Source organism: Mesocricetus auratus, unplaced genomic scaffold, assembly GCF_017639785.1.
Source record: "Mesocricetus auratus isolate SY011 unplaced genomic scaffold, BCM_Maur_2.0 Super-Scaffold_100024, whole genome shotgun sequence".
NCBI classification, from domain to species: Eukaryota; Metazoa; Chordata; class Mammalia; order Rodentia; family Cricetidae; genus Mesocricetus; species Mesocricetus auratus.
Window position 1 is genome coordinate 17,239,962 of NW_024429205.1, and position 1,139,289 is coordinate 18,379,250.

Below are 1,139,289 nucleotides of genomic sequence, written 5' to 3' on the forward strand. Positions count from 1 at the left end.
AGGCAAGCTGAGATTTCCAGAGTGAAAATAAGAGGTTTGCAATTAGCAAACTATCTTCCAGGGCATGACTTCACCTTGTCAGGCTTTTCATCTGGGTAACCCTCAGGGTTTGCAAACACTGGTAGAACACCCCCGGTATGTCCAACATGATGTTGTTTTTCCCCTCCCCCCAAATTGCAACATTTTGAGGCACCCATGAATAAGCAGATATATGTGTGTGCATGCACAGATGCATGCATATGTACGTGTGTTAGTACATGCATGCATGTGTGTATGCATGTGGAAATGCATGCATATGTGTGTGTGCAAATTTGTGCATGTGTGCAGATACCTGTGGATGGCACCCAAAGCACGACCTCAGGTGCACTTCCCCAGGCACTATCTATTTATCTTGACAGGATATCTCTTTGGTCTGAAACTTGACAATTAGGCTAGGTTAACTAGCTAGAGAATTCCAAGGATCCACCACCTGTCTTCGCCTTTCCAATTCTGGGATTATTGGCACATGCTGTTGTACCCGGCTTGTTTTACATAGTTTCTAGGGATTGAACTCAGGTCCTGATACACAAAAGGCAAATACTTTACGAACCATGCCAACTCCTCAACAACAGACCTAAAATTTAATCCTGTGGGTTCACCTCTCAGTCCATCACATACCAAGAAAAACTCATGGGAAACATGGAAGGATGTAGCATGATTAATAAAAATCCAGAGCTTGAAGCTTGAACGCTAGTATCTGTCTCTGGGTTTTTATTAATCATGCTTCAGGACTACATCCAGAAGGTAGAAGTATCAGAGGACAGGAGTGACGAGGCCAGGGAATCCAACCCAGGTGATCACAATCTAAAGTATGATAGGCTGAGTGAGTTAATGCCTCAACACACAACCGCAGACTTTGTAGAAAGATAGAAGGATCTCAAAGGAAGGGTTCCACCTGAATGAACAGTGTAGCCAGCAATCCCATGGCAAAAAACAGAGCAAGCTGGTATTTACATTGGGAAGAAAAGAACAAGGAGATAGGGTGATATATGAAGCAGCTGAGCTGCCCTTGAATACCATCTGCTCTGCAGAGGTAGAGGTCTTTGCAGTAGCTACAAGGTAACAAAGAAAGAGAAAGCTGTGGGCAACAGTGGTGTTGGTATCCCACAGCAACTGAGGGTGACTGGCTCTGAGAAGGGATGCCATTCAAATGACACACCACGTGGTCTGAGGATCCCACCTCCTCAGAATTGCATGGCAAAGTGGAAAGACGCATGAGATCTCAAAATTCACTTCCTAGTTTTTACACACTGATCCTGAGACTTGGGTGACCTCGGGCTGCTACGTTAGTAACAAGCCCATGCTAAGACAATAGGCAAGCGGAACATCCAGGGAACATCCAGGGCTGTATCCAAGAGTCTAGCCTCCCAGCCCAGCAATCCCCCTTAGCCTGGGTTGCCATTCCCTCCCCACTCCTTCCCAGGAGGTTCTCAGCATCTGTCCTTGCCCTGCTTTGGGGTCAGCAGACTCCCCCATTACTCTGAGTTCACCTGAGAGCTGGCCTCAACCATTTAGCCTCTGCCAAAGCAGGCAGTGGGGCGCCTGTCCGGCTGGGGAGTTGGGAAGCTCTGTTAATCATGCTTTCAGAGCACTTTGCGATGCAGAGATGAAAGACGGCTGAAGAGAGCAAAGTACAGCCATTACAATCTCCATCTTCCTAATTGAGGAAAATGAGGTTATTTCCAAATCCTCCGTGATGCAATGGGAAATGTGCTTGATAGGGCCCACACGGATGGCCTCTCCCCTCCCATGCCTCTCCGCACTGAGACAGCTAGATCACTGTGCGTAGACACAGCACCCAGGTTAGAGCCCTGTCACTTGGACCTGCCCAGCTACCTGGAGTCCCTCCTGATAGATTGGTCCCAAGAAGGGCACCCTCCACACAAGACATCAAAGTTGGGTGGCTTCATGTGGCATGGAAGTCCTCCTCCTCTGCACTGAGTAATTGGAACAAAACGACCCAGGTAGTCCTGCTGTAACATCAAAGCTGTGTATAATAACCTCACAGACGAATTCAACAGTGAATACATTTGCAGCCACTGCTCAAGTTTGAAGTATGCCGTAATTTTTTTTTAGCCTCAGAACCAAGCAAGACGAAAAAGAAAAATCACCATCCATAGCTTTCTTTATTAACCATCCGCTTCCCCTTTCAGGCTACAGTGAAACCGTGGATTTATAGCCTTTGAGGAATGAGCAACCAACCTGGGAATCATGCTGTAGACAGAAATAACCAAGAATGGAACGGGAGATCCAGGGAGAATGACAAAGGTACACATATGTGATCCCCGATACAAATTCTGAGCCACATTGTATGACCAGACTCATCAGGAGAATGACAAAGGTACACATATGTGATCCCCGATACAAATTCTGAGCCACATTGTATGACCAGACTCATCAGGGCACAAAGGGATACACAGCAAAACATCAGTAAAAGGTCATGCATGGCATCATGTACCTACCTGTAGTCCCAGATGTGGACAACAGAGACACAAAGACCCAGAGGCCACTGTCCGGACAAACTTGCCAAATGGAGAGTTCAGGTTCAGTGAGACACCCTGCCTCAAAAAATAAGAGAGAAGACATCCATGTGAACCCTGATGCAAATACACACACACACACACACACACACACACACACACACAGCTTTTGCCACACAATTTTGATCTAGATGTTCAGTTTCAAGGATTTTTCTTTGCTTTATTGTGCTTACCATAGCTTTACTGATGTGATTTTGTTTGGCTGTATTTTTCTTATCAAGGGGTGAACTCTTAAAAGCTTGTCAGTTAAATCTGATTATATCCTATATAAACCACATTTACTTTCTCCCCCCTAATACAGAGCTAACTTGATAATGTGCTTAGCCGAAAGTCCTGCACAGCTCACTTCTCTTCCCTGAAGTGAGGGCCGTACGTCCATTTACACTCAGCAGGTACCTGCCCCATGCATCAGGTGCCACTGTTGACACACACAGGCATCAAGTGAATTAAATGTGGAGGGTGACTGAAAAAGCTCCTCCAACAAGGGAAGCATTAGGAGCTCTCAGCATCTCTGGGGCCCTCTGAGCGTCCCCAGGGCTACCTCCAGAATGTACAGGATTTGGGAGAGATTAAGAGAAACTTCAAAATCTCTAAGAATGTGAGACAACAATGACTAATGACTAAGAAAATAAAACTTGTTAAAGTAGGTTAGGAGTGTGGTCACGTGACAAGAACAGGTTTTTCCTTTTTGGTTTTTCTTACTGTCAGGAACACGTGAAGGGGCTTTTGAGTCTGGGATGAAGTCACCCCTGTGTAGTCTGCATCTTTGCTCCTTTATTGTTAAAAACAAAATAGCTCGTTCCTCCCCCTCTGCCTCTGCACTCTTGATTTTCTCTCAGTGGTCCAAGAGATCCTCACCATGCTCACCTCAGATCTGTCTTTGTTCAGTGGTTCTCAACCTTCCTGATGCCGTGATCCTTCAGTATAGTTCCTCATGTTGTGGTGGCCCCAAACCGTAAAATTATTTTCGTTGCAATTTAATAACTGTAATTTTACTATTATGAATCATAATGTAAATATTTTTGGAGCTAGGGGTTTGTCAAAGGGATCGAGCCCCACAGGTTGAGAACCACTGTTTGTTGCTTCCCAATGGCTCCCTACTCTAATTGTCATAACACTGTAGAGACAGTAGGATGAGGGGTGCAAGAGGGCATGGCCACCTTCCACCTGCCACTCACCCGTCAGCCTGATGCCTCCAAAGCACCTTGCTCTTCCTCTTCCCCATAGCAACCTCAAATTGTGTTTCATTAAGTGTTTCCCACATCTATAAGTAGCATGTTATCTATCCTTCATATGATTGCATGTACTGAGACCCCTCACCTTTCCAGAATCACAGTGACACTCATCCTGTAACGCTTTGCCTACTATCTCTTAAAAGGATACAGTGTTTTTTTCTGACCCTCCAAAACTAATCCTTGCTCTAAGTACTTGAACTTATGTCAAAACGCAAGGAAACAGGCTCAGAGTTAGGATTTATGATTTATGTGTGGGCCTGTGTTCATTCTATCTGTCTATCGGTCTGTCTGTCTGTCTGTCTCAGTGCTCTTTCTCATTCTGTGAGTGTGTGCACATGAGCTCGAGAACACACACATGTGCAAGTATGTGCGTGTGTTTTTCTGTGCATTTAGGGGCATGTGAGGGATAGCAGTTACATATGTGTGCAGTGTGTGTGGCCAGAGGGAAACCTCAGGGCCTTTTCTCAGGATCCATTCCCTTTGTTTTTTGAGATAAGTACCTCTTCGGAATCTAGGGCTCTCTGATTTGGCAAGGCTGTCTGGCCAGCAAGTCCCAGAGATGTGACTGCCCCTGCCTCCCTAGTTCTGGGTTTACAAATGCACGAACCATACCAGCTTTGTTCCATCTGTCTCATCTGCTTCAGGCTTATCTCAGAGTTAAGTCACAGGCCTTTCTACCCAGAGGCCAGAGACTATAATCTGTCCCTATATCACAGGCTGTCCAGGACCAGATACATGGACTCCCATGCCCCCAACAGAGCAGGGACAGGTTAGGACCCACAATTAACATTTTTGGAAAGACTCCGCTTATTTCAAAAGTGCAGCTCCAGTGAAGAGCCACTGTACTGAATGCCTTGGAGCACAGAGGAAGAAGAACCTGTCCCTTTGGGATCCTTGTCATTATTCTACCAGGGTTGATTGCTCAGAAAGATCCAAGCAGGTTTATGGGAAACACTGATGAGCTAATGATGCAAAAGTGGGAATTTAAGGCAGATACAAGATGACTGTATAAAACTCGTTGAGAACACCCAAAGGTTTCACCGGAGATATTCCCATAGCACATGCCAGCCCTATCACTGTTGCTTCTAGAAGAGTTTCTCTCTCTACCTCCCTCCTTTAATGTCTGATCTTTTGGCTAGGAATTTGCTTCTTAGGATGCCCACTGACCCTGCCTATCCACCATAGGAGCCCCTGAGATACTGCATGACCACGGTCTGACTTATCCAGCCTGGAGGAAGCTCATTGTTTCTTCCCATGGATAAGTTTAATGTAAGGTTGTCCATGTTCATTTCATTTCTTCACGCAAAGAAAAGCTGTGGCCCAATCACCTATGGAAAACACCCATATGTCACTACCCAAAACAGCCACAAATGGATCCCGCTCCCAAACTGTGCCTGATCGTCTCTTCGTGTTTCAGAAGTCAGGTGTCAAAATAAACAGCTCACCATCGAGGGCCACCTTGATGTATCTAAAGACCTTAAGAACAGTGATTTATAAATCCTAGCTGCATTTTAGGATCATTTTGGGTACCTTAAAAAAGTATGCATGCATGGGCCTTAACTCATATTAATTACATGAGGAGTTGCAGAGATGAAGAGCCCGAATGGGGGAAGAATGACATTTGCAGAATCTTTGAAAGTCAAATTTTTCTTTACCTTTCAACAGAATTTTTGATGCAGGGCAACTGACCTTGAGTTCTCTATAAACAAAATGAGAACAGTCATAGCTAATGTTTGTTGTGCTTTCTTCTTGCCCTCTTTTCATCAAATTGAGGCAGAAGGATAAGGAGATATATGTACATGCACCTTGAAGCATGGAGGAGTAGAGTGCAGCCCTGTTAGGAGCTGGACTGTGTGCTACTAAGATGTAAGTGTTGAAGCCCTAACCCATGAGAGCTCAGAATGTGACTGTAGTTGGAGAGAGGGTCTTTAATAGGGGAATGAACGTAAGTGAGGTCATTCAGGTGGGCCCTATTATGTGGCTGGCATGACCTTCTAAGTAAAGGAAGCTGAGACTGGGTCATGAGTGAATAGAAGGTCACGATGAGGCCCACACAGGCCAAGGAGACAGGACTGGGAAGAAAACACCCTAATAAACCTGGAGCTTGGTCTTTGACCTACAGCACTGTAAAGAAAACTGTTTCTCTTGTTTAAGCCATTGCTCTAATCCAATGGGCTTTGTTCTGGAAGCCCAGAAAACCACCACACACAGCACCTGTCTTCACGAAACTACTGTCAGCCACGGGAGACCCCTCCCCAAAAGACTTACAAGGAATTAATGACAAGACCTTGACTCGGGAGATAGTGAAGACCTTTGTCCAGAGTTGAGAGCACAAGGGATATCTTTTTTTGTTGAGAATTCTTTTGATGAAGTCTCACTAAACATGATTTTTCTTTCCACAAAGAAAAACCTATTTCCTAAGAACCCCCAGGTCACACACTTACCCCAGGCGCCTAAGAACACTAACTCTGTCCCCAAAGGGACTCCTGGTTCCCTTGGAGGCCCCAGCTGTCCCTGAACCTTGATGTGAGGGAGAATGCTGCTCCCAATCTGCCAGAGCCGCCCCCTTGCTCTCCAGAGTTGGGCTCCCATTTGGCTGGCATTCAGCAGCTCCCCGTGTGGGGTGGGACATGAGTGAATGCTCTCAAAGGAGTGTCTTTATCCAGAGCTTGAAACCCTAACAAAGAGGACATCTTCACCTGTGAATTAGCTTGATTTTCCCAGCTGCCTACTGCTGACTTCCCCACCGGAAGGCCCTGCTTTCTCTTTCCTCTCAAAGCCAAAGCGGCATTCTCCAACTAATAGTGAGATTTTTTAAAAGGGAGAGAGAGAGAATTTTTTTTCTGGTATGAAATGTCCTCTTTCAGCAGGCAACTTGAAAAATGCCCTTCCAAAGAACTGAGTTGTCAGTATAGACATCTAAATGGACCTTTATTAGAACCATAAAAAGGGGCTACTTAACACGTAATTGGACCATTCTTCATGCTTAAATACACAGTTAAAACGGCGTCAATAGCTGAGTTAGAAACCCAGGGTAAAAAGCAAATGTTTTATCTGCAGGCTCCATTTTATGGCCTGGTAAGATGAGAACACATCAATTTCCACATCTTCCAGGAGATGACAGAGAAAAGTGTGCCCAGGTACTTCCACGCCATTCAATGCTCCCTCACAATTTAGCTAATGGAAAAGTCTCTCAAACAAGATTAACTAAAGGCTTGCTCCAAGCAGGATGGAGAGGCGAACTCAGGGCCCCTTCACCCAATGTGATCCTACTTCCATTTCCTGTCATAATCCTAATGTTCATACTACTGTTTATTATCAACCAGTTTATAGATCTCTAGTTAATATTTGCTCAGGGCTTATGTTGATTTCTCAATACATGCAATTTTCTGGTTTCATCTTTATCTTCAAGGATTAGATTGGATCGAGCTGCCTTGCAGTAATTTAGTTTTTATCTTATGCCTTACAGTTTTATGTTCTTGTAATAGCACTTGCTTTCCTTTTTTATTTAATTAAATATATCTTATTTCACAACTACAGCATTTCTGTTTGGAGTTTATTTATTTAACAGCTGGCAGGGTGCTGGTGTTTTGTAGAGGGAACCACGCTGGGTATTTTTAGACATTCAGAAGTTGGGGAATGCACCAGCTGAGAAGAGAGAAGAAAAAAATCTGAACTTGGGAGATGAATGCTTGGAGATTAAACTTGGATTGCTTTGACTGCATCATGGAGTTCCATATATTATGTCCTTAAGGCAAAAAACAGAAACAAAAATAAACAACCCCAAAGAGTGTATTCAAAAGTGTGTCTAAGAAAGAAGCTTCAAAACTCAATCTTTGACTTTCTGCAGTCCAAGCAGCTCTGTCCACTGGCTCAGCCATTACAGAAATACCAGGTATCACTTCTGCCTTGAGAAAGTGTGTCACATAATCCACTTGTGGCTGTGTAGATCTGTAGGCTTCTCTGTTATCTCTATGCTCAGCTCCATTCAGCTCTGTGGGTACAAAATTTGGGTAGACAAATTGTACTCAACAGAATTGCAGCCTAGCTGGACATGATGGTACATCCTTTTAATTATAGTATAGGCAGATGGGGAGTTCAAGGCAAGCCTAGTTTCTGAGAGGTCCATGTATCTCATGAGGTCCAGAGCTACACAGTGAGAATCTATCTTTTAAAAATTCAAAGCGGGGGACACAGAATGTGGTAGCCTTCAGGAAAAGTGTAGCTGCCTATAAGTTAGTTCCAATAAGGACTGGAATTTTAACTAAGACCAGAAATTTCATCTCCACCAGATTTGTTCAGACTTAAGGCAACAGCATCACAACAGCCCATGGCTTCAGTGAGTGAAGGGTGGCATCCAACAGTGTAACATTTAATGAAGAACTCATCTTCAGATTTGGACCAAATTTGCATACATCTTATATGCTAGAACCTTTTGAACTCACCCTGGTTGCAGTATCTGGTGGTCTTCTCCTGTAGCATTGCTTCTGCAGTCTTGACAACTCTTAAGAAACCAGTGAGAAGGCACACATGGGTTCCCATAGCCCTCAAGCTTTGGAACATTGAAACCAACAATCTTCTGTCCTGACCAGGAAGTCTCTTTTCTATGCTATTCTTCATGATAACCATTGTCATCTTTTGGGATTACAGGGAGAAAAATCATGGAGGATATGCCAGTGTTTCTCATTAATCTGACTGGCTTTAACCTGTTGAGGCTCCTCTGTAATATCTCCCTTTGCTTAAGAGCAGTGGTTCGAAACCTATAGGTCGTAATCCCCACAGGGGTCACATATCAGATATCCTGCATATGAGATATTTTCATTATGATTCATACCTGTAGCAAAAATAAAGTTATCAAGTAGCAATGGAATGATTATATGGTTGGGGGTCATCACAACGTGGGGGGCTATATTAAAGGGTCACAGCATTAGGAAAGTTGAGAACCACTACTTTAGAGCAATTCCTCCTAGTTGAAAATAGCCTGGGAAGATTGTGTCTTACTGCTTGACATAGACAGCTTCACCTTTCCAGGCCAGTCCACTGCCAGGACATCCCCAAAAGATGTGGCTTCACATCTCAGTCTCTGAAAACAGCAGCATCACTATCAGCTCAGTACTTAGAACTCAATTCCACAGCCTCATGCAGAAGCAATTATACTAAAATTCACCTTCCAGGAGGTGCTGATGCTCAATAAAGTTTAAGCACCACCGTTTCAACATAAACAGATAAAGCTAAAATCCATGCAACTCTCTAGCTTAAAAAGAAAAAAATTGTTACTGTCTACAGTGACAGTCAAACTTGCCAGTCTAGCTAGCACTTCAGATACTTTGCAATATCCTTGCATTTCTGTGTCTGGCCACTAGCATACCTCAAGTTCTAGTCAAGCCACTGTCCATGATGACTCTCAGACCAGGCTCCTGAAGATCCCTTTTCTTACATTTGCTTGTTTGGCACATCTGAGTACATGTATGTTCATGTGTGTGCAGGTGCATAGAAACACACACATACATATGTGAGAGTGAAAGCCAGAGAATTACTTCAGGTGTCATTTCTCAGGTTGCTCTCGTTGTGTTTTGAGACAGGATCACTCACTAGCTTTTGAGTTACGAATTCACCTAGGTTGATCAGCCGCCTAGCCCCAAAGGGTTGCCTAGCTCCTTATCCTCAGCACTGGAATTATAATAAGCACAAATCTGGGGATCAAACTGAGATATCTCTGCAGACCCTACTCCATTGTGTTCTCCAAGAATAGCATGCAAGCATCCAATGCCTGTATTATTTTGGTTGGACACATACACATAGGAGAGTTTGGTGTCCTGGTGCTAGATTGTTCATGCAGGCACAATAGACAAGGTTATATACTGGGAAAGCAGTTGCCATTTGTTGAAAACCAATCACTGTCATTGATTAATTTCCTTACCACGTGTCACTGAACACCTAACCCACCCCTAGCAAAAGAAAGAAAAATCCCTATCAATTACTGATGGAAGCAAGAAGGCCAGAAGGTTCAAGTTCAAAGGCCATTGTGAAGAGAAGAAATTCCCTGGCCTTGAAAATATAATGAGAAACAAAATCATCAGATTCAAGAACCCGTACTTGGCCATGCTACACCCAGCCCAGAGCTCAGTGCTTCCATTTTCCTCTAGAATCCTGGAGCCCCAACCAGCCCAAGTCCATCTTCGGGATGTCCCAGTCTGTTTTCTCTTTCCTGACTTTTTGAAGCAATAAAGTCCAAGGACCATTCTTCTTCTTCTTCTTCTTCTTCTTCTTCTTCTTCTTCTTCTTCTTCTTCTTCTTCTTCTTCTTCTTCTTCTTCTTCTTTTTGGTTTTCCTAGACAGGGTTTCTCTGTGGCTTTGGAGGCTGTCCTGGAACTAGCTCTTGTAGACCAGGCTGGTCTCAGACTCACAGAGATCCGCTTGCATTTGTTGGCCCTTCTTTCAAGTACAAAGAGCCAACAGTGCTGGGTTTTGCTGATTCAAATTGTGCAGAATCACCCACAAGAAGGACATAGAATCCATAGAGCCACAAAGCCACAGGAGCCTCAGAGCCCAGGGTGACACAGAGTTTCCTCCAAAGACCCATCCTGTGCAAATGTCTGAAGATAGCCTGTGGGTCAGGCACATCCCCACAACCCTGAATGTAATGAAGTGGTCACTTGACATTTTAGTGGCTGTAGAAAAGCTGCCATTATCCTATCTTTGTATTGCAAGCTCTGCCAAGCACCGTGGTCCTTCTCTGCTGGAGCCCAACATCGTCTCTTCATGGAGAAGTCGTGGGAGGAGGGGAAGGGGTTGCTTTTGAGCTTTTTGTTCTTTTGGACTCTGAGGTTTTCAAGGGTGCTCTGCCTTTCAGATGTATTTCTGCAAGTTGCTGTTAATTGTGTTTTCAATTAGTTATGTTTAAAACATCTTGAGATTTGGGCAACTGAAATTGCAGTGCATTAATAATTATTAAACAGAGGTTCTAATCCATTATTTATCAGATAAATTTTTAATACTAATGCAGAATCCATTGTCACTGCCACCATGAGTTTGGCCATTAAAGAAACAGCTGACAAAAGGAAACTGAAGCTTTAGGACTCATAACGAAGGCCTGTGGAGCTGAGCTTCCTAGAGGACGGATTGGCAGCTGCTTCTCCTTTATGTCTGTTTGATCAAGGCTTTGCTGCCGAGAGAAAGGGGAAAGGAGTTCCCCACATAGTAGGTACTTAGTCAATATTTGTACAGGAATGAGGGCACATATGCATCAATAAATGACTTTCAGAGAAATTAAGCAAGGAAAGGCTCTGGAAGATCGAGGCGCCTTCCTACTTAACATTAGCAAACACTTAACAGTACACTCAGCTAGCTGTCCAAGTGGCCTTGTGATGGATGAGAAAGTAATCCCTTCCCTCCGTACCTGACAGATCATCATAATACACACTTAAATATAATTATAATAAGACAGGGTAATGTGAGGCAGCACTGGTGCTCGTGTGAGGGTGTGACCCTAGCTGGAGCAGTTTGAAAGGCTGGAATAAAGAGAAGACTGGGGGCCACAGAGCCTGATGTTTCCAGATGTAGACAGTCAACAAGGGTGAAGCAGCAAGCACAGTTACCAGATGTGCAAAAACAGCGTCTCTGGTGCAAGGGTGGGTAGGTTCGAGATCACGCAGCACTTGGTAGGGGAATGAGGACATGAAGTTGGAAAGGAATGGAACAAGGTGAGGACTTCATTAGCCATGGTAAGTAGCTTCTTAGAATCAAGTACAAATACACAGGTGGGTTTAAGGGACTGTGATTGGTAAGATTTCTGTTTAAGGGCAAGCATACCAGCTCATGCTTCATGGGAGAACTAAGCAGTGTGCTGGGGAACATTAGCTAAAGATTGGGAAAGGGGAGGCAGGATCGAATAGGCCCTTTCTCTAACAGAGGAACACGGAAGAAAGGGAGAAAGAAATGCCTTGGGTTTTAGGGAAGGAGGATTTGTTCCCTAAACATACTGTTGGCCTTACATGCCTCCAGACCTCATTATTTGCCACACATGCATGGCTCAGGTGACCCAATGGATTAGTGTCATAAGACTGCTTTGCCAAGTTCAGCAGGACTCCGTCACCTGGCTCCTGTGGCCTTGCCAAACAGAAAGAAATAAGAAGGGGAGAGGGAGAAGTGAAACGCAATGCACATGGTAACCTCAGCCTTCCTCCCAGAGACATTCTAGGAAACACTCTGGAATCCCTCAGACATCCAAAAACAACAACCAAAGTCCGTGTAGCAGAGAATGGGCAGAAAGACAGATGGCGTTAAAATACAAGCAGCAGCTGACTCCCCTCCGTGTCACAGGAACCAGCGAACTCTAAAGTGAGGGCATCAGGAATAGGCAGAGGTGGGGTAGCAAAGAAGGAAAGATGAGTATGTAGCAGGGGATGGGAACTGAGGGAGGAAGCCACAGCCATCCCTCCAGCAAAACCCAGGACTCTGACTTCTCAGTCTTCATTCCTCTGTTTGTCTCCCTGTGCTTTCCTAGACATAAGCTCCTTGTGAATAGGAATCCCAGTTTTCAACGATGTATTCTCCACAGTGCCTAGTGAAAGGCTAGGCAAATGGCTGAAGAAACACTTAGATGAACTCCTTTAGAAAATGCATTGTGCTTGAAACATGACTACAATACTTCCCCCCTTCCCTTAGCTCCCTCCAACAAACTCCATATCTCCACCTCACTTCCTCTCAAATTGATGGTCCGCTTTTGATTATTGTTTTATATATATATATGCAAACTACTACGTCTATTTTTGTTGTTTGTGTATATAGGCTTTAATGGCGACTACTTTGTACTCTATAGTCAATTAAGGGGCTCATCTCTAGGAGAGGCTAATGGCTCTCTCAGCCGCCATTAATTGCTGTCTAGGGGTGGTACCTCATGAGACTTTCCTCCTCTGTGTTAGCACATACACTGATACTGTCATTGTTCAGGTTTTGTTTAATTTAGGCAGTAATTCTAGGAAACATGGTCTCACAGAAGAATTTCTGGTCCTCTGTTCTTTATAATCTTTCTGCTCCTTCTTCCATGAAGTTCTCTGAGCCTTAGATACAGGAAATTGGTAGAATATCCACCACTACAAGGTTACTAGACGAGAATAATTCCTTACCAAATTCTACAACTTATTCATCCTCATATCCTGCCAGGGTCCAGCCTATATCAGTCCTATGCTGCAAGATCCATCTATTCTGGACTGATATCTTTAGGGCTGTGTTCAGAACCAGATGAACAGCCCCAGTCCGACCCTGAGTTGGAGGATGTGGATCAGAGAAGTCCTAGCTACCCAAAGGCATTAAGAATGAGACAGAAATATCTTGTCATTTCATGAGAGCTCTCAGTCCATCCTGGAGACACCAGTTTATTCAAGCATCTTCTTAAATAGCTTTCTAAAAGTAAGGGTACTGGCAGAAGGCATCTATTATCAAGTATATAGGGCTGATTAGGAAACACTTCGTTTAACCCTAGATATGGTCCTAGAATGCACATACACAAACCCTCAGACCTTCCAGTAACACAGATCTCGAGAGTCTTCAGATATGTTCCACTAGCCCCCATGATGGGTGCTGGGCCTAGTTATATTGTTACACAAACTAGAAGTCATTCTCCATTGTGGCCAGGCCATGTGGAGGTAACCAGCCAACACCTAAAAGACAACAGGAGATTCAAAGCTCCTGGAATTGAGCTGAGGCCTATATAGAAATACCATATTCGGGCCCCGACAATACCCCCAGGTAAGTGTAGCTCTCACCTCCCATGAAAGAAATTTCTCTTAATAGAAAATGGATATTGTTATATTATACCACAACTGGATATAATGCCATAATAATAAATGGATCATTATGGGGGGTGTCCTAGCCTCAATGGATAGATGAAGTCTTTTTAAAAGGGACTATTTCCAACAAAATGGCCGAGGGTTTTATAAACGAGTTTCATTTGCTTCTAATCCATCACCAGGTTGGCAAGAGAATATAAAACACTATAGTGTCAAATATTACTAAATACTAATATGCAACTTTCTAAATATAATTCCAAGGACAGAACAAGGAAGAGGGCCAACCAGTTACACACTTAAAAGTCCTAGTATGACTGCATGGTTTTAAAGTGTGTTTATTCTCTGGGTCATTCAAGTCCAGGAGAACATTAAAATCCATTATTAGCACTCAGGAAGAATTAAGTTGGGACCTAGAAATCAAAATGAGAAGGAATTCAGAATTGATTAATCATCAAGAAGATACACATCTTAGGGGAAGAAGGAAACAAGGCATAGTCTTCATTCAAATTATACCAGCCAATGAAACCAGTTTTCTCCCATTACCTATTGAGTATAGTAACATTATGCCACCAAGAGAAATAGATCAAGGCAATATTTGTCATATACATCTGTGGTGGTTTGAACAGGAATGGCCCCCATATGACCATGTGTTTGAATGCTTGGCCCACAGGGAGTGGCACTATTAAGAGGTGTGACCTTGGTGGAGTAGCTGTGTCCTTGTTGGAGGAAGTGTGTCACTATGGGAACTGTCTTTAATTTCTCATATACTCAAGCTACTCCTAGCATGTGGTACAGAGTTCATTCCCTGTTGACTATGAATCCAAATGTAGAACTTCTCCAGCACCATGTCTACCCACAGGCTGCCACGCTTTTCAACATGTTGATAATGGACTAAACCTCCGAAACTGTAGACCAGCCCCAATTAAATGTTTTCCTTTATAAGAGTTTCCATGATCATGGTGTCTCTTCATAGCAATAAAACCATAACTAAGATAACACCTGATGGATTTTTCCCTATCTTTTTATTTAAATTAGAAACAAACTTCTTTTACATGTCAATCTAGATCCCTCTCCCTCCTCCCCTGTCCCCCACTGGCCCTATATCCCACCCCCTTTTGGCTCCCCAGGGAGGGTGGGGCCTTCCATGGGGGATCTTTAAAGTCTGTCACATCATTTGGATGTGTCTAGGCTTAGAGAGTATCCCTCTATATGGAGTGGGCTCCCAAAGTCCAATTTTACACTAGGATTAAGTACTGATCCACTACTAGAGGCCCCATAGACTGCCCAGGCCTCCTAACTGACACCCACATTCCGAGGTTCTGGGTAGGTCCTATGCTGGTTTCCCAGTTTTCAGTCTGGGGTCCATGAGCTCCCCCTTGTTCAGGTCAGCTGTTTCTGTGGGTTTCTCCAGCCTGGTATTTTTTTTAAATAATAACGATAATATGAGCAAAGAAGAATTGGAATGATAACAGAGGTGTCACCTAATTTGACATTCATGGGAACCATATAAGTGACATTACGTAGGGTCTAAAATTTTACAGGTCTTAGGTCTAGGCCTCTTAGACATGCCTTCCTTCTGCTGAAACAATACATCATTATGCTTTTTCTTTTATGTGTGGTTTGGAAAATTTCTGATGAACTATTCTATGCATGTCTGGAAAATAGTCATTCATATTACTAGAAAGCTGAGTTAACTGAAGCTCTGCCTCACACAGACTCCAATGATAGATGATTTTCTCTGTATGCTGTGACTACGTGTTTCTTTTATTGGTTGATGAACAAAGCTGTTTGGGACAATGGGCAGGCAGAATTAAGCTTGGTGGGAATTCCAAACAAAGAGGCAGAGAGAAGGCAGATAGAGAGAGGTGGGCACCATGTAGCTGCCAGGGAGGCAGGATGTCAGGGCATCACTGGTATACCAAGGCCACATGGTGATATACAGATTAATAGAAATGGGTTAATAATTAAGAGAGAGCTAGCTAGTAAGAAGCTTAAGCCAATGGCCAAACAATTATAAGTATATATTAAGTCTCTGAGTGGTTATTTCAAAGAAGCTGTGGGGACCTGGTGGGCAGCAAGAAACCAGTGAAGTAGAACCAAGACTAGATGGAGAAAGGTCATCCATTACACACCAGAAGATATTAGGGTCTCATTCACCAATTGGGACTTACATCCCATGATCAACAAACAGCCTGGGACACTCACACTTTCCAACTAGCAAATCAGAAAGGAGCTTTGCCTTGCTGAATAGCTACAGAGGGTTTAACATGGAAAAAAAGCTGACTGAAAAAGTCATCCCACCATATTAGTCCATCATTGGAACTCAAGATTCGCAGAGGGAGCCCCATAAATGATTGGTTGCATTTCCAAATGCGATCCCTGCTCTCCTTGTCGGAACCAGTGTGTTTACTCTATGCTGTGGATGCCAACAGCATCTCAGGCTTGCTGGGCTCATATGCTGGAGAAGGGATCATGAACCAGTATTTTGATATTCTACCTTAGCCTGTCCTGGGAACACAAGCCTGAAGATACTCACATCACCCTCTCTTACCATGAGTAGCTGATCTTAGATCTCAGAGCGAGAGTAAGAGGGAAGGCCAAAATCCATCCAGGATCCAGAATGCTCCCCATCTGCAGAGAATTTTCAGCTGGCTCCATCTAACCTGTATGAAGCCTCCACAGCAGGGAAACACACCATCCTGTTTGTGCTGGTTGTATTTGTGTTGTTCTACTTCTAATTAGGTCCATCTTGCCCTTTTGTAAACAACAAAAGCTTGTCTCAAATGAAAGCCCATCTCTTCTCCCTTGACTACACTGAAGCTCTTAATTCCTCTTCCTCTCCTCTGCAGTTAGTGACTTAAATCTGCTTGGTGTCCAATGGCCCAGTTAATACAGACTGGATGACTGACCATCCTGCACTCATTCAAGACTGGTCTTCCCAATACAGGAGCCATTATACTTTGCACTACCTTTCTAAGTTTGAGAACCAAAAGGTGGGATTCTAAGGGAAATCAAGATTGCCTTAAGTATAACCTTACATGTTAAATAGTCCATCTCCCCACAGGCTCGGAGGGATGAGCAAAATGTTTATCTGATTTATTAAAGGAGAGATGCTTTCCCTGCTAGAGAATCACACTGAAATATTTACGGATGAAATCATGTGGCTTACGGGGTTTGTTTCAAAATAGTATGTGAGGATGGGTGGTACTAGGGTTGTGTGAAGGGTGAGCTCAAGTTGGTAAGTTGCAATCAAGTATGGAAGATGAGTACAGGGCTGATCAATAAGAGATTTTTGTCTATCTTTATGTATGCTCAAAATTCTCCATAATGAAGTGCTACTTTTAAATTGCATGGCTCAGACTTGAAAGACTGAAGTAAACAGTCTTCATAAAAAGCAAATTTTTAAATAAATCCCAAGATGCACTTGGAGCTTTAATTCAAGGCTGTTTTCCATTCCTTACTTAACCTGGCTTTTGCTTAGAGTCTTCATCAGAGAGCTCCTTTGAATTCATCCTAAATCTTTATTTCAAAAAACAATCCCTCCAGGTCAGCCCCAAATTGCAAGGCGGTGTGCAATTACAGCCTTTGTGAGCCTTCCCCTTGAGCATACTGTTTTCCGAGGCAGCCAGTGAGATCATGGCTGTCCCTATCATTCTCTCTGGTTCCCTTTTCCCATGTCATCTTGTACTTCTGCGCTCATAAAGAAACAGCAAACAGAAAGGCAGTGATCACAGCCACGTTTGTTACTTTAATATTCTTTAGAAAATATTTTAATTGACTGGGAAAAATTACAAAAATTACACTCTCCATTGACCTACATCCATACAGGACCGGTTGCTGCTAACTTGGGACTATATCATTTTATCTCTGATTAACAACAACTCAGAGCAAGGAGGCTCCTCACAAGTCCTGTATGGCAAAGTCAATTCTATTAAACCACAGACAAGGTGGGTCAACAGAGCCAACTCAGTGTCTCTCTCTTCCCATCAGATTCATGTTCAAATCTCAATATGGATGCCTTCCTATCTTTGTTTTAAACATTTCAGCCATGAGACTGCCATTTCTTTATTTTAATCTCTCTCTCTTTCTCTTTCTCTTTCTCTCTCTCTCGTACATGCATGTACATGTATGTGGAGGTTGGTGGCAGTAGATTCTACTTCACAACACCTGCACCCAAGCCTCAGGGAATATAACGCAAGAAGAGGAAGAAAGATTGAAAGATTGTAAGAACCAGCAGACCAGGAAGTCTTCTGGGAGATTATATGTCCTAGAAATGGATGCCTAAACTAGCCATAATCTGCATGATGACAATATCAGTAGATACTGGTCATTGCTTGAGGAAGGGCTTCTTACTTTCCACTAAGTCTCCCAGGCTAAGTGTCCCTTGAGCTTCTTGAGATTCCCGTTTCTGCCTCTCATCTTGTCATAGGAATGCCAGGATTTTAGGTGTACACTTTCAAATCCAGCTTTACCTGGATTCTAGGGGTTCAAACTCAAGTCCTCATGCTTGCTAGGCAAGTACTTTACCCACTAAGCTACTTCTACGACTAAATTTCACAAATAAAATGAAACTCTTTCCAATGTAAACAACTTTTGCTAATTAATTAGGATTTTATCTGAAGAAATCTATACATAAAGATGTGTACAAGCTGCCATGTTTCTACCCTCTTACAGTCAATATGGGCACCGACAGTTCACAATTGAGCTATTTGCCACTTCATTCTCTGGTGTCACCCTTAGTACCAAGCTGGCACCATCAGAAGCAGCTAAAGTATAAATCTATTTTATTTCTTCACTCTCCTTTTCCTTGCCTCACTGAGGATGAAAAATTACTTTTAGGAGGAGTGTTAAGTGGTGGGAAAGCACCAACTCAGAGGCTTTAAACCTAAGAGAGAGTAAGGGTAGAAAAAGTACTTTTGTAACAGAAAAAGACATGGGGACTAACTTTATTCATAAGACCTCTTCTCCCCATTGCATACGGCTTGTCAACAGAAATACTCCAAGAAGAACATGTTCAGTAACATCCTATGGAAGGACTGTTACATACCCTAAACTGTCACATACTCTAAAAAGGAATCAATTCCTGATATTCTCTCTCTCCCTGTTTCTCTCCCTCCCTCTCTCTCTCCCCCTCTCTCACTCTCCTGCTCTCTCTTTCTATCTCTCTATATGTGTGTTTTGTAAGTATATGCACACAAATGATTTCACAAGTGAATAAGTACATGTATATACATATGTGGAGGTCAGAGAACAGCCTTGGTGTCATTCCTCAGACACCATCTGTCTTTATTTTGTTGAGACAGGGTTTCTTATGAGGACCGCCAGTTCTGCTAGGCTGACTAGCCAGTGATCTTCAGGAATCCTCCTGTCTCAATTTACCAACTGATGGATTACAAACATGCATCCCCACACCTGACTTAAAACAATCAAACCCTGGCCCTTATGCTTATGCAACTATCACTTTACCAACTAAGACCAATCCCCAACCCCTGGGGAAATATATTCTCTATATCCACCTGGCACAAAGACAGATAAACAGAAGAACCGTAGCTGACCATTGCTCCATTACACCAAGATAGAGCCATACAAGCCTTCATCTTAGATTGTCATGACATACCAATAAAGTCATTAGGTAAACAGCCCTGAAGGAGAAGTCAATATGTGGTGTTTGGAAAGATGTGACATGCGTCAGCATCCCCTTAGGTAGGGGACACTCTTCTTCCTGACTTAATGAATTAAGCCATTTTCTGTGAGTTAAAGTATTAGAGCCAAGATCAGCCCCTTTTGCAGCTCTCACTTTCACACTAAATCAACCTCATTTGTACTACTTATTCCCTTTCAAATCATTGCAGCCACTTCCTCTTCTGTCTTTGAGTACAGGGACTTGTGAGTAACATATGGGTCAAGTCTTCATAGAGAAGCAACATTATTCTAAGAAAGAGCCAATTAGTATATCTGAGATTCAAGCTAAGAGACCAAACCCCTATTCTTAGGAGAGGTTGACTGACAAAAAGTTTGCATATTTCCTTCTACTTTTTAAAAGATGTGCCAACTGGGATTCAAAACAGTAGATTCAAAGTTTTAAAAATAGGACTATGGAGACAGCTCAGTGGTTAAAGTATTTGCTGCACAAGTGTGAAACCTTATATATACTGGTCTACAGTAGAACCATGTAACCTCTCTAAACACAGGCGACAAGAAAGGTGGAGACAAGAATAATAAGAAACTCATATTCTAGCTCTATATTGGCATATACATTGGAGAACAGTTAATAGATTCTGTGTCAGATGAGGACTAACAACTAAGGCTTTTCTTCTGACTACACATATGTGCCATGTGGGCATCCACACTAACATACACAAAGCACACATGTACACACACACACACACACACACATACCAAAATGGGGTGTTGAAAGAAAATATCTCTTAGAAGAAAGCTTGACACATAGTAGGCATTCAATAATTATTTTAGTTAATTAAGAAGTAAAAATAAGACAAGCAGAAAACCATGCTGGGTCTCCCCCAGGTCTGGGACTCTCATCTTCTCTGAGGTCTGAAATCCCTGTGTGAAGATCCATCGGTAATCAAGTTCTTTTATCATCTGGTAATTCTATCTGATCCCAAGGAAGATTCTAGTGAAACACATTCGGATGAAATTCCAGCCAAGCTTCCTTGCTCTCAGCAGGCTGTCCCACTCCCATGTAGAGTCTCATGTGAACAGCCCACAGTCCTGATGGGGATGAGTACTGGAGAGGTTATTTTCCTTTAGTGAGCACCCAGCCATCCGCAAAGAAAATTTGCCACATGTCCCTCACCTAATAGAACTGGGCTTAAGAGCAGCTTCCAACCATCATTCATCCCTTCCATGCTCAGAAACAAGACTACAGGAGATGCCTCAGAAGGGCATTCCAAACCATGGATTAATATAGGTGCCCACATTACTGAAATTATCAAAAAATTGGCCATGGAGGGTGCTGTTTATTGGCTTGCTCACCATGGTTTGCTCAGTCTGCTTTCTTATAGAACCCAGGACCACCAGTCCAGGGGTGGCCCCACCCACAATGAACTGGACCCACCCCCATCAATCATTAAATAAGAAAATGCCCTACAGCTCTATCTTCTGGAGGAATTTTCTCAGCTGAGGTTCCTTCCTTTCAGAATACTAATTTGTATCAAGTTGACACAAATCTAGACAGAAAGTATCTGTCTCAGACAAAGAGCTGGAATGTGTTTTCATAGGGCTCTATAAGAAATCAGGCTGATGGAACCATTATGAGCAAGTCAGTAAACAGCATCTCTCCATGGTTTTTGCATCTTGTTTGTTTTCAGACAAGGTCTCATATAGCCCAGAATGGCTTCAAACTTGCTATGTAGCCAAGGACGAAGCTGAACTTTTGATCCTTCTGACTCCACCCACTGAGTGCTGGGATTAGGAGCATGTACCACCATACCTGATTGATAAGTTGCTTGGGATGAACCCAGAGCTTTGTGCAAACTCAGAAAGCATTCTACTAACTGGGCTTATGTACAGGTGGGGTCACTTCATATTTGGGTAACAGCAGTGTCTCAAAGCCTACCCATTGTTTCTTGGTTCTTACAGTGTTTCTAAGAAAATTGTACTCGTTTTTTTGTAACTTACCTTTTAATTAATGCATGTGTGCCATACATGATTGTATCAGGGGATGTGAATGTCAAAATGTGTGTATGCATTACTCCATCAATATTGTAACCGATAACATTGATAGTGATGTCTCTGTCTTCCTTTCAGTCTTAAAAGAGAACATCAAAAGGAGATGTTGAGGTGAACTGTAGGTTTGTAGAGTAAGACTTCTACTCAGATAATTATGCTACATGAAAAAAACCGGCAGAGAAAGGTAAGTACGGCACCATCTCTCACATAGGTGGAATGTGATCCTAGAGATATGAAGAGGACATGGGGAGGGGGTATCATCAGCTTTGTAGGGGTGGGAAGAAAAGAATGGGGAATGGTAAGTACATAGAGACTGAGTCACACATAGGTGTAAGAAGAGGTGTTGGGCTATTGTGCTGTAGGGTGACTGCAGAAAAAAACATAATGCACACTTCAAACAACTTATAGAATTGAGCTTGAGTGCTTTCGTTATAAAGAAGTGGGCTCATGTTCAACCTCATTTAAGACTTGCATAAACTATATTGAAATATCACATAATATAACATTCATATATAGAATCTCTAGGTTTTACATATGAGTTGAAATAACTTTTAAATGATTTTTATCAGACTGATGAAATTTTTCTCTATGCCTAATTTTCCAAGAGAGTTGTTACTATGAAGTTGGGTTAAATTTATCAAATGATCTTATCCTGCATTTATTAATGCAATAATATGATTTTTCATTCATTTAATAATGTGGTGAATCACATTAATAGATTCTCTGTCATGTCTGTATTTAAATGTATACAGTAAGTAAGAAGGTCTTAGGAATCTGCTTGAGTTCAGAGGCTAGGAGCATTGCTTTGTGAGTAGAGTCATGCTTCTAGATGGCTAGAAAACTTTTTCTGAAAATATACAAAGAAAAGAAAATAAGTAAATTTAGGATTTGAGGGGCCAAAATCCTTGAGCAATGGAAAGTAGAGCTAAATCGGCCATGTTTCCCAGAAGAGAAATGCACAATTCTGACGCACAAACCTGCCAGAGAACCACTAATAAACAGCAAAGGATACAGCAGAGGTGTGGGCAATCTTGCAGGGCTGGGAGGATAAAATTTGAAGAAAAAAGAAGGCTGAAAATAAATGGATTGACTGAGATAAACCAGGTGAATACCAGCCAAGAGAAGTATGATAGCCATGTACCAGATAGCAACACCTATCATAAGATACAGTACTTAAGAGAGTTTAGTATTGGGACAAACGTCAACAAACACACTAATGGAATAAAATGGGAAACTTGGAAGCAGCCCAACATGTACACAGTTACTTGGCTTGAGGCAAAAGTACTGCCTCAAGAACAAGAACGCATGTACTCTCCATCATACATACATAACATGTATGTATGAATATAAGTATGTATGTATGTATATCTCCATTTATATATGTTATATTGTATGTATATGCAAAAAAGAATTTAAGATGGATTGTAGATAAAAGCATGCACCATAAAACAATAATGTTTCTAAAATAAAGGAGAATGTATTCATGACCTTAGAATAAATCAAACTATTAAAATAGAATATTAACATTAATGAGAAAAGATTGATAAGTTTGACTATGTAAAAATTAACAGCAGCGGGATGTCCATCTGAATTCATAGCATTCAAGACACCTAGCATAAAACCTGCACAAACTCAGCCCAGACAAAAATTCCAGAATGGAAAGGGAAGGTGGGCATGAAATTCCACCTCTAGACAAAAAAAAAATATAGGTGGTGAGTAGCCACCGAGAGAGAGAGACTTAGTTTTCTTTAAGGGTAAGGTCCTGGTGGGTAGACTATGGTGCAGTGGAAGGCTACACATGCAGGAGCATATGAGTAGCACAAACTCCTCTGTGATCTACCCAACTCCACAAACTTCTCATCTATCTATCTATCTATCTATCTATCTATCTATCACACCCACACACTCACGCACAGACACACTCATGCACACATAAACATAAAAGCTAAAATGGAAAAGGGGGAGAATGTCAAATCTTGAAGTAGGTGTAGAGTAACTCTAAGTCTCATGCACAGTAGAGGAGTATGCAGAAAGCATGACTTCTCTCACAAAATGTCAAGCAGGACTGAATAATTACTTAGAGTATGATGCATAACTTCCATTCCTAGATACACATCCAAAGTAAATGCATGCCTGTATTGATGTAAGCATACACAAGAGAATGTTCAGAACACCTGAAAATAATCCCATTTCCAAAAAAAAATTATCACATGGGCAAACAAATCATAGCATTACAGAATGTGATTGAAGTAACTATTTATGTGCAAGTACAGGATGATTCTTATGCACATAATGTGAAAAGGATCCTCATTCTTTCCCTGGTTCCTGCAGGTGAAGAGACTCTCACTGGACTCATCATTCCTGGTAGATTTCCTCTCCAGCTTTATTTAACTCGTAGAAATTGCCAGCAGCTAGCTCACACTCAAGCATTGGTGTTCCTGGCTGGGAACTGCTTAACATGAGATCTTGTCTTTTTTTTATATTTTTTTTAAATTTTATTTTCCAGTTTAAATTTAGATAAGAAACAAGGTTGCTTGAGATCTTGTCTTTTAACAGGTAAAACCCTACTTATTGCAAGTGCAAGGCGCTTTAACTAAGGACTTCATTGTAGATTGGCCCAAAGACATTATGGCTGGAAAGAGGAAGATGTTCTAGAACATTAACTGAGGATGCCACACATGCTCCTGAGGCCTTCAGACTCTATAGCCAGACATTCTGGAAAGAAGAAAAAAAAACTCTGACATGTCCACAAATCTGACTAAGCCATTTTCTCAGTAAGCACAGCTGCTCTCCATTTGGTTAATGATAGCCCATCTCAAATTTGGTGTGTGCAAACAAAAGAGCCAGAAGGCCCAGCTCAGCATAGCTTGCCTAGGGACGCATCTGAGCAGCAGGCTGCCATGAAATCTCTGATGGAAGCAGAATTGTGTGTATTGCATCTGGTGCAACAAGGCTGGACTTTCAGGTAAGTGACAGGCACAGGTACCAGGTCATACTTAGATCTTCCAGCTTTTGGTAGTGGGCAGGCCAGCAAAGGGATTATAAAGAGATACTAAGGGGTCATGCCAGCAGCAAATGACAGAGCTAGAGAAGAAAGAGAGAAAGAAGCATCAAATAAAAGGCTACAGAACCTGAGTGCCAGGACAAACTTGTTATTCTAGGTAGTATCCTTAGCATCCTTGTGTTACTTCCTAACTTAAAGTCAATTCAGTATCAATCTATCCTCTAATACCTACCTGGAAAAATACCCACTCTCTCTGAAGTCTATTTAATCTCTGCCTCCATGAAGCTTTCACTGAATCATTTGGTCCTCTGGCAATGTCTATCTTGTCTGACATTCTATCTCATTGGCAAGCTAAAAAGGCATAAAACAACTAGAGGAACCAGTTTCCCCAAAGACCTTTCCTACAGTAGAGGTGTCCACCATTGCACTCTGTTTTATTCTAAACAGCAAACTGTGATCTGAAATTTTTAATCCCTCACAAGGATGAAGGCTGACCAGCCTCCCATCTCTGAGACAAAGTATTTCATTCACAACCATTGAGAATAGTCAGCATGGGTTCACTCTGGAGGCTACACCTTTGAAGTGACTGAATTAAAAATGTCATTCTTCAAAAAAGAGATTATTTATGAAGTGTCACATTTGATGCAAAATATGACTCATAAGCATTCTTTTGAAATAGCAGCATGAAAGTATTTAGAAAAACTATTTTTCTAGAAGTATTGTTCTGTTACACATGCCACGGCAACTAAACCCAATAGCTTGCCACATGGAGCCACAGATTAAGCTCCTAACCGCTCAGATTCCTCTCTCAATACCTGAACATTGACTTCCATCTCTCACTCAATATTCTACTCAATATTCTGTTGTGCTCATTGCTGGTTGGTTCACACCGCATCTTTTTCCTGGTGAAACACTGCTTTCCACTTGTCTATGATCAAGCTATACATTCATCTCAAAACCCATGTTGAGGATAGTTCCCGTCACCCTCCAACTTCAATGTCTAAATAGTCACTCTCTAAATTCTACAACATAAATAATATCAGAAAACGTAATAAAACCAGATTATTCTCAATATAAATTATCTGCCTGATACAGTAGAAAGTACTTAATATTCTTTGATTCATTTGATTAACAGTTTTAATATATTTTATCTTTTTCTAATCATTGATAACATCCTGTGCACTAAATCATCTTTTTTTCAAGAGACCTTAGCATTTTGATCAATAAATGATCACTGAGTGTGAATGAGTGATGTAGTGATGTATGAATCTATGAATGAAGAAATGAATGAAACAAATAGCCTGATTGTAGGCAGAATCATCATTGCAAACCAACAGGCTGGTTTCCTGGAGTTTTATGCACATTATTTGAGACTCTTTCCAGTCTATGCCACATTCCAGAGTGTCACACAAGAAATCACAAAATAGATTCTATGCAGCAAGCAACCTAAGTTGGCTGTCTATCATTCAGTTCTCTAAATCATACTTGCGTATTAACCAAATCAAAAAGTAGTGTGAGAAATTTCTACTCTTCATTTCCCTCTATGCTTCTCTGTTGGAACACCCAGAATCTTTGTGCTTCTACATCCCATGGTAAGTGACAAACCAATTCAAACAGGCACAGGTATAAATGTGTCCTCCCTCAATGGTCCTTATAAGACTTACAAGTCAATGTTTGATGAACACAAACTAAAGGATGGTCTCCAGACATCAGAAAAGTGAGAATATTCTAACTACACTCTACTGTGTGCCTCCTCTCTGTCCAATCTTCATACATTGTATCACTTACTGTTCAAAAATTATTATGGTAATAATATTAATACCGATTATTCCATAAATATTAACAGTAATTACTACTAAATTAAGAATACTTATATTAAAATATTACTTATTTTCCAACCATGTTATGTGTATTATCTCACTTAATGTTCCATCAAAACTATGAAAAATTATATTTTAAAATCCTAGATTAAGAAATGTGAAAATAGCTTTAGAGACTTCTCATTTGCTCAAGATGTACAGATAATAAGGAGTAGCAATAGAAATCAAACCTAAATCTTATGAGGGGGCAGATTTTCAAAGTTACATGAAAACAAACTGGTCACTTAGCAAATACGAAAGTTAGAATTTTAGACTTGGTGGCAGTATTACAAAGAACATGCCTTTTACTAAATGTTACAATTGTCATGGCTTGGAAAAGCAAATGTGTTTTTCTATCAGATTAGCAGATCACAATATATGTGCTGTTAAACAAGGGCATACCTGAGGGTGGAACTGTTCCTCCTGTGTCCTAATGAGAGTGCCCGAACTTGGGTTTTGCCACAACCTCCTAAGACACTCTTTGCTGTCCATGGTGCTGAAATCGCCATGCTACTGCATGCGTGGCATAAAGAAAAGTCTGATAAGTAAACATGGATCTACACGAAGTGTCTTAAGTACTACTCTCGGCCAGTCCATTGAGTTTGAGTCAAATCTTTTCCCAAACATCTCATTTTAATCCCAAAATCTCTCCATTCTCACAAAACCTTCACATTCAAGGAGGTAAAAGGAAGATTTATAATAAATTTTCAGCTTCATAATGCCAAAAGTTCTGTTGGGTGGGAATATATCTAACAAAAGGGAGAAGGAAAAATTTTATGTGATAAACAGCAACACAGGACCAAACAAAGCTCAAATAAAAAGGCAGCTAAGACTAAAACTTGCAAGTGAGTTTCAAGACATATACTGGCCAATGGAGAGTGCTGATACCAGTGCAGAAAATGCAGGTTGGAGACAGAGTATGTCTTTATATCTGACACTGAATTGATTTTCAAGACATAAAAATGTTAGTTAAGGAAACACTGACATGAACTCGGGCAGGGTTTTGGGCGGGGGGGGGGAGCTTGGAAAATAGCAAGTGCAATTTCAGGTTTATGAGAAATGGAATTAAAGTTAAGAGAAGGAAAGCAATCTATTGTTGTCCAGAAGCTGGCAAACTGAACGGCCACTGCATCATTATAGTGGCAACGACCTGCTGTGTTCATTTGTCTCTGAGCTGTCTGACCTAGGAGTTGGGTGATTTATCTACTTTCCATGGCTTCAGCTGGCCCAGGCCAAGAGGATAACTTGTAGAAAAGGGTGAGGGTGGGAGTAGTGACACCCAAACTCCAAGCCAATGAACTCCATATGTCTTCCATTAGAGGGTATGCTCATAAATCAGCAAATCTTGCCCATTCATTCCACATGTACTATAAACAAATCTCTGAGACAGAAAGCTTCTGGTCACACAAAGATTGAAAAGGGCAGAGCCATCAGCCTTGAGGAGCTTACAATTCAGTGGCAAAGATTTAGAACAGGGAGGGAAAAAATGGCAATGTATGCTAGACCATGGCTAGATGTGAGAGCTATCAGAACATGGAAAATTGTGGAATTTCCTTGTCAGGAAGGCTTCTGAGAGCACGTATCACTGTAATTGAGTTTAAACAACAAGTAAGACTTATACAATCAGAAAAAAATGGATGTGAACATTCCAAGATAATAAAGAAGTGACCTAAGTCTGAGAGACAGAAGTGAGCCAATTAGGTTTTCATGGCAGAGGCATTTCCTGTCCAAAACTGAACCCCTGCCTCAGTACATGAGAACAAGGTTAACATCTGTAACTTGTCCATGTATACCAGAGGTTGAGGCAACAAGGTGGACATGGCTCTGTAGATCAGGAGTGGGGTGAATGGATGGTTTTCAGGGTCAAAACTAAATTTTTGAATTTATGTCTATAACCGGATAGTTCTGCTAAGGTGGAAAGAAACATCCAGATCAAATATTTCTTCACCCTCTGATTCAACTACCATCTGTGAAGTCTGTCAGCATAGCACCGTTTCCTCACATGACCCAGGTTTCATCCTAGCAACAAGCAAATCTGTGAAGTCGCCCAGCATAGCACTGTTTCCTCAAGTCACCCTGGTCTTCTCCCAGAACAGGCAAATCTGATGGTAAAGATTGGAAATTAGACAAAGGACACATTGCCTACCTATCTTGGAGTCAATGGTCCCACTGAAAATTTGCCATCAAATATATACCATCCTACCCCCATTAAAAATCAAACTGCTTCATAGAGAAGACACAGTGGCATGTCAATTTACCACACTGGGAAGCAGATTAGAACGAAGGAAGGAAACGTTCAAAAAAGGAAACCTCCTTTTCTATTGCTCTGATTAAACATCATGAACAAGGCAACATATAAAAAAAAGCATTCAAGCTAGGCAGTGGTGGCGCATGCCTTTAATCCCAGCACTCAGGAGGCAGAGGCAGGTGGATCTCTCTGAGTTCCAGACTAGGCTGGTCTACAAGAGCTAGTTCCAGGACAGGTTCCAAAGCCACAGAGAAACCCTGTCTCTAACCCCACACTACTAAAGAACAAAGAAAGCATTCAATTTGACTTATGGTTTCAGAGGTTCAGTCTCCATGGTGTTAGAGAGAAGGAACAGCTGCGAGCTCATATTCTGATCCATACTTACAGGCACAGAAAGAGATTGGGAATCACCCAAGTCTTTTGAAATCTCAGAGCCTTGCCCCAGAGACATACCTCCTCCAACTAAACCACACCTCCTAATCCTTCCCAAATAGTAACACTGATTGGGAACCAACTATTCAAATACATGAGCCTATGGGTCCATTCTCATTCAGTCATCTACACTTCCAACTTCTAATATACATGTATTTCTAAAATATATTTAATTGTCTATTATGGAAGGACAACAGGAAAAAGACTCAAGATAAAAATTAAGATGATGCAATTCAGAACTTAGAGTTTTAAAATAAATATTTTATTTGGCTTACAAGAATAGCACCCTGAAAAGATAGAGGGTGAGGCAGAAGCACTCCTGCCCTTTGGTGATGAAAACCTGCCTGGTACATAGGCACTAATCCACTTTGGAGAAAGGTCAAAGAAGACTATGTCCCTTGGCAGACAGAACTAAAACAAACAAAACCAAATAAAAAATGATAGCTGCCAATTTTTGTGCCTTTTCCACTTAAGGAAATTCTGAAGAAAAAAAGTACATGAACTTTATTCAAGAGAGCATGACCTTAACACACCATTGAAGTATGTTGTGAAGCATGGTGATGGGACTCATTCTTGGTGATTGCTGAAGCATCCATGTAATGAATCACCCATGTATGTTACCGTGCATAGTCCTCCAACTACAGGATTCCCTCTCAACTTTGATTCTGTCTCCTTACCTTTTTTGTTCTCACTCAACACTCCAACTAGATTCTGTGCGTCTTTGAAGCTCATACCTCTTCCTCTGTGGTGTTGATGACCACCAGAAGTGTATCTCTTTCTTTATTGCCCTCTACTAATAAAGGCAATGTCAGGGACACACATGCAGAAGAATTATAACTGAACTTTACGGCCCCATCTCAAATGACTAGCCTGGCAATGGGTAAAGTCTTCAAGTGCTCAAGAATTCCGATACTGTTATCAACAACAACAACAACAACAAAACCCAGGTAACTCTCGCACCATCTCTAAAGAGCCCATAACCCTTTAAGGACCTTGAAGAATTCTCCCACCTGCATTGAGACCCCTTAGATTCCTTATTCTGCATCTCTTCCCTTTCCTTTAACTCAAAACACAGTATCTATATTGTCTCTCTCCTCATCCCTCCCTTGACCTTCACCTTGAAAAAAACTAAATAACTCTTAAACAAACACAACAGTTATGATTTATGTGGAACAGGACTCAATGGAGGCTTTGGCAGAACTCAACAAGCTGGAATAATCTTAAAACACACTGTTTTGCTCTGGGAACTCCTGACCCGAGGACTACAGCCAGGTCGACACACCTGACTCACCCTAGGAGGACCAAGCAACCAGAGCCTGCTGAGAGTCCCAAGCCAGTCTGTGCCCACTCAGAGCAGAGATGAGCTCCAGTCCCCCTCTGTCCCAACTGCCTTATACTTGCCCTCTCTAGTATCTCCTAGCCTGGAGACTAGTTGACTCATGCCTGGCTCACCAGGCAACCTCAAGTCTGCTGATAGCACTGTGATAATCCAGCTCCCAATCACTGGGAGAGGGAGAGTCTAAGACCTGCCTGCACCCACCGTGAGACCCATCAGAGTACTGGAGCTGCTTGTACCCACTAGAAAGCAACCTTGAACTCCTACCCACCAGGAAAGGAAGAGACCCCACCTGTACCCACTGGAAGAAGGAATGGTAAGATGACATTATAAGAACACATTCAACAACAGAAAAAACAATATGATGTCATCAGATCTAGAGACTGTACACCAGCAAGACCCGAACATCCCAACACAGATGAATCAGAAGAGAACGACCTTAAAAACAACTTCATGAAGATGATAGAGAACCTAAAAGAGGAAATGAGAAAATACTTAAAAGAAATGGAAGCAAAGACAAACCAAAAATTGCAAAGAAACAATTCAAACAGTGCAAGGTTTGAAAGCTGAAATAGAGAAAAGAATAAAAGAAAAACCACAGTCTGAAGGAATGCAGGAATTAGAAAACATAAGGAAATTATCAGAAACTGCAGATGCAAGCATAACCATCAGAAACAAGAGTTGGAAGAGAGAATCTCAGGTGTTGGAGATTCACTAGAACAAATGGATTCATTGACCAAAGAATATCTAGGGTCCACCAAATCCCTAACACAAAATATCCAGGAAATATGGGGCACCATGAAATGGCCAAATCTAAGAATAATAGAGATAGAAAAAGGGGAAGAAACACAACTCAAAGGTGCAGAAAACATATTCAACAAATCATAGAAGAAAACTTTCCCAACCTAAAGGAACACACAAAAGAAGCCTATAGAACACCAAATATAATGGGCCACAAAAAAGTCCCCTCACCACAAAATAATCAAAACCACAAACATACAGAATAAAGAAAGACTATTATGAGCAGCAAAGGAAAAAGGACAAATAACATACAAAGGCAAACCTATCAGAATCACACCTGACTTCTCCATGGAAAATCTGAAAGCCAGAAGGTCTTGGATAGATATTTTACCAACACTAAGAGACAACAGATGCCAGCCCAGACTACTATACCCAGCAAACCTTTCAATCACTATCGATGGCAAAAACAAGATATTCTAAGACAAAACCAGATTGAAACAATACATATCCACTAACCCAGCCCTACAGAAAGTACTAGAAGGAAAACTTCAACCTAAGGAAAGTAACAATGCTCACAAAAACATAGGCAATAGATAATGCAACTTTACCAAAAGCCAAAAGAAAAATCAGGGTAAATTCACAAACAATAACACCACAAACAACAAATCAAAAAACAATCAAGAATTAACACTTAATGATCCTTAATCTCCCTCAATGTTAATGGTCTTACTTTGCCTATAAGAAGACACAGGCTAATAGAATGAATATGAGGACAGAATCCATCCTTCTGTTGCATGCAAAAAACACACCTCAACTTCAAAGACAGACATTACCTGAGAGTAAAGGGTTGGGATAAGATTTTTGCAATCAAATGGCCTCAAGAAACAAGCTGGTGTAGCTATCCAAGTATCAAACAAATTAGACTTCAAACTAATCCATCAGGAAGAAGTCTCAATTCTGAACATCTATGCCCCAAATACAAAGGCACCCACATTTGAAAAAGAAACATTACTAAACTAAAATCACACATAAAACCTCACACACTTATAGTGGTAGACTTCAACACCCTGCTCTCAACACTAGACAGGACCACCAGACAGAAACTTAACAAAGAAACAGAGGAACTAATAGAAGTTGTGACCCAATTAGGTTTAACAGATATCTATAGAACATAACATCCAAACACAAAACAATATACCTTCTCAGTGCTACATGAGACCTTCTCTAAAATCAACCACATACTTGGTAACATAGCAAAAGCAAACCTCAACAGGTACAAAAAAATTGGAATAAGCCCCTGTATCTTATCAGACCACCATGCTTTAAATTTAGAACTCAACAACAACACAAATTGCAGAAATATTACAAACTCATGGAAATTGAACAACATGCAATTGTACCATTCCTGGGTCAAGGAAGAAATAAAGAAATAAATTAAAGACTTCCTAAAATTCAATGAAATTGAAGACACAACATACCCAAACTTATGGGACACTTTGAAAGCAATACTAAGAGGAAAGTACATAGCACTAAGTGCCTATATGAAGAAACTGGAGAATAGTCACACTAGAGTATTAACAGCACAACTCAAAGCTCTAGGATACAATGAAGCAAACTCACCCCTGAGGAGTAGATGCCAGGAAATAATCAAATTGAGGGCTGAAATAAATAAATTCAAAACAAAGAAAACAATATAAAGAATCAATGCAACTAAGAGTTGGTTCTTCGAGAAAATGAGCAATTTAGACAAACCTTTACCCAAACTAACCAAAAGACAGAGAGAACATGCAAACTAACAAAATCAGGAATGAAAAGGGGGACATAACAACAGATACTGAGGAAATCCAGAGAAACTTCAAAACTTTAAAACTTTACTCCACAAAATTCAAAAATTGAAAAAAAATTAACAATTTTCTGAATAAATATCACTTACCAAAATTAAATCAAGAACAGATAAGCAATTTAAACAGACCTATAACCACTAATGAAATATAAGCAGTCACCAGAAGTCTCCCAATGCAGAAAAGCCCAGGCCTAGATGACTTCAGTGCAGAACTCTATGAGAAATTCAAAGAAATAATTCCAATAGTCCTCAAAATGTTCTACATAGTAGAAGCAGAAGGTTCATTGCCAAACACTTTTTATGAGGCTACAATTACCTTGGTACTCAAGCCACACAACGACACAACTAAGAAAGAGAACTACAGATCAATATCACTCATGAACATTGATGCAAAGATACTCAATAAAATACTAGCAAACCAAATCCAAGGACACATCAGAAAAATCATCCACCATGATCATGTAGGCTTCATCCCAGGGATGCAGGCATGGTTCAACATACGAAAATCAATGAATACAATTCACCATATAAACAAGTTGAGAAACAAAAATCACATGAACATCTCACTAGATGCTGAAAAAGCCTTTGACAAAATCCAACACCCCTTCATGATAAAGGTCCTGGAGAGATCAGGGATAACAGGAACTTACCTGAACATAATGAAAGCAATATTCAATAAAACAACAGCCAAGATCAAACTAAATGGAGAGACACTCAATGCAATTCCTCGAAAATCAGGAACAAGACAAGGCTATCCACTCTCTCCATACCTCTTCAATATTGTACTTGAAGTTCTAGATAGAGCAATAAGACAACTAAAGATCAACGGGATACAAATTGGAAAGGAAGAAGTCAAAATTTCATTATTTGTAAATTATATGATAGTTTACATATGTGACCAGAAAAATTCTACATGAGAACTCCTACATCTGATAAACACCTTCAGCAAAGTGACAAGGTTAACCCAAAAAAATCAGTGGCCCTATTATATACAGACGATAAATGGGTTGAGAAAGAAATCAGAGAAACATAACCCTTTACAATATCCACAAACAACATAAAATATCTTGGGATAACGCTAACAAGTGAAAAACCTGCATAGCAAGAACTTTGAGACTTTAAAGAAAGAAATAAAAGAAGATACCAGAAAATAGAAAGATCTCCCATGCTCTTGGATAGGTAGAATCAACATAGTAAAAATGGCAATCTTGGCAAAAGCAATCTACAGATTCAATGCAATCCCCATCAAAATACCAGCAAAATTCTTCACAGACCTTGAAAGTACAATAATCAACTTATATGGAAAAACAAAAGACCCAGGATAGGCAAAACAGCCCTGTACAATAAAGGAACTTACAGAGGCATCACCATTCCTGACTTCAAGCTCTATTACAGAGCTATAGTTCTGAAAACAGCTTGGTCTTGGCACAAAAATAGACAGGTAGACCAATGGAATAGAGTTGAAACCCCTGATATTAACCCACACACCTACAAAAACTTGATTTTGACAAAGAAGCTAAAATTATACAATAGAAAAAAGATAGATCTACAAATGGTGCTGGCATAACTGGATGCTGGCATGTAGAAAACTGCAGATAGATCCATGTCTATCACCATGCACAAAACTTAAGTCCAACTGTATCAAAGACCTCGAAATAAATGTAGCCACACTGAAATACTTAAAAGAGAAAGTGGGAGGTACCCTTGAATAAATTGGTACAGGAGACTGCTTCCTGAACATAACACCAATAGCGCAGTTACTGAGATAGAAAATTAATAAATGGGGCCTCCAGAAACTGAGAAACTTCTTCAAGGCAAAGGACACAGTCAACAACACAAAACAGCATGCCACAGAATAGGAAAAGATATTCACTACCCCCACATCTGACATTTTCCCAAATTTACGAAGAACTCAAGAAGCAAGTCTCTAAAACATCAAGGATCCAATTAAAATTGGGGTACACAACCAAATAGAGAGTTCCCAATAGAGAAGTCTAAAATGGCTTAGAGACACTTAAAGTGTTCAACATCCTTAGCCATTAGCAAATCAAAACAACTCTGATATACCATCTTACTCCTGTCAGAATGGCTAAAATTAAAAAAAAAACACCAATGACAGTTTATGCTGGAGAAGATGTGGAGAGAGGGGAACACTCCTCCACTGCTGGTGGGAGTGCCAACTCATACAGTCATTTTGGAAATCAGCATGGAGATTCCTTAGGAAAATGGGAATCAATTTACCACAAGATTCAGCAATTCATAGCAGCACTTTTTGTAATAGCCCAAACCTGGAAGCAACCTAGATGCCCTTCAGCTGAAAAGTAGATAGAGAAAATGTGGTATATTTACACAATGGAGTACTACTAAGCAGAAAAAAACAATGGAACCTTAAAATTTGCAGGCAAATGGGTGGCAATAGCAGAAACCATCCTGAGTGAGGTAACTGTCACAAAAAGACAAACATGGTATGTCCTCACTCATATATGGATTTTAGGCATGAAATAGGGGAGTGCCAGCCCAAATCCTACCACCAGAGAATCTGGGAAACAGGGAGGACATTAAGAGAGATGAGCATGGTTCTCCCTAAAAGGGAAATGGAACAGCATCTCCTAAGTGGACTGGGAGCTTGTGGGGAGGGCAGAGGAAGTTAGGGAAAAGTGAGCAGAATAAGAGAAGGGACCAGGAGGACATGGGGGAGCAGGAAGGTTGAGTCAGGGGAAGAATAGAGGAGAGCAGGGTGAAAGATACCATAATAGAGGAAGTCATTACAGGTTTCAGGAGAGATCTGGCACTAGTGAGTTTTCCAGAGATCTACAAGGATGACACCAACTGGCAATCTGAGCAATAGTGGAGGGGCTACCTTAAATGTCCTTCCCCAATAATGAGATTGACATACTACCTTTTATGGCATCCTAGAGCCTTCATCCAGTGGTTGATGTAAGCAGAGGCAGACACCCACAGCTGAACACTGAACTGAACTCCTGGAAACCAGTTGGAGAGAGGGAGGAGTGTTAAGCAAAGGGGTCAAGACTGGGCTGGTGAAACCCACAGAAACAGCTGACCTGAACATGGGGGAGCTCATGGACTCCAGACTGATGGCTGAGACGCCAGCATGGGACTGATCCAGACTCTCTGAATGTGGGTGTCAGTGAGGAGACCTCAGCAATCTTTGAGGCCTCAGGTACTAGATCACTATTTATCACTGGTTTCCAAATGGAGTTTGGGAGCCCAGTCCACACGTAGGGATGCTATCTCAGCCTGGACACATGAAAGAGGGCATAGGCTCTGCCCTGGATGATATGACAGACTTTGGAATTCCCCCCATGATGAGCCTCACCCTCCCTAGAGAGTGGAGTGAGGATTGGGTGGGGATTGGGTTGGTTGGTGGAGGGCAGGGGGGGAGGTGAGTGAGAGGGAGCTGGGACTGACATGTGAAGCAAGCTTGTTTCAAACTTAAATACAAAATAAATAAGTAAAGCAATAGCAAAACAAAAACAACAACCATTCTACCACAACCCCACAATATTCGTTAGTACTGAAACACATGAAAGTTTTGAATCCATATTTTATGGATTCAAATCCTACCCTTACTAGTATCACTGTTGTTTTGGTATTAGGTAGATTGCTTGTTCTTTCTCATCTTTCTATGCTTCTATGTTCTCAACTATAAGGCAATGATTTTAGCAAGAATGCTTACCTGATATAGTTTTTGTAGGTTTTACATTTAAAAGCCTATAACAATTACACAAGAAAAATATTAATGCATTGTTTGGTTCATTTCATATACCACAATAGTAACAAGAACTCAGTAACACAGCAAACATTCAATAATTAATTAGGAATCTATGTGCCTTAGTAATTGGGGCTACAGGAAGAACATAGAAGGTATATATTCACATTTATGAGGCTCTCGTGAAGAATATAGGCAAATAAATGAGAAATTATAGTGGCGGCAATGGCCTGCTCAGGGAAAATGAAGGAGGATGCTATGGAAACACACATATGGGGCAATTTGAAAATGTGTGAAATCATAAGAGCAACCAGGTTATACTGGTCTCAGTTTTATCGCCTTCCAAATTTCTGTGTTGAAGTTCTGACTCCTAAAACATTGGAACTTGACTATTGGACATGAACTCTTAAGAAATAATTACTTTAAAATGAGATTGTATGGATGGATCTAGTTCCAATACAACCAGTGGTCTTGTAAGAAGAGTTAATTAAGACACAGAATAGAGAGAAATGATGGGAAGACACCAAAACAAGGCAAACCAACAAAAAGGGTGGAGTAGCTCATTTCAGCAATCACAGCACATGGGAGATTAAACGGGAGGATTGCTGCTAGTGTGAGGCCATTCTCCATATAAAGTAAAATCTCATCCCAAACACTGCAAAAGCAAGGCCAGAAAGACGCTTATGTGTGTGAAGACACTCGTTGCCAAAACTGAAGACCTGAGTTCAATTCCCCAAACTTACATGTAAGAAGAAAATAAAAACTAACTCTGGTAAGAAGCCCTCTGACCTCCACATGTGTGCCATGGATAATGTTGGCATATGCACTTGAGTGGATGCACAGACACGTGCACACATGTACACTCACACACACACCACACAAATGTAAAAAATAAAAAGCAAAAAAAGAACAATGGCCATCCATAAATCAAAGAGTGAGTCTGGAGAATAACTGAAGTCTGCTGATAACCGAGCATCAGACTTTGGTCTTCTGTTCTGCTTGTAGTATATGAGACAGCAGGCCTTGTAAAAGAGTGTAAGCAGTGGGAGCACGGGGAAGCTTCAGAGAGCTCCGATAATGCATGTGAGATGGGAGTGTGCAAGTGGGTTGTTTGGGCAGGCACAGAAGGGGGAAGGGTGAAAGACAAAGGTCAATGCCGCTCCTCATAAAAACCTTCCAATTCATTTGACCCCAAATTCTCTGGGAACACATTCATGTGTGTTTTAAATTCTCTTGTCTTCACAACAGCCTTGAGCTGATGGGGCCAATTTGCTTCATAAATGATCCCTGGTTTATTGAGATCTAAAGTGAAATCCAGAGAGATAACTTGTCTTAATCAAATTACATTAGTGGGCAAGATCTTAGTGCGGAAACGCCCTAACTATATCTCTATACTGGTACAAAACAGGATTTGATTACTGATATCACCAAACCAAATATGTGTGTGTGTGTGTGTGTGTGTGTGTGTGTGTGTGTGTGTGTGTTCCAAGCATAAATATTTAGCATGAAACAAAACAAAACACAGGTTAGCCACACAGGAAAACTAGTTGGAACCAAATAATAAGTGTCTGATATAAAAATCACAGAAAGAATGATTGATATAACCCCCATTGGATTAATCCAACAGATAAGAGGGGAATTGGTAATGAGAAGTGTTTGGGGAAGATTGTGGGTGGAAGGCAAATTTAGTAAAACCTGTGAAGGGAGAAACAGAGGTAAACTACAACTCAAATCATCTCACATTAACCTCAAAGCCCTTTAACATCCTTAATAATGATCTGCTCGGTCCACTCCCCACACCAAACACTTCCTCCTCAAGGGTAGGGCATATATGAGCCTGAGGGTGACTTCTCTGAAATGAGCCTAGAGCTTTCAAAATTACCAAAGTAGTGGTCAAAACTCTCACTTGGAGGCTGGCAATAGGTATTCTTCAGTTCTCCAACATCAAACTCTCTCCCCCACTGAACTTTCACTATACAAGTTCATCAATACTTTCTCCCTGGGAAAGACCAAGACGGCCTTGCTCAACATCACCCTACCTCTTTCTCTGAGATGAGCAAACTCAAGTCAGCAAAGCGTACTAATGTCAAATAAATATATTTGAAATTGTCATTGGAAAGTTCCTAATAAGGTTTCTAGGTGATTCATTTGGTGATTGGAGGCATTTGACTTCCTGAGTCTAACCTTGCACACATCCACACACTTGATGGACAACTGGCCTCTGATAGTGCTATTTCAGAACAGTCGAAGGCATTCTTTATAGGGTGGTGAAAATAACAATTACTCCTCTGAGAAAGAATGAGAACGCTGAACAATTACATTAGCTTCACCCAAACAAGCAGCAGGAAAGAGATAAAAACTAGCATTGTCCAGGAAGAGAGGCACCCTTTTTTCTAAAGCCTGTCAGGATAAATGCCAGGATTACCAGTGTCCCCATGGAGTTCCCATCAGTGTGCTTTACATAGCTGTGTAAACATGGGATGCTGTGGAGTAGGAAATGTCACTAAGCCAAAGGTCATCTGATTATGAGCAAATTCCAAGCAAAACTAGTGGCCACACCTGGTTAGACAACAAAAGTAGAGTATTTAGGAGCATAGCACTGTTACATAGAATCTCTGGGACAGGCTGCTAGTTACAGACTAAAAGCTCTCCTGGGGACCACTGTGCAGGGAGAAGACTTCCAATCACATCACAGTGTTTCTTTGGGCTCCTAGAGATTTCTGCACCATTCCAGATACTCATTGACACATTACTATTTTTTATGCATTAGTTGATTTTTGCTGTGATGTTATTTTTTAGATTGTCAGAGATACAGTATCCTTCCTAAATTTTAAGTCTCCAGATCGACAGAAAGGTATCTATCTTCACATTTCTTATATCTTATCTGTCAAATTCCTGACTCAAGGCTAATATTCTCCAATCCTCAGCTCTGAGCAACACCCAGCCAAAAGGTCCCATGCTGATAGATGTGTGACTAAGAGAACAATTCTCCTTTGCTTCAACAACAGAATACATGACACTCTCAGGAGAAAATCTCTATATCATCAGTTAAGGCTAATGTCCAAGGTTTAGTGTTGCTACGGGCCTCTTTTTAACATGCACACTCCCTGCTTAGTTGACTGTACTGAATTTGATAAGTTCATAAATGTGGTCTGCAATTTGCCTTCTAAAGACTGAAAAATGTCTGTGATAATTCAAAAATTCAAATCAGAAAGAACAGGAAGGCTGAAATGTCTTCAGTTAGGGCCAGGTATTATTTGTACGACTACTGAATGTGAGAGTATGTCTGAGCATTCTGTACATTCCCCTACTTCCTTTGCCCTGGTGTAGCTGAATGAAGGAAACTAAGAGACTTGTGGAAAAGCAGAGATCTCTTTCATGATATGACATATCCTCAGTCATCAACAGAGGCTGGGTAATTGCACAGACTTATGCCCCAAACCAAAGTACTAGGTTCCAAAGCCACAGTGCAAATCAAGACTCTGACTAAGGAGGAACTAAGAAGCCTTATGAACACTGACATTCACAGAGAAGACCTAGAAACACCCATAGGCATGCCCTGGAGTCAGATGAAGTGGGGAACCTTCATAGCTTTTCTCCTCAGAGATATTTTCTAGACATTTTCTCCTTGTCAGACTCTATACATACATTTATGTTCAATACAGACTCAAAAGAAGCTGGTCAAGTCTCATCAATCTCAATCTGACCCTTGGCTTGTTCACTCAAAATGAATTAAAGGCAATACATTTGGTACATTATTTAGGATGCTACCATATATAGGTTGAATATTTTTTGGCGAATTTTGAAATTAGCCATGTTCATTATAAAAAGGCAATAATAATAATAATAACACTAGTGATTAGATATGACTTCTGAAGAGTTCACAGATGGGTCAGTCAATATGTCCTCAGCAATCTCAGGCACAAACTCTGATTAGAACACTGTTAAAGGAAAAAGAAAGCGCGCACACACACACAATTTACATAACATCTTGAAATGAAGTAAAATTTATTTTCATGGCCTTTACTATTGTTTGAAATCTCCCCTTAAGCATGTATTGCCTTTCCAAAACCAAGATAAGCAATTAAAACTAGGAATTAACTAATTATGGAGTTGCTTCTGTTTAAAAGGCACCAGGGCCCTGTCCTTCCAGTTAAAGGTTTATTCTGGCCTGGGGATCTAAAGACTAAGGTTTTAGCTTCATTCCCCTCCTCAGTTTCCCCCAACTTGTATTTACAGTCCATAAACACAGATTCTCTTTCTTTTATTGATTTCCCCATCTCTGTTTGTTAATGCTACACTGAGCAAGTGAACATTCACTACCTTTCTAATCTCCAAGGCTTACTCTAAATGAATCCTTTCTGGTTATGACGTTTCTTTCCATACAATGTTGGATTCAACTTGTTAATCGTTTTTAATATACTTTTTTTATTATATATTTAAATTAGAAACAAGCTCGCTTCCCATGTCAGTCCCATCTCCCTCTCCTTCTTCTCCACGCTCACTTGCCTCCACCAGCCCTACCAGCCCTCACCCAATCCCCACTCCATTCCCCAGGGAGGGTAAGGCCCTCCATAGGGGATCTCTAGAATCTGTCATTTCATTCCGGGGAGGGCCCAGGACCTCCCCAAAGTGTTCAGATTGAGAAAGCATCCCTCATTGTGGGATGGGTCCCTAAAGTCCATTTGTGTACCATGGATAAATTTTGATCTACTACCCAAAAACCCCATAGATTGTCTGAGTCTCCTCACTGACACCTGTCGCACCTGCTGAGCAGCCTGCATCCGAGAATGTCGGGATAGATGACACAGAGACCAAGCAGTCGGTTGCTTTAAGAAAACTTTATGCTCCCCAAGTCGGCTTAGGAGAACTCCCCAAGAAAAAACACTTCCCTTTTTAAAAGACTTCTGTCATCCATACACATACAATTCTCCAACCGAGCTCTCACACACCTCTCACAGCTCTCACAGACTTCTCACCCTCCTGGCTGGTCGTTAAATCTCCAGCACCAGAATCAGGGAGAAACAGCAGGGAGCAGGAAGAAGCATCTAGCCGTGGGGGGGATCAAAGTCATGGTGTTTCAGTGAGCAAGCCCTTACCGGAGCCCTACCAAGAGCTTTATGGCACTGAATTGTTTTCAGTAAACATGTTTTCAGTAAACATTGTCTTACAGCTGCCTACTCCCAGGCCGAAGGGGAAGTGGGTCTCTGTTCAAGGTCTGGTGTCCCCACAGACACCCACATTCAGAGGGTCTGGATCAGTCCCATGCAAGCCTCTCAGCCATCAGTCTGGGATCCAAGAGCTCCCCCTTGTTCAGGTCAGCTATATCTCTGGGTTTCACCATCCCAGTCTTGACCCCTTTGCTCATCACTCCTCCCTCTGTTGACATTGGTTTCCAGGAGTTCAGTTCAGTGTTTAACTGAATAGTATTCCACTATGTAGATGTACCACATTTTCTCTATCCACTCTTCTGTTGAGGGGCATCTAGGTTGTTTCCAGGTTCTGGCTATTACAAATAGTGCTGCTATAAACATAGTGGAACAGATGTCCTTGTTGTATGAATGTGCATCTTTTGGGTATATGCCTAAGAGTGGAATTGCTGGGTCTTGTGGTAGACTGATTCCCATTTTAGGAATCTCTATACTGATTTCCATAGTGGCTGTATCAGTTGGCACTCCCACCAGCAGTGGAGGAATGTTCCCCTTTCTTGCTCTGGCTAGAACTTCAAGTACAATATTAAAGAGGTATGGAGAGAGTGAGCAGCCTTGTCTTGTTCCTGACTTTAATGCTATTGTCTTGAGTTTTTTTCCATTTAGTTTGATGTTGGCTGTTGGTTTGCTGTACATAGCTTTTATTGTGGTTAGGTATGTTCCTGTTATCCCTGATCTCTCCAAGACCTTTATCATGAAGGGGTATTGGATTTTGTCAAAGGCTTCTTCAGCATCTAGTGAGATGATCATGTGATTTTGGTTTCTGAACTTGTTTATATGGTGGATTGCACTGAAGGATTTTCCTATGTTGAACAATCCCTGAATCCCTGGGATGAAACCTACTTGGTCATGGTGGATGAGTTTTCTGATGTGTTCTTGGATGAGATTTGCCAGTATTTTATTGAGTATTTTTGCATCAATGTCCATGAGGGATATTCGTCTTAGTTGTATCTTTGTGTGGCTTGGGTATCAAGGTTATTGAAGCCTTGCAAAAAGAGTTTGGCAAAGACCCTTCTGCTTCTATTGCATGGAATACTTTGAGGAGAATTGGTGTAAGTTGATCTTTGAGTTTCTGGTAGAATTCTGCACTGAGGCCATCTGAAATTGGGTTTTTTGTTGTTGTTGTTGTTGTTAGAAGACTTTTGATGACTGTTTCTATCTCCTTGGGTGCTATAGGTCTATTTAAATTGCTTATCTGTTCTTGATTTAATTTTGGCAGGTGATATCTATCGAGAAAGTTGTCCATTTCCTTTAAATTTTCAAATTTTGTGGAGTACAGGTTTTCAAAGTATGACCTGAAGATTCTCTGGATTTCCTCAGTGTCCGTTGTTATGTCCCACTTTTCATTTCTGATTTTGTTAATTTGCATGTTCACATTCTGTTGTTTCATGAGTTTGGATAAAGGTTTGTCTTATTGATTCTCAAAGAATCAACACTTTGTTACATTGGTTCTTTTTTTTAAATATTTTTAATTTAAATTAGAAACATGAATGCTCCACATGTGAATTCCAGCTCCCTCCCCTACCCCTCCTCCCTTACCCCTCCACCAGCCCCCCACCCAATCCCCACATCATTCCCCAGAGAGGGTGAGGCCCTCCTTGTGGGATCTCCAAAGTCGTTACATTGATTCTTTCTAACATTTTCCTAGTTTCTACTTTATTGAATTCAGCTCTCTATTTGATTATTTCCTTGCATCTATTCCTCAGGGGTGAGTTTGCTTCTTTTGTTCTAGAGCTTTCAGCTGTGCTGTTAATTCTCTAGTGTGACTATTCTCCAGTTTCTTCATGTGAACACTTAGCACTGCTTTCAAAGTGTCCCATAAGTTTGGGTATGTTGTGTCTTCATTCTCATTGAATTCTAGGAAGTCTTTAATTTCTTTTTTTCATTTCTTCTGTGACCCAGGAGTGGTGCAATTGCACATTATTCAATTTCCATGAGTATGTAGCATTTCTGCAATTTGTGTTGTTGAATTCTCACTTTAAAGCATGGTAGTCTGATAAGATGCATGGAGTTCTTCCAATTTTTGGTACCTGTTGAGGTTTGATAAGTTGCCAAGTATGTGGTCGATTTTTGAGAAGGTTCCATGTCGCTCTGAGAAGAAGGTATATTCTTTTGTGATTGGATGGAATGTTCTATATATATATATCAGTCAAAACCAAGTGGGTCATAACTTCTATTAGTTCCTTTGTTTCTTTGTTAAATTTATGTTTGGTAGTCCTGTCTAGTGGTGAGATTGGGGTGTTGAAGTCTCCCACTATAAGTGTGTGAGGTTTTATGTGTGGTTTGAGTTTTAGTAATGTTTCTTTTACGAACATGGATGGCGTTGTATTTGGGACATAGATGTTCAGAATTAAGACTTCATCTTGGTTGATTTCTCCTGTGATGAGTATGAAGTGACCTCCTTCATCTTTTTTGATTGATTTTAGTTTAAAGTCTAATTTGTTAGATATTAGGATTGCTATCCCTGCTTGTTTCTTGGGTCCACTTGATTGGAAAATCTTTTCCCAACCCTTAACTCTGAGGTAACATCTGTCTTTGAACTGAGGTGTGTTTCTTCTATGCAGCAGAAGGATAGATTCTGTCTTCTAAGTCATTCTGTTAGCCTGTGCCTTTTTATGGGCGAGTAAAGACAATTTATATTGAGGGATATTAATGACATTTTATTGCTCATTCTTGTTTGTTTTGGAATGGTTGATGGTGGTGGAATTGTATGTGGATTTCCACCCCTTTTTTCTTTTGGCTGTTGGTAAAGTGGGATTATCTATTACCTATTTGTATCTGGTTGTAATTTACTTCCTTGGATTGGAGTTTTCCTTCTAGAACTTTCTATAGGGATGGGTTAGTGGATATGTTTTGTTTAAATATGGTTTTGTCATGGAATATCTTGTTTTCTCCATCTATATTGATTGAAAGCTTTGCTGGTTATAGTAGTCTGGGCTGGCATCCATAGTCTCTTAATGCTGATAGAATATCTATCCAGGACCTTCTGGCTTTCAGAGTTTCCATGGAGAAATCAGGTGTGATACTGATAGGTTTGCCTTTATATGTTATTTGACCATTTTCTTTAGCCTTTCCTGTGTGGGCCGGTCCTCTGAATGCCAGGAGCGGGTTCCCGGAAGATTAAGGGGATGGGTGATGGGTGGGGAATGGGGAGTGGCCCCAGGGAGACCCAAGCTCACCTGAAGCTGGGGTCGCTGGAGGTTGGAGCCTGGAAAGGCTGATGCCTTTCCTGTCCTGGTTAATCTTTTATTGAAGCTTTTGCTCCTACATTGATCATGTGTTTACCCGTAGTTTCCTCTCTTAAGATACCATACAGTTTTTGTATGAGGGTAATGCAGACATCATAGAATCAGCTAGGAAGTGTTTCTTCTGTTTCTGTTTTTCTAGATGCATTGTAGAATCCACCAGTGAAACCATTTGAGCCAGCTGCTTTCTTTTATCTGTTTTGAAAGAATAGCTACGTATTATTTAACTTATACATAGAATAATTTGTCTTTATGAAACCTTGATATTTTCCAACTGTCAAAGAAGTTAACAAATTAAAAAGCTCAGCGTCAGGCATGGTTTCCTTCTTTTGGAACTGTTGGCAGTGAAATCTTATAGATCTCTAAACATTATAGTATATTTGCATTGCTCTTAGTTACCCTCAAAAACTTTACAGTAAGATTCTATTGAAGAAGACACCATATACCTGAGAATTAGAATATGTAGAAATCAAGCTGCAACTTGCCTGGAAGCTTCATCCTTATTGGCTAGCTTCCATTGTATTACAAGGTTTCATGTACACTACCAGAGAGGACAAGTGAGCATCAACTACACGCAACTGTGAACCCTGTGAGATACAATAATGACTCACATGGCAGGACATCGTCACTGGTACAATAGTGGCACAAATACTATTGGAGCAGCCAATGATGTTTTGATTGGATTTCCGTCTTTCTCCATAAAATGAAACCCATATCTGTCTCCACAATCAAACCAAGAACTTATAGCTGAGTACACCATAGGCCTTAGAAGAGAACATACTATTACTATTCTTCTAAATGGACACAGTATCAAACTGAATCCTAATGACCTACCATTATACCCATAGACCATGACATCTATCAACACTCATCTAAGAAGCTTCTGTCTTCAATAGATGCTGATTAACATAGAAAACACAACTGGCCAAGGTACTGAGAATACAAGACAACAGAGTGCTCATTCACACTGAACATATATTCTGCACCCTGTCTTCCCAAGGCTCATAGATCACTGAGGAAGAGATAATAGAAATAATTTAACAGTCAGAGGCAGTAGACTCTTGAGTATAAGGAAGCAATGTCTTCTGAACACAAATGAGCAGCTGCACACATAAATGTACAGGGGTTGAAACAACATGTAAAAAAAAATCCTGTGCAAGCTCAAGCTACATCAAATCCCAGCACAGAGATGGGAATTGAATACAAAATCCCACACCTAACCATAAAGCTAATATCAACTGTTATCTTCTGGTAAAGGGAGAAACTGTTTACTCTATGAGTGTAGACCCTGGTAAGTCAACTACTCTAAGGCCACATCCTTAAGTTTATTTGGGAAACATTAATTTTCCTTTGTTTCTCTTTTTTTTTATTTCAGGACACAGATTTTGGAAGGGAGGGGGACGGATCTGGGAAGAGTTATAGGTGAATATAATCAAAACACATATGGAACTCACAAAGAACTAATTAAATTAATCCATTTTAATATACAATGTTATATTTGTGGGAATAGTGTTATACCAAGTGTTCTTTTATCCTTTAAATGCTTATAGAATCAGGACTGGAGGTTTTACTCAAGATGGTTGAGAGTAAGTACTGCTCTTGCAGAGGACCTGATTTGGTTCTATCCATATTGTACAGGTAGTGGCTCATAACCCCCTGTATTTCTAGCTCCAGGGGATTTCAAAACCTTGAGATTCCAAGATAATACCTACACTCACATCCACAGATTTACAGAAATATCTACACTCACATAATTTTAAGAATAAACAAATGCTTATATAATCAGTAGTTATGATCCTATTTTTATTTTAATTTTGATAAAATTCCCCCCTCCACCTCCCACCATCTATCCCATTTTTTGGGATAGGCTCAATTGAAATTTCAGTTTCACTGATATTTTCAAGAACCACGAATTAGGTTTCTCAGTTTTCTTTGCTGGGTTCCTGTCTTCAATTCCATTGGCTTCTGTTTTAGTTTTTAAGAATTCTTTTACTATGCTTGAATTAGTTTTTGACTGCTCTTCTTTCTCTGGTTTCGTGAGGTAGGAGCCTATATTCTCGATCATGGTTTCAATACTATATATTTCCCTCCAGGCACGCTTTTACTGCAGCCTACACATTTGGTGAGGTATATTTTTCATTTTCATTTACCTCAAAACAATATTTAAGTGCTCTTGAGACTTCTTCCACTCATCAGTTATTTAGTGATGCTTTGCTCAATTTTCAAGTGTTTGGGTATTTTCCAATTGCTTTCTCCTTACAGATCTCTAGTTTAATAGTATGATTACCCAAGAACGTATTTGACACAAGTTCTATCATTTAAAATTTGTGAAGATGGGTTTTTGTAGCCCAATGTAGTCTATTTTATAATTCTTCCTGTGAGTTTGAGGAAAACGTGAGTTCTATTGTTATTGGATGGACTCTTCTATAAATGTCAATTTGAACCAGATGATTGACGGTGCTTTTCCAATTATACCCTTACTAATTTTCAGCCTGCTTGATCTTCCAATTACTGTGAGGTATTAAAGTCTTCAGCTACAGTAATGGACTTAACCACTTCTTCTTAAAGTTCTATTAGTTTTGTCTCGTGTATATTGGCACTCTTCTGTTAGTTGCACACACATTAAATATTCTTATGTCTCCTTGCACCTTTATAGCATCCTGCTTTACTTCTAATAATATTCTCTGGTTTATAGTCTGCTTTGGAAGTTTCATGGCTATCCCAGTTGTCTTTGATAGGTGTTGTCATGGTGTGTATCTCCAACATTTCAACTTTAATATATCTGAATGTCTTCTAGGCAAAACATAGGTGAATCCTGTTTATATCTGCTCTGAAAAGTTTTGTCCTTCAATTTCTGTATTTAGACCATTGACCTTTAAGCAATTAGTAATACAGTTGGATCAATCGTTTGTGTGTAAGTGCTTCTATTCATGTCATATGCACATTTTTCTGTGGTTTTTGTTTATTTTAAGTGAGTTTGTTTTTTCTCAATTTTCTCTACTTTTGACATATCATTTTCATCAAGTTATTAACACATCATTTCATTTTTTTAAAAGTTGGTGTTTAAATTTTTAAGATGGGTTGGGGGGTCAATGGGGGGCTTGGGAGGATGGGAAGGTGAGGGAATGAGGGATTGATACGTAAAATAAGATTGCTTCTAAAATAAAAAATAAATAAAATAAAAATTTAAGATATATGTTGCTATCTGTTGAAATCTATATAGTAACAGTACACAACTTCATATTTAGTGAAAGTAAGATTCAATGCACACTAACCAAAGAAAGAAGTAAACATCAATCATATCCAGTTCTGAAGCCTGCAAGCTATAATAATGACTACTCTGGTACGACATGCCCCCAAAGGTACAACTATGGAACAAACATGGGAGTAGTCAAGTTTCCATATGTCTGTCCGCATTGCCAGTCTGTGATTCCCTTCTATCTGGTGTTACATTTTATGGTTCCAATGCCAGTGTTGTTTCTTCTGGCTTTTACTATCTGGCTCTTCAGGTCACCTTAAAATGTTGAGTGGAAATTCAGGCAAGATGTATGGAATAATATGAGATGAAATAAGATGGTCCTCAGTTTGTGATGGCTATGAGCTGCCTATATTTAATGAGTTTCTTTTTTAAAAGAGAATTCAAATGCTTCTGGTGTTTCTGGCTTGCCTCTCATGTTCTTCAAGCTTCCTTTTACACTAGGTCTTAAGTAGAGTTATTATTCTTAAGTGGACGTCTTATTCTTTCATAACCAAATCTTGACCTTTTCTTGGAGTTCTACTTCTGTAGTAATAAAATGTGCTAGGACAGAAGTGTCCCATCCTCACTTCAGTCTTCCAAAGTCTTTGTCCTGCATTATGATGTTCACAACTTCAAATTTCCTGTCTTAGATGGGACAGGAAGTCTAGAGGTACCTGAAGGAAGACAGATAGTTATCATCCAAGTGGAGCAGGTCAGTGCTAAAACCGCTGTCTCTAGGAGCTGGGCTCTCTTTAAACAAAGGATGCTTTTCCTCCCTCAGCTGCCAGAGCTATGAGTTCTTGCTTGATTCCTCACTGGCAGAATCTGGTGGAGTTCACTCATGTAAATCCCACAAAAATAGAGACTATCCATCTAAGGCCATGGACTCTGTCAGTTTTTCATTTTGTCAAGTCTATTGTGAGCCTCCAGAAATTTATCAAAATTACCAGGTAAGTGATTTCTTGATACAAAGCAAAGATCTCTTCATACCCAGTGGATTTACTATGACAGCATCTAGCTTTATTTAGCCAAATCTCACTTTATATCTTCCTAGTTTTGTTGGGAAGTACTTCTTATACCCAAGACTGTGTCAGAGTCCTCTGATTGAGAGTAACCCAAAAGTTCCATTCAACCGGACATTGTGTTCCCCACTCAACTATGATCTGGCTAAATTCCTACCTGCCTCTGCCTTTGCTTGATTTTCTCTCAAGCCATGTGGCAAGGCTCCATACAGCCAAGCAACCCCAACTTTGAAATAAAAGATATGAACCCCAGTGCCAAATGTGTAAGTTCAAAGATTTATGTTGTTATTTAAGTCAGCCAATTCCTGTGCACAAGAAAAATCAATTTTTGGACCAGCTTTGTTCTTGGGGGGGAAAATCAATCATGGTTCTAGCCAATGATTCCATTACCCTCTGGATGCTTGGGTCCCTCCTTCATGTCCCCCATTGCATGTTGACATTAGCTGTATTGAACTGCATTTCTATAATGCTTCTGTCTAGGTTCAATATTAAACTACCTTTTACAATCACTTCTCTTCTTAACATCCTTAGATTCTCATTAGTCGTCATCCCCCCATCCCCCAATAACTATGAGTGCATGAAGTGATTAGCTCAGAGAGTACAAGCTCCCTTAATGCCTTCGGAATCCTGCCATCCAATACTGATTTCTCTAGGTGCTGAGCTGCAACAGAGCCTCTCACTGGACTTTTGGTTTCATTATTCTTCAAGGTCATCCTTGTGCTACCACTTCCTTGTCTCTTTCCCTCCTTGCTTCTGTTTTTGAGGGGATTTTCTATGTTTTTGAGGAGACTTTTAAACAGGCTCCACATCTCTGCCAGTTTTGGTCACTACTCCCTTCAACCCCCTTTCACACTTGGCCTATTTTTCTCTGCAAGCCTTGTCTCATTCTCCGATACTTTGGCAAGATTGTTACTGATTCTCTCATATTTACTGGCTGGGTTGGGTAAAGTGTTCTGTGTTGTGGTAGCCTGTGTCTTTCCTCTTCCATTTGAATGATCCTGTGTGACCTTTATTTGAGGATTGGACTTTCCCTTCTCTGGTTTACAGCACAGGTATGTCTTTTTCTTCAGCCGTTGACTGCAGCTCCACAAACTACAACATTCTCTTAATACCCAAGATACTCACTAGGTCAGCAGGAGCCCTAAGAAGACAGCATCTTAACCTGTGGTCCTTCAACAGCAACCAGCTTTCAGCATTTCCAATCTATCTACTGACTTATTTTTGTGTTCAACATTGGCAGAAACCAGAATCCCAAGGTGAAGATGATAAAACAAATGCAACAATTATCATAATAATGCCACCTCCCACTGGAGAACATCAAAGGCTTTTCAAGTACTTTCCTATAAATTATCCAATTCATAAGGCATTACATAACAGACTTTTTTTGCTTTCTTTTACCTATTATTCTAATTATTTTCTATTTTCTTCCAAACTCCTATTGTAATTTCTGTCTTCCCCACTCATCTTGTATTGTCAAGTCTCATCTTAAAGAACTATAGAAGCCACTTTACAGATGGATCAAGATGCAGGGGGTGCTGAATATTGTCAAGTGACAGAACACAAAAGTGAGCATTCTGTCTAACTCCTAGGTGTGAAGCCAGGATTTACAATTGGTAAAGCACATGAAGGAATAATCAGAAAAGCTTATCAGAGGAGCACACCCAACAGAAATCAGAGAAATGTTACAATTCATAGGCACACAGAAGACCCAAATACCCCTCAGTAATGCTAGGCTCAGAACAACCTCTCATTCCATTCCAGGTCAAGAAAAATAACCATAAAATAAGCTACAGACAATGTTAGTTGTCAGATTTCCTGGGTCCAAATCTCACCCAGCTCTGTGACCTTAGAAAAGTTTTGTGACCAAACTGTCTCGGCTCCTTTGTATGTACAATGGTAACCTTCATGCTACTAGCCTCACAGAGTTCCACAAGGACAACAATGCATTCATCTTATTCGCATACTTGAAAGAGTATCCGATACCTGATGATGATGTACTAGTCAGTAAACTCCTGTTACTATTATTTATTAATTACTATTATTACTGTTATAGTATAAAGTCACAGGAGTTTCTTCAGGAGTGTCTGGAGACATAAAAGAAAATCCATATGATAAGGATTTATATAACTGGAAGTGAAATTTTGAGACATAGATTTGGCTACCAGAAAGTTCTATGGGGTAAATACCTAATGATATCTAATTCTAGGAAATAAGGACAGTCTAGGATGCAGGTTTTGTTTTCTTATACATATTGTCTGAAGTGTGGTCTTAACTTATACATATTGTCTGAAGTGTGGGCCCCTTGGAGTTCAAATACATTTTAGAGAAAAACATTAAGTGCCAATGTCTCAGTTTATTTCTCCATTGCTGTCAAAAGCAATTGAAGGGGGAAAGGTTTTATTTTGGCTGTGAGTTCAGGTATACTTTATCATGGCAGAGGAGTAAAGCATCAGGATCTTAAAGTAGCTGGCTACATCACATCTACAACCAGAAAGCATAGATGGATAGATGAATGGATGCTTGCTGTTTGACTCCCTTTCTCCACTTATATAGCCCAGGATTCCGTGTAGGGAACAGTGCCACCCACAGCAGGCAAGTTTTCCCCACAGGGATGCTCAGAGACCTTTATCCCAGGTGATTCTAGATTCTGTCACCTTGATAATTAAAAACAATCATCACAACCAGTACCTTCTATATTCTGAAGAAAAAAGAACAATAAACACATGCTTCACAGGGTACTATGTGGGACAAACTTTCTGCTAATATAACTCCAAATAGGATGTCATCACATCAATTTTTGATACTGAATTTCTATATATTCTTCTCTCATTACATTATTAGAAAACAGGTGTCCTCTTGTCTCTTAGAGAAAAAGCCCCCCTGAAGCCAAGATAAAGTAGGTGAGAGCTAGAGTTCCAGTTGAGGAAGGGATGTAAGCAATAAAGTATATTCATCTAGAGACAAAAACTGTTTGTCTAAGGGAAGGGAACACTACTTCTATGATGAGATTACAGTTTGAAGAACCAATTACTTGGCCTTCAAATTCTCCAGTCTTCATTTCAGCCTGGATAGAAAGAGAGGCTGAAGCCACATTCCCAGAAATATCATACTTACCCGCAGAGATAAATTTGGCAGTCTGAAGGGCTCGTCTACACTTACTTTAGCAGCAAAGACTCAGAAAATGGGCAATTGCTTCTCCAACATGATAAAAGCATCTCGGAGTTGAGCAACTGATTGAAAAAAAAATGAGACTAGCCTACCAAAGATGAGAACTCTGGGAGCTCATTCATGTTCAGAGAAAGAATCCAAGCGTGGTTAAGAAAGGCGAGCTGACTGGCACTGTGAAAGGAACTGAGTAGACACTGCACACTGCAGAAGCAGGGAGTACGCTCATGGTGAAGTCCTGATTCCTTTCTTCCTTCACTCAGATGACTAGGATCAAACTGCTTTGCTCAGAATTCTACTGGTCTACAGACCCACATCTGAAACCATGGTCCTAATTCCATTTTTTCTAAGGTTCAAGAGAACCAACCTGCTGTTGGTTTTGGAGGAGGAGAAAGTCTTTCAAGCTATTTTATTCCAACCCACTGAGACATTAGATCTGAGAAAATGTTTCATAGATCTGTAGCACTGTGACCTTTCAACCTAAACGACAAAGCCTAAAAGGTATGATTATATGTATCTTCTCAACAAAAGAAGATCTTCATAAGGGAAAAAAGACTTATTGTTTACCAGTAAGTAAGGCAGGCAGGGAGGTGTAAAGAGAAGCCTTCCCGCCAGCCTGATTTCAGAGCCACATCAGTCCCAAATAAACACACAGGAGGCTATATTAATTATGAAGCTGTTGGCCTTGCTTGTTTCTTACTGGCTAGCTCTGACTTAAGTATTTATCCCGTAATTGTTAATCTAAGTATTTCTCTTAACAGAGAACTTTCCAGGCTTCTTATCCCTATGGCAGTTACAACTTGATTCCCTGTGTTTCTCCTACCCAGAGTCCTCCTTGACTCCTAGTCCCACCTATCTTACTTCCCTATTGGCCAACAGTGCTTTATTGACATATACACAGGACTTCCCCCATCAGGGAGGGAATGGTTTCAAAGTCATTGAGGGTCTTCCTCTTATGCAGATGTAAACCACACTGTGAGTAGCTCCAGTACAGATCCCATTTGGTAGACCAGTTGATTATCCACTACTTCACCTCCATACAAACATGGCTCAACCACACTGCTAACCAAGTTCTGCAAACTGGAAAGGCCTATTGACAATCCTATTTTTCCCTTTGTTTATTAGTATGTGTTGACATCCAGACACATTCTCAGGGAGGACCTGAAGACTTCAGATTTTTACAGTATTACAATTTCAGCAAGCTGGATGCTAAAAAATGGAAATTGGACAGACTGTTATCAACTTTAATCGACCATTAGAGCATCAGAGACTGAAGGCACAGTATTTAACGGTTGGAATGGGGTGGTCAAGTAAAATGCTGTCTCTTTCATTTGGAATCTGGGAATAAAGCCAACCCAGATAAAAAAAAAAAAAAGAGGGGGGCAGCCATTACTCTGACAGCTGTGGCAAAGCACAAGGATCCTTGTTACAAAGGAGGCCAAGATACAAATATTTTAGCATACTTGGGCAAGGTTTGTCTACTGAATTCTGCTTTGCAGATTTTTGTGAATAATGGAAATAAATAAGCCCAAGCATATAGTACTGACCAGCTACAATGAAAGCAATCAGATGACATCCTACTGCATGACCAGATTTGACTTCGTATGCCATCACCTTTCTGTGGAACCGTGCTGCCCTGGTTGAACTCCTTTGCTTCAGTCACTGGGCACTGTCTTCTGTGTACACTTTAAAGATTAATTCTAGAATTACAGTTTTTAATTACATCTGATGTCAATGAGCATGCACCTATTGGTAGTCATCTTGGAAACTGCCATGGAATTAAAGCTATTTTACTGGAAAATCAAGAGTTCTGTTTTCTGTCTGTGTTAGCCACACCCTTGACAATCATCTGCTCTGTTAATGTGATTTTGTGCACTATAAACTTTCAGAATGTTAAAACGGGCACAGTATTTTCTTTCTTAAAAGAAAATATATTGTTTATATAAGGAGTCTAATGGCCCGTAGCAATCCAATTTACATGTGAAGTACAAGATTTCATATTGAATTAGTTTTATTACTTCACATATGAAAGATATTGAACAGTGGTAGGTATATTGTATTTGTATCAGAAAAATACAAGGGCAGATTTATTGGACCACTACTTAATAACATTAGAATCGATTATCTCAATGAGAAACCAGAAATCTCTTCGCTACAGGAAGAAAGATTATTTCCACCACAACACTGATGTCCAGTGAACCCTTTCCTGTCTCAACTCAACAGAATTCCTGTAGTTAATGAGTTAACAGGGCTTCCAAAGTGATAACACTAACTTTGTATCAGCAGCAAGGGAATATTGTTGACTCCACTTGAAATTTACTAACACGTTTGGTATGCTGGGCATTAAAACAAACCTATAAAACATAAGATATTTTATTACTCGTTGCTATGTATGCTAATAATGTTGACACTTTGACCTCTCAAAAGTTGAGTTTAATCTCTTCCTTGTTTTTCTACATTATGGAAACCTCAGAAATGTTTTTTATTTATATTTTAGTTTTTCTTCCCCTGATCTCTGCAAAACAATCTTATAAGCTATGAACCATCTGAAATACTTTGGGAGTGAGATGATTTTTTGTAATTAAAACGGTTGTTCTATAAGTACTGCTATTAACCAAGAATGTTTATTTGGATCATTCTTCATTGTCACATTTTCTTCATGCCACCTCTTCCTCTTATCCCAGGAGATTTCATTTAATATCATTGAAACGTCCCATATCACTTAAACCAAATGGAGATAAAGTATAATGTTGATTTAAAAAAAACTCAAAATAAGAGGCAATACTGTAAGGGTCACACAACTTCACATTCCTACCTGTGGTTAAGTAAATAAATACATATTAAATCTAGATTCTTCATTTAAGAGTAAACACAAGGTAGTTCTGAGCCTGGTTTATTTAGCTTAACATCAAGACCTCCAGTTGCAGTTTTTCCTGCAAGTAGCATGACTTCATTGTTCATCATGGCTGCATAAAATTCCGTTTTGTTTATCCATTAATATGTTAATTAGCAGCTAGTCTCCTTTCAGCTCCTGGCTATTGTGAATAGCTAAGCAATGAACCTGGATGTGCTAGTAGATACCTGTGATGTGTTGACTTAAAGTCCTTTGGGTAAATACCTAGGAGCAATACAGGCTGGTCATTTGGTAGTTTTTATTTTCGGGCTGTTTGTTTTTGTTTGTTTGGAATAGTGAGCTATTTCCATAGTAGCTGCACAACTTTACATTCCCATCTGCAGTAAATAAAGTCCCCCCTTCCCCCACATCCCCAATTGTCATTTTTTTTCTTCATGATAGCCACTCTGACTGGTATGTGATGAGATATCAAAGTGATTTTCATTTACACTTCCCTGATAGATAGCTAAAGGTGTTAAATGCTTGCTTGTATGTTCATTGGTCACTTATATTTCTCCTTTTGAGGAATATCTATTCAGTTTGTTGTCATAATTATTAGTTGGGTGATTTGACTTTTTCTGGTGTTTACTTCTCGTATTTCTTCATCCCTAGATATCAATGCCCCAGTCTGATGTGCACCTGACAGGTGGTGTTTTCTCATTCCATTGGTTGTCTCTTCACTCTGGTGTCTGTGTCAGAAGCATTCTAATATCACATAATCACATTTGTCAATTACTGGGATTATTTCCTGTGCTATTGGAGTATATTTTCCTCCAGAAAACCCCTTTCTTTTGCCCAGGTCTCAGTATTTCAAATGTGTTTTCCCCTAGCAGAAGTTTCACGTCTTCCATTAAGGATTTTGGTCCATTTTGAATTGGTTTTTAGGCAGGGCGAGCAATAGAGATCTGACTGCATTCCTCCTTATGTGAAAACTATGGCTACAAGAGTTTTGCTTCATGAGTTCAGATACTGAAACTTATTCTCAATCTCTCAAGGGTGGAAAGAGGACTTTCTTCTCCCAGATTTGTCTCTTGGGGTAAAAGATGCTTCTTATCTTTCTGAGGCTCAGATACGATTTTTAGTTAGAGTGCGTATGCTTCCCATGACCTTGGCCTTGTAGACATCCAGCCACAGTTCAAACACAACATCCATATAAACATAACTAAATGTAATAGTTAAAATATCTTTACAAGGAAAGGAAAACATATTAAAGGCCAGTGCACTTGAGTTTCTTGCCCCAAATATAAGTGAATAAAATGATACCCATGCAAGGTCAGTGATTCTCAACCTGTGGGTCATGACCCCCTCTGAGGTCACATATCAAATATCTTGCATATCAGATATCCTGCATATGAGTTATCTACACTATAATTCACAATAGTAGCAGAATTACAGTTAGGAAGTAGCAATGAGATAAGTTTACAGTTAGGGGTTCTTCACAACTTTAGGAACTGTATTAAAATGCTATTGCATTAGGAAGCTTGAGAACCACAGCTGTGAAGAGACAGCATGCATGGCTATATGAGTGTTCACATTCTATGGTGTTTGTATACACACGTGTGCACAGAGTACACAGTAAGGCCAATGGTGTGCACTTCGTATACAAACAGGCATATCATCATTAGTTATGCCATCTTTGTCTCCTTTTAGGAGTAATATATTTAACATTAATTAAGTTTAGGTTTTAAATTTTTTCTATAAAATCAATGTTCCCCTTACTTCTTTGCTGCAGAGTCCCAAGCTTAGAGTCAGCTACTCAATCCAACCTTTGTCAGCATAAACACTCACCAGGTAACAAAGGAGTTGCATGAGTTGAGTTTCTGCCAAAAGTAAATTAGGCCCCTCGGTGAGTCATAGCTACAGGATGATTGGTCTCCAAAATCACCACTATGTATCCATCAAACAAAGGAACCACTGACTGCCCCTTTCTCTTCAGAGACTAGCATTGCAAAGGATAGAGAGCCAATATCTTATCATTTAATTTTCACTTTAATTGAAGAGGTTCACCTCATGTCTTGACAAAAGAGCTTCTATTTTTAACATACAACAGTTTTTATTCATATGTTTTGTCTCCAACCTCTTCTACCACTGATCACCATCCCTCATCGGGAAAACGTCCACATCCTTGGACCTCTCCTACTACACAGTTTTTAACACCCCTGAATGTGTATTCTTTGGTCATTCCAGCCTGGTTCTGTATGGATCACTACTAATGTTTCAACCAGTAGGTTGTTATATAGAAAGAATATACTTCTTCTAATAGAATTCATAGACTCCTAGGGGAGGTAAACTCAATATGTGATACAAGTAGTAATGTGTAGTAATGTGTGTATGAGTGAACCACTAAAATATGAAGTCCTTTTCATCAGCTTCACTATACTATATTATTAAGTCAGAAAAGTAGATTTTCATTATTTAAATATTGTTTGTGATGATTGAAATAAGTGTTCTCCTTTGCTTGTCTATATATAGAAAAGTTAACTCATATGTTGATATCTTCTGTTGAAAGAAAAAAATCTATATAGCCTCCTTTTTTATTTAAACCTGAAAGTCTTTGGTTTCCATGGATTGTTTATTAATATGAGATACATTTCCACAAAGAAAGAATGTAGCACTTGGTGTCTAGTCTTCTTCGGTCTTTACATTTTTACCTGATAAGACTATATATAATAGCTGTCAAGAGAAACTATTAAAAAGCAATCTGTAGCCAGGCAGTGGTGGCACATACCTGTAATTCCAGTACTCAGGAGGCAGAGGATGGAAGATCTCTCAGTTTGAGGCCAACATGGGCCATAGAGCTAGTTCCAGGACAACCAGGGATACACTGAAAAATCCTGTCTTAAAAAACAAAACAGTCTTTTTTTTCTTGGCTACTTGCGGTGACAAAATATTTTACAATGGCAACTTTAGGAAGGAGAGGTTTATTTGGGTTTGCTGTTTGAAAATACATTCCATCTTGTTGGGTATGGCATGACTGCAGGAGTTGAAACAGATAGTTATATTATGTCTCCAGTCAAGAAGCAGAAGAATATCAATGCTGGTGCATAGCTCCCTCTCTTGCCTTTATTCAGTCTAGGATCAGAGCCCATAGGACGGAGCCACCATTTAGAATGGATCTTCTCCACCTCAGGTAGTCTAATCAACCACCTCCCTCACAGACATACCCAGAGCCCACCCCACCCCCGGCCCCAGGATGATTCCAGATACTGTTGATCTAAGAACTGACATTCACCATGACACAACCTGACCGTTCTACTATATCTACAGTTTCCCCTCCCAATGGGTCACTTCCATCACTCCTTGCTTTCTCTTCTTAAGTGACAATCTTGCATGCTGTATGTTGTCAAATTCCTCAATACCTCTCAGAATACTGCTTCTTGAGTCTGCCTATGAGATACACACAGAGCAAGACCCTCCCCCATCTTGCTCTGTCTTAGCCATGTTAGAACGCAAACTCATAATGTGTAGGAGAAGAGGATCATTGGGGACAGTGAAGGTGTGACTGTAGAAGACAATGTACTGGAAAGAAACAAGACCCTCTGGAGGGCTTTGGAATGCTATAGCACAGTTGCACAGCATTCGTACATTCGTTTATCTATTGGGATTTCCTTATCTTCATGTGAGCAAAACACATAGAAAATAGCATGCAAATGATTGCTTAATTAATTAATTAATCCATGGTACAAGATTAATTAAGTCTCCCAAACAAACTTCCCATTTATTCAGTGGTCTAAACTAGAATTGAGAAGGAAAGCAGTTTAATTGAATTAGTCCACTCTGAGGCATAAATTATTAAAAATACATCCGTCTGAAGTAAGACTTGGCAATGGTGTTTTTTAAAAATCTGCTCAGGAAGTTTCCTTGAGAAGTCTGGCAACCGAAACTTCTTCATGCTGGCTGCCCTGGCTTCTGTTACTGCTCCTGCATTGTCTGCTCACTGCACGCGTGCCTCTGGCTGTACTACTTTTGTACACCTTCCTTCCCCACGCTCCTCACATCAAAAACTGAAGGGGCAGTGTTATCCACTGTCTGTCTACCCAACGTCTTCTCATTGCTATTCCCTCTGTCTCACATGTGGATGCCAGAAAATGAAGTTTCATTGTGAACATGAATTAAACTACCAGAGTGAAATATCGCCTCTCCATAAAAAATAAAAATATCTCTTGGGAAACTCCCTGTTTCCCAGACTCACTGGCACTGGGATTGTAGGCTGGCACTCCTCTGATCCATGTCTAAAATCCATATATGAGTGAGTACATGCCATGTTTGTCTTTTGTGACTGGGTTACCTCACTCAGGATGATTTCCATCCATTTGCCTGCAAATTTCAAGATTCCATTGTTTTTTTTTTTCTGCTGAGTAGTACTCCATTGTGTAAATGTACCACATTTTCTCTATCCACTCTTCAGTTGTGGGGCATCTAGGTTGCTTCCAGGATCTAGCTATTACAAATAATGTTGCTATGAACATAGTGGAACAGACATCCTTTTTGTATGAATGGACGTCTTTTGGATATATGTATGGGAGTGGAATTGTTGAGTTTTATGGTAGACTGATTCCCACTTTCCTGAAGAATGTCCATACTGATTTCCAAAGTGACTGTACAAGTTTGTATTCCAACCAGCAATGGCGAGTGTTCCCCCATTTCTCCACATCTTCTCCAGCATAAGCTGTCATTGGAGATTTTGATTTTAGCCATTCTGACACGAGTAAGATGATATCTCAGGGTTGTTTTGATTTGAAGAGACTACATTAATAGCCCCTGCCTGATGATAAGGTTGATGACCACTTTATATGCCATCCTAGAACCTTCATCCAGTGACCGATGGAAGCAGAAACAGATACTCACAGCTAAACACTACTGAACTAAACCCCTGGAACCCAGTGACGAAGATGGAGGAGTGATGAACAAAGGGGTCAAGACTGTGCTGGTGAAACACATAAAGACAGCTGACTGGACAAGGAGGAGCTCTTGAACCCCAGACTGGTGGCTGAGAGGCCAACAGGGGACTGATCCAGACTCCACAAATGCAGTGTCAGTGAGGAGGCCTCAGAAATCTCTGGGGCCTTGGGTAGTAGATCAGTGTTTACCATGGCGTACAAATGAACTTTGGGAGCCCATTCCACACGGAGGGATGCTCTTTCAGCTTGGACACATTGGGAAGGGCCTAGGTCCTGCCCTGAATGAAATGACAGACTCTGGAGATCCCTCCAAGGAGGGCCTTACCCTCCCTGGGGAATGATGTGGGGATTGGGCCTGGGGCTGTAGAGGTGGCTGGTGGAGGGACAAGGGAGGAGGAGTGGGATAGGGAGCTGGGATTACATGTGAAACATGCATGTTTCTAATTTAAATAAAAACATATGTTGAGAAAAAATAAATAAAAATTAAAAATGATAGGGAATTTTTAAGAACTTTGATGACTGAAATGAGGGGGAAAATACATAAAGTTCTTAAAGGGTTCTTTGCAGCGGGTCATCACAGTGGCAGATGGACAAGATTAGCATTAGTGTCAGCATTTGTCACTTTCAGGATAAAATGCGTTGGTACATACAGAAAAAGATGCATCTTAGGTACCACAGCCACGAAAGCAGGCCATAATTCTAGATGTTCATTCCAAGGTCTCTTTATCCTTAGGTATCAAATAGCCATGCAATTTGAAAATGAGCTGCTCAGTGATGCTGCGTTTCGTACTTTCTTCTGATGGACTCAGAACTGTCTCATCCTGCTCAGTTCCTATAAAAAATGGGCTTCAGGGACCCCACAGAGCGAGCATGGGGCATTGTTCTAGGACCGAAGGGTGGCTGTGTATCACAAAAGCATCACAACTGTATTCTCTGGTGATGGATCTGCTGTACTCATGAAATATTCAAAGCTTGTTCGTTTAAGACAATCTGAAATACACCAAATGCTGTTCTTCTATGTGTATGCCTTTTCTGGGCAATTTTTATCTGACAGGGGCGGGGCATCTATCAGGATTAATTAATACACAAGAGGAAAAGAGCTATCTATGATTAAACCAACTTCCCAGGTTCATCATAAATATTTTATCTGTTTCTGCGACTTTGATTCTGTCTTTGTCACATAGGAAATAGTCCTAGATAGGAGACTTGAAACTTCATAGGAATGAAAAAAGTGTGGAAGGTTTCTCATGATTCTTACAACCAGGACCCTATCGGGAAGAATCAAAGAGATCAGTGGCTCACTGGACGAGACACAGCAATCTCCAGAATATAGGTAGGGCAATCCAGACCTGCATATCCATGGCCGAGTCTCTGTAGACAACATCCTGTAGGAGGCTCAGGAGAAAGATTTGGCAGATGTTAGACAGATGTTAGACAACCCACAGAGAAGAAGAGGGTCATGTCAGGATCCCTAGAATTTTCCATTTCATGCTAACCTTTTGGCCCTATTGTTTTCCACATACACCATGTATGCCCCGCCCACTTCATCCTTCTATTTGACATCTACCACCCAACCTTGAAAAAATCAGGTTTCAGTTCCTCACTATGATGTCTTTCTCAGTGTTGCTTACATCTTCAGTAACTGGAACCTTCTGAGTGGGACTGATTTCAAACAGCCAAGTTGCAACCACTCAAGGTTACCAAAAAGGAGCTACATTCTCTACTTATACCTCTCAAAGGACATCAAGAGATTTCTGGCTGAAGCTTATAGGCATATTTATTTCAACTCTTTTTTTTTGTCAGATTTCCTGTTCATCCTGAAGATGTTCTCTTCAGTCTCTCCACACAGAACCCCTTGTCTTCCTCCAGCTCACAAGCCTTGCTTTCTTCCTTTATTGCAGGGGAGACATTGGTTAATAGTCAAAATCTGTCTTTGGAGTCAAGGGGAAGAATGATGCCTGTGAAGGTGCAGACCCCACAGATCTGTGCCTCATCAGAATCTCATAACACCCTTGTATCTGAGATATTTCCCTACACAGGTATTGATCCTGTCTCTTCCAATAAGTTATAGATTCTCTTAGGAATGAATTATGTTTTATTAGCTTTTGTGTGTTAGTGTGATGCAAGCAAGCTCTAAATCATAGTTTGTAAAAAACAATGGAAAATATTTAAAATACATACATTTATGGGCCATTGGTTAACACTTACATTTCATCAATTCCTTCTGCAAACGCCGCACATTATGCCAGCAAGAGCTTTTGGCTACTGGTTATAAAACACAGAGTCCAACTAATCTAAGTGAAAGCTTTGGAAGTATGTGGCCAGGATCTGGAATCCTGATCACAGGGAGACCTCCATGGTTTGCTGCACTGCCCTCTCTGCTCTTTTGTGCCTTCTCTCAGTCTAAGCCAGTGTGTTGATGCAAGGTCATGGAACTTATGCCCAGGTTATCTTCTTCCTGGAGCATTTTCAACTGAGACTATGTTCTGAAATAACGCCTCTCAGCTGGTGAATTCCAAACACTAGGAATAGCATCATCTTTGAAATGTACTAACACCAAGAGTCTTAGCGGCTGTTTATTCCACTTTCAGACACGGTCAAGGATTCCCTTCAAAGGTGTCTAAGGACTGATGAACGCTCAGAGTCATCTTGAATTCCTGCTGCACAGCTCCACATCTTAGAAGGGTGGCGCAGGGTTGCTTTTGTTTCTACAGCTATATGCAAGTTTTGAGTCTGTGTCATGTGATCTACTCAAAAAATTTTTAAAACAGTTCTCAACATCTAAGTGACTTTTCTCTCCATACCTAAACTTCCTTTCTTCCCATTCTTCATTGTGTAGCATGCTGGCCTTTCTCCTTGCTGAGGACTGGGCAAGGCAAAGATGTAAGTCTGCTCCCAAACTGACCAGGTAACCTGCCACCATTTCATAGACGTTGACTAAAGACACATGCCCTCTGGGGCAGAGATAGAGGATTTCATGGAAGGGCAAAGTGTAAGTGAGTTCATGCATTTGTCAGTCAGTCTCCCTAGCTTACACACACACGTGTACACACACATGCCAAAATTAATTAATCCTATCAGATATAACCTGTCCTTTTAATTTTTATGACCTGTCTTGTGTCTGTGATATACTATGATCCTTACACCCCAGCAAAAACCAACACAATCTAACTCACTTTTTACGAGGAGAAAAACTACCTCATCAGGAACTAAGGGTTGTCATGTGAGTAGCATATACATAAATACAAATACATGCATTTATATATGAACACAGATCCACATACATATATGGGAAGGAGTTCATGCCCATGTAAAGGAGAGATTGAGTATGCATTCTGTTCCCGACACACAACTGTATGCACAATTCAGATGACATGAAGAGAGTGATTCTCGACATGTGGGTCACACTAGAGGTCCCATATCAGATATTTACAATTCATAACAGTCACGAAGTAGCAATGAAATAATTTCATGTTGGAAGATCACCACAACATGAGGAGCTGGTTTGAAGGGTCACAGTATCAAGAAGGTTGAGAACCACTGTACTAATATGAACCTAGATCACGCATGTGGTAGGTGGCTGACTGTGCTAAATACAGACTGATTAGAACGGGGAACATTAGCTGGTGCAGGCAAGAGAAACGAGGGTTGCACAATGGAGCATGAGAGAGAAAATATGCTGAAGGCATGGCTTCACAATTCAGAGCCAGATAATGTTCTCATGGAGCCCTTCAGGCACAGGCTTTCAGAAGAGCCCAACGCCAATTAATGGGGCTTTTATTACAGACCAGCATTGCACATAAATTTTCTATTTATTGCCACCAAAACACCACACAAAGGTCATCTCATTCTCGTTTTGTGCTTAGGAAAATCAAGGTCAAATGAAGTAATGTGACCATGTCACAACATTCTGAAGTGCTCAGGTCCAAGCCTGATGCTGGGACTGTCTGATCTGGGCTCTGGATGCTGTTCTGTTCTCAGAGAACTTCTTAGGAAATCCCAAGTTGCATCAACAGACAGTGCCAGAAATTCCCCTGCCTCTGATGCTGCATCCATCCACATCTAACATTATAGGTTGAAAGTAACACTTCCATGGTCACCTGTAGTGCAGAAAAAAGCTCTGCCTTCACCCCACATGGACCATGCCATGTTCCCACATGATGTTCCCTGAGCATCCTGCATTACCATGGCCAACCACACACCAAAAGACAAGCATGGCTTCTGATTTTTGTGATTCACTTTTCACTAGCTGCTTTTCAAGAGGCAGAAGGATATCAAGAGTCCTTCAGGGATGTCACCAGGGATGTGGCTCAGTTGGTAAAGGGCTTCTCTTGCAAATTTAAGGATCTGCACCCCATGACCCTTGCATTTTCCACTGGTATGATGTCTAACAATTCATATTATTTCAGTCTCAACTTCCCCATCTTTCAAATAGACACAATAGCACTGTTCAACTACTGGAAATGCTGGGAAGGTTGAATTAAATTAGTAAGTGAAAGGCATTCAGTGATGCATGCTTGGTGTCTCACCTGAGCTGTCCAGGGGAATCCACAGTGCCAGAAAGCATGGCCCCTGCCCTAACACTCACACGGGAGTCTAGGTATAACACAATTAGACAATTAGTGAATTGAAGATGAGAGGAGTGCTCTGTAGGTGAAGTACAAAGTGTAACAATGGCATGTTCCATGGGTTAGGATGGGTCAGAACCATCTGGATCGGGGTCAGTAACTGTGATCTGGCTAGTTTTAAAATAAAACGTTATTGGAACACATCTTCATCCTTTCATTTACAGATTGGCTATGGCTAATTTACACTATAGCAGTAGAATTGATTACTGGACACAGAAACCCCAGATCCCGCAAGCCAGAAATAGTTACCATCTGATCCCTTAAGGCAAGTCAGCTAATCCTTGATGTAGATGAAGCAGGAGGAGGAGACAAGTCATAGAGAGGAGCTAGAAAGAAGGGTCTAGGACTTGGATAGTTCAAGCCCCTAAGGTGCAAAGTGGCCAAATTCAACTCCCCAAATAGCTGGTTTTATTTCTTGTCTTCTCATCTCAGGGAAAGACAAGTCCTCCCCATTGACGAATGCACCCTCCTCCAATCTTCACTGCTTCCTCCTCTGCAAAAACACTCCCTCCCAGTTATCCTGTCTCCTGTATGGCCAGATGCTCCCTCTCTTTTCTGCTCCCCTGTACACACTTGTATTTAGAGACAGGGTCTTGTATGGAACCCAGCTGACCTCAAACTTGCATACTTCTGCCTCAGCTGGCACCATAGGCATGTACCATGACACCCGGGTTCCTGAAGCCCTCTGCTCATTATCTTTCTCAGTGAGAGCCACCATCAATCCCTTTATTCGCACAGAGTCATTCTTCATAGTATCTCCTTTACTTTCATGTCTAGCCTGTATATTCTCCATAATGTCCTTTGTATCCTTCCCTCCATGTCTATGTCCACTGCTTGTCCCAGGTCCTCCTCAGCTCTTACCATGTCCCTGAGTCCCTTACTCTAACAGCTAATAATCATGCTGACTCCAGGGTCCAGTCCTTTTCACCTTGCTGCCACTCTGCCTTCAGGGTCTTCATGATAAAACTCAAATCTGGCCATGTCACTACACTCCCTAAAACTCATCAAGGGCTTTCAGCTGTTTAGGGGTAAGAGTCCAGACTTTTGTACTTTTAGTGATTTGTTCTGACCCAACTCCAATGTCATCCCTTGCAAAGTAGAACCTTGTATCCTATAGACGTCATCCTTTATTTTTCTTCTTGACTATATCATACCTTTGGGCACACTTCCATCTTTCATAAATGCCTCAACTCTGAATTCTCTGAATGAAATACAAACCAGGAGTTCATTTTTCCCAGCCTCCCTTGCAGCTAGAGTGCAAGTTACCTAAGGCAACCAAAGACTCTCAAGTCAGAAGAACTTGAGTCAGATTCTCAATCTGAGACTGGGAGCATGAAAAAACATACAACACAGGGCTTGTTTTGTGTGAGCAAAGCAGAGATGACAGGCTCTGTTACAGCACCACTGCCCAGCACTATTCTGTTAATAGTGAACACAATCACCTCTGTGTCCATCAAAGGGGCAATGGTGCCTCCTCCATACTGTACAACTCTGCCATTATTAGCATAACTAACGAGTCTATAACATTAAGTCTAGAAGTCCTGAACTCCTACAAATTCTAAGTTCCATGACCTTTAACAAATTCATTTCTCTGCCTAATCAAAGAGTTTTCTAAAAATAAAAGTATAATATACAGTATAATATACCTGTGAATTCTCTTCTCATATCCCGTTCCCACCCAGTGGGGAAAATCAGTTGCTCCATCTTTTTCCATCTTCCATGCACACTGTACTTTAACACCCAGCCACCCCATTAAGACACGTGTGTATGTGCACACTTCCCCACTTCCCTCTCTACCCCCTTCTACCATTTCAACAACAAATTCATTTTTTCATTCATTATTCAATCAAAATGATGTTTGTATACACACCACACTTCTCTGTGTCCCGAAATACAGCAGCTACCAAAACAGAAACGGTTTCTGTCTCTACCATGTTGATCTATTAGAAAGGGAAGAGTGGCCTTCTAGTATCCATCACTTAGTACTTACTACAGTGCTGACCACAGAGAATGTGCTCAGGGCATGCTCACTGGATATCTGAATGGGAGATATGTCCTCGACTCCCATCAATTTAGCCTAACAGCCTAACGGCCTAATGGCCAAGACCTCACCTCATCACGTCCATCACCTCATCCTGAGCTTAGCTTCATCACCGGCACCATGGCTGTGGAAATGGGGGAGAATCCATGGTGTGCTGTGGTCATGTTTCCCTCTTGGTAAATCCCTGGCATGACTGCAGCATTTCTTCTAAATCATATAAAAGAAGAAAACTGGCTAATTGGGCAGGCTGATTACTGATTGTCAGTAACATAAACTTTTCATGTGTTTCTTCATATTTTTTATGTAACTTTTGCTAGGGTGGGAACATAGTAGGTATTCAATAAATTGAGCCTAACCTAACTTGGTTGCTGAATATCTAGACACACAGCCACTTAAACAGAGCATCGAAGAGAGCTACTAGGTCTAATTTTTGCAGAAAAATTCAGAACAGCCTCTGATTAGTGAGTTTGCTCCATTTCCCAAGAAATCGTTTTAACCTTTAAACACAGAAGGTCAGCGGCTCCTCTCTCTGTTCATGCATAATTCCCCTGCCCTCTGCTCTTCCGTGCTGCAGTTCCCTGCCTGAGAGAGAGAGACAGAGACAGCAGGAGGAACAGAGCTGGTGCTCAGAGGCCCAGGCTGCCTCCCTGGGATTCTCTAAGCCCTCAGAATATGTTGTCTCATTTGCTACATTATTAATAAAATTTCAGGAAGTTTGGGAGAAAACTTTTTCCCCCACCTAGAAAAATTAGCATTTATCCCACACACTGTGCAAAACTTAGGAGAAAGAACATTAATAAAACAGAAAAAATATTCCCTTTGAGTCTTTTCTGGCAGCCGATGCCAAATGAGGACTTTGAAACAAAGAGAGAAGTGGGATAGGTCAAGTTGGACACTTGAAGGTGATGAGGTGATCACTGTGGGTGGGCCCCATGTTGGCCAGAAGAGATGCAGCCAGTCTCAGCATCTCCCATGCTAGCACAGATGGTGTGTGGCCATGTTGGAAGTGGTCTGCGATAGGGGCTCTGTCCATGGTCAATGACTCACAGGAGCAGAGATGGAAAACTACCGAAAGGAGGCCAAGGTCAGCAAAGCTGCAAAGGCATAGCGCAGAATAACCTTCATGGGTGACCCTGCAGCTGGATGAGGTCAGGGTAGGGACATAGGTAGAAACCTCTGAATAAGGCACCCTGATTGGTGGAACGCGTTTTTCCGTAGACTTGAGGATTCCGCTGCTTTTAAGCAGCCATGTCGCACAATTGCTTTAAATAAATCAACAGTGACCCGTCATCTCATTGCTCATTACCTTACTTTGCCTCTCACCTTTATGGCATGCTTCTGGCTGGGTCGCATCACAGAACCTACTCTTTTGTGCATCCTGCTATAGGCTGCAGGTTTTACTACCTTACAGCGTTAGGGTATAAACCACCCAGCAATGATGTCACATTATTCACGGCTGCAGCCTTCACCTCTGCATTAGTACCAGGGCTTCCATAGATATTTGTTGAACTTATAAATGAATGCAACGTATCCTGAGGTAAGACTCCTAAGTCTTAGCTTAAAGCTTATGGGCCGGGATTACCTGGTCTGTAGTTATACAATTATGAGTGTTTCACTAAAAAGTATGGCGTTTTATCTATTGAATTTAAGTCCATTTTCAAGCTTTTCAACTCTCAATTCTGACACAAGCACAGTTTCTCTCAACCCGTGTCAATTCTCTCCAAATCACAGGAGGATGCCATCCCCCTCCATCCAAATTACTGATAAATATCGAATAGACCAAGCCTCCTGATATACCAGCAACTATGTCCCCTCAGGCTTATATGAATTATCCTAAGTCAATTGCACCAAGATTTTTTGAGATAAAGACCCATAGCCCTGAACAAAAATTTGGAGAATGAGTAAGATGATGATGCCTTCCTTTTACACACGGCGGTTATAGGGTAGAGAATGGTAGGCTAGCCTCTCTTTGGCATCCTACCAAGAGCAGCTATGAGCTCAGAAGCCTTGCCTGATAGAACAAGTTGTATTACTTCACATTGAATTTGTGGTCCTGTTGTGATGGACATCCATACGTGATCATTGTTGTTTATTGTCACCCTGACTGAAATTAGACTCACCTAGAAAATATATGTATGAAAGCAACTGTGACTGTTTTTCCAGTTAAGGCTCAAGAGAAGTAAAGGGGGTAGGGTGAGAAAGGCTGGGGAATGCTGGAGTGCATGTCCCTTCACGTCTTGCATGTGGACACCAAGTGGTCTGCTATCTTGTGTTTACACCCCTGTGCCGTCCTCACCTTGACGGACTGGCTCCTCAAGTGGCAAGGCAACACAAATCTTTAAGTTGCCTTTGCCAGGAGTTGAGTCAAAGGGATGAGCAAAGTACCTAACATAATGGGCCAGCCCACAAGCTCGCTCAGCTCAGCATCGTTCCTGCCAGAGAGGTGACACCATCCACAAGGCTCCTGTATCCCTCATGGATCCCTTCCTGTCTCGAATATGGCCTGTGCTCGGCTGCTGTAAGGCTTGGGACGCCCCCGCAGAGCCCTGGTCTCCCACTCTCACCCCTGCCTTCCTTTGTGTCTTCCTGAGGCAGCCGATGCTTTCTGCTTCCTTCCTTTTCCATCCCACTGAGACTTGTAAACTTATTTAAACAGGGTGCCAGTGCCAAGAATACACTAGTAAGCTAGAGCCAGCAAATACTCAAAAACAAAAGAGAGGTCTCTTGGCAGCGCTGAAAGTGTAAAATCCTTTGGCTCTTGGTGACTAGTTTGGAATTTACAGAAAAAAAAATATGTGTTCTGAATGAGCCAGATTTGGGGGATGTGTGTGTGTGTGAAAGAAGAGTCAGTCTTAATATGTGTTGCTGAATGGATGAATGAATGAATGAGATTAGTATACATAAGGGAAACCACTGGTAGTTCTCTCAGTCAACATCGTTTTCAGTGGGACCTGAGGAAGAATTATGGTGCCTCTCCTCAGACATGGAAGAAGCAGATGAAGGTGGGAGGCTTAAACCATCCTTTCTCTGTCCTTGTCTTCTTTTCTCAGCCCCTGAAGGTGTTCCCTAACGTCTCATATTTCCAAACATCCGTCTCCCAGGCTCTTGGGGACACTGGCCTCAGCACACGCTTACACAGAATTCAGCGTAGCGTCTTGAGTTGAGTCTGACCCTCACCACGCTTTTAAACTTTCCCCCCTCTTAGCAGCTGAGACTTCCCCAGATGCAGACTGCTCAGGTTTCACAGTTGAGACATGCATGGTGGTCATGATGACTGACCGTCCTGACACTAAGTCTCTCAGAGGAGATTCTCTGGGGGCCCAGTTTAGACACAAGGTGAGCAACTCTGTTAGTGAAAACAAACCAAACCAAAACAAAACAAAACAAAAAAACCCACTAATGATGCAAAGCTGCCAAAAGGTGTCTTCCATTACAGGAACAGAACATACTGTTGCTGTCATTAATTATTTATGGGCAGATTTAGGGAAGAGGAGGAGACAGGTGGCAAGGCAACAGTGAGAGAGGACAGGAAGGTTTGCAGATGCTCGCCTTACTGGCTCACTAGGTGGTAACCCACCTTTCACTTTAGGAAAAGTGGTAGTGCAGGCTGCTCTCCCTCACAGCACTCACCTCTGCCCTGGAGGCCTAGGAAGTCTCTGGAGATGGCACCTCCAGTCTTCTTGGCCAGCCCAGTTCTAGGTTTGGAAGAATTTCTAGAAACAGGCCATTATGGTTTATGAGTGTGACATAGAATCAACCCATGTGTAGGACTCCTAGCCACCCGCTCCCTCTCAGCAGTGAATGTCTGGAGGCTACTCAAGCTCAGTTTCCTCCCCACTTCTTCTTCTTCTTCTTCTTCTTCTTTTTTTTTTTTAGTTTTTATGAGACAGGGTTTCTCTGTATTGTTTTGGAGTCTGTCGGTCCAGCCCGGCCTCGAACTCATCCTCCCTACTTCTTAACCAGTGTCTCTATCATCTCACCCTCTAATGTGGAACGGCCTTCATCATCCTAACGTGGGCTCATATCAACCCCAGGGCCTGAAGTATTCACTGGAGCTGGTTCTCCTGAAACCGTTTTGCTGAATGTCTGTCTACTCTTGCAGTCCTCTTCCAGGAAATGCAAACTCAAGGAGGGGAAACTTAATGGAATTTGGCAAGTACAGAGGCACAGAATTTATTAATTCCCACATTTGCTTGTCCAGTAAATTACGCCTTCAGAACATGGAATGGTTCTTTATATGAATCTCTGGATCCAACCATTTAGTCTTCTTGTTAATTTCATTTAAAACTTTAGCTCTGTTTACTCTTATTTTCTTTAGATTCATGATTTTTATTTTTTTGAACTCTCATCTTTAAGAATATCTAAGTTCAACTGTCTGGTGTTGTGGTATCTCCATTAACTGAGCCTCAAACTACAAAATCCCACAGACTGGCAGTTCAATTTGTCATGTTTTTGAAGCCAAGAAATGCACGATTAAGGTGCCCATGGATGCAGTGTCAGATGAGGTGCACCTTCCAGACTTGCAGGACACCATCATTTATATCCCTGCATAGCAGAGAACAAGGAAAACATGAAATGCCCCCTTACTCCTCCTGCATTGATGCTAATCTCATCTTCACCCTCCTTACCTCAGTATCCCCAGAGGCCCTGCCTCCTAACTCTGTGCCATTTCAGGTCAGAGCTTCAGCACTGAGAAGGTAGATGCAAATATACCTCCCATCAGAGAAGATGCCCACAGTCTTGTATAAGATGGGCACTTAGGGATGCCCAGGAGTGTCTATAGTACAAGTTAAGTGATGGATGGATAATTAAATTAGCACATGGCAGTTTCTGGACAGAGTCAGTTCTACCAACAACCATTTGACAACAAACTTTACTGTCATTCATCTACAAGCATTTACCAAGACCACTCCAGTCGTACAAGGGGAATGGCCAAGCACATTTTCTACACACACATTCCTCTGGGGGAGGAGCATATTGAGCCACCTTAGTCCTGAATATTCCTTCCATCTGGTCCCCTCCTTGTATTCCCCTGAATTCTTGTTGTCATTCAGTTGGAGCATCATTTCAGCGTGGCCTTCTGAAACTGCTTCTTCTAAAGTGGCCATGGGGCCCACACTCCATTATAATGCTGTGTTCTAATCTTCTCTACAACACTTACCACTATTGAATTTTTCATGTTTACTTTTCTGTATTCCCTCACGCATTAATTTTCTGTTGCTGCAAAACAAATTGCTACAAACTCAGCAGCTGAGAACAACACCCACTTATTAGCTCACAGTTCTGCAGAGCAGAAGTCTGGGCACAGAATTGCTTGGTGCTCTGCTAAGGATTCAGAAAGTGAAAACCGGGGATCCAGAATGACTGCATTCTCATCTAGAGCTTTGAGCCCTCTTTCACACTTCTGAGGTGTGAGAGAGCCATCGTGTTCTTTCTGTTGCTAACAGCATAATATCAGAGGCTAGTCAGTGAAGAAGACAAGAGAATTATCATACCTCAATAGTTCTGGTCCAAAAACAAAGGACCACATCTGGTGATGGTCTGGATTACAGAATCCCATGATGGAACAAACTATAAGAAGCTTGGGTATATGTCCTTCCTGGTCTCTTTTCTTCTTCCTAAAGAGCCACAACCATTCAAACATGATGGTTTCATACTGATAGCCTTGTCTAGTCCTAATCCAAATGCCCCGCTTCTGAACATGATTCTGGGGTTGTTTCTGCTATTTGAATACTTCATACTAAAAACTAAGTTTCAACATGAGGCTTTTGAGTCTGCAAGACATATTTAAATACCACATCAAGAAGATTTCAAATCGTAAGGGCCATAGGACTAAGGTTTCTATGAGCTCCAAAAAGTTATCCTCATTCCTTGTCATATGAATCCTCCATCTTCAAGACTAAAAGCAAGGAATCTCCCTCACAATGAATCACTCCCATAGATTATCTTTCAATGATAGAAAGAATAATGCTTTGACTTGCCTGTCAGTCATCTTTGAAGTCAATGTCACCATAAAAATAAGCTAATTACTGGAGTGATTGCCACATCATAATTACACTTTGTGGCCACACTCAAGGGAGGAGGGTTATATATGGCATTCACATCTGGGAATAGGAATCTATTAGACATATTAGAATATGTCTGATATCTATTAGATATATTAGAATTTTGTGTACTAGTCCGAAGTATAGTTTTGTTTACCTTGTTATCTCTGAAGACCCAAGTTTAGAATACTGCTTCTAACAACACAAATGGTATATAGAAAATAAAACTACTACACAGAACAGTGGATCAAGCCAAGGAGACTGTTCAACAGTTAGAGATAGTTGGACCCAGATGCATGGCCAGCCCACATACTTCCTACCACTCTAACCAAGAGACCTAAAGAATGAAAATCCCATTTACCTTAAACCAATCACAGCCTTCCAGTATCTGCAGAACATTACAGCGAGCCCCTGGGTTAGAAGAGTTCTAGCACAAAGGCACTCCTTAGATACTGTGTTGTTGTTTGTCAATGAGTAAAAGGGAGATTTCTCCTGGAAAGGATAGGTGCAAAGAACTGGAAGGTGGAGAAATGGCTCAGTGGTTAAGAGCACTGGCTACTCTTGCAAAGGACCTGGGTTCAATCCCCAACATCCATGTGACAGATCATAACTGTCTAACTCCAAAATCTGACACCCTCACACACATGTACATGCAGCAAAATACCAATGCATATAAACTAAAAATAATTTTTAAAAGAACTGGGTTTGTATGTGGGCAGAACACAACTGGAAGTATAAAGCGATCAGGTACCTCTTAGCTCCTTTCTGTAGGAGACCCACCTTTACTACCTTCGCCAATGCTTGCTGGTGCCCAAATCCCATCCATCCAAACCTGCCCCAGGACGTCTGTCTAAAGCCCTAGCCATGTTTTCTACACTTAATCACCACCTAACACGTTTAGCCCTCTTGGGAACTGACTTTTGATACCTCTAATAGAACACAGGGTCAAATGCCTTTATCCTCCCACACCCCCCTCCCCATGCTTCTTAGGGAATCTGTCTGTCCCACCCATGTTGTCCCTACCTAATGAATGAGCACATTTTGGCTGTGAATATCCCTGAAAAGCTGTTTGATGGTTTTTAAAATTGAGATCTATGGCAAGCAGGACATGGGGGTCAGCCAGTGATGGGGGTAGTCACGAGGCAGAGAGGTACAGGGACAGAGGACCTCACCAGCGCTGTGCAAGCCAAGAAGCAGTGGCTGAGCACACTGGTACCCACAGAAAGGAGGGCATAGAAGTCTGAAGGTCAGAAAGCATAGAAGAGGAAGGTAATCAGCAGGGTATCTGTGGTAACTCTGCCTCTGCCTCAAGAGGAGCAGGATTCCAGGGACCTGATTATCCATATCCAGGAAAAATGTCAAGGCCCCATGCTTTGCTAAACACTGTCCAGAGAGCCACAGGAACTCCAGATCATCCCAACTCTCCCTAGTCCTTACTTCTAGAAGTGGCAGCTGCTAGTACTGGTCCAGAGGAAATGAAGTACATTCATTCTGCTGGTGGGAATGACATACTTTGCCTTTACAGAAAGGAAGTGAAGCATATTTGGCAGCTTGTAGGATAAAATTTTCCACAGGCTGAGTTACCATTAGCAGCACAAGTACCACTCATGGACAGCAAAGTAACATTCTAGTTAGGAATTCCAGAACAACTGTTCACCTCAGGTGGACTAGGAACTTCCTAGACTCCTTACCCCATATTGGCCTCCTTCCCACCAGGGAGATTAGCCTCAGTGGTACTCAGAAGGCAGCCCTAAGGTGGTAAACAGGCGGGCATCAGGGCCTGGGAAGAAAGGAAGCCGGGATTATTCATCGGGGAAAGACAGGCAGGCAGGATTTCACACAATCTTCAGGTATCAGAAGAGTTCTTAGGCAGTGCAGGCTAAGTCTTGGCAGTGGTTGCTGAGGAAAGAATAAGAAAAAGAGCTTAATCCCCAGCATAGGGGATTTAGGATAGCTATGGGGGAGAATTTCCTGATGGTGAAAGTTGTTAAAAGTTGCAATGAATGGTCTCCAGAGAGAGTCAGGACTGCTCTGGAAGCTTTTACAAGTAGAAGAGATTATCCTCTGGCAGGGCCAGCTTATCACTAATCCTGCCTGAAGGCAGGGGAATGGACACAATGACCTCAGGGTCTCCTTCAGACTGGTAAAGCAGGCCTTTCCTCAGCAGGCCAGCTAGCACTGCTGAGCGGGTGATAGGCTTTAAGGAAGGCCCAGAGTGTTCCCAGAAATAAGAAGGAAGTGAACCATGGGAGACCTCCCTTACTCTTTTCCCCCTATATTTTACTCACAGCTGCCTTGCAGCAATGGCCAAGGTCCTCCATAATCTCACTTCTGTTCAAGGGCACTTTAGACACGTAAGCTAGCTAAGGAGCATCCTAAACTAGAGCAGAGGTGAGAGTCTCCCCAGACTGCAAAGCACCCGGATGGCAGGGCCATGGCTGTGGCCTTCTCTACATTTAATGATCATACAGTCTATGCAACAGTAGCATTGGGGAACCTGGAGGCATGCCCCGCACCCACAGCCGCTGGCTGCTGGCCAGGATGCCCAAAGAGGCTATGCTGCTTCTAGTAGTTCCCATGTGTGCTTTCAGTGCGTGACAATCAAGGGACAAGCCACCCAGGACACGGATCTGGATCCAACCAAAGAAGAAAATGATACAACTTCCTGTATTACACAGGGAGCAACAGTGGGGTGCAGTGTAGGCTGAAAGGGTGAATATGCATGCGGAGTCCTGCTGAGAGGTCTATGGAGGATTCGGAGCTCTGTGCAGCTTGAATGATGGAGATCTGAGCAGTGAAAAGAATGGAGATCACTGAAGCATTTTAAGAAATGCTGTCAGTCATAGGGAAGACTGGAAGAGCTCCTGTCTATTCAGTGTCTTCGGTGATTCAGAAAGTGGGGGAAGGAAGGATATTTGGGTTTCCGGAAATTGGAGCCATCTCCATGCAATCTCCAAAGATAAAGTTGGAAACGTTCACCCTATTTGCTGGCAATCCCCTCCTTGATCCAGAACACCACTCGTGTATGTATGGGGTCTAGAAAGGTGCTTCCAACTGCTTTTTTCTTTTTCTTTTTTTTTTCCAGGACAGGGTTTTTCTGTGTAGCCCTGGCTGTCCGGGAACTTGCTCTGTAGCCCACGCTGGCCTCAAACTCAGAGTCCCATCTGCCTCTGCCTCCTCGGTGCAGGGATTAAAGGAGTGCGCCACCGTGCTTTGTTCCACTGCTCTATTGGTAAAGTATAGTAGGTGTCCTGGTTCTTTTCCTTATCCTCTATATTGCTGGTCCCCCAAACGCCATCCTTATGCCCTAGTATTAAGTACTTTACAAGTCTAGGACACAGCTTCCAAGTCCCATTCTCCACCCACGGGACAGGTGAGGTAAGCTTGGGACTGCCTCCAGCCTGCCTTCCGGGTGCCCTAAGCAGAACCACCGGAGACCTGGGGTCTGAGCAAGGCTGATGCCATCCCGACAGGATTCAGCCCACCCAGAGACTGCCAGCACCATAGTCCCTTTCTCCATCCACAGGGCTAGATAGGCCCGGGCCTGTTTATAGTCTGCCTTCTGGCTGCGACCTGCGCACAACTAGCCAAGGTCAGGGTACTGCACACTGCAGCTCCCATCCCAGCAGGAGACAGCCCAACGAAAGAATGCCATCACCATAGTCCATTTCTCCACCCATGGGACAGGTGAGGGTCCAGCCTTCCCAGAGATTGCCAAGGCCCTGATACTTTCCACACAAGAGGAAAGCCACCAGTGCTCCCACCCACTCGAAAGGAACCGTGGTCACATACCCACCAGGAGAGGAAGAGACTCCTTCTGCACCCACAAGAAGAAATAATGGGAAGGAGACAATAAAAACACACCCAGCAACAGAAAAAAACAATATGACACCTCCATACATACAGAATAAAGAAAAAATATTAAGAGCAACAAAGGAAAAAGGCCAAGTAACATACAAAGGCAAACCTATCAGAATCACACCTGACTTCTCCATGGAAACTCCAAAAGCCAGAAGGTCCTGGATAGATATTCTACCAACACTAAGAGACCACAGATGCCAGCCCAGACTGCTATACACAGCAAAGCTTTCAATCATTATAGATGAAGATAACAAGATAGTCCATGACCAAACCATATTTAGACAATACATATCCACTAACCCAGCCCTACAGAAAGTTCTGGAAGGAAAACTCCAACCCAAGGAAGGTAACTACAACCAGAAAAACATAAGCAATAGATAATCCCACCTTACCAACAGTCAAAAGAAAAAAGAGGTGGAAATCCACATATAATTCCACCACCATCAACCATCCCAAAACAAACAAGAATGAGCGATCAATAGTCATTAATATTCCTCAATATCAATGGTCTTAACCCATAAAAAGACACAGGCTAACAGAATGGATATGAAGACAGAATCCATCCTTTTGCTGCATACAAGAAACACACCTCAGTCTCAAAGACAGACATTACCTCAGAGTTAGGGATTGGGAAAAGTTTTTCCAATCAAATGGCCCCAAGAAATAAGCAGTGGTAGCAATCCTAATATCTAATAAACTAGACTTTAAACTGAAATAAATCAAAAGAGATGAAGAAGGTAATTTCATATTCATCACAGGAGAAATCCACCAAGATGAAGTCTTGATTCTGAACATCTATGCCCCAAGCATAAAGGCATCCACATTCATAAAAGAGACATTACTAAAACTCAAACACACATAAAACCTCACATGATTATAGTGGGAGACGTCAACATCCCACTCTCACCACTAGACAGGACTACCAGACAGAAACTTAACAAAGAAACCAAGGAAATAATAGAAATTATGACCCAATTGGGATTAACAAACATCTATAGAACATCCATCTAAATAAAAAAGAATATATCTTCTTCTCAGAGCCACATGGAACCTTCTCAAAAATCAACCACATACTTGGCAACATATCAAACCTAAACAGGTACAAAAAAAAATTGGAACAACTCCATGGTTAAAATTAGACCACCATTGGTTAAAATTAGAATTCAACAACAACACAAATGCATAATTGCACCATTCCTAGGTCAAAGAAGAAATAAAAAAAGAAATTAAATACTTCCTAGAATTCAGTGAGAATGAAGACACAACATAGCACTAAGTGCCAACATGAAGAAACTGGAGAATAGTTACTCTAGAGATTTAATAGTGCAACTGAAAGTTCTAGAACACAAAGAAGCAAACTCACCCAGGAGAAGTAGTTGCAAGGAAATAATCAAATTGAGGTCTGAAATCAATGAAGTAGAAACTAGGAAACAATACCAAGAATCAATGTAATAAAGATCTGGTTCTCTGAGAAAATCAACAAGATAGACAAACCTTGATCCAAACTTACCAAATGGCAGAGTGTGAACATGCAAATTAACAAAATCAGAACTGAAAAGGGGGACATAACAAGGGACACTGAGGAAATTCAGAAAATCATCATGTCATACTTTGAAAATCTATACTCCACAAAATTTGAAAATCTAAAGGAAATGGATGATTTTGTGGATAGATATCACTTGCCAAAATGAAATAAAGAAGAGATAAGCAATTTAATTAGACCTATAACCACAAAGAAAATAGAAGGAGTCATAAAAAGTCTCCCCGCAAAAAAGCACAATGCCAGATGGCCTCAGTGCAGAATTCTACCAGAAATTAAAAGTACAGCTTATACCAATTCTTCTCAAAGTATTCCATGCAATAGAAGCAGAAGGGACTTTGCCAAACCCTTTCTATGAGGCATCAATAACCTTGATACCCAGCCACACAAAGATACAACTAAGAAAGAGAACTTCAGACCAGTATCCCTCATGAACAGTGATGCAAAAATACTCAATAAAATACTGGTAAATCGGATCCAAGAACACATCAAAACAATCACTCACCATGATCAAGTAGGTTTCATCCCAGGGATTCAGGGATGGTTCAACATATGAAAATCCATCAATGTAATCCACGATACAAACAAGCTGAGAAACAAAAATCACATGATCATCTCACTAGATGCTGAAACAGCCTTTGAAAAAAAACAAGCTGAGAAACAAAAATCACATGATCATCTCACTAGCTGCTGAAAAAGCCTTTGAAAAAAAAACAAGCTGAGAAACAAAAATCACATGATCATCTCACTAGATGCTGAAAAAGCCTTTGACAAAATCCAACACCCATTCATGATAAAGGTCTTGGAGAGATCTGGGATAACAGGAACATACCTAAACATAAAAGCTATATACAGCAAACCAACAGCCAACATCAAACTAAATGGACAGAAACTCAGCGCGATTCCACTAAAATCAGGAACAAGACAAGGCTGTCCACTCTCTCCATACCTTTTCAATATTGTACTTGAATTTCTATCTACAGCAATACGACAACAAAAGGAGATCAAGGGGATACAAATTGGAAAAGAAGAGGTCAAACTTTCACTATTTGCAGATGATATGCTAGTTTACATAAGTGATCCAAAAAACTCTGCAAAGGAAATCCTATAGCTGATAAATACTTTCAGCAAAGTGGCAGGATACAAGATCAACTCAAGAAAATCAGTAGCCCTACTATATACAGATGATAAGAGGGCTGAGAAAGAAATCAGAAAATCGATCAGACCTTCCAGGCCCCAGAAGACCCACCCACACAGGAAAGACATCAGCCCTTCCAAGCCCCAACTTCCAGAGATCCCAGCTTCAGGTGAGCTTGGGCCTCCAGGGGGACTCTCCCCAACCCATGCCCAAAACCCATCCCCTTGATCTTCTGGGTTCCACACTCCTGGCATCCAGAAGACCCGCCCACACAGGAAAGACTTCAGCCCTCCTAGGCCCCAACCTCTGGCAATCCCAGCTTCAGGAAAGTCATCAGCCCTTCCAGGCCCTAACCTCTGGCGACCCCAGCTTCAGCTTCAGCTTCAGTTTCAGTGTCAGCGCCACCAGCTTCAGCTTCAGGAAGGAAGGAGACCAGTGGAGATGGAAAGACCCCACCTACACCCACTGGAGGAAGAGATGGGAAGAAGACAGAATAAGCGCACACTCAGCAATAGAAACACCAACATGACTTCACCAGAATCTAGAGAACCAAGGCCAGCAAGATCTGAAAAGCACTACATAGATGAAGCAGAGGAGACAGCCCTTTAAAAATATCTTATGATGATGCTAGAGACCCTCAAAGAGGAAACGAGGAAATCCCTTAAAGAAATAGAAGAAAGAACAAACAAAAAAATCTATGAGATGGGGGAAAAATTAAAGAAATAAGCAAATCTCTCAAAGAATCTAAAGAGTACCAAGAAAAAACAACCAAACAAATGAAGGAAACAACTCGAACAGTTGAAGGATTGAAAACTGAAATAGAAACACAGAATGAGGGGATGCTGGAAATAGAAAAGCTGGGTAAACGATCAGGAACTACAGATGCAAGTATCACCAATAGAATACAAGAGAAAGAAGGGAGAATCTCAGGTGTTGAAGACTCATTTGAAGATATACAGTAGTGAACCAAAGAAAATCTCAAACCCAACAAATCCCAACACAAAATATCCAGGAAATAAGGGATACTGTGAAGAAGCCAAACCTGAGAATAATAGGTATAGAAGAAGGCAAAGAAATACAGCTCAAAGAAACAGAAATCATACTCAAAAAATCATAGAAGAAAACTTCACTAACATAAAGAAGGATATGCCTATGAAAATACAAGAATCTTACAGAACACCAAATAGGCTGGACCAGAAAAAGAAGTCACCTCGCCATGTAATAATCAAAACATCAAACCTACAGAATAAAGAGAAAATATTAAGAGCAGCTAAAGAAAAAGGCCAACTAACATATAAAGGCAGACCTATCCGAATTACACCTGACTTCTCAATGGAAACTATGAAAGCCAGAAGATCCTGGACAGATGTCCTACAAATGCTAAGGCAACAAGGATGCCAGCCCAGACTACTATACCCAGCAAAGCTTTCAATTACCATAGATGGAGAAAACAAAATATTCCATGACAAAGCCAGATTTAAACAATACATATCCATGAATCCAGCTCTACAGAAAGTGCTAGAAGGAAAACCTAGACCCAATGAAGATTACTACACTCACAAAGAAACAGGCAACAGATAATCCCACTTTACCAAACACCAAAAGAAAAAGGGAGGAGAACCTACACAAAATAACTCCACTACCAATAAATCAAGCACAAACAAGAATTATCAGTCAATGGTCATTAATATCCCTCAATGTCAATGGTCTCAACTTGCCTATAAAAAGACACAGACTAGCAGAATGGATACAAAGACAGAGCCCATCCTTCTGCTGCATACAAGAAACACATCTTAACATCAAAGACAGACGTTACCTCAGAGTAAAGGGTTGGGAAAAATTTTCCAATCAAACAGACCCAAGAAACAAGCGTGTGTAGTAATCCTTATATCTAACAAACTAGAATTCTAATTAAAATCAATCAAAAGAGATGAAGGAGGACATTTCATATTCATCAAAGGAAAAGTCCATCAAGATGAAGTCTCAATTTTGAACAACTATGCCCAAAATACAAAGGCAACTACATTCGTGAAAGAAGCATTACTAAAGCTCAAATCATACATAAAATCTCACACACTAATAGTAGGAGACTTCAACACTCTGCTCTCACCGCTAGACAGGACCTCTAGACCGAAACTTAACAAAGAAACAAAAGAACTAATAGAAGTTATAACCCAACTGTGTTTAACAGACATCTATGGAACATTCCACTCAAACACAAAGGGATATACCTTTTCTCAGCGCCATATGGAACCTTCTCTAAAATTGACCACATAATAGGAAACATAGCAAATCTCCACAGATACAAAAAATTGGAATAACCCCCTGTATTATCAGACCACCATGCATTATGTTATTCAACAATAACATAAATCGCAGAAACCCTACAAACTCATGGATATTGAACAATGCACAATTGCACCATCCCTGGGTAAAGGAAGAAATAAAAAAAGAACTTAAAGATTTCCTGGAATTCAATGAGAATGAAGACACAACATACCCAAACTTATGGGACACTCTGAAAGCAGTGCTGAGAGGAAAGTTCATAGCACTAAGTGCCCACATGAAGAAACTGGAGAACAGTCACACTAGAGAATTAATAGCACAGCTGAATGTTCTAGGAAAAAAAAACAAGCAAACTCACCCAGTAGGAGCAAACACAAAGAAATAATCAAACTCACCCAGGAGGAGCAGACACCAAAAAATAATCAAATTGAGGGCTGAAATCAATCAAGTAGAAACAAGGAAAACATTGAGAAGAATCAATGAAACAAAGAGTTGGCTCTTTGAGAAAATCAACAAAATAGACAAACCTCTGTCCAAACTAACCAAAAGATAGAGAGCATGCTAATTAACAAAATCAGAAATAAAAAGGGGGGCATAACAACAGACACTGAGGAAATCCAGAGAATCATCAGGGCACACTTTGAAAATCTCTACTCCACAAAATTTGAAAATTTAAAGGAAATGGACAATTTCCTGGATAGATAGCACTTGCCAAAACTAAATCAAGAACAGATAAACAATCTAAACAGACCTATAACCCTTAATGAAATAGAAGCAGTCATCAAAAGTCTCCTAACCAAAATAAGCCCAGGCCCAGATGGCTTCAGTGCAGAATACTACCAGAAATTAAAAGAAGACCTAATTCCAATACTCCTCAAAGTATTCCACACAATAGAAGCAGGAGGCTCAGTGCCAAGCTCTTTATACGAGGCTACAATTACCTTGATACCCAAGCCACACAAAAACAAAACTAAGAAAGAGAACTATAGACCAATTCCCCTCATGAACATAATTGCAAAAATACTCAATAAAATACTAGCAAACCGGATTCAAGAACACATCAGAAAAATCATCCACCATGATCAAGTAGGCTTCATCCCAGGAATGCAGGGATGGTACAATATTAGAAAAATCTATCAATGTAATCCACCATATAAACAAACTGCGAAAGAAAAAACACATGATCATCTCACTAAATGCTGAAAAAGCCATTGACAACATCCAGCACCCCTTCATGATAAAGGTCCTAGAGAGATCAAGGATAACAGGAACATACCTGAACATAATAAAAGCAATATACAGTAAACCAACAGCTAACATCAAACTAAATGGACAGAAACTCAACGCAATTCCTCTAAAATCAGGAACAAGACAAGGCTGTCCACTCTCTCCATACCTTTTCAATATTGTATTTGAAGTTCTAGCTATAGCAATAATACAACAAAAGGAGATCAAGGGGATACAAATAGGAAAAGAAGAAGCCAAACTTTCACTATTTGCAGATGATATGGTAGTTTACATAAGTGACCCGAAAAACTCTGCAAGGGAACTCCTAGAGCTGATAAGTACCTTTAGCAAAGTGGCAGGATACAAGGTTAACTCAAAAAAAGCAGTGGCCCTATTATATACAGATGATGATGTGACTGAGAAAGAAATCAGAGAAACATCACCCTTTACAATAGCCATAAACAGCATCAAATATCTGGGGATAATGTTAACCAAGGAAGTGAAAAACATATATATCAAGAACTTTGTGTCATTAAAGAAAGAAATCAAAGAGGATACCAGAAAATGGAAAGATCTCCCATGCTCTTGGATTGGTAGGATCAACAAAATAAAAATGGCAATCTTGCCAAAAGCAGTCTACAGATTCAATGCAATCCCTATCAAAATTCTGGCACAATTCTTCACAGACTTTGAAACAGCAATAATCAAATTTATATGGAAAAACAAAAAGTCCAGGATAGCCAAAAACAACCCTATACAATAAAGGAATGTCTGGAGGCATCGCCATCCCTGACTTCAAGCTCTATTATAGAGCTATAGTCCTGTAAACATCTTGGTATTGGCACAAAAATAGACAGGTAGACCAATGGAACCGAATTGAAAACCCTGATTTTAACCCACACAGCTATGAACACTTGATTTTTGACAAAGAAGCTAAAACTATACAATGGAAAAAAGAAAGCATCTTCAACAAATGGTGCTGGCATAACTGGGTATTGGTATGCAGAAGACTGCAGATAGATCCATGCTTATTGCCTTGTACAAAACTTAAGTCCAAATGGATCAAAGATCTCAACATAAATCCAACCACACTGAAACTCTTAGAAGAGAAAGTGGGAGATACTCTTCAACAAGTTGGTACAGGAGACCACTTCTGAACATAACACCAGTGGCACAGACACTGAGATCGACAATTAACAAATGGGACCTCCTGAAACTAAAAAGCTTCTGTAAGGCAAAGGACACAATCAACAAGACAAAAAGGCAGCCCACAGAATAGGAAAAAATATTTACTAACCCCACATCTGGCAGAGGGCTAGTCTCCAAAATTTACAAAGAACTCAAGAAGCAAGTCTCCAAAATACCAAAGGATCCAATTAAAAGGTGGTGTACAGAACTAAATAGAGAATTCTCAATAGAGCAGTTTAAAATGGCTGAGAGACACTTAAGGAAGTGCTCAACATCCTTAGCCATCAGGGAAATGCAAATCAAAACAATTTTGAGATACCATCTTACTCCTGTCAGAATGGCTAAAATCAAAAACACCAATGACAGTTTATGCTGGAGAGGTTGTGGAGAAAGGGAAACACTTCTCCATTGCTGGTGGGAGGGAGAACTTGTATAGCCACTTTGGAAGTCAGTATGGACATTCCTCAGAAAAATGGGAATAAACCTACCACAAGACCCAGCAATTTCACTCTTAGGCATATATCCAAAAGATGCACATTCTTACAACAAGGACATCTGTTCCACTGTGTTCATAGCAGCATTATTTGTAATAGGCAGAACTTGGAAGCAACCTAGATGCACCTCAACGGAAGAGTGGATAGAGAAAATGTGGTACATTTACACAATGGAGTACTATTCAGCAGAAAAAAAAGCAATGGACTCTTGAAATTTGCAGGCAAATGGATGGCACTAGAAGAAACAATCCTGAGTGAGGTAACCCAGTCACAAAAAGATAAACATGGTATGTATTCTCTCATATATGGATTTTAGATATAGATCTGGGGAGTGTCAGCCTAAAATCCCATGGTCAGAGAGTCTTGGGAACAGAACCTTCATCCAATGGCTGATGGAAGCAGAGTCAGACTCCCACAGCTAAACACTGAGCTGAACTCTAGGAACCCAGTGACAGAGAGGGAGGACTGATGAGTAAAGGGGTTAAGACTGGGCTGTTTTAATGCCCAGAAACAGCTGACCTGGCAAGGGTTAGCTATTGATTCCCAGACCTATGGCTGGGAATCCAGTATGAGACTGATCAAGACCCCCTGTTTGTGGGTGTCAGTGAGGAAGAATAGGCAATATATGGGTCCTTGGGTAGTAGATCAGTACTTTCCCCTGGAATGTAAATGGACTTTGGGGGCCCATCTAACAATGAGAGGTCCACTCTTACCCTGGACTCTTGGGGGAGGGTCTAGGCCCTGCTTTGGATGAAATGACAGATTATGGATACCCCCAAGGAGGGCCTCACCCTCCCTGGGGAAATGAGGGGGTATTGGGGTGGTTGGTGGGAGGATGTGAGAGGAGGGGAGGGAAAGGGACAGGGACCTGGGATTGACATGGGAAGAAACTTTGTTTCTAATTTAAATTTTAAAATAAAAATTAAAAAAATACAAAAATACTGGCAAATCAGATCCAAGAACACATCAGAAAACTCATCCACCATGATCAAGGAGGCTTCATTTCAGGGACGCAGGCATGTTTCAACATAGGAAAATCCATCAATGTAATCCACCACATAAATAAGCTGAGAAACAAAAATCACATGATCATCTCACTAGATGCTGAAAAGCCTTTGACAAAATCAAATACCCATTCATGATAAACGCAATAGCCACAAACAACATAAAGTACCTTGGGGTATTTTATTATGATAAGGTAAGTTCCTGTTATCATGTAATAGCCAGAACTTGGAAACAACCTAAATGCCCCTCAACTGAAGAGTGGATAGAGAAAATGTGGTACATTTACACAATGGAGTACTATTCAGCGGAAAAAAAACAATGGAATTTTGAAATTTGCAGGGAATTGGATGGCACTAGAAGAAACAATCCTGAGTGAGGTAACCCAGTCACGAAAAGACAAACATGGTATGTACTCACTCATATATGGATTTTAGACATGAATCAGGGGAGTGCCAACATATAATCTCACTACCAGAGAGTCTGGGCAACAGAACCTTCATCCAGCGACTGATGGAAAGCAGAGAAAGATACCCACAGACAAACACTGAACTGAACTCCTGGAATCCAGTGACAGAAAGGGAAAACTGATGAGCAAAGGAGTCAAGATTGGCCTTGTTTAACCCACAGAAACAGTTGACCTAAACAAGGGGGAGCTCTTGGACCCCGTATTGATGGCTGTGCAGAAAGCATGGGACTGACCCAGCCCTCCTGAATGTGGGTGTCAGTGAGGAGGTCTAAGTAATCTATGGAGCCTTGGGTAGTATTTATCCCTGGGGTACAAATAGACTTTGAGTCCCATCCCACAATGAGGGATGCTCTCTCAGCCTGGACTCTTGTGGGAGGGCCTAGGCCCTGCCCTGAATGAAATGACAGACTCTGGAGATCCACCATGGAGGGCCTTACCCTCCATGGGGATTGGAGTTGAGGTTGGGTGGAGGATTGGGGGGCCTGGTGGGGAGGGTGGGGGAGAAGAGGAGGGAGACTGAGCTGGGATTGACATGTGAAACAAGCTTGTTTCCAACTTAAATTTTAAAAAGGGGGGGAAAAAGCAAGTCTAGGACATTGCATCCTCTCCTCCATCAGGACCTAAGTTCATTGAACTCACTTCAAAATTAGTTTTCCTTTTGTAGGCCTAACATTCCAGTCTTCTGGACATTTCTATCCAGCCTGTACTGCTCCGGAGCTGAAGTAATAATCATAAATATGTAGGAGAAAGGAACACAGAAATGTATTATCCTATCCACCGCATGTTCTAGAAACAAACCGCACCTTGTTGCAAAGGCATATTAAACATGCAATCAGCAGCATTCTCACGCCCAAATAAAGCTATTTTCATTTCATAAAGCAAGAGAGCAAGTCAAGTCATTAGGGAAACAGAAATGGGGAACTTAAATGCCTAATTGGAAGCTCTATTGCACTTGCAAAGTACCTTTGGTTTTTCTAAAAATTCAAGGGAAACACATTGAGCTTATAATTGCAGCAAGATCAATGCCATGTTCCTTCCTGCATTAGCACAGAAGAAAGTCCCTTCCTGTGGGCTCATCCCCAGCCCAGCTAGATTATGTAAACAGTCAAGACCCAGAAAGAAACAAGGGGCTCAAGGAAAAGAGCACTTTGAGAGGGGAACAGAAGTCCTTTCTTTTTGCCCTGAATATAAAAATCAACATCTACAGCATCATTCTAGCTCTTCTCCATTTCAGTTAGGAAGATGAATGCTTTTGATGCATCTATTGGCCAATTCTTATGCATACTTGCAAACGCAAGGCTTTACCACACCTCCCAACCTAGGCACCTTCACTTGCAAAACACAAAAGGTAAATGAGATCGGAAGTTTTCACAGTAGGGTTCCAAGAGTGGACCTGGGAAGATGCTGAGGGGAGGGAATCATGCAGCAAATAGACAGACAAGGACACCCACTGGCATGATTCTCATTCGCTACACCCTACCATGCAGTGAGATGACCCCACTGCCGTTGTTTTGAATTCCATAGAAGGTATTATTAGTGTAGGAAAGGGTTTTGTTGCTTAAGTGCTCTCTCTCTCTCTCTCTCTCTCTCTCTCTCTCTCTCTCTCTCTCTCTCTCTCTCTGTCTCTCTCTCTCTCTCTCTCTGTCTCTCTCTCTCTCTCTCTCTCTCCTGTCTGTATGCTATGTGTGATGTGGTGCGGGGGAGAGGATCTATCAATCTGGCTAATGGCTGAGATCTGCTTCCTCAGTCTTTCTGTGGAGTGGATAGAAACCTTCATTCAACAACACACATGCTTGGTCAGAGAGCTCTAATGATTGTGGATTCTCCTAGGTACATATCCCAGGAGTTCAGAACATAAAACACTGTCAAACGTGTTTCACGGGAGTGTTGGGCTTGACCTTGGTTGCTTCTATACCTGCTACTGTTTTTGCAGCAGAGCAAGAATGATTTGTGCATCCTGTGCTTTTATGTGATGAACTCATGGAGATCATCTTTCCAAGCTCTTCTAAGCCATGGCTTTTACAAAGTAGAGACAGGAAAACATTCAGACTTTCCTGGAACATCATTGGAATCATAGGCATCCCTTATAACTAAGATATTTTTATTCAAAGAGTCTCCTGCCGGGCTCTGGTGGCGCAAGCCTTTAATCCCAGCACTCGGGAGGCAGAGGCAGGCAGATCTTTGTGAGTTCGAGGCCAGGCTGGACCGACAGCCTCCAAAACAATGCAGAGAAACCCTGTCTCAAAAAACCAAAAAAAAAAAGAGTCTCCTATCCAAGGGGGCTGTGGGGGCATGTATCAATACAGGCACCTCAGTTGAAAAATAAGAATCAGCAAAAAGCACTGAAAAGAATATCCACAGAGCTGACTTAATATCACTCAGTTTGAGCTATGTCCTTGCAGGTGAGAGAGCCATCGTATGCCCCTGAGAACATTCAGGAGAGCTGCAGCAGTTAGATTTCTTGTGCCTAACAAAATACCAGATAGGAGCACCTGAAAAAAGGAAAGGTTCATTTTGGCAATTTATTTATTTATTCTTCTATTTATTTTCACTCTTGGTTTCAAGGGGGTTTCAGCTTATTACAGTGGAAAAGACAGGGCTCTAGTGTTGTGAGAGCTTGTGGCAGATACCTTGTATATCTTGCTGGACCAGAAAGCAGAGACTTCAGCCTCAATGAGGAGTAGGTATGACCGTCAAATACCCACCCATAGTGTCATACTTCTGCCAGCCAGGAACCACTTTCTAAGTTACCATAGCTCTTCCTCAAACCAGGGGTTCCAAATGGGATGCTGTTAGCAGTTTCGTTTCCCCTGGGATTAAAACTTTCCATCTGGGAGGAAAGCTTCTTAATATTTAGGATGTTTATAGGGAAGTCAAACAATAGGATGATGTCTGGGGGGTGGGTGGCATTCCTTCCTGCAGGAAAGCTTACTCAGATCAGGCAAAAGAGCTTCCGGAAGTCCCTGAAACTGACCATATATAGTAGGTCCCTCCCTCCTCAAGCAAATATAAGCAGTAAGTATTTCTGAGAGACAGTCAAAAAATCTGCACTTAGGAGAGGCTTAAACCAATTGAACTAACTGGTACAGACAGTACCTACATATTGGGCTGCCTGAAGGTTGTACATGGTGCTCCACATTTCCTCCTGTTGCTAGTTGTCACCCATACGGGGGTGGATGTTTTTGGTGATGCTGCTGTCTTTGAGTCATTTCTTGTTCCTGTAAGCCCTCACCCACAATCCTGTCCTAACAAAACTCAAGTTGGACTTTGGTGGTATCTATATTTTGGTCCTCAGTTCCCTTTCTGGAGTGAGTAGACATTTGTTCATGTCTCTCCAGGATAGTGTCACACCACATGGGGATATTTCAGACCCAAAGTGCACTGAAGCTTATCATTCACTCTATTTCCCTATCCCTAGAATGAGAGAAAAAGATTCACACTGCATTCTGGTGAGCATCTTCCCTGGGCTATGGAATATCTGTGGCCCTTTACCCCCCCCTTGAAGAGGTGTTAAAAACATAAAATGAGAAGCCACATCTTGTGCTGTTCACTAGCAGTGACACACGGGCTTTGTGCTGATGGTTCATGAGATGAGGAGTGATGACGGTAATGCACAAGTCAGTGTGGCCAGCAGAAGATGTCTCCCAAAGCATGTGGTTAGGTTTTAATTGCACTGAACAGCATCAGAGTACAGGAGTGCAATGTTTCCATCAGCCAGCTTGCTCACTTACAGCATGCACCACCACCAAGCTGACTTCCATCTCTCTGTTCCTCAGCACTGCCTATTTGCTGGTGACACAATGGGTCACACAACACCACCACTGCCAGCTTAAGAGATAGAAATGTTTGCAGGAACAGAAAGGACTGATCTGTAGTGAACAGGATCTAGGTGCCCCAACCCCCACTAAGACTGTACACCCGGATGGAGATATGTGTCACTGGAGAAATGGAATTGTTGGAGAGAAGAGAAGAGATACAGAAGTAGAGTTAATGGCAACCAGAGTCTTGTTTGCTGAAGCACGTATTACCGAGAAGTTTGCCATTTGACCCCATGTATTTTTAAAACACGCAGTTAGGGAGCATTTATTAAAGTGTTTCCAAGTTGTCCTTTGAAAGGAGAGATCCTGACAGGCCACTCACTATGCTGAAAAGGTGGGTTAAATGCCATTATCCCTGCCTCAGTGATGGGGAGACAATATATAATGGATTACTTTAATTTCCTGGAGACATGCTGTGAATTCACTGATGTAGGAAGTGAAGATCTGGAAGGAGAAAGACACAATCACACATCAGAAGCCCAAGATCCCTTGCAAAGACGGGCAACTCGTAAGAGGGGAGGAAGGACATGCCCCACACCTTGAGAGCCTTGCTCCCACATTGTAGGCCTCACCCATGTTCCAGGGCAACAGATGAAAATGCACAGGGAAATGAATGAACCTCACATAAAACTGATGGTTCCCCATCTGCTGCAGCCTGCTCATGGAGAGGGAGGGCAGAACAATCCAGATCCCAATTTAGTTCAGGAGCTTGTTTTCTTACACTGACAAATCTTTCTAAAAATGATTTTCTGATTAGAGTCAAACGGCCGAGGCCAAAACTCTGTGAGGTTGGTGTGCCACCGGCATACTAATGGCGTTCCTTAGCAACTCTCCTTCTACTTTTAGGAAGGAAACACAGCTTTGCCAGGATAGCAGAGGCTAAAGAGGACTGATAACCCATGGCCTGAGACTAAGACAACTGAGTCTGAATAACTGATGGATGTGGGGGCAGAGTCACACTAGCAGTAGGACATACGTCTCCAGTGCCATGGCACCATTGACCTGTGTGGGAAAGTGTAATGGGACTGGGGTAGAGACTCAGGGTGAGCTACCACCATGACTTGGTGTCTCTTCCCTCCTGGCAACGACAGTGTGCCATAGTAAGAGGTAAAAGGTAAAAAGGCAGGCTACAGTTTCCCAGGATCAACGTGGCATGACCTTCTATCTGCATGTCTCTTTTCTGAAAGAGCCATCTAGACAGTGTCATGGAATCTACTTTTTTTTCCTCACCAGGCTTAAAGGTGCAGGAGTAGTCAAGAGAGGTTAAGTTGATGAAGAAAGAATTGAGTTTTCTGAGCTGGCTTTTATTTTCTTATTTGTAAACTTGGAGCTCTGTTTCAGGATTTTCAGAATTGGGCGGAAAGAAATGAAAACCAAGACTTTGTTTATCCATCTATGTTTTGATTTATTACACACTGACAGCTTGCCAGCTCGGGTCTTTTGTGAGCTTGCATCACTCCTTTTAGCAATGAACTCTAAGGCTGGAAGAGACCATCGTCTCCACCAATCTAATTTTCCAGATGAGAATTCTGAGCCCTTGTGAACTTGAGGTCATCGGTGGTTTCCTGACAGATCTAAAGCATGCTTCCAAGTATTTCCACTGCTACCGCTAATTGCCAAACCAGATGCTTCAGAACTGGACTTGGATGTTCTTCGCTTGAGAAAGGGAGATGTGAGATTCAATTTGCCAATATTCTATTTCTTGGAGGAAATGATATCTGTCCTAAGCCAAAACATACTGGTAAATTCTCTAATTTAGTCAGATGATGTCTCACTTTGCATGATAAATGTTTCTAAAAAGTTGCACACAAATCAAATTTTTGTAAATTGAATTACTTTTTTTAAAAGCACAAGACAGATTGCTTAGTAAAGGAACCCTGGGCTGAAAATGAGAAATATTTCTCCAATTTAAATAATAACTACCTCCATAATTTATCTCTTCTGTAAATTCATAATTTAATATTCCTTGGTTTTGTTTAGCATCACTTGTTTAAAACAAGAACAATCTATATTTATGTAGCTACTGTCACCAAGAAGTTTGCAGTACATTAATAAGAGCTAATTCATTCCTTGCACACATTCCTTGAGAACTAATAAGAAACCACTATCCCATTTGGCAGATGAGCAAAGTCAAGGAAAAATAATAATGATGATAGTAGTAGTAGTAGCATCATCAATAGAGTAGTAGTAGTAGTAGCAGTAGTAGCAGATTGAAGATCCTGGAGGAAAATCAGCAGTATATATTGATATCATTGTGTACTTGCATCTTAATCTAATGTGCTACATTTCCTCCATAGGTTATCATAGGAAGCCATTGTATCCAAGGCATTCCCCACCTATCAGAAACAGGAACTCTAAGGAAACTTCTAAACAACCTCAAAGAAGCCTATATCTCTTTTCCTTTTCTTTTGTTATGAGTACACACATATGTGTACATACATGGTGTATATGTAAATGATGTTTCTGGGGGTGGGTACATGTGTAGACGCCAGAGGTTGTTGTCAGTTATCTTTATTTACTGAGGCAGGGGCTCTTGCTGAGCTCAGAGCTCTCTGATTTCCCCTGAAATCTCCTCTCTCAATCTCCCAAGCAGTCACATTTCAGGTGGGCTACCACCACACCAGCCTAGCTTTTATCAAAATTACATTCCTCGTGCTTGCCTGGGAAGTGCATTATCCACTGAACCAACTCCTCAGTCCCAATTCCCTCCTTTCTTGACTCAGGAAACAATACAAGCAGAAATAATACTTGATGACTGTGTCCAGATGACAATGTGTCTCCACTGAGTCCTCACTACACAACCACTCATATGCACTGTAGGAGAAAGGGGAAATGGGAAGGCCCTGCCCTCATGGGTTAAACCTCTAGTCAAAGAAGCAAGGCTCACATACAAGAGCACACAGCTCTCCATCACTTGATTACAGACCCTTTAGAGGATAGTCCTCACCTCAAGTCAGCATCTTGGCATGGAAAACGTCAGTCCTTGGTTATTCTGGGATCATACTAAATTATGAAGATCTGGAGAGGTAAGAAATCTATTTACTATCAATATCCGAAAAGCTAATATAAATAGATATAAGAAAAGCATATAAGGTGTGTTTCCAGAATAAATTGACCTCATCTACAAAGTGGGGCTAGTAATTACACCAGCCAAGGGGACTCGAGATGGTCCCTGGGTGGCACTCTCACTCTAAAGTGTTTCACACTCATGAGCACATGGATAGGTAGCCCCAGTAAGAAGCACCTGTAACTATACCAAGGCTTAAGCTTCTTCACTTACAACCCCTTTTCACCCAAGGTATTTTTAAGCAACTGCAGCCTAAATGTGTACAGATCAAATCTTTATGATAATAATCATAGAAACAATTCTTTGGTATATATTTGATTTTACTATTAATCAAAGATTAAAGTGATTATGAATACTAATGATATAAAAGTGCTTTTTTTAACCCATAGAGTTCAATCTTGGCTAAATGTTTGACATTTTAGGACACAGAAGATCTTCAATGATTTTTCAGACTTGATCAATATTTTTATTTTATAACTGTCTATGCTGAGATTGCCACATTACATAAATATGTAGCACTAAATAGCAGCAGTGTGTTTAGGGCTACTTCAGAAACTGCTGGAAGTTCTGTCCTAATCCTAAGCCAGAAGTCATTTAATGATTTTTTATGAATCTCAAGTGAGTAACTCTAATGCTATCTTTTAAAATCAAGCATTCAAACACAATGCAATCCCAAGGCACACTAATTTGATACTTACATGCCAAGGAAGAGTGACAGAAAAGTATTAGAAGTCCTTTTCTCTAATCATGCCACTATATTTCTTGAAGAGCATAAAACTGTGTCAAGTGAAAGCACAGTACAGTTTGTAACATCCAAGGGAGGCTTCAATCTGGGCCCAAGTGACCCTGGGAGTATTTACTGCCATTGGGTGTCTTGACAGCATACAATGATGCAAAGCACACACATGTTTGCTCAGAAGCAAGGCTGTGATTAAGCTACATGGTGCAACATGGCTGAGCACTGGCATAACCAACTCTGAGTCATTGCATGTCTTGTTGCAAGTCAATTTTCAGTCATGCACACTCAGAGAATATTCACTGGTGCAGATCTCCCACATAATCCCAGATTCTGTTTGGAGCTCACAGCTTAAGAAGCTGCAACATTCATGATGGGCAACATGCTTATAGCTATGCTGTACTTTGCATGATTTGTGTGTCCTTGAAGGGTACATATGTTGATAGTTAACATACATCCCACACACATACACAGACACATGCCTGTGCACAAATCTGAACCATATCACAAGTGATATTATGTCATGTGCCTCCCTAAGGCTTTGCCAACAAGAATGCTATGAATATAATCAAAGCCTCAAACTTGGACCAGAATATCAACCAAAATAAAACTCTTTTCTTTAGGAGGCCACATAGCTCAGGTATTTTGTTGTGGTGATATAAAAATAAACCAACATAAGCCACCTCAATTTGGAAATTAAGCAGGACATAAGGAGATAAGATTGTGTCAAGCTGTCAAGGGAGTGGTGTTGTGGTGACTATTCTTGGTTGTCAACTTGACCACATCTGGAATTAACTAAAATCCAAGCAGCTGTGCATACCTGTGAGAGATTTTATTTTCTTAGTTAAATCATTTGAAGAGGGAAGGCCCATTTATAATCTGGATCTTCTGAGGTGGGAAGAATCACCTTTAACCCATATCTCTTGATGTAGGAAGATCTATCTACAATCTGGGCCACACCTTCTGCTGACAGGCTATACAAAGGGCATGTAAGAAGGCAGATTGCCCTCTTTGACTGGTTGTTCTTGCTCTCACTGGAAAATACATTCCTCATCAGTATTGTAGCATACTTCTTTGGGATTATGGTTTTATCCTGAAGACCAGCTGAGACATCCAGGTTTGTGGACTGAACAACTACTAGATTCTTGAACCTTCTATTGATAGATGACCATTGTTAGCCTAGCTGGGACAAAGCCTGTAGGCCATCCCCTTTGTATATAGATCTAGAACTATGTATAGATATAGATATAGATATAGATAGGTAGATGTATATAGATAAATAGAAATATATATAAATATGGATAGATGATAGAAATAAATATAGATAAGTTGATAGAAAGATCATAGGTAGAAGATAGATATAGATAGTTAATAGATAAGAGAGACAAAGAGATAGATTCATTCTATATGCTCTGTTCCTCTAGAAAACCCTGACTAATACAAATTTTGGTATCAGGAGTGGGGTTTGGATCCACACAGGTATATGTCCATTGGATGTTGGAGTTCCTTCACCTATTCGGGATAATATCATGGAAAAATGCAAATTTATAAATTTGAAAAGATTGAGATCAAATGTTTATCCTACATTTTCTACTGACATTATTTAAAATACAGATTAGCCTCCCAGATCCTCACCCACCTTTTCTATAAAATAAAGGGAAAATTAATATCCTATACAAAGGTTCACATTTCATTCTTACATATAATAAATCTTCAGTAAGTATTTATGGACTTAGTAGAAAAGTACTTCCCCTGTTGTGAGCTTGATGAATAAGGACTTAACTATAAGTACCCTTTCTCCTCACCAACTTCAGCTCATGTATTACAAAATGAAAGTGGCTTTATCTAAACCAGCAAGACAGATGAGAAGGTAAGAAATGTTAGATACCAGGAGATGTCAAAAGTCAGAAAAAAGACCTTAGGGGATTTCCCAAATCAGATATCCAAATGTAAAATATAACAAAAACTTTTGATTCCTTAGGTTTCCATGTAAGAGTGAAGAAGTATGAAAATATCATACATCTTTGTACGTTTTATTGGGTACTCTTAGTCATTAAATTTGCATTTAGAAGTATTTATATTTGCTGAAACCAAGAGCCTTGGCACATAGGGAGAAAGAAAAGAGCAGGGAACAGGGGCCTAATCCATCATTGGGGAGCTGTCACACTGACACCTAGGAGAATTGGAAAGTTACAAAGTACCAGCACCAAGAAGCATCAATCACCCAGCGATGGTAAATAAATTAATCAAAAATCATTGGGTACCAAAAGGTCTGGGGAAAAAAATAAAAGGCAGAAGAGAAAAATGATCAGGAGCAGCAGGCAAACAAAATAGCAGTGCCTGATCCTATTAGAGCTGAATCCATGTGCCCTGTCAGATTGCCAAACACCTTGCCTTTGGGACCTCTAAGCGGTTTACAAAGCACAGCTAGGCTTTAAATGACTTATATGTGCAAGGTTCATACCGGTGACCACTTCTACACTGTATGGAAGATCCATGAAACATCAACTCCTGACCTCTTGCTAAAGGAGAAGGCATTATTCCTGGCATACAACCCAACTTGAATACTGCTTTGCTCAAACTTCCATGTTTGTGTGTTTGAGTTAAATTCCTCAGCTACCAAGGCCTTTGTGGAATATAAGATTCCTTCTTTTGTGATACCAAGGATCCTTGCTGACCCAGAATTATGATGCTCATATACTGCCTCTAATTCCTCAATTAGCCATCTGTCCTCTTTGGTGGAAAAGATAAAGTTATCATACAGATAATTTGCCAATTATCAACTTTTCCACTCTTCCCATTCAGAATACATACTTGTCTCTCTAGGTTACCATAGTACACAATTAAAAGGACAATATATACCTGAATACTGGCTGGGCTCACACAGGTAATGAAATACTCCAGTAGGATTTAGCATATAATCAAGCTTAAGTGCCACCTTTAAAAGATAAATATGGTTTGTGCATTGTATATCACAAATATTCTTCAGAATTCACAACTAAATGTGGTTTGGCATTGGATTCCACTTATTCAGTAAACATCCATGTTTTGAGAATTCAAATACTACTAAGAGAATCAAAAATCATAACAACCTGCCTGCTAGATATACAGTACAATAGCGGCACAAATGGTAGAGGAGTAACCAACAACTTTTAATTGGAGTTAAGACCCACTCCCATATTTGATACTGATAATGAGATCAAGAATCTGAGACTAGATAGGCGATAACCCCAGGGAAAAACACCCTACTATTATTCTGCTAAATGAATATCACAACAAAATAACTTCTAATGACATATAGCTATACCCATAGATTAGTGCATCATTCAACCCTCATTAGAGAATCTTTTTTCTTGCAGTAAATAGTAATTAACACAGAGACCTACAGAGTGAGAGATTTTAGCATGCTCAGCCCTAAATGGGATGTCTCTATCAAAAGCCCTCCCCTAGGGGTTCATGAATCTGTGTAGAAGAGGAGGCAGAGAAATTGTAAGAGCGAGAGGTAGTGAATGACTTCAAGGAAGCAGCACTTTCTAGACACCACATGTACACATACAAACTACCAGAGATTGTGAAATCATGCATAAGACTTGAATAAACTCAAGGCAGACAAAAATCATAGCATGGAAGAGGGTAAGTGGACACAAAATTTCAACCCTAGCCAAGAAGCTGTCCACAACTGATAACTAATAAGAAAGATTAAAAATAAAGTTTTGTTTTTCTTGATGGAGCGACACTGGCTATATCCGTGACACTACAGGGATGGCCCTATGCTCAAAAGTAGTTAAACACAAATCAGATTCTATGGCTGTGTGTGAGTGTATGTGTGTTCATTTGTTTATTTTGTTTGGTTTTGAATATTTTTTAACAGAGAAAAAGAACATGAATTTGGGTGGGTAGAGAACAGAGGAGAATACCTTGAAGATGGGAAAGTATATGATAAAAACTAGACTGTATGAAAATCTCAAAGAATAAATAAAAGGAAAATAAACCCTTCCTTTTTCAAGTTACTTTTTTGAGTATTTTGCCCAATGAGTGAAAACATAACTAACACACCAATTGTGCAGCTCTAGTCTGTGACTCAGGATGAATGTAAGGAGGAGAAGGATGAAGGAAGAGTCTGACGAGGAGCATGGACAGTGATGAGGGTGGGGTAATCTGGTGCTGATGCTCCTGGAATATGGCAAATGTATAAAGCTAAATATTTTCCTCGTGGGGTGTTTATGGGAACCTTAATCGTGCACACTTTCAGAAGAGTAATCTTTCCTATGATTAGCTGCATTCCTTCAGTCTATGGAATTTTGTGGCCCACCCTTGTCTCTGTGTCTCTTCCATCCCTCACTTCTCTAGCAGATTTTTTTTGGGCAGCTGGACTCATGCATATCTTTCTCCTCAGAATTCCTGCACTCTATAATACACATATTATAGACCATTTCTACAGCAGTTCTGGGTGGGGGAAGCAGAGGACTAGGGTGGAAAGAGGAAGGGAGGGAGAGAGCAAGGGCAGGGAGAAGAGAGGGCAGGGAGAGGAGAGGGGAGAGGAGAGGGAAGAGGAGGGGAGGCGAAAGGAGAAGGGGAGAGGAGAAGAGAGAAGAGGAGAGGAGAGGAGAGGAGAGAGAGGAGAGGAGAGGAGAGGAGAGGAGAGGAGAGGAGAGGAGAGGAGAGGAGAGGGGAGGGGAGGGGAGGAGAGGGGAGGAGAGGAGAAACAGAGGAGCAAGATCCTTCTTTGTAGTATCCATTCATCTAACCCCTGAGTCCACCAATGTCCAAAAACACACATGCAGCTTCTGACTGTCCTCTTCATCACTGGAGGAAGAAACCTCTGCATCCCCTCTTATCCCTGATGTAAAGGAATAGCTGACCAAATGCTAATGTATTTTTTCAAAAGTAATCATTGATCATCACTTCACCTTTTGTAGTGTTCTCTTTTTAAACACTGGAGATGGGTGGTCTGTTAGTACTGGCAGAATTCTTTGAGGTTTGAGATCACCCCTTCAAGTTCTTTGTAGATGGGCTGGTATGTCACTTTAACACATGAGGGCTGTTGGCATGAATTTTCCTCATACTCTACTAAAATTTCAAGCAACCAAATGACATGTTATTTTAGATCCTAGAATATTACTACAAATCACCAATGGACATAGGTTCAAGAGTAGTAAGATAAAACACAATGTTACTCCCATCATTTTAAACACCAGAAGACTGAGACTCACTTCCCCAACCTGAACTTCTTGATTGCTCTATTGAAGTTCAGTAAAAGACTGAACAATATTTGAAAGAAAACAGTTCTTCCTAGCTGCTGAGGAAACATCTCTCTTTGAAAGATCCAAATAGGCTTTCTTCACCCGGATGAAAAGCCTTTAAGAGAAACAGCCATTAGGCAATATGGATATCCAAGTCTAGGAAGGAATTAATCCAGGGAGATTCATCTTTGCTGTGGTAACAAATAAATTGAAATATCAGTGGAGTAAAGGAACACAAAGTTATTTCTTAACCATTCTTAGCTTGGAATGCTGTAACTAAATTCTGCAAATGAGATCTACTTTTCACAGTTGAAAGGATAGAAATACCAGACATAGGCACACTGGATGTTTGTTCTGGTGAGACCTCTCTTTCTGGACTGAAAAGGAGAGATGACATCTCAATATTTTCAACATGTCAATCCTCAAATCATGGGGAGGTGAACAATTGTACTCTGCTGCCTCATAGTGTGTCAGTGTGTGCATACAATGAAGATCAATGTGAGGAGTCTTCAACCTTATTTTTTGAGACAGGGTCTCTTACTCACTGAACCCAGAATTACACTGGTTGTCCAGTGAACCCCAGGGAGACAGGAGCCCCTGTCTCCATCCCTCCATGACTAATATTATAGGTACATGGTGGGCACTTGGGTTCTATAGATTAAACTCAGATTCTCCAGTTTGAGCAACAGTCACTCCACTATCAGAAACATCATCCCAGTGATATCCCTCCACTAAGAACACTTAATGGTATCACAATAAGGCCCTACATTGACGACCATATTTAATCTCAATTACTTCTCTACAGACCTTGTCTCAAATATAGTCATATTAGGGGACTGGATCAGTTAAGGAGTTTGGAGGAACAATGCAGTTCATAACACTCTCCAACAGCTATGTGGCCTCATAGGTAACCCTCCTCCAAGCAGTGATGCAAGGATCCAGATTGCTCTACTTATGATTCCACCTCATTACCTTGATGATGTCCTTCAAGGTTGTCAGCTACCTAACAGATTAAGAGAAAGAAACCTGAGTAATCAAATGATTACTTATTCAACTTGGCCAATATTGTGTCTGCCCACATCTTGTTGACCAGAATTAATCATATGGTAATCCTAAATCAAGGAGGGGTCTGAAAAAGTGGAGAAGCCTATTGAAATCCCAGTAGAGACAGGTCTTAGCATTTCTTCTCTTTAATCCAGTATTGAAAACAACCCCTTGCTTGCCTAGAGACCCAGTTGCTCCTTTGTTGTGATTTGATAAAGAAGAATCTTAAATTCTTAGTCATAGGAATGACAAGGTCTGCATCTCACTTCCACTACTTATAATTCGAGTAGTCTTGGTCAAATAATTTATCCTACATAGAAAGTAGGCAGTATTTACCTCAAAGATATAAACTAACTGTGATACAGGCCGAGCATCCTTTATCATATATACTTGGGACTAGTCGTGTTCCTGACTACAGAAATGTTTTTTAGAGTGTTTCATAATTAGATATATAGAATGGGCTATATTATGCATGAAATCCAAGTCTAAACATTAAATTTATTTGTTTCTTGCACACCTAACATTTTACAATGTTTTACTGTGCCTGTATTTTTCCTGTGACCCATCATAGGAGATCAGATATAAATTTCCATTTGAGTAGCATGACAGTACCCAAAACATTTAACATTTTGGATTACTTGTGGCTTTTGGCATTCTGGATTAATAATATCCTGTTAATGTATAAGACTTAGGAATATTCTGTTAATGCATAATACTTAGGACTATCCCATGGCAATGTTCATGTAAGTACTTGTTAACCATTGCTAATGATCCTATATCAACCCCCTTTCCCCCATTAGTTGCAGTTGTTCTTGGTGTAAGAACCTTCTATAACAGGACTTCACTGGGAGAGGCCAGAACAATATAGCTCTCTGTTTTGTTAAAGAGGACAACTCCCATCCCTCTCCTAAGCATCAGCATCATTTTCCTAAGACCAAGCATGATGGTAATAAAGCCTTCATAATCACACTGTACACTAGTTGTATGTTCCATGCTTCAGTAGTCTCAAACCAGCCTTCAGTGGCCTGTGGCTCTCTACAGGAGAAACTGTACTGAAGGCAAAAGTTATTTAGTTTTCCCTGCCTGACATTCTAGCTCCTGGACTTCTACAAACAGAGAGGCTATTGTGACTGTGCCATGACATGACAAATGATGTGGGTGGTGGTAGTGTTATGATATAGCCACCCATTCATCAGAGGTCAAGACCACAAGGGGACCAAAAAAGAATGGGGGAATTGTTAATTGTGTAGCTTTAAAGCCCACCAAGAGAAACTTGAGAGGGAAATGTTTTGTCTTCGGTCAGGGAGGCAGGATATATTAAACACCTTTCAACAGCATGCTGCTAGCTAGTTAGGGGACAGGCAGAACTTTGGGTAGATAACTATACAAGAAGACAGTAGAGTAAGCAAAAGGAAAACTTCTATAGGAAATCATTGTTGAAAGTAGTTGTCAGATACACTTGGAAAGAGAACTGGGACATTGCATGGCCCTTTGAACGTCTCTTAACACTTAAAACTGCCAGGATATGTAAATTAAGGTGAAATTGCCCTGTTTACCTAAAGTCAGGAAGCTATTCTAGAGGGCACTCCAGAACCCAAGATTACATGATTCTCTAAGCATTTAATGGCATCTCTTGTCTTCAATTATCTTCACCTTTGATGTGATTTGTTAGGTATGAAGTGGGGGATTTCCTAGTCCTGGATTCTATGCCATTCACAAACACATATGAATGGCATGGAGGGTATGTATATATTTAACAAAATCCTCATATGCAAATCGCTTCCTTCGGGAGCATAAGCTCCATCATCCTGCACACATGATGGTCTACTGACCACACCATGAGGGTCTGTTATAAAAGCTGAGTCTTTCTAAGAGTAAAATTCCAACCCATGTCACACAACCTTGGTGTCTGAATTCCACCCAGACAGCAACTGAGACTGCCTTTCAAGGAAGTCTCTTTAACCCTGGCATAAACTCTGCAAAGTTCCTTTCAAAGTGGCAAAGCAAGATTTGCCTTTGTAAAATGAGAAAGGAGAAAATTGATCCCCTCTATTAGTCATTTTTCTTTTTGCTTTGACCAAATACTTGACCAAAAGCAACTTACGGAAAGAATTATGTGCTAAGCTTACAGTGTGAGAGTGCAGTCCAGGGTGGAGAGGAAGGCATAGCAAGAGGAGCTGTTCCCTGTAGAATGTCTTACAAGGCTCCTTGCTCATATTGGGTAGATCAGGAAACAGAAATATTGGAATCCTGGTACCCAGCTGTTTCTTTTTCCCTTTTATCCAGTCCAGGAGCATAGCCCATGGGATGGTGGTACCAACATTCAGGGCAGGTCTTAGCCTGTCATCTAGTCAACTCTAGAACCACCCTTACAGACACACCTGAAGATATACTTCACTAATGCCTTAGGCATTTCTTAATCCAATTTGGTTGGCAATCACATTAATCATCACAGCCTCCTATCTGAAAAGATAAAACTAAAGCAAGCAGTATATGTGAAACATGGTTGCATGACTTGGTCCTCAATAATGTTTGACAGAGGAGGAACAAATGAGAAGAGATGTGTTGATGTCCCAGATTACAATGAGTCTCTAGGTCAAGACCCACACACAAAGCAGACAGAGCCTAGCCACTCCCCTAAGTTAATCAGGCAGACTTGAAGGTCTACGAATACTTGAAGTTTACTATTATAATGTTTTATGAATTGATTTAATATTATTTGAAAGTAGACTATAATAATTTAAATATGAGCCAGGTGTTGGTGGCACAAGCCTTTAATCCCAGCACTTGGGAGGCAGAGGCAGGCGGATCTCTGTGAGTTCGAGGCCAGCTTGGTCTACAGAGCGAGTTCCAGGACAGCCTCCAAAACGATACAGAGAAACCCTGTTTCGAAAAACCAAAAAAAAAAAAAAAATTTAAATATGTGTTCTTTGAACTAAAACTGAATTACTATAATAATTGAACAAAGAACTTATTGGTATAAGTAAAAAAAGAGAGAGATAACATTATTTTACATAACTCAATCAAAAGTTAAATTACAACAAAGATAAGAAGATATAAAAATAGATGGAACAAATCAAAAATTAAATTAACATAGTAAATTTAAACTTAACCACACTAATAAGTGCATTAAATATAAGTGATTCAAACACTTCAATAAAAAAGTGGACATTAATAAAACCAGAAAAAGACAGTACCAAAAATACCAAAAGAAAAGAAAGACACCAATATCTCCCATGAACTCACAAAACAAAACCCTTAATAAAATACTAGCAAGACAAATCCAATGATGCATGAAGATAGCTAAGTACCATTGCCAAGTGGATTTATTCCAGAAATACAGGGCTGGCTCAACATTAAAAATTAAAGTAGTTAAAGCCATGGAACTAACATGTTGAAGAACAAATATTATATGAGTATATGAAATAATGTAGAAAAATTATTTTATAAAATTTAATATACATTCCTTATTTAATAGAAAAGAATGCTAAACTTAGAAAATGAGGAAAAACACATCAAGTTAATACAGAACATTTATACAAAACTCATAGATAAGATCACGCTTAATGCAAACACTGAATATCATTGAAGGATAGCAGGTTAATGTTTACTAGGAATTCAAGACAGATGGGATGTAGGGTTGAAAACCCAAGGGCCTTGACTTTGATAGAATCCTCTATATCTTACAGCAGTAGACATATGACCCTAAATTCCTGAGAACTTTACATTTGGACAAATCTACTAAAACAAAAATAAATTCAAGTAAAACTTGGGAGATCAGAACAAATTTGGTGGATTGTCAATTATCTTAACAGTTATAATGATTAGTAATTTTACAGTACCTCATCAAGGGAAACTGGACAGACGATACTATGTTTTTGTTAAATATAGATGATGCTTGCCTCCAAATAAAAGTATTCTTAATATCAGAGATACTAATGCTTGATTTAAAAGCATGAGACCAAATGCATGCTTCCTATGAGAAACATATTTTTCAGATAAACACATAATAGCAAAGGAAATGTTCTTTCCTTGCTTTTTTTAAATTAAGTCTCATGTAGTCTAATCCAGGTTGGTCTCAAACTTCCTATGTAGATGTATGACCTTGTACTTTATGAGCCTTCTGCTCCAACTTCTCCAGTACTTGGACTATGGATATATACTGCATCCAGTTGTAATTGATGCTGGTGATCGAACCCAGAGATTAGTATTCAGTAGGCAAGCACTCTACCAACTGAGCTACATCTCCAGTGAGTATATGACTTTTGTGAGGTAAGTGCTTTTCATTCTGAGATGACTCAGTATTTGGTTTGAATAAGGAAACAGGATATCTTGTGCCCATCTGGCCTGGGCCTATAATACAGACCTCTGTATGGCAACAGGAAAGCTTCAAGAAAGGTCTTGTGTGTTTGTTTATGTAAGAAATCCTTGCAGCTGGCTACAACACAGAGTTTACTGCAGAAATCCAAAGCTTCTGCCATTGGTTCTGTGCTTCACATAAGTCAGAGGCTCTGCAGCCTTTGTGGGAAACTGCTCAGCCCTCTTGTCACCATAGCCTCAAAACACAATAACTCCTCACTCAGGCGAGTGAACCAAAGCCAGGGATGCCATGTGACTAGTGTTGTGTAGACCACTAAACCTTACTTTCTGTATTATTTTTATTGTGCGTAATCTACCAGACTTCTGCCTCCTGCCCTTTCAACAAAGAAAAGGATCATCACAGACTTCCCAAGCTTTTCTGCACAAGTAGCATGATCAAGTATTCCATTCTTTGGTTAAAGGTAATTTCTTCTGCATCTCACACTCCAATCAACCGGTTTCAAAAAGAAAAGTCAATAGACTGACAGCCTTAGACGTGGATAAAGATATTAGCAGGAAGCCTGCTGTGTCCAACAAACATCAGACAAATAATGATCAATAGTTTATATCTCCTAATGACTACCTAGTGATTGGGTAGCCTCCAGCTAAGAACTTTGCTGGTGAGCATCATGTTGCTTTCACAAGGGAGGAGAAGCCAGTATTTAAGAGATCTCAAGTATTTCTGCCAGTTGACAGGAACCTCTGTCTCACAAGGCTGTTTGCATTTTATCATGCTTCCTCTTGGAGATGCTCAGGATGGTCCCTCAAATCAGTCATGACTATTCAAACTCTGTGGTGAGGATTGAGAATTGTGCAATTGCCACCCTCCAGATGTATCCCTCCACAGCAGCCCACTTTCCCCTTCTCCTTAGTGCATCAGTCAAGACAGGGAAAACATTTGCATTCTCTCTACCCTAATTCAATAACTCCTTCCTCTCATAAAAAATAATTTTATTGTCTTGAGAACTTCACACATAAGCACTGCATCTGCATCACTCCCCCATATCCCTCTTCTGACCCTCTCTCCTATGCTCCTTTTTCCCAAAAACATTATCTCTTTCATTAGTAATAACATATATATACATACATACATACATACATGCATACATACATACATATATATATGGCTATAGCATCAAACAAACTCTTTTCCTAACTGGGCATACTAGTCATTTTCATAAACATTTACTTTAAAATCTCTACCATAGTGGCTATCTTCACCTCAGGTGTGCGTGTGTGTGCATGCATGTGTGTGTGTGTGTGTGTGTGTGTGTGTATGCCTGTGTGTGTGTGTGTGTGTGTGTGTATGTGAAGATGATCGTACCTATTCAGTTACCTGTGGAAGTCAAAGTTTAATGTCAGAATGTATCCTCAATCACTTCTCCAATTCTCTTTTATTTTATTTAGTTATTTAGTTATTTAGTTATTTATTTGGTTTTTTCGAGACAGGGTTCCTCTGTATTGTTTTGGAGGCTGTCGGTCCAGCCCAGCCTCGAACTCACAGAGATCCGCCTGCCTCTGCCTCCCGAGTGCTGGGATTAAAGGCATGCGCCACCACCTCCCGGCTTCTCTTTTATTTTTTTAAGGCAAGGTCTCTCACTAAATCTGAATAATTTTGGCTAGAATGACTGGCTGGTACTCCCCCATGATCCACCAGTACTGCCTCCTTTTCTTACTTGTGTTACACACTCATGCCACCATGCCCAGCTATCCCACCTTGTTTTGATGACATCTATCCCCTATTCTCTCCCCTAATTACTGACACAGCCTGATGCTGTATATCACAAGAACCACGCAGCTATAAGTTTGTGGGTGTATCTTATAGGATGACGATTTAGATTAATTCCCCAATCAGAAACAAACAAGTGTGCCTCAGTCTCTTGGACCACAGAACATGTGCCAGGCATGCAGCATATTTCTGAATGAACATACACCGCACAGCATCCACAGGTCTGCTGCCCAGCTTAGGAAAGCATCTCCCATAGTGTGCCACCCCAAGTGGAAGGTTAATTTTGCAGAATGTGGATGGATCCTTCAGGCTTCTAGTCAAGGAGTTCTGCCCTAAGTAAGCATGGTAAACATTCCATAAGAAAGTCATTACTTTTTGAAGTCTTGGTGCTTTCCATATGACCAAATGAAAAGTTCTTCCTAACAAGGATATAGGACATGTGATTTCTAAACAATACAGGGGTGGAGATAATCATTCATGGGTATCTCATAAGGTTATGGAAGCCCATGAATCATTCTTGGGGAAATACATCCCTGAGACCATTCAGCACAAACCAATTCACAGAAGCTCATTGGAGTCCTCCACCAGAGAACACATTCTTTGGGTATATCCAATTTAAGAAACCACATCACAATTTCTCTTTTCCTAATCCTCACGTAGCCTCAGAGTACCAGTCTTTGAAAAGAAAAAGAAAAAATAAATAAAAGCAACTGGCAGGCATTAAAATCAAAATTATCATTCTGTAATGAATTTATGACATAAAACACCTTTTGGCAACCAGTCAAAGGGCAAAAAAGTGGAATTGTATATAAAAATCAAACTGCACCCTTACCACCTGTTCAGCAATCAATACATCATTACCCGATCTATGGACCGGCCTTGGGAGTAGCTCTTCCCTGACTGAAATGATAGCAGGGGAAGGACTACAGAATTGCACTGAACCATTTACCAGGTCAAACTGAAAACTCAGCATCCTGAACATGTACTTGAAGAAGAATGGGTTGCAAGACCCATAGTAGAAGCAACAGTAATGACTTCAAAGCCTGTGATGGAACCAATCAAATCTTTATGCACATAAAGAGAGCTAGAAGCCAAACACACCAGTCTGGGTCATCCTTGCTTACATTATCTCAACTATAAAACTATATGTTCATTTGCTTAAATACTATATACCCCCAAAAAAGAAGTTTAAAATGGTTAATAAACCAAATATTGCATATTGAAAGGCTATGGTAAGGATAATGAAGTGTCTGGGGCACAGGATTCAGCTCCAAAGGAAATAAAAGGGATTAACCAAAGAAGAGAACCCTAGAATTTAAAAAGGAGTATCTTCCCATGTCTGAACAGCTGTATGTTGGGGAAGCATTTGGATTATCATGATAATAGGTTACAAGGAGAAACACATAGGCTTCAAATAAAGAAGAGGCTTGACTATACCGATGTCAGCAAGCATCTCGCCAACTAAAATCCAAAAATATCTCCTTGGACTCCATTCTGTGGATTGCTAAAGATCTGGTCACCTTCTCAGGAATTACTAAGATGCTTGCTCTTTGTGGGGTGGGATGCTGGCACCTCTTGAGTTCCCTTTACAAAACGAGATGGTTGCTTATTACTCCCTTCATTCCTACCAAGATAAGGAAATACACCAGAGAAGGTTTTTTTCATGTGAGCCACACTGAAAGGTCTCCACAGGCATAAACTTGCTATGAAATACTTCCTGGACTGAGAGATAAACAAGGTCCAGAGTAGTGGTGTGTTTGGAGAATCTGGGATTCCGTGAGGGATGGAGACTAATTCTCCCAAAGCTCTAACCTGAAACTGTGCTGGCAGATTCTATGAGTTAAAAACCACATTCTTCTCTACCAGAATGTTACCTCTGCTTCGATAAAAACGGGAAACTTTCAATAAAAACAGCTCTGAGAGTCACATGTTGACATTGTCACCCTGGCTCGAAACATGTAGCAATGATATATTTAAAACACAACAAAGCAAAAACACAACCAGGCTCAGAAATAACATAACAAAATAAAAAATGTTGTTTGCTTTTCTTATTTTTTATTTTGAAGAAATCTTTTCGCATTTTGCACACCAATTCCAGTTCCTATTCCCTCCCCTCCTCCTTCTCTCCCGACCCTAACCTCCCATTCACTCCTCAGAGAGGGTAAGACTTCTCACAGGGAGTCAACGAAATCTGACACATCTCTTTGAGGCCTGACCAACCCTCCCCCATGTATAGGCTGAGCAAGGTATCATTCCAAAGAGAATGGGCTCCAAAAAGTCAGTTCAAGCACTAGAGATAAATCCTGGTCCTACTGCTACTGTCCCTACAGAGTGCCCAAGCCACACAAAAACCACCCACATTCAGAGGGCCTGGTTTGGTCCCATACAGGTTCTCCCACTGTTAGTCCAGATTCAGTGAGCTCCCACTAGGTCAAGTTAGCTGTTTCTGTGGGTAACCCCAAAATGGTCTTGACCCCTTTGCTCATCTTATCACTCCTCCCTGTCTTCGACTAGTCTCTGGGATCTGGGCCCAGTGCTTAGCTGTGGATCTCTGCATCTGCTTCCATCAGGTGCTGGATGAAAGTTCTATAATGATAATTCAGGTAGTCATCAATCTGATTGTAAGGGAAGTCCAGTTCAGGCACCCTCTCCCCTAATGCTTAGGGTCTAAGCTGGAGCTATCCTTGTGGATTCCTGGGAATCGCCTTAGTAAAGTGTTTTAAAGAATCACAATAGGAACAGAAACTCCAAAGTGTAACCATCTCTGACCATGGTAGACTGATGAGCACCAGGATCAAAGCAAGGCATTAAGTTCCTGCCATTCAGTTTCCCTGGGATCCTGACTAAGAAACAGGCTCACTACTTAAAGCGATGGGACAGAGTTTCTCAAAACCTCCTCTAATGGCAGGTTTGGATGCAAAAAAAGAGGATGCCCAGCCTGGCCTACCCCTGTAATCAGATTGATAATTAACCCCAACTATCATCATCGAACCCTCATCCAATAGTTGATGAAACTAGGCACAGAGATTCACAACCAAGAACCAGGCTGAGCTCTGCGAATCCAGTAGAAGAGAGGGAGGAGGAAACATATGAGGAAGGGAGGTCATATCATGATGGAGAAATGTACAGAGACAGCAGAACCAAGCTCGTGAATACTCATGAACTCTAGACTGACAGCTGTGCAGACTCCAGGGTACCAAACAAGGCCCTCTGCATGTGGAAGATAGGTGAAAAGCTTGGGCTATTTGAGGGGCCCCTGACAGTAGGACCATAATACAAACTTGGTACATGAGCTAGCTTGTTGAAGCCCATTCCACATGGCAGGATGCCATGCTCAGTTTTAGCGCATGGGAGAGGGGTCAGCCCCTGCCCAAACCTATTTTGCATCAGACTATGTTGACTCCTCAAGGGAGCCCTTACCTGTGAAGAGGAGTAAACTAGGGGTGAGTTAGGGAGGAGGTGAGGAGGGTGGCAAGGGGCAACGGGGTGGGAGGGAGAACTGTGGTTGGAATATAAAATGAAATAAATTTTTTAAAAAAGGGATTAAAAAAGTTCACCAATGTTCATGTGTTTAAACAGTTAGTCTACAGGTGGGGCACTGTTTGGGGAGACAGTGGAATCTTGGGGAAGTGGGACTGAAATCTAAGGAAATAGAGAGCTGGAGGAATAGGCTTTGAGAGAGACAGCCGAGACCTATGCCCATGCTATGTCCATGCTATGTCCATTTACTGTTACAGACAGGAGCCCTTCCTTCCCCATTAAGAAACTGAAGTAAACTAAATTCTTCCTCCCATAAATCTGTGTCTTTCAGGTATTTTGTCCTAGCAAGGAGAAAAATAACTGATACACCCAAAGATACACAATATTTGAGAAAATAGGCATAATTGGGCCTGTCCCTAAGTGCTCTGGAAGCTACAACTATGACAGGTCTTGGAGCTAAGAGGCACAAAAATACAACTCCAACAAAGGTATCTCTTGGCTTCCCAACAGACCCAATAACTGCTATGGTTATACAACTGAGCAGGTAACTAACACAGCCACTATAGTATCTCTTCAACATAACTACCAAGGTAGGAGTAAGCACACCCAAGAAAGAGATGGAATACTAATAACAGAATATTACCCCTGAAAATGACCCATTAAGTCAACATTCCAAACCATTTAAAAAGTACACAACATCTGGGGAGTGCCAGCCTACAATCCCATGGCCAGAGAGTCAGGGAAACAGAACCTTCATTCAATGGCTGATGGAAGAAGAGGCACACTCCCATGGCTAAGCACTGAGCTGAACCCAAGAAAGCCAGTAACAGAGAGGGAGGACTGATGACCAAAGGGATTAAGACTGGGATGGTTTAACCCCAGAAACAGCTGACTTGACAAGGGTTAACTCTTGAATCCTAGGCTGATGCCTGGGAATCCAGCATGGGACTGATCAAGACCCCCCTGAATGTGGGTGTCAGTGAGGAGGCCTAGGTAATCTATTGAGCCTTGGGCAGTAGATCAGTATTTATCCTGGGTATACAAATGGACTTTGGACTCCCATCCAACAATGTGAGATGCACTCTCACCCTGAACTCCTGGGGGAGGGTCTAGGCCCTGCCCTGCATGAAATGACAGACTATAGACATCCCCATGGAAGGCCTCACCCTCCCTGGGGAAATGAGGGGGTATTGGGGGGGGTGTTGGGGGGGCATGGGAGGAGGGGAGAGAAACGTAGAAAGACCTGGAACTGATTTGTGAAGCAACCTTGTTTCTAATTTAAATTTAAATTTAAAAATAAATAAATAAATAAAAGAGATATAAAAAATAAAAAAATAAATTTACAGTTGTAGAAATGGAAAAAAGTACACAACAGTAAGAATGAAAACAGAAAAAAAATGAGTAAGCAAAACTCAAAACCAGCCTATATCCCTTTAGAGAAGCATCAAAGAAATGCCTGGCTTGAATGAGCAAAAACCTACACTGAAAAGACAAAAATGAAGCATGAGAATGAGTCAATGATGAATCTCACAAATGGAAACTATAGTAATGAATGTATATGATTTCTTCAAATCAACAATGGAATCAGCTCTGGCCTGACAATAGAGGTGAAAGCAAAGTAATGAAGGAGAGAACATGCTGAGAAAAAGGGAAAGAAAATACAGAAATATAAATGTGGTGATATATTATTCGTAATACACCTACAGGCCAAGGGATATACTGAGAGATACAGTATAGGATGAGTGAGCATTACAGACAAGAATGGAGGAAATATTACAGAAGGAACACTTGGAGGCCAGTTTTCTGGAATCAGAAAGATTAAATGCTGATTGCAAAATGTCCTCACTTATTAGATGAGAAAGATTCACTGCTACTCATAACCAGAATATCAAAGAACCCTGAAAGAAAAATCTTAAAACTCTGTCTTTAAACACCCACAGCTAGACACTGTCAAACTCCTGGAATCCAGTTGCAGAGTGGTAGGAGTGATGAGCAAAGGGATCAAGGCCAGGCTGGAGAAACCCACAGAAACAGCTGACCTGAACAAGGGGAAGCTCATGGACCCCAGAATGATAGATCGGAAACCAGCATAGGACTGTTACAGACCCCATGAATGTGGATGTCAGATAGGAGGCCTGGGCAATCTATGGGAACTCTAGTAGTGGATCAATATTTATCCCTAGTATACAAATGGACATTGTGAGCCCATTTCAGATACAGGGATACTCTGTCAGCCTAGACACACAGGGGAGGGCCTAGGCCCTGCTTCAAATGATATGACAGATTTAGAAGATCCCCCATGGAAGGCCTCACCCTCCCTGGGGAGCAGAAAGGGGATGGGATAGGGGATCAGTGGGGAGAAAGGGAGGAGGGAGAGGAGACTGCTATTGACATGTAAAACAAGCTTGTTTCTAATTTAAATAAAAAAGAAAAACAAAACAAAAAATCTCCGTCTTTAAGAAGACTATCCAACACAGAGTGAAAGCAAACTTGCCAGGAGGAACCCTAGTGGTGGCGGATGTCCTTCTGTACATATGTTTCTCTTAGTGGTTGATTAATAAAACACTGATTGGCCAGCAGCCAGGCTGTATAGGCAAGTATAGGCAAGGAAGTATAGGCAAGGCTATGAGATGAGAAGAATTCTGGGGAGAAGAGGCAGAGAGAGGCCACCAAGAAGAGATGCCATGTAGAGACCAGGAAGATAGGATGCACCAGGCATTTTCTGGCAAGATAAGGTCATGTAGAAATACATAGATTAGTAGTTATGGGTTAATAATTAAAAGAGAGCTAGCCAGTAAGAAGCCCTAGCCATCGGCCAACAGTTTATAAATTAATATGTCTTTCTGTGATTATTTGGAGCTAATCGACTGTGGGACCAGGCTGGAAAGAAACTCCAGCAACACCCCAGATACCATAGAAGGAAGGAATGACACACCATGCCCACTACTTCATAGTGTACATGATTGTAGAGGAAACAAAGAACGGAGCCACCTTTCAGACATAAAAACAAATTGAACCAAGATGTAAGTATAAGATATGATATATAGGAAATGATTGCATGGTAGACATGAAAAGTTGTCAATATACACTATAAAAGTACTTTTGCTGTTACCCTGAAATGAATTTTATAAGCAACAGCATATTTCCTTCATCCTCTCAGGGTAAGCCTAGAAGAGAGGTGACTCCCTTGGCATCAGTGAGACACTGTGAATTAACAGTCCCTGTGGCCAGATGGTTAGGTCATTAGTTACCTACAAGGTGACTGGGAAAATAAGTAAAGTAATTCCACACAAGTCAAGTTTCTTGCTGCCAAGAATGTAAAGGGAGAGACTAGAATAAGTACATGATGGTAGATAGCTTTTGGAGATATTGATGGTTACTGGGGGTTTCTATCAGCTAGATGAATAGGCTTTATACAGTTGTAGCTACAGATAGGGAAAGATCCAGAGATGCAGTTCTGTCTGCTGAGAATTGTTAGAACTGAAATAAACCAGGAACAATGAGCAGGTCCAGCACCAGGCTTCTGTTTCTAAAAGTAATCAAGAATTCCTGGGGGAAAATGGTTGATTCCAGGGGGGAGGTAAGGCATATGAGACGATCCTTTTGTGGAAAGAAGGAGAAAATGCCCAGGAGACAGGGGACCTAATTACAAATGAACCCCAGGATCCAAACTGGGAAAATCTTAAGCACTGAAATAAATGATTTCAGTAGACAGTAATTTCCTATTGAATAGACTGAACCCAGGAGTCCATAGTGAGACATGTACATGCAGAGAAGTGAAAGTAGGTGCCAACCACCTTGGGAAATGATGCACTGAGCAAAAACACCATTGTTGTTTTATAGAGTCCCTATCAACAATGCAGAACCTGAGCCCATTGGTGAAGAAATGTCCAAAACCCCAAACTGTGGGATAGTCTTCTGCATAACAGACCTATGCTCAAAATCATCAAAGCCATGACAGACAGTGAGAACCACCACACAGCAATGAGAACTAAAATTGCCAGATAACTAAGCACAGTGTATGACACTGGGTTGGCTCCTGCAGCTATAAAGAGAATCACAGAACAATCAGGTCTGCAAATGTTTATGTGTGTGATATTTAACACAATGGGGATACAACAGCAAACTTTTGCAAATTAGAAAAAAATGTGATATGTAAGCCTGCACGGATGTATTTGTGTGTGCTTACATATATACGGCTGTCCATTGCTATGCAGAGTTCCACTTTTGTGGATTCTTCTGCCAACTATGAATCAAAAATATTTGAAAACAAAAGATATCTGTTCTAAAGATGTAGTTGTTCTCTTATCTCTATCCTCCAACCATAAAGAAAACAGTATGATATTATTTTCACCATATTTACATTGCATTAGGTAATGTGTGGGTATAAATAATACTAGGTAATATAATTTAGGGTGATTTAACACAGGAGAATGTGAATATCATGCCTCATATTTATCATATTTGAGGACACACAGATTTGGGTATTTAGTGAGAGTTCTGGAAGGAATATCAAGGGATAACTATGTAAAATGAGAGAGGAGAAGAAATACTAAGGCAAACATGATAGTGTATTTTGAAGGAAAAGACATAAAATGATACTGAACCTCTGGGTGGGAAAGAAAACACTCAGGAGGAATTGGAATCAGCTCAGTTGACAAATCGCTGATCGGTAATTAGCAAGTTGGTCTTGAGCCAAATCATGAGGCTATCTAAGGAAAGGATCTAAAACAGGAAGCTGAATGTTAACTGCCCATGGAGGCTTGAAGGAAGAGGACTAACACTTTCTATGTAGCAGGTATTAGCTACAGGATTTGTCACCCAGTCACTCATCTGAACCCTATCCAAGTCAGATCTCCCTTCATAGCAACTATTCCTAAGGTCCCTTGCTGACCCACTGTGAAAGTCATGAACAAAATAGCCTGCTCACATAACTTTTTAAAATGAAAATACTATGTCTTACTTATGAGCTAAAGGCGAGATCAGATAAAATAATTTGTAATAAAATACACCTCTTAGTTTGTAAATGGGTATGATTATGTAGAAAACAATAAAATCATTGGATACTATTACCCGTGTAGGGATAAACGTCATAAAACAAACACTTAAACAGTTGATTCTGAACACACATGCCTACACTCCTGACTCAGGTTGTTTGGAGCACTGTTGTCTTCCACCAGGGAACTGACTTTTCAAACTAGAAAACAATGCTTGCTAAAGTTTTGAGCGCAATAATTACTTCATCCCATTCAATATTGCAATGATATTCTTACATAAAAGCATCATTGATGACAACTGTGCAAAAATAGAACACCAAGTATAATGTCCTAAATACTGTGTTGTACAGAAACACGTGGAGAAGGGGACACAATAGAATACATGCTTCAATTTAGTCACTCCTTTGGAGGATGACCAACCTAGAAGTCAGGATGAAGTGGGTAATGAGAAGTGTACATTGTTATCAGTAGGTTGTGAGACAGCGACAGTGCCGAGAGCAACACCACCATTGGGGATCATGATTTTCCATGATGGAAAATTCTTTGTAAATTCCTGAACAAAATTTTGTCCAGGCTTCTTTCAGATTATGCAGTGAATGCCTTGCCTGGGAAAGTCAGTACTAAACCACAATTGTATTCCAGATACCCTGTGGTACATGTGGGATAATTAAGATCTAGGCTCAGTTAGTTATCAAGGCTTTCTACCTACTGTAATGTTCATTGAGACTTCTGAGATTTATATAGAATAAAAAGAAATCCTTCATGTGCAAGACCCATCCAGCCCTTCCTTCTCATATCACTGTGTTAAATGAACACCTTCACTAGCTACCAAGTACCAAACACACGGACTTTCTCCATGCATCAAGAAACTCCATAAAAATGACACAATAGGTGTAAAACAATGGACTCTGATCCAAAGTATTTCATCCCTGCTCTAGAAGATAATATTATTAAAGAAAGTTGAATGTCTCAGCTCAGAATACTTGTTTTGAGCCCATCTATAATGATACTTCCCACTGTAGGCAACTGTTAAAACTATGAATGAATGAGCAGGTCTTTTTTAAATTTGTTCTAATACATACAGATTATTGTCTGGAAAGAGGTCAGCAGGTTCTAGTAACAGGAAGTATCAAAAAAATAGGAAAGCACTCCCTCCAATGCACAGTTTGAAGCTGCAGTCGAATGTCTCTTCTGGGGCACAGAGCCAAGTTTCAAAGGCTTTCTTCTTGTCGCTGCTATGGTCATTTCTCTGCTATGTGCTTGGCAGCTCCAGCTTACTGAGGTTTGAGGGTCTGTGACAGTTCTGCTCACACACTGGACATAAGCCTCTCTGGTTTAGCGTCTTGGTCAGCTGTGGTCCTGAATGCTAAGTAGAGCATCCTTACACAGCATGAGGACCAAGGAGAAATATTTCCAGAATTCCCTGTAACTTGTCCACATGGACATCACTAATCTCTGGAAGCAGTCATATACCTCTATGTGATCAGAGTCCTTAAGAACAGAATCACCAGGTCTTCCATCTTTGTTCAGTTTGATAGAAAATTGGAGTGTTTAACGCAGTGTAGGTGTTCAAAACTGCACACATATGATTGTTATTGTTTCTATAATTTTCTTTCTATAGACAAATGAATAAAAAAATCAATAGCCTCCCAGCTATTTCCTAGGCCTTCAAATTCAGCATTTACAAGACAGACGTGGGTGTGTGAGATCTGTGGAGAATATTTTCACCTGATAAACATTTTATTGTCAATCTTTTACTGAATTATTTAAAGTGCAGCAAACCTGTAGCAATTAAATGGAATTAATTTCCCAAAGACAGAGCCTGGAAGATTACATATATTGATAAAAGATCACAAAGTGGATACCCTTAGAGAAACACTTTCCAGGGGAGAGCAAGGACGCCCGGCTCCTTCTTTTCCGGAATACTTGGTGTCATCATGTCACAGGATCATGCTGATCTTGCATTTCCTTTCATTTCCTAGATCTATGCTGCCAGTGCTAGCACTTTTCCAGAATACACTGTTCCACAAAAGACAGCCTAGTTGGAAATGTAAGTGATTGCTAAAGCATGGTGGTCTGACATGCAGAACACCTGGGTTGGGTCCTCCAAGTATTACAACATACAAGGAATATGCAAATAAAAATTTCACCTGACCATGTGGCTCAGGAGTATAATGTAGCTGGGCATTACATGGAAGGCCTGGGTTGCATCCCAAGAACTGGAAAAAAAGGAAAATAAAATCACTCCTCTTGCTGAGTATAGTAAAGCAAATTTATAATCTCCAGAGACAAGACAAAAAAAGTATAAACTCAACATTGGGCTAGGCTGTACAGTGAGGCCCTGTGTCAAAAGGAGTTTAAGGAAATAATGTCCCCATTACCACTTTCCCTGTAATGTGACAGTCTTAAGCTATTGCTTATATTTCACAAACAATGTGAGTTTCCATCAAAAACCTCTTTGCTGGAGTCAGGGCCCCAAACACTGTAGGCTACATTCAAAAGGAATTTACCAAGGATACAACCGAGTCCCACAATACTGATTCAAAACAGATCTTAATTTTTTCATGCTCAGGTTCTGTTACTCAACATAGATGTGAATACTCCTTTTTTCCCTTCCATGTGCAGAATTTTGTTCATAGCTACACCAGTCAAGTTTAGCCTGGGAATGAATATAGGGCTGAAGACTCAATCATGGCAGGATCCAGGGGACCAGTTCTCCAGACTGACAGCTTCTATCACCCAGTCTAATGAGCATCTGGTGTGTGTGTGTGTGTGTGTGCGCGTGTGTGCGTGTGTGCGTGTGTGTGTGTGTGTGTGTGTGTGTGTTCTCAGATTTGAGGGGAGATATGCCTTATGAAGCTCTGCCTTCCCTACCCCCATAAGTCTCCACACAAGGAAAAGCATACACTCGTAGCCTAAATCATATTGAACAAAGGAATGAATGAAATAAAGTACTTTTGGCTGTGTTCCCGACTCTGGGAAAATAACTACCAGCATATGTCTTCCCGGCACACTTGCTGAAATGTCTCTGTGAGATTCAGATGCTCGATGCTGAGCCCACAGACCCTCATGCCTCCCCCTCTGCACAGAGCAGGAAGAAACCAGGTGTCTTTGATGATACCAGTGCCAGGAAACGAGGGGTATAGTCACGGCAGATGTGCCAACTGACCCTGAGAGAGGGAGGAGAAATTATTGAAATAAATGAATTTTGAAAAGCGTCTCACAAATGCACAAATGCTCTCATGCCACCCCCTCATGCTTCCGGGATGCGGCAGGTGGCATAGACGGTAATTACTGCAGACCACACACAGACGCACACATGCATAATGTCAGGGCAAATGAAGAGTATCGATGCTACTGTCACGCCAGAGCCAAATCTTCAAGTCACAAAGACTGAAGAGTCCATAGCCAGGCTATCTCCCGAAAACACCAAGAAATGTGCATCTGGATGGCTCACTCCACCCATCTACCAGGTACAAACGCAGTTTGGATTCCTTACCAATCAACGTGGCATCCTCACTCTTGGATCTTGATTTCAAGTCCTTAAAAAAAGCATGTATTCAGCAAACCCAGGGCAGTCCAGGCTGGAGACAAGGGGAGGCATTTGTAGCAGGCCACAACTGACATTTGAAGCTGCCTTGGTCACTGTTAACAGTGAGCCTGTCAAATCAAGTCTTCTATTGAGTTCTTGCCAACTGACTGATTAGGAGAGAGATTTAAAGAGTGATGGAGAACTGTGGGAACACCAGACCTTGAGCAGAGACCCACTTCCCCTTCTTCCTGGGAGTAGGCAGCTGTAAGACAATGTTTACTAAAAACATGTTTACTAAAAACAATACAATGCCCGGGGGCAATAAGTTCCTGGAAAAGGCCTGCCCACAGAAACCACCCTCGACCTTGTCCAAAGACTAACCGCCTCTTCTGCCACGGCCAGATCAGTTTTTGGTGTCAGAGCAGAACCAGCCAGGGGAGAGGAGAGAGCAGAAGCTTCTCTGGTGGGAGCCTTTCTTAGGAAGTTTTCTTGAACCTTTTTGGGGCCTGCTTAAAGTTTTCTTTACATCATTGAACAAGTCTCTGTGTTGTCAATCCCCGACACCCTCCGCACGTTCTCGGACACAGGCCGCGCAGCAGACGTGACAGAGAACGCTGGATATGAAGTACAGTGGACAACCTGGGGTTTTGTATCTGCAAGAAGGCAAATTTTCAGCAGCCATAACAAGTATATAATCAAGGTGGCATTTTATTTTGTTTTTATGTTGTTTTCTCGGTCAACTAGAGAAAGACTTCTTAGGAAAAGGGCTCCTGAAAAGGTGATGACCTGAAGCAAAATTACTAAGCAAAGCCTGGAGAGATCATGTGTGCTCTGGGAAAAACTTAAATGCTACAAATACTCAACGAGACAATGGGTGGCACAGTACCTAATGCGTAAATTCACACAGAAGAATAACAGAGGGGCTGGAGTGTGCCCCAGTGATAAAATGCTAGTCTGAAGTGTGTGAAGGTCTGGGTTCAGTTCCCACCATGAAAGATGTGCATTGAGTTATGAGCCTAGTTTATATAGATAAACCACTGGACCAACAACCCTGATCACCTGAGTTTGGTTCCTGAAATCCCATGGTGGATGAAGAGAACTGATTCCTAAAGTTTTCCTCTGCCTTATACCGTAGCACATATGAGTTCTTTGCATATGCACACATAAAATGAATAAAACATACCTTTAAAACGTGTTAACAATAACAGAAATGAACAGGAGCATTCCGTGAATATTGCAACCCACCCGCTGCTTCTGAGTGGTTGAAGCTGAGTGGCCACAATAAGAACAGCCTCCATGCACAAAGATCAGAGGGAGTGGGTGTAGAAACCACTTCTGTGCAGCGTGTGAGCAGTATCTAAGAGTCATTGTAAACCTGTCTGCTAACAATAATTCCATTCTTGAGGTCCAAGAGCTCCAGGCTCCCTCCCATAATTGAAACCATCCAGTCCACAGACGGATTTGAGAAAACCCCACATAAGCTTCCTGTGGCAAATGGGAACAGTGGGCTTGGCCCATCAGGGAGGGTCAGAGAACACTGTTTAATAAACTGATATGTCATCACTAAGAGATGCTTGTCTTGGGCATGCTGGCCCTAAACACATGTAGCCAACAGAAAATATGGTTTTGATTTGGTTGTCCATGAAAATGCCCCACACTGTCTCCTTGTATTCATGCTAGATGATTTTACTTCTTCTTTTTTAACTCCCACCACCACAAAATGGACCTTGCCCCAAGAAAGAGACCTATCATAGGCTGCCCAGAAAAACAGGCTTCCTGCTGGCATCCCCTACTGGGTTACCAAGCAAACATAAGGGATTTAAACTCCCATTGGTAAGCACAAATGAGGCTCATCCTTGGCCCACCCCACAGAGATAACTAATGCTGTATTCAGACTCAGAGGACAGAAGAGACAGGGCTAATGAACAAATGAAAGCATGCTCACACAGGCTTGCTAAGTCCCATGTATGGAACCCTGCTGTGTCCTGAAGAGACAGAAAGTAACATTGGACAAAAGATATGAAGTACGGCTTCTGGTCTAAGGAAAACTGAGAGTAATGGGGAGGATTTTTTTTTTAACTCAGAAACCAAAACAGCTCAGGGGTGATGGAAGGCCTAAGTTAGGCATTCTTCAACCTGGATGCACTTTAGAGTCATTGGGATGTTTAAAGGAACACAGCCACTCTGCCTTCATTCCAAAGTAATTCAATTAAAAGTAGGAGGGGTCCTTATAGACTGCGCTGATGTCTTTAAATGTACAGTCACACTGAACTACTCATTTTAGCTACAGAGCCAGCATTATGCCAGACAGAAGGTGGAGGGGGTCCCTGAGAGGAACAACACTGGAGGAAGGCTTCACAAAAGGCCAGGTGGCTTAGGGAAAGACAACCAAGGTTGTAGAGAATTGAAGGACAAATACCTGTAGAGCATGCTTGCTCATGGAAGCCTCGAACACCCAGTACAGCAGCTTACTTGGCTGGGTAGGCAGTAGGGTACAGAAGGGCCCCATCTCCAAGATGGGCTGGTTTACTTCTGTATGCACATCGTGTTTCTCCTCGTAAAGCACTTTCCACCATGGTCTTTTTTTGATGTTTTCCACAAAGGTAGGAGGTAGGCAGGCAAGCAGGGAAAACATAAACATATCCATTTTGCAATGAGGAAATGGAGACTTGGGGAGTTTGAGTGACTCAGTAAGAGTGGTGTTTTCAGAACATTAGCCCAGTGATGGCGTGCAGTGTGAATTACAGTGTGGGAGAGAGGATTCCAGGATGCCCCTTAAAAGGCAGGTCCCTTGCTGCAAATGGGAGGTAATATCAGTCCATAGCATAGCAGAGGCCTTGGGAAACAGCAGAGAGGGGAGCTAAGAGCCACCTTCCTGCTATGCATCCCTCTATTTGTTTTTGGTACCTGGGCACCAATGTTTAACACAGTAGGGTAAAGACAGAATCACTGTCTACATGACAAATTTGGAGGCTGCAGATCAGAAAAGGTGGACACATGGCGCAGATAGGACTGAGAAAATTTAAATTTTCAGCAAGAGGGACCTGCCTGTACATCTAATTTGAGGGGCAGAGATGGGTGTCTTCAAATAGACTGTATATGGTGGAGAAGTATTGTCCCTCTACCTCTTATATGACCGCTTCCTTGGTGGATTTTCAAAAAGTTATCTGAGAATGCTCTCGCTACATCCCTTTCAGGAGCCAGCCAGGCCCCAGAGAGCAGGGCTTCTGCCCAAACACTGACACTGGCTGTGACACTGGCAGTCTGCCTCTGTGTCTGGGCTGGTTGGATACCTCATCCTGGAGTAACATCCATGGCTTCTAACTTAGCTGTTGGCTATGAAGCATTTGGTGTCCATCCTTACTCCTAAATGTATAAAGTACTCAGCACTCTAGCAGACAAAAGGAAACCTATTCACGGGGCTCTTCCTCAGAGACTCCAAAAAAGCGATGGCACTATTGAAGGAGGGAAACAAAGAGAGTCTTGGAATAAGTCTCATGACATTGGCTGCCTCCAGGTGGGCGTTCACCCTTCTGTAGCCACATGAGGAAAAGAGCTAGTGACAATCCTCCAAGGAATTCAGCAGATTAATTAGTCTACCCAAATGCCTAGTGGGTGAGTCTACCTCTAGGTCAGCTCTAGGATCTCTCCTGGAAAATGCCATGAGGCACAAAAGATTCCAGATTCTGCAGGCATTTTGTTTAGTTACACTCTGTTGACTCCATCCAATCAAGTGCATTCATCCAACCAGCCCAATAAAAGACTGGCAGACGCCATCCTGTGATGCTTACAACTCTGAGACAGTACAGAAACCAAGACAAATTATTTTAATATCTTTCACCTTGTTAAAAAACGTAACAGACCCAGTGACTACACAATGTACCTTTAAAAGGCAAAGATTGTGAAAGGATATTTATTACACAATAACTTGTAACTCAAGTTCCTTCATTAAGGTTAAAGCCATTTGAAGAGCAAGGGCTGACGTTCATTCTCTACTCTCTATGGGGCTGTACTTGAACTGTTAAGTGTATATATTTCATTTTCCTCGAGAGCCAAGCTTTTCATAAGATCTTGAACTAACCTGGCCAATCTTGGTAATCCAGAGGCTGCAGCTACCATTTTGTGATCAGAGAAATCAATAAATAAAATAAAAATCCCTTGCCATACTGGTTCACAGGCTTCTCTGTCACTATCACTGCCATTTCCCTGGAACTCTTAGACTGTTTCATGTCCTAAGAAGGTACAAAACAAAGTCACAGGTTAGTGATATAAGTGATACGATGGGCTGAGAAAACAGAGTGCATATTTTTGGTTACTATGATTTTCTAGGGACAGTTTCTACTATTAATATTTGCTTCAGTAATTTGGTACCAATTAACCTGTTATTCCAAAGACCCATTAAGTGCAGATCTAAACAAACTTGTCTAGTATTCAACCAGGTAAACGAAGCTTCAACAAGCTAAGTATTCCAAATGTTTTATAACTTTAATGTTAAATATCCCCCAAAAGCTCATGTGCTGAAGGGTTGATGCCCAGACATTGGAGCCATTGAAGGAAGTAGAGACCTAAGGATGTACAACATTTGTTGGAGAAAGTAGGTTATTGGACACAAATGCCCTTGAACAGGATTGGGGAATCCAGGCTGTTTCTCTCCTAATTTTCCATACTGCTGTGAGCAAATTCTTTTGTACACATTTCTATTACCATGATATTCCAGCTTGTTGCAATTGAAAAAAGTCAACTGAGTCAAATACAAAGTGGAACCCCTTTAACTGTGAGACAAAATACATCATTCATTCTTCAAGCTGATTTATCCTTGGCATTTTGCCACAGAAATGGAAAATACACACACAAACACACATACACACCTACCTTACAATGAGACAAAGAAGTCATTTGTTCACTCCTCTGTTTAGAGACTATGCAACACACCAGGCATTGCTTCTGAGATCAGCAGGGATATAAACAAGCAACTTGTCTATGCTCAATGAACCTATGCCCCAACGACAGACAGCCTAAGCAGAAATAATCATATATGCAAGATGAGGCAGTGGTATTTGCTTTGGGAAAAGATAAAGTCATATTAAAGTATAGATGGCAATAGAGAGTCTGATGAGGTTACAGTTGGGCAGAGACAAGAAACAAGCAGTATTAATATCTGAAAGGACATATTTCCATGAGGGAATAACCCCTAGTTCCAGGGCTGGGATAGGAGATTACAGCTACATCAAGTGAACAAAGTCAAGATTTGAACAGCTGAAAAACAGTGGCAGCACAGAGGAAGCAAAGTTGGAGACAAGACAGGTATTAGGAAAGGAAGGCCTGCAGACAAGGGTGATCTGCATTGCAGATGTGCTAGGAACATGATGAGGAACCCATTGCTGGATTCAAGCTTTGTGGTATTCACCAGGGCTGCTCTGGAAAACAGAGCAGACTGCCTGGCCAAGAGTGGGGACTGGAAGCACAGACAATAGTTCCCCTTGCTGGTTCCTGCTACTTCCTCTGTGCCATCTTCCCAACTCAGCTGTAGTCTGTTCCAGGGCAGGCTGTTCCTATCTATCTAGAAACCCTGCTGTTTGGCTCCAAAGAACCTCCTAGAGCCAAAAAAAATCTCCCTACAATCCACTGCTTCTGTGTTCTCCTTTTCTTTGCAACCCTACAAAATAGACCCATACCACCAATTCCCTGGCTTCATTCCTGTCCCCAAACATTCAATCTGTCTACTTCCATGGTCAAATTCTGTTCAGATGGTGCCATACTAGCTAACTAATCTTCCAAGCTGATTCTTGCTAAGGTATAAATGGCATGTGTAATCTTAAAACGTGTTTAGAGGACATTTCTTCAGTACTTATTTCAAAAGCATGGATCCCTAGCAACATCCATCAATTTGGAGTTCTCAACAATATCACACAAGGTATTTAGATGATGCTGGGCCCTTAATAAAATAAAAGAAAAACTGAGAACGTATGTTATATGACTTTTCCTGGGAAGGTATGAACAAATACCTCTCCGTTTGAGATAGGGAACCAGGACAGGCCAAAGAAAAGATTCCACCTAAGTCTAGATCAGTTGAACAAGTAAGCCTATTCAGGTCATTCATAGAGGTTGCTTACAGAAGCATGAATAACTTAAAAGTAGCTACATCACCAAAATGTCCACCACCAGCCCAGCACAGGTTATGCTTCATGAGATCTCCACCCCTGGAGCTCCCACTACAGCACTGCTCTGTCATTCAGAATCTCCTCTTCTCTGCAACCATCACTGCTTCTACAATCTTATAGAGAAGCTTTGTGAATATTCTCAATTTCAGGAGCTTCCTGAGGCTTCTAAGTTGATTTACTTCCTGAATCATAAGGAACCCCTCACCCCAGCTAGGAATATTACAGATCAGAGGAAACAGCTACACAATAGTACTGAGTTTAACTCTAACATAATTTCAGATACATCCAGTGCACGGGATGGCAAAGTGCTAAAGGGATGCCTCACTGAAACAACTTACTTTAAAGAGAGAATGGAGGCCTCCAAAACAGGCTTGGACAGAGAACTCCACAAAATGGGTTTGTCCTAAACTGTGAAGCTATGAAAAGTTATCAGGAATGGTTAGAATGATGTTGATAAACTCTACCATCACTATTACTGCTTCTGAGACTTCTAGAAGCATCCTCTCCATTTCTTTTCTTCTCTTCCCCTTTGTGAAATCATGTCTCCCATGATTCAAAGCTAACACGGCTTCCAGGGCCAGGTCTTCAATGCATATGTAGGTATTATCACACAGATCCACAATTTCATTTCCCTAACCAGTGAACCCAACAGTAGAAAGGGAAATGACTTTGTTTGGAAACATACTAGTCACTCAGTGCAATGATCCCTAACACCAGTGATGGATCATGGTACGATGCCTTTAAAAATCCATGTGTTTGTGCACAATCTGCAGGGGAACAACGAGAACTTTTTGATTTGTTTTTTACCTCTCACACACAGTTTGGTGCTGTGTCTTTGAAGCAAGTACCATGTTCATCTCCAAGAATCCTGTTTCTCCCAAGCATCCAGGAAGGCTGGGTCCCATAGTCTGCAGCTTGAAGAATAGTGGCACCAATGAAGCAGCCCATCAAATACTTTTGACGTTTCATAAGCAGAAAGCAAACTGTTAAATGAATGACAGGTGCTACACAGATGGCATCTATTAAATAATTAAAATAAAGTAGAAATTAAAAATAAACAGTGGGAAATGATTTGAAACATACACAACCAAAGGGAGCAGGAAGAATAACCTGGGAATAAAGAAGTGAGTAAAATTAGATTTGGGGCACTTCTGAATTCAATTTTGTCTAGATTAACTGGCTGCCTTTCTCCCATTGTCAGCATGAAATAAACACTATCTGAAGCTGAGAAATCCTGTAAGTAAATGTAATACTAACACAGCAGCCATCCTGACACTTCTGATGGACAGGTAAGTGTCCAGCACTCACTGATGAAAACGAGATGGGCAGATATAAAGTGAGATACAATGGAACAGAAATAAAATAGCTTTGTAATGATCAGCAAGCTCTTTGTAAGGAACAATCACAGGCACAGTTACAGAGAAAAACAAGTATTTCTTTCTTAAATGTGTAGGTGTGCTGTGAATTTGTTAACCAGTAGGCTGTATGGCTGTGTTTGAAGTATCTCAAATAAAGTTTGTGTTCTGCTATATTTTATTTGTGCTTAATGTAGGACCCAGGCTAAAATGACAATAGCAACACAGAGGAAAATCACATCGTACTGACAGAGTTTTCAAGAAGGTAAGTAGAGGGGCTAGAGGGAGGGCCCAGTGGGTAAGAGCATGCGCCGTGCAAGCATGGGAACCTGCATTCAAATTTCCGGCACTTGAGCTAAAATTCAGATACAGTTTCATGAGCCTGTAACATAACACAGGTAGCACTATGGGGAAGAGACAAGCAGATCCTAAGAGCTCAATGTCCCACTAACCTAGCCAAAATGGTGGCATTTATTTCTTTGTGATATCAACAGCCATCAATTTGGGCCTAAGGCCTACTCAATGGGAGATAATTTATGCATAGTACTGGAAACCCAGGAAACTACCCATGACTGGCGGGGTCATGGTCCCTCGAGAATAACGCACTACTGTGATTTTCGTAAGCCAGTATAATTCCCAACTGCACTCTAAATAACTATCCTTATGTCCACAAAACAAGTGTAAATTGTATTCCTCGTCAAAAGAGTTCGTTTTTACATCATCTGGGGACCCTTACAGAAATCCACAACTGATCAAAATGCAGAGAACAATCAACCATGAGGTGCCCATCCACAATGAATGAATCTACAATGCAACAGCCACAGCCACAGTTAAGGTTCAGGGAACATCACAGCAAAGGGGACAAAAAGACTGTAAAGTCAAAGGACCAGAATGTCTCCTGAAAGATACTCTTCTGTCTATGACAAAGAAACTACACCCATAAAAACTCAACAGTGTGGTACCTGTACAAGACCTACATCATCACAGCACCAGTTTTCATACTGCCATGAATGGGGGAAATCTTGCAAGGCTCCACCCCTAGAGGAAGAGTTAGAGGCAATCAATGGATGCTGAGAGGTAAGGTATCCTCCAAAGATGAGCCCTTGATAGGTTATCCCATCTCAAATATATATATATATATATATATATATATGTGTGTGTGTGTGTGTGTGTGTGTGTGTGTGTGTGTGTGTGTGTGTGTGCATGTATGTGTAGAGGGGGGGACAGAGAGACAGAGACAGATATATATGTATGTATGTATGCATGTATGTATGCATGTATGTATGTATGTATGTATGTACGTATGTATGTGTGCATATACATACAAGAAACACTAATTGGACTCTTCAGATTGTATTGTATGTATGGTGTGTGTGTGAGAGAGAGAGACAGAGACAGATAGATAGATAGAGAGAGAGAGAGAGAGAGAGAGAGAGAGAGAGAGAGAGAGAGAGAGAGAGCCTATGTCTCTGCGTGTAAATAATAATTAAAGAAGAGGTCATGAATTTGTGAGCAAGGGGGCACAAGAGAACTAGGAGGAGAACTTATGGATTAATTTCTCAAAAAATAATTGTGAAATGAGAAAATTTGGGAAGACCTGTATCCATATTTAAAACTATGTCTCTTTAGCTATACACATATAGGACAGACAACAACCCAGTTGAGGTGAGATGATTTTGCTCAGCCCAGCAAGTTAAATTTTTCCTTTAAAAGCAAGCATGTGCTGTTCTTGCAGAAGACCTAAGTTTGATTGCCTGCACACATATCAGGCAGCTCACAACCATCTAAGTCCAGCTCCAATGGATTCTGTGCCACAGACACACAGACAAGCACATACACACATGTACAGAGAGAGAAAGAATAAAATGCATCTTTTTGAAAACACACATATGTACATTCATTAGAAAATTTGCTTGAGACACAAAAAAGAATAAGGTACCTACAAAATATCCTAGATAAAATCTTAAATTACTAGACATATTTAAATGCAACAAAATGGAGACCAACCCTGAGATTACAGAGTAGATGTTGACATTCAAGGAAAAATTACCTTAAATCCGTTGTTGTAACTATGCCCAAAGAAATAAAGAACAATCTTCAGCAAGTAATTAAAAACAGAAAGCCTCCGCATAGAAAAAGACTATCAAAAAAAAAAAGAGGCACATGAAATTACAAAACTGAAATTTTAAGTTGTCTGAAACACAGTTCATATGCTTCTTAACTTAGGGCAACTCTGTACCCATTAAGCATCACTGTAAAGCAACCATATAAGAGTACAAAAATGCCCCTGATATAGCTAGCATATATGAACACCATAGCTTAGTAATATCATACAGCAAAGAGCATTGGCCATTAACCCAAACACTGATATATCTGTGAATTGCCATAAATTTGAAAGTTCATATATCACACTCCTCAGAATCCCAGGATAGTCAGTCCATAGTCCCTCTATGGAGTTAACAGAATCATGTATAAAAACCTACAGAAACAATGGGAAAGGTAACTAAAACAAATACATTAGAGAATATATGCTCAGTATAAAAATCAATCATATTGAATTTGCTAGCACTAAGTAACCATTTTTTTAAAATTCTAAAGCAATATAATTTTCAGTGGTAACTGAAAATAGGGAATTCTTACAGCTAAATCTGAGTCAACATTTTCAATGTTTGTACAGCAAAATTTTGACTAGAAGAAATTGAAGAAGAGCTAAACAAATGAAGACTGTCTCTTCGGTTGGTAGACACAGTGTTGTTCAGATGTTAATTCTCTTTAAAATAATCTATAGATTTAACACAATCACACACAAATTATCGTAGAAGGCTTGAAGTGAAATTTTAATTGTGGAATTTCAACAAAAAATAGCTAAGTTGAGAGGCGATCTAAGATTCATATAAGAACTTAAGGTTATAAAATTCCAAAAATAATTTGTAAAAGAACAAAATTGAAGAGCTCATACTACTAGATCCCAAATTTTATGCTAAGGTATAGAATTCAGATTTCTGTTGCTAGAATGAAATAGCTAAAATACCCAAGTTAAAATAGTAAAGGGTTTGTTGTGTCTCTCAATTTTGAAATCTAAAGTCCACAGTCAATGAATGTCTCCCATTACTTTGGAGTCTTCAGTAAGGTATCCCATTATGATATGAGATATCTGGTAAAGCAAAGCCACGGGGGAAGAGATGGACATTCCACATTTCTTTCAAGAGTGGGACCCTGTACAATGACTTTAAACCCCTAAAAGGATTCCACCCCTTAGAGGTTTCCACCCACTCCTATTCCCAAGCTGTGGGCAAAGCCTTTAACACGTGATTATTTGAGGGGCATTCCAGCCAAAAACTATAACATAAAACAATAATAGGGGACAATGCACCACAAGCAACATAAGAAGTAGACTCATGAAATGCACTGAGTCATCCAGGAAGAAATCTGCACATTGATTATCTTCATATTGTAGAAAAACTTTAAAGGCAACCCAGTAGAGATGACAGTCTTCCCGACAAATGTTAGTACATAATTAGACCTCAACATACTTCAGTTAAGTAGGTAATTAACATCAGTCTATAAGCCCTATAAACTTTAACCATTATTGAATCATATACAAATTGAGCATAAGTATAAAATCTGAAGTTATAATTCTCTTAGAAAAGAAAGCATCGAGAGTTTTTATTTACCTTAGTAAGGACATAAAAAATAAGAATCCATAAAAGAAAGAGAATTGATAAATTGGTGTTTATCAAAATTTTAAAACAACTACCTTTCAATGAATGACACTGCTGTTACAAGAATATAAAGACAAACTACAGACTACAAGAAAATACTTGCAACACAGATTTTGATAAAAGACTTGTATCAGAATGCACAATGAACTCTCAAAACTCAATAATAAGAAACAAAATAATGAAAAATAGTGAAAGATGGAAGCCAACAATTCAGCAAAATGATATATGAAACTAACAGAGCACATTCTGGAAGCTCAGCCTCATTAGCTGTTAAAGAAATGCAAATTTAAGCCACAATGAGATACTGTTACATGTCAACTAGAATGGCTAAAATTAAAAATAATGGCCATTACAATAACAAATGACAGTGGGTATATAGAGCAACTGAAACTCTCATAGAGTGCTGACTGGTGTAAAACACTGCAATCACTTTAGCAAACCCTTTTGCTATTTCTAAACAATGTAAACACACACCATATATATATATATATATATATATATATATACATGTGTGTGTGTACATACGTACATACATACATACATATGTAGCACACTTACTCAGTTCTACACGGTAACCAAGAAAAATGAAAACATACACATGAAACATGCACTCTACCACTGAGCTACATCCCCAGCTGCCAGTTTGTATGTGAGGGTGTGGGTGGTGTTGAAAGACATTTATTTATTTTTTGAGAGAAAGTGTGTTTCTCTCTTTTTTTTTGAAAATGCAGCAAAACATTTCTCACTTTTTTATTTTTATTTTTATTAAAATTTTTATATTACATACCAACCCCAGACTCCCCTCCCTCCCCTGCTTCCACCCCACCCCCGGCTACCGCACTCCTCCCCCATCCACTCCTTACAGGGGAAAAGTCTTCCCTTGGGGAGTCAACAAAGTATGGCATACCAAGGTATGGCAGGACCAGGCCCCTCCCCTCTGGATCAAGCCTGAGCAAGGTATCCTACCATAGAGAATGGACTCCAAAAAGCTAGGTCATGCACCTGGAGTAAGTTGTGGTCCCACTGCCAGTGCACCACCCCCAGCAAATCAAGTCACACAACTGTCACTCACATTCAGAGGGCCTAGTTCAGTCTCATGTAGGTTCCCCAACTGTCAGTCCAGAGTCTGTGAGTCGGGTCAGCTGTCTCTGTAGTTTTCCCTATCATGATCTTGATCCCCCTATTCATATGATCCCTCCTCCCTCTCTTCAACTGAATTCCAGGAGCTTGGCCCAGTACTTGGCCTCGGGTCACTGAATCTGCTTCTATCAGTTACTGGATATAGGTTCATTAATCTGATAAAAGAGGAAGGCCCATTCAGATACTCTGTACTTACTGCTAGAAGTGTTAGCTGGAGTCATCCTTGTGAGTTCCAGGGAATTTCCCTAGCACGAGATTTCTCCTTAACTTCATAATGGCTCCCTCTATCAAGATATCTCTTTCATTGCTCTCCCTCTCTGTCCCTCCCTCAATTCGAACATCTCTATCCCTCATGTTCCCATCCCCATCCCCTCCCTTGTACCACCCTTGCCAGTTTATCCAGGTGATCTTAACTATTTCCCCTTCCTGGGGCCCTCAATGTGTGTCCTCTTAGGGTCCTCCTGTTTTCCTAGCTTCTCTGGGTTTGTTGATTGTAGCTTGGTTATTCTGATTTAAAGCTCTAATATAGAACTATAGTTATAAAAACAGCTTGGTATTGGCATAAAAACAGAAATGTGGATCAATGGTACCCAATTAAAGAACCTGACATTAATTCACACACCTATGGACACATGACTTTTGACAAAGACGCCAAAATTGTATAATGGAAAAAAGGAAGCATCTTCAACAAATGGTGCTGGCATAACTGGATGTTCACATGTAGAAGGATGCAAATAGATGAATATCTATCACCATGCAGAAAACTGAAGTCCAAATGGACCAGAGACCTCAACATAAATCCAGTTACACTGAACCTGATAAAAGAAAAAGTGGGAAGTAGCCTTGAACACATTGGCATGGGAGACCACTTCCTAAGTACAACACCAGTATCACAGACAACGAGAGCAACAATTAATAATTGTGAGACCTCCTGAAACTGAGAAGCTTCTGTATGTCAAAGGACACAGTCAATAAAACAAAACAGCAGCCTACAGAATGGGAAAAGATCTTTACCAACCCTACATCTGACTGAGAGCTGATCTCCAAGATAAATAAAGAACTCAAGAAACTAAACATCAAACTAGAAAATAATTCAATTAAAAACTGTAGTACAAAGAATTCTCAACAGCAGAATCTCAAATGACTGAAAGACACTTAAGGAAATGTTCAATATTCTTAGCCATCAGGGAAATGCAATCAAAACAACACTGAGAAACCATCTTACACCTGTCAGAATGGCTAAGATCAAAAAAACTGATGTCAGCTTATGTTAGAGAGGATGTAGAGTAAGAGGAACACTCTTCCACTACTGAAGGGAGTGAAAACTTGTACAGCCACTTTGGAAATAAGTATGGTAGCTTATCAGAAAATTGGGAATCAATCTGCTTCAAGACCCAGCAATATCACTCAGGCACACACCCACAGGGTGCTCAATCATAACACAAGGACACTTGCCCAATTAGGTTTGTAGCAGCATTATTTGTAATAGCCAGAACCTGGAAACAAACAAAGAATGGATAAAGAAAATATGGTACACTTATATAATGAAATTTTACTCATCAGCAAAATACAATGACATCATGAAATTTGTAGGCAAATGAATGGAACTAAAAAAAGCCATCCTGAATAAGATAACATAAGACCAGAAAGACAAACACTGTATGTATTCACTCATAAGTGGATATTAGAGTGTGTTTGTTTTTCTGGGGTGACCTTGAACTTGTGATTTAGATTTCTTAGTTTGTCTAGTGCTAGAGTTACAGGTGTATATTGCCAGGCCTGAGGAGCTTGTATATTATGGATACTAAATCATTATTAGCTACATAATTTGCAGGCATTTTCTATCATTATGTTGGTCTTATTCCCTTGATAGCATCTATGTTACAACAATATATATTTACCATTCTATTCAGTGCTTTTCATGCACAGTGTGTATGTGAATGTGTACAGACACATGCACACATACATTAAGAATGGAATTTTATCTGGGCATAATGGTTCACACTTTCAATCCCAGCATTTGAGAGGCATAGGTAGGTGGATTTCTATGAGTTCAAAGTCAGCTCGGGATACACAGTGAAGACTCATGCCAAAAACAAAACAAACAAAACCAAACAAACCCCAAACCTTTAAAAGTGTATTTAATCATTTTGGTGTTATTTGGTGATTATTTAATTGGAGTTGATATTCTGTGTGAAATACTGTATTATTCAACAGAGAAAGTGTCAAAAAAAAAGAAAAAGAAAAATGAAAGCATGTTCTCATTAAAGGATTTGAGCATGTTCCTAGTAATTTCATGGGGAGTAGCCAAAAAAGCTTGAAGTAATGAGCATTGAAGAGATGAACACATGAACGAGCTGTGTTGTACTCTTGCAACACAGTGCTACTGCACAGGGCAAGTGCTGTACTCTTACAACACAGTGCTACTGCACAGGGCAAGTGTTGTACTCTTGCAACACAGTGCTACTGCATATGGCAAGTGAACGAAGTAGCCACACACAAATATATGAAAGGATTATATAGAACTGTGTGAAAGAAAGACGGACAAGAGAAGAAAACTTTATCACAGCATTCTTATGAAATAAAGAAAATGGAAACTCATCAACAGTGACTGAAAAACAATCAGTGTTTCCCAAACGGGCTGATAGGAAGACAAAAGAGAACTGTGACTGAAGAAGACAAGAAAGCTTTGGGGACTGACCGTTGTGTTCATTATTCCAGCCAGACAGTGCTTTTATGGGTAGTGGTGTGTTTGTGTGACAGAACTTATCAAAGTATACACTTTAAGTGTGTGCAATTTGTTGCGTTTCATCTGATTCCTCGATATAGCTGTTAACCAACATTACAGCCACCAAAATCACTTAGCCATATATAATGTAGGGGGAGAAAAGAATCCACAGATAAATCAATAGAAATTATCCAAACTAAAAAAATAGATGAAGAAAAGCATCTCTGATCTATGTGACACTATCCAAATGTCATCCTCGCCAAAAATAAAATAAAATCACGAGAGAATTAAAGGGAGCTGAGTGCAGTTCAAAGAAGTAATTGTTGCAAAATCTCCCTCACTTTGTCAAATATGCTTTCTCTGCTCAAGAAGCTAATGCAAACAAGAAAATATTCATACTGGGATGGGGGCAACACAGAGAAAAATCACCAATCTTAGAAGAAGGTTTTACAAATATCATCCATCAGATAAGAGATTAATTTTGAAAATATGTAAGGGACCTGGTACCCAATGTTACAAATGTTTCTGAAAATTTTTAAAAGGGCAAAAGGTATGAATGGCATTGCATTAAAGAAAGTCATAGAATTTAATGGACAGACACAGAGAAATGCACCCACTAAGCACACCAACAAAAAGGAAACGCAATCCCAGACCACAGTGAGATATCACTGAATGCTTCTTAGGATAGCTATTTAATTATAAATACAAGTACCACCACATTTGTGCAGAAATTAGAACACTGGTCCACTGTTGAGAGTGATGTGAAGTGCCCACTCCTGTATTCTATGCAGTAGTCGCAATCATCCCTATACAGAAATAACCCAGATGATTACAGATGAAGTACGTGAAGTGTGGCATAAACACAATGGAGTATTATCTAGCCTTTTACAAAGAAAGAAAAGCAGTATTATTTTCAATACCATGGATAGACCAAGAAGACATCCTAAGTTGATTACAGAAGAAAACTACTGAATGATTCCACTCATATGAACTATTGAAAACAGTCTTATAGATAGCTCTTATAGAAAATAGAATAATGATGATCAGGTGCTAGGAAGAGAATAAATGAGGTGTTCAGTAGTTGTGGAGTTCCACCTATGCAGGATGGATGTGCTCCAGAGGTCTGTTACACAGTGTGGAATAACTAGAGGCCACATCTTCCCACACATAAGAAAGGGAAGGACCCAGGAAAGCTTGGCAGGAGGTGTTGACATTTAGTTACTGTGTGCTCTTTTTTATTTTAATATTTTTTATTATTTTAATTTTAAATAGCTTGTTTTACATGTCAATCCCAGTTCCCTCTCCCTCCCCTCCTACCGCACCCCCCCCACCATCCCCCTTGAAATTCGCAGGTAAATGGATAGCACTGGAAGAAACCATCCTGAGTGAGGTAACCCAGTCACAAAAAGACAAACATGGTATGTACTCACTCATATATGGATTTTAGATATGGATCAGGAGAGTGCCAGTCTGCACTTCCACTGACAGAGAGTATGGGAAACTGGAAAGAACCTAAAAGATATGCATGGTACCCAAGAGAAGAGAAATGAGGCAAGATCCTCTGAAGAGATGGGGAACACGGCGAGGGGTGGGAGGAGGGAGAGCTGGGAAATAGAGGGGGGAGAAGAGGAAGAGAGAGTAGGTCATGGGGGAACAGGAAGGTTGACTGGTGGGGTAGGATAGGGGGAAGAGGGACTCATATGTTAGAAGACAGATCAGGCACCAGTGTCACCTCTAGTGATCTAAAGGGATGACACCAATTGGCAAGCTAAGCAATAGTGTAGAGACCACCTCCAATGCCCATTCCTGATAATGAACTTGATGTCTATAACCATCCTGGAGCCTTCATCCAGTGACTGATGGAAGCAGAGGCAAACACCCACAGTTAAACACTGAACTGAACCCAAGGAACCCAGCAGCAGAGAGAGAGAGGAGCAATGAGCAAATTGGCAAAGAATGGGCTGGCAAAACCGGCAGAGACAGCTGATCTGAACAGGGGAGAGCTCTTGGACCCCAGACCGACAGCTGGGAGGCCAGCATGGGACTGATCCAGACCCCTTGAATGTTACTGTGGGATCTTGGGTGGATATACATACTCAGTCTCACCAAATTATAAACATTAAATGTGCAGAGGTGTTGTTTAATATCAGTGAAGCTGAGGTCAAGGGATAAAATTTGACAAACCACAAACAGAATAAATATCATGAAAATCAAGCAAGTACATAAAAGTTATGTTTGTGAGAAACAAAGAATAAGAGCAAAGACCCAAAGTAGCTAAAAGACAAGATACATCACACACTAAGGAATATTTGATGGCTTCCAGCATTTCATGTAGGCCATAGTGGCACCTTCAAAATGCTGAAAGAAAAATCCTTCAATACAGAATTCTATAGCAAGCCAAAATATCATTCAAGAGTAGAAGCCTGATAAATATTTGAAAATATATTTGTGTTAGTACTTTGAGAATCCCATACTGTATATTTTGACCAAAGCAAACATTTTTAGATAAACAAAAACAAGACAATGTATGGCCAAAAAAGAAGACATTCACCAAAGAAATTGTTATAATGTCCTTCAAATCCAGAAGAAGGGATACCAGATGAAAACTTGCATCTTTAATTAATAGAGAACACTGGGAATTGCCAAAACAGTGATAGATGTAATGACACTTCTTTTTATTTCTTCAAAATACATATAATCATGTAAAGTAAACATTATTAAGTGTGCATAGTGTAAAGAATTGCAGGAGCATGTGTACCTCTACAATGTCAAGGTTATTTTCATGAAATAAATAGTAACTTTAAATAATTTATGAAAATTAAAGATATGTATTAAAATTTGTGGAATAATATTTCTCAACTTCACCGCTACTGATCATTCCACAGTAGGTGGATATTGTACAACATCTGGCATTTTCCCACTAGATTCCAGTAGCACTGTCCCCTGTGACAACCAAAACATTTCCAAATCTCCCTAAAAGTCAAAATTACCTGTATTGAAAAACCTCCACCAGAAAAAGAGTATATAAAGACGGGAGCTAAAGATCCAATGAAATCAACTCAAAAATGATTTCTATAAGATAATAAGTCAAAATAATTAAGGCAAGAAGAAAAAAGCAGATGAGCCAAGAAACCCAAGAACTAATCAGACAGACAAATAGAGAAAATAGTAGAATGTTGCATGTAGATACCGCCACATTGATAATTTCACATTCAACTAAATAGCAAACCAGTAAGAATGGTGAAAAAGCCAAACTCAACCATCTACTATATATAAGAAATCAGCTTTAAAGGTAAAGGCACAGATGAATTGAAAATAAATGGCTGACAAAGTATTTCTCACTGAGCATACGAAGACTGGAGTATATAGATTAAGAGCAGGTGTTGATTTTTAAACACAGATTTTAAATTCACAAAGAGAATTGGATTCGTGAAAGAGTCAGTTCTTTCAGAAAGATGTAATAACCGTGAATGCCTCTCCTTCCAATAATGGTCTCAAATACATAAGACAAAAAGAAATGTCATAATTAAAGGAAGAAATGGACAAATCCGCAATTACACATGGGGCCTTCAGTGCAGTCTCAACAGATGATAGGCAGTCCATTGATCTCCCTGATTAGATGGTTTCCACCAGGAAACAGCCTGCACAGTTATCTAGAAGGAACTCAGATGGGCAGTCATTCTTACGTCTGTACAGTGATACATTAATGACTAGAGAATTGACAGTCTTAATCATTTGTAAGCAAGCAGTACTGGGTTGATCACTTGAAATGTATAACAATGGTTTTACACAGTGACCACATCTTAAAATCCTGTAGCAAGATTTTTTTAAAACAAGAATCATGTGGATGATGATTTCTAAGGGTAAATCCTACTTTTAGGTGACATCATCATTTTGGGTATAGTAGTAGATTTTTTTCAGTATACCTCAGCTTGGCACCGTCTCCTCCACCCTAGTCACAGGCAGCTGAGGTTTGGGATACAAATGCAGTCTTATATGTGTCTGTGTCGAATTCCATTTTGTTACAGTCAATACCTCTCATTGTCAAAATCCTCTAAGACTCACCTCCTCATTCTAGTCCTTTCATATTACTTGATGTGAAGAACCCAAGTATACAATGATGGTTCCCAGCCAGAGTCCCCTGAATTGATAACCTCAGTCCATCTTCTCATGATACAAACTTAATCCATGATTAAATTATTTCCTCAATCTGAACCAAATATCCTCTGTCTATTCTATAAGACCCAAAACATTTTATGAATTCCTTTGATGCAGATTCCAGGGTTCTTCCAGGACTGGAGATGTAGTTAACAACAACTTTTCACAGCTCTGTGACTTGTATCATTTACTGAAAAATGAATATGATGTCACCTCTTTCAACATCCTGATTACATACTGTTATCCCAATATTAAAGATGAAAAGTTTGATAATTGAAACTTTTGTTGGCCTGTGGTTACAGAGAAATATAAATCCATATATTTCTTCTGTAGCCATTCTGATTTCCAAGGTATAGGAATGGATTCTACAAAGCCACAGGCTCCCAACCCCTATACCAAACAAGCTAAATCAGAGAGGTGTGGGAATTGAAATGTATATAGTGTTCCCAAGAGCTTCTACTGTTCCTGGCCTGGCTGGGAACTGCTGAATTGACGTATTTTGCTTTCCAACCCACGTCTCTGTCATCCTTCTTACCTGTTGCTCCCTGCTCCACTTGCTGTAGCTACCAAAGGATCCTGGAATTTCTCCTAAAGAGATCTTCTCAAGGTTTGAAGAGTAAAAGCTATCATCCTCCCCTAAGACGTTTCTTTCTCAGACTAAAAAGAACATCAGGGTGAGAAAATGTGAGCGATTTGCCTGCTAGGAATCACCAGAAATTAGTCTCAAAATAGTATTTGCTTCGGGGACTTTTTTATTATTATTTAAAAATAAAGTGTTGAAAATGTAGAGAATACTGAGACTGATTTGTTTTACCTGCGTATCAATGTGTTCAAAATGCTGGGGAATTTTTTTCACAGAGTATGTTTTGCTTTGGCAAGTGATCCTGTAAAAAAAAATCGAAGATAAACATAATTCAGGCAGGTTCATGGCTTGCCCTGCAGTGAGACCACCATTTGATGGGTACAGCCTCCTGGTTCTTCTAGGCAAAGATCTCTTTCGTTCAAAAGAACCCCCAGCAGAGCCAAGTGCCATAAATGAGATGTCTGGCTTCATTAGGGTTGGGTTCTGAATAAGGGGAAGGGATCATCTCCAGATTTATGGCTTGGTAAACTAATTGAAGAGGAAAGGTTGGAAGGAAAGCCATAGGCTACAAAGCTCGAGTTTTATCTCTCAATCAGAGGCTTGGCCTGTGAAAATGAACTGGGAATACATGGTACAGAGAGGGAAGCACTTATTTCCTGGGGTAGAAGGGGAGATCAGTGGTACCATATGTAAAAAGTAGAGACACCTTATTTGGGGGCTCATCTTTACATTGGTCAAAGAGAAATGGAGGGATCAGTGTCTACAGTAGGCATCCCCTGTGTGTGTGTGTGTGTGTGTGTGTGTGTGTGTGTGTGTGTTTGTGTGGTGACATTTCTTTATGACAAGCTCTGTCTTCATGGAAGGTTGCTACAAAATGTTAGAGAAATAAAGGTGCAAATGATCAAATATAAATATTCTTGCCTATTCTTGGTGAAGACAGGAATTAAGGGGACAGGTTAGGAATTCCTGACACAATTATCATATTTTTTACCCAATAAAATCTCCAAAAATCCCCTTGTAATTTCTGTCTACTTGTTCTAAAAACAACAACAACAAAACTCAGTTCTTTAGACAAGGTAAATACTATATTCCCAGTTTTTCAGATGATAAAAACTGTAAGATTCAAAATGTAAGATTATGATGCCAATGGTAGATGGAGGAGGAAATAATGAAGTCAATACTCAGATTTAAACTCAACGACTCCTAATTGAAGAGCTTTTTCCAAAAGAAAACGTTAAAAGAACCAGAGCACAGTAGAACCAAGAGTTGCACATACGCTCACTGGGGCACTGATTTTAACAGCAGTCCTTGCCTGTGGGTGTCATAACTTCATTTCTGAGAAACTCCTGGCTCAGAGTCTAAGTGAATAAGCTAAGTCCTATGAAGACAGCCTAAGACCACATCTTGCTATCAGCAACTCTCATTCGAGACTTGTAGATTCATAAGCCTTGCATTAAAATTTATATACACAATAGTCTATCTCTATCTATCTATCTACCTATACATACATACATACATACATACATACATACATACATACATATATATCTCCAAGAATAAAGGGCAAGTAATGCAGCAATACATCCTGTAAGGGAGTGGGATCAAGTTTCCTCTGGCTTGGACTATTTGAAAAGATAGTTTGATAGCAGGAAGTGTAGTTAGTTTTAGAACTCTAAAGTGGGACATGAGGCTTGAGACCCTCAAGGAAGTGACTGGGTTCCATTTCCTCCTGCCCACCAAGGAGGCAGTGAGGCTGAAAGTACACTGACGCTTCCCTAACTGTGTCCATGATGATTAAATTTCCCTAACATATCTCTGCAGTTTCTAAATGGAAATCTTAGAGATAAACTAACAAAGGGCACAGAGGAAAAATGGTGTCATGAACAGGGCCATGTAAGATTAGGGCAGGGAAGAACTAAAAAGCAAAAAAAAAAAATCAGGGCTTGCTTTCTCAAGACCCTTTATGGCCATCTGCTGGAAATTCTTATAATAATGATAAATTTAGGATGGATGTGGATATGAGCATTGCTCCCCAGGGTTGTACAGACACACTGCATGACCAAGGATGGAGCCTGTCCTCTTCAAGTCCATCAGGCCAAGGCACAGCTCCATAGTTGATCAAGTGAACAGCATCTGGGACCTAGGGAAGTTCAGGCTTTCCCACTGGGAGAAGAATCTTCCAGTATATGAGCACACTAACCCACAAGGGGTGGGGGGAGAGTAGCCTGCATAAAGGACAGAAGCATGGATTTCTTTGTCTCTGAGTGTATTGGTTCTCACCAGACTCTCCTCCCAGCTAGATCTACTAAAAGAGATGATTGGCCCTTCTCTCCATCTGGCATTCACAATTTCCCTTGATAAAACATAGCAAAAGCGGTGCTTGGAAAACAGGGTAAATGAGCTTTGTGGCTTGCAGCTACTATCCCTGAACTCAGGAGATGGAGGCAGGAGGGTTCACCACAAGTTTTAGACCAGTATGGGCCACAGAATAAGTCTGCCTCAGGAAATGAAAATGAGGAGGAAAGAATGAAGGAGAGGAGGAGGAGGGTGGAGGGAATCACAAAGAAGCAATAAATAATACATCAAAGCTACAAGATGATGATGATGAAGGCAATGATGGAAACAGAACATCCTAGATCTTGATAGAAAACAGATAGTAGAGGCTGGGGTTCATATGGGCCCATCCTCTGGTTTATAGGGTGTGAAAATAAGACATACTAAGGGAAAGACAGTATCTTATTCCATACTGATGAGGAAGCCAGAATTGACTCAGATCTCTTAGTCCTAACCAAGACTTGCCCTTGATAAGTAGATAATGGAATTTTAAGTTCTGCCAGGAACCTGGTTCTGAGAAAGATGCAAGCTTGATCAAAGACACACAGGATCCATGAGCACGAAGGACCTGGCTAATTAAGACTCATGGTTCCAACACACACACACACACACACACTCACACACACACACACACACACCTTATACATATACACAAAACACAGACAAGCAGAACTGATCAGCCAGATCCAAATAGGACACAGGCATGCACAATATTTGACTGCACAGGTTTGCAGAAATAGTAACAGCTGGCCGGGTGGTGGTGTCACATGCCTTCAATCCCAGCACTTGGGAGGCTGAAGCAAGCAGATCTCTGTGAGTCAAGACTAGCCTGGTAAACAAGAGCTAGTTCCAGGACAGCCTCCAATGAGCCACAGAGAAACCTTGTCTTGAACGCCCCCCCAAAAGAAAAGAATTAGTAACAGCTTCCATTTGTTGAGCTTCTCTAGTGACCGCACCCTGTGCCTGATAAGGTACATTCATCATCCCATCCCTCCACCCACAACAATCACAGTTGGGAGACCAAAGTTTGAATGGTAAATAGTACAAAGTCTGTGGTACAGGTATGTCAGAAAGAAGTCTCAGACAGCCTTGACCCCAAAGTCAGGTTCAAATGAATCATCATGTGATGGGGGAAGTCCTTCTGTGTATATGTTTGTCTTACTGGTTGATGAATAAAGCACTGCTGGCCAATAGTGAAGCAAGATAGGTGGGACTAGGAGTCATGGAGGATTCTGGGAAAGGTAGTCAAGAGTAGAGTCGCCACGTGATCCCTGGAGGAGAGGATGCAAGTCTGGCATTCTTGGTAAGATAAAACCTTATAAAAATATGTATTATTAATTATGGGTTAATAATTAAATCAGAGCTAGCCATTAAGAAACCATAACAAACAGCCAACAGCTTTATAATTAATATAGTGTCTTGTGTGTTATTTGGGGGCTGAGACAGCTGCAGGACCCAGGCAGCTGGTGGAAAAGAGTACATGTTACAATCATGTCTGATGGTTGTGTTATAGCATGATGATAGTGTGCAGTTAATGTGGCCAATAATAATAATACAAATTTTTGGAATAATCACGATAACGATGGAACTAGCTATCTTCTTATGGTATCATTTCTAAGCCACTCATTTTCCTAAGATGTGTGTGTCTGTGCGTGTGAGCGTGCGTGCCTGTGTGCGTGCGTGTGTGTGTGTGTGTGTGTGTGTGTGTGTGTGTGAATTAACTCATACCACCCTCCCAGTAGCACTATGAATTAAGTAGCATTTTATAGTTGAAAAAGCAGCCTCAAGAAAATCATGGTAGATTTCTGGATACTCCACCATTGGTGAATGACAAAGCCTGAGTGTGTGGCTAAGCCACCAAGTCTCATGTGGATTCAAACCAGGAAGACACAAAATCAATCCCGGCCTGGACTTAAGATTCAACCCCAAGAATGGACTCTCTGTTCTGGGTTAGCTGTTTTCGGAGGAGTGGCTCTCAGAGGCCTCGTCCTTGGCTCATCTACACTGTATTCGCAGCTTCCATCCGCCAGCTCAGAAGCAGTCTCCCGGGACAGGAGCAGAAAAGACAGACAGCAAGACTGGTCCGGCAGCTATGGATCCCTGGGGAAGTAAGGCGAGCCTGTGCCTCTTGTTCAACACCTGAGAGCTGTAGGTCTCTAGAGCACAAAAGGCAGGGCCATTTTCCAGGTGGCTGAGCTTAAAGGCCTTGGGAACAGGATGCTGCTAACGGGGCTGTCCCCATCACCTCGGACAGCATCTGGATCCACCGCCCCACCCCATCCTTGCACCTGGCCTCCCATTCTTTTCGTTTCCCAAACCTCCCCTTTTCCTCGGAGACAGCCCCTGTCCTAGCCCCTCTCTTTCAGAAGATCAATCCATTTTTTGTATGAGCAGAAGAGTGAGGAAGAGATCAAGCTGCAGAGACTGAATGCGCGGCCCTGATAAGAGAAGCAAGAGGAACCATCTGTGGCACAAGGGGATGAGCAGGGGATAATAGCCCAGACCCTCTGCTCTGTGCGGCCACACAATGGTCCACACTCAGCAGGCGCCCTCCTGGTCTCTAATCTAGCAGGAAGGGCACATGTGCAGTCTATTAGCATTTATTTTGCCTTTCTGCATTGTACTGATAACCCAGTTTCTGACCCAACCTCTCGCTTTTCTTTTCACTCCACATTATAATTCTGCTTTCTTAAAATCCTATTCAGCTACATTAAAAAAAAACCTCAAACTCTCTACCTTTTCAAAGAACATCAGTAATTTTTTTCTCCCAACTGAACCAAGGTGACTTCTACAAAGAATTCACCATTCTGTATTGTATTTATGGTTCAAGAGCTGGGGGACAGGTAGCATTCCTCAGGCTGTATTTATACATTCACTAATAGAAATCAACATAAAAGATGAGCCTTGCCGGTGACACACACAGCTGTGGCAGAATCCTGGGATCTGAGGTGGGCAAACGTTCCTAATCAGTACTGCTTTCCAAAGAGCTAAACATTGAGCACATCCCAGACTGACTCAAGCTATGGCATCCCTGAAGTCAACGCTGTCACTTACCATGTGATTTGAGTTTTTAACAAAGTTACAAAAGGAAAATGGGGGGTTTAATTGATGGCTAAGGATACTGGGGCTAGGGGGGAGGGGAAGACATTTCATGGAAGCCTCTTAAAAGTTTCTTCTGAGAAAACCAGCAACTGACTCATTGACATAGGAAGTGGTGTCTCCATAGCCAAAGCCTTGTATCCATTACTGCAGCCTCCCAGACAGGCACTATACATATTGATCATTGGAATATTCTAAAACAGCAACTCAATAGGTGAGATATGACCATGGCATGGAATATGGAGGTTGACGTCAGAGTCCCAGTTTTATGCTGTGCATGTGCTGGTTTTGTGTTGACTATTGGTATTCCTTCTGTGGCTTAAAAACCCCCTCCCGATATAACAAAATGAATAGGCATTTCTAACCCAAGGGAAATCTCCACAGCTATGTACTATGGTTATATAAACATTGAGAGAAATTCTGATTCGCAACTTCATCTTCCAGAGTAATTTCTCACAGAAGGCTGACCTCCTGCCACCCTTGAGAAATGCAAAACTCTCTGGGAAATCAGCTACATTGAAGAGAACAAGAACATGACATGATTGACACCTGGTTCTGATCCAGATGGGCTACACACTTTTCCAGAAAGATCCTAACTTCTGAAGAACATACAGCAAGGAGTACAATTGATTTCAAAGGCTCACATGCCTTGCATGTGTCTTGGTCCAGAGACACGAAAGAGAAACTTTTCTGGTTAAAGGTGATGCTTGGACCATGAGTTCTTCTAGTCAATGTGTCCTAGCGATAACCATTAGACAGAATTTTCAATTACTTCTATAAGAGTAGAGGCTGTGGTTAGTTAACATCTGCCATTTCACTTCAACACGATTCTCTGAAAATGTCTGGGACATAGACAGAAGAGGCAAAAAATACTAGGCTGTACTATATACACCCAGGCCAAAATGGCAACCAAGCACTAGCCCTCAAATCTCCATGGGCCCATGTGGAACTGGAGATTAACCTCAGGCTGGTGGGGATTGGAGAACTTGACTGTTCAGGATAGTCAAGAAAGCCAGATTAGCCAAGGTCTTGGGCTCAGAGGCCCTCAACAGCCAGGCTGTTATCTTGGCAAAGAAGTGAAATGGGCTGAGAAAGGTCCTTCCTCAGCCAACTGGAAAGCAGGGAATCAGCCCCAGGGCAGCAATATCAATGTGCTGTAAAACACAAATGTGAGTTCTGTGTTGCCTGATGGCCCAGGCTCTCAGGAGATCCAGAGAACTTGTCTGTTTAATGTTGTCAAGTAATTAAAACAATAAAGTACTGTGCATGCAGGGACCTCAATGGGCCAACTTGATCCAATGTGTGTTATATTCATGACCTTGACCATTGCCAAGCAGATTCCATTTGAACCAAGAACTTTTGTGCCCAGTGAAATTAGACAAACACTCCTGACTCTCAGCACATGGTGCCCCCTGTCTGGAAAATATTTCATTCCCAACTGCAAATGTTACAAAGAAATTTCAAGGTAAGGTTTGTTCAGCTGTTCTGGATCCTAAGCACTTTGGGATGCAGAATTGATTGCTAAGGCCCTTGACCTCCAGCTAGGGAAACTGCTCAGTGAGGAGAGTGCTTGCTACACAAGCAGCAGGACCTAAGGAGACCACATCCCTAGAATGAACACGAAAAGCAGAGCGTGGGAGCACTCGCCTAAGTCTCAGAACCCAGAAGCAGACAGAAGAGGGTTCCAGAAGCCTGTTAACCAACCAGTACAGCCATTTGTGAGTCCTAGTTTCAGCAAGAGATTCTATCTCCAAAATGAAGGTGGGGGTTGGGGATCGCCAATGGCTTAGCCGTTAAAGGCACATTGCAACAAACATGATGATACCACTTTGATACCTGAAACCAAAGTGCCAAAGTGATGGGAGGGGAGAACTGACTTCTGGGAGTTTCCCTCTGACCTCTACACATATGCTATTGCACTTGTAGGCATACCCACACATAAAAATAAATAATAAATAAATAAGCGTATTAAAAGAAAACAAGATAGAGGTCCTACAGAGACGGTTCAGTAGTTAAGAGCATTGGCCTCTCTTCCAGAGAACATGGGCTTGATTTCCCGCACCCATACGATAGCTCACCACTTCTGCAATGCCAGTTCCAGAGTACCCGATACCCTCTCTGTCATTGTGCACACATGGTACATACACATACATGCAGAAAAAACACTCATACATACAAAAAATTAAATTAAATATAAATGTAAAAAAGGGTAAAGAGCCATTGAGGAAGAAGTCTGATCCTGCATTCTGAGCTCCACACTCAAACACAAAGGTGGGCATGTGAGTGTGTGCACATATGCGTGCATACACACACACACACAAACACACACACTTGCTTTCATAGTATTCATACTCTAGTAAGGCTGGTAGAGAAATGCTAACACAAAATATATATCTGTATTGACTTACAGCACTGCAACAGTTTGGACCTGGTATATTGCCTGCCGCCAAGGCCAATGTCATACAGGTGCTCCCACCCCAGAATGGTGCCATTGGAAAGTTTATCAAACCTTCTAGAGGAGAAGCCAAGAGGAAGGTCTTAGGTCTCCAGAAATACCAAAAGGGGACAGTGAAGCTCTAATCCCATCTTCTTTCTGTCTTGCATCCAAACCTGAAGCAAGAGGTTTTGCTCCAACATGTGTTTCTCTTATGATGTGTGGCCTCACCATAAGCCCAAAGCATCAGAGTCAATGGAACTGAGACCAGACCCTCCTAAAATGTCAGCTAAAGGATACCTTTTCTGTTTGCAAGCTGACAGCCTTATGTATCTCTTACACTGGTAGAAAGCAGGTTGAGAAAAACATGCGTGTGCACACATTTATAAAACACACATGAATTCACATCATCAATGGATACTGGTAAAGCCAGCAAGATTTACATATTATATATGGAGAATAGAAGAAAACTCCAAAGACTTTTTAGATTTGGGGCTTCGGGATGCAAGAATGAGAAAAACAGGGGGAAAATAAGGGGATGCAAATTCTATATTAAGTCTATAAAGCTAGTTGTATAGCAGAGTGGGGGCATCAGGTAGAATTCTGAAGATATAGTTATAATAATAGAAGCATAGGTGCCACTTTTATTAAGACTTTATAAAAGTTCAGGAAAATTAGGAGGCTGGAGTGATGGCTCGATGGTTAAAAGCATTGGTTGCTCTTCCAGAGAACCAATATTCAGTTCCCAGCACCTACATGCCAACTCACAACTGTCTGTAGCTCTGATTCTAGAGTATCTCATGGCCTCTTCAGGCCTTCTCAGGCATCAAACACCCATGTAGTACACAGATATTCATGTGGTAAAACATGCATATACATAAAGTTTTAAAAAATAAAAGTCTTAGAATAGAAAATCTCTAATTACTTGTAATAATGTCAACAATTACCAGATCTGGTGGCAAAATTAATGCAGAAGTCAGGATCCATTCTCTATTATCAACAATATCACAATAATTTTCATTTAATTAGCCCAAGACAATCATACCTTTGTGATGAGTGTAGGGGCTGTGACTGTTTAGGCTTTTATAGGTCTGTTTGTGTACCTTACTAAAGAAACTGTTGCTATCTTTTACTAGGAATGAGCCCTGGAGTTAGTGTTCCCTGCTTCATCATAGACTAAACACAAATAAATCAAAGAAGAAAACTTTGATGCATAGCCAATCAAAGTGCAAAGGGTCAGTCTGCCTATGCCCAGACACAAGACCTCCTGAGCACATCTTAGGTGAATGGTCACATGCCAAAGTGTGAAGGGCTCTGCATTCATCACGATTTATTAAATTTATTAGTACCACATTATGAAAAGCATCTCACTACCTCTGGTATTATAACCATGTCTACCTTCAGTGGTTTTTTTTTTATTCCTAATGGAGCTCAAGGTTCTATGGCATTCTTTGAAGTAAGTATGAATTTTGACAGTGTGAACATACTCTTCCCTCCTAATTTTCTGAGCCTAGTTGTCTTTCAAACTGCCCTGTGTGATGGTTCTGCAGCACTCCTAGCAAAAGACAACATGGGGCGTCAAAGAACAAGGGAGAAGTGAAGCCCTACATCCAAGCAAAGGCAGAGTAAACCTCCAGAAGAAGTTAAAATACAGACAGAAGAAAGCTGGCTCTTAAAATGAATGGGTGATGGAGAGTCTGTGGGTCTTTAAGACCAGTTATCACTGCCTACAGGAATAATACAAGACTACCTAGAGCACTCTTGTGCTTTATGGAAATGTTCTTCTTTCCCCCAGAAAGTGGTTGTGGCCCTACCAGAAAGGAGCAAGGGAATTCTTTGGTCTCCACTGTGCTTGTTCTGAACTAGTTCAAGTCACGGCTCAAAGCCAAAGAGAAAAAAATGCTGTATTAAATGTCACACAGTCAAACATCAGATGGCTGAAATGAACATATCTCCCAATATTGCTTTCCAAATGTTACAAGCAATGACCTAGAAAAGTAAAAAATTTTATTTTAAGAATAAATGTGTCTTTATCAGTATGCATGGACTTTTGGATGTCAGAAGAGTAAAGGGGCAATTGGTTAGAATCAAATAATCTCTTGTTGTTCATATATGAAACTACCTATTGTCCTCAATGAAGGCTTATAGCCAACAGAGCAATAAAATGGGCATAATTGTCCAGGAGTCAGAGTTGTGAGGCGTGCCATTCCATCATGACATTAGAAGAAATATGTTATAAAATTACAATTTTAAGCTCATTAGAGAGAGCTGAGGGTATCAATAAGCCAAAATGAATTACATTTGAGAAAGAGCAAATTCTTATGGGTAGAGGTCAGGAGCTGCTCTCATCCTTATTGAAACTGTAGAAGGAGCAACTCAAAAGTAAAGAAGTGCCCCTCTCCATAGCCATGTAGGAAATGGATAGCCATGACATCACTTCCAGGGATGACTCAGGTCTCCTGCTTGACCTACATCAAGTTAATGGGAGTGATGACCCAAAGGTCAGGGTGGGACAAAGAAGGTTCCTTATCACAAGACATATGGGGATGTCCCTCAGTATAAGACAGTGTGACCTGGTGAAGGTGTTGAGAGGCAAAAAAAAATCTAGCAGATAAGCTCTGGGACACCACAGATTGTATCCAATACCCAAAGCACAGGACTGAAGGTTGAAACAAGGCAGGCAGGACACCTGGGGAAATACTCCAGATCTTCTGAGAGTTTTGCACAACATGCGCAGCACCCCTCCAAATCTGGGAATGAGACAACATGATGGAAAGAGACCTCTCAAAGTAAAGAGAGCCAGGCGTACTAGAAAGGTAGAGAATTCTTCAAAATGACCCCTCATCTAGCAAGCAGGCTATAAAAAAGACTATCTTGTTTAGAAAGCCATAAAATTTAGAGAGCTCTAAAGTTTCATATCCTCACATATCTAAACACTGCTTCAGGGAAAGCTTCAATCATACTCGCAAAACATTTAGCAGTACACAAGAACTCAATCCATCCAAAGTTACTGCAAAGTTCAGGCCCTGCTCAGCCACATAGCAAAGCAGCATATCTTTCCATACTACTAGCTTGATGAACAAAGGCATTTGTGAAAGCTGATTTATTTCCTTTGTCCTGGACAAGTATGTTCTTGCACACAATGGAAAGTTACAAAACACACACACACACACACACACACACACACACACACACACACAAATATGGAAGATATTACTGTGGTCAAAGAAAAAGCAATGGAACAAGATCTAGAGAAGATACAGAACTAGCATCTGTTATATAGGGAATTGAAAACTATGATAAACAACATGTTTTTCAAAGCTATAGGAAACTGCAAACAAAGTATGAAAAGATGAAGAATTTCATTAGGGAATGGAAGGTATGAATCAGAACAAAGTGGAAATGCTGTAAATAAGAAATACAATCTCAGCAATGAATGATCCATTTGGTGGGCTTAAAAATTAGATTTACCGGGCTAGAGAGATGGCTCAGAGGTTAAGAGCACTGGCTGCTCTTCCAGAGGTCCTCCTGAGTTCAATTCCCAGCAACCACATGGTGGATCACAACCATCAATAATGAGATCTGGTGCCCTCTTCTGGCCTGCAGATATATATGCATGCATGATAGATAGATAGATCTTTTAAAATTTTTGATTCATTATAAAGGGGAATGTGTAAACTTGAAAACAAGACAGGAAAAAAGTATTCAAACTAAAATGTAGAGAAAGAAACCTGAAGGCTGAGAGAAACTGAGTGAGATCTCTAGAAATATTGAATGATACAACATAGATGAAATTTAGAGGTCCAGAAGAAGAAAAGAAATAGAAGAAAGCAAAAATAATATCTAAAAAGATAACAGTCAAGAATTTTATAAAACTAACTGGAGATATCAAGTGGGAAGTTTCAAAGAGCTTACTAAAATATTTCATGGTGAAAAACAGAATGTTGTCATCCTGACACCTGAAAACATTGCCAAAATTCAAAGTCAACAAGAGCAGCCCAACATGAACAAAGATGACACCCATTGCATCCAGAAAAGCCAGTGCACACATACGTCACCAATACAGTCACAGTGGCTGTTTACACAGAAACCAGAGAGCTCATAAAACAAGGCAATCACATATCTTAAATTATTTTTAAAATTGAATGCTCTTGACCTTGACTTCCATATCTGGAAAAAAAGACATTTAAGAGTAAAGGCAAAATGCAGACTTTTCTAGATAGATAAAAATTGGAGAGAATATTTTGTTAGCACATTTGTACTATGAAACAACATTTAAAAGAATATTTACAGCCGGACATTGGTGGCGCACACCTTTAATCCCAGCACTTGGGAGGCAGAGGCAGGCGGATCTCTGTGAGTTCGAGGCCAGCCTGGCCTACAAGAGCTAGTTCCAGGACAGCCTCCAAAGCCACAGAGAAACCTTGTCTCGAAAAACCAAAAAAAAAAAAAAAAAACAAAGAATATTTACAACTGCAGGAAGTGATATCAGAGAAAAGCCTGGGTCTTTTCAGGGACATAGGAAAGACCACCAAAGCTTAAGAATATGTGTAATTATTCTAAGATTTTTTTCCAAAGTTTTTCTCCTCTTCCTTATAAACTCCTCTCCTTCCTTGTTCATGCATCCATTTATGCATACATACATATGTGTATAAAGTTTTAACATCCACAAACTCTTCTTTCAAAGGTACTATGGGACTTATAGCCTATATAGATGCATATATATATATATACATATATACATATATATATGAAGGAAAAAGAAATGCAATCTTATGAGTTGCTTGCATCATTTGCATCATTCAGGAATTAATAATTAGTTGACAGTAAACTGATAACAAGATAGTGATGTGTCTGGGACAACTATTCCTCAAGTAACAGTAATAATAATTAAAAGGGCAACAGAAAAAATAAGATGGAATACTAAAAATGTTTCAGTTACACAAAGCAAAGAAAAAAGGTTAGAGAGAAAAAAGATACAAAAGGTAATGGAAATACAAAATAATGACATAATGGTAGACTTAAAATAAGTCATACCAGTATGTATATTAATGAAATATTAATAGTAAAATCCAAAATCTGTAAGAATGAATAAAAAGCATAACAAGTTGTATTTTGCCCACAATGAACATGGCTTAAATATAAAGACACACATAGGTTTCAATTAAAAACTTGGAAAACTATTATGCCATAGAAACATTCTGCACAAATCAAAGTGATGTAGCTAAATGAATAGAAAACAGAGTGGACTTCAAGATACAAATGTTTAATGAAGACACAAAGCACGTTTACCATCATGAAAAGTTCAATACACTGAGAAAATAAAGACATCTTAATGTGTGTGCAACCTAAAATTTGCTTAGATTATCAGGAAACATGGAGGTACAAAGAAGATAAACAGACAAATCCACAGTGATAAATAGAGTTCTCTCTGTTACATACCAGAACTAGAGAAGACACTATTGCTAAAGACTCTATGTGCCCTTTGGATACAGGATATGGAGAAACCAAGCTAGGACAGAGCTGGAAGTCTCCTCTCTGCAATTCAGCCTTCAGAATTCCAGAAGGTTCTATGCTGGGGGAGGAAAATTGTCAATGACTTACCCAGCTATGTGCCCAGCATGCTACAACATCAACCTGACAGGCAAGATGTGCCTACCGATGCAATACAGGCACGACTGGGAAGACTTGGGTGACCAACAGCTTTCTTAGCATATCTGAAAACCATTGCCTGGGAGAAAATGCATGCTTGACATCAACATGATCAAAGATTATAGATAAGGAGGTCACAAGCCCTAGGATGATATGTACTGTTGATGTTTTGCTCAATGGATATGAAATCAAACTGCCTTCTAGATATCTGTGTTTGTACCCATGGGCTGGTGTCCCTTAGTAAGGGAAGCTTCTTTTTTTTCAGAGACAACAATTAATAATACAGAGACTTGAAACTTGTAAAATGCTGATGATAAGAGATTTGTGAGTCCTTAGCCTTAAATCGTATATCTTATATGACCCCAGACGGAAGTAACATCTCAAAAGAGGGGTCAGAAAGATGGTAAAAGCCAGGGGATGGGAGGAGTGTTGTGTGTTACGAGAAGCTTAATGTCACTGGAATAACACATAGCCATTTGGATTATGAACACACCACAGCTGTGGAAACCTGCCCAAGACCTGAACGTGAACAAAAACATATATAAAAGTCAGAAGGTGACTAGTTAGAGGAAGAATGAGGCCAGTAAGTATTGGTGGGGAGAAATATGACCACAGTGCACTGAATTCATGAACGAAAGTGACAAAATTGCTACATCACGGCAGCTTTTCCTATCATCTACTGAGAAAAGAGAATTAGTTTGATCTTTGTCCTGTAAAGTTTCAGAGGCTTAGTCCATTATCATCGAGGCAGGGAACATGGCAGCACACATGGCAGTAGAGCAGTAGCTGAGAGCTACATCAGGATCTTCAGGCTGAGAGGATCTGGACCTGGAGTGGTCTTTTGAAACCTCAAAGCTCACTCCCTGTGACACACTTCCTCCAATAAGGCCACATCTCTTAAACTTTTCAAACAGTTCCACTCCATGGTGACTTCTCATTCAAAAATATGAGCTTATGCTGGACATTCTTTTTTGTTGTTGTTGTTTGTTTGTTTTTTGTTTTGTTTTTAGAGACAGGGTTTGTCTGTATTGCTTTGGAGGTTGTCCCGGAACTTGCTCTGTAGACCAGTCTGGCAATGCAGGACATTCTTATTCAAACCCCCACAACATGTTTTAAGTAAATAGAAGAGAATACTCCAAAAGATCATCTAAAGACTGAATTTAAGAATATCAATAGCATTAAAAGTTGCTCTGTGAGCCGGGCAGTGGTGGCGCATACCTTTAATCCCAGCACTCAGGAGGCAGAGGCAGGCGGATCTCTGAGTTCAAGGCGTGGCTGGACTGACAGCCTCCAAAACAATACAGAGAAACCCTGTCTCATAAAAAAACAATACAAAACAAACAAACAAAAAAAAGAGTTGCTCTGTGATAAGCACAGCATTAAGTTTAATATAACAATCACTAATCAAGAAAAATTCTGAATATTTGGAAAAATACTTAATAGCCGTGGTACTTAGTTACAGTTTCTATTGCTGTGATTAAACACTCTGACCAGTATCGACTTGGGAAGAAAGGTTTTATTTCACCTCACATGTTCCAGTCACAGTCCAATATAAAAGGGAAACCAAAGAAGGAACACAGAAATCAAAGGCAGAAACTAAAATAGAAGACATGAAGAAGGGCTACCTACTGGCTTGCTTCTCCAGTCTGCTTCCTCATACCACCTAGGACCACCTGCCCAGGGTGACACCACCCACAATGGGCTGGACCTTCCAACATCAACCATTAATCAAGACAATACCCCCACAGATTTGCTTCCAGGCCAATCTTAGGGAGGCATTTTTTTCAAATGATTTTCTCCTTCCAGATATGGCTAAATAAATGTCAAGCTGACAAAGCCAACCAGCACAGGGGTCAAAGAAGAATTCAAGGAGGAAAATATAAAAAAGTATTCCAAATGAAGTGGTAGTAGAATCAATATATAGGATGTACAAATACATACATACACACATATAATCAGTACTTAGGTAAAATACCCAGCTTTAGAGACCTATAATGAAAAGGGTGAGAGGCATTAAGGATCTAAGCCATCATCATAAGCTAGGAAAATGATGTATTAGACAAAATAGACAATATAAATACAACGATAGATGAGAACAAAAATCAATGCAATGGAAACCAGGTATGCAAAAAAAATTAAAAAAAAACCAGCCACTTTGTGGCTGTCAAGAGTGTGAGAGTTCACCACAGAGTCAGAGCTGGAGAGGCCTTTCCATCAGCATGGTCTGTGAGGTGACCTTACTGAGGTGGCTGAAACTCTTGAGCATCCCAGTGATGCCACACTGATGGATGAGCTATTGCTTGACCATAGGCCAAGGTCATTTAATTACAGATCTGCACAAGGCACCTCTGCCAGTTGTGCCAGCTGAACCCTTCAAAGATCTGCTGTGCCAGTTTCTAAGAGGCTTGGATTCCCTCCACGCAAAATTGCACTTTCCACAAAAGACACGGGGACAAAGAACATTCTAGCAACAAGTGATGGGAGAGTCAAGCGGGCTTACTTTGGCCTATGAATCTACAGCAACCAATGTCTCTTACATCTCTGATTATTACATTCTGGTACCAAACCCCTGAAGTCCCACAGTCTATGTGTAGGTAACACCTGTGGACATGTGGAGTGTTAGGTGACAATGGACACAGAGGAGTCTGGCACACAGCAGTTCTGGAGTTGCTGACATTTAACTCTCATAAACAAACCCCTGCCTTCCAAGCCCTTTGGCACTCTTCATCTGCCTAGGGAAGAAGGCTATATGGAGTGAGTATTAAAGTGTGTGCCCTTCAGACTTCTGTACACTTGACTGGAAAAAGCCCTGCTGAAAAGGTGACCTCTCCCTGCCTCTGAAGCTGTGGAGACTCCTTCAACTTTCACACAGAATATTTTAAACTTTAAACGACATTCCCTACCCTCCTTTTGAGACTTAGCCTATTATCCTACTATTTCTCCACAGTGAAGATATGTCCTCTCTCCTTTTCTCTCCCTGCTTTTATATCGGTATTTTTACACAGAAAAACAATATGATATAAATTCTAAAAAGATATAGAAATGTCCAATCAACATATGAAATTGTTCTTCATATCATTAGCCATTAAAACTACATTTTTAAGTCTATAATAAGATGCCATTTTGTATCTACTAAGATGGCTGAAAGCAAAACCAATAAACTTTTTTGAGCATGCAGAACAGCTGGACCAGACATTGTAGGAGGGTTGTAGCATGGCACTGCCATTTTGAGGAAATGTTTGTCAGTTTTTTATAAAAAGGAAGCATGTCTCCACCCTAAGACACAGCAATTCTATTCCTAAACACACACTCAAAAGAAATGAAGACATGTGTGTACAATAAGATTTATGTAAGAATTTTCATAGCAGCTGTATTCATAATAGCCCCAAATTGAAAACTAGCCAAATGTCCATCAACAGAAGAATGGATGAACACAGTCCAAAATAGTCATATAATGGAATATTATTCATGAGAAAAACGGCAAACTACCCATACTTACAATAACACAGATTAATCTCAAAAGAATCATGATAAGTAAAATGGTTCAGAAACAAAGGAACAGTTACTGTATCGTTTTACTTATATGAACTACAAGAATGGATAAAAATCAATCAAAGGTAATTATAATGATGGCATTAGGAGGAAAGTGCTTTGGTCAGAGAATATTGGAGTGGGAGAATGATAGAAGCTTCCAGAATGATAACACTTTTACATATGGTTTGCAATGGTGGTTCTGCAAGAGTATAACACTGTTGTCATGCATTGGCTCGAACCTTAAAGACATAAGCATTTCATTGTCTGTCAATCAAATTCAACAAAACACTATGAGTGGGTGGAAATACAGGAGAATATTACTTTTCAACACATTTATTGGACATGTTGGTGTGATAGATACCATACTAAATAAAGATTAAAAACAGGTTTTTATATGTGTGTTTCTGTGTCTCTCTGTATGCTTCTGTAGGTGCCTCTCCCTCTCTCTCTCTCTCTCTCTCTCTCTCTCTCTCTCTCTCTCTCCCTCTCTCTCTCTCCCCCTCTCTCTCTCCCTCTCTCTCTCTCCCTCTCTCTCTCTCTCTCCCTCTCTCTCCCTCTCTCTCTCTCCCTCTCTCTCTCTCTCTCTCTCTCTCTCTGTATGTCTGTGAGTGTGTGTGTGTGTGTGCGTGTGTGTGTGTGTAGGGGAGTATATTTTCTTTCTGAGATGTCCTCATTTTGGGAAAATGTGTTAGCTCCTTCTCTTTAATCTAAGGACTAAGGGTAAATGTTTTTATCACATATGATTTTTTTAAGAGGAGAGAAAAGGAAGGGGTGGAGGCAAATTCACAAAAATATCTGAGTCACTTTAAGTGGCATGAGGAGACATACCACTGGATCTGGCTAACATGTCTCCTAACAGCTATCAGAAGCTAGATGCTATATTCCAAAAGTTCAAGACATCTGAAACCCTATGAAATGAGGGTTAGCTATCAAAGGAGAAGAGACAAAAGAGCCTTAAAACCCACTTGTAACCCTAGAGCTCTACTCAGACGCACTCTCATTCCAGAGAAATCCTGATGACAGAAACAATGGCTGTATCTCACTCTGCTCTCCAGGGATGAACCCTGTCTGCCCCAGCCACGCTCTGCTTGATGGGAAGTTTGGCCTTGGGCTCTGACTTCTAGGCTCACACTAACACTGAACACTTGGTATTGGAAACAATGATATGAGTTATTTTTCATTACCGTTGAATTTTGACATACGTATTTTTCCAAATGCTTTACATAAGTTAACTCTGTGATCCTCATGGAGCTCTAAATGGTAAATAAGTATTATCACCCTTATTATATAGATGACAAAACATAGGCCCAAAAGGCCATTAACGTGTCCCAGGCTGCAACAGTTAGTAAGGGAGAAAATGGCAAAACAAATCCAAACAGCTTGGTTCTTACTGACTTCCTAATGTCCACGCTATATTTTCTCCTTAATATTAAATGAGATCAAATCAGTAAGAGTGGTAGCATAAACGCTCTGACCACATATGGTTATGAAAGTCCCAACCGCCAGGCAGAAGCTAAAAACACCGATCCGAAGCACAGATCAAGTTTACATGTGACAACCACAGGCAGGAAGCGCCCCACTTTTGTTCTTTCATATGGCTCGGTCTCACACACGGCAGAGGTGATTGTATGTGCACCTGTGTACACTCAAGTGTGCAAGAGTCTCAGTGCTGCAGCTGATGGCTAGAAAGGGCATGTCTTTTGCTGCCACGTGCTGGGACTGGGAAGGGAAGTCAAATGACCCCCATCCCTATGTGTCTCTCTCAGTCCCTCTTCTATCCCCGCGGCCCTTTGCCAGTGCACTAAGAGACTTGTCATGGGGTAATGAAAAACTGGAATGTGACAGATTCAATTACAATTTGTATTTTCGCTTAACAATCAATTACCTTCTCCTTATTGGTGGAACATCATTAAGTTATAATACCAGCTCGAGAGAGAAATTCTCCCTGGGAGGAGAACGGCTGGCCCCAGAGAATGGCACTAGGCTGGGGCTTTCAGTCTCCCAGGAGTTGAAGAAAGAGAGGAGAGGCAGGAGGTAGATGCCAGAAGTGTGACTTTCTGGGCTGTCCTAGGACCAAGCGAGGAGTAGGGAGTCCGATCTGCTTATCAGTGCCAAGAATAGAGTAAAGAGATCCCACCTTCCTCTTGCCCACATGCATCTGTGGGTACAGCCCAAGGTCTGAAATGAACAAAACTAAAGTCGCCATTGCCTGTCACCCACAGCCATCTCTCTTTGTGTTAAACATTTCAAAATGGCAACAAAGGACTCTAGACACAACACTTAGTAAGAAGGGCCAGCTGAGGACCGGAAGGCTATCCTAAACAGTGGCAGCTTCTGATGTGCAGCTGCTGAGATCCCACAAAGGGTTACAGGAGATGAGTGTGCACGGTCTTCTGCAGGCAGGCTCTGAGAAGCCCAAGAGCCTCTCCAGGCCTGAGTCTGGAAAGCAGTAGTGAAAAGTCCTACACAGACAGCGTGGCCACGGAAACCTCACAGGAAATTGAAATTACAGGTCCCCTCCCTCCCTCCCTCCCTCCCTCCCTCTCTCTCTCTCTCTCTCTCTCTCTCTCTCTCTCTCTCTCTCTCTCTCTCTCTCTCTCTCTCTCTCTCTCCCCATCTCCCTCCCCACCCCCACTCACAGGGTGAAGCCAAGACTGGGAGTGTCCTCCCCACCTCCAACATCTCAGGGACTATCACCTGCTGGCTACAGCCAGAATGCATTTTCATACATACAAATCTAACCATGCCTCTTGAAGCTTAAAATCTCTCACTGTGTATAAAAGCCTGATTACTTAGCATGGTATTTGAAGTGAATCAGAGTACACCACCCCAAAATGGGCGGGCCACTTTCCCATAAGGAACATTCACTGAAGGCAGAAGGGAATTCACACAGGCAGAAAGAATTCCCTGCCTCTCTTGCATCTGCTTGCAAACAGGGCACCAATTTTCCCACCTTGTTCCAGAAGGGTCAAGGGACTCATCTCCGGAGAAGGAACTCAACAGGAAGATAAATTTTTATAAGCAGATATAGCCCCTAAGCACTACTTTCCCCCCCCACATACTTGCTAGGCATTTCCCCTACAATTTATCTTCCTTTTGAAACCCAAATTCTATTTCCTTTGTTAAAATAATATTTGAGCCCTAGAGTCTTCAGGCTTCTTTGGGTTTCATTTCTTTTCTGAGAACTCCTGCTCATGCCAATATCAATAAAAGTTGTGTGCCTGTAAACCCATCTCTTATTGGTTTATTATGCAGGACTGGAGCCTTGACAAGGTCAAAACCCTTCCCAAACTTGCTTCTGTCTCATGCACTCTCTGCTTTCTCCACACATGGCCTAGATAACGTCACCTGTTAACTCTTATCTGAAATGTATATGCATCCATTCATTTTCCCAGCTTCCATGCTTAGAGCAACTCATATGGAACATTTGAAGTCCCATCAAAGATTTCCCTTTCCTGGCTCCCTCCTTCAATACCCTAGGAAACAAATGACTATTTTTATTTGCTCCTAAAGTACTTCTTCATTCGTGCAATCTCATAATGACACATGACCTAAAGTTCACAATAGGAGGAAAAGTCCCAAAGCCCTAAGAACAATGGCTGGACTCAAGTGCAGTTCTGTGTGCTGGAACGGCTAAACCAATCAGTAGCTCAAGTTCATTGGCTGTAACAGGATCTGGACTGTCTAGGGTGAGTTGGAAGAAATAAGTGAGTTGCTATATGGCAACACCTGGGCTGTTTGCCTGACACATAGCGAGAGTCCAATAAATGCTGGTTAGTGGTTATTTGATTTTGAGTGTGCTTAACGTTTTATGAAAGTATTGGTTAAATCTTGATCTTTGTGCCCAATGTCAAAAAAAAAAGAGTATATCACGAAGCCTGATGTTTCCTATGCTTTCAAAAGGGAAAGTTAACTGAATAAGCAGGCAGGCATTGTGTGTGGATGCTATGAAAGCTGGAGTTGCTGGCATCGGAAACTGAATACACAGCTCCGTGGAACATTTCAAATGCTGATCTTGTCAAAGGTGCTTACAGGTAAGTATTGTGAAAACATTTTAAGGGCTGATACTGTCAGACGTATTGAAGAACCACTGTGAATGTTGACATTGTCAAATGAGGTGTCAAGTACAGTTAGGTGAAAACAATGTAAGAGAAATACATGTGATGTATGGATCTGCATTAGAGACACTCACCAAAGGACAAGGTTGAAGCAAGCCCTGATCCAGAGGCAGCTCCAGCTGCTACTTCTTTACTCACCGTATTAAAACTTCTTGGAATCCAGAAAAGAAGGGTACAGAGTAATACTTTCTTTTCCAAACGCCCTTTGTGTGGTCCACAGTTGGAAAAAGAAACATCAGATTGCAGCCTCAAGAGGAGGGGCAAAGGTGTCCCCTGACACATGGTGCAGAAGGGCCACCTGCATGAGACTGACAGCTTCTGGCAAAAGGTTCAGGAGCTGGAAACGGTGTGAGCAATGGCAGGGGTATGATCTGGAGGCTCACGTAGCAATCCAGGTCTTTAATTCTAAGATGCTACGGGCCAGAGCTCAGAGCAGTCCCATGGAGGTCAGAGGTGGCATGCCCTCTGTTTCTTGGCATAGATACCTGAGTTGGTATTAACTGTGGGGCTTTGTGTGGTAGCTTGGGTGGTGTAACCCAAGTCACATCACACACAGCTCCACAGTGATGCTCTCTCAAACTCTAGAACACTGTAATCACCTCTCATATAGCATGCATCACTCTGCTTCTGAAAGCTTTCAAGGAAACACAAAAGACAAGATGTCTTTGTGTCACATTAATCTGTACTTAATCAATTATCTGACATTCATTTTACACAGTGGTGAGTTTTGTAAGATCACTTCGTTCCTGTATATCATGCACTTTGACTTTCTCCCCTCTTCCATCCCTTTACTCTCTTTTATCAGAAAGAATAATTTGCTTTCACACACACACACACACACACATATACATATATAACTTATACACATATAAAATATAAGACCTACATAGGAGAAAAATGAGATATTTTCTTTCTGAATTTGACCTGTTTATCTTAACACGATGGCCTGTTTATCTTAACATGAACTCCAGTTCTACAATTTTCCTACAAAAGACATTAATTTCTTTTTTTTTGAGGCAATCTAGGTACAAGGATTGCTTCTTAAATATGGTTTAAGGTGAATGAGAGACTTCTACCCTCTTTTCTAGAGGACATTGGCTTCTTCAGTGACAAAGAGACAGTGAGTTCTACAGAGTTTAACTATAACTGATCACAGGTGGGAGGAAGGAATGGATAAATGTCCCAGACAGGACATAAAAGCCAACCTACTTAGATACAGAAACCTTTGGAGTTCCTTCAAAGTACATCATGGTGGCCAACTTGTCTACAAAGATCCGAGCATTTCTTTCTTTAATATGATGTACTTATGGCCATGAAATGTCACTACAGGACACCCCTCCTACACCTTCAGTAGAGTCTGACTCCTGGAACATGTTACGGATCATAACCACTACAAAGAGCCACTGTGGGTAACCGCAATGACCCACCCAGACTCTGTAATCCCATAGCCAAGAAGAATCTCCATGTGATAGTACAAAAGGAAGAAGAAATGCCGTGGGTCGGAAGAGACTTCATGCAGTGTGGCATGTATCATCTTCAAAATCCTAATAGTCACGTGAGAATTGCTCACTGTGCTTTCAATTTACAGCAGGTTATTCTTCAGCTCTGGGGAGGAATGATTGTAAGTCTACACACAGGGCTAACGGGACTGAGATTACACCTGCAGCTATGATCATGTCTATGTAAAAACATGCACTGTGGCCAGAAAATACCACTTGCCAAGAATACAGTTATTCTGTCAAAAAGAGGGGGATTTCAAAGTATGTTTTCCATCTTTAAAAATCTGCCACTATTTCCTTAGGAAGAGCCATGTCTTGAGATCTCTTTCATAGACAGACCCCAGCTGTTTAGATATGTTCCCTGATACCAGAGGTTCAGAACTCAGACAGCCCCCACGAGCTGTCACATTCCCCAAAACTCAGTCCTAACAGGTTCCCCAGGAAACTTTCCTGTGTGGAGACGGCTCTTCTTGTCAGGTGGCAGCTGCTTGCTCCCTCTTTTGGAGCCTTCCCAACTTCAAGATGCTTTTGCAAGCCTGGCTTTGGTTCCTCCCCCATGGGATGTACTTTACTCATGTAATAATCAATCAGGATTCAGTGAACACATGTGCAGATCATGACCCCCTGTTTCTGTGTCCTGGATGATGTGATGCTGAAGTCTACATTCTGGCAGGATGCACTCTGGGGGTTTTGGGTAGCTGATGCAGTTGAGGGGACCCAGACTGTTCACTGGTAACTGAGGTCAGTCTGGGGTAGATTAGAATGATGAATACTTTATCTGTGTTACATTGCAGGGTTATAAAGTGCCTCTGTGAGCATGCTGGATGCAAACAGGCGCCTTTCTATTCTCCACCTTTAATCAAACACCTCTCCTGTTCCCATCCTTTAACAGCGCCTTCATCAAATCTCATAAACTTCTGATCACTTGTGGTTATTAAAAGTCACATACACGGCTTAAAATTTTAACCTCACAATTTAAAATTCATCTTCTCTCCTCTGCCACTTCCAAACAAGGCTGATAGAGAGCCTGGCAAATGGACCGGGGACTCTGGTCCTTTGGTCCTGCTACCTTTTCAAGATTTGGATGCTCTCCTATGAGGATAGAGAGAGTCAGGAACAGAAATGCAAGTTTTGCTAATCCATTCTGTTGACCTCAGCTGTCAACAAGGAACTTCTGAAGGGCCATTGCCCTCCCTGCATCTGTCCCTAGATGTTAGACAGGCTTCTGCCCTTGTCTCCATATACAACCACCCACTCTAGTCTCTTATGGCAGAGTGTACAACTCCAAGGTAGCAGATGATATAATAGGTTGGACATGTCCACTCCACCCACCTTCCACAACACCCACAGAAACACAAACCTAGGGCCCCTTCTCTAGACACTCTGTGTTCCCACTGCCTACCCCTGCCTCATTTCCTCCCCTCTTGCCACTGAAGACACAGGACCTGGTCAGAAAGCTGGCCACCAGCAACATTTAAGGCGGGAATTAGAACACTAATGGCTCTGTTGTCTTAGTCCTCTTGACTTGACTTGGTGATGGGAACTAAAAGGTGAAAGATTCTCCTGTCATGTTGTGATGGCACTGATCCCATACTTTCTCATTCCTCCCCTCTCTCACATAGAGACTGAGGAGAGGTATAGGATGAGGCTGGTGGCAGCAACATGAGAGCTGCCCCTCGGTTTTAGCAGGCTCACTGACTCACAGGACTTGTCTATCCTGTGTTTTGGCCCTGGGTACCAATTTTGGACCAGTGGGAAAATCCAGTGAGCTTTCCATTGTCTGTATGCATTTAGACTACTGTGTCCAATTGGAACCTCTATTTTTTTTTACTTAGGTCTTTTGGTTCACAACAAGAATTAGTTCCAGTATCATGTGGTTCAGGTCTTTGCTAAAATGTGAAGTTCCAGGAAAAGAAAAGAAAAGAAAAAGTAGTGCCAAATAAAGCCCACTGAAAGCCCAACTACAGAAGATGGGCATAACATGGGGGCGTGGGGGAGAATAAAATATTCCCCATCTGTGGCCCCAACACAGCACAGTAGAGGTCCCCATCAAGGTCCCCATCAAGGCTCCATCCTGTAGCAGATAAGTAGGGTGAAGAGATGCATCAAGATTTGAATATGAAAGAAACCTGATGGCAGGAAAACTGGAAACCCCTCCCTACCTGGGCTGTAAAACATGCTTAGGGAACACCCACAGCATCCAAATGCAGGTGATGGTAAATACATGGCTCTCATGGCCCAGCAACATTATTTCCTGACCTGCCTTCATCAATGGCCCATTTTATTTTTAGAAGTGTTTTTTTCTCCCTTAATAAAAAGTCCCTATTTCTACTGCTGCCCATATTATCCCCGGTCCAGTTCTTGGTTACAGGACATGAGAACCTGGGGTGATGGTGGGTACCCTCAGAACTTTGATCCATGCCTATAATGACCCCAACCTTGCCAGGGTGGGTGGCTTTGGATTTCACTCAGCATCGAACCCTTGTCTTTCACTGGGACTGGAAACAATGGGACCCACTTCAACTTGAGTGAGGGCAAAAGTGCCCCAAACTGCTGCTCTTCATGAGCTGTGTGACCCATTTAGTAACTGGGGTTGGGGCTCCAAACCCTGTGCAGTAGGACAGGAAGGAATAGAACTCTGATGACTAAATGGGTTGATACTATATGCGGGGTCCAGGAAAGTGTTCAGAGTGCAGAGATGCAGAACAGATCCCTGCCTACCTCACTGAGCAGGAAGCCTTCTGTCTTCACATCCACCAGCGACTCAGCTTCTCCACCATAGAGGCACTGCACTGTGCACATCCAGGTCGTCCTCATCTCCATCCTGGCCTGCTGCAGTAGCCTCCACTGACTCCGAGTTTCCACCTATGTGACGGCTAGTGCTGACTGTTAACCTGCTAGAGTCTACAGACACTTGGGAGATGGACCTGTGGCCATTTCTGAGAATCAGTTTATAGCACGGGTTGATCCGTGTGGGAAGACCGACCTTAACTCTGAGTAGCACCACTCCATGCACTGAAGCTCCAGACTGAACCAAACATATGCAATGAACTAAGCATCACTTCTCTCTCTGTTTCCTGAGACTGCAGACACAATGTGACGAGATGTCTCATGCTCTTGCTGCTGTGCCTTTCCTATTACCATGGACTGTATTCCTTACAACTATAAAACAAAACAAAACCCCCATCGTGACACTACCTTTGCTGGGTGTCTTGTTACATCAGTGAGAGAAGTAATATGCCACAAAACTTAGTAATTTCTTTTACTGTACCCCACCCTCTCCTTCCTATACATACATGAGAAGGCTTTGCCTTGTTTTGTTTTGTTCCATTCACTGCTGTACTCCAGCATCTGAGACTGCGTCTGGCATATAGCAGGTGCTCACTGTTTAATGAGTGACTGGATGAATGGGAAGGCACAAGAACTCCTGAGCAGGAGGCATATGACCCAGCTGCCTAAAGTGCCGGCTTCCATCATTCATCATAGGATGAAGCCGAGAATGAATCAGGAGAAGGATGAAATCAACTCAGATGAGACTTGGGCTGAGCAATTAGTCCCCACCTCCTCCTCCCAAAATAGACCCAAATTCATTTCAGAAGCATCCTGTTTAGTCATTCCAATCACTAATCACTTATAAACTCCAACTTGTCTGGGGACCAAAGTCCAAAGCTCTTGAAATGAAAGCCACATCAAGCATAAAGAGAAGTTCAGTGTCTCCCAGCCTCTCCCCAAGACTCTCTCAGGTAGCTGCTGCCAACTCAATCTACCCAGAACCTTGACTCACACCTTGAACAGAAAGGATGCATCTTGTGCATAGACCTGGGTGTCTTCTCCTCACACAAGCTACCAGCAAAGGAGTGCCTGGGTCAGGTGGCTATTATTCACTGGCAAATGCGACTTCCTACAAATGGCATTTTGACTTAAATAAAGAAATATAAATGGCACCGTTCCACTCAAACAAAACCCGCTCCACCTGAAAACTGCCAGTTTGCAGCTTGAGTCTTGATTGCAAAATGAGCCTTCCAGCAATGTGGGAAAACAGCAGGCGCTTAATGAATGCCTCTTAATAGATGAAGACTAGCATACAGTCCTCACTCAGGTCCCAGAAAGAAGCCTTAACCAATGATTAAAGTGTTCAATTTCAGAGAGGAGTGTTCCTATTTCCATGTTCCGTGTGTAGACTTTCTGCTTTCTCTCCATGGCCCTTAGTCCAGGGGGGCAAGAGCTGTCCATAAAGCCACTTGTCAGTCAGACTGAGCCCAGAGCTGGCTCTGACTATGGAAGAATGCCAAAGAAAGGGGCACAGCGGTGCAGAGTGGGGAGATGGATGGTTCTCATACCCCAGCGCAGCCTCTGTGCTGGAATGGCTTTTGTAACTGGTGTAAGGGGGATCCACACTTCCCGATAGCATAACCCTCCACCCCCACCCCAACACACACACACTCAGTCTTCCCACAACTTCTCCAAACCGCCTTCCTGTTTCCCATCCACTTCTGCCTAACCCGCTCAGTAGCCTTCAGAAATCCTCAGGACATTTGCCGTGTTAAAACAAGTGTATTTCCATTTTATTGCGCCTGTATTTCTTGTAAAGAGCAATTTCATTTTGTGTGTCCATTGTATTCAATCTGACTTTTGCACTCTGAAACTTCTTCAAACAAAGCTCTCCTTGTGAAGCAGGAAACACAGCCGACGGCCTCCTGATCCCCCAGTGGTTTTGCCAGGATGAGAAAAATGCACAGGGCTCAGCCTGAAGCAGGCTGGCCAATCCAAAGAGAGGCTGAGCTACCCTGAAAGCAATGGATGGAGTTACCCCCTCCATTTCACTTGGCCCCTCCCACACCAGGGACCCAGAGTGGAAACTCAGGAACTGAAGAGTGAGTAGGTCAATATTTGTATTACTACAACAATCTCTCCAATCATCACCTGACTGTGATCCCATCTCCACCCCAATTACTCCCTGCCTCAAATCCAGAGGGATCCACCACATCCCTCTCAGACATAAAAACCTCCCACTTTCAGGGTAAATGTAGTCTTCAGGGACTGGCTTTCCTGAAGGGGCTTCCCTCCCTCTCAACACACCCAGATCTACCCAATTTCATTTTTGGCATCTGCCATGTTTTCTACCACATTTGACACTTTGACCCTTGCACCTTGGTCCAGAATATTCTCTCCTCCTACACTTCACCGCATTCTGGGCCCAACTTGTCCTTGGCAGGTTGAAGAATGGGTGAATAAGTGGTCAAGTCAGGTGACATACACATTATGAGTGTTTTGGAGAAAGAAACAGTTGCTCTCAGAGCTTGAGAGTTACCATCAGGCTCCAAAGTCTTTCAGCCTATGATGAGAAGAGAAATCTTCTGGACAGGAAAGTCACCATGGCCTCATGTTTGTGTTCTCAGAAGCACCGAGGAGCTAAGAAAACCGTTTCCATTCCTTTCCATTTATCTGCAGCCCCCTCAGTCCCAGTAGGAAAGCAGCATTCCCAATTGGCTAAGGTTTCTCCCTTGGTGACCAAACCCTACAAGGTCTATGAAGATCTAGTCCACTGGTGGGAACATGCCACACAGGCATGGCTCCTAACAGCCACCCGAGTTTTGCTACTTTGCACATTAGTAACCAAAGATCTCAACTGTGCAGAGTGATCTGCCAGCAAGACAGAATATATTCAAAGTGAAAGAGTAAAAAAAAAACCCATCTAGTGTGGAGAAGGAGTGTATACAGACATCTAGAGAGGGACAAGCTTTGCCTATATATGGCTCACTCTTCCCTGAGAAATGAGGTCTGGGGCTCTTAAAGGACTTGGAAGATAACTGAGGATTTGTTCTATGTGACTTTAAGAAGACAGGAATCATTCCAGAAAAGAGAACCTCATTTTGATCAGAAGGTGCAATGCAGAAACATGTTTGTAATATGAAACAGGAAAACCAAGATTTCCTTTAAATCATTTCTCTCCATTTGAGAGATCATATGGACAAACATGTTATGGGTTGGAATATGTCTCCTTAAAATTTATAATTTGAAGACTTAACACCCAGTGGCTTATAACATGATCTTTTTTTGGAGAGTCAATTAAGATATAATAAATTAAGATGACATCTTTAGGGTGGGTCCTAATCTTCTATAAATATTGTTGATATAAAAGGGTGGAGAATCCAGATGTAGATACAGAGATACACAGAGAATGCCACAGGGATTACAGCAATGTTTTATAAGCAATGGAAGACCACAGGCTGTCACCAAGCTACCAGCAGCTACTACCAGCAGAGAGACATGGAGCAGACATAACTCCCAAGAAGCCAATTCTATTAACACCCCAATGTGGGACTTCTAAAGAGACATAAGCAGACAATTTTCTGTGCACGAAACTACCTAGTTTATGAAACTTTGTTACAACTTCCACATAACTATTACATCCTGCAAGGGAAAGATCCAGAGACTGTCCCTCTCAGTGCCCTTCCTAACCCCAGAGAAGTCACCTTTAAATTCCCCTTTAAATCTTTCATGAACTAGTCACCCATAGCCTTCTAGCTGCAGGTGCATCCCAAGTCAGCTCTCGGCCTCACTCCTGATCATCATGCCATCCCACGGACAGAGCCGAGAGTGAAGGGACAGGTATGAAAAGTATGAGCTATGAAACCACACAGACCTGTGTTGGAATACCCATCTCACCACTGATGGGCGAAGCACAGCTGCCATCTGATCCCTCTCAGCAGGGTAGAGCTATGAGAAACATCTACTTTGTGAGTCTTCGTGAAAAGCATGAAATACAATGCCCATGGGAGCCCATGTCCATTATTAGCCACAGTGAGTTGTCCCCAAATACGAGATCCTATTCTGTAGGCCCTGACTGAGGACCAAAGAGGATAAAGTTAGAGAACTTCCTATAGATCATCTTAGAGTTGGTCAGTGACACATCCCCCTGGGGCCTTGGCAGTGTATGCTGGCCCAGCAGAGGGGCCACCCTGAGATCAAGGGAGGGGAGTGAGCAGATGGTGGCCATCAGCTATGGGGCTGAGATGGAGGCAGCAGGCTCATGGTGAGAAGAAAAGGCAAAGTTGGAGGTCAGAGCAAGCGGCTTTGCACTTGCCTGACAGGCAGTGCCAAGAGAAATAGCAACCGTCACCTGAAGGTTGATGGGCCTCTCCCCTAACTGAGAGGACACAGAATTCCCAGCCTGCAAGGCAGACACGGCAACCTGCGGTGCACCTGCCAGAGCAGAGCAAAGGAGAGAATGAGCATAGGTCACCCGGACTCAGGAGTGAGGTTTCCTGGAAGTCACTGATAGGACATATGTAAATGTAAGCCTCCACAACATCTGGAGATCCCTGGCTTTTGAGCTCAGAAGGATACTCCCAGGCAAGTCTTAGTGCTGTGTAGCAGTTTAGCAGCTGACCCCTGGAGGCAGTATCAGTCCCCTGGTGCACACATTCCCACTGTGGCCAGTTAGAACCTATGATGAGTGTATCTGGGCAGGGATTAGCTCCATTGGGATGCTTGCCCTGGGTTCAGTCCCTAGAACTATCCAGATCAGAAAACAATGTGTGATAGGATGGGGAAATAAAAAACTTGCCGGGCCTGGTACTTCCAGGCTCATCCTAGGCAATTTAGTGAAACCCGACCTGAAAACTAAAAGGTAGAAAGGGACTGGGGATGTAGCTCAGTGCTTAATTGTCAGGAGAGAAGACACTTGGCCCTAGTTAAAGGGTTGTATCTTATTCTTTTTTATTGCCACAACCAATAGGGAAAACTTAAGAAAGGAATGGTTCATTTGGCTTGCTGTTTTGAGTATGGTCCACCATGAAGGAGAAACCAGGACAGCAGGGGTGTGAGGTAGCTGGTCACATTGTACCTCTACTCAGCAATTAGAGTCTGAAAGGAAGTGGGGCCTATCACGAGTTCAAGGTGGGTACCAGCTTCTTCTATGGAAATTCCCCAACTTTCCAAAAAGACACCATCTGCTGGGTACCAAATGTTCAAGCAGATACGCCTCTGGGGAACATTTTGCCTCCAAACCACTACAGGTGATACTCATTGTCTGCCATCCAAATCTGCCCTCCCTGGCCATAGCAGGTTAGAAGATATATCTGTCCTCTGATCAATACTTGATCTACCCTGGCACTTAGCCATGATTTTAACACACAGGTAAATTCATAGCTTTAAATGACAAAGTGATTTAAGCCTAGCTCTACAGGTAGGGGGCCACTGCAAGACACAGGAAACTAGGAGTTGAGAAGCAGAACCCAGAAGGAACTTCAGTCACTGTCCTGAAAGCTTCAAGCTAAGCCCAAGGATGTCAATGTACTTACTCCTCAGCTCTCTTCCCCTGAGTGTCCCAAGAATTAGTCTAACCCTTCCTCCATCATCATCAAATCCAGATCGGTACTGACCTCTGCCACACCGAGCACAGTTCAGAGAATGCTTGATGGGGGATGTCCTTCTGTATATATGTTTCTCTTATTGGTTGATGAATAAAACACTGTTTGGCTACAGCCAGTAGAGGCAAGAAGATAGGTGGGGCGAGGAGATGAGGAGAATTCTGGGAAAGGTAGGCAGAGAGGCTCTGCAAAGGAGTCTCCATGTGGAGACCAGGAGGATAGGATGCACCAGGCATTCTCTGGTAAGATAAGGCCATGTAGAAATACATAGATTAGTAGTTATGGATTAATACTTAGGGCAGAGCTAGCCAATAAGAAGCCCTAGCCACCAGTCAACACTTTTATAATTAATATAGCATCCGTGTGTTTATTTGGGGCTGAGAAGGACGATTGGACCTGGCAGGACAAGAAACCTTCATAACAGTTGCTTCTCTTAGGTAGGGGAGAAACATGCAAAGATGTTCTGGACCCACACAGGTAGCATTAGGTCCTCCATTGCAGATCATCCATGCTTGATCTTTTTCTTCCTGGGCAAATCTCACACTCAGCTTACCTGTGCCTGCAGGCTGCTTGGAGAGCAGCTCAATGGATTCACTGTTATACCGTCTTTTCTTCTCAAGTAATTAGGTCCAGAGGAAAATGTGATCACCAACCAGACCGCAGGGGAGAGAAGCCCCTCCCCAGCCCTGACAGCATCACTGGACATGTGGCTGCCTGCAGCCCACCCAGCAGTAAACACTGCTATTCAGATGTGAGGGTGGGGGGCATTGACCCAGGTCAGGGAGGTTGCTGAGCGCATTGCTAAATAAGATGCTGAACACTATGCCAGGCAGGTACAGGACCTGAGAGCCTGGAATCCTCATCTGCCCCCTACAAACACACACTGACCTTAAATGAATCAACTTCATCCTCTGGGCTTCCGTGCCTTCACTGGTACAAATGTCTCTTCTTGGCCACCATGAAAAATTATTAGGAGGAATACATGGCATGAGGGGCATAAAGGTGCATCCGAGATGATTTACAATCAGCACTCCTTAAGAAGTTGTTTACAAAGGCAAAGTAACGCTGGGAATTTGCTGGAGGCAAAAATGGGGTTTTATCTGAAATGCCTTATTGATCATCCAGCCATTGCTGACCTCAGTAAATCTCCAGCTTGTTTAGAAGTAGCCAAAATGTTGAGGTAGCATACACTTCCCCAGTGCCTCTCCCAGCTCAATACTACAAGTAACCAGCAGAGTGCTAGATACACCCAGCTGAGTGGAAATGGGTCTAACTGAGGGCACCCAGTCCCACACACAGCTGGAATGGGAAAACAAAAATGGCCATTCCACAGTTCTGCAAGTAGGGGCTCAGAGTAAGCTAAGCAACAGTGGTTGTGGAAAAGGGGAAGGCAAAGGGTGATTTCAGCCTCTGCATGCCCAAGGGCTCCTATATGACTCTGTGGACATCAGTAGACCTGCAGAAGCCAGATGTCCCCTCAGTGGGCATTAGTAGACCTGCGGAAGCCAGATGTCCCCTCAGTGGGCATTAGTAGACCTGTGGAAGCCAGATGTCCCCTCAGTGCTCTAGGTTGGGTTTCAGGAGACATCTGTCTAAAGAGGACATCTCCTATGGACACAGCAAGAAACACCCCTCAAGTTTGTGACAGCTAGGACACCAAAGGAAAATTACACAGCCCCAGGCCCACTACTTTCGCTAAAGCAAACTACACAACAGCTTTGCCTTGTAGTTCAAGCATTGCTGGAACCTGACATATCAGGACAGGAAACTTTCTTTGAAACAAGTCTTTCCCAGGTGACAGAGTCTGGCAAACAGCATTTTAGTGAAGCTAATAAGAAGTTGGTAACCTAACTGAGTATGTACTATGTATGACCCAGACACTTTTTATTGTGATTGACTGTACTTATCTATTATAATAATCCCAAGAGGCGATGGCCTCTTTTATCTCCATTTTTTAGAGGAGACAAGAAAGACTAGTAACTTTCTCAAAGTTATACAGTCAAGAGTAAGTATTGGATGATGGTAGCTGCTGTAACAAATAAAGACTAAAAATGTATAGATTTGAAAGGGTAGATGCTTGTGTCTCACTCATGAAAAGTCTGATGTTGGCTGGGAGGAGGCAAACTCAGCACTTCCTTGAAAGAAGCTCCACCTCCCATTCTCACTAGGCAGCCTTTGGTGCTGTTCAAGGCATCTCCCTCTAGGGGCCATGTTTTCAGGCTACACTCAGGAAAAATGCAAATCACTTCCATCCCTATTCTGAGACATAAGCGAAAGTTGACAATGTCAGTCCTAGCTGGACAGGCACCATTCTAAATTATGAAAGGGAAACACAAAGCAAGGTTCCTCTGCCATCTTTGGAGCTGGGATCAGAAACGCTCTGGAGAAATGCCCTATAAAACTGGGAGAGGTCAATTTCCAAACTTTCTAAATGTACAACTATCCACGTTTATCAGATAATGCTTCTAAAGAGACCATAGGTGAGCCACAGCCACAGTCCAGGGACTCTGCATGACATTTCTGTAGGAAGCAGAGTTGGGGGGTTTGCAAATCATGTAGCCAGCACTGGCCAGCAAACCAGTTTGTAGAAAGAGATACCTTTGTGCTTTTTAGGAGAAGAGTTCATAAAGATGTGTAGCTATAAGGACAGATTCTTGGATGCTTTCAAGATGCCGTTCTCTTGAATGTGGCCTGGGCTGTGTGGCTTGCTTTTAATGAATAAAAGAAAGCAAACTGATTGCACGTGACTTCAGAGGCTCAGTTTTGGAAGGCGATGAAGTTTCTTTCTTGTCCTCATTTTCTCTCGGATCACGTATGTATCGGTTGCTTCTCTCGATACTATACTAACACACCCCTGACAAAAAGCAACTACAGAGGAGGGGAAAGGTTTATTATTTTAGTTCAAGACTGTAGTCCACCGTGGTGGTAGGGGGTGGTGACAGGAGGATGAAGCAGCTGGTCACACTGCCACCTGAAGTCAGGATGCAGAGCAGTGAGTGCTCAATTGGCCTCCCCCTTTTTATGCAAGCTGAACCTGCAGCCCATGGAATAGTGCCGCCCGGTAACATCGGGCCATTCTACCTCCGCTAACACAATCTAAAAAATCCTCCACAGATCTTCCCAGAGGCTTGTCTCTGAAGTGATTCCAGAGTCTGCCAAGTTGACATTCAACATTAACCATCATGATGCATCCTCAGGAAGTTTGCTGCCGTGTTGTGGGGATATGCAATCAGCCTACGAAGAATGCTGGAAGGGTGACAAAAAGAAGACATCCAGCAATCCATCGAGGGAGGTATGTTAGAAATAAACCCTCCCAGCTATGCTCAGGTTTTCAGATACAGTCACCTCAACATTCCAACTGTGATCCCCAAAAGACTGCAAGACAGAGCCACCAGCAAAGCCATCGAATTCACCCATCCGTGGAAACTACATGTCAAATTAGTTAAAGCCACTGAGTTTGAGGGCAATTAGCTTTGCATCTATCGATGATACATGGAGGAGGAAACAGTAAAGCAGCATGACAAACTCAAAGCTCAAAGAGTCAGATTTGCTCTTCGTGTATTATGAGGGGCATCTCAACTCATGACAGGAAGTAAGAACAGAAAACCTTTTCTGACAACAGAAATGAAAAAAGGAACATCTTGAAGTCTGAGTCTCCATCTTCATGGTCCTTGATGATCAGTGACTTTGTATCCCACCCAGGGGCTTCTGTCAGTGTCTCAAGACATTTCTGATACTCTAAACTAGAGATAGAGTGCTCATGTGACATGCAATGACAATCAGGACAATGCCGGGCCTTCTGCAATCCTGTTCAACCTCCACATAAGAGGACGGCATAGCCCGAACTATCAAGAATCCTAGGTGAAGAAGATTCATCCTAGATCTGTCTCACAGCTAACCCCCTATGAAGCACTTGTGGTTAAGACCCTGGGATGCAATTTTGACCATCTGCCTCACATTCTGAGATGCTTCTACCTTGAAGACTCCAAAAAGAGGCAGACAGCTTTTAGTGATAAAGAATTGAGCAAGATTCCGGGAGCCGGAGATTCAGCAATGAACATGGGACTAACCACAAGTCCATTCTTTTTTCTTGGTTTTTCGAGACAGGGGTTCTCTGTGTGGCTTTGCAGACCAGGCTGGCCTCCAACTCACAGAGATCCGCCTGCCTCTGCCTCCTGATTGCTGGGATTAAAGGTCTGCACCACCACCACCCAGCTCAAATGCATTCTTGATGCAAAGACATCCAAATGGGCCAGAGTGTGATGTGTCAGTGAATTAAACTCAGAGATCCCAGACCCTTTCCTCACTCACATCACAGTCCTGGGGTCTCAAGAGAGTCTCCTCTAGCAGTAACTATGTTCTCAAACACTCCCCTCTTCTCTCACTGTGTATATATGTATGTGTGTGATGTGTGCCTATGTGTTGTCTTTCTATTATGATATATTGGCATCCCAGCTTGTAAGGTGAAAGAAAATACAAGTTGCACAGTGCTAGGATGGTGACCTGGCCAGTCCTGAAAATGCCTATCATTTCATTGGCCAGATAAGGAAGTTACATGGTCCCACATCTACCTGCAGGAGAGGCTGGGGCCAGCTATGATGGCACATACCTGGTCTAACTTGTCTTAATTATAGTTACTACTCTTACTACTGCTGTGATGAAACACCATGATGGAAACTGATGTTCAACAGCCCATGACTTATACCCACTGTCTTGAACATGTATTACACTAACAATTTGCTAAGGTCTAATATTGTTTCCAAGTTTAAAAATAGAAAGCAAGTACAGTGTGTGTGTGTGTGTGTGTGTGTGTGTGTGTCTGTCTGTCTATGCTTGTGTGTCTGTGTGTCTTTTTAATAAAAACTGTAGGTAGGCAACCATATCTGGCATGTATGCCCCAAACAGAATCAATTCACATTAGCCCAGTTCTGCTACTCCATTCACAAGGTCTGAATCCCATTTCTTTTTTTCCCCCTTCCTTTCCTCAAGTCAGGAAAGCTGCCCTGCTGCTGCCTGTCAGCCCTGTAGGTGCTCTATAATCCCATAGTGCATGCTGGAATGCAGTTAGAATGCAAGATGCTGCAGGTAATAAAGTTTATCAGAACGGCTTGTCATTATTTTGCATCATTATACAATTACTGCAGCTTTGGAAGGTAATAAATCACCACCCAGGTGACAGCTTGAGAAGCTAAGAAGGACAGTTATTCTCACAGATAAAATAACTGCTGCCACTAACGAGACATGGTGACTCAGTGGTCAACCTTTTAAAAAATGTCCTGTGGACCCATGAGAGCAAGAGGGAAAGCCAGCCACAACTGAACGCATGCCAAGTCACTATCAAGACCACAGAGGAGCTTGAAACCCCAACAGCTCCAAAAATGAGTGTCCCAGTTTCACTCCTTGACAGCCCAGAGGGAGAATTATAATGCTGACAACCAAATTCCAGTGAGTTCAAATTTCATTGGCTGCATTGTAAATACTCAGACAGCCCATTATTCATTCATCCCCACTTATAAATGTCTCTAAAGAAGTTGGTGTTGTATGTGATTTTATTTGTGTGTGTCTATGTGTGTGTGTGTGTGTGTGTGTGTGTGTGATGGATATGCTTTATGATACATACATGCACGCCTGCTGCATATATTCATAGGTATTGGGTGTATATTAGTGTGTGTGAATGTTGCATGGGTGTATGTTTGTGTGGAGGGTATGTCTAACGTGTCTATATGGGCATGTATTTGTGATGTGTATATTACATGTTATATATGTGCATCACAGGTTGTCATGTATATGCTCAGCTGTGTGCATATGACATGAGTACATGCACAGGAATAGGAGGCAAGAATGTGCTTATAGGGAGGTTATGTGTTTACTGTGCTTACATTTGTATGAGTGCTATGAAACTCTGTCCGCCAGGCTCTGCTTTCAAGAAGTCAGAAAAGCTATGCTTAACTGCTGGAGACTCTCAAGAGGCTGAGTCTGTTGACATTTCTTCATGGAAAGGAGATGGGGACCATTGGACTTTCACCTAAGATTATAGCTATTCACTCTTTCCCTCCTACATCCCTTCAATAGCACATAATTCTGTCCCCATTGCATGTAGTATTGGGAGGTGCTAGAGTATATAGGAGATTAACTGAAAAAGAGATGGCATATCTCTGCAACTCTAGGGAAGCTGTCATCCATTCGGAGATGGCTTAGCAGTGGTACAGATGGATGGGGTCACCCACACTCCTGTAAATAATCCTGCACCATACCTCTGTAAGCCTGATAAACTATTGTCCACCAGACTGGACATGAATGGTATTGTTTCTTTACTCTGTCATCACTGCCCTATCTGGAGTATGTATTACTATGTGTGTGTTTCCTATGTGTGTGTGTGTGTAGGGGTATACTGATTGCTTATTTTCAGTTGTCTGTGTACTATCAGAGTCTATAGAATTTCTAACACAGTGAGTTTTGTGATTTTTTTACACTCACAAAAACTAGCAGAGCATATTTTCTGCACACTGTCTAAAAAAGAAAAGACACAATTGTCTAGACTAAAATCAAGCCGGTGATGCTTCAGTCCAAAATGCAATGTTCAGAGAAAGAATGCATAATGTGTCTACAGGATATATAGAAGGAGACCAGATTCCATGCCACTCTGCTGGTTGAGGTGTCACACCCTCTCCAAATCCATTACCAGGCTTCCAGAATATAAAGAACTGTTCTTTAGAAAAACAGTAAGGACCTCTTTTCAGTGCATTCTAGCAATGCCACAGGTCTGGGGACCAACCTGTAGCACTATGTAAAACATTTTTGGGTTTTGATAGGCAAACTAAGTAACCAGTGCCTGGAAGCAGGACATCCCAGTTTGAGAACTTAGCATCCAACAAAGAAGTTCTCAAAACTCGTGCCTAGGCTAAGAGCATCAGTGTCACTTTGAACTTACGAATCCACATGTTAGATTCTATCTTGTTTCCACCAAATCTAAACTCTATGACTTAGAGTTAGTCTGTTTCAGGCGCACACACACACACAGAGAGAGAGAGAGAGAGAGAGAGAGAGAGAGAGAGAGAGAGAGAGAGAGAGAGAGAGAGAGAGAGAGAGAGAGATATGATTCTGATGCATCCTTCACTTTAAGAATTACTACTATAGAAGAGAAATGGGAAACTTGTGTCAGGATTCAAAGGACCCAAGAATCAGACACTTATGCCTGTCTGACTCAGAGTATTATTGTGGGTTTTTCCCCTCCATGGAGGCCTGTCATCATCTGAATGCCCAAGCTGAGCCCTCTGTAAATTATCCATGATCAAGAGATGATTACAAAGGTAATATACAGGCCTTGCCTGCTCATAGGCAGTGAACTCCATATGTCCTAGAGGAGTGCTGTTTGCCTAATGTGGGCCACGGAATCAGATGAGCTGAGAGCTGGGTTGATTTTCACTCTTTATTCAAATGAATCTTGACATTTGTGATGAAAAGAGGTGAACCGCAGGTGGAAATCAGAATTCTACCTCTTGAGATGGGTGGATAAGCAGCTTATCCAGGAAGAGTGACTTCATCCCCTACAGTGACTTTAGCTCCCTCAAGCAAGTTCCCACAGCCAATCTAAAACCAATCACAAAACAAGATCTAGCCCGAGAGGCATCCTCCAGTCTGTGCCCAATCCTGAGCCAAGATTCCCCAACAAGGGAAGTCAACTATGGTCCTGCAAAGTCCTGCTAAGGTCCAGAGACTGGAAACTAGCCCAGATGACAACGGACTGAGTGAGTTCGACACAGGGTCTACTTAAGGGGGTTCTTTGCTATCTAGGGAAAGAGAAAAGCAATTATTTTACAGGTCTTGATGACCTCCTACATAAAGAGTCAATCCCTCACTTCCCTAAATCCCAGCCTCTCCCTAGAAAGATAGGGTGCCCTCTCCAAATTGCTGGAAAATATCCTGCTTTTCCTCTAACATAGACTCTTCCAGAAAGAGGCTTCTAAGAGAGTTTCTGCCTGTACACTCTGTGACTCCATTCCATCATTAGGAAACCCATGGGGTTAAGCTGTTTGGCGTAGAGAGGTACTTCCAGCCCTCAACTTCATTCCCATTGTTCACCACATGCAGAAAAAAATAATCACTTTGTGTGGTACACTCTGGGTAATCAATTTCAGTCCCCTGGAGACTTCCTGGGTCTGCTAAGCACATTCATTCTCCAGTTTCTAATCTATGCCTTTGATTTGCACAACTTGAACATGCTGTCATCATTTTAAAGGAGAGGAGAGAAGAGGAAATGAGAAAACAAGAGCAGAAGGAGCAGAAGAGAGAGGGAAAGGGATTGATACTGCCATTGTCTCGCCTTAGAAATTCCCATTTTTCTATAACACAGAAATGCCAGTGCCTCCTACACTTCACTCTGTTCAGGGTAAGAGTCTGGACTCAGAACCTGCCTGTTTGGGTCTGCATGGGTTCTAAGGTCAAGTATAATGATAATATAACAATATCATCATTATCCTCAGAGCTAGGCTGGCCCATACTACATGCCAACGTGCTCCCAATGCTCAGTTTGAAGCTTTCGGTAAGTCTTACAGAGACAGTTACTATTGCTGTTACTACTTCAGTGAGGAGGAAATGATGGCCAGAGTGGTTAAATAACTCACCCAAGTTCAATCAGCTATTAAGTGTCAACTCTGAAACTGAGGCCTGTTTCTAGTTAGTTTTTCTGTTGCTATGGTAAGACAAAGACCAAAAGAAACAAAGAGAAGAATGGGTTTCCTTGGCTTTACAGGTTACAGTTCATCAAAGGAAGCCTGGGCAAGAACTGAAGGCAGGAGCCAGAAAACAAGAACTGAAGCAGAGACCATGGAGGAACATTTCTAACTGGCTTGCTTCCCATGGCTTGCACACTGTGCATATATACATTTATATACATACATACATGCCTGTGTGTGTGTGTGCATCCACGTGTGTGTGTGTGTGTGTGTGTGTGTGTGTGTGTGTGTGTGTGTGCTTCCCACGACCACCTGCACAAGGGTGGCACCACACACAGTGGTAGGCCGGTCCCTACCACATCTATTGTTAACCAAGAAAATGTCCCACAGATGTGCCCCCAGGCTAATCTAATGTCATTAATCCCTCAGTTGTGACTCCTTTTGTGTCCAGTTGGCACACTCCCCAGTGTCATGGCTCCTGAGTCCTAACCTGACATGCTCGCTCTGAATCAGTGGGTTACTCTTTTCCTGGCACGAAATCTGGGAGCCCTTCTAAGCCACAAGTTTCTTATATGCCTTATAGTTTGAGGCCAGAATAAGTTGCCACTTAAAAATGAAACTCCCTCTCCGCACCCTGAACCTGAGACGCAAGATGGAAGAAGCTTTGTGTGTACAGCAGCTGTATGAAAAACAATCAAGACATAAAGACAGGCTCTGGCCTGAGAACTAACCCACGATTCCACAAGCTACTTCCTCCGTAAATACAAGCTAGATGAGTGAATCAGTGGGCACTTACATGGCAACCAACATGCTAGGCGATTTAGTGAATGGGAAATGACTGAAGTCTCCCAGAAATGCAAGGAGGTATTTCTGTCATGTTTTAACATGATGTCATCAGAGTCAGGAAGGGAAGTGGCTTGGGTTCCACCTGTGGGTTCCTAAGTGAAGAGAGAAAAGAATCTGTGAAAGTAGAAGTTCTTCGGGGAGCTTGACCCACAGGCACAGCTTGTCGGTTCACCTGTGATCACTGGCAGTCACAATTATCCATCCTCAGGGATGCCCTTCCTCCACTCCTTACTTTATGGTTGGATTTCAAGTCCCTAAACAGAAATACTTGCAGGAAAGTTCAAAATCATCCCAGGAACATCACTGCATAACAACTCCCCTCAGAACCTAGTGACTTAAAATAATGCTCTCACTCCCCCATCTTGTGGATGAGGAACTGGGGAAGAATATGTCTCTGGACATACTTTTGATGTCTCAGCTGACGTCTCTCAAGTACTGGTAGGGAGATGTCAGCTGGACCCGTATGTCACATGAAGTTTCAGGTGAACTAGACATCCAAGCTAGCACACTCATATGAGAGTAGACAGTGCCAGGGGCTATCTTGGAGCTCAGCCTTGTCCCTCCAGTAAGGCACCTCTTGGTGGTGTGACTCTCACCTGGTACCTGGCTTCTACATTCCAAGAGAACAACATAGAAGCTATGTGGTCCATGGGATCTAGCCTTAGCCTTTGAAACCACCTAGAGTAATTTCCACTATGTCCAATTAAGCAGCCACATACCTGCCTAGATTCAAGGAGATATAATCACACCTCTATGGATAGGCCATCAAAGAATTCATAGACATTTTTAGTAATTCCTATTGATCATCTGCCACAGTGTAAATTGAAGTCAGCCCGACTCATTTGTGGTTTTTAAAAATGTAAGAAATTTTTTTAAAAAAGTCTTCAAAGATGGCCCCTGTTGATTCCTTCCTTCATTGTGACATGTATGCCCCCTTCTCCAGAAAGTGACAGCTCTTTTCCTTCCCTTGGAATGAATTGGTGATAGCACTTGCTTCAGCCAATATGGGTAGGGTAGAGTGATTCCACATTTATTAGTCTACCATACAGCCTCCACTTCAATGGAGGAAGCAAATACCAGGTAGTGAGCCTCACAACTCTGAGGCCATGTGCCATGAGGAAGTCTAAGTTAGCCTTAAGGAGGGGCCACAGGAAAGAGAATCAGAGAACTCAGCCAACTTCCAGAACCAGAACCAAAGGAAACCCAACAAACAGAAATCTAGAATCAAGGAAGCCCACGATACCATTTCAATTCAAACTCAGACACCATGAAACACATAAACAGGCAACTGTGTTCACAGAGCCCTATCATGGGTTGGTCATTCTAAACCACTACGTTTTAACACAGTCTACTGAGCACCAGCTCAGTCTACTGAGCACCACAGGAATACTTTCTAACTACTTCCCAAGAGAAGTCATGCAGTGATCCTGGAGGCTGAACATCCAGAGTGCAGATGTGGGGCCAGAGAGCCTGGGAGACGATAGAGTTGTCACAGACTCAGAAGTTAGGTGGAAACTGGGTGGGTCTTGCAGGAGGGAGCATGGGTGCAAGCCAAGAACACATCTGCCTATTTCCAGAGTTGTTTGGTTTTTGTCCAGAAAAAAAATGTAGGAAGGGATCCCATTTTTCCCCCTCTTCAACTTCTCCCTCATTGCCCTTCATAGCTCTCCCACGGCCCAGGGAGATCAGTTTCTATGTTAAAATGAACTTAGAATTTACTTTATTTTTACATGTGATACATTTCAAACATGCTGAAAATAACAGAAAACAATTTAACAAACGCTCTCGTACTTAGCACCCAGCATTTAAATAGACTGTTGAAGAGAAGCTGAGAATCTTAATCAGTTTTCATAGTGTCTCAGCTATTTATGGGTATGTTCTACCTTCTGAAAAACCAACATGGCTAACAAATTTCCAGGAGACCCCCTGACACTCAGCAGTGGGCTGAAAGATCCTCCTCCAGCAGCTTCCAAAACAGGTCAAAGAGTCTGTCTTCCAGTTCCATAGCCTTCCCCCCTCCCACCATCCAGGCAGCCATGGCAGTTCCATGAGGTCCTCGGAGGTGCACTACTTCCCACTGAAACATGCCTTGTCTGAGCCATTGGTACCACTTTCGTCCCACCGGGTTCTATCCTCAAGACAAATGATAGGCAGACAATCCGGTGAAACAGCCTGAACCACTTACTAAGGGATATGACACTTTCCCAAAGTTGATATCTGCAAGTTGACAAGAACCTCCTAGAGACAATGCAACACGACCCACAGCAAAGCACTTCTAGGGCTTCTGGACACAAGAGGCACTGACAGGGTGTACTGAGACCATTTGTTGGTCCTGTCTCCTCTCTTCAATCTCCAGGAGGAGGCTTCTGGGGATTAGGGAAGGAGCTCCCGTGCTTCTAGTTTTCTGTTAAGTGCAGTCAGTGGGGAAGGGGGATATCTGCAAGAGATGGGAAAGGAGGAGCAGAGTCTGTTGAGATGGCTGCCTTCTCGGCTCTCTCCATGAGATGCCACCATGGACAGTCCCCTCAGCAAAGACTGAACTCCTCTAAAGGGCTAACCCATACAGTTCCACTTCTCAAATTCTGGAAACTGCTCTCTGAATTTGCTTTTACAGACCTAGGAGTGGTTGACCTTGTGCCTCCTATTCTGGAACTATCCCGTGAGAGTTCCCTCAGCCTTCCTACACCTTTGGCAGGAGTCTAATAAAGTCCCCTTAGGTTATTTGATGTGTTTGCCGTCATTGTCCAGTTGGGTCGATAACAAGAACCAATACTGTTGGTACCCCTTAAATCTTGCCACCATGCTTTCTATTAAAAGATGACATAGCCAAGAGCCATCAACACATAGGCAGCGTGTCCATGCCCTATACTCAATAGAGAAGTTGCACTCTCCAGGATTCTTCAGCTGCATGGGCCTGAGGACTCCTGACTGAGTTCTCCCAGGTACATGGTAGGATGAGACTGCAGATGAAGATCCCTCTGTTCCCACAAAATGAAGTTACCCCAATTCTAAGCAGCTCTCACGCTTTATGCTTCTTTACAAAAGGACAGGATGTATTATAAGCAAAATAGGCTTGCTAAATATAGTCTATTCAGCCTAGGAAAGGCTAAATTATTCATAACCAGACCAGGATATACAAGGCATGCTAAACACAAATCCATTTTTGATTCTGGCATTTTTTTCTGGGGGTTCTGTCTATTGGATGCCCCTGCATTGATCGGGAGCTGCCCTCCTGATGCCTGTATTTGCTGAGGATGAAGAGCTCAGGATCAGTGCCAATTACCAAGCTGTGAATAACCCTGGTCTCACCCTCTGCAGGACAGCAGCCACCACAAGGTCATCAATTGTCCATCCCTTGTTACTGGTGTTAGAGGCATCTGCATCTCCTGGAAGAATCATCAGCTCCCTGCAGAGCCCAAGGATAAGGAAGCCCTACAAAAAAAGACATCATCTGAGACCAGACAGCTCAGCATCCACTGCACCATGAAAGGCAAGATGGGACAATGTGACAGTGACAATTAAAGCCACCTCCGAGTCCTAGATATGATCAATGCCAAGGAAACAATGTGTGAATCCCCTTCATAGTGGAGGGCTCAGACTGGGTAGTTCATTGCAAATGATTTTCAACCCAGGCTATCTTCACCTAGAAGCCACTGATTAGATTTTTTCCTGCAGTATGAGAATCGCTGTTGAAAATACAGACATCCTTGAGACACTCCTGGTGTTTTCGAAACATAACAAAATAGAGTCATGACATACAACACAAATCTCGGATCTCAGCTATTCCCTTTTTGCTGAATGTCATCCTGGGATCTAAACACCAGGCATCTGCCATGATCTGGAAGGCAGTGGGTACCTCAGAATGTGAAAACATTGGGATTAGGATACAATGGTATGAACTATAAGTGATGTCTAGTGAACCCCAGCCAACTGGGGTGTATCTAACCTTACAGGACAGATAAATCTATCTTAAGAGACCATCTCACAATAGAAGTAAACTCAAATTTAATTGAACATAGTTGGAAAGAAAGGGGAAAGTTATGGCGACAGAATGGAACTTTAGAATTATAATGAAAAGGATGTTGGTGATGCATCTGTTGAGTTCACTGCCATTATTTGAGGACCATAGAGATTGGAGTGACTGTGCTTCCTGGACCCGAGTGCTGGTTATGTACATAAAGATGACAAATGCACTATTGCTAACTTGTAGGAATAATTTGAGTCCTAGATCTCCCCTGTCTGACATGAGCCCAGCTGACCTCACTGCATAGCGACTCTAAATTGGGAATGGTGGACAATAGCACAACCCATTGTGTTGCCTGTCTCCTGATGTGATGGGATGCTTCTCATTGGCCCAGAGATAGGCCCCCACTTAATGATGCTTCATCTTGCACTCTTGTTATCTGGCTTCCTTTCTAATGAGAATATGTTCTGTGAATCACAGAAGAGAGACTGTGATGAGAGATTCTGTAACATGCATGGAACACTCAACTCTTCTGAAAAGTACTGGGCACATTGCTCCACTGACAGCACCACTGAGTGAAGGGTCCCTGTGAAACAAAGCCAACAGAATAAGCCCTAGCCATACACACACAAAAACATGTAATGGGCCAGCTCTTGGAGGCCCTACATACTGAAGAAAGGGTCTATGCTCCAGCTCCGGTTCTTCTGCTCATTGCATGGAGCCTTGAGAAAATCTTCTATAGATAGGCAAACGTGTGGAGACATGGCTCCACAGATTAAAAAAAAACACCTGCAGTGTTTGCAGAGGACCCAGGTTCAGTTCCCAGCACCCATTAGACAACCCATAACCACCTGTAACTAAAGTTCCAGTGGATCCAGAGCCCTCTCCTGGTCTCTGAAGCCACCATGCATGCATGTGGTGTACAGATACATGCAGGCAATCACAGAAACACATAAGGGTAGTTTTGTTTTGTTATTTTGATGCTTCGTGCTAAACAACTGCAGGGCATGGCTTTTTTTTCTGTTGGAAGTCATCATAATCTTGAAACCATACTTAAGATTTTTTTCCTTAAACTTCTGTTCCTCAAAGAATGATCTTCTCAGCAGCTTGGCTATCAAGCTCTGTGCCCCTGGATCAGAATGCTTAATGGGGGAAGGGTGCAAAGATGGAGAAATCAGTGCATATTCAACCTTTCCGATGACCCTACTCCATTGTGACTTGTCAACGTGCTGCATGTGCTTCCTCCGTGGTGTGACCTCTACTGCCTTATTTAGTCCACTGTGAATCTTTAACTAGGGGACAACTGAAGACTGGTGAAGATGCAGACAAGAGAGGCCACCATCTTCCTCCATTAAATAGAAGCATGAAGGACATCCATGGAGGATGAGCAAATGACCAGAGATCACAAGATTGTGCGTCTGTCTGTCTTACAGAGACTAGCGCTGGGTAAGGAACAAACAATGGATCTCTGGGAACTTTAATTGCACATAGAAAGGCAAAGGAACATCATGTGTGTGGGGGGACAGAGAAGTAAACAGGAGGGTGTAAGTAGACAGTAGGGTGGGTGGGGCAAAAGACAGAGAAAAACAAGCTCGTAGGTACCCAGCTATTTCTTTCAGGGCACCTCTGAGCCTGAAGCTAGTTTACTTCGTTCAGTTAAGAGGTAGACTCTTAAATTAGTAAGCCACACAGGCTCTTCCAAGTTACACACTGTGCTTAATCCTCGAGCATCCCCCAAATCTATCTTTGCCCTCTCTGCCAACCACATCAGAGCTATAAATAGAGAAGCTTCATGGGAAGGAGTGGCTGAATTGCATGGTTTATTAGGATGATTATATATTATTTATGTAATAATTACGTACATGATTACATAGCATTGTAATCATGCCTATATTCTAGCTTTATTAGCCATAAAATATCATTTTTGTTTTTAAGGTTTTTATGAGTTTTTTTAAAGATTTTAATTATTTGTAATTTTATTTGAATGCACCCTGAGGTTTAAGGATGAAGGATGCTGTTCTAAGAATCCACTAGATAAATAAATATTTGGCATCTATTCTCATTTTGGGAAATTTAGTCTATCATTAAAAGGTTTGAGTATGCTAGTATGTGACTGAAAATGATACTGTATTTCTGAAACCATTATGGGTGAGAGCACTCATTTATTCATTCACTCACTCATTCATGCCAAGCACTGTGCAAGGAATTCCTGAGATAAACTTTCTCTTTATTAATGAGTGGCTAAGGAGGACCGCTGGGTCTTAGACCCTCTGTTTCCAGCTCTCTGTCAAGTGAATGTTTTCACAACCTCTAAAAGAAGGACACTGGTCATGGTACAATGATGCACCATTTTTTTTTAATGCCAGATCCATAATAAGTACTTTGATATGGATCACTAAAAACAATATAGAGAGAGACCAAACCACAAGGTTTTCCTCTTCTACCTGTGACAGCAGTAAAATTCAGTTCAAGAATTCTGAAGTGCAAGGGCCAGGGATGACCAGGGAGGTTCCCAATGGCTGTACTGGATACCTGTCTCTCTCAGTCACTGTGTTAACCAGACTATCACTAAGATACCACTTGTCATACAGAAACAGCTGAAGAGAGGAGGAAGCATCTCAGTCTGTAGTCCTTATCCCCACTGATTCCAAGTCCATGGTAAGGTAGAACTCCATGGTGCCATGAGTGTGTGGAAGAGGGAGCTATTGACTTCTTGGAGGACATGCAGCAGAGAATGAGAGAGACTGGAGAGCTTCAAACATATGCCCCCTGGTACCCACTTCCCACAGCAAGACTCTACTTCCTAAAGATTATAGAATCCCCCAAAAGAGCATGTCCAGCTGGAGGCCAACGAGTCAACATGCAACAGTCACCCACAGGCTGCCTCTCAGTTCTGATGGGGCTCCCAGTAACCAACTCAAGTGACAATCAGGGTACTGACAAAACTGGAGCACCAAATATATGCTATAAAAAATATCGGCATTTGAAATGCTTAATAAACTATCTGGGTCATTATTTTTAAAGTAAATGTTTAAAATGTAATACTCGTTTTTATTTTGAATTACACAGCAAGGGGTCCTTTGTCTGCTTAGCATTTGGTCCCCTAAAGGTTGCCTGAACAGGAGAAAAGAATATCTAATCATGCTTGCTGTATCTGACACTCTCCCACTTAGACATCTGTCAAGGACAAGGCTACTGAAAAGGAAAACATGCCTGTATTGCTGGACTTTGGAATATATTCATCTATTTGGAATAGATCCCTAAGAAAGATCTTTTTAATAGGTAGTTTAACAGACTATTTCCCAATCAGGGAGATGGTTGAGCAGGCAAATTGCTTTCTGAGCAGGCAAGAAAATCTGAGCTTTGACAGGAACCCATGTAAAAACCAGGTCCAGTAGCACGCATCTACAAGACCATCTGGGTTGGGTGAGCAGGGAATGGAGACAGGAAGCTTCCCAGAGTTCACTGTCTTAGGAAAAATTATGAGCTATTGGTTCATTGAGAGAGACCCAGTCTCAAAAATAAGGACAAAAGCAATTTGATGAAACCATTCAACACTAACCTCTGGCCTCTGCATGCCAATTGCACATGTCCAAGCATATGCATATGTTCATAAAACATGCATGCACACACACAGAGGGGAGCAAAATCCCCCAGATCACAGATAGATGACAAAAGCTCTTTCATCCACCTAAGAAACCAGGAAGAATGGATATGCTGATGATTTCCTTTCAGTGGGAGAGAACGTTCAGATCTACTCAACTGTCCATCACTCCCCTTCGATTCAAATCCAGGACTGACTATAGAAGCCAGGGGTCAGCCTCAGAAAAGTTCCTACAAGCAACGGAGACTAAGTCATTTCTAAATTCCACAGCAGAAAGAGAAGGATAACATGTTGCTGATGTCTCAGTGAGAAACTGAAGCTCTAAGTCCTGTGTGAATAAGGAGTCCATGCCAGGAGAGTCGGCCAAGCACACTGGATAAAGACATAACGTAAACAATGACCCTGAGAAATCATGTTGGGTGACACCAAAGAGCCTCCAAATGACTCTCCTGGCACATTCTTCCATAGAACCCAGAACAGCATCAGATAATGCAGAAGAAATATTCACTGACTGGAAATAAAGCCAAGGCATTAGAATGCAAACCAAGGGGGTGCTGAGAGAAAGGTGTCTACATCAAGTGTTTCTAAGAGATTCCTCCATTTCACTGCAAACAAACTGGATGTTATCAGACACCAAAATTCATAGAGGATTTGCATGCCTGCATGGTAAGACTCATGAACTAGTCAACAGTGTTCACTTCTTAGTAGTATAAACATTCTCTATCACTTTTTTCTGATTAGCTCTGGGGATTGAACTAGTTCCTCAGCACATGCTAGGCAATCACTCTACCACTGAACTATAGCCCTAGCCTCTATCCACCACTGGTTTGCCATTATATACAATGGGACTTTTTTGTTTTGTTTTGGTTTGGTTTGGTTTGCTTGTTGGTTATCATTATACACAGCATTGGGGAGCCAGGTGGTGAATTTTTGCAGATAGATGTCTCAATAAGGGAAACCAACTTGCAACAGTGGTCAGGACCATGAAGTCTCAAGTAGAGAAATCAACTCACATAATTCTCCTCCCTAATAATGTCTGAACTAAGTCCAGTCCCATCTAGAAATCCATGTTTCACCTCACACTAGTATAGATCTAGAACGAGGGACAAATATTCCAAGGGGAACTTCACCTCTGTCAGTCTCACAACAAGCCACAAAGGGATGTCTATCCTATGAAGATACACACTGTGCTGGTTGTTTGTGTCAACTTGATATAAGTATAAACATATCTGGGAAGAAAGAATCTTAACTGAAGAATAAAAATGCCTCCATCAGGTTTGCCTGTAGGCAAATCTGCGGGGCATTGTCTTGATGGATGACAAATGTAGAAAAGCCAAGTGCGCTGTGGGTGGAGCCACACCTAGGAAGGTGCTCCTGACTTGTGTAAGCACACAGGCTAAGCAAGCTGTGAGGAGCAAGCCTGTAAACAGCATCCTCCATGGCATCTACTTCAGCTCCTGTCTGCAGGTTCCTGCCTTGAGTTCCTGCTCTGACTTCCCTTCATGATGGACTATACCTATAAACTAAAACAAATCCTTTCTTCTCCAGAATTTTTGGTCATAGTCTTTGCTACAGCAGTAGAAAACAAAGGCAATGTTCTTCCAGGTCTCTGGTCCCATCAGCTTTCTAAGATTTGATGTCAGGTCAAAAGCAGGCACTATCATGGAACCAACCTACCTCCACCCTCCTTCTATGTCAAAGGACTCAGATCTGTGTATAAGAACTGCAAGCCATACCAAGTTTCAAATTTTCCAATAGCCCTCCTTTAAGACAATAAAATGAAGCAAAATTCACTGAAGAATGTATTTTGTTTAACCATCATATTCAAAATACTACTATCTAGCATATAATCAATATAAAAGTATTAAGTTTTTCTTTCATGCAATTATTTTCTGCTAGATCTTGAACTCCGGAGTATATTTTCTATAGGTAGAGCACATTTTAACTAAGACTAACCTCATTCTGTGTACTCGGTGGCTACATGTTCCCACCCTGGCTGCTATCATTTGCCAAGTACCTCACCCACTCTTGTGGTTTGTATCTGAACTGTCTCCCAGGGGATTGTGTGTCCAGTGCCAAGTTCCTGGCTGGTGGTAGTATTTTGAAGGCTGCAGAAGGAGGTCACTAGGGATGGACCTTGGAAAACTACTTCCACAGAGATTCAGGCCATAGTCACTGCTTTTCTGCTCTGTCTAGACAAGGGGGGGACTGTGAGACAAAGTGATGCTATGCCTTTCAAATTAGGGATCCTCCAAACCCATGAGCAAAAATAGGCCTTTCTGTTGTTTCTGTTGAGTATTTTGGTCACAGCTATGCAAAAGTAACTGACACACCTGTACATTCAAACTGGTACACAGGAAACTGAGCCAGAAAAATCTGGCCAGTGACCAGAGCTCAGTCTCCCCTCATCTCAGCAAGTTAGTTCTCCTCATCTCAACTCTCTTGCTGGAACCATCAGCCTGTGTGCTATTGAAACAGTTACCTCTGCTTTAAAAATAACTGAGATGATGACTTACTTCTTTACATGAATTTGAAAAGACTGTATTTTAAATTGAAAAATGGTTGGTGGGGAAAAGCAAGCCCTTGGGGATCACGTGACCTGTTAGTGTGCTTCTCAGTGACCTCTGGAAGGATCCCTCAGCACACATCTAGGAAAATGTGAGTGCCAAGCCCCCATCTGACCAGGCCAAGCAGCTGTAGGTCAGTAGACAGGACTCCAGAGAAAGCAAAGAGGTCCAGGTGGGCTCTTCACTGGCTAAGTGCCTGAGACAGTCCTTCACATCAAATCCATGGTGTGTATTAGGCTCAGACCCTGCTGTACCTACAAGTGGGCTGTACCTACACGTGGCTGCTAGGCATCAGAAATGACTCAGTGGTCACTATCATCACCACCCAGGGCTTACTCGGTACCTCAGTTAGCTCTTCTACCTGAGCCTAAAGACAGAGAACCCCTGGAGGTGTCAGGTGTTGCCACCCAGAGAGAAGGAACGATCTCGGCACAAGCTCCAAGAAGCACATGTGCAGAAAATAGAGGCAGACAGTGTGTAACAGGTAGGCATACTCCTTAGGGCTAGGCATGCGGGAAAGCAGCAAAAGGCTAAGGTAGTCCTATAGGCAACAACCTACTCTTTAGGACTCGTCAGGCTCTGAGGAGAGCCGAAGAGCAATCCCCGACAGTCAACACTAACTGACAAACTCCTGGCTACTATCTGAATGAGCCTCACATTTACTTATCTAGTTATTCACATGTTCCTCAATTGTTTGTAGAACCCTAGGGTCCTGCGGTATGACCATAAGAAGCTCTTTCCCTACCCCCAAGTGACTGTGCTTTAGCTGCTACTGGGAATTCTGAGCTCGGGAGCCCTTCTTTCTCCCTCCCCAGCTTCAGGGTGGCTTCAGGACTTGTGGTACAAACAGAATTCTGTGAAACCACAGAGCACTGAGCAGCCTCCTCTTCCAGAGCCGTTGACCAAGTCTTCACAGCAAGACCATAAAGCTTGGGTCCTAAAGACTGACCGGGACTTTGACCACTCTGAGGAGAGGCATATGACAGGCATGATAAGTTGCAACTCAATAAAGCAGAGAGATGGGTTAGCAAGATTGGACTCAATTCTAGAGGCTGCACATGCTGCTCCAGGGCAGTGCAGAGCATGGCCCCACATTGAGGGACCTATGACTAGAGCCGCTCTCTCTTGGCACAAGAGAGAGTTGGGATGTATCTGGACTCTTCTGTCATTTCACTTGCAAACATCTGATTCCGCATTGTTTACGATATAAACAAGCCTATACACACACACACACACACACACACACACACACACACACACACACAATGAAAAATCCCCAAACTTGACACACCCAGAACTTTCCAGCCAACTTCCAAATCTGGGAGCCGTTCTTACAAACACAAGTGACTTCAACATTTTTCCACTGCCACAGCTGTAGCACTTTTAATGTTTACAATCCTGTGTCACCCAGGGTCTGAGATGTTCTTCCAATTAAACCCTGGTTACACTTCTCTTTCCATGTGCGAAAGAATCCAATTAAAGTTAATGAAAGCAATCAGTCTGCAAGTCTCGGGGTGTTCTGCCCCATTTGTGAATACAGGTAATAACACTGCTGACCTCATGGAGAGAGAGGAGGCACCATAGTTCTCTGCAAATGAGCCAGACCTGAGCCAGCTATGGGAACCTGGAATTTAAGAGGTTGCCCTGGATGGGGCACTCCCCCACCCCAAGCTCAAGATCCCATTAAGTGTTAACTGTGGGAGTCTGCCTTCTATGGAACTTCAGATTCATTTGGCTGTCTTATGGCTATGCCTCTCTTCCCACAAGCCTGAAGTCTCAAGGCATCCTATGATGCTTTTCCAAGGGTACATCATTGCAATATCCTTGATTTCCTAACCGGCATCAATGTGGCAGCTCGTATTCCCAAAGCACAGCCCCATTAGAGCCCTGACACCCCCTGAGGCTTAACTAGCTGTCCTGTGTCTATGTTCACACAACATTCCACAGCCCTGTGTGATCTCAACATAGCTCTGCTGGAGTTCTGTTCAGAGGGCTAGCCTGAAGTCCTCTAGGAGGCTCACATCTCCACTGAGTGATAGCTTCCTGGTACATGTCCCTCACATTGTGTAAAGATGTCGCAAGTGTCCCTGTCACCATTCTTCACCAAAGGGACCCTCTTCCCCATTTCACTCCAGGCCACATTGGTCCCTTGCTGCTCTCTGTTTATCCCAGCGTCTGACTCACTCATAGTCACTTCTTGGCAGAACCATGCTGCTTTGACCTCAAAGTGATTGTCCCCATGGTCTCCATTTCCTCATATAACAGCACTTCCATGTGAGAACCTGACCCCTGGCCCCACTGGGCTCCAACGAATGACCCTGTCCCTGTTCTCAGGGAGCTCTGTCTTTGGTTGGGGAAACAAAACTGGCACTTGGAGTGGTTGGAAAACCGAACAAGGCAGTAAATAATTAAGTGCTACTCAATTACATAATTGATTAATTATAACTAATTGCTACTTAAATGAACTGCTCTAGCCCACATTGATCTTCCTCAGGTCTGACCTCCTCAAGCAGCAGCCATGGTCTGAGCCACTGACTTGGCCACTCACACCATGTCCAGAACCTGCCCTGAGCCTGTCTTGTGAAATTCTCCCCTCTCAAGACTGAAAGCCTGAAAAGGCAGATGGGTCTTCACAGCCTGAGCACAGAGCTTGAGTTCTTACTCTTCTATTTGCTCAGCAGGATCAGCCCACCCAAAGCATAAGACCCTTTGTACCAGGAACTACTGATTAACATCAGAAACATGAGACAGTAATCACATAGCCAATGTATCACGTGCACATGCCTAAAACTATAAGCTAGAGTCCCACATTTGTAGTCAATTTTGCTCCTTTACTTTAGTCACTTAGCTCATCCCCAGACTGTCTATAGGATTCCCTGGGAAAGGCCCTATATGAGTTCTCCTATGTCTCTGAATTATCAAGTCACCAGTTACATGTTACTGGTCACGTTGGCCAAGTGGGGTCAGTGATGAGGCGTTCCCTTTTTTTCATGCCTTGTAGGCTAGATAGTAGGAAGGAAACAGAGCCAGGGCTGGCCTACTCACCTAAGTCTACAGCACTCGGGGTTCATACCAGGTTCTGAGAAACTTGGGAAGCCCTACTTATCAATGCAGTAACTTCACAATAAGTCTCCTACTACTACTATTACTTCTCCTCCTCCTCCTCCTTCTTCCTCCTCCTTCTCTCTCTCTCTCTCTCTCTCTCTCTCTCTCTCTCTCTCTCTCTCTCTCTCTCTCTCCCTCCCTCCCTCTGAGATAGGATCTTGCTATGTAGTTCTGAATATCCTTGAACTCACTAGGAGAACTAGAAGGCTCTCAAACTCACAGATATATGCTCATCTCTGTCTCTTGAGTGCTGAGATTAAAGGTGTGGGCTACTGTGCCTAGTATCATATCCATCTTCTTGTTGTGTCTTCATACAGTATTTATTCTCCACTAGCCTCTGCTGAGAAGGACACTAGTCATACTGAATTAGGACCTGCCCATGTGACCCCACTCCGCATTCATTATCTTTTCAAAGGCTTTATCTCCAAACATAGTCATATTCTCAGATTATGGGGATTGAAACCTCAGCATACAAATTTGGGGGAGAAGCACAATTCAATCTCTTAACAGATAATAGAAATGATTAATGAGTGTGTAGGATGTAAGGATGGGAAGACTGAAGGATGGATGGATAGATGGATGGATGGATGGATGGATGGATGGATGGATGGATGGATAGATAGATAGATAGCAAATGAGAAAGCATGCTAGATAATGGGTTCCTGGGTTCAGAGAAGGAAGTAGGATGAACAGACGGAATGAAGTTCAGTCAGTCCTAGGCCCTTCATATTTGCCATACTCTTTCCTTCTTCCTTAGGAAGTACCTATTTTTAAGAAGACAATTCATTTTTATTCCTTTATAAGTCAAGGGCAAGATACCATGGTGGTTCACACAAGGAAAGGCAATGTCAATGGATGTGGCATCTGAGACAAGCATGCACATAGGATGTTAATGTCCCCACCGCTCCTTGGAAATATCCCTGTTCTCTTGGGAGGAGAGAGCTGAAGAGGCAGGTAAGCATTGAGTGCCATAGAGGTGTCACATAAGTGAGAGACCTGCAGGTGAGTGTCCCCACAGACCTTTGTTTCCCGTATGACACCAGGAAATTCTCTCTGACTCAATACATAAGAGCTGACTTTGTAAATAACCAGCATCAGCAATGGAGACAAAGGCCCTGGAATCTGGCCTCTTTCCTCTTCATGTTCAGCTAAATCATTCCTGTGGCTGAACGTGCCACACTCCCAGTGGCAGGAGAGGCCGTAATTACGGTGGGGCTGAGAAAGCGCTCAGGGTCAGCAAAACAAAGAGGAGGAAATTGCTGCACAGATTGGCTCAAATATCAGACTCAACGAAGAAGAAAACACAATTTGTTCATTTGGAAAATGACTCCAGTGACGTGCGTGCCCCATGTGTAGTTGGAATTCAGAGCATGACAGCGTGAAGGCCCCACAGGGCAGGGGTTCCTCTGGAGAGAAAAGGCTGCATGCTGCTATTAGGCCAGAGGCCATTTTGGTGGGCTGAGCAATGGGCAGCAGATTGGACCCTCTGTAGCACATGCAAGTTGCTGCATTTATGAGCCACAAGTCAGCCAGGCTCTGACAGACTCACAGCCCTCTCTGGGGCCAGTGTCTCTACAGTGTCCAGCTTGAGTTTGAGGAATAGGTAACCCTGTATACACAGCACAATGCAGATGGCATGGCACAAGGCCATTGAAAGGAGAGCTATAAAGGCACAGGAATAAGTACACAGTACCCCTACAGCTGTCAATCTTCTTGGGGAAGCTTCCTATACCCTTTCTCTCCATTTCCTCCTTCCAACCATGGAACATAAAAGCATGTGATGACTTAAAATGGAGGGACAGAGTCAGAAAGCTACGATAAGAGAGGGTTGGAAGCTATGAGATGTTGTCGCAAAAGACTACTTGGGACATCGACCTAAGATGCCCCAGGTTTGTACATATGGACCTAACTAATACTAAACATCCAAAGCATGCTCACTGAATAACAACTCAAACATACATTCTAATTGTTTAGAATATCAAAGGGCATATGTCCCTCTTCTGTGCCTTTTTGTCATGACACTTATGACGGGGTCCAAGCTCTGTCTAGAAAGGAAGCTGTAGATCAAGGACTATCACACAATGCTGCAGAGTCCTCTCTTTTGGAATTATGAATACATAGATAATGTGTGGATTGGTGTGGATATAAAGATAACACTGAACCTCAGTTGTTTATTCCAACCCGTGAATCACACTAAGCACAATTTGATGTGTCTGTGAGTCCACGTGCCAATGAAGCTTGGTCGAGTTCCTACTTGTACTCCTCTCCCAACTTCTCAAAGCTTCCAAGGACCTATAATTTAAGTACAATCACCAAATATCATGATGGCCTCTGTCTTCATATCCTACCTGGATTCTGGCTTCATGAAGCTACCCTGAGATGAGTTGCTACTTCCAAAACTTGCCTGGAGTTCTTGTTATCACCAATGGCTGTCAACAGACAGCAAATAAGGGGTGGTTTTATGAATGAAGTGATCTAAGTTGAGACTTGAAGAATTAAGGATGGTTTAGGTCTGTGAGGGGGTTGCAGCAAGCAAAGCAAACAGAGTGTAGTTGCACTGATGTGTAAAACCCAGACAACCATGACTATGCAGAGAGAGCAGAGAGGCCCATGGGAGCCAAGCCCCCAACACTTCTTGAAGGTCCAGGATGCTTGGCACTCATTCTCCTTCTCTCTTGGATCCTGCCATCTGCATTAGTCCATGTAATGACATTGCCTGCAATTTAATTGACTCTTAAGCATAACGCTGCTATTGTGGACAGTTTAGTCTTAGCTAATTAAGTCTTTGAAAATTGAAATAAAGAGCAATGATGGAAATGCTTGCAATGGCTCAGTGAGATGGAATGACTTCATAATCCACACAAACTCAGGTCCTGCTTGGTCACCTCCCAGGAGGTTCTGGCTAGATGGGTCAGGAGTAGGTGAGATGCACTTAATCCTGCCTGGGGAAGCTTGCACAGACCTGCACTGAGCATTACACATTCTTTTCTCCTTCACAGTATCCACTGTTTCATACTTATTCAAGAACTGTCTTTGTGGTTTATCAACCTTTCAAATGTCACACTGTATTCAAGTTCTCCCAGTCTTAGTCATGCAAGTTCTCTCACAACATCAAAGAGGAAGTTAGATAAAGACAACCAGTATTTCTTTAGGCAACCTGGAGAAGGCACTAGACCATAGGTATTATCTACCATGTTCAAGATAGAAAACAAGTAGGAAGGATTTTTTAATCCAAGCAGCTATTTAAATGATAAATGGTAAATACACATGAAATTATACCAACTAACCGTATTACCAGCAGTCAATTGCTGTAGAATAAACATTCTTATTTCCAGGGTGTTCTAATATATTCAAAGACATGGAGAATGGCACCAGCAGAATTTATCACTGACATTTGCTAAATTAGATATTCTCGAGGTTTGCCTGTATAGATGACAACATTTTTAGCACTTCAAGGTCCTTGGAAGAAAAAGTCTGTATAAAAATTCAGGGAGGTATTGTTATCATCAACACTTGAAAATTGACTGTGATTGTTACAGCAGTTTTAAAATCAAAGAGACCTAAAAGGAAGGGGAAAATTATACATGTACTCTAGGTTTGAATTTTTATACATGAGATTTAAAACATAATATTGTGATGTTTATTTCAGATAAATTTGTTTTTACCAGTCATCTCTTCTGAGCCAAATTCAATGCATAGATTAGCAGACCCACAGGCAAAATAATCTCTATCAACAACCCGCCAATTAGCCAGGGCATCATGTTTGACAGTTCGGCTCTCAACCTGTTCAACCATGCATTCCACTTTGGCCGCTGTCCTAATTAATGACTAATCTATAAAAGGGGGATAATAATACATACCTCACACATGCCACATGCATAATTACAAGGATTGAACCAGATCACACACACAGTATCTGGCATGGTGGTTGCTTGGTAAATGTTTGAAGCTTTTGTTTCTCTCATTCCTAGACAGACTATACATTCTCATTTATCCTTACCCTTGCATTGCCAAGGCTACTGGGAAATAAATAATAACAAATGCAAAGGATTCTTTCAGATGATAATAGCATATGACATTATTTAAAGGAAACTGAAGTGAGATTCCAGATACTAATTTAATAACCTAGATGGCAGCCCCCTTTTTCACAATGGATTAAACTTCCAGTGTTACCATGGCCCACCTCTATCCCAGAGGAAAATATAAAATGAGAATCTAGGAAGGACTTGGATTAAGATAACTTCAAAAGCTTTTACTGGAGACATGGGTACTCCTGAATCTCCACTGCTTCCACTATGTTTAGATCACCAATATCCACTTTAAGGGAAATAGAACAACTGTATGACCCACTACATCATTCTTGAGTGTAAATCCAAAGGAATAAAAGAGTCACGTTCACACCCATGTGTATTCTGGCACTATTAAGAATAGCCAGTTTAGCCAGGCGGTGGTGGTGCACACCTTTAATCCAAGCACTCAGGAGTCAGAGGCAAGTGAGTCTCTGCGAGTTTGAGGCCAACCTGGTCTACAGACTAAGTTCCAAGACAGCATCCAAAACTACAGAGAAAAAATAGCAAGTTTATAGAATCAATCTAGGTGCCTGCAATGATTGATCTTCATTACTAGCTAGACAGAACAAGACTATATGTCTGGGTGTGCCCATGAGAGAGTTACCAGAAAGGTTTATTTGACAGACCCACCCAATGTGGACAGCACCATCCCATGTGCTGGGGTACCAGACTGAGTGAACAGAAGAAAGTGAGTTAGCAGAGTTCTTCTGCCTTCTGACTATAATATACAATGTGTCTCACCACATTAAAATCATACTCTCTACCTTCCCTGCCATGATAAACTGTGTGTACACTTTCTTAAACTGCAAATCAAAACAAACCCTCTCTTCCTTACATTGCTTCTTGTCAGGTATGAGGTAACAGCAAACAGCATAAAATCAGTGTCCATGAGATAAAGGAAATACAGGGGTGTGTGTAAAACTCAGGTATAACCATTACTGAGGTTGTGTCATTTGCATAAAAATGGGTAGAGTTGGCAAAACCCCATGGTAAGTGAAATAAGCCAGACTCAGTGAGACAACTAGCATGTTTTGTTTCATGGGCAGAGTCTGGAATTTTTTTAAAAAGGAAGTTGAATGGAGTATTTGGAAAGAGAAATAAGACAGCAAGTGAAAAAGATAGAAGAGGACATGGAGGTGCGACCAGAGAAAACTGCCGATGTCTACCATAGAGACACTCCTTATTTTATACAAAGAAAATTTGTTAACTAATTTAGTGAATGATTTCCCACCTTCCCCTACACACAGCATCATGCCTGGGACTCCTGGTTATCTGTTCCCAGGTCTTTCTCTCCTCTCCTTTCTCCAACGACCTCTCAGCTACATTTTTCCTTTAATAAATTCTGTTTACTGAAATCATGCAACATGTAATTAAATCAGCAGCAAGCTCCAGAATCCACAATCGATTAATTTATTTGAGCAAAGGCCATGGTTACATTTGTTTAAAACCTTCCCTAGGCATGGTCATGGATGGTTCTCAGTGCTCTTTAGGTGAAACAATGCAATACTACCCAACTACAATAAGAATTGGGCAGTGTTGCAGTCCAAGAAGCCCTGATTTGGACTCTGGGCATTATGTTGATGGCTCAAGTTAAGTCAGCTTTTAGGAAGAGAAGGTTTAGCCATACCTCCTCCAGTCAGACACAAGTGGCCCTTCCTCAATGTCACATATAGGTGTGAGAGTAAGCTAGAGATGTGCAGTCCTAACCAATGACTCAGCCCTGCAATGCTCAGCATCAGCTGTTTAGAAGAACAAACTATAATTTGCAAACCTGCCATTAACCATCAGTTAAAACCTTCACCCTTGGTCCTACTTTATGGAATTTTCCCCTAACTTCTGCTATATGCATATGCAGGTGCAGACATGTATGCTATGCATACCAAGTTATATTAACTAGTGCTTTATGGGCCCATAGAACGAGATTATATATAATATATATAATTTTCAGCATATTTAACATTCCATATAAAGCACAGATATGGCCTTAAGATGGCTTGGAATGAGAGGTATCAGAATGTGGCCATATCCATCAAAGACCCATTTCCAATATCATAGAAGGACACAAGAGAATTTGAATCACGGGTTAATGTTCTGATCGGTGGGTAATTCCTAACCACAATTTAAGTTTAACCAACCCCATAACTTCTTTGGCTTCCTTCAGCAGATGACCCACAATGCATAAAAGTAAAGTGTCTCATCCTGATTTTTCTCCTCTAGGGTATCCTTTTATGTGAGGAGACATTACATGCTCAGACCCATGAAAAGAAATTAGATTTCTCTGATCGTTTTTATGGGTTGAGGCCATAGATGCATCCTGGGAGGTCAAACTCTCGCCTATCAGAAACTTGGGCCCTGACTGTGTTTACTGCTGCAGCTGGTTATCTCTGACTCCATAATCTTTCATGCAGTATCATCCTACAAGTTGACCAGGCATGGAATATAAACTTTTCTATGTGTTATGCATATGCAAGCTTTTAAGAACTTCTACTTGTGAAGCAGACCCTCCATTAGAAAACTAACCACAAACACCAGACGCCACTCACCACCTAACTCTCCTCTGGATCCTCCGCCTCTTGCACTAAAGCAGCAATATGCTGTGACTCACTCTCCATGGGCAGTTGTTAACCAAAATTCCCATGAGCTATCAACAGGAAAATCAATGCCTCAGGTAAGGTTTGTGAGTTACAAGTCTTATGCCCAAGAGTACCTTTGCTAGCTACTCTAGCAAACATTCCTTGTGTTACACCAGGAAGGATCCCAGGAGTCTGCTGTGGCTCCGTTCTCTAAACGATGCCATTATGTCCTCTACTCCCATGCTAATGCCAATCTCTCTTTTCTTCAATGCATGCTCAGAACTCTACTGGACCAAAGCTATTTTCTTTTTTTTAAGATTTATTTATTTATTATATATTCAGTGCTCTATCTGCATGTATGCCTGCAGACTAGAAGGGGGCACCAGATCTCATTACAGAGGGTTGTAAGCCACCATGTGGTTGCTGGGAATCAAACTCAGGCCCTCTAGAAGAGCAGCCAGTGCTCTTAACCTCTGAGTCATCTCAACACTGACTCTTTTTCTGCTCTCTCTGACTCCCCACTTCCCCTGATAAGCAGCCAACATCAGAATTATGTGAGTTAACTGCTTTGTAAACATATGTCTTTGCTGTGGCCTTTCAAATAGAAGCTGGTGCAATAAACATAAGTAACTCTCTGCCTTGCAAAACCCTCTTCATTTTACACCATACTCGCTGACATCATCTCATCTGATCAAATGTGTAAAGATGAGGTTTATTTGCTTAGAGAGTAAGGCATGGTAAGGAGAGAGAAGGCAGATGAGAAAAAGAAACTTTTAGGTATTAAGAAAAATATTAAAATATACAGATGGAGCTTCACAAAAATATACTTTTTATTTGGGGGATTTTGAGGTCGAAAAGACTCAGGTTATCTCCACATCATGCTATCTCATTAAGAGCTCAAGGCTTAAAAGATGGCCTGTCTGTGGGTATAAGGATAAGAACTTAGAGGACCATTTGTTTCTATATGCATTTAGGAGAACAACAGGATTAAGTTCTCCTTATGATTTAGTCAATCACGGGTTTGGAGCCCAGTTAGCAGAACCAGGAATGAGTTATCTTATGTGGAACAGGATTTAAATCCCATCAGAAAGCAGGTAGTTATTCCCATAATGTTCATGGCAATGCTAGATAGTAGGCATATCTAGATGGGTCAGTTATTATTGTAGCTCCCAAGGTTAACTACTGAGTAAACATGTTCATTACCTGCCTCTTCTGGTAGCATACTCAGAACTTTCCAGCACTATGAAGGCTAACCAGTAGGAAAAAGACTTTCAGGTTGGTGTGAGTTTGATTTCTCCATATCCCATGAATCAGTCTTTTGTGCCTTCAGTAGTAGAGTATTAGAATCGAGCTATAAAGATTAAGCAGAAGTAATAGCAATAGCCCATGATGTTTGGTGGGAGTCATGATAAGGGGTAATGTACTCCTGGCACAGGTATATTTTATTTGATGAACTACAGTATCTAGGAGAGGCATTATCCCATTACAACATTAATTCTTGAACTCCTTTTGTACATGTATTATATATATATTAATATATATATTAGGAAGCTTCTGCTGCAATATTTCCATACGATTTTTTTGAGTGTTTTTAGTTTTAGTAATCCTTCCTCGAACTCCCTCTTCTACCCAGCCCACCTACCTCCATCCCATTTAACCCTTCCTGTCCCATTACTTGCCCTTCATAGCACCCTTTAGTATCTTTCAACTGTCATCTGTGAAGATTGTTTTTGCAATAGATCGAGATTAATACAGAGACACAAGACTGGGGAGTGTTCAGAGAATAAGAGACTGTGGAGTACTCATTCCTTCTCCCCTGTAAGGCTCAATAAACATTGCAGAAGAGGAAGTAGGACTGTATGAAGCAGAGGGAGTGGCATCTGCCATGGAGCTTTTGCCATGGTTGACAGGGCCATTGCACACAGGAACTCAGAGAGATTGTGACTGCATGTTAAAGATCTGCACAAGATCAGATCAGTCAGGATCTCTGCATGAAAGGGAGATGGGCTCGTGAAGATCCACTCCTAGTTGTGGGGGTATGGACAATTCAAGGCCATTGGCAAAAAGAAAGTCAGTTTTCTCTAGGGACGTGATCTTGGAGAGGCTATACATTCTCCAATAGACAGCTGTACATTTATGTGCACACAGGCAACACTAAATGGACTCTGGGTTTAAAAACACAGCACATGAGATTGAGTAGGAATAATGGTGGGGCATAGAGAAGGATTTGGAGATGATTGGAAGACGGGTATAATCAAAACATGTTATGTACATGTGTAATTTCTCAAACAAAAGATTTGTAGGGAACTCAAGGCTGAGCATCTACTGAAGCAGAATAACATCAAACCTTTTCTAGGGTCTGTCCTTGAACTTTTCAGACTTGCCAGCATTGAAGTTTTCAAATGTAAAACTCCCAGAGATCCCAAAGATCTCAAAGATCCCCAAATTCCTGCAGTTCTTCTGGGGAGGCAGGATAACACAAGGGTCTTCTGTTGAGTTAGACACTGGAGACTTATCACAGAAAAGGAATCCAAGGCAAAGGCTTCTTCTGTCTGTGGCCATACCTACCTCTTCTGAACTAGATATACTGCTTGCCCATCAGGCTGGTGAGAGCTCATGGGTATGGAGGACAAGGCATCTTCTTATATTTATAATATCAGCATAGGTTATGATTCCCAAACTCTCACTTCCTAATGCTGTGCACTAGGTATTGGGGTTGTGCATAATCACAACATCTCTCTCTCAACCACATGTACATGTTGCTTGAAAAGCTGCAATGTGGTTCTACATTTATGTGTCCTTTTTCATATCAGAGTTTTATATCACTCTTCCACATTTATACAGCTCCAATGTCACAATGATTTCACTCTTACTTTCATAGTCTTGTGCTATGATTAGTGGTCATAGGATCCTTAATTTATAACCAAAAGAAACTTCCAACTACAAATGAATCTTTTCACTAGGGAAGAACTAGCTCAGCCAGAAACAGAAACCATGACCTGATTTGTTAGGTAGAGGCTAAGATTTTGGGGAGTCTATACATCAGAGATCCAGAGATAATCATGACAACTCAAAGATCCAAAGGTGACTTCATGCCTGAAAGAGAGAGACATGATATCTGAGTCATGGACATCCAGCTATTAACTATCAGCTGGATGGTTCATCAGATTACCATAGGACCTAGACAAACACCTCAGCTCTAAACACCTGATTTCAAAGCTATTGTGGATAATAGCCTATTCTAGAAACATTGTTCAGAGAAGGGCCTGGTTTGACCTGGGTGATAAAACAAAGTACCCTAGAAACCATATAGGATCTTATCACTCTACATTTGTAATCTGATCCTTGTATATACAGCAGGCTTACATGGGTACAATTAATATTGCTTTTGTTATTCATGATAAAAATGAGCTTTATTATGACACTTTCATACTTGTATATCATTGTTCATATTTAGCCTTATTTGTCTTCTCTCACCACCACCACACTCCCCCACCCTGAACCCCTTTTACTTGTTCTCTTCCTCCTCCCCTTTTATTTACACACACACACACAGAGAGAGAGAGAGAGAGAGAGAGAGAGAGAGAGAGAGAGAGACATAAGTAAATAAAAATAAAATTCAAAAGAGAAAGTTAGCAACAGGAATGAGAAAGCCAACAAGGAAGTTGAATTTTTGAAAATTAAAAACAACAATAACAACAAAATATTTCTGGAAATGGAAAGGCTAAATAAATCAAATTAAACACAATGGAAAATACCACCAATTGACCATATCAAGCAAGGTTGGCCACAGCTTCCCAGTCTGGGAAATGATCAGGACACCAAGGTTGAGAATCCATGGGGTAAATAGCATTTAGATTAAAAACAAAAGGCTTACAACATCAACTTAATGAGATAAGAGCAGAATTTTCTCAAAGTCTGAGAAACAAAAGGACCAGAAAAATCTATAAGAAAGTTATTAGGAAGAGATGATGCACCAAACTTAAAGCAAGGGGACAATAGACATCCTAAGCAGAGGTATAATGAACAAAATTAAAAAATAACGTACACATACATATAATGAGGAATAAGTAATAAAAATTCTCCTAATAAATCAAAGTCCAGGGTGATATGGACTTGCTACTTAAATTCCACCAGACCCTTAACAAAGAACTAAAACTAATGTGGCTCAAACTATTTCATAAAATAGGGAAAAACACTAATTCATTCCATTACTTCTATGTTACCGAAACTTGACAACAATACAACAACAAAGAAAACGATGACAAGCATAGATGGATAATTCTCAATAAATTCTTGCCAAATGAACTCAATAACACATTAAAAATATCATACTCCACAATCAAGTTGACTTCATTGCAGGAATGTAACAATTGTTCAACATACGCAAGTCAATATAGGATAATACAGCACATAGGAAGATTCAGGAACAAAAGTCACACCATCGTCTCGATAGACGCTGAAAATGCCTTTGCCAAAGTTCTGTATTTTTTCATGATATAAAAGTCCTGAAGACACTAGAAATTATAGAAATATATATAAGCATAATAAAGACTACATACAATAAACCTCAAGTTCACATATGTTAAATTGAGAGAAACAAAAAGCATTTAAAATCAGGAACAAGTCAAAGGTATCCATTCTCTCTATCTTCATCCAAAATACTATTTGAAGTCTTAGCCAGAGTAATAAGGTAAGGGGGTGGTAGGAGACACAGATACAAATAGGAAAAGAAGTCAAATCAACCCTACTTACAAATTCTATATTTGAAAATGCCCTAAAGACTCTTAAGATCTGATAAATGTACTCAACAAAGTAGCTGGATACAAAACCAACAGGAAAAAAATAGCAGCTTTTCTATATACTAAAAATGAACATGCTGAGAAAGAAATCAGAAAAACAATCCTCCTCACAATAGCTTCAAAATATTCCTAGGAATAAACCTAAACAGGGAGACTAAAGATCTCTACAGTAGAAATTTGAAAACACTGAAGAAAGAAATTGAAATAAACACTAGTAGGTAGAAAAACATCTCACATTTATATATCAACAGAAGTAATATTGTCAAACTAGCTACATGGTCACAGTGACCTACAGATTCAATGCAATGCACATCAAAATCCCAAAGGCATTCTTGCAGAACTGGAAAAACAATCCACACACTCACATGAAAGCAAAAGCACCAACTAGCTTAAGCAGTCCCTAAGAGCAATGCTGGTGATACCACCATGCCTGATTTCAGATAACACTACAAGACAGCATGACACAAGCATGAAAACAGATTTTGACCATTGTGGTTGACCAGAAGACCTTATAATAAACGCACACACATTGCTGCTGCTGTTGCTGCTGCTGTTGGTTACAAGGGTACCAAAAGATTCACTGAATGAAAAAAAGACATCTATTTCAATAAACGTCACTGGGAAAACTGAATAACCCCATATAGAGAATGACATTAGACCCCTTTCTCTTGCCCAGGGCAAACGTCAATGTACAAACCTTATTGTAAGACCTGAAACCCTGCTGGAGGAAACCATAAGGGTGAAGTGGCAAGGACTTTCTGGAAAGAACTCCAGTAGACTGGGAAAACTTGAAACATTGACTAATGATGTTGTGTGAGATCAAAAGGGTCTGTGCAGCAAATTAAATGATGACACAATAAAGAGGCAGGCTACAGAAAGAGGCAAGTATGACCAGCTGTACACCTAGCAGGGGATTAATGTCAACAGTATATAAAGAACTCTAACACCTAAACACCAATATAAATCATCCAATAGACAAATCAATTAAAAAGACAGTTCTGAAATAAAAAACACAAATCGCCAAATAAACAGAAACATGAAAGCAAACGCTCACTATCTTTAACAATCAGAGAAATGCAAGCAAAAACAACATTGAAATTACATCCCACTTCAGTCAGAATGGCCATCATCAATAAGTCAAAGAAATAATTCTCATGAGAATGTTGAGAAAAAGGATCCCTATCCACTACTAGTAGTAATGTAAGTAGCTACAATGGAAATCAATCTGGGTATTCCTCAAAACGAAAACAAAAACGAAAATAATGTGTGATTTAGCTATGCTATTCCTGGACATGAATTATTGGGAGGAACATAAGTAAACATACCACAGAAAAACAGGCACATCCATTTTTATTGGGATACTATTTACAATGGTCAAAATATAGACCCAACTTACATACCCATTGACAGATGGCAGAAGAATGGATAAAATGTTATGCATATATGCAATCATGTTTTACTTATTCATAAACAAGTGTGAAATTACTCCATTTCAAGGAAATTTATAGAACTAAAACTTTTCCTGTCAGGTGAAACAAATGAAACTCAGAAAGATAATTATCTTTATTCTTTCATATACGGGATCTAGACTGTGTGTGTGTGTGTGTGTGTGTGTGTGTGTGTGTGTGTGTATGTGTGTGTGTGAACTAAGAGGTCAGACTCAGTTAATTCTCACCTTTTTCCTTTCATAGATTTATAAATATATATGTGTATGTGTCTAAAGATATGTATATATGTGTGATATATATGTATATGCATATGGAACTCTGTGTGTGTATGTTTGTGTATGTGTGAGAGAGAGAGGAAGAGAGAGACCAAACAATCACATTTTTCTTTCTTTCATATATGGGATATATATGGAAACTCTGTGTGTGTGTGTGTGTGTGTGTGTGTGTGTGTGTGTGTGTGTGTGTGTATGAAGAAGATTGTTAATTACCCAAGTTCTAAGTTTTGGAGTAACTCCTTCCAGTCCCTCTAATATCAAAGTCTGAAAGGCAAAGGTGGGAGTCAGTTTAACTTAGAGTCTTTCAGGCTCAGCCCCAGCTGACAGGGCTGTCTTCACTCTAGCAGGTCCCTGCTTAGTGCACCAGGAGCCTCTGCTAACCCCCCTTAGCTTTACAGACTACGGGCCGGTCAGGATTTACCTTGCTTCACAGGCTCCCCAGTTTTTATGCCATGGGCTGGCTAATATCAAAAGCAAAGGATGTGTCCCGCCCAAGTACATCAGGAAATGGAAGAATAAAGTGCACCACTGGGAATTATGCAGACCAGCCTCGGTGCTTTCAAATTCCACAGATTATTATTAAATGCCCTGTGGGAAGGGAAGATGGTAACAGGAAGTGAATATTCCCTGAGAACTGAGCTTTGGTGTTTTGACACATGGTAGACTGAGGCCTCAAAAATTTGGGCTCCACACCTAACCTTGGGCACAGGGTTTTTGGTTTTCATACTTGTCCTTAAATGACGGTATCTGATTCCCACCACCTAGGGTAGGGCTACTGACCACTATGCCCTTTAATGTCACAGTATGATCATGTCCAACTTTCAGCCTCTCTGCAACCACCACCCACTGCTACTTCCCATCCAGGAGCTGTGTCAAGTCTCCCACAGGCCTCCCTGCTTGTTTTCAGGGCCCAGGGTAGCTCAGCCTAAAGCAGGTTCCCCATTAGAATGATCCCTACAACCATAGCCCTCTGGGACATGAGAGGTGACAAAAGTGACCCATGCTCTCCAATGCTGACCCGTGTCACATGGACACCAAGTCCCCCAGATGGACATGTTGATTGTGTGAACTGTGGGCTTGCCCTGTGGAATTGCCAGTCTCTTTTCACTAGTGCTGTCTGAATTATCTTAATGGAACTGCTTCAGTCCATCCTTCAAGCTGCATTCTTTTTGTTTCCTTATACTTTTCAACCATCCATTATCTTCTTTGTGGTTTCTCATGCTCTTTTAGTCTCTTATCTCTTTGGGGTAGAAATTGCTGTACTTTATTTTAGCCTGCATCACATAGACATCACATTTAATCTGCCACCTTACGCCAGACATCAGTTTTTCTAAATTGGCATCTTCACCACTGAACAAACCTTTGTAAATAAAGACATCATCAAGTTGGGAAGACACAGTTGAATACCAGTGGCCACATCCAACTGCATAGAATCAGAAAGTTCTGCTCAAAGAGAAAATGACATGACTTCTCTTTTTTTCCCAACACCTGACAACCCATACACAGGAAGTAACTTAATTAAACTGTGGCTATTATTCCCCAGAGGTGGCTATCTCATGTGTTCATTACGTATTTGTTATCTATATAAAACTGGTAAATTTCTCTTTGCCAATGAATATTATAGTTCAGATCTTTAATCACAACGATTTAAAGTTAGAGGCAAGAGACCAAAAGTTCAAGGCCAGCCTACAATATTTAACAAGTTCAGAGTCAGTCTAGGTTACATGAAAGCCAACCTTAAAAACAAGTAAATGAATAATTCCCATGCTTACGTAAGCAACCCAAATAAAATTCAGTGAGTCACTTGTTAAAAAGCATGAAATTAAAAGGAGGGCTTGATAGGAAGAAAGGCTTCAGTAAGAAAGGGAAGGGAAATGAGAGATGGTAAAAACAACCAAAATTCATTATGAATATATATGAAACTGCCAAGGAATAAAAATGAATATGGTTTTTAAAGGCGATCTAGAATTCTATAATCCAAGTATCTTTTGGAAATGAAAACAAAATACTTGGTGAGATAAACAAACGCTGAGCAAATTCGTCACCAGCAAACCTTTACTATGAGAAATATTAAAGAAAGTCAAGCAGAAGGAAAATGATGTTTCTGAGAATCTCTAATTGGACAAAGGAAAGCAGCACATGAGAAATTAATACGTTGTTAAAGCAATTTACTTTGGAAATGTTGTCTTTCCGTTTCCTTTGAAGAAAACTCTTAGCTCTAATACTCTGCTGTCAAATCTGTTGCCTATTTAGAGATAAATTATAAAATAAAACAGCGTACATACTACATAATGGAAGTAGACATATACTATTAGCTAAGTTCTTATAATAAATAATAATGTTTTTCTTCTAAGGCTCTAAGAGATAAAGCCGTGAACTATAAACAAGGGTCAGCAAACTGCATCTTACAGGTAAAATGCTACCTGACACTTCTTTCTATAAATAACATTTTATCAAAACCTGAGTATATCCATTTATTTACAACTATGTACTTATTTATTTATTGTCTGTGGCTGCTTTTTCAGGCTACAATATCAGAGATTGGTAGCTTTGGTAAAAATCAAAGTCCACTAACTCTAAAATATTTAGTGTCTTGCTTTTTACAAAAACTGTTGTCGAGTGCCCATGCCACAATATGGGAGACTTTCTCAGCCTGGACTCTTGGGGGAGGGCCTAGGCCCTGCCCTGGACAAAATGAAAGACTCTGGAGATCTACCACAGAGGGCCTCACTCTCCCTGGGGATCAGAGTGGAGATTGGGTGGGGGGACTATGGATCCTGGTAGGGAGGGCTGGGGAGAAGGACAGGGAAAGGGAGCTGGGATTGACATTGACATGTGAAACAAGATTGTTTTTAACCTAAATAAAAAAAGTAATTTAAAAAATTGTTATCCCTGCTAAAGTTTAACCAACTTTTAAATACCAAGTGATTATGAACAACAAATGAAATGAAGTTATATATAAATATCAAATTATTCAAAAGAAATTCTAAGAAGACACTCAGTTGGTAAAGTGCTCCCTGCCTGTGATGGTTAGTTTTAAATGTCAGCTTGACACAATTCAGAATTATCTAAGAAATAAGTCTCGATGGGGAATTGTCTAGAATAGGTTGGTAGTGAGCATGCCTGATGGATTTTCTTAATTGAGGTAGGAAGACTTGCCCCTAATGTGAGCTGCATTACTTCAGGGGATGAGTCCTGGACTGAATGGAATGGAAAGAACTAGAGGAGTATATGAATACATTAATTCATTGTCCTTCTGATGGGACTATTTGCTTAAATTCCTGCCACCCTAACTTCTATGCAATGATGGGCTAGACCTGGAATTGTTAGTCACATAAACTTTCTCTCCCTTACATTGATTTTGTCAGGGTTTTTTATCTCACTTACAGGAAAGGAAAGTTCAGCTCCCCAGCACCCATGTAAAAATCTGTGTGTAGCAGCACACATCTGTAACGCTCGTGTTGATGCTAGCCATTGCTGGAATTCACTGACCAGCCAGCCTAGATGAACCAGTGAGTTCCAAGTTCAGTGAGAGACTCTGCCTTCTCTGTCTTGAAAAACAATGAAGTGAAGAGTGACTGAGAAAGACACCAAAAGTTACCCTCTGACTTTCACATGCACATGCATGAACATACACATGTGCACGTGCTTGCACACACACACACACACACACACACAAATACACACGTATGTATGTCATACATATAAGCACATACAAAAAATGGAAACAGGAAAGTATGAAGGGGAAAACATATTTAAAAAAGAAGGAAATTACAGAACATAAGCAGAATGAGTACACTAAATGTAAATGGTCTAAACATTCCAAGTAAATGCAGAAATTATATGGTGGATAAAAAAGTAAGATTCATTTGTATGGAACTCTATAGAAATTCACTGTAAATGCAAGTAATGTAGATTAAAACTAAAAGTTTTAAATGACCCATGTTAAGGCAAATGAAAATAAAGTAGTATCAAAATGCCAATATAAAACTAAGATTTTTATAATCAAGAATATTACAAAGTATAAATAGGGATTATTACTACATGAAATGAGTCAACTCAGAAAGGAGGCTAGTAGTTCCACATCCATGCACCTTGAAGTAGAGCTTTAGAATTCATGAAGAAAAATCTGTATGTGTTAATTGCAAAATTTTATATGTATATATGTATATATGTATACATATATATACATACATATATATGTGTGTCAAAAAGGATTTAGGAGACTCAAACAATACTACCATTCAATATATACTAACTGACATTTACAGAGCAGAGTATTGCAGTGTAGAGGGAACTTATTTAGGGAGTACTTCAGTGTGTCATGAAATCTCAATAAATTTTAAAATTTTGTGAAAGACAAAATATCTTCACTAATGAAGTTTTAAAAGTAGTTAAAAGATATCAAGAATAGACAAAAACATAAAAGTTAAGAATAATTCTTAAAAGATCATTAGAAAATAAAATATATGATTTGTGCTACACAGATAAAAGTACTTCATAGTCCTATTGTTTTTCATTAGAACTGAAGAAACATCTCAAATCAACAGCCACAATAAGAAAAATAAGAGCCAATTAAACTTTGCATTAAGCAGAAAAAAACAAACACAAAAAGGAGAAATCGATGAAATGGAAAACAGAAAATCAATAGAGAAGATTGATGGATCCCAAATCTAGTTATGTGAGAAGATCAATAAAATTCATAAACCTCTAGCAAGACTAATCAGGAAAAGAATAAAAGATAAATTGCCAATATCAAATGACAGGTGACATCACTACAACTTCAACATGTTCTAAAAGGGGAAGAAAAGGATATTATGAATATCCTTATACTAAAATTTTAATGGTATACATGAAAATAATGAATTACATAAAAGACACAATCCCCCAAAGCACACTCAAGATGAAACCAATATCCTTAGAAACTATACATCTATCAAAGAAATTGAATTTATAATTAATAGGTTTTCAACCCATTCCCTCTCTACACCAAAGAGATATCTACTCCAAGGAGGACTCTACAGTATATCAAACATTTATAGTTGTATAGTTGACAGCCAGGAATGGTGACTTACACCTGTAATGCCAGCACTTGAAAGGTTTAGACTGCCACGTCCTCAAGGCCCTTGAGCTACACAGTGAGTTACAGCCTAAGCTGCAGAATGAGAACCTTCTCAGAAAGAGAGATAAAGAGAGAGAGACAGAGACAGACAGAGAGAAATATTCAAAATCATAATGCTATTGATCCCTACCTCTTACTCTATACAAAAATCAATACAAAAGGTATCAAAGACGAATTTTGACATGACTGAAGGGAAATGGGTAGTAACTTACTGAGTAAGACTCTCATAGCCTAAAAAATAATATTAGATAGAGAAAAATCAGGATTTCATCAAATTAAAAAGTTTCCACATAATCAAAGGAAACAGGTACCAGAGTGTGGAGACAAGCTACAGGCCACAGAAAAATGTTGCCAATAATTCACCTGACAAGGATTTAATGTTAAGGACATCTGAATAACTCAAGAAAATATATATGGATAATAGATAAATTAACACTGAAAGTATGTTATCTAATCAATATGTAAGCCAAAGAGCTGAACAGACAACTCCTGAAAGAAGTGGAAATGGCCAATGAATACATGAAAATTGCTCAACATCTTTAGCAACCAGTGAAATGAAAATTAAAACTGCACTGTGATGCCATCTCACCTCAGCCAGAATGGCCAGTATCATGAAAAGAAACAATGACAACAAACACAGAAGAGCAGGAAAGAGGCCTTCACACACAGAGGATGGAGATGCAAATTAGTCCAACTACTTTGGAAATCAGAATAGGAGCTCCTAAAAGTCTCTGAAATCAGAATTACTGTTGTGACCCTGCTATGCCTCTTCTGCACATTCAGCCAAAGGAAGCTAAATCAGCATCCAACACTGATATCGTCTCACTCCTGTTTATCACAGCACTGACCACAGAAATCAAGTTATGTAACCAGCCTAGATGTTTATCAACAACACGTGAATGGGTAAAACAATGCAACATATGGAATCTGAGTTATTAAGAAGAAAGTCATCAACAATTAATAAATGGAACCTCCTGAAACTGAGAAGCTTTTATAAGGCAAAGGACACAGGCAACAAGACAAAACGGCAGCCCACAGAATGGGAAAAGATATACACCAACCCCCATCTGACAGAAGACTGATTTCCAAAATATACAAAGAACTCAAGAAACTAGTCACCAAACACCAAAGGATCCAATTAAAAAGTGGGTACATAAATAAATAGAGAATTCTCAATAGAGGAATCTCAAATGACTGAAAGACACATAAGAAAGTGTTCAACATCTCTAGCCATCCAGGAAATGCAAATCAAAACAACTCTGAGATACCATCTCACTCCTGTCAGAATGGCTAAAATCAAAAACACCAATGACAGTTTATGCTGGAGAGGATGTGGAGAACAGGGAACATTCCTCCACTGCTGGTGGGAGTGCAAACTTGTACAACCACTTTGGAAATCAGTATGGTGGCTCCTAAGGAAAATGGGAATCAGTCTACCAAAAGATTCAGCAATACCACTCTTAGGCATATACACAAAAGATGCACATTCATACAACAAGGACATCTGTTCAACTATATTCATAGCAGCATTATTTGTAATAGACAAAACCTGGAAGCAACCTAGATGCCCCTCAGCTGAAGAGTAGATAGAGAAAATGTGGTACAGTTACACTATGGAGTATTGATGGGGGAAGTCCTTCTGTGTATATGTTGTCCTACTGGTTGATTAATAAACCACTGTTGGCCAATAGGGAAGCAAGACAGGTGGGACTAGGAGTTGAGGAGGATTCTGGGAAATGTAGTCAAAGGTGGAGGGTCTCCATATGATCCCTGGGAAAAGAGGATGTTTCAGGATGCCATCCTCAGAAATATAAATCCTTACAGAAATATATATTAGTAGTCATGGGTTAATACTTAAGATAGAACTAGCCAATGAGAAGCTCTGGACATTGACTGACAACATTGTAACTAATAGAATCTCTGTGTGTTATTTGTGGTTGACACTATGGCACTGGGACCAGGCTGGCGGGAAGAATGCTTGTTACAGAGTACTACTCAGCAGAAAAAAATAATAGAATCTTTACATTCACAGGAAAATGGATGGAACTAGAAGAAACCATCCTGAGTGAGGTGACCCAGTCACAAAAAGACAAACATCCTATTCATTTATGGATTTTAGACATAGAGCAAAGGATTACCAGTCTACAATTCACACTGCCTGTGAAGCTAGGGAACAAGGAGGACCCTAAGAGAGACGTAGATGGTCCCCCAAAGAAGGGGAAAGGAACAAGATCTCCTGAGCTAATTTGGGAGCATGGGGGGAAGGGATAGGGAGTCAGGAAATAGAGAAGGGGAGAAGAGGAGGGGAGGAGAGGAGGGGAGAGGAGGACATGAGGGAACAGGAAGATTGAGTCAGGGGAAGAATAGAGGAAAACAAGAAAAGATATACCTTAACAGAGGTATCTTTAAAACTTTATAGGTTTAAAGACAATCTGGCACTAGGGAAATGTTTAGAGATCTACAAGGTTGACCCCAACTAACAGTCTAAGCAATAGTAGAGACGCTACCTTAAATGCCCTTCCCTGATAATGAGATTGATGACTACCTTATATGCCATCCTAGAGCCTTCATCCAGTAGCTGATAGAAGCAGAAACAGACATCCACACCTAAACACTGAGCTGAACTATGGAATCCAGTTGCAGAGAGAGAGGAGTGATGAGCAAAGGGGTCTAGACCAGGCTGGAGAAAACAACATAGGACGGTACCAGACCCCCTGAACGTGGATGTCAGTTGGAGATCTGGTTAATCTATGGGGCCTCTGGTAGTGGATCAGTATTTATCCCTAGTACAGGAATGGACTTTGGGAGCCCAATCCACTAGAGAGAATTTTCAGCCTAGACACATGGGGGAGGGTCTAGGCCCTGCTCCAAATGATGTGACAGACTTTGTAGATCCCCATGGAAAGCATCACCCTCCCTAGGGAATAGAAAGGGAATGGGATAGGGAGTAAGTGGGGGGGGGGTAGGGGAGAGGGGAGAGGGAACTGGGATTGACATGTAAAAGAAGCTTGTTTCTAATTTAAATAAAGAAGGGGGAAAAAAGAAGAAGAAAATCATCCAGTTTCAGGAAAACAAATGAAACTATAGAACATCATGTTAAGTGAGATAAGCCAAAGTCAGAGAGAGAAATGTTGCAAACTTTTTCTCATACATGGAATCTAGGATACCCAAATCATGAAAGTCTCCAATGCCTCCAATTCCAGTAGCTTGGACTACATAGTAATTTTTAAAAGAGAAAATATTTCTAATTTCTGTACTTCAATGTCATCTCAGAGATCTTAGACCATAAATCCATGAGAAAACAAGATCCATATTGAAGAATGTAGGAGAGAGCTCACATACCTTAGATACTGGCCATGCCAGTAAGAGACACACAGGAGAAAAAGAAAGTAAAGCTTCTCTTGGATGCTGTCCGTGTAAGTGATTTCTATATTTAATAAAGTATCCTAGATCCCCTTTTATTCATTGCACTGTTTCCATTTCAGATGGAGTAATGAAACTTTTTGTGTTAACAGATGGTGTCTCTACACTGAAAACCCTGTATCTTATACAGAAGAGCTACTACAACTAATAACTGAGATTGGCAAGGCTTCACAATACAAGATTCACAAATAAAATCAATTTTGCATATAATAGCAGCAATCAGAAAAAGAAATGTGAAAACTTTAATGTAGCACCAAAAAATATATGAACTTCTTAGAGATAAAGTTAGCAAAGGGTTTTCAAAACTTACACACTAGAAACAGTAAAGCATAACTGATAGATCTCGCAAGACACAAGTTAATGGAGCTATAAATGACACTCATGGTTCAAATAAGCAAAAGATCATTAACAAATGTATTCTCTCCCAGATGGCTACCAGGTACATACCACATAAGCATGAGGGCCTGAGTTTGGATCATCAGTATCTACATAAAAGCTGGCTGATGTGGTCGGCATCTGAAACCCCAGCCCAGGAAGAGGCAAAGACAAATGGAGTCCCCAAACTGATAAGCTCTGTGTTTGATGAGAGACCTTGTGTCAAAAAGAAAAATAAATAAATAAATAAGGTGTAAAGCAATTGAGGAAGGTACCTAACATGAACCTCATCTCCCACGTGCATGTGTACACATGTACCCACTCATCTGCATGCACGTGTTAATACAAACAAGTGCTCACCATCGTGAGAGGAAGGGGCAAGGAGAGAGACGGAGAAATCTACTTTCCCCAGGTTAACGTGCAAGTTCAAATCTTCGGAAAAACTTTGCAGGCTTCATTTTCTCTTCTTCTGGCTCTAAAAAAAATCCCCATAATATGCAAAATATCTGGAATGCTGAAAACAACTGAGAAGAGGGGTTATGTCTAAGGTCGATGTTGATTATGAAACTGCAGTGATCAAGACCATACAGTAAAAGTAAAAACACGAACTAGGGGCTGGAGAGATGGCTCAGTCATCAAGAGTGTGTACTTGATCTTGCAGAAGCCCACAGTTTGACTCCCAGCATACATGTCAAGCAGAACATAACCACCTGTAACTCACACTTCAGGAGGATCAGATGCCTCTGGCCCGGAGAGCACAGGCACTCGAGGGCACATAACCACACAGAGACATACACAAGCACACATATTAAAAATAATAGTGTTTTAAAATAGAAACTTGAATACATGGACAGATTAGAAAAGTAGAGGGTACAGGGACAGATGAACAACATATGGACAATTAGCTTTCAAGCCAGTTCAGTGAGGGAAAATATCTGTCAACAAATGATGTAGGACAGCTAAGAATATGCAGCCAAAGAAGCTGAACACATATCTCTCTCCAAACATTTAAACATTTAAATGTGAGAACCAAGACTGTGGAATCTGTGGCCAGTGCTGGAGCACACATATAACACCAGCACTCTGAAGGCTAAGTTGGGAGGATAATGAGTTTGAGGCCATCTCAAAAATAAATAATTAAACAACATAACTTTTATGAGAAAATATTAGTGCCCAAAAGTCTGGAAAATATTTTCTTAAATGCCCAAACTCAGCAAATTAGATTTCATCACAAGTCAAAAACTCTCATTCTTCAAATGACATAGCTACAGAAATGAAAAGCAGAGCCACAAACCATGAGAACACATTTGTAAATATGTCTTACAGATCTACGAAAATTATATAAAGTCCTATCGTTTAATAGGAGTGAAACAAATGACCCAATTTAAAACTGGCCAAAGATTTAAATAGATATTTCACTGAAGAAAACATACAAATAGCAACTGAACATAAAATGGGACAATCAATCTCATTAGTTTTTGGAGGAATACAAATTAAAACTATGAGTATCATTGCACAGATACTAGATTGGCTAATGTTTAAGGACTGCCCATCCAGTTGGTGGTAAGAGGGCAGGAAAACGGATGCAAGCAAAAATGGAAAACAGAGCAATCACTTTGGCAATCACTTAGCAATTCCTCCCTCGGTTAAATAAAGACCTACCACATATGTTATCCATTCTCCTCCTAATAATTTACCAAAGAGAAGTGCATATTTCCACAAAAATACTTGTACACAAATGTTCATGGCGGCTTTATTTGTAATGATCAAATGTTGGAAATGATCCAAATACCCAGAAGTAGCTGAATAGATCATGGTGATGTCAGCGTGATGGAATACCATCCAGTTACACAAAGAAATGAGCTATAGGAGCATGCAACAACATGGAGGCAGCAAAGAATTGTACTTCAGAAACCTACAACAAAACGAATGCCACTCAAACTATACTGAGTGTAAAGAGGATATGTATGATATGGTTACATTTATCTAACGTTCTAGAAAATGTCATGGGATTCATAATAACAGAAAAATTCCAAGGATAAAGAGTGGAACACAGAAGAGAAAGGAAGGGTTACCAAGGAAAGGAGTCTTGGGAAAGTGGTGCATACATCAGGACCCTAAATGTTGCCATGGCATTGTAAGTGCATACATATGACCAATTTAATCCAGTTGTCTACTCAAATGGTATGCACTTTGTACATACTGTGCAGAGTTCATTGTTTAAAAGTATTAGTTATACATCAATAAAGTCCTGAAAGTACATACTTTAAAAAATACGTAACAGCACACACCACTTCCGAGTATGTACAGGTATCCCTTACTGCTTGATTTTAAGCACCTTTGGACAACTGATAAGCAAAAGTTAAGATATCTCACTGTCATTTTAAATTACATTTCTGTGATTACAAATGAAATTTGAAATGTTTGCTTTTCCATCCTTGTGGCTCTTTTGAGGAATTATGTACTTGTTTGCTTTACCCATTTCTGTTGGCTTGCATTTTTCTCCTTGTTTATTTCTTATGTGATTATGCAAGTATATCTTTCCAGACTTTTCTATGCAAATACACATACTTCTCTGAAACAAAAAAAAACATACTTTATCTCATTGTGAAACCTACTTTATACTAACATAATGTGACTCTCTCTCCATGGGGATAAATGTGCAGCCCTATCGCAGTCTTAAGGTTACAAGAGCAATTCTTAATGCTGCTTCTTAGCTTAAATCATATTGCAGTTTCAGGACAGGGAATAAAGCCTCCCCTCAGTTCTAAGGGAGTTGATAGTAACATCGTAAATCACTTTTTTATTTGCTATACAGCATCATAGAAATTAGATCGGATTCTTCTCCGGGTGACAGTCAATATCCCCCAGCCTGAAAGGGAACTTTGTGACTTTGGCTAACTTCCATATAATTCACCAAGAACAGTGCTGTCTGAGAGTGACATTTTCAGCCAGCCACACTTCACTTGACAAATTCTGAAGGGATCAATTTTTCCCCATTAGTCTCCTCCTCATTAAGATCCAGAATGAGACCCACTCTAGTAAACAGTGAACAGTCTCTGGCTCTGCGAGAGATGTCCCTTTGTCAAGATCTTCTGAGAACTAAAGCAGTATATTTTTCTTAAGGTTCAAAAGAAACTTTGATTGGAATTAAAAGTTGTTCCTCTCAAAGGTCAGACTAAAAAAAATAGTAATCTGGTATTGTCCTATGAGAAATAAAATTACTACTCACTTAATGCAATGCGCTGAGGAGGCACGGGGGCTTTGAATTTCAAAGTGGCACAGCTTTGGAATGGAAAGTTACGGTTTACCTAGCAATGGTCATCTATCTTCTTTGCAAGTTACCTTTGAGTGACACTTAATATCCAAGCTCTGTCAAGCATTGGTCTGAAAGGCCCCCTCCAATTGAGAATCAGTAGAACTGTGCGTAAATTCATCAGTCTGCTCCCTGCTGGATTGTGCTTCAAACAAGCCAACCATACAAAAGAGGAAATATTCAGTCTGAAGGTCAGGCTGCCTGCCTGATCACACAGGTTGAGATTTTTATGTTTTGAAACCACTGATCAGAAACAAAGCTTTGTTTTTGAAGGGTGGGGATCATGAATTGGGTTGAAATAACCAGTTCACAGCAGCCTAAACACTCCCACAGCACATCCACCTTTTTTGTCTTTACCCAGCCACACACACACACACACACACACACACACACACACACACACACATACACACACACATACCCACACACACACACATACCCACACACACACACACATACACATACACACACACACATACCCACACACACACATACACACACAAACACACACACACAAACACCCATGCTGAGCATTCAGCAAACATCAGGGGCTCCTCTGTGTCCCACCCAATTCTGACATTGGTAAGAATGTGAAATTCGACACGTGTTTGCACATCACCCACACAGTGGTTGCAGAGATGTACAGGTGGACAGCTCACTCTCTGCTGAAGTTGGTAGGTGTAAGTTAAGAAGAGAAAGTCCACTGTGAGCATAGTGATGCAGTAGCCCACTCACAGGAGATGGGAGAAGCTCTGTGGGAGGCTGCCTTTCTGCATGAGAGTGGAGGAGCCAGGACTAAGCAAGTCTACCCAGCTCTCTACTTCCGTGTGTGTAACACCAATGTCAGCAATAATTGTGGTAAGGGGTGTTTTCTTTTCTTTTTTTTTTTTTTTTTTTTTTTGGTTTTTCGAGACAGGGTTTCTCTGTGTTGTTTTGGAGGCTGTCCTGGAACTCACAATGTAGACCACGCTGGCTTTGAACTCACAGAGATCCCCTTGTCTCTGCCTCCCAAGTGCTGGGATTAAAATAAGGGGTGTTTTCAAATCCTGATGATACCTAAAATAAATCAAAGAGGGTAGAGTGCTTTTTTGATAATCCCTGTTTTTCATAAAGGTGATTTAAAAAAAACACTTATACCTCGGAGAGAAAGCTCTCGGCTTGTCTATGGGTGTCTCCCTACTTGATTTAGCACTTTATCAGGCATCATAGGAAAGTTAGAGGTTCCCAGTGCACTAGAAACTTACAACTCATTTGGGAGACAGAGGAGTCCTCTGTGCAGTGTGACATGGCTGAAAGGAAAACCCATATATGATGGGGATGGTCTTCTGTTTATGTTTGTCTTATACATATAAATAAAGTACTGTTGGTCAACAGGGAAGCAAGATAGGTAGGACTAGGAGTCGAGGAGGATTCTGGGAAATGTAGTCAAGGGTGGAGAGTCGCCACGTGATCCCAGGAGGAAAGGGCACAAGTCTGATGTCCTCAGAAAAGTAAGTCCTTATAAAAATACATATTAGTAATTACGGGTTAATAATTAAGTCACAGCTAGCCATTAAGAAACCATAGCAAATGGCCAACAGCTTCATAATTTAGTGCCTCGTGTGTTATTTGGAGGCAAAGCACCTACGAGACCTGGGCAGAAATCCCGTAACACATATACACGAGGAACAGGAGCCACTCTGATCCAGAATCCAGGAGTGTAGATGGGTGGGAAGAAAATCCACAGCCCAGAAGCTCCGCTCTGGAGTCAGCAGGTGCTCTGTAAGAAACAAAGACTAAGAGATGGACTGAGGCTAGTGTGGGCTTGTGAGTGCGATCAAGGGTGAAGTCATAGGCTTGAGGTCTGAATCCCAGGAATGGTTTGGGATTAGGAAATTAGAGCCTGGAGACTGGAAGCCTGGTGGCCTTTCCTGAGATCTGAATTTGGGATGAAATGAAGAACTAAGGGATAGAGCAGTATCTGTTCAAGCACCTCGTGATGATGCTGAAAACCTGGTCTGAGAGCTCCAACTGGCTCCCTGCAGGCAAGAGGACAGGGCAGGGGCTGGTCCTTCTGAAGACAGCGTGACGATGATGCCCTGGACTGATACTACTCTGCACTATTTGCCAGGTCTCCTTCAGAGTCTACGGAGCTTACAGAAAGAGGCACAAAAAAAACCTGAGTAACAGTATCTAGGACACATATATTAAAATATGTATTGTCAAAATAATACTAATAGACCAAGAGCTAATTTGCATCATTCAAGTAGAGACATGAGTAACAATAAATAAATAAATAAATAAATAAATATGCATTACAGGCTGGCCTTATTGCTCAATGCTAGAGAACTTGCCTAACACAAAAAAAGGCCCTGGGTTTTGGCTTAATTTCCAGCATCACAAAACACACAGATACACAGACACACACAGACACACATACACACTACATTATGGGAAGCTTTTCCTTAAATGAAGGAAAAATCCAATTTTCACATCAGAAGAACATTCTAAATAGACCACGTTATAGGAAATTCAACACAGAATAAATATGAGCAAGACGGGTCCTAGAAAATGACTGAGCAGAAGAAAGAAGGAGGAGAAAGAGGGGATGTGATTCCTTGGGCACTATTTGAAAAGCAGAAAGTAAGACGAGCCTTGTGCTTCTTTAGAGCAACACCAAAAACTAGAACTAAAATGGGATGATGTCTGTGAGTTTCTGAGGAGAAAATAAAAGTGTGAAACAAAAATCATAGGCCCAACAAGGGGTTATTCAAGTATAAAGGTGTCAGACATGTATTCACAGACCTGTGAGAGCTCAGAAAACACAACACTCTTTAGTCCCTTATGAAAGAAAGGGGAAAAACTGATGACAAAATCCAGCCATTCAAGAGTGAACAGAGATGGGATAAAAGAACCCTCTAGCGACACTGAACTTGGGTGTTTCGGTGCAGCTAAAAGTCAGTTTGGCCTTGGGGGTACCCAGATTAAACACTGCTTCAGGGTGTGTCTGTGAATGTGTTGCAGGCGTCGGTCAGCATTTAAGTTGTGGGCTCTATAAAGCAGACAGCCCTCCCCACTGTGGGAAAAGAGCTCCAATCCGCTGAGGGCCTGAAGCAAATGAAAACACCATGGAAAGACGAGCAATTTGCTGCTTTGGCTTCCTGCCTGTCTCCTGAGCTAGGACACCTCATCTCACCCTCTCCTGCCCTGAGACTGGGATTTACACCAGCAGCTCCCTTGGTTGTCGGGCCTTCATATTCAGACCCGATTTACAGCCCCAGATCTTCTATTGGGTCTCCAGCTTATAGAAAGCAAATCATGACACTTTTCAGAATTCATAATCTCATGTGCTAATTCCTATTCTCGCCTACCTCTTCTGGTTCCTTTCACCCTGTTCAGTGTGTGTGTGTGTGTGTGTGTGTGTGTGTGTGTGTGTGTGTGTGTGGGGTATGCCCTATACATACAAGTATTGACTGTATAAACATAGCCACACACCACACACATATCTAATTGCCTCTTTTTCTCTGAAGAACTCCAAAGAAGGTATATATATATATATATATATATATATATATATATATATATATATATACATATATATACACACACACACATAGATACATAGGTTTGTAGAAGTGTTGTAAAGGAAATCAAAAAGATAAGCCATATGTCTAATGGTAGTTGTCTTTAAGGGTAGAGGCAAACACAACAAAAAGGCAAGTTTGCATAAGTTCCTTATCTCCCATATTATTTTTAATTGGGATATAATAAACACGTAATAAACACATATATTTTAAGTTTATAGTTTAACTTGTTGCTATCAGTATTAATAAATGTATAAACATGTAATTACTGCATCAAGGAAAAGACAGACATTTTCCGTCTATCCAGGAAATGCCTTCATTCTCCTTCTTGTCAACTGTGCCCACCTCAGAGGCAAGCACTGTTCCGATTTGACTACATTCTCCAGAAGTTTACACAAATGTGAGAGCCATCCACATCATTATACATCAGTAGCTTGATTTTACTGTTGAGTAACACTTCATGGATGCATGGTGTTTTTGTACATTCTCCTGTCTTGGCTTGTCTTCAGAGCGCAAGAGAATTGATTAATTGACTGACTGATTGGCTAATTTATTGATTTTTAATACACTAAAGCAATCTTGTATCCTTAAGATATGTCCTAGTTGGTCCTTTTATTTGTAACCTTAAATTAAGCCACATAAAAGATTTAATAGTGACCATATGGTTGTGCTAGAATTCTAGAAGCTCAACACTCAACATTGCTAGATTCCTTAACTTCAACCATTCTACCAATTACAATTTTATGGTGTCTTATTCTAACTAATAGTGCTGAGTTTTCTAGTCCTGTTGTGTTTATTGGCCATCCATATGTCTTCCTTTGGGAAAAGCAACCAGGTAATTCCATTTCACAAATCTTTCACCAAGTTTATGCCATACTGTTGAACTTTCTAAAGAATATTTTTGGGTGAGTGGATATTTTTCAACTTTAATAAACTCCTGTATATTCTGATACAGAATTGGGGGGGTTGTACCTTGAAGAATTTGTCCTCATTGTGAGAACAAGGTAGAACATGATAACTTTACCTTGTGTGTTTTAGATACATGGGCATCAAGAATAGTTTGCTGTGGATGTAACGAGTTAGGGTTTAAAGTATACAGAGTATTTTTAATATATGACTATTCAGTTGTCCTGATATTGCTTATTAAAAGAAATTCCCACTCCATTAAGTCACATCATCATTGTTTGACATCAACGTTGATATAAAATTGAGATTTTTTAAGTTGACACTAATGATCCTTTTGTCTACAGGAAAAACACAGCATAACTTCAATTCTAATAGCTTCATAAAGTCCTGAAATCAAATAGAGTAACTCTTCCAAGTTTGTTCTACGTTTTTGAACATTTTTACTCCTTTTCTCCATGTAAGTTCTAAATGAGTTTGTCAATTTGCTTTTTAAGGCTCGTATGCTTGGGATTGTGTAAATTTAAAAATAAACATTTGAGTAACACTGGGTCTTTGAGTGTATCACCATGACCTATAGTACTATTGGGTCTTTCTTTAATTTGTTGGTCCCATACTATATAAAAGTTGGCATAAAAATCTAGCACTCTTGTGGAAAGGCTATTTTGATGTATTTTGCCTTAAATTTTGTGCAAAATGGTATTTTATTCCATTTCATTTTCATTATTTATTGCCAAACCATAGAAGTATAATTAAGTTTTGTTTGTTGAACTTTCACACTGTAGGACTACTAAACTCATTTGTTGCCCTATGGGTTTTATAAAATTTATAAAATTCCTTATAATACTTTATTTCATCATGTAAGCCTGAGTTTGATTTCTTCCTTCCCAGGCTTTCTGGGTTTTTGTTTTGTTTTTGTTTTTGTTTTAAGTGACTGTCTAGGACCAGTTCATTAAGGAATCAAGGAGATGAGGGTGGATAACTTGCTGCTGTTCTTGGGGGAAAGCAATATTAGTGATTTAGTGTATGATATTCGATGTTTAATGTATGGCACTAGCTGTTGATTTTTCACAGATTCTTTTCATCGCGCTACACAGTTCCCTTCAATTTCTAATTTGTCAGCAGTTCTTATCATGAACAGCTTCTCATTTTCTCCATCTCTGGGGAGGATCATGTGAGATTTTTTTTCTCTGATGACACAGTCAGTTGCATCGATTGGCTTGCTACCGCTAAACAAGCCTAGAATTCTTGGGATAAGTCACAATTGGTGCTTTTATACATTCCTGTATTTGATTTGTGAGTAACTAGCGATGCCTTTTATCTTCTTGTACGTAGGGATACTGGTCTATAATTTTCTTGTTTTGTCCCTATTAGGTTCAGCTCTTCAGCTCACTGTTACTGCATGTTTTCTGTTGTGTTGACTCCTGCTTTATCTCTTCTATCCTTTCGTTTTCGTTTGATGTAAATTTGCTGATTTTCTAACTTTATAGGGCCAAAGCTGAAATCGTTGATTTTAAACACTTTTATTTCCAACACAAGCATTTAAAGGTAGAAATTTCCCCCACTGGAACTACTTCAGTTACATCGCTTATACAGTAACTTATATTGTCATGTATGTTTTATTTGAAATGCTTTCTTATTTCTCCTGTTATTTTTTCCCTCAGGTTTTTAAAAGTATAGTCTTTAGTTTTAAACTATGAGACCATCTACATATTTAATTCCAAACTTTTGGAATTAGTCTTGTTGCACGGTCCAAGATATGATTTGACCTAAGGAAAATTCCATATACATTTGAAGAATGTGGACAAATTTTTCTCTTATTGTGAAACAAGGTAAATTTGGATAAAATTGTTGGCCTAGCTACTACTTTTGTTTGTTTATTATATCAATAAATAAGCTGTGATGTTAGAAGCCTCAATTTCTAACTATTGATTTGTTTATTTCTCTTTCTGTTTTCTCAACTTTGGTTCAGATTAACCAATAGTAGCTTGTTCCTTTTTTGCAGCCTTATTGTGATATACTTAATGAAGCCCAAATAGGGTGTATTTAATGAATAAATCTTGAGCATTGTTGAGATGTCTATGTGTGGGAACATCTTACCAAAATCAGAGTAACTAGTGCATGCATTATCACCAAAGGTTTCTCAGATCCCGAATTCACTCTCTTTCCCCATCTCCAAATATGCACTGACCTCTTTAATTTCTGGAATATTGTACTCCTGAAAAGTCTTTTAAGACTCATTCATATTGGTGTACTACTAATGGCTTGTTCATTTTGATAATGGGCTATATCATTCGGTTACCTAAATACATTACAATTTACTTAACTATTCACCTGCTGATAGACGTTTGAGCTGTTTCTAAATTTGAACTACAGAAAGTAAAATAACTATAGACAATCTTGGGAAAAATCTTTAAGGCATTTGGAGGGTATACAGAAAGGAATTTGGATGTGCTGTGGGATAACCCTTTTGTATGCTGTGAATATGTTTTATTCCCATTGGTTACGAGAATAGCTGATTTGACCTATAGCAATGCAGGATGCAGCCAAGCAGGAAATCCAAGCAGAAATACAGGAGAAGGGTGGAGTCAGGGGCAGATGCCAGGGAACCACTAGAGCAACAAGATGTACTAGAGAACAAGTAATGCCATGAAGGCACGTGGCAAAATATAGATTAATAGAAATGGGTTCATTTAAGTTGTAACAGTTAATTAGTAATAAGCCTGGGCAATAGGTCAAACAGTTTATAATTATTATTGAGCCTCTAAGTGATTATTTTAAAAGTGGCTGTAGGACCAGGTGGGACACATAAACCTCTGTTTACATTTGGCACCCAACGTGGGGCACCAGGTAAAGATGGAGGGAATTCTAGGATCAAGTCAGATTTCTTAAAAGTTGCCAATCAATAAAGTACACTCACAGTACAAAATGAAGCTTCTGGCACTATGGATTCAGCCGATATACCTTTGCCGTTTCTGCCACTTGTTACAAAAGGGGATCAGAACCAAGCCCCCAGCCACACATGCTCCCATGACTTGCTGCCAATATGCCTACACCCAAGAGAGCATATGTGTCTTCTCTGGGGATTTTATTTGGTCATGTACCTCCAGAGAAGACCATACCCATTAGGCCAAGTCACCCCAATACCATTGGCTTATTGGACCAAATTCCCACAACAGGAAAGGCCATTTAACTTATTACAAGACCTCCCAATTCATGAGGCCTGAGGTTTAAACTTCCATTTTTCCAAAACATTTATATAATTTCACATTCTTATCAACAGATATCAGAATCCTAGTTGTTTCTTTTCCTCCCCAATAATTAGCAGTTGGTCTTTATTTTTAGCTTTTATAGTGGGTGTGTTATAAAATACCTAGTTCTAACTGACTTTTCCTAATAAACGATGTTAACAAGGATCTTTTTAAGGATTCATCTGGTATCTGTGTATGCTCTTCAGGAAATACTGGGTAAACTGTTTGTCTACTTTTTAATTGATACACATATCTTTTATTGTAGGTGGAGTTTTCCTGTCCCACAGGTGCTCCCAAATAAACACACTGAGGCTTATATTCGTTATAAATGCTCTGCTGATAGTTTAGGCTTGTTACTAGCTAACTCTTACATTTTTTAAATTAACCCATATTCCTTATTTACACTCTGCCATGTGGTAGTACCATTATCAGCATGGCATGTCCCTCTCCTGCTACCTCTGTGACATCTGCTTATGACTCCAGTCTCTGCTCTTCTACCTCCCAGCATTCTCTCTGTGTCAGGTTGTCTTGTCAAATCACATCCTACCTGGCTATCAGCCAATTAACTTTCTATTAACAATGAAAGCAATGTGCATTTACATTGTATAAAGATTGTTTCACAGCATTATATAATTGAGAGTGGGGTGTTTTCACACACCCATCAAAAATCCTTTATGAGATATATGCTTCACAAATACTTTCTAAGAGTATAATTGTAAATGTAATCCTAATTGATCTAAATAATAATAATTAAAAAACTGAGGTCAGATATAGAGGAAAATGCTGCGAGATCAGAGAGAAGGAACAAGCCAAAACCATCTTTACCTCATTAGCTTCCCGGTGGGAAAAAAGAATGAATTCCTGTTTCCTCCTGCGTGTTCCTGTTTCCTCTCATCTATATCCTCTCTTCACCCAGCCATCTCACTTCCTGTCGTCTGTACAGACCTCCAGACCTTATGGTTAGCTAGTGGCAAGCTCCATCCTCTGATCTTCAGACAAACTTTATTTGTACAAGCAAAACATTACCACATATAATTCTCTCTCTGACTTGCTTTCTTTTTGAAAAATATAAGATTTTAATTTTGGTAATTTAATGTTGATGATTTTTTTTATGTTTATAGTTCGTTCTCTTTGGGACACATTCAAGAAATCTTTGTGAAATCCAAAGTCAACGAGACTTTTTTTTATCATTTTCTCCCAAAGTTTGCAGTTTAGTGCGTGAATTTAGGTCTAGGGTCCACTTCAAGTTTTTGTATGTAGGGTGAAGAAAGGACCAACATTCATTTCTCCGCATGTTGCAATTGTTCTGGAGAGATGGCTGGAGGGTTAAACACTGGCTTCTCCACCAGAGGACCTGGGTCCCGTTCCTAGAATCCACACAGCAGTTTAATGCAGTCTAACTCCAGTTGCAGGGGATCTGACAGCCTCTTCTCGCCTCTGTAGGCACTGCACACAAGTGATACACAGATGTGCATGCAGGCAAAACACTCATACACATAAAATTACAACATAATGGAAGATGAGTTAATTGACTGTCAATTTACGTACATAGTGCTATTAACATATCTATGCATGATCTATCTGAGGGGAAGTGTGAGACAAAGTTTCACTGTGTAGACCAGACTGGCCTTAATCTGGAAGCAATCCTCCTATGGGTGTGCCCCAACACAGAGCTCTGTACTGTATTTTGATGTGTTTCTTTCCCCCACCCATGCTTCTTTCACTTTTTTCTACTCTATGTGGCTTGGAGAGTGTTAATTTTATTTTAAAATTGTGCTTTATTTTCATTATCTTCATTAATTTTATTTTTCTATTCCATTTGTTTTTTGCTCCTGTATTTATATTTCCTTCTACTTACTTACTTGAGCTTTCATTCGCTTTCTTCTTTCTAGATTGTCAAATAAGGGGCCAGCATATGTTTTCGTGAAAGGTTAGAGAATAATCATTTTAGGTTTTGATGCTCATACCCCTAATCAACGTTATTGCAAACCCATGAAAGCAACCACGGCTAGCACATCATTGGATAAACATGAACTTTAATTGCCAAAAACCAGACAGTGAACTTGGCTTACCTACAAAAGTTTGAAGCCCCAGTTTGAGAATTGCATTGAGGACTTTCTTCTTTTCTACGATAGGCACCTGGGACTACAAATTTCTCTCTAAATTTTGTTTTAGATGCATTCCAAAAATCTCCATATGTCAATTTTAATTGTAATCCCATCCAAAATACTTTCTAGTTAATCTTGATTATTCATTGACTGAAGGAATATTTTTAAATGTACCCTTTTGTTTCTAAATATCTGGGGAGTTTTAAAGATATCTCACTGTGATTGAGTGCTAATTTAAGGCCAGTCTGTTTACAGAATGTATTTGGCATAATTTTAATTTTCTTAAATATACTACAATTTATTTTATGATCAAGAATTTAAATTTTGGATTTGTTTTATGACCCATATTCTAGTTTACTTTGGTAAAAGTGCCAAGGGCACTTGAGATGAATCTCTACTCTGCTGTCATTGAGTGGTATGCTCTATAAATGTCAATTAGGTAGTTGATTGATGGTGTCATTCAATTCCTCTATGTCATTCTTGATTTTATGTCGATGTTTCCTGTCAATTACTAAAAGGGTTATAAAATGTCAAACTATAATAGCTGATCTATTTGAAATTTTTTTCTGATTCTAAGAATATTTTATTCACCTATGTTGAAAGATTTTCTTTTAGATGCATGGACACCATCATTGTTATTTCCTATTGCTTTAATTCTCTCTTTTTATCAAAAAATAAACTCACTTATCTCTGAAACTATTGTTTGTTTCTTCCACTTGGCCCTCTTTCTTTTGAATAATGTTAGTTACTATGAAATATGTTTCTCTAAACTTTGCTTTAAATTACATTTTATGACTCTACTTTCTCATGGTCACAGTTTTACCTCTGGTTCTCTTAGTTTTAGCTGTTTATCTTTAATTTGTTACAGCCATCACTTCCAGTAACATTTACTTTACAGGTAAATGTAAGAATATTTCCCTAACCCTCCTGGGCTTGGTACTATTTTACATCTGTAAGTTATAATCTCTCTCAATATCATTTCATTATTTTTACTTTGAACAATCAATTACCCTTTAAAGATGTGTTTTAAATAAGAAAAGGTCTTTTTTAACTTGGCCCACACAGTTTTCATTTCCTGCATGCTTCACTGCTTCTTGGAGACTCAGATTTTGTAGATTGTCTGGAGGGCACTTCTACACAGCAGCAATTCAGCTAGAGATGATGCTGTCTTTCTGCTTTTGTTAGTCATGATGACGTCTTTCCACTTTTGCTAGTGGTGATGACATCTTTCCACTTTCGTGTGCCTACATAAGTGTTTGGACTTCATTTGGGAAACAGATTATTACAGGGCATATAATTCTAAGCTGACTGTTGCTTTCATTTCAATATTTGAAAATTATCGAGTGTCTGTGTCTTAAATTGAATAGTTTTTACTAAGAAGTCTGTTCCAGTTTAATTTGAATTCTTTGTAGGTAATCAGCTTTTTGTCTCCTACTATTTTAAAGATGTTCTTCACTGATTCCAGGACCACACAAAAAGTACATTCTTTGCTACTGGTTCTGAATACTTGATTTTGTGCACTGTGACATAGTTTTCTTCATGTGGTTCATTAAAAGTCTGGAAACAGCATCCTTACTATTTTTCTTAATCGAAGTTAGCAAGTTTTTTCTATTGTTTTTGAAAGATTTTTCTGGGGCCCCCTTCTTTCAGAGGGTCCAGTTTTGTGTTTGGTAGGGCCCTTCCAGTCATCCCCACATTTTGATGGTGTTCAGAGTCTTTTCTCTGAACCCATTGTGTTACTACGCTACAATGTGAACAGTAGGTGTGGTTATGTCTTCAAATCCCATTTTCCTTTCTTCTGCAGCATATCTACTGCTCACCGCATCTCAAAGCTCAATTTACAAATAAATGTTTCCTATCACATTTTTCTCTTACGACTTTTTTTAAATGTAGAAGAAGGAAGAAACAGTAGAGTAGAGGAAAGGAGGAATAAATGGAAGAGAATAAAGAAGAGGAGGAGAGAAGAGGAAATAATTGTTCTTGGTACTCCTATCATACAAAAGCAAGTTCCAGCTGGTTGTGCAATACCAAATGGTCAACCTGAGCATGTGCATTTGAGTGGCATTGTTAAGACTGAGCAGATTATGTTGGGAATATAAGTGTCTATACATACATTTAATATGTGTATATACATATATGCGTACATATATTACGCATATTGGCATGTAGCCACAATGAAGAGAGAGGCAATGAAACTGAAAGAGATCAAATATGAGAGGGTTTGGAGGAAGGAGAGCAAGGGGAGAAATTATGTAATTATATTATAATCTCAAAAACAAAAGGAAAATGAGAAAAGGGGGAGAGGTAAAATAAAGACAGTAAAAAATTTAAAAAGCAAACTCCAGGCTGATTTTGGCTCACAGGCCTTTTTTGAAATCTTTACTTCTTAAACATACAACATGATTTTTTTATATCATTACTCCTTAGTAGTAAGGTTGAGACTCAAATCCAAAGCTTTTCTTGCATGCTGGATGAACTGGTTACACCCAGAGGTGGACAGATTTCTTTTTTTTTTTTTTAAGATTTATTTATTTATTACACATACAGTGTTTTTCCAGAAGGGGGCACCAGATTGAATTGTAGATGGTTGTGAGACACCATGTGGTTGCTGGGAATTGAACTCAGGACCTCTGGAAAGGCAGTCAGTGCTCTTAACCTCTAAGCCATCTCTCCAGCCCCGGTGGACAGATTTCTAATGACTGTATTTGATGGCTCATTCTGGCATTCTGGCATATGCTATATATATACTGATTCATTGATTTCCTCATTATGATCTGATTGATTGATTGATTGATTGGTCCACTAATTTCTTAATTGTGTTCACGCTTTCCTTATTTATTGAATACACGATAATTTGGGGGGTTGAATTTTACCTTGCTTTATACTTGATATCTCCGTAATATACCTGAGCATTTTGAAGAGACCCAGATAAATTATTTGGGGAAAGCGTGACCCTTTGGAGGCTTTCTCTCTTTCAGGATTAACCAGGTAGCTTAAGCAAGAGGCAGTTTGGGTGTACCAAGGAGGAAATAACTAGATATTTCACAAGCTGGGTGTTTCAGCTGGTGTCTGTGTATTGTAATGTTTTAATGCTCTGTCTGGTAAGAATATAACATTTTTCTGTCTCCTTGTGATCAAGACTCATTCCTCCCATGCTCTTCAGTGTTCCTTCTGAAGGCATATAGAGACCATTACTATGCTAGGCCCCTGAGGTGAACCCTCTAGAATGTTCTCAAACTCTTCTTCCATGCAGCTAGTCTCCTAGGATCCTTTTAAGTATATCTGTCTGGGCATCTCCAAAATCTGAATTCTACCTCCTCAACTCCAGAAAGAAAATGCAGTCTATGTGAACCTCCTCTCCCTATAACTAGAAATGCCCCTGTGGCATGAGCTGGGTAGTCCTAACACTGCCCTTCAGCACTTCTCACTCAAGGTCAATGTCCAGCACTACCTTCTGTCCAGTGTCTAAAAACTACACTTTGTACTTCTACCTTTTCCTTTAAGAAGGATCCTATAGCTGATCTATTTTACTTCATCCTGGTCAGTGGCAAAGTCCTGCTTCAGGTGTTCTGAGGTAGAGATGGAAACAGCCTGCACTGATGCACACACTTTCATAGTTCTCCACTATGTTTTATTCATTCATCGCTTTGACTTTTCTCTTTAAAAATTTAGTAAAGATTGCCTGGCTGTTGATATTATGGGTAATAGTTCCAGTACTTTAAAAGTTGAATGAATGATACCATTCCATAAACTGAAATGTGACCTTCCTCATAGATAGTTCTACTATATTATTCACAAATATTTTGTCATTCAACAAGTGAATAAAATATACAAACAGGTTGTGGAATCTATAAAATCACAATATGTGTATCAGTGCAGGCTGTTTTCCGTTCTATCCTTAGACTTTCTGGAAGCAACTCTTTAACTATTGTCAGTAGAGGGGCAATTGAGAAGCTTAAGAAAAGCCTCTTGCTCTTTCGTGTTTTACCAGAAAATGCATCTATCTCTATTTACACTTTTTGATTGCCACAGAGTCCACTGATGAGACAGACCTGCCATAGTCCTTTTCAGCCTTCTTTGTCCACACAGTGACTAATGTTCAGGATCTAACATGGACAGAGTGAGTCCTGTTGTGTTTGGAACCTTCATTAATACTCTTAGAGTCCTGCTGTCATACTCTGTATTTGACTGCCAACTCCTGACACAGTCCTTGTCCTTGCTTGGAGGGCTTACCAGTTCTTATATGCATGTACATGTTTAAAGACCCCTCAAGAACATTGAGATCTAAATCATGTATGTTGTCTTCTTTTCTAGCTCATTTTTAAAGTGTGTTTGCCCTCGTCATTGTTGTACACTTGGAACTTCCAGGATGCTTGGAAAATGATGAATGTCTGTTTATCATCTACACTTCTTGTGCCTACCATTCTCAATCGTTATCACATCTGTGCTTCTGAGTTCTTCCTTACTGCTTTTCACAAAATGATAAAGGGCACATTAGACCCACTTTTGTCACTGGTATTTAAGTCTCTGTATTGTACCTTCTTCGGAGGCTGAATGTGAGCCTATGTTGGGTCCTGTGTTTACATAGATGTCAAAATCTCAAACTCCTTTCCAGTTTCCCTTCCCTTCCCTGATTCCTCTAGCATGTACTTAATATCATCAGCCACTAATACAAAACATGAAAATCATTTACATATACCTGAAGATGATGGGATAAATGGAGAAAAGTGCATTTGTTTGGATTTGTGTCGGGTAGGCATCAAACCAGAGTGAAACATGCAAGAGATCAGGAGGAGAAAGCAGAATATGGGACAATCTTCAGCTTGGATCTGATGTATCCGAAAGAAGCGAGAGAGAATAAATAATGTCGTTTACAAGCGACTCAGTTTCTGGTGTTTTCTGTTGCTGTGGCAGCTCAAATGGACTGAAACAGCAAGTAAAGATGATTTAACCCAGTGGACTTTCCAGTCTGTACTAAGAGTTAGGGGAGCCAAAGTGGCAGAGACCAAACCAGCCAGAGCACAGGCATCCATCCTTCCCCTTCTTAAGAAAGATTTCTCATGTGGTCCAGAGAACCTCCTACAGTCTGTAGCTTATTGGGGAAACTGAGGCAGGGTAGTGAAACTGAAAGCAAACGGCACTCTTTCTGCGCACACTGCCCTCCTGGAGTGAGTCGTAGGACCGCACTGCTGGTTCTTTCAGCCTTGTTGTTACTTATAAGCCATTCAACAAACATTGCTAAAGACCTAACTTATCTCCACTTCCAGCACTGAACTCTGCCTCCTGGTCATTCAAATGCTTTAGTAATAGCTTCTGCCCTTCAAGTCTCTCTGCTTCTCCAGCTGTGCATTCTCAGCCTGCAACAGGACCCTCCTAAGGTGAAGGGTAGAGACAGTAAGAACATACCTGCCCATACAGATTAGCCCAGGGCTCTGACCAACTCCTGGCAAAGGCCACAGGGCAGAATTGATTAAATAATCCCCAAGGTTACTTCTCAGTAGAATACGTCACAGGCATTTTAACAATCTGCAGAAGTATCAACGGAATGTTTTCAGGACTAGCTTTCCTACTTATTGAATTGGTTCATCATATACCTGCTCGGTGCCAAATGCTTCACTGGGTACCCAGATTGCAAGAATAGAGACAAACGAGGCATTATTAAATAGTCTTGGAGCTGGATTCTGGGTGGGAGCCATAGAAGTGGAAAGGGAGGAGAAGGGAAGCATTATGGATATGATGGATTAAAGAAATGGCTGAGAGTACTGAAACTTCACCATCTCTGACCATATATGTCAGGCGGGGTCAACTATATAACTTGTATAACCTGTAGGCTCTCTTGCCACATAAGAATGTGGGGTCCCTTCTCCAGAATCAGAAAAAGCTCTCCTTTTCCTTACCCTGTTTTTCTCGTCTCTGGGCTTCAGCAAGTTCTCAAGCCTACTTCAGGTACTATAGGGTACCTTCATCTTCCCAGAATGGAACTGCCTTAGGAAGGCTCAGAGTTGAGAACAGCGTCTTCTGATGTGTTGGTCCTTACCACGAGGCCCTATGTCACACTTTGACTGAGGTTCTTACTATGCAAAGAGAGTGGTAGAGTTTCTGGGTCAAAGAAGCAGAGTAAACATTCATGAATCCACCCCTGGTGATTTGGTAAGAGGAAGAACCCCCACCACATGTACCATCATCTCCATGACTTTATGGCAAAGACAGGTGCAAAGGTAGAATTACTAAGACTAGGAAAGTCAACAACTACACAGCATCAAATCCCAATTGCAGGGCCTCTCTGAGCACAGCCCTTTGCTGCTACACTTTTCCCATGACCATGAGGCTGACTCTGATGCTGGCCACAGGGGTGGGCATTGTGAGGAGAGAATGAGTGAAGTTCAGATCCCACGGGGCCCTGTGACAGGCAAGGCATTATTAGAACATTCTTAAGACTTAAAGAGAGGTTGGACAGAAGACATAGATGTGATCATGTAAACTTTTATTTGCTGTTGAAGGAAAAAGAATGTGGAGGAGAGGAAATCTTCCAAGCAAAGGAAATGCATGTGGGAAGGTCTTGCAAGGCAAAGAAGAGTGTGTCTGGGGAAGTTTCAACTGCTATAACTCAAAGACACTTTAGAACAAAAGGGGCAACTAAAAATGAGATACAAAAGGAAAATGAGATAGACCATAAAGGACAAAGAAAACAAAACATATTATGGATTGTTTAAATATATTCTAAAAGCAAGAAAAGGAAACACTATGATGCTCTGAGACTAAGATTATGAGCAAAATTCACTGTGGAAAGATCGCTATCCCACACATGCAGGTGGATCATAACTGAGCAGGGTGGGTGGCAAGGAAACTGATGTAAAACTCCAGGCAAATGTTCTGGTAAAAGGAAACTGTCATTGGGATTGGTGAGATAATCAGAAATCAAGGTTTGCAAGGTTACATGGCCTCTTGGGCCATTGTAGGCAACAAGTAGGAGAGAGGAGAAATGTTAGACCATGGAGATGATGGTAATGTTTCCTGGGCCAGTAGCCACAGGACAAGGAGTAGACTGGTAAGAAGGCAGAGAAAAGCTGAGTTTTTCCATGTTTAGAAGGAATTTCTCAGAAGACATATAGTGGGGGATATTTAGGAATTATCAGGATGAAGGGCACTAGGCATAGAGGAAGGGATAGGTTTCAGGCTCATGGGGCTCATTATTTCCAACACACCTTTAGTAATGGCAGTGAGTGAGATTGTGTCCCTCTCCCCAAAAGATACTGATGTCCAATTCCTCGGGACCTATGAAGGTGATTTTCTTAACAAGTAGAGTGTTTTCAGATAGCTAGTTAAGGTGGGGTCACTAGAGTAGCCATAAGTCCATGTAATCATGTCTTAGTAAACCCAGAAAACTCAGGCACAAAGACAGACAGCACAAAGGTAGAAGATGTGTGAAGAGGAAAGTGAAGAGTGGGGTAACAGCCACAAGTCAAGAAATGCTAGGCTGCCAGCCAACCAGCAGATGCTGGACATCCCCAGACATTAGCATCCTAAAGGAAGCAGTGATGGAAAGGGGTCTTCCCAAAAATTCAACAGCGCTCAGAGAGATGTCCACTTATCACCCAGAGAGACCCAGAGAGCTACAGCCTCTCCATATGAGAAACACCATCACACTGGTCCTTTTAAGGTCGCAAAACTTAAAGAGACCCCACTACAAAACTGCTAAGACTTCAGTAAAGGCTGAAAGTCATCTGCCTTCTCCACCACTAATGTATGCTTCCCTTTCATGCTGTGAGAAAGTTCAACATAATTTTAGTGTCAGATAATGAATTATGAAGGCATCAAGAATATATTTCCAAGAAGACCTCATATCTCAAGTTATGTGCTGGGGCTTCTCTTGGGAACTTGGATCCCCCTACTATCATTTTTCCCCATTTTCTTTATACCCCCAAATTCTGATCTCCCAGCTTCCACCTCCCTCCTTCCAGCCCAGCTGTCCTCCTTCCTGCCTGCCTTGGTAATTCCCATCATATATCTCTGTGACTGATGAATAGGGAGTTAATCAGAGTGCAGTCGGCTGTTCCTTCAACTCATAGACTCATTTTGAGGTGTCTTAATTGAACCGTCTCCCAGGGAAAGATGAACTGTAGATAACCATCGGGAAGGCTTGTGAAAAGGGTGAAGAGATGAGCCTTCTAAGAGGAATATATGTCAAAGCCAGGTGTCAGGAGCCTTAGGTTCACCAAAAATCATTCAATTGGACAGTTATTCACTCAGCAAATGTTTACCATGAGCCTACTGTGTTAGATCTGCAGGAAGTGAGACATGTAGTTGTCACTACTCTCTCAAGCCCTCATCTCTGCCTTTCCTGGGAGAAAGCTGAAGACTATTCAAGAGGGATTATCTTGGGATGGGTGGTTCCTCTAGCATCACAGAAAGAAATGACAGGTTGAGATAGTGGCCAGGGTTTTAAAGAGCAGAAGAGACTGCAGCCCACCCTAGCCAAATTACTTTCTAAATTGATTCTCCCTTTGTCAGACAGACTGTCAGGCTACATTTCCCACCTTTTTGTACAGTTGCTTCTATGTAAGCTCTGGCTAGTGAGAATACAGATAGAAACAAACCCAATTCAGAAAGCATCCCACACAACTTTCCCATTTCTTCCCCTATACTTCTGTAGATGTGGAACGTTAAGCCTTTGACAGGGATGGGCTGTTCCCTGAACACGGGCATCGAGAAACCCAACTGAAGAGGTGCCAGATAGATTCAGGTCAACCTTACCCCAGTGAGGGAGAAGCCAGGAAAGGTACAGCCTGGGCAGAGAGGATGTCAACACTCAATGCCTTCCATTCATCAGCAGAACTGTGCCTGGGTAAAGCCAATCTGTGAGCCTTAAGATACATTCCCAAGCATTTCAAAGAGCAAATGAGCCCATTCCACTTACAAGCAGGGTTTGCAGGCCTCAAAGATAGCAGAGTTCTTGGACTCTCCATCTCCTGCTCAGAAGTCGGGTCATCCAAAATCAGATGGAGACAGAGGCCAAACTAATTAAAAGTAAACTCTGATCAGTATCTGCTCAAGAAGAATAATTAGTGGAGGCAATCAGATTCTGTTTATTCTTTATCACCAGGAAAAATCACTGGTTACTACCAGAGAATACGTGCATACCCCCATTCTAGATTTCAGTCCCAGAGAGCAATCATTTAGCCTGGGCCCCTGCTATGAAAAGCAAGCCCGCTGATATTCAAACATGCATAAACATCATCATTTGCTAATAGTAGCTAATGGCTTTAATCACAGAATAAAACAAATCAATAATTAACCTTAGCTGTAGAAGTGCAAGTTGAATTCAAAAATAATGAATTCACTAATGGTTCTCTCTGCCATTAGTACATATACGTCAAGGTAAATATGCAGAAATGTGCCCATTTGCTAGTGGCTAATCTATTCATAAATGATCAGATTATGATTCAAATTGGGATGTGCCTTAAGAGAGGGCAGTAAGTAATGCATCCACTAAGTTAACTGTGATTTATTATGAAAACTATAAGATTATATGCAAAACCATTTGCTACCCACCCCTACCCCCACTATGTTCTTGGTTTAGGCAAGAAACACACAGCAGACAGTCACAGAGCCATCTGGCTGGTTTACGGACCCTACACTTGAGGATGTTGGGTAATTACAGCAAGACACAATAAGGTTCTAATAGAGGGGCACTTTGATGCTGGTGCTACACCCAGGTGAAAAAAGAAGCATAAGACTTGCCTGAGGAAGCCTAGAAAATATTACACTTCATTTTAAAGGATACTTTTTATGTTTTCTTTTGAAATTCGTTCTTGGAGCATATCCATCCACTCCCTTGTTGACACAGGCCTTGAAGGATGAGTAAAGGTTGCAGATTGACAGAGACCAGAGGCACAAAAAAAAAGAAAGAAAGAAAGAAAGAAAGAAAGAAAGAAAGAAAGAAAGAAAGAAAGAAAGAAAGAAAGAAGGAAAGAAAAGAAAAAGGAGCATGTCTGATAGCTGGCAAGTGTATCTGTGTCGGGGACTTGTGGAGGCAGGCAGCACTGTGCTGGGGTGAGGCCAGAGAAAGCTTCCATGTTCTGCTGATATGCTGAGGTTGGCTCTGTCTGTTCCTAATAGACAATGAAAAGCACGGAAGGGTTGGATCATGGGTAATCAGAAGAAAGACACACTGGTGCTGAGAGCTTTAACGCTATGCCTTTACAATGGATAAAAAGTAAGCTTTATTCGAGCAAATGTGTTTGTTTATCTCCAATCATAAGCAATTACCCTGAAGGCTCAAATGACTGGATAATTTTCAAGAGTTAGGAAGTGCTGAGCTGGAAAGCCTCTGTGATAAATGCAGAGATTTTTCACCCAAAGGCTAACCCACTCTTGGATCATAGTCAGTTCTATTTACATGTAAATACGTTATTTTTATTTGTTTTTAACATAAAATTTGAATAGGTATGATGTCTTTACAGATAATGTGGAACCATCTCTCTCCCTTTTATGAGTGCTGCAAAGGCAGATATCCTTGACTACCTACCCAGTGGCCATCTTCTTCTTTCATGCTAGGAAACCCTTGATGTTATTCCAGTGCTTATTTTTCCTCCTCTAGATGCAAATAAGTCCTTATTGGTTAGACCCAACATGAAGATTGCCTTATCCTTGCTAGTGGCTCCTATATACAGTCTTGTAACCAGTTTCTGGCCTATAATAGATAAGATAAAATCCGCTGGGGCTTCTGGGTGAAGTGTTTTCTTTCTTATGTGAATAAACACAACCTCTCTTTCTCTGTCTCAAGAAATGTTGCGAGGCTCCCTTGAGTGGGGAAAAAAAACAGAAGACAACGCCAGATCCTGTAAAGGGAACTGGGAAGATAAGAAGAGTCTAAATCTGAGTCCTCCATTATGAAGCAGAGTTCCTGGGGTTACTAACTAGGAAGTATCCTATCTTCAACCTTCTTGTCTGGGACAATACATCCCTTTTGTGTGTTTGTTTAAGACAGCTGGAGCAGAGTCCCCAGTTGTGACCTAAGACATATTCACTCTCACAGGCTGCTTTGAGAAGTAGTGGGTCAGTACATATTTATGCCAGGGCCTCCATGTTGGATACCCCCATATGATGGATCAGAAATTTTCCTTAATCCTTGTCTATGGGACTTACAGGAGTCTCTTGACTACACATGAGCATCTGAGTTGAATGTTTCCAGCTGACCACAAATTTCAGTTCATTACAGTTTCAGAGAGAAAATGTAACTAATCATGATTCTTTTATTAAAAAGCTCTTGAGCACTTGCTTCATATTAATCATCATTCTGAGTGCTAAAGAAGACATCTAAATGTTTTCCCTCTGATAATGGACAGTTTATTAGAGCAAAGAGGATAACAATTAAAAGAAAGCAAAAATGTGACAGATCTTTAAGGACAATCCTATGAAAAGATTCAGTGTTGAATTCAATCTTGAATACTGAAGAACTAATTGATGAAAGACTTGCAGGAGTTTTCCTGCATTTAATCTAGATACAAAGAGAAAGATGAAAAAGATGAATGAAAGTACTAACAACTAACATGTACTAGGTACTTTGTAGAGGTCAGGCAGTGTCTTAGGTAGGGTTTCTATTGCTATGAAGAAATGCCATGACCATGGCAACTCTTATAAAAAGAAAATAATTCATCGGGGTGGTTCACTTACAGTTCAAAGGTTTAGTCCATTATCATTGTGATGGGAAGCAAGGCAGCATGCAGGTAGATAAGATGCTAAAAAAGAAGCTAAGAGTTCTTTCATTTTGACCCACAGGCAACAGGAAGTGGTCTGTCTCACTTGTGTAGCTTGAGTAAGGAGACCTCAAAGCCTAACCCCTGAGTCAGAATCTTTCTTCGTTTGTTGTTTATATCAGGTATCCTGATATAAAGAAAAGAAAACTGGTGGACACACTTGGTGACTCACCGGATAAAGGAGATGGGAATAATGGAGTGACTCAGACAATCTTCAAGCCCAAAGTTGGGGAGTAGGTTCAGAATGATACCAATAATTTAGGCCACTTAAGGAGTCAAGAACGTGTGACTCAGCAAGTGAGAAAGAGAGTGAACATTTTGAGGACTTCTCTAACCTGGAGCACTAGGTTGACTAGAAAAGGTGACCAATAGGATGTTGATTGGTCAAAGCTATAGTACATACGCTACACAGAATTAACCTCGAGCTCATCTGTGGAGTCAGTGGAAAACTAATTGCACACAAGCATAAACAAGTTGCATTTCTGTTTAAATAATCCTCACAGTAAATCCTGAGAACTCTACTCAGGTTCATGATGCCATGATGCTTGTGTTATCGTTATCTGGTCCCATAGTTCCATAAAGTTAGCGTCCATAAGGGATTTTACAACCAATGATTCTTGTTGTTGTTGTGGTGGTGGTGGTTTTAAATCATTTTTTCAATATTTTTAATGTGGCATGTGAAGTGTGCAAAGCATCTTTCTAGGCATTTTCAGATTCTTAGCCATAAATTCTTTTATACCTATCTATCACACTATGAGGCAGAAACATTATTCCCATTTTATGAGTGAAGAAACTGAAGCACAAGAAATGATATAATTGGTAGATGATGATGGAGTTCAAACCCAAGTGGTCTGTCTGCCCTCTAGATCCATGCTCTTAACTATTAAACAAAGGCTCCATTTTCATCTGCTAAAGCATTTCCAATCATGAATGAAAGAACCCATCTCAAACTGGTTTGAACATTCAAAGGGCACTGGAAGCCTCTATAACTTAGTAGATTACAGCCACAGACTGAGTCAAAGGTAAGAAAGATGTGAGGTGAACCTGCACTCTCACCCTTGATATCTAACTGACCTCCCTGGCTTTGGCTCTGTCCTCTGAGAGTATTCCCTGGTTCTTATCATATTGCATCCCACAATCTCGGAGATGTTTCTGGATTCCAGTCCAGGGACATTAAGAGGTCTTCAAGTCTGATCTCAAATTGGTCTTTTTGTTGACACTATTGGTTCAACAACTTGGCTTGTCACAAAATCCATTGTACTACTAAATGCTTGGCAATATAATTTTTAAGAACTTCCTGTGATTCTAAGAACCTTTCTTTCTACAGTATTGCTGTTTCCTAATATGGGGGAGGGACTAAAGATCAACATCTACCAGATCTTAATTTCCACTGGGCCAATGGCAGACAAGTAATGTCTGGTAGGATGCCTGGGACCAAAGTTGAAAGTTGAGTCCAACTATGTGAACTGCAATTAGCTAGCTTCAAAACCACCCATGGGAGTCAGGGTACAACACCTCACAGGGCTGGGGCCTAGACGAAAAGCATCAATCAAGGACCCAGAATAAAAAAAAAATGTACACCATCCTTCAAGCACTTGGTCACACAAATTTGAAAGAGGGAAACAACATATCCAGGTCCACTGAGTTAAAACTAAGAACTGGAAGTGAAGCTTGCCATCCCCAGACCAGGATTTTTCCACATATATCCCTGCATGTTCTTGGAAAATGGCCATATGGCCACCTTCTCTCATGTTGTCTACCTCACAAGGATTGTCTGTATATTCTCTCTCTCCCTTTTCTTTTCTCTCTCCTTCTCTCTCTCTCTTCTTCCCTCCTCTCTTTGGGTGTGTATGTGGGTGATTTATTGGAAAAATGGTGTGTGTGGGTGTGTGTGTGTATACATCCAGCAGAAAGGACCGAAACAGTGAGAAGACATGAAAACCTTCAGAGGACATCTTCAGAGGACGATTCTAGGACAGTGCCAGAATTTCTCCCACATGGCAGTTCCCCCTACTCCCAGATCAGAGAGAACAGAAATTATGACAGCCTACCACTGGGCACAAGGACACAAAGCTGTTCCTACAGAAAACCCAAAGGAATCCGACACTCAGAGTAGATTGCAGCTCCTGAAAGTCCCTTCCCATACCCTGCAGATGTGCCTCCTTTCCCCTCTCCCCCCACCAGCAACACTCAAGTGGTCACACAAGCAAGGACTAGTGACTAATGGCTAGGGAGAAAAGGTGAAAATCTGTCACGGCCTTTTTCCCAGTGTCCCTGCCCTTATTTAAAAGCTATTTCATTACATTAAAAGACCCAAGACACACTTGTAACTGTATTGAAAATCAAAGTCACTTAGGAACAAAGAAAGTGGAGGTGGCTAGAATCTGGCTTAGAGAAAGTTACAAGAACAAAAAGTAGACCCTACCCCCAGAAGTCAAGGAGTTTTGTCACTATTGTGTGGTTGTTGCTGCTGTGAATTATTTATTGGTGTTGTTTTTGGTATTGTTTTGTTGTATTGTGTTTGGATGTTTGTTTGTTTTGGTTTTCCCTGCCAGGAGTGGCTAGAAATTGAGGCTTTCAGGAATGCTAGTAACTTCCAGAATCACCTTCTCCACACACAGGAGAAGAAACAGAGAGCTGTGGTAATCTGGACAGTGACAAGCAGCCACAAATCACAACTTCAGGGGCATGCCTCTCCCTGGACTAATGCTTTCTGTTCTGCACAAACCTTTTCTCTCCTTTTTGACTGTAAAGCCCCTTGAGGCTGTAGTAAGAGAGGTTCTTCTCTCTGCCCCTTCACACCCTGAACAAGGCTTTACCCAGGCTGGGTGCTCAGAAGATCTTGTACAGTCACGCACTGTCTGGGGTCTGGGGTGGGGGATGGGGCCTTCCAGTTCTTTTCTTCCCCAGGGAGAGAATTCACTTGAGAGGCACAGGCTGTCAAGTCGAATTTTATTTAGCAACACAAATCATACACACCAAGGAAAGACTGGAGCGGGCTGTCCTAAGAAAGGAAGCAGCCAGGTGGGTTCTTCAGTGTGGGCTTTAAATAAAATTGGATGAATATTTATGAGGTTGGTAGTGCATTCGTTTGGTAAGGTAACCCACCTCCCACAACAATGGACCGTGCCTCGCTTTAAAGGATTTCTTCCCATCATCATCCAGAAAAGCCCACAAAGTGTGGGAGGAGGTCAGCATCACAAAGTGGCTATGAAATCGGGGTCTTTTGAGGATGCAGACCCTTCGTTAGTGTGCATGTACGGCAATTGGCACCTTCATCTCCAGGAGAGTGACAACAGCTTAACCTCAGCCTCAAGGATGTTCAACCACAGGGGCATTCTGACCATTAGGAGATAGAGCAACATATCTACACACACACACACACACACACACACACACACACGCACGCGCGCGCGCGCGCACGCGCGTGTGTGTGTGTGTGTGTGTGTATATATATATACATATATATGATGATGTCTCCAGTTTCCCCAAATCTTACTCTGTGCTTATCCTGTATCCACATGACATAGAACATCCAAGCAAATGAATGAACACCTGAAGCTTTTGTCTACATGAAAGACCACCTTTCACATGCCCTGCACATAGCAGATATCATTATAGCATATAGTAATTGCATTTTTATGCAAAAGTCCTACCTTTCAGAAAGCCACCAGATAGGTGGTTGTTTCTGCTTGCTCAGAGGCACATAGTGTGACACTGGAACTCTGCAATAAGAGGTAGGAGAATCCAGTCAAAACCCTCTCTCTGTAGAAGGGACACTGGGTCTCTCCAAGTACAAGGAGGATTTTTAAAAGTAATTTCTGGTCAACTCTAAAGTACCATCAGGCAATTAAACTCAAAGGGCCTGCTCTGAGGTCAGAAGTGAGCAAAGCCAAACTTCCAAACAAAGTTGGAACCCATTTAAAAGAACAATGTGTAATGACTCCAAAGACAAAAAATAAATTACTGGAAAAAAATGATGCTTCAGGAACCCAGATTTAACTCAGCAAGGGGCAGTTCTGCAGGATGAGCATGAGCCAGGCAATGAGACAAGGGGATGAGCTCATCCTCTGGCCACCCACAGCTGCTGACCCAGCTGCTAAGGGCAAAGGAGGTGGACACTTAGACTGGCTTTTAAAAGGTGAGAGAAATGATGTGACGCAGTTGACCCTCGGGGGCCAGAGGAGAGACTCCCTTAGATATAGCTAATGCCACTGGTTCTGAATAAGACAAGGTTTCGAAGTGCAGGTTGTGAAGGAGGTTAAAAAAGGAGGAGAGAAATACAGTTTGCAGAATCTTTACATTGTGATAAAAATCCAATACAGTTTGGCTGGGTGAGAGCTTGAAATCTCATCAGTTCTATGAACCATCTCCAGAATGGAGGGGAAGGGGCTGGGTTTTATCATGTCCAAAATAAATAAATAAAGCAATAACAAAAACCTGTCCCGTACTTGGGGCACAGCCAAACTGACATTTCAGCCGAAGATGCATTCCTTTTAAGGGCCAGGATTTTAAAGAATGCGCTTTTCAGCCTCTTGCACAAGCTTGCACAGGCAAAGCTGAGCAGAAGGAGCCTTGAGTGCAGCGAGATGTGTTTTTCTCATTACTCTCGGATGCCTTCCAAGCTTTGCTCGTGGACTCCTCCTTCTTGGAACGTTTCCCAGACAAGGGGGCTTGGCTAGAGGTCTGCAAAGGGGAGCACTTCGGAAGGAAGGTGAGAGGAAATGTTTTGGGGTCTAGCTATCCTGGAGATTTAGCACGGTGACATCTGAGCAGGTTTATAATGAGTTTAGACATCAAGGGCTGCATGCTGCCTAGCCTCAGAAGACCATTGATCTTCCCTTAACTGTGTAAAAGGCTCAAGTCTGGATATTGCTCGAGGTGAACTGGAGGATATCCATCCACTCACTCACTCGTTCATTTAAGAAACACCTCTCAAGATCTTCTCTTTACCAAATACACACAAAAGAAATCGTCTTTACACCAGCCCTGGAACTACATCTCTGATTCAGAGCAATCGCTTGAGACTTTCTGTGGTTTCCTCCTGGGCTGAAAAGAAGGAAATGGACATCTAGGAAAGAAGGAATGGTAGTGGCCAATATCAAAGGTGTAATTTCTAGAGGTCTAGAAATTACAATACATCTCTAGAAAGCTGTTGTCGATACTTCAGATTTCACGTTGTGGACATGTTGGACAGGCTTGCCCCAGTGCACGTGGCTGGTGATCAAACAACCAAAGCCAGGCAGAATAGTGATTGCTAGCAGTTGGGGGGGGCAGAAATGGAAAAAAAGAGCAGATTTGATCATTACACTCCATATGTGCATTGAAATATTGCACTGAACCCCATTTACATGCAATCATTAATACATATTAATCAAAAATGTTTTCAGAGTCATCCAAGTCCTTTCAATCACAGCAGACATTCTGAGCCGGTTCATCAGTAAGCTTTTGCTGTTATAGCTCACTGAAAGTTGAACTTTTTCATTGTAACAATAGAGTCCTTTTTTTTTTCTTGGAGCATTGAAAATACTCAGCTGCTAAAATGAAAACATCTCCAGGTAATTTAATTTGATAAGTGGTTTCTGCATTGGCACCAAAATTACACATAAAACTTAAAGTCTAAGAGAGTCACAAGCCAGATGTCCCAGAACTCATTGTCCCACTGCTGAGATACTACATCTAGTGTATGTACATTATGGTCTCTGAATTATTCTGCAAACATTATTCTCATTTGCCAAGTGTAACAGCCCCACACAAAGTTATAAGCCTTTGAAACAGAAATTATTATATGGGTATATTTTTCTTTTTTGGTGCCTGTCAAGAGAATTTTGGATACTGAAAGCCATAAACCATGTGCCGTATCTAACAAAATCAATCCTTGTGAAAACGCTAAAGAATACAGAAATCCTCAGAACCCAGAAGAACATTTGGGTCCCTTGTCTTTAGATAAGCACCACTCATTTCAGGCTATCTATCATGATTCTTAAAGATTGTAATGGGTTCAAGATATTAATAGATGTTGTATTATTGAAGTATTAATGTGCTTTCTGTCTTACAAAGGATCAATGACCAACCACATTTGGGAAACGGTACATTAAACCAAAGCAAATAAGCTGGACTTGTCTATTTCTTTTTACTACTAGTGTCCAGAACAGCTTCAGTGTGCAAGCATTCACTGTGCAAGCATTAACTGTGAATTCTAGGAACAATGTATTACTTCTGCACTACCCTCTTTTAGCAGAAAAGAACACTCTTCTATGGGAACAACTTGTATAGATTTTCTTGGTCAAAAATATTTTAAAAATCATCCTGGCTATATGGGATTTTCTTTGACCTACCCATGTAAAATTGATCACTCTTTTTTTGGTATACTCATAGCACTCTCCATGAAATATTCTGAAAACTGAATATTCTGCTTTATATACACTGTCAATATTTTACAAATATATTTGATATATATACATATATTATATAAAAGTTGTATCTCCTTTACCATAATGTGATCTCCTGAGAGAAACAAAGGTGTATTGTGTTCTTCTTAGGTATCCTCAGTGCCTGGAATATGCTCTCCATTCATTGTTCTTACTGAAAACTATATGTAAACAGATGGACAGATCCACAAGGAGGAGAACAACCAACCTTACTGAAGCTTCTGGTGCATCAGATTCTCTGTATTACATCACCTGGTACATGGTTAAATGGTGACCAATTCATTTTCCCGTGTTCTCATCTATGACTCAATGTCCATTCTGGGTCCTACACAGACCTTTATCAGGTGCATAATATCCTTTATGATTGTTCTAGAAGTTCCCTATTACCTGGCACCAGCTCCCCTACTGTTGTAGCCTTCCACCACTTGCTTTGCAGATTCCATCACTCCTAGAGCTGGTTGCCATGTCTCTATTCCTGAGTCTTCCCTGTCCTGCTCTCTCCATCTACAACCTTTTGACAAATGTCCACTAAGATCTAGGCATTTTGCAATGCCCTGGAGTTACAAAGTCTAGCAATTGTTATTTTCAAGAAAGTCATATTAGCCACTAGAACAAGAGACATTCCAGGTGGTATGGAATATGCCATTGCTGAGGAGGTACAAGGAGCCAGCACAGCAAAGATAAGCAAAGGCAATTTAGATAGGATCATTCATTGAACCACATTTTGCTACTTGTTGGATGCAATTTTTGCTCTTACGCTTCTCATTTCCATACAGAATTTAATCACTAAAGTGACAGGCATCATTATCCAAACATCTAATTGGTCTTAGTTAGGGTTTCTATTGCTGAGTAGAGACATCATGACCACAGCAACTCTTATAAAGGAAAACATTCAATGGGGTCTGTCTTACAGTTTCAGTCACTTAGTCCATTATTGTCATGGTGAGAAGCATGGCCGCAAGAAGGCAGACATGGTGCTGGAGGAGGAGCTGAGAGTTCTACATCTTGATCTGCAGGCAACTGAGATCAAGCAGGCTGGTGAGACACACTAGGCAGACTTGATATTCTGAGACCTCAAAGCCCTCTCCCAGTAACCCACTTCCTCTAACAAAGCCACACCTATTCCAGCAAGACCACACCTCCTAGTAATGCCACTCCCTATGGGCCAAGCATTCAAACACATGATTTTATGGGGTCCATTCCTATTCAAACCACCACAACTGAATTATACCTTAGACTCAGCTATACATGGTGACTGTCTGAGACTAGAAGGGAAGGCAGTATTTTACCAGGTAGCCTGTGTGAGTAATGGCATCTTGCATCATCACTGAACAATGTTTAAGTCATGACTTGGTCATTACCCATACTTCAATATACCTGATTGCTGGTCTAATGGCAAGAAGAAATGATTGCATACTTTGATCTTCCAGTCAACAAGTCATTTAAAATGAAGCAGATATGAATATTGAGTTCTTACCTTGTGGTTAGATCAAGAAAGAGTCATTCCTCTCTGGAGAGTATCAGTGAGGGGTCAAGGTTTGAAAAGAAGACCCCAGATCAGGGAGATATGTTCCTGTTGATGTCATGGCAAGCAGTACTACAAGAATGACCAACTCCAAGTTGAGACTCATATGAAGAGTTGTCATGGGAAAAAGAAACATCATAGCCAGCTTATTTTACTTATATGTTCATTTTAATGTATTACAATGAACTAGATAAGGACTAAAGAGTTCTTTCAATCAGCATAAAATCTCTGTGGCTGTAGTTTAACTGGCAGGTTTTTCCCCCTTAAAGTGCATGAGCTTAAGGGATCAAAAATCTGCAGTATCCTAGATGCTCTGAGACATGGCATCTTCTCGGATCACCCAGTTAACCCACTGAATTCTAGGTGTAATTAAGTTTTCTCTTTACGTATCGCTCCAGTTGACTTGAAAGCATCTCCAGTCCATTAACTACCCACCTGAGCTCCCGAAAATATGTCAGCGTTCTTTGTGTTCTCTGAAAGAGAACAGCAGAATGTGAAGGGAAAAATCAGGACCTTAATATTTAATGCTGGGCTGTTATCCTCATTCCTGTGTTAGGACTTGAATGGAGATGGCCTCATTGCTCTGCAGACAACGGTGTGGATGGAATAGGCTTCATTCTGTGCAACACATGTGCTGGCAGAAGATGTGTTTACTTTAAATTTTCAAATTCAATTGTGCTTCTGCAGAAAAACAGTTTGCTTAAGATATCACACACACAATACACACACAATATTCTCTCTCTCTCTCTCTCTCACACACACACACACACACACACAGCACATACAGCACACAGTTTCTCTTTAAAAGGCTTATAGACAAGGATAACAGTAGTTAGAAAGGCCCAGGCCTCAAAGCCAGGCTTCCTGCCTTGGTTCCCACTCCTGCTGGTTTGAAGGCAATTACCTCTTTAGATTTACAAACTCAGAAAAATTGCCAACTCTTTCCATGTTACCTCTTGAACGTGAAGCCATACAGTGTTACTAACAGGTATGTAATTCATGTATCTACAAGCCTTTTCTATAGGCTTTTGTGTCAAGAAATAGGAAAGGGGAAAAAAGCAGATATTCGGCCTCAAGGAGGGATTGCAATTGATGGGATTTGAAAAAAAAATGAGAAAACAGTCTAAGGTTCAAGAAAATGGTGTTCGGTCACAGTACCCTAAGAGTGTTCACTGGGAGGATATTTCTCCTCCTGTCATTCTGAAAACCTTAATGGTTTTGAATTGATTCACTGAGCCCTGCCATTGAAGAAGAGGAGAAATGTCATGACCCAGTAATCCCAGCTACGCCCTTGGGGTCCAAACCAAAATGCACTTCAGTACTTTGAATTTTGAATGTGTTTCTGCTGAATAATAATAATAAATCATTTAACCAGTCTTTCCAAGCACAGGTCATGTTCCATGTGTCACGGAAGGTCCTTCTTTATGGAATGCAAAAGATGAGACTGACCTGGTTCTTGTTCTCAAGGAGCCAGACATGAGTAGATGGGGCTCAGCCTCAGACTCAGGCTAAGGGAGAGCCAGCTTGCGGTTTTGTTATTCTGGAGGCGTAGGCTGCAGCAGCTATAAGACTAATACATCAGACGCTCTCATGCCCACTGTGTACAAGCACTTACTCCACAGAGGACAACCAGAATCAAGTTGGTCAAGGAGCATACCCAAAGGAGAGGAGCAGTACATGTTCACCCAGTCCTGACATCTAGGAGACCCCTTTAGAGCAACCCACTGTGCTGCCTGGGCATTGCAGGACCTCTGCTATGGGCGTTCTGCTGCTCTGAGAGGCACTAGCTACCCAGGTGCTCTCTCTCCACTGTTAAACTTGCGCCATTGTTCTGGAGACTTCTGATTACTATTGACCTCACCGTCTACACCATGTGAGCCACTGGTGCAATTCCAGGAATTGGAGAGGTGAACAGATGAGCACAGGGCATTTTGTGAAGACAAACTTGAACAGTCATTAAAATGAATAGTTGTTTTAAATAAGACTCTAACTCCCCAGAAGTGCCAAGGAATTTTAGATGCCTCGTTTACGAGCTTTGTTTTCAGTTCAGCTCTGCATTTACTAAGACAATATCAGTGGTCCAGCACTAAATTATAGCTTATATTGGGAATCCAGTGGTTGATTAGGTAGGGGAGGTAAGATACTGAAAACACTTGTATGACATTTAGGTCCAAATAACTTCACATATAAGTAATTCTACTACTTACTTGGGTTTTTGTTTGGGTTTGATTTGCTTTGTTTTTGTTTGTTTGGTTGGTTGGTTGGTTGGTTTGGTTTTGGTGGGGTTTTGGTGTTTTGATTGTTTGTTTGTTGTTTTGTTTTGTAACTGATGTGTTTATTCTTTATCGTCTATTTCCAAATGTTTGTTGTACAGAAATTTACTTATATCACAGTTGCAAGTCAGACTTTAGACTTATTAAAGTTAATAATGAGCGGCCAAATTGCCTCCTCTTTCATTGTTTCTTTTCCTTTTTATTGAAAATAGATTCTTTTCTCACAAAATATATCCTGATTACTGTTTCTCATCCCTCTACTTACTTATAATAAGTTGTGGGAGGAGGGGAAAATGCCTTACTGAAAACTTAGAGCAACTCTACAGGAAACAAAAATGTCACTACCAAGTGTGGGATAAGGTCAATGCCCGTGAGCTAATCACTGACCTCAGTGCCAAGCTAGGATGGGTTGTTGAACCTTTCTACATATATCTACAGGGGCCACTCTGCCTCCCCCTCTCAAAGGCTTTTTCTATGTAACTGTGAAGATGTCACTGCAGAGAAGAAAGCAGGGCCGTAAGATCAGGGGAAATGCTCACAATTTAGAGCAGAAGAGACCACTAGTGTGTGGTAGGAGATGTGGAAATGGGAGCAGCTTTTGTCTAAGGAGAAGGAACCAAGCTTTCAGGTTCCAACAAATACAAAATACCGTAACTTTCCCACCTGCTCCAGAGAGGAAGCTGAGTGTACACTCTCTGAGGTGTTTGAGCCTCACCTTCCCCCCAACTGTAGACAGGGAAAGCCCAGAATACCAACAACAAAACTATCTGACCCAAATCTTCTCCTCCAACACACCGCTCTAGGTTCAACTCTGTGACCTCCCAGACACTGAGGAAAAGGTCCAGCTCTACATCCTTGCCCTGATGAATCCCAGTGAAGTGCATTGTTCTAGCTCAAGTTCCAAAAGTCCTGTCCCAGCTGAAAGAGCTCATCTCTAGACTCTCCCTAAAATGCAAAGAGTACTAAGATAGAGATATCCCATGTGACTTCCAGAGGGTGAGAACACAGGGATCATCCTTCCCGTTTCTAACTTATGCTTTGCCTTTGCCCAGGGAGTGTCCCAATCTGAAGCCAAAGTTCCGTCATCAGCTCCTTGGTTTGGGGCCAAACAATATTTCCTACTGACATATTGGATTTCCCCCAACATAGAATTACTTACTTGTGAAGTTATTTGGACCTAAACACCACACAAGCTTTTTGCAATTTACCTCCCCTACTAATCTACCATTGGAATTATACATTTGACTCCCAATTACAAGCTAAGATTTAGCTCCGGGGCCCTGATATTGTCTTGGTAAATGTAGAGTTGAACTCAAAACAAAGCCCATAAAGGAGGCATCTAAAATTCCTTGGCACTTCTATGGAGTTAGAGTCTTATTTAAAACAACTATTCATTTTAATGACTGTTCAAGTTTATTTTCATAAAATGTGTTTTACATAAGCCCCAAAGTTTCATATACAATTAATTCCTTTCACAAAGAAATAGTGTTTCAAATCCAGAATGGTCATGCTGGTCCCTAGGACTGTGGAGCTTGTTCCTTTCAAGTTGGAGTTGCCTTTTTAACACTGTAATTAAGCTTGGGGGAAAAATCATAATGCAAACCAAATAAATCCTGCCCTTCATACAATTATGTATGGTATGTGGTGAGGGAAAAAAGTGATCTATGCTTTGTTCATCTTAAAATACACTTGGCAGCCACTTCACTTAATAGGCTCCTTTTTCTTTCTGAGAACAAGAAAGTCACGAAGTCCAAGCAGTAATGGAAGGATGCTGGCAACTCCAGAGAGAAGTGACAGGATCCCGCAGCAGGGCCCATATGCAGGGCTCAGAACACTGCCGCCAGTCTAGCTAATGCACAGCCAAGTTTGTCTTGTCTTGAAGCATCTCTCTCTGATCTTCCTTTTCTCATTTCCACCCTTAGTAGAACTTCATTTCCACCCGAGGGAGCAAGGCCCACCAGAGCACTCACAAGTCCCCTTCTTCCATCAGGTATTCTGAACTTCTCTGGGCTATAGCAGGTCTGCTCACCCCCCCCCCATCCTTTATACTTCATCAAGTTGGATCTGCCACCATGATTACCTGTCCTGAGGGAACCCCCACTGTAATCTTCGCATTCCATTAGCTTCTTTCACACATGTCTTGAATGGTCTCAATTGTAAGTGGAATGCCTCTGTCTTTCTTCCCTCCTGTGTAGAAAGACCTTAAAGTATTGTTGTACAATGCCCTGAAATGAGGCCACGCCCTGGAATCTGTGCACCTGTTCCTACCTGGTTGCTGCTGCTCAAGGTCAGAATGACTAACATGGAATGCTCCAAAGCTGCCTAATGAGTTTACCATCACCAAGTTCTGCTCCCTCTACTCAATAGCACTGCTCAGAATGGTTGTTCTAGGATGTGAATTTAAACAAACCATGTCTTAGCAACTTTCACATTTACCCGTGTGGACAATTATGATGACATTCAAGAGCGTGGATTTTACCTTTTTGCCTCTTCCCTCTTATACAGTACTTAAGACAAAATGGACTACTAAGTAATCTCTGGAAATATCCTTAGAATTCCTATCTCCAGAGAGTCCTCTATGATGTTGTTCCTTCTACTTGCAAGGCCAAGACAATGTCTGTTTATTTGTATGCTACTTGTCATTCAAGGCTTATCTCAAACATCACTTCCTCCCCTAATCAAATTTCCCTTCCTCTTATGGACCCTATAAAGCCCTAACACAACTTGCTTAGAGCTCTTACATGCTTCAACAACAGCCACAGGCATACTAGTCATAGTCTGGCATCTCTGCTATTTATGAGTCTACTTCACCTGGCATACTAATCCTTGGGGCAGAAGCCACTTCCTATTAATCTTTATATTTCTCCTGCATAGTAAAGTAGCTTGCGTCTAATAGGCATTAAATATATATCTGTTGACTGAATAACTGAAGGAAAGACTCCCCTCGAGTTTTGGTTTGCGCAGGAGAAGGTTAGAGAGAGAAGGAGGGGGAATAAGGCTACTGATTTTATCTAGTATTTTTTGGCACTTATCACACTGAGGTAGGTAGCAGTTCTTGAAGTGTGTCAAGTTAAGTGTCATTTCTGGCATGTAAGAAGAGGCCAGTTTTTGCCCTTAGACTAGACTGAGTTCTTCTCTTGTGTAATGAAACACACACACACACACACACACACACACACACACACACACACACACCTATTGTGAGTAGTGATACCAAATAGAGAAACTGGAAGATGTATTTCTTCCCACACTGGTCTTCCTCCAAATGAAGTGCAAATGAGAAATAGTCACCTACTTCCAATCTATCTCCCAAACCACTCACTTTCATCGCATTTATATTCATTGATGATTTTGGCCTGAGTCCGGGAATTGTGGGGTCTCCTCCTCAATTCCTTTGTCATTGAAAATGTTTCCCCCACAAAAGCCCCTCCAGCACATAGCTGCTCTTTTAGGCCATGGGTTTTATCTAGATGCAAATCCTGATGTAAGGAGCAGCCCTGCCCAAGCTGCCTGGGGATCAGTAGCTGAGTGGGCTAGACTTTTAGAGTCAGTATAAGGCAGTCCACATGCCTAACAAATAAGCTATATCCTCCCATAGAGATTCCTCAGTACTTTGAGCACAGTTTCAATTCCCATTTACCTAGTGATTTTATCTGCTTCTCGGTTGCCTTGTGTAGGACAAGACATAGAGGAATGTTATTCACTGGGCCTTCAGCCTACCAGTCCATCTTTTCTTCTAACCTCTGTGATGTCACCATCCATGTTCTTCTCCTGATTTTTGGCTCTGTGAGGACTGGCCCATCTCTTCTTTTCTATGTTCCCAGAGCCTAGCAATGACCAATGTGTTGAATGCTCATCCTCAAAAACAATTAGTTTAAATTGAGATTAAATTAACCATGCTAGTGAAAAACAATAAAAGAATGAAAGGGGAGAAGAGAGAAGGAAAGAGTAGATATGCTACAAGAAAGACTAGAGAGGAAGAGAAGGAAGAATAAGCAGAGAGGTAGTAAGAGAGGAAGAAAGGAATGACAGGGAAGTCAGGTGAAGAGGCAAATGGACAGAGAGGGTAAACCCATGCAGGCAAAAGCTGGATGTCTGGGGTTCCCCCTGTACTGACTGCTAGAAAGTCAGTGACTATGGAAGCAGAATCTAGGTGTGCCCTTCCTGGCCCTGGCCCTATCCCTTCTATTGAGACTTCTATCATCCATCAGTGAACAGACATTTAACTGCCTCTCAGTTGGTGGGGCTTCTGGGAGAAACAGAGGGCGGATGTAGATGAGAGCACTTTGGAGGGAGAAAGTCTCATGTCCAGAAAACACCAGTCTCTTGGGCAATGGTTATCTCTACATCACAACCCTGAAAAGTCAGACTACCCAGCAAGCTTGGAGAGCAGCAAAACAACAGCTACCAGCTCCTCCTGCCTCACGTTCCCCAAGGCCATCCCGCCGTCTCCCCCACAGACTCCCAGTCTCTTGCTGTTCAGTTCTCATTATCTTTCTATTAATCCAGTAGAGCTGGGTACTTGATCAAAGCTATTGGCTCTGTAAGTCACTCAGATGCATCAGGAGCTGAGACATTTATGATGGTCCCAGGATATATATCTGTGTGATCTATCTCCTTGGTGAGGTGGCAGGCTCCCCTGTACTCCTAAAACATCTCCTTCCCAAATGTATCTGAAAGAAGGAACCAGAGGCCCCTTGTAGCTCTGCCTCCTAGCATCCCATCTCCCTGAGTCCAGCAGCAAAGGACAAGGGGCAACTGTAGTCCTTGAAAAATACACAGGTAAAATACGGTGAGCTACTTTCTGTTAGCCTGATGTACAGGTGAACCAGCAAGGTCAGGCAGCATTCAGTAATGAATAGTCCTGAAGCCAGGCACGGATTTTAAAAAGAAATGCAGGTCCCCAACTAAGAAAGGAGCCATCTTGTGGTTCCTACCCCCACAAAGTGTTTCACCCAAAAATGGCCTGTGAATATTGATAGCTATGCAGTACATTGACAATGAAGATTAACATTGCTATTATTGCAATTTTAATGTTCTTCTCTGTGCTTTAAGTGATGTGAGTGGCTTGCTATACTAGTTTTCTGGGGGTATCACAGAAGTAGACATGGTTGACCAGCTTAAAGAACAAATTTTCTTCTTCACAGAAGAAGGCTGAGGTTTCAACAGATTCAGTTAGCTTCTCCTGTGGCCTTTCTCATCAGCTGATCGATGACTGCCATTGTCTTATGTTCCCAAGGTCTTCTCTCTCTATGTGTCTCTGTCATGATCACTTCTTTTTTTATTTTTTCGGTTTTTCGAAACAGGGTTTCTCTGTGGCTTTGAAAGCTCTCCTGGAACTAGCTCTTATAAACCAGGCTGGTCTGGGACTCACCGAGATCCACCTGCCTCTGCCTCCCAAATGCTGGGATTAAAGGCGTGTGCCACCACCACCCAGCCCTAATCAGTTTTTATGAATGATACCATAGTCAGAGCATCTTTAAGGACCCTACCACCTTCTCAGGTTATAGGATTTAGGGCTTTGACACTCAAATTTAGAGAGGGGAACATAATGCATTCCCTTATAAACCTTACCTCCAATTTCTCCCTCAACACAAAGGTCTAGCTTCCAATCTCTTTCATAAAACATGAAAATAGTACACACAGGTCAGGAGCCACAGGCAGGTGCTCCCATTATCAAAGCCTTTAGGACAATTAAGTTGAACCAACTGTCCATTCAACTATGAGTCTTTCCAGCTAAGGCACTAAAGAGGGAGGACTAGCTACCACCAGAGGTACCAGCCTAACATCTCAGGGCACTACAAGCTATGTGTTAGACCTCCAGTGCTCCAAAATAAAAGAGCACAATGGATAAAATGGCTCAAGGGCCCTAGTGTCATAGATGTAGTCAATGGCTTTGACCTTCATATGAAAAGATGGACATCACTGGATTAACTGTACTGTAGAACACATAGATGACATAAGAGCACCCTCATATACACGACACAGTGTCTGACACTGAGCTCAAGCTTATTAGCTGCAGAAATAATGGTGGCAGTCTGGGCCTTTGCTAATCTCCAAACCAACTCTAGCTTTTCACTTCTCCATGGTCATCTTTGGCTCTTCCTGTCCACACCATATAGATACCTCCATCTAGGACCAGCTCTAACATCCTTTTTCCCCATTTTCTACAGTTTTCTAATACAAGCATCTCTCTGTCTCTAAGCTTGAATGACTCAAGCCAAGAATGGGTGTATGTGGCCATGAGCACATGCCACACATGCAGGTCGTAGGCACTAACTTAAAGTATGCTCTTCTAAGCGTCCAGCAGTTGAAACCTTGCATGTCCACCTTGTCTCCTTGTACTTTATCTTTTCACACACTCTGTGACAGTGTCATGGGTACAGTGCAACCCACTGCAAAGCCAAATACCCTCGACCTAAAGGTAGCTTCCTCCAGCCCCGGTGGACCCGGGCAATATCCCAAGATGCTTGCACCCCTCTGCAATCATAGTTTCATTCACAGAATGCTTATTACATTACACCAAGAACTGTGAGATAAATGTGATCGTCCCATTCTGCAAGAGAGAAACCAAGGCTCCCAAGTTAAGGAACATGAAAAGAAGTGTTGACTTTCTATCCATAACTCCAATGATGGGGACTTTCTGCCACAGCAGTAGTCTCAAAGGAGTAAACGAATACATAAGTCACCATGAAGCTTCCCACGTGCTGCAATGCTACACACACGATGAAGAATTCAGCACACAGACTGCCCACAAGTTCCGATGCTCCAACCAACACATTGGCTTTATGGTGGGGCAAAAGGGAAACATACTCAGAGGAATTTTTATATTTTCCAGCCCTGTTGCTGTACAGCATAATTGTCTCTATCTGCCATGGGCAGGCAGTGAGGCAGTGAGTTGCAGCTTTCAGTAAGTCACATGACCTCAAAGGGAAACAATTGGATGCAGCCGTGTTACCCTAGCTAAGCTATGGCAATGGGTGAGAGTACAAAGGTCATTTTCCTTAGGATGTTTTCAACACAATGGGGATTCTGAGAGTGAACCCCACTGTGAGACAATCTAGACTGCTCTATGCTGTAACCCATAGTAGAGCAAAAGAAGCCAGACACACAAAAAAAGTCAAATGTTTGCGAATATAAAGCTCAAGGGCAGACAAAGCAAGCTGCTCAAGGAGTTGTTAGAGTCAGTTATATCCCATGTGGATGGGGTGGGTGTGGCACTGGCTTGGAAGGACAGTGACAGGGCCCCTTAAGGTGCTGAAAACATTGCTTATCTATCTGGGTGGTATGCAATCCAATGCATGTGTGCGAGGAAATCCATGTACTATACCGTATGCGAATTTTATACCTCAAAAAGATTTTTAAACATCTCAGGGAGGACATCTGTAGTTTTTTTAAAAACATATTCAATATTATAATTTCATATTTGGAAACCAAAAAAATTTTAAAAACACTCTACTCCTTTTGAAACACAAACTTTAAAAGAACTTTCAAGATGTATGTTTCTCCAAAAGAGACATATGTTAAAAAAAAAACACTGAGATGCTGTAGCACACATTCTGCCTCCATTCTCTGTGGTCTTCTCTCTGTGTGCAACGGCACATTTGGGTATCTTCGAGGCAAGGTAAGGTTCCTGTAGCCATGGTCTGCATGATACAGTAGGAGATCCCAGAAAGTGACAGCCAAATTAACCTCAGATACTGACTGGATGGCTATCTCTGCCCTTCAGAACTCAGAGCAGAGCCAAGGAATCCAGGTCCTGGAATGTTTTCCCAGTACATCAGTCAGCCAGTCCTGTCTGCCATTCAGCCACACTTTGCATTTCTGTAAGAAACGGAAAATGACTGCTGTGTAAAGCCTTGGCCAGACACAGGAGTGGCTGCTCAGTGGGCCTGGCAGGGCATTGGGCCACTGAGGGTCTGATCCCACCCCAGTAATCACAGAAAATTTCCCCAGCCGATGCCCACGCCCCCCTGCGGGCAGTTCACACTGCATGCTGACTCCAGGCCCAGGAATCTGCTGGGAGTTGCTCTTGAAGGCAAGGGCCTTTGCTGTCCATAGAACAAAGCCTTTAATTTGTCTGGCAGGAGGCTTAGCATTCTCACAGTGTCATTCCCATCCGGAACTCTCAGGGGAGGAGGATGAACCGGAACCTTCAGTGTCTGCTCACACAGCACATAAAGATCCCACCACATGAAGCTCTTAGGGCACGGTGGACGCGTACAGGGACATACTGCTGCCCCACTGTACTGAGAGTCCATAATAAAAAAGATGACAAGTCTGGGATTTGGGATGTGGAGGGGCCAAGGCATAGATTTCCCTGGAGAATGAATTGTATGCTATGTGGGCTGTCAAGAGGATGAAGCATCTCTGGTGGGAGATAGACAAGGCTGGTGAGGAGCTGTGCCATGCTGAGCACTGGTGAATGTACAAGCTGCTTGACTATCCCTTAATGGGGCACAGTGTAGGTCTACAAACCCATGATATAGGCCTGCTTTTAGTTCAGATCTCATCAAATCTCTGGGAAACATCCTGCCCAGCTATCAGCTTTAAATCTCAGGTAGACAACAAGACATGCCCAGGTTAGTGGAACTCTAGAGAGTGCAGGATCTTGCCTTCCAATTTGATCTGTCAAATCCTAGAATATTCTCAGGTTTCTCCCTATTACTTTGTATCACTCCTTTAAAGAAGATTGAGAAAATTCACAAAGTGATTAGAGGCACGTTAAATTCCCTGCTCTGCAGACATTTAATTTTTCCTTTGGAACAGGTGGGACACTTGGAATATCTCAGGAAGAGCCAGGTGCAGTCAAGTGATAGGAAGAAAGGTAGACCAGAAGGCCCTATGTGGAGAGACTCAAAGACCATCAGAGTGCACAGTATTTGGAGAGCCTCTAGTCCATTCTCTTCTCCTTTGGAGAGCAGAGCAGTAATGAATGTAATGAATACTTCCTCAGAGATCTCCAGATAGAAGTGGATTTAAGTCTGGGTCTAGTCTTACCCATGGCCAAATCTAAAAGCCAATCTCAGGGCACCTTCTCTCTGCAATAAACCTGTAGGTAGTTCCCTAGTTCAGTCTATTGCACTCTGTTGTGCAGTGTTCAGAGTGAGTTCTTCCGCTCTCACATAGATAAAAGTAAACTGGGAGGCTCACTCCCACCTCAGCTTCGCAGACGTGTTAGAGAAGCTTAAGGCCACCTGGCTAGCAGGGACAATTCTCATAATTCCCTGAAGGAATTTTCACATCAGTGCAAATATAAAACATTTTCATGTTCCTTTATGGTTATGTGAAGAAATCTCTTGTGAATGAGCTACCCTAAAAGCCACAGAGGTGAAGGAGGTGTGTTCTCTGCCCAAAGGTTTTATATTTATAACCAAAGTATGCTGTTGGCCAAGGTCTTCCTGAGACACCACAAAAAGAGGTTCCTCCAACTGGAAGAACTGAGGAAAAAAGATCACAGAAGAGAGACTGTGTTGAGTCTTGCAAGGGGGATTTGTGAATCTGTGAGACTATAAAGAAGAACTTGGAACCAATACAAAGAAATTAGAAAAATGTAGGCCTCGATCAGAAAATGCCAAGTAAACTAGCCTTACTGCTCAGAGCAAGTGAAAGGAGAAGTGGAAAGTAAGACCATGTAAGGAATGGTGATGAAAAAATTAAGTTTTAAATTATTAAGTATTAACAATATTTGAATTCCTTCCCTTTTCTTGTCCTAAGCCCTCCCATATACCCCACATTTCTCAAATTTCAAAGGCCTTTTAACCGCTATTGGATGTGTGTGTGTGTGTGTGTGTGTGTGTGTGTGTGTGTGTGTGTGTAAATATAACCTGCTCAGTCTGTATGATATGTCCATGTTTTCAAGGATAACCAATTGATTTGCTATTCCTTGACTTTGGAGTGTCTATTGGTGTTGTCCTTGTTAATCTCATGTTTAGGCAGTCACACTGGTGAGACTTTATGATTGTAACTTACAACACTACCAGGCAATACACATCAAACTCCAGGATCCTCCAGCTCTTACAGTCTTTCTTCTCTATCTCCCTCCATGTCCCCTGAGCCTTAGGTTCAGCAGGGCTTATAGATACATCCACTGATACTAGGCTCTACAGTTCTGCATGCTGATGAGTTCTGGTTTCTGTAGTGGTCTCTCGGTTGCAAAGAGACCACTTTCCTTGATAAGGGGTGAAAACTACACTTTTCTGTGGTTATAAGGGTAACTATTTACAGACTGTTGTTAGGGATTTACTGGTTTGGCAAAATAGTGATTCTAGGTTCTTCCCCCGCCCCAATACCTATAACTTTGCTAGCACTTAATAGTTAGCTAGGTTTCCAGTACCAAGCATGTTCTCTCTCTTGTTGAGCAGGTCTCAATTCCAATTAGAGAGTTGTTGGTTACCATCATGTCTTGGCAGTAATCAAAGCACTTGTGTTATCACATGGGAGTTTAGAGTTAGGCAATAAGAAATTATCAGGGAGTATGATTGAGGTCTAGAGGATAGGGGTTTTAGGAGTGGCTTGAATTAATTTCACTTTCAGAAGAAAAATCTAGAAGCTTAAGAATCAGTGGTAGAAATCCCTATCTCAGAGCAAGACCTCTGCTACCTTCCCAAGTTTTCACAATCTATATCATTTAATGCTCTCTTCCCTGTATGAAATTAAGCTCATCCCACCCCTTTTTGGTTCTTTCCCTGTTGGATCACAAATACTCAAGTCTATCACTTAGATTAAGAAAATCAAATTACATAGACTTCCCACCCTTCCACCCCTTTCTTCATGGGAGAGCTTCTGAAAATGATATCAAACCTCCAAAAATGGATGATTTTGTAGACATTCCACTTCTAAACCTCCCCGGGTAGTCACAAGATGATCTGTTGGAGGTGGGAATAAAAATATTCAAATCTTAACTTTTATTTATCTAAAAATATATGAGTGAAACTATGTTTTACTAATTCAGTAAAGCTCTGCCATAATTCATAAGCTAATGCCAAAAAAGTCATTCATGTAAATTTCAGAGTGGTGCTCTCCTAAATTTAATGAAGAATATAATTAGAGGGTCAATTTGTACTGCTTACTACGAAGCATAGTTGAAAGACGTGCTTTCCAAAGAGATTTCAGTAAACTTGTTACTAGAGCCTGTAGGAGTAAGAGGACAGTAGGATGTCATTTTCAAAGAGCTTTCATAGAAACGTAATTGTTCACATAGAATTCTATACCTTGCTAACTTATCACTTGATAAAGAAGTACCAAATTTAATTAAGTCTTAGTAGCCTCTGTTAGAGGAATCATTTTCTTCCTCTAAACATAAACAATAAAAGTTAAGACAAAAGAAGTTGAAGCCATAGCAGTGAGGTGCAAGAAGAAATGGCAGGAAATAAATGAGCAGAGAGATAGATACACAGTAACCTAGGGACATGGGAGTTAAACTGTCAGTAAGTCCCTGGAGTTTTCAAGTCAAAGGCATGTGCGTTTGCTCATTGGGAGGTTGTCAAATAACAGTGCTGGAAGTAGGAAGGGGGAGTAGGAGATGAAGTGTGACAGAGTGTAGTCATCAAGCTTCCTCTACATTCATTAAATCAAGTTTTAAATCATGTCATCCAAATCTATAGCTTCTAATTTGTTCACAACTGAGAGAGGGGCCCCTGATCTCTATTGAGGATAATTTTCTGATAGTCATTATGTGTAACTCTAAACAATGGCAATGTAATAATAAAAATGTGATTAATTTCAGTCATACAAATCAAGATGGAACTATAAGTACTGAGCAAAATAAATGTGATGAAGAACTGTTAATGCTTTCTAAATTCCTTATTTTGTTCATGATAATTATAGGACTGTTGATTAATATTGTTGGTCAAAGTTTACATAAAATGGTTTCTAACGTAGCCATTTGTAAATGGGAATTGAATACCTAACTTTGGATCAGCAAAAGGCATAAGGATTAATAAATATACATCTACATAGGAAATAGAGGAGAAATATGAAGCAAGGGAAAATTGAAAGCAAAAATCCAAATATAACAGTAATTACACAAAATTTAATGGGTTAAATTCAGCCATCAAAATCCAGATTGTCAGACTGGATAGAAAAGCTAAATTTAGTTATGTACTGTTTACAAGAGGCAATCTTAGAAACAGTTACTGTATATTAAAGGGTGAAAAAAGATATGCTAGATAAACGCCAACCAATCAAAAGAAGCTTAACAAAATGGTATTTTGGGGGAAAGAGTTCTTAAAGGCAAAGATGTTCACTACCGAACCAAAACGAAACAATTTCCCAAGAGGGTACTGTAACCCTAAGATTGTTCTCGCACGATGATAAAATGCAAAGGCAAAGATGAAATTACCATGTGGAACTGTGAGATCAGCTATCATAATGGGAATCTCCAGGAGCTCAGAGCTCCATAATTAACAAATTCCTGAGCACAGAAATTAGTGATGATGAAAAAGATACACACAACATGACAGAAAAGTTGATCTAATTAACACATAGAAATCTCCCCAACCATATTCTGTCTACTGCTTCATGCCCCATTCATTCATCAAGCAACTGGTCCCCTCCCAACACTCCTAAGAAGGGACCTCACAATGAACAATGACCAAATTTGTATTTTTCTATGCTATAACTACTGAAGCCGCTCTGATAATTTGACTTTTGTAGTCCTGGGTTTCTATATTCCTATGTCTCATAACTCCCTCTCTGCTCTCTGTCCCTCTCCCTCCCCCTCCTGTGTGTGTGTGTGTGTGTGTGTGTGTGTGTGTGTGTGTGTGTGTGTGTCCCTCCCCAAATCCAGCATTCCCTTCAGGTATTTAGCTGTGTCTAGTCATCAAGTACCTTTTCTTCCTCTCACTCCATCCACCACGCCCCACACATATTCCTGGCAAGTGTATTTCACACTATGCATTCACATCTGCTCTGCAAGTTTGGGGGAGCAAGGGTTTTCTTAAGAGTTGATCAATTACAACTGCAGCTCCAAGTGTAATGGCAGAGGCTGCTGTTTGGGTATATTCTTTGAGTCCTGCAATAGTGACACTCACTCTAATGCAAGGCAGGAACCATGTATGCCTAATTTACCTCCACAGCCTGCTCAGTATTGCATGTACTCTGAATTCTATGTGTCCTCTTGATAGCTCCAGAATTAGTCTGTTGAGTGTCAAAATATTGACTTCACACAGAGTTTCTGAATAAGGCCAGGTGCTTTAGTCCAAACAAGAACCAAGGTTGTGGTCAAGGGTCAATGCAAAGCAATGCTATTCCCCTAAAACCCCACAACAAAACTGTTCTTGGGCGTCACATGAACTTCTCTGTGAACTCAGAGCGCTGTTTTCATTCTAACACTGAATCTGCATGCCTCCTTTCCTGTGCTCCTGTTTTCCTCCTTTCCCACACATCTAAGAAGATGCCATCAGTCTCCAGGAGTGTAGGACATGGGCACTCGAGGCACCAGTCACTGCAGTCAGAGAACTCTGTCTTCTGGCAAAGCGCAGAGACCGATTTTCACAGACATCTCATAAGAGCATGAGCCAAACTCCAGACTCCTGAAAAAAAAAATCCGTCTCCTGTCCTTTCGCATTCCTGCGGCAATAGGAGTTCATTTTCTCATCATATACTGTAAATTACAGGCTGAAAAGGTGGGTCGAGTCTGACTTCAGCCTATAAATAGCTGATTTTCCTTCTCTTCCTCCGAGGGGCCGTACTCAACAGTGGCTTTAGCTCAATGCATCCCAGCAGAGGGACAACATGGAAAGAATAGAAATCAAATCTCCCTCCAGTACGCCTGGGGGCAGAACCCACAGTTCTCCATGCTTCCGAATTGGAGAAGCCCCTGCCCAGTGCACACATATTTTTCTGAGGTAACATCTGGGTAAATCCACTTGTAGTCTCTCTTCATCTCTCTCACGCACCCCTTCTGCAAATAGCTCCCAGCACTGCCCTGGCATCTTGTAAAATAAAAATCAAAGCTGAGCAAATAATTTAAGACTCATGTTTAAACCTTTCCCAGGTCCCTGAATTCATTGCCTCTTAAAGCAAAACTCCCTGTGCTAGAGGCTCCTTCAGCTGCTGGGGAATACAGAGTTATCCCTCCCACCAAGGAAGGATTCGGGGTTGGCATTTATGGAGTGCCTCGCAGGGCCCGTGCAAGTCACTTTCTAATCAATCAACAATATTATGTATCACTAGCCTCGTGCCCAACACTAAATAGATGTAAAGAGAAAGAAAACCAGGCCTTCTGTCCACAAGAGGTGCACAGTCAAGTGGAAGAGACACAATACAGTGGGTGAAACAGCAGGGAACACGAGAGAACTGGGATTAAGTGTTCAACCAAGTGGAACAGACGGGAAGCATGCTAGGCGTTGGACAAGCATGGGCTACAAAGACAGAAGGCTCCGTGCGGGTGGGGAGAGAGCTGGCAGGCGGTGTGAGAGGCAGGGAAGATTAAAGGAAGTGTGTACGGCTAGGGAAGAGAAGCACAAACAAGTGCAAGAAATTCAGACAAAAATCATGGTTGAGATACGTCACCTGCAGAGAAAATATATGGTCCCTGGAAGGGGCTTAAATTGTCCCTCCACTAAAACATCTGTACGGTGAAGTCCTAACCCTCACCACTTAAGAATGTGGCCTTATTGAATATGAGGGCTCTCGAGAAACGAGACCACAGGGTGGGCTCTAATCCATTGTGACTACTGCCTTCATAAGAAGGGGAGATGAGGACAGAAATAGCAGAGGGGCGACCATGTGAGGGAACAGAAAGGTGACCATCTGCAAACCAAGAAGAAAGATCTCAGAAGCAGTCAGCCCTGCCAATATTTTTATTCTAGACTTCTAGCCTCCAAGAGAGTGAGGAAATTAATTTCTGTTATTTAAACCACCCTGTATTTATAGTGCTAGGGGGGCCTAGCAAACTAACATAACCAGGGTCTCCTGGAGGGAACTCTCCATTCAGTAGGGATGTCTCAAGGGTGCAGGTACGAGACCATGCTGGCCTGTGTGTAGGCGGAAGTGTTGAGAATACAGATGCTATTATGGATGTGGTGAAGTCAGAGGCAATTCGGACCAGCCTAGGCACAGGTCACATGCATCATTGAATGAAGGGGTGGAGGTATGCTGCCTTTGAAATCTGCAGAAGAAGGGGCCGTAGGAAACAGGCTACTGCTTCAACTCCCATGAATGACCTTCTTGAAAAGTAGGTACCCTTTCCCATCCTCCAGCCTTTTGCAACGTGAAATGCGTCAGGTGACATAATACCAATAGACTGCCTCCACTACCTCATGTTCCATGCAGACCCACGCTTGGTTCTCCATGTTAGGGGACAGCCCTAAGTCCTAATTATGCACCAACTGTGTCACTTCCCTGTACAGCTCTGGGCTGGATACAAAGGCATGGAATAAATGCTTGTTGGGAACTAGTAGTGGCAACACTCTCTACTCTTCATTCAGCCTTGGGGACCCTGAACTCCTCAGCCACTCAGTTCTGAGTAATCTAGTTATAGTCATGAAACACTTTAATTCCCAGGTGCCACAGTTCCTGCTGGATACAGGGAATTAGCAAATGGGTTTGACACTCTTTGGAGGGAAGTAGCATCCAGGGGCATCACTGGTGTTTTAAGATCCATAATAAGCTGATGGCATTACGCTCTGTTTAGGTTCTAAGTGCTTATGTTCATTTATGTAATTCTCCAAACAGCTCCAGGATGTCAGTGAAAGTGGTATCCCCAATACAACTCTGTACCCAAAAGAAGGACTGCCACAAAAGAAAAATGTCCGCTGTGTTAGTGTAGACATGAAGAAGTAAAATCTGCCTCATCATTAGTTGTAAAACTACTGTAAATAAGTCAGCAATATTTACTGACAAGGAAAATGCAAATGCCTGTGACCCAGTATTCAATTCCTAGATGTATATACCCAATATAATGTGTGCATAAGTGCATCACAACACATACACAATAGTATTACTGCTATAACAGAATGTTATTGAGTTCAGTGTCAATAAGTAAGTACAAGTATGTATCACAACAATCTGAGGGAATCTCGTGACCACAATGCTGAAAAATGAAACACAGAAGACTGCACGCTGTATGATCATACCCATGAAGTTCACAGTCTAAGGTAATGTCTCAGTGGATTTAAAGCCAAGCAGGAGGTTACTCTGTGGGTGGGGAGACCTGAGAAAGGTCTTGAGATGCACCTTGTCATGTTTCTCTTGAAACAGGGAGTGTGGTGACTGTCCTATACTACCTCCTTGAAGAAGAAAGTATCATGGCACATGTCTGTACCAGTTCCAATACAAACCCCATAAAGCCCTTCATGCTTGATAGGTATAGAGCATATGTCTTGTGTGGACTGAATCCCACTAGATGCCACCTATGAGGGGTAGCATAATGGCTACTGTGTAAGAGTCGTATCATGAAGATAGACAGGAACATTTTTATCATGAATTCAGAACAGACCAGCCCAGGTCTGCGTTGCCTCCAGGTCGAATTCAACACTTTTCTCTGCAGCTGATGACGGCCTCTCCTTCCAGGGACCTGGCAAATCTATTTCATCCTGGTATTTAAAAAGATATATCCAGGCCTCAGGGACCAACTCACAGGTCAGGAGGCTGCTTGAAGGATTTTGAACACAGCATATGGGATGTAGAAGCCAGTAGAAATCAAATTGGATGATTTTTTTTCTCTAGAGAAAGCAAGTGCCTGACTTCAGTCCATTCGCTTAAACTCTCAGTCATTTACAAGCCAGTGGCTTCACGCACTGGCACACAGAGGTGGATAAGACACAGTCTGTGCCTGCCTCCGGTGGCTGCAGAGGACTCAGACGGAAAGCCGAGTGCTTGACCTCTGTGAGCCGCAGGAAGCTCTCCCCTTGCCCTATCACCACAAGCAATCAGTAGTGCGTGGAGGAGAAGACTGGTAGAGAGTGAGTCCTTCATCATTGGTGGCCGCTTTCCACTGTTCACAATTACGTGTCGCAGAGGCATGTGTGGGTTTTAATGAGAATTCAAATAAGAAGGCGGTCAGTTGAGTTGGAGCAGGTTGACCAGAAAATATCTCACATACCCTGGAGCATTTCAAGGGTGTGGACAGGTGTGAGGAGAGTTCTGTGTGAAGACCCACTCCCCACACTTGGCCCAGGCCTCACACTTGCTCAGTCCATAGAAACTAAGGGAAACCAGAGCCCAAAGCTACCAGTAGTATTTAGACATTCATCAGAGGAGGCTCCATTCCCAATGGTTGTGCTCTTCAGAGGGCACCAGTGTCCTTGGCAGACATCCGTTGTCCCCACCCCAATTGACACCATCAAAGAGAGCCTGTGCCTGTAACTTCACAGAATCAAATACTGGTTTCTGCTGAGAGGCTGGTATTGATTTTGACCACCCCAAGCTCCAAAGAAGCCTTGTGGCCTCAACCCCTGTTTGATAAGGAGAAGAAACCCAGTAGGGAAGGGGAGAATAAAATAGTGGAAAGAAAGATAAGACAGGGTGGGGTGAAATTAAACAGAATGTGGGAACCCCCAGAGCACAACTCTGGCTCCTCTGCCGTTGTTCCATGACCCAGAGAGGCTTTGTGCTGGGACACAGCCTTGGCAGAACATCTAGGAAGCTGTCACCACCCACTCTGATTTTTCCCAGTGGAGAAAAAAAGCACCTGTCAGAAATGTGATAGACTTGTCAAAAGGACACCAGAACGGCTACATACATAGTGTAAAAATATGAAATTTCCATCAAGATGAAAGAGAAAAATGAGGAAAGGCCCTCTGTTCTGTGGTATTTGAGGAAAAAATATCTAAGTAAAACCCTCAGTTGTTTCCTCCAGAGCAATCTCTTAAATAGGGAGGTCACTATTTACGGCACAATGCTCTCCTCTCCTCCCCTCTCTTCTCTTCCCCCTGGGCCACCATCATCTCCTGCTTCCTGTCTCAACTCCTTTCCTTGTTTCTCTTCTGCCTGGAACCTTTTCATTGTTTTCTTGTTTCTTTTTATTAATTTTTTTCTTTCACAACTTCATACATATATAGCACATTCTGTTTCCTTCGCCCCTCCACGCTCTCGTATCTTCCCTGCCCCTATTGTATCCACCGTCCCTACAGGTCATCATGCCTTCCCCACATTAATGTCCTTTTTCATAGAAATGTCTTGTTTAACATAAGGATCTCCCTGAGAAGAGGAAGTAGATGGGATAGCCTGGGTAAACTGGGAGCAGGGGTGGTGGAGTACAGGGGAAGGGATGGGAGATGGGAACATGAGTTGTGTGTGGGATGCAGTGGGAAAGTGATGGGGGAGATATCTTCATAGAGGGGCCATAGTGGGATTAGGGAGAAACCTGGTGCCAGGGAGTGTTCTTGGGAACACACAAGGATGACTCCAGCTAAGAGGGTCCCTAAACTGCCCTTCCCCTGTAATCAGATTGGTGACTGGCCTAGTTGCCATCAGAGAGCCGTCATCCAGTACCTGATAGAAGAAGATGCAGAGATCCACAGCCAGTCACTGGGCCAACCTCTGGTAATCCAGCTGAAGAGAGGGCAGAGGAATTACATGAGCAAGAGGGGGGGGTTCAATATCACGATGGGGAGATCTACAGAGACAGCTGACCTGTGAGAGTTCACGGACTCTGGACAGACAAGCAAGGGAGCCAGCCTGGGACTGACCTAGGCCCTCTGCATCTGTGTGACAGTTGTGTAGCTTGGTCTTTTGGGGGCTCCTAGCAGTGGGGCCAGGACCTGTTTTTGGTGTGTGAACTGCTCTTTGGAACCTATTCCCCTATGGTGGGATTCCTTGTTCAGCCTTAATGAAGGGGGGTGGCAGGATTGGTCCTGCCTCAACTTGATGTGTCATGCTTTATTGATTCCCATTGGATGCCTTATCCCCATTTAAGTGGAGATGGATGAAGAATGAATGGGGGTGGGGAGAATGTTGGAGCAAGGGGAGAGGATGCTCACAAGCTATCAAATCCTTGTTTTTCCTCTTCCTATCCTTCCATTAAGTTTACGTGTTATTCAATTTTATTTTGACAGTATTTACATTATTCGTAAGTAGCCTCTGCTGATAAGACAATGTGTCATGACTGTGAAGAGTGAATGATGGTACTCAAACTTCATACATGACTGTCAGCCAGATTCTATTTTCAGACCCCTGTGGTCTTTTGGTCTTTCATTTCCAGCTCTTGGGCATTTTTGTTCCAGAAGAATAAACAAGCCCACGTCTTACAAATATCACCTTCTGTAAACACTTAAAAATTATAACTCTTCTGCCTAGGTAAATTAGATGCCAGGCCACTCCATCCTTGTTTTCCAAGTGTCTATTGTAATCACTCATCCACCATTGTCTCCATTTCTATTCTTCTTCTCACAACATTCGTATTGTCTTACTCGCCCGCTCCTGCTTTAGTAGGGTTTCAAGGAAGATAAAGGAAAAGGTAGGTGACTACAGCTACATTTAAGTTAAAGCTGAATAGCCTGCTGTAGAGTGCATAGCTGCATTGTCAATAAAGAACAGCTCAACTCTTCTCCAACAGAGACATTTCTTTTTGTTCCCCCGTGACTGTGGGTGAGATCTGATGAGATCTCAGCATTGCTGGACATAAAGTGGCAGACTATTAAGACATTTTTATGTGTACAGTGGCAAGAAAACAAGGGTAGAAAAGATGGAATTTCTCAGTAAGAAAACTATGATCCTTTTATCAACATCTAGACTTGATTGATTCTGTTCTCATACCCCCAGTCCTTTTGATAAATGAAAATCTGTGTTGTGAGGACTAAAGACTATACAACTTCATGTTCATATAGTAATGACTCATTAAAGAGAAAGAGTGGCAGGGAAAACACATCCCAGAGAAAGGGAATACTCCAATACTCCAAGACTATGACACAACCCAAGTAGACACAAATGCACAGGAGCTGAGGCAGATTCCTGATTCCCTGTTACAGCAGAAAAACAACACATGGGTCCCAATGGGAAAGTCATAGCATAGACCCTTGGCATTCTAGATAAAGTGCATACCCTTTCATCAAAGTACCACTCTCCATTTAAAAAACGAGTGCTTGCTCTAAGACAGACTGTGATCCTGGGGTACAAGAAGGCCCTGGGTGACAAGACCACATATCATAAACCTGGCTCTGTCAAACCCTTCATGTCATAAGGTCAAGTAGACCCAGCAGTAGTTCATAATAAGATCTAATATTGCCATCAAGTTTTATGAAGAGAAGACTCAAAAACTCTGTTAGCCTCTACATACAGAGGTCATGATGGTCTGAATTCTATTTATATAAAACTCACCATGTTTTGTGAGTGTCAGGCACAAATGGACAGTCATGACAGTTTGTCTTCCCTCAAGGAAGTCCACAACCTTAGTCAGACTGGTCTGTAAATGGTCACTCAGTAAAGTACTTCAGTCTTCAAGTTCCAATACAACAGGTTATACTGAGTAGGAAGACCTGACAACTTTGCTGACACTCCTGAAAACAGAAACTGGACTTGAAATAGTATCCAGGGATACTAATTCACCCAAAGGCAGCATGGAGAATTTTACTCTCCATATGCTACACACAAAGCCAAGTTTATTCAACAGGGCAGCAGAGCCTCTGCTCTCCATGGCATTCAGGCTGCCTCTTTATAAGCTTAAAACGATATGGTTGTTTACAAGGTCAAGTTCTCGTGATAGGAGAAAGGGGAACACTCCTCCACTGCTGGTTGGAGTGCAAACTCGTACAGCCACTTTGGAAATCAGTATGGTGGTTCCTCAGGAAAATGGAAATCAGTCTACCTCAAGATCCAGCAATTCCACTATTAGGCATATACCCAAAGGATGCACATATATACAACAAGAACATTTGTTCAACTATGTTCATACTAGCATTATTTGTAATAGTCAAAACCTGGAAGCAAACTAGATGCCCCTCAACTGAAGAATGGATGGAGAAAAGGTGATACATTTACACAATGGAATAAAAAACAACGGAATCTTAAAATTCACATGCAAATATATAGAACCAGAAGAAACCATCCTGAGTGAGGTAACCCAGTCACAAAAAGACAAACATGGTATCTACTCACTCATATATGGATATTAGATATAGAGCAAAGGATTGCCAGCCTACAATCCACACCTCCAGAGAAACTAGGAAACAAGGAGGCCCCTAAGAGAGACATATAGAGTCCCCTGGAAAGGGGGAAAGGAACAAGATCTTCTGAGCAAATTGGGAGCACAGGGGAGGGGAGAGGGAGTTAGAAGATAGAGGAAGGGAGAAGAGGAGGGGAGAGGAGTACATAGAAGATTAAGTCAGGGGAAGAATAGAGGAGCGCAAGATAAGAGATACCTTAATAGAGGTATCTTTAAACCTTTACAGGTTTAAAGAGAAATCTGGTACTAGGGAAATGTCCAGAGATCTACAAGGATGACACAAACTAACAATCTAAGCAATAGTGGAAAGGCTACCTTCAGTGCCTTTCCCCTATAATGAGATAGATGATTACCTTATATGCTATCCTAGAGCCTTCATCCAATAACTGATTGAAGCAGAAGCAGAGACCCAGAGCTAAGTACTGAGCCGAACTCCAGGATTCCAGTTGTGGAAAGGGAGGAGCGATGAGCAAAGGGGTCAAGACCAGGGTGAGGAAATCCACAGAAACAGCTGACCTGAACAAGGGGTTGCTCATGATCCCCAGACTGGTAGTTGGGAAACCAGCATAGGTCTGAAACAGGCTCCCTGAATGTGGGTGTCAGTTAGGAGGCCTGGGCAATCTATTGGGCCTCTGGTAGTGGAAAAGTATTTATCCCTAGTGCACCAATGGACTTTGGGAGCCCATTCCCAAAGACAGGGTTACTCTCTCAGCCTAGACACATGGGGGAGGGCCTAGGCCCTGACCCAAATGATGTGACAGACTTTGATGATCCCCATGGAAGGCCTCACCCTCCCTGGGGAGCAGAAGGGAGATAGGATAGGGCGTTGATGGGAGGCATGGGAGGATGGGAAGGAGAGGGACCTGAGATTGATACGTAAAATAAGATTGTTTCTAATTTAAAATTTAAAGTCTATGAAAAAAATCAATCAGTCCTCATGGAACATTTTCCATGCCCTGCCTGAGTTATCACACACAGCTTTTGTCTACACTTATATTGAAAACGCAATACCTTAGGTGTAATAGTAATTAATGGCACACTTTGTAAGCAGCTAAGATCAGTTGAAAAATTACCCATCATCTCACCATTTGAGAGATCACAGCAAAGCCCAGAAATTTGTGTTCCAACGTAGGAGTCACAGGAAGAGGAGATGGGTTAGGTCTGCCAAAGTCAGAGACACTGACACAGAGAAGAAAGGTGTTTGCAGAAACTGGTGTGAATAGCAAAATAATTGTCATACCACAGTAGAAAAAGTAAGATGAATGTGTTTCATCCCCAGTTGTGGGATGGCTGAATAAAGCAATAGACACCAGAGACTGAGGTGACGGAGGCTACCCACCACTGTGCCACAGGAAAATATTTAGCACTGTTATCTGCCATCATAGGAAGAGGCAGGTCACATGCCTACAGAGTGAATGGCTGAGGATGCTGGTTGGGAAAAGTCAGTATTTCACAAAGAAATAAAAATGTAATGGCTGGGTTGTAAGGTAAGGAAAAGCATACAGAGAACTAGAACTAGCACCCAACTATGAGACCCTGAAGAGCAAGAGATTCGAATGAAAAAAGTTCGCATAATCAAGGTCCATGAGGACTTCACTGTTAACACGGGGACTCCACCCTCAAGTGGAGAGGAAACTAAGGGTGTTATCCTCCCACCTAGGCTGTTTGAGATGGCCTCAAGATCACAGCTTCCATTAAGCTTAGAGTCAAGGCATGGAGGAAAGTAAGCAAACAAACTAGGCTGGCTTCATCACTCTGGGCGAATATATGAACATCTTCACTTGCACAGTACAAGTTGATGAGAAGTTTGCTGAGATTTTGACAAAATTGTATTACCGAAGAAACTATAATCCTAGCCTCTAAAAAATGTATGACTCTTAAACTACTCTCAACACTTGTCACCCACACCATAAAGAAGCAAGCAAGAAAGGAACACTGCCCCTTAGAAATGCCAGTAAAAGAAGGAAAGGAAATGGGGGAGGACATTCCAGATTACAGAGCCGATAAACAAGGGCATGGTGGATAAGAGGATTTCTCTCACAGAACAGACTTGGAGTTGTAAAAGCAACACAGCCTCTGCTAGCTGACACTCACTGGGATGACGGAGGAGAGGGTGGGTGCATGGCTTCTGGTTCTCAGGCCGCTGAGACACAGTGAGCCATACCCAGACCTTGTGGCTCAGACTCCAGGACTTAGAGCTGGATGTGTGAAATGGAGCTTGTTGAGAGTGGTCTGAAGTGTAGGATGCAGGATGCGTATAGACTTTGATTCTCCAGGGGACATGATGTGCTAGTGACAACTAGCTGTCCACCAATTTGTGCTACTGCGTGTAGCTGCCACTAGGAGGCAGCCATCGGGCAAGGGCTGCCTTTCCTAGCTCCCTCCCTTGCATTTTGGCATGGTCACTCTTGCAAGTAGGCAGGTTCCCACTCTTCCCTAAGCAATGTTCATGGAAGTGCAATGTATCACTTCCAAGCCAGGTTTAAGTGTGTGTTTTCACCTCTAGTGTCCTGGGTACAGAAGACAGATGTCTTCACTAATGGTGGAGCCTAAAGATGAAAAATGTCTGATCCCCTTAATCACCCTTTGGAGGAACTTCATCTGCCATCCAGAAATACCCCAAGTAGACTGCCACATAGGTGAGACATTAAACCTATTATATTAGACAATTGACATTTAGGTAATAGCTGTCAAGAGCTATAGTCACCCTAACCAATATGCTGACGGGCTATCTGAAGCAGTATCTGTCCCAAGATTTGAGCATTTGTGGCACACTTTCAAATGGTAGAGTTTTCCCAGAACAATTGAAGTGACCACATTCCATACAAATGATCACACCATTCCCTTTAGCTCTGTGTCACTGCCTGAGTGAGCTGATTTACTTACTCCGTTACAAGCAAAGAAGAAAAAGTTCTCTTTGGCAGTGAGCAGCCTGGCTCCCTTTGGCCCAGATGTGTAGTGATGCTGTCACTCCTGCAACACATTCTTCCTCCTCTAACATATCCCATGACCCGTGCAGTTCATCAGAAAGAGTTGACATGAAAGTTAATTTTACATACTGTTCAATATTCTGAGTACACACCTGTAAGTATCCACAGTTCTCTCTCTATTGTCCCTTGGCACACAAGCTAAGAATGGCAATTTCCAAGGCTGTAAATAATTAATCTAAGCATTCCCCCCAAGAGATTCTTCAAGTCCAGGGGATAGGGGTGGGGGCTCAAGTAACTTCATCTAGGGTAATTCTAACTTCCACTTACATGTGAAATATTTCTGTGAAATTCAAGTTTGAGTTCATGCCTCACGATGAAGAGGGGTTGCAATCTCTGTTGCTATTTCTGAGGGGTAGGTGCCCTGGGGTGGAGGAGGGAAAAGCCACTGCTATACCCACAGCGAAGATGAAACAGACAGCAGCCTGTGGAGATGGAAGTACAAAAATCAACACACATCAAAAGATGAATAAAAATAACTAAAGGCATAAATAACTAAACACACACATGCTAAGAATCAAACTAGACATAGGACTCACACTAAAACGACTTCACCTTCCAGAATATTCTTGCCCAGGGAAGTAAAAGTTGTTCAAATCAGGAACTTGTTGTAAGATCCATTGATTCTTGAATAGAAAACAGCAAGTGGCAGTTTGTCTCCTAAGACTCTTTGAACTCTTCCCCTTGGTCTTCTCAATGCCTTTTCATTGTCTCCAGACAGACTATAACAGATCATGACTCTGTTATTACTAACCGTCCTTCTACCTTGAGAGGTCCACTATGGTGCTGACTTCAGTCTTGGTAAATATGCCAGCTTGGCTCTGCCTTTGTTCTGTTACCACAATGCCACATACCATATGTCTGGATCCCACTGGAATTCATGTGGGCATCTAACCCCTACTGTCATGGGATTTGAGGAGTGAGCTTGGGAGGTGTAGATAATGAATGACCTCTTGAATAGGGTGAGCATGCTGATATGAAGAGACCATGGAGAGCTAGCTTATCATTTCTCTGCTCTCTTCCACTTGAAAACACAAAGACAAGACAGCCATCTGCAATCCCAGAAGCACACCTTTAGCACCTTGACCTTGAATATACAGTCTTCAGAATTGCAAAACCAAATGCTTGCTATTTAAACAGTCAGTCTATAGTATTATTAATGGTATTCATTGAAGCAACATTTCCTGGTTTGTTATTTTGTTGTTTAATCAACTTGACACAAACTAGAGTCATCTTGGAAGTGGGAACCCAAATGAGAAAATGTTTCCATCACGTTGGTAAGCCTATGAGGCATTTTCTTGACTAATGATTAATGTGGGAGGGTCCAGTCAACTGTGGATGGTGCCATCCCCAGGCAGGTGGTTCTAGGTGAGTTAAAAGCAGGCTGGGCAAGCCAGTTAGAGGCTTCAGTTTCTGCCTCCAGGTTCCTGCCTTGAGTTCCTGCCCTCACTTCCCTCAATGATGAAATGTGACCTGAGAGCTGTAAGATGAAATAAACCCTCCCCAACCAAGTTTCTTTTGGTAATGGTGTCATTTTTGTTTGTTTGTTTGTTCGAGACAGGGATTCTCTGTATTGTTTTGGAGCCTGTTCTGGAACTCACTCAGTATACCAGGCTGGTCTCGAAATCACAGAGATCGGCCTGCCACTACCTCCCGAGTGCTGGGATTAAAACATGTGCCACCAACGCCTGCCTGGTCATGGTGTCTTATCGCAGCCATAGAAGCCTAACTGAGACACAACCCAAACTGACCCGGGCAAATAGTAAACTCGGCTTTATCAATTGGTTATTACCATGACACTTGGGGGAGCCAGTGGGAACACATATACACTTAAATACACTCTGGTCCTGATTCTACAACTGGCTTACTGGGTATTTCAAGGAGAGTGTCTTAACCTCTGGGTTGACTTGAAAGACATCTGGAGATGCTACTTAAACGCATCCTCCTCTAGCTATCTCAGACAGGGCTAAGCATGACATACGGTGGCCTGAAGCAAAATTATAATAACCCGTCAGCAGTACAGGAATTTGTATCATTGATGCCAGTCACTGAACAGTTAGATGATTCTTAGATGCCTCATTGCAAAGCAGACATATGCATTCACTCTGGTCAATTAGGAAACAAAAACCATTTAAACTGAAAAGGAGTTTTGAAATATGGGGAATAAAGCATTAGGGATTATGTTAAGATGAGAAATCTAGAATATGGAAGCTAGAGAGAAAGAATTTATTTGAACAGTTTTATAAACCGAGCTATCATATTTCTTCCCCACAGCCAGCATACTGAAGCTAACAGTAAAAGCATTAATTTACCATGAGATTTTTAAAGATCTCTTGTCAGCAATGAAATAAACATGTGACAGGGTAGCCAGACAGTTATTGTTTATAGGGAGGTCATTATAATAATTAAGATTAATAGCAATTACTTGTTATGTTTGTACATTTTTTTTTCTTTGAGAAATAACCGTGGCTATACTAAATAACTAATTAACACATCTCCATGACTGGCTAGGATTGTACAGATTCACAAAATCCTCTGTATTCTCTGCCTCTACAGAAACAATAAGCTAATAAACACTGTAAAGCCACAGCTCACATTTTGAAAGGAAACTTGGAAATTAAACCAGTCTCTAGATAGGTAATGGCACCCAAATGAAAACTTGGGCTTTCTCCCACCTACTCTCTTCAGTGTTTTGTCAGCCCTACTGATGGATAACCAACTGGAGACTTCAGGTCTCATTGTGTAGGCCTGTATCTCTTTGTGTGTTCACACACATAGGAAAATCTATCTCTAGTACAGATCATACAGTAAATTGGACTCTTCGTCATGCCCATCCCTTACTCCTTCACTCCAGCTCCTCTTACTTTTCCCCAACATATCTCCCATTTCCACCCATCTTCCTATCTCTTTTTAAAAATAACCCATCAAATTCAATTAGTGCTGTGCATATGAGCATATGTGGAGGGTTAACCACTGAGGCATAGAAAAGTGACTGTCCCTCCTTCAGCAGTCATAAGAGAAACCATGGTGTTAAAACCATTGCTCTTCCTCAGTCATCCCCCTTTGCAGTATACTCAATAAACCTTTTTCTTCCAGGGGAGGAGGGACATGTTTTGATGTTTCAAGTATTAAAACCTTAAAGTCATTTTTATTGAATGTTTTCCAGAACAACATGAAAATAGATGAGAACTCCACATCAGAGCTCTTTGTTGTCTATTTGTTTGCTTGTTTGTTTTCTTTGGCAGGGGAGGCCTTGCCATTTACACAGCTCATAGCTGCAGGAGAGAGGGGAGGTCAGTGGAATCACTTATGCCTATCCCAAGAGGGAAGCCCCACCCCTTCCAAGAAAGCCTTGTGTTCATGGGCAGTATCTTAGGGAGAGACACAAAGAAAGCCAGGCTATGCACAGTAGCATAGCCTGAAGCCTGCCATTGAACAAAAGCAGAATATGTTAATTAAAAAGAATTGGCAGTGATCTCTCCTACATTAATCCCCATCACAACCAGAGGCCTATGACTGAAAGAATGGTAGACAGGATCTGAAGGTCAAAGACAAACCGGACAGTGAGAGTCTGTATTGTCCATCAAGATTTGTCCCTTGACATGGGCATCTCTTTTCTACTCTCTCTCTCTCTCTCTCTCTCTCTCTCTCTCTCTCTCTCTCTCTCTCTCTCTCTCTCTCTCTCTCTCTCTCTCACACACACACACACACACACACACACACAGAATCGCTGCCTGAAAAAGAACATACCTTCGATTTCTCCCAGAACTCTCATTTCCAAACAGGTAAATTATATTCATTCCACAGCAAGTGTGTATTTATGCAGATGGGAGTGGGGAAGAGAAAGGGAAGATGGGAGAAGATGAAGGGTATTTATGGAGCCTGCTGAGAAAGGCTCCACTCCCCACTTTGGGCTTAGATAGGGATAGCAAAGACATAATTCCTGTTCTCTAAGAAACACTGAGAGTACAGAGAGGATAGACACCTTAAGAGTGGTAGATTGTCAGGGAATGCCACCGAGCTCTATTCTTGTCCTGAAAGGGGTCTAGAGTGAGGGCAATCTGTTCCTCTCTCTGGCCTCATTGTGCATGTACCAGGAGCTATTGGGGCCCCAAGGTGAACAAGCATTCCCCTGTACTTCTTTTTTTTTTTTTTTTTTTTTGGTTTTTACAAGACAGGGTTTCTCTGTATTGTTTCAGAGGCTATCAGTCCAGCCCGGCCTCGAACTCACAGAGATCCGCCTGCCTCTGCCTCCCGAGTGCTGGGATTAAAGGCGTGCGCCACCACCGCCCAGCCCCCTGTACTTCTTGAATCTGAAAAAAAAACTCATTATCCTCTGACAGGTTCAGGAAGTAGATATAGTGAGAGCGATGGGAAGCCTTCCACAGGCTTGGGATCAAGTCCTCTCCTTACCTAGTTTGTTCACACCCAAAACACAGGAGCCCTGGACCACTACAGCTCTCTAGCTTTGGCCTGGAACACCTATTTCACAGGCCTGTCTGAGTTTCTGACTTTCTACGTGCTTTGTATTATTGGTTCTTTAAAAAAAAAACTCAAAACTAGAACAAACTCATTCTGTGAACCACTTGGAGACAGGCAATTTCTTTGAGGGTTTTGCCTCACAGAATCTTGATGAGTAGGGGACATGGCTTATTGTAAAACCCACCCTTTTCATTCGTGGAATGAGCAGGTGCTCAGAGTGTCACACTGTCCTAAAGCCTTAGCCATCATGTCTCTTATAGCAATGAGACATGCAGGGTGATGGGGATCATTTCCAAGAGCATGGCCTCACCTGTAACAGGTCATAGCAAAGTGACTGATAGCCATGGAGATCAAAGGAGGAGACAGCTTCTGGGAACACTGACATCCTCTTTGAACCTAAGGATTTCTATAAGCAGAATGTTTTAAGTTAACAGAAAAGGGATAGAGACAGAACTACAAGAGGTATCAACAAGAATTCACAAAGAAGACAGAAACTCAGCAAGCTGGAGAGATCAGAAGGGAGGCAAAGTAGGAGATGTCTCAGACTGCAGTGGATTTGTCACAAAATAATGCACTAAGCCCTGCAAGTGGGCTCATGGGTGTAGACTCTACATTCTGGAGATTTCTCAGGGATACGAGATAGGTATAGGCACAGATTCATGTTCAGGGGATGGTGTAGGTAGGCAGGGAGGCACTAATGTTAGCTGCATAGGAGAGGAGATGGGAGTGTGAACGTGGGTGATGTCACCACAGAGAAGGAGTCATCATAGAGCAAGGTGAGTATTTATCAGAAGATGAATCCTAGGGATCTAATATATTGGAGCAGGCAGGTAAGAATGGCCAAGGAATTTGAGTGACAGAAGTAGCAGGACAACCAAGTTGCTTAATGACTAAACAGAAGCAAGCAAGAAGTCATGCTTGGGTATAACTGGTTTCTCTTCCTCTCCTCAATAAATCCCCAATCAGATGTCACATTAACCCTCTGGACCTGCGATCATGACATCTGCTTGCAAAGAATGCCTCCAAAGGCCCTCCACCCGAACTCTCCATTATGGACTCACAGTCTAGTCGTCTGTGAATTGCTTTTCTGCTGTTTGTTTTGCAGAACTCCCTACTTCCATCCTGTAACTCTTATCATCAGAGCTCCCTTCTCCAGCTGAATCGCTCCCTGCTGTGTCTCCAGTACCCGCACAATGTTCTGTTCTATTGGTGGAGTTCCACTTGATGGGTTATCTTTCTGGCTTCATGCTCTATCTACTAACGGTATTAATAAGCATGCTCCCTTCTGTCTCTCTTATGAGTCCGTCCATAGTCCCCTAGAAGCTAATGTGTGTATGCTATATACCATAATGAGGACAAGCATGGTCAAACGGATGGCTCCTTCCTCTGAGTTAGACAGATACTGGCTAGGAGAAGGCCACAGGCATGACATGAAATAGCACAGACACCCATTAACGGTGGGCATGAGGTTACGCCTGACAACCATGGTCATTTAGGTGTCTTGCTTCAGTCCTAGAACAATGGCTCCCTGCAATTTTAAACATCCCATTGGCTTCTCTCTGGGTCTTCATTGTCTGCCTGGGCAGAAGAAGCCTATTTGGCATTTGCAATAGCTGGCTTGTGGTTCCTCCAGCTATTGCCTGGAGAAATCAGAGCTCCCCTACGGAACACTTGGAGATCTCCCAAGGTGAGGCCCAGTACTAGAATTAATAAAAAAGCGTGTGTGACTGCGTTGCTTTCAGTCCTGACGATGCCTGGGAATCCTCATCAAACAAACACCAGCCCAGAAGGAGAGGTCACTGTGGATATTCCAGTGCTAACATTCAAACGCTAATAACTTTACCACATAGATTAATTTTAATTGTCAGACCATGTGGCTGTGTAAAACTAAGGAGCTTGGGAAATAAGGTATATTTTGAGACTTCCTGGCGACCCCAGCTCGTGCAGTGTTTGATCACTGATGGGGTGGGCAGGGTGGAGGAGGGTGTTTCTTTAACAGTTGCTACCCCTGCCGCACAAACACGAGGCCTAAACAGCATTTGAAAGTATCTGCTGTCTAGTTTCTCCACCAGGAAAATGGCCGGAGTGACAGTAATGAGATTTTGCACAGAGCCACCGAGGCTGTGCAGTCTGAGACCTTGCCCAGGAGGCTAGGTTCCAAGCCCAAACAAATGTGTGTGACTTGGTTAGAAGCCCCTGGAAAATAGCATTTGTAATGGAAACCCTGGTAATGCACAGCTGCTGACCCTACCCTGGGGCAGAAAGCAGAGCCGGGTCCTGCTGCTGTGGGAAGCTCAGTGCCGGGAGTGAGGAAGAGGGGGGGCAATCCTAGCCCAGGAAAAGGCTAGCGAGGGAAAGAGAGGCAAGGCGGAGGCTGCAGGGGGACAAGGAGGAAGGGACAGATGCTCACACAAAACCCACCCTGGGCTGCCAAGATTGCAATTAAAAATTCACATATTTTGGACTGAAACTCTCATATTTTAAGAGAACTTAGGCAAAACCCTCCTCCCACCAATATTAGCATTGCAAAACCGGCAGTCAAGACAGACCCAAATTATCATCCATTTTGCAAAAAGGATGAAAATTGTATAGCGTGGAGTCCAAAATTCTTCAGTGAAAACAATCATTAGAATGCACCTGGCAGCCCTTGGTGTCACCCGTCCCCCCCAGCCTCTAGGGACCCCAGGATAAAGTGCCTACATGGTACCCTGAGAGCCCTGAGCTCCAGATCTGCCACTGTCAGAGTGGCCACCAATCATCAGAGGGGCTCCTGACTCTTCTGGTTTGAGAAGTCACCCTTCTGTGGATGCAGGTGCCTCTTGAGTGCAAGAGTAAGTGAACTGAGGGTACAATAAAGCAAAAAGCAAATACGGTGCCCTAGAACCTTGCAAGCCCAAGCTAGACCCAAACTTAATGCATTTGGATTGGGTTTCTAATGTTTAAGTCATCAAATGGAGTGGGACACTTGGGGGCGGGGGGGCAACCAGAAGTCAAAACAGCAGGATTCCAAAGCCAAACAGAGTGAATCTTTCAACCACTGTCCTCATGGGACCGAGGACATAACAGACAAAAGTCTGTCTGTACTAAGGATGCCTTGGTCCTTGGTCCACAATGAAACTGTATCCTGCCTCCTCTCTTTCATCACTCGCCCTGCTCCTGCCTTCTTCCTCGTGGCCTCTGGAGTGATCTTCCACAAACACCCATGTCATTATGTCACCACTGTGCTTCAAAGGCGCATGTGGGACACTAGAGAGATGGCTCAGAAGTTAAGGCATGGGCTGCTCTGGCAAAGGACCAGGGATGCTTCCCTGTGCCCACACGGCAGTTCACAATCATCTGTAACTCCAGTTCCAGGGAAACCCGAAGCCCTCTTCTGGCCTGTTCAGGCACCAGGCATACACATGGTGCATAGACATACATGCAAGCAAAACACCTACACACATAAAATAAAGATTAAAAAATCCCTTTATCAGGCATCTGATGCCCCCCCCACATACACACACTACAAACAGAATCCACTCTCATCTCTAGCCAGGCCCTCTGGGGGAAGGTCCAGGTAATTCTTCCTGCAGGGACAGTTGTAATAAGAGAAAGTCAAAAAGTGAGCTGTGTGATGAGGGGAACCCAGCCTTATAAAACACCTAAGATAAATATATACATAAGTATTTATATATGTAAATATTATGTCTATAGAGGAATATAAATAAATATAAGTGCATGGGTCTGAATTCAAAGGAACTATGCTCTAACGTTGTTTACTCTAGAGACCCACGACTGAAGGCTGCAGTAATGCTTACATATCCTGGTGCAAAGCGTAGGAGCTGCTGGGATGGCATCAGGACAGCAAGCACCTATCTCCTTTACCTGATCAGCTGTACTCCTAGATTAGCTGTACTCCTAGATTAGCTGTACTCCTAGATTAGCTGTACTCCTAGATTAGCTGTGCTTCTAGATTAGCTGTACTCCTAGATTAGCTGTACTCCTAGATTAGCTGTACTCCTAGATTAGCTGTACTCCTAGATCAGCTGTACTCCTAGATCAGCTGTACTCCTAGAACAGTAGTTCTCAACCTATGGGTCACAACAGCCTTTGGGGTCAAACAACCCTTTCACAGGGGTGGCCTAAGACCATCAGAAAACACAGTTACTGCATTATGATTCATAACGGTAGTAAAATTACAGTTAAGAAGGAGCAAAAGAAGAAGAAAAATTTTTTTTGGTTTTTACAAGACAGGGTTTCTCTGTATTGTTTTGGAGGCTGTCAGTCCAGCCTGGCCTCGAACTCACAGAGATCCACTTGCCTCTGCCTCCCGAGTGATTAAAGGCGTGCGCCACCACTGCCCGGTGAAGAAGAATAATTTTATTATTGGGGATCACCACAGCTTGAGGAACTGTCTTAAAGGGTTGCAGCTTTAGGAAGGTTGAAAACCACTGTCCTGTAAGGTAGCTGAAGAGGCAGGGTAATGGAAAGTTTCCAACTGCTGACTCTAAATCCATGTATCTGAAGTTCAATCCTCCAACTACAAAACTTCAGGCCTGGCACTTACTCCCTCTGAGCCTATAAGATGCCTTGAGAATGGCACTAGGTGGGGTGGGGTGGTGAGGAATTGTTCAGCCATCATATGCACTTGTTTGTCTGTCACGGGGTCGTGTTCTGCTGCCAGCCCTACATGGTGACCCACAATCTGTCAATTCAGTTACAGAGGATCCGATGCCCTCTTCTGACCTCTGCAGGTGCCAAGCACACATATGCTACATATACACACATGCAGGCAAAACACTCACACACATAAAATGAAATAAATACATCTAGAAACAATAGCTACTTTGTAGGTTTGCTGGGAGATTTCAACAAGGATAACCCACTAAAACATTTAGTGTGCTGCCTCAGACCCAGTCAATGCTTTTTATATTTTTATAATTGAAATATCGCTACTTCAAGGCATTTTATATTTTTATAATTAAAAGATTGCCATCAATAGAGAATATTATCCAAGGTCACTTGGAGCGCTAGTAACTCAGCAAGACTCACAACCTTGACTCCATTTTTCCCATCCTGGCTCGTCCCCTTTGCTGCAGAGGCTGCGACAGAAACATTACATCAGGAGACAGAAGATAATAAAGCTAATTGGGCCATTAGGACCAGTCACTTCCCTCTACATTGAGCCTTGGGGGAATGTTATGGGTGATCAATATAATAAATAACATTGCCTAGTCTGAGGCAGCTCTCGAGGGAGCATCTCAGAAACCAAGAGGAAAAGAAGATCAAGATAACATGAGATCTGGATGAAAAGCATGACCTCAAAGCATCAACTGAGTTTCTCCCTTGCCTGCCCAGTATCATTCTATGCCAGATACAGGGACATGGGAGAGCCAAAGATGGAGAGTCGGAAAACCTGGTGCTCGGGGTTCTTTAATGGAAGACAGACAACCTGGCCACAATGGGTCCTGCAGCTCAGAGCTGTTCGAGATGCTGCTCACAGCCCAGGCATGCCACTGATGCTCAGGCACAGCTCGATGGCTTAGGTGACCTCATCCTTAAAGAAAGGCTTTCTTCTATCTGGGACGGTGTGGCTTGAATGTGAAATTCACCCCGATAGTCTCATGTGTCCGAAGACTAGCTGTCCTTCGCTGGAAGCACAGTTTTGGGAAAGTTGTGGATGTTTATGGAGGGGGAGCCTTAGTGGAGAAAGTGAGCCGCTGTGGCAGGCTTTATGGTTTGGCCCCGCTCCCTACCTTCTCTCTTTTCCCTGACTCTGGACCGAAGACATCTCACCAGCCAGCAGAGATGACCAAGGCCAAAGTGGACAGATCATAGGCAAATGCAAAGCTCCAGACAGTATAAGGGCAAATGTTGAAGGCATGGAACCTTCCGCAAATATAGAAGCAGTAACAGAAAATGGCTTCTGGGTCAAAATGGTAAAACCTAGAGCTGGTCATGTGGGGTTAAGATTTACTTTTATTTTATGTGTTTGTGTGTATGTGTGTATATGTGCATTATGTATGTGCATGCCTTGTGTCTATGAAGACCAAATGAGGGCACTGGTCCCCTCAAATTAGAGTCAGAGATGGCTGTGAGCTGACATGTGGATGCTGGGAACCAAACCCCCATCCTTTGCAGGAGCAGCAAATGTTTGTTGAGCTGTCTCTGTGGCCCCTGAAGTGGGAAATTTTAACTAGATTGGAGCCGAAATTGATATCTGAGGAAATCAGCAACGAACCAGGGACATCATCATTTTGTTGCTCTGACTTCCTGTTAGGTAGCCATTGCTGGTTCTTACTCATCAAAGTTAGCTCCACTAATCCTACCGGCACCTTTGTGGAAAACACGTCTTCACCCACTTGCCACTGGCAAACGCGCAGCTGGCATGGCTCCAGACGTTACTCGGGACTTGGTCTCAGGCTGAGGACAGCCAGAGAAGTAGCCCGCCTGAATGAGCTACTTGATCACGGAGGCTTTCTGCCTGAGAGCCCTTCATTACCCACTCACCAAGAGTGGTACACCGTGACAGAGCACAGATGCCACCTGAGAGAAACGCCATACCAGATGTCACCTCAGGCCTCCTGACTCTCCAGAGCAGTGTTTCTCAGCCTTCTTAATGCTGCCACCCTCTCCTATAGCTCCTCATGTTATGGTGACCACCACACACACACCAGAAAATTATGTTCATTGCTCCTTCATGACTATCATTTTGCTACTGCTGTGAATCGTAATGTAAATATCTGTGTTTTTCTGATAGTCTTTGGCAACCCCTGTGAGAAGGCCCTCTGACCCTCACAGGGGTCACAACCCACAGGTTGAGAACCACTGCTCTAGCACAGGAGTCTCTGCCATCAAGTTCAGACTTGATGGGGCATATTGGGTCACAGACCATCCCGGGGCAAGCCCAGAAGACTTTAAAATACTGGTTTCCATTAGTGTGCCCCAGCACCAAGCTTCATCCCTCAGAAGTATCCACCTCAGAGAGCAGCAAGCAGGAAACCCTAGGGAGGTGACATCCCTGTGTCTGGGATTGGCTGCTGCATGTGTCAATCTGAGGCTTCGTCTGTGGTTTTCCTCATGGCAGTGAGACGAGTCCCAGAACATACCTGCTCCCCCCACCCCGCCCTGTGCTTTGCCTCCAGAACTTGTGACAATGCCTGTGCTCTAGGCTTACAGCTGTCTAAACCTGACTATTTCTGTGATTCCCACCCTTGACTTCAGGTCCAGAGCTTGTCTTTGCATAATTGCTGCCTGTTCCTGAAATTATGATTGTTTGATTATACTTGCGGTCACTTCCATTTTCCCCGTCTTGGTGACTGTTTCCTGCCATTGTGATTATACCTGTCTACTGAGGTGACTCTACGAATATTTAACAACTGACCTGTTAATCAGCCTTTCTTCTGAGTCATATAATCAAAAATATGTTTGATGTTTTCTCCAAGTACTGCCTTCACTCCTGTTCTGAACCCCCTCACTGTTCCTTAACAATATCTTGGGTGGATCTCCTTGCTTTCCGATCAGTCTCAGTTATAGGTAGTCTGGTCCATCCCACAGGCCCTCATCCGATTATACCCAACCATAGATAAAATGATGTCCCCAGTAAAGAAAAAACACAGGCCTTTCCCTCTTCCAGCCCATATCTCTGGGAACAGAAACTGAGGAGGTAGCATGGCAGAGGTGGCAAGTACCCCCTCAGAGAACTGTCATCTGTGTTGGGGGGGGGGTCTCACTGGTTTTGTCCACCCGCAGATAGTCTCATTGGTTGATGGTTGTAGCTGTGACAAGTGTGACAAAAGTTCTCTAGTCACTGAGAATGCTTCCCTATTAGCTGTCATCCCATCTCCCACGCCACTGAATTGTAACAGCGGCCATCTTGGCATCCCCACGGCCCTTGAATCCCACCCAGGTAACTATAGGAACCACTGAAGCCCCTTCTCTGTCCCACTAGAAGTTAACAGACCTCAAATGCCCATCCTCTTCCTCCAGCCATACTCCAGGTCCCTTCCTATCAGGACAGAGAAGGCCTGGACTGCCTACATGAATGCTGTCGTTCAACCCTGGTAAATATCAAGAATAATTACAGACATAATCAGAGAAGCTGCACCTCTACACAGACACTTTAAGAGATGCTTGGCTATTGAGAGATTCAAGAGTCTATACAAGAGCACTGTTGAGCCAACATGGAGTAGCGGTGTGTTGGTTTGGACAAGAATGGCCCCCGTGGGGTTTTATATTGGAAATTTTGGTCCCCAGTTGATGAAACCAGTTGGGAAGATCTAGGAGGTATGGGCTTGTCGTTGGAGGTGAGCTTTGAGGCTTCAAAGGTCCACTCCATTTTCAGTTAGTTTTCTCTCCCCAGGCCTCTGTCTCTGCCTCTCATGCTCATGGATCAGATAGATGTAAGTTCTCAGCTATGGGCCACGCACCATGCCCACTTGCCTGCTCTCTGCTCCCTGCCATGGTGACCATTGACCCATTCTCTGGGACCATGATCCCCAAATAAATGCTTTTTTTATATAAGTTGCCTTAGGCATGGTGTTTTGTCACAGCCATAGAAAAGGTACTAAGACATGCGGCAAGGGAGCCTGAAGAAACATTGGAACCCAAGGTTGCAACCTAGAGCCACACTCACTACTATAGACTCATTTCTCCACCCTTAGGGGCCAGTCTCATTTTCACCCATCACTGTGTTGTAACGCTACAGGTACCTCACCTCCAACATCCTCCTTCCTTCTCCTCGCATTTTTCATATAGAAGGGGGTGATTTCCCTGTTTCCAGTGTGTGAGTGTGTGTGTGTGTGTTGTACTTATATACACATTGTTTCTGCATACCTGTGTGCATGTGGATATCTAAAGTTGGTGTCAGGAACTATCTTTAATTGCTCTTCTACCTTATTCAACAAGGAAATGTCTCGTAATAAAATCCAGAGGTGGCTAGTCTTGCTACCCATCTTGCTCTGAGGATATCCTGTCTCTGCCTTCTGAGGCTGGGGTTGGTGGGCCACCACACCCACCTGCATCTCCACAAGTTTCTGTGGATCCAAACTCTGACCCTCATGCTTAATCACTGAGCCATCCCCTCACGCCCCAGAGTCGGGGTTTAATAATGATATTCTAATGCAGGCTTAAGCACACAGAAAGAAAAAGAAGCAGTAGGCAGGAAAAGACACACATCTGCAGAGTATGGGTAAGGGCATTGCTAAGAGAAACCCACAGAAAATAAGATATACCAAAGAGTGCAGGTACGGACTCAAGAGAGTGGCACCCTGACATTTTAAAACCCTATTCTCCAAGGATGACTTCAGGAACACCTACTTCCAACTCCTGTATTTGCCCTGGATGCCCCTTCTCTGAACCCAGACTCTAAAGCTATAAAATAGACCTCAAAGATGGCATAGTTATATTTCCCAGCCTAAGAGGACTGACTGTTCTGTTTGATTGTATGCTATTCTTATTTACACATGAAGAGACACGCCTCCTGGAAAGCTCAGCTGTAGGTTCCAGGTAGACAGGAGACCTTGGAATCCAGGTGTAGAGAGACACCCTGCCACTGCTTGCTAACATGCAGGATGCAGGCTGACTTTACCAGTGGTCTGATCATTTCAGAACTCTTGGCCGGAATAGCTCATGCGGACCCAGCAAGGGATAGTGATAAACTATGTCACACAGTACATGACTGGCCTCCTGGGACAGGGTGAAGGCAATCCTCTGGCCACCATCACCCACCAACTTTCATTTCTAAGTGCACAAACCAAAGGGAAAATGCATCAAAAACAGCTTCATAAGTCCATTTTCTGTCCCTTTCATTGATCTACGTATTTTTTTATGGCTTAAGAAAAAGGTAATATGGCCCTTCCCTTTCTTCAGTTTACAAAGATTTTATTCCTAAATGAATTATGAATAATTAAAACTCCACTCCATTTGTTCTATATTGTTGTTAATTGAAAAAATTAAAGATGCATGTGCTGCAACCTCCAAGGTGGCCCTGTGAGAATCCAGATGACTGGGGGTGGGGGTGGCAGGGACATGCCCTGATACCTCCCAGGCCTGCTGCCAGCAGTGCCTTTACCGGGGTCCCAGCTGACTGCTGGAATCACTTCCCTTGCCAGTCCCTTGCCTGTCCCAACACCTCCCATCAAGCACACTGAGGATATAAAGTCATTTCTTTCCTTAATGCACATTTCTCTTGTGCCTGTGTAAAAGCCACAAGGTGAAAAGAGTATATTCATCATTTGAGAAATGGAGAGAGCTGCCCTCGTTTCTCTCCAGTGGTCTCTCAGAGCAATCTGAGGCTCCGGATGCCAAAGTGACCTGCTGGGTGTGAGACGGGATCAAGTCTGAAGTTGGAGGGCCAGACTGTCACACTGTCTAGCCCCTGCTGCCCTCAAAAGTCAGATACAGACCTAGAGCTGCACAAAGCAGAGACAATGCAGTATCCCTCCAGTAGGAACCAGTGTAGACCCGCACTCAGTAGTGTCCACCTCTTCCCTTGTGATCTTCCTTTTCACAGCAGAGTTCTCTCTGCCAGTGTCTTGTTGGACTCATCTAACTGCCCCATATTTTCTTTAGCATACAATTGAGCATGCATGAGCGATTTGTACCCATACATCCCATTAGGCAAGATGAACTATCAGTGTAACAAAAAAAAAACAGAATCCCAGTGGCCTGGCACAATAAACATTCCTCAGTCACCCCCAGTGCAACTGTCCACTGCTCTCTGGGTGGCTTTCAAATAGCAATTCAGATGTGCAGGCTCTCTCCCTCTTGCAACCTCTTTACTCCCAGCTACTTCCTGGGAGCATTTTCTGTCCAACCGGTGAACTGAAACAATAACAGAGTGGCCTGACATGTTTGCTCAGGCAGTCTTTCGACACTCTCCTCTTTCTAGACATAGCTAGGGAATCACGTGGTCCTCCAAAATCCTGAGAACTGGCCTCCTGCTCTCACTTGCTCAGTACTGATGGTTCCTGGTCTCTGCGGAGTGCTGAAGAATGATCTCATGCCATTCAATGTTTCTCAGTGTTTTTCCCCCACGCTCTACCTTAACACGCTCCCCATGGTATGAGATGAGCTATTCCACTGGTAGGATCCCTAGCTCTGCAGAGAGCACTGGACTGTGTGGTTCAGGGTGAGCCTTTGGCAGAGACTCCACCGTCTTGGCTGGAGTCCTTCACTTCGTGCACAGAGAGACCTTCCCTAACTGTTAACTTCCCAGTATCAGGATCAAGCTTACGTGTTACTACAAATGTGAACAGCCCCTTCCCAGGCAAGTGTACAACGGGCCCAGAAAACACGACTGCTTCCCCAGGACAATTGCCCAGTGGGAGTTTTGGTTCCCTTTGCAGTCCTGCGAGGGAGGGACTTGGGATTCACGTCCAGGAGCCCAGGGAGAACCACAGTCTAATTAGTTGCTTTTCTGCTTGGTTGGTGAGCGGCGCTTGCTCAAGGTTGTGACTTGCTGTGAGTTCTGCCTTATGCATTTCACTCCTCCACCTTTAATGTCCCCATGATCCAATTTCCTTTGCAATAAATAAATAAATAAAATTAAACATTTTAGCTAAACACAAACCCACTCGCTGCGAGAGGCCAGGGTGGTGCGTTAAACTATGAAAGATTCGTTTTCTTCATTAAAGCAGCCAGACCTTAATCTCTACATTTTCTGTCTCCCCATAGCCTGGCCTGACCATATGAAAATAAAATCCCAGCCTCCTCTGAACCTCCCTTGAACCTCACAGCCAGCCCAGGGCATAGAGATAAGCAAGCAGAAAGAGAGGAATGGGGCTTCTAGAAACTTCTCCCTGGAATCTCTTTTTTATGTAGTCCCTGCACCAGGATACATAGGAAGAAGGGAGTAGATCAGGTTATGAGCCTGGGCTCACCGCACCTGTTTGGAATGTCAACCTGCATGGCCTTGCGATGCCGATGTGAGCCACGCCTCATGACAACTCCACCTCCAGAATTTCCTCAACACAGCTCCAGGACATTCCTTACAGGTCCCGGGGATGTCGTGGCTGCACTCCAACAGCCTCTCCTTGCCCCCCACACTAGTGGTACTGTCACATGCTGTCTTGGACAGAATGCTTTTCCGGAAAGCTCAGAAGTGTGTCCTGCCTCTTTCTGGGAATTGAGTGTTTGGAAGAGAAGAGAGGATTTGGTTAACAATTATCACTGTCCTGCTCAGTGCAAACCCACCAGGCTTGGCTAATCAAGGCTGAATTTGAACTGTTTGCAAGCTTGCCTTAATTAAACTGTGTAAGTCGTATTGACTCGAATCAATTGACCACCTGTTGGTGAATGCGCATGACGGGCCTAGTCCACCTAAGAAAAGGGCAAGAATCAAAAAGAGGCTGCCACACCCAGGTTAGCTGGGTAGACCAGACACACCACTGAAGAACAAGCCGAAATAAGAGCAATTTAAAGTCAAATGAGAAATTTAAAGAAGGCAGAAAACAATTATAGCACTAGTTTTCCCGAATGTACCCCACTCTGTCTCGGCGACCTTTCATCTTCACAAACACCTTCTGTCCTCGGAGCATCGCTAGCCCTGTTTCACAGCAACCCCCGGCCTAGAGACGCTGTATAATTTTACTGAGGTCGCACAGCTAATAAATGAGAAATCAGGCATTTCAATTCCACTCAGTGGATTCCAAAGCCCAGACCCCTAATTAGTCCAGAGGACTATAGTGTCTCAGGGGTAGCTTCAGCTGACCCAAGGACCCTTTTAATTTTTTTTACTTGTGTGTATGTGTGCATTTGATTACAGGATTGTGAGAGTGAGTGCCGTGCCTGTGGAGACCAAAGAAGTGTATCATCGGATTCCCTGGAACTGGAGTTATAGGTGGTTGTGGACCACCTGACACGGGTGCTATGATAAAAAGGGGGGTGAGGGTCCTCTACACATCCTTAACCACTGAGCTATCTCTCCAGCCCCCAAAATCCATTGTAAAGGATATTTTTACACTGCTAATTAAGTAAACACCGTAGCATCCATATGGAGGTCAGAGGACAATGTGAAGGAGTCTGTTCTCTCCTTCCACTATGGGGATTCTGGGACCTAAATCCAGGACACCAAGCATAGGAGTGTCTCCACCCAAGGTGCCATCTAGCTAAACAAGGGACACTTTGTTTTTAAATTAAATTTTAAATGTTGTTACTTAAGTTAGCATACAAGCAATCATAGTTATTTTATTACATTTTCATATGTACATCACTACTTTGTTCTGGTCCTGTCCCCGCCCCATGGCGCTGTCTCACTCTCCGTCACCTTCTGTTAGTCTCTTGCCTGCCCCCAATTGTTCCTATTCTGTTTTTATGTCACTTTGTTCCACTGTCTTCTCTTGTCCCTCGTCCTCTTTAGATCTTGTCCTCCTCTTGCATACCCCCTTTTCCTTTCATGGCTGACAAATGCACAGCATATACAGGAAGAGATTATATATTTTTCAGTCTAGATTCCACATATGAAAGAAAAAAAGTTTTGTCGTTCTGAGTCTGGCTTACTTTACCTCACATAATCAACTCCAGTTCTATCATTTTCCTATAAATGTCATTTGCTCTTCTTTATAGACAGATAAACTTCATTGAGTATATCTACCATATTTCTTAAGCCATTCTAAGCTGATTCCTAATTTGGGTCTTGTGAGTAGGAGAGTGATAAGCACTGATATACAGGTACCTCTGTGGTATGCTGACTTAGCATCCTCTGGGTGTATATCCACCAGTGACACTTCTACTTTTCTTTTCTTTCTTTCTTTTGAGAAGCCTCCATGCTCATTCCCACAGAATACACTAGTTTATACTCTCACTGGCAGTGTGCAAGGGTTCCTCTCTGTGTCTTTACCAGCATCTATTATCATTTGTTTTCCTGAAAATGGCCATTCGGGCTGGGGTTTCCATTCCCCTGATGGAGAAGGATGTCAGGAATTGTTTTCCAAGTATTCTTTGGCCATTTTCATTTCTTCCTTTGAATACTGTCTATGTGGTTCATTGGCCCATTTGCTGATTGAATAAGGATACAACAAAAAAAAGAAAGAAAGAAAACTGTATACCAATTTCCCTCATGAATATAGATGCAAAAAGATGCTCAATAAAAATTCTTGAAAGTCAAACTCAAGAACATATTGAGGTCACACCTCAGGAAAACACTGCTAAGGCCCAGGTTTCCCAACAATGGAATAGGCTGTGTGCAGAATAAATAAGGAACTCGGAGCTAGGAAGCCGCCTGACAAGTGGGGGAAGAGCCCTGCCTAAAGGGACATTGGGTAAACTCGTTCAAATGAGAGATGCATCATTAGAGACACTGAATGTAACAGGCCCAAAATAAGGAAATGTAGCCTGGTTGGTAAAGATGTAGACTGGGAATTATAGATGTGTTTGTTTGGTAAAGCTGATGGGCTACACTAACCAAATCCCCCTCACAACGGGTAAGACCTAGCAAGGTGCTGGGGTTAGGCTAAGGGATATGGTGATTAGAACTGCCCAGAAAACTGAGAAAGGGTAGGGAATGTGGAGAGAAATAAGTGTCACATCCTTGAGAGAGCCACCGTATGAAGACCGAGAAGTTAATCTCAGCATTTAAGGCCATCTGCTCTCGGAAATAAACGATCAGGTCAGCACGGGGTCAGAAGCTGGTTGACAGCAGCCAGGCTGAGGCCCCTGCAAATGCTGCAAATACTCCAGTGCAGCCCTTCCTGCGGGCTGTTGGCAGGTACAGGGCCCTGTGAGCTCCCTCTCTGCAATGGGAGTGGCCTCGAAACCCAGGAGACAGACGACTCCCCGGATGGCCCTCAGTCATGGGCACAGCTGAACCCTGGAATGATGACTAGACAATCATTCTCAGAGACCAGAATGCCCAGCACAGCAGAGAGCGTGGTGACATGGCTCCTGTCCCAGAACATCCATCTGGGCAGAGACAAGGAGATTGCAGGCCTGAATCTGCTCTTGGCCATTTTCTAGAAAATGGCTTCGCTGGTTCACTTAGAAAAGGAAGGGAAGTAAGGAATACCAGCCAATTCTGAAGGCTAATTGCCTTTGCTCTCAACGACTGCCCATGCTTTTTCCGGCAAACATTCTCCCCTGTCACTGTGCCGCCAGGCCCACTCTCTGTTTCCAATCAGCCCTGAAAATAGTCCTTGATAGAGATAATAGGAAGAACAAAGAGAAATTTGGAGGAGCAGAGAGAGGCGAGCAAAGCCATGCCTAACTGGCACACAGGGGTTGTTTTCAGTAAGACTCCTCCAGTTAGGCTATGGTCATCTTCAACCACAAGGTGCTAAGTAAACCCCAAAAAGCCGACTTGGACTGAGACCAGGGTGCTTTGCCTTTTGTTTTAAGTCAAAGGCTCTTTTGAGAATCCAGAAAAGCCGTAGACCCTTTCTCATTCATCAGAACAAAATGCATATAAACATATGTCCAGCATGTTAATTCACAGTTCATGGACTTCCCTGGAATAATAGACTGGTTTAAAAGCCATGATATACACAATCTTTTTTAAAGGCTCTCTCATTCCCTCTTGAGGGGTGTGTGTGTGTGTGTGTTGTAAGTCTCTGTATCTCTGTGTGTCTATGCATGAATGTGTCTCCATCTATAGGTTGTGAGTGTTTATCTCTCTGTGTATATATGCATATTTGTGTGTCTGTATGTGTGTATGTACATATATCTGTGTATGAGTATGTGTGTAATGTGCTTATATGTGTGTGTATCTGTCTTTGTAAGTGTGTCTGAGTATGTAGGAATATGTGTGTTTATGCGTGTGTGTGTGTGTGTGTGTGTGTAGTTGTGTCTGTCTGTGTCTGTGTATGTATGTGTGCTTATGTGTGTATGTTTATCTGGGTATGTTTGTATGTATATGTGTGTTCATGTGTGTGTGTGTATGTGTGTGTGTGCGCACGCGCACACATGCACACAGGCACGCATTATAAAAGAAAGGCTGAGTTGCACTTCTCCAAGCAATCTATTGGCCATAGAAGCACTAAAAGTCTTCTTTCAAATAAATGAATGTGAAAGTCTAAGAAGGACATTTGTTCCATGTGAGGCAGACACAACAAAGGCAGACATGAAGAGTCAACACCCAGTCCTGGTACTCTAACGGGAGCTTGCAGATGTGACTGTCTCACTTACAGGCCTAAGCAAGAACAGGTGAACCATCTGAACAAGTAACAAGGACCATGTGCTATGGAGAGGCTATGGCAGCCTCAACCCTCCAGCCTGGTGAGAGGCTACGCCAGGGCTTGGAAATACCCAGCATGCAGGCACCCACAGTTAATGCACAGGCTCTGATTCAGCCTGGAGCTGCAGTCCTGCATTTCCAACCAGGTCCTGAGTGGTGCTGGTGCTGCTTTTAACAGCAAGAACCTCTGCTTTTATCAGCTCCAGCCAGACACCCAATGGAGACCTGGAACGTTTGTCCTAGCAGACCTCTGTCAGGATGCCACGAGTGTTTCTTCAATTAAGTGTAGTGCTACCAAAGCCTCTGCACCAAATGTGTCCCCACGCAAGGGCTGAGAATGGGACTTCTCTCTTAGCAAGGCAAGGGTGGTGTCTCAGTTAGCATTACTATTGCTGTAAGGAAGCACCATGACCAAAGACAATTTCAGAAGAAAAGGGTATGCTTTTTTTACACATCCTGACTCACAGTTCATTGAGGAAAGCCAAGGCAGAAACTCAAACAGTTCATGAACCTGGAGGCAGAAGCTGATGCAGAGCCCATGGAGGAGTGCTGTTCACTGGCTTGCTTGTTCAATCTGCTTTCTTAGAGAACCCAGGACCAGCCCAGGAATGGTACCACCTACAACGGGCTGAGCCCTCCCCCACTGACCACTAGTCAAGAGAATGCCCTACAAGCTTGCCTACAACCTGATTTTATGGAGGTGCTTTCTCAATTGAGGTTCTCTCCTCTCAGACGACTCTAGCTTTCGTCAAGTTGACATAAGACTAGCCAGGGCAGGTGGTACGGCCAGTTCTCTGGGTGTTCCCTACAGTGCTGGACTTCTGCAAGGAGGCATCTAAGGGCCTGTTTGTACTCAGAGGTCTGGCCTGGTCTGAAAATCGTGTAGCCCCACCTAAGTCATTTTACAGATGGAAGATGCTGAAGCCCAGAGGACATTTAAGACTTCATAGTTAGCTGACAACCGAGCTAAGGCCAAACACAGGTCTCCTGACCCCTTCTAGTCTCTACTCTCTCCTGGGGTCAACTAAAGTGTACATGGTGGTTCTTGGTGAAGGCAAAATGGCAGCTTAAACAAACTAAACCCTAGGAGCCTGGTGTCCATAGTGGCATCCTCCCAGGGTAGCCTGTATCAGACAGGGCCTGAGCTAAGATAACTCAGTTGGCCCTGATATGGCTGGGAAGTAGGGCATCCATTCACAAGAGGTCATCAACTTGGAATTAGAGTCTTCTGTTGCCAAGCAGGTCTCCTCTCCAAAGCCCAGGGTCACTGAAGATGGTCCCTGTCTCTGTCTGGCTGCCAATGGCCCCTACTCAGTCTGGCACAGGTCCCAGTGTATCACGGGTGTCAGGGAGCATCCTGGATGCAGCAGATGAGGGACAGAAGAGATGCTGACCCAGGAGCAGCATTGACACAGGCCTCTCTAGACACATTACTGACTGTCAGCCTATTAGGCCAAGCGCCAAGCGCCTGGGGGAAGATCAGTTCCAATCAGGCCTCGATCTGTGGCCGTCAGACAAAACCACAGTGAAGGCGGGAGATCTAGCTTTGCAATGAGAGTCAGCCTGGCCCTCCTGCTCCCTCAAACAAACTCAGTTCCAGAAAGGAGGAAGAAAAATGAAAATTGGATTTTCCCCACAAAAGGGCCTCTCTTCCACCTCCCCACCCTTTAAAAAAAAGCATTAGGAAGATACTGAAGGCTTGGCTCCCTAGAGATACTGAGATGCTCAGATTTCAGTGCACACTTAGCCAGTTCGGTCCAGGCTCAAACTCCTGACCTGTGCCCAGGGACCTCAGAGTCACAGGCACAATCACAGCTCCTGCATGAAGAGGCAGGTTTCTTATGAAAATAGAAGACACACGGCCAGCCCTGAGATCTCAGATCATAGACTTCTAATTAAGAGGAGCATGTGAAGGAGCCGGGCATGTTGGTGCGTGCCTATAATCCCAGTACTGGGGCGGATGAGGCAGGAGGATTGTGATTTCAATGCCACCCTGAGATACATACTGATAAAATCGAAGTAAACAAAAAAAATATTAATAATAGCAGAAGGAATCTTGAGGAGGGTGAAGGAAGCCAGAGAGAGACAAAAGCCACTGACTTCCTCCAGAGCAGACTTGGAGGCAGGTGTACAGCCCCAAGAAGTGGCTCCAATTAGTACTCTCGGTGGTGTACCACTCTGTGTCCTGTGCAGTCCTAGGGCTGACGCAGCTTGCCTGAGCTGGTTTGCTCACACACAGACTGCAGGGATCTGAAGTTACTCTGCCTTGCTTTCCACATCCGGAACACACCGCGGGGGACTTGGTTGATGTGACTACGTTTCAAATGAAGGGCCCCCATTAGCCTTTCAAAGATAGTGCATGAATCCTTCAGAAATCTTCAGGTAGCCACCCGGGATCCGCCTCTCCCCGAGAAAGTCATCCTTACCATCGCCTCTCGCTTCCAACTTTGAACATTCCACCCACAGCTCACAGACTAGGACCTCAAAGTCCCTATCTCTTTGTGAACGCAAAAGCAATTAATTGTCCTCAGACTCCTCAAAAAGCCTCAGTTTCTTCGGGTGTTACTGGCTCCTACGCATTGGGGCTGGTGTGAAAGTCACTTAGCACAGGGCCAGTACTGAGAAAGTCCTCATTAAATGTCAGCTACATTGTCAAAGAGATGAGAGGTGACAAGCACTGGTAAAGATGTGGAGAAAAGGGAACTCCACACACTGTAGTGGAACTCTAAATGAAGGTGAGGTGACGGGTTGGGTTTAAAAGTCCGATTTGATCATTCTACAATGCATAACCTCACAACGTACTCCATAAATGTGAGTAATCATTTTTCAATTATAAATAAATAAGTAGTAGCTATGGCTATGGTCCTAATGGACAGATTGAATATGGCAGAGGTTAGTGCAGACCCTGGCCCTTGGTTTCCCTCTCTCTTTCCCATTCTTTCCAGGGGTAAGAAATGGAGACAATCCACCTGATGCAAGGGAAATTCCCAGGAATCTACAAGCATGACACCAGCTAAGACTCCTAGCAATAGTAGATACGTAGCCTGAACTGGCCATCTCCTGTGATCAGATTGGTGACTACCCTAATTGTCCTCAGAGAGCCTTCATCCAGTAACTGATGGAAACAGACACAGTGACCCACAGCCAAACATTATGCTGAGCTCAGAGAACCCTGCAGAAGAGAGGGAGGAAGGATCGTAGGCACAGGGGTGATGGGAGATGTCCTTTTGTTTGCTGTGAATATATGCTTCTCTTATTGGTTAATGAATATAGCTGTTTCAGCCAATGGACAGGATGGATGTAGCCAGGCAGGAATGATAGGAGGGGTTATCAGACTAGGAGAATGTTGGGAAAAGGAATACAGAGGGTGAGTTGCAAAGGAGATGCCATGTAGCCACCAGGGTGGTAGAATGCCCAGGCATTCTCCAGTAAGATAAGACCACATGGAGATACACACATGGAGAAATGGGTTAATAATTAAGACAGACCTAGCCAATAAGAAGCCTGAGCAATAGTCCAAACAGTTTATAATTGATATAAGTTTCTGTGTTTATTTGGGGACTAAGTGGCTGTGGGACTTTCTACACAAGGGGGATCAAGAACATCCCAAGAAAACCCATAGAAAAAACTAGCCTGCCTCATAGGAACTCACAGAGTCTGGACCAACAACCAGGGAGCCTGCAAGGAACTAGCCTAAGCCCTCTACATACATGTGACAGTTGGGTAGTTTAGTCTACTTGTGGGACTCATAGCAATGGAAGCAGGGGCTGTCCTTAATGCTTTTGACTGACTCCTGGGAATCTATTCCTTATACTGGCTCACCTTGCCCAGAGAGGTGCTTAGTCTTACCAAAATTTGATATACTATGCTTTTTTGAACCCAATGGGAGGCTTGCTCTTTCTGAACAGAAACAGGAGGGGGTAGTGGACTGGAGGTGGGACATGGGGAAAGGGAATGGGAGAAGAGGAGGGAGGGAAAACTGCAGTATGGATGTAAAATTAATTACTAAAAAAAAAAAGAATGGAGACAATCCAACCACAAGTAGAAGCCACTGGTTTTCAATTGTGGTATACTAAATCAAGATCCACCCTCATTTCTGGACTATACCACTCCAAGAATGGTATAGAGAAGTCAGCTCAGAAGACCACCCTGGTAGGAGGAGACCTTGGGACAGGGCCTGGCCCAGTGATTGAGTTGCCACAGCCTGCTGGAGTGTGTGATGTGCTCAGCGTTATTAAAACACAACAGAAAATGACTTTATCAATCACCTTGCAGGGAAGGGGTCCTGGCAGAACTCTAGGACTTCAGTAGTACTGCTTTCCAGAGCCTTGTCTTTTACGCAGACTATTTTTAGCATAACTAATGTACTCTTGGTGTATTGTCAAACTGACGGATGAGCATGTTCCTGGCACCCACAAACCACTCACTCACTCATGAAAATGCTAGAAAATGTTCAATAGGCTGCTGTCGACTATGCTGCAGGAAGCCTTTGCATCCTGAGTGCCAGGGCCTCTGAGCATCTAACAGGTGCCTCTGTCCTCAGAACCCCACCATGAGCTCTGAACTCCGCAGTAGGAATTAAGACCCCCCAAACCCAGCCAGAAGAAGCCTGCTCCGGGAAATCTAGGTAGACAATGCATCGTCAGAACTGCATAATACAGGATGAAGGCGATATCATGAAATCCCCTCTGCCCTCATAACTCTGGGAGACTCCATCACCCAGTGTTAGGTACCCTCCTTGTTCTCAGCCTCTGGTCGAAGCCAGTTAGTGAGCCCACGGTTCAGCTGAGGACCCAATCAGTCCATTACTCAGATCCTTTTGGAATAAATGCTTTCTTTTTCTCTTTGATTAGTTGATAATATCATTTCTGTTTTCTCTTCCCCTCTATTCACTATATTCTGCCAAACTACATACTTGGATTGCAGCACCAAGCAGGCTATATTATGCCCAGAATGACTTTCCCTCCTTTCCTCACCCAGGCTACTTCCCCTCACTCTTTAGAGCTCTGTAGGAATGGCACTTCTGCAGCTAAGCTATTCCTGGTTACCTAAGCTAAGTATTCAGTATTCAGTACACAGTTTTCACTCCCAAAGCACCCTACAAAGCCCGACAGTAGTTTGCATTTATTTCTCAATGATCTCCCATTAGCCTGCAAGTTGCCCAAGAGTAGGGACACAGTTGTTCCATTCAACACTGCCTACCATCTCCAAACACAGGCTGTCAGAGGCTCCAGGACAGAGCATGGATCCATTAAGTGACATTCACTGAGATGAATGAATAAGGAGATGAACAAAAAGAGGGAACCAAGACAGTCTAAACTGAAAGTGTCTAGCTTTCCAAGATTCTTCACACCATTTAACTCATTCCATTGTTCACTTTTGTCATCTAAAACATGAAATACACACTAAAACGTAATTATCTATCCATTGGGATGACTGAGAAAGAGCTCTAAGATGAGAAGGATCCAAAAATGTATTTCGAGACATTGAGGGGTACAAGCAGATCCACGGGAGGCCACTTTGAGCTTACCATGCAGTCTACTATCAACCAGAGCTCCATAGACTATCCTCCCCCCAGTACTGAGATCCCCTCCTAACTACCACAGCTGTGCTGACCTCATCTCTCCTGGGCTCCTTTTTTTCACTTAACTGTGTTATAATGAGGACTGGTTTCACCGCACTTCTACCCCATTTCACTAAAAGATGAATTCCAAGGACTAACTAACCATTGTTACCATAACTAGGCAAGGGACATGAGAAGCTCAGCAAGGCTAATAGGTTTATCAGTTGATCACCTGTATAGGGGCAGGAAGGGAAAAGTTAAAGCTCTCACTAACATAGAAAAATTTTTTTAAATGTGAGCTAGAAACTAGACACCGGCCTTACTGTGTCAGCACAGATTCGCATCTGGTCTTGTTTCCTTTGTGCATTTGAATCACAGTGTGTCCCCACTGTGTGCTAGGCACAGATCTGGAAAGTGGGGGAAGCAAAAGGAAGGTGGTGAAGCACATAGTGAGGAGGGCAAGAATCTTCCTGGAAGGAGCCCTCTCTGACTAATGCTAACGACAGACATTGATGCTACTGTCATCGGAGGCGAGTCACAGAGAGAGAGAAGCAGGGAAGACAGTGAATGTGTCTCACACTTAATAGAAGTCTCCAATGAGGGTGCCCTCCACCACAGCACCCCTGGAACATCCTTTTCTTCCTGGGGGTGACAATCAATCCAAATATTACCGACCATGAGATATAGCCAGGCATGAGGGCGGTGGACCATCACAGGTGACACAGGAAAAGACAGAGAGAGAAAGATGCATGGGGCCACACCGGATAGAGAGAAGAGAGGGAGAAGTCAGACCCGGAGGGCTTAATACAGACTATTTCTTGAACATCAGATACTTCTAGAGTAGTTGGAACTCAAAGACCCCATCTCAAGATTGGGCGTGGGTGGGTATCAAACTTCCAGACATCTCAAAAGACCCAGAATGCAGACAATATTAACAGGAAGATGTAGAGGACAGGACAGAAGAGAGAAAGAGAGAGATGGAGACACAGAAACGGCATGAAGGCTCGCTAAAAGCTGTTGCATGTGTTGTTCGTTACTAGACATGACATCGGCTTCCTACAAGCGAGCCTTTTATAAACTTCACTATGAAGGACTGTAAAGGAAGGAAAGGCTCCAATCCCTTATCCTATCCACAAGCCATCAAGGTGATGTGGGTTTGTGATGCAGACAAAAACATGAAACTCATGGGTCAGAAACAGCGCACATTAGCATTCACAGTCCAACGAGCACCGTGGCGTGTGCCATTTATGAGTTCCTCATGCCTGTCCAAGTCCCAGGTGGCCAGTGGAGAGGACCAAAGAATAGAATGTTGCATATACTATGGGTTTGCTTCACATCTGAGTGGTCTCAGGTTTAGGAAACCCGACCCTGTCTGAATGGACATAAACTTACTTGACCTTATAGCTTCGAGGAAGACAAAGAAAAATCAAATGCCCATTTAACCTAGAGGGAGACACTGTCTTTATCCTACTCTAAAAAAAATCCCAAAAAGAATCTTTTGAGTAAAGGTCCTCAGTGCCTCTGCTTACACGTGTGTAGGCATGAAAAAGTCTATGGAGAATTGTCTCTCACATACACTTGCCACAAAAAGAGTCATACCTAACTCTGTCCCTTCTCTAGGTCAGTACAGTGGTGGAGAAGGCAAGGATGTTGTGAAGTATTTTTTAAGATGTGTTACATTTGTTTCCACTGTGGAATATTTGTTTAATGGTGCTAAGATATGTTGCATTCCTTTACGTTGTATTTGGTTAACTCTATGAAGCTGTGTTACTTTGCCTGCCTAAAACACCTGATTGGTCTAATAAAGAACTCAATGACCAAAAGCTAGGCAGGAGAGGAATAGGCAGGGCTGCCAGACAGAGAGAATAAATAGAAGAGAGAAGAGAAGCAAGAAAAGAGAAGGTGAGGGAGGAGGACACCAGGTGCCAGCCACCCAGCCATCCAGCCAGTCACTGATTAAGAAGGAAAGAAAGACAAAGAATAAAGAAAGGTAAAAGTCTCAGAAGCAAAACATAGCTAAATAGAAGTGGATAATTTAAGTTATAAAAACTGGCTAGAAACAAGCCAAGCTAAGGCTGGACATTCATAAGTAAGAACAAGTCTCTGTGTATTTATTTGGGAGCTGGGTGGTGGGGCCCCCCACAGAGCAAAGAATAAAGAAAAAAAACTACATAAGGGTGCTGGGTGAAAAAGAAATCCCAGGAGCTTTACCCTGAAGGGTAACTCATTCCAAGAGATTCCTCCTCTGCATTCCACTCTAAAGCATGGGTCAGCAGGATGCCAGAGCAAGGACCAGCAGGAGTAAGCAGAATTCCTAGCTTCCCCAGAGAGCAGGATATCCGGGATTTATTTTAGGGTTGTCTAGAATCTGAAGCATATTTTAAGTCATTCCTCGACCACTGAATGAACAACTCCTTGGGGACCCTGACTTCTTTGCAATCCATCTTTGGAAAACCTCACTCCCATGGCTACCCGAAGCCACAACGCAGGCACTCCAGCTAGCCTAAGGAAGCTATAAGCATGCTGCTTTCCAGGCTCTCGGGCAGCCAGAGGGGGAAGTGTAGCAAATGCACCTGCCTCTCAACAAAGAGTAAGTGGTAGTCTCAAGTCTAGAATTACTTGCTTTCCCATCTAGGGACACTGAAGTCACTGCAGTGAGGCCTCTCACCTGGCTGTCTGTCTTTTCCTCTGTGGCCTACCCAGAATTCAAATCCTGAGGCCATTCCTCTGATCTCCAAATTTTCAAACAGGAGACCGGGCCCAGCCCCAGCCTTCCCTTTTTCACTGAGTTCACAGCAGGCAGTCTACAAGGCCCTAATCTTCTCGCTCACTCTCCCCAGCATCTCTTAAATAAACGTTATATGATCAGTTACAGCATTGCCCTATTTAATTGATTTATATGCACTTTAAAAAGCTTTACACTGCACGGGAAACACATCTATCATAATGCTTGATTGAACTGAAGAAAGGAGAAGGGAAAGGGGGAATTAAAATTTATTGAGTGCTTACTATGTGCCAGGTAATGCACAAAGCACTTTATGTGCACTACCAACTTTAATCTGCACCATAGTCCATAAAACAGGGTATTTCTCCCTATGTAGTAGGTGGACACTGAGACCAACAGAGATGAAGAGATGTGGCCATGACAGAGCTTCTAGCTCTGAGCAGGATCCACTTTGCAGGCCATCTCTGATTCCAAGCCAATATAAGCATCGGTACCAAACATCAAGTGTCTCTGAAAAATGACAATATGATATACTAGGTAATATAAGTAAGGTCTGCGCAGATGGCTCAGGGGTTACAGTGCTTGCTATGTGAGCATATGGACCTGAGTTTGGATCTCCAGCACCCACATAAAAGCTAGATATGGTGGAGGACATTTCTAACCCCAGCACTGGGGATGCCAGAGACAAGCAAATCTCTAGGTTTTGCTGACCAGACTGTCTAGCAGAATGGCAAGGTACAGGTTTAATGAGAGACCCTATCTCAAAACATACTGTGGAGATCAATAGAAGACAACACCCAACATTGACCTCTACACGCATGGCAGCACACATACATGCACATACATGAGCATGTACATACATCTACACTATATGATTGTGCTTATGCATATGCCTCATAAACAAAAAGGCATGCATAAATAAAGAATACAGCCCTTGTCAGAAAGTTTTACTGAGAAAGATGTGACTCTCACTGTCTCTTCAAACCACGTCTGTACCTGAAAGCCAATGCTCCTGAGTACCCGTGTGACCATGAAGGGACCTGGGTGGACTGGTGGGGGTGATGCATCATGAACATTCCCAAAGCATGAGAGTTTTCTCTCTAAATGGTAGCACTTGCATAAAATGTTAGCTATCAAAACCAAACCCTGGGGCTGAGGAAGAGGCTCAGTGTTTGCTGTGAACGCAAGGAACCTGAGTTCAAATCCCCAGCATCCACGATTTTAAAAGCTGGGCAGGGCAGCACCTTGGAGCAGGGGAGGAGGGGCTGGGCAGAGACAAAAGAATCCCGGGATAACTACTCAAGCCTCAAACTCCAACCCTGGGGAGCAAAGACAAGAAGATTCTGGGAAATTGCTGAACAGTCAGCCTGGCCAAAATGGTGAGTTCTAGGTTCAGTAAAGAAATCTTGTCTCCAAAAAATAAAGAGGACAGAAATGTGTGAGTGGCCTCTCTCTCTGTCTCTCTCTCTGTCTCTCTGTCTCTGTCTCTGTCTCTGTCTCTGTCTCTGTCTCTGTCTCTCTCTCTCTCTCTCTCTCTCACACACACACACACACACACACACACAAACCTCAACAATTTATACTCAGTACTGCTGTAGGAAGGTAGAGAAAGCATTCATTGGTTTCTGTGTTTTGTTTTGTTTTTATTTTAAGATTTATTGTGTATACCGTGTTTTGTCTGCATGTATGCCCACAGGCCAGAAGAGGGCACCAGATCTCATCACAGACGTTTGTGAGGTGCCATGTGGTTGCTGGGAATTGAACTCAGCACCTCTGGAAGAGCTATTGCTCTGAACCTCTGAGTCATCCCTCTAGCCCTCAATCTATGTTTATAAAAGACAGCTAGCACAGTATGGAGGCAATAGTCAGTTACCCAAGGCCCCCTAAAGCTGACATTCTAGAGGCTGGAGAGACCAAAACTGCAGCTAGGCAGGGAAGCGGGGCACCAGGGGGTAAATGAGGAGGGACTCAGCACTGGGCAAGGCCAGTGGGAAGCCATCACTGACAAAGCCGAGAGGCCTTCACTCATGACACGGGGTAAGTACCTCAAACTCTACCTCATGGAACCTATACTTCGCACATACTTGGTCCTTGTACTGAAGAGAGGGAAACTGCAAATTGCAAATACGAAAACACCACTGAGGAAATCAGATGGCACCACATTGCTTCTGTAGTCACCACATTTTCCTCTCTGCTACCAAATTTCTGATTGAAGGGGGGAGGGGCAACTTCAGTGACGAAGAATTGAATCTGACTCATAGTTTGATGGCACGGCCCATCCTGGTGGAGAAGGCACGACAGGGAGAGTGGGTCACAGCTGCGGTGTTGGGAGTGTGGGGCTACCTCCCCAGAACTCAGGAAGTGGGGTTACGCAATACGCCTCAAGATCCACTACCCACTGGCCTACTGCCTCCAGCTAGGCCTCTCTTCTGACAGGTTTTACAGCTCAACAAAATAGCATCTCATGGGAGGATGTCCTTCTGTATATATACATATATATATGTATATATATATATATATATTTCTCTTATTGGTTGATGAATAAAACACTGATTGGCCAGGCAGTAAGATAGGCAGGGCTAGGAGACAAGGAGAATTCTGGGAAGTGTAGGCAGAGAGGAGTCGACCTGTAGCCGCCAAATACGTTAGCAGTCTGGACCCTTCTCGGGCAAGATAAGACCATATGGAAATACTTAGATTAATGAAAATGGGTTAATAATTAAGATAGAGCTAGTCAATAAGAAGCCCTAGTAATCAGACAATAGTTTCATAATTAATATATGTCTCTGTGTGTTTATTTTGGGGCTCAAGGGTGGCGGGACTCCCGCTGGGTCAGAAAACTTACATCAACAAGCCTCATCTGCTAACGATCAAGCATTCAGAGGCATGAGCCAGAGGAGGCCATTTTCCATCCAAACCATAACAGCTCTCTCCTCAAACATCTGTCAGCTTCACTCTGTCCTGCTGTGACTCTGCTTCAGAGCCAGGTAAGTCCAGAGGTCCCTGTCCCTGCACACAGAGGGCCCTCTTTTCTATTCAAATTCACTCTGGGTTTTCACAAAAATGTATTGCTCTCGGAATCATAGAATCTTGCCCATGGGCCTGAGTAAGATGGTCAAAGCAAGCCTATGTGGATGAACACCTTTCTGTCTTCTCAGGGGTTACCTTGTCTTCATCCTGATTCTTAGGCCTATGATGTAGGTAGAGCCATTCTAGTTTGCTTTCTGTTGCTGTGATAAACACCATGACTGAAGCATCTTGGGGAGGAAAGGGTTTATTTCATCTTCCACTTCCATGTCACAGCCTGTCATTGAGGGAAGGCAGGACAGAACCTGGAGGCAGGACCCGTGAAGAAAAGCCACTTGGTTGTTTGCTCCCTCTGGTCCACGTTCAACTGACTTTCTTATTCAGCCCAGGAACACCTGCCCAGGGCTGGCCGCTCCCACAATGATCAACAATCAAGAAAATGACCCACATGCCCACAAGCCAATCTGACATAGGAAATTCCCAAATTGAGACTCCCTGGGATAACTCGGGGTTGCGTCGAGTCGGTGGTCCAAGCTAACTAGGAGAGGAGGTTTCTGAGTATAAGGCTTTCTATATCAGGATGAATCAAAGCAAAATTATTGTAACAACACAAGGATAACTCTTTGGTGCAGATGTGTCTACACCTTCAGTGGGGATTTGGTACATAGGAACCCAACCGAAAATCCAGCAAACATGAAATCAGCCGCACAGAACTGATGCCCCCATGCTCTGGATCTTTCCTTCATTTAATTTACCCCAGAACAAATTAATCGTCCTCAAGTCAACAGAAGAAAAGTCATCAGTGATTTCCCCTTTAAACTGCCAGACAGGCTTCACTAGAGAGTTTCCCCCAAAACAATGGGTTTTTACTTTCATAAAATGATCAGAACATTCGGTGCTTAACATGCAAAAAGTATCCGCCTCTCTGCTTTGCACCATTTTATCAAGTGACTGTGTCAAATTCTTTACAGCTTCAAATTAGCAACAAGGAGCTGCAATTCCACTGTTTGTTTGTTTAAAAAGAAAAAAAACACAGCCGAGATTTTTCTTTGTGTTTGTTTAAGCTTCATTTAATTCGGGCTCCAATCTGCCCGTCTTTGATTGCATTTCCAAATCCTAAAGAAAAATGATAGCTCTTTTCTGCCAATTGTAACAAAACCAGTGGGTGTCAGTTATTGCTTTGGGGGAGGGGGGAGAAAGAGAGAGAGAGATAGAGAGAGAGAAAATCTTTTAATACTTGGCTGACAGCTTTATCCAAAAGCGGGGAGAAAACCCTGGCTTTTCAAAACTCACCCGATATATTTGTAACAAACCCTTTACTGAGTTCATGTATCTTCTTTATTGTCCTTCATAAACAGCCTATTGGATCTCTCCAGCTTGCAATGTGGAAAAATGAAAGAATTTCCTCCCATCCATACCACTCTTATCTCCTAACTGTTTTGTTCTGAGAGGTAGGGGAGACCTGTACAGATGTCTCTGCTGTTTTATTTTGTCCTCTCCAAGCCCATTCATGCTTTTCTCCAGGGCTTTGACTCCTTTGGCTCTGTTTCTGCCTCATTCCAAACCTCTGTTTGCTGTTCTCCACATCAAACCCCACTCAGCTGTTAGAGGCTTCAGAGAGCGAGGCAAGCAAGGTAAGAAGCTAAGGCTCTGGAAAAGACACCACCTGCCTGTGGTAGGCGGCATGAAGGGAGGAGTCTTTTACGTGGTGTCCCCCTCACGTCACAAAGGACACTCTAGTTAGGGCATGTACACCACACCCAGCATCACGGTGGGCATGCATCTGCTCCCCTACTCTGCTCTCCCAGGAGGCCCAGACAACTGAGCTTTCTGTGCTTTGTTGCACCTTTCAAAGGCCCCTCATCTCTGGACTCCACCTGCTTAGTGTTCCCATAAGCCTGATGTCATCCTGGAACAGGCAAAGAAAGCCCCAGGCAGAAGTGACTAAAAGTGGCTCACAGGGAGGAGGTGGAGTCTTAACAAAGGTTGTGAATTACCCTATGGGTGTGAACAATGCATTCTTCAGGAAAAGGTCACGGAAAGAGTTCTTCATGGGAGAAAAAAACCAGAAACCATTTCCTAAATCTTGATGCCAGGACACAAAGCTATTAATCTCTTCCATGATGCTCTCAACACAAAGGCCTAGGCAATGAAGTCTTTCCATGCAAAGGACATGTTTGGATTAGATTTTCTTGGGTTAGGTTTTCTATGATAATGCCGCATAACAGGCAAGCCCCAAGTCTCAGAGGCTTGCAGTAACAGCCTTTCTTTTCAGCCATGGGTTTGCAGGTTCTCTGCAGTTGGCTGCACTGGGCTGAGCTTGGGTCGGCTCCATTGCTTGGGTCTCCTTCAGGAACTGTGGCTTATCCAGGTATCTCATGATGAGAGGAGAAAGCCGAAGAATGCAGACGGCAGCAGCCCAAGCCTGGGGACACTCTCACCTCCATGTACTGTGTGCAAGCTCAATACATCATCCTAGAGAGGAAGAAGGGGGAATATGAGTGTCTTCCTCAATAGTATTTATTATTACATATTATTATTGTTATTTACTCAATAATAGCCCAGTCTGTGGCTAAGATCACTCTGCTGTGTAAGCAAAGGGTCCTGAGCTGGATTCCTATCACCCTCACAAAAGGCCAGGCAAAATGGCATACATGCATCAGCAGCCCCAGCCATGGGGTCAAAGAGCTCACCAGCTGACCTGTGTAGCTTAATCAGTGAGGCCCAGTTCCCAGTGGAAGGCCCTGCATCAGAACACCATGTACACAATTTCTAAGGAACAATATCTGAGCTTGACCTCTGGCCCCCACATATGCATGCACACAGATGTATGTACACACACATACATATGAATACATGTATACACAAAAAAAATTAATGGATCAGTCTACTATAGTTGCCAGGTGGAGGAGGTGTTTTTCTGAAAGACTAGAAGTAATAAACCTATGAGGTGGGATTGTTCATTCATCCTACTTTCTTTCCCCTGCTGGTGGAAACCACCCTCCAGAGACATTTCAGAATCATTTTTAGATGGGCAGACATTTCAATCTGATAATCAAAGGTCATCTAGCCCCATAACCTCACCAAAGGAAATTCCTAGTAACGCCTCCACATAGGAGGCAATCACTTCCTTTGAGGCCTGCTACACATACACACACACACACACACACACACACACACACACACACACACACACTACAACATCTCTTTCTACAATATGGCAATGTTCCAGCATCTATGGGCAGCTGTCAGGGATCCCAAGCCTTCTGCCTAGTTACCCTTGCCAACTGGATGCAGGCTAAAGTCATCTAAGAGGAAAACATAAATCAGATTGGCTTGAGGGCATATCTATGGGGAGTTGTCTTAACTGCTAAATGATGTAGGGATCCAGCCCACAGTGGGTGACATCATCCCTGGACAGGTGGTTCTGGGCTATCTAATAAAGTTAGCTAAGCATGAGCCTGTGAGCAAGCTGAGCCCCTCTATGGCTTCTGCTCCAAAGTCCTGTCCTAATTCCCCTCCATGGTAGACGGTGGCCTAGAAGTGTAAGACAAATGAATCCTTTCTCCGCCTAAGTTGCTCTTTGTTAGTATTTTATCACAGCAACAAAAAGAACACTAGAACACCTTCCCTGCTCCAAGTAAAAAAGATAATGCCAAATGGCTTTTCCTGAAAGCCCTAATTTCCAGCTACCATGTGTCCTACACATGTGTAATTCTGTTATTATGTTACTATGCTAAAAGCCTATGTCTGTTCCCAGTGCTCCAAAACACCAGTCAAAAGTGACAGGTTATGGCTTTCTTAGGTTAAGTCATAGAGTGAGAACATGCTCCACATGTTGCTCAACTATTCATCTAGTGACTATGAACTATTGCATCCTTTGCTTCCCTCTGGGTCTGGGGGATATAGGCCCAGCTCACATGAAGGTTGCTTGAAGACACGGATAATGCTTGGTTTTTGTTTGTTTGTATGGAGGGGTGGATACCATGGCCAGGGAAGACTTCTCCAAAGAGGTAACATCTTGTCTGAGACTGGAAGCATAGAAGAGAAGCTGCAGAAGGGGGTGATGGGGTGTGAGACGCTCAAGGATGCCTGGCTGAGCAGCACTGGGTCTTTAGTTTGGGAAAGAGCCTGGAATATTCAGAAGCTGAGGCAGGATGAGCAGAGAGGAAGCACCACAACAGCAAGATGGGGGTCCACAGATATGGCCAGCTGCGAAAGGAACCCAGAGCCTACTCTGGATGCAACAGGAAGCCATTGGTACCCTGGAAGTAGGTAAGGTTATGCCATCACCAGATCCAAAGTAATATCACCCATGTTCTCTGTACATGCACCCATGCAGGATGTGTGGAGAAGAACCCTAGCCAAAGAATCTGGTAAATTGAACCTCATTAATCCAACCCATTAGCCAGCAAGCCCTACCTTTCCCCCAGAACATACATGACAGCCACATTTACTCCATGACTTTATACAAACTAAGAGAAGACAGGACCATAGAGAGGTGAACAACAGCACCCTCGGGAAAGGGAGACTATAGCAGTCTGAGAGGAGAACTGAAAGGCAGAGCCTTCAGGGTCCATGATTCTCAGTGACAAGCAGTTCATCTTCTCTAATGGATAGCACACCCAGGGACTGAGAATAAATCTTAGGCGATGAGAACCGGGTATGCAAAGGTGCACACTCAGGAATCCCATAATGAGAGCACCTTTCTCGGTGGGCCATGCACAGCTGCTGTCACTGGATTATGGTCTTGCCCAGTCCAGGAGGTCCAGCTTTATGCTGTGCTTCTCATCCTGGCCTTACCTGCACATTGGTGACATAGAAATACACAAAGATGGCAATACTTCTAACTTCTCCCCCTGTGACTACTACTACCACCAATGTCATTGGCCATTTTGTGTGCCTTGATGGAATAAAAAGGATGTGTGAAATCAACAGACTTTAAAGTTCAGACTGTTGGCCAAGGAGACTCAGGATTCAGACAAAAGAACTATTAGTACAAATAAGACAGGCCAACAAAAGACATGGATGGGGTAGGGAACAGATGGACATACATAGATAAATAGATATAGACATATAGGGATGTTAAAGATATACACTACACTGGGTGGTGGTGGTACACGCCTTTAATCCCAGCACTTGGGAGGCAGAGGCAGGCGGATCTCTGTGAGTTCAAAGCCGGGCTGGACTGATAGCCTCCAAAACAATACAGAGAAACCCTGTCTAGTAAAAACAAAAACAAAACTAAACTAAAAAAAGATATACACTACATGTAGACGCAGAGATGACAGATAGATAATAGAATGATATTAGATAGATAGAAAAATAGTAGATAGATAGAGATAGATAATATAAAAATAGATGATAGATAGTGTATAAACAGATGGATGGATTATAGATTACAAATGGATAGATTGAGATAATGATTGATAGATAGATAGATAGATGATAGATAGATAGATAGATAGACAGATAGATAATTGTATTTTGTTTTTTGTTAAAATATGGTCTGCCACAGTCAACAAGACAAAACAGCAGCCCACAGAATGGGAAAAGATATTCACCAACCCCACATCTAACAGAGGGCTGATTTCCAAAATATACGAAGAACACAAGAAACTAGTCACCAAAACCCCAAATAATCCAATTAAAAAGTGGGATACAGGACTAAATAGAGAATTCTCAATAGAGGACTCTAAAATGGCTGAAAGACACATAAGAAAGTGCTCAACATCCTTAGCCATGAGGGAAATGCAAATCAAAACTCTGAGATACCATCTTACTCCTGTTAGAATGTCTAAAATTAAAAAAAAACACCAATGGCAGTTTATGCTGGAGAGGATGTGGAGAAGGGGGAACATTCTTCCACGGCTGGTGGGAATGAAAATTATTACAACCACTTTGGAAATCAAGTATGAAGATTCCTCAGGAAAATGGGAATCAGTCTACCACAAAATCCAGCAATTCCACTCTTAGGCATGTACCCAAAAGATGCACATTCATACAACAAGGACATCTCTGTTCAACCATGTTCATAGCAGCATTATTTGTAACAGCTAGAACTTGGAAGCAACCTAGATGCCCATTAACTGAAGAATGGATGGAGAAAACGTGGTACATTTACCCAATGGAGTATTACTCAGCAGAAAAAAAAGCAATGGAATCTTGAAATGTGCGTGCCAATGAATGGAACTAGAAGAAACCATCCTGAGTGAGATAACCCAGTCACAAAAAGGCAAACATAGTATGTACTCACTCATATATGGATTTTGGACATAGAGCAAAGATTACCAGCCTACAATCCAGAGAAGCTAGGAAACAAGGAGGGCCCTAAGAGAGACATACATGGTCCCCCAGAGAAAAGGGAAAAGATCTCCTGAGCTAATTGGGAGCATGGAGGGGAGAGGAGAAGGAGTTAGGATAAAAAGAAGAGAAGAGGGGGGAGAGGAGGACATGAGAGAGAAGGAAAATTGAGTCAGGGGAAGAATAGAGGAGAGCAAGAAAAGAGATACCATAATTGAGGGAGCCATTATAGGTTTAGAGAGAAATTTGTCACTAGGGAAATGTCCAGAGATCTACAAGGATAACCCCAACTAGCGATCTAAGCAATCGTGGAGAAGCTACCTTAACGTTATATGCCATCCTAGAGCCTTCATCCAGTAGCTGATGGAAGCAGAAGCAAAAAGCCACAGCTAAACACTGAGCTGAACTCCTGCAATCCAGTTGCAGAGAGGAAGGAATGATGAGCAAAGGGGTCAAGACCAGGCTGGTGAAACTCACAGAAACAGCTGACCTAAACAAGGGGGATCACATGGACCCCAGACTGACAGCTGGGAAAACAGCAGAGGACTGTTCCAGATCCCTTGAAGGAGTATGTCAGTTTGGAGGTCTGGTTAATCTATGGGGCCTCTGGCAGTGGATCAGTATTTATCCCTAGTGTACAAATGGACTTTGGGAGCCCATTTCCCATAGAGGGATACTCTCTCAGCTTAGACACACAAGGGAAGGTCTGTGCCCTGCCTCAAATGATGTGGCAAGCTTTGATGATCCCCCACAGAAGGCCTCACCCTCCCTGGGGAGCAGAAAGGGGATGGGATAGGGGATTGCTGGGGGGCAGGGGAGGAGGGGAAGGAGAGAGAATTGGGATTGACATGTAAAACAAGCTTGTTTCTAATTTAAATTTTTTAAAAGGTGGGGGAATATGGTCTGCCTCAAGAACCAAGGCACTCTGGAAAATGTCTGTCATAATCAGGACCCACACCAAGGGACAGACACCATTTTTGCAGAGGTAGACATTACCCTATGTAGCAGAACACTGGTGTCACTCTGGGCCTTTCTTTGGCGCCTCTCCTGCCCATTTTAGAATGGACTCAGGTCATATCATTCACTTCCTGTCATTTTGGTTATTACCAGCTCTACTATATTCTTCAAAAGGGGAAACAGATTTCCTGTGTGTGCGTGTGTAATGGTGTAGTGTATATTAGATATATAATATAGCAAAAATTACAAAGTGTTATGACCAGAAAGCATGTTACACAGAGTGGGTGAAAGGGATCAAGTATTCCCAAGTTTCCATGTTGGCGGTATCACACTCAGAGGAACCTTCTATTCTAGGCATAGCACAGAATCTGTGTGTTCAAATCTAGTCTGGTTCATGCAACTGATTTGATGTCTTTTTTTTAATTCTATTTTTCTGTGTTTCCTTTTCTCATTCTATGAGTGAACATATGACAGTGGGGGAACAAAAGGACAGCTTCAAAGCTGATCTTCTCGGCTGGCAGTGAACTCTGCACCCAGCTCCACCACACACACACACACACACACACACACACACACACACACGCACGCGCGCACGCGCACACACACACACACCTTTTCCCCAAGCTTCTGCCACTCAGCAAGGGCCTTTTGTGAAACTCAACCTTCTGCTGTCCTACCAGAGCCTCAGTTTCCAGCTCTGTTATTCGCCACTGATTTCAGTATCTATTCAGTGCTCACACAATGCCCCCTCCCCTCTTAGGCTCTAGGAACTCCCAGAGCTGCGGTGGTTGGACAGCTGAGCAGAGCCCCATGTTCTCACAGAGGTCGCCTAGTAATAGAGAGGCAGCAAAGGCGCTAAATGGAGTTTCTGCTAGATGAGTTTATGTTGATGATAAATAAGGCCTTTTCTCCAGAGACTCAAACTGCCTGCTCATTTCAGTACACAAAACGATTCATTTAAGAAATTCTCCTCCTCAACATGAAGTGGATGGGCGTGTTCTTAATCATTCACCCCATTTTGCAGACTGGAAAACCAAGACCTAGAAGGGAACTGGAGCTTGCAAACACTTGTAGTGCAGGTATCTTGCATCCCTGGCCATCATCCTGTTATAGAGGGGATAATCACAGCCCCAGGCTGGCATGGTGAATGAAGGACCAGAGCCCTCCCCTGGGTCCCCAGGGATCTTAATGAATCTCTAAGCTCTGTGACCATCCACCTTCTTTCATTCTGAGCTCACGCAGGACCAGTCCCAGAACCTCTCCTCCCCTCTTCCCTTTCCTAAGTTTAGAACCTAAGACCTAGCAGAATAAGCAAAGGACCTCTGACTCGTGGATCATCTAAACCCTTGCAAAATATCTTCTCTGGTCCAGGATCTCCTATTCACCAAGGGAGGTTTACAGGCCATCTCTCCTGCTCTGCCTCCAACTGTCAGAGCTCCCAGCCTCCAGGTAACCATGGTGATCACCAACATTCACAATGGCAGTGACAGGAGCCTCAGCAGGCCCATTCTGACCTGCTCTGCTGCAGATGGGGTACCATCGTCCTGAAGCTTCTGTTGAGAGCTGTGGGCGGGCACATATCCAGCATCTATCCCTTATACACCTGCTGCCTATGTTCAATAGCTGCTAAGGGATCTGTCTCCCAGATTCAAGAAGCAAGGTGAGAAGCCAAAGATGGGCTTTGAGCCTCCTATTAGAGTGGGGCTTAGGTCATATGAGAGCTAGGATATAGTCCAAGAACACAGTGACCATCTAGGTGGTAACCAAGAACCAAGGCTTTTGCTCTGAACACCCACCACCATTTCAGTCTTAGCCATGCTTCCAGAAAGATCAGGCACCATAGGAGGCTAGCACAACTGAACGAGTAGAGAGCCCATTGTGCCTAGATAGACAGACAGACACAGACAGACAGACAGACAGACAGACAGACAGACAGACAGCAGGGGCATGTTCTAGCTATCCCATGCTCCCCCTTACCCAGTGACTTGTTAAAAGGACAAATCAGAGCATCCTGACAAGCCATGGGTGTCAGGACCACACCCACCCACCATGCCTTCTGCCCCACTTTTCATTTTTCTTCAGCCAGTTCTCCAAGCTCTTTCCAGCCCTCTAACACCGGCAGGCCATCTACCAGCCTAGCCTCACTTTACTCCTCTGTCTTCTCTCTAACTAGTTAAGCAGGGTTAGGCAGGCCTCAGTGGGTACCCTACACTCTAGGACCACAGGATGAGAGGGAGTTCTGCAACCCTCCCCTCCCCCGCAAATAAGGATTTTCAGGTCCGGTTTCTTCTGAGAAATCTTTACATGGGAAGAGCAAAGGTGGAGAGAGTTTCTCGAGAACATCCCTTCCCCCGCCAAAGCCTGGCTTCTGGCCAGTCAGCTTTGCTGCCCAGGAGAGCCCCGCGCCTGTGATGTAGAATGTCACGATGCTCCCTCTAGCGGCGAATGTCTCTCACAGAGTCTTCAGTAGCTCTCCAACCAGGACCAAGCAGCCTGCTAAAAGCTACTGCAGCCCACTAGTTCTACACAGACAGGCATTTGCAAAATCCGGCTTCTTCAGCTAGCTCCCCTGGCCTGAGAGAGGACTTCACCCTATCCTACCCTGTTCAGGCAAGTCACGAATGAGGAAAACTGCCCAGCCTGCCTCAAACTGTGCTGTCCATCAAATGCAAACACCTTAGCTGCTTTACCACGCCTACTGTCTAGTCTGCTTGCTTGTCTGTTTCATTTACCCAACATTAACTTCTCAGGAAACTCTCCTGGAAAGGACCGGATTCACGGACTTCTGGCACCTGTAGGTGATTAGGGGACACCCCCACCCTCAGCCCTGGAGAGGTTCTTTTGTTCATCTCCGTGCCTCCATCAACAGAGCCAGTGTCTGTTGAAGTCACATAAGGATTCTTTTAGTGTATTTTCTATGATTAAAGATGTTCCTTCTCCTCTAGCTGGACCTCCAGGATGCCCAGTCTGTGCCCACTGAGCAACAGACCATCCCTTTGTCATTCTGCTGGCCACACATCAGCTCAGCTCTTGAAAGATAACCACCCCACCTGGCTCACCTCAGGGGCAAGGTTCCAAAAGATTTAAATGTGAGACAGAAGGGGGAGGGGATGATCGATTATCCAAGTCTAATCAAAGCTGGCGTTTAACACAAAGCCCCCCTCACAGCCTGTTCAGCCATGCTGTCATCTGAGAAGTAGGCTTCTCTCACTTTAATTCAATAAATTAATTAATTCAAACAGCTTTATTGAAATATAATTCACATACCATTAGAATTCACCCACTGAAAATATAATTCTGTAGTTTTTAGAATATGCAGAAAGTTGAACATCCATCACCACCATCCATTTTAGAACATTTTCATTACCCCAAATAGAAATGCCACATCCATTAGCAGTCACTCCAAATTCCTTCCAAACTCCACAGCCCAAGGCTACGAGTAATCTACTTTCTGTCTACTTCTGACTCTGGATCATAGACTGACACCCTATATGACTGGCTTCTTTCCCAGGATGTTTCAGGGTTCATCGGTGTTGTGATATGTATCAGTACTTAATTTTTTTTACTGCTAAATGATACTCTTATTGTGTGGATTAGATATTATATACATATTATTCATGGATTCATCGGCTGATATATAATTGGGTTATTTCTACTTTAGGCTATTATGAGCCAAATGAATATACATAATGATGAATAATCAAATGAGGGTTTTTATGGTATTAGGAACACACTGATGGTTTCCTTTTTCCCACTAAGAATAAGATGCAGTCTACCATAAAAAAATAACCAGAATATGGTAACATATAAGACTATGTTACAGGACATTTATATTTAATTTTGAATTTCTCTGTACTAGACAGAGTGTCAAGTATTTTCGGATAACATCTATTTCTAACAGAAAAATTTGTGCTAATTTTTGCGTGACAACTGAGTACATGTTTATCTTTAAACAGCTATAGCAAGAAAAGAAGAAGAAGAAGAAGAAGAAGAGGAGGAGGAGGAGGAGGAGGAGGAAGGGGAAGGAGGAGGAGGAGGAAGGGGAAGGAGAAATATAAGAAGTGACAAGCTTGCCCACCGTCACCACTGTGGGGCTGGAGCCACCTCTAGGATTAGGACAGCAAAACGGTCTTGTGTTTTTCCTCAATCTTGGCACCTCTTCCCAAGTGTCACTGTCACCTGCTCATCTCTTCCCATGAGCTCAATTCATGACACTGTTTTTGGCACAGAGAAGGAAATGCCCACAGTGTTGCCCTCATGGATCTCATGGCCCAGGCAGGGAGCCAGGCTATACAGAAATGGACAAGCAGGTCATTCTAGAATGTGGAGGACTGTGAGTAATTCACAAGAAAGTTGAGCCTGGTCTATCATAGTGGGCAGAGTAAGAAACTCCCAGAGAGTGGCCAAGACATACCTAAGAAGGAGATGCTGCCAGGGAAAGGATGGTACTCAGAATTCTCCCATTGAGAATATAGTTTAGGTCTAAGGACGTTTACCCAGCAGGCATGAGGCCCTTGACTCCATCTCCAGCAAGGAAGAAGGGGTAGCAGGGGGTGGGGGTAGTGTAGCCAAGAACAGGGGGTATCCACTGAGGAGGGAAAGTATGGGGAAGGAAGGAAGCCCAGGACAGGGTCCCAGACATGCTTGAGAGCCTTAGAGATCTGGACAGAGAACCCAGATGATACTCTAAGTGTAACAGGAAGTCAGTGGTGAGTTTTGGAGAGGTGAGTGATCCGGCCCCAACATCCGTTTTAAGAAGACTTCCATGTAGAAAATGAACCAGAAGGTAGATTCTGGAAGCAGAATCAACAGGGCTGCCAGGTATGTTAGCATACACCTGTAATCCCAGAACTTGGGAGGTGGAGGCTGGAGAAGGCCATCTGCAGCTCCAGTAGGAAGTTTGAGGCCAGACTGGGATACATAAGACTCTGTCTCAATAGAATAAAATAGAACGGACAAATTTAGCAAAAGGACTGGCTGGTGAATGCACTGTTAGGCCAGAGCAAATGGGGTAGAAGCAGGACGGAGGGGTCCCAGGAGGTTTCTAGATTCTGGCCTGTGGAGCACCAGCCCTTGGGGTGGGGAGATGGGAGGAGGGACGATCTGAGGAGACATCCAGAGCTCTGTAACAGAGACGGTTGTTTTAAGATCTGGTGCAGCAATCATGTAGAGACTCCAAGCGGGTGACTGCATGCAGGAGACCGGAGTTTTAAGAGGAAGCCCTCCTGGAGATTGAACTTGAGTGTGGGTAGAGGTGGGGGGGTCACAGGAAGGAGGGGCCAAGTTGGGATGAAGCAAACATATTTTAGGCATGAGTACAGCTGAGATTTCCCCCAGGAGAGATGGCCGAAGTTTTTTCTACATTTTCAATGTTGTGTCTCTCAGGTACGAAAGCAATAAGCCACTTCCATCCATTTAGTACAGGGGTGGGGGAAGGGTCTCTCCAGCTATTTGATGCCGTGAAAATCTCACAGTGTTTTTCTTCCTCCAGTCTTGAGTATCTTTCAATACAGGACACATAAAACATCCACATTTTCTGGCCAAATGATAGTGAAATGGGGACTTGGCAGCTGGCCTGACTCCAGACAGCATGTAGGCTAGCCCTCAACGTGGGGAGAAAATGTCCTATCATAGTTAGATGGCATTTCAACAGGTTGCCACAGCAACAGAGAAGTTATCGAAACACAACCGTGGCTAACCAGCAGTGCAGATCAGGATGACACATTTGAGACAATGAGAAAACAAGAGGCTAAAATCCCATGTGTCCATACTCCATCCTGAAAAAGAAAACAGGTCCAAACAATTCTCACACAGTAACCACTACCACCATCACCGTCATCGTCATCATCATTGATCCTGTAACAGAAGAGATGTGCTGTATTTTCTAAATGCTATGGAAAAATCCCAAATCCTTCTTTTCGAAAAGAGTAATCATTTGCTTGATTGTACTGAGGAAAGATGGTATATTGTTATATTTCTGAGACACAGCCACAATCTTTTCATTATATTATCAAAAAATTTGGGTGAAAAGAGAAGATCTCTCAATAATCTCCATCCAGAGATAAAGCAACTATACCTTTGCTGTCTACAAGCAGGATGACTTGGCCTCCTCTCAACCACAGGGACCCTGCCTGGGAGGGAACAGAGCAGTAAGTGCAGGCGGATCGGAGAGAGAAAGAATTTGCCGGCTCACGTTCCAATTTGGCTTTGTCCAATCAGTCTTTGAATGATGAGGGTGATTTAGATATAAACGGACTAGTGTCAGTTGAGTTTTAGTTTATGGAGGGAAAGGAAGATGCCATCCATCACCCGCTTGTCAGCTATTGATCGCCAGGATGGACCGAGACCCAAGGTGGATGACACAAGAAAGGGAAGATAGAAATGTGATGGCCTCGCCATCAGGAAATCAAAGAACACTGGAGGTGAAGGGAAGGCCCAGGTCCTGTGAAGACCGGGCAGTGGAGGCCACTGCATGGCCTGGAAATTCAGCCTGTGTGCATCCGGGATGGTAGGACATTGCACTGGGGGCAGAGAGTACAACTTCCAGGGCAGTGGAGGCAGCTCTGAGCAGAGAACACTTGGACTTGGAAGACATCTTTAGGATGCACTCAGAAAGCGGGAGGTGGCTCCCCACCATCAGGGAAGAGGTTAGAACAGTTCCACAGCCTTTAACTCCATAGCTGGAAGTGAGGCTGGGTTTGGGGAAGCATCAGAAAGATCAGCATGGTAGACACCTAAAGGAAGGGAGCCCAGAAGGCAAGTGACCAGGGAGTTCTTAGAGGAGGGACAAAAAAAATCTGCATTCAGATGGGGGTCTAATGGCTGATTTCATTTTGTGGTTCACGTCGCCCCTCAGGAGCTTCACTGTGGCCACAATGAGTCCTGTTCTAACTCCACATCCTCCCTTCAAATCCACTGATCTGAACAGTGATGCAATTTGTCAGACGGCATATCTGGCCCTCTGATGCTAAGCTCTGCATATACAAGTGCCAGGGATGGGGGAAGGAAGTTGGCAGATTTGTGTTTCGATCCCAAAGTAAAACATGATCCTCTCTGCCGGCCCCCAAAGCCAAACTCCCCTGGGATTCACATAAAGATTCTCATAGAGTCATTGCTTTTATACCACTCACTATTCATATTTATTTTTAAAGACCATAAAGAGTTGACAGGTTACAGGGCATAGACCACTTCTGGGGCTGTTTGCTTACCGAAGGCTTGACCCCAAATGAGCAAAAAGTTGTTATTTTGTTCAAAATGTATCTGAAGAGGACACTTTCAGAATTTTCTCATTTGAATGTATGCAAAGAGACACGCAGAAATTAAGACGGTAAATGTGAAATCTTCTACATAATGTCAAAATTCTATTCAGCATACTCACAAGCACAATTCTGGGGCAGATATTTCTGTATTAAGTGAGCTAAGCCCATAAGGAAACTGTGACTGGAAGGGTGGTCTGTGGCCTTGGGTTATTCATGTTTGACTGTAGCATGTGAACTTGTGGGAAGGGAGATGTGTCAGCCAGCAAGGTCTAAGGCTACAGGAAACACACTCAGAGGTGACCAAATGACCATGTCCAAGGGGCTCTTCCATCCACGCTGTCACTGACATTACAAAATACCATGGCATTTGGGAAATGACATTGGGAACAAAAGGGAAATTACATTTTGGAAATTAAATTTCACTAAACTGGTTTTTTGTTGTTGTTGTTGTTATTGTTGTTGTGCTTTTCTTTTTTCTCTGCCCTGCATCTTCTGCTACTCTAGATTAAAAAGCTTGTTGCCTACTGAAAGCAGAGGGAGGCATGGAAGAAGGTCACAGAACATGTAAGCAGAGTGTGGCAGAGATGTGCCCCAGATGAATCGAAAAATGAAAGCGAATGTCCTTGCCATGGTAGCAGAGGCAGAGGGAGAATGCAGGTCCTTCTAGCACTTAGGGTCATGAGAGCTTGACAGTTGGCCTGACTGCTTCACTAGGAAATCCCAGCACACAGCTGAGACTGCCTGGATTCCCAGGCGGAGCCCAGGGAAATTCGAAAAATAGCATGCTCGGCCAGGTGTCCAATGTGGTAAATGAGAAGTGGCAGGGGGAGTTTTCTAAGTGCTCAAGGGACCACTACCTCCTCACCTTCTCCTGTCTTGAGTACCGGGTAGGAATTGAGAAGTTACCTGACACCAAGAGACTTGAGGTCATTCACCAGGCTCAGCTTCCGGCAAGAAAATAGGCCATGGGTTTTCCATCGGCTATGGACAATCAATCCAAAGGAAGAGCCACACATGGATGCCCTAGGGACAAGCAATGACAGCACAGTGAGTGGAGCAGATGAGCCCTTAAAGACAGGAGGTATGGACACGCCTTAAGAGGAGGTGAGGGGGAGCAAGAGTTCGCTTGAGGAGGGAGTCACCGAACAAGGGGGGTGGTGTGAATTGTCACTGACGTATCCTTTCTCTGGAGCCTTTTAGACTAGAGGAAATCCGGTTAATTGGTCTGAGTGGCAAGTGTGGTAGAAATGGTATGCATCTTTGGTATCACTGCCATTTTCCCCACTGTCCCAAGAAAGCAAGATCAAGCCAGTTCTGGAAATTTCCTATAGCTTCATTTTCTTTGAATTTCAGACCCACACATTACCTACAGTAGTCCAAGAGCCTATTACAAAGGGATACACACCACCACAGGAAATTCAGGATTTACCAACTGGCAAAGTACCTTTGGTGACATCAGCTTTGTCCCAGTGCAGTCCAGCCTTGTAGAAGGAGAGTTCTAGCATCAGCCACAGGCAGAGGACGGGACCCAGCCTTGAGCAGAACAAGATGCAAAGTCCAGCCAAGCAGTCAGCACAAGGAGAAATGAAGACCCAGGCAGGAAATCAGCATAGGCAACCCGACTAACGTGGAGCTGCATGCTGAGGGTCTCAAGGAAGACAGCTGGCTGATGGGGAGGCATTTTCCTCTACTACACAGCCTCACTAAGAGTAAATTTAGTGCCCACTTCTGATAACACCACCCCCCTCGGAGGGCTCACTCCTAGAGAAACAAAGACAGTTAGCTTAGTCCCCAAAGAAGCCAGCTTCCTTGTTCCCCCACACCTTCCATCTCCCACAGCACACGACGAGAAGAGATAATGGATTCAAAAGTACACACAGCGTAAACTGTAAAGTGCCATACAAAAGCTAGCATAATTATTAATATGAGCAGTGGGTTTTCCTTCCAAGAGACAGAGATGCCAGCATGCACGCATTGATGAAACCATTAAAAAAAAAAAAGGTTTTCTGCCTGGGCCTCTCTTTCTTTCATTCTCTTTTCCTTTGACCTGTGACCTCGGTGAGTCATCTCAGTGTGGATTTTATGTTTCTTATAATAGATAAAGAGTTGCCCATCTCAGAGACCAGAACACAGGAGGCCTTTGTTCCAGACAGGTGGAACTGAATAGAACACTCCTGACTCGTATAGGAAAGCTTAGGCAAGTAACAAAGTAGCCTGAGCAAACATGCCTGAAGCTACCCCACCATTTTGGAGATGAACCTTATGGCTGCAGTGTTCCTGAAGACAATACCTCACAACACACCAGTGTCCATATGTACAGAGCTACACGTACTTACATACACCATAGATATCACAGGGGAGATGCAGGGCTAAGGGACATGGGTCACACCTCTGGTTCTAAGCAGCCACAATTTAATACATGACTTCAGGAAAGCCCCCTCAGTTCTCTGGGCTTCAGCATCTTCATTCATAAATTCAACAAAGTGAGTAAAATGTTGTTGCTGTGTGAGCCCACATCCTAGGATCCCATCTATGCCCCCAATCTCCAGGGTAATGCAAACAAAACAAAAGCCGGCAAAATAATCTCAACAATTTAGCAAAAGAAAAAAAAAGAGAGAGAGCAGCCGTCCTCTTAATGAGATTCCAATGAGGTTAAGGCTGGCTTTTATTAGATTCTGCAATTGTTTAATGCTATTAGAATATTGTTTGCAGAATGATTAAAATTATGAATAAAATGTAAATAAATGATTCATTGAAATCCGAATCCAAAGAGGCGAGAGAGCCACTGAGGACCTGGAGCGTGGTCTATCAGGAAGGCGAGAGGATGGTAGGTTCACAGCATGCAGGGCTGGCTCACCATGGCACTCACCGACACTTCAAGAATGAACACAAAGAGGAAGAGAGAGACCTGGGCCCTTTCCCAGATTCATTTCTTGTCAGAACTGAAAACACAATGCTAACACAATCACACTTGGCATATCTTGAGCCTTTGGTGATTAGAAACCTTCAAAGTTGAAAATACTGTCACACCCACACACACATGCACACACACACACACACACACACACACACACACACACACACCTCTAAGAATCTTTGGGTCTTAAGTTATGGAAGAATTACATAAGCCCTTGACTTCAGCTGCTACCCAGACTCCTTCATAAGAAGTCCCTATCTAAGGTCCACAGTGTGATGGGTGCTCAACAGATATTAATGAGGAGGAAAAAGAAGAGGAAGGAGAAGAAGGAGAGAATAGGAGGAGGAGGCAGGGGAAGGCCAGTGACAGAAGAAGTACAAGAAGCATGCAACAAGAAGATCTAGCCCAGTCTAGAAGCCAGTGCTCCTTCCTGGAGGAAGTGACAGTTTGACCAATCAAAGGAGAAAGAAACCTTCTGCTTCCACTCATACCCAGGTCAGAGTGGCTCTTAACTGGCTTCCAGGAAAGCTCTCCAGTGATGTAACTTTAATTCAGCCACTGTGAGACCCTGCTGGCAACCTTTTGTATCTAAGCTTTGAATGTAGGCCTTCTTGCTTCATTTCCAGGCTCACTTACTGTTCACCTGTCTCTTGGTAGTTGCTGTCTCTATGCACTCTGGAAACTCCTCTTAAAAATAAACCTTCAGCATGTGTTTGTTTCCCAGCATTTGTCTCTTTATCTACTAGCAACTCATTTCATCATACATGATCCCGTGAAGCGGGTAATATCCTCTTAGCTGAATCTGAGTGTGCTAGGAGTAACATGAGCTGGAGGATTCCTCTATGGAAGAGGAAACTGGAGTCATCTTTGTGTAATATTCATTGCACAGACTGACTTAGGCAGTGCTGTCTGTCCCCTAACTCAGTCTGTTTCGACACACCTTAGTTTAGGAATTCAAGGCTGTCTTGCACACAAAGATGTGAGTCCCACAAGGTCACAGACAGGGCATTTCTTGTTTGCAGCTGTATCTCTTAACACAATATTTGTTGGATGAAGAAATGATATTGTTTATCTTGGGAGATGAGACGGGAATGGAGACAAATGTGTTTCAGGGATGCTTCTATTACACATGGATGAAAGCAAACGATGTTATAAATACAGTGTTTAGCTATTACGATAATAAGAATCTAAACAAGAAAGCAGTGGCCCTTCCAAGTACTCAGACGGAGCATCCTCAACAGCTCTGATGGCCATAACACATGATGAAGAAGTTGGGGAAAGAACAGAGGACCCAGACGCTTGAAGATGAACACAGTCCAAATCTACTGCCACCCTCAGGCTGAAGGATCAACAACAGCAACAAAAAAAACAGAGGATTGCTTGAGCTGGGGTCAGGATCACCTAGTAATGTTCAGACTATTGGCAGTACAACTTAGTACAACTTAGAAGAGACGTGGGTGTAGAAGTTTCGGGGACCTGAGGCTGGACCAGATGCATGCTGACATTCACACTGGAGTCCCTGTGAGACCCACTTGCTGTGGAATAATCTTTTTGTACATTGTGAAGATTTGGCACTCAGATTGGTTTAATAAAAAGCTGAACAGCCAATAACTAGGCAAGATTTTCAGGCAGAAAGGATGCCGGGAAGAAGAAAGGAGGAGTTGCCAGCCAGGCATAGAGGAGGCAGGAAAGCAGCATGGGCCATCAGAATGAAAGTAATAAAGCCACAAGGCAGGAATCAAATTAATAGAAATAGGTTAACTTAAGTTATAAAAGCTAGCTAAAAACAAGCCTAAGCTATTGGCTGAGCTTTCATAATAAATAAGAAGTCTCCATGTGGCTATTTGGGAGCTGGCAAGTGGGACAGAAAAATCTGCCTACACCCACTGGAATGTTACATGTTCCCCCTCCCCCACGGATAACAGACCCATGGTGTCACAAGGCCAACCACCTTAAGAGAATGAGTTCTGTGGCCCTAAGACCCATTAAAGTGTCCTGTTGTTTCACAAGGTTTCTTTCACCCAAATAATAAAACACAGATTTGCCAGCAGAGCCAGAATGAGCTGGTGAAGATGCTGACAGCCAGGGATTGGAAGAGACTTCACGGTGATCAAGAGGAATCAGAACACTGAAGTCAACATTCCCAGAGGAAGAAGGAGGCTAAGTGAGTGTGTATGTGTGTGTGTGTATACACGTGTGGGTGGGGGGTATTTCAAACTAGCTTCACAGTAGTACAAAGAAAAAGACTGTGGACTCCACAGAGAGTTGTAGAAAAGGTGTTACAGAAAAGTGAGTGATCTAGTGAAGAATAATCATACTTGGCACATCAATCTCAATTTTAAAACACTACTTGCAAATCCCACTCAGCGGTGCTTACTAAGATGTTTCCATGATGCTGAAGACACCAAAGGACCTTGCCAGCCCCCTGCTGGGGATGCCTCCAATAGATACAAGAGATACAGCTGAATGTGCATTGGCCTCAGGACATGTCCTGAAAACCACTTTTAAAAATAAATCTCTGGAGACTTTGCCTTCTGTCTATGACAGAGTAGCTTGTGTCAGGTTAACTGTCCTGCAGAGAACAACTATAAAAGCTAAATATATTGCAGAAAACAGCTGTTAGGAGTCATCAGAGAGTCATAAAAGCAAGCAGGACTTTAGGGACCAAGATACTGGAGAGAGGGGAAGCACAGGGAGAGAGCCTTCCATTTCCCTCACAACTTCCCCTGCCCACAGTTCCCACTGGGTATCATGAGACTGTGAGGAAACATTGGGCTAGAACCATGGTAGTCACGCAGGTCTGGATAGACAAAACATGGAGTTCATAGCCACGAAGAGGACCCTGACTCTAGAGAAAGAGGTCATGCAACTGCCTTCAATTTCCTCTCAAAGAATCTCCTGACTCCTGAAGATTGCTTATACAAGAAGGAAGACAGGACAGCAAACAGCAAGAAGCTTCCAGAAGGCTGGAAAGGCAGAATTGGGAAGAAAGTTGAGGACACACCAGAAGGAAGGGTGCTGGAAAGTAGCCCAAACTTAGAGTGGAGACAACAAAAGGGTTATGAGCCAAGGGAAAAGATAAGCCAGGTGCAGGCCACCCCTGACAGAACCTGAAACCCAGTCTCAAAATCTCTCAGTTCTTGATTGGATAACGATGATCTATCATCTGTTCACTTCCTGCTAGGAAAAAAAGGAAGGAAAATTCCTCTATGATCAAAAGCAGCATCTAGAGGCTCAACAATATTTCATTCACAATATCTAATTTTCAATAAGGCATTACCCATCATGCCCAGAGATATAAAATGAAAGCATGTTTTAAAATATATGCTAGAAAGAGACATAGAGTTGTACTGTCAATACTTGATATGACTATCATTAACAGACAGTTTAATGGGTTACTATTAATAAATATTTTCATCCAAACAAGATGAGAAGATGGAGAAGAGAATTATGAATTCTGGAACTGAGGAAAAAAATAACTAGCTAACAATTCAGTAGATGCACTTAGCAGCAGAAGACAGGGCTTCTAAACTGGAAATTAAGTCAATAGAAAAACAGCTAGATGGAAGGAGAGGATAAAGGAGTAAACATGCATATCTGTATATTCAGATACGGGAAGAGGGAAAGGGAATAAGAGGGTAGAGACGGGAGCGGGAGAGGAGGAGAGAGGGAGAGAGAGAGAGAGAGAACGAAAAGAGGTAACAAATACTGAATCCAGTCGGACAGAAGGAAGGAAATGGTGCAGACATAAGCACTTGAAGAAAGGCCAAGGACAATGTCAGTCCACAAATTCAAGGAGCTCCTAGGAAAACTCATACAGAGGGGACTATCCACAGACACAATGTAGCAGAAAGAACCACCCCCAAAAACAAAGACAAAGGAAAACTTCTAAATGGGCAGAGGAATGGACAAGATCAGTAGCGTTCCTGCCCACACAGAATGGGACAGGGAGAGGACTGGTGAACAGCAGTGTTCCTACCTAACACAAAGGGGACAGGGGACAGGGAGAGGACAGAATTTTATACCCAATGAAAATATCCTTAATAAAAGCACAGCCGGGCATGGTGGTACACACCTTTAATCCCAGCGCTCAGCATAGAAAAAAAAATGTCTTCAAGCAAATAGGAAAGCAAAGAAATATATTATCAATATTTTACACACTGGGGAGGGGGCGGAAAACAGGAAAATAGAAAGCCAACTTTGAAGTAGGAAGAAGACATTTAGCAGAACTGGGAGGGATGAAGGAGAGGATAACGAGGGTGGGGATGCGATCAAAATACATTATATGCATCTGTGAGCTAAAGAATAAACTTTAAACTGCATTTTTAAAGGAATACTAAAGAAATCGTTCAGGGAAGAAAGAGAAATGATCCCGATTTGAATAGTGAAGGAGAAAGCCGCAGTGAGAGTCAAAATAGTAAACTAGAGAACAGCGGTAATGGAGTACAGACTATTTAAAACAGCGACGTCTTGGAGGCTCTTAAATATGGAAAGAAGTAACGTGCGGGACCAAAATAGCATAACGGGAGGAGAGTCGGTCGGGAAATGGGATTAAGGTTTGCAAGGCCCATGTATTGTTTAAGAAGCATGAAATTATTAATTGAAGGGTGAATTCTGTTGAGACATGTGATGACTCTCCAGCAGAGGCTGACAAACTATCAGCAAGACCCAAATCAGGCCCACAGTCTATTGGTCTGTCCTGGAAGCTAAGAAACAGTTCTACATATTAAAAAATAAAAATAAAAACAGTGAAGAAAGGTGAAAAAGAAACAGGCAGAGGTGGAAATAGGGAAGGAGGAGGAAAAAGAGCTATGGATTGCCTGTGGTCAGCAAAGCTTAAAAATATAAATTAAAGAGATAGAATGAATGCAAGGATTATGCTGGCCTGCCCGTCACCTGGCAGAATGCACTCAGGCAGTACCTTAGTCAGCCCAAGGTCAGAGGACCCCTTTAAAAGAAAGACCCCGCCCACTTATGCTCTCTTTCCTTCAGTTCTCATGGGACAGACGGGGCTTTTCCTGTCTTCCTCTTCTCTTCTGTCCTCTCTCTGCCTCTATGTCTCTGTGTCTCTTTACCCCCCCACTTCCCTATCTATAAAATTTCTCACTAAGCTGTGTTTGTCCTCCGCCTCGTTCATCCTCGCCTGCCATGGAATCTGCCAAGGTTCCCACCCACTTTATTCCTAACAGTAAACTGGTAAAACATCTGGAATTCATTCAATTTAAGTGGAATCAACATCCAATTTAAATAGGTTGTCAGGGCACAAAAAAAAAAGGAAAAAGGAAGAAGAAAAGGGAAAAAACAGCTACATGTTATTTTCAAACACAGAGTCTAAAAATTCGGAAGTGGAAAGATATAAAACAATATGCCATGAAGAAACTAACCCAGAGAAGGTTTAGCTCTGCCCGATATCAGACAAAACAAGACTGTGAAGTAAAAAGGCAAAAGAGGCAAAAAGTATTCCCGCAGATAAAGAGGAGCGCTCGCAATGACAAAAAGTCAATTCAGCAGGGAGATTGGATCATCTGAAGCCTGCACGTATCTAAGACATGCAAAGCAAAAGGAAAGGCAAATCAATTATCATAGGTGAAGATTTCCAACACATCCTTCAGTGACTGATAGAAAAACTTACAGACAATAAGTCCAGAAAGATAAAGACTTGAACGGCATGATAAACAAACTTGACCTCAATGACATATGTAACGGTGAGCTCAACAACAATAGGGCTGCATTCTTTTCAAGTGTGCGGGGAACATCCCACAAAGGAAATTTCAAAGCAAATTTCAAAGGACTGAACTCCAAAGTATGTCCTCTGACAAGAAAGAAAATACACTAGAAATCAATAGGAAATACTTTTAAAGCCCCGGAATACTTGAAAATTACTAAGTACTTCCAAGTAATCTATGTTTCAAATTTAATTAATTTTTTAATTAGAAATGTCAATTGACATTGGAAAAGGATTCTGGGTTGAATGATAATGAGAGAGCAACATTTTGGAACTGAGGAGATGGCTCAGTGTTGTGCAGTACCTATGCAAAGTCTACGTACGTCTCTCTGATCTCAGCCCAGAGATGTTGAGACGGATGAGGGGGGAGGCGGGTGGCAGGGGAGACAGGTGGAGCCCAGGGAATTGTTGACCAACAAGTCTAGCCAGTGATTAAATTCCAAGTTCAGTGAGAGAAACTGTGTCCAAAAAAAGCAAGGTAGAAAGCAATCTAAAAAGACATCTAGCATCAACGTCTGACCTCTGTACATGGCGTGTTTGGCAAGTACCAAAAAGAACCCACAAGATAAAACTGATATCCTCAAGCCAGGTGCGGTGGCTAACATGTATGATCCCGAGCTTAAAAAGCTGAAGAAGGAAGATTGTCATGCTTGTCACCAACGCGGGCTGCATAATGAGCTCCAGACCATCCTGGGCCACCAAGTGAGACTCTATCTCAAAACAAACAAAACAAAAAGAACTCTGCTCCTAAACCTATATTTGAGGGAGGAGGAAGGAATAACAGAAAAGCAAGGAGCTAGAAAAGAACACCCCATATAAGGCAAATAAATTGGATGGAAGTAAATAATAAATATCTGAGCGGATATCTGAGAGGAACTAGAAAGTAGGAAAACAATCCACATAGTCAAACTTTGGTTCTTTAAAAATCTAACAAAATCTACAAGTCCCTAGAAATGCCAAGAACAGAGAAAAAGAAAACTACTAATAAAAATAATGAAAGGGCTCTCATCCCTAGAAACATAAATAGTAAGCAGTTAATGGGATAACATTACGAACAGCTTGTGCCAATAATAAAATATGCAATTTAGGTGGAAAGGGCATTTCTAATACTGTTGTGGTTTGATGTACAAATGACCCCTTAAGCTCACCTGTTTGAACACCAGTCCCCAGCTTGGGGCACTGCTCTACAGTCCGGCCCCACTACCCATCTGTTCTAGGCTTCCTGGGACGCAATGCGGCTAGCCACTTCATGTATCTGCCTCTGTGTCTTCCCTGCCATGATGGACTTACATTTAAACTTCAAGTCAAAATGAACCCTGCCTCCTCCCTTCAGTAGCTTCTTGTCAGCTATTTCCTCACAACAATGAGGAAAATAGCTCATACAATTGCTCAGGTGGGTTCACTGACTGGGTAATGTTGAGTTGAAGCGGCCATAAAACAGATAAAAGGCTGCAAGCTGCCCACGTGGCTAGCAAGAGAAGGAAGGTATGTTTCTACAATGGAGTACTATACGGTAATGTCAAAACTGAGCTATTACTAGCATGGTGGCACACTCTTACAATTCTAGCACTCAGGAGGCAGAGGCAGAAGGATTATGGAACGTTCCAGGCCAGCCAGGACTAAATAAACTGTCTCAGAAAAACTAAAACAAAGAACCACTGTTATAGGGACTAGCATGATGAGTTTCACAGACACTGAGATTAAATGAAAACAGGCAGTCTTAAAAAAATGCATATTATGTGATTCTATTTATATGGCAAAAAATAGTCAGTTTTGATAGAAAACAGATGTTGGTGACTGCGGAGGTAATGACTGGGCGGAATGTCAGAGAAGTCCTGGGGTGTGTCTGCTCCCTACCTTGGGTGAGTTTGTTCACAGTGTATTAAGCTATCCCTCTAATCTGGTTAACCTTTTCGACTGTGTGATAAATACAGTTTTTAATTTAAAAAGAAGTCGTCTGTGATGCAAGCTCAGTTTGGGGTACCTGTCTCTTCCCATTAAAGTGGACAGGAGCACAATGTCCACCCCTCCATATCCTCACAGACAGAACTCCAGGGCATCGGAAGCCTTTCTAACATAAGATCATGCATTTTGTATTTCCCTCAGTTTTGATAGGAAAACTGATTCCATTTCACCTGGAGACAGATTTCATATTTCATGAGCCTACAGCCTAACAATAATAGAGAAGTTTTGGACAGGGATGTGTGGCGCACTCAGCAGGGAAATCCTTCTGAACTCTCTCTCTCTCTCTCTCTCTCTCTCTCTCTCTCTCTCTCTCTCTCTCTCTCTCTCTCTCTCTCTCTCTCTCTCTCTCTTGAAATGGGGTTTGAATCCAAGGCTTCAAGCATACTATACAAGTGCTCTATCACTAGGATACACTGCCAGCCCTGGCTTTTCTTCTCAGTTTGAAGTAGGGTCTCCCTAAATTGTTCAGGTTGACCTTGAACCTGCTCTGTAGTCCAGCCAGGCCTTCCTCTTATGATCCTCATGCCTCAACCTTCTGAATACCTGAGATTACAGGACTGCACCGCTGGGCCCAATTGACTGTTGGGTTTCCTAAAATGAGTGTGTACAGTAGAAACGACAGCAGCACCCATAATTCAGTGTTCCCTTCACTCCAGAGTACCAGGGTGGCAACATGGCACCTTCCAGGCTGTGAGTGGCCACTTTGACAAAGGCTTGGGATTGGGGTCCTTCTCAACAAAAACTTCCTGAACCCAAATAGTGACTTCTGACTTCTGGAAAGGAAGAAAATCTGGCTGGAAATAAATTAAGAAGAAGAAGAAGAAAAAAAAGGTAAAGCTGTTTTTACCATGGTAACAAAGGTTTGCACAGACTTAGATTTCCTTCGTTGACTGGAGTGGTTTTGTGGGTGTAAGTGATTTTTAAAGAGCAAATTAAAAAGACTTCTTATATGTCCCAATAGGCAACAACATCATACTGGCTAATGGCACTTCCCATCTCTAAAATAATTACTTTTGTAATAATCTGTTTATTAATGAAGTGATCCACAAAATAGATAATGATTTCTTAAGATTTCAAGCACACAGATTCTTCTCCCTTCAGCTTCAATTTACTTTTTTTGCCGCCAAAAGCATACCACAAAGTAACTACTTAAAATACACTAGCAGATTTTCCTAAGTGCAATACTCTCAGGAATGTGTGTTCAAGTAGGCCCAGCCAGGCTACACCTGCTGTATTGTGCCCTTAAATTATTCTCTCTGATAATTGAAATGTTCTAAAACTGGATATGGGAACAGTTGCACATTTCCACAAGTTTACTAAAATTCATTTCATTTCATACTTAAAATGGATGGATTTTATAGTATATGAATTGTAACTTAATAAAGTATTTTGTAAAGAAAGTCAGTTGAGCCAGGCAGTGATGGCATACACCTTTAATCCCAACACTTGGGAGGCTGAGGCAGGTGGATCTCGGTAAGTTGGAGGTCAGCCTGGTCTTCAAAGCTACACAGAGAAACCCTATTTCAAAAAACCAAAAAAATGAAAAAAGAAAAGAAAATGGGCTGAATATTTTTAGAAGTTATTTTATGATCCTCTAGCTTATCAGAGATATGCTGGCTGTTAGACACACATACAGGGAGATCAAAGAGTCCCAGAGGGGAGAACACATTACTACTACCATTTTGCTAAACAGACATGGTATCAAACTGCCTTCTAAATGCATATGCATAGAGTAGCGCTAACTCTCCTCCCTCATCAGAGAAGCTTCTTGCAGTAGATGATGGGTAACACAGAAACTCACAACTAGCCAAAGCACAGAGAACAAATGCCTGGGGGTTCTCAGCCTTAAGTGGGATATATCACATACACTCTGTCCTTGCTCAAGGCTTAGGGAACATTGTAGAAGAAAGGACATAAAGATCGTAAGAGCCAGAGATCCAACAGTACCAGCCCTAACACGGTCTACCAGACCTGACAGGACAGTTACATTAATAAACTCACAGTAGCTGTAGTTACCTGAATGAGCCTACACAAGATTAAGTCAGTCAACGCTCCAGTATTGGGAGAGTGGAGTCGCTAGTCTTGGAAAGTGACAGTCAATTTTTTTTGAGGGTTAGACCCATGCTCCAGTAACTAGCCCTATACCTGAGCACACATGGCAGGCGCTGATTGGATTTGGTGGGTTTCAGAGAGATGAAGAGGAGGGAAGGGGAGGGGAAGGAAGAAAAGATACAGGGATGGTCTAGGGAGGAGTTAGAAGGGTTAAATGAGGGATGGATATGATCTAAATACATTTTATACATGCCTGTGTTGTGGGGCAACAGTCCAATGGGATATAAAGCCATCCGTGAACATAGAAGGAGGGTGTGAACTTTAAGAAATGGAGTCCTCTCGGTAGACTAGTTCCAAAAGCGGCACCTCCAGGTCAGCCTGTAGCTCAAGTTCAGTGGCAGAACATTTCCCTAGCATTTATGAGGCCCTGGGTTCAAGCTGTGGCAGGAGGGTGTGTGAGTGTGTGTGTGTGTGTGTGAGTGTGTGTGAGTGTGTGTGTGTTCCCTATCATAGCCTTAACACCCCATTGAGTGTGTGTGTGAGTGTGAATGTGTGTGTGTTCCCTGTCCTAGCCTTAACACCCCAGTGAGTGTGTGTGTGAGTGTGTGTATGTGTGAGTGTGTGTGTGTTCCCTGTCATAGCCTGAACACCCCCATTGAGTGTGTGTGTGAGTGTGTGTGTGTGTTCCCTATCATAGCCTTAACACCCCAGTGAGTGTGTGTGTTAGTGTGTGTGTATGTGTGTGTGTGTGTCCCCTGTCCTAGCCTTAACACCCCAGTGAGTGTGTGTGTGTGAGTGTGTGTGTTCCCTGTCATAGCCTTAACACCCCAGTGAGTGTGTGTGTTAGTGTGTGTGTATGTGTGTGTGTCCCCTGTCCTAGCCTTAACACCCCAGTGAGTGTGTGTGTGTGAGTGTGTGTGTTCCCTGTCATAGCCTGAACACCCCCATTGAGTGTGTGTGTGTTAGTGTGTGTGTATGTGTGTGTGTTCCCTATCATAGCCTTAACACCCCAGTGAGTGTGTGTGTGTTAGTGTGTGTGTATGTGTGTGTGTGTGTCCCCTGTCCTAGCCTTAACACCCCAGTGCTGGCATAAAAACCGAGGCCCGGTGCTCCCACACAGCTCTCCTCCACTTGCTCCTTGTTACTCCTGCTACTTTTCTTTTTTTTCTTTAAATTAGAAACAAGTTTACCTCACATATCAATTCCAGCTCCCTCTCCCTCCCCTCCTCCCCTGCCCCCCACCAACACTCCCAAACCCCCACCCAATCCCCACTCAACTCTCCAGAGAGGGTGAGGCCCTTCATGGAGGGATCACCAAAGTCTGTCATATCATCCAGGGCAGGGCCTAGGCCCTCCCCCATGTGTCCAGGCTGAGAGAGCATCCCCTCTATGTGGAATGGGCTCCCGAACTCCATTCATATGCCAGGGATAGATATTGATCTAGTACCCGAGGCCCCAAAGATTGCCAAGGCCTCCTCACTGACACCCTTGTTCAGAATCCAGATCAGTTCCATGCTGGCCTCACAGTCTGGGGTCCATGAGCTCTCCCTTGTTCAGGTCAGTTGTTTCTGTGGGTTTCACCCACCCAGTCATGACCCCTTTGCACATTACTCCTCCCTCTCTGCAACTGGATTTCAGAGTTCAGCTCAGTTCAGTGTTTAGCTGTGGGTGTCTGCCTCTGCTTCCATCAGCCAATGGATGAAGGCTCTAGGATGGCAAACAAGGTAGTCGTCAGTCTAATTATCAGAGAAGGGCATTAAAGGTAGCCTCTCCACTATTGCTTATATTGCCAGTTGCTTATATTGCCAGTTGGTGTCATCCTTGTAGACCTCTGGAAATTTCATTAGTGCCAGATCTCTCCTCAAACCTATAATGACTCCCTCTATTATTTTATCTCTCATCCTGCTCTTCTCTATTCTTCCCTGACTCAACCTTCCTGCTCCCCCATGTCCTCCTCTCCCCTTCTCTTCTCCCCCTCACTTTCCCCCAGCTCCCTGTCCCCTCCGCCCATGTCCCCAGTCCACTCAGGAGATCCTGGCTCATTCCCCTTCTCTGGGGTACCATGCATATCTCTCTTAGGGTCCTCCCTGTTTCTCACACTTTCTGGCACTGGGATTGTAGGCTGGCACTCTCATGCTTCATATCTAAAGTCCATGTATGAGTGAGTACATACCATGTTTGTCTTTTTGTGACTTGTGTACCTCACTCAGCATAGTTACTTCTAGTGCCATCATTTAACTGCAAATTTCAAGATTATTCCATTGTTTTTGTCTGCTGAGTGGTACTCCATTGTGTGAATGTACAACATTTTCTCTATCCACTCTTCAGCTGAGGGGCATCTGGGTTGCTTCCAGGTTCTATTACAAATAATGCTGCTATGAACATAGTGGAACAGATGTCCTTGTTGTATGAATGCGCATCTTTTGGGTATATGCCTAAGAGTGGGGTTGCTGGGTCTTGTGGTAGACTGATTACCATTTTCCTGATGAATTACAATACTGATCTCAAGAGTGGTTGTATGAGTTTACACTCCCACCAGCAGTGGAGGAGTGTTCCCCTTTCTCCACCTCCTCTGCAGCATAAACTGTCCTTGGTGTTTTTTATTTTAGCCATTCTGACAGGAGTGAGATGGTATCTCAGAGTTGTTTTGATTTGCATTTTCCTAATGACTAAGGATGTTGAGCACTTTCTTAAGTGTCTCTCAGCCATTTTAGAGTCCTCTATTGAGAATTCTTTATTTAGTTCTGTACCCCACTTTTTAATTGGATCCTTTGGTGTTTTGGAGAACTTGCTTCATGAGTTCTTTGTAAATTTTGGAGATCAGCCCTCTGTCAGATGTGGGGTTAGTGAATGTCTTTTCCCATTCTGTGGGCTGCCTTTTAGTCTTATTGACTGTTCTTTGCCTTACAGAAGCTACTCAGTTTCAGGAGGTCCCATTTATTAATTGTCGATCTCAGTGTCTGTGCTACTGGAAGCAGCACAGCTATGTTGAGGAAGCAGTCTCCTGTAACAATTCGTTCAAGGGTGCCTCCCACTTCCTCTTCTAAGGGTTCAGTGTGGCTGGATTTATGTTGAGGTCTTTGCTCCATTTCGACTTAAGGTTTGTACATTGTGAGAGACATGCATCTATCTGCAGTCTTCTGCATTCTACATGCCAGCATCCAGCTATGCCAGCACCATTTGTTGAAGATGCTTTCTTTTTTTCCATTGTATAATTTTAGCTTCCTTGTCAAAAATCAAGTGTTCATAGGTGTGTGAGTTAATATCAGGGTTTTCAATTGGATTCCATTGGTCTACCTGTCTACGAAGCTGTTTTCAGGACTATGACTCTATAATAGAGCTTGAAGTCAGGAATGGTGATGCCACTGGAAGTTCCTTTATTATATAGGGTTGTTTTGTCTATCTCGGGTCTTTTGTTTTACCATATAAAGTTGATTGTTGTTTTTTCAAGGTATGTGAAGAATTATGCAGGTATTTTGATGGGGATTACATTGAATCTTATATTGCTTTTGGCAAGATTGCCATTTTTACTATGTTGATCCTTCCTATCTTTCCATTTTCTGGTATCTTCTTTAATTTCTTTCTTTAAAGACTCAAAATTCTCACTATCCAGGTCTTTCACTTGTTTGGTTAGCATTACCCCAAGGTATTTTATGTTGTTTGTGGCTATTGTAAAGGGTGATGTTTCTCTGATTTCTTTCTCAGCCCATTTATCGTCTGTACATGATAGGGCTACTGATTTTTTTTAGTTAATCTTGTATCCTGCCACTTTGCTGAAGGTGTTTATCAGCTATAGGAGTTCCTGTGTAAAGTTTTTCGGGTCACTTATGTAAACTATCGTATCATCTACAAATAGTGAATTCTTCTTTTCCAATTTATATCCCCTTGATCTCCTTTTGTTGTCTTATTGCTCTAGTTAGAACTTCAAATACAATATTGAAGAGACATGGAGAGAGTGGAGAGCCTTGTCTTGTTCCTGATTTTAGAGGAATTGCGTTGAGTTTCTCTCCATTTAGTTTGATGTTGGCTGTTGGTTTACTGCATATTGATTTTATTATGTTCAGGTATGTTCCTATTATCTCTGATCTCTCTAGGACTTTTATCATGAAGGGGTGTTGGATTTTGTCAAAAGCTTTTTCAGCATATAGTGAGAAGATCCTGTGGTTTTTCATATGTTGAACCATCCCTGCATTCCTGTGAAGAAGCATGCTTTATCATGGTGGATGATTTTTCTGATGTGTTCTTGGATTTGATTTGCTAGTATTTTCTTGAGTATTTTTGCATCAATGTTCATGAGTGATACTGGTCTGTAGCTCTCTTTCTTAGTTGTGTCTTTGTGTGGTTTGGGTACCAAAGTAATTGTACCCTTGTAAAAAAGAGTTTGGCAACAAACCTTCTGCTTCTATTGTTGAACACTTTGAAGAGTATTGGAATTAGTTCTTCTTTGACTTTCTGGTAGAATTCTGCCCTGAAGCCATCTGGGCCTGGGCTTTTTTCTTTTTTTCTTTTAGTTTGCTTCTATTTCATTAGGGGTTATAGATCTGTATAAATTGCTTATCTGTTCTTCATTTAATTTTGGTAGGTGATATCTATCCAGAAAATTGTTCATTTCCTTTAAATTTTTGAATTTTGTGGAGTACAGGTTTTCAAAATATGACCTGAAGATTCTGTTGCTATGTTCCCCTTTTCATTCCTGATTTTGTTAATTTGCATGTTCTCACTCTACCTTTTGGTTAGTTTGGATAAAAGTTTGTCTATTTTGTTGATTTTCTCCAAGAACCAACTCTTTGTTACATTGGTTCTTTGTATTGTTTTCTTTGTTTCGACTTCATTGATTTCAGACTTTAAATTGATTATTTCCTGGCCTCTACTCCTCCAGGGTGAGTTTGCTTCTTTTTATTCTAGAGCCTTCAGTTGTGCTGTTAATTCTCTACTGTGACTATTCTCCAGTTTCTTCATATGAGTACTTAGTGCAATGAACTTTCCTCTTAGTACTGCTTTCAAAGTGTCCCATAAGTTTGGGTATGTTGTATCTTCATTTTCATTGAATTCTAGGAAGTCTTTAATTTCTTTCTTTATTTCTTCCTTGACCCAGGAATGGTGCAATTGCATATTGTTCAATTTCCATGAGTTTGTAGGGTTTCTGTGATTTGTATTGTTATTGAATTCTAACTGGTCTGATAAGATACAGGAGGTTAGTCCAATTTTTTTGTACCTGTTGAGGTTTGCTATGTTGCCAAGTATGTGGTCGATTTTAGAGAAGGTCCCATGTGGTGCTGAGAAGAAGGTATATTATTTTGTGTTTGGATGGAATGTTCTATAGATGTCTGTTAAACACAATTGGGTCATAACTTCTGTTAGTTCCTTTGTTTCTTTGTTAAGTTTCTGTCTGGTGATCCTGTCTAGTGATGAGAGTGGGGTGTTGAAGTCTCCTACTATAACTGTATGAGGTCTTATGTGTGATTTCAGTTTTAGTAATGTTTCTTTTATGAATGTGGGGGCCTTTGTATTTGGGGGCATAGACATTCAGAATTGAGACTTGTTCCAGATGGATTTTCCTGTGATGAAATTGAAATTACCTTCTTCATCTCTTTTGATTGATTTTAGTTTGTAGTTTGTTCAATATTAGGATAGCTACACCAGCTTGTTTCTTGGGTCCATTTGACTGGAAAATCTTATCCCAACCCTTTACTCTGAGGTAATGACTATCTTTGAAGTTGAGGTGTGTTTCTTGTATGCAGCAGAAGGATGGATTCTGTCTTCGTATCCATTCTGTCAGCCTGTGTCTTTTTTTTTTTTTTTAGACAGGGTTTCTCTGTATTGTTTTGGAGGCTGTCAGTCCAGCCCAGCCTCGAACTCACAAAGATCCGTCTGCCTCTGCCTCCCGAGTGCTGGGATTAAAGGCGTGCGCCACCACCGCCCGGCCAGCCTGTGTCTTTTTATAGGCCTATTAATACCATTAAGATTGAGGGAGATTAAGGACCATTGAGTGTTAATTCTTGTTTGTTTTCAATTTGTTAGTGGTAGTATTGTTGTTTGTGGATATACCCTGCTTTTTCTTTTGACTTTTGATATAGTTGGATTATCTGTTGCCTATGTTTTTGTGAGCATAGTTACCTTCCTTAGGTTGAAATTTTCCTTCTAGTACTTTCTGTAGGGCTAGATTAGTGGATAGGTATTGTTTAAATCTGGTTTTGTCATGGAATATCTTGTTTTCTCCATCTATGGTGATTGAACGCTTTGCTGAGTATAGTAGTCTTGGCTGGCATCTGTAGTCTCTTAGTGTTTGTAGAACACTAAGGACCTTCTGGCTTTCAGAGTTTCCATGGAGAAGTCAGGTGTGATTCTGATAGGTTTGCCTTTAAATGTTACTTGGCCTTTTTCCTTTGCTACTCTTAATATTCTTTCTTTATTCTGTATTTGGGGTTTTGATTATTATGTGTAGAGGAGACTTTTTAGTGGTCCACTCTATTTGGTGTTTTGCAGGCTTCTTGTACTTTCATTGGCATGTCTTTCTTTAGGTTGGGAAATTTTTCTTCTATGATTTTGTTGAATATGCTTTCTATGCCTTTGAGTTGAGTTTCTTCCCCTTCTTCTATCCCTATTATTCTTAGATTTGGCCTTTTCATGGTGTCCCATATTTCCTGTATATTTTATGTTAGGAATTTGTTGGACTTAAGATATTCTTTGGTTGATGAATCTATTTCTCCTAGTGAATATTCAACGCTTGAGATTATCTCTTCCAACTCTTGTATTCTGTTGATTATACTTGCATCTGTAGTTCCTGATCATTTCCTCACATTTTCTAGTTCCAGCATTCCTTCAGACTGTGTTTTTTTTAATTATCTCTATTTCAGCTTTTAAACATTGCACTGTTTGAATTGTTTCTTGCAATTTTTGGTTTGTCTTTTCTTCAATTTTTAAAAGGATTTTCTCATTTCCTCTTTTAGGGTCTCTATCATCTTCATGAAGTTGTTTTTAAGGTCCTTCTCTTCCGCTTCACCTGTGTTGGGATGTTCAGGTCTTGCTGGGGTACAGTCCCTAGACTATGGTGGTGTCATAGTGGTTTTTTATTGTTGAATGTGTTCTTATATTGTTGTCTTCCCATCCCTTCTTCCAGTGGGTACAGGTGGGGTCTCTTCCTTTCCTAATGGGTACGGGTCCAAGGTTCTCTCCCGGAGGGTACAAGCAGGTCCAATACTCTGATGGATCTCATGGTGGATGCAGTCCGGTCTGAGGCACTCCCTCTCCTCTGCCCTGAGAGGGGGTAGAAATAGGCCAGCACTCTCAGCAGGCTCCTGGTTGCTTGGTCCTCTGGGGGCTAGTCAACCTGACTGCAGTTCCCAGGCCAGGAGATGCCAGAGCTCCTGCTACTTTCTTTATCTTCACTGAAAATCACCCTGTCTGGTTCCTACATTGTCTGAGGTTGTAATCTTTGACTTGTGATGTTTGGTCTCTCTGAGGGAGGTGTGTTAAAGGAAGCTTTTTCTTTGAGAGAAGCCTTCCCGCCAGCCTGGTTCTAGAGCAGCATCAGTCCCAAATAAACACACAGGAGGCTATATTAATTATGAAGCTGTTGGCCTTGCTTGTTTCTTACTGGCTAGCTCTGACTTAAGTAATTACCCCATAATTGTTAATCTAAGTATGTCTCTTACCGGAGAATAGTTCCGGGCTTCCTACCCCATGGCGTCACATGTCGACTTTCTTGTGTTTCTCCTTCCCAGAATCCTCCTGGACTCCTAGTCCTACCTATCTAGATTCCTATTGGCTCAACAGTGCTTTATTGACAAAAGACTACCCCAACAGAGGTGTGTTGCATTCTTCCTTGTATCCAGTGTGTGTCACAAAATAGATCCCCAGGAAGGGCAGGTTCTGTCCTTCTATCCCAGTATCTAGCATTAATTGTTAAAGTATTTTAAAATGTTTTTTCCCTTCCTTCCTAGACCCTGAAGCCTTCCATCAATGGTGTGAACTTGACAAATTCTGCATGGCACTGCTGTCTGAAAATCATCTAGAAGTCACTGGCTCAGGCAGCCAGCCCACAGTTAGACAAGATCTGAACCCAGTGGGTGGGAATCCTCTCAACCACCCTTCCTACCACAGTCTGGACACAGCTCCCAACTCCAAGCCATCCCTTCCTGAGTTCTGTGAAGTCTTTCACTCATTTGCTTGATGCTGGCAGAATCTTCCTGATGTCCCTGCCTCCTACCCCCACCCCATGTATGTGCCCAAGGCCTCTGCATCCAACTAGCCACAGTCCACATGCAATTCTGCTTTGTTCCAGTATAGCACAACATAGGCAGATCTAGGCTGTGTGTAGATGATGAAGGCACCAGTGATTAAAAAAAAAAAAAGAACATGCTAGAAAGAAGACCAGAGAAAATATATGACACACACTCTGTCCCAGGGACAGACTAGAACATAGGTCCCTAAACTTGTCTCATTCTCTAACCTGAATTGGTTATGCAAACAACCAGTGTTTGAGCCTCAGGGTCTCATCTGTAGAATGGGGCCATCACTTGGTTTATCTTTCCTTTGTTTGCACGGGGGTAAACCTGGCCACTGATGTTCTGATGTGGTGAGTAAATGTCCCAGTACAGGGAGCCTGAGCAGGACACTTGCTCACTGCCCACTCTGCAGGACCTGAGTGCCTGTGTGGGAAAAGCAGGGACTTCTCCTGAATACAGTGCTTGGACATCTCCCACCCCATATGTGGTGACAACATTGCAGCTGCCTGCTGCCCTGAAGAACTGCAGGGCTTTTAACAAGCACTTCTAGAATCCTTACATGCGCTCCCTAATAACTCTGTTACTTTGGGTTGAAAACAAATGTTTGCAGCTGTGTAACATTTAGTCTGCAAAGATCATCAGATCCTAACTCAGAAAATAACACCGTTCCAAACCCCTATGTCTGAGAAGGCTCAAGGTGACAAAAATCCAGGAAAGGAAGAAGCTGGTAGCTAAAGATGCTAAGGACATAGCAAGTGAATACTGATTAAATTTAATATTAGCCAGACATGCCTGACTTAACATTACAGCCTAGAAAAATAAACCACAATAGTGTCACGAGTAAATTAACACTATTAAAGAAAAGTGATTGCCAATGCTTGAAGTTTCTGACTGAGCACAAGCCAACACAGAGGTACAACTCACAGTGATTGACACTGGGCTAGAATCAGGTTCAAGACCCAGCCACACCTAAGCATGTCACTGCTGTGCATCCGTTTACCTTCCCCGGGCTGTTTCTCTCTGTTTGAGTGGAAATGACACCCAACCCTCAAAGGCAGTGAGAACTTAAGTTAAAAAAAAATCAATATACAAAAGGGCTGGGGTAGACAGTCTAATGCCTCTCTAAATCGTCATGTTAATTCCTAATACCCCCAAAGCTGTGACCATCTTACTTTACATGAGAAAGGAACTATACAGATACGGTTCAAGGCCTTGAAATTTAATGGTAAATTGTGACTATCCAGATGGACCTATACAATACCAAGAGGCCATCACCAGAGATGGCAAAACCACGATGTGTGTTGCTGTGAGCCTGGAAGACAGAGGAAGGGCCAGGAAACACTGAATGCGGAGAGACCCTTGAAGCTTGAAAAGCAAGAGAAAGGACCACCCCCTTCCATCCCCCCACCGGAGTATGCTGAAGGAGCTGTCCAGTAGATTTCTTAAGAGTTCCCATCCAAGATAATACATGTTCAGTGTTTCAAGCCAAGGGTCCTGTGGTCATTTGCTATACCACACAATACAAGCAGACCAAGCGTTTGAGTCTGTTTCAGCTAATGGCAGGCATACTTTCCGTTCTTAGAAATGGTGGCCGGTAATAACAGCTGCTGATGTCTAGAAGGATGCTAGCCATTCTTTTCTTCTAAGTCATCACACAAAGGAACTATCTACACTCCACTGTATGGGTAGCCCTCCATTCTCAGAAGCACCACAATTGCCCACCAGGCCATTTTCCTAAGCCCCATTGCTTCTGACGCCCCTTCAGGTAAGTATGCACAGGTCTCGGGTGACCCCAGAGACTTCACATAACCACTGCATTCCTGGGCATCAGACCTTCTTGTCTCAGTTCTTTAGATGCTTTTCAAATGAAAATGTTCTGACACCCAAAAACACACCTCTACCAGGTAAAACTCTGGTAGGCATTCTCTGGACATCTTAAACATCTGCAAATGGGAAATCATAACTAAATTCCACATAAGGCATGACTCCCAGTGAACCTAGAGAGCTCCTCCATCAGGCATCCCTCAATCAAACCTACAACGGCTTTATGATTCGAGCAGCTAAAAAACATGGCCGACTGACACCATGCTGTTGTGTGCTGTAATCTCTTGTATTGCAGCTGATTGTTCTCACCCTGACTTCATAGGTGATTCTTTAAAGCTTAGATGTCTAATGCTATCATTTCTGTGCTGCATCTCGTACCATTAGATTTAGCTTAGTACTCTATATGTTCTTTGGGCCTTGTTGTGTCAATAAAAGTATTTTCTGCATTTCATCTCAAATTCTGTTAAATATGAAATAAGTTATCACTGTCTATAGTGCTAGTAAGAATATCAAATGTATTTTTTACAGTGGCATTGGTCAGCATATTTGAGTATGGCCATAAAACAACTAAATCTGCCTACTGGGTATTCTGGTATGCAGTTAAAATTATAGTTGTTGTTTGCTGCTGTCCTGGGAAGTATTCTAGGACCTTGGAAAATACAAAACCCAAGGATTCTCAAACCCCTTATGTAAAGTGGCATGGCTGCATACTTCTATGAACATGCCCCTATGAGTGGTATATCATCTCTGCATCACCCATAATACCTAATGCAATGTAAATGAGATGCCACTGTGTGACAGTGTTTAGGGAAATATGACCAAAACCATTTTTATACTCACGTCCAACATAGATGCAATTTCCTCCCAATAGTTATGATCCTCGATTTGTTCTGCTCACAAGTGTGGAAGGCCCACTGTACTTCATCTTGGGCACAGATTCAGCACGAGATACCCTAATAAATATCCAGCCTCAGTACACTTTGTGTCTACTCAGCTAAAACAGCTCCCTGACATAACAATCTCGAAAACTTTGTTTTCTAATGCTGTGCTAAAAACACTATGATCAAAAGCAGCTTGTGGAGGAAAGGGTTTATTTAGCTTACACACCCTTCCCAATCACAGTACACCATTGAGGGAAGCCAAGGCAAGAACTCAAGCAGGACAGAAACCTGGAGATAGGAACTGAAGGAGGAGTACTGCTTGCTGGCTTGCTCCCCACGGCTTTCTCAGGCTGATTTTTCTTTTTTTTATACAGCCTAGGACCACTTTCCCAGAGGTGTCACCACCTACAGTTTCCCAGGATTTCCCACATCAACCATTAATCAAAACTTGCCCACGATGAGGCACGTTTCTCAGTTGAGGTCACCTCTTCCCAGATATGCCATGTTAGTAAAAAGACTAACCAGTACATGAGCCTACCACAAAACTGGGAATACCGCTACTTTGTTGGGGTTTTGCTTTTGGCGTCTAGGGAGTTCTGCTCCATTTTTTTTCATATGCTCATGAATCATCGTCAATAACCTGATCAGGGAATCTAATGAGGACGGATGGGAGAAAAGCTTCCGTGCTCTCTCCCCATCTTTAAAAAGCAGAGCTGTTTTGCCACCTCTAACACTGCCATTTCTTTTGGTCTCTACTTCGCTTAGACATCACCAGTGGAAGATCTATACTGTGTCTTCAGGAGTGAGTTCTCTCTACTCCCCAGAGTGTAATTTGTCCTGCCCAAGAGGTTTCAGCTCAATTACAGCAGCCTGGTGCTTTTAGAATATCTTTACTCATCTCAAACTTCAATTTTGCCTCTCGCCAAAGTTCTCTTTTCTTTTTCAGTCAGATTGTTCTCTTTAGCAAAGATAAGGAGGCCAATAGCATTCTGTTAATTGGTCTACTATAAATCTGCAAGGGCTTGGGTCTCAAACTCTCCTGGGGTACATACATATATACATACATACATACATACATACATACATACATACATACATATGTGTGTATGTGTATACATATATTTTTTTTCTCCAAATCTATTCTCGGAGGCCAAGTCAATTGCCGTATTAAGGCAAGAGTAAACACTGCAACTCATCCCAGTATGCATGGTAGCTCAGTAACATTTAATTTTCATGCTCATAGAGTACCCAAATGAATGTCCTAGATCTGTGGGCAGCCTTCTCCAAAGGTTTCTTCAAGTTTGATGATCTGTCAGTCTTCAGCCCCGAACTTCTAAGGCACCTATGTTTGTCTACAATAACACAGAAAAGAGGAGAAAGAGAATGGAGAAGGTAAAGGTCAAATTTTAACAGGTCAGATCAGGGAATGGCACAGGTTTCTCCTACTTGTCTGCCGTTGGCTGGACCTCAGTCACAGGAGTACACCTAACTGTAAAGGAGACTATAGGAACTAGCCTAACAGAGATGCAAAGGACGATGGGAAATGTAGTCTGGCTGCAAAGGAGGCTGGGGAGTGTAGTGTAGTACAGGAAGAGACTTATGGTGAAGAATAGGTCAAAGTGGATGAGTGGTTAGACATAGGAGTATGTATTTTCAGGATTCCCACTTGATTCTTCTGTAGGCCATGCTTTGCACAACTCTGCTTTGCCCGTTCTGAATTCTGTTCAGGTCCCCAGGGCTCTTTGCAAAGTGGCCTCCATGTTCCTCTCAGATTACCGTGACTGACTTGATGTAACCATATACAGCACCGGCAGCTTACCCTTGCTCACGTGTGCTGCCCCACGGGCATGTTGGGTGGCTCTTGTTTTCTCTGCCTTCCCTCCTGTCAGCTTGGTAAATTCCTACTCTCCAAGACTGCTGGGCGAAGTCGGTCTTTCATGGCTCACCCGCCTCTAGGGGGCGCTGACGAAGCCGTCCTTCCCCTTTCTCCCCGTTCTTCCTGGACTGCCTCTCATGCTGCATGGCATTCATTTAGGTTTGTATCCCATTAGACAGGGAGATCCTCAAGGGCAGTGTCCCTTTCTTGATTATCTCTGTATCCTCGGAACCTGGCCCCTTGCCTGGTACATGGTGGCGCTCAGGAAGAGTTTGGACTGCAGAAATCCTTCCCATTAGACAACTTTCTGCAATCACTTATCTGTTCCTTTTTTTTTTTTTAATTTGCTGCTCGTGCCAAATAAGAAGAGCTTTTCATTGTACTTACAATTTTGCTGCCTTGATTAACCTAATTAGCAAAGGTTTATGTGACTCTGTTGTATTTATGCCCCTCCTTCCCCCCCTTTCCACTTTACCCAAAGGTGACCTTCCCCAGGAGCCATTATGACTGCAACAGCAGGCATGCCAACTCGGTAATTACATACTAAGAAGTCTACTAAGGTAACCCCTGCCTTCTTGAGCCATCTTCATTTTCAAGTCTAACATTCCCTCATTCTTTTGAAGATTTTCAAAAATCTCTCTCTCTCTCTCTCTCTCTCTCTCTCTCTCTCTCTCTCTCTCTCTCTCTCTCTCTCTCTCTCTCCTCTCACACACAGAGAGACATATGCACAATTCCAAATCTTGAAGTAGCTATGTGAAGGCCTACTCATCAACAAGGACCTAATAAAGCCTACAGCTAACAGTCTCATGTATGAACTTGGAAATTAATCCTTTGTCCAACCTTAAGAGTTCAGAATTCCTGGGCCAATGGGATGACTCAGTGTCTTACGCTTATGACCTAATTTTAATCCTTGGAACCCACATGGTAGGAGAAGAGAACTGACTCTGTTCTAACTTCCAGAAACATGCCGTGGCATGTGGACACTCACACATACACATAATGCATGCACACATATTCATAATAAAATAAATAAATGAAGAAAAGAGTTGGGAACCTCTGCATATCATCCTGGGGGCTGGATACCTCAACATTCTTAGAGGCCCGTGAGTAGAACCGTGTGCATGGTACAGTGTACTTCCTGGATTTCAGGCATGCTGATTCTGTAACTCTAGCTGATACCTTACTGAAACTTTACAAGTATCCCTAAGGCCCAAACCACCAGCTATGTTCAGGACTCCTGGCATTGTGGAAGACAGTAAATGTTTGGTATTTTAAGAATTTTGGGTGATGCCTAATACAACTGAATCTCTTACAAACATTTCATAATAATTCCCGAACTTTAGGGCAGACTCCATCAGCACCAGACATGCAACCATCAGGTAAGAACATTCAGAGTTAACCTGGGGCAAGGTACAGTCCAACTTCCATTTGGGGGTTTGAGACTTGTGTCTACAAGGAGCCAACACACCCTCCGCCCTCAGAGTACCTGATAATAGCAAGCTAGCTCCCTTCTCTCGGTGTGTCAGCACTGAAAATTTTACACTCAAGGTTCATTGATTTCTACATCTTTTGACGAAAGGATTAAGAAAAACAATTTAACATTTAAAAAGGAAAAACGGAAAAAGAGTTTTGAACAGTGTCTGACATATAGTAAGTGCTAAGTGAGTGTCTGCTGTTATTGGCATTTTCATCATTGGTACATCTTTATTTGATAGTCTTTCCTCTGAACTCACAGTTCTGCTGCCTTTGAACAATACATACACATGTACCACCACATGTTATTCTTTATTCCCAATAAAAACACTCAGTCATAATTATGAGATTCTATCTGCCACCATTTGAAATCTTTTTTTGTTTGTTTGTTTGTTTTTGTTTTTACGAGACAGGGTTTCCTTGTATTGTTTTGGAGGCTGTCGGTCCAGCCCGGCCTCGAACTCACAGAGATCCACCTGCCTCTGCCTCCCGAGTGCTGGGATTAAAAGCGAGTGCCACCACCGCCTGGCTCATTTTGAAATCTTAAGTTCTGTTGAATTGAATTGATCCTGTAGGTCGGCCTACAAAGATTCCCCAATCCCAAACGATATTCAATTTTTGAGGCTTATGTCCAAGTTGTTCTAATTCCAATCTCTTTTCATATTTAAATTCTAATTGTTTCTACCAAACTTTTATACCACCCAGAACTTATCTTGAAATTGTCTGAAACTCTACTGACACGCTTGAGGGCTTAGAGTTCAGTAAAAAGATACTTGCTGCTGTCCAGGAAGGTGCACTGCCATCCACAGGAAATGCATCTCATTTGCCCATTCCCTTGACTCTGCAACAAAACAACCTATAAAGGATCTGGGTCTTTTAATGAAAACCCTCTGGTAAATATTGTTCAAAGCTTCGAATGTCATGAAGAGCACAGATGTAGGACTGTGGCAGCATGACTTTTTTTTTTCCAGAATGCTAGGGCTGAAACCTTTTTATCTCAAGAACACCCCATTCTTCCAGTGACAATAGTATCATGTTTAAGCAGTTTCCACTCCGAGCATTTTATGACATGATAAAAAAAATACACCTTCCTTTGTATAATCAGAAGATGTGGTACCGCTGCCCTGCATTCCCCCACAGCCTAATTGCGGTGCTTTTTTATACTTTGGCCTGAGGCTTCCTCCCCATCTCTCCCTTTCAGGTACTATCTCCTCTGCTTCACTCTGGAAGACCTTCTTTCACTGTGTGCTTTAACCTGTGAGTTGCTTCGGACCTCTCCCAAGTTGGTAAATGATAAGTCTTAAATAAATAAAAATAATGTGTTTCTGAGCAGTCGTACGTGAGCAGAATTTTCAGTAAAACAGCCACCGCTTAAGCATCCAAGAGAAGAGCTCCCTTAGTAAGGAAAGCTCATGCATCCTCTGGGGATGCAAGCTGGCGGAGTCTTCTGCTTCATCATTGAGAATTCGCATCTCATGTTTTCTTACAGAAAGGTTCTTTTAGACCAGATGGTGGCTTGGATCACAAACTTGGGGCTATTTTAACATGCTTGGTAAGATGCAGTGGACACTCAATGGCCTTTATTGGAGCTACATAAGTCATCTCTTACCTTTGACACCCTTGCTTCAAGAGTGGAGCCTCTGCGCAACATTGCTGATGCTCATCTTTCCACTGGCCATGGACTCAGGAATTCCTCCTCCTGGGTTCTGTTGTACAGAAAGTGCATGGTGCAGCTTCAGGAATGCCGACGGAGATCAATATGAAGACAAAGTGAAAATTTACACATTCCAACGGATCCCCAAGCGCCGGAAACCATTAGGTGCTTGACACTGCAAACAAAGATGTATCTCAAAACTCCGTTGACTGTTAGGCATCTCATTCTTAGGCTTCCCATTTGTGGGGAATATAAAGGATGCATTCCTTGGAGGAAGGACAGCCTGTTACTTGTATATATGCCACAGGGTACCTCTGCTTTGGAAGTGTAGACAAACAGAAAGTCTTTAGACAAAGTCTTGGTACGGGCTCTGTTTGTTAAATGGATGACAGAAATGAGATTTGCTGCCTAACGCTTCACACTAAGATTCCCCCTGCCTGTCGGGTGTTGGTGGCGCATGCCTTTAATCCCAGAGGCAGAGGCAGGCAGATCTCTGTGAGTTCGAGGCTAACAGAGGGAATCTTAGTGTGCAGCCTCCAAAACAATACAGAGAAACCCTGAAAAACCAAAATAGATAGATAGATAGATAGATAGATAGATAGATAGATAGATAGATATCTCCCTGCCTCTCTGCCTGCTATTCCTCCAAAGCACATAGAGATTTTGGCATACAGCTAGACAGCATGGATCCCAGCGAAGACCAGGGAACATGGCACTAGAGCAGCAGTTCGCAATCTGTGGGTCACGACCCTTTCATGGAGTTGCATAGTAGATATTAACATCACGATTCATAACAGTAGCAAAAATTGCAGTTATGAAGTAGCAATGAAAATGATCTTATGGTTGGTGGGTCACCACCACATGAGGAACTGTATTAAAGGGTGGCAGCACCAGGAAGGTTGAGAACCACTCACTGCTTTGCTTACTAAATAAAGGAAGCAAAGAGACTACAAGAGCCGGAAGATGGGAAAGACTGGTGTGAACTGTCTTCTGACATGACACAACCATTGCAACCGGTAACTCCCAATAGCTGTGGTTACCTGCACCAGACCCACACAAGTTGGGGCCTGTCGACACTCCAGAGAGATGGGGGGATGCCCAAGAGGCCCTGCACCTCTCAGAATTGGCAATGATGGTTACTGTGTGTGTATGGGGGCATGAGTCATTTTCTTAGTGCTATAGCTACTGTTTAGTTAGTCATGCTCCAGTAAATGACCTCCCACCCAGACATACTCTTGCAAACAACCCTAATTAAATCCAGTGGGTTGCAAAAATCAAAACAAAAGACATGAAAAAAGGAGGGAGACTTGGAAAGAAGGAGTGAGAAGGGAAGGGAGTGAGAGATGGGAATGAAAGGTAAAAATGACCAAATTATGTTATAGATATGTATTAAATTGTCAAAAAGTAATAAATAAATGGATACATAAAACAAGAACAATCTGGGTCCCTGGTCTAGCTAACAGTCCACTATTCTGCCTCTGGTCTAATTCTGAGTTTCAGAATGACCAGTCCTGACATGATCCCAGCCTTCAGCCCTGCCAAAAACCCAGAGAGAGTTGACAAACAGTGGCATCAATGGACTCCGGAACATAGCAGGGGTCAGACAAGCTCATTGCCTCTTTATTCTTAAAAACAGTTCAGAAATGTCAGGAGCCATTGGGGGCTCAATCCTCTCTCAAAAGACTCCTGAATTTTATCCTTACTGAACAGGCTCCAGTGAGTAAAAGAATCCTCTAAAATGCAATTAAATTTCCCTTCCCAGATCCTACCTATCATTTGGGTTTTATTTTTACACTTTCTCTCATAAACACTGGCCTCTTCTTAAACATTGAAAAGTAAAGTTGAAGTTTGATCGTTATAAATAATTCATTAACCAATAACTATGTCCGCCCCCTTCCCCCGTAGATGCATCACGGCATCGATGGGGAGGGAAGCTGGTCTCAGAACCACAGACTATCTCTCCTGCCAGTTTGGGAGTCAGAGCCACCCAGGAAAATTGTTAGTGGCTCTGTTTAATTAGCACTCCTGCCACCTGCAAACAAGTGGTACTAAAAAAGGAGCTGAATCCTTGCCATTAAAACCCCCCCCCAAAAGACAGCATCAGCTCCATTCTGCGCCTTAGAATCTAATATTTCACTCATTTAGGCAACAGAGGAATTATACTTTCATTTTCGCCCCCTCCCAATGGCTTTGAGCAACGAGTTACACTTCAAAAACTGTCTTCGGAATCAGTCCCTCAACCCAATGCTCCCACTACCTCAGATCTGCTAAACCTGCCCCTTCCAAGAAGCCATGCTGACCAGCCTTGATCTTAGGGATATCTGTGACCCCTTCACATCTGGAGACCCTCCCCCACATCTGAACACTAAGTTATATTTCTTGCTAACACTTGCTAATTCAACCCTTGTCAAGAAGAAGTCAAAAATGTTACTTAGTTGTCTTAATGCCTTTGGGAGAATAAGCAGGGTGAAATGATGACAAGCAAGCAAACAGTTAAACAGGCCCCAGCAGCTTCCTGGGGCCACCCCATCACAGAGTAAGGTAGTCCCAGGAACACTTCAGCAATTGGCATTTCCTGTCTTAATCAATGGTGTGGGGTTGGATTGCAGGACACACAGTAGGTGCTAAACCAATTTTTATAGAGTGATTTAGCCACTGGAAGAACAGTTGGTTAGGTTGGACTTATTAATACCTTTGGTGCTGAGTAGGGGTCGTTTTAGCAGAGCACTACATTAGAAAAACAGGTTTGTGATAGAAGCATAAGTTCCAGCCAGCAGAGCCTGGCAGCTGCTCTGTTTATATCCACTGTACCGCTGAAGACAGATGTCCTGTCAAACCTGAGGGTTCTGACGAGGCTTCCACTCTTCGAAGGAACCCAAGCATTCACTAATCATAGAGACACTTGCCCCTTGTCTACATGAGTGCTCTGTATTCTAGAACTGTTTCTGGTTCTGGGTTCAGAACTGACTATGAATAAAGGCAAAACTCAGCATCCAGTGTCCACTGCAAGGGAAGATGCTGGGCTAACAGCAAAAGAAATTGCATTGGTGTTTTCAGTGGAGTGGGGAAAAAAAACCACAATGGCTTTGAAAGTAAGCACACTGAAATTCCAGTTCTGTTACCAGCTTGCTGTGTGACTGCAGGAGCTCCTCTTACCCTCCCTGGACTTAGGCAGTTGATAATATCAATTCCACAGGCGGCTGTGATGACTGACAAGGTATCATTAATAGCAGACACTGGTACGGTGCTCAGCATGCAGTAGCCACCAAGTAAGTGATTACACCGCCGAGGTTGTTGCTATAGACACAAATAAAGGAGAAGTCCATCCTGGCACAGAAAGTGTATGTGACTCCCTGGTCACCCTGATGGTGGCATCCTATAGATAAGAGCAGGGATTTTCCAGCACAAAGCCCTTGTCTGCTTGGCTGCACAAAGAATGCCATTGGCTCTGAGTGTTCCAATGTAGTTCCCATCTATTATGAGTCCATTCTTTCGTAAGCCACCCACTTGATGAATGCATATTAATCCTGACCCTAGAACCCAACTTGTGACTCAGCATAGGGTGGGCTGGCTATGGGAATACACCTCACAGAGCCAATGGAGAAATCTTCAGCTATGGCCAGAGAGGTCCCCGTGCACATGCAGACCAACAGTTCCCAAGTAGCATGCAGAGAAGTCCATGCCAAATGTGGAGCTTGGCCCTGGGGAACATAAAACAACCAGAGTGAACAACCAGAAGACATCTAGACATAAGTGAGATCTATGAAAGCAGGTAAGAGATTGCTCACACAATATGGACCCAAGGCCATAGGTGCAGCAGGAATGAAGGAATGAGCTACAATGATCCAGATGAAATGGAGTTCATCCAGTAGCTCAGGGTGTTCCAGTCTGCTGTCTATTGATGTGATAAACACCACGGCCACAAGTAACTGAGAGGAAAGGGAACAATTCTCACCAGGTTTCAAAGTCACTTAGACCATGAAATCAGGGCAAGAACTCAACGCAGGAGCCTAAAGGGAGAAACTGAAAAGCCCATGTAGGAGTGCTGCTCACTGGCTTGTTCTCCATGGCTTCCTCAGACTGCTTTCGTACAGAATCCAGGAGCACTAGCATCACCCACAGTGTGCCGAGCCCTCCCACGTTAATTGTCAACCATGAAAGTACACCACGGACTTGCCTACAAGTCCATCTCATGGAGGCATTTTCTTAGTTAAGGGTCCAAGTCTTCCCAGATGACTCTGGCTTGTGTCAAGCTGGAAAGAACAAAACCAAAAGACAGCACAATGGATCTCCTGCCAATCTGTAACACTCACATCACTATTAAATCAATAACCTTTCCTTCTTCATGCCAAGATCTCCTGTTATTATCATGATATAAAACCCAGTATAACATTTTTTTATTTTTTAATATTTTAAAACTTCAAGTTCTCTTTTAAAGTCCACAGCCTCTCAATTGTGGATGCCTATAAAACAAACAAACAGCTTTAAATACTTTTTTACTCCAAGAAGGAAGGACAGGGCACAAACATTGTCAAAGCAAAGCAAAACCAAACTCCAACACTGTCAATAACACAGTGTCCAAAACATAACATCTTGAACTCACAACCTTCTGGGCTCCAAACAACTGGAGTAGACATGCCTCTCCAGCTCTGCCACCCACAGCTTCTCTCCTAGACTCAAGCCAGTCTACTCCACACATGTCACTGTCTGCATGGGTCTCCACTGTAACCGAGGCTGCACATTAACCAATAGTCTCTCCTGGACTCTCTAGGGACACTTGCCACATGTGACAAGCCACAGACTTTCCTACTGGCCATGTAGGTGGAAGTATTTTCTCAATCAAGGTTCCCTCTTACCGAATGTCTAGATTGTATCAAATCAAGAACAACAAGACCCTAACCAGCACAAGGGCAGAACTTTGTAAAAGGCAGTGAGCGTCACAGAAAATAGTTCACAGCTGGACATAATTCCATAAAAGAAAACATGGTTTCTTGAAATCCTATTTGCATACCAGCTCAGGTGGAGAGTATGGTGAGGAAAGGGTGGACACAAGCTCTGTGATTCTAATCTGTGTAGCTCATCTCTTTCCCGGACATTTCAACCCCTTTGTTATGCAGTTACCAAGCATCAAACCTGGAGATTTTGCAGCACCCTAGACCCTGCACCCTCGGCATTGCTCCAGTCAGCCTCTCTTGTATGATAATACTCATCAAAGCGGCTGGGAGCATTTTTCCAGGCTCACCTAGAGAGCCCAGGAAGAATTCCCGGAGTGCACTGTGTCTTCATGCACTTGAGGATCCTTCAAAACAATTGGTCAGAAACTACACAAGTCCAAATTGCCAGATTTTAACCTATCCCAGACCCTACAAACCTTGGCCGCATTCTGCAATGCATACAGCTACTGTACAGGAAAGTGCCGGGCATGCAGCCGGTGGAGTCCTGTAGTGCTCACTGTTGGCATGCACACACAGATCATCTCGGAGGATGGCGGCCCACGGAACTGGAGGCCGGTGGCTTTGTTCTCCTTCCCTTTGCATTGGGTTGCCTGGGATATTGTCTACGCTACTATTGTAGATCCCAAGGCATCCGGCTCTCTTCTCTGCTACCTATGCTCTTCTAGTACCTCATTTACCATCTCAAGAACTCAGCATTCAAACCACACCTGCCATTCACCTTCAGGTGTAGTTTGAGGACCTCTAGGAGCTGTTTTCCCCACCCTGTCTCCTTCTATCACTGCTTTACTGTCACACTAGTGTCCTGGATGTCCTGTCATGGGGGTAGATTCCTCTGGGATGCAAGCATTCTACACTCCTAACCCAAGCCTTTCAAGTCTTACACCGAAACTTCTTCTGATATTTATTCCAGGAGATGCAGTTACTCTACCACCAATGGGCCATCTCCCCGGTGTCTTCCTTCTTTGCTGACAGTTCTCCTGCTGCCCTCAGTAGTTTATTATTATTTATTATTTATCAGAGATGACACTATGCTGTGCTTCCTACAAGATATTAAAGGATAGACAGCCCCTGCACTGAGTTTACAGCCAAGACAGCAGAACTGTGGATCCGACATCATAGGAGACCACTGAGAGGAAGAACCACTGACCAGCCCCTGGTCTTCCCTGGTAGTCACCGGTGGAGCCACAAGCCTAAGAACCAGCTATGTCCCTCTGCTAGTCACCCACTTCCGATTCCTAACCAGATCTTAGTCCTCAGGGTATTTTCCTGGAGGTGAGGTTATAGGTGGAGACAAATGAAGGGAGGGAAATGAACCCACTGACCGACCGTAACCTTCAGACTGGCCTGGGGGATGGAGGGAAACTGAGTCACAGGTTCTTTCTCTGAATCTCAAAACAGGTGATGGGGGTTGCTTGGGGGGTGGCGGGCTCGGGGGAGGCTGGGAATAAAAAAAAAACAGACCTTCAGGGTTAGCAAGCCAAGGAAGACAAACACAGAAAACGAAGTGTTCTGGCGAGATGAAAAAGCCCACACTGGGTAGCCACAGGTCTCCAGCCAAAGTTTCCTCTTAGTATTCCAGGTAGGGTCTGTGTAGACAGCACGCAGAGGGACAGGGGAAGATTCAGCAGTGCGGGCCTTGGGAGGGATGGCTGGCTGCTGCATCTGGAGTGTCAGAGTAGGCAGACAGGCCTGTGAGGTCTGAACAACCCAGGGAGGGCTGTGAAAACAGGAAAGTTCTCATGTGCTCAGGGAGTCAGGGCAGAAGCAAGGAGACAGGATTGGCTTGGCGTGGCTCGCGGTGGTCCTTCGGAGATGTGGACATTTCCTGCTCCTTCTCGTGGTTCGACTGTCATAGGGAGGGCGGAAGCGGAAAGACGATTGGACTTCTCTTTCTCAAACTTTCCACCAGTTTCCTCAGGTGTTGAGAGCAGAAGGGAAGATCCCTTCAGTCCGGATCCTCCAACCCTGGGCTCTCGGAACGCGGAGGCCATAGCCCAGCAGCCCGGCCACGCGCCGCGAGTCTACCGGGCGCGGCCACAGAGCCGGGCGAGCCGGGAGTCATCGCAGGGGGCGGGGGCGGCGGACCGACGATGGACACACCCGCTGGCACTGAGCCCGGGGCCCGGCGCGCTGCTGCTAGGGATCCCTGGGGCCCCGGGAGCCGAGCGCTGAGCCGGGCCGGGGGCGCCCCGCCTCCCCCACCCTCCGCCCCCGCCTACTCGGGCGCCCGTGATTGGCTCCGCCCGCCCCTGGCTGCGCGCCGAAGCCCGCCTCCCTCGCAGCTAAAGCAGACGGTACCCGGAGAGGAGCGAGCCAGAAGGGAGCATGGTCCCCGCGCCGCGGCCGCGCCAACCCCCGCGCCGCCGCCGCCGTCGCCACCGCTGTCCCTGTCACCGCCGATTTAGCCGCAGCTCCAGCCCCGGCCTCGGCTCCGCAGCGCACGTCCGCAGCCCCGGCTATCGCCGAGCCTGAGCTCAGCCTCCGCCCGGAGCCCGAAGCCCCGAGCCCGGAGCCAGCCCCAGCCCCGCGGCCGCCGCGGCTGCGGGGAGAGGGCGGGGGCGATGCTGCCGGAGCCGCCGCCGCCGCCGCCGCCTCGATGAGAGCCGCGCCGCACCGCGCATAGCCGCGCAGGCTGACAGGCAGAAGGACTGACTTCCCTCTCCCGGGCATCCTCCCTGGGCTGCCGGGAGGCGGCGGCGGCGGGGGAGGAGGAGGGAAAGGGGGAGAAGGCGGAGAGCAGGAACGCGAGGAGGTGGACCTGGATCCGTTTTTCCCGGCCAGGACGCGAGCGGCCCCAGCTACCGCTACCCGCCGGCGCCGTCCCCTATCCATCAACCCTCCTGCACCCATCCGCGACCCTGGGCTCTCTGCGCGTCGGGCCGGGGCCGGAGCGGCGCGGCCGCAGGTAAGAGCCGGGTCAGGTTGGAGCTCTTAGGATGCAGAGTGTGTGTGGTGGAGGGGGTTGGGGGCGTCCCAGGGTCCTGGTAGCTACTGGGCCAGGCAGGACTTGGGAACGGGGCCCGGAACCCGGAACGCTGGGCTAGGCTCTGGCAGCGGTGGCGGCTGGAGCTGAAGCCTCCCGCGTCTGGACTCGCAAGCCTGCAGAAGCCCTTGCGCCTGCGCTGCTCTAGGGATGAAAAAAAGGGGGGAAAAAAACTTCCTGCCCCCGGGTGTGTTATGCAGGGAATGCCTCGGGGGTGGGGACTGTCGGGGTGGTCGGAGGTGCTAGAAGCGAATGTGACACCGGAGCCGGGTAGCGCTGGGCTGGGCCGGGCCGTGTGCGTCCCTCTCCTGGCCACCTCCCCCTGCGCGGCCCAGGGCCCCAGCAGTGCCGGGGGCCCTGGAAGCACCGGAGAGCCGGTCCCCAGGGTGGCCGTGTGCCCTGCGGGTTGGGGAGGTGCGCGCCTGTGTGCCGAGGAAAGCTGGATGATGGTTTCTGCCCCTCGCGCTCTCAGATCCAGCATTTGGGGACCGGGCTTCTTCACTAGATCCCAAGTAACTTTCGAGGTAGAAGAGCTTGAAAATCATCTGAATGGAACCCACACAAACCGTGTTGTGACCTCCCGTTCATTCCCTTGACACCTTGTGGTTTCCAGTGGGGGTTGGAGGTGGGAGGACAGCTTCGGGGATGCGAAGGGCGGGGAGGTGGTGGCGAGTGGGGAGGGGTTGTTTATGTGTGGGATAGTGGACCTGGAGACACGTAGGTGGGAGTGTGGCCGCGCGCCCGGACTGCCACGGGCGGTGCGGGCTGGCCGCGGGTTCACGTCCGGGTCTCCATGGCCTGGAGCTGGCCGAAAGCAGGAGGGTTATCTGCGGTCGCGCGCGGGTGCCCGCGCTGGGCAGTGTCGGCCCCAGGCCCCAGGGGAGAGAGGCGTGCTCGCTCCAGCCCAGATCGCGGAGCCCAGAGCCCAGTTTCGGTCCGAGGCTGTTCCCGGGGCAGGTTCGGTGTGCATTGCCCGGGGAAGGCGGAGACGCACTGCCTGCCTGCGGCTGTTCTCTCAGAGGAGCGGGCGACTGCAAAGCGTGAGTCTTGGATGCCTGGGTCCGCCTGCTGAGAACCACGCTCTCTCTCATCGCTGGCCTCTGGAACCGAAAGGCAGCGGCGGTCAGTTGACAGATCTCCTGTGGGTCCCCAGGGATGATGATGGGTGAGGAGCAGCCGCTGCTGCCACACGCGCGGTTCTGCGAAGCGTATCCTCTCTCCCTGTGGCGTTTGCGACGCCGCGCGCCCGGGGCTAATCGTGAACGCAGATATTTATGTAGCATTAGGCGAGACCTCTTCGCCGGAGGGACTAGACGTGGAAGACGCCGGGCTGCGGCTGCCGAGAAACTTCCACTCCTCAGCTCTGGGACAACCAGGCTCCTCCGCTGCTGCAGGCTCCAGCCCCTCCTCAGCTGAGCAACGCTAGGATTCGGACTCCTCTTGCAGTGACAGATCTGTCCTGGTTACAGCTGTATTTATCCTCATTTCATTCTCTTTAAAGCCATTTGTCTAGTCACTACAGAGTTTCTCCCCTGCGGTGTGGTCTTACTGCTAACTCAGCGTGGGGAGGGCAGATTTGAGAAATTCTTTCCGTTCTGTTCGGGCTGAATGACAGCACGTTTAATTAGCCCACCTCATTCCCGACTTTTTAAATTTAAATTAAGGGGGGAGGGAGATGGAGAGCTAACTTTTTAATTATTTTTCACGAGGGGGGGGTTGGACAACTATACAGATTGTTCGTCCTGACACTTAGAGAAAACGTATCTGGTAAGCGAATAGTAATTTAAGAGTTGGTTGTCATGCATGCATTTGATACTCAGTCTGCATGTTCCTACATGTATGGAGCAGTGGGTAACAGTGTCTGTGGTCCCATATGTTGTTCTGTAGTGAATTAGATTCATCTCCTTGCTACAAATCAGGAAATCAGTAGCATGTGTGCCCTTAAACCCTATAGGAATTTAATAATGTTTAACTTGGTTTATGGGCTGATGCATTTAGCCAATTTTAATAACTTTTCTGCACAAGGATCTTGTTAGTCCATGATTAAGAAAAACATTGTCTTTGGTCCAACCTTCCCATTTCTGTTATAGTTGTGAAAATGAATAGGTCTCCAACTTTCATTTGCAAGCAACAATACAAACGAAATACCTAAGAGTTTTACTGAAATAAAACATCCTATGGTAGCCATGGAAACAAATAGATTAAGGGTTATTGGTTTCTTCTGTATGTGGTGGGGGTGGGGACCTAATGTTGGGTCTCTCAAGTTATGTTTCTAATGAATGGTGGTCACACTTCAAATACTTGGTGTGGGAGATAAGCCACACCAGAATTCAGTTTTGTGGGGGTTTATTAGAACAAAGACCACTGAGAAGCCCAACAGAATGACTTATGCTAACTGCAGCTCCTCACATCCAGAAAGCAAATGCATAAAGCCTTTTTTGTTTTGTTTTTTCAAGTAGATGAGAATTGAGTCCGTAATGTTTTTTTTAGAAGACGCATATTGCTTGTAGACTATTGCGAAAGAAATCATTAAATCCAGCCCCTATTTCCTAGGAATAAACACGTTAGAAGTGTAGAGGTTAGTGTAGATGGAGTGTTAAACTTGTTACCAACACTGTCAAAGTGAGGCATATCATTAATCTAGTCAAATCTTGCCCATTTCAATACTCATCCATTTCCATGGTTAGCCACTCTGGTTTTGTTTACTTAACCTTATAACTCTTTGGCATCAATTTTAGTTGTGCCTTCTTTCCCCCTCCCATTTATCATTTGATTTGGTTACATCTCATTCCTAATTGAAAGTATTTCCCTGTCTCCCTTACCTAGTTCCCAAAAGTTTACATGATTCACAGTACTACAGTGAGATAAAGGAGTTAATTCAAATAACACCATCAGTGCTGATGCTTTTAGTATCTCATTTGTGTGTGTGTGTGTGTGTGTGTGTGTGTGTGTGAGAGAGAGAGAGAGAGAGAGAGAGAGAGAGAGAGAGAGAGAGATTGCAATTGCTTTTCTTTTTCTTACAGGCTTACTATATACTCATATATAACTAGACGTCAGTTTTATTCTAACAGAATTGACTAAAGTTTTTCCTTCATACCCTTGTCTCCCTTTTCCTGTTCTTCCTATCCTCTCTTCCCATTTCCCCTCTTCCTTTTGCAGTATAAGGATTCTTTTGTGTCTTTAGCTCTATCAGGCTCGAAGAACTATCAAAGCTGTATATTAGAGTGGGCTTGTCTTTCTATAAGATATTTTCTCTTCCAGTAATAGTTCCATAACATCAGGGAATTTTTTTCAAAATACAATATATATTTAGACATAGCACCAAGTGTCTCTAGGATCACAGTGACATTGTAAGTCCTCAGAACGGGCAGTTTTCCTTCACTGCAAGCGATGGTTTTGCTCATCCGCTTTCAACTTTGCTTTCTAATGATGCAATCCCATGCTAATCACAGCTCTGTGTATTTCAGCAATATCAAGGCAAGCATTTGCACGATACCGACTTATTAGCATCGGCAAAGTAATTGGAACACTTAAGTTCAAAGTCAGAAGGAGAAATGGAATTATAGCCAACCTTATAATTCTATAATCAGTCAACTAAGCGCCTACTTGGGGGAGAAAGAAACACCACGAATAAGAAATCCAGCTTTGACGGCTGTGAATGAAACGAAACTGGTGTAGTTACAGTGAAAGTCGACTAGAGAATGAGACAGATAGATATGTCTCCACCATCCCCTTTCTTAGTGCTAAGGCAAATGTTTAGAAACTGCGAATGTATTTCTACTTGGTGCAGAAGAGGAATTTTTATTGCTCTTACCATAGAAGATTGTTATAATAATTTTGGTTAATAAGTAGAGGTATATATCGAAATTCTTCACCAGAATCTATGAGCAAAAAAATGCTAGGATCACAGCCATCCTAAAATCAAACTCCAAAGCTTTTCTTCCAACAGCTATCCACTTGCTTTGCTAAGGTCTGGGGTCAGAAAGGCAGACTCTGCTGTCTTCAAGGAAACCAGGAAAATTGTAGCTTCCATTTAGAAACAAGCTAGTTGACCACGAGAGCTGCAACAGAGTTGCTACTGAAATGAAGTTCATTGTTCTGGGGCATTTCCACCTTCAGGATGGCAAAGGAGAGCCCCCTCGGATGAGGCAGAGTAGCATTGCGGCATGGAAGTGGTTCCGAGACGTGGTTCCGAGAGACTCCATGCTGCAGCTGCACAGATGACTCAGACACCTAAGCACGAACCCTGTAGCATGGGCACAACAGGGCATCCGGTTTAGGTAAAAAGGACAGCTCCCGGGACATTAAAGTCTACTGCTGGCACCACAGGTGTCTCTTTTTGTCATTCATGTTATGACGTTTTGAAACCTTTAAATCATTAACCAATTTGAGATAAATATATACAAATACATATAGACATATATTTGTCTTTATACACACAAATATATACTTTGCCACTTAATAAAATTATGTTTTATAACAATAGCATGGAATTGACCATCTTCACCATTTTTATTTGAACAGTATAGTGGTATTCCTACTCATATTACTGAGAGAGGGATTGTGGAAACTTATTCATCTTGTGGTATGGAAATCCTACACCCCATTAAATGCCAATGTTTGTCCTCTTCTCCCTCTACTGGGCAGCCACCATTCTATTTTGTGTTTCTATAGACTTGACTGTCTAAGATACTGCATGTAAATGAAATAAAACATTTATCATGTTATAATTTATTTCACTTAGCATCACATGATCAAGTTTTCATCCATGCAGTCTCATATGTCAGAATTTTCTTCCCTTTAAAGACTGATTAGTATTCCATTAAGCATATGTATATTTTGTTTGTTAGTGAGTGTATTTATGGGTCATTTCCAGCTCTTGGCTATGTGAGTAATGCTGCAGCGTAGGTATCCTCCGAAAAGAGGCTTTTCATTCTTTGACAGCATATACCCAGAAATAAGACCACTGCATTCTGCCGCTTTAGCACTAACAAAAGCTGGTCTCTGGTTTTAAGGACTTGGTAGGAATGCAGTCAGTCAAAATAATGTCAGATATCAAATGCAGTAGGTATTACTGACATTTGTTTTTCCTATTTGGTGTGTGCATTCCCTTGAAAGCCTCTCCAGTCTCTAGTGCCTTGCTTTGGGGGTGGGGGGCTGACTGAATTCTGGTGACAGTACAGAGTGGGTGGCCATAGGGACTTCCCATGGGAGTTGAAGTCCAGTCTCTGTGCAACCTTGGGAAGACCCTTCCTCTCACAAGGAAGCACAGTAGCAGCCTAGGCCTAGAGGAAAGGAACCCCTTGGGCCGCTGAGGCACCTTAATGGGCAAAGGGACTAGCTTCGAAGTCCACATGCTAGAAGGAGAGCAGCGACTCCTGCTGCCCATTGCTAATCCCTCCCAAAAGCATGCACGGGACACGTGCGCGCGCACACACACACACACACACACAAAATTGAAAAAATGTTGAAGATTCACACACACACACACACACACTAACTAACTTAAAAATTTCTGTTTTTTCAAAATGAAGATGGAATCCTGTTAAAACCTGTACCACAGAGAGACTCTCCACATAGCAGAGCTCTGGAGCACAGCCATTCAGAGAGGTGACCACAAGTCCTGGAGCCAACTGAAGTGGGGGGTAGGGACGCTGAACCCTCCAGGCATTAATCCTGTGTATTTTAATGATACATCAGCGTGTATGTGTGTGTGCTGAAGTCTGTGAACGTCATATGATAATATGAATTCTGAGAACATAAGATGATTTGCATCACAATTCCAGCAGTTCAAAATACCCTTTTTGGATTTGATGTTATGAACTTTTAATTCCATTTTTAGTATCATAATTTTAGCATTGCCATGGATTTCAGAGGTCAGCTAATCTACCTATTATTCAATCAGTAAAACCTTTCTCAAGCCCCAATAATCAAATAATAATAGCTTCTGGTTATGGCTGCCCACCATATTTTAGTACTTTACATATATTATCACTAATCCTCGTATCAAACTCATGAAGTAGGGATTATCCACACTCTACAAATGATGGTGGAGCTCAGAGGTAAGCAACTGGCCTATATGAACAGGCCCAGCCATTTCCAGCCACATCATACTGCTGAGTTCGAACTCAGAACCTTCAGCTACTAATTTTCATGCAAGTGTGTGTGCCTGTGTATGTGCCGTGCTCGCTCTCTCTCTCTGTCTCTCTGTCTGTGTGTCTGTCTGCCCCCCCCCCTCTCTCTCTCTCTCTCTCTCTCTCTCTCTCTCTCTGTGTAGTGCTAAAAATGAAATCCAGAACTTCATGCAAACTAGGTAAGCATTCCACCAACTAAAGCACATCCCCAGGCCTTGTGTGCAATTCTGATAGTACACACAGAATTTTAGTGTGTTTGTACCAGTTCACACGTATGCCTTTCGTGTACTTTGTCAGCCATGACAAGTAACTTTTTTGTTATTTTGGACACAGGATCTCCCTATGTAGCCTTGGCTAGCATAAAACTGGCTGGCCTTGAACTCACAGAGATCCTCCTGCCTCTGTCTCATGAGTACTGGGATTAAAGTGTGGCCCACCATGCCTTACTCTTACTAATTAACATTTTATGTAAGTAATGACATTAGAAGGAACCTGAGTTTAAGGCTATTAACCCAGTCTAGGCATCATTCACTGTTGGGCTTATTTGTTTTGGACCAGTCTACCTGCTTCCACTTACTACTAGAAGACAAATGAGGACAACTTTTGTAGGCCTAAATGGGACCTATTTCCATAGTGAGTCTGTGTCAAATGAAATGGCTACAAAGAAAAAAGCAATATGGAGAGAATCAAGTATATACTTGGACCTAGTAAAGGGTAGTTGGACTTTCCCCAGTTTTAATGTCCGTGTCTGACATGAAATTCCCCAGTGAAAATATTTTGTCTGTGTGCATTTTGCCCCGGAGTAGGTATAAAGTGATAAATATCAAAGCCTACGTTGACTGTGTAGTTATGCATTCAGAATTTGTCATTGTGTGGAATTTTAGATGCTATATTTGGGCCTAAATCTATTAAATATGCTTGTTGATGAATTCTAAGTAATCTAAATGGAATCTTGGAGGATTTATGACTTGAGACTTTGAAGACTAATTTTTTTTGGAACTACATCATCCCAGTGATAACTGGATCTATCTGGGACTCCGGAGAGCTGACACAGTCTTGTCTTTCATAACGGGCTCACTTGCCAAGTGTCTTCCCTGTGCAGATTTTAAAAGCTGTACTGTTTCATAAACAGCATTGTTTCTAAAGAAAAGTAAAAGCACTACAAATCACAGAGACAGAGACCATGGGAGAAGGGTAGCATTGTGTTTGCAATTCGATTCTCTCCTGGCTTTACTTTTTGTCTTAGTCCTCTGTGAGCTGGGAAAGGGTGTGAACAGGGCCTCCAGTGAGCACCACAGACTTGTCTCTATTGTGTCTTTTAAGGCTTCCCACCCAGGTGCATCCAGGCTCCCTGGAAGAGGGGCATTCGTTCCAGACCTGAGGTCAAGCGTGCAAGGAAGTCGTAACACAGGCAATGCTGGGGAAGAGTGTCCATGGCAAGAGCTAGCCATCTCTGGGCTCTCGGGCCTCTCGTATAGCTGTCCAGTTAGCACACCATCTCTGCTTTCCTCCCTTCTCTGTGTATAGAAGGTAGATCAAGGGACTTCTTAATCCTTAAGGCACCCAAATTTGAGAAGAAGGGTGAAGGATGACCTCACATGAAGATGCTGTGGCTGTTTTTTTGGAAAAACCAAATGTTTGAAGAACAAAATCCAGCCAGTCACAGACTTTCACTGAATTAGAGAGGTAGCAGCTTAGTTGTTGGTCGTGTAGTAACATTGACAAGCATCCATGAAGAGTGAGGCTTAGATTTGAGAAAAATTAAACAATTTTACCTTTCTCTTTCACTTTCTGTGTTCAGCTAACTCTCTCAGCTGGAGACACTGGCTTCTGAACCACGGTTACCATTAGACCTAGTCACCGAGGGAGGCTGACTGGTGAGTTTGATACTTTGAGCATAGATGCAATTCCTGCTTGCAGAGAGGCACTGAGGAACGAATCCTCCTTGTCTTTTGGTACCTCATCCTGTTTCTTACCCTGTGATGGAGGTAGAGTCATTCCCATTTTGTGGATGAGTTAGAGAGGCAGATGTTTGTACAAGGTCAGATCAAGTATGGGAGATGGGTGTGAGATACCCAAGTATGTCATCTACACAACTGTCTGCCTATAGAGAAGAGGAAAGGTCAATGTGCCTTCTATAAGGACTATAAATGGTCTATTGTATAATAAAAATACTCCCATGTTTAACTATATTGCTTGCTAATTACCACAGGTGACACTTAAGAAATTGAGGTCCAGTTAATTTTCTCTTCAAGGATGAAATAAACTCAAAGGAACAGAGACCTACTGTTGCAAATTCAAATACCTTCACACACAAACTTATTACCATTATCTTTTGAATTGAGCAAAAGTTTGTGTGTGAGTCTACATCTGAGACTTAGGTCTCCCTGGGTACTTCTGGTGCTTTTTCTTTGAGGTCCAAGCTCCCTGGGATGCTCACTTGAACATCCGAGGACTGAATCTTTTAGGATTCATGAATGATTATTTGCAGAGCACTTATAACAGCACCAGCATATACCAAATATTAGAAACAAGCAGTTATTTTGAGGTATATAGAGTCTGTGATCCTAAAGGAGTGCCTTTGTCATTATATTCAGGCCTGGCCACATCTTGATGTTTACTGGTCAGCTACACTGTAGAATTTTTGTTCTACTTAGAAATTGAGAGATGTTCCAGTGAGGAGATTTGGCTGGTGAGTGCCGTATTGCCCTGACCCCTGGGGTCCATTCAGCTGCTGTCATTGCTCGTCTCTCCAAGCCCGTTGAAAGGTGTCAGCAATGGTGGCTTTCCAGACAGTTGGTGCCAAGGCAAATTGAGAGTGAGCTATTCGAAACTAGGATTGCATTTAACATTGCTTTGGTGGCCAAGAACACAGTCAATGGCTCCTCTTGCTGAAGCAGGCAGAGAGCAATTGGAGCAATGTGGAACTCACATCAACCGAGTTGTGGATGGTTCTAGCTGTGCATAGTAGGACTACATTCAAGTTTGTTTGATTTTCCAGTGTCAGGGTATCAAACCCAGGACCTTGTACATAGTAGGCAAAACGTGACACAGACCACTGAGCCATATCTCTGATGTCATATATCAGTTCCTAACAGATTGGAAATAAAAAAAATAAATAAAAATCTGGGGGAGATAGCTCAGTGGGTAAGAATGTTTGCTGCTCAAGTAGGAGGACCTGAGCTCAGATACCCAGTGCTCTTGTCAAAAGCGGGTAAGTTACTATATGTGCCCCAGAGCTGGAGAAAGGGTGGGGAAGAGACAGCTGCTAATCTAGCTGAAGTTAGCATGCTCCAGGATCAGTGAGAGACTGTCCCCAGGGATAAGACAGAAATCGGGTAGAAGAGGATGTGGGTACTCCTCCATACACACAGTGAACACATCAAACACAGTGCATTAAGAAACAGAGTACAAATGCACACACAGTAAAAAAAATTAAAGAGAAGATGGGTGGTGGCAGCACATACCTCTAATCCCAGCACTCAGGAGGCATAGACAAGTGAATTTCTGAGTTCAAGGCCAGCCTGGACTACAGAGTTAGTTCCAGGACAACCAGGGCTACACAGAGAAACCCTGCTTCAAAAAAAAAAAAAAAAGAAACTATAAAGATGGCTTCTTGATGAAGAGAACTAGCTGTTCTTCCAGAGAACACAGGCTCGATTCTCAGCATCCACACAGTGACTCACAACTGTGTATAACTCCAGTCCCAGGGCATTCAACACCTTCTTCCAGACTCTGAGGGCACCAAACATACATGAGGTATCCTGGTACGCATGCAGACAAAAATGACCATACACATAAAATGAATACATTTTATAAATAAATTTTAAAACTAAAATAAAAAGCTCCACACACCAGATTATCACAGATAGAGGTAGACAGCAACGTAGGAACCTACATACAGTTGTTTTGTCAAACATGGGCTGGGTTTTAGAACACTTGGGGCATGGAATCCCTTATTGTCAAAGCTAGGTTTTCCAGCACTGGGGTGACAGGTGGGCTGACTTCCGCCTAGTCCACTAGTGCTCAATTTAGCAGGGGCAGCTGCTTGCTGTCTCCTACCCGGCACATGATTAGCATTTCTGCTAACTACAAGGAGGTTGTGTGCTCTGCCTTCACACTCACGCCCAGTGGCTTCCCCAGTGTGACCTCAAGGATCCTAGCCCAGGTGCCTTGTAACGTACCCATCCACTTCCGTGTTGAAGCCAATTTGTTAAAATGCCTAGCCCTGAACTCTTGGGATGAGGAGGGTTATTTTGTCATTGGATTTATTTATTGGAATGGTAGAAAGAAATGCATGATGACCTCACTCAGAGAGTGCGAATCAGGTTTTCTGAGCAAAAGTCAAGGGCCATGGAGTTTGGCAAGTGCAAGGGCCACATTTAGAAGCCCTTTAGAGGCCTCATGCAGCATCATAGCCAGCCTGTCCTCTAAGAGAAGAACCTTCTGTGAGTGGAATGCTATAATCTATTTGGTTCATGCTGTTCCAACCAGCTTTAATCATCAAAACTGGAAAAATATTCCAACTGTGAAAGGAGCACAGCTCTTGCTGAAGCCTCGCTGTGCCACAGGGACACACCAGAGCCTCTCAATCCACCAGTCCACGCAGCATGCTGTCGAAAAGGGGTGTGTGGATCTCTTCATGCGGTGTGAGGCAGCTGGCTTTTTCCACAGTGAAATGGCACAAAGACTTCACAGTGCCTTTTCCCCCAGAGGAGAAAAATGATTTTCCTGGAAACCATGTTTGAAGAAGTCACTTATTTTTCCCCTCTGTGTAGTTTCTGCCTCTCTCGTGACAGAAGAGGCATTTCCTCAGGAGCCCATGTATCTGACTAGGTCTTCTCGGGCAGCCCTGGTTTGGAGGTCAGATGGGTCGGTAGACAGAGCTCCCTAGAGAGAAGAGATTTGGCTAGTGAAGTTGGCAGGCACCATGGACTGGGACACAGAAAAGAAAGAAACAGGCAGACCAATGTCCCCTGAGCAGCTCTCACTGAGGTCTGGCTGAGATAAAGATACGTCAGCTCTATACTGGCTGTGAGCTCTGTCCTCAGGTAAGGGTTGCAGCCCTGGGTTCTAGCTAAGGAAGGTGATGAGCTTCTTCTGTCTTGGCTGTTATTCCTGGTGGACTCTCCTTCCAGGATATGAGACACTATGGTAAGCTCTCCTTCTAGTCCATGGGAGACCATGATGGGCTCTCCCTCCAGGACATGGGAGACCATGGTGGGCTCTCCTTCTAGTCCATGAGACACCATGGTGGACTCTCCTTCCAGGACATCAGACACCATGATGGGCTCTCCCTCCAGGACATGGGAGACCATGATGGGCTCTCCCTCCAGGACATGGGAGACCATGATGGGCTGTCCTTCTAGTCCATGAGACACCATGGTGGACTCTCCTTCCAGGACATCAGACACCATGATGGGCTCTCCCTCCAGGACATGGGAGACCATGATGGGCTGTCCTTCTAGTCCATGAGTCGCCTGGTGGGCTCTCCTTTGAAGCCAGGAGACACCAGGGCACTCCAGAGCCTTAACCCTGCTCTAGCTCCCACAAGAGAATTAAAATCGCAGTTCTGCAGAAACCACACGAAAAAGCCGACCTGGCTTCCAGGTTAGGTGGGCACTCGCTGGACTGCAAAGTCACAAGCCAAGAGCTTGTTGTTGTTGTCGATATTCTTGGTCTCCCTCCCAGAGTGTCTGGTCTCCCGACCCTTTCTTTTTTCTTTTCCTATCTAGAATAGACAGCTGGCCACTTGAGTCTCCTCGATGCTGGGAAACTGGGAAAGCAGTTCACCATCTTGTCTTGTCTCTGTGACCCATGTGCCCCCTGGAGTCAAGAACAGGGGAAGGAAGTAGTAGGAATAGACAATTGCTGTCTAGAGATTGACCCTATGTCAGGAGAGTCCTGCTCTCAGGACTTCCTGGTTACAATGAACAATTTTTTGACCCCAACAATGATAGGATTAGAGGATGACCTAAGAATTCAAGTGGCCACTAACCATACAAAAATATATTCGACATTTCAATGACGAGGGAACTGAAAGCCAGAAACACAGTGAGATGTCACTTGGGGCACATTAGGATGACTGTTATCAAACAGACAGAACCAGAGCTTAAGTGTCAGGAAGGATGTGGAGAAACTGCGAGCCTCATGTACTGCTGGTACAAATGCATAGCAGAGCCAGCACTGTGGAAAATACCATGCATGTTTCCTAAAAAAAAAAAAAAAAACCCAAAACCCTAACCTAGAATTACCATAGGATCTAGCAGTTCCACACTGAGCATGGACCACATAGAAGCGCACAGTTCAGTACATCAGTGTGGCTCATACCCGTGCAAATGATTCCCAAAGGCAGAAGTAATCCATGTCCACCAGTGGATAAGTGGACAAACAAGATGCTGGACCTGTGCAGAGAGGGGTAGCATCCGGCCCTGGGAAGGAAGGGGAAGCTGTCACATGTGTGAAATGCAGGGGCATTCTAAGTGAAACGCCAGTCACAAAAGGGCAGGCGCTGTGGGGGTCCAATCATTTGAGGTACACAAATGTGCACAGGAAGACAGAATGGTGGCAGTCAGGAAGCCACTGTTTAATGGGCTTACGGTTTCCGTCTGGAAAAAAAGAATGTGTGTGGAGATGGCTAGTAGTGACCCTTAGCAGAATGAGTACACGCAGAACTGTACACTTAAAAATGGCTGAAGAGGCTCGATTTTTTTAAAAGCTATTGTGCTTTATTGTGATAAACAGATTTCCAGATATTCCCAACGGATTCTTTCTAAATTAAAATTTAGTTTCTATTTTGTTTTATGTGTGTGAGTGTTCTGTCTGCATGCGTAGCTGTGCGAGCACTCACACGGAGTGCCTGAGGAGGCCCAAAGAGGGTGTCTGTTCCTCTGGGACTGGACTTAACAGACAGTTGTGAGCTGGAAATTAAAGTCAGGTCCTCTGGAGGAGCATTGAGTGCTTTTAACCACTGAGCCGTCTCTCCAACCAACCCCCCAGGTTAACCCTTTAACTTCATTATTTTCAAGATAAGTTTGAGAGTTGAACAACATTTCTATGGTACTCATCCCAGCAGTGTGCTGGATGTATTTATTTGATTTGTTCTCTGACAGTTGAGGCAATATAGTGAAATCTATAGATCTGAGTGGTCGTTACACAGAGTTTCGGTAATTGCAGATGCCTATGTGATCATCATTCAAAACAATAAAAGATTCTTACCACTCCACAAGTTCGCTTGTGCCCTCTCCAATCAATCCTCCTTCCTGGCCCAAACACTTTCTTATTTGACTTGTTGGACTGACTGCCCACCCAGAGGTAAAGGCGTTCTCTCAAAAGGGTGGCAACCAGAGAGAGGACTAGGCGCTTGTATGGCTCCTGGGACATCACCCCTGCAGGAAGTTAAAGCTCACTTGGGAGGCCAGCGGGCTTTGCGACTGCTCTAGAGATGACTTGGTGACTGGCTCATAGGGTGACATCCCTAAACTATAATAGCCTGCTGCAGCCATTTATCCCTGGCTCTGACAGTTACCCACAGAACGGACCAGACAGACACCCATCTCCTCCAGGCAGAGGGGCTGGGTGGCCAGTCCCCAGCTCAGACTCTTTTTTTATTTCTGACTTGGACCCTTAAGGCTGGGTGATAGCCTTCTTTAGCCATGTTCATGCCTATAGTCTGGAGCTCAAGAGCAGAGCCCAGCTCTGCAAGCCAGGGCTTGGACACTAAGGATCTGGGACAGAGAAATACCTGCTTCTTAAAAGACTTTCTTTCCTGTAGAGGCTGGAGTCATTGCTGAGCAAGGGGGCCTCTAACTGGGTGAAATAACTCGTTTCCACCTCCCCCGCTCCGCCCCTTTTCTGCTATCTTGTCTGCCTGTTAGGGTCCTGGTCACCCTTGTAAAGGCTGGTAGGGACTCCCTGGTAAAGGTGGTTACTTCCCAGCTGTGTGGAAATCCCCTGCTGCCCTGCCTTGTCTTGTGTTCCTGGGGGAAACGGTGGCCTCATCTTTTTTTTAATATATTCCATCTTTTGTTGGTTTTCCTCTAAAGATCTGGGCCAATGTTTGCTGTGTAGTACAGTTTGTATAACACGAGGCAGAGGAAAGGCTGCCGTGTCTAAGATGGACTAGGCAGAGCCAGAACCATTCCCAACAAGCCAACATGCAGAAGAGCCAGGGAACAGCCAGGGATCACATCCTGAGCTCCCAGCATGGCTTGTAGCCCTCCTGGGTCGGAAAGTGCAAACCCATAGAATTTCCTCTCTGACCGCATTAGGTGTTGTCACGTGCAAATAAGGATGATTTCTTAAAACGTATGACTCGATAAGTGATCCATCCCATCAGCAGGGTGTAAAATGACTCTGCCTCTGATTCCGACGCAGCAAAGATAATTTGGCCCATTTTCCCACAGGCCGGTTAAGAGTCCTTCAGTATGTTAACCTAAGGTTGCAAAGACCTTGGGGGCCCTGGTGAAAGTCCAGCCTGTCTTTGGTTTTCCGTGTTCGTCTCCTTTGAGTTCATGTCTCCCTTGTGCCCATCAGTGTACTGTTCTATCTGGTCATGGAGCATAAAGCCTGGCTTTTCGTGGGAAGAACGTCTTCTTTTTCAGGCATTTGGGTACAGAGGTGAGGTGTTAAAATTAGCATATTTTTTTTTCTCTAGGGACCCTGGGAAAAAATACAAAGCACTTCTTTGAAAACTGAAAATGAAGCTTTTAATGTGACTTTATCATATGTTTGGTTGAAAGAATAGTCGTTAACTATGATGGAAACATGGTTAATTAAAAGAAATCAGAAACATAATTATGGTGACACTGAAGCACACACTCCACACAGAAAGCTGAAAACACAATATAACATGCTAATAGAAACCATCTCCATACCTACAAAATTTCCAATTATTAAAATAATCCTCATATTTCCATACTTAAAAAAATACTTACCTAGCCCGAGTGAAATATTGCTGTAAGAGTAAGGTTAATTTTGCCACTTCTTGCTCTCAGAGTGAGCAATAGGTGTTTGTGTATAGGTTCTTATTAATACTAACAGAAACAGGGAAATGCCAGCTCATAATATAGGAGAAAAAATTAAGCAGCCAGTTTTTTTTCAAAGGGAAGGACTAATTGACTTCATATAAGCCCCTATAAAATATGTTTGTCACAGCGATCGTAGATTCCCCTTAAAAATTCATTTCTCGGGGTTCTTTTCCACCTGGGGGCTCTTAAAAGAGTCACGTTTGTAGACCTAAAGGTAGCTAAGCGGGCTTACGAGCTTGTCTCTCACCATGCCAGTGTTCTCAAATAACTGTGCCCCCAAGTGGTCGCACAGACCTGTAAATAATATCCAGAAAGAAAAAAAAAAGGTTGCAGTTAACCAGGTCTTGGATTGCAGAGTTTGCAATTTAATAACCGTAATGAAATAGTTCAGTAAAAGGGAAAAAAGGGAGTCAAAAGAGGGAGGGGAAAAATCCCAAATGTGGTGGGTTTGGTTGACAATTTTGTGTGTTTGTGTGTGTGTGTGTGTGTGTGAAGATAGTTAAAGAGGGGATTATCTCAATGCTTTCCTTCCTGTGGCTCCTCATAAAAGATGGCTATGGTGTGTGTGTGTGTGTGTGTGTGTGTGTGTGTGTGTGTGTGTTTCCATGTGCAGGAGGAGCTGGCGAGCAGAGCTGGGGTAGGCATGGGCAAAGCCCTCCCTAGAATCAGGAGGCTGCCTGATTTCTTGGGAGCATCCTCGGTGCCTTTGACAAACTGCTTCTCTGCAGCAATAGCTCCATGATAGTCTCCTTGGCAGTCTGCCAGAGGCTGCGAGTATACCGAGAATTGTGTTTTAATAGAAGGCTTTACCTCTGATACAGATTTAAAATGAGGAAGAAACTTTCTGTTCCCCAGCCGGAGCAAAATGCATTTTGCTTCTTGTGAAATGCAGGTGATTACAAGCTCATCTTACATAATTTTATTATTTTCAATTGCTGCCTGTCAATCTCAGGTGATGGGTTCCTGGGAGCAGAAAGGAGGCAGATTCTGGGCGATGATTAGAGGGAGAGAAAAAAAAGTCACCCAGTCATTATCAAATCGCACAGAAGTTTAGAAAAGAGAATAATTATCTTTGTGACGACGTGGATCAGCAGAACTTGCTAAGTTCGACACGGCAGACATGCACTGAGGATCATTTAATGGCTTCCCACAAAATGTATTTGCTATTTAACAAAGGGTTGATACTTGAGAATTAAAAATACATATAGACATCTTCAGATCCAGTGAAGGAATTCTCTTGAACAACTACGTTTTCAGAAATCTGTGATGATGACGAGGTGGTCCACTGTCACGCCCACAAGAGGGCATTTTCTCATCAACTACTGTAAGAGAGATTTGTTTTTAAAGAGAGGGGGAGAGGGGTGGGGTACGGGAAGTGTTAATCGGAGAGAGGGAAGGGAGCCGGAGAGCTGTGTACAACCGAGGCATGTGTCTGTGTGCAAGCCAGTGCTACCAGCCAGGAACGCTATTCTGTGTTTATTCACTCTTTCAAATGTCTAGTCCCACAGTGACTGGAGCCTAAAGGAACCCTTTACAAGAGTTAGCTCCAGGCCCAAGATCCATGGGTTCCCTACGTAGATGAACCTATCAATGATTTGAGAATCTGGTCAATGATCATCAGTACAAGGAGCCCTCACCATCTCCAGCTTCCGGTTTCTTCCTTATTTATTTAATAAACATTTATTGAGTATCTACCCCATGTCAATATTGAGCTCAGCTAAGCCTGTTGGTATGGAATATACAGTCCCCATAGGAAGACTCGGCATAAAAAAAAAGATATCAACCAGAGTGAAATTTAGATAATTGTAAATTTTATAAGGAAATATAATTGGCAAAAGAAAAATAATAATGTGTGTTGCATTGAGCAGTTAGGGATGTTTCTCTGATGAGTAACAATTATTCCCATTCTGTTTAGTGGGCACTAATACTTGGCTTGCAAAGGTAACAAATTATCTAAACACTTCCTTCCCATTCAAAAAAGTTGGCCTTAATATTTGTTCTTTTATGGAGCTGGAGACATGAAAAAAACGAGAAAAGTAGCTTGTGATTGCCAGGCATCCGTTTGATAAATAACGCTAAAACTTTCCCCTCTGTATTCATTATTCCAAAACACAGAAGAGCAGGAAGGGCGTAAGCCCAGAATTCAGAATACTTAGATAAATTTGGTGTTTTGGAAAATTTGCTACATCGTCTGGAATTCTCTCATTTCTCATTTATTTCTTACTTCATCCTGGACAGATGGGCTGTGGTCTGCAGCCAGTACTCAGACAACACAGCTTCCACTCTTGAGATTATCTCTGCCATCCTCCAACAGGAGGACCAGGCCACACTCAGCAATGGCATTTCTGTGGACACCAGCTCTGCCACCCTGCAACACAGGAGCTCTCGGCTGAAACATAGGAGGCTCCCTGGGGGGCTCTAGGTTGATAGGAAGGCCAGTCTAAGAGCCACGATGTCGTAAGAGGCGCAGGAGAGAGTTTCTGGAGGCACGAGCCAAAGCTTTGTTGTTTGTTTTTAATTAATTTATGTTGTGTTTGGGTTGACACAGGCACACCATGGTGCCTGTGTGAGACTCAGAGGACAACTTACGGGAGTCAGTTCTCTCCTTCCACTGTCTGGATACCAAACTCAGGTTGTCAGATTGGCTGGCCACTGCCCTTATTTGTGGAACCATCTGTCCAACCCTGAAGCTTTACTTGGAACTTCCTGGTCTGAACAAATCAAGGAGTGCTTCGTGGGAGAAGTTAGCCGTGAAGTTGGCCTTAAGGGATTGGTAGGGATCAGAAAGAGAGGGGTGGTGCTAAATAAATACCATTTAAATCAATGTGGAACATGTTTGATACTTGAAGTGAATTTTCTGGTGCAAAGTGATAATCTCTAGTAAACCTATTGTCTGGAGATAGCCATTATTAGTATACTTTATTATATTTTCTGGTTTGCATTTTTACAATTGGTACCTTGTTCGCATATGAATTTTTGCAACTTGCTTTTTTAATTCAGTGTATGATAAGTATCATCCCATTATTAAAAGTAATTCCTAAGTACCACTTTTGAATAGTTGAGTGCTATCCCAGCCATGTTACTTAGCCATGCCCATAAAATATATATGTTTGTCCCCATCGGTGACACTGTGGTAGCTATTCTATATATTGTTCCCATTCACAGTTTTGGTAATGGGCAGCTGTGCTAAGACCCAGTTTTGAGGGCAATATTTGGCATGCCACATTATGAACTAGTACCTCTGATTATATGTGTTAGTATGAAAATAATCATACCAGGCTATGGGATGGTTGAGAGTTAAATGACATCATGTTTGGATGGAATTCTAGAAATAGAATCACCAATGTTTGATCTTTTAAAAATTATGTAACTTTCCAATTATAAAAGTAATGCTCTTTATGGAAAAATTTGAGAGAAAAACCAAGCGTAATCTTGCCACTCAGAGATAAAAACAATTAACATTTTACAGTCTACTATTTTTCGCCCTCAGCAGAATTGGGGTGAAACTATGTATCATTTTATGTCCTGCTCTCCCCCCCTATATCTTGCATTGATTTTGCCTTGTCATTGCTCATTTAGAAACCTTATCTTTAGAAGACTGTACTTCCTTATGCTAATGTGCCAGGTTTTATTTAATTTCCTATTGTTGAATATTCAGATAATGTGGTTATTTAATGCTATAAAATTTTACTATAAAATATACTGCAAGAAGACTGTGTTAAACAAAATATCTGTGGACACTTTGAAGTATTTATTTAGGATTAATTCTTGGAAATATCAGTCATCACAGCAGGGGCAGGCATATACTGAAGATCTATATTGTCACATTGTCCCAGAAAGACGAGGCTCCTTCACCCTCCCATGACCATGTGAACACCCATTTTGCCCCACTCCTGCCTTTTGTAATTTTTAAATTGCAGTCTGTTAGGTGGGTGAGTAATGGTATCTGTGGTCTCACTTTGTACTTCCTTAATTACCAGTGGGGTGGAACATTTATTTCAGCATTTATTGACATTCCTGTCCTTTGCTTTTCTTCTATTTATATTTATCTTTTTTCCCTATTGATTTATAAGAACTCTTTATGCATAAGAGGATATTAACCTTTTGGTGTAACGCTGGGATATTTCTCTGGTTTGTCATTCGTCTTTTAAATTCATTTATGGCTTCTTGGGTATGCCGAAGACCTGATTTGCTCTGTCCTGTTAAGCAGTTCTGTGTGTCTGCTTCTCTTGTTTTATGCTACAAGATTCCTCCCATTCCTGGCTTTAGATACCTGTTCATTTGCATTTTTTTCTACTTGTTTGAGGATTCATTTTGCACATTGAACGTTTTGTCCTGGTTTCTCATTTTGTTCTGAGGCTTAAAAAAAAGTAACTTTTTCTTAATATCTAATGCTCGCTGTTCTGATTAAGAAAGGGTTTTTCTGTTGTTGTCTTGCCCCCCCCCACCAATTTAAATCACTGCCTCACTTATACTAAGTTCTTGTGGGCGAGCAAGCATGTATTTTTAGCCCATTTATTTGCTTCCATTCTGACCTAATACTAAACCACATTGTTTTAATTACAGGATTTTTATTTGTGTATTAAATTCTGGAAGTGCAGACTATCTCTGTCAGTATTAGTTCCCAGAAATTATTTTTGGCTACTGTATATGATACAACTAGCAGACCAATTGAACTTTAGAACCATTTTTTCCCAAACTAAAAAAGAAAATAGATTGTTGAGTTAGCATTACATGATGTCTGCCTGAATTAGACGGCAGCTATAAATTGACTTACAAAGAATTGACATCCTACCGACAATATGAGCCTTCCCCTTTAGGAATGTGCGCTTCCATTTCCTGGTTCTGTTTATTTGAGTCTGCTCTCACATGCTCTGTAAACATCTGTGCGCTTCCTCAGATGAGCTCCGCACTATTCCGTAAGAATCTTATCCTTGGATGTTGCATAGAGTAAACGAGCCCTGCCATGTTTTCTAATGATTCTAATGATGAATAGGGAAGCAATTAGTGCATTTCTTTTGTTACTGACGTTTCTTTTGGATGGACTTTTTGTTGTTTGTTGTTTGTTTTGTTTTCAAGACAGAGTTTGTCTGTGTAGCCCTGACTGTCCCACAGCTCACTCGGTAGACCAGGCTAGCCTCGAGCTCACAGAGATCCATCTGCCTCTGCCTCCCTTGTGCTGGGATTAAAGGCGTGTGCCACCACTGCCTTGACTTTTTAAAAACTCTAGAAAGAAAGATGCTGATAATTTTACTGTGCATTGGTTCCATAGTATCTAAGAAAGCCGTTACTATAGTTTTCAAGGATCTATTTATTTAGAGGACCTCTTGTTATGTCTTATACACATTTCAGTTCAGTTTCTTTCTGACTCTAGGTCCAAGCCCTGGAAATGGGTTTCCTTGGGACACACCATCTTATCATGAATACTTGTTTTTAGGCCTCCCTTGGGGGGGAAGCTGAGAGGGGGAACTGTTCAGATAGGTGTTTGGAATTCTCAGCCCTGCCTTGTGGACGGGTGGGGAGAACTGACCATGAAGAATTGTCTGGGGGACAGGCTCTAGGATGACCCAGGATAAGCAGAGAACCGACCGATAGTAGCACCCTTTTTACTCAGATGCATACTCTCAGCCAGGCCAACTTTAGTATGAAGAAGCCGTCAGACACCCTAGAGTTGATCCTTGGTGGATACTCAGAATTGCCATTCACAGCACAGAGGGAACCAACCCCTCCAAGGGGGCAACAGAGCAACAGAGAGGAGGGATGGCTGGAAATGTGACTGTAGTCCTCATTCCTAGCCCTTTTCTGGGCTCGCTTAAAATTGTCTCCTCCTCCACAGGAAGGCCCCCTTTCGGGAGTGGAGAAAGAAAGGGTTCCTCCTACCCCAGTTCTGCCTGGCATATGGCTTGAGGTGGGGGTGGAATCTCCCTGCGTTCCACACAGACGGCTCAAGAATGTTCCGGTCGTGTGCATTTCCTCTGTTGGACGAACAGCTCATCTTTTACTCTTTGCTTTCTATGCCGGTTTGAGGAGGTTGCTTTTTCTCCCACTTGAAAATCTTCCTCGGAAGGAATATGTTGCCATCAGCAATGCCTCTGTGTTGAAACTATCTCCTGTGAAGCCAGACTGCGAGGCAACATGTCGTCCCTCAATAAAAACCCAAACCCATTATCTTATTCTTCAACAAATACCCGAGTGCCTTCTGGGTGCCCAGCATTGTGTGCGGTTGATGCTAGAACTGGACAAAGAGCGAAAAGGGAGCTGGGTGTTTCCCTCAAGGACGGGGATCTCAGCCTGTGGTCTCAGCCCCTGCAGGGGGATCACAGGGGCCACCTAAGATCATTGGAAAACGCAGATTTTCACATTACTATTCACAACAGTAGGAAAGTTACAGGTATGAAGCAGAGATGAAAATAACTTTGTGACTGGGGTCAGCACAACACAAGGAAGTATATGAGAGGGCCTCGTCATTGAGAAGGTTGAGAACGACTGGTCTAGGCGCTTACAGTAGGCTGAAGGAAACACATGTTTATTGGACAGCTCACGCAGCATTGACACCAGGAAGGAAGGTAAAACTGGGCTGTCTGTCACAAGGAGCCTTGCCCTGTCTGGGATTCAGAGAGTGGGTGGTGACTGGTCTGAGACCTTGATTAACTGTTACAGCTGAGATTTAAATGGTGGATTGCTAGAGCAGGATATCTGTTATGTGACCCCTGTCCAAGGGTTGTTCGACCCCCAGAAGGGTTGCAACCCACAGTTTGAGAACCACTGTGCTAGAGGTAGGGTAGGGTAGGGATGGTGGTCTAAGCAGAAGGGACTGGCTCACGTGCCGGAGAGACCACGGGGCATTTCAGCAAAGGAGAGAAGGCCACTGAGGCTGAGTTGAGAAAGTAAAGAATCAATTTGACAGGGAGACTGGGCCAGGGAGATGCCATGCAGAATCTTACCGGCCACCTTAAAAATAGCTGCTTTCATTGTAAGAGTGTGGACTGATTTTGCTGGCTTTTGAGAATGTGTCACTTTGGGCAGGTGAGATGACTTGGTGGTAAAGTCACCTGTCTCTAATAGACTTGGTGACCTGAGTTCAATCTCTGAATCCCACATGGTGCAAGGAGAAAAACAAGTTTTACTCAGGATGGGGCTGAGAGTTCTTAAGATGCGTGGTGGTAGCAGGTGAGCACTCGATATTTGAGTCTGACTGTCACTCAGGCAGGAGTGCGCAGGGGCAGAGACATCCACTCAGGTAGATAGATCATCTGCAGTAGTTTGGAGGAAGAACCTAAGTGCCCAAAAGGAATGTTGTTGACCCCCCAGCTGACCTCCAAGGACTGTCCCCTCCCCCAATTTCCAGAGGTGATGCTTTCCTGGGTGTGGAAGAGGGCATTTCCTGTGTACTCTCCACCATATGCTGCTGTGACAAGTCTAAATGTAATAAAACAGGCATAAACACAGAAACCACGTAACTAAGGAATCCTGGCTACTAACTCTTGCTCGCTCTCCAGACTCTCAAGTCCTCCCTCTTTCTTCTCTTCTGCCCAGTTCAGACCCACAAACTTCAAAATGCATAAATATATATATAAACATGTTTAAAATATACCTTGTCACCTAGGCCAAGAAGAAAATTCAGCTTTTGTAAATTTGAGATCATGTACACATTGGACATTCAATAAATACTCATTAAGCTCCAGCTGTGTTCCAGGCGAAGCAGCATGAATAAAAATGGTGAAGAACACACACACACACACACACACACACACACACACACACACACACAGAGAGAGAGAGAGAAAGAGAGAGAGAGAGAGAGAGAGAGAGAGAGAGTCTAGTACAGGGTAGGAGACACTGATGGGATCAGAGTATTAATGTGACATATTGAAATGGAAGGCTATCCAGAATCCCTTGTGAGGAAGTAACCATCGAGCTGGGCAGGAGGTAGCTAAGGATAACACGTGGCCCGGGGTGAGAAGTGGGGACAGGGAGGTACTTAGGGAAGAAGCAGGAGGCATTTAAGGAATGGGGAGTGGTATCTGTGGCTGGAGTCTACAAAGGGGTGTGTGAGGAGAAGCAAGGGGCCAGGTGACCAGCCATGGTAAAGATACAGGGGCATGGGGTATGACATCTAAGCGGCCAAGGTGAGCAGTATCCAGTTAAAACGAGACTCCAAGAAGAGAGCCGTGAGGTCGGCCGATTTCCTTCCACTGCATATGCCGGAACGGTTTTCTTGGTCTCGTCCCTTCCTGCTGTCAGGAGATGAAACGAGACAAAAATATCCTCATTCCCCTTGCACTGGGGCACGAAGACTTGGGCTGGGATTTTAATAGGTGCTGATAGCATCTGATGTCACTGTCCCCAGATGTGGAAATGGCAGCTCCCGAGTGTCAGCAATGTTGAGTGATTGATTCTGAGGGTCTCCTCAGGCTCTTTTGGCAAAGTGAGGATAGATTCTAATCTGAGTCACTTAAGCTAGTGCTCAGGCCCAGGCTCCTCACTTACAGCCTCCATAGGAGCCAAGATTTTAGTCATGGATGTTTTCCTACTCATGTTGACATTGGCATGACCTTTAGTTCCCTTTAGGCTCCTTAGGAAATATCAGAGGTTCTGTCCTAGGACATTTGGAGCTGGCCTTCCTCCAGCACTCTGAATGACGTCAGCATGCTGAAGGCCCATGACTCTGAGGGACCAAGTCATTAGTTGAGGAATTTCAGAGTTACTGCAGACAAGTTCACGTCGTTGATCTGCATCCGGGTCCCAACAGAGTGATGCGTCTGGGACCACAGAGAAGGGCAAGCATAGGAGTCTACCAATAATGATAGGTGGTCACTGGCGCTTCATAGGTCACCCTCCAAAGCTGGGGAGAGACAAGAAGATTATAATCTTGAAAGATTAGAGTTATGAGAATCAGGGATACTGAGCATCCTTGTGGACCAGATGCATCTTGGAAAGTTTCCCAAACACCTGGGTCTGAACAAAAAGCATTTCACGGTTTCTTTTAAGTCGAATTATCCTGCATTCATCAGATGGCAAAGGAGGAAGTAAGTGCCGGTCTCAAGCTAATGCAGGGGGTCAAAGGGCAGTGCTGCAGAAACTCTCTTCCGGGCTGGCAAGGCTGGCCTGAGGAATCCATATGAGGTTCTGAGAATCACTCGTCTCCTCTTCAGGTAGCTTGAAACTCAGGTATCCATTCACAAATGGGAAAATGGCCAGTGTTGGGCTTGTCATGGGAGATGGCAGGTTTGGGCTGGCTCGGGCACCCTTCTCTCTCCACTTCTGACTGGTTGTCTGTTTCTAAATCACCTTTAATGTTGTAAACCACTGCTTGTCACCTTGCCAAATTCCCATGCTCTTACTTAAAAGTGATTCACACATGAGATGTTTTTGACATTTGAAGATTACTTGGTTCTTTGGACAATTTTCTTGTTTGCCTTCAGAAAAACGCCTGTAGTTCTCTATTCATATGGGGGAAAGGTGAGGCCCAGGATGCATTTAAGAAACTGGTAGACCTATGAAGGTGTCAGGACCAGTGACTTGTGGGACTATAGATATATGCTTTTTTTCTAATAAAAGAATTATAGTGACTTCTTGATGTCATGTTAGGGATCATCTTTAAGTAGATAATTTGTCTACAGAGTCACCCTGGCATTGATCTGGCCATATAAGACCCATCTCTCCGAGGAAGCTAACAATGGGGACTAGTCCATGGATGGAGAAGCACTGAAGGATTGAGGACCTGGCCTACTATCCCTGCTTTAACGATGCTCCAATGCTGTGTGACAGTGTTTCTCTGTGGCAAAGAGTCTATCGCTCCAACTCAGGGACATGGTTGCCATGATGTTACCATTTCCACTACACTGAACTGGGGAGATGTTAGTTGAGTATCATAGCTGATAGCTGAAGAATTGATTACTAGGTACATCGCTTACCACACAAGCATGAGTTTGAGTCTCTAGAAGTCACTACATAATCTGGGCTCAGTAGTATACATCTATAATCACAATACTTCTACAACCACTTGGGAGAAGGCCACAGGAGAATCCGTGGAAGTCCATAGGCCAGCTAGGCTGGTGTATGCAGCTGTAAATAGCAAAGAGGCCCTGTCTCAAACAGGGTACCAGGCAAGGACCAACACTTAAGGTTATCTTTTGACCTCTGCCCACTTGTGTTGGCAAGAGACTTACGAATATATGTAATTATCTACTTCCTTATTAAGATTCCCTCTTCCTACCCCTTCTCTAAATCCAGGCACAAGAGGAGACAGAAGAAGAATGACATGGCTCCTCACTTTTTTTTGAGACAGGGTTTCTCTGTGTAACAGTGAACAGTGCTAGCTGTCCTGGAACAAGTTCTGTGGACCAGGCTGGCCTTGAACTCACAGAGATCCACTTGCCTCTGCCTCCCAAGTGCTGGGATTAAAGGCATGTGCCACCACCACCCAGCCAGCTCCCCACTTTCAAGAAACAAATGATGTAATGATGAAAACCCTAGCTTCATGACTAGGTAGTCTTATCCCAAAATATCTGTTCTTTTTCCCCATCAATCCCCTGTCTAGATCATGCATCTCTTCCCACAAAATGCAGTGTTGAACTTGGCACTGGAAACCTTTGTTTTGTTCCTGGCAATCCTTCCTCACCCGGACCTGACCTTCTCCTTCATGGGTTCAACAGGACCTGGTGCTCTGCCGTTGGGTGGGGTAGCATCAGGCTAGGAGATGGTGAATTGAGACTGTTTTTTCTCAAAAGCAAGGCTATTGCACTTGTCAAATGGTCTCAGAAGAGCTTCCTGTTCTTGAAGATGCCTGTAAACCCCATGCCAGCACTCCTCAGCCCTCCTAGCTGTGTTGTTCCCCGGATGGAGTCCACTCCATAAAAGGACCAGAAAATAGAACTCTTGAAGACAGGATAAAGGATTAGGGATAATTTCATTTCACAAGAAAGAGGCTGAGGAGGGACTTAATTGTCTTTGAAGGATCCTCCTGCAGAGGACAGAGATGGGTTGTCCTCTATCTCACCAAGACAGAAGACAAAGCGAGTCTCAAAAGGATGGGCAAAGCCTCTAGTCTCTTTCATGGGGAGCTCAGGGAGACTGGCCAGACGAGGCGACTGGTTCTGAGGGGGAATTTTTTCGGAATGAAAACAATTTAAAGCAAGGAATTTGTACAGAGAGCAAGGCTGGAATAACTCAGGAGCTTGAGAGAGCAGCAGGAGCAGAGGAAGTGGGTGTGGGTACTGTTAGCACTGGTGGAAAAGTGGATTTGTGCTGGCGTCCTACAAACAGTGGAAACCCCCTCTCAGATACAGAACACAGCGGGAGGTGGGAGAGGAGGCCGGGTAATAGGGCTAGAGAGGCCAGCTGAAGCCTTTACCATATGCATGACAAGCATGGGTGATGCTTTACCCATTATTGGCCCTTGGTTCTGACTCCTTTGGAAGAGGCAGACTAGAGCTGCCCCAAACTCTATTCTGTAGAACCTGGCCTGTCTCAGATGGGTCTGCAGCCAAAGGAGAAAAAAAATGCAGACACCGCAATTTCTGTGAAACTAAATGCACTCCATTTGAAGTGTTGGCCAATGTTCTGACTGTGTTCCATCACTCAGGAACTCTGTTGCGAGCAACAGAAATGGATTCTAGCTAACTGAAGCAGAAAGGGGAATTAAAACTAGGGTGTTAGGCAGTCTAGGGTCTTGAGGAAGGTAAAGCACTAGGCTCATCAACCATGTGGCCAGGAATGACAGACACCCAGGCACTCCCAGATCTCGCCCAGTAAAAGTCCCCTTGCTGCCCCATCCCCATCCCATGACCACCAGCATGTGCCACCAGCTCACCAGTCCTGTGATTGTGGGTGCTACTACCACAGTCATGCCACACAGTTCACGCTCCTTTGCATCATTGGCATCTGGTCAAAAAACTGTGTCCGTGAGTCAAACTGGTGGGACAGGGAAGCAGCAGGCTTGGCGTTTGCATGTGTAAATTTGAGTGTTGGTGTATGAGTGCTGAAAGTGTGCTTTCTTCTATTAAGATGAGTAGCTGTCTGATATTTAACACAGGATTGTTACTTTGCAGAACTTGATGTTGAAAACCTACTTTTCATCCCCAGATATTTTAAGAGTCGAGTAGTTCTTGAGAGTAAGAAGACTGAGGATTTGGGTGCCAGACTACCTGGGTCTAAACTCCAAGACAACCACTTATGAGAACGAACTTCTGTGAATGCCGAGGTGTTCTCCAATCCTATTTCCGATGTGCAAATCATACTCCCTGTTCAGGGTCATAGTGAGCAGAAAGCACGAAGATAAGTATAACCAGCAGCCAGGAAGACATTGCTGGGAACTGAGAATTGAAACTGACCAAGCCAACTCTCTGGAGGCAGACCTCAAATCATTCACAACACCTGAGAACCAGCTCTTGTGCCTGATAGAGGTGTACCACTATAGTTATTGGTCCCTGGGGATGTCCAGAGTCCCCAAGTGAGCATGATTCGTCCTTCTCTGTTTCCACCTGTAGGTTAAAAAGAAGTTGTCTTCCCAAATACTATAGGTCCTCCCAGGTTCAGAAACTTTGACCTGTGGAGACAAAGGGTCTTCCTGTGGGTGATTTGGCGGCAGAATCCAGCCTGTGTTCATGCAAACATAAGAGACACTGTATAACTTTAGTCCTGACTGGAGGGCTGCAGGATCCTTTGACCTGTGAGGTTCATGTTGTGGCATTTAAGATGCTCCCAACCTTCTGTCGGTAGATCTACTGCCTCGGTTTGTATGGAAATCCCTCTTCTAGGAGCTATGTGACACTCTGCTGCCCATCTAGTGTGGTAAATATCTAGACAGGTTGCTGGCTTCATGCTCCACACCCTCCTGGCCAGGCTTGCTTGTCTTGCCTATCTGGGACTCCATCTTTGTCCTTTTACTCTGTTTATTATCCTTGAGCTTTGTCCATGCTCCCACGAATTGTTACCAAGTCTTTCTCGTCAACACAATCCTCACTCTTGACGCTAAGATTTGCCATACTCACGTGGAAGGTTCATCTCCCCAGGAGATCCTGTGAGCATCTCCATTTCAACTCTGTGACGCAGCTCAGCCTCTCCTCCTAGCCTCACATCCAGTCTTCCTTTCTCTCTACGTTCCTATCTTAGCCCATCAGAAAACTCTGGAACCTTCCCCTGCCTGATTCCCACATCCTGCCCCACTCAGACCATGCATTCTTCCTTTCCCTGCATCTCTCCTCCTCTCTGATTCCTACCTGGGCTCAGACTCTATCTTCTTTCCTTGGATTTGGAACAACCCCACCTCTGAACTTGTTCCTTCTCATTCACCTGTGGTCCAAATGATCCATCTGGAACATAGAACCTATCTGGCTATCTGCGTGCCAGCTGTAGCTTTGAGATGCCATTTGGAAAACAAACCATTGGCATGACCATCCTGTGAGAACAAAGCAGACCATCTTCCCATCTTTTGGACCGTGAGTTCATCGAGGGCAACATCTGCTCTGTTCCTTTCTGGGATACCCAGCCCCAGCACAATCCTTGCACATTATGAACATTGAACAATGATCCATGCACTCCGTGGTGTGGTCCTGCCCGCTCACTGTAGCAGTGGGGTTTCAGAACTGAGGAAACCGTGCCCTTCCAGCCCACCCTCACACTCGAGTTCCCTTCTCACCTCACCTGTGTCTTTGAGTAGACGGGGGCCTGACCCCTGTATAAGATTGACTGGACAAAGGCTCTGCTGTGTCCAACCACTTCAGAAGGGAATATCTCATAGTTGGAAATCTTCAACTGTGAGTTAATCCATTCCAACCTCTGCCTTCCCATTTTCTGCCTCTCCTACCCCCAGCGGTAACCTGTGGCCTATGGAAGGGCCTCGTGGGAAGCTGCCAGGAGCCAGCAGACCAAGTTCTTTGCTTTGGAAATGTTAAGCCTCAGCATGATTTAGTAGCCTGGCATTTCTGGGCTAGTTTACAGTAATCAGGCATTTGTTAACGCTCACTTTCTCCTCCACGGACTGCTGCTGACACAGGAACTTTTCTTTGTTGATTAGATTTTAGCCTGTGCTAAACAGTAACCAGTGCAAGGGGTAGGATAGACTCCAGCAGCTGCAGCAATATGCAGAACAGAATGGGGATGTCACCACTGCCCCCGCTAACTTTGTTAGCGGCTTAACTCTGAGTCACAGCTATTTCATCTTCGAGACAGGGACGGTCACACCCTCTCTCTACCTTACGGGTATTAGGAAGATTAAAAGAGAAAGAAAAACTCAAAGCTTGCATCATAGACATTCTTAAAACTCTGGATCTCCTTTCCTTGCCCTTTAATGGTCATGTTAGGCCTGACTTATTGGAACACTAGTTCCACAAAGGGACTGTGTAAGCCAGCTCTCTGTCCCTGAACACATGCCTGAGATAATCAAGTTAGAAAGGGAAACAGTGCATGGGCTCAGGGTCCCAGAGATTTCAGTTGATCCTATTGCATTTAAGTCTCAGTAGGTATTACATCATGACAGGGAGCACACAGTATAACAAAACTTCTCTAATAACTGGGAAGAAGAGTGGAGAGGAATCTGAGAGTCTGGGGTCCCTCAGTCCCCTCCAACAGCATGTCTCCAGAGACCAGGAGACTGCCTGCCATGTATGCTCCACTCCTGAAAACTCCCACCACCTGCCAGGAGTAACTTAGCTGGAGACAAAGCCTTCACAGGGATTCCAGGGGCACATTTCAGATCCAAAGTGCAGCAGAGCCTGATGGGTAAGAGAATCTACCAGTTACAAAGGGTTTTTCCCTTTCTCCTAGCGTCGGGAGCTCTCTCCTGTCTCATCCACCATCACTTTTTGTGGTTTTTGTTTTGGTTTGGTTTTTGCTGTCTTACTAATTAAATTAAAGTGAATTCAGTCAGAGAGCCAGGCTTCTAGATTCTCAGGCTGATGTGACTAACCCCCAATGGAGAGATTCCAGGAGTCCAGTTTGTGGCTTGAAATTCCTCTCTCTATGGATACCGGCTCCACCCTCCACCCAGCTCAGAGCCATCACACAGATTTCCCCCCGATTTTTGTTTTTGTTTTTTTTTGGGGGGGGGCGGTGTTTTTTACTATTCTCTGCATCATTCTTGCCACATCTAGAGCCCGTGAAAGCAGAGTTAAGGTGAGGGTACCATGTCCCTAGTGACACCCCGCCCCCACCCCACCCCACCCCTTTTGGAGGGTCCCAGTTAGGGTACAGACAACCACAATATTAACTGCTGTCCACCCGTCCCCTGGTGCCTCACCTGGGACACTGTGACTGCATGAGGCCGCAAGGCTTCCGCTGTCCTGTCCGTGTCACATCATGCTTGATTTATCTTCCTTTAATCACTCTGGGGTTTGGGCGTTTTATGTTATTTTCAGGATGTCTGCTCAATTCCTTTCTAAAAGTATGTCTTTACTGCATTCAGAATAGATTTTTAATTGCCCTTTCCCTGAAAAATGTTGAGCAAAGTGACTATTCAGGATAACAGTAACCTTAATGAGGAGCCCAGGGCTCAGTTTAGCACCTTCCAGCCCTGCTGAAAAGCTTCTGGCAGGTTGCACTTTGAGGAGTGGCCGACTTTTTTTTTCCCCCTGTCAGCCACCATTGCCTCTGTTCCTAAGATTCTGTGACTAGCTGTGGTTGCTTCATTGAGAGAAGAAGATATGGGACCAATTACTTTGTTTAGAGTTGGAATACTTGTGCAAGCTTGGTCTTCCTGTGGCTGGGTGGCTGTCTCATCTTCTCTCAGCCTCAGAGGCCTCATGGACGATGCCCATGGAGGCTAGGATGTGCATTTGTTGGTTTTGTTTTTCCCGTTGTTGTTTTCTATTCATAACTGCAGAATGTTTTCCTATACCCTGGGATCCTGGCTCCTTGTGTGGCCAACTTGGATTATCTGGCTGCCCAGGCACTGAGAAGATGATGTCAGCATCTGGTAACCCATGGTTCCAACCACTGAAGGACTCTCTGGATCACATGCTCTTGAAGAACCCCACCTGCTTGGTCTGTGTCCTTCCCACTGACCCACACTGACTCCCCCGTGATCATATTCACATAAAGTGAGTGCATAGCTGTCCACTGCAGGAATTCACCCAGAACTCTGCTTGAGGACACCCCACCCCCCACCCCACCCAAAGTACTGTGGTCCCTTGCCTTCCTCCAAACTCACCACATCCTTGCCACCTCTCACCTGTAGTTCTCACCATAATGGGGCCCCAGTTGACAAATGAGTCAAGATTCATATGGGTTACATGGAGTAAAGAGCTTGTTCCGTGGAGTGCCAGGTTTGGGCAGGGACTAGAGTCTCATCCCTCCGAGGACCAGCACCCGTTGTCGGTCCCCATTGCTGACTTTAGGCATGCATATGTCTTTATCCTGGTACTCTGTTTATAGGCATCAATGCTCTCTACCCAGCCTTTCGTATCATACCTAGCTTGTATTGTTTCTGTTGCCACCTGATGTGTTTAGTTAACTACCACAGCTCCTCGGGGTGGAGTCCATTATGCAGTGACCTCTCCTCGGTGCCTGTGAGACAGTGGACTGATTGCCAAGACCCAACCATGGTCCCTCCATGTCTACCCCTTGTTCCAGCAATGCACTGCTGAATCTTCTTCCTCAATGGGGCCTCTAGTTATGGCAGGCACCGTAAGTCCTGTATATAGCATGCATTCTCCAATCATCCCTTTACTTAAGCCCCACCTGATTAATGAGTCACAGCATGAAAGAATTCTGGGTCCACAATGATCTGTCCAATTTGGCTGTTTCCTTTGACAGAGGCCATAGAAAGTGGGCCAGATCCAGGCTACATGTATTCCTTGAGATTCTGTGCCATGCTCTTTCCATCCTGTGCCGGGTCCTTTGAACCATTCAGTCCTAGTTATCTGCTCAGTGAAATCAAGGATACTATAGCCCATCTTGTGGTACCTCCTGGACACCCGGGTCTTAGGAGTCGGTAATTTACCCACTGCTAGGTTAATGGAGGTTGTGTTCTAGGTAACATTGACTCTCTCATCCTCTCCCTGATTGTTAACTCATCAAAGGAAGAAGAGGAGATTTCTGCTCCAAAGTGTCTTCTGCTTGTCCTGAGTGTTGGAAATAAAGTTTCATTAGACAACAGTACCGATAGCATGTGTGCTTCATTAGATGATAGTGTGTGTGTGTGTGTGTGTGTGTGTGTGTGAGAGAGAGAGAGAGAGAGAGAGAGAGAGAGAGAGAGAGAGAGAGAGAGAGAGAGAGCATGTCTTAGAGTTTCTATTTCTGTGACAAAACACCATGACCAAAAAGCAAGTTGGGGAGGAAAGGGTTTATTTGGCTTATACTTCCACATTGTAGTCCATCACTTAAGGAAGCCAGGACAGGAACTCAAACAGGGCAAAAACCTGGAGATAAAAGCTGATGCAGAGACCATGGAGGAGTACTACTTACTGGCTTGCTCAACATGCTTTCTTATAGAACCCAGGACCACCAAGCCCAGGGATGGCATCACCCACAATGGCCTGGACCCTCCCCCAACAATCACTAATTAAGAAAATGCTGTACAGCAGGTTTTTATGGAGGCTTTTTCTCAATTGAGGTTCCCTCATTTCAGATAACTCTAGGATGTATCAAGTTGACATAAGATTAGCCAGAACAGGACATAAGCCAAGTTGTATGGATTTTTATGTATGAATGTGTCTCTGAATATGTCTGTGTGACAGTTATTGTGTCTCTCTGTGTATTTATAAATATGTCATATGTGCCTCTGTGTGTGAATGAGTGTATCTGTGTACATGAATATTCATGCATATGAGTGTCTGTGTTTATGTATGACTATGCATATGTATCAGTGTCTGTATCTCTGTGTCAATGAGTATATGTGTTCATGTATATGAGTGTGTCTGTCTATGTGTGTCTGTGTGTTTCATGAGTGTCTGTGTGTCTATATGAGTGTCCCTGTGTAAATGTATGAGCAGACAGGCAGGCAGGCAGGCAGGGCCTGGTTCGTAAACCTGACTGATGACGGACGTCTTGCCCCTTTGGGAGCCTCAAATTTTCTGTTTGTACTGTGCCAAGCCTGTGAGGGATACAGTCACTCGCCCACACCTCTGTCTGTAAAATGCCAACCAGCCACTTATGTTCCAGTTTCTTAGAAAATGAAAAACTCCAGGCATTCAACAAAGGCAGCCTGTAAATGGGCCCTATTGACTGCTTTTCAGAACCCTGGGGGCCACCATCTGAGAAAGGAGACCCAGCTAGGCCCCAGGCCACACGGTGGGGGTAAGCAGAGCGTGCCGGGAGCTGAGGTCTGGAGATGGATCTGGTGGTGTTAGCTTATGCCTGGCTGTGACGAAGGGAGGGAGGACCTTGGAAGAAGTGGGTCAGGCTGAGCCTTTGGGGTGTGTGTGGCTAAGGTCTGTGGGTAGAGGGGGACGCACACTGGGTCTCAAGGGCCTATGATATGTTTGGGGGCGACTGAGAGGGAGGAGCTTATCTGAAGACTCAGATCCTGTTGCAGCACTGCCCAAGTGGGGACCTCCTAGGTGGCCTAGACGAGGGAGAAGGCATGGGCAAGCAGAACTGAGCTCAGCGCATCATGGAGCCACAAGCCTCAGCTGGAGTGTGCATTTGACTGTGGCCCCCAGAGGAGTTGTTAGGAGATTCTCACCCACCTGCATACTCTACTCTCCCTCCTCCCTCTGGAATGCCAGAGACTGCTCTGCTGGGTAAGCAGACCTCCATTAGAGATATAAGAGGTGACATAAGACAGCTCAGCCTAGAAAGCCTAGACACATGACCTCAGGGCCAGGCCAGCTTCTGCCCTGACCTATAGCTGCCCAGGTGCTTGCACTCACATCCTCTTAGAGAATTTCCCAAGCTGCTGCACAGTAATTTTTTCTTTCCACACTCTCAGAGGATCTAGAGAACTCTGGTCCGGTGTCTCCTTCAGGGTGAAACAGCCTCTGACTTTTTCCATGTGTGATTCCCCTGACAGTTGGGGCTGTGTTGATGGCGACTAGGTTATCCACAGAAGCTTAGCCTCAAAGTTAGGGCTGGGCACATCAAGGACATGCGTTCACTAGCGTGGGCATGTGGGGGTTGGCTGGTTGAAGCAGTGCTCAAGACCTGCCCCTTTTCCTGGAGCATCCTAGCCATGTAACCCCAGCACAGTTCTGCCTCCCGCACCCAGGCTGTAGCGTGGATGCATGTGACATAACAGCAGTACCTGTTTCTCTCTGAGGAATAATACAGAACCTTCCTCTAAGGGGTTGCAGCAATTCTCCGTATCACATTCCCAACCTGCATCCAGAGTCCCATTGGAGCCTCCCCCTTGGACATTGCCTATACCAGGTCACAGCTCAACCTCTCCTAGCCCCTGCTTGCCATCTATAGTGATGCAGCTAATGGCTCTACCCCATCTCTCACTCCCTTCCTTTGCCCGGATCTCCATACCTCTCACCCACCACGGGCATGACTTACTGTCTGCTCTCTGAAGGACAACATCAGTCTCCTTGCTCTTCATGTTTTAAATGACAGCACCACCTATTCCTTCTCCAGATAAGGATGGGTAGGCTCAGCACTTCAAGAACAGATGTTTGGAGTTTGTTGTTTAGAAAGGTGGGAAACGCATTAAATTCAAAGTATGTTATCAAAATTCACTAAATGGATAGATGTAATTGCACTGAAAAATCTAACTTGGGTGGCCTCTGTGCACAGCTGTGTGTACCTGTGTGTATGTGTGCGCATGAGAGGGAGAGGGAGGGAGGGAGGGAGGGAGAGAGAGAGGGGAGGGAGGGAGGGAGGGGAGAGAGAGAGAGAGAGAGAGAGAGAGAGAGAGAGAGAGAGAGAGAGAGAGAGAGAGAGAGAGAGAGAGTCAAAGTACACAATTAATGGAAATCAGACCCAGCCACCAATTAGTTTATCACTTTGGTTCATTTTGGCTGCCATAGGCTGTTAAATTGTCTTTATTATTTGTTAGCTATGGTTCTGTTTGCAACCAAAGTAGACTGGTTCAGCAATAAAAAGTGACAAAGACAGGAAACATAAAGAGTTTATGTTGAGCCACCCCCAAGATAATGAGGAGCTGAGGAATGATAATTTTGCAGATTCACCTCAAGGTTATTTTTACCAGCGCCATAAGTTAAGATCACCTGATCCGAGTCCTTATGTAGGTCACTGAGATGTCTTTAGTACATCAAATGAAGAAAGAGACAGAGGGTGGGGGAAGAAACAGCCGAGTAATACAGACATCATTTGATTTGCCTCTTAATTGATTAAATAAAAGCTATGATTGATGCGTGTCATTTAGAAGGGTATGTGACCGCCCCCGAATCTTGTGTTAGCGTTTCATTTAGATGGCAGGAGTGCTGCAGAGACATCATGGTTGAGCTGTCTGAAGCACAAGACACACATATTCTAAAGATCAGGTCACTAAAGTAGTTTGTGAGTTTACTCCTGAAGCCCATGCATCTAATTAACTTTTAATTATGGCTTAGGTATAGCTCGGTCCCAGAATGAAAAGTGTCATTTTTTTAAAAAAAAATGTGTCAACAAATTCATCCTTTCTTGCACAACTAACTTAAAGGAAATGGAATGTTGTCTGTAACTTATTAAAAGGAAGATGTTGAAATATGCCCCTATGTAATGAACTGTATTAAAGATAGCTTTTTAATGCTCATTTAATATAATATTTAAATAAAATACTCATATAAAATATTTAACTTAAAATCTTTTTAACATAAGCCGAACCAAAAAATGAGAAAATGATTTTTTTAATTGAAAGGGTTTATAAAATTATAGATGACTCTGAAAGGAGCTCATTAGTCAAAAACAGGAGTAGAAATACTGATCTGGAAACACAAAACCCTGGGACACTCAGTAGGAAGTGAGGACAAGGAAAAATGGGGGAGGACAGAGAAGGTTCCATACCTGCGTGGCATGGAGAAAACAACCTCTCGCTGGACTTGGGCAAAGGCCTGTCACCCACCACCCATCCTACCTAGACCCAGGAGTCAATGCCAAAAGCTAAGCGGAGATGAGGGCATTTATAATATTGTCTTTGCCTCATTTTCTCAAAGCTGATCACAATGAAAAGCGCATCCTTAGAAAAATGCACACCCCAGGGCTATCACAGGACCCGGTCACACAGAATGAGCTAACGTCACCGATGGATGAAGGTGCCCACACGCAGCAGTCTGGACGGAGCCTTCTCCTGCTGATCCCAGATAAGCTGCTTTGCCAGCCTGCCTCAGATTTGTTCGGGAATACCCAGGGCAGGCGAAGTCATTTCTGAGAACTGGCTGTCACATGACTTGGCAGGACAATAGCATCTGGGCAAGATATCATCCCCTGCACCATTTGTGCAAGAGGGAAAGAAAGGACTGCAGGACACTGGTCACCAAAGCAAGTTTTGTTTGCTTTAGAAGAAACACATCAAAGCATAGAAGTGGGAAGAGGTTGCCAGGGGCCTTAAACAAAAATCCAAAAGCGTCCCAAATGTGCCCTCTTGCAGGGAACCTTGGAGGGTGGTTTAGGAGGGCTAATCACAAAATTCGATGGCACCCTTGCCGTGACCTGGAAATGCTTTGAGTGTGGGAGGTGACCTCGGGGTCATGGGAAAGGCTCTTGAGAGGCACGGCCCAGACCCTGGTAGACAGCCTGGAAGTGGGAAGCTGCCTGTGCTCGCTACAGAGGGTTTTCTCAGCGGCAGCCGCAGACACTACTGTGGTCAGGGCTCTGTAGGTATTTTGTAGCCCATCCTACGGGAACATTTATTTGTATCTATTCCAGTTGGTTGACCTGCCACAGCCCATCCTCAAATGTATCAATCCAAGGTACCATTATTTATAGAATCATTGACTCAGGAGCTCCCTACTGGCTCTCCTGCTAAGTGACTTCCTCACCACTGCTGGTCACCTCCAGGGATCAGATCAAGCTGTCTTGGCCATCCATTCCTACAGACCTAGTCTGAAGGAGAGGAAGTCTCTCTACCCACTCTTTACTTCTGGTTCTTTCTGCCCCATGGATCACCTGCCATCCGTAGGGTCAGCTTTCAGACCATATGGATAGTGACAGTGTCCTTTGCTGCTGGAAATAAATGCCAAGGCTGTAATAATGCCCCCCCCGCTCTTCACACTGAGTTTTCGTGTCCTCTTAGCATCCTGGTCACGAGTCTCTAAATGGCCCGCAGGTTGTAGACATCCCATGAAGCACATGGCCTGAGAAGCAAATGAGGCTGGAGCAGCCACCAGGACAGCAAAGGGCAATCTTGCCAGGTCCCTGTGCCAAGATCTCTGAGCACAGCTGGTCCCAGCTACAGCTGACAGCTCTTCTGGGGGCTTCTGTGTTCTAGCAGATGTAATGCAATTTGCTATGAGGGGTTGGGGAATCTGACTTCTACAAGGGCTTCATCCGATGTTTCTTTTCTACCTAAAAAGTTTGTTTTGCTTGTTTTTACCGTGTGGTATGGACTTGTGTTGTTTCGCTATTTAAAAAATCATACCCAAGTCTTCTGATCTGGGGTTTCATATGTCGGGTGACAGCAGAGTATCCCTACTCTCTTTCCCAAACTGACGACTTAACTTAGGGCCCTGGCCCCCTGAAACATCACAAAAGTCATCAACTACTTACAATATGGAAAGCTTCGGAGGATGCTTCTAAAAGACCCTTCTAAAGGATTTTCTAGGCTGGATATTTTTACGACATACTGTCTTTACACTAAAATGGAGGTGAATGAAACAATATGACTGTCACTATAGGAAATGAATGAATTAAAAAAAATGAAAAAAGTCCTCGCTCCTGAATGGCTTGAACCTAGACTGCTGGAAAATTCTGCCACAGTGGGAAAACCTGCTTTAAATGATGCATACTGAAGAAAAATTGATAATGGTGGAAATCACATTTTTAAAGATGCATAGGTGTTAACAGTAACTCTGTTTTGTTTACTGGGTTTGCAGGGTGTGTGGAGGGGGCACTCTGTATGTCCACATCCGTGTTCCTTAGTTTATGACCCCCTGCTGTGGCTCCTCATCATCACAGCGTAACTGCGACCTTTCAAGGCCTGTAGACAGTCAGGTTAAAACGGCTTTGAGGGAGAGATGGCTCATGTGGTCAGGCAGCTTGGTGTCACACTCAATTGGCTAAACATAGTCATTTTGGCTTCTATTATTGACTAATTTGGGTAATTCACCTACTGGGAAATATTTAAAGATAAAAATGTAAAAATCCTGTCAGTGTAGGAGCGGGGTCCTTGATGTCAATTTTGTGACATACTTTTAAACACTAGAAACTGTTCTGAGGAATATTCTGCCGTGTCGTAGTTAAGTGAAACGGGGATGGAAAGCCCATCAGCTGTCTGTCTGCCCCTCTCCCCGCCCTCACGCAGTTTCCTACCACGGTGGCTATTTTACACCTGGGCGGCTCTAGTTTAATGGAGAATGCCATTAACAAGTGTGCCAGAGTGTGTCCCCGTCTGCAGCCTTGATTAGCCATCGGCATGCTCGCAAGCTCATTTCTTGATTGGTGTTGAAATATGTCACATCCTGACAGAGCATTGCAGGCTGTCGCTGCTGATGGATTAATGACAGAGCACCTGCTGCACGTCCTCACGACGGCCACAGCCCCGGAGAAGTGCCTCAGCCTCAGGGATTCCTGGTGCCACACTTGCCACACTGTCCCCTTTTTGGCTTTCAGAGTAATACGACTGCAAAAGTTTAAGAACTGGAGACTCAGGAGAGAGAAATCAGCAACCATGCCGTGAGAACCTGCAGCTACTGCTATATGCATCAGTTTCTTTCTAGTGACTCTCCAGCTTAGAAATATTTCCTTGGCACTTGGCAGAGGGCCTTGATATAGATCAGCTACTAGAGCCAGCCACCCCAACAATCCTTCTGGAATTAATGACGCCCATTTTATAGGCGAGCAAAGCGATTCCGTGTGGAGTTCCCAGGTATGTTCAGCTGCTAGATCTGGGATTTGAGCCACCTGGGCCATATGACTGCACAGCCCCCTTTCCTTCCACTAATGCCCTAACGCCGTGTCACATTATGTCATATTATGGTCCCCTGGAAGGCTCGTTAGTCATATATTGCTGGGTGTCTTTCTTTTGTTTTCTTTTGTTTGTGTTTGTTTTTTTGTTTTTTGAGACAGGATTTCTTGGGCTGGAACTCGCTCTGTAGACCAGGCTGGCCTCAAACTCAGAGAGATCTGCCTGCCTTGGTCTCCCAAGTGCTGGGATTAAAGGCGTGCGCCACCACTGCCCGGCTGTTGCTGGGTTTCCAATGCAGTAGAACTGTCTGAGTTTGAGACTCTGGGCTTACAGTGAACTCACAGGCAGTGCCATGCAGTTGACCTGGAACCTCACCCACACTGCTGCCTTCTGTAGTCTTGTTTCTCTATCCAGGCCCCCCTCCCTCCCCACTCTGGTTGTCCTGAAAAAATCCCGATGATGGCTATCTAGAGTCATAGACACTGCTTTTGGTAGCTACCTGATACGGTGCAGATTCTGTAAAAGACACCTATTGATAATTAGGTGTTTGGAATTCACAAACCCGCCCCAAACTTGGATCCCCAGTAAATCATCAATGGTTACAACCTATCTTGAAAAAGGGGGTTCTCTAAGCACTTCGCCTGGCAAAAAGGGGCAGCCACACATCAGTGCTCAATACCATTCCCAGCCATCTGAACACTGTTTACTGTCCCCTCCACCAGGAAGCTCACAAAACTTGGACCAAGCCACAGGGATCTGGTTTTTTTGTTTTTGTTTTTGTTTTTGTTGAGCTCCTGATGCCTCTGCCAAGGAAGATGATAGTCTAACTTAGCACTTGGAAGGTAGTTTATTGTCTTCAAGGGAGTAATCATCAGGTTCCCCCAGCCACAGTCTTCGAACCCCCACAAACCTTTGTCTCTAATGACCTCACTTGATCGATGATGAACTGAAGTGCAGAGACAAGGCATTGTACCAGATCCCACACAGCCTGGTCCATTTTGAATTAATTCATGATGACCATAGATTCGGTCTTTGTCCTTGTGGTTGGTTTTCAGTTCGTGCTGAAATGGCTTTCCAGATACCTCAGCATTCAATGACTGTGACTTGTTATAGTCCGGATAGAGCAGCTCTCCTGCCCTCCCTGGCACATGGCCTGGAAACTGTCCCTGGGCCACTAGTCAGGTCTTAGGAAGGTTCCCATTCTGGACGTTTATGAGGTGTGCAATGTATCTAAAGCCCCATCAGCTCTTCCCAGGATTAGAGCTGAGAGTCCAGGTGCCCGGTGTTGGCAGATGGATCCCTTCTCAAAGCGTGGAGCCCCGTGTTCACGCTCAGGGTGGAGAATAACAGCAGAGAATATCGTGGAAGGAAGCCACAGCAGGTTTCTCTCCATGGCAAGAAATATGCCCGGGAGCCTCTGCTTTTATTATCTAACAAGTATGTTTTCTCTGAGGTCGGCTCAAAACACGAAGAGACTCATTATTCCCCACCGTTCCGTCTAGGGATTGACTGTCTTAGGGATTTTTTTGCGGGCCACCTCTCCACCTGCCGCTCTTCCTCGGTAGATGATGTGAGTCTGCATAGCAGATTCCTCTTCTGCCGTCTTCCTGCTTTCTCTTATTATGGAAGCTATATGCATTCATTATTTAAAAATCAGAAAATATGAGCAAAAGAAATCAATTGAATTACATCATACTACCTGCCTCAGAAGTAGACACAGTTTAAAGCCATGGGGCTGGAGCCCTGAGCATCCTTTCTCGAATTTTCTTTGCTCTCATTTAAGTTTTTTTTGTGTGCATATGTGTGTGTGATATTAATATTAGAAGTTTTTTTTAAGCCATCAATGGATCATGCCTGTGCATACTGTAACCTGCTTTTGTTATAATATCTTGGGCATCTTTCCACACCAGTGCTTGAATAACTAGCTCATCCATGCTAAATAGCATTCAATAATTAATCATGCCAAAGCCCTGATTGACACGATCCTCTTTCGTTGGCTATTTAAATTATTATCTCCCCCCCCCCTATGAACAATACTGGCATGCGTGCCCTTGCCCGGTTACCTCCAGTTATTTCCCAGGTTCTTTTTCAAATGGTAGGACTTATTTATTCATTTATGAAGGCAAATATTTACCGAGCATCTGCTACGTGGCAGCCATGGCGACACATGCAGGGGAGATGGGGTAGCGCACACAAAAGCCATGTCCTCCCGCTTCTGGAAAGGGAGCCACATGAGTCCCAAATAAGAAGCATGTACGTGTGAAAGCTCGTTTTGGAGTGTGATGAATTGCACTGAAACTCCACAGGGTGGCATGATGGGGTCTCTAGGGGAGGCGGCAGGCAGGGGTCTGCTGTGGACAGGCTATGTGGGGAACCTTGCTGAAGATCATGGTTGAGCTGGGAGCCTCAGGAAAAGAAGCTGGTCTGTCTAGGAATGAAGGCATTACGGGGTAGAAGGTGGTGGAGTGTCTGGGGCCTTCTTCCTAAGAGGATGCAATCGACAAAAGTCCTTATTAATTACCAAGTGTGCTGGCTAGCTTTTTGGCACCCTGACACAAGTTAGAGTCAGCCAGGAAGAGGGAATCTCAGCTGAGAAAATGCCTCCGTCAGACTGCCTGTAGGTAAGTCTGTGAGACATCTTTTTATTAAGTATTAATGTGGGGGACACTGCCCACATGGGCAATGCCACCTCTGAACAGGCGGTCCTGAATTGTATACAAAAGCAAGCTTAGCGAGCCAGGAGGAGCTAGCCAGTAAGCCGCTCATCTTCATTTCCTGCCCCCAGGTTCCCGCCTCGAGTTTCTTCCCTGGCTTCCCTCGGCGGTGGTCTGTGATCCAGAATTGTATGACAGATTAGCCCTTTCCTCCAAGAGCAATCGGTGGTGGGGTGACACAGAAACAGAGAGGGATTTGGTGGGCTGTTTGGGGTGTCATAACGGTGGCTGAAGGGAGTTGTTGTGGCCTGAGTTGTCACAGTGGTTGTAGGAGTAGTCTGCTGACTGTCTGTGGGTCTGAGGGTGTCTCTTAGCACACAGTCTATGCTGTGGGGCTTCCCCAGATAGACAAGGCTTGTATTCCCCCACCCCCAGCAAAGCAGTTAACTCAACAGAGAGAAAGTCCCAGAAATCATTCTTTTACACGGTTACCAGAGCTCCTGCTTTGTGGTGGCTGCAGACCCTGTAGGATATGGCCTGCGTCAGAGCGAAGGGAGGCTCTGTCTCTCTGACTCATCTATGCTGCTGTTTGGGAGTGGGGCAAGCAGTGGCCACAAGGGACCCAAGCAGATACCCAACCTGGCAGCGTTGTTCACGTGACCCATCACCCTCTGAACAGGGAGCTGGGGAAAAATTGCAGCCCTAATGGTGTTTGGTAAGAGAGGGATGCCGAGGGGAGGCACTTCACGCAGGGATGAGTCACTGAATGCAGTGCTCACTCAAAGTAGCCCTCCCCTCTTTGAATGCCGTGGGGGTTTGGGAGTGTGCAGGGTCGTTGAAAGAACCCCTGTCTGAGCCAGGATACTCGTGTAAGCCTGCAATCATCTCACTACAGAGGTTAGATCACAAGTTCAAGGCCAGCCTGAGCTACATAGCAAGAATCTGTCTCAAAACAAACAGGACCCTGGGTTGTGACAAAGCGTGTCTTCTCTGCATGGGAGAGGCTGTTCCTGCTCAGACTTCCCCTGGAGTTGGGATAAACCTGTAAGGAATGCAGCCCCAATTAAACCCCTGGGTGGTCGGCAAAGGACAGTCCAGAATAGACACCAATGACTGATGCTGTCCCCAATTTCGTGCTTTTAGACAGGAAGGAAGAAATGGGAAGATTAAGATCCCTTCCCCAAAGCCATTTCTGGCCAGCCAGTTACTGGCATTTTATATACACATTTTGTACTGAAGGACAAATATTTGGGTCAGATGAAGTACCTTTGCAGGGGGCTGGGTTTTGACATGCTGTAAATGGTCATCCGTAATGGGGTAAGACGAGCTTTGCTGATCCTTGGATTAAGTTCTCCTCCCCAGGCCTGTTGGCTGTCAGTCTAGCTGTGAATGGAGCACCACATCCCGGCGTCATGCAGCTGAGCCAGACTATGCCTGCCAACGCCTGGGAAGGGGCAGTCAGGATCAGTGGCCGTCTTACCACCTGCTAAGACCTGCAGTGGACCTGTATAAAGAGACTGGCGGCATTGGCATTAACATGTCCCCCAACACACACAACAACACACAGAGACAGAACTGACGGAAGTACCATCTCACAGCTCTGCATGCTCAGGAGTGTTGGGATGTAGGCTGGGTGATGGAGGGGTGAAGAGCAGGTGAGAATTTCCTGGAGGGGAAAAAACACCTAAAAAGTAACAGCATCGGGAGCTGGAGAGATGCCTCAGCCAGTGAGGCATTGGCTGTGCAAATGTGAGATCCTGTCCTGGGATCCCCCCGGTTCACTTAAAACCAGACATGGTGGCACATGTTTGGAATCCCAGTGCCCCACAGGGTGATGGGAGGTAAAGTCAGGAGACTCCCCGGAAACTTGTAAGCCAACTTGGCATGCACAGCTACCAACAATAAAGAGACTGTCCCCAGTGAGAAAGAAGATGAGGCCCAAAACACAAGGTTGTCTTCAGACCTCCAGACTGGTGTTATGATATATGCATCATCTCCTCCACCACACACACACACACACACACACACACACACACACACACACACACACACACACACAAACACACACTCTCTCTCATACACACACATTCATATACACACACTAATGTAAACACTTTCATACACACAACACTCTCATACACACACACTCACACACACTCACACACATACTCACACTCACACACATACTCACACACACACACTCTCATACACACACACTCACACATGCACTCATACATACTCTCACACACACTCTCTCATACACACACTAATACACACACTCATACACACACTTTCATATACACACTCACAACACACTTTCATACACACACACACTCACACACACTCATACACACATATTTTCATATACACAGTCACACACACATACTTTCACACACATGCTCACATATGCACTCATACACACTCTCATACACACACTAATATACACACTCTCATTCGTACACACTCACACACATACTCATACACACGCACTTTAATGCACATACACAGTCATACACACACTTTCATATATACACTCACACACATACTTTCATGCATACACTCACACACACTCTCTCATACTCTTACACATACACTTTCATGCACACACACACACACACAATGAAAAAAAGTAAAAATGACTTTTAGAATCAGAACAAGAAACTCTATGGTGGGGAGGAAGTATTAGATGGACCAGCAAAACCACATTTTAAATGACCCAGAGACTGTTATGAAATGTGTCTTCTTCAGAATTCAGGAGCCCCCTGGGAACTATGTGTGTGCCAGTACTGGGCCACAGGTGCACCCTCATAAACAATCCTGTTACACAAAGACCAAGCTAGATTGGACTAGGCTACCAGAGGCCACCATGTCCAGGAGACACGGTTGTCCTAGTGAGCATAACAAAGAATTCCCAGGCCTCGAGGATTCATTCAGGTGACATGGTGAAGGAGAAGTCAAGTTCAAACCCCAAGTTTGGGGAATGAGCTGCTGCTGCACGTAAATCAATTTTCTACTCCACTAAGTTTATGCATTTAAGTGCCCAGACTTCAATAAACTCTTTTTGGATGGCAAGTTTTCTAAATAGTGACCACTGGACACCATCCCCAGCCTGTTAGACAATGGATATAGGACATGTGGAGACCACAGCAGATGGAACGTTGCTGTGAATAGTTGCAACTGTCCTCATTGCCCTCCTTGAGTTGCCTCGAGGCCTGTGGAGGAGTTTGGGTCCCTTTGCCCCATATTTGATGGCCCCAGGCTATTGCACTTGGCTGGGTCAGTGGCTTCTGTTTAAGAAAACACAGCTCTTGCTTACCTCCCTGCTCTCACTTCTTTTGCTGCCAGCTGTCATGTCTCAAGCATGAGACGCCTCTAGATCCACCCTCCTGCTATTTCTAATTTCTGCCTCCAGCTTTTCAAATCAGTAACTTTTCTTAAACTCCACCCACAGCCACGACAGTGGTTTACTGCCTTCATTAGCTGGTGACCTTCTTACTAGCATTGCCACTTCCATGGCTCTATAAAAGAAGACTGGACTCCGAGAGTATGGGGCCATTTCTGCATTTCTTTGGCATCACCCACAATGCCTAGAACTGAGCGCACTGTCCATACTCAGTAACATCTGTAGACTGTTCTTCTCTTCTTCTAAAGAGTCTACTATTACTCCCTTAGAAGTTGGCATTTCAAAGCCACATATATGCAAATTTTTCCTTCCTTTAAATGTAGTGTTAATCACAGGACATCGACCTGAGACACTGCATTCTGGGCGTCAGAGTCTGAGTAACTCTGACTTCCCTACTCTCTGTGGTTTCAGGCACCCTGGAGATGAGTCCCAGTTGCAGATCCTCCAGGTGGCTCTTACGGTTAGCAGTACAAAGCCACAGGTGTTCACTCATCGCTGCAAAGCAAGAGGAGATGGCTGGGTGACTGTGTGGGTCTAGGTCAAGGTAGTTATGTGAAGACTTGCAAGTGCTTTAGAGATACTGCCAGGCTTTGGGAGCCATAGGGAAAAAATGAGGATGATTTTACTGTTTGCCGTCAGGGCACCACTTAATCCCATGTCTTGCCAGGTCAATGTTTTCATGACCAGAGCTATAAATTAAAAAAATGATTTAGACTTGGGTACTGATTCCCTGACAAAAAGCTTCATCCTTTCCCTCCACCCCTTGCAACGGCTAGAAGCATTGTAGACCCAGAAGGGAGGGAATGGAGGATGAATGATTTTACACATATTTTCCAAGCACAATAAAATCACAAATTCTCACAGTGCAGAAAGGAACTGGTTTCCTCCAAGCGCTATAGCTTGGCAAGATCAAGATGCTGAAAATCAGTCCCTTGGGCTATGGGTTAGCTGAGCCAGTAGCTTGATGGAAGCTCCAGTTCAGCAAAATATGTGGGCAAAGTGTAGCAAGCAGGCCAACTCCACCAAGCTAATATCTAAATCAAACACTCAAAACAATAGCCTTGGGTGGAATCAACAACCGTGCTCATCTTATTGACCCGGGAGAAGTCATCTATCTCACAGAACTGCATTTAGTGACAGGGGATGGACGCAGGCTTCCTGATAGATGAGCTTGTGACTTCCTGTAGTACTCTAGTCCTTCATTATAATGTGGTCATTGTTGGTTTCATCCCCCTTTTAGAAGACTTGGAGGCTTCCCTCTTGCTAAAGCTATTGGAAGAGATACCCTGTCTTCTAATGGGTAGTCTATCTTTGTTTTTGCAAACCCTGAACGGGTTCAATAGGTAACAGGCTCTCCTATCGATGATAAATAATGCAAACCCAAAGTCAACATGCTTTGTACATCCTCCAACTAGTTTAAAGCAAGCAGTTGTCTCAATTTGGGTGCTATCATTGTTAAAGATCTACCTCAAAATGTAGTAGCTTACGAGAAGGACAGTCATTCCTTTGCTTATGCCTTGGGCAGGGCTCAGCAACACACTTCACCTCTGCCCTTCCTGGGTCATCTGCACTGCCTGGACCAGGAGCAGAAGATGCATTTCCAAGATGGCTTTCTTGCTCCCTCACATCCTGGCCAATACTCAACAAGGGCTATTATCCAGAGTTTCATTGATCTTTGTGTGGCCTACCTTCTGCCTGAATCGGGTTCTTCACTGCATGATGCTGGCGTCTAAGAGAAAGGATCCTAAAGAGGTGGGTAACACTGAATAGGTAAATTCCAATGTGCACACACTTACCAAGACTCTGCTTGTATCTCATTGACCATCATGGTCATCTGTCCCAATGAGCATCCCAGTGGTTCCCAAAGATATCCACATCCTAATCCTGACTGTGTTATCTCTCAGAGAGGTGGAGATTTTGCAGTTTTCATCAAATTGAGAATCTTGACATGGAAAAGTTAGCTCCAATAGGCTGATGTCATTACACGGGTCCATGTGTGTCAGAGACAGGAGAATTGGGGCCAGGGGAAAAATTGTAGTGGCACTAGCATTTGGTTTTGAAGATGGAAGAAGGGGCTATAAGCAAGAGAAAGCAGGCAAGATAAAGAAAGGCCTGACCATGTTCTTTACCCCAGAGACTCTGTGTGGTAGCATGCATGTAGTTGGCCCCCATGATCTCATATGGAGTGGCTCTATTAGGAGGTGTGGCTTTGTTGGAGGGGATATGGCCTTGTTGAAGGAAGTGCGTCACTGTAGGGGCAGACTTTGAGGTTTCCTATGCTCAGGATACTGCCCAATGTTTCAGTTGACTTCCTGTTACCCTCTGGTCAAGATTTAGCCAGCACCACAGCTGCCTGTATGCCACCATGCTCCCACACATGATGTTAATGGACTAAACCTCTGAAACTGTAAGCGAGACACTCTAATTAAATGTTTGCCTTATAAGAGTTGCCGTGGTCAAGGTGTCTCTTCACAGCAACAAAAACCCTAACTGAGACTCACTGGGAGGAACCTCAGACTCCCACTTCTGACCACCTAAGGCAATAACTGTAACATAGAAAGTCACTGTGACAATTCACTATGACAGAAATAGGAAACTCATGGACTTGGCCATCCCCATGTACAGTATGTAGGGGGTGCTGTCACTCAGAGGCCCTAGTACAGGGACCTTGTTTCATTCGAAGGCCACTAAAGTCATAGTCTCCACCACAATTGGGATATCATCAGAAAGTAATTTTGTATGTGTTAAGTATTTTATGGGTGTCTTACAGGAATTTTTCTAGTAGATAAGTAATTGTCTATTCTCTGTATTAATTACAAGCTGAAATTTGTCTCAACCTGTGGAATGTGATACCACTTTAGCCCTTGGACTGGAACCATTCTAAGACCTACCCTCCCTTTTTTTAAACCTTGAGACAGAGGCTTACTATGTAATATAAGCTAGCCTAAAAAAAAATCTGCCTCAACCTCCCGAGTGCTAGAATTATGAGCATACACTAACACTTCTGATTCTTTTAGTTCCATTACTCTGGAGGCAGAGGCAGGAGGATCAAAAGTTTGAGGCCAGCCTGGGTTACATAGTAAGACCCTATCTCAAAGAAGGAAAAAAAACCCTAAATATTAAGAAAACTTAAGCCAGAGCTCAGGATGGAATGTTTGCCTGGTGGGTGGTCCCAGAACTGCAAATTTAAAGAAGAAAAGGAGAAAAAAAGAATAATAGAATAAAGTCCTAGACTCCTACCGCCTAGATTCATTTGCTGTTAATATTTGCCATATTGGATTCGTTTTATGTGCATGCACACACATGAAGGGAGTGTGGCTTGCTCTGCGTGTGGATTGCTGAACTGTTCAAAGTCACACAACTAGAGAGATGCACACTGCTATATCACAGCTAAGAAAGTTAATCATTCATTTCACGTAAGGTATACATTCAGATTTCCCCACATCCGAAAAGTCCTGTGGGTAATTTTTTTATCAGTTCCTCTGTAGCACCGGCCTGGTATCGTCTCTCTGATTTCTTACTTTTATTCTTGCCCTGCTTTGTTTGCTCTCTGCATGGCATTGGCGTCCCTGGGTATCGATCTAGCTGCCCCGTGTCCTGCATTTGCCCAGGTATTCCTTCATCTAACTTGTCCTCCACCGCCACACCCCCTGTAGGTTTTAAGTGTGTGCTTTAAGACTACATGGAACGGGGGTGTGTGCTCTGAGCATGGGATTTGCGTGTGCGGTGTAGAGGCTCCTTGTCAGATGTCACTCACTGGTGAAGTGGTTCATCCTGTTAAAGTGGGGACCTGAAGCCGCACCGTGGAGAAGGGCAGCTAACAGGGAACCGAAACTAACAGGGAACCGTAAGACTATGGTTTAGTGGGGAATAAATAGACTACATCGCAGCCTCTTTCCTCTAGACGGCTGTTGTACCCTTTGCTAATCTGCAAGGGAGGAATGATTTTTTTAACTGTTATTCACTCTCTGTTTATTTGCTGGAATTTGTTATCCTGGAACCCTTCTTCAGTTTTACACACAGATTTTGTAATTCCACTGTTTCAAACCTACAATCCATCCCTTTTTCCTGAAAAACTTTCTTTTTAGCAAGAACCCTCCTTAGAGATCTCAAACCCCTTACCAGATAGATCTAAGAAACATATTTATGTGTTCAACCACATCTAAGTTCAAATTTATTACATCAAGTTTCCTGTTAGTTTTCAGTGTCTAAGTATTTTTGTCTTGTGCCTTCTCCAACTGAAATTCCGATTCTCCTATATGAATTCATTTATGTAAAGATACATATATATATTTATGTTAAGATAGAATAGCTTCAAACTGATAACTCAAAATATTATTACCAGGGATAAAATGACCAAGTGAAATTCTTTCATTGTAATTTGTGTTTGTGTGTCTGCCTTTATGACATAACCCATTACAGACCCAGAGCACGGGGCTTGAAAACCATGCGTCTCCATCATTTCTTTCTGTGTTGATATTATCAGCCTGAGAAATGGGCTCTTTTGAAGATATATTTCATTTTTTAATTGTGCGTGCACATGTGTGTCTGTATGTGGGAATATGCATATGAGTGCAACCAAAGGGGTGTCAGATCTCCTGGAGCAGGAGTTATAGGTAGTTAGGGTCCACTTAACATGGGTCCTGGGAACCAAACCCAGGTCCTTTTAGAGGGCAATAGATGATCTTAACTACTGAGCAATCCTTCCAGCTCCAGGTTGTTTGTTCGTGTGTTTGTGTGTTTTGTTGTTGTTGTTATTGTTTGTATCCCTCTTGGGATTGTTAAGTCTCTTTCTCCAAATTAATTCAGTTACTTTGGACAATGTAAACTATTTATCTGACTTAACGACACAATACCATAACTTCATGGGACTCGGCATCCACGCGTCTTTTTCATCCCCTCCCCTGTGTGAGGAAGTGTGTTGCTCCTCTTTCATTAGTCTTTGCATACTCTTGTACAATAAACACGTTCCATATCCATTTTCATGTCCCTTCTCTCTTAGACAGGACAAGAGCACCTTGTGTGCCTTCTTCACCTTGCGCTGTCTGCTTCTCAGTTCAGCCTGGAAATCGCTCCTTAGCAGCCGTGAAGGCTGTCTCCCTTCTCTTTGCTGTGCAATGGGTTCACTGGGTGGGTGAACGTGAGTGGATTCAGCCAGCCTCCTATCTGTGGACTCGTGGGTTATTTCTTGTCTTTTCTTTGACAGACAGTGCTGCAGTAAATCATCTCTAGAGCTATATTGTTTCTGTGCCTGAGAAGGTGTATCTTCAGGTGCAAATGATGCTTGAAAAGACGAAAATCGGTGTGGTTTTTTTGTTCAGTGTGACTCAGTTCTCCACCCAGTGGTTACAGTGCTTCGTGCTTTCCCTCCCTTGAGAATCTGTGGGAACGTTTATCTCCACAGACAAAATACTTTTCAGAACTTTGATTCTTTCTTAATGTGATAAGTGAGAAATAATATTTCAGCTTAGGTTTATGTTTATTCTGTTATCAGAAAAGTTGTTTAGTTTGTCTTAAATGGGGGGGGCAGGTTTCTTTCCTCTTCCAGTAAGTGATACGCATCTTTTATTGATTTTTTTGTGTTATGCTTTTGCCTTTTTTATTCTCTATTATAAGAGCTTTTTCTAATATCAGTGAGATTAAACTATTGTTTCTGACATAAGGTTTCCCATCTTTGACCATTTGTCTTTTGACTTTTCTTAAATGTCTTCTTTTGCTATGTATTCATTTTATTTTACTTTTACATTGACAAATTTATTGGTCTTGTGAACAAATTTATCAGTCTTGCATAGCAAATTGTAGTTTCAAGGTTTTTTTCACTTCTGTGTTGTTGAAGAATGCACCTGTTTAATGCATGTTTAATTTCATTGTCTTCTTAAGTACCCAGTACATTTGAAGGTTTTTCTAATGAATGGCATGATAGTAGGATTGGATTTGATGCTATTCTAAAAGATTGGCAATACATCCTCCCAACCCCCCATCCCCTGAAAAAAATTAGATACCAAATTTCTATATGTTTGTCAACTTCCTCTTTTGTCCACTGATGCATCAGACCTGAGAATTTTTAAGATTGCCCTGGTATACCTGTAAGCAAAGGGAGAGAATACCCAGCCATGCTTTTTCACAGTCTGGAGACAGCCCAGTTCCAGATGGTGAAAGCCAGTAAAGGGACACTTAGCCTGCATTGTGGAGTAGCTGTGGTCCATACTATTAAACCATAATTGACATCATATCAGACTCTGCAATCCACATCTACCAACAGATTTATCAAAGGCAGCCGTATCTTCAGAAGGGGTTTGGGGACAGCTGGTACATCCCTTCCTCAGAGGCAGACTTTCTCAGAGCTCTTCCTGAATCATGCTGGGCTCTCTGGGTACCATGAGCTAGTCTGCACTCTTTGGCTCCCTGTGGAATTGCTTTTGATGAGCAACACTGTAGTGACAGGTCAGGGTTCTATATTGAGAGATGTGCTAAGAAAAAACCCTGTGAAACTCAAGAGTGTTGAGAATTCATTAGATCATCCTCCTGCTCCTGGGTTTATCTTATTTCTTCTATATTTATCCTGATTTCCTTACGTTGCGTTCCCTTTCTTATTTATATACATCTTTGCAAGCTGTTTTGGAGTACGGGAATGTATTCTTGTGGGAGGAGGAGAGGAAGCTAAGGAATCACACAAGACTGATGGCTTCGTGCCGCTGAAATATTTGAACAATGTGCAGACCTTGGTTTCAGGCTAGATTTACTGCACTCTTCAAAGAAACTACTGTTGGACGAGTTTAGTTCATGCAGAAAAATACCTTTGCTTTCAGGTCAAGTGGGTTTCATCCCTTAAATCTTATCATTTTACACAGGGTAGAAATAAGTGCAGAAGGCAGTTTAAAATCTACACAGGTGCAGACGGGTACTTTAGTGACCACAGTCAGCTTGAGGCATTGGCTTTGATTTTGTCAAACACATGTGCATCGTGGCTGGTCTCTGGTAGCATGTTGGTGTGCGTGACAGAATGCTGTGTCTTCCCTGGGATCAGATGATCTTCCTGCTGGGCCTTCACTGCCCACCGTCTAGCCTCCTGGTTTTGGGAAGGATGTGAATCCCCCTCTCCTCATGGTATTTTGATGACCAGCAGGCTTCCTAATGTACATGGGCTTTAGGAGGAAGCTTTCCTTGCCTTTGCCCTTTTATGTTTCCCTTTGTTCTAGTCTTACAGCCCTAGACTCTGCTTGTGCCTAAGGTGACTAAATTTCTGTCTATGTACCCTTCTTGTTATTTGGGAGTTCCTGCACTGTTGTATTTGAGCAAGCAGCCTGAACATGTCCCTAACACTGCAATGACTTTGTTTGGAGTCCAGGTGACCCAAACTCTGAAGGGTCACCTGTCTCTTCATCTCAGCAATTCCACTACCGTATTCTTAGTTCTTATCTAGAGGGCCTGTGTCTTGCAGAGCCCACAATCTGAAATAAACTCTGGAAGCAGGAAACACGGCCCAAACTGTCACAGGCAAGTGTTTACTGCAGGAGAGGCAAATGCCTTGACCTTTCTCAGAGATATTACTGTGGTGCCAGGCCACCAAATGGCATAATGGATTGTGATTCTGAGGAAAGCCTGAGGCTCAAGATACTGGTCAGCTAACTTAATGAGACCATTAAGATGGTTCCTTGATAGAATTGGGCCCCTCTACAGGAAGCATGCAATTCCTAAGACTGAAAATACCCAGGCTTCATTAGCATAGGAGGACATCACATTCCTAGAAGATTCAGGACGGGCATGAAGCCTAGGGAAAGGCTTTGAAACTCAGAATGAATATTCTTTGGTCCCCAGGGTTCTTTTTAATCTCAGAGTGCCCTGACACCAGCTGTTGTCTAGATTTGCAAATTTAAACAGCAAGATCTTGAACATTTTCTGTACATCAGGCGTTGCTGCAAATATTTAATGTGAATAGCATAACCGAATCAGATCATTAGGCAATGGTTCCTGGAAACAGTTGATATATGTGTCCCTTTACAGATAAGGACACAGAAGTGTGTGGTGGTGAAGAGGGTCCATAACAGTTCATCAGGAAACAGAAAATACAGGCTGTTGTAGAGTATTATTTTAACTGGGCAAAGGTGTGTTACATTTGTTTATGCTGTGGAATATCACTTTAACTGTATAAAGGTGTGTTATGTTTGTTTGTGCTGCATTTGTTTAACGATGTTAAGGGTGTGTATTTAATTAGGTAAAGATGTGTTGCATCTCTTTCACCTTGCCTGCCTAAGGCACCTGATTGGTCTAATAAAGAACTGAATGGCCAATAGCTAGGCAGAGATAGGATAGGTTGGGCTGCCAGGCATAGAGAATAAATGGGAGGTGAAACCTGGACTTGAGGAGAAAAGGGAGGAATGAGAGAAGGAGGAGGAGAGAATGAGGGGAGCACCTGGAGCAAGAAGACAGACAGACGCCATACAGACGCCATGCAGATACCAGCCAGACAGGCCTGGAGAAGCAGTGAAAGTAAGATATACATAAGTAAGAAAGGTAATAAGCCCTGAGGCAAAAGATAGATAAGGAGAAACAGATTAATTTAAGAGAGCTAGCCAGAAACAAGCCTAAGCTAGGCCAAGCACTCAAAACTAATAAGTCTCTGTGTCATGATTTGGGAGCTGGTTGGTGGCCTAAAAGAAAAAACTGGTACAACAGGGTAATGACGTAAGCAGAGATTAATGGAAGGACTATTAATTCCCCAAATGATTGGATGACACTGCAGAACTAGACCAAAGGTATACTCTGCTTCCACACTGGGAATTGTAGGGGTTAAAATTGCACTATGGGAACTATCAGCTGCAGGTACATTGACCTCGGGCTCCATCTAGGATGCTGGAGGGGTTGCAATGACTGTCTATCAAGTATGCAGGGACCTTAGTGCTTTCAACACATCCATAAAACTCGTGGCTAGTCTCCTTGCCTCTGCTTGCCAGAGAACTGAAAAATCCCCAGCCATGTGGTTCCCCTCTTGCTCCAGATCCCCGGGTCTATAGAAGGGCTCCTGCCAGCTGGATCCAAGGTCACGGCTAGAATCCAGAGTGCATGGGGAAGGCATGCTAAGAAGATGGTGTAAGAGATGGTGAGTGGGTCAGTCTGCAGAGCCACATGTTAAGTACACCCTCCTCCCGACAGTTATACAGTGTTGTACCAGGTTTGAAGGCAGGGTCTGAGCTCGGGAACCTGCCCTGCCTCTCCCATCTCATATGTTTGGGACTACTGGCTGACTGTAATGTGTATTATTTCCCATTTCCTCCTTCAGCAGGCTTGCAGTTGGTCCTTATAGATTATGTGTCTGTGAGTCTGGAGCTAGCCTCTGAATCCTGTATAGGATTGGGATTGATGCCCCCTACCCAACAACTGGCAAAGTGTATCAGTTGCTTACTGATGTAATGGGGCTGCATGCTAAGCTGTCCCTAAACTCACTAATTTAAACAGATGTTTTGTTTTCTCTGTCGATCAGCGAGGTCTTTTGTCCTTGCCTGGTTTCATTCACGCGTATGTAGCCAGCTGTGGGTCAGTTAAGTAGTTTTATTTTTCTTTTCTGGAGTCTTTCAAATGTTTGGAGAGAGTTGACAGACTCCATGCTAGGTAAGCCAGTCTCTCCAGCAATCACAGAAGAGGGGGTAGAAGTTCACATGCATTTCCCCCAAGACAAGTTAGGGGTCATGCTCAAGGTTAAGGGGGAAAGAGCCTATAAACTCGCAATGTAGGCAATCGTCTCTTACGGTCACCAGGGTGAGCATTTTGCTTTATGAGGGGACTTTAGGCACACTATTCAACTTCTCATGTGACTCTATGTACCAGAGCAGCTTTAGAAAACATAGCTTGAATAGAAGGCATGAAAGACCACATGCTTTGTTTGAAAGCACACAGGTAAAACCTAATGCAAACTCGGCACCCAGGGACTACCCAGCAAGGCTATGCATAGGCCTATTCCTTCTGGCTCTGAACTGTGTTCAGGCCAGGGCTTCCCCAACCCCACCCCCTCAACTCGGGGACACAGCCATTAACTGGCAGGGCCTCTACTTAACAGAGCTGCTCCTCAGCAGTCACTTGACATCTCAAGCGGCACGTTCCATTGCCAATTAAAAGGCCCATGTCCTCAATGTGACAAACACCAGGGAAAACAATTCTACAATTCAGAACACAATCAGGAGAACATGAGGCAAGTTCATCACGACTCAAGTGCTGGCCTTGTCCCGCAGCTTTCGTCTGTCTCTCCTCCAGACAGAACATGACACTCCCGGGACTTCCAGGGTTGTCTTGTTACAGCTCAGCTGGGTAAGACAGGCTACTGCCAATCTCAGATTGCTCGCCCTAGCCTCTCAGGGTCCTATGAGGGTCAGGGTTTTTTGTTTTGTTTTGTTTGTTTTTTTCTGCAGCTTAGATTTTGGCCTGTCTGTCTCTGATGTTTTCTTGGTTCATACTAATAACTCTCAGACAGCCACCTTCTTCTAAAACAGCAGAGGACTGTGACCTGCATGAAGTCTGGTCCCTTTCAGGACATCTATAGAGAACGGGGGACTGCCTGGAGGCCTCAGGACTCATGGCGGGTGGTGGCACAGAGGTAGTGTAGCAATTAACATCTCTGTACTGAAGAATATAAAGAAAGTAGAGATTTCTCCTGTTTTTCTTTTGCAGCCATTTCCCTTGAAACAAAATTGCCCCCCACATGGTTCAGTCCTCCCAGATTTGTTTTTAGTAAAATGATGATGATGATGATGATGATGGTAACCGCTCCATTGAGATGCAGTTTGCACGCTGTACAATTCTCCCATTCGAAGTTTACAATCCAGTGCCTTTTAATGTAATCACAGAAATGTGCAACATCGTGGACGTAGCCAGCTTCAGAATATTTTTCTCTCCTCAAAAAGCAACCTCGTCCCCATTACAAGTCATCCCCCATTTCCCTGGCAACCACTAATCTACTTCCACCTCTGTGATTTTGCTATTGTGGGTCACTGGTGTGAAAGGAATTGTGTCGCATAGGATCTTTTGTTGACCGTGTTCTTTCATTTACCATAAACTAAGTAACATTTTAGAATTTTATCAGCATGTGTATATGGAGTGTGTGCATGTTTGAAAGTATATGGGTACACATGTACACAGAGCTGGTGTGTGTGTGTGTGTGTGTGTGTGTGTGTGTGTGATGTAACTTCCTTTATCCCTTACCACCCTTTATAATGAGGCGTAGTCTCTCACTTAAACCAAGAACTCAGAGATTCTGCCTGACTGGCTAGCCAGCTCCATCCAGCCACCTTCAGACTTTTCCTCCCAGCTGCTTGGATTACAGACTGGCTGCCGTGCCTGCCCGGCATTTATGTGGGTGCTGGGAATCCAAACTCCGGTCCTCCTGCTTGTATGGCAAGTGTGTTGCCTGCTAACCTGTCTCCCTGGCCCTCAAAGTAACATTTTTTAAAAAGTAGATACTTTGCTATGAATCCTGGCTTTGCAACCAATTGGGGATGTGGTTTTAAGCAAATGACTTTATCTTTGCTGTGCCTATTTTTTTTCATTGTAATACAGGAAGAATTCAGTGTTTATTCTAAGGGGCTTCAGGCTGTGCCTGGGACATGGGAAGGGCCTAGGAGGTAAAGTTCCCTGTTTTTCTAGTAGTAGCTTTATCTGGAGCTTGCTTGCGCACACACACATTCTCTCTCTCTCTCTCCCTCTCTCTCTCTCTCTCTCTCTCTCTCTCTCTCTCTCTTTCTGTGTGTGTGTGTGAGAGAGAGAGAGAGAAACCCTCTCTCTGTGCTTTCATCTTTCCAAGCAAACATTTACAGCAGTTTACACAGATTTTCTCATATGAACCACACTATGTCCTGAACACAAAGGAGCCTTGTGCATATCTTGCAAGCCCTTTCTTGTCTACAGCCTTCTGCACATACACCTCCTTTCCCAGGGCAATCTCATGGACCCTCTTTGGCTCTGGGATTCTGCTGTCTGTTTTTCCCCTGTTCCCAATGCCTGGTGGTAACTAATGTCCTGTACGTGGCCTCGAGGAGGGGAGAGTTTTGGATTTGGCACTGTTCTATTCTCTCAGGATTTTTGTGTTGTGTCTGTAGGAAGAGTAGAAGGAATGTCTTCAGTTTGGAAAACCTGTCGTTTTCTGGCTGCTGCTAGGCAGGAATATGGGTAAAACAACAGTGGATTCTGAAATATTGGGGGACTCTCAGCTGCAAATGGACTTGAGCACATCTGGGCTGTTGACCACTGACGTGTTCTCAAGGCTGAGGTTGTGAGCCGGCTTAGTATTACTGCAGCCCTGCCAAAAGGAGCCATTAACATACTGTTCTTCCTCTTGACAGTGTCTCACTAAGTGGCTGGTGACCTACAGTGATGCACGGACTATTAACATCAGCTATAAAACTGACACCACTGCATTTAGGGAGGTCAGAGGACAGAACAAAGGGAAATACACCCTTCGACCCCAACATGCTTGCCAGCGTCCCATTTGAGCAACCTTCCTATGTGTTGCTGGGTAGGGCTTTGCGACACTCAGTGGACTCCACTGGGGGTACTCAGAGGGGAGATCTGGAGAGCTAGCTCCGAGGCACTGAATAAAACCACTCAGTTTACACTGGAGCTGTGGTTTCTTTGTGCATTTTTCTGTCTTTTCTTATGTCTAAGTTTGTCTCCCTTGAGAAATGGGTTGTAAACTTATACAGACCAAGAACTGTGTTGTGTCTTTTTATAGGAGTGTGCATTTTGTCAGAAATAAGTAAATTTTTAAAAATATGTGTGTCCACATGGTCTTTTATTGATTTGTGGGTACAGACACTGTCTCTGGAAATGGTCTGGCAAATGTCTATGTACAACAGCTTATCAGCTAGTTAACATAATCCTAAGGAAATTCAGCTGCGACCAATGCAGTGTTTTTGTGGCAATCTGTGCCCTGGGACTCCCCACACCCATGTGATGTGATGGAAAACCTGTCCATAGATTTTAGTACCAGGGAGCAAGGTCTCTCTGGAGTTTCTGGGCTTTGCTGATGGTGTGGTTCTCATGGTGGAATTTTATAAATACTGTTTGAACATCAGGCAGAACATTTCCCTTCTGAATGGGGATTCTGGAGAAAGAACCTATTGAGCAGAGCCATCTTTGCCTGGAGTGGGGAGCCTTCCTTCATGATGCCCGTGATCCCTGCCTCTCTGAACACCCTGAAAAATGGAAGTCAGCAAACCTGATGGGCCAGGGCTCTGTTTCAATCAAACTAGAGAAACAGGATTTATGACCAGTGTGTTTTCTGTCACAGGTGGTGGCTTAAAAGAAAATAAAAGCCTGCTTTTGTTTTTATAAATAATTAGAAAGGGCTAGACCATAAAATAAGAACTTGGTGTTTTGCTTGTTGGGGTGTTTTGTTTGAGCTTTTTATTTGTTTGTTTTTTCCTAAGAAGGGGGAAATTCAGGCTCCCTGGCAACTCCAAGATTTGTTATTTCAATGATGGCTAGTCTTTTAAAAGGAAGCTGTTGGGGACTGCATTTGAAGAGAGCATCTATGTAGAAGGATTTGACAGTGTTGGGGCCCAGGGCAGTAATCTCTATACTTAAGACCCCTTAGCAGCTGATGTCCATGGAAGGATGAGTTCGGAGGCCAGGCATGCTTCTAAGAAGTTCACTCCCTGCTTAATTATTCTGATTTTGTTTCGGGATGGCTCCTGTTTTATTAGGACCCTTTAACCTGTGAGTCATCTTGGGAAATACACATGTGATTAAATCAGCCCTCCTCTTGAGACTTCTGATGGCTCCTCTTTGCCCAAGGATGAAGTCCATGACCCTTGACGTTGCATCAGATCCTGTAAACACTGTCTGGTTCCTGCTTTCTTATTAGACTCCCAGCTCTGCTTCCCTCATCCCCTCCAACCCTGTCCCCAAAGTAGGGAGACTCAGTGGATTATGTTGTAGGATGATCTTAGGAAAAGATTAAGCTGGTATGTTTATTCTTTATTTCATATAGTAATTGTTTTCTTTTAAAGAATCCTATTTTTATGCTTAGTAGAATGGATTTTACTTAAACCTCCAGGCAGACTCCATTTAAATTTGTCTTGAAAAATGTATAGTCTTGATATTTTGTGGAACCTTGATATACTTTCCTTACAAAATCCTGGCTTTATTTTTAAAAAAGATGCAGATTATACATTTTAAAGCAGTTATTTAGTCAGCTCTTTCTGATTCTTCCTATAATCATATCCGAACACAAAATAATGATTCCTTTATTTCATTTGCAGTCTCTTGTGCCTGCTAGAAGGCCTGCTCATAGGTTCTCTGTCATTTTTGCAGTTTCTCTGCTCTTGCTATTTTTTTCCAACCTCTCCCTAGCCCAGATCTCTTTTATGATCATTTAAAAAAAAACAGCAGATATTTCTTGATGTCTCCTGCTTACCTGACCTGTGTCGTGTCATGTGCAGATCAAACAGCCACACCACCCACTCTTGTCACCCAAAGAGAATGGAGAGCTTTGTATCAAATTTGACACGTTGTAGCAACAGGAGCTGTGGTAGGGGAACACATTGGTTTCATGTTTTGTCTGAAACTCTTGTGCAATGAGTTTGTAGCCTTTAAAGATAGGTTGATAGTGAATTAAAGACTACCCATCACTCCTTGAATGGTCATTTTCCCAAGCCTGGCTCCTCCCCCACCTGCTGACTCGAGTCACTTTTGCAAACGTGGCAAAGCTGTAGTTTACTCGTGAAATTGGACCACCTGGTCCATGACCTCTTGAGAACGATTTTTAAAAATCATCTGAAAAAATATGTTTAAGTGTGTGTGTGTGTGTGTGTGTGTTCATTATTACAAGTGCTTCTACAGGCCAGAAGAGTGCAATATACCACCCTTCCCAGAAACTGGAGTTATAGGCTATTGTGAGCTGCCCACTTTGGGTCCTGGGAAATTAACTCCAATAGGTCTACAGGAGCAGCAAAAATTATTAACTACTGAGTGATCTCTCCAGCCCCTGATTTTTTTAAACAAATGTTACGCACTGTAATTCAGAGTTTCAATTTGAATCTAGTGTTTTTCAAACTTTAAGCAACTTGAAAACTGTGGTTTTGCTCAATTGGATTGGTTTCTGGTTGCTATTAGCGTTAACACAATTAGCACTGTCTTCAACTTTGATTTGTCTGGTTTCCATGAAGGCCTGTGTTGGAAAAAAAAATAAGAATGCAATGCACAAATTTATTTAAAACTTGGAATTTAGTTCCACTCTCTTCTGAGGAGCTTCCTGAAGGCAGGCAGAAGTTTGCCATTTTATACTGAAGAAGACAGGCAGAAGCTGAATTTGCAAGCCCATTAATGCTGCCATGGCATGGGCAAGCATGCCCAGACTCTTTTGACTCAACCATGGTTACAAGATGTATCATCTTCTCCCAGACTCATACTCAGAAGCCCTGACCCGCTGCACCTCACATTGTGGCTATATTTGGACAGAAGGCCTTTGAAGAGGTGAGAAACGTTAAATAGGTCCTATGGGAGGACCCCAGTCCATCTAACTGGTGACTATGTGGAAGGAAAACCCCGAGGGACAGCAGACAGAAGATCAGATGAAGATACGGGAGAAGGTAACTACAAGCTGTGCAGAAGGCATCCAGGAGAAACACTAACCTGCTGACACTGATCTTGGACTCAGCAACTACGAGAAAACCAGTTTCTGTTGTTTAAACTACCAAGCCTGCGGTATTTTGTTATGGCAGTCCTAGGAAACACTTGAAGCCAACCTGCCCATCTTAAAGGAGCCCCCCTTTTAGCAGTCTCCTGTGTAATAACAGGGGTCAGCATCCTCCCTTTTGTCATAGCTGAAGGAGCTAAGGCAGAGAAATCCCCAGGGCCAGGGCCCAGGCCCTTGGCACAATGGGGCAGTGCCAGGCACAGCTGATCAGAAGCCTTTTCCGCAGAAGCCCAGCCCGGTCCCACAGGCAGAGTCTTGTGAAGCTGTGCCAGTGGCCTGGAAAGAAGCAAGTTGGGAGCGTGTGTTCAGGGGTCCTGGGAGTGGGGAACCAGCCTTTGTTCTGAAGGGCCCGCTCTCTCCTCTGCGGATCCTAACATCTGAGAACTGACTCTGAGACTCTCTCTAGTAGAGCTGCGCGATGTGCGTCTAGCACCCGCGAGTGAGGAGCGGAAACATTCCTCTGCCAGTTGGGCAGATTTCTGGGGATTTGTGTTCAAGTTGCGTTTTTTCTGTTCCTGCCACACTGAACGCTTCCTCCTCCTGCATCTTTGCCACCGCTATGAGGCTCTCCGACAACTTAAGAGTGTTAAGATGTTGGAGTCTGCCCCTGCTGTAAAACACAGAAGAGGTGGCTACTTCTCAGTTTGGAAAGTTTCCCAGGATGGCATCTCAAAAGTAGCCCCATTAGATGCCAATCCTCCACGGGGCAGGCAATGATGAGGCTGTCCTTGTGAACCCCATCCAAATGTGCTGAAGGGCTCTGGGACAAACTAGAATGGGTGAAGGCACCAGATTCCTCCACCTACAAAAGCCACTGCAAACACAGGCAGGAATATAGGGAGCAGAGCATCCATGGTCATCACACATGTCCTGTGCAGAACAGCAGTGACAAGTGCAGTCAGGGCCCTTCCCCAGGCATTTTCTGAGCCCCTGTTATGTGCCTGGCGCTATGCTATCCTGATTTGGGGCTGGAACCAGAAGGAACTGGTGACAGTCTCTGAGGAGGACAGAGGAGGACCCCAGGGAGAGAGCACAGGATACAGAGTGACCCTGTGCAGGATGTGTTCATAGCAGGTGGGGTTGCCAAGGCTGAACTCACAAGGGCTCTGAACAAGGAATGGGCAGATACTTTGGGGCAGGAGTACTTCTGGTGGGAAGAGGCTGGGGACCCCTACTGACCTGGAGTAGTGGCCTGGGGTCACTGTTTCCTTCCTATATCCTTTTTCTTTGGTTCTTCTTCTCGAAGGGTTCTATAAAGGTCATGGGTTTCTTTCTCACTTAGAACCTTCTCTGCAGAGTTGAGGCTTCCCCCAGAATCATGAACTCACTCATTTTCCCTAAGCATGATGTAACTTTAGGTCTATCACAAGGATTGTGACAAGATCCCACACCAGCTTCTTCAACAAGGATTTCCCAAACTCGGAAACAGTGGGAATAAAGTCTCCATAGTCAAATGGATGCTCTGAAAGGTTTTCCTAGTGACCTGGGAAATCAAAGAAAATTCTAGGATTCCTATTCCTGGGGAAGAATGAGGGCAGTGCCATGATTTGATATAAATTGTTCACCATGGGTCCTTTAGCTGAAACCAGGTCTCTAACTGGTGGTGGCGGCACCATTCTGGGTGGGAGTGTCTCCGGTAACTTCAGGATGTGGATCTATATATAGCTGGAGGAACTGATCACGGGGGAGTCCTCCCCGAAGTCCCTATGGCTTCCTGTGCCCTTCCCTCTGCCTTTGGTCTGCATACGGTACAGCTTTGCCACCACCAGGTGCTCCCCATACACCCTCTGCCTCACCACACTCAGGCGCAGTGCAGCCGAAAGACTGCGAAATGTTTGTGTTGGGAATTTTGCTGCAGCAACAAGTAGCCCAACAGTGCTACCGGTGGCTGCACCCACAGACTTCAGTGCTGTGCAGGTGGCCAGCATTACCCGAGAGACAGGACACTGACGTCTCCTACACTGCGGACTCTAAGGATATACATGAATCTGTCTCCAGCTTGCCCCTTTAAGAGCCCGTTTAACAAGCTCACCCTGAATGCCTGTTTCCCCGCTAGACACTCTTGCTCAGGAGTTGGGAGACGACTTTTGAAAGTCAATATTTTGGTCTTTAAGAACCGCCTCATGTCCATCACAGCTACTCAATTCTCATAGGTTAAAAGCAGCCATAGGTAACACATACATATTTGAATGTAGCTTAGATTTATTTTTCTTAAAAGAGGCATTAAAAATGGGTGTTAGGATAATTTTGGCCTACAGGATGGTTTACTGACCTCTGAGCTAGACACTGGTATAAACAAAAGAGGACATTGCCTGCATGGAGCTTGAGCTGAAGGAAGGAATAAACTCATCAGAAGCAATCATAAGTTATGATCAGGAACAAATTCTAATGGCTTTCCAGAGAGGTTTAATGGAGCTGGGATCTGAATCATCATTAACCTGGTAAAAAGAAAGGGAGACACTGTGTGTGACAGTTTTGTGCCGTGACTACAGGACATCTGGAACCTAGAAGGCCAAAGGGAATAGTGCAAAAGAATTGATAGGCGTGAGATGCTCAGAGGAGGACCAGTGGTAGCCATGCACAGCCTAGGGTCTCGCCTCACCTCCCGTCTTCATCTGAGTCTTGTGGAAAAAGCTAAAAGCAGAGAATAAATGGGACTGGATTGTAGTTTGGAAAAAAAGAAAGAAAATCTCTGATGACCAGCATGACAGCAGGTTGGGGAAAGAGTAAGGCAGGGTCAGGGGGATGAGGAAAAGAGACGGTTGTAAAGAAGGAAGTGTCATAGCAGGTGAAAAAGGAGGACATAAAGGCTGGGTGTGGACGACAGAAGTCTGCAGGTGGCTCTTAGCCGCTGGGTTAGCAATTAGATGGTTAGTGGGACTGTGGGACTGACCCTGAGGACAAGAAGTGCTGGGGAGGCCCATGCTTCTTTCGTTTTTCTTCGTTTGCTTTGCATGTGTGTGTGTGTGGTATGTACGCACATGTATGCATGTTCGTGGGGGTGGCTCACATGTGTACCCAGGTGCATGTGCACATGTGTACACATATGTGGAAGCCCAACGTTGATGTCAGGTATGTTTCTAGAGCATTCTCCACTTTATTACTTGATATAGGGTATTTCACTGAGCCTAGGGCTCACCAGTCCTGCCTAGGGATCCTTTGTTTCTGCATCCCGAGTGCTGGGATTACAGGCGGCCTCCATAGCTGCTCGATTAATAACGGGGGGTGAGTGCTTTATCCGCTTCTCCATCTCTCCAACCTGCGCTGTGTATGCGTGTGTGTGCGCGTGCATGTGTGCACGTGTGCGTGTGTGCCTGCATGCATGTGTGTGTGTGTCTGTGTGTGTAGGAGTACATACATGTGTGCTTCAAGTGTGTGTCTTTTTTTTTTTTTTTTGGTTTTTCGAGACAGGGTTTCTCTGTGGCTTTGGAGGCTGTCCTGGAACTCACTTTGTAAACCAGGCTGGCCTCGAACTCACAGAGATCCACTTGCCTCTGCCTCCCGAGTGCTGGGATTAAAGATGTGTGCCACCAACGCCCGGCAAGTGTGTGTCCTTTCATCACTCTCCACTTCCTTTTTTTTGAGACAATCTCTCACTGAACCTGTGAGTTCACTGATAAAGGTAGACCAGCCAGCCAGCAAGTCAGGGATCCTCCTGTCTCTGTCTCCCTAGCACCAGGATTATAGGTGCAGACCATCACACTCAACTTCTTCTCTCTCTTTTCTTTCTCAGGGTGCTGGGGATTAGAACTCGGGTTCTCTTGCTTGTGTAGCAGACACCTTTACTGAGCCCAGCTCTGCTTCTTTGTTTTGAGTTGTCTGGACTAGAGAAGGCCATGACGGGCTTCAGTCACCTTTGAGACACACGATTAGAGGTGTCACATAAGCAGGTCAGATGCACGACTGTGGCACTTGAAGGTGGAGCTGGAGACAACTCATTTGGGAGGTCATCAGTCTGTGGAGGGTGGTTATTGAACTCTGTGCAGAAGTTGGATCCCGAGGGAGGGAACAGGGTTTTAAAGAGGAAGAGGAAGTAAGAAAGTATCCTGAAGAGCCCTGTTACTTAACAACAGGAAGGAAGATGCATCCATATAGACCAGGAAGTTACTACAGTGATGGAGTCAGCGGGCACAGTGGCAGGAGTTAGAAATTCCCATGAACTGTTCTCCCTGGCTAGGGCTTCCTCGTGTTCATGTCCTGACCATCGCATTAGATATCTCAGTTATCATCCCTGCTTTCAAGAATGGCCACCAGCAGCCGGGCATTGGTGGTGCACGCCTTTAATCCCAGCATTCGGGAGGCAGAGGCAGGTGGATCTCTGTGAGTTTGAGGCCAGCCTGGTCTACAGAGTGAGTTCCAGGACAGCCTCCAAAACAATACAGAGAAGCCCTGTCTCAAAAAGCAAAAAAAAAAAGAGAGAGAGAGAGAGAGAGAGAGAGGGAGAGAGGGAGAGAGAGAGAGAGAGAGAGAGAGAGAGAGAGAGAGGGAGAGAGAGAGAGAGAGAGAGAGAGAGAGAGAGAGAGAGAGAGAGAGAGAGAGAGAGAGAGAGAGAGAGAGAGAGAGAGAGAGAGAGAGAGAGAGAGAGAGAGAGAGGGAGAGAGGGAGAGAGAGAGAGAGAGAGAGAGAGAGAGAGAGAGAGAGAGAGAGAGAGAGAGAGAGAGAGAGAGAGAGAGAGAGAGAGAGAGAGAGGGAGAGAGAGAGAGAGAGAGAGAGAGAGAGAGAGAGAGAGAGAGAGAGAGAGAGAGAGAGAGAGAGAGAGAGAGAGAGAGAGAGAGAGAGAGAGAGAGAGAGAGGGAGAGAGGGAGAGAGAGAGAGAGAGGGAGAGAGGGAGAGAGAGAGAGAGAGAATGGCCACCAGTGCCAGAGGCATCTTGAGATAGCAGACAAGCCGAAGAGTGGAGACTATCTGCTGACTTAACATGGAGATCACTGCGGACCTCAGCAAGGGAAAGACGGGAGAGGCAAGGAAGCAGACAGGGGGCTCAGACAGTACTGCCAGGGGTTTCATTCATCATGATACGGAAGAGCTACAAAGGACAGGTAGAGGGAGAATTGGAGGGGACCGTGGGACTAGAATCTCATTCTAAGATGATAGAATGAATGCTGGAAGATTTGTATTCCCTAGGAACAGGCATTTCTTGAGCATGTACTTTACACCAACCATGAGACAAGGACCCAGAGATAGAGACATGAACTGGGTATGGCCTGTAGGTTTGTGAGGTTGGCAGTTGTTTAATTCACTTCACTGGATCTTTGCCAAAAATAGCTTTCTTCTCTTCCTTCTTCTTCTTCTTCTTCTTCTTCTTCTTCTTCTTCTTCTTCTTCTTCTTCTTCTTCTTCTTCTTCTTCTTCTTCTTCTTCTTCTTCTTCTCCTTCTTCTCCTTCTTCTCCTTCTCCTTCTCCTTTTTCTCCTTCCTCCTCCTCTTCCTCCTCCTCCTCCTCCTCCTCCTCCTCTTCCTCCTCCTCTACCACCACCACCTCCTCCTCCTCCTCACCCTTAGGGGCATTGAGCAAAGTCAGAAGATGTCTTTGATTTCTCTGACTCAGAGGGGAAGAGGTACTACTGGAACCCAGTGGGCATAGACCAGAAAAGCTGATATCCATCTCCCAGGGCCTTGGCTGGGGAACCCCATGACCAAGAATTCAAAATGTGTGTATAGTATTTACAGGGGCTCAGAGAGTAGGCCCTTGAACATGGCTAGATAAACTGAAGATGAGGGGCTCAGGGGAAAGAGGAAGACACAGGTATGGTTAGATGTGATGTGATATAGAGTGTGAGGCCCAAGCCCAGGAGCCTCTAGGAATTCGGAATGGAGGCACAATCCGTAGCGAGGGCAGAAGTCAGTGTGTAGCTCTAGAAAAAGCATGCTAGTTTTGGATTTTGTCTATCAAGTGGGGAACCACTACAGAATTCCACATGAGAGGAACCAGATGTATGTCTTAAGAATAGCTTTTTTTTTAAATAATTGTTTATTTTATATTATGCATGTGCATATTTTGCTTGCTAGTAACTGAAGGAGCCAAGTCTTGACTTAAGATGTTTATAAAGAAACCTGACCTAGCCTGTGGTTCTTTCTGCTTCCCCTTTGGCTCCAGGACCAGCTGCGAGCATCCACAAGACCTCAGTTTATAATTCTTAGGTACCAGAACTTCCTGTGGCTGCGCCAGAGATGCTATGCCTCCCGATTTTAGAGGAACAGCCTTCAGGCAGCGACTTTAGTTCCTCCTGATTGGGAGTTCTCATGTAGCCATTAATTTTGAGGCACTCTGGCTGCACAGAGAAGCACTTCAGGGAAGTGTGCTCACGGGAAATCGCTTTTGGTGCCGGCTGCCTTGATCTGTGTGTGAACCTGGTGGCCTCCTGTGACCCCTGTCCTGTAAGCTTCACAGGAGGACACCCCATCCCACTGTCCGGTGTATCCCTTCTCCATCTCAGGGAGAAAGATGGTTTTGCATAGTAAACGGAATTAAAAGGAGGCTTCCACTCCCAGATCTATAATCAGAACAGGTCACACTTTTAAGCTGCTCTGCCTGTTAATAGAGCTTGATCTTATTGACCATCTCTCCCTGTCCAGGTGTTCGTGGGAGAAGCTGGGAGAAACCAAGGCTAGCAGGTGGAAGGGACTGGTGGGGACAAAGGGGATTACCTAAGTCTCCATTGGTCAGGGAAGCCAAGGACGAGGACAGTCCCCACCTGGAAATTTTATTGGTAAACCTCCCATTTGAAAAGAAGTACAGAGACAGATTTTCTTATTTAATAAATGCATCTTAATTCTTTGCAGAAGCAAGAATGGGGTTTGGATAGGACCTAGTAAATCCTATGTGCTCTGTGATGGGGAAGGAATGGCTTTGAAAAGTGAATAATGGTACCCAAGGGTTAGCAAAGTTCTCTGCAGATGGAATCTTTGGAATTGGCTGATCACCTGTGAAGTCACAGCCCAGAATTATTCCAGTCTGGGAATAAAGAAAAGCCATAAACTAGGAGCTTGATCACAGGGGTGTCCGTGGGAGAAGCTGGTTCTGTTTGCCAATGCTTTCTTCTGTCTTTTTTCCATAATAATCTCATAACAGGATACAGAATTCTCTGGACTTCAGTTTTCCATATGCAAAATGAAGGAACTGTCAAACTAAAGAACCTTGGTTTTTCTGGTGGCTTTGACTCCATATTAAATTTCAACTTGACTAGGGTGTTTAGTCACCCACCTGTAGTGCTAAGAAAATTAATTTTATGCCCAGCTTCCCTGCTTACCCAAAGAAAAAGTCTCAAATAATGTTTAGTAACCCAAATATATGGATTTGAGGGGGGGTGATGGAATTTTAAAATTATTTTTACAATTTAATTCCTTGTGTTAGATATGTTTGAAGTTGCAAACTATGTAAACTGTTAACTTATAAATACTGCCTTTTCCACTTAAATTTCATGAGTCATGAGTCACAGCTGGCCTTCCCAGCGTCACCTCTGTCTGTATGCACAGCGCTGTGTGCATTGAGCAGCTTCTGGACTCCACTGGCAATTTCCTACAGCTTCACTGCTGTTGAGAATTAGACCTTCCTTGAAATTTTTACTGCAAATCACAAGCCCCAGTTCCCAGAAGTGTATGTTTGTTTGTTTTGTTTTGTCTTGTTTTGTTTTGTTTGGGAGCGGGTGCCTTATAGATGAACATTTGCCATCTCTTGCAGCAATTAACCCCTGGTTGGCTTGCTTTTCAAATGATCTTTAAAGGTTTGTTTATGGGCATGGAGAGATGACTCAGCATGCCTGCTGCTCTTACAGAGGATTGGAGTTCAGGTTCCAACACCCAGGTTGGATCCAACATTCATCTTGTGGTCTCTGTTGGCACACATGTGTGCACACACCCATACAGACATACACACATAGATAAAAATAAAATAAATCCCCAAAAGGTTTTATAATATAAACTGAATTATATGCTTGCATGAGAATGACCTTGTGTAACCCTGTACAATATAATAAATAAGTAAGATAAGTATTTATAGCCATACTAAAATGGTGAAGTCATAATCCCAAGACTAATTAATATGGCTATGTCAAATAAATTAATTAATGGGTCCTTTTTTACTTTTATACATTCCGTTAATTGATATAATTGGCCATATTAAATAAAAGGCACCGTACTTTTTTGACGGATATTAAGGGAGAGGAGAAAGATAACTACATATGTGGACATAGCCCAAAATGTTAATAGGCAGAATTCCCACTTAAGCACATTAGCTTGTTATATGGCACACTGATGCATTTCTTATTGGCCCCTTGGTCACTGATGCCTGGGAAATAGGTCTCCAAGGAAGCCAAAGCACAGAGACCAGGCTGCTTCGGCTGGGCCCCCTACGAACTCGGGTCCATCTTTCCTCCATTCCAAGTACCAGGAACTGTAAACCCCTTGTGACCCCCTTTCTGTGGACCCACCACTGGGCCTTTGTGCCAGTTAATGAGCCTCGGAGTCATTTGGAAATATGCACTGTGCTCCACAAAAGGAAATAGTAATATAATCAGAAATGATTATATTTCAGCACTTCAGCACTATTGCTACTATTAATGTCCATTATCACTATATTACCTGAAACGTGTTTAACAATCACAGTCACTAATCAGGGTGCCCGTCCTGGAAAATGTGCATTCTCTCCATCTGGATCACACTATGTATTGTGCCATTTGCTGTTTTAAATGTTTTTCAGATAATTGGAACCTGCTACCTCAGACTTTGAAAAGCAGGTGAAGCCCTGGGAGTTTTAAAGCCAGTGCCTCCATCAGGGAAATAATGCAATTTTCATACAAAATGATTATAATATTATTCCATGATTACATGGGGGTGGGGGTAGTCTGTTTTCGTTAGACTTTTCAAAGTAGCAAATTGAATCCCATCCAAGTAACGAGAGGTTAAGAATCCCCAACACAGAGAGTTTGCAATCGTCGGAGGCTTTGTCCCCAGAGTCACTGAACCCTTTGCGGACCGTTTGGGGCAGACTAGGAGTGCCAGGGAATTTATTCCCTGCTAGTAATCCTCAGCCAAGGACAAATGGAAGATGGACAAAATGTTCCAACTTCCTGGCCTCTGTGATGAGACAACAGGAAGATGTACTCTTCCTTTGCTCTCTAAGGCTCCCTGTGGGAATAGCTGGCTTGCCCACGCTATATAACACGCTTGGCTAGGGCAATTCCCATTGGCTCCCTTCCCTTTTTATCCTACATCCCTAATGCCCTTCTGGAGCATCTAAGATAGCTCCTGACATAAGGCATTTATCTCACATCCCTTTTCCCAGTTCTGCCTGACAAGAGTCCACCTGACCTCCCCACTCTCTTTCTGGAGGCACCTAGAGTATTAGTAGAGGGACCCCCATTTTAGAGGACCTCGGCAGTACCCAGAAATCTCGGTGTTTAAAGTCATCATCTTGAGAAATGAAAGTTCACAATGTTTCTTTGAGTCTGGAAGGTGGCAGGCATAATTTATTTTTCCCCGCCTCTTTTCTTCAACATCGCTACTCCATTCAAGTGAGGCGAGATGAATTAATCTAGGCCATATGTAAAATGCCCAAGATCAATGCCCTCGTTCTGAACATGTAGCCATGTACTCTTAGGTAATTTATGTATAATTTTAATAGATTTGTCAACAGCAGCCCTTCCTCATCCAAACAGGGCTGCTTGCAGACAGACCACTTAATTTGCTCCTCAATGTTATTTTTCATACATGGTTGCTGCTCGGCCGACAGCTACCAGATGATCCCATTATAAACGCATTTGACGTGGCCTCTGCTGAGGGGATGGGCATACTCAAGGTCTGTTGCTGTGGGAAGCAGTGCCCCCTCCCACACACATAATAGTCTGAGAATAGACACTGAGGCCCTAGTCACTACCAGTGCACCCATGCTGAAGAGAGCTGAAGTCTGCCATTAGAACTGAGGGAGAAAGGCTGCCTGCTAGCAATTCCCACTTCCTGCCTGTCCCTGCATAAGGGTGTTTAGCTCATCCTTGAGGCTTGGAGTGTGGGGTGGAGCACTCTGCACCAGGAATAGATGGAGCATGATAAGTATCCTGCTTTCCTCATGTCTTGGTGGACAGGTCTGAGGTGCTCTCCACAGCCTTCTAGCGGGTCCCCTGCCGGACTAAGTCCAGCTTGCCCACAGAGGTACCCGCTTACTAATATGTTCACTGTTACTCCTGATGTCCTTTCTCGGGTCCCCATTCTCTTATGATGCTCCCTGAATTCAGTCCCAAAGAGATAATTTCAATCTAAGTGCTTGTTTCGGGGCATGTGTCCCTCTGAGTAACTTCCTATTGGTCTTCCGGGCTCCCCATCCTCCAATGCCCAGATTGGGTCAGCTTAATGCCTTCCTGGTCGTTCTAGCCAGAGCTCTCCCAGCACCAACCAAAGTCAGTCTGACCAATGAATTGGACAGAGGTGGGTCATAAAATGGGGGCAGAGACCAACTGGGCCTGTTTCCAGCTGACTTGAGTGTTTGACTCAGGTGAGGGTTCTCTGTGCAGGTCATCAGTTCAGGATGAGGACCAGGAATGGAAGGTGGTAGCTAGGTAACGCCAAGACAACACTATTTAGGGGGAGAGATGTTTCCCTCCTTCCAACGGCTAATGGGAGTGCTGACTGATTACTTGAGCCATTTCTGTCCCTTGCGGTGACTGCCAGGAGAGCCCAGTGTTCCAAAGGGAAGATGTTCTCTGAATGTGGTAACCTTCAACAGGCCTCCTTGTGACAGAAGGAGCCACATCAACTTCTAAATTTTCTCAATGGAGTACGATGTGTGTAATGCGTAATAAAATATAAATAGGCCTTTCAGAAGCATCTATGTGTTTCATTTTATCAACCTTTAGATGCGTTAAAGCCAAGTATGGTTTTATATGAATTCTAGATGATATGTAGTATTTTTATTTGCTACTTCATTGCTAAGTGTTTCATATAAAACTGAAGAGGAAAAATACACAGTCCCACATATAAAAGAAGAAGCAGATGGCTAAATGTGACCGTGGAAGAGGCAGAGAACAGAGACCCCCTCCTTGCTGGGGAGGGGCCGAGGTGGAGTGGAGGGAAACTCGCTTATTTGCCGTTTCCTTCCACTGCGTTGGGAGTAGACTATTAGTATTCATAAGAATCTACAGGTGTCTTTGTTATTTTTTTATCCTTTAAATGTACATATAAATGAGTATGTATTATTTATAGATGTCTTTGAATTTAGAAACACCAAGCTTGAAAAGTAATGCGGCAAGGAATATTTGATTTAATGCTCACCGGAGAGTGGAGAAGGGGCTCTCTACAGGACGGCTGTGGTCTTATCTAATCTTTTCTGGGGACTTTCCTGCTAGCTCTTTGGTGACACGCAAGCGTGGAAAGATCCTCAGGCGGAAGAGAACGTGGGAGCCAAGCAGCTGAGTTCTCATCCCACATCCCTCCTGATCAGGAGTCTCTCTTGCACACTTTCGTGCCGTTGTTTTTCCTGCCTGCGTCAGGACACCACCCATGGCAGTCTATGGTCTTAAGGCGGGATGCATTCCTGCAGACTGCCCTGGGTTTGGCCTGACTCCATAGTCACCGCTGTAGTTTGCACAAGACCAATGAGGGGGTGTGTGTGGGCAGGATCACACACCACACACACACACACACACACACACACACACACACACGGTACTGGAGAGAAAACCCAGGGCATTGTGTATGCTAAGCAAGCAGTCAGCCACTGAACTACACCCCCAGCCCCTCAGTTTCCCAAGGAACCATGAAACCCTGCTGCATCCAAGCCACTTACCTGCACATGTTGGTGGCAATCAGGAAAATCGAGTCAGCTTTGCATTCTATTTTCATTTCCTCGGCAGTTTCTACATTGGCCAAGAAAAACAGCATACTTACAGAAATTCCTGGTAATAACTGCTTTCTGATTGGGTATGGAGAAACATGCCTGTCTGTGGTTTATTTTTTGAATGGATAATTCATCATATCTGGATAAAAAATCTCATAATCTCCATAGACTCTCTTTCACAATTTTGTTTCCTTTGAGAGTGTAGGAACAGCCTCAGATCCATTCAAGTAAAATAGTTCTTTAATGGCCAAGAAAGCAATGCCTCCCAGACCCATTCGAGGCTTAAAAGGGGCTTCTCAGCTGCTGGCCTTAAAGGCTTAGACTCTGGGCCTGGATTTTGGTGTGCCAGTTTCTGGGGAGGGGGTGGGGCTAGAGGCCCAGACTGAATATTAATTAAGTCTCAGAACATCCTTGATATTTAGTGCCATCATCCCCATGTGATGGATGAGACAGACGTGAATGGGAAAGGAGGTTGGGTGTATGGAGTCACCCTGCTATTCAATAGCAGAGCTGAGACTTGGAGCCAGGTATCTCGGGTCCCTGGTTCTCAACTTTCCTACTGCTGCAACCTATAATGTAGCCCCTTGTGTTGTGACTCCCCCAGCCATAAGATTGCTTCTGTTGCTACTCTATAACTACAATATTGTTACTATTATGAACTGTAACGTAAATACTGTGTTTTCTGATGGTCTTCCAATAGTCTCGACCCACAGGTTGAGAATCATTGTTTAGGGTGGTGTGTCTTCCACACTCTCGCCCACAGCACAGACTGAGCTAACCCCCTGCACCAGTGCATCTGAGACATGAAATTCCTGTTATGCCATGCAGCCTGTGAGCCAGCTCCAGATCCCAAACTTTGAGAAGGACTCAGGCCGCCTTCATGTGTCTTTGAGAATGAGAAATGTACGGAGCCTGAAGCCCACGCAGCGTCACCCTGCAAGGCTACTTTCCATTAACACTCCTCTTTAAAGCTGTTAAAAAGTCAAGGCCCAGAGAGGCAGGGGACACTGAGGGACCCTAAGCAGTACCAGGTGCAGCTAAACCAGGATGACCCACCTGGAGGATACTGTCTCCAGTCCCCTGATGTAAGCAGATGTTCTTCTGCTCCTTTCTGGTGCACTGGCTACCTGCGTGCTTGGGGTACAGGCTGCAGGCACTCCTAAATAACCAGGCAAGTGTCCCCAAGAAGAGCCAGGCCTTAGGTGAGAGGGGGCCGCTGCTCTCATTGGGCCCAGACCTAAAGCATACACTTGGCTAGGTGTGAGTTCCTTTGGGGCTGATGCTAAAGTCCATCGAATGCCGGGGCATGGCTGTCCTTCCAAGCTGAGCCTAGCCAGAGCCCAGAGCCCCTGGAGAATAGGCTAGGGGCCAGCTTGCCTGTCTGTGGGTTGCTTTTCTTCCACGGTTTTCCCCTGCCTCCTGATCTATTGTTTGGTTTCATTCCCCAAGACTCTGAGCAAGTCTTGATTAAATGTTACAGCCTGGCCTCAGGAGCTGTCAGGAGGAATCCAGGGGAGAAACTTGTCCACACTGGAGTCCAAGCTTTAAAGAAACAACATCCCCAAGAGCTGTGTGGAACAGGAGTGGGCAGGATCACCCCACATATCTACCTAGATGGGGCTGGACAAAGGGGCACCATGTGTCTCTCTACACAAGAAAAGAATGGAGTCCACACCCACCCTGGCCTGCTTGGTAGAGCAGCAGCTGGCCTGCCTATCCGTAAATTAGGGATGTTGGCGCTGTCCCGCCTCCCAGGGCACTTGAGGCAGTCTAATGAGGCAGAGGAGATGCAGAAACGCTCCGAACGGCCCACAGTGCCAGGCAAATGTGAGGCGTCATCATGAAAAGCTTAAATTTATGGGTCTGAAGGAGAAGCAACATCTGGGAAGGAATTATTGCGATTTAAAGGGAGGATGTGGGCCTGTTTATAAGTGCGGAATCTGGAAGCGATGTCTGGTTTTTTTTTTTTCACAAACTAATTCGTATTCCAGTCAGAAAACTATGGTGTGACTATCTTCCAGATGTTCAAAAGAAAATTGTAGAAGATGAGTTACATCTTGGAGGCATTTTCTGTCTTTCAATGGGTTTCACTGAGCATCTACTATATGCCAGGTGTGCCCCCTCCACTGACATCTTTGAGCCACCATGGGCAAGTCAGGATGTAGTAAGCTTCAGTGTCCCTTTGCTGTGGAGCCTTTGGAAAGTGAAAGGCCCTCCCAGGTCACCCCAGTGGCAGAAACATCTGTTTAAACGTGTGGTAGGGACTGAGGATGTGTGCTGTCACTGAGTGATATGGCTGGGTTGGATGTGTCATTAGTTTCTGAAGGGTTTGCTGTTTAACCAGAAAAAAAAATGGTTTGGGTGAGTATGATCTGCAAATTTTTATTTCCTGAAACACTTCAGTCTAGATTTCTGGCAGTCTCTGGGTAAAATTATAGGTCCATTCAAGCCAAGAGCACCCTGTTTTTCCTTACCTCTACATTCTCTTTTACCCCCAAGACGATGAAACTAAGGGGACGCCTCATGGGTGACACACAGGATGATACTGTGACACTCTCCCATGTGTTCTCTGGCAAGGCATCTGTACTCCAGAGAATCCTGGGTAACTTCTAGCAACAGGGGCAGATGGGAGATGGTGCAGGGAAGAGGCTAGTGAATGGCGGGTCCCAGAGGAGAGCTGGGGAGTCTGAGATCAGGACACTACAAAGAACCTCCTGTACCTGGCTTCTTCAGGGTCCCAGGACCAGAGTGATGCTTCTTGGCTAGGGAGTTCTGTGATAAGCTCCAGGGTTTAAGCACAACTCCTGTAGCAGCAGCAAGGCCACCCGGGGAGCCTGTCACTGTGGGCCAGGCGTGATTTAGCTCAAGCTGACATCACAGAATGCCAGAGTCTGGGTGGCTTCACCACTGAAAATGACTCCATCGTTCTATAAGCTGGAGAGTCCCAGAAAAATCCTCATAGTCCATATAGTGTGGTGTCTCCTGGCCTCAAGCTGACACCCTCCCCCTGTGTCCTCATGGGGAGGAGGGGAAGACCTGTTAATGACTCTTCATCTCTTCTGAGGGGTACCAGTTAAAATGTTCTGTCCACTTGGGGCTCTGCCCGTTGCATCCACAGTTATAATTGCTGCAGTAAAGTCTCCACCTTCAAATACAGTCACGTAGCGCATTAACGTTTCAACACAGACAATTTCAGAAGCACACAAACCAGTCTGAACTGTATGATGAGGCAGGAAGTGGCCTAGCACCAGACGTATAAGCCAACGATGGTTAATGTGCCTGCTTAGCATTCTGAGCGAGTGCTCCATGCGTCACAGAGGAGAGGGGGAGAGAGGAATCAGGGTTTTCATGACAGGTAGGTGGCGAGAGTCATGCCCTGAAATAAGGATCCAAGAATAATGTCTTTTTACAAAATAGTTCATGTGCGTCGTCATCCTCATCTTGCTGGGGGGAGAGAAGGGCCGAGATTTGACCCAAGGAGGGGTAAAACTTAGTCCCTGGAGGTGGGGGAGGGTGACAAGAAAATCTTACACATCAATGGCTTGTGGCTCCAGAGCTCTCTGACAAAAATCTTACTCTTCAGAACTTAATTCCTCTTATTAGGAAGAATTTAAATGTCATTTAACTCAACTTTTATCTCGTGGGGTGGAGGATGATAATGAAGCGAGTGAGCGGGGAACGCTGGGTTAATCATCTTCCTGATTGCGAAGAACTATAGAGAGTTGCTCGCTGTTGACAAGCCTGTGGCAGGTGGAGGAGGGGAGCTCAGAAGCAAGGCGAGGTCACCTGACCCTACCAGGCTGTTGGGGGCTGTGGAGTGGGGTGTGGGTTCACAGAGACTGACTGACAGGAGTGGGGTTCACTAACACTTTCACTCTCGTTTATCCAGTTCAGGGTGGTAGCTGTGCAGCACGCACAGGACGACTCTCAAATCCTCACTGACAGGTCCCTGGGCATCTGGAACAAAGGTGTACAAACATCCAGAGCTCCGTCCTTGGCGTCCTTCCTGACTGACTTTCTGTGTGGGACTTTGCCATTTCCTCATCTGTAAAATGGGAGATAACAAAAGTAATTGGTTCACCAACTTGTTAGAAAAGGTAAAGGAAAAAATGTGCATAGGCTAGATTTTTGCCAACCTCAAGCATAGTGGAGACTGTGTTATTTCTCTAAGCCAGCAGCGTGGCCTCAGCAGACACAAGCTTGCCTTGACGAATGTGTGTCCATGCTAAAGCTTGCCAGGCAGGGCCCCACTAACAGCTGAAAACAAGTAATGGATCTCATCAGTGGCCAACTCTGGACCTTAATGGAAATGGGAAATCTCAGTGTGGTGCTCGGTGAACTTTCAGGACGTGCTCCGTCTTTGCATCTCTACTCTCCGTTTTAAAAGCAAAGCCTTTCGGACCCCTTGGCCCAGTGAACTGTTGTGAACCTAATGGATAAACCAGATGCTTATTTTTGTATTGGCGAGATGCCTATAGGCTTTAGTGAGCCCATGGTTGATATTATTAATGGATGGCCTGTTTTTCTGTCTTCTTGAAAGAAAGCAAGTATGAATGAGTGTTCCCTCTACAGGATGTGTTTGGAGGGGACGGCTGAGCCTGATGCCAAGGCTGTTTGGGAGCCCTGCATGCAAGCTGATAGGAGGTGGGATTGTGGCTAGTTTTCTCCTTTCAGCCTCCAGCCTCCAGCTCCTTTCCTTTGCTTTCCAAGAAAGACAGAATCTCTGTTGCCTAGCCAGCCAAGGGGTGCTGGACTGCTGAGTGCTAGAACCGTAATTGGGGTGTATGGTCAAGAGTCAGGCATAGCTGCTTTCTGATCCTGTACCAAACGCGAGAGTCCCTAATTGGTTTCTCTTCTCTGCAGGCAGTTTCTCTTGGAAAAACTGGTGTCTTTTATAGAGACGTAAGGACTCCTAGGGCCCTTGTTTATAATTCTCTTGGCTATCAGTTTGGTTCATGTCAGGAATCATCTGTACCTTCAGATTTTGAGTTGAAATGGTTCTCTCTGAGTTAGGTTTTTAAATCTCTCAGCATTTAACCCAAACAGCCCATCCTGGGTTCTTGTTTTCATAGTGGTCTTTGTCTTGTCAAAGTCAATCTCATCTGGTAAGTACCCTGGGAAGGTAAAGGTTATAGATCCCATTTACAAGTGGTGACATTACCTGGCATGATTTTAAAAATAAAGATCATATGTCCCTTTGCTTTTTAATGTTTTTTTTTTATCTTTAAGTTTGGTAGTTGCCCTTTGGTAAGTCAATTAATGGAAGAGAAGGGATCAGTTTGTCTTGAAGTAACCAAGATCATGTGTTATTTCTTTGGTGAGGAGTGAGAGCTGTGCTTATCTGCAAGTCTAAGGGTAAATATTTAGAATGCAGTTAGGACTTCTGCTTGTTTTAGTAAGGTAGTGGGAGCAGGTTCTCCTCTAAGCTCCATGGCCTTACCAGCCCAGGTTAGTTGGCTAGATTTCTAATATCAGGAATGATTTTCCTCTTGTCAAACACTGTTGTTTAGCGCCAAGATATAAACACCACTTAGGGCTATTGTGCCATGCTGGCTGTAATTGTGGTTCATAGGCCTTGTGGTTCATTGTGATCATTGAAACTAGGTTTCTAATAATTTAAAATCACTTTCTATGCCAAGTAGCTCATTAAGGCGGAATGTGGATGGGTGAATGAGTGTAATTTGTAGCCATCTAAGAGGAAAAGATGATGAGTCATGATCTAGGGTGCACTGCTGTTGCATGGGTACCATGGACCCAAGATTCAAGTCTTAAGATAATAGTATCTTAATATCTATCTGTTGTCAGCCACAGATCTGACTGCAAGAAATAGAGGTTGGGTGGGATGAAAAACAGCAAGGAAGAAAATATTCAACTAGACAAATAAAACCACTAAGACATAAACTAAGGATAGATGTGAGCTAAGAACAGTTAAAAAACCCCTTAAAGGAGGGGGCATCTGGCTGGAATGGGTCAAAGCATTATGACTTGGGAGCTCCTTGCTTGGGACATGGAATGACTGGTGGTACTATTGAAATATGGGATACTCAAGAGGGGACAGTGCTGAAGAGATTCAGAAGGGCTCACAACCCATGTTCTCGAGTTGGAGAAATGAGAAGTGGGCACTTACCCAGTATCGCAAAACCATGTGGTTATATGAAAATTCCTGTTGTGGAGTCACGTGTTTAATCCTCTCCAAAAGTAACAAATAGGTTCAAATGTATCATTTGAAGAGAGTCAACTAAAAGAACAAATCACAAAAGCATAAGTGCAGCATAAAGATACCACAGTAGTACAATCTCCCAGTGCTAATAGTGAGCATAGAGGTAATTACTGCCTATAAGTTATAGGGGGCGAGGGGAGGCAGCTATTAACTGGAACCTAATGGGGGAGGGATGCCCTCTCCCTCAGCTAGTGCTGTGACCTTCAGCTGAGGAACACAGACAGCTCTTGAAGACACAACAGGGCCCAACTCATACCCAGGCTCCTACTGGTATCCACGAAGGTTGAACCTAACCAGAAGTCAGAGGATGTCACTTCATATCGTGAAAAGAGCCTGGCTTTGCATGTGGCTTATTCTATTCAGAACTCTTAGGGTTATCTCTTCTAGAAGGGGTGTCTAACACAAAACAGTAGGAACGCAAGGCCATTATTGAAAGTGTGCCTCATGAACTGGTCTGTCCTCCCTCCCCACTGCTGTCCCTTTAGCCTCCTGTATGGTCTATGCCATTTTCATTTGGGTACAACCCCGGACATGGGTGTCACCTGGCTGGAGAGACTTGAACTGCCTGGGTGGAGGAGAAGATTTCTGAGAGACTTTTCTCAGATGTCTGGTAGCAGGGATCCTCATGCTTTTGATTGACAGCCTTAACAGTGACCCACAAGTCCCTCTGCACTCTGAATGCCCACCACTCGAGCTCCATTGTCTGCTGGAATGTCCCATGTCCAGCCACAAGAGACTTTCTCATTGATCTTAAAATGATGTCCCAATCCCCAAAGCCCTTCACACTGGCTCTTCCCTCTGCCCTAGACTCCTGTGTGAGCCATTCCCCATTCCTTTCCATAAATGTCACCCCCTATGATGCTGACCTCTCACGCTCTATTGAAACTGTACAGAAGTTCTCAGATAGCATCCTCCCAACCTGTTCTACTCCACCCCTACAAATGCTATTCGCCATCTTCTAATTCATTATTGCCTATTAAGTTCATTGTTTCTTGTTTGCTTCTACCCAGTAGACCATGGACTCCATAAGGGTAGTGATATTTTTGTTTTGTTTTGTTCATTCATGCATTTCCATTGCCTAGAAAATGGCCTTAATAGGCTTCAGGCACTCAACAGTTACTGAATGAATGAGAAATGAGATGAATGGATGGATGGATGGATGGATGGATGGATGGATGGATGGATGGATGAGGTCCTTGAGAACCCAAAATCAGTGTGACCGATGTCTTCTAGACCTCTCTCTTCACCAACACCTATCTGCTCAGGATCTTTCCCAGAAATTCATTGATCTTCTGATCACCATTGCTGCCAATACCTTGTGGCTAGAGTGATCGATGTCTCCGCATGCGTCACACTGGCTTGGTGGAGGAAATGTATTCACGACTTTGGCTCAGTGTCAAAATTAAATGGTGACCTTGGCTCACTTTGCCTCCCCACAGAGGTTATTTCTTAATCGTAAAGGGAACAGTCTGTCCTTGGGAAAAGTAATATTTCTGCCACCTTCGGCTTTCAAATGGCTATTTGATATGGTTCACGGGTGTCCCTGTCAGAGGCAGCTGAAAAACCTGAGGTGGAGAGGATCAGCAAACGGCCTGTCATATCTTCAGAAGCTGGCCATGAGGTGGGATTCGTTTACAATAACTTATTTACCTGTCCAAATCCTTCATACCACATTAAAGCTCTCTCCTGCTAGCCAGGACCCTGGAGTGCTAAGAGGAAAAAGGAAAATCAATTGATAATGATATATTCCATTTAAAAAATATATTGATTCCCAGGTAATGACAGTCCTGTGTGTGCTTTTGCAGGGAGGATGCCATTGCCCATCATGGCGATGGCTTTCTCATATATTACATTTGAAAGAGTACGCAAGGAGTCACCCTGCCTTCCCGGAATAGATAGCGTCTTCCTAGTAGGTATTAAATCTATACTTCAAGCATTTCTCTCCAGTGATTCCATTCTTCACCTCCTCAAGGTCTTCTTCCCCATTGTCTAGAATAAGTAATGATTTGTTATTGTAATTCTGGCGTTTATGGACTTTTTAGCATTAAAGACCAAATTTCTTGGGGCGTTTTCCACCTAGAACTGCTCTGGGTAGATTAGGTGGGAAACAGTGCCATCGTTCTTACTCTTATTCTGTGTTAATGGAATGGGAATTAGGGCAAGCCTGTGTGAAAGATGGGAAGGGTACTGCTCACTATACCCCATCATCTGGGTGTGCTATGGCCGAGTTTGGTACCCTTGTTTGAAAGAGTCCATAAGAGGAGGGTCAGCATCAAGGAAAAACATGAAGCAGAGGCAAACATACATTAAGGGTGGGGGTTATCTAAGATACTGGAATTCAAAATAGATAATTCACAAAAAATGATGGTTGTTTCCCATCCCAACACCATTCTTTTCCCTTCTCTCTCTCCAGACTGTCTGGCTCCCTCATTATGCCCATGCTTTGCTAAGTGCTGGTGGCCATCGAAGCTTTTGCATCCTGGGGACGAATCCTGAGCTCACCAGAGACGGACGGCGCAAGGTAGGTCACTATTTAACAAACCTGGAATGAGAGAGACATCCTGCCTAGACAAAGCCAGCTGTCTTCTCATTGTGAGGGGCTGGGCAAGAGGGGAATGGAACTGGTCCCTTACTCAATGGTCGGTGAGAGCTTTACCACAGGTGTGTGAGCCATCTTGACTTCGAGTGTCTGGGGACGACCAGCAGCTACATGACCTTGAAGTACCTAAAAACTGTCATTATTCTTTTGGGAGTTTAAAAAAGTTCAAATCTTACAGTTTGGCTTTTTTATTACTAAAAGGTGTTATCAGAAAACTATTATGTATTTTAAAAGATCATTTCTCTGAGCTGCTTCTCAGTGTTAGAAGGAGTCCATAGCATACACAAGACCCTGAATTCAACCTCTAACACCAAAAAAAATGTCCATTGTGTACATATGTGCATATACATATAGAAAGAAGCCTAAAATTGTATAAATAATATATTCTATAGAGATAAAAATTGTGGTATCTCTTTTTTCTCGCGTGCATACATAAAATGGGCACATAGGTCTACATAGACACATACATGGGACCACACTGTACCCACCACTACTTGGTAAATGCTGTTTTGACTCCACAGTATGTTAGGCAACATTTTATTTCAGTTATTAGAAATCATTTGTCAAAGCTTCCTATTTTAGGTAATATATACATACATATATATATACACATTTATATATATACATAATACATATACATAACCTACTTAATGCCCTAGAGGTAGACTTTTAAGATATTTTGAGTCATCTCCTGTAGCAGTACCACAAAATACATTTCTGAGAATGTACTTTGCATAGGCATTTATTTCCTGATGTTAAATTTAGAGAGGTCTGGCCTAACGTTCAAGACTGTCAATCCAGGAGCTAGCAGGGTGGGGAGTGGCAGGTGGGGAGATTGTGGCCTACCTGGTGAGAGCATAAATCTTAGGAGAAGCAGCTGCAGCATTGTCCTATCACCTACCGGCAAGCCAGGCGCCACCCGCCTGCCACGGCGACAAGTCCACAACTGGCCTTGCCACCACTCACACATTTGCTGTCACTAAAGGGGGAGAGGCAGGCTGAGGCTGAGGTGCAGGGTTTCAGCATAGCTAAGGCTCAGCTGACCTAGCCCCCCACTCCTGAGCACCCCCGGCCTTTTCCTCTTCTCCTGTACTGGCTCCTTGTCAGTCTCTGTTAGATCTTGTGGTCCCTACCCCAAGGATGGGCGTGAACATGTCCCAGTGCTGCTCTGTCCACCATATATGCTAAACCATTCCCTCGTGGTCTTGCTGCCTTTCCTGGACCACCCCAGGGACCCCCATAGCCACCTCCATAGTCCACTAGTTATCTGAGCCCTTGAGGAAGCAGTGTGCCCATGGTCACCGTCTGGACACGATTCCTCACGGCCTTAGCTGTGCCTTGAATCTGGCTGGTATGTTCTTACGTACGCTCCTTCTAGGGCCTTCTACGCCTTTCCGTCAGAAGTTTCCTTGGCTTCCTCAGTGGCTTCCCTACTGTCTTTATGGAGTTATACAGCCTTGCCCTTCCTGGCTATGGGAGCTGCAGACTTCTTCTTCCCGTTTCCTAAGGCAGCGTTTCTCAACCATCCTAATGCTGTGACCCTTTAGTACAGTACCCCTGCTGAATTATTTCATTTCATTGAATTGTAATGTAAATATCTGATGTGCGGGATATCTGATATGTAACCCCTGAGGGGGGTCATGACCCACAGGCTGAGAACCACCACCCTAAGGTTCCCCCCACCCCGGTTTTCTATCTTTATAGTCACTTCTGTTCTTTCTGCCTCACCGGTACCCTGGACTTGACACCCAGCTGGGCTCTCTGTCTCTGCTCATTTCTCAGAGTCCCTCTTGAATTAAGCCTGTCTGAAATAACGTCCCTTCGTTGCCGTCTCCTGTGGGTCTTACCAGGGAGTCCTCGACACCCAGCATCCCCTGGCTGCCTCTGTATCCTCTACAGAATCTTACCTTCCTTCTTTCGCTATTCTAGAGTATGGGATCTATCCTTTTCTCCACAGGCCCAGCACAGGGCCTGGTCAGTACATGAACGTAGAAGGTCATGTTCTGCCAGACACTGCAGAACCGCAGACCGCACGCAGACCATCTCCTCACAAGCAGAGTGATGGAGAGGACCCTGGAACTGGAGAGAGCACACGAGCTATACGCCCAGTCTACCAGTAACTGTGAGGGCATCTACAGAATGAGACTAACCTGGAATTCTCTTATTAGGAGACTGAGAGAAGATGAGGGGAGGACTGTGGAGAAAACGAGGGAGAAACCATGAGGGACAATGAGAAGGAACTGGGGACGGACTAGGACAGGACACTGAGGGAAGAGGGCCACCTGGTCAGCAGCACCCAGCCTCAGGGCACAGTGCCATGGCCCAGACAGCTGTACAAATCTAGAGGCCTGGGTCTGTCCACAAGGAGTTACAATTGAATTGGTCTCACTAGATAGATATCTGGCTTGAGTTGCTCTTCCCAATTTAAGCTGACGTCTAATACCTGGGCCTTCAGAAGGCAGGAGAGATCCTGAGGGGAACCAGGGAGCTCGGAGCCTAAATGTGCATAGGAATTCCACTTGGCTGGTGACAGGTTGGGTGAATGGGTACATCCCAGTTCCTTCTGTCTTCAAAACTTCGTTTGTCACCTAGGCTAGAAATAGCTTCTCTGAGAACCTCAGGATTTGCTTTTGTGTCAAAGTTTGTCTTTCTAAGTTCCCTTCCTTAGCTTGTAGGCACACTTGCCAGGGGCCAAGACTGCTGGGAACAGTTGGGAATTTGTCCACTGTGTGCCAACAGCCGAGGGCAAAGCGTGGAGGGTAACTCCAACCTGGATTCCATGAGATGCCTAGGATGGAACACTTTTTGTTTCAACTTGGGCAAAGAAAAAAACCTAGGTTCATAGTGATCTTGCCAGCATTGTTCTAGTAAAGGACCGTGAGTGTATTTTTGAGTGGCTATGCTCTTAAACTTGTGGATCTTCATCCGTTATAGGTGATCTCACCCTTAATTAAAAACACTCAGAAGTGGGTTTTAATCCATTTTGGTGGTGTATGTCTATAAGCCCAGTACCAAGGAGACAGAGGATCTTGAGTTAAAAGGCAGCCTGGGCTGCATATTGAGATACTGTCTCATTAAAACAAATAAAATATTCTTTTAAACTTGTATCTTATCTTCTTGAATGTCTCTCCACCATGACCCCTTCCTGGAACAGCCGGTGCCAGAGGCAGAGGAGGCTGTAGGATGCACACTAAGTATACTGGGAAGCAAAAGGTTGCCATAGTACTCATCCCTTCTTTCCTTGAAGCACTTATTGGCAGCCACGCTGTGTATTATTCCACATCTGCTATCCAGATAGCTTCAACCAATGCTCTGTCCTTAATGAGCTATCCTGCAGGGAGACCAGCAACTAAGCATACTGTTACAACATGTGAAGGATGCAACAAGAATTACCCAAAATACTATGGGAGGAAGTGCTTAAATGTTTCTAAGACAGTTTCTGTAATGCTGGGTACCTTGCTAAGCACTGGGAATACCGCAAAAACCATGTGAGAAGACTCCCCAAGCCAAAGCTTACATTGGAAACAGACGCACCATCACAGCCTGGAGACCATGATGCTTACTTCTGTATCCTCTGATCTAGGCCACTCAGAAGCTCATCCGTTACAGCTGCCAATTGGTATTTTTACTCTCGCTTCTAAGCAGGCTAGATGCAGAAAGGATGGAGATGCTTAAGCCTCGCTCGCAGAGCATAAGCTTGTTTCCCCACCCAAGTAAGATAGAAGCAGCCTAGCAACTCTCATGGGCCCTTCCTTTGATTTGTAGCAGCTCATTTAGATAAAAGTCTCTGGTTTGTGTTTGTAAGGTAGCAACAGAGAGAGAGAGAGAGAGAGAGAGAGAGAGAGAGAGAGAGAGAGAGAGAGAATCATTAAAAGCCTATTTCTGCTTTTACAAGGTAAACTAATAACAGCACAGAGGTAACAATTAACCCAGCCCCGCCCCTTCCCCAGGTACCCAGGCAAATGCTGACCGTGGGAAACAAAATCAGAACACAGAGAAATTCTTCGGAAGGGCTCTCCTGAAGCTTAGCACTCGGGGATGTGCGTGCATGAGGCAGCCCGGCCAGCCGGAGCCCCACCCTCCCATTAGCACATAGAGTGGTACCCGGCCTCTCCATCCCAGAATAACTAGTGTGATTATTTATTTAACACCAATTCGGAGGCTTTCTAACATGCATTTGGAGTGCTCTGCCATCTTACATAGGCACGCGCTTAGGTGCAGCTCCTGACACATTTGGATCCGATGGGAGAAGTCTGCCTCATGCCAGCCAGCCACTGATGGACTTTGCCCCAGTCCTGACTCCCGGGCTAATGTACTCCTTGGAGCACTTGGTCCTCTTGTTTCCTAGCACAGTGCCTCTGTGAGAACTCTTTCCCTCTTTCGCGCGAAGCCCCGGTAGGGGGATTCACTCCCTGCATCCATTCAGCCCCCCGGCTCCTCTCGGTACTGCTGCGGGCCCTTCCACCGCTGTGTGTCCGGCTCCTCATCTCGTTGCTGGCCTGCTCGAAGCATGTGAGGGCCACCCTGCAGAGCTGAGCCAAACCCATGCACCAGGAACTTCTGGCTGACTGTAGGCATGCTTGCCTGGACTGGACCCTGGGCACGTCTCATCGCAGAACCCTCTTGAGGGCTGTGACTGGAACTCCATCTCTGAGACACTCCCAGGGGTGTGGCACAAAGAAGACTTGGGAATGTGGTTCATGGTTGAGGAGTCAGGGCAATCTCCCCAAATCTGCTGTAGCCCAGGCCCTCCATATACTGTCTCACATTCAAGCCACATATAGAAATGTGTATTCTGCGGTCACGCGTTTGACCATTCTTTCTTTCATTAAAGATACATTCTGGCAAGCTGCAGGAGTTAGGAGCATCGTTGGCAATCCCAGACTGCCTGGATGCAAATATACCAGCATTGCCCCCTTTCCCAACACAGTGTATGACCTCCGAGCCTCAGCAACTTCCGCTGCAAATAAGGGTTCTAAACGAAATAACATCATAGAGTGGTATCTGGGCTAATACCTAAAGTGTGGCACTATATTAGGGACTTGCTCTCTTCAGGACTGATGTGCCTTCAAAGAAGGTGTCCTCCTCTGGTCAGTCATCCTACTGCTTGAACACCTGCCATCTGCTGGTCTCTGTGTCTAGAAGGTAGAGGTGGCCCTCCTCCACACACAGGGATCCCAAACAGCCACCAAGGAGCACCAGTCCCACCCCCAGGAAGCACATCCATTTTCTTTACCTGTATCATGAGGGGTTGGATTCACCGGCTCCCCAAGGACTTGTCAGGCTCTGTCCCTTGGAGTGACACTGGATATATACCCCCATGAGAGCTTCTGGGACTCCACCACAATTAGCACTGTGGCTTTAGAAGATATGTCAGCATGTCCTTGGGGCATCTCTCATTAACAATTATGAAGTCATTATCTGGTAAATAATTCATAACCCTAGAGATGGAGTAGCTGCCAATAAACAATAATCTATTTAAATGAGGCTTGGCAGGGTGAGGGTGTGGCCATGAGGAGGTTCTCTCCTGAAGGGCAGTTCCTCTCTCACCTCCAGTGTCATTTGCCTGTCCCTAAGAGTCCTGCTCAGGGATGGCCACCTCTTCAAAATCACCCTTTGCTACCAACTCAAAGGTGTCACCTGCTCCGAGCCTCAGGCAGGAGACAGTCTCTGTGGTGACAGGGTGCTACAGGAAAAGTGCTTTATTTGCCCCTGGGTCCCCCACACACACTGTCACCTCACCCCCCTCACCCCTGTACATGTTAGCACTGCCGTGGTCTTTACAGAGCGATGGATTTAGATGATGCGGGTGAGGTGCTGAGTAACTTATCACAGTCATTCCATCAGAGCTGTCACGATTGGCCAGAGTGTCTCACACCCTCCTATAAGTTTCACTCTCTCATCTAACCCTTGTCTCTGTGCGACCTGTGACTTCCCAGTGGAAAAGTGAGCATGGGAGCCCCATCTCTCCCTCCAGCCCCCTCACTGGGTTGGAGTCCAAGAGGTGCCTGTATAGACTCACCTGCCTGGTTGGGTAATTATGTAGTTAGACATCTTAGTGGTAATAGGAAGCAAACCAGGGGTACCATGGAGGAGGCAGGAGGGAATTTCTTCAGGACACTAGACCTGAATGATGTCCACCTTCTAACAGACATGTTGGTTTCTGCACATTGGACAGAGACTGCAGCCTCTGGCTGTGCTCGGGACCAAGAGTCTCTGTTTGTATGTGGGCGTGGATGTACCGTGTGTGTGTGTGTGTGTGTGTGTGTGTGTGTGTGTGTGTGTGTGTGTGTGTGTGTGGCATATAGTGTACCATATACCTTAGATCTGGCTGTGATGGGTGATTAAGACCAGGTTAGCTCCTGCCTGATCCATCATCCTACTCACAGAGCTGGCTTCTCTCTGTATCTTCAAGGCCACATCAGAGACCTGCTAGGGGCCCTCAGGGTTCCACCCCGTTTTTTCCCTGAATGATGATGCAATGGACAGGATCCTTCCCAAGGTCTGGATTTAGGAAACAGTCTCCCCAGGCTTCTCAAGCAACTGGAGTCTTGAGCCATTTGCTCCATCCAAGCAACAGGGTGGGGTGGTGGATGTGTAATTGTCACACGTTGGGAATGCTGCACAGATCTCTGTGGTCAGACTGTGTGACAAAGGTAGCCACAGTGGTTTTTAGGCTTGGTGATTTCCCAATATCTGCAGTAACCAGCACCAGGTGAGGTCCCTCCTGGCCTTTTAACCTCTCCTCCTGCAGCCAGCACTGACCAGCATGTGAACAGGCAAGTGGGTCACCAGCTTCTTTCTAGAAGAGCCTAAAGCATCTGGGCCCCCCACTCCTCCCATCCCCTCACCCCACCTTTGGACTGCATTTCTTCTTGGGAGGTGCTGGCCCTGACTTAACGGTCAGGCTGTCACAGTGGTATATCCCTGCCTGTTGCTGAACCCCTTGATTTCAGGCCCAGGGTTAAGTTCTACCCCAGACATCTTCTGACTCTCCATGACCAATTCTAACTGCCTGCAATTTTCCATCATGAGTGTCCTGGAAAGGAAACTTCCACCTTCACTCCTGTGGCCTGGACAGGCTGGACCCAGTCCACAGCCAGGAAAGAGCATGAGAACACCACCACCTTCCCCACCCCCATCCTTCCTTGGTTCTAGAAAAGAATTCAGGGGACACAGGGGAAGCCATTGAGACATCATAAATCAAAATAGGAGTGAGAACAAGTGTAGGAGAGGAAGTGGAGCAGAGTGTGTCCCCTCGGTGAAATCACATCTAACCATCCCACACATGGGCTACAGGCTGCCACAAACCTGTCTCCAGTCCTCCTTTGGAATAGCCTGGGATTCTGGTGGGGGGAATGTGAAACCATCTACCTGCTTCTTGCCACACAGAGGAGAGTGTATCTCCAAAAATGTGTGCTCAGAGGCTTGCTCCAGAATAGCACTTCCTCTTCTCAATCCCAGCCCGTCCTGTGGAGGACGGGGGAATTGTCACTCCAGCCCACTGGGACAGAACTTGAGGTGCCTTGGCTGTGGATAGATGGACAAGGAAGGGAACTATATTGCAGACAGAGCCAAGGATGCTGTTCATCGCTGTAGTAGGAATGAAAGAAACTGGCTTTTGTCATGAGGCAGAGAACACGGCATTCCTGTGGATACAGCAGAGAGGATAACCTAAGGGTCCCGTGGATAGATGCTCAGTGACAGATGTGTTCCCATACATGTCTTCAGTTCTTAGTGAGGGATCCTCTGGGCTGCTAAGTGGTGTTCCTGGAGGAGAAGCCTGCTCAGAGGCAGACTTGTTAGCCGACCATCTTCCTCCTCCATCTCCAGCAAGCCCTGGGGATGGATTGCCTCTGACACTGAAGCCTCTGCCCAGAGATCTCCAGGGAAGGAAATTCCATCAGCTCCCAAAGTCCCATTCCGGTGGTTCCTGCGGGCTTTGCTTCTATCTGACCTAAATCTCCCTTGCTGCAATTTAAGCCCATTTTCCCTTGTTTTGTTTTGAGTGGAAATAGAGAACGGCTAGTCCCCAGATGCCTCTGAAGGCGGGGTGAGCCAGAAGTCCTATATCTCCTGCCACACTGAAGTGTGTTCAGAATCCTATCCTGTTGAATCCATCTCCAAGGCAGTCTCCAGAGAGAACAGCATTTGCATTAATGACAAGGTCTCATCCTGGTGGGGTACAGGGAGAATAGGGCTGAGTGTAGCAACCGATGAAGGACCCACAAGTATGGGTGTGGCTCTCATGGAGCCAGGAAGACAGGCATGTGACCAGAACAGCTTAAAAATGAGTCTTGCTAAGCAGCCATGTATTCATTCCTCAGGAGAGATGTCTTGTGGAGGGGATACGAAGTTCTAGAGGAGACAAGGAGTTGCAGAGAGGAGTAGACTGCCTTTTAAGTAATGCCACGAGAATTTTGTCAACTCCGGGTCACAGGCTTAGGTTTAAGAAGACAGCCCTCTCGGTTGTAGTCCCTGTCACTGGTGCTTAGATGGGCTCTCCCAGCTCTCCACTGGGGATGCATATCAGATCACTCATGCATTCACTTGAAATCTGTGGGAAAGGGGTACCTCTGGCAAGGAGTGTCACACAGGTGCATGTTTTCTCTAGAGATTTCCATTGACCGCCTGGACCACTCAGTTTCTGACTTTGTTTTTGTGTCTGTCTGTCTCATCTTTTACTTCTGGAGGTAAATAACCTCCACTCATTTGGGTTAGAGATTAGCTATTTTGTAGGCCACTGAAGCCAGTTCCTAGAAGAGCCAGGCTCATAGATGTTTGTTTGTTGACTCTGATTGGGAGGCAATAGATCACACACAGCAACTCTGTCTAAAAAGCAACAATGATGAGTAGCCCTGATAGCACTCGGACAACTCATAGCGAATGCACAAGAAGAATTTTTATTTTTCCTAGGCCAATGGAATTAAAACCTCCCTCCTCTACGGGAGAAATGGAAAGGAACAGAATCCTTTTTCCTACTCGGGTATCTTTCTGCAGGACTGACATGTGATCAAGGTCATAGAACCTTTTTTTTTCCCATTGCTTGATCAAAAGTGCCCCACCCACCCACCCACACTACTTGGCTTCAGTACAATAGAGAAGGGGGGTGCAGTCTGTATTGATTGGATTTAAATAATGGAATTGCCATTAATATCTCCCATAAAAGATGATTGATTCTGACTTGGATTTATGGGAAGTTGGGGCTTATGAAAGTAAACAGAGTGGCAGTCGTTCAATATGAAGGCTGGTTTATGCACCAGCTCCCCCTCTGGGCTGGTTAAAAGGATGGCTCCCAGCCTAACCTCTCCTATGCCAGCAGCTGGGTCATGAGGGTCCCTGCAGGCTTTGGAAGACTGCCTAGGCTGATCCAGCAGGTAGGCTGAGCTCTACCCCCCCCTTCCTTACACCAGATCTGAGAGTGACACTCTCTGTTTCCAGGGAAAGCAGCATCCTGCTGTATGGAAGTCTATTGTCCCCAGTAGGGCAAAGGGCTCCTAGTGGCACAAAACTTTTTTCCCTACTCCTTTTACAAGGCCCCCTCATTGCACAAATGCCTCACACCCTCTGACAGGCAGGTGGGTGCATGGGTAATAGCATCTCCCGAGCTGACCTTTCTAGAACCTGGGAGCTTAAGTGCTACCCGGGGACCCAGAGCAAGTTTCTCTAGCCATTCTTCCTCCTGTTCAGGAAAAGCCCTCCAAGAAAGGACTAAGAGGCCAGCCATGAGGAGCCTTGCTGAGTGATGGGGCTGGGGTTTCAGTGCCTTGAGTTTTGAGCCCAGTCTAAGACTCGGGCTGGTAGCATGCAGAGGTGTAAAGCTCTCCAGTGCCAGCCCTCAGTTCCTAATCCTCTTACTCTCGGTGGCCTCTTTCATCCCTGCAGAGTGGTCTGAATCCCTTATCACTTGCTTCCAGCCTTCCAAATGCTATTGATCTCCTGTCCCTCACCTATGAACTGGCAACTCCTAAATCTGTCCCACATGTCCATCCACCCTCCCCCAACCAAAGTGCCCCTCAGGTACCATAGACCTGCCTGCACTCACCTCTGTCCAGAAGCCCTGTCCTTAATTGTGCCCCCAGCTCCTAAGGATGGCAGCATCACCTACTCAGACCTAAGTCACCCAGGCATACTCCGACTTTCCCTTCCTGCCTCTTCATGCCACACTCCAGATTCTTGGTTCTGTCCTACCTGTCCCCTGTGTATCCTTCCTCTCCTCACCCCACAGCTGTTGACTTTCTCCACGGGCCCTCACCAGTTCTAACCCAAACGACTACTGAGCTCTCTCGTCTCTACCAGCTCACTGACCCCCCCCATCACACAGTTCAAGTCCATTATTCCCTGTAGGCCAAGACAAATACAGACACTTGCCTCCCTCGTGCTGATAACACCAGAGGATTATACTCTGGTACTTCCCACCACTGTGCCTCTCATATGCTGTTTTCTCTACCCAGAACTTCGCTCCCGCCATCCTATCCACACAGGCCCAAGACAGAACCAACCGTGCCCTCCTCTGTTCCTTTCCTCTGCTGGCCACACGTCTAGGTACAGAGCAGAAAAGAAACTTTTGATAGCTTCCTCCATTACATATGACCAGGGCCACCAGCCTTGCCCACCCCACCCCATAAGACATCTGTTGCCCACCCAGCACCAGCCATTTGACAGCAGATCATACTGTCTCAGTAGGTTGAGCCTGATATCTGAGTTAAAGGATGCCATTGGCCCCTAGCAACACAGGAGGGATGGTCCTGGTTTTCAGAAGTGAGCCGTAGTGGTCAGATTCTCTCACCTCTGGAATGGGGACTGGGGAGTTAAGAGGACCAGAGAAGTCCACTGGGGGTCTCCGTGGAAATGCATCTACAAGACTCTAAGGGATATTCTGGAGTTCTATGAATTTGCAACTCACAGGTTGATCGGCAGGGAAACTGATGTCCCAAGGGAAGAGCTGTGTTGAGCAAGAAGAATATACTTCTCTGCTGAGTTCTCTGTGGCCTTTACAGTACTCTCCTTTGACAGGAGCCAGTGTGAATGTGTTCTCTGCCATGAAATCCACAGAACTCCAGTATAACCTTTACTTGTGTTGTGTTGTGTTGTGTTTGTGTCATGGTCTCACTGTGTAGCTCTGACTGGCCTGCAACTGGCTATTGTCATAGACAGCCACCTGCCTCTGCTTCTTGAGTATTGGGAATAACCTTTTGGGTCCTCACACGACCTTTTGAGTGCCTTGCGGTAAGCTCGCCAAGTAAGAATTGTTCCCATTTTCGCAGATGAGTCAGTAGAGGTTCAAAAAGGTCACAGAGTGAGTGCTACAGACAAGTACATGCCAGTCTTTGATTTGAAGCACACGCTGTGCTCCCTGTTTCTCAAAGGCGTTGACCTTTGGTCAGTGTGCCTGTCCCTTTTGGCCACCAAGGTCATCAGCAAAATGCAGGCACTCACATACCTGGTAAAACTTGCAGTGCATAGAAATAGCATTGGATTCTGAGCCCAGAGACCAAAATTCAAACCCATCCTCTCTTGGATGTGTTGTGTAACCTTGAAAAAGGGAGTTACTTCCACCTCTCTTTCCTCTGCCATGACGGAAACTGTCCAAGACGTAATGGGCCATTGGGCAAGATGATCTCCCAGGATCTTTTCTGCTCCAGCACCTCATAGCTCAACCATCTTGCCCCGCCTCCCTTCCATAATGACAGGAAGTGCTGCACAAGCATGGAGCTAAGTTTGCCCCAACCTGGTCCTCAGCAGCCAGCAGCAGGGCCTATCCCTTTACAGCCAGCAAAGCTCCCAGGAGGCCCCAGGCCAGGGGCTTTGCCGCCTCTGCCACTTGCTCTACCACAGCTAGGCAGACCACAATTTTCATATACCCCGATGGCGGCTTTATCTAATGAGAATGAGATGCTTACACATATTTTCATTTTTAAAAAATCGGCTATTAATTTGTCAGAATTATTCATATTTTACTGATGATATTTTCCATGTATCTAATCAAGGAGCTCATGAATAGAAATGAAACTATTTAAATACAGAGATGGTGTACATTGTAAGATCTTGTTTTCTCAAGCTGTTTCATAATGCAGTGAATACATTTATTTCTTCTAAAAACAGGTTTTGCAACCATCAAAAAACATTTTTGAAACCCTTGTTTAAATATGACTCTATTCAAATATGCTAAATTAGTGTGAGCAGTGGATGTGTGCGAGTGTGTGTGCGTACATGGATGTGTCTGTGCGAGCACTAGAAACAAGTACTTTGTCTTCTGGCCTTCTTGCTGGGGGTGGGAGACAGTTTTCTGTTGAGAAAACTTACACATACCATACACACACACATTTTGGATCTAATCTTAAGGACAGATAGATGGCACCGTGGAGGTACAAATTGAAATTGGACTGAATATTATTCCAGATAATTATTTGTACAATGTAGACTTTTCAACTGCTCAGAATTCCAGCAGCACTTACCTACATTGAAAGAGGGTTAGAATCATTAAACAAAGGCAGATATTAAATATACTACTGCTATCTCTCGAAACATTAGCAAGTAATGTAAAACACATGGCGTCTACTCAATGGAAAATCTGAGAATACAAATTATAATAGTTGTCTTAAAAGACCTCTGGGAAGCTTGAGCTAAATTGCTTAATTCCATTAATAACAAACTATTACTCTAGCTATTAAAGTAACATAAGGTAATAGAGATCATGTCGAGAGATTGTGCCGGGACTCTTTCTTCACCTAGCACAAATTTATTCAGGGGCATTGATAGATTTTAATTGACTATGGCAACTGAATAGCAACAAAGGAAATTGAATGTCTTTTGAAAAGCTGCACGTTTTGTAGAAGCAAATAGCAACACCAAAATGAGGGTTTGGGGGAGCTGGGATAGGCGGGAATGGATGCTAGGAACATCTGTCCCAGCTGTTGCTCCAAGGAAGCATCATTTGTGACCCTAAGGAATGCTGGGTGGGAACAGGTCCATCACAGCCAAGCATCTTTTTTAAGATCTATGCAGACCAAATTGAACTGAGACCAACCCAGGCTGCTGTGAAGCATGCAACTTCTCAAGAATACCCCTCAGTCATTTATCTAAGAGACTGGACTGGAGGGACTTCCTGGGGACTGCTGAGCTCTCTCTAGAGAGAGCTCATCATTCATCCTTAAAGCTTGACAGTAGTGTGAATGACCCCTCATCATGGCCTAGTGATAGAGTAAGTGACCCTTAGTGGTACCCTGGTTGAGCAGTGGGGTAACCATGGAGCTGGAGGAGGGGACTGTCCTTCTAGATCCCCTCAACACCATCTAGACATTAGTGTCTGAAGACCTGTCACCACTTTCATTCTCCATCTCTTGGTCTTCTCACCACACCCAACTACAGTCATGGAGTCTTTTATGTATGTCTCCTGGCTATCTCCATCCTGGCTCTGGGGACGTAGGAGTGCCTGTTTCATCCCCCAGGGCTCCCGCCTCCTTCACCATAGAACTCTAACCTAGGTTCCTGTGACTCAAGTGCTGCCTCTGGTCCACTGTTGGAAGGAAACTCAGTTTTTAAGGAAACTGGAAGTTGTCCCTTAAGGGTGGTCACAGGAATTCCCGGTCACACCTTGCTTTACTGTAGCTGGTCCCACGGCAGGCGGCAGTGCTTGTGCTGAGATTTGGGCTTGTCTTCTGCTGTCTGCTGGACTTTCCCATTTGTTGTTGTGAGCGTCCTGAGTGTCATCTCATGTAATGCTGTACAGCGCTTGTCCTGGCTAGTCTTATGTCAACTTGATACACAAACTAGAGTTATCTGAAAGGAGGGACCCTTAATGGAGAAACTGCCCCCACAAGATCCCGCTGTAGGAAGAAAAGATAAAAGATCCCGCTCTAGGACATTTTCTTAATTAGTGATTGATGGGTGAGGGCCCAACCCATTGTGGATGGTGCCGCCTGTGGGCTGGTGGTCCTGAGTGCTACACCAAAACAGGCTGAGCAAGGCATGTGAAGCAAGCCAGTATGTGGTTCCCTCCCATGGCCTCTGCAACAGCTCCTGCCTCCAGGTTCCTGTCCTGTTTCAGTTCCTTCCATTACTTCCTTGGATGAAGAATAGTGGTAGGGCAGTGTAAGTCAAGTAAACCCTTTCCTCCCCAACTTGTGTTTTGGTCACAGTTTCATCACAGCCATAGAAACCCTGACTAAGGCAGGGTCGTCACACTGTGCCCTGGGTAGCCATCTGCAGCTGGTGTAATAACATTCTGCTCTGTCTCCCAAGACCAGGGACCTTCTCGTCCCCATTCTTAGAGGGTTTCGGCTTCTCACAGGGCGTCAGAGAGAGAGACAGAGACAGAGACAGAGAGACAGAGAGAGGGGGGCACTGGAACTCTAGCCCACACCGCACAGCACACCCTCCCTACTGTCCCCACACCTCCTGCTTGGGGGGGGTAGCTCTTTTTTCCACTGTGTCAGAACCGGAGCTCTGGGGTGTGACGCTCAGAAGCAGGCTCTGACTCGCGGACACCTACTTCATTGGCGCTGAGAGAATCTAATCCCACCATGCCTGCCACACTTGCATGTGTTTGAAAACCTCCTTGGCAGGCAGGACCTCCTAATTTTTTCCACTTCTTGTGATTAGCGTTGCAGACTAATCCTAGCACCAGACTCAACACCAGCTGTGCTTCCCCCACTGCTTGTTTTTACTTATAAACCAAATCCTGGAGCCGCTGCCTGTTCCCTGTGCCCAACTACAGCCGTCACCTATGGCACGGACTCGGGTGAGTGATCTTTCCACCTCGATGCCTTGGCTGTGCCTGCCAGGTCTTGGGGTAGGAGAGGGGCTCTCGGATTGCAAAGAGGAGGATTGCAAAGAGGATTTCAGCTTTCCCTATATGCTGAGCTGCCTAGCAAAGCGGGAACAACCTTAAATTTGTGATTTTTTTCTGCTTCCCTGCATACCACAGACAATTTTTACAAGACAAGATATATTTGAAATAATATGTGTAACATTTAGATACAGTTTCTAAAGAAACAATGAGATGCACAGGCATGATCCCGTCCTATCCTCTGATTTTACAACCCAGAGCATCACCAGATTGTTTAAAATTACCTGTTTCCCTCCTCTTCTGTTCTCTGCAAGCCATCGTGAGTTTGGAAAGAAGCACACAGAAACTGCCCGGCCCTCTATCCAAGAGGCCGTGCACCAGCTCCCTTCCTAGGGTATGGCAAAGACCTTCTGCATACTTTTAAAATGCTGGGCCTCAGAGAGTCTCCAAAGAGGAAGGGGAGCTACCCTGCTCTAAGAGTCAGGGAGAGTCAGGACTGCTCAAGGGCAGGAGGCTGTCTGTGCTGTGCTTTCTCTTGTAGCTGGCCCTCATGCCTGGCCTCCTGGCAGTATGTACTGAACACAGAAGTGGGCTGTTGCTCCTGCGTCCACTCCATGCTCTGCTCCGTTTCTGTAAGGGTGTCTCTGATACCTACCAATGCCTACAGACAAGCAGGGAGTGTAGCCTATGAGACTTTGACCCTCCCAACACTCCAGCATCGAGGAGAGCTGTTGATTGTCAGAAATGCCACATTCCTGTCGGAAGCACGTGAGATCAGCCCTGTGATTTGGGAAAAGGAGGTCACATTTATATTTATTCTGTAACCATATAAGAATCACAGGTTTCCCATATGGTAGAGGGGGAAAAAAATTAAGCACAAGTCCTTTCAAATGACTTAATATCCAATCATAGTCACTCTGTCGTCGTTACTGTTTCTCTCGGTAGGAAATCCTGGCTCCCTCCAGGCCTTGGGTATCTGGCAGAGTTGATTTCTTTCTTGGCAGCTGTGGTCACTTGAACACAGGATAAAAGAGACTCACTTTTTTTTCTCCCTGGCAGTCTGTCCATGTTTTGCCTCTCCGGCACACTGTCCATTTGGTCCACCCTCCCTGCATTCCTCCTCTCCTTACTGGGTACAGAATCTCCACTTCAGGCCTAGGACAGGGATCCAGGGTTTCCGAGGACTGGGCCATTGCCTAGCGCCTGGGCAGTACGCATGGGCTTGAGTGGACCTGAAAACACACGGGTGTATAGGCTGATAGGAGGCTCCCCCCAGACAAGATTAGCCTTCTGTAGGCACGGTTCACAAAATAAATAGGGAACTTACCCCCTCCTTCTCTGCCAGGTGCTGCAGACACTTAGAAGAGGGACTGGCACAGAAGACTGGGGTGTCTGGGAAGATCCCTGCACCCAGCAGTGTCTTCTACTGGGTCCTGAAGGTATCCAGTCTTGAGCCCCCAGGGAAAGAGGGAAATTTCCAGCTATCCCAAAGGAGTGGCTGGCCCAAAGCTGTCATGTGTGCAGAATATAAGGTACAGCTGAGCTCAGAGTGCTAAGTGGTTGATGGTAGGAACCTACACCACCGTAAGGATGCCCAATTATAGAACATCAGCTGAGTAGTATTAGGGTCAGCTTGGTCTAGGCCAACTTAAGGTTTCAGATTTTTTTCCATTTTAAAGTATACCATATGTTTTGATATACTTGTGCATAGTGAGATGGTTATTGAAGTCAGGTAAGTTAATGTATAACAGATATGAGTACCTAGGTACCCTTCTGTGTATCTGATATGATCTGGAAATCTGCATCCAATGCAGACTTACAGTACACAGTATTGTAGTTAGATGTTAGCATGGAGTAAGGCCCTATCACTTCTCAATCTCAACTATTGAGGGGAAGGGTTTATGTGACATTCTGTATGTGAAAGTCATCACTAAGAAATCTAGAGTGGTAGTTTCAATAAGAATAGGTAGGTCCCATGGGCTCGTATATTTGACTGCTTAATCACCAGGGACTGGCACTATTGAAAGGTTTAGGCCTAAGAAGTGTGACCTTGTTCGGGTGGATGTGGCTTTGTTGGAGAAAGTGTGTCACTGTGCTTTGAGGTTACAAAAGCCCATGCCAGGCCCAGGGTTTCATTCACTCTCCTCTCTCCCTGTCTCCCTCTCTCCCTTCCCTCCCTCCCTCCATCTCCCCTCCCTCCATCCCTCTCTCTATCTCTTTCTTTCTCTCTCTCTCTCTCTCTCTCTCTCTCTCTCTCTCTCTCTCTCTCTCTATCTCGATTTCCTTTTCCACCTTCCAAATTGATTTGAGGAGATAAGACATTGGAGAAATTAGTTTTTTTAAATATACTTCCAAACTTAAAATTGCCCCGGTTTTAAAGCAAAAAAAAAAAGTAAAAAATAAAAATAAACCTAGACAATAACTCCCAAAATACAAATCAGAAAAGTCTGCTAAAGTGATTTCCTTACTGCAGCTGCCCGAGGGAAGCGGCGTACATGGCTTTGTTATCTGTACACATTGTAGCATATGTGCTCAAGCCGTGCCTGTGTACCAGCTTACCATCTGGTTTCTGGCTGCTCAGGATTTGCTCAGGCACAGGGTGGTAGGGTCTCGCACAGCCCAGCTAGCTAGCCAGTGGCATATTTAATGTTGCCCCCTCCTACTGCTCCCTTTCTTGGGGTGACTAGGAGAGACTTCTAGGGTCCATGACCACCACTCAAGAAGAATTTGCAAAGTGGAGTAATCTGACAAGCATTCCACTCACGGTCCTCTCTCTTCTGGTGTGAATTGAGAATTCCAGGCTGGGTGTGGATTTTCTTACTCCAGGGTTGTCTGGAGACGACAGTTTGATGATGTACCCTGGGCTCTGGGGTAAGTAGTCGGCATTATCCAATGTGAGCCAGCCAGCCCCTTGGAAGAGCTAAGAAACAGTTTGCTAGGTGAAGATCTTGCTGTACAAGCATGAGGATCTGAGTTATGGATCCCAGAATCCACGTAAAGCTGGGCACAGTAGTAGACGTCTATAATCCCAGAGCTCAGATAAGGGATGAGAAGCAGAGATGTGGGAATCCTCAGATGCTCCCAGGCCAGCTAGCTGGCTTCTATGCAGCAACTAAACAAGAGACCTTGTGTCGAGCAAGGTAGAAGCCAAGGATGGGCACCTGAGGTTTTCTTCTGAACATCCGTGTTCTGTATGATGTGTGTGTGTGCACTATCTCACAACAGCTGTGACTCAGAAATGGAGATCTCAAATCATGCACATGGAATTAAAAAAAAAAGCCTTTTCAAGTTCATTGTGCGAGGTTGCACTCTGACACGCTTTTTGAGATCTGAAATTTTTGATAAATCATGATTATGCCACTCCCCCCCCCCGGGGGGGGGGGGAAACAGAAGTGGAAATAGCATCTGTGTGCTACACAGCATCCCCGGGTCTGGGCATGCTGTCTGAAACAGAGGTGGCCCAGCCTGGAGCTGATGAGCATCTTGATGAGCTCAAATTGCTTCCTGTACTAGTTGGGGGGCGGCAGCGTTAGGATGAACTGGGTCATCTTGGGGATCTGGAACGCAGCAGGAGTCACCCTGAGACTCCACTCCGAGAGGCTGTAGGTTTAGACTCATGCCACAGCTATCTGGAGCCTTCCCACACGGTCACATGAACTAGCTTTCCTATGTGGGCAAGCTCAAGATCTTGGGTTTTGTTCCTTGATGAGCTGTCTCTGGGACTCATCCAAGTTGAAGGGCCCCTAACTGAGAGGCACTGTGGGGACTGCTGGTTCTGGGGGTGAGGCTGTGCCAGCACAGGCAGATTCTGTAAGGTGAGGACTGACAGCTTGGAAGTAGACCTCCGGTGTGAGCATCCAGGGTACCACTCTGGACCAGTCACATCTCGTTCATTAATTGCTCAGTGCTCTCGCTAATGTTCAGCTTGAAAGCATGGATCAGCAAAAGAGTTTATATAATTAGATCTTTTTTTAATTTACTAAACGTTTACATTACCTTTTCCAACTCATAAAACTATTAAAAAGTTGCTCTTGTTATCCAGAAATTTCTCTGACCCGCATCTCTTGTCTTACCATGGCAGATGGCCTGAAACTCCTCTAAACAGTATTCTTTTTATAACTTTTATACATTGGAAAACAATGTCCAAATCTGAAGCATATGATTCAGTCAGTCTTGCACAGACCTATGCCAACCTCTATTGTATACATCCCTATCAGGAAAAAGAATGTTTCCATCAACCGCCTTCGAGGCCAGCATCCCAAATCTGAAGCAGTGCCTGGGTTGTTTTGAACGCGCCTTTCAGAGTGGCAAGAGCTTTTAAAACATCATCTGCATTTTTGAAACCGATTGTCTTCCTTTGCTGCTGGCTCCTGGGCATCCAGGTTCCATTGTTGTAGGCAGGTCAGAGGTTCATTCTTCTTCCCATGTTGTGAGGTCCCCTGGCTGGGATTCGGAGGTCCTACAGTCTAGTCAGTGGCATACTTCTATACCTGGAATTGCAGGCGCTCGCAATGCCTCTAGAACAATGCATGGCAAGAAAGCTTATTCTGTTTCCAGGATCACTTGCCTGCGATTGTGCCTGCTGAGTAGGACTCCAGATTAGAGCAAAAGCGAGAGAGGCCCACTCATCGGCCTGCATAATCAGCACCGAACAGATTTCTGCTCCAAAGAGAACAGTGTGTTCCTGAGGCTCTGCTGTGCACGCCGAGGCTTGCTGGTGGGCGGTTCTCCTGGGAGGGAGTAGGGCTTTTCAGCATCCCTCGTATCTACCACTTTCCTTTCTGTTGGCTCCAGACTTTATGGCTCCTGAGAGAGGTGGTCATTCACATGAGGCCTGGAAGAGGGCAGAGGTGGCACTGGCTTTTTTGCCCCTTCATCTCCTGACTGTCCCCACCCCCACCTAAGAGCACAAAGTCCCGGAAACCCACCTCTCTGACCACTGTCTGTTAGCCTTCCCTGCTCAGATCACAACCCTTTTGCTTGCCTTTTATTCTCAGCATGATATGCTGATGGCCATTCCATATGCTTACAAGGACTATATCCCTGACTGTACCCATAATCCTTTGTGGTCTCTATCTCTGAGGAAGTCCTCAGCTACACGGTTCTGGGTGCTGTGAGCACTTCCGGATGGAAGCAGCCAGGCTGTTTGACTTACAAGACAATGAGAAAGAATAGCAAGTCTGCTGAGTGATCTTAGACCCTCTTGTGACCCTCTGCAGGTGATTCTTTTGGTCTGGTTCAAATGGTTAAAATCCCATTGGAATGGCTGTCTGGAATGGCCAAGATGAATTGTATGTGTGGTGTGTGTGCCTCTCTTGCAATTGTTATTTTCCTCTCTAATCAAAGGGATTTAAATGACCTGAGAATGTATGTGCTTTGTTTGAATGTCAGAGTTGTGCCCTTTGTAAAATTACCCCAGGGTATGAGAAGGGAAAGTGTAAGCAATTAAAATGCACTGGACAGCAGCAAGAGAAAGCAACTTAGAAGCTACTGCCTGCCTGGAGGACCCAGGGGGCCTGGACCCCTGGCTTGGGGTTACAGGAGGCCCAGGCCCTCACCTTGCTCTCTTGCTGAGGCTCTGGTGTGGCTCTGACCTTTGACAAATCATTGCATTGGCTGGACCTTAGTCACCCTGTCTGAATGCGGACATTGAACTGAAAGTGGCTAAGGATGCTTGTCCCGTTAGCTGCTCGCTGAGATCACTGCCCATTAGACTGGAAATGCCTAGGTTTGAGATACTTGGACTGGCCCTAGCTGTTCCCTTCTGTCAGTAGTGTGTGTGTGATTCATGCCCATTCATCACAACGTCACTGTCACTGCCAATGGGAGTCCTTCCAAAAGAGCCAAATCCCTGCCATGCAAAATGTAGCACTGTAGACTTAGGGCCCCTTGACTTTGGTAGAGACCATCTCGCTTGTGCCCTGGATCCCATCAAGGTCCTAAGAGAGAAAGGCCACAGCTGCTACTAGTTAGGAGGAAAAATAAAAGATCTTTGTGCCTAGCTTCCAGACCTGAGTCCCCCATAGCTCCAGATGCTGCCCATATTGCGATCTCTGTTTATGTTGGAAGGGCCTGGGCCATATGAATTACAGACTGCTGGGTTCTGCCCGCCAACTCCCACGCTTCTCCGGGACCTTCTTGTCCTATCCCACTCCCTGCAAAAGGAGCCGTTCAGCCTCCATGGTGATTCCTTGGAGCCCAGTCTGGGCCTGGCCAAGTCCAGAGTTTCTAAGGCAGAAAAATATTCTTTAGAACAATCTGAAGTTGTACAGGGCAATCCCAGGTCTGTCCAGGAATCAGGCAGAGTCTTTCATTCAAAAATTACTGAAATGTTTTAAAAAATTAATGTTCAGTTTGGGTTTTTTTTTTTGTCGGTGGTGGTTGTGGTGGTGTTTTGTGTTTTTGTTGTTTTTTGAGACAGGGTTTCTCTGGGTAGCCCTGGTTAGCCTAGAACTTACTCTGTAAACCAGACTGCTCTCAAAAATCACAGAAATCTGCCTTTGCCTCCACCCCCTAAGTGCTCGGACTAATGGCATGTGCCACCACCACCCAGCTGATATTCAGTTCTTTTTTTTTTTTTTTTTTTTTTTGGTTTTTCCAGACAGGGTTTCTCTGTATTGTTTTGGAGGCTATCGGTCCAGCCCGGCCTCGAACTCACAGAGATCGGCCTGCCTCTGCCTCCCGAGTGCTGGGATTAAAGGCGTGTGCCACCACCGCCCGGCCTGATATTCAGTTCTTAAAGAGACAGATGTCAAGGATCTATAAATCCGCTCATCTGGACAAAGCTGGGGCAGAAGTAGATGTTCTCCACAGTCCTCCAGAGCAGATCCCAAAACACAAGACTGCTTCTGGGGAAGTGGATATGTAGGTGTCTTCACCTGTCCTCTATCTGCTCTGTGGCCACCTCTAGCCTCAATGGTCAGAGAGTTCATATCCAGGGAGGCTGGGGGTCAAGAGATGATAGGTTGGGTCTAGAGGCCCAGCCTTCTCTCAAAATGGATCCTGCCCCTGTTTGCAGTTTGAGATGGATACTCTTGGGGCTGGTGAAGGGTTCTACCAATCTAACATCAGATTAAACCCAAAAGTTCTGACATTCTAGAGGAGGGTCATCTCTGAGCCAGCCAGTTAAGGGGGGGGGTCGCGGGTGGACTCTACTGATGGTCATCTTTCCTCCCAAGCAGTCAAAGCTCCTCTTCAGTATGCTGTCCCCAACATCCCAAGACTTCAGTCTGTCTTTATCTTGCTTGGGAACAGATACCCCTTATTCTCCTCCCCTCCCTGCCCCCTCACAGAAGCCCTTCTCTCCTCTTATCATGGTCTTCCAGACCCTGAGGTTGGACGTTTTTTACCTTTCGAGATTTAAGTGTTTACCATTGTTCCTTCTATTCTGTAACTGACATGAGCCTTCCCAAGTGTGGAGTCTAAGGCCCTTCAGGGTACCGAGGAGTCAGTTGAGACCCTAATATTCATGGGGTTCACAAACACTGTCCCCAGAGTGTGTTCCCCAGTCCCGGGGACTGCTTCTCCTACCTCCAGGAGGTTTCCCTAGAATTGTGCTTAGAAATTCCCTCTGCTTGGTTAGGACACTGGTACCCGGCAGCATCCTGACCCCAAGACCCACTTGCAAAGCTTCGGCGTTCTCGGCATCCCCTTTCATCAAGCAGGGAGTGTGTCACCCCACCACCATCCCACTCTCCCTCTGCCCGTGCCTTCTGCTCCATCCATCTGCCCTTGAGGGAGACATTTTAGTTGCATTGCCTGGGTGACATTCAGTACAGGAATCACACTGGCAACCCCATTACTGCATCCTCAACGGGCTCTCAAAACCCTGTTGTCCAGATCACCCTGAACACTTGCAGGGGGTAGTCCAGAGAGAAACGGCAGTTCCCACTGCACAGCCTGGGGGAAGCATTGGTCCCTTGGACCGGAGCAGTACCCACGCATCCCTACAGCAGGCGGATACTCTAAGTGGCTCACAAGACAGGCCATAGAGGGGTGGGGACTTTGGATCTATCTATGCCCTGGGTTCACATCCTGAGTGCCTGGGCTTCACAACATGCTTGGTCTGGTTTAGAAGCCATGCCCCCAGGCCTGGAAGTCTCTAAAAGGATATTCCTTCTGTTACCACAGTCACCAGGCAGCTCTAGGCATAGCTAATTAGGTCAGCTTCTCTCTCCTCATGCAGCCCCTGTTTGACCACAGGACTGGTCTCCAGAGTAAAGAAATGGCTTCTGCTTCACTGTCAGCTCCACACCAGTCCTCCCAGCGACAGGGTGCTTTGAGCTGAGAATCCCAGGAATCCTTTCGTCTTTCAAGAACTCAATGAGAAAAACAGGCCAACTTTGCCATGAGTGGTGGGCAGGTCCAGGCATATTCCTGACAGTCAGAATTTGGTTAGGGGTCTTCCATTACTGGACATGATTAATCAGCATTTCTTTATTTATATTAGCTTTTTAAAAGAGATATATATATATATACATATATATACATATATATATATACATATATATATATATTGTGTATACAGTGTTCTGTCTGCGTGTCTGCCTGCAGGCTAGAAGAGGGCACCAGATCTCATTACAGATGGTTGGGAGCCACCGTGTGGTTGCTGGGAATTGAACTCAGGACCTCTGGAAGAGCAGCCAGTGCTCTGTCAGCATTTCTTAGTGATGCTGAAGTGACAGGAAGCTTCGCATCCTGACCCTTCAACCATACAGGCTTATTACATGACACCTTTGCCTCACACCTGCTGTGATCCTCGGTGAAAAAAGGTCCTCCACCTTCAGAGAATCCCTGCCTGGAAGACGGCCGCAGGAGTGTCCACCCTGACCCTTATCCCTAGGAGCCACTACTCCCATAGCCATCACTTAGAGATTTGTGCCACTCCATTCATTTGCCAAGGGCTGTAGGTGATCCTTTTAAATACCCTGGCCTAAATGGGGGCACTGGGTGCTAGAGCCTTCTTGGTAGCTGTTGATATGAAGATGTTTGAAGGGGTAACCTCAAAGGCCAAAGAAGGCAACAGGAAACTAAACACAGAACTGAATTCCTGGCTCTTCTCATACTCATGCTTCCTCTAAGAGCAACCAGCTCCTGCTTTCTGGGGTGGATCAGACACCAGCATCATGCCCTAAGCTCAAAATACCCACAGGAACAGAAGAGGGCTAGAAAAACCTAAAAGCCAGACCAGGCTCTTCCACAGGCCCTACAAGATGGGCGCTCTCACTCCTAATACTACAGATCTGAGCAGAGTCTGGGTTGACAGAATTCCAGGCTTAGGCTAGAAGATCTATGCACTCAAGTCCTTCAATATTATTTTTACAGAATATGGACAAGTTGTAACTAAAGCCAGATTGGGGGAGAGGGCATAACTTGGGGTTCTGAGCAAAATCATGAGAGGCACCTGGGTTCTTGCTGTCATACATATAGTCACATGTTTTTTTTTGTTTTCTTTTGTTGTTGTTTTTGGTGTAGGAAAGGTTCCTGAGAGCTCCCAAGGGCATTGGGGTCCTATTCTATAAGGACCAAGAAAGTGGAAAGAAGCCCCCAAACAACCACCCTCCAAATGGTCTAGGTGAGGGACAAACAAACCCCAGGAGAGTAGGATCCAGCTTTTGGTTGTCCATCTCCAACCCCACCTCAAACGGGCAGTATGCCAGCCCCAGGCTCAGAACAGTGGGACAGATGTCTTCCTGGGACTCTTCATCCTATGCTACTCTTAAGAGAGACTCACTTTGCATGGTTCTGTAGCACTGGAGACTCAGCTTCCCTCACTGCCCTCCTCTAAGTCTACTTTGAGTGGAACCTCACCCATAAGTTAGCCCAGACTGAGGTCTCGGGATGTGCCTGTGTGGACAGCACTGAGGGGCCAGCCTCAGTGGAGCCTGGCCTTTGGAAACCACCCAGAACAGGGTACTTCCATCTTTGTCAGGCTCCCGTCCTCACTTCGTCTCCCAGTAAAAGTCTGGTGCAAGTATCCACCAGTCTCTATCCAGACTGGAAAGACGCGCTAAAGCCAGGTATGGAGACTATGTGTAACTCTAGTTCCTGTTGACATACAACAAGCTGCCCCAAACGTAGGGGTGAGAAGCCATTCTGTTAGTCACAGACTTGGTGGGCCAGGACTTGAGCAGTACAGAGCTGGGAGAGTTTATCTTCAACCACATGGGACCTCAGCTGGGAATGCTTGTGAATGGTTCATCCTCCATTCAGAAGGAATCAGGGACCAACCAGAAGGCTCCAGCTTGAATATGAAGCATCTCCCCAAAATGATCCCACGTTGGGGGCTCGATGTCCAGCTGGAAGTGCTATTTGGGGGAGACAGTATATACTTTAACAGGGTCTAGCTGGAGGAAATAGATCGTTGAGGGTGGTTTCTTGGAGGCATCATCCTTGGTCCATTTCCTATCCCCATTGCTCTGCATTCTATCCGGCATGAGAGGGACAACTCTCCCCAACTGTTGTCCCTAAGCAGATGGGACAAGCAACCATGGACCAGAACCATAAGCCAAAATAAATACCTCTGCTGTTTCTGCCAGGTGTTTTTGTAACCGTGACACTACAGTAGTTGACCCATAGAGGCACCCTCGTGACTGTGGCTGAACCGAGTCTCCATCTCTAACCATTGTCCACTTAAGGGAGCTCAGAGCCCAGGTGGGACATCCAAGGTGACAGATCAGAGCTGTGCCACTTTTCACAGGATGGCTTCAGAGTCAAGCCCTGTCACCTACACTTTATTGTTCAGCTCATACACAAGTCAGCAGCCAGCCTATATTCAAGGCAATGAAACAGACCCTGCTTCTTGCTGGCCGTGGGCTAGGGCAAGATTATAGATTAACCTGAGGTTAGAGCTTGCCACCTCTGCTGCAGGTCCACCTTGCAGATGAAGCCCAAGGCCTTGGCAAGGAGCCTTGTGAGTCTTCGTGTGCAGATCCCTTGTGTGTGACCACTTCTGGGATTCCCACCTGGGTTCCTACAGCCCACGGATTCCATTCAAGCCATTCAGCAAACATTTCTCAGTCACTATATTTTGTTTTCCTACATCTCAGACTGAATTATTGGTTCTAGTCTTGGCTCTGCTCCCTACTGCCTCACCTTGAACAAGTTACTAAACCTCCCTTTGCCTTTGATCCCTTGTCAAAAGAATATAAATAATGAGAATAATACCTCAACGGAGAGAATCAAATGAGCTTTGGGATGTGTCTAAAATAGTATGTCACATGTGATCCCTATTACAAAAATAAGGGGTCTGTCTGTCACTTCTTCATGCCTAGAGTGTGTGCTAGTAAATGCTTGGGGTATTTGTTCAGGATCCAGGGATGAAAGCAGCTGCTACAGTGTCCATGGGCTGGTGGAGTACTGGGGATACAGGTCATTTCTGGCTCTGTGTTGCAAGGATTCTCTAACGAGAACAACAAATCACTCCCACGTGTCTGCATATGGTCCAAGGGATGTATGTGAGGAAACTGGCTGCCAAGTTCAAGGTCTTGCATCGGATGGCAAGATGGAGACCTTTTTCTTCCCCCTACTGTGTGTGTGTGTGTGTGTGTGTGTGTGTGTGTAAGTTTACAACTTATCCTCATCCATGGATTTGAAGTAGTGTAGGAGAGAAGTCAATGATGTCTTTAATTAAATATTGCCACTCCCTCCTCCTTAAGGTCATTGCAGTCGATAAGGGGGAGGAGAAATATCTCTTTAGAAGGCCTTTCAAATGAAAAGGAAAATGAACTACTGAATGCAAAAACATCCTTATCTCTCCAGCATCCTCCCTTCAGCTGTGATTTAATATGTGCATAGTGCTATACAGAAATACAAAGCAGCTTGGGAAAGAGTCTCAGCCCTAAGAATCTTATAGTATTAAAACTCAAGTAATCCCACACAAGAGAAAAATACAGTCAAGTCTGAACTTGGCTACTGCAGACCTGAGTGCCCCAACCCCTGTGACCCAGGGACTGTGGGACATCTCAGAGTCACTGCAAGCTGCTTTTTGACAGTTGAATTTTATTAACTGTTTTTTTTCATTACTCCTGACGGACTTGGAAATGAACTCTTATCAGTGTATTGTGGCGAGTACAAGTCAATTAATTTCTTTTAAATAACTTCAACTAGAACTCTTACTTGATTTATATTCCAGAAATGATTTCCATTCCATTCCTTCCTGAGATTATAGTCCCAGTGAAGTTAATCATACTGGCTACACAACCACCCATACCCCAGGGAAAAAACAGGATCAAGGGGAGGAGGAAATGAGAAAGACGAAGAGCCCAGAGAGCATCTTTAAGACCCTTTGTGTCGCATGAGGTCACATGACAGTGACGGGAGAGCTCAGTTAACTCTTGCCTTCCGAAAAGCTTGAGTCTAGGCCTTGGGCCTGAGGATGAATTCATGAGTGCCAGAATTATCCAGACGATGGCAAAGTCTTGACTAAGAAACCAGTAGCCAGTGATCGATGGCTTCTTTGATTGCCATAGTTTGATGTTGAGTCACCTTCTTGCTTGGTACATGGAGTTTGAGGATTGGTTCCAGGGACCTCTTGCTTCACTGAGCCTGGCTCTGAGCACCTATGCTGTAGAAAGCCTGCTGTGTAAAACCACCTGGGGACAATGTGTAGGTCACTGTGGATTGAGCTGTCACTCTGAGCAGCTTTGCTATGGGTATGGCCACCTCCCTGGCACAAGCAGAGACAAGCAAAGGTGTCACCTTCCTGAAAGTCTCCTCTTGGGGCTCTGTAGTTTGCCACCAGCCTAGCCTTAGAGGCGATAATGCTGGGCTTATCTAGCAAGTAGGAAGGGAGCCACACCCTGTCTGAGGAGATGGTAAGAGTTGGCATGAGCCAAAGGTGTAGCAAGTGTCTGGTGAGTGTCAAAAGGATGGAGCTCTAGCGGGAGAATAGCTTCCACCCTCAGGGAGAAGTCAGTGGCTGAATCCCCGGGTAGGCAGGTGTAGAGCTGATGAGAGATGCCCATTAAGCCATCTTCTGTGCCAACGGCAGGCTGCCATACAGGGAGGCTCCTGAGCACAGCAAGGCAGTAGGAAAACTCCAGTAAAGGATGCAGGGCAGGTAGATAGCTTGGCAAGGCTAAGTTGGGAATAAAAAAAAAAAGAAAAATGTATGTATCTGCTGTGGGTGGGTAATTCATCTACTGGAGTTTTCCCAACAAAGAAATATGGGCTAGATGGGTTGCTCAACAGAAAGGTGCCGTCTCATGATCCTGGAGGTAAATATCCAAGATCAAGACGGAAGCATGGCTAGTTCCTTCCAAAGTTTATCACAGTGCTAATACCAGAAGTTTCTAGAGCATGCACTATATGTAGATGTGAGTTTTAGAGACATATACCCCAAATTAAAAGTCTCAGGCTAGAGAGATAGTTGGCCATTAAAGCTCACAACCAAAAATGTATTTTGAAAAATCTCTAAGAGTGATTGCAGAGATATCTCAAGGTTAAGAGCACTTGCTGCACAAACATGTCAACCTGAGTATAAATCCCTGGTACTCATATAGGAAGTTAGGCATCACCATGCTCATACTTGTAACCCTGTAGGAGACAGACAGGAGAATCACCAGGGATTACTGGCTGCAGTCCTGGCTTTAGATTCATGGAGAGACTCTGTCTCAAACTGAAGGAGAATGATAGCAGGACATCCAACATCTTCCTCTGACTTTCACACAAGTGTGAATGGACATACATACAAGCATACTCAAACACCACAATACATACACACATGAATGGGGAAGAAAAAGGAGGAGGAGAAAGAAGAAAAACAGGACTTACCATTTAAGTAAACCTAAACTCCCTGGGAAACAGTGCCTACAGAGGTTCTGCTGCCTGGAGGAGGAAGCAAACCCTCAAGAGACAAGTAAAGGACGCATAAGACTTCCCTTGCTGGAGTGGCCAACCTATAGATACATGACAGAGATGTGGAGTCTTGAAGATAGAGACAAGGGTCACCAGTGGAGCCGGGAGGGTAAGGGAGGCCATTCTCCTTGAGTGTCCACATTGAAGGGATTCAAGCCTGGACACATTTCTGGGCAGAGATGCTGACATGTTAGGGTCTCCATCAAAACTTCATAAAGCTAGAAATGTCTTTGAGACATGATGCACTGTTGCCTTTGTCAAAAAAGAAAACTTTGTGTTTTCTGAAATTGCTTTTTGCTGTCTGGGGACATGCTTTCAGAACCTGACACATCAACTCCTGACAGGGCCTGCCACCTTGTAGGTTTTAGATGTTCTGTGTGACTCCAAAGCTGGCCAGACCTCATCTAAAGAGGAGAGCGATACCAGGAGGGACCAGTGAGCAGTATCCAGGCAGGGTTTGAATGTTGACAATGACTTGTGACTCTAGTGGATGAGTGTCAGTGCTCTTGTTTTAAGTGGCATTCATCCTGTCTTTGTAAAAACGCATTGATCCAGCCACCACAGACGTGAGAGGAGATCTCAGAGAGAGAAGACTGGCAGGGCTCACAATGGAAATGCAAGTGTGTGGTCAGGTGGAAATTAGATTGAGCTCCACAGACTTCAGCACACGGACTGACTTCTCTGTGGCTCAGTTTCCCCTTCTTAAATATAAGTATTCACCTAATGTAAGAGCAGCCATCACTCAGCATGGGGGGGTTAAACAATTAATTATGAAAGGAGCTTTAATATAGTACCTTGACTACACTTCCTCAGTGAATGTTAACAATCAATGAGTTTTCTTTTTCCACCTAGACAAGTAGTGTTCAGAGAATTTACTCCAAGCAAGATATCATGGCCGTCCTCGGAGGACTGGGAAGTCACTAACAAATCCATTTTTCTTATCGGGATCTGTATAGCTCAGTGATCTTTCTGCTCTCTGCTCCAAGCTAAGATCAGAAAGCTTCGCCTCCCAGCCTGAAATGACATGTCAGCTGGTACAGAGCCATGTACCTTCCTCTCAATCCCCAGGGCCCAGGGCACTGGCACTGGTTAAAGAGGGTCTCTTTATAGTCCCCAGAGATCCCAGGAGGAGCTGCTTCAATGCCCACATACTGCGCTTTTCCAGCCAATACACGATGCATAGGGGCCAGCCTCCAGATGCACTCTTTACCCCTTTCCCTTTCAAATCAAGTCACAAGAATCCAGGGTAGCTGGGGGCAGGCTAACCACTGTCACCCCTGTTGGGCCTCAAATACAATGATTTCTAAGAGGGTGGGGACAACAGCATTGGAGAATGTCTGTTCTTTGGGGTGTCGCTGGAGTACTGTCCTGGAATGTACTGGTCCTTATCCCTGCGCTGTTAAAAACAAGGGGAGATGTTAAATTCAGTGGAGGAGTGGGGCGGGGGGGGGGCAGGGTCATAAGCAGAATTTACAGATCACATATACTGAAAAATATCAATCTTCCAGTATATCTGATCTAATATTTCTCAGAAAATCCTACAGAAACCTACTAGCGGCAATAAATAAAAACAGTTCCCTACTTGAAGCAGGTGTGGCCCTTTTAGGGGTCCCTGAAATGCCTATATATGATTCTTAGATCTCTCTGAATTCAGTTTGAAAATATCTATTTTGATCTGGGAATTATCCTTGCTTCAAAATCCCATGCCCTGCTTCTGGGCCTCTGTCCCTTGAACAGTGCAGGAGTCGAGCGACACCTATGCCAAAGAAAGCAAGCTTTGTTTTGAGTGGTCACTGCAGGCCTCACAGCTCAAATGTGCTGTGTCAACTTGACTTTTTGACTCTGCCAGTATCTGGTTCCAAGAGCCGACTAAGGCCAGAATGGGTACATTTGTATAGCTTGATGTAATAGGCCAGACTGTCGCTCAGCCCACTCCAATCGCCAGTCTCCTTCTCCATCCCCGTCACTAAGGAGGACAGTGATAAGAATCAGAAGTGCTGGCCATTAAGAAGTGGGGACTCACTTAGGATGCATAAGGCATGGTTGGGGGAGCTGACAACCCTCCCTATAGGCCCTATTTTTGGAGTTTCACGTCAGCCTACAGCTACCCCAAATTTTCTATTATTATTGTCTTAACACCACATTGGCCCTATTTTTAAAATCTGCTGCGTTTGAGCAATTTTGTCTGACGTCAGCTGGCTGCCAGCAGCTCTGGCTTGAAAATAAGAATAACCAAATCTTTCAAGGAGTAATGCTGAACCTGCTTCAAATGCAATAAATCACAAAAAAAAAATCCACCATTGTTTACGATAAGTGTATCTGATTGCTGTTAGAACCTGTGTTTATTGCTTTTGTGTATTATGGTCTGTTGTAATTTGGACAGCCAGGAATTGTATTCCTTTATGCAGCGAGTAGGAAGGGTTTGTAAGCAGGGAGACATCTGTAATTATGCTACCAGGGCGTGGGGCTGGGGAGCCTCCAAGGAGCCTGAAATGCAGTTGCCTGCTTCCCATCTGAGGAACTTCACATTAGGTTCTCTCCACTTTCCCCAGGCACCCCCAAGAGTCCTAGACAAGGGACAACAAGAAAAGTGAATCTTAGAGCTAGGAAGTCCTGATAGGAGAAAGCCTTGGGTAGACTCGGCAAGCAAGAGGCTGGGGTGACAGTTTTCCTTGGACGTTGCCTCCAACACCCTGCAAGTGTCTTCCTTGCTTCTGGCCTATTCAGATAAGTACCCACTGGGCTTCTAAGTGAGGAATAACAGCAAGGATCCAAGGATCAATGGCAGAAATTTGGTTCTTCTCTCTGTAAACTTTAAGAAGCCACCTGACCACACAAGATGCATGGCCATCGTTGGTTAGTGAATAGATGTCACTGAATTTATTTCAGGTTCTTACAATGAAACAGGCAGGGGGCGGGGCTTGTAGTAATGGTCTGTGCTTGTCATAACTCAAAGTCCCTAGACCTTAGAAATAGGATGTAGTCTTTCTCTTTGGCATAGACCATGAGCCTCTGTCCTTGTTGCTTTTCCTTACTCGGTTCTCCAACACGAAATGCCCATTCTTGCCTTCTTCCCCTGTATGTAACCTGCATACCCTTCAACCTGGCACACATCCATTAAAGGTTTCCCTGAAGTTCCTCCTCTAACATCCTCAATCTCTCCAGCATTTCAACACCAGCTCTCTGGTCTTTCAAACCTTCAAGCTAGGGTTCACCTTGGGTGGGTTACTCCCTCCTGTCCATGTACAAGCCTGCCAGGCATACCCACCTCCTCCCCAGAGTTATTTGATGAACCAGTTAATGAACTTGAGAGCCAATCAACTGCCAGGGCTCACCAGAATCATTTCTGGATATTTCTCCAAAACATTGCTCTGAACATCCTGGCCCTAGGGAGGGTTCTTATTGACTCCCAGTATCCTGAGATGCTCACCAGTGCCCTCCCATCTCCCCTAGCTCTCTAGGGTGTGTGTAGTTTGGGGCATGGACTCTGCCTGCCCTCCACCTCCTCCACTTGCCGGCACCCTGGTTTTTGTTGTTGTTATTGTTTATTTACTTAAACCCTTCCCAGATCCTAGGCATACCACTCTTCCCTCTGTTTTCATCACTAAGGATATCTTTTCTGCACTGGATGCCCTTCCCCCTCCTCACCTGTGCTGAACTCAGGTTCCACCTGCTCCTGCTCCTGCCTTCGGGAGGCCTTGTCCCTGCTCTACAACACCCATGCTTCTCTGTAATTATTCTTATCACAATTGCAACAACCCCCTAATAGCCCCTGCGGAGGTCTGAATACCTTGTTGTCTGTCCCATCTCTTTGACAGCCCAGGACCCAGCACAATGCCTGGACAGAAGAAGGTCTCCCATGAATGAAGTCGTAAATAGAACTGACAACAACTGTGCTCAAACAGCAGTCAAAGGGCAGGGTTCATCTCAACATGGCAGTGTTTGCAATTGTGTGCTGGCTGAGAGCAAGCTCACAGGCAGCTTCCGAACAGAGCAGGCCCCCCACATAAAGGGAACAGTGTCCCCTGTGGCCCAGTCAGTGGCCCCAATGTGGCCTATCTTCCCCAAGGACCTCTCGTCCCTCCTTTAGAACAAGGAGGAAGTGTGGCCTGAGAGATTACAGCCCTGAGTAGTGTCTAACCCAGAGCTCATTTTCTTTAGTAGCTCCATGAGTAAGTGGGTCTGACACACTGACTAACAGGTCTCCCCAGCAAAGCCTGGACCCAGACAGGCATGCTTTATTGAGTAAGCGAGTTGTGACTCAGAAGCTGTGGGTTCTAATCCAATCAACTCGACTCTGAGCTGCAGAGCAGGGACCCTAATCCCACCTTAGTGCTGAGAAGGGTTTTCTGAGGCTCCTGAGCTTGAGCTTCAGGATGACATATGGAATGGGCCACTGCCACCATTACTACCACCATTGCTGCCACCACCCTGTGCCACCGCCCAACTTAGTCTGTGTAGCTAAGCAGTAAGGGGGGAAATCAAGGCAGGATTCCACTTCCAGGATATATAAAGTAGGAACATAACCACTCCAAGGTAGGGTTGAGGGAAAGGTTTTTGTTGTAGATACGACGGAGAGTACAGCTTGAGGAGTCTGGACGAATCCAAAGCAGAGAGAGAGAGAGTAGTAGTAGTAGATTAAACAGAGCCAGAAGATTGGACCAGCCCGTGAGAGGAGGGGGTATGAAGCAGGAGAGGGTGAATGAGAGGGAGGGGCCAAGAAAGGAAGGCGGAAGAGAGGACCAGGAAGCTCATGGCTGAAATAGCAGGGTTATATAGGGATGAGAAGCTGGGGGAAGGGAAGCCCATGATTTGCAGTTAGGGTAAGGGATGGGAGGTTGGGGGGCGGGACAAGCTGAGGAGAGCCAGCCTGCCAGCATGGATTCTGAAGCAGGTTATTTCCAACACTGAGAGAGCCTGGAGGCTAGCATGTGCTTTGGTATACTATTAGACACCACAGACAGCCATTGTTGCAAGTTTCTTTTGGACCTGACACAGGAGACCCTCATTTCTGGGGCCACTGAGGCTTGCTGGGCAGGGCCAATCAGCCAGAACCCTACATACCAATTAACAGACCCATGTCATTATTTATCTGATTATTCTTATATTCTCTCCTTATTCGTCTCCCTCCCTCCCTCTGCTGTTACCAACAAGTAGACATAATCCTTTCTCTTCCGTCATCATATTTATTATTATATGTGTAGATGATGGGGGAGGGAAACGTACCACGCCATGCGTGTGGAAGTTACACAACTTTGTGGGGATCAAATGCACTGAGATATTGGCCCCTTTCGCTCCCCCTTCCTACTATACTGCAGACACTTTTTTTTTTTTTGTATCATGGCTCAGCAAGCTGGACTGTGGCTCTTTCCACCTCCTCAGTCCATTCCGGCCCCTCAGGACCACAGCCGGCTCTGTTTCCACAGGAAAGTATAGTCTGGGTTACAGACAACTGGCTGCCTGGCAGACGTTTTAAAATGCGTGCTGCTTATGAGCGAGGGCTTGGGAAGTAGACCCTTAGGCCAGTTGGGCAACCAGTAAATCCTCTGCCATTCTAGTCCTGGCCTGGCCTGGGCACTAGGGAGACTACGGAGGAATTAGTGGGCAGACCCCAGCTTGTCGTATGCTATTAGTCTGACTGGGGTAGCATAGGGATGGAAAGACCTCTTAGGCTGTGGATGCAGAGCCAAGCATCGTTCTTAGCATGCACACCAAGGCTCCAAGGCTGGCTCTAGGGAAGCAGAGGCAGAGGAGGCTCGGTTAGGCTGGTAAAAGACAGCCTGGGAGCAGGAACCTCTCCATCAAGCCGTCCTAGTACACAGACCTTTGGTCAGCTGCTTCATAGCACAAAGGCTTCATGGTCCGCAGAGAAGCCTCATACAGAAAACCGTGTTCTTCCTAGGCTGCTACGGCAGTGTTGAGCAGGATAGTGTCCTATCTCGGTTGCACTCCTCTAGCCTGGGGCCTGCCAATCTGCTGGCATTCCTTTTCCTTGGAACTTAGAAACATAAGCAATGTGACAGATTTTAAAAGAACCTAATTAATATGAACTTAGAAGGCGTTGCCCTTTCCAGACTCTTGGCCCATCTTTCCAACAGAGCAGACACTGGGTTGTATAGTTTTGGTTTTTCCCCTAATGGGACTTCATGTCATTGCTTCTTTGTGTCATCAGACCCTACACCAGGGGTTGGAGGGCCATTAAGAACCCCACATTTCTAGCTTATGTAACAGCTCTTTGTGTAAAAGATGTCTGGCCTCACCCCCACCACTTTTGAAAAGCACGTCATTGCAGTATCTTTCCCAAAAGTGCTGAGGTGTTCTAGCCTTTGAGCCTTATGTAGCTAATTGTCAGGTCCAAAGGAAACTCCATTTCTGCAAATTTCCAAAAGGCAGAGGGGACAAATGGCTACCTGTGGTGTCTGTTAGCATACCAATGCGCATGCTGGCCTCCAGGCTCCCTCAGTACCACAAGTACCTGTGGCACACTTCAGAGTCCATGCTAGACTAGCATCCTGTCCTCCTCACCTCCTCCCCTACCCTAAACTCCTCCAGCCATGGGTTTCCCTCCTCCCGGCTACTTATTCTCCTTTTAACCCTGCTATTTCTGCTATGCTATTCTCTTTGTCTTCTCTCTGTCCGACTGTCTATCTGTCTGTCCATTTATCTATCTCAGTCTCCCTCCTTCCTTCGCTCTCTCTCTCTTTCTCTATCTCCCTCCTTCCCTCCCTCCTTCCCTCCCTCTCCCTCCCTCTTTCCTACATACAATAAAAACCTTCCCCTTAACCATACCATGGAACAGCCATGCCATCAGTTTATACAATAACTAGATAGAAGAGCAGGATTGGCACACATTTCTTTCCCTCATGTTGTACAGGTTCAAAACTTGACTCTCTTGGCTACTTCATGAAAAAGTCATTTGTACTTCTGACTCAGTTCTTATCTACAAAATAGGGGTACTAGGAATACCAGTGCCAGAATATTTAATCCCAGGATTAACTGAGATCGCATATGTCATATGGTAAATGTTCAAAATGGGGTTAGTTTAGAAATACTGTCAGTTTTAGTAGCTGGAGTAGTATTGAAAAGCACTTTTGCCACCTGAGGGCCTGTCTCCCCTTACACCTACAACCTTCTGTGTGGACCTTGGCCTTAGGCTAGAAACTCTGCCTCTGCCACTGCGTGCTGATCCTGTGTGGTGGAGAAGGCATTAGAGGGGACCTGTGACTCCTCTTTTTCACACTGACCCTTGAGAAGTTTTATAGCATTCTTTGTGGAAACACTTTCCATTTTTATTTTTCTTACTTAGAAATAAGGACAAGCTGTGCCCGCCACACCTCATAGCTGGCTGGTATTAGAACACAGTGGTTTTCTGGGAGGGTCAATGTCTGGGCCACAGGACTTAGGGAGCATGAATGAGGCTATAAGGAATGGGACCTGTCTTCTGTAAAGGCTTGGGGGTTCACTCCGGCGTGGCTACCTCTGTCTGCCACTCCTCACTGTCTTCCTCAGACCTGTGCTTCAGGCCTTTCTTTGGCCTGGAAAGACAGCCTGGGCCCTGCCATCTTTTTCAAGGATGCTAGACACTCCCTCCATCCAAGTAGGCTCCCAGCAGCCCAGTCTCCAGTGACACTCCTCCTGGTATGCCATGTCTAGCACCTCAACACTGTCTGGTCTGCATTGATGCCTAAAGCATCTGTGATCCCTCCACGATGCCCTCTGTGCTCAGCTGTAATCCTCACTAGGCACACCCCACAGCTGTGCATCTACACATGCCCCTGGTCCTCAGCTACAAGTAGCCCCTGACCACCGTAGTCACCCCAAGCTCTGTTCCTACTGATGAATCAGGTGCCCATCGCAGAGTATGGTTGAGGTGCCTAGCCCCAGACATCAGAAGCAAGTGGTGTCTCTGTGGAGACACTTGGTGACAGTGACTTCCAGCAGGCAGTCCTCACTCCGGGCAAACAAAGGTGGGCCTTTTGTGGGCTTCCACTGCCGTGGTGGTTTGAGAGACAGTGCCCCCCAAAAAGGAGTGGCACTGTTAGGAGGTGTGGCCTTGTTGAAGGAAGTGTGTTACTATGGGAGTGGACTTTGAGATCTTTTTCTCAAGCTTCACGTGGTGTGAGTCAGTCGACTTCCTGCTGCCTGCAAGATGTAGGACACTCGGTTATTTCTCCAGCACCAAGCCTGCCTGTGTGCTGTCATGCTCCCTGCCATAATGGACTGAACCTCTGTGCTGTAAGTGAGCCCCCCAATTAAATGTTTTCTTCATAAGAGTTGCCGTGGTCATGGTGTCTCTTCACAGCAATAGTAGCCCTAAGACAACGCTGTCAGTCAATTCCAGAGAACCAGCTCCGGGATCCTGCCACCAACTGTGGTTTAAAGTGCACTATAAATCTCAGACTTCCTCTCAGGCCAGGATCCACACTCTCCCCGACCTCCTACCCAGGACCCTTTCAAAACTAAGTCCAACTCCTTCCTGTCAGCTCAGAGACCCTCCAGGGTCCCTGCCACAGCTCCTCATTTACCCTTCATTTCAGGGTTGGTCCCACACAACCAAACTCTGTGGTATTTGATAACTCCTCCTGGCCAGGGCAGCAGAGCCTCCAGGCAGCTGATATGGCACCACAAGTCTAGGCCCACCCAAAAGTGCCAGGCATGAAGCCAGCCCTGGCATGTTACCCCCATCTGGGATCTGTCATCAGAGAGGATGTCAGCATTAACCCTTCTAGGATGACACCCGCCCAGTCCATGAGAAAAGCCAAGCAAAGAAGTTAGCAGAGCAGCATGGGGCGGAAGACCTCCCGGTCCCACTGAAGGAGAGCAACCTAAGGAAGGAAGAGGTCAGGGGTTCTCAACCTTCCTAAAGCTGTGACCCTTTAATACAGTTCCTCATGTTGTGTGACCACACTTTCTCTCTCTCTCTCTCTCTCTCTCTCTCTCTCTCTCTCTCTCTCTCTCTCTCTCTCTCTCTCTCTCTCTCTCACACACACACACACACACACACAACCATAAAGTTGTTTCGTTGCTACTTCATAACTATAATTTTGCTGCTGTTATGAATTGTAACGTAGCTGATATGCGACTCCAAGAGGTCTCGACACACAGGTTGAGAATCACCAAACTCCACTTAGATTCTAATGGAGTACCCTGTGGAATGTGCTCCCTCTGCCCATTCTGGCCTCCTTGGTTTCCAGGGACCCGAAATAAGCAGCTGCGGTTGCCTGGTCTCGGCAGTAGCATCGCTGCAGGAGAGGAGCTGAGGGAGCCCTTTCAGTCTGGCCTTCTGGGCTCACTCTGCTGGGTGGAGGAGGGCACTGAGAACAGAGCATATTGTGCCTGGCTCTAATGGTGAATTCTTGGAATTCCCCACTCTGGAGAGAGGCCAAGGTCAGGTCACTGCCCTGGCCTCTGTTTTCTGGGCCCTGAGACTGGGGTACAGCTCTTCCGGAAGAGCAAGTCCTAGTGGTTAATGTGAGGCATCTTTTCCTTCAGGAGACATGTTACATACCCCACACTTCAGCTGTGTCATCAGGGGGTCAAAGTTTTCCCTTGTTGAAGGCCACTTTTTCATACACATCTTAATACGACAAATTCCCATCATAGATACCTCCGTGTTTTAGCAAAAGGAACTTTAGCCAGAGTATTAAGATTCCCCACACACCCCCAAATAAAGCTCAGCTCATTTTCATCTTTTCCCTCTCTTAATATTACGGCTGCTAAAAAAAACAAAAACAAAAAAACAAGTCACATTATCATCCACCAAAGCTGAGAAGCCATAGAGGACTTCAACAATGGTCCTTTGTCTCCACAAAGGAGACAAATTCTGCCAGATCCCTGTTTCCCTCACTCAGATGTTCCCATATTCACAGACATTTTCCTCACTGCCCCTGACTTAGAGTCAACAGGGATGTCTGGAAGAAGAAATGTATATGGTGGTGTCCTGTGTGTTTCTTCTGTTCCCTTCTGCCTGGAATGTAGGGCAAGAGCCTACGATGGATCATGTGCAGATTGAATGGCAGTAGGTGGAGGTATAGGGTTCCCTTAGGTGGCCCTCCTATGGTAATCCAGAAGGGAGGAGCTCAGAGAAGGGCCCAGTCCCTCCTGGCTAGCCTCCACATAGGAAAAGGAGATGGGGGTTGCCCTGTGCAGGGCTCTTGGATATAGGGCTCATGCACTGGAAGTGTCCATGTTCTTCCCCTTCAACCATGTCAAAATTCTCTGAGGCCAGTGCTCCAGCTTCCCCTAGGGGCTGCAGATGTGGCTTGCCCTTTAGGCTGGCTTTCTGGCATTAAAGCCTGCAGAGTAGCCATCCACTCTTGAGCCTGCTCAGGCCAGGCTGCTCTTCTGGCTGCTGGTCTGGCATTAGAGTAGATGATTCCATGTCTGTATCCTGGCTGTGAGCTATGTAGCTTTGGGAGAGCACCTTTACTCCTGGACGATGCCCACCGTCACTCTGTAGTTTGTACAGCCGCAACTGAAAAGGGAGGGGGAACAAACTTATTGAATGTGTCAAGGCCCTCCTTGAGCACTGGGAAGCCAAGGTGTGTCTTCTGGAAATAGAGGCATGCCTACCATGGTTCCCCACCCACACACTTTCCTCTTCTGAATTCCCCTTTGTCATTTTTACTCCCATTAAATAAAGACCTAAACTTTCATTTTGGCCATATTGGGGAAATTTTGAAGAAAGAGGGCCCTCTTCTTCAGTGTATGGTGTATAGGGTTTGTTTTCCATAGGACCTGGACGGTAAGCATCTTACAGTACCCTACTTACCAAACTAGGAGAAGACTACTTGTTTCCCCATTTCTTGAGAGGAAACAAGCTCAAATAGTTTTAGCAAATTGCTCAGGGACATGTAAATGATAAATATCAGCAGTTGGACATAAGGGCTCTTCAGAAGGCCAAAGCCCATACTCTTAACTGGCCCACTGCCTTGCTAGAAGCATTTGTTATACAGTGGCATGTTGATTCTCTGGAGCCTGGAGAGAGAGTTAGCCCATTGTCCCCTGAGGGCCAAAGACGCCTATGCCTGCTGAACTGTGTGCCTTCTCTTCACAGACTACCTGCATCTTTTCTCCTCCGCCTTTAAACTTGCTGTTCTCATCTGAGTCAACAGCTTCTCAAAGTTTCTCCAGACCTGTTTGCTAGAGTTTTGCATGAAGAAATCTCCCAGGCCATAAGTAAGCAGTCTGAGGTTTTCCTATGAACATTGAGCTTTTTCACTGTGATGTCATGATGTCCTTTGGTAGTTTCTTCTAGGGCAATGGTTTCTTGACTTTTGAGTATGTTTAGAACAGACGAAGAAGATTGGGTTTTTTTTTTCTTTCTAGTTTCGGGTATCCAACTCAGGGCCTCAGATGTGCTAGGCAAGCATTCTGCCATTAAGCTATATACCTCCATTTCATTTTGAATCTATTGGATACTTCTTGCTTTTTAAAAGCTTAATCAGAAAATAATACGAGCCTGGTCACAGGTTGGAGAGTCATTCAAGTTAGACAGGATGACAGGGTAGCTTGATTCTCCTCCCTCCTAACGCTCCATGGTCAGCCTGTGGGGAGGGAGCTTTGCCTCTTTCAACTCAAGCCTGATGTTATTACGTAGTTCTTACCCATTATCATAGAGTCAGTTCTCTGCAGATAGAGTATAGCTCTCTGCCCTCTCAGAGTCAAAGCTCACACATGGTCCCATCCACTGTCAAAGGGTCACACTTCCCAGAGCAGCCCCCAAGGTTTGCACGGAACCCTGCGGAGGGACAAGCTGCGTGTGGATGTGTGGACCTGACTTGCCATTGTGTGGGTTGACACCCCTGTGTCACCAACTACATGTGGAAGTGTTGGAGCTGTCCCTAGGGAGCAGTGTGAGGCCTTCATGCCTGCCCTCTGGTGTTTCTAGGCACTAGAAGGAGAGGGAGAAGCCAGAACCAGGGAGTTGGGAATAGCACAGGGACTCTGAACTGCCTGGCATCTGACTCCCACTGACTCTTTCAATTTCAGTTTTATTCAGAAAACCCTTGACTGGGAACTCTTGCTGGTTGCCAGCCCATGGCAGCACAGCACGTCTGTGGGCAGGAGACCCACGTCCCTCGGGAAGAACAGAAAGGGTACACGGTATCTGAAGAGTAAATTTCCAAATGGTTGATGATCCTTCCTCCATTCCAAAGCAAGGGACATAAGTGCTAAACCAGGCCCTTGGCAGCGCTAATGAGAAAAAACAGAGAACACAGGAGTCTCATTTTTAAAATCCCACAATTTTAGTCTTATCACCAATGCAACATAATACAGTAAGTGCGTTCATTCTACCCTCCCTGGGCTCTCCCCAGAATCCTTTTCAGCTAAGGCTGACAAGAATTGAGCCGCCCACTTGCTGCAGACAGGAACCGACTCTGATTTGGATTCTGTCCCTTGCCCGGGCTTCGAATAGTGACTAGCTTGAGTGGACAGGGCTTGGCCCCCTTCGGCCACCTTTAGAGTTATTCAGTCCGGTAAGCAGTGAATAGAAGCCTACTGTGTGCAAGGCATCGTCTTAGAAACTAGGAAATGTCAGAGTCCAGCCGAGTTCATCTCTCAGTGTGAGCCAGGAAGTCTAGGAGGGCACAGTGATTTATAGGCCAAGCCTGCCAGCCGACCTTGTCCCAGCAAAGACTCATTTTCAACAAGCCTCTCTTCCAAGCGATTATTTGCTGTTTGTGCTGCTTGGGGCTTGGCATGCTTCTGCAGTTCCTTTGACCAAAGAGAAAAAAAAACCGGGAACCTTGAAGTAAGTACTTATCTCGCAAAGAGAGGGCTGGTGCAGGCAGAGTGTTAGGGAGCCCTGCCCGGCCACCTTCGGTGCTGTGCTGTAGTGGTAATGGATTTCTTCAGCCAAAGCTTTACTCTGAAGAAACCCTTCCTCACTCTGGGCTTCACTTGTTTTTTTTTATTTATTTATTTATTTATTTATTTATTTATTTATTTATATCCCCCCCCCCTTCTCCTCCTCACCTCTCTGAGGCAAGTAAAAGGAAACCCTCTGCCAGGCCAGGGAGGTGGCTGGCTATGTCGCACGAGGGTGTAGCAGAGCCCGCCCAAACTGGAGTGCCCAGCTTTTTATCTGCATCTCTTTCCACTACACCAAACCCAGCGCTGGCAGGAGGGTGGAAGAGAAACACAGGCTGCGAGGCTGCTTCGCCACCTGTGAGTGCCACCGCCGCGGGGGAAGATGGGAGGTGTCAGCCCCTGAAGCGATGTGCCGGCCCGCCCTGGATCAAGAGGTGCCGAGGGGAAAAGCAGCTGTGAATCGTTGTGATGGATGTTCACAGCTCATGGGTGGGTGACCGTGCACACACTGGTGCCAGGGTGGCCCAGGACTGGCAGGAGAGGGCCGGTGTCCCGTTTCAGCAATATGATCTCAGTATAGCCCAAGAGAGGAGGAACACGTGAGGTCGGGTGTTTGGGGCCTTCAACTGGGAGAGGGGCTAGAGCAGGTGGAGGGACCTCAACGCAGGGGGGGATCTCGCTGCTGCCAGCTGGTAGCACAACAGCTCTTAAGGGCAAGCATTGCTGTGTATCGGTCCCAGTGTCCCAGTGAGACTGGGGGACTATTTAAAAGTCTCTGAGGAGCACGTGTGGTTTGGAAATATTACAAGAAGTCAGAGCCTCTTCCTTCCCTGGCTTCTAAGCAGAACCAGGAGGCATGCTCCATGGGTGGGGGGTGTTGGGGAAAAGGGATGCCTTGGATGCAGTTTCAAAGTCAGTTCTCCCCCTGCGATTTCCATCCTGACTCAGATTATTCTCAGTTTGATGACCAAGTGATGCTGTAAGAACCCACACTGGGACTTCAAGGGCATGCTTTGTTTTCAGAATGCTTCCCTGAGCTGGCCAAGTGGTCCAGGTACAGCCACAGTGCTGGCCCTCAGGCCAACCACATGACCGACTCCTAGCTGCCGAGGGCTAAGTATCCCTGTCTAGACACGTAGGAGGCAGGAAAGGGCCAGAGGAAACCTGGGCTCTCAGGCTTCAGGCTAGAGCCAGACCTGGGCCTGGGAGAGAACCCCCCCCCCTTATCCATTGCCCACTGTTTTCCTGAGCCTGCAGCAGGAGGGCAGTGGAGATGGTAGAGTTTGGCCCTGAGGACTCTGTTCTCTGCTGCACCATGTGACCAGAGAGCATGGCATTTCTATTTGATGCTGTCAGTGCCTTGGTCTGAGGAGAATGTCTGTGTTCCCAGATCCCTTGGCCAAGAAGCGCTGCCCAGAGTTTACTGGCATCTGTTCATGCCCTGTCTCCTTCTCTCTCCCACATGACCCAGCAGCCAAGGGACAGTTCCTTCGGGCCAAGCAGTGTGACAGAGCTGAAGGGGGAAGAGATTCGGGGCCAGACCCCAGACCCTAGTCTAGCCCTGTTATGCTGGCTGAGGGGCAGTGTCTGATTTGCCTGGGAAGGGGACAGAACTGGAACAAAGACTTGCTCCCTCCTCTAAAATTTAGTGAGAAATTTAGCCGCCATGGGGGAGCCTGCAGAGCCGGGCCCTGGCTATTTTAGGAAACGGTCAGGTACATAGCACCCAGTTGTCTTTTCCACCTGTTGGGCTCATTATAGTTCTCCGTGTCTGTTTCCTGGTCCCTGCCAGTTTTGCAACAGAGTCCAGCTGCAGCCTAGGCCAGCATGGGGTCCCCTCCAGTGTAACGTGCCATCTTTCCTGCCCGGTCTGGCCATGTAAGTGATATCACCAAGGTCCTTGGGAAAATAGGCATTCTGTCCTTAAGCACAGATATTGACACCAGTGCTAGCTTCCTCTGCTTTGACAGGCAGGGAAAGGCCAGGAGGTAAAGACATTTCCGGAAGATTCTTGAATTAGAAGTCTACCATAAGGAGTGTTGAGTCACAAAGCACAAGGTTCCAGAGTTTCTGTCTTATATCGAGAAACTGCATGGAGTATGCGGGGAAGCTGGGGCATGCCCACTAGCGCCGCGGAGTTCATGACCTGCAAACACAGGGTGCTGTGGGTATTCAGGAATTTAAAGAGAAGGAGTAGAGTGTGTGCCCTTGAAGGAGACTGGGCTGTGGCAGGGACTGCAGGAGGGCCAGCACTGCAGCAGAGGGGTGCCACAAGCTGTGCTCATGGCTAGGAAAAGTGTGACCAGGAACTTGGAGGAGATGCAGCGAGCTCTTCAGAGACGTACGTGGTAACAAGTGGGAAAATCCAGGAATTCTAGGGAAGGTTGTTTGGCTGCAGGAAATGCCCATAGGTCAATGCAGAGACACCAGGGACATAGTGGCCTGGTGGTTGCTCTACTCCCTACCTTCCAGAATGTCCTGAGGGTTCTCTGGTTGCAGCAGCAGCAGCGGCAGCGGCAGCAGCAGGCTTAGACAGCATCTTCAACCCTGCACTCACTTCGAGGGTGAATGAGCTAGAGTGGGGGGGCGTGGAGCTGGCCTGACTGGCTCCTGGGAGTCCACTGTTAATGTCTCTGCCCGGCTTCATGTTCAGGACCATCACGCTGGTACTGTGGCATGGCCACCGTGGGAGTATTTATGCAGCCGAGGCTAGTGAACACTACCAATCAGGGGCTGAGTGGATTTTGTCTGTCTTTGTTCCTGTTGCCACCCACCATAGCTAGGCATTAAGTGTTTACCAGTACAGCTCTGGGAATGGGGAGCCCAGGGGGGTTTTATGCCATGGGCTCACCTGGTTGGATCAGCAGCAACCATAGGCACTGGTACAGTGTGTCTGTGGAGATGTGTGTGAGTTGGCTTCCCGTTGAGTCTGGAGGGAGGGAGCAGAGTTGGGGCATTGGTCATTTGTTGGTCCACTATTCCGAAGCCAAACTTCTTAACATGGTGTAGCCAAACTTCTTAACATGGACTCCAAGACACAGACTACAGGCACATAGACACACACACACACACACACACACACACACACACACACACACACACACACACACACACACACACACCACAGAGGGAGAGACACAGACTGACTGACTGACTGACTGAGTGACTGACTGCATTTCTGCCTTTCCATTCTTTTATCTGAGCAGACTCTTCCCCCACCACATGCGGATTCCTGTGCATGCAGGACCAAGAACTGGGGTGCTCTCCAGACCCACAAATGCCCTCCAGTAGCTCCCCAGTTGCATGCCTGCAGGGCAGAGGAATCTTCTGGCTTACAGAGGGCCATCAGGTCTTGGAGGCCACTGAACTTACACATTTAGAGCTGGTATTTCAGTCATGAGTCTAGTTAGTGCTGACTGCCAGGTATAGACAGCAGGATTTGCTCAGGGCTTTTAAACTACAAGACCACCCTCAATAACCTTGTAAGATGAGTAGAAGCTGAAGGCCCAGGTAGGTAAGCTGGCTGCGTGAGAGAATTAGGTAGACCCTATGCCTTGGCTTGACTCCTGAGATCCAAGATCCTAAATTGGTGCCCTACACCAGGGGCTTTATATGATTGGTCCAGATAAACCCAGACACCAGAAGCCAGTCTGCAGACTGTGCCAGCACTGTCCCGATGGGACTTGCTTCTCAAAACTGGACATTAACCAGAAGCAATGGATCCACTGTTGCTTTTTGTTGCTCTTTTGGAGAAAAAAAAACCTGGCTTTCTTCGAGCTGTTGTATTTTATTTTTCTATAAAGAAGGAATTAATTTTAGTCTTTCTTTTTGGTTTAAAATGTTGTCCTTTGCTTTTTCCGCCCTACAATTTAAAAGGAAACATTTGTCTGTTGAGAAAAGAAATGATAATTATAGACTAAAAATTGTTTCTATTCTGATTTGAAAAAGTGACAAAAAAATTCTGTTGCACAGATGGGGCCCGGCTGACAGGGTGTTCAGCAATGAGGCCCTGGGCCAGTTTGGGGCTCAGGAGGCATTCAAGGGGACTTCGCGCTTGGTGTTGGGGCAAAGGGCTGCTTTCCAGGCTATAGTCATTCCGGTGGGGTCTTGGAGATGCCTCATGTTTCTGTGGTCCACCAGGAAAAGAATCGTGTCTGTGAGGAGGTGGCGTCTGGGTGGCATGGGCCATGTCAGGTGATCTGTGTGCAAGGAAAGCCAGGAGCTTCCTCTGTATGTGTCTGAGCCCAGGGAACCACTGGCTTTACTCTTTTGGCCTGGCGTTTTACCTTTCAGCCTCACACAATTACAATTGCTCCGTCTTTCAATCGATAAAGCAGGAAACTGATTAGACTGTGAAATTAAACTAATAATGCCTCGCTATTAACCTTCAATCAATGGGGAATGAGCTCAAAGGGAAGGCTATTTCCTGGATCCATATCACCCTCTAGATACATGTATGTGCTCTTTTGGAAGAAACTCCAAGGTGCGTGCACACACACACACACACACACACACACACACACACACCACCTTTCTAGTCCTCCAAAGCTACGTGGTTCACAGTGCTATCTCTGGCCACCCTGGTGAGGCTGTATTCATGTGTTGTGTGGGACTCAAGACAGGGAGACACAAGTCTGAAGGTTGGCTGTATCCACGCAGCTTGGTCCTTGGAATGGCTAGGGACTCTTTTCAAAGCATCTGCTGTGGGAGTGTGATGCTGTAACGATAAATGGCTCACTTACTGAAAGTAAAACTAAGTATTTATTGTAGAAATTACTCACAAGATACCAAACAAGTAACCCAGATGAGCCGACTAGTTTTCCGCCGCCGAACTAGAAGCCGAAAGCCGGAAAAAGAGACCAAGACTTCCGTTGTTCAGTCTTTTATACCTTCCCCCGTAATGCCCCTAGCCATGCCCAAAAGTGGGCCTGGCTGGTGACGTAGTTCACCGCCTATGTCCGTATACGTGTTTATGTCTGTCCGTATACATCTTTAGTCATGCCTAAAATAGGTGTGGTTAGCGGTGTGGTAAACCGCTCTTTTATTACCTCATCTGTATTCGCCTCTAGTAAGTCACATGGCTAATGGCGGCACACGGCTTCCTCCTACAGGAGTGACCCCCACGGGCCAACCTTGGCTGCCCCTTGACACTAGAGACTTGTCTTTGAGGTTAGCACCAAGTATTTGTCATTTGTTTTGTATCATTATTGCAGAGAGAGAGGGATGGATGGATGGATGGATGGATGGATGGATGGATGGATGGATACATGGATGGATACGTGGATGGATGGGTGGATGGATACATGGATGGATGGGTACATGGATGGATGGGTGGATGGATAGATAGATAGATAGATAGATAGATAGATAGATAGACAGACAGACAGACACACAGACAGACAGACAGACAGACAGACAGACAGACAGACAGACAGAGAGACAGATTTCTTACTGTTCTGGAGCCTGAGAAATCCAGTATCAAAGTACCAGGGGTCAGGTGAGGACTTCATGCTGTGTCATCCTATGGCAAAAGATAGAAGGGTGACAGCCTGCACAAGGGAGAAGGGGTAAGCACAAACTCATCATTTTATCTCATAAGGATTAACCCACTGCAGCAATGATGTCATTAATCCCAGCTTAAGAGGGAAGACCTCATAACCCAAAGGCTTCCCAGTAGGTCCCACCTCCCAACACTTTCACACTGGGACATAAATTTCCAGCATCCAAACTTTGGGAAGCACCTTCAAACAATAGCATTTGGTCACCTGCTAACCAGAGAGAGCATAGATCTAAGTGCACAGGGTTCTGCATGGATTTGGGATTGGGCCATTGCAGTGTTTTCTAAGAATGCTTTGCGTTCAGCTTGAGCATGTGGGAGTGTTCAGTCCTCAAGTTCTCCCCCTTCTCCCTCACCTGTCTGTCCTGGGTTTAGCTGAGCTGATGGGGAGAACAAGCCCTTGAGAGCAACGGAGGATGCCGTAACTGTTGCCTGATATTCATGGCTCATCGCTGAGATTTAATTTGGGAAAGGGAAACGGCATATATCTGGTTTGAAATCCCAGTACCCAGTTTGGACTGACATCCCACTCTGAGCCTGTGTCTGGGGCTCATTGAGTTGGGTTGGGCGCCACCCCTGAGCTATGCCCTTTCAGTCAGGACATAGACGACCTGAGTGGCCGTCACTTGCACACTACTGGTGACACCTGTCACAGTGTCAAGGCCTGTGTCTCAGGTATCTCTGTGTCCTGAGAACCACTGCTTGGCACTCCCCAAAGTAGTGAGGAAGGGTCTCTGAGCCTTGAACAAGCATCAAGGCCAGCTCAACCACAGCACATTAGTCCCTCCAGTTCCTTTCATTTGCTCTCTCCTTCACGGCCTCAGCCCTGCAGAGCACTGAGGGCGATTGCTCACCCCAGTTCATAGGGCAGACTGAGGCTGGGTGATCAGAGAGCTAGTTATTTGGTTGCCCTGGTTCTCTCAAGGGCTAGTCTTGAAATTGCTTGGCCTTTGCCCTCTTCTGGCCCAGCCTTTCAGAAGGAGGGGCCAGTATGTCCTTAGCTCCAGCCCCCAACCCCCACCCCTGCCCGCTAGGTCTCCCAGCCAGCCTGTCAGCTCCATGACTGTGGAGCATAGCCAAGGATCAGACCCCCTCTCTAAAAGTGGTGATGGTATTTAATAACTAATTACTCTAATGATCCTGCAGAAATGCTGGAGACCTGTTTTAGGAGAGATGTCAATTAGAGCCATCTGCACGGTGAATAAAGGAGCCCTACCCCAGCTGTACTGTTGAAACATGTTAGCGTTTTCCTACCAGCGGCCATATGGTACTTAACGAAAGTGAATTGTTCACACTGCACAGCCCGCGCCTCCTGATGAATACTAGCATTTTGTTTTGGAAAATAGTTCTTCCATCGTGTGGAATATTTTTCAATGCAGTAAACAGCAAGTTGGAAGCTGGCAAGCCCTAGAAATGCAAAAAAAAAAAAAAAGATTTCCCATTACCTTAAGATGCCCTTCCTTCAAACCCAGTCCTGCCTGCCTGCCTGCCTCACCCAGCTCTACACCCCACCTGGACTCAATTCTAAGCACCTGTTTCTGAATATGTTCTGGGAGCACGGGCCACAGAAGGTTCTCACCCTACCGGTCTCTGCTTTCCTACTCTTAGGAAATCAGGAGCAGGAGGTCTGCAGCTGTGTGGAGATGGAGTCTCCCCCCCCCCCCAACACACACACACATACCCATTTTCCATCTGGATGGGAGCAGACCTTGGTCAAGGGTCCCTCCACCAGAGCCAAAAAAAGTAGGGAAAGATGTTTGGCTGGCTGTGTAGCTTGAGTGAAGGTACGTTTCTAGATGGGGTCTGCTCACTTCAGAAGCACCAGGCAGGCTATATAAAGCATTTTCATGGAAGCGTTAGGACAGGAGTTCAAATCCTAGAACCGACATAAAGGCTAGGCAAGCATGGTAACTGCCTATAATCCTGGAACTGGGGAGGAAGAAATGGGAGACTCTTGGGGCAAGCTGGATCTCTAGACTGAACAAAATCAGTAAACCCTGTTCAAAAACTAAAGTGGAGGGTGATTGAAGAAAACACTCATGGTCAACTTTGGGCCTCTACACAGACAAGTACATGTGTCCTCACACACACTCACACTTACACTCACATCAGTGAAAAGCACAGGTTGGCATCAGGGTGCTAAGTGAGACTTAGAGGGAGATGAAACTGTTACTAGCCCTGCAGAAGATTGGCTGGAAGCTGCCTTTTCCTTGTGACCAGGGTAGACAAACTTCAAAACCATAGTGAACAAAAGCCATGGCAATATAGAAGCCAGACAGCTGGGGTCAGGATATGGCTGCCCTGTGGCCTGAAAACACATGTTAGGTTTTCGTCATGTTGGATGTTTTAAAAGTCGACCAGTACCAAACTCAGGTCTGTCTCCTGCTGCTGGTCTATGTCTTGCTTCATATGTGATATAGGGGCTGTCGAAGGCTCTGACTGTTAGACGCATTCCCCAACTGTCAGACATTGCTGGGCAAGGGTACTCGTCATCCCTCCTGGAATTTCATGGCCTCTATGGATTGAAGGCCCTGCTATCAGAGCTTCCTGGAAGGAGCCATTTTAGTGCATCCTGCTCTAGGAGCAGCAAGACCTCAGCAGCAATAACTGTTCTGCAACTTTCTCCAAAACCAAAGTCATTCATTAAACCTTACAAAAAGGCAAGTTTGGCTGTGATTGGCTGTAGAGACGGTCTGCTGCTGCAGGTTAGATGCGTGAAAGGTTCTTCACACAGGTCCATATATCAGTAGCAGCAGCAGCTGATCCCATGTTACAGTAATAGTTCTAGGTTCTTCTGCACACATCTTCAAAGGAAATCCTTCTGGGTTAAAACAAATCTCAGAAACATGTCTTTCTTTGTCTCTCATCCATAGGCTACACCATCTAGTTTCATGTCTATGTCTAGGGTATTTCCCCATGCCTTATAGAAGACATGACCTAAAATAACCATGTCACCATGACTCCCACGAAACTTCTAACCAGGGCACGTCAGCAAAGCCAACAAGCCCCCACTGCCCCTGTCCATGGAAGGTACATCTCAGCTATGTCGTCTGCCTTTCCTTTGGACCCATCCCAGTAGAATCCCACAGATGAGAACCAGTCATATGTATGACCAAGCCTAGATATTTCCCAGAAAAGTTAACCTTTCTTAAATAAAGAGAGGTGGGGGGTTGACAAGGCCAATATAACACATGCTGCCTGGCCTGAACATGAGAACTGTGTTTAGACTCTGAATTTGATTAATTGCACCATAAAATTCCAAACTCAATTAACTTCCTATAATGGTCCCCCAGAGCACAAAGGCAGTGCTGCTCAATGGTGGGAATAAGAAACATTCCAGTTTGTGGGGTACTTGGCTTTGCAGAGTAAGGGTTGAGGGAGAACAGACAGCAGCAAGTGACAACCACACCCATTCTGTACCTTCCCCTGTCACCCATACCTGGGGCAGGGCTGACAGGCCTGGATGGGACGTTTGTCACTAACAGACTTGGGCTCATTCTGGTATACAAATCTAAATTTGTTTCCTTTTGAGGTTGAAAAGCCTCCTTCAAAAATGACCCACAGCCAGCTACTTGGGAGGTTGAGTCAGGAGGGTTTCAAATTCAAGGCTTGCCTGAGCTACAGAATAAGTTCAAGGTCTGCCTGGGCATGTTAGTAAAACCCTATCTCAAAAATGAAAAGTAAAACCAGACTACGGATATTGTCTGGTAGTGGTGCTTGCCTAGCATTTGGGAATCAGTAGATTCAACCCCCAGTGTTGAGAGAGAAGAAACCACAAGAGTGACAAGATTATAGGATTTTCTAATTTGAAGAGGTTGGGGAGGCTGGAGACACTAGTGGCCTGTGGTTTGTGGGTTGGCATATGAATGTCAGGCTGAACAAGGCTGGGTCACCCAATCCACCCACACTTAGGAAGAAGGGCCAGGGAAGAGCCTCTGTAAACTGAAGGACATTTAGGGGATGAAAAGTACTCATTCAAGACTCAGCTCTGGGCCACCAACTGCAGAGGGATGGACTTTTGTTGGGAGAGGAGACAGCCCTCTCCAGGCCGGCATCTGGAAGGCTCAGGGAATGAGGAGACAGTCACCTCTATGTTCCTACAGCTCAGCAACCTCTGAGCTGTAGAATAAGGAAGTCTGCATGGCTGACCCTTGGGAAACCCAGAAGATTCCCTATCTACCAGTGGGGGCTGCCCAGTCCTTCTCATGCATGTGGCATGGTGTGGAGATATTTGGGGAACAAATACATGTATATAAGGTTGGATACCCAAAGGCTGTGGAGAAGCCATGTGTACATAAGTATGTATGTTGAAGGGAGAGGGCATGCAGATCTGTGCATGTATTAGCAAACTGTGGCCCTTCTCTAGCTATTCCTAGAGCTGTCAGCATGGGCTCTTGGATCTAGGAACTGTCTGACTTTGTGAAACTCTCTTTCCAATCCATAGAGAAATGACTCATTTAATGGGATCCTTTGGGGCTGGTGTTCTTCCTACTTTAGGGCTGCGATGTACTGGGTCAGAGTACCAAGGAGACCCAAGGCTCCCATCCCAAAAGGACTGTAGCTTGTGGCATCAGAGAATATATACATATAAGCATCATTTCCCAGGAGTCAAGCAGCTGATGCAACCCAGAAAGCTCTGAGTCAAGGGCACCACCTCTCATAGACTCTCTGGAACCTTGGCAACAGGTAGCAGCCAGGTAGATGTAGGGCCTCTGGTTGGATAGGACATTCAAGGTGGGCGAAGAAATAATGTAATAGTTTGAGGAGTTCTCCCACACACACAGGAGATGAGCAGTGTTAGTAGTAATTAGAAGGTTCTCCAGGAGTAAAGGGAATGAGATCTCTTTGTGGCTACCCACTGTCCATACTCTTGGACATTCAAAATGCTAATTACAAGCTAGCTGTGCCTGCAACCTCTGTGAACCTTTTTGGGACTGTTTTGCATAAATAAGACTGCTCTTAGCACAAAAACAATTTTACTAATTAACTTTATCTTAAATACATGAGTTTTCCCCGCAGAGTTTAAAAAAGGAGTATATGGGCATACAATGTAAGGTTTGCACAACTCTTTTTGTGGCTATAACATTACTTCTGCCATCTTTAGTTGCAGTTTGAGCCAAGTGAGAAAAAAAATCAGAGTTGGAAGTCTTTATCTTTTTATGGCTATAACATTACTTCTGCCATTTTTAACTGCAGTTTGAGCCAAGTGAGGAATCAGAGTTGGAAGTCTTTATTTGATTTGGTTGGTTGGTTGGTTGGTTTGGCATTTGTGGGTTTTGTTTTATTTTTGACAGAATCTCGTGTATCCAAGGCTGGCACTGAACTTACTAGGTAGTCAAGGATGACCTTGAACCTCCTGCCTCTACCTCTGGAGTACTGGGATTACGGGTGTGCCCCAGTATTCTTGGTATATGCAGTTCTGGGGCCCAAACCTAGGGCTTCATACATGCTAAGCAATTGAGCCTCTGTCCTGTAACTCCCCAGTTTTCAGGACCCCATTCAAGGAAGACAAGAGTCCCTTTGCTGCTTTCCTACATTCCACTACAAGCACCTCATGCTTCAGGTTTAGTGTCCATGCCCACAATGCAGAAAACAGAACTGCATGGGACTTCAGAAGCTGCCCTGGCCTCTTCTGAATCCAAGTGTGATGTTTTGTGGACCCGGGAAGTCACTAGGTGAAATGCACTAACAAAATTCCCCTGGTTGGATACACCAGCCTATCATGGTTTTACTTTTGTTTAAAACAAAAACAAAAACAAAAAATAAACAAAAAAACCCACATGCGTTCAACCCTTAGCCTATGCCTACTCCTTCACAGGTGAGCATTCAAGGATTGTTCTCACAATGTGCCCCTCCCCACCTGGGTTGAAATCTCAGGCATTCTTTTTTTTTGCAAGGGTTGCTTAGCATATCCCCGTCTCTGAAAAGCCTTCCATGTTTGCCTTAGTCTTGAAAGCATCGTGCGACTCCAGCTTGTGTTCCAGCCCAGATGGTCTTCTCCTGTGGCTCTGTGTCTCCCCAACTGCACTCAGCTTCCTGCCTCATGTACCCCTTTCCCACCACAGCCATGCCCGACTCTATGCCCTGACAGTGTGTGCAGAAGGCAGACCTGGAAAGCAGACGTATTCTGAATTGTTGAGTAAAGTGGGGAACTCTGTCTATTTGGGGCTTAAGGGCTTCAAAACGTCCCTTGCCAGGCAACCGCAGGTGGCTAATCAGTTGCAGAATTAAAACTAAAAAGTGCCATTTGTGGTAACTTGGTGCTGAAGGCATCATCCGTGTTACAGCTAGATCCCCCGCCAGGCTTCGACGGCCCCTCTGCCCATTGCAGCTGCAGCGGATCTCTGGCTCTGAGAGACTGTGGAAAGGAAGTACAGCCTGGCAAAAGACACCTTCTAGGCTAACGGAAATGGCCTCTATCCCAACTGGGGTGGCAGTTGGACAAATGCATACATTTGTCAGAACTCATCGGGTTATACACGTCAGATGTGAATAGTTACTTTCTGGAAATCATACCTCCATAAAAATCAGCTAATTAAAAAAATGTGGCTAGACTAGATAGGGTGGGCACACAGGGACCTCTCTCTGGTCTTCATTCTGTGATCTTGCCTCTGCGGGGGGGAGAGGTGGCATTGAGAAGTGTGGCTAAAGCTAGCATGCCACAGGATTGCTCTGCAGGAAAAGGACAGAACAGCTCCTGTGTTAGTGGAACTGTAATCCTTTAAGTTATGTGCCAGCGCTCCGTGCATAGACACCTCCCTGTTCTCTCCGGAAACTTTGTCCTAGCCTGCCCCTAAAGTCTGCAGAGTCAAGCCTCAGACAGCTTTGAGCAGGGTGTACCTGCCCCAGAGTGGGGCAGCTTTGAATTCAAGTAAAACTTGAGGGACCTCTGACCGAGGTGAAATACCATGCTTCTAGAAGCAGTACTCAGGACAGTCAACAGGTTAAAAAGGTTTAAACACACACACACACACACACACACACACACACACACACAAAACAGCAGGGTATCCATCTGCAGGTGAGTGCATAAATAATATGTGACTGCCACATACCCTGGGGTAATATGCAGTGGTAATAAGGAAAGATGCTTTGAGAAAATGGCTCAGCACCTAAAATGTGAGCTATGCAAGCATGGAAACTGGAGTTCAGACCTTCAGCACCCACATAAAAACATGGCAGCTCACCTGTAGCCCCAGTCCTGGGGAGATGGAAACAAGGGATCCCTGGGGCAAGCTGGCTAGCTAGACTATCCAAATCTATGACCTCTGGGTTCAGGCAGAGACCCTGCTTCAGTAAGTAATGTGAAGAAAAATCAAGGAAGATACCCGATATCAATACTACACACACACACACACACACACACACACACACACACACACACACACACACACACACACACAGAGTATGCCCACATGCATCAGATTTTATGATATTGTTCAGTGAGCAAGATTTCTATAGCAATGGATAGTGGTGTATACACAACACTGAGAACATATTTAATGTCCCTGAACATTTAAAAGGGCCTGGAATGTAACTTTTATTATTGTATATATCCACAATAAAAAATTGAAGGTCTGAGACCCTTCCGGTGCTGAAACCATGGACTGGAAAACAGAGATACCTGTGACTGCCAATGTCTTTCTTCAAATTAGAATGATGCCTTTTATGACTGACAAGAGTCCTTCCTGAACACCCAGGGCCCTCTTGTCAAGACAAAAGCATACCATTATACCCCTGGCTAACTTGATTTCCTCATGTTGACTAGCTCTGGCGGTGTGAGGCCTCAACCTGACAACCGAGGGTTGGATTACACTTTATCACTCTGGCAACTCACAGCATCATAATTGGGGTGACCCCATGCTTGAGACCCAAGGGGTTCTAAGCGGCTGTAGAAATCAGAGCATATCCTATAGAAGGTAGCCTGGCTGTCAGGGTGGGTTGGCTGGTGCCCTGTAATGCAGAGTGACACATAAGCATTTGTCACAGCAGGGAGTCTGGTACTGTCTGTGTCCTGCTGGGCACTCTTTGGGCACAGGGCAGAGGGTTTAAAGAAGGCCACTCTCCTACCTTTGCATGGGCTCGTACTTGACATGTTCTTGGCATGCATAGCTTGCGCCCCTCCTCAACCTGCTCTGCAGCTGCACTTGGAACACTCAGAGGAGAGAAAGCCTCAGGGGCGGTGAGTTGGAGGGGGCTACTGACCTTTGTGTTTGCAAAACAAACCAGGAATGCTCCATAAAGGGTTTGTTGCATTTGGGCCTTTATAGGACAAAGAAGATCTGTGGGAAATTCCCAGGCCCGTTCTCCAGGAGACGGCACACTCCTTACCCTAGGACTGATGTATGTAAGTGCATTGCACATGCTATAAAGGACAGTATATTCTGAGATGACACCTCTGGATGCCACTCTCCTGCAGTGTGTCTGCTTTGGCTCTCAGTTTCTTCTGGAGTCCACTGGTAGCACTCAGGTGTAGATGGTGATTCCTACTGCAGTCCCAAAATCAGAGCAAACCTACAACAAGTCTGCCTCTGGCTTTCTGGATGCCCTGTGACCTCAAAGGAAGGGTCTGTCCACCCCTCTCCCTTTTCATTATACCACTGTGAAAGAAAGGATGTTTAAAAGCCTGCAGGGCCATGGCCAGGGATGAATATGAGAAAAGTACATGAAAAGTGTCATAATGAAACCCATTATTTTAGATGATAGTTTTGCAGATGAAAAAATAAATAAAAAGCCTTTAGCTAGGGCAGCCAACTCTCACCTGGGTTGGAGCTGTATGGTGGACAGAGAACATGAGGTCCATGACCCTGTCTGTGGAAGAGAGGTAAGGGAGGGGAAGGTGTCCCCCACCCACCCGAAGGAGCTCCTGTGTAACCACCTGTTCCCCGCGCTGTGTTTTTGCATTAGTTTGGTGTTCAGAAGGTAGAGCAGGACCCATATGATGTGCCAGGAGCCAGCCATTGGCCAAAGCTGGAGCACAGAAGAGTGAGGAAAGTAGAAACTAGGAGACCTCAGCTGGGTACTTGGCACAGGACAGTCTGTGGACTCCTTGCTGGACATTCCAAGGTTGGCTGGTTCAGAGAAACTCATGTTAAAGGGCGGTTAAAGAGGCGTGGGGACAGGGACAGAAAGAAGTTGGCCCTGTAGACCTGGTAAGAGCAGGGTTAGTCTCTCGTGACTTGCAGTGTACATCTTGGTTTGACATCACTGGGTGCTGGAGGTTTTGGGATGTGTGTATCACTGTTAGAATCCTTGCACATTTCTGGCGTACCACAATTTCCCAATAGCGAAGGAAAGAAGCTGTGGCCTGCCAAGGATGGTTGCTCTGGAGACACTGGTGCCTGGGGACATTGCGGGCAAGGGCGAGGACATGGGTGGATCGTTGAGCTGATTGTGCTGGGCCCCAGTTAACGCTGGGGCAGACAGGAGCCAGAAGTGGGAAACATCATTTCCAAGTGCTTATCGCCAGTGCACAGGTGAGGCCGAACCCCTGGTTGGTGGTGCAAAGGACTGTAGTTAGAGAAAACAAAGATGCATGACATCCAGGGTCACACAGGGAGGCCAGCGCTCTTAGTGCAAGGCTGGAATCTCCCAGTTCCCCATGTTGTCCCACTCTGCTATGCTGGCATATCCAAAAGCACTTAGCCCAGACCCTCAACAAGGAGATCGTATGTCCCTTCGTCACCTCCTTGCTGCCCGGACCCCACCCCCTCTCTGATGTGCAGGAAGAAAGATTCATGACTGCCTGTGTGGTCCAGGCCCTGGAGGAATTTGCTTGTGGTTTTATGGAGGTGAACATGAGGAATGATCTTGTTTGTGGCAGAGGACGTGTTGTAAAGTATGTCACTGTGTCAGTTGTCTGGACTTGAATCTGCCCTTCCCATTTGTGACAGTTTGTGCCAGTGATCTCCTTCAGAATAAGAGCTCCTCTGTGGTAATAATGCCAGGGGCTTTTGCCTTTTCTACCAGCATGAGAAAGAGCAGATGATGTCTCCAAGAGGCTGTCCACAGAATAGGAAACCACGGCATGCGTGCCCCCAAAGTCCTGTTCTTCCCTCATCATCCCTCCCTCAGCCTTCAATTCAGAATTGTTCTAAAAAGTAAAAGACCATTGACTGAAAGATTAACTATCGGGATTATAGATCCAAAACAAATTTTGCAAATTCCTAACCTGGCAAAGGCAAAGAGGAGGGGATTGGAAAAGATAATAGAAACATAAACTTGCCAAAGCTTGCCCTGCACCATTTCTTGTTGCTGTAACCAAATGCCTCAGGCTGGGTGATTTAAAAAGAAAAAAGTTTACTTTAGCTCATGATCTCGTGATTCTGGAGTCTGGGAAGCCCAGGAGCATGGTTCCGACTTCTTGGCTTCTGATGAGAGAGGAACATGTCATAACATGCCATAACATGCCATAACATATCATAACATGGCAGAGGAACAGAAAGGCTGGTGGGCCCACACGGAAGAGGGACAAATAAGGGTCAGACTTGGCTTTGCGCAGCCCCCATGATACTGAAGCCTGTCACACAGGAAAGGTGATCTTATGGATGTAATCACCCTTTCAAAGTCCCCTTCCCAGAACACAGCAGTTCAACTCCAGCATGACACAGGCAGACCACATTCCCACCGTGGCCAAGCTAACTCGAGGGAAGCTGCCCCAAGCTGAAAGGCCCCCTTTGCACACCAGAGAGAACACCAGCCACCCGAGGCTGGTTAGAGTAGGGTACAGCGACTGGATCAGCCCGGGGTTCTCTGTAACACTCGCTTCTCTCCCACCTATCAGGAAGCACACGGAAGAAGCTGTCTTTTAAAATGACTCAAATTCTCTGTCCTTAAGATCAGACACGGAAAGAAATAAATTTCAGCGATCTCAAAAGCATGTCAGCACATGAGAAAGCTGTCACCATCCCTAATGAGGTTGTCCCTCACTTGTTCTGTCTCCCGAGGCCTTCACACGAGTCCTACCCCCGCCATCCCCTTCATGTTAGTATTCTCCATGGGTCTAACCTTTGCTATACTTTTCCTTACTTTAGTGTGACCAAAACGAAATTCCCAATGGCTCTTTAAAAAAAAAAATATGTCTCTGGGCTTCTGCTACCTGTCTTGATGTCCTCCCACTCAGCCCATGTCCAAAAGCAGAGCACGCCCCTCCACACACACACACACACACGCACGCACGCACGCACGCACACACGCACACACGCACACACGCACGCACACACACACACCCTTTCTCAAACCTGCAACCTTGCTCACCCCTGGTTTCTATGGATGGGTCGCCATCCGTGGACCTAAGAGTTAACTCAGCTGGCCTCCTTCTTTGTAACTTCTCTTCCAGCTCCTCCTGTCTCCACCACAACACGGACCCGCCTTGATTTTCCCCTGGATCATTTCCCTCAGTGTTCAAAAGTCCTCCAGTTTCTGGCTCTCCATCCTCCCTGAGGCTCTGGCAAACCTGCTCCAGCTCCTGGGAGGTGCTGTCTCCTCCCATATCTTCTCCATACGTGGGCTGCCCCATACAGTAGCTACTAGCCAGGCATTCTGTTTAACTTACTTAAAAGCAAATCAGCTTCAAGATTCCCTTCCTCAGTCGCCCAAGTCAGTTCTGTTTTGTTTTGTTCTGTGGGTGCTGGGGTAGAGTGCAGGGCTCCACCACTGAGCTATTCCCTCAGCCCTTGAGTCCGTTTTTAAGTGCTCAGTAGCCACATGTGGCTCACAGCTGCCAGTTGGGTACCACTCATTACAGCGTACCTTATCATCATAGGCAGCTGTACCAGGCAGTGGTGGTTCACTTTTCTTTCATCTTTAGCATCTCTCTGTCTCTGTGCTTCTCTCTGTGGTCTCCGTCTTTTCCGGAATCACAAAGACACAGCCTTCCATCCCGGACCTCATCTCTAGCAGCACAGGACTTGATGTGTCTCCAAGGGTACATGAGAACATTGAATGCTTTGGACACAGCATATAGATGGAAAGCCAGCTCGCAGTAACTGAAGCAAAAAAGGGAGATGTGTTGGCTCCTGTCACTGCAAATTTCAGTAGAAGCTTTTGCACAGCTAGATCCAGCAGTTCATATGGCCGCAAAACTGCTAGTCTCTCATCTGCTTCTCTTCCAGGCTGGCTTCACTCTCTGCCCTGCAGGTCGCTTCCTACACCTATAGACAAGGAAGGGTAGCTGGGAGAGGACCAGTCTTCAGCATCCTTGATTATGAAGCATTTTCTTAAGTGCACACATCAGATTCAGAGATTAGAATCCATTTGAGAAATGGACCTCAAATCACTGATATTATAGCTAGAAGATAAAACACATTGATGAGCCTGGTCCGGTCACAGATTTTCCCTTTTGGTGACTTAGAACAGCCAAACCATATCCCATGGGTTCTACATGGAGTGTCAGACGAAGGGAGAAGGGGTGTCAGATAGATGACACCAATTCCGCCACTGCCTTCTTCATCTGAAATATGAAAGCTACGTGCCTGGCAGCATCTAACCAGATGACCCGTGTCTGGTGTGCGAATGGGGGAGACGTGAACTGGCAGAGAGGTGCTGAGTGAGTGGGCGAGTAGATAGATGGAGGAATGGATGCAGTAGATGCGTGATGGATGGGTAGGTAGGATGGATAGGAGGGCGGGGCGGGTGGATGGTGGGTGGATAGCTGGCGATGAGTGGATGGATAGAATAGTGAGTTGCTGCATAGAAGACTAGGTAGTTATCTGCCTGCTTTCCCGTAAGGAAGGCAAGAGAGTCATGCCAGTGTCTAGCAGAAGACACTGGTCTCGTGGCCCAGAGTTTTTCATAGAGCAGTGGTTCTCAACCTTCCTAATGCTGAGACCCTTTGATACAGTTCTCCATGTTGTGATGATCCTCAATGTTGCTACTTCATAACTGTGATATTGCTGCTGTTATGAATTATAATGCAAATATCTGATATGCAGGACATCTGAGATGTGAAACTCACAGGGATCTTGACCCATAGGTTGAGAACTGCTGCCCTAAAGAATGGTCCAGCTTACCTCTGCTGCCCCTCACTGCCCCCAGCACAAAGCCAAGGACCCAGCCAGGCCTGGCTAGAAGACTGGAAAGTAGTCTCTTTGTTTTCGCTGGCCAGCAAGAGCTGGCCAGCAGAGGAAGGTGATTCCGGGTATCTGAGGCAGCCACGGTCCCAGGACTTTTGTTCTCAAATGCATATTTATCATGCTTACTCAAGCCTCTAGCAATTAAAAATATGTTCTGGAAGGAAGGAAGCAATGAAGGAAGGAGAAAGGAAAAGGAAGAAAGGAAGGAAGGAAGGAAGGAAGGAAGGAAGGAAGGAAGGAAGGAAGGAAGGAGAGTTGTAGTCTAAGAAACCACATAACTGGTGCTCCCAGTGGAAGCAGCAAGGCTAGAGCCTTTGTGTGCAAGAGGATTTGTGGATTCTGGCCCCAGGTCCAGATCCTGGGAAACAGTAGGTGTGTCTTCCTTCCAGGAGCCCTTGTTTCTGGCAGTGGCTATGCTGCTGGAGCTGTCTAGCAAGCTGCAAAATTAATCCCGGGAGGTAATTAGCACTCCTGGGAGGGGTGGGCCATGGGCTGCCTGTTGTTATGTCATTGTCATCCTACTAGGGGCCTTGGGAGACAGCATCCAGGCGCCTGAAGGGCTCAGGCAGGCACCTGGGGTGGTGGTGTTTCCTTTTGCTTTGTTTTCATTTCCATCCCTGTAATCTCTTGTCTAAAATAGCCTCTCAGAATTTTGGCAATCGTGTTTCTTTTCCAGTTGGTCCCTCTTTCCATCCTTGCCTTAATTGCATCTTTCTCTGTGCCTGTGTTTATTAAGGGACAAAAATGAGCCAGGCATTTAGAGGACTTATTTCAGTCTCATTAGACCTGCCCGACTGGAAGATTGGATGCCCTGGGCAGCTTCTGCCAATGAGAGGGCACGGTTTGTTCGGGGATTAGCCCAGAGGCTGTCGCCCCTTAGACGCGCTGCTTCTCCAGGCTAAGCTCTTGGTTGGTTCCTGTGGGGTATGGGCATGCTATTCCGGTGGCCTTCTCAGGGTCAGGCTATTTGGGGAACTGCTTTCTGGTCTTGACCTTTGCTGCAGAGCACGTGCTGTCTCTGGGGCTTGTCAGCATTTGGAAGGAGCCTGTCCCCAGGGAGCCAGCATCCAGCCTCTGTCCTTCCTGCTTTTCTCCCCAGAGTGAAGTCAGAGAAAGGACAGCTCTTCTGGGGACATTCCTAACTGCACCTTCAGGCTTCTCACCTAACCCAACTACAAGTAGTTGCTCGGCCCTAAGGAAATGAGCGTGGAAAATTGACTACAAACAGCTTTACAGGACCTTGTATCTGGGACACTTCAGGTGGAACCAGATGTAGTTAACATGGCATTTACTTAGTGAATTCAGGGTTTCTGTGACCTTGGCCAAGTGACTTCCAACTCTGGATCTTTGGTTTTTTTACGTGATAAGTTAAGCTTGTCTGAGTTGGCCCAGGTGGGCCGACAGAGCATCAGCCCCAGAGCTGTAATGGTTTCCTCCCAATGGGAACTTCTTTCTTTCCCAGGCCACAGTTTGGGGTGGACTGATAGGAGGTGCTGCTCTGTGAGCACAACAGAGACCAAGGTTCCTGCTGTGATGTGTCCCTGCCATTCCTATGCCATTCTCCTCTGCAATGAGCAGGGAAAGAAAGAAAGACAGTGTCCTTGCCTCTAACCAACCAAGCCTGGAGGGACCAATTCACCTGCACACACGAACACAGCCCTAGACAGAGCCAAAACGGGGCTAGAAATGTAATCCAGCTGCAGTTCCCGAGATAAAAGAGAGCAGGAACACAGAGCTCCAGTGGCCTCTGTCTCAGAGTTGGCGACACAGCAATACAGAAATACAGGGAGAGAGAGAGAGAGAGAGAGAGAGAGAGAGAGAGAGAGAGAGAGAGAGAGAGAGAGAGAGAGAGTACATGCGTGCATGCGCACGCATACCTGCTGCTTGCAAGGGTGAAATGTAAAACACAGTCATTCTTCAAGCGGGATGCCTGGCCCCCAGCAGACAGGCAGATTTTGCTATTTTTTTTTCTCTTCTCTCCCCTACTGGTTATTCCCTCAAGGTATATGCAAATAGCAGACCAAAGCAAGAAATTAAATCCACGTCCCTCACCTCTGAAGTTCCTTATTTCCGTGTTCCTCACAGTGTAACATTTCATTAGACCTTCCAGATGGGGAGAGAACATGCTGATTAAAAATCAGATAGCACCTACAAGCTGCTTCATTGGTTTTGGAAATGGCTGGAGCTGTTGAGCGACTCAGTAGGTGTAGTTGTGCTTTAATAAATGGCTGTCTGAGTCATTTTCTTAGGAAGAATTGCACCATGAATATGCGTGCTCCCCGGGGAGAGCAGGGTGCTCACTCCAAGTGTCCTTGGTACATCAGGGATGGGATGCTTGGGGGTGCTCATGGTCTTAGCACCCAGGTCCTGAGGCCCATACTTTCCAGGGCTCAGTGGGACACAGCACAGGAAGAATGGAATGAGAGCATGATTTCACCTGTGTGAGGCTTGACCCACAGCTCAAAAGGACACATTCTATCCAACTTGGGTTGACTGCCTCATGGCCAAGACTCTCTGAGTCTCAGGGAGAATTCATTCTTGTCACACTTCTTGACCGTGACTGCTGCCATCAGAGGTGGGCAGCCTGGTAACTGAGATGCCAGGGAAGAGACAGCAGAAAGCCCAGGCAACCCCTGTGTCAGGGGAGGAGATGGGCGAGGGACCTTGCAGGTGTGGAACCCCAGTATTCATTCGCCCATTTTTACTGAGCCCTGACACACAGTGAGAGCACTCAAGAGTGTCATTGCCTGGGTGCAGGTCCTGTCTCCGCCGCTTTCTAGCTGGGTGACACTGGGCAAGTTGTTTGACCTTCCTGTGCCTCAGTTTCCACGCATCATAAGAGCTGCCTCATAGAACTCTGATGTAGATGGAATGTGTCAGTATTTATAAAACAGTGCCTACAAGGCCTGACATCCCAGGGCAGGGGAGACAGACCTCAAAGTAAATTCTGTAGTCTGGAATTAAGTCAAAGAACCATCCAAAAATAAGGCAGGGGTTGAAGTTGCCCTTCTAAAAATAGGGTGGCCAAGTTAGATACGGTGGCGCATGCCTGTCATCTCAGAGGCAGAAGGACCAGGAGTTCAAGGTTGACCTCAGCTCTACAGTTCAAGGCCACCCTGAGGTGCATAATATTGAGAACAGATCATCTTGCAAGTGAAACAAAGTGAATAGGATGGCCAGAAAAGACCTCACTGATCTGAGGAGACCTGAAGGAAATGAGGTGCTAACCACTAATGCTGACAGGTCATTAGTATGTTTTATGAGACCTTAAGGTAAGAAGGATCCTATGCTGGGAGACCTGGAGGAGTCCAGTGTTGTGGAATATTATCTTAACTAGACAAAATTGTGTTATCACATTTGCTTATGCTTTGGAATATTACTCTGTGTGAAGGTGTGTTACTTTTGTTTATGCTGCATCTGTTTAACAATCTGAGGGTGTGTGTTTAGTTGTGTAGAGATGTGTTGCATGTGCTTCACCTTACCTACCTAAGGCACCTGATTGGTCTAATAAAGAGCTGAACAGCCAATAGCCAGGCAGGAGATAGGATAGGCGGGACTGGCAGGCAGAGAGGATAAATAGAAGGAAAGAGGAAAAAAGAATGAGAGAAGAGGAGGAGGAGGAGGAGGGAAAGAGGGAGATGTCCTGATCCAACCAGGCAGTGACCAGCCAGCCAGCAAACAGAAGCAGCAGCAAAAGTAAGTTATACAGAAGGAAAAGTAAGAAGCCTAGAGGCAAAGGGTAGATGAAGAGAAACAGGTTAAGTTAAGTTAAAAGAGCTAGCCAGAAATGAGACTAAGCTAGGCTGAGCATTCAAAACTAATAATAAGCATCTGTGTCATGATTTGGAGGAGAGAGGGAGATAGAGAGAGAGAGAGAGAGAGAGAGAGAGAGAGAGAGAGAGAGAGAGAGAGAGAGAGAGAGAGAGAGAGAGAGAGAGCACACTGCTACAGGCCAGTCTGGGGCAGAGTTGACAAGGGAGCAGGTCAAGATGAGAGAGTGGGCACCACATACTTTTGAAGCCTTAAGGGTTTGACTTTGTCTCTGGTGATTTGGAAACCAATAGCAGGACTTGGGCAGCTTGAGATGACCGAACTTGTGTTTCCTTACGCTTGCTTGGTTGTGTTGTGGAGAATGCCCGGATAAGATGAAGGGAGGTCAGTTAAGAGACTAGCAGAAACCCAGGTGAGAAGTTTAGAGGCTCAGAAGAGTGCGGTCAAGATGGAGGTCAGTGAGAAACGTGATTGGAGTCACGACGTCGCCCACAGCTGTTAGCCATGGGCTTGATCCATAAAGAACATGTTTTTCAAAGGCCTGCAGATCTGCAAGCCAGACCAACAGGGAGCTGCAGCCCAGTGATGGGGCCCCATGAGGGTGTAGAAAGAGCCCCAGTGTGGAGCTGAGCTTTCTTCCTGGGACCACCTTCATGGCTGCTTCATGGCCGGGAATCAGTCATCTCATCTCTGAGCCTGAGCTTACCCCTCCATAAAATGGAACCAGTGCTGTCATGCACATAGTAACCTAAGTGACTTCCAGACTGGTGGCGTGCAGCACTGTCCTGTAAATGCTCCTTGCCTGTCCCCCTTTTTGTATAAAGCATGCAGCAGAAAGCAACACCAGGTGGGAAGAAGGACAGCAAGGAAAAAAGAAAAACAATTTCAGGATGCCGTCCTCAACTTTCCCCTTTCTAGGTCAGGGCCATGGGACGTATGAGTGACTAGGTCACAGCACGCTGCTCCAGTGAATGGACAGTCACTTCCTGGGTGCCTGGGGAAAGGACACGGAACTCCTGGGCCACCCTGGAGGTGCCTGGCTAGTCAGGGACTACAGCTTTATGTGGACACCCTGCCACGAAAAGCCCAACACCTGAGCACCTTCGCTGCACTCATTAGACACCTGGACTAGCCCTGCTTTGTGTGGCTACTGGCTGTAAATGGACTGCTGTGTGTGCAGATGGAGCCAGGCTAAGCCAAGAACAGATGGCCACTCATTCCAGGGGCTACTGCAGTTGAATGCTGACTTGTTCGTAACTCCCCAGAACCCACACCAGGCCCTGACCGTACATTCCAAGTTCTCCACGGGGTCTGTGTCTCTTGCTACCCAGAAAACTCTGGGTCTGCATGTAGGTAGCTCTGGGCATAAATATGAGTGAGGTTGCACCTGGGACTTCTACTTAGGAGAGTGACAGAGTTGGCAAGGTTATGTGACTTCAGGGTGTGGTATATGATAAGGCACATAGGACTCTGTAGAGTGAGGGCTGGAAAGGTTTAGGGGACAAAGGATGGGGGTGCAGAGTGGCCTGGAATTGCCAGGCCCCTTAGAGGAGATTAAAAATGGAAGTGGGTGGGGAGACTTGGTTGTAGCAGGGTGCTAACTGAGTCCTCTGTGACGAAGTCTCAGCCGAGGTACTGGGTTGAACATGACGTCTGTAAGAGCCCCAGAGTTTAGACATGGACCAGGGGAGTGCCAGCCTACAATCCCATCCCAGAGAGTCTGGGAAACAGAACCTTCATCCAGTGACTGATGGAAGCAGAGGCAGACTCCTATGGCTAAGCACTGAACTGAACTCCTGGAATCCAGTGACAGAGAGGGAGGAGTAATGAGCAAAGGGGTCAAGACTGGGATGGTGAAACCCAGAGAAACAGCTGACCTGAACGAGGGGGAGCTCTTGGACCCCAGACTGATGGCTGGGAGGCCAGCATGGGACTGATCCAGACCCCCTGAATGTGGGTGTCAGTGAGGAGGCCTAGGCAATCTATGGGGCCTTGGGTAGTAGATCAGTATTTATTCCTGGCATACAAATGGACTTTGGGTGCCCATCTCACAATGAGGGATGCTCTTTCAGTCTGGACTCTTTGGGGAGGACCTAGGCCCTGCCCTGAACGAAACGACAGGCTCTGGAGATCTCCCATGGAGGGCCTCATCCTCTCTGGGAAATGGAGTGGGGATTGGGTGGGGGGCTGGGGAGCCTGGTGGGGAAGGGTAGGGGAAGAGGGGAGGAGGGGAGGGAGAGGGAACTGGGATTGACATGTGAAACAAGCTGGTTTCTAATTTAAATAAAAAGAGCCCCCATCAAAAAGAGGGATTGGCAACTTTAGGGGCCCTCAGAGTAACCCCCGAAGGTGATCATTTGTGGTGAGGTATGCCTCTAATCCCAGCACTCCAGAAGCCAAGACAAAAAGGTCATAAGCGCCAGGTCAACCTGAGCTAAGTGATAACTTTGAAGGGTGGGAGAAGTAGAATGAGGAATAAAAGGAGAAAGAGAAGACAAAAATTCTTAAACTACAAAGAAGAAGGGAGCTGAGAACAGCTGGGAGGGAATAGGAAGACCACGCCCTTCCCTAGAGGAGGTGCTTCTCTGCCTGGCACCCCCTTACCATAGCACTTGGTCCCTTAAGCCTTTAAGTGCATAATCCTCCCCATGCCTCAATTTAATAAAAGTGCCCTTGGGAGGTGGAGGTTTTTTGGGAGGATGAAGGAGCAGATGCCTGCTGGACCCATGGTTCAGTGCCTGCTGCAGCTTCCCTTAGTGGATGTGGGCTTTCTGGGGCAGATATAGTTACAGCAGCATCAATCATAACTGAGGTACCCAAAGTCACCCCAAGGGTAGTTTCGGACAGACAGGGTAAGTTGAGATGGAAATAATAGGAGGAAGAAAAACAAAAACAAAATATCCTGACAGCTTGTATTTTCTACATGGCCATGTGATCTGCTTTGGCCAATGACAGGAAAGCAATGGAAATTTTAAGAGCCAGTAAGCTAATGGCCAACCCATCTTTCCCGTGTGGCCCTCTGCTGACCTGCTCAAATGTTCATTGTAGTCTTATCATGGTTCATAGAACCACAGTGGCTTGGGTGGAGCACATGCAGGAAGCTAGAGCAAGATGATGCGGGAGCTAAGGCCAGCCTCGGCTGAATAATATTTTTAAGGTGATAAAATTTTAAATTAAACCTTTAAAAGTAGCCAAAGTAGGTCCTGTTTGAATCTTCTCTCTGAGCTTTGGCTCTTGTTTTATCTTAATCCCCTTGTCTCAGGCATGGTTGTTCCTGGTCTATCCGTGGGTCGCCACCAGCGTGGAAAGAGTAGATCGCTGGTCTCTCTGGTTGGTTTGCCTCCCAGAGCTGCTATGAAAGTCTAGCAAGGTGAGGAGAAACAGTCTTCAGAAACGTGAAACGTGGGGAACAGCCCTCATTCCTCAGTTTCCCCGTCTGGAGCCCTTAGTCAAGAGGATGACCACAGTGAAGGCCATTTCTCCCCAGAGTTAGACTCGGGATAACCCAGAAGGGAGACCCTGAGGAAATGATGCTGGCGTATACAAGACCAGCAATCCTGGGCTGCCCGGTAGGGACCAAATGGCAGCCCAGAAGCCAAGTATCCCTGCTTGGTTAATCTAAAAATAAACAGAAAGGCAACAAAAAAAATCTATGTTTCAATTACTGCACACAAGCTGTTCAAACAGCCAGTTCTGCACTGGAGATGTGAACTTGTCAACGGAGGCCGCCTCGTTTGCATGCTTGGGTGGCGATAAAACTCAACCTCACTACAGGCTACCCTCTGCTCTCAGCCGCTGCCTTTTTTTTTTAATTTAATTTAATTAAAAACATGGACGTAGAATCAAGACAAGGAAGAATCGTGGGCAAGCGTACACCATGGTGGCGGCTTCTAGGCAAAGACAAAGAAGACCCTGTGGTCGGAGACAAGCTGGGCACTGGCAAGGAGATAACTGTAGGGTGGAGAAAACATGTGGCCAATGGTCAGAACAAAAGATGTAAGTCTCTCCCGTGTGGCCCTAAGCTATTTTCCCCTGAGACTCATTGTAGATCCTGAAGAAGCTTGGGCCTTAGGTTCCTAAAGCCACAGTGATGGCCTTTAAGTGGAGGGGCCATTCTCTGTCCAGGGGAGAGGTGACTGACAGGCAAAGCCAGGGCTTGTGTCCCCAGCCACACTATCTGTCCTCACTCACATGTAGCCTTGGTGTCCTAAGTAAGACAGTCTTCTCCCTGGGGCGAACAGAGCCCAGCTACACTGTCCTGGTCTAGCTGAGGCTGGCTGCTCCCTCCCCTGAAGCCCATAAATGGCTTCAACCTTCCATCTGCACTTTCCGGGCAGGAACCAGGGGGACTCTGCTCTTACCTGCCCCCTCGGTCTCTCAGTGATGTAATGGGAAAGGAAGTGGGCAGCGTCTTCCTGGGATTTGGTGAGCAAAGGGCAGGGCATAGACTCACCCAGGGCACGCGTAGGGATTTGAGTGGGAGGGAAAGGGTGTAAGATCCTAACTCATGGGAGAGAAAACCACATTCGCCACGAAGGATTTGCATAAGCAAGACCTCCATCCCGGGTCCCACATAAGGAGCCTTGGAAACCAGGCGCTTGCACTTAACTCTGGTGAAGGAGCCACAATGCACGCCGAAGTAGCTGTCGGTTCTGCATTCGCTCTGGGTTTTAACGTCCCTAGCCCTTGGAGCAATTCTACAGCCATCAGCCCAGACGCTACTTACTTGGTGAAATAAAAGAGCAGTCGAGTCTCTCCCAAGGAAGATAATATCCTGTCATAGACAGTATGATCTGCCGGCCATGTGACGGCCGTTCTCTAATGTTTCCAAATAGACTTTTGAATAGACTCTTGTCTAGAAGAAAGCAAATTGCAAGAGCATTTTTGGCAGCCAAATAGAGCACATGCATCAGTCTTTCTTCTATGCAACTGGCTGCTGGGTCTGGTTCCAGGCACCAAGTAGGATCCATTCATCAGCCTGGGTCACTGACGGACACCATTTCCTGTGGAGCGCGAGTGTGTTGAATTAGTCAATTCTCCAAGATTCCGAATAATCAGGCCTGCCTGTGAGGCAGCCAGGAGCAAGTGGGAGGCCCGCTCCGAGGAGGAAAGTAACTGCAGAATTTCTGCTCCAGAGACCTCTGTCGGGGCTTTGCAAGGCTGTGGGGGAAGCAGCTCCGATTTCAGGGTTTCTGTCCTCTGCAGAGCCACGGGAACAGAGCAAGGAGCCAACATGGTTATTCATAATGAGAACACTAGTTAATCCTCCCAGACCCACCATAGCTCCCTCATCGATCCTGGTGTTTACAAGCTTCTAATTTATACGCGCCTCCCCTCTTTCCTCAGTCTAGGCTGATATTATGTTGCTAACTGTCATTTCCAATATCTTTTTTATTTTTCATTATCACCATTATAATGATTTACACCAGAAGCGATAGCACAAATGCCTAGTCAATTAGTCCCATGGGAACAGTCTCTGAATCATGTATGCTTTTTTTTTTTTTTTAAATCTCGACTACATCCAAACCCACAGCCAGAGTCTCTCAAACCAAAGGTGCTCACAGGAACGGAGGGAATGAGGAGGCTGCTCTTTCAATATTATTCATCTGAAGCAGGCAGTAGGTATAGCCTCTTCCAGACAGGGAGATTGCTTTTTTTTTTTTTATGAGAAATTGGGCCCAGAAAGGAATCTGTGGCATTTTACCTCAAGCCTATCATCAGAAAAGCATTTTGAAAATTTGTCGTTTCAGGTCATATATTAAGCCCCATAATTATGGAATTGGGTTTTCCCAACAGTACCTATGCTCCTCTCCCCACACCACAAGGCCATCCGGAGTGTTGAGGGTCCATCCCTGGGGCTGAATCCTGCCTGGCTAACCCAGATGGCTCGTGGACTGGTGTATTCTACCTACAACCTGTTTAAAAAAAAAAACACCGCAGTTCTGCTCAGCACTGCTGGGGTGAGGTCTGAGAGTCTGTGTTTCTCACAAACACCCCAATGATGAGAGGTTCCTGGTGCACTTGAAGGAGGAAGATGGGTCGCTGTCTCCAGCCCTGGGCCTCCTCCTCTTTCTCACTTAAAAAATTCCAACATAAGTGCTACCCACTACCTCTACCTTCAGGAGGCTGTGAGGAGAGCGTGGCTGTGAAAGAAGCTCATTTGGGGCTTGGGGGGCAGTTCTTACAAGTCCCCTCCATGCACCCGCAGAAGACATACCCTGTGGTTTGTCACAAGTTGTAGGGCTCAATGGATCACTACGTCTTACCCTTTGCATACCTTCTAGATATCAACCTACAGGGAAAGGCTGAGCCGTTCCACCCTGTTGCCCAGCTAGTCAGTCTCCACATAGGTTTTTAGTGGGTGAGACCTGGCCAGCAGGGAGAGCAGGTATCACACTGGTCCCTCTTAGCTGGACAAGGCATTGTGAAAGAAAAGATCTCGCAGAACAGAGGTGACACAGGACAGCAATACCCTATTTGTTTTACCTAGGACTTTGCTTTTTTCAGTAGAGGCCACTGCCCTTCGGGTCCCTCACCCCTCAGAGGGCTGAGGGAGGCTGGTACCAGCGTGTCGTCATCTAGATGGCCTTGGACTCTGCTCACACAGAGGATTTGAAAACCAAGCCTGTCCCAAGCAGGCGTCTACACACGACCCCCATGGCTTATGTCCGTGTAGAGACCCTGACCACTGCTCTCCCTGTGGAGTGCATCAGCCTTGGTGTGGAGTGCAGGGCACAGACTGGGGCCTTGCACATGAGACGGAATCTGGGCTGGCCTATGTCAGGCTCTGGAAGGGAAGGTGAGCTCCCAAAGCAAGGCATATTCAAATCTTGGCACTAGGTGCCTGCCTCGCCGCTAAACCTTGTCCCCGCCCTCCCTAGTGTTCCATGCTAAAGAACACTTGTCACTTTAGTCTGGAATCTCTGATCTGCGTCCTTGGATGCCCAGCCATGTAAGCTATCAGCTACAGTGAAGGAAGCAAAGTAAATGAGACAGCCCGGACCTCAGGGGTGGGACCAGAACTCTCATGGGAAGTAGGGCATGCCAACCGATCCCTGAGGCATATGCCTGGCAGTCTGGACTCTGGCTCTCTGAACAGAGGGCTGACCTGAGGAGCAGGAGGGGGCAACGTGAGGCTACTGGGGTGCTTTGTGGTGAAGGTCCCTGCCCTGGTTATATCACCTGTACTTCTAGAAGAAAGTGCGAGGGCATTTTCCAGGGGCATCCTCAGCTCCCGAGACATCCATACCAAGTCATAGCCAATCTGGCTCCTCGCAAGGCACTCAGAGAATTCCTTTGTGTTACATTCGCCAAGATGGTGTTCTGGCTGCTTTATAATGTTTTGTTCCAGAAGAAAAGCTAAAAGATGCAGAGAGGAAAACGAAAATAATAAAGATGGGCACAGGCTGTTCCAATTCACTTGGCAGCACGTCTTCCCCAAATGAGGCAATCATCCATTTTCCGATCGGGCCGGATGTCCATGGCTCATTCCTCAGCCAGCCACCTCGACTCCCCGAGTCTGGAGGCAGCAAGGGCTCCCCTGCCTTCTGTGGATTAATCACGCCTTCAGGGCTCTCACAGCCAGCAGCCCACTCCTTCGGCGTGTCTTAATGATAAGAATGAGGAAAGGGTCATTAGCCACCTGTGATCCTGTGTGCAGCGTGTACACACCACGAATGTTAATATGGAGGGCCAGCGCCAGCATCTAGAAAACACAGTGAGCCAATGGACACAGACCATCGCTATCCTGCTTGTGTATTCAGGTAGACACAGCATGCTGGTCCTGAGCATGATTTTCAGGGGCCAATGCCCAGAACTCAAGAGATACTACTCTCTCTGGGCTCTAGTACTATATGGGCAACACACACACATACACACACACACACACACACACTGTGACACATGGCAATCCTTAATTATTTACTGATGAATTATTCATGAGGAAGTCTTTCCAGGCAAATCTGTGTAGCAGACTGCTGATCTGGTATCTAGCAAGTGTCTAACAAGTGTCCAGGAGGTGGAGCCCAGCCAGCGGCTGCTAAGAAATCAGAGGCAAGACTGGGTACCAGGGCTAAGTGTGGATGTCAGCCGATTGCCCTCTGATGTCCATCCTAGGGTTCCAGGGCCTTCTCAGAACTGTTGCGGTTCTCCCTGAGCTACAGGGAGAGGTTTATCTATCAAGGCAGGGCCTGCGACTAGTGACACTTTCCCCAACATCATGGACATTAGTTAAAGATAACCTTCCTCCCCCAGCAATCTGTTGCCTTCCTGTGGCCCTGGGTGAAGCTACCCTAAGGATTCCCAGCTGCCTAACACAGTAGCTGTGTGCATTTGCAGACAGCAGACATACACTCAGCCTCTAGATTGACAGTTCCTGGGAACTCTTGCAGAAGGCTGTCGGTTCCTGCTGCCCTTTGACCATCCCTCAATGATGGGCTCTCCTGCACATGCAAAGGCTCATAGGATGCATGTCTTGATCCTCACAATAGTCCGGGGAAAGGACCTGTTTTTCTGATGGAGAGCAGCAGGGATGTGAGGGTCCCAAGGACAGGTGATGGGTGAATATGTGGGAAGGGCAGAAGTCAGGAACTTAGCTTACTTAGTTTCCTCAATTTGATCCTTAACTATACCAGATGTTTCCTGCAGGGGAGGGGCACAGGGCCCCTGGAGATGGGCCACTCCTCCTCCGTTACTGTCTGTTTCGGATGCTTCTGGTAGTGTTGATCACAGAGAAAAGTTAGTTCCATCTGTCGACAGGAATCAAACCACTTGTTTCCCAATGCATGGGGAACCTGGAAGGAAGCAGATTCATGGAGCCACCAAGGCGCGTAGCACACTTGTCCAAAGAAGCAGAACAGCCCTTTGTCCTCTCCAAGGAAGAACCAATGGAAGGGAAAACGCCCTTTCCACTGGAAACTTTATGCCAACGATACCCAAAAGGTGGGCTTTGTGGTTCTCAAGGGATCGCCTGACGCATGCAAGGCATGGAAGTGTCTGCACTTTTTCATTCTGGTTTTCCTGAGAACTGGTCAGTGTGACATGGCTGACTTTGGGGTAAGCTCAGAGACCTAGGCCTTGCATTTGGTGTGTGTTGGTGTGTGTGAGACACAGCTACATAGACTAGAGGTTGGGCCGCTAGCAGGAACTACATTTTCAGAGCAACACTTCATCCTATTTACTGTGATGCTAACAGAGTCCCCTTCCCCAGGGAAGGAGAGAGTGGGAAATTGAAGCTTTGCCCAGCCTCCCTAGCTGTGTGCAGAGCCTGGGTTCTGAGCCCTGAACCAGGACTGATGACAGAGGCAGCCAGTGGGTATCCACGTGTGAGCTACCATGAGGATACAGATGCAGGTGAAATCATGGGGGTACAGGCTTGCTCTGGAGCCGTGGACTCTATAAAAGTAAAGCTGAGGTAGCGTGGAAGAAGGGGTTCCCTCTGTGCCTCACCCCCAAGAAGGCTCTGCCCTCCCTCCCTCCTCTCCTGGCTCAGCATCCCTGGGGTAATTAAAGACAGCATTTCTGTGAGGAAAGAGTTTTGTCACTGAGCTTTCAGAATTAACCTGGGGCGTGACCTGGACCTCAGTGTGGCCTTCCTCTGCTGACTAACAAAAGATTACCTGGACTCTCCGGGTCTTTCCTTCCCTTCTTTTCTTTCCTTCCATGACAAGCTCTCAGTCTGCAGCCCTGACTGACCAGTAATTTCCAATGTAGGTCAGGCTGGATTCAAACCCCTAGAAACCCTGCCTCAACCTCTCCACTGCCAGGATTATAGGTGTGAACTACTACTCTTGACCTCAGAGCATTTCCATCACTGGGGTGTGTCACACAAACAGGTTCTGGGGAGGCACTCCCTCGCCAAGGTATAAGGCCTGTCCCCTCCATCGAAAGGCAAGGCAGTGGCCACTTAGAGGCTCCCTGCTTGGTGCAGGGCCCTGTGCCAGGCTCCACCAGTGCACAGGCAGCCTGCCATGAAAGGGCACTCCCTCAACAAGGAAGCATTTTTCTGTGTTTTGTCTGGAATTGCTTAACCAGTCTGGTCTTAGGCACCGTGTCCATTCGGGGCCTCCTTCCTCCACGCAGGCACTTCCTGTCCCTCCCGCAGTACCATTCAGGTACACGTGTATGTACACACGAGACCTCTGTGACACGCTGGCTCTGCGCCCAGCAGGAAATACTTATGTTGCCACCTCTGGAGCTGGCACTCCGCCGACGTGCTCGGAGTAAGCTGCAACGTGTTCCTTTCAATCGCTTGAAAGGGGAAATTAAACTGAGGAGTGAAGTCTGACCCAAGTGCTTGCATGCAAATAGTTGACCTTTGTTTTGAATACACTTAATGAGACTGAAACCAGATTGTGTGGCCTCCAGCTGCCTGCGTCGCCACCTCTTCCCTGGCATTTGAAAGAGACTGGAAGAGGCAGCAAAAGGCTGAGGGTGGTGGGAGATGCCCATTGTCGGGCTTGCTCTCTCACATGCTGGAACTGTGGGGGCCTGGCACATGGTCCCTGGGGTAAGCAGCTCCATCCAAAGAGGTCCCTTTGACCCGATCCCAGATTCTCAGCTGCTTCGGGACACACCTTGGTACAGGGGTCCTGGCTTCACCAAGCCTCTATGCTGTCTGAGAGGAAATGACATTTCTGTGATATATGAGGCTGTGTTGTTATACGGAAATGTAAGAGCTGATTGAGTGTAATAGTCAGACTAGATGATGTTCTGCTTAAGTAACAAGTAGACCCCCCCACTCTCAGTATCGGAACATGATACAGATTTGTGTCCCAATCATGTGAAGCCTAGTGAAGGTAGGGGCAGCCTCTGCCAGGGAACAGCTGCACTATCTTGAAAGTGTGGCTTCTAAGGTTTCCAGGTGGCAATGGGAACTATGGAGTCATAGACGATATTTGGAGTGGGAGCTAAGGAGATATCTCAGTTGGCAAAGCCGTCACCTGCACCAGAAGACCCACGCTCAATCCTGCAGAGCGTGTTCCTTTGTAATACCATTGTGGGAGAGGCAGATGTTTGCTTATTGCCCAGCCATTCTATCCTAGTGGTGGGCGTCAGCCTGGTGAGAGACCCTGTCTCAAAGGATGTGGATGGCGTTCCTGAAGATGAAATATGAGCTTATCCTTTATCTGCCGTATGCATGCACACCGGCTTGCATGAGCTCACATGCATGCATCCACTCACCCACGTGAGCATGTACATACTCACATTTTAAAGGAAGATACCTTAAAAGTTTTATTACATTTATTTGTGTATATGTGCACAAGCTCACATGCATACTCACACATGCTATTTATAGCACATGTGTGGGGGTCAGAGGATAACTTTCAGGAGTCATTTCTCTCCTTCTACCAAGTGGATCCAGGATTTGAGTCCAGGTCATAGGGCTTGGCAGCAAGTTCCCTTACCCAAGGAGCCATCTTACTAGTCCAAAAGAAGATACGGTTTTACATGACAGGGTCTGGAAAGCATCCTCAATGCCCACCCATTCTTTTTGTCTGCCGGATCCAGATGAATGGTTCTAACACAACTGTCAAGGTATCTGGGAGAGATCTTCCTGGGTGCTTAGACTGAACACAGAGAACACGGTGTAGTAGATGCATAGCATGACCTCTGCCCACTTAGGACCCAGCCTAAGAAGGCAATGCACTGAGACTGGTCAATGACAGAGCTCTGCCTTGGTGGGCAGAAATGGAGAGACAAGAGCCCAAGTTACGGGGCCTAGTATACCCTCAAAATACAGCTTCATCCTCCAGAACTGCTCTTGGAGACTCAAATCCTACTTGCTAGAAAGGTAGGCAATTGTTTTAACTTAGTGCCTCCAAATTTCCAGTGAGAAGACTCGAGGATTAATGGTCAAGGTCTCCCCTTCCACACAGATGTGTCTGCCCTATGTGGAAATGTTCAGTTATAAAATAGTGAGTCCTACGTATACTATCATACCCAACACTGCCTGTCGGATGAATGGGCATTGCCTCTGCATTGAGAATGAGGAAAGATGCTAGAACAGTGGGCTGGTCCAAACTCTCCAGTGTCTTCTGGAACCTCAGGCAGAGTTGAGACCTTATTCTGAAGGATGGGCTCTATGCATGAAAAAGTAAAGAATAGTGACTGGATTTGTGCTTTTAAAAACAGTTGGGTGGAAAAGAGCAGGCAATGGGATCACAAGTTTGAGGTCAGTCTAGACTACATAGAATTCTAGGCTAGCCTGAGCTACAGAGAGTTTTAGGCTTGCCTGAGCAGCATAGGGAGACCCTTTCTCAAAATAATTCATTGGGTAAGAAGGCAGGATTGGGTGCAGGAAGCCAGACTGATGCAGTTGACATGGAAAGATTACATGGAGGGAGTGGCCAGCATATGGGGGCAGATTTGACAGCCTGTGGGGTAATAGGATCTCAGCCCCTGCTATAATACGGTGACTGTTTCTGGGGCAGGGCATCCCTGAGAATGGACATTTAGGCTAAAGAATAATGAGCTCTTTCGGGGACCTGTGGCATTTAGGAACCTGGAGTGAGGCAGTTGGCATAGAGCAGGCTCCAGGAAAATGGGGAAGCACTCAGGAGAGACATCGCTGGAAAAGAAGCTTTGAGTGGCACTGATAAGGGGGACTGGTTGAGTGAGATCATCCAGGGAGAGCCAGATTCAACAGCTGGGGAGCAGGGGGTGAACCCGGAAAGAGAAAGGAGGGTGCATCATGTGAAAGAATAATAATGAGGAGGAAATATTGTCTCCTCCTGTTCCAAAGGAACAATAGCATGACTGTGCATCAGATTCAAACAGGTCACCTGTGACCTTAGCAAGAGCAAGTTCCTCTGGCAGGGGCTATGTGGAGCAGGTTCCAGGGCAAACAGGAGTCAAAAAAGTAGAACTAAGTTTAAACCATTCTTCCATGAGCCTCCATTGGAAAATGTGAGAGATGGCCATGGGGCCGGGGGTTGGGGGGGTGGGGGGTGGACAATTGGTTGGGTTTTTTTGTTTTTCACTGTGGAATACTGTAAATATTTTAAAAGAATTTTCGTGGCATTTTTCGAATCTGGATGCACAATGATGAACTCAACAGGGAACCAGTATCCACCTTCACTGGTACCAATCAGATCTGCCACAGGTGGGGACAGGTTCAGCCCAGGCTGCCTGTGTACCTTGCAGAATGACACCCAGAGCTGGGCCACCACATAAGCAAGCTTGGTAGCAGGTTTCCTAGACTGGGAACAGGCTCTGGTATCCATGCACAAGTCCTGGGCAATGAAGGCAGATATATGCAAAGACATTTTAAAATTAAGTGGCTTGTCTAGTAGCCAGCAACTTCAGAGCGGGCTAGCAGGACGGAAGGCAGGAGCCCATAGCCTAGACTGGAAGCGAATGGAAAACGGAATAGGACCAAAGCGCACTAAGTCCTCAGGCACACCAGGACTGTGGGTGTGAAGTTCAGGGCAAACCCTCACCCTCAGCCACGTGTGTGTGCCCTGGCATTGTTTCTCTCCAACCCTCTACAGCCATCTCTTTCATGACTGGAGTAACTGGTCCCTGCCTGGGTAGGAGCCAGCACTATCATGGTGATGCTGAACAAAATACAGTCCTTGGTGACTCACAGGTCCCTTCCCATACCACGGCGCGTCTAGTCTCCATGACAACCCTGAAAGGCCTTCTGTTCATATATTCAGGAAACCGCGTGGGAGATGCAGGGAGTGGAGGCCAGAGTACCCAGGTCCCAGAAGTGTAGCACCGAATCATAGGACTGGGATTTTGAGGGAGGACTTGACCCCTGGAAGCTAACATCTTTCGGAGATGCGGAGATGCGGTGACCCTTCTCACCTCTTAGTTCCCTGCCCTCAGGGGAATCACTTGTTCTCTGTGAGTCTCCTTGTTTGTAAATTGGGGGCTGACTGTACCTTGCTTGCTGCCTCACGGGTACTATAGGGACCAAATGAGATTTTAGTCGAGGCTGTGACCCCTCTCAAGTGAATGCACATGCGGGCCGTGTGACCTGAGCTTGGAGAGAGTGTGTTCAGAGGTCTTCTATCACAGTGGGGACAGGAGGCAGTGCTGTCCCTGCCACAATTAAGATGTGCACTTCATGTTACTCAGGGAAGGGTGACATGGCAGAACTAAAAATTCTGACTTGACGGTAACCAGGTTCAAATCCTGCTCGTTACATTCCACTGTATGCCCCTGAACAATCGATCGATTCTTCGTCACCTGATGAGTGGGGCTGGTAAGTGACGGAGGGTTTGCCAACTTGCTGAAACTCTGAGACTGGCTAATGTTTGAAAACCCAGTGAACCCAGAGCAGGGGCTGCACATAGACCATCACTGGTGGCCGCCTCCCCTGTGGCCAGGCAGAGCTACTCTGAGCTTAAACAGCCTCCCTGTGTTCTGTGCTGGTAGGTCCGGGCTCTGGTTCCCTGTGAGAAGCTGCCACGGCCCACCGAGATGTCCAGGCACCATAGCCGCTTCGAAAGAGATTACCGCGTAGGCTGGGACCGCCGTGAGTGGAGTGTCAATGGGACCCACGGGGCCACCAGCGTCTGCAGCGTCACCTCCGGGGCTGGCGGCGGCACAGTTAGCAGTCTCAGCGCACGACCAGGCCTCCTGCCGCTGCCCGTGGTGCCCTCCCGGCTGCCCACTCCCGCCACAGCTCCGGCTCCCTGCACAACGGGCAGCAACGAAGCCATCACCAGTCTCGTGGCCAGCTCGGCCTCCGCAGTCACCACCAAGGTAAGACCTGGTGTCCTCTCTGGGTAGGAGCCAGACAGCAACTCAAGCCCCGGCCAGCACAGAGGCCTTACTCTCTGGTCTGTGTCACCAGAGTCGCAGCCTCCACGGAGTGCATCGAGGCTGTTTCTGAAGGTTAAAAGGGTCTCATTTACTACCGCACAGTCCCTCTATGTAACTAGCTTGTAGGAAGACCCGCAGATGCCGACACCACACAAGTGCCGCCTGAATGCTGCTGAGTGAGTGACAAGAGTACTGCCAACTTGGCAATACTCATTTCCCTAAATAGGGGAACTGAAAACATATAAGTCTCCCTGGGGGTCATCAGTGGCAGGGAGTTTGCAGCTGTATTAGCCACCAAGGGTCAAGAGCCCATTACTGGTTCATCCCCACGGTGGGGATTCTCATGTCTGCAGTTCCTATGAGCCTCACAATAACACTGTTGAGGTTAGTTGTGTACACATGCCTGCCTGACTGCTGAGGGTCCCCAGCTACTGTGAGGACCCAGGACTCATACCAACAGTTGACTGCCTGGTATTAGCTCCTGATCATTCTGCCTTTTTTTTTTTTTTCCTTGCAAGAGACGGTTCCAAAAACCTCAGGAATGGTGGCAAAAGCCAATGTGTATGAAACGGAATGTGGAAATAAATGTCACCGAAGCTGTTGACTGGCTTTGGGCTGAACAGAGGGGCTCTGAATCCCCCTCTTGCGTGCTGTGCAGAGCCCTTCAGGCAGACTGAGCCATAGAGGGGCGGCTGGTGGCCAAGGCAAGAAACACATTCATCCCGTCAGCCCCCTCAGCCAAGCAGAGGCTCTGCAGGCCATCTTTGCCTCTGCCAGCCATTCAGAACCACTTCCCAGGAGCCCTCTCGGGACCTGCATGTGTGCTTGTGTGTGGGTGTATACGTGTGTGCTGCACATGTGTGTGCCGGGCGCTTTTCCTTTCCTGCTTTCATAAAGGTTGCAGGAGAATGAAAGGCTGGAAGCCCCAGGCTGGCCATTGTTGAGGTAGCTGTGGTGGTGGACGGTACTCTCCGGGTGCTCTGTGCCTTTGTCTCGACGATTTTCAAAACTCCCTTTCAGCCCTGCTTCCCATTAATAACAGCACTGCTGGCCGCAGAGCCCGGCAGAGACCCGAGACAATGGAGCTACTGGAGGCCAGCTTGCAGCACACTGACATCTTGCTGCATTGTCTTATTGATTTTATTCTCTTGTTATGAAAACACCACCCCACCAAGGCAGGGAGGGAAGTAATACCAGACAGGAGCGGAGATGGGCGATTACTTGGGCACACTTCCCCGGGGCCAGCCAAACACATTCCTGTCCTGGGCACCAGGCCCTGGCCACTCTAAATTGGTGACCTCTGTCCAGGATAACCTGCTGCCAGCCCTGCTGGCCACATCTGGCAGGCAGTCTTCAAAGCCAGCTGTTCACCATCTGGAGAACGGTGGCCTCTGGAGCCAACAGCCAGGGCTCCAGGTGAGAGAGAAGCTGGACCGGCAGACATACTTCATGGCTTCCATCCCTTCAAGAACCGCTACTAAGTTGCACCTGGGTATGTAACTTAGGGTTCTGCCGGGTGAAGGACAGTGCCACTCGCTCCTTCCCTGGACACAGGGAACTTGATTTGCTCCAAAATATCTCACTATGCACGAGCCCTCCTCCCTAGCCAGACCTCCAGACCACAACCACATGGGAGGAAAAGAATAAGCCGCAGACAGAAAACAGCAGATGTGACAAGGACTGAGCCAGCGGTCAGCACATAGTGGGGGAAAGGGCAAAAGGCCAGGCACAGAGACTACTCACTACTGTGCAAGCATCTCAGCCCAGTTTCACATCTGCAGGGTTTGGTTTGGACCTGGTTAGGGTCTGAGTTCTTTGCGTTGCTAGAGAAGCGTTTGCAGGGACAGTAGCAAGACAGCTACCCGTGGCGGTTTCAATTGAGGGCAGCACTGGTCTTAGATGTGGACCAGGTGTTCTCAACCTGTGTGCCGTGACCCCTGACCCTTTCACAGGGGCCACCTATCAGATATCCAGCATATCAGATATTTACACTGTGATTCATAACAGTGGCAAAATGACAGTTATGAAGTAGAAATGGAAATAATTTCATGGTCGGGGGTCACCATGCTAAAGGGTCACAGCGTTAGGAGGGCTGAGAAGCACTGATGATGTAGGCAGTGGTGCCTCCTGTCACACTGGACTTATTGCTGCTGGCCCACATGCCTGACCTCTACCCTGCGTGTCTGCCCCCGTGCCAAGATCACATCAGTGGACACCCAGGTCAAAGCCAGGTGTCCGGCAGCAGATTCCCTGGTCAACCAGCCAGGTCTTCACCAAGCAGCCACTGAAGAGCTGTCTCTTGCTATTGGGGAAATGATGGGTCAGTATGTAAATGAATGTGTGGTCGTCACGTGACCTGGTACCACCCTGGGTGAAGTTATTGGTGGAGGTGACTCAATGGTAGGTAAAGCTAGGCTGTCTGAATTTTAATTCCAGTCCACCTCTTGCTGTGTGTTGTTGAACAAACTGACCCCTCAGGGTCTCAGCTCTAGGACTGGGTGGTAGTCCCTCATTACCAATCTTACCATGAGGCTGGCATGCACGGGATTCCATGTAAAGTACTCAAAACAGAAAGGCACTGGCTGGTGGTCCATTGCTAGGCAAGAGGGTCACCCCTTCACACCACTGACATCAGGCATTGGTCTCGGAAGTACAAGACTGTCTGTCCTGCTGTGAGGACAGGTATTTCCTTCTCCCATCACCCTGAAAAAAAACGGGAGGGAGTTCTTCAGAGGAAGCACAAAAGTGGGAGCCCTGAGCAGGTGGGGAAGGGGATTGTTTAAGCGGTTGGGATTCAGAAGACCTGGAAGGAAGAGTGGAGCTAGGAGGGGAGGAGAGAGGGAAGAGGTGATGGAAAGGGCGACCTCTCAGGTCCAACGCTGAATCAGCAGCACACCTGGCAAGCAGGTGACCAAGGTCAGAGATCCAAACACTTTTTATCAGCCCAGAAGGTTCTTCCCCCACAGGAAAGTGTAGACCCCACCATCCCAGAAGACGAGGAAAGGAAGAAGCCATGATAGAAGCAAGACTGAGTCCCTGCTGCCCTGCGTGCGTTAAGGCTGCTTGAAGTCACTGACCTTGCTCTTAGTGGAGAGGACCGCTGCCACTACCTGTGGGCCAGGACCGCCCCTAGGAGCCCAAGCATGCTGACTCAGAGATAAGGGGCAGCTCTCTGACCTTTGGAGACATCCCTTTGTTGTCAGACAGGATGAACATCCCATGCGCAGGTACTCAGGGCATTCCTGCCACACTCCATGTCAGAGGTCCAGTGCTAGGGTCGACCTTGCTTTACCAGGACTGAGAGTCTGGGCTCTTGTCTAGAAAGGCATTCATGCTACCAGAGACTGGGTTAGCAAGAGGATGACAATTCTTTTTGTCATGGCTGCCTCCAGGCCTGATTTGATTTTTCTGTGTCTTCAGTTGTCCATGGCCTAAAGAATTCCTGCATATTTTGTGAAAGACCAGTTGGGTAAGCATAGACTCCTGGGATACTGAGATGCCAGGAGGCTCTAGAATGTTATACCCTCCCACTGCCCAACACATGGCCATTGTTCCCCAATCTCCATATGAGTCTCCAGGGTCCAAGGCAAGCTTTCTTGGAGACCACCAGCCCAGTCCTATTATTGCAGCTCAGAATACTGAAGCCCAGAGGAAACATAACTACTTCCCAAGACAGAACCAGCCTGGGCCGGCTTTCTCCACCCCAGGCTGCATAGCAGCATCCATTCACCATGGAAACCATGATTGCAAGAGGATGACAGCAGCTTCTGCCATCACCAGCCCACCTAGTGGCCATAAATTCTGAACCTCAGGCCAGAAAATGGGCATGTTTGCTTTTCATGTCATGGAAGGGAAAGTGTAAGCCAAAGAGTATGTCAGCTCTCCCTGCACAGCTGGCACGCGCTTCTGGATTAGGCAGACTGGAATTGAATCCTGCCATTTGCAAGTGAGGCTTCAGTTTCTATGTCTATAAAATGGAAATGATAATAGCATGTTTGACATAAGGATTATGTAAATTAATGTGTGTAGAAAAACCTTAAAATGACATATGCCATTGAGTGAGCATTCAATCAAAGTTCATTTTAGGACTGGGAAGATGATTCAGTTGATAAAATGCCTACTGTGGTCCTGTGTGGGTCCCCAGCACCCACATAAAAAGCCAGGTACGGCAGAACGTCCTTATAATCCCAATTCGAGGTGAGCAAGGACAGGTGGATCCCTGGGGCTTACTGAGCAGCCAATCTAGTCAAATCGGTGAGCTCCAAGTTCAGTTAGAAAATCTGTCTCAAAACATAAGGTGAAGCATGATTGAGGAAGACACCTGATGCTAACCTCTGACCTCTGATGCTAACCTCTGACCTCTGATGCTAACCTCTGACCTCTGTATGTGTCTGTACTCACATGCTTGTATACTCACACACTTAGATACACACACACACACACACACACGCACACACACACACACACACACACACACACACACACACCTAGCAACTGGGTCTATCTGCAAAGCTCTTTCTCTGAGGGAAATCAGACTAGTGATTGCTGCTTGGGTTTTCAAGGAACTGCCCTTGAGGTGAAACTGGGCCGGCACCACATTCCCACTCCCACTGACTGTCTGGGCACTGGGGGAGGGCACCGCCGAGGAGACAGCATGGCCCCACGCCAGGCCTGTTTGTGAGAATGGAAGGGAGTCACCAATGCCCTGCAGTTGCTGCTGCATGAAATTTAAATTATCCTCAGCAAACCTGCTTGACAGAGGAAACAGAAAAGGGACAGCTTCATAAAATGCAATTCTGTTACTGAAAGAATGGGCTGGAGAACCCTCACAGAGCCCTGCAAAATGAATGTGTGAGGCCTCTCTTTCCTTGTGATCAGGGGTGTTCAGGCTGAGACATTCCCATCACCCCTTGGAGCTCAGCCTTTGAACATAAATCTTACTAAGAAGCAGCAGTGTAGCCTGTGTTGGGAGCCTGAGGAAAGCTTTGAGGGGCTGGGAAATTGGTGCTCAGAGTACCAAACACCTTGGGGGAGTGACATTTATGAGCACTGGATGCTGTCGGCCTTGGAAACTACTTATCATAGAGAATGCATCTGCCCGGAGCTGCACCTCAGCTTCCCAGGGAATGTGTCTCTTAGGAGGATGACCTGGTGTCCCCATGGGCATCTTGGGAACAGCCATCCAGCCTAATGCACAACCCCTGCTATCCTGTGTTTCTGGGATCCTGTGAATGATGATGATGAAACTTGCTCAGCTCTCCTGTCTCTTATACTCATGTTAGAAATCAAGGCTGCGGAGTAATGTGCTTAGAAGAGTGACTCCAACTCTTTTCATTGCACGTTTCCCGACTGTGGGCGATTTTCAGCCTGAAGGCCGTGGCTTGATCTACCAACAAGTATTCTTGATTTCCCTTGTGATAAATTATCAGGTCAGATAAAGCATTGGGAGACAGCTTGCGTGTGTTAGTACTGAGCTAATGGCGTTCGCCCGCACCTTAAGTCACGATTACAGTGTGGATTGTATCTTCATCGACTTAAAACCCATCTGTCAGTCACAGAGTGTGTACAGGGATGAGAAATGTCACCTCTGCAAAACGCCCGTTCCAAGGCTGCCTTTTGGGGAAGGCAAACCTGAGTGGTTTGAACTTCAGTTTTTGACTAAAGAGGGAGAAGAATGTGTGTTTTACTGTATTTCTAAGAGATAAACCATAAGCCAGGACAAAGGCAGTGAGGAATTACAAAGTAAAGATAGAAGAAGACTCCATGGACAGGAGTCAGCAGGGTATACAAGTTAGTTTTGCTGCATAACAATGACCCTTGGACTTGGTGGCTTGATCTCACAAGGGCTGAATCAGCTGGGCTCCAAGGATAAGACTCTCATTTCCCACATCTATGGCTAGTGAACAGTCAGGATAGGACGCTCAGCTCTCTGCGTGACTTCCATCTGGCTGGCTCAACCTCATTCACATGGTGGTTTGGGGTTTCAAAAGCAGCGATAAGACAAGGCCAGTGTGCAGGTGCTTTTCCAGCCTTAGCATGAAGCTAAAGCCCCATTGGTCAAAGCAAGTGGCATCTCCAAGCCAGATTCCAGGAGAGAGGAAGATACTGCAGCACCACATTGCTGGAGGCAGGTGCCATGCATGAATGGGTAGACTTGTGATCACTTCCAGGGAATAACCACAGGTCTCCAGAATGTCTATTTTAGCATGGTTGTCTGTCCTCCAGCTCCTGGAGGCTTTTATACCCCAGGCAGAAAACATAGGATCTGCCTACTACTCTACCACCAAGCCTTGAGATAAGGTATCAGGATGAGATAACTCACAACTTAAGACATTTCAGTGTTGCATCCTGTGTATACAGAACAATGCTGGGGAGGTTTCAGACACACTGAATTATGTTGCTAAGCAGTCTAGCCCTTGGCTTCTAGAGGACCAGACCTTGAAGGTGCATTTACTTCAAGAGCCCACAGCTGGTCCAAGACTTTTGTCCTTTATCCTGAAGGATGATGACCCCTGGAGTTGGAGAGACAGGGACACTGCTGTCACCAGGACATGCATGAAGATATATGCTAAGCAACCAGTTTGGAACTGTTGTTGTTATTGCTTTGTTTGGTTGGTTTGGTTATTTGTTTGTTTTGTTTTAAGATAGGATCTCAGTCTGAAACCCAGGCTACCCTGAATCTCACTGTGTGGTTCAGACTGGCCTCAAACTCATGACAGTTCTCCTACCTCAGTGGCCCAAGTGCTAAGAATTACAGGCATGCACCACCATTCCTGGCCTGCTGGTTTTAAATTAAAATAAAAACCACTCCAAGGAGATGCCCTTCAAGGGCTTGTCCCCATGAAAACCCACATAGGGAAACATTCTTTCAGGGAGATTTTGGGAGGAGAGTGAATTTGAGAAAGAGAGCTAACAGCATACTACAAATGTTCAGCAGCCCCATACTCAGACAGTGTGATATCTCTTTCCCCTAACAGAATAAATTTGACACAGTCCCCACCCAAACCCTCAGACGGGCCCCTTCTTCCAGAAGGATTTTGGGAATAGCATCACCCTAAGATCAATACAAATCTACTTCTTATTCAGTTATAGCGGTTTTCTGTTTCATTTAATTACTCACATCGCAATTAAACTTTTTTCTCACTGCACAAGGACAGTGTTTTAGCTGTGTTATGGGTTAAATAGGCTTTGGAGAACTAGCCTTGGAAGCCTCATCACCATTTGTCACATTGGGTTTTTTTCATAGGGAAACTATGTTGCAAAATCTAAACAGCCAAATCACAAGTGAACTTTCAGAGCCCAGCCCATTTGTTACAGTGAGATGTCTGTCTGTAGGGCCAAAAATAACCCAGGGAAACAAATACCAGGGTAGCATCTGACACCTCGGTGTCATTTCTACTCCACTGCCCCCCCCCTAGAGTCCCCTCCATCTTGGTGAAGGAAGCATGGTGGGTTGACTTGTGTTGTGAATTCACCTCTCTGGAATCCAGGGCGAGAACTTCATTTTCCTCTGGTAAATAAGGAGCGCTGAGAACCAGTCCAAGCAAGGGCATCAGGGTGTGCACACACCCCTCCTCTGCTTCCTGGAGAAAGTACGTGAATACTATATACCCCGTTGCACCATGAGGAGGAAGCAAGGAGCTGGGGCTGGAGCTAGATGCCTGTGTGAGAGGCAGAAGCCAGTCTGCCCCTGCGCCCTGACTTAAACTATTAGCTGCTAGATGCCACCCACCTCTAGGAAACTGCTCCTATTGGCCACCCACACCCACTCCTGAGGCTCCAAGTGTCTTGGGTTACTCAATCACCTTGTCCTCCTACTCTTGTCCTCTTTTGTTCTTGGGGGAACCACAGGCTTGTTTCCCATTGGCTGTGGTAAGCCACAATGCCTCCCACACTGAAATTGAGCGTCTTGAACAAGAAGGTGTAACTGGTGCTTCCAGTATATCTAGCCCTGGACCACATGTGGTGCTGATAGCTTCTATATATTCTGGAAAAGCATCTCAATGAGGTCCACCTGACCAAGGAACAGACTGACGTAGAGCATGGTCTAAGTTCTTGACCAAAGAATCCTGGTGTCAGATCAGAAGTGGCTCTCTGGCAGGTGGGAGGGATGGGACTTAGGAATCGTAACAAGCTCAGGGATGATCAGTGCTAGAAAATATTCCTGGCCTGAAAAGGCTCATCCTTGTCTATGGCAGATGTTACTGGTCACCTGTCCAGTGTCTATTCTCTCTCCAACTACCTGTCTAATGGAACTCCTTCCGGTTCAGTATCTAATGCCTAGGTAGGTCTAAGATCAAGATCCCAGTCCCAGCTGGGTTTACAACGATTCTAAAATAGGCTATGTGATCCTATTGTTCCTGCCCATTTACTGAATTTTGCAAGGGTCATGCAACCTAGTGCTGGCCAATATATCCTGAGGGCTTCTGGGAGAGCTTTTCTTGCCTCTGAGGAAGAGTCCCAAGAAAAATCGATCTTCCCTCTGGATCGTGTCATTTCTGGATGTGATACCCTGACATGAGGTTGCCATCATGCTGTTAGCCTGAGGATGGAGCCAACACACAGGAATGGGAAACAGCAGGAACATTCCAGAAACCTGACACTGGAGTCACGGTGCAGCATGCCTCCGGGACTCCGGTGTGCATAGGCTAAGAAATAAATGAGTGGAAACCACCCCTGCTGAAACAGGACAGTCAATAGTAAATCCCTCCATTGCCTAGACCTCACCTAGAACAGGAGCCACCGAAACAGCTGCAGTGGCCACTGCAAGCACTCACTCCCTGTTATCCATCCGTGAGTACTTACTGCTAGATACAGGAAGTTCGCTTCCAAATACTTCCCAAATGCCAGTGCTAACACACACACACACACACACACACACACACACACACACTACAGTTCCTCAGCCCTACCAAGATCTCTCATGCCCCAGGGATGTTATACTTGCCACTTCTTCCTAGAATCTTCATTCCTGTACTTCATTCCTTTACATTCTGCTCAGATTTCCTATTCCAAGTGTGACAGCGTAAGTATGGCTATGTCAGCAGCGGAGAAAATTGCTATTGTTTCTCTCATTCCTATAGCAGCATTGCTGTGGTCCTACCAGAATACCTATATAGTATGTATTCATTTCTCTCCTTACATGGAAAGGTTCTCAGTACCTGTTTGAGAACAGAATGAATGAACTTACATGTGCATTGGTTCGTTCATATGCCTCTATCGTTGGGCGAGGGAGGACGAATGCTTTTTTACGTCATCTTTACCCATCTGTTCATCAAAGCAGTGTGGTGAGGCAGCCATTTACCCAACAGAGAGTAGTTTTTCTGGAGCTGCCCATGATGGGGATGAAGACGGCAGAACCGCATGGTAAGCTTCTTGGCCCAGCGTCGGTACCCACATTCAGATGACGAGTGGTGGTGGTGGTAGGGATTTTATACCTTTGAAGCATCTGTTTTCTTCAGGTCCTCCATCTCTCCCAAAGCACGTACAGTCCTGCCATTACAACCCTTTCCTTAAGCAGTTACATTTTCTCTAGATGGTTTTCCTACTTGCTCACGGTTCACTGCAGCTGTTTAACTCGTGTGTGTGTGTGTGTGTGTGTGTGTGTGTGTGTGTGTGTGTAAATGCGCATGCATATTCCTGTATGTATATGGGTGCATACATGCCATACAGATGTCAGAGGACAATAATTTTGGGGTGCCAGTCCTTACTTTCCACCTAAAGCCAGGATCCCCTGCTGTTCTCAATATGCCAGGCTAGCTGGCCGGGGAGTGTCCGGGGTCTGTGCCATCTCACGACAGGAGAGATTGCAGGCATGCTGCTGTCATGTCCAGACATGTTCTGGGTATCCCAAACTCAGGCCTTCACTTTGGTACAGCGAGGTCTCTGCCATCTTCCTGCCCTCTGTGCAGCCTTTCACATGACCTAGTCTCGTTATAGCACTGCTGCAATAATTGCTTCATTCCAAGCGCTTCTAGTACTCCTTCAACATCCTGTCCTTTGGTCCCCACCCTAACCCTCAACAGCCTTGTCACTGCCTCCACTTGAGAGAGGAGACAAACTGTTTCTTGCAGACACACCCAAGAGCAGACACACCTCTGGGCAGCCTTGCCCTGGACCTGAGACTGAACGCGCAGGAAAATGCTGAGTGAGCAACTAAATGATAAACATTCGATGACAGTCTTCCTCTAAGGCTGGGGACATCATCTAAAGGCCTGGCTCCAAGCTCATCCTAGCAGTTTCGTTCTTCGGTGGTCTAACACAAGGCTGCATAGAAGGACCAAAATATGGATGAGATTCTATGCCCCACACCCCCTGGGTACCAGCTGTAGTTCTCCTTGACTCGTCTGATCAGGCTACACCTTTTTCTTAGATGCCGCTCACACACAGCAGCATAGACACTGATCAGGTTCAGGATGCCTGGGATCGTGTGTGTGTGTCTGTGTGTGTGTGTGTGTGTGTGTGTGTGTGTGTGTGTGTGTGTGTGTGTTTCTCTATATATATTTTGTTCCAAATATCATTCAAGGCTGGATGGTTAGATGTTTTGCTTCTGGGTTTTGATAGTTTGGTTCCATCATGAGTTAGCTTGGAGTTCTGACGCGTGGCTAGAAGATGGCCCAGCCCTGGGAGAGCTTCCTGGGCAATTGTGAGACTGATATCTTCCCTAAGGCCAGAGGAGAAAAACTCTCAGCTCCCCCGTTTTCTCCACAGCTGCTCAAGAGGCCCTTGGCACCATGCACAGTAGGAAAGTCAGACCCTGAGGCAGGAGGGTTCAGGAGAGTGCTAACATCATCATAGACTGTGTTCCGGGTCAATACCCCTAGCACCACCAGGAGCCTCAGCTGCATTGTGTGTGTGGGTGGCTACAACCTCGCCATCTTCGAGAGGCTCCCTAGCTGTGAGCATATTGACCCCAAGCTCTTAGAAACTCCATCTCAGGAGCTAATGGACAGTGCCAGCCAACCGGCCAAGACCCAAAATATGCCTGTGGGTTTGTCCCCTGTTATCTCCTCTGTCACTGGTGTTTGCCGAGTGCTTGCTATGAGCTAACCACAGTTCTCCGTGATTTTGCCTGTTGAACACTGTGTCCACACAAACATGTGAGGTCGGTGCCCTACTCTCGTTCTTACATGATCTCTGAGCAGTCACTTGATGTCCAGGGTTGTCTGGCCAGCAAGGGTCCACCTAGTTCTGGACCCGGGCCTGAGACCTCTGCATCTGAGTCCTGTGTCTGAGATCATCTAGATGCAAGACTGCTCTGCTTAGAGTAGAATCTTCCCTCCCAAGTTCTGATGATGAGTCTGCCTCTGAGAAGGAAGCGGTGGAGGAGGAAAGAGTCACTATCCAGGATGCTAGAATCCTGCCTTCTACCTAGCACACCTATCTAGCACCCACCCCGGCAAAGGGACCAACTTTCTTCTCCACCATCGCTGCCTCCATCAGAAATATGCTGAGGGTGTGATTTCCATTCCCTCAAAATATTAGGCTGAGGAAATTATACTGGGCAAAATATATTGTGCCCGTAATTCATATTAATGGGAATTCAATAGTGGCAACTTGTCATTCGCTAAGATTCGGGGAGAATGTTGAGAATATTGTATTATAGAAGTGCTAAAACGCATCGTGAATTAGACTCCATTACAGCGCATCGTGTTTCCTTGTAAATAATTGAGGAAGAAAGTGGTGCTTGAAATTTGGGATGATCCATTTTTGAGGCCCCAGCAGTTTCCCCGCACTAGGCTGATGGAGCCTGTTGATCTGACAGGACCGCAGGGAAGATGCACACCTGGAAGGTCTGCAGGCTCTGCAAAATGAGCGTTGCTTCCTCCCAGCAGAAATTAGTAACTGCCACATCCAACACTAGACTGTGTTTCTCTTGCCAAATCTTGGCAAGTCCAGCTATTCCGTGTCCCTTGTCTCCCATCCCTGAAACAACATTAGTTTCACAGTTGGTAACCAGGTGGGCTCTGAAACCATCACAGAGTCAGCAGCTGCCTTCCCACTGCATGCCCACCTCCGGCCCCCTGAGTGACAAAGACTAGAGCTCCAGCAAAGCCAGGCTATCAGTCCTGCACCAGCAGCTCCGCCCCTGGGGGGATGGGCTCTGACTGGCCAACGCCCATCTTCAGGTGCGCTCCTCAGCCTGAGGGCTATATTGCCTGCTGTCTGTGAGCCTGGTCCCATAGGCTCTGTCTGAAAGACAGCCTGGTGTGTCTCACGACACTGCGCTGGGATTCTCAGGGTTAGCTCGGGACATGATGTTACCACATGGCTCCACAAAAGTAAGCATAAGGGGCCCAGGCTCCATCTTTTATTAGCAAATCCAAGAACTTGGCTTGGAGCAGAGAGTGTCCCATGGCCAAGCTGAAGGAACAGGGGAGGGCGTTCCAGGTATATGCCTACCACAGGCTTTGGCTTTGGCTGTTGAGGACACTCTGTGTCTGCTGTCCTCATCCAGGGACTCCAAGAGCTGAGGAGATACTCCTGGTCTGCTCCGAAACAGTGCAGCCTCAGTAAATGGCGTGTTTCCACCTTGTTATGTTACTTGGTCCACAATTCCCCTTTGACTTCTGTCTGACGACTACAAAAGGAGGAAGCCAGCGCCTGGGAGCAGTCAGGTCCAACAGGTTTCTCTACACACAGCGTGGAGGGATCAGTTAGTTGGTTACCCCATCACATCAGCTAGTCCCAGTGGGGACACTGATCTCATGCACACCAGTTGTGTAAGCAATTGACACACCTCTGTCTACACAGGGAATAGGGCGGTGGCCCAGACCAATCAGATGACCCAAGTCTGAGTCCTCGTTCCTCTGCATCCTCGATGTGTGGCTTTAGCCTGTCGGTTTGCTCTGCAGCGGGCTTGGCTCCCTCTTCTATGAAATGAAATGGCGGTCCTGTCGATTTCATCGAGTTGCAGGGGCGCTTAAATAATAAAGGTCTGACAATGGTGTCTAGGATGTACTCCGTAGTCTGTTATTTTGACCACGGCCTTCATCGTGTGACCTTCCCCTCTCTACTCATCTGTCTCCCTCCGGAATGTATGTCCTTGAGACAAAAGACCTTGTCTTCCTAGGTTTTTGAATTGCTCATACCTCATACTTGGCTGTTATGTGCTCAGTAAATATGTGCTGAATGATCTGAATGATCACATTGAATTGTGGGTAGAAGGTGTAGTCATGGAAATCCACTCACCTTGCGAGACAGAGAGAGAGAGAGAGAGAGAGAGAGAGAGAGAGAGAGAGAGAGAGAGAGAGAGAGATTGCTGTGCACTTCTGAAATCGCATTAGCCTTTCTTGGGCGGTGGTCTCATTTCTGTGCAGCTCCATGGCTGCCCCTTGTTCTCTCTGTGACCACATGGCGGGAGCAGCCAGTTGACTACACATAGGTCAAATCTGCATTGAGATGCACATAGCACCTCCCTGACTAAAGGAATCCCAAATTAAGGCATTTTGCAAAACAATTTCCGTGCTTCCATGAAATGAGAGGTCGTCCACACTCTCTCTCTCCCCATCTCAAATCCAGAACCCATGCCCTCAGTAGTCCCGGCTTCCGACCCATGTTCTGTGTTAGTGGTTGTCATTATAGTTGTGTGTTGTTGTTTTCTTCTATCTTGTTATTAAAAGCATTTTCAGAGATAGGTATTATGTTAAGAGCTTTAGACATTTTATCTGAACTCTTACGATAATTCCATGAGGAAAGTGTCCCCATTAACACTGGGAACTGGAGCCGGGCAATGGTGGCACACGCCTTTAATCCCAGCACTTGGGAGGCAGAGGCAGGCAGATCTCTGTGAGTTCAAGGCCAACCTGGTCTACAGAGCAAGTACTAGGATAGGCTCCACACTATACAGAGAAACCCTGTCTCAAAGAACCACTGGAGAAACAGAGTCTCAAAAGCCTGGGAACTTGTTCAGTGCCGTAGTATAAAATGTGGGAAATGAGATTTGAACTCAAAGTGATCCCCTCAAAGCCCATTCTTCTAGTTTCCAATTCTTTTCCCTGGTGTTTATGTGAAGCCTCCAACGTCAAATGCCCAGAGCCAAGCTCTATGCCACACCCTACATCTAAGTTTCTCACTATATGCCTGGCTCAGTGGCCAGGCCCACCGCCCACCTGGCTGTGAAACCCAGGAGGCATCTCACTTGGCTCTCCCCTCTTTCTCACCATCCTCACCCCTGCCCATCCACTCTCAAAAGGCCACCTTCACTATTTCTTCAATCCATCATCCATTCCGTTTCTCCTCCTGCCGCATAGTCCAGGCCCCCTCTGCATCTCAGCCAAGGGACAGAGTCTCCTAGCTTCCTCTCTCCCACCAGCCTTCTTTATTACCCAATTAATAGATTTGTACTGACATCCCCAAGCCTCCTTGTCTCTCAACTATGCTTGTGCACGCACGCACACACACACATACACACACACACACACACACTCCCAGCTGGACATCAGCCGCACACATCGGCTCTTGCACAAGTGATCTGGAACAGGTGTGTGTCCACAGGAAGGCGTGAGGCAGAGCATGCACCAAGCGGAACACAGACTGTCAGGTCAGAAGCTGGGGTTCCTGCCATCGGTTAGTTGCTTCATCGTCCTGTGGCTTCATCTTGCTCATCTCTAAACTGAGGACAACAAAAACACTACCTCCTAGGAGGTTCAGGTGTATTCAAGAAAAGCCAGGCAGAAAGTCTAGCCTATTACTGGGCCAACAGTAAAAAACCAACATACGCTGGTGATGGTAGTGACTGTAAATGGAACACAAATCTTACCCTGTGAATGAATTCCTCTAAAAAAAAAAAAAAAAAGACTTACACCCGAGAGAATGGAGAACATCAGCATTCAGACCTCCGTGACCTGGGGACTTTCCTCGGGTTCTTAGGAGGCATCAGCTGTCCCTTGTACTGAGGTACAGCCTGACCCAGCTTGGACCCTTCTTAGTTTATGGCTGACCTTCATCCTGGCCTTCGCCTCCCAGCTCAGCCTGTCTTCCCTCCCACCACCGAGGATCCTTCTTCCTTCATGTCTGCAGCCGCCCTTCCCAGTTACTTCACTTAGCAGGTTCTCACAGCTCGCCTGGTTGGCTGGGACTTGTATGACGTCAACTTTAATGTTGGAGAATGACCTCACGTGTAACATAGAGGAGACGCTTCATACAATGAACACACATGCACGTGCGCGCGCGCGCACACACACACACACATGCATACACACACGCACACGCGCACACACACACGCGCGCACACACACACACACACACGCGCGCATGCACACACACACACACACACACACACACCTACAGTGCCAGCCAAGCATGGAGCTGCCCCTTGGTGCCAGCATTCACCGGAGGCCTCGCACGGGAGCGGTCCTCCTTGTTCTTCCTCCAGACTTCCCACTCCAGTAGTTTGCTCACCCGAGCAGACCACAAAATGAGGAAGAAAAATCTTTCTAGACTGGAAAAATAGGGCTGCTGCTGTTTTATGGTGGGGAGGTTTATGGTTTTCAAACATTTTAATTAGTTTCATTTTTTAATATAAATGCACCCTGATGTTTTGTGCAGGAAGGGCACCGTTCTTAAAGTCTCCGAAATAAAGTAGGAAAATGATAGATCGGCCATTAAAGTGTCACACTCAGATGTGTTATTATTATTATTGTTATTTAACATTTCTAAGCCCCAACACTCAGCTAGGAGTAGGTGAGAGGGCCCAAGGTTCTTATAGCTCAAGGGAGCAGAGTGGGAGCTTTGGTGGATTCGAAACAGCTTTGTCAGCTGCCCTGGGCTGTTACTACCATTGGAGACCTAGGAATGCTGGTAGAGAGAGGTCTACACTCCATGTTACAGCTGCCTTTCACCTCACCTGTGAGTGCGCTGAGGTTTCCCAGTGCCCTGTCCCACTCAGAGGACAGAGCTGTCTTTTAGGATGGGCCCATTTCAAAGAAAGTTGACTCTTCTTTGTAATATTCAAATGAATGACAAAGCAGAGTGTGGGTGTTAAAATACTCTCCTTTCGGCAACCTGCCACATTGTAGTAGGTTGAATAGCACCCCTCAATACTCATCCACCTGGGTTCTTTAACTGTCACCTAAGGGCACCTCCCCAGCTCTCCTGGCTCATCAGTCAGGCCCATCTTCCTCTTAGCTGTGAAAACTAGAAGGGCTATCCCCCCTCCTGTCCTCAGCACTGCTTGAGAGCCCACAAAGGGTCACCTTCAGTTATTTCTGCTAGAGGTGAGGCTTTGACAGGTCTAATTGATGTGAGGGTGCCACCTTTACCTGGGTGGGTCCTGATGCCAAGATGGGCTTGATATGAAAAACCAGTGGATTGGGGTAGCAGCTGATAAAGGATGCCCGTGAAGCCAGAGGCAGAGTAGAGTGGAGGAACCAACAGAGGTACCAGAGAAGGGAAGGTTCTTTTCTGGAGCTCCAGGAAGGCATCTAGCCTACACAACTCCTTGACTTTGGACTTCTGGCCCCCCAGAACCATAAGAGAACAAAGCTCTGTTTTTGAGGGCACCCAATCCATGGTCCTTCTTTAAAGCAGCCTTAGGAAATTATCGGGCCCAAGTGTGGCTCCTGAGTGGGACTGTGAGTTCATGCCCAGAGCAGATGACCTTCAGGCCTGCCCACTGCCGTGTGGAAATGAAACACCTTCAACGTGGAATGTTTTCACTGGCTTCCTACAGACTGTGTGCCTGTTTTCCTGGAACATATGGACTCCAATTTGGCAGCCTTCCAAAGGGCAATTAAAACAGAAAACTGCACCACTGGCAGATACCCCGTTACTACCCACAACAGTGTCCCTCGGGAAATGCCCAGGGCTCGTGTGTCGCCTCTGCGTACAGCATCTGCTAAAGGGTACAATGCAGGGAATGGGGGGTGAGACTCCCACATGTCTCCATTTACAGCAAGCCCTCGGTGGGGTCTCTTGCTGTGTGAGAGACAGAAGATGGATATGGATAGACTCTAGTGCCCAGTCAAATTGGGAGAGTCACCAAGGAAGTTCTTGAAATCAAGACACCACACAGGCCAAACAAGAGCTCCAAACACCGACCACACTCCTCTTTTTACTGTGGTTGCTCACAGTAAAATTCTCTTTGCCACCATCTGTGCCTCTCTCTAACACTGGAATGAAAGGGGGTGGGAATGTGGTGGGTCTGTGGACGTGACACTCCTCCCATTACCATTTGTCCCTGAGTGGGATCTTCCCACCTGCTCTCTGCTCAGCTACCAGGGGAAGCATGTCCATGATCCAAGGTGGATCCTCTGTGGTACAGAAGGCCTTGGCATGCCGACACACCTGCCTAGAGGGAACTGGACCCAAATGTCAGCCAGGCCTTAGGGGCCTATTGCAGGAGATGTAGGATGCCATGCAGACTTCTGTTGGCTTTTAGCATCTGTGATGTGTCTTTGCCCAGTGCTCCTGGAGTCTGGGCATGGAACTAGACTGCAGCTCACTCGTTTACCCAGCTGTTTCTGAACCCAGCGCCATAGGAGGGCAAGCATCATTGCTCTCACAGGCTGTTTGCTCTGCAGTCACTCAAGGCTGGTCAGCACAGCAGCACAGCTGTGTATTACGCCCTGAAGGAAGGCCTCTCTCTCTCTCTCTCTCTCTCTCTCTCTCTCTCTGGCACACAGGCATGCACATACACGCATGCACATGCACACACACACCCCTGGATTTGCCCACTGGGAGTTAGAACACAGACATCCTGGCTGTGGTGTGGCTCACATTTAGATAGTATTGAAGTTACCCAGTGTTCACACTAATAATTCAAGTCTTGAAAGTAATATAATGACTTCAGTATCTTTGGAGGAAGATATGGACAGTGAATTCTGTTCAAGTTTCGATGACACTGGTAACTCCAAACTGACTGGACTGAAGCACAGCTTTTGATGAACCATGAGCAGAGGCCACAAGTGTCACTGGGGTTAGGGGACAGATAAAGAAAGCGAGATGGAAACAGCAGTGTTTTGACCAGAAAGCACACTGTGGGCGTGGTTCAGTCAATGAACTGTTTGCCTTGAAAGGATATGAACCTGAATTAGGTAACCAGAACCCACATTAAAAACAAAAACAAAAAAGACATGGTAGCACACACCTGTAAAAAAATAAAAAATAAAAAAAAGACCTGGTGGCACACACCTGTGATCCTGGCACAGAACTTGAGAAACAGGAAGAATAAATCCATGGGGCTCAGTGACCAGCTACCCTCACCTACCTGATAAGTTCCAGGCCAATGATCCCTCCTGTGTCAAAAAAAAAAAGGTACACAATGCTTGAGAAAGAATATCTGAGATTGTCCTTTGATTGCACACACATACTCACACATGTATGTGCCCCTGCGTTCTCTCTCTCTCTCTTACACACACACACACACACACACACACACACACACACCAATACCACTATCACCAAAAAACGTTACTCCCAGCCTTTGAAAGAATGCAATTAAGCGTGGTGCCAGACTCCACAAAAGATAGGGCCACAAGAGGAGGCCACACGTGCCAAAGATGCCTAGCAGGGCCTCCGCAAAGCTCAGGAATGAGGGAATAACTGGGCTTAGTTGGCCTAATGGACAAGCAGCTGCTCTGGGAGATGAGCCCGGAAAGGTCAGGGCGGCTCTCCCAAGTGCCCGGCAACATGGCAGCTGAGACGACCATGAGAAAGGAGATAGATGGCAGGGGACAGAGTCCCTTCCTGAAAGATTCTTGGAGTCCAGTGGTGATAGCTGCAGCTCACTGCTAACCAGAAGATTTATGTGACAAGATTATCGATGGTATTAAGCACATTTAGAAGAGAGGATTAGACCTACTTCTGGGTCACTTCGATGCCACCAGGCCCCAGTCCGGCCAGCGTGTTAACAGATGGACTGCCGGCTGCTGGCTGCTGACTGCGTGGAGGTGAAGCTAAGCATTTGCACAGTCACAGGGAGGGGGCAGTGCTGAGGAGTTCAAGGCCAGGGGGTGGCCACATTTGAGCGCCGGGGAAGAGACTGGCCTCCATCTCTGCCAGAGCTATCTATAGCCCCCCCTCACTTCTCCTCCCCTGCTTCCCACTCCTTGCCCCACCCCTGCCAGCCTGACCAGATTTTTGGGTTAGTGAACTAGATTGCCAAGGGGAGGGGTCCATATGTAACTGGGAGCAGCGGGATAGGGGGGCTGCTTTGAGAAGCTTCAAGGGGTGACGGGAAGAAGACCGTGCCAAGCCACCAGTCACCCTCCCAGAAATGAACTTCTGCGCAGTCCCAGCCCTTTCTCAAAAGCAGAAGTGGTTTTGCCATGGGAAAGAGTTTAAAATTAGACCAAGCAGAGCTCGGGAGGTTATGCTGCGGAAAACCCTGCCTGGTAGCCTTTGGAGGCAATGGCTGCCATGGGACCCCATAGGCCTCTTCAACCTTTTGGCCAGCCAAGGGACAGAACTGTGTGGGACAGGACAGGAACAACTGACCTTTCTAGGAACAACCCCCCCCTACACACACACACACAACAACCCGGGCTTGGGAATTGCTGGGGGAACTCACGCACGCACAGTGACCTCAGAAGACCTTGGGTTTGTTTTCAGTTGCACTAAACTACTCATAAAATGAAAGTATATGATTCAGCATGTTTAGAACTTCCAGAGGACTAGGTCACCATTACTGCTGCCAACTTCCCAAGGACCTTTATCCCCCTCCCCCACAAGGAAATGCTGTTCCCCAGCCCCTGCCACATTCAAGAGGTCATGGTCAAAAAGCATAATGCGGTCTTAAGCAACAGCTCAATGGAAAAAGTGGTTACCCCACAGGTATTAGGACCTGAGTTTGAACCCCAGAATTCATGGTGATGCATCTGCCCAAACTACCAAAGATAGAGACAGGCTACCTTGGGGCTACCTGGCTAGCTAGCCTAGTCTAATTATCCAGCCTCAGACCAGTCAGAGAACCTGTTTCCGAGAAACCCCACAAAGGTTGGCTTCCAGCCTCTGCACACATGCATCCCCCACACACATGCACAAAAACCACACACACACACACACAAAGGATCGTGGGATGACCTCAGGAAATAGTCAACTAGCCAATGTTATGGGGAGAATAGTATGCAACACTTGGGAGATCTGCTCTTCTCAGAGGCCACAAGGAACATCTCTCTCAGCGTTTAGCCTAGACGCCATTCTTCACGGGCATAGGTACCTGCTGTGTCTCATTCCTCCCTGTGACCCCACCCTCTAAGGCCACCATGCAGCAGTGAGCCTCAGCCACGCACACAGAGCTGAAGGACACCAGCCCACTAATTCAGTGGCTGTTGTACCACTTCTCATTGTTTGGGGGACACGGCTCTTTGTCCTCGTGTTGTCACACTTCTGATTCCCTGCACAGAAAGATGTAAAACTCGGCCTAGAAAGAAAAGGCCTTTCATGCCGCTCCTTTTAATTAGCCGCCCTGTTAAATTGCAGCAATTTTGCACGGTGCTTCCCTCTCAGCGTGCGAGACACTCCAGTGATGCTCCTAACCCAGGCAGTCGGATCTTGTCTCGTGGTTTTCTCCCGATTCTCTCTCAAAGGCCAATTTGCTTTCTTTTTCTTTTTTCCCTAAGACGTTTCCCTTTTTCTCCATGCCATTGCAAGAGGTTTGTGTACATGACAATGCTGTGTTGACAGAGGTTAGTGTGTGGTGTGGGAAGCCCCCACTAATCACTGATGGAGAGAGGGTGGAAAGATCAATGGCTCTACCCCATAGTCTGAAGAAATCCCCCCATTCTCTTACTCTCTTGCAAGGAGACGGAGGCTACCAGAACCATGAAGACCTCTCCCTCCCCGCCAGCCTCCCTGCCCCCACCCCTTCTACCCTCTGCTCCCTGGTGGGACCTGGAAAGATCAAAGGGACAGATGACAGTGCTGGGTGCCCATTTGTCACTCCATTGGAGGGAACCAGTTACAGTGTTAACAGTCAGGCCTGGTCCCATGTTTCATGAATATTTTAGAATGTTTGCTGGCAGAATTCTAACTGCGCTGTGTCCTCGGCAGCGTACGTGTCACCCATATTCCAGAGTTTAATCGGAGCTCTGGGGGAAGGAAGCATTCTCCATTAGATTCCTTTATTATCCTAAAACATGCCGGCTAAGCTGTTCCGTGTCTGGGGTCTAAAGTCTGTGTGGTCCTCCTCATCACTGCTCCCCACTGAATCCTGACACGTGGGCAGGGAAAGGGGTTTTGTTTTTATTGACCAGTATTTTAGGGGCTTGGGATTGAACAGCCTGTATCACACACACACACACACACACACACACACACACACACACACGCACGCACGCACGCACGCACACACACACACACGCGCACACACGCACGCACGCACTCCTCCCTAACTGCTCCCCTGGGATTTTTCCCCCCTCATCTGACTTCTAGCAGATTTTTCCTGGCTACTGTTCCTAGGATGGCTCCTGACCTGCCCTCTGTACTCTACCATGTCTATCTACATATCCTGTGGTGACCTACCCAGCCTGTCAGTATCACAGTGACCTCTAACAAGGTGGCCACCATTCCTAGGCGTGCTCTGACCCCGTGCACTGAGGTCTTTAGTGCAGAATGTCCTCATCCTCCTGCCGTAATCCCCACACTAGCCAGGAACAGAGCCGGGTGGGTAAAGTTCAAGTGAGATCATCCTGTCTCCCCTCTCTGTCGAGGGGACCCTGGCACGATTGGATATAGGCTTCAGTCCCATCACAGCCTCTGCTGGTCCCCCTCGGCTCCACTGAGGGCCTCATAGGCGTCCTCTGGGTTGACTGTGCCTTAGAGGCATGTGCCGCGCCCACAGGTCAGTCTGATGTCCTGTGTGTGGCTTTCTCTGCACACATAGTGTCCTCTCAGCCCTCCCTAGACTTCTGCCCCAGAAGTCGCAGTCCAACCTGATACCTCTCAGCCTCTCATCTAAGGACTCCCAGGCCCCTGAGGGGTTCCTCTCATAGGCAGACCCTCAGACATACCAGTGTTTATTGATTCTGCATCTCCTGGGCTGCGGCCAAGATTTGTATCTTTAACCAGCTCCCCCAGGACCTTTTATTCACTGAGGTTTGTATTCAGGGCTTGTCCAGACCCCACTGGCAGATGCTCTGGGGGCCAGAGCAGAGGCAGAGAACAATTGTGATTCCCCTCCCCCACACCCACAACACACACAAACACACACACACCCAGGGAAACTGACTCACTAGGAATGCTCTGGTTAGGCATGGAGAAAAGGAGGACTGTGCCTAGAGACCGGGTACTTCAAGCTCTGGGTCTCCATATCCTAACTGTCCGCTCCCATGGTACACTGTAGCTGTTGGGTTTTATGTCTTGTCTCCTGGTGCCCATCTCCTGATTTCCTGTGTACTCCCAGACCCAGGGTACATCTTACTCATCCTTGTCTCCTCCTGGCCTTGCTGACTTTGACACGAAGATGAGTGGTCATCGTGTGCTAAATTTAATGTAATCAAATTGCTGAACTGAGGCAGGAAGTGCCCCGGTGGCCTTGGTTTCCCCTTCCCAGGCTCAGGCCCCAGCCAGGAGGAGTGAAAACAGGCCTGGCCTATGGTCCGCAGACCCTGCCCCTCCCCGGTGAAGGAAACATTGATTCTGCTGTTTGTTTGTGCAAGGAAGCTGTCCCCACCGGGACAGCCAGATCTGGTGCAAGTGAAATGGAAACTCTGAAGAAGTCAGGCCTTGCAGCTGAGCTATTAATAGGGTTGTGAGACCACTGCAGGGCCAAGAGCCTGAGTCCATGTGATGCCCCTAGAGTGGTGACTTGGGGGCCAGAGTTGCTCTGGGGCTCTGCCCTCCCTGACTGCCCCAGCTTAGTTCTGCTCTGCTCCACAGAACGTGGTAACGGCTTTGACACGATGGGGGCTGGGGTAAGCAGCCTTAGTCCCCAGGACCCAGACAAGAGTCCCTGCCACCTGTTGGCCATAACAGAAGGGTCAGGGGATGGAAGGCACATTTGGGATCTGGAGTGGGTGTGGGTTGGATGGCAGGCTTCTTCGCAAAGATGGGCCCAAGCAGCTATCTGAACATTGCAAGTGCAGACGCTAACTCTACTACCCCAGCTACCCAGAACAAGTCTCTGAAGGGATTCCCCCAATTTAAGACTCTGCCATCTTAAAAGGGGGTGCTGACCATATCTAAGAGCAGGACAAGAGAGGCTGCCGGGTACAGCTGGATACGCTGTACAGTTAACAGCCATCGACATCCGTTCTGGTCTCTACCATGTGCTGACAACATGCACGGGCATGCAGCTGGCATTCTAGGAGAGCCCAGCTGGCTCTGCTGAATGAAAGGAGGCCTCCTACTTAAGCCTCTCCCCCTTTAAAAGAACACAAGCCCCTAGACCAGTGGTTCTCAGCCTTCCTGATGATTCCTCACGTTGTGGCGACCCCCCACACACACACCATAAAATTATTTCATTGCTACTTCGTGACTGCAATTTTGATACTTTTATGAATCATAATGGAAATATCTGATATGCAGAATATCTGATGTGTGACCCCTGTTGGGGTCGCGACCCACAGGTTGAGAACTGCTATAGAGAGAGCAGGGGACTTGCATGGCGTCTACGGGAGGCCTGTCCAGGTGGTTGAGCCTTACCACCTTTTTCTATTCAGTATTTCTCTTACGCTTTGCCTGACTTTGCACCGATAAGGAAGCTCACATTCTGAAGTTAAAATCCAGTGTTCTAAACTCTGGTTTCTCTAGAAGGCCCTGGCCTGGCCCTTCTCCCTCTGTTTGCTCAGGCTCCAGCCCACGTGTTTTGTGCATTTCGCTCTGCCTCCAGCTTGCCCCAGGTCGTTTCCTGTGGGGTTTGATTGGGGTGTTTTTATATATCTACCCCCACAAAAGTATGTGTGTTGCTATTCAAGACCTTAAAAACTCAGGAAGCCTTTGGCGTAATAAATTCCATCCACGCTCCAGGCATGTCGCCCAGGCTCCACATTCCTCTCCAGACCTATTAGAGTGTCTGAAGGTGGCCAAGAATGAGCTGAGATCCCCACCCATGGAGAGGCTAAACTTTCTCTCTAGGCCTGGACTTCAGGGGCAGCATCTGCTATTAGCCTTCCAGCAGCCCACGGCCCCTCTAGGTCCTCATGTCCTCAATGGCCTATGCCCAGAGCCAGGCTAGCAGGGCACATCACCATGAGTGAGCAGCAAACAGGGCGTTCTTTATGCAGCGGAGGTGGGGTGGCTCATTTGTTTATCCATTCAGACCCTACATAAGTGTTTCTTTAGTGCACTGAGAGCTGAAATGGAACTAAACCTCCCTCTTCACATAGCGCTTTCTTGATAGTAAGCGGAGACAGTAACGATTTTAAAAAGTAAAAAAACAATGTCAGGTCTGGTTTAAAGTACATACAGCCAAGGACCCAAGTTCAGACCCTGGCATTGACACTGTATGGCTCATAGCTACCCACTGTAACTTCACTTCTAGAGGACCCAGTGCCCTCTTCTGGACTCTGAGGGTATTTGCACTCACATGTCACATACATACACATATATATAATTTTTTAAGTAAAAATAAATCTGAAAAATCTAAGAACTGTTGGGAAGATGAAAATCTAACCTGGGAAAAGAAGTTAGAGATGCCAAGGTGGGAAGCCAGATTGGGACTTAACAAATAGCAGAACTGTCTAGATATCTCTGTGTGTCAGCCCCTTCCTGGTGCTATGGCATAATACCTTAGGCTGGGTCATTTATAAATCGCATACATTTATTGCTCATGGTTCCAGAAACTGGAGAGTTCAAGACATCAGCACAGTTGGTGTCTGAGAAAAGCCCTCTCCTTCTAATATGGTGTCTCATGGGTATATCTAAAGCTGGCAAAGGGGCCCTGATGCTCTTCAGGAGGGCTCCAAGCTACTGACACAGTCACCACCTGAAGCCCCACCTTCAAATACTATCTCCTTAATTTTTCTAAAGTTTATTTTAGCCCTCCACATGAATGCCTGGTACCTGAGCAGATAGATGGGTAAGCCTCCATGCAGGTGCTATGAATGGAACCTGTGTCCTTCACAAGAACAGCAAGTGCTCTTAAGCGCAAGTCTTTGGGGTATCTCTTCAAAGCGTAAATCTCGAGGGGAAGCATTCAGACCACAGCACCAGTAAGGACATTGTAGTCCATGCCAGGCTGTCTGAGACCACAGCACCAGTAAGGACATTGTAGTCCATGCCAGGCTGTCTGAGACCACAGCACCAGTAAGGACATTGTAGTCCATGCCAGGCTGTCTGAGACCACAGCACCAGTAAGGACATTGTAGTCCATACCAGGCTGTCTGAGACCACAGCACCAGTAAGGACATTGTAGTCCATACCAGGCTGTCTGAGACCACAGCACCAGTAAGGACATTGTAGTCCATGCCAGGCTGTCTGAGACCACAGCACCAGTAAGGACATTGTAGTCCATGCCAGGCTGTCTGAGACCACAGCACCAGTAAGGACATTGTAGTCCATACCAGGCTGTCTGAGACCACAGCACCAGTAAGGACATTGTAGTCCATGCCAGGCTGTCTGCTGCCAGACGCAAGGACAAAGTTGCACCTCGGTCCCTGGATCTCTCTGCCGTCCACCTCCACCCCAGCCTTCCCTGGGGTCCATGCTCTGTTCTCTGGGCTCAGCATGGGGTTCAAGAGCACTTACCTTGCTTCTTCTCCCACATGACGCCACCCTTCACACCTCAGCCTCCTCCTCCTGGAGGTCCTGGTACTGCTCCCCATTCCTCACCCAGGCATCGCCTCTGGCTCCCACTTCCTACCCCCCCTTGAAGGGTATAGACATCTTCCCTGCTCACAGCCTGGTGTGGGAATTTGGCTCTTGACTCAAAAGATGTCTGCCAGTCTGTCTGTCTGTCTGTCTCTGTCCATTGGTCTCTTCTTCCCCATGTCTCTCTGTCTGTGTGTGTGTATGGACACACACATGCACACTCATGTATATGTGTGTATATTTTCATACTTGTGTAGACCACCCTCCTATGTGTCATTCCTTGAGCAGCATGCTTTTTGAAGGACACAGTCTCTCGCTGGCCTGAAACTTACCAAGTAGGAGATGCTGGCTGGCAGTGAATCCGGGGATGGGCCTCTCTCTACCTCCCAGGTTTAAAAAGCATGGGTCGCCACACCCGGCTTAGTTTTTACATTGATTCTGTGGCTCAAACTCAGAAATACTTTGTGGGCTAAGCCATCTTCCCACCCACACCCAACAGCCTTTTTCGTGAGTTTTGGTTTTTTTTAACCATTTGGTATTGTAGATTTAAGGTCCTCCTGACTCCTCGGTGGCATTGTTGTTCTCAAAGCAAGAACTATGGCTGTCTTGGCCCTGTGTTCTTCATGGAGTCACACAAAAATGACAGAGTAGAAATGGTTGAGGACATTTAACACCCCCCAAGAATTGGAGATGATTTCAGAATTCCGGTAGAAGGGGATTCCGGAGTCCTTGGTTGGACAAAAAACATTCTGGTCCCCAGGGGTCTTCAGATGGACGATTCGGGACTCATCAGTGGTTTCCCATCCCAGATTCAAATATGCAGAGAATCAGTCATGCCCCGAGGTTTTTCTCAACAAACCCAGCATGACTGGGAGTTGTTCAGACACTGGAGAACTCACATTAGGTTTCTTCCATTCTTTTCTTCCTGGAAGACTGAAACGTCATGGTCTTTATTGAGTGGTTTTTCCAGACTCTTCCCTCTCCCTGAGGCCTTATCTCCCCAGGTGATCCTGGGTCCCCTGGAAGAGCAGAGTTTGGGATTTCTATGTCCTGTGGAGTGGTTATGTCCCTCCACTCCTTTGTAGCAAATGGTGAGTTGGGATAAGTGGGCACTAGACCCCTCAAGGGACGTGAAGCCAGCGCCAGGACAGTCCAGGGAGTCTGCAGTCTGCATCAACACACAAGACTCAGACTCAGACACACAGTTGCAAAGGGCTCCACGGGCTATTATTTTCTACTTAGCTTAGAAACAATTCTAGGAAAGGACCCTCGGTTTAAATATAAGGGACAGAAGAACCAGGCCACACCTGAGACATACTCGTCACTTAGGTGCTAAAAAAAGGGGGGGCAACAAAGCTCCTTTTCAGCCCCCACCCCCACCCCCACCACCCCACCCCGCCAGTCCCTGACTGTGCAGAACTCCAGCCTGGCACAAGATTACAATGCCTTCTCTGCCACTTTCTCGACTGTGGGCTCAGTGCCTCTGTTTCCCTGACTGTCAGAAAAGAATAACCATCTCCACCTTACCTCACAAGGTAGTTATGAGACCAAAATGAAAGGCTGTGTGCAACAGCCCTTGGAGGGTCGTTCAAAGGAGAAGCTTGTGGGCAAGTGCATCAGCCAGTGATTGACAGGGCCTGAGCTCTCCACCAGGCACACTACCCCGTAACTTACTAGAGGGGCCTGACCTGGAGCGGGTGGACTTTAGGAGCTGGCTTCTTGGCACACGCAGCAGTTTCACTGGACTGCGCTTGGCGGAGAGTGGTGGGGGCATCTCCATCTGGGACTGATTGCCATTTTCCCGAAATCACCACTTCCTGCCCTGGACCCAAGACCTGGACCCATTCTGCTTGGATAGTTGGTAGCCCAAGCCCTCCAAGCTCACAGCAGCCTGCACCCTGCCAGACTGTGCCAATGTCTTTCCCTCTGGTCTCTGTAAACATGTCAAAATTGCCTTCCAACCCTCCATTCTCTGCCTGCCTCTTCTGCCGTGTTCTGGCCTCCCCTGATTTCAGCCTCCAGGAGTGAAGTTTTTCCTGCTGCTCTCCATGAGGAATTGGTGGAACAGAAAATGCAGGAAATTAATGTCCCAGCCTCGAGGCTCCACACAGCATTAGACGGAATTAAAGTAGAATAATGAGTCGACACACACACAATGCTGTTGTTCTTTGATTTTCCTTTCAAAATTCATGTAGCAAACGCTCCCGCCATTCCGCACCATCTTGGGCTGGGAGCCTCGCTAGCGTCCTGAATGAATTTACATACCAAATGGGTTTTAATTTTATATTTTCGCTTAAGGTCAGGACATTTATTTATTATCATTATTTATTACTGAAGCACGAGTGGTTTTAATTATTTTAGTGTCCCTCCTACAAAGCAGGATTGCTGCTGGCTAGAGAACATTTTCCGTTTCCGCTCACATAAATAATATAGTTTTTAATTTCATGAAGATTTAGTATTCATCTGCTTTGTAAATTAAAGTCATCGTTTACCACAACAGAGACGGAGTGTTTGGTGTGTCCTGGTGGACTTTCTCTGCCAGCTGCCTCTGGCCATCACTTTTCCTAACTTTGGTTTGCTGGCGAATGCCTAAGGGTAAAAAGCAGACCCACTGCCTGTGATTCATTCAGATACGCTAAAGTCATTCGAGTTCATGAGTGCCTCCATCATGGGCTTCCCTCTGCTGTGGTTTTTCCACGCCTTCCCACTTCCCCTTCCCATCTCATCTCTGCTGGGAAAGCTGTCATATCAGTAAGTCGTTAGCTCTTGGATCGTGCTGAGATCATGCCCCACTCACAGGGTGATTCCCTGACCATCAGTAGTCTTCCTTGCCTACACATGACTTTCCTGGGACAGCTTCATCCTCAGAAGCTACGGTGAGATGTTTGCATACTTGACGATGTTTGTCATGAGGACATTGTTTCATGCCACTGAGTTTTATGTCTGCGGCCAGCATAGCCTCTGGAAAATTCAGGCTGTTTGTGGTTGCCATGGAGAAGCAGAGCTGATTGGTGGTTTGAACGGTGCTATGTGTACAATAGAATGCCCTCACCCACCATACGGGCAGGAGGCCTGGTGCAGGGCACCAGGCACTCCCTGGGCTTTGGGATCCTCTGCTTGGACACACTCAAGAAGCTGTCCCTTAGGGCTAATATCAGGTTAAAAGCGTATTAGATTTAAATGATGCCAGCTTCATTCTACAGAGGTTTTCTTGAGTCGTCCTCCAGCCTCCCGTTACCAATCAGCCCCTGGGAGACTCAGTCTCCAAGCAGAGGTCCTGTTTCCTAGTAGCTGTGTCCCCAAGGAGAGCAGGCGCCTGAAACATCAGCATGCCTGTGTCAGAGAGAAGCCGGCAGAGTTACTGGCAGCCTCCTGGGGACCTATCAAGGGCCATGCCACACTGTCCTTGAACACACGGGTACTTACATATAAACAGAAAACAGGCCTCCTCCCACTGAGTTATCCCTCTGCATCACGGAGGAGATGTATTAGTAGACACTTCCAAGGAAGCACACTGTCATCGGGCATCTCTCTCTGAACCAAGGAGGCGAGAAGAGTCCGCAGGGGGCAAAGTGTCTCCCACGCACAACAGCGAGACTTGTCTCAGAATCCGGCTCCCCAGAAGGACATAAAGAAAAAGGAAATTGCGCATGCACACTTTACTCCTCCTTCTGATTTCCTGCCTTCTTACCTTGGCGCTGATATAAGAGGCACTCATGGACTGGATCAGCCATGTAGGAGCCGAGGGACCCAGGAAGTCTCTTGACTGTGTTTAGCAATGAGCAGAGCTAAGGGCAAAGTCTCCTCCGGCTGCAACGGGAAGTGAAATACCTTTGAGAGTTAGACAGCTTACTGCATTGGACAGGGATTCTGCTTTGGGGAGATGGGGTCCTTGTGAAGCCCAGATGCAGATTTAAAACAGTCAGGAGATACTTCTTGTGAAAAAAAAGAAAGAAAGAAAGAAAGATGCAGCCAGGCATCTGTTGGATGTCTTCCCTGTAGATCAGATGAGGGGGTTGACATCACTTAGCTAGGACGAGGCGGCACCCCCTCCTCCTCTCTCAAATAGGTACCATTTTTTGCCACACTGCCTAGCACCTCAAGGGCCCTGCAATCCAGCCATGGAGATAGACAAGACACAGCAACGGTCAGGGAGCGATAAGGCTGCCTATAGCTATGCCTACTGCTCCAGCAAGCATCACAGCTGTCCTGAAGGAGGTTGGGAAGGCAAAGATTCAGAGGCAGTCCGAGTGAGCAGGAGCAGAGGGTACCCCATGAGAGCGATGAGACTACATGAAGGAGTGAGGAGGAAAGGACTGAGGTTCAAAACTCCTGGATTGAAGATCAGGGATGGAGAAGCCACAGCTCTGGAACTCCTCCATGTCGGGTCTCAAACTCGCCATGGTCCATTACCAACAAGGTCCCATCCAGCCCTGATCTGTGCGTACATATTATACATATGTATAGTGTGTGTGTGTGGTGTGTGTGTGTACACATCCTGATATATATCAGGAAATGGAGCGCCATCACCACCCAGTAGGTTCTCTTCTGCAGACTGAAGTCCTCTTCTGCTTCCTTCCATCAATCTTCCAAACAGCTCAGGGCTTTGTCCCCTCTCTGGGATAGTTCTTCCCTGGGGCCCTGAGACCAAAATGGAGGCTTTAGTCAGCAAGACATAAGGCTGGGCTGCTCCGAAGGACATGGATCTGGAAAGAGCATCAGCGGCGATGATTAGCACCCGCTTGTCCCGGCGAGGCTGTAAATACGAGCAGCAGTGACGGTGGTGAGCATTTGTTGGGTCTTTACTACCTGCCAGGTGTGAGTAAGTGCCTTGCACATATCTGCATCAAATCCTGCGGGCCAGGTTGTTACCATTGCTATTTTAAGATGAAAAACTGAAGGTTAGAGAAACTTGGTTTTTTTTTAAGGCTTTTTTATTTTAACGCAGATCATTTGCAAAGTAAGTGGCCTTACAAGATTTTGAACTCAGGCCTGGCCTGTTCCAAGACAGAGTCAAATGCTTGCCAATAGCAAAAATAAAAAGTGCAGTTACCATTCACTGTACTGTAAGAGCACACACACATACGCACACATGATGCCATACACAAGCACCTAGCTCTTGCGTGCTTATACCTTCATCCCATGATGATGCACAGGACCTCTGCAGCCAGGGATGGCTCTGTGAGAGTAACCACACAGTTACAGAAAACAAAGCCCCTTGTCTCTCACTGGGATCAGATCATAACAGGATCTGCAACAGGGGTAGCTCTAGGGCCTCCCAAGCAGAATCCTGCCTTCAGCTTTGTTGTTTAGGTATTTTAGACAGGTCCTATCATGTAATCCAGGCTGGCTTTGATCCTCCTGTCCCAGCCTCTTATGTGCTAAGCTAATGCCATGGCTGGATTCACTGGGGCTTCTCATCATTCTAAACACCTGGCTGCCCTCCTCCCAGTAGGGGGTACGGGGAGCCTGGTTGATCAAAATGGCTAATCTTGACCTTGGGCTCAAGAACTATGAAGTGCCATTTTGTGTCCAGTGGACCACGGGACAGGAAGGAGAACAGGGTGTGTGGGCATAGAGAAGGCAACTGTGGCATGACACCCCTTGGAGCTGTCACCATCTGACCAGCCTGCTTGGAGAAGGGTCCTGAGAACCTTGGCGCTTGTCCCAAGTGCTCGTTCCTGTTCTGGGAATGCTCGTTCCTGCGGCTGAGGCCCTGGAGCAGGCGGAGGCGAGAGAAGTGGGCGACACTGGTCTCCATCTCAGAGAAGAGGGAAGCCGGCAGCAAGGGCTCTGGCCTGGATGGCTAGCTGCAGGTTCGAGGCCGCGGGCGCCCCTGACTTTGCCTGTCTTTTAGTGTATTCTTGTCCACTTTTCATTTCCTACTAAGTGAAGAAGAATAAAATGGACTTCACAAGGAGCTGCGCAAAAAAAATGTCAAGGAGCTCTTCAAATGAGGGAGCCGGGGCCCTTCTCATCAACACTAACAATAGGACGAGTCATGGAGGGAAGTGCCTGATTCTTTACCCACCTTTCCAATTATGCTCGACTCCTAAAGCAATAAAATACCTCTTAAGTATATGTGTGTGTGTATGTGTGTGTGTATTCTGCATTTCACATGTTTAAAACATCAAGTGTAACATTTACACGTCATATTGTAAATGATATATTCAATAGTCACGATCTATTTTACATTATGACAATCATGAGAGCTTATATACTTCATGCGTATGCACATGGACACAGACAATGTGTTTTGGAAAAGCAAATGACTTCTAGATATGAGTACTGGTACCTGCCCTCAATGGCCAATATGCTTTTTTCCTGTGGTATTGTCTGTCCTGTGCTAGGGAGTGTATCTTAAAATGAAGGAAACATGGGCCCGGTGTCCCTCCTCAGTCGTCCCTTCTGTGTGGCAGCTGCCTAGCACCGCTCTGCCTTCAGCCTTGGCTGCCCAGGTGCCTTATTCCATGGCCTTCCTTCTGGGTCACCCAAAGGGGGCTCACACTCTGCACACATGTACCACTTCAGGCAAGGCATCACACTCGCCAGAGGTTTTCTCCTATTTTAAGTGCAGGGTTAGGGGAGAGCTGAAGAAGGAATTGTGTTCTTACATCTTAGCTGGAACACAGCCTGAGCTGGAGGTCGATGACACTGGAATAATTGGAGGTAAGAGCTGTGAGGCCATTAAGATAAATTTTTGACATAAAAATGTAGGCTGGTTCATAAAAGGTTGCAATGACAATAGGTTATAGTGACAACTTTTCAACAGTTGTATAAGCCTCCAGATGGAGGGGAATTCAGCGTGATGAATTATGGCCATCAGGATAACATAGCATCCTTTTATAGGCATGGATGTAAGGAGGAAACAAGGTTATTCAGACTGGCCCGTATTAACTAACATCATTGGAAAAGCATGGGGTGGAGAGAGAATGAGAGCGTTAGAGGCTCAGGGACTGCTCCTGGAACTGAAATGCCTTGATCTTCCAACCTGAGGCCCTGGCTCAGTTCCCTGGTCTAATGAGCATCTTTGTCAGCCAAATTTCAAGGCTGAACCTCAACACCCTGCTGGCACACTCCAGGCCTTCTAACCAAGGAGGGCCTGGCCCACCCCACTGCCTGGCTATTGTGCAGTTTTGTCCCTTGAGTTAAATATCCTCTTTGGACCCCCCAGTTAAGACACAGGGGACCCTTCTTAAGTGTTCTCTGGGTAGGAGACTGGTGCCAAGAAAGAAGGAAGCTTACAGAAGGCGGGTAGAGAAAGACCCAGCATCCAGGAAGTCCATTCACTTAACATCAGCTTGCCCTAAGTCAACAAGTAGAAGCCACCAATGCCTCCGCCCACCTCTACTAAGAATATTAATGACTATATGGTGACTGTCATGTTCTACCCAGTGCTGTAAGCACGTCTCAGTGCCTTGTGGAAACTCACAACAATCCTAATGCAGATATTATTTCACAGCTGAGAACATTGTTTAAGAGTTCAGGAGGGAGGCTGTGCATGCAAGCCCCTGACCATACATTGAGCTATAATGACCTGTCACACACACACACACACACACACACACACACACACACACACACACACACTAGAAAGGTAACATCATCATCAGGCCAATAGCATATGCCTAGGACCGTTGAGGGGTTCACCAGATGAGGATGCAAGATTTGTTCAACTGATCAAGTTCATTTGAAATAGGCTTTGAATAGGAGGAAAGCATCCTTGATAGCCAAATATCTGCATTCAGTGACTGTGCTTGGGGTGTGTGAATTTATATGAATTACTTACTAATGATAGTTATAAGGGATGAGGTCGTTTATGTGGCTATAAGAGAGGACAGTCTTGCCCAAGGATGGTGTGTGTGTGTGTGTGTGTGTGTGTGTGTATACATACTGTGTGTATGTATATATGTGTATGTTATGTATGTAGAGTATGTATATATGATATATATTCTAGTTCCCCAATCTCTGTTTGCCACAGAAAAGCATGAACTTACCAGGTTTTAATAAGTCATGTTTGTGATGTTGGGGGACCCTCAGATCCCTGCCTAAGATGACAGCAGACTCTTTAGGGACCACTGTGGGCCCCAGGGTGGGAATTGAGGGCCCAGCCAGAGTCCGTGAAAGCTGCCCCTCTTTTCCCACTTTCCCCGATTTCTCTGGTTCTGGAACAGGGACAGATGAGACCATGCCGGGACACTTTGGACTCTAAGACAAGCTGTACAAAGCACAAGAGTACCCTCCCACTAAAGCATCTCGGTAGTTAGTTTCTCACGGGGATCCACCACACTAGCTGATTTGGTCTAACCTGGTGAAACTTTCTATGGGATCATGCCTCTTGCACTGCAAGACCTCCAGAGTCTAGGATGTATATGAGGCTCAGCTAATAGCCACTTCTTCCATCTAAGGCATTGCGTGGAGCTCCCAAGACACTGCAGCCAGAATGGAAGGAGAAGAATTCGGTGATCATGCTGACATTCCAGCCCACAATTAAATTAAGGGGCTAAAGCAAGGGACCCCAAGTGTGTTCCTGGTCCTCTGTACAAGGAAAAGCAAAGTGACCCCTTTTCTTGGGGTCCCCAGAGGCTTGCCAGTCTATGCCCTATGCCCCCACAGTTGAAAGCCACTAGAGCCAAGGGCCTCTCTATCCTGACAAACTAGGGAACAGCTGTGCACCCAGTCAGTGAGACATGACATCGTCCCCACGCCTCAAGGATCTCCTGTGTCATCCCCTCCCCCCAGCCTCAGGGCCCGTGTGAGGCAGGCATGCGCTGTCTTTATCCTTGGGCTTTTCTTAGTAACAGTGGCCGTGGCTGCTCATGGCCTCCTGAAGACCGTCTGTCCTGGACAGCTGAAGGCTGTGCCTGAGTCAGCGAGTCCACCCAACCTACCAGGCCCCTCCTCCTGCTGTCCCGGATCCCATGTGAGGTCAGTGGAATAGCTTTAATAAGACACCAGAAAAGTTAGGAAAGCCAGTGATATTGCTTAAAAACAAGGGACAGCTTGAGACAGTTATCCTAAGTGACAATGTTTACTTAGATGCTCTGTTCTTTCCTCCCAGTGGTCTAGGTTCTGGAAGGAAGAGTATGGGGCTGGGTCTTGTGGGGTTCCCGGGACTCGGCTTGGGGTGGAGGATGGGGCATTCCGTTGACTCAGAAAGCTTGGTAATTGAGAGCTGTCTTCCAAGCCTGGATCAGCTTGTGCTTGAGGGGCTCTGCAGTGGCTGGAGCCCTCTGATTTCCAAGGAAAGGCATTGCAGCTTCTGCCAAGCTGGAAGAAAAAGTCGCTGAGCATGGACACAGCTGCCCCTATACCTGACCTGATGGTAGGGAAGCGGGACTCGGATAAGGTCACAGATCAAGGCAGAGCCTTTCCACGAGGTGGTGACTGAGTTCCTCCTCCGAAGCTTAAAAAAGGATTGATAAAGCAGGTCCAAGGGCACAGAAAGCTGGCCATTCCTCAGGACACTAGAACCCTGGGTTATTCCCAGTCTATGGCCATTTCTATGGCTAATGGGGCTAGGAAGTCTGCCAGAGGTGAGGCTGCTGCCAGGAAATCCTACTCATCCCCTCAGGATTGGCCAGACCCCCTCCTCATCAGCCACCAAGGAGCTTCCTGAGCTGTATATTGAGGGCTGGGACAGAGAGTTTGTTCAACGGCACTCAAGGTTACGGAACATGAAGGACAGCCTGACTCAGGACTGTTGAGCTCTCAGCGACCTCTGGTTGACTTTGAGCTCTGCATCTAGGCACAAGAACATCGGGCCCTGGAACTGCAGGAACCCCGTGGTCTTCTACCCAACTTTGCTTTGCATGTGGGCTCCGAGCCTGGGCCTCTCGCAAGGCACTGGGCATTTAGAACAATAACTCCGAAAAAAAGCTGATTTTTTTTTAAGGTGGGTAGAGGAGCCAGGCTAGGGGAGACTCTCCCCTTTGGTGCTGGCACCCACGGAAGCCATAAACTAAGTCAAAAATCCACTTACCCCCTTTCAGGCTAGGCATCATTGTGTCCATCCCTGTCTCGCTAGGATGCATCTGAAAGAACAAACACAGACTGTCAGGAAAGGGGGTGCGCATTTGGCTTACCACAGAGCTTCCGGGGGTCTCCCTAACCACCAAAAATTGTCCCTGTCCTCCCTTCAAGAGGACTGTGCCCAGAGGTGTCTAGGGGACTTACGATGAGGTAGCTGCTGGACCATGAAGCCAGTTCCATCGGCTCAGACCTGGGCCTTAGTACCCAAGGGCCAGCGTAGCCCCAGCGGGGACTCTGTGGCTATCCAGCGTGAAGTACCAAGGATGCCTGGACAGCTAGAAGATAATTCCTGCTCTCAAGACTGAGGCAGGTGCTGCTGGTAACAGGGCTTGCTGATAAGTGGTCCCACTGGGACATGAGTGTCACCGGAGAAAAGAATTGATGGGATAAAAGTGGCAGATTTCACAGGAGACAGCATTCCTTCCAGGCACCAGCAGGAGCCCTGGAGGTGGACACGGGGACCTGTTCCTTCTGGTTCTGACACTGAATGTACCCTGAGGTCTCAGGCCTTGGGAGCACTGATGTCCAGCTACCAAATAGAAAGTCCGAGTCACTTTGGGGCATTCTGACTCATGTTCATATATATATATGAGCAAGAAGCAGAAATGGGAGCATACAGAGGGGCCTGGACTAGGTATAAATGCTCCTCCAGCCCTCTGATGGCCCAGTAGGGCACCACTCCTCTCTCCCAGGCAGCCTTCTCTGTATTCTATGGCTGGCTGCCATGGCTCACGCATGCCCTCTGTCCTCACCCAGGGTACAGTCAGGGCCTACTGAGCAAATACCCTCTCTCCAATGACATGACAAAGGCCAGGTCCCTTTGATAGAGCTACAAGAAGACTCTGTGGGTTGGTCAGCCAAGCACCCTCATTTCTGGAGTGAGGCCTGACTTGGCCTCTCAGATTGCCCATCTATGAGACCCAAGCACATAGACAACAGCACAACTCGGTTCCCCATTGGGTGGCTTCTACTTTAGGCTTGTTAACATTATTATAGGCGGTCCCCAGAGGACCAGGCCAGACTTCCACAAACAGGGAGAGGCCCTGGATCCCTATCGGGGACTGTGTCGTGAGGGATAGGACAAAAGAATCCTGTTCCTTCTGGCTTCAGTTTTTCTGTTGCGGTAAGGAATAGATTTGGCCCTATTTGCAGAACATGTAAATCCTTACTGATTAAACTGCCCATGAAAATTGACACATATCCTAGCCTTTGGGCCTGAAGAAAGAGGATTATAAAGGGGTAGAAGTTACACACAAACCTTCTGTCTGCTTGGTACATTGCAGAACCTTCCCCATCTTCTGCAAACTGCAAATCTTTCATAAAAGACAATTTTGAGTATATGGGAGTGACAGCCAACCTGTGAAGAGGAGAAGGAGAGAATGACTGATTCTAAAACCTGCTTTGTGTAAGGTGTGTATAGTTGTACGTATTTGCGGCACTGTAAGTGCATATGTGTGTGTGTGTGTGTGTGCAGAGGTCAGAGTGCCACCTCAAGTGCCATTGCTTAGGTCCAGTCGCTTGGTTGGGAAACAGGGTCTCTCACTGATCTGAAGCATGCCAGGGTGAGCTCAGCTGCCCAGGCATCAAGTCCCAGGGACCCACATGCCTCCAGCTCCCCAGCTGGGATGACAAGCCCATACCCAATGCTGAGACTTTTATCTAGGTCCTGGGGATCAAACTGGAGTCCCTGTGCTTGTAAAGCAATTGCTCTATAGATTGAGCTGTCTCCCCAGCCGTTCCCTCATTGTTTTTGTGTTTTGTTTTTTGAGTTGCTGGAGAGTGAACCCAAGACTTCACATCTAAGCAGGCGTCCTACCACTGAACTATATTCCCAGGCCCCAAATAGTCCTCAGTCTCATAGGTGCTACCAAGAGAGCCTGTCCTCCCTGTACAGAACTGGGCCTTTCACAGAGCAAGTGTCCAGGGAGGCTGGGAGTCCTTTCTCTGCCCAGCTGTGATGCAGGTGAAAAGGCCTCTTGATGTCACTTTAAAAGGTCTCTTATGCGACTGCAAGTACCTTTCCTGTGGCTCCCTCTGTCACTGCCTTTTCTGCCAGATGATTCTCAATTCTCCATAGTCAGTAGATCTGAGGCCCGGTGTTAGGCACTGCCTGCAAGCATCTTGAGGGAAATGCCCAAAATTCCGTATTCATCCTGACCAATTTAACAATTAAGTATTCGCTTTATGAAATTCCTTTTCTTATAAAACGCAATTAGCAGTTTTAACCTCCAGAGGGAACAAATCATTCACAGCTTGGTGTGAGTTGGTTTTATCAGAGTTCTTCTTCTACAGCTAAACTGAAAGGAGAGCAGAGACACGGAGAGAGTCGCTTCTAGGGGTGCGGGTGGGTGAAAACAGGCAACTGTGGACACGTCAGCAAAGGAAGGAACCTGTCACCTTCTGAGCTGACCCCAAAGGCCAGCACAGTCCTCATATCTTAGAAGCCCCCAAAGCCCTTAGAGTTAGTCTCAATCCCTTGTAGTTGCTATAACAAAATGCTTTAAACCAGGTGGTTCCCAAACAACATAAATATCTAAGGTCAAGATGCCAAAAGGCTTAGTGACTGTGAGGGTCATTTCCTGCCTCTTGGGCATTAGTAGCTTCCTGTGTCCTCAGCAGAAGTGATGGTTTTGGACTTTTGTGCTCCTTATAAGGACACTAATGCCATTATGAAGTCTCCACTCTCATGACCTATTATTCACCTGCCAGACACCCCCACCTCCTAATTGCTAGACACTGGGGATTTGTTTTTCAGCACAGGGACTTTGAAAGTGTCACCACATTCACATCATAGCCGAGCATAGCCCCTCTCCGAGGACATGATGACTCAGAGGGCCAGAAAACTGCCCAAGGAGCACAGGAAGTCAGAGATGGACCAAAGGTCTGGAAGAAAGTCTCTCTGACCCTACACAAGAATCTCTCCTCTCTCTACTCTTTATGGGGTGCCAAGAGGAATGGGGTGGGCATGAGCAACCCTGAGAAGTACAAGAGGACATACAATCTGTTCCAGTATTTCAGTCTTGGGCCAAATGGAAAGGTCGTTTTTATTTGAATATCTGAAATCAAATCTCATCCCATCTACATACTCAGTTTCTCATTCCTGCATGTGCATGCACACACATGCATACATCTCTGCGTATGTGGTATACACATGTATGTATTCATGTGTATGCATGCATGTGGGTACTTACGTATATGTGTGTAGAGGCTTAAGGTTGACAATGCACGTCTTCCTCTGTTGCTGTCTAATTTTTGAAAGATTCTCTCACTGAACCCGGAGCTCAGCAATTCAGCAAGATTAGCTGGCTAGGAATCTTCCTGACTCTGCCCTGTGCCCCTGCCAGTGCTCACCCCCACATCCAGCTTATTTGTGGGTGCTGGGGATCCAAACTCGAGCCCCCAGCAAGCATTTTGCCTGCTGAGCTTTATTCTCAGCCACAACACCTCACTCATTAGAGGATTCCGGGCTCATTTCTTAAGTGAGCAAGTCTCTGTCCTCGTGTGAACTGCCATGCCCCCAATTTATCTCCTCAGTCAATTTAGGTTCTCAAACACTCATCTTTTCCCAGGTAATTTGAATTGACAGAGGCAGGAAAGGGAGACGGGGCAACCAAGAGTTTTTCAGTAACTGGCCCAAAATGTCACCTTTTGGTACCCACACAAAAAGCAGCAAAATCCGTATCTGTGTCGAGGATGATGGAGACGAAAAGGGCAAGACATTAAAACCATCTGGCCGGTGTTCCTCGTAAGAAGGACTAAAGCTGTGTCTGTGGGCTTCAATGCCATTGCAGCACCTCCCTTTTGTGTACCTCATCCAGAAAGTCACTGGTCTCCTTGGAGGTGGGGCTCCGTCTCCTTCCTCTTTGTCTTATCTTCAATGCCTGCCATATCATAGGCGCTCAGAAAATGTTTGTTGTTTTGTTTTCATTCAAAGTTAGAGCCATAATTCACAAAATACACACCTCACATTTACTCTGGCAAATTCAGCCTTTAATTGAAATGCATTCATTTGGAGAACACCACGCTGATGGGGAACCAGATAGCTGTGAGACTTGATGGTTTTCTGAGTGCGGTGGGCCCCTTAGGGTGTAAATTACAATATGGAGCATTTAGATACCAAACCCATTGGGGTGACGCTGAGGATAATCCATCCTCAAACAGAACGCTTGTTACAAACCCCCAACTCATAGTAATTAAAAATTCTAAATCACACAATTGGGTTTTTTTCTGCAAATACTTTTATGCTGTTTTATTTATGGCCATCAATAATAACATTCACAACAATAATAATAAACCCACTGTGTGATTAGGGTGCAGATAAACAACTAGTAAACACAATATTTACAGGGTTTTGGAGAGCCCTGTGCCGGGAATGGAAATAGGACAATTACAAAGGAAGTCAGTATGAACACTGGTTACAGATCATCCCACCAACTAGGAGTTGAAGTCAGGCATGGGGTTCTACTTTGTCTGTGATTCCTGTCTCTGCTCATGGATCATTTAGTCGCTTGTTCATTCGACAGGCGTGTGCTAGGTGTCACAAATGTGCTGGTGGATGTGCTAGACGCTGCGTGTGTGGCAGTTAAGCGGAACTGCCCTCGCTTGTGTGCATGGTCTGAAGATAGCCACGGGCTGCCGTTGTAGCTACGGTTGCAAGGTGGGCCATGAGCAGCTGTGATCATGGAAGGCGCTGCGTGCTATTGGGTGACTAAGCCAACCTGCAGTTGCAAGTAGCTGGGTGAAAATGGGCCAGTGAAGCAGGGAAGCCCAATGACAAAAGCAAGCTAGTGCCTTTGAGGACTGAGAAGTTGCTCATTCATTTCCTGGGAGAAGGGGGCAAGCATAGAGGAGCAGCCAGGGTGATGTGTACCCCGAGGGCCATGGAATGTCACACAAGGACTTCGATGGCACAGTAATCTCAGAATCTCCTCTCCAGGCGGGCGGGTGGGAACGGAGACAGGAAATAGAAAGCCGTGGCAGTGGTAGCCTAGATAGCTGTAATAGCAGTGGGATGGCAGATGCTCCCCAAACTCATGGCGTGTGCCAAGACCTAGAGCAGGCTCTTGGCCTGTGCACTTGAAAGCCTTTAAATGAAACCTGGAAGTAGCGTCTCTTATCCACATTTTATGGCGGAGAGAACTGGGACAGGAAGAAATTAAAGGAGGGCAACAGGGCACCACTAACATCCGTGGCAAGTGCAAATCACACTCCTGTTTGCATGTGAACTCAGACCCTCGCCTGGCCCCAGAGCCCACAGGCAGAACCTACTGGATTAGCTGCCTAGCTTTTTGCTATAACCAAACAGCCGACTTAGAAGGAACTAAAGAAAGACTGGCAGCACCCTGGGTCCAGCCTTCTGCTGAAGACAACTAGAAAGCTAGCGAAGTGTGATAACCATGGCATTGGAGGCTCTGCAGAGTTAATGAGATGATGAAATGATGCTACAAGCAATAGGCCCACGGGGCGGGGAGGGGGCAGGAGGCATGTTATAGCCAAGTTCTATAGAAGGAATCGTCAGTTCTGATCAGGCACCCAAGAGCTTAGTAGGACTCTTGAAAACAGTCTGGCAGAGGACGGAATTGGGGCCCAGAGCCAGTGGGTGTGATGAACCCCTCTACTACTCTCAGTGAGACTCTGAAGGCCATACCTGGACTCCCTCAAGGGCTGCCTCTCTGCGTCAAACCATCTTGAATTGAGGTGATCCCATGTTGCATGAGGTGAGCCCAGGTTCCCAGCAGAAGCAAACAGCGTTGGGTGGAAGGAATATGGCATCATCCTCAGCCTCAGAGTATTTTGGAAACCGGTTTGCAAAGACAGTCTGGAACACAGTTGCCGGATACGGGGAGACAATGATACCAAGTGTCCCGAGACTAGAAACATCAGAAAATAAAAGAGACACAGTGAGCTTCACATTCATTGAAGTTGCCAGACTATTGTTAGACTATGCCATGCCACATTCAAAGGATTAAAAGACAAACTTGCAGTTGTTGGGTTTGTTTTCTGTTTGGTTTGTTGGTTTTTTTTGTTTGTTTGTTTATTTTTTGTAAAGAACGGACAACAGAGTATCAGAGGGTTTTTTGTTTGTTTGTTTTTGTTTTGTTTTGTTTTTGAGGAAGGGTAGGTTGGTTGGTCTTTTTGGTTTTTTGGTTTTTTGGTTTTTTGTTTTGTTTTGTTTTGTTTCTCTGTGGAACAGACCAGGCCAGCCTGGAACTACAGCGTGAGATCTACCTGCCTCTGCCTCCCAAATGCTGAGATTAAAGGTGTACACCATCACACCCTGGAAGTATGTTTTCTTCAAAGAAACAAATAGCAACTTACAATACCTTGGACTAAGATTCCAAAGGTGACCTTAACAGATGCAATCCAAGGCAGGAGACAACCAAGAGATTGATCTTTTCAAAAATAATCAAAAGCTCACTAGTGGTGGTGCACACCTTTAATCCCAGCACTTGGGAGGTAGAGGCAGGCAGGTTTCTGTGAATTCAAGGCTGGCCTGGTCTATGTAGTCAGGTCCAGGCCAGCCAGGGCTGCTTAGCATGACCCTGTCTCAATAAATGAATGAATGAACAATCATACTTTTAAAGTACAGCATTAAGAAGAGGGACATAAGAGGAAAAATACAGAAAAAGAAGACGAGAGACACTAGAGTTACAGTAAGAATGTCTAACATATATAGAACGGAGAGAGACAGTGAGTGAGGAGGAGAGACCAGGAGTACGAGGTGGTACTTCACGAAAGAATGGCTGACACCGCTCCTAAACTGTCGAAGACTTCAAGTCACAGATGCCAGAAGCACTGAATTCCAAGGGGGATGAATGAAGAGAAGCCACAGCTAGGTACTCATAGTAGAGCTGTCACCAGTGAAAAAACAGGGATGAAAATCAAAAAGGCAGGGACAAAAAGACAGTTTACACATGAAGACACATAAGTAGGCACATGACTGACTTCTCAGCGGAGGTGCTAGACAGCCAAAGACAAAGCACCAAAAGAAATGGCCAGCTCAGAACTGTATGCCCCGTGAAAACCTCCTTAGAACAAAGACTATGGGTAAAGTTTTAAAGTAATGGATAAACAAAATATCCAGCAGTCTACACTAAAAGATAGCCTCATGTGCTAAGAAAACAAAAGAAAACTAACTCAAAAGGGAAAGTTGGAGTCTGAGGACAGAATCAAGAGCGGTAAAATTTAAACAACAGGAAAGTGAGAGCATTAACAGTGACCACACTTCGCAATTTAAAACACTCTTCTTGGGAAGTATTTCAAGACAGAGGATGGACACAATGAAGCTCAGAGATGGGCTATGTGAAAGATTATTTTGAGGCTTTTGAATTGGCAAGGATGCAAGTCAGGTATTTTGAGTCTTTGGTAGATCCATGGTAATTCGAATAAAATAACACAAAACACATAACCTACAAGCAGGAAAAGACAAAGGGAAAAGACCAGGGGATGTAAGAGAGTGGGAGGAACAGGAGACACTGAGAAAAGTGATGACTTTCAACCTGAGGATATGGGTTTAAATGTACTGACCCATTCAAGGAAACGATATGCAAATACGCAGAGTAGCATAGTAAGTATATGTCTTTGATATTTTGTCTGTGTATGTATTTCTCTGATTTTAAATCAAAATTGGGAATTTTTCTTTGTTACTTAGGACAATTTTACATTTAATTTTTAATCATGTGTGTGTGTGTGTATGTAAGCACATTATGCACACATGCATGCATGCCACAGCGTGTGTACAGAAGTCAGAACCTTTTGGGAGTCAGTTTTCTGTCCCCACTGTGGGTACCAGGGTCAAACTCAGTAATGGGGCTTACATGGCAAGCTGTGCTAGATAACTGACCCTCACACTAGGGTTAGAAAGAATACTTCATTGTCGTGTTTTAACAGGTCTAGCTCCCAAGTCAAAAAAGGAAGTTAGAAAGATGTCTACAGTCACCTCAGTTCACTTAGAAATTATAATTGCTTACACCTAAGACCATAGAACATAGCCTTGAAATACATTAAGCGAAAACTAATTGAATTCAGGGGAAATTTTTACTTAATTCATAATCATTAGATGTTTTAATACCCTCTCTAAATAACATAACAGTCAAACAAAAAATAAGTAAGGGAACCAAATATTTGAAAACACAATAAATGTGACTTTTGGATACATAGAGAGTATTATATCTAAAGTCTCAAGAGAATGCCCATTCCTTGGAATCATACATTTATAAGAGCAACTGGATAAAATAAGTGTGTAATGTTGGTTGTGAGCGTGTGCCCTGTTCTGTTTGTATGTTTGAGACAGGGGCTTGCAAAGGCCAAGTCAGCCTAGAACTTATTTGTGTAGCCTAGGAAGCCATTGAACTTATTTTCTTTCCCCCATATTCTGGAATTATAGGCATACACCATTACACCCCACTTGGGTGTAAGATTTTAAATAATAGCATTAAGAACAGACTGCCACCCTGGAGTGCTGTCGGAGCAGAGACCTAAGGACTTCCCACAAATAGTAGAGGGAAGGACACCGCAGGCTTAGGGCTGAGGCAGGGGCAGGCTCATGGGTAGAGGAAAGAACCTCAGAATGCCCAGAACCTACCAGGGTGAGACATTACAGCTCTACACTGTACTAGTGAGGGCTGCCTGGACCCAGACACGACAGTGGGGGTCAGAACCCGCTGGTCCCTGCAGAGCAAAGCCATCTGGGTCTCCATCCAGACCAAATTCTGCTCAAGCCATCAGATGTCCCTGAACCATGTCTTCCCTCTCACAGCTCAACCTTCCCTCTGGTCCCACCCCGCCACTTGTTCATGGAAGTGGCAGCATCTGGTGTTCATGAAGGACTTATGCCACTAGCCTGAAGTGTGACCAGCCCTCAGCTGTGCTTCAAGTGGTCCTCATGGGCCTGGGGATAGACACTACCACCTGCCCCCATTTCCCAGACCTCTGCACCTGATGCTGGGCTCTGCCCATTCTTCTTGGCCTGGCGAACATCCCACATCCTCCTGCATCAGCTCTGCGGGTGACCAGGAGAACAGTGTGTGTCTTCTGCTTATGAGGATGCTCAGCTCTGGGAGCTCCATCCTTCCTCTTCCAGTGGGTGGTGGGTGTGTGGAAGCCTAATGGAGCAGACGCATCTTTTTGCACGGACGGGGTTGCTGAGGCAGCAGCTTGTATGACTTGACTGCCACCAGCTCTGGCCCTTTTATTCCGGTCTAGGTGGCTTCACATCCACAGATCCCTCCCCACACACACGCACACATTCCTCGTTTGCAGCTGGGTGACCATGCACTTGTCAGGGTCACTGAGCAGACAGCACTTGTGCTGAGGACGTTGGATTAAAATGACCGCATCAGCACGGTTCAGCAGGACCCAGCCTTGTTTGCAGCATTGCATCTTCACTGCCCTCTCTGTTCAGAAAGGGCCATGGCTGGTTCCTGGTCCCTGTCAACAGATGCTTTATCACTTGCCCTAAGGTCTGATGGGACCCACTCTGTTTCTGTCCTGGAACTGGGTTTTATATGGCCTCCAGGTCTTGCAGGCCCTGTGTTCACAATTCCACCTATTAAGGAATCCCAAATGTCAGCAGTCCCCTTAAGCGTGAATAGCCTTACTAGGCTTGTGGTACCCAGTTGGTGGTACGGACCTTTTAGCCCTATGCACAATGTCATACTCCCAGTACCCTTGCCTTCTCCCCAGTCACGGCCCTACGGGGGCTCCAGTCACATCCTGCCTGGGAAGCAAGGCCAGTGTTTCCTCTGTTCTGCTAGGGGGTCCTGCAGAAGGTCACACCCAGCCTTGGGCTCATTTGACTCTTCAGCGCTGTGGCAGGAAGGCTGCGGAGGTTGTCAGGGCACTGGCATTCATTCTCCTGTCTTCCAAGTAGCCTTTCTTGCAAGGGAAGCAAGAGCAAGATAAAGGCGAAAACACAAACACGGCAATGTACGTTCGAGGGAGAGATTTAGCGAGCCTCTAAATATTATCTTCCACACACTCCCGAGGTAGCGTGCCCTTGGGCCCTTTTTAAATCAAGATTTTATTAAAAAGAAACATGGTTGCAATCATCAAGCAAACAATTCACAAAGACATTTTCTAGAGTGATAAGAATAATAGAAGCTATTATTTGAGGGATGGGGAACAGAACTTATGCCAGACCCAGGATGTGACTTTGGCGTTTGTTATTCTGTGTATGTGATGGCTGTGTGTGGGGTGTGTGTGTGTGCGTGTGTACACGCACATGTATGCTTGTGTGCATGTGCACATGCATGTCAATTTTATTAGTATATGTTAATTACAAAAATAATGGGTCACATTATAAGATGTTCATACGTGTATATAATATCATTTGGCCACATTCATCCCCCACTATCCTCTCAGGGTTCCTCCCCACTGCTCCCCCCACCTCTCCTTTGCTGTCCTGTTTGCTGTGGCTAACATCTAGACTCCGTGCGCGATAGGAAATATAGTATTTGCCTTTCTGGGTCTGAGTTATTTGTCCAGTTTCATCCGCTTTTCGGCAGGCGACACAAAGCTCTTTGTGACTGGATAATACTCAACTGTGTCCATGTGCCACATTTTTCAGCCACTTACCCATTGGTGGATACCTGGTCTGGTTCCATCGCTTAGCTCTTGTGACCAGAGCTGCGATAAGCACGCATGTGCAGGTATCTTGACTGTAGGATGAGTTAGATTCTTTCAGTATACACCCAGGCGTGATATAGCCGGATTATGCACAAACTTAATTATCTGAGGAACCTCCATACTGATTTCCAGAGTGGCTGCATCGTCACCAGCACCGTGGGAGGGTCCTCTCCCCCCACCCATCCTCACCACCATTTCTTGTTCGTTTTCTCGATGCCTGCAGTGAGACAGAATCTCAAGCAGTTTTGCTTCGCGTTTCCCCCAGCTCATCTATCATTCTTATCCTTCCCATACAAGATAAGGAAATAGGCTCAGAGAAGCCCAGCAGCCCACCCAGGAACACAGAGCACCTGAATCGTGGCTTTCAGGCTTCCACCGTGTCAGTGTCCCTGGTCATTCACAGCGGGGGCCCGTTCAGAGCTGGACAGGCAGCAAGTAAATCACTTAGAAACATCTGGCTCCCAAAGCTCAAGGGGAGCCTGCATTGCATCCCTGCACCTAGGCTTGCTCTCTGCATCAGAGCAGTGACCATATCTCAGCCTATTTGCTCGGCCAGGCTTAAGCTGTAAGAAACAGGAACGCGCTGCCAACAGAGGAACACTGTCCACTTATCAGAGGTGAAGGAAACATCTCCGTACTGCCTTCGGGCCTTTATCTCTCCTCTGCCTGTGTTGATTAGCCCTAACACTATTCTTCAGACAGAAATGAGGGTAAGTAATACGGCACATCCAAGTGTCTCATTTCCTGCCCTTTTGTAGTCCTCTGGCAAGGTGTGGCCTCAGTCCCCAAGGGAGTCACCTGCAGGGGGAGAGAGGTCTCTGTGAGCTCTTACAGCCCAGTGCAGTGCATGCTGGTGTCTGGTCGTCACCACACTCATATTAATCCACTGAGCTCCCGTTATGTCTGGCTGGCGTTTTCAGAGGCTCTGTCCCAGGTCCTTGCTCACAGCTCCATGTTGAGGCGGGAAAGCAGGAAAATACATTCCATACAGGGTGTGTTACTGCCTGAGACAGGTGGCATTATTTTCAGGGATATCATGTTAAAAGGAGAAGGCTGTTTTTCTTGGAAACCATTGCCTCCGAGTCCTGTGACTCTTTTTAGAATCTGTAAAAACACACATTAGGCAAATACTCAGACAGGCAGCCACTTCCACCAGTGGTGGGTGGAAGGGTCCTGGGCCTGGGGCAGCCGCCACAGCCACTGGGAATAAGAGCTGACTGTGGTTACTTTCCCAGCCAGCCCACAGCCTGGATAATATCAGCAATACTAAAGGTTACAGCTTTGCGTGTGATATATCGCTTCTTCAGAGAGTATTAAAGATGTTTTGAATCTATTTTTTAGGAATCTTGAAACCGCCAGTGGAACATTTTTGATGTTGTAGTAATGCCTCAACCTTCAGTGTGGGAAGGCTGGGCCCCCTGAGCTACCCCAGGGATCTGGAATGGAAGATGCTGCCTGCCCGTTGTAGTTTTAGCAGCTAGGAAGCTAGCTAGGTAGAGCATATGCCGAGGTGTGGGAGCAGATGTGCCAAAGAACTGTAGTATTTCTTTCCTTCGAGGGGCCGGGGGGAGTCACACGCTGTGTCTCCAGGGATTGGGGGCGTGGGCAGGATTTATTGGGGAGACTCAAAGGGAAAGTTCCATCCTTGTGGAATGAGTCCCCCAGCCCTGTTTAATATTCTTATTGTTTGCCTCTCCCTGCCCCCCCACCCCCCACCTGGACCCTTCTTACCTAGAGCACAGATTCAAATAAAAATTCAACCAAAGGCAATATCATTGTGGGGGTTGTGGGAGATGGTGTGATGGTTAATTTTATGTGTCAACTTTGACGGGCCTCCCAGATATTTGGCCCAACGTTATTCTGGAGAAGTCTGCGGCAATGTCTGTGGAGGGGATTAGCGTGGAATCTGTAATCAGTAGTCAGGAGAGCAGGTGGCTGGTCCCAATGTCTCCCCAGCCACCACAAGGCCTCAGTGGAATACCAAGCTTGCTCCACTTTGACCAAGAGAAGCTCCTACCTAACTCTTGAACTGGGACACTGTTTTATTTTGAATTTATTTATTTTGCCTTCAACTGAACTGAAATGACAGCTCCTCTTGGGTTCCCAGCCTGCTAACTTTCAGACTAGAGTTTACACCTTAGGCTCTCCTGGGTCTGCATTATGCCAACTGCAGACTCAGGACCTAACCAGTCTCCAATTCCTTATAATACACCAGAAATATAGAGGTGGCAATGATTATGGCAGGAACTGAAATATTGAGGGCTTGGGAAGAGGAGTGAGTCACCAAATCCCCAGGGATTCAGCATGAGACTGGTATCTTCAGAAAGCGATTCAGTTTTCCACTCTGCTCGGAGAAAGGGAAGCCTTGAAAGGTGTGTATAGGATGAGGATGCGTGTTAGCTGCTCCTTCCCCTCCAGGGGGCAGCACTGTGCACACTGGGGGTCCCTCCTCTGAGGCTGCCAGATAGAAGCCCAGCAGCGGCAGGCTCCTCAGCCAGGGAGGGCAGTGTGTCTGTTGGTGGAAAGATGTTCTAACTCTAGCCACTGTTGCCCAAGCTTGATGAGCACCCCTCTGGTCCCTCCATACTGGAAAGCAAGGGAAAACGTGAATGAAGCTTAGTTAGTTACTTATTGGTACATAGGTGAATATGTGTCATGTATGTGTGTAAATGTGGATGCACACACGCCACAGTACATGTGTGAGGGTCAGAAGGCACCCTCAAGTGTCAGTGCTCACTTCTATCTTGAGACAGGATCTCTTGGTGGTTTTTCCACAGCATGCAGCAGGCTGGCTGACCTGCAAGCTTGCTTCTAAGACCCTCCCATCTCGTCCTCCTCTCTCCCTGGAACAATGCTGGAATTACAGACCCTCAAGCTACCACATCCTGTTTTTGCATGGGGACTGGGGATCCAAACTCAGGCCCTCATGTTCGAATAGCGGGTGCTTTTACCACGGAGCCATCTCCCCAGCCCCTGAACAATGGTTTTAAATAGCAAGTAAGTGGCGGTTTACAGGAGAAGGCTCTGGACCTATCTTGTCCACCCCACCTGGAATGAGCTGAGAGCTCACTTCCTTTGCAGTGTTAGGGGCCTGCTTCAGACCTGGGCTGGTGGGGCTTCTATGAAGGTTCTGGGTGTTCCCAGAGGCTGCTGGGACCTCACAATGACTAAACGGGACGGGGAGGGGGCAGATGAAAAGTCAACTCCCATAGGTCTTGGCTGTGACCCAGAGTGAAACACTGATGTTGACTGTAGACCCGGTCCCAGTGGGACTGAAGGCAACTGGGGTCTGTGGTGGCGGAAGAGATTGAGGTCTAGAAGTAGAAAGTGACTGTCATGGAGAAGAACACAAGGGAAGCTTCCCCTCAGAAAAATCAGTGTTCTCTGTCAGGACCCCACACTGACTGCCTGATTAGAAAGAACTCAGAGTTTCTCTTGCCCTGGAATGGCACCAGGCAGGGGCATGGAGGCGTGGCCAAGGCACTGATGGACCGTCCAGCTACAAGAATCTAGACTGTCTGCCCTGCCCTCCTTCAGAGCACCATGGAGAATTCCCAGTTAGGGCCCAGTTTGGTCCTCTGTTTTACTCAACACTTGAATAGCCTGGCCCCCAAGGAGACACAGGACAGTCTCTCCTTTGAAGAATTTGAGAAAAAAGATGGTGAGCCTATAGGAATTCAGATTCAGTAGCCTGCCTGAGCTTAAGAGAGCCCCACTGGCCAGGTGCTGGTGGTACACGCCTTTAATCCCAGCTCTCAGGAGACAGAGGCAGGAGGATCTCTGTGAGTTCAAGGCCAGCCTGGTCTACAGAGGGAGTGCCTGGATAGTCCAAAGCTACACAAAGAAACCCTGTCTTGAAAAACCAAAGAGAGAGAGACAGAGGGAGAGGGAAAGGGAGGGAGGGAGAGGGGGGAGAGAGGGAGAGGGAGGGAGGGAGAGAGAGAGACAGAGGGAGAGGGAGAGAGAGAGATGGAGAGAGAGACAGAGAGAGAGAGACAGAGAGAGAGGGATGGAGGGAGAGAGAGATAGAGGGAGAGAGGGAGAGAGAGCACCCCACTGTGGAAGAGACACTGGAAGCTGGATCTAGGAAGTGGGTTGAGGCCTGCTGGAGGGGTTCCAGTGGATGCACACACAGAAGACAGGGTCATGCAAGACCTACAGAGAGCATTGCAGGCTGGTGGAAATGAAGTCCCAGGCTGGAGCCAGGGGTGGTACCAGGGGCCAGCAGATCACAGGTGGAGGAGAGTCCAGGCTTGCCCCACAGGCTGCAGAATTAGAAGGGCTGGGGAGGACAATGATATGGTCTGCTTATGTTGGAGAAAAGTAACTACTTTGCAGGACAGAGAACAGGGATGCTTCACCCCAGGTGACCATCATGGAAGGGGCAGAGGTGGGGATGGCAGAGACTCCTGGAGTAAACCACAGGAGGCATCCACAGGAGACTGGTGCAAGATGGAGCCAAGGAAAGCTGAAAGCTGGGCTCTAGGCTCCTGCAGTGGGAACAGGGCGCAGGGGTAGGTCTGGGGCATATCACACAGCAGAAAGAGCAGGAACAGGGCGCAGGGGTAGGTCTGGGGCATATCACACAGCAGAAAGAGCAGGAACAGGGCGCAGGGGTAGGTCTGGGGCATATCACACAGCAGAAAGAGCAGGAACAGGGCACAGGGGTAGGTCTGGGGCATATCACACAGCAGAAAGAGCAGGCCTGGGCTCGCGGGGAGATGGAGAACCCACCTGGGAACAAGCTGGGCCCGTGGCACAGGCAAAATACCAATGGGGAGATGGGGAACAGGACTTTGGATATAGGAGGTCTAGAACATAAAGGTGACAGGGCTAATAGGGCAGTACGTCCAGCTGCATAAGCAGGGTCCCACCACAGTGTCAGAGAAGGTGGCAGAGCTCACAGAACCTTTGAGGGGTGGAGGCCACACCACTGAGACAGAAAGCCAGGGCGCCACTGCCTTCTGATAAATGCCCTCTCCCAGAACCAGCAAAGCCTGATTCCCAGCTCAAGGAAGCCATGTCCAGGGATCCGGGGAGATGACCAGTGCAGTACTCCGGTTGGCGGCTAAATGGCCAAGCCCAGAGCAGGGGCAACCTTGGCAAATGTGAGTGCTCCAAACCCTGGATTCCTGGTTCACAGCATGTGCGCATGAAGGGGTTGGTCTTGCAAAGCCTCACGTCTGTGCTCTAACTTCTCACCCCGAAGCTGAGGAGTCCACCCGCTCAGTCTTCAGCCCCGCTGAACCTCCCTGAAGGAGGTGCTTTTGGGGAGCCATTGGCATGGAGATCCCATCCACACCAAGGCCCACTGCTGTTTCGGATGAGGTCCCACATGGATAAGCCGTGCTCTGGGCCAGCCTGGGTCTCTGCACTCCTTCTATGCTGCCTTCTGGGGAGCTTGGCAGTGGCTTTGGTACAGACTGAGTGACTGCCAACCGTGGCCAGCTGGAACACCTGGGAGAAGAGGAAGAGATAGGCTGAGGAAGAGAGGAGGAGATGAGAGGGGAAGAAAGGAGCGGGGTGGGGGGAGGAGAGAGAAGGGATGAGGAGGGAAGGGGAAGAAACAAAAAAAGCAGGAGGGAGGGAAGAAGGAAGGAAGAGGTGGAGTTGGTGGGGAGAGGAGGAGAGTGGTGGAGAGGAGCATTCAGCCCTGACGCCTCCAGGCAGGAAATGCACACCCTGGAAAACAACAGAACTGGAGGTGCCCGTCTCTAATTTAGGAGCACCTCCAAAGGGGCTGACGTGCATGCTACTGTGGGGCAGCCCGAGATGGGGTGAGTAAAGGAGAGAGTCTTTCATCCTGGAGATGCCCCAACTTGCTTCTGTCTGACACTCGCAATCAGCCCGGGGTAATATCCCTCTGGGGCAGGTCTGGGAGCGTGGCTGAGGGCCCACCTGGGGTGAAAGCCGGAAGCAGATGTCGCATGCCAGGGTACATGGGGAGACATGTGTGGCAACCCCTGTGTGTGAACATATGCAGGACCCCTGCGAGGGAGCGTCTGTGGTCAATGGTATGTTGGGGGCTGTCTCTGCTGCATGAGGATTGTGTGAGAGCATGAACATGACGATGTGTGGAAGCATCTGGTCCAAAAGGCAGGTGTACAGCAGCAGCCCGCAGTGCGCCCTGGGTAGTCCTAGCTGATGGGTATAACCTTCAGAGTCTCGCCAGGCCTGGGATTCAGAGCCTGTAATTCTCAGTGTGCCGATGAGGAGACAGAGAGTCGTGTACTGGAGGAATAGGACAGCCCCTCATTACTGTATCCTGTTTCTGTGACCACCCCCCTCCCGCCCAAACGCACTGTGCATCCTTGCCTGAAGGGCATGTCATCTCCATCTCTTGTGACCACACCCTCATTCCTGACAAATAAAACCCCACCTCTACCCCTGCCAGACAGGGACCAATCAGAGCACTGGACCTGCTCGGATTGCATTTGTTCTCTTGGCTGATTCTCTGACCGCTTGATATCTGGGAGAGCAAAGCCCTCATCCTGCCTTCACCACAGCGGATGGACACTTGGCAAATCGCGTAGGATGGAGCATGGTAAATCTCACCCAGGTCTCTGGGCACTGGCCATCTGCTCTCAGACCCAACCCTCCAGCCCCCAACTCCACCAACAGGGCTTATCCTCTCAGCTTTGATTCGGGGTGTGTCGCCCCTGCCTTCATGACCAGCTGGAGGCTGCCTCCTCAGCCTTCCACTTGGCAAGCTTTTGGGGCTGTTTACTGAACACCAGACACGAAGCTGGCCATCTGCATGGGAATAAACCGCCATCGGAGCTTCAGCACACGGCGCCCACTGCGCGCTGGGTGTTTTGTCGGGTCTTCTGCACACACTAATTCACAGTCACATGAGGAGGGCACTTAGAATAGCTGCCTCTTAGGGGTGAGGCAGGGACGGCACCAGCAGTTTCCTTGGTTCACCCCAGTTCTCCCCACTCATAAAAGGGTAGCAGCACGTGGGCTTGAACCGACAGCCTGAACCAGAGTGAGCCCAGTTCTTAACTGCCACCCCAACTGAGAGAATAACCCCTGCCCGGGTGTGTGACGTCGTGATACGTGAGGAAATGGAAAGGGCCAGCCATGGATAGTTGCAGGGGATGAAGCCAGCACCCCCCTGCTCTCAGGCCTCTGATGATGGGGTGCCAGGTCCGTTTAAGGTGTCTTGCAATGTTGGAGAATGGTTTTTCTTCCAGGTCTCAGCTCCCAATGGACTTACTTCAAGGTGCCCTATAGTCCTGTGATCCCTCCAGTGCTGGCCTGTCCCGTGATGTGGGGATGGCTGCAGAGAGAGCCCCATGCCCCCATTTACCCGGGGGTGGCTGGAAGACAACCGCTGTCTGGGGAACAATATGTTCACATGCCCCTGGTAGAGGGAGCGAGCTCTGTTTTCTCCCTCCTGTAATTGTTACCATCTGTCTCCCTGCATAGTGTTTGTTGATGTTTTCTTGTTTTAAAACTGAAATGAGTCAGATTGGAAGCTGATTTAGGAAAGAGTGTCTGGGAGGGAAGCTCAAAGTGGCCATGGGAGACTCTGTGTTTTGGAGCCATTGAAGAAGGAAAGTTTCTGGGGGCAGACGGAGTGTCTGCCAACTGCTCCTGTGCTGTGGGGCTACAGGACCTGGCAGCCCAAGTAGGTTAGAGGTGGAGGTGTGTGTGTGTGTGTGTGTGTGAGAGAGAGAGAGAGAGAGAGAGAGAGAGAGAGAGAGAGAGAGAGAGAGAGAGAGAGAGAGAGAACTTGCACACCCCTAGGTGTGTGTTATTCTAGGGATGGCTGTGACTTGTTGACTCGGTGGCTGCAGGCTAACTGGGTCCATAGTCCCAGTCTCCATTTCTGTTTTTAACGTATGAATAGCAAATATATAGATCTATAGGCTGTCTCTCTAGAGTAATAGAAAGTGGAAAGTTTTGGCATCGATACTAAAACCCGATGAAGGTGAGTAAGGAGGCTTGCTTATTCCAAACACCCAAACCCCACTTTCCAGGGGTGGTAACGCTGAGGAGATCCCTAGCTTCTAGTAAGAAGCCATTTGTATTCCATGTGGCCCCAGGTTCTAGGCTCTGATGATGACTGCCTACGCTGTACATCTTTGGGGCACTGAGGGCCAAAGTCCTCAGGCCAATACATCCTGGCCCTTCCCATCCTAGGAGAACCAAACATGGAGCACCCAGGCCTGGAGCTTTGGTGGGGCCAGTCGTCCCCAGTTCATGCCAGCATTCCCAGTCACCCGGACTCCTTGGTTATTTAAGCAAAAGAAAGGTGACCTGCAGTGTTGCTCCTGGCCACTGGGTCTCTGTGTCCAATGAATGACTAATATTTTCCCTGTAATTTAGCTCAGCCACAGAGACTACATGCCCTGGCTGTTACCTGGTACCCCCAAAAGCTTGCCGCTCCAGAGATCTTGAATGTAGATCCAATCTGTTGTCCGCTCCTTGGACCTTTCCTGATGAGCCACAGCCTGAAGGGAATTCTCGGGCCTCAGCAACCAGAGAAGACTGACTCGGAAGAAAGACCAGTGTTTGCAATGCCTTCCTTCTTGTAAAAGGCCCTTAACATTTGCATGGTCTTGGGTCCCCTGACAGCAATGACTGTACCACTTGCTGACATCCCCCCCCCTTCTACCATTTCTGCCTTGTCCCTGGTGGTAGGGGTGGTCACTCTTCACTGAAATCTATTAGGGGAAGAAATTCTCATGACTATTTTGTAGATCAGTGTTACCAGCTTACCCTGGCAGCAATAAACCTATGAAGACATTATCTTGGCTCACATTTTTCCAAGTTTCCATTCACGGTAAGTCCCCCCCCCCGTGCTTTGGATGTACACCGCGCATCATAGTGGGAGCCAGGGATGAAGCAAACCCACTCACCTTATGGCAGCCAGGGAACAACACTGCGGAAAGAAACTGCATCTCCATCACCACCTAAAACCCCTCACTAGGTCCCCACGCCAAGATGGGGAAACAGGCTTTTAACACATGGGTTTGGGGGGAGACATTTCAGAGTCGCTCTGTTGCAAAGAGCGAGGAGGGAATGGGGAACTCAGAGGGTGAAATGACTTGTAGGGACTTCAGTGACAGCAGTGGAGTGGAGGTTCATTCAGAAAGCCCATGGCGCCACGAGCCAGGCTGGGAACACTCTCAGCAGACATCGGATCCTATCTGCGCCCTTGAACCTTTCCTTCCATTTCTTTCCAGGGAGCCACAGGACCCATGCTCAGCCCTACAGCACAAGACAGGATGTAGAGCAGTGTTTAGGCAAAGGAAACTTCTCCTGTCTGCATATTTAAGCACTTTTATTAAGTGGAACAAGCTATTTCTGAACACGAGAGTGGCCAACAGCCTTAGAGGAAATTAAAATGAACCATGACAATGGAAAATTGCACAGGGGCACGGCGGATTCTACAGAGATAAATACAACAACCCTTTCAACAGCATTCGGGAAAGACTCGAGATCATGGAGATTATGTTGTTGGAGGGGAGGGGGGACTGAGGGGGAAGCGATCTAAAAATTAGAGCTCCGGCTGGTAGGGGTGCTGATTGACATGCTAGTCAAGACTGAGAGTAACTCTCTCCATTAAACACACCCCCAGGGGCTGGTGAGCAAAGTGGAACCAGAGAAACAACAGACAGATAGACTGATACATGCGCGTTTCTGAACACCCACTGCGTGCATGCAGTGTGGGTGCTGGGGGTTGAACTCTATCCCCCAGCATCCATAGGTTGAAGCCCTTGCCCTCACTGTGACGGTTTTTAGAGTTCAGGACTTTGGGCGATATTATGGTTCACATGAAGCCGTGAGGGCAAGGCCCTCCTAGAGTAACGCCCTTCATCTCTTATGATGAGAATAAGATGCCAAAATTCCATGTCTGCCTTCCTGTCAGTACACAGTCATAAAGGCAGCTGAGTATCTGTACGCCAGGAGGAGGAATTTTACCTAAACAGACCATGGTGGCACTTTAGAACTGTGACAGGGAAAAAAAATGTCTGCTGCTAAAACTATACAGTCACATACTAGGTGGGTAACATATGCCATGTTATAGCACCCTGAGCTAAGGCAATGTGGAACAGAGCAGGACAACCAGATAGTGGCCTCAAAGAATGTTCAGGCCTTGAGAGCTTGAAAACAGGTGCTGTTGATACAAATGTTAGGATTGTGCTCTCTGGGGCCAGAGACTGCTCAGGGCTGTGCCTCCAGCATAGGTTAGTTTCTTAATAAGGATGAAATGAGTGGGTGGGGATGGGTGTTTGGATGGACGGATGGGGGATGGACGGATGGGCATATGGGTTGATGAGTGAATGGATGGGTGTGTAAGTGAGTAGACTGGTGGATGTAAACAGGTAGGTGAGCTGGTGCACGGCTGGGGAGGTGTTGAATGGAAGAAGGCTTACACGCAGTTGTTAGACTGGTGGATGTAAGCAGGTAGGTGAGTTGGTGGACGGCTTACACGCAGTTGGTGGACGGCTGGGGAGGTGTTGAATGGAAGAGGGCTTACACGCAGTTGTTTATTCACCGCACTTCTCCTTAGTGTCAACCCTGGGGAAAGGAAGTCCCCTCCCATCTACACCAGCACAGAATTGCTGTTTCCCTGTACTCCATGCCCCTTCCATCAAATCAACTTCACCAGTGCCACACTCTTAGTCCTGTGCCCCTTGAGCCTGGATAGAGTCAGCAAGACAGCCACAGCCTAAAGAGATGCCGAGTCGATGCTGAAAGAGAAAGTTCCTAACTAAACAAATAAGAGTCACTAACGGTGTCCATTATGAACCAATAGGAAATCGAGCTACACTGAGGCAGAGGGAGTGTCTTGCCTTCATAATGTGCCTGGTCACGTGTTACCATCATTGTAGAGATTATCCAGGCAAAAAAACCAATGAGTGAACGCCAGGCACCTAGGAAATGTAAACTGAGTCCTGCATTGCATGCTTCTAGAATGTCCACATTGGGGAACCCCACTGCATTTGGAGTCCCATGCTGTAGCTGATTGTAAGCTTGGATTCTGAGAGTCTCGAAGTCCCTCTATTAAGAGTGTTTCTACTCCTTCCTCTGTGCCTGAGGAGCCACCTGACAAGGATATCTGTGCTGTGTTGTTGGCTTCTTTGTCCTGAATGCCCCTCGGTGTGATTCTGACACAGTCCTCTCTCTTGTTAGACCTCTAATGAGGTCGCTGAAGATGTCTATGTCAGGATTGTGTCGCCTGGTGTTGAGTTCTGCTCTCGGTCAATGACGCACTCGATCTCTCATGCAGAGGGTTTGAGAACTAGGAATGGTTCTGTCTGCCAAGCAAGCCTTTGTAAATGAAAAAAAAAGATGATAATTATCTGTTGCAGCGACAACTAGAAAAATTGGAATGGTTCAGCAGGCCAGGTAGATGTGTTAGGAGGTTCTACAAGAAGGGGATGGGACTCCATTTGGGGGCCCTTTGTGACTAGAATGGACTGTGCCAATGTGGAGGGTTTGGTTGATTCTAGAATGTCCTCTAAGAAGGGACTGAGAGGCCTTAGCGGGCAACAGGCCAGCTCATGGCCAAACCATTCTAAAGAATTGTCTTCCCTGGGTGGATGGCTTGGAGGCCTGGAAGCCCGGTACAGAATTCATATTGAGCTCACAGTGTCTAGACCTAGGAGGGTCAGGTGCACTTAGCATGTGGTCCTGTCACATGTGTGCCCCTCCAGAGTCAGGGTTAGCACAGTTGCCCAAGATGGAAGACTTTCCTTCACCAAATTCACCACGATGTTATCTGAAGTCGACAAAGGCTTCCTTTCGGAAGTGGGTGTTGTCAGGTGTGTGTGTGAAAGCATGAGAAGCTGACCCTAGGGAGGGCAAGAAGTGGTCCCACGCTCACTGCCTGCAGGGTTGGCATTTGGGAAACGTCCCATCAAAGGCCAGAGTAGGGGCTTTTCTGGCCACCTCCCTACCCGCCCACTTTGGTGACAAGAATGAAGACAGTCTCCAGTGTGTGCTGGAAAAGCAACTGGCTGCAATGCCCAGGTGAATGGGAACCTGCAGGGTGACAGGAAGCCTCTGAGTGTGACAGGCGGGTCACAAGGATCAGCTGTTGGGGGCGCTGTATGGGCTGATTGAATGGGGAAGGATGAAAGGACCAGCCCAGCTCCACAGCAGCTGCCCCTTGCTCCCCTCTTGTCTGTGTGTCTGTCTGGGCCACTGGCTCCTCACATCACAGGCATCCGCTGAGGGCCAGGCCTGCCCTGCACCTCCTGTAAAATGAAAGGGAACGGTATCAGAGGGGAGCTGAAGCCCAGGAAAGGGCCTCTTTCTTTTCAAAGACTTTCATTTGTGATAGGCTTTTTTTTTTCCTAGGTGATCTTGTTTCAAAGCCCCTTTGAAAAATTTGTGGGTTTTGTAATGGATGAAAAGTTACTTGGAAATAGGGCTAAGAAGTTTTCGGTTGAAAGTTGTTAGAGGAAAGTTGAAAGCGTGGAGTTGTAAGGTTCTGCCAGATTTATCATTTCCTTTGTCCGTGAGACCCATCGTGGGAAGGGAGTTTAGAGCAAGGGGCCCAGGGAAATCTGGACAGGGCATGTGCAAGAGCACGGTGCAAAAGCCAACCCTGTCCACGCTGGCTTTACGTCTGCAAAGGAAGCTGTCTTTGCTGAACTTTGAGCATATACATCTCTAAGGGCTAGACTTTGATGTTGGAAGAGGAAAATGTACTCCCAGAATACTATAGAAAAGCTGGGTTCCTGCAAAGAGGAGGGCTACCCTATACCTGTTTCCTATTAGGGAAAAAATGTCAGAGAAGAGGGGCCCAAACAGGACCTGGACAAGAAGGAGTAGGACTGGGGGCTAGTGTAGACACTAGGCGTGACTCCAAGTCAGGAGCTGAGGGCAGAAGAAACAAGCGACTGCACAGAGAAGAGGTGTGGGTGAAATTTAAGTGAAGCAAAGTGTGGAAGACAGAAAGAGGAGGAAATTTCAAGGAAAAGGAACCTGGTATTAGGGGTCAGAGGGAGGGGACAGGCATTGCTGTAGGGATGGACAGTGAGGGGTGACTGTCATGGAGACAGGGTTGAAGTTGAAGGGACGGGTGTGGAAGCTGAACACAAGCATAGATAAATGCCAGTGTTCCTAGCCCCGGGGCAGGGTAACTGTAGTCTAAGAAGAGACAAGAGGCCCATGGAAGACAAAACGGAAGGTGAATGGGGCAGATTATTTTTGTGCAGCCTCATGTTAAAAGGTCAAAGGGAAGAGGCTAAGGGATGGGGTGGGGGTGAGGGAGGATGAAGAGAAAGGATGTGCTTTGTGGAACCAGCCTAGGAGGAGGCAGTAGTGTCCAGGTGTCCAGCCCCAGTCTGAGATGGAGGAACTGGCCCCAATCCAGGAAGACCCATATCACACTGGCAGATGCCAAGGGGAATGTCAGCGGTGGCTTAGGGCCTGAGGCTTGAGGGAGGGAGGGAGATGATGGAAGCCAATCTGCCCAGCCCCCTGGCACCAGTATACTACCAGGGTCAGAGCAGGAGACATAGTTGATGGACACAGCAGAGAAAAGATAGACTATGACCAGCATCCTGCAGGTATTTGGGGAGTGGTGTCAAAATGTGTGGGTACAGACTTGACATTGTGTCAACCTCAAAGAGGTGACCTGGGATCATTCTGACTGTCCCAGAACATTGTGTTGGTCTTAGGACAACATTGTGCTTCTAAGACTCTGGGACCCAGTAGAAAATAACTAGGTCATAGGGACTCTACCCTTAAGAGGGAGCAGATTGGTGGTGTGAACACATTATAGTGTGTGAATACGTTATAGTCCCCTCCCCAGAGTGGTCTGCTATCAAAAAAGTGAGTGTGGCCTCTCCCCAAGCTCTAGCTTCTTGTGTAGACATGTGACATTTTCTGTGTATACCCAGCCTTTGTAATCCCTTCCCACCAGAACTTACCAGATCACAGGTACCCATGCTCTTGAGTCCCCAAAACAGTAATGTCACTTCCTTTCTTTAGAATGTGTACCCAGTCCCGGGTAGTTTCTTTAAAAAAAAAAAAGAAATTATTACATTCATTTGTCTATTTATTCATCGGATTCATCGGATGGGGGTGTATTCTATAGCCCTCACATGGAAGTCAGAGGACAGTTTTCAGAAGTCAGAACTCTCCTTCCATCATCTGGATTCACCACATAGAACTCAGGTTATCGGGCTTGGCAGCACACACCCTCACCCACTGAGCCATATCGCTGGCCCTCAGGTGTTTTTATTATTATTATTATTATTATTATTATTATTATTATTATTATTATCATTATAGCAACCCAAAATGGATTAAAACAATTAGAGCAGGCCTGGATGAAATCCTGAAGTTTCACACCCTTGAGTGTTATTGAACTTGGCTGGGCCATTAGACTCTCATCCATACGATGGTGAAAAGAATACAGGATTCTTCCTGGAGGGAAATGAAGCTATGCTGCCCACCACTGGCACGTGGAGGTGGTGAAATATGAGGTGTTAGGGTGTTTGACTGACCCAGCAGCCCCATCTCATCTGGTGTTTAGTTATGTCTCAGTTTACACAGTGATCCAAGCGAGGTTTCAATTTAAAGCGTGTGCAGGTGGTCCTCGGGACTACACCCAAAGTCAGGGGGCACAGAGCAGGGTTCCAAGCAGGAGAGGCTCTGAAGCTCTGTCGGCCACTTCAGCTGAGCCGAGGTCTCCCTCGTTGCCGAGCCTCGCCCCACAGCCCACTCGTCCCCGTCCTCCATACTCTCCCAGGCGTCTAGCAGGGTCATTTACCCGCCAGAGACATCATCATATTCTGTAATATGATTGGAATCTGAATATATATTTAAAATGACAAGATGGAAATTAAAATTTAAATAAAGAATTACTTTTCTATAAGTTTCTCTGAAAGCAGTAATTTAGCAGCAAATTGATAGAGAAAGGTAAGCGCTGGTCCTTAAACCATCGTGTGGTTTCCGGCGGCCGAGCCAGAAGTGTCTCAATTTAACACATCATTGGTTAGTATTATTGGAAATTTCATCAGGCTCTGCAGTGCATTCTGGGGGCCTCAGAAGGGGAGGCCGGGGGCTCAGGCCTGGGGCTCAGAAAGGGCACCCTGTTCGAGAGGGAGGGAGAATCACGGAAGACCCCATCCACACCAAGTGGGGCTTTAGCTGTGCTTTTCTTGATTGTAGCTCCATAGCAGTTAGAAATTAAAACTGAAATACCCTTAGGTGCCGTTAGCACCTCCCAGCTGCGTGTGACAACAAATCCTCAGATCCCTGGAAACCTATGCCCTAGGCAGGAGTCCTTGGCAGTACCCGCCCCCTCCAGAAGCTGGTTCCTTAGAACCACATGAGCAAGTTCCCTAATATGTCCCAGTCAGGACCCAACAAGCTGCAATGGCCCTTACAACCCAGACTCGGGGCCCAGGCCTGGAGACATAGGCAAAAAAGCCTGCCCTTGCTCCCCAGGGAGGGGCCAAGAACTCCCTGAATCGGTGGCATTGTAAGCTTATTAAAGTGGCACATTCCAGGGTCCACTGCTGCTCCAGAGCTACAGAATCAGAACTTGTAGGACTACAGTCCATTTCTAGCAGAACTCCCAGGTGCATCTCACATGCCTCATGTGGGAGATTCCGTCAGTGGTAGAGGCTGGACGGTTGTACCACTATGTTCTGGAATGAGAAAACCTGCCCATCTGCGAACATACTCGTGGGCTTAATCTAAAAGCGCCCAGACACCAAAAGCTCTCCCACCCACACAGAAATTCCACCACCAGCAAGCACACCGTTCCTATAAATAGGACTCCCCTTCTCCAGGGTACACCACTCTGTCTGAGCACCCCTGGGAAGTAGGTCCACTCAGTCCCCAGCAGGAATGCATTTACCAAACACTGGCCTCCACCACTCCCCACAGGCAGACCAGGGCACCAGGAAAGCTCTAAGAGTCTTGCAAGGAGGGGGGATGCTGGGAGGGAAGAAAAGTGCACCATTTGCAGAGAAAGGCTGTTGTCCATCTAGGCTCAGCCGTGGGGTTGACAGCTGCAGTCCTGTGATTGATTCCCCAGAGCTGCCCAAGGGCTAGTGGTCAGAGGTGCCTGGGCCCCACCCACTTCTGCCATGGGCAACACTAGCCCCTGCTATTCTCAGAAAAGCAATGGGAGTGATAACCCCTGGGTAAAAAGAAAAATGAGGTGACAGCATCCGCTACTTCCAAATGTATGCGCTCCCAAACCCGCGGGGCGCTGCCTCCTTCCTTCCTTTGCTTGCAGTATGGGCCTTGGAGCTGGGCTCACCTCCCAAACCACACTGTGTTTGCAAGGCAGGTCAGAGTTCTGTGCCCTAACTGTTAGGGAAGCTTCCAAGCAAGGTTTTCAGACAGAGAGTGTTTCACGTGTCCAGGGAGGCCAGAGAACATGATTCTGTCCACTGTGGAGCCTAAGCCAGCTGAGTATCTATCACCACCTTCAGGAATCCAGAGCCAGGAGCTGCAGGAGTGCACCAAACTTGCCTTCTCCAAATTGGGTGGGTACTGCAGGGAGTCCTAGGGGGAAGAAAGAGCTGCAGATCAAGGTTAGAGGGTTGCAAGGGCCACACTCACCACTGGCGTCTCCCTCCCCGTGGCTTCTCAGCTTTTCATCCAAGGCCACTTCACTCCCACCACCCATCTGGGGCAGCTGCAAGGGAGGCTGCATGTTCTCCTTTTAGTGTTTACACAGTAACCAGCCCGCTTCCGTGTTTGTGCTGCCCCCAGATCCTCTGTGAAATGCTAGGGGCTGCAGATGACACAGGATGTGTTTGCCAAGAGCAACACACAAGTGACTTTTGATCTCCTGTATTTTACGTTATACATAGTGAAATGTGTTATCTCATTTTCCCTTTTGTTTTGTTCGTAGTGGCTTAACAATATTTTTTTAATATCTAGCAAATTTGTGTGAGGGGATGCAAGGAAGCTGGTTGGGACAATTCTGCAGTGCCTTTGTTGATGCCAGTCACACAGGTAGTGTCCACTGAGCCAGGGCCTGGACTACAGGACAGACAAGCCTTGCTATGTAGCTCTAGCTCACATGCGATTTACCATGCAATTCAGACTGTATTTGCACTCACACCTGTCCTCTTACTTCAGACTCCTGACTCCTTAGGATTACACACATAAACCTGGCTCTTGTATCTTCTCTTATCCATGACGTAGTATGAGTGCTGCCATTAACAATGGTAAGAGTGTGGCATCGTGTGACTCTGCTCCCTGCAGTGTCTCTCCGAGTCTGAGTCCCTGAACCAGGTGTCCCATGACAACGTTTGTAAATCTCTCCAGTAAAGGGCCTTGACCATTGCTGAACCCGGGTCCCCAGCTGCATAAGAACAGAAACAAACTGAGGCATGGGTCAGGGGACTCCAGGCACTCTGGAAGGAAGGGTTCTCATAGCTCAGAGAGACAGCCCTAGCATGGGGCGTACCATGTTCAGTGACACTCAGTGGGTACAGCCACACCAGCTGTATGCCCCGCACAGAGGCAAGGCATCTAGGGCTGCAGGTTCCAGTCTAGGAGCAGGTCTGTGAGCCATACGTGCCATCATCGGTCACATGACTAAGAAATGCATCATATGACAGATGAACTAGGCTCTGTCCTATGTCAAGGCTGGAAATGTATCATCTGATCCATGGCTCCTTGGTGGTGATCTTAGCCCCAATCCATTCATGCTACTCAATCCTGCTGAACTTTAATGGCCCACTGCCTGCCCAGAAGCTCTTGAGGATTTCCTGGTTCTTTCGATGTCCTTGGGAAAAGAGCAGACGATGCAGTAGTTGGGATTTCCCAGGAGGCATCCGTGCCCTTAGCAAGAGTCAGCCTCAGCATCCTGCACCTCTACCCACAGCCAGGCACTGGGGGAGGATCTCTAATCTCTGGCCGTTGGTAGTGGCTTCTGTTAGCCGAGCCTCTGAGCGACCTTCAGTAGCCTCCATTGGCTAGGGAGTCCTTTGGTGGTCACTAGAGAGGACAGCCATGGGCTCTGCTCCACGGCCTGCATGTTCTGCTCTCCCGGAAGCTTGCTCTGCAGATTCATTGATTCCTTCAGCCGGCAGTGACGTCACTGCTCCTGCCGGCCCATGCTGTGGCTCCTAAACTTTGCTTTCATCCTGAGGACAGCAATGCCAGGCACAGCACCTGCTGGGCCAGGCATGACACTGAGCATCTGTCTTCAGGGAGTTTGCGTGCCAGGACAGGGTCAACAGGACCTTCAGGGTAGTGCACTCGGCGTTGTGATCACGCAGAGAGCTGAGATGAGAACAAGCAAGGACCGAGACAGCCCAGGGGAGGCGGGAGGAGGAGTCTAAGTCCCCATCATCATTCAAACCTCCCTGACTACTCGGTTGCTGCAAATGTCTGTGGTAATTTTGTGTGAAGTAGAGACATGCCCTCTCTCCGGTTGGACTGACCAGCGGAACGCAGGCGCCCTGACTGCTGTAGACTTGTGCATTCTCCGTCTAAGCAGAAGGTCCTCCCTGAGAGTTCAAGTCCACTGCCTCCCCAGCTGGGTGGCATCTCCCTTGACCCCTCTGCCAGGGATCTTTGTATTGTGAGAGCAACACTGTGGACCATGTGAAACTGTGTACCTGGTCTCTCCGGGCTGAAAGAGGGTAACCCTCATGCCCTGTAAAGCTGCCAGGGCGGGGTGGGGGGGCAGCCCACTGCCAGCAGGTGCCTTCAGCCTGTGCAGTGGCCTCACAGAGCTTCAGCCATAAAGGCCCTGGGTCTTTAGTGTTCTTCAGACTCTGAAAGGAGCAGGATGCTGTCAGGCACCGTAAAAATGTGACCTTTGAAAATTTACAAGAGCCGGGGTTTAAAAAGCTGCTGTGTTAATGATGCATCCTATTAGCATCTCATTAAAGGGAAGCTGAGAGAAGCCGGCTCAAGCCCAGTGATGGGCATATAGGCCCACTCTGCAGAGCTTATAGGGAAGGCTGTTCTGGCGGGCCTCTCCTGATGAGTACCGCCACGGTCCTGGAGCAGAAGCCAGGGCCAGGGAAAGGCAGAAGGTCTCTGTCGGGGTGGCTTCCCAGGTGCCCCAGAGAATGGCAATAGGAGGAAGTGAGACCTTGCTCACCCACTTCTGCCCTATGGCTGGGAAGCTGGTCTTTCTTATGCTCGCAGCCCACCCTGTACCCTGACCCCTGCTCTCCTTCCCTAAGGCTGGTCCTCGCTCAAGCTGGGAGCAGCCTGGATTGCTCCTAGGGATTCCAGATGTGTGGGAATTCAAAACCATGAGAGGGGAATTCAGAGTTACAGTCACAGACCCATACAGGGTCGGTCCCAAGGATCTCTAGAATTCGCGGTCTGCACGCAGTTATTTGGGGCCTAGAACTGTTGGCAGGAGGACGGGGCCCCTCGTCCGGCTTCCTGCCTCACAGACTATACTGCGGTCAGTCCATATGTGACTCCCCTGAAAGCCCTAGACATCTCCATGGATGGCAAGCTCCTGCATCTAAGTGGTCTGTGGTCAGTCCACTTAGGAATCACATGGAAGCCCTGGGCCTCTCAGCAAAGGGCATGCTCCTGCATCTAAGTTGTTTGTTGACAGATTCAAGAAAGGAATATTTATTCACTTGATTGCTTTAATAAAATAAAATTCCTGAGCTGCAAATTGCTCGAAGCTAAAGATGGTGCTGAATGGGAGTGGTTTTGTTTAATCATTCCTGAAGGGGGCGGGCAGGATGGACTTGGGTGTGGCTTTTTTCAATCTCAGAAACTGCATGTACTGATCATGAACCACACAGTCAAACAGGAGGCCAGGCAGCTGGGTGATCTCCCCGTGGCCGTGAGTCAGCCTATGCACACCAGAGCTTCTGTTTTGGGGTACATCAGCATTTGCACCATGCACTGGAATTCTCTGCGCCAGCTGAGGGCAGGGCGTGAAAAGGGAATCACCTGGGTCCAAATCACCACTGCCCTGGCCAAGACGTAACACAGAACCCCAGCCCAATAGTTATTTACCAAAGAACAAACCCAGGCATAAAGGAGTGACACATTGCATAAGCCTAAGGAATGTGTCAGGAAAATATGCAATTTTTCAAGTGCAGAAACTCCCCTAATTTCAGGGCAAACATTAGAATCCCCAAAGTTTTATAGCATAGAACCTGATGACCCAAACTCAAGGGGGGGGAGTTCCTGGCAGAAGTGGCAGTCTCAAGGTTTGTTTCCAGAAGGCTTCCCTCCCTGGTTAAGTTGCCGTGAGGACCCAGCAGTGCAGAAATGGTGACAGGGAGAGCATTCTGAAATCTTAAGCAAAGCTGTTGTTTCCTATCTAGGAAGCCTCTGGGACACCGGCAGCAGAGAGGGGCTGCAGCGCCCCCTCCTGGCAGAAGAGGTTTCCATCTTGTCAGCGAAGAGGCAGGCTTGCTGGCAAGGAGGCTAGGGGGCCCCAGCAGAGCTCAAAGGTGTCTTCTAACAAGACTGTTGAATAGGGTATAGCACAGACTCAGCCCCCTCAGATGCCTCTGGTTTCAGAAGCCATTTCTGTGCCTCTAACCCCACCATGAGCCTGGAGCCTGGAAGTAAAGGGAGGCAGATGGCCAGATGACTTTTGCCTCCAGTCAAGGCACATGTTGGAAGTCGCCCCTTCAGAGAACTCGAGAAAAGCCTCCTCCATGCTTTCTATGCCTCCTTACCATCGTGGCTATGTCCCAGACCCCCATTTCATATCTCACCACCCCCCTCAATCTCATCTGTGCCACAAGCAGGAATTGTTCTTTTTTTTTTCCCCCTTGGGAGACTCGCCCTCCTTTCCATGCCCTGTTCACAAAAGCGGAGCTTCTGAAGCAAGGCCAGAGGTAAAGTGCACCCTAACGTGATTACCTCTGCACTGTCCCAGGTCTCAGCGCTGCCTGGCTCCTGTTCTCCCAACAGGCCCTGCTGCAGACTCTGTGAGCCTTTGTGTGACACAGCAAAGGCTCCAGACGCCCTGCCCATCCTACTGCCCACACCTCCTGCTGTGTGCCCCATCTCAGACCCAGGAGAATCACCCCGCCCAGGGGCTCCAGGGGGAGCTCAGTCTCCAGCTCCATCCTTGGGCCAGGCTCTATGAGAAAATGCTACAAGCATTGTGGCTTTTACCTGAACACATTTCTGCGAGTGTCCCTGGAGAAGAACAACTTCCGTCCCTCATCCCAGCCCACGTGCTTCCCTGGGCAGAACTGGGTCCCCAGGAGCTGTGGCGACTCTTCTGAAAGTCACCTCCACTGAGATCCCTCCCCCCATCTGCTCCCAGCTTCTACCATAGGTTTAGGATTTGTTTTTTATTACTTATAAATAATGGCCACTGTAAAAGATTTGACATTTACAGTCCTAGCACTTTGAAGTGAGGGCTATGAAGGTCATGAGTTCGAAGGTATCCTGGAATACAAACCCTTAAAAAAAAAGAGGAAAGAATATCTGGGCATGTGGGTCAGTGGTAGTACACTTGGAAAACCCACGCAACACCCTGAGTTTGGTGCCCTGAACCATTTCTTTTGATCAGTGCAAGGTAATGTGGACAAGCAGTTACCCATAATCCTCTGACCCAGGGATAGCATCTTGCTGACATTTGGGTCAGTCCCCTCTCACACATGCTGTCCCACCACAGGATGGTTTGCATAGGGAGGTCACATGGGTGTCATCTTGTGGCCCTGCTTTTCTCATCAACATCACAGTGGGAGGGAGCGTTTCTGCCTTCTCAGTATGAACTTCTAGAAAGTATGCTTCCCAGTAGCCAGTGTTCCATCAGGACTTAGCCCAGGGGACCACTCTCGCTTGATATCTGCTTCCATTCTGAGCATCCTGTCTTTGTACATCTGTGCAGCTAAATCAGAAGGTGAACTCACACAGCAAGCAAGTCCCCTTACTGCTCTGAGGGGCCATGGGGTCCCTCCTACCTGGGGGCATGATTTGGCCTGACCTGTCCTACCAGCTTCCATCACCCCTCCCTTCCTCCATGGGATGCCAGGGTCTCAACAGCATGAGTTGGAGCAGGATGGAGATTGTGTGGTGGCCCTCGTTTGCCATCTCGTTAGGAATTCTCAGTCAGCAGCTGCAAGTGAAAGCCCTGGGCATCTGGCGGACCAAGACTGAGTGGGTACAGTCAATGCTCAGCCCATACCCTGGATAAGTGGGTAGCATTTGGGATACGGTGGGTTACTGACAGTCTGAGGACTGAGGTGTCCGCACACCGGACCACAACTTGCTCTCTTCAGTTGCAGCGGTTCTCCTAGGATAGGCAGCAGCGGGAGAGGTCCCTGGCAAGGCACTGGCTTGGAGTCCTAGAGGCCAGGAGCTCACCAGAGGCCAACATCCCGTGATCCTTGCTGGGAAGGAAGCAGTGGTCCCAGCATTAGTGGGACTGGGTGCAGGCTATCTCTCTCTCTCTCTCTCTCTCTCTCTCTCTCTGCCCATGAACCAAGTAGACAAAGCTCAGGCTCCAAAGGTGTTGCTGAGGGGACGGGTTCCAGGCAGAGTCCTGGGAAAGTTTATGCTCACCATTGTCATCTATTTCCCACAGGCTCCAGGCATCTCCAAAGCTGACAATCAGTCCCAGGGACTCACGACCAGCATTCGATGGGGCCAGACGCCCATCAATCAGTCCACACCCTGGGACACTGATGAGCCGCCCTCCAAACAGATGAGGGAGAGCGACAATCCAGGTGCGTGTCCATCAACTGACAGAGACACCCACTTGCTGGATGCTCTGCTCTTCTCCAGAGGTCCTGATCCATGAGTCTGTAGAAGTCCAGATATCAGGCTTGGGATGTGTGGGACCCCAAGCTTCTCAAGTCGCATGTCCAGGGAGATTTTGCCTTGCCCGTGGTTACATGAGCACCAGGGTGCTCTGACACCCCCCCCAGGACTGGGATTTCCTCCTTCCACAGCATTTTGGTCCTCCTGCTGACAGCTCTGACCAGAACAAAGGACCTCCCACTGCTCCTGGTGCTCCCCACCCCTGCCACCCCACTTTGGTACAGATACCCAGAGATATGCCCCCCACCTTAGCTCCATGTCTTCTTCCAGGCAGATAAATACCCCAAACCCTAAAGCTTGTAACTCCAGTCCCTTTCTGTGTCCACTCACTCTGTGTCCCTCTAAAGTGCAAAGCCACACCCAGTGCGAGCATCCCACTTGGTGCCTCACCAGCACTCACAGCACCTCCAATTGGTCGATACGGCCCCAGAGCATAGCCACTCAGCCCACAGACATCATAGCCTGTCCCAGCAGTAAAACTCAAGTTTGTCACAAGGCTACCTCTTCAGGATTGGGTTTAGGCAGCTGGGTTTGGGGACCCAAGAGCAGGTCCCTCCACTCTCTCCCAAATGGGGCCACTGTGATCTCAAACTCTGGTTTTGGGGGGTGTTTTCTTTTGTGTGTGTGTGTGTGTGTGTGCTCTGTTCCCAGTTCCCCCAGAATTGTGTCCTACATAGAGCATCCCAGTAGCTTCCAAGTCATTGATTAGAAACAGTGATCAGGGCTTTCTGTGAGTGGCCAAAGACCTCTCTGTAGGTCCCCAGCCCCTGTCAGGCATTCATCTCATAAAAAAAAAAGAATCATCTCCTTGGCATAGCATCTTATGGCTGTCTGTGGCCTTGTCAGCCAGGCTCTGCATTTAATGCATCTTCCCAGACTCCCTGGCCAGTCCTGGGGAGCACTGAGTTTGGGGTGACAGGCCTTGGTCTTAAGACATCCAGCTGTACTGGCTTATGTTGCTATCACCTCCCCTGTTTAGCTTGGACATGGTCCATCCCCCCACCCCACCCCTTAACCCCAGCAGCCTATTCTAGAATCTAGCCAGCAATGCGTTGCCAATGTTTCTTGGCTTGCAGTTTCCCTCTCTCATTGCGCGAATCATAAATATTTCTTGCACCTTATTGTGTGCCTTGTTCTGTGTGTGCTCTCAAGGCCTGTGGCTGTCCCAGACACTGGTATTATTGTACCTACTGCAGATGAGGAAACGGGACGTGGGAAAAGCATGTGTGTCACACTCATCTGGAACCAGAGTCAGGACTCAGAGCTGGTTCATTCTGACTCCTCGCCCTTTCTCAACGCCCCCTGCTGGTTTGAGTGTCCCTTTGCCATTTGGGCTCCTGCCCTCCCTCATCATCTGATGTCTGATGTCTGAGAGGGGGCTCCTAGTCTCCTGTCTCAATACCCCGGTTCTCAGTCTACACCCAAACCCCAGCAGAATCATGGAAACCAAGGTTGGACCAGGACAATGGAGGCCCAAGCCAAGATCTGTTAAATAACAGGTGACCAGACTAGACTTCTTGTCATTGTATCTTCCAGCTTTGTCACAAGTCATTCTGGATTACTTCAGTGTCAGTTAAGCTTCAGGTAGACCCAGACCTTGCTCTGCCTGACCTGGGTATCACCGGCCTTTCATCTTGTATCACATCCTCAGAGGTTGTCTGGCCTTCCTTGTTCCCCTAAAATTACCTTAACCGCCGAGCTGGGCTCCTCCTGTTTCTAACATAGCTAGCTGTGTGGAGGGTGTGTGAGACAGGGCCTGGAGTCCCCTCACATCTTCCAGGATTTCCCAGACTCCATCACGTCTTTCCAGGTGCCTGGTAAACAGCTTGTCATCTTCCGAGGACCACTGTCCTCGCCTGAAACACTGTCCACTGCCAGCCTTCTCTTACCTCCGTCCTGTCCACTACAATACATAGGCAACATCTACCACAAGTTTGACACACTGTTGGCTTTGATTCCTCGAAAATATGCTTTCTGCCTTCAGCCCCCAGTCCAGATTAAAGCATGTGGCCCGGAGAACTGAAGCAACTTGCCAGGGCTCTTAGCTCGTAGGTAGAAGGGCTGAAATGAGCATAGGTCTCTTTGAAGGCCTCCGATTTTTCTCTCTCTGCTTTGTTGTGTCTCATTTCTCCCAAATAGATCTTTCTTCCTTCTCTGTATTCCCACAGTCATTTGTCATTTGTTCATATCCTCTATAAAACCTAGTCCTAGAACTATCACTACACATTTTTTTTGAGACAAAGTCTGATATGTAGCCTTGGTTGACCTGAAACTCACTGTGTGAAACAGAGGAACCTCAAAGTCATAGAGATCCGCTTGCCTATTCCTCCCCTCCGGAGTGCTGGGGTTAAAGGCATGTGCCCCTAAACCCTGCTTTATCACATTCCTAAACTGCTGAGTGCTTGGACACAAATGTCTTAGCCACTGTTGTTGCTGCAGGTCCCAGCCCGAAGCCTGGGATAGCTGGTATTTGCTGAATGAATAAGTAACTGGCAAAGTAACATTTCTTCCATCTCCCTTACAGGCACAGGGCCATGGGTGACTACGGTGGCCGCCGGGAACCAGCCTTCCCTGATTGCACACTCCTATGGAGTGGCCCAGCCTCCCACCTTCAGCCCAGCTGTGAACGTCCAGGCCCCGGTCATCGGGGTGACTCCCTCACTGCCTCCCCATGTGGGGCCCCAACTCCCGCTGATGCCAGGCCACTACTCGCTCCCACAGCCGCCCTCTCAACCACTGAGCAGTGTGGTGGTGAACATGCCTGCCCAGGCCCTGTACGCCAGCCCTCAGCCCCTGGCCGTATCCACTTTGCCTGGAGTGGGACAGGTAGCCCGCCCGGGACCCACTGCTGTGGGCAACGGCCACATGGCAGGGCCCCTGCTGCCTCCACCTCCGCCTGCCCAGCCATCCGCTGCTCTTCCCAGCAGTGCTCCTGCCACCAATGGGCCCCCCACAACAGACTCAGCCCCTGGGCTACAAATGCTACGGACCATTGGAGTGGGGAAGTATGAATTCACCGACCCAGGGCACCCTAAAGGTAAGTCCTGTCACACGCCACACTGTGTGTCTGGTCTGTACCTCCCTGCCTGGTCACTCCAGCAGTGAGGACAAGCGTGTTTATGGTAGCTTTTTCATTGACCGCATCGAGCCAGGAGCAGAAACTCCCTCTTTAGGTGGGGTGATACAGGCAGAGCCCCAGTGTGGAGATTAAGATAAGCAACAGCAGGACTCATAGAGCAAGAAAAAAAGGCGGGGAGGGGAGCCTGAAAGTCAGAGCCCAGGCCATGCTCACCCCAAGCCAGACCAAGGCTACATGGAGCAAGAGCTACCTACTCCTCTTAATGGTCACTTGGACAGTGCACGGAGACCTTTACCGCTTTCTCTCCATAAAGACATCCAAAACACTATTCGCCTGTATCTGTCAAGACAAGTCGTCTCCACCACGCTATTGATAAGGGCTGGACCAGGACCCGGGCTCGCTCCTACCAAAAACAGGTTTCTGTTTTTGAAGGACTGAAGGGGTCTCTGTGAGTCCCTGGGAAGAACAGCTCTGGGCTGGCCTTCAGGGGACCCTTGACCCCAGACCCTAGCCCTAGGGGAGTTTCCCTGCAAAGAGCTCGGAGGTAGTTCCTTGGGAACATAAGCTGGGGAAGGAAACACACCACCGCACACCAACATGGTTCTTAGCACAAGCCTCAGCCTCAGCATCAGGGCACAGAACATCAGAGGTAGGTTCTAGTCCCAGTGTTTGAGCGTGACAGCAGGGCCAGGGCGGAGAAGCGAGGCTTTGAGAGTGCCTGTCTTAGAATTGCCTTTCCTTGATGTAGGGACATTGCCAGACAGCTCAGGTCCTGATCCTGCAATGTGCAGAGGGAAGGTTATGAGGCCCCCACCGGGCTAGGCAGCTCCTGGGACAGGAGGAGGCAAGAGGGTCTGTGCCGAGCACTTTAGCCTGCTAGGGTACCCGTGTCTCCTTCAACCGGGCCAGTAGGTGGTGCTAGATAGTATACATAACTAGCCAGGGCTTTTCCTCTGAGCCCCTGAAAGTCCATCTGGGGCCCCTGCGTCTTTGCAGAGCAATGCTGCCGTTAGTCACTCTCTGCCCGCTGTTCTCCAGACATTTGCCACTGTCCCTCAGAGCCATTCTCCAGTCTTTCTGAGAAACCCTCACCACAAAGCCGGTGCCTAGCTCCCTGTGGGGTTTCATTCCCAACTGTGTGAGCTCCAACGGCCTTTGTTTGGGAAATCAGCACTAGTTTTAAGTGACAAAGTTATAGACAATTACATCTGGAATCTGACAAACTCTTGCTCTGTTTAAAATTTATTTTTTATATATAGAGAGACTAAATTGATTTCTTCTTTGAACTGTTTTGGTTTAGCAACCCCTCTCTTTAAGAAAAAAGAAATCACCCCCAGAAGAACAAAAGCATACACACACACCTGTGGGATCCCAGCTGTCCAAGGCTATCCCAAAGCTAGAAGCATTAGGCAGCTTTAGTGTTCCCACAGGGAGATGCCTGCTAAGTTCTCACTGGCTTTTCAAGTTCCAGACATATATCCAGAGAAAAGACACTGTACAGAAGGGAACCAGCTTAGCTAGCCCTAGTTTCCTGGTCTAGGGCTGGACATTGAGCTAGAACCCATCTCTCTGAACATTGCTAGAAGCAGGATGCCCCTGAACACCCTCACCCTTGAGATGGGTGACACAGGTTGGTAAGGTCCAACTCCTGAGCCTACTAGGTCGTTGAGCTATGCAGAGCTGCACCTGGGACAGCTGCAGAAGGCCAAGGAGCATGGCCTGACTTCTGTGGCCCCAAGCCTTACAGGGCTGTGTGGCCCCACGCCATTCACTATACCAAGCCCCATAGGGTAGACTGGGTCTGGGTGAGAGGCAGAAAGCAAAACTAAAAAGTATCTCCTGCATCTTCTGGGGAGCCTTTGGGGTCTTGCAGCCCTGGCCAGTGACTGTAGATGACCTGTCCACACTCTGCTTTCCACTGGTGTCTGCCAGACCAACTGTGTGCCCAGAGATTACGTTCATTCACTTATCTGTGTATGGCCCTTGCCGGCTGGCAGATCCCCCTTGTATTTGTGAAGGAAGACAAGGAACCTGAGTGTGGGTGTTTTTTTTTTTTAAGGTAAATTCTCCTTTCACTTCTAATCTTAAAAGCCTTTATTGCTGAAGCTATAATTTATCTGTCAGGTCTACTGTCAAACAACTACATTTAAGGGGGAAAAAAATAAGAAACCCAAATTTTGAAACCAAATCTTTGCAACTTGCCGTGGGAGAGTCATCATGATGACGGCTCCACGTGGGTTTGGATTTGGGTCACTTTTAATTTTGCCCCTCTGGATTTTACATCCCTGAAACTCAATTGATTTCACACTCCTAAATGACAGACAGCTGGCTCCAGGCGGGAACAGGGCACCACATGACGTTATCAACACAAATCAGAACTCCACTTTAAAAAACAAAAAAGGGAATGAAGAAAAAGAGAAGAATTTCCTTTTTCTGCTAGTGTCTGTCTGAAACCTTGCCCAGCTTTATAATAAGATCCACCATGCACGATCTAGCTCATTACAATCCTGTGATTTTTTTTTTTTTTGCCTTACTATTGTTTGATGAGACAACCTGGCCTCTTGTGGGGTTGAGTAATTATGCAGAGAGATCCCCCTCCACGAAGAACAGGTCTTGCCAACCAGAGGGATGGGCCACTGGTATTTTTAGACTTCATTAGTGCCCTGATTTAAAATTTCACATTTTGTTTCTTGTAATTATCTTCCGATCGACTGAACGAAATTTTCAGTCAAGGTTCTATTAGTCCGCCTTCCCAAAAAAGGGCTTTGGGACTTTAATTTAAAACTTAACCAATTGAAAAAGAGAGGTGGTGTGCAAAATGCCTTTTGATTTGCTGTAGGTCAAGCGATTGTCTCTCATCTGTGACTAGAGAAGCCAGCATGCCTGCAGTTTGCTTTAATGAGTGTTATTTAAATGCATTGAGCACATATAGATTTTCTTAAGAAACTTACAAGATAAATCTTTCTTTCTCTAGGAACAATTTGAGGGTGGGAACAAGCTGTGGATTTTTTTAGATTATATATTGAAAGGTAATTAAAAATAGATTTCATGTGTGCAAAGTGATAAGGGAAGAAAACGGAATTAGTTCCATGTGAATCTCTATAAAAGACCTGGTGTGTTAGTCTTGTCATTAGATGGGCACAGACCCTGGGATGATCCTCTGGGAGAAATACAGCCAAACTCAGGCCTATGTGGAAACCCAGGTCTATTGACCCTGTTCCTAGAGCTCCCTGGGAGGTCACAGCCAAGGTTCCGGCCTGGGGCACGGTGATTTCTGCTTTCATCAGGGATTTTTGGTGGCTTAGACCAAGGCTGGGAGCCTCTAAAATCCACAGGCCCTGGTCCCAGAGGCTGTCTTGTTTTCTACATGAGTGTCTGGGGAGAAACAAGCTAACAGCACCTGCTCCCTCTCTTGCGGAAGAGGGACATGTCTGTTCTGGTATAGACACTGGGTATGATGTAGGGGCCATGATGAACCATCTGCAGAGTTTGGCTTCTCTGTCCCAGGCCCAAGGAGCTACATGATGCAAGAATTGTCCCGCCCCTTTCTGTGGTTACAATTTCTCTCCTCCCTTGCATCTGCATGAACCACAGCTACTTCAGCTCTAGCAGCAGCAAAGACAATCTCCTAGGATATGCTGAGGTGTGTGGAATAGCTCTGTCACCAGAGTAAGCCTCTTGACCTCTCTGAGCCTCCCCTACCTTCTCTAAGGAATGGTATCAGAGTGTCGTGGTTCTTGCCTGTCATCCCAGCACTCAGAGTGACTGAGGCAGGAGGACTGCCGTGACTACAGTGTGAGGTCCATCCAGCTCAGCCTGGGCCACAGAGTGAGTCCCTGCCTCATAAGATCAAACATACATATATACATATATACTATATATAATACACAAAATGAGAATAGTTACACTACCCCTCTGGAGTCCAAAGGAGGACCTAATGGGAATTGTGACCATCCCTCACCCCTTGCCTGCTCACTACACTGAAGTCCACCCCAGCACCCTGTCCAGGGAGTTTAGCAGCTGGGCAGGCCCATCCAGTGATCACAAGGTCCACAGTCCTGTGGCCAAGCCTCTTACTGTGAGATGGCATGAGTTACTTTCTGGCAGAGGATGGGAGACTCTTCCCTCAGATATGGGGCTAAGGCATATTTCGTCCCTCCTTGTCCCATACACTGAGACAAGTCCAGAACACACCCATTTTTCTGCAACCTCGTAAATACTCTGGAATGTCTGAGATGCAGGTACAAAGCCGTTTGCCCACACACTGCCAATGCTACAGTAACCCTGTCCCGCACTGTCTATCCCTTGAGACTTCTTCCTCTACCCAGGTGCCTCCATACACTACCTGCCCCAGAGCATAATGGGGTCTGAAGTTTTACCACAGTTTCCTCATCTCTAATAACGGTAGAGCTGCTTCTTATAGTTGGGGTGAGAATCAACTCATTTTACATGCAGCCCTTGGCACAGTCCTAGTACAATCACTATAAACGAGTGGTGTGATCTCTCTTTCCACCATCACCAGTACCAGGGCCACCTTTCAGCATCCGTGGTCTTCTAGGAGTTCAGGTTAATGTGACAAACCAAAGAGCAGTTTGCCTTCCAGAGTCTTAGGAGAACATGTTAACATCATGACGTCTGAAGGCCTGGTTCCCAGGGGTCCCCTTTGAATGGCAGAAAATTGCTTTCTCCTATTGTAACGTTTTACAATCCTCCACCATCACCATAACAACCAGAAGGAACCAGCCTGTTCCTGGTACCTTCCCCCTAAGTCCAAGAACTGTTCGTCTTTGAGGTGGTCCTCCTGTGTACCCTCAGCGGGGGAGGTCAGCATCCTGTGACCTTCATCTTGATATCAGGAGGCCGAGGGCAGGGACAGCGATAGGACAACTAGAGTTTCTGATCCCTACACGTCAGCTGGCCAAGACAGGGTGACTGACCAGGCGTATGTGGCTGGCAGCGGAAAAGGTGGTCAAGAGCCCAGGTCGGCTGCTTGGGGAGACTTCCCGACCCCTCCACACATTAACCCAGCAGACGGTGCTGTTAACTTGGACTCCACCTCAGTTTTCAATTCTGTACCCCAGAACACCTTTGAGGATTAGGTAACATGAAGTCAAAGCACCATGCATGGAGCCTAGTGAGCACATAACCATGTTACCTGCTCTGGCTTCTATAAATCTTCAAGAATCCTGAGGGAGGGAGAAAGGAAGGAAGGAAGGAAGGAAGGAAGGAAGGAAGGAAGGAAGGAGGGAGGGAGGGAGGGAGGGAGGGAGGGAGGGAGGGAGGGAGGGAGGGAAGGAAGGAAGGAAGGAGGGAGGGAGGGAGGGAAGGAAGGAAGGAGGGAAGGAAGGAAGGAAGAAAGGAAGGAAGAAGGGAAGGAAGGAAGGAGGGAAGGAAGGAGGAAAGGAAGGAAGGAAGGAGGGAAGGAAGGAAGGAAGGAGGGAAGGAAGGAAGTTGGCTGCCACTGCTTTTGACTCAGGAGCCGATCTCATTACCCTCACTTCATCTAGTGGCCCACCCCACCCCCCATCCTGCCTGCACACCCTCTCCCAGGAAGCAGATGTGGCTCTCAGCCTGTGCGATTTGCATTCTTGTCCACATCCACAAGATATTTCCTAGCCACTAGAACAGAACCTGCCCAGCCCAATGTGAAGCCCTCCTTCCCTTCCCAGGGCTCTGTCCTCGGGGCTTTATTCTTCCTTAATTGGAGAGTTGTCCGGGACTTAAGGGTTTGGTTAAGAGATCATGTGGCTGTGAGTGAACCAGGCAAGCAACGTATTACAGTCAAGGCAGCCAGTCCACCCAGAGACAGTGTCATCCTCGTAGCAGGAGGTCACACACACACACACACACACACACACACACACACACACACACACACACACTCAACAATGCACAGGCAGGTTGAAGATTCTAGGCTTTCTTGTAGAGCTGGGAAAACATACTGACTTACAGCCACTAATATATGCCTAGTATCCTTAAAGTCAGAGACCCTGCCCCGCCCACCGGCAGGACATGGCTAGGGGAGTCCAAATAATGGTAAGAATGAGGGGGGAATGAAAAGAGGAGACATTTCCAGGCCTTTACAGAATACTGACCCACAGTGCAGAAACCAGCTGCCCTGACCCAGAAGCAGCAAGCTAAAGCGAACAATAGCAGAATGTCTAGCTACACACTAGGTCAGTGTCTCAAGAGGCCACAGGAAAGCTGGAGTTATATCACATCCTCTCCCGATGCACCACTGGGGTATTTATTGAGCAACTCATATGTGTTTTTAGACACCAACTCTGTGCAGAGCCTATATGGTGGATCGTTCCATGAATCAAACAAAAGGCATAGCCAGCATGCTAGATGCATGTCCCACACAGTCTTTGTCTCTACCAAGCAAGAAGCTCTCTTAGATATGGGGACAGGCCTTAGGAGAGAGGGGTTGGCCGTAGGAAAGGCTGTACTCAATATAAAAATGGTAGTGGCGATGAGAACTGTGGATTCTGGGAAGCAAAAGGGCGCCAGGGCTGTAGACCTCAAGGGCAGCTAAGATGAGGGCTAGAGGCAAGGACAGGGAGGTGATGGATGGAAGCTTGGTGGGAGTACCAGCTAGAGAATGATGCTCAAAGATTTGTCTACCACAGAGTCTCTCTCTCTCTCTCTCTCCTCCCCCCCCTCCCCCCGCAAAGAAAGCCATCCTGATTTGAGACTGGGTTGCCTAGTGATTTTCAGGATGTCTGTTTCTCGGGCATCAGGCACTCAAAGCCTGAATCTACACACAGGCTACTTAGTGGCTGATGACCCTACCTCAGTCAGATGATGTTGAGTAGGTAAAAACCTGTGTTCTCTGGTCTTGGCTAAATGTCCATCCAGCTCCAGGCCCTCATGGTCTTAGGAGTCTCTTTGAATATCGTAGACTTTGACCTAGATGTGAGTCGCTTGGTCACCATTAATCCCCCAAATCCAAAAGTTCACTGTGTACCTACCTTTCTCCTTCCCGGTTTAATAACACAGTTCCTGGTGCCTCACCGTTATCTAAACAGGCTTCATCTGCGGATGTGCTAGTTAAGGCATGAAGGGTTGTTTCCAGTATTTTCCTCTCCAGGGGCTGGGGTCAGCTCTGAGTGTGATGCTTAGACAGAGCGATAGAGCATGTAGGATGCCTACCGCTTGCCCCTGTGCGATGGGGAGGGGCCGGATGAATGGTACGCCACGTCATGAAGCAGAACTAGAGAAAACACGGCACAAAACCAGGCCAATGAGAAGTGATTTGGTTGAAATTACATTCCATTCAGGAGCACACTCGCTATTCTAGAAATGTAAAAGGTAAAAAATAATACAAGTGCAGTATTTCAGGAACACAAAAACATCGTGTAAATTGCTTGAAGAAAAAAAATGGCCAAAAGGTTGCCATCTATTGAAATAGTTGTCATTGCCTGTTTTCTTGGTGAACTTCTTTAAAAGGAAAAAGAAAGTGCTTGTGTGTGTGTGTGTGTGTGTGTGTGTGTGTGTGTGTGTGTGTGTGTGTGTTACCTCAGAGAGAAGCCCAAGAGTTTCAGTGCATCACTGAGCAACTTTTCTTTGCTCTCCTAGTCTCCCAGCAGCCTGGTGGACCACAGGCGCAGCCCTGTGAACTGCCTACTGGCTCCTCTTTTCCAAATGACTTCCCATCTGCCATAGCCCAGTGCCTCAGATACAGTCTACAGACAAGGCCAGTATACCCTGTTTCTCACCAGCTTCTACAGGGTCAGTGTCAGGACAATCAACCCTAGCGGGATAGCTGTCATCCCGAGACACTGTAAACAGGATGGCTTCAACAACAGAACGTTTCCTCACAGCTGCAGAAACTAGGAATCTAAGTCAAAGTGTAGGCGAGGTCGCTTTCTCCCGGTGTCTCTCTCCTGGATGCTGTGCCCTGATGTGGTCTTTGTTCAATGGAGCTGTATCTGTGTTGTGTCTTCTTCTTAAAGGGGTACTGAGCCTATTAGATTACCCTTACAACCTGCTAAAAGGCCCATCTCCAAATGCCATCACTTTGGGTGGGATTTGATTCAGTCTGTAATAGCCTTTGTTTTGGAGGAGTTTTGTTGTTTTGTTTTGTTTTTAAATAAGATGTAGCCTTGACTGTCCTACAACTTACTATGTAGACCAGGCTGGCCTAGAATTCATAAAGATTCTCCTCCCTCTGCCTCCCAAGTGCTGGGACTAAAGGGATGTGTCACCCAGCCTGGCAGCAATAGTCTTTAACTCCTTCCAGATAGCAAGTGGAAAAGGTAACATCTCATTACAACACACTTGCCATGTCCTTACCACTTTTTTACCTCTGTAATCGGGGTCAAGTTAATCTTTCCACTGAGATCCTAAAATTGTTTATCTTTAATCATTGGGAGTAGGCATGTTTCATTGAAACCTGCCCCCCTCATTCTAACCCAGTCCCATATGTGCTCTCTGAGCTGCTGCCTACCTCCCTCTCTTCAAGTAAGACTCTTTTGGGTGACAAACAATTCATCCATCGCAACTCTCTCCCCCATGACCACCATAGTGGATGGTAGGGGAAGGTATCACCTGAGCCATCATTTAACAGAAGTGCTTCGTTGTCCCCCAGGGGGATGGATAAAGTTAGAAACTGAATCGAGAACCCACAGAAGCCTATTAACCAATTTATTAAGGGGTATAATGCACAGACAAGCTCACAATTACAGAACAAAGCAGACGCTGCCGCTGATCCAGCCACCTTTGTCCAGCCGTTCAGCCTAGGGGTGAAGAGCACTGGCTCTGACCACACACACACAGAGAGAGAGAGAGAGAGAGAGAGAGAGAGAGAGAGAGAGAGAGAGAGAGAGAGAGAGAGAGAGAGAGAGAGCATGCGTGCACATTCCTACCCACCCAGTTCACCAGGTTGCACACTCAGAGAAAACCTCAGCCATGGCAAGTCACTCCTAAATGTCGTTGGCTACATGGATCAAGTTCCCACAAGAGGTATCACCAAAGTATCACATTATTACCAGGAATGCACTAGAAATTTCCCAGGGAAAGCACCCCATTGCATGAGTGTCCTGGGCAGTCACTTCCCCTGCTGCTGGGAATCTTCAGTCTTCCAGCCTAGAACGCTTCTCTCCTCCTACAGACAGAAGCTCAGGACGAACCCAGAGTCTTTATGATTGTGACCTGCTGCTGGGACAGGGCCACGCACCCTATAAGAGCTGTCTTTTCTCAAAGGCAGGGCCATACTCTCACCCAAGGCCACATCCTATGTGCTGCCACATGGGCCAGAGGAGTGATGGCCCTTGAACATATCATTAGGGAGAAACTCATCCCAAAGAGAGGAAGAATGACTCAGGAAAACCCTAACTCAAGGACACAGGGACCCTCACTCTGTAGAGTCTCACGGTCGAGCCTTCTTTGGAAATGTCTACTTAGTAAACTTGATTTTCCAGGAATATTGAGTGAATGGTCAACCATGATCATTCATTATTGCCCAGAGAACCTTCAGGAGTCAGTCTCAGGGGCCTGAGATGCCTTGCTATCTCTTCAAATGTGTGTCCCAGAACCTTAGAAACCACTGAATTGGGGGGGGGGGGGGTTCGTCTCATGGTAATCCCTATCTCCCTAGCCTTGTGAACAGGAAAGTTGGAAGGTCTAGGAAATTATTATTGATCCATAAACAATTCCTGTATTTTTGTCTTTATGTTCCTGTATGTATGTGTGTGTGTGAGAGAGAGGGGTGGGGGAGGGAGAGAGAGAGAATTAAGACTATGATTATGTGTGTAATGTTTGGCACATGGTGGTACATACACTTTACATGGATGTGGAGGCCAGAGAATTCTCCTCTATCATCTTATGTCCTTGAGGCAGGGTCTCTCATTGAACCTGGAGCTTGAGTTTGTTTGGCTAAGTTGACGGCCAACAAGCACAGAAATCATCCTGTCTAACTTCTCTCACACTATAAGCTAGGCCAGCGCAGAGCTATAGGAGCTGGCTTCCTGCCGACAGTTAGCACAGCCTTCAGCTTCTGGGAAGCTCCCCTAGGCTTATAGTGTGCTCAGGACCACACCCCTCCTGTTATATGAATACTGGGATCTGAATTCCAGTCCCCATGCTTGGACAGGAATGCAAGAGCTCTTAACTTCTGATCTGTGTGTTCAGGCCCAGGTCTTTGTTCTACATGTGGATGTTCATTACTCCAGGTTTCCCTGTGTAGCATCACTGGTCCCACAACGCAGTTTAGTAAACATGTGACGTCCAACCAAGGTCTTTCTAGTAATGATACCTATCAAGGAAATGAAGCTGACCTTGTGGAGCTGTCTCAAACTATGGTCAGAGATGACCATTCCAGACAAGATGTGGGTTGGGCTGTAGATGTGGTCTTGTCTTCTAGAAGGACGTGTAACAGGGACAATAGTTGTTATGCATTTACCTATCACTGTATGTTCAATACTTATCCACTCTGTATTTGTGTATTCCTTGTAGCTGTCCCATTTGGGCAGATTCCTAGATGGAAAATGAAGACTCACACAAGGCAAATACACAGGAATTGGTGGCATAATGAGAGTAGATCTCCAGTGACTGTGTCCTTCCTACCATGCCTGTAGATCCCTGTTGTGTTGTCACTAGGGCTAAAGATAAGTCCCATGATGGCTGTTTTATATATCCTGGCACCATGTGACTGACATTTCTATATACAAATTGATGACTATTGGGGTTTTTGTTCATGGATGGAAGGATAGATAGATAGATAGATAGATAGATAGATAGACAGACAGACAGACAGACAGATAGATAGATAAGACAGTCCATAGGGAGCACTGGCCACTGGAGCCTAGGAGGCAGGCAGCCCTGGGAACTCTGTCCCGTTGCTACATCTCCCACGCCTTACTCAAAGTATTGCCAATGCAATAAAGTTAATGGAGCCAGTCATCCTATGAAGGAGCCAATTCTGAGCAAAGATGATACATCTTTGAAGTTAATGAGGTCTATTAATTGAGCTTATGCCCTTTTAAATGAATTAAAGTCTTGAAATCTACTAAACAGCAGCACATCCATTTAGAAGTCGTTATTGATGCCTGCCTCATGTCTCTGTCACCAATGGATGAGGAGCCACCGCCACCAGCGCAGAGCTATAGGAGCTGGCTTCCTGCCGACAGTTAGCACAGCCTTCAGCTTCTGGGAAGCTCCGCAGATGCCATGTCTGGCCAGCTAACCACGTCTTCAGCAAAGTCTTCCGTTCAGCCCTTTACAGCCATAGGTGTTGGACACCTCCATGATGAATAGCAGAGGGGAGAGAGTGGCATAGTTAATCCATGGATTGCTTGAGGAGTATCCATAGGGGCCTCAGCCTCCAGATAGGATCTCAGGATTAGCTGGATGGTGCTGAAGAGGGCTATCTCACAGCCAATACTACAGGAATGACTGCTGCCCAGTGGAACTCCCACGGGCGGTCCCCAGGGACCACAAGACATACAAAGAACTGGCTGACCAGAAACTTGAGCTTGGCTGCAGCCTGCATGACAGCCAGCACACCGTGGCCCCTAGGCACCCCTGAACACGCACCAAAGTCCCGTTTCCGGCTCCTCCCCGGCTACACCGTTCACAGTTGCTTAAGAGCGCAAAGTGGCACTTGTTGTGCCCACAGAACATCTGCTGAAGACAAACTTGTGTTTGTAGCTTCTTCACTTCAAAAGACTGGCCGTGTTATAAAAAGACGGGGACCATCTGTCCCTCTTCTGGACCCCAGCGCCTCCTGGAAGAGATCGCTGTGCAAGAAGGCAAGTGACAAGTCAGCGTTAACTTCAAGAAACTATTTTGGGGCCAGAAGAGAATAGTGCTTTCCCGCCGAGGGAATGGGGCCCATACAGGAAGGCCAGCTTGCGGGGGGGGGGGGGGGTGGCAGATGCTGATCAGAAGGAGGCCACCTGGGGTCCAGTGGAGATTCCCACATGTTCCAATATCGAAGAGACTGGGGAGCAAATGACATATGGGGAGAACTGTGAGATGTGAGGGAAGGTGAAAGGGAGGGGCCATGAGGTGTGGCAGGCCCAGGGAATGCAGTGTCCTGGGCAGTTTGCTGTTGTAGGCAGTCAGAAGTCCCTCCATCTGCATCCCTCCACCCATTTTGGAATTCTAGGCCTTGGGAGCTTCTCAAGCTGAGTGATCTCCCAGTAGCTAAATGCTGAAGACCTGCAGAGTACAGAAATGGCCCAAAGGGACACAAGGCCTGCTTGGGGTTTGTCTGTCCTATGCCCCTCTAGCAGGAGAGACAAATGGGCCACATAAAGCCACACACAGTACTACAAACCAGTAATCCTAGCCCTTCAGAGGCCGAGGCAGGAGAATCATGAGTTCAAGACCATTCTGCATGACATAAAGAGGCCTGTAGCATGAATAATAAAAACCCAGAGGCAGATATTGAGGTTCAAGCTGAAGATCAGAAAAACAAAGCGGCCAGCCACTAGAGAGTTCTCACCTCTACCAATGCTCAGACCAAAGGGGTGATCCACCAAACCTCAAACTGCCCCCAACTGCACCGCTGCTCAAACTCAGAGACCACCAAGCGTTCCTGACTCCTCCTGCCTTATATTCCTCTCTCTACCCAGCCATATTACTCCTGTCTCCACTTCCCTAGTGCTGGGATTAAAGGTGTGAGCTCTGTTTCTCTTTTAGACTGATTCACTCTCATATAGCTCAGGGTGGCTTTGAACTCACAGGGATCCATCTGCCTCTGTCTCCTGGGTGCTAGAATAAAAGGCATGTACCACCACTGCCCAGCCTCAGTGGCTAACTAGTGTGGCTAGCATTGTACTCTGAGCTTCAGGCAACCTTTATTAGATCATAAACAATATATCACCACAGAGACCTGTCTAACAAAAGACAGGAAAAAAAGAAAAAAAAAAGCCTTTTTAATTCCAGCCAAGGCTAGGTAAGCACTGAGTTACAGGAGGAGGGGGATGGACATGAATTTCTGAGAGATGAAATCTCACAGGAGATCCCTGGCCAGAACCTTTATGAAGAGGAACCTTCCAGGCCCCATCCCTACCCTTGGTGTTCCAGCTCATGAATTCTAGACATCCATACAATGCCCTGAACCTCCAGACCTCCACATCAAGAAAAACTGTGTTTTCTGCCATAACCTGCAGATTCCAAGAAGCTTTGGTCTGTGGACCTAGATCCGGGGTTTCCTTTATTCCCGATGAAAACCTACTTCTGACATGGACAGGGATGAGGATGGAGGCCAGAAGTGGGACCCTCTGAAGACACCCCTTATTTTCTTGTCCTGTTGGTCTCTGACAGGACACCCCTGCTGCCTCTGCCTGGTCTTGGTGAAGTAACACCTTTGTCTCATCCTCTGGAAGGTGCATACGTTTTTGTCCACATCCTTAAATGTTCCAAATTCTCCCCACTTGGGTGCTCACTGGCAGTTAGATTCTGAGGACAAAGGCAGTTCCTGGCCGTGTATTCAAGGCTCTCAGAATCCTAAAAGGTCACATTCCTTTTATTCTCGCCTCTTTTCAGTTTTTTTCTGTGCTTATTGATTTCTTCCGGCACATAAGAAAACACAGTAGGCAAAGCCTACTACTTCCATAGAAATAAAATATTCTGCAGTCAAACCACACACCATAAAGGAATAATTGCAGTCTGTATATATTGCTAATGGACATCTCTCAGCAATTCCCTGTCTCATAAGCTTTAAACACAGACATTAGTATAAATATGCAGAAATCCCCATTCGAGCAAATTACTCTACATTTCTGAGCAAAAGGAAGATTAACCATGTGCTGATATCTTTGCCAGAGCTCAGCAGAGTAAGAAAAGAAATCCCTTGGCCCTCCTTGGGAGGGAGGCTTGAGACTCCTTCCGTGGGAACATGGTGCAGAGCTGGAGGCCTGGGCAGTGTCTCCTCCCCTAGGCGGGTCCTCCTCTGGAGGACTAATAGCTCAGCTTCAGAAGGGAGATAGTACCTCCTCCTCCCGATTGGATCACTGTTACCCGAGGAGGACAGTTGGTCACCCTGCATCTGTTTCTAGAGCTTTCCAGGCTCCAGAAAGGGATTTGTGGGCAGGTGAGGATTTGATTTTGTTTTGTTCTGTTTTGTTTTTGAGGTAAGGTTTCTCTGTGTATCCCTGACTGTCCCAGAGTCCACTCTGTAGAACAGGCTGGCCTTGAACTCAGAGATCTGCCCACCTCCGCCTCCCTAATGCTGGGATTAAAGGTGTGCACTGACACCACCCAGCAAGGATGTATTTTTCCCCTGACCTCTCCGCTGCCTGAAAGATGCCTCTGGGATGGTCCAGGTCTCTGAAGTAAATGGTTCCTGAGGAGTCTGGAGCCGGCTAACAATGAGCCCCAAGCCAAGAGTCTCTACACCATCAGTCTCTGAACCCAGCACACCCTCTTTCCCTGCCCCCCATTCTCCTGCCTGTCTGACCTTCACCCCTCTTCCCCATTAGCCTCCTCTGCCAGGCTTACTCTCACAGAGAACCCTGTGTTCCCAACCAAGCCCAGCCATCTTGTCTTCCAGTGCGCCCTTTGCCAATTGTGAGGAACGCCCCTCCCTTTTCAGAAACACCTTTAACCCCAGAACACAAGAGAGGGGAAGTTGTCTCATTACAGGCAGTCGAGTCTGGAGTGGCAGCAGAGGTGGAGGGGGGCAATCCAACTCTGGGGTCTCCTGTGATGGTCAGAGAGGTCTCCATCCCCCTGCATGTGCTCAGCACTGGCTGGTATGTCCCCTGTAGGTACTCTGGCCTCTGCATCCCCGCCCCCCCCCCAGGGGAGGGACTGGCTTGAGGACTGCCTCAGGAGCTGGGGGCTTCCTGATAGCCAGTATGCAGCACGTGAGGTGAATTAGGAGCTGGTCGGGAGTCACAGCTCAGGCGGGAGTGTGGCGTAAGGAAGTCTGGGTATTTATTTTGTATTCAGTGCCTGCCTTTTCCATGGGGGACTGAACACACAGAGAAGGACTCCACGCTGATAACCTGAGCAAAGAGACTTGGGCCTCTCAGGGCTGTGCCGCCTCTGTCTCTGACTGGACACTATTGGAAGGGTCTAAGAGCAAGGTTTCCCTCATGAGAGATATGAGATAGGGGTTTCTTTAACATTGCTTTCTGGTGGAAATTCAGAGGTAGTAGGCTCAGCATGGGAGAGTGAGCCCTCTCCTCAGCTAACCCTCAGGGACACGTGCAGACTCCACCCTTCCTCTTAGCCAGAGCATCTTGACAGTCTATTTTCATGTCTGTCTCCCCCACCCAACTGTGAATGACTTTAGAACACCCCCGCCTCTGGCCAATTTAGCAACTTTATGTGATATGGAAAAAGGTACCCTTCTCTCAAGACCCTGGCCTGCCACCTACCAGAAAACTGAGAATAACTCAAGAAACCCCTGAGGACTCTGAGGGAAATTATGCCCCTGCAGTTATATAGTGTGTGACCTGATGATCCTTGAGCTGCAGCCCCAGGCGGCTACGGAGCCTATTTCCCTCCAAAAATGTTCTTCCAAGCTCACTATGCATATTGGCCATTTAATCTTTATACCTATGAAACAGGGGCTATTGTGACCCCCCCCCCATCTACAGATGAAACTGTGACTCAGAAATGTGACATTAATTTCCTATGTTTATCCAACTGCTCAGGGACAGAGTAGGAATGGGCGCCAGACATCCTTTACCTCAGAGCCTAGACTTCAGCCTGTATTCACCTCCTGCCTCAGCGCTTGGTTCCAGGAAGGGCTGTGGGGGTGTCCCATGTGTCTTCGTTCCATCTGACACCACAAAGGGCCACGGCTTCGTTCCTGAGAAGTAGGCTTCAAACAGTGATATCCTCACAGAAGCACAGAGTGGCCCACCCAACCCTGAAGGGTGTGTCAGTCCCCCGTGAGGATGCCTGGCCCATTATCTCTTCCACATCAGGGCCTTCAGCTCAGCTCACTGACCAGCCTCCTGCACACACACACACACACACACACACACACCCTCCTCCCACCCTCGGACAGCTCCTCCACGGTCTCAGCTTCCCTGGGTAGCTGCCTCACCTGCTGCTGCTTCCGGGCCACGCTTCATTCTCACACAGGCGTGTTTCCTTAGAGATTTTGAGCAGGCCCTCTCCCCACCCAAATCCTCCAGAAGTCCTCCTGGCAAGCCACTCAAGGCAGTTACTGCCCTCCCCGCCTTTGAGCTCCTTGGGACCTCTGTGGGACAGTCATCGTTCTTGCTCAAGATGACGTCCCACTATACCTCCATCCTGCCACTAGCCAGAAGTCTCCCTGAGCCCCACACAGAATGCCCAGGCCAAATGCCAGCCTAAGGGGCCTGACTCCTCTGCCACCCATCCTCTCCCAGCATGGCCTCCTGAAGAGAGAGCCCAGGGAGTGGCGTTTCACCAGTGAGCACCACAGTTGGGAGCAGCGTGTGAGGAGATCACACCCAAGCTACCAGAGAGATCACTCTATCCAGCCCCACCTGTCCCTCATGCCTGCTGATTGACACAGAGTCCAGCGGCGGTTGCCCACCCTCCATGAGGAATTAGAAGGGCATCCTGGGTTCTCTAGCCACTAGTGCAGAACCGCTGCAGCTTCACCCAGAAACCTCTACAGGAAGCTGTAGAAGGCATGCACCCATGTTTTTCAGAGAGGCCTGGGAAGTCTGGAGTGTTTCTGAGTGGACCCAGCAAGAGCTGGTTCTCATAGCCAGGAGAGGGGAGAGGGCCAGAGAATCACACTGTGGCACTCAACTCATGACCCACCAGAGCCCTGTGAACCCAACTAGTGACCTGAGGCAGGGGGCAGCTGAAACCCCTGTTGACGGGGACCAATCAGAGCCAGGCAGGCACTGCTACCCACTCCAAGGACGCTCTGATAGAAATTTCTAGACATCCAAGAGAGCCCCCTCAAGAGGCTGCGGTGGTGCATGCCTTTAATCCCAGCACTCAGGAGGCAGAGGCAGGCGGATCTCTGTGAGTTCGAGGCCAGCCTGGTCTACAAGAGCTATTCCAGGACAGTCTCCAAAGCCACAGAGAAACCCTGTCTCAAAAAACCAAAAAAAAAAAAAAAAAAAAAGAGGCTGCACATAGTGCATAGTGCATAGTCTCAACAGCCTTCCCTACTGACCAAGCCGGGCTCTACCATGCTATAGCTGAGGCGCTGGAGGAAGGGACAAGAAAAGGTCATTTCAACAGATGTGCCTGGCCGTGCCCAGTAGGAAATATGGGTGTCCCCAATAACTCTAGTTCTATGAGGAACTTTGGCTGCTGGGAGAAGAGAGGAACCCTGTAAGTCACCGAGCCCCAAGGTACTCATAAGCCATCTGCCCAGAGCTGGGGGTCTAGATGTAGCCAATGCCTGTGTAAAGACACCACCCACTCCATCCCTGCATCACTCCCCAGCCCCAGTGGACTAGCTGCCCTGCCCTGCCCTGCCCTGCCCTGCCCTGCCCTGCCCTGCCCTGCCCTGCCCTCCGAGACGGGCTCATTTGTGGGTCACCAGACACCCTGGAGTGAGACGTCTGCTCCAAAGCATATGCTTTGTTCCATGCGGTATTCCCACTGCCGGCACACAGCCGTGCTCAGTAAACACTCGCTGGATGCATGCTTGCATGAACAAATGAATGCGTGGCTGGGGGAATGCGACCAGGGCAACCCGCAGGAGCGGACGGCACCAAAGGCAGCTGAGCAGAAACTCCCCCTCAAGAAATCTGCTCTGCAATCATGAGTTTCTGTAGGTTTTCGTAACTTCAGGCAAATGTTCTGCCCTTGCTTTCTCCTTCGGCCAGGTTTTGTTTTGTTTTGAAGTTCTCCTTTTCATGAATCCCTGCCCTGTGCAGAGGGTTAGGATAGAGCTCGGTGGGACCTTGCATGGGAGACCTTGGCAGATTCCATGGCAGGTGAGGGTGATGGGGGGGGGGGCGAACGGGACTGGACACAGACATGCCAGACAGACAAGACAGAGTTTAAATGAGAAGTTTTATTAGAAAGGGGAGGGAGGGGGAAGGAAAGAGCAAAGAGGTAAAGAGACAGACAGAAGAGAAGAGGGAGACAGGAAAAGCCCTGTCTGCCCCAGGGGAACAGCGGGAAGAGAGCTGGAAAAGAAGTGTTAGTGGGCCGGAGGGGGTACCGTCTTTTAGAGGGGTCCTTTGCACCTGCTTGCAGACTACGCAATCATGGAACCCAGGGCTGACCAGGGTACTGCCTGAGTGCACCGTCTTTTAGAGGGGTCCTTTGCACCTGCTTGCAGACTACACAATCATGGAACCCAGGGCTGACCAGGGTACTGCCTGAGTGCATTCTGCCAGGTGACAGTGGCGGGCCAGCACAGAGCCACACCACACACACAGCAAAATTCAAATGTTCTTCCTTGTCCCGAGGGGGTTTGGTGCAGGAGTAGAGGCTGTAGACAGGATAAAGCCTGAGCCACTAAGGCCTTGAATGCTTCTGGTCACTGGTGATGGGTTCATCAATTGTCGCCGGGGTTCCACAAGCCCCTCTCGGTGACGCAATAGTGCCTTTCCTTCCTTGTTACTCCAGTGTCCCCTCCACAGAATCTAGCTCACCCTGAGTGGCTCCAGAGCACCCTTAGGACCTATCATGACACTTCTCAGGGATCGACATCCCCCGCCCCCAACTCGAGCAGGCCCCGCCAACCAGTCCCTCCCCATGCCTGCAGGTGTCTAGACCCAGCCTGACCCTGATCCGCGAGATCCCTCCCCTTCTGTGCTCCTCAAACCTCAGGCTTCATACTCCCAAGTGAACCCTAAACCTTCCTGGGCTGCTGCACCTGGCCCTAGGGAGAGTGTTCAAGGTGAGCAGGGAACAGCAAACGACCGTAGTTAAAAGGCTCAGTTTTTAACACAGTTTGATCCTGGTTCTGAGGATCACCAACTGCGAGGTCTTGGACAAGTTCTTTTCTCTGGAAGCTTCATTTTCCAGCAAACTTTACGCTGGGATAAAGGAGGGATAAAGGAGGTAAGGTGCAGATGCAGGAAGAAAATATGCCACCCTCCTAGGACAAGCTCTTATAGGTCCAGGACACAGGTGAACGCCCCGGTTGCATGACGCGGGTGTCATTCTAGGTGGCCTCTTTCCTTCATTGGGGCTTTTCACGCGGGAACCCTGCCCTCGGCCAACCCCCAGCCCCAGCAGGTCGCGCAGGCGCAATTGGCAGGACAGCCCCTCCTGGTGCCGGTGAGGCACCGCCCACCCCGCCCCTGGCGCCGCCGTCACGTGCTGGCAAGTGCCCACCGGGAGGTTCCCGCGCGCGCGTCTGCGACTTCCTATTTGCATATGCGCACGCCGGATATTTATATCTTCTCCTCAGCCAGTCCAAGTTATTGATGTCTTAAAGTGACTTTAATCTGAGCCTTCTCTTCTTCAAATGGGCTTTTGATTTCCGGAGTGATATTATACATGGCTGTAAGCTATTGACTGAGCAATTGCGTTGTGTTCTCAATGTGCTGATGCTGGGAATCTGCGATATAAATAAACTTCCTCTGGTAGAATCATTATAAAGCACAAGCAGCAGAAATTTATGGAAAGAACAGATTAAATGCTTAGACTTAAATTCTTCAGCGTGCGGCTTGCCCTAAACTGCTGTGTCTGGAATTTGGGCTGCTGATTCAGGTGGAAAAAATCAAACGGACACATCGCTTGTCGGTGCATTTTTACTATGATCTATTGTGTTGCCAAAAGAGAAAGCTCAAAACCTGCCATTGATAATCCTGGTTAAAACTCGGGGCATAAATTATTAAGACGTGTAGTTTCTTTTCGGAGTGGTTGGGGATTGGGGCGGTAGCGCAGTAAAGAAATACAACGTCAATATGTGCTTATGCATTGTAATGCGGGACATTTTTATGCCCACAATAAAACATTCCGCCTACAACTATGTTTATGAAAGCAACAGATAGAAAGATCCATAATGCCACTTAATAGAGTTAATCACCTCCCATCGGAACGTTTTAAAAGGCTTTTTATTGCATGTTGAAAAGCCCTGACCATAATTAATACCCTGCACACTGTCAGGTGCCAGTCAGAGAGCTGGAGGCAGAGAAGGGAAGTTCATAGCACCGTGGAGCTGAGCGGATTCCCCAGACTGCTGCCTGATGTCTGAGCCTCAGGTTTTAAATCAGGAGTCCAGCCTCCTAGGCTAGGCTGTGTCAAGCCCCTGGGCTCTGCATGGGACAGGAGCTTTGAATTTTAAGTTCTGACCCTAAGATGTAAATTCTACCCTCGTTCTGGTCTTAAGGTTTCTAGGTTTGGACAGGTCTGAACTTTCAACAATAGACCCCCCAACTCCAATGACTCACCTAGGGGTTCTGAGGTCCTAAGTATAGATAGCGTCACTGCTCAGAGACCATCTCTTAGTTTGCTGCTTATTTGGTGACTGCTGTTAGCCATGAACGTTGACAGCATGCCCAGAGCTGGCCTGCCTTTGGTTAGCATGTGGGTGAGGTCAAGTCATACCCCAGGCCCATTGGGATGAGGAGAGCAGACCATCAAGCAGTCTATAATCTCTGGGATGAACATTCCCCTTCTGGGGGCAAGGTATCCCTTTGTCCCTTAGCACTTAGCAGCTGTGTACCTGGAGGCAGCCAATCTCAACAGCCCAGAAAAGCTGACGAGGTGGACAAGGGTCAGCCTGAAATAATTAATGAACAGAATTGGCCTTTAAGACTTGATTTAAGCCAGCCAGAGAAAGTGACGAGGATGGAGATTGTACTCCCACCCACAGTGCCTGGGCATTGGCTGCTGGGGTTAGAGCTGGCCCCAGCTGGCCCTCTGAAAGGAACTTGCTGAGTGTAAAAGCAGCTTCTTCATGGGAAATGTTGAGCCAACAGGAACTGAGGATGAATGAATGACCCGTGATGTCAGCAAGGCTGAGCTGTCTCCCAAGCCAACGTAGTAGAACTTCCTTCAGCTCTAAAATCGTGGGGTGTGCTTGGGTGAGTAGGTACCGCTGGGGTTTGGAAGAGTGACTAGAACGGGTCTTTACTGACTCAGAGTCATACTTGAATTCTGAGCTGGGTTTTCTGGATCTATTGAGACGTTAGTTACAGAGCTCCTATCCAGGCCTGAATGGGTTGAGGAGTACTCTGCCTCTCCCACCACAAGCACCAAGGCCTGTCTATTCTCTCCTTCCTGAAGATGAATGCCAGAATGGAGTCAGGCCACGTCTTGCCCTGCCCAGGTTATATGTATAGTCACAGGAGAGCTAAATTAGTCAGGCATAGCGAGATGAAGTGAACTCTTCCTCCTGTCATTCAACAGGAATGCATTAAGCACCTACTGTATAACAAGCCAGACTTCTGCCTTAGGGAACCTTACCTCGCCATGTCCCGAAGCCTTGTGGCATCTACCTCCTAGGTGTGGCCTCAGATTCACCACTAAACTCTTCCCCAGTTTCCCCATATAAGTGCAGGGACGTGCCGTGTCAGTAAGCTTGGTGGATGAGCAGATGTGCAGCAGGGCACCGGTCTGTGACCTTGACGATTTTCCTCTGAAATGTGTCCCCTGATGAGACAAATGAACTACAGGGTGTGATCAGGCAGAAGCTATGAGTGGGTCACTCTGTCTAAGCAGGGCAAGTTCACCTAAATCAGCGCTGAGCTTAGCCGACCAGTCCTCACAACAGCTTTCAGACACCATCAGCTGCCGTGTTGTTTTCTTTGACCACAGGCCTGGTAGCCTGTTGAATAGCTGTTCATTCATGAGCCTTCCCTCACCAGCGGCCTTGAGTGAGCTGTGGGGCATGGGTACCTTGGGAAGAGTCTGAGGCGGACAGAGCTTGGTTCAGTAAGGTTCTCTAGGACTTATGAGATGAGTTTGCTAATAGATATGTCATCCTGGGAGGTCGTGCTACCACTTGTCATTAACCCAGGCACCCTGCCTGGGGTTCTCACCAAGAAATTGTAGGTGGCTGCTTACAGGCAAGTGAGTGATTTGCAGGACCACAAGAATATTTGCATAAACATATGTATGAAAGTGTGTATTTATTTGCATTCATTTGCATGAATCCCTGGCTCTTGGAGCTGTCGAGCTGTCGTTCCTTAATTTTATTATTTTTTTCCAGTAAATGTCTTAGCACTCAGAGCAGATCTGGACACTTGAGGAGTGAAAATAAAAAGGCAAAACCAACAGCAGTTCGCAGCCATAAAACCTGAGGTTCTCACATTTTGTTGGACATTAGATTCTCCTGAGTAGCTCTTGGAAAGCCTGTGCTGGGCTGGGGAGATGGCTCTGCAGTAAAACGCTTGCTGTGCGAGCCTGAAGACCAGGACTCATAAAAATCCAGACGACCATGGCAAGGGAGATAGATGGAGACGGGGAATCTGCTCAGGAGGTAGCTAGTCAAGCTGGGCAAATGCTGAAAGCTGGATTCAGAGGGAGGCAGTCTCTCTCTCTCTCTCTCTCTCTCTCTCTCTCTCTCTCTCTCTCTTTCTCTCTCTCTCTCTCCCCCTCTCTCTCCCCATGTATATATGGAGGTTCTATATCTAGATATACGATAGACAGCAATCCAGAGAGACACTGGACATCAGCTTTGGACCTTTACCACGCAGTCACTGTTGACTCAAAAACTCTGGGGGTAGAGCCTGGGAATTTTTTGGGGGGGGAGAGGGGATATAGGGTCTCTCTATATATTCTTGACTGTCCTGGAACTTACTATGTAGATCAAACTGGTCTCAAACTCACAGAGATCCTCCTGCCTCTGCCTCCCACGTTCTGAGTTTAAAGTCGTGTGCTACCATGCCTAAGCACATGGGCCATTTTTTTTAAGTTTCCAGCTTGTGCTGTGCCTCTGAGAATACAGCCTCCCTCCCCCTCACTGTCCATGTCGTGGGTCACTTCTGTGTCTCCCCCACGCTGCCACAGGCCCCAGCTCACGGCCGTGCTCTGTAAACGCTGTGTCACCTGTGACTGGATACAGCCTCGCTCACCTTTCAGCATTGGGATCTGAGCAGGGGTGGTGCCCTCTACTGCCCACCTCTGGAGCTGGTGGTGCCCACCCTTGCACATCTCCAGCTAGCAGAAGCACAATGGCCAGGGCCCAGCGTGGCTACTTTGCATCTTGCCCACCCTAAGCAGATACCCCCAGAGTCGTGCTCACACACATGTACATAAGCCTAGGCCCACTGACACCCGAAGCTGGGAGAGTGAGGGAGTGTCAAGACAGCCCCCTTGTTGATCTTTCTAACCTTGGGTACCTCTCATCCCAGGGTAACAACACTGTGGACTATAGCCAGCATGATGGGTGGTGGGGGTGAGCTGTTTGCAGTCATGTGAGGCCCTGGCTCCTCCCCTGCCTCTGTGCTGTCCCGTGGGCTAGCATGCCTGCCCCTCCCCCTCCCCCAGCTCTCTACAGGGCTTGAGCCGCTCACTGCAGGCACATCTTTGAGCTCATTAGGATCCCCTAATTTTCCTGGAATGGCAGCAGACGTGGCTCGTATGATATAAAAGACCATTAGCTTTGTGCAGAACTGGAAAACAGGCCAGGTTGTCATCTCCCGAAAGGGCAGGAGGTATGTATGGTTCCCAGACCTGCCCTGCTCACAGACAGCCAGGGAAGTGGACACGGATGGAGAACCAGGGATGGGCAGACTATGGCGGACACAGGTGCTCCAGGAAAGGGTCCTTGTGCCTCGGCCCAAGGCACACGCACTCTCCCCTCTACCCCCTCATGCCACAGTTGGCTGGGCTGCCGTGAATTCCACAGCATCTGGAGTTGCCGTTAGCCCCTGGGATTCAAGGTTTCTGTTTCATTTCCCTGTTGACTTGGGTCCTTGAACCCATCGTACTCCCAAGCTCTGCTTCACTAATTCTTGCAAATCCTCTAAAACTATTGATTTATTGCTGGGATGGTGACTGTCAGAATAACGACTCGTGTTTAAGCAGATGGAAGAGGCCCATGGAGGGATTTCCCTTTCCTTTCTGACTCTCCTCGCCTGCCCCCACGCCGCCCCTGAGCCATCTTGACAGCTGCCCTGTTACTGGAGTGGGTGACTGCCTTTCTGAAACCCAGCTGACCAGATGTTTGAAGAACTAGATCCCCAACAAGCATCTAATGAAATGAAGTTTTGTGGGACATAGCTTGCGAATTTAAACTCTGAGGTTGGGTCCCTGACTGTTATCAGCACCACGCTCTAGCCAGCTGAGCTAAGCAGCTGGTGGTTGAGCTAACCTGTCAGGGCTGGGTCCCTGACTGCTAAGACTACTTGTTCTCTAGGTGAGGACACCATTTCCTCATCCAAGTCATTGTCATTCTGTTTCCAACCTACTCTTGAGGTATGCATTGGGAGCAGACCCCTGGAGAGCTTCACACACCCCTCTCAATACCCCACAGACAGCTTGTGTGGAAATCTGGGAGACAGGCGGGTGGGGGAAGGGGTTTTAGGTTAGAAAGAGGAATAGGGCAAGTTTAACAATGACTGAGGAACCCAGCCCCTCTGGGAAAGCAGGGTCATGAAAGAGAAGGCCTCCCTCCCCCAAGGTTGCTGGCCAGCCACTATGTCCCAGACAGAGGAAGCAGGTCGCATAATGGCCTGCTTTTAGCTCCTATTCTGAAGCCCATCTTGTCCACACCGGGGCTGTGCTGTGCTGGTGGATGTGGTAGCTGTACCAATTCCCCACTGTGTTTTGGGAAAAGACATTTCGAGTTTATACTGGCCAGAAAAGGAGGCAATAGCCAGGGTCTTCTTACCACCCTGAGGCCAAGCTCTAAATGGAATCTGGAAAGTTCTCTGACTGCATCCCCAAAAGTCCCCTTCTGTGGCCTCCAAAGTCCAGATCAGACTGCTCCCTCACAGCTCATTCATGTTGCTGGCTACTGGAAGATGCTCCATCTTCCCAGAAAGACAGCCTCCAGTCCCCAGACTATCTGTGCCCAAGGTCATCTATGCAATTTTTCTTAATTCCATCTCTAGGCTTAAGATCTATGGGTTTCTGGGGTTGTAAAGGTGGCTCCAAGGTTAAGAGTGCTTGCTGATCTTGCAGAGGACTCGAGCTCAATTCACAGCACCCTAACATTGGTTGGTTCACGGCCGCCTGGATCTCCAGTTCCGGAAGATCTGACAGAGTCTTCTGGACTCATTGGGAAACTGTACTCATGTGTGTATACACTACGCACATGTGCACATTTAAAAGCTTAACCATTCATAGGTTCCCTACCACAGCTTATTTAGCCTTTCCTGGTGGCACGAACCTGTACCACTAGGGTCATTTCCTGCCATCCCCTTTCCCAGTGGTCCCTGCTTGGAATACAGTAATGCATGGCCCTGAGCCTTTGCACGTGTCCCTGTCTTCTACCTGCAATAAGTCTCACTCTGGAAACCAGTCTAAACCCACCATTCCCTGTGAGCCTGCACACCCACTTACATACCTGTGTTCTTTCAGCGGCCATAGATCCTGCCGAGGTAGCATTAATGATTGGCATGTCTGCCATCAGGAGCCTGGGACTCCAGCCACAGAATCCATCTCAGACAAAATCCCAGGGAAGGCGTTTGCTGGAGCCCAGGAGCTGGGCTGGGGATTAGGGCAAGAATGGAGGCCACCGAACCAGACCACATCTCCAGTCCTTTGGGGACTCTGGGCATTTTGATGATGGTGACTAGATTCCTTTTCCTCCAGGAGCTGACCCAGAGCAGGCCCTGTGAATAATGAGCTCAGAGCAAACCGTCACCCCGTGTGCCAGGCTGTATGCATTCTAGGCAAAGGCTGTAGCACGGGGTTGCATCTTCACCTGCCTCCAGTACTTGTACCTCTCTGCTGGTGACATAGGTGTGTTTCATGAATACACCAGTGGGTATGTGTGCCACTCCAAGTTCCTGGAACTCGGGGTGAGTCAGCCTCTGAAGGAGATGGCAGCCTCCCGGTCACGTCCACATTCCCTGGGAATACTAGCTTGTTCCAGGCTGCTCCCTAACCAAATTAGCTATCCCTCTCTACCTGGACTATGGGGTATGTGTAACTCTCCAAGGTTCTGAACTTGGCTCTTTCTCTTGGCCCCAAATAACTGTCATGACTGCTTAACTACCGTCCCTCCAGTAAAGGATTTTCTCCCACCTCCCAAAAGCCAAGCCTCTCCATGGGAAAGACACGGGACCTCTGATAAATACACTGCAGGCTAAAAAGGTTCATAAAGACAAGAGCATTTGTGAGAACACAAGTGAGATCCCCACTCAACTTAATCCCTGGGACCAAATCTGAGTCTCATCCTCCGCTTGTCATTACAACCTATGTCCTTTGAGACACCACCCTCCCTTGCTGTATTCTTAGATTATATAAGGATTATAGGAACTCCTCTCTCCCTAAATGCCCACTGACTGCAACTAGCCCCTCCCACACCCTACATTCTGGCTTCCAATCGCCCCAAACCCCCAATGTCTTGATTTGGTTCATCTGTCAGTCCATTGCCCTGCAGCTCCTCGAACACTCCAGGAGGTCACCCCAGAGTCCCACCTGACCTCTGAAGACTCCTTCCCACCCCTACCCTTGACCTCACTTCTCACCCAGTTTCTCCCAAGCTTTAGCCTTCTCCAGATGACTCCCAACACAGAATCTTCATGATGTTCTCCGCCACTCATCTCAGAATGTCCTTTTCTCGGATTCCACCTTCCAAGCAGAAAAAAATGAGTCAAATAAAAGGTTGTGGCGCATGCTTTTAATCCTAGCACTCAGGAGGCAGAAGCAGGCAGATCTTTGAGTTCAGGGTTAGCCTGGTCTACAGAGTGAATTTTAGGACAGTCAAGGCTACTCAGAGAAACCCTGTCTCAAAAAAAGCCAGAGGCAGGGAGAGGAGAGAGAGAATGAGAGAAAAATTATCTTTAATGAGGACTAGAAGATCTAACGGCTGCTAATGTTGACCTAGCCAGAAACTTCCTCTGATTACAGCCTCAGGGGCTGCCCAGTAGCTACCTGCCTTGCTTAGCCAAGGGTCACCTCACCACCCTGTGGTGGAAACCACCATTTCACCAGGCTCCTTGAGCTGGGGCTGGGTCATGAAATTTGTGGTGGCTTGAATGAGAAATGTCTCCTGTAGGCTCATGAGTTTGAACATGTGCTCCCCAGTTGAGAATATTATGGAAGCTTCAGGAGGTAGAACTTTGCTGGTGGAAATACACCACTGGAGGGACTCTTTAAGTTTTTGTAGTCTGGTCACACTTCCTGTTCTCCTCTCTCCTCTCTCCTCTCTCCTCTCTCCTCTCTCCTCTCTCCTCTCTCCTCTCTCCTCTCTCCTCTCTCCTCTCTCCTCTCTCCTCTCTCCTCTCTCCTCTCTCCTCTCTCCTCTCTCCTCTCTCCTCTCTCCTCTCTCCTCTCTCCTCTCTCCTCTCTCCTCTCTCTCTCTCTCTCTCTCTCTCTCTCTCTCTCTCTCTCTCTCTCTCTCTCTCTCTCTCTCTCTCTCTCTCTCTCTCTCTCTCTGATCAATCTGCTTCCTGATGGCCAACTTGACCCCACACCCCTGCTGCCTTCAACCATAATGGAGTAAATCTCCTCTGGAAAGTTTTGGTTTGAATATATAGCATTCTACCCTTGCCCTCCCCTAATTCCTTCCCAAATGATCCCCCCCCAAGCATGATCTGTTGATTCATGCAATTGGTTATTGGATTGCATTTAGGAAAACCTTACCATCTAGGTGGCTAGAACCTGGAGTGGTAAAAGGACCACTCCTCTCTAACCACTGTGTGTCAAGGACACAGGCAGGCTACGGCTGTTGCTGGGTGTCAGCTGAGTTAGTTGGTCCTTCCTACAAAGGTCATTTAAGGTTCTTCTAAACAACTGGAGCTGAGCAGAATATTTTGGTCTCTTTCCAAAGATTTAAATCATGAATGGAGCTGTGCTTTTAGCAACGATACATCGCCCTTCAAATTGTGGGTTTACCACTGTTGTTATTAGCATTGATATCTCATAGGCTTAGAGGGTCTTGACTTCTACAATGGGTCTGTGTCAACAGTTAGATCTTCTTACTAATTAAGTTGAATTGTGTTTCTGATCATTTGGCCACTTCCCACACCTTCCCATGTGTTTGGTAGCCCATGTGAATTCCAATCACAAAAGGGATACACACACACACACACACACACACACACACACACACACACACACACACACACACGATGTCATGTTCTCCGGGGCCACAGAGACAAGCCACTCAAATTGCAGCCTGGAGAGGAGACAGGTAGACCACAGAGTCCTCTAGAATGAGGCAACCAAAGACCTCTGCCTGATACTGAGGCACCAACGAAGTCTCTTGAGACCACAGGAGACAGCAAAGCATGATGTGACTGAGGGACTTCTGCATCCTTAAAGGACACTGCATAAAGCCAAGGCTCAAGGAACTTATAGACCCTAAGTATAAGAGATGACTTGGTTCAAAGAGCAGGAAGTGCTGGGCATAAACTCAGAGGGTAGGGACACAGATGATGAAACTATAAATAAGAGTTAGAGCAGACCCTCACAGACTCTGTGAGTCCAGAGAGAGGAGTTAACAGTAAGTACTGCCCCCAAAAGAGGAAAGGGCCCTTATGGTAGCAGACTCTAATGACTCGGGATGACATCAAGTTTTTCCTATCATGTTCTCCCCAGGCACAAACTGGATGATCCCTAGGCCTTGGGATAGAGTACCAGTCCAGGGGAAGATGGGGGATGCTTCTACTCATTTTGTGAAGATTTCAAAGCAGCTGTAAGGAGAGCTGGCTTCATGGATGGCCTGGCTATACAAAGCATCCATTGAGGAGGCTGTTTGTGCAAAGCCCCCATTGTCCCCACGGTGTCAGCTCAGATGCAGCTCCTGTGCTCCCGGATGAATTACCCTCTGGACATCATGCCACAGTCTTCACTGGGCTTTCTCAGTGTATCTCCCAACTGCTCTGAGTGTATAATGTTTTCAGTCCTTTATCATGTATGTGTCATAAATACCAATGGGACCAGGAGCATTTATCACCTAGCTGGGTTCCTGCTTGAGCTCTGAAAAAAAAACATTTGGCTGCACAACCTTTCTCAGGGCTCTGATTTAATGGGCTTCTCTCAGCAAAGCCACTAGAATTCTTTGCCTTTTAATATTTGACACCCCTTTCTCTTTATTACCACCTCAGACAGCCCTTCTAGGCCAGCTGGAACAAGCCCATTAGTCTCTGACAAATAACTTGTGTCATTTGGTGAAAACTGTGCAGAGGTTTTGGCTATAGCATCACCTCCAATCTTGGCTCTGTCTGTGGTCGTATTCCCCTTTAAGCAAGCACGCAGCTCCAGGCAGACCCCTCTTGGCATCCCCCGGTTCCTCTCATGTCCTCCAAAGCTGAGGTTGTTTCATCCCAACCAATTATAATCGAGCTGAAGACTGGGGTGGCTGGAGACACTCATAACTGTGTGGAAGCATAAGCTCAGTGCAGCATCAGTCACAACAGGTGAAAAGCATCTACTCACCCAGGATGTAAGACGGGAGGAAATTCTGACGCACAGCACAATGTAGACAAACCTTGAAGGCACTCAAGTGAAATAAGCCAATTCTGGGGGCAAACATGTATGGTTTCAGTCACAGAGACAGATAGAATGGCAGGCAGGGACTGGAAGAAAGCAGCTAGGACAATTGAATTGTGGTTTCATGGATATGCAGTTCTGATTTGGAAAGGGTTTCTAGTAATTAGTTGTGAAACAGTGTATGTGTGCTCAACACCACTAACCCGTACACTTAAGAGGTGAGCATGATGGAATGTCTACACATTTTTTTAAATTAACCTCGTACCAAACTAGCAAAGGGAAAACTGACACAGGTGAGTTCTGAGTTCATGAGTCCATCATCTCTTCCTGCCTTCTGAATCAAACGGCTCCTGCCAGCTAACCAGCAATTCTCAAACATACTGGATGGCTCTTCTCTGTTCCATGCCATTTCTCATCCTCCCACAGAGGATCCCCAGTTTGTGTATGTGAGGCAATGGTAGGGATCTCCAGAGGTAGCAAAAGCCAGCAGGTCCCCTTGAGGCTGTGATTAATACCCATATAAGGTCCTTTTTATTTCAGTCTATGATACAAAGCAAATCACAAGGCCAGCCATGATTCAAAGGGTGAGAAATGACCTCTGCCTCTTGATAGTAGAGAATTTTTGCAACTTACTTTGTGGGTTGCACACATGTCAGGCCCTGAGCTGAGTGTTGGTGTTGCAGGTAGTGTGTGTGTGTGTGTGTGTGTGTGTGTGTGTGTGTGTGTGTGTAAAATTCAGTCTCGTGCAGGAAGCAGGTGTGTAAATAAATAACATACAAGACATAGTGTGCTGTAAAGAAGGCAGTTGAGGATGCTGGGAAAGCGTGCATGGAGAGGGCGAGCGCAAGAGCTGTAGGAAGAGGAGGCAAGGAAGCCTGGGACCAGATGATGTCATGTCTGGCATGGGAAACGCATGGTCATCAGCCAGATGAAGAATGAGGGAGAGGGCAGAGGGGAACATGTTTGGAAGCCAGGTGCTGCCTGGGGCACAGGGGCAGGTCTTCACTAGAAAGTAAAGGAAAATGGAGAATTTGGGCTGGGTGAGACTTTACTCCCTCTGCTCACCTTTGCTGGGGCGATGTAACCAGAGCCTGTGTCTATATACTGTGCGGAGCTGCTTGGAGGAAGGGTGGCTGCAAACTGGGAAGTGCGCTCTGCTCATGTGCTTTCTGCCAGGTGGTCACAGTGGGAGAAGGAGCCCTGATTGTGGGGAGCAAGGCACAGGGCATAGGGGTGCGGCATCCCACTCAACCCCAAGAAGACCAGAAAATGCCCCCCATGCCAGCCAGCAGGAATGGACGCTAAAGCGATGGCCCCCTGAGTGGGCTCAGACTATCAGCCCCCTCACTAATGGGTACCACTGAGTCTTTGCCTGGGGAGGCCCCAAGGGTCTTTGGGTCCAACCTGAATCCTGCAGGTGCAAGGTGCTGCGAGGGGCCCCGAAACCCCAGCCTTTGGTGCAGGTTCCACCCCAATCATGTAGCTCTTCCCATACCAGGCCCAGCTTTTTTGGGGGTGTTTCCAAGAGACACCTCAAAATTTAGGAGGGTTATTCAGCTCCGAGACAAGGGTGAAGAAGTCACGCAGCTTCCACCCAGGTCCTGGCTTCCTCCTGCCGATTCAGGGTGTGCTCCTGACAAGTATAGACTGTGGAGCCCGCCCTCCCCGCCGGCACGCTGCAGGCAATGGCAAGCACATACCAACTGATCAATACTTGGAATGCGCTGGGCCTGCTGTGAAGAGGAATCCCCTGGTGAGCACTTTCATAAATTGAAAAATTCTTCTGGAAGTGAATAATCGTCCCCAACTATTAAATCAGATTTCTGAAGAGGTAGAGCCATAGAGCACAGAAAGCGTGTATGCAGAGTGGTGACGCCTGAATCCCAGACCACCTGCCAGATCCAGACCTGGATTTGGGATTCCTGGTGCAGCCAGTGTTGCTGCCGGGATCAGGGATGTGGCTAGTCTCTTTGCCAGAACCTTGACCTATAGGGAAACCCTTTGAGACATCAGAACACAGCAGGTCCGGGAGTGGGATGTTGGCCTGGCGCCAGCACTAGCTAACTCCACCAGCACATGGGGCTGAATTTGCTTTCCCACACAGTATGATGAAGGGAGCCACAGAAATACTTTGTCCTATAGGAATTGGAGGCCCCACACACAGGTAGGGTTACCCAGGGCCACCTAGCTATCTCCTGACAAATCTAGAATAAGAACTGGGACCCAGGAGCTAGAGAGATGACTGGGAGGTTGAGAATGCATATTGCTCTTCCAGAGGACCAGAGTTCAGTTGGCAGCACCACATCAGGTGACTCGCAACTGCCTGTAATTCCAGCTACTGGGGATCTGATGCCCTCTTCTGGTCTCTGCAGGTACCTGCACTCATGTGGACACACACACACACACACACACACACACACACACATATACTTTTTAAAAATATATTTTAAAGGTCTAAGAGTTTGGAATCCTTCGTCTGAAGTTTTCCCCCACCTTTTTACCTCCACCCCTCTCTTCACGCAAATGACATAATCCACCAGGCTCGCTCAGCTGCAGACTCTGTAAGAATCCAGACATCACAATTTACATGAACCCTGCCTGGCTCCACAGGTCCATCCCCGAGTACCATAGGCTCATCTCCAGCCCAGGCCTCTCACCACTACCTGAGCCTCACCATCTCCTTCTCTACAGGCTTACTCCAAACCAAACTCTTCCTCCTCCCCTTCTCAGATGTCCCTTTGTCCCCCCTGCTGCCCCATAGCAGCTGAGGCCTAAATGCTTTCTCTGCCCCTCAGTGCCCATTGGGCCTCTTCACCTTCCAGTGAGATCATGCAAGGACTCCACCATCCACAGTAGTTTAAATCTACTTCGGTGACACTGGGCCCAGTGGGTGCTGACCACACGCCACATCGTTAACTTTCAGCAAGCAAGGTTGTTGGGAATCCTTTGTTTTTAACCTTTCCAAGGCTGTATATCTCACAGAAGGCAGAGTTCAGGTTCACCCTCTGGTCTGTCTCCAAAATCAAGGTCTCTGGAGACAAGGCTGTCTTCCTGCCTCCCATTGGGTTTCCTAAATCACTCTCATCCTGGCTGGCTGGCTGATCACTGGAGAAAAAGGCTAACGCTCTCCACGTCCCTGCACACAACCCCCTGCAGCACCCTCAGGCCACAGAGTTAAGCTCAAGCTGCCAAGTGTGGCCTTCCTGTTGCCCCCCCCACTCTCCACTCACCTACACCCAAACATGATGGGGGTGTCCTTCTGTATACGTTCTTCTCTTATTGGTTGATGAATAAAACACTGTTGGCCAATAGGGGCAGGGAGATAGGCGGGACTAGGAAGCAAGACTTCTGGGAAAGGTAGGCAGAGAGAGAGACTGCAACAAGACAGACGTCATGTAGTGGAGGAAGGAGTAACAGGTCCAGACCCTTCTCCAGTAAGATAAGACCATGTGGAAATACTTAGATTAATAGAAATGGGTCAATAATTAAGAGAGGTAGCCAGTAAGGAGCCCTAGCCATCGACCAACAGTTTATAAATTAATATATGTCTCTGTGTGCTTATTTGGGGCTGAAAAGAGGATGGCGGGACCTGGCAGGACCAAGACACTGCAGTTACACACCCACACAGCCCACACCCTCCAGCCTTGTCTCTGGCCCTGCAGAAGGTGGAGGGCCCAGCCAGACTTAATCACATGCACACCTGTAGACATTCTCCCATAATTCCAATCAGCCTACCGTATGGTTAGGGGTCCATGGCTTAGCATGGCCCATGGCTTGGGATAGTTTCACCGCCTCAGTCCCCAGACAGAGCCCAAGCCCAGTATATCCTTGTGAAGAAAGGCCTGCTGGACTGTCAAGGCCCACTAATCCTATTCTAACCCCTGAGCGGAACTAGATCATGTGACCCCCCCTGGTGTCTGCAGATAAAAGTAGGAGCTTCAGTTCCCCACTGAAAGATATAGAGACTTGGGAGAGAAACAAAGGACCTGCCGTAGGCTGGGGTAATTCACCTAGGGACACCTAACTAACTACCCTGTGACAAACCCAGAAGAACTGGGGGTTGTAGGAATCTCAGCATTCAACCAATACTGACCCCGTGTTCAGGCTTTAAGTCGGGAACACCAGAGGGTAATTCTTAGAAAGCCAGCTCCACTCGGCATAGACGTGAAGGGCTTGGAGTGATAATAAGGGGACTTTACTGGCATTACCTGTCTGATGACGGTCTAAGCCACCCTGACACAAGGGTCTAGGCCTCTGATGTCCAGCCACTACAGGCAAAGGATGAGGAGTCCTGACTGCAGCCAAGTGTGGTGAGAAATGATGGTTAGCCAAAGGCCCTAACATCAGCAAAGGGAAAAGTATACCTTAATGAAATGGGCTGGCTGGCAGGCTCTTCTCCTCCCTTCTAGCCCTTGGGGTGGGTCTGGGAGAAGATGTTGACCATCCCTAGGTCTGGAGCCCACAGGCCTGGATTCTGTCTGTGCCAGCCCAGGTGGCCAAGACTCCAGGCAAAGGTAGGTATACACTGGGGCAGAAAATACTCTCCTCCCATCCCCAAGCCACTTCTAAGACCTCCGGAGGCTGCACAACAGCTTCCCATTGTCAAACGCACAGGCAACTCTGGGCATCCTGGAAGGCTAGCCTAGAAAATGGGGCTGATGCACCCCACCTCCCACCCCTCGATTGCTTGCTTACCCCAGCAGTCCCCGAAAGTGTGAGATGGAAGGAGGCACTTGCCAAGCCCTTGATGGGCCCTTCTGTTCTCTGGCTTCCCTTCCCAGGAAGCCTGTTCCATGCCATGGCTTGGGTGTCTAACAGAAGAGATGCTGTTTTTGCAGAGTTGGTGGGGTTTTGTTCCTCTGAACCATGTCCAGCCCATCTTACATCACAATGCCATGCTTTACTTGATACATCGGCACCATTGGCATTTGGAGACCTTATTCCATGATTCTAGTATAGTTTTTTTTTTTTTTTAGCTGTTTGTGGTAATGTATTTTCTGTTTCCAATTGTCAGTATGGGAACCTATCCCCACTCTACTCCCTGATCTTTCAATATCTGGGTTTGATTTTTTTTAATCACACTTGGGTTTGGTTTGGTTTGGTTTTTTGCTTTTTTAAGTTGTTCCTCCCTTGGTTATGTAGCCCCTCCCAGTGGCTGCTTGTTTACGCATTGTTTGTGACCTCTTTTTGACTGTCAGTGTTCAGCCAGCCTTGTCAAGAAACAATATCAAGTATTCTCTATTTCTCTACTTCTTGAAAAAAAATTTAAAAAGAATAAAAAATAAAAACCTCTTAATGGGAACCTGGCCCTGTCTGTCTTCTCTATTCTGCAGAAATGTTGAAGGAATTGAACCAGCAGCGCAGAGCGAAAGCGTTTACAGACCTGAAAATTGTTGTTGAAGGCAGAGAGTTTGAAGTCCACCAAAATGTTCTAGCTTCCTGCAGCTTGTATTTCAAGGACCTGATTCAAAGGTTTGCCTTCCTTCCAGCTGTGGTCGGGTCTGTTCCTTCGTAGGACGCTTTTGTGTTGCTTCTCTCCCCTCTCTTGCAGGTTCCTGAGGTGTGACTCCCTGTCACAGAGCCAGTAGCCATCTCTCCTCTCCCTCCCCAGTGCCCACACACACACACACACACACACACACACACACACACACACACACACACACAGTCTCAGAGCAGTCACTGCCCTTGCTCGCACACACTGCCTCACCGGCCACCAGGAGCTAGCCCACATCAGGCCACAGGCACACCCCAGATCCCATGTTCTTAGCAGATCCCAAAGCCCCTCCTGAGACTAAGAGAACTATAGGCTCCATTTGAAGGGACCATTATACGCTGCTCCATCCTTCAGGGGCCCCAGATCATCGTCACCACTGTTGACGGTGACCCTAAGGCCAGGAGAACATATTGAGCAGGTCATCCCCGGCTGAGGGACACCAGGCACCCAGGGACTGCTCTTCCCCACCTCTGGGTGAGGGAGAAGAGTGTGTAGGCCAAACCTCACACTTGAACCCTGGGCACTAAGTGCAGACCAGGTATGTCCTAAACACGGCCTCTCGGCCTTCACTTGCCCAGCCCACCCTGGCCCATCGGCCGTTTCTCATTTCTACCTTGATCAATGGGAACATGGTGCCTGAGTATCTTTGTTTTTCCATTTTGTTGATTTTTTTTAAAAAATGATGGGTTTTTTTGTTTTTGTTTTTGTTTTTTTTTGCTGTCTCATACCCTTGCAAAGATGTCAGGACCACCTCCTAGCTCCTTAGTGAGGGAGAGCAGCCGAGGGGCCAGGCCAGGGTAACGCTCACGTTTCTCTCACCCATCAGCAGATTAATGCCGCTGCTCATTTTGCCTTGCAGCCTCTCCGGGGCGGACGCTGAGCCTGGACAGAGCTCAGAGTGGGAGGACAGGACCTCTGCTTGCTTCCCAATGCTGTGTTTGGACTTGCCAACTAACCCCAGAGCGACTGTGTTTTGTTTCAGGATGGCATCTCCTCTCCTATCCCTTGTGTCCTCTGGCGTAGAGCCAGGCTGCCGGGTGTGTGAGGTCCCACTCGGCCTCGCTGGCCAGGTGCCACACAGGCGGGGCAGGCTCTTTGTGACATCCCATTTCCTGGACAACTCCGTCTCCTACCCCGGTGCTTAGGTTCCCTCTGTCTGAGGGCCAGAGGGTTAGAGGCGCAAGTCTGGGGAAAGACAAACGTCCAGTGGCTTCTTCAGCCTAGGGGCTCTTTTTTAGGAAGTTCTGGGAAGCAGTGGCTAGTACCTGGCTGCAGAAACGTAGCTAAATAATCCTGGAGCTTGAGCCCTGATCCAAATGGGCTACAGTGTATGTGGTTAAGGTAGACCAGGAGTCCAGCCCTGCACTTGAACCGTGTGAGGAAAGGAAGCCCTTTAAGTGCCTTTGAAAACAGCAAAGCCAAACTCCACCACATGACAGGGACAAGGACCCGATAGGTGGGACCTTCTTGGACAGACAGGAGGAGGAGGAAGACCCTTCCGGACAAGGAGGGTAGGGACAAAAACAGATATGAGCCAGGGACAGGAACAGGTTGCCTCCCCAGAAGCAGATGTGAGCAGGCCCTGCCTTCCCACTGGCCTCCTGGGCTTGCTGAGAGGTGAGGGATGGAGTGCTACCTCAGTAGACCCGATATGAAAGGACGGGCATTCCATCCAGGCAGTTGCTGGGAGACACAGGGCATCCTTGGGAGTCAGGAGACCTGGGTCCTACACTTGACTCTGGCACTTGTCCTGTGACTCTGGTCTGGCCACACCCTCGCTCTCAGGCCTCAGGCTTTCTCAACTGTAAACCAGAAGTTGGTCAAATGATGTTGAAGGTGACAGTCAGTGGTACATGGACAAGAGCAGCCTGGTGAGGCTTTACAAGGTTGAATGCCAAGACATGAGAGAAGGTGGTGTTGGGGTCATAAAAGGAAAGGGAACCACAGAGTCCAGTGTCAGGCGTGAGCTGGGGAAGATGGCTGGGAGAACACAGAACATGTTGTGCTGTTAGGGCCTAGAGGGCACCCAAGACCCTTCATGGTAGGTAGACAGGCAGGAGAATCTGGCTGAGGCCTGGGGCCTTCAGCATGCATGAAGTAACTTCAGGAATCAAGAGAGAAACAGAAGCTGTTTGTAGTCATTTTGAATTTCCTGTCTGTCCCGGCCGCAGTGCACATTCTGGCATTTGCTGATGGCTGCCAGCAAACGCTTCTAAAGGGGGAAGCAGGGTCTTCACAGGAAGATAGTATCTTTGTGAGCCACGTGGCCCCCAAATCTTCACAGTCAGAGAGCAGCTAATGTTGTCACCTGTTTCAGTCCCCTTCACATCAGGGACCCTCAAGCCTTAACAACATACAGTTGCACCAGCTGGAACAATGTGGGCCAGGGGTTCCTTTTCAGGGGCTGTTGTCTTAGGAGGTGAGGAATCAGGGACGATCTGTGTCTCGGAGCTTTTTGTGGCTCATTACTAATCTGCCCTGGCTGAGCGTTGTCAGAGCAGGAGATACCCCTGTTCCTTGCTGTAGCAGCACCACAGACTGGGAAATTCATTCAGGATTCCTTTCCACCAACAACCTACGTTCTGTGTCCACTGCGGCATCCCCGTTCTCAGCTGTGATTGCCTTTCCTGAAGCCATGGGAGGGGCATAAAGGAAATTTCATTCCCCTCTGCAAATAGGCAGGGTCTCTCCTGGGCCAGAGCCCGACCCCAAACCTCAGCATTGGCCAAAACCTACCCAAAGTCCTCAGAATCAGGAAAGGGATGCATGAAACAGACTACGAGGATCCACGTCATAGGCCGTACATTAAGCCTGGCCTCACATAAACACCACGCACGGCGTGTCTATGTAAGACTGAGCAGAAAAACTGGGTCGCCCAGTGTGGCCTCCCACACAGCAGTCAAACCCCTTCCACTCCCTTACCTCGGCTCCTTCCTTACGTGCTTCCCTTGATGAGCTAGCCCTCTAAGTCATCCTTCACCACTCCTTTTCTGACAAGATTGCCAACCTGGCGACAAGAAGTTTCCTAGATGTTAGCTTGAGGAGTCAGCACGACTAGAATCCCCATTTCACAGATGAAGGTCTTGAAGCCTCAGGCATTAAGCTGGCAAAAAGATATTGTCTGACACAGAAGCCTTCTTACCACCCATTCTCTAACCTAGAAAACCAAACTGTGCTTTCTGTCAGTAGGTAAAGCCTGAGGGAGAAAAGGGAAGCTTCGGGGCTGACACCAAGTACAAGTAGGGGGTGTACTTGTGACGTTAGAGACACTGGCCACGAAGCCTGACAAGGAGGACAGAATTCCGCTTTAAGACAGGCACTTGTGCTAACACCTGCAAGGGGACTGGGCCCTCTAGACGAGGCTGGAGGCCGAGGAGCCCTTGGATAAGACTGCAGGAGGCCAGCAGCAAGCCAAGAGCAACAGAACCCACAGATCTGCTCCACATGACCTTTGACGGGCCAGCCTGAGGTCCACTGGGCGGTCAGAGGGGAAACTGAAAGATGACAGATGGGGACATCGCCTTTGGACAAGGAGGAGGGAGAAAGGGGTGAGACACTGCCTTTGGGAGAAAATCCAAGACAAAAAGCGAGGTGCTGCCTTCAGGGATGACAGAGCTACTCATCCCAGGGAATCCAGCAGTGGCTCTGAGGTTGGATCCCAGGCCTGGAGCATTTAACCCCTCGCCCGCATGATCTGCCCTGGCATTTCTTCTCTGGCCCATGGCAAAGCCCCTTCATTTACCCTCTGGACACAAAGAATCTCTCAGAATCCACAGGTGCCATAGAGACATTAATCAAGCCAGTCATGTCCACTTAATGGTTTTCTGGCTAGGCTACAGGCATCAGAGAGAATGTGACCATCCTTCTTAAGAGATGGCAGTGGTGTCTCCTGCCATCACTGGCATTTCCCAGCACGTCTCTAAGTCACGGCGTGGGAGAAAATACCTAGCACCTGAGAAAACCTGCCCCTTATCTCACAGAAGAGGACAGAGACCTGAGCACGATAGGCAACCCTGTAGCTGAAGGCCCCACCTCACAAAGCTATTGGACCATGTGTGATATGTGAATTCTCTTCTCTTTTACATTGGATTAAAAAACAATGAATGAATTCACTGATTTTTTCTAACCTGATTTTCACAAAGCCTGATGCTAAGCTCTGGGCTTCTCCTTCCTTCTTCATCCATGATGTGGGAAGATAGAATGAGTGGATACTGAGTACATGACCCACCTCACCAACTCACATGGAGCTTTTCATATGCCAGGGAAAATACACAGCCTGTACCTCTTTCCCCAGGTGCCTGTCCCCTTTCATCTAGAATACGCAGGTGTGCCTTGAAAACAAGGCAGCAAGAAGAGGGATTAACACTTCCTGGGTGTCGGCAGAATGATGGAGACCAGATCCATTGCCTTGCCTCCTCTCAAAGAGTGACTCAAGGCCTGTAGAAGCCCACAGGGCCCAGTGGGACTTGGGTTTACACACACACACACACACACACACACACACACAGTGCTCTGAATCTAATAACAGAATGCCAGCTGTGTCCGTCGCCTGCCTATGCCTGCCACTCACCATTGCCCTACACTTCCAAACAGTGCCCAATGCTGGTGTGCATTGTGCAAACGCCTGGCCACACAGGCAGATAGGGAGGGGCCACTTATCCCAGAGGAGTTATCTGCCAGAAGTGTGTTCTCCAAGATCCAACCAGTCAAAGATAGGCAACTCAGACAAGTCCATAGAGCCAGACATGCTGAGCAGCCACTGCACCTAGGAACGCAGACTCTCCCAGGTAGCCCCACTTAGAAAAAAGTAACTCCATGCACTCCTAGTTTCCTGCTGGAGCCCTCAGACACTGTGTGCTGGGGTGCCACACACCTGCCATCCCCCCAAGATTGAGAGTCACACAGTGTTACTATTGTCTGTTTCTGTGGCTCAGTATGTCCTTATACCATTGTGTCATGACCCTCAGTGGCCAGCCACTCACTCTAAAGCCAGTCTATGACAACATTCTTCATGCCGGTGACAGATGTAGCCTTATAGCCATGATCAGAGTTACCCATCAGGTGAGGTGTCCCCTAGGGGACCTCTTCTCAGAGGAAAGAGACCTAAGGAGTTTTAGGTAGGACCCTACAATCATCTAATGATTGGAAACAATCATTGCCAACCTTTGGTGGCTGTTGCAGATCTCTGAGCTACGTATGAGCCACTCACAGTGAATACTATCTGCATGCCAAGGGGGTATCCAAACTCCCGTGCCTCTTCTAGAACTTTAAACTAGGCTACTAGTAAAGACCTGTGTGGCCAAGTAGAAGGGGCTAGCTCTTCTACTCCTAGGAACCGCTTGCACCACTATGCAGATCAAAGACAGCCACAGCCATGCTTTCTGTGGCCCAGGTCCTCTCAGTTTAACTTCGTCACCAATGCTCTTCAGCCCCTGTACTTACCCTCTCCTCCCTGGTGCACTCTACAGTGCAGGCAGCTCAGTCTCCAAAACACTCTCCGAGGCTCAGCCTTGAGAAGCAGCAGGTAGTCCGTAGCAGTGTGGCAGTGTGGCAGTGACCTGTATAGTCCTTCCAGCGCTAGGTCAGCCAGGGTCATGTGTGTCTGCATCTATACCCTAAAGACCTATCCTCGGCTCTTCACCGGGTTGAGCCCCTTTGTCTCAGGACTCTGGGACACACGGAGGTGGCAATTGCTGGTGGCAGCAGTGAAAGGGATCTTGAGAAAAGGAGAGCAGTCCATGTTGACCCCCCATCAGCCCTGCCACACTGTGGCCCAGCATGACTTGTACAGAGCCTGAGGAAGTACGGAGGAAAGGCCAGGCCATTAGGATGAACACAGAGGCAGCAAGGACGTGGAGCATGAGGTTGACCAGATAGCCTCTGAGGCCTGGGATAATTAGGATTTATGGCGTCTCTAGGGGACACACTTGAAAGCTATTTCTACACCTAACAAAGACAGCAAGATGCACGTGTGGGGGAAGTTACCTAAGCATTGAGTGAGCATGTGTGGGTTTAAAGGACCTCAGCCCAGACCCTCTGTGTGGCCAGTACGTTGCCTTCTCTCCTCCTAGGCTTGCTCAGACCATAGAAGTGCAAGGCCTTAGGACCTCAGATCACATGACCCATCTGTGGTAAAGGAACCCTGAACTCTGGTTCAGCTTTAGGGCCCCAGTGTAACCTGCACACTGTGGATTGTTTCTTGGCTTTCAAGGCCTTAAGCGTTCGAAATGCAAGCACAGCTGTGTAGAAGGGTCTCCTGGGGAGGTGTTTCTCTAGCCCTAGCCATGCTAAGCCTCAGCGGAATTTTAGGCCTCATCTACCTCCATCTTGTTTTGCAGACTAGGAGGCCAAGGGCTTGAGAGGCTCAGGATATTTGCCTGTCAGTGGCGAGCAGGGTACCCAGGTCCCTTTGCTCCCTGCTAGTGTTCTGCCCACTCCCCCAGCCGCTGTCCCGGACCTCTTTGGGCAACCTACTATCTTACCAGACATTGGTACACCTCTACCGCCTGCACCCGGTGCGCCCAAGGGACCAGTCTCAAGGGGCTTGGCAGCTGGCTTTTGCAGAAGTCAGTGGGGAGGCAACAGAGCTCACTGCCCTGCCACAGCCCCAGCCAGGCCAGGCTCGGTGAGGGAAGCTGGCTTAAGGAGAGCAGCCACACTGGGGTGGCCAAGTCAGTGGCCTCTGAGAACCCCGCCTCCTGACCTAACACTCTGGGTGTTTTTTTCCTCCCGGCCTCAGTTCTGTATCGGTTTGTTCTCGCTTCATCTTATCTGTTTCCTTCCAGGTCCAGCTATAGGGAGCGGCTGCAATGGTTTTGTATTTCTGTAGACACCAGATATAAACATACTGATATATTTGTGTCCCTCCCCTGCTCCCCACCCCAGTTCACAAGCCCGATGCACACTCTACACGCAGGCCACTCTGACCTCTGACCCCGTGTTCCATGTGGCAGGAGGGCACCCCCGCCCCGGGTCAGGCCCCAGGTCATGGCTGCTGGCTGTCTGTGGCGGAAGTCCTTGGTTGTTTCCCTCTCCCCTTCCCAGCTCTAACCATTCTGTCCGTCTATCTCGTCTCGTCTTCAGTTTCAAAGCAATGTCATGAAGGGCTTTCCCCCTTCCATGCCTAAAAGGAAACAATATGCTTTTTGAAGAGGTTGGGGTTGTGGGGAACATGGGCGGCCTTCCAAGGCCCTGGGTCTTCAAGACATGCTCAGAAGGATGCCTAGTGATTGACTAGGACGGCAGCCAATCAGGAGCCTTTGAGCTTCAACCCGAAAGAGATTCTCCCCATGTGAGGCAGTAGGTGCTGCTTGTCAGGGCATGCTGGCACCCTTTGGTGTAGACACCAGGTCCAGCAGGTAACTGAACCGTATTGTTTCCCTTTATGGCTAGTCCTGGTCCTTGTCCCCATCCACGGCTCATGCTTTTTGATTTGCATCTTTTTTGCATGGACATGCCGAGTAGTGATAAGCAGGGTTTTCTGTTCTCTGGGGCGCCTCTGGTCAGACCCTTCTCTTTCAGATCCTGTGTCAGGTCATTAGGTTCAGGTGTGTCATTGCTGTGTCCTTTGAGTCCTAAGAGGAAGGGCGTGACTGAGGTGTACAGGGAGCTCTGTTCCTGTGAGGAAGCGGCAGTGGCCGCAGGGGTGGCAGGTGAGGACACCCTGGTCTCTGTGCCTTAGGTCAGTGCAGGATGGCAGCCAGGGCGGCCGGGAGAAGTTGGAGCTGGTGCTCTCGAACCTGCAGGCTGACGTACTGGAGTTACTGCTGGAATTCGTCTACACCGGTTCTCTGGTCATCGACTCAGCCAACGCCAAGACTCTGCTTGAGGCGGCCAGCAAGTTCCAATTTCACACCTTCTGCAAAGTCTGCGTGTCCTTTCTCGGTGAGCTGACCAATGGGCCTTTACCTCCCATGGAGAAAATGGCACAGATCCATGAAAAATTCCCAGCCAGCAAGAATTGAGCGAGGAGGGCTGTGTGTCCCCAGATCATGCCAGGGTATCTAGATTTCACCTGAGCATGTAGGTGGCTTGGTGGAATGGCAGGCACTGAAGGGGTCACTGTGGCTTTGCCCAGAACCAGTGGCCACTACAATGTGTACACAGCCTGTGCAGGCAGGGAACCTGACAACCTTCCCTGAGCTCTAAACCCCGAATGAATGAACCTTGCAATCTATTCCCCTTTGATGTGTCGGTTCCCAGCTACAGAGATGCATGGACAAGCCAGTGCATCCGATCCAACCCTTGTTATATTAGCGATGGGCTCACCTCCCACACTTCCTGCCCAGAGCATGCTCACTTTACAGCTTGGTGCTGCTGCTCAGCTGGGCTGGGAGTTGTGGAGTAAGGCGACAAGGACAGCATCACACAAAACCCCAGAGCCTGGGATGCAGAAAGAACAGCTGGAGGTGGTGAGCAGATCAGATGAGAACTGCTGAAGGAGCCAGTCAACCTGGGGGGGTCAGGAGCCATGGAGGCGGAAATGAGACACACGCCCAGTTCTAGCCCGAAAGAGCCATTAGCCAGATTTCAGAAGAGCCAGCCACCAGACCCCAGGTAGACTAGGGGAATCTAAGGACCGTGGGAGACAGTGGATTGATATATGAGGGCTGCTGTTCATGAGACTTAAAGGTGTCTGTGACATCGACATGCCTGCCATGATGGAAGACACTGTAGGTTTCAAAGTGGCCGCTCCCCACAGCCCAGGACCAAACCCTGATGCTCCAGGTCAGGGAAGAAGCTCAATCATTCCCTCACAGCTGTGGGTTTTTGTTGTTGTTGTTTACTACGGTCTGCGGGTGATAGAATGGGCCCTGGGGTGTCCACATGAATCAGGGCAGAGGAAAACCTGGGAAATGGATCTGAGACTCAGGGTCACAGGAGGTAGGCTGACAATGACGGCAGGTACTGGAGGCAGGGTCACAAGGAAATGGATCGGGTCCTGAGGAAGATCTAGGGATGATGGTGGGAGCGAGAGGCGATCCTTCCAGGACCCCCGGATCAGTGACCATTCATTCTTACCCCCAGAGAAGCAGCTGACGGCCAGCAACTGCCTGGGCGTGCTGGCCATGGCTGAGGCCATGCAGTGCAGCGAGCTCTACCACATGGCCAAGGCCTTCGCGCTGCAGATCTTCCCCGAGGTGGCAGCCCAAGAGGAGATCCTTAGCATCTCTAAGGATGACTTTATCGCCTACGTCTCCAATGACAGTCTCAACACCAAGGCCGAGGAGCTGGTCTATGAAACTGTCATCAAGTGGATCAAGAAGGACCCAGCGGCACGTGCGCAGGTAGGACCTGCTCCACCCAGTCCCTGCAGGGGTGGGTTCCGCTGCAAAGACGGAGGAAGGTGAAGCCAGCAGGGCCGCATGTCCCAACAGCAGGGAGCGTACAGGAGTCAGAAATTAACAAGAGTGAGTCTAGTACACATGCACATTCGCCTCCACACAGAGTGGGGGCTCTTAAGGACTTCCACTCTTAGCCCGAGTCTCCAGTTTGCCACGGCAACACAGGGTCTGGGTGGGGAAGTACCTGGGCTCTTCACAGAAAAGTAAGTGCCTGAACAGGGTGTATGAAACCCTAGATCAGAGCACATACTCTAGCTATCAAATGGGTGGAGGGCACACAGAAACCATTCTGGAAGTGGGACACTGCTGTGTGTGTGTGTGTGTGTGTGTGTGTGTGTGTGTGTGTGTGTGTCAGGAGAGGACATGAGGTTATCAGAGGGGACAGAAAAACCAGAGTGTTTACTCACAGGAGAAAAAAAAGACGGTATTCCAGATAGTGACCAGAGTCTCAGGGAGTCTGTAAGAAGGTCTGTTCATACCCAGGAAGCCCCAACTGGAGGCCCTGTGCAGAAGGGAATTGCCATTGGCTATTGTAGCGAGGGGCCTGAAAGTTTTGGCGACTGCAGGAAGCCCTTGGGAGGACCAGAACAGAAAACAGCAAATGGGAAGTTGGTAGATGTAAAAGTCTAACCAGTTAGTGTGACAGAGTCAGGGAAGCCAGACCCCAGAACACGCTGAAGTCACCAAGTGATGGTCCGAAAGGCTGTCACATTTCATTGGGCATAAAAGGGCACGGTCAACACATGCCTGTCATTACAGCACTTGGAGGTAGAGGCAGGAGGGTTAGGGATTCAAGGCCAGACTTGACTTCAGTTTGAGCTTCAAGAAACTCTGACTCAAGGGAGGGCAGGGGAAGGGAGGGAGAGGGAGGGGGGAAGGACGGGGAGGGGTGCGGGGAAAGGAAAGATTGGAGATAAGAATGAAGAAGATATAGAATACAGAGATGGCTCCCTGCCCACCTCAACCCTACCACTGAGTTCTCGGGGTCTGTGAGAAGTATGTTCCTCATTTGATCAGGTTGGCAGGAAGCAAGGGTTTTTTTTTTGTTTGTTTGTTTGTTTGCTTGTTTGTTTTGTTTGTTTGTTTTGGGGGGATTGTTTTTGGTTTTGGTTTTTAGAGACAAGGTTTCGCAAATATTTTTTAACAGAGAAAGGAACTGGAGTTGTGTGGATAATGACAGTAACTGCCCACAGTTCTCTGTAACCCTCGAGTCTACATCCACAGCCTAGAGTGTGGTATGAGCTCACCTAGGCACACCCAGAGACCCTGGTCTCACTGCTTCCCGTCTGCTGCTGAGTGCTACACACCCCTCTAAAAAGACCCTTTGCACCCAAGAACAAGCCCTGTGTACTTCAAATGTCACATCCCTTCTCACTCTCCCGCGCCTCTGGGTGTCCCCTACCCCCCACCACTCTTCCACCTCAAACACCGTCTCCCCTGTGACACCTCTCACTTCGGCAGCCCTGGCTAGGCTCCTATCAGAAGCAGGGTCTCATCAGCCTCCACGGCAGCAGTAACAAGCTTAGCATACGGTATATACCGGCTCCTAGCTACTCCTGCCAGTCATTCTCCGGACGAAACAAAAGTGGGTGGAGTGGTGAGCGGTTTTCCTGTCGCGGGGGAGTTCACATCAACTCAGGAGAAGCCTTGCGTGAAGGCTAAGGGGGTCCAGAAGCCGAGGTAACACAGGGTGACACTGCTAAGGAGCTGTAGTGCTAAGGACACACATGTGCCACAGCCACCCGACAGTCATCAACTCGTTCAACATCTTCTGGGTCCTCCCACCTGGCCCCTGTAGCACTCACACCTCTTCAAGACACAAGACTCCTGCACTCGTGGTCCCAGCCAGGCATGACGTGCAGTCGGGATCTACAGCCTAGATGGAGAGGAGACAAGAGGCTGGAGGGGTAGAGAGATAGGCTACTCTGGGGCCAGCTGCAGCCACCACATCTCCAGTTAGCCCCCCGTACCCCGCCCCCAGCATGCCAGGCTGGGTAGTGTGCACTTCTAAGACACGCGCCCAGATGGGGAGTCTCCTTCTCCATTCGACTCACAAGAGGTGGCTTCCTCTAAGCAGAATCGGCCTCTTCTATCCCACAGTACGCAGCAGAGCTCCTAGCTGCCGTCCGCCTCCCCTTCATCCACCCCAGCTATCTGCTCAATGTGGTGGACAATGAAGAGCTGATCAAGTCATCGGAAGCATGCCGGGACCTGGTCAATGAGGCTAAACGCTACCACATGCTACCCCATGCCCGGCAGGAGATGCAGACACCCCGCACCCGGCCCCGCCTCTCTGCAGGTATCAAGGGACATGCCCAAATCCCCAAATTGCAGATGCCATGGAATCAGCTGGCTCCAGGTGGTCCCCCAGACAGGATGCTGACGAAGTAAGGGTGTGTCCCAAGGATGCCCATCCGTGTCCCTGCAGGTGTGGCCGAGGTCATCGTTTTGGTTGGGGGCCGTCAGATGGTGGGAATGACCCAGCGCTCGCTGGTTGCTGTCACCTGCTGGAACCCACAGAACAACAAGTGGTACCCCTTGGCCTCCCTGCCTTTCTATGACCGAGAGTTCTTCAGTGTTGTGAGTGCCGGAGACAACATCTACCTCTCAGGTGAGGCTCCCAAGGGCTGGGCAGGAACCGGGATGGGTTCCCCAAAGGGACCTCTGACTTGGGACTGAAGGCCAAGGCTCCAGAGCATCTTACCTGGTTTGCGGCTGAGGTCTGCTTCTGTCTCTGGAGCAGGGTACCCTGTCCTCAAGCCCTTCCTCAGCCCCCGCTTGCTCTTTGCACCCCCATGCTGTCCACAGGTGGTATGGAATCAGGGGTGACGCTGGCTGATGTCTGGTGCTACATGTCCCTGTTGGATAACTGGAACCTGGTCTCCAGAATGACTGTCCCTCGCTGTCGTCACAATAGTCTCGTCTATGATGGGAAGATTTACACACTTGGGGGACTTGGAGTGGCAGGCAACGTGGACCACGTGGAGAGGTAAGGCAGCCACAGTCCCTGAGCTGGCATCTCTCAGAGCCACTGAACACTAACCACAGCCCTCCTCCCCTCCCAACACCTACCTGATACCAGTGGATTATGGACTGGCCCATTCCAGGCCCTAGAGCCAATCCTGGATGGGCATGAGTGAGCTTGGCTAGGGGTGCACCATAGGTTGGGAGTACCAGCCCAGAGGCATACCAGATTTCATGAGAAAAGCTGGAATCAACATCCCAAGTATGAGCCATGCCGGCTGTGGTGCCGCTTTGCCCTTCCAAGTAAGGGTTGCACACATCCTTCCTGCATCCCACACGTGCCAGGTAAACTGGGACCAACATAGGGAAGAGGCACCGCCCACCAACTAAGCAATGTAGGTGCACAGTCTGGCTGGCCCTCGGGAATTCTCCAGAGGAAAACTATGAGCCATTGAGTTCCAGACTGGAGGTTAGTCTGCCCTTTGTTACAAGTCCCAGGCTATTGAGGATGTGGTGTAAGTCAGACATAGGCCTGAGGGCCGGAGGCTGGAGTGGGGGTACTGCCCCAGGGGAAAATGTCAAGACCCTTTCCTCCAAGGCAGGGAGACTACTCTTGTAAGACAATGGACAGGTCACCCTGAGAAAGATGCTTGGGACCTGTGGGAGGGGACCATTAGTTAGCAGCACAGGAAGACCTCAGTGTCCCAGAGAATGACACAAGGCTGACCTGGCCTCAGGTAACAGCCCTAGTTATGATCAGTAAATCACCAACTCTTCCCTCTTTCCCCTACCCTGGCCCACACCATTAGCTGCCACCAACAAGCACACTTTGCAGCATGACATCCTTTCTGCCTGTGAAGCCACACAAACCCCTCAATTTGAATTTTTTTTCCCACTGGGTGGCTAATTGGACACTTGATGAATGTTCCAGCAAGGACAGTTTCAGAGTGAGACAGGCTCTGAGTGTTCACTGTGGGCTTTTAAGTCCCCCAAGTGGAGCCAGAGATGGCTTGGTAACAACATTTAATTGTCATATTGATTTGATGATAATGGGAAATCCCCGGGTGATTATGAGCATATTAATACTGCGCTTGGACCCAGACCAGCCCTAACACTGGGGGTCTTCAGCATAACCTGCCGCATGTCCAGGTATCCCCTGGGCTCCCCCAGAAGCATCAGCTTCCAGTCGTTTGTCACCCAGTAATAAACACATGAGCAAGAAGACATCTTCTATGTAGGAGTCCGCTGAGCTGGATGCCATCCTGCTTTGCTTCTGTCAGCTATTTTTAATCTCCTAAGATGCTGATTACTCATTTTGCAAAGTTCTACTTGTTGATAAATACAGGGATTTGTTGAAAGATCAAACGCATTGACGGGGAGAGCGAGCTATGAATTCCCCGCTCCTGTCCTCTTGCTTTCCTAGGACCCTGAAGCAGTTCTGAGGCCCCAGGGGGCTGCCTGTACTGGTCTTCCCTAAGGAGCTCAACCTCTCAGATGGCTGGAACATAAATATCAGCTCCAGGCACCTGAGAGTTAACTCCAACCCCAGGAGGCCCACTGAATTGAAAGAGCAGCCGGGGATCACAGAAAAGCCTGAGGGACCCCAAAGAACCCTCAGCCCGTGAAGATATTTCATCTGTGCTCGTAGGGTCGGACAAAGACTGGGAGAATCCTCAAGCTGTACCCATGCAAGGGAGTAGAGCATGTAGAGGTGTAGGCACCCACTAGCTACCTAAGGAGCAGGCCCCTTTGGGTAAGTCTCTGTGCCACATGGCAGCAGTGATGAGAATTCAGGGTGACAGGAAGGCCCGTGTAATGGGGACAGACATGAGGGTTCCTTGTCCCACAGTAAGCACTAATGGTACAAATTGCTATTATATTGATAATGAATGAGATATACGGTGTATTATAATTATATTACATTACTGTGTTACAGGAATAGAGTAGGATTACATAATTATAGATTAAAACAACAGCGCCATAGACAAACCTGTATTATATCATTATATAAATAACTGGGTCTAATATTTTACAGCAATATATTGCAGGAGCTGTGGTTACTGCATAAATGATAGTGGAACGCCTCAACTCAGCTAGGTCATTTGCATGTCATTAGCATATCCTTCTCAAGCAGGAAGCTGACAGATTGAGCTGACGGGAGGGCTCATGGCTTGGCAATCAGCCACCTGGAATAACAAACTCTCAGGAAATTTGTGTTTGGCGGAATGTGTCATTATGCCGAAAGACTGAGGACTAACAACCACATAATCTTTCTCATCCCCCAGCTCTTTCTGTGGGAGCGTTTTGGCTTGCTGCCATATTGGTTTCAAAAACAGATATCTGAACTCTGACACTGCCCCATTGCGTATTAGCTATGTATCAGCCGCCTATGACTGAATGGCATCAGCCCTTGCTCCCCCATAAGAGACTTTGGCTTCTTCTTCTAGCCAAGTTCAGAAGTGGATGTCACTTGGCTGTCCCCTCCCCACACATTCAAGAACCAGATACATGGTCCACATAAGACCCTCTTCCCAGAGGACCCACCTCTGAGCTAATGATGGCTCTTGTCCAAAGGAGGCTCACGGGGGAACGTGGGAGCTGTGTACTGGTCATAACCATATGCTAACCAAAATCCCTGGTGTCACAGTGAGCAAACTCAGGCCCATGCAGAGCAGAGCAAAGTGTGGGAAGGCACGAATGTGCCCGGCTGGTGGTCTTCAGGAAGTGTTGGGGCAGCTACAGGTCAAGCAGGAGCGCTGAGGGCAGCTAGGTCCTTGGATCTCTGAACAGAAATGCCAGCCAGTGGGTTGATGGAGCTTGTCCTCCAAAACGCAAACCTCGGGGACCACAAACAGCCCCTTGCCACTTAGCTCCAATTCTCCAGCGGTTCCCTGCCTCCTCTCCCTGCATCGTCTCGCTTTGCTCCTTCTGTATGTGGAGCAGATCTGTTCAGCCCGACTCTTTGCCTTCTCCCCTCTCTCCCTGGGGCTGGAAAATCCTGGCATCCTATAGTGGTCCTACTATACACTGGAGACTAACCCTCCAGCCAGCCCTACACACTGCAAAGTACCCTTGAGTCTGCCTTAGCAACCATTTCCCGTCAAAAGCAAGTGCTCTCCTCTCTCCTCAAAGCCCAGATCCCGCATACAGGCTCCCTGACTACTTTGGGCCACACCACCTCCTCCTTACCAGAGTAAGTGGGACCATGGACTGAGAACTCAAATGTCCCGAAGGTACAGTGTTTGCTTAGAATATAGGTGAGTTTGATTCCCGGCGCTCCATAAAGTGGGGATCGCTGTCCACATTTATGAGGGCACCACTGGGGAGATCTCAGTGGTTATACTCATCCTTGGCTACTTAGAAAGTACCAGGATCAGCCTGGGATTCACGTGTCCCTTCCTCAACTAAAAGAAAGAAAAGCCCCTTTGTCTCTCTGGTAACTCCAGCCACGCCTGCAGCTGTGACTTCCACCTTGCTTCCTCCCGTCCTCCTGCACACAGCTCCTTCTGCTTTAATTGGTGTCTACTGTATCTGCCAGAAACCTTACAGGACCCAGGGGCCTTCGGTTCTTTGTCCCATCCTACAAGGGCAAATAACAGATCCCCATGGGATGAGGGAGGGCTCAGGGCTCTTCAGAGTTCCCTGTGGTCCCCAACTGTGTGTCCTCTCTCTTCTGTCTCTCCCTCCCTCCCTCCCTCCCTCTCTCTTACTGTCTCTCCCCTCTCCTGTGGCATCAGCACCACAAACAAGTCCGAGATATCAGGAAATGAAAGACAAGGCGTCCAATCGTTTGTGCTAAGAGGATGTGCCTGCCACCTTTATTGCAAGAGAGAGCATGCGTGCGTGTGTGCACATGTGTGCCGTAAGGAGGGAGCAGCCTTATATACAGACTTACAGTACAGTGGAAAAGCCCCAGGTGTAAGAGCTTGTGTTTTCCTCATGCTAGGTATTGATATCAGGTGGGCCAGGCCGGGCCGTAAGCCAGGACTAGAGAGCAGGATGCACCTGTGGTTATCAGCTGACAAGCAATGCTCAGAGATCCGTGGGGGCTGGGGCCCAACACTCTCCCCCTCTTCCTCTCTCTCAGTAGGATCCATGTTACCCAGGCTGGCCTTGAACTCCTGGCTCAGCATCTGAGTGCTGGAACTCAGTTGTGCATCATCCTCTCTTGCTTATACTGCAAAGTCCCCTTGGTACCCACAGGGGACCAGTTCCGGGATGCCTGCAGACCCACATCTGCAAGTGCTCAAGTCCTCATATAAAATGGCATAGTATCTACATACAAATACCTGTGCACAGCCTGCTGTAGTCTCCAGGCACTTCAGATCATTTCACACACCACTTACAATACCTAATAGAGAGCAAGTGCTATGTAAGGAGCTGTTACGCTGTATCACTTTTGGAAATAATGGAAAATCTGTACATGTTCGATACAGATACAGTTTTTCAGCTACTTCCTATGTGCAAGTGACTGCATCTACCAATGCAGAATGCACAGATTTGGAGTCTTGCTGTTTAGTTAACTTGTGCAAGTGACTGCATCTGCAGATGCAGAATGCACAGATTTGGAGTCTGGCTGTTTAGTTAACTTGTGCAAGTGACTGCATCTGCAGATGCAGAATGCACAGATTTGGAGTCTGGCTATTTAGTTAACTTTTGCTTATTCCCATGGGCTTCACCCTATCCACACAAAAATGTACTTAACACCCCTCTTCCCCGTGCGCCAGAGTCCATTTCAGTGGGCTCAGAAGAAGCAATTAATAACATTTGGAGAACTGTGCAACCCAGTTATTATTAAAAATTAGAATTCCATCTTAACAGTCCTCACGATTCATCAATTCCTGGCTAGCCAGCGTATTTCCCTGTTCTCTGCTTGAGGTTTTACATGACTGTTGGAGCTGCATGTGGGAAGAGTCTAGATAGCAGTGACCACAGAGAGGGGCTTCTCCTGGCCCCCCACATCCTGCTGGCTGATAGGGTCAGGCAGGTAGAAGGGTTTACATCACAGAAACCAGCAGGTGTTACCAGGATGTTTTCCTTACAGAGGTGGCTGATGATAAACACTAGTGAGCATTCTACTACCAACCCCACCTCACCCCGAGGATTCTGTGTTCCTTTCTAAGTACCCCCATCTCTGCCTTCTCCGCGGCTCAGTTTCTTCAGAGAGAAGTCTGCGTCTGCTGCCTCTGTCCCCAGTGCACTCCCCGCTTCCACTCTGACACACAACGCCTTGTGAACATCTCACTTCCCCTGTAGTGCCAACAACCTCAAGGGACACCATGGCCTGCTCAGGACTTCATGCCTTCACTCCCACCACCCACTCTTGAGGCCCTTCGTCTTCTATAGCCTAGGTGCCGACTGATGACCCTGCACTGACTGCCCCCAAAGAGGGCTCTCCTCCCCTCCCAGCCAACCCTCCCCAGAGTGTGCGCTCAACATCAGAACTACCTGCACTCCCCGGTGCACCCCTTAGCTCTCGTTTCCATCTCGGTGCTGGCGGCCCCAAGGCTAACTACTCAACCCAGATCTACATGTCCAGCTGCCCCCTCACGCATCACCATACCACAGCATCCTTCATGATCACTGGATTTTTTTCTCACTTGATGTGGATGTCCTCCTCACTGGGCCAGCAGCTCCTTGAAGCAACAATGGTCTCCCCCAGTGGATTCTGTGTGCACCATCACCACAGGGATGCTCACTCTGTAAGCCAGGGCAGGATCTACACAGAAGTTGGACAGGCAGCAAAAGGCCCCACTGCAGTTCGAAAGGAAGCCTGTAGAGCCAGTTTGGAGTGATGCCTGGAAGTAGCTCAAGCCTGGGTCCCCATCTGTGGGCTTAGGCTATGCCAGTGATGCAGGATCCCCCCAAGTGCTGCTGCCCCGGGCTATGGCCTACATTGCACAAGGACTATCTCTTTCTCCTTTCACAGGTATGACACTATCACTAACCAGTGGGAGGCAGTAGCCCCTCTGCCCAAGGCAGTGCATTCAGCAGCGGCCACTGTGTGTGGTGGCAAGGTCTACGTGTTTGGTGGGGTCAACGAGGCAGGCCGAGCTGCAGGTGTCCTTCAGTCCTATGTGCCACAGACCAACACATGGAGCTTCATTGAGTCCCCAATGATAGGTAAGAATCCCCAGTCCAGGCCAGTGGGACCCTCACAGTCCCACATCCCAGATAGAGACAGGCTAAATCCAAAGAGTCTGCAGAGCCAGGTCTAGTGGTAAGTAGTAGGTAGCCCCAAAGCCAGGTGCAGTGGGGATGCCAGCGCCGAGAAAAGAGCAAGTCAATCAAGACTGGGGACGCTCCTGGTCCCCAGCCTGTCCTCAGGGGAATCAGTGACATTGGAAACACTGCTGGGAAAGAGAGAGGAGGGAGGCCAAGACCACAAACATTGAGCACCTGTACTTCCGTCCTCACAGACAACAAGTACGCACCTGCTGTCACCCTCAATGGCTTTGTGTTCATCCTGGGAGGCGCGTATGCCAGAGCCACCACCATCTACGACCCAGAAAAGGGCAACATCAAGGCAGGCCCGAACATGAATCACTCTCGCCAGTTCTGCAGGTAAGGAGGGGGTTGTGGAGGAGTGGGGACAAGGGAGGGGTGCATGGGTGAGCCCACGGGCAGCAGTGTGATTGCAAGGCTCAACCCTCCCCAAGCCAGAATGATTGCAACCATCCCCCACCCACAGAAATGGATGTCAGGGCTCGAGTGCAGGGTGGAGCCCATAAGAGTGGCTGTGACAGGGTCCTGTGGTAGCAGCTGGCCCAGGATCCCCAAACTGTGGTTCCACAAGACCTCATTGAGCCCACACTGGAAGAGACATCAAAGCCACCCTCTCTTCAGTGAGAAGCAAGGCCAGCTGTCCCCCAGGGTGCCTTCCAGAGGCATGTAGGGACAACTGACCTCTGAGGGGGATGTTCTAGTCTCATGTGTGCAAGAGCACAAGCTACATCCGCCCCAGAGTCTCAAAGGCTCACTGACTAGCTGAAAGCCAGTGGAGAAAGAAGAGGAGGGACACAGATCGGCTCCCAGCACCCTGCCGCCCGGTCTGTGAGGCACCAGCCCCGGCACTTCTGGTCTCCTCCTTTACCAGTCTAAAAGGAACGTGAGTAAGGGAGACCTCAGATACACCATGTGCAGGGCCACAGAGGCTCTTCCCGAGACACCTTGTTGTCTATGCAGAGGCAATGACTACGTTTTCAGTTATCAATAACAAGAAGCATTTATTGAATACCTGTTGTTCGTATAGTTACCACAGAAGGTATCTCTCACTACTAACATGTTGCTACAACTTGGGTAAGTAGTTTCCCCAGCTCTAGAAAATCCTACCTCCTCCGGTGTTTAGACCAGAGAACGGCGAGGCTCCTGGTGGAATTCAGATTCCTCAGGTTTTGAACTATTCTTCAGCTACACAATCGAAATCTCTGTCTGGCTTTTCTGTCACTGACAGTGATATTTGGACTACTGAGTTGATGAGGAAGAGGCTTCACCTGAGACTACAAATAACAAGGGACACTGAGTGTCAGGAGTGGATGGAAGCTGACTTTTGTGAGAGAAACAGGGAGCTAGTCGGCCATTGGGGGGGGGCACATACAAAAGCCCAGAGTAGCAAGGAAGTGGAGAGGAGCACCACGGGAGCCTGATAAGAAATCTGGATTTGGGATATGTTCTGATCAAGACCTTGCAAAAAATGTGCAGAGCCTTGGAAGACTTCTGGATCTATTTTCAAGAAATAGTCGAAAAGAATTGACCATTTGATAGAGTAAAGGAGAAGTCAGGGCTAGCAACAGGGCTAGGAGCAACAGCTGAAATGCATTAAGAATTAAGTGCAGCAACTAACCGATGGGCCAGGCTCCTGGAGTACAATCGAAGGGAGGGAGGAGTGAAAATATGAACAAAGGAGTCACGGCCATGATGGGGAGACCCACAGAATCAGCTGACCCGAGCTAGTGAGAGATCACTGACTCAGGTCTGACAAATGGGGAACCTGCATGAGACCGAACTAGACTCCCTTAACATAGGTGACAGTGGTGCAACTGGGACAATATGTGAGGCCACTGGCAGTGGGTCCAAGATCTAACACTAATGCACAGACTGACTTAGTGGAGCCCATTCTAAATGGAGAGATGTCTTGCCCAGCCTAGACACAGGGGCGTGGGGGTGGAGAGATGCCTTGGTCCTGCCTCAAGGAGATGATGGGACAGACTTAGACTTCCTAGAGGAGGCCTTACCCTCTCTATGGAGCAGATGGGAGGAGGGGGGAATGGCAGGAGCAGGAGGAGAGGAGGGAGGGGGAACTGGGATTGGAATGTAAAAAGTAAATTAATAAAAAGAATTAAGTGCAGGGCTGGAGAGATGACTTGGTGGATAAGAGCACTTCATGCTCTTGCAGAGGACCTGTGTTCAATTCCCAGCACCCAGATAGAGGTTCACAAGTATCTGTAATTCCAGTTCCAGGAGGGATTCAGTGCCCTCTTCTGACCTCTGCAGACACTGGGCATGCATGCTGTGCAATACACACCTCCAGGAAAGACATAAAATAAATGAAGTTAATTCAAGGAAACTTTAAAGAAGTCCAGAAAGAGCAGGACACTGGGCTTTTGGAAGCGCTGACTGGCATAGCAGGTCCCAGTCTGCGAGTGTCACTCAGGCAACAGGTCCAGGCAGAGCTGTCGGTGACCCTGCAGAACGTGCAGCCCTTGAGTCACAGGTAGAGGCAGCCTAGGTCACATGTGCTGAGGAGACAGGAAGAAGGTGAGATTCTTAGGTCCCTGGACAGAGGGGAAGAGTTCCCCATCCCAGGGCCCCTACTTGGTTAGACCTGACCCATTGTTCTGTCTCTTGGCATTTTGAGTCATGTGCCCAACTCAGAAGATTCTGTACACACAGCAGGCAAAAAAGGCTCAGTAAAGGCCCAGAGTTGGGCAGGCCCTGTGTAAGAAGCAACCCCCTTTGCAGCTGTCCGTAGTCTCTCGGCAGAGCTGGGAGAAGCAGCTAAGGAAAATGAACATATCTCCCCTCAGAACAGTACCACGTGACACCCCTAGTATTCCTGTAGAAAAATGTCATTGTTTTGTTGTTTATTGGCCCAGGTTAGGTGGCTAAGAAGATCCCACCCAACCTGTGCAAGAGTGTCTAGGGGCCCTCTAACCAGGACAGTGTTGGGACTCTGTCTCCAGAACGAATATGGGAACTCAAGGCCTGACTCTCTGCCCCTCTTTCCCTCTTACAGTGCTGTGGTGCTGGATGGGAAAATTTATGCAACCGGAGGCATCGTGAGCAGCGAGGGACCAGCCCTGGGCAACATGGAAGCCTACGAGCCCACAACCAACACATGGACCCTCCTACCCCACATGCCCTGTCCTGTGTTCAGACACGGCTGTGTCGTGATAAAGAAATATATTCAAAGCGGCTGACATCAGCAGAGAGCCCAGGACAAGCCTATGGGACGAGTTTGGTGAGGCAAATGCCACACACACCATGGTTATCTTTCAACACCAACGAGAGGCCCACAAAACACAAGAAACTCACTGCGCTAACATTTCGAATATTCTCTACATTGAATGTAGAAATTCATCCTCGCCTTTTGGGTGAAGTGGGGCACAGCGCTCGGGCAACAGGAACCTGGAACACACAGCCAAGACGCTTGCTCTCAACAGGGGGCGCTCGCTCTGCCCGGTGCAATAGTCTCACATATTTTTCAACTGGGAGAGAAGCTGTTTTTTTTTTTTTTTTTTCCTTCTTGCAGAGCAAGCTCCATCCCTAAACCACCATAGATCAGTTATCCTGTGACAATACTGGGCATCAGGCTCTTTTTGGAATAAGGTCAAAGTGTCCTTATCACTTTGATTCCTACTTGTTTTTGTTTTTTTTAAACCAATCTACACTTTCAAGTGGCCGAGAGAAAAACGAGGGATGGGACTGTGCAGCACCAGGGCCTAGGAAGGGGCTGTTAGCACCAGGCAGGGGAGAGGACCGGCTGTGTGTGTAGACTGGCAGCCGCAGGGATCGCTGGGGAGAGCCGCGTGGACTTCGCGGGCTTTTCTACCATGTTTTCGCTGCAAAAGGACATGGCGGATGTGTTAGCTTTCTCTTAGCCAGTATGAATTATTTAGATTTCCAAGGCATTTTCTTGATACACAAAAGGCTATTTTTAAGTACTGAGAGGAGGAGGCCACATGAGGGACAGCGCTGTGGGACTTCCCAAAGCTCTTTGTAGGTAGCGCCAGAGGCGGGGCACTTGCTCCCATTTTTTTCTATGTGCAGAGTAGAGGATCTCTCCTGAGGTGGGCCATGCCCCCACTTTATTTTTGGAAAAAGTTAACTCCCAGACAGCCCCGAAAGGCCGTGCCTCGTGGAGGCATTGTCAGCGGCGGAAGGATCTATGCTAGAAGAATGTAGCTCCCTCCGCGAGGTAAAGCTGAACCCAGGCCCAGGAAAGGGACTGAGGGAGGCAGAGGGAAGAAAGAAATGTCCACAAAGCACAGGAGACTATTTTTGATATTTATAGCTATATATTCAAGGCACCTGCCGCGAGAGCTCTCAGGATGGGGACAGCTTTCTTAGACGAGCCATGACAGCCACGGCCTGAGGGGCACGAGGAGACCCCTCTTCTTGTTGCCTTGTACAGTAACCTGAGGAAAGGGAAGCCAAGAGCGAGCTCCCAACGAGGCTCAAAAGAGAAAGGCCTTCCCATTAGTCCTTAGACCCTCAAACCTCACCTGGTCATCAGTTTCCATTCCAGGGCAGGAAGAAGGCCGCCGCCGCCGCCGCCGCCGCCGCCACCACCACCACCGTGCTGTTTAGTTGAAGTTAGTACCAAATACACACCATTTTTCTACCTGGGAAGTCAGCTCGCCATCACTTCATAAGAACCATTGGCAGAGAGAAAAAGAGACAGGACACACTCTCCATCATTCAGTATTGGATGACACAAAATTCCAGTCCTAATGACGGGCATCAACTTCTAGCATTACAAGTGTGGCTCCCACTTGACAAGATACCGAGCTTCGTTATGCAGTTTTTAATATTATTTATTATTTAAAAAAAGTAATAAGCACAAAACTACATACATTGTATGTCATTTAAAAGTATTTATGTCAAACAGGGTGCAAGTGTGAACCCAAGGACTGGAGCACAAACTTCTAACTGCCTGGGGCAGGGCGAATGTGAGCATTGGTGTGCGTCTGCCTCCAAGGGAGGTGTTAGTGGTCAACAGGACTCCACGGATGACACTGAAACTCCGTTTCTCTCCTCATCTAGCACACTGGAGCAAAACTGGCTATTTCTGTGAATGATAGAAAACAGGGTTCTCTGTAACGGTATTGTATATAGTATATGTTTATTGTTTAGTTGTTATATTATAATAAATATATTTATAGATCTAGACCCGGAAGCCAATGCAATGTCTTTGTGTGCCATCGTCTCTGCCTCAGTGTCAATACACCGCTGTGCAAGCCGGTCATTCCCTTTAGTTCCCAAGAGTCTGTGTCCTCTTATAGACGTCCATGCAGGTTTTGAGGATTGGAGAGGACCATTTTGCAAGAGGACAGAGACAGATGAACAGTAAGTAACCAGTAAAGGACAGCTGAAGGCCAAAGTTGAAAGGCTTTATAGACCCAATGAAATTGACCCAGACTGTTCCCTTAGCACTTACATTATCAATTCATCAGCTCAGTGGGAGATACAAGACGCTTCCTCCAGGAAGAAAATCAGGTGTGAGTTTCATGCTAAGACCCAGGTAGAGTGGCCTCCCTGCTTCCGCAGTTGTGCCTGAAGGGTCCTCTAGTCTGCCACACAGACCCTCTTTGCTATGCCCAAGACACGTAGGCAAGGTTTATTTAACATGGGGTGTGGAATGCATCTGTCAGGAAGGAAGTTTAGCAGGAGAGAGTAGATTTTCCAACATCACCCACATGAAGCCGCCATGCCCTTCATCCCCAATAGTCAGAAGAGGAGGCAAGAGGAGGGATTATCCTGAAAACTTGGTTGAAGCCTTGGGATGAGTGGACCATATGTCTACCAAATAAATGTTTCCCTAGGAACATCAATCCTGCAAGAAAGGATGAAGGCTGACTAAAAGATGCCAATTGTGGAGAGTTAAAATAACTTGTGATAAAAGCAGTATGCTAGCTCCATTCTTGTCTGTTTCATTTTTTTTAAATCAAGGCAAATGTTCTCGTGGTTCATGAAGAGTCTTTGTGTTTTAGACCTAACTCTGGTGGTAAATAGATTCCATTCTACCATCAAAAGATAAGCCCACTGAATTAGGAGACCCTGAGAACCGTCAAGGTACAACCACCTGATCTAACAAAGATGATGAGAAGGCAGTCCACGTTGTGTGTGGATTTTTTTTATGAACCTCAATACAAGAGAGCAATCAGGAGAAGTATCTATTGCCTGTGTGATAAAGAGTATCTTCATTAAAGGGACCAGTTAATGCAATTGGAAAATGTTAGTAGAAAAAGGTGTTAAATAAAAGAAATTAATAATAATAATAGTAATAAGGAATAAGGTGCTGGCAAATAGAATTCAAAAGTTTAAAAAAGCCCAACACTGAAACTCAGCAAGGCATGAGCCTATTGTAGCTATTAACTTGTAGCTATTAAGTTGGGGAGCTGTGCTGAGGAGGAGCATGAAACTCTACAGTAGGGCATCAGGCGCCCTGTATTAGAAGCCAAAGAGCACTGAGTAAATCACTTCCAGACAGTCATAAAGAAATGACATGAACTCTAGGAAAATAATGCCAACTATTCTAACAGGGTGTGTGAGAACGATCAGCACTTGTCTGTTGACACTAATGATATGCCAGTCATCACGCTAAGCCCACAAAGCACCGGAATCTCCAAGCTGAGGTACAGAGGACACAAAGACAAAGAAAATTCATATTCGCACAAGACTGTAGCTTAAGATGTGCAGCTATGTGTGACAGATACATATGCATGTGTATAGGTGTGCACAGAAGATTCCACTTTGCAAGACCACCTAGAGCTTCTGAGTTCTAGCAACTCTGAGACCAGGGTCCTTCTTCCCCACTGAGCTACCTCAGAAACCCCTACACTCATACAAATGACTAAGTGTACAGCCCTACTGTTGTACTCATGGAATTGCGAGCATATATTCTTTTCTCTTCAAGAATTTATATAACTACAAGTAATTATATAACCACTTATATAATAAAATTGTAGATATGCTATGCATATGGGTTTTTCTTTTTTCTACAGTGCTAAAGGACCAGAACCCAGGGTTGTGTGTGATGCAACTGCTCTGCCACTATGCCATGTCCCAATGCCTGTGAGGTGCTGCTGTCTTAATGAGAGACAGAAAGCAACGTTTCCCTGAGTATCAGCCTAAGGAAGTGTGTGTGTGTGTGTGTGTGTGTGTGTGTGTGTGTGTGTGTGTACATGTGCATAGACCACCATAAGCAGTCAAAAAATCAAAGTATTCAAAATAAAGTGTCAGACAAAATTAAAAATAAGAAAACATATCACCAAAAGTTCGAATTCTGGAGTATTACCAAGATCCAAGACCCTGCGAAGGCCTCTGATTCCTCCTCATTCTCCTCCTCCCTGTTTCTCTCTCTCTTATCTTTTTACTTTTTATTTTGCGACAGGTCTTATTAAGTTGCCGAGGCTGGCCTTGAACTTACAACCCTCCTGCCTCACCTCATCCTCCCGAGTAGCTATAGCTGTAGGTCCTCGACCTAGGCCGTGATGTGCAGGTCTTTAGGCCACAGGAGCATGCTTGCACGGAGCAGCTGCACACAGCACCTCACTTGTGCTGCCTCGGGAGCACCGGCACCATCACCACACTTTGTAAAGTGAAGGAGGCAACCGGCACAGAGACTGTCAGAGGACATGAACGGGAACGTGAGCTTAGTTCTGCAGAGGACACCCAGGGAAGCCCACTGGGCTGAGTCAGTCCATGGCTGTCAGTGTCCAGGGCCAGCTCGGTGAGCACGGGTAACTCCCTAAGGCATCCCTTGCTCAGCTCTTGACTCCAAAACCAAGTCTCCTTCCTTCCTTCCCATCACCTGTATTTAAATTCAGAAATGTCCACGGCGAGTCTAGCATTTCATTAAAATACCACATGAAAGCAAAAAGGCCTTCTATTTCATACTAGTCTTGTCTAGCATTTCATTAAAATACCACATGAAAGCAAAAAGGCCTTCTATTTCATACTAGTCTTGACATTAACATTTGTGTTAGTCATAAAATCTTGGGACTATGGGGAGAAAGCTTTCTAATAATCTACTTTTGTTGTTGTTGTTGTTTCTGAGGATGACTAAGTTCAATAAACGTGGAAATCAGTACAGCAGACCAGTGATTTGGAATGGAGATTTAACTGTGTGACAAACAAATGCTTCCTTTGAAATGTAGTCCATGAAACAACTTTAGTAACAAATGGTAAAATGCCACTATACACGTGGATGCTCTCTTTTACATGCATAGAGGAATCTGAGACTCCCTACCCCAAACCACCTTTATTTCAGCAGTCACTAAGTGTAATGCTATGTACACATTGTCTTGTTTGTTTTCCTTTCGTCCTCTCTCTCTCTTTTTTAATATAGCCCAAGCTGCCCTCAAAATTCCTATGTAGCCAAAGCTGGTCTTGAATTTCTGACCTCCCTGCTGCTGCCACCCAAGTGCTGGGATTACTGGCATCTGCTACCAAGTCAAGCACTTGCATTTATTAAAATGCCAATACAAAAAAATTAATTAATTTTTAAGTCTTTCTCGGGGAATCTTAAGCTACAAACTAAGTAACCATACAGTGTTCAGAAACACCAGAATCTCATACTAACTGATTTTACTTTTTGGTCACAACGAGAATACTGGAAAAGGCTCTGTGCTATAATGGCCACCGAAACATGATGAGGGGCACTCATGTGCTTTGATGGAGCCCAGAGTCTCTTGGAGCTGTTTTCCTCTGTGGCTTTTGTACAATTTCAGAGCAATGGTTACTGATTTATCATTGCTTAGGAAGTTAGAAGTTCAAGGGCATAGTTAGGGTTTCTGCTGCTGTGTAGACACCATGACCTTATAAAGAAAAACATTTAATTGAGGCTGGCTTACAGTTCAGAGGTCTAGTCCACTATCATCATGGAGGGAAGCACAACGTCATGCAGGCAGATGTGGTGCTGGGGATGAACTGAGAGTTCTACATCCAAAGGCAGCAGGAAGAGACTGTTGTGTAAGTGGGGGTTTCTCTGCCACACCATGTCCCACAGCTGCTTTTAAATAATCACTCAGAGGCTTAATATTAATTGCAAAATGCTTGACTGAATAGCTCAGGCTTATTTCTAGCTAGCTCTTCCATTTAAATTAACCCATTTCTGCAATCTACGTGTTGCCGCCTGTCTTGTGGCTTTACCTGTGCTCTAGTTCATCTTGTTCATCTGGCGGGTGGCTCACCTCTCCCTTGACTCAGACCTTCTTTGTCCTTGTACCTTCATTTGGCTTTCCTGCCTAACCTTAGTCTGCCTGGCTGTAGACCAACTTAGCTTTATTATTAACCAATAAGAGGAATACATATTCACAGCTTAGAAGGACTATCACACAGCACTGCCACACTGGCCTGAGCATCTGAGATTTCCACCCCCTAGTGACACAGTTCCTCCAACAAAACCCAACCTACAGGGCCACACTTTCTAATAGTGCCGCTCCCTATAGATGTATGGAGGCTGTTTTTATTCAATCCACCACAGGCATTTTATAATTTAGATCAACTAAATTAGGCAGTACTTCAGTGGGTATTTCTTTCATTATTATCTGAGTCCATTATACCTATGAAGTCATAAACACCACGTTTTGACAAGTCTCTTCCTGGTGCATGGCCCCCTCAATGTACTGGCTTTTGATGTTGAGACAAGGTCTTGTGTATCCCATTATGGCCTCTAACTTGCTATACAGTCAAGGGTAAGGGTGATCTTGAACTTCAAATTCCTCTGCCTTTGCCTCCTTGTCCTGGGATCACAGGCATATGCCAACCCAGGGTTTCTTGCATGCTAGGTGTGTACAGCTATATCCGAAACCCTGCATTTCCTCTTTGAGTCATAACCTTTAGTTTTTGTTGCTTTCCATTGTCTCCTAATTTAGCAGCTATACCTTGAGTTCACGCCTCTTTTTCCAGCTATCCTGGAACTCGCTTTGCAGAGGATAACTCAGTTTCTGCCATCACTGCCTAACTTGCATCCCTTCTCTTGATGGTTACCTCATCCTTGTAGCACCCAAGTCCTTCTGCCAGGTCCTGAAGACAAACTCCAGCCCTAGCGAGTTAACTATTAGCCTCCTCTGCAGCTTCTTTCGGGTAGAGAACAGCAGGGCCAGGAGAAGCCTATCCTCATTGATTAACACCTCAAACCCCGTTCCTGCTTTCATCTGTGACTCTCCTGAACCTACCCTTCTACCCTGTTTGTTTCCCACTCATCATGCTCTTGGCAGCCAAGTTTATCTCATCACCAACTGAGGGATGGGGACGGGGGGAGGGGCAGAGGGGGACGGGGGTATTAATGCTGGGAAGATTGGAGTTTGAATCCACATAGAACAAAACAAAACCACCCTGGCATGGCTACAGATGCTTGTGTGCCCAGTACCGAGGAACAGAGACAAGACAAGCATTCTGTATCTCCTAGCTCAGTCTCTGTGGCAGCCAGAACCCCAGAAGGAAAACTCCCATTGGACTGTCCAGACCCAATGCCAGGTGAGATCCAGAATGAATCAGCCCCCTACAGCTGCAGTGGCCATAAGAGAAACTGACACTCTACAGGACCGTTGGCTGGGATCCAAAGAGCATGACCCGTATCTAAACTGTGATGCTGACTGCCACCAGGTCCCTCTGGGTGTGCACACAGCTGTGGCTGCTCATCAAAGTCCCTATAACTCCTACAGCTCCTGAGAACACATTTACTGTCACATGGTTCTGGATATTGTTAGTCTGAGTTGGGGTCTAGGAGGTAAGACAAAGCATCTGTGTACCTGTGTTCCTCCTGGAGGCTGCAGGGAGAATCTAACTTTCCTGCATTGTATTGTGTAGTAAGACCCCTTGTGATTACAGTATAGCCCCACAACAGTCCCCAATAACCTCTCCATCTCATGGTTAATCGTGTCTTCCATGTCCCTTCACCATGTGAGGTGAACTTACGGAGAGCCATTTCAGTTTACCGAAGCGATAGGACATAAAAGCACTACCAAGCTATTGAAACATGACTTTAACTATAGAAGCACAGTTACAGAAACCAGCCAGAACTTCTGATCTGAGCATAGCCATGTTGATTGTTTAAAAAAAAAAAAGGTCAGCCCTCCCCACAAGACTGTAACCAAGCTCACATCTCCTGGATGATTTTCAAACTGGCCAGGACACAATCCAAGACTACCTGACAGTTAAGAGCAGGGAATACACTAAGTAACTCACAAAAGAAAAGGAAATGAACAAACACACACCGTGAGGTTGTACAGATGCTGAAATGATTTTAAGAAAATAAAAATTTTTTTAATCTTCAAAACTGAATAGAAAGAAGAAAAACTTTATTAAAAATGAGCAGAGGGGCCAAAGTGGTTGTTCAGAGGTTAAAATTAGAGCACCCACTGGGCATCATGAGGACTGAAGTTCATATCCTAGCAACCCTGTAAGAAGCTGACATCCTGCAGACATCTGGAATCCCAGCTCCAGGGGGTCAGAGATGGAGGACCACTGGGGATTTCTGGCTACCAGTCTAATGGAGAAAAATGAGTCCTAGATTCAGGGAGAGACCCTAGACCAAGGGAATCAATATGAAATGATTTAGGAGGATACCTGACTCCTTCTTCTGGTCTCTGTATGTGCATGTAGGCATGCACACCCATATACATACATGTGGACACACTCAAACAGCCATACTGGAAAAATCTCTTGAACAATGAACTGTAACATGAGTTCTAATTGGCCTCAATAATAAAAGCCCAGAGTCAGATATAGGGGGAAATGCTAAGAGATTAGAGAGGAGAAGGAGCAAGCCAAAGCCATCTTTACCTCACCAGCTTCCCAGTAGAAAATAGACCGAGTTCCTGTTTCCTCCTACTTATATTCCTTTCTCTACCCAGCCATCCTCACTTCCTGTCTGTCCACACAGACCTCTATGGTTAGCTAATGGTAAGCTCCACCCTCTGATCTTCAGGCATGCCTTAATTTTACAAACAAGATATCATCATAAAGAACACAGCCTCAGGAACCTGCAGGATAATATAGAAAGGCCCAACATCCATGTCATTGAAACCCCAACAGGACAGGAGAAAGATGTTGGTACAGACAGAATTGGGAGAAATGATGACTAAAAATGTCCCAAACAGGCAGAGTACCTAAACTTACAGACCCAAAGATCAGTAAAGCCCAGCCTAGATGACCTTGGAGAAATGCATGCCCAGACCCGATGCTTGAAAGTTAATGTAAAGAAAACATGATGCTACATAAGCAGCCAGAGAAAATAGCATACCACATAAACCGCAATTCAAATGACAGCTTGAAATATTAAAAAGAAAATCACGAATGAAATCAAAAGATTGAAAGAGCATTTCAAAGCCAGGCACAGTGTCACACACCTGTAACTCCAGTACTTTGGGAGATGGAGGTGAGATCGGGAGTTTAAGATCTACCTGGTGAGCTCAAGGCCAGTCTAGACTACCTGAGACCTTGTCTCCAAAAAGCCAATCAAACTAATAAGGAACATTTCAAAATGACCTCAACAGTTACAGGAGTCACACACGTCAAGCTGCCGCCATGACTAGGGATGTAAACTTTGGAGCTGGGCCTGGACTGCAAAAAACCATCAGCATCCTACAGTGTGAATGTTTCAGCTGTCACAGATGATTCTTCTCCATAGTAAAGGCTTAGAGACCAATAATGTATGACCTACTGTGATTAAGAAATACCTATGGTATTAATGAGAAACATCATTGGGTATATTTGTTGATGGTATTCACAGAGGGGTTTACCTGGGGCCCATCCTTAATATGTATGGCATCCCATAGGCTCAGGTTCCATACAAAATAAACAAAACAGGGGGCGGGGCAGAGGCCAGCAGAGTACCGATGTTGTCCTTTCTCCACTTCATGGTCAGCACCAAGGACGCTCCCAACACTCACCTTTGTCTCTCTGGTGGACTGTACTCCTCTGAACTGTGAGCTAAGATAACCTCTGCCTCTCTTGCTTTCTGACAAGCATTTGGTTACAGCAGGGAGAAAAGTAACTAATAAATCCAGGGACAGAAAGTCTGCAGGTATGCCTGACCCACAGCCCACAGACTGAATGCAACACATGATAGCTAGGAACATGGTCCAGGACAAAATCATAAATTTAAAACATGAGATTTGTTTTGGTAATGCTCCTGCACAGTGCTCAAGTACTGCTTCGTAGATGTATCTGGTAGCAACGTCCAAAGGCTGGACACCCCTGCTGTGCTAACTTTCCTGTGTCAATCACTTTTCTTTTTCAATCACCCTGCAAAAACTGCCTTTGTCTTCTCGTTCGCTTTGCAAGCCCTGCACAATCTGAGCTTCCCTGGGATACCCACCCATTCAGGCCTATCTGAATCTGTATTTCTCAAAATGACATTCCCAAGAGTCCAAAAAAGTTCTTTTATGGTTTCTGGGCTTCATCAACATTGTGTATCACTTACCAGAAGCTGTGGATTCTGTAGGGCCCTCAAGTGACATTTGAAAATGCTGGAAGAACAGAACTGTCAACCCCAAATTTCCTATCTAGTGAGCACTTCCTTCAGAAATAAGAAACTCTCTGATGAAGGAAAACTAAAGATTTGTCCTTACTAAACTTGCTTCAAAGAAATTCTTTAAATAATTCAATCATTCATTCGTCTGTGTGTGCGTGCTTACTCACACACACACACACACACACACACACACACAATTTACACAAACACACCATGGCGCAGATGGAGAGGTCAGAAGATAACTTACAGGACCCATGCTCTCTTTCCACTATGTGGGATCCAGGGATCAAACTCGGGTCACATGTCTTGGTGACAAGTGCCCTTTATTCACTATGCTATCTCACTGGCCCTAAAGGAAATAATGAAATGTGGGGCTATAGTATGGGAAGAAAAACAATAAATGTCTGTGTAAATATAACAACTTTTTAAACTATTATATTGAATTATTTTAATTTTTTAACCCCTAAGTTCCCAAAAGTGTTTGTGACAGTTGAAAGGAAAACATTGTCTGGTGGAGTTTTCAGTATGTGCAAATACAATTCATATGACAACTATTACATCTGGATGGAAGATTTTGTATAAGGTAGGAAAATGTTAATTTTAGGTAAATTGTGAAAAGTATGTAAAGTATCAAAGATACAAGCTGTTCAGAGACAGTCAGAACCCCAAGAAATGAAAATGGAATATTAAAGCTAAATAACTCAAAAGAATAAAGCAGAATTAAAAAAAAAGAGAGACAAGTGGAAAACATAATAAAATGGTAGAGTAAAATCCAAATATATGCGTAATTACTTTGACTGTAAATCCTAGATCATAACATTAGCACAGCTACTATGTCCCCTTCCTCCCCTCTATCCTACCTCCACAGAAAATAATAACAAGTATCAGAGAGGGTGTGGAGAAGCTAGAACTCTGTACACCTTCTGTGGGAATAAAAATGGTTCAGCCGCTAAGGAAAACAGTATGGTAATTCCTCGCAAAATTAAAAATGGAACTACCATATGATCCAGCAATTCTGCTTTTGGACATATCCATAAAAGAAATGAAAGTAGGGACTTCAAGGGATATTCATAGCATTATCTGCAATAGCCAAAGACAGAAGCAGCCACATGTCCGTTGAAGGATGGGTGGATAAACAGAATGTAGCATATTACATATAATAGGATATTCTCAGACTTTAAAAGGAAGGGAATCCTGAGGGGAGTTAGCAGGGATAAACCTTGAGGACATAATGCTGGGAGAAACGAGGAGGACGGAATCCTCCTTATACGAGAGACCAAGAAGAACCAAATTTAGGTTGGACACGGAGGCACATGGCTGTAATCCCAGTACTCAGGAGGTCTGGAAAGAAGACTTGAGTTCAAGGTCAACATGGACTATGTAGCAAGTTCCAGACTTGGCTGGGCTATATAGCAAAAATGAATAAAATAAAAATATGTTAAATAAAATAAAAAGTCGGATTCCTAGAGACAGAAAGCAGATAGGTATTGTGTCTATTTTAGTTGTTTGCACCCCTCCTTGGGACTTAAAAATTCAATGTATAGCCCTAGAATAATGGTGGCCATATCATTTCTTCATTGGAGAAAGAAATTACATATGCTGAGTGAAATTTATGTGGGAGGCCATGGTTTTGAGTCAAAGTTCTGCAAACCACTTACACAAAGTACTGGGTAACTAAACAGAATAACAAAACAGGTTAAGTTCAGAATTAAAACCCAATGAATGAGCAAGCTTGAAAAAAAAAAACAAAACTCCTGGAGATTGCCAGCAACCAATCAGAAGAGCCTGTATGTATCTAAGCAAGCACAATAAGGTCTCTGCTACAACCCTAACTAGCCTGACACTAAGCAACCTGCCTTGTTCCATTCCAGCTTTATCTTTGCTACCTAGAGAAACAGCTCCTCCACTCAGCTCCCAGAAACACCCATTCTATTTAACAGAATGAGATGTTACACAGTTCTAGAATCACTAACTTAAAAAAACAGAAACAAATAAACAAAAAACCATAGCCAATTAGATCTTTAAAATGAAATGTGTTACAATTTTTACTTTTGACGTGTACATGGAAAGATGAAAGGCTAGGTGCAGAAAGTAAAATGGTGGGACAAGCAATACCATTCAAATACTTCCTTAAAAACAGACTGAGGCTCCAGGTGGTAGTGATGCACGCCTTTAATCCCAGCACTCGGGGGACAGAGGCAGGCGGATCTCTGTGAGTTCGAGGCCAGCCTGGTCTACAGAGCAAGTTCCAAGACAGCCAGGGATACACAGAGAAACGCTGTCTTAAAAAGCCAAACACACACGCACACACACACACAGGAGAGAGAGACAGAGAGAGAGAGAGACTGAGGTAAGGATATGAATGACATGCAAATGAACAGTGTAATAAAGACAATGGCAAAAGGCTCTATTTGCTAAGAACACACAATAGTTCTAAAAGTGATGCAACCAAAAACGGAGCATCAAAATGCAGGAAGCAAAATGCAGCAGAACCAAAGCAACAGGTAGACAAAGTCACAATTACATTCGACAAGTGCTCCTCTTCCAGTAACTGATAGGATAGACAGAAAACTCAGCAAGGGTATGTACAGAAGACCCAAACAGCACAGTAATCAACGCAATACTCAGAAGTCACTCCTGCTAATGACAACCACATTAGCAGGGGCACATAAAACATTTGCCAGGAAACACCATACTCCTGGCCACTGAAATCAGAATAAGTTTAAAATAAGTATAATCATATGGCGTGTATTCTTTGGCCATCTCAGAATTAAATGGGAAGTCAGTAACATGGGAAATGTCAGCTACTTCAAAGTTAAACACCACACATGAACCTAAATAATTTAGGAGTCAATGGCATTTCAAGGGAAGTAGAAACATTTTGAACTGAAAGAATGCAAAAGAAAAATGTCAAGATGTGTAAGACACAACTAAAGCAAGCTTAATATTTAACACTAAATGTTTACATTAGTAAAAAGGGTAGGTTTCCAAAGAATGAGCTAATCTTTCAGCTCAAGAAAAAAAGTAGAAGCCAATTAATATTTAAAAACAGAAATCAGAAAATAGAAAAATTTTTTGAAAAAAACTATTTTATGAAAAAGATTAGTAAAAAGACATTGACCGAGAGCTGAGGCGATAGCTCAGTCATAACAGTATTTGCTATACAAGCCTGAGACCCTAAATTTGGTACCCAGTCCCCACATGTAGGATGTAGTGGTGAGTTTATAATTCCAGCACTGGGGAAAGTGATAGGCAGTGCGACCCCCGGGGAAGGGATCCCCGACCCGCGGGGGTGAGGTGATGAGGGTCGCTACTAATTTAGTGGGCCTTCACGAGCAGATCCGATCTGGAAAGTGAACTTCAAGAGGTTAATGGAATCAGGCTCAAGACAACGTTCGCTGATCAAGAGCCTTTATTTTTTTGGGGCGCGCTGGAACTTATAGAGGAAGGACCTCAGGGGGTGGTACAAGCATGTCAATCAAGTCTCAATTCAAATATACACCAAATACGGTAAAGACAAAGCTGTAATTTTCCATCAGTCATTAGTTGCATTCCACAAATGCTTGTCAGTGTAAGTCAGGTGCAGGAATTAGGGAAGGATAGGAAGTGTACAGCAGAACACTATAATTTTGTTAACAAAGACAATTGCTCTGTAAGGGTATTTCCCCCCTGGCTAGGCGGGTGGGCTGCCCTGTGTAAATTTAACTTTAATGGTTAGCCTTTTCCTTTGTCTCAAGGGCATGTGTGCTCGCAGTCACGTAGGCGGAAGGCCAAGAAACGGTTGACAGACTCCATTTTGTTCAAGGTTCTAGCAGTCCCCAACATCTCCCCCTTTTCTATATAGTAAAAGAAGAGAGCAGTTGGGTGAAGTGCCTGGCTTAGGTTACCTGGTGGGCTTCCAGTTCTGGACATGGCGAGAGAGGATACGAATTAAGTTTTTGCCGGCAATGTTTAGAGAGCCATGTTTGCTCCCAGATTCTGGCACCAAGCTATCCCCGTCTTAAGCATCTCCACAGATAGTCTGTAAGTGAGGGTCTAATGAAAGACCCTATCTCAAGATAGATAGACAGACAGACAGACAGACAGACAGAATAAGGTGGACTGCTCTGAGGAACAATGCCCAACATAGACCTCTGGCTTCCGTGTGGACATACACATTTGCACACCCATCCACACGTTTGAATGTACATGCATCCATAGGATGCACACTCACACATTGATCAGGAAACAAAATATGAAGACAACAATAGCCAATATGCGAGGCTGGAGACATAGCTCAGTGATTAAAAGCACTAATTGCTCTTGCAGAGGATACAGGCTCAGTACCCAGCACCCTCAACTGCCTTAACTCCAGTTCCAGAGGATCTGGTGTTGTCTGGCCTCTAGAGACATGCCATGCACACGACACACATAAACTTATGCAGATAAACACAAGTACACACATTAGAAACCTTTTAAATTGCCAGTATCTGAACAAAGAGAAGATATCACCACCACAGAGACACAACAGAGATTAAAACTAACAGAGAAAACCAGGATTGGACTTGGGACCTAGCTTGAAATGATTACCATTGCCAGATGGGACCATTTTGGCACCCACAAATAGCAACAGTAATGGCCGGAACCATCCCGGGGGGTTGGAGAGATGGTTCAACTGTTGAGAGTGCTTACTGCTCTTGCAAGGTATGATATAAGACCAGTTCTTAGCACCCACTGAGGGAATAGGGCTCATAACCACCCGTGACTCTAACTCTAGGGGATCCATCACCTTCTTCTGGCCTTCACAGGCACTTAAACTCATGGGCATGTACCCACAGAGAAACACAGACACATCATTAGAAATAAAAATAAAAAAGTAAATACACCTTGTATATTTAAATCATTCATATTGACTAAGAAAACTAACTCATAACCTTTGGTTGACAGGGGAATAATACAGATTTTTTTTTTTTTTGGATTTTCGAGACAGGGTTTCTCTGTATTGTTTTGGAGCCTGTCCTGGAACTCACTCAGTAGACCAGGCTTGGTCTCGAACTCACAGAGATCCTCCTGCTTCTGCCTCCTGAGTTCTGGGATTAAAGGTGTGTGCCACCACCGCCCGGCCGATAATACAGATTTTGAAAACTGGCTAGGACAATGGTGATCCAGACTGATGAGAGCATGACAACCTGTTTAAACTGGCGCTCTTCTGGGACTTGGGTATTGACAAATGCCACCTGTTGTCATGAGTCACCTGCAACAAGTTGAACCTAGACAGCAAGAGTATCACTGGTGTGGAGATGGCCACATGAGACTCTTGGGTGGATGGCAAGACCATCATCAAGGCTCAGATTGGAGACACTGTCCCCCAGGAGCACTATCTTGCCCATCACCTTCATATACTACCTTGGGAAGGTAGGTTCACTACTGGTTACGACACAGCCAAGCACATGACACACAAGGTGTGGAGCAGTGGATGAAGGAACAGTGGGACCATGCACACAACAACACTGTCATTATGCTTAAGAGCACCAAGAGTGGTGCGTGCCTTTGCAGAAATGAACAATGTGGCCTTCGCTGATATGTCAGCCTTGGATTCCACCAAGACAGAGGAAGTATTCAAGAACGTCATCACAGAAATCAACCATGCTGTGTCATAGAGGCAAATCACTGACCACATGGTCCAATATGAGTTCCCTGGCAACAATATGAATGAACGTCACCATGCTACCTAACAGGCACTCAGCAACCAGAACCTATGATCGCCATGCACCACTGCCCTGAATGCATGCACATGCTCTACCTTTGGAATTAGCAGCCCCTCACCACTGTCCTCCTGGCCCCTCTATCATCCCTCTAGAATGGTCTGCTCCCATCTTCCCAAGAAATGCTGCCTCCCAGTTAGCTGGCCCAGGAAGAGCAGACGTGGCATCTCTTATGCTGCCTGCTCAATAGAAGCTAGAAGCCCTCTGCTTATGTATTTGTTCTTGAGTCTTATGGACATCTTGTTTGGGTGGTGAGGTTGGCAAGGTGGACAGAAGCAGCCAGAGGAAGGGAAGATGAGCACAAGATGCTCACCTCCCTGGTCTGTTGGCCCAGCTGTCCTGAATCTCTATTCTGAACCCTCTCTGTGCTGATACCCAAAGAGCCAGGCATTAGGGCTGGACTCCGTCTCCCATCACCACGCTAGCATAGGCAGCACCAACCAGCATGGCCCCGGACCTTCCTCGCCTGCCACTCCAAGTCATGCCTGTAGATTTATGCTAGAAGAAGACACCTCCCTGCCTCTCTCCTTCCTCCTCTCACACCTCAGTGCTCTCTCCCTCTGCCCACCCCATCCCTCTTATCTGTCTCACAACTCTGTCTGGTTAGGAACCTGTTTGCAAGTGAAGCAGTATCTCCGTTTTTTGTATATATGCCTGCTCTTGTAGCCTTTGGTTTTTGTTACTGTAGAGCAGTGCTTCTCAATCTTTCTAATGCTTCGACACTTTCATATAGTTCTCCTCTTGCTGTGGTGACCCTCCCCCAACCATAAAATTATTTTCACTGCTCCTTGATAACTGTAATTTATCTACTGTTTTGAATCAAAATTCAACTATCTGTTTCCCAAATGGTCTTAGGCAGTCCCCTGTGAAAGGGCCATTCCAACCCCCAAAGGGGTCATGACCCACAGATTGAGAACCACTGCATTAATCCCACCATTCCTGTATCTTGCCAACTGGTAATGAAGAGATGTTTCTCTTCACATTTTTGCCACCAATAAGTGGGTAAGCAGTGATCGCATTAGAACTCATTTTGTACACCATCAATTATGGTATCTAGGACCAGCATCAGTCACTGCTCATATTACAAAAAGAACCAGACAACACATGCCCCTAAGAGGAGAACACACTGTCACTTGTGGAGCAAGCCTGAAAAAAAAAATAAAATCAAGTAATACTGAAATCTTTTTATACCTCTAAATTGGTGCTACCAAACAGAAATATAATGCAAGCTATATTTTAAAAATATAATAGCCACTTTATAAAGAATTGGGGAAAAAACAAGAAGTTATCTTAACAAATGTGTGTTTTGTTTTGTTTGGTTGGTTTTGGTTTTAAGAGACAGGGTTTCTCTGTATTGTTTTGGAGGCTGTCGGTCCAGCCCGGCCTCGAACTCACAGAGATCCGCCTGCCTCTGCCTTCTGAGTGCTGGGATTAAAGGTGTGTGCCACCACCGCCCGGCAACAAATGTGTGTTTTGGTGGGGTGTGCACATGGAGGCCAGAGGTTGGCATCAGCTGTCTTCCCTAATCTCTTCCCGTCTTATTTTTTGAGACAGGGTCACTGTACCTAGAGCTCATTGATTTTGTTAAACTAGCTGGCCAGCAAGCCCCAGAAATGCTTTTGTTTGTTTCTCTGGTCCTAGGATTACAAGAGTATGCCCTTGCCCTCAGCATTTTACATGTATGCTCATAATCTGAACTCTGACCTTCAATGCTTACATAGAAAACACCTTACAGCCTATTTTAAATAAAATAAATTTAACCAAAGATACCCAAAATACAATTTTAACACAGGAAATAAAAGAACTATTTAGATATTGAATATCCTTTTAATAATATACTTCAAAATTAGTGTGAATTCTATATTCACAGTTCATTTCAGTTGGACTCATTTCAAGCATTTGTGAGCTACATGTAGTGACTGACATTGGACAGCACAGTTCTAGACCCAAGTTCCAACTGATGCACACACAGAAGTATGTCTAATCTTACTAGAAGGACTCAAACAGTAAGACCCAGACTTGAGTAATTCAACTGATGCACACACAGAAGTATGTCTAATCTTACTAGAAGGACTCAAACAGTAAGACCCAGACTTGAGTAATTCAACTGATGCACACACAGAAGTATGTCTAATCTTACTAGAAGGACTCAAACAGTAAGACCCAGACTTGAGTAATTCAACTGGTCAAATCTTGGGTTCTTCAACAAACTAAGGAAGAGGAAAGGAGAAAGAAGAAATTTAAAAGACAGAGGATCAGCAGGATGGCTCAGTGGGTTAAATTACTTTCCTCCCAAGCCTGATGACCTGAGTTCGAACCCTGAAACCCACATAAAGGTGGGTGGAGCACTGACTCCACAAAACTGTCCTCTGACCTCCACACATGAGCCGAGACATGTGTGTGCTCACACATACAGAACATACACACACACACAACAATAAAATTATAAAACTTCAAGATGAAAGAGAAAACCCCAGAGAAATTGTAAATGAAGCAATCAAACATTTACAAAAGCATTAAAACTGTAAGGAAAGCCAAGGTCATTACCACAAGTACTAAGTAAGATTATATTTGAGGAGAAAAAGGAGCAGCACACACAGGCATTGTGGGTGATCTAAATATCTATCACTTTCTTTCCCTGGGTTGTATCTTACATAATTCATGATTTATCTATACATTTGTTTTTAAGAATTTCCCATGGTTGTTACATTTTACAAAGAATAGACAAACTCAGTAAGGAAGTATGTGGGAATACTTGAAATTAACAGGTATTGATCTCTTAAACTTTATAACTCTACCCTATCTCCAAATGTATCACCTCGGTCTCTACCACTTCTAGTCTCTTGGAATTCTGACCAGCTGACCATTGCCCCTCTTTGCCATCTTCAGCCTCCATTCTCCTTCTGTGGCACTACAATATTGTGGGGAATAACTGGGCACACTGTCAGAAACCCAGAGTCCACATCTAGGTTGTGCTATAAAGTCCGCCTGTGACTATCCTCATTAGCTCCTTGACAGCTTCACCATCATCTCCATGCCTGGTGTACAAGCACGTTGTCTTTCCGTGTTTAACAAAACCCTTTCTCAACTGTGTCCCTCAATAGTTATACTCTTTTGTAGCAAGCTTTCTTTTTGGACCACCAACATGGAGACTTATTAGTTATGAGTACTCAGTCTTTCTTAGCTCTTATTTTAATGTTTCTTGGGGTGCTCACTCTCTCTCCTCTCTTCCTCCCTCCCTTTCTGATTCTCTCTCTCCCCCCCCCCCCAGCCCTCTCTCTTCCTTTCTCCCTTCCTCTGGCTCAGGCTCTGTCCCTCTCTTTTCCTGTTCTCTTCTTCAATCTTCTTTTTTGTTGTTGGTTTTTTTTTTTCAAGACAGGGTTTTTCTGTGACTTTGGAGGCTGTCTTGGAACTCACTCTGTAGACCAGGCTGGCCTCAAACTCACAGAGATCTTCCTGCCTCTGCCTCCTGAGTGCTGGGATTAAAGGCCTGGCTTCTTCGATATTCCTTTCTCCACCTCTATTCTCTCTGCCAACCAGCTCCACCTAACCCTCTTCTGCCTACCTATTGGCTGTCCAGCATTTTATTAAGCCAATCAGGTGCCTTAGGCAGGCAAGGGTAAACAAATGCAACACATCTTTACATAATTAAACTAATGCAGCAAAAACAAATGTAACACATCTTTTTATCATTAACAAAGGTGGCATAAACAAATATAACACCTTTACACAGTTAAAGTAATAAACAAAGGCATTAACAAATGTAACACATCTTTGTATAGTTATGATAATATTCCACAACACTTTCTTTTTTCTCAGTATTCAGGATCTCTAAGTTGCCACATACCCTTGTAATAGAGACATATCTTACCTCCTCCACAGAAGCATCCAACAGTGCTGTGTTTGGAACACAGGCTCTCCCACCTTGAGCTCACAATACCTTTGCTGTGGCTCTTTTGATTAGGCATGACCAGGATCAGTCTCAGGCATCATCTGCCCACTGCTTAACCATGGCTCTTCCTCTACTTTCATTCTGCCCTGAAAGTACTGTTTAAGTGATGATTCATACTTGAGGTTTGAACAACCACTTGCAGGCAGCTACCTCCAAAGTCTTCAGCTCTGAACTGTTCAGAGCTTTAGATATTGTATTTATCTAGAAGTCTGCTGGACCTGGATGTCACAATGTCCAGTGTCCAATACTACACCCGCCCAGGTGATGACTCATCTACCTGATGACCCAGGCAGAAACCAGGAGCAACTGCAGCCCGTCAATGCTAACATCTAGTCACTGGCTCCTAGTAATTTTGCTCTTTCTTGGAAACTCGCATTCTTGTCATTTCTACTATACTTTTCTCTATTCGGGATCTGTAGCATCTCTCACCTGGAATAAAAACTGGCATGCGAAGTCTGTCTAAAACTAACACCACATTTCCCTGTTTTGTTCTAAAGCAAACTAGAACTGAGTGTGGTGATCCAAACTTAACATTTGCCTGTTTCTGTGCTTTTGTTTTGTTTTGACACAGGGTCTCATGTAGTTCCAATTAGATTCAGATACACTCTATAGCCAAGAATGGCCCTGAACTCCTGACCTTTTTGCCTCCACCTCCCCAGTTCTGGATTACAAGTGTACACCACCATCACTCCCAGCTTCTGTACTTTTGCTATGCTGTTTGCTCTGCATGGAATGCTCCCTCTCCTCTCCTTTTTCTATACATCTTAACTTTTCAAGATGCTCTCAAGACACCATACCCACCAGGAAGAAATTTTCAAAACTGCCAAGAATGAATTATTTTTCTCTCCTCCAGCAATGTCTCAACTAAGCTTTCATCATTGCATTTAACCAATTTTAAGTTTTCTTACTCTATTCAACAGCTCTTTAACTTTTTTTTAGTTTTAAAACAATCTTTTCTCATTTTATATACCAACCCCAGTTCCCACTCCCTTCCTCCTCCTGTTCCCCCCACCTTCTCCTCACACAACCCCTTATCAACTCCTCAGGAGGGTAAGGCCTATTAAGGGGAGTCAATAAAGTCTGGCACATCACTCTGAGGCAGAACCAAGGCCCTCCACTCTGTATCGAGGCTGAGCAAGGTATCCCTCCAAAGAGAATGGGCTCCAAAAAGCCCATTCAAGCACTAGGGATAAATCCTGGTTCAACAGCTCTTTCTAAGAACAGAGGCTATGACTGGCTTCTTTGTAAATGTAATGCCTAAGCCCACACATGGCCTAGAGCAGGCTTTCTTGCTGAAAGGAAAGGTAAGCTATGTTTCTCTTCATAAATTGGTACTACATTAATGTCTGAGATTATATTTTCATCATAACACAGTACAGTTCCAAAACAGTTAAGAATCACCACAGGATGAAATACAGGCATTTTTAGACTTGCCTTCCGTAAGACCCAAGTTCCCTGAATAGTTTTGTCTCACACTATACTTTCTCATCCTGGACTCTATTCAGTTTTCCAAACTGGCCTCCTGGCCTCTCCCCACTATTCACCACCCCCCTCCCAGAAATTACAATCCCTCACAATGTTGGTCCTTTTTACTAAACTGATCACTATTACTTGATGGTGCGGTATTATTCTAAGAGCACTGTTATTGTGCACACCTGACTGATGTCAACCAAAAGTCTTCAAGTCACCAACAGATGGCTAGTAGGACAAAGACTAAGGCTCTGATCATTTCTTCAGGTCATAAAACATACCAGCAACTGGTGGGAGTGCCGACATGTACAGCCACTTTGGAAATCAGTATGGAGATTCCTCAGGAAAATGGGATTTAGTCTACCACAAGACCCAGCAATTCCACTCTTAGGCATATACCCAAAAGATGCTCATTCATAGAACAATGTGTTCATTTCAGCATTATTTGTAATAGCTAGATCCTGGAAGGAACCTAGATGCCCCACAACTGAAGAGTGGATAGAGAAAATTTGGTACATTTACACAATGGAGTACTACTCAGAGGAAAAAAAAAAACAATGGAATCTTGAAATTTGCTGCAAATGGATGGCACTAGAGGAAACCATCCTGAGTGAGGTAACCCAGACACAAAAAGATAAACATGGTATGTACTCACTCATGTATGGATTTTAGACATGAATCAGGGGAGTGTCAGCCTATAATCCCAGTGCCAGTGAGTCTGGGAAACAGGGAGGGTCCCAAGAGAGATGCATGATACTCCAGAGAAGTGGAATGAGGCAAGATCTCCTGAGCAGATTGGGGACATGGGGGGAGGGGAGAGGGAACCAGAAAAAAAAGAGATGGGGAGAAGAGGAGGGGAGAAGAAGGCATGGGAGGGCAGGAAGGTTGAGTTGAGGTAAGAATAGAGGAGAGCAGGATGAGAGATACCATAATAGATCAAGTCATTATGGGTTTGAGGAGAGAGCTGACACTAGTGAAATGTCTAAAGATCTACAAGAATAACACCAACTGTCAAACTAAGCAATAGCGGAGAGACTACATTAATAGCCCCTCCCTGATGATAAAGTTGATGACTACTTTATATGCCATCCTAGAGCCTTCATCCAGTGACTGATGGAAGCAGAGACTGATACCCACAGCTAAACACTGAACTGAACTTCTGGAACCTAGTGACAGAGATGGAGGAGTAATGAGCAAAGGGGTCAAGACCATGATGGTGAAACCCACAAAGACAGCTGACTGGACACGGGGGAGCTTTTGAACCCCAGAATGACAGCTGAGAGGTCAACAGGGGACTGATCCAGGCTCCATGAACATATAGTGTCAGTGAGGAGGCCTCAGAAATCTCTGGGGCCTATGGCATACGAGTGAATTTTGGAAGCCCATTCCACATGGAGGGATGCTCTCTCAGCCTGGACACATGGGGAAGGGCCTAGGCCCTGCTCTGGATGAAATGACAGACTCTGGAGATCCTCCGAAGGAGGGCCTCACCCTCCCTGGGGAATGATATGGGGATTGGGTGGGAGGCTGGGGGTGGGGGGACTAGTGGAGGGACAAGGGAGGAGGGGTGGGAAAGGGAGCTGGGATTGACATGTGAAACATGCATGTCTCTAATTTAAAAAACACATATATTGAGATAAATAAGTAAATAGAAAGCATGCCAACAACACAAAGAAACCCCTGCTCTTCTGCTTTTTCTCTTGTCCAGGGGTTCTCACCTTCCTAATGCTATGACCCTTTCATACAGTTCCTCATGCTGTGCTGACCAGCAACCATACAGTTATTCCATTGCTATTTCACAATGGTAATTTTGCTACTGCTATGAGTTGCAATTTAAATATCTGTGTTTTCCAATGGTCTTAGGCAACCCTTATGAAGGGGTTGCTTGGCCCCAAAGGGGTCACAACCCAAAGGTTGAGAATCACTGCTCTAGTCCCACCTTCCTTCATCTTGTAGCTCTCTGAGAATGAGGAATGAAGGATTGGCTACTACAGGGTTTCTTTCCTGGAAGTTTTACTGCTTCTGTCAGTCAATTGCCCCATCTGAAAGAGTTTTAGACAGTGATAAAATTCTAATTAGAGCAATATCTTGGGCCAGTGAGATGGTTCAGCAGGTTAAGTGCTTGTCATACAAAGCTGATGACTTGAATTCAATTCCTCAATCCCAGAGTGGAAGGAGAAAACCAACTCCCAGAAGTTACCTTCTGAATTCCCTAAGAGCACCATGGCACATATATATCCCACTCCAATGCATAACAAAAGAGAGACAGAGGGTGGGGAGAGAGGTAGAATCAGGGTATCTTACAATGCTTGATGTGCAGTTTTGGGGTCCTGCCATATTAACACCTCTAAGTGGCCGTACACAGACAAGACATATGCTTTTGGAATAAAAAGCACTGTCAGGAAAATAGTGGGCACAATTTGGCATCAACAGTTGCCATGAGGTCAAAAGCAGGAGGAAGCCTGACTGCATCACTCCCAAGCAGTCTAAAGCTAACCATGCTCCCAAAAAGAGAGAGATGGCTGTGAAAGTCTCACAAGAACATTAGTTCCCTCTGAGTTCTAACATACAATGCACTGAGGTACTGGGAGGAACTTCCAGTCTGAAGCGTAAAGGTAGAAGGGAACAAAAACAGAGTGCTTATAGTCAAACCCCTCCAAACCATTTCAAAAAATAAATGCATTCCAAGTGAGATTTCTATCATGATAATCAACCAAACTACAAATTGCCAAGATCAGTTCTTAAAAAGAACAATGTAACATTAACCAGTGTTTGTTCTGCTTTCTGTTTCACTTAGCAGAGTAGAAGTCACTTAAAGACAGAATATATCATCTTTGCATCCCACCCCACCCCACACCACAGTTAATGAAGTCTACCTAATACAGTACCTGAGATGTAACAAGCACATACACACTTGTAGGGTAAGAGAGAGAATTCAGATTAAAAAAAAAAATCCAAAGGTCACTTCAGTATAGAGATACCATGAAATAGTTAGATCAAGGTTAATCTCTGCCTTTACTATAATTTCCTATGGAAACTAAAACTGGACAAATAAAATTCAACTTTATTTCCAAAGTCCTAAAAGTTTGACTGAGACTCACAAACAATTTTGAGGTCTTCTTAAAATGAACATTCAGATATAAAAACAAATATTTGGAATAATCTATTTGTTTCTGCCCAACATACTTTACACAATAACCAATTAAATTAAAACTACACTTTACAATGGGGAACAAGAAAGCCTTTCAGCTAATAATCCACAGGCATACTTAAAGTCTAAAAGAATACCAAACAAGATTTCAGGGATCTTCTCAGCATAACATGCACTCGCTGTAAAACTACTCGTGTCAGAAAGAAGAGAAGCCTGCACATGCAGCCAGCAGCACTCACAATCATGCTAAAGAAAGACATGTTTTTCTTATCATCTTTATTCAAGTATTTCACAGCAGTTATATTACAACTTACAGTAAATGTTCAAATTCCAGAATTCAAAAATTAAATAATTTACTTCAAACTAATGTATAATGAAGTCAAATGCAAAACATCAATTTAACACAATTCTAAATTAAACTACAAACCCAAAATAGACCGTAGTTGATGAAGTCTACTTAACCTACAAAGTAGACATACATGACCAAAAGCAATTGGACTCCCAAAATCTAAACAACCAAATGTACAAAATATAAAAGATGCAGGTACAAGCCCAAATTCAAGCTTCCAATATGGTTACAAATAATAATTATAACAGCAATGGCATTCAGCTACGGGACCTGACACTGAAGAAACCTACTGATTAGCACCATAGCTGAACCAACTTAATCAAAATAAGGGAAGAAATTACCACCCCACTCCCTAAAAATGAAATCTAGTAAACCTACAAATACATTGGCATATGAGAAAAATCAAGTCATGAAAGGACATTAAAAAATTAATCACAGGTAAAATTCAAGCTCGAAAACACAATTTATTCCACAGCCATCAGTTTCAAACCTAATGCAGTTCCATCATCTTCAAGAAGTTCCCAGGGTCCTCACAGCTGAGCATGAACTTTTGCTTGGCTGGGCTGGGAAACATAATTTTTTATCTGAGAGCAAGATTTTACACAGGAGCTTATCACTTATAATGCTCACATAGGAAGTAAAAACAGAGGTCAATTTGTACATTATTTTTGCCAATGTTACACAGCAAAAATTAAGAACTTTACAGAAAGGTAAACAAAACTAAGTCGACTTGGATAATTTCACAAGCTGCTTTAATCTATAGAACCACCAGATATCTGTAAAACTGGTATAGTATGTTTCTCTTGGGGGGGGGAAGGGGCCTGAAGAGTTGGTGCAATTTCAGCTCTTTTCTCCCCCCTTGGCATGAGACTGGCTTTGTCTTTGAGACCTAAACTGTTCAAAGTGGCAGTTCCTATACTGAGTTTGCCTCTGATTTCTCCACCTACATCAAGGGTAAACACAAACTAAGATGTCATCTTTTGAAAGCATTTTTAATGCTATACATAAATAAATGTCCCTTGTCAAACTCACTGATGGCTAAAATCTGAATTCACGTGCAGGATTCGGGAACCTCCTTAGAACATGTGCGGTTTTCCTCCTTTCACAAGTGCTGCTGTTACTTCAACAGAATGCTTCTGAAGTAGAGAAACTGGAATAAATACTAAAGAAGAAAATAGCGCAGCAAGAACCTGAGACTTGCAAAAACCCTTTTACCAGAAACTCACTACAAAAAATCTGCTACATCTTATTTCATCAAATCTTTAAATTCTGTAACAATTTCCATCAAAATACAAAATGCTAATGTATTAGACAGTAAAATAGTTTGCACTGGTATGATGGTAATAAATACTAAAGAAAGCATGAAAATCCTCCCAATAATCAAATTAGAGGTTTCAAATCACCTCCCCTTTAAAATGGTTCATCGTTAATCACACTTGCCCACCTTAAAAATACAGTGTGTCTACATGGTAGCATCTTGAATTACATGACTAACTAAATATCATGAAAACCTCAGACCAGGTATAAAGAAAACAAGGACCCACATTTAAAAAAAATTAAGCTAGAAGACGGTGACCGTGAAGGTAAATGCAAAGACCGTGAAGGTAAATGCAAAGAAGCACTTGGGATTACTGCAGTAGCTGAGGCCAGCGCGAGCTCTCTGCACACCACAACAGCCAGAAACAAGGAGACAAGTACCTTAGCTTCAGCATGTAAATGGTGGCAAAGTGATTACAGGACCCTGTAAACACTGTTGGTAACTAAAAACAAAAAGCTGAGGTAGCTCAGGATCTCTGCAGTAGTCCTCAACCATGTGCCCTAATCAAAACCCAAATATGTGTTGCATATATATTGGAAAGACACACCTGCAGCTAACGGCTATAATAAAGGAATATAGCAAGCCAATTTGTCTGCAAAATTTTCTGTACTTTGTTTAAAAATTATCTCATAAAAAATGTCACTGTATTCCCTTTGCCTCTTTGCAACTGCCTAAACTGTATTTCCAAATTTTTAGAAAGTTTTGTAAAATTAGTAACCCATAATTATTTTCAGGTAAGTACAACCCACAGAAATCACTCAACAAGATCCAAACTGATTCCAATCAAACTGAAGCATTGTGAAGATGTGAGCATGGGACAGGGTTTAAATGTTAACACTGTTATTCAAGGACATACCAGAGCTCACTTGCAATTATACAGAAAATGAGTTTTACAGAGTTTCTGACAAATTTCTCTTTTCTGTCCATTTGGCAAGTCCTGGCTCTAAAACAAAACAGTAACAACTGACTATACATGAAAACCACTTTTCTCTGGCAACTGAAACATGAATAACTATTAAATTGCATCTGACAGAAGAATGGCCACCAACTATTTATTTTCTGGTCATCATTGTCAGCAATACGGAGAAGTGTGTGGGGTTTTGTGGACTGTGTATCATTTGTTGCTGTTTTATGTGTGTTTCTTAACTAGAAACACACCACAGGAAAGCTTGACAACCTAGCATATCACGTGGCTCACCGAGTATCTTGATTGTTTTGAGAACAAGACAGGCATTAAATACAGAGTACTGTTGTCTCTTAACAACACTGAGTATCAAAACTTATTTTCGAGGTTGTGACCAAAGAAAACATTCTAATTAATTTGCTACAAATGAGCCCGTCCATTAAGCCTCATCTTTTTCAAATGAATAAAAAGGCACATTAAAGGCAGTTCTAAAGAGCCTAATTTCACCCAGTTTCTTCAGTTGTCCACCAGAATACACCATAGCCAATTCTAAAACAGGTCTTAGTCCAATACCTAGGGATGGGGGGTGGGATATGGTCGGAGATAGAAAAGAGGAAAAAAGAAAAAGAAAAAGCAGGTCGCCCACGGTTTCCAACAATTCAGCACAGTTAGAACTGCCCCATCCAGTTCCCTCGGTTTGCTGGTCTGCTCCCTAAGAGACTCTCCAAGAGTGCAGAAGAGAGGGGCAGAGCGAAAGCAGTTTCTGTAGCACCAGAATCTCCAAGCTGTGGGGTTGTATTTTTTATTTGTGGAAAATACAACATGTTTCTGAAGTTTTGTTTGGTTCTTGTAGGCTGGTTGGTTTCAGGTACCTGAGACAATAGCACCAAATTCAACAGAGAAAGAATGAGTGAGCGAGCACTTTACACCAAGGCTCTGCGCATAATTGGTGCAATTTGAAAGTGAATGGCTCAGAAGACTGCTCACCAGGAGCAGATTGGAGAGGATAAACCACTCATCTTGACAAGTTCATAGGAATGTCTCAAACATATGAACTGTTCTTTCCATCTCCTGTAAGAGAAAGAAGTGCACGTTATCCACTATGGAAGACAAAGGAATTCCCCATCATGAAGGAGTCACATTAAATTAAACTTTTAGACAAGGAATTTGAGATACAAGTTCAAATTTGAATATTTTTACAGCACTGCTGTAAAACCATCTGCCCATGACAATTCTAAGTACTTCTTATTTTATTCTTTGGCAATGGCAAAGATAGCATCATTCAATGATAACTTACAATAGCAGATACTGCACTAAGAAATATATTCCAAATATATTAGGTACACAGATATATTTATACCTGTATGAAGTGTACATACATACATACATACATACATACATACATACATACATACATACATAACTTAATTCCTACAATAATGCTGGAGTGTAGAAAGGTATTATTATAAGGTCCACTTTGAAAAACAAGCAAACAAACCTGAGAGAGGCACAGAAAAAAATAAATTATCTGATGGCCACTAAGTGGCAAGATGAGAATTTCATTTTGTTGTTTTGTTTGAGAGAGAGGCTCAGTAGGTGACCTCAGCTGACTAAGAACTATGTAGTCCAAGTGGGTGTCCAATTGTCAATCTTCCAGTCTCAGTCTCTAGAGACCTGTGACTCAGGAGTGCACCACCACATCCAAAGTCAGAAATGAACACTAGCAAAACCATTCACTGTATATTCTACCAATAATCCTCTGGCTCCCTAAAGTAGGCCTCCGGATTATAAAGATTCCAAATCCCATTCATAGGAATACACAATTCATTCAAATTTTTTGGAAAAAATTGTAGAGTTAAAAAAATAATCCAGGTGATGGTGGTGCACTCCTTTAACCCCAGCACTTGGAGGTGGAGGAACTCACTCTGTGAGTTCGAGGCCAGGATGGTCTACTAAGTCAGTTCCAAGACAACCAGGGCCACACAGAGAAATTGTCTGGAATCCTGCCCTCCCCCCAAAAAATTATACACACACACAACTGTAAACTACCTACATTAGGATAGGCAAGCACCAAGTACATCTTTTTTGCCTTTATACAGCTCCAACAAAATCTGATTCTGTATCAATATTAAAGAGATTATTATCTCATTGCTGGGAGGGAAAATCAAACAAACTGGAAGTCAATAAAGACTCCATTTGGCATATTCAGGCATCTTGGGAGATTTTCTCTTCAGGTACCCCTTCTCCACCCAACCTCTGAGCACCCAAGCCGGTCCCCAGTTCTCTAGAACTTGTACACAACCTTGTTTGTTTCCACATATGAAAGAGAACATGTGATACTTGTATCTTTATGTAGTTGGCTCATTTCATTTAGCATGATCCCCTCCAGTGCTATATAGCAAAACTATATTATTCTTTATAGTTGACCAATACTCTGTGTGTGTGTGTGTGTGTGTGTGTGTGTGAGTGTGTGTCATTTTATCCACTCATCTGTGGATAATAACAATTACAAGCGTCTCTTTTCTATATTCTGATTTTACTTATACCCATGACAGAACAATCATATGGCTGTTCCATTTTTTTAGTTTAGTTTTTTTTCCAGAAATATCTGTATTATTTCCAGAGTGCCTATACCAACTTATATTCCTACCAACAGTGTCTAATGGTCCGTTTCTCCACACCATTGCTAGCATTTGTAATTTTTTCTATTTTAAAAATTACTATGCTAACTGAATTGAGATGATAATTTATCTGTTTTAATTTACACTTGTTTGATGACTAATGATACTAAGCATTCTTTTATGTATTTATTGCCATCTATCTTCTTTTTTGGTTAGTGTCTATTCAGATCATTTTCCTATATTTCAACAGGGTTACTTTTTGATTGATGTTTTTTTCTCTGCCAGGTAGAAGGTTTTTCCATTTGATGTAACCTTAACTGCCAATTTCTGGTTTTGTTTTCTGTGTTTTTAGAGTCCTATCCAAAAACAAAACAAAACATTGCCTGTACCAGTATCTTAATATCCTTCCTCTATACTTCAGCACTCAGAGATTTTACATTATGGTGTATGATTTGAGTTTTTAGGTAGGTTGACTATTAAGGCTTCAGGCTTCACTCAGTTATACTTGGGTATCCAGTTTTCCCTGTACCATTTGTTAGAGAGACTGCCTTTCTCCAAAGGATATTTTTAACACTTCTTTGAAAAAGGCTGTTGATGCATAGATTTACTTCTGAGCTTTCTACTCTGTTCCATTAACCCCCAATGCCTGTTTTTATGCCAATAACATGTAGTTTTGGTCACTAAGACAATGTAGTGTATTTTTAAAACACTACTGAGTTGTCTACAGCTTTATTCTTTTTTGCTCAAGACTGGGTAATCTAAGTGCCTTTGTGCATCTATATGAATTTTATTACTGTTTTTTTCCCTAGTTCTGTGAGTAATGTCACTGGTATTTTGGTAGGGATTTCATTGAATCAGCGTATTATTTTGAGTAGAAACATCTTGATATTAATAATTCAAATCCACGAACATAGAGGGTCTTGCAATATGGTTTATCAGTATTTTGTAATTTTCATGATGGAATTCTTTCACTTCTTTAAGTTTATTCCTAGGATCCCCACCCAACTTGGTTACTCTTCAAAAATTCATTATTGATATATAAAAAACTACTAGTTGGGTTTCTGTATTCTGCTGCTTTACTGAATCATGCATCCAAGGTCTTCTGGTATAGTCTTTAGATCTTTCTACACAGTTCTAGGGGTCTTCTCATGTCCTTGTTAGGTTTTTCTATGTAAGAATCTGGGTGCTTTGAGTAAAAATGGCCCCCATTGTCTTAGTCACCAGATTGTGGAATTCTTTGAAAGGATTAGAAGAATTAGGAAGAATTGTTGAAGAAAGCGTGTCACCGGGAGTGGGCTTTGACAGTTCAAAAGTCCATGTCAGGTCCAAGCACTTGCTCTTGTACTCTTGCACCCCACCCCACAAACCTACAGATCAAGATTAGGAGGCATGGACTTTTTGGAGTAGGTGTGGTCTTGTGGGAGGAAGAGTGTCACTAGGGGTGGGCTTTACAGTTTCAAAAGTCCATGCGAGGCTCAATTCTCTCTTTCTGCCTGTGGATCAGGATGCAGCTCTCTCAACTACCTCTCCAACACCATGCCTGCAATGTCTGCACCGTGCTTGCTGCCATGAGGATAATGCACCAAGCTTCTGAATTGTAAGCAAGCCCTCAATTCTAAATGCTTTCCTTTATAACAGTTGCTGTGGTCATAATGTCTCTTCACAGCAATAAAATCGTGACTAAGATAGAATCATATCATTAGTATATAGAAATATTTTCACTTTATTTGTCTTTTAGTTCTTCTTGTCTAACTGTACTGGCTAAAATTTCTAGTAATCTTTTGCATAAGTGCAGTAAAACAGACATCCTTGTCTTGTTTCTGATCTTAGAGGAAGTGCTTTCAGTTTTCCCCCATTGTTCTGGCTAGTTTTTGCCAGGTTGACACAAACCTAGGCATGCCTGGGAAGGGGATAACTGAGTTGAGGAATGGCTATCTCAGGCATGTCTGTGGGGCATTTTCTTGACTGACAACTGATGTGGGACCCAGGAGTAGATGCTACCCATAGGCAGATGGTCCTCAGTTGTATAAGAAAACAAGCTGAGGTAATGGAGGGGTGGCTCAGCACTTAAAAGTACTTACTGCTCTTTCAGAGGTCCTGGGTTCTGGACCTCAATGATGGCTCACAATCATCTTTAACTCCAGTTCTAGGGGATTCAGTGTCACCTTGTGTCCTCTGTGGACACTGCATGCACATGATACACTTAACATACTGCAGGGAAAACATCCATACATGTAAAATAAAAATAACCTTTAAAAAAGGTTGAGTAAGCCATTGAAGCAAGCCAGTAAGCAGTGCTCCTCTGTGCTTTCTGCTTCAGTTCCTGTCTTGGATTCCCTCAGTGGTAAACTACAACCTGTAAGCCAAATAAACCCCTTTCTCCTCCAAGTTCTTACCTTGGATTCCCTCAGTGGTAAACTACAACATGTAAGCCAAATAAACCCCTTTCTCTTCCAAGTTGCTTTTGGTAAGTGTTTTATCACAGCAACAGAGAGACAAACTAAAACTGAAGTTGGTTCAGAGTGGGGCATTGCTATAAGAGACCCGACCGTGATTTCAGAAGAATTGTGGTAGAGTTTTGGGCTAGAAAGCCTTTAAGCTCTCAGATCTTAGTAAGCTGTTGAGCTGAAAGCTCAGAAGACAAGAATGCTGAGAGAAGCCGGGCGGTGGTGGCGCATGCCTTTAATCCCAGCACTCAGGAGGCAGAGGCAGGCAGATCTCTGTGAGTTCGAGGCCAGGCTGGACGGACAGCCTCCAAAACAATACAGAGAAACCCTGTCTCGTAAAACCAAAAAAAAAAAAAATATATAGATAGTGAAGGCCTGGCTTATGAAATTTCAGAGGTAAGTTTGAGAGTACCTCAAGGCCATCTTTGTGATATATTTGAATTAAGCATGCGTGGCCTCTGGTCAGCTGGGGCTAAAGAATCAGCTGTGATTAGCAGGAAATCAGAATCACTGAGGTGAATCCTGTACTGGGACAATTGATGGTAGTTAGCTGGGACTGAAGAATCAGCTGTGATTAATAAGAGACCAACATCACTGAGGTAAAATCTTCTGGGAAATTTCTTCAGGGTCATCACACAGAAGCTGTGGTCCAGAGTCCCAAGTAGCACCTCAAACTGGCAGATGAACTTGTTAACATTTATCAGGCTCCCACATGTTCCTGGTTTTTGGTGACATTAGAGTTGTAGAACTGAGGGGGGTCATGAGAAAGTCCAGGAGGGGCCACTGGTGAAGGTGCAGCCTCGGTTGTATGGTGGCCCTAGCATGCGAGATGCAGGACTGTGGGACTATCACCAAGCACAGTACCAAAGCAGTGCACGTTTCAGAAGGCAGAGCTGGAGAGGAAGGATGACCCAAGCCCTTTGGATCCCAGATCATGTGCCTCAGGTGCTGGACACTGAGTTATTTGGTTTTGCTTTGATCTGATTATAACTGCACCCTAGTTCTTCACTTTAGAAATAAAGAATGTAATTTCTTTTGGAATTTACAGAAGCCAACAGCTAAGAGACTGAATTTTTAAAGAGAACTTGGACTTGAAAATTGTTGGAATTTAAGATTTGAGAGATACCATAATAGATTGAGTCGTTATAGGCTTGAGGAGAGAGCTGACACTAGTGAGATCTCCAGAGATCTACAAGGATAACACCAACTGGAAAACTAAGCAATAGTGGAGAGACTGTATTAATAGCCCCTCCTTGATGATAAGGTTGATGATATGGTTTTTCTGTTAAGCTGGAAAGGGTCAATTGTGCTGATTAGTTAGGTTAACTTGGCACAAACTACAGTCACATGGAGAACCTAGAGTGAAGAACTGCCTCCATCAGACTGGCCTGTGACTAGTCTACAGAGCATTTTCTTGATTACTGTTTGATGTTGGCAGGTGGTCATAGGTGTATAAGGGTAAGCTCAACAAGCCATAGATGCAGCAGCAGCCAGTAAGACAGTGCCCTCCTGTAGCCTCTGCTCCAACTTCCCTACATCTGTGAGCCAGATGGTCACCCACCTCAAGTAAGACAGTACCCTCCTGTAGCCTCTGCTCCAACTTCCCTACGTCTGTGAGCCAGATGGTCACCCACCTCAAGTAAGACAGTACCCTCCTGTAGCCTCTGCTCCAACTTCCCTACGTCTGTGAGCCAGATGGTCACCCACCTCAAGTAAGACAGTACCCTCCTGTAGCCTCTGCTCCAACTTCCCTACGTCTGTGAGCCAGATGGTCACCCACCTCAAGTTGCCTTTGGTCAATATTTTATCATAGGAAGAGAAGCGAACTAGGACACCCATTCAGTGTGACATTACCTATAGGTTTGTCATACACAATTGTTAATGAGTATAATGAAGTAATATTGAATTTTATCAAGATTTTCTTACATTTACTGAGAAAATAAGCTTTTTTAGCCTACATTATATTAATAGGGATATATTATACTTATTGAGTTACAATATGTTGAACCATTTTTAACCTCACTAAAATCAAACCAACACGACATGATTTATGATTTATTTGTTTGCTTTGTTTTCTGAAACAATGTTTCTCTGTGTGACAGTCCTGGCTGTCCTGGAACTCACTTTGTAAATCAGGTTGGTCTCAAACTCATCAGGCCTGCCACTGTCCACCCAGCATTAAAGGTGTGCACCACCGTCTACCTGGCTTGGTTTATGATCTTTTTGATGGGCTGTCAAATTTGGCTTATTAGTATTCTATTGAGGATCTTTGCACTGATGATCATTATAATATTAGTCTAACATTACAATATTAGTCTAATTGTTTACTGTCATTGTCGGGTTTTAATACTAAGAAATGTTAGTCTTAGAGAATAAATTTGGAAATTTTCCCTTTCAGGTCTATGAAAAGTTTTAAGAATGCTGATGGTAGTTAATTCCAGTAGTGAAACCATCTAGTTCATGGAGATATTTACTACTGACACAATCTCAAAAAAAAAAAAAAATCCTTGGACTGACAAGATGGCTCAGCAGGTAAAGGCATCTCCAAGCATAGGACTGAGATCAATCCCTGAGACCCACATAGTAGAAGAAGAGAATCTACTCCACAGGTTGTCCTTTGAACTCTACATGTGAACTGTTTCCTCGGTGTTTGGATCCTGTCACTTGCATGCTGGCTGCTGTGGTACTAAGAGAAATTTGAAACATCTGTCTTCCAGTTACAAGTGTAGATTCAAAGGCTTCATGGAGAAACCATAGCACCTGCGACACTTTGTGACACTCGTATCTAGTCTTGTCAGCAATGCACAATAAGACAAAGTACAGGGACAACTATTTATATAGGGTAGTGAAAGATTTGTGTATGTGGTTTTTTTTAATGTTGCTATTGCAGGTGTGCCCAAGAGTAGAATCTCAGACCCATACCAACATCCCAAGCTGTGTGGGTAGTGGTAGAGGCAGTTACTTGTATTGCACACCAGGGAACAAGATGAGTTGTGGGGGGTAAGGACACAGCTCAGTCTAGGAAAATTAATTTCAACGGGAATTAAAGGCATGAGTGCTGGGAATAAAGGCATGTACTACCACACCCTGCTAAAGCTTCTGACTTTTTGCTACTAAATCCCAGCAGTCTTCCACGGTCACTCACCTCAATATGCAGCTATATACCTGTTGCTCTGGTTCCTTGGTGTGGGGAGCAAGTGAGTGCCCTAATCAGTCATCTTGCCCTCCAAAATAATTTTAAATGCCACCTCACTTTGACTTGAATCTAATGTCCTAAGGCTGGTAGGTGGTAGAATACCTGCCTAGTTTATGCAAGGCCTAACTGATGTTCAGCACCCAGTACGGCAATACAACAAATCTAATGTCCTTATTACACATGAAAAATAACCATATCCTCTCCACATAAATCTTTAATATCCTTAACATTGGAAATGTTCCTTTAGAACAGGAATTTCTCATGCTTTGCCTCCCAAACACCTAGCACAGTATCTGGTACAGGAGATTCTTGATAAATATTTCAAGCTAGACCATCCTAACAAAGAAAACCTAAATTGTTCAGCCCACTCAGTGGATAGGTGTGAGCAATTCAGTGAGTAGATGCCGATCACATTTGCTAAGGCGACATTAAAAAGCAGGAACACAGATTAGATATGTCAAATATAAGAAAAGAGACAGACACTCTTTGGAAGAAGAAATATACAGGAAAGGATAGGTCAATGTTTCAAGCATGTAAGTTGAAGGACAAGTGCTGTCCCTCTGGCTATTTACAGGACAACGTCTGATCAAACCAAATGTTTTAAAGTTCTTTTCCAACTACTACTGTAGCAGTGGGTAACAAACAGGCCTCATTGTCTTTCCTACCTTCATTCACACACATACATACACACACACAACACTTCCCAGACTAGCCTCAAACTTGCTATGTAGCTAAGGATGACCTTTCTGTCTCCACCTTTTGAACCCTCCTCCCTCTCCAATGATATGGATTGTACTGCTAGGCCACACCAACAGGCCCATGCAATATGAGCCAGTAACAAACTAGAGAAGAGAATGAAGATAGTCATTCTGCGTCCTCACCTAACCAAAATCTTTTGACAAACAAGGAACTTGCTATCTTATTTACTGAGACAAAGTGGTAAGAAAAGGTTTTATTCTTCAGACTGTATCATAATAATTTTTTGCCTTTTTCTTTTCTTTAAGTGTAAGAGAACAAATCCAGGGTCTGACACATGCTAGGTAACTGATGTACTACACTCAACTACAGACTCAGTACCCAGTTTTCCTAACCATAAATCTTTACAGCACTGTTCGGTTATTTAGTAAAAACGAATGGACTTGGCACACATGTGGTACACATACATACATGCAGGCAAAACATTCACACACATTAAAATAAATCTTTTTAAAATGGACTTAGATAACTTCTCCTTTAAGATAAGCAGAAGCACATACCCTAGGGATGAACTAAAACACACTTACCTCCACAAGCTGTGACTTGTCGTAGTCTTTACGGTGGCGGTAGATGCACTGACTAAGAAGGGAATACAGCCTCTCAAGCTGGTCAACTGTCAAGTTGTTGCTTTTATCTACCAACAAATCAAGCAATTTCTGAAGGGGGACACAGAGAAATCCAAAGGAAGAAGATAAGCTGTAGTTGATATCATTGATCAAACCATTATAGTCAAATGTCTAGATAAAATGATACCTATGGTTAGAAAATTCTAGACTTTGGCTTACTAAATAATTTCAAACCCTCAAATTATACTTACTCCCAACTCCCAGTTAGGAGAAGTCCTGGGACACTAATCCCTAGCTTAAGGTAACAATTACCAAAAATAGTTTTATTAGACTGACTTACAAATATCCAAATATTATTCCAGTCATTGAAAATGGACTGTGAAAAGCTGAGCATACCTTCAGTCTCTCATGATCAACTACCAGAGGTGGCACAGGTTCGGATGGCTCTTCTGGAACCAGTTCCAGGTTTGTTGTTTTTGCCTGCTCTAAAATTAATTTACGATGTTTCTTTATTTTAGAAGCACCTACAATTGAAAATGAAAAAAATGTACTATAGTCAATAAAAGTAAAAGAAAATCATTATGACAACTTTGAAGTACAAAACAATATTTTTTAAAAAGTGATAATGTTTATTTTGGGATGCTTTCCTTTTTTAGTAAGAGTAAATAATTCAAATTAAAAAGAACTAAACATTAACTATGAAAGCAAAGTAATAACAGAATATCATTTGATACACATATCCAGGAAAAAGAAATAGAAAAAGTACCTTGACTCTAAGCACTTGCTTATACAGGGTAAGAGATGGCTCAGTCAGTAAAACATTTGCTTTACAAGTATGAGGACCTGATTTTGGAATCCCAATATTCCAGCTACAAAGAAGGGTTATGGTTACACGTGTTGTACAGCAGTGCTGTGGGAGATGGATTTAGGATCGGCGAGAGACCCTGTCTTTAGGGAATAATGTAGAGAGTGGCAGAGCAGGATGACTAATATCTTCCTCTGGCCTCCCTGCATGAACACACACACACACAGACACAGACACAGACACAGACACACACACACACACACACACACACACACACACACACCCTACAAGGACTTTGAATAATACTTTTCTACTTCTCAATCCTATCACAGAGCTTAGAAATATGGCAGGATGAAAATTTTTCCAACATAGCCTAAATCCCAAACTAAAGCTGTGTATTCCACACAATTTTACAGACCACATCACATTTTCAAGAGAGCCTTGTATAGGTAGACAACTTATTTAGGTAACAGATTTTCAACTCATTCTAGTAAAGAATAATGGTGGGAAAAGATGAACTACATAGCCTTTACTTCCCTTTTCTGCATATAGTCATGAGAAGGCAGGGATTGCAGAATGCTCTGATTTTTCAAGAGTAAGGTAAGACAACAGTAAGTTCTACATCCTTTCTCCATTACCATACAAATCAATTTGACTTAGTCTGCAATGTGTATTAGTAACCAAGAGGCAGCTAGTTAGTTATTGCTACACTAGTTAGTTATTGCTAACCCCAGCAACAATACCATTCTGAAGTTTGATTTACAAAACTAAAAACCAGGCATGGGGAATTAGCTCAAAGTTACATGATTAAATGAGTAAGAATGGCTTATGTAACTTTCAGTTTGTGTAACTTTTTAATCTCCACCTGCCTCACCCATCCTAACAATTCTCCTGTTGGAATTCCGTCTTCTTTGTACCTGTGAACGGACCTGGCTTTCAGTTACAAAGCTTTTAGGATAAAAATGGCAATCAGGCCAGGCAGTGATGGCACACTAATCTCAGCACTTGGGAGGCAGAGGAAGGTGAATCTCTGAATTTGAGGCTAGCCTGGTCTACGGAACAGGTTTCAGGACAGCTGATCAGACAGGAGGAAGAGTAAAAGACCAAGATAGCAGTGCATTCTGGACCATGAAATCTTTCAGCAAAGCTGAGTATGTTCACAGTTATTTATGGAATAGGCTGCAAAATGTTGATGCAGATTCCACTCTGAGAATTGGTTAATCATTTTTTGTTACTAGAAACCAGATAAAATATGCAATGAATTAACTGGCATTTAAACCTTCAGGAAATGTTTTAAAACTTTAGCTTTACCTTCTTTATCCAGTTCTGCATCTTTAACCTCCACATCAGGACCAGGTTCAGTCTTCTCATTGCTGCTACATTCCAGTGCTTCTAGTTTCTCAGGATCATCTCCATGATTTTCATTCACAGTCTCTGGTTTGTCTTTCGGCTGTTCCTCCAGAGGAATCTTATGTTCAGAACTAGGCTTTTCTCCACCGCCACCAGAGAGAGGAACTATTTCAGTTTTGCCATTCTGACACTCCAGAACAGGAATTCCTTCAAAACTGTCAGTGGAGGCATCCCCGTTCAGACAGCTACCTTTAAGGAAGGGCTCTTTTCTAGAAGCCTGCTCAGGATTGAGAGAACTGTTGCTGTGGACAAGTAGAGATTCATTTGAACTTTCCTCTTCAGTTGATGCAAAATTCTCTTTTGTGCCTGTTCCACTGTTTAGCCTCTGACCCTGGTCCATATCCATGATATCACATGAAGATTCATCATTGGTCATAGATAAGTCTCCAGTCTCTTCTCCATTTTCCTCATGGCAGTCAGTGCTTACCTCAAACTCTCCATTCTCCAGCAACTTCCTGTCCTCTGTATGGTCATAGTCTGCAAACTTGGTATCCTCCTCATCTTTCTTCAAATTATTGACTTTCCTTTTCTTAATAATTCCTTTACCCCACTGTGATCGCCGCCTTGATTTTCTCCGAACTCGAACTGTTTGATAAGAAAGACAGGGAAAGAGCATGTAGAACTCAAGAGTTTAATAACTATTCTACATAGTCTTTATAGTAGACCCAAAAGAAAGTTAACCCATACTGGTCGAAATACAAACAAAAACCCTTGGCTCTTGTTATACATGCAGACAAATTCTCACAACCTACAAGTAAATATGAAGTTATAGATGAATTCAGACAAATGCAAACTTTACTTTCGGTATAAGTTTGCTTGGTATTAACCTCTTCTGCTATTACAGATTCTATTTTATAGCCATTTCTAACTTTCAACACTCAGGGCATAGAATACATTTAGGGAATTTTCATATTACCAAGCTGCCCAGAAAGTTAGAGGTCAGAGCCTTGGATTTCTACCAGGAAAGTCGGTGTGTTGCCAGCAAGACCGTGCAAAGATAGCACCTGAGCTATGGAGAAGAAAAGAAACCAGCAATAGGAGACCAGGAAACGAGAGGAGCCTGGGAGTCCAGGGAAGTAGCTGTCCCTCCAGCAGCATCAGGTAAACAGGCCGGCTTCCCGGCCTGTGTTCCAGTGCCTGCAGATCGCCTGGGAGCAGCACAGAGCTCCCAATCCCGGCGGGAGCCAAGCACCCCAGACTCCAGATCTTCTCTCCCACCATCGAGACCAGGAAACGAGAGGAGCCTGGGAGTCCAGGAAAGTAGCTTTCCCTCCGGCAGCATCAGGTAAACAGGCCGGCTTCTCGGCCTGTGTTCCAGTGTCTGCAGATCGCCTGGGAACTGCACAGAGCTCCCAATCCCGGCGGGAGCCAAGCACCCCAGACTCCAGATCTTCTCTCCCACCAACGAGAACAGGAAACCAGAGTAGCCAGGGAGACCAGGGGAGTAGCTGTTCCGGATCAGGTACAACAGGACCCAGCATAGGGTCCAGGGGACCAGGTAGGAGGCTAAGCGCCCCAGATTCCTGTTCTTCTTCTCCACCCACGGGACCAGCATTTGGACAAGGAATAGAAGAACCACCAGTTATTGGACTTGCTAGCACCCACCAAAAGGGAACTCTGATCCCCAGACCAGTAAGGGGCTCTTTCTGCACCCACTAGAAGAAGAGATGGGAAAGAGACAATACAACAACACAGTCAGCAACAGAAAAACAAATATGACACCACCAGATTCTAGAGACTCCACACCAGCAAGACCCCAACATTCCAATGCGAACGAAGCAGAAGAGAACGACCTTAAAAACACTTTCATGAAAATGATAGAGGCCCTAAAAGAGGATATTGGAAAATCCCTCAAAGAAATGGAAGAAAAAACAAACCAAAAAATGCAAGAAATGGAAGAAAAACCAAAAAATGCAAGAATTGGAAGAAAAAACAAACCAAAAAAGGCAGGAAATGGAAGAAGAAATGAAGCAAAAAATGCAAGAAATGGAAGAAAAAACAAAGCAAAAAATGCAAGAATTGGAAGAAGAATCATACCAAAAAAGGCAGGAAATGGAAGAAGAAACAAAGCAAAAAATGCAAGAAATGGTAGAAAAAACAAAGCAAAAAATGAAAAAAATGGAAGAAGAAACAAACCAAAAAAGGCAGGAAATGGAAGAAGAAACAAAGCACAAAATGCGAGAAATGGAACAAAAAGCAAACCAAAAAATGCAAGAAATGGAAGAAAGAACAAACCAAAAAATTCATAAAAGGCAACAAACGGACGAACAGATAAACAGAAAATTGCAAGAAGCAATGCAAACACTGCAAGGGTTGAAAACTGAAATAGAGACATTAAAAAAAACACAATCTGAAGAAAGGCAGAAAATAGAAAAGCTGGACAAACAGTCAGGCACTACTAATACAAGCATTACCAACAGAATAGAAGAGATGGAAGAGAGAATCTCAAGTGTTGAAGATACACTAGGAGAAATGGATTTATCAACCAAAGAAAACCTTAAATCCAACAAATCCTTAACACAAATCATCCAGGAAATATGGGACACCATGAAAAGACCAAACCTAAGAATAATAGGTATAGAAGAAGGAGAAGAAATCCACCTCAAAGGGACAGAAGGCATATTCAACAAAATCATAGAAGAAAACTTTCCCAACCTTAAGAAAGACATGCCAATGAAGGTACAAGAAGCCTACAGAACACCAAATAGAGTGGACCACAAAAAAAATCCCTCGCCACATAATAATCAAGACCCCAAACATACAGAATAAAGAAAGAATATTAAGAGCAGCTAAGGAAAAAGGTCAAGTAACATATAAAGGCAGACCTATCAGAATTACACCTGATTTCTCCATGGAAACTCTGAAAGCCAGAAGGTCCTGGATAGACATTCTATCAGAATTACACCTGATTTCTCCATGGAAACTCTGAAAGCCAGAAGGTCCTGGATAGACATTCTACCTACACTAAGAGACCATGGATGCCAGCCCAGACTACTATACCCGGCAAAGCTCTCAATCACTATAGACGGAGAAAACAAGATATTCCATGACAAAACTAGATTCAAGCAATATGTGTCCACTAACCCAGCCCTACAGAAAATTTTGGAAGGAAAACTACAACCCAAGGAAGCTAACTACAACCAGAAAAACATAAGCATTAGAGAATCCCTCTCTACCAACAGCCAAAAGAACAAAGGGGTGAAATTCCACACATAATTCCACCAACAACAACCATCGCAAATCGAAGAAGGATGAGCAATCAATGGTCATTAATATCCCTCAATGTTAACGGCCTTAACTCACCCATAAAAAGACACATACTAGCAGAATGGATTCGAAGACAGAACCCTTCCTTCTGCTGCATACAAGAAACACACCTCACCCTCAAAGACAGACATTACCTGAGAGTTAAAGGTTGGGAAAAATTTTTCAATCAAATGGACCCAAGAAACAAGCAGGGGCAGCAATCCTAATATCTAACAAACTAGACTTTAAAATAAAATCAATCAAAAGAGATGAAGGAGGTCATTACATACTCATCACAGGTGAAACCCACCAAGATGAAGTGTCTATCCTGAACATCTATGCCCCCAATACAAAGGCATCCACATTCGTTAAAGAAACATTATTAGAACTTAAATCTCATCTAAAGCCCCACACAGTTATAGTGGGAGATTTCAACACACCACTCTCACCACTAGACAGGAATACCAGACAGAAACTCAACAAAGAAGCAAAGGGTCTAATAGAAGTAATGACCCAACTGGGATTAACATATCTATAGAACATTTCATCCACATAAAAAAGAATATACTGGTTCAGCCACTTTGGAAATCAGTATGGAGATTCCTCAGAAAAATGGGAATAAACCTACCACAAGACCCAGCAACTCCACTCTTAGGCATATATCCAAAAGATGCCCATTCATACAGCAAAGATGTCTGTTCCACTATGTTCACAGCAGCTTTATTTGTAATTGCCCGAACTTGGAAGCAACCTAGATGTCCCTCACCTGAAGAGTGGATAGAGAAAATGTGGTACATCTACACAATGGAGTACTATTCAGCAGAAAAAAATAATGGAATCATGAGATTCGCAGGCAAATGGATGACACTAGAAGAAACCATCCTGAGTGAGGTAACCCAGTCACAAAAAGAGAAACATGGCATGTACTCTCTCATATATGGATTTTAGACATAGATCTGGGGAGTGCCAGCCTACAATCCTATGGCCAGAGAGTCTGGGAAACAGAAACTTCATTTAGTGGCTGATCGAAGAAGAGGCAGACTCCCTTGGTTAAGTACTGAGCTGAACTCAAGAAAGCCAGTAACAGAGAGGGAGGACTGGTGATCAAAGAGATTAAGACTGGGCTGGTTTAACCCCCAGAAACAGCTGACCAGACAAAGGTTAACTCTTGAATCCCAGGCATCAGCCTGGGAATCCAGCATGGGACTGATCAATACCCCCTGAATTTGGGTGTCAGTGAGGAGGCCTAGGGAATCTATTGAGCCTTGGGCAGCAGATCAGTACCCATCCCAAGTATACACACGGACTTTGGACTCCCATAGAACAATGTGAGGTGCACTCTCACCCTGAACTCTTGGGGAAGGGTCTAGGCCCTGCCCAATATGAAATGACAGGCTATGGACACCCCCATGGAGGGCCTCACCCTCCCTGGGGGAATGAGGGAATAAGGGGGGGGGTGGTTGGGGGGAGGGCACAGGAAGAGGGGAGGGAATGGGAGAGGGACCTGGAACTGACTTGTGTAGCAACCTCGTTTCTTATCTAAATTTAAACTGGAAAATAAAAATAAAAATAAAAAAAAAAAAGAAACCAGCAATAACAAAACTCTATAAGCCACTGCTACAGGACCCAATAGTTACAGATATCCCCAAACAAACCTGTTGCTTCTCCTTTCAGAAAAAGGCATTAGCTATAGGATAAATGCTCATGAATAGAAGCAGTACAATTGGTTATGTGAACAATTTGGTTAGCAAACTGTTAACCTCCTCTAATACAAGCCTTCTGTTATTAAGGCAACAGCATCAAGAAGATATTGAAGATAACCATTTGGTCAGTAATTTGAAAAAGAGACCTATAAAACCTGTATTTTCTTAGGTGACAGAAACCATGAGCTCTTTGAGTAGATAGTTAGGCTTCCAGGTGGTAAGTCAGAGCCAGAGCCAGAGTTTTTTTGTTTTGTTTTGTTTTTTTAATCTCCTTTATGTGTATTGGATGTAGCTGATAAAGTAGCTTAACTACACTGGAAAATGCAGATCTTTAATATAAGCTGATATTCCATCAACAGTGTATAGTGGGTTCATGAACCACTTTAAGTCTTTAAACCCTTTCCAAGAGTTGGCATGAATAAATTTAGTCATTATTATTCCTTCTTATTAGGTAACTATCATCTCCAAAATTCATTTGACTCAAAGTTTACCTTTTCTTCAAATTTCAATATGGTTTAAAACTCGCTTTTCATGCTTTCTCCTCTATTTCTATCTTATATTTTATACTTATAGGTTAATTAGTATAAAAATTTCTCTATTAGTCTAATATTAAAAGCTGATACAGAAACTCAGGTGACAGGCATCTACAACAATCATTAGCTAAAACTAATATAGTCTACATAGGAATGAAACAAAGATGGCCATCCTGGTAGACAGATGAAAGGCTTTCACTATGTGGCAGCCAACTCTCAACACTAACCACCCTAATTTTGAGCATGAAACCAAAAACTATTAAGAATTCTCAGTCTACTTTTTAAGCCAAGGAACTCCAGAGCAAGAAAAGCCTGAACTCTGTTCAATCTAGAGATAGTTCAACTTTTTATATGTAATACATGACACAAAGGCCAGAAGCTCACTGAAGGAAGTATACTTTTTACTGTTTCACAATGGTTAATAAGAGAGAGTGAGTAAGCACCACTCCAAAAACTAGCTGGGCAACACAAACTACAATTCAAGGTGTTGGGGGTGGGGGGCATGGACTCAAAGTTGGGCAGGAAAGGAGGAAAAGGTGATTACAGGAGAAGTTCAGGGAGAATTAATATTTTCAAAGTTCACTGAATAAAATTCTCAATGAATTAATAAAGGTATCATTAAAAAGACAGGGAAAGGATATGTCCTATTCTTTGGGACCTAGTAGCATTACTTCTAATGGTGGATTTTAGAACCATGAGAGAAACTAAACATATAAGCACCATGAAAGGAGAACTTTTAGTTTGGGTGGATGCATCTTTATAATGTGGACCATGTGGTAGTGAGCTGTACATGTGTATGTGGACAGAATCCTTAACTTACCACATCCTTTATTTATCTAGGGTGCTCTATTGAAACACCACTTTAGGGACACAACATTTAAAGTCAATTTTTATTGTATCACTGAGGCTGTTTCCAAAGCTAAGACCATGGAAAAGCAACTGTCCCTTTGGGACATTTAGAATTAAGATTTGTGTTAACCTAAAACAGACAAATGACGTGTCACGTGTGCCATCTACTGGTAAGAGGAAACAAAACTCTACAGATTTTAAAAGCATTTTTGTTCTCTCCTCCTTTCCTGTGGATTCTGAAAATCAAATTCAGGTATCTTTGCCTGCTGAGCCATCTTGCTTGCACCAGCCTGAAACTTCTTGAAGTGAATGTTCAATATATTGTCATTGGTAGACAATGCAGAGACTATAAAGGATTCAAAGTTTAAATGAGAGTACAATGTTACACAAAGGGGCACAATCTGAGGAATGGGTCAAATAGCCTAGTTATTGGTTTCAGAGCAACTAAATGCATCATTAAATCCTTTTTCAAACTTGCTCCATATGAATGGTACTTATTTAAAGAGGTCAAAGTTTTTTAGATTGTGTATATGCAGTTCTCTGACCTCAGAGAAGAATCTTTATGCAACTGATAGTTAACACAGAAATTTACAGTTGATCAAAGTGCAAAGAATAAGTACCAGTGGTGTACTCAGTCACATTTGTGATATTTGTATCACATTCCCTACTTACCTGCCCCCCTCCACCCCTCAGCTCAGAGACTATTGCAGAAGAGAAGGTGGAAAGCTGTACAAGCAGAGGTCAGGGAAGATCAGAGCAAAACTCTGTCTTCTGGACATACCAGGGCCATCTCACTCATGAACTCACAGATATTGTCTGTACAAGATCAAGTCACATAACACTATAGTACAGAGGCAGGAGGGGCTAAGAGCCCCCATCCCTAATTGAGGAGCTACTAACAGATGATATCCTCTGGAAAAAGAATAGTCAGGGGTTTTTAAGTATGTAGCTCCTGGTAGGTTTCCCCCATGCTCCAGCAGATAGCCCCATACCAGTATAAAAGGACTTTTTGACTAATGTTTTTTAAAAAAGGACATGAAGTTAGAAGTGGTTGGGAATAAGGAATAGATCTAAAAGGAATTAAATAGAGGAATGGATTAAATATAGTCAAGTAATACTTATAAAATTCTCAAAGAATTAATAAAAATATATTGTTTCAAAGATGGGTATGATTCATTCCTTCAAATTCACTATCATTTAGTAAAGAGCATACTATGGCCAGTCTTGTGCACAGAGCAATATTATCATATTTAGACCAGAAGAACAGTATGTATCTCTCAAGATAGGCTATTAATGAAACATGAAGATGACATCAGGAAGATGTCAGGTTTATTAACATTTGTCTTTCAGAAATACAATAGATCAACAAGAGTAAGTTTTTATGAAGATCTAGAAACTAATTTTTCCTTCTAAATATATCAAAGTTAAGACAAATTAGGCTGCTCAAATTTTTCAAGCTCAGCATAAATATTCCTTTAAAGGACAAACTTCCCACTACCAAACCATCCATTTCCATATAATTGTTGCATTTCTAACTACAAAGAAAATATCTTGCATATACCATGCAAGGAGTGGGAAATAAGGACTAGGTGAACAAAACCATCTGTTGCCTCCATCCCTATCCAATGTCTAGTGTTTTTGTTTCAAGTGTTTCAGATATCTGCCCTCCAAAAGTACCAAGCATAGGAAATGGTAAATAATGTTAAAGATGAAATTCTCATTCTGAATCTTACTTTACAAGCGCTTCTCTGGAAAGACAGGGTTAAAGAGCTATGGACAAAAGGCAGCATTGTTTTGTAGGCTGATCCTAGCAAATCTCAGCTATCGCCTCTAATGGCCAACATGCTCACAAATACTCACATGCACACTTATTTGCAGAGTTGTGCCAGGCATCCATTGGGTTTCTTTGTTTGTGCCGAAATGCCTCTTCCACTCTAGTCTCTGTCTTACGGGCACCAGTGCCATGAGGAGTTATTTGTTCTGCTGTTACTGATAAGCCTGCAAGTAGCAGATAAGCAATACCTATTTAAATGTCCCCAGATGCATAAACCAAAAGTTTTCTAAAAATCTGAAATATAAAACTGAGTTTAAAAGTCATTAATTATATGTAGACAGTTTGTAATTCTTCTTAAATTATCTTTTGTTTTAAGATGGGAAAGTAACTCGATATTAAAATCATGAAAATACCTAGCAGGCCATGCTTATCCTAATGCCCAAAGGAGCCCTATTTTCACTCATTTTAGTTCCAAAAGTGATACATTTCACAATATGGCTGTGGGATAATAAGATTATAAATTGTCTAAAAGTCATATATCTACTACCTTAGAATGTACAGTAAGTATACAGGGTCACTAAATTGCATTCCCATGAACAGTTTAAACCTAGCTTTTGCAGCCTGTCACAGTAATGTCCTAAGTTTCACTTCCTGGCACCATCTTCCGAAGGGTAACCATTCCATCTCAATTTTCACTAGAAAATTTTCTTCCATGTAAACTTGAATGCTAGTGCTTCTCACAGCTCTCTCTATAACCTAGCTTCTTATTTTAATCTACATGAAGGATCCTTTATGTGTATGGTTTTTAAATAGTTATATGATAACTATTACATCTCTTTATAAAGCTCTCTGGCGTACTAGCCATATATTTCTATCTGCCTACCTGATATCTCCAACCAGGTATCCTAAAAACAGGTCAAATTAAAGACAAATAGTTAATCTTTACACACATACACACAGAGAGGGGGAGGGAAAGAGAGAGAGGGACGGAGGGAGGGAGGGAAGGAAGAGAGGGAGGGAGGGAGGGAGGGAGGGAGGGAGGGAGGGAGGGAGGGAGGGAGGGAGGGAGGGAGGGAAGACAGGACAGAGAGTTTATCTTATATATTCCCTGTTTTGATTGGCAGAATTGGTATATACTCATTCATTCAACTAGCAATATTCTTTTCCTTCAAAGTTCCCTCTACTAAGCTAGGGATGTAGCTCAGATAGGCAAAGTGTTTGCCTAGTATGTACCATGTCCTGGTTTTGATCTCCAGTACTGTATGAACTGGATATGATAGCACAAGTCTGTAATCCAAGGTTTTAGGAGGTAGAGAAAGAAAGATAAGGTTATCCTTGGGTACATAATGAATTTGAGGGCAGCCTGAGCTATATGAGAACAATACTCAAAAACAAAGAAAGGAGTTCAGTTCAGTGTTTAGCTGTGGGTGTCTGCCGCTGTTTCCATCAGTCCCTGGATAAGGTTCTAGGATGGCATATAGGGTAGTCATCACCCTTATCATCAGGGAGGGGCTATTAATGTAGTCTCTCCACTATTGCTTAGTTTTCCAGTTGGTGTTATCCTTGTAGATCTCTGGAGATCTCACTAGTGTCAGCTCTCTCCTCAAGCCTATAACGACTCGATCTATTATGGTATCTCTCATCCTGTTCTCCTCTATTCTTACCTCAACTCAACCTTCCTGCTCCCCCATGCCTTCTTCTCCCTTCCTCTTATCCCCCTCTCTTTTTCCTGGTTCCCTCTCCCCTCCCCCGATGTTCCCAATCTGCTCAGGAGATCTTGCCTCATTCCACTTCTCTGGGATATAATGCATCTCTCTTGGGACCCTCCCTGTTTCCCAGACTCACTGGCACTGGGATTGTAGGCTGGCAATCCCATGATCCATATCTAAAATCCATACATGAGTGAATACATACCATATTTGTCTTTTTGTGTCTGGGTTACCTCACTCAGGATGGTTTCCTCTAGTGCCATCCATTTGCCTGCAAATTTCAAGATTCCACTGGTTTTTTTTCCCACTGAGTAGTACTCCATTGTGTAAATGTACCACATTTTCTCTATCCACTTCCAAGTTCTAGCTATTACATATAATGCTGCTATGAACATAGTGGAACAGACATCCTTGTTGTGTGAATGGGCATCTTTTGGGTATATGCTTAAGAGTGGAATTGCTAGGTCTTGTGGTAGACTGAGTCCCATTTTCCTGAGGAATCTCCATACTGATTTCCATGGTGGCTATATGTGTTGGCACTCTATCTTATATGCCATCCTAGAACTTTCATCCAGGGACTGATGGAAGTAGAGACAGATACCCACAGCTAAACACTGAACTGAACTCCTGGAACCTAGTGAGAGAGATGGAGGAGTGATGAGCAAAGGGGTCAAGACCATGATGGTGAAACCCACAAAGACAGCTGAATGGATAAGGGGGAGCTCTTGAATCCCAGACTGATGCCTGAGAGGCTAACAGGGGACTGATCCAGATTCCTTGAATATAGTGTCAGTGAGGAGGCCTCAGAAATCTCTGGGGCCTTGGGTAGTAGATCAGTGTTTACCATGGTGTGTGAATGATCTTTGGGAGCCCATTCCAAATAGAGGGATGCTCTCTCAGCCTGGACACATGGGGAAAGACCTAGGTCCTGCCCTGGATGAAATGACAGACTTTGGAGATCCTCCCAAGGAGGGCCTCACCCTCCCTGGGGAATGATGTGGGGATTGGGTGGGGGCTAGCGGGGGGCCTTGTGGAGGGACAAGGGAGGAGGGTGGGAGAGGGAGCTGGGATTGACATGTGAAACATGTTTCTAATTTAAATAAAAGCATATATTGAGGAAAAAAAAACAAAGGAAGAAAGAAAAAAAGAAAGGAAAGCCAATCCCACAAAGTGTTCTCTATACATACATGCATCACTCATACGCTAATCTTGTTTAGCTCCATTCTTTATAGTTAAAATGCATATTTGTTTTACCACCTTTACCCCTATCAATCTTACTGAGATAGTTTTTATAACATAAAATTAAATGTTTTTAGTACATGTACGTTTTTGTAGTTACCCATAGAAGTCTAATTTGAGATGCCTGTCCTAGGCAGTCACTACTATATGTGTATCTCAACATACTTGCCATTTTACATGAGAGGATCACATTCAGTAGATGCTCTTTCATTGCTGCCTTATTTTATGTAGCACTGTTTCTGAAATCCTGTGTTGTTTTTATATTAGTACTTTGCTGAGTAATATGGCCTATGGATGCACTATGCTTTACTATTCATTAACCAAGTGACAGACATTTGTATTTTCCCAGTGTTTATTATGAATAACACTCCTATGAACATCCATGTACATGTTTCATGCAGACACCTATTCATTTATCTTGGATAGATTCCAAGGAAGAGAACTGCTGCATAATGCAGCAAATCTATGTTTGCTTCTGTGAAAACTGAAACATAGTTTTCCAAACTGGTTCTCACAGACTTTAACCCAATCTTTCATTTTTTTTCTAAAACACTGAGAACATGTTATTTCTTTATGCTAAAGTGATCTAACCAATTCCACTGCTTAAAATCAATGGGCTCTTCTGCCACTGGCCCTTCTCTTCCTCCTACTAAAGCTCCTCAAGGGTACAGCTGTACATGCAATAAACAAACCATATGCTCACATTTTGTGGCTCTAATTAAAAAATTACACATAAATGTTAACATACTGGGGAAATATTAAAAATAGTGATATTAGATGTGACGGTGAAAACTAAAATATCTTCCGTTATAAATGTAAATATAATATGTAAACCATTTAAGAAGAAATTTCTACTAAGAAATACTCTATTTCTCTAACATGTACCATTGCACTCAAACTGTCACAGGTGTAGTTTTAAAATACCCTTGAGAATTTACATGACCCATGTTAGTATCAGAAATTAATGAACACCAAGTTATTATTGGAGATAATGAGTACATTCTGATACCTGCGTCACAGGAAAATGAAAAATGAACAGATTGCTTCAGTAGCAAATCTATTTCTCTAACTTACCTCTTTTTATTCGTGCCTCCTTAATTTCTTCACAGAGTTTATTAAATTCTGGGTCCAATTCAGCTGCAATGATGGCATGTGCAGTGTCCTTCAGGGTGCAAGCTCTGTGTCTAATAATTTTGTCTGTTAAAAAAAAAGTTGGCATAAATTTATTTTAGATACAAATGAAATAAAATTAATGCAGGATGCTGTAAAATAAAAGTAAAAGATACAGATATTTAAACTATAAGGACATTTTTAGGTAAGAAAAGATTCATTTCAGGTGTGTAAAAATATGAACTATTTTAATAGCTTGGAAAATTGAACTTTTAAGACCTAATAGAATACTAATTCTATTAAGTTATTACCTCAAAATAAGGTTTTCAATTTCTAAAAAAAAAAATCAAATAGGATTTTCAATAAAATTTTAAAAGAATTGGGGATATGCTATATGCCCCAGGGCTGCGCAGATGGTTACCAAGAACTCAAGGGGCTCAGTGAACAACGCATTTACTGTGGGAGCTCGGCAACCTGACTTCTATCCCTGGAACCCATGTAAAGGTAGAAAAGAACTAACTCCAAGTGGGCCTTACCCCCTCACACTCAGCATGGCATGTGTGAGTGCACAGGCACACATGCACACAAATAAAAACTAACAGTAGTTAGTTAAAACCACAGTAGTTAGTCAAAATTGTGCTAAAAATCACAAAATATTCTGAGTAAGCAGGATATCTTTTAAAATGTGACAAAACCAGATAAATACAGAAAAACTACCTAATCTAAAGCATGCAAGATGATGTAAACTGTAGGCAAGGTCAAATGTGACAGTATACACTTAAAACCCCAGCACTTGGATCACCAATTCCATGAAGCCCTACCTACTTCACAGCATGGTCTTGTCTGAAAAATATAGCAACAAACAAAGCCCAAAGCACAACATCAGTGGGCAGAAGCAGGGAGAAGCACCTGGGGTTCTAGGTACTACAGCTAAAGTGATACCGTAGAAAACATGTCTGCCTCATAGGTCATAGCAATGTCAGTGCTATCCCTCTGGAGTTACAGGACTCCAGATTGGAAAAGGCAGATAAATACAAGATAACTTAGAACAGTTTGAGCCTGGCACAGGGGTGCATAGCTCTGAGGGAAAAAAGCAAGAGGATCCATTCAAGGTCATTCTCTGCTATGCAGCAAGCTTCAGCCCAGCCTAGGCAACATGATACCCTATCTCAAAAAATGAAAAATAAAAAATATTCACTTTTCTCTCTGTAATAAAGGCATAAAGTATAAATTATATTTTCTTTATATCATTTGTGATTATAGCTTATTGTGGAAATCTTATAAAAAATAAATGTAGAACATATACAACCACTGGTACGTTCTTTCTGATATATTCTGTAAACATTCAACAAGCACTGCCCACAATACTAGGAAAACTGAACAATTACACAGAAGCACATAAATAAATAAGACAGGTGTGGTTCCAACAAAATTACAATTTTCAGACTACCTAGGAAAGTAGCCTTAGATAATATCTTAGAGAGAGGATGAGTGCTTGCTGCTGCTATTCTAGAAGACCAGCTTTAGTTCCTAGCTCAATTTCAGGTGGCTCACAACCACCTTGTAAGTCTAGCTACAGAGAATCTGATACCGTCTTCTGGCCTCTGGAGGCAGGCAGGCAGGCAGACACACACACACACACACACACACACACACACACACACACACAAAAATTGTTTTAATCTTTAAAATAAACATTTCATACACAAAAAAGCCTTCTCCCTCAAAAGACAAAACAAATGACAACAAAAATACAAAACACCAGTCAGACCCATGGGTATAAAGAAAGTCAGTCAGCGGGGGCTGGCACTGGGGCAAATTTCACCTGAGTTCTGCGAAGTCCCTAAAGGAAGAGGCACTTGAGTTGGCTGGTGAGCAAGTTTTGGAGCTGCAGAATAAGGAGGGGAAACCACTACAGTCAGGTACAGACTGTGTCACATCCAAGAGCTAGGAGAGTTCACGACACTGAAATGACATCTCATGGAGAGAACTCAATAGCCAATATGAAAACAAGTACTAGACCTTTTCCACATCAGTTCAGAATTTATCCTACAAGCAATGAAAGGTCATTAGAGAGCCATGAACAAGAAAGTAACATGACTCACCCTGGCTGTTATCTAGAGACTGGACTGAGAGGGATTAAGACACAATCCAGAAGCATAATCACAAAGCTTTCTTGAAGTGCTAGAGACCATGACTTGATGGGTGGTGGTTGTGATGATGGAAAAAAAAGAGATTACAGATCTGAAATGGGCTCTCAACTATAGGAAAGGGTGAAAAAGTAAATGAGGGGTTTGATAAGAATCAAAGATAATTCTCTAGCTTCTTGCATCCAAAAGGGGTAAGAAGGGGAAGTGCTATTTATAAAGACACACACACACACACACACACACACACACACGCACGCACGCACACACACACACACAAAGGAAGAAAAGAAAAAGAGATTATTTTTAATGGATTTGGCTTGAGATATTTTGGTTTTCAGATGCTTAAAAAATATCCCAATGGAGATATACAAGCACATGAACACTGGCTTAACAATGACAAAAGCCACGGTGATTTTTTTTCAATCTGCAAAAAGATTTATTTACGTATAAATGGACATCTGCATGTGCCATCAGAGGCCCAAAGAGAGCTGGAGTTACACACAGTTATGAGCTACCTAATGTGGGTGCTGAGAACCAAACCAAGATCCTGTACAAGAATAATTCTTCTGCGTCATCCTTGCAAGTGGACCCTTCTCTGTCTTTTTTTGTTTGTTTGGCTGGCTGGCTGGCTGGCTGGCTGGTTTCTCTGTGTAACAGCCCTGACTGTCCTGGACCTTGCTCTGTAGACCAGAATAGCTTTGAACTTAAGAGATCCGACTGCCTCTGCCTCCTGAGTGCTAAAATTAAAGGTGTGTGTCTGGCTCCAGTCTTTTGTTTTTAAATTGTGGTGTTTAGTATCTACTAAATTCTGAGGTGTGTTTTAGTGTCTTGGATTTAGGTTTAAGCTCTTATATTTCAGCATATGATCCACTGAGTCAACTTCTATGTATAGATCAGGGAATTTTAACTGCACACTAATACCTAATTGTTCCAGTACTATTTGTTGAAAAGATATTTATTTGAGCCAAGAATTTTCTCAGCCATTTTTCTGCATATATCATATATCCTTTGTCAGTTTTCCTACTATTACAAGGTTTTTGATGGTATTATAGCTAGTCCTTTTTTTTAGATTTGTTTATTCTATCTGATGTGTATGAGTGTTTTTGTCTGAATGTATGTTTGTGCACAATATTCATGTCATAAGAGGGCATAAGAGAAAGGGTAGATATGATCAATATATATTGTACATATGTCTGAAATTGTCAAAAATAAATATATTCTAAAACTAAATAAATAAAAGTAATAAAGTTCTGGACAGTTAGGGTTGTGTCACATGTAACTGCTACAGGGTGAACTGCACCCCTTAATATGCATATGTCAAAGTCTGAACCCCTAGTACTTCAGAATGACTGTGTGTGGAAGTAAGCCATTGTAAAAAGGTAATTAAGGTTAAAAAGAGGGTGGGCTCAAATCCGCAGTGCCTAATATCCTTTTAAAGGGAAACCTGGACACACTAGGAGTGCACACAGACAGAGAAAAGGCTACAGGGAGAAGGCATGTGGTAAATCATGAAGAGCCATCTTGGGAGAGACCAAACTCATGGACTCATCTTGAAGAAGATGAGAAAAAAACTTTGGTTGCTTAGGCATCCTGGTCTGTCATATTTTGTATGTTGATCCTAGCAGATAACTACATTAACATACAGACAAATATCTGCTACACAGGAGTCACATTACTGATTTATCATAATACTAATACAGGTAACATACCTCTGTTTCAAAGGGTAAGAAGGGTCACAGACATTTTTATATACCAAGTATCCTGCTCAGTAATTAGAGCATGGTAGTCATAAACACTAACAGAAATGTAAGTGAGTCTGGTTAAGTCTGAAATTAATGAGGTAGAACTATGACAAATAAAGTTGGAAATATACTGAGTAGACTACAGAAGGCTCCAAAAAATGAGCGCCTCTGAGAACTCTGATCCCAGACAACTGAAAAATGAGCACCTCTGAGAACTCTGATCCCAGGCAACTGATACAAAATGTTAGGATTCTATGAAGACTATAGGATTAAGGATGAATTTCAGTAAGGTAAGGATGTGTTATAAGACCAATAATCCAGAGTGGTCAAACTTAATTCATGTCCTATCCCTAAGATAACAGTCAAATGTATGACCCAGGTCTCATTTAGAAGCTACACATTAAATTTCTATCCATATCATACCATACTTCCAAAGGCTTTAATCTTCACTGTATAAATAGTTCTCCCATAACCCCAAATGGCCATGTGTTCTGCCAAGCAGAACATTGTAAACATTTAGATACTCATGGGACCTTGTAAAAGTAATACAGCATTCATGCAATTTCCACTTGCTGCAGAACAGACCCTGAGGTTGTTTTACAGGTACATACATAACAAGTGACTCTGCTGCTGCTGCTGCTGAAAAAAGAAGTTCTCTTGTTGATTAAATATATAAGTGGGTGGGGCATGAATGCAAAAGATGTTTCTCAACAATGACACTTATTGTATCTACCTTTAAGGAGCAGAGTAGAAAAGTCACAAGTACATCACATAAGCTCTACCTGTGAAAAAGAGCCATGGCCTCTAGTAAACCATCCCATTCTACAGTAAAAGGTAATATTGCATCAGAAAGTATTGCTCCTTCCTTGAAACTAGTTATTTATATTAACAGGGTTATAATAAATTATCTGGGGGAAAATTGGATTTATTTACTAGACTAGCTTCCTCTAACAAGTATTTAGGGTCATTTTCATAGTCCCTAGATTTGTTTCCAAATAGGTTTAAATTTAAAATGTGATCTAGGAACTGTAATAAACAAAGTGGGGGTCATCCTACAGCATATGTGTATATACATACCTATTATGGAACCCCAAACTTAAACTACAATTTAAATAATGATAACAATATAAGAATAAAAATAGGTGGCACATGCCTTTAATCACAGCACACAAGAGGCAGAGGTAGGCAGATCTCTATAAGTTTAAGGCCAACCTGGTCTACAGAGTGAGTTCCAGGACAGTCTGGGCTATGAAGAGAAACCCTGTCTCAAGAAACCCACCCCCTCAAAAAAGAATATAAATATCAACAGCCAACCTTTAAGTAATACTTTCCAACTCAAGGAATTATGCTAGGGGCTTGACAAATTTAATTTGAACAATAGGAAAATGGCAATACCACAACATTCAACATAATACACTTTTCTTATTTTACAACAACCCCAAATAACAAATTCTATTGTTATCCCTACTATAAAAACAGGAAAACTAAAATTTAGAAGACTTGACTTGGTTACCATCAAAGAACTAGAGAACAGCAGCACAGACAGAAGCATAGGTCTAAATAAAGAGCTCACATTCCCACCACACCAGAAGCTGCGAGCTTAAGGTCAAAACCACAGACAGTCACCCCATCTGATCCCACCTGAGGGACAAAGGAAAGGAGTAAAGTGAGCTTCAAATTCAGCCTCTCACCACCCATCCTGATTTCATGGACATAAAATTTCAGTACTAGTTAACCGTGGCCCTAATAAAATATGAAGATATACATACAACTATATTATAGGTTTTACTTGGGAGGTACTAAGAGATGAAATTTAACGCCTCACACATTTTAGGAAAACTCTCAATCATTGTGCCATATCTCCAGTCCTTTATTTATTTATTTTGTATTTATCTTTAGAGCCTTATTAAGTTGCTGGAATTACAGATCTGTGCAATTTTATGAAAATAATTATTTGTATTTATGATAGAGGAGAAAAGAACTAAAAGACCTACTTTGACCTGGAATAGGCCACTAGCTATATTATATCTACATATAATTTTTAATGTGAAATAAATCTACTCATTAGTAACAGTTTCAAAAATGTTAGAGGAATGAAAAAATACATAATCTTATAGAAAAGGGGTAAACAAAAAATGTTCACAAACTGGCTATAAGGTGGGTAAACCCGTACAACCACTGTGAAATCAATCAATACAATAGTTTCTCAAATAAACTAAAAATAGAACTACCATATGACACAACCATATCCTCTCCTGAGCATATGCCCAAAGGGACCTAGGTCAGAACACCATGAAGCTCTTTTCCGCCCATGCTTACTGCAGCACTATTCATAGTAACCAGAGACTGAAGCCAGCCTAGATATTATCACATGGATGAAAAATGTATAGTATACACACAAAAAATGTATAACACATACACACAAAGAATGAAATCAAGTCATCTGCAGGAAAACAAATGTAATTGGTAACCACATTAAGTGAACATAGTTAATTTAGGCACAATAGTCTATTAAAATATTGAATGAAACCCTATTATGTATACTAACAAAAATTAACAACAACCATAAGTCATCTCTCCAGCCCCAATAATCATACAATTTCAATGAAACTGATGTGCATATATATTCTTCAGTCTTAGACACTCAGTAATGGGATTGCAGATTACTTAACTTTCTCAATTGTCTTATTTTCATAGTTTTTCTAAGACCTGTATAATAAATATTACAAGTGCTGGAGAGATGGCTCCAAGGGTAAAAAGCACTGGCTGCTCTAACAGATGCAGGTTTGGTTCCCAGGACCCACCTGACAGCTCACAACCACCTGTAACCTGAGTTCCAGAGACTCTAACTTCCTCTTCTGGCTTCCACTGGCACCAGGCATGCACATAGTGCATATACATATATTCAGGCCAACATTAATGCTCATTAAATAAACCATTTAAGAAGAGTTTAAAAGTAAAGCAAATAGCAAAAAATATAACAACCAAATATCCTAAATACAAATGTTGAGAACTAGTACCCACCAAGTCCTACTACATAAATATTTTACTCTGTTTCTTAACCTGAAATATGACAGTATCAATTACTACGGTCTAAATTCAGGTGAGAGAAGTAATTTCACATAAGTACTTAATCTAAGTAGCTAATAATATAAAAGAGAAATGCAGGTCATTCTTTTGCATGGCTTAAGTTGAGAACCACGGTTCCCAAATACAGATGTAGTATCTTTAAAGAACAGAAACCTACAAAAATGCCTTAAAAATAATAGTGAAGAAACAAAATCCTCAATAAGTGAGAAAAACAAAAAACACATTCTGATAGTTGAGAGTTAGCTAACATAATCAGCTTAATCCCAGTGTACTCATGTTAAAAACAACACCACACAAAGCCACTGCATGACCATGATAGGCCAAATGAAAATAAGACAACTCTGTAATTATACCTAAGCACAGAACAAAACATGAACACTGTCCTAAGCACAAAAAAGACCACATATAATCCTATTCTCATTAATACCAATGTCCTACTTAAGGGTATTAGCACTGCTTGATCCTTCTGCTATGCAAACACAGACACACACACACACACACACACACACACACACACAAGTTAGGGGATACATGACTGCATACAATTTTCAGGAATTGATGCTCTCCTTCCATCATGTGGGGTCCAGGGATCAAACTCAGGTCAACAGGCTTAATAGAAGACACCTTTACCTGTTGAGCTATCTCAAACAGCTCACTTAGAGGTTCTTAGCATAGTTAACCACAAAATGGTCACCTAGATACCTAGCAACATACAATTCACTTCCTCACACTTCCCTAAGATTATAAAACAATAATACCAAATCCTTTATGATTCCCATGTGCACATTCTTGTTATAAAAATCATCCCTATTTATAATAAATCCATCTTGTTTAACTATATCAGTGATTTTCCCTGGAGGCCAATGACAAGAGTTGGAACTACAGACTAATAGTCATGTTCAACCTGAGGCCCATTGGCTATATGATTCCCAGGATAGCCACAAATCTGACCCTACATACTTGAGGATGGCATCATGTCATAATGTCAAAAGGATGGACACCTCTTGAAAGTGTAGGATGGAAATTAGGAGTAAAATAAAATTATATAAGAATACCTCCAAAATACAGAAGGGATAACATCCTACAGGACAATTATTCTGATACATAAGTCTAGGCATGGTGACACACACTTCTAATCCAAGCACTCAGGAAGCAGAGGCAGGAGGATCTCCATAAGTCTGAGACCAGTCTAGTTTGAGAGAGAGATTTCTCTTATTTGTATTATTAAGTGATGAGGGGGTATTGGGAGACAGAACAGTCTGATCCAATCTGACCTGGCTTCTCATAAATTAAAAATAATGTGTTTAGTGGTACTACTGATGTTGCCTAAACAAATAAATTTTAGGCTAAGTTCATTTGCTAACTATTCCATCAAGCTGAACAAAATTAGAATCCAGTATGAGAATTAAAAGGAAAATGGAAACTACACATAGTGCCTAGAATTATAAAACCTTCCATCTTAGGCAGTGTTTCCAGGCGGTTTACTACATTCTCAGAGTTCCTGAACACATTCATCTATCAATCTAAGACAGGCACCTTGCCCTAAGTGTCCTTACCTCCGGGGTCCTTGTCTGGATTGTATTCTAAAGCATTGCTACAGATGAGGTCAATATCTTGCAGGAAATCTTTAGCTGTTAGATAATTATGTTTATCAATTTTAGTTATTACTGTTGATAAATCCATTGGTTCTTTGATTACTTCAAGATAATCTGAAACCTAAAACAAATAGGACACTTTAGAAAATTACACCTGGTTTTTTATGTGCTTTAGTACATAAAAGCACAAATTAAAAAACAATATTTTAAAACAAATCTAAGTAGTTAATTATATAAAAGAGTAAAATTACAATGCTATTTATGCTATTTATTCTACTAAAGTTACTATCTGACATACTTTCCATGAAAAACTTCATGGTGTTCTTCTTGAAATCTGAAACCAAAGTCAGTTTTTGGGTTTTATATCCTTTGGGTTTATCTGAGAAGAGAATGTGTGGGTAAAGTACCCAATAAGCATCAGTAAGTGTGTTACCTCAAGAAAAAGAAATAAAAAACAAAGGAAAATAAAAACAGATTTTTCATAGTGATAATTTCTGGTACGTGCTTTTAATTTTTTTCAACAAAGCTTTCTTTTTGAACTCTATAAGGCGAATCATTTCATGGAAAGTATTTTCTACTCCTTTGGAGTCATTACACACATTTTATTTCAGTTAATTAAGTATTGTTTTTTCTACTTTATAAAGGATTTGCTGAACTTGTCTCTGCATAGAAATGATTCTATAGCAAGACATTCAGTCAGGATTTATACAGTAAGTTTTATGTTTTAATGTCACATAACCAGTAAGGAAGGATTAGCAACCTATGTCTATTGTTTTCTCAAGTGGAAACCTCAAGTCTGGTAGTGAGCTGTGATCTGAGAGCAATTTGAGCAATATCTAAAACCAGCTCAGGACCAACTTCTGGGCAGTTTCTGTTCTCTTCAAAGTCAGAATTTGTTTTCATATAGTTTCCTATGACGATGATGCCATTATTTAAAGTTTATTCACAAACACATGCATGCCATGCATGCATGTAATTTGCATATATGTTTTTCAAATTTTACAGTCAACTATTAGGTATGACTGTCAATTTTAAGGGGGATGTTATTCAGGCAGGAATGGAACTGTTAGTTGAACTACAAGATCTGGCCCTGGCATAAACAGAAAGTCACTTTTGAGTTTTATACTATTAACAGTATGAAATTTTAGCACATACTTAATCAGTATCTTTTTTAATGTTTTGCTTTCTGCAGATGAGTTTAAATTTGAGATTTTCTAGCTACTTCTAATTCATCATTTGTATTCCTTTATAAGTCTTAAACCACTTAGGTATTTATTATCTTGTTTTCCCTTTCCTATTCTTCCCCTGATACTACTGCTTCAGCTTTGACAGCAAGACCAGAATGAACCCAAGACAAAAACAGGATCATAACATTAGCTAAAATTTTTACCTAAACCTTAACTAGCATTTTTAATCCTTTCTATTTCCTTATCATGATTTATAGAATTTTTATTCTCTTAAAAATGGATGACAACTGAAATCTGCCAAAGTTTTGTGATTAGGAAGAAAATTTTCTTGAGCAAGAAGAAAACTAGTTCGTCTAAGCATGGGAAGCTAGATCTCCTTTTGACAACCTTCAGGCACAGGACATAGTTTGGTGGGTGGAACACTTACCGAGCATGCAAGGCCCTGGGCTTAGTTTTTAGGGCCATAAAAAGAAATATTTAAAATGAGCCTATAGTTTCAGGTGAAAATACTATATGGAAAAACATTATCCACAAATTTGTGGGGTTTATTTTAAGCTAAAAGCATATATTAGGCATATCTTACATGTTCTTTATTCCAGTGAGAAAAGGCAGAAGGTAGCTACTATGGAAAGGATGAAAGACGGGCTTTCAAGCACGTTGGTACATGCCTATAATCCCAAAATTTGGGAGCTGGAAGATTGCAAGTTCAAAGTCATCCAGGTCTACATAATGAGACTCTGTCTCAAATTTAAAAGAAAAAAAATAGGCTTTAAATTTGAAAAAACTTCCCAAACTTGGCTATGTCACTAGCCAACTTCCTCAATTGTAACACTAGAAAAGTAATAAAATGACCTTCCATGTTTTTTTTTAAGTACCAAATGGAAAAACTACACATTGTAGATAAACATTCAAATAAGAATTATGATTGTCCCTTTATTCCAAAAGAAGGGAAAGAGGTATAGCTTCAGACTTGTTGAAGGGAAAAATGTAACACTAACTCATTCTTCCCAGTCACAGATGACGTAATGATTCCAAAGGAATCTGCTCAGGTCCAAAAACACAGATTTCACAATTAGGACACAACATTAAACTTTGAATCATTTGATAATTCAAATATTTTTAATGACAAAAAAAACACCAAAACTGCTCAAACATGGAGTCTGAACTATAAGGAGAAGGCCAGTAAAGATTATATTGTGGTCATCCACACTATATTATCCCAGGATAAAGTTTTGTTTTTAATCGACAGCATTCTAGTTAGTAAATTCCAAATGGAAAATTCCTTTTCTCACCATCACAAACCAAGTTCCCACAATTACACAGAACAATACACATACAAAAGTGAGGAATTTTCCACTGGTAGTAGAGAAAATCATTGGACAGGACAGACTTAAGTGCATGGGATGTGCTTAACTTCCAGCAGCTACTTGGCAAGAGGCCTTTCTAAAGCAGAAAGACTAGATAGGAAGAGACTTTACCACCTCTTCTCACAGTTATGAGCAGCTAAGGAAATGCCAGTACTCACACCAATGCATTGATACCAATGTACTTTTAAAAGTAGGATTTATCCTGGAATAAAAATAGTCTATTATGGACATTTCACAAAAGTAAATTTTAATCCTCCTCTTAAATTGAAGAGTAGGTGATCACAGCGAGCAATAATAATTAAGAGGACATATTCAAATTAGTCACTAATTCCACTCAAAAGTCACCAGGTGATTGCTGGTGACACTGGTAGTTATCACATGGATTAAAATTTTATAGGCTAGGGGTAATATTCATCCATGCCTTTGCTTTTTTTCCTTCCAAAAAAGATGTCAATATTTTTTTTCTTTTAGCCAGTTCAACTTCACTGTTTGCACACTACTGAAACAAGACCTCTTCAATATCCACCGGTTTGCTGAAGATGTTAAAGCGTTTATCTGTGGCCAGCCTCTTGGTAACATCCCTGAGAAACAACCGCAACTCTCTTAATGTATTCTCCTCTTGGTCTTCCATCCGATGTTTTTCTGATTCTGATAACTGACGAGGAGGAGATGGTAGTGCAAGAGGAAGCACTTCCATAGCACACAGAGCTAGAGAGAGGAGAGAGGGAGGGAGAGGGAGGAAGAGAGAGAGGCGGGGGGGGCAGAGAGAGAGAGAGAGAGAGAGAGACAGAGAGAGAGAGAGAGACAGAGAGAGAGAGAGAGACAGAGAGAGAAGAAAAAAGTGTTAAGCATGGTAATCCAGAACTCAAATAGACTTTCTGTAGTATACCAAAACAAAAGGAAATTACAAGTATATGTTAACCATGAAAACCCCAATAAGTAAAATTTCATATGGAAATTAAAAGAAAGGAATAACTTCACCTCACTGGATGACTCACAATAGGTCTCCTAATCCTCTAAGAATCCTACTGCATATTTTGAGCACCACATGTAGGGACACTGAATAACACCTACAAGGCTGGAAGAAAAGTAGAAACTGTGTATGCATGCACATGTGTGCATGTATCTGTATGTTGGGGTGCACACCTGTGCATATGTGTCTAAGCCAGAAAAGGCATCAGTGTACTCCTATCACTCTGTCTTGTTCCTTCATGGCAGGGTTTTTCAGTGAGATTGGTAGCGAGCAAGCCGCAAAGGTCCTTCTGTTTCTGTCCCCTCTACACTGGGGTTATTGGCAGGTTTGAACCATTCCTGACTTGTACATGGCTGCAGGAACTCTTGAATATCCACCTCTGGTTGTGTGTGAGGAAATGGCTAGAGAGGCATAAATGAAGACAGTGGACACTCGGAATGTGGGTAGTACGATGCCATGGGCTGGAGCCACAGGAGAAAGAAACAAACTAAGCACCAGCAATCACCACCGGGCTTCCTGGCTGCAGACATGTGGCCAAGTGTCCTGCTCTCTCACCACTGTGGTGCTTTTCTTATCAGGATCAACAGTATCTACTAAAACTCTGAGCCACAATGAACATGTTCTTCCGTCCTTAAGCTATTTTTGTCATGCATTTTGTAACAAGAAGGGGAAAAGTAGCTAGCACATCACCTAATAAACTATCCAACCTGTCCTGGTCCACAAAGGAATCAATAACTTGTTATTCACAAGCTGCCATTTCAAGTACCGGATACTTCAAATAACTGAAACAGACTAGAACTGATGACTTCTTCCCCTTGGATTTCTGAGCTGTTGAAATAAGAATCTACCAGGAGATTTGAAGTTGTGCTTGATAAAACTTTAACAGGTAAACACAATGGCCATTTTCAACTGTCCCTCTTTGTCAGTGAGATGGCTCAGTGAGTAAAGATGTTTGCCACCAAGACTGATAATCTAAATATTTCTTAATCCCATTCTGTCTTTTTTTCTTATAAAGCTTTGGGGACTTACCAGTATGCTTCCTTCGTGGTGGTGCCATTGATGCCTGATGGAGAATAAGTTCTTGGAAAAATTTTCTTCGATCTTCTTCAATAGGCCTTTGAATATATAATACCTCTTCATACTGTATTCTAAAGATACATTTAACCTATATATACACATATACACAAAGAAAGAATACAAAATTAAAAGCATACATATTAAATCGAATTACAATTCTTTCCATTTCTAGTATCATTCTTATAGCACAGATATTCATTCTGCTGGCAAAAGGTTTGACTACATAAACTAAAACACAATGGAAAAATGTATACTTGTCCAAGTCCTTAAAAAGTAATAGTATACAAGTAAAGATCAACAAATAAAAGCAAATCCAATAGTTGATTATAACAGGTTGTTAGACATAATCTCAAATAATATTACATAGTACCAAAAAATAATTACTTAGAACCAGGAGCTAGAAGCATGTTAACAATAACTTAAAATCTTTGTATTTTTTCCAGCCTACTCTACAGAGTGAGTTCCAGGATAGCCAGGGTTACATAGAGAGACCTTGCCTTGGAAAAACAAAACAAAAACAAAAACAAACCAACAAAACCTTCATATTTCTTTGTCTTTCCCATCCTCTGTCCATTCCCTACCAAATCTACTTCACTGTATCCTCTGGAATCCTGGTTCTGCTATCAATAAGCGAGACTTTTAGATATTTCACAAACTACTCCATCATACCTTAAATGAAAATTCAATGTTAGTCAGTAGTTCTCATCTCAGCATTTACTGTATGCTGATTTTACCTTTCATCTGCTAACCTACTCTATCAAGGCTTTCAATTCACAGCTCCTTTCCAACACACTATTTAAATATTTTTTATACCAGCCACATTTGTCACCATGGCACTTAAAACTGTCTTTGATTTATTTGGTTGGTTGGTTGGTTTGTTGGTTGGTTTCTTTCTTCTAGACTACAAACTCCCTGAGAAAAGCTACTCTTATTGTTTCAAATATTTCTCCCATTTTATGGTTTGCCTTTCATTCCATTAATAATGTCCACTGATATACAATTTTAATTTTGCAAGATTCAACTTATTTATATTTAGTACGTTTTTGTTAGTTTTCACTTTTTTGGTGTCATGTACAAGAGCTCACTGTCAAGCATGGTGTCATGAAGTTTTCCACCTAATACTTAGTCTTAAAAGTTGTAGCTACCTCATGGACCCCAGACTGATGGCTGAGAGGCCAGCATGGGACTGATCCAGACACTCTAAACATGGGTGTCAGTGAGGAGACCTCAGCAATCTATGGGGCCTCGGGTAGTATATCAGTATTTATCCCTGGCATACGAATGGATTTGGGGAGCCCATTCCACATGGAGAGATGCTCTCTCAGTCTGGACACATGGGGGAGGGCCTAGGTCCTGTGCCAGATTGTATGATAGACTTTGGAGATATCTCATGGAGGGCCCCACTGTCTCTGGGGAGTGGAGGGGGATAGGGTGGAGAACTGGGGGGTGGTTGGGGTAGGAAGGAGAGGAGGGAGAGGGAGCTGGGATTGACATGTAAAGTAAGCTTGTTTCTAATTTAAATTTAATTGTTTTTGAAAGTTGTAGCTCCCATCTACAACCCTCCCCATCCACTCCTCCTCCATTTCCATTCAATAAATGAAATAAAAACAGTTAAATAACTGGACCCTGTGGGGGTAAAAATCAACTGAAAATGACCAAATTTTAAGACATGAATCTATAAATTCCTAGACAAAAACAGGGAAAAGCTCCTTGGTTTTGGCCTTGTACCAAAATATCATGTTGTGCACCTTAAATAAAGACAATCAAAATGAACTAGAGTCTAAGAAATGGCTCCGCTTGGTGGTTTAAACAAGAATGGCCTCCAAAGGCCTCCATAGGCTCATATATTTAGTGTTTGGTCCCCAGCTGGTGAAACTGTTGGAAAGGATCAGAAAATATGTCACTGGGTTCGGCTTTAAGGTTTCAAAGCTCTCTGTGCCTTGAGTTTGTGAGTCCAGATGTGAGCCCTCAGCTGCTACTCCAATGCCCTGCATGCCTGCCTTGCCTGCCTGCCTGCCAAAGCTGTAAGCCCTCAATAAACTCTTCTACAAGTTTAAAAAACAAGTTGTAGCTCCTACACACATCTTTGATATATTTTGAGTTGTTTTTGTATTTAATGTTAGATAATCATTCAGCTTCATTTTTTAGCATGTAGAATAAACTTCCTCTGACTTAATAGTCCTAAAACCCTTGTCTAAAATCATTTGGTGGAATTTTATTTTTATTTATGTATATGGGCATGTGGAAATTAGAAAACAATTTCCAAGGGTCAGTTCTCCCCTTCTACCATTTAGAACCCGATCATATGTGTTCAGTCTTGGTGGCAGGTGCCCTTCCTCACTGAGCCAAATTGCCTGCCCTAGATTTCCATATTATTAAGTTATAAGAGTTTTGTCACAAATTTTTAATGTCATTCATCAGATAAATGATCTATGTGAAATCTTTTCAACTAGTTTGTAGCTTGCTTTTTCATTTTTAGTGGAATCTTTTCAGTAGTAAGGTTAATATTTTTTATATTCTATTACTGTAGTTTTCAAAAAGGGTATTATTAATTATGTAAATATATGTGTGAGTGTGGGTTTGTGACAGAAGGTGTTGTAGCCACTGCAGCTGAAGTCCCAGCTGGTTGTGAGTCACCTGATGTGGGTGCTGGGAACTGAACCCAGGTCCTCACCAAGAGCACAGGCATTCGTATCTGAAGAGCTATCTCTTCAGCCCCACACTATAGCATTTGCATAGTGTTATAACTTTTTCAGTGTCTCTCTTCCCTCCAAAATTTAATTCCTATATGGTAGTGATAATCTTTTTTACATATTCTATTCATTCACTAAACTGAGATTTACTGTTCTTAAAATACATGTGTGCACAGATGTCTATACATATTTATAGGTATGTAGCCAGAAACCGTGCTAGGTAGTTGGTTACTCATTGTTAATAGAAAACACCAACCTTCAGGAAATTCACACTTAGACTTAGTAAGATGTCATAGGCACCTTAGTACAGGAAATGAGAGATGGTCTTAACTGATTAAGATGAATTTGGTATCTCCCTGACCACTCAGCAAACCTAAACATCACAATATCAGGAAACTGCATCTATGGCATCTTAAAGAGTTACTATTAGAAGGGCTGGAGAAATGGCTTAATGGTTAAGAGCACTGGTTCTTCTTCCAGGACCCAGGTCAATCCCCAGCACCAACATGGAAGCTCACAATTGTTTTTAACTCCAGTTCCAGAGGATCTGAGGCCCCTTTCTTTTCTCCATAGATAACAAGCACACACAAAGTACACAGATACACATGCAGACAAAACATCCATACACATAAAATAATAGGATTAAAAATTTTAAAATAATTAGTACATGATCTTTTCTGTCATATTAGTGGTCATATTAGTGTCATATTAGTGTTAGTACAGAGTAATGATGTCCAAAATTGAGTAAATATTTCAAAGGAAAGGCACCTCAACATATTTCCTCGAAACTAAACATTCATTTAACACAGTATTCTAGTAATATGTTGTTTCTATTATAAAATATATGCATGCTAAATGTTTAAGAAAATATGAAAACAAACATAAAGAATAGTTCTAATGTTCTGGACTACTGGACTAGAAGATAGAAATGATAGGAGAATATAAAAGGAGTTCTAAAACCTGACTGTTTTGTCCTACTAACAACACACAAGTCCCATGGAAATAATTCTTTGAAAAGCAGAGTAGAATCAGGCATGGTAGCTCACATTTAGGGAGGCTATTTAGGGAACTAAGGCAAGAGTGCTGCCATGAGCTTAAACTAGCCAGAGATGGATGGATGGATGGATGGATGGATGGATGGATGGATGGATGGATGGATGGATGGATGGATGGATGGATGCATGGATGCATGGATGGATGCATGGATGGATGCATGGATGGATGCATGGATGGATGCATGGATGGATGCATGGATGGATGCATGGATGGATGGATGGATGGATGGATGGATGGATGGATGGATGGATACATTCATACATATGATAGATGAAAACCTTTTCTACTTATTACAATAGTACTTATTACATAATATTTTAAATTGTGCAATTATATAATCGGTATACAGAGAATTCACATAACCTTCATCTCAAAATGTTAAGTATTCTTAATAGCTACATGAATCATAAAAGCTAAAAATACAGAACATAATATAAAAGGGAAAGACGCTGAAATTTTTAGTTCAATGCTAACAAACTTCTAATGTTTCAGTTGTTAAATAAATACCTTGTTTTTTCTGAATATCACACACAGCTAAACTATGGCCTCTATGATGGTAAACTAAGAATTATGATATAATAGTTTTCATATACTATCAGATATTAATTAACCAAAAATTATTTGGGACATATGGATGGCTCAGCAGTTAAGAATGGGTGGCTACTCTTACATTTCCCAGAACCCATGTCAGAAAGCTTACAACTAACTAGCTGTCACTGCGTGTAAAGAGATACAATGACCTCTTCTGGCCTCTGTGTGCACTTGCGTGTGCATGCACACATACACAATTAAAAATAAAAAAGGTTTTTAAAAATTAACTATTCTACTCAGGGCAGTAAGGTGTCTTAGCAGGTAAAAATGTTTACCATGCAAGCCTGACAACCTGAGTTTGACGCCCAGAACAAAAATGGAAAGAGGGAGCTGACTCCCAAAAGTTTTCCTCTGACATATACATGACTTGCATATGTACACACAATCATTTATACACACAATAATAATAAATTATATTATAAAATTTATATATTTATTTCCTACAAGAGCGATAAATTATGCATTCATTCTATCAAGACAACTAACAAAAGGTAAAACATGAAAGAACTCAGGAAACAAATGCTTTAATCACAAAATTCTATATAATCAGGTTTCTATTACATAAAGCATGTAAATATTTTAGGTGAACATCATTTCTATTGTATCTCCTAGGAAACTATTTTTCAATAAGTATTTCTAAAAAAATACCATTTGAAGGTCAAATAAGATTGGGATATTAAAACTTTTTAATCAATTTCATTCAATGCCAATTTCTTCCCCTCAATCATGGTTTTAATTTTAATTTGAACTCAAAGTAAATTTCACATATATTTTAAAAAGAAAAATGCACAATAACATTTAATTCAAACAAAATTTAACCCTACTAATGAAAGCTAGAGGTCAAATGCCATCAGCTGACCTCACAAGGAAGAATGAAGAGGATCACTGATGGAAGAGCTGGGCTTTCTTAGGAAGCAGTTACACATGTCAGGGTCTGCTTGAGGCCTGAGCTGTCTCAATCTTCACAATAGTCAGGAAGATTATTTCAAACAAGAATGGTGGCTAATAATAAGCTGCAGACCTTTATAACAACCGTGATTGTATTCTAATAAAAGTTGTTTAACAAGTCAACTATTTCTTAACAATAAAATAAGGCGAAAGAAACATTTAAGCACTTCTTACCTCTTCAGGCAGTTCACTGTACATGGTTTCAGAGGTAGACAATAAAAATATAGGTGAAAAGGACGGTATATCCTGTAGCAGTGTCAGAAAAGTTGCTCTCACAGTCTCGCTGACAGCTTCCCACCAGTCACCAATATGAGGCATATAAACAATACTAGGTACTGTTCTTCGAGCTTCTCGGAATATCTAAGGAAAGAACCAGTGTTTTAAACCTCAAAGTGAGTACTCCAAAGCCTACATAGCAATCCCAGGATATATTAAATATATTCATTATCCCCAAACAATTTCTTCAAGATAGGATGTGCAAGTCTTTATGTGACTACTATGTGCTCTCGCCTCATCACAAAAAAAGGTATTTTGCAATTTAATTGCTCCTATTCAGTACATATTAATAGGGTAAAGGCAGAAAACAGTTAGCCATGCAAAAATAATGAGGCATACCACTATAAAATATGCTACAAATAAAAAATAAGCATCACATGTATATTGCCTAAGAGTTAGTGAACTTCAATGAGGAAGAAATGGACAGCAAAGCTGAAGTACATGGGCACTGTGTCTAAAATCACTCAACACATGAATACACATTTTAACCATGATGCACTACCCTGGAGCTTAAATCCAATGAACTTTCTGCTTACACACATATTCACTTCTTTCTATCATTTTAACTTCAATTCTTCATAGTCACAAAATATCCTTACTCCTCAAAAGAACAATAATAAGTTGGGTATGGTGGCACATGCCTTTAATCCAAGTACTCAGGAGGCAGGTGGATTTCTGTGAGTTTGAGGCCAGCCTGGTCTACAAAGTGAGCTCCAGAACAGCCAAGGCTGTTACACAGAGAAACCCTGTCTTGAAAAACCACACACAAAAAAAATTAGCAAGTAGCTTTGAGACATTTTCATTGTCAGAAAATTCAAATTGGCATTTAGTTGTTAAAACCCATACTTCCCATCACACTCAGAAAACACACAACAGTAAGAATGAGACTGCCAAACCAGAACTACTCTCCTCTATGTTTAACAGCTGTTGAGCCCAACACTGAATTCTTGCAAATGAATACACAATCTTGTCATTGTTTTTGACAAGTTTAGATATAAACATGAACATCTGACAATATTTCTTAGATTTAACTTGAAAGTTCTACTTTCTAGTTAGTTCCCTTATTTTAAACACATTGCAATGAGCTTTAGTAATGCAAAAGATAAATAAGAACCTAACATAAATGATTAGGAGCAGACGTAGTATGCCTATAACACCAACTTTGTAGGTGGCTGAGGAAAAAGGGTTGCAAAGCAGATGGGACTACAAGTTTGAGGCTAGCCTGGGCTATACAGCAAGATCTCTCTCTCTCTCTCTCTCTCTCTCTCTCTCTCTCTCACACACACACACAAATATACAAACAAAAATTATGATAAATACAGAAATTTTATAAAGAATTATTTTTATTTCATGAGCATGCTTACCAATTACATGAATTTATTCCATAATATCTTATATATTAAACCTTTTAATATAAAATATGCTGCAAACTCTGTAAGTAATCAGGTGAAAGAAGTTCAAATACACTCAAATAACATCATGGGTTACAAAAGAAACACTTGCTCCTTCTTTTGCTTAATGTTTGCCTATCCACCAATCCAGAGAACTGTAGAAGATGGTTTGCTTTCAGGACTCAAAATTCTAACTTTTACATAAAGTATTCTTAGTCTACATCATCAAAACCCATGTTTTTTTCCTTCCTCAGAGTTCTTACAGAAATTTCATATAAGATAAACGGCATAAATAATTGGCTAACGGAAGGAACCACACATGAGTGCAAAGGTAACTGAGACATTCATTAAAAAAAAAATTACTGCATGTTGCCAAGATCAGGCATGGTATGATGAAGACAATAACTAATTCTTCCTGCCACTTTCCAATTCCCCTATCTATGCTGGTAAATGTAGGAGGGAGAGAAAGGTGACCAGAGGAAAAAGATTAGCAAACAATAGCTTACTCACAAACTTCATAAATCGACTACTAAATTTAGCCATGCATGTCACCACATGCCCAGTGTATAAAAGAAAACAAAACATGCCTGTACAAAACTAATTTCTGTTTGTCATCCTAGTGTTTCTGTTAGATTGTCTATGTATCCATGTTGGGAATATTCAGCTGTTACCAAGCATCAGAGTGAATGGGCACACAGAAGATTGAGGATAATACCAACTTCATAAAGCCAAAAGTTAAACAATGCAGTTTAACAAGTGCTCTGACTGCCTGGGAACTGTAAACTGCACACAAGTATCACGATTATCAGAGATAAGATTTTGTTTCAATTTCTTTCTTCTTTTTATCAAATCCTCTTAAAAATTTACAATTGGAACATAACATTCTGTTATTTCCAATGCCTTTAGGAAAATACCCACTTCTTTATAGAATTTTTTAAAAATGTTTTACAAAGCCCAAACAGGTAGGTCTAACACAAATATAGAAAAATCCAAAGGCTTCACCTTTTTAATCCATGAGTATAATGATATGACTGTAGAATTTACCTAACCACAGGAAACTACATGAGATAAACAACATCTAGAGATTATTTCCAAGTTTCTTTAAAGCATTTAGTTGGGAACCATGTTTACATTCAGAAAAATGTTTAAAAAAACACTATTAAAGTATTTCCCTTAAATTCCTCAGTTTATATCTCACAATATTACAGTATGCTTTCATGTTTTAAAAAATAAAATGAACTTGTTCTATTTCCCAGTATTTTTTTAAAGATTTGTGAGTGCTCTATTTGCATGTGTGACTTTATGCCAGAAGAGGGCATCAGATCCCACTATAGAAGGTTGTGAGCCACATGTGGTTACTGGGGAGTGAACTCAGGGCCTTTGGAAGAGCAGTCAGTGCTGTTAACCGCTGAGCCATCTCTCCAGCCCAGAATTCCCAGTTTATTTAAACTAAAAAGAGAGCTAGTGAAGTGCTTGTGCAGTGTGTGGAAGAGCTTAAGTTCAATTGGGAGCGCTAAAAATAAATAGTAACAAAAGCCTGAAACTAGCATTTTAAAATTCTTAGAGTATAAACACAAGAGAGAAAAGAAGTGCAATTTTATTGTGAATTGTGGGGTATTGGTTTGTGAGTAATGGAAAAGTAGCCCTTCAATACTTTACCCATGAACATGAGACTGTGTTTGTATTAGGGAAGCAGGGTCCCGGCAATGGAACCCAGGGCTTTTGACACATAGGCAAGTTGTCACTGAGCTACAGCCCCTCATGATAACTTTTAAAGTTGTGGACTAAAATAGTTTTGAGGAATCAAATACCTGTTAATTCAGAGAAGAAAAATAGAGCCTAGTTTTAATGAAATGGCAACTAGCTGGGAACAACTGATGCCATTTGAGAACTAGAAAAATACTCACCTATAAGGTGTCTTGGATTGGATGTGCAAGGTGTAGTAGAAAACAGAAAAACTGTTATAGAGAAAAAAAGACAGTAGGCCAAATTACTGAACCAACCGTTTCAAAATACCTCTGACATGACCAGCACTCTTGCACAAGTAAAATGAACAAACACCAATGTCTGTTCACACTTCATTTCCATTTCCTTTTGGCCTACTCCTTGGCCCAGATATTACAGTCGCTTAATTAGGTTTTCTTTTCCTTAAGTTTTTTCTTTTAATCACAAATTACTTATGCTAAATACCAAAGGCAAAACTTGGGCTACAGGAGCTAGAAGTACCCATCCAAGAGAACACTAATGATATAAACTGTACTTAAATTTATAAGAGTTCTAATTATCTGGAAGCCACCAAATTAAAATGTCTAGGGGCTGGGAGAACTGCTCAGTGGCAGAGAGAGCACTTGCCTCATGTGTGTCAAACCCTTGGCTTGATTCCACAGCACCACATGCACACAAGCTCAATGTGTGAAAGTTTTGCTATTTTCTTTCTTTGTTTTGGCAGCTCTAGGAAATCAGACTCAGAGTCTTACACATGTTGCCCAGTGTTCTACCAATGAGCTATATACCCAGCCCTATGCATTTTTAATTAAAAATTTATAGCCTCATTACAAAATGGTTATTTTGTTTTAAAAATTGAAAGCTAGATGAAAAAAATCAAACACAAATGTCAATAAAACAGAAAGCTCAAAGTTATGCCCTGTCTTGCCTACAAGGTACTATCACAGGAAAGAAGCGAACAGCTTTATATCGCCAAGATACTTTCAGAATTTGTCACAGTTACTTATTTATTACAAATATACTAAACTTATGAAACAGCTAAAAATTTGGGGAACTGAAATTAAATTTTAATGAAATGAATTCCTTGTATCTTGCTATCACAAGATATATTCCTGGTGATTTATTTATTCCATTACTATCATTTTACTACATTTATATTCTATTCACCTAAAATCTACCAAGCATCTTCTGTGAAAACAAGATACTGTCTGACCTCTGAAGATTAAGAACTCAAGAGAAAAAGGTACCAAACTTTTCTACATGAGTACAAAGTCAGCTAGGGATAAAGCACACCTGTAGTGGTTTCTGAACTGTGGCAATACTACAAAACAACCTCTGTAAAAATTAAATTATATGATATTTTCATTCCTTAACATCTTCAAGAATCCAGTAACTGTTACACAGAAAAACCAAGACACCCATGCAAACGAACGCAAAACAACCAAAGTGTGTACTTCAGCAGCACACACATTAAAACTGGAACAATTCAGAAGATTAGCATGGCCCCTGAAAAAAGATGACATGCAAATTTGTGAAATGTTCCATATTTTTTTTGAGATAAAAGACAGGAAGAGAGAGACAGAACATAAAGTTGGGTGGAGGAAAGTAAGGTGGCTCTTGAAAGAGCTGGAGGGGAAAAAATATGAACACTGTATGAAAAATATTTTAAGTAAACTAAAAGGGGACAATGTACTTAGGCAAATATTAATCCTTTAATACTACCAAGTCAAAAGAGGCTTTTCCTGAGAACTTCCAGATACATTTTCTTTCTGAGAACAGATAAATACTAAAACTTACACTTAAACACACACACACACACACACACACACACACACACACACACACACACACACACACACACACACCGGGCGTTGGTGGCACACGCCTTTAATCCCAGCACACTCGGGAGGCAGAGACAGGCAGATCTCTGTGAGTGGGAGGCCAGCCTGGTCTACAAAGAGAGTTCCAGGACAGCCTCCAAATCAATACAGAGAAACCCTGTCTCGAAACAACAACAACAACAAAAGATTTAATTCATAATTTCAAATTATTCAAACACTATACTCATTCCAAATTCAGTGAAATAGGATCCCTGGATCTAGAGTCAAAGAATGGGAAATTTCAGTAAATGCCTCCAAGCAATTCTAACACATACTAAATCTTAAACAGTAGGGGAAACTCCTCAGTAGGCACTAACTCCTCTAAATATATTTCACTCCTACTACTAACGGAGAGCCCAGGCAGTCAAGTGGGGAAAGAAAGTTTTGCTACACATTTTACATGTGTACATTTAAAGAACAAACAGTTACCACCATCCTTACAGTGTAAAGAGCACCACAAAGGGCTCTTCTCCTTCCAACTTATCATGCATAAAAATTCATGCATACAAATAAAGGTTATTTAAGACTTCTCCCTCTTTTTGTGTTCATACTACATTACTAAATACCCAACTTATTTTGTATTAAGTATGTTAGAGGGTACTAGTGGGTAAAGATTTCTGATGCCAAACCAGATGACATAAATTTAGTCCCAAGATCCCACATTAGTAGAAATAAAAAACCACCTTCTAAAAGTTGCTCTCTGGCCTCTACATATATACATGGCACATGTGTGTATACATGCATACAAACAAATAAGTAAATAAATGTAAAAAGATCACATATGTTAGAGAAACACATGCTAAGAGTAACTTGCCACAGACTGCCCTTCAAGTACATATTTACAGAGTTGATCGTCAAAACAGAATCCTAGTCCCAAAGTCCCAAGGCAAGATACAGAAAGAAAGGAAGGGGATACAGAAGAGAACATTCTAAATGTTGTGGTTTAGTACCCGAAGCACACACTCTACCCTAGGATGGTTTTCATATCTATTTACAACCAGATTTGCTGACATTGATGAGTTATTTTGAAAAAATCAGTTTTATTAAGTAACAATCTCTTTTTGGAGAATCTGTTGAGTCTCCAAATTTTTAAAAAATCTGCTGGGTGGTGGTAGCATATTCCTTTAATCCCAGCACTTGGGAGGCAGAGGCAGCAGATTTCTGAGTGTTCAAGGTCAGCCTTCTCTACAGAGTGAGTTCAGGACAGTCAGGGCTGCAGAGAAAAACCGTGTCTCAAACACCCACAATCCCCCAAAGGAAGGAAAGAGGGAGGGAGGGAGGGAGGGAGGGAGGGAGGGAGGGAGGGAGGGAGGGAGGGAGGGAGGGAGGGAATCTTAGTAAGCACTTAGATGCAAGGAAACAGGTGACCAGCTGGTCCCAGACAGTACTCAGTGAGTCTTGGTTAGGGCTGTCCCACTGCACAGCCCCAGGCAAGGCTGTATTCAAGCATGAGCTCTGCTTCTAAGAAGCCCTTTGGCTGCACTGAGTTTTCTCAAAGTACACAATCAAAGGGTGAAAGGTCTTTATTCTTTTTCTCCTACCAAATGATACCTCTCTCCCTCCACTTTCCCATCAACATGACCAAAAAAAGAAAGCCAAAAATGAAAGAGAACAAAGAGTTGGAATTCATATTTGACCAAATATGATTTTTCTTAACAAGGCCTAGATTCCCAGTACTATGAAGCTATACTTCACTCCAAGGCGTCCTGAGTGCCCCTTACTCATGCTTTACTACACCAGACAACTGTACAACAGAGTCCTCTCATTTTGAAAATGGCTCTCTTTTAATGTACCCTTTTTTTTAAGTGTCATATACTTCACCTGCAGCTTGTGGAAAACCTCTTAACCTCAGACCTCCAGAGTGCTGGAATTACAGGTGTTTTTAGCCTTATTTCATTATTTATTGAGGATGTGAGGAGGCCTGGGACAGATAGTTTACTGGGTAAAGTTTTTACCAACAAGCTTGAGGACATCAGGAGACACACGCGGGAGCCTGCACTTGTACTTCCAGCACTGGAGAGGCGGAAACAGGAGAATACCTGAAGTTCTCTAACCAGACAACTGGCCAGTTCCAGATTCCAGTAAGTAATATACCCTACCTCATACACATGGTTGGAGGCTTCTGAGAAATGACACTGAAGGTTAGCTTCTGGCCTAAACAGGCACCACGGCATGCGCACACATGCGTCAAGGAAAGCGGCAGGCGGGGAGGGGGGGCGCACCCGACCTTGTGCGTCAGAGCTGAGATTATCCTGCTTCAACCTTTGACAATACTACACCTAGCTCCTTCAGAGTTCATTATCTTTCATTTGCTTGATACAGTCAAATATACATACCACAAAAGAAAAAGGTTACAAACACTACAATAGTTGCTATTGTAGGTAGAACCTTTTCTTCTTTATATTTGTAATTATAATCTATATAAATAATGTTGGCTGAAAATTTAGTTCCATAAAAGAGTGCCTGCCAATGTGCACAAGGCCCTAAGTGACCCTCATCTCCACAAAACTAAAACATAAGTCATAAAGAAAGCAAATGCTAAATTTAATCATAAGTACCAAAATTTCTGCCTCTAAATCAAAGCAACCTCTTATGAACAAATCTTAGGGAATATTCGCATGTGCAAGCAGGTACACACCTCCTTTACTTTTCCTTATCAACCTATGTAAAGTAACCTCATCATTGTTGATGATGGCCTCATAGTACAGCATAAACCATTCACACTTTTAAACAGCCTTCCATTGAAGGATTTTCATTTTGTTTTGTGGATTATTTGGTCTGTCAGTATACACAAAGCCATGATGCATACTCTTATTTATAATGAATATTTATAGCTAACAGATCTTTAGGAGAAAAGCATTCCTAAGTATATACAATTCCGACTCAAAGTATATATGTACTTTAAATTTTATTAAGAATAAATACCTAACAATACTCTGAAATTAACTATTATATATATATATATAAATTTCCATTTAACTAAATACAAGTATCCAACAACTCCAGTGTTTCTATAATTAAGTTGTTTTTACTAACTTTTGACAAAACTTGTGACTTCCATTTACATGTAAAGGTAAAAATCATTTTTAATTGTTTTCTTTTCTTCTTATAAATACAAAGTATATTTTCTTTGTTGTTTTTGGTAGAGGTGGGAGGACAGTAAGATAGGCACTCACAATATAGTTTGGGCTCATCTTGAATCAGTCCTGATATCCCTGCCTCAACATTCAGAACCCTAAAAAATATAGGTGTGTACCACTAGACCTGCTATGTTTTACAAATTTTCATTAGACTTTTATTCTTTCTTTTTCATGATTTAAATAATATTTATATTTAAGAAATTTGTACTTGATATCTGTATAACAAATCTATTTTTCACTAAGCTATGTCTATTAATTTTATTTAGAGAATATATTTGCTTTGTAAAGTTTAAATTTTTCTTTAGTCAAGTTTCCATATCTGGTTGCAGTTTTTGTACATAGTTTAGAAACTAATTTCTTAGGCAAATGGTGATAAGTATATGGATCTGGTAATTTCTCCTAGTGCTTTTGCAGTTTCAAGGTTAATCTAGAATTTGTTTGCATTACACATAGAAACAAGTAGGAGATGGAAGTACTTTGTTTTTCTATTGTCCCTGTTAAGGACAACCAGTTTTCCAAAACCATTTACTAAATAACCTATTTCTTCCATATTACTGATATGAACTTTATTTGTAGTGGCCATCGTCATTATATACTATTTCTACAGAGGTCAGGGTATGGAGATTTTTGGTCCTATTACTTTGTCTATTCCTATAGAGGAACAAATTTCTTGTTATTGTCATCCTATAAAAATCTAGCAAGCCGGGCGGTGGTGGCGCACGCCTTTAATCCCAGCACTCGGGAGGCAGAGGCAGGCGGATCTCTGTGAGTTCGAGGCCGGGCTGGACCGACAGCCTCCAAAACAATACAGAGAAACCCTGTCTCAAAAAAACCAAAAAAAAAAAAAACCTAGCAAAGCTCCTTTATTGCACTTTTTTCTCTAGAATTCACCTTGTGACTCACATGAGCATTATCTAGAAGAAACAGAACTCTTATTAGGTTTCTCCTTCTAGATTACAGTGGGATTATAAATGGGACTACATTTAAAATTTATGAATAATTCATTTGAAAAGAATTAACAGCATTAACAAAAATGATAACCATAATTATGTATTGAGAGCACAATCTACCAGGCCTATGTAATACAGCCTCATGATAAGTATCATATCTTCATTTCATATGTAAGGAAATTCAGGTTCAATTGGATTAAGCAACTTATTCTACGTCACAACAATGAAGCTGTATAGCTGAAGTCCTCTTCCATTTAAACCAACTTGGGCCTACTCCTGAATTGAAGTGTAATAAAATAATTTAAAACAAGGTGGGTTTTTGTTTGTTTGTTTGTTTGTTTGTTTTGATATTCAACTGTCCCTTTCAACTGAACTTTATTTTTCTTCTCTTAAGCTTTGCATATTCATTCAGTTAATTCTTAGGTAAACTTAGTTGCTACTTTAAATTATCATCTCTATCCATTCTATTTCTAACTTACTGTGATTAATATAAATTAAAGCTACCAATTTTAGACCATAAAATTATAAATGCCTAACTTATAAAATCCTCTCATTGTCCTGAACAATTTTTAGTTGGTACCATACATTTTCCAAAAGCAGTGATATCATAATCAATATTTATAACCTTAACATGTCCTTCCCAATATTAATTCCCTCAATGTCTAAATCAATCTTGTGTTCCTTAGTAATAGCTTATCTTTTTTTTTAAACTAACAAGCTCAATTGGTGAGTGTTTCAGCACTCTGTATTTATTCGAACGGCTTATGGCTACTGTTTTTTACAGTCTCTCAGCTTTCCTATGCTTGAAACAGTAAGGTAAATCACCTAGACACTGTCTAGGCTAAGTGCTTTCATAACACTTTTTCAATTTCCTCTTCCATATTCAGTACTGTTTAGAGTCTCTCTTTTCTGCAGTTACATTTGGTAATCTTTACTTTCCTAGTACATCATTTGGATTTTCTTTAAGTGACAGGGAGTAATTCTCTAACTTATATAAACCTGAAATTTTTTTCTCCTATCCAGAAGGAAAAGTATGAGTAAACATAAAAGCAAATGTTATTGGAAAAAACTCACAGCTAGGATGTGTCAACTGGGAGCAAAATACTGGTATATAGTTTTTATGTTAGGACCACAGGTTTTAGAAAGAAACCTTCAAACAAAGCTTTGTAAGAGGTACTATTCATAACCAAAGAACTGTAAATAAAAGACAAATTGAGACCACTATGCACTGTTTAACAAACAAGTTAAGTGTTCCCATCTGTAAATGTCCAACCTGTGTGACTTTCAATTAAAAACTACAGCTCAGCTATCAACTATTTACAAAAGCCACCTCCCAGTTTCACAAGTCATATAAAACTAGGCAAAACATCCAAGTACAAAGTAATGAAAGCACCACCTGTGAGCATGCTATCAGACACCAGCTACTGCAGAGGCTGATATCAGGTATTCCAAACCAGTCTGAGCAACTGAGCAAACCACTGTTCAAAAATGAAGGAAAGGCTAGGGAGTTGGCTCTGTAGTCAAGTGCTTGCTAAATAAGCCAGAACCCATGCAAATGTTGTGTGGGCGTGGTGGCTTGAAGTTAATACCAGCTTCAGAGGGCAGAGACCAGGGATCCCCAAAGTAAATTGGCTAGCAAGATTATGTACACTGGCAATCTCTAAGTCTGGTTAAGAGATCCTAGCTCATTGAGTAATGGGGAAAAGCACAACCCAGGACACATCCCAACATCAGTCTCAGGACTCCACACCCTGTGCACTTGTATCCACAACTGTGGCCACACACATGCAAACACAAATATAAACAGGACATGAAAGCAGAAAAAGACAAAAAGAGAAGGGGGAACCTAATGATCTCTCACTATGTGAACACTGTGCAAAGATACAGAAATGGTACAAAATGGTCCCCCTTAGCCCCCAAAAAAATATTTCCCTTCCCCATCCCTAATTCCAGATGATAATATTTGTAATGCATTTTTGGCTGTACATAAAAACCTCAGTAAATGGAAATAGCCCCATATATAACCTTGATTCATACGCCATAAGAAGTTCAGTAGAGTTGAAAATCAAGTAAGAAAAAGACTACACTACAAATACAAATGTCCAATTTAATTACTATCACTATTCTATCATATATCAAAGCCTGACATTTTAACTAAACATTATTCCCCTTCCTATGATGAGGCTAAGTGAAGACAGTCTACAACATTTCTTCTGAATACACAACTTTGAAAAGGGGATCCAAAAAGGACAGAAATGCTTTTCTTTCTACAAGACATTACATTTTCAGTAGTGAGGTATCATAGGGAAAAAAAAAACAATGAACTCATTTTTAAAGTATTATACACTGTACTAACACAGGAATATTAATAAGTAGCTAGTAAAAGTTAATATTCACCATCCTCTGAGAAACCCTTAGCTTACACACCATGTGCACACCAGCAAGACAAACATACCTGTGCACAGGATTCCTCGGGTGTTTTGGCACTGACCGAGTAAAGTGCTGGAAGGTCGAGCCGATGCACAGAGAACCTTTCTAGTGTGTGCAGAAGGGCTGGAGCGAGGTGAGAAGTCTGACCTGAGCCTCGTTCTCCAGACAGCAACAAGCGAGGCCTGTAAGAGGTTGGCTGATGGTATGGTGACCTGTAGACACAAAAGTGATTTAAAAACTATATATTCTGAATACTAATATACACAGATCAGCAGGGAAAATAATTCTATAAAAGTGTCAAACTTCAGATTAAAAAAACTACTCATTTTAGTGTAGTCATTTTTTCATTATTCACAACTCTAAAATATTGACTATCTCTGAATATAGTGATAACCAAGATGTATAAGTATAAAAGAAGGAAAGAAAGAAAAATTCAGCAATTTTTTCATCATATCACATTATATATATTAACTTGGAATGTGCAAAACTATATCATTTAGGTATCAATTGAATGGGAAGGATACCAACAAAGAAATACATCAGGGACAAGAAGAAATCTAGAAAGAAAAAAATATTGATCTGAAGATTATTACAGGTATAAGACTTAGAAAAGAATTGATTAAAGCTGGGCATGGTGACTCACTCTCATAATCCTGGCACTTAAAGAGTCTCAAGTCTGAAGCCAGGCTGATCTAAATAGTGAGTTCTGGTTGCCTAGGCTACTACCCCGCCAACCACCAAATCAATATGGTGAAAATGCTAAATTTTAAGTTATGTGAATTTTCTAAATACTATATCCTAGGCCTCCTCACAAAGTCAATTTGAAACTTAACTAGTATTATTATAATGACAAAAGGTAGAGCAATTAGCAGGTAATTATATCATGAATATAAGAGATTTTAAGCTACACATGGTGGCATTTAGTCCCTGGATTAAGTTTGAGGCCAGCCTGGCCTACAAAAAGTTCCACGACAGCCAGGACTGTTACACAAAGAGAAACCTGTCTCAAAAATAAATAATAAAGCAGATCTACACTCTAAGACTGTAAACTCCAAGGCAATGAACAAAACATAAATAAAAATAAAACACAAAGAAAAAGGAAAAAAACTGCTACCTCTAATGAAAGTGATAAAAACACTAAATACAAGAGTATTACTAGTGGCAGAAAAAGAAAAATCAGTAGATTTACTAACTGTGCCCTATAACCAATGTAAAAAGCAAACAATACAAAGAGATTCTACTCACAACTGCAAAAACAACATAAAAAGTAACACACTAGCAAATAATCTTAGTAAGAAGCATGATATTCAGTCATAAAAGAACTTTATAAATGTACAGAAATGCCAATTTTTAACTAAATATTTATATATTTGATAAATTCTAATTTTAAAAAAACCTACAGAACTTTGGGAGGGGGAAATAAAAACTTATTCTAAACATTACCTAAACTAATGAGAACATCAAGAAATTTGAGGAAAATATGCTAATTTAGATCACTCAAACATTTTGATAACAACCATTTCATATAGATTCTCTTTCTCAGTTGTACAGTTCTGAGAGTTTCACTATTGCAGCCCATGAGAGTTTCCAACTCACAATCCTGTTGCTTCATTCAGTTTTCAAGTCCTGGGATTATAGATGTGAGTCATCACATATGGATTCAATTGTCATAAAAATTCTAGGAAATATACAGTTTCATTTTATTAAGTAAATGAAGAAATGAGATATTATGTGTAAGATTGTACAGAACAGGAGCAGAGTTCAAAATGACATTCAGGGGCTCAAGATATAGCTCAATGCAGTGTTTAACTAACATGCAAAAGGCCCAGGATTTGAACACTAGAGACACAAATACAAAAAAAAAAAAAAAAAAAAAAAAAAACTACCACTCAGGTCGACATGGCTGCAAAACTCAAATTCATACTACATTAAGATATGACATACAAAAATGAAAGAATGTTATAAAATAACAACTAACAAAAAGTAGGATATACAAAAGAAAGAAACAACAGGACTGGGAGATTAATCAGTATATTGCTTGGCATGCAAGGATGAGGAACCGAGTTCAAGTCTTAGAACCCATTTTTTAAAAAATGTGTAGTGATGTGGGTTTGGGATCCCAGCAACAGGTGGTGGGATCAGAAAAATCCCTGTGGCTCAATGGCCAGTGTGCAAGCTACAAACCAATAAGAAACCTTGTTTCAAAAAAACAGAGTAAATGGCTTTGAAGAGTGACACTGAAGATGTCCTCTGACCTCCATGCACTTGTACCCACAAGAACATACACACAAAACCACAGAGGTTGAAACAAAACAAGCATCCCAGGAAACAAATCACATGAATTGAAGAATCTAATATAAGTTCATGGGGCTGGCAAGATGGCTCAGTTACTAAGAGCATATATCGCTCATACAGAAGAAGGGTTCAATTCATGCTAGCTCACAACCACCTTTAACCCCAGATCCAGGCAATCTGAAGGCCTATTCCAACTTCCACAGGCACAAGGCACACACATGGCACATCACTGCATTAAAAAAAAAGTATATCCTAAAAGCAAAGACTGTGTGTGTGTGTGTGTGTGTGTGTGTGTGTGTGTGTGTGTGTGTGTGTGTGTGTGTGTGCGCGCGCACGCATGCGCGCACCCATGCGCACACATATTCATTTTTGGATGTAAGTGATGTATGGATGTGTAAGCATATAGGGCCAGAGGAAGATGTCAGGTTCCTACCTTACCTTCTTTTATCACTTTCTACCAAAAAAACTGAAAACTCACCATTTCAGGCAGGTTGGAGAGCCAGCAAGCTCTCAGAATCTGCCTCTTTCCTTTTAATGCCAGGCTTACAGGTATACACAGCCATAGCTGGCTTTTTTTTAAAAATATGGGTGTTAAGGATTTAAGTTCAAATCCTCTGTGCATCTGTCTATGTATCTGCCTACCTTTCTTTCACAATATTAAATGAGTGAATGAATACATGAAAGAATATGTTAGTGACTTAATTTTTTCCTTCTACCTGACCAATAGTGATTTAAAGAGACACAGAACTGGAGATGTGACTGCAGAAGCATCAGCTCTGGGTCCGTCTCCCAACACCAACAGAGAGATAAGAATTGCTCAAGATTAACAAAAGTATAAAAAGATAGCGCTCTAAACATTGGTAGTGGAAAAGTAAACTGCCACAATCTTGTTTTCGTTCTAGAAAACAATTTAGCAACTTACATGAAAGTTTTAAGCAAAAATACCCTTTGACACAGATCTGCTTTTAAAACTGACTTCAGTTCTAAATTGGATAATGGTGTACAAACCTAGAAAGACATTTAGGTTAGTACTGTTTGTTAACTGAAAAGTTGTTTTATAAAGTCTATAAATTGTAGAACATCTAAACATTTACATATTATGTAACATTTGTTTTTGTTTGAAACAGTGTTTCTCTATGTAGTCCTGGCTGTCCTAGAGTTCACTATGCAGAACATGTTGGCATTGAACTCAAAGATCCTTCTGCCTCTGTCTCCCAAGTGCTGAGATTAAAGGCGTGTACCATGCACCATGCATGAGGCCCATCTTTAAAAAAAATGACATGTTATGTAGCTTTTGTATGTGTACCACGTGTGAATGAGAATGTATGTATTTGTGCATGAACATATGTGTGTCCATCCATCTTGCTTTATGAGAGAAACTCACAATGAGTACTGAGGCTCATTGTTAAGCTTGGGTAAACATGTAGATAGCCCCATGGATTTTTCTACCTCTATTTCCCCATGGCTGAGATCACAAGTGCATGCTGCGACACCCAACATTTTCACCGTGTGCTTGAGCAAAACTCAGATCCCCATGCTTGCATGGCAAGAGTTTTACCAACTGAGTAATCAACATTAAATAATCCTCACATGGAATTACATCCCCAGAATAATGAATTTCATGAGTAAGTTACAGAGCTGGGGAGATGGTTCAGAACAAACACTTGCTGCTTTACCAGAGGACCTGAGTTCAGCTACCAGCACCCAAGTCAGGAGTCTCACAAATGCATGGAACTACAGCTCCAGGAGATCTGATGTTTTTCTGGCTTCTGCAGATATCCAAACATATGTCACACACACACACACACACACACACACACACACACACACACACACACACACCAAATTACATTAACTTGTGAGAAGCAATTCATGAGTCTAAGCATATTCATAAAGAGAACATGAAAATATAGTCAACATGTATTACCTTCAGCTGCTAAAGATTTAGTTTTTACTTGAATTTTCTACAGAATATATCATCTTTCTAATCAGAAAAAACATAGCTATTTTCATTTGTAAAACCTCAGAAAATTATGTTTCTAATCCGCAATGACAATATAAAGGAAGAAAGAAACTTATTTTCATCTATACATCCCTCTCTTCCAGGGTGCTAACCTACTGACATCCACTTTTTCTTAAACTTAAAAACAGATTTCAGGAATATTTTAGGAGACAATTCCCAGAAACTGCTAACAAAGTCCCATCCAGCTTGGCTGCAGAGCCACATGCACCAAGCTTTCTTCTTACCGTTGCTTTGTGCATTGACCCACATCTAACACATGCTAGTCAAACCAACACCAAAACTAAAACCAAAGCCAAACAAACAATTCTATGTATATTCCTTGCTAAAGGTCTTTATTTTCATCTGCATGCTTCTTGAAAAATATCATATGGCAAAGTCACCCAACTAAAATATAACTACTAACCAATTAAGCTAAAAAAAATCTATTTTAAGCCAGCACTTGGGACAAGAAGACAACTGCAAGTTTGTGGTCAATCTGGGGCTACATTAGTGAATTCAAGACCATTCAAGGCTATACAGCAAAATCTTAAAAATAAACAAAATAACAAATAAATAAAAGAATCAATGAGGGTGACAGGAAACTAACAGCAGAGTCTGAGCCTACAATCCACGAGAAAAGGACTTCTGAACTTTCAAGTTTACATGTGCTTAAGCCTCCTACTTTACAAAATGACACCACAAATACATGGCTTATGTATATAGCACATGTCTAGTTCGTAGCAAGTTTTCAGATGTCACCAGCCCTTCATTCTCATGTGAACATCAATTGTGACTACACATCCTGTAAAGCTTTCTGGAACTTCCCAGCAAAATTTAACCTTCATGGAACATGTAACAACTTTTGCCAATGCCAGTTTCAAAAATTTCTTCAGACTAAAAAGTAAGTTGTATCTAGTCCCTTCTCATGCTTTTAGCATCAAGGAAAAGTTCTGGCACACTATGAACAAACAGAAGACATTTGTTCATAGTATGCCAGTATGAGTAACCAAAGAGATAAACTACTGAACAGCACTGAAGCACTTGGGCTAGAGATGGGAAGATCAAAAGATAAAGATTAACTTCGGCTACATGGTGAGTTTAAGGCCTCCTGCCTTAGAAGAATGGGGGGAAAGGCTTGCTCTAAAAAACAACAATTTAATTGAGAAACTAGGATAGCTTGTGTAAAGGAAGCGGAAATGAAACGCATTATTTTAGAAAAGTGGAACTACACCAATGAGTCAGACCAGTGGCACACATTAAACCAGCAGCAGAATGTTCCTGACCCCCCCCCAAAAAAATTAAACACAGCTGTAGAAACAAATTTTCTAACAACAAAATCTATTTCTGTGTTCCTTTATTGGCATGTTCTATCTTGCAATGCTGAAATAAAAGACATCTGATAATTTATCACTTGCTAATACATAATTCAAACAACTAAAATTGTTTTAAAAACCTAAGCAAGACATATACACACAGACAGGATAGGCAGGTAAAGGGCAGAAAAAAGTATTCAATTTGCCTGTAATTATCAACAAAACAGAATCACAAAATGCCAGAAAAGAAAAGTCTAAGAAACTTCCCTGCAAGCAGAAAAGGACATGAAAACAAGAAAAAAAAAAAAAGAAAGAAAGAAACTTTCTAATGAGAAGCAATCACTGTGAAGAATCAAATAAACAGAAAAAAGTAGATGTAGTCTGGGATTGGTGGTGCACACCTTTTATCCCAGCACTCGGGAGGCAGAGGCAGGCGGATCTCTGTGAGTTCGAGGCCAGGCTGGTCTACAGAGTGAGTTCCAGGACAACCTCCAAAACAATACAGAGAAACCCTGTCTTGGGAAAAAAATGTAGATGTAAGTATTTAAGCTCATTTTAAAATATGATACACAAGAAAGGTTCAACAGTGCATATAAATACAATCAAATCAATTCTCATCACAATCTACAAAGGAGAAAGGCTCAAACTTGTTCAAAATACTTTAAAGTGTTCACGTTCTCCCCTGAAAAAATAAAATAAAATAAAAAAAGAACACATAATCCAGCCAAACATGGCAACACACATATATGATCCCAGCACTTGGAAGGTTGAAACAGGAGGATTACCACAAGTTTGAGGCAAGCCAGAACTAACTACAAAGTGAGTTATAGGTCAGTCTGAGGTACAAAGAGAGACTGTCTCTTAGAAGGAAAAAAGGGAGGGAGGGAGGGAGGGAGGGAGGAAGGGAGGGAGGGAGGAACATAATGCAGCCCCCTGAACACAGGGAATTAAACTTGCCTAAATGGAACTTTAGTGTCCTTTAACTATGGCATTAATTATGTAAATGGAAGTAGTGATACTTTAGTATTCGAAAATTACGTGGTCTTAATTTAAAATTACAATTGCATGAAAAATGTTTACTCATTGTAGTGTACAACAAAAGCTGCTATACACCAACAGTAAAAAGACAAAAGGAGGTAGAAAAGCAATAAACCTCAAATTTAGAAAGTATGAACTAATGCTCTGTTAAGAAGACACAGTAAAAACATTCTAGAAATGTGTACAAACAAAGAAAAATGCCTCAAGAATATAACCACCAATAAACTGCACTGTGTTCTAAATGTAAAGTATAAAATCCATTTTAAACTGAAAGAATTTAATATAAATTACTCACATTGTAAAGTGAAGATAAGGTTTAGTTATAGCAGCAACTGGTGATGGTTTCTTTGGTGATCCTGAGTGACAACTTGTCTCAAAAATTGATAATGTATTCTCATCTTCACTATCATCTAAAATTAGAGTTTCTATATCTGTCAAAAGAAAAGCATAAGAATTATGAGTCTTATAAACTTGTATAATAAAAATGCTAAGCAAAATGGGGTTAAAAGTCAAGTGGTATCAGTTAATATATTATCTAGCAAAAATACCGATTAATCAGGCAAATTGATGAAATGGTAGCATTTTAAAAATTTATAAATGTAAGTAACACTTTTCTATCACCTCGATAGATTATTCATATTTACTAAAAACTGTAATTTGGGAAACTTTGCTGACTTAATGGTCTGGGAAAGAAATGGTGCCCTCATAAAACCCCTCCTGTGAGTTCAATCTCAACAAAACCATCATATCCTGTTCAGTTAATAAGGCAAGGAGCAAAGGCTACTTCTTACAAAAGCAACAGTAAGTAAACTGAGCTGCACTTTTTTTTTCACGAGATAGGGTTTCTCTGTATTGTTTTGGAGGCTGTCGGTCTAGCCCGGCCTTGAACTCACAGAGATCTGCCTGCCTCTGCCTCCCGAGTGCTGGGATTAAAGGTGTGCGCCACCACAGCCCGCCTGACCAGTACTTTTTAAAATGGCATCATGTTTCAAGCAAAAACCTGCCTAATTAATATGACATCTGGGTGGAGAGAATACTTTTATCCCAGCACTAGGTATGCAGACGCAGATGAATATCTGGGAGTTTGAAGCCAGGTTAGTCTATTTAGCAAGTTCCAGGCCAGCAAAGGCTACTTACTGAAACCCTTCCTAAAAAATAAATAATACAGAAAGAAAAAAGAAAAATTGGGAAAGCTGGAGAGATGCCTCAGCAGTTAAGAATATTTGCTGTTCTTCTGGAGGACCAGGGTTCAGTTCCTAGCACCCATTTGTCAAGTAACCAATAACCACTTGTATTCTAGCACCAGAGAATCCAATGCTTTCTTCCGGCCTCCACATACCATAAACTCACACAGACACATAAAAATACACCTTTTTTTCAAGATTTATTATATGTACAGTATTCCTCCTGCATGCATGCCTGAATGCCAAAAGAGGTACCCAGATCTCCATTACAGATGGTTGTGAGCCACCATGTAGTTGCTGGCAATTGGACTCCGGACCTCTGGAAGACCAGCTAGTATTCTTAACTGCTGAGCCATATCTCCAGCACTGTTGTAAGATATATGATTGCACTGTATAAAGGCATGTCACTGTGACTAATTTTACAAAAAGCTAAATGGTCAACAGCTAGGCAGGAGGAATAGCCGGGACTTCTGGATAGAGGATACAGAATGGTGGAGCTGCCAGCCAGACACAGAGGGAACAAGACATCCAGAAGCAGAGGTAAAAACCATGAGTCATATAGCAACATGTAAATAAATATAAATGGGTTAATTTATGTTATAAGAGCTGTAGGGACAAGCCTAAGCTATAGGCTAAGCTTTAATAACTAATAGTAAGTCTGTGTGCCATGATTTGTGGTCTAGCAGTTCAAGAAAGCCTGTGACACAGCCCCTATAAAAATAAATCTTTAGAAAAAAAGCATACTAATCCTGCAGCAGTCCCAAGCTTGGTCCCCAGCACCTACAACAAGCAGCTCACAACTGGCTGTAACTTGACCTTGTGGTGATATCTTGCCTGTACAAATAAAGCCTGTCTGGGGGTCAGAGAATGGAGCTTGCCACTAGCTAATCATAGAGGTCTGGAGGTCTGTACAGACAGACAGGAAATGAGGTAGCTGAGCAAGGACACAATATAAGCAGGGAGAAACAGGAATTTGCTCTCTTGTCTGCTGAGAAGCTAAGGCTTTAAGGTGTGGTGGTGGCTTGTTCTTTCTCTCTGATCTCTCAGCATTTTCCTCTATATCTGACTCTGGGTTTTTATTACTTAGACCAATTAAGAACTCCATTTACATGAGCTCCATGGAAATCCAACACCTCTGGCCTCTGCAGGAACCTGCCTTCAAGTGCACATATCCACATACAACCAACCATAAAGAGTTAGAAAGTCAGTGTCCACTCAGAGTTAAAAGTGCACCCATTCAAGGAGCATTAATCCCTCCAAGGGCCTGAAGGTAACCACTCAACGAGCTAACTATACCTAAAATTTCCACTGAGAATACAACACACATGTGTCTATCAAAAGTGCCAATTCAGTCAATGAATGCAGTGCTCTATGCATAGAAGATAAAGAATTGAAATTGGCAGAAATCAGCTGTGGTCATACAGAAGCACATTTGTGTTCTCAGCTACTCAGAACACTGGAACTGGAAGGATGCATGAGCCCAGGAGCTCAAAGCCTGTCTGGGTAACATAGCAAGACCCTATGTCAAGGAAGAGGAAGGGAGGCATGGAGGGAGGGAGGAGAGGGAGAGGACGGAGGGGGAAATAATTCAAATGCTTTCAAAACAAAATAATGCCTTATAAAAATAAGATACAGGACTGGGGAGATGGCTCAGTGGTTAAAGTGCCTGCCATGGGTTCAACCTCCAGAACCCACATCCATAGCGTGTGGGCATGGAAGGAATCACTCCTATAATCCATAGCATGTGGGCATGGAAGGAATCACTCCTATAATCCATAGCATGTGGGCATGGAAGGAATCACTCCTATAATCCATAGCATGTGGGCATGGAAGGAATCACTCCTATAATCCCAGTCTTGGAAAGCAGAAACAACATCCAGAGAGCCAGCTGGATAGCAAAACTAGACCGCTAATTTGACTGGGATTCTGCATCAATGAACTAAGTAGAAGTAAATTAAGCATGATTCCTGACAGCAACTGCATGCCTCCACAAGAACACACACCAACATGCATGTGCACCCACATACAGAACATACACATGCTAACACACACATGAAAATGGAAAAAGAAAAATGGTTTAAAAGTTAAACATTTAGGAAAACTAACAGTTTCAAATTAATGTAGGAAATAATTTAAAATCTTCTGAGTGATAATATTACAAACAAGGAAAAGATTCAGGTGTAAGGAAAAATATTAAAGAATAAAACAAACCAGAAAATACATATAAAGTAGAAGACAAGTATTTATTTTAATAAAATTTAGTTGTTGTCTTCCACTAATGTATACCATTTGCTTTTAATAGTTAGAAGTAAAGCATATTTTATATGTATGAAAATAAAAGTATATGAAAAAGGTAAAATGCCATAAAATGGAAATTCTCAAACTGAGAAAAATAGACTAGCAAAATCTCTAGGAATAAATGAAAAATTTCTTTTACATGTGAAAAGTTTTAGGTAAAGACACATCAGATAAACACACACACAAACTACAGTAGAGAGCCTGAGTCACAGGTATGCTCCAGGACAGCCGTTCACATCCTACCTAACAAAAAATTTAAGGAACAAAGTGTTCTATGTAGTATTTTATACAATGTTTTCCCTTAAAAAAATGCTGCAGTCTTGGGCTGGAGAGCTGGCTCAGGTTAAAAGCACTAAGAGCACTCACAGGTTAAGACCTCTTCCAGGGGTCCTGAGTTCAATTTCCAGCAACCACATGGTGGCTCACAACCATTATAGTGAGATCTGATGCCCTCTTTGGCATCAAGTCAGAAATGCAGATAGAGCACTCATACACACAAAATAAATAAATAAATCTTTTAAAAAGTTGGCAGTCTCTGAAAAATATAACAACAAATTGAAAATATTCATGACATACTAAGTACATTCACTTGATATTCATTAAATAATGTTGATATTTGATATTATAATTCTGGGAACAATTTTCTATTTGGCATAAACTATACCCCAAATAAAGAGGAAATTAAAACAATCAAAATATATTATTTCATACCAGGCACACACCTTTAATCTCAGGAGTTGGGAGACAGAGAGGTAGGCAGATCTCTGTGAGTTTGAGGCCAGCCTGATTTACAAAGTAAGTCCCAAGCCAGTTAGGGCTACATAGTGAGACCCTGTCTTAAACAAACAAACAAACAACAAATAAAACTCTCACTACTTCCTCTTCAAACTTAACAGGTCTTACTTGATTTCAACATTAATCTAAATTTCTCACTTTCTCTTTTCCTTTTAGACAAGGTTTCATGTTCTGGCCTTGCCCTCCAAATGACCTCAAACTTCTGATCTTGCTTCCTCCACCTGCCCAGTGCTAAGACTGAGAGCTGAATCAGGACTTCATGCACTCTAGACAAGCATGCTTCTCAACAACATATCGACAGCATAAATTTCTTTTTTCTTTCCAGGAAAATGGATGTTTTTTTTTAAAAAAATGGCACTCTGATTTTATCTCAGGTCCAAAGTCTTGAAGCTTAACTAAATTTAAAATCATAATCAAACAAATTTACTCCCTTATCAGCAGCTTACACTTTAAACAGCACAACACTCTAATGAATGCTGTGTCAATAACATCAAAACCCTTAATGAACTGAATCTAAGAAGCGTTATAACAATGCAGGCCCAAAGCATGAGCCATGCAGGCAGGCTCCCTGAGTTGGAGTTGGCTCAAATCTTACTAAGGGACCAAACATAACCCAAACTACTTTTCAAAGTGCCTAATCTCCTCATCTGTATATGGATGGGATAACTAACTCACAGGATTGTGGTATGGATTAATGAATGATAATTTGTACAAGCACTTTATAATAAATGTAAGCAATTATTATTATAGCCAACTTTCTAATTATATTAACACTCCTATATTAATATGGTCACACATAAGAGTAAAGAAACATTCACCAGGCAACCACCAAATATGTGCAATATCCAAGTTCTGAAATAACTAATCTTATGAAGTAACTTCTTTTTTATTATTTTCACAACATAAAAAAGGTAGTTTATAGTACCTTCTTTCTTGTCGCTCTGGCTAATTTCTGCATGAGGAAATACTTTTTGCAGAACTGCTAATATGTTGTTGAAGCTTCTTTCTAGCAACGGTCTTATAATGGGAGACAGCGCCTGTCCTGAAGACATCACAGCACGTTGGGAAGCAGGCACAATGTTCTGCATCGCATGGTAAAAGTCTTGGGCATTAAGCACTATGGAGGAAACATCCAGCTGCAATTTATGACTGCTAGCATAGATCTGAGGGTAACGCCTCCGGAGGGCAATCAGGGCAGCTTCAGTACACAGGGCCTTGATGTCAGCTCCACAGTAGCCTAATGCACAAAATAAGAAAAGTAACAAAGTTACATTAATTATTCTAAGTACCATTGTGGCTTGTTAATACACATATCTCTATCTAAAATAATAACACAAATAAGCAAAATTAAAATTAACACTTTAAAATCACCTGACAAAAATGTTCACTTGCTAGTAAGTACTTAAGGCTGAAAGTGTTTTTAAGTATTTTAAATTAACAAAAACATAAACTAATGATATTAATTTAAATGATATTAACAAGAAAATCCTGACTGTGTGTCAGAAAGCACTGACTATCAGGCACAGCTTTCTTCTTCAGGGCAAGTTCCCAAACAACTACAGTTTCATTTCTATCTTTCATCACTATTCTTAACCAGCACTTTAAGCTAACACTCTACTGCTGACACATATCTTTAGTCTTCTTTGATTTTACTGAGACAAAAACTCACTAACTTTCCCAGGTTGACCTTAAACTTGTGGTCCTCCTGCCCTGGACTTGCAAGTACCTGTGATTACACGCATGTGTCACCACTCCCGGCTTATTTTTTCTAATATTACTAACTCCTAAGCACATGAAAGAGTGGTACAAAGATGTGTGTTAGCAGAATCTTAAAAAATTCGTAATTTACTATCAAATCTGAGTATAGTGCAACAGTAGTTAACATGAACTACCCAAAACACTGTAATTCACCCAAAACTCCAAAGGCAGTAAAGGAATTGAGGGGGGAGGAACTTTCATTATATAACCATTTAACACTAACAAATATATACTTTAAAAAAGCATGATCTATTAATAAAAGCTCCCGTCAACAAAGAGGAAAAAAAGAAGAGAAAGGAAAATAGTGGGGAGCCCTTCCTATCAGCTGATAGGCTTTTCCTACTAGCAATTAAATTTCACTAGGTCACATTTACTTGTAAGGCCAGCAGGGGGAGCCATTTGAACAAGTTGTAGAACACTGCACCTAAATGCTATCAAGTTTATCTTTCTCTTGACATTTCACATTGACCTTATGAAGCTTATAAATACCAAAATGATATTGACAATTACAAAAAAAGGAGGCTCACAAGTTAGAGTGGAAAATTTAATCTGTGAGAATTTGCTTCCAAGATTAAACAGGTAAAGCATAAATATTATAACAATATTATACTTTATTAATAAATCTTTTTTAAAGTATATTCTTTTTGACATACAGTTGTTACAGTATTTCAACAAAATGAAAACAGAACACTTGCATAAAGTTAGAAAGGAAAATAAACACAAATACATCAATATTGTAAAAATAAACTACCATCATCAAATAAGAACAATCTCATTTCTGTTTTTTATAAACATCTGCAAAATAATGAGCATGCAGTGTCCTCTACAACAGAAACTCAAGTCAACAGGGATCTCAGAGGCCAGCGATTCAAAACAGCAACTACAAGATTATTTAGTCATAAATTCTCCAAGAATCCCATAATAACATGCTAATTATATACAATAGCAATATACTATTCATTCTTTCCTAATCTAGTCCACATAATTGAGTTTATTAGCAGTAACAGGCCCCATTTTCTAAAGTAAATTATCAGTGGATTATCATAATTAATAAACCAGAACAGATGGAAAATATTTAGTTTTGCTTATGAGAAAGTGTGTGCATCTGTGGTTCTCAACTTAAAAAGTAATCAGAATGAACAATAAAACTGAAACATAAATACAAACTCCCAGGCCCCACAACAGTGAATTACAATCTCTGAGAGCTTAAAATTTTAAGTTTGTATTTTGAAAAATGTTTAGAAAAGTAATCTGACACACAAAAAGGTTGAGAACCACTCACTTATATATGCTTCACTAAATTCAAATACTGCATTAAATGCATCAGAAGAATCATGGCTAAAATTGCTATATTTTGGATAAACAGAGGCCTCTTAGATGGGGTTTGTCCTTTTGTAATTCAAAGCACACATTTGTTTTCTCAAGAGTATTCTGGTTTAGAAAAAGAAGACAATGGAAGTATACTACAGCCATTTAAGAGCTCAAAGTGGCTGGCGGTGGTGGCACATGCCTTTAACCCTAGCACTCGGGAGGCAGAGGCCAGCCTCGTCTACAGAGCTAGTGCCAGGATAGGCTCCAAAGCTACACAGAGAGACCCTGTCTGGAAAAAAAAAAGTTCAAAGTTGAAATGTAAAAAAACAAGTAACTCTTCTCATAACCCAGACTTCACCATTGCTAAGCAATGCTCTACTGAACACCAACAGGCAGAGCAAAGAAAAACAATTCTTTGTATTACTATTAAGTTACAATTTTCCTGGATGGTGAAACAAGGGTCAAAAAAACCTTTTTTTTTTTTTTGGAGGGGGTAGGGTACAATTTCAAGACATGATTTCTCTGTGCAACAGCCCTGGCTGTCCTGTAACTCACTCTGTAGACCAGACTGTCCTTGAACTCACAAAGATGTGCCTGCCTCTGCCTTCCAAATGCTGAGATCAAACTGTGTGGTTCAAACAAAATGAAGGCTAACAATACAGATACATGATTTGTTTTAAGCCTCTCATTGAAAATAAATAGAAAAAATAGTTAATCTTTTTACTAATTGTAAATTTCTATTACTTGTGCGAACATTCTTGACAGCATTTTTTAAGTTTCTTTACTACTTAAAGAACATTCCTTGATATACATGCAAAAACCTCCAAGTTATTTCAAGTAAAAGTTACCAAATCCATAGCCTATAAAATGCCAACTATCCTTGCAGATATTTATCAAGACTGCAAAACCTTTTGTTAGTCATAAATTTCACTGAACTGAAACCATACATGTTGAAACACATGAAGTAATATTTAAAACTCATTATTGTTCTACTTACTTGAAGACCTGCATTTGACTATTTTTAATATGAACTGGTTTCTTAAATAAAATAAAAGCCATAACTGAACACACAACCATTTAACTACAAGGGATTTTTATGTCACGCTCCAGGAAGCTAATGGCATAAACACATTTACATACTATACTGCCACCCCATGGGAAAGGGAAAGGCAAGAGAAGTTTTCAGTCCAGTAAGAAATTACATAAATACTTTTTAAAGACAAAATAAATACAAGCTAAAATAAATCACTTGGAAAAGGGAGGATACTGATTGACCTTGGGAAACTAGGACTAATATTTAGGACCAGTGATTAAACTGCAGTGTGTAACATCTCAGATGGAAGGAAGGGTAGGTAATAAATAGCAAGTGTTTTTAAATAGCTATCTCTTAGGGAATATCTAACTTCCTGAAGACTTCTGCATCCTTCAGTTAAGGATTATTCTGTGACAGGTTCACAGAAAAATCTACAAAGGTTTCCCAGTCTGATCTGAACTCTTAATACCAAAATATGATAAATAAATGGGGATAAATCTCTCAAAAAGGGAAAGACTGGTTTTGTTTTGATTTTTAACCAAGTACCACCCTCTCCCATAAAGCAGCACAAGGCTTTGCAAAGATCAAGCCAAATTTACATGAAATGGGTTTGGCGCATGCTCTCTTATACCAGGCAAAGCTTATAAACTGGAGTAGTGCTGGAGAGATTTACGTTTTCTCCTCACCAGAAGATGTCGAGGTCTTTGTGGTTCAAAAGCTGAGGGATGCTGCTTCGGAGATGGAAGTCCCTGTGGATGAAGAGGATAATTCGGATGTAGCTAACTGAATGGACTAATGTTCTATTTATTTAAGTTTTAAATTATTTATTTGAAAGTGGATCACAATGATTCTTTTTTTTAACTAGTCGTTCTTTTTGGTTTTGGTAACTTTAAAGTTCTCCCAAGTAGATGTCATTAGTGGGTTTATTTGAGGGATTTCTTCTTAATGCTCAAAATAGTTTTTTTCTTGTTTATTTGTTTTTTATATTTTGCAAAGTCTGAAAACAAAACATGAACCAGGTTTGGTGCATGCTCTCTTGCCAGGAAAGAGGAAGGGATATTTCCTTGGTGTCTATTCGGCTACTTACTACTGATCTCTTATTTCAGGCCTAATTAGAAAGAAAGCTGCGAGTTCCATCTCCTGTGGTTATCAATGCTCTCATCCTTTTAGGACAGCAATGCTTATTTAGTCTGCGGGTGAGGTTTTCTACTGTGATGAATTTAAACTAAATTGAAAAGTTAAGTATTTTCTTTGACAACTCCTCCCAGTCAACTTCTTTCTAGATCATAGGAATAAAACTGAGCCCATTCGTCCTGTCCATAAAGTAAGGGAGACTGCAGTCCTGTCATCTATATGGACCTTTTTCTCTTATATTTATTGTTGCTAGTAAAATTTCTGAGAAAGGGATCATTTCTAAAAAGACCCTGTAGCACTATGAAGGACATTCAGCCATGTAACTACTAAGCTTTGTTCATCAAACAGCTGATATGATGAAAATTCAACTAAGACGTGTTCAAACTTTAGGTGAAACATTTCTGTAACTTTTAAATATGAATGCAGAGCCATCTGTAACACGATTAAAGACGAACTGTACTCATTCACATTTGAAGATGAGGGGAACAGGTGCTGAGCAGAGCACGCAATGACAGCAGACAATTCAACTAGGTGCACTCACCAACACATTTTTCTGCCAGTTCTCCTAAAAAAGCATCCGACAGTTTGGGGTTCCAGTCCCTGGTGTGGATCTGTAAGATGTGCTTTCTGGCCTAAGAAGAAGAGTAAAGTGGCATAAGACAGCACCGATTTCTCATGTGTTATCTGCAACAAATTCTGACTGTAACCCCACACCAAGTTGTTGTTTTAAAAGAGACTTAAACACCTTGTCATCCAAACCAACTCATGAGTTATAAAACCTAAGATTTTTGTCTCTGTTCCACAAGTTAAGAGAGTTAATGTTCTAAGAAGTAAAGAAACTTCAGTGGTGGCATAAAATAAGTAAATCACTAATGTGTGACTAGAATTTCAAACTAAATCTTTACTTTTTTACCATACTTTTTTAAATTTTATTCATTACTATTAGCAGGCAGATAGGGGTATGCATATACATGTCAAATCACAGTTCTCTCCTTTGAACTAAGGATATTCCCCTGTACTGGTAGGCCAAAACGCAGTGCTTAGCCTGTTGTTAGATGTCACAAACTGATACTTCTCTATATCAAAGCAAAAGTGCCCACTTTGGCCATATCACCTACAATTAAGTCCACCTCCAGGCACTGACACATTCCTGGCAGCTGCACCTGGGCAACTGAAAGTGAGACTATATTCACCGCAACCCCATCCCAAGCCTCAGGGAACATCATAGAAGAGGAAGAAGGGTTGGAGAGATGGCTCAGGGGTTAAGAGCACTTCCTTTTCTTCTAGAGGATCTGGATTCAATTCCCAGCACCCACATGGTGGCTCACAACAATCAGTAATTTTAGTTCCAAGAGATCTGACATCTATACTCACACAGACATTCACACACATAAACAGATAAATAAAATAGTAAGAAAAACAGGAATAAGAGGCAGAAGAATAAGAGTGAGAAGGATAAGTGCTGTGAAATGCTATTTGCTGACATAATAAAGCTATTACATTCATTAATTCACAGCAGCTATCATTACCTGCACACGATCTGCCGCATGGATAGAAGAGTGTTGCATAAACCCACCCCTAGATGAGGAGCAAGTGGCAGCTGATGAGGGCGGGACAATAATTTTTCCTTGGGGGTATGGTCACTGGTAGGTTGCCCATATTTCATTGAATGACCTCAAACCCATTTATTTTATGTATATGAACAGCACTATGTCGACTCAGTGAGATACTTTCTTAAAGGGGACAATGGAACTAAGAGAACATGAAGTTGGGAAGATGGGTTGCCAGGGAGGGTGACTCTGGGGAAATTTGAAGACAGAAAATGAATGGATATGATCAAACATATTGAATAAGAGTATGAAATTATCAAAGAATAAATTAAAAATATTTTTAAAGAAAAGTTACAGGGACTACATATGTTGTCCTAATAAGGGTAAACCATGTACCTTTTTAAAACCTTTAAATTAGTTTGTGGCCAGGCACTGATGGTGCTCACCTTTAATCCCAGCACAGGGAGGCAGAGACTGTCAGATCGCTGCAAGTTCGAGGCCAGCAAGGTCTACATAGAGACTTCTATGACAGTCAGGGTTGCACAGGGAAACCCTGTCTCAAAAAAAAAAAAGTTTGTAGATCCAAATCTAATGACAGGTAGCTATGCAGACAGATGTCAAACTGAGATATCAAACTGTTTTTACAAAAGGTATCCTTTGCTTTTCTATAGTCCTAATTACCAAGGCTTCTATGTCTAAGTATGCAAATCAGGCAATCCACATACAATACACATTCATACACAGTATCTCCTCTTCAATAGGACTTCTCACAGAAATTTAAGAAACAAATCAAATCATGACTAACAATAAAAATTTTAAATACAATTAGGGAGAAAAGAACTTTATAACATATTAAACAATTACTATAATAAATGATAATATATTATTCGGTCTTAAGGGAACATTCTTTAAAGAATGCATCTTTTTTGGGGGGGGGTGAAGGCAGAGTTTCTCTGTATAGCTCTCTAGGAGCCTGTCCTAGAACTAGCTCTATATACATCAGGCTGGCCTCAAACTCACAGAGATCCCCCTGCTTCTGCCTCCCTTATGCTGGATTAAAGGCATGTGGCACTGCCACTCAGAAATACAACATTTTTAAATGCTGCAAATATAACGAACAACATTTACTGCTTTTAATTAGCTAGAATTCATATGTTAACTATAAAATTTGGGCACAGGATATATATGTACATATTTTTAGGGAAGGGAGGCAGGAAAGATGCTCAGCAGTTAAGAATACTCTTTGCTCCTGCAGAGGACCCAGGTTCGGTTCCCAGCACCTACACAGTGACTTATAACCATCTGTAACTCCAGTTCCAAGGGATCCAGTACCTCTTCAGGCCTCCACGGGCACCAGGCATACACACGGTACGTTTACAAACATGAGGCAAAATACTCATACTAATAAAATAAAAATAATTAAATGTTTTAAATGTTTTTGGGACCAATGTTATAGAGACACATAATAAGTATACATGATAATTGTTTCACTGGAAGGAGGGGCAACAAATAAGCATCTACAGAAACCCAATCAGGAACTTTCCTTTCTCTAAAGTTCTTGACATTCTGGTAAGTACTAAAAGAGCAAAAATGAACTGTTCAAAACTTTCACGTAGTTTGCTGTTGTTGTTCCAGTTGTTAAAATACTACATGGCCCAGGCTAGCCTCAAACTTAGAATTCTCATACCTCAGTCCCCTAAGGTGCTACAATTATAGCCAAGCATTAATAAGGAATGTGACACAGGATTTTTTAAAGTATTAACGAAGATATCCCATAAGCAAAAAAATAGCAATGAAAATATATCCTTCAACGTATATGCTTTGTAACTGAGTTACAAGCTTACTATACATGTATTTGTATGTATATATTTTATATGTCTGTGTGAATACCAATAAAAACACAACAACAACAAAACAGTCTTACCCTTTGATCAGGCAGGTTGAAAAGGAATTCTCTGTCAAAACGACCAGGTCTCCTGAGTGCAGGATCTATAGAGTCAAGTCTGTTTGTAGCACCAATAACAACAATTTCACCTCTGTTATCTAATCCATCCATAAGAGCAAGGAGGGTTGACACTATAGAGCTGTTGAAAAAAATCCATGTAAAACTTAATGAAAGAAAAGAAGTAAACATTGATGCTAATAATAATTAAGGATTAAATATTAATACAGTAATTGTGCCACAAACACATACTAATATTACACAGAGAAATCAATATTGAAAATACAAGACAGAAAATGCAATAGACATCTAACCACAGCAACCAAAATGGTGAGGATGAAAAAACAGAGAAAGAAAAGATAATATTGAAATTAAAATCTGAGCAGGGTGTACAACTCCATGACAAGGTTCAGGAGTTGGAGACCAGACTGGCCAACATATCAAGACTATCTCAGAACAAAAAGGAAGGAATTAAGATTAAAAAAAATTAAAATGCAAGTCAAAGAACACTTATTTAACATACACAAAGATCTGGATTCAATGTCCAGAATTACAAAATATAATGGCAATACGGATCAGTGAGTAAAGCCACTTGCCAGTAGGTCTTATGATCTGAGTTTAATCCCCAGGACTCACATGATAAGAGAATTGTGATGATATGATTATTTATGATTGTATGAAGGATCAAAATGCAAAGCCAGACATACTAGCTAGCTATAGAAGTTGAGCAGTGGTAGCATACACCTTTAATCCCAGGATTCAAGAGACAGAGGCAGATGAATCTCTGTGAGTCCAAGGCCACCAAGGGTGACACAAGATTGAAATCAGTCTAAAAGAAAAACAGCTCACACAAAAGAGATCTCAGTACTTGGGATCCCACACCTTTAAGCCAGTTCTAGAGAGGTATATAAGATAGGAACAGATATTCAGACTGGGGCATTTTTGTCTGCAGCCTCACTAAGGGCAGGGTTGCTTCAGCCTGGGTAGAGGTAAGACCTACTGGCTTGGCTGCTTTGCTTCTCTGATCATCAGCTTGGAGCTTGAACCTCAGTATCTTTCTCTGGGTCTTTTTATTTTTCCTGTTACAGAGAACTGACTAATGAAAAGTTACACACGTTCCCTAGCAGGTCATGGCATACACACATATGCACCCACAAAATATACGAATGTAATAGGACATCTGAAGTTAAGTAAAATTTTCCTGCATCAAAGGATGCAATCAAAAATGTGAAATGAAGCTGGGTGATGGTGGCGCATGCCTTTAATCCCAGCACAAGGGAGGCAGAACCAGGCAGATCTTTATGAGTTTGAGACCAACCTAGTCTACAAGAGCTAGTTCCAGGACAGCCTCAAAAGCTACACAGAGAAACCCTGTCTCGAAAAACAAACAAATGAGAGGGCTGGAGTGATAGCTCAGTAGTTCTCAGCACCCACATGGCAGTTAACAACTTCTGTAATTCCAGTTCCAGGAGATCTGACACCCTTACAGAGACATATATACAGGCAAAATACCAATGCACATAAAATAAGAATAAAGAAATCATTTTAAAATGCTTTAAAAAAAGAACATGAAATGACAACACAAGAGAATAAAAAGCTATTTGAAAATTATATATTTAAAGAAAGTATAAAGTCAAAAAAACATAACTATAATAAATGATCAATGCAAATAGTGAAATCTAAATATAGGCAAAGGATTTAAAAGGCAATTCTCCAAAGATGGCATCCAAAGGGCATATCATTAAACTAAGCATATGCAAATCAAACCAAATTAGGTACCACTTTAAACCCACTATAACTATAATTACATAAAAAGGTGTTGGTGAAGTCTTGGGGAAATCATAACGTTCACACACTGTTGGATACTGATATAAAATGGTGTACTTTTGGAAACAAATATAGCAGATTTTCTACTATTTAGGAGTTACTATATGACCCAGAAACATCCACAAAGAAAAATTTGTGGGTGGATATACAGATCAATATTATTCAAAACATCGTGAGAGTCAGAGCATGTGAATACCACAAACAAGTGGATAAGTAAAGTATGATACATCCAGACTGAACTGTGTCAACAAATGCAACAGATCAGGCTGCTACCAGGAGGCCGCACTCAGGAGGCTAAGGCAAGGGGGTCACCGGTTTGAGGACACCATGTTTACACAGAGTTTTGCAGGCAATACAGATCTACAAATTTAAAAACTCTGTCCCCAGTGACATTCCTCCAAGAAAATGATAAACTGATAACATGAATAAGGCTTGAAAATACTGCTAACTGAAAAATATAGGCAGGAGGACCAAATATCGCAGAATCACACTTACAAAATATCTAGACTAGGCAAACTTACAGAAACAAGAAGTACAGAGTGATTTCCTAGTGCTGGGTGCCTAACAAAAAGGCTGAAAGCAATGCCCAAAGAACACAAGTTCTGGGATTATATTATAAAACTGTGGTGGCAATGGAACTCTGTAAAGCCAATGATTTATATAATTTAAGTGGGTGAACTACACAGAGAGATGGCACAGCAGTTAAGGGCACTTAATTGCTCTTGCAAAAGCTCTGGGTTCAATGCCCAGTATCCACAAGGCAGCTTAATATCAATTGTTGCCACATTTCCAGGAGATTCAACACTTTCTTCTGGTCTCTGCAAGCACTGAGCACATCGATGGTACATATACATACATGCAAGCAAGTACTCATACACATAAAAGTAAATAAATCTTATAGAGACAAGTAAAGAAAGCCAGATGTGGTGGTACATGCCTATACTCCCAAAAGTCATCGGGAGATGGATACAAAGGAATACAAGTTCCAGGCCAGCCTGGGCTACAGTTATCTGAAATAATAGATGGCTGGCAAAATGCTCAGCAGGTAAGAGTGCTTGTCAGTCCTTGAAACCCATATTAGAAGGAAAGAACTCATTCCCAAAGATTGCCTCTGATCTGTGTATGCATGGTAGTGGTGTGGGGGGGGTATAAACAGAGAAACAGAATGCGGTAGTGCATGCATTTAGTCATGGATACTCAGGCGTTGGGGAAATGTCTGAGTCCAGAAGTTTCAAGTCAGTCTGGGCAACAAAAAATAGTCTTGTTTCACAGAAAAATAACTTAAATTTACAGTGGTAGGGTACAAGTTTGCCTCCAGCTAGGTGTGGTGGTATATGCCTTTAATCCTATCACTTGGGAGGCTGATGTATAACTTCCATGAAGGTTGAGCTCTGTGATTTTGAGGCCAACCTGATCTACATGGTTCCAGGACAGCAAAAGCCATATAAAAAGACCCTGGAAGAAAGAAGAAGAAAGGGGGGGAGGAGGAGGAGGCGGAAGAAGTGGAGGAGGAGGAGGAGGAGGAGGAGGAGGAGGAGGAGGAGGAGGAGGCGGCTTGCCTACAAAACAAAAGGCCCTAGATTTGAATTCCCCAAATTGGGGACGGCTACAGTAGTTTATTTTAGTAGAGAAACTGTGGGGCTATCTGTTTGTTTCCATGTCTGAAAATGTATGGTATCTGTGTTCCCTTATTTCTAACAACAGTGTTTTTCTTAGTTTGCCAACTGTTGGCACTCTTATTCTTTTCACTACTAAAACACTTCTGAATACTCAAACCATGTCAAAAAATAATTTTCCCTCCCAAACACACTACTCTAGCTATTATTAAAAAAAATATAAACAAAATTAAAATGTGATTTTTTTTTTTAGGAAGTATCTGTGATTTGTTTTCTATTTGGTTGACTGAAATTTTATGATATGGGCATTTTACCCAGAAATAAAGTGAAGTGGTATCTTTAACTATAAATTTATATTTAACCATTGGTCTGATTTGAATTTGAAATCACCCACATAGGTTCATGTTTAGATGTTTGGTCCTCAACTGATGGTACTGTTGTGTTCTAGAGGTTTCCAATTTCCATCTTAAGATTTGTAATCCATTTTGAGTTGGGAAGCAGAGGTAAAGTTTCAATTGAGGAAATGTTTGATTATTGAAATGGCCTTTCTCAAATATTTGATTTTAACACTTCTGTTGGAAATCAGATGACTATAGATGTAGTGGTTTATTTCTGACATCTCTTTCTATTCCATTAGTCTATGTGTCTTTTTCTAGCCAATAGCATCCTGTTTGGGTTACTATATTTCTGTAGTATATCTTGAAATTGGGTGTTTTCTATGTCCACAGCATTTTTCTGACTACTAAGAGTGTTTTGCGCTTCCATATCTATTTTAGGGCTAAGTTGAAGACTGTCAATGGTATTTTGAGGGGAATTGCACTGAAGCGTAACTTGCTTTGGATAGTATAAGACAATTTATTAATATTAATCAATGAGGATATCTTTCATTTTTTCCCATTTCCATTTTGTACTGCTCAATCTCTCAAATTTTTAATTTTTATTTATATGTGTATCTATGAGTTTGTATATGTGGGTGCCACCTGAGTGCTAAGATTATACACATGCATTACCATGCCAGGTTCAATTTTATTACCTACTATTGGTCAATATAAATTTCATATGGCCTCAGTGTAGGTCAGATGTCCAAAACTGTTCTTTTGTTTTATGCTTTCCTGTAAGAATACAGTTGTCCATAATAATCCCCACGGTTATATTTAATACTTGTCTTTAAATGTTTATTTGGGGCTTTTACTTACTTTTTCTGATTAATCTTAGAGGTTTGTCAATATTACCACTAAAAAATCTTTGCCATCACAGATCTCTTTATTTTTATGTTTACACATTTCCATTTATTTCTGTTCTGGTTATTATTTCTTTCTTTTACTAATTTTATGCTTGGTTTATTCTTGTTTTTCTATATATACTAGATGCATGATTAAATTATTTATTTAAAATCTAATTTTTATTTTAGGTTTATCGCAATAAATTGCTTTCATAAGTACTGCTTTTACTACAGCTCTTAGATTCTGATATGTTATATATCCATTTTTGTTTGGATTTTTTCTTTTAACCTGTGTTTCACTAATTGTATTTTTTAAAGATGTATGTGCACATGTATATACACATGTGTGTGCAGGTACACACCAAACATTTGGAAGTCAGAATGGGCATCCAATCCCTCAGAGCTAGAATTACAGGCAGTCCCAAAATGCCTAGATTGTTCCTTGTGTTTGGGTATCTGAACTCCAGAACACATGATTAATTATACACCAAGATGACACTGAGCCATCTCCCCATCCCCTCCTTTCATTTATTTTGAAGAATTCTGTCTCTTCCTCTAATGTTAATTTTTGTTTGAATTTTTGAGTTCCTCACTTCCAAGGTTTCTTTTTCTTTGTTGAATTTCTCATATCATGAATTACTTCCTAAATGTTGTTGAGCTGTCTGTATTCACCTAAATCTCATTCAGTTTCATTATATTTATTCTATAGAATTCTTTCTTAGTCACCTCACTTGTACCTTTTCCTTTGAGGTCTATTGCTTGACAGCTACTATGCTCAGTTGTCATGTTACCACTTTTCTTTGGATTTTTGTGAGCTTACATTGACATCAATGTATCTAGCTGATCAGGTATCTCTGCCCTTTTATAAGTGGCATCCGTAGTAGACGGCTTTCTTTGAAAATGTATCTCCAAGTGCCAGTTTGGTAAATTGTGTAGGCTTCAGCTCTACATAGTACAGTCTCTCTACCACTTCTTTTATGGCGATCAGTAGATCTAGATGTGGCACATGGATAGAGGGTCAAAATTCTTGTGTCTCCAAAAGCCACAAGAGCAAAAGGCACTAGACAGAGATGGATGACATGGTTTGAGATAACTATGTGGAAGCTGGGACTGAAGTGATAAATTAGAACAGGGTATTTAAGCTGACTACAAGTCTTGGACAGATTGTGGCAGGAACTTGACTGAAAAAACACCTTCAGGAGCTGGGAGGGCAGAGAGGCAGGTGGCTCTCTGTGAGTTCGAAGCCAGCCTGGTCTACAGAGACAGTTGCAGGATAAGCTCCAAAACAATACAGAGAAACCCTGTCTCAAAAAAAAAAAAAAAAAAAAAAAACACTTTGGTAAATGACTGTATTTGTGAATTAGATACTTTTCTAAATAATCAATGTATCAAAATAAAATAACAAGAGAGAGATGAATAAAGTGCTTGCTATGCAAGCACCCACAAAAAAGCTAGGCATGGTGATGTGAATTCGTAATCTCAGCTCTGGGGGAAGGGAGAGGATAAGGAGTCATTAAAAATCTCATGTATTACAGGAAAAGAACATAGGACAGTGGGGCTGGAGAGATGGCTCCACAGGTAAAGAAAGGCATTTGACGCAAAGACTAACAACCTGAATTCCATCCCTAGGACCCCCCCACCCCCTCACACACACATACAGTAGGACAATCATGGTATCCCAAACTGAAAACAACCAAATCATTATCAGATTGTCAATTAATCCTGTGTTGAATGAAAGAACCTCCATAAAACAGACCGCATTTAAAAATTCCTGTAAGCTTTAAAGTTTTTAACCAAGGGCTAAAACCAAATACTACATAAATGAGTGAAAAGAAATCAATACAGTAAGTTCAGGGAAATTACCTGTGAATCTGATCTTGTCTACTAGAACGAACTGGAGCTAATCCATCTATTTCATCAAAAAATATTATAGAAGGCCTCATCAAATATGCCTAGCAAGGAAAAAATTAAAATAAATTAACTTTTCACTTTTAATTTAACTTTATATTTCCTGAAAAATGAACATATAAGCAAATAGTACAACATGCAACAAGTATTTAAATGTACACAGCAGAGCTGGGGAATGTAGCTGAGTGGTACACCATTTTCTTAACATGTACAAGGACCTGGGTTCAATTGGTAGAATCAAAATAAAAACAAAACAAAAAACAGCACAGTAAAAAGGAAACAGCAGCAGAGTCAGCTACAAGTGTCCCACAGTCCAAAACTAGTGTTTTATCTTTTCTTTACTATGAAAATTGAACTCGGGACTTCACAGATGCTAAGAATGTACTCAACCACAATCTGCATACTACCCAGTTATGAACACTTGTCTTTTTAACAGAATTATAAATCTAAATTAGCTTCCATATAAAAACATAATATTTGCTATTTTTAAAAGTCATAATTATCAGCAAAAGCAAACATTTCATCAAGCACTATTCACACAAGAAAATTATGAAGAAACAATAAAGTAAATATAAATAATCTTTATAATTTAGGGCCACAATCTTAACTGAGACCAACATATACTCCCGTATCTACCATGATAAGACTAAAAAGTGTAATAACCAAAAGGTTTAACTTTTAATGTACTATATAACATGCAAGCATTCCTGTGAATTCTTCAATCTCTGTTGCTGTTATTTTACACTGTTTTCAGTCACTATTTTTCCTTAAATTATTCAGATGGCATATGTGTGACTTAGCATTAAACATTGAACACAATCAAGTTTAGATCTTACTCATTTCTTTCTGTTATCTAAAACACAGAGTTTTAATACTATTTTTTTTCCTTCTTAGACAAGTTCTCATTATTTAACCCTAAATGACCAGAAACTTGCTACGTATACCAGGCTGGCCTGAACTCACAGAGATTCAACTGTCTTTGCCTCCTGAGTGCTGGGATTAAAGCCACTACACTCTGCTCTATATTACTAACTTTTAAATGATATTTGAATTGTTTCACCAATTGCAAATCACTTTTTTTCATTCTGTAGTCCAGGAGGATATGGATTTCACCATAAGACCAGGCTGGCCCCTGTCTCAACTGCTGGGATTAGAGGTATCAGCCAACAGACCTGGCTTTCACCATAGAAATGCATGGCTAATAAATTCTTGACTGTTCTTTTTCTTCACATATATTTATAGAGGCATAATCAAATATAAAATGAATCGCCAACTATGACACATTTCCTTCACTAAGTCCAACAGTTATGTGGACACCAGTATTAGTACTAATTTTTTTTTTTAAGGTATAGGAAATTTGTGTTCTGATTGTTTGGGTTGTTTGTTGAGACAGGGTGTAACTCTCTAGCTCAGACCAGTCTGAGACTGAACATCAGCCCAGCCCTCCTAGCTCACACTCCCAGGGCTAGGATTATAGGCAAATGCCACCATGCTTGGGTTTTATTATCTAGGCTCACCTAATCCTCTCACCTCAGGATCAGGAGAGAGATTTCCTTTTACTATCATGTTTATTTATTTCCTGTGATTCTAGGGGACTGAACGCAGGGCCTTATACACACAGTAATAATAACTAATAATAAATATCTGGGATTACAATTGCATTCTACCATGTTCTATTTTAGAAAATAAAATTTAAAAAGTCACTCTTCATTTAACCTACTCGTTTTCTTTCATTCTGCCTTTTCAAAGCATTCATTTAATTCCAAATTCTTTCAGCCATGTATTTATAATCTGGTATGCCTCTAACATTTCTGAGCCTTTAAGGTGGCACTTAAATGATAAGATAGTGAAATATTCAGGAGGTAGGGCATAATGGGGGATTCCTTAGGTCACTGAGCACACATCCTAAAGGAGACCATGGGACCCTGGCCTACAAATATTTCACTTTTTCCTCCCTGTCTAATGAGCTAAAGCATAAACAGTTTTGTTTTACCATGTATTCTGCCATCATGTGCAATCTTACCAAATGTCAAAACCAAAGGGACCAATCACAGACTACAACCACCAAATATAAGCCCAGATAAGCTCGTCTCTTCATAAGCTAATTGCCCCAGGTATACAATGATAGAAAAGTATCCAATATATAACTACAACCATAAATAACATACTGTTTTATGAGATGCTTCCCACAAATATTTAACATTTTCTGTTGGTACCATTTCCTCAGTAAGACTGTAATCTAAGATTACTTTATATCCCAGGTTTCCAGTGGTACCTAACATGTACTCACAATAGTCACCACAATAGGTGTTTTATGGATCATCATAAATATTCAAATCTACTAGATAATTGGGGTTAAATATATAAGCAGCTTCCAAAATGCAGGAGGTCTGCAAAACTCATGAATGTTTCAACCAATTGCAGATAAAACTTTTTTAAAAATCTATATCTGTAGCAAACACATACAAAGACATTTTTCCTTGTCATTGTCCCTACAGTAACAGGTGTATCCACCCTGTGGCCCATGTGCCATACTATCTATGGATACAGCACACAAGACTGTAAAATGAGATTTTTGTGTATGTGCATAATTTTTTAACTCAACTGTATGGTTCTGAAGTGTGAACTTTGCAAAAAAAAAAAAAAAAAAAACAAACATGTTCTTGCAATGTCAATAGGTTGGACAGGTCTGCCAAACCTAATTATGCAGTACATATGTTGTATGAGATGTAGGGATGCTGTTAAGCACACAGGAAGATGTACATAAGCTACATTCAAATCCTTTATTATTTTATATACTGTAGATTTTGGATGTACCAGCAAATAGGTACTGCTAGAACCTATTTCCCAAATAACAGAAACTAACTACGCTTTTAAAGTTTACAATTTAAATTACTAATCCCAAATTTCACATACTAATTAGAACATATGTCTCTTCATAACTGTATTTACAGACAAAATATAGTAAATATTCTTTTAAAAGAAGAAAAAAGACACCCTTGAATTAACCGATTTTTCTTACCTGATCAAAAAGAAGCCTAAGTTGCCTTTCCGACTCACCAACCCACTTGCTCAAGCAATCAGCTCCTTTACGCATAAAAAAAGCCACCTTTTTGTCTCCTTGACTGCATTCATTAGCCAGTGCTCTGGCAACCAAGGTCTTACCTGTGCCAGGAGGGCCATAAAATAAACAGCCCCTAGAAGAATAAAGAATCAAAAAATGTATTTAGAGATGATTTTATAATAAAAGAAATTCATATACAGATTATCAAAGAAAATTACTGTTATTTTCAATGATATCAATTTAGGATTTTCCTCTCCCAAATGTTAGATTGCTATGCAGCAATTTGATAAGGCTTTTCTAGTGTATCCAAAAACTTTCACTTTGCTGAGTCCTCAAAAGACCAAACTCTTACAATCAGGAAAGGGTTAAAAGTATAGAACAATTCTAAAAGGCCTGGAATTTCATATCTCTTCTGAATTTCAACTTGTGCCTGAATGACTCCTAATCAGGTACAAGTTGGAAAACAAGCTTTTGCACTCTAAATAATGACTAATCATCATTGTTAAAACACGTCAAATAAATATATGAGATGTTTGCAATCAAAACCTAATTAATTGATATTCAACTAAAATAACTAGAATAATAAACGTCTAAGATACAACGACATACCTTGGAGGCTGAATTTTAAATTTTTCAAAAATTTCTGGATATAAAAGTGGAAAAACTACCATCTCCTTCAGAGCATGTATATGATGACTCAATCCACCTATGCTATCAAACCGCACCTTGGAAAAAGAGGGGAGAATTTAATACAAAGTGATTTCATAGGTTCTAAAATTTTATTTGTTTTTGAATCAAAGTCTTACTATGTAACCTTGTCTGGTTTGGAACTCTCTGTATAGACCAGGCTAGCCTTGAACTCAGAGATCCACCTGCCTCGTCCTCTCAAGTGCTGGAATCAAAGGCGTGCACCACCACACCTGACCTAGGTTCTATAAATGCTTTTAATTGTGAGTTCTATGATTCAGAAGTACATTCCTTTGGAAATTTATGAACACATACACAAATAAGTGTAGAAGAATAAAGTCAAGGATAAACCTCAACTGAAGCAAATAAAGCTATCTTTCAGTAATCAAGTAACCCAGGAATAAGGTCAATGCCCAACAGAAAACATAAAGAAGAATCTATAGAAGGTGTCACATCTATACACTAACACTTCAGATCCTTTAATTATCTGTCTCACATACCTTATACATCCTCAGCTGATGTAATACTGTCCCCCCTTCCCACCCAGATAAAACTGAGTTCATAGATAAAGCAAGAAAACCCTTGCTACTACCATAGCTCTCCAAAACACAACATAAACAAAAATTAACTCTTTAGTATATACTTCTTCTACTAAGAAGAAATTGATTTTCCCCCCACAGGGAACAATAATGAAAAAATAGGAAAGCACTGATATATCTCTGATACAGCAGAAATGACAGAAACTGTTCCTCTCACACATAAGTTACACTGATTAAGGGAGTCTGTAAAGAAAGTCTATAGAAAAGCTGCCTAAAGAAAATTTTATAGAATGTTAACATTGATTGCCTACTAGACTGTGGTGGCGCCATTTCCCTGCTTCTCATTCTTCCATGGAACCTGGAACCGTCTTATAAACTATTTATTATGACAGGAAAAGTAAACTATAAAAATTGAAGCAGGTCAAAACCAGAAACATTTTAAAAGAAGCTAAATTTTCTTTTCTTATATATGGTATCAAAATAGAATTGTCTGGCAGAGACATCTAAAGTTAATAGACTTATAAGAGTAAAGTAAATCAAATCTAAAAAGATGATAAAGTCCTCAAGAAATGTACTATTTCCTAGGAATTCAAAATATATATAATCTAAAATTTCCTTTAGTCTTAGTTACTGAAAAAAATATTTTATTCTGTTCAGATTGGAGATAACTAAATTTTCATCGTCAATAGTATATTTGATAACTTCTTTTAAATCACATATAAGAATCAATCAAATTACATTGTATGAAGATGCAAGAGACCCAGAAAAATTCAGTAAATTTTGATTATGAGGGAATATTTCAAATTACATTATGATCAGTGGACCCCAACTTCATAAACTTGGTTCTTCTCGTACCACATCCCCTACTTGGGGTATAACCAGTGATTTCTACAATGTTTGCACTGATAACAGATACCTGAATTTCTATCCCAAATATTTCTATCTCATACCAAAACCAATCAACTGCTTACAAGTAACTTCTATTTATAGTATGCCACAGATACCTGTAACATGTCTACAGTCAATTAAACCCCTTCCCATCTTACTCCTCCTCTTGTATACTCTACTTCAGATAATGGAACCACCCAATACCTATCAAGACTACCCATTATCTACCTATTTAACACTCAGCTTGTTTCTGTCATTCTCCAAAAGCAATTAAACCACTAAATCCCACCATATTTGAATGCCTTAATTCTATCAAATGCACTTATTTCTCTACAATCCTTCTTTCTTTTTTTGTGGGGGTGAAGGGGGTGGGAGGTGGCGGGGGGATGGTTTGAGACTAGGTTTCTCTGTGGCTTTGGAGGCTGTCCTAGAACTAGCTCATGTAGATCAGGCTAGTCTCGAACTCACAGAGATCCACCTGCCTCTGCCTCCCAGCGTACACCACCACTGCCTGGCTGCAATCCTACTAACTGTTGCTCAGGATTAGTTTCCAAATAATACCTAAGCAGTCCCTGTAATACTAGCCTTGCTTCCCTTAAAACTCATTAGTAACATCACAAAGTAAGGTACATAAAATCCAAGTCTTCTTATAAAATGAGGTAATGCCTTCATCAGCCCACTGGTTTTTGTGGTATACAGAATTTCTCAGCTTCATTTCCTATCTGCTGTAGATTCTAGTAACAGTGAAAGGAAAAACTTTACCAAGTGGCACATGTGACCACGGTTTTGAGGACCCAAAACACACTCAGGAAACTGTTAATATTGGTCATATCTGGGTTTTAAAAATAAGGAAAACCTTAAAAACAGAAAAACTAATTCTGGAAGCATTTACAAACTTACCGATTTATCAATGTTCATCGGATCAACATCAGCCAAACTCGCACCCACTTTCACCCGTTCTCGGAGAATGCCACTAGCTAAATCTTCTGCTCTGAAGTTCACAGGCAAACATCTGAAATATACAAAACATGATAAAAGCATTAAAACCTTCTGATGGGAGATGTCATTCTGAAATCTGTCTCTTATTGGTTGTTGAATAAAGCACTGTTGGCCAATAGGGAAGCAAGATAGGTGGGACTAGGAGTCGAGAAGGATTCTGGGAAAGAGAAACACAGGGAGTCACGACGAAGCCTCTAGAGGAGTAAAAAAAGGTCCGGATCCTTTCTCCAGTAAGATGAATACTTAGATTAACAATTATGGGGTAAATACTTATGTCAGAGATAGCCAGTAAGAAACCAAGCAAACGGCCAAGAGCTTCATAAGTAATATAGCATCCTGTGTGTTATTTGGGGACTGCAACTGTGGCTGAGCCCAAGCGGCTGGTGGGTGGGGAGGACGACGGGAGACGACACCAAAGCGGCTGTGGAGGAAAAGGCTTCACTCAACAACCTTCACATTAGGGGCTAGTGAGATGGCTTAGTAGGTAAAGGCTCTTGCAGCCAACCTGATGACCTGAATTGGATCTCTGGGACCCACAAGTTGAAAGACAAAAATCAACTTCCACAAGTTGCCCTCTGTCCTTCACACATGTGCATAATGATGCATAGAAAATAAATAAATAAATGTTTGATTTTTTATCATTTGCATTTTAATGTCAAAATAAGTAAGCCGGGCATTGGTGGCGCACACCTTTAATCCCAGCACTCGGGAGGCAGAGGCAGGTGGATCTCTGTGAGGGGCTCCAGGCCATCAGTCAGCTAGGCTGCATCACGTACTCATAGAGAAGACATGACACTAAGACCACCTTGCTGCCTCTTCTGACATAAAACAAATTCTAAGAAACAGACCTGCGGTTTATCTGTCAGTTAAAGATTAGCTTAATTGGAAAACCACAAAGTCCTCAGGAGATAGGCCTGAGCAATAGTAAATTGTAATAGATAGGATCAGACCCTGCTGTCAGGTTACCAAACAACATAGGAGGTCCTACTCCTGACCTCTTGCCCTATAGATTAGGTTGCCAGGCAACACAGCAGACCACCTCTCCCACTGACCTCTTGCCCTGCAGCTGCAAGTACACCCTCATCCCTTCCCCTCCTCACTTCTCCTATATAAATCCCTTTGTGATGAGTGAAGACGTTGCCTTGATCAGAATCCTGTCTTGGTGTCCTACTTCGTATCTCCTGTCCCCCATCTTTCTCCTAGGTGCCCTCCAGTCCCCACATTGAATGTCCTGAGGGTCAGGGCAGATCTCTGTGAGTTTGAGGCCAGCCTGGTCTACAGAACAAGTTCCAGGACAGCCTCCAAAACAATACAGAGAAACACTGTCTCAAAAAAACCAAAAAAAAAGTAAACAGTATCGAAAAGCTTCATATTTTAAACTACCATTCCTAAATGCTTCTCAAATGACCAAAACCATGTTATTCAACAGATACAGCAAAATCACAAGCATTAATCTGCCTTGTCACACAGAGTTTAACCTCTACCAATAGGAAAGCTGGGAGCTTGGTCTTCGGTGTATTGGTATGCACAGAGGACCTTTGAGAGGTGAAGCCTGGCCAGAGGGCCCTGGGGACAGACTACCGAAGAGAATAATGCCTCACATGAAACCCTGCTCACTACCCAGGCTCAGTCCCCCATTCCCTACTTCCCATCTAATACTCTCTCTTCCATGTGCTCCTGCTGTAATGACATCTGCTATGATGTGACACAGCCAAGGGGCCTATTGCCAGAGCCAGCACCATATTGTATAACTCACTCTCCAAAACTACACACTAAATAAAACCCTTTTCTTCACAAATTACTAGTCTCCAGTGTTTCATTATAGTGCAAGAAAATGGCTTAGTACGGGTTAAAAAATATCACAATATGGCATTAGCCTCAAAAGTGGAGTTTCTATGATAACTCCAACTTCACTGACATTTATGAATCCTAATTTACCCTTAAATAACATATATAGGTTATCTCTCTCTTTTTCTCTCTCTCTCTTCCCCTCCTCTCCCTCCACCTAATCCCTCTCAGAATAGAAGATCAGATTGAATAGGCTTTAAACACTTGTACTTAAATTTAGACTTTCAATAAGTACAGTGGCACATATGTCTAGGTTGAGTGACTCAAGAAGCGAAGATAGGAGAATCCCTTGAGCTCTGAGTCCAGCCTGATCAGCACAGGGAGGCCCTGTCTCAAATAAATAAATTCTGTTCTTACATATTTTTACCATCATCTGTAAGATCTGTTTTAGTACATAATTTATATTAACACAAATCTAAAAATGGTTAACTAAAAATGAGATATTTCTACAATTAGCTATATGATTTCATAGAAGTACTTGCTAAATGTCAAATTACTAAGCAAATTACCTCTATTATTATAAATGTAAAATAGAAAATTTAGTCAGGTGGTAGTGACACACTCCTTTAATCCCAGCACCCAGGAGGCAAAGTTCAAGGCCAGCCTGGTCTACAGAGTGAGTTCCAGGACAACCAGAGTTACACAAAGAAATCTGTTTTAAAAAGCACCCTTCTCTGAACATTATACTAATTATAAGTGTGAAATCAGCCTCATGAAATGAATGTGAGCTGGAAGGAAATGCAGAGGGAAAGATGGCACTACCACACAGGCTAGCCTGATGTCCTTGTCTCTCCCTCCTTTTCCTATTCAATATTGTTTGACTTTAGTAATTACAGACTAAGTAATTTAAGGGATCTACCAAGACTAGATTCCCCCTGTAAGAATTACAAAGCAGCACTACCTTAAGTCAAAAAATATTTAAAATACTGAGGTTGAAGAAATGACTCAGCAGTTAAAAACACTGGCTGCTCTTGCAGAAGGACCCAGATTCAGTTCCCAATATCCACATGGCAGCTCACAACCATCTATAACTCCAGTTGCAGGAATCTAATGCCCTTTTTTGTCTTCCATGGACACCAAGTATGCACATGGTACACACACACATGCAAGTAAGCACACATATAACATAAAAGCCAATAAATAAGGGCTAGCAAGATGGCTCATAAGGTAAAAGCATTTATCACTGAGTCTGATGACTTGAGTTCAATCCCAGAAGTACACACGTCAGAAGGAGAGAACTGACTCAGAAAATAACTGAATGTACACATACAACTGTACAATATTTAAAATACTAGCAATAACAAAATGCCTTTATAATAAAAAACTTTTTATTTATTTTGTTTTTCGAGACAGTGTTTCTTTGTGTAAGTGTACTAGATAGATGTCCTAGAACTTGCTCTGTAGACCAGGCTGACCTCAAACTCATAGAGATTCATCTGCCTCTGTCAACTGAGTGTTGGGATTAAAAGCATGCACTACCATACCCAACGAAACCTATTCTTAAAAAGAAGAAAAAACTGTTTTTCCCTTTTTATCATAGAAACAACACTAAAGAATTTACTGACCTATTTCTTGCTCTTGCCATACTTTTTGATTTCCTTCTTTCAAAACGTTCTTCATCAGAAGAAGTTGTATCACTACTATGAATGGCATGCTTTTTCCTCCTGTTGGAAAAGGAAAAATATTAAATCCACTATAGTACCCCTAACTTTCTAGTGTACTTGCTTGCTTGCTTTGATGAAGGGTAAGTTCCATGGAGAGGAATGAAGAAAAGAGAACAAGACACCTGTAGTTTTTCAAATATGGAAGTTTAGAAAGGTCATGAAGCAACAAACTTCAAACTGAAATTTAGAGAAATCTGCCATTGTTACAAGTATCAATATCAAAGAACAGGGCATTTGCCTTCTTTATTCTTCCTTTCCCAAATTATCAGAAACATTCAATCATTTTAAGGAGCAAATATACTTGTTTACAGGAAAATAAAGGTTTTTACTTCTTACTAAAAACTCTTCTGCCCTGTCAGAAGTCTTACCACCAAATACATAAAATATTTTTAAAGAAAAATACTTAGCCAGGCATGATGTTATACATCTGTAGTCCTAGGTATTTGGGGAAAAGCATGAGGTAAGAGGATCTCTTGAGCCCGACACCAGCCTAGGCAACATAATAAGATCCTATCTCAAAATAAATAAACGGGGCTGGGGAGATGGCTCAGCAGTTAAGAGTAGTGGCTAGATGATCCAGGTTCAGTTCCAGCAATCACATGGTGGCTCACAACTGTCTATAACTCCAGTTCTAGGGGATCCAATGCCCTCATCTGGCCCCAAGAGGCATCAAGCATTAAGTGGTGCACAGACAAACATGCAGGTAAAATAGCCATACATAAAATAATAAAATAATGAATATGTAAAATTACTAAACAAAAGAAATAATTATAATCACAAGCATATTAAGGAATGACTAGACAACATATTAGATTAAAATCATTCCAAAGAAAAATAATAGTGTTAAATTATTATAAAACTGATCAGGCATTTTGGCAAGCACTTTTAATCCCAGCATTTGGGATGCAGAGGTATGCCTGGTCTACAGGATAGTCATGCCTATAGAGAGAGAACTTGTCTCAAAAACCAAAAGAAAAAAAGTTTACCACATTGCATTCTTTCAACATGTCCTGACACAGACACAAACAATGAAACTAAATCAAACTTAAAACCTTCTGAATGGGTATAATGGTGCATGCCTAGTTATCTCCACACATAGGGGATGAACTGAGCTCTATTATGAGACCTTGTTTCAAATAAACAATCAGATAGATAGATAGATAGATAGATAGATAGATAGATAGATGGATAGACAGACAGATAATAAACAAATGAGTAAATAAGCAAGCAGGCACCAAGCAAACAAGCAAACTTCTACATCACAAAGGACACAATTACCAGAGGGAAGAGACAGCCTAGAGAAAGAAAATCCTTGCCAGTGATTTATCAACTAGGGGATTACTATCCAGAATATGTTTTTTTTTAAAAAATTAAACACAAAAAGACTATCTATATACTATCTATATAAAGGAATTATGGAAGAAGAAGCAAGATGATCACCACAAACTCAAAGCCAGAGTGATACAGAAAGGAACTGTCTCTAATATTTAATAAATAAAAATGAAATGATACATTTCTCAATTTCAAAGACTCTGTAACTACTAGTTTTGTTTTATTTTTTTTTTATTTTGATGCTACTAGTATCCCAAGTATGACTGGCATGAATATCTGTATTCCCAGTCACCAGTGAGCTGAGGCAGGAGAATCACATGACACTTCAGGCAAGCCTGGGCAACAAAACTAGTTTTCTCAAGGGGAAAAAAAGTCAAAGTCTCAAAAAATGACATCATGGGCAGAGAGTTCTCCATTCAACTCTTATGAGATCAGAGGCTGTGTTGTTTTAGGATATGAAAGTTAAAATTAATGAAAAAATTAAATTAAAAATAAACTATGGCCTGAGCATTGGTGGCACACGCCTTTAATACCAACACTCAGGAAGCAGAGGCAGGCCTGTGAGTTCGAGGCCAGCCTGGTCTACAGAGCGAGTTCCAGGACAGCCTCCAAAACAATATAGAGAAACCCTGTGTCAAAAAAAAAGCCATAAAATAAAAAAATAAACTATGAACCAAAAGCAAGTCACGTGTAGGATGATAAGTGTTTGTCACTAATGACAGAAAGGACAGAAGACAGGAACGAAGGAAGAAGGGAGGGATACAATTAAGTATCCTTTTTACAGAGGCAAACATTCTCTTCTTTCAAATCAAACACAACTTACCTGATATGGCTTCTTCTTGCTGGGGACCTATGAATATCAAACAATGTGTTTTCCCTCTTTTTTTGATGAGCTGGTACTAAAAGAAAAAGACAGTTAGAAATAACTAATAGCAAACTAATAATCCCATACACTAAAGGAGCATAAATTGCCTCTGTTAACTTTCTATGAGAACCTAGCCATATATCTTCAACTTCCATCCTCTTGTTTGGAAGCATAATAAAGACAAACACTTTGTGTTAGTACTATTTTGCTTCAAAGAAACATTCTAAATATATGCTAAGTTAATATTTCCAAAAGTATAATCCAGTTTTAAAAATTTGTATTAGGGGACACGACAACACAATAATATCCCAGGAATAATTCCCCACAAAAGCATAAATATAAAAAAATTTTTACATATGAAAATATCTTAACAAGCTGGGTGGTGGTGGTACATATCTTTAATCCCAGCATTTGGGAGGTGAAGACAGGTGGATCTCTGTGAGTTCAAGGCCAGCCTGGTCTACAGATGTGAGTTCCAGGATAGGCAGGGCTGTTACACAGAACAACTCTGACTTGAAAAATCAAAAAAGAAAATACATTCACAGAAGTTAAGAAACCAGGTTAGGAATCACAGTACTTGCCTGCCTCATACCTCCCCAGGGAGGCAGTCTGCTTGGAGAAAGAATTAAAAGGAAGCACAGGACTACCTGTATCCCAGAACCAGACCAGCCACATAAAACCTCACAGACCAACTCCAGGCTGGCTAGTGCATGTGAACTTACCCTAGAAATCTGCCCAAGCACTACAAGGTAGACTCAAGGCCCGAACCACAACACTACAGCCAGCTACAGGAGCCAGGCACTTCATAACTCACAGAGATGGAAAGAACTTAGCCATGGATTTTAAGCATAGAGATGAAGGCTCACAAACACATGTGTGCAGGTGTACTCTCCCATGAATACCAGATGATGACATTGAGCATTACGTGTCATTCTCTTCCACTCTCTGTCCTATATTTTGATACAGAATTTCTCCCTGAACTGGGAGCTCTCTGGTTCTGCTAGACTAGCTAGACAGCAGACCCTCAGCTGCCTACCACCAACCTATCCCTCTAAAATCACATAAACCAGCCGGGCGGTGGTGGCACATGCCTTTAGTCCCAGCACTCGGGAGGCAAAGGCAGGCGGATCTCTGTGAGTTCAAGGCCGGGCTGGACCGACAGCCTCCAAAACAATACAGAGAAAACCTGTCTCATAAAACCAATAAATAAATAAATAAATAAAATTAAAAAAAATAAAATCACATAAACCCAAATAAACTCTCCATTAAGTTGCTTTTGATCATAGTATTTTATCATAGCAACACAAAAGTAACTAATACAGAAGCTGGTTCGAGGAAAAATGGGGTTGCTGCTATGAAGAAACTGATCATGTTAGATTGGAAGGGTTATAGAAGGCTGTGGGACTCAGGGTTAGAAAATCCACTAAATGCTGTAACCAGAGCTTACTGGGACATTCTAGTTGGAGCCTGGAAGACAGTAATGTTGTCAGTATGCTGACAGCAATGCAAACTCTAGAGATCTGTATCAAGAGATTTCAGAGAGGATATCCCTAGCAACTAGACTATATACCATTCATGTGTCATTTTATAAAGAATCTGGCTGCCTTCTCCTAATGTCCTAAGAACTTATATGACATTAAATTTAAAAGTAATAAACCCCTTTCTGTGATGGAGGAAATTTTAAGACAGTATATAGGATTGACTCAATATCACAGTAATTACTGATAACTTGTATGCAGAGCTATAATTTTTTTTAAAAAATCAAAGTGTACAGTCTGTAAAAAAAAAAAAGAGCACCAGGAAGTTTAATATTACATCCAGGTCACATGCTGAAAGAGAGATTGCAATTGTTAAGGAAAGACCCGCTCTGCACTGGAACAATGGGAAAACTGCCTTGAGTCCATCTGTGGTAGTTTAAGTGAGATGTCCCCTGTAAGTCTCAGGTATCTGGATACTTGGTTCCTAGTTGGTGGATATTTAGGAAGTTATTAAGTTTTATGTTCTCTATGCCTTCTGATTGAGAATCAAGATGTGAGTGCTCAACTGCTGCTCCCGCCTCCCACTACCATGCAATCACTCTGTCATCAGAGACTGTAACCTTCTAGAACACCAAGCCCAATTAAACTCTTTTATAAGTTTTGTCCTGGTCTCAGTGCTTTATCACAGCAATAGTAAAACAACTAAAACAGCAGCCAAGCTTCAGACTTATGATAAGAAAAAGCCTAAGGGACTGTTTGTGCCTAGAAAGCAATTGTTTCAGTTTAGAAAAGCTGCTACTAATGTGGTTGAAGGGCATGAGATTCTAACATAACATGGAAGCCAAACATGGCAGTATCATCCACATGGTACTAGGCTTTTTGGCAATAAAAATGCAAGAATGAAAAACACCAATGACAGTTTATGCTGGAGAGGATATGGAGAAAGGGGAACACTCCTCCACTGCTGGTGAGAGTGCCAACTCGTATAGCCACTTTGGAAATCAGTATGGAGATTTCTCAGAAAAATGGGAATCAGTCTACCACAAGACCCAGCAATCCCACTCTTAGGCATATACCCAAAAGATGCACATTCATACAACAAGGACATCTGTTCAACTATGTTCATAGCAGCATTATTTGTAATAGCCAGAACCTGGAAGCAATCTAGATGCCCCTCAACTGAAGAGTGGATAGAGAAAATGTGGTACAAAAAACAATGGAATCTTGAAATTTGCAGGCAAATGGATGACACTAGAAGAAACCATCCTGAGTGAGGTAACCCAGTCACAAAAAGACAAACATGGTATGTACTCACTCGTATATGAACTTTAGACATGGAGCAGGGGAGTGCCAGCCTACCATCCCACCACCAGAGAGTCTGGGAAACATGGAGGACCCTAGGAGAGAGATGCATGGTACCCCAAAGAAGGGGAATGGGACAGGATCTCCTGAGCAGATTGGGAGCATGGGGAGAAGGGGAGAGGGAGCTGGGAGAAAGAGGCGGGGAGAGTAGGACATGGGGGAGCGGGAAGAATAGAGGAGAGCAGGATGAGTTACCATAATAGAGGGAGTCATTATAGGTTTGAGGAGAGATCTGGCACTAGTGAGATTTCCAGAGATTTACAAGAATGATACCAACTGGCAATCTAAGCAGTAGTAGAGAAGCTGCCTTAAATGCCCTTCCCAGATAATGAGACTGAATGACATATGCCATCCTAGAGCCTTCATTCAGTAACTGATGGAATAAGAGGCAGACACCCACAGCAAAACACTGAACTGAACTCCTGGAACCTGGTGACAGAGATGGAGGAGTGATGAGCAAAGGGGTCAAGACCAGGCTGGTGAAACCCATAGAAACTGCTGACCTGAACGAGGGGGGAGCTCATGGACCGCAGACTGATGGCTGAGAGGCAACTTGGGACTGATTCAGACCCCCTGAATGTGGGTGTCAGTGAAGATCCCTCGGCAATCTATGGGGCCTCAGGTAGTAGATCAGTATTTATCCCTGGCATACAAATGAAAATGAACTTGGGGAGCCCATTCCACATGGAGGGATGCTCTCTCAGCCTGGACACACGGGGGGGAAGGCCGAGGCCCTGCCCTGGATGATATGACAGACTTTGGAGATCCCCCATGGAGCGCCTCACCCTCCCTTGGGAACAGAGGGGGCATGGGGCAGGGGGTGGGAGGGGTTGGGGAGCAGGGGAGGAGGAGAGGAAGAGGGAGCTGGGATTGACATGTGAAGCAAGCTTATTTCTAATTTAAATTTTAAAAAAATCAAAAACTACAAGAGTGACTTTCTCACTCCATGGCTATCTTGAAGGTGGGTCTTGGCTGGGGGCTGTCCAGCACCTAAGGCAGATTTGGAGTGCTGATATTAAAGATGTACACCACCACACCTGGGTTTATAAAAACTAATAACCAAAAGCTAGAATTAATTCATAAAAAAATGAATAATGAAACAGTCACACCTATAGTGAGTACTACAATAATTATGCTGAGTGAAAAAAAAAGGCAAAAATGTAGTATTTTAGTATTTCAAAGCTGGGTATGATGGCTTGTGCCTATAATTCCACCACTTAGGAGACTGAGGAAGGATGATCACCACAAATCTGAGGCCACCCTAATCTATTCAGTAACTTCCAGACAAATCAAGGTTGAGAATGAGACTATTTCAAAAAATTAAAATGAAAACAAGCAGACACTTGTAATCACATTTATATAAATCAAAACCATGTAAAGCTAATTTAAGGTGACAGTAAATAGATAAATGCCCAAAGACTAATACAAGGGAGACACAGTGACTTAGAGTAGAATACACACAGGTTTGAAGAAACCTGAGGGCTGGGTGTGATGAGTATGCTTGCCATCATGATTATGGTGACATCTTCTCGGGCATGTCCATATTACAGAGTTTGCCAAATTGTAGAATACAAATACATGCTTTGGACATTATTTCAATTAGATTTAGGAAAAGAACAAACCACCAAAACAAAACATCAGAATAATGATTCCCAACCTTTTACTACCATAACACACACTCTCATTGGTGACAGCTGAAACAATGACTCCTAACAAGAACAGAAGGATGCCAGAACACTTAAACAGCCTCTAGAGAAAAGCAGCATAACTCTACCAATTACTATTTTAAAGTATAAAATTCTAAGTAAAGGGGCTGAAGAGGTGGTTCAGTAGTTAAAAGCACTAGCTGCTCTTCCCGTGGACCCAAGTTACCCAAGTAACTCCCAACCATCTGTAACTCCAATTCCAGGACATTCTCTACTGGCCCTTGTGGGGACCAGGCATATATGTATGCACAGACACACTTGCAGGCAAAACACCCATACACATAAGACTTTTTTTTTTGAGACAGGGTCTCCCTACATAGTCCCGGCTACCCTAGACCTCTCTATAAACATCAGGTCGGCCTCAAACTCACAGAGACACTTGTTGCCTCTTTCTCTTGAGTGCTGGGATTAAAGGACCACCATACCTGGTTGAAATAATTTTTTTAATTCTAAGTAAAAATGATTCTGGAAAACATTATACTAAGTAAATAAAATATCACAAATAGAGGTTGTCTCAATGACAAAGCACTAGCCCAGCATGCCAAACCCTTGTTTAATTCCTGGCAACAAAACAAAAACACAGAACAAAACATACAGGCAAATCTATACACACAGATACTAGGAAGTCGTAGTCAAATGAATGAGTGAAAGGAAGAACAAGTAATACTGCTGTACATGACCCATCGCTGTCATCATGCACCGTACCTGACAGCTGCATGTCTACACAGAAGTATGTAGAAAAAGATGCACAGGACTTAAAAGAGATTTCATTACTTTAAATTCAGCACTGTTGTTTTGTTTTGTTTTTTGAAGGTGAGGGGCCTTGCCAAAGATGATACCTGGGCTCAAGCGATCCTTTAATTTCAGCTTCCTGAACAGCAAAGACCACAGGACTACACCACTGACCCAGAAAATGTTCTTTTCTCACAATATTGGTAGAGCTATACTCAGTTACAGAAAACAAAGAAATTGTTTGGAGTCACCTACCTATTGGCGGTGCTTGGTATCGATCCACTGTTTTTCTTTGTCTCAAATTATACGGCCTATCATTTTCTTCTCCTTCTGCCTCTTCAACTTCTATGTCTCCATCCTCCTCTTGAGATTCTAGTTTCCATATATGAAAAGTATAAAAAACTTTAATCCACAAGTATAGTCCCATTCTACAACTGAGTATTTACTTTTATCCATTTTTTCTACACAAGTGACTTTTTTTTTGTTTTGTTTTGTTTTGTTTTTTGTTTTGTTTTTACGAGACAGGGTTTCTCTGTATTGTTTTGGAGGCTATTGGTCCAGCCCGGCCTCGAAATCACAGAGATCCGCCTGCCTCTGCCTCCCGAGTGCTGGGATTAAAGGCGTGCGCCACCACCGCCCGGCCACAAGTGACATTTTTAAAATGTTAGCAATTTATGATAATAGCATAAACTAGTATAGCCAAAAATAAATGCAGGTAAACATAAAAATCAAAGTTCTTTCTGCCAATAATCAATACAGTTCCGAGAAAGCACTGTGAGCCAGGTGTGGTGGCGCACATCTTTGATCCCTTTGATACCAGCACTCAGAGGCAAAGGCAAACAGATCTCTGCAAGTTTGATTCCAACCTGGTGAGTTCTAGGACAGCCAGAGCTACACAATGAGACCCAGCCTCAAAAATGGATAGATGGATGGATGGATGGATGGATGGATGGATGGATGGATGGATGGATGAATAGCAGGCCACTGGGATCATACTCAGTGTCTTAATTTTCTTGGGAGGTTTTTTGTTTTTTTTTTAAGATTTTTTAAGACAAAACAAACTCATACAATAAAAATAAATAAAATATTTTGTTTGTATCCTTGTTTGAGATAGCACCAAACTATGTAGGTCACACCAGCCTTGAACTCACAGCAACCCTCATGCCTCTGAATTATGATTTCTGGGATTGAAGATGCATGTCACCGTGCATAGCCAAAACAAACAAACAAATAAATATGGTCATAGTTGCACACTCCTATAATTCTATCACTATGAAGATGATGGAAAGTGGGTCAGAAGTTCAAGGTTATCCTCTGGTACATATGAGCTAAAAGACAACCTAGGTATATGAAACCCTGACTGAAAAGAAAAACTAGAAAAATTTTCAAACTAGCCTGGCAGCGGTGGCACATGCCTTTAATCCCAGCACTTGGGAGGCAGAGGCAGGTGATTTCTGTAAGTTCCAGGTCAGAGTCTCTCTGTAGCTTTGGAGCCTGTCCTGGAACTCACTCTGTAGACCAGGCTGGCCTCAAACTCACAGAGATCCTCCTGCCTAAGCCTGTCCAGTGCTAGGATTAAAGGTGTGCACCACCTATACCCAGCAAGAGATCATTCCATGATAATCACCTAGCCAAAAAAATTAAATTATAATGCAGTGGTTTGACTATAGGTATGACATAACATGTATGTACACATTAGATAAAAAGCATGAAAAATGTGTAGGCATGTGGTCTCCAAGTACAATAGAATTCATGACTAACCTTTTAACTACAGAAACTGCCAATATAATATAAAAGCATGGAAAAAATGTTAAAGGTACCAATGAATGATATGGAGTGAAATGAAAAAGTAAATGTGTATGTCTTTATATTTTACTCATAACAACTGAAAGTTTATTTCCAGTTTTGGCATTTTTCAGTGTTAGCTTACACAAGAAGTCAGCAAATATACTATTACTTATCTAAATAATGGTATAAAATACCTGTGCCTGAATAAGTTTTCTAATTCTACAAAAAAAAAACAATTTTTAAAAGAGTACACTTGTGTATTGTGAACAAAAATTACACAGATGACTTTGGAACCTCTACATATTCAGTTTTTGTATGTAAAGGCAAAAATCACATTACTGAGCAAGGCAGTAGTGGTAACGCCTTTAGTCCCAGCATTCAGGAGGCAGCAGCTGACGGATCTCTGAGTTCGAGGCCAGCCTGGTCTACAAAACTACAAAGAGAAACCCTGTCTCGGGAAAAAAAAAATCACATTACCAATATGTCTCATCTATATGAATTGTCTCCAAAGGATACAAATAGAGATTCTGACTAAAACAACAACAATATTTACTCAGTAAGTACCTTCATTAGAAATATGCGTTCTTAAGCCAGGTGGTGGTGGCACATGCCTTTGATCTAAGCACTTGTAGGCAGGGACAGGTGGATCTATGTGAGTTCAAGGCCAGTCTGGTCTACATATTTAGTGTAAAAACAGCCATAGCTGCACAGAGAAACCCTGTCTTAGAGGGGGAAAAATCTGACTAATATACTCAATACAGAATTTGAGAAATAAATGTAGTCTTCTTCACCTGAGATCTACAAACAGTAGGAGTCAGATTACCTTGGAAAGTCCTGCTAATATATATTTCCAACATGCCAAACCTCCCAAAATTCATTCTATGAGATCAGTGCTAGCCCTACAGGCGCACTGGTCACCAGTTTATAAACTGACAAACCACTGTGCTTTCTGCATGTTCTGCATGTAGTTGCAGCCCTACAAATCCACTGTGTTTTTAAGTTCAGACCTAGACAGGTGAAAGGCAAAAACACTACAGATCCTTCCACTTCTATTAGCACTTCCATTTTTCTCTATTTACACCTCAAGTCTACAACAAAATTTAAAATCCAAATAAGCAGAGACTTGGAGGTTACGGACAGTAGAATAATCTTTTAGTTAAAAGGTATATTCGACAGGCAGTGGTGGCACACGCCTTTAACCCCAGCACTTGGGAGGCAGAGCCAGGTGAATCTCTGTGAGTTCGAGGCCAGCCTGATCTACAGAGTGAGTTCCAGGACAGCCTCAAAAGCTACACAGAGAAACCCTGTCTCAGAAGGGGGGCGGGGTTTGCCTTCAGTAAAACAAGAGGGTTAATCCCCTGGAGACTAAGCCACAGCTAAAGCTTCTTCACACTAGAGAACTCAAGGGCTACCAATGGCCACTTCATTTTGCCAACTGAAGGAAATGAAAATTCAGATGCCAGATAAATTTAAATTACTTCAAATTGTACAATATAACCCTAAAAAAAAAAGCAAAACAACTCTACTCTAATTGCACATTTATTGTATCTCTTCTTCCCTCCCAACAGTTTTCTAGTTTCTCCATCACAAATTGCTTTACGGACCTTCTTCTTCACCCTCAGTAGAAACTTCATGATGATTCTGTATCCCATAACTATTTCTTCTCAGTGATTTTCTTCGCCTTTTTACTCTTGAATACATATCCATATTTTCCTTTTAAAGAAAGAAATTTGTCAAATATTAACATAGCATTTGTTCTGTTATAAATAACATTCAATAAATAAATTGCACTTGCTCAATATAATTTATTGAGCATCTACTTACAAGTCACAAATTCATGAAAAAAAAAGCTTCCTAAATTCAACAAGTATAAAGGAGAAAAAGAAGAAACAATAGGAATTAGGATATGAATTAGTTCATAGAGTCATTTAATATATACAAGGCCTTAGATTCAACCCCCAAGGGACTCTTTTTGGAAGAGAAAAAAATGAGGGGGAGAAAAAGGAAGTGAAGGGTTTGACGAGGAAGCAGCATCAGCCAGAAGAGAGCAAGAAGTAAAATCCCAAACAAACATGAGTGGAGAGGAGTAAAACAATTGTTCACTTAAAAAATCTGACATCCAAGAACAGAGAGATGGCTGCTCTTCCAGAAGACTCAGGTTCAATTCCCATCATCCACATGGCAGCTCACAACTGTCTGTTATCTCCAATCCCAAGGTATCTGACACCCTCACATGGACACATATGCAGGCAAAACACCAATGCACAAAATTTATTAAATCTTCTATTGGACTGGGAATGTAGGCTCGGTTCATAGAGTGCTTGCCTCACATGCACAATGCCCTGTGTACCATCTGCAGCACTCCATAAATCAGGCATGATAATAATAGTACAGGCCTGGAAGCAGGAGATCAGAAGTTCAAGATCATCTTTGGCTACATATCAGAAGAGGAGAGGAGAGAGAAGACAGTAGGCACTGGAGTTTGGAGGGAAATCAATCTACTGTTGCTCATCCTCTTTCTGGGTTCCTAATTTTTTGCAAGTATAAAGAAAACTACTCTGGAGGCTGGATAGATGGCTAAGCAGTTAAGAGTGATTACTCTTCCTCCAGAGAGCACAAGCTCGCTTCCCAGCACCCACATCAGGGGATTCAGAGCCAACTGTGACTCCAGCTCCACAGGATCCAATGCCCTCTTCTGGCTCTGTGGGTACCCACTCACACAAACATACACATATACATGAATAAAAACTAAAAAGAACTAGAAGAGAAGGAAAGAAAATACTTGCAGAGGTTGCCACAGTTAATATACTCACAAATTCTGTATCTGTCCACATTCGAAGCCTTTCTACTTCTCCTGATCGACGATTTCGTCGGATATTAATATTATCCATTTCTTGTAATACAGCTTCAGCAGTACTACAGTCATATAATAGAGAGTTTAGACAATAGTGGACACTTGTATCATATCAGACACATTAAAGGGCTCAACAAAACAGTACTCATTTATCTCTTAATATGTAACTATGTATAATATCTCAAACCGGAATTCATCAAAACACAATTCCCAATTTATAGAAACAAGATGGCCAGGTGTGGTGGAGTACACCTTTAATCCCAGCACACAGAAAGCAGTTAGGTGAATCTCTGTGAGTTCAAGACCAGCCTGATTCACATAGTTTGAGGTCAGCTAGGACTGACTAAACAGTGAGATACAGTATTAAAAGGTGAAATTGTTCTGTTAGAGGACAATTCCCATATCTGGTATTTCACAAAAACTTGTAACTCTAGCCCCAAGGGATCCAAAGCCCTCATCTGATCTCCACTGGTATTATATATATGCATACAAATACAACACACATAAAATACTTTTATTTTTAAAAAATAAATGAAAAAATATCTTCAACTTTTATTTATTAAACTTTTAAATTATAAACCTTTTGTCTATAAGGCTCAAATAAACACTTCAAAAGTTTTAGTATTCATTTTTAATCTATAAATAAATTGAAATAAATATTTTCTTTCTTTTTTTCGAAGAAATACGGACTTTAATAAAAACTATGTCCCTTTGGTATAAGGCATCCAAACCAAAAGTAGGCGATGACCAAGACTGAAAACCAGTCTTACATCCCCACCCCTTGTCCATAAGGCCTATAGGTGAACATCCAAGGTTTCTTTCTGTCCAGGCTGCATCGGTCCACAAGGTCCGCAAGCAGAAGGTAGGGTCTGAAATAAACTTTCATATCATGCCCCAAAACATTATTTAACCAAACTTCTGCTCGGGTCTCTTGAGGAAGAAGAAAAAGGAATCCTGTCCTAATTATTTTTAGGCCAAAGAGAGTAAAATACCAACAGTTGTATAAAAAAAAAAGTTTGGAAACTCAACAAGGTGATATATAAATGTAATAATAGACTATCGTAATTTGTGCTAAAAAGTAAGCAAAAGAAGCAAAACCAGGAAAATAAATCCACAGCCCTAAAATGTATGTGTGTTAACAACGACAAAGAGTGCAGTTCCAGACCTACAAATGGTATTGGGGATTGTCCACTGCTTCAGTCTCAATGCCTCCACACACACACACCCAGGTTAACCATACACATACTGGAGGTACAAGTCAGTCATACACACCCATCCCAAAAGTGCGAGACTGGATGGGGTTGCAGGAAGGTTATACTTTGGCTGTACACTATAACACACAAGCAAACGTGGAAGGGGCAGGCTTAAGAAATGTATAGACCCCTTGAAGGATAGGGATCAAGGCTAGGGGGCACTGAGCAAGGCAGGGGTCCAATTCTGCCCCCTCCCACCTCCGCCACCAGGAGGGGGCCCTGGGGCTATCTCTCTTGTCTCTTTTTGGTTTTGGAGTCAGAGCCTCTCTACATAGGCCTGGCTGTCCTGGAACTCACTCTGTTGTAGATCAACCTGGCCTTACAAATCCTAGTCTTTGCTTCCTGAGTGCTGTGATTAAAGGCATGTGCCACCAAGCCCACCTTGGGGCACTCTCTTATGGGCTACACAACCAAAAGGTAGAGGAGGTAGCTGCCACTCCTGCCCCCATTCTTCCCAAACACAGAGAAAGGTGCTGAGCATGATGGGGTTCCAGAAGCTGAGGTGTCAGCACCCCCTCTCTACAATGAAGGGCCTGAGAACTCTGCAGAGAGTACCTACACACCTAGGAGACAGTCAAAGGCAAAAAGTTGCATAGGAAGTAGGATATGTTATGAGGGATCTGGGGTACCCTGAAGACCAGGGGTAAACCAGCACCTTTTCCACTGTAAGAACCTACCCTCTGGGGGAAAGCGCATCAGGCTGGCACAGACAGGGCCCAGGCAAAGGACCACTCTGTACACAGTGAGAGTAACTGGCATTCCAGCAAACTTCAGGTTACTCCTCCCCAGCACAGAGCTGAGTGGGCAGCTACAGGGCTTTCTCCTCCTTGTCACTCCTTTGGCACCGCTTCACACAAACTGATGGCCTCCCTGGTGACCTGAGTCCAGGTATTGAAGTCAAGGGCTCGCATTGACTGCAGGACCTCCACACAATCCATGTACTGAACCAAGTAGGAAACCCCAGGTCCCATGACTTTGTCATTGGGATGCAGCCAGCCTCGTGTGAGCTTATTGTCTGGTCCACTCCTCGCCCCTCTGCTGGCCCCCTCCTACCAAAGTCCTGCGTCGCCGCATCCACTCAGCTTGTTCATGTCCAGGGTCCCATGGATTCTCCGCACCGGACCACTGGCCAATCTGGGTCTGGTAACTGTCAGTTTAAGTCACCGCCTCAACTATCTCTCCTGGCCTCAGCCTCCCCAGACAAACTGTATTACCAATAAATATTTTCTTAATAAAATTAATTTAATATTAAAATTTCAAAACTAGGTCAGGTGTAGTGAATACCATTAATCTCAGCACTCAGGAAGCAAAGACAGGTGGATGACTATAAATTCAAAACCAACCTCATCTACATAGTGAGCTTCGGGCCAACCAGTCTACATAGTGAGACCTGTTGCAAAAAAGGAAGGAAGGGATTGGAGAGATGGCTCAGCAGCTAAGCAGTTGCCCTTCCAGAGGATGTGGCTTCAATTCCCAGCACCCACGTGGCAGCTCACAACAGTCTTTAATTCCAGTTCCAAGGAATCTGACTCACTCCTACACACTAAAGCACATAGAATATTTTTTAAAAAGAAAGAAAAAAAACACAACCATAATATCATGGTAAACAACTACTAGACTCATGGTACTAAGAGGAAAACTGAAATCTTTTAATATGAAGTAGTTAAAAAAGAAAACAGAAAGAAGATATATATATAAAAACTTTGAAGCTAAAGTTAATTGGACAGACATTTTTAAATTAAAGTAAAACACTGATACCTAAAAAATCCAAAATAACTTGCCAATTTTTATTTAGGTTTTTTGCTTGTTTGATTCAGTTTTCTTAGGCAAGTTTCACAATACAGTCCAGAAAACTTACTATGTAGTCCAAACTAGCCTTGAACTTGAGATGATTTTCTTTGGTTTTCTGTTGTTGCTTATTTTTTGGTTTTGGTTTTGTTTTTGTTTTTCAAGACAAGGTTACTCTGTATAACAGTACTGGCTGCCTTGGTACTCACTCTAGACCAAGCTGGCCTCCAACTCACAGAGATCCACATCTACTGCCCCAGGAGCCCTGTGCCCTCCTTGGAGGTCTTCTTGACTAAACCTCCTGCACCACCACATCTGGCTGTGTGATACTTCTAACAAACACTTCTACAACATTTAAAGTGTGACTAAATCCTGTTCTATGGCACGTAGAACACTTTTTTTGCTGTTGTTTTTTTTTTTTTTGGTTTTCGACACAGGGTTTCTCTGTGGCTTTGGAGGCTGTCCTAGAACTAGCTCTTGTAGACCAGGCTGGTCTAGAATTCACAGAGATGCCTGCCTCTGCCTCCTGAGTGCTGGGACTGAAAGTGTGTGCCACCACCGCCTGGCAATAATAACAACTTATAAACAAATATGGCATTAACCTCTCTCTCTAGTCCATTGTAAGATACTGTAAAGCCAAGGAAGATGACACATGTATAGTCTGACTATGCTTTGAAGTTCTAGTACCGAAAACTTAATCTTCAATGCAACAAGGGATAGGATATCAAAAGCTGATAAGGCAGGCCCAAGAGATGGTTAAGCAGTTAAGAGCACTAACTGCTTTTCCAGGGGACACAGGTTTGATTCCCAGCACCCACATGGTGACATCCAATTATCCTTAGCTCCAGTCTTAGGGGATCCAGGACCCTATTCTGGCCTCCACTAGCACAGGGCATATACAGTGCATTTACGTTTAGGCAAAACACTCACACACATAAAATAATAAATGGTAATTAGTTCACAGATATCTGCCCTCTTGAGGCACAGGCAGGAGGATCTCTGACTTAGAGGCTAGCCAGTCTACAAAGCAAGTTCTAGGATGGACGGAGGGACAAACAGACAGACAGACAGACAGTTCTATAGTAGGTTACAATGAGAGATCCTGTCACAAAAAAACAAAAGACAAAAAAAAAAGTTAATTGTCCCTAGCAAACAGGGAGGGGCAAAATCAAAACAACTTTGTGGTTTCTTCTTACCCTAGTCAGAATGGTAAAGACAAACAAAACAACCAATAACAAATGCTGAAGGAGTGTGAAAAAACAAAAAACAAAAATAGAACAAAAAAAGGGGGGGCCCTAACTCATTATTGGTGGTGGGATTGTCAACTGGTACAGACACTCCAGATACCAGTGTGGAGAATTATCAAAAATGCTAAAAATAAATCTACCATATGACCCAACTATGCCACTCCTTGGCATTCATTTCCATAGATAATTGATCTGTCATGTTCACTGCTGCTCTATTCACAACAGAAAGGAAATATAAACAATCTACATATTCTTCAACTGAGGAATGAATGGATAATGAGACTGTGGTCCATATACACAATGGAATAATATTCAACTATAAATTAAATTTCTTGTCTCTATTTAGACATTTGGCATTCTAAGAGGACCTGGAGCCAACGGACAGCCAATCTAGCCATTTGGTTTGCTCCAGGGTCAGTTAGAGACCCTGTCTCAGAAATTAAGATGTAGAGCAATTGAGGAAAATACTCAGTCAACCTTGCATCTCCATTGGCCTCCCCATACACATTCAAACAAATATGCACATATACACAAACACAACATATGCACACATAAAAACAGCTTAAAAGTCAAAAAATTAAATGAAAAACACTCATACCTATTTACTAGTTGATCAAATAATAAACTCTGATTCACGCTTTCAAATCTGTTTTTCCTGGACCGACAACTTTTTCTGACTTCCATGTCACCATTTATACATGAAAGGTCGCCATCTCCTTTCTTTTCCCCTCGAAGGGGATGGCTTCTAAGGGCTGCAAGAGAGATATTTTCATTCCAAAGAGCACAGTACAGGAAAATAGAAAATAGGAAAAGAAAAAATTTAAAAGGCTGTAAAAACTGAATAACCTCTTAAATGGCTTTAATATTAATCAAAATTCTCAATTTTAATATTTTGTTTATGAATAAAAACCAATCATTTCTAGTTCTATACTGAATATACTATTAAATCATCTAAGGGGTTAGAATGTATAGCTCAGAAGTAGGGAACTTTTGGGCCATGCAGGAGACCACAGTTCAATCCCCGGTACCAAAAAAAAGGAAGTAATAAAAGCAAAAGTAAATGGCTACACTTTTATACACTTTCATGCTTAACTTAACTCTAAGAATTTCAATATTAACCAATTTCCCAGCAGGATACTCACACAAGCTACTATGTCCGTTTGGTAATGCAGTACCAGGCTGAGAAGTTAACCTAGAATACAAATGTATTTAATATGGAAGTATATCAATATTTGTTTAAATACGCAAGAAATTAAAAATGCAGTAATTATCCATCTTTAAAATGTTAACATATTATCTTTCACAAAGTAACATCTTTTACTTTGGTTAACATATTAATAAAATATACTATTTAAGAGACATTTCATTACTTCAAGAAAAACTTTAATAACAAATTATAAATTGAATTAACTATGTTGTCAACTGTACCAATTCAAATCTTATTAAAAGATTAGGGTTAAGCAGCATAAATTTAACCAAGACCATAAGGAGTCATGGCAACAGACAGCTATAGTTTTCAATGAGAAAATAAATTCTAAGCTATGACAAACATATTCAAACAAACTGTAAGAGAGGAAAAAAATACCTAGATATCAAAAACATTTAATAATTTTTTTCAAACTATGATACATCTTTAATCTATTAAAATAAACACACACACATACACAAAGACCTATCCTCCCTTCTTTATAGAAAACAAAAAGTCTGTCTTAATATACTCTCAATGGGGCTAAAGAGATGGTTCTGTGGTTAAAAGCACTAACTGCTCTTCCAGAGGACCTGGGTTCAATTCCCAGCACCCACATGGTAGTGTACAACTGTCTGTAACTCCAATTCTAGGCTGGGCAATGGTGGTGCACGCCTTTAGTCCCAGAACTCCAGAGGGATGAGGCAGGCGGATCTCTGTGAGTTCGAGACCAGCCTGATCTGCAACAGTTAAGCTAGTTCTAGGACAGCCAGAAACCCTGCCTCGAAAAATAAACAAAAACTCCAGTCTAGGGGATCTGACTTCACACCAATGCACATAAAATAAGTTAAAATAAATTATTTTTAAGAAATAAAAACTATTAAAAAACAATATACTCTCAAAAATAAGAATTTTTCTTTAGCACCTTTGTATATTATATGCATAATACTCAAGATATATGGATGTAAGCATAAAGCAACTGATGTAACATAATACATGTATTCTAGCATGTTGCTGATGCACAATGCTTTTCTGGAATGCTCCAAAATCATTCTCAAAATCAACTTAAAACCACAGAAGAATCACTTTTATTACCTCATAAGTACACTTTGGCACTGGCCCCAACATAACATTAACTCAGCTTATTTGCAAATTAGTTTATTCACAGGTCTTAATGCCAAATAAATTTTAGATGGATGTAGCTACAAATGATTAAAATTTTACATCATTAAATTATTCACAACAATAAGAGGCAATCCTAATATCATTCCAAAAAAAAAAAAAGGTAAAGCTTCTCTGAACAACATAACATCACTGGGAGAAAAAGGCACAGTAAGGTTCAGCTCTGCTCTAAAGGAGACAGCACTTACTTGGCTCTTGTTTTGTTGTTAATGAAAAAGCTGGTTTTAACAACAAAGAGAGCTGGGGATGTGTTCAATTCTCAGCATTGCATAACCCCTATTCCCACCCCAAACCCAAGTACCTCACCAGGCAGTAGAGGCAAAAGGAAAACAAAAATTTCAAGCGGTCCAAGAGCCTGACAGTAATACTCATTGGCATCATTTCTCTTTACAAAGAAAAGCTGGGCACAGTGAACTCTTGTAACCTCAGGAGTCACAAGAAGCTAGAAGATCCAGAGTTCAAGGATACATAAGGAGTTCTAGTCTAGCCTGGGCTATATGAGACTCTATCAAAACTAAATAAGCCAGGTGGTGGTAGTGCATGTCATTATTGGATCTCTGTGAGTTTAAGACCAGCCTGGTCTACAGAGAGGGTTCTGGGACAGCTAGGGCTGTTAGACAGAGAAACTGTGTCGATAGATAGATAGACAGACAGACAGTTAGATAGGCAGGCAGGCAGGCAGGCCGGCCAGTGACATGGCTCCATTGATAAAAATCCTTGTCATCAAACCTAACAACCTAAGTTTGATCCCCAAGATCTACATGAAGGGAGAAGAGAACAGATTGCTGGAAGTCATCCTTTAATCTACACATGCCCATTAGAGTGGGCTCATGTACATACCTATATGCATAAATTAAATGTTTAAAACAAGCAGGGCTAAAATGAAACTAAGAATTATAAATATGCATGTATATTCAAGATGCATCAAAATCCCTATTCTTTTAGTAATAATAATTTCTGATTATATTATACATGTTATACACGTCTCTATAAAACAAATACATTTTATAGCATACTTGGAAAAACAATATTACAGAAAGTTTAAAATAAGTCTAATATAAATTATAAATGAGTATTTAAAAGAAACTTTCTTTTTTTTTTTTTTTTTTTTGGTTTTTCGAGACAGGGTTTCTCTGTGGCTTTGGAGGCTGTCCTGGAACTCGCTCTTGTAGACCAGGCTGGTCTCGAACTCACAGAGATCCGCCTGCTTCTGCCTCCCGAGTGCTGAAACTTTCATTTTTAAAGAAAATTAACACCAATATTAATCATGAATCACAACAAATTTTCAAAAAAAGAAAAAACAGCGAATTCTCCCTTCTCACCTGGCCTGCGCAGTTGGTATGTCCCATTCCTCTCGCTGACCAGTGCTTCGTGGTTTTGATTTGTCTTTGCAAACAGAGTCCGGCTGTTTCAAAGTGCGTTTGGCTGGAGGAGATACGTGGCTATCACTTAAACTACCATCAACTTCAGCTTTCTGAAACAGCAATAAAAACGTATTTATTAGTCCTATCAATATTAATATGTGCTGAGTATTGGTGGCGCACGCCTTTAATCCCAGCACTCGGGAGGCAGAGGCAGGTGGATCTCTGAGAGTTGGAGGCCAGCCTGGTCTACAAAGCGAGTTCCAAGACAGCCTCCAAAACAATACAGAGAAACCCTGTCTCAAAAAACCAAAAAAAAAAGATTAATGTGCTTAATGATCTTTGTTTTAATTAATAGAGAATAGCCTAGTAATACTGTCTCAAAAAATGAAAAATAAAAAGGAAAATTTATGTGTATTTATCTCTGTGACATACCCCATGTTGGCTTAAATATTCCAGAATACAAATCCCAAAGAAAGGACACTTTTACTACCATGGAACCTTCCTTTTTAGGAAATCATAACATAGAGCCAATCCCTGTTTCTCCACAACATCCCTGTCAAGTTCCAAGTCCTATCCAGGAGCACACTGCACTGTCAGATGCCCTTTTCCTTCGTTCTGCAACAGAGCCTGTCTTGAATTCTCTTTAACAAGCTTGACTGTAAGAATACAGAATAGAGTTTACTTAACAGGGTGTGGTGGTGCAAGCCTTTGATCCCAACATGAGGCAGAGGCAGACTAATCTCTATGAGTACGAGGCCAGTCTGGTATACAGAACAAGTTACAGGACAGCCAGGACTACACAGAGAAACCTGACTCAAAAAACAACACCTGTAATCCTACCTCAGAGGCTGAAGCAAAAGAATTATCTCAAATATGAAAACAGCCAGAACTACACAATTGAGTTCCAGAGCTACACTATTGCAAGACCCTATCTCCAAAAACCTCAAGAAATAAAAGTGAAGGAGAATGAGGATAGAGGGAAAAGGGAAAGACAGACAGGTTAACAGCTTTCATTTGCTAAGCCAACCCTTCAATCTGGGTCTAGGTTATTTTCCTCATAATCTGATTGAGCCCCCCCCCATCACTTGACCATAATCACCAGGGCAAGCTGGTATCTGAGGTTTTCCCCACTGTTTTGCTACATAATACTCTTATAACTTACCAATATCCTGACTGTGAAGAAAATCTTCACCCAAAACTTCCCTGTGACAGTGACTTCCCCTACCCCCACCAGGGTTTCTCTGTGTAGCCTTGGCTATCCTGGAACCGGCTCTGTACACCAGTCTGGCCTCAGACTCAGAGATCTGCCTGGCTCTACCCCCAAGTGCTGGATTAAAGGTGTGTGCCAGCACAACCTGGTATAAGGGTGACTCTTGTCTACCTGCATTACTCTTTCTACATTTTTAGTTAGCATTCTGCTTTAAGAGAAAATGTCCTCTTTCCCCACTAACTTACTCATCTCTATCAAGTACAGACTCAAGGATTCTCTATACTACATAGCACTTTACTCTTACTTTGTTGCTCAAATTCTGTAAGATTGGCTCCTTAGAAAGTGATTCCTATATCTTTTAATTCACCCCATCATTCTGAATACTTTTTTACAGAAGAATTCTTAGGACTCATTTGTACATTCCCTTTCTGGCTCTATAAATAACCATTTCTGCAAGGAACTCTGGTTCCTTTTGGTAAAAGATGGTATTTAGAAACCAAGAACTAGGTACTAAGTGTACTTGCTGTTACTGGAGTTTAACTGCTAGTGAGCCCTCTCAGGAAAGAGAACCACAAACATTAAGCATAAACACATGCAAATCTATTTCTAAAACCATATATAAGTAATAAAAGACACAGGCTTATCCCAACACTGCTAATTCATATCCAATATCTTAATCCCTCCTTGTCTTTTCCTCTTCTACTATAAACCCTTCTCAGACGTAAACCTGGCTTCCATTATTACCAATACATTTATTTAACCAGGCATGGTGGCTCTACATGTAATCTCAAAACCTAGGAAACTGAGACATTTCTTCTTACCCTCTTCTCCCTCCAAACTGTCCCATATATTCCTCCCTGCTTTCCTTCACATTCATGGCCTCTTTTTTATTGTTATTGCATGCATAATATATATATATATATACATATGTATTCTTAAATAAAATCTGCTCGGCCCTTAGAATGTTACTTGTATATATGTTTTCAGGGCTGACCATTTGACATTGGACAATCAATTGGTATGCTCTTCCCCAGGGAAGATGGTCCCTCCTACTTCCAGCGTTCCTCCATTGTGTATACTTCTTTGTAAAGGACTGAGGCTTCTTGGGTTTTTCCCAGTCCAGTTTCATATGTCCAGTGGTGTCATCCTAATTCAGCTCATGTTTGGGCAGTCATTTGGTGAGATTTACGGGTATAGCTTCTGACATTACTAGAAGACACAATGTCACAGCAATCTGTCCTCTCTCTATTCCACAGTGTACCTGTGCCTTAGGTGCAGGGGTGTTTTCTAGATATACCCATTGGGGCTGGGAGCCACACTGTGCATGCTTTAAACTGGTTATGGTTTTCTGTAGTGGTCTCCATCTATTGCCTTGTGTGAACTATTTTTAAGGCCATAAGTACTAATACTGACTACACAAAAAGTAAAACAATTACAGACTAAACACAGAAACCAGGCATGGTAACACATGCCTGAAATCCCAGCAGCAAGAAAATTACCAACTCAAGGCTAGTCTGGCTACAAAGTGAGACCTTGTCGAGGGGTGGAGGGAGGGAGGCAGGGAGAGGGGGTGAGGGAGAGAGAGAGAGGGAGAGAAGAGGAGGGAGAATATGGTTTTTTTTTGTTTAATTGCACAGTTCCCTGGGCTCTTGTTATGTCCATGTTGAAACCCTCTCATGGTAAAAAGTGAACACACAAGTATAGTGTATCAGGTAGGATGATGTGCCTCAGTTGATACTTGAACTGTGTTATTTACCTCAAGGCCTTAAACTTTTGCATACTAAGCATCATTTAGAGGCCCTTGTTAGACTCACTCCACCTGCAGAGATTCTAGTTCAGCAGGTTATATTATATGATGACTAATACAGGTAAGTTCTGGTGCAGGTGGTATTTGGACAGCAGTTTGAGATAAACTTTTTCCTTTGTGTAGCTGTCCTGGAACTCACTCTGTAGACCAGGTTGGCTTCCCTGTCTCTAACTCCATCCTTTAGCAGGGTAAATACTGAGGTTCAGAGATATGTCCCTTATATAGCTAATAAATTACCAAAAGAAAGGAAAAAATACCTAGGAGCCAGTAATGATAGCAAACGGCTTTGACCTCATCACTGGAGAAGCAGGAGCAGGAAGATCTCTGTGAGTTGAGGCCAACCTGGTCTACATAATGAGTTCCAGGAAGCCAGGCCTTTGGTGAAATAGTGCCTCAAAAGACCAAACCTCAGCATAAACAGGATTACAAAATGCTCCCTTCTTCCAAAAGAATCTAAGGATTTAGGTAATACAAATAACCAGATGTAAATAGGTACAAAATAATTACTTTAACACCATTTAATTAACTTCAGGGCTTGGGAAAGCTTTTTATCTACAAACCCGATACTAACAATTTACCTTTAATAGGTTGATCATAATGCTCAACCTTCGCTTTTTCATCTTCAAAGCACTTCACTAGCTAATTATAACCTAACCCTTTGAGGGTAGGTGTTACTAGTTTCATGACAAAAATATTTCAGAGAGATTATGCAATCTACCCACAACTATTTAGCAATCCGTCAGAGTAATTAAAATCCATGAGTAAGAAAAATCTTAGACTAAGAAAATAAACTCAACTAACAAACATTTATTGAAAACTTACTATGTATAGAAGACATCGAGAGGAGTAAAAAAGACTTACTTGAAAGTGATACCATTCCTCAGGTTGATAAAGAGTCACAACGACGATATAAATACTATAATAGCACAAAATACTCAGAAAATAAGAAACCAGAAATAATATTATTAGAGATAAAGGTCCCACAGTGAGATCATAAAGTCTGTAGGTGTGAACAGTCTTTTCCAACTTCCTTTATAGAACCACCTTTGGGGGTATGCCTAGAAAGCTCAAAGCAGTGGATCTTTTTTTCTTTATTTGTAAAAAGAATGCACAGAGGTAGCAGTTACCATGACCGCAGAAAACAAAACTCGGACTGCTCTTTCTTTACTTGAGGCCAGCATTGACTACTAAGTCCTAAAACTTCAGACATACAAATGTCCTGAATATTCCTCAAAGATCCAAAAAACAATGCTTACTACACAGTTTCTAAACTATCTTTATAAAATATATATAAGCACAGAAAAAAATGCAAGTAAATTTGTATATGAGTTACAGAAAAATAAAAACAGTCTACAATAACTTAAATGTGCTTCTTTCAGATAGAATTTTCTAGATGAAAGATTTTTATTTAAATCTGAAAAATGCTACATTACCTGAAAATGAAAAGGAGGCCTGACATTATAGTTCAGGACTGTCATGACACAAGGTTCTAAGTTTAATCTTAAATAGTAGTGGGCAGTGGGGAAGAGATACTACACAATGTGAAGCATGACGAAGTAGGGAAAAATACCACAGACTTAGAAGTTAGCCTCAACCTCACATTGCAGCACCACCTCTGTGAATCTGGAACTGTAAAGACTGCTAAAAGAATAAGGGACAGTGCACATGGTCTCAAAGGCAGATACTTGGGCTTTTTATCTTCACTGATTCATTCCTTCCAAACCATTTATTAAGTACCTCCTTATGTTCAACATACTAAAGATTACAAGTGATGTGGCAACCCCTACCTTTTAAGAAAGCTAAAACCTAGTTCCCGAAATCAAATGTAAAGGTATATAAAAACTTAAGTGCTAATAATATTTATTGTAGAGTGTGGATAATTTTAGTCTCTTTGAAGGGTAAGTCTATAAAAATTAAAATACAGATCTAGCAAGACATCTCTCACAAATTCAAATACCTCTGATGCACACTGTGGCAGATGTGCCCTACACACACACACACACACACACACACACACACACACACACACACACACACCATGAACCCATATACACATAATTACAAATAAAAAGTAACTAAAATACAAATAATTCTAACCCAGTGATTAGAGAAGAGACTTGGTAGCCCATACCTATAATCCCAGAGAGGAGGAGGCAACAGGATCATCTATCACCCTCCTCTACACAAAATTCCAGAATGATCAAGGCTACATAGCAAGACCCAGTCTCATAAAAAGGAGAGGGAGACAGAGCAGACATCCAGGTCTAAGAAACTCTGGGGTACACCTTATTGGATGTAGAAGCTAATAAAGACAGCCTGGCCTTCATCTGAGTGAAAAACTGCAGGCTCCAGAAAATGGCTGGTCCTGACATGTTCCCAGGATTTCTATGGTGGTCACTCCCCTGACATCATCTCCCTGGACAGTGCTTAGGGGTAGCCAGCCTTTCTAGTAACTGCTGCAAGTGGAACCACAAGAGGTAAATCTCACAGCCTGTGCTAGGTCGAAACTGGGCCGTGGGGACCTCCACTATCCCGTGTTCATCTATAGTCCCAGGAGACAGATGCTAAGATGTGTGTGTGTGTGTGTGTGTGTGTGTGTGTGTGTGTGTGTGTGTGTGTGTGTGTGTGTGTGTGTGTAGGGCACATCTGCCACAGTGTGCATCAGAGGTATTTGAATTTGTGAGAGATGTCTTGCTAGATCTGTCACCCTACCAAACCATGAGTGGCCTCTTCCCAGCCATGGGACACCCAATGCAACAAACTCTCAGCTCTACTCCAACTGCACACAGTGAGACCCCTCTGCCCCTGTTGGATCTCAGATACTACAGCTGTCCCTGTCCAGTAAAACCTCTCCCACCCTTCAACACCTCTCTATTCTCCACATCTTAGCACCATAAAAGACAGTCCAAGAGAGATGGTAACAGGCTCGGCCATAAATTAAAGCAGGCAGACAAGACTCAGAGACAAAGGAGAAATTATTCGCATCATAAAACAGTCCAGGAGGTAGGGGAGAAAGGGAAGGAGAAAAGGAGAGTCTTTTCTTCTCTTTTGTTTCTGTTGTTTTTGAGAATCACTTTGTAGCCCGGGCTGCCCTGAAACTCACTTTGTAGCCTGGGCTAGCCTCAAATTTAGTAATCACCCTTACCCTGCCTTTCAAAGTGGTAGGATTATAGGACTAAGCCACCACACTGAACTTTCTGCTATATGACTTTGTTTAAAAACACAGAGTGGGCTGGAGAGATGGCTCAGCCGTTAAAGGCTAGGCTCACAACCAAAAATAAAAACACAAAGTAAGCCAGGCGGTGGTGGCGCACGCCTTTAATCCCAGCACTCGGGAGGCAGAGGCAGGCGGATCTCTGTGAGTTCGAGGCTGGGCTGGACCGACAGCCTCGAAAACAATACAGAGAAACTCTGTCTCATAAAAACCAAAAAAAAAAAAATCACACAGAGTATACTGGGCACCATGGTGATACATACACATCTATAATCCCAGCACCTGGGTAACAGACAGGAAGACTGCCCAAAGTTCCAGACTAGACTAGGCTACCTTGAAACCCTATATCAAAAAGATAACAGGAGAATTTACTAGAAAAAAATAAGCTAGATGAGATGGCACAAACTTATAATTCCAACAATTAGAAGACAGAAGCAAGATAATTGAGAGAGTTTGAATCTAACCCAGTGGTTCTCAACCTGTGGGCCATGACCACTTTGGCATACCTCGTTCTCCAAAAACAATTTTACATTACAGTTAGGAAGCAGCAACAAAAATAATTTTATAGTTGTGGGTCACCACAACATGAGAAACTGTATGAAAAGGTGACAACATTAGGAAGGTTAAGAATCACTGATCTAACTGTGCTATGAATGAAACCTAGCTTCAATTTATTTTTTTAAAAAGTTTCTGGGGGCTGGAGAGATGGCTCAGAGGTTAAGAGCACTGACTGCTCTTCCAGAGGTCTTGAGTTCAATTCCCAGCAACCACATGGTGGCTCACAACCATCTACAATTCAATCTGGTATATATGTAATAAATAAATAAAAAAAAAGTTTCTGAACAGTTGAAGTTTTAGGTGGATTTTGTTTGGCTTGTTGGTTAGTTTTGGTTTTTGCTAGACAGGGTTTCTCTTGTGTAACCCTGGATGTCCTGGAACTCGCTCTGTAGACCAGGCTGTCCTTGAACTCTGAGATCTGCCTGCCTCTTCCTCTCCATGCTGGGATTAAAGGCAAATGGCATCACCACCCAGAGGAATTAAGCTGTTTGGTTGGTTTGGATGAGACATGGGTTTCTCTATGTATCCCTGACTGGGATTAAAGGCATGTGTTACCATGTCTGGCTATTTTTTTAATCATGTGTATATAAGTGTCTTTGGGGGCAAGAAGCATTTACAGATGAAAGAGGCCAGAAGACAGTATCAGATCCACCAGAACTGGAGTTACAGGTGCTTGTGATCCACCACCAAGCACTCAACCACGGGGCCATCTTTTCAGTCCTCTAGATGGAATCTAAATTGGGCACTGGGGACATATCTTCATGCCAGCCAGCTACTCTGAGGGATAAATTCTGAGGAGGATTTGGGCCCTAGGTTCAAGACTAGCTTTGCGAACACAGTGAGACTTCCACCTAAAACATAGTGGAGCTGGAGATAGCTCAGTGGTTAAGAAAAGCCTGGTGGTGGTAGAACACCCCTTTAATCCCAGCACTGGGGAGGCAGAGGCAGACAGATCTCTGTGAGTTCCAGGCCAGCCTTGTCTACAGGGCAAGTTCCAGGACAGCCTCCAAAGCTACACAGAGAAACCCTATCTCGGAAAAACAAAAAAGACTGCCACTAATTTGAAGCCAGTCTGGGCTACAGTATGAGATGATGTCTTTGAAGAGTGAAAAACCTAGGATCCAGGTATAGTAGCACATTATCTGTATTCTCAGCTACTTCAGAGCTGAAATGGAATGATCACTTGAGCCCAGGATTTAAAGAATAGCCTGGACAACAGCTAGACCCCATGTCAGAAAAAGGAAAAAAAAAAAGAAAAGGTATGGGGGGGGGTAGGAAAGTTAAATTATGTGTATGTATGTGTGTAAGGTCAAAAGTAAATAGTACCCCCATATTATGGAATAAAAATTTTTTAAAAATCACTGGGCTTGGCTGGACATATAGTTCACTGGGTAAGATTGTTCACTGAAAAACTATGGGTAGCTGAATTCAAATGCTCAGCACCCAGCTTAGGAGAAAAAAGCCAGGCACGGCCACATGTACCTGTAATTCCAGCACATTGGAGAATGGGGGCAGACACAGGAGGATTGCTGAAGCTTGCCTACCATCAACCTAGCCAAAAACAGTAAGTCCAGGTTCAGTGAGAAACCCTGTCTCAAAGAAAGAAGGTGGAAAAAGACACAGGACCACACAGTGTCCTCTTCTGACCTACTCATGTGTACACATGGGCATAGGTACCCATGCACATATGCTCGCTCTCACACACACACACACACAGACACACACACACACACACACACACACAATCAGTGGTCTAGAATACTTCAGAAAATAACAAGAAAAAAATAGTGAGTTCAAAACAAAAAAACAGGGAACCGGCTGTAGGGAAAGCATGGCGATTAAAAGCACTGGTCGCTCTTCCAAAGGACTAGGGTTCAATTCCCAGCACCAACATGGCAGTTCACAAACAACTGTCTGTAACTCAGTTCCAGAGGATCTGGCATCCTCATACAGACAAACATGCAGGCAAAACCCCAATGTACATAAAAATAAATAAATAAATCTTTTTTAATTTAAAAAAAGGAAGTTAGGGCAAAAGATATTAAATGGCTTTTTATATGGGAAACCAAAATAAAATTAGGATGGGTATAATGAGTTGTATGTTAAATATCTAAATATCAGCAGAAATGTGGGGCTACAGGAACATTTATATACTACTCTTAAACACAGAGACAAAAACAGAAAAATCTGGAATAACCATTTTTAAATGCATGCATACTCTGCCCATTCCTGGGATCTTAAAGATATTCCCATAACAAACCCATAAGAGGCATTGTATAAAGGTTTTAATTGCAGCAATATTGAAGCATTCCAAGTACTCATTATTTAAATAGAGTGTATAGTTAAACACAATGGATACACTCTACAAAGTCATTAGATAGACAGTGACCATATGTATCCACAACCACTCAGAGACTGAAAATAAAGGGTTGAAAACTAAAAAGAGCTCTAAAACTAAATATTACTTATATAAACTTAATTAAGTACATTCACATAAACCATGTTCAACTGAGTGCTGATAGCACTGACCATTCTTCTGGCACAGGCACAGATTGTGACTGTATAGGCAAGTCAGCATTGTCCTGAGCTAACAAGATCATATGGTCACCCTACCTAGTAAGCACTGTCTTCTGTAACCTGGAAAGATAGTCTTTATTAAAAAGATAAATACCTCAGTATTTTGATTTTAACTATGCTAATGCCTATATAGCAGATCACCAATGAAATATTAACTAGCTCCCAACAATGAGAACAAAAGAGAATGAAGCATATGGATGAAAACATTGTAATGAGGGGCTTGGGTATAACTCAGTTAGTAGACTGCTTGTCCAGCATGCATGAGGCACTGGGTTTGAGGCCCAGCACTACATGAATTAGATAGATGTAGTGGCATACTGTAATCTCTTGGCACTCCAAATGAAGGTCACTGTCAGCTACACAGCAAGTGTGAGGCCAGTATAAGCTTTATGAAGTCCCATCAAAAAAGTAAATAAATACAATACAAAGAAACCCTGTCTCGTAAAAACCAAAAAAAAAGTAAATAAATAAATAAAAAGCCATAATGAAACCTACTACTTTGTATGTTAAACTAAAAAAAAATATGTCAGCATGGTGGTGCATATCATTTGTTCTCACAGCACTCAGAAGGTAAAGAGAAGCAGGTGGAACTCTTGTGAGTTCAAAGACAGACTGGTTCATATAGTAAGAGCCAGGCCAGCTAGGGCTATATAGTCAGACTCTCTAAAATAACAATAGTAACAACAATAATAATATATTTTTTATTTTTTTATTTTTTATTTTTTTGGTTTTTACGAGACAGGGTTTCTCTGTATTGTTTTGGAGGCTATCGGTCCAGCCCGGCCTCGAACTCACAGAGATCCGCCTGCCTCTGCCTCCCGAGTGCTGGGATTAAAGGCATGCGCCACCACCACCCGGCAATATATTTTTTTTAAAACCTCCTTACATAAATTACATGGGAATTATGACCATTCACCAAGGTGGACACTTATAAACTGATTATACTAAATAGTTAAACTTTGTAAAAATGACTTTATAATTTGTTACATTGTCAACCTTGAATTTTTACTGAAAATTTCTTCTAAAAGCACATAAGGCTTGGATGTCAAAATATTAAAAATCCAAAAGTCTTGCCAGAACCAAATATGGTAACCTACACCAACAATCCTAGCACTTAAGAGAAGCTGGTGTATTGCTCAGTTCAAGTCAAGTCCAGTTTGAGACTTAACACAACAAGATACTGTCTCAAAAAATGAAACAGATAAGTATATCCAAAGAGAAGCATTGCACAAAATTGTGAAACATTTGTTTGTGTGTGCATGTATGTGGCAGGTGTATTGTGATCAGAAGACTATTGTGAGAGTTGGTTCTCTCACTCCATCATTTGAGTTCCAGGGACCAAACTCAGGTCAGTCTTAGTGGCTAGTGCCTTTACCGTACGACCATTTCACCAGTCCATCTTCTGTTTTGAAACTATTTTTCTGTATTATTTTGAAGGTCAAATATTTAATAAGTGATTCAATTATACTAACTCATCTTTACTACTTTTAAAGAAAAAAGAATTGACTAACAGGTTTTACAGTAAACAAGAATATTAACACAAGAATTTTAATTTACCTCTTTCTCTGAAATTACATTGCTATAAAAAAATTAAACATGATGGCTGACAGACAAGTTTTGGGTTTTGTTGTTGTTGTTGGGTTTTTGTTTTGTTTTCCAAGACAGGGTTTCTCTGTATTGCTTTGGAGCCTGTCCTGGAACTCACTCTGCAACCAGGCTGGCCTCGAACTCACAGAGATCCTCCTACCTCTGCCTCCCCAGTGCTGGGATTAAAGACGTACGCCACCAACGCCCGTTGGCAGACAAGTTTTAAACTCAAAAATTCAAAGTTCCAAAGTACCAGACCACTCCATTCATTAAATACTCTATAAACTCTTACTGCAAAAACTAGACCACAGTGAACTCACTAAACCATAATATGCAAAGAAGCTGGGTAGCACATTAGAGTAATTCTCTCTAACCACAGGCTTCTGCCAAATCTCCAGAACAGTATTCTTTTAGTTCCTCACCTAAATCTAAATTTGACACAAAATGAGGTGTCAAAGATTTTAAAGACCTAAAAAGAAGACAAGAAGGGGTAAAAATTCTGACACAGCCAGGCAGTGGTGGCACATGCCTTTAAATTCCAGCACTCAGGACAGAGGCTGAGTTCTAAGCCAGCCTGGTCTACAGAGCTAGTTCCAGGACAGGCTCCAAAGCCACAGAGAAACCCTGCCTCAAAAAACAAAAACAAAATTTAAAAAATAGCCCACAACTCTGACACAATGATTAGGCAAATATTAATTTTCAGATGCTTTTGACCCCATCCAAAATTCACACAGAAACAGAGTGTAAAAGTGGTAGCTCTAAAAAGGCTGATAAATTTTCCAAATAAATGTAGACAAGAAGGAACAATATTTCAAAGAAGGGTTAATTATATTTTTTATAGTATATATTTTTCTCTTTCCCACTAGGCTTTAAAAATTAAGAGACACCGACTTTGCTTTGTGATGGATATATCTACTTTATCCCTAGCACTGTGCTGGAGGCTGGGGACTCCAAAAGTCATATGACATTCAAAGATAATACTATACAATTCCAGGAAGAGTAACTCACAGACTATGCTGTGAATCAGATCTCAACTTGCAGAACATGTCAGGCAAGTTGATGTATGCTTACCATCTCAGCTCAGTGGGAAGCTGAGGTAGCAACTACTAGTTCAAGAACAACCTAAGCAACACAGAAGACTATCTTCTTTGAAGCCACAACTCAACAACAAAGAAAGTTCAGTAGATGGAATCCAGAGCTGTAATTGAAGCTTTATCTATGTCATTTTGTCAATTATTTGGTCAGAACCAATTCATTTTGTTTTCAAATATGCCTATCACATATACATGTATAGTCTTTAATGTTTGATGCTAAATATCATTTACCCTGTATTCCTTCTTCTTCTTCTTTGTTTGTTTGTTTGTTTGTTTTGGTGTTTTTGAGACAGGGCTTCTCTGTGGCTTTGGAGGCTGTCCTGGAACTATCTCTTGTAGATCAGGATGGTCCTGAACTCACAGAGATGAGCATGCCTCTGCCTCTCTGAGTGCTGGGATTAAAGGTGTGTCTCACTACTGCCAGGGAAAAAGAAAGGAGGGAGGGATGGAGGGAGGGAGGGATGGAGGGAAGGATGGAGGAAGGGAGGAAGAAAGAAAAGAAGGAAGGAAGGAAGGGAGGGAGGGAGGGAGGGAGGGAGGGAGGGAGGGAGGGAGGGAGGGAAGGAGGGAGGGAAGGAGGGAGGGAGGAAAAGGGCTTTATTTTATTGCTGTTGTATTTGCTTTTTTGGGAGGGTTTTGGTCTGCAGCCCATGAAGGCCTGACTCTCACTATGTAGCCAGCCCAGGCTGGCCTCAAACTCACACAACCCTCTTCCTTTAACCTCCTCAGTGCTAGGATTACAGGCATTAAACCATCATGCCCAGTTACTAAGAGAGTGTCTTTAGGCAAACTATCTTGTCTCCAGATAAATTAAAACAATACGAATACCAGCATATTCACAACTCAAAAACACCAGAGGTTTATAATCTGACAGCAGCTCACACTCAAGAGTATTTAAATACTAGTACACATTACAAGCTGTCATTATACTAGAAAGTGTTTAAGAGAAGAGCGTGTGCTAAGCTCATGCAAAATCCTGAGGGTCATCCTCACCACCCCAAAGAATACAATTCAGTTGTTGTTTTTTTCTTGGTTTTGTTTGTTTTGGGGACAGGATGTCATCCAGACTGGCCTCAAATTTATAAGGATCCTGTATATTCAGTCACATGATTGCTGGCAGCACAGACCATGCCCTCCATGCCTAGGCTCCCTACCTCCACAGGTTCTCACTGTGTAGCAGCCCCATATGCTTATAAACTCACTCTGCACCCTAGGCTGGCCTCATACTCTTGGCAATCCTTCTGTCTCCGTCTCTCAAGTGCCCAAAATTACAGACATATATCACCAATGCCAGTTCCAGTTTACACTTCAAGTTACACATACCACATACAATTCTCCCACACTAACTTCGTACTCCCATATAACATTTTATCCAAAAATCATTAAATCTTTCCTCCCAGGTAAGGCATTTCACGCAAATTCTCCCCAAGAGGGAAAACATAAAATTGTAAAGTATCCCTATTGCAAAACCAAACACCTAGTATCAACAGGTAAATTCAAATTGACTGTTCACACAAATGAAACTTTACTGTGTATTTCCTAAGCAAAATGTCCAACTCAGAAAAATTTAGCACTTTCAGGTGGTTCCTTAAACATTATCACTTTCCATTCCAATGTAGACAACAGTTGGGCTCCAACAGTCCTCATAACAAGTGCCCAGCTGGCTGCCAGAAATCATGATTTATCTATAATGACATTTTTAAGAACATCCAGTAAAGTCTCTAAGGACCTACCAAAAGATGTAATAGAGTACTGGCTTACTCTGGGTTTGATCCTCAGCATCAAAAACAGCAAAAAAAAAAAAAAAACAGTAAAAACCCTAAGTAGACAATTTTCAAAAGATATACAAATGATAAACAGGCATATTGAAAACTTGTTCAATATTACTACTCCTTAGAAAAATACAAACTGCTGGGAGGTGATGGCACACGCCTTTAATCCTAGCACTTGGGAGGCAGAGGTGGGCAGATCTCTGAGTTCAAGGCCAGCCTAGTCTACAGATTGAGTTCCAGGACAGCCAAGCTACATGGAGAAACTGTTTGGGGGAGGGGAGGCAATACAAATAAAATAAATAAATAAATGAATTCTAGGGAAAGGCTTAGCAGGTTAAAACACCTGCTACCAAAATTAACAATCTGAGTTTGATCCCTGAGACTCATATAGTGGGTTAGCAAACCATTTCCCAAAAGTTATCCTCTGATCTCCAGACATGTGCCATAATATACAAACTTCGAAGTGCACTATTTCAATTTAATGAGATATCATTCTACACAGAATACCTATTTTAAAAACTACTTGTTTTTTCGGGCTTTTTAGGGTTTTTTTGTGTGTGTGTGTGTGTGTGTGTGTGTGTGTGTGTGTGTGGTGTTTTTTCAAGACAGGAACTCACTACAAAGTTCTACATGTCCAGAAACTCACAATGTAGACCAGGCAAATCAGGCTGGCCTTGAACTCAGAGATCTGCCTGCCTCTGACTCCTGAGCCTAAAGGCATGTTCCACTGTGCCCCAGCTAAAAAATTATCCTTAAGCCATCTACCAAATTACAGGGTATGGTAGAGTACACCTTTGATGCCAGCACTAGGGAGGCAGAAGCAGGTGGATTTCTGAATTTGAGGTCAACCTGACCTACATAGCCAGCTCCAGGTCAGCCAGGGCTCAGGGCTACACAGAGAAACCCTGTCTTGGGGAAGAAAAAAAGACATCCATCAAGTGTTGGTGAGGATTGTAAGCAAACAGAACCCCATCTCACATCAATGGAAAGGAGGAAAAATGATGTAGTAACCATGGAAAACAGTGAAGGATCCTCAAAACAATAAAAAATGGAACCACATTATGATTCAGCAATCTCACTTCTGGATATTTACCCAAAGGAACTAAAATCAAGCTTTCAATGTCAGCCTGATCTAGAGAGCAAGTTCCAGGGCACCCAGGGCTACACAGAAAAATCCTGTCTCAAAAAATAAAAGTTTCAAAGAAGCAACTGCATTCCTATATCCACTGCAGCATTATGCACAACAGCCAAAATATAAAAACAACATTAGTAAAAAAATATAAAAGCAACATTAATGCCACATGCCAGGTAAATGAGTAAAAAATATGGTCTATGTATATATGAAGTATATACACTAGATTATTATTCAATCTTTAAGAACGAAATTCTTCCACTTACAACATAGACAAACCTGGAACACATTATGCTAAGTGAACTAAGCCAGACATGAAAAGATACTGTATGATGTCATTCGTATGTACAATAGAAGACTCAAATATGCAAAATGAACAAGAGTGACTGCCAAGAGCTAAAGGGATAAAGAACAGGGAGGAGAAGCAGTGGTCAAAGCCAACAAAGTTTCTTTTATGCCAGATAAATTCTAGAAAGCTACTATAAAGCATTGACTACAGCTAAAAATATTGCATCTCACCCAAAAAGAAGTACACTGTATCATACCCATAAAGGACCACTGTATCAAAGAGAAAAGGAAATAATTGTATCATGTTGAAAACTGAGATATAACAATAGAAGTGTTAAAGAAAGCAGAAAAACTATAGAAGTGATTGCTGTGCCTGTGGTTTTCATGGTGGTGACAGTTTTATAGGCTTATTCTTATCCCCAAACTCCTCAGGATCTGTCCTGGAATGATGACACCTGAATGTAATTCCAGCACTCAGGAGGCAGAGGCAGGAAAATCAACCACCACAATGCCCAGGACAGCTTGGTCTACTTGTCAAATTCCAGGCCAGCCAAAAAGAAACAACAAGACCCTGCCTCAAAACAACAGCAACAAAATTAACTTAAATAAAAAAAATAAACTTAAAAGTAGAAAAGAGGACTTTTTTTTGAGAAATCATTCCAATACATTCAGAATGCTTCCTACTTTATGTGCTTCACTACATAGATATTACTTAAGAATAAGGTAAAACTCTAGGAATAACCCTTGGTGCTATGATTTTATAAAGCAAATGGACAAATAACAAGAAAGTAAATGAAATAATTTAAAATCATGAGAAGGGAAGAAAAGTCAACATAAAATATGAAAAACAATACAAAAGTAGGGGAAAAAACTCTTTAATCACTATGGTACAAAGAGAATATACTTCTTAGTATAAAAAAAGAGGGTGTTCTAAAGCATTCAATCCCCATCAAACCAGGCTTTACAAACAGGAAGAAATGTCTATTAAAGACCCCACAAATACAAAGGGTATATTTAAGCATACCAGAAAGGATAAACTAGGAAAACTAAATTCCTATAACATAAAACCAAATTAAAGAAGACCTAACCAAGTTCAAATCAATTTACTTCAGGAATACACAACAACAACAACAAAAAACACAACATGTTTCTTATAGGTAACATTGAATAAACTTGATAAATTGAAACCTGTAACTTTTCTTTTTCTCTGGGCCAATAACTCACAGTATGAAGTAAGAATATCTCTAAAATTCCTCAGTGAATTAGATCTATCATCCATCATACCTATAACATAAATCCCTTTAAGAATGAAAGGCAAATATTTCAAAGTAAATCTTAAGAGCCAACTGTTTATAGTCTTTTAAAACAGTTTTAAAAAGAGTTCTCAAAATGATGTTTCATTAGTATCTTTCTAGAAAAACAATCTTTCATTCTTCTAGCCATTTAAAATCTACCAAATGTTCATTTCTACATTAGACTATTGATTCTTTGCCTTTTAACATCTCCATAACAGCTGCCTGACAAATTACCTCACCTTATTCCTCAGGGGGTAAGGACAGCATGAGATCCCTGAATTCAAAAATGGGACCACAAGCCGATCAGTGAGAGATGAGCTAATTGCCTCACTGCTGTCAAATGAGTTTGACACTGCTCTAATAGACTAGGCATTCATGGCATGATACAATTACATGCTTACACTCTAAATATTTTATTTGCACTTAAGTGTAGAGGACATGTTGTTCTTTAAAATTAAGAATGTGATAGTGTCACTAAGTTAAGAAATTCATAGGATAGTTTCTACAGGAAAAAAATCAATCTTCAGAACACTTAGCTTAATCAAAGAGATCTATGCACTCCTAAAAGTCTACTAAATTAAATCAGCTCAAAAATACTTTCCAGATTTTTCACAGAAAAATATTTCCAAAGACACAATAAATGTATTTCACAGCATGATAAAATATTTCTGTTGCATATACTGATTCATTCTGGTTGGTGCCAAAACAGCAAAACACAGAAAAAAACATATATAAATAATCCACAACTTTACAAACACTAAGTAACAAAAATGTTGCGAATTTAAATTGGAGGAATAATTTAAGTAACATTGTTTGACCAAATGACTCTTGGAAAGTCAATCTCTTTCTAGGCATTATCCAATTGGTACTTTGAATTCAGAACCAATCCCATAGTAACACAAATGTCTTATTAACTTTAAAGTGACACCTGTGGGAAGAGTAGTTTGAATTCCAGAAGCAGAGAGACAGGGGATCAAAGCCCAGTCTGTGGGGTGAGATCCAGGACAGCCAGAGCTACATAGTGAGACACTGCCTCAAAAAGAAAAAAATAATAATAATAAATAGCTCTGCTTTACACTGTGGGTGATCAAAGTTCAGGATCTCAGATCTCGTCTTTTTACAGAACTAAATCATCTGCTTCTTCGAGTGTCACTTCTGCAACTGTAGGGACAATAACAGTGCTAGCTTGGCTTTTGTAAACCATTTCCTTAACAGAAACGTAGAAAGCATGTCACTTCGGAATGAGGGTGCCCACTCGACACGTTTCTTTCTACACACACCTTTTATGACTTGAAAGTACTCTGCTCCTTGGTAGATGAACCTCGGTTCACCTTACAGCTTAGAGCGCCGCGGCTTCTCTGCCTTGCCTGGAGAGGCGTTAAGCGTTGGTTTTGTTTTTAAAGTTGGTGTCAGAGCAGCTACAAACTTTTTTTCAGCATCCCTCCCTGCCTGCCAACTGGAGCTCTGCTCACTTCCTCACCAACTTGAACCACCCCCAAACTAAGTAAGCTCAGTTAGACAGCGGCAAGAAAGCGGCAAGAGCTGACACACTTTCAAAAAGGGTTTGACACCGCGGAAAACTTTCACTTCTCTCTTGTCCCCTTCCAAGCCAGGGACTGCAGCTCTACATTCTTGCTTCCTCTAGAGTTCCCCTCTGAGACAGGGCAAGGACACGGAAGGCAGACCGTTCTAATGTCCCCGAAAAGGACCCCAAGAGCCCTCTCCCGCGGACTCGAGTGCTGTTCCCTAACACAAAAGAACCGGGCCGGCACAGCCAAGGTGCTGGAGTCACCGCGGCCCGTCGGCGGCTGCCACCCTCCACCGCACCCGCAGACGGTCTCCGGCCAGACAAAGCCCGGGCGGCCGGGCCGCCGCTCCCAAGTCTCGGCCGCGGGCCGCCGCTCTTACCCGGGCCTCGTCCAGGGCGCCGCCGCTTCCCCCGGTCTTGGCTGCCGGGCAGCTGGCCGCGCGCGTCTTGGAGGAGCGGGTCCGAGAGGAGATGAAATGGCTGCTGCCGCCGGTCTCCCCCGGCTCCGCTCCGGCCCCAGGCCCAGGCCCGGGCCCAGGAGACTTGGACCCGAGAAGGCGCAGAGAGCTCTTCCGGGTGTTCACCATGATCCAGCCAGGGGGACCGGGTCCACGCCGCGCCCGCCGCTCCCGGGAGAGGCGAGGAAGGCCGGCCCGCCGGCGGGCAGTCAGGGCCAGCGGAGCCTTGCCGGGCCGGCTCGCGTTGCCTCTGTGGGACACAGGCCACGACAAGCAAGAGCGGGGCAGGAGGCAGCGGCAGCGCGAGGAGGCGGGGAGCGGGAGGCGGAAGCGAGGTTGCAGGCCGGCGCCACAGACCCTGCGCCCGCTCTGCCGTCTTCAGCGGGAGCCGAGCGGAGCCGCCATGTCTGCCCCTTTCTCTCTCGTTCTCTCTCTCTCTCTCTCCCTCTTTCGAGCTCCGTGCGTCAGGGCTCTGGCGCTGCAGGGCCGACGAGGCCACTTCCGGACGCGGCCGCTGCGGGGCGCTGCAAGGACGCGCAGCCCTTCGCTCTCCGCAGCCTCCGTAGGCCCCGCCCCTCCGTGACGTCAGCGCCCGGCGGGGCGGGGGAGGGAGGGAGGCGCTCAGGGCTGTGTGAACTCGCCGGCTGCTAGGTTTCACCGGCCTGTCTAGACTGGGGGATGGGTACAGCCGACTACGGCGCGGGATGGGTTCCCGGGTGGACCCTTCAACGCCCGGCCCAGGACCGAGGACCCCAAACACCCGCGACTCCTGCGGGGACCTGGATGACGCAAGGAACGGCTGACCGAGGCGCGGGGTTGAAGGGGACTGGAGAAGAGGGGAGTTCCAAATGCCTACCTACCTAAGGCAAGAAAGACCCTTAATAATGAACTTGGGCTGCACTTTGCACCGCTGTCCAAATGATAATGGCCACGCTAGGTAAATTAAGAGGGAAAAAAAGTACCCTAGGAACCTTGCATCTTTTTTAACTCACTATGCAGATCAGGCTGGCCTTGAACTCTTAAATATATGCCAGCTTCTGCCTCCCCTCCCGGGATTAAAAGGGTTACAGGCGGTAAGCATAGAGAAGCTGTGTTGTTTCCTATGACCTTAGCCAAATCTACCTGGGTGATTTTAGCAGCCTCGTTTATCACCACTCCACCCGTGTGCAGAATTCAGACAAAACATTTCCAAAGTGGTGGGGGGGGGTGAATAAAGTACACATAATATGGAAAGATCTGCTGTTATAGAGGGAATAATGAATGCTCAATTCAAAACATCGGTTTACTAGAGAAAAAGAGCCTACTCTTTATTTGGGCAGAAATTCCCCTGGTTATTCCACGGAAAAAGTTGAAGAATGAAGAAATACATGTTAAAAAAAAAAAAAAAAGAAAACATAGCAACAGCATTTTAGCCATGTAAGTCCCCAGCCAGAAAAATTAATTAATGAGCTTCGTTCAGCCTCACAATAAAAGAATAAAGGTCTGTGTACAGAGTAATTTGAATTCCAGAAACACAAAACACTTGGGTGGCAGAGACAGGGGATCTATATGAGTTCAAAACCTAGTCTACAGAGAGAGTTCCAGAACAGCCATAGCTACATAGTGAGACCCTATCTCAAAAGAAAACCATAGTTCTGGTTCTCCGGAGAGCTCAGTGACGGAAGGACATGGAACCAGTGCACTGTAATGCAAAGGTGGTAAAGACAGGACCCTAAGTGAACAAGGATTTAAGGAAGGCCTCCAGAGATGCGCCTTGAACCACAAAATGAGGGGAAGACATCATGGACAAAGAAAAGCTTGGAGAACATAGGACACAGTTTCTACCAGAGGGAAAAAATAACAAGTCAATAAAACACTTCCAACTTTATTTAAAGCTATATACATATAAGACAGGAGTACAGTGTAGTGGCAGAGCACTTACTACAGGATGCACACCCCCACCCCAGGTCAAGCTAGTACAATAAAGAGAGAGTTACCAGAGTGAACAGGTTGCTACATTCAAGAGGTTACTTTGGGAACACCAGAAAGCTAAACCCTAGAAGGAAGGAAGACAAAGTTCTAAAAATCGATTTGGGCGGGTCCTGGCCCATGCCTTTAATCCCAGCACTCCTGAGGCAGAGGCAGGCGGATCTCTGTGAGTTTGAGACCAGCCTGGTCTACAAGAGCTAGTTCCAGGACAGCCTCCAAAACCACAGAGAAATCCTGTCTCAAAAAACCAAAAAAAAAAAAAAAAATCGATTTGGTTTTCAATGCATTTGTCCTATCTCAGGAAACTCACAGCCTCTCTATTCTGTTCTGAGAGATAAAAAGGAGCTGCATACAGTGGCATGCATCTTTAATCAGGAAACTGAACTAAGACAATCTCAATTTTAAGTCTAGCCTGGACTAAGCAGCAAGGTGAAGGTCAGCCTGGGCTACATTGCCAGACCCTATCTATTAAAATTTTTTAAAAAAAGACAAGCATTCTAGGAAAGAGCCCCAGCACTGACCTTCACTCCTGGCCTTGTGATTTATTGTCCAGACAAGATCTTGCTAAATTGCCGAGGCTAGCCTATGTACAAATTTACAATTTTGCTATTTCAGTCTCCTAGGCAATTGGGATACCAGGCATGCACTGCCATGGTAGCTATGAAAAAATGCTCTTGTAATGATGTTAGGACAATTAGATATAATTAGATATACATTTATGAATAAAAACTCTTTACTACTGCCTCATGCATATTTACTTTAAATTTACTAGAGACATACATAAAGCTGTCAGTTCTTTTAACTCAAAATTTTTATGAACATAGGAAAACTTTTTTGTTGTTGTTTTATTTTTTCAGACAGGGTTTCTCTGTAGCTTTGGAGCCTGTCCTGGAACTCATTCTGTAGACCAGGATGGCCTTGAACACACAGGGATCAGCCTACCACTGCCTCCCAAGGACTGGTATTAAAAGCATGCACCACCACCACCTGGACTTATAAGACATTTCTTATAAATGACACAAAAATATAAACTATTAAAAGGATGATAAATTATTTAAATAAGAAAAAAAACAGTTGCTTCTGAAAGATACCTGTTTTTAAAGCTAAAGAATGTGCCTCAGGACCTTAAAAATACTAGGCAGTGCCCAGAATTCAAAAGGCAGAGGCAGGTGGACCTCAGTGAGTTTTTGACCAGTCTAGTCTGCATAGCCAGCCAGGACTACCTAGTGAGAACCTGCATGAGATCCTGTCTCAAAACGAAACCAAATGACATAACTGTATACAAAAAATCACATAACAGATGAACAAATAAATGAAATACACACACCTCCAAAGCTGATTCAAAAGAATATTAAAAATCTAAACAGACCTGGTTAGCTGCTGTTTGATTTTTGTCTTCTGAGAATGGGTTTCTCTATGTAGCCCTGACTGTCCTGGAACTTACTCTGTAGACCAGGCAGACGTTGACACTCACAGAGATCTGCCTCTTGTCTCTTGAGTGATAGGATTAAAGGCGTGTGCCTCCAATACCACCCAGGGTAAAGCAAAATTCTTAAAACAAAACAAAACAAATCCAGCAGTTTGACAAAAAGATTATATATGACAAACTGAAATTTTCCCCAAAACTATTCAACAAGGAAATACAATTTTCTGAAGTAAATGGTACTGGCAAAATTGTACACTGGACCGAGAGATTTAAACAAAAAAAAAAAAAAAGAAAGAAAGAAAAGAAAAGAAAACCTGGCCTTGAAATTTGCATGGATTTGCAGAGGTCCCTGAGTAGCAAAATCAATCCCAACAGAAGAACAAAATTGAAGGACTCACATCTTCTGGATTCAAAACCTACAAGCCACAAGCAATGATACATGCCTGCAAGCCTCTAATCTTGGAAGGCAGAAGCAGTAAGAATAAGGAATCCAAGATCAGTCTTGATTATGAGGCAAGCCTGACCTGTTTTAAATGTCACCTAATAGTCAGGAAAAACACATCAGTGTTCCCAGATGTGCCTAGTGCTGGAGTGCCTAGGTTTGTGGGAAAGCACTCCGTAAACCTGGTCTGGAAGAACTTAGAATGCCAGTACCCAGGACATAGATGCAGGAAGACTAAATCTATATCAAGGCCAGCTTTTGCTAAATGGAACCCCGTCCGAAACGGAAAGAAAAAAAATACAGAAATAAACCTATAGAGCTGCGGTCATTTTATTTTGTTGGTTAAGACAAGAGTCTCAGTATGGAGACCAGATGGACCTTAAATTTACATTGTTCTACATTCTCCCCAGTGCTAGCCATGCAAGCACATGCCCCCACACCGGGCTGGTAAATTGACTTTTGGCATGGGAAAGAATCTTTTCAAATGATATTAGAACTAACCCTATAATAAAACCAAGGACAAAAAGGCAAAACATTAGAGGAGCCTTACAGTAGGATCAAAAAACTGTCTGGGCAGGGCAATACATGTCTACAATCCTAATATTTGACAGACTTGAGACAGTAGGGTCTTGAGATGCCAGTATAGAGACACATAAGCAGGCAAACACCCAAAGATATACACATAAAATTTTGTTTGTTTTTGTTTTTTGTTTTTGTTTTTTCAAGACAGAGTTTCTCTGTGTAACAGCCCTGGTTGTCCTGGGACTCACTCTATAGACCAGGGTGACCTCGAACTCAGAGATTCACCTGCCTCTGCCTCCCAAGTGCTGGGACTACAGGCGTGCACCACCACCGCCCAGCCACATAAAATTTTGTAAAAATCTAAAAAAAAGTACAGCACACAAACACACATATATATTGGCTGTATCTAAGCAGAGGTTGCTGTAGAAAATGCACCAGCCTAACAATTTTACATAAATTATCTTTGCATCTTTCACTGTTGGAAGCAAACGTAACTCAACAGACAGGAGAGCAGGAGCACAGTTTGAGAGCTAAACTCACCACAGGATCTCTGAACCGCCGCCTCTCATTAGATCTTCGAAAGAATCCCAAATTGTTTTTACCTGGGTGGGGAATGGTTGGTAGGGGAGGCCCAATCTCAAGCTGACTTCAGGCACTAACAACTGTCAAATAAAAAGCAAATCCCAGTTTAGGTAAATCTAGATCTACGCAGAAAGATTGTTGCAGTGGATAGGGAAGGGATGACCCACCCAGTGCTATGAGGAATACTATTGCCATAGGGGGAATGTGCAAATGTCAGATAAAAACCAAATCTAAGGCGGGTGGGAGTGTAGCTTAGTGGTAGAGACAGACCTTGTCTAGAATGTAAAAAGCTATGGTTCCATCTCCAACCACAACTCTAGATTTTGAATTAAGAGACTTGTTGTAGCCGGTGTAGTGGCACACACCTCTTTAATCCTAGCCCTCAGGGAACTCAGGCCGGTGCCTCCAGACTGATCTACATGGTGAGTTTCAGAACACATGTAAGACCCTGTCTTGAAAAGGAGACTATTGCATACAGGTAAATCTAAGAGATCTGCACCCTGTTCCTGAATTAGACAGATAGGGGCTTTCCTTATTTTTTGGGGGGGCTCTTTTCTTGTATAGGGAAGAATAAATGAAGTCAGAAAGACGTGGGTGGAGGAAAGTGGACCAGTAGACAGTGGACCAGACAGGACCTAAGAGTTTTGTTTATTACAAGGTCAACGTGCTTTCTGGAGCAAGCAAATAAATAAATAAATAAATAAAGTGTGTGTGTGTGTGTGTGTGTGTGTGTGTGTGTGTGGTGCTTCCTGTCTTAAGCTGAGGGTGTGCCAAAGTCTGAGAATCGGGGACTAAATATGCTTCACTAAAGTGTAGTGATCTCAGAGCAGCTGTTTTTGACCACACAGTTATTACAAACAAGTTCTGCTAATCATTTATAGAGATCGGGAATCTATATGCCTTGACCGTGTCTTGAATATACAAAGGGGCATCTCCGAGTCTTATCTAAATCCTATAGGAAGTCGACTCCAGAGGCAGAGGCAGGAGGATCTCTGTGAGTTCAAGGCCAGCTTGGTGAACAGGGAGTTGCCAGAGCCACACAGAAAAACCCTGCCTCGAAAAACAAATAAATACGTAAATAAATAAACCCTACAGGGAAGAGTGGTCTTTGTGGTGACCTTCAAGAACGCAAAGAGCGAGGGACTTTAACTGTCACTCTTCAGATAATAGGGCTCGGGTGAAGTTCACTGACAAGGAAGCAGGGAAGTCCGAGGAAGGCAAGAGGCACAGAAAGAAACAGGTCGACGCTGAATTTTCTCAGGTGAACGCCCACCTAGCTCCTGGCATTTTCCGCGCCTCCTAAGGAGGCGACAAGCAGCGGGGCGGGCGGCAGGGAGGAGACCGCCGCCATTAGTGCGCGCCGAGCGGAGGCCTGAGCAGACCCGCCACGGGAAGCCCCGCCCCCGGCGCGCTCCCGTCAGCCGGGCGCGCTCCTCAGAGCCGCGCGGAGCCGTCCCCGGGGCGCGTCGGGCAGACTAAGGGAGGCGGACGGCGTCCCCGCGGCGCGGCCGCTGGTCTCTGAAGAGGGTCTCGGGACGCTCCCGGCCTGAGGGGCTCCGGCCGGGCGGCGGCGCTTGCAGACCCACGCGGACTGAGGACTAGGCCGCGGGGCCGCGCACTGAGGTGAGTCTCCCGGCTCCGCGCCGCGATCGGCGGGCTGAGCTGGTCGGACGGGCGTTTCCCCGGCGGCACCCCGGGCTTGTCGCCTGCCACCGCGGCGCTTCTGGGCCGCGGTGAGTCGGCACGACTGCGGCCGGGGAAGGACGCCGGCGGCCAGAGGCCTCCACCCCGGCCCCAGCCCGGCCCAGGTGAGTGCGGACCTGCGGCTCCCACGCTCTGCGAGTCTCGCGAACCCGCTGGAAGCACGGTGCGCTTCTCTCGCGCGCTCTGGTCTCTGAAGGCGACCAGAAACTTGGAGTTAGATGCGGTCGAGACGTCTCCATTCCCAAAGACGAACGAACGCTGCCCAGAGCGCACTCCAGAAATACAGGACTTGTTCGCTGGACATCTCGTTATTGACTTCACCCGCATTGCCTAGCTCGCTTTGACATTCTGGAAATCTGATGTTCGCTGTTTCCCTAATTTTTTTATTTTTTAATTCTCTTGCGCCCTGCCCCCTCACTCCTTTTTTACTCGTAGTAATACAAGTTTGTTACTTGTCTGCAAATATGATTGTTAGAGTGGCCTCCAGTGTTGGTTCGTTTGTATGTAATTTGAAATGAAAAAATAGGGGACTGATGATCTGTATTGTTAAAAACAGTCAGCCGGGCGTTGGTGGCGCACACCTTTAATCCCAGCACTCGGGAGGCAGAGGCAGGCGGATCTCTGTGAGTTCGAGGCCAGCCTGGTCTACAAAGTGAGTTCCAGGACAGCCTCCAAAGCCACAGAGAAACAAAAAAAAAAAACAGTCTCATTAGCCCTACCTGCGGTGGTGGTGCACGCCTTTTATCCCAGCACTGGAGAGGCAGGTGGATCTCTTGAGTTCAAGGTCTCATTAACAAATCTTGGCTGGCCGGGAATATCTGTCAGCTTCTGTCTTCTAAGAGTTGGTATTAAAGGTGTGCACCACCATGCCCTCTTTTCCCCCTAGGGACAGGATTTACGTAGCCTTGGCTGGCCTCGAACTTTCTAAGTTTCCATTGAGGCCTGAAACGCAGGCATTTTCCTGCTTATGCTTCCTAAGTACTGGCATTACAGGCGTGAGTCATCTCCTGAGTTGTGTCGGTGTTAATGCAGGGAATATTGGTGTGATAACACTGATATTAGTGGTAGGTAATTGTGAAATGCCAAAGTCAGAATTGTGTACAGGTAGACAGGAGAGGTTGATTACATAGAGCTAAGAGGAAGAATACTGTAGATAACAGTTACTACTTGAGCATTTACTCTTAAGAAAAAATGTTATTTGCTTCATGTGCACAACAGGTGTTTTGTTTACATGCATGTCTGTGCACCATTTTTGTGCTTGGTACCTGTGGAAGGCAGAAGTGGGTGTAAAACCCTTGTAGAACTAGAGGTACAGATGGTTTCGAGCCACCATGTGGGTACTAGGAAGTGATCCCAGGTACTCAGTGAGCTATCTCTCCAGCCTCTTTTTGCCTTTATCACCCACTGGGGGGGGTGTTTTTTTTTTCTTCAAGACAGGATTTCTCTGTGTAGCCCTGGCTATCTCCTGGAACTCTGTAGTCCCGGCTGGCCTCAAACTCGACACCCACCTGCCTCTGCTGGGATTAAGGGTATGCACCACCACCACCACCCAGCAAGCCCAAGTGTTTTCATAAGCTTGACTAAGTCTTGTAGCACTGAGTTACACCCAGTCTTGCTTGCATACTTTCCTTAAGTAACCTTTACTGGGGAGGAACACACAAATATGTCCAATCACCCCAGGTAGGGCACCACTGACAGACCTGAGTTGGATTCCATTGAAGTTCAACTTCCCTTGGCACACTAGTGACTTTATTGGACTTACTTATAGGAGTATGAATGATGCCAAAGCGGCTAAGTCACCAAAGTCTTACCCTAACATAGATGGTGACTTCCTTAGAGCTGCCTAGATGGAGTTCCTCCTAATAGGTTTTTGCCCCCCCCCCCATAATAGGATTCTCTACCTATGAAGTAAACCAGATCAAGAATTGAAAAAGTACAAGAACGGGTTTATTTGAGCAAAGCAACTCCCAGACGGGTTCTCCAGTCCCAGAGGTCGAGGGTGGAGAAGCCACTCCCAAAATAACGAAAGCAAGGAGACCTTATAAGTTGTGGGCAAGGGGTGATGGCATGTCTGCCATAAGCTGGGTTCGTGCCCAAGTATGGTCAAAAGTTGAGCCCTTTAGGCAGGGACATGGAAGGCTGGCAACTTCAGGGGAGGACGCTGCGGTTCCACCAAGAATATGGACTGGGCTTTTGCTGCCCCTCCTTTGCTTGGAAACTCTGAGCCAGCGGAGTGTGGAGAGAGAGACAGAACTTTCCGGGTCATGCAGGGGCAAGCAGGAGGTACCAAGCAAACACCGCCACCCCATTACCTCTCTCTTCATTAATCTTCCCCACTCCATATATTCTGGGATTAAAGGCAGGTGCCACCAACGCCTGGCCCTGTGTATGTTTTTTTTTTTTAATGCTATAAAGAACTGGCCTCTTGCCGGGCGTTGGTGGCACATGCCTTTCATCCCAGCACTCAGGAGGCAGAGGCAGGCCGATCTCTGTGAGTTCGAGGCCATCCTGGTCTACAGAGCCAGTTCCAGGACAGCCTCCAAAACAATACAGAGAAACCCTGTCTCGAAAAAAAAAACCAAAAAAAAAAAAAAAGAAAGAACTGACCTCTTCTCTTGGTCACAGTGTCAGATTTCGACCTGCTTGTGGCCCTAACTAATTAGAAGCTCTGGTACCCTGTGTGATGGAATAAAGTTTGCTTCTGTTATCTGACTTTGGTGATTTGCCCTCCATTATTCGCCCTACCTCAGGACCCAACAGAACCATGTCACCTTTTTATGTAATGTTACAGGTTTTGGGACAGTCTTTTCTTTTTTCAAAACTGTTATAAAGAATGGTAAGTTAATTCAGGCAATGCATTTCTTCGCTAATGCCTATTATTGTATTCAAGGAGGCACAGTAGACAAACCACTGGAATGACTGCTTGATGGTATGGTTAGGGGGAAGGTTTTATTGTGCTTAAGAAAGAGAAACCGACTGGACATGGCCAGGGATCTACAAGAAAGGGAGAACAGCTAGAGAGCAAGAGGAATAGCCAGGCAGGGGGGATGTCCTTGCCATTATAAAGAGAACAAAGAGGTAGAAGGGAAGCCTGGGGTGGTTAGTGTGGACTTTGAAAGCTATAACAAGTGCTAGTGAATAGGGACTGAGGGAGACTGGAGGTCTGTGTGGGCTTTCATATGCAGCCACGGGTGTACCTCAATGAAGTCATATGTCCCTTCTGCCAGAGGTAAGGGAAATGACTCTTTGATAAATGGGAACCAGTTTCACAAGTTCCTGAAAGATGCTGTCTTTTATCGAACCTGAAGAAATCCTCCTATAGTTCTGGTATAACTGGGCCTAGACAGAATTTTTGGACCCCAAGTGCCATTGGAGCTGAAACCTATGTTATCATCTTTCTGTTTTCATTGCAAGTCACTGACAGAAATAAAGTAATTTTTAATTATGTATGATTATTTCATCAAATATCTAGTAGTAGTGACAGTCATAACAATGAAGACCTTTAAGGGTACAATTAAGGGAACATATTTGTATTACAACCTATTAAGTGCAGCTATGGTAAAACTACTAAAATATAAAGAACTATATTAGTTCTCTGTAATATTGCCCAAATGATTTGGAACTTTTTTTTTTTTTGGTTTCTCGAGACAGGGTTTCTCTGTGGCTTTGGAGGCTGTAGACCAGGCTGGTCTAGAACTCACAGAGATCCGCCTGCCTCTGCCTCCTAAGTGCTGGAATTAAAGGCGTGCACCACCACCGCCCAACTTTGGAACTTATTCTAACAGCAGTTGGAATGGTTGAAGGGTTTTCTGCAAGGAAGTCCAAAAATCATATGTAGGCAGAAGTTTCTGTCCTGACAGCAGCTCCCAGATACTAAGACTTCTGTTAATTATAAGTGCTTGGCCGATAGCTTAGGCTTGTTAGTTACTAACTAGCTTTTACAACATAAACGAACCCATTTCTTACCTAAGTTCTGCCATGTGGCTCATTGCTTATTACCTCATTTTGTAGACTGCTGTAGACTTCTCTGACTCTGCCCTTCTGATAGAAGTGTAGAAGTTGGTTTGAATGAGGAGCCACATGGGGATGTGGTCTTTGGAACATTCTAGGCCATCCAGGGCTACATAGTGAGACCTTGTCTCAGAAAAACAAATGAAAGAAAAGACTTTAGAAGGCTGCAGAATGACTCAGTCAATAAAGTACATTCCTTGGGGGAGCTGAGGACCTGTATTTGGATCACCCGCTTCCACATAAAAGTTACGGTGGGTGCCAATAATCTCAACACTTGTAGATACAAAGACGGGTGGATCTCTGTAGTTTACTGACTTTCCAGAGTAGCTGAATCAGTGAGCCCCAGGTTCCAGGGAGGCACTCTCCCTGAAGAAATAAGGTGGGTGGTATCTGAGAAGGAAACACCTGAAATTGCCCTCTGACCTCCCACATGTCCCCACACATGCCTGCACATACACACAAACGTGATGGGAAAGCATCCAGGAGCCTCTGGCCTCACATGCTGCCCTCATGAGTATACTACATGAACACTTGCACACATACACACAGCTGAAAGAAAAAACTTTAAAATAGTAATGTTAGCAGTTGAAGAAAGGTGTTTGTTGGGGGATGAGGAAACACATAACAGACACAGAAAAGACCCTCTGCAGAGCAGAGAGGGAACTCAAAGCCAAAAAAAAAAAAATCACCACTTAAAATATTACTATTGGTGTGTTTGTGGAATCTTTTTCTTTTTTTCTTAATGTAAACAAGTGTTTTGTTCACAAGAATGTCTATGCACCATGTATGTGCCACCTGCCCTCAGAAGTCAGAGGGTGGTGCCTTAGGGTTTCTATTGCTGTGGAGACGGGAAACACCAGGACCAGAAAACAAGTTGGAGAGGAAAGGGTTTATTTATTTGGCTTATACTTCAGCATTGCTGTTCATCACTCAAGGAAGTCAAGACTGGAACTCAAACAGGGCAGGTCCCTGGAGCTGATGCAAAAGCCATGGAGGGGTGCTGCTTACTGGCTTGCTTTCCCTGGCTTGCTCAGTCCACCTTCCCGTAGAGCCCAGGGGTGACACCACCCATCATGGGCTGGGCTCTTCCTGCATTGATCACTAAGTGAGAAAATGCCTTACAGCTGGATCTCAAGGCATTTTCTCAGCTGAGGCTTCTTCCTCGATGACTCTACAGCTTGTGTCAAGTTGACACACACAACCACCCAGTACAGGTGTAAATCGAACTGGAGTTACCAGTGGTTGTGAGCTGTCCTGTGGGTGCTGGGAATCTAACCTTGGTCCTCTGAAAGAATACTATCTCTTAACTACTGAGTCATCTCTCCAGCCCCTCACCTTTTTATTTTGTTTTGAGACTGGGTCTCACTTCAAGGCCAGGAACTAACAGATTTGTTTGCCTCTGCTTCCCCAGTGGAGAGGTTAAAGACTTTTCTTTCTTTCTTTCTTTTCTTTTTTTTGAAACAGGGTCTTTCTCAGGACCAAACTTATCTTTAGCAACATAACTGAAGATGGCCTTGAACTCATCCTGCCTCTGCTTCCCAGGTCTGGGATTGTAGGCATGTGCCACCACACACTGCTGTGTTTCTTTTGTTTTATTCTAGATGAAAATGACTGTGGTGAATTTGGTCAGTTGTTCAAACCCTTTTAGAATTACTTTATGGTTGTTGTTTTAAAAATAGCAGGAGAGGGCCAGGCGGTTGTGATGAAGGACTTTAATCCCAGCATTCGGGAGGCAGAGGCATGTGGATCTCTCTGTGAGTTTGTTCTACAAAAGATAAAGAAAAAAAGGCAGGAGAGAAATGCTATCATTCGATAGAGCTCTCGTGGGGGAAGGGGATGGGAAACGAGAAGAGAAAAGAGAGTCGGGCCTCTGGGAACCGGATAGAAGCCAGGAGCAGCAGGAGAAAGGGGAGAGAGATGGGAGATAGGTGGGCAAGGCCCACCTGTTATAAGGGAAAGTATCGAATGTGCACAGGAGGTGCTCCTAGTGGCTTGCAGCTGAGGACATATCCTGTCAGGACCCCAAGGGCAGGCCAGTACAGATGCCTGAATATTAACAATGGTTACATTCTAACTTATATGTTAAAGAATACTGATACATAAGGATAATTTGTTTTGATTAAAAGTTGAGAACTTTAACTTTTGTTTCATTTTACTTTTTCAGTAGCAGAAAGAGAATGAAAGAAGTAGATAACCTTGACAGTATAAAAGAAGAATGGTAAGTTAAGCCAAGCAATGAGTTTAATGCCTTTGTTATTTTCTTTCTGGGTTTTTTGTTTTTTGCATCTCACTGACAGAAATAGTAAAGCAGCTTTTAATTATATATGATCACTTATGCAAATTGGTAATAGTAATATATTTGAGGGTGGTTTGTTGTAATTTTTAGCCATAATCACATGCAATGAATGTAGTAAAAGTTTGTTCTTTTAACTGTATCCTAGAGCCCTTCCTTCTCATGACCTTGATTATTTTTCTCTTTAATATCCTTTCTTTGTGTGTGTGTGTGTGTGTGTGTGTGTGTGTGTGTGTGTGTGTGTGTGGTCAGAGGACAACTTTGTGGAGTCAGTTCTCTAATTCCACAATTATGTGGGAACTTGGGATTAAACACAATAAGTACTTCTACCACCTAAGCCAATTTACTGAGCCCTAAATACATTTTTTCTTCTTTTTTTCCTGGTTTTGGTCTTAATTTTTTGAGAACGGGTTTCTCTATATAGTCCTGGCTGTCCTGAAACTCATGCTGGCCTTCAATTCAGAGAGATCCTCCTGCCTCTGCCTGTGGAGTGCTGGGATTAAAGGCATGGGCCACCATGGCAGCCTGAGTCTGTTAAGATCAGCTTTGGCAAAATAGTGCAACTCCAGGGGTGGGGGGGAAATAGCAGTAATAAAAAGGGTTCAAAATAATGTACTTTGACTGGGCATATACCTTAGTTGGTAAGGGTTTTGCCTGGTATGATTGGCTCTGGGTTCAGTCCCCAGCACCATATAAATTCAGGATGTGGCCCCCTGCTTATAAAGCTAGCACTTGGTAGATGGAGGCAGTAGTTCAAGGCCATCATTGGCCGCTTAGAAGGTTTGTGGCCAGTCTTAGACATAGGAGACCATGTTGCTGCGGAATATTATTTTAAGGTGTGTTACATTTGTTTATGCTCTGAAACATCTGTTTACTGATGCAAAGATGTGTTGCATTCCTCTATGCTGCATTTGTTTAACTCTGTGAAGCTGTGTTACTTTGTCTGCCCCCACTTAAAAACCCTTGCTGCATGTGATTCCTCCTTATCACTTCCTGTCAGCTACTTGCTGCCTCAGCCTCCTACTCGAAGGTTAATTTTATTTATTCAAACACATCTTTGAATGACTAACAGATACTCCTTCACAGCAAAAAGTTAGCCTAAGTGTCTATAGAAATGGTCTATATTAAAATGTGTTTAATGACTTCCTCAGGATTATGTCTTCATTAACTTAGAAGTTACAGCACTTGATTTTTATTTTACTTTACTTTATTTTAATTTTAGGGTTTGTGAAACAGGACCTCCTAACAATCAACCCCTCAGTGATAACCAACAAAGGGGCTGTGAATATTTTGTTGACAGCCTTTTTGAGGAAGCAGAGAAGGTTGGGGCCAAATGCTTGTCCCCCTCTGAACAGAAGAAACAGGTAAATGTTACTTATTGACCTCTAGGAGGATCCCTGAAGTCAAAACTGCTTTTGTAATAGTAAAGCTATTATTCACTATTTTCATTATGTTGAATTGCACAGGTGTCAGAAAAGCAACAATGGGTAAAGTTGTTGGCATCTGTGCAAGAAGCAGAGCAGTCACAACCGAGTTATAAACTGTCGTATTACTTACTTGAATTTACAAAACAAATGTTTCTTCCAGTTAAGAATGTCTGTGATGGGGCTGAGGAGGTAGCTCAGCTGATAGAATGCTTACATAACAGACTCAAAGCTCTACGGTCAACCCAGCACTTTGTAAACTGGGGATGATGATACCATAGGCATCTGTAATCCCCACACTCAGGAGATGGAGAGTCAGGAGAACTGGAAGTCCAGAGTTGTCTGCAGCCACATAATTAGGTCAAGGCTGGAATATTCAGGATGCAAGGGAGCCAAGGTGATGGCTGTCAAGGTTTACATGGCAGGCACTCTAAGTGTGAGGAGCTGGGTTGGGACTCCCAACTGCCACATACGTACAAAGCCAGAAGATTCACTCCCAAGACTGAAGAGGCAGAGACACAGACCATCCCTGTGCTGGATGGCTAGCCAGTCTAGCTGAATTGGTGAACTCCAGGTTCAGTCAAAGATATTTCAGTCATAATAGCACCAGTTATAAACTTAGATAAACATAGTTTAAAAAGTAAACAAAGTCTGATTGTATATATATGTACCACATGTGTGCTGGCTGCCCTCAGAGAGTGTCAGTTCTGGAACTAGAGTTAAATATGTGATGTGGAGCAGGCACCAGGAACCAAACCAGCAACAAGTACTCCTGACTGCCTAACTATCTTTTTTTTTTTAATGATTTATTTAACTTTATGTATATTTGTGTGAAGGTGTCAGATCCCCTGGAACTAGAGTTACAGACAGTTGTGAGCTGCCATATGGGTTTTTGGGAATTGAACCTGGGTCTTCTGAAAGAATAGCCAGTGCTCTTAACTGCTCAGCCAACTCTTTAGCCCCTCTTTATTGGGATAAAATATCAATTAAAGAAAACACTGACATCAATGACTGGCTTCTACATACAGAGCGCACGCGCACACACGTACCCATTAGATTTGGCTGTTTTGGCAGGCATTTTCACAGAATAATTAATTAAGTGAGCCTGGTACTTCAAGGAAGACAACTTACAACTGTATGTGTTACAAATGCAAAGATTTTTACTTAGTCAACCTTTTTTTTTCTTTTAGTTTTTACAAGACAGGGATCCTCTGTATTATTTTGGAGGCTGTCGGACCAGCCTGGCCTTGAACTCACAGAGATCCGCCTGCCTCTGCCTCCTGAGTGCTGGGATTAAAGGCGTGCACCACCGCCCCCCAGCCTTAGTCAACTTTTAACCAGAATAGGAATTTGGAGAAATCTCTTTCATGCATTTGACAGATTTTCAAACTTACAGAATTTCTTCATGATGTTAGTGTTATTTTAATAGCTATAATGTCTTTCCTATAAGGAAATACATTAACATTTAGATTTTCATGACTTAGGGGACCACTGCTTTCCAAATGACTAATATGTTATTATGAAGTCATTCATTATCTGGGTGTGGTAGTGCAGGCCTGTGAACTCAGAACTTTGGCTGATGTAGGAGGATCTGGAGTTCAAGGCCAGCATAGGCTATTTAGTGAGCTCAGGGTCAGCCTTTCTTACAATTCATTCCTTTCTTTACTGCCTTGTAGGTAGATGTAAATATAAAATTGTGGAAAAATGGATTCACAGTCAATGGTGACTTTAGAAGGTACTCTGATGGTGCAAGTCAGCAGTTTCTGAACTCCATCAAAAAGGGGTAAGCAGGATATAGTGGAAGGGTATTTCAGACTAGTTTCATATGAAAGAATCATTGATCTTTATCTTTCTTCCCCCCACGCCCACCTCTCCCTCTCCCTCCAGGTTAGCCTTGGACTCAACAGTGCTCTGCCATGTTGTTTTCTGGGAGCTGGGATTAAAGACATGGGTGACCATGCCCATCCCAAGACCCCTTTTGTTGTTGTTGTTTTATTTTTTTTGAGACACGGTTTCTCTGTGTAACAGTTCCTGCTATCATGGAACTGTAGACCAGGCTGGCCTTGAACTCACAGAAATCCTTCTGCCTCTGCCTTCCTAGTGCTAGGATGAAAGCTGTGGTCCTTAGAGAGCCACAACTAATTTTTTGTTTTGTTTTATTGATATTGGGTCTCAAAATACAATATTGACTAACCTGGAGTATATTATGTAAACCAGACTGGCCTCAAATGGGATTATGGGCATGCACCAACAAGCCCAGATTACAGCTATGATTTTGAAGTTTAGGAATTTGAATTATGGTCAACCAAAGTCTTGCCACTTATTCCTTAATGCCATACAAATAAGCACATATACTCACACAAGCACATACACAATAAAACTTTTTAAATTAGCATCATGTAGCTGGGCAATGGTGGTACAGCCTTTAATCCCAGGACTTAGGAGGCAGAGGCAGGCGGATCTCTGTGAGTGAGAGGCCAGCCTGGTCTACAGAGTGATTTCCAGGACAGACTCCAAAGCTATACCTGTCAGAAAAACCCTGTCTGGAAAGAAAAAACAAAACAAAACAAAAAAGTAGCAGCATGTAATCAAGAATGATGAATTTGATAACTGGACATATGGTCTTTAAAATTACTTTATATCTCTCAGTGTTTGTGTATTTATATTTGGTGATAATACTTTCTATTATTTAATTATGAGATATCTTGTTTCATGTATTTATATTTTTTACATATATCTATTTATACATATAAGACTCCTGTGTGCCACAGTGTCCATATTGGAAGTCAGAAAACAACTTGGCAGGGGTTTGTTCTCTCCTTCCACCATATGGGTTCCAGAGATGAAACTCAAGTGATCAGGCTTGGTAACAAGTACCTTTACCAGCCCTATATATCTGTACAAGGGTCTGTTGTAGTCTAGGCTGACCTTGAACTTCTAATCCTCCTGTTTCTGTGTCCCAAGTGCGGGGATTATAGCAAGTACCACTATGGCTTGCTTATATGCTGCTAAGGATTAAACCCAAGACCTGCACGTGCTAGGCAAGTGCCCTGCCAGCTAGACTGCCTCCTTAGCCCATACACTACACTTCTACAGATCACATAGGTCTTTTGGCATATGGAATGTGTATCTCAGAAAAAGGGAAAACAGGAACTTTATCATTTTCTTTTCTTTCAAAGGGAATTACCTTCAGAATTACGGGGAGTTTTTGATAAAGAAGAGGTGGATGTTAAAGTTGAAGACAAAAAACATGAAGTCTGCGTGTCTACAAAGCCTGTGTTCCAGCCCTTCTCAGGGCAGGGCCACAGACTGGGAAGGTGAGTGTGGCTGTTGTGACAGACATTTCCTCACTATTTTTTTTTTTTTTTTGGTTTTTCGAGACAGGGTTTCTCTGTATTGTTTTGGAGGCTGTCCTGGAACTCACTCTGTAGACCAGGCTGGCCTCGAACTCACAGAGATCCGCCTGCCTCTGCCTCCCGAGTGCTGGGATTAAAGGCGTGCACCACCAACACCCGACTTTCCTCACTATTTTAACCATATAGAATTTAGTGTTTCTGCAGCTGAAAGTGATTTTTTTTTCCCTGATGCTGAGGCTCTAACCAAGAGCCCATAAAACATGTAAGGCAAATAGTTACTGCTGAAATAAATCCCCAGCTCCCAAATGAGATTTTTTTTTTAAGCTGATTTGGTTCTAGTTTGCTTTGTTTGTTTTAAGTAGGGTCTTTATATATGCAAGGATGGCTTTGAACTTCTGGTCCTTCTGCCTCCATCCCCCAGTGCTGTGATTATAATGTTTGCCACATGATTGGTTTTATTGGTATTGCAGATTGGACCAAGGATTTGTGTAGCTGTGTATGCTAAACAAGCATTCTACCAACTGAGTACATACCCAATCCTTTATTTTCATTTATTAGTAGTGGAAAGGTGTATACATTTTCAACTTTACTTCTAGGTATACCTTTTAAAATGCTTTTTTGGCTGGGCGTTGGTGGCGCACGCCTTTAATCCCAGCACTCGGGAGGCAGAGGCAGGCGGATCTCTGTGAGTTCGAGGCCAGCCTGGTCTACAGAGCTAGTTCCAGGACAGCCTCCAAAACAATACAGAGAAACCCTGTCTCGAAAAACCAAAAATAAAATAAAATAAAATGCTTTTTTTCCCTTGATTAATCAAGGACTAACCTCTACAGAGAAAGTAATTCTTTTAAGACACTCTTCTGTACCCCAGGTAATGCTAATTTACATGTCATTCTGTAAGTTTACAGATTAATTGAGTGTGCATAGTTTCATTTAATTCCTAGAACATATATGTTGTGAACATAACTAACATATTTATTACTAAGGGAGGAGTTGTGACTTATAAAACTCCTCTTAGAAACTGAGTTTAATATAAAATTTTTATGAGAGAACATGTATCTGATTTTATTGTTTGGATTTTCTTAGTGCTACACCAAAAATCGTTTCTAAAGCAAAGAGTGTTGAAGCTGAAAATGAAGGTACTTTGTCTGCCGTTCCACTGAACAACTTGGAGCCCATCACCAGGATCCAGATCTGGTTGGCCAATGGGGAAAGGACTGTCCAAAGATTCAACGTTTCTCACAGGTCAATCCTGAGTGCTTGACTGATTGGTTTTCCAGTTTTAAATTCTCTCTCTCTCTCTCTCTCTCTCTCTCTCTCTCTCTCTCTCTCTCTCTCTCTCTCTCTCTCTCTCTCTCTCTCTCTTCCTCCTTTTTTTTTTGTGGTTTTTTGAGACAGGGTTTCTCTGTGGCTTTGGAGGCTATTCTGGAACTTGTTCTTGTAGACCAGGCTGGTCACGAACTCACAGAGATCTGCCTTCCTCTGCCTCATGAGTGCTGGGATTAAAGGACCGCCTGGCCTCATCTCTTCTTTTAAATTTAGATAATGCTGATTTTTGAGAACTAATGAAGGCTTTTTTAAATAAATAGCTCTCCAACTTTAATGTGTCGAGCAACATAGGTTTCTTACATGTTGACTGTACTGTAGTTAGTTCATTCTCTCTATTTTTTTATTGCCGTGTACCTCATATTCATTAGGCATATATGCCCTACCATTAAACTACAGCCCAGCCCAATTTTTTGTCTACCATACATAAATAATTGTTTATCCATTTTATTCATTGGCAACAGTCCAAGTTTAAGTTTATTTATGCGGATGTGTTAATCTTCCTGCTGCACAGTACAGTCACAAAAATCCCATAAAATATGATACTGAGTTTTAAAAAGTTACAGAACAGGGCAGGGTGTGGTGGTATAGGCCCTTCACACTGGGACTTGGGAAGCAAGAGGCAGTAGATCTCTGAGTTAGGCCAGCCTGGTCCACATAGTGAGTTCCAGGCCAGGCCAGCCAAGGCTACACAAGTTCACTATAATTGTACAGTCTCTTTCTCCTGTGTTTCCTGGTATGCTTTGTGGATCTCTGCTGGGCTCATTTCCAGGTCACTGGCTCTGGGTTAACTTCTTCTGTCTCCCACTTTCTTAAACCATCAAAGGAGCTGACCCTGTTCTTGTAGAAGCACAAGATGCACCTGTGTTGCTCAGAATTACACTCTACTGGCCATGTTCTGTTTGTACAGAAAACGGTCTATCTGTCTATCCTCTCCTCTCCTTCCATGGTGTCCATTTTAAATGAGATGCCTGCATCTTCTTTGGACTCTCCATTCCATTTGTTGTTGTTGTATTTTGAATTTTTTGAGACAGTGTTTCTCTGTGTAACAGTCCTGGCTGCCCTAGAACTCTCATTGTAGACCAGACTAACCTTGAACTCAGATCCACCTACTTCTACTTCCCAAGAGGTAGGAGGCGTATGCCACCACTGCCCCGATGATCTGTTGGTTTTTTTGGTTTGTTTGTTTGTTAGTTTGTTTATTTATTTTGGTTTTATGAGACAGGGTTTCTCTGTATTGTTTTGGAGGCTGTTGGTCCAGCCCGGCCTCGAACTCACAGAGATCCACCTGCCTCTGCCTCCGAGTACTGGGATTAAAGGTGTGTGCCACCACCGCCCGGCTGTTTTTATATTTTTTTTACTTTATTTTATGTGTGTTGGTATGAAGGGGTCCAATCCCCTGAAACTGAAATTACGGCTAGTTGTGAGCTGCTTGCTATATGGATCCTGGGAATTGAATCCAGGTTCTCTGAAATAGTAGCCATCTATCCAGCCCCTGATGTGTTTATCTTTATGCCAGATCCACATTGTTTTTTGTTTTTTTGTTTTTTTAATTAGTGTTTGCCCAGCATACACAGTGCACGCTGGGGATTTAACCCAGGACTTCCTTCATGATACATACCTAGCACTTTCACTTACTTTACCAGTTGCCAAGAGGATTATACTAAAATCACCAACTAGAATTAGGAATTTGACTATTTTACCTTTTAATCTCTTAGCATATGTTTGCTTACCTGAACTACTTTCTTTCCTCCCTACATCTGTGTTTTTATGAACCAGGGTCTCACTTTTTTGCCCTGCTCGGTTTTAAACTCCTAGACATGAGTAATACTCCTTTGCCATTGTCCAGACCACACCCAGTTTGCTCTGTCTATCTGAAGCTATGTCCCCCAGAGGTAAAATTCTTGTATTTTTCTGAGTAATGTACCTCATAGGGGATAAAGTGTGTCTCCCTCACTGTTGGTAGATTAAGGTCTCTACAGTAAAACTTTTAGCTGGCTTACAGTGTTTATTAAGTGAATGGTTAGTCAGCTTGCATGGGCTATTTGCTTGTTTGTATCCCAGGTTGACCTGGAATTTTCTATAATTCAGGATGACTTTCAGTTTACAATACTGTCTTAACCGCCCTTGTGTAGGAATACCGGCTTGTACCACCATGCCCAGATAGGACTTGTTTTGTTTGATTTGGGTTGGTTTGGGTTTTTCACGACAGGGTTTCTCTGTGTAGCCCTGGCTGTCCTGGAACTTGAATTGTAGACCAGGCTGGGCTCTGCCTCTCAAGTGCTGGAATTAATGGCATGTGTGTCATCGCCACCCGGCCTTTTATGAGTACAGAGTCTTATCCTACATCTCACTGTGTAACTGAGGCTGGCCTCAGGCTAATGGAAGTCTTCCTGTCTCGCCCAACCTTCTGAATGATGGGACTGTAGTCATGTACCACCCATCATACCAAGCTTCAGACTTTCCTTTTTCTATTGGAATGCTTGTTCTGTGTTTTCTATTCATTGCTATGTGTGCATGTATATAATGGGGAAGAGGTGTGACAGTCAGAGGACAACCTTGTGAAGCTGGTTCTCTGCTTCACATTTATATGGATTCTGTGGATTGCATTCATTTCCTCAGGTTTGCATGCTCACTGAGGCATCTCCTGGCTAGAGTGATACATAATTTCCCCAAGTGTGTGGGTTTAGAGCTATCATCTTTACTCTTTTGTTTCTCTTTACTGAGAATTTCTTTATTCTTTGTGTGTGCGCGCTGCTCACTCACACATATGTGCACAAGCATGCGTGTGTTGTTTTTTCCTGAGTAGTTGTTTTCTTTGCTGTTTGGTTTTTTTGTTGTTGTTCTGTTGTTTTGTTTTGTGACCCTAGCTGGCCTAGAACTCTCATTATGTAGACCAGACTGGCCTAAATATTCATTCTGCTATTTTACATTCTATGTATGTATCTATCTTGTATGAGTAGGTGGTTAGGTAGGGAGTACACAGTGCCTGGGTGGGGGTGTCAGAAAACTGCTTTGTGAGAATCTATTCTCTTCCCATTCTGTGAGTCCTGGGGCACTAACTCAGGTTATCTGGTTTGGCAACAGGTGCTTTCACCCACTGTTACAGCATTTGAAGTTTGCATTTCTTCTTTAGGGTAGGTTGGCTGGCTGGTGTTTTTTAGGCCTATCCCGTTTTTTACTTTGCATTAACTTTGAGACATTTCTCACCAAGTTGCCAGACAGGCCTTGAACTTTCTCTGGATTACAGGCATTTTTTCCTCATCTTTTATATAGTTTTTGTTTTTTCTTTTGTTTTGTTTTCAGGCAGGGTTTCTCTGTGGGTTTGAAGGCTGTCCTGGAACTTGCTTTTGTAGACCAGGCTGGCCTCAAACTCACAGAGATCCTCCTGCTTCCGCCTCCCGGGTGCTGGGATTAAAGGTGTGCATCATCACCACCCAGCTTTCATTTGGTTTTAACATAGGATCTCCTGTATCCCAGGCTTAGGAAGTAGAGGCAGGAGGATCAGGAAAGTTCAAAGATAGCCTTGGCCACATTGCAGGTTTGAGACTGGCCAAAGCTCCATGAAACCCTATCTTGACAAAATAGATTTTACATTAGATTGGAGGTGCATCTTGATGCTTCCACAAAATCTTGGGTTTAATCCCCGTCATTGAAAGGTACAAAAAAGTTTGCGTCACTGACACAGCTGGTACATGAAGAACATGGACCTCAGAGAACACAGAGAAACCCTATCTTAAAAAACAAAGAAAACAGAAAAACTCACAAAGATGAATTAACTTTGATTCACATTCAAGAGTGCAATGATTATGGGCTGTAGATGTAGCTCAGTTGGTAGAGTGCGCGCACACACACACACAGAGAGGGGGGGGGGAGGGAGGGAGGGAGAAAGAGAGAGAGAGAGAAGAGGTTACCTAGAACTTGAACTCCAGCTGAGTAGTAGGAGTTCTTGGCAAGCATGTCTGAGCCTCTGGGTTCATTCCCAAAGGATAGGGAGCTTGGGATAGGTTGCTAGGAATATAGCTGTGTAGCTCAGATGGTAAGTACCTGCCTAGCATACTGGAAGCCTTGGGTTCAATCCCCAGGCACCACATTACTGGGCACTGGCCTGTAATCCAAGCACTGCTTTAAAAAACAAACAAATGACTAGTTGTATCATATAAAACTTTCTCTGGCCGGGTGTTGGTAACGCACATCTTTAATCCCAGCACTCAGGAGGCAGAAGCAGGCAGATCTCTGTGACTTCGAGGCCAGCCTGGTCTAAGAGCGAGTTCCAGGACAGCCTCCAAAACAAAACAGAGAAACCCTGTCTCGGAAAAGAAAAAAAAAAAAACAAACCTTTCTCTGTTCTCTATTTTAACAAATCCAAATATTTATACAAGTTGATGCTGCCTTAAATTAGCTAGTTCAGATCAGGTTTCCATAAATTAATAATATGTGGTATTTTGCAGGGTGAGCCACATCAAAGACTTCATTGAAAAATACCAAGGATCTCAGAGAAGCCCCCCGTTCGCCCTAGCAACGGCTCTTCCTTTCCTCACACTTCTGGATGAGACACTCACATTGGAAGAAGCAGATTTGCAGAATGCTGTGATCATTCAGAGACTCCAGATAACTTCTGAGCCTTTTAGAAACCTCTGACAGTTTTGATTTTTGAGAGACAGGGAAATGATGGTTGGAAGTGGACATGCAGAAGTGGGAGACAGAAGTCAGTTTGACTGAGCTTGAGGTTTGAGGGCTACTTAATTCCTTATGAGTTAGAGAGTAATGTATGCCTAGAAACCACAGTTGATGCATGTTTCTCAAAGGCCGCTAAGAAAAAAGTATTTTCAAATACTAGTTAACCAATACATATTAAAGAGCTGTATCATTAATCTCAATGTGGTCTAAATTAGCAAAGTGTCTACAACATTAGCATTGAAACATTATTTCCAAACAGCAGATATCAATGTAAATGTTAGCTATCTCAATTTTAAATAGCATCACTTGAAATATTGTACATGACTTGTTAAAAGCATCAGTGTAATTATTACGTTGCCTAAACCTTCTCAGTTTTCACTCTGTGATGGCAAGAGATATTCAAATATTAATTAGGCAACAGTGTCCAAGATGAATAATGTTTTAGGAATAAAATTGTGTAGCTTAGTACAATGTTAGTATTGGGTGCCTACACACTTTTCTATACCTTTTATATGTAATTTTATGGGCTGGGGATGTAGCTCAATAGTTGAGTATTTGCCAAGTATTTATGAAACCCTAGGTTCAATTAATCCCCAGCCAAGTATATATATTTTTTTAAATCATTTTTAATAAACAGAATGCATATTTATTTAAGTATATGAAGATAATATATTAAAACAAGGAAAGGGAGTACCAAATTCAAGAGAAATACATATAAAATTCATACAGTGGGCTTGAGGGCAAGGAAACATTAACACATATAAAGCATATAAAAACCAACGTACATGGCAACCCCTTCAAGGGGGGCTTTGCTCCACATCCAGCCCCCGGGGTCAGGGACACCAGTCCAAAGGACAGAGGCCTAGGAGGAGGCCTTGAGGCAGTTGCAGATAGAGTTTTGAGCTCAACAACTTGTCTACTGTGGTGCAGACATAGCGTAGCCGGCTAGCCAGTTCCTTGCAGCAGCTATATTCCTCCAGAAGGCTTAGGCAGTATGTACGGAAGTCCCTCTTATCAGTGTAGGTCACTGCTGCCATTGGATGAGTTCTGGAAGAAATTAATCTGTACACTGCTATCGCTGAGGTACAGAATGATGGCCCTGCGTGTGCAGAGCCATGTTTACAGAAAGGGAAGACTGGCCGGTTGTGGTGGCGCACGCCGGTAGGATTTGCTGAAGGAGGCAGAAAGGGAAGACTGGCCAGCTCATCGTTTTCCCCAGGGTGTGATGCTGGCCCCTGACTTTAGCAGGTGTTCACTCATGTAACAGGTGGAAATAGGTGAGGGGCGTGATCTTCAAGGAGTTAGGGTGTGTATGGTAGGCTGTGACCATCATTGTAGAGGTTGAGGTATGTTGAGTCATTAAAGAGCACCACCATACTGCAAACAAAGAATTATTCAAGAACCACAGTTCATTCTCTTCCAAAAAATTTTCCCCCAAAACTAGGAACTTATTTTTAGCCAGTATTTGTAATTAGCCATTTGTTTGCCACCTCTCAACTATAATCTATTTTGTCATATTATAAATTTATGAATGTTTCTACATTTCTCATGTATCTACAAAAAAGAGAGAAAGTCTCCTTTGTGGATTTCTCAGTTTCTAATTATCAGGGGGTTTTCTTGTGTATCTTGTAGAGTACATGTCAGGGAGAGTTTCCAATAGGAAGAACAGTTATCAGCAATAACTGGTGTTTTTTTTTAAACTGTGAAAATGTTAGCATAAACAATGTTCTTAAAGATAATCATCTGATAAAGCTTTTACTTGAAATTTAAAAATTGTGAAGTTGCTAGAGTCCTTACCACAGGTTGGCTTTGGAAAAATAAATGCCAAGAAAGCAAAACTTGAAATAAATGAGCATCTTAGGAGTGGGATGCAATTTGACCAAAGTCATTGCTTCAAATTTGTCACCTGTCAGTTATCTTGCTTATAAGGTGGACATACAGAAGTACATATCTGATATACATATCCTGATTTGCTAGATTATTATGCGCTCTCAAAGCTAAAATAACCTTACTTTATCATGTCTCACTCAGTAAACTTCATGTTTCCAAACATTGACAGTGCAGTATGTGTATTTATTTTAGTGCCTTAATATGTTGTAGAATATTATTTTATTTAAGGTGTGTTACATTTGTTTATGCTCTGGAACATTTGTTTAACAATGTAAAGATGTGTTGCTTTTGTTAGTGCTGCAATTCTATAACTCTGTGAAGCTGTGATTCTTTGTCTGTCTAAAACACCTGATGGTCTAATAAAGAGCTGACCAGCCAATAGCAAGGCAGGAGAACGGATAGGCGGGGCTGGCCAGCAGAGAGAATAGATAGGAGAAATGAGAAGGAGCAAGATAGAACAAGGAGAGAGGATGATGTCAGGGGCCCACCAGCCAGGAATGATAAGAGTGAAAGTAAGATATATGGAAGAAAAGGAAAAAACCCAGAGGCAAAAGGTGGTTTGGATAATTTCAGAAAAACTAGCTAGAAACAAACCAATGCTAAGGCCAGACATTCATAAGAAAAAGTAAGCCTCTGTGTGTGATTTACTTGGGACCTGGGTGGCGGGTCCCCCAAAGAGCCAAAGAAAGAATAAACTACAAACAACATGAATGTATTTTGATGTGATATTTTGCTAATGGTTAAATGAACTGTTCTAAGGTAAAGTGCTGTTCATTGAAAGGATCTGTTAAATAATTTACACTTGGTATAAAACAGTTACGTGTGAATGCGTTTGTCATTATTTGTCATTCAGTTTGAGAATGATTATTTGTTAGATGCCTTTTCTTTAACCAATGTTATCTTCATTTCATGTTCAGAAATGTGAAAAAGTGATATTTTAGTACCTACCCAGTGATTGTATTTGTTCCTAAGACATAGCATGGAGGTTTATTAATATATTCCTTTTTGTTCTTCTTTGCCAAAGAACAAACCGCTTCGGTAAAAAGTTGCTCATCACACTGGATCCTCAGAAATGACTTACTCATTACATTTATATCTTGTTCTTTGCCATTTGTTTTAAATTGTTTTGGCACAGACAATTCATACTCATAATTCATACTCATTATAGAAAGTTATAAAATACCAGTTCCAAAGATAATCTCAGTGTAAGTTGACGTGGGTTCTCAAGGTAGCTGTTTTGTCAGGCACAAAAAAAATAGTCAATGATTTTTAAGTCTATTCAACTATAGGATATATCATTTTGGAAATTTGCATCTCCTTATAAAGGAACTCTTGAGCGTGCTAGCGAACACCTTTCATCCCAGCACTCGAGGCAGAGGCGGGTGGATCTCTGAGTTTGAGGCCAGCCTGGTCTACAATTCAAGTTCCAGGACAACCAAGGCTACACAGGGAAACTATCTCTAAGAAAGACATACACAACCATAGCCAGCGTGAGCATGTTTTTATGTCCTTATAGTTCATCTGTGTATCTTTAGAGTATCACGTTATGAATTTTAAAATGAGATTTTTTTCTGCTATTAGGAGTTACTTGTATATCCCAATACAAGTACTTTATAATTTGTGAATATTATCTCGCACGTGTGGGAGAACACAATTGCCTTGCCGCGTGTGATTATCTGCTGCACAAAGTTTGTCATTTTACTATGGTGCAACGTGTGCTTATGTCCTAAGGTACGGTTGTCTAATATGTGCATTGCACCTGTTGCTGGGCTTTGTGTCCCCAATAAACCAGGTTGGGCCGCCCATTCTCCATACACTAACTCAGTCACATGAGTGGCGAAAAGGGAGGCATATTCAGGGTTAGCACGTTGAGGACAGTAACGAAAAGATCCAATGACCTCCAAAGTCCAAGAGGAAGTGGGACTCCCCAGTCCGGCCACGGCAGTCAGCAAGACTAGCAGACAAGTAGAGATCCTTCTCTAAGAAGTTCCTTCCGGCTGCTCAGGGCCTTATCCCCAGGAGGAGTTGATTGTTGGGGGAGGGGGCTCTGACGAATTTCTGGGGTTCATTATTTCAGTAGTCTGATAATAGCAGGCAGGCTAGTCACACTCTTGACAGTTTTATACAGTGCAGCCCTTTGCCTTTTAAAGCACTCCTGGGACATTGCACCCACCGCTCTTACTCACGGCCTGGACTTAGTGGCACAGACATACCTACCAGTTAGCGATAGGAGAGCCTGGGGAATGTGCCGTTCAGGCTGAAAGCCCACTCAGCTATAGTAGAGTGTAGAGTGCATTGCTTCATTTAAAGACTAAATTTATTTGCTGGCTTTCACCCAAAGGGTGGGGGTGGGGTTAGCTAAGGGTTTCTGTCTAAAACACATCTGCCAAGAGAAGAAAATCGCCAGTCTCCGAGGACTTGGCAACTTTTCCCAGGTGTATGGCGATAGGCAAGCTCTTCCTTGGAGAAGAGAACCGGAAGCTTCGAGGTCCTGGGTATCCCCAAGCTGCTGCCACAGACCAGACCGCAAAGGACTGCTGGGACTCCCGAGGGGCCGGCTGCCTGCACGCCCCGGGCCACGCCCACTTGACTGGACCCACCCCAGGCACTACAGAGCCCAGAGATGCGCAGTCAGAGGAGCAGCCCTGAGATGTTGCCTCAGGAACCCACCCAGGCGGCCCCGGTAGCAGAGCCTCACACCCAGGAGCCAGGCTCGGTGAGCGCCAGGAGGGCGAGAGGGAAGTGGGTCTGCTCGGCGCTCCCTTGGGCAGGGAAGAGAGGCACCTGCCACAGCCTTTCATCCAGATGTTGGGCAGAGTAGAGTTTGGTGCCACTGGGACACCCCAGAGAAAATAGGATGGAACCCGGAGTCCTGACATGAAGTAGCAAATAGGCAGGAAGGACCTGGTCTCTCTAGTGTCCTGATCCCAGGCCACTGCGGGTCATTCTGGAAGCCTCTTCATCCCTGGCAGATGTTAGTAACAGGGCTGCCTCTCTTCCCCAAACTCCAGGCTGCTCCTGTGGACTTAGCCTCCCTCTGAAATCCTGTTGTTGCCCAGGCAGGAAGGGGCTTTGGAGGAACGGGGAGACGGCAGATGGGAACCCAAGGTGTTCTTAGGCCCTCTGCCGATTTCTCTATGGGAGATCTGGCGCTGAGCCTGATGCTGAGGCTAGTGCCAATGCCGGGGGAGGGGTTAAGAGCCTCGGACTGTGTCGTACTCAGCTGAGAACCTACCCCAGTCCCACCAGCAAGGTCTTTCTGCGGCTCAATAGACTACCTCCTCCATCCCCTATCTTTTTTTTTTTTTCAAGACAGGGTTTCTCTGTGTTGCTTTGGAGGCTGTCCTGGAACTCGCTCTGTAGACCAGGCTGGCCTCGAACTCACAGAGATCCGCCTGTCTCTGCCTCCCGAGTGCTGGGATTAAAGGTGTGAGCCACCAACGCCCGGCTCTCCATCCCCTATCTTGATTCAATGTTTACTATCAGGCAAAAGAAAACACATCCCTCAGCCTGGACACTACCCTGGGTGAAATGATAGATTCTAGATATCCCCTATGTGGAAGGAATTGGCAATAGGGTGGGAGGATGGGGGGGATGTGGGGGGGTGCGGGAGGAGGGGAGGGAGAGGGAACTGGGATTGACATGTAAAACAAGCTATTTAAAATTAAAAAAAAAGAAAAAAGAAAAGAAAAGACATCCCTCAGTTGGGAGGCATCGGTGTGCCTGTAGTCCCAGATCCTGGCTGAGGAGCCTGAGGCAGGAAGATTCCTGGAGGTTCTGAGAAGCACAGTAAGACCTTACCAGTCCTCATCAGAAAAGTGGATGAGTAGAAATGTAGCCCAGTGGCAGAGGGTTTCTCTACCATGGGAAGACTCCTATATTGGGCTGGGAACTCTCATTTTCCAGGAAAATTCAGAGAGACTGCCACGAAGCCCCAGTGTTTAATTATTCTAGTTCTATGAGGTGTGTATATCTGCGCTTTGCTTGTCAAGAAGCTGAGGCTCCACAAGGCTCAGTGCCTTGCCTAGGTCACACAGCCAGCTTGTCTGTTTGTACAATGCAGATTCCATGGACTGATGGGGTAAGGCGACCAAATGATCATTCCAAAGACTGCACCACCTCAGTTTCTGCTGGAATTTGTTGGGCTGGCCCTCCCTTATCTAAAACCTCCATAGGCCCATTTAGGGGGAAACAAGAGACTCATTATGGGATGGGAATCCACTCACACTGGATTTTGCCAATTAAGCTTTTGTGAAGCTGTAATAATGTTCACACAAATGTCAGAAAAAGAATGCACCCAGCTTTGAGAGTGGTTTTTCTCCTGGAGTAGGAAGCATGTGTGAAGTATGTGATAAACCTTATCTGGGAAGACCTTCCCTTCCATGCAGCCTGCCTGTGGTGCCTACAAGATACTGAACTGGTCCCTTCCTCTCACTTCTGTCCCCAGGCAAAGGATGAAAAAAATGATTCCTAGCATTATTTGAACATAGTGCACTTTACAGTGCCCTCCAGGCCATTGATTGTTTTAAAAACATATTAGCACCTACTGTACACTTAGGTACTGGAGGCGCCACAGCGAGTGAGGAAGTCTGTGCTCTCAGTTTTCCTGGTGTTGGGGAAAGGAGGAGTAGATCAGAGTTTACCAGGCAGTCTGGGCAATTCAGAGACCTAAGTTGTCAGGGACTGCCTCTGAGGAAGGAATATTTAAACTCACACCTGAATGGCAAACAATCAACTCTTGAAAGACACAGATGAACCTTCTAGAAAAGACAGAAAAACCCAAATGTTTTTCTTTTGTTTAAGTTAAAGAGAAAGCGCCCTAGATGGAGATGGATCGCAAACCATAGAGCTAGGGTTTATTCCAGGCGCAGGCGGGGGAGGGGGAGAGTGAGGGGGAGAGATGAGAAGAGATGAAGAGGGTCAGAGAAAAGAGAGAAGAGAGGGCGTAAATGGGCAGGGGTCTGTCTTTTTTTTTTTTGGTTTTTCGAGACAGGGTTTCTCTGTAGCTTTGGAGGCTGTCCTGGAACTCACTTTGTAGACCAGGCTGGCCTCGAACTCACAGAGATCCGCCTGCCTCTGCCTCCCAAGTGCTGGGATTAAAGGCATGCGCCACCAACGCCCAGCGGGGTCTGTCTTTCAAAGGGGTCCTTTATACCTGTGTGCAGACGAGTACTCATAGAAGTCAAGGCTGACCAGAGTGCTGCCTGAGTGCATTCTGCCAGGTGACAGGGGCGGGCCAGCATAATCCTGAACCTATCATTCTCACCTTTGCTTATTATTAAAAAGGTGGGGAGTTAGGCATGGCAGGCTAGGGAATAAGGCCGTCGAGTCCTCAAAACTGCTTCCTGCTGACCTGGGGGGAGTTGACCATCTTTGGGGGACCTGAGAAAGCTGGGCTGCTGCCACGTCTTGGCATAGCTGGTTGTTTCACTGCAGTCCAGGCTGTATGGGACTCTCTGGCGCCTCTTAGACCTGGCAAGATGTTAGCAGAGTACAGGACAAGGTTAGGTTTAGAAAAACCTTTTTTCTTAGGTTCTGGTACTTGAGGGGAGGATTGTAAGATGAGGGAAGAATTCCCAAGGGGGCCCCCAGATGAGGGTTTGAACAATAAGAACTCCACCAAGAAAGCTATTTGAAGTGAGGGAGGGAATGGGATCAGAGTGGGTTTGATTAGACAGTAAGGACTGACAAGTTACTGGTTTTAAACAGAGAGCAGACTTAGTCTGATCTATGTTATTCAAAGAGTACTGGCTGCTGCAGGGGGAGCCGACTGGTGGCCTAGGAGCCACTTAGGAGGCTCGCCTGATAGATGTGGCAAGGGGATTGGAAGAGAGGAACCAAGGATGACCAAGGCTGTGACCTGAGCCACTGAGCAGACATCAGTGCTGTTTGGCGCCATGTGGCTAATGGGGTTCGGAGCTGGTTTTACAGTGGGACAGCAGGAAGGAGCAGTGTTTAGACCGCTTGGGGCTGTGATAAGGCAATCAAATGTTTACGACTTCACCGGATAACTGAGGGACTGTGGTATTCCACAGTCCAGGCTCTTAGGCTATTTTGTGATACTACTCTGGCTAAGCAGTCTTTCGAAAAGAAAAGGCGTAAGCAAGGTTTGCTGGTGTCTATGATGTACATATCCCCATCACAGCTAAGGCCAGGGGCTCAAAAAGTAGCTTGCAAAAGTCACAAACATTGGACCACTGAGTGGGTAAATGTACCTGCCACCAAGTCTGATGACCTGAGTTTGATACCGGGGGTCCCCGGGGTAGAAAGAGAGAACCTACTGTGACCTCCACATGTGGAGCATGCACGCTCCCCTCCCCCCACAAGTAAATGTCAAATAAATCCAAACATCGAACAATCTATTCTCAGATCCACTGTTTCGTTCAGTCATCACAGCAACCTTGTGAAGTTGGCAGGGAGATCGAACCTAATAGATGAGGAAAACACAGTCTCGAAACATAAAGGGACTGTTTCAAAATCACACAGGGACCCATAGTTCCCTCCGATTACTGATTCAGTGCAGAAAGTGACTGTGACAGGAAGCACGAGGTGGGGGAGAGCAGAATACAAGGAAGAACTTCCCCCTGGAATGATGGTTTAGAGGTCATGGTTTCGAATTCTGTTTTTTAATTCTCTCTCAGTTCCCCCATAGGATGATCTGGGGTCAAAATGAGGCAGAGGTTGCTGAGGAGTCCTCAAGCTATCAGGGTTTTTATGAAAGCCATCAGGGTTTTTATGGAAGTCACTTGGGCATGGGGAGCTATTTTGTGCCTCTAGGAGTAGGGGTTAGTTCCTGTGTCTCTCCCAGGACAACAGAGCCTGTGGCCTCTCGGTGTGCACGAAGGTGTGCTATGGCATTGGTGGGGTCCCCAGCCAGGTGGCCTCCAGCGCCTCAGCCTTCTACCTGCAGATCTTCCTACTTGATGTGGCCCAGGTAAGCGTGGGCAGCAGCCCAGGGACCTCTGGTGGTTCCGCCTCCTCTCCACCCTTGCTGCCACTTTGGTGTTGGTAGAAGCCCTTTGACCCAACTTTGATAACACCATTAAAAATGCCGTGGAGGGGAATCTCTTCAGAAATACTCATCACATCCTGCTTGTACCAGGAAATCGAGAAAATAGCCAGGTGTGGTGACAGACACTTGTAATCCCAGCATTCCAGTAGAGAGGCAGCAACAGGAAGATCAGGAGTTCGAGGCCAGCCTTGGCTACATGAGATCCTGTCTCAAAACAAGATGGCGATAGATCAACAGGTAGAACGCTTCTCTGGTGCCCTGGTTAGGGTTACTATTGCTCTGAAGAGACACCATGACCATGGCAATTCTTTTTATTTTATTTTATTTTTTTATTCATTTTACATACTAACCACAGTTCCCCCTCCCTCCCCTAGCCACAGCAAGTCTTTTCCCCGCCCCCCTCCCCAGACAGGGTTTCTCCATGTAACAGTCCTGACTGTCCTGTAACTCACTTTGTAGACCAGTTTGGCCTCAAACTCACAAAGATCTTCCTGCTTCTACTTCCAAGTGCTGGGATTAAAGACCTGCGCTACCACTGCATGGCCACAGCAAGTCTTATAAAAGAGACATTTAATTGTGGTGCCTAGCTTATAGTTCAGAGGTTCAGTCCATTATGGCAGGGAGCATGACAGCACACAGGCAGGCTTGGTGCTGGAGAAATAACTGAGTGTCCTACATCTTGCAGGCAGCAGGAAGTCGACTGACTCTCTGGGCAGTATCCTGAGTATATGAAACCTCAAAGCCCACCCCCACAGTGACACACTTCCTCCAACAAGGCCATACTCACTCCAAGAAAGCCACACCTCCTAATAGTGCTCCTCCTTATGAGAGAAGGAGCAAGCCATAGCACACCTTACCTCCTAAGCGTCTCAGCAGAGAAGAGAGAAATTTCCTGTGTTTTCCTGCTTATATCCTGTTTCTGCCCAGCTACATCACTTCCTGTCTGTATAGGCCTCCAGACCTCCGTGGTTAGCTAGTGGCAAGCTCCATTCTCTGACCCCCAGACAGGTTTTATTTGTGAAAGAAAGATATTACCACATTATGGGGTCAATTACATTCAAACCACCACACCTAGCATGCATGAAATGGGCAAGGTGGTGCAATCCTATAATTCCAATAGTAGAGACAGGGTTGGAAGTTCAAGGTCATCCTTGACTACATACTGAGCTTGAGACAAGAAACTATCTCATTGGTTCTCAACCTTCCTAATGCTGCAACCCTTTAATACAGTTTCTCATTTTATGGGGACCCCCAACCATAAAATTATTTCAGTGCTACTTCATAATTGTAATTTTGCTACTGTTATGAATAATATTGTAAATATCGGACATGTAACACCCCCCACCCTTGTGGGGTCACGACCCAGAGGTTGAGAACCACTGTTTTATCTCAAAAACAAAAGGCAAAACAATAGTGACAGAGTGCTTGTGTAAAGCTATCAGTGTTAGCCCTCTCCTCACTGGCTCTGATGTCCCTTAGAGCTTTCTGGAATATGTCCTGGGCAGGAACCCTTTCTTTTCTTTTCTTTTCTTTTTTTTTTTTTTTTTTTTTTTTTTTTTTTGGTTTTTCGAGACAGGGTTTCTCTGTATTGTTTTGGAGACTGTCCTGGAACTAGCTCTGTAGACCAGGCTGGCCTCGAACTCACAGAGATCCACCTGCCTCTGCCTCCCAAGTGCTGGGATTAAAGGTGTGTGCCACCAACTCCCGGCTTAGCAGGAACTCTTTCTACCTTGACTCCAGCCCCAAACGAGGCCCCAGACCTCCCTTCCCATGGGCGTGCAAGCCTGACTGCAGCCCCCGATTCTGGGGGCCTTGGCGGTAGCCTCTTGATGATTTCAGGTGCCTGCTGCCCAGGTGTCACTTGCCTTGTTCGGAGGGAAGGTGTCTGGGGCAGTTGCGGACCCTGTGGCTGGCTTCTTCATCAACAAAAGCAGAAGGACAAGAGCTGGACGGCTAATGCCCTGGTGAGCAATCCCTTGGTGCTTGGACCCCGCTGTGTCACTGTCGCAGCCTGTTTCTTAGGAGACAGGCCTGTACAGTGCAGATGAAGTAGATCAGAATAGGAGTCCAGGGACATGCTGAAGGATTGTCTGTCCCTCATCAGTGGGCCCAGGGCTGAACAAGCTGCCAGTGCTCCCGGCTCCGTCCAGGGCCCATGTGGTGGGACTAGGTTGGAAGGCAACGGGCCTGTGCTCCAGGAAACCAAATTTAGTGCCTTGTAGGTGCTAGCCAAATGCTCTACTCCGAAGTGAAACTCAGTTCTCCAGTGTTCTGGATACAGGGGCCCTGGCCAGAGTCCCAATAGTGAACCCCTCCTTTTGTTACCTTCACTTCCCCAGTCTCCGTGAGAGCCCCAGCTCCAGGGTGCCCCTCAACGGGCGGGCGGAGAAAGGGTGAGGTTTTTCCCGCTGGGTGCCTGGTGCTTGCTTACCTGTTGTAGGCACAGCGCCTCAGCTGCACCTCTACAGGGCGCTGGGCTGCATGCCCTTAATTGCGCTGGCCTACTTCTTCCTGTGGTTCCTGCCCCCGTTCACCAGCCTCCGTGGGCTCTGGTACACCACCTTCTATTGCCTGTTCCAGGCCCTGGCCACGGTGAGTGTGTGACCTCCCCTCCAAGCCCCCTCCAGGCCGCTGCAGGTCTGGACTCGCTGCTCTGACCTGCCCGTCAGTGCTTGGAAACCAGCATTAACAACACTGGCTCTGCTCAGGCCTTGCTTCGGAGTCCTTAGCTTTGAGAGTCGGATGATTTGGCCTTTTAGGGATCTGTATGGGACAGGGTGGCTGCTGGCTTTTGCACAGCGAAGTGGCAGGGGAAGGAGACACAGACTTTGAGTGACAGTATGGGTGGTGGAGGCCATCCTAAGCTCTGAGGGGCCATCCCAGTTCTTCCAGGTACCCTACACGGCCCTCACTATGATGCTCACCCCCAGCCCTAGGGAGCGAGACTCTGTCACTGCATACCGTGAGTACAGTTCTGTGTTCGGGCCAGAAGCCGCTGTCCTTCCGATCCTGCAGCTCACCATGTCACTTTGTACATGCTCTGTCTCCAGGGATGACCATGGAGATGGCAGGGACACTGATGGGAGCTACTGTCCACGGGCTCATCGTATCCAGTGCCCATGGGTCTCGGAGGTGTGAGGATCCTGGGCTTTCCGGGAGTACTGCTGTCTCCCCAGATGTAGTAAGTGTCTGAGGTATCCAGGACCCTTGCTGTGAGGTCAACTCTTTCCTCCAGGGATGTTCTTCTGTTGTATCTTCCTCTTGGGTCAGGATACCCATCAGTTCCCTACCTCTAACTGAACTCACAAGCCCCAACAACTATCAGGTTATCCACTGAGCCTGGAAGGGAGGGAGGGAAGGAGGCAGGAAGGTAGAGAGGGAAGGAGAAAGGGAGGGAGGGAGGGAGGGAGGGAGGGAGGGAGGGAGGGAGGGAAGGAGGGAAGGAGGGAAGGAGGAAAGGAGGGAGGGAACAGGGAAAGGAAGAAAGAAGGTAGGGAGGGAAGCCAGGCAGTGGTGGCGCACGCCTTTAATCCCAGCACTCTGGAGGCAGAGGCAGGAGGATCTCTGTGAGTTTGAGACCAGCCTGGTCTACAAGAGCTAGTTCCAGGACAGCCTCCAAAGCCACAGAGAAACCCTGTCTCAAAAAACCACAAAAAAAAGGAGGAAGAGAGAGAGAGAGAGAGAGAGAGAGAGAGAGAGAGAGAGAGAGAGAGAGAGAGAGAGAGAGAGAGAGAGAGAGAGAGAGAGAGAACAGGAAGCAAACCACTAGCAGATGTAGCTCGGTGGTAGAGCACTTGACCAGCATGCATGAGGTACTAAATAGATTCAATCACCAGACATGGCCAAAACAAACCAAATAGCAACAGCAAAACCTCAAGTGAGGCATGGTGGTCTACATGGGGGATGGAGACAGGAGGAGCTAGCTTTGGTTATACAGTCAGTTTAAAGCCAGCCTGACAGCACTCGGGAGGCAGAGGCAGGTGGATCTCTGTGAGTTCGAGGCCAGTCTGGTCTACAAAGTGAGTTCCAGGACAGCCTCCAAAGCCACAGAGAAACCCTGTCTCGAAAAACCAAAATAAATAAATAAATAAATAAAAATAAAGCCAGCCTGAGCTATATGAAACCTGTCTAGAAAAATCTAAAGCACTCAGCATGTGTGATTCTTGGGGTGGGGAGATGACAAACGGCTAACAGACAAGAACAACAGCAATAGAAAATGCAGAGGTCGGGTTACAGCTCCGTTGGTAGCCTATTTGCCTAGCAAGTTCAAAGCCCTTCAGCACCTTCTAAGCCAAACGATGGCTCACTGCTGTAATCCCAGCACCCAGGAGGTGGAGGCAGGAAGATCCCAAGTACAAGATCATCCTTGGCTACATAGTGAATTTTAGGTCAGTGTGGGCAACACAAAGACCTTGCCTCAAAAAAAAATTTTCACATACAAAATTACCAACAATTTCGGTACATTGAAAGCAGAGAACTTGGGCCAAGAATAGGGCTCTTTCAAGGCATGGAGCTCGTCTGGGAAAGCCATTCTGCACTCCATTCCTTCCCCTCCCAGAAGCGCCCTCTGCCCTCATTGGCTATCCCCCCAAGCATCTCTGTATCTGCATCTTTATTTTCTCTGTATTTCATCTGGGTCACCATCCATCACACTTATCTGCCCATGGATCTGTTCACCACTCCCCACCGCCAGCCTTACTGTGGATGAGGGACCACTCACTCGTCATTGTAACCTCAGGATCTAGGACACAGAAGTTAGCAGCAGTGCCTATTTGCTGACTAAGATGGGACAGTAAGCATGCTGACCTCTGGTGCCATGGATGTTCCCTTGCATAGCGGGGTAAAGAGTCATCAGATAAGCAAGCCTGTACGGGGCTCTTAGGCCTAACTCCGAGCAAACCGGAGGAACAGAAGCCAGCTTCTTTGGGCTTGGAGTGATGATCTTTCTGCTGGCAGCGAGAGGTACCCCTGCATTCCTCCATGGGCTGCAAACGTTACCCTCAGTGCAATTCTGTCCCTCCCGCAGGCTCGCCTCTACTGCATTGCGGCTGCTGTGGTTGCCTTGACTTACCCTGTGTGTGGCAGTTTTCTGTGCCTAGGAGTGAAGGAGCGGCCAGGTATGGGGGCGCAGTGAAGACGTGAGAGGCAGAGGCTGGGAGCAGGACTCCTCGGGGTGAGTTTCTGAACCCTGCCGGTCCAGGTAGCACCTTCTTGTTTTTCAGACACTTCTGCTCCAGCCTCTGGTCCAGGCCTGAGCTTCTTCACGGGGCTCGCTATCACTTCCCGGCACCCGCCCTACTTGAATCTGGTGGTCTCCTTCTTGTTCATCTCAGCTGCCGTCCAGGTACTGCTGGCCAAGTGATCTTTGATTTGCTCTGGCTGTGGTAACTGTAAACAGGCATTTGAAATAGGGTCTCGTGTACCCCAGGCGGGCCTTGAACTTGCTATGTAGCTGATTCTCCTGCCTCCATGCAAGTGCTGGGGTTACAAGCATCCATCATCGTGCCCAGTTTAGGTTTCAGTTTTATGGGGATGATGCATGGTTGAGAGAGGTGGTGAGAGGTGTGGCTTGTGTGATCGGGGTCCCCAGGGAGTTGATGGTGTCTGGGAGAACATCCTCTCATATGACCTGAAGTCTAGTCAAATCCACCTGATCTTGACTATGCAAACGGGCAGTGCCCGAGGAATGGTGCTCACATCTATGGTGACGGAGAATCGTTGAGTTCAAGGACTCTATGAAGAGGCCTCACAGGAGCCCTTCCCCTTACACGTGACATCTCAGTTCCTACCAGCTCCTGCATATGACCGTCTCCTGTGCATCTCCTCAGGTGGAACAAAGCTACCTGGTCCTGTTCTGTACACACGCCTCCCGGCTCCAAGACCATGTCCAGAACTTGGTGCTAACCATCCTGGTAAGGGGACCAAAGAGATGGAGGCTGGGGCTCTTGGGGCCAGAGTTCTCATGGCCACATTTTATGTCAGTCTCATTCCAGCAGAGGGTGGTGCAGCAGAGGGCGGTGCTGGGGAGTCAGACTCAAAATGTTAATGGCTACCGGTTCCAACCAGACAGTCCGAGGCTGGGGGTCCTTTCTAAAAGCAAGGGCTATGAGGTCTGGGGGAAGATGTGGTCCTCAGGATCTGCTGGGATGATGCTCTCTGTCACAGATCTCAGCTGTGCTGAGCACCCCACTGTGGGAGTGGGCTCTCCAGCGGTTTGGGAAGAGGACGTCCGCGTTCGGGATCTGTGTGAGTGAAGCAAGAAGCAAGGCTCGGGGTGGCTGAAGAGGTAACCATGGAACCTGAGCTCAGCAGAGTTTAGATCTGGGTTCCCTTGGTTCTGCTGGGCCTAGCACAGGACCAGGTGCAGGGCTTATCATGCATAACAAAGGTTGAGCCTGTAAATGAGGAAACAAGCCAGGAAAATGGTGAACCAGCTCACAGGTCTCTCTCCCCAGGTGATGGTACCCTTTTCTGTCTTACTGGCTGCTGTGCCCTCAGCGCCCGTGGCCTATGTTGTGGCCTTTGTCTCTGGTGTGAGCATTGCTGTGTCGCTGCTGCTACCCTGGTAGGCTGGATGAAGGGATGAGGGATTGGGAGCCTCACATCCTCCCACAAGGGAGTCTCTCTTCCTCCTGCTGTCCTACTCCCTGTGTGGGGCCACCAGTTCCTTCCTTGGAGCTTTCCTAAAAAGGAGTCCACAAGAGAACAGGGAAGCAGACATCCTGTTGGACGCTGTGGGTTGGTTCTGAGCAGAGGTCTCCAACGTAGTCTCTGCCCTCCTAAGGACTCCTGGCTTAAAATAGCAAAGAGGGCTGACTCCATGCACCTGCCCCTAGGTCCATGTTGCCAGATGTGGTGGATGACTTCCAGTTGCAGCACCAGCATGGCCCAGGCGTGGAGACCATCTTCTACTCATCCTACGTCTTCTTCACCAAGCTCTCAGGCGCAGGCGCCCTGGGCATCTCCACCCTCAGTTTGGAGTCAGTTCTAGGGCTGGGGTATACCACACGCACAAAAGACCAGGGGGGTGGGGAGAGGAGACAGAACCCCCGCCCTAGAGGTCACCCGAGAGTCTGGAGTGCATGCTCCACTCTAGGGAGTGGGGGGACCCCATCATCAGGACTAAGGGGCTCCAAACTCCTCTCTGGCCCATCACATACCCAGTCTTGGTAGAAGTCAGTTTTCAGGAGAGGGTGGGGGTGACATGTCTGTGACTTCTGCACCCAAGGAGTCATGCTCAGTAGAGCTGACAGAAAGGAGGGGTGGTGTTTCTCCAGGTTTGCAGGATATGAGGCAGGGGCCTGCCAGCAAGCAGAAGAAGTGGTGGTCACCCTCAAGGTCCTTATCGGTGCTGTGCCCACCTGTATGATCCTTATTGGTCTGTGCATCCTCATGGTTGGCCCTACTCCCAAGATACCAAGCCAGGACACCTCCTCCCAGCAAAGCCTTCGGAGGTGGGCAGTGCTTATGCACGGGTACACATGGGCAGGGTTACCAGTTTAAGATACACACACACACACACACACACACACACACACACACACACACATGAAGGCACCCTGGAACCTAACAGCTAACACTAGCCAAGCCATCGGATTTCAGACTGCTTGCCTCAGCTTCAGTGACACTCTTTGTTCCTAGATTTCCTTCTATCTCTAGTCTTCAACCTCAGTCTTCTCCCTTGGACAACCTGGTAGATGGGGGATGTGAGAGGTCCCTAGATCTCCCTTGTACCCCTCTACCCGTGTGACCTTGAACACCTCCCACCTGGTGACTCTGGTTATCCTTAGCCCCGCACTTCTGTCAAGTTCCACAGCCAGGAGCATCATTCATTGCACAGCCATACTCACTGTCCCACAAGCACGCTAGCCAGGTGCAGGAAGCCTTCAGGAGACCTCACCCTCTCCTCCCTACACTTCTCCTTCTGGTTCTCCATCTCCAAGAGTGGAATCACTGTCTGCCCCAGTGCCAAAGCCTGGGAGATTCCTGGTCTCCCCACTCATGGCTGCTGAATGGCTGCCTGGGCTTGTCCTTCCCCTACCATACACCCACTACTGTGCTGTGTGTACTGCCTGCCTTTCCCAGGATAGTGCAGGAATCTTGCATCTGGGGATATATTGCATTAATCCTATCTCAGGAGCTCAGCACAGGGTCCAGGGCCAAATAGGTACCTATTAGGAACTGTGTGCTACCACATCAACACACGTCTGGCCCACAGATGTTCCTACTTGTGAATACACAAGTCGGTGTCCATCTCTACATAGGATGCACACGGTGCTATCACCAGCAGCCCCTCACTTTTCACAGCTGATAACATCAGCCTTCAGCAAAAGGACCCCGAGATCATGCTCTCCACTCTAACAATGCCTAGAGGTTGGGGACTTGCCTGATGGGACTTGGAGGACTTGGGCTGTGGCTTTAGTGGGCCTGTGAGTGGAGAGTTGCTGGCGAGACATGGAACAGCCACTGAAACTTCTGTGACACTCTGTGACATCTCACCTCCCTTTCTCCTCGGTTTCTTCCCTTCCCTCAGGAGAACTAGCTATAGCCTCGCCTGAACTTGAAGGGGACTTCTGTGAGCTGGAAAAGCAGAAGCCTGCATTTTCTGGAACTCTCTGTCCAGCGACGCCCCCGGCCCCCCAGCATACCCTAGCAGTATAGTACATGGCATTTCCTCTTGTGAATGGAGACTTTAGTGACGTCCCCTGAAGGAGCAGGCTCAGGCTCCAGGAACCCTACTCGGCACCTACTTACCTGCTGGCCCTGGACCTTTCAGACTTGAAGCCCAGACTACTCCACCTTCAAGAAACCTCAGACTCTGAAAGCATCCTCCAAGACTGTTTCTAGCGTCATGAGGCTCCTGCCTACTCCAGTCTGTACACTCCCTTTGCTAGACAGCAGACCTCCATACACGGGAAAACCGACCTGGTTTGCACAGTCCCCAGTGGACACCTGCTGAGAATACAGAAAAGCAGGGACACAGTGTGAATGGGCAAACTGAGGACACATGACATTTTGCAGGCTAAGCAGACCCACCTGACACACAGGTGTTTGCCCAACATTTTGCTCTGTTCACATGAATGGAGGTCCCTGCTTCCATCAGTAGACATAGGATGGCATCCTTCTCTCTCAGCTGACTGAATAGTCATTTCTTGTTTGAACAAATACCTTATGTATACCTCAGGATGGATATGTCAATCAAATCAATAATGCTGACAAAGCTCCAGACTATATGGTTAATACTGAGTGCCAACTTGGCAGGATTTAGAATTACCTGGTTAATTCATGTGGGAAGACCTTCTCTGTAAGTGACACCATTGCATGGCCTTGGGTCCCAGGCTGAAGGAAAGAGAGTAAGCAAAACACTTGCTTCCTAACTTTGGATGCCATGTGATTGGCTTCTTCAAGCTCCCGTTGCCATGACTACCCAACCCTGGGTCCCTGAGCCAGAATAAACCCTTCCTCTTTTTTTTTTTTTTTTTTTTTTTTTTCTGAGACAGGGCTTCTCTGTGCAGCCCTAGCTGTCCTGGAACTCACTCTGTGAACCAAGCTGGCCTTGAACACACAGATACCCACCTGCCTCTGCCTCCTGAGTGCTGGGATTAGAGGGGTGCACCACCCTGCTTGGCCAACCCTTCGTTCCTTAAGTGGCTTTTATCAGGGTACTTTAGCATAGTAACAAGAAAACTACTACAGGGCGGAAGCCCTCAATGCTAGTTCACTACCCTGAACACTGCCCTTCAGAACTCTAATCTCCTTGGCTTGGTCTCCATCTCTGACCACACTTCCCTCTTTGCTTCTGCTTCGGTGCTCCTTCCCCTGCCTTCCCAGGGCAGTGTGACCTCGCTTACCACGGCCACCCATATGCCTATGCCGCTGCAGACTCCACCCCAAACCCAGGGCTCTCTGCTGAGCTCCAGCGCCCCAGACCCAACCCCCCCAAGTGCTTTTCAGGCAGTCCCAACATCACGAATCCAAACAGAACTCACCTTCCTGCCATCGGAGAGATATTTGATAAAAACTAAATGCATCCATAATAGAAGCACGTAGAAGACCAAGAACAAACAGAAATTTCTTCCTGAAAGAAGATATCCTCTAGCAAATATCATTCTTTCTATGTATGAGACAGGACTTTGCCATATAGCTCAAGTTGACTTCAAATTCTCCAGTGTTGGCTTAGCCTACCAAATACTGAGATCCCAGATGTGTGCCCTGCTTGACAGATTGTGTGTGTGTGTGTGTGTGTGTGTGCATATACATTATTTGGTTTGTTTGTTTTCCAGGTAAGGACTGAGTATAAAGCCTTAGGTATAGCTAGATGAGCTATGGATATGGCCTCTGAACTATATCCTAGCCCAACATTCTTCACAGAAAACAAAACAATCCTTATATTCAGGAAAATACTAGGACCTACACCAATCTTAAGCAAAAAAAGAAGAAAGCATTATAAGGCCTGGCCTCAAAATACTACAAAGCAATTAGTCGTATCCCAACAGCATCACAGTAAGAGCCATTTCTGGCGAAAAGATCACAGAGAGACTTCTCAAGTATTTGCGTACGGAGATATTTACAAAAGTATCCAAAGCCATATGGTTCATAACTTCAGAAATAAAGCCAGGAAACAACCAAATGCCCCTGCTAGCAGTGCTGTAAATTGTGCCAAGTCACACAGTAAAAATAACATACACATAAGAGGATACATCTTAGCAATAATACGGAGCGGGCTGAGGGAACTTAGTGGGAACGTGCTTAAGCATGAGGACTCAGACCCTTAGCATCCAGGTAAAAGCCTGGGACAGCATGCATGGCCCTGCTCACCTGGGCCCCAGTGCTTGGGTGGGTTGGGGAGGAAGACAGTAAGACCCTAGGAGCTCAATGGCCTGCAAGCTCTGCCACAATGGTGAGCACCCCATTCCGTCTCAGGAAACAAAGGTGGAGGGGTTGGAACAATGGCTCAGTCAGAGTAAGCATGAGGCTCTGAGTTTGGTTCCCAGAACTCCCATTAAAAGTCATCAAGCCAGGCTGTGGTGGTGCATGCCTTTAATCCCAGCACTCGGGAGGCAGAGGCAGGCGGATCTCTGTGAGTTCGAGGCCAGGCTGGACCGACAGCCTCCAAAACAATACAGAGAAACCCTGCCTCGTAACCCCCCCCCAAAAAAAAACGAACAAAAGTCATCAAGCTCCTCCCTAAGCCAGCAAGAACTGGACTGGCTTCTGTTGTTCCAATGACTTAACAGCAGAGGCCAAGGAAGTGTCTGTGTGAGAGTTGTCATTCGTTGGAATCAGATTTGGTATACAGAAACAATTTACATTCTGCACTATATCCACCAGAGGAAGAAACACAAAGCCAACAGCTATGCATAAGCGAATACAGACCACTTCTCTAAAGCAGTGATACGACCACACCATCAGAACATTCCAGAGTCTCAATTGCCATTTGAGATTTCCCTGAACTTGTACCAAGTATTCTGCCCTGGGAAACGGTGATTATAAAGTACATCCCGAGGCATTCGCATTGATCTTACTCAGGGTCTCTTAGCCCCTCTCTTTAGGATTCCTAATAGCAGTGATTTCATCACACCCCAGACACTTCCTGTGCAGATGGAGTCGGCCTCAGACTCCCCTCAGCCACCACTCTCCAGCCACTGATTACAGACAAGAGCACTCCCGTCCATTATCCCAGCAGTTGTCTGATGCATCCCAACCACAAAATGGGCCTCTGCCGCTCTCCTAGCCTAGCTCCATCTTCATAAACTGCAACAGACAGACAGGAGTCCCCGAAGGCACAAGATATTTCCTCCCCGGGTAATTTTAAAGGAAAGAGGGGGGGAGCATATGTGTTAATGGAGCCTCGATGGTTGAAACAATGTATCTGCAGATGTGCAGCACTTCCAACCCTGATCAACCTGGCCGCCTGCAGAGACTGACACACACTGGGGATACTGCCTGAAGCAGCCCGTGTCCCGCTGAGGGGAATGAAGGCTCTTCCCGCCATACTGAGATGGTAGCTTATCAGTACACACCAACGGACATGCTTTCCAACTTTAGATTCTGTGAAATGTTCAACATTTTGAAACCCTTTCTGATTCTACACTGGTCTCTTAGGGAGTGAAAAGAGAATTACTGAAGTTGAAGTGACAAGCTGGGGTGGAGGCCCAGAGCTCAGTGGAAGGAGAGCCTTGTATTGTGAAGTTAGGCCTGAACCCTAACTTTAGAAACAAACAAATGAAAAGTTAATCAAGAAGGTGATTACTGGGAGGGAAAATGGGAAATGTCTGTGATCCTCAAACTGGAAAACAAATCAACTCATCTCAAGAAAAAACCATGAGTGGCAATGGCAAGAAAAATAGGGCGTGGGTCTCGCCAGGTGGGCAGCGGCACACATTCAGGCGGAGGCCAGAGAGGGTCAAATCTTGAAATTTTATTTAAAATTTGCCGAGAGCACTTTTTTGCAGTACCTGGATCTCAGTCAGGTAGAATTGTTTACAGAATCACAAGGACTGGTTTAAATCTGAGGAGAGAGGCCATCCTCTGAAATTCCTCCCCATTCAGGCAGTCCTGAGGGCAGAGCGGGCTCTCGGAATTCCTTCACACCAGTGTCCTGCTGCCCGGGCAATGGATGAAAAGGCACAGGCTCCCTGGCAGGAAAAAGGCCAACCACTCCCCCAAGGTAGCCTGTGATGGACTCAAAGGCAGTGTTAACACAGCTTCCGGCTGGAGAAAGCAAGGCCTTGGACACATCGCAAAGTACAATCCATATGGCAACACAGTATTGTTTTGTTCTTGGAATTCTCTCTTCACGTGGCACAGTCATGAATACATAAGCAACCCCTTGCCCTGCTGCCCAGCAGCACACACCCCACAGGGAAGCCGTTGGGGCATGCTCTCTGCAAAACAGCCATCAGGTCACGCTGTTGAAGGAGCCAGCTGTATCCACATTCTGGGAGGCCAGGTCTCCAAAGACTCCAGGTGGAGGAATGGGATTCCGATGGTGAGAAAGAGACTCCCTAGCCACCTCTGGCTTGGACAGGCTGCCATCTCTTACCACTACTGCCTGGGAGGCTGTGAAAGTTAATGGGATGAAACCTTGGCTGTCGGCAGAGAGGAGTATCCAGTGGGAATCTACAAAGTAAGTAAACAGCAACTTAGGCGATCATGCAATTCTAGAAGGATAAACACATAACTGCAAACATATCTTGCTACTACTGTGAAGTAGGGCTCTGCAGCTCTGGCACCATGCCCAAGGCTGGCCTCACACTAGTAATCCAGACTCAGCCTCCAGTGCTGTGACCACAGGTGCACACCACCACATTGGGGCTAACACTTTAAAAGTGAAATACAGTGATGGACATCAAACCTCATCCTACACATCATCATCTAACACTTTTCAGAAAATATGCAGGTCAAAGAATGGTCTCATGGCAACTCAGGAAGTAGGGATCAAAGACAGTAACCTCCAGTGGGTCACTCCAAGCTAAGAACACAGCTTTCCCAGGGCTGACGTTTATAATTTATAATTTTCATTTTATGTATATTGGTGTTTTGCCTGCATGTATGTCTTTATGTGGACCTTGGATCCTCTGCAACAGTTACAGGAGTTACAGAGAGCTGTGAACTGCCACGTGAGTGCTGGGAATTGAACCCAGGACCTCTGGAAAAGCAGCCAGTGCTCTTAACTACTGAGCCATCTCCCCAACCCGAGGACTGCCATTTATCCTATGGTGCTGAGCATACAAACATGTGAGTGTACATCGTCTATACATATTAGGATGTTCACTAGTTTCTCCAGAAACTTTATGAAGAAGGTCCACTCTACCAAAGAATGTTTTATTCTATACATTATTACCAACTGTAGCTATCCAAGAAGGGTGAGTGGAATAGACTAGTAACCCAGAAAATCCTGGGGTTGCTCTGGGACCACAGGTGTAACAGGTATTTGGACCATCTCTGGTTCTCTGGAGTCTCAGAGAACATATAATTTTACTTTTGAAAAATGTACACTCCCAAAATGTAGGGAGGCTTTTCTTGGTGCTATTGGGTTTTTCAAGACAGGGTTTCTCTGTGGCTTTGTAGGCTGTCTTGGAACTAGCTCTTGTAGATCAGGCTGGCCTCGAACTCACAGAGATCCACCTGCCTCTGCCTCCCGAGTGCTAGGATTAAAGGTGTGCACCACCACTGCCCAGCCCTTAGTGTTATTTATAATGGTGAAAAACTGAAAATGACCTAAATGAGTATTTAAAAAATATTTATTTTATTTTAGAGGTATGAGTGATTTGCCTGTATGTATATGTGTACGTGTATGGTGAACATTCGCTACCTGCCTGCCTCTTCTTGTCTTCTAGGCCACGGTGTGCCCATGGTGCACAAACATATATGCAAGCAAAACACTACCACATGTAAAATAAAAGTGGGACTGGAGGGATGGCTCAGCAATTAAGAGCACTAGCTGTTCTAGAGGACCAGGGTTAAATTCCTAGCAACTTCATGAGGGCTAACAAGAGTCACAGGGAATTTAATGCCCTCTTCTGGCCTACATGGGTACTGCATGCATCCAGTTCACAGGTAAACATGCAGGCAAACACATAAAAAATACTAATAAAAAATGTAAAAGTAAACTAAAAACTAATAAACAAGAAAATAAAAATGGCATGCCTCAGAAGAAATATTAACGTGTTAAAAATGACAATTACAAATAAATAAATAAATGTTATCTGTCAAAGCAGAAAAAATGTTACAGTGCTACAAGGAAAAGCAAAACATCTTGTGAGACTCAGTGTGGTGGCTGCTGTTAAAAAAACAGGGTATAATAAAATAACCATGTTCAACAAGTGATAACTAAGGCCTCACGCAGGGCTTGAGCACAGTGTTCTTCCCATTTTCCTGTTTCTTCCACACAGCACTGCAATGCTTCTCCACGGCTGCATTTGATGGCAGCAGGCACACTGTTACACAGTGCCAAGTAGCTCAGCTCTACCTTTTTTTCCCATTTTCATTCCTACTTTTTAAAAGATGTGCATTTTCCCTGTTGGGCATAATAAATTCCTTTAGGAAAGGACTCATTTCAATGGGCTGTAGTTTCTCTGGGTACTAGGCAATATATCTTTTTTTTTTAATGAGTTTGAACTCTTTTTTTAAAGATTTTATTTATTTAATGTATGAGTGCTCTATCATCATGTATGTCTTTATGCCAGAAGAGGGCATCAGATCCCACTATAGATGGTTGTGAGCCACCATGTGGTTGTTGGGAATTGAACTCAGGGCCTCTGGAAGAGCAGCAGTCAGTGCTCTTAACCTGTGAGCTATCTCTCCAGCCCCACAATGTATCATATTTATTAACTGTTTCGTGAATCACTGAATGTTTGGACAGGATCATTTGGACAGGAGAGGGAGAGGATGCTCTGGCTCTAACCTACCGTGAAGCATTTCAACGAGGTAGAGGCCGAACATCTGCTGAACTGTGCTGAGCCTTAGTTTGCCATCACAGAGAAGCACGGCTCTTTTTTCCACAGGACCTGCAGGAGGAGGTTTCTTCAAGCAGAAGTAAAAATGATTAATTGATGGTCAAAGCAATGCAATGGCATTTCTTACGAACAACGTAGAGGGAGCTCAGATCCAGCACTGGGGGTTTGCAGGGCAGAGGCAGGCAAAGCTCTGTGAGTTTCAGGTTAGTTGAGGACAGCCAGGGTTACATAGTGAGACACTGTCTCAAAACAAACTTTCTTTTTAAGTCATGAAAGAGTGAGGTCATTTTAGAAGTGTTTTAAAATATACCTAGAGAAAAATACCTTTGAATTGTCACAGTTCTATCTTAAAACACATTATGAGCTGAAAAGCATACTCATGAGTGTAAATATTACTTCTAGGGCCAGGCGTGCTGGTTAGTCCTATGTCAACTTGGCACAAGCTAGTGTCATCAGCAAGGAGAGAACCTCACTGAGAAAATGCCAAGCCTATAAGGTATTTTCTTAGTGAATGATTGACAGAGGAGGGTCAGTGTGAGTGACGTCATCCCTGGGCTGGTGGCCTGGGTTCTACAAGAAAGCAGGCTGAGCAAGCCAGTAAGCAGCACCCTCCATGGTCTCTGCATCAGCTCCTGCCTCGAGGCTCCCGCCCTGACTTCTCTGAATGATGAGCAGTGATGTGGAACTGTGGGTGAAATAAACCCTTTCCTTCCCAGTTTGCTTTGGATATGGTGTTTTATCACAGCAAAAGTTTCATTACTAAAATACCAGGCCAGTAACATGGCTCAGTGGGAAAAATCACTTATCACTTTGGTCATGATAACCCAAGTCCGATTCCTAGAACCAAAGGTGGAAAGAGAGAACTGACTTTTTTTTTTTTTTTTAAAGACAAAATCTCACTATATAGTTCTGGGTGGTCTGGAACTCACTCTGTAGACCAGATTAGACTTGAACTCAACAGAGTTCACCTGTCTCTGCCTCCTCAGTGCTAGAACCATGGGTGTGTGCTACCACACCGGCTTCTGATTCTTGAAAGTTGTCCTCTGATCTCTACATACATGCCATGGAACATGCATGCCTACCTCACACATGCACATTATATACAAACACACACTATAATAGATGAAAGTTACTATCGATGCATTACTCAGGATTATTATTTGAAATAGTGTCTTCATAAGTACTCGGAGAACAGTGTTTCAATAGAACTGGACAGTTGTTTTGTGGAATGAGTCACACTCGGACAAGTACTACACTTTCTCTCATATGGAATCTGGAGGAGACATGCAAGCAGAAGGGGATTGTCACGTCCTCCACCAGCACATGCACATAACTCACATGAACACATACATACACCACACACAACAAGTTCAAGGTCGCTGGGCGTTGGTGGCGCACACCTTTAATCCCAGCACACGGGAGGCAGAGGCAGGTGGATCTCTGTGAGTTTGAGGCCAGCCTGGTCTACCGAGTGAGTTCCAGGACAGCCTCCAAAACAATACAGAGAAACCCTGTCTCGAAAAACAATAAATAAATAAATGTTTTGAATGCATCCCTGCACATGCAAATACATCTCCATGTTTTGGGAGGAGGGGTTGTGATTGTTGTTTGTCTCGAAGGAGATGTTACCTGGTAAATGAGGTGAACACAGGGGGGATCCTGAGAGAGTGGGTACACTGGGGAGCACTGCTTCTCCTTGTGAAGAAAATCCCTGAGTTCAAGAAGACACTGCTGCATCCCAACCAGATGCCTGGATAAGATGTCCAGCTCCCTGGAGAGTGTGCAAGTTTCCTTATCTTGTTGTAAGTTCTCCCTTTGAGGTAAATCAGGCTCTGGGGTGTTGGTGTGGTCTGCTGTCCCGCTGAGTCTAGGCAATGCTGGCCAAAGCCAGGAGGGCCTGTGAGGGGTTTCCTGTACAATGGAGGCACTGGAAGGAGGGGGCAAGGGACTTTTAATCTCTTGAATAAGGGCTCTTCCGGACCTCCCACTCAGAATACTGGCATCATCTGTTAGCAAGAGTCCTTGGCTTAGGGGACTCCACCCCGGGGAAATGTTCTCAAGGAACTTTTCTCTGTCCGCTTTATTCAATAGGGTGTTGAAGACAGAGTAAGTATCCTGACTTTCAGCGGGCATTCCAGAAGCTTCTCTTGCCAATGGTATTTCTCTAACTACCAGGCGGACGGCGTACTGATCAGACTCCGAGGAAGGAAGGAACGCTGTCTCGGTGGGCTTTGGTTTCCCTACAGAAATTAATAATAATCTGTCTGTCAAGAAACATATGCCTTTTGGTCTTTCGTTACTCTCTAACTGGATCTGCTGGATGTTTGGCATGGAAGATGGAAGGACTGAATAGATCAGGATGATGTTACATGTATTGGAAGCCAAGGCCACTAGCTGTGCTTTCAGGTTAAATGCTATTAAATCAGGAACCAGAATGCCCGGTATGGCAACCTTTTTTGTCATGGTGATTGCTTTCTTAAAGGTTACCAGGACCAAATGTGAAGAATCCTGACCAGTTCCTGTCAAGTAGTCCTTTTTACTTACACGGATAAGAGAACCTTCCCCAGCTTGACATTGGTTAAAATGTATGTGAGTCAGATCCAGAGGATCTGAAGAGGGAGAAACTGTCACTCCAGAATTCAGCTCCCCAGAGGGCGTTTCACCCCCAGGAAGAGTTCCTACACCAGCATGGTTCCCATCAGGTGGATCATCAAAGGCTTCCGAGGCATTTAAGCTGCAAAGCTTATGGAGTGGGAGCTCGGTGGCTATAGCGACCTGTGAATCCACAGTGGCCGTGATGGAGCGGATGGAGCGGTTCACGTGGAACACTGGGCAGAAGGAGCAGCTGAGAAGAGACTTCTGAGAACTGTCCCACATATACGAATGAAGGCTGCTGTCTATGGCCACCACCAGCCTCTGGCCATCCAGGGTCCAACATGCGCAGTAAATGCGGCCCTTGGTACTGATGTCTACTTTTATTCTGGAACTGTCGCGGTGAATATTAGGAAAAATGGAAGCATCCTGTGCCGTCAACACAGTCAGAATGGCATCTGTTGGGTGCCACACGCAGCCCTGAGGCAGGATAGGAAGTGACTCTCTAATTTCTGAGGTCTGAGACAGCAGCCATTTGCTCGATCCCGAAGTGCTGGGACACAGCTGCCACACAGCAACATGCTTCTTGTGCTGGATGGCAAGCAGCGTGGGTATGTGAGCTGTGCTAAGTGGGGCCCAGGAAACCCCACAGACATATTCAAATCTCCCAATGACTTGGGAGTCCCCAAACGTGGCCTCTCCACTACGTAGCTGTAAATCAGTCAGGACTACCCGACTGCCATCAGTCCAGGCCAGGCCGTGGGCTGGATGCACTGCCTGATTCAGGGAGTTCAGTCCGGTCCTAAGGAGTTTCCCGTTTCCCAGCTCCATCCTTTCTGATGAAGGCTATCTGAAACCATTAAGAAGGAAAGTTACGAAAGGGCATGGTGATTTAAGCAGTTAATGCCAGCACTGAGGAGGCTGAGGCAGGAGGATCTCGGTGAGTTTGAGACCAACCTGGTCCACATAGTGAGCTCCAGGCCAGCTAGTTCTGCAGAGTAGAACCCCGTCTCAAAGCTGGGTGGGCTACACCCCGAAAGAAAAATCAAGCAAATGCAGAAGTTAGACTTCACAATAGGCTGGGACCTTTCACAGGATAATGCTGTTGGGACACACGAGAGCAATCTGCAAACTAAGAGACTATTACGCCAAAGTAAGCAGAGTGAGCAGCGCCAGGAAATAAAGCTTTCTATCATGAAAGAGTATTTGAGGGGCAGGGATAAAAGGAAAGGGTATTTTTAGAACTGGAGAAATATGAATATGGAATGGATATTAGAAGACATTGAGCTGGAGGCATAGCTGAGTGACAGAGCATAAGCTTACCATATGTGAGGTCATAGCTTAAAACCCTGGCATGACACAAAAATAATTAATATGTGGAACTGTTAATAATACAGCAAAATTGCCCGCTATGGTGGTGCACACCTTTAATCCCAGGTCTACACTGTGAGTTACAGACCAGCCTATAACAGTAAGACCCTGATTCAAAACACACACACACACACACACACACACACACACACACACACACACACACACACACCCATTGAATTTAGATTTAGAGTTTATCCTGGTATTTTTAGTTCTTTTTCTTTTCTTCCTTTCTCTTTATTTTTGATATATTTATTTTATGTGTCTGAGCATTTGCCAGCATGTATGCAGATGCACCGTGTGTGTGCCTAGTGCCTATGGAGGTCAAACGGTATCAGATCCATTGGAACTGAAGCTTAGGGTTAGGGTTAGGGTTAGGGTTAGGGTTAGGGTTAGGGTTAGGGTTAGCTACAGCTAACAGATGGTTGCAAACCATCACATGGATACTGGAACCAAACCCAGGTCCTCTGTAAGAGCAACAAGTGCTGTAAACCACCCAACATTCTCTCCAGGATCCCTTTTCATTCTTTTTTTGGTGGTGGGTGGCACTGAAACAGGTCTCTGCACAGCCCTGGCTGTCCTGGAACTCGCTCTATAGATCAGCTGGCCTCAGACTAGCAGAGAGCTGCCTGCCCTCTGCTTCCCCAGTGCTTGGGATTAAAAGTGTGCACGACCATGGCCCATCTCTTTTAATTCTTTAAAAAACTCCATTTATTGATCTCAGTTTATGTATGTGTGCACACACTCAAGTGTACAGAGGTCACTGGACTCCTTGCCGAGTTCATTTTTTCACGCTACTATATGGGCTCTGGGGACTAAACTCAGATATTCAGGCTCAGTAGCATGCTCCTTTACCCATCAAGCCACTGTGCCAGTCCCCATCTTTTTTTGTTTGTTTGTTTTATGAGTCAGGGTTTCTCTGTATTGTTTTGGAGGCTGTCCTGGAACTCGCTTTGTAGACCAGGCTGGCCTTGAACTCACAGAGATCCACCTGCCCCTGCCTCCCGAGTGCTGGGATTAAAGGCGTGTGTCACCACCGCCCGGCCCCAGTTCCTATCTTTTACTTGACTGCTTCTTTTTGTTTTGTTTTTGTTTTTTGACACAGGGTTTCTCTGTGTAGCTTTGTAGACCAGGCAGGCCTCGAACTCACAGATATCCTGTGTCTGCCTCCTGAGTGCTGGAATTAAAGGTGTGAGCCACCACTGCCCAGCATTACTTGGCTTCTTTTGAGACTGTCTCACTCTGTAGTCCATGCTCACTTGGTGCTCACTACATAGTCCAGGCTGACCTCAAACTCTTGGTGATTCTCCTACCTCAACCTTCTAAGTGCTGGGGTTAAAGGCGTGTGTGACATATCCGGCTATTTATGGTACCTTCAAGTTAGAATATTTTTAATTAAAAATTAAAAGTTAAGTCTGTTATCTAATTTCCATTTTCTCTTCTATTCACCAACTTGATGACACACATCTTCAGCATATAAAAACATCCTCTGGACCTGAGTATGTGGGTCATTGGTGGAGTTTCAGCCTTGAATGCTCAACTCTCGGTTCAATTCCTAGCACCCTCCCCCAAAATTAAGAATAATGAAGTTCTTTGAAAAGGTATTAACAAGACATTAAGGGCTTGTATTATTTGCTACAAATATATCTTTTGTAACTTGGTCTCTTTGTCTAAAGGATGCAATGGCAGTCAGATCTCTGGGAGTTTGAGGACAGCTTAGTTTTTGTGTGTGTGTGGTTTTTCGAGACAGGGTTTCTCTGCGGCTTTGGAGGCTGTCCTGGAACTAGCTCTTGTAGACCAGGCTGGTCTCAAACTCACAGAGATCCGCCTGCCTCTGCCTCCCAAGAGCTGGGATTAAAGGCGTGCGTCACCAACGCCCGGCGCCAGCTTAGTTTATGTGGTGATTTCCAGACTAGCTAGAGTTACATAGTGAGATCTTGACCCCCAAAGGCAGCAAGGCATGAAAGAGTCTGAGTAACACAATAATAAAGTGAACAAAGAGTCAGCAAGAGGGCTCAGCAGGTAAAAGTGTTTGCGTCAAAACTTGATGACCTGAGTTCAATCCCTGCCTTCCACAAAGTGGTAGGAAAAACCAACATATAAAGCTGCCCTACTGTCAGACGGTGGTGGTGCACTCCTTTAATCTCAGCATTTAGGAGGCAGAGGCAGGTGGATCTCTGTGAGTTCGAGACCAGCCTGGTCTACAAGAACTAGTTCCGGGACAGCCAGGGCTGTTAGACAGAGAAATCCTGTCTCAAAAAAACAAAACAAAACAAAAAAATGTCACCATTGTAAAAAAGCAAAACAAAAACTCAGAAGGCCAGTAGGTAATAGGGACTTGTGCACAAGCCTGATAGGTACCTGAGTTCAATCCCTGGATTCCACAGATCGGCAGGAGAGAACCAATTCACAAAAGTTATCCTATGACTTTCAACCACGTCCCAAAGCAGGTGCATGTGTGTGCACAAACGCTTGGGCAACAGACGCTACCTCGAGTCTGAGGTCAGTTTGGACAGTGAGTTTCAGGCTAGCACAGGCAGCAAAACGATACCCAGTCTCGACGAGACCGAACCAGACCAAAACAAATCAGTAACCGCAACAACACGAAACCCTCTGCCTCCCCAAAAGGATGACAGAAGTGAGACAGTGACTACAGCTTAACTGATTAACGGGTTACAGAGCCTTCTGCAATTAACAACAAAACCTCAGCTACTGTGATTTGTGACGGAACTTCTCAGTTCGGTTTGCTGAGACACCTCAAAGTTCGTAGGCACTACCCTATTGCAAATAGGACTATATGCTTTAGGCTATATTACCAGAAGTACCATTCATGAGTCCCAAGGGATACATTCACTTGTTTAAAACCCACAGCAGCCTGGTCCTCAACCTAGTGTCCCTCACACACCATCCGCCGCGTACTCCTCAATTCCTTCATCCCTGGGCCTTACCTGCCCCCCCACTTCCCCGCCCAGCCCCAGCCTCCCTACACCCACCAGGCGTGGCCGCAGAAGACACGAAAAATCCTTGGTCTCTATGCCTCCCCGCCCCACACATAAAAATCCCGGGGTTCGCTCACGTCACAGGACCGGGGATCAGAAGTCCGGAGCAACTAACGGAAGCCTCGGCCTCGGCCCTCGGCAATGCCTCTAGACTATTGGCTACTGGGTGCGTCACGTTAGCGGCGCGTCCTTCCGCTAGCCAGTAAGCGAGAGTTTTACCGCAAGGCTTTCTGGGAGTTGTAGTTCCCATGAAACCACCGCCCGTAAACCTCCACACTCAATCTCAAGCACTTCAACCTCTTCTCCCTCGCACGTCTCATCTTAGAAGAGGTTGGTAAGAAGGAATCGAAGTCCTAGGATCAACATGGGTCAATCGGTTTTAGTTTGGGAGCGGGGAGTCAGGGACTTCCCATTTAAAATCGCGTAAAATATTGCTCCCAAAATGTAAATAACACCCACTCACCTGAAGCCTAGGCCTGCATAAGTGACGGATCTGTTCTGCCCCTAATCAAAAAGCATCCGCCCGACCACAGCCAATAGAGTTGGAGGTCTCAAGTTTCTGCAGCCATGAAGACTCTAGGCCACGCCCGCGGGGTTTTTCAGGTCCTGACCTGCACTGTAAGGTAAACCATCTTTCCTGAGCGCCAACTTCAGTCCTCTTTCGTGGACACTAACAACCTCATCTGCGACCTAGACACGTGGACGAGTGGAGTGGAGAAACCGAGGGAAAAGCCTCAAATTCCAGCTCTGGGCCTTGGTCTTTCTCCCATACTCTCCTCTTGTCAGAAGCAACAAGCCGATTTTTGCAGAAAGGGTGAGGGGACGTTCTAAAAGTGTCCTCCAGCCTTCCAGCAAACGCTACCTCCTATGAGCTGTGGGTGCAGCCTCTATTAGCTTAGCGTGTGCGAAGAGGCCCTGGTTCTCCTGGGTTCAGTTCTTAGCACCACCGAGCCAGAGGAACCAGGGAGGACAAAAATATCTTTCTGGATTCCTGTCCGTTTTGGATAGAGGTAAAGGGATTCATTCATTCCTTCTGCCGCTCTCACCCCTCCAGGCTGTAGCTATATCCTCGGCTAGGACCCGCAGCACAGCGATCCTGCTTTAATCCAATTGGAATCCCCAGGGAGCAGTCCTTTGCCTTGAAAAGTGAGACCCCAATAATACCCGAGGCAGAACTTTGAGGGATAGCAAATACGGGCTTAAGGTGGTTGTGGGAAAATTATCAATTATTGGTTTCTGTCCCTCCCCCTGCTCTACTCCTGTAGATTCGGGAAGCCTAGCCAGGGTTAGGTATCAGTCTCGGGTGCCTCCGTTGTTAAACCCCAAGGCATTGAGCACATGTATTTAAAGTGTAGTTTAATTACCAGCTTTCTCCTCTTAGTCTGTAGGACTGAGTGGACTCCCTGGAGCTTTGCACCGAGTGGGTGCTAAATAAATAAGCATTGAACGGATGGATGGATGGATGCATGGATGGATGGATGTGTGGATGCGCTAGTACCGGCACGCCTCGTTCACCACCCTCCTCCCTCGGCCAGGGGGTTAATGGTGGTTAGTCTGGCCAGGCTCCGGAGCAGCCACGTCAGGGTCGCTTCCCCCGGGCCCCGCCCCGGCCGACCCCACCTTGTCGCGCGGCTCCACCCCGTCGCCCCCTTCTCGGCGGCCCCTCCCCGCGCAGGTCCTGACTCCAGCCGCACCTCCTCCGGCTCTGCAGTGGCGGCAAGAAAGAGAGCCGGAGCGCCTGCGGGGTCCGGCCTGAGCGGAGCCGGTGTCGGGGCAGCCGCGAGGACCCCCTGGAGGCGGGGCCTGTGGGACCGCGATGGGCGTGGAGATCGAGACCATCTCCCCGGGAGACGGTACCGGGCGGCGGGGCCGGGGAGGAGAAGGAGGGGTCCCGGGGCGGAGTCCGCGGGCAGAGGTCTGATTCCGAGGTGGCTCCGGGGACCTGAAACGGGGTAGGGGGTGGGGGAGAGATGCGCACTTCAGAAGGAGACCCCCACCCCGATTCTTGGGGGTTCTAGAGGACAATTCACTACCACCCTCTTCTGCGCCCGCTCACCTTGGGGAGTGAAGGCGGCCACCTTGGTACCAGGGGTCTGCGTCCGGCCACTGTCCAAGGCTGCAGTTTATGCTGCCTTAGCTTCAACCTCTGGATTATCGCTGCTGCTGACTTCTCAGGTTCGAATTTCAGCTCGGTTTTCGCTGTCCGACAGCAAGGATGAACCCGCGTAGGGGGTCCCTGCTGCACAGGAAATCCCTCCTAACGCGCCCCACCCTCCAGTCCTCTTGTCTGGAGGCCCCCAGGGCTGGGCAGCGGTAAGCTGTAGAGTGAGCCAGTTTGGGAGCCTGCCACTCCTTTGGCTGCATTTGCTTCATATTTCATCCTCCGGTCCCACTCAGGTTCCCTGGTCATCTGCCCATCACCATGTCCTCCAGAGTCAATCTCAAAACCCAGCCCTCGGACCTGCCGTTTTACCTGTTTGGACAGTCCAGGGTGCCTCAGTCAGCGAGCCCAGAACAGAACTCATGTTTCCTAACTTTAATCACCCCACAAGTCTTTCTCTGGGTTCCCTGTCTGCTGTCAAGAGAACCAGCAGCGAGTTTTTTCAACTACTTAGAACACTGGGTGTAGATAGATATTCAAGGAGTAGCCATTTCTTCCTTAAGCAAATTGTAATCCAGACCTCAAAGCCTCACCCCAGGTCTACAGTGTTTAACAAGCAAACTTGCTGGTAGATATTGGCATGCTTCTCCCCAAAATTGAAAGGCTTCTTGGTTACGAAATACCAGCTACTAGCCAGATCACTCCTTGGGTGCAGGTTTCTCTGTCCATGGGAAGAACTGCGGTGCTAGGGTCGAGGAACCGTTCCCAGGCTTTGTCGCCCGCACAGCCACCTCCCTGTCTTGGTTCTCATCTCCCTGTGTCTTCCGTTTGACTTCTACTCCTCACTCTCCTCGTTTTCTCACCTGTCTCCTTTTCAAATGTAGACCTTAACAGGCCCCTCCCTCAGGCAGGTAATTATTAAGAGATGCTTCACCCCACTTCTGCAAGCAGTCTGCCCCTTTAGTGATAAATAGGGAGACAGTGATCCGCACTGCAGATCCTCTTTCACTACAGTCCCTGCACCCACAACCAACTTCGCCCAGCCACCTGCAACTTGTTAAACACACGCCCCATTGTGAGGAGCATGTACTGTGTGCTGGACCCCAGGTAACAGGGTGAAACCAGTGGGCTCCCCTGTGACTGGACTCTAGAACCCTAAGGCCTTCTTTTCTCTGTTTTGGGTGGAACCCAGGGTCTTGTGGCATGCTAACCAACTGCTGTATGTTGCACTACATCTCAACAATGGATTCCAGGCTTTGAACATGTCTTACAAGTCATTCTGTTTCCCAGACCCCTTTACTTCTCCATACAGACCCCTACTCATCCTTTGACATCTAATTTAACTATTTCCCATGATGCTTTCTCTCGCCCTCTTTGCTCCCTTTGTAGGCTCCTACAGTCCACTATCATAATCCAGCCTCATGTCTTTCTCTTCCACCCAATTTGTTTATTCAGTGCCGGCTGCCCATCTACCTTCTTGCAGTAAAAACTTGCATGTCTAATAGGCAGCTCAAGATTGCCACCCGCACAAATCTGTTCCTTTCCAGTTTTCTCATCTCCAAAAACAGCTCCGCCACCTTCCAGTTACCCAAACCCCAAATTCAACCATCGTTCTTGTGTTCTCCTTTTCCCTAATCCAGGGATGAGGTGGGTGGTGGGCCCCATCCATCTGCATGCCCTTGTCAGCCCTGCTTCTCTTCTCCACTGCCACTACCTTAATTCACGCCATCATTGATTTCTTGTCTAGATTATTACAACAGATGTCTAAGCACCCATCCCACATGCAGCAGCCAGAGTGATCTTATAAAATCTTAATTTGGATTAGGTCGTTCTCCAGCTTTTAAGCCTTCAGTGGTTTCCTATTGCACTTGCATTAGACCCATCCTGCAAACCCCTTTCACATCCCTCCCCCCCCCCCACACTCTGCTCTCTTCTGTTCGGAATATACAGCAATCCCTTCCTGCTGCATGGTCCTCGAGTCGACTCCTTCCTAAAGTACCAGCGCAAACACCACCTTCTCCAAAATGCCTTCCTGGGACACCCTTTCTGAGATTGCTGGCTCACTGCGTCTCTCTGAAATTCATCAGTGTGTTGCTTTTCTTTAGAGGTCTTATAACCGTCTACAATTATTTATTTGAGCATTGTTTGTCTCCCTCCTTTAGAATGTAAACTGGGGAGATGGCCCAAGGGGTAAGAGCTCTAGCTATGCAAACATGAAGGCTTGAGTCTGAATCTCCATCACTCATCTAAAAAAGCTGGGTGTGACTGCAAATGCCTGCAAACTCCAGCACTGGGAGGAGAGACAGGCAAATCCTGGGAGCTCCGTGCATAGCTTCTGGTTCAGTGACTGACTCTGTCTCAAGGGAATAAGTTCTAGGGGGACTGAGGAAGGCACTCAACATTTTTCTCTGGCCTCTTGCATGCAAGTTCATGGGCATGCGCACCTATATACACAAAAGTATAACACACACACACACACACATAAACACACACACACAAAACACCCCACCTGACCATCCCACATACACAAAAGAAAGAATGTAAACCCAAGAAGACCAGGGAACCTGTCTTTATTGTTCTCTGGCATGAGGCACCAGTCTGGTCTTTATCGATCACTTGTGAATGGTTGCAATTTATTTATCCTTGATGGCACTCACAACTCTGTAGCAATTGGGGATTTATGTTTTTGCTTCTCTTCTTCATGGGTTCACATATTGCTGTCTGTCTCTGGAATCTACTTCAGGTCTGGCATGAAGTATGCTGTTCATGAAAGCCTGCAGACTAGAGCAAAGTAAACTGAGCAGTAAAAAGTGATGGGCTCTGTAGACCAGGCTGGTCCCGAACTTACAAGATCCACCTGCCTCTGCCTCCTGAGTGCTGGGATTAAAGGTGTGCGCCACCAACACCCGGCTTTTTTTTTTTTTTGAACTAGTAAATTGGACCAATAACATAAAGTTCAAATACAAACCAGAAAGGAGACATTATTACTCCTGGCTTATCCAAAGCACAGAGACAGGCAGCTCTGTGGTAATGAGAGAAAAGTGAGCTACTCAAGGTCGAAATCAAACTTGGATGTGTCAGGTGAGCTTTCTAATTCCCTAATCTTTATCTGCCTTCCTATCTCTCACCAGGAAGGACATTCCCCAAGAAGGGTCAGATATGCGTGGTACACTACACAGGTACGTCTTACTCCCTCAGGCCTGGCCCAGGCCTGCCTCTCCCAAGGCAGGGTTATCCTGTAAGCTTCTCTCCAGAGGGTTCTGTCCCTGGATTATCCTCAAAGTCCAAGGCAGTTTCCTGTGACCAGTTTTACTTTCCCCACCAAGACTGTCTACTACGCCAGGCTCCGGTAGATTCGAGCACCTCCAGTTCCGTTGTATGTTGGCCTTCCTGCTCCTGTCTGATGTTTCATACTTGTTCTGAAAGATCGGAGCACCCTTAAATATCCCCCGTTTTACCCTGTGCTTCTTCTTTTGTCCACACCTCCCATTCCACTGCAGTGGGAGGGATGGGGTGGGGGCAATGCTGTCTCCAGGTGCTGGGAGAATCCAGAGGAGGGTGCCATGTCTCTGTTGTCTCTTCTTGGATGCTGTGTGTTTGAAGGCCCATGGACCAAGGGGCGTTCTGTATTTATTTATTTAATGTGTATAGGTGTTTTGATTCTGTGTGTGTGCCACATGTGTTCTTGGTACCCCTGGAGGAAAGAAGGTGTCAGAGCTCCTAGTGCTAGAGTTATGGATATTTGTGACCCACCAAGTGGGTGCTGGGAACTGGACTTGAATGCTTTGGAAAAGCAACAAGTGCTTCCCCCACCCCTCCAGGAACATTTCTTTAGGACTGCTGGCAGGAGGGTAACTGGCAGGTGTTTGCTCTAAGAGGTGTGAGGACTCTGCCTTGTGACTCCATTCCTAATGTGGCAAACTGTATGGGTGACAGCCATTTAGCATACAGCAAGGCCAGCTTAATTCCTGGGACATATTCAGATGGGGCCATTTTTAGCAGTTCTCTCGGCCGGTGTGAAGCACCAAGCTGGCTCTAGCAGATGACGTCGCTGTTGTATCTCCAGTCACTGATGTCAGCACACCCAGACTGTTTTATCTCCTGGTAATGTGGCTTAATTACCCTGGGGCCTCTGGAGCCTCTGACCAGGGTAATTGATTTATTTGTTCTACATGTTGTGGGCAGATCATTGTTGATCAAGTTAATGAAACCAAACATCTTTTTTGCAAAGTATATACACAGAGTAGGCAGTGCGCTTTAAACACTTAACATCAGCTACAAATTGCTCTGCTTTGGGAGAACCTGTCTTATCAAAAACAGTAGGAGACTGTATATATGAAACTTCTGGCAAACTTTAAAAAAATGAAATATAAGCTGGTCCTGATGGCCCACACCTATAATAGCCACAATTGGGAGGTGGGGACAAAAGGACCAAAAGTTCAAGGCAAACCTTGGCTACGTGGTGAGTTTGTGTGTTTGGTCCCTGCAGAGGCTGGAAAAGGACACTGAATCCTCTACAAACTGAAATTGTTGTGAGCTGCTGTGTGAGCACTGGGAATTGAACCCAAGACCTCTGCAAGAGCAGCAAGTGCTCTTAATTACTGAGCCATCCTCCAGCCCTGATGTTAATCTTTCAATAGTTACTTTTTGAGTAGCAGCTCTTAATTTTCATGATGTCACACTTACCAGCCTTCTCTTTGATGGTTACATATTTTTCTGTGTTCACTTCAAGAAATCTTTCACTGCATTATGAAGATATTCATTTATTCATGTTTATTTATCACCTTGTAAAAATGCTGTTGGTAGCCAGGTGTTGGTGGCTCTCACCTTTAATCCCAGCACTTGGGAGGCAGAGGCAGGCGGATCTCTGTGAGTTTGAGGCCAGTCTGGTCTACAGAGTGAGTTCCAGGACAACCTCCAAAGCCATAGAGAAACCCTGTCTGGGGGGGGGGGGGATGCTGTTGCTGGTGGTGTTTTCTTTTATTTTTTATTATGTATTTATTTATTTATTTTTTTGGTTTTACGAGACAGGGTTTCTCTGTATTGTTTTGGAGGCTGTCGGTCCAGCCCGACCTCGAACTCACAGAGATCCACCTGCCTCTGCCTCCCCAGTGCTGGGATTAAAGGCGTGCGCCACCACCACCCGGTGCTTTTTATTTTTTTTTAACTTGAGACAGGATCCCCTGTTACTCTGATTGGCCTCAAGGCTGGCCTTGAACTCCTGATTCTCTTGACTCCACCTGAGTGTTGGGTTTACAGGTGTGCACCACTGTGCCCAACTGCTTTGTAGAAGCTGTGAGTAGTAGTGTTTCATGGCGCTAAGAATCAAACCTAATTTTTTTTGTACATAAAGTGAAGTACTCCACCACTATGCTGCATCCCAAGCCTGAGACTTTATTGTCTTTCATATTTAGGTTCATGGTTCATCTGGAATTGGGTTTTGTATGTGGAGGTGGTAGAAGCTGAAGTTCAAAAATTTCCCCCCACGTGGATATAGATTTGATCCAGCAATGTTAATCCAAAAAAGTCATGCTCTATTTGATGTATTACAGCGGCATCTTTGTAAAAGAAGTAAACGTATTTATGTGGGTCTGTGTCTGGGTTATGTGGCTTCGGCTGAGCTCACAGCAACAGATAGCTGTCACATGGTTCCAAGTGGATTCAGCCTTATGAAACTCAAAGGCACTGGGGAAATGGGAAAGCTAGTCTATAAATGGACTCCGCACGTGCATGTATTCAAGTGTGTATTTGTCCAAGTGCATGTCTGTGTGAATATATGTAGGTCTGTCTATCTAAATATTTTCTTAGCATCTGTTTGGCCATCAGGGCTTCTCTCCTGAGTGTGTGTGTAAGTGCATGTGAGTATGCATAAATATCTCTGTGAATTTGAATATCTTACCAACTGTGTATCTGCATGTATTTGTGTGTGAGCTCTGTGGCATCCATCTGTGTGCATCTCTGGGTAGCCAGAAGGGTTTCTCCTTCGCCATATTTAGAACTCGGGGCAGGAGCCCAACCTACCCAGAAGGTAGGTAAATAGGACTCTCTAGTACACATTCAGAAGTAAAACTGTAGCTGGCGAAGCCTCCTGTGTTAAGTATGGGAAATATAAGGCCCATTTCCCTGACAGCACACAGACTCAGTGCCAGACTGAAGTAAAAACCTGGTCTCAGCTAAGTGTGGTGACTTACACCTGAGACTCAGTACTTGGAAACTCCTAGAAGTTCCAAGGCCAACATACTGAGCTCCAGGCCAGCCTGGCTACAGAGTAGGAAAGACCCGGTTGGAACAAAACAAAATCAGGAAACAGTAAGAATTCAGTTTCTGGATTTACCAGGTCAGGTCTTCCTATGGTCCCAAATGATCTACAGAAATCTTGGAACAGCATGGTATTTAGAGGGGCTGGAAAGATGGCCCAGTGGTTAAGAGCCGGACTGCTCTTCCAGAGGACCTGGGTTCAATTCTCAGCACTTACATGGTGGCTCACATCCATCTGTAACTCTAGTTCCATTTTCTGGCCTCCAAGGGTACCAGGCACTTAAATGCTAGCTACGCATACATGCAGGCAAACATCTACACATGTAAAATAAGATGAAAATTTAAGAAGAAACTCTGGTCTTTGAGCAAGAGTACCAGTTAGCACTGGGAATAGTACAGCAGCTCCAGGTCCTGGGGCCACGGGGCAGTCACAACATATGGATGTCAGGGATGACGGGGCGGTTGCACAGACCGCCAGAGATCACACTGGGGTGTCCCAGGATAAAACTACTGTTTGTGCATGAGCTGTAAGCTACCAGCGTGTCCAAATCACCTTGTCCTTTCACTGGAGTGGGGGATGATGGGACATAGTCTGACCTTTGGCTTTGCATTTCTCAGGAAGTTCTGAGGAAAGGACTGAACCCGAGACGAGCGTGCCCGAGGACGCTGCATGGAAAGTTTAGAAGTGTAGACGAACTTGAGAGTGGTGTGCTCCGGATAGTGGAGGAGAGGAGAAGTGAGGGGGAGAGAGAGAACTTGAGGGCAGGCATCATTAGCTGGATTCTGCTCTGGGAGCTGTTGTGTTCTAAGCAGGGAAGTAAATATGACCAGAATTGTGTTTAAAGGGGAAAAATCTGTTGCTGTAACGAGTGGAAGATGGGTGAGGAGTAGGAACACCATTTGGGAGGCTGTTTCTGTCGACAGGTGAGACATGGTGGTGACTGGGGCAGACCAGAGTGGTGGTGGTGGCGCAGAAACTGAAAAGGTGGGTAGATTCCAAAGAGCCGTAGGACTTGGTGACAGGCTGCATGTGGACTTGAGGCAGTGATGGGCCCAGGTTTCCTGCTGACGAGGAGGGTTCCTTCCGAAGAGGAATTCCATTAGACACGCCGAGTCCAGTTGTTAGTTCACGCTTTTCTACCCTCTTCTCACTCTGTAGGAATGCTCCAAAATGGCAAGAAATTCGATTCATCCAGAGACAGAAACAAACCCTTCAAGTTCAGAATTGGCAAACAGGAAGTCATCAAAGGTTTTGAGGAAGGCGCTGCCCAGGTAGGTCAAGGGTGCCAGCTGAGGGTTTAAGGAGGCTGAGGATGCTCGCTAAAGGGGTTTAAGGACTAGTGGGTTTGAGCCCTCCGTTTCCCCACTCACTGTAGCACAGAGCACACGCTGCCATGACTGTACTGCCAGGGTGCGCAACGCCACCTAGTGCTCACTCCTGGTTCTGCCCTTCTCCTCTTCTGTGGCTAGTCCATCTGTGTCTCATCCCAAGCATCTTTCCTAGACTTGCTTGAGTGGGCTGAAAAGGTAAGACAGCAGAAGAGCTAGAGATGGACAAGCCAAGCAGTGCTTCGGTTTTTGCTTCTAAACGTTTTTTGAAGCTATTTCAGACATAAAAATATTACAGAAATAGCTGAGCTCCTATATAATTTTCACCCAGCTTCTTCAAATGTTAATCTATGTAACAGTAATTCAGCTGGAACATTAACACCAATACAATACTAGCCAGTCAACTCAATGTTTTGGAATTGTTTGGAACTTAAGCTTCACAGCTCCTGTGGGCTGACAGTGCTGATGAGCTTTGGTCCCAGCTCTCCCTCAGTTTGGTAGGGAAGTCATAGGAAGTCCCGGAGCTTTGCCGCCTTGCTGTGGCCGTTAGTTACTGAATCTGAACTGATCCTGTTACAAGTGTGTCCCGTGCTGCTTATACATTCCTCTTTGGCTACTTCAGAAGAGGACAAGAACAATTATGAGCAGACCAGTGTTCGGGCCATGCACTGGCTGGATAACCAGTAATGTCAGATGTTTGAATGGATCTGGGACTACTTAGTAGCTGCTAACTGCCCCATAGTCGAGTCTACTTTGAGGCGGAGTCTGCATGTTAAGCTTTTGGTCTAACTTTAGTGAGCCACATGTAAAACTAATCTCCGATCTGGAATTACCCTAATTTGGTTTGGGAAAAATGCCATAGTTATCTTACTTTTTTCTTTTAAATCAAGCTGGGTCCTCTTTCTCCTCTCCCCATCTGCCCCCATCCCTGCTAGATGAGCTTGGGGCAGAGGGCGAAGCTGACCTGCACCCCTGATGTGGCATATGGAGCTACTGGCCACCCTGGTGTCATCCCTCCCAATGCTACCCTCATCTTTGACGTGGAGCTGCTCAACTTAGAGTGAAGGAAGGAAGGTGGCCGGCGATGGCTCCTGCTCTGTCCTAGCCTGCTCTGCCACTGGGACGGCTCCTCCTATGCAGGGCTCTTGATCAGTGTGCTGACCTCACTGCCCCTTGACATTATCCATTCTTCCCGCCCGACTTGCTCTGTATGTGTCCGCCACTTTAATTGTCCCCATACGTCTTTGCTTGAGATTTCATTACAGATCCAGACATTTCAAGATGTGCATTTTGTGTGATGCATGTACTAGCCATTCCTGATCAGAGGACGCAGATCTTGTTTGCACAATCTATATTGCCTTACCTGCACTTAAGCCAGACATACAAGGTGCTCAGACATGCGCTGTCCATGGTTCCACGGAGGGACTTGAGCCAGTTACCTTTGCTGTCACATTCTTATCTTCTGTTGGCTGCCTACTTTCAGCAGTGCCCTCTTTGGAAATACTGTGTAAAATAAAGGCTCCATGCTTGGCATCTTCCTGTCCATCGTGCTGTGGGAAGTTCTTTAATGACACACAAGCCAACTGCCCTTGGTGACAAAGGAGGCTTTCTAGTAGTTGCTCCTGTAACTGTTCATGCTGGACCTTGTTCCACATTCTTTTGGTCTTATTTTGTTTTGAGACAGGGTCTCAGAGCCCAGGCTGAGGTCTAGTATTCCTTTTAAAATAAAATGATCACAAATCCTCTAAACAACTTTGCAAATTAGCTACTACTCTACTAAGCTCACCAGCTTGGAGTCCTCTGTATAACCCAGCATCCTAGCAATCCTGAGTAGGATCTGATCTCCTAAGGTGATCTGGCAACTTCATCTGTTTGCAGTGAGGGATGAGCTTCCCTCACCAGACAGAACTATGTGTATCTGAGCAGATGAATATGCTAAAGGCTTGAAACCTTAGACTCACCCTGGGAAATTACTTTAGAAGAGAATGTGTAGTTCTGAGGCTTATTTTCATAGGTACCACTTAGTTACATCTAGATTTTCGCCTTGAAGAGTTACTTCTGAGAACAATGTGGTAGAATGTATGTGTGCCTGCTTTGGAGGCTGTCCTAGAACTCACTCTGTAGACGAGGCTGCCCTCGAATGCACAGAGATCTGCCTGCCTCTGCCTCCTGGAGGCTTGGATAAAAGGCCCAGCTTGTTTGTTTACTTATCTATCGCTTTTATTTGAGACAGGATCTCCACTGTGTAGGCTGGCCTTAAACTCGAACTCACAGAGACCTGTCTGCCTCTGTCTCTCAAGTGTTGGGATTAAAGATCCACTGAAAATCATGTAGCATCCTATGCTACAGAGCCACCATTTGGGCTACTTTCTCTAACTTTTATCTCCATGGGTGAATTCTTCTGCTAAAGCTAAGGGGTTCCTGAAAAGGAGGTGCATTGAACACAACCATGAATGGAAAAGGGACTGCCTTGCTTTTACTCATCCAGTCTGTGGGACCACAGTGGCCAAAGGATGCTGTACCCATTCCACTCTGGGGTGTCACGTCTGGAATGTCCTCGATGACTCCAACACCTATAATTCCTTAGAACTCAGCCTGTACAGAAGACATACCCATGCTTTCTGCTGTTGACACCAGCAAGATGAGCAAAGATGACACCAAAGACGATGTCATGGGGCCACACAAAGGATCTGTTCATGGTAGTGTAGCCTGGGTGGCAAGAGGCTCTAAGGACAGCTACTAAGATACCCTAAAAATTCAAACAGCTATTGGCTAGCGCCTGAGGGATATACAGGCTTTACAGGTAAGCTGAGAAATGACTGCTTTTTCAAGTCTTCGGAAGATGATGTGGCAAATTATGACACATGCCAAAGAGTTCAGACAGTGTCTTGAAAGAGCCACTAGAGATTGGAAAGTGACAGACCAGCTATACAATCTATATCATGTCAGTTGTTTTCAAACTGCTACTCAGTGAGTCTCCTAAATTGTTTCAGAACCAGCCAGGCCATGTTGGCGCATGCCTTTAGTCCCAGCACTCGGGAGGTAGAGGCCAGCCTGGTCTACAGAGTGAGTTCCTGGACAGCTAAGGCTACACAGAGAAACCTTGCCTCAAAAAACCAAAACCAAATAAACACAAACAAAAAACCCAACAACAAAAAAACCTGAACTTTAGGTACCTGGTGCAGAAGATGATCAGAGCCTCAGATTTAACAACATACCTCCTGCTGAGCAGCTCAGTGTCTGGCCCACTCTTGTCTGAGTTCTTGTAACTAAATTACATAATTCCAGACAATCAGGAGGGAATTTGTTTTCTGTAATTCTGGGGTCAAACCCAGCACCTGGCTCAGAAAGTCCTCTCTCATTGAGTTATATCCCTAGCCCTAGTTTTAAAACTCTTAACTTTGGGTCATGAAATTCAGCTAACAGGTACATAATCCAAATGATTATGCTCATAACTGCTAATAGAAGTAATTGTCAGCCGGGCGTTGGTGGCGCACGCCTTTAATCCCAGCACTCGGGAGGCAGAGGCAGGCGGATCTCTGTGAGTTTGAGGCCAGCCTGGTCTACAGAGCGAGTTCCAGGACAGCCTCCAAAGCCACAGAGAAACCCTGTCTCGAAAAACCAAAAAAAAAAAAAAAAAAAAAAAAAAAGTAATTGTCCTGGTTACTAACACCATTAGAGTTGAGCTGGCCTGCCACTTGGAGACATCACTCTCTAGTCAGTCTCATTTCAGCTTTCCCCGACAAAGAGCTCTTTCAGAACACCATTTACATCTGCAGACATCTAAGCCACAGTACGCATTATGGAATTAAGGAAATCATAAAAGCACTCATAAGAAAAATTACAGCTGTGGCCTTTTTATCCACCCGCCCTTTTTAGAAAGGACTTTTTTCTGTTTTGGTTTTTCAAGACAGGGCTTCTCTGTGTAGCCTTGGTTATCCTAGAACTTGCTCTGTAGACCAGGCTGGCCTTGGACTCACAGAAATCTGCCTGCCTCTGCCTCCTGAGTGCTGGGATCAAAGGTGTGTGCCACCACCACCCGGCCAGAAAGGGCTTTTTGCTGAGCTGGAGAGATGGATCAGTGGGTAAGGGCACTGACTGCTCTTCCAAAGGACCCAGGTTCAATTTCATCACCCACATGGCAGCTTATAACTGTAACTCCAGTTTCAGAGGATCTGGCACCTTCACACAGATATATATGCAGGCAAAACCCGAATGCACATCAAATAAAAATAATAATTTTTTAAGGGACTTTTCCTGGCTGTGGTGGCACATACCTTTAATCCCAGCACTCAAGAGGTAGAAGCAAGCAGGTCTCTGAGTTTGAGGCCAGCATGGTCTTCATAGTGGGTTCCTGGACAGCCAGGGCTGTTAATCTTGAAAAAACAAAACAATAACAGCAAAAGGCCTTTCCTTCTTTCACAATGCTTTCAAAACTCACTCAGACATAATAAATCATTCCTGAGTGAGCTTTGAAAAGAGCACAAAAACCAGAAAGTAGTCTATTTTCTTAAAAGTAATGACAGAGTTTAAATGCAATTACAAGTAGGCTATCTTTGCCAATACTAGTCAATTTGTGTAGCCTTCAAAGTGACTCTAGGTTCTGGGTTTATAAAACAATCAGTCCACACTTCTCCATTTGGCCTGTGCCTGAACTATAAAAAGAAAATTTATAGCTGTCTTTCCCCAAGCTGCCAAACCACAATGAATGTGGCAATTATTACTCTTCCTATGTCATGGAAACTCCTAAGATTAAGTAAGCATTTGATTTATGGCAAAGCCACATTGTGAGCTAAGTCCCCAAAATATATGGTTAACAATGACAAGGAAATCTATGTAAGCTTGCTCTCAAATTTGTAACATGCTGCCCTCTAAATCATAACCTCCATGACAGACCTCTGCTCTAAGGATGACCTCTGCTGTCAGGACAAGGGCTGCCACACTGACAGGTGCCTGCTTCTTTACAGCTCTTACACCAACCCTCTCATGTCTCTGCCCAGGCTGAGACTGGCCCAGAATTTACTACATAGCTTAGGAAGGCCTCAAACTCATGGTGATCCTCCTGCCTCAGTTTCCCAAGTGCTGGGATTATAGCTGTGCACTATACTAGCTTTTCATGAGCTCTGGTGTCCTCATGTTACCTCATGGGTTGTTACTAGTTAAAAATGACAAGTCTGGGCAGGTGTGGTGGCGCACGCCTTTAATCCCAGCACTTGGGAGACAGAGGCAGCAGATCTCTGTGATTTGGAACCAGCCTGGTTTACATAGAGAGACCCTGTCTCAAAAAAACAAAATCGAAACAAAAAAAGACAAAAGTCTACAAGTTCCTTTGATGGCTTAGGATTTGGCAAAGGCATTTGCTAGCCAGCCTAAGTTTAATCTCCAAGACCAATTTGGTGGAAGGAGAGAAGCAACTCCTACCAGTCATTCTGACTGCTACACGTTCGTTCGCACTTGAGCATACTTATACACAACAAATAAATATGAACAAAGGACAACAAAACTCCCCAAAAGCACTGTTCTCAAGGCCCTCTATCCCTAGGCTCACCTACAATCCTGCATATGGTTCTCCTGTTTTGTTTGTTCCTGGTATTAAACAGGAGGGGAAGTTTAAGAGAAAGTGGCTGGGAAGTGGTGGCGCATGCTTTTAATCCCAGCAATCAGGAGGTAGAGGTAGGTGATCTCTGTGAGTTCAAGGACAGCCTGGTTTATAGTTCCAGGACAGCTAAGGCTGTTACACAGAAAACCCTCCCCCCAAAAAAGAGAAAACACTGACAGGTTTTACAAAAGCTACAAGTTTACTAACATAATATAAAGATTAGAAAAGTTTCAAACAAGTCATTCTAGGTCTCAAATGAGAAATCACAATATTCAGTATTAATGAAAAAGAAACAAGGTTAACCAGGACCACACAGGGACATATTAAGAGTGAAATCACCCAGCTCATTTGGGCGGGTCTGTATTGATGCCATACTTTTCCTTGAGAAGCTTCAGCTGCTCCTCCTTCTTCTTGGTGTCCATCTTCTGGAATGCCTGTGGGTATGACAAGCACCACAGTTAACGGGCACTGACAGCAGCTAAAGGAGTTCATCAGCAGCACTAGCCCAGAGAAAACCCACCACACACTTCCCAGAGCCAGTGCCACTCTGCGAGGGCCGTACTCACCCGGTTAGCATTGTAATACAAAACCACGAGGTATCTGTTACACACGTTGAATCCTGACAGATGGTCACATGCATTCTTAGCATCAAAGATGTCTTCATAGACCACATAGGCTGTTCCTCTGGTCTCGGGTGTATTTCCTCTGCAGGACAGTTAGAAGATACATTTACCCAAGCACCGACAATTTTCAGTCTTTCTGAATCTGTAACTGGGTTGTTTTGGCACTGAGTGCTGGTATTAAAGGCGTCTGCCACCATCACCTAGGTTGGCACAGTATTTTAAAAAATACTATATATTCAAGCCCTTTATGCCAAATATTCTACCACTGAGCTCTGCAATTGTTTAGAGAGAATATACAGAAATGTTTTATTTAAGTAATTTGAAACCAAACTAAAAAATACCAGAGGGAACAAACATCAGGAGTAGATATGCTAAATGAGCCTGCATTGTTTTTTCCTTTTTGTTTTTCAAGACAGAGTTTTTTTGTGTTGTCCTGGCTGCCCTGGAAGTCACTATGTAGACCAGGTTGGCCTCTAACTCAGCAAGCACCACCACCACCCAGCAAGCCTGTAATTCTTTAATGTGTTCTGACCTGAACTATCTCAAGGACCAGGTACGAAGCTACATAAGCATGAGCACAAAATTGTACCCGTGGGCACAGTAGGGCACACCTTTAATTCCAGAACTTTCGAGACAGAGACAAAGTCAGCCAGGTCTACACAGTGAGTTCCAGGTTAGCCAGGTGTACACAGAGAGACCCTGTCTCAAAATACCATAAAAAAAAAAAAGGCAGGGAGTCAGCATCGTCTGCTGTACATAGCTGTGAAACAGAGACCATGTCTCAAAACAAAACAAAACCCTAACCCTTACGCCACCCTCACCCCAGACTCCAATCTAGGCCTTGCTGGTAAAAGGGAATGAAAAATCATCTCACAATTTAGCCTTTCTAGCTTCAGCTACTTTACATCACACACTGATCTCAGTTATCATTTGTCCTGTATTACATGTACTATTTTTTAAAAAAAGATTTATGTGTATATGTGTATGTGCCTGTGTGCAGGTGTTTACATGTGAGAGTAGGTGCCTTTAGAGGCCAGAAGTGGATGTCAGATCCTTGTGGAGCCTGAGTTACAGGCAGGTGGAAGCCACATAATGTGGGTGTTGGGAACAGAACTTGGACCTTCTGGAAGAGCAGGAAACACTCTTAGCCAGAGTCATCTTTCTAGCCTCTTATTTGTGATTTTAGTAGAAAAGGTAACAACATTAAAAGGCTTTAAAGAATACAAAGTACCAAATGTCTACTACACATCAGCAGAGCCATCAGTTGTCCTGCTGTGTGAAGCTCAGCTAGGTTTTAAAGCCCCATTCTAGAAAATCAGTACTAGCTGGGTGTGGTAGCCTTTAACCCCAGCATTTGGGAAGCAGAAGCAGACAAGTCTGAGTTCAAGGCCAGCCAAGGCTATACAGAGAAACCCTGTCTTGAGATACCAATACAGAAAAGAAAATCAGTACTGGCTAAGCTGGTCAGCACGGTGCCTGGTGCCAAGTAAACAAGAGACCACAGCAAAGGAACAGAAGACCCCTTTCTCAGTGTGCAGCTAAGATCCAGGCTTGCCACACTGAATTCTCCCTAAGACGGGCAGGAGAACTAACAGTGAGAAGGTAAGCATCATCCCTTCCTTCAAGGAGCTAGGTTCATGGAAGAGAGAAACGTTACACAGAAATATGGATCACAGACCAGGGAGCAGAGCCACATAAGGAAAGGAGAGTCAAGATGGAGATGAGTGAGGAGAGCTACTTTAACTGGGATGCTTGGGAAAACTCTCTCTGAAAAGTCCTCCCTGAGGCTGAGAGTTAATTCCATCCTCAGAAAAAGCCACCTTGAGAAATTCTGCTGGCACAAGGTTGATTCAGCTCCAGCCAAGGAACCATAAACAGTTCCAAGGAGCACCCCAGTCAAATGACCCCATCTAGGTGGCCAGGCAATGACTAATCTTGGTAAATAATACCTTCTCATCACAACTGTCCTTGTGGGCAACCATTAGTAACAATTTTGTAATTCCCTTAGCCTCCATGTCAATGAATCCAAAGGTCACCTACTCTTACCCAATCCTGAACAGCCAAGGTACATACCACTCTGCTTGTGGTTTTTTTCCTTTAAAAAACCCTTATAGTTGAAGCCAGGCACCCCATTTTCTGCAGCTGCTGTGCCAATCTGCTGGACAGGGTCCCTGCCAAGGCTTGTAACTTAACATTAAACCTTGGTGGCCTTTTTTTGGGTCTCACAAACTTGGCATAGCAGCCCCAACAGCCGCTTTTAGTTTACCACACTCAACTGCCCAGACTGGCCTCAAACTTGCAATCTTTCTGCCTCAGACTCCAAAGTGGCTCCCATTACAGGTGTCTTCCGCCACAACTGGCTCTTCTGTGGCATCTTCGCAACATTGTCTAACTTTGATTTAACCATCTCTCAATTAAGTATTATCAGTAAGCTTTATAAAGCCATCATACATGGCCATACTACTACTTTATTCACTTATTTTCTTCTTATGCTATTGGTGAATGAACTCAAGGTGTTGCATGTATCCCCAGCCCTATTCATGTGCACATATATGTGCATATACTTCAGAAAACTTACAAAAATATAAGTGGGGCTGGAGTTATAGCTCAGAGGTGTAGCACCCACCTTGGATGTACAAGGCTTTGGGCTCAAACCAACAGGCCCACCCAAAGGTGCTTCCTGAAATAAAAGCTTTAGAAATCCTTTGAGAGGAGCCCTTAAATGGCACATGTTCACATACTGTGTAGATAGTTTACAGTTCAGTTCAGGATTAGAAGATTTTATTACTAAACATTACATGGTACTAGAAAGGTACTTTTACTCAAGAACTTGGTAGTCTCACTGTAAAACAGACACATCACTACACATCACACAGCCCACCCCTGCTGCCAGCTACAACTCTGAGATTATAGATGAGGCAAGCATTTCCTGAAAGAGACATTTCAAGTCCCAGTAAGACTTACACTCTGATTTGACGAATAGGTCCATATTTCCCAAATATATCATACATTTCTTCTGCTGTGATTTTGTATGGCAAATTCCTTATATACAAAATCCGATTTACTTCAGGCGGGAGGCGAATCTAAGATGAGAAATATGTATGATTATGCTGTCGGAGAGCAGGGCTGCCATTGAAAAGAACTCAATGATGCCAAATAAGAATAACAACTACAATCCAATACTACTCAAAGTGGCATGCTCTTGGGAAAAACAACAGAGCACCACACAGGGGAGACTACAAGCAGGACCTGAAACTTTTGGCTACTCCCATTTAACAAGTATTTCCCACTTCATTCACAGATCCTTAAGTCTCCTGGGGAAAGAAAAGGCGGTAAAATCCCACTCATAAGCTTTCCATCTTAAGAACTAGTGTCAATGACTTCTCTTTTATTCTTTTTTTTTTTTTTTTTTTTTTTTTTCGAGACAGGGTTTCTCTGTATTGGTTTGGAGGCTGTCCTGGAACTTGCTTTGTAGACCAGGCTGGACTCAGAACTCACAGAGATCTGCCTGCCTCTGCGGAAAGTAATTCTACTAGTATCTCTTCATTCCAGAGTTCAATTCTCAAATGTCTAGGGTGCCTGCCTGTTGTTCCTCCTCCATACTCCATTTCTTCCTGACACCTGTATTTCCTCACAATCTTTGACATTAAAATATTGTTACATAGTTTGTTACTTTCTTGACCCATTATATATTCCTCACTCTACACTCTTCCTACTCCGAAAAATCATAGCTCACTCCTTGCTAATACGGTTAATTATACGCAGACAAAAGATTTCTCAAAAACTACTTATTGACACAATTGTGGCACATGTACATGTAATACAATAATAAAATTTTAAAAGGTTATTCCTACATCAAGTGAGTAGTGGTAATAAAGGTTTGTTTTTGTTGTTGTTGCTGGTTTTCTTTTTCCCCTGAGACAGGGTTTCTCTGTATTGCTTTGGAGCCTGTCCAGGAATTTGCTGTGGAGACCAGGCTGGCTTTGAACTCACAGAGATCCACCTGCCTCTGCCTCCCGAGTGCTGGAACTAAGGCATTTGCCACCATTGCCTGGCTCTTTTTTTTTTTTTTTTTAAGTTTTATAATCAACAACTACCAGGCAAAAATATATTTCTCTAATAAATCTACTTTCTCACTCTGTAAAACATTGTGTAACCCCTCTTTCTTCTGTCCTAAAACCTCACAATCATCATTACCTGTAAAACTGAAAGGGCTGTATACTCTTCTCTGCCAACCCAGATTTCTTTCTTTCTTTCTTTCTTTCTTTCTTCCTTCCTTCCTTTCTTTCTTTCTTTCTTTCTTTTTTTTTGGTTTTTAGAGACAGGGTTTCTCTGTATTGTCTTGGTGCCTGTCCTGGAACTCCATTGGTAGAACAGGATGGCCTCAAACTCACAGAGATCCGACTGCCTCGGCCTCCCAAGTGCTGGGATTAAAGGCGTGCGCCACTAACGCCTAGCTTCAACCCAGACTTCTTGATGAAAACAGGTATGACCAAATGGTAAGCACTATATATTCCTATTACTAAACTTTAATCATCCATGTCCATTCCATTTTTCTTCTACTGCTATACTAACCGCTCATCTACTCAAAATCACTTCTTTAATTATTTTCCTTTTTTCTGTTGTGGTATGAGGTGCTTGGGACCAAATCCAGGGACTCAAGCATTCTAGGAAACACTCTACACTGAGCCACATTTCCAGCTTCAATCCTGGACTTAATACATTTTCCTTCTTTTGTCAGGTTTCTAACATTCTACTGCTCTTGTTGGCATATACAATGCACTTTATGTATCTTTAGAACAATTCAATTTCTCTATTAGTAAGAGAACTCAGAGGACCAACTCTTTGCAGTTCTCTTTTTCTTAATTCCCGCCATCTTTTCATCCTATGGGTACCAAGTTTTCATTCATTGAAATGATTCAAATAAGCCGGGCGTTGGTGGTGCACGCCTTTAATCCCAGCACTCGGGAGGCAGAGGCAGGCGGATCTCTGTGAGTTCGAGGCCAGCTTGGTCTACTAAGTGAGTTCCAGGACAGCGGTAGGACAAAATCTGCACTAGTATACCCACTGGCCTGTCTTTGTTTTGAAGTAATTCTAAGTTTTAACCGTTGCCTACTTTCTTGAAAGGTTTTTGTTTTCCCTCTATGTAACAGTCATGGCTGTTCTGGAGCTCACTCTGTAAACCAGGTTGTCATCGAACTCACTGAGATCCACCTGCCTCTGCTCCCAAGTGCTGGGATTAAAGGCGTGCGCCACCACCCAGCAATAAGAATGACATTAATTCACCATTATATGTCTAACACTTAACACTGGCATGTGGCACATAGTAGGTGTTAAATAAATACAACTCATGAATTGCTTTCCATTTGTAAAACCAGATACATGGCAGGTGCTTAAACATATTAACAGATAACTCCCAAAGTTCTACATGCAATTAAAACCCCAGCCTCCAGCTGGCAGTAAAAACAGTTACTGAGTGCGTCTGTGCTTCGACTTTTTAAGACTCAGAAGATGCTAGGGGAGGTCAAGCAGCAGAGCCTGCAGACCTTACACTCTCGAGGATGCCAGCGGGCTCTCAGGAGGGGTGGGGGCGGAAAGTCGCTCAAGGCACACACCCCTGAGCATAAGGCCAGGATGGACTCTCCTCTGACCGAGTAGGAAACGGCCTTCCCCGCCTGTGGCCGGAGGACAGGAACCCTCCCGCCCACGCCGCGACAGTCAAGCCACGAGATCGTTCCCCTTCCGCGCAGAAAGCGGGTACTCACGTTCGCCCTCTTGGCCGCTTGCATCGCCATCTTGGCGGGCTGTGGGAGGCTACCGCGGGATTCCTCCGAGTACCTCTAAAGGTCGGTCGCCGGCGAGGGCGACACGGTGTCAGACACAGACTATCAACAGCCAGGTAGAGCCGGAAGCTGTTACAGCACCTCCGGAAAGACCGCGTCCGTAACTAAGACGTGTTGACGTCTTCGAAAAGATGCTCAAGACCAAACTACCGGGGAACGTCCTCAGACCGGAAGGCGAAAAGGCGAGCTCCACGATGCTTCCGGATACCGAACAGGAAGGGGCGGAGCGAAGACTACAGGAAGGGAGGTGTTCCTGCTGGGAGGGGCGGGACTTGAGGACAGAGAGGGCGGAGTCAACGTGAGGACCTAGCTCCACAGGGTAGCGGCTTAGGTGGGCGTGGCGCTGCAAAGGTGGGCGTGGCGAGCTTTCTGCACGCTTAGCGCATCCTACAGGGTTCTGAATCTGAACTGTATCCACAACACTAGTCGGGGGCTCTGCATCTCAGGTCGCCCATCACCTGATGGTCCTGATTCCCACCTCATCCTTGTCCACGTACTGGGTCTCCGACAGAGAGCACACACCTCCCTTCACAAACACTCTTTTTATTTTGTTAGATCCCCTTTACAGGGGCGGACCTGGGAGCAGAACCCACTCCAAGTTTGCTTTGGAGTCCTCCTTCACTGGGGCAGCTCCAAGACGATTTTGCCCACGTTCTTGTTAGCCTCCATGTACTCGTGGGCCGCTTGAATATCAGTCGCCTGGTAGACTCTGTCCAGAACTGGCAGCAGACGTTGGGGGCTGTCCTTAGAGAAGTAGGGCAGAATCTGCTCCGTGAAAGTTTTCACCAGCGTTTGTTTGTACTAAGGAAAAGAACATCAACCTGAGAGAGGCTTTGCCCTGTCATTCCCCATCCTACTTGGTCTTAATGATGTCTGAGCACCTGAAACAGCACACCCCTTTACTTCCCCGTACTAAAGAGCATGCTTTCAAATGTGCAGCCTCAATCTGTACCAGGTGAGGTTGAAGGCTGCAGTAAAATACTAGTGTAACTGACAGACTTACAGGGTGTCAAGACCAAAGGAATGCTTAAGCCTTATCTTCCCCGTTAGGCGCGAAACCTTCTCAAAGCTGGTGCCTGCTAGAATGTTACAGAAGACTTTGGGAACATAAATTTGTTAAAGGTACCAGCTTATTTGCCTAATAGGCTTTCCTTTTTCCTCCTTTTTTTTTTTAAGACAGGGTTTCTCAGCCGGGCGTTGGTGGCACACGCCTTTAATCCCAGCACTCGGGAGGCAGAGGCAGGCGGATCTCTGTGAGTTCGAGGCCAGCCTGGACTACCAAGCGAGTTCCAGGACAGCCTCCAAAGCCACAGAGAAACCCTGTCTCGAAAAACAAACAAACAAAAAAAGATATATATATATATATATATATATCCAGAATATGCCAGAGGCTTAATCTGGATTAGTTCTTGAACACATCTGTCCACAAGATGGTCGTTTCTTTATAGGCTCCTGAGAGCTATGAATGGGTATGTTCAAAAGCAGATTTCTGGGTGACAGTCACACTTTGTTTTTCACTCATTACTCACCTTATTATCCCTAGATCGCAACAAACTAGTGATCAGACTCCCTCGTTTGAAAAGTAGCTTTGAAAACAGGGGCCCACTAACATCAGCTCCTCCTATTAAACCGTAGAGAACCCAGCGACCGTCAAGAGCAAGGCAGTTGACATTCTTCTCCCAATAGGATCCACCTATGCAGTCTAGAATAAGATCAACTCCAACACCTTCCAAAGGGGGAAAGATTGATAATAATGTTAGACACACAAAAATTGGTACAAATAAGATTTCATGGTATATTTGTAGATATGTGAGTAAAAATAAATGTAGGTGTGGCGGTGCATGCAGTAACCCCAGCACTTGGAGGTTGAGACAGGAGGATCTCAGGTTCTAGGCTAGAGGCTAGCCTGGGGTACATAGTGAAGCCTTGCCTCAAAGTAACAAATCAATGGCAAGTGCATTTGCAACTAAAAATATTGGCCATAGAAATATTGTTGTAAATGGAATTACATAAAAGCATTCTATAACAGCATGTATAACATAGTGCATCTTTTATGAGTCCCCGGTCCCCACCTCAGCATAGCAGGAGGGAAACAACTACTCCAGGACCTGGGATCTCACCTCACCCCAAACAGTACAGTCCCACTGGCATCCAGGCATGAGTAGGAGGAGGAAAGAGGAAGTCTACTCCCGGCTGCAGAGCAGAGGATCGTCCACATCTAAGACAGGGGGTCTGCACTGGGTTATCAGAGTCACAGCTTGCTAACCTCGTTCTCACCTCTCCTTTTCTACCCACAAGAAAAACAGAAAATGATGAATGGAAAAAAAGCCAGAATTGAGCTACGTTGTAGCTCAATCGGTAGTCTACCCAACATGCATAAAGCCCTTGTTTGGTCTCCAGAATCATATAAACCAAGCAAGGTGGTGTACACCTGCAATTCCAGCACTCAGAAGATAGAGATGGTTGAATCAGAAGTTCAAGGTCACTCTCAGCTGCAGCAAGTTTGAGCCCAGCCTGAATACAAGAAACTCTGTCTTCAAAAAAATCCAGATTTGTTATTGAACACACGCAGGCGCACACACATACACACCCCTACTTACCTGCTTAAGGAGTTCTCAACCAGCCCTACTCTGACCATCTCTAGATTAGTCTGTGCTGAAGGCTTCCTGTTAACTCATTATAGAGTGAGTGACTATTTGGGAAGAATGGACCCTGAATAATCTCATGTCAACTCTGTGTGACTATGCAGTTTCTAGACATATATGAACCACATTACTTGCAAGAGTGTATATTGTGGGTTAGAGATGGAGTTCTTGCCCTGCGTGAACATGGACAACATTGAAATAATCTATCTTGAGCTGGAGAGAGGCACAGTGGTTAAAAACACTAGATGGTCTTCCAGAGGTCCTGAGTTCAATTCCCAGCAATCACATGATGGTTCACAACCATCTGTAATGAATGAGATCTGGTGCCCCCTTCTGGCCCGCAGAAATACATGCAGATAGAACACTGTATACATAATAAATAAATCTTTTTTATTTTCTTTCGAGGCAGGGTTTCTCTGTGGCTTTGGAGGCTGTCCTGGTACTAGCTCTTGTAGACCAAGCTGGTCTCGACCTAATAGAGATCCACCTGCCTCTGCCTCTGGGTGGCACACACCTTTAATCCCAGCACTCAGGAGGCAGAGGCCAGCCTGGTCTACAGAGTGAGTTCCAGGACAGCCTCCAAAACAATACAGAGAAACCCTGTCTCGAAAAACCAAAACCAAACAAACAAAAAAAACAAGCCAAACAAACAAACAAAAACAAAAACAAAAACGATCTTAGGCCCTAGTGCTTGTTGCCAGTCTCTAGCAATCAAACACCATAATACACCAGTTTGGCCAGGGCAGTTATCGCCCCTTCAGCAAAGTCTAGGCTGACCCACAACACTGGCAACCGTGGAGACCAAGATTTCAAGATTTCATTTAATCTTTTTTTTTTCTTCCACATTTACTGAGTTGCAGAAGGAGTGACTTACCATTAGTAAATCTCAGGGTTGCTTCAGAAAAATCTTCTCTATAATTGAATCCAGCAGCAGCCCCAAGCTTTTCTGCCATTTGAAGCTTATGCTGGGAGCCAGCTGTAACCAGCGGAATAGCACCAGCCTTCCGAGTCAGTTGGATGGCAGCTGTCCCCACGCCACTTGACCCTGCGTGGATCAGCACATAGTCTCCAACCTGAACATTGCCTGTGATGAAAAGGGTAGAAATTGTCGTTCCTCTGTCCAACTATAGCAATAGCCATAATACCACCTGGCTCTTGAACCAAATGCCAAATATCTTGCTTTCTGAAGGGACACACTGACAGTTCTCTCTGTCTCTCTGACTCTGTCTCTCTTTTCTCTTTTTCTTTTTTCACTTACTGCCTCTGATCAAGTGGGAAATGGGCTATTGTTACAAAACTCTTGGTAGCCAGCCACATCCATTATCTCTATTTGAAATATGAAATAACACCCAAATGCATATACCTACATGCATACTTTTAAAAGCAAGAATAACCCCCGCTTCCCACTGTCATCACTTGAAGTCAGTCCCTTTTCAGCTGATCTCACTGGTCTAAGCCTCACACATAGACACCACACTCCACCCCAAATGTGTGGGAACACCAGACCTTGAGCAGAGACCCACTTCCCCTTCTGCCTGGGAGTAGGCAGCTGTAAGACAATGTTTAGTAAAAACATGTTTACTAAAAACGATACAATAAGTTCCTGGCCACTTCCCCTTCTGCCTGGGAGTAGGCAGCTGTAAGACAATGTTTAGTAAAAACCTGTTTACTAAAAATGATACAATAAGTTCCTGGGAAAGGCCTTCCCACAGAAACCGCCCTGACCTCGACCTTGTCCAAAGACTAACCGCACCTTCAAAAACCCACACACATCCACCTCTGGTGTCAGAGCAGAACCAGCCAAGGGAGAGGAGAGAGCAGAAGTTTCTCTGGTGGGAACTTTTCTTAGGAAGTTTTTCGTGAACCTTTTTGGAGCCTGTTTAAAGTTTTCTTTATATCATTGAACGAGTCTCTGTGTTGTCAATACCCGACACCCTCCGCACGTTCTCGGACATAGGCCGAGCAGCAGACGTGACACAAATGGAGCTTTCTTTTTTTTTTTTTTCCGAGACAGGGTTTCTCTGTATTGTTTTGGAGGCTGTCCTGGAACTCACTCTGTAGACCAGGCTTGCCTCGAACTTACAGAGATCTGCCTGCCTCTGCCTCCCAAGTGCTTGGATTAAAGGTGTGAGCCACCACGCCCGGCTGGAGCGTTCTTTATCATCTTCCTCCCACCCCACAAAACGGGGAGCAACTTTTTGGCTTTGCACTAAATCCAAACAGTTTGGCATTCAAGGCCTTCAATCTGCTCAGTCTCATCTTTTACAAATGACAACAACTATCCCTCCTCTCTGAGTGGAACAGCTGTCCTCACCTTGATGCACCTTTTGTCTACCACAAATCAAGTCATTTTGTTCCTAAAAGCTATCTATGGCCACCCACGCTGACATCAAGTCTGCCTCTTCTATTACACTGGACCCCAAAGAGAAGTCTGCATTATCTGAGGTGGGGATTACTGCTAAATCTTTTGTTAAAATGTCCATAGTCCAGCTTGGTGTTGGTGTCACACGCCTTTAATCCCAGCACTCGGGAGGCAGAGGCAGGCGGATCTCTGTGAGTTCGAGGCCAGGCTGGACCGACAGCCTCCAAAACAATACAGAGAAACCCTGTCTCGTAAAACCAAAAAAAAAAAAAAAAAAAAAAAAGATGTTCATAGTCCTCCTGTCTGCTAACCATGGTTCTCACCCCCCCCCATATCAAACCATTTTAACGTGGTTTGATGGTCTGACATTGTTAGCGGACCAACAAGGTATGCTGGGTGTCTCAGAGGACTGCTGGGGTTTGGAGAAGGTATCCTGGAGGATTGCTAGGGTTGGGGACATTGTCTCACTGGAGAGTGAGCCATACTGTGTGAAGTGAGCATCAGGCATCCTCACCTACAAGGTGTAAGAGCTGAAAGGCAGTAATCCAGGCCTCTGGGATGGCTGCAGCTTGAGACAGGCTCAGTCCTTCTGGGATAGGCATAAGGAGATCTTCAGGGACAGTGACATACTGAGCTTGGCCTCCACCAGGCAGCAAAGCCATGGCCAAATCCCCGATCTTCCAGTGTCCTTGGCAGCCAGGGCCCAGCTCAGCCACATGTCCTGATGCTTCAAGTCCCAAAATGCTACTGGCTCCTGGGGGTGGGGCATACTGGCCCAGTCTCTGCAGGAGGAGAGGCACATTAAATAGGAGCGTGGTCAGAGACCTGTGTGTCACCATCCGTGGCCCCTCTCCATAGCTCTTCCCTTTCTCAGAGAAGAAAATCAGAATGGTTTGGTTTTTTGTTTTGTCTTGTTATTTGTTTATTTATTTATTTATTGGTTTTTCAAGACAAGGTTTCTCTGTGTAGCCTTGGCTGTTCTATTATTTACTATGTAGACCAGGCTGGCCTCACACTCACAGAAATCTGCCATCTCTGCCTCCCAAGTGCTGGGATTAAGCCGGGCAGTGGTGGCGCACGCCTTTAATCCCAGCACTCGGGAGGCAGAGACAGGCGGATCTCTGTGCGTTCGAGGCCAGGCTGGACCGATAGCCTCCGAAACAATACAGAGAAACCCTGTCTCGTAAAAAACAAAAAAACAAAAAACAAAACCAAGTGCTGGGATTAAAGGCATGCGCCACCAATGCCCGGCTCCAGTTTTGGAGGTAAGGAAAACAGAGAGGGAGATGGCTGGGTTTATGCAAATAAAAGGCTACGGTCACAAAGGCTTTAGACCTCCAGACATAACTGGAGCTTTGCATCAGAACCATTTCAAACTACAATTGCCTGCCTCTGACATGTTAATTTTAAAAAGTTCACTGATTCTGATGCACATTTCTTTCTGTGTGTGTGCATGCAGGCACGTATGTGTGTGGCATGTATAAGGAATCCGGAGGTCAATACTGAGTGTGTTCCTAATTGCTCTCCACCTTATATTTTGACACAGGGTCACTCACTGAACCTAGAGTTGTTCAACTAGACTGGCTGGCCAGCAAGCCCCAGAGATTCTTCTATCTCTGGGGGATTCTCCTGTCTCTGGGATGACAGGCACATACCTGTTTTGTTGTTGTTGTTTGTTTTAAGATTTATTTTTATTTTATGTGAATTAGTGTTTTGCCTACATGTATGTCTGTGTGAGGATGCCAGATTCCTGGAACTGGAGTTACAGACAGTTGTGAGCTGCCATGCGGGTGCTGGGAATCAAACCCCAGTCCTCTGGAAGAGCAGCCGGTGCTCTTAACCTCTGAGCCGTCTCTCCAGCCCACGCACCTGGTTTTTAATTATTGTGTTGGCAGTCCAAACTCAGGTCTTCATGTTTGTTTCACAAGCAGCTCACCAGCAGAGTCATCGTCCCAGCCCCTGATGTACATTTCTAATTGATCTGCCCAGCTCAGCTGTGACAAGTATTGTGCTGGAGTTCGCAGTATCTGCAGTACTGGAGACAAACCCAGAGCTATGCCGGCTAGGCAGGCATGCTGCCAACTGTACTATGCCCTCCCTTCCTTCCTGGCGTACATCTGCTTCATTTCGTTTGTTTGTTTGTGTGGTACTGAGGACCTTGAGCATGTCGGACAAATATTCTACGAGTTATGCTCCTGGCCTTACTTCACTTCATTTTTATAGTTGGTTTAACACCACCAGCCTCCCCCATCCCCTTCCCCCCCGCCCCTGAGGTCTTTCTTTGTAGCCCAGGCTGCCTCAAACTTGAGGTAATTTTCCTGCCTCAGCCCCTACAGTGATGGGATCATTCTTAAAACTGTAGGCTGCCTTGGTGGTGCACGTTTTATAAATGTCAGCATTCAGAGACTGACTTGGGAAGGTCTCAAGTTTGAGACCATCCTGGGCTATGTAGGGTTAAAACAACTTATTATTATTATTATATTTATTTTTAATTTATTTTACTATTAATTTTGTTAATATCATTAAAATTATTAAAACAAATTCAAGTTAAAAAAAATAAAAAGCGCTGGGCGTTGGTGGTGCATGCCTTTAATCCCAGCACTTGGGAAGCAGAGGCAGTTGGATCTCTGTGAGTTCGAGGCCAGCCTGGTCTACAGAGTGAGTTCCAGGACAGCCTCCAAAACACTACAGAAAAACCCTGTCTCGAAAAACCAAAAGAAAAAAAAATTCTAAAGTGAAAAAACAATAAATAAAAGATGCCTGTCAGCACTCCCTCTTGTGGTTGGACTTTAATTTTTTTTTTTTGAGCCAGTTAGTTTCTTTGGGTTACTTACAGGGGTATTGGTGAGAAGTTATTTATTTATAACTTATTAATCAGTCCACATCAGTGCACACAGTTTGCTTCCTTAGCTCTTCCTGTGCTACTTGGAAGCCAGCCTATTTCCAAGAGTCCGTTTAAAAAACGGGAGTGGGGGGTGTGGAGTGGGTGTGGCAGGTTAAATTCAAGGCCTGAGAGAGAAAATCCTAAGCAAAGTTTAACTAACAAGTAGTTAGTTCCAATTTGGGTTCCATGGGCACAACGGTTTAGATAAGTCATTTATGAAATCCAGGGTATGAATCTGAAGGGACCATGTATGACCTTGTTCTAGGTCTTTCTTAGTGACTTTATCTGTAAAATATAGACTTGTCTGAGGAATTTATTAGGGGCAGGTGTACCCTCCCACACCCTCTCCGTTTCAACAAATGGTACTTCCCTGTCCATTTCCGGGATGCCAGGAGAGAGAATGAGCCAACACATAGTGGATTCTTGCTTTGCAAACACCCTTGTTTTTGTTTCCTTGTGGAGGATCACCCAGGGCCTGGAGCATGATAGGCAAAGGCTCTACCAATGAGCTACAACCCCAGCACAGCCCCTCCCTTAGGGAAACAAAGTGGCTACTTGGCTTTGGGTCTCAGAACCCCCAGCACAGCTGTTCTAATGGATGCTGCAGGCAACACCCCAATCCCCAGCCTTCTTTGTCCGGTCAGGCCACTGAAGACAGAGGATGAGCCCTGGAGTCCACCCTGTACGTACTGTTGGAAACCCTGGGTACCTGGAGTAAGTCGGCCCTGTTCAAGGCGCTGGCTGCCACCTTCAGGAGGACTTCACCCTCTCCTGGTCTCGGCTTGGCCACCTCCTTCAGGTAGAGGTTTTCTGGTCCACCTGGCTGGTCAAAGTGCACTGCCAGCATGCTGTCTGAGAACACTGGGCAGACAGGCAGGCAGGCAGGCAGGAAACCCAGGCTCAGAAGGGTTTGAATAGGACACCCTTGTGCAGCACCCACCGCTAGTGGCTGCTGGCACAGATCCTGGATCCTGTCTCCCAGGACCTTGCAATCCCTACACCAGCTCTTGGACCCGGAAGACAAGGTTTTAAAAACCCCGTCCAGGCCTGGAAATAGGGAAGCGCTGCAACAGATTACACTGTTTCTGGGTTGAAATCCCAGGTCCTGTCGACAGGCCCCTTCAGGCCATGGAGATAACTAAGCTGGTTCAGCAGGTACTGCTCGGCTTGGCTCCTTCGGGTGCTGGTGGCCGCACCCCAGAGCCAAGGGACCGCCCTCAGCTGCCACTGGAAGGACTGCCTGAACTCTGAGCAGTCCAAGGGGTGGGACTGAAGGCAGCCAAGCCAACCTCTTGTCCTTTTCACCCTTTAAAATGCAAAGCTACAGGGTGGCAGTCTGGATATTCTTTACCTCGGCTTCTGGGACATGGAAGCTCTCATTTAGGAGACAGAACTTCCCTCTTTACTGAACGACTTAGACTCAGCTGCAATCTCAGACCTAGATATTCCTGTTTTCCAATCAAGTCAGGCTCTCCTTGGACTGTTTACGCTACAGCTCTAGTGCTAGAAAGTTAGACCAAGCTACCTTGCCTATTGTGGCATAGAATATAGGAGACAAAAATAATTAAAGAGCTCCACTGCTTCCCCAGAAGTTTCAGGTTACCTCTCTGGGTGTCAGGGCCTCTGTATCCCATCACAATGACTCACTTTCAACTAGTTTGTTTGCATCTAGACATTTTGTTTAGAAGGGTCATATGTAAGATTAAGGGTTTCTTACACTATTTAGAGACCCTCTTGGTCTTTGTAAAGTACACTGTAGAGGAACCTGGAAAACAGTATATTCACATAAGTAATCATTATCCTTAAGGGTAATGGCAATCCAGTCTGGCCAAAGCAGAGTTAAGTTTGTAGTTCTCAGGCTTTCTCTTGGCCAAAGATCCAAGCCATTTCCTCCTTAGAAGCAATGCCTGAAGTTTGTAATGAAGGGAGCACTGGAGGGTGCACTGGATGGAGCACTGGAGGGTGCACTGGAGGGTGTACTGGAGAGAGCACTGGATGGAGCACTGGAGGGTGCACTGGATGGAGCACTGGATGGAGCATTGAAGGGTGCACTGGATGGAGCACTGAAGGGTACACTGGAGGGAGCACTGAAGGGTATACTGGAGGGAGCAAGGAAGGGTGCATTGGAGGGAGCACGGAAGGGTCCACAGAAAGAAGGGTGTATCGAAGGGCTCATTGACCAGCCTGGCCTTGGGCTGCTGTTGGGGAAAGGAAGATGCTTCCTTTCCAGGAGTGACTATGGCAGAACCCTAATTTATCAAAATAGGTTCTCTCTCTTATTGTCCTGATCATCATGGAGCAGGTGGCCAACAGAAGAACACTTTCTCAGAAAGGTAATTCAAGTAGCCATTCTGCCTTATTAAGACATAGACTCAGAGGCAGTGAGAGAGGTGGTCAGAAATCTCCTGAGTTTTGAGAAGGCCTTTATAATGCTGAACAGTATTGGATGTCTGAAGATAGACAGTGAGTGTCTGTCCAATACTCAGACTAGTGGTCCATTACTGGGTGACCTTTACATTGGCTACCTTCCCCACAGGTCACAGGTCACATGTGAGTAGTAAGAATAAGGCAACTGTCACACATGCAATGCCATCTGTATTTTAATAAAGGGGCACTGAACTCAGGAACTCTACTTCTTTGATGGAAACCACTTAGTGAGGTTTTTTTTTAATTTTCCCCAGAGAGAAGAATTACTTTAATTTTTAAAGGTGGCATGACACTGACGTGGCCTAGGTATAGAGTCGTTAGCAGAACTGGTGAGATGGCTCAGTGGGCTTACTTGCCACCAACCCGTAGACCTGGGTTCCATTCCCACTACCCACAGAGTGGGGTAGGAGGTCTCCCACAGCTGTCCTCTAACTTCCATGTGCTTAGAGCCTATATTCTTGGAATATCTGGCAAGATGTGTGGGGACTTGAAGCTGAGACTCCCAACAGACTTGTGCTGTGAAAAACCATTAATGCACTCAGGTTTCAAGTCAGTGATCAATGCTTAAAGAAAAGGAAAGAGCTGGTCAGGTCCTTCCAGTTATAGATGATGACCTCTTGAAATAAGAAAAAATGTTCCCTTAGCTCAGTCTTTGTTTTAATCTTCCACTCTGTTTTTCAATCACAAAATACTTTTTCTTAATGATCTGTACTTTTCTTTCAAAATAATAAAGTTGTCTTCACTAGTTGGTTGATGACTTAACTTCCTTTTTTTCTTAGATACTCCCCTGAAAGAAACACAACACGTTAATAATTTAGGAGTAGTGAACTGCCATTACCATGTAGTTCATTCATTTTTCAATAAGCAGTGTTGGGTGACTACCATGTGCTGGCACCATACCATGTTACAAGGATGATGGGATTGTTAAAACACAGGCCTTGTCCTTGTGGAGGTGTGTCTACTAGGAAAGAGACATGTATGCAGTCCTCAATTCTGTTTCACAGGGATGTCTGAGCTTCTCTGAAGAGTGATTAGTTCTCCATGCAGAGACAATGAAGGTACACATAACTGTCAAGGGAAAATGAGTAGGGGAGGGCTCAGGGAACAGTAGAACCTGATGCCCAGTCCTTCATTAAAAATCTGTCAATAAGACAGATTTGAAAGCTGTATTTCACTAATGAAAAATTCTACTTGTTTTCTTAAACTGACTGTTGGTTATCACTCAATTTGCCTTCCTCTACTGAAGTGGTTCTCACCTTCCTAATGCTGTGACCCCTTTAATACAGTTCTTCATGTTGTGGTGACCCCCAACCATAAAATTATTTTCATTGCTACTTCATAACTGTAATTTTGCTGCTGTTAGGAATCATACTGTAAATATCTCTGTCTTCTTATGGCCCTTAGGTGACCCCTGTGAAAGGTTGTTTTACCTCCAAAGGGGTCTTGACCCACAGTTGAGAACCACTGCTTTACTGCACCCATGACAGGTGGAAATGATGGGAGACCAGGACTGTACTAAGTGTCAATAGACTTTCAGATAGGTATGGTGGCACACTCATGTAATCCCATTCCTTGGGTGTTAGAAGCAGAAACATTGCATCAAGTTCATGGCCAGTTTAATCTGCATGTTGAGTTCTAGGCCAGTCAGTACTACACAGCAAGACACTGTCTCAAAAAACAAACAAAAAGTAAGACCTTTAAAAACAACTTATTCTAAGAATTACTGCCAGGCAAATCTAGAAAAATGATTATCCTTTTCTATTTATCTATGTTACAAAACTGTGAACAAGGTCTTAGGTGATATTCTCCTGAGAATAAACAAATTACCCAAACCATGAAACATCTGTTTCTTTCCATGTAGATGTCAAAACACAGAGCCTAGATTCTTACATGTGGGGTTAGTTAAGAGTGAGGCAACTCTCCTGTGAAGAAACTAGGACATTTGGTTGTCTATGTAGGAGTTAAGTCACAGGAAGTTTAAGGAATAATTATAGTTCTTTAATAATTTCATACTAACTTTTTTAAACGATACCTAGAATTTTACATATGATCTGCCAATATAGTTGTTTTAAAAATAAACCTGATTGACTTGTCTGAAGTAGTATAGGATTTTTTTTGCCTTTTTACTTCTTAAAGTCGTTATTAAGTCATGCTGATAGAATCTTCAGTAATAAAAAAATTGCTTTGATGATCCCCCATGGGAGGCCTCACTCTCCCTGAGGAATGGATGGGGAGTGGGATGGAGGGTTGGTGGGGGGAATGGGAGTACAGGAGGGAGAGGGAACTGGGAATGGAATGTAAAATAAGATAGTTTTTAATTTAAATAAAAATCAATTAAAAACTAAGTACACAGATTGACAGTTAAATGATGGGACTTGATGCACCATGTACATGTTAAATAAAAGAAATCTGGTACAGTCAAAAAATTTTGAAACAGGGTCTCACCATGTAACTCTGGCTGGCTTGAAACTAGTCATATGGATTAGTCTGACCTTGAACTCACAGAGATCTGCCCACTCCTCTTAAGTGCTGGGATTAAATAAATTAATTAAATACCCAGAGGATTAAAAAAGTTTAATCACCATGATTCTTATTTCTCAAAATTTCTACAATAATCATATAATTTTTTGATAGAGAAAAACACAATTTTGGGGCCTAGTATCACATGCCTGTAACCCCGGAATTTAGTGGGTTAAAGCAGGAAGATTTCGAGTTTGAGCCCAGTCTGGGGTACACAGTGATACCCTGTATCAGAGAGAGAGAGAGAGAGAGAGAGAGAGAGAGAGAGAGAGAGAGAGAGAGAGAGAGAGAGAGAGAGACACACGAAGGGGGGGAGAGCCCCAGAGTGATGAAGGCAGCAGACTGTCAGTGACAACAGGCAGCTGATGAGCAGCAGGCCAGCCCTTCCCTTAGCCTACCTAGACACTTCTTACAACAGTGTGTGTCAGCTGTATTATTCTTTGGAGTCTTTCGAATAAATGGATGAATGAATAAATAAATAATGGTCAGAGAATCTCTATTAAAATGAAGTCAGGTATTCTTTATGGTATTAGCCTTGGTTCTGAGCCAACAGGATAGAACCTGTTTTATTGAAAACCTAGTGGCCTGTCTTCCTACTTTTATTATGGATACTTTAATAAGATATATTAGCTGGAGCTGGGCGGTGATGGCACATGCCTTTAATCCCAGCACTCAGGAGGCAGAGGCAGGCGGATCTCTGTGAGTTCGAGGCTGGGCTGGACCGACAGCCTCCAAAACAATACAGAGAAACCCTGTCTCGTAAAACCAAAAAAAAAAAAAGATATATTAGCTGAAATTATAGGTCTCTGTCTGGTTCCAGCTGCTACTCTGCTGAAACTGTCCCTCCCTTCCTGGGACTTAATTTCTCATACATTCATCTGAGCTGTCCTGGAATCTGACAGGTGGAAGTTATTCACATCTCTGTTTATCAAACATACAGTAATTTCCTACTCAAAATCAAGTACTGTGCTAGATATCAGATAGGATATGGCATTGTCGCCTTCTGGGTTCGTAATCCAGCTTAACAAAAAGCTCTCACGGGAATAACAGTGGTGGTGTGCACAAAATGCACAGCACAGTGGAAGACCTCAGGTCTGACTTGCCCTCAGTGATGATGAGGAATGTACTAACCAGATGTGATGGACAGAACAGGAATGCAGTTCTGCCAGGTAGGATGGCGTCTACAGAGTCATGAGAGGCAGAGGGCGTGTCTCACCCAGTTCTGACCTGAGATAGTGCAGGGCACATGCGTGACTGGGCACCACAGTTACTTGCTGCAACACTGAATGAAAGGATGAATGACTGCTTTTCTTGCTAGAAGCCCCTACTATTTCAAAGTACTGTTTTAAACAATTCTGAGATCATTAGAGACTCAAAATAGATGTAAAATAAAACACAAAACGAGGTACCATTTGCTATGCTCAACCCTCACCTTAGTTCTCTATTAAACCTATTTCTACTCTTCCACTGTTGTAAACCAGGGAAGGGGCTGCAGTACACACCAAGATGGCTGCTTCTCTACTTGGAGCATCTCCTCTCTGCAGGGCAGGCCCCCAACACTTGTCTGCTTTTTAGCCTGCTTCCTCTCTGTTCCCCTGCCCATCTCTCTGGCATAGCTTACGGAGGTGGGGGTGGGAGTAGGGGTAAACCATTTGACACAAATCCGGTCCTCAGAGAAAATGAGGGGTAGGGTGGAGGCCTCACCATGCTACTGGGCCAGGGACGGAAGGAAGCAGTTGCATCGCAATGAAGCAGAACAAAGCAGACACAAGACAGACACCCCGTAGTGCTTCCCTTCAAAGTGCACACATTTCCCATGGCTCACCTGTGTTCAGCACTTCTGTGTTTATATGAGCCACCCCTGATTCTCCTTTCTCCCTCGGCTAGTCCGAGCAGGGTCTCCACCCTCAGTGGGAGGCAGACTTACCCAGCTTCTCTGTGGCTTCCACACAGACACTAGGATACATGCCCGCAGAGTAAGTGGCCACCAGAAGATACATATGTGTCTTCACAACAACCACACCAGTATTCTCCTAGAGGAAGAAGAAAATAGAACGCTCTGGCTTGGGTCTGAACCACAAGGCCAGCAGTTACCCTACACACATTTAAAAAAAAACTATTTCCTGACTTCTTTGTATTTGTGTGTTTGTATTTTAATCTCCCACTCTTTTGAGAAATTTAGTAGAGTTTTCTGAAAGACTTCAGTTTTTTATACTAATATTGCGTGTATTGTGAAGAGAAGTTCCTGGGAAGAAATATACCCGCATGCTGACTGTGGGGAGGTTAGAATACTGGAGGTCTAGAGCCTAATAACTATGTATTCTGGGCTATCTTCGCCCCCTAATAACTATTCCTTGCCTACCTCTGTGTCTGATTTAACATTCTTATACCTAACTTTGGAATGTATTTAAACACCCCTTCCTGGCCCAGTTTTACTGTATGTATCCATCTGTCTGTCCTTTCTTCATTTCCTCCCTGCCCCAGTCAGGATTTCAGGACCCAAGACAGGCAGGTCATGGCACTATGGAGGTTGGACTGTATCAGGAAGTGGTAGCTCAGATGACAGACTCCAGAGGGAATATCTACCATAGTCAGGGTATCTGGATGAGAGTACTTTTGGACAAGAAGTGCTTTTTATTCTTTACTGTATTTCAGTGCTGGAGACCAAACTCAGGGCTTTGCACATTCTAGGTAAGTTCTCTACCCCTAAGGTCCATCCCCAGCCCTTCTGAGTACTTTCAGATATGCCTTCCTGGCGCTAGATTGCTCTCTGAACGATAGAAAGCAGTGATGATCTTATTCTGCATTGCAGAGAGCATCAGGAGGGGTAAAGAAAATTGAATACTTACATTCTTAGCATAAAGAGAATAGTCATCCGCCCGGACACATTTGTAATCCTTTTCCTTGAAATACAACCCTTCCCTTCGGGTTATCAGTGGGTTTTTGGCAAATCCATTCACAAGTGTTCGAACATCACTTGGCATTACCTACAGAGGTTTAATAGGCCAGATCAGAAAAGCAAGGCCACTGGCCAGTCATATTTGGTTGGCTACCTTTTTAAATGGCCTGAAGGCTGGGAGTGGTTTTCACTTTTTAAAAATGATTGGAAAAAAAGAACAGCTCTTTGTGACATTGTCAAAGTTCCATTGTTCCTAAAGTTGCAGTAGAGGATAGCCACACCTGCTCTTTTAGGCGTTATCTATGGCTGCTCTTCCACCTGCAGCATTACTGATTCTGAAAGACTATTTGGTCTAGAATCTTTGTTTTTAAGCTTTAAAAAGTTTTAATTGGGCTGGAGAGATGGCTCAGCGGTTAAGAGCACTGACTGATCTTCCAAAGGTCCTGAGTTCAATTCCCGGCAACCGCATGGTGGCTCACAACCACCTTGAATGAGATCTGATGCCCTATTCTGGCATGCTGGCAGAAGATTGTATACATAATAAATAAAATATTAAAAAATTTAAATTAGAACAAGCATGCTTTACATGCCAGTCCCAGCTTCCTCCCCCCTCCCCTTCTCCCCTGCTCCCCTCCAATCCCCCCCAACCTTCCATCCAATCCCCACTTCGCTCCCCAGGGAGGATGAGGCCCTCCATGGGGGATCTCCAGAGTCTGTCATTTCATCAGGGCAGGGCCTAGGTCCTCCCTCATGTGTCCAGGCTGAGAGAGCATCCTTCCATATGGAATGGGCTCCTAAAGTTCATTCGTATGCCAGAGATAAATACTGATCTACTACCCGAGGCCCGATAGATTGCTGAGGTCTCCTCACTGACACCCAAATTTAGGGGTCTGGATCATTCCCACGCTGGCCTCTCAGCCATCAGTCTCGGGTCCATGAGCTCCCCCTTGTTCAGGTCAGCTGTTTCTGTGGGTTTCTCCAGCCTAGTCTTGACTTCTTTGCTCATCAGTGGTCTAGAATCTTAAAGCTCTTCCTATGGCTTTTTAGTAAAAAAGGGTCTTTTTGTTTAAAAGTCATATCCCCAGGAAAGAATTTTCTTAAAGGGATTCCAATAGCACAAGAAAGAACCTCAGGAATTGGCAAATGGGATCACCTGAAATTAAAAGTTTATGTACAGAGAAGGAAACAATGCCTAGAACAAAGTGAAAGAACGTAAAAAAAAAAAAAAACACACACACACAAAACAATCACCAAGCTACACAACACAGACTGAAAAATGACATATTCCTGGGAGTAGAAAGAGTGCTCCCCTATAAACTTATGTGGGTAAACTGTGACAGGAGAGGCATATGGACATATTAAAATCCTATCAAGAAAACAAGGCTGATGGGGGAAGTCCTTCTGTGTATATAATTGCCTTATTGGTTGATAAATAAAGCACTGCTGGCCAATAGGGAAGCAAGATAGGTAGGACTAGAAGTCAAGAAGGATTCTGGGAAATGTAGTCAAGAGTAGAGTCGCCATGTGATCCCGGGAAGAGAGGACGCATGGGGCTGTATCCTTGGTAAGACCTTATAAGAATATACATTAGTCCCCAGGGCGTTGGTGGCGCATGCCTTTAATCCCAGCACTTGGGAGACAGAGGCAGGCGGATCTCTGTGAGTTCGAGGCCAGCCTGGTCTACAGAACGAGTTCCAGGACAGCCTCCAAAACAACACAAGGAAATCCTGTCTCGAAAAACAAAAACAAACAAACAAACAAAAAGAATATATATTAGTAATTATGGGTTAGTAATTAAGTCAGAGCTAGCCATTAAGAAACCATAGCAAAAAAGAAAAGAAACCATAGCAAACAGTCAACAGCTTCATAATTAACATAGTGTCTCGTGTGTTATTTGGGGGCAGAGACAGTGGCAGGACCCAGGCAGCTGGTGGGAAAGAGTACACGTTACATATGGCACCTGCAACGTGTGGCATGAATTTCCATGTAGAATGACAAAAGCTTAAAAGGGATTTTAGAAACAGAAGAACAGAGAAGCTCGGCTTCTTAGTAGCAGTCATTATTCTGTTTCTTTTTCTCTTCCAAGCCTAAGTATATTTTTTAAATATACTATAAACCTCTTAGAGGTTTTACTTCATCTGAATCTGACTTTATTGTAAATCTTTATGTTTTTTTTTGACCATGTGTCTTTTATTTGCTAAACAACATTGCTAAAATTAAAGTAGTGGCTGTTTCAGCTGCTGACTTTCCAACATGGTGGGCATAAGTTTACCGCACAAGTCTCCACTTGTCTCTAGTGAAACAGAGCCCACCCAAGAAAATGCTGCTCAGCCCATAGACCACAGTGTGTCTGGCAGACTTCTCAGCAAAGCAGGAAACTTTAAACTGTCCATCTGCATTGGCAGTTTGTCAGTCATTTTTCTGTGTTCTGCAGAATGTCTGATTCTTCCATGAAGCATGAACCTGTAGGACTGTCCATCTTTTTTTTTTTTTTTTTTTTACGAGACAGGGTTTCTCTGTATTGCTTTGGAGGCTGTTCTGGAACTTGCTCTGTAGACCAGGCTGGCTTCGAACTCACAGAGATCTGCCTGCCTCTGCCTCCCGAGTGCTAGGATTAAAGGCGTGCGCCACCACCGCCCGGCTAGGACTGTCCATCTTGTTTCGTAAGTTTAGCAGTCACTTTCCTGTGGGTCCTGCTTGTCCAGTTTATACAGCAACATTAAACAGTCCAGGCAAGAGCAGTTTCTTGCCCAAATGGCTAATCTTGCCATATTGAAAGCAAACTCCATAATGAGTCTTCGATGCCCATCTTCCTCTCAGACATAATTGGTGTGTCAGGAATAGTTGTGTGTCACTATGATGAAAAACCCTAAACCATTTAAATGTCATTTTTTTTTTTTTGGTTTTTCAAGACAGTGTTTTGGAACCTGCCCTGGAACTCGCTCGGTAGACCAGGCTGGTCTTGAACTTATAGAGATCCGCCAGTCTCTGCCTCCCAAGCAGTGGAACTGATGTGACTCAGGGACCAGCCTGGTGGGAAGAATGCACAGTACACAAGGCCCAAGGAATACCATATACAACAGACCAAGGAGTGTGTGTGACTCTCTCACCTGGACTCTATGAAGAATAAAGAATACACACCTAGCACAGACATGGTATTGGTTCCTACTGACCTTGACCTGCCCCATCCATGTGTCTACCAATCTGGACCCAATCCTCCCCTTTTGCTCCTGGAGCTGGTCTCAACTCTGCAGCTTTACTCTCAAACTTGTGATATGAAGGAACCTAAAGAGTACCCAAAGATTCTCCAGTTTCTTTCTTGAAGCTCTGGTTTTGTTAATTTATCAATATCTATTATCAAATATCTGCTGACAGTTCTACCAACTTTCCTGCTCTTCAGGACTCTGCTGTGGTCTGTTAATTTGTTGCCATTCTGGAAACATACACACATACATAGGTTACATGTATATGTATACACACATATTACAGTGTGATCCAAGAGCTGATACTAGCAATAGAGGTGGGACTAAAACAGCCTGTGTTCATCTCCATCATGGTTACCAAGGAAAGCAGGCATATCAAGTTGATGCCATAGAAACTATTATACCTTGTGAATTTATTATTACTCAATAAGTTCTGACATTGTTGAAACATGTTCATTTTTTACATAGTTCACTCAACACATTATATAAAGAGAATGATAAAAACCAATACTTTGTATATTAATCTAAAAAGTTATTTTTTCCTCTTACACTAAATCCTGGTGATGTCACACATAGGCTCCTTTCATGGAGTTTGATGAGGGCTGCACTGTCCACATGCTTCGTCCCCAGAAGGGTATCTAAGAGTAAGTTCTGCAAGTGACTCATGTTGATTCCTCAGCTCTGAACCAGGAGTTGTAGTTGGTCTCCACTCGAGAGCATACAAATGCCTCTGATACTTCAGTTTTAGTATCAACGTGTGTCCTTTAAAACATTGGAACAGTGAAAGTGGTGGTCTACCATCCAGTGTTCATCAATACCAAGAAAGAAAGAAAGAAAGAAACAAACAAAAAACTGTAGGAATATAGGAGTTCACAGTCTGGCTTATTAAGCAGAGTTTGAAAAAAAAATCAGAGCCTCAACAATTTTAGCTATGTAATTATTTACAAGAGAATTACCTGGGACTTAAAAATACAAGTCCATGCTTATCACCTCAAGTACTCTAGGGGCAGGAAGGTCACAAGTTCAAGGTCAGAGAGAGACCCTGTCTTTACAAAAAACAAAAATTATAAAGCTATGCGGATGAATCTCAGCGGTACAGTGGGAAACATAAAGTCCTCCGTTCAATCCGGAGACCCGCAAAAATGAACAAGTAAATAAATAAAAGTTAAATAAAGTAAAAACAAAAACAGGCAACCAGCTATCCAAAGAATCTCAAGACCACGGACCACGGAGAACAACCGAGTTAAATAAGATAATACTTTCATTCCTCCTCCTCGACCAGCATCAACGCTGGAGACACACTGGTCAAGAGGCCCGAGCTCTATCTACCACCACTTTAGAGGCCCTGAAGAGCTACATTGCTTGCCCAAGGCAGCCATCTTGGACGGCCCCCACAGTCAACCGCCACAAACGCTCCTTCACCACAGGAACCTAGCAGGGGGAACGTCTCTCTCGTGCTGCCCCCTTCTAAGAAGTGACTGAGGGCGGGCGGGCAGCCTAACTTAATCTGAAGTCTGGGGTGATGGGAGCTAACTATCGTGTACCAGGGTTACTGGGACGTCAAAGCTCCGCCAGGGGCCGGCATAGGCGGAGCCTGGGGACACCGGCGAACGATGATTGGCTGTGGCAGCTGCCTGTTAGAGCGAGACCGGCACCCACCCAGGGTCCCGCTCGCCTCCGAGCCTCTCGACAAGGTGCGCGCGCGCTTTTGTCGCTCCTTTCCCCTCGCCTCGTGGTGGCTGAGGCGCGCGTGGGGGCGCGTCCAGGAGACACAGTCCCGAACGTTCGCGCGTTCTGGAGCCACGGTCTCGGGCTGAGGTCGCGGGCGCACTGCGGTGCGGTGCGGGAGAGCCGAGAGCCCTGCGCACCGCCAGAGGGGGCTGAAGGACCTGGTCGAGGCCTGCACGGCCTGGTGGCCCCGCGCACGCGGGCTGCGTCAGAGGCGGGCGAAGCAGGGGGAAGGGGAAGCGGGCCTCGCGGGTCCTACTCCCTGGTGAGCGGGCCTGATGCCACGGAGCCACCGAGGGCGCAGACTCAGAAGTCCTCTCCCCCTCAATCACTTGCGGAGCCGGGGGAGGGCTTTGGGCCGCTTGGAGCTTGAACGCCTGAATTTTGTGCAAGATTTGCTTCCTTCTCCAAGAGCTCATTTGTGCGTCAGTAGCTTGAAAGTCACGACTCTAACATTCATGGCTTATCAAATTTAGGACACTTGCTGGGAATTAGATTCCTAGCGGCCACTCGGATGACTACACGGCTTGAATAGCACCTTGTAGCCGTGAGGGTTCCAAAAGAGCCCTACTTCCTGGCAACTGGAAGGGAAACATGGAGGGTCAGTTTCCGAAGACTCTTTCCATAGGTGCCCAAGGTCATGAGTGTTGATTATGAAACCGAAGAGACTATTACTGTGGGTTTTAACTATAAAACAAATGCTATTTTAGCTTTTCTAGGGGCTCTGTTAGTTGGTGACCACAATGAAAAATGGAACCCAAGATGATCTGGTAACTGGCACGATTCGTAAGCGCAAGAGCTCCAAAGAATGGCTGGAACCACAGTCGCTTTCGTTTATGGAGGTATAATTGTATGGTTTTTGAGGTTCTTGCAGAGGTGGTGCCTTGTACTAAGTTTGGGCTTTTTTTTCTTTTCTACTTGATCCCCTTTGCTCTTCATTGGAGAGCTTTTTGTTGTTTTTGTTTTGTTTTGTTTTGTTTTGTTTTGAGTCAGGGTTTCCCTGTGTAGCCCTGACTGTCCTGGAACTCTCTGTGTAGACCAGGCTGGCCTCCAACTCACAGAGATCCGCCTGCCTCTCCCTCCCGAGTGCTGGGTGGAGAACTTCTTAAAATAGAATCACATGCTATTGATTATAAATCTTTTCTAATATAACAAAGCTGTTAAAAAAAAACCTACTTAAGCTTGGATATGTTGTAATTTTTTCCAAACAGTTTTATTAGGGTATAACTGGTATGCAATAAACACATACACTGATATAAGTTGACATGCATATGCTCCTGAAGCCATTATTACAAACAGTTTTATTAAGGTATAATTGGTATACAATAAACACATGCACTAATATGATAAGTTGACATGCATATGCTCCTGAAGCCATTATTGCACGTCAGGATGACACACATACTCAGTGTTTCCAGTTGTCTGATCACGCCCTTTTGCAGCACCCCCTCACATTTCCTTCATCTGGAACCACTCTCCTCATTATGGCTTTGCTGATTCTTAGAAGTTTTCAGGCAGTGAAAGCTTGTGTGTTCTGTTTCTCGTTTTTTTTTTTTTTTTTTGGAAGCCAGCAGAGATTCCACAGCAACTGTACTATTTTATATTCTCAGCAATGCATGAAGGCTCCAGTTTCTCCACGTCTTGGGGTTCATTGAACGGTCTTGTGTCTGTGGGCTTATAGTCTCTGACAACACCCTTCCAATCTGCACACCACTTCCTCTCTCTGACAAGTCTCTGTGGTGTCCATGCCGTCCTCAAACTTTACTCCTCCTGCCTCAGCCTTCTGGGGCCTGGGTCTGAAATGAATTATTTCTCATGCTGTACCTTCACATTCACTGATTCTTGCCTGTATCATCTTCAGTCTTCTGTTAAACTCACTGAAATTTGTTTCTTTTTAAAACATGTGAGCTGGATTTTTCCCATTGGTTCTTTTCTTGCTCCTGCTTGTTTGCTAGGTCTGTCCACTCATTGTCGGCATGTTTTTAGCCATTCCACCCCTGCCTCTTTTTTTCTTTTAGATAGGACCTCACTGTTTTGTGTAGCCTGGCCCTCAACTCTTTGTTTTCCTGCTACAGCCTCCCAAGTACCTGAAATAACTGGCGTTAGGCATGTGGGCCATGCCACACCTGCAAATGCTTTATATTTCAGTTACAACATATGGACCATCCCAGTTTTCCTGATACTGTTTCTTAAGTATGGGTCACATTTTCCTTTCCTCATATCTATTTTAGGCATTATGAATGACCTTATAGAGGACCTTAATTCTATGTCACCATGAAGAATATTGAATTTACCAGACAGCTTTGCTGAGTTCAGTCTCCAAATGTTGTCCACCAGTTGGCAACAGGAGAAGCCACTCTGCTTCTCTTAAGCTTCGGTTGGGCTGCATAGAGCGCTGTCCACAAGTTCAGGTGTTTACCAGAGCTTTGTCCAGCTCATTTGTAGAATCTGTGGCACCCTTTTCATGGCTCCTTTAGAGATGTTTCCTGTCATCTGATGCCTAAATGATTGGGCCTGAGGACGTGTTCAGTGGTAGAGCACTTGCCTAGCACAAGGCTTAATCTCCAGCACTATTATGAAAAAAGTCTTCCATAATTGCCATGAACTTTACCTTCTAATTCCTCAGCCAGTGATGTACATGAGTTTTAGCTACCTCCATCAGCCCTGATTTACACTACTTGGGCATAAGGGGATAGGGCTCTGTGGGCACTTTGGGCTACTCTCCAGTGTCTTCAGATTGCTGTTTTTATATTTTAGCCTGGAGCTAGAACATTAATTCACCACCCATCTCAATTGAATACAGTGGTCTTGTCAGAATCAGCAACTCTCTGTGCAAAAGGAGGAAAGAAAATGAATTCTGAAGCCAAGGGTATTGGTTCACACTTGTAATTCTTGCATTTGGAGGTTGAGGTAGGAGGATCACAAGTCCAAGACTCCTGAGCAAGTTTTAGACGAGGCTGGAACACATAGCCAGACCCTGTTCCCTAAAAAAATAGTAGACACACATTTGAGTTTGAATTGTGGTTCATTTGGACTTGGTGGCACACAACTTTAAACCCAGTTCTTAAAAGGCATAGGCAGGCAGATCTCTGTGAATCTGAGGACAGCCTAGTCTACATAGTGAGTTTTAGAACAGCCAGGGCTATACAGTGAGACCCTGCCTCTGCCTTAGGAGTGCTAGAATTAAAGGTGTGCATCACCATGCCAGGTTCTACATTTTAGTTTTTAAAAAAATTTCAAAATCAAATCAATAGGTAAATTTATTATAAAAGAGTAAGAATAGGAACAGGAAATGGAATGCAGCCCTTTTTCAGACCTTATATTGTTTTACTTTGGTGGCTTTTTTCTAGGTATAGGTTTTCCTAAGGTGGTGCTACACTCAGTCTTAAATTAGGTGCACAGAGATATTAGTCTGTCAAATAGAGGCCTGTGCATGTCTATCTTAACCAAAAAGGTAAAACTATCTTACCAGATGTAGGAATAGGTGGTTCTGTCTATGACATGACTCTGGGCAAGTCATTTGACTGTCCTGGGACTCAAAATGCCTGTGAGATGAATTATTTCTTTCCCTACAATGAGCTGTAACCAAGAGCAGAAAGATCAAAATAGTCTTTGAAAAAGCACTTAGTGATACAGAAAAATTGGATTTACAGAGAATGCCTCAGGGGTATGCCTTTCACATAAAAATATAATAAGCATAGATAATGCTAGTGAATTTTCAAGATTTGACTTTTGGACTAATTCTGTTCTTTCAGGCTTTAGCTAAAGAAGATACTGATGCAGCTGTTCAATCAATATTATATAGAGAAAATTATGTAATGAAGGTAAGAATTAGCTACAAAATGCATCTTAGATTTTTTTTTCATTTTCAATGTAGTTTCTACTTGACAACTTTGAGTAAAACTCAGAGTTTTAGATAGTATACAAAATTGACTTAAAAACACTCATTAGCAATGGGGATTAAATGGAACACATCTCTGAGAGTGTTTTAATGACTGTCAGTCTCCTGTGCTCTGGGGGACTTCCTTCAACACTGTACAGGTAAGTGCACCTGCCCACACACATATATACCCACCACAGACACACACCCGTAAAATAATATTTCTAGTATAACTTCACTTATAATGTATACAATGTTGCTATATTCTCTCTCCTCCCACTGTGTGGTATATTTGATTTATTTTACTTAAATAAAACTTTTCATTTGTTTGTTTTTTGAGACAGGGTTTCTCTGTGTAGCTCTGCCTGTCCTGAAACTCACTGTGTAGTCCAGGCTGGCCTTGAACTCAGAGATCTGAAAGGTGTGCACCACCACTGCTGGGCTTAAATAAAACTTTTATTTATTACTATTGTATATATGTGTGTATATATGATGTGTGTGTGAACACACATGCCACGGTACACACATGGAAATCGGAGGACAACTTTATGGAACTAGATCTCCTCTTTACCTTTATATGGGTTCTGAGGGTCACACTCGGGTTGCTAGGCTTGAGGGACAAACTCCTCCACCTGCTGAGGCATCTCACTGGCTGAGTGTATTTGATTATCAGGAAAGGTGAGTATGTTGCCTCCATTGTCCATGAATCTTTGTTTTCAGCAGTGTGTGCCAAATAAAGGACTAAATGATTGAACGATGGGTTATTCTTTCCCCCCTTGGTATGAGAGCTGTGTGTGTTGTGTGGTTGTTGGGAATTGAACTCATTACACTGAGCCATCACTCCAGCCCCCAATGGTGGGTTATTAAGAATAATTTAAGCTTATAAAATATTTAGTTTTACCAAATTTTAGGACATAAAAGCCTCAGAATAATATTTTTGTCTTTCTGTCATTGTTTACTAGGAACTAGATAAGTATTTATATCATCATGACTTCTTAAATGCAAGAAGAAAAGAGATATTGTATAAAAAATGGGTTGAGTGTGTGGCAGATCCTCTACAGAAGAAAATTTTAGAAAAAGTTTGTTCACATAAGAAGATTAAAAAGAGGAGAAGACAAGAGTTAGACAACTTTTTGAGGCATTTGAATAAGAAGGTACTAAGAGGTCATTTTATATTTTTATAGTGTTCAAAATTCATGGTTGTCTTTGCTTGCTGTTTAATCATCTAGTTTTGCCTCTTCCTCTTCTACTTACATACAATCTATACATTCTTTTAAAAACATTCAGTTGTATGTATTCATGTGTGTGTGTGTGTGCATGCGTGCGTGCATGTGTGTGTGTGTGTGTGTGTGTGTGTGTGTGTGTGTGTGTGTGTGTGTGCTATGAGTTTTCAGAGAAGTCAGAGCTCTCTTCCCACCATGCTCGTTCTGGGCACTGCGCTGAGGTCGTCAGTATGGTGGTAAGGCCTTTACCCACTGAGCCGTCCTGTGTATGAAGGGTGGCATTGATGCACTGGTGTTGTTCTGAAGCATAAGGCTGGAGCTGAGTAGGGCTGGAACTGTAACTCAGTGCCTCAGGTTTGTTCCTTGTGACTGAGGGCAGGGGATACAAACTGTTGAACTTTTGAGTTCTGATATCCTCAAAATTAATTATGTACTTCTTTCTTATGTGTGGTTTTATTTCCTTTTTATAGGAACATGCATTTATAGAGCACTATGATCCAAAAGAGTATGATCCTTTTTATATGAGCAAGGAGGACCCCAATTTTCTGAAGGTAGGCAGGTTTCTTAACTGTGGTGGTATGTGTCTGGTTGTTCTGAGCAGCCTTAACATATGTGCTGCTTGCCCTTGAGTGAGCCCTTAAAGTTCAGTGGCATTGCTAGAGTGGTTTCCTATCTAGTGTTTTAGAAAGGAATAAATAACCAAAGGCCAAATTAAGTTAATCTCAGAAAATATGAAAATGTATAATAATTGAGTAATAGGAAATATTTAAACATTTTCAAAGACTTTAAATTTTGTTACAGAAGTAATACATTCTTTTGTTTTGTTTGCTTTTTGAGACAGGGTCTCTCTAAGTAGCACTAGCTATCCTGAAACTCACTATGTAGACCTAGCTGGTCTCACAGAGATCCACCTACCTTTGCCTCTCTAGTGCTGGGATTAAAGATGGGGGCTACCATACCCAGTCTGATTCATTTTTATAGTAAATGAGAGAACTGATTTTAAATTCAGAGTATAAAAAATTAAAAAACTCTACTACCCCAAACTGACTCATTAACATTTTATATATCTTTCTGGATCCCCTTCTTCATCTATTTAAAACTAGTTGGTGTTAACCAAATGTTTGCTTTTCTTTCTGTACATTAAGCATTTATTCTGCCACTGAGCTATAATGCTAGCCCTGCTGTCTCTTAAAGAGGGAGCACAGCACAGATAGGTTATTTGTCAAAGTTATCAATCTTTGAGCAGCAGAGCATAATGAGTCTCTAGTCATTTACCATACCTTGCTATGCTGTCATTTTCCCACAGACTGAGTGTTGCTCTTTAAATGATTTTGTGATGCTTATCTCTGCAGATGATTTGTGATCAGAAAGTTATTTTATCTATTCCTGTACATGGGTATGCAACCTAAAGGCATTAAGGACAGTAGATACTGGTGAGGGTGGAAAGACACAGGAATCAGTTCTGTAGCCTAAGAGTGACAGCATGTGCATAAACAGCCAGAGCAAGAACCAGGTGTGTCAGACGGCAGAGCAGCAGGACTTCAGAAGACAGACATTCCCCACGGACAGAAGGCGTCAGCAAAAGGGAAATGGAAGCATTTTCTCAACCTTAGTTCCCCCTTCCCAAACGACCCTGCTTGTGTCAAGTTGACAAGACAACAAACTAGCACAGATAGAGATGAGTGAACGAGGCTTCTAAGGGAGGCATTTAGAGCAGAGCAGGCAAGGAGATTGCAGGCAGACCCTCAAAGCATGGTTCTGGTCTCTAGTGTGTAACATGGATGAGCTGGACCATACAAGAAGCAGAGGCCTACAGTCACACAGTGAGGACGCAAGGGACCATCATGTCCTGGCAGTTGGAGGAAAGTGAATTTTTTATTTCCAAGACAGGGTTTCTCTGTTTAGCCCTGGCTGTCCTGGAGCTTCCTATGTAGACCAGTCTGGCCTTAAACTCACATAGATCCATCGGCCTCTGTCTTCAGCATCACATCCAGCACTGTCTAAGAAAAATATGGTTACATTCAAGTAATTTTAGTAATGCTAATTTATTAATGAAGTTTTTTTATATATGTGTGGATGTGCTTGACTGTAATTATAGTTCTTCTGGCTGAGTAGGAAGAGTTCTTTGGAGCTATCAACAAGTCATTATGGTTTGTTTCTTTTTTTTCCTTTATTTTTCAGTTTAAATTTAGATTAGAAACAAGGTATGGTTTGTTTCTTAACAATATGGAATGCAGAGCTTGGCATGGTGACACATACTTGCATTCCAGGTCAGCCTGGGCTATATGAGTCCCAGTTTCAATCAGACCTAAGAGACATGTAAATTGCTATATGAGTTTGTCTGCCTTATACAGGGTCATGCTAACATTTTCTGTATTGTTTCACTTTTAGTATATGTGCTGCCAAAGTGTGCATGATAGCAAGTTTTAAAGTGATTTTTTTTAAAAGAATTACTAGATTACGTTATTTTCATTTAGGTTCTGTGGTCTGCAAGTTAAAAACTTGAGTCACTACTATATATCCCAAAGTGTAAAAATCCAGTAGATTGGTGTAACACAAATAATAAAAACCTAGATACAGATATTGGGGTTCAAGCTTCAATCTGAAGATCAGAAAAGCAAAGCCGCTGGTCACCAGGTCTTACCTCTACCTCAAACTGAAAGGGCTGTCCTGTCCCCTGTGGCTGGAGAATAAATTTCCCCACCAAACCTCAGACTGCAATCCTGTCTCTACCAAGCCTCTGAATGCAATCCCAGACTGCTGCCTCTTCCTTTTATACCTCTCAGATCCTGGGATTAGAGGCCTGTGATCCAAACTGCTGAGATCACCTTTGTGTGAGCTGTTTCTCTTTAGGACTGGATCAATTTCATGTAGCTCAGTGTGGCCTTGAACTAACAGAGATCATCTGCTTGTCTCTTAAATCCCGGGATTAAAGGTGTGTGTCACTACTGCTTGACTCGATAGCTAGCTAGTGTGGGGCTACTGGGATTAAAGGTGTGTATCACCATCGCCCGGTTCTATGGATTGTTGCTAGCTTTGCTTTCTGTACCCTCAGGCAAGCTTTAATAAATCATAAATAATATATCACCACAGATAGGGAAATGTGGTGAAGTTAATTGAACTTTAGATTGTTGTTACTCTCTTTAGAGTTTAAAACTTTGTTCTAATTTGTCAAAAAGTCACATACAAAAAATAAGATAACACTATTTTTGTCTTTTCACAGCAAGTTAATGCTTGCTGTCCTGTAAGTAACACTCCTTAACTTGTGTAAAAGTGAGACTGTAGAGGTCAGTCTGCTCACGGTTAGATCTGGATAGGCATACTTGTGTTAGAATTACCCAAGAAAGCAAGTCTAACCATTGCCAGGAAGACACATAGGTAGCCTCTTCAGGCGTGGTAGAGTTTCATAGGAGCAGACTAGGCCATGACTGTGACTGTTTCTGAATGTGGTGATCTTGTGTTGAATTTTAATTTTAGTAATGTTGGCCAGCAAAACATTTTGTGCTTTAAAGTTTCACAGATAATCTGCATTTTGAATGCATGTAGTTAGTTTTATGTAATTATTATGTTGTTGATTTGTGGGTGTTAGATGAAGATGAACATATGGATATGTATTTCCATTAATTAAAGGAAAGGAAAGTGAAAATTTAAATTTAGAAATGTGTGTGTCTGTGTGTGTGTGTGTGTGTGTGTGTGTGTGTGTAGAGTTTTGAAGACTGAAGCCAAACTTTGAAATACAAGCTAACCTTGTCTTGGATTGGGTAGATAGTAGATAGTTTAGTTAGTATAATGCCTGCTCCCGCAAGTACAGGACCCCAGTTTTGGTCCCTAACACCCTGTGAAAGGCAGATGTCATAGCATAGATCTGTTTCCCCAGTGCTGGTGACATAGACAGAATGCAGATGGTAACAGATGGATCCCTGGAGCTTCTGGTTCAGTGAGAGACCCTGTCACAAAAAAATAAGGTGGAAAATGACTGACAGAGGGAGTCAGCTGATGTCAGCCTCTGCACTCCACAGACACATACATCCATATGCATACACATATATCCATGCACCCACATACATATATACATACACATACATACATACACTCACATTAACATGTACTCATGCATGACCCCCTCCACACACAGAGCAAACCTTTCCTCTCCTATATGATCTCATAAGAAAAGAGTCAGAATGCCCCCATCTCTTTGTAATGTGTTATAGAATGGGTGTACGTTCGTAAATCCCATATTCTTAACTCTCTGGCATTAGAACAACACATGTGTGCCTAGGATGGACTGAATATTAATACTTAGATCTGCAGCCCATTCCTCAAAAAAGTGCTTCTCTTGTAGGTTATCATGCCACCATTTCGTGATCCTTTGAAAAAAGCACAATATAACAAGGATGATGAAAAGAGAACCCTTCTTCAGTGTGAGACTGGTACTTAATTCTTAAATGATTTCCTTCTGTTGGAGCGGTCAGTTGCATTTGAGCATGCTGATTTTAGCTTACTGATTTTCTTGCAGGCAAAATCTATACAATGAAAGAATTTAAAGAGATCGAGAAGGCCCAATTGCATTCCAGGTTCCCGAGTATTTCTAATTCAAGGCAATGTATAACTCCAAATGAATGGCTTAAAGTACCCATGAGTTACATAGAAAGTGAATTTTGTAAAAAGAGCAGGTAATAATTGATCTAATAGAAGTTTCAAGCTTCTTGAACTTTGAAAACTCTTTCTTGAGACAGTGACATCTTTCATTGATTAGTTTTAAATTTTCCTCTGTGTATGTTATTTTTCTTGAATACTATCAAGATTCCCCAATTTTGGTTTTCATCAGATAGACTATGAGGTATCGAGTTTTATTTTCCTCTTAGAGTCCTCTGACATTTTCATTTTTATTGTTATATGCATTTTATTAATTTTGGGGAAACTTAGACCATTATTACTTCAGATATTTTCCATGTACCATTTGTCTTCTAATTTTTGAGATTCTGTGCATGTGTGACCATAGATAACGTCCACAGTTCTGTAAACCGTGATAGTGGTTGGCTTTACTTTATGTGTTTTGGTTCAGTGATTCTGGTTGAGCTGTCTGTAGGTTCACAAGCCCTTGTTGTATGCTATCTACTGATGAGCCCATCAGACACACCAACTGTGATAGCATGATTTTTGGCATTCTTATTTGACTTTTCATGTTTTCATCTTTTCTTAAATTCTTCATCTTTTAGTACACATTGTTCACTTTTTCAACCAGATTTTTTCAAAAGCCACAGTCACTTTAAATTTCCAATTGATAGATCCAACTTTAGGATCATTTTTGAGTTTAGTTCAGTCTGGTTCTGTTGATTGCTTTATGTCTTGACTAGGCATTTTACTTTGCCTATTTTTTTTTGCATGCTTTATAATTTAAAAAGGTGTTTTGCCTGCAGGTCTATTTATACATGATGTGTGTACTTGGTGCCTGTAGGGGTCAGAAGAGGGTATTGGATACCCTGAGACTGGAGTTAAATGTGAGCCACCCTGTGGGTACTAGGCATTGAACCTTGGTCCTCTTGAAGAACAGTCACTGTTCTTTTTTTTTTTTTTTTGAGACAGGTTCCCACTGTACCCCAGGCTGGCCTAGAACTTCCCATGTACATCAGGTTAGCCTCAAACGCATCTCTGGAGCTCCTCCTGCCTCTGCTGCCTAAGTGCTAGATTTAAAGGCATGCACCACCACGATTGACCTTAATTTTATATTTTTTGATTGTGTATCAGATACTTGAGATGGAAAACTAGTGCAGATGCTGTATTTTCCTGTAGAAACTGACATGCCTCTTCTGCCATGCATTAGTATTTGGATAATTGGTTTATTAGAAGTTGATCTAAGTTTGGGTATTATAGTTGTTGCCTTTAGCATTCTACAGACCTTAAAAAAAAACAAAGTATGCCATGTGTGTGCAGCTCACAGAAGCCAGAAGAAGGTGTCAGATCCCTTGGAACTGGAGTTCAGGCAGCTATGAGGTGCCTGTGAGGGTGCTGGGAATAGAACCTGGGTCCTCTGGAAGAACAGCCAGTGCTTTTAACAGCTGAGCCAACTCTCCAGATCCTTAAGGAGTTTCTTTCATTGTTTTTCTTAAAGGAGGTTTCATTTTGAATTTATGTGTATATGTGTGAGCCTGTGTGGGTATGTATATGAACATGAGTGCAGAGTCCAGAAGAGAGTGCTGGGCATCTTGGTGCAGTAGTTACAGGTGATTGTGAGCTAGCTGTCAGAGTGTGTGCTGGGAACCAAACACAGGTCATTTTGAAAAGAGATTTTACAGTTTAACCAGGTTGCCAGCCCTGAGTTTTTTGTTTTTCTTTTTGTTTATTTTTAAATAGGAATCCATGCTGGGTGAGGGTCTCAGGGTGATGGCAAAAGGATAAAATAAGAGATTGATATGATAAAAGAAAAGATTTATATAGTTTTATGACTTGGAGGGCCAGACACAAAGTCAGAGAAAATTCTAAGTTGGAGCAAATATGTTGAATGTAGGGTTCCATGCTTGTTGAGCAAGCTCTCTAACAGTGAGCCTGGCCTCCAGCCTGGTGTTTAAGAGCTGTCATCAAATGTGTTCTATGGCTGCCATACTTGTGGCTGTCTTTTTGCCTCTGCCTCCCAATGGCTGAGAATACAGGCCTGTTGTACCATGTCAGGCTTTATGACTTCTTTTTATATTAGAGTATAAGCTCCCAAGGAATAGAAAGACTTCAACTTTACCTGCCTAATCTTGGTTCTCAGTGAATAGCATGTCAGTCTCCATCATGGTTTCAGAAACTCTTAAACAACTAGTGTCATCGAGAAGGCACAGCAGTGCCAAGTAATGTTATTTTGGGCCATATTTGTAGTAGTCAGTTCCTAAATGTAGTTTGTGCTTAAATGCAAATGAGCACTGATTTGCAGTATCCTGACAGATGTTCTCCTGTTAAAGGATCAAAGTGAGGGCGAATTTTAATGCCAGCGATTATAATTTGAACCCACTGATATGGGTGCCTAATTTTCTGGAATCCCAGAAGGAAGAAAAGACAGTCAGTCACAAGTAAGCCTGTTATTTTATGATTTTGTTCTCCTTTCGTTTAAGATGCTTAGCTGTGTTGCCTTCCCATCCACCCTTTCAGATTGTTTGAGTTAGTGCCAAGGTCTGAACATCATGTCAGGATAAGGGGATTTTTCTTTAGTGTTTATTGTTTAAAGAAACAAATAGTACAGAAACAGCAAGTACAAAAATGGTACTCAGGGAGAAGGTTTACAACTGTACTAAAGTTATGAGAGTTTTAAATTGAGACTAGTTTTGGTAGATATAGTTAGAAAAATATTGCACTGAAGTGAAAAGATACAATGGGGAAGTAGTTCATAGACTTATGTGTGCAATATGGGAAATGGTTTCACACATACAAAAAACTGCATTCCTAGTACTTGGGACGCTGAAGCAGGAAGATCTTAATTTTGGATACGCCTGGGCTACATAGCAAGATCCTGGGTGAGAAAACAGTGTGGAGATAGAGATTTCTCCACACAGTTATAGAAAAAGGCAACTTCTCATAATCTGATTAAAAATATTATGATCCTTCCTCATTGCTAGAGGGAGTTCAAAAATAGTTTGGAAGCTTTGGGAAACAGTTTGTTAGTTTTCCAAAGTGATAAACATTGCTACCATGTGACCTATAAGTTCTACTGCTAATTTTATTTGCATGGGTGTGTGTGTGTGTGTGTGTGTGTGTGTGTGTGTGTGTGTGTGTGTGTGTGATGGTTCTCACTGTGTAGTCCTGGCAGACTAGGAACTCTGTATATCTGCTTGACTCTGCCTATACAGTTCTGGGATTAAAGGCTTACACTACTATGCTCAGCCTACTGCCAGGTTTATATTCAGAAGAAATGAAAACATAGATCCATCTGGTCAGTGATGGTCTCGCCTTTAATTCCAGTAGCCAAGGCAGAGACAGGTAGATCTCTGTGAGTTCAAGGCTAGCCTGGCCTACAACTTGAGTTCCAGGACAGCCAGAATGGTAACATAGAAAAACTCTGTTTCGAAAAAACCAAAATTAAAAAAGAAAAAAAACATATATCCACTTATAGGCTGATAGGTATATTCATGATAAACAGTAACTGGAAACTCAAATGTTTATTAGCTAATAAGTAGAGAAACTCAGTGTTGTGTACCCACATGATACAGTGTTGGCAATTATAAAGAAGTACTGGTGTACACCATGGCATATGAAATGATGAGAGAAGGGACATATTCTTTTTTTTTCTTTTCTTTCTTTTTTTTTTTTTTACAAGACAGGGTTTCTCTGTATTGTTTTGGAGACTATTGGTCCAGCCCGGCCTTGAACTCACAGAGATCCGCCTGCCTCTGCCTCCCGAGTGCTGGGATTAAAGGCGTGCACCACCACTGCCCGGCGAGAAGGGAAATATTCTTATGGAGACAAAGGTTACCTAGGGCTGGGAGTGAGACTGGGAATGTCTGATTGAGCACAAGGTTTGGGAGTGGAAATGTTCTACAGTTAGACTGCAGATGACTGCACAGCTCTAAGTATCCTAAAAGACATTGATTTAGCTGCTAACAAGAATTAAAAGTAAAACAAAAACCTAGCAAGGTAGAAGAGAAGTGAGCCTGCCTTTCTTTTTATAGGAGGTTAACCTGTAATTCTCTGTTCCTAAATGTTCTGAAGTCAGCTACCAAAGTTTCCCTTTACTTTTTCTTCATAAAGTCAGAATTTGGTCGGTTAGATTCTGTGTGGCAGAAGCTGGCGGGCTATTGGAGACGCTGGGCTATTGGAGATGCTGGACATTGACTTGAGTAGTTGTCTCACAGGCATTAGAGTGGTTTAAAGTAAATCCAGATTGAATTGGGTGCAGAGGTATGCACCTGTGATCCAAGCACACTGGAGGCTGAGATAAGGAGGACCATTTGAGTCCTGAAGCTCAAGACCAGCCTCCTTGTTTTAAAAAAACACCAGGTAGAAGCAGACAATGTTAATGACATAGCTGCCCATCGTGGATGTCTTGGTATTCTGGCAGTGCAGCTTAACGATGCAGTGTTTTGTTCTTTGGATAGGGTCTGAAAGTGAGGACTAAAGGGAAAACGTTGAAATTGGGCCCTATTTACTTGTATGTTAGAGTCCAGAGGAGACAATTCTTCCATACTCCCTAGTAGCCGTGCTTTCCAACAGAATAAACAAATTTGAGTAAGAGTTTAGATAGCTAGCATCTTAAAATGTTCTGTCTAAATTATATTTATTATGTATTTAACTATTGTGTGTGATGGCAATAAGTGTGGAGAAGGCAGGTATTGTGTAATTTTGGGGGGAATTATAAAATTACTATCTGCTCCCAGACTTGGACTGGTGTGAACAACTCCAAAATGACTCATTCAAATTTATCCTTTTTCTTGTTTGTTTGTTTTATTTTGTTTTTCGAGATAGGGTTTCTTCATAAAGCCCTATCTTGGGCCCTGCCCTGGAACTCACTGTGTAAACCAGGCTGGCCTAGAACTCAGAGATCCACCTGCTCTTGTCTCTCAAGTGCTGGGATTGAGGTATCCCCCAACTTCATCTTAATGAGTAAAATGAATTTATTAGAGGTTACTTATGGAGCAGTGAGTAAGTATGGCCGGTTCCATTCTTCCTCTTCTTCTTAGTTGCTAGCTCCAGGTCCTGTCCTATGTATGACTTTATGTCTAAAGCAGAATTCATGTAAACTTAGAGTGCTACCTAGTATTAAAGCAGCATAGGTAACTACAGGCTTGGACAACGTGAGTCGCAGAAAACAGTCTCTGGGAAAGATAGATACATTTATGTGTATTCCATCCTTGTTCTTAGAGGCTCAGCTAGTTTTGGCAAACACTGTGCAGACATGCGCAGGATGGCTTGTTTAGCTGGAGTCTGGCATAAGAACAGCTAAACAGCAGCCTGCTGCAAGATGGGTTTACTGTGACCAGGATTTGGAGGACCAGTTTCACTAGATATGGCTTGTTTTGGGTCAGTTTAGACCTCTTCAGGGATAGCAAATGCACAGCGCTGAGGGGCTGAGGACGAAGAACCATCGCTCAGCTGTTTCATGACAGCACAGGAGTTCCAACAAAAATAATGCTAGAGCAAGGTGGTTCCTCTTTTAGCTTTCTTTTCATAAAATGCATATATATGTATGTATGTATCTCATAAACATAGATTTTAAGTGAAAATATTTTCTTCTGAGTTAAATGTTAAAAGGATTGTCCCGGGTTCTTCTTACAGAAACAAAGGGCTCTCCTCTCTGGACAGTGAAGCTCTGTGTCTCCAGGAGGGAAAGAGCTCGAGTTCCAAAGGGATCAGTTCTGAAGGTCACCATTCTTCTGCAGACCTCTGCCAGGAGGTAGAAAGGGATGGGGACTAGGATGCCGTGAGTACTAACCAGGATTCGGTGAGAGCTGGGACAGTCAGTCCCATTTTGTGATACATGGGGCAGCACTTGCTGATACCAGTTCAAGCTTGACTTGATATAGTAGTCTTTTTAGAAACTAGATGCAGTTGAGAACATCTCTAGTGAGTGATAGAGTAAAAGAAACTAAGACAGGTGTCGCCCAGAGGCAGTGCAGAGTGTGTCCTTGCAGCCTGGTGGAGCCACATAGTGTGGACATGCCCAGTGGGCCAAACTTTCTAGTAGTTCCTTGGCTCCTGAGTTGACTCCTGATAGGTCAATCTTTCTACCACCTTTACCTTCTCTCTCCCATTTACCTGTAGTCAACCTAGGCCCCCTGAAGTGTTTCTTTTAATTCAATTAAGAATTAGTTTTCAAAAGGGCCAGTACTAAAAGCAGTAAGCTCTAAGAAGGAAATGTAAAATGTCTAGAGACACAGGTGTTCATAGAGACCTCCCATCTCAAGGTAACTACAGAATTGTGATGTCATTTGACAGACCTAGTCTGGCGCCCACTTGGACACATCTAGTCTAGAGGGTATACTTCAGTTTTCCTTCCCACTGCTGTGTCCCATATAAAAGATTTTAAAATCTACTCATGAAAGTTTACTAAACCTGTCAGCACTATGTTTTACCTTCTTTACCTGCTGTTGTTTAGTATTTTTCCATGTTCCCATACATTTTAACAAAGTCCTGTTCTGAGTCAGGCAGGGTTTAAGGGACTGGAGCCATGTGGTGAGCAATAGGTAAATCTGCTCTTGTGGAGCTTCCATTTGATGGTAAAGATGGCAAACAAAATAAACGTCTTACGGCTGAGGTAATGAAGTGAGGAGAAGACAGTAGATACGGGCAGCAAGGAAGAGATGGGCAAGGACGTTATTTTAAATGGGAAATCAGGAAGTGCTTCCTGGAAGAGATGACATTGTACAGGGGCCTTAGAAACTGAGGGTGGACCAGGCATGGTGGCGCACGCCTTCAGTCCCAGTACTTGGGAGGCAGAGGCAGAGGCAGAGGCAGACACATCTCTGAGAGGCCAGCCTGTTCTGCAAAGAGCTCCAGGACAGCCAGAGCTACTCAGAGAATCTCTGTCTTGGGAAAAGAAAAAGGAAAAAAGAAAAAGAAAGAAAAGAATCTGAAGCTGGGCCATGGAGAGTTTCAGGGGAAGTGTGTCCAGGAAAGATTGACACAGCAGCTTGAGGAGGGAGTGAGGCTGACAAGAGGGGACTGGAGAAGAGGTAGACACCACTCATATGGAAGCCATTCGGAAGTTTTGAGTAGACACACACACCTAAGTAACTTTTGGGGGAAGTTTTTTTTTGTAGTTTGTTTTCCTTTCATTTTTTAAATTAGTTGTTGTCTAGTTTCTTAGAGACAGGGTTTCATGATTTCATGTAGCCTAGACTGGCCTTGAACTCTTTATATAGCTAACAGTGGTCTTAAATTCCTTATCCCTTTGCCTCCATTTTCCATGTGCTAGGATTACAGGTGTGCACCACTACACCTGACAAAATAACATTATAAAATGAAGAACATGACTGCTTTGTAGCCAGTTATACACAAGCCGGAACAGTCTAGCTGGTGGGTCAGGGCACTGGGTCCAGAGCATAATGACCTGAGGTCTAGTGATAGCTGTGGTCATGGGACCTGAGGAGTGAGCAAGCTGACAGAGCGTATTAGCATTTGATTTGAGAAATGAGTAAAGCAAGAAACCAAAGACAACTGTGTTGTTGAGGTTTTTGTGTTGAGGGGCCTGGATGGATGCTGGTCCTACTCATGACTACAGAAGTGTGAGTGGAACTTGGAGAGATGAAGGAAGAAGTGCAGAAATAGAGTGTTTTCTGGGGCTAAATGAAAGATGCCTTTTACCGTTATAATACATTATAGGGTACGCTTGAAGTAAGTTAGCCTTTTCTCTAGCTGTTCATTTAAACATGTTGGGGCTAGGGATATAGCCTGGTGCTCTAAGGCTAAGGATGTAGCCCAATGGAGAGCACTTACTAGCATGTGGATGATTCAGTCTCCAGCAGTCTCTCTTTCAAAAGACAAGCAGAGCTGGGCAGGGGTGGCGCACACCCTTAATCCCAGCACTCGGAGGCAGAAGCAGACGGATCTCTGTCAGTTTGATGCCGGGCTGGACCGACAGCCTCCAAAACAATACAGAGAAACCCTGTCTCGTAAAAACCAAAAAAAAAAAAAAAAAAAAAAAAGGGAAACAAACAGATGAACAAGTAAGGAAGTAGTGATCACACTCTGATCAAGGTAGTTTTCTATACTACTTAAAGGAAGATCTCTCTCATACACACACACACACACACACACACACACACACACACACAGGTTCTTGATTCTTTTGTAAATCCTGTAAGACTTACCTTCACACATTTAGAATGTAACATTTACTCCCTAAAAGATACCAAGACTAAAATCAAGTGTATTTTAGTAATATTCAGCTATATTTAGCAATAATTGTCTTTTAACTCAACCCCCAGAGGAGCTGTGAAGTAGGCAGGTGGATGTTGCCTGGAGGTCAGAGAAGATAGAGATACTAGGCTGGACATGCATATTTGTATCATCTGATATGTGATCTGAAGTCATGAGATGATCTGAGAGGGAGTGTCTAAAGAATTGAGGCTAGATTCTGTGAGAGGCACCAACTTGCTGCTAGAGAGGCTTAGGGGGATCAGCTCCCATAGCCAAGGAACTTCCTGGTCCTCTAGGCCCTTTATCCTTAGGGCACACTCAACTTTTTTCTTTTGTCACTTTCAAAAGGGTATGACAACCACACATCTTGATTGCTGCTTTGTGCAAGAACCCACAAAAGAAGACAGCTTTAGATGAGTTCCCTGCGGGCAGGAATTCTTCTGAGAGGTCCCAAGGAAGACACTGAGGAATCACTATCACTGCTCTTGCAATAAACTTCCTTTAATTTAGACTTTAGTGTCTGTGATGATTAAGAAATGACAATGCAAAAATTCCAAACAAACAAACGGGCATGGTGACACACGCCTTTAGTCCCAGCACTCGGGACGTAGAGGCAGGTGGATCTCTGTGAGTTCTAGGACATCCTGGTCTCCAGAGTGAGTTTAGGACAGCCAGGACTGTACAGAGAAACAGAGAAACCATGTCTTTAAAAAACAACAACAACAAAGAAATGACAATACATTTCCCTCAAAGTGTGTTTTCTTCTCAAGTTAAAGTATTCATGAAGGGGCCAATAAAGAGAGCCATCTTACTGAATGCCTGTCCCACTCCGTTTGGTTTGTGACTAAGTTGTTCTTTCTGTCCAGGCGCCATTGAAATTGGGTTTTAAGGTAGCAGCTGTGTTGCCTCATCCCATATTTATCTGCCTTATTCTGGAGCATAGTTATCTAGGCTTTTCGAATTTTGCCTCCAATCTACATATGGTTCCAGGGGAAACTTAATTAAAAAAACTTAGAACATTATGTTGTGGGAAATTTCAGAATAGTATATACAAATAGAGATAATTGTAGAAGAGACCCTCATCCAATTTCAATAATGAAAACCTCACGGTCAGTCTTCACCTATGCCACACCTACTTTTCAGCCACATCTGAATTTGGAAGCAATTCCTAGATATGTTTCCAAACATTGTCTTTCTAGGTGGTAGAGAGTACACTCCTCTTCTTTCCCTGTCCTTGCATGGGAATGGCAATTCCAAACACTTCACAGCTCCTCAGCGAGAGCCTCAATCATGCTGTGGTGCGTTCCTGTAATCCTTCCCTCTAGAAGCTAACGCAGGAAGACCCCAAGTTCCAAGTCAGACTGGCAACACAGCGAGGCTTAAGATCAAATATGAGAGGTTTCAGATACTGTCATATTGCATATTTTCACAGTATCAATATCTGTCAGGTGTTTATGATTTTGCTATCACAACACAGTAAACGTTACATTTGTATTTATAATTTATTTTTCATAAAAAAACTACTAACATTATACGCTTCAACCAGACACTCTGACATCCCCACTCACCCGCAAGCTGAGGAGAAACGCCTCCAAAAGGCAAGGGGAGAGGCTAGGTTGAAAGACGGTGTTCTAATGTTCTGTGAGCACGCCATTTTCTTTCCCTTCCAGGGACGTTGGTGTCGCAGGCTTGCCAGACCGCGTGGCCTGGCTTCGCGCCCCGAGGACTGGAGCGGAGACGCCACTCCCAGGAACTGACTGAGGCGGGCTGCCGTGTGCCCAGGGTAGCAGCCAGTCGGAGGCAGCCTGGGAAGCCAGTGGGTCTGAGGTGAGCAGCCCCCAGACCAGTGCCGGAGCGTTCATCTGAGGGGAGGGGAGGCCTGTGGGCCTGAGACCAGTCACCTGCGCAGGAGCTTCCATCTGAGGCCTGAGGCGGCCGCCATTCCCACTCGAGGTGCCACCAGCCCAGGAGCATCCATCTGAGAGGAAGCCTGCAGCCTGAGGCAGCCACCCCTGCCTGCTGAGGACCGTCAGCCTCAGCCTGTGGCTAAGCCGCCAGTGTGGAGACCGGCTTTCCCAGGGCAGCATGGAAAGCGAAACTGACATCTGCACACCCGGGTCTCTAGGACGCAACAAAGAGGACGTCTAAACCAAGTTCCAAGTCCCTAAGGCCCTGCTTTTTCGACATTGGTATACTTAAGTCCCTCAGTTTTTCTTGCTCAGGGATTCTGCTATTTATGGCTGCCACAAAAACTACGAACTGTAATGAGCATTTCAGTGTGGAGAAACTAAAGGAATGGCCAGAGCCGGAGTCAGTTTCTTTAATGGAGGTAACATAGCACGGCTTCCACCCTATATCTTCCCCTTCCTTCCTTCCTTCCTTCCTTCCTTCCTTCCTTCCTTCCTTCCTTCCTTCCTTCCTTCCTTCCTTCCTTCCTTCCTTCTTCCTTCCTTCCTTCCTTCCCTCCTCCCTCCCTCGTTTTTCATAAGAAGCAAGACAATTTTATTTGGAGCCAAGTGGGTTCACTATCAAGACTGACAGGGCTCACTTGAGTGAGAGGACTTAAGGTTTTATTTTTGAGATGTTGTCTTTCCATGAGACACAAAATCCCTTGAGTTTAGGACCAGTTTGGCCTTAATCAGGCATATATTTCTAGTATGAGAGCATTGCTCTTGGCTTAGATTAGATATGCAGAAGGGTTCTGTGAGTGGGAGTGCCTGGGCTCAAATCCCTATCCGAAGGAAGGATGGCACCAGCTGGCTGCCGGGTAGGTAGCCGGGGAGGTAAATGCGACAGGTCAGAGCTTGTCCTTCCTCCAGGTTTATAGGATTCTATGGTCATTATAAAGAAAGCTCGCCGGGCAATGGTGGCGCACGCCTTTAATCCCAGCACTCGGGAGGCAGAGGCAGGTGGATCTCTGTGAGTTCGAGGCCGGGCTGGACCGATAGCCTCCGAAACAATACAGAGAAACCCTGTCTCGTAAAAACCAAAACAAAAATAAATAAATAAATAAAAAAAATAAAGAGAGCTCTTGATAATTTATCTTGCCCCCTTTGCCATGGTGGCAATAAAAGTTGCAAAATGTGAGTTTACTACTCTTGTGTTTGTGAACAGTGAATTTCAGAGGAGCTGCTACGAATCATTAACATTTTATGTTTTCTGAAAGAAAATGCAGAGAATGACATATCAGTGGTAAAGATTATCTAGCGATCCCTTTTCAAAAAATCAAGTTACATTGGTTTATATGTGTGTGCACGAAGAAGGCAAACACACGGGTGACATGCCTTTGGAAGACAAACGACAATTTCAGGAGCGGGTCCTCTCTTCTTACCGTGTGGGTGCCCTGGGCTGAACACAGGTGGTCAGGCATGCTGGCGAGCACCTTTACCAGCTGAGCTACCTTGACAGCCTCTCTTTATTGTCATTATCATTATCATTATTACTATTAGAATTGGTTATGTAGACCAGGTTGGCCTGGAACGTCCAGAGATCCTGGCTCATCCCCAGAGTGGCAGGACTAAAGGCATGTTGCCCCCCACCTGTCTGAATTTTTTTTTAAATAAAGAAGCTTATTGACCAAGAGTGTAAAGAGTGTATATAACATAACATTTGATAATTTGCTTAAAGCCTTACCAAGAATGTTAAAAAAAAGTTTTTTTGCAACGATATTTATCAGCATATATGTTTCTATTTCTCTAAATAAATAGTGATTATTCTACATTTAGAGTGTAGTGTCAGGGGAACTTTTTTTTTTGACATTTTCCATTGGCGTCTTGAAATAAACTGAGCGGGCTTTAAAGTAAGATTGTACATATTCTATAACTTATATTGGAGAAGATCCAGCCAGCTGTTCAGATACAACTTTGGATTTCATGGGAGCCTATCATGTGAGCCTCTTATTTACAGGTGTGGCGTTTGAGTTTAGAATTTAGTTGGTCTCAATGTGTCCTGTGCAGTAGAAAAGAAGGAAGAACCACGAGTGAATAACAAAATTCTAGGAGCTTTCATTAGAGGCCATTATCTTAGGTAATAATGTATCTCTTCCAGTCACTGGACTTACAGTGCCTTTTCATTTGTTCCTCTGTAGTCATTTAAGAATAAGAGCTGGCAATCTGTTCACAGTGATGCAGCTGAAAAGGCACCAGAGTGAGGGTTTAGTGCATCAACTTTCTCTAAACTCAAGCTTCCGCACCAGCTCTGGGACTTTGGGCCAATTCCAATAAGTTTAGTTTTCTGCTTCTTGAGTCCAGTTTGCATTACATTGAACTTTCTGAGTTTTGCTGTTTGTTTTTTGAGATGGGGTCTCACGTGACCCAGGCTGGCCTTTAGGCACCACCTCACCTACTTCCTGCCAGGCTGGGCTTGAATGAGGACTCAGAGGGCTTCATGTCCGTTTCACTCTACCAACTGAGCCAAACTCCGATCCTTGAGGTTTGGATGCGTGAAGAGAACTAGCAGAAGGCAAAAAACTTCAAGGGGCTCCTAAAATACAGTTATATGAATGGCTGACTAGGGAGTTTATTTTATGTAAAAATGATTAGTAAGCTTCTTGGAACTTTATTTTTTATTTTTACTGTGTCCCATACGTGGGCATGTGCACTTAGTGCAGGTGCCCAAAGAGGCCAGAGGCATGGGCTCCTGTGGAGCTAGGGTTACAGGCAGCTGTGAACGGAACTGCAGGACATAGGTGCTGCCAAATGAGACCCGGTCCTCTGCAAGAGCAGTGTGTGCTAAGACTGCTGAGTCAGCCCTTGAAACTTTAACAGAGTATGATTTCATGAAGTAATGTCAGGGACGTATTTCAAAGCAGTCTAGGTGGGTGATGGCAAAAGGACTAGGGCTATATGAAATAGTTGAGTTGCCACTTGTTAAAGCTAGGTCACGTGCTCACGGAGAACCGAGTTTGCAGTTCCCCATCCCATACGCCAGGCATTAGATTTGCACTGCCGTCCAATCGTTCCTTCAGAACTTTTGACCTGCCATCCAATTTTGTTTTAAGGTTTTAGCCAGAGAAGACATCGATGAAGCTGTGCATGCAATATTGTTCAGAGAAAACTACATCGTGAAGGTGAGTGGCTGCGTGTTGTGTTCTGGAGGAGCAAGAGTTGACGTTGTCATGCCCCGATGGCAGGACACAGGCAGCTGCTCACCTCCGGGCGGGCGGGCGGGCGTCTGGGAAGCAAAATGAGAAGGAATGAAAGGGCCAGAGTGTCGGTATTTTCTTCAAAGGCGGGCTCTGGGCGACCTCACTTCCTTCTACCCACCCTGCCTTCTAAAGTTTCCACCACCACCCCGTGGCCCCATCAGCTGGAAACACAAACTAACACATGAGTTTCACATTCAGAGAGACTCAGCAGGGTGAGGAGGTGGCCCTGATTGACACCTTTAAGCTGTGTAGCTCTGAGATGGTGCTACTCCCTAGGGGTCACTAAAACTTCCCACATCTTGTCTGCCCTAAGGAATCCTAGGGATTGTTTTAACCACTCTCCTCCTTGATTGGATGGAAATTCTTTTTTTAACAAAACTTGCCTCTTTTTTCTGTTTTCCCATACTCTATTGGGCTATATAAAAATCACCAGAAATTAATTAGTATTTAAAGGGTGATGATCAATTAAGTTACTAATAATCATTATGGGGTTAACAAGCTTTAAAGGAGTTAATTTCCCTCTGGAAGATAGTATTATAACAACACGTTGGCATTTTTATTGTGATTGAATTTACAAAGTAAATAGACATCTGTTCTCTGAAAATGTTTATTGAGGTCACTGTAAGAGGTCAACGGGCTAGGCAGTAACTAAATTCCTTACCCATAAATTCTTATTGAGTATCAGAAGCAGTCATGGGGTTAGCCTCCTTTCATAGGTCAGGGAGCAGCATCAAAGCAAGTCTATGTCTTTGCTCTCCCAGCTCAGGGACTAGACCCTGGGATGGTGAAGCCTAGACGCAGCGTTTTAAAAAGAAATAGGAGTTTGGTGGGTTAGGAAAGTCTTAATTGGGTTCATGAGTTGGATAACAGTTTTATCCGAAGGCACAGGATGATTTAGAATTTTTCATTATGCACTTTAGGCCAGTGTTCTCAAGTTCTCTCTCTGAAGGTTATTCTGCCTTCCACTTACGTGGTGTGAGGACTGGGCAGCGTGAATGGAGAGCATAGGAATGGGGGTTTTCTCTCTCACTAAGAAAATGATAATAAGTGGAAAAATTTGAACTTTGTCTTGTTGATATTACTTTGTCAGAAAATGGATACGTATTTTCAGCACCAGGCTGTTTTTAAGGAAAGAAGAAGAGAGATGTTACATAAAAAATGGGTTGAAAATGTGGCACTGCCTCTCCAGCAGAGAATTATAGAGAAAGTAATTTCATACAAACCTGGAAAAAGCCAAGGAAAATATGAATACTGCCTAAAGCACCCAAAAAAGCCGGTACTGGGTTCTATTACTTCTTCACTTAACTACGATGTCGCCGTTTTCCTTTTTCTCCTGTTGTTTTCTTCTGCTGTCCTCGTGTGTCCGGGTCATTCCGTCCTTGTCACATCTGCCTGCTGCTGCTCACAGCTCCAGGTGTAAGGTCTGCATCAAGGCAGAGGAGGGCGGGGACAGTGCCGGGACTCCCTGTACCCACTCCTGTGATCAGGAGGCAGAGTCTCCAGCATTCCCCAGGAGATGGCAAGTCTGAGTTCTAGCAGGGCCAGGAAAGAGAGTTCTAGCCTCTGTGATTGGAAGTGGGGAAGGAGAAGGGGACTGCGTGGCGATACAGTCAGGAACTGTTAAGCTTAGGGAGAGACAGTTCTTTTCTTTGTTGTGTCTTACAGAAGAGCAACATTGCAGTGTCTTATTTGAAGACACTTTCACTTTGAGGTCAGGAATCTCTTCAGGAATTTATGTCTTTTTTTTTTTTTTTTTTTTCGAGGCAGGGTTTCTCTGTATTGTTTTGGAGGCTGTCCTGGAACTAGCTCTTGTAGACCAGGCTGGCCTTGAACTCACAGAGATCTGCCTGCCTCTGCCTCCTGAGTGCTGGGATTAAAGGCGTGCGCCACCAACGCCTGGCCTATGTCCTCCTTCTTTGCAGTCTGCTCCAAACTGAAGTCTGCTGGCTTTGAGTCTCCTATGGGATCTTTACTGTTTGGTTTCCTGGGTCTCTCAACCCCAGGTATTTGCTAGAGATATAGAAGAGTTTAGATAGAACATTAGATACACTGGGCATCGTCAAGTATGTTTCTGAACACGACTTCAGAAAATGTGCATTAAATATCAATTCCTAAATGTCCTAAGTGCTGGAACTCAAGATGTAATCTAAGCGTGTTGAAATCAGAGTGTGATCTCTCAGGCTGCAGAAGTGGAGGAAGGCAAAAGAGGTCCTCTTCCTGAGGCTTGCGGTTAGGGGAGGAGCCACCTTTAACCGCTGGCCTCAGCACCTCCCACGCCGTGACACAGGCTTATGCGCCTTTGCCCTGCTCCTCTCACCATTTTAAGAGCCGTGGGCAGTGTCCCAAGGAGGACTTTCCCTCCCAGGACAGTGTCTGTGCTCCTAAAGGCACGAGCTGGTGCCTCTCATAGCCAAGTTGTCACGTGTGTGATTTGTCTGTTCTGGACCGAGAAACCCATGAGGATGGAGTTTGGCCTTGGTATAGCATCATTGACTGATGGAGTGATTTAGTAAACTACAGAGAGACGGTGTCTCTTCCATGTGGGTGGGCCTCCCTTCTTTCTGCCCTCAGCTTTTACAGTCAGCGAGACATCCCCACGGGTGCCTGGTTCTCCCATGGCACTGTGGGCTGACATTATTCCTGAGTCTTGACCTTGGCTCTGTGGAGTAAGGCCTCACTGCTGTACTTAGGGCCAGCTTTGAGCAGCTCACTGGAAACAGTAGGGGAGACCTCATAGACTCTCTTTATCTCCCGTAGACGAAAGCCTCTCCATTGTGTGAGTGTCTGCTTCGAAGACAGCAAGAGCTTCGAGAAGCAAAAGGAGCCAGTTACCAACACGGCACAGGTGCTTTGCAACCAGAGGCTGTGTCATCGTACGCACAGCTGAGTGTCAAATACCCGCCCCCAGAGGGCAGGAGTCGTTTCTGAAGAGTCTGACTCTGCTCTTGTGTCTTCCTGTAGGGAAACAGAACGACACACAAAAAACCCCTAAAGGAACCGGGAAGGCTCCCCTCTTCAGCAGACCACCCCAGGCCATGCTCATTCCCCGTGCTGTTGCTCCCAAAGAGAGGCAGAGAACCTCTGCCCGATCCGTGCTGAATAAATCCAGTGACAAATCCAGGGGCACATGCAGGTACAGAGTAATCAGATAAGCTGGCTAGCGTGAGTGAGCTCTAGGGATTCTCCCAGAAAAGAGAACAAAAAAGAAGCATAATATGAGGGGAGGGTGTGGAAACTGTTGGTGGTAACTGAACCTGGGTGGTAGATTTAGAATGTATACATACATGTATATACGTGTGTGCATATACAATATACAAACATACATATACACATACATGTATATTGGTTTTCCTTTTTTTACAAGTGTTTTTTTCCTTTTTTAATTTAAATTAGAAACAGGCTTGTTTTACATGTCAATCCCAGTTCCTTCTCCCTCCCCTCCTCCCCTGCCCCCACCAGTCCCCTATCCCATCCCCTTTTTGTTCCTCAGGGAGGGTGAGGCCTCCCATGGGGATTCTTCAAAGTCTATCATATCTTTTGGAGCAGGGCCTAGACCCTCCCTTGTGTATCTAGGCTGAGAGAGTATCCCTCTGTGTGGAGTGGACTCCCAAAATCCATTCGTGTACTAGGGATAAATACTGATCCACAGCCAGAGGCTCCATAGATTGCCCAGACCTCCACACTGACACCCACATTCAGGGGGTCTGGATCGGTCCTATGCTGGTTTCCCAGCTGTCAGTCTGGGGTCCATGAGCTCCCTCTTGTTCTGTGGGTTTCTCCAGCCTGGTCTTGACCCCTTTGCTCATCACTCCTCCATCTCTGTCACTGGGTTCCAGGAGTTCAGTTCAGTGTTTAGCTGTGGGTGTCTGCTTCTGCTTCCATCAGCTACTGGATAAAGGCTCTAGGATGGCATATAATGTAGTCATCAATCTCATTATTTGGGAAGAGCATTTAAGGTAGCCTCTCCACTAATGCTTAGGTTCTTAGTTGGGGTCAACCTTGTAGATCTCTGGACATTTCCCTAGTGCCAGATTTCTCTTTAAACCTACAATGGCTCCCTCTATTATGGTGTTTCTTTTCTTGTTCTCCTCTATTCTTCCCCTGACTCAGTTTTTCCGGCTCCCTCGTGTTCTCCTCTCCCCTTCTCTTTATCCTTACTCCCTCTCCCCTCCCCCATGCTCCCTATCAGCTCAGGAGATCTTGTCCCTTTCCCCTTCTCCAGGGGACCCTGTATGTCTGTCTCTCTTAGGGTCCATATATTGGTTTTTGGAGACAGGGTTTCTCTGTGTAGCCTTGGCTATCATGGAACTCGCTCTGTAGACCAGGCTGACCTTGAACTCACAGAGATCCGCCTGCTTTTGCCTCCCAAGAGCTGGGATTAAAGGTGTGTGCCACCACCACCCAGCTAGTTTGGTTCTTATTTTATTAGTCTTAAAGTAGTTCTCAGTTAGGACTGATTTTGCCTGAGTCACTGAAAAAGTTGATGCTGCTTCAGTTTTTCCTATGGATTTGTGTTGTGTTCTACTCCTGTTAGTTTCTTTCATTTTTTTATTTTTTTGCTTTTAGAGACAGTATTTCTCTGTGTAACAGCCCTAATTGTCCTGGAACTTGCTTTGTAGGCCAGGCTGGCCTCAAACTCACAGAGATCCACCTGGAGAAAGGTCCCGTGACTCACCGTGACTCACCGTGACAGTTGTGTTAGCCAGCTCCATTTGAGACTTTTGGCTTAGGAAAGGTTTGTTTATTTAGCTCCTAGTTTGGAAGGATAAAGTTTGCACTCAAGTAGTCTCGTTGATTTGGGCCTCTGGTAGGGTGGTAACACCATGGCAGGGACTTCTGAAGGGCAGACTGCTCCGGAAGCGGGGAGACCGAGGAAGGAAGAGACCAGGGTTCCACAGTCCTTCACTCCCAGATTCTAACTTCACTCTTTAAAGGTCCAAGGCGCTGGCTCCCAATACAACCCCCCTTGAGGCCCAAACCTTCCCTTATGGGCATTTAGGGAACATTATCCCACCCCGAGCAGGTGGACAGGCAGCAGCGATGTCTAGCAAGCCCGTCCTTTTCACAAAAGGAATATCGAGTTCATTCGATAACTTTTGAATGGTAGAATTGTTTGTGCTGAGTTGAGATTTTTTCCCCCTCCTTTCTTCTCAGTTCTGAAAAGCTTGTCTGTACGTCAAAGCCACATCTGTCTCGGGAAGCGACCTCCAGCCCAAGCCAGCTTGCTTTCGAAAGGCAGTTCCGTTCCTGGAAGCTCAGCCAGGAGATCAAGGAGGCTGAGAAGCAGGGTCCGGTAAGCTGCGGTCTGGGAGTGGGGCTGGGTGGACGACGCTTGCAATACCCACTGCATAGTGCAGCGAATCCCAGTGCCAGGGCTGAGGGAGTGAAAGGGTGGAGGCGGCTGGCAGCGTTCACCCCTGCAGTGAGATGCTTAGTGGCCTGTGCTCAGGTCTGATGGGCGTGGAGCAGGGAAGGGACTCAGAAATGCAGGGTATGTGGGTCCCTGAATACAAGTGCAGAGTTGTCTTTACAAGGGAAGGGCCAAGAAGACTAGCCAGAGCCGGTTCACCAGTCACTTCAGCTTCCTCTTTCCTGAACCTTCATCCCTGACAATTTTCTTCCTTTTTTCTATTCACTGAAACCAGATTGAAACAGGATCAAACACAAGGTGCACACTTGTAAGCCTAGCACTTGAGAGGTGGGGGCAGGAGAGAAAAAATTCTAGACCAGGGGCTGGAGGGATGGATCAGCTGTTAAGAGCCCTGACTGCTCTTCCGGAGGACCCAGGTTTAAGGTTTAATTCCCAGCACCCACACGGGCACTAACAACCTTCCAGTTCCAAGGGATCTGATGCCCTCTTCTGGTCTCTGTGGATACTGCATGCAGTGCAGGGACATACATGCAGGCAAAACACCCATGTACATATAACATTTTTAAAACTTAAAAAGAATTTGAGGTCAGGATGGTCACACAGCAAGACCCATCTCAAAACACTGCCACCAGCAGCAACAAAAATTGTTCTTAATTCATTTATAATGGGAAAATTTAAAAGTTAAACATAAGAAAAAGAGATGGGGTGTAAAATGAGCTTTTACATACTTAAAGGGAATTTTCCCAGCACCGATTTATGGACTAAGGATTTACGGGTTCCTGGCCTCTGTCTCCCCCTTGTTCCCTTTTGAGACTTAGTCACTGTGGTGATAAGTCTGGGAGGTCAGAGAATGGAGCTTGCCACTAGCTAACCATAGAGGTCTGGAGGTCTGTACAGACAGACAGGAAGTGATGTAGTAGAACAGGATATAAGCAGGGAGAAACTGGAATTTGCTCTCTTGCCTGTTGAGATGCTAAGGAGGTAAGGAGTGACTGTCACTTGCTCCTTCTTCTCTCTGATCTCTCAGCATTTCCCTCTATATCTGACTCCAGATTTTTCTTACTTAGACCAATTAAGAACTCCATTTACAAGTCACAGAGCCTAGAGCCCCTGTGACGGCAGCACATGGCACATGTGTACTCCTTTACCCACCATGTACTGAGAGCCAAATGGATCTTTCCAGCTTAGAACTCAGAGGTTGTTATAGTCTTTCTTTATTCTTAAGAATTTTATACACATACACAATGAAACATCATATATACCCCTATTTCTCCCAACTCCCTCTAGATGACTCTCAACACGGCCCCTTCCAAAATTCATGCCATTATCATCATCGGCTTGATTGCCCACCAAGAGCAATTAGTGCTACCTGTATGTGTGTGGTTGTGGGCCTGTCCACATTAAAGAGAAGACAGAGATCCTCCCTCCCCCAGTAGTTAGACACTGCAAGAGCAATTAGTGCTACCTGTATGTGTGTGGTTGTGGGCCTGTCCACATTAAAGAGAAGACAGAGATCCTCCCTCCCCCAGTAGTTAGACACTGCAATAGCTCCTCAGCAAGACCTGGGGTCTGGGGACTCCCTCCCCATCAATGCCTGGATTGACTGACTGTATCACAGCTACTGTGAGCTCATGAGGGCAACAGCCATGCCAAGTTCACAGCACTCCTCCCAATTATCAATCACACACACACTTCATATATATTTTGAGAGAGACTCACTATATAGTTCTGACTGTCCTGGAACTCACTCTGTAGAACAGGCTGGCCTTGAACTCATAGAGATCCACCTGCCTCTGCCTCCCAAGGCTGTGCTTCTGTGTCCAACTCTTATATTCTTTCTACCTCAGTGTGCCCTGAGCCTTGGTGGTGGTTGTGGGGTTATTGAGAGTGGTGACCTATTAGGGCTGGGCACTCAAGTCTCAGCACTCAATCAGATGTTTTGTGACCCAACTCCTATTCAGTCTCTTTAGAAGCAAATTCTCCCTCCAGTCAGACCTTTTGATATTAAGACAGCACACTGTCCTCCACAGAGCTCACACTCAACAACTATGCTATTGACTTACATAGAAGTAATAAATGTTTAAGCTAGTTTATAGTCTTTGTGTTGGGCCTTGTTCCTTGCAATTCCCAATCACTGTGGTCTACAAGCCGTAGGTTGGACTTGCCTGCTGGGATGGAAACTTACTTATTCATATCATCCTGTCTGTCTGTCTGTTCCTGTCTCTCTTTACTCTCCCCTCTCTCCTTTGCCTTATAGAAGCTTTTTAGTTAGATACAGTCCACTTGTTTAGGCCCTAATGTGGATTCTACTGCCATGGTAGGGGAGGCCCCCTGCTGTCACCATAAGATTTAAAAAACTAGAAAGAGTGTTTTAAATACAGTAAGTATCATTTGTGGGTGGGTGGGCAGGTCACCAGACTGTCCCCTTCAGAACTTTGGGGTCTTTGCTATCTTCAGCACCGGGCTTCCTGTTTTTATTTATTGATTTATTTATTTGGCTTTTCTAGATAAGAGTTTTCCTGTGTAGCTTTGGCTGTCCTAGAACTCACATGAGATCTGCCTGCCTCTGCCTTTCGAGTGCTGGGACTAAAGGCAGGCACCATCACTGCCAGCTGAAAAGAATAGACTTTATATCAGGTTGGCAGTACATCTTGACGTTTGCACAGAATCTTGGGCTTACTGCCCATCACTGGAAAGCACACCCATGTGCCTATCACTAAGAGCATCGACCTCTTTGATAGAACCAGGAGTGACTGGGGTCTGAGTCTCACTCAATAATGTTCAAGTCTTACCTACTTGGTGTGCTTCTGTAGTTCATTTTATGGAAGTACTTGAGTGATTTGAGAAATGCTTGCAGAATTAGCTCAAAAAGGACCCTGTCTCAATAAATACAAAACAGAAATTCCTTTTACATTTTCCGGGCTAGGACCCAGTCCCTAACTGTAGGGTGCAGGAGTGCCAGGGAAAGGAGCCCCTGGAGGGTCTGAACACATGGAGGGGAGTACTTTGGGGACAGCATGGAAAGGCTCATCTGAGAACTGCAGAAACCAACAGAGAAGGGCAGCAAGCAGACTGGCTGGGAGCCTGCCCGAAAGGATAGAGGCTTGGGTATGGGGCAAGGCCTGTGGGCCCTTCCTCTCGTGGGAGCCTGCTTAACCTGTCCTTTTCTTCTGTGAACAGGTTTTAGGGACCCGGGAAGCAGCAGACAGCCAGCATTCGCAGGGGCCATCAGCCCTGGGGAGAAAGGTGATGACAGCAGAGCTCCTGGGGAAGCATTTGGCCTCCCTGCAGGGGGTAGCCAGGTCAGGGCTCCATCGGCCCTAGAGCTACCTGCCTTCACGCCACACACACACACACACACACACACACACACACACACACACACACACACACACACACACATACACACACACACACACACACACTAAGAATGGCAGCTTCTCTCTAGGTAGGAAGGGGTTGTGAGAACTGCAGTAGTTAGTTTTTTAAGCTCTGGCTGTGAACTAGAAAGTGTGTGTGGTGTTTTCGTTTTACTGAAACACTTGACAGCAAGACGCCTTTATCATCTTCCCTGTACTTGGTACTCAGTGGGGCTCTGTGCCTGGCTTGGGGCCAGTCCTGAATCAAAGGTATCAGGGCTTTATTCAAGTTCAGTCCTGCTCATACTCCAAGGTGGGTTTTCCTCACAGATACTCAGGCATGGCAGTGGGGGTCAAATTGCTAAGAACCAGGATCCCCTAGGATGCTCTGCCACTGTGGGCTGCCTCTAGGGGCACAGAAGGGGTCTCCTCACCAAGGGGAGACTTCTACTTGTGTGAAGGCTACCTGCTTCCGGGTGATGGGGGACTCTCTGGCATCTTCCAGAAACTTGGGCTCACATTTCAGTGGGGAAGACAACTTGACTTCTTCAGAGGCAGTTCTGGGTCACTAGGTAAAGAAGACAACTTGCTGGCTATAACATCCCTAGTCATCAAAGTCACATGACTCAGATCCTGAGGGCTCCTGGGTCCCAAACCTGACCAAGGTGTTCTGACTGTTGAGAGCTAGGGACATTCACTCTAGGGAGGATTAAAGTTGCCACAGTCCTGGAAGAGTATGGTTGTTGTGTAGCTATAGGTACAAGTAGCCTCAGCTGTACACTGCCAGATTGCCAGGGAGTGTCATGCGCCACACACAGGCTGTCAGTGACAACTCTTCTTGACTTGTGGTCCATCTTGCTTCAGCACCGACAAGACCCCCGAAGCCCAGGAGAACCAGCTTGCAGTAGGCTTGCTCAGTAGGCTGTGCCCGGTCCTTTGAAGCTTCCTGGAGACAAGTAGGATGCTGGGTGCTTCAGTTTTACCCACCAAGTAACAGCTCTTTTCTGTTTTAACTAGTGGGTGTGTGAGCTCAGTATCCGGAGTTAGTAAGGGATGTCTTCAACATTTCAGCACACGGAACTGTGTTTTCTAAGTGATTCAGCCAAGTGACTCTATTTAAACAAAAATGGGGAGAAAGGACGAGCCCTGAGCCCCTCCTGGTTACACTAGCTGCCAGGAAGAAGATCTGAGACTTTAGCAGTTCAAGTGATTCTTTCAAAGGGGGAACTTGACTGTTATCTTCACTGGAGGATTTTGTGTTCAGAAACTTAGTGAACTTAGTATTTCAGTATTCAAAAGCTAGATAAGCAGTGTGGCTATGACTGTGGGGTTCCTGGAGCTGGACACAATGCATCTTCGACAGTCCTGACCTTTGCACGTACCCCTTCCCGTGGGCCATCCCCTCAGTTCAAGCACAGCTCCCACGCAGCTCACCCACCCACAACAGTCATCAGTGAAGCCTCAGAGACCTGACACAGATGCTACACAAAATGCTCTGCAAGCTAGCGGTAGAGTTAAGCAGAGCTCCTGGCCCTGCCCCAACCTAACCTTCAGGCTTCATTATAAGCAGCTTCTGAAGGTAACTGTTAAAAGCCTTTCACACAAAGAGTCAAGCTTTGAGAGGAGTTACATTCATAAACTTATACCTTTATTCTCTGTCTGTACATGTTGGCAATGATAAAAGCTTAAAGATGCATGTTCTATGAAATATGCAAACAAGGAATTTACATAAATAATTTATACTTCAGAAAATTAAAGTTGAAAAATATTCCCACATTATTAGAGTTCACAGTATAGTTAAAGTACATCAAGCTTCCCTCCTTATATTTCAAACTGTATTGTCTGAGCAAAGAAGGATAAAATCTAATCAGAATAAAACAATCAAGTTTCTGTTTATTCAGTGCACAAGTGGATGCTATTTCAGTATCAGGCTGCACAAGCCCCCAGGCTGCAGCACCTCATCCCAGCCCTTTACCTCCTGAGTGCTGTGACCCAGCAGAGGTCACATGTGTGGAATGGTTCCAGCATCACCAACTCCACAATGGACACATTCGCCAAGTGGTAACATCTGGTGGTCTGATGCCTTATTTCCACATAATACTTCTATAGCCCTGACAACGGAAACCCCGGCATCTAACACAGCCAAACATGTTAACACTAGTACAAGGCACTGTGCTGTGGGTCTGTTTATAGGAGAGATCATGTTTGCATAGATTGCTAGCAATTTAGTGTGCAATAACATTAACGAGCCCAGCGTGAGGCTTTGTGATGGATGAAGCCATGTGATGCTCCTCGGCCCCAGGAAAGATAATCTTTCATTCTTTAGACCCAGCCTTGTGGGCAGCTGCTCTGGTGCTGGTTTCTCCAGGCCCTCAGAGGAGAGTTTTCTGTTCAAAAAGTTGCAGGTCAAAGCGGACCCAGACTTCTCCAGTGGGGACTTCGTGCAGCAGCAGTCGGCGGGTCGTAGGGCCTTTGCTTTCCTGTTCTGTTCGAATTTTTGCCACTGGAACTTCAGTACGACCCAGGAAGTCTGGGGAGTAAACACTCTGTGAGGATCAAATATCTTTGTACCTTCTAAGATTTAAAAACGTGTCAAGCAGGGGCGTAGCTCATTTGCTCATGGATCTTTGATACTAACTGTGGTCAGATGTACCGCAACAGCTGCCTGTGAGTGTTCTACCACACACTACTCACTGGTGTTTCCCTTATGTGTGCAGGTAGAGCCCCACCTCCTGCCAAAGTGAGCTGGCATGGGCCTGTGTCATTTCCTGCAGCTGCCATGGGGTATTGCAAAGCACAGACCCTGGGCATAGCCTCCAGATCCCAGAAAACTGGGACTATTTTAGGCCTCTGCTAAGTCATACTTACCATCTGGAGAAAACTGGTCCCTGTCAAACATAGTGAGACACAGCACATCCTGGTAAAGATCCTTGATGAAGAACTGGCAATTGAAGTTCCACTTAGGATTCAGTGTGTCTTGGAGGGTCCTGGTGGTATAGCTTTGGGAGCCCATGCTGATTTCACAGTACGGGTTACTCTTCCCTGCTCAGAGACAAGCCAAGGACACACAGGTACAGTAAGTAAAGAGGGTGACAGGGCAGGTGCTTCTCCAGAGACCATGGCAGGAAGCACCGTGGCCTGGTGGGACACAGTAGTTACTTTTGAGTCTAGTAGCCGTATGGTCCCATGTTCCCAATGATGCCATAATCCCGGGGAGCAAGTGTATGTTCCAGCAGCAGGACTGCTCCCCATAAGCCTGGGAAGGTGCCATGTGGCATGCTTTGTGTATTTTCATGCAGTAGCAGTCGAGATGGGGGATGCTGGTTCTTATCGGGAAACAGTGAGTGGTATTGGCCCAATAAATAGCTTATCCTCAACACCAGAAACACTGCCTTCTAAAAATTACTCAATTCCATATTCAAAGGAGGTACCAGTAAGGAGCAGGATGTCCCCACATGTGTTGAATAAAGCAGCAGTTACCATTTGGCTTGCAGGCCTTTAACTCTGTAGCTTCGATGACATGTACCATCAGACGCCCAATGCCTGAAGTCTTTTGAGAACGGGCTACGAAAGAGGAAGTGAGTCGTGTTAATTCTCCTCTGAGAATGCAGCCAGCACCACAGTGAAGAAGCAACACTGTAGGGCTGTGGTCTGTCCTCACACACCTGTCTCTGATCCCGGAGACGGCCTCCATGCTAAGGGCATGCTCTGCCCGTGTGTCATTGTAATGAACGTGACCATTAGCCTGGACCACTGCTATTGTCATCTGCTATTGCTCTAGCGTTAGCAGTTTAGCCTTTGGTTGCTTCTGCAGGCCGTGTCACCTGCTAGGGATGCCTTTCTTTGCTCATCCTTCAAGACCCAGGCTGGCCTCGCTCACCTTAGCTTCCTTCCTCTGGGTTCCACCAGCCCTGACAGAGGGCACCCCACGGCCTGAAATTCTGCACCTCACTGTCCTTCTCTGCCAGGCAGAAGTCACTGTCACATGGATTGCTTACCTAGGCTTCGTAACCACATACATGCCTATGAACAGTAATACTAGTTTAAAAATGCATGCTGTTTATTCAGTATTTCTGGCAAATAACATTCACTGGTTACTTTGTGTTACGCATGTGCTAGAGCTTTACATGGGTTATATTTAATTCCATAATTGCCTTACAAGGTAGTTCCCATTTTATAGATAAGGAAAACTGAGTCTTAGGAAGGACCATATTTTCAACTTACAGGCTTTTAAAAGACAGGGTTTAATTCTAGCCCAAGTTGCTGTCCTTGAACTTGGAATCCTTCTGTTTCAGTGACCTGACCAACTCAACAATTTCCTCCCTTTGGTTTATTTTGAGACAGAGACTCACTGAGGAGCCCTGACTGGCCTGAATCTTGTTACATAGACAAGGCTAGTTTTGGACTTACAGAGAGATCTGCCCACCTCTGCCTCCAGAGGAGCGGGCCTACAGGTATGTGTCAGCACAGCTGGCTCAGAGTTTTTAAATGGCAGGGTTAAAAGGTAAACAGTGTGAACCGCTCATCAAAACTTCACTTACATGGTAAAACTTTGTCTTGGTGAGCAGTTTTGTTTCAGGGTTGATCTATTTCAAGAGGTTCTGAAGCTATTTTAATGTGACAGAAGTGAGTCGTGTGCTCACACTGCTGGCAAACATGAAGTTCGGCCAAGCAGACAAAAGATCTGAAAGCAGAAAGGATGCTTGGTATCTCTGGGCATGAGTGACCTTCCCACCTTTTCTCCTCCAGATTTTTGTTTGTTTTGACAAGGTATTGCTAGGTACCACAGGCTGCCTGGCCTCAACCTTGAGGGCCTTTTGCTCCAGCTTCAGTGGTGTGTAGCCTTGTCTACGAGCAGTGGCCTGCTCCCTGATGTCCCCATGTCTCCACCATGGAGCACGCCCTTGTTCCACAAAGGCAGAGCCTGGCCCGGCTGTCTATAGGCACCACTGTGCACAACGCAGGGCTTGGCGTACAGCAATAGTCGTGTCTAAAGGACTGCATCCACAGACAATGCAGAACGATCCACACAGACAACGAGAAACTCAGGAAAATCCTTGATTGGCACTTTTGACAAGTTAAGAGATCATTATGTGTTTTATGAAAAGATTCAATTGTTGATTTTTCAATAGCAAGATTTTAAAATGGCATTCATTTAGGAAAAGGCAACTTACACCTACCTTCAAGATCACAGAACAAAATAGGGGGAACCTGAATAAAAAACACATGAGAGCTTCTGCTTCAGCAGCAGGTGCCTGAGTGGGAGCACTGGAAGGGAGGAGGGAAGGAGAGGGGAGGCAGGCTTCCACTGGGTAGAGGCTAAGGGGAGACAGAAGGTGGGGCCTGGCATTTGCATGGAAGTTGGGGGCCAAGGATGCTTTCCAAAGGTCTTTAGGACACTGAGCTGGTGGACGATCTGTCCTATGAACCGAGGACACTGTGACATACAGATCCCCTCCTCCCTGGGAGTCAGTGGTGACATCAGAGATGCAAAGTCTGAAGAATAGTGCAGACTTAGCCCAGTAGGGCTGCTAGGAGGAGCCACGGAGAAGCCAGAGTTTCACTCGGGCTTAAAGGATGGGACGAATCCTCAGGGCAAGGCCTGGAAGCGGCTGGACACAGCAATGGGGGAGAGGGAAATGGGGCTGGGTGATGGGGCAGTCAATGCTGGGGATGAGCCCGAGTTTGGGGTGAGAAACTGTCCTTAATTTGGAGGGCCAAAGGGAAGATGCTGAGGCAGGGGGCTGGCACACAGGAGGGAAAGATGCTGAGGCAGGGGGCTGGCACACAGGAGGGAAAGATGCTGAGGCAGGGGGCTGGCACACAAAGGGAGAGCAGCCCTGTCAAGAGAGCAGCTGATGGAGCCTATGCCTAGGCGGGGGCTTGTCTGGGATGCTGGGATTGTGGAGTACCCAGGAACCACTGCTGAGCCTGGCAGGAGATGACCCCATGGGAGGGTTGTCTGCGGGTACCGTGCTAGGAGAAGGGCAGACTCCCAGGAAGAGGGGAGGAGAGGGCTGAGGAGTCAGATGGAGCTGTGCAGAGGAAACTCTGGCTATGAGGAGGTGGGGCGAGGAGGTGTGGGTGTGCAGGGAGCTGGAGCAGGGATAGCAGAGTTCCTGGTGTCCTTAAAGTGCCATCTACCAGCAATGGGGAAAGACGGGTGCAAAGAGTGGTGGGCTGAGTGCTGGAGGGCCGGCAGGGCCCAGGGCCCTAGAGGTCAGGACGGTGCGGGCAGGGGCTGAGAGGAGAATAGCAGAGTGGCATACCCCGCAAATGGACTCAAGTGGGACAACACAGGCCACACGAGGGTGAAGTTGGTTGTCAGGTGAGGGGGAAGGGCTGGGAACGGCTGCAGGCAGAAGGCAGGCCTTGTATGGGGGATGGCTGGTGCCTCTAGGGCTAGACTCAGTCTGCCTGCACACTGTGGTAGCTGTTCCCACCTTGATAAGCCTTTTCCCGTTTCTTCTTCTCAGTGTCAATGTACTGCTCTGAGGCAGCCTTGATCTTCTGGACCCAGGCTGTTCTGGAGGAAAAGCAGAAGGGCAGCCATGAGGCCTGCCAGGCACCTCCTGGGCTCACGCCCAGCCCCCAGCTCCACACCATTGCTAACCTTGGCTTTAAGCTTGCTTAGCAGGTTCCCAGTCATACACCTAATCTTAGTCCAAGCGATAGACTGGACTGCTAATTAAAGAGAGCCGAGACTTGCTAAAGAAAGCTTTTGACAACACGGGGCTCTGTGAAGGACTGGGAGCCCCAAGCTAGCAGACAGGACCACACTGATGGCAACTCAGCATGGTGGGCAGTTAGTTACCAGACAAGTGTGCAGAGGGAGGGGCAGCAGCATCCCTGGGACTGTCACAGAGGACTTGCCCTGGGAGCTGCACTGGAGGGAAGCATGGCTGTGGGCATGTGGCAGGGAGGGCAGCCAATGGCCAAGTGCAAGTCTGCAGCCCCCCAGGGAGATTTTAGTGGGGATCGAGGCTCGGATCTACCATTGGGAGCTTATGAGGAGACAGGAAGCAGGTAATTATTAGTAGGCAGCTGTGCGACTAGTGACTAAGGCAGGGCCTACTGTGGGGCTGGAGTGCAGGGGACACCTGAGAGGCTGGGTTAAGTGTCAGTGGACTCCATCATGCATGAGTGGACATGGGCTACGGCACAGGGGCATGTTCAGGACAGGTCACACAATAAGGACAGACCTCTCATTGATGTTGTCTGTTCGGAGGGTGTACACCCGATCAATGTGGGAAATGTGGAAGACAGGCTCATCGCTGGAAGGGTCCGTGGGCAGTTTCACCAGCACTTCATTCAGGAAAATGGGCTGAAGGAATCAGGGCCAAAACATGTGAGAAAATATGAGATGGGCCACAACACTCCACCCACCCGTGTCCACAGAGATCTTCTCGAAGTCCCGAAGAGCCCATGGAGAAGCAGAGAGGCGCCTGGTGCCCGGCCTTTTACCCAGGACAAGCCAGTGTCCCTGAGCTGGGGACAGGAGCTCTGAGCCCCTGTGCTGCTGATTTGACGGGCTCTGCACATTGTCACCTGGCTTGATGTCTTGAGTTACAGAGAGATGAATGCTGTCTGTGGCATGGTGGTGTCCTGTTTGCCAGGAGGAGGCTCCTGCTGTCAGCAGCAGCAGCAGCTGAGGTCTGGCACAGAGGCTTCCTTCCCTTGGGAAGTGGCAAAGGACACTGAGAGCCACCTGAATTCAGTAGGGGCTGAGACCAGAAGGACAGGGCAGGACCAGGTGAGAGGCTGTGTGTGTGCTTAGGTCAGGACGGAGTGCAGCAGACGCTGGAGCTCACCGTTTTATACATCTTGAACTGAGCACTGGACTTGGAGCTGAAGAGTTTCTCAGAGCCGGAGGAAGCCGTGAACTGCCTGACCATGTAGGTGAGCAGCAGGAAGTCGTTGAAGAGAAACCCATGCAGTTCTTTATTGCTCTTGGTCTTATATAACTTCCCGCTGTGCAAAAGCTTCCGGGGACCCAGGCAGTTGGTGAGGGAGTTGAAAATAAGTTGCTTAAAGAGAAGAAAATGGCACTTTGTAATTCTGAGAGCAAATAACCCCACTGCCCGGGAAAGGCCAGTGTCTAGCACCCAAGGTTACTATGGTAAGATTTTCTAGGTGGCAATACAGTTAGAATTATTCACCTTTCTAGAACAAAATACAAACAAAAGACTTCCTATTTATCACTTTCTAGAATTCCCTTGGGGCCTGTGAAAAATCAATAGTTGATTCTATTGGTTTCTACCAGTAAAATTCACATCTCACAACAAAGACCCTACTTTCCCAAGGCAGGAAAGCAATCCAAGGGGTGTCCTGCAGTACAGGACAGCTAGCCCGCACGGTCAGTGAGTGTGGCTGTCCACACGAGGGAGGATGTGCTGCAGGCTCCCTACCCAGAACCTGCCTGGTGCATCCAGCTCGGCTCACAGCTCAGCCTCACCTCTGCCAAGCCTTCGCACTGCACGTGTGACTGGATCCACTCCAGCCGGTCGGAATTTTCTTTCTCCCGAACTCCCTCGTTCACCTGTGAGCACAGCTCTTCAGCTCGTTCCAGGGCCAGTTTCAGGGAGGAGTGGTCAACATGACTCTGTGGAGTGTTCTCTAGGATCTGCGGGACAGTGGGCAGTGTCATGTAGGTCACACCGTGTCAGCCTGCCCACCAGGGGTCTACTGACTCTGTTCACCCTGTCTTGTTGCTTACATGAGTGAATCCTCAGGTGAATACCCCACCCCCATGAGAGTAGAGGTAACAGCATCTGCCCTGGGAAGCAGAGCCCCACAGTCCTTGTGGGATCAGGGTCTGGTAAGTACATAGGCCAGGGGGTGACAGGAACGCTACAGATCTGACTGAGTCTTGATAATAGACTACAGGCTAATGGTTGCCTTCTCGGTCTCCCTGATAACTTTAAGCCATGTGTTTTTTGTTTGGGAGGTTTTGGCTTTTTGAGCCTATGTCTCTGAAGTCCAAGCTGGCAGAAAATTCACTATGTTGCTTTATAAAACCTGTACTCTCCTTAGCAAACATTCTGCCACGGTTCCGCTAATGGCAACTCCATGTTCTCTCTGGGTTGAGGACGCCTCCATAGCTAGAAGGTCTTTACCCTGCCCCACCAGCACATTGTGACCATGGACAGTTCCAAGGGAGGCAGATGACTTTAGATCCTGCTTACGTCTGCCCGCTTTAGGACACTGGCCTTTAGGCTACACACATAGGTGCCTGGAGCAAGGGGCAGAGGGATCACTGCTTCCTGGGTGTCTGGCTCCTGTCCAGCCAGGCCGGCCCTGCTCCCAAGGCAGCCCAGCCCAGGACTCACGCTCCTGATGAGCAGGGGGTAGCGAGTGATCCTCTGCATGGGCTTTAGCAGGAAGCTGGACAGCGGCATCCCTTTACACCGCGGGTCTGATGCCAGCTTCTGTAAAACAGAGAGGCTCCAGATGAAGCAATGCAAACACTGGGCAAAACTCCCGCCAGGGCCACCATCACGATTTCAGGCTTGCTTTAATGACAGGATCTGAAATGGCACATGCTACGTTAGCAACAGGAATCTCTCAGCTCGTGAGTCCAGCCCACCTGCTTCTCAGCTCTCTCACGGAGTTTTGCTGCTCTCACCTGGCCGCTTCCACCCCAGCCCACGGGCTTTCATCCTCATCTCTGCTCCTTCATCGTCTCAGTGTAGCTGCTGCCCCAGGCTGAGGCCCAGGACCTGTAAGCAGTCATTCTCTGGAGTTCTATCGTAGCGACATTACACTTCTCATTAGATGTCCCAAAGGCACCTCAGTCTCAACACACCCCACACGAGGTCAAATTCCCTCACAAGAGCTTGTCTCTCCTACCTCCGTCTCTGAGTTACACTCACACCAGAGTTGTCACTTCCTCCCATCTGTCTGGAGGACAGCTCTTGATTTCCTCCGTGTCAGCATGTCTACTATGCTGCTTCATCAGAAACAACAGCAACTACTTGTTGAGAACCTACTGTGTGCCAGGCCATGAATGTGTGAACCTTTGCTAGTACTGTCTCTACTAACTTTTTTTTATGTTCCTGATTCACAGTCATTGTTCAAGATCCAGGCCAGGCTTCTTTGTGGCTACTTTCCCCTGGGACACCTTCCTCCTGGACTCTCCTCTGGGCACCAGGACACATGGGGGAGCATCATGCTTTAGGTGTCTCTGTCAGAATGTCAATATCAGTAACCTGTTGGCAGAGCACCTGCAGGGGTCACCTGCACTCCAGGGTGAGCACCTGCAGGGGTCACCTGCACTCCAGGGTGAGCACCTGCAGGGGTCACCTGCACTCCAGGGTGAGCACCTGCAGGGGTCACCTGCACTCCAGGGTGAGCACCTTTAATGACTGATGAGTGATCTCTGCAGTCACGGGCAGAGATGTCCTTTTGTTTTTAGATAGACCTGTACTTACCTATTTTGCTATAATGGTATTTTTATGTTTTATATTTGGAAGCTAGGGTTGTAGCTCAAGGGAAGAATTCTTGCCTAGTATGAGGAAGGCCCTGGGTTTGAGTCAGCATCAAGAAAGAAAAAGACAAAAATTTAAAAGCAACACTTGGGAGATACAATTTGCTTTGATTTCATTTTTTTCTTTGAAGTACTAGGGATGGAACCCAGGGCCTTGTGCATGTCAGAGAATCACCTCCTGTTGACTTATAGCTCTAGCCCTAGATGTTGCTTTATATGTAAAAAAAAAAATGTTAGCTGTGTGGTGACGGTGCACACCTTTAATCCCACCACTTAGCAGAGGCAGGCATATCTCTGAATTCCAGGCCAGTCTGGTCAATAGAGTGAGTGCCAGGACAGCCTAGTCTACACAGAGAATCCCTGTCTCAAGAAACCAAACCAAACAAAAACTGTTTACTTACTTATGTGTTTATTTGTAATGTGTATGTTTGTATATAAGCCACATGTATGTGGGTCACTATAGAGGCCAGAAGAAGGAGTCAGGTCCCATGGAGCTGAAAGCAATTGTGAGCTGTCATGTGGGTGCTGGGAGCTGAACTTGGGTCCCCCTGGCAGAGTATCCAGTGTTCTTAACCACTGAGCGCCCTCTCCAGCCTGTTGATTAATTTTTAAACAGATCCTTTTTATATAGCCCAGACTGGCCTTGGATTAATGTTTTTTGTGCCTCAGTCTCTCAGGTACAGGAATTACAGGCATATATATACCACCATGCCGATCTTAGAAGCATGGCATTGCAGGTGTGTGAATTAGCTGCTGTATGGCTGTGGAACCTGAAAACATTAGAATTGCAATCGTTATCACACATGCAGCTTTTCTCTTCATGTTCACTTTACAACCACAGCACGGAGCCAATCCTTCCCTTCTCCTCTCATTGGTTCCTGGGGGCGTCACTGACATCTGTGCACACTGCTGTCCTGCACACAGGGTCACAGTCACACCTGTAGTATTGTTCTCTGACATCTGTGCACACTGCTGTCCTGCACACAGGGTCACAGTCACACCTGTAGTATTATTATTCTCTGACATCTGTGCACACTGCTGTCCCGCACACACGGGTCACAGTCACACCTTGTAGGTATTATCTGGCTTCCTGTTAACTATTTTCTCCTACTTTCATTTCCTTCAATTACAAGGGACTCATCTAAGTATTTACAATTTTATTTTGCTATATTTTATACATTTAAGTAAGCTCCTTTATTTTTTCTGGAATAAGATGATTATTAAATAAATACAATTTATAAAATTAAGAAGTGATAGTATAGTGGGACTGGAGAGAAGGCTCAGTGGTTAAGAGCATTGGTTGCTCTTGCAGAGGACCTGGGTTTGGTTCCCAGCACCCACATGGCAGCTCACAACCACCTGTAACTCCAGTTCCAGGGGATCTGATGCCCTCTTCTGACCTCTGAAGGTGTCAGGCATGCATGCCACGTGGTTCACAGACACACATGCGGGCAAACACCCATATACACAAATAATTAAAAAGGAAGTAGCATTATGGATATTTCTCTGGAAAAACAAAACAAAACAACACTACTATTGTAGTTACATAACCAGGACGTAAAATTATGGTTGCAGTGCCAAGAAAAACAAGCTGTACCAGGAACAACACTGTGCAATCAGGAAGCTGCTGCCTTTGGGAACTGATGGGCACATACCTCTCAATTTCCGGGATTCCAGTGGGAGGTGAGCCCTGCCTCCAGGCTAGGAGGGGCCAAGACCCCGAGAGTCCCAGACGGGCCATACCTTTAGAAATTCCTTGAAGTCAGTGTCCTCATCTGTCTTCTGCTGCAGCAGAGTTGCCCCGTTAAGCTGACAGCTGCAGAACCGGATGTAGGCCTGCATGTGGGACAGCTCTGCCGCCAGGATGTCCCCGATCATCTGAACAGGCATCTTCTCACCTCCAGTCTTCTTCCGCACCCGCAAGGCCCTGCAAGTAACTGTCGGTTACTCCGTTCTCCACACATCTCCTTCCTCGGCAACTAAAGGGTGAATGCCACAGACACCAACAGCGATGGCAGCCGGTGCAGGACCTAGTGTCCTTGGACACTGGGGAGGAATGGCTCGCAGGAAGGGCAGTGCATGGCCCAAAGCTCTGCTGGCTGAGCTAACCTGGGGAAACACTAGCAAAGAAGAAAAAGGCACCAAAGTCTACACATTCAGGCACTTCCTAGGCTTTTAGAAGAGTCTTCAGTTCACCCCAGTTTCCTGACAGAGCTCCTTTTGAGATTCAGTTTGTTTTCCCTCAGTTGAGGACACATGCAAATGTGACTTGGGAGCCGAGGTGGCCAGCAGCTGGAGTGAAGAGCTGGTATCTTCTGGAGGGCGGCCCCTCTGGAAGGGCAGGATGCAGCCAGGGTTAAGCTGGCCTGGAACTCTGTCTCGTAAGGATAAAGGGCAGAAAGCTCCCCCAGGACACGAATTGCACATGAGCACTGTGCTGTCATCATCTGGCTGTGGCTGCAGCCCTCTTCTGCCTGTCACTCCCCTCCTGCCGAGCTACATGCTGTACCTGTTTGGGGGCCATACACCAACACAGCTTTCCTTGTTTAATCTAAGTAGTTTTCTCAATAATTATGCAATTAGGTTACAGGGCACTTCTTAAAACACCAGTGGAATACAAAGCCTAAGGGAGCAGCATAGAGTTGAAAGTCCCCTTACTGAGCAGTCCCTGAAGGGTTACAGTGACAATGTCAGGTGACACCCACACTCACTTCAACAGTTTTGTGTTGGACATGATGAGCTCCTTCCAGTTCACAAAGATCAAGGCCATCTCTGCTTCAGTGAGGAAGCCCGACTCTGCCATCCGTTTCTGGAAAACCTAAATTCAAAACATGGATACAACTTAGCTTGAGTGTGGGTCCACAGCCATGTGTGCCTTCCTGCATTCTGACAGCAAGGCAGGGCACTTCTAAGTAAGCTTCTTATGCCTGTAGACTTTAAAAAGGTCATTTACTGTGCATATGAGGAGGGAAGACAGAGACAGAGTTGGGGGCACATTTGGCACAGCGTAGAGGACACCTTTGTGGGACGACGTCTCTCCTCCCCACTTTTGAGGAGGGTCTCACTGAGTGCCGCAGTGTCTACAGGCTACCTGGTTCACAAGCTTCTGGGAGATTCTCCTGTCTGCCACCCATCTTGCCACAGATTACAGATGTGGGCTACCCACAGTCCTCCTGGGAGGTGACACTCCTGGGAGGTTGGTTGGGAACAGGGGCTTTTCTCCTTGGCCACCTGTCCAGGTGTAAGGAAATACAGATAAATGAATCTCATGCATTCAATGGGTATTTGAAGGCTGCCCAGGGCCAGGATGAGTCTGGGGGATGAACGATGAGGGATGAAGAACAGAGTTCTCGAGTCAGGGTTAACTCAGTTGGGAGGATGCCTGCCTAGCAGGCATGATATCTGGGGTTCAGTCCCCAGCACCACACAACTGGGCATGATGGCAGATGCTTGTAACCCCAGTGCTTGGAAGACAGAGGCAGGAGGATCAGATTTCAAGGTCATCTATGGTTCCATAGCAAGTTCAAGCCCGGTTTGGACTACATGAGACCCTGTCTCAAGAAGAAACAAAGGAGTATATAGGGAGTGCACAGGCTGAGAAAGCGGCATTCCCAGGGGAGGGGTGAGGGCGGGGCAGTGTGCAGGGGGCACAGACGCTGCAGCTGAGTGAGGGCAGGCCTTGCAGGCAGACGCAGACAGATGTGGCCCCTGCTCTACTCTGCTATCCAGGTCACGGCAGGGGACACACCCATCTGCCCCGGGTGGGGGTAGGGGTGTTCATATTCTCCAAGTGATTTGTTGACTGAATGACTCTTCTCATCTGATGGCCTTGGTACATTTCCTGGCACCCGAAAGCCATGGAAACAGAAATAGGGTAGAAGTATAAAGTTGCCTTTTGGGTTTTCACAGCCATTGTAGAGTGTTCCTACAGGAGGGCACTGTCCTCAGCTTAGTGCCACTGGCCACATGGACAGATATCGACAGTGAACACATGATTTGGGAAACCATTTTGCAACTGCGCCTGTTTGGTTTCCTAAGCTGACATAAACATTAAGTAGAGGTATTGAAGCCAGTGAAAATGTCAGGTTTCCAAACGGCAGTGTGGCACAGTTAGGTAAGAACTGGAGTCAAGCCTTCACACTCTCTCTACGCCCTGTCCTTTGCACATTCAACCAGGACACTCCCAGGTCCCCCTGCCCCCTGCCCTCACTGAGTGGGCTCAGCTGAGGGAGAACCGATGCCTTCATCAGGAGCCTTCAGCTTTCTGCCTTACCAGTGAGCAGAAGCAGCTTGTGTCATTGTGAGTCCTCACATGGAAGTGGTGCCCAGCCAAGGGACACAGCTCAATGGTAAAACCTGTGAGAGGCACGTGAGAGGCCCTGGGCTGCATCCCCAGTGTGGAAAAAACGAAAAGATGGCTCACAATGCTTTCCAGTGGGAGTGGCAGAGACGGCCACTCCATCTCCTCTACGAGACAGGAAGCAACAGGCCTCACCTCGATGACCAGCTGCAGATCGTCCATGTACCGCTCCTCGGTCTGAATGAGCTCATGGATATAGCCCTGTCTCTTCCTCTCCATGGGCTGCATTGTGTCCAGGGCTTGGAGATCAGCACACCCTGCAGAGACAGGACAGAGCTTAACCACACAACTTCAGTCCCTCAGGGAACACGGACATTTCTCAGAGGGTGTGCTGGTTTCACAGATCGTGCTTCGAAAGGACATTTCCAAAAGAGAGTCACACATTTGCGGATAGCTGATGTGAAGTGCCACTCAGTGATCCTCGGGGTGAATTTACAGCAGGTTCCTCATTTCTGAGCAACAAGGAGAGAATTGAGGATTCTAGAAATGGCCTCAAAGAGTTTCACCATCCACAGCTTTTGGAAATTACTGAAATGACTAAATAAATTAGTACTTGATATCGGTGTTTTCCAAACCACAGATCATGAGCCATCACTGGGCCCTCATCAACCTCGGCCCGACATTTCCAAACGAAATGCAGGCTACCATGCACACAGTGCTGTTCAGTACCGTGAAAGACTTGCCAATAAATCTATTTAGCTATAAACTTATAGAAAATACCATAACTCACTTTGAATTACTGTTAAGAGAACAACAACAAAAGGCCTAAGAAATGTGTCTCTAGAGTTTTGCAAGGAAAGTCCTAAGGTTAGAAAAATCTCAACAAACCACAGAAAGAAAGCAGTGGAGTCAGTCAATTAACTTATGACTATTATTATTTTAATATTTTATTATTTCTGTGTATGCACGCAATGAGGTCAGAGAGGTGTAAGGTTCCCTGGAACTAAAGTCACGGGCAGATAGTTGTGAGCTGCCTAAAATAGATGCTGGGATTCAAACTCAGGTCCTCTGTAAGAATACACTGTCTTAACCACTGAGCCATCTTACCAGCCCAATCACCGATTAAGCTATAACCAAATGGCGTCTGTAGCTGTATTCTGTAGACCTCATTCTGTTTTTTTGATAAGTGCTATCAACATTGCTGGTTGAATTTTCAGTTGTCTGGTAACTACTATTCAGGAATTGTTTTTAGTTTGTGTTTATTTGCTCAAGTAAATCTACTAACCCTCTGCATGGTATCCAGGAAGCTACCACATAAGGTGGCAGGCAGAGGATTTCAAGCCATAACGGAAAAACAATTCTTTGTAATGCAGTCAAAAAAAGTAAATTTTTGAAGACCGCAGTAAAGAAACTGGGGTCAGTGAGATAGCTCAGCAGGTGAAGGCGCTCGCTGCCGAACTCCGTGACCTGAGCTTCATCTCTTGACTCACACGATAGATGGGGAAAACTGACTCCCACAAGTTGTCCTACACACACACACACACACACACACAGACAGAGACAGAGAAAGAGAGAAACAGAGACAGTAACACAAATCTATGTTGTTGTTTTTTCTCTTTTAAACAAAAACTGAGCTAGAAGACAAGGAGGTAAGGACGTCACTCCGCTTGAGGCAGTGGGAGCTGTCCCCAGCACAGGCCTTGCGAATGAAGACAGTAGTGGAGGATGTAGAGTCCCTCACGGGGCAGCCTCAAAGCAATGGGAAAGAGAACAAGGTCCCAGAGGAGGACAAACAAAGATCATGCTCTCGCTCTCTTTCTTCCTGCTAGCTGGGGGAGGCACCAGGCCAACACTACCAGGGAGCTCTGGTATAGCCCAGGCTGCTTTAACCTTCTCTACCCGTTTTTCCATTTCAGACCTAGAGGCTGAGCTTAGGACCGTGTATGTTAGGCAAGCACTGACCACTGAGCTATGAATTAAAAATACATATTTGTAGGCCAGGCATTGGTGGCGCACGCCTTTAATCCCAGCACTCGGGAGGCAGAGGCAGGCAGATCTCTGTGAGTTCGAGGCCAGCCTGGTCTACAGAGCGAGTTCCAAGACAGCCGCCAAAGCTACACAGAGAAACCCTGTCTTGGAAAACAAAAACAGAAATATGTGTGTGTGTGTGTGTGTGTGTGTGTGTGTGTGTGTGTGTGTGTGTGTGTTGTATAGATTTGGGCTAATGTACAGTTTTAATGAAGGCTTTTTTTTTTCTAATTCTGTAGGCCTGGATATCAGGTTTCTAAAATAAAAATACTGAATTTAGCAGGTGACATGGGGTGCTAGCCAATCAGAAATCATAGCACTACTGCCATACTCAAACTGCCAAAGTTGGAGCACTGGATTCTGTTCTGTCTGCCAGGGAGAACCGCAGAGCAGCAGGTACGCAGTGAATCAGGAAGGCCAGCTGGGTGCTGGTTTGACCGGGCTGTGTGTGGCATGGAGGACAGGTGTGTGGCAGATAACTGTGAAGAGGCTGCTCAGAGCATCACATCATCAGGGACACTGGGGATGTCCAGGTGACTGCTGGAAGTAACCAGAACCCCTGCCGAGGTGACTGTACTTCTTACTTAAAAAGAAGATGGGTTAACTTTATGTGTATGGATGTGTGTCTGTGCACCAGGTGAGCACCTGGAACTCACAAACCCAGAAGAGGGCATCAGACCCCTGGAGCTGGATTATAAGAGGCTGTGAGCCACCACCTACGTGTTCTGGAAGAACAGCCAGTGCTCTTAACCACTGAGCCATCACCAGCCCCTTACCTGGTGTTCTACAACCTCAACCATTCAAGATCCTTGTCTGGGAGTTTTGAAACATCTGCATTCCATCTCTATGATTGTTTAGTACTCTTTAAAATTTTTAAATTACATTGTTAATGTGTTTATTGCGTGTAGGTGTATGCATGTACCTCGGCTTGAGAATGGAGGTCAGAGGACAATTTTCAGGGTTGGTCTTCCTTCCCCTGGGGAGCGAGCTAAGTGGCAGGCACCCTACCCACTGGGCCACCTCACGAGCCCCTCAGAACTTTTGGTTGCATTTACTTCTATTCAAAGTTAAATGTACTTGTGGTTTTTCTGTAAGTCACTGCAGTGGAGACACAGTCACTAAATGAGGCTGCATGAGTTTGTGGTGCCGGGGCTCAAATGCAGACTGTTGCACACACTAGGCAAATGCTCGCCCGCTGAGCACATCCCAGCCCTGAGCCTGGACACATTTTGTTACCACTGCATCATGAGCCACTCGCTCACCTCAGAGTCTTAGTGATTTCCTTCAAATGCACCAACACCGGTCTATCCAGGACAGCTGAGACCCCCGGGAAGCGCCTCAAGCAGCTTCCATTGCTGCCACTGGGATGCACATGCTGTCCTGGAACTCACTTTGTAGACCAAGCTGGCCTCGAACTCACAGAGATCCACCTGCCTCTGCCTCCCAAGTGCTGGGATTAAAGGCGTGTGCCACCAATGCCCGGCGACTTCTGCATCATTAAGATGAGCGTGGGGACGACTCTACACTATTCCATGCTAACCCCTGCATTTCATTCCAAGGGCCCTTATACTTCTGTCCTTGGTTCAGTTTCCAACCCTCACTTCAGATGTTCTTACCTATGGGGCCAGGGGGGAAATAAAGGCATGGGGAGCCCTGACCCTTCTGCCCTTTATCTCTCTACTCCCTCACTCCTTATTTCATTCCTAGTTCTAGTTCTCTCTAGAGCCAGCACCCTCTTTTGTTTGTTTGTTTGTTTGTTTGTTTTATGAGACAGGGTTTCTCTGTATTGTTTTGGAGGCTGTCCTGGAACTCGCTCGGTAGACCAGGCTGGCCTCGAACTCACAGAGATCCGCCTGCCTCTGCCTCCCAAGTGCTGGGATTAAAGGAGTGGGCCACCACCGCCCGGCCAGAGCCAGCACCCTTAACTGATCTTCCCTTCCACAATGTCCCCCCCCCCCACCCCCGCTGCCCAGGCCCCCACTATATTCAGCTTTCACTGCTTCATTTGTAGTCCACAAGCAGGGTTAGAATGTCCCTCCTACTCATTAGTTAAGACACTTCCTTCAGCCCCATTCCCTCCTCAGCAACCTTCTTTTTCACGTCACTGCCAAAGTCACAAGAAGGTCTACGCTTGTGACTCCCTTCATTTCCCTAGCTGGGCACACTGCTTTGTTGGAGGTAAGAAGGACCCAGCATTGCTGTGTTCGGCGCCCTCTTCCGGCTCACAGCCTCTTCCACCTGCCCCCGCACTGTTACCTCGGAAGTGCTGCCCCTCCAGAGTCTTGCTGTCCCTTCTCAGTCTTTGTAATGCTCCTCTTCCTGGTGCCTCCTTCAGAATGTCTCCCTCTGCCTGCTGCCAAGCTCTCTGCTTCTCCCAAACCAGCAAATGCCAAAATAGGATATGGCATTCCTGTCCTGTAAGGTCACAGGAATCTGGCCACACTGAAGGCAGTGTATTGCTCTTCTTGTGCCACAGTGCATATTGGCCTATTTGAGTCTAAGAAGCACTGCACTACAGACACTCGCAACTTGAGGAACCAGAGTTGCCAACAGTAGTCCCGACAATAGAGGGAAAGGAGAGTGGAGTCTCTGGATGAACTGAGGACTTGGGTTTCCATGGAGTGAATATACACACTTTGTCATCCTCGATATCTGACTGTCCCTATACTCAATAGAGAGGCATGTGACTGAACCCTTCCAATGTATCTTGTCCAATAGAGATGTGCTGCCGATATAAACTACACACTGGGTTTTGAAGACTTATTTAAATATGAAATGTAAAATACTGCAACAATACTATATTGGTCAGACGCTGGTGAATATACCTATGATTTCAACAGTCAGAAGACTGAGGAAGGAGGCATTAGAATCAGAGGCCAGCCTGGGCTACACAGTAAGACTCTCAAAAACAATCAGTCAACCAGTCAACCAACCAACCAACCAACCAGCCAACTAACAAACCAACCAAACAACCAGCCAGCCAACATCAACCAACCAAACATCAACCAACTAACCAATCAACCAGCCAGTCAGCCAGCCAACCAACCAAACAACCAGCAACCAACCAACCAACCAACTAACAAACCAACCAAACAACCAGCCAGTCAACCATCAACCAACCAAACATCAACCAACTAACCAATCAACCAGCCAGTCAGCCAGCCAACCAACCAAACAACCAGCAACCAACCAACCAACCAACCAACAAACCAACCAAACAACCAGCCAGTCAACCATCAACCAACCAAACATCAACCAACTAACCAATCAACCAGCCAGTCAGCCAGCCAACCAACCAATCAACCAACCAACCAGCAACCAACCAAACAACCAACCAATCAGCCACTCATTCAGCCACCCAACCAATCACTCAATCAAACTTGTTGTATATTGGAATATTTTGGATATACTGGATTAAATAATATTGGAATTTTATGTATTTTGACTTAAAATGTGACTGCTAAAATTTTTAAATCACATATGGGGCAGCCATAGTTATTCACATATTTCTGTGAATAGTTCAAGCTAGCCACTGTATTTTTTATGTTCCTTTCCTCACAAAATGTCCAATGGCTTCCGCCGATTACGGAATGAAGCATGCATGGCTCCAGGGTCACCACGGTCTGGCTCCTGTCTGCTTCCCAGCTCTGCACTGACTGCTTTGCCATCTCCCCATCCCCACCCACCCCCGAGCCTAGGCTCTGTCCTTACAACATGGTGTATGCTCTTCCCACAGCTTTGCTGAGTATCACTTTTCCTTCCTCAGTTACAGCCTGGTTCTGACATAAAGGTGCAGCTCAAGGGATACCACTGTGGGAAGAAAACCTTCCCCATCCCTGGTCCCACTAACATCCAGACTTGCTTCTTCTTGTGACTAGTCTATGTCAATATTCAGTGGCAGCTATGGGTGTTGGCAGCATGTTCTGCCATGAAGCTATGCTTCTAACCCCTGATTCTGTATTTTAAAATGTCACATAAACTAGCTCATATTGTCCTTAGTCTATCAACTTAGTATGTCCACGTATCCTCTGGTCTGTGTCTAACACACCTAAATAATAAACTGAGTACAGTGCTCTGACCCTTAGGGACTGGCTTTGGTAAGTGCTGAAAACATGGTGTTGGGCCTGGGCTGCTGGTCTCCAGATATATTTTTCCTCTTTCTGGCTTTGATTGGGGTCATAGGGAGGCAAGGCCCATAGGGCGCTCACTGTCTCTGTGCTCTTGATAGAGCTGGATTCTGCCAGGTCTAGCAGGGAACCCAAAATGACAGGATAATTCCTTCTAATAGATCAAGGGGTAAGAAACCTTTTTGTCCCTGATAAGAGAAGGAAAATGTTGGGCTTAAAATATCACCAAAACTTGGATTTTAAGAATTCTGAAATAGGTTAGGCAGTAGTGGTAGAAGCTAATCAGGAGGCAGAGGCAGGGGGATCTCTGTGAGTTTGAGGCCAACCTGGTCTACAGAGTGAGTTTAAGGACAGCTAGGGCTATACAGAGAAAACCTGCCTTGAAAAATAAACAAAAAAAGAATTCTGAAATGAATGATTTAACACAAAAATTGGCTGACAGCTGGTGATAACCTCAGGGTGCTCAGCCAAAGAAAGTCTACAGTCTGTTGGGAGGGCCACTCTTACCACCAGGAGACCAAGAGGAAAGTCTACAGTCTGTTGGGAGGGCCACTCTTACCACCAGGAGACCAAGAGGAGCTGGCTAAAGAAAAAATCTGTCTCTCTCTCTCTCTCTCTCTCTCTCTCTCTCCCTCTCTCTGTCACACACACACACACACACACCACATACATACACACATACTACACACCACACACAGACATACCACATACATACATACCACATACACCACAGAGATACACACACACACACAATCACATATACCACACAACCACACATACCACATACATATATACCTCTCTCTCTCTCTCTCTCTCTCTCTTCTCTCCTCTCTCTCTCTCTCTCTCTCTCTCTCTCTCTCTCTCTCTCTCTCTCTCTCTCTCTCTCTCTCTCTCTCTCTCTCTCTCTCTCTCTCTCTCTCTCTCTCTCTCTCTCTCTCTCTCTCTCTCTCTCTCTCTCTCTCTCTCTCTCTCTCTCTCTCTCTCTCTCTCTCTCTCTCTCTCTCTCTCTCTCTCTCTCTCTCTCTCTCTCTCTCTCTCTCTCTCTCTCTCTCTCTCTCTCTCTCTCTCTCTCTCTCTCTCTCTCTCTCTCTCTCCATGGAGAAAATGCACCATAAATTTAAAAGTGAGGATAAAAATCCCAAGAACCTACGATGATAGAATAAAATACAAAAGGAGATATAAAATGCACATAACTGAAAACATATAGGAAGAGAATAACCCCACACACAGTCCACAATAAGAAGGCTCTTTGGAGGGTCTCAGGGACGGCTTAGTTAGCACAGCTACCTGCCAGGCTAGAATGTGCACTTGAGTTTAGATTCACAGTGTTCACATTAGGATAGTGGCACGCATCTATACTGGGGAGAGGAGACAGGCCAGGAGGGGCTGGGAGGAGAGACAGGTGAATCCTTCAAGTTCAACAGTCAACTAGTCTAGCCAATCAGTGAGCTCTGAGTTTAATGAGAGAGCCTACCTCAAAACTAAGGTGGGAAGCAACAGAAGAAGACATCTGCCCTCTGGTTCCCACACCCACATGTAAACACACATAAATAAACACACACACACACACATACACACACACACCACACAAATATATGTATATATTTGAAAAAAGTAAACAGTAAATACTATAATGAAAACAGTATATTAACAGATAAAATACCAAATTAAACACATCTAAGAATTAGTAAGCAATATGAGATGTAAATAAACAGCTTAGAAAGTAGCTCAGAAAGTAAAAACAGAAAACATGAACTTATGACAAGGACAGCAAACCCTGCATAGACACAGAATGGCAAGGTTAGCACACCCTGCATAGGACACAGAATGACAAGGACAAGCCAGAAAACACTGCACAGGACACATAATGACAATGACGAGGCCAGCACACTCTGCATAGCAACTGAGGCAGGGAGATGAAAGACCTGGCAGGCAGCATCGTGATGACAAGAGTTATCTCCCTCATGGATTGCACCATTAGTGCTTTAGCTAGAGTCATCACCAGGCTGTGTGTGGCAGCTCACGGCTGTAACCCTGGCATTCTGCAGACTAAGACAGGAACACTGGGATGACCTGGAGGTCAGCCTGGCCACACACTGAGTTTCAGGCTATACAGTGAGTTTCAGGCTAGTTTGAATCTGCAAAACCTTATTTTGGAAAATGAGAACCACATAAACCAACAAAACAAAATAAAGCAAATCCCAAAGGATCTGCAGGAGATGTTGCCAGCAACCACCTGGATGACATGACACCATGCTTATCCACAACAAACAGAACAGCCTCAGAGTGTGAAATAAAACGATAGAACTTTTCTGAAAATAAATAAATAGAGAGAAAAAGGCAGGCAACTATAACGTCAATGAAAATTATCACAATGAGCAGTTTGAATAATTAACAGGTCTGACATGAACATGTTAAGAGAATACACATTTCAACCAATATCAAGGTCTGTGGGGAAACAATTACTGAATGTAGGAGGGAATGTCTGAATTTAACACTATTTTCAATTGCTTCTTTTTAAAATTATTTTTGAGGCTGGAGAGCTGGCTCAGGAGCCAAGAGCACTTGCTGCTCTTGCAGAGAACCTGAGTTGGGTTCCCAGTGACCGCATCAGGCTGCTCACACTGCCTGTGACTCCGGGGATCCCAGTGGTCTCTCTGACCTCCACAGGCACCTGCACTCATGTGCAAATATTCCCTCACACACAACAGGAATAGTGAAAAACTATCATAATTCTGTGTATGATGTGATGTGCGCACTCTGGCATGTCTGTGGGCAGGGGACAGTTCTGGGGAGTCATTCTCTTCTTCCACTTTTATGGGGCCTCCAGGGATCAAACTCGGGTCATCAGGCTATGGTGGCAAGTGCCTTATCATTGATCCATCTCTACAACCAGTCAAATGGCTTTCTTGTAATTGTGTATGTATGTGCATGGTTTGTGCATGGACACATGTGCCATGGTGAGTGTGTGCATGTATGTGCATGATGCTTGTGAGTGGGCACACGTGCCATGGTGCGTGTGTGTGGGACAGAGGACAGCTTTGTGCATTTGGTTCCCTTCCTCTGGACTCAGGTTAACAGAACTGTGCTGTGTGCGCCTTTGCCTGTGAGCCACCTGACTGTCCCCAAATGGTTTTGCTTAGAGAAGCTTCCTGGTGTCCCAGGTGGTTGTCCCTGTAGTAGCAGGGACCCATTTTGCCTGACGCACCACGAACTCTTGTGATCACTCCCTGTTCTCTTTTGTGTTTCAGGGCTGGCAGGAGTTCCACGCCCAGCTACACCCTCTTCCCTCTCATCAGCGTCTCTCTTCACATCCTCCTACCTCCTTTCCCAGCCTTTCCAGGTCTCCCCTCCTCATCCTCTGCCGCCATCCAGACTCCCAATGGCGAAAGTCCTCTGCTTCAGGCCTTAGCTTCTTCTCTGTGGACTCAGTGACCTGGTTAAGGATGTGTCAGCCAGACTACGCCCACATTTATTCTGTTTGAACTTCTCATTCTTGCCTGTGTAGGGTCCCCCTCATCAGCAGAGCACCAAAAGCCATCTTCCTACCCCCACTGCCTAACTGGCTTCTCTTCCATCACCCTCTAATTCAGTTAGTGACAGCACCATTTCTCCCGAGCTCACACTGCATCTTTGGATGGAGACCTTCCTCCTTACCCTCCAGTCAATCCACTCACTGGCTCTAACATCAAAACACATCCATAATTCGACCAGCTCACACCACATCCTCCATTACTATTCGGGTACAAGCCACTATCATCTTGTGCTTGGATCACTGAGCAAGTTCCTAGTGGAACTCCTTGCTTCTGGTCCCTTCTGCTCATTTTAATCTAGCAGAGTAATCCTGTTAAAGCACCTCAGATCGTGTGCCCCCTTTGATTAAATCCCGCTAAAGGGGTTTTCTTGCTCCACACAAAAGTCAAAGTTATTTTAAGAGTCGCAAAGGATCTCAACTACGCTCCATCTTCTTGACCACCCTGGTCTCATTTCCCCCTCTAGCTGCTCCCTCTGCCCCAGGCCACTGGCACCACCCTGTTCCCTGAGCATCACATCCTATGGCAGGTCCTCTGATGTGCTGTCCCCTCCTCCTAGGACAGTTCTTTCCCCAGATACCCCCAGGCCCTTCAGGTCTTTCTCCAACATCACCAATCTGGAGACATGTCTGAGGGTCCCGTTTACAACGAGATCCCTCCACACCACAGCCCGCACTCACTCTCCTTTCTACTTTACTTTCCTGAGAAACAGCATACTTTGCTAATCTCATCTGTTTGAGTCCCCCCTCAACTGGTACAGGGCAGTACTTTTGTCTGTTTTCTAATCTGCTCTACCCACAGTGCCTGTCACTCTAGTAGGTGACCCTTCTTCAAAGACTGGTAAATGTAAGAGGAGATGTACCTGGACATACAGATCACAGAAAGTGACAAAAATGTCTTTGTAGGCCCTGATGGGCAGGAAGAATGGGCAGAGAAGAGACGACAGATCAAAGTTCCTGGAGAGACAGGGTGAGCTAAAGGCCCTCAGTGTGTGGGTAGATGTGGAGACAAATGATGAGTCACAGTTAATAGAAACTCTGTCGCACTGCCATGGTTGTGAAGCACTGTTCTAAGTCTCTGGGCAAACAAGAAGCAAGAGAGAGATGCTTAGGAGGGAGATGAGAAAGATCCCAAAGGCTGAGGACAAAGGACAGGCTGTGCTGCTGATACAGGCTGCGTTTGTTCAGATTAGGTCATGAATACCAGAAACGTGCTGGCCCGTTCTGAGGAGAGCGAGGCCACGGAACAATGCCGTTCTCTGTGAGCTCCGCTCTGCTGACCACTCTGAGTATCGAATATCAGCTGTCAGTAGCACTGTGTGGAAGCTCTGTAAGGAGGCAAGCCTCTAACAGTAAATCCAGAAGACTAAAACTGTGTCACTCTCCACAGATGGCCTTTTTCCCCAACCCTTATTGGGCCTTTAGAAAACCACTATTTTATAAAACTATTTATTTATCTACTTGGTAAATACATACTAAGAACAAATAATGCATCAAGTAGTATGTTTCTACCATAAAGTGATAGTTAAACATATTTTTGGGGGAATTTAAATAATTCTTTAACAAATTTTTATTTATCTGCTGGTGTTGCTGGGGATCAAACCTGCAGCTTCATTCATACTAGGCAAGTGCTCTTCCAACAAGCCATACGCTGGCCCTTTTAAAACAATTTAAAAGTTCTTTCTTCTTATTGTTTTTTTCTGAGACATAGGTTAGCTGTGTTGTTTTGGCTGCTCTAAGTCCTATTCTTCTGCCTTACCTCCCAAGTGCTCTGATTAAAGGCATGCGCCATGGACTCCACTAGCTTGGGTTCCTGTATTTTTCTGAAGCCTACTGAGTTGTACATCAAGCCACAGGTGTATTTATGATGTATTTATTTAAATGCAATTGTACTGAAATGTTTTAGAACATCAGAAAGCCACCACATAATAACAGTATTCTAGAATGTTCCCAAAGCAACCTTGTATTTGTATTTCTTAATCTTCTGTGGAAGAGCATAAGCCTAAAGCCACAGAGAACTTTTGTCTTTGTGTGTGTGCATATATGTGTGGTTTGTGATTGCATGTTCACATGTATGGGTGTGTGTGTCTATGTGAGGATGTGTGGAGCCAGGGGTTGACTTTGGGCATCTTCCTTGGTAACTCTCCGCTTCACTTACTGAGGTAGGGCCTTTGCTGAACCTGGTGCCTGCAGATTTTAGTTTAGCTACCCAGATCATTTCAGAGAAATTCATGTCTCCACCTCCTGAGTGACTGGATTAGTTCTTAAGTGGTGTTAGGGATCTGAACTGCAGTCCTCACACCTGTCCATTGCTCCAAGGACCAGCACGCTGGCTCTGTCCTTGGCAGTTAGTTCCTGCCAGGATCTATGTGATTCCCACCCTGCCTGTTTCAAAACGAACTTCAGACTCAGACTGCGGGTAAGAGATGGAACAAGGCTGGGCGTTGGTGGTGCACACCTTTAATGCCAGCACTTGAGAGACAGAGGCAGGCAGATCTCTGTGAGTTCGAGGCCAACCTGGTCTACGAGCAAGTTCCAGGACAGGCTCCAAAGCTACATAGAGAAACCCTGTCTCAAAAAACAAAACAAACAAAGAAAGAGATGGAACAAGAGGGAGCAGCTCCTTCCTTGCACTTAACCCAGAAGTTTCTTGATATCTGACTAATGGAAATGTGACTCTCTTGAAGAGAGAATGGAGATTCTGTAGCTGGGTGGATGAGCAGGACTTCAGAGCCACTGGGTTTCTTACATAGGAAGGAAAGGCAATGGTAAGGGTGTCTACACAGCACTCATCGACCGCCGGGTGTAGACTATACACCTGACCTGGTGTGACCCTGAATTGATTTCTGGAGGAAAAAGAACTTAGAGTAAATACTCAGAATGCCAAACATCGCCAGGCACCGCAAACAAAACCAACATGACCTTCTCTTCCTTTAACTTTTTGTGTCTTAGAGACACAATTGGTCCTTTATCCACCACAACTGGAACCTTGCAGCTCCTTGTTGCAGCACTCCGCATCAGTCACACAGCACTGTCCGTGGGCAGAGGCGTTTCATACATCTATTCTTCTGCAGTATCACTGAGCCGCCTACACGCCTCTTTCCTCCCCCATGAAATATTCTTACAGTTCACATCTCCAGTGTCCACGATCCCATAGCTGGAGAACATCCTGCACCCTGGGTTTAGGAGACGCTTGTTCTTTAGCGCCCTGACTCTGGCTTCACAGTGGCCGACAGATAACCCCTGGTGGCACTCAGATCCTAGTGGCGGATTCTTCCAGGGTCCTCGGATATAACTTGGCCAACCTGGACTCACCCAAAGCTGTTCTTTTCATCACCCTCGCCTCACCTCACCTTGATTAACTGGTGATTGCTCTACTTTTCTGGTTTGGAGGAGCAGCAGCCCTTGGTAAAGGAAAAGCAGGTGGGGGTAGCTAAGAACATGAGTTCCAGAGTCAGGAGGGACTTGAGCTCCAAACTGTCAACCCCCAGGGCAGGTTCACTGTGCGCTGCACAGAAAATGTTCACAACATGTCAGCTATTATTTCTAGAACTTACTATGCAGTGAACTAGTGCTTCCTAAATGCTGAATGTACGATGTGGTTCTCCTCCTGAGTGACACACTTTGAAGAGAACAGACACTGAGTGATTGTTGCTTTTTTGACAAGAGCATGAAGTCTCTTAAGGACATTTCATTATTTCTTGGTCTTGTTTAAGACAAAAGTGACCCAAAAATTAATTCTGAAGTTTATGGGGTGAGGCAAAAGGCCCAGCACAGCCACCGCAGTATGGAAAAGGAAAAAGATTCAGCACTAAACTGGAGGAACTAAGACAGCAGGCCACCAGACAGATGAACTGACCACTGAGACCCAAGAAAACACGAAAACTGACTCAGAAGTTAGCCAGCTGGTCTCTGCAGAGGCGCACAGGCAATAACAGAGAACACAACAGAGACACTGTGGGACACATGACAGCTACCGGGGTGAAAGATGCTAGACAGGCCTACTCCTCAGCAACGCCAACTCAGAACACACCATACCCAAGTCCCAAATGTGAGCCACAAAATGCTGACATCCCAGAAGATAAGAGAAACATCTATGTGACCTTGAGCTCTGAGATGACAAAATATGACACGAAAGATATAATCCATGAAAAATTTAACTGGACTTCACTAAAATTTAAATGTTTTGTTTTATGAAAGACAGGGTTAAGAGAAAAAAAGACAAGTTGCAGACTGGTAGAAAATATTTACAAAACCTAAATCTGACACAGGATCGTCACCCAAAGTGTACAATTAACCGGCAATAAATAAAAACACCTGACTTAAAGAATGGGCCATAGACCTTACACCTCACCAAGGCAGATATGCAAATGCAAATGAACGCATGAAGAGATGTGGTGGCACACACCTTTGATCAGGCAAGCAAGAAGCTCCTGGTGAATCTCTGTGAGTTCAAGGCCACTCAGGGCTACTTAGTGAGATCCCACCTTACAAAAAAGGTTGCTGTATGCCATCTCTCTTCAGGGAAATCCATACAAAAACAATACACTAACACACACATTAACTTGGCCACAACACAATAGCTTCATTGCCAGCAGGAGCAAAGCTCAACAGTGTGGCTGTTACAAAACAACATGCTACATTATTTGGAAACCCTAAACACAGCACAGCTAAGCAATAGAATTTTAACCTGGCCATTAAAAGGAACAATGTATTAATGCATACTACAACATAGATGCTATACGAAGTAAGCCAATCACAAAAACCTACATGTCTTACATGTTTGTTCAAAAGAGGCAAACGTATGGATTAGTGATTTCCCAGGGCTAGGGACTGTGTGTGGTATGGTGTGTGCGTGCGTGCATGCGTGCATATGTGTGTGTGTGTGTGTGTGTGTGGTTACAGGAAGACACGAGAGTGACAATTTAAAAGTCGTCCCTCTCCCGGTGATGAAAATATTTTAAATTTGGTTATAGCAATGGCCACATGGCTGTAAATACACTAGAAACCAGTGAGTTGTACATGTTAAAGAGTTATACAAATTACACCTAAATCAAACAGCGATTCTACACAGACTTCTCTTCTTGGATGCTATGGCAACAGGCTCTTGCTGCTTCTTCCATCCTTGCCTCTTTGTATTTTCCTCTCTTTACCGGTACGAGCAATGTGTACTGCGAGACCTCACAATTATAAGATGATGGAAGCACTAACACATGAGTATACGGGATTCGCAGCATGGACTCAGAAGCCAGATCACTAAGCCAACTTGTCCCTTAACTGTGACTTTAGCCTTTTGTTTTCCATCTGTAAAGGTGAAACAATAAGTTGTTTTGTTCATGGATCTTAGAAAAGTATCTAATGAGTCCTTTTCTTCTTTCTGTCCTTCTTTCTTCCTTTCTTTCTTCCTCTTTCTTTCTTTCTTTCTTTCTTTCTTTCTTTCTTTCTTTCTTTCTTTCTTCTTTCCTTCCTTCCTTCCTTCTTTCCTGTACCAGCAACGGCACAGGAAGAATCCCCTTGTTTTCTAAATGGTAGTGATGTTAGCATTTTTGTCTAATAAAATCTGCTGCCTGTCCTCATGGGTCCTCTCACTACTCAGCCCTTAGCCCCTCTCTCTAGGGAGCCTCAACTACTTCTGGTGTTCTTAAAGCCACTGTTATGCCTGGTGGTGCCCATTCCCAGCTGATGCATATCTAATGCTGTGCATCTGGGTTACATCTTTCTGAAGAGATGGACGATTGTATCTGGACAGCCCATATATGCTCTATAGTAAAACCCAACCCAACCCAACCAAACCAAACTCAACCAAACTCACCTTCCCCCAACTCTGCATCCATACATGGCACAAGTACTCTATTATCCCACGCTGCCAGTAACATACAAATGTGTGACTAGCCTACACGTCTCCTTCTCTCACATTTCATCAATGCCTAACTTCTACCAATGTTGCCTTAGTTTCCACTCTTTCTTCACCTCTGCTGCAACTAGAATCTGGGAAACCTGAAAACATCCCCATGCTCAGGCTAAACTTCAGACCATGCAAGCCAGGACTCAGGAGTATTTCAGAGCTTCCAGGTCATTCCAGTATAGTGAACCTGGGGAGTCGCTGCAGCCAACTGTCACCAGGGCCTCTACTTTCACTGCTGGCTTCACAGTTCCGTCCCTGCAATGCTGAATGTCCCTGATCACAGCTTCTGCCCAGCCCAGCACTGTACCTACCCTGTGTAGCATACTCCCTATATTCCTCTGGTCTGGCTCACCCCTACTTATCTCGTGGGTCTGCTAGCTGCTGCCTCCATCCAACAAGTCTTCTCAATCCACCAGTCTAGGGTCAAGTAAGGATTCCTCCTCTGTTCTCCTTGATATGCAAGAAAAAAATCTGCATTGTGCTCAGACTTCTGCCCCTACCCCGTGACAATACCACACTAGGACATCCTCACCCTCATTTAGCTGTCACCTGCACCTGGTATTCTGCTTGGCCTCATGCAAATGAATACTGAATACATATTAGCTAGATAGCTTTGCAGAGAAAAGATTTGGGAAAGATGGTGTTTATGCTTAATTACATTTGGATCCATTATTTTTATTTTCACCTTGGTTACCAAATGTGGCTCTACTCAGTTCTGAGGTCCTGTGCATGAGGCAACTCTGCAGGCTCTTCTGTTGGCCTCTTACTTTGTACTAAATGTCTTCTAAGAATCTCAATATTTTAGAAAAAGACTGTGAGAAAAACTGTAAATACAATATTTCACCAGGTGTGGTGCCGCACACCTTTAACCCCAGCACTTGAGAGGCAGAGGCTGGAGCATCTCTGTGAGTTCAAGGCCAGCCTGGCCTACAAAGTGAGTTCCAAGACAGTCAGGGCTGTCTCAAAAAAAAAAAAAAGACAAAGACAAAGAAAAAGTATTCCTATTATCCTCGATTATGGTTATCTTACTTCTCTATATAATAGCATAACAAAATAAAAGTATCTTTTATTTTTGAGATATGTATGATTATCTCAAATTATATAAATCTTGACCACTGGTCTGTACCCAGAGATTACATTAAGAGAAAAGAGAAATCCCAAAGACATTTAATCACACTAATAGCTAAACAATTAAAATAAGCTTTAAAAGGATACTTCAAAAGAAATACACAATACAAGTAATGGAGTTTGTGTTCTTTTAATAAACACACTTGCATAGTTATATTACAATTGTGTAAAAATAAAAACAGATTATTTCATGCCAAGCGTGCCCAGCATTTGCACAATCTCAATACCTTTAATACTATAGTTTTCAAGACACACAAAATAAAAATTTAAGGCAAATACATCACTTTGCAACAATTTAATAATTTATTACATTACAGTAGCATCACAGCAGCATAATGCCACTCTAGGCAAAGGGTTCTCAGTATTCCATTAGTTATTTACAAGAATTCATAACTGGTAAGATTCATTCTAAGAAAACTTGGCAAATAAAGCTTTGGCTTGGACTTGGCATTTCTTTCTCTGTCTTTCCTCCCCCATTCTTTCTTTTTGAACTCTAGTTCCATACAGTATTTTAAAACTTACTGTTTTAAGTGTTGCATTATTTCAAAATACTCAAAGATTCAGAGAAACTTATATAATTGATAGAGTTAAATTTTAATTTTCTATTTTTTAAAATAGCAGTTTGGGCTGTAGCCTTTCCCCCATCTCTCACTGCTGTCAAGTTCAAGCACATGTTTTAGAAATGCCTGCTACAGTGTAAGCTTTTTTTTCCGAGACAGGGTTTCTCTGTATTGTTTTGGAGGCTGTCCTGGAACTCACTCTGCAGACCAGGCTGGCCTAGATCTCACAGAGATCCGCCTGCCTCTGTCTCCCGAGTGCAGGGATTAAAGGCGTTTGCCACCAACGCCTGGCTCTACAGTGTGATCTTAACCAGGCATTTCCCATAAGTTTCAATTGATTCCAATTTTTAAGTTATGTCTCCAGTAAACTCTTTCCTACTAAGCAACAGAAAATTGCCTTGTGTTAAATGAGGAAGAGAGCAAACACATGACTGGAAGAGGTATTGCAACAGATTGCATGCGCTTATAAGAACGATTCAAATGATTATATTTCATATGATTTCCTTATTACAGCTTTCTATTGAACATATGACAAAATACCTACCCAAGAAGTATCTGGTTAACATAGTAAGTTTATCTTCTAGATTGACATTTACTATGAATGCTGGGCCAGTTGTGACTTAAGCCACAGATACCTGATGAATGATTATTTTCAGATTGACAATAGATGCTGAGCTTAACCTGAGTGCCATTTCTAGTAATCTACTTCCAGTTATGGAATAATTTATCAGTACAGTAGAAAGCCCAAAATAAAAGTGATAAAGACAAAAGTGCTTTGTGGAACGATGCAACTAATTAGCAGTGCTCAGACGTCTAACCTCGCTTTATACAGCATCTGTCCACACAGGAGCTCAAGGAGGTAAAGGCAGAACGTTGAGGAGAAAAAAGCAAGATGTGGTAATCTATATACTGTGGAAAAGTCAGTTTGGAATCAATCTTTGCACTGTCTCTAAGTGACTGCAGGCAATTCTCTTCTCTGTCTACAAATTGATATTATTGCTTTCCTATGAATGTCATTTAAAATATTGTCATGATGGTAAATGTTAAAATGGAGGCAATCTAAGAACTTTAAGAAAGATCCCCACCCCAGGGAGCACACATACACATCATCCAACACTGTGAAGTTTTTCCAACACAGATATTTGAGTTTTGTGAAGTTGCAACTAAACTGTTGGTTCTTTCTCAAGTCATGATTTAGGCAATGTACAATTGTAATAAGCCATTCATTGTATATAGGCACATTAACATAAATATTCCACAAAATATGCCTTTAAATTAAAGTGAGAGGTATAAAATCATGTTTTATTTTCTCAAAGAACTCTATGAGGAATAAGACTCTGTGACTGTATATATACTTATCTGACATTTCATAAACAGTAGATTGCACTGCAATTTGTAAACATTTTAAATTGCATAAACTGCTCATTGATTTTCAAATATGGTTTAATACTGTATTAAAATTATTTTTCATTTCAGCTAAGTGCTCTCATATATATTAATTTATAATAATGTCTATTGTGTTTAGAATGCTTTCCATTTGAGGGAAGAGGTAAAATCCTATGTCAAAGCAGCCAATGTGGGAGAAGAATATTAGCCAAGAAAGTGTGGATAGTAATGTCAATACTCTAGCCGCAAAGAAGCCTCTCATGTGCTCTTCTCTTACCACTGTGGATCCTTGGCTAGAGCCTGCATACCTGCTTCAGGTATGGCCCAAACCCTTCAAGGGTTCTTTATGATTTTTACTAAATGCATTATTAATGCCAACAGTGTCATTTGTATACTAGGGTGAGTAGTCACCTGACTACAAGAGATAACATAAATTCTACTTTAGAATATAGTATAGATATAAGTGCTCTAAGTCAGAGGAGGTTTCTTACCTCAGTCAATGATGGACATTTTCCATTCCTGAAAGCCATCTATGTTCATGTCATCAGTAAAGCAGTGACTGTGCTGGAGCACAGATCTGCAACCTGGAGCACCTAAGGCCCTAAGGGAGCTGCCCCAGTCCTGTGCTCATCCTGGGGCAGTAGAGACAGACTAGATACACACTGTTCTACACACATTGGCCAGAGCACACCACTTTCATCTTCTGTGAGACAAGGGAAGTTCCTCCAATGTTACTGCTCCTATTCAGATCACACAGAAACATAGAAAAGGCTATTTCCACTGTCAGCCTTCAAACAACCTAACTATTGGTACTCAGATTGGCATATTAGAAAGTAATACAGTGCTTATCTGAGGACAAATCACAGACTGAGCCAATTATGGGCTCTTGTGATTAGGAATAGATCAAATATAATCGCAGAACATAAGGAAACATCACCTGAATTCCGTAATGAATATACAATTGCAACAGCATTGGAAAAGCATGGTAGCCCATTCCAAACCAGACAGAACAGTTTGTGCAAATAGTGGGTCTTTGTGTGTTTGTACTCCCACCATGTAAGGGCAAACTGAATATGCATGCTAATGACCTACAATTGCCAAATTAAAAAGGAAGAAAAATGCTAAAGGATGCCAGAGTGAACAGCAGGGAAAGCCACACAAAGACCCACTATCCTTGAAATTGTTACAAATAAATTTTAACCGTAAATTAGAAACACAAAGAAATAATCACAAGTGGCTCTAACATTCAAACGAAGTAAACGAATTGTGTAGGAGATATTTGATCAGGGCTGCCTGCCCTGCCTCCACGCTAGAGTCAAACTTGGATAGTGGGTCTCTGGGGTGCTTTCACAACTGGAAGACAACATTGGGTCCTAAAAAAAGAAAAATGAGGAATAAAATGAACATAATGTAAATTAGGTGGGTGAGAAAAAAATCTGACTAACAGTCACAAGCAACATCAACTAAATAAATTTGAACCACTAAAATCCTCAACCTTAAAAAGTCCCAATTGTATAATAGAATGAAAACAGTGTTTACAAGGGCTAGAGAAACATAAATGTTAATCTACAGTTTAGCCAGCACTAATACCTCTAAGACTATTAATAATTGATTCAGGTCTCAATGTCTGAGTAGCTATAGTGAATTTTCAAGTGAATTCCTAACTATAAGCATAGAACATTTCTAGAGCATATCCTATGGAAACTGTAGGCTTACATTAACTTACGTTTAGTGAATGTCATAGCTACTGATGCAATGAATTCTGGCCACCGCTGAAAAGCAATTATGACTCTCCAGTTGCTAATAAACAGCTATTTTGAGCAAACCTAACAGACATTCCACAGTTTACTAGGTGGGTTAAACAGTTGTTTTATGGGAAACAAACTTTTCAGAGGATCTAACTGGAAACTGTCCCTCGAGAGATCTTTATTCCAAGGCATTCTTTTAGGAAAGAGCCATTATTTTAGATGTATCCAAACTAAAAAAAACCCAGATATCTTAGCCCAAAGCAGGGTATTAGATAAGTTACAGAGAATCACTGTATAACAAAGAGCACTTTGAAACTGTTCTATTTTGATCCAGCCCCTTGACTGTTGTATGTCCTCATCCCTAAACAGGTAAGACAATCAAGAAAAAACTGACACCTCCCTCATCCCCATTTGCCTTTCTAGCAAACTGTAACTCCTTTTCCTCTTGGTCCCAGTCAAATGTCCTCGGAGAAGCCTGCAATGTACCCACACAGACTTTGGGATCTTTCCCAGGTACGTATTTGTATAAATATTCATGATGGCAAGCGCTGCATTTATCTGACTGCTCCCAATTGAAGTCCAAAGTTACATTAGAGCAAGTATTATCATTGAATGTTTGGATTCTAATGACTGTAAATATGTGGTGAACACTTAAAGACTATTTATGAAATGAATAAACTTCTTGATTGAAGCAAATGTGAACTTCATTTCTTTATAATTGCGAGAATAATAATAAATGAAAGATTTCCCTCTTATTTGTTCTAATTTCCTCTTATTATTTCAGGGAGGGCTGTGTTAACACAGTGGCCACTAGCTAAAATGACTGGTTTTAAACTGGAGTCCAGCTTATGGTCCTCCTGAATGCTGGGATTCTAGGGATGTACCCTGCCTGGCTTGTCAAAAATTATGGGTGCAATTTGCCATGTGTCCTTGGAAAACTAATTCATTCTTTCTGTATAATTTGTGCACCAAACAAATTTCAAATCCTGTTTCTCTTAAGAATGAGAAACAGGTGACATGCTCAGTGGTAGAGCACCTACCTACAGTTCATGAGGCTCTAGGTTCCATCAACCCCCAGTACCTCCCCACTATTACTACTGGAGGGAAGACAGAGGGAGAGGAAAGAGAGAAGGGAGAGGGAAGAGAGAGCGTTTCACTTGAGCATGGTGGTGCGGGCCTATAACCTAGGTGCCCAGAATCAGATCTGGAAGCAGGAGAGTCAGGGACGCAAGGTCATCCTTGGCACAGAAACAGTGTGATGACAACCCGGCAACATAAGATCTGCGTACCTTTTAAAAGCTGCTACTTTTCCAGGAGGCTTTTAGATTTGAAGTAGACTTCTCCAGAGTAATGACTTCCTTTCTTCTTCCCTCCCTCCCTCCCCTTCTCTCTCTCTGTCTCTCAGTCTCTCTGTCTCCGTCACTCTCTGTCTCTGTCTCTCTCCTTTGTATGTGTCTGGGGCAACCGAGAAACTGGCCTTGATTGACACATACTTTGTGGCATGAGACAGCTCTGTAAAGAATGACCTAGTGAGAGGAGTTTGGCAAGCATTTAAAATGGGTTATTTAATTTTTCCAAAATGGATGGTATATGAACACATAGAAAATAAATGAGAGGATTCCAAAATTAATGGCACCTACAGACTAAACGGATACACTGCAGGATAGGGAAATTACAGTACCAGCCACTTCTTTTTAGCCTGATAAAGACCACTGGATGCTGTAAAGTGGTGGTGCTGGTGAAGGGACGCTGCCTTATAGATGCCATCACACCAAAGGCCCCACACGAAAAAGTACACAGTTTTGGAAATACAAAATAATCTGAAGTCTGAAGCTAGCAGAAAGCATTGATGAGAAAGCAGGACAACTTTCAAGCTTGTAAACTGTTACCTTTTGGTTTTTCTTATTTGAAATATTGAATTACAATTGTGGTGAGTGTTAAGTTTAAGATTTGACCCAGAATAGCAATGCATGCAATGCAGCATAATGGATTTCGTATCAGGTGAGAAGTAAGTAATTTGATGTTACTCACACTGTTGACTTGGGTCTGAGTCTGTTGTCATCTTAACATAGTTTGAAGGAAAGAGACCAGTCACCCCGTTGATTTCTCCTTGCCACCAGTCAGGATCATCTTTGTTTATAACATTAATCAGCTGTCCCTTGGAGAAATTGAGCTCATCTTCATTATTCGCTACATAGTCATACATAGCGATCACTTGACATACTATCAAAAGAACAGCAAAATAATAAGTTAATTCCTATAAGGATCAACCCTGTCCCTAGAACTTCAACTATTAGTAAATTCTAAAATTAGGCTAAACATTTCCTTTACATGTTCTCTCCCCCAATCTCTTTCCCAGTCTGTCTCACAGAAACAAAAACTAAGCAACTCCAGGTACAAATCCACGAGAACCACTTCTCACTCTGCAGGAGACATGCCCAGTGGCAGGAAAGGCGAGTGTTCCATGTCTTTCAAAGAGCTAGCTGACCTAAGGCGCTCCCATCTTCTAGACAAACTACAAGGTGACCACTTTCATACCAGAGTGAAAGGCAGGTGTGGATCTCTCACTGCTTGGACCCAAGAGCTTCACATGGCTGGCAGGAAACCATCCCTTCTGTCGTTTTTTCCCTCTGGCCTATAAGATTAGCAAAATAAATGTATAATTAAAATATGAAATTAAAAACAACCATTGAACTACAACTCAAAACTAAAAATTGAGGCTTTCTATAATGACAAGTTTACCTTGTCCATATACTGGCCTTTGCATAGTTCCTTGGACAGAATCTAAATCCTAGGGCTATCACTACTGGCAAGTGTTTCAGTTTCGCTGCAAGGCTTGGGCAACACCAAATCTAGCATTGTGACCTACGGTTGGTGCTCTGTTGCATGTACATCAGTTCACTCTGATGACAGGGCTGGAGTCCCATGTTCACCAAATGAACAATCGATCATACCCATGTGAAAAAGCCCCAGTTGAAAACTCCAACTCTAAGGCTCCCACAGGCTTCTCTGGCTCTCAATAACTAGAGAACTTCCAAACTAAGAGTTCTCTGATACTGTGCCCAATAACACTCAGTTCAAAGAGAATGTCCCAGAGCTCCTTGCAAGTTCAAGTCAATTGTTAAAGGTATAGCTCTCTTAAAGTACACCCTGGAGCTTTGACAACAATCAGGAAGTCATTAGAGCATTTCAAGAGGGCCATGCTTCCCATTTAGTCAGTTCACAGTGAATTAGAAGGTGGAAACTGAGGGCTTAGTCAAGAACTTATCAAATCTGCACGTCTCTGTTCATCAGGAATGGTAAGACTACATACACTGCCAGGACTAAGCGAGCCTAGGCTTCCTGTGCATTTGTACCACATGTAAACTTACACAGAGACAGCTATGACCACAAGTGCATTTATGTTAGGAAGGAAGTATTGGATATGGAAGAAAGCTTTTTCTCTATAAAAACTCATGTGCCAAATAGCTGTTAACATTTTTGGGAAAAACTACGCTCATCTATGTCTGTGCTGTTTCCCTGCATTGCTGTTTCCAAGGCCTTAAAACCTCAGGGTGCGGGCAACGGCCGTCCAGTGCGGAGTATTTTCTCAGCACATGGCCAAGTCTTTTCTTTTGAGGGGGTACACAGCAAGGTGGTTGTCCCAGGTAGAGATGACATTATGGTTTTTCCTTTACCAAAAGGACCCATGGTCTAGTGAGTGATGAACTGGAAAACAATTAGGCTGTTAGAGGAAATTATTCTTTAAATGGTTACCTATAGGTTAACTAGACTGTTCAAAGCAGCAGAAGACTGGAGGGAAATATAATATTTAAGTGTTATAACTGGCGGTGATGTCTTTTTTATTAGCCTGACTTTTTACCTGGAAAAGAACATTACCTGTAGCTCTCCTTGCCACCACCCACTTGTGTTTTTCTTTAAGATTAATATTAACTGCCCTGGTGCAAGGCTGAGCTGCTCAGCACCGGAAGCAGCATATGCTGAAGTTACTTGAGCGATCTCTGAAAGAAGAAAACAGAACTGAGGATCCAAGACTACGGCAGAGCAAACGTCAGTCAGTTTTCAAGGTTATTGTTACACATACCGGGCTTTTTGTTCGATGTTCCAGATTTGCCAGCATTCCCAAAATTCTAGAAGGAAAAAAACCCAGAATTTTAAAAATATTTTCAGCAATCCAGACATGACAGTCCAGTTTTACTAAGATTTCTAACGCCCAGGATTCTTGTTTCTTTAAATAAAGACCAAAATGACAATGATCTTTGTATTAGTCAAATAATTGAGGACTCCAACAAAGAGAAAGAGCTCATTTTACTGACATTAACCAAAAGAAGATATTAAATGGACTGAACCTGAGCTTGGTGATAGACACATGAAATATCTTCACTGGGGAGGGCTTAGATACATGAAGATCAGGAGTTCAAGGTCTTGGACTTGTACAAAACATGAAGACAGCCTGAGCTAAGACCCCGTGCCTATCCCAATGACAAAAAGAAAAACACTTAATAGAGACAGATATGGGGTCTGTCCTCATTTACACCAGCAGCCATAAAAGGTTTGTAGAAATAAAACAATACACTTCCCTTTTCACTTTTTCTTGAAAAATTGAGTTATTTTTCACAAAAGTTTCTTTTCATACAATGAATTTAATTATTTAACATGAATATGATTTCAGCTTTAATTTCTAATATGGTTTAAAGATCACTGAGCTACAGCTCACATACTTAACCCTTTGAGGGGGACCCTGATCTTCTGTAGTTACTTTTCAGCACAGAAAGCCTGCAGGTTTCCACATTACAGCAGATGGTGGTGTGGGGAAGCAGCGGAACTCCAGAATGTGGACCTGTGGAGTCAGTGCTGGTGTAGACTCTTGTCAGCTGGCTCTCAGTGAGTTCTGCGGACTCTAGAGCCAGTCCTTAGTGTCAGTGACCAGGAGGCTCAGTCCTATCGATGGCTTGTGCTATTTAGTCTAAGAATCCTGTGCTCCTTATCTTCTAACTGGGACCCCAAAATAAAACCTATGTAATTGGAGCTTCTTTTTTTTTTTTTTTTTTTTTTTTTTTTTTGGTTTTTCGAGACAGGGTTTCTCTGTGGCTTTGGAGGCTGTCCTGGAACTCACTTTGTCACTTTGTAGACCAGGCTGGCCTCGAACTCACAGAGATCCACCTGCCTCTGCCTCCCGAGTGCTGGATTAAAGGAGTACGCCACCAACGCCTGGCCTAATTGGAGCTTCTTTGAGCAGTTTCATTGTGATGAACACAGTCTGACCAAAACTGTAGATCTCTGTTTTAGCTTGAATCCTGATTGAATCCTAACAACAGAATGCTTTCATTTTAATGCAAAGAACATACCTCTTGATCTTTAGGTTTGACATAGTTGGATGGGAAGATTCCAGTTCTCTCTCCAATACTTCCTGTCCACCACTCTCCATCTTTCTGGGTCACCAGTATTTCTTCACCTTCATTGAAAGTCAAATCTCCAGGCTCTACACTTGAGTATGGATAAAGTGCAACGTACTCTGTAGGGAACAAGGGAAGGCAAATGTTCTGGATTGAGACTACAGATGTAGAAAAGAAATTGGGCCAATCTGCAAGATGTAGATGTTTATGGTAAAAGACATTGAGCCTTACAACTTCAAACAAGGTCTTCAGGTAGAAAACAGATCCAAAGCACTTACTTAATAATTGTCTAGGTGAAGGCTAACAAAGTTTACCAAGGGGTTTATATTTTTTTCAATTGTTGTTGTTTTGTTAAAGAAAAGAAAGATTATTGCTTAGGCTGCAGGGAAAGTGAGCTCTGTGGCAACAATAGTCAATCTTTTACTTTTGTTTGAGATAGAGCCTCACTATTTAGCTAGCTTTGGATGGCTTGGAAGCAGAGATCACCTGACCCTGTTTCTCCAGAGCTGAGATTAAAGATGTACCCACTTTATCAATCATTTTTTTTTTGGTAACAAAGAATTATCCTAAACTACCAACATATAGTATCTCTACAAATAATGGAACTGTGGGAGTGCTACTTGGTGATAATGGAGTCAAAACAATCTTTAAACCTTTTATGTAAAATACACCCTAATGTGCTAATGTTTGCTCTTTAATTGTTCTGTACACAGTTACGGAAGCATCAAATTCTGCCACAAGGCTCCAGCTCCTAGCATAGTGCTTGGCACAAGCAGATGCTAAGTGAGTCTGTTTCTGAATGATCTCATGGGATCAGTCTGCAGTCTTTGAGTCTCGTTCCTATAGTTACTACTACTTTGAAGAAACAGCAACTGTGTTTTAGAAGTTTTTTTAAATGTATATTTGTGAACACAGAATCTGATTTTTTATCAAAAACAGACTTTGTAACCTACTCAATTTCCCAGAGTCACTCTGCCTAGTTGATTACTGCAACTACAGGCAGTTAGAAGGCAGGGAAACCACAGTAAGAAAGAGCACCCAAGCTCTCCCTACTGCTTTCCTACACTCACCCCACACTCAGTCCGCAGTGCAGATATGGTGCTATGTCTCTCGTGACCTCCTTTCCTAAGTTGATGGTTATGCTTGGTTCATTCTCTTGTTCCTGTGAGAAGCCCTTCCTCATCCTTTGTCACTGTGCTGGGACTAAAGGCATGCACCACCACACCTGATTATTTTTATTTGTGTTTGGATGGGGGGGGCAGTATCTGCAGAGGCCAGAAAGGGCACAGAACTGTAGTCACAGGCAATTGTGAATAGTCTGATATAGGTACTGAGAACTGAACTCAGGTCTTTTGCAAGATCAGCAAGTGCTCTTAACCACTGAGCCATCATCCCAGGCCCTGTGCTGAATTTCTGTAGCACCAACTCTAAATATGCTGAGGATTTTCAGCCATGTGTTTTCTGTATCTTCAATATTCATATGAGGTAAAGAGAAGCAGATTAATCTCACAAACATCAAAAAACTAGAAATAGAGAAAAGAACAACGTATGTTCAAATAGTAACCAGCTAATTCCCGCTTAATGCAAATTGCCCAAAGCTTACCTTCTCCAGCTGGATAGGCTGTGGAGGTAGGTTTCTTATTTACAGCTGCATACAAAGCTTCTGGCCTAGCAAATTAAATGGAGAAGTAAGACACATGCACACACACAGAGAACAGAAGCTCAAGAAAGGTGAGCTAAAGACTGCAACAGGGTTAGCAGCATCTAGTGTTCCCTCAACTAAATACCATCTCTGTACACACAGCAGGAACATTCTTATATACAAAATTCTCCTAGACTAAGAACTGCTTGACTATAAACCACTACATTTTAAAACAACAGAACATTTACATTACATGGAACTTAACAGACATCTCTACACTAGTAAGTAGACAGTGTTTTGAGACAGCGCTTACAGAGACTAGCTTGACTTACAGATAAACAAGGTAAATATATAAACACTATTATTTGATTAGAGTTTATTAATCTTAAAATATAAAAATAATACTTAAAAATCTCATAATAGATAAACAGTAATTTCCATGTTACTCCAGGATACTGATTTCAAAAGTTTGGAGGAACTATTGTGTTCAAGATACAGATACTTGGGGGATGCAGAGGAACCCCCGGACCTGCAACTGAATTATCAAGTGGTACAGAGGTAACACTACTAACCCTCACAACAGGAATGCCTCGTTTAATGCTAATGTCTTCATCAACGCAGGTTTTGCTTGTTCTTTTTTGTGACTTGTGGTTTTTTTTTTGTTTTGAGACAGGGTCTTCTATGTTGCCCATGCTGGTTTTTGAACTTGTAAGATCAAGAAACTTCCTGTTTCGACTTCCTAAGTTGTTGAACCTACCAGCATGCATACTCACATCCAGCTCTATGGCAGGCTTTTAAGTAACCTGACTTATCTCTTAGAAAGTATCAGTAATTGAACAGAAATTTAAGGGGAAAATGGCCTCTAAGACATTTAAACTTAACCTATTTTTTGCTTATGCTTTCTTCTTGTGGTAAGTTACAGAAATAATACAATCACTGCTATAAAGGGTCTAGCATGGAGATGCTAGGCATGTATTGTGACTTTCACTACTTCAGGTTTTCACAATTCCAGGTCAACCCGAGAAGCTAATGCCTACATCTGAACTAAGTGCTAGTATGTAGACATGCAACACTGAAGAGTATTACAGCTTGTCTAGTTTAATTCTTTCATCTACTCAGAAATCTCAAAATAGTGGAACTAGGACATAAGCTTGATTTCCAAGACCAGGATGCTCATATATTAGACTGCTCCTATTCAGACCCCTTCCAGGTGGGACACAGTGGTGCTTACTTCTGTGTTAGAGCAGCTGGTAACTTGACACCTCCACAGACTTAAGATCTCAGTTGAGCTAGTTTTTGGTTTTCGTATATCTGCAATTTCATTCATTTGTTCACTCATTCTCTCCTATGCTCATTAATTAAGCTGATTAGCAACTACTATGTATTAGTATTATTGTAGACAGGAAAAATGGATCAAAAGAGACAGATTATAGCTTCATGAGCTTATGACTTAATTAGGAATGTGGGTCAAAAAGCCAATAACTATGAAGACATGTGATATGAATGAAGAGATTATGTCTAAAAAGTCCTGGAGTTCCAGTCATGTGAATGCTCCAACTTTAAAGGGCAAGACCTCAGTAGAGATCCTTTAAATACTGAAGATTTTCAGTAAACAATGGAGAAATGCTTCAAGTGAAATGAAAAGCAATTTTTTTCTAATTGGTCTTATGGTAAAAAGAAAACAGATCTAGAAATTGAGTATTTTGAAAACTTTACAAACTTGAAATGGCTAGAACAAAAGATTCTAAAACAGATACAAACATGTGAAGTAATTCTTTCCATGTTAGGAATACTCCTCTGGAATTCAAACCCCAGCTTATGTGGCGAAGATGCCAACATCCACGTCTCAAGGAAATACATAGAGGTGCTTACTCTTCTCGCTTTACTTCACTCCCAGGAATGATCTTGACATAAGATTTGGGGAACCATCCTCTACCTCCATGCACCTCCCCAAACCACCAATTTTCTTGCTGCTCCAGGACAGTAATGACATCATGCTTTGAGAAGTTCAAGTGGTTCTCTTTTTTTGCCGTCCAAGAACAAAGGGCCTGAGCTTTCAGGTTTTCTACAGCCTGCCCCTAGGATACAAAGCCACCAGAACTTAAAAACAGATCATGGTAATCGTGATTTCTAATTCCTAGGGTATAACAGAGAGCATATCAACTTGGTCCATCTGTGAACTTACAATGACACCCAATATAGAGCCCTGTGAGGAGTGTTCTTGAGCACCCACCACTCAAGGACATGTCATCACGGATACTGATGAAATGCACACTCAAGCAAGCATTCATCAACCCACCAAGTGACATTTAAAAAGGAGTTACTGCAATTTTCTTCTCTCCTTCAGCTTCCAATGGCTTCTAGCTGCTGTTGGCTCTCCCTGCTCCCCAAGGAATGGAGAACTGGTCACGCTCAGCACTCCTGGCTGTTCCCTCGTAACAACTACGACCCCTCCTCCCTTCACAGCTTGAGCGCTTCACTCACACTGGACTCACTGCCTTCCCACTTCCACACATAGAAACACTGAGTCCTCTCCAGCGGCCTCCTGTTTCCACCTCCCACTTTGCCGCAGCAGTAACTGCATGTCATTGCATCAAGCTTTCACAAATGCAGGTCAGAGAGCTTATGCACCAGGGGCTTTCCCCACTGAGCTGTCAGCCTGGCCACTGTGTTGTGTTTGGTTCTTCACTGCTGAACTGCCTAGTACTCTACTAACTACTTTACTAATTACCCTAACCTCTCTAACTGCTTATCTTAAATTTCGTCCAATACCTTTAACTCATGTGCCTCAGTGATCTCCCTCACGTTGCTCTTTCACTAGAAAAACTTCTAGGTTTGGTGAAGCCTTGCTTCTGTTTCAGGATCCAACTCAAATACCTTCCCTTCAGGAAATATGCACTAATTCTCACAGATCATGAGATGTTCTCCCCTCCCCGAGCCCTCAGAACTTTACAGCTGTATTTATTACAACATTCCTCACATTTCACAGTTACATAGACGCATGATTCCTTTATTAGGGTTTTTTTTCTTTTCTTTTTTACGAGACAGAGTTTCTCTGTATTGTTTTGGAGGCTGTCGGTCCAGCCCGGCCTCGAACTCACAGAGATCCGCCTGCCTCTGCCTCCCGAGTGCTGGGATTAAAGGCGTGCACCACTACCGCCCAGCATCCTTTATTAGGTTTTAAACTACTTGGTGGAGTTTTTGTTAACATATGTTTTCTTGAATTTTTAGCACATAATAAAATGCTGGAAATTATAACCATGTACTAAGGATTTATAAGTGAAGACAACATCTGTATTTCAGATTTTGTATTTCTTTTTAGTAATTTCAATGTATCTAAGTGCATATACCAAAGTACCAAGGTTCTCAGAAAGGAAAAAAACAATGCCCCTCCCCAACCCAACTTATGGGACTGAATTGTTAAGCAAATATTTAGAATGTAACTGAATGCTACAGGTCCTGCTTAAATGAGGGAAAGATGGATGCCTCTGTATGGAATCCAGAGCAAAGACAAGAATAAAGCACACAGAACTACAGATAACATACCTGTCCATGAATGGGGGACACGGATCCAGGGGACACAGTGCGAGTAAAAGCTGACTTTTTTTGCCATGATGTGTTAACAGTAAGGTTTGAGAAAGATACGTTTTGATAATCAGTCACTGATGCTGGTTGATTTGAACAAAGTGGTCTGCAAATGTAAAAATATAAGTATACTTAGTTGTTTAGAACCTAATGAAGCACTACCAGTTTTCACACATGTCTAGTACACACTGTGTTTAAACAGGATTTGTAGATAAAATGAATTTATGCACTATGAGGTCATTTACTAAATTTCAGTATTAAAATGGGAACAAAGGCACTGTTGGAAGAACCAGCCTAGACGAAACTGTGACCCAGTATTCACACACTGTCAGCTCACAACTCACTGGGAAGAAGTTGAGGTAGCAGAGAGAGATCCTGCAGGAGGAAGTAAGGCCTTCTTAGGAGACGGAGCTTTTTCTCCGGATGGCATTTTTTCTACATAATTGCATGGAAACCAGCCAAACTTTCCCTGAAAGCTACCATAAAGCCAACCAGGCTCTCCTACTGTTTTTTCATCAACCTATGAGAGAAAAAAAAAGGTTCAGTGCTTATTCTCAGGTTCAGAATTAAGTCCATCTGAAATAAAAAGGTATTTCCTACAAATTATTAGGTTACTATTTCTCGACATGGACAAATTATCTTTTAAATTTTTTTCAAAGTTAAAATATGAGGCCAGGTACAGTGGCACACAACTTTAATCCCAATACACAGGAGGCAGATGAATCTCTGTGAGTTTGAAGCCAGCCTGGTCTACATAGCAAGTTCCAGGCCAGCCAGAGTTAAACAGTGAAACACTGTCTCAAAACAAAGAAACAACAACAACAATAGAATAATACAAAATTATAATATGAAAAGTTACAACAAAAGCAGCATTATATATAGTTTACAATGGAAAAAATTCTTCCCCTATTCTATATATATGCATATTTTTTTCAACTAGAGCTCACAAAGCTCTGGCTGGCCTTAAACTTGTGGTAGTCCTCCTCTCCTAGCCTCCCATGTGCTGAGGTCACACAGTTCTGAGAGGAGTTTCCTTCTTCGCTTTCAGCACTATCTTCGGTTGCTGTTATTCTTACCATCAAAGACTTAAGCCCCTAAACCAAAGTCTGTGGCTCTCATCTCTATAATATGCTGATAGCCCAACTGTTGACTTTGTCACTAAACCGTTCTTATTCTTTCCATCTTCCATAAATAATAGCAGCCTTTTTTTGTATAACATCAATCATTATAATCTTCACTCACAGTCAGATTTGGTTAAACTGCTCCAGCCCATAGAAACTCCTATAATCAACATGACCATACTGTATTATTTATGTACCTACATTTGCCCTAATACTGTCATAACTAGCATTACTGTATTGCTTTTATCTCTTCTAGTTGTCTGTGAGTCTTTATCAACTCCACCTAACAAAGTACACATCTGCTTTCATTAATGAATAAATGAATATGCCAATCATCTCTCATCTCTATTTTCTGTAGACCAGGCTGGACTCTGCCTCCCAAGTGCTGGAATTAAAGGAATGCCCCACCACCACTTGGTTTCATCTCTTATTTTCTATACTTTTCTACAACATACTTTTCTGCTGAAAATGTTACACTCATGGTTATACAGGATCGATGGAATCTTAAAATTAGTTTTTAAAGTTAACATACAAAGTAGTGAGTTTTATCATGACACTGACATGCATATATGTCATTTATTGCATTCTAGTTAATTTCCATCCTTCCATGCTCTGCTCACTTCTAGGTTCCTTCCTTTCCTCCACAGTTTTTAAAAACAGCTTTTTGAGATGTAATTAACGTGAATTTTATATTAAATGTGTTAGTGTAATGTTCTGGTATATTTATATACCTTTCAAGATAATAAGGCATCCATCACCTCCAGCTTCTGCTTGCTTCACCCTAAGTTCTCCTTCCTGCCCCTCCCATACCTCCTGGGAAACACTTGCCTGCTTTATGTTACTATACAGTAGTTTGCATTTTCTATAAAATTGTGTAATATTTTTCTTGTTCTGTTTGTCTCCTTACATGTAAAATAACTGTTTTTGGATCCACCCATGTTGGAATATGATTGCCATTCCTCTTTACTGGAAGTTACTGGTCTATATCAGAATTTGTTTATGCTTTTCCTACTGGTGGACATCTGGGTTGTTTCCAGTGTTTTGCAATTATAAACAAAGATGCTATGGACGTCTGTGTTCACATGGACACTTGCTTTCTATTCTCTGAGGCAGACACTTGAGTAGAATGACCAGGTCACGGTAGATGCATATTTAACTTTTCTGTATTAATAATGGTTTATTGAGTATTATCTTGATATCAGAGACTAAAATCCAAGTTGGTAACTTTCCAATATATATTACCTTTTCCAACATGAATCTCTATGTATTTTCTTACTCATCTATCTCACATGGGTTATGATAATACAACAAAGACCATTTGTTACAAGGTGTAAATGGCCCAAATCCAGTCAGGATTGCAGAATTTAACTTCACCTCTTTTAACAGTTACCAGAAAATGATTAGCCTCTCAAAATTCTCCTGTTCATTTATTAAAACACTGCAAGTGGTGGCGTCTTTTATAATGTGAACTGATAAGGCACAGTGGAAAGAACCCTGGACTTAACCAAAAGACACACTTTCATTCTACTCTGTCACTGCAATGCTGACAGTGATAACTTGTCTGAATGTGAGATTTCTTTTTTGGTACTAATAACTACCCTGTGTGGCTCTGAGAGATGCTAAGAGGGCTAAGTGAGATAATGTTTAAAAATATTTTTAGAAGTATATACAAATCGAAGTTAATATTACAGAAAACACAGCACAGGGTACTGTAATTAGCTTACTCATGGCAGAAAAGGCTTCATTTCTTACCTGAATTATATCCCCAGAATTAAAACTCATCTCATCATGGTTCCTTGCTTCAAAGGGGTACAATGCTCTATAATTCACCAAAGCACTAGCAGTCTCACCTGAAGAAAAGATAATTCCCATCATTTGCTACTTCTGAGTATACACTTCTTACTATGACTCAACAAAGAGCTCTTAAAATCTAAAAGAAAAAAATGAGCATCTAATAGTACAATGAAAATCTGCTTGCCTTAGATTTGTTGGGTTTAAGAGTCTTGACTAGTCATAGAGTAGATGGGAAGCAAAGGTGTAAAGCACTCATCTTAAGTGAGGTAGGAGGCGGCTAAACAAAGTGCTGCCTCCCAGGCTGAGAGAGGCACCTGGATCTAGGGGAGGCTGTGGAGTCGTGCAGACCAAGCCGTGTACAGCAGAAGGCATCTAAGCAGGGGGCGAGACAGGGCTAGATGGGTGGAGGTGAGACGGCGACAGAGCACGAATGTGCACGAGGAAGCCACAGATGAGGCTAGGAAAAGGGATTAGATGAAGAAACATCTATTGATTTACTCTTTTGTTCCAAAGGGAAAACAGAAGGACTCACAAATACATTGGATAAGTCTAAAAATATTTTGTTAAAAAATCTGAGCATACTGTATCACTATTATGAATGCCAAAGTACTCATCTAAAAGTAGACATACTACAGAGGTATATGATAGGAATGGACTCCAAGCTGCATAAGGAGGTATGTCTTCTGAGAAAAGTTCAATGTGAAAGACTTAAAACTTACTGTTGTTTCCCTCACTCAAATAAGGGGCTCAACTATACTCGTTAAGCAAAGTAACTATTTAAGATTATGTCAATTTTGAAAACTGTACCAGATCTTTTACGTTCGTCAATGAAAATACCGTTTGTCTTGTTACACAACTGTACACTTTTCACCCACATTTGATTGAAAGGTCTCCTGCCCTAAAGACGAGCACCATTCTGTGTGCTGTTGCTAGTCTGCAGCTCTCAGCAGATTGACCTGTACCCTTACTTTGTTTCTCAGCAGATCGACCTGTACCCTTACTTTGTTTCGCCTCAGCTTTTCGCTCCTCCTCTTGAGTTTTCTCCTGTGATTTTTCTTCCTGAAGTCGCTTTTGTTTTTCTTCTTCTTCCTTTCTAATACTTTCTCTCCACAAGTTTTCTTTTCCTTGCTTTGCTTTCCTTTAAATAAGAGAAATGAAGAGTTTACATAATGCCCTATTATGTGGTACACTCAAACCAAAACAAACCAACATGCATGCTGGAAGATCTGGTTCCCACTGGCTGGAGAACTAGCCAGAGGTGTTGAGGGATGGGGAAAGGGGGCTGAGAGAGGAGAAAGGGGGCGGGGGAGGAAAAAAGGGGACTGAAGGGGAAACAGTCAGCCAAAGAGAACGATTGGCTAAGGTGAGCGGGAGAACACAGCTGACAGCTCTCCAGACCTCAAATTCCCTGTAAACCCAAGAAGAAAGTAGAAAGGGATTCAGTCAGCAAATCTAAAACTTCTTCCTGTCTCAACTTCTCACAAGAATTCCTTGTGGCATCAGCATTATCAAGACTAGCAAAGGATGTGGCCAGGTAGACCCCTGGGCCTAGCTTTCTTTCAGTATTTTCAAACCCTTGACCTCTGTCCCATCACAACACGCTTCCTCCAGAAGCTTTGTGGTGAAATCTGTGTAGCAGGAAAATGAACCAGGAATATGAGGTTGAAAGCATTTTAAGAGCCTTTTACTTTTTAAATTATCCATAATTTCCAAATTTCTTCAGCAATTAAAACTGAGATAAGCGAAATAAGAAGCTCAAAATAAGCCAAGGTTCTTGTTTTGAACGGGTTACCACACTGTACAATCCCAGAGACATATCTAGCCACAATCTCTGCTACTCTGATAGAGCTGAGGCTTAGGAAGATACTAATGTAGTAGTGGTAACTTTTTCTCTGAATGAGGTCATAAAAACAGATATGAGAGAACTATAATATACATCAGTTCTAATACTTTACTGTCATATACCATAGAAACAATGGGAGGCCAAGAATCCGATCCATGTCTGACTCCTATGTCCGTAGTTTTCACTAATAGGCCATAAAACTTGCTAATGAAAACTCAACGCCTAAAAGGAGAACTGAATTTATAAAATTTAGAATCTGATTAATATCTAAAATTAATCCTTTAATCCCCCTCAAATTTTCATAAGCAAAAGCAATGTGCAACAAAGCTAGTTTATTTATTTATTTTTGGGCAGGGTTTCTCTGTGTAGCCCTGGCTGTCCTGGAACTCCCTCTGTAGATCAGACTGGCCTAGAACTCACAGAGATCTGCCTGCCTCTACCTCCAGAGTGCTGGGATTAAAGGCGTGGACCACCGTGGCCTGGCAGAATTTTAATAACAATATAGTAGAATACATTCATCAGTTATATTAATTACCTTGCAGCCTCATCTTCTAGTTTCTTTTTCTGTATTTGCTCTAATCTTTTTCTTTCAATTTCCTTCAGTTTGTCACGTTTGATTTTATGAAGTTGTTCGAGGGCTAACTGCTGTGTATTATAGCTTTCTCTCAGTTCCTAAGGATAAAATATAAATAAGTCAATACCTAAATATTTTAATCATATTAAATAATGTAGCATTTGCATTAAAACAAATTACTTAGACAAATATAATTAAATTTAAAAGATTTTAAGGTTTAAATAATATCTACTTAAATGATATAAAATGTTGAATACAAGTACATGCTAAATTCACCTATTTCCACATCAGTTCGTCTATAAAGGACAAAGAATACTAAACCAAATATTTGAAGTGTTATTTTCAGTAAAAATGAAATTAATTAAAATATGGAGAACAAATGTTTGTAATAACATTTAAAGAAAACTTTTGTGGGGTGTGTGTGTACCAGAGGTCAAGGTCAAAGTTCAACCTTAAGAGTCATTTCTCAGGTACCAAACTCCTTATTTCTTGAGGCAGACTCTCATTGCCTGGATATTTGCCTAGTACTCTGGGCTGGCTGGCTATCCTCAAGAACCTGTCTGTGTCCACCTTCCCAGCGTTGGGATTACAAGTATACACAATAAATTTTTATGTGTGGTTTTGGCAGGGCTTGGGTGTTCCTTGTATTTCCATTAAGAAGCAATCATTTACTCTGGGTCTAAATGATCAAGCATTTCCCTGCCCAGAATAACTGGTGAAAAGGACATGATCCAAGCTGGGTCAGAGTCTTTTTCTGGGGAAACAGTCACCTTTGTTAGATGTTATAAAGAGAAACTTCTCTGGCTCACTAAACTGAGATAAACTAAATCTGGCTCCTTTACTACCCAGTGCAATCAGGACATAAAAGAGAGGTAAAGCTTAGAGACAGAGGTGGGGAAGAGGGACTGCCTTTGCAGCAGTGTTCTATCCACTCACTCATCCTGGTAGTCTTTCAATAGACACTATTCCCTTGGAATCTACAGAATACTAAACAAGAGTGTGTGTGTGGGGGGGGAGGGGAGGCTGAAAGAAAGAGAAAACTAACAACAGCCAACCAAATAACAGCAACTAAACAAACAACAACAACAGAAGGAGAAGAAAAAAAATACCCTAAAATAATCAAAGGACATTTAAGGGCAATTTGAATCCACTTTAGCTTTCGTTTAAAAAAGTATATGGTGTCCCCTTACCTTCCTACCACAAAACTTCAAACCAAAACCAGGCCAACCTACGTATTTTCACAAACAAGTTGTGCTGTACTGTAGGTCTGGGCTAAGGGCAGTATGGTAACAGATTGTCCACGTGTCTGGGACTTACAGAGCAACAATACAATGCTGTGTTCGGGTTAAGTCTCACACAGCTCTTAGCTTCCATGGTTATAGTTGTTATTTTTGCCTCTCAATTCTACTTAAGAGGAAAGGCTATGGTGACTACAAGGAGAATCCGGGTGACTCAGTGTTAAGAAGTATGCCTCGAGAAGTCCACCATGTGTAGTAACTCAGTGTCTCACAGAGCTGTTGGGAGAGTAAATGAATTAATGTAGGTAAAGCTCTTATAGTATTGCAGGCCACATAGTTAAGGTTCTCAATATTAGCTATCGATGTCAGGAGCCAGAACTAAGGAGACCTACTACATTTTGAGGGAATATAAAGAGCAAACAGATTAATGTCTGATCTTAGCCTGTGTAGGATTAGCCTTCCACCTTATCCTTTAAGACTGAGCTGCAGTGACTTTCCAAGGAGATTTGACTTCAGGCCTTGAGTCCTTGAAATGGGCCTTCTTCCAATGGTTGACTCAGGACAACACGTCTAATAGCTGGGCCCTCTCCCAGAAAAATCTGAGTAATTTTTGTAACTACAAGGTGTGCCAAGAGTGTGAAAGTTGAATATGATATAAAAACTACTCGTTTACAGGTACTGGAACACTGTCAAGGCACCTGAGAGAGGTGAAAGACACCCATCTGATACCCAGCACTCTCCTATTCCAGGGACTCACCCACCCGAGGAGCTGGACAGTAGCTGAGAACATACATCTGATCCACAGTATGGGGCAGAGAGCTAACTGGGAATGAGTTAGACTTTAGAAACCTCAAGCCTACCCCCAAGTGACACACCTCCTCCAACATGGCCACAACTCCTAATTCTTCCTAAACCATTCTACCAACTGATAACCAATGAGAGCCATTCTCTTTCAAGCTACCATAGAAGCACACCAGTCCTGCTTTGAACCAGCTCAGTCAGTAACTGAATAAAGGTGATTTATCTCATTTTGTTGGCCAGAAGCAAAAGAAAAATCACTTCTGGAAAGGCGATTATCAAGTTACAAATGAATATCCAAATTATTTCTGTGATTTTTTTTCATATAAAAGCTTGGATAGTACAGAGAAACCCTGTCTTGTAAACAGAAAAAAAAAAGCTTGGATAGAATTCAACAAAAACCATTTTTTTTTTGAAAAATACCAGAGGTCAAGAGCATGCATCAAGAAATAAGGAAAAGGGCCAGCTGGATGGCTCAGCAGATAAGACTACTCTTCCAGAAGACTCGGGTTTGATTCCCTGCACCTACACTGCAGCTCACAACCATCTATAACTCTAGTCTCAGAGGACCTGATGCCCTCTTCTGGCCTCCGCAGGCACTGGGCATGCACATGGTATACAGACAAACAAGCAGGTGAATTAATATTCATACTAAGTAAATCAAGTATGCAAATTGTAATCTCCAGGATATCTGCTACCAGAAAAGTAGAAGAAGGTATAGCTAGCTATATAGAAGGAAGGAGGAGAGTTCAACATAAACAACACTCAGTTTCTATCCCTCCCTGAAGGAACTAGAGACATTAATGATTGCTGGGGAGGGTGGGTGTAGCCATTGTTAAGCTGCCATAGTCTAAGTAAATAATTCCCCACCCATGCTCAGGCAGAATCCTAACTAAATGAAGTAGGTTTCCAAAAGATGCAAGGAGTACTTTTTAGGAAGGAGAAGGTGTTAAGTGGGAGGGGTAAGAAGGTAAGGATAATGGTGGGGAACCGTGCTCAAAGTACATTAGATATGTGAATGAAGCTGGGAAGGAAAGAAGGAAGGAAGGAAGGAAGGAAGGAAGGAAGGAAGGAAGGAAGGAAGGAAGGAAGGAAGGAAGGAAAGAAAAGTACATGTACTAAAAAGGTGCAAGGTGAGAAAAGAAACACAAAATGAGGCAAAATAATAACAGAAGAAAAGAGAATGACATTCTACAGTCCAAATTTGTTAGTAAGTATATTAAACAGGCCCACTACTCCATTTAAACATACAACTGAAATTATAAACTGTGTTACTTAAAAGATAAAATGTTAATGAAATATATAATAGTTTATAAATATGAAAACTATTTTTGCCCAAGAGGGCAAAAGAAAGCCGGCACAGTTATACTAATATATCAGGAAATATAATTCTTGAAATAAAACTATGTGTATGTGTTGTGTGCATGTTTTTGTATGTACAAGTGTATATGCATGTACATATGTTTACAGGCTTGAAGTCAACCTTAAGTATCTTTCCTCAGGACTCTCTACCTTGTTTTTTGAGACCGGGCCACCGGATGAAATCTGGGGCTCACCAATTAGGATAGGCAGGCCAGCCAAAAAGCCCCAGGGAGAACCCCGTCTGCCTCCTGCCCACACTGCATCTGTCACTTCCTGCACAGTGTTATTAGCATAAGACAGTGCCTAGACTTCTCTGAGAATACCTGGGAATGAATTTGGGGTCTCATGATTGCACGGCCCGCACTGTGCAAGTGAGCTATCTCCCCCGTTTCACCACTCCACATTTTTTTGAGACAGACTCTTACCATGTAGAGACTGTATTCAGACTGGACTCAAAGGCACTGTGGGCCAGGCTCACCTGCCTTTGCCTCACAGTGCTAGGATTGCAGGCAGAAGTCCTAAGGCAAGAAGCCTCCCTAGAGAACACATCATGATATATGGATCCATCACAGTAAACTGCAACAGCTTTAAATCTACTTACACTAACAACAGCCTCTAATCTGCATGGGGGAATCTTACTCCAATCTCTATAACTGAGACAAGACAGTCAGCACTTCAAACCACTTTGAAGGGCAATAGCTTGTAATCTGACAGCCAATGTATTTCTAAGGTTTTAAAATTATTTTTAGTAGAGTTCAGAAGTCCATGAAAGTGGCTAAGGACAAAATTAGTTTTTATTTGTACTAATTCCTATCTGAAATCCAACATTTCCATCAATGGCAGATGCAAGCAATAAACCATCATGATATTACTCACATTTTATGACATTTTCACAAACAGAAACTGAAGATGTTCTTACAATTATAGGTTACTTACTATCATGACTTTAAAAATGATGTATCTGTCACTAAGATCTTATTTAATTCATAAACACAGAATCACTTGAACTTTCATATTTGATATTTTAAAAAGGTATAACACACACACATTTGACAGTGTTGGGGATTGGACCTTGGGCTAAGTGCATGCTAGGCAGGTGCACTAACCCTGGGTGACACCCTCAGCCCCTCATTTACAATACTGTGAGATGAGCTCTAGAAGGGAGCCTGCAGCATAAACATGCTTACGATGCTCTGCTTCAGAAACCACAGCTCCTACCCATGCCTTGCAGCAGCTCTTCAGGCCCACACTTCTGCTGCTGTGCCTCATCCTGGAGACAGGTCTCTGAAGGTACACCTGACACCCAAATCACTCCTTGCCACCTGAGGGCACCACTAACAACTGTGGTGTTGGCAGATTCTGTTTTTCCTCTGTGGATAAGCACTTCCTCAGTTACTATTCCGAGGCAACAGCAGCAGATTTTTACCATCCTAGGTACTTTAGAGATTCTGTGCAAAACTATTTGTTAGAACATGAGGGTTCTCCCTCATGTGCGTGCATGCGTGCGTGTGTGTGCATGCTATTTCACTATCACCTATTGATCACCTAGTCACTGATTCTCATTTATTCATATCCGATCTCTGCACTGATGATTCAATAATAACCCAACTCTGAGGTTAGACCTTTTAAATGCTTCTTAATGGGCCATTCCTACTAGTATGCCTTGGGTTCTACTATTATCAAAGGTAACCGTCAGTGGCTAAATATCCAATTCTTCACACACAAGCTCTCAAGTCTCTGAGCCTTCCTCATACTTGGTACAGCCACTTCAAGGGGGTCTCAGCTTCTAAGAGACCCCCACTCTGTTGGCTTTCTTATTCTCTTTCTTAATCAGCCCTTCCTCCTCTATGATCCTTTCACATCCAGTTCCTACTTCAGAGTTCATCTTTATCCTAATGTTTGTGTTAGTACCTGTAACACCCCATCCCTTCTATCTTGGCCAATGTCTGCTATAATCTCAAACCTGTATGAAGAAGCCCTGAACCTATTTCACTAGCAATTGCTATGCTTATTTCTAAGCAGCTGTACATTAGTGGAGGAAAGTCATATAATTAGGCATCTAATCTTCAATTTAAACTCATGACCTGTGATGAAACAGGCATTTAACATTGCTCAACACACTGTTTTCTTCTCTCAAGCTTGTACTCACCTGCTCCCACCTACCAAGGCCTCTATTTTAGGCTGACTTCTCTCTGTGTAAATTTACTATTCCCCCGTTCACTCTCTTTCCTAAAAACTTTACCCAGAACCCATCAGATTAGAACTCCTTTATATTCCCATCTCAAAATCAGTAAAACTTTTTGCATGTCTTTTCCTGACCTGGAATGGTTATTCCATGCTCTTACCTACCTGGGGGAGAGTCTTTGTAATGATCTAGTATATTCCAAGTCTTGAAGCTTCTAACTTCCTGCTTTCTACCAACAAATGCAACTGCATTCATCTTTTTTTTTCTTTCTTCCAGACAGGGTTTCTCTGTGTAGCTTTGGAGGCTGTCCTAGAACTAGTTCTTGTAGACCAGACTGGTCTCAAACTCACAGAGATCCGCCTGACTCTACCTCCCTGAGTGCTGGAATTAAAGGTGTACCCTTTCTTTTGTTTTTTTTTAAGACAGTTTTTCCCCCTGTATAACAGCTCTGGCTTCCCGGAACTTGTTCTGCTGACCAGGCTGGAACTGCACTTTCCCCATATGTTACACTGGAAGAATTCTTTCTTCGACAGTTACATTTATTTACTTATTTATTTAATCTTTGTGTGCGACCATGTGTATATGATATGCCACAGTGTGTTATGACGGAGCCAGTCCCTTCCTCTACCACATGGGTCATCAGGCTTGGGAGCAAGAGCCTTTTCCTGATGAACTATACTCCAGTCTGTGGAAGCATTCTTCTTAAAGAAACCCTTTAATTTGTGCTCTGGAGATTTTTCTTTTCCTTCTTTTCCATTCTTTCTTCTGTGAGGGTATAAGTGTGTGTGTGTGTGTGTGTGTGTGTGTGTGTGTGTGTGTGTGTGTGCTTGTGTGTAGGCCAGAGTTCAGCATCAGATGTCCTCAATTGTTTTCTGCCTTATTTTTAATAACCCTTTTACTTATTCTTGAGAATTTCATACAATGCATTTTGATCATATCCATCCCCTCTCCAAACTCTTCCTAATTCCTCCTCCACCTCCCTACCTGCCCAACTTCATAGTCTCCTTCTTTTAAAAATAAAGAAAACAAACAAAACTATGGAGTTCAGTTTGTATTGGCCGACTGCTCCTAGGCATGGGGCCTGCCCTGCTCTCTGGAGTATGGCTCATATAGCAGCCACCTTGTTTCTGAGACGGATCTCTCATTGCCTAGCACTGGGGCACAGCAAGGAGTACCACATGTGGCTTTTTTGCATAGGCTCTATCAATTATAATGCTTGTATGATATGACATATACCGACTCTATGATATACGCAGCTCCATCTCCTCCCCTCATACCCTCTTGTCTCCTCACAGTTTTCTCTGTTCCTTCATGTGACACCCTTCAGTCTCACTCTTTCTTACTCTCTCTAGCGTTGCACATCCATATTTAACGGTCTTCACTGCCATCCATTGCTGATCCACAGTATCCAGCTTCTGCTCACTACTCAGCTGAAATGGAACTTTCTGTGCAGCCCTCAGACGGAGCCAGGGCAAGGCCTCAGCACTGTGCAGAGCGATCGCCTGGCATCATCTTACAGTGACCACTACAGAGACTTCTTTTCTTGCTTTCCATAGCTACACTCAAGTTTCCTATCCATTGACTGGCAGACTTCACACCCTTTAGTGTCCTAAGTTGCCTCTGATGAAAGTATCAATAAGCAGTGAAAAACTAGAAGGCAGGAAGCAGAAGGGAGAAAGTAAAGCAAGGCAGAATAATCTGCTGGCCTGTAGAGAACCAATGCTAACGGAAAAATCAGACAGTATTCTATGAGAGCATACAGACCACAAATCTGCACTGAACCTCATTTTACAGTGAACTTTCACATTTGAGTCTCTACATGATCTGTAGCAAACATTCTAAGACCAGATAACCTGGTTAGTCATGTTCCAATCCTATAGATCCATCAACATTTGGGACCCTGTTGCTGCGCTTTTGCAATCTGCCCTACCTCTTCGATAGTTTAAGAGCTGAGGTGTAATTACTGTGGGATGTACACGGAGCTACCTATTGCCATACATTTTAGCACTGAGTAGAATGTGTAACAACCGTCTACAAGGGTAAGTAGGTAAGTGGTTAATATAAATCACCTCCCTTTACACTACATTAAAGGAAGACTTCATTGAATATTTTGAATAGTTTGTGTATTAGAAACAGCAAAGCACATGATTTACACCTACTTTTTTTTAACCTCAAGTCTAAGTGTGTCAGAATACAAGGCCTGATAAGTAATGATGCCCTTGTATGACTGGTTCTTTATATTTTCCTCATGTAGAATTAGGATATAGTCTGGTGCACACAAAACATGACCCTGCCCTAGACTGCAGGAAGAGGAAACTCAAGCAATGGCTTTCAGTGATATGGGCAGTTTATTCTCACATCCCCTTGGTTTTCCCTTGACTCACCCCATTAGTTACCCAGTCCACAGAGATACTGTAAGGGAACCCGTGGGAATCCTCATGAAGGAGGACTGTGGGCAGCCTTCCTGATTGCTGGCATTAAACTCAAACAGGCAGTTAGACAGCAGAAGGATATTAGAGCAAACAGAAAGGGGGAAAAGGTTTTATTGTATACGCTATTCCAAACAAAGATAATCAGATAAAGGCAAAGAATAGTCCAGCTTAAAAAAGAAAACAGTAAAGTAACTAAAAAGGAAGCTAGATATTAGAAAATAACCTTAAGTAAGAGGAAGAGGTTGTTGAGACAGCTTAGCAGAGACAAAAGGCACTGAAGGACAGAGTCATCCATACTCCCACACTGTAAGATAAGGCAGACAAAAGGCCAGTTAGACTCTGTTACATTAAAAATAATTTAAGGAGGATAACTTGACTGGCTTGTTTGACCATCAGTGACCAATGATCGATCATGTTTTAATTTTTCGAAAGAATGTATCTTTGTGTAAAGCACAAAATCAACACTATTCACCTCCATTTTCTGTCCTTAACTGAAGCCACCATGATGTCATTTCTTTATCATGTTGTTTATTCCAGAGCTGTTGCTACTGCTCCTTTATATAAGTCAACAAGATAAAAGCCATATGAAGAGACAGCTTTCTTAAAGAATTACTATGTAACATTGTATGCTTCCATAACTTCATGCATAGTTAGCCAAGACGAACAGAGTCTACTCCCAAAGTTGAGTAAATACCATTCGTTTGGATTTTAGCATTCCAGTCATAGTTTCAGTAGCCAGCTAACTTTTAATACCTCCATTCATATGGCTTCAATATCCAATTACCATCACCCCAAAAGTATAACACACAGTTTGCTTGGGCACCTGCTCTGCCACAGTGGCAAACAATAAATCAACGAATCATGAACTATATGAAGTTTATAGTATCAGATTCTACTTTAGATTTCCCTAAGTATTATATTGTTTCATAAAGGTTAATTATATTAGAATAAAGTGACAAACAAACAAGAAAAAGAATTTAGTGTGTTAGAAAATCTTCCATCAGAGCAATTTTGAAATTTCCATGTCCACCCCTTCTCCCTGTTTTGAGACAGGGTCTCATGTAGCCCAGGCTGGTCTTAAACTCTCTAGGTTGCTGTGGAATGGCCTTGAATTCAAATCCTTTTGCAAAAGTCTTCCAACTTCTGGAATTTACAGGTGTGAAACACCATGCCCAGCCTGTTTTCTATTTTAGTTCTGAAGGACTGACAAACACAGTTTTTGAAATGCAAGGATGCCAATAAAAAGAACACATCGTCATCAAAACTTGGACACTCTGGAAAAAATATTTAGTCTTATGACACTATATTTACTAAACTTTAGAGAACATTAAAAACAGTATGATTCTAGTAGATGAAGTGATATAGTCAATTATGAAAATGTAATACAAGAAGCAGCTATAAAGACATGAAGATAATAGAAGATAAATACCTTCAGTTGATTGTTAAATGAATCCATTTCTGAGAGCTTAGATGCAGTTTCTTTTTCAAGAGCATCTAATTGTTCTTTAAGTCTTTGGCATAATTCTTCCTTTTCTAATGATTTTTTATGAAGTAAACTGATCCCTGAATCTGAAGTACAAAAATATCAAGTCAGTTTACATTTGGGAGTAGTGCCTGTCATTTCCTGTCTGCTCAAAATGATGTAACTAGAAAAATACAAAGGGCATACAAAGACACATAGGTGAGTAGAAGAGAAAATACCTTTTATGGTCTCTTATAATAATGTGCTTGAAGGAAATAGGTAGGAGAATAGGTTCTCTATCGAAAGGATCGGGTCTTGAAAAACTCCATATCAGAAAAGGTGTTTGCCCAAACACAATAGGCATGATACCACCTGCCTTATTAAATGAGGTGAATATAAAGCCATGGCATAACGTGTGACTCACAAGTGTGGCTTACAGTATATACTCAGTTGACAAAGTAAGCTGCTAAGGTAGCTTTGTACTTACGCATAACAATCTCAAGAACAGAGTACTACTCACAGCAAGGACCCAACATGCATCACTAACAGGACTATTTAATAACACATTTTAAGGGGTGAGAAGAGAGGGTTTCACTGTACATGGTTTTTAAAAAAATTTACACAAGGATAGAGAAACTAGATATAAATATAGTGTTTTCCATTAAAATGAAATAGTAACATTACTATTTAAATACATATTCTAAAATTTTGTATTTTTAAGGTATAGAAATCAAGTATAGAATTTTAATAAAATTAAACATACAGAGCAAAAAGTTAAGTCCTCCTTCATCTGAAACCCTAACTTCTCTGTTTAAGCATTTGTACTTTAGATATGTGTGTATTCATCCAACTTCTACTTAATAGGCTCATTATTATGTACAGCATTCTGCAACATATATTTATTTATTTGTTCATTTAAATTTTGGTGATAGTGGAGATTGAACCAGGGCCTCATACACTCACGCGAGGTGAGCACACATGCCCAGACTTAAGTAGTTTTAAATTTAACAACATATCCTATCAATTAGGAAATGTTGACCTAGTTCCATTTCCATAGTAGTCTACATTATGGCTATTCCATTTTAATATAACTAATCCCCTTTTGTGGTACAGTTCATTTTGATGGTAGGTACCATTCTACTCTTTTTCTGAGTTCAACGATTTTAGATTTCACATGTGAGACCACACACTTTTTTATTTCCATGGCTAACTTATTTTACTGAGTCTACAGTCTCCAGATTATCCATGATGACACATATGACACTGCTGTTTCCCTCTTTTTTAAGGTATAATATTCCATTCCATTTCTCCCCACCTGCTTTCCTGTTGATTGACATCTGCTTCCGCCCTCGGCTATGTGCAGGTCCTACAGTGAACATGGGAGTGCACATCTACCTTTGAGATAGTGATTTACTCCTTTCAGACCCACACTCACATGTGGGTCATCTGGGTAGTTTAATTTTTAGTGATTTAAGAATCTGCCTTACTACTGTCTATATTTATCCGTGATGATTTACATTCCCACCAATGGTGTGTCACATTTTCCTCTCTCACCAACTCATATATTTCTTATCCTTCTGATAACATCTATCCTAACAGGTCTGAGGGGACGATTCAATGGTTAGCAATGGTGACCACCTTTCAAATACCTACTAGTCATTTTTATCTCTTCTTTGAGAAAAATTTTTACTCAGCAGGTCTTCTGTTCATTTTTAAGTTGGGCCATATGGAGTTTTTCTGTTTGTTTTGGGGAACTTTTTTGTAATTGGGTTGTATGGATTCCTTATATATTTTGAATATCAAACCCCTATCAGATATATGATTGACAGACATTTTCTCTCAGTCTGTGGACTGCCTTTTCATCTTGGGTGTTTTCTTGGCTATGCAGAATTCTATATTTGATGTAGAATGACTTGTTTCATATTTCTTGAGCTTTTGATAATATCAAAAACTGTTTTTATGATAATTTTCTATTTCTAATTATTAATTTTGGTGATTTTTAAAAAAAAGTGTTAATGAGGCTGAAGAGATAGCTCAGTAGTTAAGAGCACTGGCTGCTCTTCCACACCTCTAGGGTTTGATTCTCAGCACCCACATGGTGGCTCACTGCTGAAACTTCCATTTTGGTGGATCCAATGTCCTCTTTTGGCCACCTCAAACACTGCCCACATGTACTGCCCAGACATGAAGACAAATGAATAAATAATTTTTTTAAAAACCTGCTAAAACAAAAAAAGGGGATACGAAGATGGAGGTGAGATGAAGAGGTAGGGATGGATCTGAGAGGAGTTGGGGGAGGAGTAAATATGATCAAAATACATTATATGAAATTCTCAAAGAATTAATAAAAATATTAACATGGTTGCAAAGGACATCAAGGTACTTTTGTCTGTCCTCTTCCAGGAGTTTTATATCTTGTATTTATATTTAGGCTTTAATTTATCTTTGTTATTGGTTTTGAGACAGGGTCTCATTCTTTAGCCCAGGCTGAAATGGAATTTGCTGTGCAGCTGAGACTGGTCTCAAATTCATGACGATCCTCTTGCTCAGTCTACAAAGTTCTGGGACAGGCCTGAGCTACTCTGCCGAAGCCTAGGTCTGTAATTCATTTTCAAGTATGGGAAAAAATAAGGGTCAATTTCACAATTGGCATGTGGTTATCCATTTTCCCCTATGCTATCCATAGATCAGATCAGGCTTTCCCATTGATTACACTGTGAGTGAAAAGAAACCTTTCCTTTCTTTAGTTATTTCTTGTCAGGTATCTGGTCACAGCTATGAGATAAGTAGCTAATACAACTTACTATAATGTTTTTCACATTATTTAAAAATTTTTAATTTATAGGCAAAATATCATTTTAATGGAATAATGCTATTTTAAAATAGCAACATATTACAACAATTATTCATGAAGGAAACAAAACAAAACTTAGAGACTTACCAGGTGTGTTACTGAGTTGCATGTTTTTAATTCTTTCATTTAGTAGTTGCTTTTCAGGTACCAGATAGATAAGCTTATTTTGGTATTCCTTTAGAAAAGAAAATTAGAATCTGATTAAAACAATGTAAAGTTTAAGGTTTTTTGAAAAATTTAAAACCTGATTTTTTGAGACTCAGAATAGAAATACTACATGGTTGTAGTGTAGAATTATATAGGATCTAAAAAGAAAATATTTAAGCAAATACATATGAATGGCCAGCTGAAATGTAAAGGTAATAAAGAAGACCTTCATCAATGGAGTATCTAGAGACCTAACTTTTCTGTAGTATAATGGGGGACAGTTGGCAAAGAATGACAGGGGCTTCTATGTACTACACCGTATGTGTAAACAGGCCACAACACTCCATATTGTATAAGTATGTATAAAAGAGGGATTGCAATCCTGGGGAGAAATGAGGAGGCAGTTTTAAACCAGGTAAGAAATGGCTCTGTTTTGACAGGGGAAGACCAATTATCCACCCTTGCAATGAAATGTTCTGTAAGAGGTCTCCAGGTGGAGAATACTTCTAGTGTCCTGATTTTCAAATAGCAATAACTGAACCAGACTCCACAAGCAAAGAAGTCCCAGTCTCTGCAAGGAACATTCAATATTCTCTCACCACAGTTCTGAAATGAGTAACTTCAAATAAGAATTTCCTATAGGATAAGACATGAATATGGGTGTCCTGCCATAATTCCAGGGCTGACACATGACTCCCAACGCAATGGTGGCAAGGGGTAAGGTTGTAGGAAGTGATCAAACCGTGAGGACTTTCCCTCATTACAGGGATTAGTGTCCTGCCTTGCTCACTGGCCCTGTGAGAGTACAGTAGACCCATGTCAGACAGCATTAATGCCTTGATCTGCAAATGCACTAAATAGTATATAAAGATTTTTTAAAAATTAAAGTTCAAAGTGATAATATGTTTATGTATAAATTTAAGCAGAACCTAGCTTACATCTAACCTGAGAACTTTCTGATCTTTTCTATCATAAGTCTGCCAGAAAGTTAGGGGCTCATGACTCCCAAAGCAACTATCTATTATGAAGAACTGCTGATGACTGTTTGTGTTTAAGGACTATTCAGTTGCAAAAGACCTACCTGCAGTTCTTGTTGAAGTTGTTTGATTTCCATAATTTCCAGGTCACACTGCTTATCCAAAACTTCTAGCTCAGTTTTTTGTGTTTGCTTTCTGATTCGGACATCTTGAAGTCTGCCTGAGATCTGCTGGTGTTTTCCATTCTATAGGAAGACCAAATGCATATATACAGTTAAAAAAAAAAAAAAGGAAAAAAAAAGACAAGAAAAAGTGCTAACAGGATGTTAGTGCTTCAGGAGAAAAATACTTTTAGTTAAATTTCATAGTTAGTCTGAGAAAAAGGACTATAATCCAGTGGGATCTGTTATATGTTCATTTATATGAAGAGTTATTAGCAAGAAACAAACCACTCTCTGAGCAAGATCCCATATGCTATGTGAAAAGGCACAAATATAACACACTGAATTTTTTCTGAAGTATGTATGTGTAACTATGATAAACAATCTCCAAGTATATTTAATTTATTCTTTAAATGTTCTCTGGCTTCTATTTCTACCTTCAATGCTATCTTCTAATCTCCTTTAGTTAAAAGTGTCCAGAAGGAATGTTTGGGTTTCAATCATTTTCTCATATACTAATGTTCTTTTTCTTATACAAAGAGTAGCCTATTCTTCCCTCCCTGGGGAGGGGAAAAAACAGAGAACAATATGGTCTAAGATGAAGGGTGTAGTGGGGTCTAAGAGTGAATTGTCACCTCACCCTCCAAGCCAAATTTGTCTAATATTTAGAGAAACACACTTGAAAGAGGTAATTAGGGTCAAGAAAGGATTTGGATGGGCCCTAACCCAATCTAACTGGTGTCATTGTAGGAACAGACAGAAAGCGCACCAGAAATGCCCATGCACAGAGAAAGACACGTGAGGACAGAGTGAGGCCTCACTGGGAACTACACCCTGACTCCTGGCCTCTGGAACTGCCCAAATCTCTGTTTAGGCTTCTCAGCTGTGGCATTTTGTTATTACAGCTATAGCAATAACAGTGAGGTGAGAAAAAATGAGTTATCACTGCTGAATGTTTGACTAGATACCATGTCTTACATTTGAAAAATACACACTAAAAGGAACATGCTACATAAACTCCAGAGCTTATCTTATCTTTAAGGTGTGTAAGTGCAGACTGAACCTCTCCAGACACTGACTGTTGTGCTGGCACATTGCCCTAAACCTCAAAGGAAACAGTCAATGTTAAGGTATTGTCTTACTTTAAATTATTTTTATATTTATTTACTTGTGTGTGTGTGTGTGTGTGTGTGTGTGTGTGTGTGTGTGTGTGTGTGTGTGTGTGTGCGCCCACAGAGGTCAGAGAACAATTTTGGGAGTCATATGGGTCCTGGAGACTGACCTTAGCTTGCCAGGTGTGTCAGCAAATGCCTTTATCTAGTCAGTCCAATCATCTCCCATTTTTAAGAAAGAATACACCATCAAGATGATGGTTCTAATAGATGCACACACTGCACACAGAAGCTAAAAGCTTAACATCTCTGGTGTAGCACTGTAGCATGATTAATAATTATGGCTTGTATACAAGGTAACTGAAAGCCATAAAATAACATCTTTCTGAGTAAAGATATTGTGATGTTCTATTTATTTATTTATTTGGTTGTTGTTGTTATTAATTAATTAATTAATTTTTATGACATAGGGTTTCTCTGTGTAGCCCTGGTTATCCTGTAACTCACCCTGTAGACTGGGCTGGTCTCAAAAGAAAAGGTTTACCTGGCCTCTGCCTTCCAAGATCACATAGGTAAGCAGATTGTTTTTTCCCCTTTTTAAGTAACTGAACCTTTCTTATTTGGGCAAACCCTGGACAGATAATGCTAGCACTATAAACACCCACATAAACTTCAGCCATACCACCGCTTCCAACTCAAGATGGAGACTCTTCTTTTTAGAGTGCAGTCTGACGATTTCTTCTTGTTCTCTGTTCTTTTGATTGAGAAGCTCCTGTCGACGGATTCGTTCCCATTCTAAACGACGCTGTCTTTCAAGCTCCTGTTTTGCTGCCTAAAAATATCAAGTTATTGTTAACTTTTAAATTAAAAATGCATTGTTGAAAAACTCATGGGATGACAGTCGTTAGGACTGAGTGGCCAAAGGGTAGGTGAGGAAATTTAGTTTTCTCAATGGGCCCTAAGATATGCACAAAAGTGGCTTTTATTCATCACTTTTTGTTGCTTCACAGAACCATCTTTTTGCTATTGTCATTCTTTTTTTAATAAGCTAAAGGATGGCTTCATAAGTAGAAAAAGTAAGAAGAATAATGATGTTTTTATTCTTGTATTGGAAAAGAATTAATTCCATTTACAATTTTCAAAGCACTGTAATTTACTGTGTTCCATTCCTGGCCCATTAAAGCACAGCCAATGTTTTTGGAGCCTCTGTAATACTAGGCCCGCTTCTGGATTCCTCTCTGCAGCTTCACCTCCCTGGGCTTCAAGTCTTCTGACTGATTCTGAGTCCTGAGCTTGCCTTCACCCAGTGACTTCCTGCTATCAAATTAGCTGTGCACTCAGGCCTCCTCTGATTGGAGCCTCACGTGGGCATGATAAAGTTCCCACAAACCTCTACCATGAAGCCTTTCAAATCCTTACATACACAGGTCCCCTCATCCAGGGAAGGGAGAGTCAGTTTTGCCCGGGATAAAGAGTGACAAGACACAGATGGAAAGGCAGAACGAAAGTGAAAAGGTCAGCGTATTCTTAGTGGGTGGAATGTGCTCATTCAGTAAATCAGTGACTTTCTTAGGAAAGAACTTGAAAACAACCTCTCGTCTTTCTATCTCTTTTCTCCTCTCTTCCTCCCGCTGTCTCTCCAGTTCTCTCTGTTTCTCCAAGCGCTTTTCCAATTCCAGTTGTTTCTTCCATTCTTGTTCTTGTAATTCTCTCTGTTTTCGCTCCCACTCTTCTTTTTCTTTCTGGGCTTTACGCTCAGCCTCCCTCTGCTGCTGCTCCAACAAGGCTTGGCGTCGCTTCTCCAGTTCCATGTTTCCTCGTTCATAGTTGGCTTTCCGTTTGTCCTCAAAAGTAACTAAAAGAAAGAAAGGAAGAGAAAAGAGAATATGTTTTCTCCCACAATCCACAGTTCAGTACACTCTGGTCTAGCGGTCACTGAGTGCTTTTGCTCTCAGATTATTTCTCCTAAAGATACTTTTAACTAAAATGTAAATAGGAAAAAATTTACTTTCCTGTAGTAACATTAATTTAAAAAAACCTACAATTTTCTACATTTGAATCTATTCAAACATACTTTGACTATCCAAGTCAATAAAAATATTGGTTTACCTTTTCTCAGTGCCTTCTCCAAATAACCAAAGTTGAGCTTTATCTGCTGTATGTCATCAACTTTTTGAAGAAGGTTGTTTTCTTGTTTGGTTTGTTTTGCAGCTCTGAGGATCAAACTCAGGGCCTTGCATATATTGGCCAAATTTTCTACTATTGATCTATAACCCCAGTCTTTTCACTAACTTTTTTAATAATTTAAAATAGCTATGTGTACACTCTTTCAATAAATATTTAAAACTTTTTTCAAAGCTAAAGATTACATTACAAAACTTGATCTGGTTTCGTCTCCCTAATGTGAAAGAAACACTGATTTTCCAAATATATACACTCTCCCCTCTTCCTTCATCATTTTCAGTTTTACTCTTCATTAAATAGAATAAATAATTAAAACATCCCAATGAGTTGGTGACATAGTTCCATGACAGAAATGCTTGAGTGGTTTATTTAAGTCCATGGATTCAATCCCCAGTAATACACACACAGATACAAATTTCACTCATTAATTTTTCATATAACCTATAACTTTAAGTCTATACAAACTAAATATTTATTTGTACTTCAAAATAAAATTTAAAATAAATAAAATTAATTTTAATTGTAAAATATATAAACTAATTAAAAGTATAAAATTAACACCTGGCAATTTCTTCTGAGGCTCTTCTTCTTGTGTTTTCTGATATGAAGGCAGACTTCCATTAATGGAATCCATTTGCTTCCCCCCTCTAAGAAAAATAAACAACAAAAAGCATCACATAGTCAGAGAATTTTTAGACTAGAAATACAGATTGTCAACATTGAAAACAACTTATCATTTAAAATATAGTCCTGAGGACATTTAAAACACAGTACAGCATTTTGTTATAATGTACAGAGACTTGGATGTTAGATTCAGCTGATTGCTAATCTTAGGCAAGTTTTTCTTAATCTCCAGCTAACCTGATGAGTTCCTTCTCTATGACATGGTGAAAACATCTCCTCCTGTTATCTACTCCTTCCCAGCCTGACTCATGGAGTATGAAAATCAAAGGAGAGAGTAAATATTAACTCTCCTCTTAACTAAAGCACAGGCTTCAACAGAGTCTGAAGTGAAATCATCCCTAAGTGATGAGAGCCACAGCTCTGCAGCTCTCGAGACACTTGCCTGAAAGATGGAGGAACGAGCTCTGGAGGTAAAGTCAGTGGCAGTGGCTGCCCAGCTTTGGCCATGTCAGTGAGGTGCATCGCCAGGATAAACTCTTCGGCTTTCAGCTGCCCATCACCATCAACATCAGCCAGAGTCCTGCGGGAAATGTGAAAATGTGCAATTTACAAAAGCGACTCGTAGTTTTTACTGACTAACTTAAGAGTGTAGCTTTTATTTTCATGAGTAATAATAATTGCAAATGTTAGGTTAATATATTTTAGTAAAATAAAAACATATATAGATAATGAGTCAATTTTCACAGCCCCCCCCCCAAAGAGGGAAAACACTGACTTATGGCAAATGTCCACTCTGAGAAGGTGATTTATCATATTTCAATTCACTATGTTAAAAATGAAATCATCTCTGGATTGTAACATAAGTCATTATATAAAAGAAAACTACAGTGTTACCTATAAAATAAAGGTTAAGTTCTCAAGAAGGTATGCTTCCCAAGTGAATATTAACTTTCCAAAGCCCACCTCTATGAAGCATGCAAATTTCCATACAAACAATTACTTCTCTGTCTGTTTTTTCAGAAACAATCTTCCAAAAGGATTTCTGATAATGGAGAATCTATAGCTGAAAGCATTAATGGACACTCACCAAATAGTAGCCAGCTGAGTTTGGGACAGATTTGACTGAAGAAGGGCATTTCTAGCTTGAAAACCTGATCAAGAGAGAAAACCACAAAGAGAGACCTCTTTAACATCATGCCAATAATGTTGCTGCTTTCTTGGAACATTTACTGTCAAAATGTTTGTACCAAGGACCAGGTATTGAGCATTTGGCAGTAATCAAACACAGTACTGCTCCAAAGAGATCAGAGTCTAGAATTATTCAGGATGTACTCCTCCTCCATGCTCTTCTAGCAAGACAGTGCTACTCACAGCTCTGAGAGCAAGGGTCAAGCCACTGGTGTGGAGATGAAATCTCCAGCCTTGACCTCCCACACACCACTCTCCATGCATGCTCTTCCCTTGTGCCTTTGTCTTCACTGTCCTCCTCTGACATGATCGACAAAGGCTGTCATTCCTCCCGGGACTCCTGAGCATGCTTTTCTCTGTTTTTCACAAGCATGGAAAGCCTGATGACCCCTACATGATTTCCTCAGCCCAGATCCCACCTCTATACTTGCACTCCTCTATCCACCCAAAACCTACACATTTCACAAGCATCTCCAAAAAAAGTACGTCTAAAACTTCTGTCCCCATGACTGAAGACAGAAATCAGTCTTTCCTGACACCCTTTCCTTTATCATCACTCACTTTATCCAACATAAGAATTATTTGCTGAGAGAAGAGGGAATGTGATAGTTAGAAGGTAGCGGAACACTCTTGCCTATTATAAGTATACACCTTGTGTATCACCACTTCACCATCCTCTGTAAATTTACATAATATTCTAAACTGAACTCAAATGTTCTATAGACACATTTGAGTCAAGCACAAAGAAAAGCGCAAATGGAGAAAATGCACTTTCTTTCAAAGAGCGCTGCGGCTAATTGCTACCACTACCATGCCCTGTGGCTTAGGGTTTTCATTCACTTCAAAGCTTACAAGATGAATTCAATCTTTCTGAGAGATGCTTTTCCAAAAGGTGGGGTGTATACCCTTGTACTTAACTTGGCATAAGAATATGAAGAAAGCAATCAAGTTGAATCCATCTTTCAATAATTATACACTTATAATATTCTTAGTATGAAATGTCTTCTAAATTTTTGAATGTTAGAACTTTAGATAAGATGCAAAGCATAAATTCAAGTAACAGTTTTTCAAAAAAAAAGTTTACATAAAAGACTACCAGTCTTATAACCACTGTACTCCAGTTACCTGAGAGGTATCCACTCATGCTTTTGTCTAGACTATTAAATTTTTGTCGATACTTTAATCTTGAGGGCTGAGGAACTGCCCACTCTGAGGTCCCAGTCTTGGGTGAGTTCCCTGAGAGGGAGGCAGTTGAGGAAGTTGAGCTATAACAAAATGTATTTAAAAATTTGTTACCAAATAAAATACATTTAATTAAACTTTATAAGACAAAGACATTAAGAATCATCCTTTTTACAATATAATGGCAATAGACACATACAACTCCATCTACTAAGAACCTACAATTCCAGGCATTTTACTGCCCAGGGCCTTTTAAGATGGTGTTTCCCATCTTCCAAACACACTTAAAAGATATTACTGTCTACATTTCTTACTTTGTTAAACGATGGTTCACTGATGTCAAGAAAAAAATAAGGTCACAAAAGTCAATGATTACTTAAGTCAAAAGATAGTATTTTTCTGGGTGAAAGGCAACTCTTCATAACTGTTTTGAAGAGAACTTTGATAACTTCTATGACAGGTAATAAATGGCACTTGTGTTTTCTAAAAATTTTAAAATACTACCTCAGCCAGGTGTGGTGATGCACACTTTAGTCTCAGCACTTGGGAGGCAGAGGCAGGTGGATCTCTGAGTGTGAGGCCAGCCTGGTCTACAGAGTGAGTTCCAGGACAGCCAGGGCTACAAAGAGAAACCCTGTCTCGAGAAGACAAGAAAATCAACAACAAAAGAGAAAGCTTATCTTAAATATTTATACTTGTTCATTACAAAGAACAACCTGGATAAGCCTAGGGCTTTTTAAATAAAAATCCCCATTGAAAGCAGGCAAAGTTGTGCGTGTTAAGCATTCATACCTACTAGATCCTAAATCAATCAGAGACTGGGCCTTCTGGATACTAGCACCACCAAATCCTCCCATCATCAGACTGTAAGATGATGCATGAGGCAATGCTGTTGGGAAAAGAGAGAGAGATAAAAGGGAAAGACCTCTTAGGCAATTCCACAAACAAGGCAATCTCTGAACAACAAATACAACAGTCTCTTCCTTCTCGTGTTTGGCTCACTAGACACTTACTTGAAGAAGAATAAGGAATGGATAAAGGCTGGATGAGACTGGCGGTTCCATTTGGTAATGACGATGTACTAACAGAAGGCACTAGGGGAGCAGGCATCATTAAGGGAGGAACACTGGTCCCTGAAGTTGCAGAAGACAAGGGTGTTGTTATAGGTGCAACTGGAGGCAATGGTTGAGGAATGGACAGATTGGGCATGCTTCCCATCCCTGAAGATAAAAGACAACACATTTTTCATTGCTACCAAGTCAACTATAAAATACACATTTTTATATAAAACATAAAAACTATAAAATATAAAAAGCAAGTTACAGCACAAGAAGCAGGCCCAATGTTCATAGAAACCCCATGGGCAAATGATCCCTAATATATTCCCTAAAGCAGCTTTGAACCTGAAGTGAAGGAGGTAAGCTTCTGCTCTGAATGTAAATCATCTTCCATGCATGAGCTACTAGCCAGCCCAGGTGTCACTAGAGAAAGACTAAGCAATCTTTGTCAATTAAAAACAGTATCTCAAAGGAAAAAAATGTTTTATCTGACTGTATGGTTTTCTGTGTAAGGAAAACAGATCCAGCGTTGCTACATTACTAGACAATATGCACGCTCATTCCTCAAACAAAACAGGTTCTAATTAGTAGGTGCTGTGGTAGACATGTTTAAGTGTATGTATTATTAGCAAACGTGTCATGTATTTCACTTTTCTTCTACATTATACACATCCATGAATTCAAAGACAAGTCTTTAAAATAAGCGATGACTTTTATTTTTTAAATACAACATAAAAATATGGCTACCCCGTGACTGGTGCTTATCTCTATAGCTGAGTACAAGAGTGGAAGAGTACAATGTTTTAAAATCCAATGTCTGGTACAAAGGAATGTGATTTTCAATACAGAGACACCTTATTGATGTTCCATTCAAAATGAGTGTTTCACATATAACAATAAGAAATTGGCTAGTCAAAATTATATGCAGAGTATACCAACAAGTAATTTCTGAAGTGTGTAAATGAACTAGGACAAAGCCTACAATTTTTGGCCTCAATTTAGCTGGCTAATTAACCTTTAAATTAAAGAAATTCTACTCATCTATGATTTTAAATTACCACACAAATTAAACCCCTTCAAGTGAGTTTAAATTTATTCAACCATCTTGTTTTATTTATTTATATTAAGGACACACACTGTACCTATTTCTGAGGTTCAGTGTGGTGTTCTGATACATATATGATAACCAAACAAGGGTATTCAGCACACCTACCATCTCAAGCATTTATCATTTCTCTGTGCTAAAAACGTTCATAATCTTCTCTCCCAGTTGCTTTGGCATATACAATGCAAAGTTGTTAACTATAATCACCCTACCATACAGCAGAACACCAGAGTTTATTCTCTCTAACTGTAATTTTGTATCTGCTGACCATTTCTCCTCAACTCCACCCCCAACACCTCCCTTCTGTAGTCTCTAGTACTTAGCATCCTGCTTTCTCCTCCCAGGAGAGACAGAAGAAACTAATTAGGAACAGTATTTAGAGTTGTAACTAAGGAGGTAGATCATTTATGTCACAACTAGGAGCTGTGACAGGGGATTCTGGCAAGACCGGACACGTACACTTAGCTATGGCAGTACATTTAAGATCTCTTCTCTTAAAGGCATGAAGCTTAACCTGGAAATCTGAGAATTATTGTTTTGTGCTAATAAATTCTTTCCTGGTCCCCAAAGAATCAAGCTTAACAATCAAATAAGGCTGATAAATTAATAAATACCGAAGCGAGCGGAGATTAGTGGGGAGAACATAGGGGGTTGTTTCATGACAGGAGGGAGAACTACAGGCAACTGTTGGCCTTGAAGCTTTAACTTGATGAGTTTCATAGCGATGGAGAACTCTTGCTGATCCATCTTCCCATCCTTGTTCAGATCTGATAAGGCCCTAAAAGGAGAAGGAGGTGAGTAATGAGGAAACAAAAATTACTGCTGAGGTTGAGAAAATAAAAACAATGACAAAGCATTTACATGTAGACCATCACTTAATTAAGTATACATACATATGAATAGTAGTAAGAAATACTAGCTAGAGACAGTATCTAACAAAACACTTACTGATCATACAGAATCTATAGTTACAGGATTTACAACACTGTGGACAGAAGATAATCAGTCAATGATACTATAATTCTAAGCCTGAAATCCCAGCCATTATGGATACAGAGGTAAAAGAATTGTTCTAAGTTTGAGGCTAGCCTGGTCTATCAAGTGGGTTTAGGACATCCAAGACTATATAGTATGCATATTTTATATAGGTATGTAAATTCTTAAGTTATTCACTTTTTCAAATAATTGAAAACATGGTTGTGACTAGCATTTTGTCAAGCACACAAATGCTCCATAAGGGAAAAGGATGAGGTAGAAGATCTTATTTATTATAAATACATTTAAAAACACAATCCCAGATACTCTAGAATATTTTTTAAAAATTCATAATTTTTATATGTATGTTTTGCCTACTCGTACATATTTTCACAACATGTGTGCCTGATATCCACAGAGGTCAGAAGAGGGTGTTGGATCCCCTGGGACTTGAGTTACAGATAGTTGTGAGCTGCTATGTAGGTGCTGGGAATTGAACCCAGTGCTCTTAGCCACTGAGCATCTCTCCAGCCCCTCTAGAATATTTTTAAGAATGAGCAAAGACAGGAATGACTACTTTTAGGTTTACAGATGATGAAAATAAATGAAACTGTAACAAGATAACAGAAAGAGGAATTTGAGATTTTTGTCCAATTGTACAGAAATATTTTTAATGATAATTCATATTTTTTAATTCTAATAGAATTAGAAAATTTTCCTATAAAACAAAACTTCAAATTATTTTCAGTCATTTATTTTTATTTAATAATACAGTACAAAACAATCTGATGTTAACACCGTATTATTTTAAACAACAGCCCATCATAAATTTAAGTGCACTTATAAAGAAATCATCTTACCATATTTCAGCTAAAACTGGGGCTGGCAGACCTGACTGTAGGAAAAAAGTACGGGCTTGATCACCTGAAAGTAATGAACACAAAAGCCAAGTGATATATTAGTAAATGGAATTATCCTAATACTTATGAATAATAACAGCTGGCACATGATATTGACTTAACTTTTGTTATTAAAGCATATGTGAGTTACAGATGTACATATGAAGTTATTTGCACTTTAGAAAAATATAACTCACCACTAACATTCTACTAGTCAATGAAAAAGGAGTATATTATTCATCTTTGGTTTTTCACCCTAAAAGAGTTCTATAATTAAAACTACCAAGTACTAGGGAAATAATCCTCCATTAGATTCCTCATTCTTCTATGTATGCTTGCTGCATTTATAACAATAACACAAAACCCAATTCCTCTTTGGTTGGGTTTTCAGAATGGAGTTTGTAAATGTTAAGTCTTGAAGAATGAAGCAATAATGTCTCTCATTGGAACATGGAACAAACTGGGAAATATATCTGATAGAAGAAATAAATCAAGGGGGCTAGAGAGATGGCTCAGCAGTTAAGAGCACTTGCTGCTCTTCCAGAGGACCTGGGTTCAATTCTTAGACCCACATGGCAGCTCACACCTGTCTGTTAACTCCAGTTCCAGGGGATCTGATGCCTCACACAGATATGCATGTAGGCAAAACACTAATGCACATAAAATAAAAATAAACTAAAAAAGAAAGAAAAAACTTCTTGAAATAGTATTAATATGTACAGGTTCCTGACTATAATTTACAATTCAAGACAAGAACTCTCATATGCCAAATCCAATCAACACATTAAGAGCTTCAGGAAAAATAAAGTATTTTTTAAATTCTCAAGTTTTAGTAGATATATATTTTATTACTTAACACAAATTTGGTTAACATGTATTAAAACTAAGTGTAAGACACATGAACAGTAACATAATTTATAATAATAATATATCAAAGGATAAATACAAACCTGTTATGTAACCTCCTGAGGGCTTGAGGTTATCAAACTGCTTGTCATGCTTATTGCGCTCTTCAGAGGTGATAGCCCACATATTCGGCCCTCCTAAAATATAATGAAAGATCAAGACATTACAGTATGTACACGAGCCTGCTCAAAATAGTGTATTTACAAGAATGCAAAAATCCTAACATGCAGACATGAATCTTATCAACTAGATACAGCAATCCTAAGGTTTTTTCAGTCATTCACTCAGTTAACATCTACTGAATAATAACTATATGCCACTCACAAGAATGAGATAAATGTTGGCAATAAAAAGATTAAAACTGGGCAGTGGTGTCACACGCCTTTAATCTCAGCACTCAGGAGGCAGAAGCAGGTTATCTCTGAGTTTGAGACCAGCCTGGTCTATAAAGCTATTTCCAGGACAATCAGGGTTATACAGAGAAACTGTTTCAAAACAACAACAAAAAATGATTAGCATATTATTCTCATTCCCAAAGAATTCATACTTAGAAAATAAGTACCACCATGTACTGTGCTACCTGTGAAGGACTCTGAACAGAAGTTTGAGAACAGCTGTGGGATTCCTAAGTTAGAAGCATCAGCAGTTAGAAACAGGAAAGATTAAGCCCTAAGCAGAGGCTGGAAACTTCAGCACTTTGCCATGTGCCAAGGTGGTATAAGAACACTTTGCTCACACAAAAAGGACGATATTTGAGAAGGCGGATGTGAAAGATCTCTAAGTACACTAAAGAGGCTACTAGCTAAGACACTGTGCGTGTGAGCATGGAAAGTGGCAGGAAGAACTAGCCTGAATTAACTGCAAAGGGTCGTTTCCTTTTTCCTTCATCACTGGGGATGCACTAGGACGCTGTCTACCACCAAGCTATACCCCCAACCCTCTCTTTCAGACTCCCTCTCAAGATCAGGTCAGATGCCACCTCCTCAGGAGGACCCTGACATCATCAGATTCATGCTTCTGTAGGGCACTTAGGAAGACACGGCAACTGTCTGAGGTCCATCTCCAGCAGACTCCAAGGTTTGGGAGCAGGAGCTTTGTGCATTTCTCTTTCTATTCCAAAAACCAGCTGAGTACCAGCAAAGAGCAAACCTTAAAAATGATTCCTGAACAGCTGTCTAAAACAATAAAAGAGGGAGCAGGTGGGGCGCTGTTTGCTCCATATGTCAGGGCTGGAGGGAGCAGAACACTCCCAACCCCTTTGCTGTCTACCCTGCACACACACTCAGCAGCAGCCTTCTGAAGGAGTCTTTGAAAAGCTTAATGCATCACTTCTGGCTACCCTTTCAGTTTACTCAACATCTGTCAACAAGGAACCGCATGTATTTAGACACATACACTCATATAAATCTGCTGTCCACACAGTAAAAAAGCTATGTTAGAAAGGCAGTTTTCAAGAAAACTAAAGGCCTACTCTAATTTTAAATGCTAAAATTCATTTAACACATTTTTCTTAGCCCTAAATGACTGAATAAAAGAAACTATAAAATTTTTTTAAGAAGCAGAGTTAAAAATAAAGAAACCTGCTGAAGAACTAAGGATCTAAAGCAGATAAACCCGCACACTTGCGAAACAAACACCACGTGTGTAGTAAAACTTCCTTTGTTTTATCAGCTTATCACAGATTGAGCATATTATCCATGCAATATGCAATATACCTATAATAAAATAACAGTGAACGTGGTCTTTCACCTATTAAGATTGGCAAAATACACCAGGAGGCCAGTTTGTGAGGAGAACCTAAGAACAAAGCATAATGACATACATGTGTGAAAATTCCATTAAAGAAAGGGTCAGGAGTCCTGTGATGGGAAAGAAACTGCATATTATAGCACTTATTTACTGTGTATGACTTTGGGAAAATGACTATTAAAAATGACAACAAGGGATGAAAGCAGCTGTGAGACCTGATGATGTCAGGTCTTTACATACAGTAAGTCACTAATCCACCAGCACTACACTCTAAGTTAGGGTACTATTATGGATAAGGAAACTAAAAGCAATTGTGGAAAAGCAACTTGCTTAAGACAATACAATAAGTAGCTGAGATGAGAACTTGAGCAGCTGAGGATTAGCTGAGTGGTAGAGCTTGCGATGAGCAAACACAAGGCTATGGGTTTGGTCCCCAGCGTGAGGTGGACAAAATGGGAGCTGAGACTAGAACTGGGGTAGCCTGAACTCTCTGAACTGCATGATCTCCCAGCATACAGGCTCTCACTCCATGATCTCCCAGCATACAGGATCTCACTGTATGATTTCCCAGCATACAGGCTCTCTGCTACCTCTGTAGCCTAGCAATACCACCCAACCCATATCAAATATGCAATATACCTATGATAAGACAATGCTGAGGAATGACAGAACAAAGTATAATGACATACATGTATGAAAATTCCATTTAAAAACTCACTACTTTGTACACTAACCTAAAAACTAATTAAAAAATAAAAATGGGCAAAAAAAGGTCTCACTGTAGAGCTCTGGTTGTCCAGGAACTTGCTAAGGAGATCAAGCAGCCTCAGATCCAGCAGAGGTCCATAGGGATTAAGGCTGCGCCACCTTGTCTGGCTATGGCACTCTTTTATATACAACTATCTTTCCAGCTTTTCTTGGATGCTTGTCTTCATAGTAGAAAGCTCAACCAGCCTGTTACTATTTGCTGCTTAATTCCTCATGACTCCAAGCAGCAACCATGACTCCTTCATATTTACTCATTCAATAAACATGGAAGAGGAACAAAGATGAATACACGAACCCCTTTTAAAGGTCACAGCCCTCTTAATATTTAAGACCCCACCACCAAGAATACCACAAACAACAGTCACTATTATTATGATTAACATTATCTGTAGAAATGAAATGCTTAATACATTAGTTAGGACATGGAATAACTTTTAAATCATGTTAAACTAACTTTCAAAACAAAGGACCACTTTAAAATTTAAAATATTAATGTACCAAGAATTTTCTAGAAATGAGATAACCTCAAAATGAAAATATTCAGCAATGTCTGTGATTCAAAGCAAATTTTTAAATAGTTGATACAATTCTAGTGTTCTTACTTAGAATGTATCACAAAAAGAATCTTTTAGGGAACTATTTGATATTCTGCACCTTGGAGGGAAGAAAACCTCCCACTTTTAGTCTATTATGGTAAGCTTTATGAAAGACAGAATAACAAGGTGGGGGGAGGGTTGATGTCCAGTATTTCCATGAAAAGCTAATCACCGCTTATACTGTCTATTAATGGTATTAGGAATCCATCAAAACTCCACCCATCCCCCAACTCATCACTAAACCAAAGATGGGTTTTCAGAAAGATTTCTCTCGTTTATGCTCTTCTTGCTATCAGCTCTGTTAAGCACATTCATCAAGCCAGGATGAGTTCTCCATTATAGAGAACCAACTATATGCTAGTCAGTAATACCATCCCTGTCCTCACATGTGTAGGTACACATACACTCTATAAACAACAAGCATACATAAAGAACACAGCTAGGTAGAATGTCAGTATTGCAATTCTAAATGTAAGTTAAACATGCTATATTTATATACAATGAAAACTAAATTTTAGAAATAGACTGCATTAATATTTGTCTCCAGTTCAAAATAAAATTTGAAGCAAATTTAAACAAGTAACATTTAAAATGAATGACACATACAGATCTAGCACTAATTTAAATCTTCAAAATACAATTGTCATACTGTTCTCAACAGAGCTGTAGCCTAAGTTACAGGAACTTGAAAGGTAAAACCTTGGGTTTTACAAGTACAGTGCAATGCTTCATCTGACTGTTCAGACCTAACATCAGCTCAGCAATTGCTAACCATATGGTTCAAAAATTACTGCGCCCTAAATATCTAAAGCTTCAAGAAAACAGGGTATTTTAAAGCCATTGGAGGTTTTTATTCTGTACCCTTTCCTCTCTTTTCTAGATTATGGATAAAGCCATTATGATAGGTTTCATAACTTCTTCCTCAGTCAGTCTTCAGCACCCCATAATTCTGAGGCTGAAACAAAGGATGTCACCCTGTAATATCAACCAGCAGCAACACGTATGCAGCCCATCTATCATGGTCTCTCAACCTGCAAACTTATTCAGTTTTTGAAAAGCAAAACGCAAAGCACTGTGATTAAGAAGGCTTTGGGAAGGACGGTTCTGCAGTGCAAAAGCTTAGGAACAGAGCTGCAGTTGCAAAACAGGAGGCACTGTCAGCCTTTCTAATTTTGTAAAAAAATAAAACAAGGAAGTGAAGTGAAGCACTAGAGACTAAGTAAAAACCATCTTGTTTAATAGAACTGTGTGATACAATGTAAATGTTCTTTATCTGCACTGACGGAATATGGCAGCCTCAGCTATATATGGTTTTAAGCACATGAAATGCAGTGGTGTGGTTTGCTGGATTTTTATTAGTTTAAATTGAAACTGAAAAGGACAGATGTGGCTACTTTATTAGACAAAGGGTCCTCTGAGAACCAAAGCAGCATATGAAGTCTGTAGCTAGCCTTAGAATGATAAAGATATACATGGCCAAATTAGATGACTATGTCACAGCATTAATACAAACAACTGGGTCTGGCATCAAAAAATTAAACTATGACAAATAACTTACTGGAGGTGCAGACACCGCAGTTTTGTGTTATACATGGATGTTGCTTTCAATAACAATCTAAATGCTGAATTGGACTTAAATTAGATATATACAAGTTACTCAATGACTTTTAATAGGCTAAGTTAAAGATAACAGAGTCTCTCTGTTACCACTTTATTCCTACACACCACTTCCTAAGTCATAATTGGAATCTTAGTCACATGGGCATTTTTGTCATTGATCATTTTGTTTGATTCCAAACATTTTTATTTATAACTAAGCTATATAATAAACACTTATAGAATGAAAGTCTGGGTTATACTGCTTGTATGTTTATTGGATCTATAAACCTTATTAATATGCTGGTTGAAGTTTGTAAGTAAACTGAGTTCAGTGAAGACTTTTTCATATGAGGCACAGAATCATCAAGGCTGGACCAGCACTGTTGTCTTAAAGGTATGCATCACTCACTATGAAAAAATAATTATTATTTAATTTAAAAATGTCTGTGGCATCCATCCCTATAATCCTACAGCATTTCCACAATGGGAAAATTATTAATTTTAATCTTACATTTATTTATTTATTTATTTATTTATTTATTTATTTATTTATTTATTTTTGGGCAGGCACAAGTTAGGCAGTGTGTGGAGGTAAGAAAACAACTTGTAGGAGTCCCTTCTCTCCTTCCCCCATGTGGGTCCCTGCATAATTAGATAATACAAACATGAAATAATATAAATATTTATAAAGGAAAACTTAATCTCATATTTGTATTACTAAAGGAATCTTGTTGGTCTGATTTGTTTGCGATCATCTGGACAACTAAGAACTCCCTTACTCTTCGCCTAAAGGCACTCTGCTTTCTGTCCTCCAGACCTTTAGCTGAGAATACCTTTAGGCTATTCTCAACTGTTCAATGGGAAGCACACATTCCAGATACTACCAAAAATGTTTCAACTGAAATGTGGAATTTACTAAGTAATACTAATAAGAAAATGAGTGTATTTCTCTGAAATGCCTGGTGTTTTCAACCAGAATACTTCACGTTTTACAGTTTAAAGTCAAGGAAAATTTTCTACATAAATATTTCAGACAGCAGGCTCACCATCACAGCCAAAGTCTACACCCTCTCATCCTACCATTAGCACAAAATTACTCACCATTCATAGCTGTGGGAAACTGAGCCATCATGGTCCTGAATTTTTCTTGCAACTTTCAGCCATCTGCAACATGAAAACATGTGCCATTAATACAACAGAGACAGTTCACGGCTTAGTGCTGAGCTGTGGGACTGTCTGTCCCCTTTAGCACACAAGTCCAACAAAAACAACACAGAGCTCCTGCTGCTGCTGAACAGGCAGAATTTGTAGTTGTGGATGATGAGGGGATACTGTGGGCGGTGGTGCTGCCTTTGGTACACGACCACTTAAAAGTAACAGTACAGGCAACAGCAAACACAGAATAAAGAAACTGGGCATTAATCAATACATCTGTAGAAATAAATTCAGGAGAAAGAAAGTTGTTATGATTAGGCAAGGATTAATATGAGGAAACCAACTGTATAAATTAAGTATATAATAACATGGAGGTTGGACATTGGTGGCACACACCTTTAATACCAGCACTTGGGAGGCAGAGGCAGGTGGATTTCTGAGTTCAAGGCCAGCCTGGTCTACAGAGCAAGTTCCAGTACAGTTAGGAAACCTGTCTCCAAAAAAAAAAAAAAAAAAAAAAAAAAAAAAAAAAAGAATATCATGGAAATCCATAATATTGTTTTAATCCCCAGCAAGAAATATATCCAAAAATAAATGTAATACTGCTTTTCAATTAAGCTCTATAGGTTTAAAAATAGTCTAAAAAGAGTGGAGGAGATAACAAAGCACACAGACCACACAGAGGTACTGTTTAGAAGTAATTATCAAGCTGGGCGGTGGTAGTGCACTCAGGAGGCAGAGGCAGACAGGTCTGTGAGTTTGAGGCCAGCCTGGTCTACAGAGTGAGTTCCATGAGAGCCAGGACTACACAGAGAAACCCTGTCTTGAAAAACCAAAAAAAAGAAAAAAAGTATTTAGCAAAAGTCATCATAATTATTAAAATACTTTTATGTTTACTTAAACAAGTGATTGGTAAGAAAAGGGTCTTTGTAGCTAACAGTTCTATGTTCAGACCTACTTGGCTCTATTCCTAACTAAGACCATAGAAAAGTCTGAGATTCCTTGTCTACAAAAATACTCTGGATCAGTATTTGTTTTAAGTATTACACAATCGAAGCAATACACTGCCTGACACACAGTGTGTATTCGGTAAATGAATGCTACTCTGTAAACATCCAGAGAAAGTGAAGTATTATTTTGACACCCCCATTTATTATTTAACTGTAAATAAATACAAAATTCAAAATTTGCTCTAAGAATCTTGAAGATAGTACTAGTCAGAGACAGTTTAAAAGGTCACTCAGTACCTCATCTATTTATCTAATCAAATAATTTAAATATTAATAGTTTTAGAAGCCCCCTCCCCCAAATACTTGGGTAGGTGATTTTAAACAAAGTAGTCAGGAAAGGTTCACATAGAGCTATCACCAGAAAAACTGGCTGACTGGCTGTCAAAAGTACTGTTCCAAGGAACCAGAACATTAGTAAATTCAGTATGCTAGCATCCTATGCTACCAAGGATCAAGTCCTCTAATGACTTAGATAAATATGGTTTATATTTCATATTCATTTAGTGATTTACAGTAACAACAACAACAAAAAACCCCTGGTACATAAGCCCAATTAATTTATTGACAAGAGAATTGACAGATGATTTTCCTCCTACAGAGCAAACTAATTCATCTATTATATGTGGAGAGCAAAAGGAGAAGAGATTAGAGTGGTTAATGGCAAGAAGCATCTATCTATATAACAAAGAAGTCAGAAGTGAGCTGGAGGGATGGGTGAACCTCCACAAAGGCTCACATGGCAATTTTACTCTATACTACCTCCTGTCAAAACACACATCTTTCTTCACTGACAACAAGCTTTATGGCAGTGGCCTGTAGATGCTTTCACTCTTTCTGGGCAGGAGCAAAGTTTACCATGAACATGTTGGTTTTCTTCATTCCCTTTTTACAAGATAAACTCCAACTATTGGAGTTGTCTAAAAAAAAAATTAATGCCAAAACTCTGATGGGTGACTGGAATAACTACAGAAGGTGCTGTGTTGGACCTTACGGGGTGAGTAAGAATCAGTTATAGTTAGAAGGTTAAAATCTTGAATTTAACTGGACCAGACAGGTGTTTTAAAGGGTTTTATAGAGAGGAGCACACGTTTCATTTAAGATAGGCAACCAATTATGAAGAAAAGGCAGAGGCAAGGAGCTCAACCAGGGCAAGCCGAAAACAAGCCTGGCACTATAACAGAGGCAGTGGGGAGAGATGAGAGGAGCTAGAAAAGCGGTAGAATTCAACATAAGCAGAACTCACTGATTCTCTGGAAATGAGTGACTATGTAATAATGGGAAACAAAGAGACAACTCCCAGAATTACAGTCTGTGAGGTTGGGAAAATGGTGGCATAACCAGCTAAGAAAGTCAGCACCAAAGGAGGCTCAACTACTCAAGACTACAATTTCCATAAACACACAACAACTCTACAAACACATTTTACTTCCTCCATGCCATAAGCAACAAAAGAGAAAAATAATGTCTACCAGAAAGTAACTATCTACTTAGACATGCAGCATCAAACACTTAGTTTCTGTACTAGACAAATTCTAGACATGGGAGAAAGCTTGTTCAAAGCATTATACATAACCTACTATGTAACCTTCTAAAGTACCAAACACAGTGTCAACAGTGACTGAGACAACAGACCAACTAGGAACAGAATCCCATGGACAGAAAGCCTTTAATCAGTTGACATCTAAACCTATAAATCATCTATCTAGAACTTTTGGCTGGGTACCATGTACTCTATGGAGATAACGAAATGTCATGTGGTTGTTACTCAACTATCACAGCAATAATCCTGAAATAAAATTAGAGAATAATCAAATAATACAATGGACAGGGAAGACAAGCCTCCTGCTATAACAGAATCTTTTCCACCTTGTATGCACAATTTACCTATTCATTCATGCATGCAACCACATACAGTGGCATTTATACAGTTATAAAGAATTTGATTGACTCTGGTTGCATCTGATTATGGTAATATAATTTGTTGGAATCAGTAAGCTTTTTTTTCTTTTTAAAAATTTATTTAAATTAGAAACAAGGTTGCTTCACATGTCAGTCCCAGTTCCCTCTCCCTCCTGTCCTCCCACACCCTCCCACCACCCTTTCAGCACACCACCTAACCCCCACTCCATTCCCCAAGGAGGGTGAGGCCCTCCATGGGTGATATCCATAGTCTGTCATTTCGTTCAGGGCAGGGCCTAGGCCCTACTCCCAAGAGTCCAGGCTAAGAGAGCATCCCTCATTGTGGGATGGGTACCCAAAGTCCATTTGTATGCCAGAGATACTGATCTACTACCCAAGGCCCCATAGATTGCCTAGGCCTCCGCACTGATACCCACATTCAGGAGGTCTGGATCAGTTCCATGCTGGCCTCCCAGCCATCAGTCCAGGGTCCAAAAGCTCCCCCTGGTTCAGGTCAGCTATTTCTGTGGGTTAAACAAACCCAGTCTTGACCCCTTTGCTCATCAGTCCTCCCTCTCTGTCACTGGGTTCCAGGAGTTCAGTTCAGTGTTTAGCTGTGGGTGTCTGCCTCTGCTTCCATCCGTCATTGGTTGAAGGTTCTAGGATGGCATACACAGGGAGTAGTCGAACTCATTATCAGGGAGAGGCATTTAAGGTAGTCTCCCCTTTAGTGCTTAGTTTGCCAGTTGGTGTCATACTTGTAGACCTCTAGAAATCTCACTAGTGCCAGATCTCCCCTCAAACCTATAATGACTCCCTCTATTATGGTAACTCTTGTACTGCTCTCTCCTATTCTTCCCCTAACTCAACCTTCCTGCTCCCTCATGTCCTCCTCTCCCCACCTCCTCTTCCCCTCTCTTTTCCCCAGCTCCCTCTCACCTCCCCCCATGCTCCCAATCTCCTCAGGAGATCTTGCCTCATTCTCCTTCTCTGGGGTACCATGCATATCTCTTAGGGTCCTACCTGTTTCCCAGACTCTCTGGCAGTGGTATTTTAGGCTGGCACTCCCTTGATCCATGTCTATAATCCATAAATGAGTGAGTACATATCATGTTTGTCTTTTTGTGACTGGGTTACCTCACTCAGGATGGTTTCTTCTAGTGCCATCCATTTGCCTGCAATCTCAGGATTCCATTTTTTCTGCTGAATAGTACTCCATTGTGTAAGTGTACCACATTTTCTCTATCCACTCTTCAGTTGAGGGGCATCTAGGTTGCTTCCAGGTTCAGGCTATTACAAATAATGCTGCTATGAACATAGTGGAACAGACGTCCTTGTTGTATGAATGTGCATCTTTTGGGTATATGCCTAAGAGTGGAATTGCTGGGTCTTGAGCTAGATTGATTCCCATTTCCTGAGGAATTTCCATACTGATTTCCAAAGTGGCTGTACGAGTTGGCACTCACACCAGCAGTGGAGGAATGTTCCACTTTCTCCACATCCTCTCCAGCATAAACTGTCCTTGGTGTTTTTTATTTTAGCCATTCTGATAGGAGTAAGATGGTATCTCAGAGTTGTTCTGATTTGCACTTTCCTGACGGCTAGGGATATTGAGCACTTTTTTAAGTGTCTCTCAGACATTTGAGACTCCTCTATTGAGAATTCTCTATTTAGTTCTGTAGCCCACTTTTAAATTGGATTCTTTGGTGTTTTGGAGATTTGCTTCTTAAGTTATTTGTAAATTTTAGAGATCAGACCTCTGTCAGATGTGGAGTTAGTGAATATCTTTTCCCATTCTGTGGGCTGCCTTTTTGTCTTGTTGACTGTGTCCTTTGCCTTACAGAAGCTTCTCAGTTTCAGGAGGTCCCATGTATTAATTGTTGACCTCAGTGTCTGCTACTGGTGTTATGTTCAGAAAGCAGTCTCCTGTAACAATTCGTTCAAGGGTACCTCCCACTTTCTCTTCTAAGAGGTTCAGTGTGGCTGGATTTATGTTGAAGTCTTTAATCCATTTGAACTTAAGTTTTGTGCATGGTAATAGACATGGATCTATCTTCAGTCTTCTACATGCCAACACCATTTGTTGAAGATGCTTTCTTTTCGCCATTGTATAATTTTAGCTTCTTTGTCGAATATCAGGTGTTCATACGTGTACGGGTTAATGTTGGGGTGTTCAATTCAGGAATCAGTAAACTTTTAAAACATACCACTGCACCCGTTTTAGTTACATAAATTTTCTGTCCCATTTTGGAATCGTTAATTATACCATGCTTAACAATTTCCCTAGTTTATTAGAAGACTCGCAGAGATTAAGAATTGGGGCTGGAGATAGAGCTCAGAGATAGGACACTTGCCTAGCACACCTTACAAGGTTCAATTCCCAGTGCTTCATGAGAAAAAATATAACTGAAATTTTGAAAAACACCACAGATCATATAAATCTGTTTTACATTTTAAATAATTGCTAACATTTGCTCAATAATTTCTATTAAGATAATATACCTCTATTAACAACCTACTATGTATCATATTCAATCAATATTCATTAAGACTCCAACATTCCAGTTCTGCACACAGAGTTTCAGATGCTCAGGTGCTAGGTACCCTGTAATACATTCCTGCAAAATCCTTACAAGGCAGATATCTTACTCATTTCACAGACAAAGGTATGGAGAGGTTAAATTACTTGCCCAAATTCATCATCATGAGACATTGTGGAGATTTCAAGTCTATTTTATTCCAGAGCCCATGAACTTCTCCCTGTGGGTTTTATGGCACTTTTTCCTCTCTAAAATGAATATGATGAAAACGTCCTATATTGACACAAGCAGCAGGAGAACTTAAGAGAGAAGAAAAATCTGTTCCAGCTGCTGCAACAAGGAAGGCTACATCAAATACATGAGGAATGCTGACTGTCTGTGGCCTCTTGGCATAAAACTCTGAAGGGAATAATAACTAATCAGCTTCACCTTGGTTACACACTTCGTGGGTGTCCATCAAGCACCCTGTTCTACTGTGTAGAGAGGACAATGTGTAACGATGGCAGTTTGTGGTCATGATCTGAACTGTTAAATACCGTGGAGAACTGGCAAGACACCTTTGAAGAACCCTACTTGGTGGATAACAGGTATGAGAAGAATCGTTTGACTGAATTTAATCCAAATGCAATCTGGAGGAATCACCAAATATAATTTTGGAATTGAGACAGTATGTGTTCCTGATGAGAGGAAAGTGGAACTGCTAGACTTAAAGTCAGAGACCTTTCTATAATGGGTCTTAGTGGCCCAGGAAAAAATGCTAGTCATTTAAAATTACGAGTGGCTCAGTACAAGGTGGGGGTTTTATTTGTTTAGAAGCACACAATTACAGAAAGGAAGAATTACAGTCATTTAGTCCAAAGCCCACCATTTTCAAGATAGGAAGACTAAAGGAGTTAAAGAAGCCCACAAGTTAGTGAGCAAAAATGGACCTAGAAACCACATACCTCTAGTCTAGAGGAATGCTTGTAAAATAGTGCTGGTAAAATCTGGCCAATCAGATCACTTGGAACTTTAACAATTCTACAGACAACCAGGATCAGCACTTGAGACTGAGTTAGTAACAAGTCATTATGTGAATTAGGAGAACTGATGGGGGATGTCCTTCTATATATACATTTCTCTTATTGGTTGATGAATAAAATGCTGATTGGCCAGTACAGGCAGGAAGTATTGGTGGAGCTCTGAGACAAGGAGAATTCTGAGGAGAAGATGCACAGAATGAGCTGCAGGAGATATGCCATGTAGTTGTCAAGGAATAAGGGGAACTGGGCATCACTGGTAAGCCCAAGACCATGTGGAAATACTTAGATTAATAGATATGGGTTAATAATTAAGAGAGAGTTAGCCAGTATGAAGTCTAAGTGATCGACCAAACAGTTTATAATTAATATAAGCCTCTGTGTGTTTGTTTGGGGCTAAATGGCTGTGGGACCAGGTGGGACAGAAACTCCATCACAGAAAACCTTCTAGAATAGTTTTCCACCCCTGGAATGTTCTTGCACAGCTACTAGTTTTGGTTCCCCTCTCCTAACCTCACTGGTGGTGCTCCACTCCTGCATAAACTCTCCCAGTAATTGCAAGTTAGGTCTAAGTACATGGATGAAAGATGGTGCTTTTCAGAACCTCACTGCCATCCACTTTACCCACCACTTCCCCTTGATGGATGTGGACATCAACCTTTCTTGAAATAGGGATGCCTTTTTCTCTGCCTTGTTCCTTCCTAAAGAAGTGTGGTCTTTTCACAGTCACCATGCTGGCTTTTCAGCCTTTAATTCCCAATTCAAGTGACATCTTTCCTTTAAAAGAATTCTATCCTCTCTGGCAGTTAATTACTATCTCCTACGTATGTCTATAACACTTATTCAACCAAAATACATACTGCACCTCAATTTCCCATTACCTGTGTTTACCTGTGTCACATGCCCTGGGCAGGTCATTTTTATTTAGTTGGGTATGTCTAGTTTTTAAACCAGATCTTCTATAGAAAATACTTTTAGGGGGCTGGAGAGATGGCTCAGAGGTTAAGAGCACTGACTGCTCTTCCAAAGGTCCTGAGTTCAATCCCCAGCAACCACATGGTGGCTCACAACCATCTATAATGAGATCTAGTGCCCTCTTCTGGTCCGCAGAATACTGTAAGCATAATAAATCTTTTTTAAAAAAGAAAATACTTCTAAATATTTGCTGAACAAGTTAATTTGGTAAATAAAATATATGGCTCACATAGAAACAAATGAACAATAACATCAACAACAACAAAGAAACAAACCAAAGGAAGCAGGATAAGCAATGTCAACTTGAACACTGGAGAGATAGATGGCTTAGCAGGTGAAAGTATTTGCCGTGTAAGCCAGAGATTTGTATTCTCGATTCCCAGAATCAATCACAGGAGAGAACCAACTCTCCAAAAGTTGTCGTCTGACTTTGGTAAGCCTGCCCTAGCACCTATACTTACACCCACATTATACATACGCATGTGCATGCACATAAACATTAGTAATAAAACAGAACTTTTAAAGACTAAATATACAGAGGAGAGCCGGTAGGAAAGGAGAGGATTCAAACTGCCCCCATACCTAATTTGACATCTTTAAAAGATATGTTGGTGGGAGTGACGAAGAAGACAGTGTTTCCCCATCCCCATTCCTGACTGTGGCTACATGATCAAATGCTTCCCAAGCTTGTGCTACTTGAACTTCCCCACCAAGACGGAACCATTACCCTTAGGACTGTGAGCAAGAATAAAATCTAAAATCTTTCTCCCTTAGATTGTTGTGGTCAGGGTATTTTGTCACACTGGGGGAGAGAAATCTAAGATATTGCTATATAATATGTAAATGCTAGTAATTTTTGTATTTTTATTTCATATCCTACAACTTCACTAAAAGTGTCTATCAGATCTACACGTTTTCTAGTGGAGTCTGTAGGATTTTAGGAAAGAAGCTGAGAATAGGAATAATTTGTTTTCCTCCTTTCCCATTTGTATTCCTTTAATATCCTCTTCTGTCTTATTGCTCTAGCTAAGACTCTAAGTACTATACTGAGTAAGAGTAGAGAAGAGTGAAAACTGCTTGGGTTTTCCCCAATTTGTGTAATGTTGGCTATAGGTCTGTCATATATTTAGATATGTTCCATCTATTTCCATTTTCTACAGAATTTTTATGATGAAGGCATGTTGTACTTTGTCAAATGTTTTTTTTCTTTATCAATGAAGCTGATTGTGTGATTTTTGTTCTTAAGTTCATTTATATGATACATTTGTTGATTTGAACACGTTGAACGATTCTTACATCCCTGGGGTGAAATCAAGTTGGTTATGATATATAACCTTCTTACTGTGTCCTTGAATTCAGTTTGCAGGTATCTGGTTTAGGATTTTTACATCTATGTTCATCAAGAAAATCTGTCTATCTATTTCTTTTTGTTGTTATGACTTTGTCTAGCGTGGGTATCAGGGCAATACTGGCTTTGTAATTAGTTTGGTAGTATTCCTTCTTTTTCTATTTTGTGAATAGTTTAAGACATGTTGGTATTAGTTGGTAAAGTTTGGTACAATTAAGCAATGAATCACCTGAAAATACACTATTCACAATAGCTTCAAAGAAAAATGAAAAACAAACAACTGTGATAGATGTATTAACTCAGAGATACTAAAAACCATAGAATTAGGAACTTTAAAATGGTGACATTTACTGGAAATGAATTATAAAGCTATCACTCTAAATAATCTAATATTCTTTACATTTCATACAATGTATTATAAGATTCTAGTCTTTATTTACAAACCAGAGTTGAACTATCTACCCCTCCCACTCTGCTTTTCTCCTCAGTGCCTGCAGAGCTACCTATCTTGTTGGTGACAGTTCTACTTATGAAAGTTTCCTTTCCATTTCTTCTTGTACAAAACATCTAGTATGCTAACTTCTGTTTTCATATTTGCTCATCGATATGAGACCGCCAATGCCTGCTATTGTCTCTTCATTTTCATATACCTGATGTCCAGCTGTTAGCCATAAGGTAGATACTAAAGTATTTTTTAAGCACGAACTCTCAAGAGATTAGAATACTTTCAACTGCACATAGAACAAGCAGGCTACAAGTGATTTGAAAACAGATCACCTAACTCAGAGTTGAATCCCAGTACACGTACTCCACAGGATTGTAGTCTTATCCACAACACACATAGAATTTCCTAATTCATGTGGGTAAACTGGACCAAAATGCAAGATTACTTTAAGACTAACACATCACACCTGTAAAATATTTGGCACATAGGATGTTTATATATATCAGATATTAAAATTACTATATTCACATTATTTTCTAATAGATATTCATCATATTTCATTGAAGCAAATTAATTGTACATAGTATCAATAAATAAAAAGATTATGTTTTTGACCCCAAATACTCAAAGAATATTGCTTTCTAAAAGCTTCTAAATACAAACTTTAATTCTAGTTCTAGAACTTACTCTCTTCAGTTTAAGATGTTTAAACACACAATGTATATCTTGACGTTTATAAACATTAAGCTTAACTAACGAAGCAACAAGAAAGTCAAGAGGGCATAAAAACCAGAAATGGCGCCCTGAGTTAGTACTCAAATTCATGCTAAGCTTTAAACCAGTTACAGAAGAGTCGGTCAACAGCCATGAACAAGGCAATTCACCCACACAATGGGGAAACACACCTAAAATAGCACATGAGTCAACCAGGCCACTGTGGGGCCTATTCTCAATTGTCTCATAAAGGGTAAATATTTAAGCAAAATGATTTACTTGGGTTGAGTAAAATGTATGCAGGGAAAAACTTGAATAATATGTTCAAATTTCAAGTAAAATGTGATTTCTTTGAAACAATTTAATTTCCAAAGTTTTAAACTTTATAACACAAGGAAACACAAAGGGAAGAGTAAACAGATTCATCTATGTAGCTATTTGAAAGCTGTGGGTTTTTTTTTTGTTCTGTTTTCTTTTTCTTTCTTTCTTTATTTGTTTTATTTTATTTTGGAGACAGGGTTTTTCTGTGTAATAGCCCTGGATGTCCTAGAACTCACTCTGTAGACCAGGCTGGCCTCAAATTCTACCTGCCTCTGTCTCAACTGCTGGAATTAAAGGTATGCTCTATCACTGCCCAGCAGGATTTTTTTTTAAGTAAAAGGTAACTAAATGGGGGAAATAACATAGAGTAGATAGCCAGTTAATACTTTTAATGTATTAGAAACTATTAAAATGCTCGGGAGGCAGAGGCAGGCGGATCTCTGTGAGTTCGAGGCCAGCCTGGTCTACAGAGCTAGTTCCAGGACAGTCTCCAAAACAATGCAGAGAAACCCTGTCTCAAAAAACAAAAAAAAGGAAAAAAAAAAGAAAAGAAACTATTAAAATGATAATGAAAACACTAAGCCTTCAGTTAATTTACAAAAAAAACCTTACTAAGTAATGTTACTATCACTAATAATTAAGAAAATGAAAATTAATCAGGTGTGGTAGCACATATCTTTAATCTCAGCCTTCCAGAGTAGAGGCAGATGGATCTCTCAGTGAGAGGCCAGCTACCTGGTCTACAGAGAATAGTTCCAAGACAGCCAGAGCTACACAGAGAAACCCTGTCTCAAAAACCATTTGTACACACACACACACACACACACACACACACACACACACACTCACGAAAGAAAACAAATTTATATTTTGCATTGTTTCTACTCATAAAGTCACCAAACAAAAACAAAATCCCAGCCTTCACCCTGGCTACCAACCAAGCTAGAAAAGCTAAGAACTGTGTGCAGGCATAGCCTCTGGGAGTACAAATGATAACTGTTCACAAGGCACCTAAAATCATATATATCAGAAATCCTACCCACATCCCACACATCTGTACCTACATGTCAGTAGTTTCACTGCTGGGAGCCTGTCTGAGGAAACAACACTAAGTAAAAACTGCCTTCTCTACAAAGATACTCACAGAAGGATTAGCCAACATGGAAATAGCATCACAATGATGACAGTATAACATAGAGTCAAATATCATGTGGCTATGGCCACTCAAAATCAAATTTATAAGCAGCTAAACAGATAACATGAAATCATTATATTAAGTAAAATAAGCCAGACTCAGACAAATACTCCAAGTTTCTTTCCTATATGGAAAAATATGTAATGCATATATACATGTGTTTGTGTCTTTATATGTGTGTTTATAGTCACAAAGTTAGATCCTGGAAGAAACTATATTGAAGGAGGTAGAAAGCAGGTGAAGGAATGCATGAAATAGAAAAGCAGAAGAGGGGACAGTGGTGAGGAAAGAGAATCAGCTAGAGGGAAGGAGGGGCACAGAGGAAGACAGGGGAAGGAAACGAAGAGAAACAAGATATGATATGTATGAAGATGTTATGATAAAACTCATTAATTTTTAAAATATGATGTAGGTGCTAAGCCCTATACTACATGTTTTTACATGTTACCATAGATACCTTGTTATCAATGATCCCACCATTTCAAAGACCACAGTAAGATAGTCTCAGGCTCATACCAATCACAATGCTGGCCCAAGATAAATCAACTTCTGAAGTTTGTTTTGATTTGTTTAATTACATTTTAAAGGAGACTTCACTAAACAGTTTTGTAAGTGCAATGTAAAGGTTTAAAATTTTAAATTATATTTCAATTATTTCAAAAAGAGTATACTCAGTTCCCAAGCCTGCTCCTTCATTCTAAACAGTCTAGAGCAGCAGACCCCCACTAAACCTATCCAAAGATAAGGCTGCCTATGAATGTTATATTTATTAGGTTTTATTAGGAGATAGTGACATTAACCATGTGTACCTCTTTGTCTTAATAGCTCTGTACATAAATATTACATTAAATATATACTTTTTTGAGATAGTTTTCCTATTTAGCCTGGAACTCACTCTGTAGACCAGGCTGGCCTTGAACTCACAGAGATTTGCCTGCCTCTGCCTCCCGAGTGCTGGGATTAAATGTGTGTACCACTATAGCTGGTAAATTTTACTTTTTAAGGAAAATATTGTTATATTTACAAAGTTAAAAGCCCAAATCCTAAACAACAAAATCTATGTTCTTAACTTCAATGTGAGAGGTGTGCACATGTACACACACACACACACACACACACACTCAAAGCAGACACTAAAATCTGACTGTCACTGGAAGATAAACTTGAAATATATGTTTATCTTACTAAGTTTCATCAACTGGAATGTACTATGTTCATAAAGAAAAAAATACTGGCCAGGTGTTGTGTGTGCCTGTAACCCAAGCATTTGAGAGGCAGGGGCAAGAGGATCATGGCAAATTTGAGTTAGCCTGGTCTACATAACAAATCCTTGGCCTACCTCAAAAAACAAAAACAAAATCAACAACAACAACAAAAATAAAGTGAAAAGAAAAGGTAAATTTAAGAAGTTTAAAGACTTGGAGAAGTATTTATTATTAAATGACATAAACTATATTGCTAATATAGATAAAAGTACTTCCCCTCTTTCAAGAACAACCATCAATATATCTCAAAACTAGTAAATTAAGAGTAGAATGTCTCATAAAAAAATAGCAAAACAGAAATCAAAAGCATAATCAAGGCTGGTGAGAAGGAGCTGAAGTCTACGTAAAAATTCTAACCTAGGAAAACTGTGACTGCAACCAGGGCTCCAAAGATCTTGGGTTTTTCTCTGGGACTTTTGGCAAAGGTTTTCAGTTCACCAAACTTCCCTGTGTGTTTCAGAAACTTAGCAAGATAATGTCAGGACTCTTTGAGTTCTTCACTATATTAGTAAAAGGTCTAAGAAGATAAATCGACCAGTGTTCTATAGGAGTAGAGATGTATACTCTAGAAGAAAGACAGCATTCTGAACACTATAAGAAGTATGCTGGGATCTTTTAGTGGGAGCAGTGAATGCTTGCAATCCCAGCTACTAGGAAGGTGTCAAGTGTGGGGGGTAAGGGGAAAAAGACTCACCTGTAGCCAGGAGTTTGGAAACAAGCTAAGCGACACAATTAGACCAGTTTTTAAAAAGCAAACAGAACAAAACAACAACAAACCCTAAAACCAAAAGAGAAAAAGCCTACATCCACACCCACAAGCACATACTGGGGAAACAGGGTTTATTCCTTGGCTCTCCAGAAGCGAGGCTGTGATACTCAAAATCATCCCCAACAACTCGCTACACACATCATGGGAAAGCACCAGTTGTGTTTTTGCTCAATTTTAGTCTCTGGACTTCTACCCTTGCTTCCCTGGCTTTCAGACCAGTTTCAATGTTACTTCCTCAGTCCAGGTTTCTACTTCACACACTTTGGCAGGAGAATCACTTCTTTGTGTTTGTGGTGGAGAGCATATTTAGTTTATGTACATGTATTCACAGGTACTTCGCTTTTTATGTGGGTGCTGGGGAGTCACACTCAGGTCCCATGCTTGTGGAGCAAGCCCTTTATCTACTGGGCTATCTCACAGCCTTTCTCTTCTTGGCACAACCAGCATCACCAAGAGCACCTTTGATCCAAGTCTGTGTATTTGCCCAGTCCTTAGATGTGTAAGAAAAGGAAATGAAAAGGAAGAATGCACCCAAAATTAGAATTCCATGTAAGTGCTATAGGATAATAAGGACAGCAGATGATACCTCACTTTGCCTTGAGAAACTAGAATGTCATTAGATGAGTGATCTCAGAGGAAATGACTCCTAAATTGAGTAATGAGCACTGAACAAAGGTTTCAGACAGGGGGTACTGTGATTTTTAGGAAATCAGAACAGAAATAGGCAAAGGCACAGAACAAAAATCTAAGACTTTAAAAAGACAGTGTCAAGTCACATGCCTTTTATTCCCGCACTTGAGAGGCAGGTGGATCTCTGTGAGCTCAAGGTTAGCCTGGTCTACATACACAGCCGCAAGACAGCCAGAAAAAAAAAAAAAAAAACCAATGTCAAAGGAGCTAATCCTCCTAGGGGATGCTGTAAAAATTAAATGAGTTACTAAATGTAAAGCACTTAGCATACACAGCACATACTGCACATACTTACTCAAGAAGTGCTGCACAGAGCCGGGCATTGGTGGTGCACACCTTTAATCCCAGCACTCGGGAGGCAGAGGCAGGCGGATCTCTGTGAGTTCGAGGCCAGTCTGGTCTACAGAGTGAGTTCCAGGACAGCCTCCAAAACAATACAGAGAAATCCTGTCTCCAAAAACCAAAAAGAAAAAAGTGCTACACAGATATTAACTACCATCATTATCATTTTTCTTAAGTCCATAAACAAACTTGGAAAAATGTGTAGCTATGTGGAAGATACAATATTCTTAACAAACAAAGAATTCTTAGAACAAACAAGAAAGCTGGTTCAGCCCGCAGAATGGTTTTGTGCCATGCACAAAGCTTCAGGCTTGATCCCTAACACCACATAAACTAGGTGGAGAGTCACATGCCTGCAATCCCAGCATGAAGGAGATGGAGGTAGGTAGATCAGAAGTTCAATGTTTTCCTTGGCTATACAGTAAATTTGAGACCAGTCTGGGCTACAAGAGACTGTCAAAAGAGATTAGAAAAAAAGGAAGGAGAGGGATGGAGAGAGAAGAGAGGAGAGGAAAGGAAGAAATAAACAAAGTAAACATGCCAATGAAGCCGGGCGTTGGTGGTGCACACCTTTAATCCCAGCACTCGGGAGGCAGAGGCAGGCGGATCTCTGTGAGTTCGAGGCTGGGCTGGACCAACAGCCTCCAAAACAATACAGAGAAACCCTGTCTCGTAAAAACAAAAACAAAAACAAACAAACAAACAAACAAAAAACCCCCATGCCAATGAAATGGGAAAGAAGCAGAAAAGCAGAAACGAATGTTTTTCAAGATAAATGGAACAAGAACGATTTGATACTAACACTTAGAGGAAGAAAACTTGAAGCAGTTTCAATAAGTTAGTATATTTTCTAAAGGCAAAGCTTTCAAGGCTTTGGGGAAATAAGATGGTTTCATTTACACATTCACACTAGTGAATGTTCCTTGAGGCAATCTGGTAATTTGTGCACATGGGCATTAAGAAGTGTCCATACCTTTTTATATTTATCCTGGGGAAATGCTCATAATCATAAACACAAATTCAGCTACAAGGATGTGAACTACGGCAAGGTATAGATTACAATTACCTTAATGCTAGAGAAGCAATATGAAAGTCATTATAAGCAGAAGAACAAAGTCAGATTCAGATCCTAGGTCTGCCACTTACCAGTTATGTCACTTGGGGGAAATGGTTATACTTATACTTGCTCAAATTCCTCAATTATAAGGTTCTTATAAAGTGTCTAAAGACTAAATGAATTTAAACAAAGTATCCCCTAAATAACTAAGATATAACTACTGCTCTATAAATGTTAGACACTATTACTAATAGTCGGTAATAGGGACATATTATTCACCAACAAAAGTATATTGTGAATAAGTACATAATAAATAGAGCCATATTTTGATAAAAGTTATTAGTAAGCTACAAAGAAAAGTCACAGAGCAGGAACTGGGCCTGTAGTCCACTGGGAAAGCACTTGCCTAGCACGCTCAGCTTCAATCCCTATCACAGCAGGAAAACATACTAAATTGTAACAAAACTCATAACAACATACCACAGGTCCATTATCAGCAGAGACTACGGTCTAGGGGATCTACCAAAACATGAGCAGTGGCTAAGTCTGGAAAGTATCATGGTCTTTCCATTTCCCTATAGTGTTCCCATTTTCTACACAGAACATTTATTATTCATCATAATAAAAATAGTACACATAAAAAGTCAATAAAGTTTAAAATCAAACAATACAGTCTTTTAGGAAATGTCAAATTAAATACCCATTCTAAATTGTTTGGCAAACCTCTTCTTTAAGTGCACACCATGTGTAGAAGGTTTTTTCTGGTTTTAGTAACTAGAATATCAAGAGGTCTGCCAGGTACCAATCAAATAAATAACAATAATAAACCATCTTAAATATGGTATCCTGAAATACAAATAAACTTACTTACATGAAGGCTATTTATTTACTTGTAAATGTACACTACAGATTTTCTTTGGTCTGGAAATTAGTGATCATTTTGAAGGTATTAAATTTACTTCTCCCAATTATTACACACACACACACACACAGACACACACACACCATACACCTATTTTCTGCCTTAACTTTCTCCACAATACTTGGCGAATTCTAAATTCGAGACATGTTACTGTCTTTCCTCTCTTTTTCTGAATGTAAATGCCACTATGGCAGGACAAGGTTATATATTTTGTTCATTGGTTATATAATCATTACACTGGACATTTCTTGCAAGAAATCATGCATTATTTATGAAATGATGGAGTGAAAGAATGAATTCCATGTTATGAATTATGAGTAACTTCTGTTGTCTTTAACTTTCAGAGAGAGAAGACAGTAGCTGGGAATGAAGAAAGGAAAGCTGATACACAATATGGAGAAAGACAAAGATGAAGAACAGTTACACTGGTGAAGAGACTTAAGAGAGAGCTGAAAGCCAAGGTCCTGGAGAGTACTGTCAGAAAAGTCTTGCGGTTACCCGAATCCAATCCAATGTCTCTTTACATCTCAACCATGCAAGTTATTCAGTTCTTGGAACTCCAGAGTAGCCCCATAGGAACCAGGATGTTGGAAAGGGGAAGTAGTAACTCCAAGACATAATTACTGGAATGAATGAGGAGAGGGCAAGGAAAACTCCAGAACAGGTTGTCTCTGCAGCAAGACAAAAATCAGCTTATACACATTTCACTAAAAATTTAGCCGTGGAAAACCTAAACAGCTCTAGTGAGAAGGTTTCTCTTCTACCACTTGGGTTTTCAGCTCTTAATGAAAATGGGCTAGAGAAGCAATACTACTTTGCATTCCTATTTGACCCTCACCACTCTTGGCCAATATGATGGTTATTACTGAGGGTCTACAACTCCCTAGGAGATAAGTTTCTGGCCGTGGTGTGAAGGATTATCTAGACTAGGTTAAGGAGGTGGGAGCCCCCGCCCCGAATGTGGACTGCTACTCCATGGGCTGGGGTCCTGCCCAGCATACAAAGGAGAAAGCCAGCAGAGCACAGGCATTCATCACTCTCTCTCTCTCTCTCTCTGCTTCCTGACTGCAGATGCAGTGGCATCTGTCTCATTCTCCTGCTGTGATGGACTGCACCCTAAAAACCATGTATCCAAATAAACTTTTCCTTCCTCAAATTACTTCTTGTCATGACAACAAGAGAAGCAACTAACAGAAAATGTCACTAATCTTTGAAGGGATTACTTATAATCCCTAAAGATTATTTCACAGATTTCTAAAAAGCATGTCACCAAATGTTACATAAGTTATAAGATTTATTAACTCGACCTACCTGGTACTTATATTAAAGCAGTCACTTGACAAATGCCACCAAAGCATATTAGATGGAAGATGGAGAGAGGGGGACAGAGACTCCAAACAGCAGAAGAAAATAGCAAGGCAGAGCCTGCTCCTGTCCTAAAGACCAGTGTGAACCTCGCAGGTGCCTTAACTGACTGATCTCTCACTTGTCACTATTCTCTCTCAACACCAGCCTCTTCCTGGTCAAATCCACACTGCTGAGGAGACTTTAATCACCTGAAGTCAAAGACTCTGAACTGATGATACAGAGCAGAAGAAACTAAGGAACTAAAGGGGCAGAGTCTTAAGACTGAAATGAAGGTCAGATCTTGTAATCTATTTTCAGCCTTCTCATATGGTTCATTTTGATGTTGATTAGAAATTGAGTACCAAAAGAAACAGCTAATTTCTTTTGTAGTCATTAAGATAAATCAAAAACCAGAGAGAAACAGAGACACCGGGAAAAAGAAAGACTAATTAGCTTGAAATTTCTCATTGAAGTAAGTTGAAATGGTAAAAGGTGACATTTATTGGGTACTTATGTTAAACACGGTCACTAGGCACTTTATATTAGATATAAGACTATGATATGGGTACTATCATTATCCCTGTTTTATAGATGAAAAGACAGAAATTAAAGAATTAAAAAAAAACTTGCTTAAGGTCATACAAACTATTTGGAGCTGGAGCTGGGGTAGGAGGTCTAACTAAAGAGCCTCTACTTTTAGCCAATATAGTTATAAGTGTATGTGAAACTTTTATTAAGCCAGACTTTTTCTCAAATGAATATGCATTCACAGTGAAAAGGATTCAGAAAACATAAAGCAAATGGTTAAATACAGCAAGTTAAATGTCTACCATCTGGTAGTAGACCCCTAAGTGTCTGCTATAATCACAGCTGAATAGCTTTGTATGGCAAATAACAAAGTTATTCAGTGTCTTGGTATGACTGTGAAGTCAACATTTTAATAGAATCTCTCAAAACACTGCAAATGAAATATGTTACACTCTTAGAGTTATGAAAATATATTATTTTTCAGGCTATTCACTGTCCTATTTCTGCTCGGTTCCCTCCCTTCCACCCCCATTTCCTCTCTGCCTCACATCCTTTAAATTCAGTTCAGTTCCTCTTTCTCAAGAATACCTACATGCACACTTTACCCAAGAGAACTCTAGCATGTCTGTGTGCAGCAGCCGCAGGATAGTAGAAACTTACAAAAAAGAGCCGAGAAGCGGAAACACGCTCTAATGTATGTTTAGTTTTAGATCTATGCAACTGCAGAAGTAGTTGAAATATTCTTGTTTTCTTATTTCACAGTTGGAATCTTCTTTAACAACTGGCATACCCCAAAAGTCTTCCCTTGTTTAGCCTTTCTTTTACTTTCTTGCAAAATAGCTTTTCCTAAAATTTTCCATAAGTATGGCATTTGTTAAGATTAAAAAAGAAAAAGCCCCAACAGGTTGTTAGACAACAAATCTATCACATCTTAGCAAGATAATTATCATATCCTGAATAATATATAGAGCCCAATGTAAAAGTCTTACAAATGAACATGTAAAACTTCTGCGCTGGGTGTGAAGGTGCACATGGGACACCAGCAGTGCGCAGAATGCGGCAGGGTAAGTTCGAGGCCTGTCGTTATTTATAACGAGACTCTGGCTGTGTAGACCGGGGCTCCAGACGCAGCTCCATGGTGAAGCACTCTTCCGTTCTCCCAGGAAAGCCTGCAAACCCCAGTCCTGGCAGCCCCTTCCAGGAGCTGACAAACACAGCTCATCCTCTCCTAATGCCCACATACTTTTATTTTTTTAATCTGAACCTAGGTGTTATGGACAACAACACAGGTGCTGAAGTTAAAAGAATTCTAACCTGAAATGGGACACTCATACTTATTAACTCTGAGGACTAGAGCAGTTAAAACTCTAATTTAACATTTCACTTATCTATCTGATGGGAGGACATTAATTACTTGCAAGGCCTTCATACACTTTAAATAGTTATATAAACACTAAGCAGAGGCTCTAATACCAGTAAGTGTCCTATAAATGCCCACCAGGGGAGACACACTGTAATGCTAAAGGAAGTTTAGCTGATGGTGAACCTTTCGCATCCTTTTATTAAAATGATGGAACCCTGTGAAACTGTATTAAAGATCATTTAAAACTAAAAATCCTGAACTGCATGTACCCTGGCGGCAGGGAGCATGCTCAGAATGTATGGGACAGTCGGTTCAGTCCTAACACAGGTGCACACACACACACACCTTTTAAAAGTTCTAAGATTATATAGGAAATTGTCTATGTTGTAATAAGAAACACAATTTAACTACAGGATAAAATGACAAAGAAAATCTTGAAAGCTTCTAAGTTTAATGGGCACATACTATTCTATTTTTGTAAAAACACATTTGTTTTTTAGGCACAAATCTAATCTGGATTTCAGCATTGAGATGTGTTGAGCAATGGTAACTTTCTATTCAATAATTCAGCATCGGTCAAGTTTACACTAACCATTCGACCTTTCATTATAAAGGTGAACAAGGGGAGCTACTTAAATGCATCCAATGTTTAAAACACGCAGATTTTTCAACTGTACATCCATATTACATCAAACAGCAGTAACACACATTTTTTTCTGCATCCTTAAAAAAGAAAATGGAAATATTTTCACTTTGCTTGCTTACTTCCGAGGCAATCATAGGGACAGTCCCTAACCTAAAGGTAGCACATCAGTTTCTACTGTTTGATAACTGAATTTTGCTGGCCTCCCATCAATTCGTACAAAGGCTGTAGGCAATGTTTCTGGATTGTTTTTAGGTTTTACCAGCGATTGACAATATAGCAAACCTTCTGAGGGAACTTAGCAATTTATCAGAGGCTTAAGCAGCTTGGCCTCCAGTCTGTGCTACCTAAATTAAGCTAACGACACAAAATTTCAAGTGACAACTTGCCTCCCCCGAGTAAGCAGTGAACACTCATGAAACGGACAAAAGGGCATGTAGCGGAGCATTAATTCCTGTGCTAACTTCAATTCCTATTATGAAGTAGTTGGCTGTATCCAAAATGCTCCTATTCATTACGAGTCCAAGTTTCAAATGAACATATTGGCACCGGCAGCCGCTGAACAACACAGCCCAAGATCAATACATGCAAACAGCGTCTATCTGCAGAATGAAAGCCACCTGCCCTAGCAGCCTCAGTTTACCCAGCCACTATGCACTAGCAGGCGTCTTTTTCTCCCTTCCTTAAATAAGCAATGAACTTTACCACGGCTACGGAGGTTCCCTCTCGCTGTGCTTCCTAGACGCCCTGGGAGTGCATAATGCGGATCAGAAGTCAACGCCTCACATTTCCCAACTTTAGCTGTTAAAACGCGAGCCGTGGACGCCAGGCACCCGCCCACTGTCCTCTCGTGACTCGGGCTACTTTGACGCACCGGGATGCGGTTCACCTGACCCTCTGCACCAACGCCGATCAAGAAGAGGAAAACAGTAAATCAGGAAACTAAGCCAAAATAAAACGGGTCTCCAAGGCAACGCGCACCCAAGTGCCCCTGAGGGAAGCCGGGGACCGCGTCGCCCCCCAGCAATAGGCGGCGGCCGTTACCTGCCAAGCGAGGCCGTGGCGAGGGGCCCCGGTGCCCCGGCCTCCGAGAGGAGCGGCCCGCCGGCCCCGCGGCGGGGGCAGGAACCCGGGGCCCGAGGTTTCCGCCCGGTGCGGCCGAGCGCGGCCCTGGGCCTAGGGCGGGGGCCGCACGCGCTTCCGAGGACGAGCCCGGGCGCTCCGCGGCGCGCGGCCCCCTCGGCGCGGCCCGTGCGTGGAGCCCCGGGCCGGCGGCGCCCGCACCTGCCCCGCGCCCCGCGGCAGCGCTGACGGGAGGCTTCACCCACCTGGCGCCTCGCGCACGTCACCGCGCGAGCGACCCCGCGCGCTCCTCGGCCACCCGCGCACGGGCGCGGCCAGGCGCCGGGGGAGACCCTGCTGTGCGGCCGCCGCCGCCGCCGCCGGGTCAGTCGTCAGGTCGGCCGCAGCGAACCTGTTGCGCAGCCTGTCACGGCCGCTGGGCTCCGCCGGCGCCGCCTCAGCCCCACAACAACATGGCGGCCGCGGCCTCCGCAGGAAGCCGGGGGGCGGGGAGGCAAGCGACGGGCGGGCAGTGACGGCCCGCCCGCCCGCTCGCCCGGCAGCCCGGCCGCGGGGCACCGACTCCCCACCGTGGGGGAACGCGACACTGCGAGGCGTGCCTCCTTACCTCGGGAGCTGGGGAGCCCTGGACCGCGAGGGCGTGGGCCGAAGCGCTTCTCTTCCCGCGACGTCCCGAAGCCCCGGAGCTGACAGCCCTTCCAGGAGCCACTGGGACCCACCTGGCTCCTCCTCTTCGAGGTGACATGTGGAGGCTGGGTGGGACGTTTCCTGCCAAACCGGACCCCAAGGTTTTTGGAAAGGGCCGGGGGATGTCCAGGACATCTCTGGGGGACCACACCTGGAGCTTGCTCTCTCTCGCTCTGGAACCTTCTTATTCGCTGAAGGTCTCTTCGTTGATGTGGGAAACTAGAGGTGCGAAGGAGTTGCCTCCACCTTTGAGGCAGACCCTTCTCAGGGACTCCCCTAAAGGAATTAACCACACCTGAGAACACACACACACACACACACACACACACACACACACACACACACACACACACACGTCCAACAAGGAGCATCTTTGACCCTGTCCTCATGCAAGAGCACGCTCCTCACAAGAAGACTGCCCCAATTTCTTCCGGCAGAAGCTAGAGACATTCTTGCCCATATGATAGGAGAAACCCACATTCAGAATTTCTATCACCCCTTTGTATTATGTGGACCCCTCACAAAGACCAGACTTGTCACCATTCCATGTCTAGGGCTGGCCGTTTGACAAAGACAACACTCGCTCAACCAAAAGACTTTCTTTAGATTAGGGTGAAGAAGTGATGGGTCCTAATGAGCAAAATGGAAGTGTCTAAGACTCAGGATTTCATTTGAGGGGACTGTGCTGAGATACAAAACGCATAGCTTGAACTGTTACATGTCTGGAATCCCTGCACTCAAGAGGCTGAGTCGGAAGGATCATGAGTTTGAGGCCAGTCTAGGCTACATATAAACTGTATCAAAAATCCAACAAATAAATTTTGAAGCATTCATATCCCTGTGATTTCTGTTGACGTGTGAGAGATCTGTGCAGATAGATGCCCTCGGGCTTCATTTTTTACCTGTTGGGGCAGATGAAGGAATCAAGTCTGACCTGAATGAGATGACTACCATGCTTAGGCCTGACTGAACTGGACAGCCAACTCTTAGGAGGAATTTAGCAGACATTGGTGGTGCTAAACAGGCTTTTCTTGCTCTCGAAGTGTTTTTCTTAACTCTTCGATTAGGACTTCACCAAAACCTGGCAGACAGGTCCTGAGCTCTGATGACACAGAGACACCTGACTCTGTGGTATCAGTTTAGGAGGTCCCTCACTTCCTGGGGACCAGTTAATAAGGCTTCTCCCTCTATAAACAAGCTGCTTGGGTTAAGAAAAGCACCCTTAAGCACCTGTTACTGTTTCCAAACCTCCCTAGCCATGCCCACATCCAAAACAATACTGCAGAGAGCTGTCCTTCGAGGTAAAACTGATTTTATTTATTCCTAATGGGCAGATACTTAGTACACACCTCCCCCATCACTGATTAGTGTCACTTGTGTTTTGATGTTCTGGACCTGGTAATATTGACCTTCTCTTCTTTCTGTTGAAGAAGCTGCCAAATCCTTGAAGGGGAGGAGGACAGGAAAGGGGGGAACATTTAAAATTCCCCCTAAAAGAGAGCTGGGCGTTGGTGGTGCATGCCTTTAATCCCAGCACTTGGGAGGCAGAGGCAGGCAGATCTCTGTGAGTTCGAGGCCAGCCTCGTCTACAGAGCGAGTTCCAGAACAGCCTCCAAGACAATACAGAGAAACCCTGTCTCGAAAAACCAAAAAAAAAAAAAATTCCCCCTAGAAGAAACTACAAAGTTAACAGTCTCTGGGGTGAATTGAGGTCCTACATGCTTGCCTGCAGGTTTAAATTCAGAACTTTAGACCAATCTGTCTATCCTGTCACAACAGAGTGTGAGGACTTCCAGTAACCGTGCTTCTCTCATCCATGCATGTGTGACTCTGGAAAAAATCAATGCTGTCAAACATTTAGAGGTTAGGTACAAGTGATGAGGGAAGCAAATTGCTGAGGGGTTCTCAGATCCCTAGGCAGGCCTTGCTAGCAGCGGTTCTGTTCAGCAAGCTAAAGAATGGAACTTGGGAGGGAAACACAGAAGCCTTCCAAGAAATGTTCTTACTGCTTCTAGCTTTTTCTTTCTCCACTCATACAGAAAAACAGACGTCCTTTCCTTTTGAGGGTTGCAACACCAGCAACACCCTTCTTCACTCCTTGTGTCTTCTTTTGCCAAATTCCAGGACACTCAGTGTTCACCAAGAATGTCAGCACCTGAGGTACTCAGTCAGGCCGCGGGGTCCACCCAGAGCTCCCATCGCCCTTAGTCTTCAGGCACTCATGACTCAGGTAGGTGATGTATGCACCCTCCCAGATCACGGGCACGTCTCACACCTGTAAATTCCCTCAGAATCTCCCAAACCTGTCTTTTGCTCACCTCTAACTTGGACTGGAGACCAAATAGCAAGTCCTCCCTAAGTCAGAGGCATTCTTGTCACTTCTATAAAAGATGGCAATTACCATAGAGGGGAAAAGTTAAAGCAGGCAGGGAGAAGACTACGCCTATCACATTTGTTTATCCCCTTCTGCCAGAACCTCAGATAGGTTCTTAAGCCTGTATCCATGCTCCTGCCAGCCACATAGATCCTCTCAGTTTCCCCTTTTGTAGTTTTCAAAGGTTCCATTCTCCAGCCAAAATCCCACTCAGTCTATTCTCAAAACAAGTCTGTAATGCTGAGAACAGGCTAGAATAGGCAGGAGTACAAAGTCCTGATTTCAACCATCCATAAGATGAATGTTATCACATAGGAATCCCATGAGAAACTCGTCTTTTTTTTTCCTTTTTGGTTTTATGAGACAGAGTTTCTCTGTATTGTTTTGGAGGCTGTTGGTGCAGCCCTGGCCTCAAACTCACAGAGATCCGCCTGCCTCTGCCTCCCGAGTGCTGGGATTAAAGGTGTGCGCCACCACCGCCCGGCTGAGAAACTTGTCTTTTACATAAGACATTTACCACTAATAGACTGCCTATGGCAATGCTATAAACTTAGTCTTAAACAAATAATTTATAAAGAAAGTAAGAGGCTATGGCCAGCAGAAACCATCCTGATTTACCCAGACATTCGTTACTTTTGGTGTTCTTCATTCTTTCCTGAGGACCAGAGTTTCTGTTTAATTCCCTTTAAATAACTCCCTTGAGTGTTTAAAGCTAGAGTGCAGTTCTGTTGGCCACTAGTTCTCACATTTTATGTAAAAACTTACACGTTACTTGCTTTCACATTTGAATGTAAATTTACATTCAGTGGATGTAAAATACTGAGCTAGGACCAGAGAGATGGCTCAGTGGATAAAGGCCCCTGCTACCATGCCTGATGACTTGAGTTTGCTCCCTGGGCCCAACAGATAGAAGGGCGAAATCGACTTCCACAAGCCTTCCTCTAACTTCTACCCATGTGCTGTGACATGTGCATACCCACGTATAATAAGCACATGCAAAATAAAATACGAAAATTCTGGGTTTCATGTTTTACTTGTTTTCTTTCAATATTTAATGTTATTTTTCCATTCTCTTCTAGTTTCATAGTTTCTCTTGAGAAGTGAGCTGTTGGTCAGATATGTCTGTTACAATTATATGTCATTTTTCTTCACTGCTTTCAAGACAAGCATTGTGCCATTGCTTTCAGCAATTTGACTATGATGGACTTTTCTGTTTTTCATCTTCATGAATCTCATGTCTGCAAATACGTTTTTCATTGAAATTTTTAAAATACCATCCATCATTCCTTCAAAACCTTTTCTGCTCCACTCTCCTCCTTCTGACATATACATATCTGTTTGATGTCCCCTGGAGTTCCTGTTAGGTTTACCCCACAGTGTAGCAGTGTTCCACTGTGGAACACCAAAGCCCCGGCTCTACCCTCCCCTACATACAGGACGTGTGGAGCTGGAAGTACTGGGAAATGCTCTTTTTAAAGTTGTGCTTCCTTGACCTTGTTTAGTAAGAGCTTGTTTGTGTCTACTGTCAGCCAGGGCATCTATTCTAGTATCTTACTAGAAAAAAATGGAAAATCATAATTTCCCACTCCTATATTCTTATTTTCTTTCTCTGTTTTCTGAGAAATAGGTGAAAATTGAAGTTTTCCCTTTCTCCATTTCTTTTTCTTCTCAAAACTTAGAATGAACTACTGAAAACAGTGATTAATGCCTGGAGACCTAAAATCAAGTCAATTCAGGAAACCAATTTGAGGTTGCCCTAGTATTTTATCATTAGGATCATATACTGATGAAAAGTAGGTCAGCGTAGGGGTTCAAGGCCCAAGGAAAGGTCTAGGCCTTCATATGATATGTCTTTGTCAAAGTCGCTAATTGACTCGTTTTCTTTCACAATATTAAAATTATTCCATATTTTTAAATTTTAACTTTATTTTGTGTGTATTGGTGTGAAGGTATCAGATCTGGAGCTGGACAGTTGTAAGCTACCTTGGAGGTTCTGGGAATTGAACCTGTGTCCCCTGAAGAGCAGCCAGGGTTCTTAACCTCTGAGCCATCTCTCCATCCCCTCACAAAGTTAAAATTATTAAGAGCCTCACATGTTCTTAGTTCAGAATCATGGTCAGTAGGACAAACTGGTCCTAGGGTTTTCTTCTCTACTCGTCAACCTTACAAGCCCTTTTCCAGAGTGTGGTGCAGAGTAGAAACAGAAGGAAATAGAAGTGGCTTGGGGAAAGAGGTGGGAAGGGAACTCTAGCATGGGAGGGAGGGAAGGGTAGTACCACTTTCAGGCCACTGGTGTCCTATATAATTTGACACTCTGGCTTGAGGCTGGATGGCACTGGGAAGGCAGTGCCAGGCAAGCTGGGGAGGGAAGTCAGCCCAGACTAGATTCTGTGCCAGCACTGCAGGGTGGAGCCAAAGGCCTGCTTCCTAAGGCCTGAAAGCCCTGAACAGGATGTGCTCATTCATAACTGAAGTACCAGGGCCTTCCAGTCTGGCAGGTGTAGCTCAGCGAATGGGAATCCAGTCTGCATTCAAGAGTGCTTCCTGTCTGGCATGTATCCCCAGCTGTCTGCTTATGTCATTGTTGCTGTCTGCAGACAAACCAGATACAGTTCACCTCTTGTAATAATCTAGCTAATAACACAGTCTTTTGCAGTAGACAGAGAAGTTTTTTTTTACCTTTTTATTTTTTTACATTTTTGTGGTGCTGAAAATGGAACCCAGGGTCTTATATATATCAAACATGTGTTGTGTCACATGTTTTATACTCTTAGCTCCTAATTCAAAAAATTTTCTTAGTTCTTGCAACAAACTTAAAAATTGAATTTCTGTTTGCCTTGATTGACATGAAAAGAGGAGAAGTTAAAAAAATCAGGGTTCACCTTCTGCTTGGGGATTTTCTCATGTCTAGTTTTGATTCTCTTTTGTTCCTTTACCAGGGAAAGGCATAAGCCTTGCTCTTGCAGAAGAGCAGCAAGTTTGCTCTAAAGCACACAGGGGATCAAGTCCTTTGGCACTGCTTAACCCAGAGTGGCCAATGTTTGTTTGCGGTGTTAGCATTTTTTTTCTCAAAATAAGACAGTGTCTTAAAATGAATCTTAAGGAAGATAATTGCTGTAGCATACCTGGGAAGTTGAAGCAGAAGGCTCACAAGGAGGAGAGGAAGTGAGGGAGCGGTGGTGGGCAGGCACAGAGTAGCCCTGACACTAATGCCATAGCAGGGGAAACCACAGGCAAATGTGAGGGTGCATTTTGATAGTTTGAAAAATGATATGTCTTTAGACTTGTCCTGTCTTGACTTCACTTATGCAAACAAAATCCAGGCTATGAAATCACAGCCTGAAGTAAAATCAGCGCTGAGAATTTGGTCAACATCCTCACCTCATCTGGGAGGAGCGGCTGGCTCAGGAGTTTTCTGCGTGGGACTCTGGTGGTGACTATGATGTGGGTGTTGGGTGGTGTGTCCAATTCACATTTCTTCCTTTTGTGTTGAATATATCCACTTGATAGGTCTTTTCTAGTCCTTAAAGTTTAGAGCTGCCTAATTCAGTAGACCAACAAAGGAAAAATGGAAGCAGAAGTGGGCTACTTGCAAAATGATTACCCTCAGAAGCCATTCCTCAGTGGGTGAGCTTTTGTTATTCACATGAATGGGAAGCATGAATGTCAAAGAAGCTCCATCATTTGGACAATCCATTCATCTATAAATACTGTAATCATAGTCTGATACAATTTTGTTTTTAGCTCTTTTTCTTTTTTTAGTTTTAGGAGAATATGTTTCATACTTATTTTCAATAAAGGCATTTCTGCTTTTCTTTTTTTTTTCCTTAAAACACATTACTGAATCGTTTTCTTCTATAGTGTATTTTCAGTATTCTTACAGAATTGTATACTATCTTACTGTCTATTGAATGGAATACCATAATTCACTTCTTAATCTCTTATTAGCAGCTGATTCTAACTTTTCATTATAAATAATAAGCACTTCATTTCTAAATATGCAGCTTATAAACATTCCACAGTATAACTATAACATGTCCCTTATTGTAGAGGCTTGGGCCCTAGTTCATGGGGCTTCTGCAAGGTGGAGCTGGACATAGTGGCCACCCATGTAATCCCAGTACTTTGGGAGGAATTACCACGGAGGCAGGAGAATTAGGAGTTCATTGGTTTTCAGGATTACGTGATGAGTTTGAGGCTAGTTGAAGCTAGCTATTATCTCTCTCTCAAAAAAAAAGAAAATAAATAAAAATCAGCCTAAAATGAAGTGGAAAGATGTTAGGTCAATGGGGGCATGCCCTCAGAGGGGATTTTGGGATCCCAATCTTATCCTGTCTTCCTTTGGTTCCCAGTCACCACCAGGTGAGCAGATCCCCCTTGTCACATGGTATTCTGGTGTTGCCACTAGGCCCTGGAACCTACACAACTATGAGCCAAAATAAACCTTTCCGTATGTGAAAAGCTGTCCTACTAAAACCCTTTACTTTATATATTACCTTAAAATTTAAGAATCAATGAATAAAGCCTGCCTCTTAAAGCTGGTTATTTCTGCTACCACAGAGATGGAAAGCTAATTACCATCTTTTGGTGCCCATTCTTAGAATTAATTTTCAAAACCATAATCATGGGATGAAAATAGTTATTGTTTCTATAAAGATATATTAATCTACCATAGCAATATTGGAAGATACCACTTCCACTGTGCCATCCTCAATATTTCATCTGCATTTAAACTTTTTCCTATTTGAAATTATTTTAAAATTCCACTGATGATAAGCCTTTAGTAATAAGTTTGTTCAATGAGCCATTCAAATACTCTGTAGGCATTTTGTATGGATCAAATGGGACAGGTATTCTGGCACTCGGGAACCACAGAATACTGAGTGTTACACAGCTCAGATGGAAAGGTATCCTGGAGCTTGGGAGTCAAGGACTACCACAGGTCACAGTAAGCATAGCAGCTTACAGCCCAGCCTCAGGGCTTCCCAGTGTATCGGCTCAGCTCCAGCAAGAGAGGGTCTTCCAGCTGGGGATGTTTGCCCAGTGTAGCAGTTTTGCTCCAGCAAGAGAAGGTTTCCCGGGAGAGTGGAATGTAGCAACTCCTTTCTACCAGGGGAAGGTTTCCCCTACAGAAGTGTTACAACCTTTTTTGCTCTGCTTTGCCTAGGGTACGTCTCTGCTCCACTGCAAAAGAAGATCTTCACCCAAAGCTCATCGAAGGGGTTTGTTAGGAGGGAAGAATCCAGAGAGAGTGGCTGCCCTCTGCCACAGCGGCTGAGGACAGACGGGTAGCATGAACAGCCAAAAGCTGAACAGACACAGGGTTTATATAGGGTTTCCAGGGTGGGGATTGGTTAGATTTTAATCTCCTGCTCAGGGATTGGCTAGTTTGCTTCACAGGGTTAGGGTCAGATTTGGCTCTGGTTTCAGGGCCAAAGTATGTTTCTTTCTCTGGTCCTTTTTAGTCTTTTGGCTCTAGGGTGCATTTCTTTTCACTGGCTCTGATTCCAGGGACAAAGTGTGTTTCTTTGGCACTGGTTTCAGGGTCAGGGTACATTTCTTTGTTCTGGCTGCAGGGTCAAAATGTGTTTCTTTGGCTGACCCCCTTTCCCCACATACTCTCTCTGCTCTGATCTGAGTGTTGTAATCCTTCAAAATTTGGGTGCTGAACTCGTAAGCCCCTAGGTGATAGTCTTAGGAGGTGAGGTTTTTGAGATAATTAAAATAATCTAACCACAAATGAGATTAGTGCCTTTATACAAATATCTCGGGAAAGATCTTGTGATGACTCAGCTGGACCATAGTACCTGTGTACCAGAAAGATCTTGGGATGACTCAGCTGGACCATAGTACCTGTGTACCAGAGAGTGAGTCCTCACCTGTTGTGTGACAAAACATTTTCTGGGGAGAAGCAACACACATGTGTACTCACCCTAGATAGGAAACACACGACAAACCAAAGTAAAGATACCACCACAGTCCAATTTGGTGAACCATGAGTTTTATTGGGGTTACTTCCAGAAATACAGTGAGCTTAGAAATGACTCAAAGACAGCTGCGTCATCAAGACACACACCAGCCCACCATCAAGACAGCTCACAAAGCTGGGACCCTGAAACACACTGTGACAGCTCAATGGATTGGAAAGTGTCCTCCCCAGTTGTCTCAGTTGGTCTAAACCTCTTCCTGGCAGCTCTGTTGATTTCTGCTTCTTTCAGGGTTACTGCTACAGCTATCAGAGTCTCCTTTGTAGTATGACTTTCCTGTGTCTTTTCTGCAGCTTAGCTCTGCGCAGTCTGAGAGGGACTGTCAAAGTTCATTGGGTTTTGTAGTTGTTTTGTTTTTCGAGGAGGTTGTGAATATGATTGGTTTCAGGAACTTCCTGAAGCTCTTTTGAGTTTACCTTCCTATTTAAGGAGCTTTCCTGCAAGATAGAATGTTTTAATCTCAGAGGAAACTGTTACACAAAATCACCATGTACTAGATCTGCAAGCACCTTGATCTTGGACTTTCCAACCCTGAACTGAGAAATTCCTGTGCTCTTTACACTAATTAGTTTGTGGTATTTCACTATGGCAACCCAAGACAAATTAAAGCACTATCCACCTATATTTATTGTATTTCTTATTTAAATATTTATTAGTATAATTTATTATGTATATATGTGTACCTGCATATGTATGCAAGTGTCCACAGAAGCCATAGGTATTGGATGCCCCTGGAGCTGGTATTACTGGCAGTTGTGAACCGTTAAATGTGGGTGCTGGGAATCAAATTCAGGTCTGCTGGAAGACAGCATGTACTCTTAACCACTAAGCCATCTCTCCATCACTTTATTATAATATTTCTATTTCATCAATTCACATGAATTCTTTATATTTTATACTCAAGGAAGGATTGTTTTATTTTACTTTTAAATTAATTTATTCATTTATTTGTTTGTACTGGGGGGTCACTGAGGCCAGAAGAAGGCATTTAGATACCCTGGAGTTACATGCAGTTGTAAACCACCTGACATGGGTGATGGGAGCTGAGCTCCAGTCCTTTGGAAGAGCAGAATAGGCTCTTAACTACTGAACCAGCTCTTCAGCCTCCAGAAGGTGTTTTTAAAAATCACCATATAGAGCCGGAGAAGTGGCTCAGGGGTTAAGAGAACTAGCTGCTCTTCCAGAGGTCCTAAGTTCAATTCCCAGCAGCCACATGATGGCTCACAGCTATCTGTAATGAGATCCTGTGCCTTCTTCTGGTGTGTGGGTATACATGCAGACAAAACACTGTGTACATAATAAATAATTTTTTAAAAAATCATCATGAAGTGCTTGTCTATTACTGTCTTTCAATTTACAGATTATTTTATTATCTTCTTACAAGAAACATGGATTATTTTCTTTTAGAATCCATTTTTCATCTAAAATAATTTAATTGGTAATAGCCTTTTATGTTCTGGCAATATGTTCAATGAAGAGGCTATGGCAATAATCACAATAGTATGGGTCCCGAATCCATTAGGTCTTTAGTAAATGTCACTAAACACTGAAAAAACAATAAGCATTGTGACAAAAGATAATTTTATCTATAGTTCAGCAATGTTAATAGTTGACTGGTGGACCTAAGTAAGTTTCTAAGAGTTTCTTATCTGATCCAAATAATACTTAGGGTTTTGTTGTTGTTGTTGTTTTAACAAGTTCTATTTCCTTTTTCTTTTTTTTTTTAATTATGAAGCTGTTGGCCTTGCTTGTTTCTTACTGGCTAGATCTGACTTAAGTAATTACCCCATAATTGTTAATCTAAGTATGTCTCTTACCGGAGAAGTTTCTGGACTTCCTACCCCATGGCGTTACATCTCGACTCTCGTGTTTCTCCTTCCCAGAGTCCTCCTAGACTCCTAGTCCCACCTATCTTGGTTCCCTATTGGCCAACAGTGCTTTATTGACAAATACACAGGACTTTTCCCATCATCTCCTCTTTTCTGTCTAAACAAAAAGAAAGGTCTTAACTTTAACATTGTCAAATTATATATAACAGAACAGTTATCAAGTAAGAAATATTTTGTCTATCAACATTTAGCAAGATTTAAAGAAAATATCCATCTCATCCTTGTGAGTCCAAAGTTACATATGTAGCTTATCTTTTATCATAACTAAGGAAAACTATAACTATCTGTCTTCAACTCCATCAAAGACCACAGAAGGATAATATATAAACACTAGAACTGACAGAGACACTCGCTTCCTAGACAGTCACCCAAAGTTTTTCTGTAATGTAATGGGGCATCCATCTTCAGCCCATAGGCCACAGTCTGTCTGGAACACTTCTCAGCAAAGCAGGAAATTTTAAACTGTCCGTCTTCATTGGCAGTCTGTCAGTCATTTTTCTGTGTTCTTTAGAAAGTCTCGTAGACTCTTCCATGAATCAGGAACCCTGAAGGACTGTTTGAGTTCAGTAGTCACTTTCCTGTGGGTCCTGCATGTCCAGTTTATAGAGCAACAGTCAAAGAGTCCAGACAAGAGCAGTTTCTTGCCCAAATGGCTAATCTTGCCATGTCGAAAGCAAACTCGATAATGAGTTTCTTTGATGCCCATCTCAGACATAATTGGTGCTGCCAGGAGCAGACATTTCTCATTGTCAAGAAAAACCCTAAACCATCTTAAATGCCATTTTCTGAAGGTCTTTGAAACGTTTGAAGACTGTCTATCTCAAATATATCTCTGTATATCTAGAAAACCCAACTAACCTAACTATAAGTTCTGACTATTATAAGTAACTATCTATAGTCTGTATTTAATTATGTATTATGTTTTAAAAGAACAGTATAAGCACAATACTTAATCAAGAGGAGAAATATACGCATCACAAAATTGACCTTGAATTTGTATCAATAAATGAAAAACCATACCCATACCATAATTCCCCTTTTTACCATAAAAAAAGATTGGCTGTGATCATTAGCCAATTATAAACAACCTCATTTAAATGAAAACAAAGATTTATAAACAAGATGGGAATTAGGACGTCGCTCATTCCAAACTGCTTCATGCTAGAAGGGGGTGCTGTTTATACCATGGGGATCATGACAAAACTCAGAAACCTGTATAAGTCCTTAGTTTCAGGGTCTGTAAGACTGCATCATCTTAGCTGTTTCAGTTGTTGGAACACTTGGTCCACTGCTTCCAGGGGTCTTGGTTCATCAAACCACAGAAGCCTGGAAGGAATCCTCAGATTTTCATTTTCTGTAGAAACATAAACAAAAACTCCTTTCCCAAGTAACATATCCTTATACTTAAATTTTGAAGTCAAGGCATTTTCAAAAGATATAAGTTGAATTAATTCAGCAGCATTTATAATCAAGTGTACTTTAACACCTGTTCCTTCCTGAGCAATCAAAAAACTGAAAAACACAATAGCATACAGTATCCAGACTCTCTGTGTATTTTCCATCTTTGCGTGGCTTATTTATTTATCTATTATTATTATTCTATTTCTTTTACTTTTATTTATTTTCCTCTGAGACAGGGTTTCTCTTTGGAAATCCGCCTGCCTCTGCCTCTGCCTCTGCATTAAATCCTACCGGCGTACGACACCACAGCCGGCTTCTCTATTTATTTACCACTATGTCGTTTCTTTTTGTATCTCAATCTTATGTATAGTTTTAAACACACTGTAAACATTTAGAGGTTTTTCTTCATCCAAGTCTGACTTTACTGTAAATCTTTATGTTTTTCTGGCCACGTGTCTTATCTGTTGAAACCGCGGCTGTTTAAACTGCCGTTTTTCCAAGATGGCTGGCGTAAGCGTGATTCCAGCTGCCGGCTTGGAGATGTAGTCACTGCCACTTCCAGCTGTGCTTACACACCTTTCAATTGTTAGTAGAGCCTCTTAAAAGAACCTTGCTGTTTTTTTGTTTTTTTTAATGCTGAGTCAGGAAGACTCGAAGACTCCCTTAAGTGAGTGACTTGAGTCTCTGCTTGTTGCTAGCAAAACAGAGCCCACTTGAGAAAAATGCTGCTACCAAAAAGCCCATGCTTTTCTCCGTTCTTTTGTTTCTAAAATTCCCTTAAATCTTTTGTCGTTCTACGTGGAAATTCATCATCCCACTCCTGATCACCATTATGTAAAGAGAAGCCTTCCTGCCAGCCTGATTCCAGAGCTGCATCAGTCCCAAATAAACACACAGGAGGCTATATTAATTATGAAGCTGTTGGCCTTGCTTGTTTCTTGCTGGCTAGCCCTGACTTAAGTAATTACCCCATAATTGTTAATCTAAGTATGTCTCTTACTGGAGAAGTTTCCGGGCTTCCTACCCCATGGCTTTACATCTCAACTCTCCACAAGGTCTATTTTCTGTAAACACCAATAATGTTACTCTGAGGCTGGGATTATAGATGTGCACCGCCACGCTTAGCTCAGTCATTATAAAAACATATCAATTTAAAATTTAATAGGATAAACTATGATTTTTCCATAAATGTCAGTAGGACCCTTTCTTAGTTAGGGTTTTTATTGGTATGATCAAACACCATAACCAAAAATCAAACTGGGGAGGAAGGGATTTATTACACTTCAGCATTGCTGTCCATCACTGAAGGAAATCAGGACAGGGACTCAAACAGGGCAGGTTCCTGGAGGCAGGAGCTGACACAGAAGCCATGGAGGAGTGCTGCTTACTGGCTTGCTTCCCCTGACTTGCTTAACTCCCCTTCTTATAGAACCCAGGACCAGCAGCCCAGGGATGGCACCACCTACCATGGGCCGGGCCTTTCCCTATTGATCACTAATTGAGAAAATGCCCTACAGCTGGATCTCATGGACGCATTTCCTCAGCTGAGGCTCCTTCCTCTCTGATGACTCTAGCTTGTGTCAAGTTGGCACAAAACCAGCCAGTACAGACCCATTGATCATATCCAGCACTGCTCTGTCCTCTGCTCTCCCTAGCACCGTCTCCAGTGCCTAGAAATGTTATACTTTCAGGTCACCTTAAATATTTTTAAATATTAGTGTGTGTGTGTGTGTGTGTGTGTGTGTGTGTGTGTGTGTGTGTGTGTGTGTAGGGAACAAGTTTGGAGGGTTGGTTCTCTTTTCCCATTGTGGGTTCTGGGGATCAAACTCAGGTTGTCAGGCTTGAACAACAAGTGCTTTTACCCACTGTGCAATTTTCAGTCCCAACTTTTATTTTTTTAGTTTCCACATATGACAAGAGAATGAGTGATAATTGTCGCTCTATGACTAGTTAATTTTGCTTAACATATGTCCTCCAGAGCTTTCCATCCATCTTGCTGTGCAGGACAGACTTTCCTTCTTTATGAACAGATAATTCTCCATTGTGTATGTACACTGCTCATTTTCTTGGTCTACTCATCCGCTGATGGGCATAGAGGCTGAGTGTGCATCTTAGGTGTTGTGACTAGAATGGGACGTGGATGCGGATTTTGTGCTCTGACTTCATCTCCTTTGTCCCTGCACCCAGAGGGGATAGCTGTTTCCTGTGGCATTTTCTTGAATTCAGTGTTCTATCCTAGAATAGGAGCAGTGGGATTGTTAGAAGATTTAAAGAGAAACACAAAATTCTACTTTCATACCAATAAACTCCGGTGAGACTTTTTGTAACTCCTTAGAGATTTACAGAAAGGTCCATGAACTTTGTGCCTTTCAAGTTTAGCCTTGCTTTTAATTTGATGTACTGTGCAATCTAAATTGATTTGGTTTTATAGGATAAGCCTTGGGGTGGAGACCAGGTTTTAACATGTACTTAACAGCTTCTACTGTACTTTCATTTCTTAGAAAATAATAATTAATGGTTAGGCATTGGGTGTTTGGCACAAAACCCTGACTCTAATTCTAAGTATAATTAACTTTAAGAGCTATTTTGGTATCTGTTGAAAGTGAGATGCAAAATGCTTTACAGCTTCATAGAAGGAGTCTGAAATCTATCCTGTGCTTGAGACACGCTGAAATATATAATATGGAAGTAGAACTGCCTGATGAACATGAACTCTATGGGGTTTTCATAGAAGAACAGTAGAAATTCTAGAATTAACCTCACAAAAGTCAGATTAAGTGTCTAGAGTCTCTAAGCACATAAAGTACCCATGTTTATAGTTTTAAAAAACAAAATCTAGGCTGGGTGGTGATGGTGCACGCCTTTAATCCCAGCATTTAGAAGGCAGAGGCAGGCACATCTCTGTGAATTTGAGACCAGCCTGGTCTACAGATTGAGTTCCAGGACAGCCTCCAAAGCCACAGAGAAACCCTGTCTCGAAGAACCAAAAAAAAAAGAAAAAAAAAAAAAGAAAAGAAAAAGAAAAATCTTGAAATACGTTAGATGTTAAAATGAGTATCAGTAAATCTAGTAAGTTCTGTAATGTTTGTTTCATAACTTTGCCTTATGACTATTTCAACACCAAGTTTGTGTTGAAATAAAACTGGTGCTGAATAACTTGCAAATAACTGTGTGTGTATATACACACACGTACAAACAGGCAAGATACAACTGCATTGAAGGTACACTTTGCTTTGCTATTGTCATAGGAGCATCTTGGATAGTCTGTACCATGTTCTTCAGAACTTAGAGTGTTGAGGAAAGTGTGGACTTCGGCTCAAAGAGGGAGGGGTAGAAAAGGTAGCAACAAGAGAAGCAAACCCGGCATCAGCTTTTCTGTGACCACAGAGAGAGACAGAGACAGACAGACAGACAGAGAGACAGACAGACAGAGAGACAGACAGACAGAGAGAGAGACAGAGAGAGAGAGAGAGCTGTGCTCAGTGTCTTCTGCCCTATAGGCTGGGGCTCAGTTTTGAAGCTGCGTATGAGTGTTTGCCCAAGTATGATACTCACCAAGTAAGAAGTTTCAGGTCTTGTGTGACATTCTTGACTTCTTTGACTCTGCCCTAGGCTTAATCATTTACCCACCTGGAGTTGACATGTCTTTTTCTAATTTCTGAAGATTACATCACTTGTCTAAATATGTGTTCTATGTGAGTGCATGAACAAGATGCCCTTTGAGAATGGAAGATGTTTTTGGCTTTTTCTGAGATATAACTTCATGTAGGCCACTATGTGATGAGTTTTTAGAGACAGGGTTTCTCAGTGTAACACTTCTGGCTGTCCTGGAACTCACTCTGTAGACCAGGCTGGTCTTGAACTCACAGAGATCCAGCCTCTAGTTGTGCTCCACTCCCACCCCTCCTATGAACATACTTCAAGACAGGGTCTTCCAATGTAGCTCAGGCTGTCCTGGAACGTCTCTGAAAACAAGGCTGGCTTCAGACTCACAGAGATCTGCCTGCCTCTGCCTCCATGTGCTAGGATTAAAGGCGTGCACCACCACCCAGCTCTGTATCCTTTCTTATATCTTATATTTAACAATGGGTAACTGTAAACAGTGTCCCTTGAGCCCCTCTGGAGGAGGGAGTCTTTGAAATCTTGATTTATAAACACAGTTGCTCAGAAGTTGCAGACTGGCGCCTGAAGTCAGGAGCATCTGATGGAGCAGAGCCTTGCCTGTGGAACCCGACACTGTTTCCAGGCATACCACCCAGAAATGAGTGGAGTCAGAGTCTGCTGCTGGCGGTTCCTGGAGAATCTACTGCAGAACTCATTGATTGGGGTGCGTGCAGGGGCACAGCTGTTTTGCACTGTGAGAATGCCGGTGGAGAAACTAAATTTGGTTTTGCCTATATCCTTACACCTTCCAGTCACTATCCTGGGAAGGGAAAGAAAGTCTCACTCTTTTTTTTTTGTTTGTTTGTTTGTTTTTGTTTTTGTTTTTTGAGACAAGGTTTCTCTGTGGTTGGAGGCTGTCCTGGACCTCACTCTGTAGACCAGGCTGGCCTGGAACTCACAGAGATCCGCCTGCCTCTGCCTCCCGAGTGCTGGGATTAAAGGTGTGCGCCACCAACGCCCGGCTGAAAGTCTCACTCTTGGCAAAGCCGTATATTTTACTCAGAGTCCTTTACACTTTTGGAGATACTGCCTGCCCTAGAATGGGTCCAGACTGAGCAGGCATGTTCTAATCTTAATTTTGTCCTTTTTAAAACATCCTTTTTAGATTTATTTACTTTATGTGTATTATCTTGCCAGCATGTATGTATGTGTACCACTAAAGAACTTAATTAATTTGCTAATTTATTCAAGCAGAAATCTGGGAAATATGTATGGGAATGGATTTTTGGGGTGTCAGATAATGGAAGGAACATAAAATTGAATCAGGCTGGATTTATTAATATTGGCCCACTGAGTGGAGATTCTAGATTCAGTATGGAAGCTGACAGAGTTTAAAAAGGTATCAAAAGTCTGTTTGAATGGTTAACTGAAGCATTTGTCAAAAGATGTTCTACTCAAAAGTAGCTGGAGACGCCTCATATCCCTTGACTTAGTATTGATAAAGGGATTTTAAAGCTCGGGGAAATTGAGATGGTAGAGTGGGTACTGCCTTAGTTAGTGTTTCTGTTGCTGTGAAGAGACACCATGACCATGACAATGCTTATAAAGGAAAATATTAGGGCTAGTTTACAGTTCAGAGGTTTAAGTCATAATTGTCATAGAGGGTGGCATGGTAGCATGCGGTCAGACATGATGCTGGGGAAGGAGCCTGGAGTTCTACATCTTGATTTGCAGGCAGCAGAAGCAACTGTACGCCACACATAGCATAGCTTGAGAAGAGCTTCAGTTTAGGAGACCTCGAAGTCCATCCCATCCCAGGGACACACTTCCTTCATCAAGGCCACACCTACTCCAACAAAGCCAAATCTCCTAATAGTGCCACTCCCAATGGGGACCATTTTCTGTCAAACCACAACAGGTACCCTGTGTAAAACCTAATCCTCCACAATGGGAAGGACCAGAATTCACGCCCTTCAATAATTCTAAAAGACACAAAATGGTGAGAGGAGCACCAACATATTCAGAGAGCTTTGTTGTCATTGCCCTTTCCTTGTGCAGACCTTAGGGTTGGAGACGCTGCCGCTCAACTGGATGAATGAAATGTAGTGGGTTTAACTGGGCCCCCAAGTAGCAGGGGCCGAGTGGCAGCACTGAATTGACAAAGGCAAGATGACCATACTTATTTGGTAGGTAGCACAGACAACGTGATTTTTATAGTAGCATGACTTGTGAAAACCCTTGGTACTGGCCAGTCAGTCCTGATGTTTCTAGGCCTGAAATAGAGGTATAAGATATTTATTTATTTGTTTGCTTATGGTTTTTCTTTTTCTTTTTTTTTTTCTTTTTTTTTTTTTTAGTTTTTCGAGACAAGGTTTCTCTGTGGCTTTGGAGGCTGTCCTGGAACTCACTCTGTAGACCAGGCTGGCCTCGAACTCACAGAGATCCGCCTGCCTCTGCCTCCCGAGTGCTGGGATTAAAGGTGTGCGCCACCAACGCCCGGCTTGCTTATGGTTTTTCAAGACAGGATTTCTCTATTGCTTTGGAGGTTGTCCTGGAACTCTGTAGACCAGGCTGACCTCGAACTCACGGAAGTCTGCCTGCCTCTGCCTACTGAGTGCTGGGATTAAAGGTGTGCGCCACCAATGCCCGGCTAAGATCTTTATTTTAAAAAGTGACTTTGGAAGTTCTTTTGATAAGTTCAGCACGTATCATTTGAGGGAAACGGGTTATAACGCACTGCTAAAAATGATAGGAATGATTTTGAAGGTTCACCTTTTGACCTCATTAGTACTCCTAGCTCTGCCTTGCCAGAAGTTTTGTCTTAGACAAGTTATTTCACCTTTCTGAGTCTTTCTCATTCCTAAAGGAGTCTTACATTCTCCTTTGTGAGTTTATTTCAAACACTGAAGTAGCTAAACACTCCATGGGCAACTCAGGCCTGCTCTACTCATACTCTGGGCGGGAACTGTACCCACAGGGCAGTCTCACAATAAGCACTTCAGGGTTAGTTTGTTTGTGACCCCTTCTAGGGAGTCTTGCTAAATTTGGGCATGTTATGGAACCTATTTCTTGGGTCTGAAATAATAAACTGAAGGGTTAGTGTTTAGACACATACCTTCTAAATCAGAATACGTGTGGGTATCTACATTCACACTTTACAGGTAACTCCCAACTTAAAATGATTCAGCGTGGGATTTTTCTGCTTTACAATGGTGTAACAGCCATAAACATTCAACAGGAACCTTACTTCAGGCTTTCTCTGGCTAGATAGTGTGTGCAGTGTGGTATTGTCTCCCAGTGCTAAGCAGTGGGAGGGAGCCACAGCTCTCTGCCAGCCACACAGTCTCAAGGACAAGCAGGCAATCTTTTAGATTGTTGGTAAGCTATGATGTTGGGAAGCTGAATCATATTAAATACATTTTGACACTATTTCCAGATTACTAAGAGTTCATTGGGACATAGCCCCATTGTAAATCCAGGAATGCTTGTATCATGTAGATTGTCCTATGTGTGAAAAAGAATTTGGATACTGGACCTCTAAATATTTCACTTCCCACCCATGTGGACACCCCTACCATATAAATAGGGGTTGTAGATGTCATTTACTATTTCCCCCCAGGCTAGGAATTTGACTCTTATCCCCCACAACAATTTGCTAAAATAAGCAGATCTTCAAGTTTAAGCCGGAGCTAAAGACAAAGGTCTGTGTAGAAACAGGTCCTCCAGGTCCTTTGCCCTTGGGGCTACACTTTAATTTTATTCTAGGGAGGAACAGTAAATAAAACCAAAGGGAAAAGAACACTTTCTCTTTTACCTCTAACCAGGACTGTCGGCTTCACCAAACTTTAGCTAAACTTTTTTACCTGTCTACAGTAAGTCTTGACCTTGGTGCCTGTCCTGGTTTGGGTCTGACTAGCCCAGGTTAGCAGGAATCTTGCTTAATCAGTTAAGAGAATCCCCAGCCCTTTGTATCTGATCAAATTCTCTATCTTCCAGCTTTGTGTATCCTTAGCTTCCTGGAGTAGGAATCCTATCAAATCCATTTAGCAAAAACAACACAAAAAGCCAGTGTGGTGGTGTGCAACCGAGGAGATGCGGGCAGATCTCATCCATGAATTTGAGGCCAGCCTGGTCTACACAGAGTTCCAGGATGGCCAGGGTTATCTTTTCTTAGTAATTCTTGGAATTTTCTATCCACGACACAGTTCTTTCTCAGAGCCTGGCAGTGCCTGTCTGTACTTACTGTGTTCAGACTTAAGATGGGCTGCTTCACCCACTGCCAGACAACATTGTTAAAGCAAGTATCAGAATTTTTTTTTTCCTTTAAGAATCTTAACAAATCCAGTTCAGGTTACCACTGAGAACTGTTTTAAGACCCGGAAGTCTTAAGTAGGAGCCAGCTGGAAAGGACAGTCTACGGCTAAGCAAAAGCTCCTTACTACTTAGCACCTGCCATTCTTAGCTCCACCCTTAGCAATAAAACCCCCAGGGTGTCCTTGACCTGTATAAGGCACCTGGGCCATCCTCCCCACCCCCAAGGCACAGCAGAGGAGTTTGTGTAAGGAAACCCTTGCACGCCCTCTAGAGGTTAGAATGCATACCGAACCAACTGTGTGTGGTGTCTTCTGCAGTTAGGAAAGCAAGAGTTTCATCTTCTGTCTCCAGGAAACTCAGCAGAGAGTTAGAAATGTCTGCATGTCCCAGCAGCTGTTTTCTGAGTTCTTGCTTAGATGGGCAGTTCAGCCCTTTTTTCTTTCTTTTTTTAAAGTAACCTTTGATGCTATACCCAGCAAGCCAAGCCACAGCATCTAACAGGACATTCTATCAAGTAAAAAAACAAAAACAAAAACAAAAGCTCAAGTGGTTCTCCAAGTGTTCTGTGCACCACCTGCAGAAAACACCCCGCTGTGTTTGTTTGAATTGAAGATCTCTGGGCCCTGCCTCCGAGCCCTCTAAGTGAAGAGCCCTTGAGAGCGATACTGTTGTTCTTATTAGAGTTTGAGAACCACTTGAAGACATTATTCCAATCCATGTCTCATTTAAAATTGTGCAGGACAGTTGTGTGATCAAACTCATCAGACATGCTTTTATCTGCAACAAGTCCCACACCTGCCAGTCTTTCTCCCTGAACATAGATCTTTCAACCTGACCATAAACCTAGCAAACACTGTTCTGTATTAAAACTTTGAATCTAGACCCTTGACCATGCTTTAAATACCTGCCTTCCATAGGTATTGTGTCTTGTCCAGATAGAGGTGTGTTATTTGCACCTACTACTCTCAGGGTGTGTTGATTTGATCTAATGTCAGTCTCTTACTGATTCCAGGAAGCCAACAGGAATAGTTCCTTTAAAAAAAAAGATTTACTTATATTTTATTTTATATATGTGGTGCTTTGCCTGCTTGTATGTCTGTGCACCACATGTATGCAGTGCACACGGAGGTCAGAGAGTGTCAGGTCCCCTAGAACTGGAGTTGCAGATGGTGGTGCTAGGAATAGAAACCAAGGTCTTCTGGAAGATCAACCATTGCTCAACCCTGCTGAGCCATTTCTCCCACCCTAACGGTCCCTTCTTTAAAAGTTTATACCATTGAACCAATTGTACACACATGCCACCACTTAAGAGTCTAAGTGGATTTCTCTTTGGAAGTATTGTGTAGAACTCATCCCCAAACCTTCTGTGTTGGTAGCTTTGATTGGAGTGAGAAATCTGTATTTTATCAAACATCCAAACTTGATGATTCTGATACAGGTGTCGGGGAAAGGTTTTGCTGGCCTTTGTTTTGTTTGAGGTAGGGTCTCATGGAACCCAGGCTGGTCTTGAACTCAGGGATGAACTTGAATTCTGATCCTCCTGCTTCTACTTCCAAAATGCTGGAATTACAGGGCTGCGCCACCACACCCAGTTTTATGTGGCAGTGGGGATGGGACATGGAGCTTGGTACATGCCAGGCAAATGCTCTGCCAAATAAACTCTATTCCAAGCCTCTTGGATGGCGTTTGAACAAATACTGTTTCACACACTAGACTTTTCCAACAAATACAATGTTCACAATAAGGTCCATACAGAACTTGTAAATTAGAAGCCTTTGATGTTAATCTGAAGAAAGATAGTAGAGTTAGAGTGATGTATGAGTGACACAGGGGTCATAATTTCACACCCTTCTCTTGCTATTGTTTATAGAAAAGACATTTCCTCTCTACATATTAGTCCAGATTGGACCTTCAGTTATGTCCCAAAACAATTTAAAAGAGCCACTCTCAGTAGTTTGGGAACAGATATATAACAAGGAACCCATTGGATATTCTTGAGTAGGAGATATTAGGATTAATATTTCAACTTCATCAGGGTGGTAAACCATCTGAATTGATTACCTAAAGCCCACCACTGTAACTACAGAGCACCAGGAACATTGATACAACTGGCTGTTTTGGGAAGAAATAATTAAACTTTGATGCTGGGACTTTTTGTGTATTAGTATTTTAAATTAAATTTTTTATACACTCATAGTGACTGGGGAGATGGTTCGTTTGGGAGTATGCTTGCCATGAAGACCTAACAGAACCCACAAGAAAAATCCAAGCACAGTTTTATGTCTGTAATCCCAGGACTGGGAAGACAGAAGCAGGCAGGTCCTTGGGGCTCAGTGCTAGCCAGTCTAGCTGAATCATGGAGTTCTAGGTTCAGTGAGAGACCCTGCCTCAAAAAAATGTAGAGCAGCTGAGGAAGACCCCTGATGTTGACCTCTGGCCTGTGCACACATGTGTACATATACACTAACATGTACACATACACAAACATTTTTTTTTTTGGTTTTACGAGACAGGGTTTCTCTGTATGTTTTGGAGGCTGTTGGTCTAGCCCGACCTCGAACTCACAGAGATCCGCCTGCCTCTGCCTCCCGAGTGCTGGGATTAAAGGCATGCGCCACCACCACCCAGCTACACATACCCAAACATTTTAAGATATGTGTACTCATATAAATGATTTAAGCTACATAAAAGTAAGCAGTGAAAAGAAAGCTGTCTTCTTACCCTAAACATTCACTATTCATCTACAGGGGCAAATACTTTTAAATTCTGAGGTGAAGACATAAAAAACAATTACAAGGAGCCAGGTATGGTAGAATATACATATAGTACCGACCCTTCAGAGGTGGAAGCCTGGGAATCGGTGAGTTTCAAGGCCGTCCTGGAGTAACTAGGACCCTGTCCCTTTCAGGTCCCAAATAAGTATACAAATAAGTGTAGGTGGATTTCTCCATAGAATTTGGACAATAAATGATAAACGGAGAAACCATAAAGGGACGAAGTGAGGGAATTCAATGTATAAGCATTAAAGACTTTTATATGACCAACTCAGTGGAAGAGGGCTTATCTGGCATGTGTGAAGCCCTGGACTCAGTCTCTAAAACTATCATAAAATCAAGATGGTAACGTCAGAGCCTATAACTCACACAATTAAAGTCATGCTTTCAAAACAAAAGGCTAACCGCATGGATGAGGGTACCCTCCAGCTGTAACAGACCTGAAGGACATTCTGCTGGGGGCAGATGGGAGGAAGACCCAGCCACATGCCCGAGTGCCTATGTCTCCCTCTCTGAGCTGTTCTCTGGGCTACCCCCTCCCTTGGTTATCTTAAGTCACACATGTGACAAACTGCCCCCCAAGCAGCAGTGATGTCCATGGCCCTGACAAATCTCCCCACAGCCAGTCCCAAGATAATAATGAAACAGACCACAGTCTCTCCAGGATTGCTAGCTATGCCAATCTCCTCGACATTGGCGCTTCTCTGTATATAGCCACAAAGCTGTCACTAACACCTCAAAGACAGACTTTAGACTGCTAGACTCTTTATTCTTCCTGGTATGTCTACACTGAAAATAAATCCTCCAGGGCTTTCAGCACTGGGGGACGAGTGACCAGGATGAACTGTTGGACCCAGAACCAGGTCTTGAGCCAGGACTCTGGTGCCAGCTACGGTCAGTTTGAAGGAGACCATCAAAGAAGTGTCATTTTAGATTTTTGTTTTTTGTCTTCAAATGAACTTCCAAACTCTGACTTAAACAACTTAGATTAGCATGGAGAACTAGAAATAAAGATCCAGGGTAGGATTTGAGATTTTCTCAATTCAGGGACTCTGGCTCTGTCTCCTCCTCACTAGTCTATTACTTTTGTTTCCTATGTGTGTTGAAGCAAGCCCCTGACTGCAGTAGGCCTCATCATTCCACACAGTAACAGATGGGAAAACGCACTTCCTAAGGTACTTTGTCTTGTACCTCCCTCCATTTATTTATTTGTATGTGCATATATTCTGTACATGTGTGTACATGCATTGTGTGCTTGTGTATGTGAGTGTGTGTGTATGTGCATGTGTGAGTGCGTGCATGGCTGCATGTGTGTGTGTGTTTGTGTGTGTGCCTGCGTGTGTGTGTGTGTGTGTGTGTGTGTGTGTGTGTGTGTGTGTGTGTGTGTAGGAACTCCCAAATCAAACAACTTGTAGGACTCAGCTCTCAGTTTTCACCTTCCATCTTCTGGGTCCTGGTATTGAACACAAGTCATCGGGCTTTGGGTCAAGTATCTTTACCCACTGAGCCATCTTGCCCAGTCTGTCCTAAGGCACACTTAAGAATGAAGGGACTTTTCCTAAGCCTCTCGTACATCCTTACAGGACACCAATTCCAATTTGGTTATGCTTGTTGTGTGACTTATCCTGGAGAAACATAACGTACCAGACCAAAGTAACAATTCCATCAAAATCCAACTTGGGACACTGTATTAGTGTTGCTTACAAGAGCATAGGGGAGGGTTACTCACAGGAGCCATGGATGACTCAAAGATAGCTATAGCACCCAAAAGCTCACCCCAGCTGCTGCACGACTCCCAGGCTCCTTGCAGGTCAACGAGTCTTCTGCAGGCAACTTGGCTGATGGCAAAATTGGAGAGTGCCCAGCAATCTTTTGCTGCCTTTATGCTTTGGGAGGACCCTTGTGTGTCTTATGAACTTGTGAAGTTCCTTTTGAGTCTCACGAGCCCCCCCCCTTCCTTCTAGCAAGAAATGCTTCCATTCCAAGAAAATTGCTACACATGCTGAATCCATGCCTTAGATCCAGAGTCTTCATGGGACTGCCCAGGAAAAGGTGAGAAAATCTCTGAGAATGTGCTTGGGAAGAGTGACCCTTGTCCTTGCTTCCTTCTGGCCGTAGCTTGACAGCGATGCTGCTCATTGGTTCCATTCCTAGTTTAGTTGTCTGAAGCTCTTCTAGTGAAACAATTCTTGAGGACCATTCCTAAATTTTTGTGTGATCCAAAGATGGACGATATGGTACTACCACTTGAGTTAGACAACTCACCTGCTGTCATAATAGCCATTTCACAACAAGATCAAGCACTCAAAGTATGCTGATTATGTCAAACATCTGGCCACTGTTGCCAAACCAGCGTGAGGTGGGGCAACATCTTGCTTTATAAGTTACCAGGTTTCCTCAGCTCTGTGACAGAGCAAGAGTAGTCCTATACTGCATCATCTCTCCAAACCAAGGCACTATACTCCAGAAGACTGGAAACCCTGCACCCTGGGGCCCAGGGAATTTTGAGACCACACCTCAACATAGATGTCTTGTAATTAAAATGGCTTTAGGAGTCATGTATTACATAGTTAGACAACCACAATAAAATGCAGTGCAAAGCTCCCTTGCCAGTTGGACATGCTATACTCACTGTAAAATCAGGAGTTCAACCTCCACTTACTGATCTTGATCCAGTGTTCACCGAGGCATTCTGTACTGCTCAGTGGTTGTCTCACTGTGAACTTGATACAGTCTTTCTTGATAGACTCTCTGCCTATGGGCAAGATGATACATTGGGCCCTGCTGGCTGTGCTTTTATAGTTCAGCTCTGAATGATTGCAGCATATGCTGGGATGACTTCTTTCATGGCTGTTGAGTCATTCATTGAGAATAGACTATTTTGTGGAGCCGTGCTCCCACAAGTAGGTGCTGAGACAACTCTTTTCAGCCAGCGTAAGGCAGCTGAAAGAAATACATGAAAGTCTAGCAGAAACACTAAGGCTTGCTGGCCATGAGGTGGTGACTCCTAGAAACATTCCAAGCCTTCATAAAGCTGCCATGAAGAAGAGAAAGATAGATAGTGCATTCCCTAATTATTGATCCAATAAAGAAACCATGTCAAAACTCACTGATCAAGAAATAGAGAATGGCTTTCAAGACCTTCTCTGGAGAAAAGAGGCCTGGCACCAGCAGATGCCATGAAGACCCCAACCCTGCAGGGGAGGGTGAAGTTCCAGGTCCTGATGCAGCTCCTAGCCACAACTGCAAAATCAGAGAGGGGAAAGCATCTGACTGATCCCCTCAGTAGACTGCCAGGCCCTCAGAGATGAGCCCAAGGACAAGACCAGCCAGGTTCAGCCAGTGTGTGTGCAAAGAAAGGGCAAAGGACCAGATACTTATGACGCAAGAGATTGTGAAGACCGTTCAATAGCAGCAAGTCCTAGATTCAGGGCAACTCAAGGAGGTGATTAGGACGGCTTCTGCGGGTGGGGAGTGCGCTAGGTTGGAGTCGGAGCCCACTGTCAGGCTGCAACACAACTTAAAGTAATCCTGAGTCTAACTGTTGCCAGGGTTACAGGTCCACAGACTGTTGGAGTGCAGGTTAAAACCGCCACGAGGCTATTAGCTATCTTTGTATTTCTAAGGGGTGAGGGTATCATGGTTTGTATTTTAGCTTCTGTTGCAGAATATTTGCTTAACTTTACAAAGATATGTTGCATTTGTGAAGATGTGTTGCTGTTTCACTTTGCCTGCCTAAGGCACCTGACTGGTCTAATAAAGAGCTGAGCAGCCATTAACGAGGGAGGAGGTATAGGTAGGACTGGGCAGGGGGAGTAAGTAGGAGAGGAATTTGGACTCCAGAGAAGAAAGAGAGACATCAGGGAGATGGAGGGACCAGATAGTCAGACAGACAGACAGACATGGAGGAAGCAGGAGAGTGGGACACACAGAATGACAGAAAGGTGAATAGAAACAGGGTTGGCATTATCTATGTAACTAGGTTGGCCTTGCGCTCTTAATAATAGTTAATAATAAGTCTCCGTGTCTTTATTTGGGATCTGGTTGGTGGCCCAAAGAAAACTCCAACTCCAAGTTTCAGACTTAATTTGTTTTACTCCTAGTTTTCATTCCTTCAATACTGTACTTCTTTCAGTAAGGCGACTTCTTTTGTATTTTGAAATGATGTGGGGCAATATGTACATAATTGAATACATAAATGTTGCAATTTCTTTTTATCTTAAACTTTGCCTTTGTCAAGTGGTGGCGCACACCTTTAATACCAGCGCTCGGGAGGCAGAGGCAGGCGGATCTCTGTGAGTTCGAGGCCAGCCTGGCATACAGAGTGAGTTCCAGAATAGCCAGGACGACACAGAGGACTCTGTCTGGAAAAACAAAAGACACAACAAAACAAAATAACTTTGCCTTTTATCTCGGGACTAAGTTTATGGCAGCTGTATTGGTTACTCTAGCTTTATAATGGGTGGCATAGAGAGAGCCAAGTGTGGTGGTACATTCCTTTAAAGCCATACTCAGCGGCAGAGGCAGGTAGATCTTTAAGAGCCCAAGGCCAACCTAGTTGCATAGAGAATGCCAGGCCATCCAGGCTACATGGTAAGACCCTGTCACAAAAACAAAACAAACAAAAGACAAACAAGCAAAAAAAAGCAGTATTTGATAGTGTGATCGCTTCATTTTTGTGGGGTACGGGTGCTTTTTGTTTCATTTGGTAGCCCGTGCTGTCCTCAAACTTGCTCCATAGTCAAGGATGGTCTTGAACCCATAATCTTTCTGCCTCTACCTACTGAACTGAACCCATGGAACCCAGTGACAGAGAGAGAGGAGCAATGAGCAAATTGGCAAAGACTGGGCTGGCAAAACCAGCAGAGACAGCTGATCTGAACAAGGGGGAGCTGTTGAACCCCAGACCGACAGCTGGGAGGCCAGCATGGGACTGATCCAGACCCCCTGAGTGTGAGAGTCAGTGAGGAGGCCTGGGCTACCTATGGGGCCCTGGGCAGTAGATGAGTGTTTATCCTGGCATACAAACAAACTTTGTGTGTCCATAACACAAAAAGGGATGCTCTCTCAGCCTGGACTCTTAGGGGAGTGCCTGGACCCTGCTCTGAGTGAAATGACAGACTCTGGATATCCCCTATGTGGAAGGAAGTGGGGATAGGGTGGGAGGCTGAGGGGGATGGTGGGGGGGTGCGGGAGGAGGGGAGGGAGAGGAAACTGGGATTGACATGTGAAGCAAGCTATTTAAAATTAAAGTAATAAAAAAAAAAAGGAAAAAGAAAGAATTATGAGCAGGCGGTGGTGGCGCACGCCTTTAAGGCCAGCATTCAGGAGGCAGAGGCAGCAGATCTCTGTGAGTTCAAGGCCAGCCTGGTCTACAGAGCAAGTGCCAAGATAGGCTCCAAAGCTACACAGAGAAACCCTGTCTGGAAAAACCAATAGAAAAATAAAGACTTGTAAAGCAAAAACAGTAGAGAAGGAGCAAAGATTCGAATGGAGCACTCGGTGCTGTCGTGTGGACATAGAATGTCTCCCAGTGGCTCCGGTGTTAAGGCTGTGACCTTGGGTCACTGGGGCATGCCCTCCAAAGCAGCCGTGGGGAGCTGACTTCTTTTCCCTTTGCTCTCTTGCTATGAGGTGAATGGGCCTTTTCTGTGGTTCCTACCACTGAGTCTCACCACAGGCCCAGAACAACAGGACCAGTCAGCCATGGAGTGAAACATCCGAGCTGAGACAAAATAAACCCTCCCTCTTTCTAAGTTTATCACATTACCAGACACTAACTAACATACTTACAACAGAAACAAACTTAATTGTATAATTAACACAAGAAAAAAATATTCAGCCACATTTAACATCAGAGAAATGATACATTAGGACATAATTGTAAACTGCGATTCTAGGTACTTGAAAGACTGAGGTGTGGGGATAGTGAATTCCTGGCCAGCTTGTGTACCATAGTGAGATCCTTCTAAAAAAAGCGAATAAAATAGATATAATTTTGTATTAACTAATCTGGCATAATACTGAATTTTGACAATTGAATGAGAAATACAAACTCTTAATACTTGAGACAATAACTTGAAAGACAGCATTGACTAGTCAAGTAGAAGTTGATAGAACACAACATTCCCATTTCTAAGAAATCCTAAAGAAACTCTTAAAACTGTGTGTCAAGGGAACAAACTAATTAATTCATAGTAGTACTGTTTTTAAGTTTATTTATTTATTCATCTATCTATGCATCTATACTTCTATATATCTCTGTCTGTCTGTCTATCTATCTATTATCTACCTATCTTCTTTTGTGGTGCTGGGGATCAACCCCAGAGCCTTTGAAATGAGTGCTTTGTCACCAAGCTATATCCCCATCAACAGTGACACTAATTATAATAGCATACTATCAGAAGCATCATCAGTGTCCAGCCGTAGCTGAATGGTGGATTACAGCATAGTTAATAGAATAGAATACTATTTAACAATGAAACTACAACAGCATGGACAAATGTCTGGAATGTAATTTTGAATGAGAAAAGGCAAGTCAGAGAACGCATAGTATATTATTTAATTCAAATGAAATTTAAAGGATGCACAACTAAAAATACATTGTATAGATGTTTAAGCCCTAAGAATTCAAAGATAACATAAAATTTAGAGTGGTGTTTATTTCTCTTAAAATTCCATTTTAGATTTATTTATCTTATGTGTTTGCCTGCATGAATATATGCACCACGTGTGGGCCTGGTGCTCTGGGAGTTTGGAAGAAGGCTTTGGATCCCCTGGAGCTGTGGTTAAGGGTGGTTGTGAACCATCCTGTGGGTGCTGGGAACTGAATCCTGCTCCTCTGCAAGAGCAGCAAGTGCTCTTAACTCCTGAGTGAGTGAGTGAGTTAGTGAGTTGAACTGGAGAGAGCCCTTCATGTGATATTAATAGTCTTTATTTTTTAATTGAGGTGTGAGGAATATACACTCAAATATGCTCTGAACCATACATAATTTTATACTCGTTCAATAATAAAATCTCTTCTAAATCTACCAAGATGAGACTATGTGTCTTTATAACGATAGATACAGCTTTCCCATTTATTTTCCTTTTTATTTTTTCTTAATTTTGTTTGTGAGTGTATTGTATTGTGTGTGTGTGTGTGTGTGTGTATGCGCGTGCACACGCGCATGTGTGCACCCACTCCAGAACAGATCTGGCTAAGCTTGCTGGCCAGAAAGCTCTGGGATCATCTCCTCTCCCTCCCAAGCTGATATTACAAATGTGCTCTGCTGTGCCTGGATCCTGTGTGAGAGCTAAGGACGTGTTCTCAGGACCTCACACCTTCCACAAGCATTCTGCCAACTGAGCCAGCTCCCCAACCCTCAGGAGTTTTCTTCAAGGGCTGGAACTCATAGTACATAATTTCAGCCTTGGTTTCAGACTTCAAATCCTCAACAACAACAACAAAAGCATTTTTCAGTTAAAATAAAAAATAACCAGTTTGGATAGTTAATTTTAAGGGTTCTTAAGTGGCATTAAAATCTTCGGCCCAGTTCCTTCAGTTTGCATGTAAGGCCACTACCCAAGAAGAAAGGGAGTTCCATGCTGGGTTTTATGTTTTGAAGCTGTAAGAACCCCATTAAAAATTAGCCACTGCAGGAGGCGCGCAGCATAGGGTCTGCTTCTCCAAATACCTGAGTGCATACCAAGGTTGTTATGTTGTTTGGGAAATAACTTTTAGTTGGAAAAACTTCAAGGGGTTCATTGTAAGTTCAATTACATCCGAAGCAAAATAATTTATTATAATTTATTAGTCGCTGAATATCCATGTACTCCCCCACATGTCCCAGCTCCTTTGCTCCTAGGTGGGTCTCTCTGAGTAGTTATGACACATGAGCAGAGAGTGGAAGTGACATTTGTCACTTCTGGGACAAAGCACTCTTTGGTTCCTTGAAGCCCCTCTTTTTCCTTGCCATGGCAACCACAGAAGCCAGATGTTGGGATGGAAGAGATGTGTCTGGAGGATGAGGCAAGACACCTGCAGCTAACTTTGAGTGAGCGAAAAATAAGCCCCAGTGAGCACAGCAGGAAGTTTGGGGATTGTTTACTGCTGTAACAAAACCTAGTCCGTCCCAGCTAACGTTTGACAGCACTGTCCCTTACAGTCACCATGTCTGTGACCTTAGACGCGCACACAGATATGAAGAGTAACATTTCTATAAGTAACATATCTTTTGCTAAAATTTTTAATGGAGAAGACATTCTTGTTTGTTTACATCTTTAGTGAGAAAAGAGTCCAAAGAAAATTATGGCAGCTGTGTTTGACACAGGACACAGTCAAATTTAGTCTTACTTAAGATCCTGACTCCATATGAATGACTGGGTGACCAAAATTATTTTTATCTAGTTTAAACATTTGTCTAGTTTAAAAGGTATAAATCCATTTTCTTTGTCACGCAGACTAAGACAGTATGAGGAATAACACAGTGTTTTGTTTTCAGGACCAAGTGACTTACATTATATTTCCCATTAATTTCCTTTTGCTCAGCTCCTCTTAACTTTCTCAAAGGCAAAGAAGTAATTTTAATTTGGTGTCACAGAACTGAAAATAAAAAGTGAGATAACTTGTGCTACAATATACAGCATAAATCTGTAGCAGCCAACACCATAACTTTTGTCACCTGTGTCATTAGTGTCTGAGAGTGAAAGGCTGCACCAGAGGAGGAGATGGGGAACTGAAATTAGACTTTCACTTCCAAGGATGATACTAAGTAAGTGTTCCCACTGAGGGCAGCTAAAGAGAGCTGGGACAGGATGTCAAAGCCATCTTACAGGAAAGAGAGTGCACAGCAGTGAGGAGTCACCAGTCTGCTGTCACGGAGAAGCTGTGTATCTGCCACCATCTGCACGGACCGGTGCCATTTTTGTCTTGAGAGTGTCCAGTAATCCTGATCGGTGCTTTTGGGGTGCAGGGAACAAAGGTTAGCATCTAGAGCCCATGTTGCCAGGGTAAGTGCCCATGCGCCTTGAGTTGGGATTAAGGGGCGTGCACAGGATAGGAGTGTGAAGTGGGAGGCTGGCCGTGCAGCTGGGTTGTAGTTATGTCCCCAAGGGCCTGGCAGAAGACGAACCGTCTTTGGAGAAAGAGAGTACCATTGTAGACTTCCAAATCATTGGAAATACAATTGTCAGAACACAGGGAAAAGTAACCAAGCATATAAAAAATTAAAACACCATAAACAAGAAAAAATAAGTAAAATAGACTATAGAAATGAGCCTGCAATGATTTCAGAATTAGGCTGTAAAGCCACTACTCAAGTCAAGTTCAGATAGGTTAAAGTGAAGACTGGCAAATTTATTTATTTATTTAATTGTATTGGTTTTTGTTTGTTTGTTTGTTTTGTTTTAAGACAGGGTTTCTCTGTGTAGTCCTGGCTGTCCTGGAACTCACTCTGCAGACCAGGCTGGCCTGGAAGTCAAAGACCTGCCTGCCTGTCTCTGTTTACACCGCTGGGACTTAAAGGCATGTGCCACGGCACCCAGATAAGTGTGGCTATTTTAGCAGAGGACTAACTGCCAAGTATTAACCCCATAGTCTAACACCCACAGGGGAGAGAGGGTATAGCTCAGTGCTGGAGTCCTTACCTTTCATACGTGAAGGCCTGAGTTTCATCTCCAGCACCCCACCCCCATAGATAAGAAAAAAGTGCTCAGCAGAGTTTAAAGGAATCAATTAGAAATTCTAACCGTAGAAATGAGAGACCTAAATTAAACAAACAAAAAAACCTAATGGTGCTGGAGACATGGCTCAGTGGTTACAAGCACTGGTTGCTCTTCCAGAGGATCAGGGTTCAAATCCAAGGAACCAAGCTCACAGCCAACTGTTACTTTAGGCTCCTTCATGCATGTGGTGGCACATACATACACTCAGGCACACACATGCGCATCAGTGAAATTGTTAAGAAGACATAAACTGGCGAGAGGCTAGAGGCTAGCTCATTGGGTAAGGGGACTTGCTGAGCAACCTCAAGGTGACTTCATGATGCTTTTATCCCAGTGCTGTGAAGGGTGTTGGCAAGAGGATCCCTGGGGCTTGCAGGCTGGCCATCAGAGGTTCTGTGAGAGATCTGTCCCGGGGAGTAAAGGAGAGAGGGAGGGAGCAGGCACCCACTGTCCTCTGATGCACACACTGTACTTGGGCACTCACACGCATAAGCAGAAACACTTAAATGCAGGGTTTTAGAACGAATTATGGATAGTTCACAGCACCATTTAGAAGGAAGCACAGGAGGAAGACAAATGGACAAAGGAAAGTGACAGGGCGAAGTAGAAGCGTCTGACACGCCACTATCTTTCCAAAGGAGCAGGGAACCAGGCAGAGGCAGCGTTTCAATGAGGCAGCCCTTTGAAGCTCTGCAGCTCTAGGCATCAGCTCACAAATGCAAAGAGACAGGTGAATGTCTAGAACACCTAAGAAGGAAGCCACACAGAAACACCGCACGGCAACAAGCTTATGGAAAATATCCAGGGCAACCAGAGACGAAATGCTTACCTTCATGGAAGGAACGGTTTGATTACCAACTTCTGAGCAGCAATTGTGGGAGCCAAAAACCTAAGCAAAGGAGCTTTCCATGTTGATATGAATATCTGTCAGCTTAGAACTGTATCTTCAGTGAAAATCCACTCAAACACCGGAACCAGCCTCATTTCAGTAGTTAAATGTGTTCCCCGGTGGCATCCGCTGTAGGGACAAATCTGTGTATTGGACCTGGGATTTCCCTGTCTCCACCTCCAAGTGCTAGGATCACAGGCATGTACCGCTCCTCTCCGGCTTTATGCTGTGGGTAGGAAGGACTCAGGGCAAATCCTACAGAGTTTTTTTTTTCCTCCCCCACTGGCTCCCGAACTTCAAATTCATTGTTAGTAACCTCAAGGAGCCAGGATAGCATGAGATAGGACTGGAAAGAAGCCAGCATGACAGCTTAAGAAAGTTCTCAGTTGACTGACATTTTTGTACAAAGGGTTTGATGTTCTTTAAAGCTAATGAGTTTTTGAAAATGGCCCTCTGAAAGGGAATTTTCATAATTCACGAATATCCATAGTTTTATTGATTGGTAAGATGGTTTTAGGTTAGTTTCTGTGTTTTGGTATTTTTGAGACAGGGTCTTACCATGTAGCCATTGGCCTACATTCAAGGCCGACCTTGAACTCAGGGATTCACCTGCTTCTACCTCTTGAGTGTTGGAATTAAAGGTGTTTGGTACCTGGCTAGAAATATGGCTTTTGTTGTTGTTTTTGTTGGTTTGTTTTGAGACAGAGTTTCTCTGTGTAGTCCAGGTTGTCCTGGATAGACCAGGCCTGCCTCAAACTCAGAGATCTGCCTGTCTCTGCCTCCTGAGTGCTGGGGTTAAAGGTGGGTGCCACCACCACCCACCTAGTGATAAGCTTAAAATCACATTCTAGATACCAAATTCTAGTTGTATTTGGTATAAATGTGATTTCCACTCTCTGACTTGCTTTTCCTTTTCTGCATGGGGTCTTGATAAATATTTTACTAATTTTAACATAGCTAGAATGGAATTTATCATTCTTTTCCTTTAAGTTAATACCCCTCTCCTTGATCACTTTTTAATAGACATGCCAACCCTTTCACTGTGTGTGTGTGTGTGTGTGTGTGTGTGTGTGTGTGTGTGTGTGTGTGTCCGGTCCAGGGCTTCACACATTTCTCATTATTTTAAAATCCAGGTCTAGGATCTACTGAGGTAGCCCGGTGGATAAAAGCAAGCCTGACAATGTGAGTTAATCCTCAGGACCCACATGGTGGAAGGAGAGAACTAGCTCTGACAAGTTACCCTCTTCACATATGCCCTGAAACATGTGAAACATGCGGAACGCCCCCTGTCCCCTGCTGCTGTCCATCACCACAGTAAGTAAAAGTAAAATCCGAGTGTGACTGTATACTGTTGAGCAGAAGTTAGTGGTTTAACCAGCATCCCTTTTCTTCTTATTTCCTAATTACAAAACAAACTTGATGAGAGAAGGTTTTAAGGAAAAGGTAAATCCTAAAATCATAGGTTGTTTGGCCAAAGACATCCCACTCTCGATCCACTGAATCAGAATTCTTGTAATGGAGCTTGGATATGTAGAATTTTTAAAAGTCTCCCACCCCTGTAAGGATTCATTGTGCTTAAAATGGCAAAGCGAAGCAGAGAAAAACCAAGCGGGGTGCTTAGGGTGCTGCAGAGGTCAGGGGCGGCTGCGGCCTGGAAAGCACACGCTGGAACAGGGTCCACAGAGGGTATAGGCAAGAAAAATGTGCTGGATTTGGCTAGAGTCTCCAGTCAGCAGTAAACTAAGAACATTACCCCACAAAGCTGAGGATAGAATTCGGGTCGCATGGTGTGGAGGATGAGTAGGGAGGAAGGGAAAACATTTAAGCAGAGTGGATGGTAATGAAAATCACTTTGCTTAGTGAAAAAAAATGTTTTTAAGATTTGTGAACATACATATTTTCAACTTTTAAATTTGAAAGTTGAAGGAGAGCACAGAGACCCTCTGTCTGAACTCTATCTGACAGTTACATTTTCTTCCTGTGTGTAAAGCTAGCAAACAATGATCTCCACATTCCAAAAAGCTAGAAATGTTTATGAGAGTATTCACCCTAGAGAAAGGCTGAGTACTTAATGAGACAAGCATGTTCAATCTGATAGAAATACCACTTAGTGCAAAAATGCATCGAACAGTACATGTGGACTACATCACAATTTCATATGTAAGTAAAAGATGAATTAGATTACATTTCAGTGAAAGTTCTTTTTCATCACAGGCTCAACACCCTCAGATTTCACTGTCTGCCACGGTTGAGACAGGAGGACAGGTGTCAGCTGTGAGGGAGTGTCCTCTTACTAATAAACTTACTCAGTGGCATTCCAAAGGAAATGATGAAAAGGGTCTCACTGGATCGTTTGTGTAGACCCTGGGATCAAATTTAAATTTAAGTGAATAGGACAGTGGTCAAACAGCTGTTGGGGAGCAGCAGGAGATGGGGAAAGAAGAGGGAGTGGGGAGAGGGTTAACCAGAATTCAGAATGTACGAAAAAGCCTTAAGGAATCTGCTACTTCGTGTTTGGGTGGACATGCCCTGCATGGATGGGTAGCATGGTTCCCAGAAAGCCATAGGCTTTAAGTGAAAACCCCAGGCTAGGGGTGGGTTGTTGGTCAAGGAGACGTGGCCCCCAAATCAATACAGCTATTGACACCACTCTTGGTGGCTTACCAGAACTAGCTGGTAACCCCATACTACTAAGAGCACACATGCTCTCTCTGCCAGTAGGATGGAGAGAAAGCAAGCTAGAACTAAGATGGAGGCTTATTCCCTGCAAGCTAGTTTTCATAGTGCTAAAAGAATTGGGTAACCAGGGAAGAAAAACCTTAACCGATCTTACCCAGCTGTAGAACCTGCAATCTACGACTTGCCAGGCAAAATGTACTCAGTGTTGTAATAGTGGTGAGACTGTTTTGGGGTGACTAACCACTTTCTGCTTGCATTTTGGGGGGGTCTCACGCCTGGTATAAAACTATTCAGTAGACTATGGTGGGGAAGACCACAGGCCCTAAGCAGTGTGGTTATCACTGTTGATTTACTAATGGACCTGTCGTGACCACCAAACCACCTTGTAAATATTTGCATTCATGTCATAGACTAGTGCTACCCCCAGCCTTGGTCAGAGAAAACCTGTCCTTGCAGTGGGTGACAGTGACTTTAGAGACTGGTCAGAATGCTGAGAGTCATCAGCCCTAAACAAGGCACCCTCACCTCCAAGGCTCTGAGAACACCAAGGAATGGAAAGAATGCAAGCCAGCCTTCTGGACTGCACAGGGCCACTGTACGAACACTCCCAGCACCAGTAACCTGTAAAAGACCCGTGCAAGATTAGGACTGTCAACGTTCCAACGTGGGAAGGGGAGGGACTTATTCGACACACCCCCCTTGAAGAGCTAGTCATAGTTTATGGTGTAAGAGGGATGTTTTCTTCTGTGGAGTAGCCACTGGTAAACTGCCTGGTGAATAAGCCCTATGCTCATTCATGCAGCCCTAGTTAAAGTCAGTGGGACACACATCAACGTGAAGGAGAAGAAAGGGTTCATTGAGGGAAGGGAGGGACCAGAGAAGACAACTAGGCCAAATACATTATATACATCTATGAAATTATAAGGAATAATCCTAAAAAGAAAAGCCTGTTCTTCCAGAATGAGTTGACCCTTTGTTTCAGCTTTTACAGGGAAGAATATAACTTCAGATTTTAGCTGTGTGATTTTTAATGTCAACCTCAAATAAAAAAATTGAGAAGACGTCATTTCGGGACTATTTGGGTTGGAAGTAAAAGATGTGCCATTAAAGGTGGCTCGGCCCCACCCATAATGTGCCATTTAAGATGTCTAGAAGCACTGGGGGTGGCGGGCTCTTTTAGTGGCTTTCCCATTGTGGCCACAGGATGGCGCCAACGCTCAAAATATCGCTTCAGAACGCCATGGCGAAGGAAGAAAGGCGAGCAAAGGGGCTTTCTCTTCGTTCCAAGGTTCCCCAAGTAGAAAGAAAAATGGAGTCTCTTTGCAGATTTCCTGGGCAACTTCATCACACGTCCCTTTTTAGGGACGAAGAGAAAACGGAGCGCCCTGGCTTACTGAGACCCTGCAGCTGAACTCCCGGTTTGCAAATGGGGCTTTTATTTACATATTTAACGGCTTTGTTTGTTGTTGTTTTAATTAAGGAAGATGTGGGGAAGAGCTATCGGATAGGCTAGGGATAGTGCCTGCCAGAGAGGCTCAGGAGAAATCTCAAACCGGCCTCATGTCAACGTGTGAGCCAAGACCGATTCATAAATGGTTTTTCTTCCCTTCATTCTCTGCAGTGAGTTAGAAAAATGATTGAACTAAATTCCCTGCCACCAGAGACTTGATGAATATAGAGATTAACAATAAAACTATTTTTAAAAGTCACTCCTTCTAACCCAAACTTCTTACTCTAGCTCTCACTGAGTTAGTTGTACGAATCACCTCCAATTTACATATTATAGAAGAGAGCCTTACATGGAGAATAAATCATTTTCAAACTAGTCATTCCATCTAGAACTGACAGTAGTTGGTTCCCAGCATGTCTTTTATGTCTGACATGCTTTTAGAAGAGTAATCATGACTCTTGGAATAAAATTTTCTTCTCAAAGCTCATTTTATGGAGGTTTTTTTTTTGTTCTGAAGAATAAAGCAATTATTCTTTCTTTTTGAAATTGCATGTCAAGTCCAGAAACACCGACATCTTTAAAATATTGATGTGGAGCGATTGGGTAACTCCATCTTGTATCCTTCCCACCTTCCTTCAGTGCCCTTGCTTGTCTTGGCAAACTCATACTCCTACTAGATTTCCATTGCACACCAATTATCTCAAGCTACAGATGCCCACGGACAGCTGTTCTCACGGCCCTCCATAAAGCCTCCACTTCCGTGGGAACCCTTGCCTCCCTGGTGTGGCTTGGGCACAGAGCAATTCATCTGCTCAGACAGACTGCTGGACAGTTGCGTTTGGAGCCAGTGAGAAGTCCTGGGTGGGATCCTGCACCAGACAGTCTGTGTCCTGCTAGGTCTTTTTTCCCGGGAGGGATGTGAGCCTGGGAATTGCCATTGCAATACTGATAGTTTGAGTGGGAACCAGCGTGTGAGCAAAGCTGAGAGGGGGAAGCCAGGGAGGAAGTCCTGGGCTTTTGTTTGTTACATAACCCAGAAAACTCATGTTTTGCTTAAGCCTCTGTTTGGCTCATGTATTTTCTTGCACGTGACCAAAAGAGTTCTAACTTATGCAAAAAAAAAAAGTCTCAGACACTGAATCTTTCAAAAGCTAATATAGAAAACATATAAACGAATACACTTATAACTAATATCCAAAAATAACAGTGACCACTTGTCAGAGAAGAGTTTAAGTCAGCACTCTCTGTAGTATATGTATATGTTTAATGCAACCTAGTCTCTGCAATGACAGTATGCCCTAGGAGCAGACTGGGCATGCAGATTTGTTTCCTTTTTGAATCATAATTGTTTTGCAATACCATGGAATAAGATAATGTTGGCCACATCTAGGATACTGATAAATTATTGGTATACATAACCCTCTCTTTCTGAAGTGATCTGAGCGTGTAATTAACCATCAAGTTCCCCCACCATTCCTTTGCTCCAGCAACACCCTTGTAGAAAAGGCACAGCAGACTGACACAGCTGCTGTGACCACACTCTCTGGGCCTGGCTGAGGGCCATTTGAGTCTGCAGACGAAGAGCATTGTGGAGAGATTTTTCTCTGCAGAAAGGTTCTCAAGTCAATATTGCTAGCTTTCCTCTTGGTCCCCACCCCCTTGGAGCTGAGAACTGAACCTGGGGCCTTTTGCTTGCTAATCAAACACTCTACCACTGAGCTGAATCTCCAACCACTCCCTTGGTGACTTTTGTCACTCTCTACCTGAGGTGCCCCAACCTTGTCAAACTGAAGAAACCTTTTGTGACTGGCCACGATGACACAGGGTAAGGCCAGTGGCTAACCAGTTTATCCACCTGGAAGGATCCCCAGAAACAGACCCAGTTTGTTTATTTTTTTAATTTGTTATACAAATATGTGCTTTGCCTGTACATATGTCTGTGCCCCACAAGCATGCAGTGCCTTGGGGGTCAGCAGAGGTGTCAGGTGCCCCGGAACTGGGGTTATGGGCAGTGGTGAAACAATTTGTGGGAGCTGGGACTTGAACCTGGGTCCTCTAGGAGATTGGCCAGTGCTCTCAGCTGCTGAGCCCTGTTTCCAGTTTTATTTTTAGGCACATATGGGAAACATATGACAATTTCTGTCTCTTTTTGCCACTGAAGGACACATTGATTTTGCTATTGATTAAAGTTATCTCCACAAGCAACTCCCCTGTTGAATATTATACAGCTATGTTATTGGTGCTACATCAAGGCCCTGAGTTTCATTTCTGATAGATAATAGTTCACAGGCCTCTAAAGTCAAAGGCACAAAGTTTCCTTCTCATTCCTATCCTCTCTATGGCCAATTCTTAGAAGTAGAGTTTGTTTTCTTGTACCAGGAGCATATGTGTTTGAAATTTCTCTTGTTGTTGAAATTTTTCTTGTTGTTGTAGTTGTTGAGATAGGGTCTCATTATGTAGCCGTGGCTGGTCTGGAACTTATTACATAGATCAGGATAGCCTCAAACTCACCGAGATCTACCTGCCTCTGTTTACTGAGTGCCGGGATTAAAGGCATGAGCCACCACACTTGGCTTCTTCCCCAAATTTAAACTTTATTACATTTGAAAAATAATGCATACTGTAATAAAAATTCCAAACAGAATAAAAATATGCATGGGAAAGTTCATCCCATGACCCCTCATCTTCTAGGCTTCTTCCCCAAAGGTCGACACTGTATGCATAATTACACACATAATACATGTATACAGACTTGCACATATGACTAAACATATGGCAGCATTTACTTTTGCTTAAAAGGAACACAACTAATATACCATTCTGTACCCTTGAGTTTTCATTTATTTGTTTAATTAGTAGTTTTGTGACAGGATCTCACTATAAAATCAAGCTGACCTGGAATTTTCTGGGTGGCTCAGGCTGCCCTTGAACTCATGATCCTCTTGCCTTAGGGATCACAGACATGTGCCACTATATCCAGAGCTGTACCCTCAGTTTTTAATTTCCGTATCTAACATTCACCACACAGCATATTACTAATAGATGAAACTCATTCTCTTTAGAGTCAGAATGGCATTTATTTCAAGGACACCAGTATTAACTTTCTAGTTTTTGTTTTTGTTTTTAATCAAGATATAATTTGCATAAAATATCATTTTTTAAATATGAATTTAAGCAAACCTGTATGCCCTATTATAATTTGCTAGGACTTGAACTCAAGACTTCACCCATGCTAGACAAATACTTTACCATTAAGCTTCACCTCTAGCCCTGTCTGTCATTTTAATGTTTTTTTCAATTATCCCCTCAAGGAGTTGTACCACTTCACCCTTGTCAAACTGCAGCCTTGTCAAATTCAGTGCCGTCAGCTTTTAGACCTCTCCAATCTATAGGTAATGATGCACTCTTATTTAAAATGTCACCTCTGGGGGAGGGGTGTTGCTGAGTTTTCCTGTGTAGCCCAGCCTGGCCTTGAACTCCAAATCTTCCTGTCTCCACTTTCCAAGTGCTGGAGTTACAAACCTGTGCCTCATACCCAGCCAGGGCTGCACAGAGAAACCCAGTCTCCAAAAGAAAAAAAAACCATGCACTTGTTACTATTGTATGTGAGTGTGCGTGATGTGTGTGTGCTCCTGTGCCACACTACTTATGGCGGTCAGAGAGCACACGGTGACTGATGTGCTCCTTCCACCTTCATGAGGGGCCCAGGGGCCTAGGTTGTCACGTACACACAGCGGGTTTCTTTACCTGCTGAGCCATCTCAAACTCCAATTTTCTTATTTATTTGGAGGGTCACTTAATAGTTTAGGAAACGCGCCCTTGTCTGTGACAATGAACCACAAAGTTTTGGGGAACTTGATGTGCATAGAAATACCATGTAAGGGCTGTATTCCCTAGCTAGGCTGGGCACACCTTTAGTCCCAACACTCAGGAGGTAGGCATGGGTAGATGTCTGTGAGTTTGAAGTCAGCCTGCATACTAAGTACCAGGCCAGCAAGGGAAATTGGAAAAACTTTTGGAAAAATCCTTTTTAGTAGCTCTTTTTTTTTTTTTTTTGATTTTTCGAGACAGGCTTTCTCTGTATTGCTTTGGAGGCTGTCCTGGAACTCACTCTGTAGACCAGGCTGGCCTCAAACTCACGGGATCTGCCTGCCTCTGCCTCCCGAGTGCTGGGATTAAAGGTGTGCGCCACCAACGCCGGTTTTCTAGCAGCTCTTTTGAAAGTTATGATTGGTTGTTGTACATGGTAGTTAGGAGATGCAGATTTTGCTTTGTTTTGTTGGTTGGTTGCTTTGGTTTAATTTTTACTTTTTCAAGTAGAGTCTCACTAAGTTGCCCTGTCTGTCCTTACTATGAAGACCAGGCTAGCCTCAAACTCAACAGGGATCTGTCTGCCTGTCTCCTAAATGCTGGGATTGAAGGTCTGTGCCTCTGCACCTGGCTTAAAGTTATGTTTTATATGCAATGTAACAAACAAATTTCTAATTAAAACACCTGAGAATGACTCAGGCTCCTGGAAAGACAAAAGTCACCTCTCCATACTTCCCAAGAGTACTGTACCACACCGAAGCAAAGAATAAATTCACAGCTCTGGTGTGCTATCTCTAGCCTGAAGATCTGATGTTTAACAAAGACATTTATAACTCAAGGTTATCAGGGAGAAGGGTGGGGATTTAAGAAAATAAAATCCTTGTTTGCGTGTGATTTGAAGAAACAAGCCGTGTTGCTTGTCTGAAGCGTAGAGGAAAATAGCTCGGGGACTAAAAATGGCATAGAAAGCTTGGCTTGATTGACTTCGACTTTTATAGGATGTTTAAGAGACATCTTCATTGATGGGGGCAGGAGGGAGAGGTGTGACACTTCGCTTCTTACGTGTGGAATAATGGATGCAAGACTATAATTACATTACCTGTTATGAGTGTGATCCAGGTGCGCACGGGCCACTGGCTTTGATTTTCATTTGTTTGTTCCTGACATTAAACACATCATGCACGCTCTCATCATATATAGCTTTCTTCAAGCATGAGTAGTTGATGGAAGCCACTTGCAGCCTTTTTATTCTTTCTTTTGATCTCTACATGTATCACCAACTCTATTCTTAGTGTAGGTAACTTGTGCTTCCTAATCGTCAGTGATGAGCAGTGGTTAGCATGGGAAATTAGCATGCTAAAATTTAAATCTTCCTATTTACTCTTAATGAACCCTCTTGTGTAACTGGCCCCTTGAACAAGCAGGACTTGTGTCTTGCAGTCACAGAGGCAACTTCGTCTTTATCTCCAGATAACCCTTTAAAGCTGGTTGGTCAGTGTAGGAAGCCTTTGCTCGTCCCTCTGGATGAGAACTCAAGCACCGCCATCACATTGCTGGCCACTTTGAGGAATAAAAATCCTTATATTGGTTTGACACCACTAACAGCCTAACTCTGGTGTTTAAGGTGGGGCCTGATACAGGTAAGGGTCTATGCAGGTAAAGGTCTATGCAGGTAAGGGTCTATACAGGTAAGGATCTATGCAGGTTAAGGGTCTATGCAGGTAAGTGTCTATGCAGGTTAAGGGTCTATGCAGGTAAGAGTCTATGCAGGTTAAGGGTCTATGCAGGTAAGTGTCTATGCAGGTTAAGGGTTTATGCAGGTAAGAGTCTATGCAGGTTAAGGGTCTATGCAGGTAAGAGTCTATGCAGGTTAAGGGTTTATGCAGGTAAGGGCTTATGCAGGTTAAGGGTTTATGCAGGTTAAGGGTCTATGTAGGTAAGAGTCTATGCAGGTAAGGGTTTATGCAGGTAAGGGTCTATGCAGGTTAAGGGTCTATGCAGGTAAGAGTCTATGCAGGTAAGGGTCTAAGGTTTAGGGAAGGTAGGAGGAGTAATCTCTCTCAATCCTCTCCTCCCTCCCCTCTTTGCCCAATCCCCTTTCTCCCTCCCTTTCCCCTCTCTCCTCTACCTTCCCTAATCCTTGTCTTCTATGCTGATAAATTTTTACTCTCAACACAACCTAGAGTCTCCTGGGAAGAGGGCCCCTCAGCTGAGGAACCGTCTCCATCAGGTTGGCCTGTGGGCATGTCTGCAGACCATTTTCTTGACTGTCACATTGAAGGCAGAGGACCCAGGCCACTGTGTGCAGTACCAACACTAGGCAGCTGTCTGGGTTATGTAAATAAGCTATCTGAGCATGAGTCAGGGAGAGAACTAGGGAACAACCCTGCTCCCTCCATGGTCTCCTCTCCAGATTCCGGCCCTGACTTCCCTCAGTGATGGACTGTTACCTGGAAGTATAAGCTAAAATAAACCCTTCTCTCCAACAAGTTGCCTTTGGACCAGTGTTTTGTCACAGCAACAGAAACTAAACTAGACCACCTCCTTTTGAGCAGTCTCTCTGCATGAGGAGCTCTGCCAGAGGCCAGGACAGAAGTCTGCACAGCAGGGAGCAGAGGAGAAGGGTACACACAAGAAGTGCTTACACAGCTGGCCTCAGGTGGCTCCCCACTCTGGGCGCAGGAGACAGACCCCCCACATATGGAGGAAGACTCCTTGTTTACAAGGGACTGATGCAGTCCAGTTAGCAACAGTACTGAGCCAACAGGGTATACAAGTAGAAAAAAATTAATAACCATGATTTCGTACGTTACTCTGTGCACTGACATTATAGAACTAACTGTGAAAGTTAAAGGAATGGAGCATGGGAGAATTTTCCCATAACTTTGAGGTGAACAGTGGTTTCTTAAACAGGCTACAGAAGTTATTGAGTATTTATATATGTGCATCCCTGTATATATCCCTGTAGGATATATAAAAAAACCCTTCATTTCAGAGAGGAAAAGATAGACAATCCAACTAAAACAGTGTAAGCTTTGCACATTACAAAAGATAAACACTATCATGATTCACACTTGATCTTAGCCAAAAGGCTGAAAAAAAGCAACACTGCAAATTTCTTAACATCAGGGAAATGCAAATACAAATTACAATGAGGTCACAGTGAGCTGAGACTCTCAGAAACAGCTACAATGGATTAAGAATACCAAGCAGGGCCAAAACGTGAGGACTTACTCCTGGTTTAGACTCTACAACTCCTTCAAGATCCCACCATGAGACCTAGGCTGCCATCAACACGCATGCCTGTCCTGCTTCAGCCTCCCTAGTACCCAGATTACAGGCATGTGCAACTCTGTTAACCCTGAGAACTTGTTAATAATGCCAAAGCTAAATACACATACACTGTGTAACCTAAAAAGTAACTCCTAGAAAATAATGCTGAAATTCATATGGAAGGCCCCACACAGCTCAGGCAGTCCTCAGAAGACAGAGTAATGCTGGAGTGTACCTGATCTCAAATTACACTGCAGAGCTACAGTGACAAAACAGCATGACACAGGCCTGGAAACAAGCGTGCACGCCAACGGAACAGAACAGAGTGCTCAGAAACAATGCTCTGTTGTTGATAATGCTGTCAAAACACACACCAGGGAAGAAACAGTCTCTGACAAATGGTGCTAGGAAAACAGGGCTTCCTTATGGAGAAGAAGAGTGAACTATGAAACTAGACCCATACCGCTCACGGGGAATACAGAGAAAACACTTCAGGATATCAGTATAGGCAAGGGTTTCTTGAACAGGATGCTAACGAGACAGGAAATAATTCAAGAATTGGCAAACAAGATTACATGAAATTGAAAAGCTTCTACTTTTTAACTGGAAAGATGGCTTGGTGGTTAAGATCAATGGCCACTCTTCCAGAGGATGGGGTGTGATTCCCAGCACCCATATGGTGGCCCATAACCATCTGTAATTCCATTTCCTGGTGATCTGACACCCTCTTATGCATGTGATGTACAGGCATGTATGCAGGCAAACATCCGTATTTATAAAATAAAAATACATCTTTTTAAAAAAAGTGCTTGATGTGCAGGCATGAGGACCCGAGTTTAAATCCCCAGCACCCTTGTAAAAACCTGGGTGTGCCCATGTGTGTGCCTGTAACGCCAGCACTGCAGCCGGAGGTGGAGACATAGGCTTTGTGGCCTTGCTGGTTTCCATCCTAGCCCCAGGCCCAGAGAGAGACCCGCTTAGAATAGACACTTGACATCCTCCTCTGGCGTCGGCTTACCTGTTTGCACTTTTATGTGCATATACACCACACAAACTATACAAACTCATACACAGAAAAAAATAAAAGTGAAAAATAAAAAAGCAAAGGAAACAGCTCCCAAAGTGAAGAGACAGCTCAGGGGATGAAAAAAACAACTACACATCAAACGAATCGTTAATATTTGGGGTATGTAAAGAACTGCAAAAATTAAACAGCACAAAAGCAAATTGCTCTATCAATACATGGGCTTATGGACTAACTAGCAATCAAAAGTGTGTGTGTGTGTGTGTGTGTGTGATAGACATACTTAAAGTATACAATATCCTTAACCATCTGGGAAATGCAAATTAAAATTACTTTGAGAGTCCATTTGATCCCAGATAGAATAGCTATCTCCAATAAAACAAAAGCGACAACAGATGTGGTGAGGATGTAGAGGAAGAGGAACCCTGGCTATCTCTGTGTAGCCCTGGCTGTCCTGGAACTCACTGTATAGACCAGGTTGGCCTTGCACTCAGAGATCTGCCTGCCTGTGCCTCGCAACTGTCTTGTTGGTGAGGCACCTTTATTTACTGTAGGTAGGAATATTAACTTGTGTAGCCACTGTGGAAAATAGAATGCACAGTGGCAACATATGCCTTTAATGTCAGCACTCAGGAGGCAGAGGCAGGTGGTTCTCTGTGAGTTCGAGGCCAGCCTGGTCTACAGAGAACATTCCAGGACAGCCAGAGAAACCCTGTCTTGAAAACCAAAACCAACCAACCAAAACAAAAACAGAAACTGGAACTACTATATGACCAGCTGCTCTAAGTGAACACTCCACAAAGATATTTACATATCCACGTGTGGCTGCACTATGGACAACAGCCAAGAATTGGAGCCAGCCTAGTTATACACCAACAGATGAATGGATAAAGAAATCATGGTACATACATACCATGGGATTTTATAGAGTTCTAAAAAGGATGAAATCATGGCATTTGTAAGAAAACAAATGCAACTTGAAATAAGCCAGCCCCAGGCAGAAAAATTATATGGCTTTTCTCATATGCAGAATTTAGCTTTAAAATCATATATGTGTATATTATGCACGTATATTTTCGTATATGTATGCAAGTCACTAAACTGGGAAGGGAATCACAAGAAAGGAAGAAAAGACCTTAAGAGACAAGGGAAGCAGTAGTGAAATAAGAAATTCTATGAGAAAGCAGAAGTTGGGGAGAACACAGGAAAAGGCAGGGGGAGGGGAAAAGTGAGGACAGAGATGTATGTATGAGGATGCTAGAATGAGACCCACTACGTTGCAAGCTAACCTAAAAAATAAAATAAAATAAGAACTACTGTGTTTCCAACAGAAGTGAATGCTTGCTTCTACCAAAAGAATTTGACTGTGAGGGAGCACGAAGGAACTTCCTTGGGTGTGGGTACTGTTCCATATCTGTGTCTGAGGGCTGGTTACATGGGTGTGGTTACTTTAAAAAATTACCACAATATACATCTAAGGTTTTATTGTGCACTACTCTTCCCCAAAGAGGGAAAAATGCCAACTCATCTTTCATCTTCAGTTGCCTTGACAGTTTTTTTCCTTGAAACTTTCCATCTCTGCTTTGAGTGCCTGTTAGACACAGATGGTGTTTCTTTGGGTCCTAGAGTTCACAGAGATAAATTTTGGTCATGGTTTCCACCAGTTTTGTGTTAAGATCCTTCTGCGTGTTGCCTGCTAGTTGCTCCTGGCTTGGCCCCATTGATTCGAGTATTTTTGTAAAGATGCATGCTGTTTCCTTCTCCATTCTTTCTCACCTTTGAATGAGGACACGTTTTCCTGCAGGGCTGACACACTCTCATTTCCAGGGGACAACGTCTGAATTATTCTCTCTTCAAGGGGCGCTATTCACATGGAACATAATCGTGAGTAGTGTTTCCTGGGGACCCTGCTGCCCAGACAATGGTTGGCTGGAATTCTTGTGAGGAAGGCACTAGAGCAGTGCACCCCACCACTGCCTGAAATGCCCTGGTCCCAACAGGGGTTCCTACATGTGCCTGTGTAAGCTGGTCTCGCCTTTCCTTCTCTGCAGAGAAAAAGGTCTGCCGCTGTGGGGGTGCTCATCGTGTGTGTGTGTGTGTGTGTGTGTGTGTGTGTGTGTGTGTGTGTGTGTGTGTGTGTGTTGATTCCTAGAAGCTCTACATGCCTTTTGCAGTCTCTACTCTGTAGGAATTTCCTTCTTATCCTCATAAGGACCCCCCTCAGAAGACAGGCTTCCTTCATACACAGGGAAACTAGGATGAAGGCAGCTTTCTGTTTTCCTTACTTTCAGACGATATGCAAGTACTTATTTTGCTCTCACACAAATACTGCAATTGTCCATAATCCTATTCATGTATGTGTAAGTGTGTCTGTAGACTGAATTCCCAGTGCTGGAATGCCAGTTAAGATTATGTGTAATTATATCCAATTTATACTTTCACCAGTAAGTATACCCATCTCCCCAACTCTTGCCAGCACCATGGTTTGGCCTACATTTTTGGTCTGTAGCATTCTAAGAGGTTAAAAAATTGAATGTCAGCATAGTCTTTGAAAACCGCATCTTTTTCCTTTGCATATGTTGTTGAAGAGCTGTCTGTCTTAGCATATCTCTTCTATTTCCTTTCCATAAATTGCCTCTCTGTTGGCCTGTTTCTCTCTGGGAGTAGTTTTGATCTTTACCTTATTGATCTTCAAGACCTTTTTATATCAGGACATCAGCCATTTGTGATATAAATTTCAAATATTTTGCCACTGGCCTTTTGACTTTGCTCAGAGTAGCTGCTGCTCTGTTGCAGTTCCTCGGTTTTTATGAGGAAAGTATCTGTATAATGCAAGGGGGTCTTTTTGGCCCCTGTTGATGGCAGAATACAGAATAGAATGAATTCCTCAGTATCTTGAGTACAGTGTACAGATCAGCTTGTATTGACCTAGCCTGAAACTTGGGTCAAGTGAGAGGAGAAGGGGGAAGGAGTCTCGTGCTCTCATCCCACACAGGCACACACCAGGACCTAGGCAATCAGTTGGATACAGGGTGGGTGTGGGTTTAGTGGGCGAGTCCTTTCTCCTCCTTGCTCTCTTCCTTTTTACAGCACAGTCATAAAACAATCTGTGGGAGGATAATCAAACTACCTGTACTATGAAGTCTCCGTGTGGTTTTTATGATTATAACTATTTACAGGAATTGTCAAGGAACGTCATCTATACAGAATTTGGGGACTTTGGTACCAGAAAGAAGTTGTGTAATCAAAATTGAAGGATATAAATATGTGCAAATATTACTCCTTGATGGCCAGGGGTTCAAAAAATTTCATTTAAAGGAAATAAATCAGATAGCAGAGGTATACATATATTTAATAGAGCTAGAGAAACCTTGGTTGATTGATACTGTAACCTACAAATCGGGCCAGGTTCTTGGTTTCAACAATAAAACCCTTACTAACTAGCTGAGATGGAAGGGTTTATTAAGTAGCTCATATAAGCATAGAAGCTGGAGAAACAGGCTCCAGGCTGAGCTCTGGTTACAACCATTAGACCCACACTGTAGAACTTGCCTGGTGAGAAGGTTCCTCTCAGCTAAGAGCTGCCACCTCCCATTGAAGAAATGTCTACCCAGGTTGCTCAGCTCCCACACTGTTGCCAGCTCCCTCTCTGAGCTAACTCCCAGCTTGTGTCCCTGCCTTGGTCTCAAGCCAGCACCTCCAGTTGAATGCTGTAGTTGAAGTTTCTCTGTGTCCTGGCAGCTGCTCCCAAATAACCACTCAGAGACCTAATATTAATTATAAATGCTCAGCCAATAGCTTAGACTTGTTTTTAGCTAGCTCCTATAATTTAAGTTAACCCATTTCTTATCTACCCTTTGCCATGTGGTGGAACCTTCTTTTGACATGGCCGTTCATCTTGCTTCTCTCTCTGCATCTGCTCATGAATCCTCAGACCTGCCCTTATTCTTCCCAGCATTCTCTCTGCCCCCAAAATCCTGTCTAGCTATTGGCCAATCAGCTTTTATTAACCAATGAGATTAATACATTTTTACATTGTACAAACAGATTATTCCACAGCAGAGTGCCTTTCTGCCTGATCAGTTGAGTTTCCTAGACATTGCTAGTTCCCATCCATATGTGCCCCACAGTCAATTAGTATGTCCGTTGGCCATGCAAAGCCAACTTGAATGGGCGAAGGCATGGAAGGCAAGAGCTTGTCCATAAGCTGGAGACAAACTCAAAAAGCACTAATATAGCATTCATCATTTTACCCTCACAGGGTCCCTCTGAGTCTTTCTCCTGCCCAGGTCCTCTCCAAACCAGCCCTGTGTGAAACACTTCAATGTACTTTACAGATAGTGTATTAAGTACCAGGGATCCAAAGATGAAACAGGGAAGGATGAAAAAGTTCTGTCTCTCATCAAAGTAGGTGAAATGAGCATATTGCTGACATCAAATATTGATCTGAGGCCACAGAGAAAACAAGAAAAACAAAACAATAACAAAGCAAGTGAGAAACTGGAGAGATACTTGGCGGTTAAGAGCATGTATTGCTTTTGCAAAGGACCTAGGTTTAGTTCCTAGCACCCATGTCAGGTGGCTCACAACTTCCTGTAACTCCAGCTCTAAGGGATCCACTGCCCTCTTCTGGCCCCTATGGACAACTTCACTTACACATACATACCCACACTCAGATATATACACATGCAACTTAAATAAAAGTAAATCTTACAAAAGCAAATGAAAAACCAACTTAGATTGTGGTCTGGTTAGGTGAGCTAGACATTTATGATAGAAGAATCCATACTCGTGTTGGAAGTCACAGTCATAGTCACAGAAGAGAGTCCTTGGAGCCCATGGGGGCTTTTGGAAGGCGGTTCTGAGACACCAGATTGCATTGCTCAATATGGTAAACTCTGGCCACATGGAGCCTTGACATGTAGCTAGTGGCACACATCGAAATGACAATATTTTAATACTTTTGTTTAATAAAATATATCATTGAAATTAGTTTCACCTGTTCTGTTTTTACCTTTTCGTGTGGTATCAGAGAATGTAAAAATGTCATACATGGCTATATTGAATTTCTGTTGCACATTGCTGAGTTAGACAGTTGACAGAAGGATCAAAGGCTGTGCCCACAGTATTTTAAATCATTTATTATTTAATAGTGTCAAATATATTTTTGCACATGTGGGACAGCTGTTTGATGTTAGTAAAATCAAAAGGTAGGCCCCGGCTGATTTTTGATGTCATTCTCTTGACCAGATCCCCTGGTGTGTCCATCCTTTCCCCAAATGTGCATGCCATATTAATGCACTCTGCAGAGAGATTATTTTTAGTCATCAAATTCTTAACATGTCGGTGATGGAGTTCTACTTAGTTTTTTTTTTTTTTGTATTTGAAAAATCGAATCACAGCATGAGTTTCATCTGGGAGCCACATGTCTAGGGAAGTGATTATTTTGAACCCACGGGAATGGCCTACCAGAGCTGAAACAGACCCAGTTCATGGTTGTGCGCATCGCTAATAAGACATCATGCGCTCAACAAACCCACTGTGCTGCACACTGGGCGCCAACCTTGCGCATGTCTTCCTGGATGACTCTGGTGAATGCAACTTGCAGTGTGAGGGAGTTTTTAGCCTTTGGAAATAAGGAAGAGGAACTTGGTAAATGTTGTTAATTTTGAGGGATTTTTGGGGCCATGATATACAGCTACAAGAAAACAGAACCATAGAAAAGTTTTAGAAATATGCCACCCATGTCAATATGGTTGTAAAAAGAAATTAGATTAAATTTCTTCAGGAGTGGAAGTAACTGATTCTCAACACAAATTGCTTGGTATGGTGCTTTGATGATAAAAAGAATTAAAACTGGACAATGGAGACAAAACGCTAGTGTCCCCTGTAATTGTCACCCAGTAAATAATTGTCATGTGGCCCTTAATGCATGGCCCGGCTTAACTCTGCTTTTGTGCTTTATTTACGCCCATTTGGTTAAATGTTGGCTTCCTCAGAAAAACGCCGTTCCCAATGGCGAAAGCTTAGAATGGAATTGGAAGACCTGGATCTTGGTGTTTGAGACTTCTGTTTGACTTTGAATATGTCACCATATGTCTCCTAGACTCCATGTATTTTGAGTAATTTGTCTATGGAAACATAATTGGCCTGTGGACTAGCGTGTTTATTCCACAGAGCAAGCCTTTTCAAGAGAAATGGGCCCTGCAATACCTCAGAAAGAAGCTCACTGCAGGTCCACAAGGTCATCTTTCTGAAGATGTTCATAGTTTGCATCTTTGGGGGATGAAAGATGAATGATAGTTTAAATTTTATTTTAGGTGTGTGTGTGTGTGTGTGTGTGTGTTTACACGCATGCATACCCACGTACATATGGAGGTCAGGGTGTCTTCCTCTACCTCTCTACCATAATTTTTGGGTCGGGGTCTCTCCCTGAACTGGGAACTTGTTGATTCAGCTAAATTGTCAGCAAGCCCTAGGAATCCTTGCAGAGATCCTCTTGTGTGAAGGGATCCTTCTGGCCCTGGGATCACTAGCTTGCACCACCAGGCCTGGCCTGCCTTCGTTCCTTCATTCCTTCATTCCTTTTTTTCTTTCTTCTTAAAGCTATTAAGCTTGAATTATTTATTACTTTAATTTTTAAGATTACAGTTTAATTATAACGTTTCTCCCTTCCCTTTCCTCTCTCCAGATCTCTCTCATATACTCTTTCCTATTCTCCTTCAGGTACATAGCCTCTTTTCACTAATTGTTATTGCATGTATATGTTCCTAAATATAACCTGTTGAATTTGTATAATGTTACTTGTACATATGCTTTCATGGCTGACTGATTGGCACTGGGGCAAGAGCACCTCTTCCGCTGCCAACTTTCCTCAGTTGCCTATAGTTCTTTGTGTAGGATTGAGCATGCCTGACTTTTTACACAGATGCAGAGGACCCACAGGTAGGTCTACACGGCAGGCGTTTCACTGACTGAACTATCTCCCTGGTGCAAGGCAGAAGATATTTATCATAAGATACTCTGCAGCAGAGGTGGGAGGAACTGAAGCATAAGAACACTATGGATGCACACTTAAGACAGACATAGTGGTGCATGCTGGTAATCCCCAGAGCCCAGAAGGCTGAGGCATGAATGAAGACCATGAATTATAAGTCAGATTGGCCACATGGTGAGTCTCACATATAAACTCATGGTCTTGATTAAATAACGGAGACACAGAACAATGCCATATGGGACAATTAAAATCCCAGTCATGGAAACAACCCATGTATTCCTCAAATATAACACCTGTCTGAGGACAGATGCTAAACATACTAGAAAAGATACCTGGGAGGGGAAGACTGGAAACCACAGTGATATGGCATAGGACTGTGGTGTCATCCAGGCTCAATAATGAGAATGTGGCATGAGCATCTCCAGTCTTAGGAGGAGCAAACCTTGACACCCCTCATTGCCCTGAGCTGGGATTAAGTCACTCACCATGGTTGCTACCATGGGCTTCTTAGCAAATTGTGCTTTGGGGTTCCTGAGTTTTCCTGTGCTCTGTCTAGTAATACCAGTGGTGAAACTTAATGTCTTCATATAGTCTGCAAATATTCATTTGTCCTTTAGGTTTTGCTAGTTAAATTGAAGTATTAAATGTGAACATGATGAATTCTAAAACCGCATGAAAATTAATATTATTTCTTACAAAAGAGTCTGGCTGTTCTGCCAATGTTAAAACACACACTGTGTGTTTGTGTGTGTGTGTGTGTGTGTGTGTGTGTGTGTGTGTGAGAGAGAGAGAGAGAGAGAGACAGAGAGAGAGAGAGAGAGGGAGGGAGGGAGAGAGACAGAGAGACAGAGAGGAGGGGAGGCAGGGAGGGAGGCAGGGAGAGACACATAGATAAGATGTGCTCAAAGATCACCCAAACTTTGCATTGTTTTCAGATCTATCCCTAGGTTATCTCATTGTTGCCTACCCTCCAACCTCCACCCTCCTCTAATTCTACTCTCTACATTTCCCAGTGTTCCAGCCTATGTAACAATCCTTTCTTGGGGACCCAATCACTAGAGCATCTTCCTCCAACTGCTCTACTGAAGAGAAATCTGAACACTCACTACTGCTATGGTTTGAATCTTAAATGTCCCCCACAGGCTCACGTTCTGTTGGTTTCCTAGCTGTAGAATTTTGGGAGGGCAGCTGGGGAGCCTTTAGGAGCTGAGGCTGAGATGGCAGAAGTAGGTCACTAGGGACAAGCCTTTGATGAAGCTGCTTCCTAGTCTACTCTGATGTGGGTAGTTACGGCTTTACCTCTGCCATCACAGATGGAGCTGCTTGACCACACTTTCTCTGCTGTGATGGACTGGCCCCCTTGAACTGGAGCCAAAATAAGTCTTTCTTAAGTTATCTGTACCAGATATTTTGGTCACAGATCGGCAAACGCAACCAATACAGCATGTTGCTAACAAGGTTGGGTTGGTTTCTCTGATTAACCCTGGCTGTATGGCTCTTAGGCCTTGGGAGCTAGTTTGAAGGAGGGATGTGGGAGGGTTTGTGGATGTGAGATAGAGAAGCCCTGGGATGCTGCAAGCAGAGGTTAATGGGACATTATGATTGGAATTTGGAAGACCAGAATGTCGACACATGGGCCGTGAAGACTGTGCTCATGAGGTTTCAGATGGGAACAAGAGTAAACGTGCCAGATTCTTTATAACCTTTTTCCCCTTGTAATTTGCTCACTTGGTTGTGTCTGTTCACATGCCTATTTATAAATGTATCTGTTTTTATACCCAGCTATGGGCTCTGAGAAAGAAACGACCATGCTCCTAACTTTTCACAATTTTGTCTAATTTTCATAATTTCCTAATTTTAACACAAAGCTTTGATATCCTGTTTGGGTAGCTTTTTCTTTTTCTTTTCCAATGATTTTTAGGCTGGTTCTGAAGATCAGCTTACATTTACAAAGTTTTGAAAAAGATCAAATTTCTAGATCATGTTGTCATAAGAGCTTAAATTCTGCACAACAGAAAACAATTTGGACAAATTGTGACAAGGTCATGTACTTAGGTTGGTGTGTTATCCAACGTACACAATGTTCGGTCCTTTTTGTATGACAGTGGCATAAAGGACTTAAGCGAGATAAGGCCCCCAAAACTTGGGCTACCCCAGTTATTTTGCTGGAACAGGTAGAACAGATAGACTGTGATCCTTTGGAGACAGACCCTGGGTCCTGCTGACCTTCTTTGCAGTCACTGACAGAACACACAACATATAGGGGATACCTAACCAAAACGCTAAATGATGGATTAAATTGGAGGAGAGGAAGAGCAATGAGATCAGTTCTTTTATATGACTCATAAATTGGCTCAGAAGATGCTCAGCTGAAGAGCTCAAAAAAAAAAAAAAAGCAGCATTGTTGACCTAAGTGTGTGGTCACATTTAGCTGTACAAGTGGCACTGCTATCTATCAAGTCACCGTCTTCCAGAGACTCAAGCTAGAAACTTTAAAAGCTCACATGAGTCACCCACTCTATTCTCTTCCTCATCTAAGCAGTCATTAGAACTCCGGCTAGGTTTACATCAGCAACAGCCTCGGTTCCCATTGCCTTACTGTCTAATTTTCAGAGCACAGCTACTGGCCTTTCCCCTCTGCAATCGATGCTCCCCCCCAACGCATAAAATATTTCTCCTGTAGCTAATATATTTGACAAGATGGACATGAGAGGACTCAAGCAGAAAGCCATCTGTTCATCTTACGACAGTCCTTTGTGTGTGGGGAGGGTTGGGGGCCACCTGTACACATGTTTACGTGTGTGGAGGCCAGAGGTCAGTATCAAGTGTCTTTCTCAGTTTCTCTCCACCTTATTTTTTTGGGACAGGCTCTCTCACTGACCCTGGAGGTCTCCCATTTGGCTCGATTTTTTTGGGGGGGGCACCAAGCCCCAGGGATCTGTCTGTGCCTTCCCAGTACTGGAACCACAAGTAAGTGCACAGTGCCACACTTGGCTTTTCTCTGGAGGCTGGGGATGTGAACTCGGCTCCTCTTGTTGTGTAGCAGGCGCTTTACCAGCCAACCGAGTCAGCTCTCCAGCTTCCTTAAAATGCTCTTACAAACCTTTCTTCCCTACTCTTGGTTTTCTTACTACCTTCAGGTGTTAAAAAGTTAAATCTGATCCAGTGCCAACACTTTGTTACCCAAACGAAGTACTTTTCTCCATTAGTGTGGACCACATCCAGACTTAGAAGTGTGTGAAGAAGGAGGCCATGATCATTTTCTTCTCTCTGTTTTGCCTCCTCTGCAGGACAGACAGAATCTGGACTTCAGTGGCTCATGCCTTTGTAATCCCACAGCCCTTGGTGAGTAGCAGGTCTACAGCAGTTTCTCTAGTTTTAAGGATGTAAAGACCCTTCCCCTGTTGGACCTCCCTTCATAGCAGTCCCCAGGTGGACAACAGTCACTTTACTTAGACTTAGCATTTCCTGCTTGTTAATGCGGATGCCAGCAGCCCCTTCTCACATAGTGCTTCCTGTGTGGGGTCATCTAGAAGGGCCCCTTCGGAGGGTCCACAAGATGGCTGGCATCCAGTTCCCTTCTAGGTGCTACCTGCCGTTAGCCTCCTATGGCTTATATAAGTTCATTGTGCTCTGTTAGGACCCCCAGGATCTACTTTCCTGCCTGAAACACCTCCAGCCAGCTTTTCGCTGCAGACATTTTTTTTTCTGGTGAGGTCTGAAGGTAGTAGATGAGTCCCTGCTTAACTTTTCTCTTACAAGCCTGGAGCTCTGGCAGCTCTGATCATGGCAGTGCCGGCTCAGCTGCTCTGGAGGTCCTGCCTAGGCAGTCTTGTACCCCATTTAGGATGTGGGAGGTGGGGGTGGGGGAGAGCACTTAAACCTATTGTTTTCAGCTTTGGAGCTTGGGCCAAAACTCCCAAGAAAGGAAGAGGCCTATTTTAACACACTGCTACATTCCTTTAAAAACATCAGATACTGTTGTGTTTTAATTAACTGTTCCAAGTTTACAATGTCTGATTTTTTTTTTTGAAGTTCAGACTCAGAACAGACATCTGAAGTGATCACTGGACCTTGATCACTCTGCAAATTGAGAAATAAAAGCCCGGGGAAGTTAATTAACTTAGGGAAGATTGCACACCTAACAGTACTGGAAAGAGCTTGGTCTGAAATCTTTGCCCTTCAAATTTCACGGTTTCCCTACCATGTTTTGTTGTGATATTTTGTTTATGATCTAACAAATAAAGCTTGGCCCGAGGAACAGAGTGCAGAGCTAGCCACACTAGTTAGCTATAGAGGGGAGGCAGTGGTGGCACACACCTTTAATCTCAACACTCTGGAGACAGAGGCAGATGGATGTCTGTGAGTTCAAGACCATGCTGGGCCACATGAAATTGATTCAGTCTAAAAGAGAAGCAGAGCTCACACAAAGGTAATCTCAGCACATGAGGTCACACACCTTTAATCCCAGCGCTAGGGGGGTGGAGGCAGGAGTGATATGGCTGGGAAGAAGGAGGAATATAAGGTGGGAGGAGACAGGAGCTCAGTGCAGTCTGAGGATGCAGTCTGAGGCAGCAGTCTGTGGATGCAGTCTGAGATGCAGTCTGAGGATGCAGTCTGAGGCAGCAGTCTGAGGACAGATCTCCCTTCGGTCTGAGGACTCAGTAGAAGTAGTAAGAGGTCCTGCACTTCTCTGATCCTTCAGCTTTCACTCCCTGATAGCAGACTCTGAATTTTTATTATTAAGACCAATTAAAATTCATGTCACACATTTTCCTGCCTAAAATACTTCTCCTTAAAGGAGATGTGATATATTTGTTCCTGAAGTAAAGCTACATGTGTGAGAGGATCAAATGGAAAGCACACAGAGATGTTTAATAATTATAAAAATTTCCCTGACTTGGATGGTGGAATTATGAATGATTTTAATTTGAAGGTTTTTCTGTATTTCACATACTTCTATGATCAAACATTTCTTATAAGGAAACAAAATCTTTAAAATTATTTTTTTGGGCTGGGTTCATGACTCATAGTTAAAATGTTTGCCATATAATCATATGGACCGGAGTTCAACTCCCCAGAACCCATATATAATGCCAGGTGAGCACAGTAGACCATGAGTAATTCTAGCCTTGGAAGGTGGAGACAGGGGATCCCTAGAGTAAGTTGATTAACAAGATTAGACATATCAGTGAGCTCCGGGTTTGATTAAAAGACCTTGCTTCAGTGAATAGAGTGGAAGAATGATCAAGAATGGTTCCCAACATCAACCTATAGTTATCACATTTACATGCACACATGTACACACACACACACACACACACACACACAGAGAGAGAGAGAGAGAGAGAGAGAGAGAGAGAGAGAGAGAGAGAGAGAGAAAGCCCATCCATACAAGTATGCACATACATCACACACACATGGAAATGGAAAAAATATTCTTAACACCAGATGCACATGGCTGTAATTGTGAGTTGTGGGCAAGAGGATCAGGAATTCAAGGTTATCCTTATCTACATGGTGAGTTTGAGACCAGCCTTGGCTACAAAAAGACTCTGCCACATCCCCCCGCCAAAAAATCTTTTTAGAAAAGTAATTCTTTAAAAATGTAGGTATCTAATATAGGGAGTTATGATTCCACACATGGGCTCAATCCCCAGAATTGCAAAATAAATAAACAAATAAATAAATGTTAAAAAATCTATATCAATGAAAACTACAACTCCACTGGAATATAGTAAGCCCTGAATCCTAGTCTTGATTTATAGCTGACCTTATGTTGGTCATCTGATCTCTTTGGGAATTCATGTTTTTCATGTGTAACTCGGGAGCCTACAATAAATAAAATTAAGTGCTTTCCTATTCTGAGAATAAAAATTCTTCCTTCCAAGCCTTTCAAGTGGACAGGAGACACAGTTTAGTGACAGAGCACCTGCTTATCATACACAAGGCCCCCAGAGCTGTGGTGGTTGACAGGATGCTCATGGAGCAATCAGGAGAACTATGAACAGTTTCAATGTCTCACACCTCATGTAAATTTAGTATGGTAAAGGGCTGTGGCTTATTCTCCAATGTGAACCTCCAAGTAAATGAAATAGATCAGCCTCACCAGTTTATCCAAGAAAGGCACGTCTGCAGATTTGCCTCCAGTCTCCACTAGTGAAAACCTGCCGCTTGCATTAGTCTCCTTGACTACTTGAGCCCTCGTCAATCCCGTTTCATTTCTGCACACGGAACCCATGCTCTTCTGACTGCACACTGTGATTCTTTGCATACTTGATTTCCTTCTCCAGGGCATTTGCCTGCAGTCTGCAACTATACTTGCTGTCTGCATTCCCCATACTCTTGTTGAACATAACCCAAGCACTTGAGGGGGCTCCACACATGCTTTTTAGTGACAAGTATTGTCAGAAGGAGGGTGAGAGGTCCAGTTAAAGACTTGAAACCCTGCCGAATAGGCTGAGACCAGAGCTCGGTAACAGTGTTTACCTAGCATGCAGGAGACCCTGAATTTGATTCCTCAGAACCACAAAACACCAGTAGAAGTCCCTAGTTGTCTCTGGAACAGGGTGCCCTTGATAACCTATCGGCTCAAATAGATGATGAAATCGATTCCTTTTCCTCCAACTCCCTTGGGTCTCTCCCCAACCTGGCCCTGGGTGAGGCTGACTCTGGGTTGCATTTCTGTTGCTATCACTTCCTGGAACTGAACTCACTGTTTGAACCTCTCCTGGAAAAAGGATCATGAATCTCTCCTTACATGCTGGCTCCAGCACACCTTCCTCGGGCCAGGCTGGGGTTGTGAAGTCGGCCAGAGTATAACTGGGGTATACACCGGGCCTCTTGGCTGAGAAGCTCCAAACAGTCCCTGTTGCTTTTCTGCCCCGCCCCCCCCCCCCCCCAAGAAACAAGGGAGAAAGGAGCAAGCGTTGGTTGCCTTTCCTGCAGCTCTGTTTGGCAGGTCTCATCTGCCCCCTTCACCCCCTCCCCCCGGCCCCCCTCCCCTCCCCCCTGTCCACATTCTCCTCTCTGTGGCCAGCATCCCTGTGGGTTAGTCCCCTTGCCTTCTGCCCACCCGGCTCTAGCCCTTTCTCACCCACCTTTCTGGTTCTGGTAATTTCTTTTTTCTCTTCTCAGAGAACAGACAGGGAACAGGGGTGGTTGTCATTCTTGCGACTCTGGTGGAAGATGGGTGTTTTCTATACATCCCCCCATTTGAGACCTGGGTTATTATAACCTTAAAGCGTGGGGAACAGAAGGCTTACATCAAGTCACTCGTTTAGAAGTGCAGGGTCTTGACAGGAATATCCCTCAGAAATAGCCTGGAAAGGCTGGTGCTGGCTACAATAGTAGGAAGCAGCCAAAGCCCCCAAAGTAGGCCACACATGCCTCCCCGCACCGTTCTGATGCTCCCGCCAGCCTCTCCTGCCACAGTGCCTCAAGCCGCACATCTAAAGTGAAATGTGGGTGTTTTAATCACCGAAGAGAATCCTTAATAGTGCTCCTCCAGCACACGGCTGCCTCTCCAGTGCCAGGAACTGCAGGGAGCCTATTGCTTCGTCCTGAACCGGCTCCAGAAGCGTTAGGTGAGGCTCAGTACAATTTTCAGTTGTTATCATACGAGGCCCTTAGAGACGCTTCTCAATTCTAGCAATTAGCCACATAGGGGTCAACCAAGTGTTCTCAGCTCTAATTAACAGCTGTGTTGAATCTGGGACACATGCAATTCCTCTGGGCATAGACTCCTCAAACAGAAACAAAACTAGAGTACCAGGCTCTCTCTTCCTTATCAGAGTTCATGAAGTCTGAAAATTATTGCTCAGGGTATTTGCAATAAAAAAAAAAAAAGAAACCTCAGCAAACAGAAAGCAGAGGGACTTCTGGGTGGAGTGCATGGTTTTTTAAGGATATATATATATAATTTCTGCTTTATTCTGAAATTACCCAATGGGCTCAGGGGACTCCGAGAGAGCTGGGGGAATTAGTTACCTCTCAGCTCTGCGCCCAGAGCCCAGCTACACCCAGCAGGCTACATGATATCATCACCACACAAATCAAAGGCTTCTCTCTGGCTTCAAAAGGACCGGGAACAGGATACTTTGTGTTGGGAGTTCTGCACTAAGCGGGAACTACACTGGTGCCTGTTCGAGTTGCTCCCTGGGTATTCTGGCTTCATGCCCTGCCTGACAGCTGCAGGGGTCCTGTAAGAAATCTGGGGGAGAATATCTTCTGCAGCCGCAGCCGTGACTGAGAACCCGGGATCAAGAGCTTTGCAGACAGAAAAGACATTACTCCCCTCCTCCAACTAGTTTGTTAGGCTCAACAAACAACAGACAAAATGCCAGACAGCTGGCCCTTTGGCCCTGGATGGGGAAAAAAATGTATTTCACTGGGATCTAGCTAGCTGGCTTTTCTTTACTAAGTGAGAGCAACTGCACAGCATTTAAAATTAAGTTGTTTTAAAACTAGAGTATTTCAGATAAACAACATGTATAACAATACCTATGGCCTCAGATCAGTTAATGTTAACTTTGTGCTACATTTATATAATACATTTTTCTTAGGAATTTACATGAATACATTTGAAATGTCTCCTCCCCTTGGCCCCAGTCCCCACACTCATGCTGAGGTGGTTAGTTTGGACTTTTGTTGCTGTTGTATGCATGTGTTCCTGTGTATATGCATGTTTACACGTGTGTGGGTGATGTGCCAGTGCTTGTAGAGGCTGGAGGATGACCCCAAGTGTTTCCACAGTAGTTCTCCACCTTTTTAACTGAGGCAGTATCTCTTGATGAACCAGGAACTCACAGTTGGCTAATCTGGCCCTCCAGGATGCCTCCACATCCTGAGTTCGGATTATAGATGGGAGCCACACCCACTCAGTTTCCGTGGATTTTGGGGATCTGATTGAGTTCTCACAAGTGTGAGGCAAGTGGTTTACCCATCCCCCCAGGCTAGACTGCTTTGGATCTTCCCAGATATTTGCAGTGAAAGGTATGTATTCTTACTACTTATGAGTGTATCCATAAGCAATAACGTTAGACTTGGGTTTGGAAATATGTGCAAGTGGTAATATTCTGTTCCTCTCCCTTTGTTACAAGTTTTTGTTTCTCAGAATTAACCACATTAATCCTAGCAAACCTAGCACATTCATGTGAACTTCAAAAGCTATTTTTATTGTATCACTTAAGGTGTTTACCCATTCAGTAGTATGTTCTTTTTTTTTTTTTTTTTTTTTTTTTTTTGGTTTTACGAGACAGGGTTTCTCTGTATTGCTTTGGAGGCTGTTCTGGAACTTGCTCTGTAGACCAGGCTGGCCTCGAACTCACAGAGATCTGCCTGCCTCTGCCTCCCGAGTGCTAGGATTAAAGGCGTGCGCCACCATCGCCCGGCCAATAGTATGTTCTTGAAGAGGAGTCAACAACATTGCTACCAGGAACAGTTTTCTTTTATTCCCCTTTTTCTTGGGGAGACAGATGGGAGTTTTTTATCTGTAGGACAAAACGCCTCAAAGTTTTTCTCTTGGGTCTCTTTCACACCATCAGAATTATTAAAGACTCCAAATAGTTTTTGTCTATGTAGATTGTGTCTGTTAATTCAAAATTGAAACCGAGAGGCAGAACTATTTTAAAATTCATTACCAAATAACAGTAAGGAATTGCACGCTTTTTTAATGACAAAGAGCTATTTTCCATGTCGAAATATAAAGTGAGAAGAAGGCATTGCTTTGCACCTTTACAAGTCTCCTCATAGCACAGTCTGCGGGTCTGCATGTCTGCCTCTGCATCCAGGCTGTTGCAATATGCTGTCTGACTGAAGTATATGAAGAAACAGGCATCATACAGATGTGTACTTGTAAAAGGGAAGCAAACCCTTCTAGTCTCAAATCATCAGGGAAATCTTTCATCAAAGAACCTAATTCCGAATTCAACAAATAATAGTTTCTAAAGGTTACTTTAGTAGTCTCTGAAATCACATAAATGTCCCTATGTGTTGTCACACAAACCTGTCTGTCCTTCTTGCTCATTTGAAAACATGAGTTTGCTGGTCTACGTGTCCCTTAGAGATGCTGACAGATGTCATCAATGTCAAAGTGCACACTTATATATCACTTCTGACTTGATAATCAAAGTTATTTTAAAAAATTGTGAAGATTGTGGTGATGGATGTAACTTCCCCAGAATTCTGGGTTTGCCTGAAAGCTCGGTATTCATCCTTGGCAACAGATGCAGCTGGTCTCCATCCTGAGTAACAGGGCTCACTTTGTTCATTTTTTTTTTTAAAGAAAATGCCTGCCAAATCCCCAAGTCTGAATAACCATGGTTTGTGAGTCTTTCTTTCAAGTGAAAATGGTATGCCCTGAAAAAAAATGTGGCAACTTCAGCTCATAGTTCAAAACAACTCTTAAACGGTTTTCTTTGAAAGACCACTATCAAGCCTTGGCAGGCAGAAGCTCTATGCATAGTTCCCATTTCATTAACCCTAATATTAAAAAGATGCACACTCAAGACAACGCCTGAGATTTAATAATATTTATTAACATTTTATTGCTTCATTTATAAAACTGAATTATTATTATTACTATTACTGTTATTATTGCTGCTGCTATTGTTATTTTGCCTTGAGTGCCAGACAGTAAAGATATACTAATGAAGAAAACAATTAGTAACATGGCCTTGCTTTATGCTCAAGTACTAACAGTATTAGCCACTCTTTCTTTTGCATTGGGAGAACAGCTGAAAAGCACATTGATAAAGGCAAATATTAGCCGGGCGATGGTGGCGTATGCCTGCAATCCCAGAGGTAGACAGATCTCTGTGAGTTCAAGGCTAGCCTGGTCTACAGAAGAAGTTCCAGGACAGGCTCCAAAGCTACACAGAGAAACGGTGTCTTGAAAAACAAAACAAAACAGAGGCAAATATAGAGTGGAATTGTTGTGACCCAGGAAGTATATGTACATTTACAGAGATTTTTAGTAGTGTTGGGGATTTAGTCCAGGGTTCCTTGCATGGTGTAGGCAATTACTCTGTCACTACATTAAATTTCTTGACTTTTTTGGGGGGTGGGGGGACAGCACCTGGCTTCGTAGCTCAGGCTGGCCTTGAGTTTACCAGATTACCTATACTGGCCACAAATTTGCAACTCTCCTGCCATAAACTCCTAGCTGCAGGGATTACATGCCATGTCCGCACTCAGCTAAATTGGACTTGGTGGCTGATCTTTTTTTAAAGAAGACATAAACTTGGGGAGAGGACATGTACAGTGGAGTTGGGGGAGCTGGAGAGGCTGTGGGGGAGTTAAAATGCATTGTATGCACACAGGAAATCCTTGAGGCATAAATAGAAATATTTTTAAAAATTGCCTTTGTATTTTTTCATACATACTTTTGGTCTTTTGTTAGATTGGTACCTAAGAGGTTTCTTTCTACAGTTAATAGAATATTTTAGTAACTATATTTTTCATTTGCTTGTTTTTTTTCAACATAGAATTACTCTGTGTAGTCCTGGCTGTCCTGGAACTCACTCTGTAGGCCAGGCTGGCCTTGAACTCTGAGATCCGCCTGCCTCAGCCTCCTGAGTGCTGGGATTAAAGGTGTATGGCACCAACACTCAGCTGATTATCAGTTTTCTCTTCCTCCCTCCCTCCCTTCCTCCCTCCCTCCCTCCCTCCTTTCCTTCCTCCTCAGGCTTGGGCAAGCTCTTTACCTGCTAAGTCATTTTGCCTGCCCCTTAATCATAAATCTAACTATACTTTATCACTATGTCACTTGGATCCCTTTGTAAGATTAGAGAATATAACTGAAGGAATTGTATGTCTCAGACATTACTAAAGAGAACCTATATTAGAGAAACCTAAAGCCAATGGGAGGCAGAAACAAGGACACAAGAGGACATTTTAGTTTCTAATACCAACAGCCACAGCCAACAGCAACTCCCGACCAGATAATATAAAGCCTCACATGGGTGACCTATTTACTTCAGTTTCTTGTATCCAGTATATATATCATGTCTAACTTTCAACAAAAGGTTTCAAGGCATAGCAAAAGACTAAACCACAGGTCAGAGAGCCAGAAAAAAACCCCACCAAAACCAGGCTCTAATAATGAGGCCATGGTGGTCTAATCCAAGGGGTTTTAATTTTAAGCAAGTGATTACCATGCTATAATAGTTTTGCTCCTGTGATGTTATCATTACATATTTTATGTTTTCAGGACACTCACTATTAACATTGGACTATTGAGTATATATCCCCATCCCCAGGCTTGGAAAAGTCTGTTTCTTCTCACTTAGCTAAGAGTTGTGTGTTTTCTAAAATCATGAATGGTTGTTAAATTTTATTGAATGCTTTTCCTGTATCCTCAGAGAAAGTCACATGGCTTGCTTTTTTATTAATGTGTTGTGATGAAATTACAGAATTTTTTCCTTCTGGTAATTAATCATTGCATGATAAATCCAGTTTGGCAGGATTAAAAAGCCCCTACATATCTGGACTTGAATTGTTTAGGACTTTTCCATTATACATTTATGATTTTGACCACGATTGATTTGTATTTTCCTTTCTTGTATAATCATTGCCTGGCTTTAGTGTTGAGGATATACTAGTCTCATAAAATGAATTTTCCAGTTTTTAGTTCATTTCCTGGAAATGAGCTTGACTAAAATCACATGAGCCTTGTGTTTTCTTTTTTGTTTTGTTTTGTTTTTTGAGACAAGGTTTCTCTGTATTGTTTTGGAGGCTGTCCTGGAACTCGCTCTGTAGACCAGGCTGACCTCGAACTCACAGAGATCCACCTGCCTCTGCCTGCCAAGTGCTGGAATTAAAGGCGTGCGCCACCAATGCTGGGCTGAGTTTTCTTTGTGATAGATTTAACCATTATTCCATTTTTGTTTATGATCATAGATCTAGTTTATTTTCTGCTTCTAAGTTAGATATTAAAATTTGTGTGTAAATGTGTGCTTGTATGTTATATTAATGAAAGAAATTATATTGTTATTTTAACTAAGTTTTTTGTTTTCTTTACAATGTTGTTTACTTGAGCCTTCTCTTGTTTTTGTTTTTTATCTTGGACCAAACTTATCCCAGGCTGGCCTACTATATTTGTGGAATCTTAGATATCGCCAATTAAAATTATTTTATATACTTAAAGTATAAAAGAGTGTCTAAAAACAGATAAAAATAAGGTCTCTTGGTTTTGCCAAAGATCTGAATTGTCACAGTGTCTGATTTTCATAGAATGGATTTCAGTCATTTTCTTTGTTGTCCCTTCTACTGTCTAACAATGCCATTCATTTTCTGATGCCTATAGTCAGTGCATTAATTTTAATCATGTTAAAACACACACTCCTGTGGATTGGCAGGTGCCCCTTCTGTGCTTCTTGTACTTGAGCTTGTTAGGGCTGAATGATCAGAAGCATGTTTTTAAAATTTCAAACATTAAAAAAAATAAATGTTGTTGAGCCTGGCTACACACACACACACACACACACACACACACACACACCTTTAATCCCAGCCAGAGGCAGAGGATCTTTGAGTTCAAGGCCAGCCTGGTCTACTTAGCCAGTTTTAGGCCAGCCAAAGATAGGTAGTGAGACCCTTTCTCAAAACAACCAAGAAAAATCTGTTGCTTATTTTTACCTTCACCACATTATGCTCAGGAAACACAATGTGTGGTTCTTAAATATTTGGGAAGACTTCCTTTAAGATGTGGAGCATAGTCCGCGTATATCCATGTCTTTGCCTTCTCACAAATGGTCTTGAGAATGAAGCCATTTGTGGTTATTGGATGTAGGCTCTATATATGACATTGCTTAGAGACACAACCTCACAGCAAACTCCCTGATGGTCTGGATCTTACAATCTTTCCACCTCTTCCACAATGTTCCCTGAGCCTTCATTGCAGGAGTTGTTTTGTAAATATATGTTGTTATTAACTGGTATTTTATTTAAGTTTGTTGTTCTCCAATCAGTTGCTTATATTATTACTGTCATTTATGTAAGTGATATTTGTATATGTTTAATCTATTTGTTTGGCAGTTTATCTGTTGGTTGTTTTTTCTATCTGATGTCTTCACCTTTGTTTCAATGACTTTCTTTTCTTTCTTTTTTTGTTTTTTGGTTACTCCAGGTATAACTTCAACAGGTCTTCATAACTTCCTGCCACACTCGGTGAACTGACTTGATCTGTCTGAGAGTGTCTTTATTTCTGTTATTTTTAAAAGACATTTCAGTTACATGTATGATTTTAAGTTTGATCTTTCTTTGAAGACATTAATCTATTCTTGAAGATGTTATTATTCTGCTGAGAAATCTGCTGTCAGTGTAATAGTTATTCTTTTTCTAAAAAGTACATGAGAGAGAGAGAGAGAGAGAGAGAGAGAGAGAGAGAGAGAGAGAGAGAGAGAGAGTAATGTATCACGGTATGTATGTGGTGGTCAGAGGACAATGCTGAGTGTGGGTCCTTACCTTTCACCTTGTTTGAGATGTGGTGTCTTGTTCACTGCTGTATAAGCCATGCTAGCCAGTCAACAAGCTTCTAGAATTTCTCCTGTCCCTACTGACTATCTCATCATAGGAACACTGGGATTACAGACATGTACTATAATACTCAGCTTCACATGGGTTCTGGGGATATGAACTCAGGTCCTCATATCTGTGAGGAAAATGCTTTACCGATTGAGCCATCTCCTAAGCCCCTAATAGTTAACTATTTAGTGGTAACATTGCTTTTGTCTCTGGTTACTTTTTATCTAGTATTCTATCCATTTGTTCAAGCATTCCTATGAGCATACTCCTGTTTCTTTAATATAGGGGAGGGCTTACACTTTTATGTCTTTCCCAAAAGTAGTGCATAGTTTTACCTGTTATCTTTTGAACAGTGTCTGTCTTGCTACTTTCCTCTCTGATAACTCCTAGTATTGGCATTTAGCACATCCTGACTTTGTTTCCCCCCAGTATTGAGAATTGAACTGAGGATCTCATGCATATTAGGTGTGCACTTTATCACCGTGCTGATCAATTTTATGCTCACTTGACACAAGTTGGAATCATTTGGGAAGAGGGACTTTCAATTGAGAAAATGCCTCCATAAGATTTGCCTGTAGGCAAGTCTGTAGTGCATTTTCTTGATTGATAACTGGGGAGTGCCCAGATCACTGTGGGTGGTTTCACCCCTGGGCTGGTGCTTCTGGGTTCTATAAGAAAGCAGGTCTAACAAGCCACGAGGAGCAAGCCAGTAAGCAGCATTTCTCTGTGGCCTCTTCATCAGCTCCTGCATCCAGGTTTCTGTCTTGACTTCCTGTCTGTACTTCCTTCCCCTGATGATGGAGTACAAACTGAGATGAAGTGACCCCCCTCCCAAAGTTTTTATCACAGCAGTAGAAACACTAAGACAACCACTTGTCCATATCCCGAGATCCCGTCTTGTTTCCCATCTCTTAACTTTTTCCACACATATTTCTTCAATCCCTTTGGACCACATTTTTCTAGTCTGTAGCTTAGTCTTCAATATTTATGGATGCTGAAGAACAGAACTTTAAATTTTGAGGTGGAATGATGAGTACTGAACCCAAGCCCCACACACACCAACTTCTGCCAGCTAGAAGTTTTGAATTTTGATAGGATCAACTGTAGTAAGTTTCCTTTATGAATAAAAGGTCTACTATCAACTCCTTAATCATTTTTTCTTCTTCCAGGACTGGGGTTTCAACTGGAGCTTTACTCATGCTGGGCAACTTTCTGCCATTAAGTTAAACTCCACCCTTCTTTTTACTATTAATTTTGAGACATGACCTCAGTAAATTGCCTGAGATGTCCTTAAACCTACAACTTGGGCTGGAGAATTGACTCTGCAGTTAAGAACATTTACTGTTCTTGTAGACAATCAGGGTTCAGTTCCCAACACCCACATAGGGTGTTTTACAACCAACCACTTGTAACTCCAGTTCCAGAGGACCAGACACCCACTTTCGGACCAGACACCTGCACATACATACACAAAAAAAAATTGTTGATTTTTTCTTTTGTTTGTTTTTCCAAGAAAAACAATTCTTTAAAAACAACAACAACAAGCCTGTGATCCTCCTGCTTCAGCCTCCCAAGTATGGGCCTAAGCCTGGTTTTCGTAGTCTTACTCCACATACAGTTGTGGCTAGCTCTTAGGATGCAAAGGCTCCCCTGTAGCTGTATATGTGACATGTCACTCATGCTGCTTTATTTCTAAACCTCTTCATGCACTGAGATTTCTTGTGGGTGTTGGGGAGATGGTGTTTTTTTTCTCTCTCCATGTTGTGCCCTGACCTGTGAGACTAACTCTACATTGATATTTAATATTTTTCTTAGCAGGGCTAAAGCAATCGTCTAGATCCTAGACTAATCTGGAGATTAATGTTCATTAAGAATGTCCTACTTCATTATTTGGTTGATATCCCATCTCTACTCCCATTGGAAACTTCTGTCTTTCATCAGGCAGAGAGCTCCTTTGCTGTGCCTGTGAGCCACTGAGATAGATTCATTTTTATGCTCCCTTGTCATGGACTTAAGTGTTAAGCAGGACTCACTCAGGAATTCCAGTGTAACTCTGCCTTTCCCAAGTCTTTCCCAAGGGCATGCATTATTTCCCAGTGTGGACTCTCAGTCTACCACCTTGGGCCCTAGGTTCTCATGCACAGACCCCATACCCAGTTTTCCAAGTTATTATGCACAACTGGAATTTACTACTTTCATTTGAGCTCTTTTGTTTTGGCATTTGGGATTTCTCTTCTCTTCCCTCCCCCCCTTTTCTTCTGTAATCTTGACTATGTTAAATTTCATTTAGCATTTGTGGTCCATGTTGATTCACATTAGCATAGTATCTCATGTTGTCAGAACCAAAACACTCCTTGTAAGTATTAATATTGCAGGACATTATGTGTAGTGATATTTCATTTATGATCTAACAGATAAAGCTTGCCTGAAGATCAGAGTGCAAAGCTAGTCACACTAGTTAGCCATAGAGGCCAGGCAATGGTGGCACACACCTTTAATCCCAGCACTCAGGAGACAGGCAGACAGATCTCTGTTAGTTTAAGGCCACCCTGGACTATACAAAATTCATCCAGTCTAAAAGAGAAACAGAGTTCACACAAAGGTGATCCCAGCACTTGAGTGACACGTCTTTAATCCCAGCACTAGGGAGGTGGAGACAGGAAGGGATATGGCCAGGTGGAGTGCAGAATTAAGGTGGGAGGAGACAGGAGCTCGTGGCAGTCTGAGGCAGCAGTGTGAGGACAGGATCACCCCTTTGGTCTGAGGATTCAGTAGATAGAGGTAAGAGGTCTCTCTTGTGGCTGGCTCCTTTGCTTCTCTGACCCTTCAGCTTTCACCTCCTGATAGCTGACTCCAGGTTTGTATTATTAAGAAAACTAGAATGTGTGCAACAGTTAGCATAACTGGAGATTCAGAGAGTTGCACTACAACTCATAACAGTAGTGAAATTACGGTTGTGAAGTAGTAATGAAAGCTTTATGGTTGGGGTCACCACATGAGGAACTGTATGAAAAGGTTGCAGCATTGGGAAGATGGGGAACCGCTGGGTAAACAATGATGAAACAAATCGTCAAGATTTGATGGGGAAGCCCCTACTGTTCCTCTATTCATTAAAGCATAGGTTTGGATGGAAAGCACCAAATCTTTTCCTCTGGTCCCATTCATACAAATCAGGCATAAAAGCCTGAGTCCCTGGGGTGTGCTGACTGCAGGAGTTCCAGCTTTGCCTTGACCACCTTCCCTGAATACACCTCATATCCTCACTCCTGAGCTGTCATTTTAGACCTTTTCTTCTAACCCCACAGGACTCCTGGGCTCCTTAACTGCTTCCCAGGCCTGACACCTAGCCAGTGAACCAGGTTTATCACTACAGTGCCATTGCTAACTTTCTACCTGCAGTGCCTGAATTCTACACTTTTCTTAGTCGCCACAGATCCTCATGCCATGCAGCTTGCTTGTCTCTTTATGGGTAGAGTTTTGATAAATGGAAGGAAAAACCTGTCCCACATAGGAGGGGGTGCGAGCGAATGGTCACAATTGAAGTGCAAGTACAAAGGCACGGCCAGTATTTCTGGGGTGTGAGTGTGTATGTGAGTGTGAGAGAGTGTTGTGAGTGTGAGAGTGTGTGTGAGTGTGAGAGTGTGTTTGTGTGTGAGAGTGTGAGTCTGTGTGTGACTGAGAGTGTGTGAGTGTGCCTCTGTGTGTGTTTGAGAGAGTGTGTGTGAGTGTGAGAGAGTGTGTGATTGTGCCTGTGTGTGAGTGTGCCTGTGTGTGTGAGAGTGTGAGTCTGCGTGTGATTGTGAGAGTGTCTCTGTGTGTGAGTGTGTGAGTGTCAGTGTGTGTCTGTGTGTGAGTGTGTGTGAGTATGTGTGAGAGAGTTGAGAGAATGTGTGTGTGAGTGTATGTCTGGGTGTGTGAGTGCGTGTGAGTGTGTGTCTGTGTGTGAGAGTGTGAGTCTGTGTGTGAGTGTGAGAGTATGTGAGTGTGTCTCTGTGTGTGTGAGAGTGTGTCTCTGTGTGAGAGAACGTGTGTGTGTGTGTGTGTGAGAGAGAGAGAGAGAGAGTGTGTGTGTGTGTGTGAGAGAGAGAGAGTGTGTGTGTGAGAGAGAGATCATGAGCATGGAGACTCATGAGACAACTTACAGGGGTCAGTCCTCTCCTTCAACCATAAGGACTCTGGAGATAGAACTCAGGTCGCCAGGCTTGGTGGTGAATGCCGTTACCTGTTGAGCCATCTGATTGGCCCAAGTTTACATGTATTTCTACTCTATTTTGTATAAACAGTGATGCTTCTAATTGAAACCATCCAAAGGATTCCTGTATTCATTTAGGATGAAATTTACACTTCTTCCAGAGGCCTATGAGTACCAGTCTAGTCCATGGCTAGTCTTCCAGGTTAGCTCTTCATCTTCCTTTCAGTATAAAGTCATAGGATACCTTTTATTTCTAGACAATCTGAGTTATTATAATTAGAAACTATAAATACTTATATATGTGTGTGTAGTTTTAATCCTCACAATTGTGTGATGGAGGTGACAGTATTACTTCCCACTTAATCATTGACATTGAACTACACACACAGCCAATATGAAAAAGAACATTTATACGATGCAGCCTCTGGTGCAGAAATCTTAACTCTTATTAATGTATCAATGCTTATATCCTTCCACACACTCCCTTTTTATAGACAATGTTTCTCTGTACAGCTCTGACTGTTCTAGAACTCATGCTGTAGACCAGGTTGGCCTTGAACTCAGAGATCTGCCTGCCTCTGCCTTCCAAGTGCTGGGACTAAAGGCATGCACCATCACCACCTGGTTCTCTTAATTTGTTGTAGCCCTGGGATCCAACCTAGGGCCTTGTGTGTGCAAGGCAAGCACTCTGCCACTGAGCTATATGCCCTCAGTTTCTTACCTTTATACTGCTTAGCATGGTGGAATGGTTAGGAATCCCTCAAGTTCATATATTACAGCCCAATACTCAATGTACTTGGACTTTATGGAGTTAGTAGGTTAGGTCAGAGCCCTTGAAGGTGAGAACAGTACCCTTATAAAAAGGGCCACAGAGAGATCTCTTGTCCCTTCCCTTGTGAAGTTACGGTGAGAAGACCCCTTTCTATGAGAGAGAGAGAGGGCTTGGATTCTCTCAACATCCTGGATTTCCCAGCCTCCAGAACTGTGAGAAGATCTAAGTTTTTGTTGTTTTAAAGGTGCCCAGCATGATGCTTGGTTGTAGCAATTGGAACAACTACCAGCTTTCTCCTGAGAGATGTTCAGAGCACCCTGTGTTCTTTGGGATTTAGAGATAATTTCTGTGGCAGCAGTCACTGTTTGGTTTATAGCTTTCAGCTCAGTAGCCCAGACCAACGGCTCTAGATTCATACTCACCTGGATTGCAACCCTGCTACTTACTAGCTTTCTGACCTCAGGCAAATTGCCCAGCCTATCACCTTTTCCCCTCATCTGTCAAAGATAAAAGCATCTTGCTAGAAAAGCTAAACTATATAATACTTGTAAGTGCTTGGGATAGTGTCCTACACGCAAAAATTTCAGCTGCTTTGCCAGTTATCTTTCTGTCTACTACTGCATTATGGTGACAATGTAAAACCAAAACACAGTTCTCACCTCATAGGGAATTAACAACAGATTTTTCTGAAGCTAAAAGTGAGTTACCATGGCATAGGAACATGAATTCATCATCCCAAGTACCATGTTTTTACCTGTCAACAGTTTCATGAAGATTTCTAGTTACAGAATGAAGAAATTTATGTAAATTCAGACACTTTTGAAATATATTAGGGAGTGGAAGAGATGGCTCAGCAGTTAAGACCCCTTGTTGCTTTTGCAGAGGACCCCAGTTCAGTTCCCAGAATCCACACAGTAGCTCATAACTACCTTCCAGTTGGAGGCTTCCAGTTTCTTCTGGCCTTCATGGGCACTTGGCATGCTTGTGGTGCACACGCATACATGCAGTACATAATAAGTTAATACATATTTTAAAAGCAGTGAAAGCTGGGCTGTGGTGGCACACGCCTTTAATCCCAGCACTTGGGAGGCAGAGGCAGGCGGATCTCTGTGAGTTCGAGGCTGGGCTGGACCGACAGCCTTAAAAACAATACAGAGAAACCCTGTTTCGTAAAAACCAAAAATAAAAAAATAAAAATAAAAAGCAGTGAAAATTATTAAACAAGCTATGACATGTTCTTGCTACAGGGTATTAAATAATGGAAAAATGAATCCACTACAATCACATTATTGATGAATTACAACATACTGTTGAGCCAAAGGAAGAAGTCAGATAGTGTTGTAAGTTCAGAAGCAAAGCCACCATATTGTTTTGTCTCTGGCATAAATGTAATAGAATCAGATGAAGAAAAAGGGTTGAGAAAATCAGAATTTAAGGGTGGTTATCACAGACTGTGACTGAGAGGTGGTATGGGGAGAGGCAAATGGGCCAGCAGGGGTTCTGGAGAACTGTTGACTCTTAAGAGGTCTGTCTATGAATGGTTGATCATGTTGTTATAAACATGGCTCAGTTAGATGAGGTTTAAGGAAGGACCAGATGACCAGTCCACCCCCCGACCCCCTTGATTCACAACACACTATTAATAGAAATCAGAACTTTTGTCCTCCTGAAGTTCATAGAGCAACCATGCCACTTTTGAAGCTGCCTTTCTATAAACCAGGCAACCAGGATAGATGTGTTTCTATTTGTATACCCAATTGTTTCCCCTACTAGGTTTTAAAAATTAGCTGTTAATTTTAAAATAGGTTTAAATTTATAGAATAGTTGCAAAGCGGGTCTGGAGAGTTACTGTAGCTACTTTCTGTTTTCTCTACTTGCTTTTTATTTTTATTTATTTATTTTTGAGACAGAGTCTTACTATCTAGCATGGCTGTCCAGGAACCCACTATGTAGATCAGGCTGGTCTTGAACTCATAGAGATCTGCCTGCCTCTGCTTCTCTCTGCCCACTCTTTATACTTTATATTGCCTGATGCTTTTGTTCCTATGAATGGACCAATACTTTATTGGCTTTAATGGGACTTGAAGCTTCAATAGGGCACAGTGTTGAGCCCTTGCACCTACTCAGGGCTCCAAATTGTTGAGCTACTTAGGAAAATAAACTTTCTAAATGACTACATTTTCTGCAAAAATATGCTCTTTTACGAACACTTATAATTTTCTCTAAGCAGCTTTTGTTGCTTTGAGCTAGAATCCCAAGCTAAGTTGAGTTTAACATTCTTGAAAGTCATTGTTTCTGAATTATTTACCAGTGTTCTCATTAGAGCAAGCATAGGAAACCAAGTGCTGAACTGTTTTTTTTTTTTTTCTTCCTTCCCTGGGTTTCTTTTCTAAATCAGGTCAAAGAAAATGGATGCTATTTCTTTAAATAATATAACCAAGCTGATCCCTGGATTACAATTAGGTTACGTCACTTGCTTATGAGCTGCTTTTCATTAAGGCTTGCAATGGGCAATGGAGCTTCACCTCTTAGAGCAAAACTACAGAGAACAATTCCACTAAAAGCCAGAACACATGGGGCGGCAGCGGCAGGGACCTCAATAATTTCGGCATGGGATTGAGTTCAATGTAGGAGGCTCCTTTTTTCTTCAGATCCTTTAACCAGCCTTTGTCCTGCCAAAGCCCCCTGGTTGTAAATACATTGGAAACACACATGCTGCAGGCCCACAAGGAGAGAGAAGATTGGGGTGGCCAGTTCACAGGAAGCTGAGCAACAAGAAGCTCCCCAGGGAGGGCTCTATCAAGTTTCTGCAGAACTATGGCTCTGTTTCATTCCTTTCAGAACACAAATTACTAGGAAATATTTGAAAGTTATGGCCAAGGGAGGTAATGAGAATCCTAGCTCCTCGACATAGATCTTTGTACATCAGCATCTTGTAACTACATAGTAAGTGAAGCATCGACTATCAGGTCAAGTACAAAACAAGAAGTTTCAATATATGAAATCTGAAGATTCTCGATCCCGATTCATCATAACACACAGGCATGTGTTCTTTAAAATGGAGATGGGCTGGGCAGTGGTGGTGCATGAGGCAGAGGCAGGCAGGTCCCTGAATTCCAAGCCAGTCTGGTCTACAAAGTGAGTTCCAGGACAGCCAGAGCTACACAGAGAGACCCTGGGGGGGGGGGGGAAGGGCGAGGAGGACAGGAGCTGAGAGAGATGCCCAGTGGATTAAATGCTCTCTGCTCAGCATGAGGACCTGAGTTGGGTCCCTGTCGCCCACAGAAAAAGCCTGGCAATCTGCAGCTGTAGTTCTGATGCTAGGATGCAGAGGCTGGAGGATGTGAGTGTAGGTGCCAACTCCAGGTTCAGTGAGAGCCCCTGTCTCAAAGCAAAAATTATGCAGAGTTGTGGAGGACGACAGTGAGTATCCACTTATCAGCTGCAAGCATACACGTGTACACCACCTACACATGCATAGTAAATGTAGCACGAATAATAAAAACCAAGAGACAGATATTGAGGTTCAAGCTGAAGATCAGAAAAGCAAAGCATCCAACCACTAGAGAGTTCTCACCTCTACTAAGACTGGGGTGATCCTGTCCTCAGAGTGACTGCAGACTGAATACCCTGCACTCCTGTCTCCACTCACCTTATATTCCTCTCTAGTGCTGGGATTAAAGGTACCACCACCTCCCAGCTTCTATGGCTAACCAGTGTGGCTGCTGGGACTAAAGGTGTGTGCCACCACTGCCTGACCTGTGTGGCTGACCAGTGTGGCTAGCTTTGCACTCTGATCTTAAGGCAAGCTTTAATTTTTAGATCATAAACAAAATATCACCACAGGTAAACAAACAAAAATAGAGAGAAAACACCTGTTCCCGTGTTGTTCATGGCTGCTATGCAAAATAGTCACTCTAGGATTAGGTCATTTTTCTCAAAACCTCAGGCCAGGTGTGAATGACTGAAATCCCAGCACTTGAGAGGGTGAGGCAGGAGGATTACTGTGAGTTTGATGCTAGATTAGGTTCCATACTGAAACCTTTCTTCAAACAAACACAAAACAAATGAATTACCATACTAACAAACACAGAAAAAAATTAAAAAGTAGCACCTCATAGAAAATTGTAAGAACCAGAAATTAAAGTTGTCTGAGAGTGACCCAGGTGACTAGAAGAAGGGACAAGACAGGCTTCATTCACAGTAAACAAGCAGAGGAAGGCTTGTGAGCCGACAGTGAGAAACAGCATTCTACCAAATGCAAAATTCTTCCTTGAAATGGGATTCCTGTATTGTACAATACTTAACATGGGAATCAGGAGCAGTTAAGTGAACTTGGGCCCTGTAACATCCTTGAAGAAACACCTAGAATTTATTATAGGAGAACAGCCACAAGAATTATTTCTCTAAGCAGCTAAATTCATGCCTGTTTCTTAATTTTTGATAAATGTGAAATTTTAAAAATCCTAAAGCAGAGATAGATATTTTATGCAGTTATATAAAATGTCAATGCAAGAAAACATTTCTTTTAACTCGTGGCTACATTTAAAACTTACACCCATCATTTAACTCTCAATAAGCTTCTGAATTTAAGAAATGGACTTTAACAATCGGTACAATCGATGTAAATGTGAACTGAACGCTTGAATGCAAAGTAGTTCATTAATTCTAATGGTGTTTGCACATTAATCTTGGCCCCAACACTCCCAAACTTGCCTAAGCCCTGTTGGTTGCTGGGGAGTCTTTGGTTCTTGTGTGTGTGTGTCCAATTTACTAATGAATCTTGGTGTCATTTTGGGGCTGCACCAAGCACATCTGAACGGGCCTGGGCAGCTGGGGAAGGGCACCCACAGTGTGCTGATTGGGGTTGGAAGGACACCAGTGCCAAGATGACTCAGAAAAACTCGAAGTGTGGAGTAAGTCAGAACAAATGTTCCCCCACCCTACCCCAGCAGCAGGGAAGAGCCGGAAAGAAAGGAAAGCAGTGGGGGAAGTTTTAAAAGGGAAGATGTCAAAGAACTCACCACAAAACCCCTCCCTGGGGCCTCTTGGACCCTGAGTGCTGTAGTCCAAACCTGTCCCTAAAAAGCCCAGTCCCAAGGCCACAGTCTAAGTGAGGGCCAGAGAAAATCCAGAGAAAGTTAGCCCTGAGTCTAACTTTAATATGATGAAAATCAAGAAAATGAGGGGTCAGAACTTGGCACTATGCTGTATAATCACCTACAGTGCACTTGTCTTCAGGGGATGTCTTCAGGGAATCTTGGGAGCTCCAGAATGTATTGTGGAAAGAGCATCAAGTCTAATGTCCCAGCAACTTGAATTTAAATTTAAATCCTTGCTCTGTCCCTTGAGTGAGCGCTATCATGATAAGTCACTGGAATGCTGTAGAGGGAAGACTATCCTTCACAGTCAGTGGTGGTTTAGGCAGTTGGGGGTGAGTGGGTGGAGTGGTGCTGGTTGTTAAACCGGATTTCATGGTACAGTAGTCTCTTGCTCTTTATCAGCAGCTACGTTGACTATGGTTTCAGGTACCCAAGGTCAACCTCAGTCCAAAAATATTAAGTAGAAAATTCCAGAAATAAATGTGTAAGTTTTAAGTTGCATGCCATTTTGAGTAGCTTGGTGAAATTAGTGCTGTGCCATTCTATCGCACATGGATGTGAATTAGTCCTTTGTCAAGTTGTATCCACACTGTATATGTTACCTGCCTGTTGACTGGTCAGTAACTTAGCTATTCCTGTGATCAGATTGACTGTGGCGGTATCAAGAAATTGCTTATATCCAAGAATCCCTTATTTTACTTACTAATGAACAAAGAACAAAACTAGAGATGCTAGCATTTGAATAACTAGCATTTGAATGTTGTAAAGTACTTCCTTTAAGTAAACGGTGAGTGTTCTCAACTTTATGCATGAGAGAGAGAGAGAGAGAGAGAGAGAGAGAGAGAGAGAGAGAGAGAGAGAGAGAGAGAGAGAAAGTAAGATTACTATATGGGGTTTCAGGTATTCACTGGGGGGCTAGGGGCATATTTGTTACAGACAATAGGGCACCATTGTGTTACTTAACTCAGCAGTGGACCTGATATCAAATTGGTAATTAATAAAAAATAGCTGGGTAAATATGAGTATCAATCCCACTAGACCATTCAGCAGGGGTTCCTCTTAGTGCTTGGTTGACATATTTTCCAGGTACACTTTCTTTAGACTCCTCCTTCCATCTTCCAGAGATCAGGAAAGTCTTGTTTCTTAATCTGGGGATGATTTACATCCAGGCAAGAAAGATTATGATAGCTCACACTGGTAATCCCAGCACTGGGGAGAATAAGCAGAAAAATCTGGAATTAAAAGTCAGGCCCAGCTGTATAGTGAATTTGAGGTTGGCCTGGGCTACATGAAAACCCTGTCTTGATAAAATAAAATAAAATAAAATAAAATAAAGTAAAATAAAATGCCAAAGGAGGTCAGGCCTAGTGGTGCACACCTTTAATCCCAGCACTCCTGTGGCTGAGGCAGGTGGATCTCAGAGTTCAAGGTCAGCCTGGTCTACAGAATGAGTTCTGGTAGGCTGAGATTACACAGTGAAATCCTGTTCCCAAAGGGACATACGTCAGAAAAGGAAGAGGAGCAGCAGCAGAGACGTCTAAGCATTTGAAGATCTGTTCAGAGTATAGCTTGGTGGTACAGTGATTAGCTAGCACAGACAACTCCCAGGTTCAACCCTGAGTGCCAGGAACAAGCTCACTCCAATACACACATAACCTTCCCCAAACTGCTGCTCCCAACCAACACTCCACCACTGAAGATTGATGTCTTAGGCCTTTTGTCTTTGGGTTCTATCTTAGTATGAGTTTCTTTATTATGGAGAGAGGGAGAGGGAGAGGGAGAGGGAGAGGAGAGAGAGAGAGAGAGAGAGAGAGAGAGAGAGAGAGAGAGAGAGAGAGAGAGAGAGAGAGAGCCAGCCCCTCGGCATCCTTTTGACCAGCTTCTGTGAAAACACATCTGCAACATTTTGTTCTGGCTGACTCAATAGGACAACCCCACAGATCAGGAAGAGATAGATGCCCATCTCAAGCCTACAATCATGTAGAAGGAAATGACTGCACAGATGATGGTGGCCACTAGGAAGAAAATTGAGGACAGTGTCATGAGGCCATCTTGCTAATTTTTGCAATTCTCAGAGGGTCCATTGTTCTGTCGCACAAGAATAATGATAATAATAATGATAATGATGGTGATGATAATGTAATTGCGACATCCTGAGTGCTTGGTGTCTCCAACACTATGCTAAAGAGCTCCGTGCATTCATACACTGCTTCATTTAATTTTTACAACAGCTCTGTCTGGTAGCTTCTTTTATTAAAGTAGATTACAGAGAGGGGAATGGAGGTGGATTTTCTTTCTCTGGTAGAGACTGAAAACCTTTATTTGCTTGACTCTCTGAGCTTTAGCCTCATATGAAAAATGGAGCAACAGAAACAGAGGAAAAAAATTGTTGCCAGATGTTGCTAGACCCAGTTCAAATGAGGAGGAAAAGAAGACTTGGGTATCTAACCTTAGCCAAACACTTTAGCATACAGGAGCTTATTTGATCATTTCACAGGTGGAGAAAGGGAGGCTAGAGAGGTCCCATAACTGGGACTCAGATAGGCCTAACTCTCACAGCTACCTCCTTTCCATCACATCCATGCAAGACTGCCTTTGTCACCCAGATCATTTACAAGTGTTCAGGTTTCTAGAAGTAAAAAGGGACTAAGATGTTGCTTTTACCTCAGAATCATTGAGAAATCATGGGAAATAACCGAGGTGGTCTGCAAAAAAATGAAACAGGCATGTTGAAGCAATGAACCCAGTTCAAATGAAGGAGCAAAAAAATGAAACAGGCATGTTGAAGCAATGAACCCAGTTCAAATGAAGGAGCTCTAGATAGAGGCTGTCTAAAATCGTAGTCGTCATTTCATCCGTTTGGGCAAAATGCTGGGGGACAGAAAAAAGTTTGGTTATTGCCTGGGTGATCTGTGGACGAATCTGTAGAGAAAATAACATTACGGCTAAGTCTTTAGGACAAAGAGGATTTCATTAGGTTAAGAAAAAAAAAAAAGAGAGAGAGAAGTAGGTTAGGGAGAAGGGCATTGCATGGGGAGGAGCCAGTAGAGGCAAAAGCATGGAGACACGAAGGCTTATGATGAATAATTCCAAGATAATAGAAGGAGGAGAAAAGCACCAGACACCTCTAGGCCCGGGGACTGGCAGACAGCATGTCTGGGGTTACTGGACCAGACTGAGAAGGACCTTGAATGTTGTGCTAAGTCCTCTGGACTCAATTCTGTAGGCATTTCAGAGCCACCAAGGGGACTATCCCAAGGATCCATAAGGACAAAGAGTCTGGACAGGGCCCTTTGCCATTCTGTTCTCGTGATGATCACAAAGTCCCATGTTCAGAACATCACAGTCTGTTGCCATGGAAATAGTAATGGGCCTCACTATGGGAATAAATTAGTCTCATCATTATACCTTTCTTCCAAGGAACTCAGAGTGTTTGTTGTATGTGTTTTCTTTTTCTTCTTCTTCTTTTTCTTCTTCTTTTTTTTAATAGAGGCACCAGATGGTGGTTAAGGGAACGAAGAAAGCCTAAAGACTCTCGAATTAAAGGAGATTTCAAAAGAATGGGAGGAAAAACACAAGTTGAATTTTGAAAGGTTTAATCAAAACAGATGGCAGAATATCTCAGCCCGAGGGAAGGAGAAAAGTGTCTCAGAGCCCATCTGATTGAGGAGCCTCCTTGTCCTGGCTTCCTGGGTCCCTGGCTTGCTCCTCTCTGCAGGCTGAGTGACACTCAGGCTGGTTAGTGAGGAAGGGAAGGTAGGTGTGTGTGTGTGTGTGTGTGTGTGTGTGTGTGTGTGTGTGTGTGTGTGAGAGAGAGAGAGAGAGAGAGAGAGAGATAACATGTGCCAGACTTAAGAATTAAGTTGAAATGCCTTTAAATTAAAATTACTGTAAATATTGATTTGTTATGCATATTATTTTTACTTTCAAATTAACTTTAAGAAAAGTAACCAGGAGCTGGGTGGTGGTGGCACACGCCTTTAATCCCAGCACTCGGGAGGCAGAGGCAGGCGGATCTCTGTGAGTTCGAGACCGGGCTGGACCGACAGCCTCCAAAACAATACAGAGAAACCCTGTCTCGTAAAACAAAACAAAAAAGAAAAAGAAAAGAAAAGAAAAGTAACCAGGGGCTGGAGAGATAGCTCAGCAGTTGAGAGCACTGCCTGTTGTTGCAGAGGACCCTGGTTCTATTCCCAGCACTCACATGGTTGCTGACAGCCATTTGTAGTTCTAGTTCCAGGAGATCTGACACCCTCTTCCGATGCCTATGTACACTGCATGCATGGGATACAGAGATACATGCAGGAAAAACACCCATACTCAGATAAATAAATTTGAAAAATCTCTTTTAAAATTAGGAAGGAAAAATAACCAGTAGAAAGTTTTATCTTTATCATATGATGATCTGTACTAGTCCACTCTGGGGGATAGAGAAGCAAACTATTATGTTTATGTACTGTCTATATTTTTTTCCTATGTCAACCTATTGGCATTCAGTTCTAGAATAGAATAACCCTATAAGAAGGGCATCATTATTCCTTGTTACAGAGGAAGATGAGGTCCATAGAGACCTCATACAGTGTCCAGGTGAGTGCTGGGACACGTGGAAGAGTCAGACTGAACTCTGGCTTGCTCAGCATCTGTCTAAACTTCCTAAAGACTTCTCGTTCTACCATTACAAAGCAGAGAGAACTTGGGTGAATTACTCTCCTTCCTAGGCCCCATAGGTTGGAAAAGAGCAGCGTCTTCTCTGTTAATCTTCCTTTAGAAGTGTGGGCATGTGTGGGGAATGAATACAACGAATGGTTAGCTCTCTACAGCACTAGCATTTCACCTGTCTCATTGGAGGCCACAGTCTTGCCAGGCTATCTGTGTTATTTTAAGTGACCAAATAGTGTGCTGAAGAGTTGGTTTAGAAGGAAATGGTCATAAACTATAAAATGCAGGGAGACATTAGGGCATAGAGATGCCAGAGTCATTACATTTCTATAACAAAGACTTCACAAGTGTCTACTAAGTGGGAGGTACTGTGCCAATTGGTAGGGATCTTAACATAAACAAAACGGCCTAGCTATTCCATAGAAAATGTATAGTCAGGCAAGGATTTCTAATCTAGAAGTAACATTTGAAATGAGGTTTTAGCTGTCATCCTCCATAAAGGCTGCTTCCTAATTTTATATCTTATTTCTGCTTCAAAGAAGTTAGGACATTGTATTGCTTGTAACCTGCTCCGACAAATATATCTTAAGCATCTGTCCCCATTCTTGTCTCCTCCCCTCAGACTGTCCTTCTGTATACTGCCTCTCAGCTTCCCGAAGATTTCTGAGGTTCAGATATGAACCCCAAAGTAGATTGCTCGTCGTGGGGGACTGCTTGAGTTTGAATCTTTTATCATTCTGCCTTTTATGGGATGCACTACTTCATGGAAATTCGCTGTTGGCTGATAACCCAACTGTGTGCTGCAGATGGTGGTGCTACTGTGAGTGGGAAGGGAGAGGAGAGGGCGAGAGAGGCAGCTGCAGAGCAAGAGAGAAGCAGACTAAGAGGCTGCAGAGAGCCCAGCTCCCGTTTACATCTTTACCTCCAGAATGATGAATTCTTCCAACCTGTCTCAGCAGAAAAGGTCGTTTTCCCCCATAAAAAGCTTTGGGCTTATATGCATACTCTCTCTCTCTCTTTCTCTCTCTCTCTCTCTCTCTCTCTCTCTCTCTCTCTCTCTCTCTCTCACATGCATACACAGACACACATTTTCTCTCTCTTAAAATACTGGTTTAATTGGCTCACTTATTTGCCTTCCTCACTTCTGGGCAAAACTAAATTCTACTAAAGTGTTAGTGACTCAGAAATCTGTTAGCCAGGGTCCTTGGATGAGGTGCTTGGGAGGATGAGGGCTGAAATAGAACTGGAGAGACGCGTCCCCAATAGGTGATAAGGCCAAAGGTTTCTAAAACTGGATAAAAACAAAGACAGAACCATGATCAAACAGGGCTGTGAAACCTGAACAAACACAAGAGGAGTTGAGGGCAGGGGAGAAGGCAGTGGCCAGAAAGAAAGGGAGGCAGAGATAGTTTTCTAGAGTTTCATGGAGATCCTGAATTGGTTTCAAGGTTCGACTAAAAGAACTTAAGAAGGGTAGCTGTGGCAATGGAAAGAAGTATTTGGATTTGATGTTGGGGGAGATTTGTTCGCTCTTCCCCCACCCCCAAAACTGTCAATAAACATTCCTTCAGAAGACGGAGTCCAAGCTCAGTTGACCAGAATAAACCATGGAGGTTTTTGGGGAAAGAGGGACACAATGAGGAAGGAGGAGGGACCTAGGTAGTTTTGGCACCTTTTTGGATCTTGGAAAAGCAAAGAGGAGACTCAGCTGGGTTTTTCTCCATCACTTTTTGTGTCTACCAGGTTCAGACCCTACTGTCTGACTCCTGAGTTTTTATTAATAATAGAAAAATGTAGACAATTGTTACAGTTGGGGGGGTGGGTCAAGAAAAAGGTGGGACACAGAATGCCAATGTGTACAGTAAATGTGCCACTTAGACAAGGGCCAAGGGGTACCTAAAGAATTTCATTTTGCTTTTGTTAGGTTTGAGTTGTGTTTGATTGCAAAAGTCTCAAACTCAGAGGAGAGGTTTGGGAGGAGTAGTGAATTTGGGAGCTGACTATTTTGGTTTTAAATTGTGTGTGTGTGTGTGTGTGTGTGAGTGTGTGTGTGTACATGATTTAGGATCATGCTTTGCAGCCAGGGCTGGTCTCAAGCTTCAGGTCCTTTGGCCTCAGCCCTGAAGTATACAGAGGTTACAGTGGTGTGTCTGTATGCCTAGTTGCTACCATTGTTAGTTTTTGTCACTGTTGATGCTATTACTTCTTGCTGAGGTTAAAGGCTTGGTTCCATTTATTTATACTTGATCCAAGAAGTGATTGCTCCATTCATTTATGTAAAACCAGCTTAGCATCCTAAACAGCCTCATAAAAATCCCCTGTGATGATACTGCGGTGCCCTGGGAAAGCCTGAGGTGCTACCTCCCACCTGTCGCTGGAAATAACTTGCTCTGTCCTAGAGCTCCAGTTCCTGTTCCTTTGCCCAGCACCTGCCTATTTCTGCACTTTGCCCAGATCCTTTGGCCCCATTCTTCCGTGGGACTCTCTGTTTGTCACAGTCCCAGCTTTGCCCATGGGTGCTATCTTTCCCTTGGCTCCATCAATTACACCGACAGGCCTCATCTCTGAAATTAGCTTTGGCTCCTGGATGCCTGCCTGTCTAAGAGGAGAGTTCAGGCAATATCCTGTTTCTGTCCATGTATGTATGTATATATGTATGTATGTATGTATGTATGTATGTATGTATGCTTGTATGTAGTATCTCCTTTGCATTAAGTATCTTCTTTATGCTCTACTCCTTCTTCCAGACTTGGGCTGAACCAAATACTACATGATTTTCATTTCATTGACTTGTAACCTCTAAGCTTTTTTCTTGGCTCTCTCTTCTATCTTTTCCTGTAGACCTTAATGCTGGAGAGATGACTCAGTGCTTACGAGCACTGGCTGCTCTTCCACAGGACCTGGGTTTGATTTCCAGCACCCACATGGTGGCTCACAACTGTAAACCATATAAAGATAGACATGCAGACAAAGCGCCTGTACATAAAAAGTGATAATGTTAAAACCCCACACTACCTCCTTCTTGTTTGCCGCTGTCCCTTTTTGCACTTCACTTTCTATGCATTGCTTTCTCCCACATCATGTCTAAATTATTCCTAGTTGCAATGTTAAAAAAGCAGTTTAAGCCTCACCGTTATCTTTTGACATTGAGATGTCTTCTCAAGACTCATAAATTCTAGGTCTGACGAGTCTCACCAAATTTCACAAATACTGCTGGCAGGAATCCTAACTGTTCCTCTCTTGTCAAGTACACGTGACCTTCAGAAGGAATGTACCTGTTGGGTTTTGTTTGTCTGCTTGTTTTGTGTTTTGTTCTGTTTTTAGGCTCTCTATAGTCCTGGCTGATTTGAATTCCCTATGAGTCTAGTATGTTCTCAAATCAGGGCTCCTCCGGCCTGTTTCCTAGTTGCTTGGGTTACAGGAGTTTACCACCACACTCAGTTACCTACTGGCAACTGGTGGCTGACCTTCGTTCCTATTGCCCAGTACCCACGCTGACCAGATAGTATTTTAAAGAGCCCTTCACTCTGTCTAAAACATTGACATTTTTATAGCAGTTCCATGTTGGTAATGATAGCCTCTTAACTCCAGTAACCTGCCTGAGAAGTCATAGAACCTAAATATTGGTCTATAGGACCCTGACCTCTATAGTCTACCTAGAAACAGTGAGATGAGATTTAGACCAACAGGAGAAAAAAATCCAAACAGTATCCATAGAGGTCTTCCTTGTTGAATAGTTATGCAGCTTTGACCATGCAGGGGTTGCCATTCTCAGTAACTATGTCCAGTAAATTTTCAGCCAGGAAAACCTTGAACCTTGGTAAAAATAAGGATCAGGATCAGGGGAATGGGCACTTTGAAAAAGCACATTACTTAGTAGAATATACATTTGAAAAATAATGAGGCTTTTTGTCTTCATGATGTGAAATAAGGAAAGTAAAACTGACCATGTGCAGAAAATAAGCTCCAGAAGAGAAGAATTCTTGAGAAGATGGTTGTGTTCTCTGAATCATTTGTTGTGAACCTCAGTAAAATGTATGTATGTATGTATGTATACACACACATACACATTTAGTTTTCCTTCAGCATACATGTATGCATGCCTACAATTAAGACCACAACCTACCCTAGTAAGTAATCTTGTTTTAAAAAAATGTTTTATGACTGTTTAAACTTGTTTTATTGAAAGCTATTCACTGAGGTGATGGCTGGCAATGTTAGGGAGTTAACTTTATCAAAAAGAATCTTTTCTAAAAAGCAAGCAAGCAAACAGGCAAACTACTGGTCATGTTCTTCAGATCTGCTGCTCTACAAGGATGCTATCACTTTGTTTTCTTGTATTTTGGCCTGCATGTGAAGCATGCGACACTATTTATGCAGTGTGTGGGAATATTCGATTATGTACTACCCACAACAGACGGGAGGTGTGTGGTTCCAGCGCTCCTCTTCTCCTGTTTATTTATCTTGTTTTACTCCTATCACCTAGGCTCTAACAACCTTTTAGGGCCATGAGTCAATTGTTTATTCGTTTGTTGTAGTTCTATCGACTAGGCTGGCCTTGACACCCTGTTGCTCACCTGCCTCAAAGAGGAGCTCAGTCCAATTTTCCCAACAAATTCAGGATGGGTCACATTCCATTTAGCCTTTTGAAATTCCAAGATGATACTCAGGTCCCTCCACCCATCAGCATCTCTTGCAATTGTCCTCTCTTGCTGGCCTTCCTCTTAACCTACTTTTAAAGTAAGCTCCCTTCTAAAAGCACTTTTCTAATCTTTTCTCCTATGTCCACATCTCACAGTCCCTTTATTCTTTTTGTCCTTTTCTAGGAGGGAAGGAGCCCTGGGTAGGCAAGTCCACTAAATCCATTAAACAATTATATGAGTCAAATTTTAATCTAATCAGATAGGTGATTTATTTTCCAGTACAAACCAATAAGATTCATTTCAATATTTCAAACTGGTGTACAGAAGCAAGGGGTATTTTCTGGCCTCTAAGTGGGCACAGTTGCTTAGTCTGTATATTTTGACTACTGGGGAAGGAAAGGCAAATAACCATGTTCAGAGCATGGGTTGGAGTGTTTAATCTAATACCCCATAGTGGCTGGTGACCTTGAGTCAGCTACTGCCTCATTAGTGCTTACATCTTCATCAGCCAATAATGCTGGCTTCACAGACACGGTGAGAATAAAAAAGAAATACTGGCCGGGCAGGGGTGGCGCACGCCTTTAATCCCAGCACTCGGGAAGCAGAGGCAGGTGGATTTCTGTGAGTTCGAGGCCGGGCTGGACCAACAGCCTCCAAAACAATACAGAGAAACCCTGTCTCATAAAAAAACAAAACAAAACAAAACAAAAAAAGAAATACTGCAGGTAGTACTTAGTAAGTAGCCATTGCTAGGTACTATACCTCTGGGGAAGATGTGCATCATGATAAGTATGGTCACACACTGAAGCTGAAATTGGGAGGCTGTTTCCTTGGCACCAAAATGTATCTTTTTGGCTTATGGTTTTGTGGCTTCTCTCTGCATTCTGTTTTTCTTTTTCTATTGATAACTTTCTTCAGCATTATCATTTCCTCCCATGCCTCTTAAGCTTTGGTTGGCAACTTAGCATTCCTTCTGTTTCAGCCATGACTGTCATGTTTCCTAGTCCAAGAACCCAAGGGATGGTTCTTGACTTACCTCACTCACCTGTCCGCACAAGGCTGTCCAGCTCTGGGCACACTCCTTCTTAGGTCCCTCTATATTTGGTTACATTTGAAAAGAAATATGGTCTAACATCTCCAGAACACATTCAAAAACATACCTGGGAGAGATGGAAAAAAGATGGCGTTGAACCTCAGATTTGACACACCCACTTATTTTGGAGCAAAGGGTCCTACTAGATGACAACACAGATCTTCAAAAGTGAGAAGTTGCACAACTAGCTTGTGCATTTGTTTAATAATCTGGATTAATCATTCACTTTATGTCAAGGACTCTGCTTCACCTGAACACACATTTTAAGACTCCTCTAAACAAGTTCTCTTTCTTTGCACATATAAAATAATTTATTTTACAAAGAGTTTTTCTTCCCAAGAAAAATAAGTGAAGTTTGTTTTGTTACCACCGCCTGCTTCAGATCCATGAGTTACACTTCCAGGGCTAGTGCTCTACCACTGAGCTACATCCCCATCCTCTCTGTGTCACTCAGTCTGGCCTGAACTTGCTATGTAGCTCATATTGTCTTTCAATTCATGATCCTCCTGCTTCAGCTTCCTGAATGCTCAGATTACAAATGCATGTCACTGTATTTGGCTAATGGATAGTTTTTTATATGAAACTCACTCAGGTTCACTGATTTCCATTCTCCTGTGTACACAAATCTCTTATCACTGGTTTATTTGTAGTACATCTACTGGGCAAATATCTTTTTCTCAGCATTGCCCCTCCTCATTTTATAAAAATATATTCTTATTAGTTCTTTCAGAATTTTGTGCAATGTGCTTTAATCATTTTTCAATCCCCTTCCCCAATTCTTCCCAGATACACCCCCTTCCCTACCCACCCAACTGTGTTTCCTTATAAAAAATAATCAAGTCCAATTTGTGCTATTCAAATATTATTGGGTGTGTGGCTTTACACCAGAGTGTGGTCCATTTATCAGGTGCTACAATCTTAGAGAAAACTGACCCTCCTCTCTCCCAGCCAATGTTTGGTTAGAACTTCCAGAGTTCCTGCAGCTCCTGCCTGGTCTGAGCAGTCCTGTTCCTGTCTCTCCAAACCCCGCCCACTCAGAGAATCTCCAAACAAAGGGGAAGATACCAAAAAGCCCAGTTCCACATTCTTGGCAGCTAAGGCAGCTCCTCCCCTGAAGTTGCCAGCCGCCCAGGTCAGCACCTAAAGCGTTCAACTTTTGACCATACTTGGACAGTTTGTGTTGGACATAACATCATCCCTTGCCTACAAGCTATGTAATCTCCCTGTTTTTATTTGTGGGGTTGGCTTCTCCAGCCTTGATCTCTGGTACTAGAGAACCCATCCAGAAGTTACTTTGCTCAAATAAACCTACTGTTATACTTTTTCAATTTGGCTTGATCTGGTTTATTGCATCTGCAGAGAAATTTATGGGGGGGAGGTTTCTACTATTAGCCAATAGCTCCTCAGCTAAGGGTGGGACTTCATGGCCACCTCCCCTTTCTGTGCTGGGATTTTGTTTGGCTTGAGCTTACACAGGTCTTGTGTATTCGAATTTCTTCTTCTTCTTCTTCTTCTTCTTCTTCTTCTTCTTCTTCTTCCTTCTCTTCTTCCTCTTCCTCTTCTTTTTTAATTTTTCAAGACAAGGCTTCTCTGTGTAGTGGTGGCTGTTCTGGAACTTACTCTGTAGACCAGGCTGTCCTCGAACTCTCTGAGATCCCCCTGCCTCTGCCTCGTGAGTGCTGTGATTAAAGGTGTGCGCCCCCACCTCCCAGTCGCTTTATCTTTTTCTGTTGTTGCCTCCATTATCACCATCAATGCAGTCTCACTTCTTTGGGCTCTTTATGGATATGTTGCACTGAGACCTAGGTGTACCTAAGTTTTCAATGCATAGACAAATCCCCAACGCTGTTTCTCAGGTGTCTGTGTGTCAGGTATCTTTAGTTCCTGTTGAGACACATCTCAAACCTTATCAAGAAACTGAAGTCCTGGCGCCTTAAAAATGTTTTCCATATATATGACTCCTTCAGTCCTTGTTTCCTTCCCTAACATCTTCGTTATCTTCAAATTCTCTGGTATCTCCACTTGATGATAGGCCAGCATTTTGGTGTATTTACCATTGATTTTCCTGGATTCTTATACACATTGTATTCCCTCCCCAGATTCCTTACTGGCAGTGATGGCCCTGCTGAGATGCACTGTACTTTCCTGTACAGCATCTTATATGTGCTTGATTAGCACACTAAGGAGCTAAATAGAGGGATTTTACAAAAGAGGAAACTGAGTAACTTGTTCAAAGTGCTGGATAGGGACAGGCCTTCTAACCCTCACCCCAGTGCTTTAAGCTAAAGATCAGGAACCTGTATCTCAAGTTTAGAAAGTCCATCACACCCCATATCTAACCCACCCAAAATTCCTCAGGAGTTTTCTATAAAACCTCACACTTGCCATTATCAAAGCAGCTAAAGAATGACCTTCTGGCGGGTGGTGGTGGTTCACGCCTTTAATCCCAGCACTAGAGAGGCAGAGGTAGGCAGATCTCTGTGCGTTCGAGGCCGGGCTGGTCCGACAGCCTCCAAAACAATACAGAGAAACCCTGTCGTGTAAAACAAAAAACAAAAACAAAAAACAAAAAACAAAAAAAAAAAAGAATGACCTTTTTGGTCCAGCTCCTCATCTTCTCATTCTTAGTCACCTGAGTCCCTCTGGCTTCCCACATTCCTATTCTTTTCTGCTATAATTCATCCAGAAGGCATGCATTGCTATATTTTATTTTTATGTTTCCTTCCCTCTTCCATGTACATTTCAAGGTATAACACTAGATTCCTACCAGGACACCCATGGGGCTCGTGTGGCAGCTCTAGGGACAGCTGGTACTGCCAGCTTCTCAGTGAATACTAAATACAAGAATAACTGGGAAAATAATGTGTAAATATGTTTCTTTTGTGATAGCACTCCTTGGTGGCCTATATTAGCTTCCTTTTGTGGAAAATTCAAGTTCCCTAGGCCCTGTACCCTGTCTATTCACTGAAAATGTTGACATTGTCCTAGTTATCAAAGTATTCCAGCATGTAAATTGTCCCAAAGCTGCAAAACACAAGTGTGTATGTAGCCGGGGCACTCCTTAGGAGAACAGATGATAGATATATCTACTAACTTGGGTAATGGCAGAAGTGGCCCAACAGTTTGAAAGGAACGAAGACTTATTGTACACCTTCTTGATGCCATCAACAATTCTGGCATTTTTTTATTGAATAAAGAAAGCTCAAAAGGGCAGAGGTGGGACTCAGACAGTCTCCATCTGCCTGCCTAATCTTGACTTATCTCAGGGTTCTGGAAGATCTAGAAATATGTGGGAGACTTGGGGGGAATCTCTTTGCTTGAAGAGTCAAAGATGCCCCAGGAAAGAACTCATTGTAAGAACAGTGGGGCGAATTTGTGTAAAAGTGGCAAGGCTGTGAAGAATACTAGAAGCGACAGTGTTTGTAGATTCCTACTTTACTTTTAGGGAGATTAAACAAAAGAACACATACAGACATAAGCAAAGCGATTTAAAAGCTATTAAAGAAAGTAATATGACATGAGACACCCTTGTGGGGGTAGCTTATGTGGCTGTGAGTAGCCTGGGGAGTCCTGGAGGGACTGCGATCTCCGAACACAAAGACAGTTTCAGTTTAGTTCTTGATCAGCGGACTTCACCCCAGGGTTCCAAAGCCAGCAAACAGGGAAATGGCAGACTCTGGCTGCTAGAGTCTAGCAGCTACTCGGATGAGTGTAGTGATGTAGGAATTTTTAAAGTTCTTGAGGTACCAAGGCTCAAACACTGGACCTCCACAGGATAAACAAATGCTCTTTGTCACTCAGCTGCAACATTCAGTTTCAAGAGAACAATCTAAAAACATGAGAGAGACAGAGAGATGACAGAGACAGAGAACACAAACCATTGTTTCCCATTTTCAGAGACATTTGGGAAGAAACCAAAGAGATGCATTTCATAGGAGACAGGACCAGAGAAATGATAACTATTGTTATTTTGCTTGGTACATTTTCAGCTGTTACTCATCCTTAAATTTGGCATGGCCAGGGAAGCATATCACAACCATTTTCATCTTCAGTATATGCTGAGAAACAGGCTCAAGAAACATTAAGTAACTTGTCTAAATGTATACAATTAGGAAATGGCAGGATTGTAATTAATATTTAGTTATGGTACTTTATTCAACGTGTGTGTGTTTTGTATGTGTGTATATGTGCTCATGTATGTGCATGCATGTGGAAGCCAGAGGTTGACATCAGTGTTTTTCTCAGTGGCTTTCCACTTTCAGTTTTAAGGCAGGGTCTCTCACTGGACAAAGAACTCACTGATTTGACTAGACAAGATGGTCAGCTGGTTCCATGCCTACTTCTCTCTCCCAGTGCTAGGATTATAGACACATGATGCTATACTTGGTATTTTGTACAGTTGCCAGACATCAAAATTTAGGTCTTCTTCACTTTATTGACTGAGCCATCACCCAGCAAGCATCTCTGCTACATGTCTAGTGTAAGAGGCAGCATGAGTAGAAAATGCCCCTGCCCAAATGAATCTGCCCCCATGACAGAGATTGGTAGCTGTTCACCAAAATTCACATTCTCCTAGACTACATTTCCCAGTTATCCTTACAGTTTTATCCCCAGTCTGGAAATGATGACTGTGACTATCTGGGCCTGGCTCATAGGAACCTCCCTCCTATGACATGTTTTTGTATGATGAAGTTACCAATATAACCTTGGGAGCCACATGTGAAAACAGCGAGGTTGCTTTCTCCAATGAGAAGCATATGGGTTTAGCTGCTCTGTGATCAAGAATCAAACTCAATCGTATTTGAGAAATTTCACATTTAGGCATTTATGTTTTGCACAGCTAACTATAGCTTCAAAAATTCTACCATGTGAATGCCCACCTGGGATAATTCTGTTTTAACCAAAAGAATTAAAGGTAAAGTTGGCTTCTGTTTAAACTGATTCTTGGTAACAATAAAAGCTGAGTAGCATTGGATGAAAAACAGTCCTCTGCCGACTTAACGGGCCACGTAAGTAGCATTTCTACTTGCCAAACATTGTCTACACAAGGGGTCATTTCACCCAGATCTGATTCCATGTTAACCATCCCATTTTTTAAAGGCTTGATTTACTAACATAGGCTCTATCAGTTATTTTAAGGTAACATTTTAAACTTTTTCCCTCTTTTTTTTTTGCATTTTGAAATTTTTCAGATTTTTTGGAAGCTAGTTATTGGGCTCTCTCAGTGAGAGTCAAAAGTTATTGTGACTCTTGGGCATCTAATATGTGATTTTAATGGGCTTTTTAATAGCAAAATTCTACTGTCCACCTCCAACATAAAGGTTGACATTTGTTCATGTATTGGATATTGGGTGGCCAATAATGTTTACCCCAGGAATGTGCATATTGGGTGTAAAGAACAGCTACAAGGCTGGGTGAGGGTGCACACCTTTAATCCCAGCACTCAGGAGGCAGAGAGAGAGACAGGAGGATCTCTGTGAGTTGGAGGCCAGCCTGGTCAACAGAGTTAAATTCCAGGACAGGCTCCAAATCTACAGAGAAACCCTGTCTTGAAAAACAAAACAAAAGAACAGATACAAGAAATGAAGGCAGAGCCAAAGAGAGAGTTTACATGTTGCTATGACTATGATCCTAGAAGTCACTTTGATGCTGGCCCATAGAAGCCAAATGACCCACCAGATCTTTTTATTCTGTTATTCACTCTGTAACCTTATAATGAGCTATGTATGTGTGTGCATATCCATGTGAATAGACTATGCATATGCACTGTGGTGACCAGAGGGTGTCATTCCTCAAGGGCCTTCTACCTTTTGTTTGAGACAGGATCTCTCTCTGGCCTGGAACTTCACCAAGTAGGCTAGACTAGCTGGCCAGCAAACTTCCAGGGACTGCTTATCTCCACCTCCCATCTTGCCATCACTGGGATGTTAGGTGCATAACACTGTGCCTGGCTTTTTATGTGGGTTTTGGGGATCTGAATTCAGGTCTTCACACTTTGTAAGCAAATAATTTATCAACTGAGTTTACCAAATGAGCCATCTCTCTAGCCTTTGTTTGTTTGTTTTAATATTTATTTATTTATTTTATGTACATGAGTGCTCTATCTGCATGTAGAACTTTATGCCAGAAGAGGGTATCAGATTCCACTAGAGATGGCTGTGAGCCATCATGTGGTTGCTGGGAATTGAACTTAGGACCTCTGGAGGAGCAGTGTGTGCTCTTAACCACTGACCCATCTCCAGCCCCCTGTTTGTTTTTAGGTAGAATTTCACCATGCATCCCAGGCTGGCTTAGAATTTAGCATGTAGCTAAGGATGACTCTGAGTGCCTGATCCTCCTGCTGCCAACCATGCATGTCTGATTGTATGTAAGATTAGGGGCATATCTTAGGACTTGGTACGTGCTAGGCAAACACTCTGTGAACTGAGCTAATTCTCTTATATTTTTTTGGTTGTGAGCCTAGCCTTTAACGGCTGAGCTATCCCTCCAGCCCTACTGAGCTACATCTCAAACCCAAAGTTATCTTCTAAACCTCAGTAATCCTCCTGCCTCAGTCCCCCTAATGCTGGGATTTCAGATATGTGCTACCATGCCTAGACAATAAATTAATTTTTACTTTCATTAACAAATCTGTTTTCATTGATTTCCACCAATGAATTCCACAGCAGACCTTAAACTTTCAAGATCAAGGAATTCTGTTCTATTAGTTCATTGGACATCACTGGGGTATGTAAATGTGACCTGCATGGGTCATAATGAGAGGAATTTGATATGCAAACCACGATATTTATTTGTTCTTTGTTCTAGGAGACAGCTGAAGTACAAAGGCACATGTTTTTAGAGGACATTTGCTTCATTCTTACCGTTTATTGAATAAACACTGCTTGTTAGACATTATTGTGAACAAAGATAAATCAAAGCAGGTGCCTTTCTAATTTCCAGATCATGTCTTGGCATGCTAGTCCTGTCCTATGGTGCCACTTAATTCACTTTTCTAAAAGACCATTTCATTGGCTTGTGGTCAGCAACCTTCACAGTGACCCTTCTCTATCAATGCATTATCCAGAATGCTTTCTTTCTCACACTCTGTCCTCCCTGCCCCTAGCCAAGACATCTCTGGGGCTTTGTGCTACATTCTGGGATGTCGGGGGTGACCCCCCTTCTCTGTTCTATACCCGCTCCTCTGGGTCTGACTGGTTGCCTCATCTCTAGTTCCCTTAAAATGATCACAGCCATGCCCTGCTTTGCTGTCTCGTTTATCCTCTTCCCTCCATTCTGAAAATCCACCTGCCAGTCTTTTCCTTACCTCTTCCCCTGTATCAGCTGCCAGACCCAGCTGGATAAACTGGCAGAAGGAAGTAACACCTTTCCCGTGTAACATGCATCCTTGGAGCCTTTTCATCCCTACGTTTCTTCTCATTCCAGAGACTCCAGAAGAGAGAAATGGAGTTTATCTTTAGGGCACGCATCCTTTTAGAGGCATATTCATCAAATGTAGTCACATACTCTGATGTTGGATGCTAGGGCTTCAATATATCATTTTTGGGAGAGGGACTTATTTCATTCTCAAATGCTATGGCATGCTGGTCAACTGTAGTTCTACAGGATAAGCCTACATTCCCTGGGAGTCAAGATGGTTCTAGAACTACCCACGAGTTTCTGAGAAACCCATTTCTAGATTTTCACAGCCCTTCCTTAGAGATAGTTTAAATTTTATAATACAAAATATAATGTAGGACCCTGAGTGGTTCTTAATCTCACAAGCCATTAACAGATGCGTATTATTTTTGTAGAAGGTTTCAGTGTTTCAAAAATAGAAACATGGTCTCTTTATATGATCCACAGAAAACTCAAGTGATTATACTCCTAGCCCCTAATGTTACACCAGTCTTCCATTTCTTTTTATTTTAATAAAAATGGTTTGTATTTATGTGTGTGAGTGTTGGCTTGCATGGATGTATGTATACCACGAGCATGCCTGGTACCTTCAGAGGTCAGAAGACCATATTGGACCCCTTGGAACTGGAATTAGGGATGATTGTGAACCACCAAGTAGGTGTTGGGAACTGAACCCAGGACCTCTGCAAGAGCAACAAGTGTTCTTAACCTCTGGGTCATCCTCTAGCCCCAGTTAGCTATTTCTTAAAGCCTCATTTTTTTCTCCAGTGTTCCCCCATGCCATGCGTGTCTCTGCCTTGTGGTTAAGTCTTGCTAAGAACCTGGCCCATGAGGTGCTTGTTTAGGATGGTTGGCTGATTTTGAGAATACTTGCAGGCTAGTGAAAATAACAGGCATTAATAAAGGTCAGACCTCATATGGGTGCTGCTGGCTTAAGAGCCTGATGAGTCAAGGAAGACAGCGATTTGGCAAGTGGCCAGTTTGGGAGGCTGCCAGTGCCTGGAGGACAAAGTCGAAGGAACAGTGAGTCTCTTCTCTAATAGATAGGGAAGCATTAGGCTAAGATTTTGTGGGGAAGAAGTTCCTCTGAAGGCATGCAAGGTTGCTTCATATATTCTCTCTTTCACACTGCTAAGAAAACCTTGTGCTGGCTCTGCTGAGGTAGCTCGATGACATGGGTTTGGTCCCCAGAACCCACAAAAGAAAAGCTGTATGTGGTGGAGCTTATTTGTAATCCTAATCCTGGGGAGATGGAGATGATGAAGTTGACGGAGATGGAGATGGAGATGGAGATGGTGAAGCTGACGGAGATGGAGATGGGAAGGTTGCTGGGTTAGCCAGCTAGCTAATCTAGCCTAGTTCCAGGCCAGTGAGAGACCCTGTCTCAAAATAAAACCCAAGGTTGTCCTCAGGCTTCTACAAGAACATGGGCACACACACACATACATGCACACACACACACACACACACACACACACACAGACACACACATCAAGTTTTCACACTGTAAGTCCTTGAGCCTAATGTAAGTAGCCACCATGCCCTGACACTTTGGGTGGATGCAACAACCTATACTGGTCACTTTGTCACTTTAGAGCTGCTTTGCTGCTAGGCTTCAGGATCACATTGGTTATTTAATAATTCGAATATCATCCTGTATATCACACACACACACACACACACACACACACATTCAGGGGGTGGGGTGGGTAACCTTTCTGTCAAGGACACTAACTGCTCTGTTATACACATAAAGATTTGCATGATAAATTTCACTTCACATTTAGAACTCAGGATGATAAATAGCATTATGCTGTAATGTACAGTTCCAATTAACATCAGCACTGATGTCACCAGAACTGTCAGTTTTTCTATATGGCAGCCACCGCTGACAATTTGTCTTGGCTTCCTGGATTCCATCCAGTACATTGGCCAAGGAGGCCAAAGTTGGCTTCTGTCCAGCCTCCTTTTCCTCTTGCCCCTCCCTCTGTTCCTTCTTTCATTTGGGTTTAAATTTTTGCTACTGAGTGCATACATCACACCACTGGAAAATTCCTTTATGATTTGTTCAGTCATTTACTCATCCAAGAAATATGGCAGAGTTCCTACTATGTGCTGGGGACCAGATGTAGTGTCAAGCATTTCCTGAAGTGGTCCTTATCTTTGCGGAGTTTTAAGTTGAGGGTGTTGCTCATGGTAGAATGATCTAAGCAGCCATGTTTTCGTCTCATCTCCTTCCATCTCCTGAAGCCTTTCCTTGGTGGATTCTTTCTTGCAGCCTGAGTCTTTTCTAGGAAAGAATCTTTACTCTGTCCTCCAACCTTCTCATGTTTCACGCATATGACACGGTAATCCCCTTACCTCCACTTCACTTTTTAAAAGATTTGTTTTGTTTTATTGAGTGAGTGTTTTGCCTGTATATATACATGTGTACCACATGTGTCCCAGGGCCTGCAGGGGTCAAAAGAGGGCATCAGGTTCCAGGAACTGGAGTCACTCAGCCTTTTCTCCATCTCCATTTAACTTCTTGATTATCATCTTGCCCCATAGTGGACTTTACAAGGGAGTCAGTGTGGATCCCTCACTACCTACTCACTTTTTAACCACTCTTGCTTCCACACCTCTTCTCTGGTTGCCTGGTAATATTTTGTGTTGATATGAGGCATTTTCTGCGGTCACTTTCCACCATAGTTTTTGAGACAGGCTCTCTCACTAAACCCAAACTCGGGATTTGCTCCATAGAAGGCAGCTAGTTAACTAGTCATTTGACACTGGATAGCTTACTTAAGTTCTTCCAGCCTTAGGCTTAGAAGTTTTTGTGAATATAGGAAGTACAATCCAATTAGATGAGGAAAGAACTAAGGGAGCTTGTGTCCCAGTGACTTGAGATTCTGGAAATAGTAGAAAAGCAAGGAGCTGGCAAACTCTGGCTTAACTCATGGGGAAAGGATAACCAGGGGAGAAGAGACAGAGAACAAGAATGGGCAGTGTGAAAGGGCAGAAGGGGGAAACTAACTCTTCTGGAATGGTTGCTACAATCTTCATTGGATGAGAGGTCAGATGCAGGCCCTGGGTTTGTGAGCTCAGGATATACCCAGCTTGACAAGTACTAGCTCTGGGAATGAAAACACAGACATCAAGTTCTCTTCTGTCTTAAAAGCAGTTTAATGATTATTGACATCACAAAATGGCTATAGCATCTGCCCATAGAAACACCACTTGGCATTAAAAATGTGACTCACTTGCATTTAATTAATATACAACATCAGGAACTGTGCATCAGTGAAAATAAGATGAGGGCAGAGAGAAGACCCGGGAAAGGTAACAAGAGCCACCTTCCCTAAGTATCTAGGGCTGAGAATCCCCAAGTGTTAGGCAAGGTAAGGCTAGAGGAGGCAGGTCGGGCTGGAGACAGTAATTGGTGGGGCTTTCTCCTCAAATAGCTAATTATCCCTAACCCGCTTCTCAGGCTGTGTTTTATTACACTGTGGCGAAGACTTCCAGTTTAGCCTGAATTCCCTCACCTTGCCCTCCCCAGCACCCAGGACTTTGGATAGCAATGCTTATAACCTGAGAAGTAAAAGCAATGGGCAGTGTGTGTCCCTGGACAGAATATAAAGATGCAACACCTTGTGCATGGTGCAACCACCCACCAACCATTTGTTTAAATGGATACATCCAACTTCCTCACTTAAAGAAGACTGCCCCAAGGGCTTCTCTTTTCAGTCTTCTGGTTTCTTTCAACTTTCATTTTTATTTTATGTGTATGAGCATTTTGTTTTTTTGTTTGTTTGCCTGCATGGCATGTGTGCAGTACTTGCACAGGCCAGAAGTGGGCATCAGATCACCTGGGACTGAATTACAGAAGGTTGTGAGCTTTCATATGAGTGCTAGGAATGGAGTCCAGGACCTCTGCAAGAGCAGTCAGTGCTCATAACCACGATGCCATCTCTCCAGCCCTCTCTTTCCACTGTTTAATCATAGGACTCAGGCATTTAGTCTGTGAAAATGAACTAAATAATATTCTTAGATTTTATTCAGTTTAGAACTGGTGGGAGGTTCTCAGAGTAACACATTGAATTTGGTTAGCACTAATGTTTATGCTTTATACATCCTATTTTAAATGAATTTTCCTTGTTTATTTACTTATTTTTTTCATTTACCTGTTTCTCCTATAGTATAAATTATGAAGCACAGAGATCTTGTCTATTGCATCTAACACTTAGAATAGTATTTGGAATAATTTTAGATTAGGTTTTAATAATGTTCATTGAATGATCACATGACTGAATCTCTGGGTGAAATACCTACTTATGGTTCCTAGGTTTCAAGACTCGGTGCCTGCCAGTGCCTTAGGGATGGAGGGATTAAAGCTAGCACAGCTGAGTTGCCCTGGTTTCTCATGCCTTTCCTTCACCTAAACAGCACAGTTTGGATAGCTCTGGTAGGGGACAGAGAAAAGCTTGTCTTCCCTTCTCTCACCACTCTTAGAGAATAAGCTTTTGTCACCACATAGACACTCACAGAGTCCCAGTGCTGCCTGCTTGAATCTCACACTGTCTGCTTATCAGGAGAGTCACCGAAGTGTGACCAACCCCACATAAGTCACCTAAGGGCTCTAATAGGGGATACTAATGGGCATCGCTGTGAGAGCCCACATGTTCCAGCATCAGCAGCTTTAGATAGACCCATCTTGATGGAAAGCTCGTAGTCATCACTGATGTGCAGATATCCAAAAGAACACACTGGCTCATCGTACCACTTAGCAGCAGTGTGCAGAAGGGGCACAAGTGTGGCTTCTTCTACAGAGAGCCAAGTCTAATGGGAACGAGGCAGCTGGTTTCATGCTGGATGCAGCATGCCCACTGCTGTCGTTCTCAGGAAGGATGGCTGAGCCCTCCCTGGAGGCCTCTGCGTTTGTTTTGTGACACATCGCTTCCAGCATCCCCCCCCCTCCACAAATTGGGAAGAAAATCGTCTGCTTGATTAAATCCATGGGGGACTTAAGGCAGATTCACTTCACCTTCTTGCTCAGATGAGTGTGGTTATACGACCTTTGACTTTATAACTTCTTTGAGGAACAAATCCCAATAAAAGAATTCAAAAGCAAGAATGGAGGAGAAAATATCTAAAAATCAACAAAATTGAATATGCTAACCCTTAGAGACCAAGACGTTTGAAGCACATGTATATAATGTGTGTGTGTGTGAAATATTTGAAAAAGGAAGATAGATCATGAAATAGTTAATGCATGGACTACACATTTGATCACTGACTTGTGAAATATATGCATATTTATGTACTGATAAAGGGTTCTGTAGTTCTAATCTACTTGCATGTAATAGGTACTTAGTAATCTTTATTGAATGAAGGAAGGAGCTGGAAGTAAATTTAGAAAAATACTTGGAATTTATACTCATCAGATTTCTTTGACCATAAATCCATTAAAATGCATAACAAATAACTTTCACAAAGGATTCATTTTTTCGATTTCAGGTTCAGGAAAGGAAAAAAAAGGAAAACCTACAGCATTAACATAGTGGTGTTTTGAATCACACAGGAGATTCCTATTTTCACATATCAACTTAATGAATTTAGTTGCTCCCAGCTTTCTGCAGTATCCAGGGAGGAATGATTTGTTTCAAAGAGTACCCCTAAATGAGCAGGTTACAAACCTAAGGGAATGAATCTTGTTGTTGAAATTGCAGGCACTATGGTAGGGGCGGGGGGATATGCCTGCCATTTCCCAAAACCCACAACACAGGCTGCTGCCAATTCTATCCTCCCACTTGTACAACTGACTTTGGCATCCAGACTTCTCAAATTTGAGCTGCAGCCACTACATCAAGTCTGATTGAAGGCTACATATGTTAAGGAAGCATGCTTGTGTTTCACATCATTAATACCCAGAAACATTTTATCCTATAATCTCAGTAGAGTGCAAGGAAACCACTCATTGAGTGCGCTTTGAGTGATAAAAATTTTCAAAGTAACCAAAATGTCCACCACAGAGAAGATAATCTCCACAAATCACATGTAAAACCCAAGAGAGGTTGGTGTAGTATGGCATGCCTGTAATGTTAAGACAGGATCGTCCCCAGGTCAAAGACAGCCTGAGCTGCATAGAGAAAGATTCTGTCTCATAATACCAGCTAGGCATGGTGGTACATGCTTGGAATCCCAGCATTCAATACGTGGAGGCAAATCTGTAGCTTGGTTACATAGTAAGAGCCTGTCTCAAAAAACTAAAAAGGAACAAAACCAAAACAAACACCAACAAAAAATCAAGGGCTGAGGATTTGGCTCAGTGGTAGGGCATATGACTATCAAAGTATAAACAGCAATGATGACAACCCCAAATGAATTTTATGGTATCACTGTCTTCTAAATTAAGATTTGTATGCATGGATAATGCCCATCTTTGGAGAAACAAGACAGTTGTTTAGACTAGAGAGGTGAAGAAGTCATTCAGTCAGCAAAGGAAGACTGTCATTTACACATGTTCCTGCCTATACTACCACCGTGTTCAAGATGTACGAAAGCTGCACATACTGGAAGAGAATTCACCGCACAGAGCAAGATAATGCTGCTGATCACATAGTCCTGGGAAGTTAATGGACTGCCATAGAACCTAAAAACATTAAAAAAAAGCAACAACCAAAACTACTGGATACTGTGGGAATATATTATTTACGATTTAATAAAGATTGCCTGAAGTATCAGAATGCAAAGCTGGATAGTGGTGGCATACATCTTTAATCCCAGGACTCAGGAGACAGGGGCAGATGAATCTCTGTGAGTTCAAGGCCACCCAGGACTACACAAGAGTGAATCAGTCTAAAAGAGTAACAGAGCTCACACCTTTAATCCCAGCACCAGACAGCGTATAAGGAAGAAGCAAAGGGTCTCATGGGCAGTTAGTCTCCAGCCACTTTGAGAAGAGCATGGCAGTCTAGGATTCTGAGACTTGGTGGAGAGCAGTGCAGTCTGGAGATGCAATCTGAGGCTCAGTCTGAGCCTTGGTGGAGGTGAGAACTCTAGTGGCTGGCTGCTTTGCTTCTCTGATCTTCAGTTTGAATCCTACTCTCTGTCTCTGGGTTTTATTTATTCATGTTACAGGATAACATACAGGAAGTTGCAATAACTAATCACCAAGATTGGTGGGTGGTTAGTGATTCTAGTTTTTGATAGTAAGCACTGGCACAGTAAGCTGTTTATCTGTCTTAAGAAAAAAAAAATCAGCCTCTTTGACAAATTACCGACCAAACATGGTTAAGGTCATTCTAGAACTCAGAAAAACTCTAGGAAAAATAATACAAAAACAGTCTCATGTGAGGCTTAACCCATTTGATTTACTAACAGTTAACAAGCCATCCATTCAAATGGCTAAACCTTCATAAGGTTCCATGTAAAACTCTACACATATGTAATATCTAATTCTACTCGACAACATTAGAAATGTAGCCTTTGAAAGAGTTTAGGAGCAGTCTACATAAAGCCGAATATTGATAGGCTTAAAGTCAAGCATAGCAGTTTGTAAAAGGGTCACCCCTGCTTGGACTGCAAATTGGACTTAGGGTCCTGTTGTTCAGAAATAATAAAGTTAAGATAAGATGTATCTTGAAATCCTGTTTCTAAAGTGCTGCACCTGGGTTGTATATTCAGGCTTTATCCTGAAGGAAAAAAAACCCTCACACACTGCTCTAATTACAAACACCAAGGTTTTTGATATCTATGATTTTAGAGAACAATGTTTTTGAGTGAATAGGAAAGCAGCGGCCGCTTGGAGAAGAGAGTGATTATGACATACACAGCTGCAGTATGTCCTCAGAAGACACCACATCCTGCTAACTCTGCAGCTGGCTTTATCTGTGCCCATTATCCCAGCCTGATGAGTAGCTGGGTAGATTTTCACCTTCTCAGTTGGAGCTAAATTTTACTTTCCCATGGCAATCCTAAATGCCAAACGCTGTATGAAGTATTTGGCAACAACACTTTGAAGCGAGATCTAGTCTTCTGTTTTACAAAAGGTGATAAAGAGGCTTGGAGGTGTTGAGATGGTTAGAACAAGGTCACAAACTAGTGACCACCAGAGCCATCTCAGTCTGGGTCTGTCTAACTTTAACCAGAGTTGTTTGTCCTTCCTTCATCCTCCTGTTTCTCCTCTTCCTCATCTTTAAAACTTTTTTTTCTTCCTTTCTCTTTTTCAGACAGGGTCTTAACCGTATAGCTTAGACTGGCCTAAAATTTGCTATGTACCCAGGCTGGCTTTAAACTTGGGTTAGTCCTCCTGTGTCAGCCTCTCAAGTGATGGATTACAGGTATTAGCTACCACACCCACCTCTAAACCTACTCTCCTTTTTTAAAAACACCTACTCTTTTTAACATCCATACTTAGAAATTAAAGACCATTTGATATAAAATAGATAAAATCCAGAGTCAGTTACCTGTAGGGAATTAGAAGTCCTATATACTATAGAATCATAGTTTGGGATAATTTTTCTGGAGGTCAGTTTGATAAATAATGCACATTTTATCTTAGCAATTATCCTATGAATTTAAGAAAATAATTTCCAAACTGTATAGAGGCACATAATTTTAGAATTATTAAAAAATAAGCACACAAACCCCTGAAACACTGTAAACAAACTTTTTAACACTGTAAATGCATCCAAGCATTAATGATGAAATTATATTGTACAGCAAAAGATACCAGAGTACCAATAAACATTTACAGTGTGATTTTATTTTTGTACATAAAATGGAATAATAGGAGCTGGGGGTCTACTCAGTTGGTAGATTGCTTGCCTTATATGCATGAGACTCTGACTGCATTTCCAGCACGGGGGGGGGGGGCACACAAAATCACCATGACAAAATCGAATATGCATACAGTATTTATGTGTGCAAATATACATATGTATACAATTGGGAACGTATTCACTATAATTTTATGTGGCTCACCAGTAATTTTTCATTTATTTACTTTGTGTAGTGTATGCATGTATATAAGTATGCAGGCATGTCAGTGCATGCAATATGGAAGCCGGAACAAGAGTCGGGTGTTTTCCTATATAACTGTCTTACTGCCTTGAGACAGGGTGTCTCATGGAACCAGATGCTCACCATTTTGGCTAGACTGGTTAGTCAGCAAGCTCCTGGGATCTGCTGATCTCTGTCCCCCAGTGCTGAAGCTACAGGCACACTCTTTTCTTTTGAGTTGGGGCTGGAGGCGGGGGAGGGGGGCGAGATTCACTGGGTTCTCATACTTCACAAAGCAAATGTTCTTACCTATTAAACCATCTTTTCAGTTCTCTTTATTTCTTTAAAAACTTTTCTTACTATTTACACATGTCAGTATCATTGTTACAAAACAAAAACTACTTGAAAAAGAGAATATTCAAGTCATTCCTTGCCTTAACAAGTAGACTGCTCTCATGTACACCAGCCATATGTTTCCTGGAACTGGAAATGGTTAGGTTTTGGAGAAATCCAATAGGTAATGTTGCAGAACTAGTGTTATTTTTTATACCACCAAATTATTATGACTAATGTATGAAGCTAATAGTGTCTGGCCTAACAACACGTCTGTCTGGGCCATACAAATTAAATGCTGTGTTAGATCTTCACTTTTAAACCTCCCCTTATTCCCTTACATTTAATGGGGTTAGTTCTACTGGCTGATGGAAGCTGTAATTTATAAGTAAAGAAATTTTCTCTTACATGGCTAAAGTAACTAGATTTTAGAGAGGCTGTCCTGAGGTTCAAGAACTAATTCTACCTAATGCATCTTTGGCTTTCAAATGTGGGAATCTGGGGGAGGGGAGGGTTAGTGGGTCTCTCTCTCTCTCTCTCTCTCTCTCTCTCTCTCTCTCTCTCTCTCTCTCTCTCTCTCTCTCTCTCTCTCTCTCTCTTTTCCGAGACAGTGTTTCTCTGTATTGTTTTGGAGGCTGTCCTGGAACTCGCTCTGTAGACCAGGCTAGCCTCGAACTTACAGAGATTCACCTGGCTCTGCCTCCCAAGTGCTGGGATTAAAGGCAACCAACACTCCAGCAGGTTAGTGGGTCTTAAGGAAGTAGGTTTGCTTGGTGAGAGCAGATGGAGCCAGAGAAAAGCTGACTGGGACAAGAGAAAAGAGTGACATAATGCTTTAGCAAGTGATTATAAAAGGGGGAAAGTCAGAGGGTTTACTTAGTAGTTTCACTCCAGAGAAAGGCTTTTCTTTAGCATGCATGTATAGCTATAGCAATATGAACACTGCTTCAGGTACATTCACAATTCAGCAGATCTCAACATTTGCTGGCCAGGGTGGCACACACCTGTGTTTACAGAACTTGGGAGACAGTGGTCAGAGGAGCCAGACTTTGAGACCAGTCTGTGCTATGGAGCAAGGTACTGCCTAAATAAATAAGCAAGTAAATAGCTGTAAGAACAAAACAAAATCTCAGTACCAAGTAGCCTGAGTA

At 43.7% G+C, this 1,139,289-nt stretch overlaps 13 protein-coding genes, 2 long non-coding RNA genes, 1 other non-coding gene and 1 pseudogene across 48 annotated transcripts; 8 read left to right on the top strand and 9 right to left on the bottom strand.

Annotated features, from left to right (window-relative positions):
* Positions 1-344,046: 344,046 nt before the first annotated feature.
* On the bottom strand, positions 344,047-355,268 carry LOC106021859. Its single transcript, XR_001197005.3, has 3 exons — positions 354,528-355,268; positions 348,067-348,286; positions 344,047-344,460 (listed from the first exon to the last, which is right to left on the bottom strand). It is a non-coding gene; the product is annotated as an uncharacterized LOC106021859 (long non-coding RNA).
* Positions 355,269-355,700: 432 nt separating this feature from the next.
* Positions 355,701-646,948, top strand: Klhl29 (kelch like family member 29). 2 transcript variants are annotated; one of them, XM_005079085.3, is made up of 14 exons: positions 355,701-355,971; positions 437,357-437,464; positions 515,787-516,116; positions 585,007-585,148; positions 587,767-588,279; positions 623,088-623,226; positions 630,933-631,135; positions 632,279-632,538; positions 634,696-634,894; positions 635,024-635,206; positions 635,404-635,584; positions 641,489-641,682; positions 641,979-642,123; positions 644,795-646,948. In XM_005079085.3, the coding sequence occupies exons 3-14, from the start codon at positions 515,832-515,834 to the stop codon at positions 644,976-644,978; spliced, it is 2,628 nt and encodes an 875-aa protein (XP_005079142.1). In that variant the 5' UTR covers positions 355,701-355,971; positions 437,357-437,464; positions 515,787-515,831; the 3' UTR covers positions 644,979-646,948. The 2 variants fall into 2 exon arrangements, with proteins under 2 accessions (XP_005079142.1, XP_040586895.1); XM_040730961.1 differs by lacking the exon at positions 355,701-355,971 and adding an exon at positions 402,748-402,965.
* On the bottom strand, positions 646,107-665,154 carry LOC121133836. Its single transcript, XR_005870844.1, has 3 exons — positions 664,880-665,154; positions 646,284-646,425; positions 646,107-646,196 (listed from the first exon to the last, which is right to left on the bottom strand). It is a non-coding gene; the product is annotated as an uncharacterized LOC121133836 (long non-coding RNA).
* Positions 665,155-669,840: 4,686 nt separating this feature from the next.
* Positions 669,841-801,449, bottom strand: Atad2b (ATPase family AAA domain containing 2B). Of its 2 annotated transcripts, none has more exons than XM_040730745.1 (28): positions 800,872-801,449; positions 782,388-782,539; positions 779,840-779,889; positions 779,296-779,449; positions 774,369-774,471; positions 773,160-773,268; positions 770,023-770,139; positions 764,448-764,523; positions 762,194-762,292; positions 758,682-758,793; positions 756,277-756,392; positions 755,626-755,800; positions 752,559-752,647; positions 746,013-746,172; positions 743,080-743,170; positions 738,228-738,539; positions 733,321-733,456; positions 726,403-726,589; positions 714,760-714,945; positions 709,250-709,385; positions 707,774-707,955; positions 704,655-704,814; positions 696,081-696,203; positions 692,145-692,282; positions 683,855-684,538; positions 682,135-682,262; positions 681,700-681,828; positions 669,841-673,223 (listed from the first exon to the last, which is right to left on the bottom strand). In XM_040730745.1, exons 1-28 carry the CDS (start codon positions 801,076-801,078, stop codon positions 673,182-673,184), a joined length of 4,353 nt encoding a protein of 1,450 aa, XP_040586679.1. In that variant the 5' UTR covers positions 801,079-801,449; the 3' UTR covers positions 669,841-673,181. The 2 variants fall into 2 exon arrangements, with proteins under 2 accessions (XP_040586679.1, XP_040586678.1); XM_040730744.1 differs by having other exon boundaries at positions 707,759-707,955.
* On the top strand, positions 719,428-719,528 carry LOC121133874 (annotated as a pseudogene).
* Positions 801,450-807,322: 5,873 nt separating the features above from the next.
* Ubxn2a (UBX domain protein 2A) lies at positions 807,323-827,397 on the top strand. Of its 2 annotated transcripts, none has more exons than XM_005079087.4 (7): positions 807,323-807,512; positions 813,769-813,822; positions 815,120-815,261; positions 816,998-817,104; positions 818,501-818,638; positions 819,761-819,919; positions 824,452-827,397. In XM_005079087.4, exons 2-7 carry the CDS (start codon positions 813,782-813,784, stop codon positions 824,639-824,641), a joined length of 777 nt encoding a protein of 258 aa, XP_005079144.1. In that variant the 5' UTR covers positions 807,323-807,512; positions 813,769-813,781; the 3' UTR covers positions 824,642-827,397. The 2 variants fall into 2 exon arrangements, with proteins under 2 accessions (XP_005079144.1, XP_012975276.1); XM_013119822.3 differs by having other exon boundaries at positions 813,772-813,822.
* Positions 827,398-829,177: 1,780 nt separating this feature from the next.
* Positions 829,178-842,959, top strand: Mfsd2b (major facilitator superfamily domain containing 2B). Its single transcript, XM_040730963.1, has 14 exons — positions 829,178-829,286; positions 833,379-833,504; positions 835,422-835,546; positions 836,051-836,174; positions 836,466-836,544; positions 836,633-836,763; positions 838,609-838,699; positions 838,805-838,926; positions 839,411-839,494; positions 839,748-839,828; positions 840,038-840,147; positions 840,419-840,562; positions 840,860-841,036; positions 842,116-842,959. The coding sequence occupies exons 1-14, from the start codon at positions 829,194-829,196 to the stop codon at positions 842,138-842,140; spliced, it is 1,512 nt and encodes a 503-aa protein (XP_040586897.1). The 5' UTR covers positions 829,178-829,193; the 3' UTR covers positions 842,141-842,959.
* Positions 842,960-845,983: 3,024 nt separating this feature from the next.
* LOC101827691 (WD repeat and coiled coil containing) lies at positions 845,984-856,162 on the bottom strand. 3 transcript variants are annotated; one of them, XM_013119874.3, is made up of 4 exons: positions 856,083-856,162; positions 850,673-852,485; positions 848,996-849,110; positions 845,984-846,704 (listed from the first exon to the last, which is right to left on the bottom strand). In XM_013119874.3, exons 2-4 carry the CDS (start codon positions 852,464-852,466, stop codon positions 846,484-846,486), a joined length of 2,130 nt encoding a protein of 709 aa, XP_012975328.1. In that variant the 5' UTR covers positions 852,467-852,485; positions 856,083-856,162; the 3' UTR covers positions 845,984-846,483. The 3 variants fall into 3 exon arrangements, with proteins under 3 accessions (XP_012975328.1, XP_005079182.1, XP_040586731.1); XM_005079125.4 differs by having other exon boundaries at positions 856,000-856,155; XM_040730797.1 differs by lacking the exon at positions 856,083-856,162 and adding an exon at positions 852,593-853,953.
* A 57-nt stretch (positions 856,163-856,219) lies between these two features.
* Positions 856,220-867,236, top strand: Fkbp1b (FKBP prolyl isomerase 1B). Of its 12 annotated transcripts, none has more exons than XM_021232411.2 (5): positions 856,244-856,335; positions 856,522-856,628; positions 861,238-861,285; positions 865,524-865,636; positions 866,629-867,236. In XM_021232411.2, exons 4-5 carry the CDS (start codon positions 865,526-865,528, stop codon positions 866,755-866,757), a joined length of 240 nt encoding a protein of 79 aa, XP_021088070.1. In that variant the 5' UTR covers positions 856,244-856,335; positions 856,522-856,628; positions 861,238-861,285; positions 865,524-865,525; the 3' UTR covers positions 866,758-867,236. The 12 variants fall into 12 exon arrangements, with proteins under 12 accessions (XP_012975330.1, XP_012975329.1, XP_040586732.1 ...); XM_021232410.2 differs by having other exon boundaries at positions 856,261-856,335; positions 856,475-856,628; XM_013119876.3 differs by lacking the exon at positions 856,522-856,628 and having other exon boundaries at positions 856,220-856,335; positions 866,584-866,720.
* Positions 867,237-871,472: 4,236 nt separating this feature from the next.
* Positions 871,473-877,956, bottom strand: Sf3b6 (splicing factor 3b subunit 6). The gene is made up of 4 exons (XM_005079090.3): positions 877,681-877,956; positions 874,880-874,998; positions 871,859-871,997; positions 871,473-871,726 (listed from the first exon to the last, which is right to left on the bottom strand). Exons 1-4 carry the CDS (start codon positions 877,708-877,710, stop codon positions 871,637-871,639), a joined length of 378 nt encoding a protein of 125 aa, XP_005079147.1. The 5' UTR covers positions 877,711-877,956; the 3' UTR covers positions 871,473-871,636.
* A 329-nt stretch (positions 877,957-878,285) lies between these two features.
* On the bottom strand, positions 878,286-886,853 carry Tp53i3 (tumor protein p53 inducible protein 3). Its single transcript, XM_040730815.1, has 5 exons — positions 886,359-886,853; positions 883,280-883,547; positions 881,278-881,487; positions 879,288-879,484; positions 878,286-878,559 (listed from the first exon to the last, which is right to left on the bottom strand). The coding sequence occupies exons 1-5, from the start codon at positions 886,494-886,496 to the stop codon at positions 878,377-878,379; spliced, it is 996 nt and encodes a 331-aa protein (XP_040586749.1). The 5' UTR covers positions 886,497-886,853; the 3' UTR covers positions 878,286-878,376.
* A 1,374-nt stretch (positions 886,854-888,227) lies between these two features.
* Positions 888,228-898,845, bottom strand: Pfn4 (profilin family member 4). 6 transcript variants are annotated; one of them, XM_040730903.1, is made up of 5 exons: positions 898,243-898,341; positions 897,248-897,460; positions 893,446-893,583; positions 892,524-892,629; positions 888,228-888,863 (listed from the first exon to the last, which is right to left on the bottom strand). In XM_040730903.1, the coding sequence occupies exons 2-5, from the start codon at positions 897,362-897,364 to the stop codon at positions 888,835-888,837; spliced, it is 390 nt and encodes a 129-aa protein (XP_040586837.1). In that variant the 5' UTR covers positions 897,365-897,460; positions 898,243-898,341; the 3' UTR covers positions 888,228-888,834. The 6 variants fall into 6 exon arrangements, with proteins under 6 accessions (XP_040586837.1, XP_040586836.1, XP_040586833.1 ...); XM_040730902.1 differs by having other exon boundaries at positions 897,248-897,492; positions 898,243-898,333; XM_040730899.1 differs by lacking the exon at positions 898,243-898,341 and adding an exon at positions 897,655-898,235.
* Fam228b (family with sequence similarity 228 member B) lies at positions 898,300-916,869 on the top strand. Of its 7 annotated transcripts, none has more exons than XM_021232430.2 (10): positions 898,300-898,392; positions 899,137-899,268; positions 902,182-902,250; positions 903,269-903,460; positions 904,000-904,080; positions 907,872-907,959; positions 908,046-908,202; positions 910,474-910,581; positions 913,778-913,895; positions 916,709-916,869. In XM_021232430.2, exons 2-10 carry the CDS (start codon positions 899,170-899,172, stop codon positions 916,775-916,777), a joined length of 981 nt encoding a protein of 326 aa, XP_021088089.1. In that variant the 5' UTR covers positions 898,300-898,392; positions 899,137-899,169; the 3' UTR covers positions 916,778-916,869. The 7 variants fall into 7 exon arrangements, with proteins under 7 accessions (XP_021088089.1, XP_040586825.1, XP_040586826.1 ...); XM_040730891.1 differs by lacking the exon at positions 898,300-898,392 and adding an exon at positions 898,564-898,691; XM_040730892.1 differs by lacking the exon at positions 898,300-898,392 and adding an exon at positions 898,908-899,027.
* Positions 905,840-905,944, bottom strand: LOC121133882. The gene has a single exon (XR_005870896.1). It is a non-coding gene; the product is annotated as a U6 spliceosomal RNA (small nuclear RNA).
* Positions 916,870-917,020: 151 nt separating the features above from the next.
* Positions 917,021-932,132, top strand: Fam228a (family with sequence similarity 228 member A). 3 transcript variants are annotated; one of them, XM_040730894.1, is made up of 7 exons: positions 917,021-918,689; positions 921,360-921,428; positions 922,597-922,782; positions 924,264-924,351; positions 924,468-924,639; positions 926,661-926,799; positions 930,058-932,132. In XM_040730894.1, the coding sequence occupies exons 1-7, from the start codon at positions 918,597-918,599 to the stop codon at positions 930,199-930,201; spliced, it is 891 nt and encodes a 296-aa protein (XP_040586828.1). In that variant the 5' UTR covers positions 917,021-918,596; the 3' UTR covers positions 930,202-932,132. The 3 variants fall into 3 exon arrangements, with proteins under 3 accessions (XP_040586828.1, XP_040586829.1, XP_040586830.1); XM_040730895.1 differs by having other exon boundaries at positions 917,021-918,187; XM_040730896.1 differs by lacking the exon at positions 922,597-922,782.
* Positions 931,863-1,034,289, bottom strand: Itsn2 (intersectin 2). 4 transcript variants are annotated; one of them, XM_040730887.1, is made up of 40 exons: positions 1,034,190-1,034,289; positions 1,012,054-1,012,116; positions 1,006,285-1,006,377; positions 1,005,296-1,005,359; positions 1,004,075-1,004,238; positions 1,002,311-1,002,517; positions 1,002,090-1,002,186; positions 1,001,241-1,001,380; positions 1,000,015-1,000,078; positions 999,370-999,507; positions 998,865-998,950; positions 997,712-997,974; positions 996,802-996,951; positions 994,951-995,091; positions 993,810-993,897; positions 990,836-990,975; positions 989,630-989,710; positions 981,353-981,489; positions 979,976-980,112; positions 978,933-979,030; positions 976,404-976,579; positions 976,021-976,165; positions 974,347-974,552; positions 972,436-972,500; positions 970,785-970,951; positions 969,521-969,566; positions 969,316-969,437; positions 967,975-968,071; positions 967,468-967,659; positions 945,218-945,339; positions 943,434-943,540; positions 942,466-942,649; positions 939,566-939,664; positions 938,692-938,859; positions 938,048-938,263; positions 937,439-937,560; positions 936,680-936,762; positions 933,717-933,800; positions 933,105-933,278; positions 931,863-932,766 (listed from the first exon to the last, which is right to left on the bottom strand). In XM_040730887.1, exons 2-40 carry the CDS (start codon positions 1,012,082-1,012,084, stop codon positions 932,609-932,611), a joined length of 5,052 nt encoding a protein of 1,683 aa, XP_040586821.1. In that variant the 5' UTR covers positions 1,012,085-1,012,116; positions 1,034,190-1,034,289; the 3' UTR covers positions 931,863-932,608. The 4 variants fall into 4 exon arrangements, with proteins under 4 accessions (XP_040586821.1, XP_040586820.1, XP_040586822.1 ...); XM_040730886.1 differs by lacking the exon at positions 1,034,190-1,034,289 and adding an exon at positions 1,033,828-1,033,912; XM_040730888.1 differs by lacking the exon at positions 1,034,190-1,034,289 and adding an exon at positions 1,033,544-1,033,638.
* LOC121133870 (serine/arginine repetitive matrix protein 3-like) lies at positions 1,031,525-1,100,748 on the top strand. Its single transcript, XM_040731027.1, has 5 exons — positions 1,031,525-1,031,557; positions 1,033,680-1,034,320; positions 1,036,394-1,036,499; positions 1,089,729-1,089,783; positions 1,100,567-1,100,748. Exons 1-5 carry the CDS (start codon positions 1,031,525-1,031,527, stop codon positions 1,100,614-1,100,616), a joined length of 885 nt encoding a protein of 294 aa, XP_040586961.1. The 3' UTR covers positions 1,100,617-1,100,748.
* The last annotated feature ends 38,541 nt before the right edge of the window (positions 1,100,749-1,139,289 follow it).

What these genes read in the sequence shown, in the direction of transcription:
- Klhl29 (XM_040730961.1), top strand. Translation starts at nt 402,819, where the DNA reads ATGGCTTTCTTGCTCCCTCACATCCTGGCCAATACTCAACAAGGGCTA. An exon ending in AGAGAAAGGATCCTAAAGAG is followed by an intron (nt 402,966 to 437,356) that starts GTGGGTAACACT and finishes CTCTCTCTCCAG; the next exon opens with ACTGTCTGGCTCCCTCATTA. An exon ending in CCAGAGACGGACGGCGCAAG is followed by an intron (nt 437,465 to 515,786) that starts GTAGGTCACTAT and finishes CTGTGCTGGTAG; the next exon opens with GTCCGGGCTCTGGTTCCCTG.
- Atad2b (XM_040730744.1), bottom strand. Translation starts at nt 801,078, where the DNA reads ATGGTGAACACCCGGAAGAGCTCTCTGCGCCTTCTCGGGTCCAAGTCT. An exon ending in ACCACGAAGGAAGCATACTG is followed by an intron (nt 707,956 to 709,249) that starts GTAAGTCCCCAA and finishes TCCTCTCTCTAG; the next exon opens with CTCTGTGTGCTATGGAAGTG. An exon ending in AACCGGTGGATATTGAAGAG is followed by an intron (nt 704,815 to 707,758) that starts GTCTTGTTTCAG and finishes TATTTGTTTTAG; the next exon opens with GTTTCAGATTATCTTGAAGT.
- Ubxn2a (XM_005079087.4), top strand. Translation starts at nt 813,782, where the DNA reads ATGAAAGAAGTAGATAACCTTGACAGTATAAAAGAAGAATG. An exon ending in GACAGTATAAAAGAAGAATG is followed by an intron (nt 813,823 to 815,119) that starts GTAAGTTAAGCC and finishes TTTTAATTTTAG; the next exon opens with GGTTTGTGAAACAGGACCTC. An exon ending in CAGGGCCACAGACTGGGAAG is followed by an intron (nt 818,639 to 819,760) that starts GTGAGTGTGGCT and finishes GGATTTTCTTAG; the next exon opens with TGCTACACCAAAAATCGTTT.
- Mfsd2b (XM_040730963.1), top strand. Translation starts at nt 829,194, where the DNA reads ATGCGCAGTCAGAGGAGCAGCCCTGAGATGTTGCCTCAGGAACCCACC. An exon ending in TCCTACTTGATGTGGCCCAG is followed by an intron (nt 833,505 to 835,421) that starts GTAAGCGTGGGC and finishes TGATGATTTCAG; the next exon opens with GTGCCTGCTGCCCAGGTGTC. An exon ending in TGTTCCAGGCCCTGGCCACG is followed by an intron (nt 836,175 to 836,465) that starts GTGAGTGTGTGA and finishes GGGCCATCCCAG; the next exon opens with TTCTTCCAGGTACCCTACAC.
- LOC101827691 (XM_013119874.3), bottom strand. Translation starts at nt 852,466, where the DNA reads ATGGAGCTGGGAAACGGGAAACTCCTTAGGACCGGACTGAACTCCCTG. An exon ending in GTGTTCACCTCATTTACCAG is followed by an intron (nt 849,111 to 850,672) that starts GTAACATCTCCT and finishes TTCTGCTTGAAG; the next exon opens with AAACCTCCTCCTGCAGGTCC. An exon ending in CCTCGTTGAAATGCTTCACG is followed by an intron (nt 846,705 to 848,995) that starts GTAGGTTAGAGC and finishes CTTACTTTGTAG; the next exon opens with ATTCCCACTGGATACTCCTC.
- Fkbp1b (XM_013119875.3), top strand. Translation starts at nt 856,254, where the DNA reads ATGAAACCACCGCCCGTAAACCTCCACACTCAATCTCAAGCACTTCAA. An exon ending in CACGTCTCATCTTAGAAGAG is followed by an intron (nt 856,336 to 861,237) that starts GTTGGTAAGAAG and finishes ATCTCTCACCAG; the next exon opens with GAAGGACATTCCCCAAGAAG. An exon ending in TTGAGGAAGGCGCTGCCCAG is followed by an intron (nt 865,637 to 866,628) that starts GTAGGTCAAGGG and finishes CATCCCTGCTAG; the next exon opens with ATGAGCTTGGGGCAGAGGGC.
- Sf3b6 (XM_005079090.3), bottom strand. Translation starts at nt 877,710, where the DNA reads ATGGCGATGCAAGCGGCCAAGAGGGCGAAC. An exon ending in AAGCGGCCAAGAGGGCGAAC is followed by an intron (nt 874,999 to 877,680) that starts GTGAGTACCCGC and finishes TTCTCATCTTAG; the next exon opens with ATTCGCCTCCCGCCTGAAGT. An exon ending in CCTATTCGTCAAATCAGAGT is followed by an intron (nt 871,998 to 874,879) that starts GTAAGTCTTACT and finishes ACTGTCCTGCAG; the next exon opens with AGGAAATACACCCGAGACCA.
- Tp53i3 (XM_040730815.1), bottom strand. Translation starts at nt 886,496, where the DNA reads ATGCTGGCAGTGCACTTTGACCAGCCAGGTGGACCAGAAAACCTCTAC. An exon ending in TCAGCTCTTACACCTTGTAG is followed by an intron (nt 881,488 to 883,279) that starts GTGAGGATGCCT and finishes TTTTCATCACAG; the next exon opens with GCAATGTTCAGGTTGGAGAC. An exon ending in TGCGATCTAGGGATAATAAG is followed by an intron (nt 878,560 to 879,287) that starts GTGAGTAATGAG and finishes TCTTTTCCTTAG; the next exon opens with TACAAACAAACGCTGGTGAA.
- Pfn4 (XM_040730897.1), bottom strand. Translation starts at nt 898,845, where the DNA reads ATGAGCTCTTGGAGAAGGAAGCAAATCTTGCACAAAATTCAGGCGTTC.
- Fam228b (XM_021232430.2), top strand. Translation starts at nt 899,170, where the DNA reads ATGAAAAATGGAACCCAAGATGATCTGGTAACTGGCACGATTCGTAAG. An exon ending in AGTCGCTTTCGTTTATGGAG is followed by an intron (nt 899,269 to 902,181) that starts GTATAATTGTAT and finishes CTGTTCTTTCAG; the next exon opens with GCTTTAGCTAAAGAAGATAC. An exon ending in GAAAAGACAGTCAGTCACAA is followed by an intron (nt 910,582 to 913,777) that starts GTAAGCCTGTTA and finishes TTCTTCTTACAG; the next exon opens with AAACAAAGGGCTCTCCTCTC.
- Fam228a (XM_040730894.1), top strand. Translation starts at nt 918,597, where the DNA reads ATGGCTGCCACAAAAACTACGAACTGTAATGAGCATTTCAGTGTGGAG. An exon ending in AGTCAGTTTCTTTAATGGAG is followed by an intron (nt 918,690 to 921,359) that starts GTAACATAGCAC and finishes TTTTGTTTTAAG; the next exon opens with GTTTTAGCCAGAGAAGACAT. An exon ending in AGGCTGAGAAGCAGGGTCCG is followed by an intron (nt 926,800 to 930,057) that starts GTAAGCTGCGGT and finishes TTCTGTGAACAG; the next exon opens with GTTTTAGGGACCCGGGAAGC.
- Itsn2 (XM_040730887.1), bottom strand. Translation starts at nt 1,012,084, where the DNA reads ATGATGGCTCAGTTTCCCACAGCTATGAATG. An exon ending in ACCCCCTGCTCATCAGGAGC is followed by an intron (nt 938,860 to 939,565) that starts GTGAGTCCTGGG and finishes ACTGTCCCGCAG; the next exon opens with ATCCTAGAGAACACTCCACA. An exon ending in AGTGCGAAGGCTTGGCAGAG is followed by an intron (nt 938,264 to 938,691) that starts GTGAGGCTGAGC and finishes CTTCTCTTTAAG; the next exon opens with CAACTTATTTTCAACTCCCT.
- LOC121133870 (XM_040731027.1), top strand. Translation starts at nt 1,031,525, where the DNA reads ATGGGACACCAGCAGTGCGCAGAATGCGGCAGG. An exon ending in TTCAGGCACTCATGACTCAG is followed by an intron (nt 1,036,500 to 1,089,728) that starts GTAGGTGATGTA and finishes CCTCCTCTGCAG; the next exon opens with GACAGACAGAATCTGGACTT. An exon ending in TTGTAATCCCACAGCCCTTG is followed by an intron (nt 1,089,784 to 1,100,566) that starts GTGAGTAGCAGG and finishes TGGTTACTCCAG; the next exon opens with GTATAACTTCAACAGGTCTT.